Source organism: Perissodus microlepis, chromosome 6 (genome assembly GCF_051167445.1).
Source record: "Perissodus microlepis isolate ML-2025 ecotype Zambia chromosome 6, ASM5116744v1, whole genome shotgun sequence".
NCBI lineage: Eukaryota > Metazoa > Chordata > Actinopteri > Cichliformes > Cichlidae > Perissodus > Perissodus microlepis.
Genome location: NC_140466.1, coordinates 23,668,957 through 24,528,956, shown reverse-complemented (window position 1 = coordinate 24,528,956; position 860,000 = coordinate 23,668,957). Strand labels below are relative to the sequence as shown.

Sequence of the window (860,000 nt, the reverse complement as noted above, 5' to 3'; positions counted from 1 at the left end):
AATATTCTGTATCCATTCAGTAGCCTGTTACTATGTTAGATAATCTGCAGACAATCTAGAGCTCATCTGGAATATACTGACACCATATCTTAGGTCTGTCTTTCTAGGTAATACTGAAAAGCTGGAAACAGATAACATAATACCCACATGAACCTTTAAATCTTAATTCTGGAGACTCTGGGCCTTTGCTGTTTGATGATGTGCACATATGGCTCTCAAAGAGAATTAATTGGGGTTGCTGTGTTGTGTCTACAGCCTTTAATTGCTCCCTGTTTCTTCATCAGGACTAATGCTGTGGAAACAGGCCATGTGTCAATAGAATGGCAAAGTCATTAATCACAGAATAACAGGGAAACATCCTTTCGGAGAAGCATAACCATACCAATGGGATTCCTCAAATTCCACTCGGATTCCATAGGAAACACGCCTTTGCCAGTAGAAAGGACCAGTTATAGATGGTCTTTTTGGTCCCCCGGGATATTGACATATTTCTAGTGAACCACATCCAGGCTTACAGGAAAAAACATTTTCTAACAGCTTTGGTGCTGGACTGTAGCCTGTGAGGAGATTGCTGGTAGCTTTAGGCTCTGTGGATTTTTAGATTCAAATAAATGGTATGGGAAGTAGATTTAAATTTAGCAGTGACAGAGATGATATAGCTTTGTAAATAAATAGAGACACGGATTCATAGATAAAAACGTTAAAAAACTATCATGTAAATAGACTACTGAGTCTATTTTAACATGATTGTATACAGATTCCTCTCTGGGGACTCCAGCAGCATTGTGGATAGTGTAGTCTAGACATGCAGTGATTTGTTGGGACCCTAGGGGTTGAGGCGGGTCCTTTCATTGTCGCTTTTTTTAAGCTCATTGTCTTCACCAAGAGGTGCATGCTTCTGTATTAACGTTATGCGTCATCTACAAAAAAGCTAAACAACACTTCACTAGTGTTGTTATTTTTTTAGGAACGGGACACAGAGAACTGTTTGAACTACATGTCCCATGGTGGAAGCTCTACAGCTTTCCCTGCACGCCGCCGCCTCTCCAGTTTGTCCTCTGAAGAACCGCATCAAGCAGTCGGAACAAACATCAACTTCCGACTTTGAATTTCAAAATAACATTCTAGAAATTAAACCACGTTGAGTCGTGCCTCGTATGTGCGAATATTACCATGAAGAAATATTCTGGAGTGTAAGAATGAAAATATATTCTATGTTCATTATAACAATGTAGCCTTTATCAATTTACAGAACTAGCCATAGTACTACAGTATTGCTTAGATGAGAAAAGGTAGATGTCAATGTCAACCTGTCAATCAAGACTAAAAATAGCAACTTACACTTACTTTAAACTACTACGTTTCTAAATTAAAGGCAGCTACGTTTCTAAACTAAAGGCAGCTTCAAAGCGTGCTAATATTATTTTGAAAACAAACCAATAACTTCCGGTCCTCTCGCCTATGCGGCTGTTAACTCCATTCAGTAGTGTTCCAGAGGAGGGTGAGTTTAGGGAAAGACGGAGCCACCCTGTCAATCACAATTAAGGAACCATGGGAGTAAACTGGTAGGAAAGCTAGGCGAAACCACCGTGTTTACGGTCGAGCTTGTTTTAATTTGCGTTCAGACGACAACTATGCACCGGTACAGTCTGGGACATACACACCCGACCTCTCCAGATGGGAATCGCTTCACTTTGACGGGAATTAGCATGATACGTTAAATATAACAACAACAAAAAAAACTTGCCGACTTTCATTTGTCTGCGCCTGTTTTTTCTTTTCTTTTTTCCTCTTTTTTTGCCCCCACAGCCTTCCAGTTTGAACAAAATACAAAAGTCACCGTTGATATTTGTTCGAAAGGCGGTGCCGCCGGGGTTTATGTTTACTCCAAGCTAAGGAGACACGTTTATTTGAGTACAACTCGTGGAAATCTGGTCTGTGCATTTCACAGAACTGCTGTGTCGGCGAGTCCACTTTCGGAGGAGTGACGGTTGGTTATTGCGCTTTTAAAAACACACATACACGCACAGCATTTTTTTTTAAAACAAACTTTATATTCGAAGTATGTTTTGACTTCACCGTCTTAGCCTCATATTAACTGTTTTATTGTTATTTTTTCCCCCAGGTACAAGAAGTCACTCCCGAAAACAACCAGCGCCAAGCGTCAATCCGGGCTCAAACTCCAGAGAGAGCAAGAAAAGGAGCAGAAATGAGCGGGGGAGAGGTGGTGTGCTCGGGGTGGCTGAGAAAGTCTCCTCCTGAAAAAAAGTTGAGACGTTACGTAAGTGTGCTTTATATCCTCTTTGTTACGTTGTAATAAAGTAACCTGTTAGACCAAAGGGAGGAAAAAAAAACGTGCATGCTTTTCCCTGGAGGCTCTCCCCGGGTGCAGACGCAGACGATGTGTAGGCCTCATCTTGTGTGCATTGCAACAATCAGCTTTTGTCCCCCCCCCCTTTACCTTTTTTGTTGGTGAACCTGAAAGTGTGCGTTACTTATATAAAGTAAAGTTACTTAAGCGTGACTTAACAGGCTTTGCTCAAGGGCACGTCAGCGGGGCGCATGGCCGTTGTTTGGGAAGCAAACATGAGACTCTGGCAAGCATTATCTCGGCAGAATTTGATTGTCTTTGACCAGTAACGCAGTGCTTTGATTACCTTTTGAAGTCACGCAGTCAAGAGTATCAAAGGTGGTCGCTGAGGGTTAGATGATTTACAAATCAACTGCAAAATCAGAGCTAGTTGTGGCTGTCATTACATCTACTATATCTGCCATTGTTTACATCCCTGTGTTGTCTTATCTGCAGCTCTATCAGTCTCTACTCACACCTGCTATTCAGTCTTACATACTTTTAAACGATATGCAATCAGTTATGACATGCCATTGATTTTTTTTCCCCCACACTTGAAGTGTAACTGAAACAGTTTTATGTTCCTGTTCTCTCTGTTTAATTAGTGTGCTATTGGAAGAACCTCTCATATAAGGCTAAAGCAAATAACATGATTAGCTGCTTTGTTAGCTGTCAAGCCCATTTGATTTCCTTGTGCACGACATCTTTATTGATACAAGAGCTGTAAGATCAGAGAAGGGATGTTTTTTGCAGAAACCAGAAGTTCAACAGAGCATAAAATATACACTTAGAAGCAGGGTTCATTGAGTGCCTGTATCACATCTATTACAGAATAGTGTTTTATTTGATGACAGAGGTCACCTTGTTGTACAGTACTTTGTGAGAACAGTTTCCAGCTGATTTTTTTAAAACCAGGACCCTGTTCATATCTGGAGTTGGCCAGGATTTGATCAGGAATGGACAATCCTTCTCCAAGTGAGGTCAGGTGCCTTTACTGACCACTCATAATTAAGTGTCACCCACCCATTGCATATGCATGCTCTGACGCAGCATGAGAAAACATGGGGATAGATGCAGAGAAGACAAGAATCCTGTTCGTGCACAAAAAACAGCTAAAGCATGAGGCAATCAAGAAAAACTGGACTTTCCAATGCTTCCAGTGTTTGTTATCTTAACTGTCTGCGGATATCTTGCAAAACTGTGTGTGAAAAATTTAGTTTATTGAACAGATTCTGGTGCATAAACTGAAAATAAGCAAGGCAGACATGCAAACTATTTTGTCATGGGTACTCATCCAGGAAACCTCTCAGCTGCGAGGGGGAAAAACCCCTGGTCGGTGCAGCTACGCGTGCTGAATAGTCATCGACGAATGCTTTCTTGTAAAACTAGCATAGATTTTATCAGAAGTTTAATAATTTATGAATGTGCTCGAAGCGAATATTTAACCATTTCCTTTTTTTTTTTTTTTTTTTTTTTCAACTAAACCACAGAAATTCAAAGAATGCATACAGTTTGACATCATCAAGTTAAAAATTCATAGGAAAAACCAAAGATTGATGAATGAAATCTGTGTTTTGCTTATTAATGTAGAAGTTTAGAAATTTTGTTTGCAAAGTTTGCATTAAATGGAGGGGTCCAGTTCTGTAAACCTGCATCTTGCCTGTAGCGGCAGGCTTCGGTATCACTGTTGTGTTACCTGCAGTCAGCATCTCGTATGGTCATTACAAAAAAGTCTTTTGTTTAGTTTTTTCAAAGTTGCACTATTTCCCAACAGCCTTGTGCACAACTAATGGCTAATAAATGAATCATGAAGCAACAGCAATATAACTCCTCATATTGATTCCTGACTTACTTTAATCAAACTGAGTCATGGTGCGAGGGAATAATACAATATGGGACGCTTAAAAATATCAATGACTAAAACATGCTATTTCTTTCTTATTTTGAAATGATTTGAAATAACAATAATGTTTGCATCCACAATACAAAAGTTAATATGACCCCAAATGTTAGTTTCTCAGGAGAAAAAAAGAAGTAGGCTACTGGAGGACCTAGTTATTTTCAAATGGTTATGACAACTTGTTGCTCAAGTTGTGTAACTGTTTTAGTGTTTTAAGAACTCTGAGGAAACTCGTGATTTTGTGAGGTAGAAGTTAAGCTGTTTAAAGCTGCGAAATTATAGTTGTTGTTTTTTATATCTGTATAAACTGCATCTTTTTTTTCCCTGTTTATTGTTAAGAAAACATTTTTGAGTTAAATGTTGGCCATTGCTTTTATACAAACAAGGAACAAACTGCAAGCTGGTTTCCTTCGTTTTGGGGGTTTATCAACGCAAATGCCACGTTTTAGTCTTTCTGTCACAGGTAGCGACATAATCCTGTTTGAAAATATATTTCTACACTTTAGATTTCTGTTTGACTTATTGAGGCCATAAGAGTGTAACAGCAGAGTTCAGCTAAATCTTTCGAGAATACAGCTTCAGATTGTGGGTCATGATTCTTCCTCTTCATTGTTCGCTCTTACTAGATTTTCTACGGCTGCTACAGACTGAACTCCAGTGGATAAAATGTTCATATCAGAGTTGTTTTTCAGTGAGTAATACTCTGATCTAACTTTCAACAATGCCCTCTATAGTAGTGCAGCAATCTAAAATCTAAAAATACTGGGAAACACAGCAGGGTGGTTTGAGCAAGCTCGGTCACATGAAGCTGTGTAATTAGTGGAAGTACTTACAAGTTGTTCAGATTATACTAACTCAAATAAATAGAGAAGTTGATTCTCTCTCGTTTTTCTTTTTTAAATTGAAACAATTCAGCTGGTTATGAAGCATGAGAGCTTTTGTGGGATTAGATGAGACATTCTTGATTTTTTTTTTTTTTTACTTCCTTGCTGCTTCTTCTTCCTTTTCTTCTTCTCCTTTTCGGTTACTGCCTTAATGGGTCATCGCAGCGAATCATCACCTTCCCTCTAACCCTATTTGGAGCGTCCTTTGATGTCACACTAGACTTCTGCATGTCCTCCTTCGGGACATCCACAAATCGTCTCTGTGCCTTTCCTCTTTTCCTCCTGCCTGGCAGCTCCATCTTCAACATCCTTTATCTAATATATCCACTATCCTTACTCCTCAGCAAACATCCAAACCATCTCATCCTATCTCTCTCTTTAACTTTGTCTCCAAACCGCCCAGACTTAGCGGTCCCTCTGATGTACTCCTATCTAGGGATGGGTATCGTTTAGGTTTTATCTGATACCGGTGCCAAACCAGTACTTTTGAAACGGTGCCGGTGCTTAAACGGTGCTCGAACCGGTGCTTAAAGAATGGAGAACACAAAATTGGTCCAAAATCCTCTCATGTTCAGCTGTTTTTGTGTAAAAAGATAACAATGTTAGCCTTTTCTGCAGCTATAGGGCATATATGGTATCACTCTTGGCTGGAAGCAGTGCTTAATCAATGGAAAAAACACAAACTTTGTCCAAAAACCTCTCATGTTTAACTGTTTTCCACTTTTTCTTTGGTCATTTTAGCCAGGGTGAAGGGAGTATCTGCCATCAAACAAGAAGACAGCCGCATGTAACTACGACGGTGTTTGCTAGTTCACCTTACATGCATTAGTGTAATAACGTGGTTAGCCTACTCAACGTAAATTACACACGAACAACATTAAGCTACTCACGCAGAGAAGAACGGCTGCTGCTGCCATCATCATCCTCATCATTTCTGCTACACTGGCAGGGCTACGGCTACACCCGCAGTAGATGTGCACGGTGTGAGGTCTTGCAGCAAGCTATCAAATACGGCGCATTTCTCGGCTTTTAGGTGTTTCATCGGATTCGAGGTGTTACCTCCTTTGCACAGTATCACAGTATCAGCTTAAAGCACTTGTTGCAGGCTGCTGAGTTTGCATATTTTGCTGTGAAGTACAGCCATACATTTGACCGGTCCTCCTTGGGCATTTTTAATCTGTAGCTCTGCTCTAAAAGAACGTACGTACCTGGACCCGCCTACTATCCTTGGAAACGTAAAATGATTGGCTAGAATCTAAAGTGTATCACAGCTCAGGTAAAAAAAAGCACCGAAATGTGCGCTGCTTTTCGGTCTGGTTACTACCGTTTATGTCAGAACCGGTGCCATCATGGCACCGGATACCAGTACCCATCCCTACTCCTATCTAATCCTGTTCAGCCCCAACAAAAATGTTAGTGTCTTTTAACTTTGCCACCAGCTCTTTTGTTTTTTTCCCAGTGCCACCGTCTCCATACCATCACATCCTGTAAAAGTTCCCTTTTAACTCTAGCTGCTATCCTTCTGACACAGCATTTAATGTAATCGACACAAAGGTCAGCATATGTTTCGAGCTGCAATGGTGCAGGCGAACCTGCAACTCTCCCCGGGGCTTTTGTAGTTTTTTTTTTTTTTTTTCCCGAAGGTGGACGAGTTTGCTGCTATGTGGGCGGCCCTGACTCTATCTGCAGTCCCCCAAGCCACTTTTTTTTTTAGGTAATTATTTGGTTTTCAGCTGGACTAGGGCTGTTCGATATAACGATATATATCGGATGACGATGTAAAAACGTCTATCGTTTCATTTTACGCTATCGTTTGTTTCGTGGTGTCGCAAAATAAACTGTTTACGGCAATATTTTTTCATCGTTTTGATGGTCACTGTAGTGGCTATATTAATTTCTTAAAGTTCTCTCTTTCTCTTATATTTAATATAACCACACTACGGACGGACAAGCGCCTGTTTTTATGCGTTGTGGTTAGCAACAACGACGGTAACAGCATCGCGTGTCCGCTTGTTTATGTTCCACATAAACCTTTCACAATAAAGCTCAAGATCCTGTTGAGACTTTTCAAAATAAACTGAATCACATGAAAGAGCAGATTATTTACGGATGAGAATTAAAAAAGAGCCGCCAGGTGCTAGAAAATAAACCTTAGACTCAATGAATAAGGATAGTTACTGGTAACATTTTATTGATACCGATGCCATTATTTATTCTAGGTCTGTTTTTATGGATTCTCTCATTGATCGGTGATCAATATTTTGCGTTGGGGAAACATGTAGGTGTACAAAGGTTTTCAGCATCAGTGCTGCTGGTTATCATCAGGGTCTGATGTAGGATGTAGAAACCAGATTTAAACAAACAAAAAAACCCAACAGGTATGTATTTCAGGTGTGGAAAAAGCTCCACTGCCGGGGGTTTGACGTCATGCTTTGTTATGCGAAACTCCAAGAAACAAGATGCCAGCACTGATGAAAGCAATTGATAAGCTCGGAGACGGACAATTAATATAAACTGGACAGTTTGGAACCGGTTCTCTGTCGAGAATCTTTAGTTCTCAATCAACCTCTCTATCTAATCTAGAGTTGATAGAGAGATATGTATATAACTGCTTCAAACGGCTGTTTATGCATGCCATTTTGAAGCCGCCGTGTTTCAATTAAACGTCATTGTTCGGCTTGTTCATATTACAGTAATACTGGCTACAAACCACATATTTTTGGAGGCTAATATTAGCAATAGTTTCAAGAGGCAAATCACATTTTTCCACGTTGTTTTGCATTTATTCTTCATGTTTATTCATCACACATAAGCAGTGTAGGTCACGTATTGAAAGGAATCCTTAATTTTAGTTCAAAACATTAATTAAACAGCAGCAGTTTTGAAAATGTATAAAATAACTGTCTCCTTGATTTTTAATAATTTTGCTTAGCTCTTAGTTTCTCAGTTCTTGCCTTCCGGTGCACATAGCTTCATAGACCATTGTAGTCCCTGTAGTTTATTGGCATGCACTTTCTGAAAACAGATTAGGATTTTGCTGAACACTTTGTGCAGCCCTTACAAGGGCCTCAGAGCAAGAGCACAGGGCTGCAGGGTAGACCGGATGAAGGAAAATATTGAACCCTGAAGGTCCTCCTCTGGCTCTAAAGGGAGACTGAGGACCTACTCCGTGCTGGTCTTATGGCCTCTTAGCTGGAAAACAAAAAAGCATTTATAGTGTACATCAAAGTGGCTGTCAGCTTTTGTCTGTGGCTGACTGTAAAAAGTTGTCATTTACACACAGTTAAAGAAAACTGTATGCCACCAGTGTGACAACGTGGTCGAACGAAAACAAAGGCATAGCTCTTTGATTAAGTAGAGGATTCATTAAATCTGCTTAGCAAGTGGAACAGAGAACAAACGCTCACTTTCTGTTAACCCTCCCCCCCGCCCCTCCCTACGTGCTTGAAGAAACAAACAAACAAGCTACCCAAACGGGATGCAACAGAGGGGTACTTGTGCAGCATTAGCCTCTTAGGCTAACAAAGAAAAATTACTGGACTGTGTCCTCAACGCAGCAGCACCAGCAGCACCAGCAGCACAGCTCTCCATTTGGAGCAAGCAGACTACTGTTGTGTGATCTGCCACAGCTTGGAAATGGGTTGAATATGCCATTAATTATTCAATGCCCATTACAAACAAATAAGCATTAATTATTAATATATGTGCTACTACAGTAGTTGTCTCTTTTATCCCTGACACAGACTATCGTCACTGTGTTATACATAGGCGGTGTCATTTTCATCGTAGCCTAACTGTTGGTACAGCAGTTTAAAGGATAAAAAAAAAAAGCTGTGGGAATGAGGGTTGGGGGAAATGTGTAGAATCTGTAATACTCACAACCATTTTTCCCCCAAATAACTGAAAGCTGTTCTGAGTCCTGTACTGGTGTTTTGGTCTTTTGTTTTAAAACACAATCGAAGTAAACATGAGTGTGGTTGTTCTGCATTTTCTTCTGGGTATTTATAGTCTTAAGCATGAAATCAAGTCATTGCTTCACAAAGAAAAACACAGCCATGAAAACAAAACATTCAGTTGGAGCCAGCCCTTGGGGAAGTTGGCAGCACAGAGCAATTTTCTTTTTTTTCTTTTTTTTTTTTTGGGGGGGGGGGGCCATAGTAAATCACTGTCAAACCTGTCACAGCATTACTCAAGTGGTAATGTATACAAAAATATGACACTTTTTATTTTCTTCATTTTTTTTTTCATCGGTGCTTCATGTGACATCAGTTTTGAGAGTGATGACAACACACATGGCGCATGTCAGTCACCTAAAACCTAGTCTGTGTTTTTGATCGTCTCCGTGGGATCTTAACAGCAGCGTTTGGTGCTGTCGATCTTTGTGAGCGCATGCTTCATTGTCGATACAGAAGGTCTCTCATCTCTTATGCAGGCGTTTGTAAGCAGCGTCTGATATTGTGTGCACGATGACGGAAAAAATGGGTTTAACGCAACAAACGTGAACTTGAGTTAACCTCGAAATCACGTTCTCATATGTATACTATTATGTCCTGTTATGTAAACTAGACACTTGCATACATAACCTTTCATGCAAATTCTTGAGCGACGCAGCTGCTTTTCAGAGCACGGTAAACCTTTGTTTATACCAGCACGCCACTGCTTCAAAATGAAACTGAAGTTTAAGATGATTGTTTACGTGTTACAGACTAAACTTTAGTGTGTGCGCTTCAAAAACAGTGAGAGGTTACAGTGAGTATGTTGCTTGCAAATTTATTTTTAGCTGACAGTAGATGGAGGATGTAATCAGTTAGGAGTTATTAAGAAAAGGATTTAAGAAGTTCTGCTTTTGAGTGCACGTCAGCGCATAGTTGCTTAGATTTCAGAAAAAAATGTCATTTCTGTATGAGAACAAAGGAAATGGAGCAGTGTCATTGTGATCATGTCTGTGTTGGGCTTGTTTTTGATTCATAGGTGGCGCTGTGTGCTGATAATACTTGCAGTTGCCTCCCAAAATCTTAACTTTCACTTGTATTATCTTTTGTGTATGCCCCTTTAAACTTAATTTGTTACCTTAGTGCAGAAATGACACCATTGATTTAATTGGTAGGTCAAGGCTAACATGGAGCATTTTGTAAACAGATGTGTCTCTTTTTGCCTGGCGCAGCTGTTTACTGTGTCGCGTGCCAAGTCTGCAAAGCAACTCGTGGAGTGGCTGCAGAAAAGCGGTTCTCATGCAAGCTTGGATTTGCTGTGCGAAACCTGGGAACAGATTCTGAGTTGTGTTTTCTGCTGTAAAATGATCCTTTTATTCCTTTTTTTGTCACTGCGCCAAGTCGAAGAGTTTCAAGAGAAGCTATTATTAAATGCAGATGACAGAACCCTCAGAGCTTTGCTGCTGGGCTAATTGCACACGTCATCATGCGTCTTATTTTCTGATGACTGACAGTTGTCTCATATGCAAGGAAGTTCCACAGGCCGAGGTTAAAGAAAGCTGAACGTTTTTTCGATCACAATTCTCATTCCTGGTTTTCGTGTTGCGACTTGCCAGCTAATGACACGAGGCGGTAAAAATAGGACGTGTCATAAGGCTGCTTCTATTTCCAGGGTGTAGTTGTAGTCTTGTGTGGAAATAAAACAGTGCTAGTAGGGAGAACACAGAAGGCCCATAGATGGTTTACAGTAAACCAAACACAAAGGCCGAAGGGGTCCCTCTTCCCACCAGATTGGCGCACGTCATTTGAGGGAACGAAAGCTATCACGAGTCGGGCCGAATGTCTGATTATTTGCATTTTCTGGATTCTTGCAAAGCGAGCGAACATTCTCCAAGATTAAAGGTGAAGGACCATAAATACGTGTGCAGGAAATGACAGGCGGGCAGGCAATAATTTTATTGTCATTGCGGAGGAGAGCAAAGCTTAAAAAAAATAAAAGCAATCAAGATGAAAAAGACTTGAGTGCTTCTCAAAGCCCCACCATTAGGCAGCCTCCAGTGAGAGCAGCTCTCTGTTCTCTCCCTCTTTCTTTCCGTTCCCAGTGCTTCTTGGCAGGCTCAGACAGCAGGAATGCGAGGTTGCTCTGTGCTCCTCTTTGCTGGTCTGCAGGGGTGTGAGCGCCTGGTCCCTTGCTGCTGCTGCTGGTGGTGGTGGTGCTGCTGGCTCCTCAGCTGAGGATTGAATGGGCTGGACTACACTACAGTGCACTGCACTGCTCTGCAATGCAATGCGCTGGCTGATTGTTGTTTCTCCAGCACCATGAGGGAAGAGGAGCCGCTCCCTGGCGCCCCAGCAAGGCATGGCCGCTACTTCCTGTGTGTGGTGTGATGGCTACCAGATGGCGAGTGAAGATAGAGGAGGGGTCCCCTGCTCTCTTCTTTTTCTTTCCTTGGCTATTATATTGTTAACTCCTGCATATGTCCTCTGCTGCTCTCTAATATGTTTTATATATATAATATAGCTGCAAATGTTTTTGTTAATAACAGATAATGAGAAGATGAATTTGGAAGCTAATGTTACTGGCTATACCGGGCTGTTTATGTACCTCCGAGTTATACTCACGAAAGACTTCACTGTGACTCACTAGTGATCTGTGACTCACTGAAGACTTGTATACTTTGAAAAGCCATTCTTGACACACTCTCTCTTTTAAAAGTCACTGCAGTGTTTTTTTTTTTATTTTTATTTTTTATTTTCTTGCACCATAGAAGCACTCACTGCTGGTGTCTTTGGGCACACCGGGAGTACGACAGCACATATTTTCATGGTGGTACATTGAATAGGTAAAACAGTGAAAGCGGGGTGCTTTTTGTTTAAAAATGTCAGTAATATCCTAATTAATTGGCTGCCAAATGCTAAATTATTTTGGCATAATGTTACCTTCAGATGTGTCCTTTTTGCAAGCAACAACTAGTTGTAGTTCTGGTGTTTTGAGGTTGTTTTTGGTGCTACTACTACTACTTCATACGGAACAGATTATTATTGAATTTGACTGAATTCTAAATCAGCAGTTGACCCGTATATGCAGCCTGAGGCCTGTAAATACCATACAGGAAACAGTATCTGCTAATGTGATATTTATCGTCACGTTAGCTCGACAAAGAGAAGCTTTTGCTGCCACGTCTTGTGATCTAAGCCTTAAAGAAAAAAAGGCAACTTCCTCTTCTGTTTTTTTTTCTTTTCCTTTCACAAATGCCAAAGATAAACAAGAAATTTTCCATTGTGTCAAAACTTGTAGTTGCACATCAGATATTCAAATGGTTTACACAAGTGTATCAAATAAGTCCCAGAGGTTCCCGTAGATAATTGGACATGTGCTGTGTGTTTGCAGAATCTCCGAGCTTGTTCCTAAGACTTTTGTTTTATTCCAGAGTTTGCACTAGATAAGATGCTCTGTACTGCAGCTGTGGTTGGCCTGTAGGCTACAGCAGTGAGAGTGAGAGCACAAAAATCATGGTTAACCTTGTTCACATTCAACAATGAATGATTTAGTCTACCGCAGCCTGTGTAGTAGGAGTAGGAGGATGGAGAAGAAGATAAAACGGTATCAAGTCATAACAACCAATTTTGAGCTGTTTTATTTGTATAATAATTGTATTTAGCTTAAAAAATATGCCCAATACAAAGTCCCCCTGGATGGTGAACTTAGGCACCGCTGGGCTTGCAGTATACTCTGTATTACTCTTCCTGAATTGAGCCCATGGATGAATTTAATACTTGAATATGTTGGATGGTTTGAGGGTTGCTTTGGAAGGTAGAAGTATGTGTGACTGTATCTGTTCCCATTTAACGCTTCACCTGTTGCACACACATACACAGCTGGCACTCGAGTTATGCAGTGCTGTGTGATCTGACCCTAGCCGCTGTGTCTGCAGCCCCTTAATATAGCCCGCTGCTGTCATGGTACTTCTTTTTTTTTTTTTCTTTGCCCCTCTTCCCTCGCTCTGCGCTGCGAGCACCAATTTGTGTGCATGTTTGTCCCACTCTTTAGACAGGCTGAGTTAGACATGTGGGTGTTGACAAGTCAGCTTTGAGACTAGATGCGAAATATTCCTACTGACCTGTGTAATTTCCTAACTTACTGTGACTCACAGGCCGCTCTTACAGTGAATCTTATCAACTAATAGTCTCGTTCTTCATTTGGTCTTATACATCTTATTTAATAAGAAACCAAAACACCAAAAAAAGGGTCTCTTTGGTATTTACTACTGCTGCTGTTTCTTCTACTGTCCATAATTGTGTTAGTTATGATGGTACAGTACTACCTAGTATCTTTGCCCTGGCCTCCAGCCAAAGGACATTGTTAAACCTGTAGTCATGTACACACACACACACCTACACACACACACAAATGCCTACACACACATGCGCGCTGAGAGAGACAGAAAAACTCCTGCTCTCGTAGACGATTCACTCGTAGCCTGATTGGAAGCTGAGAGTCTGGAGGTCCTACCTTTCTTGTTTAGCTGTGTGTAAAGTTTCCTGGGCACTCTTCTCTTCCTTTTACTTTGTTTTTTTTTTTTTAAACAAACTTGTGGAATACCTTGACTTTTTTGCCTCCACTCAAAAACGATGGCATTTGGATAACCCAGTCACATTTGATATTCAAGGTTGGTGCATAAGATAAGTTGTTTTCCTTTGAATATAAGCAACTAATGCTTGTAAGCGTTTGAGGCGAGCGAAAATGAAAGTGTTTAAATCCATAAAACTTGATTTGGTGTTGCATTTCTATTTTAAACAGTGTATTTGAAGTTTAAGGTAACCTTTTATGTTGAATTTTGAGCTTTTAAGTCCCATGTGAAACAAGCACAGTTTTAGTTTCTATTAGTTTTAAAGGATGATAAAAACGAAACATCTGTGTTCCTTATTTTGCTGTTTCTGTCAGATTCCCGTTTGCTTGCACTGCGTTGTTTATTTTCGGTCCAGCGAGGGCTGAAAGCTGAATTGTTTGAGCCCGTCTCGTCAGCGGTTAAGGAACGGTATGCTCATGTGAACAGTCTGCTATGCCAAAAGAATGTGTTGAATTCTAACCATGCGGCTTTGACAAGTGCATGTGACTCTGAAGGAGAGATCGGATTGGTCAGATTTGGAGACACAAAGGCAGATGGGGTGAAATGGGACACAGAATGTGCAGGTAATCAAAAATGATGAATGTAATGGGTAACCATCTTAAAGTGTCAAGGTTGTGGAGTGGCAAAGTGTGCATACTTTTGACTTTCTGCTTATCTGGGAGGAAAAAGTGAAAAACTGAAAGCCAACATGCCAAGGAGATATGGCAGGAATATGATAAACTTGTGTTTTAGGGAGTAATGTGTCCTGAAGTGAGAAGCAGACGTTATCTGTGCTACAGCTTTAGTTCTCATGGCCGAGAATGCTGCCTGCATTCACAAACCAGCCTCCCTGTATGAGCAAGGTTATTTCAACACTGAGTCTGGGAATAATTTTCAGCTACCATTCTGATTGGTTATATTTCAGTTGTATTTGGTATCTGTTAGTGATTCAGCAACCATAACCTTTATTAGAGGAACAATTCATCAATTTATTTGGCAATCATGAAAATGATTGGAAGTTATTTTGTCATTTTCAGGCATGATTGTGAAGAACATTTCTGTGGTGTGTCGGCCTGCAGAGTGGGAAAGAGATTAGTTTGAAAAGCTCTGATAATGTTTAAAATAATAACAAAAACCTGGCCTAAAGTGCAATAGATGCACAGTCTGTCTTTCTCATGTCCTGAGCTGTTTTCCTGCTCAGTCAGTAATAGGCATTGATTGCTAACCTGGATTTTGCCCTTTCTACCACAAGCCAGTGTTGATGCTCGTTTACCATGGCAGAGAAGCAATAGTATGAATTACAAGAAAGTGAGAAGGATATTAAAGTAATAGTGAAGATGTCTTTTAATGATTTGGTGAATGCATTTCAAATGCGCCTCCATTTTCATTTTGAATTTCACGATGGCATATGTAGGTGATACATGTATCTTGAATTTTTGACTTTGCATTGTTTGTATACAGGCTTTATTTTTTATGTTACAATTAGTTTATAAAAATGCATTAGGGACAACTATGGGTTTAGCCTTTCCCAATGATACTTCTGCATGTGGACTGGAGGAGTCGGGGATCGATCCACCAACCTTACACTTATCAAATGACCCCACTCTACCACCTGAGCCACAGTTGCCCAATTGGACTATTTAAGAAAGACCACAATTTTGCATTAAGAACTTTTTTCTTCTCTAAGAAGTAATTAGTATTTCCCCACTGGTTGTGAGTGGTTGCTGGAGATTGAAATAAACTACCAAAACCATGAGTCACACAGTCCTAGAGACTAGTCAGTGACATCCCCCTGTGTATTCCCCAAATAGCTGGCAAGTGACTGCTTGAGGTTGCTTGCTGTCAATGAGTGCAATTGTTTGAGATTTAGGGCGCTGCACTGAAAACCTCCGTGCAATTACTTTAATCTGCAGCTGATTGCTATGATCACCCTGTAGTTTGCGTGGAAGACTGTGGACACTCGACAGCTACTCACTAAACCATCGTCAAACTGTGAATAGTGGGACTCATACTTAAAAAGGAGACCATTTGCTCTCAAAGAAAAAGCTGCGTCTTTTGAAAGATGTTGGTTTTAATATTAAGGTACAACTTTTACTTTGAAGGCAAACGTTCTGTTTCCAGTTTGTGTCTCAAGTTTCAGTGTGGCTTAGTGGTTGGTTAGTGACTGTTTGCACACAAGTTGGTGTCTTCCATGCAAACGCACAACCAAAGCAATTGTACGGTGGTGCAGCTAAGGATAAGAACAGGTTCTCTAAAATAACCGGTTCTTAGTTGAATTCCTTGGAATTGTTTGTCTGCTTGCCTGTCTATCCCGCTTATCAGTTCTCGTACTTGCGCTACAATCAGCTGATTTCAGTTGTTGGAGGAGGAAATTAGTAGGCACGTTTACAGCGTGGATATGGACATAATTTTTATTTGCATTGCACAAAAGGACAAGAGCGTGATGGTAAAGTGCAAACTGCATCCAGGACAGAAATGGCTGCATCATGCTGCTAACACAACTTCAGCTCTTTGCAAGTACCTGCACAGACAGCATGCTAACGCTAAGCTAGCCACTGAACCTTATCAGGTAACAAACAGATAAGAAGTAAGGCTGAAGCCTCTGTTTCTACCTGTGTTTTTTTTGTTGTTGTTGTTGTTTAAAAAAAGAAAAAAAAATGTGTCCAGTTTCACCTAGTGACAGAAAGCAGCCTTGAGTGATCGCCAACTGGTCAGGGAATACACGTTTTTTCCCCCAACAACTGGTCGTTACCACGTGGTCGGGTAACGGAAATTAATGGCACTTCAGTCACTTTACTCAGCCAGACATCCTTATATCCGCTCTCAGACACAGGTTTTCCTCGATCTATGACCACGTTCTTGTCAGTCTCATGAATCTTGATCTCATAGAGTAAGGCCTTGTTGGAGAATCTTCACCATAAGCTGTAAACAGTCACGTTCTCTGAGGATCAAAATATGCAGCATCGTTGTTCTGATTTTTATAGTCCAGTCTGTCAGATTTGTGACCTTGCCAGCTCTTGAGTCAATCTTTTCATGCACTTTTAATTACACTTCGGAGATGTGTTCATAATTGTTAGGATGACTGCATTTTCTATGTGCTGTTTTTTATTCTCCTCGTCCCTGAAGTGAAGGTTGTGGAGCCGGTAATAGGCGGCTATCAGTTCTGCTTATGCATCCAATACACTCCCCTGATTATTCTTCCTTCACACGCGATGCGACCATGATTGTCACTAGTATATCTTAAAGTGTAGCTTACTCTGATTGTACTTTTTAAATACTGTGTAATCTTACAGAGTTGCATTAAACATATGAATTTGTAGGAGGGTCATTCTGTCGCCTCATAGCAAAAAAGTGCGTTTTTGCGTGGAGCTTCCACGTTCTGTCTGTGCTTTGGATTCCCACAGTCCAAAGACATGTTTGTTAGGTTAACTGCTGATTCTAAGTTGTCTCGAGGTGTAGATGTGGATTGGAATGGTTGTCTACCCTTTTGCGTCTAACACAGCCAAGTCTAACACAGGACTAACAGGGTGGCTCCTGCCTCTTGTCTGAGTGACAGCTAGGATAGTCTCCTGATAAATTGGGCATCTTTTTGTAACCATCATCAGAAGCAGCAAAAATGTTATAGTTTATGAATAAATCCTCATTGTCCTGCAATTTTTATATTTTTTCATATAAAAAGAGAGGCAGTCTGTGGTCAGGACTATTGAGGTGAATGGTAAATTGTTTATTAAAGGGTATGGGACACCACTTTGTTTTTAATGGAGACAGCTCTTACAAAGGAGTTAATGCATAATTGCGGTTTAAGTGGTGGATCAAACTCTGGCTTTCTCGCTACGGCATGCATTAGATGGCCATAAAACCTTGAAATGCACAAATGCATGGATTTTTTTTTTTCCTGTTCCACATTACAGAGCAAGATCTTTATATATAGACTATACGTTTTAGGAAGTTAAACCTTTTGCATAAAAGGTTTAATTTGTAGGTAAGTGTCCCATAAGTGAGAATAAGTCAGGAAACATGTAAACGCTTAAAAAAAAAAAAAAAAGCCAAATTGTTTTGTGTAATAATTTAGTTGGAAAAATCGTTGGCATTGTTGTCTTTGCCGCTTGTAGTGTGTACAAGAAATTCCACACATTCTTTGGTAAAGGCGAACCAGTGTGTGGGAAGCACACAGCCACTGATGCAGCACACAACCTCTCAGGTATGTGTTTAGAACATACAAATTTGCTTTCAGCTGAAAGTAAAGTAGTATCATCTGAATGTGACAACAGAGAGCAGAGGTGTGTACCAGTTTCAGGGGACTGGTGAATAAAGGAGGTGTGTCTTTACCTTGGCTGAGAAACAAGCCCGGGCATGCTCATCAGCTCTAAGAACAGGACACCAAACACGTTAATGAAAATAAGAATCAACAAGGTGCGCTTCAGATCTGTGAAAGGCAGCTTAGTGAATTATCTTTTGCAGCAGAGTCATTAACTCGTAACTCTGATCTTTATAACACCGAGCTTTTTTTTTTTAAATGTTTTTCCTTCTTCTGTAACCAGGCACCACTTTTTTGAAAGCAACACCACTAGCCACACAGAATTACATATCAGACTCCATTTCCTTATCTCTGCGTTCGGCATCTCAAGCCATTTCCTAGTGGACAGACTCTTCCAAGGGAGCGACTAATTAGATCACGTCTAAGGCAACCTCTCACTGGCCACTAAATCTGATTTGGAATAATTTTCATTGGACTGATTGGATTAGACTGCTACATGGATAAGAACTGGGTTAGATGCACACATGCAGTGGAGTAACACAGTGTCTGTTACCCAGCTTTTCTTTTTTTATACCATTTTTTTAATAGTAATATAAATATCTTTATTTTTATAGATATCTTGCCGGGGGTTCATTGGTGTATACTTCATTTGAGGGCAAGCATTATTAACATAACAAATAAGCCTAACATTTACACACATACACCCACACAGACACTCACAGATGCTTTTTAGTCCTGACTGTGGAGAGGTCATTCATCTCACTGTGCAGTGGGGGTGCAGTGGGATCATCATGAGTCTGCAGCACAACCTGCTGTAGTGTGAAACTGAAGACTTGATGTATAAATATACCAGAATATCCACGATATTAATATATAATATCATTGATGGCTCTCTTTGTACTGCAGGAGTGAATGAAAAAAAAAAAAGAAGTCATGCTTGGAATGCAAAGTGGGACGGTGCACTTTGTGGCGTGTGGGCACAGCTTGTTGAGTAGTGGCTGATATTTTTGGTTCTACCCACCTATCTTGAGCCAGCCTGTTGTAGGTGTTCTGCAGTGTAGAAATGGTGTGCAGTGGGGGGTTTGCGGTGGGCAGTTGTTGCCAGGGGAGGTGGTGTGTTATTTTCAGTCCATTGTGTCTACTTCCTGTGGGTCAGGGGTTATTGGAGCAGGGTGTTGGAGACTTGACGGAGTGAGAGGAGGGGAGGGAAGTCAGTAGGGTAGGCAGGAAAGTGACCAGACTCACTCGACAACAGTGGCTGGTCAGCGGCTTGGTTACCTTGCTTCTCTTGCACTGTTTTTTCTTTTTTATCTGAGCTAAGCTTGGACTCGTCAGAACCAGGTAAAGATATATTAATTGCTCTTTAGTAACCAGCCAGCTTCTCATTCAGGATTCTGTTTTATGTCATTGTAGATTTGCTGCTTTGCTTATTTAACAAACAGCGGTAGCTTTGTAACCCTCTGCAGTAGGTCAGAAATAGAGTCAAGTATTTATCAGACATTCAAATTGAAATTTGTACTTGGGGCAAAGTACGCAGGAAATATAGAAGACAGGAAGTGGGTGGAAGTTTTGACAACTCTTAGGTAGCCTAAATCCCACTTTATGGTTGTGTATTTGGACCATATGGTTGTGACTATCACTGATGGCTACACTTTTTAAAAAAATGTGTTGTTACAGCACAATTAATCTTTAAATAAACCATATGTAAACAACTGAGTGTAAATGAACAACCTCAAATGCCTTGTTGAAAAGTAAGTTATGAATGAGTATCACAAAAAAAGTGCTCCCAAATGAACACAAGGCATTTTCTTTTTTTTGTTTTGTTTATCACAGACAGGGCCAGGTGTTCAAAAGGGCCACAGTTGTGTTGGAAAGTCTTTAAACATAAGCGTGAGCTTTGCCTATGCAAAAGGAAATGACCATCATTGACTGCAGCAACTTCCAGCGAGTGCTGTGACAGCTCTTGTGTGAGAAGAAACTGTCTTTAAGAGCAGTATTGAATGCATTAGAGACACTTTAAAGCCACCTGAAATGGCAAGCACCGAAGTAAAAATCCATGACCATGCGGCCATACAATTCACCTGCCATGTCTTTAACTCTAAAATGGTTATTAAACACTTATTTTTTTCCTTGCTTGTGCTTTGGTTCTGGCTGCACACAAGGACATTTTGGTTGTTTTGTTTAACAACTAGAGTAATACTATATGTATACTAAATACAATCTCTCACCCACACATTGGTATCAGGTAACACTGGCTGTGCAACGTGAGCAAATCCTTGAATTCTCTTATAAAGTTTTCACAGTGCAGATGTGTCTCTGCTTCCTCTACCCGCTGCATAGACGTTAATAGCATTTATAGCACACCGTGCACAGGAATCCCCTCAGTGAGTCATTAGCTTCCAAAGAAGACAGTCATCACTGTCAAATTGCATCATTTGGGCCATGTAGTTTTAATAGAGAAGCCGACACATTACCTGTTGCGGTAACAGGTAAATTTTTAGCCGAGGTTCTAAAGTTAGCACCCGACAAAACACCCCCCCAAACACAGCCACGGTGACAAAAGAAGGCAAAACAGGAAATCTTTTTGCCCGGCTTGTGTGTTGGGAACAGATGACCAGGAAGATAAAAAGCGCTTACAAAGTGGAAACTTCCACAAAGGGATGTTATTTTGCTTTGTGTGTGTTTTTTCTCTCCTTTTTGCTGTTTCACAAAGACTCGTGCTTCCTGGAAAACCTAGCAAGAGGTATTTGGTTTAGGTACGATGAAAAAAAAAAAAAAAGTATATCTATGTATATGTAGTTTCCTACATTATAGGAAACTACTGACACTTCTGTGTTCCTTGAGTCATACGGGATGTGAGACTGTGTTAATATTTAAACCCGCTCCACTGGAGTTAATGCTTTACCTTGTGAGTACGGTTTAAGTCTGAGCCTGTCTGAAAGTGAGGCCGGGGTGACCCACCATTCTCTCAGCTACTCTTCAGAGCTGCTTATCGGTTCTTCTCCTCCTCGCGCTTTCATCTGTTTCATCTCCCCCACCTTCTCCCTCTTACTTTCTCTCTCTCGGTCTTTCCCTCCTGCTGTCGGAGCACACTCTAATGAATGATATGGGATGATTGCTTGGCTGAGAGTTCCTGTCTCCGCCCTGCGAGGAAGAGTTAGTGCAGAAACGACAGCAAATGCACAGCTGCCTATCCAAGCCAAAGAGGTAACAGGGATACTGTGGTCCTGGGCTGTATGGACACGAGATGAAGGCCACGCAGTTGGTTTAGGGCACATCCTCAACAAAGCTTCAGAGAACAAACTGCCTGCTGTTGCAAACCTGGGTAAGCATTACCGTTTCATTTGTAGATCTTTTTTTTTTTTTTTTCTTCACCCTCGAAGTTCAAGGTCACGCCACACTTTAAAAAAATTACCACCTTTTAGTTGTTTCAGATTGTCCTACTGTGTATTTGAAGTTATGGCTAGGTGGTTGTGGTCTTTGCTTTAAGTTGTAGTAGTTTTTGAGGTAATAGAGTTTGAAGAGTCATGATGTTATCCTGCTATTAGGTCACCTGTGAAAGCCCATAAATGAAGAACACCTGTTTGCCCTTCAGATGGTCTTTCATCTTTGTGTGCGCTATTTGCAAAGATAGCAGTATGACTACCGGGGTCTGTGTTCTTTGGACCGCTACCGTAGATTGTTGGGGCTGGGGTCAGATGGCGCCTGGCTGGGTGAGAATTTCACAGCTGCACATGAAAGCAAAGTGACCGAAAGATGGTGGATCGAGGGAGGGAATGACTGATTGTGTTGATGGGGAAGGAAGCGAACTGGCATGTTTTGATCCTGCAGTAGATCTTCCTAATGGGTCAGCGCACTGCTGAAGAGCGCACGTTCTGTTTTTACTGTACACAGCAGATGTCTGTTCACCGGTTTATTTCTGGCAAAGCTGGAATGCACAAGTGGTAGCTCCATCATATATGCCCAGTTGCATAAAACAACTGCCATGTCGCCATGTTTGTTTGGTCTTAACAGCCTCTACCCAGGCTGGCTCTAGCTGCTGCACAAGTTTCTACACAGATCCCCATTAACTTGATATTTGGTTGTGCAATAATGAGATATTATCATTTGTAATTAAGTATTTTAAAACTGTTTCTTAAGGACATTCTTATATTGAAATATTGAGCTTCAGAATAATTACATGTGTCTCCAGCCTGTTTTAGTGTGAAATCTCATGTGCTCAATTTATAAAGCTTTATAAATCTCAGAAAGCCATGAAAATTCTCCTTAGGTTTACCAACCATTAGTCTTACCATGTGAAATATATAGCATGATAACATCTTTAATAATCTCCATATTGATATTTGAATATTGCAGATCATTCATTCATTGTTGTTTACATTTAGAAAAACTAAAATATACCAGCTATGCAAGACCTGCACAGTTAAAAGAAAATAATTAATCTGCATTGTTTAATATAGGCCCCATATCTTTTGACTTTAATAGATATGCTACTTAGATAGGTTATTGTTTTATGTTTCGGGCCTATCCCCACCAAATGAAGAAATAACAGGAAATTTTGAATGGGCTTTGTTGAGTAATGTTGAATTTTTTGGCACGACATTTGTGACTCGGATGACGTTTCTGATTCCCTGCATTTCGGGCAACATTTTCTGATGAGTCCATGGTATAGGCTCATATTGCAGTGACAATAAAAATATCATTGTTGTCTGTACAGAGCTATGTGCAGCCACAGAATGAGCAAGCACAAAATTCATCAATATTACTGCTTTATACCCATCCAGTTTTGTGTCTGCTGTTCGTCATAAAACTTTGCTGAAATATATAAAAAAATGTCTGAAAATGAACACAGGATTTAAAATAAATAAATAAATAACACAGAGAACTTTAATGCAAGGTTAGTCATTTGCAGTCAATTAAAAGTGAAATGTCTGTTTTCTTGTGAATTGTTGGTCTTGAACTTTGGCTCTTCTGAAAGAATTGAGACTTGGGATTCTCACTGTTGTGTTTTTTGACCTGTGTGGGAAGATGGGGTAGTTGCATACAAAGGAACGATGTGATGGTTCTTGTTTTCTCTGGGAGAAGAGAGAAATGAGGAGGTTGACTCTGAGATGGGAGCATGGCTATGCCGTGGTAACGGTTCATAATTGAGAAGTTAAGAACCAGTTGGGATTTTTTTTTGTGGGTGTTTCTAAGATGAACATTTAAAGGTTCAGTGGGACACACACATAAGCTGGTATTGTAGTTACTTCGGTTTGTTTGCCTGGGTGGTCCTATCTTTAGCTCTGTTTTCTATTTCTCTTTGTTAATTTCCTCTCCCGTCTTTGGCCTCTCAGCACTGCAGGTCATTGAATTGTGCATTTCTTATGATATAATTTATTTGGACAATTGAATCTCTCCTGATTGTAATACCTAAAATGACTAGTTAAATACATGATAACTTCAATCACTAGTTAATCATTTTTCCAGTAAAAATGCTAAACACTCTCCAGTGTCTTCCTTCTCCGTCATGGCAGCTTGCTTCTTGGGAGTAAATTAAATATCAACCTGTTTCGGGCTGTTGGCTGAACTGAATGCACTTAAATGAAAATATATAAAATATGGTAACGCTAAAACAACTTTTGTCAGTTAAAGAAAAACATAAACTCAACTCTTCTCGTGTATTTTCAGTTGAAAGCAGGAGTATCAGCAGCACACGGCTAATTAACATTACATATCCACTTTACCAAAGAGCGATCAGTCCAATCAAATAAAGAAAAACTGGCTAAACAGATGCTCAGATAAATTTTACCAAAAATCTCAGCTGACTCTCGTCCCTGCTCATCCCATCACAAAATATATTAACTGTTATTATTTTAACAAACTAGTGTTTCTGGTGCAGTCTAATGAGAGTGACAGCTTTTATCCATCTAGTGTACTGCTCGCATACATCGCTAATGCACTGTGCCGTTGCACTTCGTGTAACCTGCGTAACTTGGCTGTAACCCTTTGGATCAGTCACAGTTGTTTAACAGGTGACTCTTAATCTGTTAAGCTACTCATGTACACTCACACTGTTGCACTGCTTAGAGCTATGTTATTGTAAAGCACAAAAACCACAGCTAAGCATGAGCAAACCTCTCACCGTCTGATATCTTCAGTAAGGTAATGCTTGTAATAGCTCTATATTCATTTTCCCACTGTTGCCTAGCTACCAAGGATGCTTTTACTATTTTATTTTTTTTTAAGTTGCTTTAATTATCATTCATCTTAATATAATTACACTCAGCCTGTTCCACATAGAAAACACATTGGAGTGAGACATCATCCCTTGTTGTCTCTTGACCTCCAGTCACCGACAAGGTATGTTGGCAGCACTGGGAGAAGCATTTGGGGTCTGCCTTCTACTGTGGTAGTGGTTTTGTGAAGGAGGCGAGTACAGAAAGCTATGCACACTGTGGCATCTCTGACCTCTTTTTATTGAGAGTGCAGATGGGAAACCAAATCATAAAGTCTCCACAGGAAGCAGGGGGGAGGCTCAGATCCAGGGAAGAGGACGCAGTCTTCAGATTCTGCCGCAGAAAAAGAAATGCAAAGACTGCAACGTCCGTAGAATTATGAGTTACGGATAGACATTTGATTAGGAATGGAAATGAAGAAATTAATATTTCACTGCTGTAACCTGGGGGAAGAGCTTTATGTGTGAAATCTATCCCAAAAAACAACATGAATCATTGGAAAAGATCCTGGTTAGGAAAAAATGATCCTGAATATCCATCATCACACAGGCGGATAGTCTGGGTAAATGTGCTGTTAAAACTAGCTATAAATCACGTTTTGAAACGTTAAAAAATAAAATTAATTAATTAATTAATTAACTATATATATATATATATATATATATATATATATATATATATATATATATATATATATATATATATCGAACAACTCAACTTTTCAGGAGGAAATCGTGCTTTGTGTGCTGCTCAGAAGAGCTGCAGCTACTACAATATTTTTTCATAACTGTCACCATCAAGTGTCTTTATTTTTTAATTAAATATTCAAGTCGATCTAAAAGATATCCTTCGAGTGCTCCCTTTTTTCCCAACGGGTTGATTGGGCACAGATTTTACACCGGATGCTCTTCCTGACGGCAATCTTTCTATTTATCCCGGTTTGCAATCGGCACTACGACTGCGCTGCCATGTGACAACAGAGGCAGGGCTTGTGTGTCCTCCCAGTCTTGGGCTGGGAATCTTCCACATGGAAGGTGAACGCGTTAAACACCGAACCATGGAGTCACTTTACATATTTCTTTCTTAATATTTGTGTGTATAATCAAATTTACGATGTTGATATTGATGTCCCTGTTGGATAATTATTGACATTTTGTCTTAATTATCTGTTAACGGGTTTCATGCAGACACTGAACATATGCAGTGTGTTGCAGCTGAATAACGATAAACTGTAAAAGTAAAAATAGTTACACCGAGATTTATTTATTTATTTATTTATTTATTTATTTATTTGAATATCAAGTGGAATACGTTGTGGTACTTCCATATTTCTGTACGAGTAGCGTATACTGCAGCACTCCTGGTCCCACCCCCACTGATTTAGAAGTGGCAACTATGAAGGTCTGGGACAACCTGATTACACTGAAAAGGAAGTCGGAGGAGGGAGAGGTTACAAACTGCAGACCCATGATAAAGACCCAACTGCAGACCCAACTGCACCACATGATAAAGGCAAAAGGCGCAAACAACAGCAAAAACAGCGCCACACGCACTTCACCATCAAGCGCCAATTCACCATCAAGAAATACTGCAGAATACTGCTAAGAAACTTTTGTACTACAGATGTGCAGCTTCCAAGGTAGGGGCACTATTTTTAGCCAGTCATGGACAATCTGTACTTCAAGCTCTGTAATTCTGTAATTTTTAAATCTTTTTTTTCCCCAGTCTTGATGATGATATTTGGGCTAGAATGTTTGCCATACAGCGTAACTGGAATACCTGAAAATCATCTTTTTCCTTCATATAGCAGTGCTGCAGGAAAATGAGTTTTCATTAGTTCATCAAAGCTTATTTGTAATGCGCAATAACAATCCCTGCTCATTTTATGGATCCATGTATGAAATTGAACTCATGAAGGAAAAAGAGCTTTCTTCGTGCCTTCTTTTATGCATGCAGTCTGTATAAATTAGAATGAAATACAAAGAAAGAGCTGGTTTTAAAACATTAATGACATCCTTCTTTGGGCTGTCTTTAAAAACAATTTCTCAAGAAGACATTTAGAGAAAATCTCATCATCTGTAATTCACCAAGATCCAACTTGAATGCTGATTTAATCAGAATTTCAGTCCAAACTTAATGTCCTGTCATTCGGTGCTTGTGCTCTGTCAGGTTTAACTGAAATGGCAGCAGATTTTTCATCAAATAAGATTAAATATTAAGACCGAGGCAAAGATGTATTGGTAGATCCTTCGTTAGAAGCTCAACATTAAAAATAAGAATGTTTTTTAAAATCTTAGTGAAGCAGCCGTGAGACACGAAGAAAGTCTTCTTTAGAACAAACTTTTCCTAATCCTAACTTTTCTACTCTCCACTGTCTCTTTGCTATCTGCTAACAGGTGTCATGTTTGAGTGATGTGAATGTTAAACAAAAATCTTGATAAAGTTGGCAATGCTACTTATTTGATGGCTGAAAAGAATTAAAGAGGCGCCTTTGCGTGTCAGTAATAATTAGAAGAAAACACCTATGTACTAGATCTTTCTGCTCTTTGTGTAGGAAATTGTCTTTTTTTGTATAGTTTTTATGCTTATGGAGGACTCGCTGTTGCACTGGCCATCTGCTGTGCCAGCTGTTCACTTTGGGTCATTGCATTAGATTGGTCTAACAATACTCCAGCTTGCATGACCATGATTCACCAGCGTAATCACGAGTGTTTACCTGGAAGTCCGACACTGGTCATAACGTTAGCTGGCTATTAGCAACCGCTCACTGACCGTGGACCTCGGTCATGCACAGCTTTCCTGGAGGTCCCCTCTCTTTCCAGCAGGCAGAGGGGCAGATGACGTTGGCTGAACGGCCTCACTTAGCCAAAGGCCATGCACTCTTACTGGTACGTTAGCTGCCCTCTGCAGTGCTCAGGGATGTAAAAATAGCTGTTTAGCAAGAATCTCAGTCATGTCTCACTAACAAAGACTGATTTATACAAGTTGCAGCACCAAGCATAGAGAAGCTTTTGTCCCTCCCCTCCTACTCCTTTTGCAGACCTCGTCACCAAGGCCGTGAGTGCCAAAATCTCTGACGCTCTTGACACTCTTCTCTTAAAACAGCCTTTGTTCAGCAAAGTATAAAGGACGTGATAGCGAGACTCAGGGAAGCAGTGTGGTCTCTAAAAATTTGCGCATTTGTTTACCGCATTTCAGTAAGATCGCAGTGTCATGGAAATGTTTTGTAGTAGTTTCTTTGCCTTTCTGCGTCAGCGATCGCAATTTCATAATAATCAGGCATTTAACCCAAATAGCTGAAAATGTCACAGGGACTCTGTGAAATTCGCTCCTTCAGTTTTTGTTTTCCCCCCAAACTCGATTTGAAAATTGGTAACTATTAAAATAAAACTGGCCAGCATTTGGCAGCACAGAGGAAACAGTGTTACTGTTTTGGGGTTGCTGTAGTGTGACCTTTCTCTGACTCCACTTAATCACAAGAATTTCCATATTAGTTATGCATATCAACAGTGGAAGAAATACTCGTTCAGATACGCGACATGCTTAAGTGTTTACACAGGAGCGGCTTTAATTGTTTGGATTGAAGCTAGAATTTGATTAGATCGACGTATCCTCTTTTACAGCACTAAGGATTGAATTTCATGTATAATTTTCATGAACACAAAGTAAGATTAGAGCATCTAATACATCTAATTTTTTTTCCTCACCTCCTCCAGGCACCCTTATAATGAGACAACTCTGAAAAGTACACAAATCAATACGGACACACTGGTTACTGCAGTACATTTAATTTCCTGCTGTGGAAAGATTTATCGTGTGAGTGTGAGGCTAATACAAGGATTTTTTTTTATATTATATGAAATAACCAATAAGAGATGTGTTTTCTATGTGGTCATAAAAATTGAGTCTGGTGGTGATTTTTGGCAGATAAAAGAGCATCATTTACTTTTTTTCGTTTTGTTTTGTTTTGTTTTTTTTCATATTATCACTAAAATCTTGACCTTCTCTCTTTCTCCCTCAGCTTCACCTCGTGCATATCCCGTGCCCCGTCTCTCCTTCAGCTCTAAACCTCACACTGTGGTTTTTTTCTACTTCTTCTTTTTCTGAACAAACAGAGAAGCTGTCCTAGACGAGATGAGTCAGTGCAGCTGGGGTGCAGGTCATTTACCCGCAGCCCACTCAGATGGGACAGATGGCTCAGCCAGTCGCATGCTGCTTGGTGTTAACTGTGCACCCAGAGCTAAGCTAAAGCTAACGCTGAGTGCAAAGAGTTCAGCTAATCACAGATCTATAGGTAAAAGTGAAAAATGCACAGGTGATGACTCAATAGCTCAAGACAGGAGTTCGGTATAACGATAGAAACTACGTTTACTTGTTTTCTTGACTGTAGGTTAGTGAGGTACTGAGTTTTCTTTTTACAGCAAAGGTCATGTGTGAAATTTTGACACAGCACGGCTCAGCTATGGTTACATGTTTGAGGCTGAGGCTTAAAATTGACAGAGGGCCAAAAAAAAGACCAGGATATAGCTGAATACAAATGTGGCACGGTTTGTGCACAGAACAACCAGGAAGCTGACTTTCAGATTGCATGTGCCACTTTTTTTCTTGTTTATTTTACTGTGTCCCTTGTTCTCCAATGTGGTTTGGATCATGACGATGACAAAACAGCCACACGCCAGGACTGAAAGGTTCAGCTTTGCATTGTGATATTAAGGTTAAAGGATATTTCTGGTGTTTCCTGTAAATGTCGCCGTTGTGACTCTGAGTCTTTACTTGACATTCTCTGCTTGCGATTCAGAGATTGGGGGGGATCAAGAATTTATGCAAAACACATGATTTTTAACATCACCTTTTTTTCCTGCTACTTGTCTATTGAGTCTGACCTAAAGCAAACACAGTAAGTAGCCACCCTGGAAGACACGTTACTGTGAACTGTGTTAGAGATTAAATTTAAAGGCAGCGTCTTATAATAACTGTTCTTAGGATGACATATTAATGCTTACTAATATTTGTGCTGTTTTTCAGCACAGCACAAATACATTTCCTGGATTCTCACAGTCATAATTTATTTAAAACTAGAGTATTCTCCAGCAGCCCCTCTTTTCCTTCAAAACAGGAAAGTGAATGGGATTTGTTTGCATGCTGTCTGTGCAGATGTTTTGATTGTGTGCATATGCAGCACTTTTTCTTTTTTCTTCTTCTTTTGACTAGTTGGCAGTTCAACTTTAATTTTACTAGTTGGAGAGCTGCTAATGCTCTGACCCAAAGTTTCTGATGTTTGGGGTCGACGTTTTTCAATTTGTAGTTTTAGGAGTTTGTTTAATTCACAGCAAGTTAACTGTTCTTTCCCTGTGTTCTGTCTTTGGCTGTTTCGCTGAGTCTTTGCAACACTGTTTTTTTAAAATAAATCAGCAGTTTGAGGCTTAGGTATGTTATGAGTCAGTTGGACTGAAACTTGTCATTGGTCTGTTGCTTGACTTTAGTAATGTTGCCAATCCTGAGGATTAACATTACCTTTACTTGGATTGCTTTTTGCACTGGTACTTTCAGTTTCTGGTATTTTATTTGTCTTTTGACACCACATACATTCAAGTTTATTTTTCTGCTGGCAATCCAGATTTACATGCCCTCAGGTTCACAACTTTGGAACCATTAAGTCCACCACCAGCAGTAGTAGTAGTAGTAGTAGTAAGGCATGTTTTGGTCTTTTTTTCCTCTGATTTGAGCGTTTGGCTGCTCTCACTAAAGTAGTGGTAATAAAAGCACTGCTTGTTTGTTTCAGTCAGAGGGTGCAGCCCTTCAGCATAGTGTTGTAATCAGTTATTGTAAGTGTCCTGTTGGCCTCCTGACAATTGACTTTGGTACACTGCATTTAATATGCATAGTCACGACTTGTGCTTGCATTACCACTGATCGGCACACATTAAACACTGACAAACTCTCCCTGAAGCAGAAATAACTCTTCACATGTTGTCCAACAGATTTATTAGTGAGACGGCACACCTGTGTCCTGAACAAATGGCGTTATGTAATATCCCGACTGCCTATGTGCAACTGTAGATTCACATAGGCCTTCCTCTCTGTCATTTACCATTAGACATATGGAGGAGTTTAAGTATGCAGCTTAACAGCCTGTGATGAGAGTACATTTGCATTAGCAATTAGGGCACTTAAAGGCCTTTAAAGCTACATTAAGCTATCTAAACCATGAAGCGCAATTAGCCTTTTAAGCGTAGTAAAGCTGGAGTTGCTGGAGCTTGAGTGTCATTGGCAGGGTGCTTCACTAGCAGCCAGTTTCACAAATTCAGAGTAATAAATTACATCAAATTATTGTACTCTGAGTACTATTTCAGCATTTAGTCAAGTTTGGCAGCAGCAGCATGGAAAAGCTCATAGTTCAGAAGTGTGTATTTATTTAAATCATACTGCATGTAGGAGCTTAGTCTTTAATCAACACACTGTGGTATCATTTTGGTTCAGTCATTTCTTCCTCTGTTATGGACTTTGGCATAACTTGGTAACTAGCAATACTTTCCCCAACTAGCTTATTTCATGTGTTGGCATAGAAGTAAGATACTGAAATATTACACAAGCAAATGCCAACAAGCTGAAACAGGGGATAGTGTCAGTATTGATACCAATCAATGCCTAAAAGGCATAGTTTGTCTAATTTGCTTCCAGTGCAGTGGGAATGTTTCCAGACTCCTTCAAGTTGTTTCACTTTCCACATCAACAAGCTCAAACTGCCTGTGTTGGGTTAACATACTACAAAATAAAAGACTGACATTTCTGAAAAAACAAAAACGGATGAATAAAGCAAAAGCTACAGTTTGTCGTAGGCTGCAGCCTCCACCATCAGAGGTCTGCAGGTGCAGGCTGGTTTCTTATATGCTCTCAAAAGACCAGCATGGAGATACAGGTTGAGAGGAAGAGTCCTGGTCCCTCCACAGACCCATCTAACGAATTCCGATTATAGCTTCCTCTAGGTAAAACATGTAGCTCTCTTTCTGTCATCTTGAGATTACGTGTTTAGGTAGGCGCTGCACAATAAATAAAATCTAGGGTAGGCCTACCCTCTGTTGTGATTGATGCTAGAAGATACAGCTAATTTGTCTTTCACCATTTCTCTCTTTGTGGAATTAAATAGGGCTGTAACATTTGCAGATTTTCCTCCACTTTATGCCCTTTCCCCACTTCTCTCCCCCACCCTTGCCTCCGTCATTCTCAGTGATGTTGGGTCAGGAGGGCTCTGACGGCAGCGTGACTCCACTCAGTTGGCATCTCTTTTCAAACTTCCCACCCTCCCTTCCTGTGTCATCATCTTAGTGAGCCCCTCAATGCCCCCTCTGTCTGCTCCTAGTCAGCTCCAGGCCCTGGGTGGGCAAATAGAGGGTGTCTTCCTGTGTCCCATCCCATCCTATCAGAAGGCTTACTTGGAGAAAACGGGGTGAGGGATGAACCACGGCTGGCAGGCACAGCTGCCATACCAAGGGAGCCCTCCCCATCCAGATCCAGCATCGTCCCATGCTGTCCCATTCCCAGCCCTGGAGCCACGAACACTAGACTTCTACAAGCTGAAGCGGGCTCTGTGGGTGAACTTCACAGTTCAGACTAGGACAGTGATTTAGAGAATGCTGGAATAGACATGCGTAGACCATGTAGTCATTAGGCACTGCAAGCAGTCTTAGATCAACTTGGATTTAGCCATGAATTGAACACAGCAGCAGCTACAATGGACTATACAAATCACAAAGCAGGACTAAAGACCCCATCATAGTCTTCATCAGCATCCACAGGAGGTGGGTAATAGTGGGCAGCAATCAATTGGCCTTGCACTCTTGTGTTGTTGTGCTTGTGTTGACAATTTTGTCTGTGTACTGTACATGCACTAACGACAAGGATGTGCAGAATTTTTATATATTTTGTTTTCTTTTTCATCTCATATTTTATTGGAGGTAACATAACCCATCCTTTCTCAATTACTTTGGGGCTTAAAAGATTTTTAATTTATCAAAAAGAGGCCCAGTTAAATCTCTGAATCACCAAAAGTTAAAAAACAAACAAAAAATGCACCATGCATTTGAAAGGATGAAAGGCAAGATGATTACTTGTAGCATTGTTCTATTCAATTTATATAAAGGTAAATCCAAAGGAAACTCGCGGCTAGTGCCTGACTACACTGTCGCTCCCCATGCACTTTTAAAAAAGGAACACTTAATGTTTTTAACACACTTAAATCTTAAATCTGCATGGTTTTTAACTTCGTTGTTGCAGTTCCTGCCAATATATTCCACAGGTCATTGCACTGATTTGATTTCTACTTCTTTCATGTTGTCTTGTGTGCATAAACATGATTATGCATCCATGCCAGTGACATGAGGTGCGATTTAGGAGCTGTGTGAGGAGCTGGCCATCAGGGATGCTAAGACCCTGGGTGGTGTTTTCATTTGTGTGTTATTAACTATGTAGGTGTTAATTTTTATTCATATGCCTAGGGCTGGCTGGGCAATGCAGATCTTTGGTAAAAAACAGTGCGAGTGTGTATAATTGTGCATAAGAAAAACTGTGTGAAATCCCACAGATGGAGGAGAGATGCTCTAGCTACCACACAGCTTGTCCTCCTAGAACCACTTCAGTCTGTGACCATGCTAATGCGGCAGTGCAGAAACACTGCGCACGGATTCATGGCAACACTGACTACTGCTTTTAACTGTGGCTGGCCCATAACACAGTATTGCATGTAGGTTTAAAACTGGCTTTTGTGTTTGCATCTGTTGTTACACTGTAAATACATAGTTTGAAATTATTATATTTTAACAATCTGTCCCAGGACTGAATCATAAATATTTTAACTGATATAATAACTCATTATTACATTTTCAGTACTTTTATTCTCTGGACAGGTGCTTTAACATATTTACTATCATTTATTATAATGAATGACTTCAAGTGTGTTTTTCAAACAGAAGGCACATTTTTGTTAAGATTGGTTATCAGTGACATCTCATGCTGTTGTTGTGTATTCAGTTTGAGTCGTCATTGTGCAGGAATTGCAGATGTTGTCTGCTTGTGTGACATATTTGTCTCTTGTTATTATTATAATTTTTTTTCATGACGTAAATGATCAGTCCTGTGTATATCTTCACCGGGAGGAGGCCCCAGGGCAGACCCAGGACACGCTGGAGAAATGATATCTCTCGGCTGGCCTGGGAACGCCCTGGTGTTCCCCTGGACAAGCTGGAGGAGGTGGCTGGGGAGAGGGAGGTCTGGGCTTCTCTGCTTAGGCTGCTGCCCCCACGACCCGGTCCTGGATACACAGAAGAAGATGGATGGATGGATGGATGGTGTATATTTTTAAAAAGAACTTTGCTCTGTGGCTGTGAAGCAGTTTTGTGGAGCAGGTTTCACTTGCCCGTGTCTTGAGTGTATACAACTTACTCAGTTGTCAACACTCTCTCCCTGGGCGGGCCTGGCCTCGCTGTAACCCAAGCTCTTGGTCCTTCTGTTCCCTGCAGGGTAACCTGACCCAAGATTGCTTTGTCATATGGAAGAGAGAGAGAGAGGTTCCTTCTCCACACCCACCATCTCGGTCAAACCAGCACAGGCACATGAGCCTTGTGTTTTTTGTTTGTGTTTTTTTCCCTTTCTTTTTTTTCACCACCCAAGCTTTTGTACTTTGATATTTGAAATGTGATATTTAAGTGGGCCTACCTCAAAGGATGTAGGTTTAATAGGTTTAAGCCTCAGTTCGGATTGTGTGGGTGTGTTTGTGATTATATAATGCAGGCCTTTTGAACTAGAGTGTGTGAAACATGGGCTGCATGCATGAGTGCACTATGCAAGTGTGTGATGTGAACGTTCTTTGTTAAACGTTTCAGTCTGATTCTTGTATATCTGTGTGCTTGTAATTGAAAATCCAAGAGCTCTGCAGGTCTGCTTGTTTGCTCATCCTGTTGGTGGAGGGAAAGGTCTGACGCTCTTCATGCCGTCTCAGTGTGGCGCTTGGCCCACTAACAAAGGACACCCTGTGGATGGAAAAACAACAGAGGGATGAAAAAACACAAGACCAGAGCATTGTTAATAGGGTCAAAATCTTACTCCAAAATAGCAACAACAAAGCTTTAGTTTGCATTCCTCACACTCTGCTGGTATGCTTCCTTATCTGTTTGATCTCAGTGGTGGTTGTTTGTCTACTAGATCTCGTGTGCCATTTTAAACTCACATTTCAAATATCGCTCTGAGAGGTTCTGTTGTTGGGTTGGCCGTTTCCATTTGGTGTCACGAGACATTTGATAAATCTTTGAAAAAAGAAAAGAAAATCCCTTTTTCCTCGCCCCCTGGCTTTAGCAGTAAAAGGAAGTGAAACATTTTTGGACAAATCCTCTGTCCTCTACAAAATCGCCTTTTCTGTCTTAGGCAATTCTCACTAATAATTTCACAGAGAGCTTATTTTGAGCTCTAAAACAAACATTCATTTCAGCTGCCATGACTCAACAAAAGCAAGAGAGCATGACTTCTTTGACTCAGCATTTATGTGTGTTTATTTTAGTAAAACTAAATAGTTGAATGCAGTGACAAAGCAATCCTTCCTTTGGCTTTGTACACCCAAGTGGGCCCCTGACTCTTAGGCTACGTTCACACTGCAGGTGAAAGCGCATCAAATCTGACTTTTTTAACCTTTGCGACCCATATCCGATCATGGTGTGACAGTACGAACAGCACAAATTCGATATTTTCACATCCGATCCGGGTCACTTTCGTATGTGGTACTGAATCCGATACATATCTGATGTTTTGGAAAGCGACTGCTGTTTGAATGGTCATGTCGCATTAAATCAGTCTTTTACGTCACTGACACAAGACGGTTATCAGCGCCGGAGAAGCGCCCGAGAAGACATCGCGAAAGCTTCCTGGCGATCCAGTAAAACTGTTGGGAAGACAACGTTGGAGAAACGTGAACATTTTGTTTGTACTGTATAATCTGCAGATTCTGACAGAAATCTGCAACTATCCTTTGAAGCACCGCTCCTCTCTAAAACAGCAATAAGGATAATTATTAGGCCACATGTAAATAACAAAATAACTTTATAACTTAAAGCAAAATTGGGAAACGTAAAGTCAGAAACAAGTCTTTATATTAAGGGCCATCAGTCAAACAATACTGTTTGGTCTGGATCTAAGCTTTGAGGGTTCACACTAGAGCGCGTTTGCTGTCACATTTTATTTGTAGTGTGAACATGTGAACAAGTTCAGAATCTGCAGTAAGAAGAAATATAAAGAAGTAAAACACAAAAGTTTAAAAAAATGGACGGCCCTGCTCCTGCAGCTCTCGCCTCTCTGCACTGAAAGGATTCAGCCTCAGATGAGAGCCTTTAACCCGTGTTCTGATTATTATTATGGAACTTTTTTTGTCCAGTTACCCCAAATACTGTTGCTTATCCACCTGAACTTACTATTGGCTTTTCCCATAAGGTGCTCTTATGCATCTAAACCTGTTGTCTTGATAAGGGATCCTCTGATACTGGTATCTGCTGATACTGATCCAAACATAGTTTTAAGTTAATAAGCTGAAATCCAAATTTGCTAATTCCTCATGTTTGATGTAAACTGCTTACTCACTTAAAAATAAAATGTAAATAAATAAAATATTTTTATTTTACATTTTTTTTCTCTTCACAAACACAAGTCACGTGTGGAGCTGCCAAAGAGCCGGAGTGAAATATTATTTAACTGAGCTTAGGACAACATGCTAAGTTACTAAAATAAAAGCTTCGTAACAAACCAACATGTTGGGAGTGAAAGTGGGCGAGAGAGAAAGAAAGCATAGTCGTATTCTGATCTTTTCAGTCATGCCGCTTCACTTTGACGACACTTTGAAAATGTTGTTTTTAATTAACTGCAAACATACAAGTAAGAGCTGTCAGTGTACCAGGTGTGGGATACCTCCTAACTGCTGCTGCTATGCTTACCTTACGTAATCTGATCCAGGCTTTTGGGGTCAGTTTCAGAGCAACACCCTGTCCAAATATCCGTCCTAGTCTTAGTGATTCTGGTGTGAATGAGCACCCTTGGAGTTTGAATGCATGCTGTCATACTAAAGCAGGGGTTAAACTTCCTGTGCCTGATAATGCTGTACTTTGCTCCACTTGGGTATGAATGGCACTGAGTTTTGTCATCGATGAGTGAACGTGAGGCTCCGAGTGGACAGGCGCACACACACACAAACAGAGAAAGTCCAGGATGAATGACCCAATCAAAATGTTTGCTGCCACAATACGTGTAACAACTCTTGCACGTATTCCAAATATTACAGATATACTATGGCTCGAAGAATAATGTTATAAGAGGCAACCGAGCAGTGAATCACAGTAACTGTCACTTTAACATAGTGATGAAGCTGGCAGTCTTACATATCCTATATCTGAAGAGCTAATCATGATTACAGATAAACTGTACGTGGAATTAGTGGCACAAAGGAATGTTTTCATCACAATTTATTACTGATGCATTAAATTATGGTAGATAGCCTCCCATGGTCCCATTCCATTGTTTCATTAATGTCCTTAATAGATTCAAGGATTATATTACTAGATTGCTTGCTCAACCCTTTATTTACAGTACTGAGCTCTCGTCTGCTTATGTCCCCGCCCCACTGTGTCTGAGTTTGAACTCTTTTGTCTGCTATGTGATGTCTTTTTCTCACAGACAATAAATTGGATTTGAAAGAGAGGACCCAATTGCCCGTTTCTTATTATAGATTTGGTTGTTCACTGCAGCCAGGGTGCAAGACCAAACTATGTGGCTTTTGTTCTGGTTATCCCAGACACATATTTCTGGTTGCGGGCCTCTTCCCTCTGGCTCTCACTGTTCTTTTAGCAAGGGCAGTGCAGCTGGTGGAGAATGCACACAAAGACACAAGCTATGATAGGACACAGTGGCTAAACTGAAAAAAGTACAGCATTTGGCCAGCCTGTGGTCATCTGGGAACGGAGAAGTCATTGTGAGAACACACATGTAACCTTTGGCCTCATTTCTGTGCTCACCCTGCAGGCATGGAAGAAGCGGTGGTTTGTTCTTCGCAGCGGCCGTCTGACAGGCGACCCAGACGTGTTGGAGTACTACAAGAATGACCATGCCAAGAAGCCCATTCGTGTGATTGACCTCAACTTATGTGAACAGGTATGCTCCCCTTTTTCTTCTGCCCTGTAGTTTTATTGCATAAGTTATATAAATTATTACCATCTTGAATAGATCCAGGTTTGCATGATGTCACTTTGATGTATTTGGCGTATTTGCATGAATATCCAAGATGAATTTAATTGTCCTTAAAAATCTGTGTAAAATAATGAAAATGGCCTTTATGTGACTGCGGTGTACAAATGTTTTAGCATAATAGTTTAAGTGCTGGGTTCTAGTGCTCCAAATTTCATTTGTTGCTTAGAGAGCAGTTACCTTTTAGATTATTTTTTGCAAATTCTCTTAATTAAGAATGATCATTTTAATACATTTTCCCTTTTTTTTCGTTTCTTTGGTTAGCTCTATTAGTGATCAGTCTTTCCTTGGCTGATGCCACATTAAGCTAAGCCGTGTCGGTTGCTCTCCCTCAGGTGGACGCCGGTCTGACCTTCAGCAAGAAAGATTTGGAGAACAGCTACATATTCGACATCAAAACCTTTGACCGCATCTTTTATCTGGTGGCTGACACCGAAGACGAGATGAATAAGTGGGTCCGCCACATCTGCGACATTTGTGGTTTTAACCCCACCGATGACGGTAATTACAATTAGCCACACATCACTCTGTTCGGGCACTATTGGCACTGATGTTTTGCTTCACTGTCGAGGTTACACAGTGATATTTATGTTTATATATACTTATATTCTGTATCTTTCGAGTAGAAAGTTTACTTTGAACTGTTGATATTTGAAATAGGGTGATTTTGTTACATTTGTGGCACAGGCTGTGATTTATTTAAGAACATCAGTAGATCATAAATAATAACCTGGTTATATGTTTCACCATAATACACAAAATCTCGGTTTGCATGTTTGTGTGTTTCTTTTTCCACAAACTTCCCCTAGACCATCAGGAATTGAGCCACCAAAAGTGGTACACAGGCACATGTTAGGCTCTCTTATCTGCATCGGATATTTTCACATCATCATGTTGGTTTGCAGCCACCTAGCATCGGGCTAAAGCAACCCATTTTTAGCGTTAATGCACCTGCAACACCTTAGAAAAGCATCCTAATCTCATTATAACCACAGAATGCACAATGTAACTAGAAGTAGTAACTAGTAACTAGAAGCGTAGTAGCTGTGGACTGCAATGAATAATTTTTAGCTTATGAACAACATCTGCCATCTCTCCTTTTTTTTTTTTTTTTTTTTTTTTTTTTTAAATGAGATTCATTAAATCTTGGCAACAGCATGAACAGGCAAAACGATCCTATAGCATGGCCATGTAAGTTTCTCCAGGTAAGAACCGCAGCTTTAAGCGATCCAAGGATTCCCCTGTTAGAAGATGACTACAGGAAATCACTATTTGTCCACGCTGGTGTCTCTCAACAAAGCGCCTGGACATGGTGAAGATGCCATGGAGCATCAGGGGATTCTTTTTAGCCATGACACCAGTTTATCACCACAGCTGAGCAATACAGGATAAAAGTAGAGGATAAATGATTTACATTTGATGGGTCTCTTTTGGATATCACTGTTGTACCTCACAGATGTCGGGATCTTTCTTTCTGAAGGAACTAAGGGAACCAGTTAAATGTGTCAAGGGGTCTCTATTCAGCATAGTTCTCAGCCAAGGTCTAATGATCCATGTGTTGAACTTTGTGCAGTATTGAGGCTCACGTTACTCTTTTTTCCCCAGTACTGGATAATAAAAGCATTGTACGCCTGTCACTCTCACTGGCCTTCTTTCGTTCGTTTCCTCTTATCTGGTTTTAATTCCCTCTCCCTTGAACATTCCTCTTTCCCTTTCTTGTCGCTCTGTCTTTGAGACTAATTGTCTAAATGTCTTCTATAGTTTCTTGACCTCATCAGCGAAGCAATGAGCATTTTTAGTGTGGTGAGAACTGGCACAGACGTTGCACATGTTCACTGTTTCACATGCTACACTAGGGCTGGGCTATATCATACCGTTCACGGTAATACCGGTGTAATTTTGGGCAACGATAGGAAAATGAAATATCGCGATAGAATATGGGTAAAACGCACATGCGCAGTGCCTATGTTTACATACGCACATGGCGGCGACGCAGAATGAGAAGCGCGAAAGCGGATCGTTGAATGAAACGGATGAACCAGAATTGGTTTGTAAAAATGCTGCAACTTCAGTGGTGTGGAACTGGTTTAGCTTTTGTCCGTCAGATACACAACAAAGCACTATTTTTGGTAGCGCATGCTAGCGGTCCGTCGTTATTACCGTGTTGTTTGGAAAATACGGCACACTTAAAATCAATCCTTTGATTTTTCTGAAAATCGACAGTGCCCCTTATAATCCCGTGTGCCTTATGTATGAACTCTGGTTGTGTTTACTGACCTCGAAATGATTTTATGTGGTACACGGCGCTCGAAAATCTGTCAAATGTTTTAGTACGACTTTGCTAAGCTACGAACCCGAACGAACCGCTTGATGGATTGTCGCAGCATTACAGCTATCGTAGGCAGGAGCCTTGCGGAGTGATACGTACTGTTCTTCAACATAATATTACCGTATTGTGCGTGTATAACCTCTTTTTAAGTTTTGTGGATATTATACATGGTTATGCTGAGGATATGTTGGCCAATTTCCACTGGAAATGCCTTTTGGTTAAACTGTCAGCGAGGAATTTGCACTGTTGCATTTTTATATAACTTTAATGCACATAAAAAACAGCTGCTTGTTTAAGTGAAAATACATTGATGGGTTTTTTTTTGCACTAATAAAGTTTTGGAGTTGTAAAGTATTTTGTCTAGTGTCAATTATATCGTTATCGCAAATTTTCAAATGTATATCGTGATAAATATTTTTGGTCATATCGCCCTGCTCTATGCTACACAACTCTGATTCTTGTTGGAGACGAAGGTGCTTTTCAAACCTGGCAACTGAGTCACTGATACTCCTCCAAGGTCATTCTCTCCAAAGTGCGACTATGCCTCCAGCTCTGTTAAATAGCTAGTGTTGCAGGGTAACCATGATAACAACACTGATGGCACCTTTTCTGTAGATGTTGGAGCTGGCTTTTAAAACCCCGATGGACGAACTCATAGTAAGACGGTTAAAGGAGAGCCTGGGTGTAAAAACGGATATCTTTGCAGATACCCTTCACTGCTCAGTACAAAAGAATGTCCCTGGCTCTCTGTTTTGTGCTTGCTTGCACTTCTCTGCATATGAGACAGAACTCTCACTCCTCTGTCGCGTGTGGGTGTGGCCACAGTAGAGTGCTTCATAGCTGGGCAGTTAGTAGGGCTAGGGGAATGAAGGCTCTCAGAGCGAGTGTAGGAGGTATAGATTAGTACACGCAGAGGGGATTTTCCCTTTTCCTGTATGAATCAGCACTTAAAGCTTCAACAAACAAATGTCAAAAAAAAAGACAAGGACATAGCGGAGGAGATGAGAGGAGCAAATGATGCACATAAAAGAGAGAAACTGACTTTTAAAAGAAGAGAACTCGGGGACCTTGCATGAGATAAAACCACATCAGTTATAGAAGAGTGTGGGAGGAGAGCTGTGAAAAAGGAGAAAAAAGTAGAGAAATGTGGAATGAAAACACATATACGCATCAGCTATCTTGGCTCTGAGTGCAGTAGAACAATCAGCTTGAGCAGCAGGTTTGTTTAGTAGCTCATCATGTGGGAAAGCAGCGAGACCTTTAAAAATGATGTCTGAGGAGTAGCTTGTTGGAAGGCAAAAAACAGAAAGTAGACTGTCGACACAAAGCTTTTATTCGGGTGACGTGTTATACATGAAATGATGTAGGTTAACGCAGAGTCGCGATATCGGTGACATCCATCTGCTTTAATTTGACATGAGTTGTTTGTGCCAGTGTTCCTGGCCTCATGCTGGGCAGTGTGCTGCATTTGGATTTATTTCCTGTGGGATTTCTGCCCAAGAAGGAAGTGAGGTTATCGTAATTGTAGTAGGTTGTTGTGGCTTGTTGGGTCAGTCAGTAACAGTGTTTTAGCTGCAGGCTAACGACCTTAATTTGAGGTTTGGTTTGATATACACAGTAGAGGGACACACATCTGTTCGTCAGAATGTGCGTATATACATCAGCTGCTCAAGTTCACACATACAGGCGCAAAGTTGACGTAGTGTCAGCGTGAATGGAAACAATTGAGCGTTACATTGGAATTGGGTTGCTAGGAAACAGCTTGGGTCCAAGTTTACCTTGCTAGAGTTGACATTGGCACATACAGTTTACTTTTTACTTTGTGCTTAATACCATCTCTGGCCTCTCTCATTTTCAGTGGGTTTCACAGGGCCACAGTAGGTGCAGCTCCTTGCTCTTCGTCAGTGACTGCCAATGCATGTGGAGTCAAAGTTGAATAAACAGCTGGAAATGTAGCAGAAATGCTAATGTGCTCTGCTGGTGTTGCACTTAAAACTGTGAAGCAGGCATTTACTGACATCTGCTGAGCCACATGTGACAGGTCTTATTGGCATTATTTGTAGCTGTTTTTTAGTTGTGTGATCAGCAGTGTTGGTCAAGTTACTTGAAAAAAGTAATCAGTAACTAATTACTGATTACTTCCCCCAAAAAGTAATCCCGTTACTTTACTGATTACTTATTTTCAAAAGTAATTAATTACTTAGTTACTTAGTTACTTTTTAAAAACACGATTTACAACCTGAATAGGTAATAAAGCGATAGATCTTTCTGCCCAATTCTACTTTTTCTACATAATCCATCATACAAAATGTAATCAAATGGAAAAGTCTCTTTTTTTTTTAAACTTGTTTTATCAGTTTTAATCTTTTAACTTTATGCATCAAGTAAAAATTAAATTATATGCACCATTCTCTGACTTGAAGAAATTAGTTTAACATTTAAACCTATTTTTTGCACATTCCAGCACATAAAATAAAATATTTTTTGTGTTTACACTCAGTCTTTCAAATAGATGCAAGTAAAACACAGCAGAAAATAAATAAAGTCAAAGACTAGCGGTCCTTTTGTACGGTGGCCCCTAGAGACAAAGCACGTACAAACTCCAAAACACTTGCAAACTCCAAAATACTTGCAAACTCCAAAACACAACGGAAGTGCTCCAGGACTCTAGGGGCAGTGTTGAGCTCGATTTGCAAAATAAACGGCAAGTTTGTCTGTATGGGACGGTCTAGTCTCCGTCGTGCTTCCCAGGTTGCCTAGCAACCATGATACTAACCGCTTTAAAACGTGTCATACAACTTTGCTTGACAGAAATGAAGGAGAACATATTTTGTTCATTTGTTTGTTTGTTTCTACAAGAGCTTTGTGTGATTTGATAAGTATCTGAGGCTGAGACCACAGGACAGTAAAACATGATTTTTGGGCTTCATTTCTGTACTGAACAGTCATTTAAGATTAGTTAGTAAATAACAATTAGCTGATGTTGTTCATGAGACTAAAGTCATATCACTTTGGTAATGTAAATATAATATGGCCAATATTATAGTTATTATATTAATCATTATTAGCTATTACAGCAGTGAACATGAACTCTGTGTCAAATACTGAGCCTCAGTACAGATTCAAGTTGCAGTTATTTATATGTCTTATCACCTTAAATCTTCACTCAAAGACAAGTATCTTTGACAGTGCATATATAGGTGTATCATATATAAGAGACAAATGTTGTTCCTTCAGTATGTTGGCATTACTAAATTTGGCTCATTGCTTACATATATTTATAAAAAGAAAATGTACAATTGTGATAACTGTTCTGATAAAATGAAGAGTAGACTGATATATTGAATATTCCTTTATTGGGTGAGAAAATCAGACCATGTCATAACTGCTTTAAGTCATACAGAATAGATATCAGAGCCTTAAACAGTCTGACTTCTGCTAAATGGGTCAAACTGGGCAGAAAGTATACAAACACATAACATCCTTATAGAATATGATGTAACACTATAGATCAACTTACCTCAGAATATATAAAGCATATAAACAATTACAGCAATATGATGCAACAAACACAGCAGTGCTACTAATCCAAAATACTCAAAGCTTCATAGAACTGAAACATACGTTTATTTTTAGCTCCATTCTGCTGCTGATACATACTTTAGGTTTCTGAATGTTAAACTTGTTGCTGCCTTTATAGTGTGTAACTTCAAGGCCCTGAGTACTTTCTCCCACACTGAAAACACTGGAATGATACAATTATTTGAACATTACCTAATAAGACTGATTCAGGACAGACAATTAGTTATGTTAAACTTTCCTAGCAGTCCTTCACAAACAGGGAACAGTCTGTCTATTCTCTCAATCTGTCAGCTGCTGCTGGCTCTTCCTCCTCCTCTTCCTCACACACTGCTGAGTTTGTCCTGGTGGCTCATCAGGGGTGCAAAGCCTCACAGATGATGTGCAGCAGTGGGTCCCTCAGTCTGTCCTCACTCTGGACACTTGCAGTTGTCACACAAAATCAAATGTGTGATAAGCTGCAGGATTCAAACACAAGTGTAACTTATAAATACATGTTCATACTTTTATTACACAATCAGAGAGAAAGAAAAAGAGAGAGAGTGCAGGACAGACAGACAGGTGACAGTCTCAGGTGTACACACTGCTACAAAACAGCACAAGAGAAGGAGGATTGTGTTATTACGAAACAAGAAGAGTTCCCAGATGGTACAGTGGACACATGTGTGACTGCTGTGATTAAAGCATCTTTCTTTCAGCTTAACGAGTGAACCGTCAGCTGTTCAAACACACGTTAAAGTCCGTTTGGCTCGACACCACCGAACAGAGGCAGCAATATAACATAGCTAACATTAACAGTGCAGTGAATCCTGCTTGTGCTGTGATATTCAGGACTGCAAACCGAGCAGCATCACTGACTTTCAGCTTGTTGTGTTTGTGGATATATGACTTTAATTATCCATAAAATCATCACATTCTCTGTAAGATTGAAGTCAACTATTGAACGGCGTATATTTTGAAGTAAAGGCTTTAAAACCAAGTTAGTACAAACATCGCTAATGTCACATAACAGTAATGTTTTAATGTTCTTCATTATAAAAACATTTGTGCATAAATAAGTGACATAATATTCAGTACTTAATTCTGAAAGTTTACTCTTTTTTTCGGCAAAATTATCCACACCACCGCCACGCTATGAAGTCTGGGATATGTTGGGCCATGAAGGCTACACCGACCCATCCTTAAAATTCAGGGAAATTAAGGACGCATTTGAGGGCCGCATTTCGAGCAGCCTTTGAATTGGGACAGCCTTCGTCGTGTCGCTGTGACGTAATCGGCCTTAAAATGCGGCCTTTAAGGCTGCAGACCCTGACCCTGGGATACAGCCCAAAATCCGGTCATTGGTACTTCCTGGCTTGTGTAGTTACTAGGTAACAAAAGCTCAACACTGCCCCTAGCGTCCTGGAGCACTTCCGTTGTGTTTTGGAATTTGCATGTGTTTTGGAGCTTGCACGTGTTTTGGAGCTTGCACGTGGTTTGGAGCTTGCACGTGGTTTGGAGCTTGCACGTGGTTTGGAGCTTGCAAGTGTTTTGGAGTTTGCAAGTGTTTTGGAGTTTGCAAGTGTTTTGGAGTTTGTACGTGCTTTGTCTCTAGGGGCCACCGTACTTTTGCTCTATTTTCACTTGTAAAGCAGGAGTAGGGTAGGCGGAGGTTTGTCCTGGTGCAGGTGTGCCGCAGCGGTCAGTGGACGAATCCGCGAGTTTCTCTGTGAATTTCCCAGTACGTCGTTGCGCACTCGGAGCTTGTTTAGGGGTTTTTTTTCGCTGTAAAAAGAAGTTTTCTTCCCACGCACAACGGACACTAATGTTTTTGTCACTTTTTATAGAATCAAACTCAAAGTAAGGTCAGTACTTCCACGCTTTAAACGCTGCACGCTCATACTCTCTCCCGCACTCGATATATGATCCATTGTTGATCTGCACACAGCTGTTGTCACGAACGTCGCACTCGCTTACGTCACTGTCATGAGACATTCTCGCAAAAAAATCATGGTTTTAGTAACGTAGCGTTCCTATGGGAAAGTAACGGTAATCTAATTACCGTTTTTGCGATAATAATCCCTTACTTTACTTGTTACTTAAAAAAAATAAAAAGAGGTGACCATTTCTGGTGATCAGTGTAAGAAATGAATCTTATTCATTCATTAAATTGTCCCTTTTTAAAATATTTTTGCTGCTTAGACATTAATTCACTGGCAGTGGCCTGAAACCTCTGTGGTCAGTTATGGAGACAGCTTTACTGTATTTCATTCTTTAGTTCTGTGTACTACTCACTAAATAACATTAAGTTTTGACAGGAGTTATCCTCAGCTTTCACTTCTTTGTCCTCCAGATGCAGCAAAAGCTGCTCACCAGTCCGCCATGGGACTGGTGGTGGAAAACGCTCCACACCCAGGTCCAGGAGTGTTTACCAATGTGCCAGCCCCTTACCAGCCAGTCAGTGTGCGACACCTGGACTCACAGTCCAGTTCAGAGGAGCCCCAGGATTACCTGTGGCTTGCTAACTGTGAGAGCAAAAAGCCTGAACCCAGCAGGTGAGACCGTGTCCGAATATGCTTCTTTTATAGGTTCAAGTCTCCATATTCTCTGTGTTGGAGTGTCGCATGGTGAGCTAAGCATTTTTCAGTGTGGTTTCCAAGCCATTTATTCTTTTTGTATACTTTCAACTGTACTGCCACTCCTGTCCTTGTCTCTGCCGTATGCTGTGTGTAGCTCAGTGGAGCATCACTCTCTCTTGGAGAGGGACCAGGAGTATTTGCTCCTGGAGGAGTGTGAGAGCAAGACTGTTCCTCCACAGGCTAGCCTGTGAGTGGCCAGCCAATCCAGCTGGAACTGCCTGCTTGTGTGGAGTGTTGCACACGCATAAAATACAGATCTCCAAACACTTGTAAATGTTGTAAATGTAAATGACGGTTATTAAATCTAGGTTGCATTTGTTTAGCAAAAGGCCTTCCTTCTAAACAGAAAAAGACGTGGGTGTTTTGCCTAACAGTGTAATAATTGTGTTATTTCCTGCATGGTTACAAACAGTTACCAAGAACCTCAGTCTTCCACTTTATCCACAAAAGCGTGCTGACATGGCAAGAGTTGGAAAAGTTTAATGATAAAAGCTGTCTGAATATGACTTAGTTACTAACATAGCCTTTGTATACTAGTGTTTTTGGCTTGGTGTGACTGTGTGATCTGCAAATCAACATATTTTACTTTTTGTATTAATTATCTGGTGTTTATGTGTATTGTGTTATCAGAGCTCATGCTGAGTGCTCCAAGTCTACCTCTTCAGAGACAGACCTGAATGACAACCTTCCATCTCACCGCACGCCTACATCCTCCACTTCCTCGGCTAAACACACCTCACACAATGGCTTCTTCCCACCGCACCAGACTCCTGTGTCTGCCCCTTCCATCTATGACTCGCCTCCATCACGCGGTGCCTCACTCTCAACTGACAGCGGCTTTTATCATCTTCCTCGCAGCTACTCCCAGGACACTGTGCTGCTCCCCAAGTCAGCCTCCTCCCCTCCGGCTCATCCAGACGGCGCGGATGCCTCTGACCTTTATGTCTTCAACACGCCGACACGGAAGCCCTCAGTAGAGACACAGATGCGCAACGTTTCTATCAGTTACGACATCCCGCCCACACCCGGTGCAAACAGCACCTACCAAGTGCCCCGCACAGTATCGAACACAGGGGTAGGAGGCTCAGAAAGCGGGGGAGATGTAGTGCCCCCTCCCAGACCACCCAAGCCTTCCCTCAGTTCCAGCTCAGGACTCCCGCCGCCTCCTGCTGAGCGCTCACCTACAGACACCTATAGTGTGCCTCGATCAGCCTCAGAGACAGATGGAAACTACTGTGTGCCCACAAGCGCTGGGAGTAAGGCTTTACGCAGCAACACCATTGGCACTGTGGACTGTTCACGCCTCCGCAAAGGTTTGTATTGTAGAGGTTTATTTGTTTGTGGTGCCCTTTTCACTTTATTTTCATTTCAAAACCTATTCTCACCTTTACCTTTTGGACAATACGGCACATATGTGGTGGGCAGGATATTCTGTTATTTAATCTTATGAAGATTTGTTGCACCAAAATGTAACAAAAGCAGATAAAAATGTTCTGTGTTTCCTGTTTAATAACAGTTCTTTAATCCATGGCCAACATCCTTTTTACAGAGCCTTAAAATAGTCTGGCAAGAGAAGAGAAACTCATGGTGTAGATTCTTCTTGCTTCTCCCTCTTGTGGTGACAATCGGAATTGCAAAATAGGTCTTGCTTTATTTCTGTGAAGGTTCTCAGTCATCCAGGTCATCGTAGTCAAAGTCCTTTGACTACGTCTTGCTTTATTGTTTTAGATGAGCAGTGGTTATTCCCCCAATAAATTTGGGGCATTTGTGAATTTTTTCCCTTTTATGCTTTGTGTCTTGGTGACAGAGCAGATTATTGTGCCTAGGGCAGGGCTGCACTGTTATGGAAAAAAACACATTTTTTTTTAAATTTGAGCAAATATTATAATTTTTTATAATTTATTTACTTAAGAAACCTCATAAAAGAGGTTGTTTTTTTTTACACAGGATGTCCTTATTTAGAAAGAACTCCATGGAAAAACAAATAACTGAGTAACAAAAACAAGGTGAACGTGCTGTTCACCTACCACACCACGCCGGTCTCAGGAGCACCGGTCTCTGCTGGCCTGCAGCCTCTGTTGTGAGATGGCTTCGACACAGATTGAGCGAGTTGCAGCAAACTCGAGCAACTTGGGAGACTTGCATGGTAGCCACAGGGGGAGTGATGGAGAGCCAAAACAGTCTCATGTCTCCTTGTAATGTTCACCCCTCCCTCTTACTCTTCCCCGGAAGAGACTCTCATTTGTCTTCAAAGCTTTTTCTCGTGCTGTTGTGGTTCTTGTGGTCATAAGTGGAATGCATTAGCAACTGCATGAGTACCTGATGACAATAAAAAAATAAAAAAAAATACAGTAATTACATGCTGCAAAGTAGAGTGCTTACATGGTGCCTTTGAGCTTTGTCTCACAGACTAAATCTGCAAAGTCATGAAAACACTTAACACACAATAGAGGACAACTGTTATGTGGGAATTGTCCTGTAGCATAAATGGGCCTGAAAGAAGGATAATAATGTACAGTGCACATCATTTGCTGCTCTCTGTGTAGAGGGGCTGTTTATAAACTGCATTGTAACCATGGTTTTGCTTTTTGTAGACTTTGGATCCCAGGACTGCTATGACATTCCTAGATCATTCCCTTCTGACAAAAGCTGCTCGTTTGACTTCAATGAAAGCTTCAACACCTATTTTGTAAGTATTTCAAGTGTAACTGCTGGATAATCGTTCTGTGGCTTTAGGGGGAAATGTGTATGTTAATCGGTTTTCCCTTGTCACCCTCAGAAAAGCAAAGGAATGATGCCAGTGGGTAGCCATTCTACAGAAGAGGTCGACCAAAACTACGTGCCCATGAGTGCCAACTCACCGTCACATCATCACTCGGGCAGTTTGCCAGAGCCAATGCACGAAACCAACTACGTCCCCATGACCCCAGGTACTATGGAGTTCTCATCCCTGGGAAAACAGGTTCCTCCACCTGCCCACATGGGATTTCGCTCAAGCCCGAAGACCCCTCCCCGCAGGCCGTTGCTTAGTGAGTGCCAGCCCCCACCTGTGGACCGAAATCTCAAACCCGATCGCAAAGGTGAGCGGACAGTAGGTGTGCTTGCATGCATAGCTGTGACTTCATAAGTGATGTGTGTGAGTGTGTGTGTGTGTGGAGTTCTTGCTTCAGGGGTGTGTGAGTTTGTTGCTGCTGTGAGCTTAGTTTAGTATGCTCAGCGTTCACTAATGCACCAACTGTACGTGCTTTGTCTCACACTCTGCTGCTATTCCCACAGTGGATGGCTCATGGTCATAAAGCCATCCGCACAAAATTTCATTCTCAGAGCGGTGTCATTTTTCATCCTGCTTTAGTTGTTGTCATAATTAATGTGGAAAAATGTTTCTCTCATTTTGTCTTCTTTGGTCTGTCTGGTGTATTAAATACCACCGTCTTCCTCTGCGCCCGTCCTTGACCAGCTTATTTCACCTCTTGATGAATTTGTTTACTTCCCTACATCTTATTACATCCAACACAGTTAGTTCCTTGTCAAAACCGCGTTTGCCTCCAGCTTCCGTGAGGCTCTGCTAGCCATTTCGGAGGGGTCTGCTGTCTGTGCCACGGAGTCATTGAGGCCTTAATTGGTCACCTCCATCCCGTTTGTTCCCAGCATCTGAATGGAGCCTTTTGATTGGGGACCTCATAGACTGAAAGAGAGTTGAAGAATGATGGGAAATAATCACAGAGGAACACCAAAAGCCGGTACTGTTACTGTCACTGTCGAAAACAGAGCAGTTTTCTGGAGTTTTACATTTCCAGATTGGGAATTCTCCCTGTCACGTGGCCCTTGAGTCAGTCAGCTCCAAGTTTGGCTTTGGTCATTGCTGAACTGCTGTGTCTAAATAAAAAAAATCATATCAAGTAGCTGCTTTTCAAGCAACCGCTTTGAAGTGATTATTATTTCTCTCTCTCTCTCTCTCTCTCTCTCTCTCACTCACACTCACACACACACACACACACACACACACACACACACACACACAGAGTCCTAATCCTCACTGCTAATAAAACTTGGTTTTACACTTTTGAATATCTTTGGCAGCAGACGAATAAAAATGCTAATTGTAAATGTTTGTAGTCTAGTTTGAGTTTTGTATTATTGTTTAAGCCCAAATCTTTTTGCTTTTTTATGTTTTTTTTTTTAAATATTGTTTTATCTCATTCACTTTTTTTTTTTTTTTAAGCTAATATTAAAATTCTCATTAAAATATATTTATCCAGTGTTCAATCCCATTGCTCCTGGCATAAATTTACTCTACTTGGATTGCAGGTTTTAGATATTTGCATCTGTGCACAGCTGCTTTTTGTGTTAGAAAATGCCACATAGACATGAATAAGAATATAAACTCGTATCTTTTAACTGATATCCTTAAATGGTATTATATTAATGTTAGTGATGTTGCTTTTTAGGAGCATCATTATGTGCCTATTGTCTTTTGGACCTTAGCTTTTTAAAGTAGAGACCATTGGTGTATTCATTGTTATGCATGGGTAGGATGTCGCATCACCTTTAAACAGCCCTGTGATGTTTTTCATTTCTATATTTAAAATGAGCCATCCACTTCTTCCATTTTCTAGACTAATCTGAATCTCTGCAACCTCTTTTCATCTTCCGTGCACTTTCCTCTCCGCTTTGGATGTCTGAGCCGTATGTTGCAAACACTTTGACAAGTGTATTCAAAGCAAACGGCATCTTATTTCCACTATACGTGGATCCATTAAAATTAATTATCTTCGTCTGCAATCGCAGCGCATTTCTGACAGCACTGCAGAAAAATGTTGTGATCAGTGTGCAAAGGAGCAGTGCGTGTCGTCCTCAAGTTGCTCTGTTCTGCAGATTGGTCCGAGCTCTCGTCAACATGACATGATTTCTCAGTGTTCTCTCAGCGCTTATACACAGCTCGTCGTGCATGCACAGCTGTGATGTCAGTCTTTGTGTGGGAAGTCGTGGTGCATGGAGTGAGGTGCATGTTGGGCAGTATGGGTCTGCTGTTGTCATGACAATCATCCTCTTGAAGTGTGCTGTGCAAAAAAAAAAAAAAAAAAAGGTAAATTGGTGTACGTGAGGTTGCAGTTTTGCTCTTCTTCATCAAAGTCTCGTCTCTTTCGCTTTGCATGGCAGAGTAGTTGTTACAGTAGGGCTGAACTGTTGTGATCACCAAAAAGATGTTGTAATCAGCAAAGTCTTCTTTCACCAATCAGGTCACAGTCCTAAAATAATAAGAGCGGGTTTAGAGCGAACTGACTCTCAAACCGTAGGTGAATTCCCAAGTCGACGACGCAAGGGTAGGTACACCACACTGAACTGCTGTGCATCTGAATACTTTTCATTCTGTGACCTTTTCACACTCTACTTCATCTTGATTCTCTGCATGCTGTAAGTAAATGTACTGTGGGGATTTTTAAAATTTTTGTTCTTCAGGGATGTGTGTGTGTGTGTGTGTGTGTGTGTGTGTGTGTGTGTGTGTGTGTGTGTGTGTGTGTTCTAAAAATATGAAGTGTCAGAGGTGTTGCATTAATCCAGTCTAATCATTTTAAATCCCAGCAGGGGATGGATGAGTGTGTACCTCACGCATGGTGGATTACACTTGTTACATCTTCGAAGCTCATTAAGAGTCATAACACGCCTTTCAAAATAAACCATTTCTACCATCTTAACCTAAATATTTCCTCACTTTCAATGTGATGTTTTTTTCTTCCGTGGAGCCAAATGACTCACTAACGTTTCTCTTCTCAAACATTAGTGTCTGTGTTTTTGTTTGCAGTTCAACACATTTTACTTTCATAACACATTGGGATGTAACAGCCAGAACACACTTATTGTCAGAGAAGCATTCACACAGGGCTTTGGAAAAGAGTAGACTTCTCTTCAGGAGGAAATTGAACAACGATATTATCTAATAAAAGCAATATCGCTTGCTTCCGTACATACAGATGATGTTTGGGGAAAATCCCAAAGCTCTTGACCATCTGCAGTGAAGGGATCATGCAACTCTTTTGTACTGTGCAGGGCATTATGCACAGGTTTAGTGCACGTGTAACTTTGACTCTTCTTGCACAGTTTCTGTCCTGAAGTGTTGTCTTATAGGAGGACAGCATCTTACCCTTAGGGCATGAGGGGACTGATACAATCACCAAGTAATTCTGAGTCCATTTTAATGTCTGTGGGAGGCTCAGGCTGGCTTCAGACAGCACTCCCCGTAAACACCATCAAGACACCAAATGAGAAAAAAAATGAAGTTCATCTCATCAGAAGACTTCCAGAAACTCTGAGAACCAGTGCTATAGTGCAAGGTTGCCCACTACCATAATAAGACACTTTATATAGTTTTTTCCTCACGTTTCTCACCCACTGCCTGCTTAAAGCATTTAGTCCAGTCCCTTTAACAGAAGCTTTGGGAAATCATCCATCCCTGGCTAACATCTAAACAGAGTTGCACATTGGGCACTTATCACAATGCAAGCAGCACATGGCTCATCTTTCTCAGGTTTACATCTGAAATATTCCAACACCGTTTCATAAAAGCAAAAAATAAGTTCTAGTTTGGTTAGAGATAGTTTCGAGTGCAATCACATGAAGAAATATGAATGAGATGTTAAATAACACTAACTTATATTTGTGTTATTGATCATTTTACAATCCAGACTTTTAATTTTTAACGTTTTTAGTTCTAATGTTGGTTTGATTAGATTTGAATATGGTTTTGTCATTTAAAAGTGCAGTTTAATACACACACAGATCTCCAAAATATAAACATTTATGCTGCTCTTGACCTCTGTCAGTCTTTATGTACAGGGTGGGCCATTTATATGGATACACCGTAATAAAATGGGAATGGTTGGTGATATTAAAGTCCTGTTTGTGGCACATTAGTATATGTGAGGGGGCAAACTCCTCAAGATGGGTGGTGACCATGGTGGCCAATTAGAAGTCGGCCATCTTGGATACAACTTTTGTTTTTTCAATAGGAAGAGGGCCATGTGACACATCAAACTTATTGGTAATGCACAAGAAAAACAATTGTGTGCTTGGTTTCAACGTAACTTAATTCTTTCATGAGTTATTTACAAGTTACTGACCACTTATAAAATGTGTTCAGTGTGCTGCCCATTGTGTTGGATTGTCAATGCAACCCTCTTCTCCCACTCTTCACACACTGATAGCAACACCGCAGGAGAAATGCCAGCACAGGCATCCAGTATCCGTAGTTTCAGGTGCTGCACATCTCGTATCTTCACACCATAGACAATTGCCTTCAGATGACCCCAAAGATAAAAGTCTAAGGGGGTCGGATCGGGAGACCTTGGGGGCCATTCAACTGGCCCACGACGACCAATCCACTTTCCAGGAAACTGTTCATCTAGGAATGCTCGGACCTGGCACCCATAATGTGGTGGTGCACCATCTTGCTGGAAAAACTCAGGGAACGTGCCAACTTCAGTGCATAAAGAGGGAAACACATCATCATGTAGCAATTTCAAATATCCAGTGGTCTTGAGGTTTCCATTGATGAAGAATGGACCCACTATCGTTGTACCCCATATACCACACCAAACCATCACTTTTGTTGTTCCAACAGTCTTGGAGGGATCCATCCAATGTGGGTTAGTGTCAGACCAATAGCGGTGGTTTTGTTTGTTAACTTCACCATTCACATAAAAGTTTGCCTCATCACTGAACAAAATCTTCTGCGTGAACTGAGGGTCCTGTTCCAATTTTTGTTTTGCCCATTCGGCAAATTCTGTGCGCCGATCTGGGTCATCCTTGTTGAGATGCTGCAGTAGCTGGAGTTTGTAAGGGTGCCATTTGTGAGTAGCTAATATCTGCCGAAAGGATGTTCAACTAATGCCACTCTCCAGTGACATGCGGTGAGTGCTACGCTGTGGGCTCTTGCTGAATGAAGCTAGGACAGCCACTGATGTTTCTTCATTAGTGACAGTTTTCTTGCGTCCACATTTTGGCAAATCCAACACTGAACCAGTTTCACGAAACTTAGCAAGCAGTTTGCTGACTGTAGCATGGGAGATGGGTGGTCTCGTAGGGTGTCTTGCATTGAAATCTGCTGCAATGACCCGGTTACTGCGTTCACCAGATATCAACACAATTTCGATCCGCTCGAAGAGGATTTCGTGTTAACCTCTTCGACATGTCAATGGTTGTGAACAAAGAGAAACTTGTAAATAACTCATGAAAGAATAAAGTTACGTTGAAACCAAACACACCATTGTTTTTCTTGTGACATTACCAATAAGTTTGATGTGTCACATGGCCCTCTTCCTATTGAAAAAACAAAAGTTGTATCCAAGATGGCCGACTTCTAAATGGCCACCACGGTCACCACCCATCTTGAGGAGTTTGCCCCCTCACACAGGACTTTAATATCACCAACCATTCCCATTTTATTACGCTGTAACCATATAAATGACCCACCCTGTACAGTTTAAGGATGCTTCTCGAGCAGTGGCTGACTGCTGTGTGTTCCTTCCTGCAGTAAAACCTGCTCCACTAGAGATCAAACCAGTGCCAGAATGGGATGAGCCAAGCACACCTGTCCGCTCACCTGTGACACGGTCGTTCGCTCGAGAGTAAGTACCTAAGACGTTCCTCAGCTTTTCTATAGTTCAGTGTTTGGCTAACAAATAAGGGCATGCTCACACAGCTCTTTGCAGCAAGATCATTGTCCCAGAAGACACACCGTCCCTCGCTCCCTGTTAAGAACCTTAAACATACTGCATGTGTATAGCAGCTAATGTTAAGTCTGGATTGTCCTTGTCTTTTTACTCTCTGCCACAACATGCAGTGAAAGTTTATTTTTCTTTTGGTGTGAACGTGCCCTTTTGTAGTAGATCCAGTTAACTAAAGATGTAGGCACTAATACTTCATGCTTTACTGTAGTCACTCTGTGACCAAAGTAGCACTGCTCATAAAACAGGATTCTGTATTATACTGAATTAAGTTTGTTGGCTTATCTGAGACGAGGTTTATTTGTGTGCTTTCGTGCTGTAGGGACTCTTCTGGCTGCAGTGGGTTTGGGCTGTTATGTCTGTATTATATTTTGTGCTCACCAGAGACTGTAATTTCTGGGAAGTCAGTGTGTAAACATTGTGAATGCTGCTTAGTCCTTCTAGGTTTCCAATGCCAACAAGACCCCCGTCAGTGCATAGCACGGCCTCCAGCACTGACTCCGAGGACTCTACTGAACCGAATTACGTAGCCATGAACCCTAATATGTCCACAGATGAAGCAGTATGTAACACACAACTATACTCTGATACAGAGATTACTTTTCTCCTTTCTTTTTCTATTCACAGATAATCAAAGCTGATAATCTGATAAATGTCTTCCTTTTTTTGTGGTGTCTGCAATCAGTTTCATCTCGTTTAAATTAAATCTGCAAACACACAAATAAACACAGCAGAAGCTTTAGTTTGAGGCAGACAGTTTGGAGGATCATACACCATGCAACTTGCAATTTTGAGCTGTAATTGCTTACTGAAACTATTAAGAAATCCCATTTCCAGTGCTCTTCTCCCTAAGCCACACATTAGTGCGGACAAATTACTGGCTGCTGCAGATGGACTCCTCGCCACTTCAACCCGTTTCTTTGCAGTTCTGCTTTTGCCCTGCTGCTCTGCTTTCTTTATGCTCCTTCTTTCTCTTCATTTACTTTTCAGGTTTTGTCTTAAATCGGAATATTGGCTATTAAGTAATGAAGTTAATGTGTCTCATTTAAAATTGACTGCTCTTTCTGAAGAATGATACTATTATATGAGCTGACTTTTCTACCTACGGGGATACTTTCTCTTACACTTTGGGTAATCGATTCAGTTTTCCTTTTTTTTTTCCTTTCTTTTTTTTGCTGTTAATTTTTTTAAACTTTCTTCCAACGTTTGCTTTACTATCACCTGCTGACCTCCTGAACTTTTATCAGTCTTGTTAATTTCTTGCTTTCTCCCTAGTTTCTCATTTCTCTACCATCGTCATCCTTATTCCTGCATTTTGTTCTTAACCACCTGCTGTTTTCTCCTCCTTTTTTCTTTCATCCTTTGCAACTTTCTTCTTACTGTGTAGAGAGGAGTCCTTCTACTGCACAGTCCCCATCACCCCTGTAAAGAGGGAGGTGGAGGAACTTGACACCATAGAGGAGGTGAGCAGGGTTGCCAGGTTAGACGTGCATAGCCCGCCCTGTCATTTTTGGGTGCTATTGTGAGATGAGAAAGTACGAAGACTTTGCTGTGCAAAAACCACCTACAAGCCGTGGCTTGAATATAAAGGTTGCAGTGAATTTTCAGACGTTATCTACCATCACTTTCCTTACAGTTAGAATTTCTTAGTTTTGTGTCACCATCCTAATTCGAATTAATCTCTCCATCGTACCTGTATTTCATAATTAACACTAATTACAGGCCCAAGTTGTTGTCACTATGCCTAAAGTAGAAATTTTCTTTGTTTTAAAGGTTTGAAACTATTATTAGTAATGGGACAAATTACGTGAAAAGATGGTCACTGATTGAATATGTTCATTCCTCTACAATTGCAGTCTTTTTAAAAAATACATATATTTTGGGGGCTTTTTTGCCTCTATTTTGACAGCCTTGCAGGAAAGAGTAAATAGTAAATTGAGGGAGAGTGAGCGGCCGCAAGGCATATGAGCACCTGCTCACCCAGTGAGGTAAACTGGAGCCCAACAGTTGCACTTTTTATGACGAGTTTTTGTAACCCTACGTGCACAATCACCCTCTAAAGATAGATTAGGGCTCTCAGACCTGAACCCATTTGCATGAATATTTTAGACATTATGACAACACATTGGTGCATTTGAGTATGAGCTGTGTTGTTTCTCTGTGACTCTGCTATCAATTAAAAAATAAAATAAAAATAAATCCCTTTTCTGACTTACGCAGATCACGAAGCTCGCTCCGCCCATGAATGCTGACGGTGGGAGTAGCCCTATGGTAAAACCAAAGGGAGACAAGCAGGTAGAATACCTGGACTTGGATCTCGATTCCGGCAAGTCTACCCCACCTAGGAAGGTAGGAATTTACCAGCGCCCATACTCCAAACCACACGTTCTAAATCAGAGGAAATTTATGGCCAAACTTTTAAGACTGACCTCATCTCTCCTCAGATGAAAAGCAACGGAACTGGCATCACAGCATCAGACGAGCGTGTCGACTATGTAGTTGTGGACCAGCAACGAACACAGGCCCTTAAGAGCACCCGGGAGGCCTGGAGCGATGGCCGCCAATTGACAGAGACAGACACCCCTTCCAAAGGACCCAAGTGACCCTGTTGTCCCAACAACACAACCCCACCACCCAACCCACTCTAAACTACCAAAACGCCACAGCTTCCACACTAATGCTGGTTCTGGTTTTCGCTTTGGGACGATCCAGCTGTCTCGTTCCAACCTAACAAGATCCCTAGTGTGTAAGAGCCAGTGGAGCGTCATAGCCACTCAACGTTGTTTAGTTTACACTGCTGTCGGGCTTAAAGGAGCGCTGTGTGTACAGCTGTAGAAAGGGGCGTGGTCCAGGAATAAGCTGTATGCAGTTTGAGAGCATGAGGAAAGACTGGACTTGTTTGCAGGATTTGACCTGAGCAGACTCACCAACTTTGAACATTCACTGCCTTCTTTCCGGATTAGTTATGTCGTCGTTCACCTTTCAGCGGCCTGTGGGCTGATCCAGAGTTAACATTTCCTAAAAATTGTAATGCTGTTTGATGTCGTTTTGGAGTGCAAGTGAGAACACTTTATAACATGATCACAGCTCTGTCAGCGCAACACTAAACGTTAGCATAGCACGTTAACGGTGTTGTGTTTTTGTTTTGTGTTTTTGTTTTCCTGCTGTTTGAGCAGGGTGAAGTTACCATGGACACTGTTAGCAGCTCAGGAAACTGACCCCGAACTGTGTCTAAGGCGAACTTCAAACTGGAAAGCCAGTACGACAAAATTTCAGAGAAGCATTACTTTAGATTTTTCTTCCACTTGCGTAGGCACCTGTACTAAAATTCAAGCTTCGGATTCACTTGAGGTTTTTAATCCACTGAACATGATTCGATTTCCATTTATTCAGTAAGTGGAGATGCTTCGATCTGTTGTAATGGAAGTGCAAAGACTGTACAATAGTGTTATGTATATAAACAGGAAAAGTGTCCTTTATTTGTATGGAATATCCAGCATGTTTGACTCTAAGGTATATGGATTCTGCAGGGTAGAATCCCGTACCTGACTCGATGGTATCAGCACTTGTGATAAATGAATGAATTACTGTGAGTTTTTAAAAGAACGTGACAGGTTTTCTCTAAGTTATGCAAAGGTATCAAAGCGAGAGAGAGAGAAAGAGAGAGAGAAAAATCAGGTACTCTTTATGAATGCATATTAATGCAACTTTCCATTTCTAATTTATTTCTCGAGTTATTGTATCAGGTGGATGTCTTGTCCATTTTTTTTCCTTTTTTTTTTTTTTAGCTCAGTATTGATTGATATGGAGGAACATTTGCTAAAGTCTGCTAAAATGCTTCGTTTGACAAGCGGTCAATTAGTTTCACAGGTTCATTTCTCCTTTCTCTTCCTCATTTCTCTCTCCACTTAGGTTTAATTTATTTTAAATTGAACTGGCATACAGTTTTGGGAAATTGACTGCCTCGTGCAGTCAACTTGATGCATATTTTAGAGACGGAAAGTCTTTGCCTACATACATCCCTGCTTTACTTGACTTGACTGTCGGCTCTCCCGCAGAAATCCCAAGCATGTGCTACCACGTGATTAAAAACAAAAACAAAAAAAACAACTCATAGCTGTACATATTTTGCCATCAATTAGATTTAACATGTATCGTTTGAAAGATGTGCCTACTAAGTCATCTTCCTCCTACTTCACTCTTTCCTTTATTGCAGTCTCTTCGTGAAATGGACTGCAAAGCTGATAATGCTTTATCTTTTTTAATGAATCTCAAGAGAAATGTACATTTTAAAAGTGGACTAAATAAAATCCAGCCTCAAACCCATCTACAAGTGACCCGCTTGTTTTCTGGAGTTTCTTTTTATGTTCTTTGCACTTCTTTCTGTAATTTTTCCAGTCGTAGAATATTAAAAGAAATCATTTCTCTTACTTAACCTGTGACCTACATATATTCTCTCCAGTTATGCCCTCCAAGTATGTTTAATCATTGGGATTTTTGATAAGGAAACAACACCACCGAGGCAGGCCTCGGTCATCTGAAACGGACACATCTCAAAACTGTCAAAACATTTTCTATCCAGTTGTGACAGTTGAAGACTTTTGAACTACTTTAAAACATAAGTAAAGCTAATCGTACATGGCAGCTGTAAAACATTTGGACTAATAAAAATTACATTCAGAGCAGAGCACTACAACTTCCTTAATTCTTTGTGGCATAAATCCACCAAAGTGCTAGAATCACTCCTCAGTTCCTGCACGTCCATGATGTCAATCTCCCGTTCCACCACGAGGTGCTCTACTGGATTGACATCTGATGACTGTGGAGGCCGTTTGAGTACAGAGAGCTCGCTGTCGTCTTCAAGAACCAGTTGTGACGCTTCTTGTGACCAACAAGGCTTTTCCGAGAACTGCAGCTCACTGGGTATTGTCTCCTTTTCAGACCATTCTCTTTAAACCAAAAACATGGTTGTGTGGGGAAAATCTGTCTGACACCAACATCTGTGGCATCCTTAAATGACCTAAACTATATATAGATATAATAATTGTATGACAGAGTCAAGTTTCATATCACTTGTGCATCTTTGATTTGTGGACTGCTAAAACATTTAAACCACAACTGAGAGACTTAGTGACATAGTAACTGAGAGATTCTGTTTATTCATGGAAAACCTTGGTTTAAAACTCATAAAGATGTTTAACTAAGACAGGGAACCGGCATCCTAATTGTAATCCAGGTTTTATAATCTGCTTTAAAGGATAATTAAGTCCATTTGCACTCTCGTTCTTACTATTCTCACTTTTCACTGCAGTGTTTTTAAGCCACAGAGGTTTGACAGTATTATAAGGTATAGCCTCAAATCAAGTTCTTACACAAGCTCCTACAAAGGGAGCGGGACGTAATTAAGAGCAAAAGTCACCGCTGAAACAAAATTTAAGGAATACCCCTGTTTTTATTTTATCTGTGCTGACCACTAGATGGAGCTGTTGTTTGAAAGACTACATGGCGGCTCTTCTTTGCCTTCATGCTTTCCCTCAGTCCACACCCCTCCAGTGCAGTCTCTTCCCCTGATCTCCTGTTTGAGGCTCTGCAGTGCTGTGGCAGCCAAAATTACATAAACAGCTGCTTCACCGTGAGCTTCACAGGCTGTGCTGCTGCTCCCCTGTGCTCCTACAGAGGCCCCCAATAGACCCCATGTAATAACAATGATCATTTTAAATATACACTACAGTATATATACAGAGCAAATTCAATGTTGTTTACCCGAAATGTTCTGCCTACTGAGGTGCATCTTTAGCAGGATTTCAAAAACATAAAAATAAACCTTTTACCTTGTCATTTATTGTACTAAACAAGATTTGAAGCACTACATTTCTGCTAAACTGTGTGCAGCAGCTACAATCCTTAAAATGAATAAAAAGAGGGGTGATTAGACTTTGAAATGTAGGCTCTCATAAAAGGTCCAGAGACGATCACAGATTCCTGTTGATTTCAGGAATTGTTCCCTCCTTTTTCTTTTATTTGTGGAATAAATGTGGGTAGCAACAGCGCCTTGAATTAAGGCAGCTTACTAAATCAACGAGAGCGATGTGATCATAAATTACAAAAAAAGCAAACAGCTCGTTTGCATCAGAGCAGGTGTGCGTGAGCGTCCATGCATTTGGAGTTTAAAGTGTTATCCATGCGAGATCAGCCCCATGCTAGCCTTTATACTGATATATGTACCTGTTTTCTCTCTCTACTTAATAAGACATGTACCAGCTCTGACAACTACTTCTGTTGGCTAATTATTTAGATTTATAGATTCAGTGCAGGGCTCCAGTTTATTAAAATCCAGCATATGGGCTGATTGGCATCACGGTCACGCCTAATCCCATAAATCTGTAGTAGACATTGTGAAATATAATTCATCATATAGAAATCTGTCCTTCATGATCCATTTTAATCACTGTGCAAATAACCCAATTAAAGCAAATGTCACTGTCACGTTGGCATATATTAAAAATGTTTGTAAGACATGCAGCAGATTGTCTAATGTTGCCATCAGGTAGCGTCACACACGGTGGATTTTTTTTCTTCCCATCCTGAATTTCCACGTCACGCTGTCAGATGCGGCTCGTGGGATGACGGGTTAGCGTATAACATTTGACAGGTTTCTGGCTCATTTTCTCTTTAATGATTGCTACTTTTTCTGTGCTCGTGTGAGTGGTTGGCTCGCATGCTTGATGAGTGAGAACTAGATTACCGATAATGTCATCATCTAGGCTCAAGTTTATTTTCACCTTATGCTCGGTTGCAGGGACCTGAGAAAACACCACACCCTCCGAGATTCCCCACAAGCACACAAATTACTTATTTAAAAGCTGTAATTTGCTGCTTTGTCACTTCTTCTCCTTCTGAACCAACCATTGCACACGTGCAGGTAATAAGGCTGTTCTCCCGGTCTGTGGTAATGAATGAAATCCCAGGCAGCAAAGTGTCATGTCTAAACTCAAAAACCATATCAGCATTCCCCCCCCCCCCCCAAAAAAACCAACTTAGATCTCGTTAAACAAACACAGGAGTGATAGAATCTGAGAGCGCATCGAGGATTTTTATCCTTTATCCAGCTAAAAGCTTCAAGCTGTTTCTCTGTGAGAAAAGCATCTTAATCACTTTGTGTGGGTGATAGTGACGGAATGTTTAACATTAAAATACAACTTGAGCCCGAGCGTTTGTTTGCACGTACGCCTCTACCTACCTACACCGCTGTGGCTTTGTGATAGTGCAGCCTGGGGAGCCTCTATGCAGCATCTTTGGCTCTCTGTGTGAGTAATGGGGCAAGGAAAGAGTCTCTGGCTTCTTAACGGGGCCCAAAGAATAATTATGAGGCGAGCTGAGAGGCTGCTCCCAGGCAGCGGGGAGCTGTGTGAGCTTTATTGGGTCGGGCCTGTTGACTTGGACCTCTGCCTGAACTGATGTGAGCAGTCTCTGAGGTGGCCTGAGGTGCTGCCTCGTGGGGCTTGTTACAGAGGTACACAGGGACAGCTGCGGTGTGTTTTTGGTCTAAACGTGGGTGAGAGCGATGGCAGAGTAACACGATCATTTCCAGACCAATCCGGGGAACTGTGTAGTTGCTTGTGAACATGCCGTAAGGGTGGAGATTTTAATGAGAAAGTGCGGTGATGCTCTTGTCAACAAAAACCAAACAACTCGCGTGGCTAATTAACACCATTAGTATGAGTGAAAAGTCAGCACTCGAGACTTCAGTAGATTATGCAGATGCAGGTCATATTAATGGGGAACACACTACAAGCCTTGAAAATAAACATTCCTCTAGAGACATGTTTAACCTAGTAGCTGTTATTGGGCTGCAGTGCAATTAACTGATGGCACAGTGGCAGCTGCACATGTCCTCTGCTGGTTAATCATGGAGCTAGAGAGCAGCCATTACCAGAACTGTGCAAGGAATGCAGGAGAGACACAGATGCTATAGATCACGAGGTATTGTGCAAATGTCTTGAGCCACTATTTATTTCTTTATATGTTGCTTGGAAAATGGGAAATTGGTATGACCAACTTTATTCTTCAACACAGCCTGAACTCTTTTAGGCTTACTTTCTTCTTAATTCTTTAAGTAGTCTTCAGGAATCGTTCTCCAGGCTTCTTGAATGACATTCAAAGCTCTTCTTTGGATGTTCGCTGTCTTTCGTTCTGTTTTCTCAAGATGATCCCACACCCCTTGAAGTCCCAGCTCTGGGGACGCTGATCCATGACTGATAGTGTTCCATTGTATGTTTTTCTATCCAGGTATGCTTTTACTGCATTGTCTTGCTGAAAAATGAAGCGACTGCCAATCACATGCTTAGCAGATAGTATGTGATGGTGGATCAAAATCTGATGGTACTTTTCCGTGTTCATAACTCCATCCTGAAGTTTGGATTAGTCACTTTACAAGACCTGCTGCCACTGATTTTCAGTGAGGTTCTTGTTATTTTGGCAAAACTCAGCCTTTTCTCTCTGTTTCCAGTCCTTAGGAGTGGCTTCTTGACAGCCACCCTTCCACTGAGAACATTTCTGATGAGGCTTCAGTGAACAGTAGATCAATTGAAGGGCCATGTCTCAGCTCCTGTGTCAGATCTTTGCTGTTTTTCTATTTCTTAAGATCATGACTTTCAAATACTGTTCATCAGCTGCAGATTTTTAGGCCTGTCACGTTTGTCCTCCACTTGTCCAGTTTCCCACTGTACACTACGCTGACATGTGCCAAGATTTCAGCTAATAGCTCTTTGGGAATCACATTGTTGGTAAAAAAAAAAGAGAGAGAGAGAGAGAGAAAGACAGAAAGAAAGAAAGAAATACAATGCTATGCTTGTCGAACTGTGTTATCTTTAGTATTTTTCATAGACTCAACTAATGAAATTTGAACACATGATGTGTTTTAGTGAAAGGATGCTAGTAAGAAAGTGCTGGGAGACCATTTAAAATGGGTTCTTTCCTAAGTTGCCTGTCATGCATATACTAGACAGCACAGGTTCATCCCTTGAGTAAGGAGCCTTTTTTATGTTAGACTGATTCAGAGGTCACTCTGAAAATGGTGATGCAGGACATGGGGGTATCAGACACACTGCACCAACTACACATGCATCCTTCTTGCAGACAATAAGTGGAGCTAAAAAAAGCAGAATAACAGGGACAACTGCTCATACATGGCATCCACAGCTGTTCGTGCCCACAAGCCGATAAAGTCATGGCCTGCAACTTACAATTACACAAATGTCGTAAGCTATTATACTGCATTAGATTTAACCAGTCTGTAATTTACTAGTCTGTATTCCATGACCAGTAATTGTATTGGCCTTATACTGGCTCACATAGCTGGATCAGGTCTGTGTTACAATGTGTCAATCTTCTCAATTTAATTCCCACATTAAATATGTAACTGAATGGCAGCTGCAATTCAATAAATAAGGCAAATAGCATGGTGTTACCCTGACACCCCAGTACAACTTTCATGTTATAGTGAGTGTAGCTTACTTGACTCATCAACAAGATCAATTTACTGAATGGATGAGGCTAAGGAGATTCATCCAGCTGCTAACTGTCTTCTCCCCAAAGCATCCCCTGCTACCTTTTCATAAGCTCCCCTACTGGCCCACCCCAGGAATACCTATGAAAACGCTTTGGTTCACAGCAGCTTCCTTATTATTGTAACAGCTCTTAGTTGCTGGATAGTTTTTAAACTAGAAGTATGCTTTCATACTGAGGAAATTTTAATTCCTCCATTTACAGACAGCAGGTTAAAGACTTCGATTAAGGATCTGATGTAGGTGCTCATTATCTGAAGTTTTAAATCGCTGAGAAGAGGCTACTGTCATTTTAAGGATTTTAAGGCTTTACTCAACAGGATATATGCTTTCTTTAATGCTTGCAGAAGCAATAAGAAGTAAAAATTCAATCAATGCAATCTGAAAGGACTGAATCAACCATTAATTTTATCTCAACCTAATCATGACGCCCTGGGGTTTTGTGAAGCACGGCTGGATAAAAGACGAGCTCAAAGGCAGTTGCCCTCTGCTCCAGCTGGTCTACTGTGGAGGAGGAAAAAGGTTTTTGTCGCAGGTTGTGGCTCTGTGGGGGCCCCGCAGATCAGAGAGCAGGAGCCTCCAAGCCTACCCTACCTCTGCGGCTACAGGAACAAAGCCTTTGCTGCAGGCAGGGGGAGTCTTTCGTCGTCCTTGTTTACATTTCTTGGAACCAGCGATGAGGTGTCCTCGTGCCTTTGAAGGAGCTCCGAAAATCCAGGACTCGTGCACCAGCCTCACCATCCCCAACTGCACATCTTCCCAGTCCGTCATTTGCAGTGAGAACCATGACAATTCATGATTTGTTTTGAAATGCATGCCTAAGTATTATGACCACATGATAGTCTGTTGGTCTGTCCCACATATTGAGACAATGTCCCACATTTTGACTGGCTCTGCAGGATGTGCGCTTTTCTAAAGTCAACCTCATGTGAAGAAAACAGGGAAGGCTTTTTGCTCTATTCAAGTGGAGGTTATCCTTTCTAATGCTATAGCCAACAAGGAAAGAAGTCACCAGGAAGTTACAGGCTTTGCAGATTTTGGTGAACATGATGGAAACTACCGCAAAGAAAACAAAGTCGCACTTTATCCTGAGAAATGCAGGTTTTCGTCTCCTTGCATAGAATTATTCACACGAATGAAAATATAGCGTGAATTTGAAGGGATGATAAAATTGCTATATTACTCAAAAAACGTACGATGACCTATGGATGCATCTCTGCTGAACTCCAAACAGACAGCTGAAATAACAGTGACATAAAAGAGAATACAGGAGCGTATGAAGACGATCACATGAGACCATAAGAACAAACTTCAGCTTCCCCTCATCCTTATTGTATTTACTTAGCTATAGTGCAGGAAAAGTTGCTTTCAAAGATCATTCATTTGACCTTAACGTGCTAAATGTAAATCTGGTAACCTGCACAGTTTATTATATTTTATTTTTAAGTTGGATATGAAAATATCTTATACTTAAAAATACTTATACTTCTCATACTACCTCCCAGCATTGCTAACATGTCTAAGAGAACATAGTAACCGCCCACAGTTATAGTGCATTATAAATCAAACCTTCAATATGTGATTCGAATGCAGTATTACGATTTTTATGCACTTTCCTCATTTTCAGAGGTTCAAAATTAATGGGACAGCTGACTCACATCCAGTTTTAATTTCAGGTGAGGCCTGCTCGCTTTGTTATCAAACGTAGCGTGTTGAATTTGTATTTTATATCTTTTCCACTGTCATTTTAAAGTAGTTTTGAATATGAGACGTTAGTGCAAGTGAGGGAGGTGATTATAAAGCTCAGAGAGACAACAAAAGCTTTAGAAGTGGCCAAAACAACAACCTGCTAAATAATGAATGCACTGACCAGCTCAGCAACACCAAACAGTTAGAAAGACCACAGAAGACAACTGAAGTTCACGATGACACAATTATTTCCACAGTTCACAACGTCTGACCAAGTCAAGAACACTCTCAAGGCGGCAGCTGTATCACTGTCAAAGTCAGCAATTAAGTCTTGGGTAGACGTCATAATGAAGACAGTTCTGCAAATAAAAAATTCCACTTAATAGACTCAAAAGATTCATTATTATTCATTATCCACCGTTGATAAGCATTTTTTTTGTGTGTGTGTGTCTACATTTTGTTAGATTTTTTTGCTTTACAAAGTTAGGAAATTAATGCTGAGCTCAAACCTGCATGTTGCAAATAAATGACTGATTCCTCTCTGGTATCAGATTGTGGTGGCTCCGTTACCCAAAGCCATCATATCTGTGCTGGTATTGTGAACAAAAGCAAAAAAACCCAAACAAAACAAAACAAAACCAAATGTTGGATCAGCGCATCCCTCTTAGTAACAGTAGGCATGTTCTCAACATGGTTTTCATTTCTTTTGGCAAATTTTACACTGTTGGCAGTTTGTTTACTTCACTTTCTACTCTGCCAGTATTTCTGTGTGACTGTTGGGTGAACTCAACTCCAGCTTACCTGTCTCCCAGAATGAAAATCCCGAATCTTGGATGTACTTTTAATTAAATGCATCTCATTACAGTGCTTCCTGGCAGGCCTGTATTTAGCCATCTATAGCTCTGCTTATCACACGTGTCATACTCCCTCATCTTCCAGTCCTGGCAGCCGATCCGTCTTTCCCCTTACCCTCAGCCCGCTCCCTCCACATCTATGTGTCCACTTTTCTTTGTCTCAGTGTCTCCCCAGCTTTTCCTCTTTTGTCTACAATTCAAACCTCTAATCACATTATGGCTCGAGCCAATGCTGGAGTGAATCTAAAACAAGCCACAACATACCATCAGTGCTCGCCTAGCCCAGCTACACTACTCTTTTGTGTTATGCCCAGACAAAATCAATTTCTTCTCCTTGTCCAACTCTTAAGTCAGCCATCCAGCAATATCCTCTTGACACTTCCTTTCCAAAAGCACCATTGTAGAATTTATAGAGGCGGATAGGTGCTATAAAAAAAAAAACACCAGCGGTTTAACAAAATAAAGAGCAAGACAGACAATCTGAAACCTACAAAAAAAAGAAAGAAAGTTTAGTAGAGGTTATTTTTTTGTACATCTGCCTTCAGCTTGGTGCTGCAGCCTCGTTAGTGCGTATAAAGATTGCACTGCACATGTAGAAGGAAGCATGTTTTCTATTTATGTCCTCTTTATTTCTCCAGATCAAAGCAGCCCTCTCCTCCCCTGTCGAGTTCCAATCACTCAGCAACAACTTGGCCTCACCTGCCTACCCGTGCCCCGTCTTTGGCATTATACTCTGGATCCTACTTCCTGGCCAGAGGCCAGAAGATTAAAAAAGAAAAAAGAAAAATTGAGTGATTTTCTTCGCTTTTGTTTTTTCTAACGCTCTCTTCTTTTCTCCTTGCTCTCTCACTCTCACCAAAGCTGGCTCTAATCAGATTTAGCAAAGGCTTGAGGATTGGAGTTTTTGTGTTTGTCTGCAATGTCATCAGCACAGATGTGGAGCGGTAAGACTATTACAGTATTGGAAAGAGTGATAATTGTATTTAGGGAGCAGTATTCGATGGGGAGTCATAGTTTTGCGTGTGATTTGCGTTTCACTTCATTTATTGCACATTGGCAGTGCTCCATTAACTAAGCTGATGATTATTATGTTAGCAAGGATATAACTGCACATTTCTATTTTCCACATACTAACTTTGCGCTGCATAATGAGGTACTATTAATTTTTAATAGCTTAAGGAGTTTGCCTGAAGACGATGCTAAATTTATCCCTTCTGATAATGTACTGTTGTGCTGAGGCTAACAACCCTCCCTCCAGCACCACAGGACTGACTGTTGCCCAACAGTTGAGTGATTTATGAAAAAGATTTTGTTACCATTCCCCTCCAACTCCAGTAAAAGGGTATTCAGCTCTGCATACCAAAATATCAATCTTTGATTACACAGATGACTGATGATGGCATTTTTATTTATTTATTTTTTGCCTGCAGAGGACTTGCTGTTGGAGTTGCATTGACTCAAATATAGATCGGCTCCCTGAGTCTGGTCTTGGAAATATCTGGTCATGTTTCTGTCTCTGTCTTCACTTTTTGTTTTGTGGTGTGTCAGCTGTTCATCTGCGGGGTGGTTGTCTTACACAGCATCTTGGAGCTCGTCACTCTGACAGGGTGTCAGCGGGGTTTGTTTCCCACAATTGTCAGGAAATATCCAAGTTGGGGGGATATATTAAGTGAAAAGCCGTTTCCGAAATATATTTTAACTCGAAGTATCGTAAAACCTTGTTGTGAATGACACTCCAACCTTGATGTGCCCTAACTCTTTTTATTTTTTGGGAAACATAATGCGATCCATCACCGCTGAGGACACTGTTATGTCTTAATACCTTTTATCCTACTTATGCAGGTAATATCAGTTATTGTGAGAAGGCTGTAAGAAGCTTAGCTCCTTGAAAGATGTGATCTGTAATAGGCTGGATGCTGTGCTGTGTGGCAGCATCCCACCACTTTTTTATTTCATACATTGAACCATCAGTGCTGTGATTAGGTAATTTTGTATCATTTTGTATCATAGCAGGTCCTGTTGAAAAGCGGGCGCCTTATCAGATATGTGTCGCCCGGAGTGTTTTTAACAGGGCTGTGCTGGTGAGGGACACTGAGACAGGAAACACAGCTCAGTGCGCCTGGCCTCTGTTTTCCTGCTGAAAACAGCTATCCATCTGTGTAATAGGCCTTGTCAAAAGTTTACCGAGAATCAGCAATTCACTTTGAGACCATCCTGCATTTGCCATGGAAGGCGACTCTGATAAGCTGTAAAAGCCCATTGAAGCAGTGAGCAGGCTTTGATGCCGTGTGATATCTTGGCAGTTGCTGTCCTCTTCTCATTCACCTTCCATTGTAAAGCCTTTAAATCCTTCACTGTGCACCGTTTGTGTGGTATCAGTGCACATTCTTCTTTGTAAGCGCCTTATTTGATATTTACAAGTCAGAGATGCAGTAATAGCTTAATTATTAGCTAGCCTCTGCTCACAGTCGAAATAAGTTGCTACCTCATTGAGCAGCTTCACGTATCCAGTTTCAGTCATTATTTTGCCCCCCATAAGAGTATTATTATCCACCTTTTTGAATTCAGATATTGATCTTGTTCACAGCTGAGTTGCCAAGATATTCACATATTTTCAGCTTTCTCTTGCATTTATACTAGCACCAACATAATCCACTGTTTTATTAAGAGTAACACTTAAAATCAATTTTGGAGTAGATTCGATTTCCTCCTGTAGATCCAGACCTTTTGTATATAAAACAAACACTCCTTTATACACTTGAACATCACCTTAGCTAACGTATTAGTTAGATAGTAGATAGACTACTGAGTCCTACTGTACAGTCAAGAGGGCGTCCTGGGCTTTATAGCTTTCATCAGCTTTCTTTTCTTTTCATGGTCAATGCAATGTCCACAAGGAAGCTAAAAATCTAATTATTTCTTTAATATGACATTCTTAAATTAATCTTATTAGGATTTCACAGTTTTAACCAACCAATGAAACAAAAGTTTCATTCAGTGTCCTTCGTAGTGGATGGCAGGACTTACTAACTCCCTTTTTCAACCAGTGGCTCCACTTCAGAAAGCAGAGGGCCGAGTGAGGCAAAAAGGATTTTACTCCAAATTGTAGAAGGGGAGTCAGACTTTATCTGTCAGGGGATGAGGTGGAGGAAGGACAGACGTGAGAGCTCAGAGGAGGACACACCAGCTTTCGACTGTCCATTATGGGTAAAAAAAAAAGGTGTAACCTAGGGTTAGGCATTACAATGTGCAGAGGGAGAAATAAGGGCCTTTTCAAATAATTGCAATTTGGTTGAAAGAGTTTTTGACATGAAACACGAAAGCAGGCAACATTAAAACATTAATTAGGCAACCGTGTTTTTGAAAATGTCAAAGCATACGGACCACAGGGAGGTGCTCGTCTCTGAAGACGTGCTTAAAACTGAAACATTTTTCAGTACATTTGTGTACACGGCATGACTCGGATACACGAGGATCCAGATGTACTGGGTGCTTAATTCAATAAGCTGAGAGAGATACTTCAATACTAGGCAGTCTATCAAAGAAACAAATGATCTTGATCTTGTCTCTGGTAAGGGGAGAAGGATAATGCCCTCTGGAATATGCAGAATTGTCCAAGGTGGTGTCAGACTTATTGCTATCAGGGGATTATGTGGAGGGCGGCCAGACATTAGAGGAGCAGGAAGGTGAAAGCTCAGAGGAGGCTAGACCAGCTTTTGATGAGCTGGGACAAAATGACAGCACCCACCGTCCATTATGGATAAGAAGAAATGTGTAATGTAGCACTCTGAAGGTTTTTCATTACATCGTGTAAGGTAGGCCTCTTTAGTACACAGCAGAAAGTTTGATAACTATTTACTCAGTTGATTTATTTAGTTAATATTTGCTAAAAGTGCATTAAGCTGGATCTCTTCTTTCTTCTTTTATTCACTTTCAACCCTACTGAAACAAGGCTAAAAGGGTTTTTAACATGAAACACAAAACAGGACCTTGCTGATCACAAACACCAAGACTGGTTACATTAAATTTCAACCAGGTTGAAGTCTGGACTGATTGTTGCAGCAGGCTATTGCAGCACCTTGATTATTTTAGTTTTTCAGGCTTTCTGTTGCAGATTAACTGCTTGAGATCATGGTGCTGTTGCATGACACACTTTCGGCCACGCTTTAGCTGTAGGACAGATGGCCTCTTGAGTCGCTGTGTGAGATCCATGTGTTGATATGCTGTGTTTGGTTTTCTCCTAATTGGTACTGTACATTATGGGCAAGTATGTAAACTTTGGTCTTGTCTGTCCAAAGGACATTGTTCCAGACGTCTCGTGGTTTGGTCAAATGCTGCTTTGCAAGGCTAGGCTGTGCTGACATGTTTATTTTAGAGAGATAAGACTTTCTCCTGCTAACCCTTCTAAACAAGCCATACAACAAGCCAGTCTTTTTCTAATTTTACTGTTATGAATTTTAACATTTAATCGTAACATTAGCATGCTAACTGAGAGCTGTAGAGTCTGAGATGTACCTCTTGGGTTTCTAGTAGTTTCTCTGACCATTGCACGCTCTGACCTTGGGGTGAATTTGCCAGAATGTCCACTATTGGCAATTGTGGCTTTTTTTAAACACACACCTGAACGCACCAGACTAGCATCTGACAAAATTTCTGCTTTTATAGAGGTGCTCACACACTGATGAGCACTAAATCAAGTATATTTGATTAGAGCACCTGGCTGCTACCTGCCCTCCTAATAATCCTGTGGGAGCAGTAATGGTGTACTTGGTACTTCTGAAAAGGACATATTTTCCTTCATGATGCTGCTGCTGCAGCGGCCGCCTTTGAATTCTTGAAAATTGTCTCACACACGTCTATTTATAAAACGTCAAAATGTATTAAGCTGTCATAAATTCAGCTCAGATTGGTCAAAAATTTGTTTTTCATGCCTCCTTAAGGGTGTGTTGTGTTTGGAACAAGCTGAACTCTGATCTTTACAAGTTCACTGCTAGTTCATATGAAGCAATAAATAATTTAGCTAACGTGGACTAATATCAGCTGTGCTGCTACTAATCTTTCAGACTGTTTTACCAGCAGAGAAGAAGTTTATGTCTGACATCTTGGACAGTCTTCAGTTTGTAAGCCAATGGAAACTGGAAAATGCAAGTTTAATGGTTTGATTAGAGATGATTGTTCTTGGTAATTGGAGCTTGTGCCTGGAAATGCTCGAGAAGCAAACAGCCCCGTGCGTGAAAGCAAATATATATATATATATGTATATGTATATATATATATATATATATATATATGTGTATATATATATGTATCACCAACCATTCCCATGTTATTGCCGTGTATCCATATAAATGGCCCACCCTGTATATGAATAACCTTAGTGAACATAACTCCATGGAAACTGAAGCGCAATGAAACTAATCTCATCAAAAAGTGTTCTTGTTCTTCAACTGTACATGAATTACACTATGACCTGTTACACATTACAATAACATTATGTACATTATGTAAATTAGCTTACATGCTTAATTAGCGCGGCTATTATAAGGTCACTCTACCTGCTAGCGACAAGACCAATAGCCTAGCATGAACACGTTGGGGCTATGATGTTAATTTAAACTCATTACTTTGAAATATCTCAGACTGGACACCTCAGTTTGCACGTTAAACGTTAAAGTTCATGACTGTACAATTAGAAAGACACTGAACAAGAATGGCTTGTTTGGAAGGTTGTCAGGAGAAAGTCTCTTTTCTGTCATAAGATGCACAACATAGCTTAAGTTTACAAAGTTGCGTTTGGTGAAATCACAAGATGTCTCATGCCAACACCCCATACCAACTTTCAAGGACAGAGGTGAATTCGTTTTGTTTTGCAGCCACAGGATCTGGACACCTTGCAGTCATTAAGATGACCATAAACTCATCGATATACAAAAATATCCTAGAGTCAAATGTGAGGCCATCGCTCTGATAATTAAATCTTGGCCCAAACTGGATCAAGCAACAGATCAATGATCCAAAACACAGCAGCAAATCTACAACAGAATGGCTGAAAAATTAAAGAGTCCAGGTGCTGCAAATGCCCAATCAAAGTCCAGATGTCAGCAACAGGGGAAGCTTTATGTTAACATATTATCAAAATGCACATATGAATATGAAATGTGACCTTTATAGAGACAGCTGGCACCATACTTGATAGAAAATGTGAAATGGCTAATGCAGCCTTGTTAGGCTAAAATAACTATACCTAGTTATTGTCAATTTTAGTTAGTCAAAATATAAAACTATTAAAAATACAATCAAATTCTAATTCTATTCAAATTCATTATTTTATTATCATAATTTCTTTGTGTTGTTATTAAATTTCAGTAAGTAAGTAAAAATTATATAAAATTTAATGTCTCTTTTACATCCCCAACATAACTAATGTATATTAACAAAAGAGTGCGCACTCAGAAAGTTAATTGTTAAGGTCATAACATGAGCGGTTGTGTGGTGAATGTACATTCACAGTAAAATGCATTAAAAAAAAACAAACTGTAATTGACTCTATTGATTTTTCTAAACTTGACAAAGTAAGAAAAACCACTTGTGTGTATGTTGTATTCAAGCTAAGTTTAAAACGTCTTCTTTTACTTCACACTTTCCAGCTTTTCAGCACAGATAAGCAAACAGAGCTAATACACTGTGGCTTTCAGTTGGATCTATTGTTGAGGAATACAGGCCTGAGTTAATAGGTGCATTGGATCTCCTGCTGTGCACTTTGAACTGTCAACTAGAGAGTGCAGGTCAGAGCACGGTGAAATTAAGGCACTACATGTGTGATAGGGGCTTAATGGTCTGATGATAAATGGTCCTTCAGCTGCAGTACGGATCTTGGTGGCATATTTTACAGTTAATAAAGAGGTTTGACCTTAAACCCTCTGCAAAGTCTCTGTGCTGATTGGATATGCCACACTTTGACACAATAAATTACAATATATGAACTGACTCAATAGTTTTTCTTTCAAAAGAGCTTTGCAACCTAAGATATTTCTCCACAAAAAAGGGCCAGATATAAAAGCAATTATTATGTTTTCATCAACATGAGCACCCAAATGGAAGATACAAGGGACTAACAGGAAGATGAATACAACAAAGGGAACACATTTTGCGGATCCAGAATAAAACACAAAAGCTCTTGAAGGTGTTCCAAACATTTAAAGGAAGTAAAAAGAAGACGTGGAGAAAAGGCAAGCTGAAGACTGAGGGTTGGAGAGGATTAAAGAACTCACTAGAGGTGACACAAGAGTAGCCCACAGTCAAAAAAGGAGACGGATAATTAAATACAGAAGACACAGCGAAAATGAAAAAGAACAACACCAAAAAAAAGAGTGGGAGATATTTGACATAGTGTGAGATACTAACATGGTGCTCACATATTAATGTCCTTTAAAGACCACAGTGTTGGGGAGTAACAGAATACATGTGCCGGCGTTACATAATTAAAATACCAAATATGAGTAGACGATCTACATCCCTACCCTCTCCTATGGCCACGAGCTGTGGGTAGTGACCGAAAGAACGAGATCGCGGATACAAGCGGCGGAAATGAGCTTCCTCCGAAGGGCGGCTGGCTTCTCCCTTAGAGATAGGGTGAGAAGTTCGGCCATCCGGGAGGGGCTCAGAGTAGAGCCGCTGCTGCTCCACATCGAAAGGAGCCAGCTGAGGTGGTTCGGGCATCTGACAAGGATGCCCCCTGGGCGCCTCCTGGGTGAGGTGTTCCGGGCATGTCCCACCGGGAGGAGGCCCCGGGGCAGACCCAGGACACGCTGGAGAGATTATATCTCTCGGCTGGCCTGGGAACGCCTTGGTGTTCCCCCGGATAAGCTGGAGGAGGTGGCTGGGGAGAGGGAGGTCTGGGCCTCTCTGCTTAGGCTGCTGCCCCCGCGACCCGGCCTCGGATAAAACAGATGAAGATGGATGGATGAATGGATGAGTAACTGTATTCTGTTACAGTTACCATTTAAAAAGGTGATAATTAGAATACAGTTACTTTGTTGAAATAAATTACACAGCGGTCTTTTCCTTTTTCACATGTTAGGCTATCCTCTCTATCCCCTCTCTAATTTTTGCAATTCCACGCATTGCCAGAAACCCAATTTGTTATTTTTGTCCTATGACAGAACTGAAATAAAGAACATTTCATGTCCTGTTAACAGGGTATTAAAAAAATCAGACTAGATTAGATTTCAATGAACCTATTTTATTTTTTTTCTTCCTCTTGAATATCATGTTAAGAAAAGGTACACAGAAGCTGAAAGTTAAGAGTTTCACAACCACTTGAACCATAACCTTTAATATGCTCAAAAATACCTGTGAAAGCGTCACAATATGACGCTTTCTCGTGGTCAACATGCATTCACACGCAATGTTTAATGAACCCCAAGGGTCATTTCTGAGGTTCCTGCTTGAAAATGACATGCCCAAAATGAATAGAGTATTTTCTGCGATTATAAACTCTGTGTAAACAATTTTGGTATCAAAGTAAAGCTATTTCATCAGAGGTGTAAATATTACAGCAGATGTTATTGTGTCAAAGTAACTGAGGATGGAACACAGAGAAATAAGAATATTTTTTCCTCAACTACCTTGAAAATATGCTGCGGGAGACAATAAACTCCAGAAAATTATTAATTAACATATGGACATTATTTGTGCACCAGAGCAAAGTTACAGCTGTTTTAGTGAAGACAGAGCATTTGGCACATGTTGGCAGAATCTGTGAGAGGTGACATTTCTTAGGTGTTGAACAGCAGAACTGATTTAACTTTATTTAAATGCATAAAAATAGTTGTTTTTTTAATATATTTTTTAAGGATTACCCACGCACATGCACAATTGGTCTTGTTTTTGCACAGTGAAATCAGTCTCTGCAACTTCTCTCTGCGGAGCAATACCTTCAGCTTCTATTGGTGTATTTACATGATTGACCCCACCTTTTAATTATTTGCACGGTAACGCCGTTGGGATTTAAGAGGTTAAAAAAATCTCACAAAGAATTCACCATACCGTAATAAAACTCATATGGTAAAACATTCATGCATCACATGCTTTTATTCAAAGCTGATAGATGCAAAAAGTGGCCTTTGAATTTGAAATGTGCACAACAGTAACAAATACTTAAGAGCTGCATATACATATATGTTTTGTACCTGTATCACGACAACAGAACGACATCAGTGCGGGTAATTTCACAGTATGGAGTACGGAGTTTGGTCAATCCTGTTATATGAATGGTGTGATGGAGAAATAGGTTGTATATAAGAGACCAAAATTGCTGCCTGTTCAAACAGTGTAGCAGTGTGGAAGTGCCTTAAGCTCACATTCTCTTAAGTGCCCAGCAAGCAGGTCACTCAACACCTTTCCTGATTTGATTGTGGCTTAATTACTAGCTTCAAGTTGTATTTAATAGAACATGAAGTTGATTTTGTAAATGTGCTTTCCATTATAGTCACAAAGAAGGGAAAATCAGGGAATGCCCATTAGCTAACGATGTGTGATTGACAAGTTTCATTACCCAGTGAGCCTGCATCAGTCTTAATTGGTAAAATTGACTTTATGACTTCTGCCTCAGCTTCATCATTTAGGAGTTACCTCTCGAATGCATGTTATTGCTGATCCCTCAAGATTTGACGGATTGAAAATCCTTGGAGGCATTTAAAGGAAACAATGACAACACAGGAGGCAAATATTAGGTAGTCAGAAGCTTTTGCACAAAGACAGATGTCAGACGTTTGCAAGAAACTCTGAAAGCCTTTATTGAAGGCAATCAAGGTCAAAAGATGCTATTATTATGCTTGGTTGTAAATGAGTTTATTTGCGCGTGTGCAGGCCAATTTGCATGGGCATTTCATCCAGGCTTACATCCAGCCATTTGAAGTTCAGAAAAAAAAGCCGAAAGGGCCACATTATACATTTATAGTGTGCAAATAAATTACATCATACAATACTGGCTGCACTCTGAAGTTATAGGCTCTCACAACAAAAGCAGTTTAACACTTGGCCAATATGAATAGCAGTGAAGCATAAAGACAGGAATATGTTTAGGGATACATTTTATGTGTCCCAGAGTTGGCACGCTGAGATGCCTTTTAAAAACTGGAGTCTGTCCAGTTGTCAGTGACAATGACGCTGATTTATATGAGCAGAGGGGAGAGAAGCAGGACACGGGATATGTTTCTCTCGAAAGCTTTCCATTTGGTAAATGATGCTCAAGGGTTCGCTTTTCTCTGTTGACATGAGCCCAAAGCACAGTGGCATCTGCGGTAATGCGGAGTGGATAATACAACGCATAACATATAATTGTGCAATTCTTCTAAATCAGCCAATATAATAATTATTTCTAAAATTTAATCATTATTAAGATATAAAAGCAGGGATTGATGAGGAGGCTGTCACTAGATTTAAGAGACTTGAGGGATACAGTATTCTTCTCCTCAGCTCAGCACCTCTGTTTAATGCTGTATCAACTTTGGTTAAATGTAGTGTTGCAGGAGTTTAGTTTTAGAAAAATGGCTTTGCATTAACATTTAAATGTTATTTACTCCTTATTCAGATGTCTCAGGAAAAGTGTATTTTGTCCTTTTTTCTTAATTGTGTTTTATGATTTTCATTTGCTGCAGAGGCAAATTCTCCAGTAACAAGAAGCCAGCCTCCATTGTTTTGTTTCAAATGTAACCTTTTTTTTTAAAAAAAAAAAAGACTGTTCCCAAAGCGCAAAAAGACAAACTTTGCAAAGTCTAATTGCATTTTAAACCATGTTAGAGTTTGGTGCGATTCACTTAATGTATGCTGCTATAGTAATCATTTCTAATAGGGGCAAAGGGGAAAGTGAAAAGATTAACCATAAATTGTTAACACTTGCTTAGAGCAAAGTCAATATTTCAGTTGTGTTTTTTTCCATATACTATATGTAATTTTTTGTTTGTTTTAGCTCAAAGCCATGGTGTCTTTTGAGAATAGTTTCTCCTCCCACAGCAAGGATAGTTAGATCATTTTCCCGAGGTCGCACATGAGAAATTGTGATTGTTGTCAAGGGCAACACCAATAAGGTGAATTCAGTTCTACTCTATACTGATTCTAATTCTTTAAGCATAGTGGTGTGGCCCCTTTGGAGAATTAATTGGCCACCCTTGTGTTGGTTGGTGTCCTTGCACACAATGATCACCTAATGTGTCTTCACCCAAACAGTGCTCCAGCTCAAAGCCACATTTGTCATTTTACTCTACATCCTGAAAGCATTCACAGCGCTTCACTTGTTCCACATTTTGTCATGTTACAGCGTTATTCCAAAATGGATTCAATTACATTTTCACCTTACAGTTCTACACACAAAACTCCATAATGACAAAGAGAAAAAAGTCTTGAAGTTCTTGCAAATTTATTAAACAGAAGAGCACTCAGAGAGCACAACTTATTGAGAAAAAAAAATCAAAAGTGTGTGGTGTACAGCTCTCATTATGCCCTTTTATATGATATGTTACTGAATGTGGTTGAAGTAAATGTGGTTTGTGGTGTAAAACTGTGTAAACTGCTGATGTTTCCCCCTGGTTTTATCTTTACTGACATCTTAGCAAAAAATAATTTCTGATTTAGAAAAGAAATCAACAAAAATGAACTGCCTATTAAAAGAACCCACCACTTTATCAGCCTTTTTTAAATGTCTGCATGCATTTAGAGTATAACAAGCAGCTGAGTGACATTAAAATGCTCACAGCTGTTTCCCAATGCCTGGTTAATGCTATTTTTCTCCTTGCTGCCAAACATCTGTAAATCATGCAGACTCCAGCAGCATCTAATAACCCTGAAATTTTGCTTGTGGAAATTAATAAAGTAATAGAGGCAAGGGCAAAATGCCATGAAAAATGCCCATGTGATGCTGACAAAAAACAACACTCTTGTTCACATCATATAAGAAGGTAATCTTGCAGAGGATAGACAGTCTTGTACCTCTGCTGAAACTGGCTGCTGTGATGGAATGGTACCTCATTAGAAAAGCTCCAACTATTACCAAAGACGCCCAAATGCTTGGCCTTCACCTACGTTACCCCAGCAAATAAGGCAGCAAAGCCAGCTGCAGCTTCTACTGCTGAAAAGTGGAAAACTGACCGGCTTAGTGTTGAAGGCGTGAATAAGATGACTCCTCTTATGTGAAGCACGCAAGAGTCACCCACCTATGGCTAACCTTGGTCAGCTAAAAGCAAACCAGTGATAAAGTATGCTGTTGGTAATAACACTAAATCTACAGACTTTACAGTTTTTTGTCTGGCATCTTTAGCTAAAAGTGTATTAAGAGCAATAAATGTTAATTAGCTAACATTTATGTAGTCTTGCGTAGCCAGACTTGTCTCCACACTTGTTTTAATGCAGTGGCAGTGCTGGGAAATCTCAGTGTTAAGCCTCCAGTATGGTTCTGTGTTTGAGTGTATAATTTTATCTCATCTAAAACATCAGAGGGATGATTAAAGCAGAGAAAATGTAACTGTATTTGTCCCCAGAACTACTTTTCTAAGCATGTTGTATCCATTACATTCTAATATAATCTAGGCTGATTTCGCATTAAACAATAAGTCAATTGAAAAAAGATTTCCTGCAGTGCTTTTACATATTATAAACATACAAGTAGTAATCAAAACTGGTCTTTATCGTTTAACCCTTTAATCAGTTTGGTTTGCAGGTAAGATCAAAATAAATCCCTCAAATTGTTTTTCATACTGCAGTATTACTACCCTGTGAGTCCAGTATCCTTTGGGACCTTTTCAGGAATTTCCCACCCAGGTTGACCAGTCCTGATGACTGCTCCCCACAGCTCAGAGCATTTCAAACTCGCTCCACGGCTTCCTCTTGTTGTCCAGTGATGTCTCCCTGCCTTCACCTTCTCTAAATTCGCCTTTTCTAAAGGTTTTTTTTTTTCTTACATGTCAAGCAGTGAGCCTCCTTCAGGCTGCCATGTTGCAGTGACTGCAGCTGTTCACAGAATTGCTTTCTAAAGCTCCGGGAAACAGAACAGAGAGGCTGCATTGAAGATTTTCTTGCTGTTTCTGAGTGTGCTGTTGTCACTTTACGTCTCTCTTCTTTCCTTCCTCACACGTCCAGACAAATATCGAAGATGGACTCGGATGCTGTCGGACGTGACTAAGGCTTTGTCACGACACCTTTCTACCTACAAATTGTATGCTGTTGCAGCTTTTGTCTGCCAATATTATAGACTCTATACCATAGTTAGTATTACAGAAGACACAAGGAAATGTATTTAAACACACATAGATAATTATGATACAACTGAAAAAATAACGAAGCACAGCTGAGAAATATTTTACATTTTTATATTTTTGTATTTGATCGTATAGCCTAGAAACTCATTAAAGCTCACAAGTTAATGTATTGATTAGCTTGATCAATTCTTTTCTGTTTTGAATTTTAAAATCTGTGAATAACTGATAACCATGATTTTCATTTTAATCTTTATTAAATGGATGAAAGTCTAGATTTAAGAAAAGCTGTTTGATGGAAAAAACAAAACAATTTAGGTCAGTGTTTAGGTTAATTTAGCTGTGTAGTGGCCAATATCAAAAAGCTCTCAAGAATACATATATACATACACATGTTCCCCTCTTACAGTGGCAACAACAATGCTGCACACAGATTCTATTAACCTACTCACACATATGCAGTTTTATTTCCTTTAGTCTGCTGATGTAAATTGGGTCAGGTAGCCTTAACTAAAGCTCACATGGCATGCAGCTCAGGGCTGAGTCACCACTGACATGCTTTGTGCAGAGGAGACTTTCTAGGCATAGGCAAATCCAGATATGTGCAGTTTTACAATTGCTATCCGATTTAGAGCCCTGCTTTTTAAGTCTAATGCTTCCAAATGGCTGTCCAACTGAGATGAACTGCTCCTTCTAGATGAGATAAAGCACAGTGAGTGTTCCCCAGTAAGATGGATGGTCACATTTGCATGCTGGGCTGTCACTTCCACCACTGCAAGACCTCTGTCTTCCTTAATTTCTTTTTAGTCTTTTCTCCATCCTTTGCCTTTTTCTGAAAGGAAGCTGTACATAAATTACTAGTAGTTAGAGAAATGCCGTGATGTCTAATGTATTATTCACAGTATATTGACAGTGGTTCTTTAATTTTTTTTTCACTTTTCACTAAATGGCAAGTGGAGTGGTAAGAGGATAAGTAGCCAATTCAAATAAAACAATGGATTGTGGTTAATGAGCAGGTCATGGTATTAGGTTTTCCAGGCAGTTAAGCCAGAGGTTTGTTCAGACAGAAATTGAATATGTTGTATCATGTTCAGGGTTGCAGTAATTACTAGAAATGAGAATCGAGATTATCAGCATACAAACAGAACTAGTATTAATGACCAACATTATTAGTGACACATGAATTTCGGAGGATTTTACTGGACAGCTACAATTATGAGCATTGTGTGATTTGCCAGGGTGGATGGGATGCATTTCAGAAAACTGACTTTCATTTTCAGGTCTTGCAGTCGATGCCATAAAACAGTGCCAGCGACACTGGATCCTAATTAGTTTCAACTTTTCCTTAAGCCAATGAGCACTGCTGTTTCAGAGTAAAAACTACAATGAACTAAATAAAAGAGAAATGAAACAGATTGACAGCGTCAGGAGACACACCACTTGCATAATTGTTGACATCAGAATTTCCTACAAAGGTATGTTGTACAGCTCCTTCTTTCAAATTGTTCAATTGCAGCCATGCACCAGCACTGCTATTTGCCATCTACTGGAGATATGAGTTGCGCCTCTGAAGAAGTGACTACCCTCTCCCAACACGGCCGTACGACATCATTCACAAATTAGAACCTACAGTCCATGAAGTTGTAAAGCATGCTACAAAGCTGAGTCATTTTCACATATTTATCAACTCAAGCTTAAAAGTTTGCTGCTGATCTCGGTAAATATAACAGAGTTGCCTTCTTTCCCAGTGTGGAGATTTGTAAATACGGGTAAAAAAAGGGCACCACACTGCAGATGAAAGCAGAAAAAAAAATTGTCATCAAAGCAGACTGCTTTCTAAGGGATATCGAAGAGTATAATCCATCAATAACTTTGTGCTGAACACTGGGGGGGATGTCAAGATCTTTGTCTAAATAAATAAATAAATCTGGGTAAATTCCCACATGATTGAACATGCAACTACTTTGCTGGTAATAACTGAACTGAGTAAAGAAAATCAGCAGCTTATTTATGCAAGATAATTCATAATATTATTGGGGGGGTTATATTGGTTGGGTCTGATTATTAGGGGGGGAATTACGCCCCTGGTGTAATCAGCAGCACATTTTGAGATTGCTTCTTATTAAATATCAAAGTAAGAAACAGGCAATCCTTCGAAAAAATTTAAAACACAGCATATGATAAAAGGAAGGCGTTAAACTCAATGAAGGAAGACTTTTGTATTTTTCTAGCTATATGAGACGATTAATCACGTTCCTTGTAAATGTTGCTGAAATGTGAGATAATTATACAACATTGCAAAAACACATATTGTCGGATTAGTTTGCAATTTAGCTAACCTCAGCACTGTTAGCATCAGTGGTCTTGGTTTTTTCCAAGCTAGCATTTACATCCTTGTGCTTTCGGTTGCTTGGCTAAGTTCAAATGTTTTTCTAATGCAACTTTTTATTTTTAAAAATCAAAGTACTGAACCATGCTGCTGGTTCTCTCTTGGGTATCTACAACATCCATTACCAGACAGAGTTTAGGCAGCCATCCTTGGATAGTGGCTAGCAATGATGTAGCATAAATAAAATAAGAACAATATGTTTCATTTTGGTACCCTCCACAATATGCTACCTAACACAAATATGAAAGGTTTAGATTTCCTGCAAAGAATAGCTGCTCCGGTGGGTGAGGTTGGGAAAAATTATGAGAAAATGGGTTATAACAACACCGTTACTGCATTTTTTTTAACCTTGAGGGGAAAATTGATGATGGAATTGGAGTATTACTTTTTGCTCTCACAAAAAACTAAAGTTGCATGAAATTGTTAGAGACAAAATGATGTCTTAACTTTCAACATGCATGAACATCTGCGGGTTTCCAGCCTCTTCTGTTTGTTCTCCACATGCTTTGGCTCTTTTGAGGCGAGCTGTTGGAGTCTAACTGTAAGTATTGTGTTGTAACGAAAAGTTAACAATGTCCCATGAGTTCTCCGCTCACACTGACAATGACTGACAGTTTCTGTTGATCACACACTTCAATCCCATTGGAGAGTACTACCTATTCCAGCTCATGAATACAAGAAGCCTCAGTGCAAAAAAAAAAACAACCTCACAAGAACTAGTTCTCTGGTTCCTAGACCCTCAAGTGCATCTTGGAGGAATATTTTAAAATAGCTCAGACATGAAGAGGAAATATGCTTTAGAGGGTATTTAAATATTCAGTGTCATTCCGTGTCTACAGTGCAAAAACATTTTTCTGAGACTATAGTCTGTTGGCTTCACAGAAGATCAGATAATAAATGAATTTGGAGCCATATAATGGTAAGTTAAGACAATGCGAAGCATATTATGAGCTGGTTTTGCGGCATGCTGTGCAGGTACTGTTACACCTCCATAGATAGCTAGTGAATGGAAAATGTAGAGTGATTAGCTTCACACTGAAAGACCTGCAAAACCTCTCATTATTCATTCTTCCACCTGTCAAAGTGAAGTATTACTGTCTCTTCCAGTCTTGACATGCTCTTACCAAATCCACAAGGGGCCTTTCGTTAAACTGCTGTTCCCTTCACTGTGATGTTAAATGGCTCATTAGTAAGGCTAAGGTGTCATGTACTGAAGGACAAATGTATTAGCTCTGCAGCTTTACCTGTCCTGTCATATACATAAAGTAAGGAGTGGAGATTAGTGCTGTCTGCGTAGCTCTTAAAGCAAGTTGGCTCGCAAACCTCGAAGTGATGAACTGAGATTTTAATTCTCTTTTGGCATTAATTTAATAATTGCATTTGACAGTGATGTCACATGCTTCTTACTGGATGCCGTTATGAGCTTGCAGTGCTTTGATCCCAGAATAAACAGCCAGTGTTCATCCCCACTCAAAGCTTTCGCAGCTTTGAAACTTCAGGCACTTTTAGTGCAGAGCCAGGTAGGTTGGAACATCTTTTTGCTCTAATAAATGAAATCATCGCCTAAAAACTGCAATTTGTATTTACTCAAGATATCTTTGTCTTTGTGGGGCGATCATGGCTCAAGAGTTCGCAGTTCGCCTTGTAATTGGAAGGTTGCCGGTTCGAGCCCCGGCTTGGACAGTCTCGGTCGTTGTGTCCTTGGGCAAGACACTTCACCCGTTGCTTACTGGTGGTGGTCAGAGGGCCCGGTGGCACCAGTGTCCGGCAGCCTCGCCTCTGTCAGTGCGCCCCAGGGTGGCTGTGGCTACAATGTAGCTTGCCATCACCAGTGTGTGAATGTGTGTATGAATGGGTGGATGACTGGTTGTGTAAAGTGCTTTGGGGTCCTTAGGGACTAGAAAAGCACTATACAAATACAGGCCATTTAGTACTAAAAGTTGTTCAATGAGCTGAAACATGTAAATGTAACAAATATGCCCCACAAAAAATCAAGAAATGGGCAATTGTTTTTTCACAGCAATGTACAAATGCATATAGAATAGAATAGAATAGCTTTTTATTGTCACTGTTACAAGAACAATGAAAGGCAGTTTGGCATTTCTCCATGTGTGTGAAGTACACAATAGCGTAAGTGTTTACACAATAACAGACAAATTTACATTTACACAAGAAAGATATGTACAAGTTATACATACACCTGCATACATACATGCACATACATACATATATGTATATATACATATATGTATGTATACATATATGCATCCGTACACACACACACACACATATTTCCACTTACACGCTTACATCTATATACATACACATATATGCCGGTATGTGTATGTATATAGCAAACTAGCAGGTGCATTGAGAGGTGCAGTGTGATCAGTGATATTGCACATTGAGTGTGTGTGTGTGTGTGTGTGTGGGGGGGGGGGGGGGGGGTGCTGTTGGAACTATACTAAATAAGGTTATAATAAATACAGTTTAAAGAGGTAGGGGTGTTGGTTGCATTGAAGTATAAATAGAAATACGATTTATAAATAAGGTATAATGTCCATGAGTGTTGGCAGTGCAGTTATTCTCCAATCAGGGTGGAGGTAGGGCATGTTTGACAGCCTGTGGGTAAAAACTTCTGTTGAGTCTGTTTGTCTTTGACCTGATGGACCTGTAACATTTACCAGAGGGAAGGGGGGAAAAAAGTGAGTGCCCAGGGTGCGAGGGGTCTTTGATGATGATGCTGGCTTTCTGCTGAAATCTGCCAGTATAGATGTCTCTGAGGGGGGTTAGTGAAGTGCTGATATATGAAGCACATGTGCAAAAAATGTTATTTAACAACTTTAAGGAATGAAACTTTGCAGAATACAAAATAAGGTTATTTCATTAAATCAGACCAGAGAAAATCTAATGTATAATGTTTGTATCTGGTAAATAATGCATAATGGATTATAATGAAAAATAATGGGTAATACACATTTTCTTGGTATTTTGGGCTATTTTATGGAACGTTTTTTTTTAACAAATAACATCATAGCTTTGTCCCTTACCTTCATGCCAACCATTAAATGGCTAAAAGATGAAATCGTGTAGATATGACACACAAAATGTGACAGAGCGGGGTTGTTGTTGATAAACATTACTCGGATATATTCTTCCAATTTGGATGTTGCATGTGAGTGTGAGATTGTGTGGATACATGTTTATTTTTAAGACTACAAAACTGGAAATCTGTCCCGGACTTAAACCTCTTTTCACCCTCATGTCAGTCAGGATAGACTCCAGTTCGTCTCTACCCAACTTCACAGCAACATCGTGGTTCTCATGTCCAGAAGACAGGATGACTGATCCATCACTAACCACTAAAATCCAGAGTCAGTGGTGTTCACAAATTCCACGAAAGCCAAACCTAAACGTCTCACTGACGACCTGCAATGTTTCTGATGTTTTGAACATAGTCAGAACATGAAACGTCTGCATTATACATGAACTATTTTCGTTGATTCTGTAACTTGATGGTTTTGGGACAGGGGCATTTTCATTGGGACTCTACCCTTCTCAGCTTAATTAGATCTTCCATGGGCTTAAGCTCCCGCTGATAAAGGTCGCTTTACCACCTGGCTTTAGCTCAGGAGGTAGAGCGGGTGATCCAGTAATCGGAAGGTTGGTGGTCCAATCGTCGGTTGCTCCAGTTTGTAACAGTTTGGCAAGATATTGCTCTCTGATGTGTCACATCAGAGTGTGAATGTTAGATAGAAAAAAATGCTTGTATGAATGGGTGAATGAGTGATGAGCAGAAAAAAAGCTATATAAGAACCAGTCCAGTCCATTTACTGAGGCACACAAGCTATGCTACTATGCAGCAACTGGAATATTACATATACATTAGACTTTTATTGTTAGGTGAGAAAACACGAGGTCTGAAAATGTTTTGTATGCTTAACTATGGTTCCTTGTAAGTCATTTGTAGGTTATGCATGATACAATAATAAAACTTTCATGACATTGTGTCATTCATTTTGTTGTGAATATTGATTCATTTTACAGCCATGAAAAGTGACTCCTGCTGTCGGATCAGCTGCAGTAAGAACAAGAAAGCAGAATAGGCCTTGCCCGTAGAGTTAATAAACTTGCGCTATCAGTTTTATAAACAGCAAAGTGTGGAAATGTGTTTATCATTGAAATTCTGTCAGGTACAGCACTATCACCGGATGGATCTGCAATGCAAAACACTTTCATTGGCATGTTTGTCTTTGAAAATGGGAATTTGTTGCAAAACTTTGCGCCGCATCCTTTCTCTCACTTCTAATTTCCCATCCCATTATTTCTTTCCCTCAGCCTCTTTCTCAGTCGCGCGTTCTTCGTCTATGTCCATGCCCGTGTTTTTCATCCCGTCCTTCTTTGCTATCAGTTCAGAGGAAGAAACAGATTGTCTACTCGCTCCCATAATCAATTTGTGTCAGTGTACCAGGTTTCTCTCTGAAAGTGCCAGTGCTGGGAGAACGCTTGGTATTCACAAAAAGAAATAACAGGCCACCATAAATTCTGTGGAAAGGCGCTGTCTGTTTCACTTATGTTTAGGGAGATCACCACCAGATAACGCTTGATAACATCTTCTGTACCGGTACCAGTGGCCCCGTGGGACTCCCCTTCTCTCACATCTCAGTTTTCAAGTGCCTTGGTTGTCAAGAGTAAACAACCACTTTCAATTACTAGGAGGCTGTTTGAAGCTGTTTGTTTAAAAAAAAAAAAAACCCTCAAAAACCCAACAGAAAATCCCAGGAAAGAAACAGCGTGTCTTTTTATTTATTTATCTTTCATTACTAGTTGAGTTTCTTTTGATAATTTGCATTTTTCACCTGGGGTTCAGTGAGCATTTCCTTCTACACTATGAACTGTCATCACAACGTCCCATGATAGTCTGTCAGATTTTAACAAACTACCACAAGCTGCGATATTTCCGAGCTTTTCTAAATAAAGCAGTTTTTCATTTTTACCCCAAGGCAGAAAACTACATTTAGGTAGATGCATAGCTGTACATTCAGTTATTCATTGAAATTCATGAGGTGAGGGGTAAAAAGAAACAAGCCTAATTTTTCATAAGCATGTTCACAAGCATGAGGCCATTTGTAAAACCTGTTCAGATGAATACACATGAAATAAATGTTAACTCTCCTGACAGGCTATTAATAAAAGACCCCGGTGTTTGATTTAGAGGCAAGGCGAAGGTATGTAGCAGAGGAGTTAGGGATGTTATAAGTGCTGTATCTTAACTTAGCTGATGTCTTTTAGGACCCCTGACTCCCTCGGGCTTGATCCTCTGATTGGGACTTCTCCTTATCCTGAGTGATACATGCCAGACAAATTTTCCAGCCAGTGTCGGATTGGTGAAACAACACTGTCTGGTGATATTCAGATTTATTCTGGCCATTGTGGCTGGTTGGGGACTAAACTAGATTATCCCAGTCACACAGGCCTAGAGACCAGTGGGCGACCATCCACAAGTAAAATGCGGATTCCCCAACTGGTTGGCTAATGGTTGCCAGAGATTTCTGGCTTTTGCCAGGCGAAATCAATCAAAAAGAAAAGTGTTGAACCAAAAACCTTGCGATTGCTTTAATCACCAGAACATTGCTGCAGTCACCCGTACTTTGCATGGAAGTTACTAACTACATGCGAAGTACAGGTGAAGAATGGAAGAGGTTTGCCTTCAAAGTAAACGTTGGCTCTAACTGCTTAAAGCAACACATTTCAAAATCTGCAACTTTAATGTCAAATGCAGATGTTCTCTGTGCCCGGTTTCCATTATTCTTTTCACAGTTTCCTGCCACTTGGCGAGTAATTGTTGAGTGTTGGCGTCTTCCATCCAACCAAGTAATCTATCAAGGTGATCAAAGGAATCACAAGGAGGTTTTAAGCACAACATCATACACATCTGTACAACCGCTATCTCTGATTGACAGCAAGCAGTCTCCCACAAACACTCACCAACTGGCCAGAGAATATACATTTATACTTTAACCTAGCCACCGGTGATTACCAGAGTGTCACTGACTGTTGTTGTGAGGCAGCTGGTGGCTTGAAACCCTCTTTTTGTTTTTGTCAATATTTTCCTTGTTTTGAAGCTTAAGGTGAAATTACTGGGCTGGCTCCTTTCTTATGCTCCCCTCCGTAAACCTCCAGTGCTACTCGCCAGCTCTCTGTAATCTTCAAAGGAAGAACGTGCCCGCTCACCTGCCTGCTCTCGACTCACCTTCTCAGCCAACTTGCCAGTTGCCTCCTCACTCCTCCCACGGCACTGCTCACTCCTTATTCAAGTAAAACTGTTAACCCATACCGAAGGCTCACTCTTATGTTCCCGATCTTCCTTTTGGACTTACTCTCTTGCCTCCTCTCTAACAGAGTTCCCGTGTACCAGCTCATATTGCCACTGAATTCCTCCACCAAGTGCCTTCAAACGATTAAATCCCCCATCCGTTCTCCAGGCTTTCATGATTGGGGCTTTAGCAGTTGGATTCACAGTGACTGTCAGCAACTGCCAACAACTTGCCAGGCCGTTGCCAACTAGTCTCTTGGCCTGTGTGTGTAGGGCTTTAACTGTGAGAGTAAAAACAAGTGTCCGGATTCTCACCATCGTGGGATCTGATTTAACCACATGATGGTGAGAATCTGGACACTCTGAAGTGAGTTCAGTTTCTTGGATTGCTTTCATGGTTCAGTTGCTCTTTTTGTCAAACAGCCATTTTGATTCATCCAGCTGGAAAAGCTATACTGCAAACAATATTAACACAAATTTTTGTGTTATTTAAGTATTCCAGCAAGCCGTGACATTGAACCAGCATGCACAATAACAGGAAGCTGAAATAGATGCAATGAAGAGAATTCAGCAGTCATTTTTGCTTTGATGTGCCAAAGTATCTTCAGTAAAAGAAAAAAAAGTCTAGGAGGGAAAGTAAGGTGACCGATCACGTGGTTTTTCTTTTATTCGGGTCCATTTTTGACTTCAGTAGTGATGCCAAGGACATGGCATGGCAGTACAGCGTGTCCACAGCCATTGCTCTCTTCATCCAACACTCAGAGACATATTTTGTGTTTGGTCATGTGCCAGGATGTAGTGCGATATTCATATATTAATAGTGTGGAGGTGGAAACTAGTCGAACCAAAGGCTGATTTTTCAGCAGTGGACAAAGTTCACACATACTTTGGGCGAGCACTTACTCATTCAGTGTGCAGCCTTCATAAAGCTATTTCCAGAAAATTGTTTTTCATATTTATTTACAAAAATTTCTCTTCTTGAACTGATTTTCAACTCTGGGTGATAGAACTGACTGAATGCTCAAAGCACAAGTAGGAAATATAATAAATAGAAAAATAAATGATCTATTGAACAGAGCCCGTGGTGGTGGATGCAATCAGCAGGTCTCAAACACAGGCTACTGAGGCAGTGTTGACGCTCAGAGCTGTTAGTTTACTAAGCAGGAAAAGGGGCTGATGTTTACCTCTTGCTGCCCCCAAACCCTGCTCCGTGCAACCTGCTGTGTCCACTGTTTCCCCACCGAGCTAAAAAAAACACAGAGCTGCCTGTCTGCTGGTCAGCTGGCTCGTAGTGCAGCCCAGTATATGAGATTAGGAGATCAAGGGAGCACAAGTCTTTCTTCAATGTGCCTGTAAGCCTCAGTAAAGTGTGTATACCTGAGTGACATGCGAGTACTAGGTCACTGCAAACGTATTCGGTAGTTTGCCATGAGGACCACGAGGGCAAATGAAACATGTTCTGGAATTTAAACCAAATCCATACTTAATGAGATCTATGCAGCAACTGATGTGATAATGATCCTCATTTTATCGTGTTATTTCAGAGTAAACATCATTTAAACAGCTAAAACGAAAATAAATTTTTAACATTGCTGTATATAGCTCGAAGGAACAAGCGATTGTGGTGAAGTAATGTTTTGTACCGCATTTCAATTCAGTGAGAGGTGGGAGGCAACTAAGAATTTGGTTGGGGGGTGGGGGGGGGTAAAGATAAGTTCAAAGCCATATGGAATGTGCATAGCAATGCATTACACTGTCATGGTGGGGATAGAGATTGCAGGCCCATTCTCACCAGGGGAAACGGTCCAATTATTAGATAATGTTCAGAACAAGTCATGGATTAAAGCTTTGCAAGAGTCAGGATGCTCTTCAAATGAAGATGGTTTGATTAGCATGCACTCAGCCTTTCCCGCTGCCACATGAAGTTTGAGGCTGAATGAAGCATTTCATCTCTCTTCTAACCATTGTTTGCAAATCCTTTGCAAGAAATACGCTGTCAAAATCAGCATTACTCTATCTCCTCGAAGTTCAGTGCCAAGAGTCTCACTGTGCATGTGAACAAATACTGTTACTATGACGGGACTATAGTAACAGTATTTGTTCATGCTAATGAAATTTGTATTTAGAATACCAGCATTGCACACTGGCCAAATGTGTCTCAATGTTTTGTAGGTATGATTATAGTTATCGGTTAATTAGTTCAACTGGTCCAAAATATACCAAGATGGACCTATTTTACTTTCTGTTGATATATTTTATCCTTGAGACTCTACTACAGTAGCTTTACATGCTTTATGCTTCCAAATAAACCTTTCTATTCTGCTACTTAAGTCTTGGTGCAGTACTTCTGATCAACCACTGTCTGAAACAAGCTGTTGCAGCTGCTATAATACAACTTTTTTTCTGATTGGCTGTTTTAATTTTTAATTAAAGTTTTAATTGGCATGCCGTGTGGGTTATGCAGATACCAAAACCTTTTCCAAACGATGACCACTTAAAGACATCATACAGAGCAGACTGATGCCTGATTAATGGCAGCTCAGAGGGATTATTTGACATATGCTAACCACTTTATCAAACTCTTTGACTGATTGATCAGCTGTTATATAGAGCAGAACAGCCTATACCAACAATATTTATGATTTCTGAAAATAGAGCTACATCAGCTGGTTATCCCAGCACAAAAACGAATGAGGAATAGCAGTAACAAGCCTCATATCCTCAGCTATGACGCTGAGTCCCACTGTGAGATAATTTTTGGGTTGTAACAAGAGTGGAGGCTTCACATCTGTCTTGGTCTGAGCATAGCTGCTGGTACTGACAGACGCTGAAGTCGTCACAGCTGTTGCTGGATGTGCCTGCTGTTGCAAAACATATTGAAATATATCAGTTCACTCTCAAAGCCTCAAGAATTTCACAGCAAGTTGGCAGAACAGTTTTACTGTTTATACACAGCATCCTAAGTAGAGCCTGACCGATATTTGGTGATGCACAAATCCAACATTTTTGGTGGATATATTATTCTTTCAGACAAACAAAACACAAACAGAGTTCTCTGGCATTTGCTATGTATTTATTTACCTACTCATGTACGCCGACTGTGTTTTTGGCGTTCCAAACAGGATTTTTGCCAACATGGAAGTTGCAGAGTGCCCTTTGGTGGGCCAACTATGCAGCATCAACAATCAGAGCATAATTGAAGGGTGTCTCTCCCATTCGTTACTATCTGAAAGTTTCACTGGACTTACTAAACTCAACTAAAACTTCAAACTGCAATTATTTGGGACCATCACTTTAAAAGTTCAAAATATTATTCCCCTTAGTTTAAGACTATTCATGTGGAACTTCATATAAATTATATGTTTTTATTCATAAGTACTGAATAAGAATTGAGCCACTAAACTGAGCTTGTTCCTCTCACAAAAAAAAGTGTACTCTAATGGTGCTTAATGCCACCATTCTCAAAGCCGCATTAATAATTAATCAGTGCATCCAAACGTTATTGGAAGACTCATTGTTTGTGAGCTGAGACCCACACATCCACTCTACTTGTAAAGAATGACCCACGGCTGCACCTGTGTGCTACAATTGTTTATTACTTATAGCAAAAACGAAATTTTCTTGGGGCTATTTAATATGTTTGGATTTAATATTTCATTTTGTGCTGTATACGTGTGGTAACTTGCACTGAATTTCTGAATAGGTAACAGTTGAAGCATCACAATCAGTAGGAGCAGGGAATGGAGTAAATTTTACTCTGATCGCAACGTATTCTTATTTAGGCTTCATGCATCCATATGGCATTTCCATGGCATGTGACTCGAGCAATGGAAAGACGTGCTCCTTCTTAGTTTCTCTGATTATTGATTATTTTATGTAGCTCAAATCCGAGCACGGTCGTTGTCATAGTAAAACCAGCATTGCAACACTGGAGAGAAACAGCTTGAGATTGCTGCTGGTTAACATGTAGTTTTAATGAGCCATGAGTCAGTCTCCATTTCATTCTTGTTCAGTTGTCGGGCAACAAAACACACAAAAAAATGTAAATCAGAACACTTTTAATAGGAATGGCGGCATCAAAGAGAATCACCAAAAGTAAGAAAGAAAACACCTACAGCATGCAGGCTAAATCATGCCATTGTTTATTTTGTTTTAACAAGTGTTAAACCCCATACATGTGCAATTGCTCCTTTTGATTACATAGAGTGTCATCAAGTGTAATTCTGTCTTTATTTTTCCCCCTTTTTGTACGCAAGTCAAAACTGTTCCAATAGAAATGGATGAACTAAACTAAGCACATCCTTACTGCCACTATAGGAGCTGAGAGGGTAAGTAGCAGCCATGTACTGCTAATCAAGTGCAGCTGATTAACTGATCATTAACAAGTGTGAGAGTCTCAATACAAGCAGAAGTTTTGGCAGTTTGCCTGTCTCGAGCGTTCAGCTGTATGTTAATACAATACCACGGTCTTCCCAGGAAATTCACCTCAAGGTCAGACTGTGCTCAGAACAAAACCCCAAGCGCTACATCTCAGACTCCACTGACCTCAGTTGGCATGTTGAATATTAAAGTTCATGACAGAACAATTAGAAAAAGGCTGAACAAGTATGACTTGTTTTAAACGGATACCAGGCTTGTTCTTCAGCCACAGGATCTTGGCACCTTGCACTCATCGAGTCGACCATGAACTTTTCTGTATACTAAAGGATTATAGGGTCATGTGGGAGGCTATCTGTTTGAAATTAGGTCATGGAACAGGTCAATGATCCCATCGGCGTAACTTTGTGCTGAACATTGGGGCGGTCAAGAGCTCTGTTTAAATAAATAAATAAATCTGGGTAAATTCCCAGATGATTAAACATGCAACTATTTTGCTGGTAATACCTGAAATGAGTAAAGAAAATCAAGTCTATTTATGCAAGATAATTCGTAATTTTATTTGGGGGGTTATATTGGTTGGGTCTGATTATTGGGGGGGTCATAACCAGTGTTGGGACTAATAATAATAAGTAACGTAGTTACTGTAACGCGTTACTTAATAACGCGTTACAGTAACTATGTTATTATTGTGGTAACGAGCACGGTAACTAGTTATTATGCCAAAACCAGGAACGCGTTACTCGTTACTGGGATTTAGATAGGGTCGTTATTCGTTACTTCGTGTGGTGGCTATCGCGGAGCTTCCACAGATTCAATAACAATAGCAAGTGGTGGAGGCCAGCAGGTGGATGAGGGAAAGGGGAGGCAAGAGGAGAGACCCGTAGCGGCCGCCGGTCCGAGTGTGAACTGAACTTCAGGTAAGAAGTTATGACCTGCAGTCAGTGTTGGGTGTAATGCGTTACTAAGTAACACGTTACTGTAATTAAATTACTTTTCCACTGAAAAAGTGGAGTAACTAATTACTGTTCATTTTTAGGTATTTTAATTACAGTTACTTACAATGTACTTGCGTTACATTGTAAAATAATTAAACTCACTGAATATTATTGTTTAATTTCAATAATTTATCTTCTAAACGTAGAAGTAAACTCTGCCGCTTTAACATTGCTGTAGTGCAGGTGCACGTCATTTCGCGCCAGTTTGCTGCATAGTCGTATTCTATGTAGTAACTAGTAACTAGTTACTTTGAAAGTAACGAGTAACTTGAAGTAACTGAGTTACTTTTGATAGAAGTAACTAGTAATGTAACTAAGTTACTAATTTAAAGTAACTTACCCAACACTGGTCATAACCCCCAAACCCCCCTGGAAATTACGCCCCCGGAATGATCCTAAGCCCAAAAAATTCTCAACAATCATGTGAATTACTAAAAATGTCAAACAGAAACGGATTACTGCAGCTATTGATATAATCTCCCATCACATCCTCCTCCACAGATTTTGCGCAACTACAGTGTTTTGAAAAAATTGTGTGCCCCTGTGTGCTAATTTAAATATTAGACAAAGATAACACAAGTAAACACAAAATGCAGTTTCTAAATTAACGTATTTATTTTTAAGGGGAAAAAAACCTTTATGGCCGTTTGTGAAAAAGCGATCCCCAAGATATTTGGAAAATAGTCTGTTGACTGACAAGATGAAAGTTGAATGTTTTGGAAGGTGTGTGTCCCATTACATCTGGCTTAAAACTAACTCAGCATTTCAGAAATGGACATCATAACAACAGGTAAAATATGGTGTTGGTAGTGTGATGGTCTGGGACTACTGTGCTGCCTTGGTACCTGGAGGTTTGCTGGGATAAATGGAACCATGAATTCTGCCATCTACCAAAACATCCTGAAGGAGAATATCTGGCCATCTGTTCTCGACCTCAAGCTGAAACACACTTGGGTTCTGCAGCAGGACAGTGAACCAAAACACACCAGCAAATCCACTTTGAATGGCTTAAGAAAAACCAAAAGAAGTCTCTGGAATGGTCTAGTCAAAGTCCTGATCTGAATCCGATTGAGATGCTGTGGCATGGCCTTAAAAAGGCCGTTCATTCTCGAAAACCCTCCACAATTCTGCAAAGATGAGTGGGCCAAAATTCCTCCACAGCGCTGTAAAAGACTCATTGGCAGTTATTGCAAACACTATCCATACTCACAGATAGCAATCCATTTCGGTTAATTACGGTGTGCCCAGGGCACCGTCTTGGCCATTTTCAGCTTTTTTTACTGTCTATTCAATCTACTCGCCCCACTACTATGAGCCTTTAGTTGCTCTGCTCTAAGACTTTTGAATGTTCTTCCACCAGATCACAAGACCAGAAATTCTATTTCTATTTTTAAATCATGTCTAAATACCCATCTGCTCAGAACTGCATACCCTTCATTATAACATGGTCTTAGTCTATTGCTACTTTGAGCTTGACTGTTCGGCTATATCTGTCTTGTAAGTTTTTCCTCCTGTGGCTAGGCATTCAGTATTGTCACACTCCCATAAAATGCCATTTTACTAAATGAGATATATTAACCTATGAGGAAACATACTCCTCATCAGCTCTCTCTTAAAAACAAAAAAGAGTGATTAACACATCTTCTTTAATAGTGCTTTTTGGAGGGGCAGCTTTCAATTTGGCTTTCATTCAATTGCTCTCTTGAAAGACAATCTTTTATATCTTTAAGCAGTAAATGGTGACTATAATGAAAATGACATTAACAATTCTTAAAAAGAAAATGTTTTAGGCTCATGATGAGGGATCACATTGTGCATTACACTGGAATATAATGTTAAAATAGAAAGAGTGTCGCCTCTCTGCCTATACTGTAAAACTTAGTGCACTATAGACATCTGCATCCAACAATGGTCCAGATTTTTATTTTGTTTAATATTGATATATTTTTGGTAAATAATAACACATGTTGACCCTGTCAATAAGATCTGAGTCTCGTACCACATTTTATGACAGATTCCACTGTTTACTTGGGATTTTGTCTGCATCAAAGTGATGGTGCTGTTAAGGTCTTCTTCCTCATTACTACAGCCACACCATCTAACTTTACTAAAATGTGACTAAAAGTTCTCCAGATGATAAATTATTCACATCTTAGCAACCTTTGTTAGTTACATTTTTATTTTACACAGTAAGTTAAATATTGATTTAAGTCAAATTGTTGCTTCAGAAAAAAGAAAAGAAAAGTTTCTGGATTTGTAATATAAATTCATATCGAGGGTTAGCAAATTCAGCACAAGGTCAGACGAGGTTGTGCAATGCTCAGATAAACTGCAAAAAATCAAGGAGCTACAGCTCAGACTCTACAGGCCTCAGTTGGTATGTTAAATATTAAAGTTCATGACAATAGAAGAAAGCATCTTCTCTCTAAAAAGAATATGACAAAGCTTAAGTGTGCGTCTGGCCAAACTACAAGACTTCTTGAACTATGTATTTTGGACAAGACAAGACTGAAGTGAAGATATCTGAACATAATGCACAGCAGTACGTTCGATGAAAATCAAACACAGCATATCAACACAAACACCTCATACGGGCTGTCATACGGGTGGTAGAGGGGTGGTAATTTTTGCTTGTTTAACAGCCATGGGACCTGTTATTGAGTCATGAGTGAACTGTGAATGGCTTTGTATACTAAAGGATTTTATAGTCAAACGTGAGGCCATCTGCCCGACAGCTAAAGCTTGGTGCAAACTGGGTCATGCAACAGGGCAATAATCTCAAGTACAACAGAGAGTCGACCACAGAATGGCTGAAAAAGAAAAGAATCAATATTTTGCGGTGGCCCAAATCCAGACTTCAACTTGTTTGAAATGCTCTGGTGGGACCTTAGGAGAGCTGGGCATTACCAAATGCATGGAAACCTCAGTGAACTGAAGCAAAGTGGTAAAGAAGAATGGGCCAAAATTCCTCCAAAATCATATGAGAGATGATAAAGTTATGGACAAAAGGATTAATTCAAGTTATTGTTGCCAAAGATGGTTCTACAAGCTACTGATTAATGGGTTGTTCTCAGTTTTTCACAGGACAAAAGCTTTCTTTTACACATAATTTTATGTATAGAAAAAAAATGCTCTCATAGTCTGAGTCAGCCATCTAAATATACAAAGAGTGAATCTACAAGAGTGATGTGATTTGTCTTGACTGCTGCAGTGCTTGTCGCATCAAGCCTAGTCCCTCCAAAGCCCTTTAATAAATAGAAAATGAGATATGACAAAGCAGTATCTAGATATTCAGAAAATTCACTATTGACTGTCTTAACATCTGTCACAGTTATACATGTTATCAAATCCCAGATGACAGATAAGCCTGGGCTTCGGATTTGATTATGATCAGATGTACTGCATGTACGAAGTGCAATCTCCAGCTTTTTATTGAAAAAAATCCATTCATTATAGTCATTTTATTTCAGTAAACCAACCAAACCTGTAAGCAAACGTGATGAAGCAATGCCTTTAATAGAGGTGACAGCCAGCAGCATGTCAGCATATTATGATGGCACCTTCAAGAACAACCATGCTTTATGAACAAAAAACAGATGCAGGCAAAAGCGCTCCAAACCCATAAACAGTGCAATTATCAAAGCACTTTCTTGAGCAAAAACACAAACACTAAGAGGTGTCTGTCAATATAGAGACACTGCTCATATTAAACCAGACACACAGGGGGACACAGATGTGACAGTGGAAATGGACTGAAAGCGAAGTGATATTAAGGACAGAAAAACACAAGCAAAAAGGAAAAATCTGGTCAAATGAGTTCCCGATTGCCATGGGAGAGTAATGGTATGAAACAGCTCTTCTCTTTGACTTTTGAAAGGAGCAGACACGCATGTGTGTCTCAAGAGACCAATAAATGGTGCAGTAAATAGAAACTGCAAGCAGATCAAAGAAACGGTATTCACATCAACCTAAAAAATCCAAAACAAACTCCCAAACACCTGAGCACATATGGGAGGGAAAAAAAGACAGAGGAAACCTCAGGAGAGGGAATATGAAAGCGATACACCCCGTTTTAAAAGAGGTACAACCCATTTGAAAATGGCTGGGCATGCATCCACTGGCATATTAAGTAAAACTAGATAATGCAAAAACTACTAAAAGTAGATGCCAAACCATCACAAACAAATGCAATGTTTGTCAGCTTGTTCAGAAAATATAATAAAGCTAAAACCAGCACCTCACTGCAGTGACTCGATTTTACAGACCAGCCACTAACTAAAGAGGCACCTGAGAGTCACAGTGCAGGGCACAATAAGCCAGGTTAACAGTGCAGCCGGCAGGAGTCTGTGCACGGAGCAGCAGAGAAGGAGGGAAAACGACAGGAGAGACAGCAGATTGTTGCAAAATTAGGTCCTCAACAGTTCTCCAATCTCCAGTGGCTAAATGCACCTGTGTATGTGACTTTATGTGACTTGTGAGAAGTTGGTGTCGTCTGATGCATGAGAGAAGTAGCAACGGCTGCCAAAGCCAGAGAAGAATGAATCCTTTAGTCGCTTAACTTTAGTCAGCCCTGAAGTGAGCAGATAAGCTCAGAGTGCAGAATATGGTAGTAGTTACTGACAAGTATGAGAGCTCTCCTCTACCACTGCTCATATTTTCAGTAATATTCCAAAGAAAACCTCTAATATTTTCAAATTATTTTCTAAAGTGGAAGTCTTCTGACCATGTAAGTACATCAGATCACAACGTTCAGCCCAACAGCTGCAGGTTGAGTGGTATTCAGTGGTACTCAACTACACACACCAGTGTATGCACACCCTGCTACACAATTCCTAACATTAACAAGATTCCCAACAGGGGATTAGGAGGTAGAGTAGGTCAACTACTAATCAGATGGTTGATAGCTCAATCCCCAGGGCCCAGTCCGCATTGTGACGTGTTCTTGGGCAAGATGTATCTGTGTGTGTCTCAAAGGCACAGAATAAAAGTGCTGCTAAATATGTGTGTGCAAATGGGTGATTGTTTTCTGTAGTGCTTTGAGTCCTCAGTGTAGAAAAGCAGTAGCATAAGTACCAGTCCATTTTCCATTTTGCCCAAATTACGTAAGTGATCGCTTTTTGATTAGGTCGGCAACACAGCATGTTGTGTTATATCCACCACTAAATTGATAAAATGTGTCTTTAAATATCGACCGAGTAGATGATAAAGCTTTTTGATATAACAACATGACTTAACCCTGTTTCACATCATGGCTCTAGCGTGCTGTTCAGCTGTAGCAATAAATGGAAACTGTCCCTCTTTTATCAGCGTTTATTTGAACAGCTTGTGACAGTTTAAATAAAATGTTTACTACTTGGAGAATATTCGAACTGACTCTGGATAAGTTCATACTCTTCTAATGGAATAATAAACACAAGTCCTATTATTAGACGCCTGGTTCGTCTCTGCAATAATGCGTTGTTGCGCAGAAACACTTTGCAATGAGAATGAAAGGCAGAAATTCTAATTGCTTTTCTTTCAATAAACACAAGGCGTTTTCCTTTTTTTTTTTCATTTAGAGAAAGCACAAGATGTTGCTTAAATTATTAACTCAGGAGCTGAAGCTTCAGCAAAGCAAAAGCTTGATGTCAGCGTGCTGGAAATTTCTTAGATGTGTCACGTCAGGCAAATTTCCTAACGCATGATTATTTCCCGGTGCATGGCTGTACATCACTGTACCTTTTTAGCACATTCATCATTACTATGGAAAAGTAATCATTGCTGGCCACATGCATCCTGTTTTGCCACATTTGTTGTGATGATTATTCATTAAAATCAAAACTTCAAAGATTCCCTAAAGGCTGCAAAAGACTGTAGTGATATTTCCGCCTCGATTCTTCCAATGTACTGATACACACTGAGTGGGATGTATTAGGGAGAAGTTGAACATTTTGTCTTCAGAGGTGATGTGTTAGCAGCAGAAAAGAGCAAGAATTTGAGTTAATTTGACAAACTGTGACAAAATTGTGACGACTGGTCAGAGCATCTCCTAAACAGCAGATCTTGTGAGGTGTTCCCAGTCTGCAGTGGTCAGTATCTATCAAAAGTGGTCCAAGGAAAGAACAGCGGTGAACCAGTGAAGGTGGGCATGGGCGCCCACGGCTGGCCCGTGTGGTCTGATCCAATGGACAAACTACTGTAGCTCAAGAAAGTTGATGCTGGTTCTGATAGAAACATGTCAGAATACACAGTGGCGGTCATGGTAAACCAGATTTAAAGGAAATCTTTTGCATTCGGCCCAGAGACTCGTCTTCAGGCCCACAGACTGGTTAAACAGGCTAAAGATGTTATTTTGAGGATAAATCTCTGCAGATTAACATACACAGTCCTCAGTTTTTCAAAAAAATTAATAAATCCTGAATGTTTTGTCCAAATATTCAGAGCACCACAAGTATATGATGTACTGCTAATATGTTTTTCCATCCATTTAGCTGTGTTAGAGTATGTAAGGACAATGATGGTGCGTTGCTGAGACCAGGAAGCTCTCTGTAATTAGTAAAACACAGATAAAAATGCTGAATCTTAAAGGAATGGACTTTAAATTCTACATCCTTTGGGGCTTGTTAGTTCCACACTTCTGACCAGTTTGGGTAGAGCCAGTGCTCTGTATCCATCTGTAGTGTTTTCAAGGAGGCAAATGAAATGAATGCAATTATAGACGATTTTAAGCTATTTATAATGGCTCATAGCTTGTTCCCAGTGGCTGCATCATTCATTATTTTTGAACACTCCAAAAGTCCTTAAAATATAGAGCAGCAGCTCACAGATATATATATATATATATATATATGTGTGTGTGTGTGTGTGTGTGTGTGTGTGTGTGTGTGTGTGTGTGTGTGTAGAGCAGCACATGGTAGATAGAAAGATGTTTGAACTGTATGAGTGCAGGATGTGTCTGATACAGGAGACAGCTCATAGCACGCTAACACGTTGCTGTCTTATCACAACATGCCGTAAAACCAGCAGCCAGGCAGGAGGGGTCTACCACTGGCTACTTTTAAAACGTCAGCCACACCATAGCAGGGCTGTGCACACAACAGACAACATTCGGGGCTCTTGGAAGACTTTATTTGACTTTGTTTAATTGTTTTTGATTGCTGTATTTTTGTTTGTTTTTGTTTTTACAAGACATTAACATGTAAAATATTAATGTGTAAAGCAGTAAAGTCGGGCTCAGTGGGTTCAATGAATATCTGGTCCTCAATAAGAATGGAGAATTTAAAAATCTGTATTTCTTTTGTGAAAAACATTTTACATAATCTTAGCATCGTCCTCTATCACACGACCCTCTGCATGTCCTCGAGTCTTCCTTTTTTCCCTCCTGCCTCGCAGCTCCCTCTACAACATCCTTTGTTGAACATATCCACTAACCCTCCCCTGCACTATCCAGACCGTCTCAACCTTACTTCTCTGTCTTTGTCTCCAAACAGCTCAACCTCAGCCCAGCAAAGTTTCATTTCAATAATACATATGACTGTTTTCATTGACAAACCTGCTCTTCGGTGAGGTTCTTTGTTTTGTTTTAGTGTCCTTGTCCCGATCTCTCGAGTCTACTGTACTGCACGGCCTAAACTTTCTAAATTTTGTTGTTTTGTATTCTGTGTGTGTGACTTTGCCTGCAATTACAGAATAGAGTTTCCAACCAGGGGGAAAGGTGAGTAGAAGTGCAGTCATCTGCCACTGAAGTGACCTTTCAAGTTGATGTGCGGATTCACATTTAGAAGCTGGGCTCTCGTCTTTCGGATGCATGCGTCATTGATCTGGCTTGAAGAAGACAGCTCAGCGGGCTATTTTTAGCATCTTACACCACGAAAAAACAGCGGACACAATATCTGCCACATTCGTTACTGAGAATATGTGCATTTGTCCTCCCATTAAAAATAAGCATCGACATTCACGTAGAATAACAGGGAGAGGTCTTTTTAATGCAAAAATATCCACGTGAGTTTAATATATTAATATATATATTTTACATATTTATCCTCTAAACACACACACACACCACACACACACACACACCTCTGGATAGCTTTTCAACATCCAGTGAGCTGTAAAGCAGGTGACATTGTTTGAGTTTATTTGCTGCTTTGGTAACTAAACTTACTGAAATGCTGCTTGAGTAACATAACAGAAGTCCAACATGATTCATAAAAATGCATCTTATAAACATCAGAAACGGTTTAACTCATTAGCAAGCAAACTTAAGGAGGCTGCTTACCCAAATAAAAGATGCAAACGAGAATGGAAGACTGGATGGTTCCTGTGTATGAGCTGACTCAGCAGGGATGATATTAAATCAGAAAAGTTGACTTTCGAGAGAATAAATATTTGGAAACCAAGACAGAATTCCTTAGAGGCTGACTCCATTATGTTTATTTATTGCATTATACAGTATTATATTTACTTGTTTCTGCCTTTACGTAAAGACAGACATTTTCCCAATAATCTGAAAATGAAGTGACTGACACTGCTTCCATTTTCAATCTTCAATTTGCTCCTGCATTCAGTCGTCCAATTCTATTTAGTCACCATCAAAAATTTTTATTTCAAAATTACTTACTTTGTCATTTGTGACCTTCGAATGTCTCACAGAATAAAATATATATAAATAAAGTGATAACATTTTATATCACAAAAAGCCAAACATCAACTGTGGACATGTGTGTATCTGAGATGCTTCAGTAATGTGGGAAAAAATAGCCTGTCCTGTCTCCTTTGATCTCTGTGACCTTTGTGTTCTTTCTACTTTCATAAAAGTCATTGTTCGAATGCACAGATGCACTCTTCCCACTGATCCGTTAACTAAATAAACAAATAACTGAACAATATATTCAGCTGTGAACCAGTTGAGTCTCTTGTCCTGCGGCGTTAGTGTTGGACAGTCATAGACTGCGACTGATCAATGACTGATCAATTATCGGACGTTATGGCACTCTTTTTTTGCAATGAAGTGAGTTTGGTGAATTGGCACACGCACCAATAACAGCTCTTGGTTAGAGTGGCTCTGCTGCTCATAGCTCATCTTCTGGAGGCCAGAACAGGGACTATCACCACCAACAGCTGCAGTCCAGGATGATGGAGATTAATGTCACTGGTGAGGCAGCTTAATGACATCAGGGATCGCCACAACTGCAACTGGAACGTATGGAAAAATGTAAAGGCATCATCTGGTTAGCTATGAGAGATCTTTCACAGCAGATTTTATTATATCACCCATTGCTGTATGTTTTAGAAACAGTGAAATATACTGCTAACAAGATATGCTGTAAGATCAGATACTTTATTGTTCCCAAGGAAACTAGACTGAACAGTCAAGCAAGGACATGGATCCTATAAAAATAAAAAGTACAAAAAAAAAGGGCAGACATCAACAGGTTCACACTGAGCACATGTGACGGATGCAAAATAGTCACTGTGGTGAACATTATGCTTTCTGCACCATCATCAGTGAAGAGAGTGCCAGTGGCAGACTTGCCAGTTCTGGCTTCGTGGTGCTGGCTTGGGAACACGGGTCCCACTAAAGGATGCTGAACCCTCACGCCACCCTCACGGAGTCTTAATGTGACAATTTTGAAAGCTTTGTAAGACTCTGGCAGCGCCCATCCTGTTCGTCCTCACACAAAGGAACAAATACTGTTCATGCATGCTCTCCTCCTGTAATTGCCGTCGTCTGGTATGTGCTGGGACACATATAGTAGCAAAACCTTGTAATGCTGCTTACGGATGCGCCATCCTGGAGTAGTTGGACCCTGAATGGCTTGCGGGTACCTTCTCATGGCGCTCACAGTGACAAGAACACTAAAAAACTGCAAAACAAGACAAAAAATAAGTCTGGAGGAAAAAGGAGATATGGTCTGTGGCCACCACCCGTAAACCCTCGCACCAAAGCAGGTGAAGCTGATTCACAATGCTTTATCCTTCCTAACCGAACAGAATGATATCCTCGAAGTTCACCTTACTGTGTGTTAGACTGCGATGACCAAGTGCTCCCCTAATTTTCTATACTTAATACAAACAGTCTGCCTGATTAAAGTGTGATGTTCTTGAGTGTTTGGACTGTGATTGTTTTCATTCCTCATTCCTGTTATTTTCTGTTAATGCTTCGTGGCTCCATATCTGCGTGGACCCTAAAGCTAGGAACTGTATAAACCTCTGCAGAGAATCACTGCCGCTATGAGGACTTGTCGTTCGGCACCTTGACGTCAAAAAGTAATTTATCCCATGTCTGTGCTGTGCTGAAACCACGCATGTAAAGTTAGTGAGCTGTCATACTGTCCCATTAAATATCTGGCACTTCACCTGTAACTTATGATTTGTAGAGATTTCACAGACATGCACATAAGACACAAACACATTCCTGTCTCATACACTTTCATTTAATTGCTTTTCTTATGTTTTCTTTTTAGCTGCAGAGCTCTGAATACTAGAAGTCCAGTCTGTGTTTGTAGTACTGTGGATTTTATTGTAAGGTAATATATAAAAATACAAAACAAATGTGACCAGATAAATGTTTCAAACTGAGCATTTAAATATTTCATTTTGATTCACCGTGTAAGGTTTTAAGAGGGTGGGCTGCCAAAGATTGAAGTGAACTGATGTTTTTTTTACTCTTTATTTAGCAAGCCAAAGTTCAGTCCAGAGCAAAAGCCCATATTACTTGCTGTCTGTGCTCACAGCCATATACTTTGCTCTCTTGTTTCTGTGATAGTCTCAGAAACTCGCTCATTTTGATGTGGGGTCTTGAAATGTGAAAGAGAAATGCAAGCCATCAGCTGTACATTACAGTTGCCGCCCACGCAGCATCAGTTTGGGGCTGACAAAAAGGCTCGCTGGGTTAAAAAAAAATTGAAGGAGATAATTTTAGCATCAGTGTCTTCAGCCCTAGATGCAGAATCTGTAAAAGATCATGTGGGAATGAAAAAGAGAGGACAGTATGCATGAATGACTGAAACGCTATGCTTGTTTATTGGAGGGTTATAGCTACAGTACTGTGCAAAAGTCTTTAGCCGCCCCTCAATTTTATATATTTTATGTTGGCTGCTTTTTCCCTCATTTTCATGCCAGTCCTTGTACCTATCGGTCATGGACTGGCCTCCCCAGGCCTCTACGTTACTGAAGCAATGTGGGATCATCTTTACAGAAAACAGAACAAATTTTTTTTTTCACATAACCAAAGACAACCAGGAATCAGTGGCTGATGATAGAATCTGTCTTTGTAACATCCAGGTTAAAGCTCAGTGGAAAGGTCTTTACTGGAACTTTATTTGAACTGGAATTCATATTTATATTGGTAGATCTTTTCAATGTGCAGTACATTCAGACATAGGAAACTTCAGTAAAAGTTGCTCATGTAAAGGTGCCCTAAAATAGCTGGATTTTGGGATGTGGAGGCAGATTAGGAACTCTCGTAGACACTGTGAGCCATAATCATCATAAAATAAAATGAGCCCTAAAATATTTCACTTCACATCCAATGAATATAAAACATGTGAAAGCCTTTCTTTTTAAATTAAATCATAAAAAGAAATACACCTTTTGAGATGCACTAGTACAGTTGCTATATGTAAATGCAAATCCTCAAAGGTCAAGTTAGGCTCTCAGTAGTTCTTATTGTTTTTCTTTGTATTAACTTTGTTTTTCTTCAGCTTCCTTTTCTGCTCTTATTTCAGGAGCAAATATGAAGGTTAGACTGCAGCATGTGTCACCCGATGCCATGTCCTCAGCTCTCAGGCTGTCTCGCTTTCCCTCTCTTTCTTTTCATGTCACTCTCCGCGACTCGCTCTTTCTTTTTCTGATGTCTGGGGCATAAAACACCTACATAGACTTGCCCACCTGTCATCACAAACAGGCATCTGAAACATGTTATTCCAGCAGCTCCCATATTTCACTTTCAAAGCCAGGATTAATTAATTTTTTCCCCTGGTACTGCTGCGAGCCACCTCTCTGCTCCCATCACTGCTCCACCAGACCCTTCACCAGGCCTTTTGTTGTTCAGCTGCTGACTCTCTGTTTCCCTCTGCAGCCTCGGGCACATACGTAGGAGACCTGTTTCCAGGGGAATGTGACAGAATTTGTTGCAGTTGCCTCAGTCCATCCCAGACTCTGTCCTCACCTCGATGCATGGCGCCCAATGGGGTTTTACCCTCTTTTTCAACTCACTAGGTGGTCTCCAGCGCTGACATGTCTAAGTCAGTGGAAATCATTCTTCAAGGGCTGAGAGAGCCCTTAGAGATGATTCAGTTTTCTTTCATGAGAAATCCTCCTGTAAGTGTCAAAGACAGTCAGTCAGAGAGTAAAGGAGAGTAAAGGAGAGCAAAGGTTCGGAGCACTCAGAGCTTTCACCCTCAAAGAAAAAAAAAGTTGGAGAGTTCTTGGTGGTTCGCTTCATTGAAAGTACACTGACCACCCTCACATGAAAGGAGGGCCCGAGATGACCTGTGTTGAGATTGTTTCCCCAAAATTTCAGCATTAGAAGTAGATCTTCTTCAGCTTCAAAACCATGGGATTTGTTTTGTTACATTTCATTTCATTTATTTGTTTCACACATGGTTCAACAGTATTTCATTTCCTACATATAAATCCTCTTTCCCATTTATATAACACTGCACCCATGGGTGAAAAGGAGCAGGAAGAAGAATAAGTTCTTATTAGCACCTGCCCCCTATCTGAATTCCAAATAATCTTACAAGAGGGTGCCAACAACCCAAAAAAGCACTCTAACATTTATCAATATGTAACAATGCAAAACAAAACAAATCAGTATAATCAACAATAGACAGCACTACTAGATGGCAAAGAAAAATGTTCCTTCCACATTTAGCCCAAATTACTTTCGTGTTTTTCATATTGATTTATCGTTTTAAGCATGTAACACAATTTAAAACGGTGCGTATTTGTACAACTCTTGAGATTTTCTTGAAGAGAATTCCATATTCTTATACCTCTAACTGTCGGACACATTTGTCTTTGTGTGGTCCTACTGATGCTTAAAATAAGACTTCCTTCTACTGTCCCCACTTCCTGAACACAAACAAACTTTGTAACTTAAGAGGTAATGTATTCATTTCCATCACAACTGTGATCTAAGAAGAGGACTGCAGGTTTGTGGAATTTTTGTTCAATGTCATTGTCATAAAGATAAAATCAGTCTTAATTATTCAAGCTAATGCACTGCTCCAGATTATTTTCAGTACTCCAGACTTCAGCTTTGATCATAAGAGATCTGAAGTTAAGTCAGTTTGCCAACTCATCGCAGTCACAAGCTGCTCTGCTATGTTGCAGACTGGTGATTATCCTGCAGACTTCTCCACGTCTCAGGTTGCCACAAGCTCTTTATTTAGTCTGGGAGTGATGACAGAGTATATGGAGCAGGTAGAGATTTGATTTTAGCTCGTCAGGTAAACACAATTTGTCTGAAAGAAAAACATAATGTTTGTTCTTAGTCTGCTGATGTGGATTTTAACTCTGAATTACTGAGTTATTTTCGTTATCCAGACTGGGTCTCAGAATCTGTGTGGCAACATAGCAATGGGACTTTTAACTTGTTTAACGATAACCAAAATTCTACCAAAACTCACAGTCACGCTGAAGAAATTTAAGCTGAGCTCTTTTTATGCAAAATAAAAGGATTTTTTCTCCCAAAAAACTAAAACTCCAAACTCTCCAAAAACTTAAGAAGTGAAGAGGATGAGAAGCAGGACTGGACGAGAGGCAGAGAGAGCAGAATGATCTCTCTGGACTTACTCTGTGGTGTTGTTAAGATTATTTGGACTGTTCTGAACTCCTCACTCAGATACTCTGCTTAAATAAATAATCTTAACTGTAGGTTTAATTCTATTGAGAATAAGCACCATTTTTTCTTTGAGCATGGCCAAGTAATAGAAAATCAAATAAACTCTAAAGTAGATTAAAAAGTAAACCACACTAAAATGTACATGGAAAGTTAAAAACAGAGTTTGAACAATTCTAACAAGCTTCAACGTCAATATTTGGTTTGACCACCTTTATTCTTCAACACAGCCCAATCACTTTTAGGCTAATTTTCTTAATTTCTTTAAGTAGTCTTCAGGAATAGTTCTCCAGGCTTCTTGAAGGACATTCAAACTCTTCTTTGGATGTTAGCTGCCTTTTGTTCTGTGCTCTGTGAAGAAGATTCCCACACTGCTTCAGTAATGTTGAAGTCCCGGCTCCAGGGAGGCCAATCCATGACTGATAGTTGCTTTTTTATCTAAGTACACTTTTACCTTGTTGACAGTGTGTTCAGGATCATTGTCATGCTAAAAAAACTGCAGCAAATCAGAAGCTTTCCAGTTGGTATTACAATGTGCATCAAAACCAGCTCCAGCTGACATTTCTGAGTTCATAATTTCATCAGTGCTGATAAGATCCCCAACACCACTGAATGAAATGTCACAAACATGACAGAGCCTCCACCGTGTTTTGAAGATGGCTCTACACACTCACTGTTGTACCTCTCTCCTGATCTTCTCTGTACTTACTGATGACAATTTGAAACTAAAATTTCAAATCTGGATTCATCAATTCAACAGTTCTAGCCATTTCTGATGCAGCATCAGTAAACAGTAGATGGATCAACTTAAGGGCCAGATACATCTCTTGGATCCAGGGTCAAGCCTTTGACACTGGACTATTCATCTGCTGCAGATAGTTAAAAGAAGTGGCCTGCCACAAAAAATCCTCAACTTTTTTAAGGGATACAATTCAAAGCAGGAAATGCCAAGTTTTGACTAATAGTTCTTTGGGAATCACCTTGTTTGTGCAAAATTTTCATTTTATGCCTTTCAAACCGTGTTAAGTTTGGAATTTTTCACAGATTCAAATAAAGAAATGAGAACAAATGATGTGTTTTCTGCTACAGTGCCTAAAGATACAATTTAAAATTGGTTCTTTGCTAAGTTGTTTGTTATGTGTAGACACATCACTGAACCATTCTTTGAGTTAGGTGTGTTTTTTTATGCTTGAGTGACTTATAGTTTATCCGTTATCCAAAGAGAAACTTTGAAAGACCTTCAGAATGCCTGGTGAACTGTTGCTCAAGACCACTCGACAAGAAAGTCTGGCTTGGAAGCAAAATATGAAGAAATGAGGGGTGCTAAAGAGATGAGTACTGCGTATATATAGATGTGTAGCTATCAAGATGGAATACTGATTTAATAATTAAACCAATAGTAATTAAAATATTGCCATATGTGGCGGGGCGTGGCCTGCGGTGCCGTGCAGAGGAGGCGGACGCACCTGCACGGCATCCGCAATCATGCCCCGTCGAATTAAATATTGTACTGGGTCCTGTGGTTGGGTTGTTGTTGTGGTAATGTTGAGCGGGCAGCGGGAGAGCTGCAGCTCTGTGTGCGTTGTAAACAGCAACCGGCTAAGTATTAATAAAAAGTATCGAAATGCCACTGGGTCTGCCGTGTATGTTTACACCATATCTTCATGACAATGTGTTGTTTAAAGCTTAAACCATTGTTGGTTATGATTTAATAGAGGTAAGGGTTTAATTTTAGCACATGGTGAACAAACTTATGAAGATTAAAGACACCATATTAACCTCCTTATGTTTTGGACATAACAACAGACGAGGGTGTCATGTTCATGAAGTGTCCAGCCTTACACACGGTAATAGTCTCCAAAAGAAGTTTTCTTGGTTCATTTTGTGTCTTGCAATTAAATCTCAGTCTCATTATTCAACTTTCTTATTGTGGGTGTTCTGCAATCCTTCCAAGTTCTGTCATAATTCAACAAGACACTTAGCTTTCTGAGCAGAGGCAGAGATTCTGCTTCTGCATGGCTAATGTCCAGGCCTTGCTCCAGAAAGCAGGCTTAACAATTACTCTAACCCTGAACTTTCAGATGGTGTGAGTTTTCAGAGTTAGTTGAGAAAAAAAACCCTCTAATTATGCTCACCCCGAGTTAAGTGTGTGCAAGGGTAGGGAAAGAAATCCACTGTCAATGGAGCTCTGATACCAGGATTCATCATAGTAACGGGTAAATAAAGAGCTGAGCCTCTATTTCAACCCAGTGAAGCTGAAATATGAACAGTATGTGTCAGTGCAGACAAAATTCAGCACTATACTACTGTCCATTCAGTCAGCATTTATTGTATTTAACTCTAATTTTTCAATAATATCTAAAGCTGGAGTCTTAAAGTCATTTCGTTGCTCTCATCCTCATTTAAATATTCACATCATCTCCAACCTGATGCCAGTTATGACGTCAGCGTGGCTCATCGTTCATTGACCAGGGTTTTGTCTGTCTAAAGCAGGGGTCTCCAACTCCAGGCCTCGAGGGTCAGTGTTCTGCAGGTTTTAGATGTGTCCTAACCCCAACACAGCTGATTCAAATGGCTAAACAACCTCCTCAACATGTCCTGAAGTTCTCCAGAGGCCTGGTAATGAACTAATCATGTGACTCAGGTGTGTTGACCCACAGTTATATCTAAAACCTGCAGGACACTGGCCCTCGAGGCCTGGAGTTGGAGACCCCTAGTCTAAAGCCTCATCCAGGTTTGTTGGTATCTAAACTGATAGAGTAACACTGTGAATAAAATAATTGCAACTAAATTAATATATGTGGATTAATACTTACAGATCAGCGGGGCTCTATAAAAGCACAAAACCTTCAACTCCAGATTATTTCCAACAAAACACCACTGTACCTTCTTATCATTTACTGATCTCATCAAAATCAGCCAATCAATTCTGCTAGTAATTTGTATCTAAGTAAAAGTTTAATTTTTAGGATGTGGTTTAAACAGTGTCCTCCAGGAAGGCTGGTTAATTAATTCCATAATTAGTTGCCAACAGGTCTGGTTCATTGGTGGCAAAAGGAGGATCTGCAGAATGTCAATAATATAACTATATATAATGTTGTCAAAGGAGCTTGCAAAGAAAAGCGTCTGGACTTCTTTAAGTTACTTGAAGACGTTTCACCTCTCATCCGAGAAGCTTCTTCAGTTCTAAGGTCAAATGGTGGAGAGTCCCAGATATAAACCTAGTGGGAGTATCCCCCCACAGAGGGACAAAAGGACCCCCTGATGATCCTCTAATCGCCTGCGCCAAGGTGTGAAACTGGGTGTGGGTCCCAATCAGCCAGAGTTTCGGGTGTGTTCATTGTGAAACCTAGCCCCACCTTATCATGCGAATTCCTGAGGTCAGATGGCCCAGGATGTTAGTGGGCGTTAAGGCGTCTGGGAAGGGATCTCAAAACTGGATTATAGATGGCAGAGAGTTGGTGTCGTAAACCCCCGCCTCTGTTCAAAGATGGTCGCTCACAGTGGACATAGATGGCTTCTTTCACTCCTCTTTCAAACCATCTGTCCTCTCTGTCCAAAATGTGAACATTGGCATCCTCGAAAGAGTGTCCTTTATCCTTAAGATGCAGATGGACTGCTGAGTCTTGTCCTGTGGAGGTGGCTCTTCTGTGTTGTGCCATGCGCTTGTGAAGTGGCTGTTTGGTCTCTCCAATGTAGAGGTCTGGGCATTCCTCGCTGCACTGTACAGCATACACCACATTGTTAAGTCTGTGTTTTGGCGTTTTGTCTTTCGGGTGAACCAGTTTTTGTCTGAGCGTGTTGCTGGGTCTGAAATGCACCGGGATGTCATGCTTGGAGAAAACTCTCCTAAGTTTTTCTGATACACCGGCTACATAGGGGATGACAATGTTGTTGCGTCTGTCCTTCTTATCCTCCCTCGCTGGTGTCTGGTCTTCTTTTCTGTGCCTCTTTGCTGACTTTAAGAACGCCCATTTAGGATAGCCGCACATTTTGAGTGCTTCCTTTACATGTGTGTGTTCCTTCTTTTTTCCTTCAGGCTTAGAGGGAACATGTTCTGCCCGGTGGTGTAGGGTCCTAATTACTCCAAGTTTGTGTTCCAAAGGGTGATGGGAGTCAAAGAGGAGGTACTGGTCCGTGTGTGTGGGCTTCCGGTAAACTTCGATGTTGAGTTTGCCGTTCTCTTCAATGTGCACAGCGCAGTCCAGGAAAGGCAAACAGTTGTCCTTTGTGTCTTCCCTGGTGAACTTGATGTTTTTATCCACAGCGTTAATGTGCGCAGTGAAGGATTCCACTTCTTGTGTCTTGTTTTGACCCAGGTGTCGTCCACATATCTGTACCAGTGGCTGGGTACTCTTCCTTTGAAAGAGCCAAGAGCCTTCCTTTCCACTTCCTCCATGTAAAGGTTGGCTACAATAGGTGACACGGGGGAGCCCATGGCACAGCCATGTTTTTGTCTGTAAAAGCCTTCGTTGTATTTGAAATATGTAGTGGTGAGACAGAGGTCTAACAGTGTGCAAATCTGTCATTGGTTGAAAAGAGCAGCTCTTTAGCTAGCTCTTGAATGAGGATGGCGTCTTCAAGTGTTGCTGAAACAGTAAAGTTAAATTCAGTTGTGTATTTAAAGCAACATCAATTTCTGAAGCTGTCGGTCAAAGAAAAGAAAAGAATTAAAGCGCTTGGACCCAACTGTCAAGAATTAAACATTCAGCAGCAATCCACTGATCATACACACAGACATCTCCAGCGCACTACATCAAGGTTTAGGAAATATTAAAGCCAGTGTGTTGATTTTAGATTTGTGTTATTTTTTCCTGACCTTTAAGATGCTTTACATTGTTTGATCCTTCCACTGCTTTGAACACTAAGTTTGGTTCATAAATCCCCAAGCTCACTTACACACAAACATAAGCCAATAGCCCAGCGAGCATCTTGCTATGGGAGTGCAGCGAAAAACTGTTACCGGCGAGTTTCTCTCAGCACAGATACAGCTTCTCAAGTTCACACATTTCTTTATTTACAACCACACACATGTAATTCACTGGCACCCGTCGCCCCGCTGTTCTGGCTGGCTCAGGGTGCACTCTCTCTCTCAGCTCTCACTCCGGCTTCTCGCCAACAGACGTGTCACTGACACTGCGTCTTTCTCTGCGCGCGCGCGTGTGTGTGTGTGTGCATGTCTCCTGCATGTGAAATAGCGAGAATCTCATTAACCAGTGCATGACAGGTGTGCCAATTAGTGATAGGCGGATCAATCCAGATATAGATGGTAGTCACACCAACACTGTTAAAGCTATGAAAATGACACTATAGGAAACTGTAGCTCTGTATACTTTGTTTCTATCCTCTGAATTGTGTTAATGTTTTCTTTGTTTAAATAAAAAATATACCTCTTACATTTATACGCCAGGTCTCCAATAAACACAGTTTGAAAATACATGAAAAGCTGAAAGCTGTGCTTTGTTGTGTTATGCTAATTATTGTGAACAATAAAAATCTCAGTGATTCAGTGCTCATTAGAATCTACTCATCATGACACACTGCTCTCCTTTAGATTAGCTACCTTTACCAGTTAAAAGTATCCGAATCTGTATTGGCAGTACTGTTTTTGCAGCATCACACGACACTAATGCCAATCACCTCATCCGCCGCTGCTCCTTGAACTCCCTCAGCAAAGAGCACGACCCAGTGCAACAGGGATCATACCCCACCAGATGCTGGTGGTGACATAAAAAAGGACACTGTCGCACCGGATTGCAACAGTTAATAACACACTTGCATATTTGATCTTTTTTGATTGGCACTGAATAAGCAAGAAAACCTGCCTCTGGCTGGATGTTAATGTTACTCTGAATCTGCTGGGTGAAAAAAATGGATGTTTAAAGACACAGCAGCCACACACACACTCCATCAGTCGGTCCTCTCGGGGTTTAAACAGTGTCTGTAAATCAGCTTCATTCGTGTCACATTCACTTGTAATGTTTCACTTTGCACATCTGTGATGTTTCTGGACAAAAGGTGTAGCAGCAGCTTGTGCTGTTCGTTAAACACGACCTCACGCCGTAGCTTGGTTTGCATTTCAACTGATATAAAGGCTCAAAAGTAACACACACGTTAGGATTTCAGTGAAAGGTAATTTTCCCATTATCTCTCTGTTCCTACCTCTTTGGTTCCTTTTATTTTTTATTACCATCGTGCCAACTTTAACACACCACAGACTGCCTTATTTGTGCTTAAATTTCTTGTGTGATAAGAGAAACTTTTAGATTAGAATCCTCGTATCCTTGGGATGTTTTCATGCAGTGTGGCTTAATTAGTGCCATCTTTTTGTGCATGTTATCATGATAAATTGTGTCCTGATATTGAGTTACATGTGAAGATATTTTCTTTTCTATTAATCGTAGTATAAGAAAATTGTTAAGGAACTAACAGAGGAGTGTAGTTTTAAAGCACCATTGCGTCTCACCAGCGTGCGCCGTAATCTAGGGGATAAAACTTCACATTATGTTATCTGAATTTGGTGTGTGCAGTCTGCCGTCCACGTCTAAACGAAGCAGCTGGTGACTTGCAAACAATCACGTAAAAACATGTGGCCAGCAATGTGCCATGAAAAACTAGCCAGCCACTTCATGAAGGCAAAAAAGGATCAGTGAACCTGGAAACTCACCCACTGGGTGAAAACCCATTATTCTTAGTCTGCAGTGCAATATTTCCTTATTATGATGCAGCATTCATATCTTCCACAAGTGCTCTCACAGTAATGGTTTTGCAAATCTTGCCAATATTGTTTTCCATCTGCCATTGATTGAAGTGCAGTATGAGACGATACACTGGGCATTTCTTTTGCAATATACACCCATATTTAGCATGCTGTGCATGTTTTATGTAGTGGTGAAAGAAAGTGTGGGCTTATTCCTAGTCCCGTCTACTCTCTGTGTAATTATCAATTACAACTTTATTTCCCAGTGGAACAATAAGTCACTGTGTGCGGTGGAAAACGTTGATCCAGCTGCTGTGCATTAGCGAAACATTGTCTGTGTACCGTTGCTACGGTGAGACAATGACAGGGAGAAATAAGGAGCTTATGTGTTATACTGTATATCAAGTTAAATGTTCACGCTCAGCGAACAATCGACGTATGTGATACAGTGCGAAGCACATAATCCGCCCTCCTCGGGGAATAGCCGTGACTGTAAAGTCTGCATTGTGTGAATTCAAACCTTGTTGAGATCCTTGACTGAATTGATCTTTGAAAATAGTGGTGCTTAATCAGATGACACGATTTGTACTTTTACCCTGGCCGCACTGCACTTCCTGCCTTTTTGTCATCACTGTGAGACTCAAATCTTTTAAAGGAGTGACTGAGATCCCTGTCAGTGGTTTGAATTAGTACCTGAAACACAAATAAAGCTCAAACATCTCTCTTCGTTTTCAGTGAAAATGCCCAACTCGCTGTCAGCTATTTTGCTGTTTTAGAGTGCAGTGAGCATGTACTTGATGTGGAAAAAACAAGAAAAAAACACAACACCAAATTTTTAGGTTCATTGGGTTTCTTTATGTAATTTAGTCTTCTTTGCCAAAAAGTTGCTCTTCATCTGCTGGCACATCATCGTTTTGCATGAGCACAAGTTACATTATTTTCTCTTGTTGCCTCTTTCAGCAGTTTCAAATGATGATGTGAATTCATTAGTTAGTGCTTATCTCCAGGCTAACATGTTTGTATGAACAAATAGAACCAAACCCTGTAGTGGTAGCACTTTAGAGTTTGGATTCCTGCTTTAAGTATAGCACCACAGGCACCCAGATTTCTGCTAGCACATAAAGAAACACAGATAAGCCTGTTTATTATTAGAAAACTGCACTGCCCAGTGAAAGCAGCAAAAGCTTTAGCCCCTGACTCACTTTGTTGCTTTCTCTCAGTGGTGACTCATGTAAGCTCACTTAGACGTGCTGGTGTAATTCCCTAGTGACACTTTTAAAGGTGCCTTTTATTTAATTAAAGGTGGATTTCCAGCATAATATTTAAAGTAGTGCCTGCTTTTTCTTTACATTGTGAGGAGAAAAAGAAATTAACTTCTATTCCAGCTCTTTCACCGTATACCTTTGTCAGAAAGACAGTGGAGCAAACCTGAGAAAAATAACATGAAAATGAGCCTGACAATCGCAGAAGTGCTCATTAACCCACAGCTATAGATATGAAAAAGTATAAAAACTCACTATTTTTGCTTTAGCACAGCTGATGAGCTGCACTAGAAGGAGTATGTTTTAATAGAGATAGATAGTAGAGAAAGAGAGAACACCTCACCTTGGTGAGCCTACACTGCAATAGGTCTAGGCTGCTAGGGGATTCCCATGATGCAGTGAGTGTTTCTTCTTCAGTCACCTTTCTTACTCACTATATGTTTATACACCTCTCTGCATTTAACCATTACTTTTTATTAATATCTCCCTCAGCATGTCTTTGTCCTGTCTTTATCCATTAACTGGCAACTGGTCACGACAGATGGGCGCCCCTCGCCTGGTTCTGCTGTTTCTTCCTGTTACAATGGAGTTTCTCCTTCCCACTGTTGCCAAAGTGCTTGTATAGGAGGTAATATGATTTTTGGTGTTTTCTCTTTTTTCTTTGTATTATTCTAGGGTCTACCTTACAATATAAAGCATATAAATCAAATTGAATTGAATTGAATTGATGAGACTTACAGCAGCTGGGAGGATCAGGAGTGTTGCCATATATAAACTCCTCTCAGCTAATGTTTACAATTACAGTGGTAGCAAATTAGAGATTGGTGGCCAGTTTGCATATCAAACAGCGCTGAGGAGGTGCTGGTGTGCTGGGAAGTGTTTATTCAGCAAACAGCAGTTTAATTGGGAAAATAATTTTCCAGCTGCTGCAGATATGGGACAGTGCGTGTCTGTGCTATTCTGTATGCGTGCATTTACAGTACTTAGTGTGAGGCTTATGAATAATTAAAACCAGCCAATGGGAAATAATAGCCCTAGCTTTTTTCACTGGCCTCCATCATGATAAGATCACCAGCCACACACTGTCTTTAATAGACCTGTCAGGATTCACTGAATGTGTCAGCTGCCATTCGGTGCCCCGACGTCTACTTGATCCTCAGAGAGATTGTGCGCAGAGAGAACTTCTCATAAAGTGTGGGAACCCACAAGCATTGGCAAAATGTTTGAGACTCAGCTATAAGTCCACATGCTATACAGAAAGAAAAGCTTAAACTGGGGCAGTCTTGATTCCTGATTAATGTAATAGTAAGCAGTGGAATAAATAAGAAGCGGTGATTTGAATCTTCCTGATTTCTTTGTTTTTTGCACATTTGTCACACGTACATGTTTCTTTAGATTCGTAGATAGTTAAATCTAGTTAATTCATAATTCATGTTAATTCATGAATGAAAATCCTGATACAGCAAAGAAGCCCCAGACCATCCCACTACAACCACCATGTTTAACTGTTGGTTGATGTTCTTCTTATGTAATGCTGTGTTAGTTTCACTCTAAATGTAGCAGGACTCAAACCTTCCAAAGAGTTACTCTTTTGTCTCTTCCAGAATAAAAGTCCACAGAATATTTTTCCACAAGTCTCGGGGATCATCCAGATGTTTTATTTGCAAATTTGTCCTTTTTGGTCAGCAGTGGTTTTCTCCTTGAACACCATGGATGTTTGCCCAGTTTCTTTCTTTTTGAATCATGAACTTTGACCTTAACCGAGACAAGTGAGGCCTGCAGTTCTTTAGATGATGTTCTTGGTTCTTTTGTGACCTGGATGAATTGTCAGCCCTTTTGGAGTAATTTTGGTGGTGTATGTACAGTTACACTTCTGGGAAAGTTTACCACTAATCCAAGTTTCTCCATTTGTGGTTAATGCCTGTCACCGTGGTTCACTGGAGTCCCAAAGCCTTAGAAATGTGTCTTCAACTCTTTCCAGTCCTTTAAGGTCACTTCCTTTTGGATCATTGTGCTCCTGTTGCATGCTACTAAAAGTCCTGCTCTGACCATGTGCATATAAGCATTAATGTGATGCAAGGTACATGCTCCTGTCATGGTACTGGGATCTTGATTTAATATTCCTTGATGATTGTTATTCCTGTTTTTGGTTATAGTTTGTTTGTGTTTTCTGATCTTAGTTCTTCCTCCTTTTGTATTTTTCTTAGCCTGTGTTTAGTCTCTGTCCCCATGTTTTCTATGTGCATGACCTGGTTCCACATCTCATGTCTAGTCTCCCTTGTCTGTATGTTCCCTCTGTTACATATCTCAGTGTGAAGCCTGTATCTCTGAGTCTGTCTTTGCATCGTGTTTCCTGTTTTACTTTGACAATCCGTGTCCTATGTCAGTGTATCCTGCTTTGCTTCCTGTGCCTCGATTAGCCCCAGCTGTGCATCCCTCCTGATTTCCATTCCCTCGTTACTCCCTGGTGCATTTAAGCCCTGTGTTTTTCTCTGGTAGTTGTTGCGTTGTACCGTCACTGTGCTATTTTTCTTCCCTTTGTCTTCCTTATGAAGTTCTTAGTTACTCGTTTGTTTTTCTAGTTCATGGTTAGTATTTAGTTTCTTTAGTCCAGTTTAGTTTCTGGTTTTCATGTTTGAGGTTTTGGTTTGTTTTTTGTGAAGTTTATTTCTTCTAAAAGTTTTTCCAGCAACAAAAGCTGCCGCTTTAACTTTCATTCTGCGTACGATTCCTGCATTTGGGTCCAACCTCCTGCCTGCCAAAGCACACACCATGACATCTCCAAAAGTTGCAGGGTGCCAAATCTGGTAATTAGGGCTGTGGTTACTATTTTCATAGTGGGCCGTCTGTCCAACAGCTTAAACCTGGCCTAAACTAGGTCACGCAACAGGACAATGATCCCAAACAGAGCAGCAAATCTACAACAGAATAATAACAGAATCAGTGTGCTACAGTAGTTCATCAAAGTCTAACATAAAGGTTGTGCTATGATGACACAAAATTTGATGTTAGCTCTCTGAGTAAGCTTCATGATGAAATTAGGATCTGGTCATAAAAGGACTTGTAGAGAGGAATCCAAATGTAGCAGGAAAGCTGGGAGTCATTTGAAGCTCCAGTGTATATACTGTTTCAGTTTTATTGTCAAAACTTTTTGATTACACCTGATTAGGTTGAGTGTAAAAAAAATAAAATAAATAATAATCTGTAGGTAGAAGCACTAATGGGCGAATTCTATCGATTAGAGTTATGTACTGTCCCTGATGTTTATCGCTGAGTGTTTGTGTGCGAGAGAAAGACACAGGAAGAGAGAGTTACTCTGAGAGAAATTGGGAAAGACATCAAGCCCCAGAGAGCTTGAAAAGGGCGGAAAGAGCTACATTATCTAACTCTATTTACAGACTCATTATATGGTGCTTTTACCGACTCGGATAGAAACAGCTATATAGTTCACCAAATTCACTGTCCAGTCTAACAAAACTTACAGGTGCTTCCCCTCCACTGGCTATTCCCTTCCTATTATTTCTCACCTTGGATCTGCCTGTGGTAGAGGAGTCATTAGGAAGTGAGCAGGCTCACTTTGTCAAGGGAGCCGTACAGTCCCTTGGTCTTCAGGCTGAGTCAGGCCGAGCAGGACCTTTTATAGTGTTGCTTTCACAGAAAAGCAAGTGAAGAACAAGAGTTGAGACACGAAAAGGATACCAGTAATGGGAGACAACGGAATTAAAAAAAGAAATGCAAAAGATATAGAGTGCATCTCTTGGGTTGTTGTTTTGTTGTTTAACTTAACAACATATAAGCGTTGCCTACTGGAAACTAATTATCACTCTTATTTTAACTTACATCCATCAGTCAACTTTTTTAAACAAACAAGCTTTACTTTACTGCACACTTCTAATAAATCATCTATTATAGATATTTTTTTATATCACAATATGCCATTTTTACATTTACTTTGAGTCGCAACTCAAGCTGTCTTTGGTCTACAGTATATGCTAATCATTTGTAAGCGACAGCTACCGGTGAATGCATCATAGGAACTGCATGGGGCAGTGCAGAAACATATTCTTCAGCCCTAAAGGGAAAGTTTCAGCAACACATACAGTAGAATGACTAGTTACCTCTGTATCAGTGCCAGTTGTCAGAGCAATCAAGCACCCAGCTGGGCTATTATTTGGTGCCACCGAGGTGGTTTCAAAAGTAATAGGATTTCTTGCCCTCCAGAAACAGAGTGGTCCTTCAGTGTGTGTTTGACCAAGAAGAATGGAGAGGCAGAGGGAAAGCAAGTGCAGGACAGAGTGGGGATTTCTCTTGATTGAAAACAAACTCATTGTTTCCCCTTAGGCAGAAACACAGTTTTACTTCCAAAATAGTTTTTTATTGATTTTTTCCCCCTTCTCTTTGTCATGTCAACCTCATTTTGTCCAGTTGACATTCTTTGTTATGTTGATAAGAAGTGTAAGAAGAGCAAGGGTCAGAGCGTAAGAGGTGCTGTCATGTCTTTGTATCATTTCGCTTGTTTGTTTGTTTTTTAATAAGCAAGAACTCCCTAACAGTGTTTCATCCTAGGTGTCCATTAACCAAAACATTAAAAAAAAGAAAAAGCATTCACACTCCTCACACGTGGATCCACGTGCTCTCGGCTTACGTAAGTCAGGTAAATTGTATAGTCAAGCTTTGGGGAAATGCAATTTGTTAACACCGTACTGTTTGATAAAAGCCAGGCTAACTGACAGCAACTGAAAAATTACAGCTCAACTGAAGGCCCGCTCTGTCACAAAGCACCAGTTAGGCATGTAATAGAAAAAAGTGTGGACATCAGAGTGGGTGATGTGGTGATGAATGCGACCTGCCCAGAGAGAGTGAAATTGAAGCTTTTTCGGCACAGCACTTGCTACCGGGGATTTATCTCATAGTTACAAACCCTACTGCATTTCTGCAAATTTACATCAACACTTTAGAGAGAAGAAGAGGACGAACACAGCATAGTGTAGCGTAACAAACAGAATATTGGAGCATAAGACACTGCAATGCAGTTAAAGACGTTTGGGTTTGAATGGGGGGGGGGGGTCTTTTCCTTTTTTCTTTAATGTCTAACATTATGATTTGTTGTTGATGGAAAATAAATCAGCAGTCTGAACATTCTTTTTCTTTGATTAAAATATATCCTGATGCATCTCATCTCATAATTAGTTTCCAGGTTACTTCCAAGCTTTCGTTGTGCAATATGTTATAAGCTAAATCCTCAGTCAGTGTTTTTTTTTAGCCAGTAGCGTGAGGTTGCTGGATGGTGTGTTGTAGCCTGGAAAATTATAGAGTACTGGCCAGGGCTGCCCCCAGAATGGCTCATGGATTTGTCATGTGTGGTGCTCAGTGAATAGGAATGATTGACTGCTGGTGAAATGTACCAGTAGGGGTAAGGACCACATCACATTGTCCCCAGGGTTATGGAACTCGCTCTCTGTGAAGCAGCTCACTGGTCCCGAACTCTAAATCTAAAAGTCAGAATCTCCTTTGTATCGACAGCAGCCGGTTGAATTGGAAAGACACTTAGTGAAGAAGCCCACTGGGAGGTATACTGGGGAATATATCCATGACATGCTGGAGGGGTCTTTATTGTGCTGGTCAAGGAGCTTCATGGATTTCTAAGCCTCAGAGAGAAAAGGGGGTAAGCAGAGCTGCCCAGAGATGGTATTACTCTTGCTTCAAGGATTGCAAACATGTCCATCAAAAGCAGAAATGCTCCGAATCAGACAAGCCGGTAAGCTTATTGGGCAGCCTTTGCTTAGCCTACCTACACTTTTCACATCTCAAATACCATGAAAGGCTCAGTCCTCATTCTCTGTCTGTTCCTATTCAATGAACTGAGATTTCAGCACTTGCCACCTGGCTTGCAATTAACAAATCAAAGGAACCTAAAGATAAAAAAAAACAACAACAGTGCTTTATCTGCATCCAGTGCTGTGGAAACAGAGAAGCTGGAGAGAAAAAAAGGCGCACTACAGTAAAACTAATCTATAGCAAAATGCTGTTTGATCAAATAAAGAAACAAAGAAAAGATTCTTCAACCTGCTTTGTAGAAGAATGACGGTAAATGTGATATGGAATTAAAACAATGCAAAAAAGGCACATCCAGGCATGCCACTCAGTCGAGTTTACAAAAAAAAAAGTTCCATTTGTTCACATGTCGCACATAAAACAAAAAAAAGCAATCAGAGACTAGAAGTCTTTGTGTGCAAGAGAAGTGCAAGGTATGTCATAATTAGTTTTGTTTTTAAAAGTACATCTGCCTTCCAAAAATTAGAGTCCAGGTTGAAGTTTTGCACCAAATGATATTCCTCAGTTAGCCATGCAACAGCTTCTCTGAACATATGTTTATAAAGAGCGATAGTATTTTCATATGATTTATTCATAATTATGTTGTCAGCGCTGATCAATGCTGCACATGCTCTGCCGGTGAAGGTTGTCCACTTGATTTGGCTGATTTCACCTAAAAGCGTCCATTAAATGGACTGAACATACAAAGTGGTTGGGTTGTCTGACTTTTTGTTGGAGTGGCTGTAGCTCAGGAGGCCAAGCAGGTAATATACCAATTGAGAGGTTGGTGGTCAATACCTAGCTGCTCCAAGCTGCATACGAAAGTATCCTTGGGCAACATACTGAACTTTAAGTTTCTCTCTGATGTGATCATTGGTGTGTGAATGTTAAATAGAAAGCAAAGCAGTGCTTGTATAGAAACGGGTGAATAAGGCACATTGTATAAAGTACTTGGAGTGCTAGAGTAGAAAAGCACTATATAAAAACCAACCCATTTATTTCTGTATGTTTTTTTTTTTTTTTTCTTCCTTCGTGTTCCCCTCCCTACAACTCAACTGGTGTTGTAGGGAGGGGAACATGGGAGTGGTGTCTTCCTGTTTGAAAGGCACCCCCCTTCCAGCACACATACTGTGACCTCATCTGTGTTGAGAGGATTGTTGGTTTTCACTGCAATGTTCTAGAGCTAACTGCTGTTAGAATTTGACTCTACATTATATGAGCTGAACTGAAGTACATTTCAAAGTTTCACTCTTTGAATTCAAAATGGAATTAGGCGGTTTAACTTGTTCCCATCGTAAAAGAGGAATTTATGTATTTATAATTTATTCAGATTAACTGATGAATTAACATAATTCGTTGCAGCTCTAATCATCTTTAAGGTCAAATGTATTCCCAGTCCCAAATCTGAACTGCATAATGAAACAAACAGATAATATAGGTAATATAGCTGGCAAGTTTTAGATCTTTTTATAGACTTTGTCTCCACACTCATGGATATATAAGGATAAGCCCACCAGTGCTGAGCATTGCTCTATTGACAGACTTTTAAATTTTCCGCTTGAATGCATGGTAGGTATAACAGTGCAGGCTTCAGGAGATGAAGGTATGAAAGAAGACAGGACAAAAGACAAATCACTGATGCTTTTTATTGAATCTGTATGTCAGGTCATTCCTATCATTTCTAGCTTGTTGTGGTCTCTTTTAAAGATTCACTCAGGTTTATAACAGGAGCCAGACTCTCACACTTGAGATCCCATAAGATAAGGATAGTGATTAATTGCCATTTCTCCATTTTCTCACTATCATTACATGTGAAATGCTGCAAAATCCCAGGTGTAAGCATTCACATCATGGTTGTCCATGGGAACATCAACATACCACGGTCTCTGTGGTGTTGCAATTGTAACAGCTCCTGCAAATCCCCTCATGCTTCAGCGGTTTCATGCTCCATGAGCAAACCCACATGGACAAAAACAAGCACCTTTTGCAGCTCGGTTTTATTTTTCCGAGTCCACTCTACTAAACTCTTGGATTCATAGCCTGCCCGTCCTTTGAAAAACAATAACGAATAAGTGGATTGTGAAATTTGATGACTTGCTCTTGTAATGCCATGTGTCCTAAACTGTAATGAGTTTTCCTCTCCATAGACCATATTTTCTCTGGTGGTGTGTCAATTTACATTCATTATAATCATCACAGTCTCCAATGAGCTTCTCGTTTCATCCCAGTCATTTCTAAGCAGAGCTAGCAGTAGACAGAACAGGCATTACTCACAGGAAATTCACAGTTTCATTTGTATAGTGTGTTGCAGGCTGATAACAAGCTTTTGTTGGGAGGCTATTGGCATACACTAAAGTAAGCTTAATGAAACTAATGAGAATGTCTCATGGGACATCAGAAATGTAGCTGTAACAGTTTTTAAAGCTCATTAGTAAAGCATTTAAATGTAATTCATTACACAGAAAGGCATGTTTTAGGGTTGGACTGTCACACATTTGCATAATGTAATATTAAAAGAGAGTACGCATTTAATAGATTGTGTGAGCTGAACCTTCCTCCTCTTTCTTTACACAGTATGAGAGTGTATGTCTCTGTAATTGTGCACAAGATTTTCCTTTAATTAAGGAGTTGCTTTTGCTCATTAACTGCAGTTGTTTTCATTATTGGCAGACAAAGAATTAGTGTTTATGATGATAACTTTGTCAGAGTGTGTGGAGGGTAGAGGTTAGAACTGAAAAGCAGGAGGCTAAAGGCTGAATAAAATTTGCTTTAATAGCTGTTTTCAATATTTCTGCACATATTAAGTCCAGAAAGTTACACAAACATATTTCATGAGTATAAAAATATGTCCCAGTAAACAAAAAAAAAGGTGAGCAAACCAAGACAGGGAGCTAAAACAGACACTTTGACAAAGGAAGGGAAGGACTACACAACCAGTCTTACAGCAGCTCATGATTTAGTCATGATCTTTAATGTACTGATGTGTGTTTCTGGATGACAATTTGAATTTTTAATCTTCCACAACTGGAGTTTTCCAACATTATTTTCATCAATCCACTCTCATATGTACCAATTGATGCGCATCAACACAACATGAATGTTTTTCACTTTTATAAAAGTAAGAAAAGTCTGCATTAGGTGGTTGGAGCCAGTTTGCCATTCACACCAGTAACCCAGCTTTGAATCATACACATCACAGATTTTTACACATCATTTGCATCATTTTTAATCATCCATCCATCCACGTTTGGTTCGAGGGGGCAACAGACAGAGCGTAGAAGCCCAGACTTCTCTCACCCCAGCCACTTCTTCCATCTCATCCCGAGAGATATAATCTCTCCAGTCATTCCTGGATCTGCTTCGGGCTTCCTCCTGGTACACACCCAGAATACCTTATCTAGGAGGCGTCCAGCAGGCATCCTGGACTGGCTCCTTTTGATGTGGAGGAGTAGAAATCTCCTCTACTCTGATTCTCTCTCGAATGACCGAATCCTCACACTATCTCTAAGGGAAGTCTCAGCCAATCTTCGAAAGAAACTCATTTCTGCCGCTTTCACAACCTCATCCTTTCTGTCACTACTCAGAGCTCATGACCATAGGAGAGTGTAGGAACGCTGATTGGCCAGTAAATCGACAGCTTTGCTTTTAATACACATTTCAATACACTTTACCACAACAGATCTTAGAGCACCCGCCCAAATCCATCTGCCAATCTTGTGTTATGCTTTCCACTTACTTGTGAACAAGACCCAGGGATACTTAAACTCCTCCACCTGAGGCACTAACTGTTTTAACTGTATTAATTAGTAGCTAGGATAGGCTCCAGCGCCCCACGACCCTCAACTGGATATTCAGAAGAGGATGGATGGATCGATGGATCAATGGAAAAAAAATGTTAAAGAGACACTGGTGATGCTACAATAACAAAAAGAGGGGAAAAAAATCACTAATTTTACAACAACAAAAAAAAACAACCCAGAACTTTTCACTGTAATTGTTGTTAAATCAAAACAAGAACCGGAAGTGAAAAATATCATATGAACTGAAGCCTAAGCATAAAAAACCCCAAGTGGAAACAAAACAGAACTCATGTATGAACTAATAATTAAAAACTCAAGAACAGCACAAAACCCTAGGTGTCACGGCCTGGGGGTTCAGCTGGTCGCTGATCAGCTGTCTCTCCCTCTTTCTCTCTAGTCCTCTCTCTCTCTCTCCCTCTCTCTCGCCAGGGCTGAACTCATTATGGGTTCACGCCCTCGGCCCACGCCCTCGGAGGAAGAAACACCTGTGCCTCATCAGTGTGGTATTTAAGACAGGAAGCAACGGCTGTTCTTCGCTGGATCGTTGTGAGAATCGCGTCAGTGAAAGTCGAGCGTCCCAGCAAGTATTTTCCCGTGCAGTGTGTGTTCAGCATCTAACAAGCGTTTCTTTGTGTACAGATTCCCTGGACTGTTTCCCTGGTGTGCGAGTGGATTCGTGTTTGGATTGTGTGGAGAGAGACGAGCGTGTTCCCCTGGATTTTCCCCGGAGCCCTGCCCCCCTCACCTTTTGTACATAGCACTGCCCCGTATCTGTGTATATACACTCATTGGACATTGTTCTTTAATAAATTCTCTTGTGTGCATCATCCCCGGAGTCCAGCGTGTGAGTCCACCTTGTACTTCGTGACAATAACGATCCAGCCAAATCATGGACTCAGCGGACTCAGCCCCCACCCAGCAGCCGGTCATCTCCACGGAAGCTATCTTGGACCGCCACGAACAAATGTTACTGCACATTAATCAGCAGCTGACAGCACTAACTCAAGTCATCGCTCAACGGATACCGCTGGTAAGCCCGCCCACTACATCTCCACCTGTCGCTCCACAGTTACCGGCTCATGAACCCTCTGCGCCCGGGTCCTCCGCTCCTCTCCCGCCGGCCCATGTGGAGCCTCCGGAGCGGTCGCTGCCCGTACCGGAGCCATTCTCTGGTGAGTTCCGCAAGACTGCGGGTTTTTTAACACAAGTGACATTGCAGTTCAAACAGCTACGGAGGACTTATGTGACCGATGCAGCTAAGATCGCTTTTTTCGTTCAGTTGCTACGTGGTCGAGCATTAAATTGGGCACAGGCTGTATTAAGAACGGAACCTGAAATAACCTATGCTGATTTTCTCGCTAAGTTTAAGAATGTCTTTGAGAGAGGCACCGGGGCCGAAGCGGCGGCTCACCGACTGCTTAATTTGAAGCAGGGAAGACGGAGCATGGCCGACTACTCGATTGAGTTTTGGACTCTGGCAGAGGAGACCGGGTGGGGGCAGTCGGCACTAATAAGTACTCTGTTGAATAACCTGTGTGACGAGCTAAAAAGGGAGCTAGTTATGAGGGAATTACCTGTTACTCTTTCTGATGTTATGACCCTGTGTGTGAAGGTGGATGAAAACATGCGAGCGCGGCGCGGTGCTAGAGACTGCAACTCCCAGAAGCCTCTAGGACGAGAGGAGATGGCCTCCGGCGGAGGTACGGCAAGTGGAATGGGAGGATGGGACAGGAACTATGAAGACGAGGGTGAGCAACACATGCAGATAGGGCGCTCCAGACTAACGCCGGAAGAGCAACAACGGCGTTGGAGAGCTGGTGAGTGCTTCTACTGCGGCCGTAAGGGCCATATGGCCGTTTCCTGTCCTTTCCAGCCAAAAGACCGCGCCCGCCAGTAGAGGGGAGAGTACGGGTGGGCGAGGTTTCCTGTTCACAATCTCCTCCTCGCTTGATGCTTGCGGCTAAGCTAATGGTTCGTTCGGTTTCTCATCCACTCCATGCACTAATCGATTCAGGCGCAGAGCAGAATTTCATTGACGAGTCCCTTGCTCGAGAATTAAAACTAAACACTGAACCGCTGCCTCACTCACTCCAAGTTACCGCCCTCAGTGGGCAGCGTCTCCCGGATATCACCCATATTACGGAGCCAATATCATTAACCCTCTCTGGTAATCATTCTGAGACGTTGCAGTTGTTTGTGTTTAAGGCTCCTCTTACACCACTGGTCTTAGGGTTCCCCTGGTTACTTCTACACAACCCAGTCCTGGATTGGAGGAAGGAAAGCATTCTGGGGTGGGGAGAGGAATGTCATATGTCTTGTCTAAAAGCCACAACTCCACCCGCGAATCCTCTGAGTAACCCCCCACCATCTGAGCCGCCCGATCTCTCGTCTGTACCCTCAGTCTATCACGATCTTAAGCAGGTTTTTTGTAAAGATAGAGCGCGTTCTCTTCCCCCCTCACCGGCCGTACGACTGCAGAATTGATCTCCTCCCAGGCGCCCCACTTCCTACCAGCCGCTTATACAGTCTCTCTCAGTCTGAACAGGACAGCATGGAGAAGTACATTAACGAGTCACTCACCGCAGGTCTGATCCAATATCACCATCAAGAATAAATACCCACTACCACTACTAACATCAGCCTATGACCTGCTCCACGGGGCCACAGTTTTTACAAAGCTGGATCTGCGTAATGCGTACCATCTGGTTAGGATACGAGAGGGGGACGAATGGAAGACGGCTTTTAACACACACTTAGGCCATTTCGAATACCTCGTCATGCCGTTTGGTCTAACCAATGCCCCAGCCGTGTTCCAGGCCTTTGTCAACGACGTGCTTCGAGATTTCCTTAACCACTTTGTGTTCGTCTACCTTGACGACGTCCTCATCTTTTCACGCTCCGTCTCTGAACATGAACGCCACGTCCGGCTGGTTTTGCAACGTCCTCTCGAGAACCGTCTCTTCGTGAAGGGCGAGAAGTGTGAATTTCATGTGACCACTGTTTCATTTTTGGGCTACATCATTGAACAGGGTAACCTCAGGCCCGACCCAGCTAAGGTCCAAGCAGTCATTGATTGGCCCGTCCCGACAAACCGTAAGCAACTCCAAAGTTTCCTGGGCTTTGCTAATTTCTACAGACGCTTCATCCGTGACTACAGTAAGCTTGCTCTCCCACTAACTCGTCTCACATCTCCTAAGGTTCCCTTCTGCTGGGAGGAGTCAGCACGAAAGGCTTTCAGTCTCCTGAAGGATCTGTTCACCTCCGCACCCATCCTGGTTCAACCTGACCTCGGCCTGCAGTTTGTCGTGGAGGTGGATGCCTCGGACACAGGGGTGGGGGCCATTCTATCCCAGCAACAGAAGGGCAAGCTCCATCCCTGTGCCTTCTACTCTCGCCGTCTCTCGTCTGCTGAACAAAATTATGACGTTGGGGACAGAGAACTGTTAGCTATTAAGCTCGCCCTAGAAGAATGGCGTCACTGGCTGGAGGGCGCTGCCCAGCCGTTTGTAGATTGGACAGACCATAAAAATTTAGAATATATCTGGTCAGCAAAGCGGCTTAATGCCCTCCAGGCTAGGTGGGCCCTGTTTTTCACAAGGTTTCAGTTTACATAACCTACAGGCCAGGTTCCCGCAACACCAAACCCGACGCTCTCTCTCGTCAGTTCACTGCCTCCAAGGAGACTGCTCGAGACTCTCCCATCATTCCCCCCTCGTGTGTCATTGGGGCCCTGACGTGGGAGGTTGAATCAGCCATTAGGAATGCCCAACGAACAGAACCAGACCCAGGAACAGGTCCCCCTGGACTACTCTTTGTGCCCTCCTCTGTCCGGTCACAGGTGATACATTGGGCGCACACAGCAAAATTCACCTGCCACCCAGGGATCCACCGCACCGTTTCACTCCTTCAGCGCTTTGCTTGGTGGCCCTCCCTCATTAAGGATGTCCGGGAGTACATAGCAGCCTGTTCAGTCTGCGCTCAGAACAAATGTGTCAATCAGCCCTCCTCTGGTCTCCTTCAGCCCCTGCCTACGCCTAGCCGCCCCTGGTCCCACATAGCAGTCGATTTCGTCACGGGCTTGCCACGTTCGTCAGGTAACTCTGTCATTCTGACTATCATTGATCGTTTTTCTAAAGCAGCTCACTTTGTCGTCCTTTCCAAGCTTCCCACGGCCCTGGAAACCGCCCAGCTCCTGACGAACCACATCTTCCGTCTCCATGGCATTCCGGCGGACATAGTCTCGGACAGGGGTCCACAATTCGCGTCTCGCGTGTGGAAGGAGTTCTGTTCCTCCCTGGGAGCTCAGGTCAGTTTATCTTCTGGCTTTCACCCACAGACAAACGGCCAAACGGAGCGAGCCAATCAGGAGCTTGAGGCAGCCCTCCGATGCGTGGCGTCCACCCATCAGACCACCTGGAGTGAGCAGCTCCCTTGGATTGAGTACGCCCACAATAGCCTCACCTCCTCGGCCACCGGAGTGTCCCCTTTTGAGGCGTCTCTGGGTTTCCAACCACCTCTGTTTCCGGCTGTTGAGGGTGAACATTTCGTACCTTCTGTCCAGCAGCACGTCCGGAGGTGTCGGCGCGCTTGGAGGGCCACATGGGCTGCCCTTCTCCGCACGGCTGAGCGGAACAAGCGCCTGGCGGATCGCCATAGGACCCCGGCGCCTGTTTATGCGCCCAGACAAAAGGTTGGGCTGTCGACCCGATTCATTCCGCTTAGAGCAGAGTCTAAGAAACTGTCTCCTACCTTTATTGACTATGTGCATGTTAGCATATGCTACTTCCGGTGCGGAAACTCCTGTGGGGAGCTTTGTTTCCGGTGTCCTATTCGCACCTGGTTTACGGTCCAAAACAAGTTAAGCAAATGAATGAATCAAGCGGCGATTTACATTTCTATAGATGTCTTGGGCATTTACCCAATATATCTGTAAATGATGTTCATCGACTTGTCGATATTTTTCCCCCGCGCCTCAGAGCAAAAGAGAAAAGGGATTCAAATGTTCTATTTCTCAGCTGTCCCTCGTTTATCGCGGGTGTTATGTTCTAAAAATAACCAGTGATAGGTGAAATCAAGTAGCCAATTTTATTTTTTTGACGGTGCAAAACGTTTCGTGGACATCGTGGACATACAGTACTGCACTTCAGAGTCACACTGCTAGCGATCGATGCAGCGATTCTGTACTGTACAGGAGAGACGTCACGGAGGAGATCGTCTGCAGCGATCAGGATACAGGACACAATGTGACGTTAAAAAAAAGCATGCAAACTTGCACTAAAAAATCCGCGAAACAGCGAGGTGAAAGGTGAACCGCGTTATAGCGAGGGACCGCTGTAATTTTGAAGGTAAGTCACAACATACCCTTCGTATATGAAGGGTATATGTATATGTATAGAAACCCTTACCAGCAATCATTCATTTTTTGTGTGGCTTTTTTCACGGTTTGTTAACATGCTGTGTAGGTGTGTACTTGACTAGCTGATATCGACATAACGGGGGAAACATCTGGTTTGACTATTCTTCACCTGTAGTTTGAATGCTGAACATTTGCCTGTTTAAATCATAAGACCAGTCACTATACAGAGATGTGCTTCTGAATGTGGACGATGTGTCTTCTGCATGCAGTAATGCAGTTCTGCTTGTGTTGAGACGCTTTAAACGTCAAAATTGATCATTAGATTTTTTATGACACACAGTGGTGAGTGTTCCCACCTTCTGCTCTTTGTAACTTAACGCAATCTTTACGTTTTCGAGTTTTGGACATGATTTTGGAGTATATCTTCACATGTAGCGATTGACCGCAAAGTAAAGCTACCGGAAATGCACAACCCCACATCCGGTCTCAAACCAGGAAGTTAGCATTGTCTCGTGCACATAGTCAATTGGTCCCTTTGTGATTGACTCTCTGGTGAACCCGGTGTCGGTCCGCCTTAAGTTGCCCCGGAACATGCGGATCCACAATGTCTTTCACGTCTCTCAGGTGAAGCCCTGTCTTTCCAGCCCTCTGTGCCCTCCTTCCGGGCCCCCTCCGCCCGCCTGGGTCATCGATGGCCATCCGGCCTTCACCATCTCGCGCATCATGGATGTCAGGCGCAGGGGGCGTGGTTTGCAGTACCTGGTGGATTGGCAGGGCTACGGCATAGAGGAGCGGTCTTGGATCCCGCGTGCGGCCCTCCTGGACAGGAACATGGTGCGGGCGTTCCATGACGCTCATCCTGGGAAGCCTGGGGGTCGCCAGGAGGCTCCCGTTGGGGGGAGGGGGTACTGTCACGGCCTGGGGGTTCAGCTGGTCGCTGATCAGCTGTCTCTCCCTCTTTCTCTCTAGTCCTCTCTCTCCCTCTCTCTCGCCAGGGCTGAACTCATTATGGGTTCACGCCCTTGGCCCACGCCCTCAGAGGAAGAAACACCTGTGCCTCATCAGTGTGGTATTTAAGACAGGAAGCAACGGCTGTTCTTCGCTGGATCGTTGTGAGAATCGCGTCAGTGAAAGTCGAGCGTCCCAGCAAGTATTTTCCCGTGCAGTGTGTGTTCAGCATCTAACAAGCGTTTCTTTGTGTACAGATTCCCTGGACTGTTTCCCTGGTGTGCGAGTGGATTCGTGTTTGGATTGTGTGGAGAGAGACGAGCGTGTTCCCCTGGATTTTCCCCGGAGCCCTGCCCCCCTCACCTTTTGTACATAGCACTGTCCCGTATCTGTGTATATACACTCATTGGACATTGTTCTTTAATAAATTCTCTTGTGTGCATCATCCCCGGAGTCCAGCGCATGAGTCCACCTTGTACTTCGTGACACTAGGACCATAACAAACTTTAAAATTTTAAGGCACACCAGTTAAGGATCAGTACAGCTCTGCGGTCCATCAGTTTACTTAAACCATAGTGACATGCTTGCATATTAACCACATTCTGTGACAGGACATGTAGAAACCCAGACATGCACCTACTGTCAGCTTACCCTCCGTCTGCATGATTTTAGAGAAGATACTGTATGCTTATGAGGTTTCACTCTACCGCTGGACAGATTGAATACGACATGGTCACTGCACCATCAGGCTGGCGAGAGCACTGTTCATTATTATTTTTCAAACCCTTGGCCCAATTGAAAAAACATTGGATTAGGTCCATTGCACAGTTTACATTATCCTACATCACGGCTCCCCCAGGGGGCTATTGAGGAGGTGACGAGAAAGAAACCACATGCTGTTAAATCTGTCTGAACTGAAGACAAAGAAATTCTCTTTGATCGTGTCTGTACCAGAGGGATGTTTGGAAATTATCCTTAGTGGGATGACATCAGACTAAATCAGAGGTTCAAATACTTCAAGGAGAGGGCACCTTAAATGTGGATGTCTAAAGAGTTCCTTTCTTTTTCAAATCTGCTTTTGTTCCTGTCAGGAAGTTGGCAGGAAGTTGGTGGACATGCCAAGATGGCACATCAAAAAGGAGCCATCAGTCTTTCTGAGCCAGTAATATAATGTTGAAATGTAGCTAAAAGTAAGACTAACATCAAAGAAGAAGAAAAACAAGAGGGAAGCTCTCAGTCACACAGACCTAGCCTGCGACCCCATCGAACTAAAGCTCGTTAGAGAAAAACGTTTATATCTTAGCCAGTTGGCGAGTGGTTCCTGGAGGTTTCTGGCAATCACAAGGTGAACCTGGTTGGAAGGAGGTATATGTGCCTACACTGAAAACCTCTTTTGTTTTGCTTTACTGTGACTAGATTGCTTCCCTGTAGTTTCTGTGGAAGACACCAAATTGCATTGGTAATTCAGTTTTCACTTTTAATTTGAGGTTTTATCTTTGTCAACAAACACACTTTTGGAGTTTGTCACCTGATTTGTTAAAAGAGTCACAAAGCACGTCTATTCCTTGTCCCATATGTATCTTTTTAAAACAATTTCACAAATATCAAAAACAAAGCAGCATGATTCAGTAATGTGAGGTTACAAGTTTTGTAGTAAGCATTCTGCATTTGTATATTTCATGTGAACTTGTTCAGACGAAACATTTTAAACTAATCGTTTGGCTCAGCAGGTGTCATTGCGCTGAATGTTGAAATCCAATACATCTGTCTTGGAGACAGAAGCTTTGATAGATTGAACCCTCTGGCTAGAAGAGATGAAATCCAGATTCCATGTAAGGAACTATCATCCTCCCACAATCGACAAAGCCTACAACCATGCTTTAACATCTTCAGATTCTGAACTGCCTTTTACCACTGAGTTTAACCACTGTCAGAAATGTAAGTAAAATCACAAAAATACCTCTCCTTTGTGTTAGCCAGGACTATATGTAATAACTTTGTACATAGTTTGTACATACCTGACATACCTGGCTTAAGATATCCTCCTGAAAACTAAGGAAAAGAGAATCTTCCCATTAAACTTTTTTCTATTTTTTTCCTCTTTGGAGGTAATAAAAGCCCCCCCAAACACATGAGATATCAATGGAAAGCCCAGGATGTCCTCTATTTAATACATCTGGACTTAGTAGGGTAGCTCAAATACATCATAAACAAATGTCCATTACAGAGGACATAAATGAATACGTTGATTCTCAGAGGATATGGAAAATGCAGTCAGTGTAACTTTCAACACAGAACAACCAATTGAAAACAAAGGATGCCAACACCAAACATGCCCATATGGAAAAGAAATAGTAAAAACCTATATGATTTACTCATGAAAGTGGCCACTTTCTCATTACTTTCATATATTGTTTTAATAAGTATCCGAAACATACAAGTTTCATTTATATAATTTTTCAAGGGATCTTATATCTGTTTTCACTCTTGTATGCTTTTCATACAAGTTTCACACAAGACAGATACAAACTTTATAAGATTTATATATATCTTTTCCATATGGGTGGCTCCCCAAACTCTTAATTTCATTGGACTTGAAAAGTGTAACTCTTCCATCCAGATGGGGCTCAAAGCTTCCTTCTCAGAGAGAGATATATCTGAGCCTAACACTCAATTACACCTGAACGTTTAGTTTAAAATGATTCTTCTGAACAAATGTATATAAAATATAGCAACTATGCAGTACTTACTCTAAAACTGTAATCTCTGTCAGTATTGTAGTACTTTTTAAAAAAAGTAGAAGGGGGGACATGGGACATGGGAGAAAAAAAAAATTAAGACAGACTTTTGCGAGATCCCGCAAAACTAACTCGGGATCTCGCAAAACTTTTGCGAGCTCTCGCAAAAAAAACTCGGGATCTCGCAAAACTTTTGCGAGATCTCACAAAACAAACTCGGGATCTCGCAAAACTTTTGCGAGATCTCGCAAAAGTTTTAGCCGCATTCTTCGGACGCTGGCTCGAAGCTGACCGGGAGGTCGAGGCACGATGTGCCGGGAAAGCGGTGTTCCTCCCGGCTGTAGTAGGTCTCGACCTCCTGTTAGCTTTGAGCTAACGGGAAGAATGCGGCTAAAACTTTTGCGAGATCCCGCAAAAGTTTTGCGAGATCCCGAGTTTGTTTTGCGAGATCTCGCAAAAGTCCGTCTTAATTTTTTTTTCTCCCATGTCCCCTCCGGGGCTCCGTAGGAAATGCCATGTGACTCATTACACCAATAATCTGGTAAACTGCTGTATATAAATGATATGATCAAACTGGTTGAAGTATCTCAATTACTTTTTAATGACATTTTTTGTGTCATCAACTACCATAAAAAGGGCTATAAAAGAAGTGCAATGCTTTTTGATTTTTTTTTAATTTCATCATTACTGGTCCAGAGCAAACTGCTGAAACTTCTGCTTTCATCGAGGTGAACATACTTGATGATGATTGCTTTATCAAGCACATTTGATTAGCAGCACCTGGCTGCTACTTAAAGTCTTAATTTCTATGGAAGCAGTAAGATTGTGATTACTGTGTCACAGGACTGTGAAAACGTTGTTTCACATGACTTTGTATGATTTTGGTTTAGCACCATAGATGAATATAGGGGAAAGCACATCATCATCAGAGATTCAATTTAGTCATGGCATCATATGCTCTCAAAAGTATAGATTTACTGGAATTTACCGTGTATATGTGTGGTTTTAAAGTAAAAAAAAATGTATAGAGCAAGTCTAAGCTGAGAGGAATGTGTGATAGATTTTCTTGGTAGACAGTTTCTCTGCAAATTGCTACAAAATTACCTAAAGTGATTCTCTTTATCCTATCCTAAACATCTGTATCCTGGTGTTTCTCCTGACTATAAGGGACAAAATTATGTGACTCTAATGTTAGTAAACAAACCTGGACTTTTAGCGCAAGTTAAACTGCATCACCGCTGTGATCAAAACACCAAATGAGCGAATATCTTCTTTGTTTTGTTTTTTCTCTGCGTTTGCACTTGTCAACATCTAATGCTAATGGGATCCAAGGGAGCTAAATTGAACAGCTGTGATGAGCAATCTCTATACCTTTATGGCCAGATATAGAAAATAGTCTTGTTCTTATGTTGTGCGCGATTATGATTATTAACTGTTTTTTGTTTGTTTGCACCATCTATGTTAAATATTTGGACATCAGCCATGTTGCACAGGGACATTTTATTTGGCCTCTGTGTGTTCACCAGGTCTAGTAATGCTGGAGCCGTTCAATGTATCAAATCCTTCCTCTGGCGTTCTGGAGCCATTTTCAGGAACTCTTATAGCAATGAAACCCAGAAAGAGAATTTCTTTTACTCTCCTCAGCATGATCTGTTATAGTTTCTGTAATGGGTCAGTGGAAACTTTCAGTCATAAACACAGGTGCTGTTCCCTAAAAGTAGCTTAGGGCAACAACAATAACTCTTTAGAGGTTTTGGTAAAGCACAGAACATGGACAACAGGAATGTAGTTGACATAAATATGTCCATGGGGGAGGGCAAAGTGTCGATAACATTTACAATAATAGCTGTTCTTAGAGGTGCCAGTGGAAAAACTGCTAGTGCGTATGCATTATTGTCTTCATTAAGCCAGGGTTACATTAACAACCTATTCATCATCCAAGTCCTTAGATATGCAGTTTTGAAATATTGATTTGTTGTTTTTTTTTTTTTCACTTACAAGAGGAAGAAAAGAGGACTCATAGGTTACTGACAGTAAAGACAAACAGAGGTAAACAAACAGACTGTGCAACATATGCTGAAGCCTTATGTGCGGTGAGTATCTCTGAAGATGTGTTGCTACAATTTTAAATAAGAAAAAAAGATTCAGACCTTGAAGAAACCATGTATATAAACTGATGTTATGTGGGAGTGAAGAAAAGCAGCTTTCCTTAAAATTAAATATACAAATCTGAGCACACAGAGATCCGCAGACCCTGGCCATAGTCATGGACCAAGCTTATTTTTTTATATCTGTTTCTTTCTCTCTGTCTTACCCTCCCTTTTTTTCTCTTTCCATTTCTTCACGCTCAGATGGCAAAATGGTCTGTGACTACTCATAACCAGACATCTTCTCAGCGTCTTCTTGACTGTTAACTTCCCCCTCCCCTTGTGCAGATCTCTCTGCTCGCGCCTCTTGGGTTTATTTCCTTCCTGAGCCATTAACAAGTCTTTTGATTATTAATTCAAGAAAACTTTTAAACCGTTTGTCATTTGTGTACGAGTTGTGGTTCATTCACTGTCACGTTTGATGAATTATTCCTAAATTTGGATTCATTTGTTCCCACATTTTGGTCATTTTATTTGTGCTTTCTGATAAATTTATGCGCGTGCTTTGATGAATTTGCATGGAGAATTTGCAAAAGAGAAGTGCACAATAGATCAGTCTTTCACCCCAAAGCTACACTACAAATTATTACAGAGGGGCAAACGGGGAGCAACACTTCTCCTAATAAGATGAGCTACCCTGAAAACATGATTTGTGGACTATGATATTCTTGTCAGGTTTTTTAAAAACATTTTTCATGGGTCATGCGAAAAAACGTGTTATTGCAATGAAAAACTTTCTCCCTCCTCTAGATTTTTATGCCCCAGTTGAAAGTCTCCAACATTGTTACATTGCATCTGTTTTCTTACTTATATTGATGTTGTGTGCTTAATTTATAAATCAGGAAGTCCCAAAACACAGAGATTGAGCTATTATGCAGATGGGGGGAAGAAAAGTCACACAACTTATCAATAAATCCACAGCGCCTGGAGCACATTGGACAATCCGCAGTGCTACCTGTTAAAACTAAACAAAATTTGGGGGAAAAAACACACTGTCATCCTGAGGAAAACATTAGCTATTAATATTTAATAATTGGGGCATTCACAGTAATCACTGAGAATCAGAAGTGGGATGGGTAGAACTGCTGTTTATCTTCGGCAGCATACACTCTGCCCCCTCCTCCCTCTTGTTCTCTGCCTTTCTCTCTTTCTCATTGACAGCTCCTCCACCCAGAGTCAGCTGTGGCACAGGCCGGGCACAAAAAGTCAAAAGGGTGCAGATATAAACTTTTATCTTTTAATTAAGGTTATACATCAACAAAAACAGCCTTTTAATTATGACAATAAACACACAGCCCTCCTAACTGTCAGTCACAAACACAGCAACATAATGAAATCGATACAGAGCTCGACGCGTAACCAGTGCTTGATAATGTGCCCCCACCCCCCGGATTAAAAAGGTCTTTATATGCACACACAACACACACCTGAGGCATTTTCTGCATAGAGAATGAGCAGTTTACGATGCACAGATGTGTCTATAAGACTTTATTTATTAGATTGACCCGTAATTATTGTAAACAATAAATAAAAGAGTGGCTGTAACAGCAATGAATTGTATCTGATGCATGCAGAATAGCATGTTGTGTGGGCACTGAAATAAAAATGTACCTCTATATTTTTTTTCTTTGATCTGGTACTCTGGTGCTAAACGTAGCTAAAATGAAGGAGATGATCGTTGACTTCCGGAGGACACGGCTCGAGCACATTCCTCTCAGCATCAGCGGCCGCCCAGTGGAGAGAGCTGAAGAAGTCAGGTTCCTAGGTGTGCAGACCTCGAAGGACCTGAGCTGGCACAAGAACATCTCAGTGATCACAAATCGGGCCCAGCAGTGACTTCAGTTCCTGCGGAGGTTGAAACAAGCCTCTGTCCCCTCCAGCATCCTTAGGACTTTTTACAGAGGCATGTTTGAAAGTGTTTGACATACTGAATATCAACGCGATAATCCAGCTGCAGTGTGATAGACAAAAAAAGCACTGCAGAGGATAGATAGAGCAGCTGGGAGTGCCATCGCAGTTTCCCTCTCCTCTGTCCAAGACCTCTTCCAGAACCACTGCAGGAGCAGGGCACTGAACATCATAAAGGACCACTCACACCCTCTCCACAAAAATGGTTTTGCAGTATAAAAGGCAGCACCTCCAGACTGATCAGCAGCTTCCTCCCACAGGAAGAACTGTACCGTTGACTACAGTACAGTACCCAGGGGTCTAGGTAGTGTTTTAGTTTACGTTTTAATTATCTATCATTCTTACACAGTTATTTACTTATCAATTTTTCATATTTTTTAAGTGACTGTTAAGGCGGTTGGGTCAAGCTCCTGATGCTGTCTGTGCAGATTAATTGCAGTGCTTTTACAACCTGTCTGTATTTATAAATCAGACAAGTTATTTGCAACCTTTTTGAGAGTGAATGCAGCCAGTTCAAGTCAGACTAAGATTGTTTGGAGATGGGTTGCCTCCCACCAGACGACCTCTGCAATCGCCAAGTGATGAAAATTGGTCAACAAGAGATTGAGGGTGTTGCACAGTTAATCTCCCGGAGACACTGGCCAGTTTTTGGTTTATAAATAACCACGAAGGGAGCTACACCAAAGTTTGCCAAAATTCTTCATCCTATTCTTTTCTTTTTTTAAATTTATCTGCTTGTTTCTTTGTTCCCATTCGGTTCGAGTTCACATGACCGTCAAAATTACTTCTCTGTTTTTCACTGTAGTCACATACATACTTAGCAGGAGCACGAATGGTTGCCAGCCAACACAGAGCCATCAGTATGCACGGCAGTGCACACAGCAATAACTGTGGATGCAAGCCACATGTTTTATAGATGTCAAGGACTACCTGCCAAATTGTCCCAGTGGTGCTCTATTCCGGTTATGTTGCACTCTTTACCTAATAATACTAAAGCATTTCTTACACGGGACAGTGGAAGTCCCAGTATTGTCGTAAAATTTGGTGTAGGTGTTCTTTCCCAATCTAATTTAATCTAAGGTGCCAGAGAGTCACTTGCTGTGATTCTGCACCTCTGGCAAAAGAACTTTAGTGTCCTCTGGAGAGAAGCCGTTGTAATGGATCAACTCAGGACTCATATCACAAAATTGTTTCATCATGTCGCAAACAACTTTTTGTTGCTGCAGGGTGGCTTGATGTGTCAAGAGAACATTTGTGTCAGCAAACACATGTAAACCGCTTTGTTATGAACCAGACAAGTAATGGGCCCTGTTTCCCCTTCATCTGAACACAACACAACAAAACAAAATGAGATTGCTCTGCTTCACCTTAATCGTCATCCGCCTCTTAGAGAACAAGGAAGTGCTTGAAGCCAAAGAATAACTTTATTGCTTCAAAATTAATCTGTAATAAAAGCTTTAGTTCTTGTGTTGGTGTATTCAGATGTGATCTAGAGTGGTGTGGTCTTTGAGTGATTTGTGTGGAAGTCCCAGGAGCTGTACGTTCATATTCTCTTCTGCGCCTGCAGAGATGAGTCTCTGCATAAGCGGGTCTAGACAAACGTGTCTTAAAAGCAGCTTCCTCGGCAACTGAGACTATTGAGAGCAGTGGGGCATGTAATGGTGTGCTATAAGCAAACATATGAAATTAAAATTGCACCTAAAAATCAGCATCATATTTTTTATGGTACAGATTCAACTAGGAGCTGGAAACATTCCTCAAATTTTTTGGTCCATGTTGACATGATAGTGTCATACAGTCAATGTTGAGAAGGTTACTTTTAAAATGTATTCCACTACAGATTACAGAATACATGCTCCAAAATGTATTTTGTAACATATTCCGTTACGTTACTCAATGAGAGTAATGTATTCTGAATACTTTGGATTACTTAACAAACTCGCCATACCAATACCAACTAGATTTTTAAATCTTAATATAAATGAGTAACAGTAGGGTGGACATTAGGTAAGGCTGCACTTTTTACAGCGATCTCGTATAGAAAACTATTCCGTGCATATATGAAACAGGTCCGTGGTTCCGAACCATAGTAAAGGGACCTCTGGCTAATACATCGGGTTCCGTGTCGGGCTCATAGCCAAAAACTAGCTTTACTTTGTTGTCTGGGTCAACTTTGCTAGCGAGAGACAGAGAGAGGCGTTGAAAGGCTGCTCCAACGGAACTTATTGTTTCGGAGGAAAACACGAACACCAATGTTCCCTCTAAGCTGCGCACGTGCGCAATTGCGCACTGCTGGCACGGTCGCTGCGCACTGATAATCTGCGTTGCGCACAGAAAAAAAATCTAACCTGAATTGAAATTAAAATGAATACTTTAACGATTCTGTTTTGCAGTGTTAGTCAGTGAGTGACTGGCTGCTCCAGTATGGAATTAGAACGATGCCACCTTATCCCATAGTCCAGCCAATAATGCGATTCACATTCGTATATACGCAGCTAATCAACGTCGTCGACAGGCTATGACAGCGTCCTTATGTGCCGACACCGGTGTTTTAGCTAGCAAAGCGGCGTGGCTGATGTGGAGTGAAGCCACGTTAATGACAACGTGTACAACCATTGGAGATGTGAGCAGGACAGACGGAACAATTGACGGAAAAAGTGTGGACTTTATACCAGTTTTTAAATTGTGTTGATAGGCCACGTAAAACCAGAGTTATGATTAAAAATATATGCAGTGTTTGGTTTTCTTCCTGAATACTATCGTTATTTATATTTACTGCGGGAAGAAACGGTAAAACCGGCGTTTTATAAGGAAAACGCTTGAAAGCACTCTCCACCTCTGAGCAAAAACAAAACCAAAAAAACCCCACCCTTTCCTATTGGTGCAAAAATGTACCATGTCGACCAATCAAAAAATGATATGGCAACATGGCATTTAGTTGTTTAGGAACATTGGTCATTATATACTGTATTTTGCAGACAGAGAGTTACAGGACTCTATCCCAGACCACAGACTCATACTAATAATACAAGTTAGAGCTTTATTTTTACTTCCAACAGTGTTAATATACTACACAGGTCATGAACATTTTTTTTAAAATTTTCATTGTAAGTGGGCTAAAGCAGTTAATTAAAAGTAGTCTAACATAAATGTAAATGCTGTAATTTGATTCTTTTAATAAACCATGTAACTTGGATGGATTTGATGCTGGCATGACCACGGTGCACACGTCTGCTGTTGCTCACAGTGGTCCAAGGGACCGCTCAGGGAGTTTGTGTGTTTGCTCAGACACATGGAAAATTAGAGGGAACATTGACAAACACAGTGTACAGTCGAGTCTTAATCCGGTCTTTAAGTGATGACGTGATGAATCCTGCTTCCGGGCCCAAACTACCCTGCGTTTAATAAGGCTTTTGTGTTTTTAACATGTTTTAATGCTTTGTATCTGGTTCTATTTATTCTCAAAAAGCCCCTAAAAACAGTCAGTGATCACTGTCGCCCTCTCTCGGTTTTTATTACTGCTATTCATTTTAAAGCTCAGTTTTTAAAGCCTTACGATGCAACTACAGCCCAGCCCATGCAGCAGTATATTATTGACTAACCTCGAATTGTGGATGAATTATCTCAGTTGTTCTCCTGACTTAAGTTTGGTCCGTTTACAGCATCCTGCCATGCGATTGCATTTGTCCCTGACCATCGAGAATCCTCACAGCAACTTTTATCGAGTGGAAAAAAGTTAGCGTTCATCCTCCACCTTCACTGTTTATATTATGCTAACATAGCTGTGTCGCTAGCGATCACGTAGCACATTGGATGCCTGGATGTTTAACTTAATTGTTACACCTGGTAGAGCAGCCACACTGGTCATTTTATTACAGATGAAAGAATTTAGACAGTTTTTAACTCTCAGTGATGCTGCAGTGATTGTTTGGCTTATGGACCTGCAGCGGAGTTTGGGCCCAGACACGGCTAATGACATCAGACATAAAGGAGTCATTCCACGAGAATGGTTAAAATTGGACTTGGATGTTTTCACATTTTTTACCAAAATGTATTATTTATATGTATATCCCACATCATTAAGGATATATTTAACTATCAGAAAAATGCATTTTCCCATCTCAGGCATTAGTTTTCTTTTATTATTGATCATATTTTCAAGATGTAGTGACTGTAATTCTTCAACCCCGTTATGGACACTTTGGAGGCTCTCTGAATATCATCTTAAAATGTATTTCTAAAGAAATCAATATGTTTACATTAATTAGATGTCCCCCATACCAATTCAATAATTTTACATAGAAAAATGACATAAAATCACACATTTTTACTCTCTTAAATCCTGAAATGTAACTAATGAGTGAAAGCAATCTTGTCATTTTTCATCAAAAATTTAGTTTAACTAAGAATTGTAATCAAAATCAATGATCAGATGATAGCGCTCAATATTTTAGACAGAAATCCCCAAACATTAAATTATTTTTTCAACATTTTAAGAAAATAATATATGAAAATGTAGGTGTGACGGTGTTGAGACTAGCATAACAGGGTTGAAGATGGTAACAGGGTTGAAGAGACAAATACAGCTTTACATATAAACAGTTGTTTACTCTTAAATTCAATGTATAGGGCTTTCCATTAGCATTATATCTCACTTTGTAACCATAGGAAGGACACCAGATACAAATTGCAGTAGAATTACGTTTTATTAATCTAAAGTAAAAACAACCACAACAGCACATTAACAACTAACAAACATTGTAAAGTGAATTGCTCAAATGTAACATAATGCGTGTGTGTGTGTGTGTGTGTGTGTGTGTGTGTGTGTGTGTGTGTGTGTGTGTCTAGGCATAAGAGAGCCTCATGAGTTGTGCTAAAAGTCACCTCATCCTTGCTCCAATAACATACAATTAAACTTGATGAACTGGTTGAAGTAATAACAATAATAATCAGTTAACGATTTCAATGTGTCTGTGTCAGAGTGTTTTTGCATGTGTGTGCCTGCATCAGTGTGTGTGTCTGTATATATGCATGAATGTGCCTTTTGTTTCATGAATTCATCTTTTGAGTCGGTTCCACACCTCTTTCAAGACTTCCACACTTTGTCACAGCCCGTGGGGGTGGAATGAGTTCAAGGACATCATCAAACAGGTACCAGAGGATATCATCCTGATGTGGCCAGAACAATCGGTTTGACCCAACACGATGCATGCATTTGACCTGGACTTGTGTTGTTTGTATTTTTAGAATGATGCCTGGATACAAATCATCGTCATATCTGAGAATACACCATTTACTAATCAGCTCTGGACTTTCCCACTGGATTTCTTTTCCTGGATTCCCCCCACTGCCTGTCTGTGATACAGCTGTTTCTATCTTCTGGCCAAAAGTGAAACACTTGGTGTTGAAGCACTTGCAGTTAAACTGCTTCCATGTTGTGCACATGCAGCTTACATTACGAACCATCAGTTCTCCTGGAGCTACAGTAACGACCTGGTGAATTCTCATGGTTCCAGGAACAGCTGGTATCTGCTTTGGCATTTTCTTCATAGCTCCCTCAACATCTTCACTTTTCACAAAGAACAGTTTCACACTTGTGTTTGTTTCAGACAAGGCCCTGAATAACTCTTCTGTATCTGGGATGTCATGCCCCTTTGCTACCATCATGTCAGCTGCTCTTTTTAAGGCTCCCCCGACACCATCTGGTGCTCCTTTTCCATGACTGGCCTCAAAAAAATTCCAAGAACCAGCCTTGAATCCTCTTCTGTCCAGTTCTGTAGTGAAAAGGTAGAAGTTTCTTCGTTGTTTGTATCACGTACAGGCTTAAAAAGTGCAGCACACTTGTGGATGTTGGCCTTGAAGGTAATCTAGCCCAGGATTTAGGTGCTGCCATATTGCTGGAGGGCCTTTATGTCTACTGGGGGAGACATAAAAACCCATCTCCATAGAGACTGTGTCAGCTTCCAAAAAGACAAAAAACAAACTAAAAACCAGCAACAAACAACTTAAACATAAACAATCAAAAAGAAAGAACAATACAGTATCCACATCTGAACCAAAGAGTAAAACAGTGAAATGTGGATTATTAAATATTAGGTCTCTCTCCTCCAAGTCTCTGTTAGTACATGACTTAATAATTGATCAACAAATTGATTTACTCTGCCTTACAGAAACCTGGTTGCAGCAGGATGATTATGTTAGTTTAAATGAATCAACACCCCCGAGTCATTCTAACTACCAGAAACCTCGAAGCACAGGCCGAGGGGGCGGTGTGGCAGCAATTTTTCACACCAGCCTATTAATTAATGAAAGACCAAGACAGACTTTTAATTCATTTGAAAGCCTGATGCTTAACATTGTCCACCCCAGCTGTGAAACTCAGAAACCAGTCTTACTTGTTATCATCTATCGTCCACCTGGGCCTTACACAGAGTTTCTGTCTGATTTCTCAGACTTTATATCTAATTTAGTTCTGAGCTCAAATAAAATAATTATTGTGGGTGATTTTAACATCCATGTAGATGCTAAAAATGACAGCCTCAACATGGCATTTAGTCTGTTATTAGACTCAATTGGCTTCTCTCAAAATGTAAAAGAACCCACCCACCACTTTAATCACACTCTAGATCTTGTTTTAACATATGGCATAGAAACTGAACATTTAACAGTGTTTCCTGAAAACCCTCTCCTGTCTGATCATTTCCTGATAACATTTACATTTACAATAATTGATTACACAGCAGTGGAGAGTAGATTTTATCAAAGTAGATGTCTTTCTGAAAGCGCTGTAACTAAGTTTAAGAATATAATCCACCCACTGTTATCGTCTTCAATGCCCTGTACCAACACAGAGCAGAGCAGCTATCTGAACGCTACCCCAACAGAGGTCGATTATCTTGTTAATAATTTCACCTCCTCACTACGTACGACTCTGGATACTGTAGCTCCAGTGAAAACTAAGGTCTCTAATCAGAAGTACCTGACTCCGTGGTATAATTCTCAAACACGTACCCTAAAGCAGATGACTCGTAATCTGGAGAGGAAATGGCGTGTCACAAATTTAGAGGATCATCATTTAGCCTGGAGAAATAGTTTGCTGCTTTATAAGAAAGCCCTCCGCAAAGCCAGAACATCTTACTATTCATCACTGATTGAAGAAAATAAGAACAACCCCAGGTTTCTCTTCAGCACTGTAGCCAGGCTGACAAAGAGTCAGAGCTCTGTTGAGCCAACCATCCCTTTAACGTTAACTAGTAATGACTTCATGAACTTCTTCACAAATAAAATTTTTATCATTAGAGAAAAAATTACCAGTAATCATCCCACAGATGTAATATTATCTACAGCTACTCTTAGTACCATTGATGTTAAGTTAGACTCTTTTTCTCCAATTGATCTTTCTGAGTTAACTTCAATAATTACTTCCTCCAAACCATCAACGTGTCTTTTAGACCCCATTCCTACAAAACTGCTCAAAGAAGTCCTGCCATTGATTAATTCTTCGATCTTAAATATGATCAACCTATCTCTAATAATCGGCTATGTACCACAGGCCTTCAAGCTGGCTGTGGTTAAACCTTTACTCAAAAAGCCATCTCTAGACCCAGCAGTCTTAGCTAATTATAGGCCAATCTCCAACCTTCCTTTCATATCAAAAATCCTTGAAAGAGTAGTTGTCAAACAGCTAACAGATCATCTGCAGAGGAATGGTTTATTTGAAGAGTTTCAGTCAGGTTTCAGAGCTCATCACAGCACAGAAACAGCTTTAGTGAAGGTTACAAATGATCTTCTTATGGCCTCTGACAGTGGACTCATCTCTGTGCTTGTCCTGCTAGACCTCAGTGCAGCGTTCGATACTGTCGACCATAATATCCTATTAGAGCGATTAGAACATGCTGTAGGTATTACAGGTACTGCACTGCAGTGGTTTGTATCATATCTATCTAATAGACTCCAATTTGTGCATGTAAATGGAGAGTCCTCTTCACACACTGAGGTCAATTATGGAGTTCCACAGGGTTCAGTGCTAGGACCAATTCTGTTTACATTATACATGCTTCCCTTAGGCAGCATCATTAGAAGACATAGCATACATTTTCACCGCTATGCAGATGACACCCAGCTCTATCTGTCCATGAAGCCAGATAACACACACCAATTAGTTAAACTGCAGGAATGTCTTAAAGACATAAAGACCTGGATGGCCGCTAACTTTCTGCTTCTTAATTCAGATAAAACTGAGGTTATTGTACTCGGCCCTGAAAATCTTAGAAATATGGTATCTAACCAGATTCATACTCTGGATGGCATTACCTTGGCCTCCAGTAACGCTGTGAGGAACCTTGGAGTCATTTTTGACCAGGACATGTCCTTCAACGCACATATTAAACAAATATGTAAGACTGCTTTCTTCCATTTGCGCAACATCTCTAAAATTAGAAATATCCTGTCTCAGAGTGACGCTGAAAAACTAGTTCATGCATTTATTACTTCCAGGCTGGACTACTGTAATTCATTATTATTAGGATGTCCAAAAAACTCACTGAAAAGCCTTCAGCTAATCCAAAATGCTGCAGCAAGAGTACTGACAGGGACTAGAAGGAGAGAGCATATTTCTCCTGTTTTGGCTTCCCTTCATTGGCTTCCTGTTAAATCCAGAATTGAATTCAAAATCCTGCTCCTCACATACAAGGTCTTAAATAATCAGGCCCCATCTTATCTTAATGACCTTGTAGTACCATATCACCCTATTAGAGCACTTCGCTCTCGCTCTGCAGGCCTACTTGTTGTTCCTAGAGTATTTAAAAGTAGAATGGGAGGCAGAGCCTTCAGTTTTCAGGCCCCTCTTCTGTGGAACCAGCTTCCAGTTTGGATTCGGGAGACAGAAACTATCTCTACTTTTAAGATTAGGCTTAAAACTTTCCTTTTTGCTAAAGCATATAGTTAGGGCTGGACCAGGTGACCCTGAATCCTCCCTTAGTTATGCTGCAATAGACGTAGGCTGCCGGGGGATTCCCAAGATGCATTGAGTTTTTCCTTTCCAGTCACCTTTCTCACTCACTATGTATTAATAGACCTCTCTGCATTGAATCATATCTGTTATTAACCTCTGTCTCTCTTCCACAGCATGTCTTTATCCTGTCTTCCTTCTCTCACCCCAACCGGTCGCAGCAGATGGCCGCCCCTCCCTGAGCCTGGTTCTGCCGGAGGTTTCTTCCTGTTAAAAGGGAGTTTTTCCTTCCCACTGTCGCCAAAGTGCTTGCTCATAGGGGGTCATATGATTGTTGGGTTTTTTTCTGTATCTATGAAGCGCCTTGAGGCGACTTTTGTTGTGATTTGGCGCTATATAAATAAAATTGAATTGAATTGAATTGAATTGAATGGTGCTAAAGCACACAGGCTCTGAGAGTCCACCAACATACAACACACCAGTATGAAGGGTGGCCTGCTGATGTGAAGCCCCAAAGTGGACCACCTGAACTTGAGAACTGTATTTACAGCTGTAGTTTTCTGAGAAGTCAACATGTATCAAAGTCTCCTCCCCTGACATGTTGTTCTTCAGCTCACGGCAGAAGGCATACTGCTGCTTGATATTAAAGTGATGCATTTTAAATTTCTTTACAAAGCTGCGGAAGAGCTCAATGAGGTCCTCTTGTGTGCCCTCCGAAGATTTCTTGACTGTCACCTTGACAGTTGCCTCCATCTCTCACACTCACTCTGCAGGTTTCTCTCCCTTCTTTCAGGATCAGCTTTAAGGCGTTCCCGATGCTTCCTTTGCCTTTCTGCTGCTGTTGTTGGTGCCATCTTTAACATGGAACATAAATCACATTCAGCATGCATGCAGTATAAGAATGGTGATTGAATATAATAATAATTAATTTAAATAATTGGATAACTTAACAACCAAAGTATTAAAATCTCAACCCCATCACAATCTCACAACCCCGTTACAATCAAAAACATAACAGGGTTGAGATTTTTGCACAAACTGGCCGCTGCTCAATATAGTGAATACCAGACAGAGAACACATGGCATGCATGACATTCAAAATCACCATATATTCATGAACTAACAAAAAACTTTTTCATAAGTAATAGTTTTCTATCTTTTTTTCATGTTACGGTGTTGAGTCATTGAGGTTGACGACCACAATATCACAAGATAAATGACTAAAATAAAGGAAAAGAATGGAGCAACTTGCCTGTCTCTGTGGTCCTGTTGTCCAAAAGACTTCAGTGATGTCACTTCCTGATGTATATGAAATTCTGGATCACACCATTGTATTTATGGGGGTGGGATCATTCATGTAACAGGGTTGAAGGGTTAGTCAGGTACAGGAATAATTGTGATTTTAATAAATAATTAACAATTAAATTTGAAAAAAAGAAATATTAACAGCAAAAGAGCACAAATAGATGTTTAGGTTGATACCAAAATGTATTGACTTTTTAAATAGTTTTATTTGGTATTTTCAAAGTAAACTTTCATCAAGGCCATGAGGGACATGACAAAATAGGTGGTGTCAAATGAAAAAACTGTATTATTTCCCATAAAAAGATAAAAATTAGTTCAGTTTTTTTACACTGTATTAAAGGGTACATTTCAATATATATGTAAAGCTGTTTAAATAGAAAGTTTGGTGACCCAATAGATGAAATACACCATAAGAGGTGAGAGGGACTCAAATTGTGCCATTTTCATGGAATGACTCAAAGACCGGATAGCTTACTTACAACTGGGCTACACTGACCATAAGGCTACATTCTTTAGGACTATGCCTGTAACACTCTGCCTATTGCCTTCATATTAAATAATTTTTTGAACAATAATTTTTAATTATGCGGGCCGCAAGTAGGGGTGACATGGGCCGTGAGATTGAGACACAGGCATTAGAGCCTCTTAATGCGCGTTTTGTTTGGATTTCCACCGGCGTGGAATTACCAAAAATAGAGAGGGCATAGCCTAACATATGAAACAGGAAAAGACCACTGTGTAATCCATTTATTTCATTAAAGTAACTGTATTCTGAATACCACCCTTTTAAACGGTAACTGTAATGGAATACAGTTACTCATATTTTGTATTTTAAATACGTAATGGCGGTACATGTATTCCGTTACTCCCCAACACTGCATACAGTTACTGCAGATCTGTCAGGATCACATCCATGAAGTGAATCTCCCGTTTGACCACATCCCAAACACACTCCGTTGAGAAACCAGGTGATGAGGATCTGAGCTTTGTGACACGATGTGGCCTTTGAATGATGCTCAGTTGGTACCAAGGGGTCCAAAATGTGCCGAGATCGTTTTTGCCCAGAAAGATGTTGCTCACTCGATAATTTATCTTGTTTAAATCATTCTTTCTAAATCGTAGAGATGGTTATGTGGTAAATTTGAGACAAATTTGAGCATTTGTCTAAAAGTTGATACGTGTCAAAGCCAAAACATTAACTGAGCTGGTGATGGCTGAGTGGAGGAGAGGCTCAGAAAGGCTGCCAACACATTCTGACGCACAATGCCATTGTGCCACGAGGTTTCTTTTGTGGTTGTTGCCTTGACATACCTGTGGTAATACTGGCTGCCATGTGATTACAAACTTTGTGTTTTGCCCTCGGTTTGGCTTTTCATCACTGCCTTTATCTGCTGATGCAGTTTAGAATCTAAAAGTATTAAGTTAGATTCAAGAAACCTGTTCATGTGTTTTCCCTTTCACACCAGCAGCCTTTCTGCGTCACAGTTGGGAGAGAGACAGCCCTCAGTAATGCCATAACCTGTTATGTCACGCACCATTGTTAAAGGACACCTCCTGCATAAATGAGACATGCCTGTGGCTTTGACAGAACTGCTTTATTTTCTCTCCTGGAAATGAAAACCGCCTACTTGTTGGTCATGACTAAATGAAAAAGAAAAAAAAACCCTGAATCTCCTCTGTGGCTGAATGAAAGCGCCCAAAACCACACTACTGAGCAACTCAGCGTTTGGGGTTTTTTTTTGTAAATCCATTTAAACACAATAGCTGTGATTCCAGCACCTCCCCTCCGACTGAAGTTCTGTTAATGACTATTATTATTTGTGCTGTAAGCCAGGATTTTATGTTTTTTCTTATAGACAATCAAAGCTACATTAGTCCTAAGCTGCTTCACAGTAAACCTTTTCACCTTGCTACACCTAACTCTGCCGCCGACTGCATCTTTTTTTGGGTGAGTTTTTAAATTTAGGGCATTTTTAGCCTCTACTTGTTTTATATCGACGCACACACACGAAAGCACAGGCATGCACAGTGTCCCATAGCCATACTCTCCATCACTCAGAGTTATGGTAGCTACACGGTGCCTTCCGGAGCAGTCAGACTCATCCCCATAGACCTGTCGTACATGGTTCAGTGCCTCATTTTCAATTGTTCTTCAGACCCTCATAAATCACCCTTGAAAGTGTGTGTCTCGTCTCTCCGTGCACTTGAGTGTGTGTGTGTCCATGTTGTTATTGTTGCCAGCTGTTCACACATTAGCAATGTAACTTGGTTACCTTGACCCTCAAACATGCACCTGCCATGTTCCTCTTCATTTACACCTTTGAGCATACTAAACCATGCAAGTGCTGAATTATTTAACATTTTTAAGCACTTATTTGCTTATGTTTTCTCTTCATGGTGAATTTGTACCAACTTGTCTTTGCTCCTGTTTTCCATAGATTTCCAGGCTCATACATTTTCTGCTTGCCCACACTGTTGGCACTCCTTATATTTTCATGTCACCAAGACTTACAGAGCAGCTCAGCTCTCTTCCTTCTCTTAGTATAACCAATTGTTTGTTTAATGTCTTTCAAATCCTGCCATTTTATTTTCAATTTATAACACTCACCAATGCTGCAGTGATGAGGCCAAGTGTTACACTGCAATCTGACATTCCCATTTTCAATAAAGTCCAGATCTGTGAGGACAAGCAGATCATAGAAAAGCAGATCATAGAATAATGAATAATTATTTCTTCCATCTATCTCTGAAAAAGTATAAATTCAAGTCCTGGCCTAGATGCATCTCAGCTCCAAACTTTAGCTCCAGGTCATTATTTCATAAAACGTTCCTTCTTCCTTCTTCAGTATACTGCTGAAAGTATTCACTCCGCCATCTAAATCACTGGATTCAGGTGTTCCAATCACTTTCATGGCCACAGGTGTATAAAATCAAGCATGCAGGCATGCAGACTGCTTCTAGAAACGTTTCTGAGAATGAATTCCAGCGTGGTACCATGACAGGATGCCACCTGCGCAACAAGTCCAGTCGTGACATTTCCTCGCTACTAAATATTCCACAGTTTGTGATATTTTAACAAATTGGAAGCGATTGGGAACAACACCAACTCCACCACAACGTGGCAGGCCACGTAAAATCACAGAGGGTCAGCAGATGCTGAGGTGCATAATGCACAGAGGTCACCAACTTTCTGCAGAGTCAATCTCTACGGACCTCCAAACTTCATGTGGCTTTCAGATTAGCTCAGGAACAGCGTGTAGAGAGCTTTGTGGAATGGCTGAGCAGCTGCATCCAAGCCTTACATCACCAAGCGCAATGTTAAGTGTCAGATGCAGGGTTAGGGTTAACCACTGGACTCTTCATGAGCAGTGGAGATATGTTCTCTGGAGCGAATAATCATGTTTCTCTGTCTGGAAAATGATGGATGAGTCTGGTTTTGGTGGTTTCCAGGACAACTTGTCTGACTGCATTGTGCCAAGTGTAAAGTTTGGTGGAGGGAGATTATGGTATGGGGTATTTTTACAGGAGTTGGACTTGGCCCCTTATTTCTAGTGGAAAGAACTATTAATGCGCCTGCATAACTGGACATTTTGCACAATTTCATGCTTCCAGAATCTGGAAGTTTTGGAGGAAATTTTGTAATTTTATATCTTTAGGCATATTTATTTGGAGTTTTTCCCCCATTGCTTTTGAAAACAACAACAAGAAAAAAAAGGCATTTCAATAATTTCTGCTATTTCTGTTTTGCCTTCTCTCTAATATATATATTTCATCTTCTTTTAAGGAAAAACACTAATATGTACCTCCTTAAAAATATGAATATGACTTTGATCTGACATGTGGTGAAAGTGTTCTGCATTGGTGAGTTTGTGGCTTTTCTTCTTTGTTTCTATCGCTGTGTCCGTTGAAACATCATGTATTTGCCTCACTGGGTTGTAGCATTCCCAATTAAAACTGGGAAATGTGATGCTTGTGGTGTAAATGGCCAACCAGCTCAATTATTATACTGGTTTTGCTTTTTTTGTAAACAAACATTTTCTTGGCTGTTGCAGCTGAGAATATTTGTAAATTCAGTTAACCTTTGCTAACTACCTGCAGGCTTTTAGTGATGACTCGATTTAGCACATTAGCTATGCCCCAACAGTGTGCGGTTAGTTAAAATAAAATCACGATATTTCTCATAAAACGGGTGTCAAAGCAGTGTCAGACTGTATAAACAACAAACTCACTACATCGGTGCTGCAGACTGAGTGCTCACCTACGAGATGTGCAGCTCTTCACCAGCCACGTGTGCGATGCCAGTCTGACAAACAAACTGGCACCATCAAATTAACAGGACATAAAAATGCTGACAGAGTGACAAGACTCTCATAGTCATTTTTTCCATTTCATTGGTGTGTGTTTTACAAGATTTGTATCTGGGAGAAGCACTTGGAGTTTTTTCAAATCTTAAAAAACGTTACCCACCTTCTCCTCCTCCAACCCCCAACGAATCACAGCAGATGGCTGCCCCTCTCTGAGCCTGGTTCTGTGGGAGGTTTCTTCCTGTTAAAGAGAAGTTTTTCCTTTCCACTGTTGCCAAGTGCTTGTTCATAGGGGATCATCTGATTGCTAGGGTTTTCTCAGTCTCTCTATATTATTGTATTGTCTTTACCTTACAATATAAAGTGCACTGAGGCAACTGTAGGTGGCAATATAAATAACATTTTATTGAATTGAAAAAACTAGCAGTATTAAGATACTGGACATTTCTATTTACATTTACACAGGTAATTTCAAAACGAGGAAGACGTGCTGCTGTTTATATCGTCTCAAATTTAAAAGTACAGATTTGTCAATACATAAAGACACTGAATATTTGAAATGGCTGCTTGCTTTCCTTAGTCTCAACACGAGAACACCTGCTGTGCATTCTCGCTTGCTGACCGTCTCTCTGGATTTGCTTTTTTTTGCCTTTTAAATATTTGACAATTTGAGGTTTTTGAACAAATGAAATATCTCAGGAAGGTTTTATCGATGTGGAAGTTACAAAAGCTTCTGCACCATCCGGCCCATCTATAAAACTCAAAAACTATACTTGTTTTAACTTTGGCCAGTCTCACCTCTGTTTGCTCAGCATATTCAGGTTGAGACACGCTAAGGAGAAGAATGCATCATCTTCTAACTTGGCTTGAAATAGCAGTCTAGAGAGGGTGGCAGGCTGCAAGGGTACACAGACTATGCGAGGATAATCCCTCGCCTGTCTTAATATAGGGACGCTTTGCATTTGCTACTGGACTGCACGGCTTCTGTCGGTGGAAAAAGCAGAGCAGTGAAAATAATGCGTAATCAGGTGACTTGGTTGCAGCTGGTCCTGCCGATCTTCAGGTTGGAGAGGGATAATAACAAGCGAGATTGCTGCCAGCAGGCAAGTGTTCCTCATAGGGAATGCGCTCACATTGTGGGAACGGCGATACGTAGAGTGTATGTTGTCTTCCCGCTGTGGTGTGATGAGAAATAATGCAAATGCTTTTGGCAACTGTGTCCCAGGGTGCTGTGTTTCAGTAAGCCTAATAATTCAAATCTCTAAGAATACCACCATCCTTAGAGGTTGTGCATGTTTTCATGTGGAAAGTATCAAACCGATTGTATTGACTAAATCTTCAGGGAAGACAGCAGACTTGGCAAGCCTAGACAGCAGTGGACCTGGGCTGCACCAAATCAAAGCACAGCGTCAGACTGTGAGCTAAGGGACTGTCAGGGTGAAATCTTTTCTTTTTTTTAATAGTCAAAGCTGACCATTAATTAAAGTCCTGCTATGAAATCGGACTCCAGCTGTTTTACACATTTATTTCCTATTTGGACTTTCCTTCTGAGACTTGGTCTATCCTTTTAGCCCAAAGTCAACATTCACAATGAACCAATTAAACAAATGGCTCGATGTAGAAGAAAACCGCTAAAAGTTAGATGGAAACAGCCAGAGCCCTCAGCAGATTCACTCAAACTTGAACCACACACTTATAATGCTGCATTTCTACTGGCAGATAACACTGATGAACACAGCAAATAGAAAAAATGATTTAAGACTCCATATATGTGAGGACTTCAAGATTTTTATTGTGTCACTATATTTCCCTATTGATTAAATAACATTTATTTGAGCTACAGTGTAACATGCACTAAATCCTTGAGTGAAATTACTCAAAGCACTGTGTCCCCTGTGTCATAAAATCAATGCGGAGAGGGGGGAAAGAGCTGCTGGAGTTAATGGTACCCTTTTTTAATTTAAATGATAAATGCCGCAAACGCATTGTCTTCATTAAATTCATTTACAACTTTTCATGACATTCACCTTTTCTGTGTTGCGACGTTGATTCCTATTTGATGCATAAGCCGATAAACCTAGTTGGGTCACGCCGGATAGATTTCCTCTAACAGGACTTTGTATGAGAGGAATACACGTCTGTCCTCAAAAATAAGGAAGCGCCCTGAATGTGTTATAACTCACAAACTGACATTTGTGTGTGCGGCCACGTGTTCCTGTGCAGTCGCAATATTTTCAGGTTTTTTAAATAAACGGGCTATTGTCATGGTAACACAACTGATCCTGGTGGTATTCGTTTTACTGTTCTTTACTGTGCTTGTTAGTTTTCTTAAAAGTAATGCAGTATGTTACTTTATTACTCGCTGGAGAAAGTAATTAATTACACTTCTATGTTACATTTAACCTGACTGAATACATTGTCAATTTATTACCAGTTAACAATATAAATCTTTCAGTCCCACACAAACACCTATCATAATGAGGACACACACATCTTTTTTTAGTATTTGCATGAGAACACAAAGCAAAGTTAAAAATCAGCCCAAAGAGATTTGAAAGCGATCGCCACGGTGATTCTACTGTAGAAACTTGACTTCTCGTTGCTGGTTTTGTCACCTGTTGAAGATCGGGGTCTGGTAGCTTTAGCATCATGTTGAGATTTCAGTTAGCATAGATGTAACATGCTGTCTGTGCAGATGCTTGGAAATAGTTGTGTTAGCAACATATTGCAGTTGTTTCTGTCTATTGCGCTCTTGTCCTTTTGTGCAATACCCATACCGCCACTGTAGACCACGCCACCATTTTTCTCTTCCATGCACACAAACTGAAATCTGCTGTCTGTAGCGTAAGAAAGAAATGTTTTGTTAGAAGTTTCGTCACCCCTTCTATCGACCTGGCACTCAGATGAGTCAAAAACATTTCTAATGTATAGAATATGATGTCTTTACCATTAAGGATCCATTAGTCATGTGTTATGGACACCAAACTCACTGTCCACAGGATAACTGGTCATCTACAGTTTTGGTAAAAATGTTTTTTTAACACCAGCACCGGGCATCTCTCTTTCATTTGACCATCTGTGTTGTCCACATAAAACACCAGCCTGGATGCCCTTCTGTTGTGTCAGGGCTGCTCTATCTAGGATTGTGTTGGGATCTGACCATCAACCTCTCTCTCGGACTTTCTCTCTCACACACACACAAGCAATATTGAGTGAGCCCTGATAATATCTCCTTTTAATCTGCTACCACCTAGTCTGAAAGGTTTTGGTAAATGAAAGAGAGAAATGGCATCGTCACCATCACCAACATAACTTTTATTTTTTTGTGCTGCTTTTTTTGTGTTCTTCAAATGCAGTTGTTTTGGGTGGTTGCAGAAGCAGGTATAAAAACCTGGATGCGGGAGACATCCGAAGAGCTTGAGTTGGCAAGTTTGGGGCTGCCTTAAACAGAATCTAAGAAAAGTAACTACCATCTCATGAGAGGAATGCATCATAATACCATTTTAATTTAATCATTATTTTTTGATTGGTTTTGAGACTTTTGTACAGACTCGACAAACACTTACCTACCTCAATGTTTTCCATGTTCAGCTGTGAAAGAAGCAACTCCGTTTAGAAAAACGCCTTCAGATTGGTGGCTCTGAACCTTTCAATGATGTCATATTCATTATCTTGAGAGCTGGTGTTTTGAAATGTTTCAAATTGTTTTTCTTCAAGGTCGTGCAATCACGAGCCTCCTGCATATAGATATTGGAGAGAAACGGTATGATTTGCATCTGATTTCCACAGTGTTGTTACTTTGGATAAACTCAGGTCTAAAAACCTCGAAACAGAATAAAATCAGAGAAAAACCTGGATGCAGAAGTTTGTGAGGCACTTCAGTTGAAGTAACAGGTTTTTTATCCCGACTACAATATACAGTTAATGCCCTACTTTAACTGAATCTATAGGGAGATAAACCCCTGACCCCTGCTGCACACTGAGCCAGCAGGTTGGGCTGATGGAGCAGGGGCCATTTCAAACAAACAACAGGCCGCGACTAAATTTTTTCATTACATAACATAAATTAATCATTCAAAATTTGATTTAAGCAGTCTGGGTTTAGCAGCAGTATGATGACTCTTTTGCAGAACATAGCCAAAGTTTGTTCAAAATGTGGCCAAAGGATCCAAAAAGCTGCTAAATAAGTTGGCATCTGTGAGAACTCGAGGAGGAGAGTGAGTGGAGCTGTCTTTGCTGATGTAGAGGAAGAGTAGTGACAGGTTTGCATGTAAACTGAGAGAAGAGAGATACAAGAAACGGTTTATGTGCAACAGCATCACTCTATGAATTTAAATTGCATTGTCTTATCCTTAACCTTGACTGAAAACACACTGATAAATGATACAAAACTGATACATTTTCAGTTAATGTCAGTAAATAAAGTCTGACATTAAGCCCAGAATGGGTTTATTTGCTATTTTTGCAATTCTAAAGATTAAAAGATTAAATCAATAATTTTTTTAATATCAGAAATAAAACTGTAAGCAAAAAAAGGATTGACTGTATTATGCAAGAGAAAGAGGACTGTGCCGATAATTCCACTTTGGTGATTTGCAAATTTATTACAACTCTGATATTACTTATTAAGAATATACACTGTTAGACTTTTGATCGCCACTTTACGGTAACATACTGGCGTCACTGTTGCCAGCGTCATACCGTGACGCCGTGTTACGGTAGCTTACCGTTCTGCAGGATGATACCGTTTTTTGCTGGTGTGGTATAATACTCTTGGACAAATTATGGTAACGCACCGTAGCCTTTTTTACGGTATCTCACTGGCGACAGTGACGCCAGTGAGATGCCATTATGTCGTTATGTCGTAAATTACGTCAACAAAGTAACATCATACTGTGATTAAGAAATTGGTATACTACAGTTTATTCACGGTATGTCACTGTAAGCCCGCTGCAAGATAATAAACTGCAATATATTAACCAGTAACTTACCGTTATCACGCATCATCAGTACCAAAAATATTCATCTCTGCTAGAGGATACCGTGTCCCAACAGGCGGCCATTTACTGTTTAACAGGTCGTAATTTACCATAATTTCAGTTAACAGTAACATACTGTAAGAGACTGGAGGGTTCCAAAAAAAATTGGATGGATGGATGGATAGATAGATAGACACACACACACACAAAATATAATTCATGTGCTTTACACCACTTTATTTCAATTCTGATTTTTCCCTGCTGAAATACACATTTCCAAAATCAAAACCTGAAAAGAACTGAAAACATATTTTCATTGAGGAAGCACTTGTTTTTACTAAACCATGTAATCCATTATTTTCTCAGATGGTTGTACAAACAATAACGATATTATGTCATATCCATATCATGGCAGACAACATATGGTGTTGGGTTTTCTTAGTTATATTTTGTAGGGTCTTAAACCTACAATGTGAAGTGCCTTGGCATTCATTTTGTTGGCACCATACAAATAAACTGAATTGTAATGAATATAATATCAAGCCCCACACGTCTGCCTTTATATACACTTTGTCCAAAATACTAGCTCACACCACCAAATCAATGCACAAAACAGGGTCCACAACGACATGGATGAGCGTGTGTGGTGTGAAGGAACTTGACTGACCTGCACTGAACCCTGATCTTGCTTTGTGGACTGAGTTCAATGATTTGTAGGGTGAGCCAATACATGTGACAATTAAAGTGTAAGTAGCTGAAATAATTTTTAACAAACGGGTAAAAGAAGGAAAGAAAATCAAAACTGTTGCACTCAAAAAACCTATTGGACAGAGACAGCGTCTTGCAAGATGGCAAGAGAGCTTGTCTTCATTGTTGCTCGTCTTGTGTAAATGTCCAGAAAGCATGGGCCATGGATCATCTGTGGAGACATGGGTAACAACACATTGGTCACTTAAATTATACAAGAAATTCACTAAAAATGGCAAAAACAGTTACCTAATTTGAAGTTCTCCACTCAAATTCAGTAAGCCGCTGGAGGAAATTATTTTGGAGTTTATAGTTTGTGCTGCTGTTAAACTTTACAGTATTGACTTCAGTATTTCTGCTGTTGGTGTAGCTAGACTACTATGTTGATCAGTAATATGTAATGTGAAATTTGATATTGTTACTTTGCTGGATTCACTGAGACACATGTCCAACAACCTTGGTTTATAAAGGAAATTACAGAAATTTGAGCTAACAAAACAGAGACTGGATACCTGTGTCCACGAAAAGCTCCTGTGCCAAACAGAAATTTTAATATGCTCTATTTCATAAATGACTTCTCACCAAGCATAATCAGCCTTGGGGTGCTTGGCAGGCTTTTAACATGCAAACTGAACAATATAAATTTGCGTGCACTGAAGCCACAAAATTTAGAAATACACATAGTTGCAAAAAGTTCAGTGACCAATTACCTTTCCTAAATGACATATGCAATGCAAAAAATAAGAGTATTGTCAATAGGGACCAGTTCCCAGTTTTTACATGATCAAAATTATTCACAAAAGGCTTCAATAAACAGAAAATGTCTGCCGACAAGAGAACAGTGCACACAAATGAAAAGATATTTGAGCTCGACGCTTTAATGGGTTTAAAATGACCGTACAGGTAGTACAAGCACACCTGAAAACACTGACCAGCTAACAGCTTTAAGCATTTGGGTGCAACCTCGGTAGTTCACCGATTCACCTGTTGCAAACGTCCAAGTTTCTATCAAGTCTCATAAATCCATCGGCAACTATTACCTAACTAGTCTTTTGAGTCTCCACATTCATAGATATTGACATTTTGTCTTAGCATTTGAATGAAAATATCCTGGTAGGGTAGCTTAAAAGTCAAAACAAACAGTAATAAGAACGCATTTCGGACTTCTCTCGAATAAGTGAAAAAAACACTTACCTTCAGACTGATTAGCTGGTGTCAATCCAACTTTAATGTGTTCCATGTCAGTCCGTTTTAGGGAAAAAGTGTTAAGTGGTTTCATTTAATTTTGAGATACTCCCGCATGGACGAGCAATTTGGAGTCTAGCAGAGTTATCACGAATAGCATATGATCTTCAGATATAATCCAATCAACCTTGCATTTAACCCGATTGAACATCCAGTTATCTCTGACTACTTCTAAGTTGCACATGTTAACGGTCTCATCATCACTCTGTGCTGCAGCGAACTGGATCTGTGGCACAGAATAGTTGATGGTCATGTTGTTCTCCTGCTTTGCAGCTTTGTTTGAGTCTGAATTGCGGCTTAAACGTGCAAAACTAAGAGAAGCAGATCAATATTTTCTTCTTGTTGTTATTTAATGGTGGTTGGCAACCAGCGAAAGGAGCATTAACCACTCGAGCAATATTTTCTATCCCCATTGTTGTTTAGAAAGTGAATACCCGACGTGTGAGTCATACGTCACGTTGTACGTCAGGTGAAGGTGTGGTGTCGGCTATCGCACCTGTCGCATTAAAAAGCTTTAAAAACGTAACAATCGCTTTAAAAACACAACCCAACGCGCTAAACTGTGATAATGTGTTACATTATCACGTATATCCAGGACATCTCTTCTGAACCAAGATGAAGTGGTGCTACAAAGGAATTATTTATTTAGGAGAGTGCATTTAATAGCAGTCTGGCCTGCAACAAAATGCACCGCTAAAAATACAGTTTCTGATGTCCCAGAATTTATTAATTTTGAGAGTGAAGTGGTAGTACTGATGCTGGTTAGTGGTGTAGGTTTCATGGATGTGACACCTTAACTTGTGTAAAATGACGACCAGAGCATATTATTAGGTTAGTTCACTGTAGTTAGGCAGAGGTGTCTTAAAAAGTACCACCTTATACAAAACAAATGAAGGTCCAGTATAAGAAAGAATAAGAAGAGAAAAAAGGAACACCCTGCTAAATGAAGTCATTTTTAAACATTACTCTAAATGTAGCCATTAGTTTTTGTTGCTGGCCATACAAAAAATAAGTATACTTCAATTATATTTCCCAAGTATACCTTACCTAGTACGTATACTAATAATGCTTCTTGGGACTATATTGGCCCCCGTTTTAGTACATAACAGTATTCTTGAAATTAACTTTGAGATGTACTTTTTGTTCACCATAATTGTACTAGCATAATGTCATAATGTCTACAAGAGTATAATTAAAATATACTCGACTCTATCACAATACTAACCTTACAAGTATACTATTAATTAATAGTATTAATAATGTTTCACATTGTTTGAATAAACAAATACATTTATTAATATATGAGGTTCCATTCAGTTCGAGGAATTAAATTTTAGTGTGGCTGCAACTTACTCCTTAAGTTAAAAATTATGCTGTATATTGTAGTTTATATGTTATACTACTTTCACAGTGAATCGCATTTTATAGTAATACACTCTGAATGAGGATTTAAGTAATTACTCTTAGATCTACAGTAGAAAACAACAGAAATCCGGATGGTGTAATAGTATAATCTCAGTAACATCACCAATTGTTACATTTGCTGTATTTTACAGCTGTTTCCATGAGTACAGTGAGTTACCGTAAAAATAATGTAATCTCATGGACTTTTCCCACAATTACATGCAAATTACAGTACTAAACTGCAAACATCCTTTAGAGTTTTTTACTGTTGATTTTGCAGTACTAAGCTATGGAAATTACTGCAAAGGCTAACAGTGTAATTTTCCATTCAACAAACCTTGTGATAAATCTTTTCAACATGTTACAGGTTTTTATTTTGGTGCCCTGAACGCCCACCAGTAAGTAGGTTTTAGGCACTAAATCTAAAATGTGGATGGCTTTAAAAACAATCCCATAAGTAGATTTTATTAATCAGACCACAGACCATAGAAGGTGAAGTGAACAGTGAAAAAACCCCATCTAATTCAAAACTGCTTTATTTCTCTCAGGTACAGGATAGAGTAGCTCCTTTATGGCTCTGGATGGATGTTACAGCACTAATCAGATGGGACTAATCATACTGTGCCTGCACAGATAAGAGAAAAAAAAATACCTAAATGGGATGTAATACCACCACATAAATTGTTACTAGTGCACTTACATCTTTTGCCAAGATTTCAGAAAGAAAAGGAAGTAAGTGCTCCTTATTTCATACTCTGGGTGTATTCTTGGCCACGCTCTGCTAAAGCGACAGGACCAGCTCCTCCGTAGAAGCAAATCCTGGAATAAGTGCTTCATTTTTAAGTCTGATGTATGCAGATTGTGGTGAGGATGTTTTGTGGTATTTGTTATACTCTTGCACCTCTCAGTTTGAATGCAAATCCAAACAGTCAGCATTATGCAACACAAGCAGGAAAAACTACTGCTGCTGGTTACAAAACAAAACAGGAAAAGAGAAAATCTCTCTCCCATTCACTCGTATCTGGAAGTTTTATGAATAATGCAGCGAGCCCGAGGTTAGGGAGGTGGAGAGCGGATGCCAGTTTGAGCTTTAAACATAGAGTATTTGACATCTGAGTTAACATGGACTGACTGTAGATCTCTGCTTTGACAAACACCTCCTTCACTAGGCTGTGCTTGGCAGCCTGGCAAGGAGCCATTCATGGTAATTTTAGCTTCGCACGATAAACTGGAAGATTGCATAATAACTTTCATACTGTATTTAGTTTAGTTATGCTGTTTAATACATTTACTGCAGTATATAGTGTACATAATATGATATAATATTATTTAATATAATGATGATGCCAAAGTCAGTGCACTGCCAAGTTCACAGAGGGACCTTAATGAACGTGTTTTATTTATGGTTTCTTTAATGAGGATGAGCTGAGTGTCAGCTAATGGAATTTTTGAGTTGCCATTTAAGGAAAGAAAATTATTTATTCATTATTGATTTGTTTATTTGAAAGCTTTAACACATCAGGTTTATATTAGCGTCACCACCTGACACCAACTATCTTTGCCATCTTTACTCTGAGAGCCTCGAAATATGAAAGACACCAAAAAATAATACAAATAAAAAAATAATGGAGATCTTTTTGTTCTTGTTTTCCTTTTTGGACTTTCTCCTGAGCTTCCTCATCAAACACCTGCAGAATACTATAGGATGTGGGTGCACCCTGTTATGCAGGCTGCTGGATCATGTATAAGTGAACCATAGTGTGTAGCTGGACTGCTGTGCCTTTTTTGGCCATAGGCGCTGGAAGCCCTGCAGCTTCCCGGATTAGGAATTCTTCTCACTTGCCTAATAATTACATGCTGATTTGAACGGTTGTTTTTGAAGAGCCAGCCATTCTTAATGAAGCCTAAGCCAATGCCTTAAGCTTTCAATTGGAATTCAATCCCTCCCTCACTTAACACACTGGTTCCACAATTTATATTCAGCTCACAAATACTGTACACTGAACTTTTTTAAATGTAGCTGAGCACAACTTACAAATGCTCATAGCATGTGTGTCTGCAAGTCTCCAACAGCGTCCTGGGAGGAAAAGTCATAACACTGCAGGATTGTAAACACATTGTCTTAATTTGGCATTGATTTAGTTTGTATGCACAGCAAATTGTTATTATTCAGATTTTTTTTAATTTTTTTTTACAATAATTATAGAGTACTTGTACAAAGCGATACAAAGCACTGTGATTCAGTGCTGATTCACTGTTGATGAAGTGTTCTTTTCCTTGTACAAAAAGAAAATACATTATTTTAATATTGCTTACATTAGCAGTAAACATCAGTTTATTATCTTTCTGAAGAATACAGTGATGGATATGATAGTCTTATCCTTATTCTTCTTTTTTTGGCTGCTCCCTTTAGGGGTCACCACAGCAGATCACCTGACTCCATCTCATTTTATTTATCCTTAGCGTCCTTTTCTGTTACACCAACCTCTGCAGGTCCTCCTTCTGTGGTCTTCCTCTCCAAATCTAAAATCCTCAGCTGTAACAAATAAGATATAATCATTTCTGTGCATTCTGCTCACTCACAACAAAATCTTCAGCTCTGCCTCTACTGCTGTGCGACACAGCTGATTTTGGTATCGAACCGATACCAAGTGAATACAGGGAAGTGCTGTCGATACCAATACTTATAAAGGCAGCTTATGTAGAGGAGAGCAGTGTGTCACGATTTATGGATGCATGCAGATATATTTTTTCATTTTCAAAACAATATTTTTTTGACACAAATTAGTGTGTTACATACTGAACTTAAAGTATAGAAACAACGTATCTACCCTATTATTACCTAGTTTCGATCTGATACCAGCATCAGCTTTGGTATCGACATTTGGATCAATCTGCCCATCTCTATCTGCCCCACAGGGGGCCACAAGCCAGTGTACTCTTAGTGCACTGGCTTGTAGCCATTCCTAATATAGGGAGGGTTGCATCAAGAAGAAGATCCAGCATGAACTCTTTACCAAATCAACACAACAGGAGTCTTGCCAGTTGGTTTATGTTCCTCAGGTGTGAAGGTAGAAAGAAAAAACTGATACATTATTGACATGTTACAAACACAACACTCATTCTGCGATGCAGGTGTGATGTTTTTGGAAGGCTAACGTGTCTCAAATGATTATTTAATGTTTGCTTGTTTAGTGTGATGTAAAGTGTGACAGATATTCACTGATGTTTATATCAGCTGATTCCAGGGAATTCCCTGCTGTTTCTATCCAATCAAATTATTTTGGGGATTTATTGGAGACATTACCAGAATTATTGTGCAAAGTGTTATACAGGCAGGAACGTTAAAACAGTAAAGTAGGGAGAAACTGTGAAAGCTATCTACAGTTACAGGACTAATGAAAAAGCTCTTTATGAGGCTAAAACTTTACATGCGGGAATATTGAGCTTGTTCAAAAAACAAATACACTATTTGTAGGTAGCTATATGGAAAAAGTTAAATAAAAGCCCTATTAAAGTTAGGACCATAAGATTAAGCCCTTGAGTGACACACACACACACACACACACTTTGACCGTAAATGTTATCCCTGGATTTTATTTTGAACTGGAACTGAAAGATTTGGTCGATGTTGCTGGATTTGTTATGCCGTTATGTGAGATTGGATCAACACAGTTCACTGCTTTGTAGCTGACAGATGAAAAGTCTATCCTCTTGCGGCTTTCAGGAGTCAGTCTTATGATACCCGACAAGGTTAGGTTAACAGACATTTCTTATGGAGCTCTTGGGAAAATACGCGTCAGTAGGTGCATTACCATTGCAAGAATTTTCCACAGTTCTCTACCTGCCTTTCCACTGTTAAATCAACCTCTGAGAAGGTTATTTCAACCAATCAAAATCTCTGCTCACAGCACAGTGCTTTTTGAAGGTTCATGACCTTTCGACGTAGGGCTTGCAGCACTGAATGTGACTGACTGGTAGTTTTCCTCAGCACTTTTACACATATTGATTTTGCTTTTAGTCTTTGTCCAAAAATCTCTATCATACCACCCAATAGCTTTTACGGCTAATTGGCCAACTACTAATTTTAGATCTTTTGTCTGTTTTTTGCTGTTTTGCTAACCTTTGTAAACAGATGAATATCCAGTGAAGAGTCCTGGGTCTGGGTACAGACTTTGGTTGCATTTGCATCTGGAGGGCAAAGAGGAATGTCATGAGCCAAAATGCATTAGATAACAATAGTTTCGAAGGAAAAAAAAAAAACCTATCTGTAATGATGCAGTAGTGAAAATCTGGGCCCAGATATCATGGATGCACTGGAAGCCCTGATGACCCAGACGTTAATTCTGTAGACTACGACTCTGTCCTTGCATGGCTTACTTTAATTAGCTCTCATTACTTTAACAGAGGCGGAAACAAGAGCAAGTTATGAGAGGTCCAAAGGGTCGCTGTCATGCTAGTGATTGCAGAATACCAAGAGCTGAAATACTTCACACTTTGTTTACGAAAGACAAAGAAAATGTGTGTGTGGTGCTAAAGTGCTAGCCAATGCTGACACTGTAAAGCTACTGTTGGTCTAAATAAAGTAAGGAGGGGAACCTTTGCTCTTATTCTGCTTTTAAATTTGCTCCGTAGTGTAGTGGTCAACACATTTACCTTACTTATCTTACACAGAAAGGTAAACAAATAGAAAAGATCCTTGGTTTGAGATTGGGAGGAGATAGAGATCCAGCCTCAGGGGGTTCTCAAACTAGTTTACTCCCAGTGCCAGTCCGAAGCCCAGATAAATGGACGGGGTGCATCAGGAAGCCCAACCGACTTGCCAAATCAAACATGATCATCTGCTGTGGTGACTCCTTGGGAAATAGGGGAGCAGCTGAAAATACCAGACTTTGCTAATGAATAAAGATCCATATCAAACATATCATTGAGCTTTCTTCACAGGCAGATCACAAACATTCACTCTAAAATAACTCACATTTTTTAATAAATACAGAGTTAATTAAAGTAGCAAAAAAAGTAACAGCATGCATACTCTGATGACTGGAGGTATGAAGATGAAACAGTCTTTTGAAGGCACAGAACGTTTTTTTGTTTTTGAATAAGTTGTAGACCAAAAAAAATGTTCAGTTTTTGTTCTGAGTAACAGCGTGGCATTTTTGTTGTCCCCTGAAACTGAAATCTGCCTCAACTAAAGAATAAGAGTGGCACTGTTTTGTATTTTCCTCAGCACCTTTCAGAAATGCGCTCATTTTCATTAATCTGACAGCATCAAATGCTCACAGGTAATGCTTGTTAGTTCAATCGATTTATTGAATAGCCTTATTCCTTTCATATGCCAGTGTAGCAAATTCATTTTTGCAGTGTTTTCCCAAGGTTTCTGGAGGTCTTTAGAGCCGCATATGCATTAGCATTTTAAGACTGAGCTCATCATCTGTGACAGCCGATTTTCTCCCTACTCATCGTGAATTTATTTCCTCTGTGACAGTAAAACACATTACAGGGGCGTTCACAATTTCCTGCAGGTTAAACTGGGCTAACTAAACAATTTTAGCGCTGATTAACTCTAAAAAGACTCAGAATTATTGGACCAAAAGGGACCATTGGCCAAGCAGCATTATGGTTGCAAATGAGGCTCCGTTCAAAAACGATATCTAAGCATGCAGTATTCTTTTGTCCAGCTTACGTCAACCAAGGGTTATGCAAATTTACAGTTCACTAAAGACAGACTGAAGTGAGTTTGTTCATGTGTGCAGTTCACTCTTTGAGTTTCAAATCTCCTAAAGTGTTTCATTCCTTATTAAAATAAGATTATGAATACAATATTGAAGACTTTTTGTTTTTCGTATGAATGACTGGAGCAGTTTGATTCACCCATCTGCTCTGTTAGAAGCGGCTTGTTTATTTGATTGGTTGAAGTTCCCCCGTGATAACATAGTGATAGACAGATGGCTCATCCAATCACCTGCTAAGTTTTCAAACAGTTTCCAAGGACAGCTACCCAGATGGTTCCAAGCAACAAACCATCTGGCACGTCAGCTTAGAAATTCCCCTCAGACAGTTTGAAAGTTGAGTTGTAAATGTGCCGTCAAAAGGCGCCGACGGGAGGAAATGATGGAGAACAGCTGCAATGATCCACATCACGTAGTGTAGAGCCAGTGCTTGTTATAGCAATCAATTCAACTGGGACATTGTATTCTGATTATTGCACCGGTAATAAATGCTTCTCTTCTAACAGCCCCCTAAAACTTAATGCTTTAAGTACTGTGTGAAGCACCAAGGCGCTGTATCCCTTTAGTTACTTTTTAAAAAAAAAAAAAAAAAAAAGTTAGTTAAAATGTTTTGATGCCTGTTGGCAGCAATTTCTTCCGCCGTGTGCTTTCATCTAGTCATTTGCACTCGCCTGTCAAAGACAGGCCCGAAACCTACTGCTGTTCAAAGAATGTATTTTATGCAGATATCATAATGCATTTGCAAATGCACACTCTATCAATGCTTCCAGATATCAAGACACATGCAGAGTCAAATTACAGCCTAATGCATTGGTTTGAACTTCAAGGAGAAAATTGAGTTTGTGGAGATTTCACTCTAAAGCAGCTTTGTACCTTTGCAACGGCAGAGAAATGTCAGCAGCCCCCTTGTGTAAGTGTTATATCACTGTTGGCCCATGTTAACAGTACGTTTCTTGTGTTGAATGATCCTGGCTGACTCTTGTCGGTACAGAGTTTGAAGTTAATCTTCTAAGAGCTATATTCAAGCAATTGCTTTTGTAAAATTTGGAAACGGGATGCACTCAAACCGCCATTGATCAGCCACGTATTGACGTTCAAGTAGGTGGAAATGTCCGCATAAAAACAAAACAAAAAACAGAAACTTTGAGAGCAGGGTCCCACCTCCCAAGTGCTTCATCAATTATGTAGGGAGCTAGTGCTTTTTGGGGGTACCGCATGCAGTGAAGCAGAAAGAGAAATAGGAGACTGCTTTTCCACCCTCGCATAACCCACTGCTGCCTTCTGAAGTCATGAAGGTTAACAACACCAAAACAACAGCACAAGTCATTGTTATTCAATGAATGCAGTCTACTGTGACAGCCCTGTGAGAGTGTCAGTTTAATGTTGTTGAGAATATCACTTAGAATCAATTAGATTTGGTGTTAAGAGCAGCAGGTGACAGTTTTGTGCCTTTACATCACTGCTGAGGGACAATTGATTCATTTGAACTGGATGTTTTATTAATTCGAGATGGTTACCCAGTAATCGAAGTTGGAGCTAAAGAATACACTTTAGCACCATATAGTACTCACTGGTCATGTTGGTGTCATCCTGCACACAATAAATAGAACACGCAAAACAATTTCATGCTTCTTCAGCATTCAGGAAATTACATTAAATTCCTATTTGTGACTTCCACATTTAGAGCTCCAGTTACTGATTGTATTGGATTCTTGATGGCAGCAGAGAAAAGCGCTGAACACAATATTGACACGGAGCGCTTGTTAGTGTGACCAAGTGGTCGGCGGGGTTATGAAAGAAATAATAAGACAACGCCACCTGGGGGGGAATTCTAGCCCCCAGGAAATATGAACTTTAGAAATGAAATTAAAAAGAACGTTTGCACAGGTTCAGGGATGCACACTGAGGCCGGCTCAATGTATTAACACCATTTTATTTATTAAAAAATAAATAAAAACAAAACCACCAAGACAGCGCACTAAATGTCTAAAATAGTGTCCCAAATTACAACAAAATAAACATACAACTGGGACTTACCAGCAGCGGTAGACCAAAAGAAAACCACACAAAAAAAACCCCCACTATAGTCTATTCACCTGGTGCTGTACAACAAAAGTGTGGAAAACGACCCGCCACCTAAGGTCCCACGGCCGCTGGTAGATCCTCAGTTCACTGAAATAAAAGCACAAGATATACACGTTAAACAGGATAAAAAAAAAAAAAACAAAAGCATGGGACATAAAGAGGCTCTCTATATACTAAAAAAAAAAAAAAAATTAAAAGGAAAACTGAGACCTGCAATAAAACACACCCACATACACACCACAGAGCACAGATTGGAAATACTCGTGCTCTGCGAGCCAGCCCACAGCTGGTGCTGGTTCCGATTGTCCGTAGCCCTACTCAGTCTCGCGCAGCTCTCCACAACTGGGAGAGGGAAAGGGAGAGGCGGTACCAGTTTTTGTAACACCAGCCCAATATGCAGCTGAAGATCGCCCCGACCAGCCGCGAAAGCTGGAGTAAAACGATAGTCCAAAAAGGGGCTTAGCGTGAGACCCAAAGCCCCCAGGGGCGAGGCGAGGCCAGCAGCAGGAACAAAACTGGACGGCCAACAGATCGGAACACAAGATAAAACAGGGCAAGACAAGACAAGACAGCAGCTAGGCAGGCGTCTCGACTCTTTGCTTAAAATCAGGCAGTTGGTCCCTGAGAGGGTGCGGCAGCAATCAAACCCTACAAACAAAAAAAGAACCTTAATCGTCTCTAATTTACAAATACTAGCAGCTATAATATAAGCTGCTTACCCCAAGACTGGAGGCGCTGTACTGTACGGTGAACGCAACTCACGCGTCTCTCCACCACAGCTGGAGTAAAGAAAAGAGAAACAGCCGCGCTATAGCGGGCCGCAGAATTATGACTACTAGTTACCGACTTTTGAGAGAAATCAGAGGTCGAAAGGAGGCCTACCTGTAGCAGTCACACAATCCGATTGTATCGGTAAATTAACCAATAGGCCAGCATTTACTGCTGTATCGCACCAGAAGCTCGGGAGGAATGATCCAACAAAAAAAAACCGGCTTCCCTTTATACAGGTAAACACCACCCTGTAATCAATATGCAGGTGGGTTCCTAATTAACCCAATCACACGATACAAGGAGCGAGTGCAGCGGAAAGAGAGCGAGGGTGGTAGAGCGAGCGAGCGAGCGAGAGAGAGAGAAAACAATTTCTTGCTACATTAGCAAGAAATTGTTCTAGGGCTGTCCTTTTAAAAGCATTAGTCAAAGATAACCAGTTTGTCTAAAATTATCGAATTCAAGCATTCTTTTTACCCACATAAATGTTTATAATTAACCGATGAGAGATGCTGATGTCTGAGGTTGACACCAGCTAACGGTCGAGTCTTCCTTAAAAAGGCCGTATGTGATGTGGGAAGTTTGTGAGAAGTAGCTGCAGCTAGGATTTAGGTACTGGAACAAACCTGATAGTGTAGACATGAACAAGCTCATTGTAACAGCTGTTCTGCTTCATTGTGTTCGCTGCCCTGTGAAAAAGAAAACAAAGGCTTGGTTCATGCAATGCTAGGATGCAGCTTGTCACTGGAGAGATGGTTCAAACGATACCAGCTAACAAGCCAAGCTGGAGTAGAAAAAACCCACAACAGCAGTTTTAACTTTTGAAGAACCTTAAAAACATGAGAGACAAACTCTGTGAGGACTATTATATCCTTCAAGATCAAAGGCTATGGCTAACTAGCCCACTTGAAATGCAAGAGCTAGCAAGTGTTGATCTCAGCAAAGTTTTCAACTTTATCTGACTCAGAAGGAAAGATTTGCCATTGGCAACCAGCGAAAAGCATGCCAATTCTGAAAAACTTCACTCTGTAGTTGCCCTAATTTGTTTTATTCAAAGCTGTATGACAAGGATTTCTGAGCTGCAGCTGCAGAAGACTAGTTTTCCCTTGAGGAAACAGTGAAGAGTACACCATCATGCATGTGTATGCACATGTGCTTTACACTTGTCTGAGAAGCACTCAGCCATATTGATTGTTAGTAAAACATGAGTGGATATGCATGTTTTAACTGGTCTTGTTCACTGCTGGTTAGTTTCCATATAAAAGTGAAGTTCATGGCGCCCACACTTCACACACACTCTGTAGTTGTTGCTATGCATGCTCTCTTTGGCTTTTGAGAAAGAAATCTATGGTATTTATTTGTACAACACTGGAGATTCACTTAATCACTGAAAATGTACCTGAATGGTTCAAACAATGGGTATTAGTGTTATAATTCCCCCAAACCACAGTTAAGTTAATACCTTGATTTGGACCACAGTTTGTTTCTTTTTGAACAGCTGCCCTCAGGCAGGTGTTCCAGGACATTGGAAACATAGACAAACTGATTTTAAAAAGGGTTTTTTTTATTCGCAAGACATAGCCACACTAAACGCTGGTGAGACTGTTGCAGTTGTTGTTGTGATGTGTCTTTTTACTTTACTTTTTAGAATGGCTGCTGTTAAGAGACTTGGACAAATTTGTAAGCCTTTATCCAGATGTTTGCACTGTCAGAATTGCATCAAATCTTGCTGTACATTTGCATGGCAACAAAGACATTTTTTTATTACCTCACCCAAGAACGTTTTTTAGTGTTTGTGTGCATACTGTATGTGTTATTATTTCAGTCTGTACACAGAATAGCTTACAGTTCTCAATGAATTCTGATAACAACTTTTTAGGTGTATAGAGTGGGGTCAAATTTATAATGTCATCCTTGACTTCTGACTTCTCTTACAAGGTCAAACCCATTCATCTGAAGGTCAAAGTGATAATGATGCTATATAAAGTTATTTAAACCTATGCTTCTACCATTGTTTGAACATATAGACATTACTCTGAACTTCTGACCTCTTCTTCAAGGGCTAATCTTTTAAGTTAATAAGTTAATGTTATCTATATAACACCAAATCACAACAGTCACTTTGAAGTGCCGTATACTGTAAAGACCCTACAATACTAAAGTTAATAAATAATGCAAATGTTCGGCCCATGTTGTATTCGCAACATTTATGAAATGATACTGGTATATGGGGATTTAAAATATCACATTATAGTTTGCATCCAAATATCATGTCACATTTGACCTCTGACCTCACTTTTACATTTGGCATCTGCCTTTCTTTCAAGTTGACACCAAAATGTGTCTGTAAAGAAAGTATGGTCTGGAAAAAGAGAACAAGTCACCTAGTTAGTTAGACATATACTGTAGTATAATATTATATATAATAAGCTCAAATTAATCATGCCCAGTATTTACAAATCAATACCTATTACCTAGTACGTACTCCTACATAATGTTTTTATAGTCAAAAGCATCATGCCACGCTTATCTGGTTTTTACTGCTAACCTCTTAAAATGTGTTTAAAAAGAAGAAAGAGAACAAGATTATTATGTCCAAAATACATTACTATTCCCTTGCCTAGACAGTGAGCTGAATTGAAAAGCTTCTTGTTATTTTATCTCAATATTTTGTTAGAGGGAAGGTATAACAAAAACCAGGGAAGCAAACTTTTTTTTTGACAGGCATGATCGCTTGGTCATGATTGGTTCATGAACAAAAAATAAACTCTATTATTCAGAAGTATTTCCAGTTTACTGGAAATCTGCAAAGATTACAGCGTTCACAGCTTTCAGACTAGCCTGCTTTAATTACTCATTAACAGCTCCACATGGGTGTCACTGTATGGGAAGATTCAAGTATATATTGCTGACATTTTGGTTTCACAGTTCCTACAAGCCAACATCACATGCACCTAGGGATGGGTACCGGTATCCGGTACCATGATGGCACCGGTTCTGACATAAACGGTAGTAACCAGACCGAAAAGCAGCGCACATTTCGGTGCTTTTTTTTTTTTTTTCCTGAGTTGTCATACACTTTAGATTCTAGCCAATCATTTTACGTTTCCGAGGATAGTAGGCGGGTCCAGGTACGTACGTTCTTTTAGAGCAGAGCTACAGATTAAAAATGCCCAAAGCAAAGCGGTCAAAAGTCTGGCTGTACTTCACAGCAAAAGATGCAAACTCAGCAGCCTGCAACAAGTGCTTTAAGGTGATACTGTGATACTGTGCAAAGGAGGTAACATCTCGAATCTGATGAAACACCTGGTGACGCATAGCGTTTTTTTAAAAGCCGAGAAATGCGCTGTATTTGATAGCTTGCTGCGAGACCTCACACTGTGCACATCTACTGTGGGTGGGTTGCCTGTTATCAGACACAGAGTTAGCAACATCCCCCAAAAACCCGAAGAGTAGAGTCCTGGCCCCTAGCCCTGCCAGTGTAGCAGAAATGATGACGGATGATGATGGCAGCAGCAGCCGTTCTTCTCTGGGTCAGTAGCTTAATGTTGTTCGCGTGTAATTTACGTTGAGTAGGCTAACCACGTTATTACATTAATGCTTGTAAGGTGAACTAGCAAACACTGTCGTAGTTACATGCGGCTGTCTTCTTGTTTGATGGCAGATACTCCCTTCACCCTGGCCAAAAAGGCTAAAATGACCAAAGAAAAAGTGGAAAACAGCTAAACATGAGAGGTTTTTGGACAAAGTTTGTGTTTTTTCCATTGATTAAGCACTGCTTCCAGCCAAGAGTGATACCATATATGCCCTATAGCTGCAGAAAAGGCTAACATTGTTATCTTTTTACAAAAAAACCAGCTGAACATGAGAGGTTTTTGGACCGATTTTGTGTTCTCCATTCTTTAAGCACCGGTTTGAGCACCATTTAAGCACCGGCACTGTTTCAAAAGTACCGGTTTGGTACTGGTATCGGATAAAACCTAAACGATACCCATCCCTACATGCACCCCTTGTGAACTGACAACTGTTACTTTGAAGTAAAGATTCAGAATTATTTTAAAGGCTAAGCGAACTTGAATGTCAAAGACATAACAGTGAATCCTTTTTTCTGAAATTCAGTCGCCGCTGGTCTGTCTATGTGATTGTCCTTCTTGTGCAAATTTACAGTGCATGAGTGGAAATGTGCATGTGGGAGTTAAAGTGTAGTCACGGATCCATTCAACAATACTGCAAAGCACATATTTGTTTAATTTAGGTGTGATGTACTTGAGGCCAGACAGTAGATACTTTCATAACCGCATTGTTTCGTAGAATAAACAATGTCTCAGCTCATTTTCAGCTGTGTCCTCATTACTTTATTCTCCTATCTGCTATAGTGCTTCAGTATACAGCTATAGCAAAATGAATATTCTTGATTTGTCAGGGAAAACTTGTATGTGCTCTCACAAGTAGTGGATTTACCTGACATGTGGACAGTCCCCAGTTTCCAACAAGGAGTGTATTTTTTGTGGTTTACTCAAAGGGAAATTCTGTGTTTTGAAGGTAGAAATAGATGCAGTTGAATCAGGAATTTTATTATTAACCTAACAGAAAAGGAGAAAATTCAGGTTGCAAGAACTTTTATCTAAACATGTAAATCTAAAACAGTCAAAGTTAAAAAAACAAAAAAAAACAAACACTTCTTGTCTGTTTCCCTTTTACAGCGTGTGGGTATCAGTTATCTGGCACTGTTGTCGATTTTATTTCAAGCTTTCATTTGTTTATGTTCATCGGTTTTTACATATTCTGTAGAGTGAGGCTAAATTGGAGGAAATAATTGTTAACAGGAATAATGTGTTGTACCTGGCTCATAATTTCAACAAATGCGCATGTTAGAAAAAGGAACGAATATTCAGGTCGTTGTAGTAAACAACTGAATCTGATTTAACTGGCAAATTTCGAAGCCCTGCTGTTTTTCTCCAGTGGAAATTATTTAATATTCACTCTCTTTTAGTTCATGCAGCACTAAATTTCAGCCCAATTTGCATTTAGAGCTTTTATGTTTAAAATTAAGTAGTTAAAGCTGTGGCCTTTAGATTTATTCTTCTTTAAAAAATAATAAACGTAGCATTTCTGGGATTTTAAATCATGTCTAAACATGTGTACAACAGTAAAACAGACATCCTCAGTCAGATGTCAATCTTATGAGGTAATGCTATTTTTCTTAAGCTGCATAGTTTTTCTGCCATTAAAAGTCCCTGCACTGAGCCCCACCTACTGTGGAAGCACTACAGCACTTCCCTTGTTAGGTGCATAGCTTGTCGCTTGTGAACCTCCTGATCAAAGCTTTAGCAGCATAAGGCTCAACCCAGCAGGGCTCAGTGCTCCACTGCTATAACAAAACACCAATAGCTAAAAAAAAGATGCATTTTTAAAAAAAAAGGCAAAATATAACATTCTGCATGTTCCAGATTATCAGTGTCTAACATGACATACTGCGTATGTATATTGGCATATTGTTTGAACTCGGTTGCTTGACTTGCCTGATTGTATTGTAAATCTTTGACAACGGATCCTTTGTTAAAGTGTAATTATGTCTTGTGCATGTTGGCCCCATTAAGGGAGTCCCAAAGCTTTATATTAAATTCACTTTTGAGTCAGCGGACTGAATTTAACACAAATAAAGACAATAGGCAGGGAAAACTCAAAAGGACTCTAAATGGGTCTGATGAATGAGCACTGTGTTGTATATCGCACAAATACATCTGTCGTGGTGGACTCTGACAGCTTAATGAAACAATTTAGTTAATTAAATCAAGGTTATAATAGTAAAGTCATGAGATTTCAACTCCTTTGAAAGGGTGCTCTTTTGTAAACTGCCTCGGATGGATGGATAGATGGATGTACGCAAAACATTTGGAGGAAACATTGTTTTTTATTTGCACCACCTCTTTCTGTTTTTTAATAATATCAGTATGTTAATTTTTTAGCATGTAGGACAATATACTAAACATTTGCCAACAGTTTCAACCATGAGAAAAATACAATCCATATACCGGCATTCTGAACAAGTCATTAAAGTGATGAGGCTGTTGCAGTCGTGTCTTTTCCGATAGCTTTTAACCTCGGTGATTAGCCTCTGTCGGCTCTCTCAAATCTTTCAGTGACACCTCTTTGGGATCTTTATTGCCATTTTGTTGCCTTTCATTCTGGATGCTGGGAGAAAAATCATCATTAGCTTCCGTCTTATCTACTCTTTATTTTACCCCTGCGATGAGCCTTGTCTCTGGGATTTGGCTGATAATGATTGGTGCAGCAGTATAAGCTTAATGGCTTCTCTTTATCTTCAAAGGCTTTGATTCTTCATTGTTGTTGCTTAGCAGACAATTAAGGGGTAAAAGCCGAAGTAGTGATGGATTTCTGTGAGTGTTTTTTGTTAAAGCCCTGATTAAAAACACATAGAGCAGTATAAATTTTGACTTCAGGAAGCTGTATTAATAATGCCGCAAGATTACTTGTTTACTTGTTTTAAAAATTGTTGATAGTTTGGGAAACTTTCTCGTAATTACTTGTTACAGGGAGCGTAGAGGCGGTAAAGTCTCCTATTTTGACCTCTGACATTTTAGAGGTTACACTTTACTTCATGTTCTTGTCCAAGAACATGAAGTAAAGTGTAGACCATCACATAATAACAATAAAGTCCATATCGCTACAATGGAAAAGCACATTTTATATCCTCAATCAGCCCATCATGCAGATAATTGTAGAACTTAATTAACTCAAGTAATTACATAATTGTTTGCTTAGTTAATGTAATTAAATCACCAATTTTAGAACCGTAATATGTTATATTGCAGTGTAATTACACCTGCTACTGGCGAGTGGTGAGTGGTGTTTATTTTATTTATATGAAGTTTCATGAATTAAAACCTGAATTAAAAATAACTTCCGTGGAACAAGTTGACTAATTATAACTAATTATAGCCCTAATTGGTACTCTATATAGACACTATGCTTGATTGGAGCTTGGCATGTCCTAACAGATGCGAATGTAACTTGGTCTGTCAATAATATACCACAGCTTTTGCTCATGTGCACCAGTACACTGAAAAAAAATATCTGAATTTACTTAATTTTATTGCGTACACCACTCCCACACGATTGGTCAAACGGTATAACTTCTCTTTTTCCCCCACACTGAATTGTTTCTTGTCAAACTGAAGTATTTCATTTACACAGGACTGCATAACTAAATCATGTTGATTCAACAGGATTTTGGGTATTTTTCTATAACACCACGTTATTGTCGATCATTAAAGTAGACCATCATGTTCAGGGTAATAGATTATCAACTGTAACTACAACTTGGTCTCTTAATGTCAAAATGACTCAAAGGTATTCTGTACTGAGCTTTATACAAATCTAAGGTTCAAGAATGCTGTGAATCTACTTTACAACGAGAGTTAGAAATTTCGTTTTTCATATATAAGAAGTTGCACTGCATTTATTGCATGTTTCATTCATTCATGTTTCAAAAAACAAAATTTTTTTTGTTTGTTTTTTAACTTGCCAACAGTGAGACAGTCTAATATGATAATACTGTATATACTGAAGCAGGAAACTTTTATAACCTTCTGTCAACCTGCCACGAACAATTAGCATAAACTAATTATTAAATAAATTCATAAACCTGTGATTATTTGTAAAAACTTAGATTAATCCTCCTAACTAAATCCTCTTAGACTCATATTTATTCAAACTCGGTACCTATAATAACTGTTTTTCTGACTGTCACTGTAGACATCAAGCTACAATTACTTAAAAAAACAATATCATCAACAGACTGCTGTAATATTTACTTCACCCCAGGATGATGAATAATTTTCATTTTAGACACACTAGAGATTCCCTCTTTGCTTTGATTTTTGTTTTCATTTTAGTTTTTAATTGTGAAAACAAGGAAGTGAAAGAAGATGGATTGATGGAAAAACATCAAATACACTGCATGGACTAAAGTGCTGGGGCACCTACACGTTACACCCACAGAACAATGTCATAAAGCTCAAAGCACATGGTGTTTGTGTTGATGTTAATGCCAAAAGTCTGAAACTCTGCAGTTAGCGTTGGTGACTTTCACAGCGTGCTCATCACTGTTTCTCCGCGATGCAACACTGCAGCAATGATAATTAATAACAGTTAATTGTGGAATATTTAAAAGGGAAAAAATTTCACAAACGTGAATTCAGTCAGTTCTACAACAGCCCACTCTTTTTTGCTGCATGGCTGGGTGTTTGATTTTATTCACCTGTGACAACGGGACTGAAAACACATGAAGTATGATCAATACTGGTGCTCATATGCTGCCCCTGAATTGGGACACAACTTATATTAATCAACCATACTAAGGTGCTGATGTCTGATAAGCTACAGATGTGATCCCTCATAGAAGAAGAACCACTGCCGCTCATTAGTTAGAAAACACTGTGCCACCTTTCATTAGAGCTGCCACTCAACTGGCAATAGGGTTTGCACCTTGGCAAAAGGGACCATTTTCAAAGTAACCTGCCTGGAAATTTTTACCTTTCCCCTTTTATACATCTAGATAGCAGTGCAACAAGGAAGGCCCAGGCATGTACATGTACTAACGTTCATTTAAATATTACTTATATGACGCTACATGGCGCAACATCTATAACAAAGAGGCAAACAGAGTCAACGAACCACTTCCCAAATTCAACTACAGTTAGGGCCATGCATTTAATTCAATATAGTTTATTGAATCATATTATTATACTTATTGCTAGTTATTTACCATATATAACTGAAATCTAAGATCATGCAGTAACTAAAAACTGAGCAAAATTCAAGGTTTCAGTTTATGTTACGTGGTTAAATATAAATGTGTAAATTAAATAACTATTAAACATCACTTAAGTGTAAATAACAAATTAGCTCTGACTTATGCTATGCTGAGGTTGGACCAGTGCTACAGAAGGAGGAGAGAACATGCGGAGCGGCTGATGTGAGGACAGTACTGCAAGCCAGATATGTACTGACAAACTCACTGCCAACACCCGAACACCAAAGAAATGCACATATGTGTCTTTTAGTGATGCAGAGGAAGCTTCAGGAAAGGCTTTCCCGTAGTTTGAAAGTTGATTCATTAATTCAAGAAATCATCTTTTGAAATGCTAAATGGTCTGGTAAATCTATAGGACTTTAGACAACATTCAGACACCCTCCGATTAAAGTGATGGGGCAACTCACGTTTCAGTAGCTTGCCCAAGGATACTTCGGCTGTCAGAGCTGTCGATTGGTAGACGACCCACTCTACTGCATGAACTCTATGACTCTACAACCATCCCAAGTGATCCCGTGTGTGAAACAGGTCTGCAAAAACGTTCAAGAGGAACCTGAATTTTGACAGAAGCACAAAATTGCCACCACAGTATTGAGTGTCATTTCTGACCTCACTTGAAAGCTCCATCTGGGATCTGTAGTGTCTTTTTTGCCATACTAACCAGCTCAAATTATAGTTTCACTTCCTCTGCGCAGCCATGGGAAATCTTCCTTTCACTATGTCATCTGATGGCCTTGTTTGTCTGGCAGATGCAGCGGAACACGATTCAACTTAGTTCCAGTTGGAAAAGAAAGTTCTGAGTATTTATTCATGTTCAGCCAAGTAAGAGGAATACACGTGAACATGTGCACAGCTATACACACACACAATCCCTGTGTTTACCTTGATCTGTAGGTCATTCACATCTCCAGACATACAAACTACATTCCTATGATAACTGTGAACTGCAGTCAAGTTAATCAACAAAATCAAAGAGACACGAGACAGCGCAGCAGCAATCCATTTCGAGCTCCTGTCAGAAAAACCCACAAAGAGCTGCTCTGCCATCCTTCATGAGAAATGTACTGCAGCACAGTTAGGGAGCGCTTAACATGTCTGTTTACCTGACACCACAAACATGAAAGGTTAAAAGGTGACAGATGAAACCCTAACCCTTCAAGTCTGAGTTCAACCTGCAATATCATATTAAGGATATTGATTATGTCAATATAGACATGACTAGGCAAACAAGAAAAAACATAATACATCCAGATGTCTGGTCAACACCATTACCAAAGTTGTGATTGCTACGCAAAATGTAAATTAAAGCTGAATGCACTCACACAGTGCTGTAGATTAAACATGATTCAAAGCCCTCACTAACAGAAAGCCACCGTCAAACTATGCCTCACCCACAAGTTTAAACTGTATTGTGCAAATTATATACACAACCCAGAAACAACACCTGAGCTCGTTTAAGGTGAAATATACTTCACCCTGAAGTGGAAAACTTCATCAATCAAAATGGAAATTTCTTTTCAGAAACAGTGATAAACATGTCTCTGTTGCAGTGTTTTTAAAAACATGTTACTCATTTCAAAATGAAGATATGTTTAAAAAAAACAACTGAGTTTCATGGCCTTTGATTGATCTGATTAGCATTTTCAACTGAACATTGTGTTTAAATGGTACCGAATACTTGTCATCTATTTCTTTTTTTAAGTTGAAGAATGCTTTTCCCTCAAGATGCCCACCAAGTGCACTTCCCAAAATATTACCAGATCAATAACCTTCCAAAGCACTTCTCTGTTATTTGTGATGTTTTGTTTCCTGAGCCACATGAGTGCTCTTGATAGTTTTCAGGCAGCCTCCCATGTTTTGCGTGGCTCTGTGCAAGGTCAGTTTGAACTATTCAGTTTCTGGATTTTTTATTGTGTGAGAACAAAATGCCAGCAAAAGAACTTAGTTGATTCAATACTTTTTGTCAACCAAGTTTTTTTCCCCCACATATGATAATATAAATTTTTTAGTGTAGCTCATCAAACCTCTCTTGTCTCAGTCTTGTCCTTGAAGCCTTTCCTTGCAATGGGAGTTGCTCCAGCTGCTCCACAATGCACCCTCTTGTCATAGATTTTGGCCAAGCTGATTAGTGTAAGACAACCAATGATGTTAGAAATCATTGCAATTTTCTTGGTTACTTGGTATTTATACCGCTTAATACTTATGCAAGTGAGACAGTCGAAGTAATTCGTCAGTGCACTACAGAAATATTTTCTCAGGTGAGCTTCAGGCTAAAGTCACAAGTACAGATAAACTCAATGTGCAGTAATAAATTATGTTTTCTTGACCACAACCTCTTGCCGAAGTTGCTTCTTTACTTCCTTGGTCATCTATTTAACAAAATCATCTATTTACTGCTCTTATAACAAGCAAATTTAATCAGATGGCACTTATCTGTGTTCATTTTTCCATCAATGTTAACAAGATCTCAAACACCACTAGCCTCTGTCAGTGCGCCCCAGGGCAGCTGTGGCTACAATGTAGCTTGCCATCACCAGTGTGTGAATGTGTGTGATTGGGTGAATGACTGAATGTAGTGTAAAGCGCTTTGGGGTCCTTAGGGACTAAGTAAAGCACTATACAAATGCAGGCCATTTACCACTAGTTCTGTCACCAAACCATGACAGAGCCTCCTTCATGTTTTACAGATTGATGTAAACGCTCAGTATTGTACCTCTCTCCTGATCTCCTGTGTACATACTGATGATAGCCAAAAATCTCAAATTTGAGATTTTGACTCATGGAGTCTTGTTGCCACTGGTTTTCAGTACTGTTCTTGTGTAATTTGGTAAATCCCAGCCTTTTCTCCCTGTTTCCCTTCCTTAAGAATGGCTTCTTGATATCAACCCTTAGACTGACAGAATTTCTGGTGATGCTTCCGTGCACAGTAGATGGATCAACTGAAGGTTCAGATGTAATGCTGAGGTCCCGTGTCAGGTTTTCACTGGATTTTCTCTTTTTTTCTAAAGGACATGACTTTTAGATAATGTTCATCATGCGTCGATATTTTTAGGCCTGACGCTTCTTTTGTCCCCCCACCTGTGCAGTTTTCTCACATTTTTAAGGACATACTGCACAATGTGCTGGGGTATACCAATTTTCAGTTAATAGCTCTTTGGAAATCAAGTTGTTGGTGCAAAAATAAAATTTCATAGCTGTTAAACTGTTAACGTTGACATTTTTCATAGATTTAAATAAAGTCATAGGAGCAAATTATTTGTTTTTGTGACAACCTGCTAGTAACAAAGAGTCTTAAAATCTAATTTATTTACAATACTGGTTCTTCCCTTAAGTTAGGGGCTTTTTTATGCCTTTTGAACAGTCAGTGTCAAGTGGTTTAACAAACAAACCAAAAACTGTGTGTTTTTTCACCTCTGTTCCACTTGTATGTGACAATTTTCAATGTCTGGAAAAGAAAAATTCAGAAAGCCTGGTGAACTGTTCCTCAAAATCACTTTAAAACATTCCAAGAAAGTCTGGATCCTTGTAAGAAAACTACAGTTATTAACCTTATGGGATTCCTTTTTCTTAATAGTACAATACTGACCGTGTGTTTAGTGAATACCTCAGGCAGCAGAAACCCAAGACAGAAGAGGAGCAAGCAGAAGAACCATCATGAAAGGACAGGCCCCTGCAGGGTATCTACCATTGGCAGATAGAGGAAGAAGCAGTGAAGAAATCTTACCAGCAGCTGGACAAAGCTGGACTGAAAGACAGCACAGAAGTACTAATCACAGCTTATTCCTGTGCAGCCATAAGCACAAGATTGATAGAGGCTGGGGTCTATCACACCAGGCAAGACCCCAGGTGCAGGCTGTGCAAAGGTAGCTCTGAAACAGTCCAGCAGATAATAGCAGGGTGCAAGATGCTAGCAGGCCAGGCATACCTGTAACATCTTAACCAAATGGCCAGCATAGTATACAGAAACATCTGTGCCTGGAAGTGCTGTGGTCAGAATAGGACACGCCCCCCAGGGTGGTCGACAATGATCGAACTAAGATCCTGTGGGACAGATCCAGCCCGACAAACTGGTGATGGCTAACCAACTGTACGTAGTAGTGGTGGACAAGCAGAGGAAGACGGCCATAGCGATAGCAACATCAGGAAGAAGAACACGAGAAGCTCGAGAAGTACCAAGTGCTGAGAGAAGAATTCAAGAAGACGTGGAGGGTGAACGCAACAGTGTTCACAGTGGTAATCGAAGCGTTTGGTGCAGGGACCCCGAAGCTAGGCAACTGTATCCAACAGATCCCAGGAACAACATCTGAGATCTCTGTCCAGAAGAGCATAGTCCTGTGCACAGCAAAGATACTGTGCAGGACCCTCAATCTCCCAGGCCTCTGGTAGAGGACCGAGCATGAAGCATGAAGACCGCCCACAGAGGCGAGCGGGGAATTAATTTTTTTTATATAGTGCCTTAAGTTAACACATGCATGTAGTTTAACTGTCTCTGAGTCATGTGTCTATAAAACTAAATTCGACTTGATGATCTGCCCTCAGTTACTTCTAGGCTAATTAAAAGGGAGCCACAAAAGTCCACGTGGACCTGGCTCTTATTATTTGGTTTGACAGCTCTGGATTAAAACGTATTTCAAAAGTTTCAACCCTCTGCCTCAGAGTAAGGCAATGGCAATTTAGCAGCATACCCAGACTGCTTTATCTGTTTTAACGTTCACGGTACACAGAGCTGTCATTGTTGAAAACACTCACTGGGTTTGCCAATGTAATTATCCCCACTCACCGCGGACAGAAATGCCTTCCTGCATGTTATCAAGTACATTAAAGGAAAAATTATTGGCTGCGATAGAAATTATGAGCTCTGCAGGTAAACACGGGGTTAGAGGATGCTTTCCGTCACCTTTTTTCTGCAGCACTTTGTGTGGAATTTCATGTTGTACATTAAAGTGATGATTGTGACAATGCTGAAGATGACGGTTGACATAAATTATTTGGCATACAGCCACCCGTGCCCTTTCTCTGAATTTGTCCCTTTTTTTTCTCCTTACCCTCTTCTTGCTTGTCTTCTTTCCTGTTGTATTAAACTACGGTGCTTTAAGCTGTATTGTACTGCTGGAGCATCTTGAGTGCCTGTGTCTAGGATGCTTGCACACACTGCTTCAATTCTCTGAGCCATGCAAATAATTGTGTACCTGACTGATGTCCCATGCATTTTTCATATCGCAACTTGACTGTGCCTGCAGTGAGTAAAAAGTTTTTTTCCTTTCCTCTTCTCAACAACATGCTGTTTCTTTCACCTCCCAACACCCTCTACTTTGACCTCATACTCACATGCACATTTCCAGCACCTATCATTGAAATCAATGGGATTGATTCTCTTGAGGTTAATGGATTTTGCTGCCAAGGTGAGCAGGATGCACTTTAATCATGGCAGATCTTAAATATTTTATCAGAGAGAGCCAAAGGTTCAGAGCCGGAGCTGGCAATGCAGAGGAAGGAATGACAGTGGAGAGAAGCACACTGTGCATCTCAGCACTCTTGTCTAGCAATGGGCCAAATGTTCACTTCAGAAAGACCCAGCATAATGGTGTCGAAGAGCAAAAAGCAGGATGCACTGAGTTGAATTTAGTTACTGCATGAGGAGAATGAATTGTTCGTATACACTGTTCATTAATCTTCAGAAGGAAATTTGGCTTTATCATTTTTTGTGTTGCTTTTTTCTCATTTTCATGAAATAATTTCTGGATGACTAACCTCCCAGTCACACAGGAATAGCGACTGGTAGGCAACCAGCATTTTCTAGGGAAAAATGTGTGTTCCCTGACCAGTTGCCAAGGGTTTGAAAAAGGTTAGGTGTAGGTATACGATGCTGCACCAGAGACCTTGACATTGCCGTGGTTGCCTGTAACTTACACAAAATATGCTGACTTGTCTGGAAACACTCACTGGATGCTCGCCAAGCAGTAGTCGTAACAGTCGTAGCCTTCCATGCAAATTACGGGTGACTACTGCTATGAGTTAGAGACCAAATCCATCACAGAGATTTTTGGTGCCGGACTGTCTTTTCGACCAATTTCTACTGGCAGCTACCACCAACTTCCAGCAACCACTCTAGCTCGTCTGGGAAAACAGAGTTTTTGCTAGTGAATAGCTTGCCAGGATGTCACCAACATGTCTGTAGATCTGAATAAAAACAGTAAACACACTGCAAGCACCAACATTTCTCTTAACCTTCAATTTGAAGCAGCTGTGCACCAGATATCTTCTTATTCTGGTAATTTAGAAATTTTACTCTATCTTTACATGAATGCTAAAAATGCTTTGTAGCCCCAAAACCTTAAAAGAAAATAGCTGCTTGTGATTTATAAGAGGATTACTGCATCTTTTGTTCTGCACATTTTGTGCGTTTGTTCAAAATTTATTTTAATGATGGATAGAACTCAAAGCCAGTAACAGTGTCTACTTTTTAAAAACTATTTTTAAACAACATCCATTTCATGTTCTGCCTGGGAGAGGCATCACAGGAGCAGCAGGCTAAGCCAGACAGTCCGATATGTCTCTCTTCCTGGCAATGTTTTCAGCCCCTCCTGGGAGTTCTCAAGGCATTCCAGGGCCCAATGAGATATACCTTTAATCTCTGCAGCATGCTCCAGACCTACCCCCAAGGTCTGCAACAGCTAGAAAACCTGAACTCAGGAACAATATGTCCTTTTGTGATTATTAAAACACTGAAATAAATCCCTAAACTGCCTGCATAGTCAGAGTGTTTTCAATAAATGGTCATTGTGTCCTGCAGCACCCCGTATAATTAGAAGAAGCCTCTTTATTAATCCATTCATTGTCTGACCGTTTCAAAAGAACTAGTTTAATTAGATGTGAGTCTACATTTCATTTTTATATTTCTTAGAAAAGTTTTGGGTCAACCAGAAAAATACTTTTAGTAAACAGAATAAAAAGTCTGGATATTGGCAAAGTAGGAATAATTATTTTAGTTTAATGATTTTGTCCTTCAAACTTTGATTTTGTCAAAGAATGATCCATTTGTAGTGGACTTGGACTCTACTCACTGAGTCTTGCCTTCCATTTGATGGATCCTCATTGCCTGTGGATCCTGGTTCTATTAAATAAAAACTAAAATAACTTGTGACTGTCCTCATAATGGTCCTGGGGGTAATCACACAAGTAACCAAACCAGTGTGTGCAGATGAATATGCAGGTAATTAGGTCAGCAAGTATAACACTGAATGTGATGCAGTTAACAAGAAAGTGGGGCAGGCGTGTAGTGTAGGTGAGGCCAGTTGAGCCTTGGTCCACCTAATTCAGTGCCCTTGATACTAATGCCCTGTGTGCCTCATGTACTCTCCTTTTTAGCATTGGGCCGTGTGAATGTGTCACCATTCACCAAATCTTCGAGGATTGTAGCTGCAAACATTTAAGCATCTTTTTCAGTGTGATAGAAGTCAGAATTGATATTCTCATATTTACAGACAGGCATGCAAAGTATTACAACTGCATACATTTCTACTGCATCTTTGTGAGTAGCTTAGCTGTTTTGGAGAATCCTCTAAACAGCAATAACATGACAAAACAGGGCTGCCAAGTCTAATGCTTCTGACTAGACACCTGCCTTCCATCACTCTCTCACAGCCTTACATAGAACAAACTAATCACTTGCCAAATAAGAGGAAGCCAAATCCCGTTGTGGAAAAACAGTTACATATGTCAAACAGGTCTTTTTGCTGCAAAAAGGCTTTTCCCTACATTTCAACACCAACACTGTGCATGCACAGATGGTGAAAAGGGAAACATTTAGTATGCTTTTAGTTGCCTAGAGTTATTATTAATCTCTGGCTCTTTTCCACAGGGTGGTTTTTGTCTCGTCTCCCACCCCTCAGCCTAAGTTGGTTGTGACAGATGGTTACCCGTCCCTGAGCCTGGTTCTGCCAGAGGTTTCTTCCTCTTGAAAGGGAGTTTTTCCTTACCACTATCAGCAAGTAATTTCTTAGGGGTGTCATCTGGTTGTTGAGTTTATTGTAGGATCTTTACCTTCCAGTATAAAATGACTTAAGTTGACTGTTGTTGTGATTTGGTGCTTTTTAAATAAAACTGAATTAAATTAAAGTATGCACTAACATATATATTTCAAGGTAAAGTCTTTCAGATTTTAGATTGAAGATACTCGCCAGTAATGCCTATAATCTGGCTTTGGCAAATTGTTTGTCGCTTCCAACTTTTTCTGGAATTCTGTTACTTACTTAATTGAAAATGTAATTTTTGATTAATTAATCAACGTAAATTATCCCAACACTGATGTGATCAGGATCTAGCACCACATTGGTTGCTTTACTTCACACGGATGTGCTGTCACGATTATCAATTGTTATCGATTCTTTTATGTTGTTTACATAAAATTTCTTGATGCATTCTCAATCATGTAGGTAAGTAAATCTCAGTGGGAGAAACGTTTCTCCCACTGAAAACGCTACATCCAGATGAACAGAATCGAGTTTTGGAGATTTACATAAAATTCTCACCCCACTATCTCAATGTCTGAGCACAAATTGAGATCCATCAGACCACACAACATTTTTGTTATCTTATATTGTCCAATTTTCATAAGGCCTAAATTTTAGCCTTCAATTCCTATTCTTAGTTGGCTGTAGTGGCACCTGGTGTGATCTTTTACTGCTTTAGCCCATCTGCTTCAAGGTTCAACGTGCTGTGCGCTAAAACAATGCTCCTCTTCATGCCTTGGTTGTAGTGAGTGGTCATTTAAGGGACTGTGGTCAGCTTGGAGCTGATAGGAAGTCTGGCCAGTCTCCTCTGACCTCCATTATCATTTCTCCATAAATGCTAGAGATGGTTGTGTGAGAAAATCCCAGATGATCAACATTTTGTTGCTCAGTTTGAACTTCAGCAGGTCATCTTGACCAGGTCCACACGCCAAAATGTAAAGAGTTGGTTCCATGTGATTTGCTGATTAGGAATTGGCATTAACAAACAGCTGAATGTGTGTACCTAACAAAGTTGATGATCGATTAATGTCCTGTCAAATCTTGTGCATACCATATGGTATCGTGCTACAGCTATGGTTCATTCTGTTTCTCTCATGGGTCTGAGTGAGGCCATGAAAAATATTAATGTAAAAACAGCCTGATGAAGCCAGCAATGTTCCAAACCCAATCTCTGAAAATAAAAAAGCAGCTTAGGATGCATGATCAGTCTTTCCATCACACTTAAGTAAGAGTAATGAGAAGCCACTCTGATTAAGTTTTAAAATGTGTGAAGGTGCATGCTGTGTATATCGTTTCCCTGCAAAGATCAAGTTACACAATAAGAACAGGATAAATGAATCCTCAATGTTAGCAGGTAATTATTCAGGTCTGACAGCCACCAGTGTTGTCAGTCTCAGTGACAGTGATGTAAAGAGTGGAGATTAACTGCAGTAAATGGGATGAAGAATTTAATGGCCATTAAAGCAATTCATAGTAACATGCAGCTTGTAGGGAGTCAGCCAAACTCATTTGCTGCTCAGTCTTTTGACTCTTATGTAAAGAGAATTCCATCCTACATTCCCGTAAAGCGCTGCCTTTGGAAGGATTTTTCTCTTTGAATCATAAAATAGAATAATACAAAAATTTTACTACATCAAGTGTGGAGTTTGGGGTTTTTTGAATATTCATACAAGGCTGTGACCCAACCTCTTAAAAAAATAATTGGCATATATGGTTATGGTTATATTTTTAATGCTTTTCTTACTTTGAGATCTATGTCAAAGGAGCTCATTGTAAGCCTGAATATTTGAACAATACAGCTGGTCTCAGAAAGAGACTGTTACGACCCCTGGTTGGGAAGAGGGAGTAAACCCTAATATCCTTATCTAACAAAAAGGCTCACCAAAACCATTACATGGGTGGCACCAACCTTCTTACCTAGTGTGTCTAATGTACAGGGTACCCCAAACTTATCTAGTCCTCTAACTCCCACCACAAACCTTAAACAAACCAAAGAATCTCTCCAGAGCAGCACAGGACAGTCATAGCACTGAGGAGGAAAGAGTGAGAGTCCAGCCACAGGTAAGTTTCCTTTATAGGAGAGTTCTCAATCCTGGTTGGTCCTTACAAATTCTCCTCCATCCAATCAGAGCTGAACATTCCAAATTAGGACCAGTCTGGATTCTGTGTACCTAAGGAGAAACAGAAAGAAAAAAGGCAGGAGAAGTCCATTTGTCCATTTACTGCAATGTGCTAGATGGGAAACCCTGGAGAGCTCAGCAGGGATCATAAAATTAGATTTACAGTGAGCATGTTTAAATGCACTCTGCTATACGGCATTGGAGTCTAATGACTTGTGTTATATTTAGTAAATGATGATTACATGGAACAAATAGGAAAGCCATTTTGCTTTGCACACATGGTTATTTCCACTGCATTAACAAATGAGTTTCCTAAATATGGAATACATAAAGTACTGCTTATCATGTTATTCCACATTCTGCTAATCTGTGCGCTGAGTCCTTTCAGCATTTGAGGATGAAACAAGATCAGACTGTCTAGTCGGCGTTTTCCACTTTGTTCAAACTATCAGAGTTTGCAACTCTGGTCTAATGAGACAATTATAATAAAAGGTTATCACTCTTAAAGTATTTTTAGTGTTTAGAGTACATCCCAGCTTTCCTATTTAAACGTATAAGTACGCAACCTACCATCTGCTTCACACTAGAAGTACTTAAACAACAGTAAAACAAATTTATATTGATTAAATGTACTTAGGAGACTGAAGCAACTTCTTTACTCAAGTAAAAATAAAAAAGTACAGGCTCTGAAATGTACTCAAAGTAAGAACATAAAAAGTAGCTCCTTGAAAGGCAATTCTACTAACTGTTCCTGTACAAAGATAACTGAAGGTTGTGCTATATTAATAAAATAATATTAGTACGAGAGAATATGAGTGTTATTCAAATGTAAATTCTTACTCTAAGGAATGTACTCAGCTTGAATCTGTTATGGAGGACGTCTGTAGTGAAAGGAAATGGAAAAAAAACAACTATTTTCTGTTGCCTAAATCGTAGGAGGTGTCTGCCTCCACACCTAAACAGTAAAATGAGAACAATCAAGGGTTACAGTGCAATCAGCAGGTGGGGGAACCCTAAGATCTGTATAGCGGCTCAGCGTGGAGGAAAGAATCAACTCACAATAATTTCTAATTAGAGCTTCAGTAGATTTTCTTATTGTACAGGCTGATATCAGCTGACCCGCTGCTCTTTGAAGATTTACACAACTGAATTCAACAAGATGTACACAGGATGTTTATCAAAACCCACCATATACAAATACTATATGTGATTAAAATGACGACATTAGACGCTTTAATTTAGTTTATCAAGTGTCATTGTCTGTCCTTACCTTTAAATATAACCTCTCTTCTTCCTCCTTTGGTCTTTCTCCACCTCTGAGTGAAGTTAGCCCTCACAGCACAGAAACAGCTTTAGTGAAGGTTACAAATGATCTTCTTATGGCCTCTGACAGTGGACTCATCTCTGTGCTTGTCCTGCTAGACCTCAGTGCAGCGTTCGATACTGTCGACCATAATATCCTATTAGAGCGATTAGAACATGCTGTAGGTATTACAGGTACTGCACTGCAGTGGTTTGTATCATATCTATCTAATAGACTCCAATTTGTGCATGTAAATGGCGAGTCCTCTTCACACACTGAGGTTAATTATGGAGTTCCACAGGGTTCAGTGCTAGGACCAATTCTGTTTACATTATACATGCTTCACTTAGGCAGCATCATTAGAAGACATAGCATACATTTTCACTGCTATGCAGATGACACCCAGCTTTATCTGTCCATGAAGCCAGATAACACACACCAATTAGTTAAACTGCAGGAATGTCTTAAAGACATAAAGACCTGGATGGCCGCTAACTTTCTGCTTCTTAATTCAGATAAAACTGAGGTTATTGTACTCGGCCCTGAAAATCTTAGAAATATGGTATCTAACCAGATTCATACTCTGGATGGCATTACCTTGGCCTCCAGTAACGCTGTGAGGAACCTTGGAGTCATTTTTGACCAGGACATGTCCTTCAACGCACATATTAAATAAATATGTAAGACTGCTTTCTTCCATTTGCGCAACATCTCTAAAATTAGAAATATCCTGTCTCAGAGTGACGCTGAAAAACTAGTTCATGCATTTATTACTTCCAGGCTGGACTACTGTAATTCATTATTATTAGGATGTCCAAAAAACTCACTGAAAAGCCTTCAGCTAATCCAAAATGCTGCAGCAAGAGTACTGACAGGGACTAGAAGGAGAGAGCATATTTCTCCTGTTTTGGCTTCCCTTCATTGGCTTCCTGTTAAATCCAGAATTGAATTCAAAATCCTGCTCCTCACATACAAGGTCTTAAATAATCAGGCCCCATCTTATCTTAATGACCTTGTAGTACCATATCACCCTATTAGAGCACTTCGCTCTCGCTCTGCAGGCCTACTTGTTGTTCCTAGAGTATTTAAAAGTAGAATGGGAGGCAGAGCCTTCAGTTTTCAGGCCCCTCTTCTGTGGAACCAGCTTCCAGTTTGGATTCGGGAGACAGAAACTATCTCTACTTTCAAGATTAGGCTTAAAACTTTCCTTTTTGCTAAAGCATATAGTTAGGGCTGGACCAGGTGACCCTGAATCCTCCCTTAGTTATGCTGCAATAGACGTAGGCTGCCGGGGGATTCCCATGATGCATTGAGTTTTTCCTTTCCAGTCACCTTTCTCACTCACTATGTGTTAATAGACCTCTCTGCATTGAATCATATCTGTTATTAACCTCTGTCTCTCTTCCACAGCATGTCTTTTATCCTGTCTTCCTTCTCTCACCCCAACCGGTCGCAGCAGATGGCCGCCCCTCCCTGAGCCTGGTTCTGCCGGAGGTTTCTTCCTGTTAAAAGGGAGTTTTTCCTTCCCACTGTCGCCAAAGTGCTTGCTCATAGGGGGTCATATGATTGTTGGGTTTTTCTCTGTATCTATGAAGCGCCTTGAGGCGACTTTTGTTGTGATTTGGCGCTATATAAATAAAATTGAATTGAATTGAATTGAATTTCTTTTTTCCTCCCTGTGAAATACAGCAGCTGGACCTTTAGCTGGCAACACACTGTGCGACAAACTGCACACAAACAATTTTTGTGATTGCTGATGTTTGTTGAATTTGAAATTACCTGGCATTTAAAAATGGCCCTCGCTTCGTGCTTCATGCTTAAGCCTGCTAGTGCTAGCTAAATGCTGAAGTCACCAACACAGTTTACACACCTGCACTCTTTCTGGCCCACTTTAACCCCCGAGTAAAAAAGCTATAAATGATACAGCTGAACCAATAATGAGCCTTCTTTGAAAATCCAAGGAGTGGAAAGTACATATATTTATTTAAAAATGGAGGGAGTAAAAGTAAAAAGTTGTCAGAAAAATAAGTACTCAAGTAAAGTATAGATATATGAAAATTCTATTAAGTACAGTATGCATGGCAGGATGGCTTAACTTTGCAAAGTTTCATAAGACTTCTGGAACAAATGTCCTTTAGGCACATAAAGTCCAGGTGGATATGTTTGTCCATAATCTATAACACCTCATACCAAATGTCACTGATTAAAGAATGAGTGATGATTTGGACTTTTTTGTAGCTATAGGGCCTGGGCACCTTACAGTCACTGAGTCAACCCTGTTGACCCTGAACTCATTTGTACACCAAAGTATTCTAGAGTCAAATGGGAAGACATCTGTCTGACAGTTAAAATTTGGTTTAAATTGGGTCATGGGCAACAGCATCTCAAGCACAGCACGGTGAAAGAATCAAGTCTTGCACTAACCCAGTCTCGGCTGTGGCGAGACCTTAAGAGAGCTGTGCATAAACAAATGTGTGGAGGCCTCAATGTTGTATTGAAGAGTGGGCCAATATCCTCCACAATGATTCCTCCATAAGCTATTTAATAGTTTGGTTAATTTGTCTCCCAGAAACACGCCAGGTTTTCCTGTGCAGAAGGAGAAATGGGAACGCACTCGACACGGAGCAAAACAGCAGGATCTCCTGAAGGTCTTCCTTCGGTCCAAATACAGGCAGCAGGTTGGGATGATGCCGCCTCTGTTTAAAGGCATCGTGACCTCCAGGTGTTCAATAGAAGCGTGGTTAATCACACACACACAGGCAGACAGAAAGGTGAATCTGCCCAGGAGGACTGGAGGACCGTGACAGAAAACTTTCTTTTACAGATGCTGTATAATGTCATGCATAACAACAAACTACAGAAAAGGGATTTTGGCATGGTTTATGTGTAGCCCAGCAGAGAATATCTTTCACTGAGCAGAGTTGTGAAATAATATTCATTTTAAAATGATAGCCCAAACAGTGGGAGATTTACTTTACATATGTTACATCCATTTTTTTTTAAATTGTGCCTTAATTTGCACGGGAAATTGTCTTCATCTTAAAGGTAGATGCATATTTCAAGAGCAGTAATATGCCTTTTGGAGGTTAGACCAAACATAGTGTGCAAACTGGTTAGGATGAGTTCAAAATCCCCAAAAATGATAGCTAAAAGGCACCTTAAAAAACCAAAGATATAGTGAAGTAGTGGGATGTATCTCTTGTTTGTTGTTTTTCTCTTGTTTAATTGATCAATTGATTGTACAAACCCCTCTTCATAAAGTAGCTTCAATTTAGACACCCGCACATTTATTTAGCCAATTACAGTTTAATTACAACCTCGACAAATATTTTAAACTGTCTTGCTGAATTTAATGAATATATCTTTTCTGCGTAGCTGCACTCAGTTTGATTTCACTTTCTGATCTCCTTAATTTGGGCAAATCCCACATGGCTGTCAGAATCAGTGATAGCATAATTAGCTGCAGCTTTTTTTAAAATCAGATGCTAATTACACGCAGATTATGAGCGCAAATGAAATGAAATGCGCAGTGCAATGCATACCCCGGCCAGCTCTGGCAAGAGATCCTAAGATTCAATGACTGTGTCTCTCTATCTTTAAGTAAAATCTTGCACTTTTCTTTTCATGATAGTCTCTTTTTTTTAAAAATAGTTTTATAAACTTATCATTAAATATTAAAAACCAAAAATATTTTTTCTTAGGTCTTTAAACTTGATCATAGAGATGTTTCCAGGTGTATTTGTCTGCCTGTTTGTGCCCCTTTGCCAGTGTGAATAAGAGGAAAACGCTGACCTGCATCAGCAGTCCCTCTGCCACCACTGGCATTCACAATTCAGTCTATTTTATGGGAAACTAAAAAACTGAATTCATAGTTTTACCCTCATGTAGCCAGAGCAGGAGCAAACCTGCACACTGCCAGTCTGTAATTACCCATCAATGGCCTAACTAATCTGGATTGCAGTGTGTAATGCTTCTGTGGGCTAGCTGCTGTGAGAGACATGCCCTACCCTGAGAATGGGCCAAACAAACAAACAGGATCACATGGAGCTGTGTGAGCCTGCTGTCAGGGAATGACAGCAGGCTCACACAGCTGACAGAGTACCAGATCAGGAGGCTACTCTTCTCAGCTGTCTCTGTGCCCCATCCTAAGCACCAGGCTGGCATGAGCTAAGAGTTGGCACGTCCCATGTGAATTGGTGCCATGCATTTAAATTAAGAACAGTTTTTGTCTTTTTTTTTAACAAAAATATGAAGGAATGTAGTGTAAATAGACTCCACTGACACATGCTTTTTTGTATTTACACTTTTGTATCTTTGGAAGACATCCCGCTGGTCTGGCTTGTGGCCCTCATATCATCACTGTGCCAAATGACAGCTATAAATTTGAATATACTTGTGATTTTCCTTGCTCCCCAGCTTATCCTCATCGTCCTCCTCAGGCCTTGCTTTCTCTGGCCTGATCCCTTCACGTAGAGTTTCTAAAGTGTGTAAACAATTTTGTTTTAGGTGGATTTTTGCAATGACCACTCGTAAGGTGCGGTTTAACCTTCAGCCAAGTTATAATTAAAGTCACACACAATCTGTCTAAACTAATAACGCAGAGTTTTGTTTTGTTTGATGCATTAAACAATCGCTCAACAGTGCAAGCTGAACAAAAGTAATCAAACCTCTTTTATTTCCATTAGATGTTTCTTGTAGCTGCTAATGAGATTGGGAAAGCAATTAGCAGGAATTATCATCAGTATCAGAATACCTCTTCAGGTCATTTGGGCTATGGTCAGGTCTCCGATGGAGCCATTCCAAAAAATGAAATTTATTCTGTGTCAAGCTTTCTATTGATTTTACTTCTGTGCTTGCATCTGCGGTCTTTTTGCTTCAACAACCTCTCCTAAACCTCAGGTCATGAACTACTGCTGGGACATCCTCCTGTAAAGTTATTCAATATGATTTTGAATCATCATTTCCTTGGACATAGCACAACATCTAGGCCCAGAGATGGCAAAGCCACCACACAAAGCTACATTGTACACTAACCTACCAGTTCATTAGGTACGCCTTCTTATTAAACTTAATTTCTTGTTAAAGTCAGTATCTAATCAGCTAATCACATGGCAGCAACAGTGCATTTAGGCATGCATACATGATCAAGATGACCTGCTGAAGTTTAAACTGAGCAACAGAATAGAGACAGTAAGACAGGAAAATAGAAATGACTCTGAATGTGCCGTGGTTCATGATGCCAGGCAGGCTGGTCTGAGTATTTCAGAGACTGTTGATCTGCTGCGATTTTCCCACAGGGTCACATGTAGGGCTTACTGAGAATAGAGAAAATATCCAGTGAGTGGCAGCTCTGTAAACAAAATTGCTTTGATGATGTCAGCGGTCACAGAAGAATGGACAGGCTGCTTCAGGCAACAGTAACTTAAATAACCACTGGTTACAACCAGGAGATGCAGAAGAGCATCTCTGAATGCACAACATGTCAAGCCTTGAAGTAGATGAGCTACAGCAGCAAATGACCACAGTGGGTGCCACTCACATCAGCTAAGAACAGGAATCTTGGTACACTTTGAGTCCCTTTGTACCAGCTGAGCATCTTTTAAATGTCACAGCCTAAGTGTTGTTGCTGATCATGTCCTTTTATCACCACAGTGTACCCATGTTCTGATAGCTGCTTCCATAAACACGCCATGTCAGTATCACGGTCATGTACTTGCAGGACCCAAGAAGCAGACTCAGAGGTCAGTAATTAGTTAAGTGAACTTTATTCTACAGTAATGGGTCAAGGGGGGAGGGCATAGTGAGGCTCACAGGTGCTTTGAATTGACGGGGTGGCATAGCGTGGGTGGAGACCTGGGTTAGCCGGTGACTTTCATGCAGCTGGAGAGCATGGTGAAAGTGAAGGTGAAGTACAGGTCAGCTGTTCCTCTGGCTACTGAGGTTGTACAAAAAGGTAGCTAAATTGTTGGAGCTGTCACCAGATCAGATCAGTGGGTTCCCAAGGAAACAGGGTGTAGGCAAAGTTTCTAGGTTGTTTACTGCAGGAAGCACCAAGGCACAAAGTAAGTAAACTAATATTTACAAAAACAGATTTCAAATAAATGTGGCCCACATGTCACCATGTAGACAGGGACAGTCTGGGGAGGAACTGTGGCAGCACCTCTCCATGATACACTCTCTGCCTGATGACTGCACTGGAACCAGGTGCAGGAGGAATGACTCACACAAAATAGACATGTCATCTCACGGTATCCCATCAACATATCTGAGGAGGTTGCCTCAATAAAGTCTATTGGGTGACCACTGTAGTCACAAACCATGATGCTCCCTACACCATGCTTCGGGCGACCGTGGCTCAAGAGTTGGGAGTTCGCCTTGTAATCGGAAGGTTGCCGGTTCGAGCCCCGGCTCGGACAGTCTCAGTCGTTGTGTCCTTGGGCAAGACACTTCACCTACCGCCTACTGGTGTTGGCCAGAAGGGCCGATGGCGCGATATGGCAGCCTCGCTTCTGTCAGTCTGCCCCAGGGCAGCTGTGGCTACAACTGTAGCTTGCCTCCACCAGTGTGTGAATGTGTGTGTGAATGGGTGGATGACTGGGTGTGTAAAGCGCTTTGGGGTCCCTAGGCGGGACTAGTAAAAGCGCTATACAAATACAGGCCATTTACCATTCCCAGCTAGGATCTGGTTTTGGTGTTGGTGTGTATGTTGTGCAATGCATTTTCCCTCCAAACATGGCATTGTTTGCGCTGTAAAAAATTTTGTTTGTGCTGCTATCGTTTTAAAGATATTAATAAAACTTTATAGAGTTTTTCCTTGTGAATGAACAAACACAGAAATGATTTTATAATCTTTTCCAAGTTAGTGTGTTCATACGTTGTATGTCTGTATTTATAGGGAGGGGCATTTCCCCAGTCTTCTCTCCTTAATTGGAGCACCTCCAAACACTCCAGGGGTCTTTCACAGTTGTTTTTTTTTTTAGCCCATCATCATTTGCTTGTTAAATTATTCACTAGTTTTAAGACGCAAATAGTCAAACCTTGTGTGTGGTGTTATTTTAGCTGGATTGTTTAGATTAGGAATAATGGATTAATGGAAAAATCCATCCCATATCTCTGTACCGGTGCTGGTTTGACACACATTGGTTTAGGTTAGGTTATGTTTGGGGTGTAGAACTTAATAACCCCCCCCCCCAAAAAAAAAAAAAAAAAACCCTGAGATTTGGCTCTTTTAAACTTACTTTGGCTCCTTTGACACACGAGTATGTGTTGTGCAGAATGAGGAGGCAGTCGATTTCAGGGAGCAGGTTTGTGATTTATGATTAGTGGCTGGCTTTACACTGTGCACATTACCAGGTGACAGTATAAGTGTTGTAAAACATGTGATTTATACTGCAGTAGTCCACTGGGAGATTTGATAATGGCATTACTCTTAAGATTTAATCTTCTGGATTCTCGATCCTGACTTATTTTCCAGGCCCTCTGAACTCTATAGACAGTTTCTAAATCTATAAGGGTAGAATAAAGGCGTGGTGCAATTTTATTTATACATTTATTTATGTATTTATTTGACACGTGCTCACTGCTGATGCTGATTGTATTCACTTCTGTCTGTGCAACAAACCTTGTTTACAACAAGGTGCAAACCGCTGGTTACACTGAAGAGGAAAAAGATTAGTTTGTCATAAAACATCTAAAAGAGCCTGCACAGTTTTAAAAAGAAATACAGGGCATGTGTGGCTTGCCACGGAAATGAGCCACTAGTGCCATAAGTAGCAGAATGAATTCAAAAGTGTAGGGCTGTGCTCTTTTCTCAGATTTGGCCAAATATTCCAAAGGTGATTGCACATCGCTTTACATTGCTATTGAATAGAGACCCAAAGCATATAGCAAAAGAAACCCAAGTGGTATGCAAGGAAATAGGATGTTCTTTAGTGGCCAAGTTCTTCATCTGATCTCAGTCCATCAGAGCAGCTTTTCAGTTGATAAATGCAAAAGTGACTGCAGTAGGTCCCACAAACAAGCAGAAGCTGAAAGTTACTGCACTAAAGGCCTATCAGAGCATCTCAAGGGAGTAAACACAACATTTGTTGATGTCCATGGGTTCTAGACTTTATGCAGTCATTGACTTCATTCATCCATATATTATAAATAATCATTAAATCTAAAATTATATTCGTTTGTCACGTTACTTATAAAACCTCACAAAACAGCTGATATTTTTGTGAAATCATTTGAATTAGAGCTTAAATTATTCAGTAACAATAACATTGGTTGTTCCAGTGTAGAGTTGTGCAGAAGCACAAGTACAAAAATGGTGTCTTTGTTCAACAATCTGTGGACGTAACTGGAAGCTTAATCATTTTAAGAACAAATTACTGTTTTAGATATGCAGCAGACATCTCAGAAATTTAATAAAGCTTTTTCTCTCTTCACTCATCTGTTTTCTTTTGATGAAACAAGTACCTAGACGGATCATTTCATATTTTCATTACTGCAAGTTATTCATTACTTTTCTCCCTCTTTCAAAACAGCAAACTTGTTAACCCCAGGAAAACATATATAGGTGTATACCCCTGTGATATAGGTGTACTCTCTCTACACAGTCTGCAGTTCTTTCAAACCCCATATATCCCTGTACTATCATTCACTGTTGGGGAACACAGCTTCATAAAGTTAGACATACATAGAATATCCAGATCTTTTACATAATTTCAGTAGTTTATTAATGAGCAGTTCTAACTCTCACCGTACAGCCAACAGGGAGTCTAGCCAAGCTAGCATACATTAAATTGCAAATCAAATCAAATAAAACACCTTGATGACAAACATAAAAAATAAGGTTAAAAAACTTTTGATTTATCTACTTACACATTTGCAATGTTTCTCATCAACTCAACTTACTTTAGGATACAGCAACCCATGGGTGTAGTAAGACAAGACAACCATTAGCTCTTTACTAAGACGGGTGGGTAGATATGCTTTCTGCCACGCTGTTTGTTAAGCTCATGTGTGCCTATGCATCACCACAGTAATCAAAGTGCAGTTTTGGTTGTTTTAAAGCAGATGACTGGCTGCCAGGGCTGGGAAACTCTCTCTTACATTTCTAATGAGGATTCTTTGAGAACCATGTTGCTCCCTTATAGTGTCTCTGGTAATATATCAACCCATTACTAATCGCCTTGAGAGGGTTTGTCCACAGCACAAGTCGTTTAGACCAGAGGAGCAGCATCTCTGACGGTTAACTTGTGTACTGTCTGTTTTACAATGAGTAGTGCAGCACTTGGGGAGGCTTAGTTCAATATTGGCCTCTAATGATGGACATAATGTTACCTTACAGAGGAGCAACCCTGATAAAGGAATCTCTAGATAATCAGCCATGGGTAATGAAAATACTGAGACTGATGCACAGACATTGGCTGAGCAGCATGTGTGTCTCTGGCAGCCAAGTAATTCAGAAACAGCTAATGCATATCTATCCTGTACTTTCAACATTGCTGGTCCCAAAGTGGCCAAAGTGATTTTGTTTCCACTGTGTCAGAGCTGCTGCTATCATAACTGGTGTCCTTATCTTTCCTTTTTTTGTCAGACAGACTATTGTAAATTTTTAAAACAAAGTGCGCTGGTGTTCAAAGTGAATTACCCCTTGAAAAATATGAAAATCTTTCTTACACATGCATCAAATAAGATTGATCATGCAATATTACATCAGCTGCTGCTTTCATCTGTATAATTTTGCATTGCAAGGGGTACAGTCATTCCTTGTATCAAGATGGCCCTTGATAAACTTGCAGTTTTGTTTTCCATTTAAAATGATAAAGTGAAGCTAAAGGGTTTTCAGTAACATTTCGGTTTTGTTGTATGCACCAAAGCAGCTGTAAAGCAACTGAAAGTCACCATTTCAGAATAATTCGAGAGCGCCTGTCAAGTTTGTGATCTTAGTCATCAACAACAGACACTTTAAAAAAGAACTCTCAAGTCTATGTGTGTATTCTGTAGCCTTTCCTCCAACAAAACATTTAAGTAAGTATATATTTTTAGTCAAACCACATTGCCAATTAGTAAGATTATTTAGATTCAGTGACATAGAAGCTTCTGCAATGACAGTCCAGCCTGACAAAGTGTGAGAAAAACACCTGACTGAAGTGCTAAAAACATAACCACTGTGTAAATGAAGCACATGAATTAAATCATCCACTGAAACTTTGGAGATTCAATTACTCAACACTCTGGACAGAGGAGGAGAGGGGCAGGCATTAGGAAACAACAGGTCGTCCACCATGCTGAGCACTTTCCTGGTTGGCTGAGGGTGCTTATGGGCTTGGTTTTTTTTTGTTTGTTTGACTCTGGACTGTCTGAGTCATATCTTTAAACCACTCCACCCCTTCATTAAACAGTGCACATTAAAAAAAAGTCTGCAAAATAAAAAAGGCTCCAAACTTGGGTGAGACAACATGCAAGAGAGAAAAAAAGAAACTGCAGGCCAAAAAAGAATGACCTTTCAGATATTAGTAACTTTTTGCCAAATGTGGGAAAATCACTGACATGTTTGAAGTAGGACCTTGTTCAGCACTAGCAGCCAAAGGCAATGGCAGTAGACACGTTGAGGATGAGATGAGGCGTGATGTGAGGGCTACTGTGGGGAGAATGTAGAACTTACAGCACGACGCTCACTGCCACTGCCATGGCAGACGAAATCATGCAGATTAGGAAGGCTAACTTATCAGATGCCCATTCACATGGAATGATAAATTCTGCATGCTTTGAGCTCCCTCAGCTTGGCTACACCTAAGTTATGCTACGACATACAGTAGAGATGTCACAAGTGCTAAATGGCACAAGACTGTCCACAAGGCTTCCAGAGCTGTGTGATAAGACCAACCTATAAAAACTAGCCAATAATTTAATAGCGTTCACGTAATTTCACAGTGAAAAACAGATTCACCAATCTCTAACCAAAACTTTTGTCCAAATATGGCCACCAAATATGGATTCATAAAACCCTCACAGGGACAGAAACGTGGGTTTTGAGGCTAAGGCTTCAAAAGCATAATCTACAAACTTGATGGATCCAAACCAGATCAGAGCCATTTTCAGGTGCAGTTGGTGTGTGGGAGCATTATCATGACTCACTTTAAACAAATGGAAATAGGGGATGGTGTAAGTTTACTGGAAATATGCTAGATAATGAAAGCTTTGGAAATAATATCCTATTAGTAGCTTAAAAGGTATGTGTGTTTCTCTCTCCAGCTCTCTCTCGCTATCTATCTATCTATATATGTGTGTGTGTGTGTGTGTGTGTGTGTGTGTGTGTGTGTGTGTGTGTGTGTGTGTGTGTGTGTGTGTCTGCAGCACTTTTAATTGGACCAGTAGTGAGCCTTTCTATTTTGATTTTCTCTTTATTAACAGAACTCTTATCAGTTTGATTTGGGAGTACAGCTCTGAAAAGCATATTCTACTCTTTTCTGTCCAGTCTTCTCTATTATTTTAGAGCGCTACCACAGGTTATTCTTACCAGCAGCTGTCAGACTCTATAATGCAGCTTAACATTCTTTTGGTCATGTTACTCACCAGCTTGTTTGTTTGCTCTACATTTTATACATAACTCTGTAGATTTGATACATATCCGTGTACAATTTTTCAATTTTCTATACATATTCTGTACATTGTTACCTGTATATAGCTGTATATATGAACTTCGGTTGCTTATAGGACCACCTTGTGTCTTCCTTTTATATGTTATTTTTCCTTGCTGTAAGAGCTCTGTAACACCAAAATTTCTCATCCGTGGGATAATAAAGGTTTATTCTATTCTAACATTCCAGGAATTTGCTAATATTTCCTTTGGTGTCGACCGTTTAGTAAGCTTCACAGGCCTAGTAACAGTAACCATAGGGAGTGGGACTTAACAGAGCAAGCTGGACAAGGGTAACCTAGCAGTCCCGCCCTCTTGTGATGAAGTGAAAATGTCTTTCAGTGTGTGTGTGATCAGTGGTCTTGTTATTTTGCACACGACTGTTCACCAACATTAATATTAATTCACCTGGCAGTGTTTGCTGTTGGCACTGCTGTTTTGAGGAAAATATGTGTCTTATGCCAGCTTATGTGTGGGTGCTGCTGCACTGTATATAGAAATTAAATTGGACCATCTATGCATTTATTTCACGTGTCATCGATTGTGGTGAGATTATATGGAACAAATTGTCAAGGCTGAAATTTCTGACCTAACCTGGCACGTTACTTGTTTTTACTAATTGGAAATAATAATATTTTATTTTCCAATTTCCTGAAAAAAAATTGCAGTACATTTGGAAATTATCATGACTTGTCACGGCAAGGTACACATTAGCAAAAAAATAAAAAGCTATTATCAGCAACTGCTTTGTGCAAAAATGCAGTAAGTTGTGGTCAAAATGAGTGCCAGTTAAATCACGTGGGTTAAACAAGTTAAAGTCATTTAGTAAATTTAAATCAATTTTCATCTTAAAACAAGTGTAAAGAAAAATGTTTCGTTACTAGGGTAACCCAGGTTCTCTAAAAACATGATTTTCATAGAGTCCTGGTTGCCGCGGGGATCAGGGGACCCTGCGTCCTTGAAGAGCTTTGTCCGTCTTAGCCAGATGTCGTTGCAGTGGTGCTTCACACAGTGCGATACTGATTGAGATTTGAAAGAGAACAAGGAGTGAATTTCAGAATCCAAAAAGTGCTATTTTTTGAACATATTCATTTCATTTGGCATACAAATTGTCCCCTGTCATATACATCACTTACATTTACACTTGAAAGAAATCACAGCCTTGTGTGTTCCAATACTAGAAGTGTATGTGAGAATGCATGCTTTACTCTAAATTAATGTCTTTCAAATATCACTGTGAGATTTGGTCAATGGGTTGGAGTAATGGATACTTGATTTCTAGATTTCAATAGCTGTCATTTCCACCATCCTGTAAGAAAACAAAGGCAATCAGAAACCTTTGAGCAGCGAGACAATATTGAAAATTGATGGCTGGGATGTCAGTTGCGGTGCTGTAAAAGAGCCTCCTGTAATCTGACATGACAACACGTGATGAGAAATCAATAGCTTCATTTCGTCACATTATTTGAAAGGAGAAGGAGTGACTGTACATGTTTAATGTGGAGAGGATTCACGTGATCCGATTAGACGAGATGACACTGCTGAATAGGGATACTCTGTGGGAAGAAAACACTGCATTATATATACATGCTGTATATTTTATACGTGCTATCTTTAGCATCTTGTGGAATATACTCTGCAAATGCTAGTTCAGTTTGTCTCGGCTGATCAACATGTTGAACTTGATAAAGAAGAGATGAATATGTTTTGCCTATTTTAGTATTATGCCATCACATCTATGTGTGCGTTAACAGGTTTGTGGTTCATTCTCATTGTTATTCTGTTATAATTTTATGAAAGAGCGAGGAATCGGTAGCTTGAACATTAATTTAAATTGCTTTAAAATTGGTTAGAATAATTACAGCAACTATAAATCTGAACAGTGTACATGTAGGTAAGTCACTACTGTGTCATGACAGACAGAAAAAAAAGCTTTTTATTGATTGTTTTGAAATGTTAAAAGATTGAGAGTGCTCATTCATTCTGCCTGTTTGTTGTTTTGATGTAGTTGCTACTGTTATATATCACATGTGTATAGATAGATAGATAGATATGAACTTAATCACTTTTCCTGTTTTGTTCAATTGATAGTGGTTGCCCAACAGACTGTTTTTAGCAGGAAGTGGAGCATTGCATGCATGTGTGTGGGAGAGCTTCACTGTTTCATTATTTACCATTTACCACAACAAAGAGCTCAAACCACTATGCACAGGCTTTTATTTGACTGCTCAAACTGCCAGCTTCACCTGAGAAAGCTAGGAGGTTTTCACCGGCTCTTAGTCTTTTGGTGTGGTCACCTGATTCGTACAGGAAGTCATTTGTTTGCCATGTCAAAACATTTATGGCACAAACATTTTCAAATCAAAGAAAGGGCACGCAGCAGGGGTGGCTGTCTAGACAGTGATTACTTTAATGTTCTTGTTTGAGTTCCTGCGGTTGCCACAGTCAGGGTGCTGATTTCTATAACTGAAAATTAAACATTAATTCATAATGAATGTTGTAAATATAAAATAACTTGCTGCAATGTATTGCATCTCAGTCAGTGTTGTGAGATTTAAGATATGGCTTTAAATGAGGCCAGAGAGAGAGCACCTCGAGTAATTATTTGTACTCCTCCTTTTAGCAACAGCGTTGACTTATACCTTTGCAATTGGATGTCTCCCACTGCAGCCTTTACAACAGTACAGCTGTGTAACACTAGCTGTGGCAATATGCATCCCAAACTCAGCTGTGAATCAAGCTGTTGGCTTATCTAAGTTAATACTGCGAGGGAGTGTATCTCAAATTGTAATGGGCTTCAAGTGCTATTGGAATGGGTAAATGTGAGGATCTATGCTTCAGGCTTTGGGGAGGAATAGCTAAAAAGGGCATGTTTATTTTCTTCTCCTCTCCTCTGTGTACTTGTACTATTCACCATCTCTAGTGCATTGTCTATTGATTTTCTCCAGCCCCCTCTATCAGTCAGGCTTTAATAAGACAACACATGTCGCCTTTAAAAGAAACGTATTAGAATGTTAATGGACCACTCTGCAGACCTGTTTGACTCTGCTGTGTTGAGTTTGCATGCACACACACACACACACACACACACACACACACACACACACACACACACACACACACAATTGTGCTTATGTATAAATGTGCACCAGCACATTTTCATTAAAACAGAAGAAGATAACATTTATCTTGATGGGTTTTACGGATTAAAGAGGGTGGAGAACAAGGAGAATGTGGCAATAAAGGGATGAACGCGTAAGGATGGAGAGAGTTGTGGAAAGTGAAAAAAGCAACCTCCTCGTGCAGAGTGGATTCATCTTCTATCTTATTGCTCCAGCAGGGACCAATTTATCTTCATTTAGGTTTTTGGCACCAGCCACAACCCAGACCAGGTGCCCTAAGAGTGCACATGAACTCCACATGGCTCTTTAGTCTTTGCGGCGTGTGTCTTTGGTTTGAAAGGTTTTATTCCAGCCACTTGATTATGTACGAGTACAATAAGTGAAGAATATGCAGAGAACAAAGCGTTCTTCTCAGAACTGTATACAAAGGAATAATCTTCTTACAGCCCACATTATCTGACCTGTCCTGTTTTTTTATGATTACAGTCAAGGGTTTAAAAACATTCCTTCTGCTGTTGATGTTATAAAACAACATTTGAGTGATAGGATGGTGAACCCTTATACTTTTTACTTTTAACAAGTTTCAATGAAAATGTTTCAATACTTCATAAAAAAAAAAAACTATACCTGATTTAAACTGGCAGCTCTTGTCATGACCCTGGGTCATGTGACCCAGTGTTTTGACTTGTCTTATATTTTGATGGTTTATGTTTAAGTTCAGCTCATTCTATTTTGCCTAGGTTGCTGTGTTAGTTCAGTGTTTTTTAGATCTCCTTTGTGTCATCACCCCTTATGTCTTCCTCGCCCTTCATGTGTTTCTGTGATGTCTTTGTCTCCCGCCTCCTTCTCTTGTTTACATGTTTTCCCCTTGTGATCCGTTTCATTTGTCATTGGGTTCTGTGTGTATCTATAGTGTGCTTGTTCCTCGTCGGTTTGTCGTGGTAAGTCCGTGTGTCTTAGTCCAACCCCTGGGCCAAGGACCAGTACCGGTCCATGAGTCCTTTGGGAAATGTATGGTTTTCAGGGTTTTTATCGTTAACTCGGTTTTCCTGGGTCTTTTCCTTTGTTTTAATTGTGTCTTATTTTGAAAGAAATATTTATCTGTTGTCTGACATTAAACCGGTCCACGGCGCAAAAAAGGTTGTCTTAGTCTGACACGTGTTTAATGTCTGCGTGTTCTATGTTTTCAGGCTCGTGTTGTCATGTTTGCATTCTGTTATGTTTCCTGTTTTATTTTCAAGAGGTCTGGTTGTCCCATGTTCAGTATGTTTAGTTTCACTTCCCCCGTGGCGTCATTATGTTCATTCGAATCGGCTGTTTCTCCATGTGTTTCCACTTCCCCTGATCACCTTCTGTGTGTATTTAATCTCAGAGTTCCTGTCATTCCTTGTCCGTTCATCTGTTTTGCCTGCTTGTCTACTATGTCATGCCATGTTTCTAGGTTTATGAATTTTTGGCAAGTCTTCCTGTTTTAGGTTTCTCATGTCAGGTTTCCATGTTCATGCTCCTTTTCATGTTTCAGGGTTTTTTTTATGTTTAGACTTAGTTCTCCCAGTTTAGGTTATTTTTTAGTGTTGCCTTTGTTTTTGAAACGTTTTTATCAGCCTCCACTAAACGGCTTGCTCTTTCGCGTGTCTGCACTTGGGCCCACCTCCTCACTCCACATAGTCTGACTTTTAATTAGCCATACCTCAGCATTTTCTCCCCGTTTCATTTTCTTTAAAATGGTTGTTTGACAGTCACGCTTCCATTGACACTGTTTGATGAGGCTTCAGCAAACAGATGCATCTCTTGGGTTCTCTGTCAGGTCTTTGTTGGATTTATTTTCTATTTCTTAAGGACATGACTTTCAAGTACTGTTCATCTTCTGTACATAGTGTCTTTTTAGGCCTGCCAAATCTTCTTTTGACCTCCACTTGTCCAGTTTCATTAATTATTTGAGGACACACTGCACACCATGCCAAGAGATGCCCAGTTTTAAGCTAGTAGTTCTTTGGGAATCTATTTGTTGATGCAAAAATACAATTTTAGATGTGTGAAACTGTCATCTTTGGTATTTTTTTATAGATTAAAAGAAATGGGACAAAATGTTGTGTTTTTGCAACTTGTTGCTAGGATCAAAGTTTATGAAGTTGTTTGTTGTGTATCAACAAAACACTGGTTGATCCTTAAGTTAGGTGCCTTTTTTATGCTTCAACGATTCATGTTTTCAGAAGAAAACCATTCTTTTGATAAATGGTCAGGTAAAAGGACTGGACTGAAAATGAGTGAAAAAGCAGCCAATGTCCAAAGAAAAACCTTGAAATACTTTCAGAAAGCCTGGAGAACTATTGCTCAAGACCACTTTAAAAAATTACAAGAAATGACTGGCTCCTGGGAAGCAAAATAAAAATAAAAATGAAGAGTGGCTCTTGCCTTTTGCCCAGTATATTTTTAGATTGCGCTCTGGAAACCTGTTTCTGACCACTTGCAGGAGCTTGTGTTTGAGTTCACAGTCCTCAAAGTTATGTCGAGGGCAAACATCATCTGGTTTCATGCCAAACTGAACCCAACTTTGCGTATCAAGAATCATCACTGGTGAGAGAAGCTGTATCTCCAGCTAGTCGTAGGTGAAACTTCACTTAAAATCACTTCCATAGCCACAGGTGTATAAAATCAAGCACCTTCACAGTAGCCTTCACTTAGGTTGAATGAGTTTAACAGACAACACAGCTCCTCCTCCATTCAGCTGGATTTTAATTGTAGATATATGCTTACTGTAGCATCATGACCTTGGTGACCAAATAATGAACAATAACGTTTTCCCTAGGAGTGTAAGAGGAGGCAGTCATTATTTTACCTTGAAAATCTTCATATATAACTCCTCATCCTAATTCCTTTTTCAAAATGTCCAGTCTAGATCTACGCTGCGAAACATAAAAAAAACCCACAAACCTCTAAAACCCAGAAACAACTACTATCTGTATCACATTCTGTGTTTAACCTGTTGATTTGAAATTGTGGTGAAGTTGCCATGTTGGGTTATACTCAGCTCTTTATGCAATAAAAACTGTCCTTATACTCTGCAAATCCCTCAGCTGTATAAGTCCCCAAATCATGCTGCATGATTCTGGCTTCACCATATCACGCTTGGGAGTTTGGTAATTGTTACACTGCTGAGAAAAGGGAAAGAGTGATGTAGAGGTGAGGGCAGGTTGGAGAAGGGGAGTGAGACGGACGTCAGAAATCAAAGGGACCCTGCTGCCATGTCTGGTTGCAGCAGTGGCTGCGCAGTGAGAAGAGAAAAGGAGGGAGGGAGAGAGAGAGGGGGAGGACAGAGCCGTGTCTTTCTGGCTGCGGTGCTCTGTGCAGTCGGGTCTAGGTCCCCGACTGACAGCCCAAGATTGATGGATAGAGCTTTGTATTGCACATAACATCAATTCTGTCCTGCTTTCTCTTTCATTTGGAATCTCACTCCCTCATCACTCCTCCCTTCCCCTGTCTTTTTCTCTCCTGCTCCCCTCTCTTCCTCCTCCCTCTCCTCCTCCCTCCCGCTGCTGCTCCAGGTCCGTCGCCGGTCCCTCTCTTCCGTATTAGTTTCCATGAGGCATCCTTAATGCTGACAGAGAGCGCACCGTGAGGCAGCAAGAAAGCAGGGTGAGAGGATTGCTATCTTTGTGACAGCTTCTCTGCTTGGAAGGCTGCGTGTGAGCCGGGGAACTGGACTGGACTGTGGTGTTTCGTGGAGGAGGTGGGAGAAGAGGTGGAGGAGCACGAGGGAGAACTGTGGGGCAAGCTGGACAGATGGAGGACGGCACGCAGCACCTGGGACACTGCATGGTTGACATGAAGGAGCTGAGTGCGAGTCCTGAAGGACTGAGCGCTGCTGGTGAGCTGACTCCACTGTGTTTTGTGACTGTTTGAATCTGTCTCCTCTTTCCTCTGTCCTTTCTTGTTCTACAGTCTAACTCCACAACTGCTCGTCAGTTCTAAGCATTGGTTTTCTCTACTGTTACTGCAAATGCTTCTCCAGATGATGTCTTGCTTTTGAGTATTTTCCCTGTGCAAGTGTTTGTTCTCGTGCTGCCACACACACAGAATGAAAGCGTGTGTGTGTGTGTGTGTGTGTGTGTGTGTGTGTGTGTGTGTGTGTTTCAGGGAGAGAGCTAGGGTGGAGGTACCAGCAAAAGTGTGAGAGATTTTTAAAACCCCAGTCTTCAGTAGCCAATTAACTGACTCCTATGCAGAATAATTACAACTCAATACCTGATGATATATAGATGCACTTGTTATGAAAGATCATTATTGGTAGATAGAAATGACACTAAGTGCTATCAAGTGATGTCTTTTGTTGTCAGATATTTAAAATGTTGTTAAGCCACGATTGATCTTCGGGCCTGTCAGTCGTGTCTCCACAATTTAAAACTGTAGACTTTTTAGAAACTGCCTGCCTTTCTGCAGGTTTCCAATTAAGTATTCTTGTTGTGTGGTTGAAATGAAATCTCAAAAATGTTTCTCAGTTCTTTTGAGCTTCAGAATGCATGCGTGTAGTAAATAATACAAAAGTCTGCCTGATCTAGTTTTGAGCAAAATGGAATTTTGATTGAGTGACTCTGCAGAGAGAAAGTTTGAAAAGCTGTTCACATGTTTTCTTGGTGGGAGTCGGGGGGTAAAAAGTCACATGTTTGCTTGCGTGTCATGTCTCTGTTTGTGCACTGGTGTTCATGCATGCATGTGTATGTGTGTGTGAATTTGCATTTTTACTGCAGTCATATTCCATGTAGGCTGAATGTGCTGTCACTAATATGCACTGGCAGAGGCAAACTAGATGTCTTAGTGCCCATCACTACAGGAGAATGCTGAAGAGATTATCCATATCAGTGATGCCACAAAGCCTCCTCTCCACATTTAATACCTTTGCTTACTAAAAGGACAGACACTGCATGCGGTTGCTGCTAAGCATTTGCATTGGCATGCAAGCTAAGAACCATCATCGTCCCAATGGGAATAAGCAGATGGAACTGTACAAAGAAGGATGAAAGCGCAGTTCATGACGCCTTGTCTTCTTTGCTTTAAACCTACACTGACACACTGGTGAAGCATCTTATGTGTCCGATTGCCCATTCACACGGACATATGCAGGCATGCTCTGACGTTGCACAGTTATGCAGAGACACACACAGGGCCACACTCTCAATAGCTATGACCTGATGGCAAACCCAAGATAGGCACCTACCATAAAATCCTCTGCACAATTTTATAGATGGCATCTGACAGATGCAGGAGTGTAACGCCTCACTCTACCTTTGCTTTGTTTCCCCTGGGCATCCTGGAAGACAAGAGCGAAGCACATAATTACAGTGTTTGGGCCGAACAGCAGGTTGACAACCGTGCATTATCAGTCGCAAGGTGACACAGTTTATCTCCTCTTTCTTGACAGGAGATAAAAGCGAAACCAAACTGGGTGCTGCTCGGTGCTAATTAAGGTGGGGCTGAATTGGCGTTTTACAAACTCCCAATCACAAAGGGTGAAATTATGTTATTTTAGCTATTAACTATTCATAACAGAATTCGCATACAGGAATCAGTATCGTCAATGAAAGCTGCAACATTTAATTGATTGAACTGTCTTTGTGAGACGCGTGCCGTGACCAAGCTGTCGCGGAGCGAAAGGTCCCACTCTTGTTAACCCCCCAGACTACGTCTCTTATCAGCTTGACAGTCAAGACCTCCTCAGCGCATCCAACTGATTCACAACACTTCATTAAACGCTGGCAACAAAACCATCTGTCCCCCCTCTCAATCTCCCAAAGCAGTAATGTGACGATAACTCACTCTCCCATTCAGCACCACTTGTCCTAATGGGATGCCTGTCTGTGCAAACATCAATTGAGTTACAGGTATGTAAGCCTGGCTGGTGACTGAATCATCACAGTGGATGTGCAGGTTCTGTTTAGGCAATTTAAACTACAGGAAAGAGAAGCGCGAGGTCGGACAAAAAGGAGTTAGGAGAAGGAAACATTGCAATTAGTGTGGGTGAACGTGTAGGAAGGGTGAGCAGAGTTGCTTGTTGGGTTGGAATCATTTGTTGAGAGAGTTATATCCCTGAAATATCAAAGCCCATGCTGAGCCAGCCACATAAGTGAATTATTAATCTAACCTCAAAATTCAAAAGAAGATAATATACAAAAATATGAACAGGATTTATTCATAGGCGTGGGCTTTTATATGTAATATCTATTCATGAAGAGGATAAGCAGAAGTGACTGTGAATGTGTACTATAGCCTCTGCAGGGCAGTTTATCAAAACTCTCTTCGGAAAAATTGTTTGATTTTCTTAGTTGAAACCATACTTGGGAATTGGAGCGGTGTCTGGTGATATTTTCTACTTCCATGTTTTGCAGACTTAGAAATAAACAGCAGCATCATCTGAATCCCCCACCCACCAAAACTACCAACTATTTCCCACATTCACCCTTGTCCCCATTGCCTGTTAGCGGTTATCATACAATGCAGCATGCGAGAAAGCAGGGCAATGAGAAGGGAAGCGAGTTAAATGATCATCTGTAAGACGGACCATTTAAGTCCCTGAACATTAATTAACTTTGTCATTCCAGAGGATTCACCTAGTCTGCTCACATCCTTATAAATTACCCTCTCCTCTGCCTTCAGCGTGCCTTTTTCCCTACTGATACCTTCCACAGACAGGGGGGCTGATAGATTGGAGGTACAGTGGGGCTGTGCTGTTATTTCTAGAGCCAGATGAAACTGCAGTATAGCGGGCGGGCACACCTCATTTGCTTTGGGCCCCTCTGGGAGTTACATCTGCATGTGCTGCCTGCCTGCTGCCTTGCTGAGCTTATTACCATATTCATAATGCCAGCGGATATCGATTATAAATACCACACCTGTGCCACTTTCCCCCACGTATGTATCTGCAAGTTAGAGTCGTGAGCCATGTATGCTGCAGGAGTTACAATAGATATGGGCAGTGCAGGTGGCTTATCTCTCTCCATGTAATGGCTAATTATTGCGATTAGACCTTGTTTGTGTATTTGTTTTGGTCAGGCTGATTCTCCCCCAGAGGGTAATGACATGCGGCACGTTTAGTGCTGCGGGACGAGAATGAGGTCACCGTGTACATAACAGGAGTTGTGTCCTCAGGTTGCATAATTTGTCCGTTATATTTTAGATCATGTGGATATTGGGGTGATGTGACCATGTGAAAGCTTTCAGAGCTGCACTAAAACATAGTTTTACACGTTATTTATTCAGACTTCATACTGAAAAAAAACAAAAAAAGGAAAATGCAACTTAACATGTGTTGCCTGTCATAAAATCAAAGCATCTGGCATGATCCTTCTAAAAATACTCGACACTCTACCTATAAGCCATGCTTTAAAATTCTGACAGCTCTGAATTCCAGTCTTCCTCCTGCTTCATTATCAAACACTTGACTTGCTTTGCCACATGTGTGTCATGATCTGTATCCTGAACCTCTATCAGACCTAGACTCAGCTTTGCTCCTTATCTTTAATTATTTCTGCAACGACAAGCATTTTCCACTACTTCTTACCACTCAAGATAAGTCCGCGTCAAGCACAGACGGAGTCCTACAAAGTAGCCGGGCTGTCCATGTGTCAGTCCCTTATGATAATGCTACACCGGAGACTGGGCCCAACAGCTGGCACAGTGTCAGCATACCTAGCTAAAGGGCTTTCTATTGCAGCTACGCAGCATGTCGTCCTGGCTTATTAAAGTTCCATCAGCACTCATAAGGAAGTCTTAATGGTGACAACATGAGGAGACATGACCCCTGAGGAATGGGATGATGAAGATGAGAAAGTAATGTGAGAACCAGATGATGAAAGTTTATTTACAAGCATAATTGACCTGTTTTGGTGTGTGTTTCCTTGCCCCGTGTGCTACAAATACTTGTCCACTTGATTAATTAGATATTTACTGCAGTTGTAACAGATATTGGACCAGGTTTGCGTAAGCTTCTACAGCCTTTTCTGACATGTATTACATCTGACAGAGCTCAGTTTATTTCACTTAGCATAAATGCTAGCAAACTGAAGGTTTATTTACAAGTTTGTTAGCATATTTATTGAATTTAGAAATGCCCTTCAAATTGCTGGTAATCTTTTTTTTTTTTTTTTTTTTTTAATCAAGTTACTGTGCTTGAAGCTGTCTTGGCCTCAGTAGGCAAATGACTCTCAACAGGGTGCCAGATAATGCTTGTGATTTCCATAATTTTTAATCTTTGGACTCATTCATTTCAAAGAATATGGTTCAAAGATTAAAAAACAGCATTTAAACGATTCATCAACATTTGACATAATTCACTGCATCTCTGTGAGCTGGGGCATTTTTAGATTTATCTCCAGAAACAAACGCAAGAAGAAATATTACAGTAAACCAGTAATCAACAAGTACAGTAATCAACAGTCCCAACAAACAACCATACATACAGTACGGTGCAATAGTCTTACGCCAGAACTTGTTTCTTTATATTTTGCTTTCAAGAAACCAGTTTTGAGCAATGTTTCTTTTTTCTTTCTTTTTGGCTTGTTTGTTTGAATCTAAAGGTCACGTGCTTAAGAAATAGCAAAGACTTGACTGAGAGATGCTGGTCCATCTACTGTTCGCTGAAGGGTCATTTCTGATGAAGGGTGGCTGCCAAGAAGCAATTCTTAGGGAAGGAACACAGGGAGAAAAGGCTCAGGTTTGCCAAATTACACGAGAATTGAACTGAAAATCAGTGGCAACAGGTCTTGCACGGAGAGATGGATGGATCCGACTTTGGTTCAAAGTACTGGCGGTATTTTTGATGGAGATCAGAGAGAGGTAAAACAGTGAGCAAGACATGGTGGAGGCTCACATGGTTTGGCCCTGCATTTCACCTAGTGGTCTTGGAGATCTTGTCAAGATTGATGGAAGTATACGAACACAGAAAAGACTTTTATTTTGATCAGATTTTGATCCATTAAGAAATACTATCAAGAAAGGGCTGGCTGGCAATGGCTTCGTTTTTCAGCATGGCAATGATCCCCCCTTAAAATGGATATCTGGATATAAAAACACACAATGGAACATGATCAGTCACGGATCAGAGCCTGGATCTTAACAATGTGGGATCATCTTGACAGAGAACAGAACAAAAGGCAGCCAACATCCAAAGAAGAGTTTTGAATGTCCTTCAAGAACGATTCCTGAAGACTACTGTACTTATAGAGATTACAATAAAGCTGCTTAAGAGAGTTCAGGCTGTATTAAAGAACAGAGGCGATCATGCTGAATACTGACTTTCAAGCTTTTAACCAAGAATTGCACCACCTGTGTGTTTGGCTTATATACACTGTACATACTTTTAATGCGTGTTTGCACATTTCAATACTGCTGCACCTAATTGCAATTTCCCAAGCAAAATATGTAGAAATGAGAGTTGGTCTGAGACTTTTGGACAGCATTATCTATGCATTCAAAATTGTCAATAAGGCATTCTGCCTTATTAAGTAAATCATTTTTTCTTTGCAAAGAATCCTCATTACATAAGATTACCTAAGTCGCATGGCTCCCATACATCAGTGAACATCGAGTATCCACGGCCCATTAGTGGAGTTGATGAGCCTTAGAGAGGCCAATTGTGTCCAAGCACCCCAAGAGGAGGAATTTAGCAGCTTAGTCCCCCTCTAGACTTGTTGCACCATCTTACAGGCGTTTCATCTGTTTGGTTTTTGAATGGTCATGTCAAACTGGGAAAGTGATGAATGAGAGAAAGCTTTAGTGACAGATGACTGAAGCAGTCAGTCATCGTTATTGGCGTAAAGCCTCAAGGACAATGGATACCCAGAAACTCTAGTTCTGACGCTCTCAACGATCGCTGAGTTGTTTGCATAATCTAGATGAACAGTTACATTAATCAGTGTGGCATTTGGGGAGCCTGTTGTGCTCCTACCATGTTCAAACTCTCTCTATAAAGCCTTTTATTTCTGATTAAAATAGTTTGTTGCCAGGAGTTCAACCCCCTTAGCGTAATTATATTGCATCTGTGCAAAGTGACTACAACTGACTAATGCCTCATCAACAATTTTGACAAATAACCAGGAAACTAAGCTAAATATTTATGCCTTGCTTTTAGTAAATATGTGAGGGTTCGCAGGTTTTTGATTCAGATTATTTTAGATTAAAAGTAGTGGGCTTGTTTTGCACTTATGCTCTTTGAAATATATTTCCCTATTATCTAACATTGCTATGATTCATTTAATAAGATGGCAAATCAAAGACTGAAATTCATGAAAAATCATTGAAAAACAATGGTTGGAGCTCTACACCTTTTAAACTTCAGCAAAATTAAACTGCAGCCTTCAATATTTTACGTCTGTTTCCTCCTTTTTCATTGTTCTAATGTTCCCCTCTTCCTTATCTTTATCTCCCTCTCGCTCTATTTTTATCTCAACTCCACTCTATCTTTTTGCTGTCTCTGTCTTGCAGGTGTTATTCTAACACCCAAGCTGCCTCAGGTGGAGTTCAGCCTCGGTAAGTCCTGTTAACGCCGTAATTCAAGGGTCATTTTATTTCAAGGGGAAGCAATGAAAATGGAGACATACCACTGTTTTGGCTCGTTCGCACACATATTAGATGACGTTTGTTGCCTCTTTCCCGACACGGAAACGCAATAAAAGTCAATGGCAATCATCCCTTTTTGCTAACATACATCCAAACTTACAGTAACTCTTGTTAAACACACACATGCTGACATTTCCATTAATGCAGATGTCAGTGAGGATCAGTGGCATATCTGCAACAAATTCTGACACACAAGTAAGGATAGAAAGGACAACAGAAGCACAGCAGAGAGAAAGCATTAGATTGAATGGTGAACTTTCACCATTCAATCTGGTGAAATGGTGGCTTCTGTGGCTCAGATAATTCATTGTGGCTCAAATCATGTTTCTAAACTGGTAATAACATTTTTTGACATTGAGGATTGATTACATCTGACAAGCATCTTGACTTTGTTGTTTCTATCCTTTGACCAAAGCCACGCTACAGATGAGATGATGGATGATATGATCCAGGGATGTGAAGTTTCTGTTACAGGGATCACAATAGTAAAAGTTAATATTTTAACACACATACACTCTCAAGTGTTACTTGATACCTTCTACTGTGTTTTAACAGCAACTACACATTGATGCATCATATTTTTTTTGTTGCTGGCAGTCCGATTGTCATCAGGTAATATGTAAAAATATGTAAAGATGTAGAGACACAAAACTGGGCGCACATATAATTCAAACCACATAAAGCAAACAAAGTCAAACAAAACATTTGTACTGCTTGCTTTGATGTCTAAATGTCCATTTGATACTCGAACATTATGTTGGGGCCTTGCGCTGTGAAAGAAAAATGATTTAAATGTAAATTGTCTGCCGTGGTGGAAAATTAGAAAATACAGCTGACAGCTGACACAGTACCATGTCCATTTTTAAATGGCCTGATTGTGCGCCCCATGTACAGTACACCTATCTAATCTGTACCTGTCAAACCCATAATGGCAGTATTTAATGACATATTACGTGACGTGTTTTATTTCCAACATTTGTTTCAACAAATTATTTTTAAGCTCTCGAAAGAAGTGACAGGTTGTAATAGTTTTGTTTAAAATGCTTATTGAATTTCAGGAAAACATATTTTTAACCACACTGAGGATAGTAAACAAGCAGTCGTCCGGCCTTTAAGTTGTTTGATGAGGACCCGTTGATGTCACAACTTGTGCAGGATAGTACAGGATATTAGTCTCTCAGTCTGCTCTACTAGTAAAGTCACTGTTGTGCGAGAAATTTCTTTTGAAATATTTCGCTAACATTGTGAAAACAAAAAATTTTTTTCTTCTTTTTTTTTTTGTAACCCTAATCACAGCTTCACGGTCTACAACATTCAGTTTCTAGTAAATTCCAATGCTTCAGTATTGCTTGGTCTGTGATTTTAGTCTGTTGTTATGCAGTTGCTAGGCATAGTGATGATGTAATAATATAACATGCATAATAACAGTTTTGTGTTGAACTCATTGCTGTGAAATTGAAAGCTATTGTATGGGCATAAAGGCTACAACCAGATCTATTTAGCCATTTGGTAGGTTTTTGTCAGGCAACATGATGACATCACAATAACAACCTTCAGGTTTGATAGGCTCAACTCAAGAAATAGCACTAAGAGGAGTCAACTCAAGACACCCTACAATATTAGAAGAGAATCCAGAACAATCTGGCAATGTCCTATGAGGAAGCACTTGGTGAGAGTGGGAAGGAAGAACTGAAGAGAAAAAAGCTAAAACCTACCAGGTTGCCAGTTCTGTGCCCTGAGTGTTGAACAATGCACTGAGCAGTTGATGGTCTGGGACAGATGTCTTCTTATTCCTGAATCGGTTAGTTTTAGGTTTAGATGTAGGAGGCAGGACTCATGGCACACACGAGCTTACTGTAAATTCTCTGTGCTATTCACTCATGGGCTTCAAGACCTAAAGCAGGGTAAAAAGAGAGTTTTATGTCTGATTTAAATGATTTAGACATTTGTGTTCTCACATACTGCTCTTTCTGGTAATGTAAAAAAAAAAAAAAAAAAAGCTCAGGGCTGCAGTGTGTTTGAAATAAAAATACCATTTGTTTCTGTTTTTACCCCCAGTGGCTTTGCACATTTGAACAGTACATCTAACACGCCAGAAAGGGAATGTGGGCCCTAGCTAACCGTGCAGCATATTTTAAATACAGTGGACCTGGTTGTGCAAAATATTTATGACACAGAAACAAAGAAATATTCAAAAACAGCTTCATCAGAACAGCTGACAAGGACTCAGAATCTGACAGTGAACTAATCAACGGCTAAGATCCTAAAATATTTACTGAAAAGCAAAAGAAACGAAAGGTAAATGAAAACACATCAAAGGAAGACAGAGCACATCTCGAGTTCCCAGGAAGGCTGTTTCTGTAACCACGAGTACAAAATAAAAGGTAAATTCTTCAGATTTTAAATGATCAGTGCAGACCAACACTAGATCACTCAAGTGTTTTGATTGATCATAGCTTTCAGGCTTGTTGGGAACACTTTGTGAAGCAAGAAAACTTCAATGCAGTGATATGAGAGTGGATGATCCCTTTTAAACTGGGACTAAATTCTGTAAATGAACCATATATTTAGTAGAATAATTTATAAATGGATCTGTGAGCAGCACTAAATTGTCCCAGTTACTTAGTGTGGTGCTAATACGAATAAGGTCATAGTAATGATTAAATGGTCATTTCCGGTTTAAAAACTGTGTAAATAAATATTTATATTTGTGATATTTTATCTACTTGGGCTTGGGACTTGAGTGAAGACCTAAGTATCTCTGTTTTGTTAGTCCCTGTTAAAAGTACAACACTAAAACACATTTTTCTCCCAGTTTTCCTTCCTTAAGAATGGCTTCTTAGTTGGTACCCTTCACCTGAGCTCATTTCTGGTGAGGCTTTGGTAAGCAGTGGATGGATGGGTTGACGGGCCAGATGCATCTCTCAGCTCTTCTGTGGAGCCTTTGCTTTGTCCTCTTTCTTAAGAACAGGAAAAAATATGCACTTTTGTGACAATAACAAAGAATGTAACGATACAATTTAAAATTGGTTCTTTGTTAAACTGTCCTTATGTGTGGCCAACCACACTGATTCATACCTTGAGTTAGGAGCCTTTTTTATGCTTAAGTGATTCATAGGTCAGGGTTAAGTGGCTTAATGAATCCATAAAAAAAGCATTCTTATAAAAATGGTCAGGCACACGAACAAAGGTTGAAGAAGCAGCCAGTGTCTGAAGAAAACCTTTGACTTTCAAAAAGCCTGGGAACAATTACTCATAAACACTTCAAAAATGACAGTAAAGTCTTGCTCCTTGTGGGAAAAAGCAACGTACTTTTCCACAGTGGTGTATGTCAAGATTTTACCATCTCCGCTTTGAGCAGATTTTTCCAACCTAATATAGGAAGGACATTCATTGGTGTTTGCCTTGGTTTTGACATTATGCCGTAACATCCAGCGTGAAGAATCTTTTCTACAGACTGTAAACAAACAAGCTCGCAGAAAAAATTGTATGGTGTGCCTATTTCTGTCTCTAGAAGTGCAAGCAAATTTAAAACTCTAACTTCTGTGGTTTAGTACAGAGAAAGTGAACCACATTTTTATTCCATTTATTTCTCTTTTATGAATGGTTAATTATTTAGCTTGTTGTGAAGCCAGAACCTCCGCTCCACCTCAGAAACCTAGATTGCTAGCAGGGGAACAGAGGTCTCTTTTTAGGAACGTTAGTCCCTCATTTGTACACTGACTGCACTTACATTTTAAATTAGAGGCAGCAGCTCTTTGATACTCTCTACGTGAGAGATTGCTGTGTTATGATTTCAAACATGCTGTCTGCTCTGTGTTCAAGTAGGCAGTTTGTTGCCCCTAAGATTCATGTGAATTCTTCTCTTATTTTGCAAGTAATGCAATTTTTTTTCTTAAATTGAATTTGTGATCCTCTTAACAGTGTTTGATCTGAAACATTTACCAGACAGAGTGCCTAAAATACATCTGCATCATTATTCAAACTAGATGTTTTGCATGCAAATAGCATTTTGCATAAATATCCACAAGCAGCAGGTACCTATTTCTTGTGAATGGCACCTTGACAAATGCACTTTGAATTATACATAATTGAATTAAAACTGAAGAGTTTATTCCCATTTCAAATTTCAAATTAGAGGCATAATACTCAAGTCTGATTTAATATCGTGTGCTTATCGCTGTTCTATAGATTCACACGAGCGATAAGCATCCCTACGCAGCAGGTTAAGGACTTTTATCACAACTCGACGGCCTTTATCTTCCCTTCATTTCTCCTAGATCGAGTCGCAAACAGGTGTGCGAAGCCGTGGCACGTGCAAATAACGTTGTCAAATTAATTGAAGCGTTGAAATAATTATCACGATGAGTAAGAGTCTTCTGAAGATGAGCATATATTTGTCTCATGCGGCAACTCCCAGGGCTCCCCTCTCGATTAAATGGAATTTAGATTCGTTGTGGGGTCACAGAGGCTTGCTGCATTAAAACTCATTTCCAGCAAATTCATCTTGAAAGAGCTCAGCATATTCCAATCACACAAAATAAATACAGCATAGTAATTGAAGCCTCCGAGGATGGGCAAACATTATTACTCCAATTGCTCAATTGTTATGGTGATTTAAGAATCAGTCCCAGTATACTTTGGCAGTTGAGTTGCTTGACTAAAATTGTTGAATTAATTTTCACCTAAGCTAAGGCAGGCAATTCACTAATAAATGACCACAAAAAAAAAAATCTTTGAATGTGATGTGCTGGAAAGCACTCACTCTTTTTTCCCCCTCTGCTTTGCAATTCATTATTTGAACCACTTTAATAGACCATACTCCTCTTTCCTCCATCCATGTCCTTCATTATCTCCCCTCTCACTCAGGCTTCCTTCCTCAAACTCTAAATGTGTCTCTGAGGGAATCTCTTGTCCTTTCCCTCTGCCATTCACTCTATTTCCCTTTCCTGCCCCCGCCCAGCATCATAATGGCGCTGACCTTAGAGGGTCACTTGAAGTGTCATATCCCTGTAAGAGAGCCAGCCTGGTGATGCATGGTCGGGCACCTATTCCCATTTCAATCACCAAACTGGCTGGGGTTAACTGTGCGGCGGGGTAGGGAAGATATGTCTGGCCAGTCAAATATATGTCTCCTGAGATGACTGATAGGGACAGTCAGCAACTTATCTGCAGTGTCCCTTCACAGGGCTCGTGCATACAATCACTTTAGAAGGGAGCTTTCCTTCTTTTATCGTGTTTCAAAGTAAAAAAAAACAAACATCTTTTTAGACACAACAGAGCCCAAATCAAGGCACACAGAAGCCACTTTGCATGAGTACCCATGTATATGTATATATAAACTAATGTGTTTTCCTACATGGCACACAAACTCCTCAGCTTGAGCTTTCTTCCTGCTAAAGCAGATGCAAGACCCTCTTTAATGTGAGTCCAAAAGCCCTGGCACCGAAATCTCGAAGAGTAAAGGGAAATGTGAAATTAAAATAACCCCTAGGAGATAACACATACACATGCTCTGCTGCTAAAAGATATCCTACCACCTTCTCGCAGCCCTTTCTGAAATACTACCACTAAAGAAATCAGAGGGTATAAATGTTGCTGAATATTATTATCTAAAGTACTCTTTGGAGTCACAACTCTTTCATTATCTGCTCAACATGACACTCTTTGCACGATCAATGTCTGGCATGTTTCAAATTTTACATTTTTTCTTCAATCTGATATTTATTTGTCAAAACATCACAAATGCTTTTTTATGGTTTTATCTTTGAATGCTAGTTTATCTCTGTCAATTTTCAATTCAGTTTCAATTCAGTTTTTTTTATATAGCAACAAATCACCCCTATAAGCAACCACTTGACAACAGTGGGAAGTAAAAACTCCCTTTTAACAGGAAGAAACCTGGAGGTGAGGAAGATAGGACAAAAGATACACTGTGAAGGAGAGCCAGAGATTAATAATAACTAATGATTGAATGCAAGAGTGCTGTATAAACAAATAGTGATTGAAAAGAGGTGAGTGAAGGGGAAGCAGTGCATCATGGGAAGCCCCCAGCAGCCTAGGCCTATGGCAGCATACATTCAACTTCGGATTTAACAGGGTGCCGATGAAGAGAAGCCAATGTGGGATAAATATGCTCTACTTTTATTATTAATAGTAGAAGTAGTAGGAACATTATGTCGATCGGCCTTTTTCTTTCTTTTCTCTCTCTCGTGCTCTCTCTCTCCTCCTCTCTGTCGCCGGGGCGGAACTCACTGTGGGTTCACGCCCTCGGCCCACGCCCACGGAAAAGAACACACCTGATGCCCATCAAGGTGAACAGCATTTAAGCCAGGAGGTGACTGCTGGTCTTCGCTGGATCGTTGTCTACCACGCATCAGTGAGAGTCAAGCTACAGCTCAAGATAAGTCAAGTGTCTTTTGTGAATATCGCACTCATTCCTGGTTCCTCATCTACAGACCCCCTGGATAACCTTTCCCGTGTGAATCTGTGTGTCAAATGTGAAGAAGGGAACTGCAGTCGTGTATGTGGAGAGTTGGAGAGCGAGTGATTCCCCCCTTGGATTTCCCTGGAGCCCCGTCCCTCACATTGTTGTATATAGCACTACCCAGCACTCTCTGTATATACACCTGGTGAACTCTGTAAATAAAGCCTTGTGTTCAGCAGATTCAGGACTCCCGTGTTTGAGTCTCCTGCATTGAACCTTAACATAACGATCCAGCCAGAATATGGACTCAGCGGACTCTGCCGCCCAGCAGTGCGTCCTCACGGCCGAGGAGGTTTTGGAACGCTGACCCAAATAACAATGCAGTTTAGACAGTTGCGGAGGACATATGAAACTGACGAGGCCAAGATTGCCTTTTTTGTCCAGTTCTTACGCGGACCAGCTTTAAACTGGGCTCAAGCTGTTTTGAGAACTGACGCCAGCATCTCGTACCAGGTGTTTGAGAGAGGTACTGGCGCCGATGCAGCTGCTCACTGTTTACTAAATCTTAAGCAGGGAAGACGAAGTATGGCGGAATACTCCATTGAGTTCTGGACGTTGGCCGAAGAGACCGGGTGGGGGCAGCCAGCATTGATAAGTACTTTGTTGAACGTGTGTGATGAGTTAAAGGGCGAACTAGGCGCAGCGAAGCAGCATCGGGCGGAAACGCCACGAGTGGCGGAAGAGATTCGGAGTCGCACAACATGGAGGGTGAGCAACCTATGCAGCTGGGCCGTTCTCGCCTTTCACCCGAGGAACGGCACCGTCGGTGGAGGGCCCGTGAGTGTTTTTATTGTGGCCGTAAGGGTCATGTTGCCAATGCTTGCCCGTCTCTGCCAAAAGGCCCTGCCCACCAGTAGAGAGGAGAATACGGGTGGGCAAGGTCTCTAGTTCACAGTCTCCTCCACGGCTCATGCTAGCAGCTAAATTAACGGTGCAGCTTCAGGTCCACCCTCTTAAGGCTCTAATCGATTCAGGGGCGGAACAAAACTTTATTGACGCTTCGCTGGCCCGATGATTAAATCTGAACTCCGAGCCTCTGCCACAGTCTCTCCAAGTCACCGCCCTCAGTGGCCAGCGGCTTCCTAACATCACTCATATCACTGAGCCCGTTTTACTGACTCTCTCTGGCAATCATTCCGAGACTATACAGCTGTATGTGTTTCAAGCTCCTCTCACGCCGCTAGTTCTGGGTTACCGTTGGTTGCATCAACATAACCCTGTTATCAATTGGAAAAAGGAGAGCATTGTGGGGTGGGGGGAAGATTGTCACATGTCCTGTCTTAAAGCTGCCGCCCCCTCTTCCGAACCGCTAACCTATTCTTCTCTCTCCGAGCCGCCGGACCTCTCCTCCGTGCCACCCATCTACCATGATCTCAAACAAGTGTTTTGCAAGGATAGAGCACGCTCGCTTCCTCCGCATCGGCCGTATGACTGCGGCATTGATCTTCTTTCAGGCGCACCTCTCCCTACCAGCCGCCTATACAGTCTGTCTCAGCCCGAACGTGAAAGTATGGAAAAATACATCAACGAATCACCCACCGCAGGTCTCATTCGCCCCTCGTCATCTCCTGTGGCCGCCGGCTTCTTCTTCGTTGCCAAGAAAGACAAGAGCTTACGACCTTGTATTGATTATCGGGGCCTTAACAACATCACAGTGAAGAATAAATATCCACTCCCTCTGTTAAATTCTGCCTTCGAGCTCCTTCAGGGGGCCACCATCTTCACTAAGCTGGACCTGCGCAACGCCTACCATCTGGTAAGAATAAGGGAGGGGGATGAATGGAAAACAGCCTTTAACACTCACCTTGGTCATTTTGAATATTTGGTCATGCCATTTGGTCTCACCAATGCCCCAGCTGTTTTTCAGGCCCTGGTAAACGACGTACTCTGGGACTTCATTAACCACTTCGTCTTCGTTTATCTAACTTTTATCGCCGTTTCATCCGCAACTATAGCCAGCTCGCTCTACCCCTGACTCATCTCACCTCACCCAAGGTTCCCTTCCACTGGGATGAACCGGCTCGCCAGGCTTTCTCTTGCCTGAAGGAGCGCTTTGCCTCTGCACCCATCCTCATCCAACCCGATCTCAGTCAACCCTTCGTTGTAGAGGTGGACGCCTCGGACGCAGGAGTGGGGGCGGTGTTCTCCCAGCGACAAGGCGGTAAGCTTTATCCTTGTGCTTAATTCTCTCGTCGTCTCTCTCCTGCAGAGAAAAATTATGATGTGGGGAACCAAGAGCTATTGGCCATCCAGCTGGCCCTAGAGGAGTGGCGTCACTGGTTGGAGGGAACTGCCCAACCGTTCGTGGTTTGGACGGACCACAAAAACTTGGAATACATCCGGTCCGCGAAACGACTCAACGCCAGGCAAGCCAGGTGGGCTCTGTTTCTCACCAGATTCCAATTCACAATCACCTACAGACCCGGCTCTCGTAATGTCAAACCCGATGCCCTCTCACGTGAATTCGCTGCCTCCGAAGACGCTGCCCAGGACGCCCCCATTCTTCCTTCCACGTGTGTTGCCGGGGCCCTAGCCTGGGAGATTGAGTCAGCTATTCGAGAGGCCCAACGAACGGAACTGGACCCTGGTACAGGTCCCCCGGGCCTACTCTTTGTTCCCTCTACTGTCAGATCACGAGTTTTGCATTGGACTCACACGGCCAAGTTCACCTGCCACCCTGGGGTCCACTGCACCATTGCCTTCCTCCAACGCTTCGCCTGGTGGCCGTCTTTAGCTAAGGACGTCCGTGAATACATTGCTACCTCTCCCACATGCACTCAAAACAAGAGCGTCAGTCAGCCATCCTCCGGCCTACTCCAACCTCTACCAACCCCTGGCCGCCCGTGGTCACACATTGCAATGGACTTCATCACGGGCCTCCCTACCTCATCAGGTAACTCGGTCATCCTTACTATCATTGATCGTTTTTCGAAAGCTGCTCACTTTGTCGCCCTTCCCAAGCTCCCCACTGCTTTAGAGACAGCTCGACTCCTGACTAACCATGTGTTTCGCCTTCATGGGATCCCCACGGACATTGTCTCTGACAGGGTGCCACAGTTCACTTCACGGGTCTGGAAAGAATTCTGCAACTCCCTCGGAACGCAGGTCAGTCTCTCCTCTGGTTTCCACCCTCGGACTAACGGCCAGACAGAACGGGCCAATCAGGAACTCGAGGCGGCCCTCCGGTGCTTGGCATCCACCAATCAGACAACTTGGAGTGAGCAACTCCCGTGGGTTGAGTATGCCCACAACAGTCTTACCTCCTCAGCCACCGGGCCGCCCTTCTTTGCACAGCTGATCGTCACCGGACCCCCGCACCTGCCTACACCCCGGGACAAAAGGTTTGGCTATCTACCAGATTTGTTCCGCTCTGAGCTGAGTCAAAGAAACTGTCTCCCACCTTCATTGGTCCGTTTGTTATAGACTCTCTGGTTAACCCGGTTTCTGTCAGTCTCAGATTGCCCCGAAATATGCGGATCCATAACGTGTTTCATGTGTCTCAAGTGAAACCCTGCCTGTCCAGTCCTTTGTGCCCTCCTTCCAGGCCCCCGCAACCCGCCCGGGTCATCGATGGCCACCCGGCTTTCACTGTCTCTCGGATCATGGACGTCAAGTGCCGGGGGCGTAGCCTGCAGTATTTGGTGGACTGGGAGGGCTACGGGATGGAGGAGCGGTCCTGGATCCTGCGGGCTGCCCTGCTGGACCGTGGCATAGTGCGGGCATTCCACGAGGCCCATCCTGACAAGCCTGGGGGTCGCCGGGAGGCTCCCGTTGGGGGGGTACTGTCACGGCCTGGGGGATCGGCGAGACGCTGATCGGGAGGTGACTGCTGGTCTTCGCTGGATCGTTGTCTACCACGCATCAGTGAGAGTCAAGCTACAGCTCAAGATAAGTCAAGTGTCTTTTGTGAATATCGCACTCATTCCTGGTTCCTCATCTACAGACCCCCTGGATAACCTTTCCCGTGTGAATCTGTGTGTCAAATGTGAAGAAAGGAACTGCAGTCGTGTATGTGGAGAGTTGGAGAGCGAGTGATTCCCCCCTTGGATTTCCCTGGAGCCCCGTCCCTCACATTGTTGTATATAGCACTACCCAGCACTCTCTGTATATACACCTGGTGAACTTTGTAAATAAATCCTTGTGTTCAGCTGATTCTGCATTGAACCTTAACACATTAAATCTAATTTCTTCTTGGCTTAAAACTTAAAATGAGAGTATGTTTGTTTCTCAGTTTGAGCATTTTTTGTCCTCTACTATGTTTACATTCTGCAGCATCCACAGCTTCTTCGCCTTTTTGGAAACCAGGTTGCAATGGCAAATGGTTAACATTAATCCAAGGTTCTATATTCAGTGTGAGCACCCACATCATGACAAGCTGATTGATTGATATAAGCACAGAGGAACGGTGCACTGGCACCTCTGTCAGCTAAACCTTCCTGCAGGTTCTCTGCATTCATGTGGTGCTTTCTCTCTGCCTGCCTACCAAACAGATATGTAATTGTAACAGAAAGTTGTCTTTTTCTTGTTTGGTTTATCTTGAGTTTTACAGTTTAATTTAACTGCCATTTCTTAATGACATTTCAGACAATGGAAACTTCTCACTGGAAGCACTTTGATCTAACCTTCTCTTGTTTTGTAGCTGCCAATTAGTTTTATTTCTTTTTTTAGATCCACAGTCAGCTGCTTGAATAAACCCCATGGTTTTTGGTTGTTACCACAATACCCTTGAAGTGTCACTCTTAGACTTTCTATTCTGTTGTGTCCTTCAATTAACAAAAGAAGAATAATTTCACATCAGCATTTAAAGAAGCCCTACTGGAATTGCTCTATTTATTAGTTGTTGTTTTTTTAGCCTAGACAAGCTCAAAAATTCATAAAATTGTATACATTCGTCAGGTCTGATGAAAAATTACATATTTTAATTGTTTCACACGTGTGGGGCAAAATGGCTCTGGAGCGCCACCTATGAGTTGTTAAATGAAGTCCTGAGCCATATTAAATTGTGCAGCTTTTGAGTTTTCGTGAGAGGGCGTGGCCGTGACGCCACAGCGAATTTGCTCTCATTCCCACATATGTTTGGTTCAATCTGGACCAAACTTCTCCGTCCCAAACACATTTCAACTGCCATATTTGACACTGGTGACAGCGCCATCTAGTGGGAACAGGAAATGTCATGTTTTACACTTTGGGATACAGTGTAGAAGTCGATGACCCCAGCAACCTCAAATTTGTGTTACATTGAAAACAGTCTGTTGCTGGCAGGACGGTGAATTTCAATGTTCCACCATGAAGAACAAAGCTATAACTCAAAGAAATCCTGTCCAACCGCTGCCAAACTTCGCAGACATGATAAGAGTCCCACCCTGAACACACTGATATGCCCATTGTCAGTATTAGTTAAAATGTCTGTGAAGGTTCTCAGTCATCCAGGTCATCGTAGTCAAAGGAGCTTGCAAAGAAAAGCGTCTGGACTTCTTTAAGTTACTTGAAGACGTTTCACCTCTCATCCGAGAAGCTTCTTCAGTTCTAAGTAACTAAGTATTAGTTAAAGCGCCACCTAGAGTCAGCACGAAATGTCATGTCTTATACTTTCATGTGCTGCTCTTTACAGGTTGAGTACATCCACCTCAAAAGTGGTGAGAATAACCATCAGGACATTATGATGCTTCAGTGTGAAAATTGTGAGTTTATATTGAACGGCACACTCTGGTGGTATGGCAATTCACCATGAAACAGGAAGTAATTTTGAGGGACTTGGAAAAGTCAAAAACTCATGAAATCTAGCACCGAGCTCCATTGTGATGATTTAGCTCACAGAAGTAGCACCCAGTGTGGTCTTCTGCTGCTGTAGCTTATCTATTTTTATCTATCTATGTTGTGCATTCAGAGACGCTCTTCTGCCACCTTTGGTCATATCATTTGGTTATCAGAGCTACTGCTTCCTGTATATTCTGGCCATTTTTCCTTTCACCTCTGGTATCAGCAAGGCATTTTTCCTCAGAGAACTGCAATATTTTCTTCTTTTTTTCTCAGTGTAAACTCTACAGATGGATTTGTGCGAAAAATGCCAGTAATCCACAGTTTCTGAAATAGTCAGACTAGACAGCAACAACCATGCCAGATTCAAAATCACTGAAATCTACTTTCTACCTTATTTTGTTGCTCAGTTTGAACTTCAGCAGGTCATCTGTATGCCTAAACAAATGATTGTGCTGCCATGTTATTGGTTAACTGTACATGTGTTTAATGAGCAGTTGAACATATACTATATACCACTTCATTTAGTTAGTGTAGTTTAGCCTTCTGTTGCTGTGTGGTTTTGCTTAGCTGTCAGCATGACAAAGTATACCGTCTTCCATCTTAAGTATGGCCCCTGTTCTGTTATTATCTAATGCGTTAATTAGTTGCTTGTTTTACTCTGTGCTGGTCTTTTTTATCGCTGTTGTTGATTTTTGTGGCTGGGACAGGCAGCTATTCTGCCCTTTATTCCAGAGAAGATTTCTACATACATACATAGCACCATAAAACGGAAACAAGTTCTAATATACCTGGAAAAATATGTTGAATCAGTAACTTTTTAAGGCAAAATTTGACAGCAAAAGTCAGATTATGTCTTGTAATTTTGCTCAAAAACCTTTATCTATAATTTTGTCTTAAGCTATCAAACGAAATGCAGAAAGGTAGATTGCGATGAAAGGGCTGCTTCAGCCCAGCTGGCAGTGCAAGTGCACCATCACATCTTACTCAGCTTTTATCCAAGTATTCCAAACAGCTGAATAACTTGTCTGTAGCGACAGTTAGTTCAGTTAAACCTCAGTCTAGTGGTGTTGCTCTGGGTTTGGAAAGCCACTATTAATCAACTAGTTCAGAGACAATTGAGGAGGATTAAAAGTGCTATTCTTTCTTTTCTAAATTTCACAAGTCAAATATCAGTATAGTTTATGTGTCTTAAATTACAGTAGAGTACAATGATGGTTGCTAACCAAGGCTGCATCTGAAATCCCTTAGTAGGCTATAACAGTATGAGAGATGTTGGAAATCTTGGTAAGAACCCAAGAGTGTGCAAAGTGCATACTATTACAGTATGCATTAGGATTTAGGCTCTTCAATAGATGATTATGAGCTAGGATATTAGACCCAGCTGCTTACTTAAGTATCCATAAAGCCATAGTAAGACATTTTAAAATAATAGACAACTGAATATTAAACATAAAAGCATAATAAAATTCCTCAGTTGTCAAACTGCTGCTATAACTGCAGTCCAGACCACACATGTTTGGGTAATTACACATCTTTATATTTAACGATCTGTATTTCGGTACAAATGCAGAAAACAGTGATTACTACAAAAAACCTAACCAGCTTTGAATCGTTTAATACAGCGGTCCCCAACCCCCGGGCCTCGGACTGGTACCGGTCCATGAGTCGTTTGGTACCGGGCCGTGAGAGTTGAGGCTCAGGTGTGAAATGTTTAGTTTTCAGGGTTTTTATCGGTTTTCAGCGTTATTTTGTTATCGTTTTTATCGTTAACTCGGTTTTCCTTGGTCTTTTCAGTGTGTTATGAATAAATCTTCTTTTTTTCGGTACCGGTACTAGTTTTATTTTGTTGTATTTATCCGCGACACCTTAAAGGCCGGTCCGTGAAAATATTGTCGGACATAAACCGGTCCGTGGCGCAAAAAAGGTTGGGGACCGCTGGTTTAATACACTCTTTTAACACATAGTGACGAAACTTTAGCTGTCAAATTCAACAGGTTACTCAAACTAAGGTGTCATCTTAATAGTTTGTGGAAAAGAAAACAGACAAAACACAGTTAATAACACATGCCCTTTACCAGGCTTTCACTGTTACCACATAACAGTCATCTCTTACTTTGGGGTCTTGCTTGCCTTTTAGTTTAGCTGCTCAGCTGAACTGAGTTCAAGTGCTTAATTTGACCAGTGGAGAACTTCTCACCTCTAGACCCTTGGTTGCTTTAGCTTTTTCTCTTGGATAATTATCCCTGAGTTGTGAAATACCATCCATTGAGTTTGGAGTTTGCATTTGGTTGAATGAGAGCACTCTTGCAGGGTGCTCTTGTAGACCTCTGCCTTCAGCCTGTTGCTTCCCCCAGTGCTGAAACCAATAAATGCCAGTAAGCCAGTTAAATTGGCAGTCACACCAAACCATATCAGTGAAATTGACTGTGTTTTACCAGAAAGGTGTGCTTTGGGTTGTGAGCTTTTCTTCTTTCTCCACACTTTCTTCTTTCCATCATTTTGAAGTTTTATTTTTGTTTAATCAGTCTGTAGAACTTTTCGTTCGGTGGGCTCTCCTTTGAGTATATTTTTGAAAGCCAACTTTCTGGGATTTCTATCTTGCAGTGAATCTTCAGAGGCTCTGGTCATGAAGCAGTCTTCTAACCCACTAACAAGGAAGCATGCACACTTACGTCTGTAGTTGCTGTGCAGCCTTAGAGAGTTATTTATCTTCCCCCATCTAAGTTATCTCCCTCTCGACCGCAAAACCTGTGTGCACGGGCTTTTTTTTAAATCTTTCTTTTTTTTAACTAAAACTTTTTTTATCTTCTTCACTGACATGGTTACATCTCTAATATTCTTACTAGTTTATCTCTATGGGCTGTAGTTCAGGATGTAGATAAGGTCATCTACTACCATATTTGGTATACTAATACCACATTTACTTGAGGAAAAGGTACGAATGGTTGCATGAGGCATAAAGTGTTTTGAGTGCTCAGGTAGAGTAGAAAAACATTTTAAAGGCACCAGTCTATTTAGTTTATGATACTATTTTTCAATTATTAGACATAATTTTAAAGCAGTACTAACACGGAATAAAGTACATCGAAAATTCCATGAACATGCAAAGCTCTAACTGAAGTCTGGTAAACAAAGAGGTTTCTTGTTTCTGCTGCTTTTATATCTGTAGCCTTGTAATGGCTGCATGTTGTCCATTTACTGTAAACTGAGTTATTTCCTTTCATAATTCACTCTATGGTCCCCTGCTGTGGCACAGCCCCCTACTCACAGACTAATTTAGCAGCTCTATAGCAAAATACAGACAGAGTGATTCATCTAAAGAAAAAGGAGACAGGGTTGTTTATGGTTTCAGCAAAAAACTTTTAACTGTAATATCACAGAATGAAATGCTGTACTTTGAATACCCTTAAGTGAGTCTCGTGATGAGACATACCCTGGAGAAGTGGAGGAATTAGTAAATTTGATTTAGTCTAATGGAATCAAAAGTCAATTTCAGAATTGATGTCACAGGGTTTGGATGTAATAGATGGGCTATTTTTATCAGTACCTCTCACACGGTCTCGTCAGACTCTGGATCCAGAGCAATGTACAATGCAGCACATTTGACTCTTTTGAAAAGCACTCATTTACATTTAAAAAACTTTTGGTGTCTTGATGTTGTTTTTCATGTTTATTCAGGCCAAAATATGTTTTACTTAACCTATTGTCATTTTTTTTGTTGTTATCGAGAGCTAAAGCAAAGAATTTCCTCAAATATTCCTGTGTCTGTTCCTTCTTTCTGTGGCTGTGTGAGATTCCGGTGTACATCCATTTCTTTGATTTAACCACTCGTGGATCTCTTTTGGAAGAACCACAACATGATGAGTGATGGTTTAAGAGTTTATTCCTTCTGATATACCAGATTCCCTTTCTTTGATCAACAATTTTAAAATGCAAACAACAAATAAGCGTATACTAAAGTACTGTGCAAAACAACAAACAACATTGTCATCATAAAAATTGTTCCTCTCTATGATAAATCAGGTATTTGAGCTCCTTAATCAAACTATATAGAATATTTTTTTCACATTGTGTGAGGTAGTTTGCTGTGTTTGAATCATTCACTTTAGGTGAGTACGTTTGACAGAACGAGTTGCTTAAGTAATGTACGAGCTTTAACTTTGAATCCTATATCCACAAGTGCAGCTGAGGCTTTTTAAAGTACTGTATCCCATACTTAGTTACTACAGAATTTAGATATTTTTAAAAAAATTTATATTATTTGTATCGACCCAGTTAAACACAGACATATTTTTTTCTTTTCTTGGTAATTCAGTTTGTTTTAATTCAGTTACATCTGTGAAGCTCCCACCACACAGTTTTTATGCTGATGTTAACTCTAGAGAAGGTTTGAAACTTTACACTCACCGAGGCAGCTCTGCAACTTTACATGGTCTGAACACTTTGTGGGTGAGCAGCTGTTACAGGAGTAATAACTGCAGATGAAGAAATTTCACAAACTGAATTGTTGCAACAGTAGCATCCTATTACAGTGCCATGCTAGAGTTCGGTGAGCTGTTTAGAATGACCCATTCTTTGACAAACGCTTGTAAACAGTGTTTCTTACTCAAAAACAGTAATGTATCACAGATTGCTCATTACTTTTCTTCATCACTTAACCAGAGTAAGTAATTCATTACACCACTTGATATGTTACTTTCCTGTTACTCTGTAAAATGACGTGAAATGCAGTCTCATAATTAGCTGTATAAACCTCAGGTTTTTTTTCAAGTTAACAGAAACTCGACAACACAGAGTTGAGAACCAGCCCAAAGAGACTAAAAAGTAACTGGCACAGTAATTCTACTTTTGCATGAACAGTTACCTGTTGAAGAACAGTTACCTGTTGAAGTTCAAGCCCTTGCTGCACTTTACTATCATGCTCTCATCCTTTTTGAAAATAAAAATAAAAGTAATGTTTATATCTTCACTGTAGACCGCTTCACCATTTTGCCTCACACCCACCCACCCACACACAAACTGAAATTAGCTGATTGTGTTATGAGGGAAGAAAAAAGCATGTTTATTTAATTTTTTTTACCCCGGTGTGCAGACAACTGAAGAACCTTTGTAACAGAAGTACATAATTGTAACTGCAGTTTAATTGTAGAATTTAGTATTTTTTGTTATATTACTGCATTGCTAAAAAATGTAATGTGATTACAGTAATGCGTTACTTTAAAACAGATTTATTATAGATTGCAGCTGGTCCAAATTAAAGGCCAGTGAATTAAAAATGGAAGGACAGGTGGTATAATTTAATAACAGTACTGTTAAGCTCTTAAGTCCTCTTTGTTTTAATCTGGACCTCGGGACAACTAGGATGAAGTGGGAATGTGGAAACTTAAAACATCAGAGAGGTAAGGAAGTACAAGCCCATGCAATAAAATCTTAATATCAATCTTAAGCCTGACTGGAATTCAGTGAAAGGACGTCAATAAGTGATACGTGGGCCTGCTTGCATATGCCAGTTAAGTTGGGTAACTGCATTTTTGGACCAACTGCAGTCAACCAAGCAACAACAGCCTGACATCTAAACAAAGACTGTTAAAACTGGCTCAATGAAGCGACATGACGGCATGAATAAGCTTTTCACAATCTTCTAGGAAAGAAACAGCTTGACCTTCACAAGTATCCAAAACTCAAAAAAAGGTAGTTTTACTTGTTTATAAAGGTAAAAGTACCTTCAAAGATCATTCCCAGGTTCTTTACATTGGGGAGTCTCCATCTTTAAAGGCCAGGGGTTGCCAGTGTTATGGAAGTCCAAACAACATGACTTTTATTTCTGATCATTTAAACTATGACAGTTTAGCTTTTTAGCAGGCAGTGAGTAAGGCCTGTCAGAGGTGTCATAGTTTAAACAGAGAAATCTACGGCGAACACACCAACATGTACTTTAATGTTTATTGTTTGCTACACATACTTCATTTCAAATAAGAGGCAAGTTTTCTTCATAAATCTAACTATTGTGTGATTTCTGGCCTCTCATCATGTATTATGGTTAAAGTCACCAACTGTTATGGTGACTGTTGTATAATGTATGAAATACACATTTTTTTCTGTATATTGTTTTTTTACTGTATAGATGTTAAATGTTAACTGAGAACTGGGTGCAAGTTTTTGTAAGATTTTCTTTAATAATAGTTCTCTGTGAAACACGACAGAATTTCACGCTGTCACTTTGTTTTGTGAATTACCATCCAAACCCTCCCTTTAACTGAAGCGCTTTTAAAATTTCACGCTCTTAGTCGACCTTGAAGAAAATATTTCTCTGCTTTATTTGATCAAGATAGGTTGAAAAGGAATAGTAAAGGCGCAGATCACAAAAAGCTTACATTTTTTTATGGTGAAAGCATTCTTTTCTTTCTTTCCCTGCTTTCTTGCAGACGAGTTTGTGACAAATGCTCATTAAAACCTGTCTTTTATTTATTTTTTTATGCTGCTCTTTAAAATGCCAGCGACAGTCACCTTGACAGCACCATTGCCTCTCCAGTGCTGTTGGAAAATGCCTGGTTTTGAATTTGTTTTCAGTGGGTGGTAATCACAGTGTCTGTAAATTTGTCATTTATCTGCTATAGAAATTTCTGTTTAAAAAATGGGAGAAAAAAACGGAAGTTTTTTGTAAATTAACAAAAACGGTATATTTTGAACTACCAGAACTTTTTTCTCCAATTTTACCAATTTATCATGTCGTTTTACTGTTCCAGCCAACTTTAGATCAAAGCGATTAGTACTCTAAGCCAGCGGTCCCCAACCTTTTTTGCGCCACGGACCGGTTTATGTCCGACAATATTTTCACGGACCGGCCTTTAAGGTGTCGCGGATAAATACAACAAAATAAAACTAGTACCGGTACCGAAAAAAAGAAGATTTATTCATAACACACTGAAAAGACCAAGGAAAACCGAGTTAACGATAAAAACGATAACAAAATAACGCTGAAAACCGATAAAAACCCTGAAAACTAAACATTTCACACCTGAGCCTCAACTCTCGCGGCCCGGTACCAAACGACTCACGGACCGGTACCGGTCCGAGGCCCGGGAGTTGGGGACCGCTGCTCTAAGCAATCGGTGCGAGAACCGGGCAGAACACTTGCATTCTCTTCCACTAGAGGGCAGTACACCTACCAGCTCTAATTAAATGGGTCGCCAACTGCCAGTAAAACAGAAGAAGACGAAGAAGATATTACATGATAGCCATGTTCTGAGTGAGACATGACAGGGCGTTATAGCAATAGTTAAATATTTGAAAAGAAAAAGTAGTCAATCTGTCCTGGAGAAAATTCCGACCCAGATGAAGACCCTAGTTTGGTGGTGTGCCGTGTGGTTTTTCTAATGTGAAATATGTGCCGTGGCTCCAAAAGGTTGGGAAACACTGGCCAAAACATTATATTCAGGCTGATGTAGATACCGCATGAAGATATGCCTTTTTCATAAAGTTTCACCCACTGAATCATATTGTCCATACGTCTTAGGTTATATTTTTTGTTTTGTTCTTTTGCACACTGATGTAAGGTGACCTCATTGCATGCCAGAATTGTGCTGCACAGATAAAATGCAGCTTTTGGATCTCATCCAGGGAGGTTCACAAACTTTTGTCATTACTGTTCTTGAGTGCATACAAATACTAATTAATACATAATTTCAGAGCCATATGGTGTAATTTACTCCGTATCCAGCTGGATGGTTTTGAGCTTTCATGTGAAGCAGCTGTGAACATTAGAGTCGCATCCTTTGTGTTTTTTGTTCAATGTGCTGAAAAACTAAAACAGCAGACGTTAGCATTCTTCCATCTCGAGACCTCACATAACATGCTTTGAAATATTCAGGAAAAACCAAGAAGCTTTGTTGCTGTTTGACTTCACTGCTGTGCATCTGACTCTACCAAGGAGATCACAAGGTTGTCTTAGTGGATTCGTGTTTATCATTTTAGTTGTGATCATCGCTGGCATCAGCGAGTGTTCTTAGTGCATCTTATAGTATGTTAGAGAGAGCTGCTGTTCGGAACCATTCATTCAACCTGATTCGCTGTACAGTTTCGTGAGATAAAAATTCTTCCTGTCCTTGAAAGAAATGAGTGCTGAGTGACAGGCTGCTTTTGATGCCAGAAATGAAAGCCATCATAAAGCTGATATCTCACTGCCGGGGGGGAGTTTGTCTTGCCTTGCTGCCATTTTAATTGACTGCTGAGGCAGCAATTTTAGTACAGTGCTGTGTAAAAGTCCTGAACCAACCCTCATTTCGTTATATTCTGCAAGGAAAATGGGCAGAGGTGGCAAAAGTACAGACATTCTGTACTTAAGTATAAGTACAGATACTAGTAAAAGTTGTAGAAGTTGAAGTACTGATTCAACTATTTTACTCAAGTAAAAGTAAACGTATAGGCTGTGAAATGTACTCAAAGTACAGAAACCAAAAAGTAGTTCTTTGGAGGACGTTTCTACCTGCTATTTTTATGCAACAAAACCTGAGCCTTGTCCAATATTTATATAATAATAAAATAATAATAAAGTTTAATTCTAATAAATGTACCCAGCTTACATCAGGTACGTGGAACACTAGCAGAGAAAAAAAGGAAAATAAAAAAAGTAGTTCTTTTTAAAATAAAAGTAAAAAGTTCCCAAAAAATAACTACTCAAGCAAAGATACCTGAAAATTCTTCTTCTGTTTGGTTATGACCACCTTTATTCTTCAACACAGCCTGAACTCTCTTAGGAAAACTTTCTTGTTTCATCAGGAATAACTCTCCAGTCTTCTTGAAGGACATTCAAAGCTCTCCTTGGGATGTTGGCAGTGTGTAGCTCGGACTCTGGGGAGGCCAGTCCATGACTGTTGGGTTTTTCTAATGCATGTTAGATCAAAACATGACAGAACTTTTCTGTGTTCATAATTTAATCGATTTTGACAAGATCCCCAACACCACTGGCTGAAATGCAGCCCTAAATCCTAACAGAGGCTCCACTCTGTTTTCCACGTGGCTAATGACACCGATCTCCTGACCTCCTTCATACATATTGACGACAATTTGGACTGAAATTTTAAATTTGGATTCATTACTCCATAAGACCTGTTTCCACTGATTTTCATTCTTGATCTTGTGATTTGACACACTTCAGGCTTTTCTCCCTGCTTCCCTTCCTTAATGGCTTCTTGACAGACACCCTTCTACTGACACCATTTTTGATGAGGCTTCAGTGAACGGTAGATGGATCTCCTGAATGGCCTAATGAATCTTTCAGGTCCTGTGTCAGGTCTTTGCTGGATTTATTTTCCTATGTCTTAAGGACATGCATTTCAGATGACTGACAGACATCAGCTATATATATAGTTTTCAGGGTTTTTTTTTAGACCTGCCACTTCTTCTTTTATCCTCCACTTGTCCAGTTTCTTCAAATTATTTTAGGACACACTGCACAGCATGCCAAGATATGCCCAATTTTCAGCTAATAGATCTATGTGACTCACCTTGTTGGTGCGAAAATACAATTTATTCAACTAAAGAAATGGGAACAAAGTGTTTTAGTAACAGGCTGCAGGCACTTAAAAATATAATTTAAAAGATGTCTGTTATGTCTCGACACGACACTGGTTCGTTCCTTGAGTCAGATGTCCTTTCTCATAGGTGAGTTTGTTTTGGGGGTTTGAGGTCTTGATGCATAAAGTAAGACTTCTTGATTAAGGTTTAATATTTAAGAGTATTTTGGAAATATATTGAAATAATAAACATGACAACACATCGATTGAGCTTTCAAATATCATGTTATCTTTATCATAACGAATGTGACATATTTGTTTAATCTAAGTTATGTGTGTGTTTTTAGAATCACTGGAAGCTAAAACTCAATTAATTAGGCCTAACATGCAGCACGTGTAGCTGCTTGGTTCTTTTGTGATGTTGTTTTGCACTTTCACATATGAATTTAATATATAAAGCTACCTTGGCTGTTTTCTCCTTTCTTCTTGTATGGTTTATTGTTGTTATGTTATTATTATTATAATACAATATAGTTTATTTATATTATATTATTGTTGCCTTGTACTGTCAGTATTCTCTACAGTCTAATGTCATGTTTTGACCCACTGTCATGTGATTTGTGCCACTTCACTTTATATCCTAAAGGAAAATCTTCCCCTCTCATCTTTCATCCCCTTCTCCTCCCTTCTATCCTCTCGTCTCCTGTTTCTCTCCATCCTCTATGCTCCCTGTCGGCTCTCCCTTCCTCCCTGTCTTCCTCTGTGTAGCCTGTAATGATCTGGTGGCCTCAGGCAGAGACAGGAAGCCCAATGCTTTGGTCCAGGTGGCTGTCATAGATCCCCACAAGCAGCACCTCGTGTCTCACGCCTGCACAGAGATAGTTGAGGTAAGGCATCACACGCACACGCACACGCACACGCACACGCACCATCCTCTTGCTTGTCTCCGGCCTATGATGTTTGTTGTTTTGCCGTGTCTCTGGGTCACCAAGTCTCCGTTGGTATTCTCTCCATCGCTGTCTGCCCTCCTTTCTATCAACCTTGCTTTTCCATCTGACTCACTGAACTGGAACAGACAATGAGCCCTAACCTTCTATTTCTAGTGACAGCTGAGTCCAGACATTCACATGAGTGACTGTGTTGCGTGTCAATCATGCATTTACAGTACATATACAGTATGCGTTTGTGGGTTTAATTGTGTGTGGGTAAAACAGTGAGAGTGTTTTGCGCTCTTTGACCTCTTTAAATTCTTCTTCTTTTACTTCCACCGTGACAGTGTTGTTGCTGAGACAGCAGCCACATGAGTGTTTTCTGGGCAGCAACAGCTGCCCCCGTCCCACTTTGGAACACCCACCTACACACATGTGCAGAGGCCAACACACACACACAGTCCTTTTTTTCTCTTCTCCTTCCTCATATGAGGGCAAAGTTTCCAGGCGCATAGAAAGGAGACACTATTTCCCTCCTAATCCAGTAAAGCTAAATTAGCATAACCGTCTCTTTCAAAGACTGATTTCAACTGCTTTTCCCCTCAGTCAAGGGAGCAGCAGAGTATGTGTGTTTGTGCATGTGTGAGTGGAAAGACAGGATGTGGTAGGACACTGTATGCTGGCTCAGCCAGCTCTGCAGACACTCTGAAGGCTGCTGGAGTTTTGATTTCATGGCTGTAATGTTAAGGATTTGGAGTATGATCTGAGGATATGAACTGCTTTTGTCTTCACAAAAAAAAAAGGGTACGTACCCATTCATTGTGATTTTATAAGTGTGTTTTAAAAGAGAGCTTTGCACCCTTAGAAGAGAGTCTGGTAGATTTGCTGTCCGTATATTCACTTTATTAGTCTGGATTGTGTCATAAAAGTGAACATTTCTTCTGTTACATAAACCAGTGTATTTAGCATTTCCCCCAGAAACCGGATCAATCAGAAAACCAATATTAGTGTTATTTGGACTCAGACTTGAAGCCAAACTGAGAAGAGAATATGTCTCGTTGAAATAATCTTTCATTGAAGTTTTAATGGAGCAAGGGATTCTTGCCAGTAGGCTTTCACACTTAATAAAGAAACAAATGTTTACTAACCTGTATGACCAAAGGCAGACCTGTGTGTGTGTGTGTGTGTGTGTGTGTGTGTGTGTGTGTGTGTGTGTGTGTGTGTGTGTGTGTAGGCACCGGGGAGCTTACTCTATGTGTATTATTTGAAGACAGCACTTGTGCCACTTGTGTTTTCACTGTTGTCACATTCCCAGGATGCTTTCTCTCAACAGCTGCTGTCGGCTTTGCGAGCGCCCGGCCTGGCTGGCTGTGTGAAGTCTTGCTCGTGTAATATGTGTGCTATCATGCTGTATGTGATAGAAAGATTTCATTTAGAAGATAAATGATGGAGCATGCCAGGTGCTACAAAGCCTCTCTGGTCCCGCCCGTCAATCATGCTCAGGTCAGGGGGAAAATGTTCTTTGTTTTATGAAAGCTATATAATCACTCTTTATGTCTCACCACTCACATGTTTCAGAGGAAGTAAGAACAGGGAGTCGCAAAACACAAGAGGAACAATTCCAGGTGTTTTTAAGAGCTCTTTGGAGCCATTGTTGGGATCACTACTCAAGAAAAGTAATGGATTACATTGTTTCTTAAAAAGAATGCAGCACATTACTTAATTACTTGCCAGAGAAGTCATTTGTTACACTAGTCACTATATTACTTTCTTGTTACTCTATAAATTGACCTGAAACCCATTGTCTCATAATTAGCATTTAACTATATAAACTTACAGGATACATTCCCACACACCAACACAAATCCCTATCCTAATGATGACATGCATACGATTTTTTCATTTAGTTTTTAAGTACGAACACAAAGCAAAGATTAAAACCAGCACAAAAAGACTTTAAAGCGATCGCCACAGTGAGTCTTTGTTAGAAACATGAACAGGTGTAAATGGAGGCCCCAGCCTGACTGCTCATCACTGCTTTTGTTACCTGTTGAAGATCAGGCTGTCTGATGGTCTGGGGTCACTCAGCTTGAACGTTACTCTGGGTTCTTGGCTAGCTTAGCGTTAGCATGCTGATGCAGATGCTCGCAAAGAGGCGAAGTTGTGTTAGCAGCATAACGTGGCTTCTGTCTGTCCTGCATGCAGTTTCCACTTTACCGTCGCACTCATGTCTTTTTTAGTGCATGTTTGTTTGGTGCACCTTTGTAAGTAATGACATATTTGTAACTGTAATGCAGTTACTGCTGAAAAAATGCAGTGTGTTTACAGTAACACATGACTTTGTATCTCATTACTCCCAACACTGTATATAACTGTAAGAGAGAGAGTCACAAAAAGAACAAAAACATTGCAACCTGAAACAATAAGAAGATAAAAAGTGGGCTCAAATGGATTGCATTGTTTTATTTACATCCCAACATTTTTGTAACTGGGGTTGTAGTACAGAAGCAGGACTCGGTATTTTAACTTGACCCATTTCGTCTCCATAAGCAGGTTTATGTCTCAGTGCGGATACTGCAGCTTAACCTGTGGTTGGTAAAACAGAAAAGCGACAAGTGACAGCTTAAATGCTGAAAAAATGGTTTTTGGTCACATTGTATTTGAAGCTACCAACACACACATACAGACACAGAAAAATGCCATCTGGTATTTTACCAAATGTTCAGAGAAAGGAGATGTCCTTTTTGTAGAAATTGTAAGTCCTTTGTTTTCCACATGTGCATGCTTTCTCTGTGCTGAGCCTGACACAAGAGACAGAAATTGGGATGGAAAAAGTTGCATTTTCTGCCAATCCCTAATACTTCTGTGTAGGAAAATCCCTTTCCTTAAACATGGGCAATGGGTCCAGAAGTGGTGGTACTTGAGGGGATTTGACGTCATGCAAAGGCAGGGGATAAAACAGCCTTTGATGTCAGGCTAGTCAAGCAAAGAACCCCCTGCCTGGAACAAGTCCAAAAGTCTACTCTCTCTGTGTATATGTAATTATGAATGGTCAAGGAAACTCGACCCAGAGTACTTGCACTTCCCCCTCTGCCCAATCGCGCACAAACACACACCCACCCTCTTAATGGCCTAAATTGGTTATTCCACAGAGATTTGCAACCCAGACTGACAAAAAGACAAGAGAGGGGCAGCTGTCTCCCATAGCATATGTTGACCACTTGTATGACAGCCCGGCTCACTTCTTTGTGTAAATGGAGACAGTATTACCACTTTAGCTCATCTCAGCCCATCAGCAGCTCTAAGAAGATTCAGCTGTAGCCGAGGCTGCCAAGCATGCTGGTAAGTCTGAATGAGGCATATTCAGCGTGCCAGAGAGGGAGGTGTAACGGATTATGTCTGTGTACCTGCACATTCTCGAGTATAATGGTCAAGTCTGTCTTTTTGTCAGTGTATAGTACAGATAAGATCCCCATTTGCTCTGGGCTCAAAGCAGTGCATTGATTCCACTGCGTGTGTACCTACTGTGCTCAGTCAGGCTGTGTGTTTAGAGCGTCGGTGTACACAAACCACACAGCTTCATGGCTGGGTGGCAAAATGGCACCAGGCGTCAAGACTAATATTACCGCGTCTAGAGACATGAAATCAAAAGCAATAGACTTGTTTTATTTCCCCTCCGTCAGCCCGGCATAGATTTCTGAAGGATCAGCGGGGTTAGTGGTGTGGTGAGGAGGTGGTTTTTGCGCGTTCCGTCTGTGTGTGTGTGTGTATGTGTGTGAGCGTGCAGTTAAACACATAATTCTGTCCTTGTGTGTTAAGCGCACTGCTGTTTTTAGGGAGACTTCAGAGTCTGGCTCTCCGAGCTCCGAAAACCCTGGATTGTCTAAGGCTCTTCGGCTGATGTGTCAATCTCAGCAGAGCTTCTGAAAAGCAGATGAAGCATTCATTCAGTGTTGACTTTTTTTAAAAACTCATTCCGAAGAAATAACAAACTATCGTGTTTAGGTGATGGATGAAAACACCTGAACACACCCGGCAGAAGAATCTCAGCAGAGTATTTAACCACAACACCTGTGGTTTGATTACTTGGTTTGAGAGCCTTTGTTCATATCATACCCTTCATTCTCTGCTTCTTTTTCCTCTCTCTATACACTATAAACTGACATAATTAACTGCTTTTGAAATATTGCCTATTTAAAAAAATCTGTGGTATGTCAAAGTGCTGAAGTAACTCTTTTCATCTTCTAGCGGCCTTGCACCCACCAACCACCTTGTAATAAGGTCTGTGCAATAAATCGCTGTTATAATTTATCCGCTTGCCAGGAAATCATATTTTGATGGTACGTGCTGTGATCAAAAAAAAAAAAAAAAGCAGAAACCTAATTTCAATTTGTGAGCTATCCACTCCATAGCTGCCTCCTTTTGCAGCTTCCACTGCTTCATTTGGATTATTCTCTTGAAGTCTTCCTCTGCACGCTGTGCCTGTCTCATATCGGCGATGCACACTGTATCTCATCCACAATGTTAAAATGCTCACCCTTCGACTGCCGTTTGATTTTGGGGGAGAGGACAGTTGAAGGGAAGCATATCTGGCAGCACAGGGTGGGTAGTTAGTAGGGGTGCAACGATACACAAAATTCACGGTTCGGTTCGGTTCGATACTTTGGTGTCACGGTTCGATATTTTTTCGATACAAAAAAATGTTCATGCCTTTTTAATTTGTCATTTATTAAAATTATAAATATATATTTTAACTCAAAAGTACAGTTTTTAAATTTAATGTTGCTGAAACAACAAAATAATAATAAAAAAAAATCTATCTGATCGAGAAATCACTCATCTTTGGAAAAGAGAGTTTATTACAAAGAAATGTCTCTTTCCAAAATAAAAGCTATACTATACCCTTCTTCTGCGGTATATTCTCAGCAGCATATTAAACATATCGGGTCCCCATAAGGAGAATCATGTGCTAACGGCTGTCTAAATGACTCGGGTAAAGTTTGTAGCATGTGTGCTTGTTGTTTTGCTTCCACTTGTCTTTGCACTAGGATGATGTCGGCGTAAATGTGCAGTCATATTCGTTGTGTTCCCACTAGTGCTGTCAGCGTTAATCTTGTTAAAATGACATTAACGCCATAACGCGGCAAATCTCCGTTAACAAGTTACCGCGGATCGCCCCGTGCTTGGGGCTGGACGGCGTCAACACGTTAACAAGCTAACTGCACTAACGCACTAGTTCCCACCAATTGAGCATTGCGTGGCACATCCGACATACTGTTTTACTTTTGTCCATGAGGCGCTTACCATCAGGGTCATAGTCACATGAAAACCAAGATAGTTCCAAACGCCAGATCTGAATGAGGGTGGGGGAGGCTCAATTTCGGGTAGCGTTGAGGCAGTTGCCATGTTGCAACGAGCTTAGCTTCTGTCTTGCTAGCTTGCGCTGCGCTCAGTGGATCTGCACTTGACAGTGCAGCCTAGGCGGAGTAGTCGAACGCAGATCCACTGAGCGCTCAACACAGACAGCATCGTCAGAAGAAAAGTTGATAAAATAAATAAAAAAATTGTATTGTTTGATACAAATGCGTACCGAACCGAAAGCACTGTATCGAACGGTTCAATATCGATACGAGTATTGTTGCACCCCTAGTAGTTAGCTAAAAGGATTCCTCTAGTTTAGCCAAAAAGTCCTAGCCTTTTCAGTGCTCTGTGATGTCAAGGCGAAGCTGCGTCGATACTCTGACACAAGGAGAAAATTCAGTGTAAAAAATAAAGACAAGCACTGTTCACTTGTCACGCTCTTGATCTTGAAGCTCTGCCTTTAACCCTGGAGAACCCATGGGGTCAGAGACGACCCCATTGGTTTTCTAGGGAAACCATGGGGTCAAATTTGACCCCATGGGTTCTCCAGGGTTAAGTTTGGACACTAGAGCTCTTGGACTGCTGTTTAGCATCTGGGTCGCCGAGCTGAGCCGGGCCCAGCTCTCATCATAAGTAATGATTCTAGACATGAAGGTTGGGACATTCTGGCACGGAAGTTGCTGCAAAACTGCAAATGCGCAAGGGCAAATAGTCAGACGTGATGGACGGGTCTTCTTTATAAAAATAGTGGAAGCAATAGAAATGGTGCAGAGCCCACATGGAAATGACCTTGAAGGAATAAGTGGCCAGCTTTTAATTAAGATGCTTTTTTGCTTTCATGCATATAGTTGCACGATCTATAACCACTATAACTATGTAACAGCTGCACAAAACAGTTCAGTAGTGTGTACCACCCAGTCTTATTTTTTATGCTGTGCTTTTTTTTTTCAAACTTAAGGGTGTGTTCAGACATTCACGCATAGCTGCCAGTCTGTCTGTATCAGTCTCATTACCAGTCCCCAATCTATCCCCACACGGTCCCAAAGGGCTGTGTTCGAGAGACTCCCATCAGAGCTGTGCAAGGGAACAGGAAACCCCCAGTGTAAACAGAATGCTTTGAATTGGTTCAAATAGACAACAGCAAGTAGTTAAACACTTCTTGAGACTTCTCAGGAAAGCCCCTCAGCTCCTGGAACAATACGCTTTATTGCTGGAGTTGGAGGGAATAAAATGTGTTGCTCTGTTTGTCAGCAGGAATATGAGGGGAGGGGGGGCAAAAGTCAACTATAAATTTTGTGTGAAGATTTGAATCACTTCTTTAAAACAAAAAATGTAATATAGAGCACTGGCTTTAGTGGAGGGCTGCGGTCTCTGAATGCCAATCAGGTTTTTAGTAGACTTTATTGCAGATTGCAATAAAAAAAAGTTCTTTTATTTTTGCAAACATTTGACACGTACGGGATTTACTTTAAAGTAATTCATGAATTTTACAGAGATGCCTTAAAAGTTTTATCAGCCAGGTCTGACCGGAAGCATTATTGCTATAAATTATAAATGACTGTGTCTTATCTTGTCTACTTGCCTCATACTCGGAGTCTAAATTCTCTGGCTTTTTATCTAATCAGTACAGATAAAGTAGTTATTGAGTGTAACTTTTAACACACCTATAATCAGATCTGAGGCAGCGATTCCACTATTATTTACCTCAGTGTCACATGCCTGCAGAATGGAGGAGAGGTGTATAAATACATTTCACACACACAGGTTGAATATCATGCTAATATTGCTGCTGCCTCACTGCAAATGACATTCAGTACTTTTGACCCACTGACAAAGCAGCAAATCAGAGGAGGAGAGAAAAGGCGAGGTTACACAAATGTCACCTGATTCATGGTCTATGTTAAGTTACTGATGAACTTCAGAGACATAAAAAAAGAAAAATCAATAAAAATGTGGGTAACTGCAGATGCCACAGCTTATCCATCCGTCAGGTTTCAGACCCAGACGTAGGACTCACAGCACAGGAGGAGAAGAGAAAGCAAGCTTCTAACGATGATTATGCAAAAATAACAAAAGTCCAAAAGTAACCCGAATGGGAAAGTACAAACCAAAGAATCCACACGTCTACAGGTACAGGAACCAAGGGGACACACAGCGCTGAGAGGGACAACATGACACAGGCCAAGGTGAAAGACACAGCAGGGACAATGATTCAAACGTATGAACTTGATGCAGAAATACAAAAAGACTTATCACCAACTAAAGACAAAAATAAAGAGACTGAAAAGCCTGGGGGAATATGAAATTACGTTATAAACAGTAAACAATAAACAATAAAGCAACTGAACATAAATCCCCACAAGCCAACGAAAGCTCTAAACGCTGGGTCCGAGACTCAGGAACCATGACACCATTTTATTCCACTTTAAGGTCACAAAGGACCGGAGCCTATCCCAGCTGTCATAGGACGGAGGCAGAGCACACCCTAGACAGATCACCAGTTTAATTTCATTTTATTTTCATGGCACAAATTCACAGCAGTAGGCATTTCATATTGTAAGGAAAGGACAAAGAAAAACAACGATTCAACCATTCCCTATCAGCCGTCACAGGCAAAAGTGAAGAGGAAGATACTAAGAGGAAGATACCTCCAGCTGAACCAGGCTCAGCGAGGGAGGGCGCCCACCCCCTGCTGCGACTGATAGGCGTGAAGGAAGGAGAAGAGAGCAAAGAGGAGCGAAGCAAGGCAGCTATAATATTACAATAAACCCGCAGCATTTTGGTGGGGCCAGCTACCCCCTGCCAGTAACATGTAGCTCAGAGTCCCAGAAATTTCCAGGAAGACAAAGAAAGAGCAGGGATGGACAAGGCAAGGATCGCTGAATCGATCACAAAATGTAGAGAATTAAACACTGAAAGCTCATCCTATTGATCGTCTTGCACACAAAACCTTTATAACAGTTTAAAATATGCCTAAAGGTCCCTTAAGGACAGTGTTTTTTGTATGTAACAATGATTTCCTTTGTTTTGATACATCACGGAAGCAAAGGCGTATCACCATGACGCTGTCAGAAAATATCACCAATTTCCCTTTTTCAAAAATGTTGTTGAATAAATCATACCTTGCAGATCCCAGCACGTAGGCTCGTCTTATTTCATGACACAGCTTGTCTGCCGCTTGGCTCGTTTCGTCGCGTCTTGTTTCTGGAAAGGTTTTGATGTTAAAGCAAATAGCGCTCAGAACCCTTGTTAGCAGGTGTGGAAATGAAAGGAAAGTCTCAAACGAGCACAACAGAAGTTAAAGGTGGTGACTGGGTCCTGCGATATGAGGGAGGTTGTGAGCAAATATTGGCTAATGCCATGCTGCCTTCTGGTGTTTGAAAGCCCAACACTGTCTGCTGTGTTTGCTTTAATCCTATTGCCTGCTTGCCACTGCACCAGCTTACCTGTCAACATTTGTTGCTCCTGATCTGCAGCCTCAGTTGGCAGACTGTATTTATGCCACACCTCCAGGTAGACCCACTAGGGAGAGCTCTATCTTCTGCTTTTTTTGTGCCCAGGAGAGGCGAGAGGAATGGAGAGAAATGCCAGGAGGAGGAAGAGGGCAGACTGAGCTCAGCTGCTGGCTCATTTACCCAGCAAAAAAAAAAAAGTCCTCTTCCTTTTTTCCCCCCTCTTCAGCTTCCTGCTTTTTCACCTACATCTGTGTTGCAGTGCAAATGTGGATATCGCACATGTGTGTACACACACTAGCGCAAACTACATCTCACCATAGTCCTGTGTTGTCCCTCTCTCTTGCCAGGCGAACAAAGACCCACTGTTTCTGACGGGGGTGACCTTCCCTTCAGAGTATCCTGCTAGCCCAGAGACGCTAGTCAAGCTAAGCGTGTATGATGCAAAGGACAAGACCCAGGAATCAGTGAGTAAACACTTTTTTCTCTGCATGTGTGTGCGTCGCATATGTGCATGCTAAAAATCCAGTGGGTGAGAAACGGGGAGCTGTAACGATGACAGCCTGCTCACAACTGGCTTTGAACACATCTCTCGAGTGGAGGTTTTGCTGTACCGAGCTTTAAACTATAGAGGGAGATGATCATTAAAAGAAATCCGGTTTCAGAATCTCATTATGTTTAAATTTATCCTGCTTATTCGGAGGTGCAAAGAGTTGTGTGCTGATTTACAGGACTGAATCACGGCTGTATCGTTCCAATCAGTCTCAGACCAAAACTTTTTGCCTCGAGTTTTGAAGGAAAAGGTTGTGAAGCCGTCAGTGAGCATCCGTGCATGGCACTGATCCCACGGGAAAACCAATCGGCACATCAGTGGGAATGGAAAAGAGAGCCAGACATAGAATCCTGAATGGGCCGGGCCCTCTGATTTAGACGTTTAAAACAGACTTTATAACAGGCTTTTCAGTGTGCGCCGACGTTTGATCTCAATCAGCCACCCCACTCAACCCTGCGTGCCAAGATCTTAATTTGGCATAACTTACTATGAAACATTCATGAGCTTTTTTTTGATGAGTTAGGACTTCAGTATAGCGGTGGTTAGTGGTTAGTATTTGCAAATGTATTACATTAAGGCCTCTGATTTTGTGTTGGCACAAGGCCAGCAGTAGCGCAAATACAGTCCCAGTGTGTCTGCGCACCGGAGCTGTGTTTGCTCTGGTGCGCAAACACACTGGGCCCACTTTTTTTCTACACTTACTGTGTGGATGCACGCAGCCTGTAGCTGGCTTGAAATGACCTATTTTAACGATCTGCTACTTGACTTGGCGTGAAACAACAAATGTGTTTTTCCACCTGTGGCTTCCACTTCTTGTTGCCAAACCCGTGGAACCAACAACCGAGACAAAATTATAGATAAACAAAATCTCTAAAAGCTCTACTTTTGTGTTATTAAAGCTCTGTGTCATCACGAGCAATGTAGGCTGGAAAAACCATGTAAACCCTTGAGTTTAGTACCGTCAGGAACAATGACCTCTTCTTAACTTATTCACTACTCAAAGCACTTAACACTAAAAATACCTTCGCTCACTCATACACACACTCGAACAGAACTTTTTTAATCTGTCAGACTCACTCTCACACACTGATGAATGCATCTGTTTAGTATTTCGCCGAAGGACATATTGACTAACAGACTAGAGGAGCTGGAGGTTGAACCACCAACCGTCCAATTAGTGGGTGACTCCACTCTTCCTCCAGAGCCACAGCTGCCCCATATGAAACTGAACATTAAGGAGGATTTTGATTGTTCTTGATCTCATGAAATAATGTCAACTGATTAACATTTCTGTTATTTTTTTGTGATCGAACAGTCTTCTTCAGATCATGCCAAAGCATCTCAGTCAGCTTAAGGTCAGGACTCTGACGCGGTCTGTTCCAAAACAAGTTATTGTTTGTTTCACTCGTTTTAATATTGATTTATTTGTTAGCTTTGGGTCATTGTAAAACCCGACCTCTCAGGTCATGAAGTGCTGTCCTGCCATTCTCCTGCAAAAGTTGAATTAATTTTTCCCTCAATGGTTGTAACGTGGGATTTAAGATCCTGCGTTGCTGTTGGTTTGCGTAGGAGTCCGGTTACACAGAGAGAGGGATTATGGGAATTCAACCTATGCAGAGGCTATGCAAATGCGCTTGCATGCAGCCCTCCAAAAAAACCAACAGTACAGCCCTGTGGCACCAACACTATGAGTAATGTGTGAATGCTGATTGGACATAAAGCTGGCTTGTTTAAGAAAAGCAGTGACAGTTAACCACAAAATACTTCAATGGATAGTTCTCACTTCAATAAGCTCTAACTCCCCCACGACCCTTAACTGGAACAGTCAGGAAAACAGGTGCGGGGTTTAACCGCACTTTGTCCATCCATTTATTTTCTTATCCGATGAAGGGTGCAGAGGAGCTGGAGCCTATCCCAGGTGTCCTAGTCAACATTGGACAGGTCACCAGTCTATTGCAGATCTAGGGGTTTTCCCTTTTTTTTCTATATGTTCTACGATACAGAGGCGAGAATATTGACAGGGGAACAAGAGTAGCTGTCATTCTGGCATTCAGAATAGCCCCAAATCAATACGTCCCTCCTTGCAAAAACCAAAAAATATATAGAAAGCCTATCTGATATTAATAAATGAATAATTACTCCTCTGTTCAGAGAATAGGGAAAGGGTTTTTTTTAGGTAACACATTTTTGGAGCAAAAACCTCTACTACCATATAATATCATGTCCTGTTTTACCTAAGGCATAAAAACATAACAGTTAAAAACATAACAATGATTTAATGATTTATTGGCAAGAACATTTTGCAACTTCTAGGATTTAATGCAAAAGCATGTATGACCATTACAACCGTTAAACACTGTCCTCACTGCTAAAAAATCCTCAAAAGAATGAAAAAAATGCTTATTGCAAACTAGTATGTGGATTCAAAGCATTGGTTAGAAACCTTGCGTGTGGGACTTGCACATTTCCCACACTCACTGAAATGGTAGATCAGGTACTTTTATGAAGTTATGTCCCCCATAATCCCTCTTGTGCTGTATTTTAATCTCAGTTAACTCTCATTTAGGTTAGCCTAAATTAGCTCACAATAGCTCTTTATAACTTCTCTAGAAATTAGAATAACTTCTGATTTGTTTAATTTTGTTTAAGTACATTGCAGGTGCAGATTTCTTGTCTGCGTCAAGGCACACTCCGACCTCTGTTCCCTTTTGGCGCTATATATGATCACACCTACACTGTTTTACCATTTCACTGCTTCAGGATTACTCCATGGTTCTTCAAAAAGCAACACTGTGCAGGAACCTGAGCATCTGTTGGGGGAAACACAGACAGTTCTTGTGATGTTGTCAAGATCCCGCGTCACCGCTGCCAGTTGAAAACACACACACAGACATGAGATGTGCAGTTTAACAGTTTAAAGTTCCCATAAAAGGACAATTTTGCTTGATTTGATGGGTCTGAAATCAATTGTAACAGGTCAAAGTTAACCCAGGACAGCTTCAGTGTGCAGATGAAATTGTAGCACATGGACAACAGTATAAAAAGTGTGCATATTTAAATTTTTGTGTGTTCTGCATCATTAAATTTCAGGCTAAAAGACCCGTATATGAAGGTTAAAGCATGCTCTGCTGCATCTTACTGTCTCTTGCCCCGTGATATAAAATAATCAAAGAGTTTTAAACAGTTTAAACTGAAGGTTTAACTTAAACCTAAATGTGTCAAACCATTTACTTGGATTTCTGTGTAATGGCATCAGCTAGTGAATCTGTCAGCAGAGCCATTTGCCTGTTGCAGAAACTTCCTGTGGGTAGTTTTTATGCTTGTGTTACCGTTGGGAGTTTTAAGAAATATCTTAAAAGATGAACATTGTAATGACTACTATATTAAGATACATTACTGATGTTGGTAAAATATTTACTGCCTTTATATATTATTTTAAGAAAGCCTTGGAGAAAAAAGATGTTGTTCATGGTAGGTGTCAGTCAAGGGTTCTTTGATGCACAAGCTGTGGACAAAATATTTGATTTTATTAAGTGCTTCAGTATTTAGGGATTTTTAGCGTCTGTCTTCTGGTCTGTCCTTCACTCTGTCTCTGTGAGTGATATTTCTCAATAGCTCCTGTCAGACTGTCAAAAGTATCACTGATAAAGCACACGACATTTCACTCAAGCTTTGCTTTTAGAGCTTTATGCTTAAAAACAGCGTTATAGACAGTTCCTATTTAGCATATTTTTATATGCTTCACTCATCTCATTCCACTAAATAAACACACACACACACAGCAGAGCCCTTATACCTTACGCAGACTGCTTTAAAAAAAATATGTGACCATTAAAACAATGCCTTGCATAGTGCCCTGCAATAGATCTTCCTTTTCTTTTTTTTCCTCGTACCAAAACTCTTGCGCTTACATTTCCGGCTCCGCTCGGCTGGGCACAGCGCGCTTGTCTGGGTCTCATTAGAGAGGCTTTCGTTGACACAGGCGTGACCCTGAACATGAGCTGGCACAATGCGTCAGCCCCTAGTTGCTTAAGTGGCAGATCGAGAATCGCTCAGTCAAGGCTTGGTCATTTAATGTTGCTTTTTTTTTTTTTTGCCCCTTTGCGAGAGCGAGCACTGGGGCAATTTGCTGTGTTTGTGTGTGTGTGTTTTACAAATCGGCTGTCAAAAGTTTTACATATCACTTTCAGCTTTGATAGCAGATGTTGTGCCACCAGCTGATTCACTGCAGTGGAACACAACCCCCCCCCCCCAAAAAAAAAAACAGAATAGACGCAGTAGAAATGTAGCACATCTGCAGTTTTGTGTTATATGGCATGTCACCTATTACCGTACCCACCGTAAGAGTTTTGAAGTGGAAATAAAGGAGGGTGGAAATGGTGAAGATGGGGGAAGGAAACTGATGGAGCGAGGTTTATAGATGACTGCTTTAACATTCGTAGAAGACCTAAGAATTTCATAGTAGGATGGTTTTACCTGCGCCTTGGGCTTCTCATTTAGATATTGTAAGATGACACTGGGTTCGTGGTCATGAATATTTGAGAATGCACACAGGGATGAGAAAATGATAAGTGAGGGAGTGGAGGTGTGAGATGGAGTAAAAGCGGATCTGATATCACCCAGGTGTAAATGATCCCACCCTTGAGCCTAGTTGTCAAAGAATGACAGGCTAGCCTTTCTTTGTCACTGATGTCTTGAGTGCAACTTCGCTTTGAATGGCTCCCAGGTGGAATAAATTCTCCCCTTCATCTCACATTCTCATCACTGAATGAAGAAATATGCTTTGTGATTGGAAAAAAAAGTTGTGCTTTACAAGGAGAACTCCAGCGAAAGTGATTTTATTATTTGCTCAGCTAAATATTAAACATATTATGAATAGAACTACCGTGTTGTTTCTTTTCTTTTATGTTGTTTAAATGAGAGATAAGAAAAAAACACAACTGCTGTCATGGTACAAGGCACAAAATGATAATTGCATTCTGAATACAGAGCAGCAGAGTATTTATTTTCTTCCTGCTTAGTTTCAAGCATATTTACAGTAGTGTGCAAAGGTCTTGATTCACCACTTATTCCTTTATATTTTGCTTCCAAGGAGTGAGATTTTCTGGCTTCAGGTTTTTGATCCCAAAGTGCAGAACAACATCGTTTTTTTAAAAAAGTATAAAAGAAAAAGCTTTATTCCAGCCACCATGACTCAGATAAACAAAGGATAGCTTTGCTATCCTACATAATGCTGTGTGAATTCTCTATGATTATTCACTTACCAGTATTTTGTGTTATGCTTGTCTCTGCATTGAAAAGGTCCATGTAGGATGGATTAGTCCATGCTGCGGATGCAAATAAAATAACCTGAGCCTGAATCTTTCTTGTAATTCTTTTAAAGGGATCTTGAGCAATAGTTCTCCAGGGATTTTGAAGGTCCAGTCCTTATCCCTGACCATTTTCAATTAAGCATAAAAAAGTACACTCACTCAACAGATGAACCAGTGTTTTGTCTACACATAACGGACAAATAGCAAAGAACCAGTTTAACTAATTTTGATCTTTGAGTTGAATCAAAATATTAAAAAAACATCCCAAAGATAACACATTTTGAGGTGTAAAATGGTATTCCGGCACCAGCAAAGTGAATCCCATTGCTGAAAACGTATCTTGTCATGGTGTGTCCGTTAAAAAAAAAAGAATCTGGAAAGTGGGGGAAAAAAGATGTGCAGGCCCAAAGAACTATCTGCAGTATCTGAAAGTCACGTCTTAAAAAAATAGGAAAAAGTTCCAGCAAAGACCTGACACTGGACATGATACATGCATCTGGCCCTTCAGTTGATCCATCTACTGTTAAGTGAAGACTTATCAGAAATGGTGTCAGTGGAAGGATGGCTGTCAACGAGCCATTCTTTAGGAAAGGGAAACAGGGAGAAAAGGCTGAGGTATGCCACATTACACAAGAACGCCACTGAAAATCACTGACAACAGGTGTTATGAAGTGATGAATCCAAATTTGAAATGTTTGGTTCAAATTAATCTCAGTATGTGTCTGGAGACATCTGTAAAACACAGTGGAGGCTCTGTCATGTTTGAGGCTTTTCAGCCAAAGGTGTTGGGTTTCTTGTCAGAATTGATGGAATTAAAAATTATAGCATCTGATTGGCAACAGCTTCATTTTTAAGCAATGATCCCAAAGGTACTGCAAATAAAAATACACTACAATGTGTTAAAAGCACACATGGATAGAATGACACTCGTACATGGATTGACCTCCCCAGAGCCCGGACCTCAACATTATTGAAGCGGTGTGAGATCACCTTAGTAAAAAACAGATCAAAAGGCAGCCAACACCCAAAGAAGAGCTTTGAATGACCTACAAGAGGCCTGCTGAACTGTTCCTGGAGACTGCTTAGAGAAATTAGCAGAAAAGTTGCCCGTTCAGGCTGTGTTAAAGAACAAAGGTGTTGTTTTTGCCTTAAATGTTGTATTTTGTATTACCTGTTTTCATAGAAAAATAAAGATAAACACATGAGGGGTGATTAAAGACTTTTGCACGATACTATATATGCAGGTTTCACTGGTGATGGAGATTGAAATGAAAGATGTGGTCAGATGAAGAGTTTTGGGCTCTTGGGTTAAATCTCAGTACCATTTTCAAAGTTCAATAAAAACCTGAGCAAGGCTCATCTGAGACAAGCAGGATGAAGAAAGTTCAAAGAATATGAATGAAGTAAATGAGATTATTTGTGTGTATTGGGTGCATCACATTTGTGCTCACTTACCTCGGTGAAGAGGCTCAAAGACAGACTGCTAATGACAAACCTGTGTTTGCTGTCAGTGCAAACCTATTACCAAGTGTTCTTGTGCTATAAAAGGATAGGACAGCTGCGTCTGGAAGAGCTCTTCTGTCTAATCACAGCCTCATTTATCCTGCCTTTGCTCTCTGCAGTCTGGAATGGATGTGTAATGCATGTTTTCAGTTTGCATTCCTGTAACTGACCATGGTGAGGAATTTTGATCGTTTTTTGTGATGTGAACCATGGTGCGACAAACAAAGGCTTCATTTGAGTAAAACAGGAAATGGAGCATGCCTGGTCATTTCCATAAAGCAGCCATAAAATGTATTCAATCCAATAAAACACAAGGAGAGGGTTTTTTTTTTACTGTGCTGCTATAATTCCCATTTCTTCCTCTGGTTGCCAGAAAGAGCCAGATGAACACTCACATGCACACTCACACCATATGCGCTTAAAGTATAGAGCAAGATGTTTGATTTGGAGGCCAATGGAGAAAGAACCAATCACAGCTTTATCTCAGACTGCGGGTCCATTTACCACACACACACACACACACTCTCATTCTTACTAAGGAAATTGGATAGAGGTTATATGAGAGGAGTCCCAAAGTCCCAGTGATTTCCCAACATTTCCCTGAGGGGGGAAACACCTTCAAAATGTTTTGTGAAATGTGTTTTTTGTTGCTGAAATCGAATTAGAGGAGTCTCAGTTCACGTTCTGCACAATTTAAAAATGACAGTTCAAACCCTTAAACACGTCTTTTTTTCATACTAGAAGCTGCTAGTACTCTTGCGATTATACTAGATAGCTATCTCAATTCAAGAATAAAAATCATACTGCCTTAAACCTTTTCATATGGGGTTTATATATATATATATATAGAGAGAGAGAGAGACTACACTATGACCACTGACAGATGAAGGGAATAACACTGATGATCTCTTCATCATGGCGTCTGTTAATGGGTGGGGATATATTAGGGAGCAAGTGAACATTTTGTCCTCAGAGTTGTTGTGCTAGAAGAGAACCCACAAAAGCTGTAGTTTTGTGGGGTGTTCCCAGTCTGCAGTGGTCAGTGTCTATCAAAAGTGGTCCAAGGAAGGAAGAGTGGTGAACCAGCGACAGGGTCACGGGGGGCCAGGCTCATTGATGGGGAACCAAGGCAGATCCATGTTGAGCCAACAAACGAGTTACTGTAGCTTTGATTGCAGAAAAAAAGTTAAAGCTGGGTCTGATGATATCAGAATACACGTTGCATCACAGTTTGTTGCATATGGAGCTGCATACAGACCAGTGAGTGTGCACATGTTGACACCACCAAAGCACCAACGCTCAGCATCAGAACTGGACCATGGAGGGGAGAAGGTGGCCAAATAATTAGTCCCCCATTTTCAGAGGTGTAAATTCCTAAACAGCTAATACAATTTATTTTGTAAAGCTGGAAGTCTGCACCTCAAAAACATCTTATCTAATTAAAAATCCACTGTGGTTGACTACATAAAATCTGTTTTTGCAGACTCTGCTTAACTATACAAAGTAAGGAGTTATAGTGTATCTGCCAGCATTTGGAAGTGATACCACTTATTTTTATTTCTTAAACCATAACTGCAGCAGCTGACATCAAAAGTTGTAAAGTGTTTATTATTGTTTTATTGCAGTCACATGAAAAAATTTGTGACTTTGTTGGCATTTTTTGTTGAGTTTGTTATATTTTGAACAGGCAAACATTTGATCCTCTTTGTGCCTATAGATGTACAGGAATATATATAAATTATGTAGATATAAAAGGTACAGGTCACAGCGTTCTCAAAGTTTTTGTCTGAGAACTTTACCTATTGGCGTGATGACCACACACGGTACACTAGTTATTTCATGGTCGATATGACTTTGCAAGATTAATATTCCTCATTTCAAGTTGTTAAACTGGGTTGAATTATCCGGTAAACATAAAACTCTGTTATTTGTCCTGAGCACACATATTTCCACTGTGTGTTTTCCCAGCTCTCCACAGTTTTCAGACAAGCCCTTGTGGGATACTGCTAAGCCTGAAATAAATGTTTTTGAGTCTTTGGTAAACTCTAAGGATACCAAATTTGACAAAAAAAAAAAAATGCCATTACAAATGTGTGTTTTCATTGATTCCATGCCATATTGTTTTTCAGTGTAGGGATCCTTGCAGATTGTGTTATTCTCCTGTATACCTGATTTGAGGAATGTTTGACTGGCAGATATTAACCACATCTCAGGAGGCAGTTTGAACAGCTACTGTTCCATGGTGAATTGTCACTCCAATTATGAACTGCTGAAGTATGGAGAATCCCAGCCACAGTTAATCCTGCCCTGTCAATAATCATGATGTGTAAAAGACGGCAACTTGACATATTTTTGGCACCACCACTTGCTTTAGCTGGATGAGTGTCAATGTGGTGGGAATTTTCTGTAAGTGCAAGTGTTTACTGCCAGAAGGGGGGATGGGGTGGAAGTAGACAGGGAAACTGCAGAAAGAGTGAGAGAGCTAGAGGGGACACACACGCGTGTGCACACACACATGCTTTTACAAGAACCAATCTCAGAGATATCCAAGAAGGGTCTTGGTAGTGATTGGGTGGACAGCTCAGCAGTGATAACCTACGAGAGTAACAGTCCTCAGATAAGGACTGTCTCTTGTCTGATGGCCACTTTGCTTCCCTCACCATCATTGTGGCAATGTCACACAATGTCACAAGTGCAGAAAAGTACTGCTGTTCAAGTCTGCCATACTAAAATTAGTTAAACTACAGAGCTCTTGCTTTCTTCCTGACTTGTTTGCTGGGAGTCTTGCTGTGCACAAAACGTGAAGCTACTGCCCGACTCTTTTTTATGAAGACGCTACCAAATTTTATCACGAGGTCTAAGTCCTGTAATGAATGCATGTCATGCAAATGTCTGATTAGTGCTGTGCTGGTGCAGAATATTAAAATGTCACAGCTATAATAAAACACAACTGTTTTGCCTCCCTTATTAAATTAAATTAGGTATGTTCCCTTTTTTTCTGCAGAAAAGTGGAAAAGAAAATTTCACAGAACTGTGTGCAGTTCTCTGAAAAACCAAATTCACACCATGTTTCATTAGCTTGTAGAGTTATTTTTATCAGCAGTAACTGCAGTATGTTTTCTGTATGACTTTATCGGTCTTTATCGTGAAGGAATCAGTTCATTGAGGTTTGTGGGGATTAGCTTATGCAAGTCTTGTGGCCGAAGTCATCACCCCTCCACCACCGTGCTTCACAGTTGGTATGAGGTGCTAAATAGTCCAGACTAGTGGTCTTTATGCAAATAAAATAAAAAAATTTACATATGAGAGGGTTAGAAATGAAATCCTAAAATCTATTATGAGCCAATGTAAAGAATATAAAATGCCAGAAATGTGAGCTTGCTTACTAAAATGCTAGCACTCTGGCTTTTTTTCTTTTTTTTTTGCTTAGAGGCATTGCAAAGAAATTATCTAACATGGTCTTTTGTGTCCAAAGGACATTGCTCTAGAAATCTCAGATACAATTTTACAAATCTAATCTTTGCTGTCATGTTCTTTACAGAAAAAAGAGACTTTCTTTTGGCAACTCTTCCAAATAATCCATACTGTCATGGGGATTTAATATGCCTTAATATGCCTGTAGAGTCTTACATTTAGCTTTTTAGTTTTTTGCAATTTCTCTGAGCATTGCACAGTCTGACCTTGGGGTGTATTTGCTGGGCCGTCCACTCTTGGGAAGATTGTGGTTTTATATTAACATTCACCTGAATGCTTCAGAGCAGCAAACTGCTCAAACCTCTGCTTTTATAGATGTGCTCATGCTTATTGATGATCAATCAATCAAGTTTGTTTGATTAGCAGCAACTGGCTGCTACTTACTAATTCCTATGGTAGCAGCACAGGACTGTATAGTCCCATGAAAACTTTCTTTTCTCACATGATTCTTTTTTCTGTAAGATTATCTCACTGACTTTGTATTTTTAGAGTAATGTTATTATACTAGCAATGATATTATTTCTTGTAATTAGGGCTGCCACAAACGATTATTTTGATAGTCGACTAGTCACCGATTATTTTTGCGATTAGTCAGCTAATCAGATCATGCATCCATTGGACGTAAAACGTACAGCTTATTGCACCAGCAGCATCTGCTCTTATATAACTACCATTAGCTTACAGCTTTAAGTGGTTCAAGTATGTGCTAACTAAAAATAAAGACAAGATGATAGTTTATTAAATTTTAATGAAATTTGCAGATTGTTTCGGTGGCGTTTAATAAACTCAGCCGTCTGCTCCTTGCTATCTAAAATATAACAGGACACCGGAGTATATTCTCGAGCGTCTCACACTTCTGATAATCAGTTGTCTGCTTGACATTTATTCAGCTGTGTAAAAACTATAACTTTAATCTCAGCCAAACCGATTTACTCAGGAACAAATAAGACAATAAAAAAGCCAAACAATATAATTTTTAAGTTATCTAAGTGACTTATATATCATGTTTAACCTGAGTAGTGAAAGACGGCCGTGGGTTTGAAAACGATTTGCCCGGAGTCCGGTGTTCTCACCGGCTCTAGTGAGCGTTAAACCCCTGCTAGCTATCGAGCTAGTGGGTAACAGACGTCTCTGAAAACGTCGGAGCGCTTTTGAAAATATGTGGTGTCCTGATAAACTGAGCAGATATTTAAGGTTTACACAGTTACATTCTCGCCTGAAAACATGTTAAACGTTTATTTTGTGACCCAGAAAGAATAATAAGAGTAATATTAAAACTAACTAGCTGCCGCCATTGTTGGAAACTGAGCTGGGCCGCGATGGGCCGCGCTATGAATTCTGGGACACAGCTTCTTCTTCTTCTGGGTTTAACGGCAGCTGGCATCCCGTTCACCACTAAGTTTCAGTTGGCATTAAGAGAGTTTTGCAAGAGCACCACAGTGATGAAAACAAGAGAAGGAGGAAATGCTGCTCTTTAAATCTCTTGCAGATTTATGCTCCCAGGCTCAAAGAACAGACCTTCCTTGGAATTGTCTGCAGGTGTAGTGTGATTAGCATGCCAGCAGAGGAGCTGCAGCAGCTTCGGTGCATTATCTCTGCCTACCTATGAGGTATAATAGTAAAGCATACATATCATAATTCGCAGTCACTACAGTTATACAAGTAAAAAGCACTAAAACACACTTGAAGAAGAAAAATATGCCCAAGGACACAATTTCAGGTGTTTAGCATGACCTAAGCATGAGTCATATGGCTTTCTACCCAGGCAGCGTTAATGCCTGGATAGAAAGCTCTATTGATAAAAATAGGAGCATGTCTGAAAAGCTGAAATTCCATCTAAGTAGACCTGGTGAAGCAATATCTCTACATTAGGTAACTTGTGTCATGTTCTGTTGAGTGTAGAAGGGGCTTTTCAGTAATCATACAAACGAAGTGAGTCAAAGATAGCTTCAGGTTAAACTTGTTAATTAAATTGTGCATAAAAGTAAATTCTGTCTAGTCTTCAGTAGCCCAGATTGACTGTATATTTGAAATTGGCAGGTTTCTATCAAATATGAGGAAAAAGCACGAGGACACTGGCACTGGATTCTTTTGGGTTTTTCCAGCACTTCCTTCATATACACAATCATATTCCAATCTGTGAATTTAGATGGAATTTCAGCTGTTCTTGGGCAGTTGTGTTGTGGTGCGGTGATTTGTTCTGCCGGTGAAGGCTGCTGCCAGAGTGCCTGCCTATGGCAATGTTTAGATGAGTGGCACATGTCAAAGTAACGTCCACATGATTGCCAGCACCCAGCAGATTATTGCAGCGTAATGAGATGATCACATTGGTCCAAATTTAACTGATTTTAGTTAGAAGACTAAAACCACAGCCAACTCAGTATTAGGTGGTATAATTAATGTTGACTAGACAGTAATTGGAAAAGCTACAAAAGGCAAATGACTCTACATTAGTGATTCAGCTGACGTCCTTTTTACATTGCTTTTGTAGCAAATGTATATCTTATCCTAGATTTGCTGTAAGTTTGATGTAAATAACAGTTTTTGATATGTTTTTTGTGCTTTTATGACAGGAATAGCCAGGGATGATAGGAGAAGCATATCTACAAATCCCCCCTGACATCCCCCAAAGCTCTGATTGGGGTTTGCATCTTAGTGTCTTTGTCCACTGGGATTATCAGCCTTGGTAGACAGGGAAGTTAACCTGACCTACACACCAACTAGAAAAAAAAAAGATCAGAAGATTGTACATGGCTCGTGGCCGTGTATGAGATAGTCTCCGCTTTTAGCATAGATCTCTGATGTGTAGTAACACCCTCTCTTTTGCCAGGGAAAGCAATGTGATATACAGACGTTTCACTTTAGTCTTATATTCTGCCCATTCCAACTGGTCATGAATTATGCTCATTTATGTACGTTTAATTTCACATACTACCCAGAAAGGCTAGAAAGAGTGCTTTTAATAAGTGGCGCATTTATACTTCTGTGGAATTTCAGTTGCCTCTCAACCCTGGGAAGTGCTGTTTTTAATCCGCCCGACACCCATCAGGCATCACTGTGTCTTCAGAAATCCTCTTTCATAAATTCTCCTTTATTTCACTGACTTTAAGTTAAAGTTTCGGTGCACTGACAGCCTGACTTATTATACATTTGATTGCTGATCCTTTGATTTAGTTTTCAGCACTGTTCCAATTACTTCCATCAGTTCTCTACTTTTCATACTGCATTACAAGCAAAAAGGAAATAAAAAAGAAGAAGAGAGAAACCAGACTTCCCTTATACTATGTGACAATCAGTAAAGCTTTTACATTGAAATTACTCAGAAATTGAAACGCTTTAGGATTAAGTAATTAAGCTGAATTAGAGTAAATGGGAGGATCTGTTTAAAGCGAGTAAAATAAGTATTGAACACATCACCAATTTTAAAGTAAATATATTTCTAAAGGTTCTGTTGATACGGAGTTCTCACCAGATGTCATTAACAACCCATCCAATCCACACATGCAAAGAAATCAAACCATAAATGTCCATAAATTATGTGAAATAACACGGGGAAAAAGTATTGCACATTTTTACTAAGTAAGCCTTTGTTGGTGATGATGGCTAAAAGACGCCTCCTGTTTAAATAAACTAGTCCCATACATACTTATTGTTTTCTTTGAAACAATTGTACCTACTGATTCCAGGCCTTTTGTAGCTCCCCACAGAAGTGGTCCTTGGCTCTTGGTCAACTCCTGTGACAAGTCTTTTCATTCCTCTGTCTAAAATCTTCTGTGGAGTATCAGGTTATGGTCAGTTTATGGTGAAATTGTATTCTTTCCAAATCCAGATTATGGCCCCAACAGTGCTCATAGGAAGTTTCAGTAGTTTAGAAATTCTTCTGCAACCAATGAGATCAGAATGTTTTACAACAATAAGGTTGCAAAGGTCTATGGTGGTGTCCAAATTCATGGGCTTCATCCTCTTCAGGGCCCGGCCTTCGCGGTCTACTTGGGCCAGGTCCTCAGAAGGTCGGGTAGGCCGGAAGTAAACAGCTGTGAAATTGGACGGTCTAGCCTTCTGATTAGCGTCGCCGCTGTCTCGGTGGAGTTTAATAAACTCGGCCGTCTGCTCCTTGCTATCTAAAATGTAACAGGACACTGGCGTAAATTCTCAACCATCTCACACTTCTGTTTAATCAGTTTTCTGTTTGACGTTTATTCAGCTGTGTGAAAACCAAGGAGGAACCCACCCAGGGGATTATTAAAGTTTTATTTTATCTAATCTAATCTAATAACTTTAATCTCAGCCAAACCGATTTACACACGAACAAATAAAACACTGAAAAAAGACAGACAATAACATTTTTAGGTTATCTAAGTGACTTATATATTACGTTTAACCTGAGTAGCGAAAGTCCACGGTGATCTGAAAATGATGTGCCGGGAGTTGTGCCGTTCTCGGCAGCTCTAGTGACCCTCGAGCTCTCGGCTAGCTATCGAGCTGGTGGATAACAGACGTCTCCGAAAACGTCGAAGCACTTTTGCAAATATGCGATATCTTGATAAACCGAGCAGATATTTGAAGTTTAAAAACCCACATTCTCACCTGAAAATATGTTAAAAGTTTATTTTGTGACCCAGAAAGATTAATAAGAGTAATTTTAAAACTTAGTAGCGGCCGCCATTTCCAGAAACTGGAGTTTGGCTGGGCCACGCTATGAATTCTGGGATATGGTGGGCCACGAAGGACACATTCGACCCATCCTTCAAATTCGGGGAAAAGAAGGACGCATTTGTCAGCTGCATTCGGAGGAGTCTACAAATAAGGACAGCCTTCGTCGCGTCGCTGTGACGTAATCGGCCTACAAATGCATCCTCAGGAGGATGCAGCCCATGAATTTGGACACGACCTATAAATAAATAAAGTGGCAGGATTGCTTTCTAATTACTGATAGATTTCAGGTGCTGTCATGACTTTCTACACCTTGTTGCACCTCCTTTTCTGTTGTGTTCAATACTTCCCTGTGTCATTCTTCATTATTACGCATAACTTAATTTATGGACATCTATGATTTCATTTCTTCGCATGTATGGATTGGATGGGTTGTTAATTACATTTGGTGAGAATTTAATGTCAATTGCACCTTTAAAAATATATTTACTTAGAAAATTGGTGATTTGTTGAATACTTATTTTAACCGTTGAGTCTTTATTACTGGCCAGTTGCATGGAAACTAATTCTCCTGTGTGAGGGGGACAAGACGAGCCTTGCTTATGGGGATGCTCCATAAATTATACAAAACTCCTATTTCCGTTGTGTTTTGTGTGCTTTTGCAGCGTTTTTCTTTTTGCAGCGTTTTTCTTTTTGCAGGTGTTTTCTTTTTGCAGCATTTTTCTTTTTGCAGGTGTTTTCTTTTTGCAGCGTTTTTCTTTTTGCAGGTGTTTTCTTTTTGCAGCATTTTTCTTTTTGCAGGTGTTTTCTGAAGTTGCAGTGCAGCGTTTTTCTTTTTGCAGCATTTTTCTTTTTGCAAGTGTTTTCTGAAGTTGCAGTCCGTTTGGCCTCTCAGGGCCACCGTATGTAAAAGCATAGCAGCTTTGCGATTGCCAACAGTGAGGGATAAATCGTCCCTGATCCTAAAAAAAAAAGAAGAAAAAACTCATAAAGTTAAAAGACCAAGTCATTTTTATTGACATCAGAGTACTCGCTCTGCCATGTTAGGTTAATGCTACACATGTCTCACATGACATCTGCAAAGCTCTACAGACATGCTGTGTGTAGCAAAACCTGTCACAGTGGAGAGACGTGTTAAAAAACGTTTGAAGCTCTTTTCAAAGCCTGAGCCTCTGAAGCGCCTTCTCACACTGATCATATCATTTTTATTGTCTCACAATACTTCAAGCTCCTGTTTAGCTTACTATATTTAGAGGAGGCACGAGATAATTACTTTGTTTTCCCACATCGTTCCCCCCACTGTGTTGATGTACATTTCAATAAAGTGACTGAGCATGCCAATGAATATTTACAATTGTTGGAAATTAAGTGTACTCGGGGTTTTATTGTTGGGGTGCATGCAGTCATTCGTGAAAACTGTTGTTGGAATAGTGCACGCTCATTAAAAGCAACCAACTAAATCTAAGCAGGGAAGCTAATTACTTTTAAAAACTGCTGAGCAGATGTCTGGTGCTGTTGCCACAAAGAGACGCCCCTTCTTTTCAAGGTAAAAACTTACTGGAGACAAAATTTATTGGTATTTAATGCCCTTCAAATGCAGCAGATTTAAATGTTTTAGTCATTTTAGATGTATAAGACACCCCTCCCCCCCCAACCCCTCTTAAACAGTGCCATTAGGGTGTCTGAGCTGCCAGAGTCATACAGTACTATCTTCAGTGACAAGAAGAATTAGTCCTGCAACAGATGGGGTGGCCTAATTCTAAAGCCTAATCTAAAAGATCATGGAGTCATGGGATTACTTTAAGAGACAGACACAAGTGAGACAGCCTAAACCTAAAGAATAACTCTGGAACGTTCTACCGTTCAAGCAGTCCACCTTAAGAAGCACACCCAGGAGAATTTATACTGTTTAGCAGAGAAATTGTGGTCACATCAAACACTGGTTTAAGTTTATTTTTCGTGAACCTGGTAAACTACTTACAGTACTTGACATTTAAAAATGTTTTGTATATGCCTATACTGCCACTAAGTACTTTATTAGGTAGGAAGGTCCAACTAGTACTGCATTGGACTTTCAGAACTGCTTTAGTTTTCTGTAGCATAGATTCAACAAGGTCCTTTAAACATTTTGGTCCATATTGAAATGACAGCATCACACAGTTGCTGCATTTGTCAGCTGCATATCCATGATGCATAGCTCCTGGATTAAGATCTGTTGACTGGAGACCATTTGAATACAGTGAATTCACTGTTGTGTTCAAGAAGCTAGTTTGACATGGTTTGAGATTGTAGTAATAAAGAGATGGACAACTGTTGATACAAGCCAGGGTGGATCTTGACCAATTTTGGTGAATTTTAACCTCAATTTGCTGTTCTTAGCTGTAAGGAGTGCCACCTGGTGTGTTCTAAGATGTTCTTCTGCATACTTTGCTTGCAATGAGTGATTATTTGAGTTTCCTCTCGACTCAAAGCCATCGGGCCATTCTCCTCTGACCTCTGACATCAGCAAGGCATTTTTGAGAACTGCCCCTCCCTGGATATTTTCTCTTTTTCAGACAGTTCTCTGCAAAACCTAGAGATGGGAAAGTGTGGAAAAATCCCGCTAAATTAGCAGTTTGTGAAGTACTCAGACTAGTCCATCTGGCACCAACAACCATGCCACATTCAAACTCACTTAAATCACCTTCCTTCTCCATTCTCTATGTACTTCTGATTTAGCTCTCAGCATAAAAACTGAAAAAGGTACATAACTTATATATAGATCATATTCACACAACCTGCCATTTTCTAGTTTCCGGGGAATAGGCTTCACGTAAATTTGTGTTAGAATGAAAGCAGCTGTATAAAATAAATAAGGAAGGTGGAAATAAACTGTTTACCTATAACTCTCTTAACTCTTTCAGATGTTGAGATAATGTGGACATGTGCTATATACAATATTACTACTATATATGTGCCTCATAGTACATCCTTCCTGCAAGCGGGTGGAATTTGGATAAATGGGCCGTGACAAATTGCCTTATCAAGCCCAAAATAATCACTTGATTCTGAAATGCACCCTTCCACGAAACCTCCTCGTTGTCATAACCTCTCCCAAACCTTCCCCTGAATAATCCTACTCCAATCTTCTCAAGGTGGGATTTGTCTGGATCAATTTCATAATGCATTATTCATTTGAGAATTTAATCAAATATCTCCCTCACAATCAGCCCATGCCTTGTAAACCCGCCCCCACCCCCACCCCACACCGTATCCTCTTTCTACTCATTTTATTGGTGATTGTTAGTGTCACCTGCAATAGCAGATTATCAGCCAAATAAATTACTGGGTCACAGGTGAATTAGATGCTTGGCTGGCTGTATTTTTTTCTTCTTCTTCTTCTTCTCCAAGAAAAGTAGCTTATTGTAATTTAGCTTCTTTTTTTTTTCTCAAGAAAATCCCCTCCTGCCTGCCTTCCCGTGGGTTCCTGCAGTGTAATGGTTTCCTTTAAGAGAGACACTGGTGGAAAGTGCTGATGCTTGTAGCCTGTGTGTGCGAGAGTGTGCGTGTGTGTCTGTGTGTGTGTAAAGGCTGCTATTTTCCACGGCTAACTGAGCCACTGATGAGCTTGCCAGCCAGGCCAGAGTTGTGTATACTGCGTGAGCAAGCCTCTGGCCAAGCAGCCTTTGTAATCTCGTGTGTGGGTGTCAACATACTGTGTACTCATGCTGGGTGGGTGCAATTAAAACCAAGCTCAATTGAGATGGATTCTGTGATGCTGCAGCGTTTTACGGCAGCAGTTCATAAGTTTCCCCACCAGTTCAAGCACTGCGGTGTGTAAAGTATACAGTTTCTCGTACAGCAGCTTGCCTTTAAAATTTGTTGATGGCATTTTGCTTTTCTCCACCTTCCCTCACCCAAGAGGACTGAAGAGTAAATGAGTGCGGGGCAGGGCGGCTCTTGTCCCCGCTTTGCTGTTTTGCTCCGTTTGCACCGATGGAATTATATGATAATCAGAAATAAGCCGACGCTGCTTCCCCGCCGCACACCAAAAGAGGGTGGGAAGACATTAAAAAAGCTTTTTTCCCCCCTCCCCAGGAAATACAAACATATTTGTTTTGATCTTATCGCTCCCTTCCTCTCTCTCACTCTCTCTCTCTTTTTTCTTTTTAAAGAACTTAATGCGCTATTCATGAGTGTGCACAACAATAAAAGCACTTTCTGAATCTATTCATCTCAGAGCCACCATGGACAAATTGTGCTTTCACATATTTAGTTCAAAAGGTTTTTTTTGTTTTTTGTGGTATTGTTCCACATCAGCTGGCAAATATGTCATTTAGGCAACTAATGTGACTTTAGTGTGCTGAGAAACAAAAATAGCTAGCGGCACTTCTCCCACTCTTTTTCTGCAGCTCGTTGTTTACTAAGGCAAGGTGGAGCGAGTCATCTGTGGCTTGCGTGTCGACTCATTTTTACGTTATCCCACCGGAAAAGAAGCGCCGGGAAAGCTTCTTCTGAAACTCCTACTCAGCTAGAGCGGATCCCCTCTTTCACCCCCTCGCTGAGGCACGCAAACAGACACTTGACACTTGTTAGTGCAAGTTTTTGTTTTAGCCTGTTGTTACCATGTCAATGGGTGCTTTAAATTCAGTGTGAAATACAGTCATTACAGTCAAAGTTTTTTAGGTGCAATATGCAACTTTCACACTTGCGTGCACAGCCGCACATTGGTGCATACAGTAGATCACACGCTTTGCTAAACACTTTGAGTCATTTGATTGCATGTGAGTTCTCTGTGTAACTTTGTACAATGTAAAATGTTACATTTAGTGGTATCTGGTCAAAGGAAATTTACTTCTTTGGTTTACAGTCAAACATATTTTCCTTAATGATTAATTATTCGAATAAATAAACCTTTTAATTTATATATTTCAGCTGCATTTTACTCAGAATCACAGCTCCATGCTTACGAGGGAAAAGAATCATTTTTGCGTGCATCCCGTGAACGTGGAGACTAATATGAAATCCACCAGTCTATTCTAAAAAGTTTTGCACACAAAACCTTCCACCCACACAGCTGCTCCAACAAGCAACACATTTCGGTTTAATCCATTGAGTTGTGCTTGAATCACACTCGCTAAGGGATGAACGCTCCCAGGTACAGAGTGCATGCTGTAGCCTCGGGGTAAACCTCACTATTCAAACATGTATGTACAGTGAGGATGCGCTGAACCCCGGATTCGGCTGCATAGTGAAGTCATTGAGGAGTAGACTCTAGATCTTATGAGGCATCAATCTCTGTCTTTCTGCCTGTCTAGGCTGTTAACCACCTCTGGGCTGCACCATTGATCTCTGTAATTGTCTCCCACTCTTCAAACGGAGCTCAGAGTTGGTTTGATCCGAGCTGTTTACTTTCACAGCCACTATAGCTCTGCTCTCTAAAGAAGTGAGCTATCAACCACTTCAGGCATGAGCTAGCATATTATAGCACCATTATTGTGTGTCTGAGCATGTGAGTGATTGTGCAAGAAAAAAAAAAAGAAAAGCAAGCCAATGTGAGAGAGAACCCGGCACAGCCTGTAGCCTCGGGGTGAGCTAGCAGCTTCTTGCTGTTACGTAAGGGCAAGAAATTGCAAGCAGGATATTCCCTGTGTTCTAACCACGGGGATCTAATGAAATTAGTGTAAGGAACCGGATGCTGGATTGTGCACAAAATTATAGGCTGCATTCAGTCATTGTTTGCCTGCTTTCTTGATATTGAGTACTGAAAGCTTCATACTAATGCCTCCACCAAGATGACAGCAAAGTGACAAGTGTGATATGTAGCATCGCAAGATGTTTTGGGTGTGATAAAAAGATAACAGCGTGTCCCTTCTGAACCTTGCAAAGCAAATTTTTTTGTGCTATATTTGTGGGCCTCAGCTTGAACTGCAGAGTCAGAATAGAGGAAGTTCTTACCCACCAGCTTTAGCAGATAAGAGCTTTGCAATAAGCAGCTGATATTTAACGTTTGCATGCTGTAACCGTTTGATCACATGGATCTGCCTCTGCTCACAGAGCCAAAAGCAGTGTATTAAAAAGTAACCCGATCAAAAAGAGACTGGCGTGATGTGCTGTAATTTCAATGTAGTACTTAAGTCCAAGGATGGGGATTTGGATGAGGCAGTACAGTCTGTAGACCTGCTACCAAGTCATGTTTACAGACTGTGAGTGAAGGGAGCCTTGATTTTTATCACCTAGTCTTCAGTGGGGTTAGCTATTAAAGTTTATGAAGCAAAGCCGAGAGCGTGGGGGGGAAAGCACCGGTGGTATGCTTCCAGCGTACCAAGGGCATGATGCAGTTTCTTTCTTTTTCTTTCTTCAACCTGGAGCTTTTACCAGTGAAACAGCTGTACATGGGAATCAGCATTTGCAGTTTAGTACAGAAACACATGCAGGCTTAGCACCAAAACACTGCTTCTGGGAAACCTGTTAGCAGATAGTTTGGCTGGACACTAAAAGGAACCCAGTGAAGTAAGAAGGAGCAGAAAGAGAGGCAGAGAGAAGTGAAACGCTAGAGCTAGAGCATCACGAAGGGATTCATGTTTGGAGGCAAGCATTGACAAGTTGAAGAATGTGCGAGCAGGTATGAATGTTGAGCGTGTGTTGCTTTTGTTACGGAGAATCGCAGACTCTCGGGAAGCTTAAACTGTTTTGTGAGGAAGAGAGATATTAAGCTGTCCGCTGCTGTGTAGTATTTATCATACAAGGCTCTATAGATCGCCGTGTATTACAGAAACCGCAGGAGACAGAATGCTAAAAGGAGCTTCCCTTGGAGGAAACCACTGTCTCGCAGCAGCCGACTTGTGAGTATTTACCTCTCAGGTTGAAAAGACGAGCTTCCTTTGAGTGCTCGTCAAAGTGCAAAAATGCCTTGCTGGATTCTTTAGGTTTAAGAAAAGCAGGAAGTATCTCATTTTAAATGCTTATGAGAATTGCTGTCATTATATTAAACATGTGTATTATTCTGGAAATACATGTTCTGACAGAAAGCTTTATTTACTTCTCACTTCTTCAGGTGACAGTGTTGAGATGTAACGTGTGATTTTTGTTGAAATGTCACTGGTAGAACACAGGAATCTGATCGAAAAGCAACTCTCACATGTGTTCTGTTCTGGTATACCGCAAATATAGAACCAGCACAAAGAGCACATGTGAGAGTGGTAAAATCATTCATAAAGCTCCAGCCTTCTAAAATATGGAGACTTGATATTCTGTGCCACACTATCAAAGCCTGCATAATAGGCTGAGATAATGATTGAGTTTGTTTGTCATTGCAGCCCATTTCAGCACAGTGATCTGTGCCCCTCAAACATTTGGCTAATTAAACTAACAAATGCATTTAGTACTGACATAACTGTATGGCTAAAACTTCAATTTTAATAATGCTCAGATATTAAGATATTGATTCAGTTCTTAATCACCACGCGTGGTAATGTGTGCTTGTAGTACACTAAAAGATTTTGTTTAAGAATTGACTTTCCTTAAGCCTGTGCTATAATAGCAATTTACAATCATCTGACTCTGGAGATAGATAAGAATTATCAGTGAATTATGGTAGCACAGGAGTGAAGTCATGGAAAGCTATGCCAATTAAGAGCCCACTTCCACAATTTTCCACTCAATAATCTATACAACTATAGTTAACAAGGATTAAAGTTTTGCTTTCTTTTATCAAAGCCAAACCCAGAAGGCATTCATCTCTCCTGTTTCATTTTCATGTTTGCACAACAAGGCAGGCTTGTGTTACAGTAGGTGCATTTGATGCCTTTGACAGATTTTCAGAAGTTATTCATAAAGCAGTCATAAATAGTAAAAATTATTAATAAGGCACGTAACTGTGAGAAAAAAACACTAGAAGAACACATAAAAGTGTTTTCTATCAAAGAACAAATCAGCAATATTTAATCCAGATAAGTCTGCTGAACACTTCTTAGAGCATGCACGCAACGCCTTAGGACTAGCGTAAGTAACAAAACAAGAAGTACACAGAAAGGAGCCTGCTGTAATATTCCTATACCGGCCAGACCATTAAAAATCATATAATAACTGTATCAACCGCATCGTTTGAGGCCATTACATCAAAATGCATTAAATAAAGGCTTAAATAAGATAGACCTGATTGTAATAGAACCTACACTTGTTTTTTCATGCCTTCAAGATATTAAACAGTTGCCATTTTAAAGCATTTCTCGTGTGAAAATTCACACTTCAAAAGCATCAATAGAGCTGAGTAACTCAAAAGACTCAGTATAAATAGACTTAAGAATCTTTATTCAAACATACATATTAATACACAGTAAAAAGACGGTATCTCTTCTTTAAAGGTTTTAAGGTTGTATACATATCAGGACATAATAAAAATACCAGGTCCTTTGGATGTTTGAAACTAAAGTTAAATACACTGTGATTTTATTTATATAACAAAAAACCAAAAAGATCCACTTGATTAATTGATCATTTCTTCTAAAAGCACAAATTTGGGCAGTTTGCTAGTTTGGAGCATTCAGATGTACCAAAAAGGAAAGACATTAGCAATGATCCTAGAGAAATAATTGTTGCTTCCCATCAACCTGGGAGAGGTTTTACAGTCAGGCCATTTCCAAACAATCTGATGTCCATCGCTCTATAATGGCAAAGATCATTGTCAAGTGGAAAACCTTCAAGGGGGATGTCAGTCTATCTGACATCTCACTAAATGCCTCCCAACGTAGAAATAGTTGGTGGAAAGGACTTTGCCCTTGGAGTCATTCAGTCGACCATGAACTCTTCTGTATAGCAAAGTATTCAAGAATCAAATGTGGAGCCATCTGTCCGACAGCTAACACCTGGCTGAAACTGGGTCATGCAACAGGACAATGATCCAAGCGCAGCAGCAAACCTAACATAACAACAGAATGAGTGAAAAAGAAAAGAATTGAGGTTTTGCAATTACCCAGTCAAAGATCAGAACCTTACATTTGACAGGAAATGATGTGGCAGGACATTGTATGAGCTGTGCATAAATACAATCCCCACAAACCACAATTAACTGAACTTTAAAAAAAAAGACCGGCCCAGAAATCATCCACAACATTGTGAAATCCTGATGAAGGTAAAAGTGGTTCTACTAGCTGGTTAATCATGGGGTGTCCTTAGTTTATTTTAACATGCTGCTTCTGCATTTTCTCTCAGTTTTTGTTTAATAAATAATGAATGTGTTGTCATCTCAGTTGTTATTTAAAAGATTTTTTGGGACTAGATGAATTTGTGCTATGTCCCAATGAAAAAAGACCACAGAATTAACACTGTGTACGTACTTTCTACCATCGCTGCATATAAGACCCCCGCTGACGAAAAATCTAATTTTAAAACATCCACATCAATCAATCAATCAAAATTTATTTATATAGCACATTTTAAAGACCGAAGTACACCAAAGTGCTTTCCAGTAAAATCATGATACAGATAAAAAATCACAATATGAAATATAAATTACAGATATAAATAAAATATAAAATAATTACATAATCTAAATGCAAAGCCAGATGTAAATTACCCTAATTAGCCTTGAATGCCAGGTTAAACAAATACATTTTTAGACGTGATTTAAAAGACTGAATGGAATCTGATGCGCGAATATGAAGAGGAAGAGTATTCCATAACCTGGGTGCGGCAACGGCAAAGGCACGGTCTCCTCTGGTCTTCAGCCGAGACCTAGGTTGCACTAAGAGCAGTTGGCCCGATGATCTTAGTGTTCTCTGAGGGCTATACAGACAGAGGAGATCAGCTGGTAGTCAGGTGCCATATTGTTTAGGATTTTATAAGTAAACAATAAAATTTTAAAATCAATTCGATATTTAATAGGAAGCCAATGTAAGTTGGCCAGAACAGGGGTGATAGAATCATACTTTCTAGTGCCGGTCAAGAGACGTGCTGCAGCATTTTGGACCAGCTGCAATCGCTGAAGAAGAGAAGATTGTAGGCCCAAGTAGAGAGAATTCAATCCAGTCTTAAAGTGATGAAAACATGAACGAGTTTCTCCAGAAACATACAGGGTGGATGTTTCCACTCTGTATGCTAAACAGAGCAGTCATTACTTTAAACCACTCACATGTAAAGTAAATACTATTGACCATCTCATTAGAATGCAGTGTTCATGTGGGAAACACTGGGTGCCTGCCATCAATGTGTGCATTACTTTCACACTTAATATCCACAATTGCTGAAAACCAAACACCTTCTCCGTGGGAATGGCACACCCTAATGCCACATACCATCCAGATTCCCATCTAATTAGGCGTTCACTGGATGTGCCAGGACAAGCTGTGAAGGATCCAACCCTCAACCTTCAGAACCTAAAGGAATCGCAGCACCCTGTGCCAGACACACAGGTTACCTCAGAGCTGATTTTGCACCATGAGGCAGAAAACTTGTCAGAGCTCTAAACTGGAGATAGGTTTCCTCTGACGTTATCAACACATGATTAGCTGCGAGATAGCACAGGCCTCATATAAAAGGAGATTTATCGACTTCTAGGCAACCATCTGCAATCCTGTCCCCTCCTTGGTCAGTGTACTGTAAGTATCCAGTTTTTTTGTTTTTTATAGTGTTTGTGCAGAGTGGGCTCAAGCTGAATGGTAGGCAGGCTGCTAGAGGCGGTAGGGATGGGTATCGAAAACCGGTTCTTGTTGAGAACCGGTTCCCACTGTTTCAATTCCTTGGAATTGTTTGCCATTTTTGCAAACGATTCCCTTATCGATTCCAGTCGCCCCGAATGACGTCACCACGTTGCGGAGCGTCATTTACCTGGCAGGAAATACGGCGCCTAAGCGGCTTAAACGCTCAAAAGTTTGGTCATACTTTACGAGAATGGATGACAACAGGGCAACTTGCAATACTTGCAAAGTAGATATTTCATTTAACGGAGGAAACGCTATGAATATGCAAAAGCATTTGCTCACAAAACACGTGATGACCTTAAATGAATGTCGTGTTTTTAATTCCGCTCTGGACTCGTGAATCTCAACCCAGCAGCAGTGGTAACGTTTGCACGTCCTCTCCCGTTAATGCGGCAGGTAAATAATCAACTAACAGTGCATATTATGTTAGCGCGATCTGCCTTATTACAAAACCTGCCATTACTGTGCATTTAGGTGACCGTGATGAGACAGACAGGCAGAGTCTGGCTCAGATGCTGGCAGTTCTCGCTGCAGTTTACCGGTAGCGTCTCCTTTCAGGCCAGGATAGACGAATGTCACCGAGCAGTGACTAAGTTTGTGTTCAAAGGCTTGAACCCATTTGCCACAGCAGATGATTTTCGGTAAGTGAATGTGTTTAATTGTAGGCAGGGACATTACTGAATATTCTTGTGTAATTGCTACTGAATAATTTATGTTATACTTTGTTATTGCTACAGAAGAATATTTATTTTATTATTTTACATTTACATTTTTTTTTTCCTGGGGACCCTGTGACACCCCATTGAAGAGCCATAGGCTGTGGATCTCTTAAGATCTCACTGTTGGGTTTGTAAGGCCATGTTACTCCTAAATTTCTATCTTGTTCAAAGAGAAGATATAAAACAAAGTTCTAAGCTAATCGACCTTAGTGTTCTCCTTTTTTAAAAAGAATCGATAAGAGAATCGATAAAGAATCGAATCGTTAAACAGAATCGAAAATGGAATCGGAATCGTGAAAATCTTATCAATAGGCCTACCCATCCCTAAGAGGCGGTGATTAATTTTCATATCAATAAATCTGTGGGTAATAAAGAAGGTAAAATTGTAGAGTCATTCACAAGCTATTTTAGGGGATGGAGGGATTCTTCTCAAATTAAAATGAACTTCTAAATACGTCACCTTAATCAGTGCCACAAGCTTTAATTCAAAGCAGTACATGGGCGGCGTTGGTGCAGGATAGTTGTCTGTCTGTGTAGAAGTATTGCAATAAAGAAAGAGATGGGAGGGGTAAAAAAAAAAAAGTGTGTGTGAGGGGGCAGATCAAAACAGATCAAAAGAAGAGGAATGAGGTCAAGGTAGACACTTTGAAAGAATAGGTCGGGGAAGAATGCAAGGACAATGTCGACTGTAGACAGCTAAGAATGAGAACACGGGCTCACCCGGGGAAAACACAACCCAGTGCTTTTGTCTGTGCTCATCCGGCTTTGGGGTGACTGGTTGCTTGAGATCCCTCGTTGCCGTCTGTTCGAAGACTTCAGCTGCCAGTGGCACTTGCTCTATCGTCTTTGCCCAGGCTAACACATTGACTGCCTCCAGAATTATGCAAGGTCACTTGCACTGGAAGTGACACTGGTTGGGGGGTAAAAGTGATTAAAATTAGCGTAAATAAAGGAGCACTTTTTTTTAGGCTTTTCGTTTTTCATTTCACTGCCAAGAGCTTCAAATATTTTAACTGCAGTACTGTAGGTAGCTTGCGAGTCAAATCCCCGCTACTCTCAGCGTGCTTTCCAGGAACTCACAGTTATGATCCGTAATATGTCAAACATTTCAAGCTTCAAAGTACGGCATTAAACACGCTCCGTTGCCGTTTGCTTGAGACATATTTTGAACAAGCTTTGGATATAGGATTCTCCATGCATGCAGTTACCCCCCAAAACCGCCTCTGGTTCGCTGAGATTCAAACTAATTCCTATTCTGTGCTGAAATTTAAAATGGGAATACACTGAAGAAAGGCCACAAAAGACATCAGTAATCACTGACAAAAAAAATAGCAACCAGCTAGAAATGCGCAAATGGAGTTGGCAGCAGCTCTTGTGTGCATAAATTCTTTTGCAGACTCAGAGTAAGCAGTTTGTTAGCAGTCTGGGAAGGATCTCAGATAATCTTTTGGCAGGTATGAGTCCATGCATCAGTCTCTGGTTTCCACTTGCCATCACAGGTCATCAATCCTCATGGCTTTAAAGGCAGAGAGACTTTTTAAAATCCAGTGTTTCTGCCCAGCATTTCCTTATTTCACACCCGGCCAGTTAAAGGGTTAATTCATAATCGCCATGGCCTCCGGTGTTCGCTGCATTTGCACCAAGCGATGTGTACTAAAAAATAACAGGTGTTTTGGTGGGTGGGTGAGTGTGTGCATGAAGTGTTTCAGTATGCGTGTGTGTCTTATTGTGTTGGCTTGTCTACCTGCCGTGGGTGATAAGGGCCAGCTTGGAGGATCGCCTTTTGTTCCAGAATTACTCATCCCTGTGTCAGCGTGGGAAATTTAAACCCCGCTTAATCTCCGGTTCAAGCTCAGATGCTGGTTAGAGCCTGAGCTCGGTGTCGCGTGTTGTTGTTCACCATTGTCTCTGAGCTTCTAAATGCATTGATGTTTCTATCAATGCATTCCCCCCCCTTTCTCTCTCAGCGGCAGCTGCACGTGTCGGTAAATATTTGAGTAAAAAATTTAGAGAGAGTCTCGACGATCCTCTCGTGTGATCCTCGAGCACGCCAGGGTTCGTTTTGAAGTGTTTATCTGTATGTAAACACACACCTACACGCGTACCTTCCACCGTGTGGTCGGAATTCGTGTTAATTCAAGCAGCCATAACAAGTGTCTCTTTTCCTGTTGGCCATCTGAGTCACAGGCTGCAACCGAAGTGTGACACACAAGTCTGTGTCTGTGCGCTCCCTCTTCCTCCCTCTCTCTCACTAGATATTTCCCCCTATATTACTCTATATCTCTCTCCCCTTTTCTGTGCTGCTATCTTGGTTTTCTACCCATTAATTGTCAGTCTTCCTTCCTTTCTGCCTCTTCCTCTTCTCTGTTCCACCCTCCTCCCCCTTCTTCCCCCTCTCTGTTTGTATGTGTCGACTCTCTGCCTCCCTCCCCTCCTGTCACTCCCTCCTCCACCTCTCTTTCTCTCTCTCTCTCTCGCTGGTCTCGCTTACCAAGCAGGGCACAGCAGCAACAGCAGTAGCGGCAGTAGCTCACTCTAGCCAGTTCTGAGACACAGCGGCGGCTGCAGTGTGCATGTCAATATGCGTGTGCGTGTGTGTGTGTCACGGTTTACATGTTTGTGTCAGCCAGTGTGCCTGCTGCTCTTTAAAGAGTGAATACAACGCATCCATGGAGTTACTCTAACGAAGGGACTGGAGGGAGATATGTAAGAGGACCATCCTGGAGCTCATTAAGAGGAAGAAGGAAGACATAACATCACTTTTTTTCCCTCCCCCGTTTTCTCTCTCCTTTATTTCAGCCTCTGTTTTTCTGTCAGACTCTCCTCACTTCTATAGCTCTCCTCTCACTGTCTAACTTGGTGTGCTGCTGCTAGGATTCTGTCAAACACAACTGTAAGTGGACTTCATCGTGTGCGTGCGTGTGTTTATGTGCTGCATGTATTTGCTGTGTACCCTCACACTCCTTGTCAATTTTAACTTGCTGTAGCTGTAATTCGCGTCTGAGTGCACATATTTGCATGCCACGATAAAGTGCGTGTCGTGACACCTCTAATGACTTAATTAGGCCGATTTGCAGAGCCCACTTTGTAGTGAGGGAGCAGCGCGTTCATGTAAACATTACTGACCTCCGTGGTGCAGATCTGTTCATAATCACAAATGTTAATAATACTCCTGATGCGTAGTATTGTGCCAAACTGTCACTGCTGCCATTTATCTAAAATGTCACTTGTTGGTGTGGCATGTGAATGAATGCCCTCTCCTCCAGGTATTCTCTGCAGCTGGTGAGTGTGTGCGTGAGGGAGAGACAGACAGGGGGAGAAGGAATGATTGAGAGAGTCTTACTGGGTGTGTGTGTGTGTGTGTGTGTGTGTGTGTGTGTGTGTGTGTGTGTGTGTGTGTGTGTCACCCTGTCACCCAGGGCATAAAGAAAAATCAATAGATCTACAGCTTGAGTTGGGCCGTTTACCTCTGTCAAGAGATGAGCAGACACTGTGGCCTTCAAGGGTCCGCAGACAAGTGCTCGGGATGCTGTGCAGACCCGCAGTCCGTCAGCTCTGCGGGCTCCTTTCATTTTTCGTACATGATTGATCTTGTGTGCTTTTGAGAGCTCTATTTTGTTACTTAAACCTGACTCTTTCCTTTCTTTTTTTTTTTTCAAAAACTGGCGACAGAGACCATACGTCAAAAGTTTTTCTTTTACCTCCCCAACTGGCGCCACTATTAGAGCTAGCCGAGGGAATGAGTAAGAGCAGGTGAAAAGACTGATAGAAAGAAGACAGAGCCAGAGCATGTAGGATGGGAACAGAGGTAGACCGTCATAATCAATCCTCCATGATCCTGGAAGAGCATCATTTGTCTTCTTTTCTCACTCTACTCCTCTTGCCCTCATCTTTCTCTCATTTTCGGTGGTATAGCTACTTTGATTTTGAGTAAGAACACCAGTCTCCAGAGCTTCATTACTTTTAAAGCCTTCATCGTGAGAGGCCATAAAAAGATTCTAAGGAATGGATTTACCAGACATTTTGTACCGACTTGCGAGTAATGGCTATGGGGGAATATAATATTCCTCCACGGTGTGTAATGGCCTTCTGTGCCTTGTGCTCTGGGTTATCAGGGCAAACTGGGATTGGCTAAAATACGTCAGTGCTGAAGAATATGACATTGTGCATGTTAAGCTGCGCCTGCTGGGGATCCTAGCTCTGTTTAATTCATAAGAACACACCACTATGCTGCATAAACCTGTAACTGAATGCGATGCTCGCGTTTGTGTGTCCAGTAGATTGGGGTTGTTTTTAAGCATTGCACTGACCTTGTGTTTTGGTATGTTCCCCTTTCTCTTCTGTGTTTGCATTCATTTGTTTTCCATCTTGCGACTGGATAGGGCAGAAGAATGTGTCTGGGGCAGTGTGTTGCCTTAAGAATATTTTGTATGGGGTAGCAGGAAAATGCCGGGGAGGAAATGATTGAGAGAAAAGGTCACTAGACAGGATGCCCTTTTTTTAAAAAAAAAATCTGATATGGGAAACCGCAGAGGCCCAAAAGGGGAGGGAGAGAAAAAGCAGTGCAATGTTAGGAAAAATGATTAGAAGTGAAAGTGTAGCTAAAAGACCAAAGAAGTGCTATAAATTGTGTTAACTCAAACATTAAGCTTTGCTTCTCATATATCAGCTGCAACTCCAGTCATGACTTAAATGTCCCATTTCCACAGGCTGACAGAGCATTGTTTGTGACCTTTTCTTTGTAGGTGGAGTGTAAAACTGTGTGGTGTTTTACTCTCCACCTCTGCTTTCAATCACAAACAGTAGCGTCCAGCTGGGGCCTTTCTAAGTGGAGTTTGGATGTTCTCCTTATGCCTGGATGAGTTGTCTGTGGGCACTCCAGCTTCCTTCCACAGTCCAAAGACGTGCATGTTTGGCCTAATTGGTGATTCTAAATTGGTTATAGGTGTAAAATGGAGTGTGACTGTGATAGCCCTGTAGACCGTAGATCTATATACAACCTCTCACCCGAGGGCATCTAAAAACAGGACTGATGGACGGATAGATCATAAACTATATAAAAGATGGATGTATCCACCATGATGTCACTCAATGGTTTATGACGCTAATAGATAGTAGTGTTTGTCAATAGTAGGCTTTGTTAGTAAGTTGTATTCATAGACAGTATGGACACATTGCACAGAAATACAGTCTAATTGTTGCTAAGTAACGTACTATACAGCTAAAATAGCGAAATTTCACTCACCAAACTCAGGGATAAACTTAATTATTGCTATTTATTAGACAGTACTCTTCCCCCACCAATCTGGTGGCCACTCCTCCCTGAGCCTGGTTCTGCCAGATTTCTTCCTGTTAAAAGGGAGATTTTCTTTTCCACTGTTGCCAAACCACTTGCTCATAGGGAGTCATATGAGTTCTTTTTGTGTATTATTTTTGGGTCTTTACTTTACAATATAATGTGCCTTGAAGCTGTTGTTATGATTTGGTAAACAAATTGGTAACTTTTAAAAATAAAATTCACCCCCACATGAAAGTTGTTATGAAAGGGGACGTTACCATGCTGTGAGGATGTTCATTTTAAATTTAAGCACTTTAAGAAGTGACAGGAAGCTTCAAGTGGCCATTGGAGGAACTGCTGTTTTTGACACTTTTACTCTCCGCCGTCTATCGACTACAGATAGTTTCTGGTATAGCAGTTATTATTATATTTCAGGTTTGCTTCCAGAAGAAAATTCACTGGGTGTGCATCAGAAGTCACTGAACCTATTCTAAACCATATCTGCAGTGGTATATACTGACGTTTCAAAACTCGTCATTAAGGGTACAAATGAGATCTTGATGGGGTGAGAGTTTTTCGTCTTCATTTTTCTGCAGACGACGTTGTATACTTTAAACTTTTTTTGCATTCATTTAAAAAAGTTTTGGAAGAGCCATCAGTAGCGTATAAATGTAGGATTTATAAACAGCAAAATTCTGGGAGAAAAAAAGGGCTGAAAGCATCTTGATTGTATGCGGATACTTTAATTAAAGTGTCTCCCTCATTAAGATGAAATGCTGGGAATCACCTTTGTACCTGTTGTTAATTACCTACATGTTAGAGGTTTCTGCAGCAGCAGGAGCAGCAGCCTGTGTCCTTGGCACAGTCGCAGCCCTCCCCCCTTCCTGTTTATACAAGTTTTCATGTTGAAGGTGTCACATGCAGGTGCAGGACTGTAGGTGTGAGTAGACGTGCACGTATCTGGCCATTCCTGTTAAGGAAGGAGGGAACGCGCGCGTAGCCTAGAAATGTGGATCGTCTCTCTTCGTTACTGATGGGCTCGTCCCCTACCTCTCTCTCCATGACCCAGTTCTCGTGTGCTGACACCCCATGTTCATACTGTGCCTGCAGCAAACACATGTTGTCAGAGCAGAGAAAGGAAAGAAAGCGGATTAAAGGGAGACAAAAAAGGAACTTGTTTTCAGAAGTTTCAGAATTGTACTTGGCAAATGGCTTGTGCTTGTTGCTATCACCTCTATGGTGCGACGAGTTCGGTTGTTTTTTTTAATTGTTTAACTCTTTACCTGATAATTCATTTACGGGCTTCTTTCTTCTTTGTCCTGTATTTACAGAGCAGCTTCCTGGGTAGTGCCACATTTTCAGTTGGAGATCTTCTGAGGGCAAAAGATGAACGACTGACCTTGAGCCTCAGGTAAGGGCATGTTTCCGTCCCGCCCGCTGCTGGACCGTATCCCTCAAACCTAAACTCAGACTTGAGTGTCTATGCATCTTCTCCAACACGGGATTGAAACTTAGCTGGCAAAGGAAATCCATCCACAAGAGCAATTTTTAGGAGAGCTCTGAAAGTTGCCAGGGCTTTTTTTTTTCAGGGACGATTTGTTAGCAAGTGAGAATAAAGTAGTGCTCTGATCATCTTTGTTTTTTTGTGGAAAATTGAAGTGGAAATAACAGATTTTTTTTTTCCTAAGAGGCTTTTAAATGAAAAAATGACAAGAAATTCCCGTGTGAGGCCTGTAAGAATAAATATATAGCATCTTTCCCCCACACCAATAACATTTCTAGGACATTTTGATATAATCTGGAACCACCGTAGAGCAAAATCTTAAGTATTCATACCGCATGCTAGCAGTGAAAGGAATGTTTGAACATTAGATTCTGAAAGTCAGTGGACGTTGTAGGGCACACACTTACTTAAAGACGGGGTTGTGAGGATATAATCAGTAATTTCGCCACAATGAAGATCGCTTGTTTGCCTTTTAGGGGGGCACATTGTCTCATCGCAAGCAACAGATAAGCTTTGGTCCTGAGCATTATTAATGCTGTTCCCTTCTTACAAAGTGCTTGACATGACTATTAAGAGCTAGCGTGGAGATATGTAAATAAATAGCTGGCACAGTTTGAAAGCCATAAAATTGCATTTTACTGTTAGGTTTGATGATTTCACCCAAGGGGAACCTAAATATTCTGTTTGGGAGAAAATTACAAAGGAGCATTTGAAATGAACATCTGCTGATTGTTTCAGCACAGAGCGAGGATAGCGTTAGCTCGATGTGCAAACTGAATGCAGTCTTTGTGTCGGTTTCACAGGAAACTGAGCTCGAGTAATGTGGAATCTCTGATGCCACTCAGATCAGGTGGACACCAGTTGCACACCTACATATTGCAGTTGTGCACTTGATTCATTTTTTTTTACTTTTACAAATTAAAAACAGGAGGATTTGTAATAATTTTTTGCTTCTTCTGTTCCATCTGCTGCAATAACACGCAACCCAACCTGCTCATATTTACCAACATGGCCCTGAGTTTGAAGCGCTAACATGTCCAAAGGTTTAGCTGACGTTTAAAGAAAAAGTTGCACGTGAAGACACATAAACAGACCCATCGCTAATGCTGAATGTCGTAAGGCTTTTCTAAACCATCAGGGCAGTGAAATTTTTTTCTCGCTAATAACTACTCGGAGACGATCGGTGATAATAATCTCCTGCTGACATTGCTTTATCTGTCCAGCTACCACTTCTGCAAAGGAAAGTGACTTATAAGGTGTTACTCAGTAAAGTGTTACTCAGCGACACTGCACATTTTAACCCTATCATAGCGAAGTGAATCCTTTTTGATACATGAGTTTTTGTCAGTTATTGTTATACATTATCATTAAAAAGTAATGCAAACAAAAGGAAATTGCACACTAATTAAATGTCAGATGTAGCAAATATGACAGCTGGCAATTATTTTGTAGTTCAGTCTTTACATTGTTAACATAAATTTCATCATTTGGTATACTGCCTTGTAGCAGCTAAATTTTAAATGCCTGCTTTTATGTGGCTCTTTTTGAAACATGGACTAGGATTAAGCATCTAATTTCCACAGTAAGCTGTGACCGACCCACCGCACCTTTGGAGCCTCAAGTCCAAAGCACGTCCACAGAAATCCAGCTTGAAACAAAGATTCTGCTCTGAACACGCGTCTTGATTATAACAACCACGATGAGGCTGTTTCTAACTGAACCAGTACTAGTGGGTGTGCGGACAGACGTAATCGTTATTTCGGTGCCCACAAAGACGGTCCTTTGATAGGTAAAGTAATCACAGATGGTGGTTTTGAGTGTGCAAACCATATTGCAAAAGATACGTGGAGAAGGGTGAAGGTCAGGAGCGTTACCATGGAAACCGGAGACAAGTTCCCAAGTAGTGAAACCCAGTAGGTCAGTGGGCAGATATATTTGTATCTTCCTAAAATGCTCACACACGTGTATTTGTTCTTGCTTTGTTCTACGTCCTTGAGTCCATGGATCACGATCACAAAACCGTCACATTCCGCTTTTGTTCTGAAGGTCCGCTAAACACCCACAGTGCCTTATGGCTTTTCTTCCTCTTATGCGACCAGTGCGTTTGATTTAATAGTCAGGACGTTCTGCCTCCACCTGTTAACTGTTAAGATGAATCCGTCTCCTGTTTGTATTGTCAGGCTGAATTTCCTTTTTCCGTCACGCTCACAGTTGTGTTTGAAAGTACACCCCTTCGGCAATCTTCTCTTTTTATTTCCTTCTTCTTTTTTCGAATTTCTTTTGTTATGCTTTTCATTTCCTGTAGGTGATCCCAGGTCACAGGGTATAATTGTATCTTGCACGATTGACTATATGAGCTGCAGAGAAGAGAGATTACGGGCCCCCTTTCTCTGTCTGTGGGCATTTGTGTTTGTGCATGCACACATTTTTGCACAGGTTGTAGAGTATTGTTGAGTATTGTCATTTCACTGCTCTGTAGTCGTACCACATTGTTGGGTTTCTTCTTTTTTTTCTGTTTGGCATAGTGGGTTTTATTTCTGAGGATAACATGAAGTCCCCCCCCCATGAGACGTTCAACACCACCACAATGCATTTAAAAAAAAAAAAATCCAAAATCAACAATCGCCTGCCTATTCAAGGCCTGCTGTTACTGTGCTATCTTTATCACTGCTGCTACACCTTTATCCACCTGCACAAGCTGAATTCAGCATGTTCAGCTATATTCTCTGAGGCGGCGTTGCCCGAGACTCTGAAAAGGGGTCAGAAAACTGAGTTCTGCACACAAATCATATTGATTTTTTTTTAAACTTTCATCTTTGCTTTTCCTTTTTTTTCTTTTGAGTTAAGGGTTAATTTGACTTTTTCAGGGTTTTGGTAATTTCTTCTTAGGTGAAACTTCAGAAAACTTTCGCTGAAAGACGTAAATACACTAACCAGCATGCTTTCAAGCCAAATAACTCAGCAAGAAAAAGCACACAGCACACTGTACTGCAATACAGTGTTCTGCTTGACAAGAACAATCCAAGTATTCATTCTATTTTTAAGTAGCTTAAAGTACCATTGAGAGAAACTTGTGGCGCACTAAACAATGTCTGTTACCACATTAAAAATGTTTCCTACAGAAACGCACACATGGAGTCATTATGTCCCAAAGAGCTCTTGCTGGTGTGGCGTTGGAGCCCAGAGGTGTTACACTGACACCCTGCGATGCATGTGTAAGCCATCCAGACACACCAAGGAGAGTGCCTTTTATTTGATATGCTGTTTGCATGTTGGTTCATGCAGCGAGAAAACATTTCAGAGATGAGGAGCTTTTCGTGAGTATGCATGATTCATCCTGGGCTGTTTGACCTGGTGAAGAGTCTGTGATTCACAGAGCGGGGCACGAAGTCTGCGACACTGATGTGAGGCAGGAACGCGATTCATTCTGCCCATTACAGGAAACAGATGCTTCATTTAAACGGCGTCCTAATGCCCACTCAGTCGCTTGTTGCAGAAAGTCAGTTAATTTGAGCTGCTTCGCTCGGAGGAGGGAAAAAGGGAGCGCTTTATCTCGACGAGGCAAGGATTGATTCCCTTCAGTGAGTCTCAAAACCAACATGACTTTGACCAACTTCGCTTCATAAGCTCTGGGTTTATATTGGTGCTGAGCATAATGTATGTGGAGCTGAAATTGTTTTTTTTTTTTTGCCCGAGTTCACTCTGTTACAAGGCTGTCCACCTCAGAGCTCGCTCCTCATTCCCACGAATTCTTTGCGTTCCGGCTCTTCCCTCAGGTCTCACGCTCGCTTTCATGTGCGGCTGGTTAGGATGTTTGTCACGGATTGTTTTTGTTTTTCCGTAAGGTGCAACCGGTTTGATGTAGGTCACTTTTTCCTTCTTTTTTTTTTTTCTTTATTTATGAAACTTCCTGTCAGCTTCGTGTCGAATGAGCGGGCTTGTTGGATACGAGGACTCGGCCCGTGTGAAGATCTTTCTCTTTTTGTTGACACCAGAAGCCGCTGAAGTGATGATGAGAAAAATCTTCCCTTCCTGCAGCCTCTGAAAATGACCAAAAAAGAACACATACAGAGGCCCATCAGACACTCAGCGGCGTACAGACAGACGCACGCTCGCACATGTCTTTAAAGAAAACACAGTTGGGCAAACAACACCAGAAAAGGTAGTTAGAGTTTGAAGTTTGCACCTTTTATTAATCAAAGTTTCTGTTTAAAGGGAATTATTGATGACATAGGTTGCTCGGCACATAAATTCAGCTCTAGTTTGCCTGGTGGTAATTTTTGTAACCCACCTGCAACATCTATCTGAAAAGATTTCTTTTTAAAACAACCTCGTGTTAAATATCTTCTCTCAAGGTTTCCATCTCTTTGGTATTCTTAGAAGAAGATGGAAATAGAGGTAATCAAGGCTGGAGTTTGGAAGCTGAAAACAAGGGTCATGAGATATCTGTATGCCGTCGTGTGCACATGGCTGCCTGGCCACACGCGTGTATTTGTCTTTCAATCTATATTGCATCAAAGCAGCATGGCTTGCGTTTTCCTGCCTGAGGTTATACCTCTGAAAACTCACATAACTCCTCACAGCCCGCGCCGCTTGCTGTGAAACACGAACGGCATTATATCCAGTGTTTTAAGATGCATTTGTCGAATTCTTGGCATGCTTGTTCATTTTCCATAATGTATGTTCGCTGCGCAATGCGGGATGCAGTAATGTTTTTGCCACTTAGAGGCGGCAGAACAAGCTGTAAACACAATATTGACAAATTACCACCGTGTGCAGTTAGGCAATGTGTTAGTTATTAGTTTTAGCAGCTTATTTGCACATTCAGGCACTGCAGAGAAATTTTTAGCACATTTTAATATGCGCCCTCGGTTTCCGTCTGGCTCACGAACATCCAGTGTTACGTCACGTGTCATTTATACTCAGTTGTTGCTCGGTTTTGGGTTACAACCAAAAGAAATATTGTTTTCTTGAACTGACTGCCAGATTCCTTTATGACCTTTATCCACACAGAATGTGGAGCCACTACAATAACTAATCACCATCATGTTTGAGTTCTTAATTACCTGCTGATTGCAAACAGAGATGCATTGATTGCATACCTCTGATATTTATCAGAACAGCTCACCATGTAAAATTACTACATGGTGAGCTGTTTACCGGCGGTTTATCCGTGAAATGTCATTGGGCGTTTAGCCTTGTTAGTTCAGACTCAGTGGACACATTCGTCGGCTTGTATTCTCGCTTTATCACGTCTCTGCAAGCTCTGTAGACATTTAATTTGAAAAAATAACTGGATAACAATTGCTAAGTAACTACTAGCTGTACTTGTTTGTCCCTTCAGTGTAAAGTTCATCTCAGACAGATTGTATATAGCCTGGTTTCAGCAGGGATGAACAATGAAGCCACTGTACTAGAGGAGCTGCAAAGATGTCAGTGCTGCAGAGGTCTCTCAATAATGCATTGTATATATACACAGAGGAAGAAAGATGATTATTGCATAAACATGCGATTGCCCAATTAGTGACAGAGTCTTCATACTGTTATTTCAGCAATAGTTTGGCCCTTGCTCTTGTTCTGTTGCCTTCTCAGTCTCTCACACTGTAGTTCCCCTTTTGCACTTCTTGTTATCACTAAAACTTTATGCACTCAGTAGGAGAGGCACTCTCTGACCCAGTTCTAGAGCACAGTTTGAGATTTGATTTTGATATGAATTTGTATGCTTGTGTTAGTGTGTGCGTGCCTGTGTGTACGTGTGTATTGGAGATTTACCATGGCGAGGCTACATTATCACAGACCAGTGCTTTTGCTGCCTGGCTTCATGGCTTATTCATCCATTCCCATTAGATAGGCCCTTTCTTTATTGTCCCACCAGCATCAGTTTAGCCTGCTATCATGATAATATCATTTTACCACCCCAGAGTCCTTTGTATTATGCTGTCCCAATTCTCATGCTTTTCCACAGACAGCCAACTCTCCTTTACACTGTATCCCCCGTGGCTGATTGTATCGGAGCCTGACCTAAAAGTCTAAAGATCAACTGTCTGATCCAGTTATACTGGAGAAAAATTGTGGCTCTTGCTGGAGCCGTGAGTATGGTCACACTCGTGCGTGTCTGCTTTTGTATTTTTCACACGTTAATCTTGCCCTCCTTTGTTGCACACACCCACATATATGCTGTCACTCTCTTAGCATCGGCATGAGATGCTCAGCTCCAAACAGATGAATATTCATCTATTTTTAAAAATGTAAATGGAATCGATTGAGGTGTGTGATTTTTTTTTTTCCTACCGTAAAAATGTCTTTATTTATGGCTTCTTTGTTTTATCAGTGCAGCAGTGAATGGAAGAACATATGTACTGAAGCGGTTAGAGGAGACTAAAGGACACTTAAGGCTATGACATTTGAGTGAACGGCTGGTGGGAAATGTTTTATCTGTAGTCTGCACATGGAGAGGAAAAGAACTGTTGGAAGCAAGTTGGTGTGTGTGTGTGATGAATCATCCAGGAATGCGTTTAATGTATCACCTCATGCGCACACAAACACAGACTGTATGTTCTAGTTAATATTATTAACACGCAGAAGATATTTAAAGGTGGGTGGGGGCAATTTGGGGCTAAAATAAATGCACACAAGACTTCCTCATTTTTACTCCCTCAACACTAAAGCTGGTTTATTCGCTGCACATTCTTCTGCATAATATGCGAGCTCCCCCAGGAATTAGGGCTCATGGGCTGAATATGAGAATAATAAACTCGGCCAGTGCAGCTCAGCGGCATTATAATGCAACTGAGTGAAAAACTGTTAAATATGTAAATAAAGTTTACACGGGAGTCTGTGCAGTCCGCTGAACTCAACTAAGTACAGGTTTACTGCTTCCACAGGAAAGAGAAGGCTGATCAAAAGCACTTGAATAATCGATCATCAACTAGTGTGAGCGCCTCTGTAAAAGCACAAGTTGTGGTAGTTTACTGGTCTGTACGATTCAGGTGTGTGTGTTGAATGAAGCAGTCTTCCTAGGACTTGATGTCCCATTTAATTCAACCCAAGGTCAGGCCTTGCAGCGCTTAGAAAAACCCAAGTGCTACAGGCGTCAGCCAGCATGTTAAAAGTTCATGAGAGTGCAATGAGAAAAAAAGACTGAACAAGTAAGGCTTGTTTTGAAGTACAGCTCAAGTGTGCAAAGTTGCATCTGAACAAACCACAAAAACAATGACGAGACGAGCAGACAAGACCAAAGTGGAGACAAAGTGTGGCCACAATACACCGCAACCCGTTTGTTGAAAACCAGCAAGCAGCAAAAACGGCTCATACCAAAATGGCAAAGGTAGTCATTGAGGGTTGGTCTTGGATTTGGTTTGCAGCCATATGACCTGAGCACCTTGCAGTTATTAAGTCGACCTATCAGTCAAACAGTCTAAAGCGACGATCGTAGTTAGGTCATAAAATAGGATAATGATCCAAGCACAGCAGAAACTCTACAACAGAATGGCTAAAAATCAAAGAATGAAGGTGTTGCAACAGTCAAAGTGTGGACCTCAACCTGACCAAAATGCTGTGGTTGACCTTAAGAGAACTGTGCATAAATAAATACCCACAAGCCTCGATGAAGCAATCTTGTGAAGAAGAGAGGGCCAAAATTTCTCAACAGCCATGTGTGAGACTGATTAAGTCATTCAAAAAATGATTAACTTAGCTAATTGCTACTAAAGGTGCTTCTTCAAGCTGCTGAATCATGGAGTGCACTTAGTTTTTCACAGGACTGCATAGAGTCCTGTGAAAAACAGGAAAATATTTTTTTTCACCTTGCTTTAATTATTCAGTCATGACTTATTAACAATGCCCATAAAGTGTAACGGTACATCAGGGATACCCTAAGCTTACTATAGAGCTCTTAGGCTAAAATTGATATTGAACGAGGCAATCGCGTTGTGGTAGCTCAAGGTCAGTCATTCCTCGGGTTCTTCCTGTACATCATGTCTTTGCAACATAACACTAATAGGTGAAAGAGAAGGAAAAATTAGATGCGGCGTGAAGAGCCAAAGATGGAGGAGAGAGATTTAATAAGTCTGGCCCAATGTGGTTCTGAGGCATGCTTGGGGCACAGCTCATGCCAAGAAATAATGGGATGATAATGAAGACAATATGACAAAGAGGCGAAGACAGTAAGTGCATAAAATCATGTCTGGCAGGTTTCTGTTTGTTTTTTTTAATGCCATCCTCTTTTTTTTCTTTTTTTTTGCCTTGAGATTAAATTGTAGTGTGCAATAATTCAAACCCCCTGCTGGGGCACTGAACACTATGCAATCTGCCCCTTTGCTCCATCTCCGATGTTTCATGCATGCTTCGGAGGACATTCTCGTCTGCCTTCCATTATAATAACTTGGAAATTTGTATGCATATAATGTCTTTAAAAAAATCAAATGTTTCACCCATTGAAATAATGCTGTATGCTGCTTCCTAAATAATATAAGATTAGGGCTGTGCGATATGACCAAAATCTCATATCCCGATATAAGACATCTATCGTCCCGATAACGATATAAATCACAAAAATTTTACATTTTCTGTAAATTCTGTGAATCTCGGGCAGCTCGACTTGCGTGAAGTGTTTCCAGCTGCGCGTCATGTAGCAGGAGTCGAGTGTTTTAACCGATGCATGAAACTATACATTTTTAGACATAAGTTGTAACGGCCGCCATTTTCTTTGTGAGTATTTATTACACGGCGTGCTGCGGGGAAAAGCCTGTTTGAGTCTAAGGTTTATTTTTTAGCACCTGACGGCTCTTTTTTCCTTCCAAGAGAGTCCTTGAATGTGATACTGAATGATTAAATATAATTGTTAATTAATTATATAATAATTAAATGATTAAGTAAGCACAAGGGTTGCACATGTACACTTAATTTAAAAGCCCTGCTTATCAGGACGACTTTTGACTTTTGCCATCCAGCTTCATTTATAAAGCCCTGCACACCCACACGGTTGTTATTCTGTTATTCTGGATAATAACGTCTCTGCTCAAGGTAGGGCTAGGAAGAGCTACACCAGTGTTTACATGATATCATAAAGTGATAAGTCACGGTACAGAGATGTAAACTCTAATGAGCCAAAGTAATTAATATGTATTGGTGAATAATACCTGGGAAATGGCCTTTTAGCTATATTATAATAAGCAGGATTTTATTTGGATTCCCAGACTGTACAAATCCCTCAACTCGTATGTTTAAAACATGTTTCGTCCATCGTTGCGCGCTCCTGTTGCCAAGATAATTCTGCTGCCGCATTTGTTTTGGTGTCTGATTCCTCTAACCTTGGGAAATCTCTAGAGTCACCAGCTCATCGCCGTAACAAGCGTCTCAACAAACAAGGCTAACACACATCTGTTGGACTTGTGTTTGTCCAATCATGCATGCTGCATATCCACTGTGACATGTATCTTCCATTAGCATAACAAGAAGCTCGTGTTGACTCATAATGTTGACACTGTTTGTAGTAAACTGCGAGTTAGGCTACACTGCGGGGATGTACTGCTCGGGTGCTTTTCTATTGTTTTGTTCACCCACATTTACATAAGTGGCCACTCAGGTCTGGACACAAAAAGAGTCGGGATATGAGCGTGGATTTGTTGTTTTAGGCAAACGTGTAATCCCACAAATACAGAAACACAAACACACCACAATGGCTAGTGGATATGTGTCCAAATCCTCCATTTAATAGTCTCTATGTTTTTATGATGAAGGCTGACTGTAACTTTGCAAAGTCTAAACTGAGCCTAGCTGCTGAAGGTCAAGGTCAAATATTTATCTGGTAGCCTTAATTCAGTAAGAGTAAACTACACATTTTATTTATGTACAGTGGGTTGTTTTCTTTTAATTTTCACTTGTGAGAAAGAGGGTGAGAGGGAAAGCTGTAAGTTAATTGTAAAGAAAGACATATAAATATATTGTATATATGTGTGGATGTGTGTGTGTGTAGGGCTGGGGGGTTGGGGTGGGGGTTCTTTGCCTATCTCCCTTTTGTGTACATGAAAGAAAGGAAGCACAGAGAATCTATTATTACTATTGTATACAGACCACTGTTTGCATAAATTTCTCATTTCTATGCTGCTCCATGTTAATCTGAAGTTATATATTTCTGGGAGACGTATAACACCATGCCCAGTGTCTTTTGAACACACTGGGAAGAAGCCTAGGCAGAATGATAACGCCCTGCCCGGTCTGTATCAATGACCTGTGTCAATACTGCTCTTAAATCCCTTTCATTTACAGCGAATGGGGAAGCAAGCTGTGTGCTGCCTGCCATTACTGTATCTGAAAGCTAGTTTTTGATAGCAGAGTTATGGCTAACCTTTCTTAGCATGCTTTTTCATACAGACTTGTAGTATCTTAGGGAGAGTTATCCTGAGACTGACTGTTGTTATGATCTCAGTCTGCTTCTTAGATATATTTTCTTTCAGTGTGTGACTGTAAATACTGCATTTTTCTTTTTTGAGTGTGTTAAATGTGACTTTATTGAGCTTTAAATTGGCATCCCGGTGGTGCAGTGACCATGTTGGAATGGCTTTTAATTCTTCTGTGGAAATTTTAATTGGTTTAAAATGTGTCTATTTTCATCCTTTCTTAGTGTTTGTAAAGTTTAGCTTATTTCATATTTCATTTTTATTCTATACCATCTGTTTAATGTTTGTTCTTTGTTAAGCATAGCGCACTTTCCCAGCATTCATTTTAATACGATGTGACATGCGCTGATTAAATGTGTTTGCCACCGGCCGAGCTTTTTGCAAACAGTATCTGGCTGTGAGCTTTTTGGCTTTTTCATGCACTGAAAGCCAGAAAGACTATCAATAAAACCCATATACAATCTTTACCATCATATATTGCACACGTTTTTTTACTCTTGAGAGTCACATGCGAACAAAATGATTGAAAAAAGTGGTCAAATGCAATCAGTGCTCTGTCGCTAAGCAACTCCCTAAACCCAGTGAGATGCAAATTAACATATTTGCCTCAACCAAAATTTTGATATTTGTTGATGAACACTTTCATTGTTCACTTATGCTGCACTTTGAACAGCCAGCAGTGAGTTAAACAGAAAATGAATACCTGAAAGAATTTATAGAGACCAGGGAGAGGACATCGGATGAGTGGTGGCTCTGTACTGAAACCTGAACAAACAGCACCTTCTCCTTCTAGGTCATCAATGATCTCATAGATATTTGCAAGGTGTCTTTATCAGTGTCACGACACAGCTCATCTGGTCATGGCAACAGTGAGACTAGTTTAAACTCTCAAATTACCATATAGCCTCTTTTCCTTTGTTTGTCATTTGTGTGTCTCTGAAACACACAACACAACAGGAGAGGACTTTGAGGGGACGGTACACCCGCTGCTTGGTTTATGGTTTTTTGTCAGACTCGGGGAGCATGCTGTTGGTTTGTGCGGAGCCTTTCCCCTCATTGCCGGGTTTCAAAATTGGCGATTTTCATTTTTGCAAAGGTGTCTCATCAAGTGACACCACTCACTGGCCAATCAGATGCATGCAGTCTGCTGATGTCACATTTCTGCATAATCTCAGATCGCTTGTAACTTCGCCCAAGCAGATATTAAAAATGGTACCTGGTACGACCTGCTACCACCGAATGGAAAATCGTAAGTGTGCTCTGTATTATCAAAGTGCCATATATTGATTAAAATATCAAATCGCATTTGACCTCAAAGTCAACAGATTGGTCTGAAGGTCAAAGTGATAATAATGCTACACACACCTATGAAAGTATGTTTCCTACTGCTGTTGTTGGTACTGACAACATCTAGGGATGTAGGAGATGATATATGGTGAGTCTAAATAATTTAGTTAACTTTACATTACTTTGGACCTCTGATCTCTTTTTCAAGGTCACATAAGGTTAAACTTTCAGAAAATGCTTGCCAGTTCTGTCAGTTATTAAAATAAATGGTAAATGGCCTTTATTTGTATAGCGCTTTTACTAGTCCCCCCTAGGGACCCCAAAGCGCTTTACATACCCAGTCATCCACCCATATTCACACACTGGTGGAGGCAAGCTACAGTTGTAGCCACAGCTGCCCTGGGGCAGACTGACAGAAGCGAGGCTGCCATATCGCGCCATCGGCCCTTCTGGCCAACACCAGTAGGCGGTAGGTGAAGTGTCTTGCCCAAGGACACAACGACCGAGACTGTCCGAGCTGGGGCTCGAACCGGCAACCTTCCGATTACAAGGCGAACTCTCAACTCTTGAGCCACGATCGCCGAAAGCCACGAAAATAAGGGCTTCACTAGAGCAAGTAGTGCATTTGTTTGTACTGCACTGCAAGCTTCTTAAAGTATGTTTAAAAAGAACAGAGAAACTAAATTAATATATAAAAAATGCAGTTCTATTCTTTCAAAGTAAAAACTGCACAGAAAGTGAGCTGCTTTGTACTTTCAGAGTTTTTTTTGTTGGGTTTTTTGTTATTTTTGGATGTGTGTGTGTTTTGTTATAACTTTGACTGTTTTTTCATTTTTATATATCTTTTGGTCGGGCAGCACTGTGGTTAGCACTGTTGCATCACAGCAAGAAGGTCCTGAGTTCAATTCCACCATCAGGCTGGGATGTTTGGAGTTTGCATGTTCTCCCCATGTTTGCGTCGGTTCACTCCGGGTACTCCGCCTTCTTCCCACAGTCCAAAGAGATGCAGTTTGTGGGGATAGGTTAACTGGAAACTCTAAATTGCCCATAGGTGTCAATGCATGTGTGAATGGTTGTGAAAAGGATAAGCAATAGAAAATGAATGGATGGATATCTTTTGGTCCTTATTTCACTTATAGTCAGTTTCCTATATTTCCCACTTGTCAAGAAGCAGCCTTGGTTCACCTATGATCCCTTACCTGGAAGCAGCTTAATATGATTACACTACTACAGCTCATCAAATCTAAATGACGGAGATACTTGACCTCCAAACCTGTTGTTTAGTAAAAAACGATCTGTGTTAAAGTTCAGTTCAGCTTTTCCCAGATTTAAATCCAATCACGCAATATGCAGATGAAGTTTGCATAGCTGGTTTGCGTAGTCATGGGCACCTTCTGGCCCAGCTAACGCATGAAGGTTAATTCTTGACACATACTTTTGTGTTTAATAATCATGCCTAATAATGAAAATAATTGTGGGATGTGGGTTTTCAGATTTGAGTTGAGATTGTTTAATCAAAAGTTATAATTTGGACTGAGTGGCTTTTCTCTAAAAGTCACATCTCACCATTGTTGGTTTAAAATAATTTACTAGAGAAGTTTGTTTTTTTAAAAGTTTACTTTAATTATTTGTGTTATTTCAACTAAATATTGTGCACTAAAAAAGTCACTCCTAAGAAACTGACTGCAGTTTATCTTAAAATATTGAAACAACTCAATGAAAAGCCACAGAGTTAACCACACAATATTTTCCTTAAATAACACAAATGACTCAACTTAATCTGTTTTGTAGGAGTTTCCCCTAACACAGGTGTATAAAACACGTTGACATAACTTTTTAAGTAAATCCAAAATGAAAAAAAAAAAGGTTTTTCTTCAGTGTCACGGGATTGTAGCAGAGCTGTGAAGTGAACGATCAAAAGTCACAATCATCACTGCCGTGCCGAGAGAGGTACCACTGCATCCTCGTCTAAAGCACATTTTTAAACTAGTCTACGAGATGTTATAGCACGCCAGAAGAGAGCAAAAACCCTGCAGCTTGTTGCTGTTTATTCTGCTTTACCACCATATGCCAGTTGCAAAGATGAAGCATCGCTAAAGGCTGATGGAACAAATGCCAACACAGGGCACCACTCTTGAGAATCAAACCCAGCTTCACTATTGTCTCCATTCTGCCTCTGTTGCTTTAACTTCACCCCTGCAAAGTCCCCATGGATTACGAGTCTTTCGAGTGCCTTAACCTACATCCCTGCGTGCTTCACTCACCCGTTCCCATCTGTCATCCTGTGTGTGTGTGTGTGTGTCCGTGTGAAGAAAAGTGTGGGTGTGCAGGTGTGTTTGCGTTGTTTTACCACCTAAAACACTCTGCAGAGCCAAGACCTTCCTACCACGTCCCCTATTCAATTCCCTTGCTAGTAAGAGTCAATGGAGCACAAAACACCTATCATTTACTGCCTACCTGTGTCAACAAGCCACTGGCACCACCTCAAGCAACAGTATCTCTTACACTCCATCTGCTTTTCTGTAGCTTACACGCACTCACGATCCTCCCTCCTCTCTAACACACACATGCACAGTGCTGTTTGCATACAGCATCCCTTTCAACCCCTCATTCAAAGATATATAAGGCTTGTTGTTGCTCCTCTTCCCTGAGGCTGTTATATCAATAGTATAGTCCTTATGGCTTACTTCTAGTAGGGTTCCCAGGACCCTGACATGGAGCACATTGGCGTAAACCCGTTGCAGATTTCCAGTTAACGGTTTGGTAATGATGTAGAAAGAACCAATTCTGTGCCACGCAGAGCGAGGGATTGCTCTTTTGCCGTTTCTCCTTGTCTCTCTGTGCACAATTTGTACATTTCTGGCATTACCGCTGTCTAATGTTGATGCCCGGGGCTTTGATGCCTTTAAAAGTGTCACCAAGGTCACAAACAGCAGATGTATTGATCAAATGACTTGCATAATCTATTTATCAAGCTACCGGTGCTGTTTTGCAAGTGCCGTTTGGCTCCTTGAAGACATATGTCTTAAAAGACTGTTTCCAAATCACTCAGCCGATGAAAATAGGATAGTAGAAAAGAGATCAAAAGCGTGTTGTCAGGATGTGAGATGTCCAAATCTGTCAGACTGGACACTAAAAAGACTTTAACCTGTCTGCTCTCCAGTACAAAGTCTGTGTAATATCAGAATATCCGACCGAGTCCATGTGTGAGTGTTTCCAGTCAGATAATGCTGACATGTGCAGTCTCCTGCTGCCTGACACATGGAAACACAGTCTCACTGAGCATCAGTTTAAATTCTTGATGTTTGGGTTCAACTGATTCCAAAAATTACATATTTTTATGGTTATTAAGTATTGCTTGTTAATTTGAATATGAAAGCATGAAAAAGAATGCCTCTAATATACATATATGCATCCATCCATTCTCTTCCACTTATACAATTCAGGGTTGCAGGGAGGGTGAAGTCTATTCCAGCTACAAACCAATTGTTAAAAATTATAACAATAAATAATAAAGTATTTATTAAAAGTTAGTTAGTTATGAGGGGAAATTTTAAAAAATAAGACTGAAGATCATTTTTAGTTTTAAATCTGCTCAGGAGTGAAATTGATTTTTGCCTTTTCTGAATGAAATATCGGTCTTTGTTCCAAGGAAGAGGAAGAGGATTTCTTCTCTTCTTTGTCCGGTCTTTCTTTGATCTAAAGGGTCATTAAGAGCTTCCATGTCTGGGCTGTTAAATTGATTACCATGTCAAAGCGGGGCCTTTCGCCGTGTTTGGGAGATTTAGTTTCTTATCTGGTCAGCATCCATCCTGACACCTTGAAGGTGAAGTAAGAAGGCCCTTCTGGCACTTTCGTCTTCGTGAGTCTGGCATTCTCACGTGTTCAAGATGATTCTGTTGGTTTTATGCTGAGTTTTGAGTGAACGAAAAGGTGAAATGTTGAGCGTCAGCCGAGTGCTTTAGAAGATATGGAAATCGCTTCCCATTATGCTGTTATTGTATTTATCAGAATGTCCCTGCCGCTGATGTCCTACAGTGTCAAGTGTATTGCTTGAACTAATATTAGCCCCTGTTGTCAAATAATATCAAATCTCCCCAGTGCCATCAGCACCCGTTATCAGTATGTTTAGCGCTGGCCTTAAACAAATTATTTGTTTGGCTTTCTGTACCAGATGTGAGACGATGATAAGTTGTGCTTCTGCACAGTAGCACATTTATCAAAACTAATGAAATTAATAATCAAACCAGCATGGACATCACTTTTTGTGAACTGATTAATTTGTTTAAAATGTGAAGAATAAATAAAATCCTTTGCTCTGATTTTTTGGCACTTACAGTTTGTCTATGTTAAAAATTTTGGACCTTTTTTTGTAGTTTTCGATTTGATTTTATGTTTCATGCACAATGAGGAAAGTTACAAAACAGCACCAACCTTTCCATGATGGAGACATGCATATGGGTCAACAAGGCTGCTGTGTCAAGAAAATTTTAGGTCATTTGCAGGGACAGATTGATAGTTTGAGCTCCTTAACTCCAGAGAATTACACTTTCTTCAAAGTTAAAATAAAGCTACAGCCAGCAGCGAGACTCCTGAAGTCATCATACAGTGACTCCAAGAAGTTGTCCCGCCCAGTCCTTGACTCAATCCAGCACACAACCACATCATGATGGTTTCACACAACCAAGAAATAACATGTTACTTACAGAGTTTTAGAGGCACTGTTCAAACATTTGTTGCATTTGGACAGAGCTGAGGTTGTTGTACCAGCCTGTATGCTAAGCTAAAGACTTCTCTACTTTTATTTAACAGAACACCTAAGGAAATAAGCTTAATAACACTCAAATCACACAAACATTAACACCTCTATCCATCGTCCTCTGTCCTCCAGTTGATTGTGTGCGTATCCTCTCAATACTGTTGGTCAGCTTCTTTTTATTTGAGATCAAAGGAGTCTGTTTTCCCCCCAGGTTTATATCACTTTGTTGAAAAAGAAGTGAATATGTCATTACATTCGAAATGTGACTATGAGATTTTTTTAGATCCATTTGTCACAATTCAACACTTGCTGTTTATTGCGCTTTGCAAATGTAGCGTGATAGCTGGGTTTGACCTCTTACCACTTATGAGCTGATGGTGCTCCACTTACTGAATAAGTGGCTATGAAGGTCATCTGAGCGTACAGGGCACTGCACTACCTGCCCACTTCCACTCAAGCGTCCTCTCTACCAAATTGTCATTGATCTGCGTTTAGCTTTTCTGTGACTTAACACCGAAAACATGCCAGACACACAGCTGACTGGAACTGTTTATAAGAATGTTCACGTCTTAATTGTGACAACATGCTCGTAGTAGACTCAAAATAGCGTCGGTGCTGTGTGTAGCTCAGAGAATTGAAAGCAGGCAGCACATAATGCATATGTGTGCTTCTGTTTGTTGGGTGAGGTGAGGAAATAAGCAAATACAATATTTCTGCCTGTGATTGACACTCAGTGATTGCTCCTTCCCTGTTCATATCTGGTCTTAAATTCCCATTTTATTGTTTGGCACATAAAAACTCATTTCTACTTAAGGATAGATTAGTTTTTTTCTATAAACATAAGGATTTGCAAAAGCGCGTTGGAAGAATTATTGGTGTTTCGTGCTCGTGGTCCCCTTCGAACAATTTCAGTGTTGAGGGACAAAATCCACTGTCCTTGTTCAAAATGCATTATAAGAAATCTTTAGAAGTCTGAATGAGGAAAATTGAGTGTCCCCAAAAAGGGTGCGAAATTCCTCCCTTGTGTTGCTGTCCCTCTGCTGCGGCTCTGCTGCCCATGAAGCCGCAAAGAGAGAATGTACTTTGAAAACTACTTGCTAAATCTATCTAGCTCACACTGGTGAAGGTTAAGATGCACCACAGAATGCATTTTTGCCCAGAACAAAGGCTGTGGATCGTCCCACATCAGTGACAATGAAATAGCAGCGTGGGAGTTTTTTTTTCACTGAAAAGTTTTTGGCAATCAATAATTCTTTCATGTACATATTGGTGGGTCAGTGTTGTCTCAAGGGAGACTTAAAATGTGAGTCTATCTTTAGATTAAAGATATCCTCGGGGTGGGAATAGCCAGTAATGCCATTATGGTGCGTGTTTTTCATTTTGTGCTGACACATACTGCTGGGCTTAGCATCAATCCCAGTGTGTTCTTTTAAATGTGATTAAAGCGCATGGTCTCACAGTTTTGTTTATTTTGATGTTTTTTTGTTCTTTCGGTTTCTGCACGCAGTGGAAGTCTGTCAGCTTTTGTCTTTTTCAAGATTATTTTTGGGAGATTTATGCCTTTATTTGGAGTCTGTGAAGAGAAACAGAAAATGAAGGGAAGGAGAGGAGAGGAGGGGAATCCATCCATCTGTTTATCTGTAGTTGGGGGTGGTGGGAGGCTAAGAAGGGTCTATTCCAGGGTGTCCTCCAAGCTGGGCATGCCCAGAAAACCTCCAGAGGAAGGCACCCAGGAGAAGTCCTGATGCTTGAACCATCTCAGCTGCTATTTTTGACACAAAGGAGCAGCAACTCTGAACCCCCATGATGTCTGAGCTCCTCACCTTGAGCCCAAGGAAACTATTTTCAGGTGCCTTATTCATTCATTTACTACCTAGAATTCACTAGTTTTGGCAGAAAACTGAAGTAATTTAATAATAATAGTAAGAAGACGAAGCAACAGTGGTAGTGTTGAAAACAGTGGACTTGTCGGTGCAAAATGTGCATGAGGGTGGAGGTGGATGAGTGTTTTAAAGAAAAGAAAAACAACATGAAGGAACCATGAAGAGAAGCTCGGAGGTCATGACACAGCAGCCAGGCAGGAGACCTAGTGAAGTGTCAGTAACAGCTTTATAGTCTGGGAACACCTGCCTCAGGTCTTCCCATTTGGTACTGACAATCCCTGCCCTGCTCACCAGGTACCTGAAACACATCCAGAGGAAATCAGAGTTGAGAGAAAAAGGTGGGGGGTTGTCACAGCTGGAACATCGATTGACTGGCAAATGAAAAACTTCACCTTCTGGCTTAACTCTTTTTTCACCAAAACGATCCAGAACACCCGCGTTACTGCTGCTGTTGCTGCATCAATCCGCCCGTCCGTCTGAAGCTTCATTATGCTGCAACTCATGAACAAAATGCCAAGATACTTAAATTCCTTCGCTCGGGGCATCATCTCATCCTCTACCCAGCGGGAGCAGTCCACCGTTTTCAGGCGGTAGTAGCAGAACGATGCAGCAAATTGTCTGGCTGAAGAAGGAACTTGGTGCTAAGTGTGATTTGCGACCATGTAGTGTCTTCCTAAAAAATAAAAATTGCATCACCCCAAGTCTGTCAGTTTCTTGATGTGTTCTCACATAAACTTCCAGACAGCAGATGTGCTTTACGGTGTTAAATTCTGTTGAGATGATGCCTCGGCTGGTGGCAATAGTACTTTGTACGCTTAGTTTACACTGAAGCGTCCCTGTAGGCCTTTACTGTATGGAAATGACCATAATTTGATCTGCTGTAAGGTTTCTTTAGAAACAGAGCTGTAGATATTTACTAAATACCATACTGGCCTATGAATTAATCATTGAGTTTCCTGTGCTTTTCTGATAAACGCTTTCCTATCAAATCGCTTGCAACTCAAGTTTTTCAAATTCAGTTAAACGTATAGCAATTGTCCCATTGTATTGCATCCGACAAACAGATTAGTTTTCTATTTCAGAATTTTACAGTTTGATCTCATTGATGTATTCCAGTTAATCGGCTTGTTTTCAATAAATGTTTGCCTGCTTTGGCTTTCAAGTTTAAAAAAAAAAAATCCTGAGCCCGAGAGCCGTTAAAATATCCTTAATTCTAACACAGAACAGAATTTTTACAATGGACACAGAGGGTGTTTTACATTCATTTTTGATTCAGACTGAATATTTTGTGCATGGTGTAAGTCTCCTTCATCAAGTGAAAACCAGGGCAGTTTTTTTTTCTCAGGGAATAAATTTCAAGTGGTCCAGACATGCCAGAGAGAGTGTGCTCAGTGTAAGTGTCCCCTGGTGATTCTGTCCAGCTCTATGAACAATGCCTGCAGTAGAGTCTTATTGATTGAGTCAGTTCCCCAGTTACAAAATGCCCAATTACTCCGAATCACATGATTGTGTCATTTATCCCTAATGAAAAAAAAAACCAGCATTAGAACTATGACTTCTAAAGCTGGCATTCTCCATTATTACTGTCTCATGTCCTAACATCTGTCCTTAGTGAAAACTAGCCAGGGCTATATTTAGCCACCGGACCAGCTTTATATAGGTCAAGAATCCCATCCACACTTCCACTCCTTTGCAACAAGGCTGTAGCATATTTGTTGCTGTTGTAGGATCCTTTTTTGTATTTTTCTGACCACTTCCATTAACATTCAGCTTTAAGGTGTCCTCAAGAGCTCTTAAACATGTCTTCTTTTGGCAAAACACAAATAGTTATTTGCGCGTTCTGGTGAGTAATTTAGTTTCTCACTGTTAAAGCAAAACCCCTTGCAAGAGTAAAAGCCATGGGTGTTTTTGCTTCTTTTCTGTGGTTATCAGGTGTTTCCCTCCTTGTGGCATCCCACAGAGAGAAAGCCTGACAAAAACTGACGCTTTGCTGCTTTGAAGTGTTTTGATAAACTTTCCCCACCCACGGGCTGTTGAATTCAGCGTTATTGTCCTTTTCTTGACTTTGCTCTACAAACCTCTTTCCTTTTTTTTTTGCTCCACAAGAGAGCGGAAACAGGATTTTTGTTTGGTCAATTTTGCGCCTGCGTTCATCCATTTAACCCAAGTTATCTAAACTTGTAGACTTCATGATCTTTGACCATTCGCTTATTTTCAGAGTGATGACAGGTTGAGTAAAAACTATTATGATGCCACATCTACAGACAAAGACAAAACAATCAGTGTAAATGAGGTAGTGTGTCTCCAGACTGTACACCGGGCGCTGCGTTGCAGTGCAAGCCTATTGTAGCAGAGTATAACTGCTCATTTCACCAAACAAACAAAAAAAAGCAACCTTTGCCATCTATCATCAAAGCACCAAAGAAGCAAATAATAACAGTAGTAATGGTAGTATTTCCAATAACAGTAGAAAAATAATGAAAGTAATAATATTACTGTGGAAAACATGTAACTCATAATGATACTGAGGTCGCTGCTACATTGCAACGCACCCATAAATCCAGCTAAACCACTGGGCTGGATAGACTTGCTCAATCCAATCAAAGTGGGAAAATTAGTTTTCTTGGTTGCTAAATGTGGTGGTTTGAAAACACAGTTGAGTACAAATCCTATGTACAGAAACATCAATTCAGCAATTTAAATTAATACACACATCTCTTTTTTTTAAGAGTTTTAATAGCTTTGTGAACCATCAGCAGTCATGTTAATGTGTTTCATACTTTGAAGAGCCATGCCAAATGAAGTTTAGTTTGTGTTTTCACCTGAAGGTTAATAATAATCGAGGTCGGGCTTTTACATGTTCAGTCCAAAAACAAGCATGTCAACTGCAAAACTGGTGTTTCTAAACAGGCTGTGTGGAGCAAATAGATGATTTCTTTGTGTGTACTCTGCTTCCCGGCGACCCTGGATGGATATGCCGTTAAAAAATTTGTACACAACCTTTTGTAAGTTCACAGTGAGGTAAGCCTGATGAAGCAGCTTAACTTTAAAATGTTACAGCCTAACAGAAAAAGGAAAAAAAGTTTTTGGGGGGGGCATCATTAGTGGAAAAGATATTGTGTCATTAGTAGATAAAAACTGTACAAGAAGCAAAATTAAGATATGATGCTCAGCTGAAGCCTCCCGTCTTGTACAGATAATTGAAAGTATTATCATTTGCACTGTGCGGTGTATACAGTGTGTACTTAAGACATAGCTGGTACATTTAGAGCTTATTAGTGCAAACTGGCCATTTGAAACAAATTGCATTGCATGCTCCCATGCTGGGAAATGTATCCGTAAACTACAAGAAAGCCTTTCAAAAGAAAATAACTGTTAAATGTAAGGCACTTCCCTGATAACTAATTATTTCTCAAATTGTGCCAGATTCACAGCAGACATTTTAAGCACATTATTTTTGTCACTTGAACAAAGCCATCTGATTAAGTGTTGTCATAAAAGAGATCCTGGGCCAATTAGATTAAAAAGAAAAAAGAAAAAGATGGGCTCACAGGCAAAGAACAATCTGCAGATTTGTTTCCATGCCAGCTCCAACAGACGGAAAGTGACGAGGAGGGAGAAGAGGAGGTAATGTGGGAGTGGAGGGGGAAGGGTCTTTTTTTTCTCCAAACAATGTCTTCTTTTTCAACAACAGCGCTCATCAAAACCTTCTAAGTTAATCGGAGGTCACTTCATGCTCGTGCTAAATGGCTTTAGTTAAAATAAAGGGGTGCCTCTGAAGACCAGACATCCTGTCAGAAGTCTCTAACCTCTTCCGTGCTTGTTTTTTAATGGAACAGAGAATTGGCTGTGCAGTGATTGAGCTAAATCGAATCATCCCAGCCCTTTTAAATAGGCTGCAGAAGAGTCCTTTTCCTCACAGACAGCAGTAATATAAAAGAAAATTGTATTTGAGTAGGTGCTGAGTTTATGTTTGGCTGCAAATCAAAACAAAAAAAAAAATCCTAATATATCTCTCAAAGGCATACTGTAAGTTAATTACGTTAAAGCAATTCTAACTGAGTCTCTTGTCCACCTAAATGGGGAGTTTCATTAGTGGATTGCGGCGCAGTAATCTAAAGAGTAGGGGACCACTGTAACCCCTAAGGTTTGCCTTGGGAGGACTATCACAGAACGCGATGCGTGTTAATCTCCATTTCCTCGATTATGTGTGGGCCGCTCTCAGCACATAACGTTTGTTCAAAGTCAGGGTGACTTTCTTTTCCCGTGCTTGGGTCCTCTGTTGCGCAGGAACGGGAGGGGGCACGCTAAGAAATGGGGAAGAAACAAGAAGATGAGCAGAGGAGTAAACACTGAGACAGGTGTCTGGCAAGGGACAATGATTAGATTTATAAACCGGCCAATGTTATTTTCTCTGCTTGGAGACTACTGTAAGACATTAAGTGCTAACTGAAGCTCCCAGGGTCCCACTCTGCAGACACTTTCCCTTCACTCTCCAACCTCTCGATCCCCGTCCTCTTCTCCAGTTTTCACTCACATTGCTTCCCGCATCTCCTTTCTTACCTTTTCTCACGGGTGCCTTTAGATTTTCTCCTTTTGTGTCTGCCCAAGATCGATTGGCCTCGAAAGCATCCTTTTTGCTTCCATCACCATCCTTGCATTTTCTTCTCCTCGGGCAGGGGTGTGTCATCCATCCTCCTGTCTCCCCAGACCAGTGGCTGATGCACAACATCCAATATTTTCTCCAGCTGGACTGGAACTGAGCACATTAGGGATGGGTCTGTTAAGGTGATCAGACTCGCTCCCGCTATACCCGGGGACCATTTTTCTTCATTTGAGAGCATCTGTCTTCCTGCCAATACTATAGATTTTCTATCAGCTCCTTAATCATGGCCCCATGATTGGGAAAGTGATTAGTCAGGTCTCTCCAATATGAAAACTCTAGTATCAATTTTCATATCTGTCGGGGCACATAGCCTGGTTTAATAAACCACTATTTGAACAGTTAGATGAAACGTTCTTTCCTTCACCCCCATCAGCTTCCCGCTGAAGCGCGCTGGGATTTTATTCTGCATGCAAAACTCCTGGGCAAAATCTGTCAGGAAAAGGAATCGCCGCAGTGCAAGCGTCCATGTCCTGATTCCACTTTTTACTCAAAGCTTTATAATTTCACAACCTGTGCAAGGCTGGAAATAAGCTTATTAGGTTTGCCGAGTCAGGGGGGGGGCTGACATGAAGATGAATATTTCTGAGGCCCGTAGAGGGGCAGTAGCTAGAGGAAAATATCATTTAACAGATGAGACTTTTATTTAACAGCTTGAATGAAGAGGCCAAAAGTGAATATATCTTTTTTTCTCTCTCTCTCTCTCTTCATGTCTTGCTTTAGGTCATCTGATGGTGTGTGCACAGCAGGAACAGTGGTGGTGAGTCGTCTGAAGATGGGGGAGATGGAGGAGGTTGATGTGGACCAGATCACCACAGACATACCGTCACAGAAGGTAAGGTTAGCGGGCTGACTAGACGAAGCAGGAGCGGGAGTCTCCATGTGCCAGACGCCTCGTGCTAATACTAGGATTAGACAGGCACTGCACAAGTCCTCCAATGAGATTAAATAAACTTCAGTAAAACCTAATAGGGATTTACAGGATGTGAGTACGTTTAATGTCTGAATGCCTATATGTTGATACCGAAAGGGTTTTAAAAGAATGATATTGACACACATAAACTCACAAATCTATATGTGTCAAACCGTTATGCATTCTTCTCTGCTCTTAACTGGGCTCTGAGAGCACACAACGTCATCATCAGGAAGTTAAAAGAGGAAGGAGTATTCTCCTTCAGAGTCTGAGTTTTTGAGGCGCCACCAGACCGAAAGTAGAGTTGTGCATATGCACTCCTGATTTGATTTCTGCATTTCTCTGCACATTCCTAAGAGGCCGTGATTTGTCAGGTGAATTCATGCTGTAGCTCAGGGAAATCAGTTAAAAAAAAACAAAAAAAACAAAAAAAACAAAGCTCTTGGGATATTTCTCATCCGTAAATAGGAACAGCTTTGTAAAGCAGCACAGAGGCCTGCTGTTGATTTCCTGTTTGTGTGGATAATTGTGTGTTTTTTGTATGTTGTGTTTGTGTATGCGTGTGATTCATGTCTTATATAATTGACCGAGGGCCTCTACATGGCTGACTGGCTTTCTGTTCTGCCCACCCCTGTTAATGGTGCAGGGAGGTTCCCTGCTAGGCTCCAGCGTGTCACTGAAAATCTGCCCATGTTGCCTTGATGAATGTGTTGCCCTATGCGTGTGCGTGTGTGTGCACATTTGTCTTGTCACAGCATATTTCCCTGTGTGTATCGTTGCTGTTGTTGAAGATGAAGGAAGGAAAGAAGGAAGGGCTATGACAAATCCAGGGGAAGGCTCACTTTAGACTCAGGACTCTCTTGTAGGGAAGTTCTCTTGTTCCCTCCTTGTTCAAGGTACCTTAGTCATGTTCATGTGCTGCTGCCTAATTTACATATTTGCACATGCTTGTAAGTCTGTGTTTGATCAGTCCGTGTCATCGCTTAGGTGGTCGCTGCTCATGAATATCCCACTGACCCTGCAAAAATAATCAGCTGAAGCAAGAAAGACACTCCAGTCACCTTTGATCTGATCTCTTTACATATTTTAGTCTTCAAAGAGCCATCTAACAGATGCTGCCTACAGTTACAATGGGACTCCTTTCGCAGCTGAGGCCCTTAGCTCATTGTTAATACTTATCATTAGATGAGAAACTTACCCAGTAAAATCTGCCCATTCTGTCCAATGGACACAGTTTACTCTGGAGTTAGTGTGTGTGACTCTGTGTGGCTGCTGTTGGTTGATGTCTGTTTTATTCAGGATCAGTTTCTGAGCTAGGAGAGGTGATGGATCGTCCCTAGCAGTCATTAAAGTCCTTTTCTGGGGACAGATTTGGCTGTCTGGCTGTGTTAGATGGTTCATCAGACAGGCCAGAGCTGGGATACAGCGAGCATGAAAGATTGCTAGTTGTCAGTGGTTCACGTTGCTTTGATGAAGAAACCCAGGCATAATTCAAAAAAACATCATTTTAACTGGTGTGCATGTGTTTTTATGAAAAGCGGAGTGTAAAGTTAAGAGTACAGCTTCACCCCCTTTCTGTGTGAATTTGACCATTTTATACATTTTAATGTAGCGGTCTGCTACATTAAAGCCCCAGGGTTTGTATCAGTTTCTTTCAACCTTTTCAGGACCAAAACCTCAAGAATAAAAAATGTAAGAAATAAGTTAATGATGTGCCACTACACCGTAGGCTTTGGTACTCAGAATGTCTGGTTTAATAACTGTTGGCCACAGTAGTCCAGTGCAGAAGCTCTAACCCTAACTCAGTGTTATTTCACCCAACACAAAAGTCAGAGTTGCAGCTAATGTATCGTCTTTGTTTTATATTAGCTAAAACATAACTTTTGTCTAGCACTAAAATCATGCAATCCTGTAATTACCTTACAGGGTCAATGACAGTCAAATTTTTATTTTTTAATCAATTAATATACTGGGGGAGGTGGGGGGTGTCCATGTCTCATTCCCTTTCACCTTCATTACCTCACCATTACAACACCGCTGCTTCAGTGTGAAAACTACCACCAATTAAATAAATGAGAAATGAAAAGGATTCAGACCATCACATTTTACAGGAAACACAAAAAGTCCTAGAAATTAGGGCTGGGCGATATGGCCTAAAATCCATATCGCGATATAATTTGAAGCACGTGCGGTAATGATATATATCGCGATATATTGTTTTCTTCTGTCTAACGTATTTTCCACGCTATAAGGCACACATAAAATCCTTTAATTTTCTCAAAAATCGAGTGTGCCTTATGTATGAATTCTGGTTGTGCTTACTGACCTCGAACCGATTTTGGTGTGCAGAAATCTGTTAAAAAATGTTTTGATGGATTGTCAGAGCATTACGGCTGCCGTAGTAAGGAGCTTCACGGAGTAATCTGGGTCCAAAACTCCGTCTCTTCAGGTCCCAAAGTCAAACGAACACTGAGAGTTAAAAACGGTTTAAATTCTTTCATCTTTAATAAAATTATCAGCGTTGCTGCTTTATCGGGTGTAACAATTAAGTTTTACATCCATGCATCCATGAAAACAGAATTTATTAAATTTAACGGAGTTAGAAGTTAACAGGAAGTTAGCTCGCTAGTTTCCACCTAAACATTACATACCATGTTCTGACTGAGAGATTTTTGAAACGAATTAAAACGTACAGCTCTGCTACCACTTCCGACATAAATGAAGACAGAAAACTAAACAGCAGTGGCGTTTGCAGGGTTACTGAAGTTGGACTACCTGGTATATAATGTTGTGCTACGTGATTGCTAGCGACACAGCTATGTTAGCATAACATTAGCACAGTGAAGCTGGAGGATGAACGCCAACTTTTTTCCACTCGATAAAAGTTAACGTGAAGGATTTTGGTGGTTAGGGACAAATGCAATCGCATAGCAGGATGCTATAGACGGGCCAGACTTCAGTCAGGAGAACAACTGAGATTATTCATCCACAATAGGAGGTTAGTTATTAATATACTGCAACAACATGGGAACAGAACAGCTGCGACAGAATTCAACATTAATGAATCAATGTTACGGAAGTGGAGGAAGCACAGTTTTTGGCTTTCCCCATATTTCAAAAGTGCTTCATCTCTTTGCTATGACTGTCGCCCAGCATAATTTGCAGATGACAATGGTTGCAGCCGCTGTGATGCTTTCGACCGCGATGCGATAGAGCGGTATAGTCAAAATCTCTATCGGTGGCCAAATTTATATCGTTTCTATCATATATCGTTTATATCGCCCACCCCTACTAGAAATGTACCTGTTTAGTGTCTGTCAGATTTTTCCCTACAAGAGATTTGTAGCTTCTTAGTTCACCTTGTTGAATTGCTGTTATGCATCGGACCTGCGGTTTGCGACATCCTGCAGTTCAAAACAGTTAGAAATAGTACATTCACAGTTTGTTGCTTCTTCAAGTGATGGAGGAGCAGCTGTAATGGGCCAACAGAAAGTCATTAAACCGAAAGCCATTTAACTCCAAATGTCTGCTGTTGGTCTCTGTAAATGGAACAGGATGTCTTCCTGTACAGAGATTTGGGTAAAAGAGGGTGACAGACTAAAGATGAGGACCTACAGGAAAGGAATTTACTTTAGTGGAATATTTATTAATTCTTTCTTTAGACTGACAGCAGTTTGTGCTGTTGCATTTTGACATTTTCTTCAAATTAAATAATGGAGTTAAATCGGTGCTAAGTTGCCGAGTGTCTGAAGAGGAAATGGTGAGTGTGGGGATATTGCACATATGAATTTAATAATAACTACATTACAATTTTATCTTTTCTCTAAAGGTAACGAGTACATAATCCGTTCCATTTGTTTGTCTGTTTGTTAGCAGTCTAGCGTCCACAGTTTTCAAGAGATCATTTTTAAATTTTGTGTAATGGTAGATACCAATTACAGCTTGAACAGGTGTAACTTTGGTGAGAGTCAGGTCAAGGTCAACATCACCCAGTGTGAAAATCCAGTGTGAAAATCTGTAAAAACTTGATATTACCCAAAGTGTTTTATGGATCGTCTTTAAACTTCACTACAATATACCAGCCCCTGGGGGACTTGAGTACCTAGATTGGCTAAGCATTTGACCTTGACCTTCACTGTTATTGTGCAAGGTCAAAATTGGCCTTCTTACCTTGCAGTAGCAGCACTGTAGTCTCTGGGTGTTACTGAGGCTTAACTGTTAATTGTCTACATCTGAAAAGGTATAGATAAAGGCCTCAGGTTGGCTTGGGGGAGATCCTACTTCTTACCATAATGCTTTCTGGGCTGTCATTTTCAACCAGTGAAATAAAACCAGTGTTTCTACTAATTCTGATGTCAGTCTCCACTTTATGTTGCAGCTTCTGAGCCAGGTTGTAACAGTGGGAACACCCACTTTTTCACAAATCACACAAATTTTTAATAATTGTGTGTAACTTAGGCTACATCCACACGTACATGGGTATTTTTGAAAACTGAGATTTTCCATTTTCGTTTTAAAAAATAATCCCGTCCACATGTAAACGCAAAAATGAAGGAAAACGCTCCTAGGAACATGCCAAAGCAACAGGTGGCGATATATTCCTAACCGTGTAGAAATGTTGGCCAATCAGAAGTCTAGAAGCCTCGGCGGGAAATAGTAAACAAAGATGGGGCATAGAAGCAGAACCGAGTCCTATGTGTGGAGGGACAGTAACTGTGTGTGTATATGTAAGCATTTAAACACTGCAGAGAGTAAAATTAACAGTAACAGTATTGTAGAAATTCATTTCACCAAAACAATAACATGGCGCACAGTGCGACGTCAAAAAAGGCGCACACCTTTGACGCTGCTTTTTTCTCCGTTTTCCTCGTCCACACGTAAATGCAAAAACTGAGTTTTCGTAAATATCCACCCTGGCAGGCGTTTTTAAAAATCTCCGTTTTCAGTGACCGAAAACGCCATTTACGTGTGGACGAAAGGTGCAAACGCATAGAAGAATCTCAGTTTTCAAAAATACCCGGGTACGTGTGGACGTAGCCTTAGATAAGTTATCAAGATTTTGTTTTTAAAAGGAAAAAAAAACAGAAAATATTTAACACTCAGCCAGAAACAGAGTCGCCCTCTGTTGGCCTTTAAAGACAGCTGCAGGTTTATGGCACTTCCACATGCTTTATATTTTCAGATTGTCCATATTTTTCCCTCTCACACCCAGCTCGTCATATCTATCCCTTCGCTGACCCTGGTTCTGTCCAGTGTTTCTTCCTGCTAAAAGGGAGTTTTTTACTCCCACGGTCACCAAGTGGTTGTTCATAGGAGGGTCGTCTGACTGTTGGGGTTTCCTTTCTATCAGTGTAGATCTTTACTTCACAATATAAAGCACCTTGAGATGATTATTGTTGTGATTTGGCACTACATGAATAAAACTGAAATGAAAATTGAATTGAATTGAATTTCTTCCAAAGTCTTTTGCTTGCTTGAGAAATTTCATTTTGGAAAATTGCACCTAAACTAATTCAGAACATTACAGTATACTGCAAGTTTTATGAGAGTGGATTTTTTGTCTCTTGTTGGTTACTGTTGTAATGATTAAGCAATGAAATAACCACATTAAAAGATATTGGATCTGTTGCCTAGTAGGACACTGTAATTGAGAGATTAAAGCTGTGTGGTCTCCCATCTCTGCTAAGTAAAACCAGGTAATTTAATGTATGTCAGTTGATAGTTTGAAATTTTGAAAGTTTGAAATTTACCAGCTGAAGAAACCGTATATATTTATAGATGTATATGTGTATAGATAGATAGATAGATATGGGCTTTTTAATGTAATTATGCTTATGTGAGCAGCTTTATGGTTCTCAAGCAGAACACGGATCAAACTACCGGAATTTTACCTGCTGGCTACAGCTTTGGCGCTAAAGTACCTCTCAGTGTGTCAAAGCTAAATTAGGATTTTCAAACCCGAGCTGCCACCAAATTAGAGTATATGTCACATCAAGTCTCAGTGTCAGGCTGCACTTAAATGTGGTTGCCGTCACAGGCGACAGTTTGTGATCAAAGCCTGAAAGCACATCAGAGAAATGCTTTACTGTTCATGCTCATGTTTGCCAGTTCTCATCTTGTCTTTTCTTCTGTTCTTTCCAGTGTCCACTGGTATGTGAGTCTGCGCACCATTCTTGCACCGACAGAGAAAATAACCCATTGACCGGGCCAGGTATGAGTCACACCCTGAGCACCTGTAATTTCACCACTTATTACTGGATAATGTTGCAATAAAAATGCCTCTAATTTCCCCTTCTTGAAAGAACTCTATAATGGCCTTGAAGGAAAGGCTGAAAGACTCTATTATAATGCATTTAATACATTATAGTAGTTAACATCATGTAACGTCTTCATCTAAAAGTCTGTTAATGCTCTGCATCTGTTTAACCTTGAGTAACCTCTCTATGAATAACATTTGAAGTCTATGCTGTGTCCTTTTTCTTGATTAAAGAATTTTATCTTCCCTGCTTTCATTTACTATGCGCCAAAGTGTTTTTAGACAGACAGAGACTAGTGAGAGGTGTCTGACAATGTTAGCCTGCTCAGTTCTTTGTAGACTAACTAAAGATGATCAGAAGATGTCATATGAGCTGCGTGAGACTAATTTAGTGGTAACACAGAAAGTCAGCTCACTCACTGGTTAGGAAAGAGAGCATTGCAGAGAGAAAATGAAAGACATGTAGACGGAAAAGCGTGTGACTTGAAAAGGTCACAACTCCTGCTGTGTTAAAACTTCACAGCCCCTTTTTCAAAGGAAACTTGGGAGACACACATCCATTTGTTCCACACATCCATTTTCTCCTGTACCTGGATCCCCTTAGCCTCCCCGAGCTCCCCAGCAGCCGCACGCCTGTTGTCATGGTGTCATTGCTGCTTACTGTTTCTACTGTGATTAACTAGTGAACTGCAGCCATGTTTGCAGGTGCACATCTGCAGCCTGTCAAAACAATACCCTCCCCACAGATACAGCCAGATTGAGTAACGCAATTTAGTGTTCCACTTTTATTACCTTTCAAAATGAGCATGCAGAGAACGGGGAGATAGCAGAGCCCACGCGCAGCAATTCTCGGCAAGTCATTTTCTTAAGAGGTGTCAGGAAGGGAAACGGAGGCGTCTGATTGGTGGTCAGATTAGTGTGGCGGCAGGGGGGAGTCCGGGGGTTAATCCGCTTCTCTGATGGAGGTGGAAGTCAGTAAACTGTTGCTGTGCCCTCACCCCTTTCTCTCCATGTATCTCCTCATTTATTTTTGTCAACCCATTAAAGTTTTTCGAATCCCCGTGCCAACAATTTTTGATTTTCACATTTCATTTAGATGCAATTATGAACCCTCTCAAGAGTTGTTCAGGCTAGTCATAATTAAATTGTCATTAATTTCAACATCTTAAGCGCCGTAGAAAAATAATATTAAGCCCGTCTGCAGTCTGTCTGACTTATCGTTATTGTCCTTAAGAGAATCTCTTGCTGTCTGTGTGGAGTTTTTATAGTGTAGTAGCCTGTCTACTGCTATGCAGTGAAGTCAGTAAAAAGTCACAAGATAAACACTAATAGAAATGCCTTTCGTGCAGAGCTTTATAAAATCTTTTGCTGCATTTCTTGCTGTGGTTACTGTATGGTAGTTTTCTCTATTTGATTTCAGTATATTCTTTGCTATTGTCATCATCTAGATATCACATAAAAAAAAGCAACATTCCAGAAAGCTTCCCTGTGATGGGTTAAACGGATGTCTGTTAGTCCTGGGATAACAAACTGAAATGACCAACTGGCCTAACATGCATGTCTTTGGACTGTAGGGGCAAAACCAGAGCATCCAGCACATGGACCATATGTAAACCCCACAAAGACAACCCCCAACAAGGATGGAACTTCTGTTCTGTACCCTGATCATTTGTTCCTCTTTATTATCATGTTTAAATTCCTGAGTGGTAGTACACTTTGTTGGAGAGTGGGTGTCAACCATGGATTTGTTAAGAATAATTAAAAGCTATGGAGTTGTATATGCATTTGTAATATCTATTTAAAGTACCAAAACAGTGTGGGGATGGTATCAGATGGTAAGGAAGAATGTTTGTTCATGGTTTTATAACACCAAAGGAAGTCTACAGCAAAAACCGATTATCTAAACTCATTTATTGTTGGATTTGGTCCCGAAATGATGACGTTAACCAAACAATCAAATCCAGTCAGACTAGCATGAAATACTGTTGGCTGGTGGCAAAGATGGGAATTGTTGGAATAGTTTTTAAAATTTTTTTATTACAGTTGTTTTGTTTTGATTTGTAAAGGTTACCCAGTTTTTACTAAGAAACTATCTTTTATTAAACCACATATAAAGCTTCTGCTTAAGTCAGTCAAGCAGCACATTGCATCACATTGCATCCTAAATTAAAACTCTTACCACATAAGGACTCCCACTGTCGTGTGGCTTCTGGAACCCATCTGAAGGGCATCGCTGAACTTTAACACTCGAGGACAAATGACGTAGCAGCGTGAGGATTAATGGCTCGGACACTAGGTTTCAAAACGAGGACTCAGACAGACAACCTTGAAAAAAAAACAACAGTTTACTTCCAAACTGTGTTGTAGTGCCGTATAAGGGCTTCTTATGGGGACTGTTTTCTGCACTGCCAGTAGGAGCATGAGTATGGCTTCCATTTATGAATTAAGGCAAAAAAATATTTATATATATTTTTTTCCTGCTACGCATGTTTGACTACCCATTGCAAGATTTTCAAGGTTTCACTCTGAGTGCTTCAGCTCTGCAAACAGAAAGGAGTACTACACACAGTTTAAGGCTCACAGCTTTCTTGCCCTCTGCTGCTAGCATGCAGATAAGAGCATTAGAGCTGTTTTTCGTTTCCAGCCTTCAATTGCTGCTATTAGCCACTCTCTGCAAGAAAAAAAATGAAGATGGGACTCAACGTGAATCAGTTTTAATGGAAGAGCTGGGCACTGGGGTTCATAGGGAAACTTTCAAAATGATTCAATGGACCGTTCCTCAGCGTTGCACAATAAATAAGCAATTAAAATGGAAATGGAGGAAATAATAAGGCAAAGATTAGTAGGACAAGGTTACGTGTTTTGCTCTGCTGTGCTGTCAACTGAAGTATAGAGAGAGTAAGAGAGAGGGAAGGAAGGCCTTGAAAAATGAGAAACTTCTTATCTACGGCAGACACCATTATTGATTATAGAATTTAATTTGTGCTTCATACCTCACAAGACTTTTCAAGACTTTTGAAGTCTATCTGTTCTGTCGCGTCCTTGAGGCAGGCAGCTGTCAGAGCTGATGTAAAAGTCTGTTTACCGTTTGCAAAATTAAAGAGAAACTCTTTAAAATTTATATAACGGGGATGTGATGTATTTTCTGCTGTGTCAGATGGTTCGGTGAACAACTTCTTTTTTTTACTTTGTTCTCACCATCCCTTTGTCTTTCTCTGGCAGTGTTCAAGAACCCAGTATGCAAAGTGTACAGATTTCAAACAGTGGACAGCAAGTGGATGCTTGTGCGGGAACAAATGGAGGAGTGCACTCTGTCGTTCAGTATCCCCAAACAGCTGCTCGCGCTGTACATTCAGGAGGACATGAGTAGGTAAGCGCATCTGAAAAATCAGACGTATTCGTTGTGTGGACCTTAATTTCTTCTTCTTGTCATGGAGATTAAGGACCCAGGCTGTGGAGCCATACTGATTAAACAGAAGGCAGGTCTTTTATTTTGGCTGACTCACAGTTCTCAGAAACAAAGCCCAAAGTAAATCCAAAAACAAGAAGCTGAGATTCAAAATTAGCCCAGGAAATCATGGGGGGTTAACACATGAGGGGAGCTTAGCAGACACTGCAACAAAGACTGAGGGGAAGAAACAAATATTTTTACAGGGATCTGGGATTTGTAGGCTAGTCTTCTGGGCAGATCCCGGCCCCCCCATGCCTTATGTTTGACACTGCTCAACCGAGGCAGGGTTGAGAAAAGTGCAAAGAACAGGCGGCAGCTGACTACCACAGTAAAACAAGAACTAACTTAAGAATCACTAAACACAGAAGAAACCTATAACAAAGAAGGAAACTAAGCATAAATAACACAATCTTTAAAAAGTAACTAGAACTCAAATATAAAAAGTTATAAAAAAGTTCAAAAAACCTCAAAAACAGACTAAAGCATAACTCACAATGAAACCTAACAGAAAAGCCAAACAGAAAGCATCTGAAAAAGACAAATAACTCAAACATGGCACGGTTTAGTTCAACACAACAACAGCCACCTCGAGACACTTTATATTGGAAGGTCTTCAGTCTAGACCTTACAATAATGGAGAGAAAATCCATCAGTGAGATAAAAAAAAAACAAAAAAAAACTCCCCTTTTATGGGAAGAAACCTCCAACAGAACCAGGATCAAGGAGGTGGAGCCATCTGTTGGGGCTACAGCTGGACACAAGTACACAGGGGAGGCTAAAAAACACAGAATGCAAACAACTAACTAGAAAGTGCATTTTCTGAAGAAACTGCAGTGTGAATGCTTGAATCTGAATGTATGAGCTGAAATGAATTAATTACTGAATATTAAGCTAAAAATGTTGAATGAGCTGGAAAATACAGAGTTTTTAACCTGAAAACAAAAGTGCAGAACTTTTGAAAGCTGATGTTCACACAGAAGAAGTTGGAAAATAGCTGAAAAGTTTTTAAATTTAAATTAGAAAAACCTAAGTAATGAGAAAATACATTTTAGAGTCAGAAAACATCTGAATGAATATTAAAAGTTCATATTCTTTGAATCACTGAATGACTAAAATGTGATCCCTCCACTTGGATCCACACAGTTTAAAAAGTTTAAATGTCTAAGCTTTGAAAGACACGCTGTTGGAGAGAGAACAACGATGGCTACATTTTGAGGGTAAAATGATGGCTGTAGAGCAAACACTATGGACACAGCAGCAGTTGAAAGAGAAGTGTTTAAGATGAATCTTGGCACAGTGAAAGAGAGCTCGTTAAGCAGGCAGGTGTGAGCCTGGTTGCTATAGTGACTGCACCCAATGGCTCCATACACACGCACACAGACATGCACCTCACTTCTGCTGCTTAAAATGAACAGAAAAGTCAGCCCAAAACAAATCCTTCTCAAATGAAAAGTACATGTCGTATTGACAAAATTCTTTCACCGTGAGCGCCAGCAATGTCCAGTCTACCAAATTCTCAGTTTTCATGCCTGTGGAGTTTATTATATGGACGTGGTGACAGTGGAAAGACACCATGCTCTTCTGATTTTCAAACGAACCTTCTGAGCCATTTTAACATTAGAGTCTATGGAAGAGTTGGAGGGAGGAGGCTGTGCATTGGTGACATTTATGAAAGAACCATAACACCTAGTACAATAGTAAACACATTGGATGAAAGAGGACAGCGATGGCTACGTTTTGAGGGTAAAATCATACCTGTAGAGCAAACGCTGCGGACACAGCAGCAGTTTTAAAAAAGATTTTAAGATTAATTTTTTTGCTCCTCTCACTCTAGCAGTTGAGCTGTCTCACTCTAGCGGCAACATTCCGTCCCATACACACCCATTATAAACTCTGAAACGGCTGAAAAAACAGCATGAAACTTAAACTAGAACTGAAGAAAAAGTATAATAGATATTGAAAAGATAAATACAAGTTGAATAGTTGAATCTCTTGGCTTCGTTTTAAAGTTTGAATGGTGGCTCTATGTCAACGTATGTGGAAGTAGTAAGAGTTGAAAAATAAGTAAGTTGAATGAGGATTTGAAGGGTCTCCCCATTGAAATACATGGGAAATTTTTGTTGAAAAAAGTTGAATAAAATTAAAAATATAAATGTTAAAAATGAGAAAAATAGAAGCACACTTGTCCAAAAGAAGAGGAATCTAATGGTGTTTGAATGGTTTTTCTAAGTTGAACGGTTTTGAAGGAGTTGGCGTCCAAAAATCGTACGGAAAAATAATAATAAAGATTCGAAGAACAATACTGTGAATGCTTGAAAAGCATTCACACTAAATATTAAACACTGTAACTAACTCACAAAGGACGACAGTAATGAAAGCCTCAGAATATAGGAATCAGGACCCAACATGGTCAGGAGATAGACCAGGTCACCTAGTAATAGGAAAGTTGGTGGTTCCATCCCTGTCTGCTCCAGTCTGCATACTAAATATCCTTAGCAAGATGCTAACACCAAGTTGCTCTTTGATGATGTGTTGGATATAAAGGACTTCCATGCAAAAAGCATAAAAGAAAGTCCATGTGTGAATGAGTGCTCGGATAGAGCAGAAAAGTGCTATATCAGAACCAGTTCATTTACCATTTTTCAGTCTGTAAGGAAACAAAGTCAATAACCCAAACGCAGAGATTAACTAGAAAACTGAAATACACAATACACAACCCACAAACAACCTAAAGACCGCAACAGCCTCCTCCCATATTTAAAACTAACCCCTTTACAACCTCAGCTCTATTTGTATGTTTAAAGACTTTACTTGGAATCAAAACAGAGTCTAGTTGATACTGTGTGAGAAAAAGGAAAAATTAGACCATCCCCTCGGGCTCGACTGTTGATTGTCAAGGCAGATCATTCCTTAACTGGCCTGTTGTCTCTGGCAGCCCTTTCTCATACATAACGCATAAACAGTCCATACATAGACACGCTCACACATGAATTATTTACGCTGATTCAATCCAAGGCACACAAAGATCCAATCAGAGATCTGGATGAGTGCGTTAGCAGGGGGATGTTTTTCCATTTGTAATCACAGCATGTAACAAAAGCCTCACACAGCCACACAACATCAAGGACACGTGTCCGTCACACCCCTTCCTTAAGCATATGCACTGGATCCCATTTACCTTCCAGTAACGTGTTCCTAGAGCATCGGTGCTGTTCTGCTGCCTTTTTAACCTTACTTCCTGATAATTCAAATCTTAGCTAAATTTAGAAGACAATTATAGAATATTTATGAAATTCGTTATCTGTATAATACAGCTCATGAGCACTCAGCAGGCTCCAAACCATGACTACCGTATACAGTGTTCGTTTATTAACACCCATGTGCACCATATCTCCAGCTTGGTCGCTCAAGCACCTCTTCTATAATCCTCTTTAAATGTTGTCTTTCTCCACGGTGCCTCTCCATTTTGCCGATTCCGTCAGCCAAGCTCACAGCGGTGTTAGCTCAGGGTTTTTAATGATTCAGTTACTGCTGTAAAGTTGTGAGTGCAGCAGCGGATGGTGGGTGGCTTAGTTTGCTTTAGCACTCTGTGATAATCTTGGATATTTCTTCCGTCTATTTGTTAGCTTTGATGTCTCCACTCATGTTCTAATCGAAGACTGTGAACACAGAGGCAGTAGAGTTTCCGCTGTGGCTCCTTGTGCGCGTCGCCGTGTGTATGTGTGCAAAGAAGATAAACGCACGTGCAGCAAAGTGTGCGGGTATCGATAAAACCTCCCTCATTAAGAGCTGTCTGGTTTCTCATTAATGAAAAAACAAAAAGTGCCCTTGCTTTTGGTGTTAATTAACAAGTACTGTGTTTGCGTGTCAAGATCATGTAGGTGACATTTTGGCATCCACCATCTTTGTTTGCACTTGCTCTTTACATCTAAGATCTGGATAATGAATAAACTGAAGGTATTTGGGGTGAAAAATGCTTGCTTTTCAGCGCAGCCACAAAGGTTTTATTGACCCCCACACAAAAGGTCTTTAGTTATTAAATTGAACAGTCACTATAATGCGCCATGAAATAAAGGCAGCCACATGACAGGTCTTTTCTTTTTTGGAAATGTATTTTGTTATCCGAATCATCTGGCTGACTCAATTTTAACACATTTTCTTCTTTATCTGTATCGATCTATTGTTTGTTTTTAATCTGCATCACATGTCATTTTTTCCAATTAATCCTCTTATCCTCCTTTTTCTTACCTTTTTTGCTTTCTTCTGCTGTAGGACATTGTTTTTGTTTTTTATTTTATTTTATTATAACTGAAAGAGATGCTGCTTCAGTCAGGGCCACAATACTGAAAATATTCTTTTTATTCTCTGACTGCAGTAATTTATATTTAGTGGTAGGGTGGATGGAGCTTACCTTGTAAGGGCTGGTGTGGTGAGAGCAGCAGTAAAACCCCACCACAAAACAGAGCAGGAAAAAACCCCCGATAAATATCACGTTAAGTTAGATAGTAACTTAACGTGAAATTAAAAAGTACTATCCGCTACCCAAAAATAAAATATTGAATTAGATAATCATTTGCAACAGTATTAATGCCAACAGTCCCGTCTTCACTCTTCCAGTTAAGGCACAGTTTCACAACACTGCTGCACACAGCCCCTCCTCTTAGTTACAGCTGAAATACCTAAAGTCCTCAACAATAAGCAACACTTTAGGAGGAATTTCAAGAGGTCAGTAAAGCTCCAACACTGAACTAATAAACACTTATCACAAATGTTAACCAGGCAGGCACACATGTTAACATTAGCCATTTAACGGTCAGCAATTACCTGACAGCCACATTATGATTTAGGCAGAGACTAGCGGCTAATAATAAAAGGATAACACTAATATGGGAGCTAGGTAGCAAATGCTATCAGTCCTGCCTGTCTGTAACACTAATACAGCATTAATTTAACAGGATAACACAATTTGATAGGAAAAACGTGACTTGTTTTTTTTTTTTTAATGCACTACATAAAATACTCTTAAAATTCATCTTAAAATACAGTAACATAGTGTTTGCATTATGTCAGATAACTCCAAAATGACGGTTATTCCTTGTATTGTTCTAATATATTTTAAAAAATAAGCTTGTCAATTTCCCCCCCGTGTTATAGAAAGTTGTATTGACTATCAAGTGTTTTTCTGGATATTGTGTCTCAAGTTTTTGAAACTCTAGTATTGTGGCGACCCTGTTAGATGTAGGATGAAAAGGAGGCGCTGAATTGGAGGTGGGTGGCAAAGCGGCTTGCAGAGGTAGCAGCAACTGTGAGCAGCTTAAACCGGCTTACCAATTGGATGTGTAGAAGAGTATTGCTGCTGAGCTGCCCTCCATGGCCTGTGTAAAGTGTAAAAAAAACAAATGTATAATATACTGTGTTGTTCCAAAGAAAGTTATTTTAGCATGAGTAATGAATTCGAATGTAGCAGAGTCTCCCTGAATGTTATTTTTGGGCTTTAGAGTTTTAGTGTTAATCAGCAATGAATATTAACAAATATCTAAATCCTGATGTTGAACACCTAATACCTGCAAAAAGAACGAATATCCAAGCAGTTGATAATCGAGAAGGCAAAACAACATACACAATAGGACAAAGAGGACAGGAAAACTGGATGATTGTTGTTTGTTCTCACTACAGGCTAGATCATTTCAAAGATGCAATAAAGTCATCATCTTACTCTATAATATTAAATGTGACATTGAAAATGCATTTTCCCTAACATCTGCTGTCTGTTAAATGTTATACTAGGATCTGTGACCTTATTTTTGCATGCATATTTAATCAGCTCATACCTACTCTTATCACACCTTTACCCTTTCCAGACAATAGCGCAGTGATTAAAGGGGGTGAGTCTATCGTATATCTCTGTTCACCATCTCGGTGCCTCGGAACCCTCATTTAGCAAGCAGATATGCGTATCTGTTGTTTTAACCATTATTTACATCCACCTTGACCTGAGACACAAAGTAACAGAACAATAGTGTGGTTTGAGCCTGTGATGCAGTGTCTTAAGGATATTTGGTAGAGATCAGAAAACTTGAAACCACTGTCTCCTTGATCATTAAAGTGGTCAACTGGTCAAGTGGATTCATTAAGAACAATGTATATTTGAGTGAAACCAGTGGAAACATGGGTCTGTTCAGTACCCACTAGCTAGAAAATCTACTATAAGATTATCTAAACAGCACAACATTTAAAGACACTTATTAGCAGGGTTGTTCCTTTTCCCGATTGATGCCAAATATTTTTTATTTTGTTTTCTTATAAAACAACAGGAGTTTCAAGACATTTTGCAAACATTTTGCATTACATCTACACCGATCTTGGTTCAAGTGTCTTTTTAATTGAAGATAATTACATCACAAAAGTATCAATGATTCTCATTTTCAAATCACATGAATGTTCTGCTGTCAGTAGCAATATAAGCGACCTTTACTCTGAAAATCTGGAATATTAGGAAACTTGAATATCACTGCCAGTTAACAGTCCACTGCTGTCCTCCGATATATGTACTCTTATTTGTAAAACTACTCTGATATAACCGGTGGCTATGCTAGTTTCTGTTTTGTTGAGCAGGTAGGCAGTGTAGAAACAATGTCTGATGGAATATTTAAGAACAAACATAGTGTGAAAATTCACCAAAGGCAAAGTGCAAAGAGTGACTACAGAAACATAAAAAAAACATTTTATGCTGTTTTAAGGGGCTGAGGGCTATCTGTGAATTTATTGCTTGCCAGGCAGAGAAATTGGGCCAGAAGGAAAACCACAGGTCACTGGACCTGCTCAAGCATAAGAAGTGGGTGAAATCAAAAAGCTAGAGGACTCTGAGAGGAAACCAGAGCTGGATTTTCCACTGGCAGAAGATAGCAGATGGGCACAGCTAGATACAGATCTGAGTGATATGTTGGACAGCATCCTGAAAGGAGATGTAACCAAGAAGATAAAGACCATGGTGCAAGCTGTGCAACAGGTACGCCAAGATGCCATGAAGGAAGGCAGACACCAGCAAGCCATCAGCAGATCCCAAGAGGTGGCTTTGACAGATCACATAAAAAAAAAGGTGCTGAAAGATAGAAAAAAAAATTTGCAGGAAGGAGATAAACTGTAAAAACCAGAGAGAGAGAAATGTCAAGAGAGAAAACATTTTTTTAACCCTAACCACTTTACAAATCACTCCTATTGGAAAGCCCAAGAGCAGGAACCTGATATGTTCTTGGGTAGAAGTTAAGGACAGTGTGGAAGTGGGACACGATGACCCCACCAGAGATGTTTCGGTAGGAAACAGTTTTTTCCTGCTGCCAACACTTAAGATGCACATCCCTTTTAACATGACAGACTTTGCCATCGACTAAAGTAACAGAAATAGTTGGAAAATCTCAAGAAGGATCCACTTCAAGACCATGAGACGCCACTTTCAAGATCTATTAATACTGCCCAGTGCCACTGAAGAGTCTTGAGAGATGCTCCTGTTAGAGGTTTAAATATGTTATGGTCTATTACTATTCACAGATTAACATATAATCTACTCACGAATGTGTATGTTGTATCCAAACAGAAAGTGTCTCAGGATATCCTGGATATCCTGTTTGGAGGACACATCCAGTTTTATAGCTTTAACTATCAGGTTCACACCTACTTTTTATCTAACCAAATAACACTGACCAGCTGATCCAACAGGCTGCCAAGTACCATCAGGAGTAGTTAAGATTGCCCACTATCATCCTTTTGGACAAAGAGGTCAGCAGTCTCTCACCAACTGAAGAATACCAGCATTTGATCGATGAGGCTCTTGTCAAAGAATGACAAGTAGCCTTATTCCCTATTTAGGTGGCTTTCCACAATTTCCCATGAGGATGAGGATGTAACCCAAACAGCTGGAGAAAGCCACTGGGAAGATAGCCAGGGCAGCTGAAAATAGCTGTGGTTGACAAGAGCAGGTGAAGACTAATTTAGTCTTTGCAGTAGGACTGCCTTACTGGAGCACAGTGTACAGGTATAATGGGTGAAACACTTGTGGCCCTGAGATAGTTGGGGATAATGTTTAATGTAGGGTATCTTGTCAGGTGAGAATTTTACTCAGAGTTGACTGATTTAGTATGGAGTGATCCATTAGTTACTTATCTCAGTGTCTATTCTGGCAAAGACTTAGATGTAATTACTTTTATTTGGTCTGACAAACAAGTGGTACTCTTGCATTCTACTGAAATATGCTTACTTCCATCAAATCTATCTTTATACATCATAAGCAGAACTTACAATTTAACCACATGCACAGTATGTTTACAGAGTTGCCCATATTGTGGCTTCCAGTTGGTTTCAAGGTCCAAGTTTGATTAAAACTAGGATTACAAAAAGGATCAAGAAAATCTTTGATATGTGGCCACAGCCTACATGTATGTGGATATAAATTGAGATGAATGCTTAAAACTACTGAATTATATTCTTTCCTCACCTTCATAAGCATAAGCCCACGCAGATAATTGTGATTTAATTTCTTGTTTTTGACACGGTTACTGAATGACCTCACACTTGCTGTGGCATTTCAGAAGAAACTGTTTCTTATTTCTAATCAGCTGATAAACAATGCGGTGCACTGTTTGACTGCCAACCTGTTCAGGATGTACCCTACCTCTCTCCGAATGTCACCTAACATAGGCTCCAGGTTTCCTGCAGCGCCTTCAAAGATAAGAAGATAAAACTAACTGATGGATGAAAGCATGGTTGTTTTTTTTCTGTTTTGAGGGGAATCAGTTCCTTGTCTTGTTGGTTTGGTCAAATCATTTGCTGTGTAAAATCCTAAATTCTAATTCTGGTATCTAAAAATAGCTGATTTACATTTGTAATATGTGATCAGAGGAGCGTATAAAGCCTCCTTTAACCTCTAATTTCTATAATATCTCTGGCATTTACTTGATTGGCTGCCACAGGGACAGTGTGTAGATTATCTGTGTCTATCTGATATTCCCTTTCATATTCAAATTATTTGCCAAAGAAAGAGATTATGCATCCTAGCTGGAAATCAGCTGCTCCACACACAAACAAGACACAAATGTGCACAGACTGATGCATATTGGCGATTATTTCCAAAAGAAAGACCACAAATTATTATGGCATAAAGCTGCAGGCGCAACTAACTGAAAGACACCTGCTTGTTTCAGTATACACAGACAGCAGAAGAGTTAGTAATCACAGAAGAAAGAGTAGTGAGGGGAGAATTTGAAAGGCCAAAGTGGATAAGCGGACACCAGATATTTTAGTCCAGGGTTTAAAGTTGTGTTTATCTGGCTCAGGGTGTGTGCATGTTTCAGTATGTTTTAACTTCTGTCTGTGTTTTAAGAGGTTTGCTAATAGTTTTTTGAACCTGAACTAAAAGATTAAGTTCATTTGAAAGAAGTATAAAAACTATGAAAATGGCACAACACTAGCTAAAGCACTACAATAATACCTCAATGGTCCTCACAGATCTGTGTTTATTTGTAGGGTGCAGGATCTAAAGGAGCTGGGAGATCTTTCCCCTCACTGGGACAACTTACGGAAGGAGGTGATGACACGATATGCAGGAATAATCAGCTCCTACCAAGAGACCTTGGCTGAAATGGACAAGATTAACGGTATGATAACTGCACCTATCTCTGAATTTGATATTCCCGTCTGTGTCAACACATGTAGTCATGCAGACAAATACACAAACTGGCTTCTAAATTGCTCATACATACATACATACATATCACACACAGACATTTGAAAAAGAAGGCTTTTATGCAGTCCTGTAAAACACTAAGTACATCTCGATCATGAGCTTGTAGAACCACCTTTAGCAACAATAACTTTGCGAGACTTTCTCAGTTTCTTACATGGTTGTGAATAAATTTTTACCCACTCTTCTTCACTGAGGTTTGCAAACATTGCAATATTGAGCCACAGTGTTTCAGTCAGGTTGAGGCTGGTATTGCTGCTATAGTTGGGGTCATTGTGTTTTTGCATGAAATAGTTTTGGCTAAGCTTCAGCTGTCAGACAGACTCTAGCATACTTTGGTATAAAGACGAGTTCATGGCACTGAAATGCCCGCATGGGGCCTGGGTCCTGTGGCTACAAAACAAGCCCAAATCAATACCCGTCCTCCACCATGCTTCACAGTAGGTTTGAGGTGTTTGCGCTGATATGCTGTGTTTGATGAATTATCAATACTTTATTTTAAAAAGGATAGACTGTCTCCTGGCAACCCTTTCAAGAAATGTAGGTCTTGTTTTTTGGGGGATTTTCTTTGGGTTTTTTGCAGTTCTTATTTTTGCAGTTTCTTTGAGCATTTCAGAGTCTGAACTAGTTCAGACCAGAGCAAAACTTCTGCTTTAACAAAGGTGTCCATACTTGCTAATGACCATTTAATCAGCTGAATCTGATTAGCAGCACTGCTGCTTACCCTCTTAATTTCTATGTAAGCAGTAAGGATGTATTTAGCTTTTCATGGGGCTGTGTGGAGATCTGTGAAAGCGTTCCTTTCACCTTGACGGTGTTGTCCCGTCATGGTGAAAATCATCTGCTCACATAGTCGAGGGTCCTTAAGAAACACTGTAAAGAGGATAGGTACAGGTGTCTGATTTAGCCCAGTCTTAGATCAAAATCCTGAAGTATCCTCGGACCCGATGGCTTAAGTGCACAAATAAAGGAAAACTTTGAACTCAAGGATCGATTTTGGGGTGAAAGCATAAGGAGAAGTTCCTGTTAAAAGAGTTTCCATAGCAACGCAGGTTTCATCAGGGGCAAATAAAATATGTACATGGCCATGTGCTCATCTGTGTTTGTTGCACATAAACGCATCAAAACTGATACAGCCCTGTGCCAGGAGCAAACAAAAGCATGAGTCTCACATCTCATTTATAAATATCCAACCTTCTATTTAATATGCAGTTACTTGGCGTGCAATCTTTTTTGCAAATGTTTTACATAATAAAATGAATCCATGCAGTTAGGTCTAACGCGAAGATGGGAAGTAATTAGTCTGCTTCTCATTTGTCCCAGGGTTTAACAGGTAGATGCCGAACGCGTGATTTTGGCAATGACGAGGTGTTGTTGAAAATGCATTCTGAAATACAAAGGTGATGTATGGTGTTGCATATAGTTTGAACTTCAAAAGCTGGATAAAAGCTCGTATGAACAGCATGCATATACAGTACAGGATGTTGCACTCTGTATGGGGCTTGTTCTCAAGCCTACGCCCTCAAAGACACAGTCCCATTAAATAAAATGAGAACAGAATCATTTTTATACATTTGTTATCCGTTTACAGGAGTAGCAAACGTATAAAAGACCAATCATTCTGAATTTGTTTCTTTCCCTCGCAGCAGCATTTTCCTATACATTTTTCAGCTTACTATGCACATATTAACATTACGGCTTGTGATTAATTTTCTACTGAGTTACCCTCATCCACATAATGAGATATTTGTCTCTGTTCCTTTCTTGCTTTGCCCAGCTGATAAGAAATAAAGATGGCTAAGCCTCGGTGCTGCCTGCCTGGACTCTGAGGAGGGGTTGAGGGAAAGGATAATGTGGTGTTGGTCATTATAGTTCCTGACAACTCACTTGCGTGGTCCAGATGCTGTAATACATGGAGGATCCCCCCAACCCTATCTTGCTACTCTAATTCAGTCCTGCATTAACTTAACAGGATGACAGACGTTGCTAAACAAGCCGGGTGGGCAAGCTGCTGCAGATTAATTATTGATAACTAATATGATTAAAAAAGGTTGGGAGGGAGAGACGAAAAGAGACAGACTGTGGAGGAGGTTGAGTGGGTGCACGAATATGGCAGGAGGGACAAGAAATGAAAACATAATTACCAGAACAAACAAAGGGTGACAAATATGGCAACTGAGTGGCATTCGTCATAAGAGGAGTTCATTAACAAAAGTCAGTGGGCACAGCTGTCCTATTACTTGGGTCTGCACACAAATTAGGAACTTTCATTTAATTTGTCACTGTGCTCTTCTTTTGGAAATGTTCATGTCTAAGTACTACATGTAGACGGGATAAATAAATTAAAGTCTATATTTTATTCACAGTAGAACATAGAAATCAAATCAAATGTTTAAACTGATAAAATAAGGTCTTGATGGCAACAGTATATCTGAGAAATGTTGGGACGGGGTCATGTTTACCACTGTGCAGCCTTTTCTTTTAACAATAGTCTGTAAACATCTGGGAACTGATGAGACCAGCTGCTGGACTTTTGAGAGAGTAGTAGATGCAGTAAGCGCTCTAGCACTGTCTTCCTGAAATATCCAAGACCTTCCCTGAAAAAGACGTTGTCAGGATGGGAGCATGTCGCTCTAATACCTGTATATACCTTTCAGCATTGATGATGCCTTTGTAGATGTACAATCTGTCACTTCCACAGACGCTAATACACCCCCATACCATTAGAAATGCAGGCCTTTGATCTGAGTGCTGATCACAAGCTGGATGGTCCCTCTCCTCGTTAGTCTGGAGGACGTGCCATGCATGACTTCTTCTTTGCGTGATAGTGCTTTAACCTGCATTTATGGAGGACGCAGTGCAGTGATTTCTATGAGAGAATCCAGCCTGTTTTTAACCCTTTAAGACCTACCATAGAACCAAGTCCGCCAGAGCTTATAGTATATTTTTACATGCTGTGGAGCCATTTTTTGGAGCATTTCAAGTTGCTATACATCAATACAACCATTATAGCCCAAATTTTAATAATATGTCTGCATTAAGTGCATAGTAATTACATAAATTGCAAAAAAGTGCAATAAACTACAAAAAAATTTAAAATCGTTTTTGTTTTTTTAACATATATTTCTAGTTAGAGAAATTTAAGAGGCTTATCCCTCAAAACTGTAAATACAAAAAAGTTGCACAAACTAGTTTCCCACCAAAGGAAATTTATTTTAAGTGTGTTCATAGTTTTATTTTTGAGATACACCAATTTTCATATACTGCAGGAAAAACGAAAAAATATATTATAGTGCAAATTTGCAAAATAACAGCATATTCATCAAAATAAAATATTTCCAGCAGTGCAATATGAGTCCTCAGCATCCCAGAAACGACACAGAAAGTCATGAAGTCAAACATAACTTTTAAAACCACAAGTATAGGCTCATAAGGCCACGATGGTAAAAAACTACATTTCCGCAAAATGACGTCACTTCCGGTTTCGGGCAGGTCATGCCGGACATGCGATAGTTCACGCTGATGGACGTAGGAAGTGTTACAAACAGCTGATCGGATCGGCAAAGCGTGCAAGTGCTTTTTATGCAGTTTTTGCAAAGCTATATGTGGAAGGAAACTGTGACCTAGGACAAGCTGATGGCATAAGATGTAAGTACAACTCCTCCGGTTTCATATGCAAAAAAAATTATTGCGCTAGCTTACGTGGTTGCAGTGCTACCGGGATTTAAAAATAGTTACGCAAAATGGAGCGTGTCCGCTCCGACCGGCTTTAAAGGGTTAATGCAGTGCCACCCGAGGACCTGAAGATCACCAGTATCCAATATTGACTTTGGGCCTTGTCCCCTTGCGTACAGAGATTTCTCCATTTTCTCTGATTTTTTTCATGAAGTTTTTCCACAATTTGTAGATGCAGATTTTTGAAGGTTGGTGAACCTCGGTCCATCTTTACTTCAAAGATGCTGATTTCATACTCAATGAATGCCCCAGTTAACCTAATTATGTGTTACTCTGAATGTTTCTTTTTAGTACTACTTACTTTTGTTGACCCAGTTCCAACTTGTTTAAAACATTTTTTCTGTTTTTCTTGAAATACTCAAGTTCTCATGTTAAACATTTGACATGTTTTTTGTGTTCGAATTAAAATGTGGATTTATGAGATTTGCAGATCATAGCATTCTGTTCTTGTTTACTTTTTACACAGCGTCCCAACATTTTTCAAATTGGTGCTATAGAAAACAAAATCCAAAGGTTTTGAAATTGCACATGGTTACAATAAAGAAGAGAAGCAGTTCTCTGGGAGGTGGATGAGTTTCCATGTTCGGGTCCAACATTCTTCCTGATTCCTTTTCTTCCAAGTTTTAAAACCACTGACCTCAGTGAAGAAATCATTAACTGCATTCCATTAATAAATGACTCATCCCTGCTTGCACTGTTTACAAGCTGGTGAGTTAAAGGTGCAGTCATAGTCCTGTTAATGTTAAACCTTCGCTACTGTCTGCAATCTCCTCTCTAAAATGTCAGTCATCCCTTTGGTGAAACGTTAGACCTCTGAGCCTTCGCTTATGGGATAACTACAGCTTAAGGCCCAGAGCTGAGTGTTTAAGGCAGTGTCATATATCTGTTTGGCCAGGTGGACATGATATTTTTTCCATAATATCTGTATTAGGACAGCCATCTTTACAGTCTGCTTCCTCCAGGTAAAGATGTTCACATACATTTTCTGTTTTGCAGGTTAAAAATGAGGACCGAATGTTGGATAAACCACAAATTGGTTAAAAGAAAAGAAAGTGACGTCAGACATGACACACTTGTTTAAATCATAGTCCTGTCCAATGTTCCCTCTAAGCTGCGCACGTGCGCAATTGCGCACTGCTGGCACGGTCTCTGCGCACAGAAAAAAAATCTAACCTGAATTGAAATTAAAATGAATACTTTAACAATTCTATTTTGCAGTGTTAGTCAGTAAGTGACTGGCTGCTCCCGTATGGGATTAGAACGATGCCACCTTATCCCATAGTCCAGCCGCTGATGTGATTCACATTCGTATATACGCAGCTAATCAACGTCGTTGACAGGCTATGACAGCGTCCTTATGTGCCGACACCGGTGTTTTAGCTAGCAAAGCAGCGTGGCTGATGTGGAGTGAAGCCACGGTAATGATAACGTGTACAATCATTGGAGATGTGAGCAGGACAGACGGAACAATTGACGAAAAAAGTGTGGACTTTATACCAGTTTTTAAATTGTGTTGATTGGCCAAGTAAATCCAGAGTTATGATAAAAATATATGCAATGTTTGGTTTTCTTCCTGAATACTATCGTTGTTTATATTTACTTCAGGAAGAAACGATAAAATCAGCGTTTTATCAGGAAAACGCTCGAAAGCACTCTCCACCTGTGAGCAAAGATGAAACCAAAACACACCCCCACCCTTTAGGAGTGACGGCGGTTTTGAGATGTGAGAGATTTGCGACATTTAGCGCAAATCTTGTGTAGTTAGTCTGTAGTGTAGTCAATAGTTTTGTTGTGTGTTCAGAACAATGAGGCGACTACTGAATGTTACAGGAGTGATACATCTCCTGTTGTCAGGCCTGCAGGTATCAGGCTGTTGTTCTCCTTTATCTCATAGTGGACAGAAATTATTTTTTGGAGTGGCACAAATAATTTGTGTGGCATCAAAATTGATGCAGAACACCTGATTGTTCTGTAAATAGTTTGAAATGGCTGCATTTTTAGGTAAACAGCTGCAGAAAATGTTGTTGTTTGCATAACTCAGTTACTTTTTTGAAGAAGTAACTATATAATTAATTGCCCAACGTTGGTCATTATATACTGTATTTTGCAGACAGTGAGTTACAGGACTCTCTCCCAGACCAGGTTCATAATGCAAGTCAGAGCTTTATATTAAAAAAAAAAGAAGAAGAAGTTAAAATTGGAGTTCAACTTATTTTTACTTCCAATAGTGTTAACATACTACACAGGTTTTTTTTTTTGGTTTTTTTTTCATTGTAAGTGGGCTAAAGCAGTTAATTAAAAGTAGTCTAACATAAATGTAAATGCTGTAATTTGATTCTTTTAATAAACCATGTAACTTGGATGGATTCGATGCTGGCGTGACCACAGTGCACACGTCTGCTGTTGCTCACAGTGGTCCAAGGGACCGCTCAGGGAATTGGTGTGTTCGCTAAGACACATGAAAAATTAGAGGGAACATTGGTCCTGTCAGACCAATACCACTGCTCACACAGCATGTGTTCAATTCTCCCGTGTCTCTACAACATGGTGTCTCTCTGCATGGATTCAAGAAAGAAAAAAACCTGCTGTCCTCTCAGCACCACAGGATCACGAACATGATCTGTCGTCTGTCATATGGACAGAAGTACACTGATCTGTAAGACTTCATACATACTGGTTGTTGGCTTTTTTAAAATGTTCATTTAGTTGTCAGGCAGACATATAGGATAATGTTCACTCATCTTCTGGAGGAACAAACAACATAAATACAGAAAACTATTTAAAAGCTCAAAAAATTAGAGTATATAAAAAGAGATGGTAGCTGTGGATCTTGGCCAGTAAATGGTAAATGGCCTGTCTCCAAAAAGCTGATTCTGTTCATCTGGACGTAGCGTTTTGTGGGAGAAACGTTTCGTCACTCATCCAAGTGACTTCTTCAGTCTCAGCTGACTGCAGGTCAGGTCATTCCCCAACTCTCTGTGAATGGTACTCATGGCCATTGATCAGTGGTCTTTGATCAGTGGGTTTTGGTCAGTGGTTGTTGATCAATGGTCATGAGAATTTGCGTAATTAAGATTAAGGAACTGACCTCCCAGCCCATTGTTCCTTCAGTGGGCTGGTTTCAGTCATTATGCAAATGTACTGTTTATAAGATTGGGGAAACCTGCAGTCAGCTGAGACTGAAGAAGTCACTTGGATGAGTGACGAAACGTTTCTCCCACAAAACGCTACGTCCAGATGAACAGAATCAACTTTTTGGAGATTTACTTCCCTGGATGATTGAGAATGCATCAAGACGTAAATGGCCTGTATTTGTATAGCGCTTTACTAGTCCCCAAGGACCCCAAAGCACATTCAGTCATCCACCCATTCACACACACATTCACACACTGGTGATGGCAAGCTACATTGTAGAGGCGAACTCCCAACTCTTGAGCCACGATCGCCCCCAGTACTGCTGGTATTTAACCTTTATGTCACATATATCAGATGAGTAATTCACCGAACCTACAACAGTCACTAGTTACATTAGCCTGGTCCTCTGAGCTCCTGGCTGACAGAGAAGGGATAATATAGAGTATAGAGTTAAATTGAATGTTTTTACAAAAGTTTAACTTGATCTGGATGAATAAATCCTCATTACAGGTTGCAGCATGATTGGTTGCATCATTACCTTATTAGATTGTTGGAAAACTAGAATATATCAACACCTCTAGGTGTTATAGCCCACTGACTTGGTGAACTGGTGAACCACTAATTTTTACTCTTTTAGGCTTCTAGAGATTTACAACATTTTGTGTGTTGCTGTGAAAATCTCTACTGATATTTGAGGTCCACTGAGCATATAGTAATTTAAAATAGAAGGTTTTTACAGGACTCTATGCAGCCCTCCTTTTGTCTAAAACATGGCAGCACTGCTTATGTTTAAAAAGTCCCATCTAAAGAAATCTTTTGGAAGTGTCCTTTGGAGAGACAACATAAAGGTGTAGATGTTTGGCCACAATGAGGAGTGAGCCAAAATTCCAACACAACAGATAAAGTCATGAGTACTTTGTTCAAAGCCACAGGACAAAATTTCCACACGTCTCTATACAGTCCTGTGGAAACTTTGTCCTGTGGTTCTGATCCTTTAGATGTTTCATTCAGCAACATATTTAGGTCAAATATCAGTTTGCACGTGTTGGGCTCATTTTATATAGCGGTAATGAAAATGTGTTGGCATGCCATGATGAGCTAATTTACTCAATTAAAAATGTCATTGTGGTGATATCAGAAATTAGCAAAATACAGCCTGACAGAACTGTTAAAATTCCTTGTGCTGTTTAGCTAATCCCTGGGCACCCTTCACACTATGATTGGCCTTAGGATTACACCTTTAGACATGTTGTGGAGGTTATATAAGCTCATAGTATAAAGGTAATAAAAGCACTATATGAATTGCTGAATGTCGAATGATTTACTAGTACGTAGTACTGACTGATTGCAGCATTGAAAACTGCTCATGCTTTGGTTTGCACTGTACAGGGAGTGCAGAATTATTAGGCAAATGAGTATTTTGTCCACATCATCCTCTTCATGCATGTTGTCTTACTCTAAGCTGTATAGGCTCGAAAGCCTACTACCATTTAAGCATATTAGGTGATGTGCATCTCTGTAATGAGAAGGGTTGTGGTCTAATGACATCAACACCCTATATCAGGTGTGCATAATTATTAGGCAACGTCCTTTCCTTTGGCAAAATGGGTCAAAAGAAGGACTTGACAGGCTCAGAAAAGTCAAAAATAGTGAGATATCTTGCAGAGGGATGCAGCAGTCTCAAAATTACAAAGCTTCTGAAGCGTGATCATCGAACAATCAAGCGTTTCATTCAAAATAGTCAACAGGGTCGCAAGAAGCGTGTGGAAAAACCAAGGCGCAAAATAACTGCCCATGAACTGAGAAAAGTCAAGCGTGCAGCTGCCAAGATGCCACTTGCCACCAGTTTGGCCATATTTCAGAGCTGCAACATCACTGGAGTGCCCAAAAGCACAAGGTGTGCAATACTCAGAGACATGGCCAAGGTAAGAAAGGCTGAAAGACGACCACCACTGAACAAGACACACAAGCTGAAACGTCAAGACTGGGCCAAGAAATATCTCAAGACTGATTTTTCTAAGGTTTTATGGACTGATGAAATGAGAGTGAGTCTTGATGGGCCAGATGGATGGGTCCGTGGCTGGATTGGTAAAGGCAGAGAGCTCCAGTCCGACTCAGACGCCAGCAAGGTGGAGGTGGAGTACTGGTTTGGGCTGGTATCATCAAAGATGAGCTTGTGGGGCCTTTTCGGGTTGAGGATGGAGTCAAGCTCAACTCCCAGTCCTACTGCCAGTTTCTGGAAGACACCTTCTTCAAGCAGTGGTACAGGAAGAAGTCTGCATCCTTCAAGAAAAACATGATTTTCATGCAGGACAATGCTCCATCACACACGTCCAAGTACTCCACAGCGTGGCTGGCAAGAAAGGGTATAAAAGAAGAAAAACTAATGACATGGCCACCTTGTTCACCTGATCTGAACCCCATTGAGAACCTGTGGTCCATCATCAAATGTGAGATTTACAAGGAGGGAAAACGGTACACCTCTCTGAACAGTGTCTGGGAGGCTGTGGTTGCTGCTGCACGCAATGTTGATGGTGAACAGATCAAAACACTGACAGAATCCATGGATGGCAGGCTTTTGAGTGTCCTTGCAATGAAAGGTGGCTATATTGGTCGCTGATTTGTTTTTGTTTTGTTTTTGAATGTCAGAAATGTATATTTGTGAATGTGGAGATGTTATATTGGTTTCACTGGTAAAAATAAATAATTGAAATGGGTATATATTTGTTTTTTGTTAAGTTGCCTAATAATTATGCACAGTAATAGTCACCTGCACACACAGATATCCCCCTAAAATAGCTAAAACTAAAAACAAACTAAAAACTACTTCCAAAAACATTCAGCTTTGATATTAATGAGTTTTTTGGGTTCATTGAGAACATGGTTGTTGTTCAATAATAAAATTATTCCTCAAAAATACAACTTGCCTAATAATTCTGCACTCCCTGTATTTTTAAGCAGAATGTATATTTAGCTAGAAACGGCATCTGTCTGTTTTTTCACTTTAATAAAGGGCAGCAAATCTGCCACCTTAGTAAGAAGACATGATTGATTTCAGCGCTCGTAAAAATACCAGCCACATCTCCAACGTCTCCAGCTGAGTCATTAGTGTTATCCATTTTTGAGGCAACACATTTCAGCTTGAGTGGGTCAGCAGTTGCACCATTATATCCTGTAATTGAGTTGCAGTGAGTTTGTTTTCATGTCTGGCCTTCCTGCCAAATGATGTTAAAAATTTGTGGCGGGTTACAGGTTTTCTCATCTATCTTCTGTGTCAACATAGATCGTAAATAGTGCTGAGGCTCTGATTGTTGGCTATTGGTCTGTTGCCTCAAGAGTGATTACAGGAGGAGAAGATTCAGTACAGCTTAGTTAAGTTTTCCTAAAGGTGAGTTATGTTGCTTGTCAGATAGAAGAGTTGCAAAGTATGGTTTTAGTCATTATTCTGCAGTTAACACGCTATACTGCCACTCACACACAAATTAAACATGTTAAGTAAACTAATTACTGACACGAGCAATTTGTTACAATAAAATCATTCTCAACATTTAGAAATTATGCCAGAATTTCACACTCTGGACATTTTTGGTGTTGTTAATATGACAGGAATGTCTTCGACTAACCAGAATATTTAATGAATCCCCTCCTAAATACGGAATGTTTGTTTATCCTGTAATGCTGATACAAACTGCTGAACAGGAAAGTTTTTATTCTTTCCTGGTGGGTTTTTCCTGGGGAAAAAAGTCACTTCCTCTGGCTTAAAGGAATGTGATGATGTGTTTCCCACATCAGCAAAAGTAGGTTTGTCTGCCCACAGCCTTTGTGTGCAGACAGACTATTAATGTGTCTCAAGAAGCTTGGCATTCATCGACACACACATTCTGGAAAAGTCATCACAAGACAAGCCTTTGCGATATTAAATATAACACTGCTGAATAAAAACACCTGATCGGCCTAATACTGCAATTGCTTTTATAAAACAGAATGAATAGATGCAGCTTCTCATTTAAACACTCTGAACCATAGCAGGCAAGACCCGAGGGTTCAGGCTGTGTGGAAATGTCCCTGAGATAATCCAGCACGTAACAACAAGGTGCAGGGTCTGTAAGTGTCAAGGTCAAAATGGGATATGCCCTCCAGATTGGTTGAGGATGACTGAGCTAAGATCCTGTGGGACTTCTTGGTCTGTCTGGAAGTTGGTCCGTCTGTATCTGGAAGTCATCTGGTGGACAAGCAGAGGAAGGCGGCTGTAGTGATAGAAAGCTATACCACGTGACAGCAACGTGAGGGAGAAGGAACACGAGAAGTTCGAGAAATACCAAGGACTCAAAGAGGAGGTAGAGAAGCTGTGGAGGGTGAAGGCAACAGTGGTCCCCGTGGTAATTAGAGCACTCGGGGAGGTGACCCCCAAACTGGGCGAGCAGCTCCAACAACTAGCAGATTCCAGAAACAACATCCAAGATCTCTGTCCAGACGTTTGCAGTCGTAGGAACACCAAAGATACTGCACAGGACTGTTAACCTCCATGCCTCTGGTAGAGGACCCAAGCTTGAAGGGTATATATTTATATATTTTATAACTCAATTACTTCTACTTGCAAAGATTGGAGTGCCTCTTTTGCTCGAGCGTATTTGAATGCTCAAAAGGCTAATGACCCCTGTTGGATATGAGCAGCCAAATTGGAGTGTCAGAAAACGATTTTGAGCTTAAATATAAGCCAAAAACAAAGAATGTCATTTGGCAGGAACATTTGATTGGACATTTTGAACAGAGTAGTGTTTGCAAGGGACATAAAGTACTGTGCTCAAATCATTACACCATAAATTAGAGGTTATTGCAAGGTTGCAAGTCAGCTGATTTTGACTTTGCTGGGTTCCAACTGTGTGTTAAACAGTCTTGATGCACATTAAAAGGTAGGGTATTTTGGTTTAACAGTCCAGTCCATGATGGTGAACATGAAAGAATTAATTACAATAATTACTTCATAGCTTACAGTATTTTAAAACTGTATGATTACTTTCTGACATTTTATTTAAAGGTTATTGTTTGTTTAGGAAAATTGTCCTCTCAGTTATCTTAAAGTCCTGCAAAATGTGAAACTGTGCTCTATTTTTGGGGCTGTATTCTGAAGTCAGATTCATTAAGTGACCAATTCTGACAGAGAACGAACAAATGGCTTCCGTTTATACGGCATATTGTAGCAATTAAGTTGTAAAAGTCCCCGCATCCGTAGAGGTATATCTGAATCTGCACTGCAGCCACTTCAACAACTTCTAATTTAAATCGATTTTAATTTGCTTTGTATTCCCTTTTGTCACTCAGTCGTGCATTAAATAGATCTCAAGTCACTGAATTGCGCAGGGGTTTTCTTTTCATTGGTAAATCAATCAAGAGAACAATTGATCATATATTTAACTTATTATCTAATGCTTCCTGCCTCTGTGTCTTTGTCCCTTGCCACATGAACTGATGAAGTGAAAAGCCGTGTAATGTAATGTGGTGTAGCTGTAGCAGACAGTAAGGGCTTTCTATAATACAATAGGCTGACAAATGACAAGGCTGCAGACATGATGAACCACTTTGAAACTCAGATATATGGTTTAAAAGTAATAGAACACCGTTGCTTCAAATCAAAGCACATTGAATACAGTTTATGGTGTAACACAGTGAATAAGCATCAAAACATCGTTAGATAAAATCAGAACATTCTTCACAGTGACACAGCTTTGCACTTTTCAGAGAAACACTTTGTATTTGCAACGCCAAATATGTTGGAATGTATGTGGTATATGGGTTGGGGTTTTTTTTTATATGAAAGACTCAAAAGGAAGACCAAATGACTAATATTGCAGATAAAAGATACAATTTGCTCAGGGAATGTGGATTATACTCTGACATTAAGAGGAGCAAATTAAAATAGCTGAAAGTTATGTTGCAGGACATTATGATACAGTCACACTAGTGAAGACTGATTGGAGAACATTATTTCGACTTTATGCAATGAACTTGCAATCTCACTGCCTTTGAAAGGGCTGCTTTGAGGACGGCACTTACACTCAGTTGCTTTCTGTCATGATGATGATAAAGTGGTCAGTCTGCTATCAGATGGCACTTGAATAACAAATATGTTGCTGTCTACATACACAGACATTCACGTTAACTAATTATATTCAGATTCCAGCCAGAAACTCATGGATTTGAAACAATAATCTCTCCACAAATAGTGACACAGTTGTTGATGGTGATTTAACTTAAACGCGAATACAACCAGTTGGCAACCAGTTGAATTGAGTGCCCTGCTACAAAGAGATGCATTGCAGATGAGTTGCGCTCATCAGCACAGATGGACTCAGATTGATTGCTACATGTTTGCAATCTTTATGCATGTGTATACAGTGGTCCCTCGCTATAATGCGGTTCACCTTTCGCAGCCTCGCTGTTTCGCAGATTTTTTGGAGTGCAATTTTGCATTTTTAATTTTTTTTTTTTTCACAGCGCATTGTGTTCTGCGTCCTAATTGGCTGTAGACCATTGTCAATCAATCTCCTCCATGCCGTGTCTCCTGTACAGTACAGAATGCGTTCACCTTGTAAAATTTACATAAATCTTCGATCGCTAGCAGTGTGACTCTGAAGTGCTGTACTGTATGTTTGTAAGTTTTCTCCCCAACAAACACCACAATGTCGACGAAACGTTTTGCACCGTCAGAGGCACCCGTGGGTGCTTTTGGTTTCATTCTATAATACTAAACTTGTTTTTCTACAAAGGTTTGAACTTTGAGAGTGTTTAAACAGGAGAGAAAAGTGTGAAAATGTTCATGCCTGTCTTAGAAAAGTGTCCAGTGAGGGGTTTTACAGCCTTAAAACATCTGTAATAATTGTAAAAAATAAAGTTGGCTACTTCGCAGGTTATTTTTAGAACGTAACTCCCGTGATAAACAAGGGACCACTGTATTGGACAGTGATTATTATTTGCAAACCTTCAACTGCAAATTAACTTTTCTTAGAGTGACTGTTGTCAGTCCAAATCAGACTGCCACTGTTTGGAGATAGATTGGCTCCCATTGGCCAATCTGTGTAGTTACCATGTGATCGAATAAGGTTGGTGGTGTTGCACCTTAAACTGCAGGTGACCAGTTGGTCACCAGAGCTACTTGTAATCTGTTTCTAACAGATTCAAAGCAGTCACCAGTTTTTCATAGTTGCATGGAGTAAGCCATCCTGCTTTTACTTTAGGGTGATGGAGCCATTAGAAGCATGGCAAGAAAGGCCAGTATGAGACCTTTTGGACTGTATAGCCAGAAATCCTCTGGTCTTCTGAGAAATGTAGAAATAATGATATATCCTGATGCAATTTTTTATTATTTGCATCAGGATATATCATTATTACACTGACAAAGACTGCACACACAATTTAAATGTATGTAAACGTGAAATAAATACATGTTAATTTAGCAAAGAACTCGGTGTCTTCAATCATTTGTGTAGGAAACCCACCAAGGAGTCCTGCACAAGATGGATTAAACGCAATTCCCCTGAAGTATCAAAATTTGGTTGTGGTTACCACAAATACCCAGCATAACTTCTACACAATCGCTTTTACAGTACAAGGATTTTTTCCTTCTTTCTTCTTCAAGATCTTGACCAACACAAACTGGTTTTGTGACATATACCGTTGTTTATGTTTTCAGGTTGCTCATTCAAGCCAAGCTGCTGCAAAGCTCAAAAGTCTCTGGAGTTTATTCCGATAAACCTGCACACCCAGAGGATGAGGGTGACATGCCCCAAAAAAACAGGTACTGCAACTCTGACTTGGACTTGTTTTAGATTCGTCATTGCATGTATTGTCTTCAGACGTCCTTTCAGACATGTTCAAGAGCAATTAGGTTTTGTGTGGAAGAACAGTTTCATTCTAAGTGGTTCTCAGCTCAAGCTGTGCACAACGTAACTTCAAACACGGTATGGAAACATTGTCACCTACTGTGCTTGACTTCTCCATCTGTCTGAGACACTCAGGGGGCTCAGACAGGGAGGTTCTAGGTCATCATCCGGGCTGAAAGGTGAGAATTAACTTGGCCTAAAAAAAACCAGACAAAACACTAATTAAGCCCTTTGCGTTTTTGTGGAGTGAAAGACTAGGCTGTCTCTTCCACTGCTGCTCTGTTGCTGGCAGAGGCTGTTTTTGCCCTGGAACTGTCTCAGCATATTAAGGCAACTAACTACTTCCTGATGATCTGTGAATGGGCTCCAGTGCAACTAAACAACAGATGATTGATGGAAAGTTGAAGGCAGGCAAACCTTGAAATACATATCAGTCTTTCTTTAAGGCTTCAGATAGGACAAATAAAAATAGTCAAACAGAGACATTATACAGTTCTGCGACTTTTTATCTAAAAATATTAATATAAACTTTAGAGACACTATTAATTCCCTTCTGTTGGCCCAATTCACACCAGACAGAGATGCTGCAGCTTATGTGTAATGCAGAGTATACACAGCTTCCACTGGTGTCACAATGTTAAGTAAGTAATGCTGATCCGTGGTGCAAAAGTCTCAATCCATCCATCATTTCTTTATATTTTGCTTTCAAGAAGCCAGACTTTCTTGTAATTGTAGATTTGTGTATGATAAGCCATCTAACACTGACATATTGAATCAAAAAATGAGGCATCTAACTGATGAACAGACAACTTGGCACTACTAACAGCCTGCTGTAAAAACACATCATTTATTTAATTTCTTGAGACTTATTTCATGGCAAACATAGCGTGGTTTGACAGATCTAAAGTATCATTTTTGAGACAACAAAGCGATTCTCAAATAACTATTACACAAAAACCTGGGATGGCTCAGCGTGGTGTGCAGTGTGGCCTTAAAAAGTTTGAGGAAAGTGGAAAAGTGGAGGGCAAAAGAAGATGTGACCATTTAAAAAATTATCTACAGCAGATTAACAGTATCTGAAAGTCATGTCCTTATGAATTGGGAAGAAATCCACCAAAGACCCAGATTTTACACAGGACCTGAGAGATGCACCTGCACATCAAGAAATGAGGGATGGTATTGTGAGTTTTACACAATAACATATTGGCTGAGAGATGTTTCACCAGTCGAATCGCTAGTCAAATCAGACTTTTTAAAGTGCTTTAAAGCACAAAAGTTATGGAAATGTGGCTTTCAGTACTTTGGTATGATTTTGCAACTAATCCAAGATGGATGCAGTAAGCCAAGGAAACCATAAAAACGTAGCCTTCGTTTTTCGTGATACTTTTAAGAAGCTCTATTTTACAGTATAGAGCTTCTACAGTATGTATCGATACAGCAACACGACTGGCTCATGGTTTCCAGTTCACTTGCTGATTGTCTCTAATTAGCTCAACATGTGCCAGCTTTCATGCATGTTCATCAGTGGTTATCTGACGTGAATGGTTAAGTGCAAAATTAAGACAGAGAGCCACTGATGAGAAGATTGTCTTAAAAATAGCCATCATTTCTGGGTATTAGGCTACCCTCGTGTTTTAATTTATTCTAGCAACCTTTATTGGATGTAAAATTCCTTTTTTTTCTCCTTCAAATTTACTTGATTTGAAAAGGCAAAAGAAAAACCACAAGGAAAGAAAATGATTGCAATCAGAGAGGCACAGAAGACAATGAAAACTGGTCCTTAATGCAACTGAGTTTCAGTTTCCAACTACAGTGAAGAGCTCTATTTTTCCATTTGATTTTCTGAAGTGATGAAGTTTGGCTATGTAATTTACTCAACAATGCAAAACCATTAATTTTCATTTTGTCTCCCGATCGTTCAGCAAGAAAAGAAAATAGGGAGGAAAGCAACACTTCCAGCTCTAAACAGCATTCATTTGTTTTACTGTGAGTGGCTGTCTTCTGTCTCTAAAATGACAACTATAGAATATTTCCAGCATAAATGCACAGCTCGGCAAAGCTGAACTGAAAGCATTATTCAGCACTCATTTGGGTCGAGTAAAACAATGCTTTGTCATTGTTAAAAGGGACTGTTGAATGGGTTAAGCATGGATTATAACCAATCATCCTGACTGCCACAACCAGTTTACTCTTTCCAGAAAGCCACTGTCCTCTCAGTATAACAGCTTGCTCCGTTGTTGATTTATTGAGAAACGGTCGGTGTGTGAAAAAGAGCAAGCAAATCGAGCACAAATTGGTCATTGTGCTTGATGTTCTGAAACCCGCCATTGCTTTTCAGTATACTTCTGCTGGGGGGAGAACCAATTAAGGGAACTGAAAACTCCAGGGGCCAGACATGTGGCAGTCAGGGAGTGTTATTGCCAGGCACCTCAATAATTAATGGAAGAAACAGTGGGTAGTAGCAAAGCCTCGACATCAAACCACTATTGGTCTACAGTGGCATTGTCATTTACTTCTCTGTGGCAAGACTTGCAACTGTTGTGTCATTAATTTGTGTTTTCAGCCTCTTTTTTTTGGTTAGAATATTATTGTGGACTGTTGTTTTCTCATGGGCGTTCATTAACTGACCAAGCACTAAACCACACCAAAATATTACCCCCCCCCCCATATTCCCCTCTGTTTTTCCTGATTTAATTGACAGTTTCAGCTATTACTCATTCAAATCAAGTCCTGTTCTAAGCACCTCTGTGCCGCCTAGCCGTCTGTGAAGTGTTTATTTACTTATGACCCCGGTGTGCAAATTGAAATGAAATACTGTGACATTGGTTGTCCTTCCAGGTTAACGTGGGACCAGACCAAAATAAAGATGAAAAGATGGCAAGAAGTAGAGCCAAGCATACATAGAGATAATTAGAGGCTGACAGATATGAGATTTGAAAAAATGATTTCAATACCGATATTTGGTGACGAAAATCTGATATATTGTTTTTTCCTTTCACAAAACATAAATAGATCCTCTTAACGTTGGTTATAAAATTATTTTGCTTAATTGAAACTCACGTGATTACTTGTTGCCATTTGTTGCCAACATAGTTTAACAAACTGTTCAACTTCAACACTCATAACATGCTTGAAGGGTGTTTCTCCCATCTATTGTTTAATTGCTAATTTTTCATTTATTGGCCATTAGATATGGAGGTTGGCATATTTACTTTTTTTTTTTCATATTTTAATTTGAGCTGAAGCCAGAAGACAGCCACATCTTAATATCACATTAGAGTCATTCCTCATGTCTGTGTGTCTTGAAATTACTCTTATTAGCAGCATTTCCATCATTTCCGTAAAAAATCCTACTTGAAATTATATTAATATGTAATTTACTTTGACAGGATTCATTCATGTTCTCAGTTTTCTCAATTCGGGGTCCTCCAGTAACTCCAGTTTTGCAGGTTCTGCCTTTCAAAAAAAAAATAAATCAGTATCTAAAATGCTGTGAACTCAATTTTCTCTCTCTTTACAGATGCGTTTTACGACATCGTCACTGTTGGTGCCCCAGCTGCCCACTTCCAGGGCTTTAAAGGTGGTGGTCTCCAGCGACTTCTGAGCAGATATGAAGCAGAGAAAAAGAGGTACAAAATGAATGTTTACACCATGAAGGCATAGGTACCTGAGTGATTTAATCCAGGCCCATGTTGGAGGAACTGGCTTTTATTGACAAAAGAATCTAACTTGGTCATAATTAATACTGGCAAACAAATTTGTCCCTGGCCCACAGACTTTATTTTCGGAGCCCCATACAGTTACTTACAGCCAAACTATTGCTGAAATTAGACTGGGACTCTACTGCCTCTGACAGCTCTATTTGACTCGAGGCAACAGGCGTGATGGAAAGGGTTTGTTGAGTCAGAACTTCCGCTGCACCTGTTCTTTTTCCTGGCAAGCATTTTTCTTCTTCCTAAATATGTTCGTGAACACTGAAGAGCCGCTTTTTTTCTGCAACTTCCCAGCTGCCAGCTGCAGCTCGCACTCGAGTTTTAAGGTTTCAAGAAAGGGGGAAATTGTCAGCTGAGTTTATGAGCAGCGATAAAACTGGTACTACACAGCGATGTTTGGAGTGCACATGGACACCAGTTGTTAGATGGGTCTGCAGTTAGTCTGCAATAATCCAGCCATTGTGATGACCTCTAATTTTTCTCATAGAACAAAGTCCTTCTTCTAAAACAATATGAATTCTTAAAAAAAAATTTGCTTGGAGTAAAAACTCTTTCTAATATACTGCTCTTTCTCAAACCAGTGTTCAACCTAGAAACATTTTTAGTGCCTTTCATTGACAAACAGGGAGATTTTTATATTTTTATGTTTTATTAAGTTCGGTATTTGGCTGTGAAGCATCTCTCTGCTTCATGGCTGGATGGGTTAAATATGTCTTGTTTGCTTTCTTCACTGACCATCACTGCTAGATCTCCAAATCCTGTCATGGTGCTGGGTCTGTGATCCAACGTTTGTGTTTGAATCTTTGAGTTTTGTTAATTCACGATTGTTTTGATTTTCAAAAATTGTTAATTAGTTCCCTTTACTGTCCCCTCCCTGTTCCCTTAGTCTCATCTCAGGGCTCAACTCAAGTCTTCTGTGATCAGTTACTCTCATTTTCACGTTGTTTATCTTTTTATCTCTCAGTCCTTTTCTCATTGTTTCCTGTTTTATTTTGTTAATCTCTTATCCTGCGTGCTTAGTGTTTAGTTTTGCTTTACTCAGTCTCATTTCCTTGAAAAGTTTCAGCTGCGTTCCCTGGTGTTTTCACTTCCCCTGATCACCCTCCTGTGTATTCATTGTTGCTATCTCCCCTAGTCCTTTGTCTGAGCGTCTGTTCTTCAATCCCTTGTGTCTCCCAGCTCTAGTTTTCAGTCCTAGTTTATGTTCAGTAAGTGGAAGATTTCAGTTTTCCTTTTTATTCAGTTTTGTTTTGTACACTGATCATCAGCTTCGATAAATTCTCTAGTTTCCTGTTTAACTCAGCCTGAGAACCCAAAAGCAGATTGAGAATCTGCTTTTGGGTTCTCACTTTCAACATTTGACAAATGGCGTTGATAATGGTATTATGTACACACATACATGTATAAAACTGAAAATGCCCTCAGGGGCCAACGCATCCATATGAGTCTCTCAAACCCGAGATCAGCAGTATCCTGTAAATGTTGCTGTCTTTGCCTTTTGGATGCAGGATGGAGCTATATGTCACTGAGGTTCAGTATGTGGTCACTTGAGTGATGCCAGATGAAATGAAGGGTGATTTTTCCCATAGCTCCCCATAGAGTGCAAAGTCATTACAGACCATGCCAGATCCAATTAGTTACAGAGTTTGCAGCTCAAGAAAAGGGGGAGAAGCAAGACTGAGAGGGCTGAGGTATGGGTATAAAATGGATAAGCTGAAGGGAAAATAGTCGCGGCCCTGTGCTGATAATAAAAAATAAAGAAAGGGCTTTTTTTACGGTAAAGTGCACAAGTGAATTTGCTGAAGATGGTCAGTTTTATCTGCTAGCATGAACAATGATAAGGTTAGCATATTTTCGAGAATCCACTGAAGTGAAATCATTCACTTTGAATGAGAGATTAGACTTCAGAAATAATTCTCTGGGGAGACACAGCTTTTTGTTTCATATTTGACTTAGCTAATGACTCACTGTAGCTTAAATTTTCCAATTTTCCGCCTGGCTACCCGACTACGGCCTGCACTCAGCCTGCATGTTTGACCTGGAATGTAGTGATTTGTCAGTAAAAACGGGAATAAACTCACATTCTCCAAGTATTCACTCTGGCCATTATAACGGACGTGCACGCTTACTAAATGGCTGAAGGACAGGAAAGACACTCATTATTTTATTGTTCGGTTTGCCTTTATTGTGCACACACCAAACATCAGACCAACTATTTAGCCTAAAAGGACCTGATGAGGCTTTTTGTGTGTGTTAATGTGAAGTACTGTTGCTGTTTCTAAGCAAGAGTCCCTTAATTGCACTGTAAGTCAAGCCTATTTCAGCAGAGCAAAGATTCATGTGCACACACACACTCGCGCACGTGTTCATTATACTTCTTCCAGTATGCCCCCTCGGCTTTCAGAGGCAGCCTTTTGTAATCACATTTGATTAAAAAGGGAACAATCGGCGAGATGTGAGACTTGGCTATTCAATGTGATATTAATTCATCAAAGAGAAGATGGAAAAGGATTGAGGAAGGAAAAAAGGAAAACCTGAGCACAGAGGTGTTACCAGGAGGGCAATAAAAGAGCTATTTGTCTTTGTTCCCTGGACACTAGAAGAGAGAGACGGGGGGCTCTTTCCAGATCCATTAAAAACCTGCACTGGCCAAACTTGGCATTGGTCAGAGTAAGCAATGTAGTTTGTCTCTCAGGATGGGCCAGGAAAGAGTTTAATCAATAGCTACACTTAGTATTCCTCAAGGAATTTTGCACATGTACACACAGAGCAAAAGCATTTATCTTTCATTAATGCATGCAGTCCCATTTAAATGTCTGTTTTAAAAGTCACTGGGTTATCATCCGTTTTTAATTGAACCCTGTAGACACTGGTTTTGGATTTTACATTACCAATTATTCATCTAATCTGAATAATGATGCATTTTTTGTTTGCGTTTTTTGGAGACAGATGTTTCAGAATCCAAACATTGTCCCCTGTTTTTTTTTTTTTTGCCCTGTCTAGACTGAGGGAGACAGTGTGGCTGCATTTTACTGGAAGAAGGAGTTGCAACATTAACGTGAAGCCGGACCAACTTTTGTTAGGTCAGCTTTAGTTAGTTGGTGCAGACGTTATACAGCAGAGGTTCTCCCAGTATGTGTCTCTGAATTCTGTCCACCGTAACTGAGAGAGGAAGGAAGCACTGTCATTTCGCGAGGCCTCCCGGTCAAGCAGAACTGCCGAGTGACACATTTCTGGGACACAGAGAGTGGGTGAAACACGCACAGCCTTAATAGAGTCTCACGGGGCTGATGTTCAGATTTAATGTGACTAGCAGCATGTTGTCTAACAAAATAACTTCCTCCCTGAATTACTGTGTGTGGTTGAGGGACAGGACATTGGCAGTGGCTGGGACTCATGCTGATGGGCAGCAGCTTGTTAGTTCTTTGCCTGTTCTGGAGTCAGCCCGCTCCAGGTTGTGTGGATGATGGTGAAGGATGCTGGCAGAAGCCTTGAGGCTTCTCTGGTCACAGATCAGGGTCTGAAAGTGTCTGAATCATTAAGTAAAGTTTTGGCTGTCATTCTGAGAACCGCTCTGAGATCAGTGCCCAGTGGAGGATTCAACAACAGATGGGAGATTGGCGCTTTAAAGAATCTCATTTGAGATCAGATCTTCTAGCATGTAGCTACAGAAAACTGCATATTTTTACTGGGCCGTGAGGCAGTGGCCTGGTTTAAGGACCGTGATTAGAGCATGCTGTCTAAATGACAGAGGAGGCTTTGGCAGTCACCTGAAGTGCTGCAGAGCTCTGTGCTGACGTAGCTAAGTTTTACTCCTGCTGGCTGTCAGCGGGTTAGCTCTTCATTAATTTCCTCTACACTATTAATTAGCCATCCATTGGAGGTGCTTGCTTAATTATGCCGCTGGGCCCAGTGGTTTTCTCTTTCTCATTACTGTCATAACCAATTCCTATTGATCAGATGGGAAAACCAAAGAAGAAGTTCACCATGGACAAACAAAGAGTTTTAGAAGCATCTTGTCAGGCTTGGAATTTCCTCCTGAACTAAAGTTAGGGAAAAAAAGTAGTGTGCCATTTGTGTCTGAGCATCTGGATGAGCGAGATGCTGCTTGTCTATGAAAAGTGAATCCTAAGAATGGTGATAATTTTATGAATGAATCAATGTGCAGGTGTAAAGCGCACTCAAGTGTGCCGTGCTTATTGTGGGAGTGGCAGCACACCTTCGGTATTTCAATGACTGGTGCAGGGCGCACCGAGAGTGGTGAGAGGTGGGATTAAAAGGAATCCATTATCATACATTATCAGTGAGTGTGTTAAAGTCTGGCAGCAGTTCTTTCTGAAAACATTTCTCTTGCCACAGTGCTGTCTGTAAAGGAGCCTTACCTGAAAGGAAACCAATATTCACAGTAGAAGGAGACATGTGAGTGCAAATATTGTCCGATGCAGACATACCTCAATAGTCAGATGAATCAAATTGTTGTTTCCGACATTTTCATTTCATTGTGTTGACGCCACAGACCACAGCATTTCCATTATGAAAATTATGAAAACTTAACAGCAAACTGTGTAAGAGTCAGCACAAAGCAAACTCAAAAATACACATTAAAAACAGAAAACACAGCAGTGAAATGCAACAAGACACACTGCACAATACAAAATGAGATACAAGATAGAGCACTATAAAACAGGAAGATAATTATTTGACTCCATAACTGATCCCAGTTTTGTTTAATATGACATCCAAGTCAGTATGCGGTTGAAGTTCTCTTGATGAAGACTTCCTCATGTTGAAAACAGAGAAAAGCTTGTTTTAATCAGACCAAATTTCCATACTGAGTAAACATTAAATTTTTTCCAGATAATAAGCCACAGCATTAAAAATAATGTTTACACTGTAACTTTCAAATAAAGGACAATGCTGGGGATATAAAGTATGAGTAATACCAGGATTGTAATGTTAAAGCATCAATCTAACCTTATTATAATGCACAAACCAATGCTCTGTTGACTGAGTAACTTTCATCCCTTAAAATACTGACCCTGCACATATTTAATAATAATAATAATAATAAGACCCTAGTGAAGCAGAGTTGAGCTTGTGTCCAGAGACATCAACAACCATCTGGCAACCACCTATCTTTAGAGAAAATAAGTATCCCCACATCAGTTAGTGAGTGGTTGCTGGATGTTGATTGTAGTTGAAATCGATTGGTCAGGCTCTAGTCACATAAACATAGAGAGGTTAGCATGGAGCATGTCAGCTTGTCTCCTCTTGCTAGCTACTTCTCCAGCAATAGCACCAGTGTGCAAAGTATCATAGAAACCAGAACTGGAAATAAAAGTTAAAGTTGCGCCTTTTGAAAAATGATGGCAGCATTGAGACACAGCTTTTACTTTCAAGTTTAACATTCTTGCTTCTGGGTTGCGTCCCACTTTTTCAAATTTTACAACTGCTTGGTGACAGTTTGCAGACAAGTGCGCTTCTTCCATCCTCCAGGCCACAGACTCTGCTTTACAGTGCACTGCATAAACCAGAAAGCAGGACAACTCTGACGCATGTAACTGAAGTCTCGCATAGTGTAGAGAGTTAATAAATGAAGGTCAAAGGCTGTCATGAATAAAATATATATATATATAAATCAAATTCTGGAGAATTTTTTTTGTACAACTGCATCTAAGATTTTTAACTTTCTTTGATAAAATAGGCCAAAAATAAATAAGCAGCACGTGAACAAAGAGTTTGTGAGATAAATGTTTCCAAGATTTAATATTAAAAAATATTAAATTCTCGATGGATCATAGTCAGGAGGGGGCTGTGTTTTGATGTGTGCATGATTGCTACTATTAACAAATGTAATGAGTCCCAGTATGGAGTATAGTACAACTTCAAATTCAGATACTACAGTTTTGGGGTACAATAAGTGGTTCTTAATGGAAAATGACAGGTCTACAGGACTGCATTTGTTGGTTTAGCACAGACCTTCCCAAAGTGTGGGGCCCGCCCCCTAGGGGGGGGCGCAGAGCCATTGCAGGGGGGGCGCGGTATGAAGGGGAAAAAAAAACAACAACAACAACAACGCTTGGACACTGCTAGCACGGGGCGCCTCCACAAACGCAAAGCAGGAGATGAAGCATTGCTGAATATGTTTCCAAACCAACTTCAATCTAAGCCAAAAATGAGAAAATATGGTGAAGCATATCTGCCCTTTGGTTTCACCTGCACAAGTGCTGAGATAGGTCTCCCCTGCAGAATTGGTTTTCCCTGCATCGGGAGCAGCGCTGGGCTGTTCAAATCAGGGACAAACAGTATCCCACATTCTTGATTTTTAGTCCACAAACACTTGTTGTAATGACCAACTACTCCTGACATTTTGGAGATGTTAGCTCTTTATACAGTAAAGTTACAGCGGGATACAAATAATATCAGGCTGACCCTGCCACGATTTGTTCCCCTGTCTAAGTCACAGACAAACAGTATCCCACAGCTGTTTATGTTTTTAAACCCATTTTGCACAGAGAGGCATTTTTTGAAAAATGTATTGATAGCAATGATGAATATTATTACACAGGAAAAAACAACTACACCTAAAATAATCACACCGTGATGCCTTTGCCTTTCTAAATGGAGGGACAGTAACTGCGTGTGTATATGTAAGCGTGTAAAACCTGCAGATAGAGACAAAACAGAAAACAAAATAAGATAGAGACAGAATCTGCAATTCATCTCATGTAAACAATAACGTGGCGCACACCGTGACGTGAAAAAAGGCACATACCTTTTTTGTGACGAACTCTGTATTCCTCTTCCACACGTAAACGCAAAAAAGGAGTTTTAAAAAATCTCCGTGTGCGCGCGCGGGGGGGGGGCAAACATTTTTCTTGTAATACAAAGGGGGGGCTAGCAAAAAAAGTTTGGGAACCACTGGTTTAGCATAACATGCAATCATGAATTTCAGTGATGCGTTGAAATTGTATGACACATGCATATTATTAAAAACATAACAACAACAAAACTCCCACTCAGTTTAAATCGAAAAGTCTCAGTTTGTCCCTTTGAGGGGGAAAAAAGAAAACCAGTTCACTTGAAATGCTTCATGCATTACTGTATGTATGGAAATGTAAACTAATGAGTCTCTGAGGTCTGTAGTCATACACATAAATATTCATGAAATGCATACAGTCTTTACAGTTGGCATAGTCGCTGGACAAATGACTCATTCATGTTGTGAATTTTAATGAACACATTAACATTCTCTTCTCATACTGTTTGGAGCAGTTGTACACAAAAGCAATACTCGATGTAAAAATATTTCCCAGTGGCACTAATAATTCTCTTATTAGTAGCATCGAATCCTTTATTTTCTTTCCCAATTATTTTCTCACTTCTTTTGTGAGGATTAGATATGATGTTGCAATGCAAGTCTCGCAGACACAATAGATCAGGCACTCAAAACACTCTGATAAAATGGCAACAAAGGTAGAAAACATTAAAAAGATTTTATTGGAACCAATTTAAGTCAAACAGAAGGTTTTGGTCAGAGGGAGGATTTTATGAGTTCGGTTGTGCCGGGTTACGCCTCGAGGCTAAGTCCCGCTAACCTCAGAAAGGTGAGAGCATTTTCTTCACATGCAATCAAATCGCACCATAAACTATGGCCACAAACATTACTCGAGGCTTCAATCACCACCTTTCTATAACATTCTCAACAAAAGATAAATACTTTAACATTTGCAGCGGTAGTATCGGGTTACACTGCGCATACACTGTGCATTTCTGTTATCCTTTTGCTTTCTTGGGATCATGTTTAAAACACCTGGAACACAACACTCCAAAATTACATCAAAGGTGGAAAACGCACCCAGGGCTTGAAATGACACATCCTCGTGTGCTGCCCTTTTGCCCACTCATTAAGTTTCGCAGATTTGCATTCACAGATTTATGCTGTTTTACCTTTGCACCATTTGCTATCTTGGTAGACCTGCTTGAACTGACAGCCATGCTGATGAGGCATTTAAAGTTCCTCGCCTTAGCCGGCCTTAGAGGGGATCAATTCTGTCCTCTAGCATCAGGTGGCGGGTCCCAACATTCATTATTGCCTGCAAAGGCTCCCTAATGGGATTGGATTTGTTCTTATGAGTCAACAGGGCTGTTATTGAATCTGAGTTGCTGAAGCAGTTGTCCTCTTCCTACAACTTTCTCCTTTGCCTCTTTTCTGAAGTGTCTTTGTTGTTGCAGTCCTGAAGGATTTTCTTTTTGGTTTCTCTTTAGTTCTGCATAATGTACTAAGACAGATGTAAGCTCACAGGGGATGAAAAGGTATTACAGACTTTACTTTGTTGCAGTAGATTATTCACTTTAAGAATTCTGTGTGGTGCGTATTATAGCGTTTGGTGGTATGGTTGTGGAAGTGGGGATAATAGAAGTGAGTAAGTAGTAATGGTGGGGTTCTGTGTGGTGTAGTACTTCACACAGTTTTCCCTGTGTCTCCATCTGACTTAGTGATTGCTTTGATTAGCTTTAAGCTTGTGGGTGGTAGTCCTCCAGGGAGCTCATTAGCTGTAATGACAAGGCCAAGAGTTTAAAGTTAGCCAGTCACACATACAGGGAGTGCAGAATTATTAGGCAAATGAGTATTTTGTCCACATCATCCTCTTCATGCATGTTGTCTTACTCCAAGCTGTATAGGCTCAAAAGCCTACTACCAATTAAGCATATTAGGTGATGTGCATCTCTGTAATGAGAAGGGGTGTGGTCTAATGACATCAACACCCTATATCAGGTGTGCAAAATGGGTCAAAAGAAGGACTTGACAGGCTCAGAAAAGTCAAAAATAGTGAGATATCTTGCAGAGGGATGCAGCAGTCTCAAAATTGCAAAGCTTCTGAAGCGTGATCATCGAACAATCAAGCGTTTCATTCAAAATAGTCAACAGGGTCGCAAGAAGCGTGTGGAAAAACCAAGGCGCAAAATAACTGCCCATGAACTGAGAAAAGTCAAGCGTGCAGCTGCCAAGATGCCACTTGCCACCAGTTTGGCCATATTTCAGAGCTGCAACATCACTGGAGTGCCCAAAAGCACAAGGTGTGCAATACTCAGAGACATGGCCAAGGTAAGAAAGGCTGAAAGACGACCACCACTGAACAAGACACACAAGCTGAAACGTCAAGACTGGGCCAAGAAATATCTCAAGACTGGTTTTTCTAAGGTTTTATGGACTGATGAAATGAGAGTGAGTCTTGATGGGCCAGATGGATGGGCCCGTGGCTGGATTGGTAAAGGGCAGAGAGCTCCAGTCCGACTCAGACGCCAGCAAGGTGGAGGTGGAGTACTGGTTTGGGCTGGTATCATCAAAGATGAGCTTGTGGGGCCTTTTCGGGTTGAGGATGGAGTCAAGCTCAACTCCCAGTCCTACTGCCAGTTTCTGGAAGACACCTTCTTCAAGCAGTGGTACAGGAAGAAGTCTGCATCCTTCAAGAAAAACATGATTTTCATGCAGGACAATGCTCCATCACACACGTCCAAGTACTCCACAGCGTGGCTGGCAAGAAAGGGTATAAAAGAAGAAAAACTACTTGTTCACCTGATCTGAACCCCATTGAGAACCTGTGGTCCATCATCAAATGTGAGATTTACAAGGAGGGAAAACAGTACACCTCTCTGAACAGTGTCTGGGAGGCTGTGGTTGCTGCTGCACGCAATGTTGATGGTGAACAGATCAAAACACTGACAGAATCCATGGATGGCAGGCTTTTGAGTGTCCTTGCAAAGAAAGGTGGCTATATTGGTCGCTGATTTGTTTTTGTTTTGTTTTTGAATGTCAGAAATGTATATTTGTGAATGTGGAGATGTTATATTGGTTTCACTGGTAAAAAGAAATAATTGAAATGGGTATATATTTGTTTTTTGTTAAGTTGCCTAATAATTATGCACAGTAATAGTCACCTGCACACACAGATATCCCCCTAAAATAGCTAAAACTAAAAACAAACTAAAAACTACTTCCAAAAACATTCAGCTTTGATATTAATGAGTTTTTTGGGTTCATTGAGAACATGGTTGTTGTTCAATGATAAAATAATTCCTCAAAAATACAACTTGCCTAATAATTCTGCACTCCCTGTAGTTGGTAGCTGGTATCTACTACGGCTAATTTCTTAAGGCCTTCAGCTTTTCACATTTATTGATACATCAGGTAGCAGAGTTTCACACAGGGCAACATCTAAAGAACCACTTTCTTTCTCTCTCTGCAAATTATTAAGAGCGCTACAGAGAATTTTGTATTATATTTTGCCTTCTTTGTGTGCACCCCTCTGTTCATCTCCGTCTTTTCTTTTCACTCTCTTTCTTATGTCAATTATGCCTTAGGATGTGGCTCTGGGGTCTGGCCTACATAGAGGTTTGCACTCGAAACTGTCTCGGAGGGTTGCAAATGAATGCCTCGCTCCACGCTACATTTGATGGCAGGAAGTCAGCAGAAACTCATTGAAAGTCACTGGAACTTTACCCGAGGAGAATGTTTGATTGGAGTGATTTGCCCCGAATCTAGAACTGACAAAAGGTGTTTTTGTCTGCGATTAAATAGCTCCCTGGAAATGAAAAGAGGATTCATTATTCATAAAGGGAAAATGGGTTGACATTGGACTACAGGTCCAATTTGACAGTTCAGGCTAAGTACCTGGAAAGTGTTCCCTCTGACACTTGCATAGTAGCAACACGTACTGAAATGTGCTCGGGAAAATGAGTGTGCCGAAACAATATGTTTATAGTCAACACAGTTAATTGTTTATTATTTAACCTCAACATAGAGATGATGATCCCCCTGAATAATGTTCTTCTGATCAGATGTGAAGGGATTACTGTTAAGCTTTAGTGGAGTTGTTGTACAATAGGAATAGCCAATGTATTTAATTTTACTGATGTCGTCAGGAGCTAACACTTGTGGTGCAAGGTGCCAAAAAGACACCTAACAAAGTGTCAGTGTAATTAGATATCACTACTTACTTTAGGTCACCCTTGAACTACCTGTGCAGCAGATAGATCTATTTTGTTTCAACAACAGTCTTCTTCAGCATGCACTGCAGCATTGAAGCCAGTTGGACCGTATATTTTTCCTGTTAGTCCCTAATATTGAATGTTACAATAACCCAGGTATTTCTCCAGTGGATTCAAAGCGAGTAGGTGGATGTCAGGTTTACTGCCTCCAATGCAGTCTGTCCAGACGTGTATCCCACCAAACCATATTCCTGTGTGAGCTACCATGTGAGAAAGGGCAACAATGCACGCTATCTCAACCTGTTCCTCAGAAATTGTTTGGAGTTAAGTGAAAACTGCTTTTTTGAATGAAAGCCACTGATGATACTGGTGCTCTAAATCAGCGGCTCTGTGGTGTGGGAGTTAACACTTTCACCTTACGATCCCTGGTTGAATTCTAGGAGAGGACACGCCCAAGGGAGGGTTAAATCAGGAAGGGTTTCCGGGACAAAATCAAACAGATCCATCTGCTGTGATGACGCCTTGGGATACAAGGGAACAGCTGAAAGCTCCTTTACATGTAATTCACACTGCAGCTGGTTACTGGTTCAAAAATATTTTTCATGGATACAGCAGGTCCTTGTACCTTGTGCTGGACATTTCCTTACTAGCACTACCTACTAGCACTAGTTATGGTAAATGCTATGTTAAGTGGTCACTAAGAGAATCAACATCACAGGTCAAAACAGTTCTCACATGAGCTTCTCTCCAGAGCAGCTATATTCTCAATGAGATAAACTCGTGTGGAGTGGAGTTTTATTCTTATCTGAACTGGGGCTCCTTAAAACCTCTCCAACCTGCTATAACTATTCCCAGTTCAGGGCCGGGCACTGCGGTCTGATGTTTTTTTCTCTCTCTCTTTTTCCTCTGTCACAGCTTCAGCACTGCCTACCAGTGTATCTACTACTCCCCAGAGCACACAGCCAAAGCTCAGGAGGTACTCAACATCATGAGCCTCCTCCAGCCCCTCATCACGAGGTTAGTGGACCAGCTCCTTCAGGCTGCCCATGAGCACTCTTCCCCTGGACTGAGGGATGCACTCAAGCACCTTTCTGACAAGGTGAGGCAGCACTTAAGCCTTTCATTTGCCTTCACTTCCATCTCACCTATCTCTTTATTCCTCTTTACATCAAGCTGCTGCAGTACACAAAGCATAGGTATGTCGTGCCAAATGGTTTTTACCTCAGAAACGAGAGCCCTATATATTAATCTTTAAATGTGGTGATAAGTTGATGTAAACCCAAATTAAATGGCTGCCCTCTGACAGGAGTTAAAACACCAAAGAGTTACTTTGCACCAGCTTTGATAATCTCTGACTGGTAGTTGGCTCACCACAAACAAAAGCTGCAATATTCAGAACTTTAAAAACTGCAGTTGCTTTGAAACCATTAAGTACACATACTCACAGAGACATGCATATACTAAACAGACAACCCCAGGAATAAATCCATAACTCATCATAAAAACGGCAAACTAACAAAAGTGAATAGCAGCATGAAGGTTTATGGAGTTGAGGCGTTTTTATCAGTATAATTAATGAATTACATCTGGTGCTGTCAGATTGCAATCTGTTGTGAGAGAGATTGTTTTTGCCACAGTGGAATAGAGCCCAATCAGCCTGCTTAATTGGTACATTCGCTCTGTCACCACTTCCTCTCATCCTTGATTAGACATGCACACATTGGCCAAGTAAACGCCTGGCCTGGTCAGCACAAGCAGTGCTGTCCTCTGATTAAAATCTCAAGCTGTGTTTGTTCATGTACGTGAGTGAGTCTGAGGGTGACAGGAGGATGAGAATGTGCCTCTGTGTTTAAAAGCTGATGTGGCATGACTCTCTTAAAATCCCAAGCATTTTAATCATGAAGATAACGCAATATATGAGTATTTCACACGCTGACACCTGCACAAGCAAGCATTTTGTTTTATTTATTTGTTTATTTTTTTCAAAAGTCTCAAAGGAATGGTTTGACATTACTGGGAAAAGGTTTATAATCTTTTTTGACCACATGAGATGATGAATACATCTGTCATGTCCATATATAATGTATGAAACTACATATTCTTTACTTAGCTTGACTTAGCTTATCTTAGATTAGCTTAGATTAGATTAGCGTATAGACTGGAGATGAGGAAGAAAATTAGCGTGATTTTATGAGGTAGCTTTCTATCTGCTGTTTGACTACAGTTAAAGCAGTACTAAAATTTTTCCTTTATCTCTTATGAAGTAAAGAGGGTTCACAGTATTGATGATAAATGTGACATTTAGAAGAAGTCACAGCTAGCTAGCTAGTACCACAAAGTGCTACCAATGCAAAATCACACTGGATAAGATTATGGATAAAACAGACACTTTGCATGGATTAGCACTGTGGGATTGTCTTAGATGCTAAAGAAAAATATGGTGTGTTACAGTTTAAAAGTAGAGATTGTAATAATATTTTTTTGTGAAATTATTTAGACCTGAAAGTTTTATATAATCACAGCCCTATGAAATAAATGTTTGTTGTGGTTAAAAAGTTGCCTGAAGGGTGCTGGTATAGCTCACCTCATTGAGTAGACAACCCATACAGCTATTGCAGGTTTGAACCCTCTCCTCTATTCATCATGTGTTTTCCCGCTGGTTTCTATTCTAGCTTCCCTATCTTCTCTCTACTGTCCCATATCAATAAGGGCTTAAAAGCTAAAGAAATCTAATAAAATAAAAAAATGTAAAAGCAAACTCTTCAGCCGTGGACAGCAATGAAGCACCCAGCACATAGTTTGTGCTGAGTTAATGGCAGAGAAAATGTGGACCTCTGCAGTTACTGAGTCAGCAGAGCGTTGGTGACTTTTACCCACTCCGAGTCTCAACGCTCGGTGATCTGTAACTTTGGTCGTCTGCCACTTTGCAGGTGAGTTGCTGTGCTTCCTAAACCCTTCCACTTTGCAGTAAAATCATTTACAATCAACTGTAGAATATCTAGGAGTGAAGAAATTTCACAAGCTGACTTGTTGCAATGTTGGCATCCTTCTACATTACCTCGCTCAAATTTTGTGAGATCTTTAGAATGACCCACTGTTTCACAAATGTTTGTAAAGGCAGACTATATGGTTGGTTGCTTGGTTTTATACACCTGTGGCAAACACCTAAATTCAGAGATTTAGAGTTGTGGTCCACTACTTTTGTCAGTATAGCGGTGTTTTGTTCACCCTGGTTCGTCAGCAGCAGTAGCCTCATTTTTAAATTGCAACATGTTCAACTATCACGCTCATAACAATACTGCAAAGTTTGCAACAAAATAATTGGCATAATCATTTGACAATAAAAACTAATCATTACTTGCAGCCCTGTTACAGGCAACATCCTCTTGTTTTCAAGAAAATTAAATGTATTTTCTGTCCATTAGACAAAATATACTATTTCTCCTGTGAGTATAAAGTTTCTTGAATACAGAGCATGTGTTGCACTTTAAAGGAATGTGGGAAAAATGACACTGCCATAGAAAAGGTTTTACACCGAAGCACTGCCTATGACTTTTCCTTCATAGTTCTAACCACCTGTGTCCAGGCCCAGTGCAACATTTTACTCCAGTGCTTTTTGCCACACACTTTCTGATTAGTTTTGAACATGGCCAATGTGCTGTTGCTTTTCTATACGTGGTAATGATTCTGTTGATGATGATGACAATAATAATTTCACTCTGATGATAATTATAGTGAAAAGGCAATTGCAACACGTCCCCCCTTCCTCCAGCTGTGTCCTTGGGCAAGTTATATGTCCGCACTGTAACGGTTACCTGGAAAGACCCGTAGGTTTGCTCGTCTATGCATGATTATGTCAGATGATGCTGTGTGTGGAGGTCATGAATGCAGGGGTAAATGTCCTCACAGCCCAGTGTTGCTGGAATCTGACCAGCTCTATTCATTCAGCCTCTTTCCACATTTAAAGTGAAGTTGCATAAACTGAAACATTTCTATTTTTATCACAACCAAACTGTGCTCATCCTTCAGGGTAAAACCATTTGAAACCATTCGGGGTGAACAGATTCCCACAGTTCTTCTTCTTTAGATCAAACCTAACTTATATTTTTTTGCCGGCGTGCACAGAAACATTTTCAGACTTGCACTCCTGCTCAGTGAAGATCACATCAGCAGATATTTTGAAGAAAACAGAATGTCTCCCTGAGGGATTTCGAGCATTTCAGATCCTTTAAAATGGGTAGGTGTTGGAGAGTTACACTAAGGAATAGGTTTTGAATGTGGGGGAGCAAAGTTGCTTTGGTTAAAGCTGCAGTGCATTCCTCCTTTGCCCAGTAGGGATCTGCTGGTGATATTTTACTTTGAAAACATATCTATATGGATCTTACAGTAGAGTGCATCATTAACATTTTGACTGCACTTCTCTGAAGATCCTAATCTTAGTGGGTACAAGCTGAGTTTAATTTTAACACAATTCAGTGATTACGCGGTTGATTGATATGCTTCCTTTTAATCTAATCCCTTCACATTCATCCTGAAAAAAATGCATTGGATTTATAAGAATATCATTTCACCATCAGAGGGAGTTACTGTTTGAGCACTGGCACAGTCGAAAAAAAAATGAGTTCTCTGACCTCATGGTTATGAAGTGCAAATATGACCTAGATTGTTTTACAGTACGCGGCTTTCCTCTGTAATCTCAAGAAATGAATAATATGGGGTGGCATAGATTGTGAATTAACACAGAGGTCAGATAAGCAGAGTTTAGTTTGAATATAAATTTACATTTTGATTGCCCAGTTACTCCTTATTGTTTCCAATACTTAGTCAAATGTGGCTCTTTTTTCTTCTCATATAGAAAAGTGTTTTGAAAATATTTTATAAGACTTCATATGCTTATGTCCCAACCTATGGATGAATATATTTGTTGTTTTTTTAATTTAATAAAAAATTATTCTTGTTAGTCTGAGAAAAAAAATCATAAATGTCCAAACTGACTCATGTATAGTATATTCATAAGTCATTTGGATTCATACAAGGCATTTGAATTGGGAAATGAATATATATATATAAATGTTCTTTTATAGCACTTTTCTACTCAAGTACTCAAAACACTTTGTACAGCATCCCTCACTCACCCATTCATACAAGCAATTTCTTCTACACCTAACATTCATGCTTCAATGAACACATCAGAGAGCAACTTGGGGTTCAGTGTCTTGCCCCAGGATACTTTGGCAGACAGGGATCGAACCACTAATCTTCCAAGTTGTAGATGACCTGCTCTACCTCCTGAACTACAGCCACCCTAAGGGTTTGAATTAAATACAGTGGTGTTTTGTGTCTAGCTGTTGTTTGGCTTCTCTGCTCAAACGTTCACCAAATGCTGACCTGGAGGCAGCAGAGTTGAAGATTTCAAGACTTTCGTTGGGTTCCTTGATTATCGGGAACAGGATTAGAATTGAATACATTGGAGCGTCAAAGGAATGTGGACACATTGGACAAATGTTGAAGGTGGAACTGCCACTGACAGGATTTGTGGATGTAGTGAAGGAGGACATGTAGAGGGTTGGTGTGATAGAGGAGGGTGTTACGGATAGGGTGACACCAAGGCATATGATCTGCTTTGGCGATACCTAAAGGGAGCAGCCAAAAGAAGAAGAAGAAGAACAGTTGCACACAATAGTGGCTACATAGTATAGTTAACACATTTGAGTAGTGTGTGAAAGATCCCTGTTTCAAGGAAGAGACACAAATTCCTGGGAATGTTGTGGCAGTCAGGACCAAATGAAATCCATGGATCCAACATCCAACAGCATACTTTGATGGTCAAACCCAATGATAAATAGGGATAGGAGATGGATCATAAGCTCCCCCTGTGATGGTAGTAGAGTTAAACTAACAGGTTGTACTCTACTATAATTGGGTGATTGGTAGAGATGCTCAATGTCAAACCAGTTAAAAAAAACGAATCTCATCGTCATAATCATTACAGACTCTACTGTGAGTAGTGTTGCTGTCCCCTCTGACCGAAACCTCTGATACAAGTTAAGATGGATGTTTTTTTTCTTCTTTTTTTGTTCTGCTCATTCATATTGATGAGTATTGAAAAATCAACAGAAGCAACAACTGTATTATTAATGATTATTATTTATGTATACTTTATTATACCAAAGATCATTAGAAGAGTGACTCAAAAAGTTTGAGAGAATGTGAATTAACTAATTAGTGGCTATTAACATGTTAGTTGACCCCCAAAAAACAGAATCATTTTGGCCTTGGTTGCATCTCCCTGTACATGATGTTGTTACTGATTGGCTTAAGAAGGACAAGGAGAAAGATAACTGGTGAAGTGTGATGACTTTAAACTCACGGGGGTTTGATTGCATGGTAAAATATAAGTGACAAAAAAACCAAGAGGGAGAAAAAAGTAGCTTAAAATCACCCGCGGAGGAATAAAAGCAAAAAATGAGAATGCCTTTTACTTGCATTATATTATCTTTATAAATGTATATTATTATGAAGAATCTGTTGCCAAGGAATAAAGATTGTTGGCACTGCAAATGACCTTTGTGGTGTTGCATTGTCATCCAGGTTTGATCACATTTAAAGAGGCTTTACTTGCAGGTAGACAGTATCTATTAAGGAGCACAGGAGAAAACACATTTGCCAAAGTGCAATCTTGGAAGCACCAGCTATCATCCGACAACCATTTAGATTTTTAATTCACTTTTTAGAATCTGTCTGCATTCATGATTAATGACCGCCACACAGAACAGGAAGTCTTGGCCCCGGATATCCATCAGAAGGCCCTAAATTTTGGCTGTTGTGATCTGATTATGGCCAGTGTGTCCCCATATTGATCACGTTAATGTTATCTGCAATGAATAATAGATGTTCGCCTTAACAAATCAACAAGCTGGCACTGCCGTATTTTAAATGGGTCACGAGCTGAGGAAAGTTCAGAAACACTTCATCCATACGCAGCTTTTGTCAGTTCTGTTTCTGGGACAGGACGTTTTTAAATAGTTACCTACCTTCTTGCTGACGAAGCAGTCTCCATAATTCCTGTCACTTTCAATAATCTCACTATTCAGTCAACGGAAGAGAGGTATAGGAGCAGGAAAGGGCTGTTTGTGTGGAAAATATATGTATGTAATGACCTCGTAGGTTTCTTTTCATGGAGGGCTTGGCTTATGTGTTTTGTTCGACTGAATTTCCTGTGGTAATAGAATTGCTTATTGCAGTGGTAACTCAATTACTCTCGAGAGCCCTTATCATTTTTTACACAGCGGCGGCAGGCGTAAGACTCCTTGGTACCGGGTTCATCATCAACTTACAGTAGCTGGTGAATTTAAGATCAAAGGAGGTGTGCTCCACGGAGCAGCAGGCTGGAGGAGGAGTAATTGAATTGTTTGTTCTTTGTTTCTTTTCTTTTTTTCTTTTCTTTTGGCTTACTGACTGCGCTGCAGTAATGGAGAGCACCTCCTTTATGGTGAAGGAGAGGGTTCATTTTGCTTATTTCTTTTCACTTCCTCTGTAAAATAGTTACTTGCTTCCAAGTTCGCCTCCACCAGTGTTTTCTTCGACCCGTTCTCCCTCGGCAGCGTGACAGTCTCTCTATATCCCGCTCACTTACTCTGTCACTTTTGCTTTTTCAGCACTTAAATGTGTATTTGTTGTCCTATCCAACAGTAACTTTCAGTGTCTATCTTTTTTCCCCTCTTATCTGTCTCTCTTTTCTTTCCTGCAGACAGAACAATTTGTTCACACACTTAAGGATGAATTGGTCAAGAGTGCACTCCTAGCGCTGCATGCAGCGCAGCCAGGCTACGTTTCCAAGAACCAGAAGTCGACTCGGGCGCAGAGCCAACACCAAGGCCACACAAACCAGACCAATGACCAGAATCAGAACCCGATTCAGGGACTTCCAGGCCACAGTCCACCGACGTCGGTCACTGAGACCACAGTGGTGTGTAATAATGTGGAAGGAACCCAAACAACTGCTGGAGGAGAGCCTTTGTCACTGAAGCACCAAGACACCATACCCCACCATAAAGAGTACGATGAGGAGGAATGGGTACGCCCGACTGCTTTTCTAAGTCATTTAGAAACATTTAAAAATTGTGATTGAGTTATCATTTTATTTTAAACCGGTGTGTTTTGACAAACTGATGTTTTCCCTGGTGCTTCTTACAGTAGAGCGCACACAGGGGGAAGCCAAAAACTATTACTGTATTAGAGATCTGCTATGGCAAATAATTACTCACAAAATTAGATTGCATACCAAACATTAGTCTTTTAAGTGGATTCTTTTCTCAAAGGGGGTTTAAATATTTCATCATGACAAACTGACTGCGGAAGATAATTACGCGGTATCCTTGTCAGTGAATTTAAGCCATCTCGTTTCTTTTCATGGACGTGTCTATGGCTGTTAGTTTTCTTTGTGTGTGAGGACAGCATCTGCCACACTGACAGCAGGAGTTCATCGTGATTTCTCCACACCAATGCCTAATTATCTCCCATCATTATAACGTGTTCAACCCATATTTTTAAGAAGAAAATATCCAAAATATGTATTCCCCCACTCCCCTTCAACACACACATCCACAGAGAAAAAGTGTCAATACATCAGTTACCTGCAGGAGCTCAGGAGAAGAAAGAGAAAGCTTGAAACAATGGAAATGCTTTAAAAGTAATCTCAGAATATCCTTTCAGACATTTCCTTTTGACCTTTTGGCTTTTCGGAGTTTGGACTGTGCAAAAAAATAAAATAAAAACCTTTCGCTCTGCCTCACAGTCTCAAAGGTAGACAGTGTGAGTAAGACACAGATGTAATCAGAGCAACTGATCTGACTGCTGATTGTGCATTTGGCTCTTTCAGGACAGGCTGTGGGCAAATGTGGCCAAGTGTCTCAACTGTGTAATCGCCATGGTGGATAAACTCCAGGAAGAAGACAACACCAAGCAGGATCCAGTCCCAGAACATCAGCTAGCTGATGTCATCACCTCCCACAATCCTGGTAAATTACATTTTCAGTTTGTTTAGCCCATCGTTTACAGTCTTAGACAGGCCAAATAATTGCTGTGTCAGTCAAAAGTAAAACTTTATTTGGCTGATGATACAGTGATGTTTTGCTCGTTAGGATTCAGATCTGGCCGCGGTCGTTATTACAAACCAGCAATACTACACTACAGTTTGATCACAGTTCCTTCATCTATGTTGTAGGTTACCACCTCTGTTTGTCTGTGCGTATATATATGGATGTACCGTCACTGTCTATTTCATTAGGTACAACTTGCAGTAGCAGCTTCCTTAAATCTTTGTAAAATAGAGTCAACAAGGTGCTGGAAACATTCCTCAGAGATTTAGGTCCATACTGACAGCTGCTGCACGACATGATACACATCTCCAGTTCCACCACATCCCAGATGTGCTCTGTTGGATTGAGATCTCGTGACTATGGAGGTCATCTGAGTACAGTGACCTCACTGTCATATTCAGCAAACCGGTTTGACGTGATTTGAGCTTTGTGACATGGCTCGTTATTGTGCTGGAGGCATCCATCAGAAGATGGGTACACTGTGGGATGGATGTATATTCAGGTATGCTATGGTGCTCAAATGATGCTCACTTGGCCCTAAGGGGCCCAAAGTGTACAAAGTAAACGTCCCTCACACTATTACACCACCACAAGCTTGAAACCAATGATACAGGGCAAGATAGATCAATGCTTGAGATTTGTCAGACCTTGAGATTTGACAGCCAGTCTGAATAGTAGCCTCGGCCTGCGTAGCTGACAGTAGTGGCACACGGTGTGGTCTTCTGCAGCTGTATACCCTGGTTCAGAGTTTTGTGCCTTCTGAAATGCATACCTACACACAGTGGTTGTTATGAATGGTTATTTGAGGTACCGTTGCCTTCCCATCAGCTTGAAGCAGTCTGTCCACTCTCCTCTGAACTCTGACGTCAATGAGGGCATTTTCGCCCAGATATTTTCTCTTTTGAACAATTGTGTACATACCCTAGAGATGGCTGTGTGGGAAAACGCAGTAGTTTCTGAAAAATTCATACGAGCCCAACAGGCACCATGCCGCTTTGAAAATCACTTAAATCACCTTTCCTCCTCATTCTGATGCTCAGTTTGAGCTTCAGCAGGTCATGTTGATCATCTACATACATGGAGTTCCTGCTATATGCCATGTCAGTATTTAAAGTTGACATTTCTACCTTAACACTGCAGCTAATTTGGTAAATGGTAAATGGCCTGTATTTGTATAGCGCTTTACTAGTCCCTAAGGACCCCAAAGCACTTTACACATCCAGTCATCCACACACACATTCACACACTGGTGATGGCAAGCTACATTGTAGCCACAGCCACCCTGGGGCGCACTGACAGAGGCGAGGCTGCCAGACACTGGCGCCACCGGGCCCTCTGACCACCACCAGTAGGCAACAGGTGAAGTGTCTTGCCCAAGGACACAACGACCGAGACTGTCCAAGCCAGGGCTCGAACCGGCAACCTTCCAATTACAAGGCGAACTGCGAACTCTTGAGCCACGATCGCCCGACTTTAACTTTCTTTTGTTATTATTTTGTTCGCAAGTTTTCTTTAGCAGAAACATCCCATTTTTTTCAGTCTGTACATTTTTGTTTTTCTCTTCAGTTAAACAGGTAATCCAATGCCTCATTGGTGATTTTCCTCATGCAAATTATAATGCACAATATGCATTAACCGATCCATCACTGTCACAGGCAACATGTGGTGATACCACTGTATTGTAATGGGCCTTCCATTTATGCTCCCGTCACTAAACAGCAGTCCTTTTAATGCTAAGAAGTGCTTCTGAGCCCAAAAAAAACATTTTTAAGCGTTCGTACATAGATTTTTACTGTGGGAAAGAAATAACATTGAGTAGTTCATCATATTTTTCAGAGTATCTTAAGCTGGAATCGAAAAGAGTTCCAGCGTTGCAGACTCCCTGTTGTTCAAGCACTGGCAAATGAGAAATTCATATTGTTGCCAGAGAAGTGGATGAAAGCTACATTTCGTATGCAGAGCCATTCACTGTTGACCACAAGCTGCCCAGTCTTCCCTTACGTCCAATGAAATCCTGCCTCAAGCTTGTGTTCAGACAAGCGCCCAGACTGCTGCAGCTGCCAATTGGCACACAGAGCCACAGAGCAGTGGCATTAGACTGACCAGGCGACAAGGAGAGGCTCTGTGTGTGTGTGTGTGTGTGTGTGTGTGTGTGTGTGTGTGTGTGTCAATCACACACACATGCTGTGGAGGCATTGGTGCATTTGTATCATTTTGTGTCATTGTGTCTTTGTGAGCCAGCAGGTGAAAACAAGGCCATCAGCCCCAGTGTTCATTCTGAAAGATAAGCTCAATCCTCAGAGCACCTTTATTAAGACAGGCTCAGAGAAAGTGGTCATCTGCTTGTCAAAATACAAATATGGAGGGGATAATGAGAGAAGCTTTATCTCTTTTGTGAATCCTGGGCTTTTGATGGCACTGCGGGGGTTTGCATGTTTGGACAGGTGGGCCAGTGAAGAGATGACAGCTGGAGTTTTGTTTCCTCCTCTGTGCAGAGGCAGTATTTGCAGAATGAGATAAGACGTGATTTCTATGACAGGGCAAGGGCAAGCTTGATATGCTGTACATATCAAACTGTGTGCATGTCTGTTTGTCCGCAATGATTCACTCTTCCCTCCTGAGAACTTTTCAATATGTTGAAGCTCAGAAAGAATATGTGGTATGGTTGGAAAACTCATCTTGAGCACTGCTTAACCAACACTTCCCCCTGGTGGCCACTCAGAGGCTCGACTTTATCAGAAACCAGTGAAGGATGCAGAGAAAGCATCATCACAGCTGCAATGCAAGTTTCCTGCACACATTTTGAGTTTGCTGCATGTCCAAAATAAACAACCACAAAGAGGTCACAAGGATTGCATAATTTATTTGATTTTTGCTGATAATAATACGGTACAATGAGAGCTTAAATATTATAACAGTGTGACAGAAATTATATAGTCTATACCAGTGATTCCTGACCAGAAGTAGTTGTACCCTACTAGTTGTGATTTGATTTTTAAACACAACAATATGTTTTTATATGGCCTCCAGTCTGATGTGTACTGCACAGGATAATTTATGTTTAGAGTTTGAATTGCATGTGTAGTGATGATTGGTGAGGGGTGATGCAGTTTCAGTCTGCTTGAACACTTTTGCCTAAACTTTATCCAGGAATCGTGGATGAAGTGGTCAGAATTTGTCAGTTAAAGATAAGATAAGATGAGATAAGATAACTCTTTATTGTCATTGCACAGTCATACATAGTACAATAGTACAATGAAATCGGAAAACTGTCCCACGTCGGCACTACGTACAGCAAGACACGACACAACACAGTAATTTAACTTAAGTAATAAAAGAAGAAGTGTATAAAAACACTTTTGTTATCAAAGGTCAACAAGTCACCCACTAACTTTCACACAAATGTCTGGCGTAGACGGGAAAATTGTGGCGATATCTCACAATACTTCACATTTACAGTAATGGTTAAAAGAAAATACACCCTCTTTAAATTCTAAGTTTTTTTTGTAACAGGACATGATAAAAAAAAAAAATTCATATCGGGTCGCCTTTAAAATTGATCTGAATCGGACACGTGCTGTAATAGCAGCACGTGGTCTGGAGCTGCTGTGGTAGGACCACCAGAGAGCTGTACATGAATTTTGCAATGTTGCACAGAAAAGTGTTTCAAAGTTCTGACCAATAAAATCATTCATAAAAAGATTACTTCCAAATTTTGCTACTAAATGTGGATCTACAACCTGAATAATGGGTTGTACTTTTCACACACTGATTCTGGTTTAGACTTAGTTTTTCTGTTCGTCTTATTTTTATTATGTACGAGTACAGCCTCATATTTGAAAGAGTACGTATTATCTTTGTGCCATGACTGTAAATATTTTATATGAATATTAACTGCAACTCTGAAACCCCCACAGAAAATTACAGGCGGAGGGTGAGGTGATGACTTAAATGAGAGAAGATAAAGTTCAACTGTAGAAACTGAAACAATAGTGTCCAAGGAGGAAATCAGGAAAGACGCACGATTTCAGTTCATGGTTTACAAGCAGGTGGTGCAGTAACACCTGATCTGTCAGCCCAGGATGAGTAACGCAGGGCAGTTATTAAAAAAACATCCAGGTTCTCCAACATCGATGGGATGATGCTAAGAATTAAGACTGTGAGGGGTTGACAGCCAGTAGGTCATATTTAATGAATTATGTTATTTATTTATTTATTTATTTATTATAGGCCTTTAATCCTAATTCTCAGAAACTTTGGCTCATGGTGTTTTGGAAAAGTGTAAAATGTTTTGTAAGAATGAGGTTGTTCTTCATCATTAGATTGTAGCATACAAACAACAAGCTAAATCTTCTATGCGCACTGTTTGTGAATGAGGCCTTCAACACGATACAGTTTAGCGTGAGGATTTCTTTTTTAATTTACCAATTTTCTACCCTAATTTTCATATGTGCCTTTTAAAAAACAGAGATAATAATAATTTTATTGCTCGCTGAGATATTTTTATGTTCAAATCAGCCAGAAACAGATGGAAATAGTAAGAAAAATCACCAAGTTGCCAGTTTAGGAAGAATAATTGGATTTAAAGTAAACAGACCACAGTAAAACTGATCAATGCATATAAGATAAACCTACACTTTTTTTTCATTAATTTTGTGCCTTGCTGCCGCCTTTTCAGTGTTTCAAGCCAAGTTGCATTTTTGTGTGGGGCCTTCCACCTCACACTGCAACATACAGTGCTTGACCTCGCAGAGAAATCGCTTGCTGTGATTAAGATGTTCCCCATTGCATCTCTTTTTCACAGGTGACTGGAGGGAGCAGTTGTGTCCTCTGGTGACCCGGTTAAAGGACTGCGTGATGGAGGTGGTGGAGAAGGCGAAGAGAGCCATGACCTTTGTGCTCCTGCAGGAGGCAGCCTGCAGCATTCCACAGGGCTTCCTGCTCCAGCAGAGGCGAGACATAGTCTTCAGTCAGGCAGTAGGTGGCTGCACTGGCATAATAAACAACTCTTTAGGAGTCCTCCAGAGCAGCGGTCCCCAACCCCCGGGCCTCGGACCGGTACCGGTCTGTGAGTCGTTTGGTACCGGGCCGCGAGAGTTGAGGCTCAGGTGTGAAATGTATAGTTTTCAGGGCTTTTATCGGTTTTCAGCGTTATTTTGGTATCGTTTTTATCGTTTACTCGGTTTTCCTTGGTCTTTTCACGTGTGTTATGAATAAATGTTCTTTTTTTCGGTACCGGTACTAGTTTTATTTTGTTGTATTTATCCGCGACACCTTAAAGGCCGGTCTGTGAAAATATTGTCGGGCATAAACCGGTCCGTGGCGCAAAAAAGGTTGGGGACCGCTGCTCCAGAGCATGGAGCTTCTCTTCATCTGAATTTAATCTGAAAGATTTTTGCTTTTTCTTTTAAGATAGTACTATTTGTCGATACTTTCTCTTCTCATGAATGAATCATAAATCTGCTGCCCATTCACTGCTTTATGCAATAGCAGCTCGAGCTGTAAAGGATTTTGTCATCTAATTTTTTTCCCTCGTGGTCCAAAGTACAGCATAATCAGTGCAAACAATATAAAATGTTGGTTGTATATTACGTCATGTTTGCATACTGTAGAACTCAGGGTGTGGAGTCATGTATTTGTTAGGCTCTGAACTATGTTTTATATTTAAAGGGTTTACTCCAGTAGGACTCATTCGCATGTCTCTGCTGTATACATCAACATTAAATGAGCATGAGCAAGTAAATAAAAGGAGTAACATGGATTCAAGTAACACATTTGTTGTGATGTGAAAGTGGCTGCAGGTTCTGATCCTTTATAATTGAGCTGAATCGCAGTATTTTGGACCCAGTGTATTCTTGGTTCACCGTTTAGTGTTTGCTGCATAGTTGCTTGTTTGAAAATGTCTTAGTGTTTGTGTGTTTGTGTGTTAAACAGCTGGCAGCCTTGGCCTGTGGCTTCGTCATGCGGTTGTACGCGGGAATGCAGGACAAAGGCTTCCTGAGGCAGCTTCACCTCGTTGGCCTGGTTGCTCAGTTTGAGAGCCTGCTCAGCACCTACAGTGAGTGAAATCACGCCGGTGACCTCACGACCTACATTGAATTTTACTGTTTGTGTTTGCTGTCAAGTAAATCCCAGCACGTTTAAGCAAGTCAGACTAGGAAGGTGAATGATTAAGCTGTAGTGTGAGGCAAGGTGAGTCACTGCAGTGTTGTTTTTGGCTAAATGCCTTCATTACCGACACCCATATTTCTTCATCCTTTAATTGTGACCTGGAAAATGGTGTATCTCCTGTTAATGTTTGTCATAGAAATAAAGAGAACAGTTAGTAACATTAGGAGTTGAATAAATACAAGGGAGGGAGGTTTCTCAGTTATGTTCTTTGTTATCTGAGCTAAACATGCCCTGTTGTGTGTATGCATGCAACGAGAACAACTGACATCACTGTCGAGCTTGTTTTCTGTGGCCGCTATAGGTGAAGAGTTTGGGATGCTGGAAGACATGGAAGTGGGGATCTCAGACCTGCAGAGAGTCATGTTCAAGATTACAGAGGCCAAGTCCGATGACCTCAGTGACCTTCAGCCTTTAGTTTGTGGCCGACGGTGAGACCTTGTTTTTTTTTTTGTTTGTTTTCTTGCTCAAGTCCAATTATAGGAAGGAAATCGGGCCAAACACTTATTTGCGGCACATGTGGTCACCACTAATGGTTTCTAATATACCTCTGAGATCAGAAAATCAGCATCAAATCAAGTTATACTCGTTTTATTGAGATATACGAACATAGAAAGTAATGTTTTTGGCTTGAGAGAGTTTCTTTGTTTATAGAGGAAATCTAAGTTTAAAGAAGGGAAATGTCTGTATATTTCAAAAGTAGGGGGATTCATACTCTCAGTGTTCAATGAAAACTGGTGGACAATACACAAGAACTTTGTTATAATGGAAGCCAGACATTACAAAACAGTGTTGTTTTCTCTTGCATTGTGTTTCACTAAGGATACAATTGGCGCACTTATGCAAAACATCCAGGACCCCTCTCACACCAGCTCCAACACAGATCTGCAGCATAAAAAATATCGGAGCAGGTTTTTTTCTTGTTTGTATCACTTTAGTGTAGGTCATCACATGTGCTTTCCTTTGTGTTTCATATTGTGAAAAAAGAAAAACTTAAGCTTGATTTTCTTGTTTTCCTTGCTCCTAATGTTGCTGTCTACTGGGACTGTCACAGTATCATAACTGTGGTCCTCTGCTTCTTGTCAACCACCACTATGTCTGGTTGGCTCAGGATCTCAGCCCCAGGAATCGCCTGCATACTCTAGGGTATTGCTGTGTACCAAGAGGAACCCAGGACCCACTGCACCGGCGGGTTCATCGCGATACCTAATAGCAGTCAAGGTGCCATTGCCTAGCCTTATTAGAGGTCTCTGCATCCCTCCATGGATATGCCTCACTGACCCACCATCAAACCGGTGATGCTGAACGATGTTACAGGGAGCATAACGTTCTCCACGGCTTCTACCGACCCTTTCATGTCCGTGACATGTGCTCAGGGGGAACCTGCTCTCATTTGTGAAAAGCACAGGACACAGGCAGGTCCAGTGGTGGACCTGCCAACTCTGGTATTCTACTCTATGGCAAATGCCAATCATGCTCCACGGTGCCGGGCACAGAGCACGCGATCCACTAAGGATGCTGGACCCTCAGGCCAACCTCATGAAGTCTGTCTCTGATGTTTTGGTCAGACATTCACATCAGTGGCCTACTGGACGTCATTTGTAGGCTTCTGGCAGTGCTTATCCTGTTCCCCCCTGCACACCTCTCCTAATGTAATTGTGTGTCTATTAGTGAAAAACAGTCAGGAAAACTAGGAGGGAAAAAAATGTCAACGGCCTCCACTTGTAAAACCATCATTTCCTCTCTAGTGCACATGTTGTTAATTTCAGCACCAAAAGCAACTAAAATTGATTACTTTAAAAAGTCTTAGGATGACACAGCATAATTACGAGTGGGCTGAATTCCAGACGTTTTCACTTAGACAAGTATCTGTTCACTGTGGCTCATTCAGGAATGCAGGTGGAAACTTTCCTCTTCATATCTGGATTTTGATGTTGTCAAAAGTAGCTAGCATTCAATAAATGCAGAGTCACTGAGATATAATGTAATTATTATTTGAATTGTTATTTGATGTTTTAAAAAACAATACACATGCATGTGTGTATTATTTTTATTATCCTTGTATTAGAAGATAAAACAAGTGTGGAACTGTGTCAAGTAGTAGTTAACTGTTGTCGTGGAAAATTTAACAATAACCTGCAACACACCCAGTGAGCTTGATTTGAAGTGGGTTTAATAAACCTTCTCCCTCACAGAGAGAATTATGACCTTGTTTTCTGCTTGGCCGTCACCGAAGGATTTACATCCCTGATAAGCAGAAGGAGTCCCGCTATCTGTTTAACGTCTCGCATTACAATGGCCTCACTGTGTTAACATTCCACATGCATGTAAACTAGTGACAGGAGTGCTCTTACTATAGTAAAGTGAGAAAGTGATATTACTGTAACTAATGTGATATGATTAAATATGTGATTAATACATGAGAAAAGAAATCTGCCACCACACTGTGCAAGTGGCGGAAAAGAGTGACTACTGAGTATGGGAAAGTCCATATTTTAACAATTGTTATACGTGATTATGATTTCACACAGTCTTGTAAGACAAAAAGTTAAAAACCACTTTAGCATTTATTTAGTGCAGTTCAGTCGAGAAAAGTTTGAAAGAAAAATTTAGCCTAATCGAAGATACCTCCCATAGGGGAAAAGAATTATTTAATAGTATTGCAGGTAGCATAGCTTCACAATACAACTGGTAACCAGGTGAACTTTACTCCATATACGGATGAGCTGTTGATACAGATATTCTCTGGCTTCAGTCCACAGCAGTTTTGTACATTGGTTTAAAAGTTCAAATCAGCTGATCACGAATGTCCTTTCCCATCTTTGAAGAGAACCTTTGCTCACGTGTTGGACAGCTGTTGAGAGGTCAAGCTGTTTTTTCTTATTGCTTACCTTGAGCATTGTGTCTGGTGTGATATTACACTCCTGTGGCACCTCCCACTTCCGTGCCACTCTTTGAGGATACACACCATCAGTTTCTCTCGTTACATCTTGTTCAGGCCTGTCTTAGGTATCACGTTATAGAACTTCCCAAACATATCACTTCTGTCATGCGGTAAAATGTATCAAATTACTTTTTTGATGGATGTTTCACCGTCTTAATCCTTATTTTCTCTCTCTCTCACTTTCTCTTTGCATTTAGAGACCACTTCACTGTAGAAGTGCCATTACCTAAACTGGTTTTCCATACCTTACCAGAGGAAATCAAGGAGGGAAAGCTTCTCCGAGTATTCCCGGTGCTCTTTAACGTGGGGATTAATGAACAACAAACAATAGCAGAAAGGTAACCTGGATATTCTTTGCTCCACTCCAGTGCACATGAAGACGAGCACTGTGTATGTGCTGATCTAAACACAGATCCTATTGTCATTTCTAAAGGAAATGCTTTAAATCTATAGCTATAACTAAAAGATTATTGTTGTTTAGTTATAGCTGGAGGCATCCAACCCACTAATAGCATATTCACATTTTTTTACTAAGTGCCTTTATTGTTTTTAGTTCTGCTACGTGATAAATAGTGATTATGGCTTTAAAGAAAAAGCACATATAGCTGCTGTTACATAAACAATAACAACATTATTTTTGGCGTAGAAACCTGCCTGCTGTACTCTTCCCTGACCTTTGAGCCTTTTGAACCTTTACCACGGCCCTTCTCAATGCTTTCACCTCCCTTACTTTGAATGACCTTTCACCCAGTGATCCAACCAAGTTCCAACTGCTTACAGTATCTCCAAGTTGTGTTTTATAGTTTGCTTTTTTTTAACGTGGCTAAAATGTAATGGTACATCTTCATTCATCTTGGCTTTGCGCACTCTTTGAATTCCATTGTCTAGCCAGAGGCGCCTTTCCATCCGGTAGCTGGAAGCTCCCCTGCGTGGAGTGCTGAGAGTTTCTATCAAAAACATAATTTATTTTGGTAGAAATGATTCATTGTAGGTTTTGATTGGCTTCGAGTCAGCTCTTCATGTTTGCAAGAGGCACTAAAAGATTTGTGATCTTTGGAAAGTTTGGTAAGGTTTATGGGTCTCTCATGGAAACGTGACAGTTTTGAAGGAAATGGAAGAAAAATTTGTGTCCGGTTTATAAAACTTCTGATGGACCTTTTCATAATCTTCTGAAGTTTCTTCTTTCTGGTTCCTACGTAAACTTTGACTTATTGTACGCATTGACCTTAAAATAGGAATTATTTGTCTGTTTGATAGTGTATTTGCTGAATCAATTTAGGCATAAATTATAGGTAGTTTTTAAGTTTGTTTTCTCTTGCTGCTAATCCAGTGGGTCTTTGGACATTACATCTGCATATATACAGTTAGGTGTATATGCTTTTTTGGGGGAAACTTTGATCATTTTGCCTCTGTACACCACCACCACAAATCAAACAATTAACGTGTGGTTGAAGTGCAGACTTTCAGCTGTGATTTAATGAGTTTTACAAAAAAAAAAACCCAACATACTTTCAGAGATTGAAAGCATATGAGCAGCTGGCTGACTAGCAGTTCTGTGGCCATATGAGGGCTGCTTTCTTGTTATTTCATTCAAAATTAAACAGGCAAGACTTCTGAAGTTGAACCTAACATCACCTTTCAATGGAGCTCTCCATATGAAGTTCAATTTTAGTGCAAGTGTGGGAGGCTGAAAACCAAATATAAACTTATCAGAGAAATACCAAAAAACTCTAGGAATGTTCAAAACCAACATTCATCCAGGACGCACCAGCTCAACAACACCAAGAGGCCCGAAACTCTACAGAAGAAGCAACTCTGTTCATCTGGATGTAGAGTTTTCACTCATCAAAGTGACTTCTTTGTTTTCATCTGACTGCAGATTTCCCCAACCTTATAAACAGTACATTTGCATAATAACTGATACTCGCACCACTGGCGTACAACGGGCTATGACAAAAAAAATACACCAGTAACAAACACCATATCCAGAGACCACCCCGCTGAACCATGTTTGGGGCAGGGTTGGCCAGGATTCACACAAACTGCCTATCAGGATAAATATTTTTTCCCTAACCGATCTTACACTCTGTTCTGCTCGTAGGTTTGGAGATATCTCTCTACAAGAAAGAATAAACCAGAAGAACTTTGAGACATTAGAAGCCTATTACAAATCATTAAGTGAAAAGGTGCCACTAGAATGTAAGTGCACAACTTTAAAATCATTTTTACTAAAGAAACATCTTCATCTTTGGTCTCATGTGTTTATGTGCAGAAAACAGTATTAACATATTTTTTTTGTGTGGGTGAATAATGTGTACTATAATCCTATTGGAATGGTTCACACCTTTTATAAAGCAACCGTGAATTTTAACATGTAAAACATTTCTGTGAAAGAAATATCCACACTTGATCTACAGCCTGAAGCTTGTCCTCATTAACCTCTGTTTTTGTTTTGTGCAAACAGGTCTACCGTGTTTTCAGACACAGACCGACATAAAGGAATTACTTGAAACTTTGGGCCAGAATGTAGTCGCGAAGAAGAAAAAGAATGTGGAGATACTGTGGACTGCTGGAACGGTGAGGCTTCTACTGTTTTTACTGTCTGGATGGTAATTACTTTGAAGGGAACGATATTGTATTTTGTATATATTCATGTTGTCTTCTTGGTTCTTTTTAAGCATACTTTAAGTTTGTAGCAGGCTTTTATAGAGAAACATAGTTTTAAACAGCTCAATATGGCATTATTATCACTTCAGATCAGATTCTTCAGATAAATCTATTGACCTTGAGGGAGAGGTCAGAGGTCAAATGTGACATGATACTTTAAATCTGTTTAAACACTCTCAAAGTTCAAACCTTCATAGAAAAATAAGTCCAGTATTATAGAATAAAACCAAAGGCGCCCACGGGTGCCATAGATGGTGCAAAACATTTCGTCGACATTGTTGTTTGTTGGGGAGAAAACTTACAAACATACAGTACAGTCACACTGCTAAGCGATCAGATTTATGTAAATTTGACAAGCTGAACGCATTGTGTACTGTGCAGGAGACATGGCGCGAGATTGATTGACAATGGTCTACAGCCAATCAGGACGCAGAACACAATTCGCTCTTATAGAAAAAAAAAAGAAAAGAAACACGGAAAAATTACACAAAAATAAATCCGCGAAACAGCGAGACCGCGAAAGGTGAACCGCGTTATAGCGAGGGACCACTGTATGTATTCGATTTGTTGGCAGTACACACTACACTTGTAAGAATTGCATTTAATGAAGTTATAAGACTTTTGGTCCATTTTGGTTTTTAAAAGATGAAGTTGAATTTGAAGACCTCATGGATGAAAACTAAATTTTAACGGACTGTTAACAGAAACTCAGTCTACATCCCTACAACGTTTTATCAAAATTCATTCACAACTTTTGAAAGAATGATAACACACAAGCACGTGAACATTACCTGAATCATCCTTGGCAGAGGTAAAAGTAAAACACACCTCAACTAATAATGAGTAACTTGAAACTACAAAGGCAAATGAGGAGTAATGCCAGGGCAGACGGAAATGAGCGAAAGCTCCTTCTCGAGCTTTTATGCATGCAAGTGAGCCTTCTGCAGGTTATCAATACTAGGGATGCATCAGAGTGAAGCAAGGATGACATAAAAATGAAAACACTAATCACGTGGCAGATGTGTGCGCGTGTCTACGTCAGGATATGTAAAACAAGATGAGTCACTTCACAACATTTTGCCTTCATGATGTATGCCAAACCAACTGTGATGTTGGTTTTTTTCCCTCATCCACTTTCCACCAGATCTGCCGAAGGTTAAATGGCATCAGGTTTACCAGCTGTAAAAGTGCCAAAGACCGAACATCCATGTCTGTCACTCTAGAGCAGTGCGCTCTCTTACGTGATGAACACCAGCTCAGCAAGGACTTCTTCGTGCGCGCTCTGGACTGCATGCGCAGGTAAGACAGTATTAAAGGAGGCATCAGAAGCCAGTCCTAAACAGACTGCACTTAAAAAGTTAGTCATAAATGCGGATTCTTTGCTCAACGAAAAATATCTTGGTGATCAGAGATTTCTGCCGTCGTCTCCTCTCTTCAAGTGAAGTTACTTTCAGGATCTGTTGGTTTATGTATTCAGAGTATACGTGCGAGGCTGTTTTTACTGAAACTCAAATTCTAAAAATCTTACTAGATACTGTTACAGGCAAGTAAGAAAAATATCAATTTTCCAATGTTTTGGTTACCACACTCTTAATCTTGCTACATTTAGCAGTAGAATGGAATAAGCCTGAAGTATGCTTGTCATTACAAGCATGTATTACAAGTAATAACCTGCATCCACACCACCCATCACACACATCAAAGGCATTTTATCTGCAAATTTTCCTCCCGGCCCATCACCATTAGATGATCAACATTCCCTTCCCTCCACCAGCATCACCATTCCTCACACATTCAGAGGCAGCAATGCATGTTCCTGTTAGTCCTGTGGTTTAGTGTTTGTGTGTTTGCCAGCAGGGAAACATTCACATCTGCCTAAATCTGATGAGGTTTAACTGCATAACTTTGGCAAGGACACTGGTGAAATGCACATCTGAAATGTCCGTGGGACTGACATGTATGGGACAGCTGATGGCAGGTGATGGAATGAGTTACCAAACTCCTAGAACCTTTAGTAATAAGTAACATTTTAACTGATGGGATGGTTTGCAGTGTGCAATCAGGACAAAAAGGTTCTTCCTAAAACTGCAAATGAACAGAAACTATGTAAAGCCGTGAACCAAAACAGTACCAAATTATATTCAGTGAGAACCCCAGTTAATTAAGCTTGTGACTGCAGAGATGTATAAACTGTGAAGCCATGACAATTACTTGACCCCATTCTCTTCCCTTAGAGATAATACTGAGATTAAAGTTGATAAATCTGCTGCTAGAACTTTACATTCACAGTCCAGCAAGAAATTATTAGATTATAAATAGTCATTCAGAAATTCCTCCACAAATAGTGACGTAGTAGCTGCACAACAGCATTTTAACTCCCAAATGACGGCCTTGTTTTAACCAGTTCAACCAGCCGACAGCCACTTGAGTCAAGCCCGTAATGCAACTAAATGCATTGACATGTTGCAGATATAAGTGCAGACTGACTCCGATTGATTGCAGCTTGTTCGCAATCTGTCTGCATGTATGAATTAGACAGCAAATATTTGCAAATCTTCAGAAATCTGTTTACAAGTGCAGTCAGTCCAAGTGAGATTGTGACTGGTTGACGACAGGTTTCCTGTCCCTCTCCCCATCTGTGCAGTTGTTTTTTAATTGAAAGTGGTTCCAAAATTATTTGCAATCAGACGCCAAAAGCAAAAGAATTCAGTAAACAAAGGGCATTTTAATGAATTTATGGAAAAAAGCAAAAAGTGTTGCAGATAAGTTGCAGAATATACTCGTTGACAAGTGTATCCTGCAGCCAGAGTTCACAAGGGTACAATAAATCTTTCAAAGAAGGGAAAAGGAGATGGGAGGTACTGGAGACAAAAGTTCAAAGACACAGAAGGATAACAGGATGATCTGACCGACTGGAATATCTGGCACAAGTGAAAAGATATGAGGTGGGGCAGACAGTTCAGAAAGGAGAAAAGATGAAAACAAAGGTCCTCGCTTGTCTAAGTAGTTCCACTATTTGCTAAACATATTTTAAATGCTGCTGACAGTGATGCTAATCTGTCCTAAACCTGATGTGAATGATTTCACAGAAAGGAAATCAGCTATGTGAAAAAACAAGTCTCATGTTTCAAACTGCTGCTATAAAAAAGATTGTTTACTTAGGACCTTGTTCATACTTTAATCAGGCCATTTCTTCATGGCTTACACTGCAGTGTTTTTCATGGCATGGTTCTCACACTTTTACTCCACCTGTCATTGTCTACTTGTCTGTGGCTGCTATTCTGCATTCAGGCTGTACTAATACCTCTGGGTCTAAGTGGGCCTTGTGCTACTAGCCCTGTCAGGTCTCTTTATCAACTGACCTTTCCTAGAAAGCCTACTTAGACAGCATCTATACTGGACTAACTCTATAGTGTTTTCACACTCTCTCTGTTCGTTCTGTTTTCATTCTGATGGGCACTCCTGCAGTCGACTGACCCAGGGAGACATTGGGCAGTGGGAGGACCCTGAGGCTGGCGCCATGACAGAGAACAAACCAGCATCACGACACTTTTATCCCATTGCCCTGCTGCTCGTTAGCTCCCACTTACTGGTTGTGTGGCTCATTTTAAGTCTTGTTTTTCTGCTTGCAAAATATCAATAAACTGCTGACAATGACATCTCTACTCACTGCTTTTCTTCCTGTGTTCACTAGTTCTTCTTTTCAGTAGGGGTACTGCGGATTAACGGGTAATAAGCAAATAATTCAATGTCAAACTCAGGCTGTAGGGCATTAACGTCAGTTGTTTTTATCTGACAAGAAAATGCCTTCCTGAGAGTTACATGAAGATCACACTAACTGCCAAAAGTATGATTATGAGACTGTTTCCCATGGCTCAAACCAGACTCCTTTTTTTTTTTTTTTTAATCAACAGCAAGAATGCACAAGTCCATCCGTCAGTGTACTCTCTGACTACTCATGGTCATGAAAGGACATGTTACTTTCAACAATGTGTTTTTGACTATATTTTTTTTTTACACGTATGGCACAAATGTGGCGTAAGCACACATTTGTGCACACTCCCTTCTTTCCCAATCTCGTCTTTTCATTTGAAACGCTGTGGGGGTGAGGGCAGATCGAGCAAATCTCGAAAGCTAGATAACTTATTGAAATGCCAAATCATTTATTTTAGGAAAAGCAAATCTTTTTAGCAACATGTTACTGAAACATGCTGCTGATGTCAAACTTTGTATCGGCACTTTATTTTTTGTTGTTTTTGTTTTTTTACAATTTACATTTTATATGTTTTCTGTATCAGCTGTTCGCCACAGTGGCTCAACTTATATATTTACTAAAACATGATATTATTTATCAGATCCAAGCATTTCATGCTATAAAAGCTAAACAGCCATCAAAGTAACTACTGAATGCCAGCTATAATATTTAATACAGCCACAGATGCACATCTGTTTGTGTTCTGCTTATTTCTATTGGAGTCTGTACTGGGCCCACCTAATGATGCGCGTCTTCACCGGTACATTACTTCTTTTGTTAATTTATGTTTTCCTTCTTTTTTGAGTGTTTTAATAATAACTTTCCATTTCCATTTGATTTATTTCATACACAGCAGATTTTGAATACACAGACTAATCTTTTTTTCCTTGTCTTTTTAACTCACTAACTGACTAAAATATCATCAGTGACAATGTCTCGACACATTTGTTTTGTTGAGTCATTGTCTATATACACATATAGTATATATTTACAAGGTTTCAGCATTGAGGTTGGTTTTGTATGGCCCTGTTCTTCTCCTGGGACTCGTGACAGTTTCAGAGTTAGACATACAAAGCGTCCCTTGTGTGCATGGTCTGAGAGAAGAAAGAGAGAGAGGCTGTGCTGCTGCTTTTACAAATCAATGTGATAGATTTTTGTCCTGATCTTGTCCTGATCATCTGAATAGCTTCGTCATGAGTAATGAATTTGTTTTTTGATTCGGCCTACATGAGACAATAGACGTGTGACAGAGCGTGAGAGGTGTGTTTGAATCTCTGGCTCAGTGTGTCAGAGATTGACAGCAGCCCTAACTTGAAACAATAAATATTTTAGAAGCACTTACTGACTCACCATCCTGAGTTTACATCTGAAGCCGGTATTGTTTGGCCCATATTTAAACTGTTGTAAATGACTTGTTGGCCTGTGATCTGTGAAACATATCTCAAATATATCTGCATGTGAAGTCATTTTGAGGCACAAGCAACATTCCTGTCACAAGGTAGAATTAACTTTTTTAGAAAGCTTCTTACACCCATTGTTGAAGCGCTTAGCAGGTTAGCAGCCACCAATTTGTTCATCTGGACTGAATGGAGCTCACTCAGTGGTTTACAGCTGCTGCTGTTGTTTCCAAGTGTTTCTGTGACATTTCCCCAGATAAACGGTGACAAACAGACACCTTTCCTTTAATAAACATTTGACTTATTTTTATTCTGGAGATCTGAGGCTAAGGAAAAAACATCTGGGGCTAGACAGCGAGGGGCATTAGGCTGATTTTAGATTTTTCTTCACATTTTACAAAGACCACCAATATTACTATAAACAGTGTTTGTAGCTTTTAGAAGCTATACGTTACTATATGGACTAAAGCAGGGATGTCAAACACAAGGCCTGGAGGCCAGACTCCAATGGACAGCTTTGGAAAATGTGAAGGAGAACAGAAATTGACATATATATACACACACACACACACACACACACACACACACACACACACACACACACACACACACACACACACACGGCACCATAGAAACTTAAGTTATTCTTGTGTGTTATGACATAACTAGGGATGGGTATCATTTAGGTTTTATCCGATACCAGTACCAAACCGGTACTTTTGAAACGGTGCTCGAACCGGTGCTAAAAGAATGGAGAACACAAAATTGGTCCACAAACCTCTCATGTTTAGCTGTTTTTTTGTAAAAAGATAACAATGTTAGCCTTTTCTGCAGCTATAGGGGATTTATGGCATCACTCTTGGCTGGAAGCAGTGCTTAATCAATGGAAAAAACACAAACTTTGTCCAAAAACCTCTCATGTTTAGCTGTTTTCCACTTTTTCTTTGGTCATTTTAGCCTTTTTGGCCAGGGTGAAGGGAGTATCTGCCATCAAACAAGAAGACAGCCGCATGTAACTACGACAGTGTTTGCTAGTTCACCTTACAAGCATTAATGTAATAACGTGGTTAGCCTACTCAACGTAAATTACACACGAACAACATTAAGCTACTCATGCAGAGAAGAACGGCTGCTGCTGCCATCATCATCCGTCATCATTTCTGCTACACTGGCAGGGCTAGGGGCCAGGACTCTACTCTTCGGGTTCTTGGGGGATGTTGCTAACTCCGGGTCCGATAACAGGCACCACACCCGCAGTAGATGTGCCCGGTGTGAGGTCTCGCAGCAAGCTATCAAATACGGCGCATTTCTCGGCTTTTAACAAAATGCTATACGTCGCCAGGTGTTTCATCAGATTCGAGGTGTTACTTCCTTTGCACAGTATCAGCTTAAAGCACTTGTTGCAGGCTGCTGAGTTTGCATCTTTTGCTGTGAAGTACAGCCAGACTTTGACCCTTTGCCTTGGGCATTTTTAATCTGTAGCTCTGCTCTAAAAGAACGTACGTACCTGGGCCCGCCTACTACGCTTGCAAAGGTAAAATGATTGGCTAGAATCCGAAGTGTATGACATCTCAGGAAAAAAAAGCACCGAAATAAAGCACCGAAATCTGCTTTTCGGTCTGGTTACTACCGTTTATGTCAGAACCGGTGCCATAATGGCACCGGATACCGGTACCCATCCCTAGACATAACACACAAGAATAACAGATGGAACATTTTTTAAACATTAGAAACTCTTTTAAATATACAGACATATTAATCAAACAACAAAAACAAACATAAAAATTATTTTGAAAGATCTCTGGCATTTGTACAGTCTAAATAAACTGAAGACCGATGTCTTTGATTGATAGCGTTTCTGTATATGTGGTGCACTGTTTGTGGGGCTGTGTGTTTTTGTTTCATCCACTGACATGTATTGTCTGCAGTGCATTGAGCTCTTCCTAACCCTGTGGGCATTTCTTAAGTAGTCATACTGTATATATATTGAAATACATACCTCTGCACACATAAAGAGTAACTGAGTGTAGCTCATGTTCCCACGGCTTCTCATGCACACATTTTTTTGTGCTTGCGGGACTGCAAGAATTAGAAATATACCTTTTTCCAGATGGGGGGTTACTAGTAATTGATATCACAAGCCGTCATTCTTAAAGATCAGACAGTTGCCTTGCTTGCAGCGTTACACTGTGCTTCTCTAGAAGTTGTGTAACTACTTGAACTAGCTGAGGCTAGCACAGTCCCAAAAGCTGTCCTCCAACGTGCCACAAACAGTGTCCTGCTTTTGGGTCTACTTTTTTCTGACTTATGTCTAATTTTAGGATGGATGGAAACTGTGCATAAGGTTAAGGCTGGCCAAGTGTTCCACAGTTTGAGTATAGCAGAGACGGAGACAAACAGACATCAGAGTTTGTGTGTGGATCTGTGGAGTGGATGTGATGTACTGCGGAGCTTCAGATGGGAGGGTTGAACACAGAACAGTTGATTTAAATGCCAAGCTAGCTCCACATGGGTCAAACGGTCATAGATCTGTTTGGTTAAGAGTCCTGCTGTTCTGTTAAAAATACATGTTTTTAATGGTTTATCTAGACCGCTGGGAAACTTGCCTTCTCCTTTTAGCATTACCCCGGTCAGACTCAATAATATTTCTCAATAGCCATTCAAAATTCTGGATTTGGACTGGTTCAGGGAGAGGATTAACTTTTAATAGTCAGGTGGTTTAACCACATACCTTTGACTTATACACTATATGTTGATCTAAATGAATACAAGGGTCAATTTGGACAAAACAGCTGGGTGTTGATATATATGTGTATGAACCACCACCAACAGCAGCAACAAGCCATTCATGTTTGCTTTGAAATGCATTTGACTATTGCATGAAACTGGACTTACAAATCAAATGCTGGACAAACTTTGGTGGAAAAAAATGGGACAACAGAAAATGTCTCATCAGTTGTTAAAAGCCTTCCTTGTTTTGCATGCATTTAATTCCCACATGGAGAATGTATGAAAATGTGAATAATTAGCCCATCAAATGGCCTGGAAGTGAGATTTTCTGCATGTTTTCTCCTTGGTGACATTTTGTTTAGTATCCTATCCTGACTTCCAACTCACGAGTTTGGTTGGGCAATTAATTCCCACAGGAGAAACTTAGCCGGTTGTGGAGGCCTGCACCAATAGACTGATCTCAATTGTGCTCAATATGTATTTCACTAACCACGACACTCTCTTGTATTGTTTCACAGCTGTGTGAAAAATCTTCAGTTTCATTTACTTCTCTCTGAGAACCATTTATCCAAGAATACTTGTAAGAACTATTCGCCCCACAGTGGGTTGCTCTGCAGGTTTGATTTGACAAAGTTTCACACTAAATTCCCCTCCTGACATAAACCCTTGGGGGATTTGTGTCTCTAGCAAGAACTGAACCAGGAACCTTTCACTTACAAACTAATGTGCAAACAACAACACTATGGATCCCATATTTACTGCATAGTTTTGTGCTTTCTTTATCCCAAAGCAGCCACAAAGTAGTGCACAAAATGTTCAGGTTCTTTTTTTTGTTTGTTTTTTGAAGGCGTGTGTATCATTAATACCACAAACTTAATTTCAAACCTCACTCATGTTTACTTTTTTGTTCTCTTTTTTCCACCTTTCACCTTCATCATTTGATCATCAGAGAAGGATGTCGCATTGAGAATGTTCAAAAGAATATTAAATGCAGGAAATATGCCTTCAACATGCTGCAGCTGATGGCCTTTCCCAAGTGCTACCGACCACCAGAAGGGACTTACGGCAAAGTTGACTCTTGAGGAGAAAAGCCACGTACTGTAAAATTAGTCATTCAGTAATATTCTTCTTTAGTAAATATTAAAGATCATAAATGATAGTATGTAAAATATTGTGTTAATAGGAAACACAGTTGCTGGAGGTGTGTTTGTGTACGTACATGCGTGTGTGTGTGTGTGTGTGTGTGTAATGAGGGTACATTCATAGGCATTAAAAAAATTGGTCCATTGTAAAATAAATGCACTTTCCACCTCACCATACATTGGTCATAACTTAAGCAACATTAAGCAGAACAACTTGGGGGTAAGTCAAAGTCTTACATAATGTGCATATATCAGCGTATGAGAGAGAATAACTAGCCTAAAAGAAGAGTTTTCAAGTGACTAGCTATTTTGTTTGTTTACGGTGACCATGCATTTGGACGTTCACTCGGTAAAAGTTAATATTTGGAAACGCTGACCTATGTTTGTAACAGCTCTTAAAGTTTCCGTAATCTTTGCGGACATCCACGTTCCCTGTGGTTTTTCTCCAAAGGGAAAACTTTATTTGGATACGTGGGCGTATGATGTTAAACAAAAAATGAACAACTTGTGCTGTTCTCAAGAAATCATATCAACATGTTTTTTGATGAAACACAGTATTCAGATTCAAGTTTCTCAGTTGGTTTTTGACTGAAGTCTACAAATTTCCCTCTGCTTAACACTGTCCTCTAGCTTTGCACCCCAACGGCAATTTAGCCCATGTTTTATTCATGACATAACATAGAAAACATATCAAACATTTAAACTGAGACATTTTATCATTTCATCATAAAAATTGGTTGATTTTTGAAGGCAGCAACACATCTCAAAAAGTTGGGACAGGGCAACAAAAGGATGGACAAGTAAGTGATACTAAAAGAAACAGCTGGGGGAATATTTTTCAACTAGTTAGGTTATCTGGCAACAGGTCGGCAACATGATGGGGTATAAAAAGAGCATCTTTGAGAGGCAGAGTTTGTCAGAAGTAAAGCTAGGCAGAGGTTCACTAAACTGCAAAGACCTGTGGCTGCAGATTATGAAGGAAAAAAAATTCAGAACATCCAGAACATCCAAGAAATGCTGAAAGTTGTGTATTAAAAAATCTCATCAAAAGATTCCAAGACTCTGGACATACCTCAGAATCAATACTGAATGCTTGAGATCTCTTCAGGCCTTTAGATGGCACTGCATCACAAACAGCCACGATTCTGTGATGGAAATCGCTGAATGGGCTCGGGAACACTTCCAGAAATTATCGTCCGTGATCACAGTTCAGTATGCCATCCAAAAATTCAGGTTAAAGGTCTGTCATTCAATGACGAAGTCAAATGTGAACATGATTCAGAAACACCGCCACCTTCTGTCAGCCAATGCTCGTTCAAAATGAACAGAGGCACAGTGGAAAACTTCTTTTTGGAGAACATGGACATCCTCCGGACTGAGGAGTAGAGTAAGCATCTGTATTGTTATCAACGCTCAGCTGCATGCCATCAGGATCTTTTTGATGTTATGGAAATAGATCAGTACCTATGGAATTTGTGGCTTGCACATCTGGAAAGGGACCATCAATGCTCCAAGGTATATATGCAGGATTTAGACCAACATATGCTCCCGTCCAGACGTCTTTTTCTGGGAAGACCTTGCATATTTGAGTAAGGCAATGCTAAATCTCACAGTCAAGCTGTTCCAACAGCATTGCTTCATAGTAAAAGAGTCTGGGTGCTGAACTGGTAGTGCTGATCATTTACCAGCTGAAAACATATCATGAAAGAAAAAAAGCTCACCAGACCCAGGACTGTTGATGCTAGTTGCTAGAATCCTGTATCAGTCACGAAAAAGAGGATGCTACATAAACATGGCCCTGCCCCAACTCTTTGAGAAGTGTAGCTGCCATTATATTCAAAATGAACGAATATTTTTCTTAAAATACTAAATTTTCTCTTTTTTTCAGCAGGAATGAAATATGGGCTTATGAGATTTGCACATCATTGCTTTTTTTTTATTTACATTTTTCAAAACATAAAAAATGTTTCTGTTTTGGACCTGGGGTTGTACTATATTTAAACAACATGAAGGGCAGGGTAATGTTGAACAACTGAACGCAGTTTCTGAATGCTACGGAGTACATTTATATTATTTATTTTTCTTAAATGTTTTTTTATTCTAAGGTTTGACACCTTGGGTTTTTATGCTCGTTTCAAATAATAAGTTGTATGTCATTTGACATTTAGAAATGTCTGTTTAAAATTTAAAAAAAATTAAAAATGTTTTACTGCTGGTTGTGTAGTTTGTGTGTGTGTGAACATATCAACACATAGTTTTCACATTTCTTTATATGTGACATGTCAGAATCTCTCAGGCTCTAGTCCAATGCAGAGTTCATGTATTTCCCAGAAAGACATTGAGTTGCACACATCACAAATGAATAACTGCCCTCACACATCAGCTCTGCCAAAGTTGTATAAGGACACCGACAGCGTGTTTGTAAGACATCTGACACAGAAAATCCACTTTAAGCCAACCTGGAAAACTTCAACTGTAACAAGCTTCAGTTGAAAGCTCTGGAAAGACTGCCAACTGGCAAACTGTACTTATCTGTTTTTGTTTTACCTTGGTTACTCCAGATTGTTTATGCCTTCCTTGAGACTTATTATACACTTCCGCACACAGTGGGACTCCTTTTAATTGCACTTTAATTGATTGATTGATTGGTAATTTATTTCAACATGTGAACAATATACAGGTACATTTAATGCTCATTATGTACACAAAGGCTGGTCTTAAACAGTGTTTACCCTCCGGCTCTGACATGACTGCATGCATTTGGAGTTCAAAAAGAGGTTAAGTGAAGTGATCAGCCAGCACTATAGTCTGTATATAAAAGGTGGACACAGTCTGAATCCTACACTACGAAGCCAGATTTTGGCTTATCCATGTGACTTTAGGGTTAACCTTGGTTTTTCTCTACTAAATAGGTGGCTCACTTTTTGATGGGTTAAATCGCTGTGGTAACTTACGCTGTGAACATAATCTGCTCCGGAGCAAGTTACCAATTACAGATCAACAGGTAAGAAATCATTACTGCCGGCCAATCAATTCTCCATAAAATAGCATCACTACTCCCGGAAGATCCCTCAGATCCATGTACGTGAACAGTGGGGAGGCCTAAAGTGTTTCCTTAACTGTGAACTACTGAATGAACTGGAAACTGTGTGTCACTTTGCCACAGGAATGTCTTAATGTGATGACTAAATGTCTAATGGTGTTCTACTTGAGTCTTTTTTTTTTTTTTTCCACACCCCCGGAAACAGAGAGCACACATGAAGAATACCTATTCAATCAATCACATTAATTTCCCTTTGACCTGCTACACACTGAAGCAATTTCCACATATCCTTTTATCAGCAGGGAAGGTAAGCTTTAAAGCTTAGATGTATCCAGTTTAAAGTTTTTAGAGCTCTAATCTTTAATATCACCAGTCCACTCACTTCAACTTAAAACTATTAAGTAGAATTAAAATATTTATTGCATGCCCTAAAGCAACAGATTAACTGAAGATTTTTCTGTGGCATTCATCCCGTTATTTTCACAAGTTTTGAATTTGTTTCAAGATTTATATCACTTTTTGATAACATCTCTGGTCTTGGTGGCACTCATAGGGATGATTTTCTGTCACATGATCTATGAAAGGCCCATGTGTGACTAACACCACCCCTTTCATGTGAAGCCACAGGGGTAACGCTGGGTTAATTTAATGACTTAATAACCAGCTTCATGTGACCTTTTATCCTGATCTCCAATGTTAGGGTAAGTGTATCTAGATAACCGAACAATACCCTGGATGTGTTGAACTCTCCTTTTTAGGATAGGGCCCTGGTCTCTGAATTTTTAGCATTAGCATTTTGGTTGCAGCCGTGTTAGTTGGCAGAGCTTCCACTTAAACCAAATCCCACAAGTTTTCCATTAATATTGACAACTCCTCAGTCTTTCCCTCCTCTCAGGTTAAGAGTATGAGTGTCAACCTTGACAGAACTTTGTCATTTCAGTCTCGTAATAGTCGCATCAACCGGTCCACTTACTTCCTCTTACGCAACATCAATCGTCTGTCCTTTCCTTACCATCCCCCATATCCTTGTTTATAGCCGCGTCACTTCTGAGATCGATTATTGTAATTCTCTTCAGTCCTCCTAACAAGGCCCTTCGCAATCTCTGACTCCTCCAGAATTCTGCAGCCTGGATCATAACTCGCACACCGAGTTATGATCACTGGTCTTCAGCAGCTTCGCTGGCTGCCCATAGATCAGAGCTTTCAGCCACTCTGCTCCCCAACTTTGAAATTCACTTCCTCATGAGATCAGGAATACTGGCTCTCTTCCCTTATTCAAGTCAAAACCCATCTGTTTAAACTGGCTTACTCTTTAAAAATTGATTCCAGTTGTTGACTCCAATGCTGTTCTTTTATGCTTTGAACAGTGACCTTGGGTTGTAGAAAGGTGCCATAAATAAAAATGCACTACTTCCCCCCCCCCCGATAGAAGTGGCTAGATTTGGATACCACAGTGGAGTTAAGCTATGAGCTAATGCTGCCAAGCTTGGTTTGCATGCTACACGCAAGCAACTGTGGCAGTAAACCTGAGGGTGCACAGCCACCCTCAGTGGCTATATTATCCTGCATCACAATACAGCACCTTTCAGAGGAAGTAGAACATTTACAGGCTTAAGAAGGCTTGTTTTGCAAACAAATTATGTAGTACTAGTACATTTCAGAAAAAACATGTGCAAACTTTGTAGACAGCCTGCAGTTGGTAGATAAGCTGCCCTTGTATACAGAATGTTAATGGCAGTTTTCCTGTCTGAGTATCTACTAAAGACTCTTGCCACTTGCACGATAAATGCTCCATCCCTGATGCTGACCCAGAATCGAACAAAATTAAATAGAACAGTTTGTGTATCTGATACACAATCTCCCATGTATTCTTCAACAGTACGTGAAGTAACAGTTGAGTTTGTTTTAACACTTAATGTAAAAAAGAAAGAAAGTTTACAAAAGACTTTAGAGCCGCACATGTAGCAACTAGAGAGGAAAATGCAGAACAGAAGACCTCACAGACAAAACACTGGAGTAAGCATATACTGAATGTACTCAGATACTCGAGTCCATTAGGTGTATCAGTACATTTTATTCAGTAGTGTATAGCAGTGTGATAACATTATGTATATACAGTATAGCTAAAAGCTGTGGCACTGACAGCATATTTAAAAACAAATAGGCCAGATGTGTAGCACTGACATGCCATGTTACATTTAGTGTCATCAGCCTATAGCATAAAATACATCTTTAATTTATTATTACGTATGGTAGCAACAAAAGCGATAAAAACAGTTATTTACAAATCTACACAAATGCACAGTAGTAGTTTACAGTATTTACATCATTATATAATATTATGTAGAGTTGAGTTTTTTCAAAAGGTCCATTAGTCTGTCCATAAATGTTGTAATATTTTGAAGCGTGTACGTTTCACATGCTGGACACCGATCCTAACAGGAGACAAAAATTAAAGATTTGTTTTTCCTCAAATGAATACAAACAATTACAACTGAAAGCTAAAGAAAGACAATAAGCTTCAGCAGTGGTTATGTGAAAAATGAAAGGAAAAAAAATCTTTTTGATTGTACATTTAAGCAAAGACTCTTAAATGTATCCTTTTAGAAGAAGTCAAACTTACATTTTTTGTTGTTTGCAGATTATAATTGAAATCACGGACACATTCCTGTGAACCACGCCCAATTTCTTCCTCATCAAGGACCATTATCAACTCCAACATGTAACATTTCAGCACCATCTTTGTACAGAAATCCTGGAAACACAAGAAAATTTCTTAGCATTTCCTGAAAATGTTCAAGTTACATTTCTAAGGAATAAAAATAAATGAAATTACTTTATCATGACAAGCTTTATTATTATTATTATTATTATTATTATTATTATTATTATTATTATTATTATTATAATAATAATAAGTATAAATAATGCCAAACACCAAAATTTAAAATGTACTAAACACTCTCTTCTTAAGATGATACCAGAGGCCCGTATTACGAAGCAGGAATCAGATTATCCAGGTAATCAAGGTTAATTCTGTTTTCTGTACCATGAAGGTAGTTTATTTAACTGGGGTACATCACCATGGTAACAGCCAAACTTGCTCCATGGGTATGTTGAATTCATAATACAGGGCCCAGAGTACGCTGTACAAAACATTCCAACAAAGAACATGTTGTCTTCTACATGCTTTGGATGGCTGTTGTGTTGGTTGGCTATCTGAATACAGGTATGTTTACCAAGGAGGAAACAGAAGCATGGGCGTGGTGTTAGTGCCTTTTATAGCACTCCGTAAACTGAATGCGTGATTCTTTTTGTTTAGTCTTTGGAGAAGAGTGGAGGTTAAAGAGACCTCCAGGATTTGGACATACACGCAACACTTGTTAGCACTTTGTAACCGTTTCACACAATTTTTGATTAGACGATGATTAGAAATCAAAACTGAACTTTTTCAAAACTTACTGGAAAGTCTTGAATTCTTGGAGCGTAGAGCATAGCATCAGATTTCTGAAAAGACTTTAAAAACAAATAAACATTTTCATTTGTCTCACCAGATGTGCTTCTCACAACCAACCAGGTTAATATACATAAGAAATTGGTGGAATTTAAAAAACAAAAACCCAAACACCACCCTTCTAGTCCCTAGGGATGTTTGACCACCAATTTTTAACTAGTTCAAGTGAACATTTGTGCCAAAGTTTTAGAAATTCCTTCTAAGCTCTTACGTTCACTTGTTAATGAGAATGGGATTGATTGATGGACAAACAACCAGAAATTTCACCAGCCACTTCCTTAGGTACACCTATTCAGCTACTCATTAAAACGCAGATATCAAAATCATGTAAGTACATGGCAGCAACAATGCATTTAGATATGCTGACAAAGACAACCTGCTAAAAACTGAGCCTCAGAACAGGGAAGAAAGGTGATTTACGGGACTTTGAACTTGGGTGTTTGGGTCAGATGGGCTAGCTGGAGTATTTTAGGAACTGCTCATCTCCTGAGACTTTTCTGCACAAATGTCACAAAGGTGTGCAGATCACGTACATAATCTGCTGCTATTGCGCTTAATGCTCTTGCACTTCTGATTAGTACATGTGTAATGACAATAAAGTTGACTCTTAATCATGGTGTGAAAAAGAAAACATCCAGTGAGTGGCAGCTCTCTGGGTGAAGAGTCTGAGAGCAGAGCAAGATAACCAGATTGCTTCAAACTGTTAAAGCAACAGTAGTTCATATCACCAGTCATTACAAGCAAGTTATGCAAAAGAGAATCTCTGAACCTACAACACATCAAACCTTGACGCAGATGGGCAACAGCAGCAGAAGACTACACCGAGTGCCCCGCCTATCAGCTAAGAACACAAAACTGAAACTCCAGTTACTACACCATCATAAAATTGGGCAATAAAAGATCTGATGGCATTCAGCTGGAAGAGTCAACATTTGGTCTAAATGATATGAAAGCATAGAGCCATCCTGTTTTGTGTCAGTGTTCAGGCTGGCGGTGTAATGCGGTGGGAAACTTTTTCCTTAACACATTTCGGGTCTGTTAGCATCAGCTGATCATCGTTTCTGCCTATATCCATAAATAATGACGTAGCCAGTGACTGTATAATGAGTAAAGGCTCCAGACTGTTACCAGTGTAGAGGTAAACTGTCCACTATGCATTAGTTCTGACATAACTAGAGTTACAATTTGCTGCTATATAAATAAAACTGACTTGATTTTTTTTTTTTTTTTTTTTTTTTTTTTTTTTTTTTAATTGTTTTAAGTCAGTATTAGTGAACAAATGTATGTAGTTTTTAAATGTCATACAAATTTTTAACAATAAACAATAAAAAACTCAATGTTACCAAAGAGTTAAAATGAAACCACTCACCTTCACATTATGAATCAGACCATTCAAACATATCTGTAGATCCCCTGCTTCATTCACAGAATTGGCACATGTAGGCGTACTCAAGAGGCTTTAAGAATGAAAATACAATTAGAAAGAAACAATTATGGCAATATGGAGTTTTGTTGGGTGCAACTGATTTGCTGCACCTAGCTGCTACTGGGGAAAGCAATATGGGTATTTAAATGTAATGATATAGTAAAAGTGATTGAAATGCAGTTTAAATTTAATAAACGAACACAGTTGAAGTTTAGACATTCAAATATAAATGAGCCAAACTTCCAAAGTCCAGTACTGTTGTCATACTGCACACCATCGGCTCAGTCGTGGAGTGCATTTTGCAGAAACTAACACTATACAGTCATTCAGTCACTGTAAAAAAAAAAAAAAAAAAAAGTAAACCCCAGTCAATTCTAAGGTTTTACGATTTCTTTTTTTTTTTTTTTTTTTTTTTTTTTTAAATATAGCCTTTACTGTGTTGTAAAGTTAAGCAATTATAGCCTGAGATAAACAACACATGGCATATTATGGTTTCATTTGACAAAACCTAAACCAAAATACAGAAGCAGTGTCGCACACACACCTCAATAGCTAGCAGAATTGCCTTTAGCAGTAGTAGCTTGAAGCTGGAGAGTTACTGGCCTGCTCTTTACTGCGCTGCTTTTACTTAATCGGCCTTGTGGATATTCGATTTATGCAGTGATCCCTTTTGTTTTGGGGTTTGTTTGTTTTTTTTAAGAAAAGAGACATTTTCCCTACGACCCTTCCCAAAAACAAAACATTTCTACTTGTACTGTGATGAACTCTAACATGTCAAGAATTTCTGGCCCGCTCTTCAGAGTCTGGCATGTGGGTCCTGGACTGTATTATTGTAATACCACTGTTCTTTGTGTTAACACTGGAGACCAGGGCCCCATACCAGGAATCAGGTTCGGCTAACAATTAGTGTGTTAACCCTGAGATGAAAGGTAAACTCTTGCTTTTCTGTTCCAGGAAGCTTCAACCTCAACCTGGTTACCATGGTAACACATTCTGTGGACAGCTATTGACATGCCAGTTTATTTCCTCATTCATAAAGTCAGAGCTTAGAGCAAAGCAAGTCAAACTTCTATATGTTACAAATACTGAAATCACAGTTAGCAGTTCACATATTCCAGTTAAAATAACCACTTTTACAGTCATTCATTCGCTCACTCATCATTTTATGATAAGGGAGACTGCAATTACGTCACAGACCTATTATTAGCTCAGAGTAAAATCTATAGTCGCCATCTTTCGAACTCAGTGAATCAGATCCTCCAAAACATTTACTGTACATTGCTGTAGCGATCAGTATTTAAATGAAGGTCATCTGTGTAACGCTTTAAAACATAATTATTTGGCATGTTGTAATTGGACTTGAGTCTTGGTCTTGAGAGGACGTGAATAATTTGAAGATGAGGCTGAAATGACTTTAACCTATTCCCTCAGTGAAGCAGTGGGCAGCCGAAAATCAGGCGCCTGGGGAGGGACGGTACCTTGCTCAGGGGTACCTCAGGGTAGCCGTTCAGTGGATTCGAACCCCCGACCATGGGGCGACCACACTACCTACTGAGCTGCAGACAGTCTGAACATGTTGAGGTCTTTTCACAGATCAGTCGGTAAATGACCTTTTTAAAAGGTTTGCCAGAAACCAAAACTCTAATTTTCAACTGGAAAACTTTGTTGTTTACCTCAGGTTATATTGACCTGATACTAAGCCCTGATGAGAAACAGATGATTTATTACATCCTTATGTAAGACATTAGAATTAAGAGGATGTACTTATCGGTTTATTTGTAGGCATTTTAAAAAAGGTTAGGCTTTCAATATTATTTTGCTGTTTTACATTTCTTTTTATTTTACTCAATATAAGGTTTATGCCAGGCCTGTCCTAAATTAACAGTACTGACCATTTCTGATTTTTTTTTATGGTTCTGTGATGATTAATCCACCAGTATGTTCAAGCTATTTAATCCAAATGAATACTATCATTATTGGCATTATTCATAAATATTCAAGTTTACAGTTTAACAAAAGGAAAAAAGCAGAAACAAAATCAAAAATCACATAAATTTTTTATTAAAATGCCAAATGACAGCTATTTACTTGCACTCCATAATTTTTTGACAGACTTACTAAATTATTTGTGTTTTCTTGTTTTTAAATAACAGGTGAGCCAATAAATCTACTAAGCACAGTACACTCAAGAAAAAACACACACTATATGCCTACCTCAGAACTAACAAACAAAGCCACACCTGAGTTTTGTGGCTCTCTCGGCACACCTTACAGGTCAGCTGGATCTGGAAACCCCTCTAGAAATTGTACAAGAAAACATTAGATCATCATCTACATCTTTTATGTCACCAGTTTAAAATTGTAATATAATGGGTGATAAATATGCAATTAAAGTCATTGAAATTTAACAGAAATATGTCAAGCCATCTTTGTGTAACACTGTGGTAAATAATTTCCACTTCTTTGGCTGAATAGCAATAACAGATACATAACCATTTTCTCTGAAGTTTGCACATTTCTGTATTCTGTCAGTCTTCTGTGACCATTTGCTCATCTGCTACAGGCTGTGCTCCTTATATTTTTAAGCCAACTCTGTTCTCTTCTATTTTCTGCATCTACTAAAACAACAGAATGAGTATGAAATATTAACTGAAACTCAAATAGTACATTTTTATTGTATATTCAAGCTGTTGTCCTGCACTGCTAGAAATACTACCCCGTGCCCACCCACAGTCACCGCACTCCGTAATCATCATACACAAACGAGGTGCAGCCACTCAAAGTGCAGAAAGTCAACCTGCTTTCATAGGGCAGAACTCACAACTTGCATGTAGTGTAAATAACAGCTACATTTTCACTTTAGAGGTTAAATGCTTTGCAATTCCCTCAAAAAAAAAAAAAAAAAAAAAAAAAAAAAAAAAAAAAAAAAAAAACCCACACATACTCGTCTTCCTGTGGCTAACTCTCACCAGAGTTACCCAGCTGGAGTTCTTTGGCTAATCCAGACACTATTTTTTCCCCAGCAATATTTACGAGTTCCTCTTGGAGGAAACCAAGGCATTCCACAGCCAAATGGAATACAATGCAATACAAGCTCTAACAGCTGGGTGTGCCCAGAAAACCTCTAAAGGGAGGCAACCCACACTCATTAGAAACCTACATTATTTCAGTTGTACTCCATTTTCATTCCAGATGTACAAGCTGAGGCCCTCACACTACCACCAATATGCAATTTATACAGTGCTTTAAAAAAAAAAAAATTAAGGCCATCACCCAATGTAAAGCTTATACCACAGCTGCTCTGAAATAATTACCAAAAGACAGTTAATCCATCAGCAAGGCCAAGCTCTTTAATCTAATTATTTTAATGCTAAAAATGTTCAAATTTACTGTTTTACAGATAAGCAGGGAAAAAAAAAAAAAAAAGTAAAACAGTTTAATTTTGATTAAGATGCCAAATTAGTTATTTACTTGAGGTCCAGTACCCAAATTTGGCTATTTAAAATAAATTTAGATTTTGTTGTCAATTGTTTAATAAAATTTCTTTAAACATTTTTTGGACAGATTTCTAAAATATTTCCTTTTTTTTTTCTTTTAAATGACAGTTTATATAATAAATTAGTTAAGGACTGCATTTCTGCATTAAAGCTACACCCGAGGCACAAAATAACCAGTATATTCAAAACTAACATGTCACTGGAATCACACTACAATTTACAATGTTCAGTAATGCAGTAACTAAAGCTGTAAATGCACCAAATTCAGTAGCCACATTACAGCTACAGTTACGTCATTATCTGCATGATAGATGGGGGTGGGGTGGGGGAATTTACAGAAATATGTACATCTTAAATGGGTCTTGCTATAATCAGCTAGTGTGCATACAAACAAAGTGCAAACACTGCAAAAAGAGGCTGTTGCTAACACAGCATCAGCTCTTTCCAAGCATCCATAGACAACATCCTAACAAAAAGTTAGGCCAGAACCCAAAGTGATGCTAAAGCTAAGTGTATGCTGACGCCAGCACAGCAGCCAGAGCCTGATCTTCAACAGATAACAAAGGCAGCGATGACTAGTCAGGCTTGTAACATTGCATCACCCATTTCCAGTTGTTTCTACAGTAGAATTACTGCGGCTTTGCATCTCTTTGGCCTGGTTTTTAATTTGCTTTCTGTTCCGTCTTGTGTTCAATCTCAACTAAACTAAAACAAAGTTTGTGCGGGCCTTTAAGCTTTGTCCCACACACAAACAGGGATTTGTGTTGAGTATCAGGACTGAAGGGGAAGATAAATACTGTTAGATAACATGTCTTACAATGAATTTTACATCTTTTTACAGAGCAACACAGAAGTAATGTTACAAATTACTTTTTCCCACCAAGCAATGAAGTATTGAGTATTGAGTGCTGCATTACTTTTAAGAATAGTAATGAGTGGATTTTTTTTTTTTTTTTTGTCAACACCAAACTCAACATCCCATCAATGCCTAAAACAAATGCGACTGGCCCATGTAGTACCTGCGCATTTCCAGCTACTTCTTCTGCAGCCATTTTTCTAACAGACTGGAAGAGAACTGATCAACCTGAGGACATAAATCCCCTAGCAACTAGTGTTACGGCTGCAGGATTGCAGAGCAAGTCCACCATGCACAACTCTAAATGCAGGCAACAGTGTCAGGCAACTATAAAAAAAAAAGCTTTAGGCTGAACTTGGGCGATCGTGGTTCAAGAGTTGGGAGTTCACCTTGTAATCGGAAGGTTGCCGGTTCGAGCCCCGGCTCGGTCGTTGTGTCCTTGGGCAAGACACTTCACCCGTTGCCTACTGGTGGTGGTCAGAGGGCCCGGTGGCGCCAGTGTCCGGCAGCCTCGCCTCTGTCAGTGTGCCCCAGGGTGGCTGTGGCTACAATGTAGCTTGCCATCACCAGTGTGTGAATGTGTGTGTGAATGGGTGGATGACTGGTTGTGTGAAGCGCTTTGGGGTCCTTAGGGACTAGAAAAGCGCTGTAAACACAGGCCATAACTCAGACACCTTAAGGGTACACCTCACTCAGACCAACAACACATGATCTTTGTCTGAAATCTCCGCGTATCTTAAAAAAAGTTACGGTAGCCTAGTTAACATTTATCGATGGTACTCTTCAGCACTTACACTTGCTTTTCCAACAGGAGTTGGATGGATAATCACGACTAAATATTTCTTGAAGGTTGCGCTTCAACCGTGATAGTTTCCTGTTACTTGAAGCAGACCATCCTTCCCATAAATCATTCTTCAGGTTTACAAAACTATTACAAAGACTAAACTGGAGGCAAGACTAATAACCGGTAATCATTTCCTCGTACCTTTGCTCGAACCGTCAGCCGCGTACTACCAAGGACGCATTTATTTCCATACCCTGCAGTCTCGACGCAGTTTGCAGCAATGCTGACAAACAGCGTTGGACAGAATAAAAACGTAAACGTTAAGTTAGGCAGAAACAAGAACGTGGTGGACGTGCACATGATTTGGCTCCATTCTCACTGACAGCTGTGCAGAAGCTTCTCCCCATAAACACACAACCGGAAAGACGGGCTGCCAAACTAGCTCACATATCTGACTAAATCGAAAGTGAAAGCAAGTCAGTGAAAGCGAGAGCATTACTTGTTTTTTAAACCAAATTACCATAATGGCACATAGTTCACCGACAGCAGGTGAAATGTATCCCGCGGACCCACGTGGATCGCCCAGTAGACACACCTCCTCTATATACGCATTTGATTAGCCTCCCTAATTGGGGACACGCCGTGTTTTCCTCCAGGTGGTTAGCCGACAGTTTTGGTTAGACCTCTACCAGTAACGCACTGACGCACTGAGTAACTTACAGCTCGCTGATCTCGGTGACATGTGAGTTGAAAGAGGATCACCGGGAGCGCCGTCATCTGCGCAGTGACTGCGGTTGCTGTCGTCCTAGCCAGCGGAGCAGCAAGCAAAGATTACGCTTTTGCACCTCATTTGTGATAATAAAGCTGGTTTGTCTCATTGGTCTGCAGCCAGTGTTATTAACACTTGTGGCGAGAGTGAGTACGGGTATGATTTCGCAGGCTGACTTGCACACGCCCTGTTCTGGTCGTGTTGAGACGTTCACTCCTCCTCCAAGTCGTCACTTTGTCGGTTTCTTTTTTCTTTTCTGTTTCTTTTAATGCATGAGTCAGCAGAAATGCTTCACAGAAATGCACATTCAAGAGGGATTTTATTTAATTTTAAATTTTTATTTTTTATTTTTTACACAAATGTGCCTTGCAGTTTATTTCAAACATCAGGACAAACCACTGCACTGAGGAAAGATGCCACAAAAAGGCTCTCCAGCAGATCAATAGTCATTACACAACACCGATAATGAGGACAGGTTATGCTTTATTCATAACAAGCCACAGAAGAATTCACTTCAGTGGCCGCCAATTTGCCTGGATCAGAAAACCAGTGAAGTTAATGATTTAGGCAATTCATTCCAGCTAATAATTTGTTTATTATTACAGGTGACCAAGCTAAAACAGGACGACTTATTTTGGATGTAAGCATACGGGTAAGATGGTTTAGGAAGTTTTTCATAAACAGGAAGTTTTTCATAAACAGGAAGATGAAAGTCTCGAGGCACATTGTGGTGAGCAGCTAACACTTAAGGTTTGTTGTTGCTGTTTGGACTATTTAAGACAAGCCAGAGCTTTACAATCATGACTTATTGAAAATTTCCTGTATACTCTGCAGTTGTGTGTGGATTCTGGTGGAATTCAAAAATATGGAAGGATAGTCTGGTCCTAAATGTAACAATCAGACCCTGATTGTAAAAAAAATCTAGGCAAATTCATAAGATCTGAATGAGTATTTTTCCAACAGCCAATACTGGTTGCCACCGCGTTTGAAAGAAAGTGAAGACCCCCCCCAAAAAAAGCTCTTTAAAAGTTCACCGCCATATGGCATAAACAACCCTCTTACGTGTGCCAGCTTCACGCCACCAATAGGAGTAACATCATCTTCTTGAGTTTCCAGGGACTATTCACATGGTGGGCAAATGTGACAACCATTAGTGTGGAAATACAAAGATCAGCCTTTGCTCCTGTATCAAAAATCACTGCAAAGAGTCAGAAGCAGTTTCATAACTTAACCCAGGCTTGACTGTAAAAACAGAGGAGAAAGCAGGGCACTTAAAGCTTTCTGAGCACCATCAAAATTTTTTAGTCAGGCTTATAATAGCAGGTATTTAATTTATGAAACTGAAATTAAATTGAAACTGTTATTTGAGTCTTTTATTCATTTTGTCTCTATACAGCTGCTTGAATATTGTTTAAAAAATTTTATTTTCTCTTTCAAAGTAACATATGTAAAGTTAAAACATCACATCAGCTTTAATATTCATCTCCAGTCTTAATTGTGCATCTAAAGCTTTCTTGAGGATCCTTTGGGTTTACAGGACCACGTGCTCCAGCTGCACCAGCTCATCAGTCACCATCAGCTTAGGCAGCAGCACCATCCAATTTAAGACCAGCCAGCGACTCGGACGCAGTTTCTTGTTCGCCCTCTTCATCTTCTTCCTCCTCCTCTTCCTCCTCGTCCTCCTCATACTCGTCTTCCTCGTAGTAATCGTCTTCTCCGTAGTCGTCTTGTTGGTCTCCACCTCCGGACGCTGCGTTCTTCCAGTAGGCATCGTACCCGGACGCACCGTCGTAGTAACCGTCGTCATCGTCGGCACCGGCCTGTCGACCAAACTTCAAGGTGCGCGCTGTGAACAATGCACAGGTGTCAACGTTAGCTCTGGTGTCATTACGCATGGTGGTGAAGCGACAAAGAAAAGGTCCTGTAAGATACAGTCTGCGTAATTCTCTGCAAGCTATGTTTATTCTAAGCCTTCAGGTTGTAATTTAACTGATTATATATCACTTTGTTCCTCTTGTCAATATATGACTATGACCCTGCTGTGATCCTTCCACATGTTTTTGCCTCTGTCCCATGTCGGAAGTGAAATGTTAATATTGCTAAAGCTCTTTGTGAGGAGCTACAAATATCAGATTCACTGAGCAGGGTTTTTGTTTTAGAGATAGAAATCAAATCCTGGCAGCACATTTGAGAGAACAGCAATGTGGCCAACACGTGTTTGGCACCGCTTCCAAGATCAAAGTTTAATTGCATAACATCAGACTCTGCTTTTACAGCAATAAGCATTGGAGAAAAACCCAAATATTCATGAACAATTCTCTAGAAAATACAATTAGCTGCACTGTGTACATGACTTCTGGGGAAAAACAAAGAATTTATTTTTCCCCTCATGGTTTTGTTTCATTTTCAAAACACAGTCTGCAGGGAAGTAGCAGCTGTGGCAACTTCCCCGAAACAGGAGCTTTACGGGAAGAAAAACAACTAAACAACTTCCAGTCGTTTAAAGGTCTGTGTAACACTCACTTGACATGCTTAGATCTTTGGTCTCCTGTGTCTCGTGACCACATTTGGGACACGGAGGACCTTTTCCTTTCTCCTGTTTGAAGACTTTACTCTTAGTGTGATCATCACAGTAACAAGCCTGCAAGACACAGTTCAACTTTCAGTCAGTTATGGCATGGAAACGCTGGTGCATGAACATGATATCGATGCATAGTTCTCGCTCAACTTCAAAACTAAAGAAAGCAAAGCAGTAACAGTTCAGGCTTGTTTAGGCAAGAGGAGTAAGCTCATTCATCCACATCTGTTCATCCATAAAAACTCGATCGTATTCCCTTCCTCCAATCTCAAATTCAGAGATCCTCACTCACTGTAACCAATATATGGCAGCTGTCTTTTGCCTCTTTTTGATACAGACTGTACTCTTAAAAAAAGATTGAATTGGAAATATAAATAAATAAATAACCCCTGCCCCAAAAAGCAGAGTTCCTATTTCAAATGCTTTCTGATCAGATTGCAACTGTGGCACAATGCCACGCAAGCAGCACTTGTGTAAATGTTGTGAGCCACTCCATATGTTTTTATTTTGTTCCTGATGAAGCCTGATAAACCTGAATGTCTGCTGTAGTCATTCCTACATTCTAATATCCTCAATAAACATGGCTTCTCTGTGCAGAAATGCATGCTAAAGTTCAGCTGGCGTAAATTCGTCAAAATTACCATCTTATCATAGTATAATCAGTCTTGTTGTTTGTTGTCTATATGGAGTTGGGGCAGAGTCTCATGCTCAGGAAATGTGGTTTGGTTGCTAGGAGACCAGCAGAACATATACGCTCAATTAATAAACAGCTCCAGCTAAAACTTTGCTTTGAGGGAGGATCAGCATTATTTACAGTGTTGAGAAGACATCCCTTTCAGCTAGCATGATGAGCAGGAGTGATTACAGCAGGCTAATGTAATGTGTAATATTTGGTGTGCAAATGGGCATGTGAGGGTAGCTTTAATTTAAAGCTTTAAAACAGACCTGAGAAAATGCACGTCAATGATTTACTCAATTGGCACTGGCTGTCTATGCAGTGCATATTTTATAGTGCAATTCTTTATCCTGTAATTTTCCAGTACAAATAAACAAACATTACTCTATATATACACATTTAAGGATAAGCACACTCACTTGTTGTGCATTAAGAGGTGATTTATCGCAAAAGTATGCTTTGGCTACACATATTGTCATGAGCTGCCTGGCAAATTCCTTCACTTGTGCACTTCAGTAAAAGTATGCACTGCGACTATCTGGCCTAGCAACGACTCTTATAGGTCATTGATAGGACCAACTTATTTTTAACCTCTGTAAGATTAGCTGACAACTGTTAAACTAAGCACAAGGAACAACTAAAGGCAGTATGAGCTCCGGCTGCTATTTTCAGCAGGTCCATTGTTGCCAGCCTGGAGCGCTTTCTTGCCATTTTATTCGTTAAAAGCTCTTTGATGTTTAGTTTCAGTTACGTGTCTGTTGTACACAAGGAATATTTCCAGATAAAGGGAGAAAAACCAAAAGCAAAACCACATGAAAACAACGATGTGAATTTGTAACCGTCTTATCAGATTTGTTTCGTTCTTCTTTTGTTGTTACAAACAGTTTTGTAATGCAAGTTGATAACGTGGGTTTATTTTTACAAACATGCTTGTGATCCTTTTGCATTGTATTTTCACAGACTGTTTCCTCACCTTACACCGCAGACAGGAGTGTTGTCCCAGTTTATTACAGGAAACACCTAAAATAATACAACAATATTATGAAAACACATTCGTAACATTACTACTGCACATGTACCCTCTGGATATTATCTGCTCATATGGAAATGATACGCTTTAAACACCCCATTGAAAAAGCCCACTGAATGACAGTGTGACTTACATTTGAATGTTTCTGCTTGAAGAACCTGGCAGCTTGCCTGGTGCTCAAACTGATCATCCTCACATAAGAAGTTCTGACAGAAGGAACAGCGGAAGATTCGCCCTCCTATTTAAGAAGTTAAACCAGTCAGTGGCTCTACTTAGGTAAGCAGGTGAAACAATCAAACAGGGGTGGTCTCACCATGATCCCAGACACTGCGCTCACACTCGATGCAGTCGGCATCAGTCAAAGGACATGAACAGGCGTGAGTGCTCAGGCATTTCCGACCATGGCACACCCAAGCTTCACAGAAGTCGCACACTGCCCCCTTGTGATTGAGTAGGAGAATAACAAGGACCAAAATCAGAAATTGTACTTTCTTTTTTTATGTTTAAATAACCTGCTGATGAGTTTACTGGCATGTAGCAAAAACAGACACTGATTACTGAACACCAGCTGGACCCTTGACACACCTTATCATATGCTAATTAGCTTAATTATTCATTTTGATTGCACTTGCACAACACTGCACCGTGAGCATAAAGAGTGTCAGAGTGATACTGAATGGTAAATGGTAAATGGACTGATTCTTATATAGCGCTTTTCTACTCTCCCGGAGTACTCAAAGCGCTCTATTCACCCAATCACACCCACTCATACAAGCACTTCTAAACTCAAGTGCAACTAATAAGCATTCACACACATTCACACTCCGATGAACGCATCGGAGGGCAATTTGGGGTTAGTATCTTGCCCAAGGATATTTGGCATGCAGACTGGAGGAGCCAGGAATCGAACCACCAACCTTCCAATCAGTAGCTGATCTGCTCTACCACCTGAATAATAGCTAGCCCCAGATTAATGCAGAGAGAATCTACAAGCTGCTGCTTCTTGGTTGTAGACGACCTCTGTTGGTGTGCCTGAGGCCTTGTTTATTCTCCTAGCCTGCCATCTGGAGTGCTGTTGCTATCAGTGACAACATCTAGATGAGCGGCTGATTGTTGTGGAATCTGCTGGCAACATGGATCTCTTGGTTTGTTTGTTATTCGGCATCGAATGGCCTTACATATCAAGGGAGGGTCCTGCTGCATTTACAGTCTCTGAAAGCTGACATTATCATTGTGTAAAAGGACTCCTCCCATGCTATTTGATTATAAACCTAATATACCGGTGGGATTTTAAAGTACGTCTTTTGTTTGCTGCTATCATTATGCGAGAATGTAGATCCAAGTCCCGGCCCCGTGCAAAATATTCTCACAGCAGCAGAATTTAAAAATAGAGCAGGTCTTGACCTTGTGCACTAGAAGTTTTCTCCCTAAAATGGACTCGATAAAGCTCTGCACTGGCACAGCTGAAACAGACAGGCCACAAATGAACCTGCTGACTGGATCTGTTAGAGTTTTAAGAAATCAAACTAGGACCTTGACTAGAAATTCCAAATATCAATACATACAGTGCTGTGAAAAAATAATTTGTCCCCTTCCCAATTTATTTTTTATTTGTATATTTGTCACACTCAGTTTGAGATCCTTAGGCAAATATTAATATTAGACAAAGGTAACCCAAGGAAATACATATTACAGTTTTTAAATTATGATTTCGTTCGTTAAGGCAAAAAAAAGTTATCCAAACCTACCTGGCCCTGTGTGGAAAAAATAATGTTTGCAAAATAAGTCTTGTTTAAGGTCATACCAAACCATCTCCATCAGATATAAGCCCAGACATTGACTAGTCCACTCAAAAAAAACCCTTCATTTTATTTTTTCAAATCATTCAGAGGTAGACTTGCTGGTATGTTTTCTGATCACTGTCCTGCTGCACAACCTGGGTGTGATTAAGTTTCCATACTTTTCACATGCAGCCGTGTAGACTCAAATAGCCATTTCCCCTTAATAAATTAAATCATCATTTCATCATCTTGTACTTACTCAGATTATCTTTGTATTACAAAAAAATCATTTGATCTAAAAAATGTAAATGTAGCAAAAGTTTATTTCCACAGCACTGTACGTACAATCTACCTGAAAAATGCTTCTAAATTCTGGAAACAAATAAAGTCACTATCATAGTCCAGTCCCATTTCCACCCTGTCTAAACATATTTTAAATAACTCAGTTGAAATAAAGGATAAAGCAGACATGTTGAGCATCTTTAGGGACATTTTATATCAGCTACTTATGTTTTTAATGCAAATGTAGAATAGTCTTGATGCTCTACATTGAACTGTCTTTCCCATTTTGTATCGTCTTTGTGCCTGAACCTATTTCCTCTATGGCAATCTTAAAATGTTTAAAAGCCATTGAGCCAAAAAAATTCATCTGGACCTGAGAACCTCACAAACAATTTTTTAATCAGATTCTTCAGATTAACATCATCCCTGAAAATCTAGAAAGCTGCCTATACTTTATTATTTTAAAAACATGGGATCCCCTCAACAAATATTGCCCTAAACCTAAATTTCTAATTGCGCCAAAATTCTAGAATTTTAAATAAACTCAACAGTACTGTAACAGCAACTATGTTGGTAACAAATTCTATTATTATTGCCTTGGACTGAAAGCTGCCGTGTTTGTTGATCTGATTCTGATGACCATGAGCTGCTGTTAGAAAGGCTCAGTGACGTCAGTTAGAATGATAAGACTACAGGCTAGTTTCAGATAGGACACAGTGTGTTTATACAGATGAATATAAGTCAGGTTTCTATGAAGCTTTTAAATGGAGTCACGCAGAGGTCAACTTTAGACCCTGTTTTTTCTTCCTTTTTATTATTAATATAGAGAAGATTATGCCTAAACCTAAACCGCGCATTTATGCAGATGATACCATAATTTACTCACAAGGCTCTACTCTGAGTCACACTGTTGACAGCAGCTGCAGGCACTCTTTAGAGTACCCAACTTGGAACAGCATTCTCTTCTTTTGCAGCTCATTCATGAAATACCTTTCAGAGAACACTAAAGCTGAATCCTTTTGTCTCCCTGGGAAAGTACAGAGGGTGCCACTGCTATTCATGAACTGGACCTTGTATTTGAATTAAATTTACCACTGACAAAATTAACTGACTTGTTTTATTTTATTTTGATGTTTGATGTAACTTTGTCATGGTGCATCTTCTTGGCCAGGTGGCCCTTGAAAAAGAGATATTTATCTCAAAGACTAAATAAATAAAAATATTATTTCTCCCAACAAAATCTACCAGAACAATGTTCCATTTAATAATGTCAACCTAATATAATTTTTACAGTCATAAATTACATTGCTGAATGAAAATAAATCAAACAGATGTAGAATAGAAAACTTAAATATACAATAAACTTACCACCATGCCCATTCCAGTGCTGTGGATCCCTGGATGTTTGACAACACAATCCGATGACTTCATACATTTCATTTTACCTAAAAACAGGAAGAAAACTTTACAGATGAATAAAACGAACACAAATAATTTCAGTGTAATGGTAAATAGTGTAATACATGAACAAAATCCCCTTCACAACATTTAGCCAAGTTACGATCACTCTCAAGGAGCTAGGTTTGCCAAAGCTACTGTCTTCAATCAAGAAATATCTTTATTAAAGTAAATACAGAAGCTTTCACTAAGCCTGAGTTAAACCTTCTGATAACGCTAAAAAAAAACCAAAAAAAAAAACACGCTAATAACAGAATAAACTTTCTGGGATTTCCTTATATTGATGATTAAGCATGCTTCAAGACAGGCTGAATAAAAATGAACTTGTACCAGAATAATAAAGGAGAAGAGCATAGAGAAGAAGAAAACAAAACAAAACCACAGAGTTCATGAGCCAAACTTTTTGAACTGTGTGGTTTTCATCATCTATCTAACAAAATAATGGAGTGTAATGGTAGAAGCATGTAAGGTTATGTGAAAAAAAACCAACTAAACCTTCTTTCAATTCTACTGTTTTACATATCAGCACATTAAAAAAAAAAATCATCTAGTCCTTAGCATGACATGACATGCAGAAACGTGTGGAAAAACTAATGACATCCCTCCTGCATTTATAGTATTTAACAGTGTAAGTAGCAGCCAGATACTGCTAATGAAATGAACTTGATTTATTGATAATCAGCAACTGTCAGCACCTCTATAATAACAGAAGCTTTGGCAGGTTGCTGATCTGGAGCATTCAGGTACGTTAACACTATGTCATAATCTTTCCAAAAGTGGAGATTCCAACAAATTCACCCACAGATCAGTCTGTGCAGTGCTCCGTGAAACTGCAAAAAACCCGAGAGCAACATCCAAGATTCTACAGGCATGTAAAACCCTCTGTACACCAAAGTATTCTACCGTCAAAGGTGAGGACATCTAAAGCTTGAGCCAACCACAGCAAGTGTACAACAGAATGGCTTTTTAAAAAAAGCATTAAGATGATTGAATGGCCCAATCACAGCCCAGTCAAGCTAGAAAATGATTACTTCATTACTGCTGCTGAATCTGGTTCTACAAGCTAATGAATCCAGGGGTGTGAATAATGTTTCCACACAATACTTCTGAATTTGGACTTACTTTTTGTTAAGTAATTAATGACCTGGTACAATGTGTTGCTTATTTAGGTTATATTAACCTTTTTAAGACCTTTCAGGGACCTTGCTATCACTGAGCTGGCTGTGAATTGGCACATTTTTGAATGGGCTTGGATGTGAAGGCCACAAATGAGCAGGAAGTGTTAGCTTTAAAATGAATATCATTCCAACATTACTCAAATAACATGTGCAGTGTACTCACCACACTGCGCGCAGACAGGCAGCTTCTGCACCGAGTTACAGAAATAACAGAAAGCCCTGTTCTTCTGTTTTCTAGCATGTGGCATCAGAAACGTTAAAAAAAAAAAAGTTAATTATCTCAGAATTATGGAGAATCTGCAGTTGCACATTGGTTATATAAGTGAATAAAATCACTTACCTCTGACATTTGTCACATTCCTGCAAAAATGTAACAGTATAAAAGATTAGATACATTGCTGTTGTTTTAATTGGGCATCTATCAGCTACCGCAGCTACACACCATGTTGGAGTTGCAGGGGTGTTTGGCCACGTCAACATGTTCCCTGTTGGCTCGTATTTGCTTCTCTCGCTCTTTCCGACTTTCAGCCTTTTTTCGGGCACCGGTTTTCTTTTTGGGCATCTCTGGTTCTCCGCGGAGCTTGACACTGACTCCGTCACCTGCAAACACGGACAAACGGGGTGAACCACGCCGGGAGGAAACTGGGCGACTTCTTCTGCGTGAAATTCAGCTAAGAACGAGCAACTCTTAGCTGATATCTCATTTCAGTGCTTTTCCAATAAGATGCACAGGGACTACAGCGAGCGACACGGGTGGTGAATTACGACAACAAGCACTACAACTATAAAAAGTTTCTGACATTTCTGTTCATGTTGGCTAGCAGCTCCCGTGTCTGCTGACTGAGCTGGTGTCTCATAAGCAAATTACATTTAAAATAAACTATAACACCACTCAACACATGTGTACATGACTTTTAGACTGTAAAGGAACCTCCTAAGTGTTCCTAAATGTTACACGCTAGCGTAATTAAAAAGAAAATAGATTATTTTTTGTATTTTTCTTTACCGAAATGATCAGTTCAGAGAACGCAGCTAGGTCCGTCCTGAAAATGTGTTCGCCGGAACACTCGGCTAAAAACATTCGTTCCACACATGCTGGTTTTTGGTTATGGTGGCTTAGCGTCACCTCTTTTCATTTAATGATTGAAGTTAAATAATTTACTTTTTTATAGGGCAGTGGTAATGCATAAATATACAATATGGCCTACTTTAAATAACACAATAAACATTTGCAATAATAATGATATAGTCTATATGATATATAATAGAGTATATATTACAATAAGATCTAAATTTAACCAGTAAAAGATCATTTCTTTTTCGAATGGGTTTGGCTCCAGTTTTTCTTATAATTCTACTCCATGTGCTAACGCTAATGGGAGCTCTACAATTGCAGGACATTTCCTGTACCACCCTTGAAAATAGCCCATACATGTTGCATAAATGACACTTGTCCTGAGACAAGATGTAAACCTAGCTGCTGAAAAAGCAGCTAGGAAAAAGTCCAAAATATAAAATAGAATTCTCCAAAATGCCTTTTTTTTAATCAAAACTTTTTTAAATCAAATTGTGCTTCATATATAACCATTAAAATTACCTTTAAATCCACTTTTTGATGTTTTGATTTTGTTGACACGTCTTTTGTAATTGTGAAGCCATTTAGTTAATATCAACATAGTAATTATGCACTGCAACAAATGTGCAACCTTGTTATTGAAACCTATGTAGCTTAGAACAACAATGAGATGATATGTCAAAGAAGAAGTGAGATGATTGGATCATGTTTTAACACCATATGCAGACCAAAAGTTAGTCGTCTTTGACATATTTTGTATTTTCTTTCTGTCTTTTCTGACTAGATTTGGTGTGTCACTCTAACCAACGCATCCCTGTTGCCCATATCATGGACTGGTAGATATTGAGCATTAAAGCATTTTCTGCTGCAAGTCTCACTCTCCCAATCACACCCACACATTCATACATTGCTTTTATCTATACCTAAGCACTTTTATCAGCCAAACCCCAACAAATACATCAGGGGCTGCCCCATATTACCAAAAAAACAAAACAAAAAACCCCCCAAAGCTTCCTTCCTTTCTTTATATAACTACATTTATCCTTGACTTTCACAGTACATTACATTCAACAACTGCACCTTTTTCAGACAAAACACTTTTAACACATATTAGCAGTGATTTGCAACCATGTTACCATACATGTAAAACAAATATTACAAACATGTTTTGAAAGAACATACAAACATACAAAATATTTGGTCCTGGGATTTTCTTTGTCAAATTTACATCATAATCCACAAATAAATGTAATTTATTACCATAATTACTCTAATTAATTACGTGTTACTCTAATTCTAACCCTGTTACCAGGTCATTTTAAATAAAACATTCATAAGTGTTTTTCTTAGCTCACAAAGATTTGATCTATTTCATTTGTAATAGTTTGAATTATCTGTTTGAGCAAGGATTGGAAAATAAATATTAAAAAGTTGGGAAATAATTAATTAAATTAACATAACATAACTCCCCTCAAGGCACTTCATACTGTAAGTTAAAAGATCCTACAATAATACAGAGAACCCCCAGCAATCGAACCTTTGAGCAAGCATTTGGTGACAGTGGGAAGAGAAAACTCCCTTTTAACAGGAAGAAACCTCAGGCGGAACGAGGCTCGGGATCTGTTTGGGTGTGAGGTGAGAGAAAATGGACAAAAGACAGGCTGTGGAAAAGAGCCCACAGTGCAATATTAGATATTTAAGATCTACTTTTTTTTATTAGGTTCCCAAGCATTTGGCTGTCTCAAGCATAGCACAAATAAAGCATTACAAAAATCTAAGACATTTTTTGATGGATTTTATTTTTGTTGTTTTTCTTAAATATATAAAAGAAAATATAACCTAGAAGCTCGATTGTTTTTATTTATTTATGTATTTATTTATGCTGCTATCTTTAAAGCCTAAATTGCTCTCCAATGGAAGGATGACCCTATAATATCCTGCCGTGATTTCTAACAGTTGTAGATTCATCACATGACGTCGTGGTCGGTCAGCGGCATCTTGTCCACGCCCAGGGCACGTGCTGATGAGCAGCGAGCCAGTCCTGGGCGAGGAAGGAAAACAGCTGACGGGGAACAACAACACAGAGTCCCCTTCTCCTGCAGGTGGTGGTGTACCGTGGACAAACTCTTTTCACACTTGGCCTGTTCGGGCTGCCGCCTGGCATCCTGGTCGTTATGTGGGTCTGATACATTTCTGAAGCATCTAAAAGAGGGTTTGATGCGAGCTCTGCATTGAGGAGGAGGTGGAGGAGGACACACGGAGCTCGCCATCCATCCTCCCTCCCAAAAAAGAGCAGCAGCCGCCGCACAATGGCACCGTCCCTCATCCGAGCTTGCCGCAGTCTGGCTCTCTCGACGTGGCTGGTGTCGTTTTGCTTCGTCCACTTGCTGTGCCTGGACTTCACGGTTGCAGAGAAGGAGGAGTGGTACACAGCTTTCGTTAACATCACCTACCTGGACCCCGTCACATCGCAGGTGAGGACGGAGAAAACCGAGTGCGGTCGGTATGGCGAGCACTCCCCTAAGAAAGAAGCTAGAGGTCTGGTCCTGGTGCCGGCCCTCCTGCAGGACAGACAGGGGTGCGACCCAAACATCAGGTTCCCTCCTGCCCCTCCAAACACCCCTTGGGTGGCGTTGGTAGCTGCGGGGAACTGCACTTACCGGGAGAAAATCCGTAATGTCGCAAACCACAACGCCTCTGCAGTTGTCATATACAACGTGGGCTCCACTAGCGCCAATGACACCATAACAATGTCCCACTCAGGTAAGAGACAGCATGCCAACTCTTTTCCCTAACACTGTCCCAGACTCCTTCAGGCAGAACAGATAATCTACTACAAAATAGTCCCGGCTGTGTTACTGAGCCCTGAAAGCCCACATGCAACTAATCTTCAGCTTATTAAGTCTCCATCCAAGATCGGTGGCTTTCATCCCTGCAGTGAAGCCTGCGAGCTCTTCTGCTTCACTGCAATCACATCAAACCTTATGTGTCATCAGTGTGTTACACCTGAGGAGCTCCTCGATCAGATATGGCCATATATTTGCCAGATGTGTTATTAGTGGAATACTATTAGGTTGGGATAAATATATATACTGTATGTTTTATTCCTGAGCTATACTTTTTTATTACTCCACAGAAGCATACATAAATGAGGGTGGGTTTCAAACTGTGGGGCATAGAGTCTGCTGGTGTTTTATTGTCAACTGCTGATTAAAAACATGGTGGGAAGTGTAGGGGAAACTTTTCCAGCTTCCAAAGTGCTGCATGCCACAAAGAGCTTGAGAACAATGGTCACAGATTGTCCATTTGAGCTTCTGCTTCTTCTCGTTGTTTGACACTTTATTCCTCAGATAAATCTTGTTTGGTTACCTCAAAGCATGCTACAAATTCTAGCTAAGAAATAAAACACAATAATCAGCTTCCAGTGCAGATGATGATGGAGTAAAGCTATAAAAACAGTATTTTAAATAAGGTTAATGTCCTTACATATGCTGAAAGTTATTCCCCACATTTTTTTGTAAATAAATAAGAAATACTGTGGAAAAGAAAAAATAAGCCCATCTGTGTAAAGGATGACTTTGAGTGGGCTTCACCTGCTGTTCTGAAGAAGCACTAGTTATGCTTTGGAAGTAAAAACAAAATGCATTGATTTGTAAATGTCAAACCCCTCGCTTATCCACATTTTTAGAACACAAAAAACACAAAATTTGAGAAAATTTACAGTTTTAAGAAAAAAAAAACCTGTGTGTGTGTGCAGTATCTCTTTTTTTAACAGCAGTCCGTAAACATCTGGGATCTGAGGAGACGAGCTGCTGGACGTTTGGGCCATGAATGTTGTCCCATTCTTGTCTGTTATAGGATTCTAACAGTTCAACAGTCCCAGGTCTGCTTTGGTATATTTTAGTTTCTTCTTTTGGACTTTTCAGCACTCATGGTGCTTTTAGAGATGTGCTTCATACTGATGCAGCCCCATACTATCTATCAGAGATGCTTTTGAGCTGAACGCTGATGACAATCCACATGGTCCCTCTTCTCTTTAGTCCAGAGGATGGGGCATTCATGTTTTCCTAGAATAATTTCAAATTTCAATTCATCTGACCACAGAACAGTTTTTTCACTTGGCCTCAGTTCATTTTTAACGATCTTTGGTCCACAGAAGACGGCGGTGTTCCTGGATCATGTTCACGCATGGCTTGTTTCTATGACAGAGGTTGTTTAACTTGTGTTTGCAGATGGCACAGTGAACGGTGTGCACAGATAATAATGATGATTCCTGGAAGGGTTTCTGAGCCCATAATGATTTCTAGAGTAGAATCATGCCTGTTTGTGATGCCCTGCCGCCCGAGGACCCAAAGATCACGCGCATCCATTGATTTTGAGTTTGAGAATAATTTGATGATCTTATGTCCTGTATATTCAAAAAGTCTTCAAGTTATTCATGAAATAAAAGGTTTTAAAATTTTACATTATTTTTAAGTTCTGTTCTGGTTGAAACATGGTTTTGTTAGATTTTCAAATCATTGCATCGTTTATATTTACATTTTTCACAGCATCCCAGCTATGTTGGTTTGGGTTTGTTTTTACCGTCACAGAAGAAGAAGATGAGTACAACTTTCTTTATTATACATGTATAAACCGAGTTTTAAGTTAGCCATGGCTATTCAATGTTGAAACCGGTCAAACCAGTTTGTTATTGAATGGAGAGTCCCCACTTTGTAAGGTATTTGCATTTAATCAAATAAGACAAGAGCCTCTAGACTCTCAGAAAGTGTAAGACAAGGATAGTCTGACAATCGCTCCTCAGTGTGACACTAAAGAACAGCAAACCAATCTTTTGACTGGTAACACAGTCAGTACATGCAAAGCAAGCACTTAAAGACTAAAGCGAGTAAATGCAAAATGATCTAATAACACACCCATCACATTTTGGTGACATAATCCGTGTAAAAATCTCATGAAAACAACACTTTGGGTTCTTAGAGTCAGGTCTTTCCTCGTTGTTTTGCCAGAAGCGCCATGTTGATTAACGGTAATTGGACAAACAGGGTTGTTTAAATAGCACCCCATGCAGAATAATTTACATGCTAACAGCTTTGTAGAACAATTGTAGTGTTTGTTTTTTGTTTATTTTTTTAATCTACCCCTCAAAGTCACATTGAAAGAGAATCATAGATCTTTAGTTTTACCCACAATCCCTAAAAATCAATAATGTAAGTCAAAGGGAAAATTCCTGCTATTCCTCTCTCCTGTAGTTCTTAAATCTTTGGCTGTTGCAAACGACAACATGGTGCCCGAAGGCTGTTTGACAAAAGGATCTGTACAGAAACAGATGTTCAAACTAAAAATGCAAATCACAGTCACAAACGCTGATCAGTCCACACAGAAAGGAGATGTATAAAAACTACTTGTAGGCCATGTTGGTGTAAGTTTCACGAGACTTGTATGTCTCATCCTGTGACTTACTCATGTCATTTTATTTTTAAGTTTTGTAAATGAACCTACAAATCACTGATAATGAACATTTAAAACAGCAGAGGACAGGAAATTTATCTGTGAGTGTTTTGTTTCCTTTTGTCACACGTGTTGTGTGACTCATACTATGTCGTACCAGGTATGATGTAGGACCCTGGGCTGGATGGACTGGAGGAGCATAGAGATAAAGCTGTGTGAATTAATATTATATCTATATTAATATGTAATTTCAAAACTGCTGCTAGTGCCACAAGACTGTTATTAACTCTCAGATCTCTTTCATCTCCTTAAAAAATGTTTTTGCTTTTTTATTTCCGTACTTTTTTTTCTTCTTTTTTACTGCTTTGGTTCACTCCAACCACCACCATCAGTCTCCTACCAAACAGTGGGATCCAGAACTCATTGGATACCAACATTGGACTACTGCTGCTTCATAGATGTGACTTTTTTTCCCACAGCAAAGTTTTAAGGTTTTACTTTTTTTCAGTCAGCCTGTGTGTTTATGGTATATGACCATTAAACATCCTCTGCTCCTCCTCTGTTTCTCACAAAGACTCCAGTGTGCAGACCTGGTTTACCTGGAGCATCAGATAAAAGGCACCAATCTATTTTTACCTCTTGCCCTGCTTCCAACCATGACATAAATATAAACTAAGGCATCTTTAAGAGAAAAGAAAAGGCAGCCAGGAGAGGTACAGCGATAAAGCTGGTAGAGAGGAAGGAAGGTAATGGAGAGGGCTGTGGCAAAGAAACAGGTCCTAATATGTAGAATGGATAATGAAGCTGCTGCCAGAGAAAGAAGGGCAGACCAGAGCCAACACAGCTGGGCTGTAAAATCCACAGCTGCTAGAGGCAGAAACTCGGCATGGCATTATCCGGTTTAAGTCTTTCTTCTCAAGCCTGATTTGTCTAAATGCTTTGTTCAACTTTAAAGAGATAATTTGGGTTTCTGAATAACCCATGTAGAAATTAACTTATTCATTATGTAAACAAGGATTTCTCACTTCTGGAAAATTATTACTGTTGTTTCCAACCATTCAGATCGTGGCACATATGAAAAAAACCAAAAAAACTAACTAGTCGTTCCGAGATATCCAACATTCATTATCTCATAGGTTCATATGTGCAGAGTTACATAGGTTTGAGCTTCAAACTAGTCTTTTTCCAGTTATCTAGTGGGATTAAGAGAGTGGGACCACATATATTATGGTTGCAAAACACAATACCCTGCTCAGTAGCCGTCATCCACAGGCAGAAGGTGAGTTTTGATAGCTGATTCAGATTCAGTCTTCACAGTCTGTGCTCTCATGTCAGATCTTGCCATCACTGCTCTGGCAGCTTAGCTACTGAAACACTCCCAAGCTGGCAAATGTGTTGCGTTACTATGACAGAGGGCTATCATATGCTGTCACATCAAAATGACATAATTTTGTCATTTTACTCTTTTTGTCTCTGTGGTGTGTTTGAAAATGTGGCTTAAATATGTTTAATGGAACTGCTGTTTTCTGTCAAAGCCACAGCATCTGCTTTGTGTCTCAGCTAGTTTTCCTTCAGTCCACTGCTGTTAATAAAGATGTAAATCTATAGTAATCAGTGCCTCAGCGATGTCTACAGGAGGCCTAGATCCTTTTAAAGACATTAACCACACAGCCCGGACAGGCTGGTGCCAACTAAATTAACCCCATTCAGTATTAATCCACTCTTTGCTTCCACATTTTGGCCAAGTGGGTCTGAAAGACACAGATCTTTCACTAGTTCAGCCTAAGTCTCCGACATTGCCCTCCTGTTTTTAGAAGCAGCTATTTTTATCTGCTCTCACTGCGTCACTGTGAGCAGAAGAAGGAGATAAGTGTCGAGGCTTAGGGAAACCTTACTTGCCCTGTTATGCCTTTCCTCGTCTCTGTTAGCTATTAAGATTATGCTGCCCGTACACGGTTGTTTAAAGGTCTACAGATTTGGGCAGTTTTATGTTTCAAGTTGTTTACCGTTTAACAAGAAGTGGTGCAGTTTTATCTTGTGTTTGCAAAGGCAAATGTTGTCTCACAGTGACTTTTCCCCTCTACCATATGGTCATGCTTAATAAAACCATATATCCGCAGGCCAGGAGCGTGTGTCTCTAAGGTTACAGATTGAAAAATAGGCGTGCAAAACAGGAAGCATTACGTATGTTATCAGGTAGAGAGAATTACCTTACATTATTGGGGAAGTAAAGCTTAGTTCAAACTCCTGTTTAAAAACTTTAAAACTGTCTTCATCCTATGTGAAACTTTTATGAGCGTGAGGAGACTCATAGGGAGAAACTCAGATAAAGAAGTGTGACAGCAAGTGGCCTTTAGAGTCTGAACATAACGTTGTGTGCAGCCGGATATTACCATCTGTTTTCAGTCCAAATAAAAGCTTTTGTTTTCTCGCTCATTTTTTAAAAGTATTGTTTGCTTTAGAAACTCCAGCACGAATAAGCTCATTATGAGAAAGCTGCCATCTAATATTTGTGTTTGTGCTAATATTGAAAACACTGCTAGTTGGATGATGAATATAATGCCCAGTTCTTTCAATGCACTTTAAACGCTAAGTGATGAATCCTGATAAATAAATTTTAAAAAAAACTTTTCCTGGTTTTTTTGTTTTTATAAGCTTCTTGGCTTGAAACTCACTTTGCTGATCCTGATATAAATCACTAAAACTTTGACTCTTTAATCTTTTGTCGTGTAAAATATAGAAGCTGTTGACTGGGAGTTATTATTATTACTCTCATGCTATCTTTGTGATGGATTCATAGCATTTAAATCACTGGGATATTTAAACAGTCCTGCGCAGTACTCTGTGTATTTGAGATGCTTGTTGGGATGGCAGTGTGAATAAAGCCACTCTCTCTAGTGACAGATACAAGGTGTGACCCACCATGGGGAGCGTGTCCCTAGAAACTGAGTTCTACAGTCATTTTGTCTGATGTGTCATTTCCTCATCACACAGGGCAGATTAATGCTGGATTTTCAGAACAGATACAAATGTCCCCATTTCAGAGTCTTTAAAAGATTGCTTTTAAGTCTGGAATTAGGTAAATATTTTTTATGTAGTATTTAATATTGATCATTCAGAAGGCCGAGCGGCAGGGTCTTGCATGTGCTTCCTGTGCCTGTGCGGGTTCTCTGTGGGTACTCCGGCTTCCTCCTGCAATCCAAACACATGCGCAGGTTTGTTTTAAGTGGCTGTTCTAAAGTGGCCCAATGTCACAAAATTCAACGTAACATGATTCAGATGAGAAAATTGTGACCTAAAGTAGTAATTAAAATCATAAATGGTTCATTACAACAATTTTAAAATGTAATGTAATTCCCTGTACAACTCAGTACAAGTACTTAAGAATGATGAATGATGTAGCAATGTTATGGCATATGAGTTTCCAGTTCATAAATAAACTGGAAACTTTTTTTTCCCATGCCTTCAAAATTATAAATGGACTGGTACTTATGTAGGACCTTTATACTCAGGGTGGCTACCTAAACCTCTTCCCACTATAAGCTCATCCACCCAATCATGCGCACATTCATACAGCAATTTTGATATATGCCTTTTTTTCTAACACGCACACACTCAAACTCTGTTGTTCAGTATCTTGGTCGTGGATCATGTGAACAGGAGGAGCCGCTCGACCACTGCTGAGCAGCCACCCCGTTAATTACTCTAATTGTAGTTGCGTTAAGAGGCTTATACAAAGCACAATGTCATCTGATACTAAAACCCATAAAAATCAGACATTGTAAATATATCCTTTCTCCCTGGGAGTCTTTCACAAATCACTGCATTCTCGTATATAAAAATCGTGTGACTAAGTGTTTTACAAGAACAGCAAGTAGTTTAAAGACAGAAGAAAACTGTAGAAAAAAAGCAGCTCAAAGTACAATTTAAAGTCTTTCCCTTAATGAGAGATGCTCAGAGCGTCTGTATTACATAATCCTTCATTGTGCACAACAAGCAAATCAACAGATGGTTGCTGGCAGGAAGCCTCCGACACCGAGAGTGAGGCTTTAGTTCATCTGTCCTGTCTAAGCTCCCAGCAGCCTGCTCAAGATTCCTCTTTACTGTAGCACACACCAGTCTGAGTCGGCAGAGTTTTAGCACCTCCTCTGCTCTGAATCACCGTTTTTAAATTCTCGGGTTGTGGTTGGATGTGTGGCAATTTGCTCGGTAAAATATAAAGTAGTCTAATGATTTGTAGCCTACTCTATGTGCTGTATGGAAATATCTGCTTTTGTTTTTCCTTTTTATTGGATTTATCGGTGCATACTGTTTTGCCTAACTCCAGTTTTTTTGTATAAAAGGAAATATTTGTTGTTTGCCCTGTGAATAGCCATTACTACCTCCACCAAGGAGGTTACATTTTGGTGGTGTTTGCGTGCGTGCGTGTGTCATCACTCTCTCATGATAGCTCGAACAGCTTTGAGTGAATTCTAAAAAAAAAAGCCTTGTAGGGGTGTAGAGTGAGGTCATGTTAACAATCCATTATATCTGGCTTCCATCCACCGAGGTCACCTTAATGATTTAACTAGAAACTATGATTCTTAAAAGTGTGTATAAAGTGTGTATTTTCAACATATAAAAAGTTACATATATGTCAGTATGTTTCGTACATATAATAAATCATTCTAAATATCACGTTATTTTATTATGACCTTGTTATGTGCATTAGGTTATAAGAGTTTAAATAATAACAAAAGTATACTTTTTTGCAAACAAAATAAAATTGTGATCAAAAAACCTTTTCACTTGATGATTTATTGTTAGATATTTAAATTAATTTTACTAAGCAATGAAATAAGTGCTACACAAGCACTGTATTTAATAGTGGTGCAACGATACACAAAATTCACGGTTTGGTTTGGTTCGATACTTTGGTGTCACGGTTCGATGTTTTTTCGATACAAAAAAATGTTCATGCTTTTTTAATTTGTCATTTATTAAAATTATAAATATATATTTTAACTCAAACGTACAGTTTTTAAATTTGTTGTTGTTGCTGAAACAACAAAGGGATAAAATAATAAATCTATCTGATTGAGAAATCACTCATCTTTGGAAAAGAGAGTTTATTACAGAGAAATGGCTCTTTCCAAAATAAAAGCTATACTATACGCTTCTTCTGGGCTATATTCTCAGCAGCATATTAAACATATCAGGTCCCCATAAGGAGAATCATGTGCTAACGGCTGTCTAAATGACTCGGGTAAAGTTTGTAGCATGCGTGCTTGTTCTTTTTGTCTGCTTCCACTTGTCTTTGCACTAGGATGATGTCGGCGTAAATGTGCAGTCATATTCGTTGTGTTCCCACTAGTGCTGTCAGCGTTAATCTCGTTGAAATGACGTTAACGCCACAACACGGCAAATCTCCGTTAACGAGCTACCACGGATCGCCCGTGCATGGGGCTGGACGGTGTCAACACGTTATTAACGAGCAAACTGCGCAAACGCACTAGTTCCCACCATGTAATTGAGCATTGCGTGGCACATCCGACATACTGTTTTACTTTTGTCCATGACACGCTTACCTTCAGGGTCATACTTCACATGAAGACCAAAATAGTTCCAAAGGCCAGATCTGAATGAGGGTGGGGGAGGTTCAATTTGCCATGTTGCAACGAGCTTAGCTTCTGTCTCGCTAGCTTGTGCTGCGCTCAGTGGATCTGCGCTCGACAGTGCAGCCTAGGCGGAGTAGTCGAACGCAGATCCACTGAGCTCTCAACACAGACAGCATCGTCAGAAGAAAAATTGATAAAATAAATTAAAAATGTTGTATTGTTCGATACATATGCGTACCGAACCGAAAGCACTGTATCGAACGGTTCAATATCGATACGAGTGTAATGTGAGGGTTCACTAGATGGTTTGGAATCTCTCTGAATAATTAGGAACAGCAAGATGGAGACGGATAACTTTTTAGCAGCCTCTTTACTCTCAGCACACAGCAACAACAACCCACACTTCCTGTGTGCCGCCCTCATGAATACTTCACTGGCCTCTCAGAAGCCAGGAAATCTTATACTCAGATCAAAACAGGGAAAACAACCAGGTAGATATAACACATACTTATTACTGGTTTGAACATGCATGTCTAAACATTCAAACATGTAAACATGTAAATATCAAAACACGTAACCACCAAATAGCTACATAACTAGCTTTATAACCTTTGTAAACACCTCTTTGTATATCAAATTAGATTTAAATTTACTTCTACACTTTACATTTTCCGCCCCCCCTCACATAAGAAACGTCCCCGTTTCCCTACAGAAAAGGAAAAAACAACATGCTGCGAGCAAAGGGGACAACAATAAAACAACAGCAAAACCAAAAACAAGTTCAGTTCAAAACATAGTCCTTGAGGTATCTGGGAGGCACAACTTGACGTCTCCCACATCGCCGTGAAACACCAGATACTCGATGAGGAGTTGAAGGGACAATGTCTGATTGGTGTATCACCACATGGCCAGAAGGGGAAGTCGTTACAGTCTCAGACCGAGGAGAAGGGGACAAAGGAGAGTGGGAATGGGGTCGTGACTGGTTTAGAGGTGGTGGCTGACAAACCTGAGGGTCTGATGAGGTTGCAGGGCTGCGGCCCTGAACATTCCAGCTCCCTTCAGCTGCAGATTTTGAAGCTGTGAAGGGCAAAGCACCTGATAATGCAGTCAACTGTGGAATCTGGGGCTGTACAGGTATGTCACCAGCAGGTGAGTTGGTTCCACCTTTAGGGACAGGTACTTTGTAAGGCCTGAGACGATTGTAGTGAACAATTTGAGTCTTGTCTGATTGGTCCAGGAGGTAGCGAATCCTGTACGTGACACCAGGGTTTTCTCCATCTGTTCCAAGGCACTCCAATATCTCAAAGGGGCCCTTCCAATGTGGAGCAAGTTTCTGCTTTGCTGTAGTGGGGTCATTTAACCACACCAAGTCACCCGAAACATAAGGAGTGTGTTTGATGCCCCTATTGTACAGTTGTTTCTGCTGGTTGTTGGCACAATCTCTGTTCCATGCAGCAGTGCTGAAGGCAGACTGAAGTCTCTGAGTCAACTGGGTGATGTAGTCAGCAGGAGAAGCAGAAGTAGATGATGCTGGCATGTTGGTAGGCAACAGCATATTAGCAGGCATCCGTGCCTCATGTCCATGTGTGAGAAAAAATGGCGTAAACCCCGTGGTAGAGTGAGGACTGGTGTTGTAAGCCAAAGCAACTTGATTGAGGCAGTCATCCCATTCGCCAGGCTGCTGAAGGAGTAACTTAGCTAACTGGTCAATAAGTGTTCGGTTGAACCTCTCAACCATCCCATCGCATTGAGGGTGATATGGGCTGGTCCGTGTCTTCTGGATGCCTAGCAGCTGACACAGATGTTTCACCAGGTCAGATTCAAACTGACGTCCTTGGTCTGTGTGTAGCATTTCAGGGACGCTGTGCTGACAGATGAAGTTGTCAAACAGGCATTTTGCAACTGTTGTGGCACGTTGGTCTGCGATAGCATAGAGATTGACATATTTCGAGAAATAGTCTTGAACAACGAGCACATACCTGTTGCCACGACTCGTAATGGGGAGTTCAAGTATGTCAGCTGCCACCTTTTGAAATGGCTCCGCAGCAACAATTGTTTTCATTGGAGCTCTGTGATGAGGTGTGGGATTCTGTCTGGCATCACATGGAGTGCATTGTGTGCACCATATTCTGATGTCATGTGACATGAATGGCCAGTAATATAGCTGCTGAGCACGTTTCAGGACCTTATCTGCTGATAGGTGACCGGACACTGGGTTGCCATGCAGCAGCTGTAGGACAGTGTCTTTTAAAGATTCAGGAACAACCAACTGATGCAACACTGACTTTTGGGACGGGTTGAAAGCTTTACGACAGAGTAAGCCATTGTGAAAGGTAAGTCTAGAGTACTCATGCCATCGCACTTTTTCCTGAGGTGGGCATTTTTTCATACGCCAGTAGGGTGGTTTCTGACCCTTAGCTTTCCAGCCAATGACTTCTGACAGTACAGGATCTTTTTGTTGTTCACTTTTGAGATCATCTTCAGGCAGCTCAAGCACAAATGTGGATGAAACAGATAGCGCTGCACACTGCAGTCGTGGATCAGGAAAGTCATTGCATGGAATGTGTTTTTGGTCAGTACTGCAGGGACTATGGTTGGGCGGGCCTGCAGGACCTACGCACCTCTCTTCAGGTTTCAAGGTAGCAGAAGCAGTGCAGACTGTGTCCTGCTCTACGGTTTCACCAGTGACAGGGCGACGTGACAGTGGGTCCGCATTGAGGTGGCGGTGGCCATCTTTATGAATCACAGTCCACTCAAAAGGATCGAGTTCAAGAGCCCAGCGAGCACGGCGACCAGTTCTATCACTGTCAATGGGTATTTTCCGAAGACCCAGGAGGGGCTTGTGATCCGTGACAATAACAAATGGCTGCTTGTAGAGATAGTGACGAAAATGTCTAATTGCCCAAACAATGGCCCAGAGTTCTCGATCATAAGTCGACCACTTTCTTTCTGCCTTTGTAAGCGCATGGCTAGCATAGGCAATGACTTTCTCTTGCTGTCCCTGTTTTTGAGCTAGTACACTGCCAATAGCTGTGCTTGAAGCATCAGTATACAGAGAAAATGGCAATGTGAAGTCAGGGAATGAAACCACTGGAGGGTTTGAGAGGGCATGTTTCAGATACATGAATGCATCCTGGCACTGAGAAGTCCATTGAAAAGTTGCATGCTTTTCAGTGAGAGCATGTAGGGGGACATGTGGTGCGCAAAGTTTTGAATGAACTTGCGATAATATGAACAAAGTCCAAGGAATGACCTTACTTCTGTCGCTGTTTGTGGAATAGGCCAGGCTTGCACACTGTTCACATTTCTGGGGTCAGGCTGAATTTCTTCCAGGTGCTGGAGATGTTCTGCGAAAGAGCGGCTGTAAATGAGGACATCATCCAAATACACTAAGCAGGTTTTCCAGGGAAGGCCACGAAGTACCATCTCCATTAACCGCTGACATGTGGCTGGAGCGTTTGTGAGTCCCATGGGCATAACAGTGAAGTGGTAAAGTCCACTGCCGGTTGTGAAAGCAGTTTTCTCACGATCCTTCTCTTCCAGTTCAACCTGCCAATAGCCATGTTGAAGGTCCATTGTGGAGAACCAGGCAGAATCTGACAGAGCATCCAGTGCATCATCAACCCTTGGAAGAGGATGAGAGTCTTTGATTGTCACTGCATTGAGTTTCCTATAGTCGAGACAGAAAGGCCACGTACCATTTTTCTTTCGCACCAAAACAACTGGGGCGGCCCATGGGCTGTAGCTTTCTTCGATAACACCTGCCTTTAAAAGGTTGTCAACTTGAGTCTGTATTTCAGCTCTCTGTTCAGGTGTCACTCTATAGGCTCTTTGTTTAATCGGTGTAGCATCACCTGTGTGAATATGATGCTTAATTATGCCTGTGTGACCTCTGTCTTCTGAGTGCTTACTGAAGATTCCTGAATACTTCTGGAGAAGTGATTTCAGGGACTGAACCTGGGAGTGTGACAAGTTTGTTTCATTGATTTCTACCGGCAGAGTCGAATCATACACAGGTGAAGTAGCACAACATGTCTGCTCCAGTGGGATGATATCAACAGATGAGCCTGAATGAAACTCACCAAGATGCTGTCCAGGGTACAGTTCGATTTCATCGCTGGAGGGATTAAGCATTCGAACCACTGTAGTACCATTCTGAACTTCACTGAGAGTGTGAGCCACAACAATGTCACATGTTGGATTAGGGATCAAGACACCATAGTAGTCTGTTGGAACAGGAGAAGCCGGTGTGGCTGCTGACTCACAGGCTGTGATCAGAGTTTCACTCATAGCTGGAATTTTGGTTGGCGCTAACACAGAAACATTACAGCAGGCAGCCACCACCTGTCCTTTGGGCAACAGGGGAATTTTCATGTCCCACAGTTGCAGTACTTTGTTTTTGAGGTCGAGAAGAGCATGGTGCCTCTGCAGAAAATCCCAACCTAGAATGACTGGCGGGTAAGCACCTCTGAGGACTTCAAAGTCCTGCTGCCATACCTGAGTCCCAAGCCTAATACCAACGGTTAACTTGCCTAAGATTTCCAGACGTTCTCCATTGACCGAACGAGCTGGCACAGAGGATGCTACCATAGGCCGTTTTTTCAAAGCTGGATGAGAGTTTCAAAAATCTTCACTCACAAGGGAGACAAAGGAACCAGAGTCAATTAGAGCACACACTTCAATGCCCTCGACAATAGCCAAGACGTTAGAGGAAACTGATCCATCAGATTCTGAGGGGAACTGGGGGATGTTGTTTTGGGGCTCTGATACTGTAGCTGATGTTTGCCCCTCAACAGCAGCTAATGAAAGTTTCCCTGTGGGCCGGAGGTGAAATGTGCAGGCCTTTCCGGGGACTGGAAACGAACACTGGTCCTACTGTAGGACCCAGCATCTCTAACTCTACGTGGAGCAGGACTGGGACTGCGTCGGTATCTGTTATTGTCAGGGTAATTGTACCTGGAATACTGGGAGGGCTGTTGGGAATGGTATGTGCGTTGATCGTGTTTCTCACATTTGTCCCACTCATTGAACCTCTGGGGAACAGGGGAAGAAGAACGTTCACGGTGAGACTCTGGATCACGATGATAACGCCTCTCAGGCGAGCAATAGTCTCTGGGATGTTGTCTGGCATGATAAGGCAACGGGGACGCACTGCGGGTGCTGTACTGAACATTGGAAGAGGAGGATCTATCACGACTGGAGTCCAAACGTTGGGCAAGGTAACTCTGTTTCTCCCGTAACTGCTGTACTTCATGTTTCAGGCTGGTTACAGTAAGCGTGAGCTCCTCAACCGCTTGAAGAAGTTTAGCATCAGTAGGCTGAGGACGTATCATAGCAACCTGTTCCGAAGACGGAATATGAGAGGATCCTGCAGCTGTAAGTTGCAATGCTGCCCGTGCTCTCTCACAGCGGCTGGCAATGCGCAGGGCTCCGTCGAGATCCTCTGCACCCATCTCATGAATCTTAGATTGCAAGGTGGGGTCCAACCCAGCAACAAAACGGCGAAATTTTTCACCTTCCAAGGCATTGTAGTCATAGTTAGGGAAAGCTTCAAGCACAAGACGGGTAATATCTGCGCTGTACACATCTAAACTTTCACCTGGTTTCCGGGGGCGAGCATTCACATGTGTCTGGAAGAATGGCAGAGAATATTTTGGACCGAAAACCTCTTTCAGCTTATCCTTCACTAGATCATAGTCTTTCTGGGTTGATAAAGGCAAACTGTCCCAGTACAAAAATGCAGCATCTGCTAGACGAGTAGGCAGAACAGAGGACATCACAGTCACCAAATCTACCTCAGGTGGAGTCATAGCTTGCACTGCCACTTCAAAGCGACGAGACCAACTAGTAAAAGATTCAGTCCCATCTCCTTTAAAAACAGGTGGAAGATCTATTGTCAGGGCACCGGAGACGGTATGGTGGGCGGGAGCAGCAACAGTCCGTATTGCATCCACTGACCTCGAATGTGGCACAGGAGAAGAGAGCAGCTCATGCACAGATTCACTCTCGTCAGCTGACATGTTCCCAACAAATATCCAGCTCAAAAAAAAATCACAAAAACAGAGAGAAAAGCTGCAACAATCCTTACTATCTCCAAAAAATTATTACTGTTATTATTTTCAGTTCATCAGCTGTTCACAGAGAGGGATAAATCCCAGCGGGGGAAAAAAAACGATCCTATATCCGCAGCTTGGGAGTAGAACTCACAAAATACACAGAGCCATCAAGAAAATAAATCCCACCGCTGCCACCAGATGTAACGTGAGGGTTCACTAGATGGTTTTGGAATCTCTCTGAATAATTAGGAACAGCAAGATGGAGACGGATAACTTTTTAGCAGCCTCTTTACTCTCAGCACACAGCAACAACAACCCACACTTCCTGTGTGCTGCCCTCATGAATACTTCACTGGCCTCTCAGAAGCCAGGAAATCTTATACTCAGATCAAAACAGGGAAAACAACCAGGTAGATATAACACATACTTATTACTGGTTTGAACATGCATGTCTAAACATTCAAACATGTAAACATGTAAATATCAAAACACGTAACCACCAAATAGCTACATAACTAGCTTTATAACCTTTGTAAACACCTCTTTGTATATCAAATTAGATTTAAATTTACTTCTAGACTTTACACGAGTATCGTTGCACCCCTAGTATTTAAATATATACAAATAGCAAAAAATAATTGTACTCAAAACAAAGTCAAGTATATTAAAATGGATTTCAACCAGATAAATAATAAAATCCTGTACTTTCAAACTTCTTAAAGTTTTTTTTTTTAAAAAAAAAAAAAGAACAAAGAAAACAAAAAGAAAAGAAAAGAAAATTTTTCAGTTCAGTTTTATTTATATAGAGCCAATTCCCAACAACAGTTGCCTCAAGGTGCTTTATATCGTAAGGTAAAGAGCCTACAATAGTACAAAGAAAACAGAGAAAACCCTGACAGTCATTTGACCCCCTGTGAGCAAGTATTTTTGTGTTAGAAAATAATAAATCAATATTTTAAAAGTAAACATTTTGCACAAGATAAAGAGTTAATTTATTTCCTCACTTGCAGCACTGATTCATCTCCTGAATGTCTCAACTTGTACTTCCTGTGTTGCGTGTTGTGTAGACACAGGCGATGTTGTGGCCATCATGATCCCGGAGCGTAAAGGCCGTGAAATCGTGGCCTTGCTCGAGCAGCGCATCGTGATCATGTTACAGATCACTATAGGAACCCGCAACCTGCAGAAGTACGTGAGCAGAACGTCCGTGGTGTTTGTGTCCATCTCCTTCATCGTCCTCATGATCATCTCCCTCGCCTGGCTCGTCTTCTACTACATCCAGAGGTTCCGCTACGCTAACGCACGAGATCGCAACCAGGTATGTCTGTGTGCAGCCGATGTGTTTCTGATGGGGATAGTGTTGCAGCCGTGTGGTGGATTTTCCCATATGGCCCTGCTCCAGTGTGAACGTAAGGAAAGATCCAAAATTAGCCTGACACCTGGCTGAACACGAGCATGGCAGCCCAGTGAACCATCAAACTGTGCAAATACCTTTCTCGTTGGGTTTTTTGCCATCTCTTTATGAATGGGCTGCTCTGACATTGTAGTGACGTCTGTAATGACGATCCATCACCACGGCTGTTATGATAGGGGCCGTGGCTGTGACAACTATTGTTTGTGTTTTCAATTTGAATTATACTGATTAATGTTGTAAAAAGGGTACAGCTGCAATAATGAACAAATCTGCTTTCAATTCATAATGTGAGACAGACTTGGAGCAGTTCAAGCACGACTGTCTGTTATTATAATACAACTCAATGAATCGAGTTTTTGTTTTAATCCAGATTGTGGAAATGGGGTCATTAACATATATGTCGTGTATCTATATCTACACTTTAACTAATGACTCCTTTATTCACACATCTGTCGTTTTTATTGCTGAGACTTTTGAAAACGTTTCAAATTGGTGAGATCTTCTGGTTGCTTTTGAGATCTTTAGTCTAGCCTCTTTGCAGTAACATAATTGGTTGAAACATTTTCTGAATCTGTTTTATTGTTATACAAAAGCAGACAACCAATCAAGTCAAATAACATCAAGTGTTTTTCACATGGTCACCTGCCACTTTATTGGGTACACCTTGCTCGTACAGGTTTGGACACCCTGTTGCCTTCAAAAGCGGGTCCAAACTCTTCCTTTAACAAGGTGCTGTTATTTTGTTCCATGTTGACGAGATAGCATCACATAGTACGAGGAACAGCACGGTTGATCTTAGTTGATTTCATCAAGAAAGATGAAACTTTATCAGCTTTTTGTCATTGCAAGCCAATATACACTATTAACCAAGGCTACTTTGTTTTAAAAGACAATTTAAATTCCTAAATTGTTCATATATATATATATATATATATATATATGTATATATATATATTTAAATGTTGTTAATAAAGTAATTTTTTTTTTTGTATCTGTGTCTTTTTCATACAGAGGCGTTTGGGAGATGCTGCCAAAAAAGCCATGAGTAAACTTCAGCTACGCACTATCAAAAGAGGAGACAAGGTAACTCAAGTCTAAAAGTACACATACAGCCATAAAAGTCTTCTTATTTATGTTTGAATTACATGACATGAATTCGATCATTTTTAAAGAATTTATTGGCCTCTTATTTTCTGTCTTGTTTAAGGAAACAGAGTCGGACTTTGACAACTGTGCAGTTTGTATTGAAGGTTATAAGCCTAATGATGTTGTGAGGATATTACCATGCAGGTAACTTTTATTTATACCTTACATATATATATTTTCTGTGGGGAAAAAATCACATGCACTGTAATATATGTTTTTTGCACTGCTGTCTTGTTTGGTCAGACATTTCTTCCATAAGCACTGTGTAGACCCGTGGCTCCAAGACCACCGAACGTGTCCCATGTGCAAAATGAACATCCTCAAAGCCCTGGGAATCCCAGTGGGTTGTTTTGCTTTATCACACAGTGATAATAATAAAGTGATAATGTAACTAATCAAACCTTACATAAAGCTTTGACAGTGATAAAGACATTAGGATGCCTCTGATATGTTCCAGTTTAGCACGGACTGCTCGGATGAGGTTCCTCCAGACTACGAGATGTCTGTCGGAGGTCCGCCTACCAACCCCATTAGTGGAGCGAGCGAAATCACAGTTAACGAGAGCTCGGTAGTGTTGGATCCAACAGAAAGAGGAATAGACCTGCCGGCACGCCATCCTGAGACAGAGTCAGCGCTTCAGGCGGGGGAGAGCCGTATCTTTGCCAGCAGTGCGTACAGACATTTTTTACTTATAGCAGCCTGTGACAGTGGTGGACAGTACAAACCTGATTCTGAAAAAGTTGGGATTCTGTGTAAAATGTAAATAAAAACAATGCAAAGATTTCCATAAACTCATATTTTAAGAAAAATATTAGCTCATTTTGAATTTGATGGCAGCAACACGTGAAAAAAGTTGGGATGGAGGCAACAAAGTGCTGGAAAAGTAAGTGGTGATAAAAAGAAACAGCTGTAGGAAAAATTAATTAGGTTATTTCAGTTACACAATTGAGTATAAAAAGAGCATCTTAGAGAGGCTTAGGGTTTTTTTGTGTATGTAATATACGAAAGTACTGATATCTGAGTACTTCCTCCAGGCACATATATTACGCTGAGGAGTTGGGGAAATCCAGTGCTAATTCACACTTACTTTAACACAATTAAGAAAATCTGTTTTCCAACAGCCTGCCCTTTGTGACGTTTAATGCATCCATGTTTGACTGTTTTCAAATTAAATATATATGAGGTCAGTAGCCACTTGGTCAGTGTTTCCCAATTCAAGTCCTCCTGTCTAAGTTAAAAACAAGAGGAAAAACTCAAGAAAGTCACTAACTAACCTACCTAAACCCTTCATTTCTGTAACATAAATAATCACCTAAGGGCTGCGGTGTTGCCTAATAGCTGCAAGCTATTAGCACTTTGCAGCGTGTGTTTATGGGTGTGAGTTCATGCAGAAGCTCTTATGTATTTTTCCAAACATGATCTCTGAAGCCAAACTATTTTACATTTTACCAAAACAGGGAGTGGGGAGTTTAAGTGGTTTTTTGTAGCAGCATGTTTTTTTTAAGCAAATTGACGAAAAAAACAAAGAAGGCGTTTTGTTACTCTTTCTTTATATGATAATAAATCCAATAGTGTTTCACAATTTTTCCTACTTGCAAAGCATAGTATCATAAACCTGCTGATTTAAGTTTATGACTAATGCTTACATTTACTTGCACATAACAAGTTAATTGAGAGGTAGTATATCAGTTTGCCAGAGGCACAGATCGTAGTCGAGTGCGATGAGAATGTAAATCAGACCGAATAAATCGTATGTTGCAGCTCGTGCACCAGTGCGCAAACAGATGATGGCACTGACAGGGAGTCAGCACGGGATAAACAAGCTGATCTGCCAGGATTTCTGTTGTAGCGGCTTGGCAGTGATGAAGTGCCAGTCATGTTGCTCTTTACCCTGAGTAATTAGCAGGACTAGTAATGTAGCTATCACTCTTTCCAGTCAGCCATTTAGTGCAGGTAAAAAGACCCTGATTTCTGGACTTCTGTCTTAATGCATTGCTCACGTGCTTATATGAAGACTGAAAACATTGTTAGTTGTTGAACAAACCTGTTTCTGTTTAACATGAAACAAGAGCTTGAGCAAAAGTAATCTGCTTTTTCACATTTGTGTATCTGACATGGATGCCATTCAACCATCACATAAGCACTGAAGCATACTTTGGAACACTCTGTACATGTCCACAATTTCATTATACATGTACAATGACAATGAAGGGCTATTCTATTCTTTTAAAATTCCCAGCTTCGTTTTCTGCCTCGAAACCGTCTCCACAGTTCAGCAGGAGAGAAGGGAAAAAAACATTTGAGAGCATCATTTGCCTGTATGACAGCACCAGTTGTTTTCTGCACACTTGCATGCAGTTTTTCAAGGTTGGTGGTAGGAAGGTTGCTCAGTCCTCTTTGGTAACAGCACACACATCTATGGGTTACACCAATTTGTCTCTTATGCTCAGGTAACCTGTAGGGCTGTGAATGCACTGTCATGCCAGGGCGCGTTTCAAAATCCAAAATCTGCTCTCTGGGCCTGTGTGAGATGGCCATCACAACAGAAGGGGGCGGAAATGATGGAATTTTGCACCTCCGGGCCCAATTCATCTCTTTCCGTAGCCAGACTCTTTCCATGCATTGAGGAGGTTGAGGTGATATATCTGTGTGGTTCCTCCCCTGTCTGACCATACCACTTCACGTCTAGGACCCCCACCCTCCGAGTTACCACAAAGGGTCCTTGCCACCTGGCGAGTAACTTTGGGCTGGAAGAAGGTTCTGTGTTAACTACCATACACTCTGCCATGGGGTTGTAACTCCTCCCCACAGTCACCATCGGATGACTCCGTGTCACGAGTGAGTGCATGGCCTGGCCTGCATTTGTATAGCGCTTTACTCAGTCCCTAAGGACCCCAAAGCGCTTTACACTACATTCAATCATTCACCCATTCACACACACATTCAGACACTGGCAATGGCAAGCTACGTTGTAGCCACAGCTGCCCTGGGGCGCACTGACAGAGGCGAGGCTGCCGGACACTGGCGCCACCGGGCCCTCTGACCACCACCAGTAGGCAAACATGGGGTGCAGTGCAGGAGCTACACGTTGACAAAGGTCATGAACGCATCCTCACACACTGCCCCAACAGGTTATTAAAACCTGGCCAATCTGTCTCCAGAATTAGAGATGCGTCAGGCGTGAACTAACCGCAGCCTTCACACTATGCATTTTGCCCTTGTATTTAATTTGGAACGGCATTATGGGATATTTGTATATGTCCTCATGCACACACCTAACCTCCTCCCACTCTGCCTCCAGCAAAGCCCCGGACCTAAACCAGAATTTGGTGGACTATAGCCCGGCGTATAGCCCCTTGGGTTCTTGTCAAGTTGCAGAATAAAGTTGTTACTGAACAGATGGCAGCCTGATGCCAAGACAGAGCAATGTGACAACAGTGTGACAAAAATGAAGGAGTAATCTAAAACTTGCATTTCCTGCTGGCTTCTAAACAGCTGACACAATTAATGAACTAGCTGCAGCTTAAGAGCCACAAATTTTACTCTCCTTTGGAAAAGTGCGAGTAAAAGTAAGCCTTACATGTAACAGATGCCCAAAGCGCCACTCTAAATGGTAATGTTTCTCATGAATTGCAACTTTTCTATATTCATTCAAAGGTGCCTTGTTAGTGTGTTCACAACAAGTTTCTGCTGGCTCTAAAAAAAAGGTTGAAAAATCAGTTACCACATGTTTTAGTGGCGATGACATTAGCCAAAAGTATTAAAGACACAGCTGCCTGTGATGTGTCAGTTAATGTATCAACTTGCTCTCTTGCCCTTCAGGTGAGCACCAGCCTCCACTCAGCAGTGATTCAGACACTTCAATCATCGTGGGCATTGAGGTAGGCATGTCTGAATTAGACCTATCCACTGAACAGGAATGTGATGCCACCAAGTCCAGAGCCAATCATAGCTGAGACAAATAGCACAAAACTCATAGGACAAGGAGGAAAAAAGCAGGACTGGGTGATCAGGGTGCTCCCCAAGATTATCCAGTAATGAAGTGACCTGGCTGAAGATGAATGTAAATGAGCAATACAAGTGATAGCAGCACAAAATACCTGGTTCTTTCTTCACTTGACTAAAAAAACGGATTAATCCCTGCATCTATGGATATTTAGCTCACTCATTTCCTGATGCCAGGATGGCTAGTCACACCCCTCACCATCTGGTGACCAACAGTTTGTACATTCAGTCTTTTCACATCCTGAAACCATCCAAACTACACATACAGTAACTCTGGAGGTGTATGAGCCCTTCACAGTTGTTTGTCCCGAGTGAGACAAACCAAACCTGCTGCCGAAGAAAAAGCAAGGCCTTCTGCACACCATTTTCCAGCTTTAATCAATAGAAAAATACGAGTGGATTCTTTGACTTCCTGGTACAAGATCACTGCCAACAAATCCAGAAGTTGTACTGATATGGCGTGCACCTGCATAGCGCATTAGGAGAGCACCTGAGTGGTTTTCTTCTGATTCTCCAACAGTTGGTGTGACTTTCCACCAGCAGTTCTTCAGCTTCAGACTTGAATGTTAGCTCTGTTGTCGTCGCATGACATTAAGAATTTGGAATATGAAGGCACACAAACTGTAATTTCAGAATTTCTCAGTGTAATTGTTTTTGTTACTATTTTGTGGTTCTGTTTTTAAAACTTCGACTTTACCGACTAAATATTCCTGTCATGGAGAGACAAATGAGCAAACACAAGCTAGATGTTTCTGTCCTCACATCTGACAATCATAGCTTGTCCTAAGCAGTTTGAAGTGATGTCACTCTCTGCCCTGCTGAAACTGCTGCTAATTATTCACAACATGTGAAGTAAGGGATCATGTTCTCACTGCTGCTAAACACAGCTGTAGCTGTAGCTATAGCAGTTGTCACTACCAATTTCTCCCACTGTGCACACTTCCCTATACAAGGCTACACAAACCAGCCAATATAAATACGTCAACAAGTCTTTGTGCCAAGCTTGTCTTTTGCATATTAGCCATTGTTATTTGTCATTAAAGTTAATTGCCTTGGCTGACAAGCTGGAACTACACTAAATCTTTTTGTGATTACCACCCTAATAAATAACATCAGGGCAATAAGTCATGTCAGTTGAAAAGACTGTGTTAGATAATAAAGGAGGCAGGGCTCGGGTTCATTCAAGGAATTCTCTGCCCCAAGCATTTTTTTTCTTTGTCCTGGCATGAACAGTTACCAGCATGGAAACATTTACAGTCTTGGAGTGAGTTTACACTAAACTGGCTAGTTTTGCCAAACAGCATCGATGTACCTTTCTCACAGGGTTTTTAGCATGGATCTGCAAAAAAAGTGGAAAGAAATAAACAGCATTTGGAAATGTTAAAAATAAGACAGCTATCTTACTACAGTTTGGAAGCACATGTACAAAAATGGTTCTGAATTTAATATAACTAAATATTTTCATTGAGTAGGCATGTGACAACTTATGGTAAAACATAGCTTCAGTGCTTTAGCCCATGAAAACGTACAAAAATATAGCAACTATAACAGATTATTTTATATTATTAACAAATGTGTTGTTATAGTGAAGACCCTAAACTCTTCAGTGTTTTGAAACTTTACAATGAGTTTCAGCCACAGTCTGTATATAAAAAATGGACAAACCTCCCCATTTGTGAACGTGAAGACAGTGCCTTAAACCTGCATTCTTTCTAATGGCCAGCAGGGAGCAAGGGAAATTCTGAATGCTTAAAAGTCTATAAGAAAATGATCCCTTGAGATTGTGCAGCATCGTTGGGTTGCCGGTCAGCTCCTTTCCTTTTCCTTTTCCTCCATTTCTTACTTCCAGCTCGAGGCTCCAAAACAGGACTCAAACCAGCGGGTTACATCATAGCAGTCATGTCCATCATTTATATACAGACTATGGTTTGAGCTCTCAGAGGATCATTTGTTTTCAGAAAATCTCTCCTCAGTCTAGACTACCTGCCCAGAGCCAAACAAATGACACAAAAAATTATTCTATCGGGATCAGATGAAGACCAAGACTGAAGTTTATTGTGTTCTGCTTACTTGATTCTGCTGCCACCAAGTGGTCAAAATTATGAAATTATTATTATGATTATGAAATAATTATTTTCAGCATTTTATCAATATACTTGTTTTCCTTATCCCAAATTCAACACTACTCCAAAAAGACTGTTTTTGAAAAAAGAATGTAGCTAACTCAGCATGGGCTCCAGAGTGGAAGCTGACTGTTAATGCAATTACATTTATTGTTTTGTTGTTGTTGTTTTTTCATCTAGTTTTTTTTTTTTTTTTTTTAGATTAATTGCTTTTTAAAGAAGGTCTCGTAAATGTGCAAATAGCCGAATTTAAAGCTCATTTGGGTCCATTTCCTCTCACATTCCTGCAGCCATGCACACTGAAGAAGCACAAACCCACCGATTTAGTCATTGGAGCCATCGGGCTCTAACTGCTGGTTCTCTCTTTAGTCATTTCCAAGAGCTCCTGCAGCTGACTCTATTATTTAAGGCGTATGATCAAACTCATTCTTGCTTTGGTCAGTCAATATCTGTATGTGCAAATATCTAAGTTTCAGAAATAACTGGTGTTAGGAGGCTTATATTGTAATTCTTTATTTGATAGCTATGATCACTACACTCTAGTAAAAGTTAAAATATTCAGGTTGTGTCTGCAGTTTTTTATTTTGATAGAATACCTGCAGGTGTAAGCTTGACAGTTTTTAAGTTTCCTCGCTTAACTGGAAGATTTCACAAATTTCCATTTTTATAAGCACTTATATAATAAAAGTAAATCAGACTTTTAAATCATCTGACAGACTGCATTTCTTTTGTGTTGAGGACATGAAGGTTAACAAAGATCCTGATTTTCACTAGAGACATAGCAGCTGAAATCTCAGCCTACTGGGATCGTTAATCCCCTCATGCTACATGAGCTCAGGCTAAAAATCGAACAGCACAATACAAAGGCATACCCAAAAGTTGTTTGTTTTACCCTCTGATATTTTAAACTCTTGGATTTTCTTTTCTATCATCATGTCTCTAAGGCTTCCATCTAATTGTTTGCTTAGTTGGTACAATGACAAAGTAAAGCAAAGTGCATTTATTTACAGTGCTACATGGCTGGGCTTTGGTTGTGTTGCCAAGTTCAAAAATAAAAAATAAAAACAAGGTTTTCCACAGTTTAAGGCCTTTTTGTTACAGAGCAACTTAAACTGCGTGATGAAGGTCTCTCAGTTTTGTCTGTTTACAACATTTTACTAACAACTTTCTCTGGGGAATAAATGAACTCAAACACCGAAGACATGTCTATAATAAGAGTTTGTGTCCTGATGAAGAAAACAACACCAGTGTCCCTAACAGTAACTGTAACTTCAACATTGTTTAACGCACTACCTTTATTACTTATTTAAATAATTTCCAACATGTTTTCTGGAAAGAAAAAATGTAATTGCAACAATTTTTGGGGAAAATATAAAGCTCCTCTTAAACTTTATGTGAAAGTGGTTAGTGTCAATAGAAACTAGTTAAATGGCCTGTATTTGTATAGTGCTTTTCTAGTCCCTAAGGACCCCAAAGCGCTTTACACAACCAGTCATCCACCCATTCACACACACATTCACACACTGGTGATGGCAAGCTACATTGTAGCCACAGCACTGACAGAGGTGAGGCTGCCGGACACTGGCGCCACCGGGCCCTCTGACCACCACCAGTAGGCAACGGGTCAAGTGTCTTGCCCAAGGACACAACGATCGAGACTGTCGGAGCCGGGGCTCGAACCGGCAACCTTCCGATTACAAGGTGAACTCCCAACTCTTGAGCCACGATCGCCCCACCCAGTTAGCCTGCCTTAAAGAGACATTTTCTTTTTTCACCACCTGCCACATTTTAAAACTCAAAATCAAACTACATTGAACAACAAACTTACATATTTTACATAAAAATAGTTTCATTAATGATGCATGTAATATAAATAATATGTAGTTTAGTTTATGCTTGCTTGTAGTGCGATTATCTCTGAACTTACCTGAAATTAATCATCACGTATCATCAATACTCTATTTTCCCAATAATTGTTTGCAAATCATTTTTCCTTCCTCTTCAAAAAAGAGAAATCCTCAAGAAGTATTGGACTTGTAAAATAAAGCCTTATCCAGCATTGTTTTATTACTGGTAGCTTAACCAGGGTGTGCTATTTCTTTTTGATCTGTGTGGCTCTTTCTGATTGTGTTAACCTTTCTATATTGCTATATTGCACTTTAACACTCCAGTGAATGGTGAAGGCTGAAGCCTTCTTTTAAGGTACAGCTTTAAAGACAGAGGGCTACAGTAATGAAAATGGGAGATGAGTCAGTTGTTGCTTACAGTATATCATTGTATTTTTTTTTTAATCTTTACTCTGTGGATGTGAAATGGATGGTATCAATATATTGTAAACTATATACCCAGCAGATATGAGACCAGTGCTATTTTGTAACCTAAAAACAATGTAAGTGTGATTACGAGTGTCTCTGTTCTTTTCTTGTTCTATACATGATGCATGTGTAGGAATGTCTTTGACTGTCTGTTATGATAACTTTGAATCTGGTTTTTTTTTCTTCCAACTTTTACAAACCTGTCTGTTTTATGTACAATAAAAAAAATGATACACACAAAACAATGACAGCACATAGTGATATATATATATAAAACTTGTTGGACAACGACACTTTTTTAAAACCAAACAGTCAATTCAATCAATGTGTTCCTCTTTTATTCCATGATTTAGCAGATAAAATATCTGGATTGGATTCCAAATGCTGATTTGTCACTTTTCACTAAAACTCTCAATATGAGGTCCAAAGAGATCTGGAGCCAACTCAATCTGTTCCATTGTTAAAAAGAAGGAATGCACTGGCCAGCTGAGCAACACTGGATTAAAGTGCATGATGACAGAATTATTTTTATGGTTAAAAAAACTTCACAACATCTAAGCAAGTTAAGAACAATCTCAGGGAGATGAGATGTATCATTGACTGGAATAAAGATACGCCTTTATGAATCTAAATACACAACAAGGTGCAAACCACTGGTTACACTCTAAAACAAGAAGGTCAGCTTTGACTTTCCCTGTAAACTTAAAGTGCCTGCAAAGTTCTGAGAAAATGAAAGCAAACAGACAAAACAACTCTTTGGACAAATGAAAACAGAATGATGTGAAGGGAAAAATTTGGAGAAGGTGAGAAACAGCTCATGAACATATCACATATCGCATATCACGTCATCTATCACACATGGCAGTGTTAATGTTATGTTATGGGCATCTCTGGGTCCCAATGGAACTGGGTCCCTAGTGTTTACTGATCATGTGACTGCTTCAGTCACATCTTCATTCTTTGATTTAGTTTGATTCCACTATGGTGGTGTACCAAGAAAAAAAAGGAAAAATTGTGTCTTCCTCCGACAAATAATCGATCTAACTATGTCATCTTACTTTCAATCAATCAATTTTCCTGTAGACTCCTGGTGGAGCATGGGGCCGCCAACGGACTCTGTTCTGGGCCGTTCTCTTCAGCTGGGTCCACGTCATTCCGGCGGTATTATGCATTACGCTCTCGACAGATCTTCTCCACGTCTGTTTGGATCACCCCACTTTCCTTTTTCCTTGTGGGTTCCAGTCCAGTGCTTGCCTTTTGACCTTGTCGGGTGGTTTTTGGAGTGTGTGGCCTATCAAGCCCCATTTTCTCTTCTTGATGTCTTGACCGACCGGGTTCTGGCTGGTTCTTAGTACTTCAAAAATCACGTGTGACACCTTGCTGAAAACTGGTGTTTCGTATCCATCTGCAATTTCACGTGTGGAAAATAATATGAACATATCCTCTTTCAAACACTTATATTCATAGACACATGAATATTTGCTGTATGCAACATTCTCTTATTAATGCATTCCTTGGCCACCTTTGTCAAAAAGTAGGAGATCAGTAAAGAACTTGGTTCTCCTGTGACTTCCCTTTATTTGTTGTCACTGTGGACATCTGTGGTGAAGTAAACAAATTCAAGTTGCTTCCCTTAATGGTAAGCTGTTACACTGAGAGGGTTTAATGCACACTGGTGTGCCAGTTTGAGGTCATAATAATGAGGGAGGAAAGCACTTTACACTGGAGATCAAACTAAGAGGTTTAAATGTTTAATGGGGCTTTCATGGAGGCACAACAGATGCAATAGTCCAAAGTAAAACTTTTATGCTCACACAATGAAGAAAACTGTGATCACGGTTATTGTTAACACTCAAAAATAACTACATGTCTCTGTGTGTTTGTGTGTTAAATGAAAAAAAAAAAAAAAAGCCAAGAGTTGCATTGACCACAATGCCCATTTTCAAGTAAACGATGGTTAAGAGCAGCAGATTAAAAAAAAAAAAAAAATCTTTATTCTGAATCAGTACATGGTCTAACCTTCTCACTTGTCTGACATTCTCCAGGGATGTTGAATAAGTGGAAATGGGGGGGGAGTATCTTCAAGAAAATACTTTGGAGCACGAACACCCAGACAGTGTGTCAGAGTCCTAGAGCCAAGCACCATTCACATGTCTGTAGGTATTAAAACTGAGGACATGTTCGGGAGAATCGTGTGCAGTTGGAGGAAAACGGAATAGCAATTTTGCTTTTTTACAAGAAAAATAAAATCTGGAAAAAAAAAAAAAAACCCAAAGAATTGTGGAAGTTTTTTTAAAAGACTTGAAGACTTAACTTTAATTCTTTAAGGAAGTTAAAATGTAAAAATAAATATAATATATATATATATTTATTTATATATATATATATATATATATATATTCATTATTATTAATATATTTTTTTAATTAATTAATTAATTTTACATTTTAGCTTCCTAGCGCTTCTTGCCCGAGTACAAAAGCGCTAGAATTTTATTTATATAGCGCCAAATCACAACAGCATTCGCTTTAAGATGCTTTATCCTGTAAGGTAAAGACCCTACAATAATATAGAGAATACAGAGAAAACCTCAACAATCAAAGACCACCTTTCAGCAAGCGCTTGGCGACAGTGGGAAGGGAAAACTCCTTTTAACAGCAAGAAACCTCCGGCAGAACCAGGCTCGGTGGGGGTGGGCATCTGCCGTGACCACCGTTGTGTAGGTAAATAAATTACCTCACATTATAAGAGCTTAACTACGGTCATGTGATACTTTTTTTTACTATTATTGTTTTTATTATTTATCCTGTTGCTGTAACACAGAAAAGTACGTTGCAGGATCAATCTATGTGTTCAAAGAGCTTCCCAAAGTTATTTTTTTATTTGCTTCTCGTTTGTTTGCATCACGTTAAAACACTTTTAGGTCATATGAAACACAATCCAGTCCGTAGTGTCACTGAATTGCTATTAGTCATCATACGGGGGCAGTAATATACCCGATAGTGGGCTATAGTTAAAATTAGCCCTGAGAGCCAACCGTAGAAGAAGAAAAGGGGGGCGAAGCTCCAAGGAGGAGGAGGAGGAGGTGGGAATCGATGCAAAAGCAGTCTGCAAACATTTGCAGCACAATGGGTCGCAGCGAGGAGCTCAGTGAGTTTCAGCGGGGCACCGTGGTGGGATGCTACCTGTGCAAGAAGTCCGTCCGTGAGATCGCGGCGATGTTAAACCTGCCCCGGTCCACTGTCAGCGCCGTGATTTTAAAGTGGAAGCGTGGAGGAATAACGACGGCACTGCCCCGGAGCGGCCGACCGCACAAGCTGAAAGAGGAGGATCGCCAAGTGCTGGAGAGAGTGGCGCTGGAGAAGTGTTTGCCCTCCATAAAAGCGCTCACCGCCGAGTTTCAGAGCGCATCCGGAGCCAGCGTGAGCTCCACCACGGTGCGCAGGGAGCTTCATGAGATGGGTTTCCGAGGCCGTGTGTCCTCATACGGCAAGCCCAAAGGTGCGTCCACCGGGAGGCCTGGAGAATGAGGAATCCAGCGGCTGCATATACATACGAGTGTAATATGAAGTGTCCGCATACTTTTGCCATTTCCCCTGATTATCCTCCTGCATGTGATTGCTGAGCGTCCATGCGTTTACCTGGCTCCTGGGTGCAGCGATTTAGGGTCATACCGTTGAGAACGTGGGTGATGATGATGGTGGTGGTGTGTTCAAAGTACACCCACCTGGATCATAAACTTACCAAAAGCACAACATTCAAGCAGAATAGGAAATTAAAGTTAACTCTGATTCCACGATTGCTTCACATGGATGGAGTAAGGAGTGACCTGAAGCCAAAATACTCCCTGACACCTGTAGGTAGTATTACATAGCTGAGTTTATAGTTGTAGTTTGTGGTAGTTGTAATAAAGAGAGCTGTGTCATCTGCTAAATGGATCACGTAGGAAAATCCTGTGAAAGGTGGGGAAGTTGAGTCAAACCGAGCATTTTCTTCATTAATCCTTAAAACTTTAGATTTTTAACAACAAAGATTTTCTTTACAGATGCAGCAAATCTGTCGATTCTTATATTAGTGGAGCACACACCATAAGGAAAATCAGTTGCAAAGAAAGACCATGTACCCTGCTGACACTGCGGCATTTCTTTCATGCCAGGAGTGCCGAAGGTGGCAAAGAAGCAGGTGGACGTGTCCCGCCTGGACCTACGTATTGGACGTGTAGTCACGGCCCAGCAGCTTCCAGACACTGACGGGCTGTTCGTGGAGCAGATCGATGTGGGAGAGGCTTTTCCCAGGACGGTGGTCAGTGAACTGTCTCAGCACATACCTGTGGAGCAGGTAAATATCAAGTATTAATCCATTGTTGTTTATTTCAAGATAAAACTGTTTGCCTGTCATCAATGTTTTAGATGACTGAATAATCTACTTTTTTTGTTTCCCTGAAGCCTGTGTGATATATTCAGACTGCTCATTTTATCGAAGTAACAGCCCAAAGCACAAAGATACTGACAGTGTAACAATGTCTTTTGAATTGTTACACTATACACACTCACTTTGTTAGGTACACCTGTTCAGCTGCTGGTTAACAGAAATTGTATTTAATCAGCCAATCACATGGCAGCAAGTTGTTGCATTTATCCATGCAGACATGGTCATGACCACCTGCTGAAGTTCAAACTGAGCATTAAAATAAAGGGGAAAAAGTGACGTAAACACCACAGCGTCCATGCTTTTGTGATCACAGTGTACTCCTCTTCGGATGGATGCTCCCAGCAGGATAACACACCATGACACAAAGCTCAGATTATCTCAAACCAGATATTATCTTGAACATGACAGTGAGTTCACTGTACTCAAATGGCCTCTGCAGTCACCAGCACTAGCAAGGTGTACTTTAAGAAGTAGCTGGTGACTGTAGTTTAAGCTGGCCTATTGAGCCGATTCCCTCTGAGGGACGACAGTGTAAACTAAACTGAAAGTAGGATTTTTCTTCTTTTTTTTTTTTACTTACAAATTTAGGAAGACCTTTTCCACTCCACACCTGAATAAGTGACAGGTGCATAGTGGGAAAGGTCTTTGTGAAGAAAAAAAAGTATAACCTCCACACATTTTCTGGCTTACAGGTACTGAGAAAACTGTACCTGACGAAGGTCGCGTAGACCGGACCATTAAAAATAATGGTAACCGGGAAGGTCTGTGAAGGTTATACTTTTTTTTTTTTCCACCTTAAAATTGTGATTTAGTATTTTTGTCTACGTGAACATCAGTGTGTTATTTTTATGGCTGAGGTGGGCAAACTGAATATTCTGGCTGTAACCGCCTCTGTTCTTCTGGAATGAGGGTCATTTCACTGGTCTTAGTGGAAAAGACCTGGCTCCCAGTTTGTGTCCCGTAAATGCTGGACAGATTTCAGGTCAGGGTACTTTGTGGTCAAATAACAAAAGCCATCACTTAACTGTCTTATATTTAGAGGAACACTGTCATCTAACATGTCACTGTATGGTAGTTTTGTTTGGTTGGGTTTTTTTGTAAGTACCAGGACATGTCCAGTTTGGTCTCTGTAGTTTTTTTTTTTTTTAACTATTCCGTTATTCAAATTAGAGTTAAGATTTAACACCTTGATGTCAATCTTCCGCTTGTTTTTGAACACCTCTATGTAGTATCCTTTATTTTATTTCAGAGATGGCATGCTTAAAGCTCAGAGCCTTGAAGGAGGAAGATCTGTGTAACTGTGAACAGTAACAGCCCAAAACACTATTATGTTTACTTTGTTATAAATTAGTATACTGTGTACACTCACAAAAAATAATAACAAAGGTTTTAAAAAGTGATTAAAAATAATAGCATTAAAAAAAATCCTCAAATTGCTGACAGTGGTAATGTTTTATAATACTGCCACCAGAAAGACAAGCATAGTCTTTTGAAGTGTTCTTTAGGCTGATTTTAAACACCTAAAGTCACCAGTACGGCTAAAATATCACGATCGCCTCTTAGGATTTTTGATCCCAAGTGCCTAACTTTGCAGCACCAGTTCTGGGAAGGACATTCCAGCTTTTCACACCTCTGCAAAGCACTGGCCAAAAGCACTGACATTATTCTTCAACATCAAGCATTCGTCATCTCATTGAGAGTTCTTAATTAGAAAATCAATTAGACTGAACACCGAGTGAGAATTTGATTCCAATAATACCGTCCTATTTGATTTCGGATGTTTGTTTGTTTTTCCCATCAACTATACCGTCATTTGCTGTTCTCGCTTGAACATGTGGACTCTCCTGCCCTTCGTGCAGATGCAGAATCGTATGGTGGTCCTGCTGTGTAACGAGAGGCCAGTGGAGACGAGAGGAATTGTGAACCAGGCCATGCTCATGTGTGCCTCGTCACAAGACAAGCTGGAAATCCTTGATCCTCCAAACGGAGCGATACCAGGGGATAGAGTGACTTTCCAGGGATTCCCAGGTACTACAGCCTCACTGCTGTAGCTTCCTGCTAAACCTATTCTCAGCCAAATAGTCACAATAGATGTGCGCTCAGCAGATAGTGCTGATCACACGCCTCATTATTTTCCTCTTTTCATCAGTGTTATGGAGCCTCAGTATTTAGACTGTGAGTACTGCACTACTTTAACACGACACACAAACACAAGTTTCCTCCAACTCTGCGAGGCACCTTTGGTGAGAATCGGACTGCAGGCTGAGCGCAGACATCATTCCCAAACTTCACCATTGGCTCCTCTGAGCTTTTGTGGTTGGATGCATGCAAATCCCTGTAGCCACTTTCCATGAGGATGCTGTTAACAGCAAACCTCCTGGAATCACAAACCCTGCAAGTGTCGAGGTTTACTGAAGTACACAGAGGATTCTAATTTCTCACAATGATGTCTTTGTTGCAGGGGAGCCCGATAAAGAGCTGAACCCCAAACAGAAGGTGTGGGAGCAGGTTCAGCCAGACCTGCGCACAGACGGCCAGTGCGTCGCAACCTACAAAGGAGCTGCCTTTGAAGTAGCTGGAAAGGGAGTTTGCAAAGCCCAAACCATGTCTGACTGTGAGATTAAGTAAAGGATCAGTTCTCTGCAGCCTTGCGGGATCCAAGAAATTGCGGAAAAGGATTCCCAGAATAGTGGAGACTGTTATTTTAACGCCCACTGTCAGGGGGACATGTCCAAAAAACAAAATCACACAGGTGTGATGCTGGGTGGCCACGTAGTTTTTGCTATAAAGCAAGTGAAATAATTGTGAGGTACCCGATGTTGGATGGACTTGAGATTTACTTAAATTACTTTTTTCTTTTTTTTAACAGAAAAAAAAAATGTAGTTTTGAATTTGGCCAACTGAGGGCACTAGCATACCCCATCACAATGTGCAATATGTGTCTTGGTGGTTTGTTCACATGAGAGCATTCACCACACAGGCTGCCTCAGCGTAGTGAAAAGAAAAGGGGAAATCCTTTTTTTTTTTTTTTTTCTTTTTTGTTCTGGGAACTCTTTGTTAAAATGTTGTTTTCCGTTAAGACATTTAAAGTGTTTTCATTTTCATTAAACAAGGTATGAAACTGTTCAGAAGTCCCGTTTGAGAAACGGGAGATTGACTGATCTCGTTCGGGGTTTTTTTGTTTTTTGTTTTTTTCATTGATGAGTGAGAATGAACTGAAAATTTTCACTTTCCACTGACTCCTACATGTTGTTTAGCAATCAACAAAGTCTGTGATTTTTGCTTCTGTTAATCCAGGAAGTGTTATCTTAAATGAAAAAAATCCATCTTTGGTTTTTTGGTGGCTTCCTGAAATATCAAACAAATACTTCAGAGTCTTTTGATTTGAATGTAAAAGTGTTTTAAACTGTCTTCAAGTTTTGTATGCTGTTTGCTTTGCTCTTGTGTTTCCCTGGTGGATTGTTGTCCATGAGAGCAGCTCTGGCTGTGAGCGCAGAAGCCCCGCCCACCCTGCTGATCGGATGTTTTGTTTGCAAGGGTCAGCCAATCGGAAGACACCTGGCTTAAAGGGAGGGGAAGGGGTTGAAAGGGAAAAATATGTTTTTGAACTCTGCCATGCTTAAGATCGGGACTTGGTCTTAGTTTTGAAACAGTGCGCCAAGCTGTTGAGAAGGCTGCTAAAAAAAGTGAAAGACAAACACGCAAAGTATTTCTTCCTTTATTATAAAGGAGAACTTAAAACTATGGGCCGAGAATGGGGATGTGATTCAGGAACCAAGAAGTGGAACAAAATGTCCAAGACGCCATGTCCCAGGTACTTGTTTGACAGTGCAGAGCACAAAGGGAATGGTGTGATTCTCTAGAAGCAAAAAAGAAAATGTTACTCACTACTTCAGCACAACATGACAAAGAACCAATGTTTATAATGCGGTCAACAGCATGGAGTTGGAGTGTTGACTAATACTAGAGAATGACATTAATAAAAAACATTTTAATATCTGAAAAGGTTATGGAGTGTTATGAATGTCACGTCACCCCCACCCACCTCCACCTACAGTGCAATCTCTTCATGGACTAACCCACGGGGTAACCCAGAGTGGAGGTACTGTACAGGTTCATGACTGAGATGACACGGTCCTGCAACCACACAGCCTGTCGACGCGACGCGGTTTGCTGGAGGGGAAAGTTAGCAAACGCGTACCTGAAACCAGATTTCACCGAGCTGAGTGAACCTGCGAGTAAAATACATTTCCACTGCTTTCGGTGGCCTGCTTTTTGAGGCCACAAACTGCACTGAGAACAACAAACCCTTACTTTACAGAAGAGTCAGTCTCACAGTGTTTGGGGGTTATTCTTATTCTCACCATTGTTGCTCTTTTACATTATTGTGTTCCATTTCCAGTCATAAATATTGGGAAATTTGCTAAAGATTGGATGAACAGGCAAAGTTGGCAATTGTCCTAAAAGCATAAGCTGCTTTAGGAAGGGGCTCTGAAAGCCTGCAGCTTATTGGCCAAGGTAAAGACGCTTAGGCAACTCATGAACTTTTAATTAATGTTGTGGTCCTGATTAAAAAGAAGAAACCGCTAGATAAATGCAATCAAATTATTTTAATTAACACAATAAAGAAGCTTAAAGTTTCGAAAGATCACCAGAAAGCTTTCTTTTCTTTTCGTTGCAGTTTTAAATCGGCAGTCAGGTTCAGGAAAAAATAAGTTTGCTCAATTCAAGCGGGTAAACCACATCTTAGAGAGACTGTCAGAAAATGAGCTCAAACTTGCACGCAGACTGACAGAATATTAGTAGACACCGGGTTTGTTCTCAGAAACTTATGTAAACCCAGTGTGGTGTCTGAACTGATTTATGCTCTATTAAAATGGCTTTTTATACCACAAAGCCGGATTTGTTGTGCTGTGTTCGATTGGCAAACTGTCAACTCCATGAACCAGATGCACATGTCTGATAAATAAATACATGGGGAGGTGAGGGGGATTGAATTTAAGGTCTAATGTTGTCATGCAGGTTCTCTCTGAATAGCTGGATTGTTCCTTCTGCTTGTATTGATTTGGATATTTAACCATTTATCAAATAACAAAACTCTATTTTTTGTTTTATTTTTTGTTCGGGGTTTTCTTCAGGTTACAAAAGTAAAACTACAATAAACAATGTGAGTTTGTAGAAACAATAACACGCTCTCTCGGTATTTCCGTGTGCGTCTCCACCTCCTCCCGCTGACGTCGCGCGCTCCGTGACGCGCTTTATTTTGCGTGCAGCAGCAGCTTCAGCTGACACGGAGAGGAGGACCGCGGCGTTATTGTCGTTTCATTTGTACAAGTGTCGCCTGACCTCAGCACGCGGACGTGGACTTCGCGGCCGAAAGGACCATAGAGACCGTTCCGTGGTGACTGTGTCGTGCGTTTCTCTGCAAGCTAGCACTGCACGACTGAATCGCACCTGCCGCGGAGCATGGTCAACAAAGACTGATCAGCACTGCGCCTGTGTGCGCCCACAAACAGAGCCGAAGCTGCACACGATTTCTCAAAGACATCTGTTTGTTTAAAAGACCTCCGTGGGCTCAGGAGGCTGCTGCTGCAGGAGAAGGTTTGCGTGCACGAAATGTGAAGTCCGGATCGGCCGAACCCGACCGATCCGTGCCTGCCAGGTTTAATTATAACACGCTTGCTTGCGCTTCTTTTTGCTCGGATATCCAATACTAGATCCTGCAGCTGCTCGAGAGACGATCAGGCCTTCATCGATCCTTTAGTGATCTAAAAATAATAACACAATCTAAACACAATCACACGTCCCGGTAAGACCAGTTTGACGGTCACCGTCAGCAGTCCCGGGGGTTCGATGTCCCCATAAAATAATAAATAATAATAATAAAAATAATAAAAACAGCAGCATGTGGGTCACTCCCGAAGATGTGTTACTTGCTGGCGCGTTATGGATCACCGAGAGAGCGAACCCGTATTTCATCCTCCAGAAACGGAAGGGCCACGGGGATGGAGGCGGAGGACTGGCGGGTGAGTACCATGTTTTGTAAGCTGTTGTCATGACTCCGTAAGGGGGGAACATCCAGTATTTCGTGTAAATTTGGGAAGAGGAAAAGATCAGGTGATGGTCAGCTGCACGGTGACAGTTTGTCAGGCTTAACCGCAAGTCGATGCTGGACGGCAAAAAAATAAATAAATAAAATGGAAGAGCACGTGACCAAGCAGCTGCCAGACGACCTTTCACCTGGTCGCGTCTTCCAGGGAGAAAAGCTGAGCCTGCTGCTCTCACAGACCTCCTTCATGCCGGTGACAAACTACGACCCAGAGCGCTGACATCACACGGTGATGTCATCCTACAGTGTGTGGGATCTACTGTCTGCTTACACGACTTCCACCCACCGACCCACCCATATTGGAGGCCATAATATGGTTTAAAATGTCTCAGGGTGTTCCTGCCTGCAGTGGAAATTAGATTCCAGCCATCACAACAACAACAACTATTGCAACTGTGGTTTCAGCTGTGCAGCTGCTAATGGTTGTGAAGCCTCAACAACAGTGAATCTGTTTGAGTCTGTTTGCTTGCTCATGCTGAATCATTCCCCCTGCTTCATTCTCTCACTCTTCCTCCTCCTCCCTCCTGGCTTGTTCCATCCAAAATGGGTCAAGCAGGAGGCACAGGAGAGGGACAGGTTATGGTGATGGCAGGATATGTGTTTTTTTATTTAACAGTTTAGAACTTAAAGAAGACTGTGTTACATAGTTTTCGTACATGAAGGATATTGTACTGTGTCTGTACTGTGTGTGGTGATTCTGTGATGAAATATTAGCATTCAAATTAGTTCAGGGGATGTGTTTCATATAAGAGCATCTTAAACAGCTGCTCAGACTCCTTGTGATCCAGAGCTGAAGAGAAAGTGACGCTTTTGTCAGTAATCGGTGTTCATCAGTTCTCACTCTCTGTCAGTCAGTGTCACAGGCCACTGAGCTCTAACACCTTGAACTGTGACAAGACTGAAATCTCTGAGGACCACTGTGACTGAGGAGTAGGTGAGGTGGGGGCCGGTTTCAACTGTTATACAGTAAAAGGCAGTTAGGTCGATCCAGGATGTACAATGCGGATGTCTGACGCAGAATGACAGACAACCACAGATTTTCACATTCACACCTTCAGCCTTTGAACACAATTAACACGATAACTGTCCTGCACGAGCAGTTTAGCTGTAATGAGCGACACAGGAGTTGAATTCATACGTGCCTTCAGTGATGTCAGATAAACACTGTGCTCGGCTAATCAAGTTTTAGTTTCACCTCGGAGTGTAGTACGCTGAAATTTATTTGCTTCAAACACTGAGGGGCTGTGTAACGCAGAGGCTGCACAGATAATCAGTCCTGCTGATGCCGCTCCCACAAAAGTAGTAAAAATGTAATTGTGTTACGGTCCAAGGTGAAACTAAAACTTAATTGGCTGGCTTTTCTCCTTTTCCTGCGTTGGCTGAGTGCATCTGAAGTCATTAGAGCCGCATGAACGTATAGTATAATTGTCGTCCTTGGACAAATGATCGTCTTGTGAATTTAAAATGACAAATCCCACCGTACACGTCTTAATAGTGGCTCCGTTTAAAAATCTTTAGAGATTTTCACAACACAGCAAGATTTTGTGTTGCATAGATTTGCTGTAATTATCTGGTGGATCAATGTTACAGTGAATTTCCTGAATATGTAATACAGAAACCAGTTTTAGGCAGAATAAACAGACTTTAATTCATTTTTTAACACAGTCTAATAAATTAAATGCAAATAAAGAGATGCAAGTATTATAGCAAAATATCTGATCGCAGGCAGATTTGTGTCATCTCGTCACCATTTCCCAGCCTTATTCCCATAAAGGAGGCCGGTAAACATTAGGGTTCTTCTCAATTCCAGAAAAAGATGAATGATTACAAATTTAGACACTAATATTGGTAATATGACCTGCTATCATATTGATAATTAGACCCGCTGCCTTCTCTTCTCGGTCTCTAGTGTGTCCTTGCTGTGGCAACGCAGAGTGTGCTAAGTGGTGCTGGGAGATGATGTCATTTTTATGTAAAAGCTGAGCTTGCTGACTTGCATTGTGTGCCTGTTGGCACGCAGCACCCAGTGACACTGGCACTGCCCTCAGTCCTTTCAGGGGGAGGAGAAGACATCAGCAGCACCGGACTCGAGCCTTTTACAGATCAGCATATTCATCTTGACCGAGCTGCAGCTCCCATGTCTCAGAGCTGGAGGGAGGTGGAAAATGGAAAATATGTGCTTGCTTTAGCTGCTTCAGAAAAACTTTAGGTTATGTGAGTCTATGGGTGGCAGCATCATGAAATATGAGGACCAACCCTGCACGAGCAGTTGCAGAACTTCTGCATTGTATGTAGAGAAACTGATAACTAACCCTGACAATATAAGGCTGGATACATCCAAAAGAAGAGGAAGATGTATCGACACAGTGAGAGCCACTTTCACATCAGTTTTTCTTTCTTTTTTTTTTTTTTAATCAGCATTATAAAAGACCTCTCACTTCTTCACTGTAACCCCTCAAAGAGCCACTGAAGACTTAAGAAAAGCCTGTAGGATGAAACATGTTAGCCGCGTGGGTGCTCATAAACGGGGTCTGTAGTAAGAATAGTAAGAATGCAAAAAGTACCACATTTATCGGCCTTCCTGTAATATTTGCTTTTTCCTCTACATGCTTATCAGAACTGTGAAAATGAACCAGCTTAAGATATAAAGGTAGTCGGCCAAATGAGCTGTAAAAGGTTGGGAATCTCAGATTTACAGTGTATAAGCTGTACTTGCAGCATATGAGCTAACAGCGTTGCACATATAATGCAGGCTGGGAGGAGTCTGCTCACTTCAGTGTTGAACTGTTGATGGTCACATGCTGTATAATCAGCCTTTACAGTAACAGGGTAGAATATGAAATTCAGAAAGGAAGGAAATTTAAAAATGCACAACAAAATGTGTTTTCATCAGATGTAAAAGCACTGAATATGCCTATTGTGCAACTCGTTACACAATTGTAGACAGGGGTGCTTTTAGCATAAAATGACACCAAGTACAACACGCTATTTCACAACCTGATAATAAGTAAATGTTTGCCTGGTGCAAGTGTGTCGTGCCGGACAGATTCCCTTATCTTGTGCTTTAAGACGAGTCTTTGATGTGAGCAGGCAGAGAGATGCCGTGAGGGAAAAGCAGAAAAATGTGTCTAATATCTTAAATGGATGCAGTGAAACATTTCATGTGGTGAAGATAAAGATCCAGCCTTGTCTTGGCTTTCTGTTATCTGAAACGGTATTGATTGTAATTCTGGGGAAGATTGTGGCCTTTTGTTTGCTTAATAGAAAATCCCACACCAGCAGGGCCTCCGACTCTGCTCACCCAAGCAGAAAGAGGATGTAAACAATGGAGAAATGTATTTATACCAGTGCTGTCAGCTTGGTTTCCTGTTCTTCTGCTGAGTGAAATGCGTTAATGTTTCAGAGAATGTGGTTTGTTTCCCTCTAACAATGAGGATCTCTGATTGTGTCTGAGCGGAGAAGCACAAAACATCACATGATTTGACTGTTCAGGGGACGATTGCTCCGAGTTTTCCAGCCACATGCTGGATGCTACACAGCTTCATGCTGGTTGCGCACCCACTGCTTCAGTCTGTGGAAGGAAATGTCAGCGTAAAGGCAGAGGTTTGATTTGGAACAAGCAGTCGCGTGAACTTTGGTTTGATGAGTTAATGCTGCCGGGGTGTGGTTTTTGGGGTTGCTTATTGTACACTTGATAAAAGATCTATCGCGATAAAGACGGTGAAATGACTGATCTCCTGTATACAGCGCCGCGGAAAGTCACAATATTCATTTCTGTAATTTTTTTGCTTCCAAGGAGATAGACTTTCTCTTTTTTTTCCTTCTTTTTTTTTAAAGGGCTCTTGAGCAACAGTTCTCCAGGCTGATCATTGAGACACTGGCTCATTGTGAGCCCGATCCTTCTACCTGATCATTTTTAGAGGATTTTTTTTAAGCTACTTGTGAATTTTCAAGCACCAAAAAAAAGTAACCAACTCAAGACATGAATCAGTGTTATGTCTACACATAACAGACAACCTTTACTGTTGTAAAAGCACATCATTTGTTTTGTTGGATCAAAAAACTGGCTTATCTTGCTATGGTGTGCTTTTTAAACCTTTAAATTGAGGAGTCGAAAAAAAGTGGAGAACAGAATAAGAAGTGGTAGGTCTAAAAAAAAAAAAAAAAAGAACAGTGTCTGAAAGTTATGTGCTTAAGAAATAATAGTCCAGAGCTGATCAATCAATCTGGCTGTCAAGAAGATCTTCATAAGACTGAAGACTGAGGTATGCCACATTACACAAGATCTGGGCTGAAATCAGGAAAGAGGTACAACAATGAGTGTCTACAGCTATGGACTGGCCTATCCAGACCTCCACATGTGGGATCATCTTTACATCCAAAGACGAGCTTTGAATGTCCTTCAAGAAGCCTGGAGAACTGTTCCTGAAGACGGCCTAAGAGAGTTCAGCCTGTGTTGAGGAATAAAGGTGGTCATACCAATTATTGACTTTCGATCTCATTAGAGTTGTACAAATTCTTATACAGTTTTGTTTGTCTTATATACTGTATTTCCATGCCTATTTCATTAATTTGCTGCACCTGAATCCCACTTATGTAGCAAAATTGAAAGAAATGAGGCGTGGCTAAAGACCTTTGCACAGTATTGTATAAAAATTGGCAAAATGGGTCCAAAAATAGCTGAACAACTGTCTTTCCTGCTGTTTGCTTTGGGTTTCACTTTAAACTATATGAACCAAGATCAAGGTGGTCATAGAAGTTCAGTGGTCTCACCTGAGTTTCCTGCGTTAAACCTCAAAGCAGACGCCTCCTCAGGCTAAGCTATTCATACCATGCAACACAACTGAGTCTCTCTCTTTTTTTTCCCTCCTCAGACTCCAGCAGTTCATACTTGGACACTGAATTTCTATCTATCACATCTATTTTTGAGACAAATTACAAAATGCTGATTATTTAACACATTAAAGTCCTCTCTGAGGTGTGTATTTTTTAACCTCATCAACGTTCTTGTGTCAAAGAGGAAGTTGTCTTCGCACTTATAACAGTTTTGCTGTTTCTCTCAGTGGGGTAAACCAAAGTGTGGATTATCTCACTGGTTTCGTGGTGTATAGGACTCCAGTCGCCTCTGGGTGGTTTACTGCTTTGTTCAGGCGCTTCTCAAGGTTCAAGATGTTACAAGTATGAGTCTGTATTTTTGTTTATTTGTCTACGGCTGGAGTTCTCAGGAAACGGCTATTACGCATGATCTGTAACATTTGGCATAAGTGTAACTAAAGAAGTACACAGCAGATATCAGTCAGGTTAACCAGCTTTTTGATGAGGCTTCTTGATCTGTTCTGCTTTTGAGAGGTAAGAGGAACTGATAAGTAGGACGGTGAAAAGAAAGGCAGAGGCAGAATTTACATGAGTACAGAGATTAGAGAGCAGAGCGGTCAGTGAGTCTAATCCATGCAGATGTGCTTATTTTATTATTTCTCTCTTAAACTGCTTTTCCCCCATGAAAATTCAGCTTCCTTCGTTTGTCTCGTTTCCCTCCTCCCTCTCTTGCTGTCTGTGTGACTCATATAGTGTGTGCCCTGATGAGCAGCAGAACAAAAATAACCCGTCTCTCATGGCACTTTATTTTTTTCTGCTTAATATAGTGCAAAAATCACAACAATAGAAGTCTCAAGACACTTTGTGTTGGAAGACAAATACCCTTGAACTGATAGAAATCCAAAGACGGAAGGATTCTGCACTGCTGGGGGATATTTTTAACGTTTTCATTTTAATGTAGGAGACTTCGAGCAGAAGCAGAGTCGGGGAGGCTGCCTGTCTCCGACATGGGTTGAGGGGGTGACTGCAGAAGAGAAAAGAAAGGCACAGAGAGACACCAAACAACAAACTTGGGGGGGGGGGGGAATCACGTCGAGCAAAAATTCATGTGTAGGTTAAAGAATAGAAAGGATGACAAGTGCTCAGTGCATCATGGGAATTCCCCCAGCAGCCTGAGCTTATAGCTGGGAAACTGAAGGACGATTCAGGGTCAGATGATCCAGCCTGAAGTATTAGTCTTATGAAAAAGAAAAGTTTGAAGCTTAATCTTAAAAATAGAGACAGTGTCTGTGTCCTGGACCTAAACTGGGAGCTGGTTCCACAGGAGAGGAGCCTGATGGCTGAAGGCTTCTGCCTCCTGTTCTACTTTTAGAAACTCGAGGAAGAAGAAGTAAGCCTGCAGTCTCAAGAACTCAAGTGCCCTGCTGGGATATCAGGAGTTTGTATGTGAGGAGAAGGATGTTAAATTTACTTCTGAATCCAACAGAGAGCCAGCAAAGAGAACACAACAGTCCCTGTTAGGACTCGAGTTGCACCCATTTGGAACAACTGAAGGTTTTTCAGACATCCTGATACTAGGAAATTATAATAATCCAGCCTAGGAATAGTAGAAAACTACCCCAGAAACCAGCTTAATAAAAGAAAAGTCAAAAACAAAGCAGAAGGGAGCAGCATATCTTACCTTTTACACTTATGGTAAAATAAAGCAAGCAAACCTTGGCATCCCCACAGAGCGAATTCTGATAAAATCACCGGTGTTTTTTTTCTAGTTTCTTTAAGATCCAAAGGCACATATAGAGGGTCTGCCTTTGTAAAGAACACTCAGAGGCCAAAAGGCAAATTTAATAGGAGAATAAACACCCTGCTGGTCAGTTGTTTTCTGCAATCTGGTAAACCTGATGGGTTCACACTAATGGGCTACAACTGACTTATGAATTATTAACTGACTTATTAACCACTATTAAGGCCATTAGTTCATAAATGCCTCGTGCAGAATGGCTTGTATAAAACGTGTGATTATATGCAGTCATTTCTCACCCGGCACAATCATAACTGTCAGACCACACGTAAAGATCACGGGTGGGTATACGGTTGAAAAAGTGAAAGCGTTTAATGCAGAGCAGAAATGTTTTTAGCCACAGGATGTTTTTGTTGTACTCAAACCACAAGACCTCGTGGTTTTCCCCTTTTGCTTAAGCATAACAGCATGGTATAAAAATGTAAATACATGTTATTTGTGTATAGATGCACATGGTTGCACATTTTTAGCAGGACTTTTGTGTTGCTGCCTAACAGACTTGTAAGACTTCTTTCTAACAGACTTCTTTCTGTAGTAAATGTATTCTGGGCTCTTGCAGGTTTGCTTGTTGGGACCTTGGATGTTGTTCTGGACTCGAGCGCTCGGATGGCCCCGTACAGGATCCTCTACCAGACTCCTGACTCTTTAGTTTACTGGATCATTGCTCATGGTACGTGCAGAACAACTGAAAGAAAAGCAAACTTACAATTGAAAATGTATGTTGTGCACCAATTCTACACATTTTAGCATCACATATGTTGGCCACTCCACTACAGACCCATCTGCAATCCTACCACCAGCTTTCACACAGCTCCTGATGGTTTACCTTGCTGCTGTCACCCATGTTAGCTGCTGAGTGCAAGGTGTTACATTGTGCGCTGGTGGTTTTAAAGGATTACGGGCAACGGTGCAAGAATCTGTGGTTTTCAGCCAATTGCTTGATGTAGTTTCATTGTGATTCTCATCAGGTTCTCACAGTAGTCCAATCTGCTACTTACCACAGACTGTGGCAGTAAATCATGCCATTTAGCAGCAATGCACTTTTTAGAAGCAGAACTCTTCTTTGCTCCAATATTAAACCAAGTATGTAAATATTCCTGCTTTGGGCTAAGAAATGCATAAGCACTTCTTAATAGAGCTGAACGACTTCTGAGACATTTCATTTTAATTTTGTGTTAATTGCATTATTGATTACACTTTCCTAAAGGTCTGGAAAACTGCTGATCATAACACACAGGCAGAAGTTGGAAGCAAGTCGCAAAGAACGCCACAGACAAAAGTGAAGCCACAACTTCAGCAACCCCAAAGCCTGCTCTAGGGACCTAATAAGCACAGAACTAGAGTTACATCCAGTAACTACTCTTTTCCAAGCAAACATTTTTATTATTATTCACACAAATTTCTAATCAGCCAATCACAGGTCAGCTACTCAGTCCATTTATGTATTGAGTTTATGTCAAAATGACTTGCAGAAGTTCAAACAGACCATCAAAATCAAGCAGAAGGGGGATTTAGGTGACTCTGAACAAGGTATGGTTGTTGGTATCAACGGGCTGGTCTGACTATTTCAGATTGACAGGCTACAATAACTCAAGTAACCACTTGTTACTTAGGATATGCAGAAGAGCATCTCTCGAACCTTGAAGCAGGTGGACTACAGCAGCAGAAGACCACACCAGTCTGGTCAGCTGAGAAGAGGCAACCGAGGCTAAACCAGTTCACACAGACTGGAAAAATGTTGCCTGGTTTGATGAGATGGCAAAGTCACAATTTGGCATAAATAACATGAAAGCATGGATCCATCCTGCCTTGTATCAATGGTTCGGGCTGCTGATGGTTGTGTGACGGTGCGGTGGTGATTATCTTGGCACACATTAGTTTAAACACCACAGCCTACCCAAGTGTTGCTGCTGACCATTAAAACTAACTAGTACAGGTCCAGTTTTAACTCCTGCACTTCACACACGGATGTATATCCTAAAATATCTTTTGGCAGCCTTTCTGTGCACTAATACTATTCAGACATTTTATTTGTGTGTAGCGAGAGTGATATCAGTTCTCCAAACTTCAGGGAGTTTAAAGAAATTAATCAAATAGACAACTGACGAGCAGGCTGCTCTGATAGCTGAGTTAATGTCACACTTAATGAAGATGAGGCATGATTGGTAAACAGGCAAACGGATTTTGTTCTGAACACGTGTAACAGCGTATTTAATTAGGTCGTTATCTACCAAATACAAATGTGAGCGTACCATTTCTGCTCTCTATCTGAAATGGAGGCCTACAGAGGACTTGCTTGGCTCTGAAATGCCATTGGCTCCCTTCGCCTCTCCCTCTCCTCCCCTCCCAGTTCTTAATTCCTCCCCCCAGAGATGGCAGGCGAGTGGAGCAGCCTGGCAGACATGGCTAATGCAGTCAATGTGCACTCACTGAAGGGCTGTTTTGCAGCAGTGTTCAGGGATAATGGCCCACAGTAGCAGCCATTACTGCAATCAATTTTTCCCATGACCAGAAAGATCAGTTTTAATCTCACTGCTCAGTTCTAACTAAATTGCCATGATATCCTTTCTGTTTTTTGTTTGTTTTTGCATGTAATTGTTTTCTTGACTTGCACCGATACCTCTGTCCTCATTTACCTGTCTTATTAACTGCAGTGCTCTGCTGAAGAGGTAAAATATCTACTGGGATGCTTTTAAACAAAATAGAAAAACGCATTTTAAAAACGTGTGTGTGTGTGGCTTTGGGGAACAACCCTCTGTATCACTTTTGAAACATTACGCCTTCATATGAACTGTGATTGCTTTCACAGGAACCTCCCGCAAAGAGATCACAGAGCACTGGGAGTGGCTGGAACATAACCTGCTGCAGACTCTCTCCATCTTTGAGAATGAGAATGACATTACCACGTTTGTCAAAGGAAAGGTCCAGGTAATGACTCTGACTGTACAATCATGACGTTAACATGCATTCCTACTAACGGCCAGCAGGGGGCGACTCCTGGGATTGCAGAAAGTCTATGACTTTACTAAACACTCAGTGTTGCCAACTTAGCGACTTTGTCGCTATATTTAGCGAGTTTTCAGACCCTCTTAGCGACTTTTTTTCTAAAAAGCGACAAGCGACAAATCTGGAGACTTTTTCTGGTGTTATTGGAGACTTATTTATGTCGACTTTTTGACGTGAAAGCGCGTATCGCTCTTACTCTCAACAAGCAGCGGTGCTTTGGCACGGTGCACCTCACCCGTGCCAAAGCCCTCACGGGTGGAGGATAGTCCTCCCCCAGCTGCTATCAGGGCAGGAGATGTTCACACCTATGCGTCCAAACTGCAATTGAATCGCGCATGAGTGAAGCCACAAGTTTTAAAACTACTAATAAACACACACACACACACACACACACACACACAAAGTAACTCCCCCAGAGTGCCAATTTCGGGTCACTTTTGCCGGTCCAAGCCCGGGTAAAGGAGCAGGGTTGGAATTGTGACATTAAAAAACAATAATTGCTAAAATAAATTTAATTTGTAGTTCTAAATAAATTCTAAATGCATTTAGGATGTTTTTCTACTCACTTTGTCTTTTCTACGATGTTATTTCTCTCTCCAACAACGTAGGTTACAATTACATTAGGATGGCCAATTATGCAAATTAGGCGATGACATCATTTAGCGACTTCTAGCGACTTTTAGGACAACCAATAGCGATTTTTCTTACTGAGGAGTTGGCAACACTGTAAACACTTTCCTGCTGAGTTTATGGTCTCAGCTGCTAGTTGCAGGTCCTGTTTTATGTTTACATTAAAAAATATGGCTTGCTTTAGATAACAATTAAGTTTTATTTTTATTTTTTTAACTTTAAGAAAGCTTGTTGTAAAGCAAGTAGTGCAGATGAGTCCACAACAGCAATGTGGATGTGTGGGTTGTCTGCAAAAACCCAACAACCTTCAGAGGTTTTTGTTTAAATTGAGGTATTTACAATACACCCTAAGCATTTCACCTCATGCCTGTTGTGCTGTCTCTCTTCATCATGCTGCAGGGTATCATAGCGGAGTACAACAAGAACCACGATGTCAAAGAAGACGATGACACAGACAAGTTCAAGGAGGCTAGCGCTAAGTTTCGTAAACTGTTTGGGATGCCCGAAGAGGAGAAACTGGTCAACTATTACTCCTGCAGCTACTGGAAGGGAAAGGTGCCTCGGCAGGGATGGCTCTACCTCAGCATCAACCACCTCTGCTTCTATTCGTACTTGCTGGGAAAAGAAGGTTGGACATTACCCAATTATACTGTCTTCAGTAATGTCTTTTTTTCTGTTTATCAAAAGGACCTGCAGAGATCTGAACAAGTATTTTCAAGATTATATCGGTGTGAAACGCTGTTGTGCCTTAAGCCATTATATTTTTCTTATATTCTTTGAAGTTATAGCCTTTCACAAAGCTTAAACCATATATTTAGGGCTACTTTAGTCCACTGATATTAAAAGTATATCCTGTTTTTTGGGGGGGCTTTTTTATTTACTTTCAGTCAAAATGGTGGTGCGTTGGGCAGATATCACGCAGCTGGAGAAGAGCGCCACCCTTCTTCTGCCTGATGTGATCAAGGTGAGCACGCGTACCAACGAGCACCTCTTCTCCGTCTTCCTCAACATCAACGAGACTTTCAAGCTAGCGGAGCAGCTGGCCAACATCGCCATGCGGCAACTGCTCGATAACAAAGGCTTTGAGCAGGACCGCTCGCTGCCCAAGCTGAAGAAGAAATCACCCAAGAAGGTCTCAGCACTCAAGAGGTAGGTCCTGATGCAGAGCATTACTGCTTCTTTGCTTTTAGAACTACTGAATATCTACAAGTTTCTTTTATCTTATGTGAGAAATTTGCATCTTTCAGAGATCTGGATGCGAGAGCTAAGAGCGAGCGCTACAGAGCGCTCTTCCGTCTGCCCAAAGATGAAAAACTGGACGGTCACACAGACTGCACCCTGTGGACTCCCTTTAACAAGATGCACATCCTGGGACAGATGTTTGTGTCCACCAACTACATCTGCTTCACCAGCAAGGAAGAGTCGCTGTGTAGCCTCATCATCCCCCTACGGGAGGTGAGTCATTCTGTTTATTAACAGCTTCAAAAAATAAAAATAAAAACAGCAGATCTTGAAAATCAGACCCACAACTTGAAGCTCAAATAAGTGGCTTGACAGCTGACATAATGCAGCTGTCATGCTGAATCACTGTCATCCATTTCGTTTACACAGAGCTGTAGACTGCAGCATTTTAACCATTTAGGAGTTATTTTCTGTATTTGTGTATAGATTCGTCACTAAGTTCTAGCTAGTTTCAAATGTCACAACCTCGCTTAGAGGATGTGAGGAGAGTGGAGAGTCCCAGGTATGTAACGCCAGCTATCAGCCACCTAAATGGATCCCTGAGATCAATCCCTAGGCACCTCAGCCCCGACCCCGTTCCTCAATAGGTCACATCATGGGGTAAGGCGAGGTCTCACTGTGGTTTCATGCTTAACCCCCGTGATGGTAATGACCCACACATGTATTTGTGATGACTCACATGGTCAATAGTGGGACAGTGACCTCAGACGGTGTCCAAAGGGACAATCCCCACTCGAGGTAAAATACCTAGAAATCTCCCCTATTTGTTACCCATCAGCCATAAAAAGCTGATGGTTTATTGTCGTCACCCCACGGTGTGGTTGGATGGGCGGCATGGACGCCCAAGTTTATGAATACGTTTTAAAGAAATACTCTGCCTTAATGTTTCCCTGTTTAATCAGTTATAATTATATCTGATGTCAGTCTTCACTGACAGACGGTGGCTCTCTTACAGCCGTAGCTGATGAGATGTCTTTTCCATTTTGGATCTGTCTCATTGTGCAACTGGAATTTGATTCGGATCTGGCTTACTATGAAAACTGTATCTTTGGATGGATCTGATGGATTTCGATTGGTCAACATCATTTAATGACTGAATCTCAATCTGTAAACAAAGTTCAGCATGAAGTGTTGCATTTAAAAAAAAAAAAAAAAGTTACTTTAAACTGCATTTAATGCCATTTTGGAGACTTAAATACAATGCAGCCTCATCAAATATTCAAATCATCTCCAAGATCCAACTATTCCAGACATTTTTCCATCAGTGTGACCGATTGCAATAATACTAATTGTGTTGTGTGTCTAAAGTGTAATTTAAACGGTAAATGCTTCAGAGGAACTGACCGAAACCTGCCTTACTGTAATACAGCTCTAAAAATGTAAGCTATAGATTTCATTCTGAGCTGATAATAAATCTGCTGTTTGAAAGCAGTAGCAAAGAGTATGAAATCTATAAGTGACCAAATGGTGCATTTCTAGCAGATGTAAGAAATGTAAATGCTAATTCTCTGAGAGTCTCCATGGCTGCATATATGGAGAAATATGTGCAGCTAAACACATTGTTTGGTCTTTGTTGCTCTAAAATTTTACTCCCGGCATCCTGCAGGTGACCATCGTGGAAAAGGCAGACAGCTCCAGTGTGCTGCCCAGCCCGCTCTCCATCAGCACCAAGAATCGCATGACCTTTCTGTTTGCTAACCTGAAAGACCGAGACTTCCTGGTGCAGAGGCTATCCGACTTCCTGCAGCAAACCACCTCTAAGACTTACCTGGAAAAAGAACTCACTAGCAGCCTGAACAGCTCAGATGATGAGGTAGGTAGTTCCATTCGGTCACTGTGACATCGTCCAGGTTAAAGCTTCAAAGGCTGAATAAGATTTATCTCCAGGTTTACTCCCAGCATGGATCCCTGCTGTCAAGCAGCCCTCAGCACAGTCTGGGCTCAGAAGGCGAGCGTAAATTTAACCTGAACGACAGCAGCGTGCCCACAGCCACGCAAGCCCTCATGACCATGTATCGTCGCAATTCCCCGGAAGAGTTTAATCCGAAGCTGGTGAGATAAATTGTATTTTCTTTTTTTGCATGATAATTAAACTGCACGGTGGATTGATGCTAACTGCATGTAAATTTTTGTTGCTTTCCCAATCAGGCGAAGGAGTTTCTGAAAGAGCAGGCATGGAAGAACCATTTTACCGAGTACGGACAGGGGGTGTGTATGTACCGCACAGAGAAGACGAAGGAACTCGTTCTCAAGGGGATTCCCGAGAGTATGAGGGGAGAGCTCTGGCTGCTTTTCTCCGGTGAGGAAATGTTCAGGGTGGGCAAAATTAGAGCCCAGCCGATATTTGGTAGTTTAAAAATCTGACATATTGGTCGATAACTTTTTTTTTTTTTTCTTTTAGACCCTATAAATAAACTCGTATCATAAAAAATGTATTATATGTAGTTACTGATGAGTGCTTCATACGATAATAAGACAAAGGAGTTTAAAAAAGTGGGGTTTTTATGGTCACAAGTCAATGGATTTACTCCTTTAGGCTCTGTTTGGATCAGCTGGGGAAGAGGAAGTTGCAGAGTGCCCTCTGGTGGTAAAACTGTGCGACAACAACACTCGTAACAGTTGAAGGGTGTTTCCTCTGTCTGTTCTTCACTGTTTTAATTATCATTTATTGGCAGTTATTGATACTGATACAATGTATCGGCAAGTGGCTGATATCAGTCTGGATCTAGCACAAGCAACAAATGAATAAATGCTACACTGTACCTGAGAGGCCTCACATCAGATTTTAGTTTTAAACCTTTTTTTGTTTTACAAACTTCTAAAATTTTAGCGTTTTTAGCTCTGATAAATTTGCTAAGCACTGTTTATTAATCTAGTTGATGTTGATGTGCACAGTGATAGTTTCTAAGAAAATAATCAGCCACACATTTAAATAAATGTACAAATTATCTTTCTGGGATTAAAACTTTGGTCTGATTATCAGAGTAAATATGGTTTAGAGACCTTTTTTTTTCCTTTTGTTTTTTTTTTTTTGGGGGGGGGTCTGAAAATCAATCTCAGATCTCACTTGAATTTGTGTGGAAAAGCTTGTACATCATTTTTCATGCATGCTTGAAGACAACACTTTAAGTGGACAGCTTCCAATGCTTCAGATTACACAAGGCTCCTAACTGTCACAACATGTTACGGGTTCAGGTATGCACTTGCTCCAGACTTTCCTGTTTGCAAGCTTGCGCTCATCCTCACCTGATCGGAGCCTGGTCCCGAGCAGCAGCTCCTCCTCCTCCTCTCTATGACCTACTTGTTACTGCTGAAAGCAGTTTTCCTCACGGCAATCTATCCCGAGACGACAATTTACCGTGCTCTATTGAATCATTCAGCTGTTGCCAAAGTGTGTCTCATTTTAGAACAAATGGTTAAAAACCAGTTTGGCGAGGCTCTATTCTGGGGCAAATTCCAATAAGCGTGTTTAATGAAGTATGTGCACAGAGACATTACAGGTCCGTAAGGACTTTAATGTGTGTAATTGTGCTGCAAATTTATTCAGATGACTTGGAGGTCAATTGTAAACCTACAAATGGGTCTCTGAGCTACAGTATGTGCGTGCCAAATAAGAATAATTTGTATTACAGACAGTTTTTTTTGTTGTTCATTTACTCAAATCAGGTTTAAAATCAGAGCTATGATGATTACACAATCAGTTGAAATATATATGATAATGTTTGTACTACTATTTTTGTTTGTTTTATTTTTTAAATTATTCATTAATGCATTTGGTTGTTCAGCTGTTGTAATTCCATTTGTCTGGGATCGAGAGAGTACAGCTGTCATCACACACCTAAAAGATGTATTAGATTATTTAAATTTATAAGTAAATATATTAGATCACTTACCTCTTCATGTGCAATCAATGAATCAGAGATAGATTTGGCATAGATTGGCTGCCCTACTGTGTTTTTCTTATCTTAATTAACCTTTAATTCTCGCATTTGTCTTTCACAGGAGCGATCAACGAGATGACCACCCACCCTGGATATTACGAAGACCTGGTGGAGAAATCGATGGGCAAATACAATCTGGCAACAGAGGAGATTGAGCGGGACCTGCACCGCTCTTTACCCGAGCACCCAGCCTTCCAGAACGAGATGGGCATCGCCGCCCTGCGCAGGGTCCTCACTGCCTACGCGTTCAGGAACCCCAACATCGGATACTGTCAGGTGCTCGCATGCTTGCTTTTTATTGGAACGGCAGAAAAATCAGCAGTCCTTGACAATGCTTGATTTCTTCTTCTCTTCTTCGATTCCACAGGCCATGAATATTGTTACGTCGGTGTTGCTGCTTTACGCTAAAGAAGAGGAGGCTTTTTGGCTGCTAGTGGCGCTCTGTGAGAGGATGCTACCTGACTACTACAATACCAGGGTTGTGGGTCAGTATATGGATGTCGTGTTCTCTCTATTTCACTTTTGTTTTCTCTGTATTTAACATTATTTTCTTGTACAGGAGCTCTGGTCGATCAGGGTGTGTTCGAGGAGCTGGCCCGTGAGTACATTCCTCAGCTCTACGACTGCATGCAGGACCTTGGTGTCATCTCCACTATTTCGCTCTCCTGGTTCCTCACCCTCTTCCTGTCCGTCATGCCGTTCGAGAGCGCGGTGGTGGTGGTCGACTGTTTCTTCTACGATGGAATCAAAGTCATTTTTCAGCTGGCGCTCTCCGTGCTGCACGCCAACATCCACCAGCTGCTGGGCTGCAAGGACGATGGGGAGGCCATGACCGTACTGGGGAGGTAAGAAAAGACGAAGCACTTCTTTTTTTTTATTCAGTGATTTTTCTCTAGTGTTTCTTTATCAGTAATAATTGTTAGTTTCAGTATCTTTTACACACGTCAATCAGCCATGATGATCATTTTTGACACCGACTTTTTAAAACTTGTCCATTGCAGGTATCTGGACAGTGTGACCAATAAGGACAGCACCCTCCCTCCCATCCCTCACTTGCACTCTTTACTCACAGACAATGGAGAACCACACCCAGAAGTGGACATCTTCAAACTCGTGCGCAGCTCCTACGAGGTAATAAACCTGGATCATGAAGCGTGTTTCTAAGTTTGGTTTTGGTTCTCTGAATGCACTCCGAAGATATGAACTTGGACTTTTATGGGATTTGTTTGGACTTTTACCTGATACAATCCATTTTTTGCGATTCTGTTTTTGTTTTGCTGTGATAACATCGTTTTACCACAGCCAAGCTGACCTATTTCACTTTTTTTCCTTTCTGTCAGAAATTTGGCTCCATTCGTGCCGACGTGATTGAACAGATGCGTTTCAAACAGAGACTGAGGGTCATCCAAACCATCGAGGATACAACTAAACGCAATGTGGTGAGGAGATCATCTTACAGAATCTGGAATTAAGTAAATGTGTTGAGAGGTTTTTAATTGTTTCTTTTTGGGCAGAATGCCAGTAGAGTGATCTGATCGTCTGTCCTACATTTACGCTGAATTTCATTTTCTCTCTTCTATTTTTAATTTGGTTATATAATGTTTCAGGTCAGAACCATTGTAACAGAGACTGACTTCAGTATCGATGAGTTGGAGGAGCTCTACGTGCTCTTCAAGGTGAGTTAAAGACAAATCCAGTGACTATAGATTTAAGCTGTGCTTACAATTTGCTTGTACCACAGGTCTGTGTAGTAGAGGTGGGCCGATCACTGCAAATATCGGTAACATTGATACTAATACTGGTATTGGTATTGGATTGATACTAGTGCAATAGGATCAATACTTTGTTTCTCTCCAAGTTCAGCATGTAGTCCACTGAATTGTGTTAAATACATTAATCTTTAGAGGGGGTGGTGAAAAAATACACCTCAAACATGCACTATGAAAAATGTCTCAAGCTTTTTTTGTTGACTGTCACGTCCATTTTATTTGTAGCCTGTAGCACTGGCTACAGTTAAAGTCTCCGATAAACCCAGGTTCAAAATACATGAGAAGGTATAAGATGTGTGTTTTTTGGGGGGGGTTATTAACTAATTATCGTTTCGTTTTTAACTCCTCTTCGTAATTTCTTTAGGCGGAGCACCTAACCAGCTGTTACTGGGGCGGCAGCAGCAACCCCACAGAGCGCCATGATCCCAGCCTGCCGTACCTGGAGCAGTACCGCATCGACGTGGAGCAGTTTAAGGGTCTATTCAACCTGCTGTTCCCTTGGGCCAATGGAGCCCATTCGGAGCCCCTGGCTGTACGCTTCTTCCGTCTTCTTGACCAAAACGCAGATGCCCTCATCAACTTTAGAGAGTTTATCACCGGTTTGGGTAGGTACAGTAAGCTTTTAATCAATTCTTATTTTTCTCAATATTATCTCTATACAGTTAACAGCTTATAACATGACTGATGATGTTCAGCTGGCAAAATGGTAATTTGGAGGTAGTTGGAGGTGTAATGTGGCAGATCTCTAAAGCTTTTGGTTGTTTGTAGGTGTTCTGTGTCACGGGGACCTCACCGAGAAGCTAAAGCTGCTCTACAAGATGCATGTCCTCCCCGGTGAGTGTGTTTGGATTCATTGTGGTGACCTTAGAAGGTCTGAAAATGATTTCACACTAGCTGTACAGAAAATGGGAAAGAGAAATGGTTATACTTCTTAATTGATGTGTTTTTTTTCTCTCCATTCACTGTGGAAATTGCTTTTTTTAAAGGGCCCGCTTTAAGAAACCCCCTGTTGATATAAATTATACCCTGAAAGCTTTTAGCTGAATGCACCCTTATTTCTGGATTTTCATAACATTTTGTCATAGAAACCAAAGGTCCATTATTCGTGCATTTAACTAGTCTGGAGCAGTTGTTTTGAGCTTTTATTGTCCGATCCCACGTGTTGAGGATATCAAGTTGAATTCTAAATCCTAACTTCTTTAACAGAAATGACTCATGAACAAGAAGAACCCGACTCTGCATTTGAAGCCACTCAGTACTTCTTTGAAGACATCACTCCGGAAACATCCGTCGGTGAGGTTTCGTTCTTTTCGTTGGGATTTAGATTTGTTTTGTTTTTGCGTGAGGAATTATGTTACATAATGATGATAACTTGGCGTGGTTCTCATGATATTTGCACGAGTGAAACTTCTGTTGTGGTTATGCTTAGTCACGTGATCCTCACATCATGTGATTTGCAAGTGATAGCGTGGTTGTCTTTTCTTTGGCACCACAGGCTTTGGATGCACGTTGTGCACACTGACAGTTATGAAGGAACAGCAACACAAATGAAAGTTTACACGTGTGTTTCAGCAGGTGGAGCGTCCATCAAGTTGCCCCAGTTACAATCTATTAGATCAAAAGCTGTTGGGCGTAGGAAAAAACTGCTGTATAAATGCATGTGAATGAGGCTTGTAGTAAGAAAGCACAACAAGCTCAAATAGAGTAGAAAAGCGCTAAATAAGAACTATACAACTGTGTGAGTGAGTGAAGGTCCACATCATTATGCTGTTTTTGAATATGTAGAGCATGAGTCTCTTAGCTATTATGAAGTTTAGAGAAGTACACAGGCGCAGATCAAATCCGTGGTCAAATGACTTGGTGGTAACTTTCTAATGCGTATACTTGTCTGCAGTCTTGTGAAAAAGAGTTTCCATCGGCCTCTATGCAGTTCTGTAAAATAAGAAGTTTTGTTAATGCAGTGCCGTAGAAAAAGGCTGAAAAAAGTGTAGCTTGTCTGGAAGGGTTGCCAGGAGAAAGCCTCTTTATCTCTAAACAGAACATGACACAATGACTTAGGTTTGCAAAGGTTGATCTGAACAAACTGCAAGAGTCCTGGAACAAAGTCCTTTGATACCATGTTTAACGAAAGCCAATCAGATCATATGAGCAAAAACACTTCATACAAACTGCCAAGCACGGTGGTGGAGGACTGATGATCTCAGTTTGTTTAGCAGCAGCAGGACCATAGCACCTTGTAGTATGTAGTATTGTAGACCCAAATGTGAGGCTGTCTGTGTGACAGCTAAAGCTTGTCTGAAATTAAGTCATGCAACAGCACAATGACCCCAAGCACAGCAGAAAATCTACAGCAGACTGACTGAAAAAGAAAAGAATCAAGGAGTCACAATGGCTCAGTCAAACTCTGGACTACAAATGCTGCTGCATGCTTTAAAAAAATAAAATTAGAATTTGTAACCAGACAACTGTTTGACCTCAACCTTCCTCTTTCTTCTCAGGCCATGACTCAAAGTGCAGAAATGAGAAGGATGATGGTTTTGTCAGAGTGACATTCAAAACTGAAAAAGGTAAATAACATGGTCACATTTATTACTGCATATAGGTCTGAATGTGTTATTCATGCTTTTCACATTGAAAGGACTCTTAGATTTTCTTAAAAAAAAGTATGATTTAAGCTGGTGAACGATCACATTCTTTGTCCATTTCTGCAGTGAAGAAACTGAACACTCCTGATTACCGCCATTACCTGAAACTGTGGAACCAGGAGATGAGACCTAAACGGGAAAACACAAAAGACCTGCCGAAACTGAACCAGGTGAGACAGTTTGCTGCACAGATTAATCAGCAGTGTGAAGACACAGCCATCAGTGACCTGTTTTTAATGTTTCTGTCCTGCAGAGCCAGTTCATCGAGCTTTGCAAGACCCTTTACAGCATGTTCAGTGAAGATGTGGCAGAGCAAGAGCTCTATCACGCTACAGCAACGGTCACCAGTCTGCTGCTGGAAATGGGAGAGGTGGGAAAGCTCTTCTCCTCCTCTTTCAGAAAGGACCACAACCAGGAGGGGAACTCGGAGCCGAGCGTGTGCATGAGAGACGTTTTAGATCCTAAAGGCACCCAGGAGGACCAGGAGCTGGGGGACATTTTTGTTCCTGCAGGTCTTGAGAATAAGCCGAGCCCCTGTGAGGAGGGAAAGGGGGATGAAGACAGCGAGCAGCTGCCCCCTATGCAAGACATCAAGCTTGAGGACTCGTCCCCTAAAGACACGGGCACTTCCTCGGCTATGCTCATCTCAGACGACGAAACCAAAGATGACACTTCAATGTCATCTTACTCGGTGCTCAGCGCGGGCTCTCACGAGATGGACGAGAAGCTGCAGTGCGAGGACATCGCGGACGACACAGTGCTGGTGCGCAGCGACGGCGGCTCCAACGGCGAGAGAAGCAACCGGCCTCTCGGCGGGGGGCCTCACGACAGAGGCCTGCCTCACAGCACGAGCATCGACAAAGACTGGGCCATCACGTTCGAGCAGTTCCTGGCTTCCGTCCTCACTGAGCAGGCTCTCGTGCGGTACTTTGAGAAGCCAGTGGACGTGGCTGCTCGCATAACCAACGCCAAGAATGCCAAGAAAGTCGGGCGCCCCCTGTTGTCAACAAGTGACTATGAGATCTCGCTGTCTGGGTGAGGACTTATCACTAAAGAACTGTCCTAAAAGGAAAACAAGAGTATAAATCAGTGGTGTTTTGTAAGGAGAATGAAGGTAAGCGTGTCTGTGTGTGTGTGTGTGAGTAATAGCTGAATGAATGGGACCAAAACCTCTCTTAGCAATGTATTTTAAAATAAATTAAAGACTTTTACAACAATCACTAGACTCTGTCCAGCTGAGAAGGAACAGAACATGCATATTACGGTTCGCTCAGATGAAATCCACGTGTACGTCGTAGCTGTACTTTATAAAATATCACGCATAGGTGTTAATACTGTAATCTCTATTACTCTTAGGCTATGTAGATGTAAATGTCAGTACAGTTCCAAACTGGGACATCAATAGTCTGCAGTGCGTACGATCACCTAACGTTATATCCGATCAAACTTGTTGCTTCCTTACTTTACGAATTCCATTGGCTGCTGATGAAGACATTTCTTTGTTTCTCAGTGGATGAAAATGTGAAAAACACAAAAGTAAACCCATGAAAATTCACAAGAGTGATTTTTCCTGGGTTTCCATGTAAACTCTTTTCAGCACCTCTATAAATTTAACACAGTGTGTCACTTTGGCAAATTTCGTATGCATATTTGTATCTTCCGTGATGTTAACTTTCAAAATACGGTCCTTTTAAAAGCCCCAGTTCATTTTATCCAGTTATAATAACTAGTAGGAACCAACCTGTATAATTAAACTAATAAAAATAATGATGGGGAAAGGAGAAAAATGATCCACATAAACAGTTTTTCTTTCTTTTTCTTTTTTTTAATTAAGAAGAAATCCAGTCATGCCTCGTTACTACAGACAAAAGTGTTGGTTGATGGTTCAGGAAATCAAAAAAAGTTGTGTGTTCAAGGAAAATGATTAGTACACTAAAATGCCGTTAAGAGCCTGCACTCTTGATGTTTACAGCAAAATCCACTAAGATATGTTTCCTTGCCTTTAGGCTAGCTGTTTTGTTTTTGCTTTTTTAAAACTTTTTTATCTTTATGTTCTGTACATTTTTACGTTGCTTTTTTTTAAAATTAAAGTTGTTTTTTGTGAATACTTTCAATTGTAAACGCCCAGTGTTTAATTTATTACTCTGGGTTCTGATGCATTGTATATCACTCCATCCTATTAAAGTTACAGTTTGAATGGTTCAATGCTGCACAGTAAAATGCCTCCAGTCTTCTTTCGTCTTCTTTCACTGACCTCATATTGCTGAGCGCCTACAGTCTGAAAACAAGGAGTGATACTGCCATCTGGTGGAAGATTGGTTAACATGCTGATCTCCATTAATCCATCCTAAACACAACTGCATCGTCAAAGGGCTGTTCATACACTCGCTGAACACTTTATTAGGTATCCTAGTACCGGTTTAGATCCCCTTTGGTCTTTAGAGCTGCCTCAATTCTTCATGACAGAGATTCAAGAATGTGCTGGAAACATTCCTCACAGATTTTGGTCCATGATCTCAATCTTTTGTTCCACCTAATCCCAAAGTTGCTCTGCTGAACTGAACTTTGGTGACTGTGAAGGCCGTTTGAGCACAGTAAACTCTGGCATTTCTGACCAGAGAACTGCTGCTCGCTGAATATTTTCTCTTTTTTTTTTATCTGCAAAAATTAGGGACAGCTGTGTGGGGGAAATCGCTGTAGACCAGCAGTTCCTGAAATACTGTTGGTAACAGATTACTGTACTACTCTGTGCAGCTGGATTGTTCAGTGTTTTTGATTGTCTGTGGTGAAAGAGTACATGAATGTTTACTCTTTTACTCAGTTACAGTTCGTCTCTTTCTCCCTCCTGGACCACACACTGTGGGGCTGTGGCCTAGGTTAACCAATCACAGCTCACTGAGCTCATTTACAGCAGGACTTTCTGCTGATTGTGAGGATTGTCTCTTCTCAGACAAATGATAGAGCTATAAATAATTAATCTATTAGAATTTGTTTTCTTCAGGCTGCCATGGAAGACATTTTATTTGTATTTTCTTACACCCCATCTAATGTTCACCATCATAAGTATATATACACATGTTCAGGCATTTCAGCTGTGATTTATAATTATCTTATGTAGGGAGGAACAGAAAAGGCTTGAGTATCTAACTCAACCCAACATTTTTTAATCTGCAGTGTTTATTATTAATGTACTTTTTACATTGCCATTACTTTTTGCAATTTCATGCCTTTTCATGCCACGGTTAGCACTGTTGCCTCACAGCAGTAAGTTCCTGTGTGGAGATTGCATGTTCTGTGGGTTCTCTGCTAGGGTTAGGCTCATCAGGGATTGTAACTTCACTGAATTGTTGTCGGTCTGTGATAGCCCTGTGTCACACTGTCCAGGGTATACTCTGCATCTTGCCCTGAGTATCCTGGGTTAGGCTCCAGTCCCTCCTGTAATGATGAAAAGCAGATATAAGCTCTCTAAATATAGAGATATATCTGTAAGCTCTCTGAACCTCACCGTATAAACAAAAAATGGCTGAATTGAACTGGAAATACTCGGTGTAACTATAAGTATTGCAGTTTAATACAAGACTGCAATGAATCTAATTTAATGAAAGTTGTTAAGCTTTAGTTGAAACAGTTTTTCAGGGGTATTTATTCAGTCTTGTAGAGGGTAGTTTGTGGTGCGCTCAAACCAATATGCAGAAAAAATGTTTAAAAACTAAAAATAATTTAATGACAAAAAAGATCTGATGATAGTAAACTTAATGGCGATAGTTTTAACATAGGGCTGTCGAATGGGACAGCATTAGTAAACGTTATGTGGGAATAATTCTCAATGTTTTTCTTGTCTTTGCTCTTTTTCTAAGAATCTACATTTTCCATACTGTTACGTACATACACCATGTGTGATGTTATGAACAGGAGCGACTGCTGGCAAACTGCTGAGTGGCCAAACATGGTGTGATGTAAAGTTCTTATCAGCTTCACTGTGAACTTCAGTCGGCAGCTGACGTCACCACACTCCCACTTCTGCCCCCCAGCACAAAAAAGCACATCTTTAACATGAAATGTAAAAGCTGTTAGACTGAGACGGATAATAGAAATCATAAATGAGGGGTAACAGAGCAAAAACTGTATGACGCAACAATGCTGCTGATAGCACAGAGGGGTAATTTGCTGTGAGGCTCGACCATAAAGTCTGTGGAACAGATCTTGATTTAGCCGGTCAGCTCCGAACGCTGTTGATTACAAGCTTTTTGCTGTCATTGGCTGAGAGAGGAGACGAGCCTCTGGTGAACCCTGATACCGATCTGTTATCGCTGCTGCTTGTGGCACACAGTTCATCTGAACAGTTAAATAATTATTGAGACAATACTAAAGTCGGTTACAGATCCTGGATAGAAGAAAAATCCGCTGATAAACAAATTCTACCAAGTGAAATGAAAGAAAATGCACACTCCACAGACTATATTTGAAAGCATGAACATAATGTTTAGAAAGATCGTCATCAATTAATAACACCTGTGGAAATTTGGATGGAAATAATCGTGAGTTTCACACAGTCGAAAAACGGGGAAGTTATATGGTTGTTTTTCTGTGTGAGGTGACTTGAACATTGACTTTCTGACAGTCTGTGGACTTTGAGTTGACCCAGGTGTACAGGAGTACACAGTAACGCCTCTCCGAGGATGTCATAAAAACACCAGCCAGAAAACATAAATCCACAGCAAATGATGAGTCTTTCCTTCCTGCTGAGTGGGGCCCGGTGTGGATTTTAATCTGACCAATCGCATCCTGCTCGGTACCAAAAAACCCACCCGAGGATCAAAAGGAAATTTCAATTTCGGACCACAATTGTAAGTGTGTTTCATGTCTTGAGCATCAGTCCACTTTGATTATTGATTAACCTTTCATTTAAACAGACAAATGATTTGTACTAATGTTTATGTGGTTGCTTTCTAGAAGAGAATCTTACACTGATTTTTTTGTGTTTTAATTGTTATTTCTGTGCGTGGATGCGTACCTGTCGTCCCAGCAGTAGGAAACATGGTAGGACTTAAACCCTCAGACGTTCCTCCTCCTTTGGGTGTGAAGATGGCGAGTGCTGGAGCAGCAGCCTGTATAGCCGACATGGTCACATTCCCTCTGGACACAGCCAAAGTCAGACTACAGGTACTAACTGTGCTATCAATATGATCTTTAGCCGATCTTGCTTTGCTGTAGCCTACTGTGGGACACAGCGTGATGTTTGCCTTATTGACGAAGAAGTCAACTTTGTCCACTTCAGCACCCTTCAGTCAAACTTCTTCACCTTTCTGAACCGTTTGGTCTTAAGCTTTCTGCTGCTGCTCCGTAAAGCTGGTTTTAACTTTGAGGACAATGTGTGACCCCAGATTCAAGGAGAGAAGAAGGCAGTGGGGGACATCCGCTACAGAGGGGTGTTTGGGACCATCAGCACCATGATCCGAACAGAAGGGCCCAAGTCTCTGTATAATGGTCTGGTTGCTGGGCTGCAGAGACAGCTGTGCTTTGCCTCTGTCAGAATCGGCCTCTATGACAACGTTAAAAATTTCTACACCGGTGGCAAAGACAGTAAGTTGTTGCCTTTTCATTTATTTTTTGGTTAAGTTCATTAAACCTTCATAATTGTTCTCACTGGTGACAGTCGTGATTTCGAGATTTAATATCCAGCTGTCAAAAATCAAAAAGATGTTTATCAGATAGATGCAGTCGGTCTTATATTCCCTTAGATAAGGAATTCAGATGAAGGAAAGCTTCATTTTAAAAATAAAAAAGTGGGGAGAGTGAAGGAAGGCTATGTCTTGCAGACAAACATGCAATAGATAATTTACGCAGAACAGAGGCTTTTCAAATCTGATAAGTTAAACAAGATTTAGGGAAAGAGCTATCTCTCTTAAATCTTATCTCCCTCTTGAAAGCGATAAAGGATTCTCACAGTCTGGGTTGTTGAATCCGTTTCTTATCTTCCTTGTTAAAACTGATACTAAAATTAGAAGTTCTCAAGCTTGTTATTAAAATAACTGAGTCTTTCCTTCTCTCCAGACCCTAGTGTACTGGTACGTATCCTGGCTGGCTGCACCACAGGCGCTATGGCGGTGTCCTTTGCGCAGCCCACCGACGTGGTCAAGGTTCGATTCCAAGCCCAGATGAATCTGGATGGAGTGGCCCGCCGCTACAGCAGCACCATGCAGGCTTACAGACACATCTTCCAACACGAGGGCCTGCGTGGGCTCTGGAAAGGTACCTTCTTTGAGTGTTGCCCATTATTTAAAAAAGACAAACCAAAACATCCTTTATCAGTAATGATTAAAGTATCCGTTTCCCTCAGGAACATTACCCAACATCACAAGAAACGCCCTGGTAAACTGCACAGAGCTGGTTACATACGACCTGATAAAGGAGGCCATCCTTAGACACAAGCTGTTGTCAGGTGAGGTCAGCTCACGGTTGTTTGCCTGAGCTACACAAACCCACACACACATTCACAAAAATAGAGTCCCCGGGAGACTGCTGATTGGGCAAAAAATCCACACACCCTCTCACCTCTTTAACTGATACCAGCACAACAGGCTCCTACAGTACAGGACACGGTGTATTTTCTCTTTATGGTGCAGTGAGTACAATAGCAATATATTAGCATTTATCTCTAGAACTTATATTGCCCCATTCAGACGGTTGCACAATTCACTGACATGTTTTTCTATGTCGCACAGCTGAGAACAAAGACCGTATTGTAATCTTTTCCCCAACTCTGTCCTCAGACAATCTGCCGTGCCACTTTGTGTCTGCGTTTGGCGCCGGCTTCGTTACCACAGTGATCGCCTCCCCGGTAGACGTGGTAAAGACGAGATACATGAACTCACCACCGGGCCAGTATAAGAGCGCCGTTAACTGTGCCTGGACCATGTTAACTAAAGAGGGGCCAACAGCATTCTACAAAGGGTAAGCCTCTTCACCTGCGCCGCCAACGACAAACTCTCCAAGAGATCCAAATATCGATAGTATCGATACTTTTATATCCTTCACGTTCAGTATGGAGCCCACTGAATTAAATCGGGATAAAAGGAAAAATATTCTTCAGGCATACAATATGAAAAATGAGTGTTTTTGTGTTGACTGATCCTTCTACTCTATAGCGCCTTTAAAAAAAAAAAAAAAGAAGGGTGAAATGAGAGGTGTGTTAACTCATTATTGAGTAAAGTAATCCAGTGGTCATTAAAAATTGATGATTCATCTCATAAATCATGATTATGCTCTCCTCTAAATAACATGACATTATAAGTTAAAAGTATTGGTATCGGCAATACTGGCCTTGGTATCGGTATCAATCCAAAAAAATTGCAGCATTGCATGACACACAATTTTATTTTTTCACTCTTCACTTTTTCCATTTTGTAGATTCGTGCCGTCATTCCTGAGGTTGGGATCGTGGAACATCGTGATGTTCGTCTCCTTCGAACAAATCAAAAGAGCCATGATGGTCACAAAGCAGAGGATCGAAGTGGTTAATTGAGATTCCTCAAAGTTTGACTGTAATACCTGAACCACAACCGGACTGGCACCTGAATGAGGAAACCCTAGTAACAATAATTTCTTGTGTTAGCCTTATTTAACAAATCCACTGTCCTGTGGGCGGAAATCCTTTGTTGAAAAAGGATCGCCTCCTGAAAAGTATTGACTTTATGTGCATGAGGAGACACAGCCGTCTCCTTTTATATTTATAATTTGCCACAGTGAGTCCATTCCAGATGTCATGTATGGGAATATTACAGAAACATGCCAAGTTTGCACTGAGCCCTGTATGACTAAACCTGTCAGTTTTATATGTTATAGGGCTGCCACGATTAGTCGACTAGTCACGATTACGTCGACTATCAAAATCGTCGACGACTGATTTAATAGTCGACGCGTCGTTTGAAGCTTTGTAAGATCACAAAAGACGCAGGAATAAGTAGTAGATTTAAGAGTGTAATAACGGACTGAAACAGAAGATGGCAGCACTGCATATACAAGGATGCCAGCTGCCGTTAAACCCCGAAGAAGAAGAAGCAGTGTCCCAGAATTCATAGCGCAGCCCAGCTCAGTTTACAACAATGGCGGCAGCTAGTTAGTTTTAATATTACTCTTATTATTCTTTCTGGGTCACAAAATAAACGTTTAACATATTTTTAGGCGAGAATGTAGCTGTGTAAACCTCAAATATCTGCTCAGTTTATCAAGACATATTTTCAAAAGCGCTCCGACGTTTTCGGAGACGTCTGTTACCCACTAGCTCGATAGCTAGCCGGGGGCACGGCTCACCAGAGCCCGTGAGAACACCGTGACTCCCGGCAAATCGTTTTCAAACCCACCGCCGTATTTCTCAGGTTAAATATATATAAGTCACTTAGATAACTTCAAAATGTTATTGTTTGGCTTTTTTTTAGTATTTTATTTGTTCCTGAGTAAATCGGTTTGGCTGAGATTAAAGTTATAGTTTTTACACAGCTGAATAAACGTCAAGCAGACAACTGATTATCAGAAGTGTGAGATGCTCGAGAATATACTCCGGTGTCCCGTTATATTTTAGATAGCAAGGAGTTTATTAAACTTCACCGAAACAATCTGCAAATTTCATTAAAATTTAATAAACTATCATCTTGTCTTTATTTTTAGTTAGCACATACCTTAAACACTTAAAGCTGTAAGCTAATGATAGTTATATAAGAGCAGATGCTGCTGGTGCAATAAGCTGTACGCTGTACGTCCAATGGATGCATGATCTGATTAGTCGACTAATCGCAAAAATAATCGGTGACTAGTCGACTATCAAAATAATCGTTTGTGGCAGCCCTAATATGTTAGCTAGCTTAAAGCAGTGTGCCTTTACACTGAACGACTGGTACCCATAATAAAGCATAAAAGGATGTGTTTATGCAGGTCCTGAATTTACCAGACTTGTTTTACACAAACTGTTGTGGTTTGTTTTTGCCTTTTAAACACATGGACACGAAGCACATTTCAAAACAAATCTGTATTTACTAACTTGGAGTGAGTGAGATGTGAGTCGTTACATACATTCCTCAAATGTAAACCCACGGCATAAAAAGATCAGGTCATAAAAATTCAGCATCAGTCTAAAGATACACAACGTTATGAAAACAGGAGCTTAGTATAGTTTAGAGTTCCACATCACTAACAGTACATTTTACAGTACAGATCAATGACATCAGTGGGGACACGTTAAATCATGCAAGACTTTTAAGCTGACAGCACCACAAGAGGAAAAACAAAGTGGAAATCACTCCTCACATCAAGTTTTAGCCATTATCTCTTAACATAAACTTCAAATTCCTGAGCAGGACTTCTGTCCTTTCCTGTCTTTAAATATAACAATTTGGCTGCTTGCTCACTCAAAGTGCTTAAAGCCTCACAAAACGACGGATCCGTTACTTTCTCTACAGTCCTCTTTGTGATCGAAAGCCCTCTGGAATGGTTGTTTTTGAGGTACAGGGCGTTGGATTTGTGCTCAGTTTGAGAAACTTTAAATATCATTACAACAATGATATGTGCGTTATGAATGAACCACAAAACCAAACACAAGAGGATTTATTGGTCTGGATCTTGTCTGGAGGGGCCGAACAGTATTCAGTCTGCGTTTAGGGTTTTAATGCTCAGCTACATTTCCGAGGAACTTTCCTGCTTCTCCTTCTACCAATCGTAACATCGTGAAAAACGCTTTTAGTTCTTGGAGCCGACAGTCAATGTGAGACACACACCAGGGTCCTGTAGGTGTGTCCTGATTATGTTATGGAATTTTTCTCTGTATTGGTTGAACTGCATGATGCTCTCGGGTTCTTCTGCCACCCAGAACTTATCGAATTCATACGCCAGATAGCCTGTAAGGAGGAAAGACACACATTTTTGAAAAATTTACCTTCTATCAGAAAATGTTTTTGCTTGTATACACTCACCAGGCAACTTCCTTAAATACACCTGTTCAACTGCTCATTACTGCATATTTAATTGGCTGATCACATGGCAGCAACTCAATTAGGCATGTAGACATGCTCCAAGTGGCCTACTGAAGCTCAAATTGTGACTTAAGTGACTTTAAATGTGAACTGGAATGCAGTGCCAGATGGACTGGTCTGTTTCAGAAACTGCTGATCTGCTGGGATTTTTCCACACAACCATCTTTGAGTTTAAAAGGGAGGAAATATTCAGGGGTCACCAAAATTGGACAACAGAAGAAGATTGGAAAATGTCGCCTGATCTGATGAGTCTCGATTTCTGCTGCAACATTCAGAACTTGGCATAAATACCATGAAGGTTTGGATCCCACCTCAGGCTGCTGCTGGTGGTGTAATATTTCCTTGGCACATTTTCTTGGCTCCTTTGTACCAGCTGGGCATCATTTAAACACCACAACCTACCTGAGTATTATTCCTGACCATGTCCACCCCATTATGATCACAGTGTTCCCATCTACTGATGGCTGCTTCCAGCAGATAACACATTATGACACAAAGCTCAGACCATCTCAAAGTGGCTTCTTACACATGACATTGAGGTCACTGTACAAAAATCCACAGTCACAGTCACACTGGCATCGTGGAAGTATTTTCGACAAATCTGCAACAACTGTGTGACGCCATCATGTCAATATGGGCCAAAATCTGAGAAATGTTGCCAGCACTTCATTGCCATGAAGGATTGCAGCAGCTGTGAAGCCAGAGAGGGGTCCAACCCAAGATTAGCAATCTTGAGACTGCACCTAATGAAGCCATCGGTGAGTGTATAATCAGACGCACAGAACAAAAAGCAGTGTGATTCGACTACTCACAGTACAGCTGATGAAAGTGCTGGAGCTCAGGCGTGCCCTGCACTGCGTTGTAGAAATGTGGTTTCAAAGCGCCACTCTTTAGCAGGCTGTAAGCCATCTCTGTCAAGTTGATCCCAACTATTGCATAGGAATACCTTTAAAAAAAAAAAAGTATAAAGTGCACCGTAGAAATGACATACTGTGCATATGGAAAACGTAATTTCAAAAAATGAATAAAGTCTACATCATGTGACACAAGCACCAGTGGAAGGTATATGAATCGAAGGTCTCTTACCCTAGTTTAGGATGGTTTGCATGAGACAGCACCTGCCGAGCCTCCGCTGTGTAGTTTTCACTGAAAAAACTGCAAAGAGCCAAACAAATTAAGAGTTTATTTACGGTCTCTTGTTAACCAATAAACATGATGTCAAACAGAGTCTGCATGATTAAACATGTTGAGGTCACATCATTCTGACCTACAGCTTTTAAAAATAAAGTTAATGTGTGTTTGACTGGTGCTGCTTTAATAACCTGACACATCGCTTGTCATTTTGTGTCCTCTTGTCATCATCAGTCGAAAGAACAAGTCAAACGAGCGACTGACGTGTTGGGGGTTGCCTTTAAAGTCCTTCAGCCTCAAAGTCAAGCCTGTCTGACACGCTGTCACGCTCTCTTTGTCCTGTTGAATACTGGTTCTGCTGGCTCATTATTCAATACTTGGAGGAGGAGGTGTTATGACAGTGCACTGACTGTTTCTTTTTATAATCCTCATTAACGTTCTCGTCTTTTCTTTTAAACCCCTCCTACAGCTGACTGGCTGTAGAAGCCAACCTGCATGCATTTAAAGTCAGAGGTGGTAAAACAGCCACCTCTACTCCATCAGCACCACTTTTGTCTTTAGTTGCTATCTCTAGCACTGTTTAATTATTTTTCGCTGAGTTGGGAGTTACTGACAGTCCTTCTTTTCAGTCTTTGTTTCAAATATTATTTTATAGGTGAAGCCTGAATCTTGTTGGTTCAAAGCCCTCTCCTTCTTGTGTTTGTTTCTGCCGGGGCTCCCATCTACCTTACTTGGTGAGGTTTTGTGAGTAATTATTGTTGTATCCTAAAAATTATCTGTTGGGTTACACTGAGCCGTGGATTTGGAGTGGAACAGTGTACCTTATACGTACCCTTTGAGCTGTATCTACAACCACCTTTCATAATCTGTGTAAGCTGAGGTAATTAAAAGTATTTCTCATCAAAACTTGAGTGGAATATAATCTTAGGATAAGTACTGTTGTCGCTTCTTGTGTGTGGATCGGTTTAATCATTAGAGCCTACCAAATACAAACATTCAGCAAATTCAGCCAAAAAGCACCTGATGGGGGAAAAAATGTTTCCAAGAATCCTCAAATTTCATTACAAAACCTATAAGAGCTGATGTGTGTCAAAGTTCATGCATCTATAATCAGACAGATTGCACAAATATGACCTGCATAACAGGCGTTCCAGGAAAAACTGTTTACTGTCCAAAAAACAGAAACGTCACAGATTAGACTTTGCCAATAGGTACAGAGGCAAAGACCAGGACTTTAGCGCGCTGTGGACACATTGTTCAAAGAGAGTGGTTGGGGCAAAAAAAAAAGTACACATGTTTTGTGCTGACCAATAGTGTCTTCTTGGGAAAAGAGCATAAAAACTGTGAAAACCTTTCTGAGAACTTTGTGGTCTCAGAAAGTGGGCAGGTTGCAGTTCTTGATTCAACTATGACAGAGTTCTTCAACATAAAGCGAGGCCAAAACCAGAAGTGGACCTTATAAAAGGATGATGATTCTAAGTAAACAAGTAAATCCACCACATAATGTCAGACAGAGGAGAAATGGAGCGTTTTGGAACGGCCTAGAAAAAACACAGAGGACTGTGGGGTTTTTTTGCAAATATTTTTGTAAAATCGCAACATTTTTGGTGTGTACATAAATGTTACACGACAAGTTCACATCCCCCAAAAATTCAGAATTTCGTGTTGTTGTTTTTTTTGCAATGAACTCGATGTTTGAAGGCCTTTACACTGGTACTGTACTCACACGAGGTTGATCAGCCCCAGCAGGCCCATCCCTCTGAAGTCAGTCTTGGGGTCCTCCCCTTGGAATCCAATGTCTCCCCACTGTTTGGTTATCCTGGACTCCAGCTTGACTGTTGGCATCAAAAGGTCCCAAAGCTAAACACACACAAACAAACAAACAAACAAACAAACAAACAAACAAACAAACGCATGATCAAATCCGTCCACTACAATAACTTGGAAGTACAACGATTCCTAATATGACCTTGTGCCAGCATTTTAGACTCCCATCCAACAACTTACAGTGTTTCTATGCTGATGTGATGTTAGACTCTGGTATTATCTTTACTATGTCAATCGATGTTTAAAAAAAAAAAAAAAAATCCTAAATGCTACTTTTAGTAATGTGCAGAAATAATAATAACACACATTTTTCCTTAGTTTACAAATCAAGTCTTATCTTAGCAGAGAGCCTGTGCATATGGACACAGCTTCACTGCTATTGCTCTAGGAGCAGGAATCCATACCTTCAAAAGCATGGCCTCGTGTTCAGGGTTGTCTGAGCTGAAGACTTCCTTTCTCAAGTCTTCTACAGATATATACAAGCTGCTATATCCTGTTATCTGCAGCAGGCAGATGTGGAGGCTCTCTTTGAACCTGCAACGGAAGATCAATTCAATCACATTCAAAAATCACTCTTACATCAAAGAATTGCAGCTGACAGGCAAAGTAACCTTACTTGGGATCTTTTGCAGGTTTGATGTTCTTCGCTTTCATAATTTGATCCACACATTGCTCTAAGCTATCCTTAGTGGTTTCCAACGCTCCTCTTAAAACCTGGAGAGGAAGAGCGCATGCTAAAGTTATAGCACAGAGAGCTACCAGACAGAAATCTGGCGCAAATGCTTTTAGGTCATTTACAACCACAGTGAAAATGACTGTTTTTTCAAAGTCAACCTCAGAAAAAGAAAAAGATGACACAGCTAATCTATTCTTGCACCTGGACAGACTATTGATCTGAAAATGCTTACAAAGCCATATACACAGGCATGACATGTGTAATCAGTTCACCTAAACTTGGCTAGGGTAGCGAAAGATAAAGCAATGATTAAACTCAGGGGATATACTGCGCAATAAAAGATAAAGAGGTCAATAGTGAAGGAAAGGGTGATTCCTTTCCACATCTGTGGGCTCGGAAAGCTTTCAGATTACTTAAAAATCCACAATGCTCCAGTCCTGAGGAGTTTATTACACATATCTACACATTCTTAATCTCCAAATATTAAATATTTTTTCAAATGTTTGACACCCAACATCTTTTACTGGCCTGACAGTGCTAGAAGTGGTGAGATAACAGATTTTATTTATGACAGTGCTAAAACGTAAACTGGAAAAGAGTCCTAAAAAACACACACGCACGCCTATAACAGCTATTTCTGCTGTAGCTTTTAAGAATGTAAGTCTTAAAAAAAAAAAAAAAAAGAGTAATTACTGTCTTGCAAAATGTATTTAAACTGTTGTTTGCCTTTTGGCTGACAGCACTTGGATTTTCTTTGTACCGGTTTGTACATCGGCACCTAATATATTAACTTTTTTTCCATTATGGCCTATATCAAATAACTACTAACAACTAAATGTTGAAAAAAAATGCACATCTGATACAAAGATCATCAACGATATTTGATTTCAGCCACATGAAAACAAAATCAGACAAACACACCCCCAGCATTAAGGAGCTGCAACAGGAAATCAGAGGATCTGAACAGATTATCAGGATCGTTGCCAATTAATGTTTGTGCAGCCCCACTGTTTGTCTTTTAACAATATAAAACAATTAGTTCAGAACTACTGAAGGTAAGCCCGAAAAAAAAGCCAACAGTGGTAGAAGGTTCTTACCTTGTTCTTTGATGACTGAAGAGAGTACTCTGCAGGAGGACACAAGAAGCACATTAACACTGCAGAGAAAATGTGTACTTGGATGCAGACGTAGAGCAGATTTGGGATGATTTAACGCACCTGCTTTTGTAGTCCTGGCTGCCCCTGGCTTGTGTCCAGAGCATATTCTCTGCAGCTCACATGTCCCTGTTACTTGTCTGATGAGCCATTTCAACCAGTATCTCAGGAAGGATGTGTAGACATACTCCCAGATATATCCAAACATGTTCTAGGACATAAACAGGGAAAGGTTCACAGATTACTACGGTGCAAGAAATATCCTGAAGACCCGAGGACCACAAAACTATTCTGGAGTGTAAGTTAACAGAGGTGGAGGAAGTACAGCTTTCATTATATTAAAACCACCACCTTGTACAAGAACAAACCCCGTGATGAAGTTTTACTTAGATAATCACATTTCGGAATTCAAATAGCTTTTATTAGTAAGAGTGAAAGGGAAGGTTCACAATATGCAGTGAGTCCTGCGATGATGTACGGTTTGGTGGCGATAATTAAAAGATAGAAGGCAGAGCTGAAGATGTTAAGGTTTTCATTGGGAGTGACCAGAATGGACCAGATTAGCAATGAGCACATCAGTACATCTGAGTTTTAGCGGTTTGGAGACAGAGATAGACAGGCAAGACTGAGATGGTTTGGACATATGCAGAGGAGGGAAAATGATGTTAAAGATGGAGCTGACCGGGAACAAGAAAACAGGAAAGCCACAGAGTAGATTCATGAAGTAGCAAAGGAGAACATGCAGAGGGTTGGGTGTGACAAAGGCAGATGATCCACTGTGGCATCGAAAGATGCAGGCAACATGTCTGTATTCGTGTTTACCTAAAGTATAAATGAAAAAATAAACTAAGAAGCTAAATTATTAGTCCATTGGTATGGTTACAGCTCATTAAGCAGAAGCTAATCTAATTCAGTTTTTTTGTTTTGTTTTGAATGAAAGAGGGCACTTTTTACAACACAATCCAGTCTTATTCTGAAGCACTAAACGGCATCAAACTGAGAACAGCTTCTTATTTTTGTCCTCCCTTCCGCATACACGAGCAGATTATTACTTCAATTCTGATTTATTTACATAGCGATAACGTTTGGCTCAAGGTACTGTAAGATAAGACCCTACAGTATTGAAGCAATCAAGCGACTATGAGCAAGCACTTTTGTGACAGTCAGAGGGAGACAGGACAAAAGGTACACTATGGGAGAGAGAACACACACATTTAAGGACAAGCACTATATAAACATTTGGGGAGTGAAAAGAGGTGAGTGAAGAAGAAGTGCTGAGTGCATCACATGAGGTCCTACAGCAGTCTGGGCCTGTTGCAGCATCACTAAGGAATACGTCAGTGATAGCTGATCCAGCCCTAATTATAACCTTTATGAAAAAGAACATTTTTAAGTCTAATCTTTATTATTATTAATATGTTTGTTGTTGTTGTTGTTGTTTTTATGGACATGGAGTATATTGTGTTCTAGTGCAAAAACATCAATTGATATATTTTAGTGCTAAAATACACAATTTAACCAACACTTTTATGACACAGTGAATAAATGCACGTGAATATTACAGGCAAATACACCTCTAACTTATATTGAACTTTGGATTTGATGGATTTTGGTTCCTGAGTTGGACTCATGTTGCAGATGCACTTCACTGCCGTCTGTCACAGTGACAGTGGCAGTGACCACGTTTTTGGAGCCACTGAGGAAGTACTCTGCTACAAGCAGAGTAATCTAATGCTCAGTGCAAGACATGATTAGTTAATAGTGGGTCATCGCTAAATGCGAATTAACATCCAACAATAAAAGCGCCGAGTAGGTATGAGAGAAGAGCCCACGTTCCTACAGCCAAAACAATGGCTAGCACTGATGCTAATGCTAAGTTCGGACATACGTGGTCATTCAGTTTATTTACAGGCACTCTGGGAGTTTAACGGGGCTTTTGAAAGCGGTGCATGTTGATGCTAGCGAAGTGGTAGTGAGCCACTTTTGATATTAATTACGTAAAGGAGCATACCGGCTTCTAAATTCCCCCAAATGACCCGGTTCAGACAACAGGTTGTCATTGTCATTCGTCTGACTGGTAGCTAGCAACACCACGCTAACCTACTTTAAGTTTCGTACGAGTAGCTGATGCGTTGGGCAGTATTTACCGTGAGGGAGTGGTGATGCTCGTCTTACTCTCCAGTCGTAGGGAAAGCGATGCCAGACCCAGGATACAGTCTAACTTAGCCGCAGGCGGGTGGTAAGGTTAGCGGCGGTTCGCCTGACAACAGGCTGGCTGTGATGCGTTCACTGTCTATACAACTATACCGTCTATGCCACGCACACAGCTACACAAGTCTCCCAGGTGACACAAGACAGGCTCTTCTTTCTAACCAAGACTTAAAAGTTGTTTCTAAATGTTCAACTAAGAAGTTAAAACAATTAACAGTCCATGACACACCTCAAAACTTGGGTTGAATTTATCACTAGCCATTAATATCATGATGTCTTTGAATACAGCATGATAGTTTCTAGTGCTGCTGCAGCGCCATCTACTGCCCGCAGTGGTCATGACTGCGCAGACAACTTCACAGCAATTGTCTAAAATTTGAACCAGACACGAAATTTCAGTTAAGTGCAATAAAAACTTACTGGACTTAATAATAAAATGAGATCAAATATATAGAAAAGATATTTAGTTTGAAAATTTCTCAATTTGATGAAATTTCATTCTAATAAAAATATGAAAGTAAAGATAATCTAAAAAAAAAAACCCCACAAAAACCTTCACTTGAAACTAAAGGAAACTAAACTGAAAACATAACTTTGAAATAAAAACAAATTTTAAAAAAATCTAACTGAAATAACTCAGACAAGAAAATCCCAACTATAGTAGCTGGAAGCTTTTATCTGCAAATCAGATAATCAGATATTGCATTTTCCAATATTAGCCACAAGATGATGCCAAATTCACAAAATGTGTGCTGCACTGTGTAGTAGTCTATCATAGGGCTGTTTATAGAAAATAGTCATATTATGGTGCTGATAATGGTCAACAAGCCTCCATTATTCCATTGTCCGTTCAATTTTTTTTAAATGGTGAAAACACACGACACATAAAGACCCTCCACTGTGTCACTTTATCGAAAGGGGCTGCACACTTTATCGACAATGTATGCAGCCTATTCTGAGATGCTTACCAACGGTGCTCTCAGCTGTAATTAAGTCACAGTCTGCTTTCTCACCTAATCAGTCCCTCGGGGCTTTTAAAGGCAGGACGTCTATCACATACAATTACTGCAGTCCAAGCCCTGCCTCAGACCCAGGCTGTATTTAAATAAGGAATCCCCCCCACCAACACTACCAAAGACTGTATTGACAGTGTGATAGATCAGGGTGAATAAGAGAGTAGTCTATAATGCTACAATTTCGTTTTAACAACCCCGGACAGACTTTGCACAAAATCTTTCAAAAGCCCTTCAGATTCGATGAAGTGCTTTAGAAAGTGGTAGGCTACTAAATATTGTCAGTGCTCTCTGTCAGTGCTGTTATCCACGAGGATGCGATGCAGAAGGGGTGTCACAAAACTAAAGCAAAGATCCAATGATGTCAGCAAGTACAACAACTCCTAAAAGACGAATCAAGTCAATAATATCACCTAAAGGGAGCCATACGAACGCGTTTGTATAGATCGCTGTCTCTGTGAGAAGGATGGCACTGTGTAAGTGCTTCCACAACTTTATACTGTCTTCGACATCAAAATTAAAACCAGGCTGGTTTCTGTATTTCTTGGTTTACTCATTCTGATCTACATTTTAATCTGCTAGTGATGACAAGAATTCGCTGTGAAAGTCATTTAAAACATGGGAAAATACTTGTTATAGTTTCCACAGTCCAAGGAGAGTAATCGAGACATCCTTGTTTAAATCTGTACACCTCCAGTGCAGTAGTTTCTACATTTTAAAATTCATGATCCTTTAAATTCCTCTTTGAGATTCATAACATTCCAGTGAGCTGTGAGCTTGCATAAAGTTATTAATGTTTCTCTGCCCTGATCAGCATTTCTGCTCTTTCGTATCTCTTATCATACATTTCACCATCCATCCATCCATCCATTTATCCAGATGGGTGCCCCTACCTGAGTCTGGCTCTGCTTAAAAGCGAATTCTATTTCCCCACTTTCGCCAAAATGCTTGCTCGCAGATTCTCTCTAATGTTCCAAAATCACCTTAAACGACAGTATAAAGCACATTGAGACACCTGTTACTGGATCGTAATGTGAGCAGACTTCTGCTTTGTCGTCTTCTTTATCATTACATTCATGTTAGTGTTCAGGGGCAGGGACACGTGTGTGGGATTTGTAACTACTGTGGAAAAAATACACACTCTCGTGTAAAGTCAGAGTTAGCTTTATTGTCAATTCTGCAGTATGTACAACACACACACACACACACAGGATCGAAATTTTGTAACCCTTGACCCACTGTGTGTTACTAGAACGAATCAAAGAATAGTTAAGAATATGAGATGCAGACGAAAATAAATACGTGATATCAAAGTATAGATATGAATTATATAAGATATATTAAAGCCTAAATATAATTACTGATGTCTATGTATAAAAATGTAAAGCAGTGTAAAGCAGACTCATTCATAATACTAATGAACAGTTATTTGGACAGAATCATTGATGTATTTTTTTACTACATGAGCCACATTTCTCTCCGTGTTATCAGCAAAGTGCAAAGTCTTACGCTGTCTCCGACTCATTTGCATAAGCACGTTGCAAACCACAGAAAATCTTTATTGCGATTTTTTCTGTAGTAATAGTTAATGACACCAATTGTAACCGGCAGGCTCTTATCGTAAAGGCTCTTTATTCACCAGATCTGCCGAAAGCACAGAGAAATATTTCCTCATTTTGAAAATAACGTAGATGTAAAATAAATGAACCCGATCTCGCTAAAGCATGCTCCAAAAAAGAACCGCATAAAAGTCGACCCATTTCTCAATAACACAAATGGGAGCAGAAAAACCAAAAACCTCTCCTCTTGGAATATTATGGTCTACGTTAGGAGGCAGAAAGCGCAGGGAACTAAAACTAATTAATTTCAGGACCAAGTGACCCTCCTGTGAAAGCCTGCGGCTGTTACAATGCTGCTTCCATTCGCATCTTCTCCACCCCTCCCCATTCACCCATTCATCTGGTTAACTCTGGATTGCCCTGCCAAGACCAGTTCAGTCTGGGATAGCGCACAAACCATGATCGGCTCGTCACATTTTTTTTCTTTTTGTTTTTGTAAGCACGAGCCAGCAGTGATGAAGATCTCGGAGTCAGCGGTGACTCATTGCGCACGGTCAGTCAGTCAAGGTGCTTAAATTTTGTGCCTGACTGTGGTGGATCGATACCTCTAAGACCCATATTCTACGTGGAAGGCGTGGCTTGGTGTCATCGACACAGGCTGACTTTTCCATATTCATCCCTAGGTTGTTGTTTTTTTCTTTTTTCCCCCCTCGTCTCACTGACGCCGCGGACGCGCAATCGGCACCCAACGGCACGGGGCATAAATCGTCTCGCAAGGTAAGCCGCCTTCATCTTTTCAAGCTCTCTTATACTGTGAGATGTTAAATTCGCCCGCAAGGTCAAATCAAACCAGCAAGCATCGGTGGCTTCTGAGGCGCTGAATTGGGGCAAGAGGCTACAGTGCACGACATGTATCTTAATTGGCCTGAATAGATCGTGTGCAGCGCTTGCATGCGGGATCTTTCATGTGCGCCGTTTTGCATGAATACAGTCTGTACGTAGTCTGTCCACACTTTCGGTTATTTCTTAACTGCTGCAGGCAAAAGAAGAAGAAGAAGAAGTAGAAGAAAAGGGAACACAAAAAAGCCCAGACACCGAGGCGTTTAATTGTCATATATTTAATAACACCCAGGATATGCTTTCCATGAATATTTGCGCTTTGACAACAGACAGGCAGATGCATAGTGGCAGAGCACAAACAACCCAGCTACACCTGTCCATGACCCACACCAGTAACCTACTATTCTGTGCTGTTCGAGTCACACGTAGGGGGGTGCTCTATAGGGCTACCGAGTGCGTCAGATTATCATGGTTAAAAGAGTGTGACGGGAATATTTATTCTTTAGTCTCGCCTTATCAGATACAAGTATAACCTGGAAAGATGTTCGGTTTCCTACTGCTACTCCTAAAGAAGAGGATGCTGGTGTGATGAAGGAGAATGTGTCTAGATCAGATTGATATTGTTACCTTTACTGAGATGAACTACACTGATCATCAGTCGATGGTCACCGAAATGGAAAAGGTCCATTAATGCCCATCGAATTATCATTCAATGTGTTCTTCATTTGCTTTAGAGATAGTTTTCCATGATTACATCCTTGACCACAGCACAGCTCATCTGTCCAACTCCAAAGGGTCACATATTTCAGCTGTCTGCCGAGTGCTGGGTCATTACTTGCAGAATTGGCTGGATACTTTTACACATTCAGGACACAGACTGAGATGAAGCCATTCATCAGGACTTGGACAAAGAAACTGTTGATCACTGCGTAGAATTTAAAACAGATAAAGGACAAACGAGGGTGATGCTGGTTATAAACTCACTTGTGGTTGTCCAAAAAAAATGAAACTTTAAATGAGTGATTATGAGTGATTTTCAGTCCCTCAGGTATATATTTTAAATCTACCCAATTACATTCGACACAAAGATTAAAGGATAATTGAAATATGATATTGTTACTAAGTGGCTAGCTTGCCATTGGCAATATCTCACAGCATCACAACATTTAATTAAACCGAGTCAACGGGCTAGCACGGGGAGACTCAGTTCATTTCATTCATTATTCACATCTCTTTGTATGCTGTAATATTCAATTGCTATAACTTCAGCTGATTTATGAATGACACACTGTTGGGTGTAGTTTTAGTTACGGTAGGATTTGTAGAATGAGAAAAACAGCGGTTAGATCAAACGCCACCAAATGTGTAGCATCCACAGTTTTATCTGTAAGCACTGTGAGTCTAAATGTCGCATTGTGTCTTAATTCAATTCAATTCAATTTTATTTATATAGCGCCAAATCACAACAAAAGTCGCCTCAAGGCGCTTCATAGATACAGAGAAAAACCCAACAATCATATGACCCCCTATGAGCAAGTACTTTGGCGACAGTGGGAAGGAAAAACTCCCTTTTACCAGGAAGAAACCTCCGGCAGAACCAGGCTCAGGGAGGGGCGGCCATCTGCTGTCCGTCTTATTGCTCTACTTTGTTTACGCAGCATTTTCTTATCATACTTTTACATTTTCTACATTCAGTGCAATCAGTCAAGAGGTTTAATATGCATAATGTGATGGATGCTTATAAAATCTCTGGAGTTTCATTTATTTCCATGTTCTGGAAGAAAAAAATCATGCATCAGTTGCAGCACAAAGATGATGTTGAGTTTAAAGGAGAATGTGGAGATCAATGAACCAAAAACTACCTCCATAAATATTATTATGTTATATGTTAAAAGTTATAAGTTCATTTGATTATTAAAGTTGGAATCACATATTATATTCTTAGTCAGCTGCAGGTCTCTCGCTGTTCTCTGTCCTGGCTGGTTGATAACTGTTGAATAAAATTGTCTTACAGAAAATCACCTTGGTCTGGAATCTGGTCTGATTATAATCATCTGAATAAAGGTGTAATTGTTGTGATAAGCTTAATGATTAAAAACTTCAACTGAGTCTACTTCTGTTTTCCTCCTTTAGGAAATTGCAAAAAGTTAATGATAGCACAGCGTGCATCCGTTTCCATCTTTGGATATACGGCAATATTTGAAGACTGAAGCAGTGACTCCGCCATGGGAACTAACCCAAAAAGGACAGTAACAGTCCAGATGGTGCCTCAGCTGGCTGGGGTGGACACACTGGGCAACAAGGAGTCTAATGCCAACTGGGCTAAAGAGCCCAACCTCAAAGTTTCTCAGGTTTGTCCAAAACCCACCCTCAGATCTCCCGACAAGCAGGATAACCTATCTCTGACGACTGCTAACGCCGCCCCCCACACAGAAAAAACAGGTTGTAAGGGAGGTGAACCAGTTACCGCTGTGTCAGACAAATCAGCGCCAGGCAATGGAAACCAGATAAAATCTGAGCAAGTGTCAGGTGGAGACCACCAAACACCAAACCTGTCTGTAACAGGCCGAGAGGTGGGTGAGGCAGGAGCTGACCAGCGGGATTCTAATGCTAACATGAAAACACTGAGCCCAACCAGTGAAACGGGCACGTGTAAGGCCAGTTCGCTGTCTCCTGTTGCAGCATCGGGCGCCGACACGAACAGCAGTGAGTACAAAGTAAAAAACCCAGTTGCACCAGAGGAGAAGCAGGTACGGCTGACACCCTCAGTAGAAACTACAGCACGAGAGAAAAGTAATGAACGCCTTTCTCCGAATGACAAAAAACGTAACGACAGTGATGTAAGGAGTACAGCATCTGAAGTACAACAAGATAATAAAGAAACCATTTCCAATCCCCAAAGCAGGGACATGGCTATCCCACAGAAATCTAAAGAGACTGGTCATATGCAAGGTTGCTCATTAACATCTGTTTCTTTACAAGATCCATCAAAACCCAAGCAAAGCATGGAAACTCCACTAAGCTCAGCCAAAGCCCCATCTGAGAGTAAAGATGCAGGAGCTGGACCAACAAACGAAAATTCACAGTCAATGCGCCCAGAGAAGGAATTTGCAACAGTATTGAGACTGCAGGTCTCCTCAGATAAACACCAGCCAGTGTCCTCACAGAAAGACTCATCCTCTCTGCCCCAGGCGACAAAAAGCACGCAGGCATCCGAGCAGGTGGCTGAAGGAAGCAGCCAGACTGACACAGCTGTCTTTGAAGGGCAGCAGGACTCCAAGCTCTACACGGAGGCTTCGACAATGACCTCATCGCTATCGCCGGCCCCGGTCAAGAAGTATCATGATATGGAGGTTCAGGCAGTAGCTAAAACGTGCAGTAAGGCTGTGGCCACGAGTCCAAGTCTGCTGCCTTTCCCTGTGACCCACAGGCCAAGCAGTGGTGCAGTCCCAGGAGAGGAGAGCCTGGCTGTAGTCTACCAGGTGAAAAGCGGCACCGCGACTGATCCGAAGTCAGAGAGACTCACTGTAGAGGCACAAATGTGCCCCAACCAAAACACCGGCATGGTTTTCCAATCAGAAACTTTGTCACAGCAGCATGACTCCAGGCTAGGAGCCAAACCTAAAGAACCGGGCGCAGCTCTGTGCAACATCCAGCCGGTTTATCAAATCAACATTGAACACAGCGACCCCAAGAAGCAAGCCGCAAAAACAGCCACCGCTGAAACTCCTTCTCTCAGATCAGGGATGCCCCCAGAGACAGCCGTTGTTCCTGTGCCTGGATGTGCTGACAGCAACACTGCCGCGCAGGCCCTGCCAAAAACAACGACAACAACGACAACAGCACCAACGACAACAGCACCGACAACAACAGCAGCAGCAGCACCAGCAGCAAACACCACATCCAAGTCAGAGCTCACTGAAAATAGAGATGTGAGTGCAAAAGAAAAAAGAAAAGAAGCAGGAAGTAAAGCCCAGAGTAAGGAGACAAATTCTGGCAAAAAGAAGGTGGAACCGGAGAGAAGCGACAAAGAGGACGATCAGTCACGGAAGCAGAAAGGAAAGAGCGTCCACGACGTCGTCTGGGACGAACAGGGCATGACGTGGGAGGTCTACGGGGCTTCCGTGGACCCCGAATCACTCGGCTTTGCAATTCAGAGCCACTTACAGTGCAAAATAAAGGAGCAAGAGAGGAAACTGATGGTCCAGACCTCGCTGCGAAAGTCAATCTCTGGTGCTGATTCGCCGCGACATGGCAGCAAGAACAAAAGGAGGCAGCAGAACATTTTCAGGTCAATGCTGCAAAATGTCAGACGGCCCAACTGCTGCGTGCGCCCCCCTCCCTCCTCCGTCCTCGAGTAGCACAGGACAGAGGTAGCCATCATCAGACTCCTCCCTTTTCCTAGAGGTCAAAACGTTTTTCCTCCCCTCATCAAGATTTTCAATGCCAAGTGAAACATTGACGCCGATCCCTGTAAGTAAGTATACTGGAATGTCGTAGCATAAAAGAGTCAATACTTGTGATGATGTTTGTGATCCAACAAGGTAGGAAATAGAAATATCAAATGAAACAAACAAGAATTAAATTTAAAAAACTTATTTTTTAGAAATCAATATGAGAGAGAAAACAGTTTTTTAATAAAAATAAAGAAAACAAAACAAAGGCAATAACAGTGAAACGCATGTATTTCAGTTACAGTGACAGTTGTATGACCTAATATGAAGTCCAAACCTTCACAGCAAGAGGCACTGATCATGGGATAGACATACTAACTCACTGTCAGGATATCTGTGCAAATATATTCAACCGACGTCTCATCGCATCTGGTGCATTTGATATATGTTCATGAGGTGTTTTTGTTTGTTTGTTTCCGGGGCCCTATATTTATCAGGTTGCTGTGTTTTCTTTTCTTTTTAGTGAGTACTTAAAGGGGGCACTGTATGCATACATGTATGCTGTTCGATCTCTGTTCTTCTTTGGTTTTCTATTAAAATAAGCAAAAAAACGCGTTGACTTTTACACCGTCATTTCTCACTTTTCGTGGGTGTAGTGTTTCTGTCCTGGTGATTCTTTTGTTTTGTTTCTAAAGGAGATTCCACGTGTAAATCGTCAGGACTCACACGCAGGAATAAACGGTTTTGAAAATAAATATTTAAAAGACTAAATGATAAATCAGAGTAAAGATGCAGTCCTTAAAGAGAGCATGAAGTACGTTCAGAGTAAAAGATTTGCTCCAAACTGTAGGCATAGGTTTTAGTTGAGCACTTGCAGAGGAGGAATATTAAAGGGCTGTGGTCCTTGTATCCACCCCTCAGTACATTTTAGGGGGAACATCTCCCCATGTCCATGTCCTGAAATCTACAGCTATGCTTCCCAGGAGGAAACTAAGCCACTATGTTTCCTCCTGGGAGTCTTGGGTAGAGTTGGGGTCCTTATGTATGGAGACTGCAGGTTTTCTCTGTGCATGCCAGCTTTAATCTTCAGAAACATGCATGTCGTCTGTCACTGTGCTTTTACCAAGTTTACATGTGGAGTTGGTCCCCGGTGGCTGAATGTAGAGTATTAGTTTCCCTTTAGCTTCCCTGTATTGATCAATAAGCTTATCTCTTTCACTGACAAGGTATTTAATGCTTGAATATTCAAAAATAAAATGTTCTGGGTTCAGACAGGCAAATTGTAAAACCAGTACTTGCTGTAGCATAAATTCTACACTTTTTGTGTGAAAGAAGGTTTTAAAGAAACAACAACTACAGCATGACTCAGAGTAAAATAAATAACTAAATGAGCATAGAGTGATATATACTATTTTAATCTGAGCACGACTTCGGATGCTGCATAAAAACCTGCTAAAGTCAGAGACACAAAGCCAGCCGGCGTAAGAAGACGCAGCAGTGACTAACTGTTTCCTTTTTTTTTTTTCAAAGAGGGACCTGATGTTGAAGTTTTAAAATAAAGAGGTTGAAAGTGTACTCGCTGGAACTGACAAATTTACTTTGCCTAGCTATCTCATTTTTTTTTCTATCTTTGAATGGATATAAACATGCAGTAATACATCCGCAGCATTGAAGTGTCCACCTTTAATGCTGCGGAAAATAAACGCTCGCCACTTCAGGGCCTCGGCTTGTTGCGGTCTGAAGTCTGAGTCAAAGAACAGATTTAAAAGAGATTGTTTTGAGTAGAACTCTTAATGTGAAAACTGATTTTTATCTGCATTTACCTGAAAAAGAAACCGCTTTATTACGAGCAGCTGAAACGTCAGGTCAGTGGCAGGATAATTTTACCGTTTTTGAAGAAGCAGAGAGAAAACAGACCTGCAGGACACAAACAGATCTGACTGTTTTCGGCTGATTTTTAAAACGTATAGCGACTCAAAGGGAGTCATTTCTGGAAAGTAAAATATTTGAATAGTTTAAAATGCCCAAGGGCAGGCTTTGGGGTATAGGGAAGTTGCTTTGTTGCTTTTAACTCCTAAAATCTGATCATTTTAGGGCTGCAGGACCTTGAACCAGTTTGTACTTTCATCTAAAGGTTTTGCAGCTGTTTTGACACAGTTAAAAAAAAATTAAACTCACGTTTTGGTAGCAGATTAATCGTTTAGGTCCCAGAAAACATGGCAAACATTGGCTATTTTCAGCTTCTGAAATGTAAGAATTCAGTTCAGGGTCACATGGGGGTTGAACACCAACAAGCTGTCACGGGGCAAGACGTGTTTTCCTAAAACTTGGGCTAATGTTTGGACAAAACGATTCATCTGCTTCAGGTTCCAAGAATTTTTATTTTTTCTTTATTTGCTAATATTGCACATTGGATGATGGAGTGCCCAATGCGCATAATTGCAGAGATCTCTGTGTATGATTTGCCTGCACACCTAACTGAATTTCAAGTAGAAGGCTTTCTGTATCATCACCAGCTCTGTCCTTTGTGTGTTCTCCAGCCTTTTCTTTCCAAGGCCTTTTCTAAAACACTTCAGAGTGAATTTACTGTCTTGAGTGGCGTAACACTGATTTCAGGCGACTGCTCTTACTTTCTTAACAAGCACGTCGCTACATATTAACGTCAGGGCGTGATAACAAGAACGAAAAAGTCCTCTATGCCCGTTGTGCTGTGAAATGTCACAACCTGTAAAGAACAGCGCAGTGTATATCTGTCCTACCCAATACCTGACTGGATTTTGTGAAACCAAAGCTCTTTCCACAAAAAACAAAAACAGGAAATCTGTTTTCGTCTTCTGCTACAGCGCTGACTGGAAGGTGTCAAACCAAAGCGTAACATCGTTTCAGATTCCAAGTTCAGCCTCAGGCAGTTAATGCTTTCTCTCTCCTTTCCATCAAGGTCAGTTTCACACGCTTACATTTCTGTAGGCCTGGTCACCAGCCTTAATTCGTATTCTTTCACCCCGGCTTTAATTAGCCACGTTTCAATTTTTAATAACCCCCTACTCACTGTGTCGTTATGACCGGTTCCTATTTGGAAGTGCAGATTAGATTTGGCCACAGGCGGTGGGTAACACTGGGAAAGATTTACAATGACAAGGAGCACGGGGAGAGATTTCAAAGTGATACCACCCGCTGAGTTTAGCATGCCTTCAGTGTTCACCTGTTTGGCTGCACTTGTTGTGACCTCCGTGGGTGTTTTAATGAAATGTGGCCTTTTTCCTGGTTTTAAACATGTTAATAATTCTCTTTTAAATACCAAATAATAAACATGATGAACACTGAAGCTCTGTTTACTACAGAAAGTAGGACTCTCAACAGTTCTGACTTAACAGAACCAAAATCCTCAGAAAATATATTTTTTCATCAACAACTGATGACTCATCACAAAAGATTAAGTTACATCAAATGATGCTTAAACTCATAATATCTGTTAGTTACATTCATTGGTGTTCTAGATCTTTTCTAGAGAGACATATACACTCACCAGTCACTTTTCTAGGCACACCTTGTTAGTACTGGGCTGGACCCACTGTTGCCTTCAGAGCTCCTTTAATCATTCGTGACATGGATTCAACAGTGTTGGAAATATTCCTCAGATTTCGGTCCATGTTGACATGATGGCATCACACAGCTGTTGCAGATTTGTTGGATGCACATCCATGATGTGAACCTCCTGTTCCACCACATCCCAAAGGTGCTCTGTTGGACTGAGATCTCATGACTGTGGACTCACTGTGATGTTCAAGAAACCAGTCTGAGATTATTTGAGCTTTGTTTGGGATCTGGTATCCTGCTGGTCATAAAGGGATGGACATGGTCAGCAAAAACTCAAAGGCTGTGGTCTCATGGTCCCGGGCCTTCAACCCAGTTTTTTGTGTTTGTCACGGTTTATGTTCTAAGTTCTATATTGGTGTCTCTTGAGCTCAGTCTTCTCTATTCTCATCTCTGCGTCTTTCAGCCTTCCCAGTCATGTACCCATGTCTGCATTAACAGCATTAACGCTGTGATTATTAATTCAGTCCTGCGTTTTTGGGTCCACAGCTCTGCCTGTCACACACCTAAACCTGTGGATATGACAAAGGTGCATAAATGATGCTCATTTACTCCAAAGTGTGCAAAGAAAATATCCTCCACACCCTTACACCACCAGCAGCTAGCTTGGACCGATGGAATGAGGCAGGATGGATTTCATGCTTTTTTCCAATCATCTATTGTCCAGTTTTGGTCCACGTGAACTGTAGCCTTAGTTTCCTATTCTTAGCTGACGTGAGTGAATCCTGTTGTGGTCTTAGCAGTTTACCATTTTCCTCTGACCTGTGGCACCAACAAGGCATTTTCAATCAGTGTATAGAGAATAAAGAACGCTCTGTTTACAACCCAGAGATGACATAAGCAGTTTATGAAATACTCGGAGCAGTTCATGTGGCATCAACAACTATGACAACTATGGTGGTCAGTTTGAAGTTCAACAGGTCTTCTTGACCATGTCTACATGCCTAAATGCAGCGATCTTCTGCTGTGTGATTAGCTGATTAGGTATTGGTATTAATGAGTATTTGTAAGAGGAGTCTGGTGATGTGTATCTGCCATTCTGTCGTCATGTGTGTCATGAAGTGCAAAGTCAGACCACATTTTCACAGACTGCATAACCTCTAACAAAGTGCTGGTAGAAACACTGGTGATTAAGGCGACAGCACAGCCCTAACGCACAGCTTGGTAGCAAAATAATAATCTCTCAAGTGTTACCACTTAACGAGGAAACTCCCAGGCTGTGTCATAAGCTAAAATTAAAGACTGGTAGTCCATGAGAAGAAGGAGTCCCTCTGTTACAGCCCTAGGGTCTAACCTGATTCCTGCTGAGACGCTGAAACGAATGGTGCCGCCACTGTGGCTGAGCTGACGAGCTGAAACCGTGACACAATGTTTCAAGGAGGAGAAAAAAAGTGGCATTTCAGTGTGCAGTGAAACATTTACCAGTTTGTTACTTATAAAAAGGCAAATCATTCACACTAGTCTATGCTGAAGAGAATGCACACATTTATGGAAATGAGTTGTGCATAAAGTAATTAACCTTCAGCTGCTCTGTTTTTGCTGCACTTGGATAATTAATAGCAGTCTAGAAGTCTCAGTGTTTGAAGGCACTTTGAAATACCAAATGAGATGTTCTTGAGTGGAGAAGATTAGACACTATCTTGCCTGACTTAGTCCTATTTGGATGCCACTGAACGTGTGTGTTTTTTAATCATTTCAAAGTGTAAACAGCGCCATACGCAACAGCATCCTCGGATTCTGGAAGAAATTGAGGGCAGCGGCAGCAGCAGCATCATTTTGGAGCTATAATTGAAGTCCAAGATAAGTTGCAGTGGTATTGGGATTTGAGATCTGCTCACGGTGACCCAGTTAGCTTCATAAACACACAAGAGTCTCCTGTTCATATAGAAACTCTTACAGGAGCCCCGTGAAAGAAGCCATTACTATTATCCAGACCATCGCAGGGATAAAATATGTCCTCATCATCATTTGTAGGACATTAGATGTGCTCTTATCTTGGGGATGAGTGCTAATAATATTTACAGATCATATTTAGAGATTGTGGAGTGAGTAATTAGTGGTGGCTGCTGATCACAGAGAATTTGTGACAAATTCATCTCCTTTCCTTTATTATTGAGACAATATCCTTACAATAACGTCAGAAACACCAGAGCTGTGACGCACCATTAGTGAGTGTGTGAAAACAGCTCGTGTATATATATATTCAGATGTGTGAATGCATTGAAATGTTTTGATCAGGTGAATTCAGGCGTTTGAATATGTAGAAAACAGGAGATCTGTAGCTGTGCACAAAAAATTATATGGAAAAGATTTGCAGAAGTAAATGATCATATCTGAGAACACAGAGAAGATGTGTATCTAACTTAAATGATAGTTTGCAGTGCAACGATTGCCATCACTCTCCACTAACACTGCTGCTGTGTTTCCAGTAACTTAACTGCAAAGCTTTGCTGTAAAACTACTAACCTTTGTGCAAATCTTCTTTATCCACTCACATATTGAAAATTATTCATGCAAATCTTTTTCACTTGTTCACCAAATATCATATACAGTTACAGATCTACTCAGAGCCAAAAAAGCATCTATTTGCTTCCTTTTTTTTTCAAAAATATTCAAACACTTACTCAAACATATTTATACACTTACACTTTTCAGTATATTCATAGTTTGTTTGGTTTTTTTACACATGCCGGTTTGATGATAAACAGCTACAGTACTTATCACCCTATTTTGCTTCCATTCTTCCTGGAAAGTTTGCCTGACTATCTCCATTTTCAGCCGTTTCCATTCAGTTTTTCGCCGCCAACTTTCATCTCCGTGCCTCTCTTTGTCACTGTGCCCACCCCCTTTCAACTCCAGCTCCCCATTTCCCCTCTCTCCCTTTCTCGCTGCAACGATGATATCATAATGAAGCATATAAGCCAGTAACAGTGCAGTAATTAAAGCTTCTGCTGGCTTCCTCTGCTCAGAATGTTTCCCATGAAAATGGTCTCCCCCGCCCTTATTTATCCTCGTATTGTATTATCCAGATAGCTGAAAGTGAGGCTTGTCCTCCCGATAGCTGATCGGATCCCAGTGGAATACGTGGCCTACATTTATCTGCGGTGCAGTCTTGGCCTGCACGTGTGATCGAACAATCCATGTTTCCTGTGCCTCTTTCTTTAAACTTCGCTGTTCTGTATCTGCACCCCGTCCTTCGCCTGTCTTCTCTGCATATGTTTGGATGTATTTCAGACCTCATCATTGATTGCTTACTATTCAGCTCACAAGCTCATGCACTGGTAACCTTTCAACAGTGCATATACTGTATGTGCAGAAAGGGGAAGAGGAAAAAAAAAGAAAATACATGCACACACACTAAGTCATACACACAAAGGTCACCTTTCCTGGCTTCATTATGGCTGACAGATGTGCCCATAAATAATCAGTCTCCTGGTGGAACCAGAAGATCCAAAACAAATACTGATAAAGATGAAGCACAGAGAGCAGCACCAGTGCAGGAATCATGCATGCACAGTGTCATTAATTACTGATAGTTTCATCAGCAATAGGTTTCTGACACTGCAGCAAAATCATCATTCTGCCTAAAGAATGATATTTTTTTTACCCCCATTTTCTTCTGCATCCCCAAGGAGAGATAAGCAGCTTTTGTCACACCGTTGCCTTTTGTAAAATAGAAGGAAAGTCCTTATCTCGAGAGAAAATGAAGTGTTAAAGGGGACCAGCGGACAGATTGATTCAGATTCAAATACGGTCAGACTGAATTTAGGAGATGATTTCGATAAAAACCCAATCGAGCGTCTTTGTATGTATGGAGATTCAGGCCAAAATGAAGATCCCCATTGTGAAACTCATTACCTCTAACCTCGGTGCTTTTGTTACAGCACTGCCCCTGTCACTCTGCGCTCTCTGCACCTCCGCAAAGGAAGTTAATCCCATTGTCTGCTTTACCTCAAGCAGTGGAGAAATTAACTCTTTTAGGTCTGTGAAACCAAAGTTTTGGATGGACAAAACGGTCACCATTTGGGAGAGTTTCGGTTTTTGTCTGGATCATGGCCAATTTATCAAATGCATTTATTGGGCCTCTAGCTGTGCCATTATTTCTACCAGGATTGTGGCGTAGGAATATCCGTTCAATTTAACAGACAATAGTCTGAACATCTGTGTTTCCCAGAGACAAATTTTCTAGATTTTGATGGCCTTTTTTAGTGCCACCAAGAGTGAAATATCTTAACAACTAGGCGCATTACAATGGAAGTTTATAATAAAAACTAAATGTCTTTGCAGATCTTCTGTCAGTAACAACACATTGACTACGACTCTCTTTCGTTCCTGAAATGTCTCACCGATCATGAGAGACACCTGTGGATCTGAAAACTGGTCAGATGGCACTTTTTTTGGAAAACTTTGATGTGTTGACTTTTCATCTGGTTTTATAATCAAAACTATTAAGAAAAAACGTTCATCAGGTTCCTTAAAAATAAAACTAACATTCAGAACAGAGGAGATTTCCATCACCCTTGGTTGTCCTTTGTTTAGTGCTTATTAGCACATGCATGCTAACACCAAACCAAGAGCGTGAACATGGTACATATTACTGCAAAATGTGTTATCGTGCTAATGTGAGCATTTAGCAGATGCACAGCAAAAGGAGTCCAGCAAAGCCTTACCAGTGTCCAACGTGGTAGCCGTACAGCTCTGATAGCCTCTGCTTCAAGGTTTATTGCTGATTAAAATCTGTTGACAAGCAGGGAATTACATGCTGAGTGTAGTGTGTGGAAGAGCTATAAATTAAACACGCAAGATAATGAATTTTCTGCATGAGAACTCCAGCTTTTTGATTGTGATGACCAGCTGAAATAAAATAATCCTTGCATGCATGTAAATTTCCTTCTTTTTGTCAGAGGTTTTGCCTTTTATCAACTATATCAGTGTTTTTTAAAGATGTTGATTGGGGAAGCAGCCACCTCAGTACTCATTAACTTTCTGTTACTGTATTATGTGATACAAATTTATGGCTCTAACATATCTATAGGGCTGGTGTGCTGCAATACCACATCTGACTGAGCTCAAGGTCCATCTGTGGTGTTAAAGTTTAAACATGGTCCTCAATGTGTGGCCAATAAGGGGGTGAATTGTTGGACGAGGCACTGTCTCCTGCACTGCGAGGAAAATGGATGTGGAGAAGGGCCACAGACGTTCCCGGGGTATGAGCACCCTGGAAATATGTCTGATATTTATCTTCGTAGCAATGACCGGCGTCTGCATCGGCCTTGTGGTCATCTACTTCGTTGACAAAGCCGACTCTGAAACAGAAGGTGAGTGTTTACACCCGCTGAAACACACCGTGCTCCCTTTTAATATCAGCATTTCCCTGAGGTACTTCAAAACGAGAAGCGATATTGTGTTGAGGATTTTCTCAAACCTCTTATATACTTGATTATGTTCTTCTAAAATAAAAATCATAAATCCTTTTTTTAACTTAGTCCTTATTTATGATGTAAATTCCAACATTTTTTAGGCAAATTTTGATATTCACAAGTTTGGTGTGCTGACCATGAACATGTGTGTGAATGACACGTTGCATCTCGTAGCTCCTCGTGGAGATTTTGCAGAGATTGCTGATACATAATAAAATATCTTTATTGCTGGTAAATAACTGGTCAATGATTGTTCAGTTGTTGATTTGAACAAAGCCAGTATACAGAGACATGCCAAAGTGAATGTACTGAGCTAAAATTCTCAAAGCATCTAAAATATCTGAAGTAATTATTGCAAAGTACAAAGATAACCAACATGCATCATCATAATAATGATTTGATTGCATCTGCTGTGTCTTAAATGGACTGATTCTAATATAGCACTTTCCTGCTTGGGCATTCTGCACCTACGTGCTTTCTACCCAACATTGCTTCTCTAACGAACATACTGAGAGCAACTCAAGGTTCTGTATTTGCCCAAAGATACTTCAGCTACTTTACAGGCAGTAACTGTCATGACGTCACCCATTGGGTTTGGACTAATGCTGTTTTTGGAATTTCCTTTTAGGGCACAGCTACATTCAATTTTTAGCCAATAATAATTGGTTAGCTAGCTGCATTCATAAATTGCATGGGCACAATGTAAGAGATGCACATATCATCTAAACACAACAGACTGTACCATACAACAAACCATGATGTTAGTCAGAAAATCCATTAAGATGCTCCAAAATACTTTAACCCCACACAAACACACACACACACACAAACCTGTGAATCAACACAGCCAGGCCTCTAACTCCAGTATATAAGTAGATGACTTATAAGAAAAACAATTCACCCTACTCAGAGTTGTTATAAGTATCCATAGAGACCAAAACTGTTTTTTATACCAGGCTGTAAATATATATTTTTAATTCTAAAAAGTCAGACATTTTAAAATGATGGACTAACTCAAGAATCGGGGCGATCGTGGCTCAACAGTTGGGAGTTCGTCTTGTAATCAGAAGGTTGCCGGTTCGAGCCCCGGTTCCGACAGTCTCGGTCGTTGTGTCCTTGGGCAAGACACTTCACCCGTTGCCTACCGGTGGTGGTCAGAGGGCCCGGTGGCGCCAGTGTCCGGCAGCCTCGCCTCTGTCAGTGCGCCCCAGGGTGGCTGTGGCTACAATGTAGCTTACCATCACCAGTGTGTGAATGGGTGGATGACTGCATGTGTTAAGCGCTTTGGGGTCCTTAGGGACTAGTAAAGCGCTATACAAATACAGGCCATTTACAAGAAGCACAGAGAGGAAGTGGAGCTCCAAACACTTTGGTGTTGGCTTAATTTTTCAACTCTGGAACTTGCACCTTGGCCCAGACTGAAAAGTATCTCAGCAGCTATTATATTATAAACTATAAAAATATTATTACTATATTAAACATGCGTATAAAACATTTTTAAAGCCATTAAATTATTTGTTTTTTACAAATACCTTAAGAACTAATGTCAGGCTCAACTGTACTGAAATGTAAACATGCAAACAGAGTAAAACCTTCAGCTGTGACCAAGTTAACATGCTGAGATCAGCATTTAGGGCAAAGTACAGTCTCACAGTGCACTCTTAGACTGGCGGGCTGGCTGTAAGACTTCCACAGCCTTTTCTGTAGCAAATACCGGAGCAGGAAACAGACTCAAGGCAACAGAAAATGTAAGACCAGTGCTAATAAATTGCTGTTATGAAATAAAGGTAAGAAAATCCTACATGAGTTTTTGCTAATGTGAACAAGTAAACAAGTTATGCAATGGTTTTTACAGGGGCTTTTACTTTCTGATCCCTAAGAAATTAAGCCACACACAAGAAAAGGTGCACAAACAGGAGCTCTCGGTATCGTAAAATGACTGTGTTTAATTTTATTGCATGCATCATCACCGCTGCAGCGGTCCTTACTATAATACGATCCACAGACACCATCTCCTCTATTTTTTCAGAGCTCCAGTTTAGCAAAACAATCATTCATTCTGGCCTTAAGCATGAAAAAAGAAATTCAATAGATGAGAATGGCTGCTTTGTGAAAGCAGACACATTTAAGCTGACTTGTTTTGTCTTTGGAGAATGAACCCTGAATTGTTTGTTGCTTGAGAGGCGTAAAGTGGTGATTATCAGCAGAAACAAATTGATTCTTACGTTACTCATCAGTTGGTGCTTCGCTCCTGAAAAACAGCTGTCAAATAAAAGTGCTGCACATTTGACTATTTGATCAGGAATTACTGTATGATTATTATTATTTTCCCCTGGTCTTCATCACTTTAACAAATATGTAAATCTCATGAAAAAACTCTGTTACAGATGAGTGTTTCTTTTGCACCACAGAAAAAAAGACGCCGTGACCGAAGCTTCTCTGGCAACATGCACAACACACAACACTGTGGATGCCACACAGTGTCATCAATGCTGTCACCAAGGCTTCGACTTTAAAATCACATGCCTTTATAGTGTTTTTTAATAAAAAGAAATTCAAGTGTTTAAGTGTTTGTGCGATCATAAATGGTCATGCCTTTACTGACAACACACTTCAGTCAGCATCATGCAAAAATGACTGTCATATCATTTTATTTATAACCAAATACCTGAAAAATAACTTATTCCAGTCCACCTCAGTCATCAAAACACAGAGACGATGACACTGACATACAAATTTGACACATAACAAAACCCTATACAAACTATTAAGCTGAGCAACAAATTAACTGAAACCTGTTTAATCTAAAGGAGGATTGAATAAAGAAACGGGATTCAGAGTCAAGAAGTGAAAACCCCAAATCCCTGGGTATAAACCCCACAGTCTTTAAGGAAGGATAATTTCTTTAGCAGGTTCCTGGTTTGCACTGGGTATAAGAGCACAGCAATCAGCTGTCGCAGTCAGCTCAAAGGCTCCTAATGCTGCAATCTACAAATGAATCCAGGAGCTACAGAGTGCACAGGAAGAGCGTTTTTTTGTTATTGTACAGTGACTGTTGTTGTGATTTGCCTCCATATGAATAAAAATGAAGTGAATAGAATTGAACGGTGTTTTGTTAATTGATGAAGGGTGGCTGTATTTCAAATGGAGATCATATTGCCATGATTTAAAAAAAAAAGAAAGAAAAAAAAAGATGGCTGAGCTTAACCATCTGATGTATTTCCAGGGCTGACCTTAGGGTGTGGGGATCCTCAAGAGATGTCTGGAGAGTCGGGCACCTTCACCAGCTCAAACTACCCCAGCAGCTACGACAGTGGCCAAAGCTGCGCTTGGCACATCACCGTGGACCCTGAGAAGGTGACGAGAATCATCATTAGAGCGCTTCCGATCTTCAGCCTCTCTTTAAATTATATCACCAGAAAGTAAAATTAGAAAGAAAATTTAATTATGCACTAAGAAAAGTTGAAAAACAAAGAACAAACTCCAACAAGAGTTTTTATCTAAAAATTTTAATCAGTTTTATCTTAACAGCTGTAATCCTTTTAATTTACATATTCAAGAAATTACAGTGGCTTATTATGATCAGGTTCAAGCAAAGCAGAGGTGAGTTTTCTCTGTAATAGTGGCTCAGAAAACTCCACAACGCTTCTCTTGAGATGATTTCACGGTTGGTCTTGGTTTTGTAACTCCATCCATAAAAAGGCTTTATCAGAAGTTTTTTAAAAAAAATTAATTATTATAGTATAAAGGGAAAAAATTTCCAGGCTTCTAAGTGTCTGAAATGATTTTCCTGTGAACACCAGTTTCAGCACAGTCACATTATCTCTCTTTTTAGTTCAGATCAAAACCATTTACTCGTGTCTCTATTTCACAGTCTTTAACGGTGCTTCTGTCTGCTGTCTGATCAGCAGAATTTGTCACATTACTGTTATGGAAACTGTCTTATGTGAGGCCAAGCAGTAGAGGACAGCTGGGATGAGTGCGGTGGCAGCGGTGTGGACAGATGGCTGCCTTGTCTCCTTCATTCTCCTCAGCTTTCCTTCTCAGACCCAGAGGACAAAACAAATCTTTGATCCTTCTTTCTCTGGCAGCACGGCTGCCCTCCTGCATGCCCGACACAGTGGCTGTTATCTATATGCATCTCTATTTCTCTGTATTTGAACACATAAGCGAACATAAAACCTGCTCTCGCACGCGTGCACACGCGCACAGTCAGAATTCACAGCGAGCTCTCACGCTCCCCTATCTCTTCAGAAGCGCCTTCTCAGATTCAAAAAAGAAAGATGAAACACCTCTGCGTGTTTGTGTTGCAGGTGATCCATTTGTGGTTTGAGGAGTTTGCCTTGGAGGACACCCAGCTCTGCACAGCAGACTTTATCACACTGCAAGACTCAGTGGGAATCATCGGTAAATATCACACATAAATTCCAGCCTTCTGGCAGGGTAGGGGATATGAAATTATTTTTAAAAGATGGAGTTCAGTTTCTGGACAGATGGGCATCTGCCCTTTCAAGGCTAAGGGTTTCATCGCTCCACGGGCAGACTCAGCTAGTGAGCTACACACGGTCACGCTGGTTCAGTGCACATTACTCAGCACTAACTCCAACACTGTTTTTAACCACACAGCAGAGTTTATTAGGAAGGAATAATATCATGAACTTGGATTTGGTGTTGCCAGACTAGGGCACAGATTTAAAGAATGGGACTATATTTGGGAAATTAGAATTAGAATTAGAATTAGAATTCAACTTTATTGTCATTGCACATGCACAGGTACAGGGCAACGAAATGCAGTTTGCATCCATCCAGAAGTGCTTTAGTGATATAGATATATTACAATATATATTAGCAATAATATAGATATGTAAGTATATTACAGAAATGAGTCTATTATGGTATGTTATAATGTACACGGTATGAAGTATGTTGTGAATATTCTATAACTATAGGTATGTACAGGCTGTAGTGAGTACAAGCTATGTACAGGCTATGAACAGGATGTAAATATGAAAAACTATACAGAATATGAAATAAATAACTTTACAGAAATCTGAGATATACAGTTATACAGAAATGGGAACTATGCAAGTTGTAAACAGTTGTAGGGTTAAAAATTATCGTATGTACAGAATGATTATTTACAGAGCTATACAGTAGTGCAGTTAAGATAAATTAGATATGTGGATAATTTCTACAGTATCTATATAAAGTGCTAGTGGTTGTGAGTGGTGGTTCAGTCCATGTTATTATTGTGTGTTTGAGGGTACAGTTGTCCATTGTGGGTGTGTGTATGTTCAGTCCATGTGTTAACGTGGGTCAGATGTCAGGAGGCAGAGTTCAGGAGTCTGACAGCTGTGGGGAAGAAGCTGTTCCGGTACCTGGTGGTCTTAGTCCGGAGGCTCCTGTAGCGCCTCCCAGAGGGCAGGAGGGTGAAGAGTCCATGTGATGGGTGACTGGGGTCTCTGATGATTTTCCCAGCCCTTTTCAGACACCGCTTCTTGTAGATGTCTTTTATGGCAGGAAGTGGTGCTCCGGCGATGCGCTGGGCAGTTTTCACGACCCTCTGCAACGCCTTCCGGTCCGAGGCAGAGCAGTTCCCGTGCCAGACTGTTATACAGTTGGTCAGGATGCTCTCGATGGTGCAACGATAGAAGTTCACCAGGATGTCTGAGGACAGGTGGTTCTTCCTCAGAGTCCTCAAGAAGAAGAGGCGCTGGTGAGCCTTCTTGACCAGCTTGGAGCAGTTGGTCGTCCAGGTGAGATCCTCGGAGATGTGGACTCCCAGGAACTTGAAGCTGCTCACACGCTCCACAGCCGTCCCCTTAATGTGGATGGGTGGATGTGGGTCAGGTTGACAGGTTGACAGATGAGTTCAGGCAGGAGTCTCTGTGGACTGTGATGTTTGCAGATGACATTGTGATCTGCAATAAGTCCAGGAAGCAGGTGGAAGAGAGGAAGTGCGCACTGGAGAGACATAAGCACGACTGAATACATGTGTGTGAATGAGAAGGAGACAGGAGGAGCTGCCAGGCAGGAGGAAAGAGGGAAACTCACAGGGTTTGTGAGACAGAGGAGGATGCTAGGTGTGTCTCGGGTGAGATGGAGGCCTCCCTAAAGGGAGCAGCTGAAAGACAAAGAAGAAGAAGTGAAGTAAAAGAGTAAAGTCAAATATATTTGGCCTTAGGGGAAATTCTGTATTTCATATATATATATTGACTTTAAAAAAAAGTAAAATACATGAAAAAAGATCAAACCTGATGAGGCTGCAAATTGTAAAACCATTTCATCATACAAAGAGTTCAAAGAGGTCTGTAAATGCCACCTCTGTGAAAAAAGGAGATAAGCATATCAAGTGAAAGCACTCAGAGATAAGTGCCACGGATAATTTGATCTGATAATCAAACTCTGGCGCTTCTAAACTTGCTAAATGCAACACTGAAAATATTCCAAAACATGATTAATTTGCAAACTACAATTTGTCAAGAAAAAATATGAAAAAATATAGAAATAAAATGCAAAGCTTATTCAAATCAGTGTCCATTGTTCTACTGTAAGTCTTTAACACTACAATAAAGCCCTCATTTATTACATACATATTACATAACTCAATGTCATTTGTTGTGATAAACTGATGCAAAATAAACAGCTTTAAGTTCAGTTCAGTTCAGTTTATTTCAAACATGTGCCTTCACAATCATTACAAAATATCATTCTATTATTTGTTTGAAAAGGAGTAGGCAGTATATACTTATTTGTCCCTACCCCCTCAAGTCATTCTAATCTGACATCATAATTGTTAATAAGTGCTATTTGTACCTCCCTCTGACACATGCATGTAAAAGACTTTTGATCACTCCAACACGGCACATAAAAGAGACACTTGGACTGAAAGCAATGACATTCAGGTTTTTTCCCCTTTTTTGTTCACTGTGTGGTCTTGTTGTGCTTGTTTGTGTTCATTGTAACTTTAGAGCTGTCTATTACCAGTTGGACAACCCCTATAATAAACCAGCTTCTTATCTGTGATATTTGTAGGTAAATACTGTGGCTACAATAAACCGAACCCAGTGGTGTCGCTGACAAACCAGCTGACGGTCTACTTTGACACCAATGACAGAAAAACAGACCGAGGATTCAAGGCTCATTACAAAGCTGTGGCTCCACAGCTCACATCAGGTAAGACTATAAGAAATGACTTCATCGAGGAAATAAGCCTGACATAACGTTGGATCTCTGTCTTACGTTACACGATTGACCTGGAAAGGGAACGTTGTAGGAATGGGTGCAAGGTGAGACGAGGGGTAATAGATGGTCAATCAAAACTGGGGTGGGTAGGTGGAGGGGTGTACTGTGGGTATCCTTGCGCTATCTGTGGAAATGAAGTGCCCTTCATCCCTGCTGCCAGAAATAGCCGGAGCCGGCGGCTTTCTCCAAGGTGATCAGGGGAATCTGATGACGCCCGGCTTCCCAGAGCAAAACTACCCGAATGGAGCGCTATACCAGGTAGAGCCACACACATGAACTAAAACACACAAACACCAGCTCAGATCCAACAGCATTTCATTAAGACTGGAATTATACATCTGAATACTACTACTACTAATAATACTACTACTAATAATAACAATAATTTAATTTATATTGTACCATTAAAAAAAGTTAAAAATCTAATGCATCGTCACAGGACAAGACAGGAAACAAGCAACCCATAAAAAAACTGTATGAAGAGATAAAAATGAAACTATATAAGGTGAAGTAATACTGACAGCAGAAGGATATAAAACTGGGAAATAAGAGCAATTAGAAATGAGAAAACAGGTAAATTAAAAGCAAATATAACAATCATCAACATATATGAATCATCTGAGGAAACGCCAATGACCCTTACATGACTGTATCATACTGCAGTATGATACAGTGGCTATAACTGACATTTTTATATCAGATTTCATTTTCCACGCAGAGCTGAAGGAGGTCGGTCGTAATAAACCCACTTAGATAATTAGCCTGATTAGCATAAAGAAAAAACAAACAAACCACCCTGCCCGTCTCCAAGGCTCAAAAACACACGTCTAAAATTCAGTAATTAACGTGTTTGTCGGTTTTGTTTGATCCGCACACAAAAAGGAATCTGAAAAATAAAAGTTAACATCATTAACACTGCTGGAGCACTTACCCGGTAAGTAAGCAGCCAAGCTCCAGCGATTTCCTAAAGCACTGTATCTGACTTTCAAATGCAGTTACAGTGTTCAGATCCAGTGGCAGCGTAAACACAGCTAATTCAGGAAAATTAAAAAGAGCCTTATGCACGTTTGTATGTGCAGAGATTTAGTTGTTTACACACATCTACAAAAATATCTCATTTAGGATATTAAACTGATGTGACCAGATAAGCAACAGAGGTAAACATCTTTAAAACTTTAAAGTCAGACTAATAGGAGGCTTTGAGTTTAACATTTAAACAAGGCAAGTGGTTCCACTTGGTTTCAGTGTAAAGCTGAGCTAATTGTCTCTTGCAATAAGAATAGTATGTAAGTAATTGCAAATAGTAAAAATGTGCTCTTACTGCTTCCTATAAATGCCACTAATGTCTGAAACTGTTGTCTGTTTGAATAGATTTAGATATAGGATATAGGTTACGCCGAATTTTGAACATCATTTATGGGCTTTTTGTTTAAAATCTAATCAAAAATAAATCTAATTGCCAAAAGTGGATTGGTAAAGATATATACTCCTAAATATCTCATATAACATTGACGACAGTGATGTATTAGCATAGACGAGCCTAGACGTTTCCGATTCTCACCCAGATGGCGTTTGTGGTTCTGATCATTCATTAACGCATCTAAATAAATCAGAGTGTATTCGGATGTGCGGCTTTGCATGCTGGGTTTGGATGTGGAGTCATATGGCATTATTTGGCTGTCATCATGATTTCATCTGGCTGAGCTTGAGCTTGACAGATCACCGTCTGTCCAAACAAGAGCAGAGTCGGTGAGAGAATTATTTATGAGTTACAGTAGCCTATGTCGAAACCACGAGACTAGTAGAAGGAGAACATGAGGAGTGATGCAGATGGCTGCGCTGTGCATTACTGAAACGACATCAAAATGATTTTAAAGGGCAAATATTAAGCCTTTTGTCATTTTCCATCAGTTAAAATGATGGATGCTCATATTAAATATGGTCAGTGTTTAAAAGAATAATGTCAGTGTATTTGCAAGTAAAGCTAGTGTTTCAGACTGCTCTGAACACACTACTTCACACAGTTATTTCTACTCTTGGGCCTGCTGATGTCAATAAGAGGGGGTTTGCTTAACATGGTCCTTTCAGGGTCCACCTAAACCTGTTTGCAAGGGGCAGCCAATCAGAATGCAGTTGGCTTAAATGGGGAGTAGTTAAAGTGTCTTGTTTGCAACAGAGTAAATGGTGAAAAGCTACTGTCATATAGTCCAAGAATGATAAATGTGGAGTTGGAAATTAGCATAATAGGCTCTCTTTAAATCCATAGCAGACACAGCCTTTCACACTCTTTCTGTGCGTTTGCTCTTTGAATCAGTGGAGAATCACAGTGCCTGAAGGTGAAACGGTCCGACTGACATTCACCTCTTTTGACCTGGTCCCTGAAGCCTGTGGAGACTTTGTTCAGGTCTATGATTACAACCGGGCCAGCCCTCAGTTAGCAGGTAAGCATGGCACAAATTACAAACAAAATCCACAGTTCTTCTTTACATACCAAAATGTTTTCACTCATCAGTAGAGTTTACATCAAAGCTGGATATGTGACTAAGAGGAAAACGGGATGTGTTAAAATGTCAGAATAGACTGTGGGCTTTGTTCAACATTAACAATGTCAACTTTGTAGGGCCATGAATAAAAGATGAGCTCAATTAAAAGTTTGAGAAGCTGTACAATGGGCCAAGTTTCTCGAGTCTATTTTAATCTTAATGAATTTAAATCTGTCTCCATCTGACTTCACTTCTCAAGCAACACGTAGCAGCTACCAATGTCAAAGCTGTTGTTCTTACACAAGGCTGCGTAAGTGTCTATCGCTTTGTCACAGACGTGTAATCCATCACAGGTAAATTATGTGGCGGAACCATGCCGAAGCCGCTGGAAATCAGCAGCAACACGATGGTGGTCCGCTTCAAATCTGACAACAGTCTGACTTCAAAAGGATTCAGTGCAACGTACACAAAGTCCAGCCTTCCTCCCGTTGTTGTCACCACCACCACGACTGCACCCACCACACAAACCTTTCCACCTGCCACAACTTCAGGTAAGCACCTTCTCCAAAGCCTGACCCCCCCCGTTCATGGGGCAGTTGTGCATTAAAGCAAACTGATTATACTGAATTGACAATAAGCGGTGCTCAAAAATCACAGATTTTAACATTAGCAAAACAAGAAGGAAGTATTACCAAGTGCTGGTTTCGCTACAGGACCTGGTGGCCCAGTAATCCTTGATGGACGTAAAGGAGTTCTTCAGTCATCAGGCTTCCCAAATCCATATCCTGCTCATGTAAATAATTCCTGGGAGATATCTGTGTCCAAAGGATTCCTGGTTAAGCTACAAATCACTGACTTGGCCATCACAGGACAGACTGGAATGTGCAAGGAGGACAAACTGATCATCTCAGACAAATACAGCACTCTAGGTGAGCCATTACTTCTATTTTGTTCTTGCATTGTCTTGGTTGACTACATGCTGCATGCTTATTTTTTTTTTTTTTTTTTTGCAATTTAGCTCAGTTGACCTGTGAGAGAAGCACATGAATGTGAGGCCGTTGGCTTGTGTTTATTGCAGCCGCTCTGCTGCGTCTGTAAATCTGTTGATTAGGAGTTGGGTCGCACAGAGCACAGCAAACTATAAATTACCTCTCATTATTCACTTCAGGGGCTGCAGTGAGGCTGATACAGCTTTATCTATTGCTCAGTACTCAAGGACTAAAGCACTGAGATGCACTCTTTCCGTGAAACACTCACAGATAAGCAAATGGTGTTTTAGTGGGGCATACTTTTAGATCAGGGCATATGTTTCTGTGCACAAAACACAAAGGAAAAATAACAATTAGAAATATGACAAAAGTCCTTGTGTTCTTTACGCCCAAAAGCAGGATGTTGTGAAAGATTCATTAACTTCTAAGATAATTTCAAGGGGGACTGTATCGAAATACTGTTTTTTGCTTCAGCATTTTACTTTCTTGCTATTTTCTAATGGTCACAAATTAGTATAATTCGTATATTAGTATATTTATGTTTAAGTGTTAAAAAAAATGACTCAGTATGATGTAAAAGTTGGGATCTAATCCTAGATCCCACTGGGAATAAACTCACTTTCAAATGATTACACCAGGGGTGGCCAACTCCAGGCCTCGAGGGCTGGTGTCCTGTAGGTTTTAGATGTGTCCTTGATCCAACACAGCTGATTCAAATAGCTAAATGACCTCCTCATCATGTCCTGAAGTTCCCCAGAGGCTTGGTAACAAACTAATCATGCGATTCAGGTGTGTTGACCCAGGGTGATAGAGGAGAACAGCCTCCTTTCCTCAGCCAGCACACTGAAGATGGGTCGTGGATGGGTTTTCCAGCATGACAATGACCCAAATCAGATCGCCAAGGCAACAAAGGAGTGGCTAAAGAAGGAGCACATTAAGGACATGGAGTGGTCTACCCAGAGCTCAGTCCTATAGAAATTCTTGTGTTAACAAGTGGCAGTCAAGAAAGCTAAAGGATTTAGAACAGAGATGTTTGCAAACCTGGTGAAAGATTACAATAAATGCCTTACCACTGTGCTTGTCAACAAGGATTATTCAACCAAGGAGTGAGTCATGTTGTGCTTGGGATTCAAATAATTCCACTCAGTGACACGCAAATCAATTAATAACTTTTGGTTATTCTGTCTCCCTTCATAAAAATGAAATTACAATCAAAAGTAGAGACCTTGTCACTAATTCAGCAGGGGATCAAATAATTATTTTTCTCACTGTAAAAATCTCCAAATTCTGATCAACTCATGTAGTCCATATGAAGTACCTTTGGTTTAAGGATAAAGTGTCTAGTGTGAATTGTTCATAAGTCATCGTGCTCACAATATGTATCTATGGAGTTGCAGAGTAATTAACACAACGTCTTCCACACCATGCATCATGTTAGCGGCACATCATGCGGTCCTGGGATTTTCATTCACAGCCATCAGTAGGGTTGTTAGAGAATGATCTCAAACAGATGCCTTGTTGATTGCAAAGGTCAGAGAAGAACAACACGACAGGTTTGAGGTAATAAAAAGACTCTGAAAGCTCATCAGTGGACTACAGAAGCATACGACAGTGGAAGGTAAGAAAAACATTGCCAGGCCTGATTAGTTTATTTCTGCTGTGATATTCAGCTGGTGGTGTCAGATTTTCATCCTGAATTATGTCATGAGTTCAGGCTCGTGGTGATATACTCTTGGCACACTTCGTCCCTCATTGACCATGCCTCTGTATGACCTCTGTAGCTGAGCAACAGCAAGTGCATGGTTCTGTCGTGTCAATATGGCAGTCCTGTAATCCAAGTCAGATGTTCCTAATAATGTGGCATGTGTATCTGCCAATAATGTATGCTGTTTCTTTGAACTTAGTGAAGGATTCGTCTTAATTTGCAACATGTTTTACTCATTAGAAGCTGATGTTACTGTCTCTCTCTCCTCTGCTTTGTTCCATTCTCTCATACCTTCCCTTTTTCCTCTGTCCTTCCTCTCGCTGATCCAGGTACACACTGTGGCTACATCCTTCCCCCAGTGGTGGTCAGCGCCAGTGACACGATATCTGTGACCTTCCAGTCTGACAGTCGCCTCACAGACCGCGGATTCTCTGCCAAGTGGGAGGCTGTGTACCCTGAGGATATCACAGGTACTGAGCGCTGATGAACACACTCGCAGGAGTGCAAAACACACACGCAAATACACACACACGCACACACACACACACGCAAACACACAGGAGCACCTCCACACCTGAGGCACATAATGCTGTAGCAGTACAGCATCTCATTTAGACAGAACATAAAATCCTTCCTCCTCTGTCACATATTTACAGTGGATATAAAAAGTCTACACTCCCCTGTAAAAATGCCAGGCTTTTGTTATTAAAAATAAATCGTGTCAAGGATTATTTACACCTTCAGTGTGATCTATAACCCATAAAATTCCATTCAAAAACACATTTATACCTTTTAATCTGTTTAAACTTACAATAGCCTGGTTGCATAAACATTCACAAAGTTAATTAATGCTTGCTTGAAGCACCTCTTGCTTTTTGGGTAGGCGTCTATCACCATGATACATCGCAACTTGGCAATATTTGCCCCCACTCCAAATCTGTCCAAGTACGAGAGTATCTCTTGTGGTCAGGTCTGGGTTCTGGCTTTGCTGTAAGAAAACTTTAATGTTCTTTGATGTTCTTCTGGTGAAGCCAGTCTTTCTGTTGTATGCTTTGGGTCATTGCTGTGCTGAAAGGCAAAACCCTTCTTCATCTTCATCTGTCTAACCTGAAGATTTGTATCAAAACTGACAAATATCTGAAACGGTTTGTAATTCCCTTCACCTTGCATAAAGCTCCGGCTGAAGAAAAAACAGCTCCAAAGCATGATGCTACCACTACCATGCTTTACTCACGTGCAGTGCTGTTTTTGTGCCTTTTGGAATTAGCAGAGAAATATAGTTGTTGCATAAATAGGGAGAGTTCTATCAAAGCGCAGGAGTGCATAGTGACAAGCATCCAAAGACAATGATAAAACTCCTTTCTTTATTTTAATCACAGTTATGAAGCTAGAGAAGAATTTGCAGCTGCACATCTGGTGAAGAAAAAGTTAAAGCACCAATCACACAGTGTAAAAATATAACTCTAAAACTCCCGCTGTCTACTTGAATAAAACACATAAAGGTTATCAGCAGGCTTCAGTGCTGTGTCAAAAATTTGTTTGGTAAATATACTGAATTATTAATATGTTTTAATGGATGTTTTAGCCATCATCATGTAAGCTGTGCAGTGAAGGTGAATGTTTTAAACTGTCCATCATATTAAATTGTTTATGAAAAATGAAAAATGAAAAGTTTAAAATAAATTCAAAATAATCAAAGAAGTTAAAAATGCTTCAAAGTTATACTTAATGCAACGGAGTAAATAGCCAGTTACATTCAATACTATGTTTCATAGTAGGCTCTCGTGCAGTTTTCTATCATTTCCCCTGTCTGTTTCAGAAATCTTGGGTTGTGGCTTTTCTTCAAAGGAGGAAACCGGAGTTATCAAGTCCCAGGACTGGCCCATGAATTACAAGGCCAACACCGAGTGCATGTGGAACATCAAGGTGCCTTCGGGAAAAAAAATCACGCTGACATTCACCCATTTTGACCTCGAAGCAAAAGATGCCCTAACGTCCACGTGCTATGATAACATAATGGTCTATGACATCAATGGTCTGACTTCTGCACTGATTCAAAGCTATGGTAAGCAGGTTTTTACAGCTGCCAATGTCTGTTCCCCAAATAATTTGTACCTGCAGAGCGAAAGTAACTGAAAGTCCTGCTTCGGTTAATTGAAGAAGCTTTTTTGTGTCACTTTGGAACTGTGGACAAACTTTTTTTGTCATCAATCCTTTCAGGTCAGTTTTGTGGAACTACGCTGCCTGATCCCATCCAGACAAACGGCAACAGGCTGCTGATTCGTTTCCATACAGACTTGCTTACTGAAGCTAAAGGTTTCAGGGCCTATTGGACAACAAACCCCAGCCTGCCTGCTCCAACTGAGCCACCTGTTCAGCCCAATCCCTGGGACAACATCATCATAGGTGGAGTATCTGCTCCAGCCCCACACAGTTTATTACAAGCACCTAGACTGCATAGGTGAAGCTGCATCGATCCACACTTTTCTACGAAAATAAATCGACTGATCTGTTGAACTCATAAACAATCTGTTTATTCCCGTCAGTTATACAAGGCCTGTTGTGGTGCACTGTTTTAGATTTCCAGTTCGCTAGGTTCAGGTTCACATTTGTTCCCTGTAGCATTAGACGGCTCAAAGGTCTTTCAATAGAATGTAGTGTCGACTGTGTGCACAAAGAAGCATTTCTTTGCTAATAAATTAGCAATGACAACCTTAAAAGGCAGTAATATATCAGATGTCACGTTGTCAGTGTGTCACACTGAATCCGAGTGGCAAAACAATAAATTAGTGCGCTGCATTTAACATCGCTGTTAAACACTGCTGCAAGTACTGAAACAGTCAGGCAGCATTTGCCATAATTAGGGACAGTGGAGCTCTGCACGGATTGAAATAAAGGACCTGCAATTTGTCACAGCACAGCTTCAATACCTGCAGCTATTTTATAAAATCGATCACTCTGTTTAGTATTTCTTAATCTTAACTAACACACTTTCAGCTGGGCAGTAGTTCCCACTAGCCAATTAAACTGACCCCCAGATAAGAGTTTCGCACAGCTGTTGCACAGACACATTTCACACATTCATCTGATTCATGATTTCTGCTTATTCTTTCTTCACACCCTCTTTACTGTCTCCCAGATGTGCAGTACAGCAAGGTGATTTGATGTGCCGACTTTTCCTACTAACTTGCCGGTTGTCACCTGATTTCCATTCTTCAATTGCCAATGAGCCCCAGGTGGCGCAGGGCCCTGCCAAACCGATAGCTGAAAATAGTTTTATAGATGGGCTCCACTGTCTAGGAGATTTTACTCATTCAGGCTCTTGCAGGGTCGCCCTGTGAATAGAATGACGCAAGTAAAATGAGTACAAAGGAAGAAAATGTGTGATAAGAGTGACTGGGACAGTTTAGTGGGAAGTCTGTAGATTAATAAATTTATATCTTCACGCATGTCCATGTTGTGACATCAATTAGCTGAATTTTGCCGCAGGAGCATCGTATTATTTTTGAATGAAGATAAAGACATTGCAGTATGTGTGCATATTACTAAAAGCCAGAATCATTAGGACACACCACACAGTTTAAACCTGATACAACTGGAAAATTATTTAAAAAAAACACAAGTCTGTTAGCTGCTGATACGTGTCGTCTATTCAGGCTTTATTTACACAGGCACAGATTTGTTTGTGTAGCCTGTACAGTGCACAAACAAATCATTTCTCGAGAGGCTCTGTACATGTGGGTGTTTGCCTTTCCAGACTGGCCAAGCACATGTGGGAAACCAGCCATTCCTCCTGCTGTTGTGTCACGTATTGTGAATGGAGAGCCAGCCACACCGCACTCCTGGCCCTGGCAAGTGTCCATGCAGGTGAGAATCTCCATGTGCCAGTGAGGAAAATTCACAGAAAGATGAAAACAAACGGCATCAAAAAGCCTCACGAGTACATAACCTGTGCAGTTACAGTATCCTCACAATATGATATCAGTGTCCTTTTCTGTATCCTATATTAATTTTCTGATTGACTGTACAGATCTGAACCCAATGCTGTTCATCACATTTAATCATCATCATCATCCTGTTTAGTGAGTTTCTTCTCTGCTTGTTTCAGGTCTGGCCGACCAGTCAGCCAGAACCCACATTCTCCCATACCTGCGGTGGTACTCTTATTCATAAGAACTGGGTACTTACAGCAGCCCACTGCTTTATAAGGTACATGTTCAGTTCCCTCATCAATAAATACATGTACTATTTCTAGTAATGTGTTCCAAAAAAAAAAAAAAAACAGTTTTTCAAGTCTTTCAGTTACAAAGAAATGACATTTAAGTCTGGCTTTTATTTCTGCAAAAGTTTTCCTAAACTTCCTAGAAGCCCATTTGTGTAATCTCAGGAGGCAGTTATGTGTGTGTGTGTGTGTGTGTGTGTGTGTGTGTGTGTGCTGTTACCTCGGGCTTATTACAGTGTGGGAACAATGCCTTGTTAGAAATGCCTCAACGCTTTGGCTAATAGGCTACAGTGTTCTTTAGAAATAGAGGCGCTGGTGCACCATGGAGCCTTTTGAGTATACATATATATGATAGATACATTTTTGTGGAACTAGAAATCCCACAGTCCAAACAGATACAGCTTTATGTCACACAGTGCACTGACAGTGACACGTACAGTGTAAAGCATTAGCATTAGTTCATCTGCTCATTTCCCACCTAGATACGCTGATGAGCTGGAGCGTTGGCGCATGTGCCTCGGCAAACACAACTTGACCTACACGGAGCCGAGTGAGCGATGCTTCGGCATATCTGGTATCTATCGCCACGAGGGCTTCAAGTACCCCACAGTGCCCTCGGTGGAGTTTGACATTGCCTTGGTCAGACTGGATGGAGAGGTGACACCCACTGATGAGATATCATTTGCTTGCCTTCCATCTGAAGAGGAAGCCCTACCTGAGGGAAAGAAGTGCTACGCCACCGGCTGGGGAGATGAAACTGGTGCTGTTTTTGTCTTGTCATGTTCATTAGCAGCCTCTGATAAAATAATTGTAGCCTGATGTTTCAGAGCTGTGTTAAAGTGATATTTATTTACAAAGAACTAGAACTGCATCACCTCAGAATTGTATATTTAGTATGCCCTCTGCTGGATTTAACGTGTAAATGCCTCTTTTTTAATGTTCCTGCGTCAATCTCGAGGCTTCTGTAACAATTGAAATGACTCTGTGTGTTTATCAGGTGATTCAATTAACCCTAAAGCTGCAGAAGCGCTCAACCAGGTCGCCTTGCCTGTGGTGCCTTATGACACCTGTAACAGGATGGATTACTGGTGGTTCCAGGTCAAGACCTCCATGATCTGCTGTGGTTATACACTGCCTGATGAGCTCAAGTCTGTTTGTCAGGTAAAAGAAGAACTATAAGAGGAGCTATATTGCGGCCATAAATTGAGGTTTATCTTAACAGTAAACTGGTCTGGTCGGATAACGCTTAATTTCTGTACAAGAAGGGCTAAAGACTCCATCTGTTGGGCAGGCTGATGTCTTTTGGTCAGCATTGCTGGTGAGATGGCAGCACAGGGAGAAACTGGAAACTACTTAATGGACTGGGGAAGAGGGCCAGCTCTTTGCAGTTCAGTCCCCTAGACTCCATAGATGAGGTGGGTGAGAGGAGGATGATAGCCAAGCTAATGTCCATTACAGACAACACCTCTCACCTCTCAACATCCTCTCACTCAGGATAAATAACTTTGGATTTAACTACTCTTGGTAGTGTGGCTTTGATTTCACTTTCCCTTTTGACTCTTGTCAGGTTCTAACAGGTGAATTTCCCCAGTGTGGGACTAAATAAAGTTATCTTATCTAATCTTTTAAAAGAACAACAAAACCACCTTAGTGTTTTAATGTTCTGCTCTTGACAGGGGGATTCAGGGGGACCCCTGGTTTGCCAGGATAAAATTGGCGATCCATGGGAAGTTCATGGCATAACTAGCTTTGGCCCTATTGGATGCATTATGGATAAGAAGCCTTCTGTGTTCACCCGCTCTTCTGCCTACATCCCGTGGATAACAAATGTCATCCGCCGACACCTCTACAATGAGCACAGTATGAATCCAGCTCTTTAAACATAGTTCGCTTTCCCACTGTGACAATATGTGACAAAGTCAAAGTGTAATGCCAGTTTTCTCTCTCTGTCTTCTCTATGTAGCATCAGGCTGTGGGGGACCAAAGGAGTTGACTGGTACTGGTGGCACTCTGTCCTCTATGGGTTACCCTGGCACCTACAGCAACACAGCCCAGTGCCAGTGGAACATTCAAGTGCCTGAAGGCAAATTGGTTCACCTCCATTTCCACAATTTCTCTCTGGAGGAGAGTGATTTGTGCCTAAATGACAAAGTCAGACTCTCAGACAAAACAGGAAGTCTGGGTATGTGAGGATCTGCCTTCTTTCCATGTTAGACACCAGCGCAGACATTTCAGCACAGTCAGTGCAGCCTCTTGTTGTTGTGACACAATGACAGTGATGTAACCAATCATTATAATGTCTAAAGTTTGATCATTTGTGATGTCAGGATAAAACCTAAAATTTGTCAGGCTAAAAAAAATTGAACATCTGCATAGCATGCATGGCAACCAGAAGCCCAAAGTAGACAAATAAATCTCTACCCAAGTAAAAATACCTACAGACCAGTAACAAATAAAAGAAAAACCTTTGACCCCCACAAGGAGCTTTCACTTCCAGAATGCCACTCAGTTATATGACCACCATGTGCTAAAGAACCATGGCATTAAACAGACTGGTACAAGCACCTTATTGAGATAGAATATATACTCAAATAACCCTTTTTTACTGTGTAGTAAAGTGCCATTAATCAGTTTGCCAGGCATAGCACTGAACAGATAGTGGTGTCACATGTGATCAGCCCTAAATGTCTCAAACACATAACTGCAGTTTTTGGGGGGAATTTTTATTATGAAATTAACTCCTAGGACAGAGCTTCTAACACATTTTCATATTACCTCAGGTACCCACTGCAGTCACGTGCCTCCTGCAGACATGGTGAGTGATGGGAATACGCTTCACATCAGTTTCTCCTCCAACGACAAAGTGGTTGACTCAGGCTTCACTGCCACCTGGAGGGCAGTGGACGCTACAGAAGGTAAGATAACATAAGACTGCGAGGGAAAATTTAAAAATGTAAAGCATTAAATATCTAATTTTCCTAATATTTTTAAATTTTCTCCTTTCCTCTTTTCAAACTCTGTTCCCTTCCCTCCTGTTTCTTCTTGTTGTACTTCAGTTCCATGTGGAGGGACTTTCAACAGTGATCAGGGTGAAATTACTTCTCCTAACTGGCCTAATGACTACCAAGCCCAGACTGTCTGCACGTGGCGCATCAACGTTCCTTCATCAAGAAGTATTCATGTAGCCTTCACTCACTTTGAGCTGCAAGCTGTAAACCTGTTAGGAAATTGTGTGGACTATGTGGAGGTCATCAATGGTGAAACGATGGCATCACTCGGTGGGTCTCCGAACTTTAAATACTGTCCACAATTTATGTCTCAGGTCACATAACGCACAATGGTGGAAAACTATAATTTATTCTCCTCTATTCTGCAGGTCGATTCTGCGGATTTGCCCCTCCACCCCTCATCAACATCCCTAGTAACACAGTCGTCATCCGCTTCCTTAGTAATGGAGCCAGCCAAGAGAAGGGTTTCCGTGGTTACTGGACTACTGACACCAGTATCTTCCCAACTCTACCACCTCTCCCTAGTAATCCATGGGACAACATCACCGTCAGTGAGTGTAGACATACACTGTAAAAAACTGCTAAAAAGATACTTTAAAGGTACAGTCAGCCATAGTTTTTTAGGTTATTTAATAAAAAAAAAAATACTTTACTCATAGATTTACATTTATTAGTCTGTAATTGCATTTTGCAACAATTAATGCATGGTCATAAATTTTGAAATTATCATTAAAAATACATAGAGTGTTAATTGGTTTGTGGAAGCTACCATGTTGCCCCGCCATCTTGAATATAACGGCCGAGACAGATCGTCATTAAAGCTAATGACGTATATGTATAGGGTTAGATACTAGCCACATAGTAATACACCACAGTCAGAGAAGAAAGGAACTTGTAGCCCTTTATGTGAAATGGAGGCAAATTTTATTTATATCTTAAGATATGAAGGATCTGAGAATGGGTCCTCTTCACCAAAGAAGAAGAAAGAAAAAAAACGCTAAGGAAAGACACATTACCAGCTACTTAATAAAATGTCCTCCTAACATCAAGGCTCATCTCCTAAACTGAAGTCAAGGCTCTAACACCTGAATTGTGCATAAACATGCTCATTTTTTTCTTGATGTTATTGCAATTATTTATTGTCAGCTGATTAGACATGCAGCAGTCTCTGGACAGCCAACAAGAGCCAGCTAGACAACAGCTAGTTATAAGCTAACATTATACCAGCTAATGTTAGGCTTGAGTATCCTAAAAATCACACTTTTACTTAAACATTTTAATTTCATTATCACATTGTATGAGAGGGTTTATATATATATATATATATATATATATATATATATATATATATATTTAGTCCAAGAAATATAAGATCCACTTCAAAGAAAGTTTTACTAACAGTATGTAGCATTAGCTAACAAAGGCTAACAGCAGCTAAGCTAAGCTGTTTTTGGCTTTGTTAGTAGCTAACAAAGACAAAAACAGCAGTGCTTACTGACAGAAACGTTCAGGATATCCTGAAGAAAGTCACTTCAGTATCGCTGTCATTAACAGAATTGAGTTTCACTTTCTTATTTATTTATATCAGACTCTTTTCACAAAGTTTGACAGCCTCATCCAGCGTAAACAGATATGGATTGAATGGCAGCCACTGTAGCTAGGATTATGCACTTGAATTGAGAGTTAACTGCAACCTGAGTTTTTGCAAACTGTAATGTTACATTTGTGATGTTCTTTGCAAATACAGGTAAATTCTGTAAATACTGATACAAATAACAATCTGAACCTACTGAAAATTTCTTCCTAATTTATTTGTGTATTTGATGCAAATATAAATGAACACAAATGTTTCAATCACTAATTTACAAGTTGTAATTTCAGTTTACAGACTAAACATTGTGGTGTTAAGGTTTAGACCTGCAAGGTTTGGCATCACTTTGAATGAGACTCCTGCCGCTGTCAATCACATCTGCCTAGTTCACCTTCAGAGTGGTTGTTGGTCCAATGTTGAAAACAGCAGCAGTTTTATGCCTGTCTGGCACAAGGAGTAGGAGAATTGTGACACAGCTGATATCCTTTCATAGTTCACCAAAATACAGAGACTGACACAAGCCTCTGGGTGTTGGGGCATGCAGTTATATTTCACAGGTAAAAACAGTATAATGGTAACCAAGCTGACAGTATTACACTGTAATGCTTAAATTTACTGTATCTATCTACTGTATCTATCTTTTACTGTAAGAAAAACTGATGTTGTAGTTTAAAGAAGCTATGCTACTGGGTTTTTTTTCTCATTTATTCTTTACTTAAAATATATTTACTGTATGACTGGTATAGATATTATAATAAATGGTGCACTTTCTTTTCCCAGTCTGGCCAGAAAATTGTGGAAACCCAGAGGTGAAACCTAGCACAGCCACTGTGAGAGTTGTAAATGGTGTAGAAGCGATCCCCCACTCCTGGCCCTGGCAAGTCTCTATGCAGGTACTGTCAGCTCCTGTTCTGCATGATAGTCAGTGACAGAGCAGATCTTTTCTTCTATAAATATTCATGTCTCTCTTTTTAGGCTTCACCGTTCTCTCCTATACCTTATATGCATGGCTGTGGAGGCTCTTTGATTCATGAAGAATGGATCCTGACTGCTGCTCACTGTTTCATGTTGTAAGATATAACTACAAAACTATCTAAATTATAGGAATTTAAATAGCACACAGTTTTTGAAAGTGATTATACCTGATAAATCTGAAGTTACAATTCATCAAATGAAAGTGTAAAGAAATGGGAGATATCACCTGAATCTGTATCTTCCCTCAGCTTTATAGCTCTCGTTATAATGAGTTTAACCCTTACGTACAGTTATGTGTGCTTTGTTCATACAAAAGCTAAAGTTAGGAACTAGCTGGAGTTATCAGTGCGGATCAATGACTGTAGAAATCAGACGAAACTGTAGAGACCTTTTAGATTCAATCATTAGTAAAGTCAGCAAAAGCTAAAAGAGAAGCTGAAGAAAAAATAAAAACCTGTTCTGTCTCCTTCACATTTATCTTTCACTTGATTTCCAGCCCACTGAATGTACCCTCCTTCTGGCGCATGTGCCTGGGGAAGCACCACATGAACTCCTCCATGGACATTCCCTCAGCTGAGGAATGCTACAAGGTGGATACCATCATTCGCCACAAAGGATTTGTCTACGAGCAGGATCCCAATGACATCACCAACGACATAGCCCTGGTTCACTTGGCCAAACCTGTCAATATGACAAAAGAGATCAGCCCCATCTGCTTGCCGAAACCCGGGGTCGTGATGCCTGCTGGGACGCCGTGCTTTGTCACCGGCTGGGGAGACGAGAAGGGTAAAAACAGTCATGCATTTCCAACCTTCCTTCGGTCTGTACTTGTACTATAAAATTAGGAACATCCTGTCTCAGTGATGCTAAGAAACTAGTCATAAAAAACACAACAGAAAGAAAAGAAAGAAATAACAACTTTCAATTGTCCAATTACTTTTGAGCCTCTGAAAATACGGGGCAACTTATAAAAGTGGCTGTAGTTCATAAACAGTTAATGCAATACTTTTGTTAAACCCCTGGAATTAAAGCTGAACGTTTGCAGTTCAATTCCATCTTGATTGTTTGATTTTAAATGCACTCTGATAGTCTAAAAAAGCCAATACTACACTAAATTGAGTCTCTGCCCAGAAACGTCAGGCTGGATCAGTGACCCTGAGCTATTCTTACTTATGCTGCTATAGGCTCAGGCTGCTGAGGACTTCCTATTTAATTTCCAATCCCCACTATGTGATTAGCTGTTGTCTACTTTCTTTTGTATTCATTTTTTATAATGTTTGTTGTTCCTAGTCTCTGTAGGATCCTGTTTCCTCATTCTATCTTCCTCATTACTGCCTCCCTGAGCCTGGTTCAGCTGGAGGTCCCCTGCTGTTAAAACAAGGGGGTACACACATAAAAACCCCACTTTTTGGCATCCAGCAGTAGTGATGACTTTAGATTTAGTGATACAATATGTAAAACAAAATTATTAGTGTAAACATGTTTGTGTTATTTTCTGAAATTTCTATGATGTAAAGATTTTAATTTGTTCTTCTTATATTTAGGTAACCTGTTCCCCAAAGTGGCCGAGAAGCTTAATCAGGCAGCGCTGCCTGTTATCGACTTCGAAACCTGCAGTAAGCCTGCTTACTGGTGGGACACCCTCAGGCCCTCCATGATCTGTGCCGGCTACGAGTCCCCAGATGAGCTCAAGTCAGCCTGTCAGGTTTGACGACACAATTAGAAAAGAGTATTTGCTTGAATTAAGGATGCACTGACGTTTGGACAATATATCGATGCATCCATCATCTAAGTGGACAGACTGAAAGTTGTTAGGAGACGATGAGACTGTTGTTCATTGTTTAAATTCCTTCCGAGTTATTTAAAAACATTACGTAAGTGTGCCGGCCTCTCTTCGTCTTTTATGCAGCTCCCTGAAAACGGTTTTGTTTGCGGTCATTCAGCCTTGATCTCAATGGCTGCTGCCCAGTTTGCAGGCGTAATTAGACAGAAGAACACAGAAACATTATTCGCCAGCGTTAATGAGCAGCTGCTAGAAATGCAGCAATGTGAAAAATGGGACGTTTTACATTTTAGGAGCTTCATAAAGCACGATTCTGACATTTGCCTAATGAATACTTTGTCAGGCTGTTAATAAAGACTGACTTCTACAAATTCAAGGTCACGGAGACGATTTACAGCAGCTGCCAAAATCTAATGTTCTGCAGTGCATCATAAGTAGATCTTTGCTGATTTCTTTGTCCCGCTGTCTCCTGGTAGGGTGACTCCGGCGGTCCCCTCGCCTGCACAGCTGCCACTGCTGCTGGAGGAACAAACACAACCTGGGAGGTGCACGGCATCGTCAGCTTTGGAGCTCAGGGCTGCATCAGAGACAAGAAACCATCAGTGTTTACCCGCGTTTCCGCCTTCAGTGACTGGATCGACAGCAACATCAAGAAGTATATTTATGAAAGCGGAAAAGCTTTGTAAAGCTGACATCTTTAGGTAGAGATTATTCCATGTTTAGATTTATTTTTTTCTCTTTAAAACCCCCTGAATGTAACAAATGCTGACCAGCAGCACCAACCTACAAGGTTGCCTTGCGTCCCGTAAAATAATTTAGTAAATAACATATTGTTTGTACGTTTCTACATATTAAACACTGCTGAACATTTTAAGCAAATTATATTTAAGCAAATATTTGTAAAATAATTTGTAAAATAATGAATAAATATATCATGTATAAATAAAAAATACATATCTATAAAGCTCGCAGTTACTGTTTCCTTTTACTTTATAGTTCTGTGTTCAAAATGAATATTTTAACTGTAATAAAAAGTGTAGTGTTAAAAAAATTCAAGGTTAATAACAATTAATGGTCATTTTATATAACTTAATTTGCCAGCCACTGTCTTGTTGTGTTTTAATGTCTCTCTGACCAGCTGTTTATCTGTTATATTCAGTCCACAACCATACGTAAAAAAAAAAAAAAAAAAAAAAAAAAAAGAAGGAGGACATCAAAGAACAAAAAAATAAAAGGTTGGTTTAAATTTTAGATGCTGCAAATAATAGAATACAAAAATCACCATTGGTCTGATAAAACTACATGAGGCTCTGAAGCCGTTACCTGTTTTTCCGTGCACTTTAAAACAGCGTTGAGTAAAACATTACTTCATTTCTCTTCCAGTCACTGATTAGCTCTGTTCTCTGGTAGATGAATGTTGCAGCACATATTTAAAGTTTTGGGGGTTTAACCCCCCTTGATCACATGACCAGGCCTCTGAGCCAATGCAAAAACTCGGCTCAGATTTCAGCCTAGGAGAAGGAGAGGAGGGGGGGAATGAAGAGGGAGGAAGAGAGAAAGAGACAAACTCTAATCTGTGCTCATGGTCTGCCGGTAGTGACAGGACTTCCTCAGACTTCCCCCCGGTTGGATTATATGTGTTTTTTAGAGTATCTGAATGGCTCAGTGTGAGGCGCAAAAGATTCCCAGCCCTGGGAAAAGTCTAAGAGTGAGTCCTGGAAAAGAGTGAGGAGCGGAGGAGGGAAGCCAGCTGTACTTTTTCTCCTCATCTTTCCCCGGAGTGCCGGCGTTTTTTTCTGTGGGAGAATGGGGGCAGGAGCTATGACCATCTGTGTGAGTAGAAACTACAAAGCTTGAGTTGACTTCCTAATCGACCTGTAATTAAGAGCTGAAGAACATATAACGGGACTGTTCTGCTCAGTGTCTGTCTACAAACTCATTTGTGATGGGGTGTGTTGTCTCTTTAAAATGTCCTGGAGGGACAAATATTCCTTTCCTAAAGTAAATCTTAACTTTCCCTTCCTCGGCTAACTTATTACCAAAAAGCCATGACTCATAGGGCTGCAATGACCAATCTACTTGCTTCTAATATAAAGAAAGTGCTTCCTCTTACTGTAGGTCAACAGTAAATTTATTCTAGCATCTTTAAAAAACAACAACTGTAAAAAAAACCAAAAAAACAGAAACACTGCATGTTTTGTGTTTTCAGTCAACACCAGTAATTTTTTCCAAGCATGTGATCACTTCCAGAAATTTTGCCAAATGAAAATAAGAGTTGTCACCAGCACTGCACCGGGATATTCTATTTTATTTAATGTTTTTCTTCTTGCAGTAGTAACTTTGAGCTCTGCAGCTGTTGCTTCAGGGTTCCTGTGGTGCTTTTGCTGCCAGTTGCTTCAATGGCCACCCACACAGGGAAGGAGGGAAGGACAAGGGAGGTGGGGGGTGGAGGAAAAGAAGGGCACATGCTTGGGCTTGCTATCCCCTTCATGAGCAAGTAGAAGACAAGACAGGGTTGGGAAAGTCATTTCGCATTGTGGGCCACATCTTAAATTAGCAGGACGAGTGTAAAGTCATTGTAAAGTAGTTTAACTGCACATTTAATCCCCTCAGTATAAGAAAATTAATTGCAGTTCCAACAGTACATCACATTGTTTTCCACATTTAAATTATTTATGCATTACTTCATTACATTGGTGTAGTATGAATGACTGCGAGGGAGTCTTTGTCAGCAGGACAGGCTATAAAATTTATGAAACTTAAGTTAAAAGTGCAAAATTTTTGACCTCCTTCACATTTTCTGAAGCCTTCCAGTGGGCCGGATTGGAGTCTGCTAGGCCGATTCTGGACCCAGACCTTAAGTTTGACACCCCTATGCTAGATGGGTTGTACCGACCGTTAGCAGTCTATTTACAGGACAATACTTCTAAAAGATTTCACTCACCCAAAGTGTCGAAACCAGAGGATTCCCGCAGAAAATGTTTGAGACACTTCTGAAGCAAGGGGAAACAATTCCTTCCCCCAGGTCCTTGTCAATAAGTTTCCTTAATAAGTTTCCTTTTCATTGTCAGATGTTGAAGTGTGAAAATATCTTAAAAACAAGGGAGGGGACGAGCATCTTTGGCTGAATCCCAGCAACAATGGAGGCAATTGTGTTTGCATTCAAATTGCTCAGGGGAAACTTAACAAAAAACCCCAAAACCTGTTATAAAACTTTTCATCTCAGTGTTTGCCTACTGTGTGAATTCAGACTGCAATTCATTTCTATCTGCTATGATGATGATAGTAGAGGAAGATTTAGTGGGACATCTGCTCCGTTGGGCCCCTTACAGTCAGTCTCACAGTCAGACTTAGCTCAGACCAGCTTAACTCCTTAACACCTGCGGTAGTAGTAGCACAGGAGCCCAGACTGTAACTCTGAGAGGTCCAACTATGGCCACATAAACTCAATTATATACATAAACAATCATTTGTGCAAGCGGAAAATCTAAAGATTAATGAAGATAGTTTGTGTTTAGCTTGTCTGGCAACTATTAAGACGTGTACAGCCTTTATAAATGCTGATTTAAGTGATAATGTATGTTGTATTAACACAGTCGGAGCATCTGCCACGCTAAAGATTTTGTCTCCTTACCCATCTTAGCACCATCTGTGAGGTGGGTTTTAATCAGCAGATGACTCTAGCTTCTGTGTCTTAGCAAGTGGTGAGTAAAGGAAAAAAAAATCATATTACAACCACCGTGCCACTATGGACCTTATTGTAGCCACATTTTAACCCAGGTCTCTTCTGATCGTTGACATGCTGAAAAATAAAGCCGTTGCCAGTCAGATGATTTCCACGTGTTATTGCATGGTGGATGAAAATCTGATGGTACTTTCTTTGTTCAGAATTCCATCAGTTTTGACAAGATCCCTGAAATGCAGCCCCAAACAATAACAGTGCATGTTCACAACAGTCTATCACATCTGTTGCCCCTCATTTTTCAGTCCAGATTTTGTGTAATTTGGCATACATCATCATCGTTTTTGCCCCGCTCCCCTTCCTTAAGAATGGCTTCCTGACAGTCGTCTTTCCACTGAGACTATTTCCAATGAGGCTTCAGTGAACGGTAGATGGCTCAACTAAACGACCAGACACATCGCTCAGGTCCTTTGTCAGGTTGTTGCTGGAATTTTCCTGTTTCATCATCAGATGAGTAGTTTAACAATAAATAAATAAATTCCTCTGAAAATGCTCAGGTACAAGGACTGAAAATGAGTGAAAAAGCAGCCGATGTGCAAAGATTAAGATTATGTTAAAAATGTAAAAGAAAGTTTGGCTCCTTGGAAGCAAAATATTAAAGAAATATGGAGTGACTCAAGACTTTTGCTCAGGACTGTAAATATGCTAAATTAATGAGTAATTTGCTGGAAAGTTATGGTTTGCTCTCAGAGACAGACAACAAGCAAGTGTATCTTAAAGTCTCTGTATGCAGATACAGAGACCATGGGGAAGCTGTTTGCCTCGGTATCTTACCGGGTAAACATTATATTCAGGTTTTGAATTGGCTCAGCTTGGCTAAGAGCACATAAAGTGTAAAACCTAACTAAGTGTATCAAAACACCTGCTGTACTTAACTTCAATTCTTAGTTACCCGAGTACTGTTAGTATTTTTTGGTACACCTAAAAGAAAAATGCTGCTCTATTTACTCCTTTATTTAATGTGATAATCATATATAAAATGAGACATATGCGTCTATATCTATATGTATTGAATAGCCTATGTGAAGTAAACAATTATATATAAGTAGCAAATCAGAAAATGTAATAATATGTTTTTCCATGTTATATTTTGTATTTATTTGTCAATGAGATTAGCAATGGAAAATGTAATTTTACTTGTAGTACAATGAGCCTCTCCTCTTAAGGTATTATATCAGTCTGATCTGATATCCTTACTATCATTCAGATTCCTGGCAGCTGAGCATATACCACGTGTGCTTCTCTAAATATGTGCTCATATGCCTATTTGTGCATGTGTGTGTGTGTGTGTCACTCTGGCAATGTCTTTAACCAAAGATGTGTTGCGAGGTAACCTGATATTTGTCGTAGCAACTCATGCACAGCCAGCTCTCCTCTTTATCTTCCCTGCAGCTCTCAGCACACGGTGTCCTGTAAGAGCATGGCAGAGTGACTGAAAGAGCTCTGCGTGTAGTCAGCCACTTCATGAGCAGCAGCACACACATTCTACTCTTTGGGATGAAGTGCGCTTTCCTGTGTAACAGGTGTCTACAAAGATGTCTGTCTCTGTTTCCATAGTGTCAGTGTCTGACTGCTGCTGTCTGCTCTCCCTGCAGCACAACAAGGCGGCGGTGCAGGTTAAAGAAGACATGAAGAAGATGGTCCAGATGCCCATCCCGAGACCCAGGATAGTCGCACCCAAGCACACCAAGGTGTTTGGAGCGTCTCTGTTTGAGCTGCGAAACCAGGGGCTGCTGGAGGATGGAGTGCCTCTGGTGGTGCGGAGGATGGTGGAGCATCTCCGCAAGCATGGTGAGGCAAAAATGCATGAGAGCACTGGAGGAGAAGTGCAACCTTTGGCTATCTTTTATTTCTTTGAGTTTTTGCTGAATACAATTGGTCTTGCATGCTGAGAAGATGGTGCACATACATTTTTGAATATCCAATCCTACTGGTGTCACTACATAAATACAGCTTTATAGTGCCACCTAGGTTTTCTTGTATTACATAATTTGTTCTAAATAAATCATACAGTTATACAATAATCAGAAACCTCATTATGTCAATCCTCTGAGTCTCGTTAATATGAGCCGGATAAGAATTAGACCAGAGCAACTTTACTAGACTACTGAAATAGAGTGAAATGTTTTTTTTGTCATTGCATGCATTATTAATATTTCTCACAGACTTGCCATCTCACTCTTCAATTAGTTACTCTTGATAAACAGCCACAATCATTTTAATACTTCATCATTTAATTTGCTGCAGACAAAAACAATGCAAAGTTGAATCACTTTCACAAGCACAAGTTTCCATCATCATCATCTAAAAACCAGATATATAGAAAACAAAAGAGACTAAACATGTAATAGTTTTCAATGAGACGAACAATTTAAAAAGCAAATTTGTTGCTAAATAAATAAATATAATCACACAAATCCACAGCTCTTGCTTTGACAAACGATCAGCCAACAGATTTCTCCAGAAAAAATGTATATAGATATTAATATATAAAATGATCAACCGTAACGCATAGTTAAAAAAACAAAAACAAAACAGAACTTGTAAAATTTCTATATTAACCTACATTATTTTCTATAGTTCTTCTGTTTGAACACTAGATGTCCCTACAAGAAAACGATATCCTACTCAGGTCAACTGAAAACATAGGCCTCTTTTAAAGCAATTATTGGAGTGTGTTTAATTTGACTTAAACTCGCTGTGCAATCATTTCACTGGCCTTTGTATTTAAAGACTGTCTCATAACCAGGTAAGGTAAGCTTGGAGGGAAATAATATAATTCCTTATGGGCCAACAAACATAGATAGCCTACATGTTAGAGCTGTGGATGTGGCCTTTGAGATTTCGTCCTCCATTAAGTCACCCTGAAGGACAAATTTCATTTTTGCAAGTAGTGCTTAAAGCAATTAATTTTTTTAATTGGTTCTTGTTTTGTTTTGTTTATTTATTTTTAAGAAATAAATGTATAATCCAGGGAATAACGCTGTCACTTATTTCTGAATAGTATTATTTGGCCAGAAAATAGTTCCAAATAACTACTCCTATTATTATGGGTATTAGTGCACCATTTTATTAGCTGTTAAAAACAAAACTTCAAGGGTCTACAACATGAGTTGAAATCTTTTAGTAAGATTTTTTTTAAATATTTTATCATAGTATTATTATTATTATTTTGTTATAAAATACTAAGTGTGACAAAGTAAGGTTAGCAACAGGTGTTGATAAGGCAAAACACAGTTGTTAAGGTTTTAGCAAGCACTTAGCAACGCTAACTAGCAACATAATCAAAACAGATACCAAAAACAAAACACTGACAGCTATTAACCCAAATCTAAGCTACTAATTTCATGTTCACAGACTAGGGCTGTTCGATATAAGGATATGATGACGATATAAAAACGTCTATGTTTCATTTTATGCTATAGTTTCTTTCGTGGTGTCGCAAAATAAACTGTTTACGGCAATATTTTGTCATGGTTTTGATGGTCACTGTAGTGGCTATATTAATTTATTAAAGTTCTCTCTTTCTCTTATATTTAATATAACCACACTAGGGACGGACAAGCGCCTGTTTTTATGAGTTGTGGTTAGCAACAACGATGGTAAAACCATCGTGTGTCCGCTTATTTATGTTCCACATAAACCTTTCACAATAAAGCTCAAGATCCTGTTGAGATTTTTCAAAATAAACTGAATCACGTGAAAGAGCAGATTATTTACGGATGAGAAGTTAAAAAAAAAAGCCGCCAGGTGCTAAAAAATAAACCTTAGACTCAAACGTTAGAACAGGCTTTTCCCCGCAGCACACCGTGTAATAAATACTCACAAAGAAAGCATTACTATGGCCTTAGTGCGTTTAGACTAATTAAAATAGTGATAATGCTAACAGCAAATACAAAAGTGTAGTTATTTAATACTAAAATGGCATGCAAACCCCCCCCCCAGCTAATTGTGAGTTTGGCAATAAAGTAAAAGGAAAATATTCCTGACTAGTATCTGTTAAGTTACACTAAATTAAAATTTTCATATATAAGAATGTCACTTGCTATTTTTTTCTCAGTGTGTTGTTGATCTGCTCAATATAAAGAATTAAAAAAATAAAAAGGTGGTTAACAGATAAACCTTTAGATTTTATATTTTTCACAATTTCACTTCTTGATCACAAAAATGCCTTTACATGAAGGAAATTCAGACTTGATAGCAGTGCCAGGATGTAACAGTGGGTCAGAAAAGATCCTTGCAAGTCATGGTTACAGTGCAAATCTGCAAATTGCTCTATATTCTCTGAGAATGTAAAGTCTGCTACCAAGGAAAAATTAAATTAAACTTACATTTACTATTTAAGAAAAATAAAATATTTTTAATATTGATTTAGTTTAGTTTTATTTGGATAGCACCAAATCACAACATCAGTCACCTCAAGCCCCCTTATATTTTAAGGTAAAAATCCTATAATATTACGAGAGAAAACCCCAACAATCAGACTGCCCCTTTTAAGCAAGCACTTGGCAACAGTGGGAAGGAAAAACTCCCTTTTAACAGGAAAAACCCTCTGGCAGAATCAGGCTCAGGAAGCACAGTGCTCAATTAGGGTGATATGGTACTTTGAGGTCATAAGATAAGATGGGGACTGATCATTCAAGACCTTGTAAGTGAGGATTTCTTTATTTGTAATATGTTTTGTCTCTTAACTCCTCCAGCATTGCATCAGGAAGGTCTGTTCAGGGTAAATGGAAACGTCCGTGCTGTGGAGACCCTGAAGCAGCATTTGGAGGGTGGTGGTGATGTGAACCTGCTCTCTGAATCTGATTCCTGTACTGTTGCCAGCTTGCTCAAACAGTACCTGAGAGATCTCCCCGGGGGTCTGGTAGTCGTGACAGTCCAGCAGGCACTAATACAGCACTACCAAGGTAAATCACCAACATGTAGTCCTACCTTTTGTGCTATTTTTTTTATAGGCAGTGTATAAAAATTATCCTGCAACATGTGTGGGTCAGTGTTTTTGTTTTTTTGACTGGCAAAATGTGATCATGTCGATATTATTGGATACACCTCTCCAGTGTAATGTAGATCTGGGTCATGACTGACTGGATGATCAGCAAGACTATCTTTAGCTGGTGAATTTTACGATTAGCCGCGCAGTCGTCTACAGCAGGCGGAGCATTTATATACTGCGTGTGCTTGTGAGAGAGGGTGGTAATATGAAGGGTAATGGGCCAGATTTTTCTGGTAATAAACCTTTGAGGTCATAAAAGGTAAAGTGAGTCATTTAGCAAGAAAAGCATCTGCGATCGCTCCCAGCTTCAGTGCTAGGTTTAATCCGTTTGATGGGAGTGGTGTATACTTTATCTGCTGCATTCCCTTTGCTTTCATAGACCCCATGAATGTCGGCCTGAGTAGTGACGCTGCTCCTGACGATAACTGGAGAATAAGATTATTTTGCTGGTTTTTGTTAAACTGTTTTGTTTCTACCAGGCGTGTTTCATTATTTTATCCAGAGAAAATCCCAAGCAGTTGGTTATTAAATCTTTCTGAATGCCAGGATTTTCTGCATTACACATTTTAACATGACAAAACTTTTAGAAGTATTAAAAAAAGTTGCTATTGCTATCAGATTTAAATCAAAGAACTTAAGACTGGTATTAATCTTTTTTATTTCAAATTAAAAGAAAAATGAATGATTTTGATTATCAGTGTTTAATGGCAGTAGTCAACCCTTTTGTTGTCTCTTCTTTGTGTATAGTTAAGTTAAATAACTTTGTACCATTGAGCTATATTTCATCACATATTTGTCTATAATACTTTTGCTATGTCTCTACTATATTTTCCCAGAGCTGCTAAAAATATTATATTATAATGTTTTTGCAACCACTGAAAGTTTTTCTAATTCTGCTGAAGCAGAAATTCAGACCTCACAGAAAAGTATATGATAACCTAGTGTATATGGTTACATTTTGTATGTGCGTATGCATGCAACACGAGATGTATACTCTAATCAGCTCTTTCTGTAGAAACACCAGACCCTATTTTGGTTAAGCCAAGATCTTAAACACTACATAAATAACAACAACTAATACATTTTCATTCTCATTTAAATTAGTATCTTTAATTTCTAGTATACCTTCATGCATGGTGTTACTTTCTCTTGTATTGTGCCCCTGTGTCCTGTTTGTCCTGTTTTCTCTGTTTATGTGCAGTGTACACATCTGTTAAAACACAACCTTTTTTTTGCCCTAAAATACATCAATAATAAACATACAGGTGGACACACACACACAGAATCTGAACTTTACTCAGCTGTCAAAAGAGCAGCCGTGAAAGCTCTGGGCGATTACTGCCCGTCTCCAAACTGAGACAGATGTACCCACATACCCACATTCGTACGCATGCATGCACATTCACATGCTACAGTGCACACTCACAACGTTTGCGTCACTAAGTCATTTGGGATCAGCAGTCGTATCCGTTTATCCACCTCTGACCCAATTATGTACCCCCAGTAATAGCATCAACATATTTTGAGGCAGTAATGCTCAGGTATTAGAAGTCACCATAACCCAAGATTAGATATTATAGAGGGATGATGGATTGAGCTGTTACGCCCTTCTGGAGATAGGCTGTAATAGTATTCATTATACTTGGAATTTTACTTGGATTTTTGTTAATTAATTCTGTGTAAACAGACCAAAGCAGAATGTCCTTGTTAATGAAAAACTTGAAGCACAAGTGCATTACTAACCTTTCCACTAAAGGTTGTTTGCCAGGGATTTCATAAACTACACACATTGAATTAAAAAAGAATCCTATAACCTTTTGTATCTGTAGAGCGTGGTGGTGATGATGACACCTGGGCAGACGTGAGACACCTTCTCCTGCAGCTTCCAGATGTCCACTACAGTCTCCTGCACTACCTCTCCCACTTCCTCACCCTTGTGGAGAGCAGCCACAAGGACAACCGCATGACTGCCCTCAACCTCGCTACTGTGTTTGGACCCAGCGTGTTCCAGTGAGTGAAACATTTCTTTAGATTAGATGTGGTTAAACAGTCCAAATACACACCTGTGCACCATATCACTCCATGAAAGAGGGCATTTCTTCTTGCTGAAAGCTATAGTCACAGCCTTCTGGCCATCCATCAGTTTTCTTCCGCTTATTCAATCCACAGAGGCCTCGCTTGCCTTGTGGATTTGAACTCACAACCTCCTCCTGTTAGCCAGCACAGTGCTAACCACTACACCCACTGTACCTGGTGTTTCATTTATAAAAATGTGAGAATTTTACATTCAAATTTATACTTTGAATTTCCATAAAATAAAATGCTTTTTTTTAAGCTGATTCTATGTTTTTTGTTGTGTATTTTTGTATAAATGCCTTTTCATACAGAGTTTTCATGTAATTTCACTGTTTACATGAAATAAATCAGTGTTGATTCCCCAGTTTTGTAGTCTGATTAATAAACAAGGGCTCTGCCTCTGTCACATTGCCTTACACGTGAAAAATCCCTGGTTCAAGACATAAACTCCTAGTGCCGCCCTCAATCCTGGATAAATAGAAAGGTTGCGTCAGAAAAGGCATCCAGTGTAAAATCCAGTGTTTGGCCAGAAGGTGATGCTGTAGTTTACTGAGTGAGTAAAGAAGCAGATTGTCAGGAGAGCATAAAAATTTCATGTTTTGAAGAATAAAGTGCTAAAAATAAAGGGTGAGGAAGTAGCAGAGGTAGCAGAAGAGTGAATGATTAGAAATTAAATAGAAGTTACCACAAATTTTAAAGGCAGTCAGTAGTTTTTTTTTGTTTTGTTTTTTTCAATTAACTGACTTAACAAAGGTCACTCAGAAAGCTAATCAGTTTGATTTACCTGTGCATTTAAAATACAAAGCACAAGTTCAGCTTGGTACCCTTGCACAGTGATTCTCTGTGTTGCATGATAAGTCTACATAACTGGGTTGCATGAATCTTTTACGCTTCCCGGCCTTTTTCTGTTTGCAGATGTGAAAATGTTCAGAAATAAATTATACAGTATGTGGCCGTGTCTCAGGCTTCTGAGCTCAAGTTTTTAATTTTCTGATAGGCTTACTCGGAGGCCAGTTTTAATGTTAGTAAGCTATACTAGTTAGTAATAAATAGTATTTGCTAGTAGTGGGCTGGACCCCCTTTTTGCTATATGAGCTGCATATCCATGTTGTGAATCTCCCAGTCTTCACATCCCGAAGGTGCTGTATAGATTGAGACCTCGTGACTGTGCAGGCCTTTTGAGTACAATGACTCATTGAACCCGCTGATTCAAGAAACCAGTCTTTGTGACATGGCATCCTGTCCTGCTGAAAAAAGCAAACAGAAGACCGATACACTCGGGTCATAATGGGATGGTTGATAATAACTTATGTTATGTTGCAATGTGTGCAAAGACCATACCATACCAAGACCAAGACAAGACCATACCATACCATGTAACTGTAGTGTTGTCTGGACTGATAACCAGCGGGAATCTCCAGCGATAAATTGGTTAATTAAGGCCGGGATTCCCATGGAAACTGATATAAGAGACACTGTAATGGATACTCTTTCATACTGTACAGCCTGTTCTCTTCAGACTGTGTAGAGGTTATATAATTAGACCTACAGATAGGCCCGCAGCCCGGTGTACATCTCACACAGCTGTTCGGCAGTATCATACAAACTTGTTATAGAAGCTGGATTCAGTCTGACAACTTGGGGCTTACTTTCTATTTCAGTATCAAGATTACAGCTTAGTTGCGTTTGTTCCGTACAGATTGTTGCTTTTATTGCTGCTGCTATAGTCAGGTTCAAAGGGATAGTCACCCATGAATTCAAGTTATGTTGTTTTGGTGTTAGCTTTAGATCTACAGATGTCTGATTTCTTCTTAAATTTAATGAAAGTGACAGTTTTTTTCTACCAAACTACACATAATTCCTTATTACTTTACAGAAATCCATGAACAGGGCATAATATAAACATTAATGCTTCCCATTAATGCTGGGTCGGACCACCTTTTTGCCATATGAGCAAAGGTGCTCAATAGAATGAGATCTGGTGACTGTGGAGGCTTTTTGAGTACAGTGAACTCACTGAAACCGCTGCTTCAAGAAACCAGTTTGAGATGAGGTGAACTTTGTGACATGGCATCCTGTCCTGCTGGAAACAGCAATCAGAAGACAGGTACACTTGGGTCATAACGGGATGTTATGTGTGCAAAGACCATATCGTAACACCAACACCAGGCTGTATCCACGTTCTTATTTTGTTTATGCCTAATTCTGACCCTGCCATCAGAGTATTGCAGCAGAAATCTAATTTCATCAGACCAGGAAATGTTTAAAGAGTCTTCTGCGTGAATTTTGATTAACCTCAACTGTAGCCTACATTTCCCATTCTTAGCTAATATGCAGGGTTCAGGGGATGCTCTTCAGCATACCTTGGTTGTAATGAGTGTTTATATGAGTTAGCTCGAGGCATTCAACACAACATTTTCACCCATTGTGCTTGAAAATCCCTGCAGTTTCTGAAATACTCAGACAAGTCCATCTGACACCAACAATCAGTCGCTTAAATCAGCTTTCTTGCCCTTGTGATTTGAACTTTAGTACTTCATCTTGACCATTTAGTTGCTGCCATGCAATTGGCTAATTACATATTTGTGTTAATAAGGAGTTGGACAGGTGTACCTAACATACTGGCCATTGAATGTAGTTCCTATTAAAGTGCTCACATTAGTGTTTATGGATATTTATTTGGTGCTCATTTGAATGACCTTTCCCTTTAAAGAATTTCAATTAAATGTCATCTTTTTGCTTTTACTTTATTTTATTTTATTTTAGCGTGGCTCCTGGATTTGAAGCACTTAAGGACCAGAACATCTGTAACAAGATCATGGCCAAGCTTATCCAGAACTACAACAATATCTTTGAGCCCAACACAGACAGAGAAGACTACGCAAAAGAAGAGGCATCGCCTATCATTGCCGAGGTGCGGTATACTCACAGAAGCACCGGAAAGTAGTGTTTATGTGAAATAGATCACTGTTTACATGAAATAAATGCGTGTTGATGGTCGGGACAATGCTTTGCAGTTTGGTAAGACAACTTTAATGATTCACATGTCGTGCCCATGCACTTTAAACAGTATGACTTCATCTACAGGGAGTGCAGAATTATTAGGCAAATGAGTATTTTGTCCACATCATCCTCTTCATGCATGTTGTCTTACTCCAAGCTGTATAGGCTCGAAAGCCTACTACCAATTAAGCATATTAGGTGATGTGCATCTCTGTAATGAGAAGGGGTGTGGTCTAATGACATCAACACCCTATATCAGGTGTGCATAATTATTAGGCAACGTCCTTTCCTTTGGCAAAATGGGTCAAAAGAAGGACTTGACAGGCTCAGAAAAGTCAAAAATAGTGAGATATCTTGCAGAGGGATGCAGCAGTCTCAAAATTGCAAAGCTTCTGAAGCGTGATCTTCGAACAATCAAGCGTTTCATTCAAAATAGTCAACAGGGTCGCAAGAAGCGTGTGGAAAAACCAAGGCGCAAAATAACTGCCCATGAACTGAGAAAAGTCAAGCGTGCAGCTGCCAAGATGCCACTTGCCACCAGTTTGGCCATATTTCAGAGCTGCAACATCACTGGAGTGCCCAAAAGCACAAGGTGTGCAATACTCAGAGACATGGCCAAGGTAAGAAAGGCTGAAAGACGACCACCACTGAACAAGACACACAAGCTGAAACGTCAAGACTGGGCCAAGAAATATCTCAAGACTGATTTTTCTAAGGTTTTATGGACTGATGAAATGAGAGTGAGTCTTGATGGGCCAGATGGATGGGCCCGTGGCTGGATTGGTAAAGGGCAGAGAGCTCCAGTCCGACTCAGACGCCAGCAAGGTGGAGGTGGAGTACTGGTTTGGGCTGGTATCATCAAAGATGAGCTTGTGGGGCCTTTTCGGGTTGAGGATGGAGTCAAGCTCAACTCCCAGTCCTACTGCCAGTTTCTGGAAGACACCTTCTTCAAGCAGTGGTACAGGAAGAAGTCTGCATCCTTCAAGAAAAACATGATTTTCATGCAGGACAATGCTCCATCACACGCGTCCAAGTACTCCACAGCGTGGCTGGCAAGAAAGGGTATAAAAGAAGAAAAACTAATGACATGGCCTCCTTGTTCACCTGATCTGAACCCCATTGAGAACCTGTGGTCCATCATCAAATGTGAGATTTACAAGGAGGGAAAACAGTACACTCTCTGAACAGTGTCTGGGAGGCTGTGGTTGCTGCTGCACGCAATGTTGATGGTGAACAGATCAAAACACTGACAGAATCCATGGATGGCAGGCTTTTGAGTCTCCTTGCAAAGAAAGGTGGCTATATTGGTCGCTGATTTGTTTTTGTTTTGTTTTTGAATGTCAGAAATGTATATTTGTGAATGTGGAGATGTTATATTGGTTTCACTGGTAAAAATAAATAATTGACATGGGTATATATTTGTTTTTTGTTAAGTTGCCTAATAATTATGCACAGTAATAGTCACCTGCACACACAGATATCCCCCTAAAATAGCTAAAACTAAAAACAAACTAAAAACTACTTCCAAAAACATTCAGCTTTGATATTAATGAGTTTTTTGGGTTCATTGAGAACATGGTTGTTGTTCAATAATAAAATTATTCCTCAAAAATACAACTTGCCTAATAATTCTGCACTCCCTGTATGACATCATCTTCTGCCCAGTCACCTGGATGATTGATGGCTTACACAAGCAGGCTTGTGTAATGTCAAGGTAAAAATGATTGAAGTATTGATCTTATATCAACAGGTGGCTGTTTTCAGTCCTTGGTTGTTTTTATCTGTTGTCTGCTTTGATGACTGATGTCTATTGATCAGCTGGTTTGGTTTGCCAGTATATATTCAGGTTTATTTTCATCACCATTTCGTTTGTTTTATGAGATACACATAATTACCAACATCTTTTTTTATGTTCCTGTAATAGTTAATCCGCCAGCATATGCAAGCTCTTTAGTCGAAATTATATTTTTAAAGCTAAAATGTAATTACTGTTGGCTGGCCCTAACTTTGAGTATAAAAACATGAATTCAGTTTGGTATTTGCCTAATAAACAACAATGTAATTTTTAGTTTTTTTTAATTGATTGATTGAATCTTTCTTTTGAACATGTTGAAAAAGTACAACAACATAGAATTCAAAAGAGACAAACAAACAAAGGAAAACGAGCAACCACAACCACAAATAACTTTCATGTTCAAAAAGGAGCAGGAAGAAGCATAAGCTTATTTAACCCCACCCCCTTTCCACTATCAAGTAATCAATAGACTACAGAAATACCTCCTTACAATTACATTATATTTTACATGTATTTTTTTTTAATTAATTATATGTATATCTATCTTTCTATCTATCCATACATACATATATACACATACATACATATACACCTTTTCAATAACCCCAGTAACACCTCAAAGGAAACACAACCTACAGATATACATACCCGTGCACCCTCACACACATGAAAATATTGGACAAGAACACCCTATCAAATCTCTACCTCCTCCCTGACATGTTTTAAACACGTTGTTGACATATTTATAAATTATTAATGTATAATAATTTAGATATTCCAGGTGTCCAAAATTAAGTGTCATTGTGTACAAATTTCGTGAGCTAAAAGGGGAAAAAAGCTGTATTTTTAGCTACGTGTCAAAGCATTGCCCAGACAATCCAGTGAGTATTTGTGCTTTATGTCGTGTAACAGTATTATCTTAATCATATGTCTGTCACCATAAAAGTCACTATAAACTGTAACTCAGTATAGAATGAATCAATTTTCACCCAAAGAGACTGCATATGAATGCAGTAAACAAACAAATTAATAAAAACATTAACATGTTTTATTAATTATTTAATTGTTTAAAGATCCAATTAATATTTGAGTGGCGTAGAGAAGGCTACCGAATATTTACTGCGAACAGCTTCATTTACCACTAACTCATGATTAGCAGAATTTAGAGACCAGCCTTTTTTTTTTATCTCAGTGTGCAGACATCAACAGTGTCTCGATTGTTGATTAATGCCTGTGTCGGGTGTGTGAAACGTGACACTGGCCATCTGATGACCAGCTACTGATGGTGGGATCTCTCTCTTGTTTTGACCTTTAGCCTCTTCTTTCATAGCACTCTCCTGTCATTTTTAACACCATTAAGCCTCGAGTCTGTGACCTATGTGACGTCATGAAAAAGCAAACATTACAAATGACCTGATCAAATTGAACTTAATAAATTCCAAAGGTCCAGATTACTTGCAACACTAAAATTAAATCTGCAAAGACTTTAAAGACGTGTCCTTTTTTTGTGATATCATCACCCGATCACAAGCACCTGTGCTGTGTTGTGAATTCCTGTAAGGGTATTGACACTTGAGACACTGATGAGCAGTAGGAAATCCCTCACCCAGAAAAGATTGTCTGACACACACACACACACACACACACACACACACACACACACACTCTCCTGACCTTCCTTGCAATGCCTGTGAACATAGCACACATGATCGGTGGTTTTGCCTTTACTTCCAGTTGTAAAACGCAGACCGCCAGCACGTGTGCACGGCAGTTTTTAGTGATCGTGTGTGTTTGAGGAGGCAGACCGTCATGCTGTTTAAATCTGTGCTCAGCTGTGTTGATAGGAGCTATTAGAATAAAACACAACAGCAGAACCCACCTACCCTGACATATTTCATATCTACTTTATATATGAGATTCTTGTTCCATGCATAAGGACTGGAGAAAAAGCTTCCTGGCCTTTATTAAAGATGAAACGTTACCTCTTTTGTTAATTGGCTGTATGTAAGATGTGTATTACAGATGTGACTCTCCTCTGTCCTCTTTCTTGTACCAGGAGACTCAAGTGGCAGATGCAGACACAAAGAATTCATCCAGCCATCTCGATGCAAAGACAACAACCCCACTTACTAGGATGAAAGTAAAGCCTGTGTGTTTGTGTCTTTGTTTATGCATTTATTCATACCTGTTATGAAAGAAGAAATCTGTCCAGTGTGAAGTGTGTGTTTGTGTGTGTTCTTGTTTTTGCCTGGCATTCCCAGGTCTGCCTTCCAAGAACCCTTTAAATTCCCTTACATAGTCGCTTTTACAACAGCACTATAATCTGTGTGACGCAATTAACACAACATGGGCATGTTTTGGAAAAGCTGTTTTGTAATGCTATATTTGTGTGTGTCTGTGTGGGTTATTGTGTAGTGACTAGCGTATACCACATGCAATACCACATGTATTGTTTTTTCCTGTCACTCAGTGAAGCAGACGATGACCTTTTTAGTAGTTTGCGTTTTGTTGCTGATAACCTATCAGGTGACCAAGTTCAACCTAAATTTAAAAAGCATTAACATTTATTTTTCTAAAACATTAACAGCTGTAGATCTTCACTGCTCACAATACCACCCACTGGAGTTTTATGATGCAGCTTTTTGAAGTGTTTACACCTTTCTTGATGAATGCAATGCTATTTCTGTGGTTTACATTCATACATACCTAAAGTTATTCAGATAATTTTACTATGTACTATAAATCTCATTGTCTGCTGTTATCTGTGTGTACACCTTTTCAAGATTGGCCACCTAAACCAAACAGGAAATGCAGAACTTCTGAAGAAATCCTGCACCAACGCTCCAAATGCAAAAACAAGAAAAAAGAAGGTACAAGAGACAAACACGTGTCAGCATGAATAATTGCACTGTTGTTTTGGCCTCCTAGTTTATTACATTTTATTTTATATTTCATATATACATTTATAGGGCTTCTTATCTGCTGTATTGCCTTAGTGCTGATTACCCTGAAGTTATCTCTCAGACTGCCTGCGACGCCTAAAGCCCTCTGCTTGGTCACGTGACATGATTTGATAAAGACAATTTGCTACAGGAAACAACGGCATAGTTATTTGCAGAGAGAGAAAAACAGTGGCTTTGGTATGCTGTCTTACTACAGATGAGGCCCGACACTGAAATAGGCAATTAGGGGCAAAAGGGCAATAAAACCCTGGAAAATTCCTGTCTGTGCACATGTTTTACAAACTGCCCAGGAATCATTTATTGGAAAGATGTATTTGTAAAGTATAAATTTCTCCTTTAGTCAGTTGAATTGCAAGATGCACTGTTATAAATTATTATTATTTAGTCTTTTATCACATGTGCAGTTCAATGAGAGTAATTCTCTTAAGGTTGGTTTCAGCTTTGAGACACATCAAAATGATCTTGCTGTGTTTGTTTTGAGCGTAGTTCAAAAAAGCTCTGATGCCATAAATGTGTTTATCATATCAAAGCTTGTGTCACTGTGAGATAAAAGAAATGCTGACTGATAGCAAGTTAAGCTCAGAAGGGTAAAAACATCTGCCGGTGAAGGACATTTTGCTTTCATTCGTGCCCTGCAAATAATTTTTTTGCTTTCTAGCAGAGGTTGTGTAGAAAACTGAAGAGTATTTTTAAACGTTTCACTTCAACCTTCGTCTCTGGCTTCACATTCTGTGCGTGTCAGTGTACAGCTAAGCGGCAAATGAAATACACTTCCAGTGAAGGTTAACGTTCGCTCATTGCTTTTCAGGTTTCTGCTGCTTTAAAGTTTTATTATAACAAATGTGACAAAAGAATTTAGCTAGTGTTTAGATATTGTGTTTAGATAAAGTTTTTATAAAAACTTTGTTCAAAATTGGCTTCATCCAGTTTACATCTGTATGGGACTTTTATTAAGACATGTTATTGTGTGAAAAACTACATCAAGTCAAATAATCACATGCCAGTAATCAACCCGAGCACACATGCGTACGTGCTAAAGCAGTCTCTGGCATCCTCCGCGTCTGAACATTGGGCTCGCTTTGGTCTTGTTTTGAATGGCATTTGGCCTGATTTTTGCACGCAGGCTTGGCAACCCTGATTATCATTAAAAAAGATCAGCAATTGGTTCTGTTGTAAAATGCAGCACAGTAATAATTTACAGATGCATGGCGTCCACAAGATTAACTTTTTTAAATTTGTGCTTAACTCAAAGTATTCAGGTAATCATTTTACTGTTTTTTGTCTGAAGTAATATATGAGTACTCTGTATAAGAATGCAACTAGTGCTTATTACTAAAAAGGAAGGTCAACAGGGAAGTCCTCACATTCAAGAGGGTAGATTGATGAAATGTTCATACAGTTGCCCAAAAGACAAATGAAGTAATCTCAAAATACAGTTTTGTGTAAACAAAGCAATCAGCTGCACTTGTTTGCACTGTTGGCTTGTTTTATTTATTTTTTTCATCTACTTTTTATGTTGTTTCTATGAAGTTTTAAACTACAAAGTAATAGAGAATGGAAGAAAAAAGTCAAATATTTTCTCTGAAGTCTAGTGCAGTAGAAGTAGAGTTTCATAAAGACAGTTCTCCAGTAGAGTACAGGCCTCAAATTTGCACACAAATAAATGCACTTAGATACTTTACACCACTAAAAAAAGCTGTATAGCTTTCCCATTGATGGTTGCTAAGAGCAACAGCATGTTTGACTTAAATGTTCGACCATCAGCAGCAAACTAGTGACGTCTTTTGCTTAGGAGCCAATGAACCACTAAACCCATCAACCTGAACGTCCAGCTGCTGAGTCTCATTACAAAAGCTCACAATATCCCATTCCTGGAAGTCTTAACTTCCTCTCAAAATTAAAATGGTGTTCATAGATTAAAGACTGACCTTAACAATTTATCAAGCGATTCATGGTCACTTTAAATATTAACTTTTATTGCTATTGTTTCCCAGAGCCTCCAGTAAAAACTCACTTTCCCCATAGAGCTAAGCTTAGGAGGGGTTTGGCTTCTTTACTGCTTAAGAAAACATATTGTTTGTTTTTTAAATGATCTCCACTCACACATTTCTACCAGAGCTACACCAGGTTTCTGAAGTCCTCTAAGGACAAAGTCTTGTCAGTCTATAAAATACTTTTTATTAGCCTCAGGTTATGTCTAACAGTAAAAGAAAAACACACCCACCTACTTAAATTGGAGAGCCTTTAATCTGTTGTATCTTCTAGATTTATCATACACCCATCTTTAAACTGTGTATGCTTGTGTTTTGTTTGACCAACACATTTATACTCATACATGATCTTTGGACTGTAAAACAAACAGCTGTTACTGGCAGAGTATTAGTTATTCCCTCTTGCTGAAAAAACAAAACTGTCACCGTGGAAAATCACAGAAACGCTTGAGTGCTTCTTTTTTTTTAATTGGCAGATGCCCGCTTTTCTTCTTTTAAAGCTCAAATGTTTATATCAAGAACCACCATTTAAAACATTCATAAGAAAAGACTGTGGCGATTGTGCAAGCAAGAACAGGTATGGATCACGTTGCACCATCGAGTAAACAGAGTTCAGTGAGTAGTTGTTTTGTGGCCAGCCACAGCTTCCTTTTTTATTGTAGCCGGTTCAGAGAGAGAAAACACAGAGTTCTAAATATTTCATTTGGCTTTGTTTGCAGTCTTTTGAGATTTTACTCACAAATTATAAGTTAATCCATGATTTAGAAACCAGGTCATATCCTCATTTAGGTTTGTCAGGAATTTTTGGTCTCTTTCGCTCCTGATTTTTGTTCTAAATGCATAGGCCAAAACCAAAACCGGGTGTTTAGCCCTCTGTTTGATTTGTATGGCTGTGCCTTTATTGAGAGCTATAACATTATTTCATGTTATCTTCTGGCTAAAACCGCAGTCACACAGGCCTACAGGCCAGTCTGCAACCCCTGGCCACAAATGGACATTCTCTGACTAGTTGGAAGTTGCTAGGCTGTCGCTAGGTGAAACTGATTTCAAAAAGGGTGCTGCACCAAAATCCTCTCTACAACACAAGCAAAGTGTAGCTGTTGACTAGAGTTTGCATGGAAGGAACACTCACAAACTACTTATTGAGCAATAGAAAAAATCTAAAAAACAAACAGAGATTGCTCACTTTTCACAGTAAAAGTTGTACCATAAACAACACGTTTCTAATGGCACAACTGTTTGCAGAAGAGTCAGTCGCGTGCAAACCACAGTCTGCCGCTGCAATCCTGTAGCAGCCAAAGCATTCACAAGGAGTCAATTTTACAGCAACAGCCAACTTCCACAACTGCTCTCTAAGCAGTAGTGGAATGTACATTTTTTCCCTAGTAACTGGTGGCTGCTGTTTAGTCACCAACAAGCTTCTAGCACGATTCATTTAAAATTTTTAGCTAATCCAAAACTGAAGAATTGATGAGCTCATGCCATGGCAGTAAGTTGTTTGTCCATCCTCAATTCACACGAATCATTGGCTGCTGGTCAGATTTTAGTGAAACTATCACACAATGGTTACCTAATGGGTCTTCATCAAAATTGTGCTCAAGGTCGAGTCACGTTTATAATTTTATGGGCAGTAACTTGTGAATTGTGATGGACTGTGAGCAGGATGACTTTTTGTTTTTGAACACAAAGTTATTTTATTAAAGACTGGAGAAATGTATTTATGTGTTTAATACAAAAGTAGAACATCAAAACACAGAACGTAAGGAAATACAGTAATATAGAGAAACCAGGCTATGGTAACATCTTACCTTTACCAAACACTGAAGTCCATTAACACAACACCCATTTCTACCATCTCTCACCATGACGTCTCCCCAGAGTGTGATGCAACATGCTTCAATCCTTTGCTAAAAATAAGCTGATGTCCACGTTTATTTCCCCCCTTTTCCTCCCCTGCAGTTTTCCTGTGAACGACTGATTTAGCTGAATCAATCACAAAGCTCTGAGGGGCAAAATCCATACCAGGTCTAGCTAAAGAAGTTTGTTCGACTAATAATGTTCCCAATGATCTGCCCATTAAGTGCATCAGTGACTAAATGTCTAAATGGGTTGCTGCATCCATAGATTATTGTACAGCCCATTAAGTTAAACCCCAAAATGGAAATGTTCCTCTGATAATTGGTACAAAGACAAAAAAGCCTTTTAATTCAGCTGGCACACTCTCATCTAAAGACAAGCCCATTTTAGTGTTGGATATTTCTGGCCATTATCGATAGTTAAGCTAGTGTCAGACCCATTTGATGCTCCCCACAGCCAGCTATTCAGCTTCAGTGTGCATGAGCAGCGAGTGCTCTCCACATGAGCGAGAAGAAAGCTCTTCGGCACGTTTCTCTTTGGTTTAGCTGGTCGTGACTCGGAAATGAAAAAGGGTAGTTCTCAGAATGTGGCTGTAATTAGGTTAAGATTCTTTTCCTATACAACAGTTGACGGCTCACGCTGTTTGTACCCTCTCAGAGTCAGCACGGTAAGGTTTATAAGATAGCTCCTTTTTTCCCTAACCCTTTTCCAGAAGATCCTCGAATGCATGCTTTATAGTTTATAGCAACCTGAGCAAAGGTGTCACGTGTGCATTTCTGTGTGTTTGATTGTACAGAAATGTTGTCGGCAGTGTATCAGTTGCCTCCCGTGCTATCTCATATTTCCCCTCACGAGACCTCTCACCTTTCTCTGTGACACAGGTGAGGAAAGGGAAAATTGATGGCATGACTCAAGTGGTCCCTCAACCCAGCCTCTCTTCCAGGGCGCCCTACCACGCAAGACCTTTCTCCATACCGATAGTTTTGCCCCTGACCTCAGAGCTAAGGACACCCAGCGCAGAAGCAATGGAAGCTACACCCATGTCTCACCAAGCCACCTCGGACACTGCCTCCCACGTCGACCCTCACGACATCAGCCTCTCTGAAAGCATGAAGGGCCTCAGCAGGTGAGTGTGTCTGGTGTAAATTAAAAAAAAAACAAAAAACATTATCGATGGCTATGTGTGATTTATGTTTAAAGTGTTATTTGTGAATCTTGTTTTTCAAAAGAGTTTAAAAACCCGGCTCATTTACTCTGAAAAATGTGGCCAGCCACTCTTTCAGTTTTATGACTTTATTAGTATCACAGTATAAGCATGATGCTTATGACTTGTGTAAAATCATGTAACACACACAGCCACACACTTCACTGCTAGATGCCTGCATGACATTATAAGATACCTTATGGAGTGAAATATGAAGGAGGGGCTCTTTTAGTGGTTAATAGTTTATGACTCCTGTATACATATGCGATGTGGTGTTAACCAAAGAACCTGTAGCCTGAGCCCGGTGGCAGTGTTTGTTTGGCGTGCAGAGCAGCCTGTCACAAGAAGCTGAAACTGGAAACCTCTTGGTGTTAAGTGCCGTCCTGGAATAGCAAGACTGCAGCTGTGTCTGTTGTTGAGGTTTTGCTTTAACTCGGAGCTTAGAGTAGAACTGCGTTCAATTGAACTTCACTCGTTGGCCAAAAATCACTACTATACTAATTAACATTAGCCTTTTTTTAAACATGCTACTATTTATCCCAGTTTTTCTCTTTATGTAGTGATAAATCAAAACTGCGTAGAATTGGATGCGGGAAGTGGAAAAACTGCAAATTATAAAATATGAGCATGTCGCATGTGATGCTTCCAAGTATTTGGATAAAAAAAGGTGATGACGTTTTTGGCTTCTGTGACCTTTAGTATAACATCAATCAGTGTCTGACTCTTGTCATCACAAGATCCTTTTACGCGTTACATAAAAGTTTAGTTTGACACGCAAACATAGAAACAGAGACAGCCATGCATCCTATGAATGAGCAGAAAAAGTATTTGCCCCCTTCCTGATTCTTTTTTTGGGGGGATATTTGTTATTCTTACATGTTTCAGATCATCTAACAGATTTTATTATAAGAAAATTACGTTTGTAAATGATGATAATTTCATTTATTAATGGAAAAAAGCTATCCAAGCCTTGCCCTATGTGAAATATATTCATTAACTGTGAATAATCACTTTTGTTTTGGTTTTTTCGGAATGGTGAGTTCAGTGATACGAAATCAGGAAAAGGGCGATATGTTTTTCACAGCACTGTTCTGCAAGGGTTTATATACATATAGCCAAGATCATGCACTATATTAACCCAGGTGCTGGAGTCAGAACTGCCTGGAATACATTAAAACCATTCTGTGCTTCCAAGGTGGCAAATGCTTTTGTCACCATGTCAGAGTGAGAATAAATCTTCAGGTGGATTTTCCCCACACCCTAAAATTCTCCTGGTCCACTTGTATCTGGTGGCTGTTTACCCAGTACCTCCATAATGTGCGTCAGCAATCTGAACTCACTGGTATTTAGTAGTAGGCACATGCGATGTGCCAAAAGACTTGAATTACTTCACCATGTCTAATGCAAGAAAGCAGCAGATGCTCTATAGTCGTGTCTAACAAACTGCACTGTGGTATTTTTTGTGGTGTTTATAGAAAATTAATTTTCTGTTATCATGTGAAAAAATGCTTTACCATATAAGTCAAAATGATCATTTTCCACAAATAGAAATCTGTGTTTTCATGTCTGTAGCTGTAACTCATGCCGGGCTGGCAGCTTGCTCTCACTTTCTGTAGGTATGTGTCAAAGAAGTCTGCACCAGCATAGTGCTGCTTATACCACAGCTGGACCTGAACTGTTTTAGATCCAGTTTAGCTCAAATGAAAAGAAAAGTGCAGATTTATCTTGTCCGGGATAAGTTTGATTAAAATATGCCTAAAAATATGCTATACTTTTTTAAGGGAATAAAATGTGAAATCAGTTTATTTTGCACCAAATTGATGGTAAAGAGAGCACCACATCATCGTTGTTTGTTGTTGTATCATATTAAATCTAACACATGCACCCTTCGTTTCACAAACTGCTCCCATCACGGGTCTTCTTCAACACAGACTTAAAATCAAAATACAGGGAGTGCAGAATTATTAGGCAAGTTGTATTTTTGAGGAATAATTTTATTATTGAACAACAACCATGTTCTCAATGAACCCACAAAACTCATTAATATCAAAGCTGAATGTTTTTGGAAGTAGTTTTTAGTTTGTTTTTAGTTTCAGCTATTTTAGGGGGATATCTGTGTGTGCAGGTGACTATTACTGTGCATAATTATTAGGCAACTTAACAAAAAACAAATATATACCCATTTCAATTATTTATTTTTACCAGTGAAACCAATATAACATCTCCACATTCACAAATATACATTTCTGACATTCAAAAACAAAACAAAAACAAATCAGCAACCAATATAGCCACCTTTCTTTGCAAGGACACTCAAAAGCCTGCCATCCATGGATTCTGTCAGTGTTTTGATCTGTTCACCATCAACATTGCGTGCAGCAGCAACCACAGCCTCCCAGACACTGTTCAGAGAGGTGTACTGTTTTCCCTCCTTGTAAATCTCACATTTGATGATGGACCACAGGTTCTCAATGGGGTTCAGATCAGGTGAACAAGGAGGCCATGTCATTAGTTTTTCTTCTTTTATACCCTTTCTTGCCAGCCACGCTGTGGAGTACTTGGACGCGTGTGATGGAGCATTGTCCTGCATGAAAATCATGTTTTTCTTGAAGGATGCAGACTTCTTCCTGTACCACTGCTTGAAGAAGGTGTCTTCCAGAAACTGGCAGTAGGACTGGGAGTTGAGCTTGACTCCATCCTCAACCCGAAAAGGCCCCACAAGCTCATCTTTGATGATACCAGCCCAAACCAGTACTCCACCTCCACCTTGCTGGCGTCTGAGTCGGACTGGAGCTCTCTGCCCTTTACCAATCCAGCCACGGGCCCATCCATCTGGCCCATCAAGACTCACTCTCATTTCATCAGTCCATAAAACCTTAGAAAAATCAGTCTTGAGATATTTCTTGGCCCAGTCTTGACGTTTCAGCTTGTGTGTCTTGTTCAGTGGTGGTCGTCTTTCAGCCTTTCTTACCTTGGCCATGTCTCTGAGTATTGCACACCTTGTGCTTTTGGGCACTCCAGTGATGTTGCAGCTCTGAAATATGGCCAAACTGGTGGCAAGTGGCATCTTGGCAGCTGCACGCTTGACTTTTCTCAGTTCATGGGCAGTTATTTTGCGCCTTGGTTTTTCCACACGCTTCTTGCGACCCTGTTGACTATTTTGAATGAAACGCTTGATTGTTCGATGATCACGCTTCAGAAGCTTTGCAATTTTGAGACTGCTGCATCCCTCTGCAAGATATCTCACTATTTTTGACTTTTCTGAGCCTGTCAAGTCCTTCTTTTGACCCATTTTGCCAAAGGAAAGGAAGTTGCCTAATAATTATGCACACCTGATATAGGGTGTTGATGTCATTAGACCACACCCCTTCTCATTACAGAGATGCGCATCACCTAATATGCTTAATTGGTAGTAGGCTTTCGAGCCTATACAGCTTAGAGTAAGACAACATGCATGAAGAGGATGATGTGGACAAAATACTCATTTGCCTAATAATTCTGCACTCCCTGTAATCCTTCTCAGGAGTTCCTGGAAGTAGCTCCACTTGTTGTCCACTTTGCTTTTTTTCTCTTCTGTATGTATCAGAATCCTCCATACACTAAGTTTGTTTGCCTCCAGCCGTCACCTGTATCTGAAATATATCACATTAACCTGATTCATCGTACAGGCCACTCTAGCCAGCATAGCAGAGTCATGACAAGTTGTTATTCTCTTAGCATTGCATTGTTGCACACTGGAAATGCATACTGGCTTTTCTGTTGAGTTGCCATGGTTCAGTGAATATCATGATGTAACCACTGAGATTCTTAGAAGCCCGTTGGAAAAAGGTGTGAGTGAGGAACATTGCAGTGTGCTGTGAATGCAGGTTCCCTGTGGGTTAGCAGTATTGTTGGCCGCCTGTCAGGAGGTCCCGTCCATCAGCCTGAACGTCAGACAGCACACACTGTATTTGTAGAAAGAAGCTGCTGGCTAGATCAAACTGGTTTTCTAACAAATTGCATACTGGTGTATTTTTTTTTCCCAACACTCATATGAGACGGTGGCCGTCAGCTGTCACTCACTCTGTAAGTAATGTAAATATTTTGCTTGGCGCTCTGATCAGATTTGTGCTTATCAAACTAATAACTAATGACTGTCATATTTCATTTGTAAAATATCTAGACTGAGCTTCTGTGTTACCTTAACAGTGTAATAAATATGTACTGAATATAAAGGATATACAGTACAAGCAAAAGCAAAAAGGTTGTTTCCTCAGTGAAGTCATGCTACATTCCACTTTATGTTTGCAGCACCCGCTCAAATAATGGGTTTACGTAACTTAATTTTAAGATTAGCAATGCAAAACACAGTGACGGCACCTACAAAGTAATGTCATGGAAAATGTTCACGTCGAGATTTTTAATCGTACGTCTCCTGTTGTTGTCGTTGTCGTGTGTAATGGAGAAATTTGGGGTGGGGGGCAAGGTAAACATGGACTCGGTGAAAGCAAAAAAACTTTCAGCTAGATTTTTGTAGGTGAACATCGGGACTACGTTTTTTGTGGGGGTTTTACGCATTTTTAAAAATGTTGAAAAAACAGAGCGTGTCCAGATTGACCAACTTGCCATTAGTAGCTTTCCGCTTAACTCAAAGGGATCAGGCATTGTCGGAGTATGCCTACAAAAGCTTCTTGTTGTCCCCTCAGTAAGGTAGTGGGTAAGCAGGATTTCCGCTTTTTTCTTTTGCAATTCACAGCGGCAGTGACGGCACGCACTATTTTAATACGCTTGCCAGACTGTGTAACACCCGGTAAGAACATGCGGATGTGGGGGAGAAAACAACTCACCCGTAAAGCTGCAAAAGAATTTGGAAGAGTTATGTAGTTGAAGTACCCCTTCACTAAAACAAGGAGCGTATGCACATTTTCCGTACATTGGCCAATTTAAGAAGACTTTTGAAGCTCAGTAAACTTTGGCCCAATTTGATCGCGCCTGACTTGAAACCTAAATCCTTTGTTTTGAACTTGTTGATGTGCTGCCCGGATGGCCAAAGTGGTCCGCCCTCACGTCAACATGCCCGCTGCTTACAGTAAGCCAATTGCAGGAACAGCACGTAGCAAAGCAGTAGAGTACTAAATATTGAGTGAATCTGATCCACAATAACATGTGCAAGCTGCTGACTAACTGTGCTTGTTTCAGTTTGATGTCATAGGGTTCATGTTCTTATGTATCTGACACTCATATTGAGATATATAAACATTCAAACGAGTATGTTTGATCAGTTTGCTTCAATCTAAGGATAGGGAACTATTGCTGGAGAGATTAGTGTTGGGTTCACCACGCACATTACTTCTCTCTTTTTATAGTATTGAGTTACTTCCTATGTAAAGTAACATTATAATACCATTTACTTCATGACATTCATGCTACTGTGTAACATCACCTGAGATGTACTGTCAGGTAACTACAGCTACGTCCACACATTGAAGCAATGCGCTTGTTACACATGACTGTGACGCTGACAGGAGGTAATAAGCTGGCATTTCAGGATCTGGTTGCCTAGGTAACCCTGTACCGGCTTGAAGTTGAGAAACATTTATCTCGGGACCTGCTTTACATCGCTAGCAGTTGTTTTGCCTGTCATCGCTTGGAGTTGCCAAATATCATTCACTTTCTTCTGTCTGTGGTCACCACATCACTGCAAATTGCTTCCCGTGTGGACGCAGCTCTAAAAATATAACGTTGAACTTAACGTATTCATGCACAAGGAGAGCATGGACACATCTTTAATCTTTATCTTTTATTTTACTATCACGTTATTGTTTCTTTGCACTGTAAATTCAAAATAATGTTCATATTAAACCTGTCAGGTGTGTAGACTGCCATCTTTGTTTTCCTTCCCACACAAACTGAGATTTTTTGTTTTGTATAGTTTTCTGGTTTTTTGGAGAAACGTGCATGCGCATGAATTTTTATTTTTTATAAAAACCACTCAGCAAGTTGAAGGGTTATGTTTATACCAATATTGTAACACTAATTAGTTCAACAATTAGTTTTCCTATTAAATGTCAGATTACCATATTAGATTAAATTATTGCAATGTTGTATCTAATAATGATTGTTAACACTTATAGAGACAGCTTGACTTCTAACTGGCAGCAAAAGTACAAAAGTGTTTTAGTTATTACAGGTTCGGGTAATTAAAGTGTAAGTATACTATAAATAGTGTAATGTACATACAATATACTCCTTTTATAGAGCTGAGTAGAATACAAATACCATATTTTATGGTCAAATTGTTTGTTTAGAGCAGCTGTGAGTAAGATGGCAGAGCGGGTTAGCAGTTGTCCTGCAAATTTCCAAATGCCCTTGAGCAAGATGTTGTAATCCAAGCCCAAAGAGTAAACATAGGAAACACTGCTGAGGTCAAGTGCCCTGCTTTTAACAGCCATATTTGTTCAAACTTATCAAATTAGATGATCAGATGGTAAAAGTAGTGACTCATTATTTTTCTCCCTGACTCTCTGTGTAGTTAATTACCTGATTGTTTTGAAATCAAAGTAAAAGCCTGCACTGGATTGCAGTTACAAAACTATCTGCTGTTCCGTTTTTTGTCAGCATTTGGTAAACCAAACCTTTTGTCCCAATGTTATTCTGATCTAAACATAAAGCACTGTAAGAGTTGCTTACACAGCTACTATCTTCTTACAGAAACATCCAAATAAAGTCCTAACAGTTTTATAAAAAGTAGTAATAAGTCACAGTGTTTTAAACTGAAAACATGCCTCTTTGTTTCCCTAATTTCTTGAAAATTGTTGATTAATTTGTAAAGTTGATGAATCAGTTTTATTTATTTAAAAGGTCTCATACTAAATGTAATGAACATACAGAAACCTTACTGAGATCTGTCAGCACTTTTTGATTTTTTAAAGGTTTAACATTACAACAGTTCACGTATTTGTACCAATCTTTTTTCTTTCTTTCCTTGTCTCAGATAATAAAGAACTGAGCTCTGCTTAGGCAAACAAAACCAGGCGATTGTGAAATTTTTTAACTAGGATATGAAAAAGTTAGGCAACCTCAAAATTAGTGCCAAGGTTGAGTTCCTCTTATTGTTGCATAATTTCATCCTGTGTTTCTGGCATACATGCAGCAGCAGCAGTAGCACCTCAGCCTATATTCCAGAGCAGCACATAGTTCTCTTGGTTCATAATAATTACCCGAGACAAGCTCCACAAAGGCACTGATCTGTAGCACTGCATGGCCATTATTCTGCAGACAAAAGCCAGTCTTGTGCATGTCCTTTTTTTAGCTGCAGGGAAATCTACTGTTGTGTGGGGAAATGTAATGTTTTGATCTCACAGGACTTCGCGCATCCTGCACGCTAATTAAGTCTGTTTGTTTTCATATTTCAGCTCCCAAGATGAAGACAGACCAGTATCTCCTTTCTACATGAGGTAGGCCTCCTGTATATGTGTTAGAAAGCAGGCAGGACGGGAACAGACTGTGTTGTTTTTGATCGGAGGTGTGGGGGAAGTGGCTGCATGCTGCCTCAGTGCATTATCATCAGCTGCCGGTGAGAGGGGCAGCAGGGCAGCATGCACATGCAACAGTTTGCTCAACACTGTTTGGTTATTGTGGCAGAGACAGCACGTTGTCAGAAACACCGGCCAAGTAGAGGACGCAGCAAAAGACACAGTGTTCATAGATGATGTGCTGATTACAGATACATACGTGGACTCTTTTTATAAAGTATATTTAATGCTGGCAAATATTTTGCACCAGCTTCCTCGTATGAATTCATGCCAGTAAAAAATCTTGAATAGTTTTATCCTCCTAAATGTGAGGATTTTCCTTTCTCAGCAATGTTTCTTTTAAAAGTCAGGATAACAATTTAGAGATAACTGATGGTGACAGTAATCTTTAGTTGAGGCAGTGTTGTTTCTCTCTGTGTATCTCTAAATGACACAGATCACCTATAAACTCTTCCCATCCCCACTCACTTGTCATGCTCACGTTCATTGTTAGTAACTCCATTTCCTACTTGTCCACTGTTACATACACACATCTAGTTGGAAGCACAGCTGAGCTGTCTGCTGAGGTCTACATGCAGTCTGTCACATACAAAGGCGCTCAGACTGCCACTTAGTTGGTTAACCTCAGCCTGGTCAAACTGGATCACAGATTGATGTATTTTATTTCATTTTATTTTATTTTCTGTTTTGATTTGCCAAGAGCCTCTGAAGGTCCTGGCTAACATCTGACTGTGGTGTAATACTGCATTACCTGAGCGAACGTTCCCGGTTACACAGTGCCGGGATTTAGCTGGCATAAGCTTCAGCTGGGAAAGCTTTGGAGTTGTTCCGTTCCCACTTTTTACGCCTTAAAGACCTGTTGACTTTAAAACACCAAAACAACCACTGACTAAAGAAACACATTATTTTGGTCTTACTGTTATTTGCAAAGTAGTTTTCTTAGTTAGGGGGTCCAAGGTGAAGCAATTAAATTCAGCAGTCCTTAAGCTTTTCTACAACAAAGAGTTGCCCTGTTGGCTTTTTAAACACAAAAAAAATGCACAATAGGGGAATTAAAATGAGAAGACCTGTCATATCATGACAGAGCAGACTTAAAAGTTCAGCAAATCTTACAGACGCTATAAAATTGGAAGTCCAAATTAATGTTTTGAGTCTGCCTGGAACTATATTTCTTTAGGATTTTATAAAATAATGTTTGTTTTTATCAAGATAAAGAAGACTTGTACTGTTCTCATGCCTGTTTATAAAGTAGAAAGCTAAAGAATTTTTCTTGGATGATAAGACCTCGAGGATTACAGCATTTGGACAAGAAACAGTGAGCCCATAATGCATGATGAAACCACAGCTTTGTATTGTGTTACCAGAGCCAGCATAGATATTTGCCCTTTTGACCCTATCTTTATAGGGTGTGGCTTCATATTTATTGCACAGACATGAGAATGGCCAGTCAGTCAGTATCACCAGCCAGAAAAGAAGGACATTTCATAAACACATTTATTTATTCTTAAGAATTTATTAGTATTAGTATTTTAAGTTTGTGAAGGCGTTTCACCTCTCATCCAAGAGGCTTCTAAAGGTGGACGAGTCCCAGGTATTTAATCCCTTTGGAACAGGTCAATGGATCACTGTTGATCATGTGAGTCAAGGTGTGAACAAAGGCGAGGATCATTACCATCAGCGGGGGTTAAGGGTGGAACCACGGTGAAGAAACCTTGGATGAGAGGTGAAACGTCTTCACAAACTCAAACGAAGTCCAGTTTCCTTCTTTTTCAAGCTCTCAAGACGACCATGATCTGGATGAATGAGAATCTTCATTCATGCGTCATTCCTTTCGTGTATCAGTTATCAATACACAGGCACTTTAAACACACTCATGAGCACTGTATTGAGTTTCCCTGTAATTCCCGCCCTCAGTCACAAAATGCCAGTCTAATTTTAGGCTGAAAAACTGGTTACCACTTGAACGCATGTTGAAGTGTAACACACCTTGGTGCTGCATAAACCTTTAAGATCATGTTGTCTCAGTCAAAAGTAACTGGAACAAACCTGAGCAAGACAACTGTTAGCTGACATGCAACTTGTTCTCCATGACTCTTCAGGTGTAAAGCTAAAAATAGTAGAACCAAAACAAACGGTATCAAGTTTGTTTGAAGACAAAACACTCATGCCGTGGTTATGGAGTAACAACAGAAATGACTCTCGGTGTACGTTTTTACAGCTAGGCAGTGAAATTTCACACTCACTTTGTTAATCTGCCGTTTACCTGGGCTTTTTGGCGTAGTTTTATATGTTAGAGTACTTTCTAGAAAGGATTGGTAACTTTGCCCATTCATGTCCTGGCAGTGATGTTCCTGTTGCGCTTGTGATGTAATGAGTCGTCCCTGTTTCCCCTCAGGTCTATTTTTCCCAGAGTTCATGGCTAAGAATGTCTTTATTACTCACCTGACAGCCATCCCGTCACATACCACAGTGGTTTTACAGTTACCTCTTCAGCTGAAACCAAGTCAGTGGGGCACTACGCTCTCTGGGAAGTGATGCCATCTTCCTCAGAAAACTGCAACACTTCTTATATCATGTGCCAACCAAAAGACTATTTGGCTCGACTATAGCTGCTAAATATTCAGGAACCAAAATCTTTTGTAGGTAGTGATGCTAAGCTTAAATGTCTAAATGTTTAGACTAATGTCTAAAAACCAATATGGATGGAATGTTTTTTGCTGAATTTTTAACTGGAGTACAGCCCACTGTGTATGGTTTTAATTTCTGACCCATATTTAGTTTTTTTTAGGTTAAAAGAAGACAAATAATCATGTGTTACTCCATTGGTTGGCTCTATCGTATCCCGAGATGAATCTGAGAGTCACAGGATCATTTAGATATAAATACATTTTTCCTAGCTTCCTGTAGATCTAAATCTGGATCTTTTTCTCATGGGAAACAGTTCAAGCTGAAGTCATGGTCCAGGATGAACAGACAGTAGTACACAACTTTTTTGTTGTAAGCAGCCGCAAGCTAAAAAAAAGCCATGATCTACTGTCATGGTGCTATATTTGCAACTTAGAGCATGACCTTGGTTTGTTAGTCAGAGTGCCATAAATGTTTCTTGAATTATGACAGTCATCAAGTCATAGACCAAATATGTAATTGACCTTTTATCACCTTTTACCCCTGCCTGCCTTTCGCATGGGCCACAGCCCTAGAAAGTTGTAGACAGCTCTAGAAACGTCTGTCGTATTTTAGGCTTTAGTATAGATTGAATGTTCAAAATGTGACATTTGTGACAGCCACTGAATCAACAATCCCTTTAATTTGTCGCAGATTTGTTACAATGTAGCAATTTTCTTAACATGATATAACCAAGGCGTTCAGTTTCTGCTTCTGTCACAACTTCCCCTTTCTGTTTTTCCCTCCGTTAAAAATGAAACTGCACTGAAGAGAAATGTGATTTTGTTTTCAGGAATTTGTATTTGTGAGTAGAGAAACAGAAGATTTAAAAAATCCCATGTGGATTATTTGAATTCCTTATACTTGTGAGTACTTTACAACTTTGTTACTATTACACAGTGCAGCAGGCTTGCTTTTAACTCGGCCCGGCATCCTGCCTTATAGATTTGTTATAGATTTGGTAATATCAGTACATGTCTGTGGCATGTTACACAGCTCCACCACAGTCACCTTCACAGTACACCATCATGCCATTATTATCTCGTCTTTCATCAGCGATCCCATTTCCAGTTGTTATTACTGTCAGCACCACTGTTTATGGAAGATTTCGTTTGAGGTCACCCTCGAACATGTTGAGGAAGCTGTAGTCCAGGAAAAGCAGACATGATGTCGATCAGTTGGTCGAGGCCAAAGCAACTTCCTGAGGAGAGCGGATTTTTCTTTTGCTGTGCCAACTTAGTCACAAGAGTAATGTGTTAATGTAATTATGATCTAACACTTAGCTAAATATGTAAAAAAAAAAAAAAAAAAAAAAAGGCCAAAAAGAAACCACTTAAAACCCTTTCATGCTTTTAGTAATTAAAAAATACATCAGATGTTAATTACTTTAAGCAGCTAAAATGAGGAGCTGTTTGAGCGAAAAACTCATTCACCTTGTAACCTATAAAATGTGAGAAAATGCCCCTTTACATCCTAACCCTACGGTCACAAAAGATAATGTTTAAGGTTTTTTATTTACTTGTTTTTTCTCAGTTAGACTTTGTAGGAGGGAAAATACTGAAACATCTAAATATTTTCAGAAGTCTGAATAAAACCTTTTAAAGATGTTTAAGCAGTGGTGCCGTAACAGCGGTGTTATGTTTTTTTCTACAAGCATTCAGTTGAATCCAGGTACTTACACAGGTTACAGACACATTTCATGCTGCATATAGTTTACAACCCTATTGCTTTACCCTACAAGTATTTAACAAACAGAGGGCGTTAAAAATAAAACCAAAATGAAGTCAGAGATCAGTATAAAGGTCCATGACCGTGTACTCTGCTGCTGGACTTACTGGTAGCCATGGAAGCCAGCCACTTTACTCCCCAAGGATCCATTTAAGCTCTGAACGCAGCTGAGTTTACCATTCACCCATGCACTTGATCACCAAAGGCCACAACGTGAGCCTCGGGGGATTTTCAGTGTTGCTCAGTGACCTATGTGACCACTTGTTTCTGCGCATTAAGCTTCCCTTCTTGTTTTTCTTTCAGTAACCACCTCTCGCCCGTCCACTGCAGACCTGGTGTGGTAAAGTAGGTATATTTCTGCTTAAAATAAAAATAAAAAGCAAAAGCTCTTATGAAACAGTGAAGAGCGTAAAATGGTGCATTTCCTTATCTACTCATTGTGTTGCTCCCTGAAGTTTTCTGGACAGGACCATACGCTCAGCAGTGGAGCAGCACCTCTTTGATGTGAACCCCTTAGAGGATCAGCATTCAGACGCCCACGAATCGACCCCGTGCCCTTCACGGGTGACACTAACAGCGAGACAGAGACGTAGGCACCAAAGAGAGCAGCAGCATCAGGAGGAGGGCCAGAAACACAGGGAAAAAAACAGGTACCGTGGGCGTGGCATAATCATAATCGATGTTACCTGCAGAAAGTGAGTGCAACTGGCCTTCATAGTGGAAGCACTACATCGTGTTTCTCCTCATTTATCATCTTAAAGCAAAATAATTGTAATTTACTTGTCGTACTGACCACTCAAAGCACTTTAACCACACATTCATACAGCCTCTGCCTCGCATACATGGTCAATTTAAACTCACTAGTTTACTCAGCCTGTATGTCTTTGGACTGTGGGAGGAAGCCGGAGTGCCCGGAGGCAACCCACGCAGGCACAGGGAGAACAAGCAAACTCCACACAGAAAGGCCCCGGCCAGGGTCGAGACCAGGGAGCTCCCTGCTGTGAGGCAACAATGCTAACCACTCCACCATTGTGGCACCCACTTTCATTATGGAAGTCTGACCTCAGAGGCTTCCTGCAGTGATACTACAATGATACTTTCAGTTGATGTTTCAGTTTCAGTAAACAGTGGTGAAGTTTTGTTCTGTGGGGAGAGTTTTAGTGTGCAGTCATAATAACTGGTATCATTCCAGTAAGAAGCTAATCCTTGTTGATGAAGACCTGGTGGAGTCTGAGAGATCAGCGGCACGTGGATTTTGGGGAGTGTCTCAACATCAGAAAATGTTAATAAGACAGGACAGTAAATAGACTTAGCACAAACACTAAACAGCATATTAGCTGCTTGAGAACATATAAAAAACGCATCGGGATGACCTTGGGCATTTGGTTTCCAGAAGCATTTCATCCGTTTTTAATCTGATTTAAAACCGAGCAAGGCGAGCAGAGAGAGAGTCCGATGGAAGGCAGATGTCTTATTTCCTCACCCTTTTCCTTTTCGTCTGACAACAGAGCGCCTTCCGTCACAGGAGACACCAACAAGGAGAACGTCCCGTCGAGCGGCGGCGGCAGTTCAGGCAGCGTGGGGGAAGACATGAGCAGCCGTGTGGACTCACAGGAAGGCCAGAGAAGTCACGCTGAGCGAACCCCCAAACCCAGGAAGCCAAAAAAGAGCCCAACTCTCATGCAGCTAAGCGAGAACACGGCTGCCCACGCAGTGAGTCACACCTTGTACTCCCCGTCTCTTTTCATCTTTATGAGTGTGACATTTTCCCTCCTTCTTTACTATTATAATTATTATTATTAATAATATTATCATTGTGAATTCATTCCTCTTTTCCCCTTGTGCATATGGCTTCACCACATGCAACAACTTCTCAAACTAATGTACCAATGATGGATGAAGCATTCATCTCAACTCCCTGCCCTCCTTGTTTCTGAGTCACCGCAGATAATTGCCTATTGCAGTTGACAAGAATCACTAAGTGGAGGCTGTGCAGCATCCTAATGGTGCTCTGCCATTAGACACCAGCTTGTAATGTGCAACATACAAGCTAATTGTTGCCCACTCCTTCAAACGTAAAGGCCAATTATGAGAGTGCAGTTAGCCGCTGCTTTTATCTGTTTTAGATGTCATGTGGATACATGAGTCCAGAGGTTTCTTTAGTACTGAGTACTTTTTAAAAATGTAGTAAAATACTTACTGACAGCGATTCTTATTCGGATCATTAACAACAACGCAAAAAGTGATCGGCAGCAGGGAATTAAATTCAGTGGAAAGAAAATGAATTATTGATTTAAAAGGGCGGAAGCTTTGGCTGATTATAGCAACAGCTGTGTTTCAACAAACAAAGAGAAAATATTAAGTTGAAAATAAAGAAAAAACCTCAAAACAGAAATGTTTTGATGATAGTCATACACCAGTTCTATGTTTGTTGGCCACTTTATTTATAAACATTTTAAATACGGCAGTTTAAAAAAAATGTATTCTGATCATTTGTTTGTTTATCCATCCATTTTCGCTTCCGCTTATCCTTTTCAGGGTCGCGGGGGGCGCTGGGGCGTATCCCAGCTGTCATAGGGCGAGAGGCGGGGTACACCCTGGACAGGTCGCCAGTCTGTCGCAGGGCCAACACACAGGGACAGACAACCATTCGCACTCACATTCATTCGCACATTCACACCTAGTGACAATTTGGATTATCCAATTAACCTATCCCCACAAGCTGCATGTCTTTGGACGGTGGGAGGAAGCCGGAGTACCCGGAGAGAACCCACGCAAACACGGGGAGAACATGCAAACTCCACACAGAAAGACCCCGGCCTGATGGTGGAATTGAACTCAGGACCTTCTTGCTGTGCGGCAACAGTGCTAACCACCGTGCCTATATTCTATGTTTTTTTTTATAAACACAATTAGGTCACACTCAGTTTTAACAATATAAAAATATTGATTGATTCTAAATTAAGCAGCAGGTTTGCTTTGTAGTAGCTGAATGCAGCAGGCGTTTCAGTAACTGTGAATAAAAAAAGAATTTATTTATTGAGTTTTGGAGTTTACTGCTACATATATTAACTACATTATAGAATATCTAAGGGTGGGTTTTCAGGATTGGGTAATAAATTGTGGAATTACTTGACTTTTACAGTATTTTAATGAGGTGAAGTTAGTCCAGCACTTTTTGTTTTCTGACATTTGTTTGTCTTCTTTTTTATGTGAGGAGGAAAAAGTATTTTTGTCTCAAAACTCACATTGAGAGAGAAAGATAAGAGAGAAGGCTACTTCAGTTAGTTAATGGGCCTTTGATTAATGAGCTTTACAACTTTGGCAACTTATTTATTGTCAGTTCAGTTTTTAAACAAGTAAATATATTCAAATTCAAGCTTTTCAACTGTGACATTTTATATGTTAAATAAGTAATTACTTATTTTGATAGTTTATTTAATGGTCTGATTGTAAAAAAAATTGACTTTAGTATACTCAGCATTCAGGTAGTGTGTGAAAGCCCTCAAAGTCACAGCAAGGTCACGGTGTGTGGCGCTTGTGGCTCAGACTTGTAGTAACCCGATCTCTGCAGACTCTTGAGTACGACTTCACAGTTGGCTCTTAAGTGACTTTTGCTGATGTAAAGTTGAGCCGCACCGTTTTGTCTCATTTAAAATAGCTTTGTTGAGTTTACACACTCGCACTCAGTGAGCAAAATTCGATAAGTGCAGACTGTTTTTATTTTTTGAGCCTCCATGGCTCCTCCTTGCACAACAGTACAGATGACACAGAGTCCCTTGACACACATACGGTGAATGCATGATAACTGGCACCACTGTGATTGGACGGTTAGATGACTGTAAGTATCTGTCTCTGTTGGTGGGAACAGCTGTCTCTGTGACTGCCAGCTCTTTAAGTCAAGAGTCACTGAACTGCATGCCAGGCGCCAGCTCCCAGATGTCTGTAAGGTGTTATAAAGCAGCATGTTCTGGACTATTTGACTTCCGCAGTTGCTGGGAAGTTCAGATTTGTGGTTTTAAGTGAAATTTCTCAGTTACGTTTTAATTCAGTATAGACTTTGTTTCTTGCAGTGAACATCATCAGGCCGAAATTGATGCGTACTCAAGAATCTTCATGGCCTTTGCTAGATTTTGTGGTTAAGTGCTAAACGGGATAGCGTGCTAAGCTAAGACGATCAGCTGATACACACTGCACTGCTAAAGCATCAGCATGCAGGAGCTGCTAATCTTTGTGCATCTTTACTGACAAGTGTAGGTGACCAGCATGAAAAGTAGCTTTGCACACTCCCCCTGACACAGACTGATAACAGTAAGCCCACGTCAGGTATCACATTCAGTGATCAAGTGGCCTTTATCACATATTTAGGTTTGTCGAGCATGATATAAGCAGTCCAATGAAATAAAAAGCAAAAACAAGATGAGCTCATCAGAGCAAAACCCATTGAAAAATAAATAAATAAACAGTTGCAAAATTATGCCACTTAGCTAATTACAGTTTGAATGTGTGTGGTTTTAATAGTTCAAGGAGTTTGCTGATAAAAGATCTGATGATAACCAGAAACGCAGATGCTCAGGCACACAGAGGCTCAGGCACACAGAGGCTCTACTAGTTCACCTGAAAGCAATGTTGTTGAGCAGGTTGTTGTTATACAAGAGACAAGAGTAAGCAGGCTGGCAAAAAAAAGTGAGCAAACCAAAGGCAGAGTCCAAAAAACAGAGAAGGTCAAACAAAAGAGAGGAAAGTTACCAAACGATGAAAAGTCAGAGAAAGGTCATGTACAAGAGGAGCGATATATGCGCACCCATCTGCCTCTGGATTAAAACCAGGGGAATAACAATAATAATTCGGTGTTCTGCTGGGAAGGCCTAGCATTGATGTAGATGCTGCTTTCACACATACCACCCCTCCCAAACATTCCTGTAGACCATGCGCACTCCTCATGTTAACTGCAACCTCCCCCAACAGGAAAATCCCTCAAACACAAAGCCCAAGGCATTGACCTGATCTCTAAACTCACCCCACAACCCGCATGACCTGAAAGACCACAAACACTAAAGGACACCCCCAAAGGTCCCGAGTCGATCTGGCAACACAAGGGGGGAGTAGGCTACATAATATCAGGCAGGTGGTTTTAATGTTGTGGCTGACTGGGCTGTCTACTGTGGAGGTACTGTGGGATTTAAGTCAAACATCATAAAAAATGAAAAGGCCTTCAGCCCTTGGATAAAAGTCCAGTTAATGAAATATGGACATTTCTCTTTGGAAGGTCACCACACACTCTGATTTGACCTGAATCAGTAGATTCAGCTTTGTTTAATAAATATCTAACATGACTACGTTTGTATTTTTATCTTAAAAAAAAGAAAATAAGACACCCTCCTCTATTTTCCGAGGATATCTACTGTTATCTGTCGTCTCCATAGGCACAGTGTAACAATATTTCCTCTTGTTCTGCAAGCTGTGGGCGTCCTAAGGAGGGGCTTAGCAAAGCTTCATCCATTCATTATTTTTTTTAACTGCTTATCCAGCTTAGGGTCACGAGGCGGCAGGGTACACCTTAAACAGGTTCCCAGCCCATCAATAGACTGATACAGAGCGATACACAACTACACGACTGTGGCCTGTGTCTGAAATTTAAAAATCACTTAAAAAAAACAACAACAACACAAAAATCGTGAAAACCACTGGCTTTTGTTTTGACCAGTGTGATTTCTCATCAGTGTTTTTTTGGCTGCAGCACTCATTGGCTTTTGCTGAACTGAAACTCCTGAACCGTTCCACAGAAAATGTCACCTTAAAAGGAGACTTTTAGCCTTTCCGTGAAAGGGGATTCCCCCCAATCAATATTCTGACACAAACAAATCCTTATTCTTTCTGCTCTTTGAAATACCGAGTACAGATTTAGATTTTAAGTTTAGTGGCGCCGTGGGTGTGAGCATAAGGAAACAAGCCACCTTCTCCATCTGCTCGTCTCCGATTCTAATCTGGACTAGCACACTCATGACGTGATTAGCATGACTCATGTCGTCAGGAGTGCTGAACCAATATGGTGGCTATTTTTCTGAGCAGCACAGATGGATCTTCGTCGCAGCTCGGGCCGCGGCTCTGCCATCACCAATGCACTTGTGCCACAGAGCGGCCATCTGGAGCCGGCATGGCGCTGAACCCTGGAGGCTGGTGCGGCATCCTCTCAGCTGGTGGTTAATGCCCGGGTTGCCACTTGAGCACCACACAAACACGGTTGACCCCATCTACATGCTGACCTCAAAAGTTTCTAAAAGTTGTGCAGTATAGCTCAGCGTGTCGTGGTTACCTGGGAGAAATATTAGGGAGCCAGTCACCATCTTCTAAAATCCAACAATTTGTATTTATTCCACTGATATAAATGTATAACTTTCAGTATAATCAGTAGTTTATTCCACTAACTGAGGCAGATCTTAGGTGCCATAGTAAAAGAATTTCACTTCCTCTGTTTCACAACTGCTGGTTGATCATTTTTTAAATTCCTAACCACTGCACTGTTAAGCTTAGTGTGCTGGTGTTTTGTTTGTCCCCATAAGTTTGTGTGTCGATGCAGCTCGAGTCCCTGTTAGCTGGCAGTTCTTCAAAACATTTTGTGCCAGCAGCAAAAGAAAACTGATAGTGGGAAGTGAAAGTCGCAGTGTTTTTCACCAGCTCATGTGCACAGGTGAAGCCGGATTCGCTTATAAGATGATTGTGACAATGCCATTACAGTAACTGTGTGCCAAACACAGTAGTGCATACTGTTCTACATGTTGTGTGTGTGTGTGTGTGTGTGTGTGTGTTAGCCATTGAAACACAGTTTAATCTTTATTGAAAAGATCCTTCTCATCCATTAAACCCCACTAACACACCCACAGCCCACACTATAGCACTGTCAGTTTCACCCCTCGTTAGCACCAGCTGCACCTCTCACCATGCTTTAATCATGAGAGTGGCTGTTCTGGGCAACAGTATACTGTGTGTGTGTGTGTGTGTGTGTGTGTGTGTGTGTGTGTGTGTGTGTGTGTGTGTGTGTGTGTGTGTGCTAATGTGCTGATATATGATGACTTCAAGCTTTAACATCTGTAATCATGTTTATGTTATGTTGTTTATGTTATCAGAGCATTCTGAGATGATTGTATTCACTGATATTGATCACTATGTGCAAATAATCAAAATAATAAAGCAATAAAACAATAAATAATATAGTAATAATTATTAATAATAATAATCGGTGTGCTAAATGGGTGTCAAGTAAATGTGAAGTAAATGACAGCATCTCTCTTTTATCAGTTTGATTAGTTGTTCTGAGAAAACAGAACCGGCGCTGTTGCTGCTTCTCATCACATTACATGATAAAAACAAATGAGTGCACACTTCATTTGTCTGATGGCCATCTGCCACACTGGTAACACTTTAGAAAAAGAACATAAAGCACAGTAACCAACAAGGGACAAGTATAGAAGTAATCAATACTCACTGCTACTAAAAACTACAAAAAAAGGATTTTCTTGGTTAAATTACTTTTGAGGAGGGTTCTTTGTTCTCTAAACAAGCCAGCAATCCACGGATGTAATTTAATTTGCTTATCAACCATTCAGTGAATTGTTCTTGATGCACTTGGAAGTGTTGATCATGGGTAATCAGGCTTATCAGGAACCAGTAAGGAAAACAAGTTGACCCGCCTGGTGCCGGCTGGTTCAAGTCAGTTTCTCAACAGTCACAGTCACGAGTCAGTTCATCTGTTAAGAAAACTAGCTACTCGTGATAACTAGCTGAAGCAAACCCTTATTTCCCTAACAAGTTTTATTTATTTTTTGTTTTTGTTTTTTTAGTCTAGTTAAAGTTTCATTTCAAAATAAGTGTTTGAGGGTAATTAAAGAAAGATGTTTCTGTTATCACGAAACAGTACACTTGTATGGGGAAAGTGATAATGGTAGCATGTAATGCTCAATTTGCTGCCAACTATAAATGATACATACAGTAAGCTTGAACAGAGCTTTCTTAGAGCACTGGCTGCCTGCCAAACAGCTGACTAGTCTTTTAAGTCAAGCAGGTTAAAATTAATTCGTGATTGTAATAAATTAGTTTGAATGAACAAGTCGCAACTTGTTTTCCTTACAGCAGAATTTCTGTGAGTACTTTTACTGTCAGCTAATCAAATGTACCAGAACAAGTAGGATGAACTAATCAGGCATTGAAAGCGAGCAGAAGGTTTATGACTCTGAAACGTCATTTACATATAAAAGGGTGTGAGGAGAAAAGGGGTGACGTGCTGAAGGCGTTCTGGCTCCTTTGGGGTCAAATAAGAAAAACTACAGTCATTGTTTGGATTTTCACAATTTTGCGTCCCAGTTGGATTTTATTAAATGTATAAAAGGTCCTTCACAGACATATAAAAGGTCTTATTTAGGTCTCACCTTAATTTAAGAGTTGCAAAAAAGGAGATCATCGGATTAGATGTAACCACTCTCATGTTGTTGCTTTTATGACCACAGGGATTGTTGCGTTTCATTGGAGTTGTAAACACATCCACTGGGACTAATTTGCAGAGCTCATAGGGTGGGCGTGGCTATTCTGTATTAATGTTTTTCCTAGAATACAAGTCAGGATACCCTGCTTCAAAAAATGCCTTTTGTAAATGAAATAATGACGGTCAAGTTTCAGAGTTATTAATTGTTCCTTCTGAATATGAACAGTTTACCTGTTATTCAGCTATGAAGAAGACTCGCCCACTAAAGAAACACAAGTAGACAGGATTGGCTTCATACAAGCTAAACAAACATCAATTCAAGGAGAAGGTTGTTTTACTCAAAGACCACAGTGGATCTGACCGTTTGTGGGACTCTGTGAAAGCGTCTGATAAGACTGGAGCCAATAAATACTCACAAATACTTGGGCATGTCACGCATGTGCCAGATGCTGCAAAGGGGCGAACAAAAGTGCCTTTGTCTGACAATGTAAAGAAATACTGAGAACATGTCGGATGATGTGCTGTAGTATGGTGCACTGCGCTTTAAAGGCTTGTGTGTATGAAGGGGGGGTGTATGTGGAGGCATTCATTCTTAGATAAACTGATGCTGCGTGGTTTGTGAGTGTGTGTGTACTTTGGGAGTACATTGATTTGAGAGCAGTGACGGTAAATGCGTCAAGGGGGAAGTTTCTTCTGTTTGTCCGTCACAGTCTGCACGTTCTCTCCAGGCACCATTAAATCCTGGTCATATCCTCTGTGGTTCACATGACATCAGAGCTGTTTCCCACAAAACAGCTGAGGAGTCTTGATAACACCCTGTTTTGGGCCCTGCGCCCTCCGCTAAAGCTACAAGGATACATATGCACATACCTGAGACTGATTATTCTTTCCTACAGTAATCTGTCATTATCATCAACAACAACTATCATTAACCAAAAAACAAAACAAAGCTACATTACAGTGCAGCTCTTTCCTTTAAGCCGTCTAGTAGCTGTGAGTCCTGATTTGTTTTCCCTAAAAATAGTTTGGTCCCACGCCTGGACAGATTTAACTGATATGTTGAAAATGCATGAGCTGCTAAGTGCGAGTCCTTTCAACTAAATTATTTACAGTGCGGCCCAAGGTCGACGGAACAGCTCTGATCTCGGATAAGCAAAGTGGAATTTTTGGATAGTCTCAAATCTAAAAATAGGAAAAAGAGGGAGAGGCTGATGGGTAAAGATGTGGACTAAAAAAAAAGCAGGAAGTGGATTACATGAAGTTCTTTTGCTTCATCTGATTTTTTGTCTGCAGAGAGAGAGAGATGCAGGGAGGGGGGGCAAAAAAAAAAATCACTCAGTCAGTCTACGTGTGCTGGCTCACGATTTGTGCTTTTTCTTGTTCTCGCTTCACGCCCCTCCTCCCTCGCTCTCTGTTCCTCTGTCTCTCTGTGTGTCTCCAGCACACCCCTCCCTTCTGCTCTTGCTGCTGTTAAACAAGTCCAGAGCTGGGCGGGTGGGGAATATATGCATGTCAAGCCAGAGAAAAAGCAGGGAAATCTACCGTGGAGAGAAGAGAGAGGGGGAAAAGAAGAGCGGGAGGGGCGAGGGGAATCCTGTGGATGAAGGAGAAGGCGGAGCGAAGCCGCTCCTGCTCTCTAGCAGTCGGCTAAAGACAGATGGGAGGATGTTTTGACCAACTAGGGGAGCCAATCGCAGCCAGGGAGCAGCCCCCTACATTAGGGCAGGGCTAGTCTGAGGGAGTGTGTGACTCAACTTAAAGAGTGTGTTCACAGGCAGCCTGTTGTTGTTGAGCGCTCGTTTCCTTTCTCTCATGGTTGTGCAGACGTTGAAGACGATGAAGATCCAGGAGTCGCCGGTCACTTGTGACGCGGGTAGGGTCGGCGGAGAGGTGCGCGGCCCGGACTCAGACTGCGAGAAGACAAGCTGTGAGGACGTGCCCCGGTTGGACCTGACAGCACTGACTGAGGACAACAACTGGGGAGGTGAGCCTGGAGACCACCTGGCTGTTGCTTAGATGTTTCTTTCCTTTGCTTTTAGCCCGTTTACAGTTTGTCTGAACAAAAGGACACACATGTCCAGACAGCAGGTTCAGGATCCTCCACCCCAGGTTGGGTGTTTGGGTCGCAGCTGCACACCTTCTGCTGCCTCATCTGCTCCTCCTCCTGAAGCATGCTGCTTCTGCTTTTCCTGCAGAATTTAATTGTTAAAGATCCTCTAGGTTCCCTAGGCTAACTATTTCTGCAGGAGAGACACCAGAGACGTGTTTGTTTGCTTGGTTAGAAGGATTGCAGTACTGCCTTCATCTCCCATGAGGAAAATATGAAAGTGCAGCAAATACTCGATCTATGGTTTTATTTAAAGAGTAAACAGTGAGGTTCTAGCAGAATCTATCACCTATGTGGAAAGCCTGTGTGCAGGCTTAGCAACAGATGACCACTGCTGTTGTTTTCGCTCACAAATCAATCATTAAAGGGTTGGCATGGACGGCGATAACAGCGTACCAATCAGCTGGCTGCACAAACTTAGGTTAGGTTTGGAGAGTTTATTGATCATGGCTGAACTGTTAAAGTTCGTGCTCCATTTAGATGTTGACGTCTCTGCGCGTGCCTGAGATGTCAGCTGTACGCGGGATCCTAATTTATTGATCCTGGCTTATCAAGTGGCATTACTGTTAAGAGAATTTGCAAAAAGAGCCGTCCTTTAGCCGTCAGACCTCTCTCGAGCTTGTTATTAATGTGTTTGTTTTTGCCGTGACTGCGCTGTGCGCACTTTCGATTGTGTTGTCAGGGTATTGCAAGGGTGGAGGTTTCTGTGTTGATTGGTGAAAGCCAAGGCTTTTGCTGAACTGTACTCTGGAATGATGGCCAACGTGTTCATTCGCACACTGGAAGGACATGTGTCTGCATGTTGTGTTGACATCTTTCCGCTGCAGCGATTGGCTTTGACTCTCACTGCCTCCGCCACCGCTGCTGCTTCCTGTTTGAAGCAAGAATCATGCAAGCAGCCTGTCACTTTCAGCAGCCGCGTGTTTGGAGCATTAGTGGGCAATTGCGTGTTTGGTGGAGCTCTCTAGTGGCCGGACCTCATAGAGGGAAAACACCAGCAAGCTTTAGATTTGTTGTTGTCTCATAGTGAAGTGTTGTGTCTGAGATATTATGCTGTTTAGGTTGTTTGAAGTCATGGTTTGAGCGATTTTGCCCAGCCTGGTAGACGGTGTGTTTATATGCTTGTAGTTAAAATGTAATTTGTGTTCTAGTGAGGCACACCGCAGTGAGTTACAGCTCTTTATTCAGTCCACGTGGCGGTTTTACTCATTTGTATACCATCCTTTGCATCTTGTCAATTTTTTCACCCCTTTCTTCCTCTTCCTTAAACTCCCCCCACCTCCCCTGTGTTCTGTACATTGTGTCCTGAATGCATAACTAAGCTGTGGAAACAGGGCGCCTGCATGATTGGCTGTGACAGGCTGCTTCACATGAGAACAAGCAGCGCTGGTCATGGTGCGTGCAAGTATTGTGCAAAGCTGAACTGTATTTCCGTGTAGTTGGCAAGATTATTCATCAGCACAGAGTGCCAGAGAGGAATTGCTGCATACTGTACAGAAGGCATACTGCGGGCCAAATGGCCATGTGGGTGAATGAGGGCTTCAGGCAGGGGTTGGAGACCTTTGTCCCAGTAAAGTTCTAGCATGACCTGATATTTGGTGTCCCCCGCCTGTGTGCCAGCGGTGGTGGAAACAACAGTGGCCGATTTTTTTTCAGACAGCGGGAGACACAGTTATGGATCTCACGTGTCCCACAAGACCATTAAAGTTTATGTGTCTGTGTATTAGTTTAATTTCCAGTAACTGATTCAGCAGGAAGGATGCCTGCTAGTTCTTTGGCTTATTTCTTACTTCTCTTTCTTTGTTTATCTTCCTTCATCTTGTCCTCTTCTCCTTCTCCATCCCCCCCCCATTTCCCTCTTTTGTTCCTCTAGATTCTCCGTTTTGTAACTCCCCTTTCCTTGATTTCAAAAGCATTTTCTATCCAAGTTGTTGCGATGGTAAGTCTCCCACTAACATCACTGTCAGTGCTGACTGGCCTTTTCTGCGAGTGAGATGCCAGAGTGAAAGAAAGGAAAGTCTGTCTGTCTGACTTTTACCGCTGCATGGCAACATGCTTGAGTGATCGGGAACATTGTGGCAAAGGGTGGCACGCCTGCGCACACGCACGCACACACGACCTTTAGTGAAATGGCACACCGGCGTATTTTTTTTGTTTCATTAGTCCAGTTAATCCTCAGCCATCAGCGAGCACTTGATTTAAAGGATTAATTTCAAATGCCGTGAAGCCTTACTGGACGGCTACACTGCACTAAGCTTGATAATAGGCCTCAAAGGAAGACCTTCAGTCTGACTGAGGTTTGTTTGCTGTGAGAGAGCTCTAACAAGCGAGAGCCCTGCTACTCGATGAACTGCACGTACCTGGAAGTGAAGGAGGACCCCCCGGGACTCCCGAGCTGGAATTTGAGCTAAATCATTTCTCATACACCTTAACCCACCCCAGCTAAGAAAAATATGCATGTGCGGTGTTGGACAGGGCGTGCATATTTTCCTGGTTGCATACTGACACTTTGAATGTTTACACTGACAGTTGGTTTCCTTCAGCGCTTGTTTTTACTCCCTTTTATCTGTTTTCTCGGTGTAACGTCTCCCCCGCATGTTTTTCATCACCCGACACCTGGTTTTATGGGTGTCTCCTATTCCATGAAATCTACATCAGAGTTCCTGCTGACTTTTATGTTTTGAGACATTTCGTAGAGAGCTTCTAGTTTAACTTTTAAACAATCAGCTCATCCTCGGTCTGCTCTGTCGCTCTCTCTAACGCACACGTGCTCGAACAGATGCGCCGTTCCCCTGTCGACGTGCCGAGTGGAAACTAAAACACAAGCTCATCACTGTACCTCTCATCAGGGGTCACGCCCTGACATTATCCCACAGAGTGCCGGGCTTTATTAATAGCCCGGCGATTGTCAGGGGTATCTGCACGGCTATTTTCACCAAGCATAATTATTGCCAGAGTGGAGACTCTGTAACCAAGGGATGAATAAAGAGAGAGAGAGGCCGGGTGGGTGTGTCTTACCCACAGTTTCAGAGCAACATCTGTGACTGCTGAGCCCCAGAGGAAATTCTTTTTATTTATTTTTTTCCCACAGAAGCACATCCAGAACCTTCCACAGAGCCAGAGAGGCTCCGCGATGATGTTAGCAGGGAGAGAAGTCGCTGTCTGGCGTCTTCAGGATGAGAACCGGGGCTGATTTTAGAAAATGAGCTGTGCATGCTGTTTGACTTTCCCAGGACCCTTTCACATTTTGACCTCCTATATTTGCTCTTTGACTTCACAAAATATACATATATAACCCAACAGGAAAATATGTGAAATGTGACATTCGGTAGCGTGCTAGCCACCAAAGAGCAGCTGAATGTGTTCTGATAACAGTGCCCATGAACTCACATCGGATGTTTTAGTGCTTGCACAACATCACACCTGTAAAGTCTTTTTTTGGCAGTATTTTTCTCCAGTTAAATGTCTTCTTGATTTTTAAAGTAGAGATAAGTTGATGGCGGTACCTGTTTTGGTTGGCAGAGCTAACGGATTTAAGAAGGCTTTTCTCAATGCGGCTGGTTTTCCGGCATCATATTGTCCCAACGTTAAGGACTTTCCATGCATGAATGTGCCGATGTGCTGACTAATCTGTTGTTTTTTCACATTCTCTTATGTCTTGCGTGTGCAGAATGATGAAAGTGCGATGAAAATCTTTACATTTTTGTTTTTGTGTCACTCAGAACCAACCCCGGCGTACTCGCTGCAGAGGGAGAGCATGGACCGCGAGGAGGCCAGGCTGTCCCCTCACTGTGGGGGGCGTCTGATCCGCCAGCTCCTGGAGGAGTCCAGCGACCCGATGGTCTCCCCTCGGTTTTACGCCTACGGACACTCCCAGCAGTACCTGGATGACACGGAAGTGCCTCCATCACCACCTAACGCTCACTCGTTCATCAGGTAAGCTGACGTGTGCTTTTGCAGAGCTGGAAGGAAGGAACTGGGAGCTGTAACAGCATCATTTATCTCTACAGTCGCAGGCGGAGTTCATCGCTTGGCTCCTGTGATGATGAAAGAGAGGAGCTGACCTCCGCCCAGCTCACAAAGAGGATTCATATACTGAAGAAAAAGATCCACAGGTTTGAGGAGAAGTATGAAGAGGAGCGAAAATACAGGGTAGGTAGTAACGACCGGTTCATTCGTCATTGTTAATAAAGCCCCGCGCCTTAAAGTCAGACTGTAATGATGTTTCTGTGAAACATAAACAAGAATATTGACTGTCAGAGGTGCATCATTACACCAAGTAGGGCTCTGCCTAAACAACAAGGCAGAGCCCTTCTTCAGATTTACACTGTTATCCTCATGTGAACAGTAATTGTAGGTATTTTATTTTGAAAGAGCAGCTGATCATCTGGTTTTTTTTCTTCTTTTCCTCCACGCAGCCCTCTCACAGTGACAAAGCTGCAAACCCAGAAGTGCTGCGGTGGATGAATGAACTGGCTAGGCTTCGCAAAGAGCTAAAAGGTAACACACGCGCACACATTCTAACAATTAATTTGATCTAGTTTTAGTCATGATTCAGGCATCTAACTTGCTTCTGATTGGATCACTTCCAAACTCGTCCCGCCTTTCTACACAACTTACTGAAAAGCTCTGGTTCCCGTCTTCTTCACCAGAACACAAGCTGATGAAGTCTGAGGAGGACCTGACGCCTCAGCCCCGCCAGCGCAGCAACACGCTGCCCAAAAGTTTCGGCTCGCAGCTGGAGAAGAAACCTCAGCAGGAGAAGGTGTCGAAGCCGCCGGTGGAAAGCACCCTGGAAGGAATTCAGAAGAAGCTGCAGGAGAAGAGGGACGAGGTGAACCGCCCCGAGGACATCAAGGTGAATCCGCGGCTATGTTGGCTCACACAGACGATGGAATAAAACATTAAAAGCCAAAAGACTTTACATGTTTAAAGCATAAATTTTAAAGTTTTAAATTATCACACAGAGCCAGATAAGTTTTGCTGCGAGCAACACGGACTGAACTCTTGTCACTTTTAAAAGGCGAGTGACTCACTTCCTGTCTCCTGCTAACAGGATATGACACGGGAGCAGATCGCCGCAGAGAAAGTCGCCCTGCAGAAAGCTCTTCTCTACTACGAGAGTATCCACGGCCGACCGGTAAGCCTCCCTCCACCCTCCCGTGTCGAGTAAACGAGCACAGATTGTGACGAGCGAGATGGACGATGTGTTTGTTTTATTTTAGACATTTTAAATGCAAAAATTTGCCCAGTTTTGCAAATAAAGCTGAACCCATACCAGTTTGTCTGGACCAAATCCAGATGCCGTAATTTTTATTCCTATCAGTACAGTTACATATCACGCCCTGCAGAGATCTTATAGTGAAGAAAAATGGTTTTGCTGTAATTTTGTTAGCTAGTTAGCGTGCAGGTAGAGAGGATGACAGAAATTTGATAAAACTGTGCTAACAGTGTATCTTTGTTCTCCCCACCTGGAGCAGATGACGAAGAGCGAGAGGCAAATCATGAAGCCGGTGTACGACAGATATCGCCTGGTGAAGCAGATCCTGTGTAGAGCCTCCACCATTCCTGTCATAGTAAGTATCACATCCTGCCGGGTTTAAAGCCACACTCTCAAAACATGCACAGACACTTAATCCCAGCTCGTGCCGGCTTTAGCACCTGCTGCTGGGAACGGACAGCAGCCATGAAGCAGCTTTCAGAGCGCTCGTAAAGCAAGTTCAGAGGTTACAGGCTGAGGTCACAGGAAGTGACAGCAGAGTGTTGAAGAGGCTCAGGAAGTGAAAAACAACACAGCCAAGTTAAATAATTGGAAGATAAACACGGCCAGTTCTTAAAATGTATTTTTAAATATTTATATTTCAGAAATATAGGAAAATAAATCTGCTTATGGACTAAGTGTAAAGCTCTCAGTAAAGTTATTTACTGAACATCTTTATGATGTAAGACATGATCTGCATTATGTGCACTATATAATGCACTGCATCTAATCCGCACCACGCAGGCTGAGCCTGCTGCCATAATGTTCCTGACATGGAGACGCAGAGGAGCAGACAGAGGAGCTCAAACATAGAACAAAAAAAAACGTTAAATGTGCTTAAACTTGACAGAAAAGTGTGAAGTGCTGTAAAAAAAAGAAAAAAGGTCAGAGTTAGCGTCTCAGCGTGGTTAACTCCTCCTTCTCGACCGTCACCACAGGGCTCTCCCTCCAGCAAGCGCAGAGGTCCCCTCCTACAGCCCATTATCGAGGGTGAAACCGCACTCTTCTTCGATGATATCAAGGTGAAGAGCCATTGCTGCTGCTTAATAATCAGTGAACCGGCTCCCTCTTCCTCACCTGCTAAACTCCCACCCCTCCTCCCCCTTTATATTTACTACCATTTGCCCTCTAATGAGCCTGATTGCTGCCTGTTGATTGGGCAGTTGCCTGTTTCCTGCTGCGGAAACGGGCAACTGTAGAAGTGTTGAATCAGTAGTTGCTGATCTATGAATCACTCTGTGATTGATGTAATGATGTAAGTGTATATTAAATGGGTTAAAGCTTGTTGTGATTTAAGTGCCTAAAACAAGGCTGGAATACTGGTTTATTTTTCCTAAACAGCAAATATGTGCATACAGTATATTAAAAATGTATCATTGTTATCATTATTTTTCCAGCACTGTTTGCAGGCACTCTGTGGACACCTTTTTTTTTTTTTTTTTTTAATTTTCTGTATTAATTGAACAGTTTTAGTTGAATAAAGGTGGCCTGATTAACTCCCATTCATAAAAACAAATGATTCCAAATGACGACCATCGCGGTGATTTCTAACCTCTGTTCACTAACACTGCACGATCCTCACGCCCTGCAGTATTTGAGCCCAGGAGGCCGCCTGCTGCAACAGCGCTCACTGCACGATGAGACCCTCTGCCCCCTCCCCTCCCTTGCAGCCCGTTGAGTCTAAAGCCTCCCTCGCTCTCTTTGTAGGAGGAAGAGGACGGCTCGGAGGACGACGGAGACTCCAAGACCCAGTTCACCGTGACCGTGCGACCCGACATCGGCGTGTTCAGCTTCCTGGAGCACGCGGATGAGGAAGTGGATGGTTTCATTTCACCCGTGGACGAACTTTCCCCGTCCAAGAACACGATGGACACGAGGCTGTCCAACCTGCACTCAGCTACTATGTAAGTACTTTTACTGTCAGTTTGTGACTGATTTGGGTCTGTTTGAGAGGATTAATCCCGATAAATCAGCAAAAATTGCAGATCTATCACTGTCTACATACACAGAAATCCAACCAGAGCACAAATTTAGAAATTCCTCTAAACAAAGTTGCCCACTAACCTTGCCTTTATATAGGAATATAACCAGGATACAACCATCTGGCAAGGAATTAAATCAAGTTTGCTGTTGCAAAGAAACATTACACTCATGAGCGCACACCCATTCAAATTAATAGCAAAGTGTTTATCAGCCAGCGGTTGTTTACAAACTTTCGCCATTGTGTTGCAGAGCAGTTGCAGTCAGTCCAAGTCAGACTTAATTTGTTTGGAGACAGGTTGCCTCCCACCTGTGTGACCTGTGTAATACAAAAAAACAAAAACCGAGCCAAAGTTGTTGATTTTTGGTTTTTTTTTTGTAAATGCTGGAAGTCTGTGTATATTTTAATGTGAGACATTTAAAAAACATTTCTCCTCACCCCACAGGCAGGAACTTGTAGAGCAGCTCCAAGAGACGAGAGAGGAGAAGAAGAGGATTCGCAAGAACTTGAAAGAGTTTGAGGACCAGTTTTTTAGACAAAACGGAAGGTAAGAAAAAAGAGTTTGTCAATGTCAAATATTTGGAACTGCATAATAAGAAACCTCGACACAAAGGTTTTTTTCTCGCAGCGTCGTAACGTTTGCCGCCTTGTTCCTGCAGGAACGTGCAGAAGGAGGACCGCTCCCCACTGGCTGTGGAGTACAACGAATACAAGCACGTCAAAGCCAAACTGCGGCTGCTCGAAGTGCTCATCAGCAAAAGAGACTCAACTAAATTCATCTGAATAAAACAAAGACTCAATAAGAGGACTGGTGCTGTGTCTCCAGTGTCACAGTCAACACATCTCACCTTGCTAGAAACAGTCATGTTTTCCTCGCTGTTGGATGCTGTTGACGCGCTCCGTCGAGCTCGGCAGGGTTTCCCTCCGTCAAACTGCTGCGCCTGGAAAAACGTTGTCGTCGCCTCACCTCGAGGAGGGGACGTCACTCCGGACGAAGCAACATACGCACAAATTAAACTGAATCACACTTGTATTGCTGATAATTTATTTTGAATGTTTGTCTCCTGCACAGCCGTAGAAGTCTTAAAAAAACCAAAAAAAACCCCAAAACACTTGATAATTCGGTCATTAGCTATAAAATTGTCGCTGCTTTTTAAGGATCGCGTGTATTTTTCTAAAGGAGATGTTACTCAATCATGCTGACAGTACCGAAGTTTCACTTGTGACCACAGCATTAAATCCTCTTCTGTAAAAGTTTTATCGTTTGAAAGAAGTGGTTTCCTCTTTCACTGGGGCCCAAAGACAGCAGCTCAGAGCGCACACAGTGAGCCAAAATCTTTCATCTCCTGGAAATCACCCAGTTTCAAGATGACCACTGACACTTGCTGTGTTTTTGTACGCCTTAACCTGCTTTCCCCTCATTTACTTGATGTTAAATAAGCTATCGTCCCCTTTAAATCACTGCTGTGTTTGCTCACACCGATTAACACTGACAAGGCCAGTTCTGAGGCGAGCGCGGGCGTGGTCGACGAAGCCTCGTCCTCTGGTCCTCGCTGTAGTTTGTTTGTTTGTAAATATGGATCATCGTATATGTTTACATTTCTGTGAGCGAGTACTTTATCCCTTTTTTTTCTCTCCAATTTTCTGGATGGTAATCAGTGTGAATTTTGTTTTCACTGAATGTAAACACTGGCCGGGCTTAATGAACTGAGTGTGTACATTTTAGTACATAAATTGTATTTTGTATATAATGTGAATGAAATCATATTTTTACTGAAGGTTTTTTGGGCTCTGTGTTTTTCCTTTGTGAGGTTGCGAATGTTCACTCATCCAGTCGAAGGACTTTACAGACAGATCTGAGATCAGTCGGTTTATTTATATAGCAGCAAATCACAACATCAGCTGCCTCGAGGCGCTTTATACAGGAAGGTAAGGACCTCCCTAGAGCACTGTGCGATGGCAGGAAGGAAAGTAATAAAAGGAAATAAAACGGGGATTAAAAGCGTGTATAAAAAAAAAACTACAGCACCAAATTAAATAAATAAAATTGTTTAAATATGAATGTACATATAAAAGATTATATGTGGTATATTAAAATTTGGCTTTCACCCATCATGGTCTTCAGTTCAACTTAATGATTTATTGGTATAAAATTGACAAAAAGCTTTATACCATGTAAGGATTTAAAATATGTCATGTGTGACCTTTGACCTCTCCTTCAAGGTCAGTCAGTTGATCTCAAACATCTCGGCTGATGAAGCATGTTCACTGAGTCTGAACGTTTGGAAGACTGGGAGTGAACTGCTTTCAAAAACTTTTTTTTTCTTGTAACACCTGAAATCTCACCTCTGACATACGCCCCTCATAAAATATCAATTAAAAATAAACTATACTGAAACAAGAACCTTAACCTTAACAGCAGGTGCTCAGATAACAACTAAAAAACAACTCTATGAATCAGAGGCATCACATCTGGTCCATCTGGTCATAGGACATGCCGGTCATGAATTCAAGTAATTTAATGAGGAAGCTCAAATGCAATCACAGGCCACACAGAAGTCTTGCTTTTATACTGTATTTTATTGAAAACCTTGGCTGGAACAGAGAGCTTTGAGTAAATTTCAGACAAATAATGATTTAAAAAAAAAAAAAACTTATTCTCTAGCACATTTAAAGGTGCAAAAAAGTCAAGGGCTGCACAAACCTTTGCATAGGACTAAACTCTGCAGGAGCCTTAATCAGACAAATATTGATTGAATATGTGTGTGTGTGTGTTTATGTGTGTGTGTGTACATGCAGTATAGAACTAAGCAATAAGATGAACTGCCAGCATTTGAGACCTTTATATGTTTGGCCCAGAGCTGTGAGTACAGAAGTGGGCTGCTTCAGGTTGTTATTGCTGAGAGGACGTGTTAGTCAGAACACATCGAGTCATTTTACTGCCCAAAGTCACATTAACACCACTGTCGTGTATGAAATGTATATAAAATATATATGTATATATATATGCGAGACCATTCCACGCACGTCACGCTAATACACAACCTAATTAAATGTTATCTTGTACTGCGAGGTGTCACTGCAGGAATATTTATACATCATCAGGGCGACTTTTGGAATAATATGATGGGTACAGTTTATCATCAAATGGCTATTATATGCAGACTGTTTACTAAGTCATCTGCCCACACTCTTAAAATATTCATCTCCACTTGGAGACCAGACTAATAACAATTATTAACTCTAATGTTTGTATATTTAGGTTTATGTGACATTTTGGGACATGTTTTTATTTGCTTCTTAGCAGATCGGTTCAAATGTCATTACAGAGGAATCGGTTTGCTTGGCCTAGCAAAAACACGGCTAGTTTGGCTCCGTCACACGGTGAATAAATCCAACTGAGAGCCGCTCTGATGATCAAAAATGACCAAAGTTTGTTTAACCCTCTGAGGTCTAAGTCATCATTTTATAGAAGCCACGAGAGTGTTTGTTAGGGGGAAAAAAGAAGCGTGAATAAGGCTGGGAGAAAAGTTTCATAAACACAAAAATGACAGTTTTTGTCATCCACACTTACAGGGGATGTATATTTGTAAATCTGCAACCCTGCAGCCTACACCGTAACTACACGCCACATGGACACAGTCTGCGATGGCTGTGATTGGACAGTTTGGGATCGTCGTGTCCTCCTGAATATTTCCATCTACTGTGTCTACTGAAAGAGACTATATGGAATTGAAGAGAGAAACCACCGATGACAGGACGAACTCCTGGTTTGTTGAGATACCGCTGCGTTGGCCAAGAAGGACTTTGACTGTATTCAGATACTCATCTGTGTCAGGGACCACACTATCAGAATGTGTATCTAAAAATCTGTTTCAAAATACTTCACGAAAGCGATTAAAATTAGCACTAATCAAGGAGACTCTGCATCCACGCCACGGCAAACATGGAGTGTGTATCGTTGGAAACCAGAGTGGTTAAATGAGAGGTGCTCTCTTTTTCTGGGTCTTTCACCTGTTGCTCGCACAGACTGTAGTAAAATATGGATTCTTTAGAATGGCCATCAGGGGGCGACTCTTGTGGAGAACACGCCCTGGGCTCCCTGTCTCTGTAACCTCAGTAGACATTTTTCTGAGGAGTTTATGGGCTCAGTCGTTAGTTTTAGCTCACACTGAATGAAACAGGAAGTTCATTTTGTAAATGATTTTATAGTCACAAAGGAGGATTAGCCAGGATAAGCTGACTGTCCCGGTCCCCTCGCTCATCACGTCCAGTTTCAGGCAAAAATGATTAGCTAGGGTCTTCACTGTCCGTGGGTGGTGTTATCTTGACTAGCTCCACCTTTCATACTGTGGTTATGTTGTTGCTAGGCACAGTCATCAAGGGCAAAGGTATGATGGCAAGGTCACATTTTAGATATTATAAGCAAACCTCGAAGCACTAAAAAAACAACAAAAAAAACTGCAATTCCTGTAGTGGCCACTGGAGGCTGAGGCTAAGTTAATCCCCACTGACTGCCATGGTAAGACACCCAACTTTATACAATTACAAAGTGTATTTAAAGCCTGGTATCTACAGTTCCTCATTCATAAAAACCACATAGGGGCGCAGACTTGTTCTATAACTCATCACGGCTAATGCCAAACTCAACATCTTAGCGTATTAGTCCAAATACAGTCATCTCATGGGGTCTTGTTTGATTGCGACCTCGCAGATGATGCGGCCCCTTTCAGCTAGAAAATCTATAACTAAACAGCCTGTAAGCGCGACATCTACATGCTTATGACAACAGGAAGTGCGATCTTTTTGTGTCCATCTGAAGGAGCCAAACATGTATTTGCTACCAGTCTGAACGATGCTAACTGATGCTTCATATTCAGCTGACATGCTTTTCTTGCAAGAAAGCGAATAATCACATTTCCAAAAACGTCACTGCTAAATGACAATCTGGTTTTTGCTTTCACTCTGTAACATGCACAGACATCCACAAAAAAAAAAAAAAAAAGTTTTGTTTCCGTACAGAAGGTTTCGCTGTAGAAAGGCAACACTGTTGAATGCAGGTTCAAGAACAAAGTCAGCTGCTCTGTGATCCACAGCTAAAACAGAACGAGGGATTGCAAACGATGTTCAGCATGCTTCGCTCCCTGCCTGACTCACTTGTCCTCTTTCAGAATCAGGCATAGAGGACATGCTGGTGGCAGATTTAAAAGGATCAGCGGGACTAACACTCCTCCCAACCTCACAGTGAAGATTATATTCAAAGTGCTATTTACATACACGTATATATGTGTGTGTGTGTGTGTGTGTGTGTGTGTGTGTGTGTGTGTGTGTGTGTTAATTTTGTCAAAAAATAACCACTCTATTTAATAAATTAAAAGTAACAAAAAGCAATATATTGTCTCAAGGTAATAACATGATTCTTTAATGATTAAAAATAGAATTTAAGGAATATAAAATACACAGCTTTGCAAACAAAACAAAGCAAAAAGAAATTAAGAGTTTCTCAACCTTCTCTGGTCCTGGTTTTTAGGTCCCGAAGTTTTCATAATCCAGGGTCGTTCTGCACATTTTAGTCCATTTAGTGCTTTTTTGGTTAATTTCCATGTTGGCTGTTATCTATCAGTCATTCGATTCTCCTCTAAATGGTCCTGGAAGGCTGAGGAACTTTGCCCAAAGCAAAAAAGCAATAACACTCTGCATTTACATACATAGACCTTTAAGATTCAAGATGCTTAACGATCTTGTTAGACCATATATAAACAGAGTGACCCTCCCGTGTCCAAAAATTGCCCACTCACACTCTTGACACTCACGTGGGGGTGTATTGCTGTTAAAGTGCGTTAAGTCTCCCCTGGGACTCCCCTCAGACCAGGCTGAAGCCCTCGTACTGCTCCACGGCCTGAGTGAGGCGGCGGTGCAGGATCTCTTTGGTCTGATAGCGGGGCATGTCCAGCAGGTTGTAGCAGGTGTGGGCCACGGGCAGGTAGTGCTCCTCTGCTGTGGTAGACTGGATGATGATGCGCAGGCTCTCCATGCCGTGGATGGGAATGCGGTCGCTACCGGTCAAGAACACTGCAGGCAGAAAGGGGACATACAGAACAGAGGTAAAACAAAATTAGGGAAGCTCTCTGAAACATGTTTGTGCTCTTGTGCAGACACAAGCTTGATGTTTCTGGATGTTATTAATAAATCTGGTCTTTGCCTGTCTAGACAATTTTTGACTCGCAGAGAATATTGCTCCGATTTTCATATTTTGGCTAAAAGTCATTCTTGGTTGCAATAAAAACAACATGCATGTTTTTTTACACTGCAAAGAAATGCTTGTTTAACAGAGAAACCTGCCCACAGAACTCTTTGGGCTTTAAATACACTTTAAATAAATGTGTAAAATTACAGAACAGAAAAAAAGAAAGAAAAAGAAAAAAAATTGCATTATTCTCATTATTAAGATTGAAAAACCTGAAATTCTGGATTCAGAGACTCATTAAAAGTAGCTGCAGCGAACGACCCATAAGTTCAAATGTTAGGTTTGTGGTTAGCTGGCCTGAATGGACCCTTCAGAGTGCCAGTTCTGCCCCCCCGGGCCAAATGTTTGACACCTCTGATCTAGGAGCAAGAGTCACAGGGTGATTTTAACAGGACATCATCCTGCCACACTGCCCACAACAGCAGCGGAATCACTATGCTCGACATTATTTAATCATATCATTTACTATTACTAAAGAATTCAGCATAATTGAGGTCTTGTAAAGTAAACAGTTGAATCTGAATGTAGCACTTTATTTAAAACTCCTGAAATGTGTGATTATTTTCATTAACACTGAAAAGTTCTCGCTTTCGTTAAAGCAGCACGAAGCAGCTCTGCTGTCTTCACGATCTGCTCTCATGACCTGCAAATTATTACACTGCAAAGCGACTGCGGGTAAGAGAATTAAACTGCCACGCAGATCATGTAAGGAGGCAATTAAAGGCTTACACAAGAACTGCTTCTTCTTTTCCAGAGGGAACTCATGGAAAACCTCCCAGAACAATCTGACTGTTGGATGAGTGGCGGTGTACTCCCCCTTATAAACGGCGTTCTGTAGAAAGAGAGGAGAGATTTGGAGATTAAAAGCCTGTTTTACCATCAGTAAACAGTTTAATTTGTGGAAAACATGTTAGTTCATTATCAGTCAGGAAATAAAGTCCTCAGAGACGTGCAGCAATCTGGGTGATTTTTGCAACTACTGGCCTAAAAAAAACAAATCAGTTTCCCAGTTTTTTGACATCTGACCAAACAATCTGCTGTGCAGATGTTGTAATCTGCACAAAAAGGACCTCTGGACACAAGAGATAAAGTCACGGGTAAAATATGTGAAGAACTGTGCCGGCTCATACCGTTTATGATCACATCCAGAGCTGCAAAGTAAGTCAAATGTCACAACAACCCACAAGAGCGGAGTTTCTAAATCATTTATTCGCCTCCATATTAAATGATCCAGAGGTGTGCCTTTTCAACATCTGGCAGGAATAACACGAAACACACGACAACGAGCCTTTCAGAAAAGCTCAGATTTATCTACAGTTTTCTTCACCATCCAATCTAAATTTTAACTTACCTAATATGATGATTTGTGAATATTTATTTAGAATATTTCTGACAACATAATACACGTTTCAGTATTTTGCAACTAAAGGTACAATATGTAAGATTGGTAAACTACAAACAGCTGAAACATTCAAAAGTAAACTAAATCTATAAATTATTTATTATCATTGCACATGTGCAATGAATTTTGATGCAGTCTTATCAGTGCAAACATCCATCCATTCGCTTCCGCTTATCCTTTTCAGGGTCGCGGGGGGCGCTGGAGCCTATCCCAGCTGTCATAGGGCGAGAGGCGGGGTACACCCTGGACAGGTCGCCAGTCTGTTGCAGGGCCAACACACAGGGACAGACAATCATTCTCACTCACATTCACTTGCACATTCACACCTAGTGGCAATTTGGATTATCCAATTAACCTATCCCCACAAGCAAACATTTGAAAATAATATGTATATAAAGTAAATACATGTACACAAGTAAAAACCCATCATCCCAAACAATCCTTCACACTCTGGGCATTCATTGCAGTTGATTCTCTTAAAAATTTCACATTACTACAAGTGTATTTATGAGTTTTGGATAAAAAAAATTCTTTGGTTCATGTTTTTAATGTCCTGAAACGTCTGCCCTTGCGCTGACATTCAAACAGAAAGTGGTGCAGGCGGGATGGATGTTTCAGGACACTCTCAAATGACTGTATGACACTGGAATAGCACATTACAGAAATATCTCCTGAAGTTTGATTTCTAACTTGCTAATACTGAGTCAAACTCATTTTTTTTGTTGCTTTAGCACTGCAGAATTTATACTTATTGTTCCTATTTTTTCTGTTCACAACAACCAAACGTGGTTAGCCGGTATCTGTGTCTTACACCAGTGAAAGAGCCTTCTCTTTCCTGCTTCTTACTAAAGACGTAAACACCTATAATTAATCTTTCAGGTACAATGTAGCACCGCCTGAGGTGATGGTTTGAGGTAATGTTTGAGGGTGTCTCTCACTACCGTTCTAATCTAAGATGAGACACAAAATATGCTAAACATCTATCACTCACTGAGGCTGGTATGTAGAGCCGCAGGCATGGCTGCAGTGGTTATTCTGAGTGAGGCAGTTCCCTGGTTATATAAACACAATGCTAAAAACTACATCATTCTTTCCTGTGGTCGATGACAAGGGTTTTAGTTTTTTTTTTTTAAATGTAACATCTGAACAAATCTTTCACATATAAACTAGTGGTCTGCAAACACTTGTGCTGCAGGGGATTCAAGATTTTAATCCAACAATGACAACAACAAAAAAAGAAAAACACACACAGTGAGGAGAGGCTTTGCTGACCCTGAGCTGGAAAGTTGATCAGAGCAGTCGGAGTACATGTGCAGATGATTAAACCACACACTGACCTTCTCCATCTCCTCCCAGTTGTAGTTATTATTGCCGACCACCATTGCCATCAGCTCGGAGGGCTGGAACAGAGACAGGATCTCACCACCACACACCTTCAGGAATCCAGCGGAGAAGGCAGAGTACTGCTCCCCCACCGAGTCTGAGAACACGTAGCGCAGGTAGGCCTCCACAAACTCCTTCCTGAAACACACACACACACACACACACACACACACACACACACACACACACACACACACACACACACACAAATAGGTTCAGTAAACATGCAGAAAATGAGCACATTTATTCAGATGTCAAAGTGGGACTATAAACACTCTCTTCCTCTCTCATTGTGTCTGAATCCGAGTGTGTTCACATTGTCTGAGCCGTCTGTTCAAAGCTTTTTTTGGTTTGTTTCTTGAAACTTGCTTGGAACTCATCAACGTCCTCTTCATCCAGCCCACTCTAATTTTGTTTACACCTCTGTGAGGTCTTAGCGCAGAAGTTGCTGAGGTAGATTAAACCTCTAATCTCTTCATCTGTGCTGGAGCCACCTGTGAGTGCGTCAATATATGTGTAAATACTAAAACAGATTTGTTTTCACTGTGCCAAGCTAAACTACAGAAGCAGGACACGAAATGCTGAATAAATCCCCTGAAAGACTTATATTTAAACAGAGTTCCTACCATTTATCTATTTTAAGACCTCTGAAATGAATGCTTAAAAGTACAATTACTGTATTGAAGGAGAGGAATGTGCAGCTTCAACATTATTTTTAAATTTGGGAAACCAATGGAAAGCTTTAGTTTGGGCTGAGCAACTACTGCACTAAAGTCAGAGATAGACATCCATGCATTTATCAAACATGCCAAAGACAAAAGGGAGAAGAAAGCAGAACATATTTGTCACTTTCCATCACTAGTCAAAGTCAGACTTAAGTCGGATTGAGATGCTTTGTCGTGTCCTTTGAACAGGCCGTTCAGAAACCCTCCAGTGTGGCTGAATTAAAACAGTTCTGCAAAGAGGAGTGGGACAAAATCCATCCACAGTGATGTGAAACACTCACTGCCAGTAATTACAAACACTTGATTGCACAAGTGTTAATAACTATTAACTGGTAACACAACTAGTTATTGGTTTTAGGGAGCAATTAGGTTTTAAGAACTTTTTTCCCCGTAATAAATACATTTTTTATTCACTCAGGCTATCTTTGTCTAAGACATGTACTCAGCTACAACAACAGGAAACCCCAAGCCAACCACACACAGTGCATAACAGCATCTTAATAGATTCAAAATAACAGGTTAAAAATCCCAAAGTGAATCAGATGTCGGTGATTCAGAAGAAACTGGTTACTTTAACTCAAACGTTCAGGAACGCGCAATCCTCGAGCAATCACTCCAAGAAAGAAGAAAAAGAGAGACGCCAGATTTTTAAAACCTTTTTCCCTGATCACACACACAGAAAGTAATGATGTCGTTTCATTTAGAAAGCGAAGACTCTGTGTAGCAGCTGCTGCCACAAACCCCCGTTCAAACAGGGAAGGTACCAACAGAAGGACCAACATGCTCCTGAAATTTGAGAGAAATACACAAGCAGGTCTTCTCATATAGGAAACCAGCGCACAGACACGCACACACACACACACACACACACACACACACATACACACACACACAACTGCTTCACGTCAACAAGCTAATAAATACAGGCTTCAGACCAATGCTACAGTCTTCCCAGCCAAGCAAGTCACACCCACAGAGGTCACAAAGCCCTGCAAACACCAAACTTGTCTTACACAACACAAAACGAAAACAAAGGCAGGATTCATCAGTAACCTTCAGTATCAAAATAAAACATGTGCGGTATGAGATGCTGCTTTAACACCACAATCTAATATTCCTCTTGTTATAGTTCCATATCTGAGTGTCGAAGGGATTTTGGAGAAACAATTTGTGTTACTGCTGCTCTCGCCATCTGTTCAGCACCAGCAGCCAGACATGTTGACACCGCCCGCCCCAAACGCTCTCTCTCTGAGGACTCCTTCACATAACGCTGTAATCAGTGCCACTGGCACAAGGACAGCAGCTAGAAATGAGGCGCAATAGCACGGTGTGAGTGAATCTAAAAAACTGTGTGTGTGTGCAGCACAGATCGCGGCCTTCAGCTCCAACAATGGGACACAAGCTGCTGGCTCTATGAGCGCATTATAATCTATGTGCGGGGAAAAAAAAAGTAAAATCTCACAGTCTTTGCTTCTTCCTTCAGAGAGGACAGAGCGTATAGCATTTTAAAAAATGGAAACGTTCATTAAATTAAATCTAATCTGGTAAATGGGCTTTTCTACTCTGAGAACTCAAACAGCTTTTTATAAAGCTTCACTCATTCACACCCATTCACACAAGCACTTTTTTCTATGCTTTTCCTATCCAGGTGCTTTCTATCCAGCATTGACACACATTCACATTCCCATGGATGCATGGGAGAGCAACTTGGGGTTAGTATCTTGCCCAAGTATATTTGACCGGAGCAGACGGGGATTGAACCACCAACCTTCCGATTAGTGGGTGACCTGCTCTGCCTCCTGAAATACCGACTGAAACGTGCTGAAAAGTCAGCTTAAATTTTCAGTGCGCGTTTTTTTGATTTGTCGAGTCACCAAACCTGTTGTTTTTGTCCACAGCGACGCTCTCTCCTCCGGGAATCAGCTCCTTGACTTCTGTCATCCCGTAGTTCTCCCTGGTGATCTAAGACATGAGCACAACAAACAGACTCACTGTGGACTTTTTTTACATCGCAAAAGTACACAAGCCGCTCAAGATAATTGCAGCTTTATTTTTTAACATTTTAAAGCTAAAGAAGTCCTGTGATGCTCCAGTTTTTTTTTTCCTTTCCAAACACCAAAACCAACTCTCAGCTAAACCCAGACACACACATATTTTCCTCTGCAGTCAAAGACTGTTTTAGGCCCTTCTTCTGTATCACAGACCTTTACAACCAAGGATCCCTTAACATGTGCTGTACTTCATTTTCAGTCAACCCCACATTGTAGAAGCCAGAGGATCAATTCAATTCAATTCAATTCTGTCTTATTTATATAGCGCGAAATCAGTCGTCTCAAGGCTCTTTATATTGTAAGGTAAAGACCCTAGTGCCTGTGTGGCACATAGATTAAAATGTATGTCAATCAATTACAGAGACTCCTGATCCAAACTTGTTATGTATATAAAGCACACGTGTCCACAATATCAATTTCTTCCATTCTAACCTCTCCATCACCACCATGAGGGAGACCAACGAGCCATCAAAGGACATCAGGGACAAGATTGTAGACCTGAACAAGGCTGGAATGGGCCACAAGACCATTAGCAAGAAGCTTGGAGAGAAGGTGACAATGCTGGTGTGATTATTTGGAAATGCAAGAAATATAAACTGATCACCATGAAAAGCCTGCCCTATGGGATGAGGGTGATGCATCACCCCAAAACTGGCAGACAGGACCAAGAACACCATTGGTAATATGCTACGTTGTAATGGACTGAAAATCTTTCACCACCTATGAAGTGTTCAAGATGGCACATGTAAAGGCCAGTCTTAAGTTTGCCAGTGAGCATCTAAATGATTCAGAGAAGGCTTGGGAGAAAATGCCGCGGTTAGACGAAACCAAAGATCAGACTCTTTAACATCAACTTGAAATACGAGATTCTTTGAGTATGAACACCATCCACATAGTCAAGCAGGGAGGTAAAACCATTATGCTTTGGGGCTGTTTTTCTGCTAAGGACAGGACGACTTCAACACAATGAGGGGCCACTGTGGCCATGTAATGTAAAATATAGCCTCTGTCCCTCAGCCAGAACACTGAAGATGGGTCATGGATGTGTCTTCCAGCACAACAATGACCCAAAATATACCACCAAGGCGACAAAAGAGGCTAAAGAAAAAGCACATTAAGGCTAGCCTCCAGACCTCAGTTGTGCAGAAAATCACGTAAAAAAAACTACAAGAAACATCTTACCGCTTGGGGTTCACTCAGTGACATGCAAATCAATTAATAACTTTTATGTAACGTGTTGTTTCTGGATCAAAGTAATAAATTTAACAGGGGATCAAATAATTATTTCCTGCACTGCATCAGTGTTCAGGTCAACTCATAAAACATCAGCTAAGTTAGCAACAACAATGCTAAATTGGCCACAGATGTGATAATGAGTGTGAGTGGTTTTCTGTCACTCTTTGTTATCCCCGCAATTCACTGGTGACCTGTCCAGGGTCTAACCCCTCCGTCCACCCTATGACAGCTGGGATACCGACAGCCCGCATTAATGGACAGATTAAGTAAGAACGAACGGTCGTGAGTCATTCTGTAACGTAGAACTTCAAGGAACATATTAACAATAAACAAAATAAAGAATAACACCAGCCTTTTTCACACACGTGGCATAAAAATCAACAAATAAAAAGTTACACTTACAGCAAAGTTGAGAAGAAACGTCTCCTCCACATCACTTCCTTCATAGTCTAAAAGCTGTTGTAAACTCCTGGAGAAAAAGAAATCAACTCATAAAAACCAACACAGAAAACTCAAACTGTCATTTGATCAGCAGACAGAAGCAAAACAAGGAAAGTTAAAACTGTATTATGGTGTTACACACAGTGTTCTAGTCACTGCTTGGAGCTGTAGTAATACAGAACTTGTCGGTAACACCTGCAGCTCTTTGGTGTTATACTTGTATTTAACTCTCAACTCTATCCACGTTTGACCTTTACATTGAAAAACCAGGGATCAGCCGTGCTGCTCCAGCAGCTCCGTAGATCAAACAAATCGTGAACACAGGCTCTGTCAGATTAGAGGTGAATTATTAATAATAGGAAATGACTCACAGGGAGTGTTGTGTTAGTTTTCCTGAAAAGAAAATGCTAGATGTTATAACCACCAATAACAGGAAGGACAAATGGGCTGCCAACGGAAATGCTAATTAGCCAAAGGGGATATATTATTATTGTTTTGCAATTTGACCCGAGTTACTCGGCTGAGGTCACAGTACAAAGAAAATATCAAACAATGTTTTATCAGAAAGCAGAGCTGGTGTCTGCTCCTTATCTGTGTGTTGTCTCCACTGTGCTGCCTTTAGCCTGTCGAAGCTGAACGGCTCAAAAAGACAGACAAAATAATAAGAACAAACATTTTAAGATGTAGTGTCCTTTAAGATGGTGTTGTCTCGAGAGCAACAGGCTGCTGCAGCCCGTACGTATCGGTAATCACATTCAATGGATAATCGCAAAATCAATAGTTGACTGGAGACAATTAGGCTGAACGGAAATGCTGACCGTTCCTGCTCTAAATTCAATGAAGTGGCAAACAATCTCACTGCTACTCTGAAAAGCAAAAACACTGGTTATGTAAACAAGTGGCACACGGATTTGGCATCCGGGTGCAGATTTGATCCTAACCCCGATGAAGCTAAACATCCTTCTAAAGGAGGACTATTTCAAGTCGCTGGCTCAAGGCTGAGATATCATCATCACTTTACTCTGACAGCCCTGCGTGTCCAGACTTTCTTCTCTTCTTGCTAATAGGTTAAAATTAATGGAGTCATAATCTTTTTTTATTCCAGGCTTTTTTTTAAATCATTGCACCAATTTATTTCTTTGTTTCTGTGGGACAGTAAAGCCCCCAGATTGGGACTTTCTTTATTAGAACAATTTACACGTTTTATATATCGGTCTTCACATATTCATACATTTATCGACCGGCTTCACTCGCCTGAGTTACTATGGTGTAGACTTGAGATTCAATCTCGCTCATCCTTTTCTTCATCTGCCTCTCTAATCTACTCTCCATCACCTATTAGGGCAAGATTTATTAAACAGAGCAAAACAGCATCTGAGTGCATTCACCAAATAGTGCTAACAGGTGTGTTTAGTTTTACAGGTGATTAAGAAAAATACACAAAAACCCAAAACTGTAAACTTCGTGCTTGATTTAAATATTCTCCTCCTTATATTTTGCACCTTAACTCCCAGAAATACAAATGCTACACAGTCATTCGCAAAAATCTGTGAGTTCCCTCCTCTTACGCGCAATCTTAGGATTCAGTCTCAGTTTGAAGTCTCATTTTAAGTCATTTTAAGTCTGCGATGCCGTTATTGAAAAAAAACCCTGTGTTTGCCCTGTGCTCTTACTTGTGCCTCCTATCTTCTGTGACATAATCGAGGCATTCAAGTTATTTTATTGTCCCATTTATTTCTTTATTTCCAGATTAGATTCTGTGCCAGGTTTCAACTTACACTATTTAAGATATAGAATCCACTTTTCAAGGTCTTATTTATCAAGAATTTATCCCAACATTATGGACCAATGTGCCAGATGTCATGCCTCACCTTGTTTGTCTTTTGCTTCAGACTGCATAATTTTTTATGGAAGGTTTTAGGAACCCAATAACAAACTGACCACTTCCATTGCTATATTTGGGGGTTCCACTTGTTCCCCAAACATACCTTGCTTGCATGCAAACATCGCTTTTGGTGAGATCTTTCTTCCTATTGTTTGTGTAGGTCCTCAGTCATTCAGGTCGTGGTAGTTGAAGGATCTTGAAAAAGAACTTGACTTGAGTTTTGAAGACCTCTCATCTAAGAGGTTTCTTCAGTTGCATCCTATTCCTCTGGAAGTCCACTAATCCCACAGTTATCTCTCTTTATGCTTTAAGGATGTCATGTCATTTCTTAAAACTTAAAGGCTGTTTTGCTAAGTTTGATCAAAAATTGAATTCTTTCATTCATTATTTTCAGTCTTTACCAACTCAGAGTACAGATGAACCCTTATATATAAATAAATATATAGATTAAAAAATGAATTAAAAATAAATGGTGAGTTGCAATGTGCCATGTTTACCGGGCTTCAGTGGGTGAGAGCTCTTTGAAGTCCTCCAGCGTGGGTGACACCTCGAGCAGCTTCTTGTAGAGAGCCAGGGGGAAGTGGAGGTCCACCACTGTGGCGTTATAGATGGCCAGACCGCAGATGATCCCGATCAGGTGGAACCAGTTCTGCTCTACAAAACACTGGAGATGCACGCAGAAACATTATTTTCCTGTTGCCTTTCTTTTACCACTTCTCTGTGGCTGAAATCTGAGCAGATTCTTTGGTGGCATCGTGTCAGCTGGCTCAACGTAACTCGACAATTTCTCACATCCCACGAGCTGAAAAATGTTATATGGTACACCAGCAATAAATTCACACTTACAGAACTATACAAATATGAAAAAGGTACCTTTCTTCTTAACTCTAAGGTATCAGAGCTTCGAGGTAAATATGCTATCATAAGGATAGAATAAAGCCAAAATATGGAGATTAAAGTTGTCATTTAAAGCAAACAACTGCCAAAGCTTCTATTACCTCTACAAAATTTTGTAGATGAGTTGGTGAAATCACACTTAAGAATCAGTTTTAGTAACAAGGAAAATTGTTCGTGTTTGTGTGCTAAAAGGGAATTTTTATGATGAGTATAAGGATGCTGAAGAGAAGGGAAAAAAAAGATAAAACTTGGAAGAGTTAGCCAGATTTGTACAAAATGAAAAAACTGGCAATGGACAGATGTGAGGATGTCAATGGTTACACCCTCGTGCAAGAAAGAGACTGTATGTTGTATCACAAGGCACAAAAACACAAGAAAGCTGATCAAGCTGTTTCACTAACTCATCTACACAAGGCATTCTGTAGAGGCTATGGCAGCCATGACAGTTGTTTGAATTGAAACAAACAGCTGGTCAGTAGATCACCAGTGGGCTTCGTCCAATGATCGCTAAGTATGTGCCTACAAATACACCAACCATTAACCTACCGAATAGTTGAGATATTCTGGAACAACATAGTGGACCCTGAAACCAACAACACCACCCCTCGAGCGCAACTCGCCACACCAGATCATCTTCCTCCATCTCACTCTATCCCTGACATCCTCCTCTGTCACTCCAACCCTCTGCATGTCCTCCTTCACTACATCCATGAATCTTCTCTGTGGTCTTCCTCTTTTCCTCCTCTCTGGCAGCTCCATCTTTAACATCCTTTTTCCAATATTCACTGTCCCTCCTCTGCACATGTCCAAACCATCTCTTGTCTCCACTCAACCTGAGATGTCCCTTTGGTGTACTCATTTCTAACCATGTCCTTCTGTCTCACTCCAAAAGAAAACCTTGACATCTTCTAGATTATCACTATGGCTGCAACTGTGTGTTATAATTATGTGCCAGAAAATGAATCTTGGACTATATAAAATAAATGCTACTCTCATGCAAATACCTCTTACTTTTTTACTTAATAATTTTACAAAGAGTTTAAAAAAAAAGGGGGGGGGGGGGGGGGGTAATTTTGACCTTAATTTGAATGACAGAGAGGTGACTGACTGAACAGAGCTAATATTATGTTGTTTCCAATCTCAGTCAGCATGACGGTCAAGGCTGAGGGACGAGCTCCCTTATAGAGGTGAGTGTTTTGTAAACCTTAGTGTTCCCACTGACATACAGCATCTCTGTGTATAACTGCAGAAACAGCAGCTCTTCTTCTTGGAAAAAAACAGCAGCAGTCAAACAACTGCCAGTCCACATTCGGGTAATCCATTATAGGCCGACTGCTCTTTAGTCCAAATAAAAAAAAAAAAACCCAGACAAAAGAAAGCTGAAAGGCTTCAAACTAAAAGGAAAAGGTCAGTGGATTTATTGAAACACTGATTTCTCTTTTTGAGCAACAGATATGACTCGTCCATCCTGCGCATGTCAAAGAGACATTATCTCCAAGGGGCAAATTAGGCTGGAGCCCACACAGCCCGCACAAGATGCTTCAAACCTAAAGCAAGGCTGAGTGCAATTTACACACACAGCACAGGAGCAGTATGCTTACTAATTACTTAAATCTTCTTTCTTTTCTGACGTCACTGAGATCTCCTAATATCATTATTAGCCTAAACGCTTTACTTCCCAGAAAACAGCTGAGCTAAAAGCCAACAGCACAGGCTGCTTATTGTCAGCAAGTCCAAATATGTTTCAGTCTGCAGAGTCACAGTATTTTCCTTTTTCTTTCAGAGGTAGAAAAAAAAAGTGGACCACTGTATGCAGCTTTCAGCTTTGTGACTGAAATGCAGTAACCCCTGTAAAGCATGGATTAGGTGTGCTACACTGTTGTGCATTAGGAATTAACCGATGATTTTAGTTCATATCCAAAGTTACTTAAACAGCTGTGTGTTTCTAAATTATCCATAAACTAAATAAATAAGCTGTCTCTGATCTGTCTCCGATGTTTTAAAACACAGTCTCCAGATTAAGTATCATTTTTCTTCTGGATAACCATCTCAAAAGATGAAGTTTCCTATTTGAAGACATTGCAACTACTCATTCATTAAAACCTGTTCACAGCAGGTGCAGCAGTTGGAAAAAGAGCTTCGTGTTTAACTGTCTGCAGCAGTGTGGCTCACCGTAATGTTTCAAGTTGAAGGTAATATGCTAAAATTAGACTTAATTATATTTAAATATACTCGATAAATACTTTAACATACTAATTCCACTGCCTGTTAACTGTCAACCAGGGAAACTCACTTTATCTGAGAACCAGAGCAGGTTGGACTCTTTGTAATGAGTGAACATCCCGTACACGGGATCCATCAGCTCCTTCAACAGCAGCAGGAAGAACTCTTTAGTTACGCCGCCTGCGTCTACGGCCTCCTCTCCATCAAAGATCACCTGGAGGGAGGAAGAAGCAGATGAAAAACAAAAACAAATCTTCGCTTTGTCCAAGTTACGCCTCCGGTGAGGGCCGCCTCTCACCTTGAGTGGTTTCTTGAGGTCCACGTCAGAGTACATGGTGAGCTCGCGTAGTGTGTCGCTTACTAAATGGCTCCTGCGCACATGGAGCACCAGGTAAGGGTTCCTAGCGAGGTGGGGTTCCAGTGTGAGCAGCATAAAGACATTGTGTAGGTTTGCACCGCTTACTGCCATCTTGGTAACGGACACAGGTGGAGAGAAATGGATAAAACAATGTTCACATGAGAACGAGAACAATTAAGAAACATTTGCTGACACATAAAGTCTGTCAGCAGCGGGTACCTGCATTTGCAGTTCAGCATCAGTTTGCAGCATGGTTGTCTTGGCTTTTGCGTTCAGTATGAACGGGTAGGCACATAGGTTTACTGCGGGAAAGTCACTCTGCAGGGAAAACAGAATGAATGCTTAATAAACCATCACCATTTAAATGAATCACATTTATCTATTATGCTTAATAACTGAGTCTTTAATTCAACTACCTGTGAAGGGGATGATCCCACTTTCTAAAAATGAGAAAGAAAGAAAAGTCATCTGATCAAACCTGACACTTGAAAAATAAAAAGACATTTAAAAGTAGAAACGAAGAGATTTTTTAAATTCCTTCCAGTGCCCGAGTGTTGTTTATGAAACAAGTGGGCAGCAAGAAGAGACAAACAGACCTGACAAACACAGATGCCTTCCCAAAAACCTATCCCAAACTCAGTACTCACAATCTCAGCTTTACTCAGAAACCATTTGAGGTAGTCTTCCTGGATGTCCACGAGGCTGGTGATGTCTGGGATGTAAAAGCGGTTGTACTCCACGTGTTGTGCCTTCAAGTTTACCTGGTAACATGGAACAAAAACCTGCTGATCTCCAGGAAATGTCACAGTACACGGCAGACTACAGATTACCGAGAACCATCTGACCGTGACACAAGCACTTCCTTCTTGGATTGTATTGCCGAACAAGCACAGCTGAGAACGGCGAGTGTCGTTTGTGAATACCTTGTGGAGCTTTTCCAGCAGCCGAAGAGTGGCAAGAAAATAGTTCTCATAGAACATGGGCACGAGCACCGTCTTGCCTCCTGTTAGCATAAAGACAACAATGCTCTTGTACATGTCGACCATTCGGGTGAACACGCTGCCATCCACGAAACACCACCAGTTGTCTGCAGAGACACAAAAAGGAGAGGAAAATAAATTACCTCAACCAAATACACCATGATATTTTATGGTGGACTCAAGTAGCACTGAGGTTGTCAGTTTCTTCTATGATGTATTGGAATTTCAGGAATTACACAATAACAATGCTTCTGTTTTAGCACTTAAATCATTTAAAGCCACTTCATTAGATACACCTGTTCAACCACTTGTTAACACAAATATCTTATAAGCCAACCACATGGCAGTAACTAAATGCATTTAGGGATGTACGCAAGTTCAAACTGAGCACTGAATGGGGAAGAAAGATGATTTAAGTGACTCTGGACGTGGCGTGGTTGTTGGTGCTAGATAGGCTGGTGTGAGTATTTCGGAACCTGCTGATATAATTTGAATTTCCCATATAAATATCTTCAGGGTTTACACAAAATAGCCTGAGGAGGAGAAACCATCCACTGAGCAGCAGTTCTCTGGGTGAAAATGTTTTGCTGCCAAAGACCAAAGAGCAGAATGGCAAGACTGCTTCGAGCTGACAATAAGGGCACAGGAACTCAAATAACCACTCGTTACAACCAAGGTATGCAAAAAAGCATCTGTGTATTCACAATATGTCAGACCTGGAAGAAAATGGGCTACAACAGCAGAAGAACACACCAGTTGCTACTCATGAGAGTTAAGAACAGGAAATTGAGACCACAGTTCACACAGTCTCAGACAGAAGACTGTAAACATGTTGCCTGGCCTGATGAATCTCCATTTCTGCTGTGACATTCAGATGGCAGGGTTCAAATTTGGCATGAACAACATGAAATCGTGGCTCTATCCTGCCTTGTATTGACAGTTCAGGCTGGTGGTGTGGGGCACATTTTCTTGGCACACTGTGGGACAGTTAGCACCATTTGAGCATAGTTTAAAGCCCACAGCATACCTGAATACTGTTGCTGATAATGTCCATACCTTTATAATTGCAAAATAATTGCACGAAAGTAATTTTCAGGACCCACCAAGAAAAAAAACAAACATTTTTTTTAAACTGATTCATGTGGCCACAGAGTGAAGACTAAACTAGCAGACCAGCTAGTAACTGACCTTTACCTCTGTTAAAACCCCTAGTTTTAATCAAATATCAATAGTGAGTTCAAAAATCCATATGAGCCAGGCTCTAATGTTTGAAGATGCTGTGAAAATATTGTTGTCCTGGTGGTGTTTTTTATCTGTTGCTGACGAAGCACACGTAGCACAGATATGGACGAGGATACCGATATATTCTAAACATCAGCGGAAGCTTAACATGGTGGGACATAGCACAGAGTTGCTGAGCTTCACAGTTCTTAGTTATCTCCCAAAGTCAAATCTGAATGAAAAACTGTATTCAGTGTGGGCGTGCAAATGTAATACCCAATACTTTGCTGGGGTTGGCATCTAGCCGCAGAATAGCCATTGCTAGGGGTATAGTGAGGCGGATGTAGTTTTTGGAGTCCTGCAGGGCCGGGTACTCTGACAAGATGAGGTAGATCCTCATGGCCTCGACATCAGGAGGGGAGCGTGGCAGCTGAGGGATCAGCAGGCTCTCAAAACTCTTGGTGGCCTAAACAGGAGAGAGAGGACGCAGACATTACACCCTCTGTTTAGTTACACTGCTCAGAGAAAGGAGATTCATGTTAGAGACAAAATGCAGTCAGAGAATTAATAGGGTTTTACTGTTTTGTTTTGTTTTTTTTAAAAAAGCTGAATGTGATGGGATATTTTTATATTTCCAAAAAAGCTGGATGAACGAGGCAGCAGCGATAAAACGTCAGTTGCTAAATTTTGCGAGAGGTTATTTAGTGGTTGGGGAAAGAGGCCTCAGCCTGCATCAATCAGACTGAGGCCACTTCAGTCCCAAACATAACATTAGTGCGCCAATGTTAGGAGTCGTCAACCAGTTCTGCATTTTGTGCCATGGATCTGTGGCAGAACTTGATGTACTTTCAAAACATGGATTTTCTTTTCTTTTTTTTTTTATTTATTCCAACAAATGAATGGTTACAAAGCAAACCCTGCATGTATTAAACCTGCATCATTAAGGAGCCAAAACACGAAGCGTTTCAGACAAAAATCACTTTCTATCACAATCATTGATACCAATTTCTATGAAAATCACTATGGATTTAGACGTTGGTGACCTACATACAAACAATGAGGTTTTAATTTCGAGTGAGCATCTGATTTTCAGCAGCAACATCTACAGCGAGAGGCACAGGGGTTCATTAGGATTCACGCAGAACTCCTTCAATTCCTGAGATTAACTGTTTGCCACTAAATCTTTCACAGCTCTCACCAGCTTTGTCTGCTGAGAGTTACGTTACATTCATTGCTTATGAATCCACTTTATGTGTAATAGCTTAAAAAGTAATTGATTAGGTGATTAGAGTAAACCAAAACTTGTATGCTATTTTCTTTATTCATGCTTCTGGTCAGATAAAGAAAGTCAGACAACAACAGGAGCCATTATCAAACACATGCACCATGTGTCCTTAGAGACATAAAGTAAACTGGGTTTGGAGGTTAGAAGCAGTACCTGCTCCATGAGTTCAGAGAAAGCTGGTTTGCTCAGAGTCTCAAACAGCATTCTGACAGAGTTGAGATCGATGCCTGGGATCTTTGGGTTGGTTTTGAAATGGGTATCATCACTGAGAGAAAGCAGATAAAGAAAGATATAAGTGAGATCTCAGCAAAGGATAAAAACCAGAGCTCATATTCAGGGAATTCGTGATAAAGCTTTGATGGAAAGTTGCTTTGGATTAAACACAGGTCTACTCCAAGCTGTCATCCAGCATGTCAGCTGTGAGTCACCTTTAGGTAGGTGTGATAATACTCACTGCAATATAAGCAATGGTTAAGTATACATGCAGCCTAAATGTATTTAAGTCTATCCCTAAGCAGATCTCTTCTCCTGCCTGGGAGATGACGAGAGTGAGAACCAGTTGATAAACACACTCGCTGCTTCGCCTTAAACGACCCTCAACATATCACTGACACTGAGCATTAAAGATTTAGCTATCTGTAAATGCCATCTTCCTTCCCTATAGGCACAACAAGACAAATACTGACTGACACAGTGGACTGGATCCCTAATGGCAACTATTTACAGCACTCAGTCAGATCAGACGTGATCCTGTGGAGACTGTTTGTCAAAGAGCAAACAGTGCTGCAGATGGTGCAGCGGTTTGTGCTACAAAACTACTGAGTCACAGCAATGACCCATTAAATTCAGAGAACTCTCTGAGATTAAAGCACCATCTGAGCAGTTTTGGGTCCCAACTGTGATGCTAATACTTCCTGTGCATGGATGTGCTCTGAACAACTGCAGCAAATCCCACAGCTGTACCTAATAAAAGGAGATACAAATACAGTTTTTATGGCTACATTTTTGGGAAGGTTTTTATGTTATTAACTAAGGCAGCAACTAACATTTATTTCCATTTAGTCAGTCAATTAGTACAAGTCTGTCCTCCTGTATTTCATATGCACTACTTACTTACTTTATGATGGATGTTACTATTTGTTTTATCTCCTGTGGCGTTTCAGTTTTTGAAAGATTCATTTTTCATGCATGTGTCTGTGAGGCCTTTTTTTCCAACCCGGTGACCTCCACAGCTCATTCCCAGGACACGATAAGTATCTGCTGATTAGTTTGTCCTACATACGTCATGATGTCAACACACAGGTTGATGGACTCACACCGATCTCGCTAACCAAACAGATAGCATCTTTCCCAGGCCTGACAATCAGCTGGATAAGATGATATGCATTGATTTGAGGGTATTTGACAGAGAAAGTACATCTTTGTGAGTTGATCACACAGCATGCGTTTCCTTACTTAACTTCATTTATGGCACACACCTGAAGGGCTTAAGAAGTTACTCTGTGATGAATCTGCACTAATAAAACGCTAACAGATCCTTCTTGTTTCCTTTTTTTTAAACCTTTGTTGGGGACTGTGGTGCCCTTTTTTGTCCTAAAATACTGGGAGAGTTTCTGTGGCAACATTCAGTGGAAAAACTGCAATTTTGATGTCGAGCGCAACTGCAGTTTGTGCCATCTGTCACCTGCCTGAACCAAGGCCAAAGATCCTGAGCATGTGCTATTTTTGGCTCAGCACAGTAGCGATACAGACGTGGCACACGTGCAGCACATAATTGTACTAACTATTTTAAATATGTCGTGCCTGTCTAGCATAAATCAGAGTCACATTTTCAACCTGCAGAAATGAAACACTTCTTCTAATAATAACACAGACAGTGACGGAGAACGAAGAATAAAATATCTGGTCATAACTTGTCATCCAGATGGTATGTATGCATCCAAGGTTTGTTTGGCAAATACTGACTAAATCCTGCACTATTAAGGTGGGAACTTAAACATTTTTATCACCTCTTAATGAATTATTTCAGCTCTTCTTTATACTTCGCATTTTGGTGCTATATCTTATTAACTGTTAAATGTTTGTTTCTTTTTTCCTCCTCAAGGTCACCACTGTCTTCTTTTTCTTAAAGGTGAAAATAAAATTACAAGTCTGACTTAAGTAAAAGTAGCAAAATCTAATTTATATGAAGTACTTTTTCTAAAGAAAAAATATCTTGTCTATGTAGATTCATTAATACTCTTAGCACTGTAAGCTTTTAGAAAAGCTCTTAGAAAAATGTAAGCTCAGTGGTGTTTTGTCTTCCACTGAAGGTTTTTGCATTAATACATGCAACCGTGCTCCAATATAAAACAAGTCCAGACTGCACTATTTGTGTATTTCTCATATTGATGCAGGTGAGGTCTATGCACCTTTGGTCCAAGAAGCTGGCATTCCAGCACGCCGTCGAGGACAGCTGAACTATGACGTCACTGTAAACGAAACACACATTACAATGAAAATGTAACGGGGGAGACTTTCCAGTGATTAAAGTGAATTAAGCTCTGTGTGTATTTGTGTAAACCAATTATATATGAGTCTATCTTATAATCTAAAAAATCTGACACAATACCCTTTTATCGTTGGCTTACTTTGTGACGCTAGAGTCTGTGTTGTACATCAGTTTCAGCCTCAACGAATTCAAACTTTCATAATTGATTGGTGAGAGACTTTTGCCAATATTAATCACTCTGAAGTCTTCCGAGGGGACAGAGGTCTGTAGAGGGGAAGACAGAGAAGACATAACACCACTGTTACAAACACGGAAGACTGTTTGCTTTGGTCCTTTGCAGTCTGTGCGGCAAAGTTTGATCTGGGTTGCGTCAACAAAATAAAGAGGCCACGCCTGAGATCGAAATGTTTTGGCTAAGCGCTTTACATCTTTATCAGCCTACGTTCCTGACAGTTTGCTTGAAAATTACATTTTTTTTACCAGATAAAGGCTCCAAATACAGAGTTCCATCAACTGAACTGGTTAAAGCTGAGACATTAACGCCACCCTGTGGTGAAACACTAAACCTAAGTAACACAGACATGATTGCTTGGAGTTTTTGGATGTGATTGCTTAGAATTATACAGTGTGCTGCAGGAAACTAAGAAGCATATGTGTGTCACATACGGTTAATCATTTTTTAATTCCTGATGGTTTTTAGAGTACATCTTTGATTTTCAGTTTCACATTTCTCTATATTTTTAACATGAAAATAAATAACAAAGCATTTATGTAATTCATGAAAATTCAAACAAGCAATAACAATGGTAAAACTGGAAGTAAGTATATATTTTTAATTTAAAAAATGTGATATTTTAGTATTAATCTTTATGAAATCACATACCTGCTCATTAGAGTACAATAAGAAACTATGGTCTCCTCCACAGATGATTTTGGTCACGGTATACTGTTTTGATTCTAATTAAGAAACATAAAAAAGAGACAGACACTGAACATAATAACAGGGAATAAAATATATATATTTCACACTGTAAAGCACTTTAAACTGCATGTGTCTGTAATGATTCCTCACCTTGAGAAAAAAGATGATACACAGTAAAGAAGGATAAAGAATAATACACTGTGGAAGCATAAAGCAATCATAAAGCATTTGGCTCAAAAGCTCTTCTTTGTGCTATTTCAATTTGATAAACATGGCAGAATAAATTGTGTTCTTGCAGTCTCCTTACAATATATATATTTTTTTTAAATCTCTGCTATGACTCACACCCCCTAGCCTACATTACAAGCAGATTGCAGGATGATTTCTGGTAAATCCAACAGAAGACACTGCTGTGCAAATACAAGCTGTTTTGGCTGAATACCAACTATCCTCTTGGTTGTTTTGGCAACAGCAACTGGAGCCAAATCAGAAATACCTCCGCAAGACAGTGAAGCAGCAGAGTCTAGCTGGACACTAACAAAGCCCACTGTATCATTATCAGTCTGTTCTTTCTGTTTTAAGACTTCGTAAATTGTAAATTCTCTCAAAGTTCTCCATTGTCTTCAAGGAAAAAATCGGAAACAAGGTTCCCAGGACCATAATGGTTAGGCCAAATAAAACTGTAACATTCACAGCTGCCTGCCTGGATTTCCACTGCAGTTACCAGTAAAGGCACAAACAGGAAACATGTCTAACAAACGTGAGAAGTGGGAATGAGGCACTTTTAAAAAGGCATTCGGTCACAAGCATATAGGGACTGATCGGCAAGTCCTCTGCTTACCTCTTCTATGGAATTTTCCAGTCAGGAAACTGGCCTTGACAGGAAATGGGCTTCTGGCATCCCCCAGTATTCCTGTTCCCAGCTGGCCATGGCTGTTACAACCAAACGCATATACCATGCCAGAGGAAGGCACGAACGCCAACGTGTGGTGCCTGGCAAAAGGAAAAACCACGAAATGAAGAAACTCAAAAAAGTAAATTTACCACTTTGATAGTTACACATTTACAGCATTAGATATGCAGTTAACATTATCAAAGGTAGCTTACAGCGCTCTGATTTAACATGTTCAGTTTAGATCAGTTGTTTTTGCAGCAGATATTTTTTAATTATTACTAATGTTTATATTTTTTTTAATTTGGATTCTCAAAGAGAAGTTTTGTTCTAACGGTCAAGAGGATAAAAGAAATAACTGAGCAAAAAAAGATGCAACAAATGTCTGTGGCTAGAAGCAAAACAATCAAAGCTATTAACATTTAAGGGACAAGGTAACTTTCTATAAGTCTTTTCAGTATTCCTTTCCCATCAGGTGTGGAGAAAATACTAAAACAAAATAAACAAAAACACACACCATACAAGAGAGTTAAAACTGCAGCTTTCTGAGAGTCAAAAAAAAGTTTAAGCTTCATAAACATAGACTTTACTCCAGTGTTGTTTTACTTGGTTGCATGAGATCGTATGGGTATAACCAACAAAAGCCCTCTGTAGGTTTATCAGAGACAGTACCTGCCACAGGTGATTTGGGACACCTCGGTGCCCATGAGCTCCAGCACTCGTCTAGGTAAAAGCTCACTATTGGTGGAGCCGTGACCCAGCTGACCCCACGAGCCATCACCAAACGTAAACAAGCCGCCATCCTGCCAGGAAGAGTAAACACACTGACCTTTTCCGTGCTTTTTTCCATTTAAGAGGGAAACTTTATGCATAGTCTTGCACTAAAACACTTATGGCACACGTTAGGTGGTAGATTAAGATAAGATGGGGTTAGACCGTGTGGTTGGAATAAGACTCAGTTTTTAACTCTGTATTAACAGAGTGTTGTGTAAAATAATATAAATCCCTTGCACCAATTTTTATGGCAGCTAAACAAGAATGACCTAACAAAACAAGACTTTATAATATCTGGTTGCATAATATCTGTTACTAGAAATGGCCAAAATTAAACATCCATATGTAAAGCATGTACAACACAGTTAAACATAAATCATACCTTTGTCAAGGCTGCTGTATGTTCATCTCCACAGCTGATGTAAACAACTTTCTGAGATCTCAAAAATTTGATGTGGCATGGGACGGCACGATCTGTGGAAGGCGACAACACACGAGCGAGTCCACACTGTTAAACACTTCAACCAGATGAGTCCACTCAAATTAAGAAGATGCTGGAAAACGCTTAAACTTTTGCATTCTGATTTAGCACCATAATGGCAACTAAACTCAACGTGGATATGTTAATTAATTAAATTATTAAATTCTTTAATATTGAGGATCATTTCCATGAAATGTTAATAAATAGATCTCTTCTCCAAAATGGTGACCTCTAACTACTCGTAAAACAAATAATGAGCGTGAGAGCGATCAAGCTCGTTGCCATTGTTCCACAGACAATGGCAACAATACCGTTTTGCGGTAGATTTGCTGCTGTTGTCCTGTGGCCTGACCCAGTATTGGCCAAACTTTAAATGTCAGGTAGACATCTAAAGTTTGACTCTACAACACTTTGGTATCCGGAGGAGTTCATGGTCAACTCCATGACTCCAAGGTGCCCAAATCATCACCCCTCCACCACCGTGCTGACAGATGGTATGAGGTGTTTATGCTGACATGCTGTGTTTAATTTTTCCACATGGTGCTGTGCATTATGGCCAAACATCTGCACGTTGGCATAATGATAAATGGTAAATGAACTAGTTCTTATATAGTGTTTTTCTCCTCTAGCTGACCACTAAAGCACTTTATACAACATGCCTCATTCACACATTCACATCCATTCTATGCTTAAGTGCTTTCTATGTGACATTCAAAGACACTCACAATAGAAATAGAAGCTTCCTATTAGTAGATGACCTGCTCTACCTCCTAAACTACAGCCACCCCAACGGCCTCATATGTCCAAAGGACTTTATTCAAGAAGTCTTGCAATTTTCTCAGATGCAACTTTTCAAACCTAAGCTGTGCTGTCATGTTATTTTTAGAGAGAACAGGCTTCCTCCTGGTAACCCTTCCAAATAAGCCACACTTGTTCAGACCTTTTCTATTTGTACCATCATGAATTTTACAATTACCTGCTAACAGAGGCCTCTAGAGTCTGAGATGTAGCTGCTGGGTTTTTTGCAGTTTCTCTATGTATTGCTCAGTCTGAATTTGCTGAGACGTCCTTTCCAGGGAAGATTGTGGCATTGTGTTAACACGTGAATGCTTCAGATCAGAAACTGCCAAAACGTCTGCTTTGATAGCGGTACTCACACTTGACAGTCATTACAAATTATTAATAGTACCTAGCTGTTATTTAACCTCTAAAATATTATCAAAAGAGTACAGGTGTACTTAGTTTTTCACAACACCATGTGGAGTCCTGTGAAAACCTTTTCTTTTCTTTTTTTTCAAACGCGAATAAATTGATAAAAATGTTAGACACAATATTACGTAAAGATTTATATCATTTGTATGAAGCTCTACACTCTGCATTATATCATATAACAGTCGCCGTTCTTTCTAACCAGGTGATTATTACCTTGTTTATCATTAAGGCCCAGTTGTCCAGCTCTGTTTTTGCCCCAGCCAAATACAGCTCCAGACAATGAGAGGGCAAAACTGTGGTCTCCTCCTGCCGTTATTTGTGCCAAAGGAATTCCTGCCAGAGACTTTAGAGGATGAGGGAACAGCTTGCTGGGCTCTCCTTTCCCCAACCCGAGCTGCCCGCTGGTGTTCTGGCCCCACGTGAACAGCTGGCCATCTGAGAGGAAAAACGCACATCATGAACTTTACCTTACATCAACACCAATAATGAACACAAAATACAGGGCAGATGTCTGTTTTATAGAGTGGCTATATTTAGAGCTGTTACAGGGTGTGGCTCAGACCTACATATTGCCAAAACATCAACAACACCAAATGTTTTCATTTATAGCTAAACTTAAATCAAGTCAAAGCTTACACCAAACATAAATAAATAAACAACTTTTCAGGCTGACAGATAAATCACAGACCCCATTATCCTGTTAGTATTAATACATAAAGCTATGTGTGTTTAGCCCCAAGAAGCTGTGGTTCAACATCTGATCACATTTCTTTGGACAAAAAACAGTCAATTTAAAATCTCCCATAATGCAAAACCATTGCATTTTCTCAAACTATGCTCTCCTCCCTTTGCAATCACATATTTTAATGAAAATATTGTGTCTTGAGTCCTTGTCATGCTAACCTTGATGCTGATGGTTGACACTTTGTTGTTACATTGATAAACACACACTTGCTCTCCATCATTACTGCCTGGTGATTGCTCGTAAAACAGCCTTGACAATGTGCAAGTTTCACTCAGATCTGACCAATACTGTTAAAGGCTTAACGCTTCTAGTGAACTGTGGACGAGCGGATAGATGAGCTAAAATTTGCATGAAGTGAATTTAAGAATTTATGAGAGTTTTCTGATGCCATACATTTCAGCTCGATTGGACACAGTTGGGATCCAACATTCAGATCGTGAACAGTGATGAGGTGTTATAAAGAAATTGTCTTTCACACCTCTAGAAAGTGCGATGCAGTGCTGATTCCCACACATTACTTGAGAGATGCGATGGTCACACAGTCTTTTGACCAACCTAGGATAAATTTAAAAAGAAACAAAAACATTTGTTTATCAAGCCAAAAATACACATTAAAAACATTTCTTGTTTAAGTAGATGATGCATGAAAAGGCTGGGAATTCCAAATAATGTCAAACCTGATGTCTACTGTCTTAGCTGATTATAGGCCAATCACAACCTTCCTAACCTGCCTTTTTCAAAAAGTCTTGAAAGAGTAGTTGTAAAACAGCTAACTAATCATCTGCAGAGAAATTGTTTATTTTAAAAGTTTCAGTCAGGTTTTAGAATGCATCAGATTACAGAGACAGCTTTAGTGTAGTTTACAGATGGTTTTCTTATGGCCACTGATGGTAGATTCCTGTCTGTGCTTCTTCTAAACCTCAGTGCAATGAGGTTCGATGACCATAATTTAATTACAGCGATTAGAGCATGCTGTAGCTATTCAAGGTGGTTTGAATCATATCTATCTAATAGACTTTTTACTTGCTATTTAACTTTTATTTATACAGGTATCCCCATTGAGACTCAACATCTCATTTACAAGAGAGATCTAATTCAGACAAACTTCGTAAAATTATAACACTTCAATTTGTTCATGTTAATTGGGAGTCCTCTTTACACACAAAGGTGAATTATGGAGTTCTACAGGGTTCCACACTAGAACCAGTTCTGTTTATATTATACATGCTTCCCTTAGGCCAGGGGTGTTGAAATCCAGTCCTCGAGAGCTACTGTCGCTCTCCTTCTTCCGACACACCTGAACCAAATGAATGACTTGTTACCAGGCCTTTGCCAAACTTGATGGCATGCTGAAGAGGTAATCCAATCATTTGATTCAGCTGTGTTGGAGTAGGGATGGATCTAAAAGCCGCAGCTCTTGAGGACTGGAGTTGGACACCCCTGCCTTAGGCGGTATCATTAGAAGGCAAAACATATATTTTCACTCCTATGCAGATGATGCCCAACTTTATCTATCCATGAAGCCAGAAAACACACACAACTTAGTGAAACTGCAGGAATCTCTGAAAGACAAAGACCAGGGTGACCTATAATTCCTAAATTCGGCTACAAACTGAGGTTAGCATACGTGGCCCTAAAAAAAAAATCTTAGAAATATGTTACTATATGCTTACTCTAAATGGGATTACCTTGGCCTCCAGTAACACTGTGAGGAACCTTGGAGTCATTTTGACCAGGATATGTTTTTCAATGCACACACTAAGCAAATATATAGAACTGCTTTCTTCCTTTCGTGCAATCTCTTTCTCAGAGTGATACTGAAAAACTAGTATTTATTACTTCTACGATGCAGTATGGTAATTATTGATGTCCTAAAAACTCACTGAAAAGCTTTCAGCTAATCCAAAATGCCGCAGCACGAGTACTGACAGGGACTAGAGAGAGCATATTTCACCCATACTGGCTTCTCTTCACTGGCTCCCTTTTAAATCCATAATAATCGGGTCCCATTTTATGTTAAAGACCTCATAGTACCGCATCACCACAATAGAGCACTTTGCTCTCAGACTGCAGGCTTACTTTTAATTCCTAGAGTAGTTAAAAGTAGAATGGGAGGAAGAGCCTTCAGCTTTCAGGCCCCTCTTTTGTGGAACCAGCTTCTAGTTTGGATTTTGGAGACAGACACCCACTTTCCTTTTCAGATTAGGCTTAAAACTTTGCTTTTTAATCAAACTTATAGTTAGGGCTTGATCCAGTGACCCTGAATCCTCCCTTAGTCATGCTGCAATAGGCCTAGTCGGCTGGAGGCTTCCGTGATGTACTGAGTGTTTTTTTTCTCTTACCATGTGTTTTTACACTAATCTTCATTAAATCATTAGTTATTAATAATTTCTTGTGCTCTTCCACAATGTGTCTTTCTCATGTCATCCTTCCCTTACCCCCAACTGGTCGAGCCAGATGGCCGCCCCTCCCTGAACCTGCCTCTGCCTGAGGTTTCTTCCTGTTAAAAGGGAGTTTTTCCTTCCCACTGTCACAAAAGCGCTTGCTCATAGGGGGTCATCTGATTATTGGGATTTTCACTGTATTATTGTAGGGTCTTTCTCTTACAATACAAAGTGTCTTGAGGCATCTATTGTTGTGACTGGGTGCTATATAAATAAAACTAAGTTGAACTGAATTATGAAAGGCTGCTGCATACAAAATACTGACTATTAAACTATCTCGCTGAGTATATGTTTATATGGGGCTTCTTCTCCTCCACTATAACACTGAGGTCAGTCTGAGTAACCAATAGATTAACAATGAAGATGTCACTGTAGTTTTTCTTTCTTTTTAATAATGATTTTGTGAGCATATAGATAGAAATATATTTCTGATATATCTATTTAGTCTTAGTCTCTTTTGTCTGCTTTCTTCCCCTCATAAACTTTCAGTAAATTGTCTATTAAAAATAAAATTGTTTGTCAGGGCACTAATTGCTTATTCTAGAAAACGTTTTGCAAACCACTTATTACAGTAAAATCCCATTTTCCCAGTATTTGCATGTGAAAGACTTACAGGAAGTCTGTGACTAACAGTTTTCAAATAGGCTCTGATAAACCTGTCTACGTCTGCACGCTCTATGGACACACTTAGCTGTGGCAGTGGCCAGATGTACGCTGTACAAGTAGGTGCTAGGCTGCTGGTAAGTACTGTAAGTTTTCCTACTGGCATGTGTAATTCTGTGTGGCCAGGCTAAACCCTTCTTCCTATAAACTACACGGGCACCTGGGAATCCGAACAGTCGTCTCTGTGGTCCCCAGTCCCAGCTGTCCCCCATCACCAGCTCCCCAGGCAAACAGTTGACCCTGTTCATTCACTGCCATCGAATGCCCCCGACCGCATGACACCATCGCAATCTTTTGGGTATCCAGAGCCCCAACAACCTCTGTGAAGAGATGACAGGTCTACAGTAGAGGTCTTTTCATTACTTTTACTCTTTACCCATTTGTTTTTCAGTTATAAGTCTAAATATTTTAAACTACATGCTATTTATTATATAAGTATTTATTGTACACAATAATACAACAGATCCAAGAAACATAATATACACATTACTTCTGAAAATAGTATATTATTAACTGCACTGAGAAATGCTGTGTTGAAGCACGTGCAAAAAGGATGTGTGGGCGAGACTTTGCAGCTGGTGTTGGTGGTATTCTGCTAAGGACCAACTAAGGGTTAGCTGCTTTAGACAAATTGAAAACACAAAATAGTTGATAATGTGGTTTTAAGTGAGGTAAGACTATAGCATTTAATCAACAATCAACATTTTTTAAGCTTGTTAAAAAGATTCAATAACATAAACATAAAATGATAAAGGCCTTATAACAAAAATATAATTATGCCAAGTTGGCCCAGCATGTTATACAACCTGTGAGATAACATCTCAGAATCTATGCAGTGTATCTAACTAAAGATGTGGATGGACATACTTCAAATAAATCTGTGTATGTTTTTTAAGGTCCAGCAATTCTTGTATTTGTTCAGGGCTGTTACAAGTTCACCCACATGCCAAAACAAAGAACATGTAGAACACATTTCCACCCACATAATACCAACACAGACCCATCATGTCTGCAGTCACTACCATTTTAGGAAAAATGCCCAAAATGCGGGAACAGGAATCCTTTCTGTTTCATGTCAAACTCACCTAATGATGCCCAATTCCAGCATACAGTTATGCTGCTGTTACATGAGTGTCTGTGCTTTTCAAATCCTCAGTCATCCTGCTTCCACATCAGATAAAAACACAACAGCCACTGAACCTGCTAAGACTTGCAAAAGACATTTCACTGCATGCTCAGTCTTTGTAACTAAGCATCAGGGTATTTTTCTTCTCCCATATAAAATATTATTGGTGTCCACTAAAGAGCTTTTGGCTTATACCAAAGGAAAATAACCAGGTCTGTGATTTCTTTAAGTTTTTTGAAAGTGGAGTTTAATTTATTCCAGTTTAAAATTAATTATTATTTATCAAATGGCTGAGGAAAAAAAAACTGTATATAAAACTTTCTATTATTTGAGGCAAAACATAAAACAGACTCTTTAACTCAAACAACTATGTGCAGACCAATCTTGCTCGTGTGCCTAATCACTCATCATAGATAAGTTTTAACCTTGGTTATGTGCAACTAAGTCAGCCAAACATCACTAACAGCCCAGAATTTCCCCATTAGCCCATGCCCATTTGTATAACTACTTTAATTGATTAACACTTTTATTTAAACGTAAATGATGCAAAATAACAAGCTAGGTTTTTAATACATAACTCCACTATAGTTGAAGAACAGAATACAATTTGACTTTTTTATTAGACCATCAATTCACCTCCTGCTTGTGCAGCCAAACACAGACAAAGACAAATCAGGCCAAATTCAGGCACATGCTCAAACATACTTGCTATGTTGTTCACCAGGGTGGTCCAATCTGGTGTTTCCAATTTAGAGCTTACCTGGGGAAGTCCCTGCTTTGTCATGACCCAGCTGTCCCCAGCTGTTAGAGCCACATGTGTACACACTGCCATCATACATAAGAAACACAGAGTGTTGGCCTCCACAGGCGACCTCTTTCATTCCCCTGCCACTGAACACATGACAGTTCCTCGGCTCAAACACAGGGTTCTTCTCCACACCAATACCCAACTGCCCATCCTTGGCATTCCCCCAGCACAGCATGTTGGTGAAGGGAGAGGAAATGAGCACCGATGTGAAGAGGCAAAGAGAGTGACAGCCAGATGGAGGAAGACTATAATGATCAAGCTCGAGAGCAGGCCCGCTTTCGCCTCTTCATGTAAATTCCAACCCTAGAAGCAAAAGAAACAGCGTGATTATGCATATTTCTTCATAAGGAGCTGATTACTTTGCTCCATATGTGAACTCTTGACAGTTTTTCAATTAGGGAACAAGGACGGGCTCGGAGGTTGCTGTGGGTGTGTGTGACAGTGATGTAAGCATGATGACAGAGGAACAGGCAGTGTATTTAAATAAACCCTGTCAGTGTAATCCTGGCTTAAGCAGCTCCAAGCAGTCCCGCCTTAATGTCCAGCCTCTTCTAGCACAATAATGTTACCAACTGAGTAAGCCAGAAAATACACAAAAGAGAAACGGGCCAATAGAGAGTATGCTTTACCTCACAATGTCCCAAAAACGTGACTTTTAAATATTATACATTTTCACTGTTTAAGGTGTAAATCGTAACTGGGATAAACGCCATATAAATATTTTTTATTAATACTATGAGTTATATCATTACAAGTATAACCTATATTACAACCCTGCAAAAACTAAACTGAATCACCTCTGAAAAAGGTGAAAAAACAGTTGTGATGAGAGGATGCGGGCACATGTATTAGAAAGCACTAATTTACATGGGAGGGTGGAGGAAAATATAGGGAATGGACCAAAAGCCCAGGGTGACCATCCTTATCGCAGTTAGTAAACATTAAATAAATATTAGCTATACATTAGCTATAGCACACCAGTCTTGGCTGTGAGTTGCTCCCGTGTATTACCAGTGGGCTATCATTATTATTATTATCTAAACACTGGTAGCTCGATGTGAGATACGCTTAGCTGTATATTTAGCTGTATTTTAAGTGTCAGCGGCTGCTTTATCGTTTGTGAGGACCAGCACGTTAAGTCAGGTTAGCTTCCTGACCCGTGCTGTGTGTACATTACAAACACATCCTGCAGCAGTGGCTAAATGTCCCCACTGACATTACCTGAGTAAGTTTGTTAGCGAGCCTGACAAACCACACAAGCCGTTATAGTTAATAGCTAACTAACGTTCGCAGGCTAAAACAGCGCTGGCTGTCAGTCTTATAGCTAAAAAAAACAGAGACCCGCTGGCTAGCCGATGAACACAACCTAAGCACAGCGGCGCTGTTTTACAGCTGGGTGGTGCAAAATTAAAACAGTGTGTTTACCTTGACAGATGCATTCTGAATTTGGGCGACTGGTTTCGGTTCATCAGCCCAGAAAACAAACGAGGAAGTGCCACAGCTGCTTACGTCACTAGACGTTATGGGCAGGAGACAATGTGATTGGTCCGCCGAGCATGGGGCTCTACCAATGGTTGTGTCCGAATTGGTGAATGCCTACTAGCGTAACAACAAAGTCCGTGAACATTAAATCTATTGGTGTGGCTATTTTATTTTCCCAATATTTAATACTTTTTTACAAGCTTTGTTTAAAATGGCGGAGGCTCTTAATTTTAATATCTGAATCATGTCAGCATCCCGTCAACCTAAGTGTTTTAAGTGTTATGTTTCACGTTTGTGTTAGGTATTGGAAGGTCCTGTGATGTTTTTTTATGTGAGTGAAGTTGGCCCCCCCACCTTCTTCAAATCCAACAAAAGTGGTATCAAACGTTTGTGCTACGTTTGTGCTGGTTTGTGCTGCAAAAATTTTCGTTTGTGCTGCTATCATTTTAAAGATATTAATAAAAATTTCTAGAGGTCATCAGAGGTCAACCAGCCCCCCCACATTAATTAAATCAAACAAAACTGGTGTCAAGCAACTGTGCTACGTTTGTGCTGGTTTGTGCTACTAAAATTGTTGTTTGTGTTGCTTCTGTTTTAAAGATATTAATGAAAATGTAAAGGTCAAAAGGTCAGCAGTCAGCTGAGACTGAAGAAGTCACTTGGATGAGTGACGAAATGTTTCTCCCACTGAAAATGTCCAGATGAACAGAATCAACCTTTTGGGATTTACTTACCTGGATGATTAAGCACGCATCAAGACATTATTTTATTAATATTTTTAAAATGATAGCAGCACAAACGAAAAATTTTGCAGCACAAACGAAGCACAAACGTTTGATACCACTTTTGTTGGATTTGAAGAAGGTGGGGGGGGCAACTTCACTCACATTGTTTTTTTGTCTTGTTCATACATTTCTTGAAAAAGCATTTCCTCCCTTTCTCATTTTATTTATTCATTTATTTATTTATTCTATATTTTTCACACTTCAGTGTTTCACATGATCAAACAAATTTTAATATTAGACTAAGATAACACCAGTAGATACTACATTCTGTTTAAAATCCCACTGTAGACGACCAATCGTCTTGTCGACGAAAGTTGCGTCACCAAAACAACAACACGCAGCGGGACAGCGAAGCAGCCAACTCTGCTATTTTACTGGAAACTGGCATTTCTTTTATGTTTACGGTGAGTTATAGACTCTGGATTTAGCGGAAATTACACGACGCTGAATAGCGCATTTAACCCTTTTCTTTTATGGTAAATGTTAGCTGCGCGTTAGCCAACATCTAATGTATTACGCCCATTTCTAGTCTTTTCAGTGGCTACAACTGATGATAGCGACACTATAAATCTAGATGCCCCTGCACCTTGTCATCAAGCCGGGTGAGAAGTATGGTCTTCACCAAACCTCCACAGGATCTGCTCAGCCGAGTCGCTGCCTTCCCTCACGCACAGAAGCTTCTTCGAGCAGAGATGCCCCGGTAGACTGCAGCGAGAACTGCCAGCATCTGAGCCAGCCAGACTGTCTGTCTCTCTCATCATGGTCATCTAAATGCACAGTAATAGCAGGTTTTGTAATAAGGCAAATTGCGCTAACATAATATGCAATGTTAGTTGATTATTTACTTGCCCTTATTAACGGGAGAGGACGTGCAAACGTTACCGCTGCAACTGGGTTGAGATTCACTAGTCCTGAGCGGAGTTAAAAACACAACATTCATTTAAGGTTATCGCGTGTTTTGTGAGCAAATGCTTTGCATGTTCCTAGTGTTTCCTGCCATGGTGCTCGGTCGTTGACCCAGCGTTTTGTGTTTATTATGATTATTTTCCTCTGTTCTAGTTATTCTGATTTTGGTATTCTGTGTTCCCCCCTTGTGTCCGGTTCGTGTTCTAGGTTTCCTGTTTTATTCTGAAGGTCTCTGTCTGTTGTCATTGTGTTCAGCTTGTGTCCTCCATTCATTATGTGTATTAGGATCAGCTGTTCTTCCCTGCTGTGTGTGTATATTTAGTGGGTGTCGGTCTGTGTTCGTTGTCGGCTCGTCTGTGTTTCTTGGTATCCTGTTCCTTAGTCTGCGTCTCTCTGCTCCTCTCTCCGTTTCGTTATGATTTCAGGTTTGCTCTTTAGTTTTTCCCAGTTTAGGTTTCCGTTAGTAATTTCTCATGCTTCGTTGCCTGTTTCTGCCACTGCCACTTTGTAAATAAACGTCACTCTCATCACCAGTCGCTTGCCTGCATTTTGGGTCCTCATTCATTCCACAACACGACTGCTGCCCCAGCCGTGACATTTCCACCCTTTAATGAAGTTGTTATAAACTGATTGTTACTGTCATTTAACAGTAAGTGTTTCTCACCTAAGTTAAAACAACTACTAAAGCATTTGAATTCACTAAGAAACTCAAGTCAACTAAATTAGGATAAGATTTTAAACAACTGATTATTTAGATTTAGCTGAAATAGTTTTACAAGTAAAAATGACTATTAAAGTAGTTAACCTGACTAAAAAACCTCACTCAACTAAACTAAGACAAAAGTTTAGACAACGTGTGATTTTTCATCAACATAGCATAAGGTAAGGTTGTGTTACAAGAACAAACTATTTCTTGACTTAACTTAAAATTTTAAGGCAGCCCTTTACGTCATACTTTTATGTTAAAGCAACATAATTTAATTCAATTCAATTTTATTTATATAGCGCCAAATCACAACAACAGTCGCCTCAAGGCGCTTTATATTGTACAGTAGATCCTACAATAATAGATACAGAGAAAACCCAACAATCATATGACCCCCTATGAGCAAGCACTTTGCTGACAGTGGGAAGGAAAAACTCCCTTTTAACAGGAAGAAACCTCCAGCAGAACCAGGCTCAGGGAGGGGCGGTCATCTGCTGCGACCGGTTGGGGTGAGAGAAGGAAGACAGGATAAAGAAATGCTGTGGAAGAGACGCAGAGATTAATAACAGGTACTATTCAATGCAGAGAGGTCTATTAACACATAGTGACTGAGAAAGATGACTGGAAAGGAAAAACTCAATGCATCATGGGAATCCCCCGGCAGCCTACGCCTATTGCAGCATAACTAAGGGAGGATTCGGGATCACCTGGTCCAGCACTAACTATATGCTCTTCAGCTCCAAAGGAGCCTCTTGCAATAAGATGTGAAATATCCTTTTTTTTTTTTTTTTGCCTGTCCCGTTTGGTTCTTTTGCCATCAGAATTATTGTCTAAAGGCGAAGAAAGATGCCCAACGGATTTACTTTACCAAATTGATCATCCCAGCCTTGCCGTAATGGTCTATTTGATTCATCTTTTATTGTTTATTTTATTTATTTATTTTTATTTTCACTTGCTAGATACGGAACAGACTTTAATGAGGAAAAGAAAAGGGGGAAAGAAAAACAGCGGGGAAGAGGGACGGGGATAAAGGGCAAAAAAACAACTAAATAAGCAGACAAAAAATACATATATCAATCACCTGGATCACCTGTTGAGAAAGAAAAAAGAAAACAAGCAGAAGAAAACGAGAGCAATACAATAAACAACATCACGATGATCTATGGGAATATAACAGTAAATACTAAATATTAAACATTATTGTGCAGCACGTAAGATCGACAGCGCACAGTGTGCTTTGAGGTAGGAGCCAAAAAGGGTGTCGTTTGTGTGTGAGAGCACCCGTGTGTACACCTGTGAGCATGGACGCGTTTGTTTTTAAGGCTGCAGACCCTGAATTGGGATACAGCCCCTGTTTCGTTCTCCACCCAGTAACCTAGATTCCAGCAGGCAAAGGTTGGACTGACGTAAACACCCAGGCCTAAATTACCTACTGGAGGCTCCGGGTCTAAATTAGTGCCCAGGCCATAAAGAAACCAGAAGCTTAGTGAACAAAATCAATGCTTGGATGACGACATTGTGTCACAAATTGTATTTTCTATTCCTACATTGCCCTTTCGGTGTTTCGCGACAGTTGGCGCTTAGAGGTGCAGCTTTATTATTGGTACCCATAGCTGCCATTAAAACTTTTTTCGGCTAATCTTATGCGCTGTAGACGGGGCGTCAATGTGGGCGGATACTCTTACAAGATTTTGATTGGTGCGGTCACATCATAGGCCTTGCTGTTTGATAACAAGGCGAGACGAGGGGGCGGCCGTTTTCATTCAATTTGTTATCACTCCACAAGAAGCAAGCAAAGGATCTTTAAAGCTGACGAATACATCTGAAACTCTCGAGGTATGGCTTTTAGTCAACATGCAGCTGAAATCTCGGTAATGTTAGACGAAATGGTAACTTTAACCTGATGCTATCTACCTTGTTAGCTTGTGTGCTAAAGAGCTATCATTTGCAGCTAGCTAGTTAATGCTAATATGAAAAATGGATGACGTTACCGTTTATATACTGCTTCTTTTCGTAAGTGTATTGAAACTGCATTTTATTAAGGACTGCTTCTTATTCAGATTCTCTTAGGATAACACTTCTAAGTGCCTCACACATTTATGATATTGGGATCGATACTGGAGCAGTTAGCTTAATGGCTATTGCATCATTCTTTAGCTTTGACGCACATTCTGAGAACCTTCACAGACATGTTGACGCACATGAATACACGGTTTACCCTGAGATGATTTACAACATATGGACGATATAGCACGTCGGAAATTCTCCCTAATCAGTGTTTATTCACTAATTAAACCAAATACAATAAAGGTCATTCATTAATGCTGGCCGAGTAAATGTTGCTTATTAACCCATAAGCAGTGTTGGGGAGTAACGGAATACATGTACCGCCGTTACGTATTTAAAATACAAAATATGAGTAACTGTATTCCGTTACAGTTACCGTTTAAAAAGGTGGTATTCAGAATACAGTTACTTTGTTGAAATAAATGGATTACACTGCGGTACTTTCCTGTTTTATTTTGTCGCGGGTCAGGACTGTTTGGGTTTTGTTTGACAGCTACGTTCTGTTGTTCCAGGCGGCAGCGTTACGGTTGCCATGGTTACAGGGCGACGCTCTCTCTCTCTCTGCGACTGTGTGTTTCCTGGGTGAGAGAGCGCCTTTTCGTTGTTGTTGTTGTTGTGCTAAGCTAACAGGCAGAATGCTACAAGCATAGCTCTAAAGAATGTAGCATCATGGGCAGTGTAGTCCGTGTTGCAGGGAGAATGGACTGCCATACACGTTATGGGTCTGTGAGCGCGAGGAGGGAGAAAAAGGGGAGTGGAAAGGTACGAGTTGTCATCGAGCAAAAACGGGAGCTGGAAGCATGTAAATATAATAATAACCACTGTAGCCAAGAAGAGAGCCTGACGAGCCCAGCTGTAAGTAAGCTATTAAGACTCGACTGTACACTGTGTTCGTGTTTTCCTCCGAAAACAATAAGTTCCGTTGCAGCAGTCTTTCAACGCCTCTGTCTCTCGCAAGAAAAGTTGACCCACACAACAAAGTAAAGCTATTTTTCGGCTACGAGCCGACAGGGACCCCGCCGTATTAGTCTGAGGTCCCTTTACTACAGTTCGGAGTCGCGGACCTTCAGTAATAGTAATAAATCACACAGCAATAGTACATTCAGGTTGTTGTAAAAAGCATGATAATATATTAAGTATTCCAAAGTATTCAGAATACGTTACTGTCATTGAGTAACGTAACGGAATACGTTACAGAATACATTTTGGGGCATGTATTCTGTATTCTGTAATGGAATACATTTTAAAAGTAACCTTCCCAACACTGCCTATAGGTTTTACTAACAGTAAAAATGAGTCTGGGCTCATATATGTTAAATTTTAAGGGTACAATAGTGTGAATTGAGGTTGCTATAGTAGATGTCCGAAAAAGGCTGTGCATGTTGTTCAGGCACAACACATGTGCTCTTGTTACTGAAAGGAAGGTTTGTCTGTTTTTTAAATGTCCTTTTAACCACTGTTCAACTCGACAAACCTTGTTGTTCAATAGCCAGACACGGATTCCGTAAATGCCAAGTAACAGGCAAGACTATGGTTTGTTGGTGGCAAAGAGTAAATTGTAAAGTTTGTTAAATTTTATAATGACCTTTATCTCCGCTAGTGTTGAGCTATAACCTTCAATCATTTTATGCCTCTTCATTCTTTAGTATGCTAGGAATCTGTATAATCTTAATGAACTTCAAAAAAAGTTTGCATATGCTACATTTAGTTGAGATTGTTAAGAATATATGCTTATGTGTTGTTTATGTTTTGAGCGACCTCTCATTTCTTTACGTTTTCCTGGGAAAATAGGAAATAGTTGGAAATCAAGTATTTGGGGTAAATACAGAGTTTTCATAATTCTAACAAGCTTAAAAGTCAACATTTGGTATGACTACCTTTATTCTTTAAACAGTCTTCAGGAATAGTTCTCCAGACTTTTTGAAGGACATTCGAAGCTCTTCTTTGGATGCTAGGTGCTCTTTGTTCCATTTTCCTTGACGGTGATCCCACAATGCTTCAATAATGTTAGGGTTCGGGATCCGGAGAGGCAAATCTATGACTAATGACTCTTAAGCTAATTTTTAGGCTACTTATATTTTTTTGCTGTGTACTTGTTCAGTTTTCTATTTTAGTACATATTGCAGAGTTTTCAAACAACAGCTTTTTGAAAACTTTGTTGGTGCAAAAATACTTCTGTCAAACTTATCTTTGGAGTTTTTTGTGGATTAAACTAAAGAAATGTCTTTATGTGACAGGCCGCTACTAACCAAGTGCCTAAAAATAAAAAGGATAAAATTGGTTATTTCAAGTCAAATCAAGTGGCTTTATTGTCATTTCAACCATGTGCAGTGGTACAGTACACAGTGAAGCAAGACAACGTTCCTCCAAGACCATGGTGCTATATTTAACAGACAATCAACACAGGACTACACAAGGTGAGCAAGAAAAGTGTGCAAAGATTGCACACACAAAAAGACAACCAGTTGTCTGTTGTGTGTAGACACAACACTGGCTCATCTCTTGAATCGCATTGTGTAAATACTTAAATGATTCATGGGTCGATGTTAAGCAACTTAAAAAACAACAAAAATGCCCTTAAATGGTCAAGTATAAGGGCTGAACTGAAAATGAACGAAAAAGCAGCCAGTGTCCAAAAGAAACTTTGAAAGACCTTCAATCAAAATGTAATCAAAATGTAAAGAAAAGTGGAATGACTCAAGGCTTTTGCACAGTATTAGACATAATTTTATGTCATTTTATGTTACGTTCTATTTGTTTAGCAGCTCTTGGAAGATCAGCAATAAAATTAAATAAAACTGGGTAAAACTTTGAGTAGTAGTTAGTCGGCAAACACAGAATCCCTGTGGTATCCTTAAATGGAACTTCACAGCAGTAAATGCGCAACGCTTTGAATTTAGAATTGAGGATGATTCTTATTGTTAGTTGACTAAATTTTTATTTGAACGTGGTGAATGTGTGAACATGGGGTCTTGAACACAAGACCTGTTGGGCTCCAGTTACTGCCTGTCTCACTGGTCTTTATTTTCTGTCAAATAATAAAAGACCAGTGAGAAGGTAAGGAAGTTCACTGGGGTTCAAGGAGATGACTTCATCTAATCTTAATGCAACATCCATTACGTATATTTAAAAGTAACCACTTGATTATTTTTAAGCAAATGATCAAGATTAGTATCAGATGCTAGTAATAGTTAGTAGGTATTTGTCACTTATTGCTAGATGGATTACATTTCAAATGTTTCAAATATGAAGGAATTTGTGTCATCTCAGTTTCTTTCCACCTGATTTGTGTTTGTGTAATGATTTCTAGTTTGAAGAGACCTTTAGTCCTCATAATGGAGCCTCCTCCTAAACAAATAAAAGATTTTTGTCATGCTGTGTTCCCAGTCTAAATGACGGATTTTAATTTTTTTTTCCTTTTCTCTTATTTTCCTGCTTTGTCCACACAGTACACTGTTCTGCCTCTCCATCCAGTGGCTTCCGAGGTGTTCGTGCTGTCAGGGTGATGTCAACAGCCTGTCTCGCACGCTTGGCAAGATGCAGTGGTCTTCACGTGGGTCGAGCCGGTATGATACAGATGAGCGTAGTCCCCCTTCCGGTCCAGCATGACAGCCACTTCCAGTTAATTTTCCGCAAACCGTTCCACACCCCGTCAGAAACTCGGCACAGTAATACACGCTTTGATCCAGACAGCAGCGGCCGCCCCACTACCTGGGATTCATTTGGAATCTGGGACAATCGTATCGATGAGCCCATCCTGCTGCCCCCCAGCATTCGTTACGGCAAGCCCATTCCCAAAGTTAGCCTATCCAAGGTAGGCTGCGCCTCGCTCATTGGTCAACGCAAGGACAATGAAGACCGCTACCGGGTCTCCGAGCTGACCGACAGGGTGCTCTACTTTGCTGTGTTTGATGGGCACGGTGGATCGGAGGCAGCTGACTTCTGTGAAAAATACATGGAAAAATATATCACGTAAGGAGTTCGTATGAGTCGCTGTCACAAGTAGCTTATTCATTTCTGTGAATAATGTGAATGTCAGATGTCACCGCTCTGTAAGTGATTTTTCTTTCTGATTTCCTCAAGGAACCTTCTTGCAGACGAGGAAAATCTGGAATTAGTTTTAACAAAAGCCTTCCTTGAAGTAGACAAAGCTCTAGCAAGGCATTTGCACTTCTCTCCAAATGGTAGGTGCTTTCACGTTACATGTACTTGGATATGCTGTGTACTCTGTTTTTATGTGATGACACTTGTTTCTTCTCTCTTCAAACATAATTTAATTATCCTACTTAGGCGTTGAAGCTTTGGATTTCCCCACTGAGCACTTTTGGTTAGAGGTCTGTCATTTTCCCCCAAAGTTCATTAAATAATTCATGAATAAATTAGCTACGCGTAGAAGATATATTGGTGTTTTTCTTGCTTCCAGCACGACATTGCCAGAAACAGAAAGGTAACAAATTAAAGGAAAAATCAGAGTACACATTTGGATAAACGGAACAGCTTTATCCTTACATGCGTGACGCCACACAGGGTTTACCCAGTGGGTCGATTAATAAGAAAATTGTAGGAATTCTTGACTGCTGTTATCAGATCTCGACCATTTAAGAACGTCACTGCCACAAGGAACCTCCTAGTGAGAGAATATCATTTGGACAGAATCACATCTGTCAGTAGAGGTTTAAAGACTTTGCATAATTAGTTAATAGTGAGTTTTCCTTTAATTTGTCACCAATCTGTTTACTTTTTCCCTGTCTGCAAAGTGTTATGTTTAAAGCAGGCATTTTTATTAAGGAATGTTTGAGTAGAACTCAAAAAAATTAATGCAAAACATTTCCCTCAATAAATCTAATTTACATGTTTGCCCTATTTCTGTAAAATTCATCAGCTTAGCTTGAATTTTCTCAACCACCTTTTATGTCTTAAGTTTAATGATATATGAACGCTAGTGTACTTGTTACATGGCCTCACTTTGGCCTCGCTCTGTGAAATGTCCCAATATGCCTGTATGTGTGTGTGCATGTTATCTACGACAGCTGCGGAGCCAGCTAAGAGCTGGAAGCCCTTGGCACCAGTGTGGATGACGAGAGGCTAGATATTGAAGGAGAGTCCAGCGGGTCCTAAATCCTGGACTACTGGAAGGTTCCCTATCTTTCTCTCACTTCTCTCTCTCTCTCTCTCTCTCTCTGCCTCTACCTATCTCTATCTCTCTTTTTGATTTTTCTCTTCTCACCAAGTGTATGCAACGCTTCTTGTGAGACAGTGCTTCAGTTTGAAAGTTGTGTGAGATTTATGTTGTCAGCGACAGATCCAGTCCATGTTTAATATTCAGATTAAGCTTTAAAGAACGTTAAGTCTCTATCAGCTCATTTAATTCTGAGGAGAGGAAAGGATAAACTTTTTAATTGCATAAAATTTTACTGTTATTTATCTACCACCAGAACATTGTTTGCCAATGTCAAATATTTGGCAGTAAAACTTGTTAATCTTCTTTGTTCCAGTAATTTCTCAACATTTGGCATAAATAAAACATTTTTTTCTTATTTATTTAAAACGCAAGTCGTTTACTTTACTGAGTCAGTTGAACATAATATTTCTTGTGACTGACTTATTATATTTTCTCAACCCTAGAGGCATCCATGGTGAACATAAGAGGAAAGATAAAATGCTGAACTCACTATTATGACATTCTCTGATGTTTCTGTGTTGCTTTACGAGTATCAGGCCCAGTATCGGGCACTGATAAATGTTGTTGTTATTTATTATCTTTTTGGATTCAGCTTTAGACTTACCTGCTGTAACATTTGTTCTGGACCTCAGTTCTATTCTGCAACAGTTCAACCTGCATGTGTGACTGCCTCCTCTATTGTTTACTGTGTGAATATCTGTAGTTTTTTCTAAGTCTACTACATGGCTTCCCACCCATGTGTTCATGTTGTAGCGTGTGACTGCGAGTGCGTGAGATACACAATGTTGTTGTTAACACTATGGACAGTGGCTTTGTGGAGCTTGAGATTTTCTCGTATGTCTCTGTAGCACCCGGGATGAACGCAGGAACCACCGCCACCGTGGCCCTGCTGAGGGACGGCATCGAGCTGGTGGTCGGCAGCGTGGGTGACAGTCGTGTCATGTTGTGCCGCAAGGGCAAGGCCCTTAAACTCACTGTTGACCACACCCCTGAGAGAAAGGATGAAAAAGACAGGTACATGATGCTTTTAAAAGCAGGTTTTAAACTTCATTTTTTCTTTCTTTTTTATTAATTGTAAGTGCCCTGAAAAGAATCCTGCCTTCATAGCATACATGTACTAATATACCGATCTGCACCTGTTTAAAGGATAAAGAAGAGTGGGGGGTTTATCACCTGGAATAGCCTGGGGCAGCCAAATGTCAATGGCAGGTTGGCAATGACGCGTAGCATTGGAGACTTTGACCTGAAGAAGACGGGAGTCATTGCTGAACCGGAAACCAAAAGAGTAACGGTAGGTTTGTAAATTTAGTTTGTCACTGAAATATATATTTTTTGATAAATGTTATCTTCAGAAGATGCAGTTTTTGTCATTTTTCCTCTGTGCACCACCACAGTGGGTCTTAAATCGGACAATAAAGATGCAACTGACTTTCAAACTTTTAAGGGTTTTTACAAAAATGTTAGTGTATAGGCACATATGGCTGCCAATGGAAGCAAGGCACTGGGGTTATTGGTAATGTGACTGCTGACAGAAGTAGCAGGATGAATTCTGAAGTGTGCAGGGCGTTGGCGTCTGCTCAGATTCAGGACATGCTGCAAAAATAATCTGACAGTTCAAATGATAATGACCTAAAGCAAACTGGAAAAACAACCCAAGAGAATTGATATTATTCAATGGCCAAGTCAGTCACATGATCTTAACCAAACAAAGAGTGTCTTCAGTTACCAAAAACCAAACTGAAGTCACAGAGAGACACAAACAAGCAACAACTGAAGGTGGCTGCAGGAAAGCCCTAACCGAGCAGCTCGAGGGAGGAAAGCATTAGGTGAGACCTTAGCCACTGACTGCAAAGTTCACCCAGGTGTTTAAAAACAATCCTTATATTTAAAATGTTTGTCTGATTATTTCTGAGGCACTGAAAATGGGGACTGTTTATAAAAATGACTGCAAAATATTTTGTTTGTATTTTGTACGTCACGATTGTTTGATTTAAAATCCACATTGCTGGTATATTGGGGCAAAACCATGGACTGTTTTAATGCAGATCTCTGCAACAGCACATTTTCACATCTGTTGTTTGCTGAAGAAGTCAGTAAAGCCAGTCTTACCATCTTCTTGTAATAGTTCAGTAGATTTGTCTTTTTAATGTCTGTTTTAAAGTATTATTTATTTATTCCCTTTCAGTTGCACAATGTCCATGACTCATTCCTGGCGCTGACCACAGATGGCATTAACTTTATTATGAACAGCCAGGAGATCTGCAATGTCATCAACCAGTGTCACGAACCCAAAGAGGCAGCACAGAGAATATCTGAGCAGGTAAAACATTTGATGCTTTTGTTGAATATTAGCCCATGGGTCAATGTATTACCTGTTCTCCTACAAGGTTGTTTGTTGCTGGGTTTCATTAAGTTTTGGTTGACTCATGTACTGAAATGATCTGTTAGACACAAAAAAGCTTCCCAAAACCGTGTCCATGTTTCCTTAAGTCTGAAATTTCCTACAGAAGATTAATTTTTGGTTGAATTGATCATTCATCCGATGACTTTCTCTAACCTTGTTGTGCTTCACATTGCGGTGCTCTGTTTTGTTTTGTTTTTTAAGGCTATTCAGTATGGTTCAGAGGACAACAGCACAATCATCGTGGTGCCGTTTGGTGCCTGGGGAAAGCACAAGAGTTCAGACACGAGTTTCTCTTTCAGCAGAAGCTTCGTGTCCAGTGGACGCTGGGCATAGGCTGCGGGACATAGGATGAAAGGACGAGGTCTGTTTAAGACTTTGTTAACATGTGCAATACATTTGGCTTCCTGTAAGGAAACATTGTAAAAAGTGTGTGGTTTGCCGAAATATTGACACCTAATGGCTACAACATTAATTACAGTTGCATGATGTTTATTGCCTCTGTGAACAAAGAGGCAGTGAATTCATGGGGGTAAATCTCCCTTTATACAAGGTTTTATCTACTAGCAAGCCAATGACCTCATAGGTGCTAAAAGTGTGTGAGCAGCAGACGGGAATGTGCGTTGGCTAAATCTGTAGCCTGCTCTACAGATTTAATTCCTCACCTTCTTCTGCCATTCACACATTGTTTTATCAGTTTAGATTCATCACACCACAATCTCACTCACAATTACATTTTTATTGTTAACCTACATTTTTAAAGAAAATGTATCCCACCAGTTTTAAGAGCACAGGTTTTAAGTTTGGACCATTTCTCCATTTTAATTTTGGGAGCAAGTGCAACAAAAGGAGTCGGGGTTGGGCAATTGAACTACAGTGATTGGTCATCAGCTGCTGTGAAACCCACACCTTGGTTGAAGAACTAGTGTCACTGATAAAGTCACTGACTGGGCCTTAAAAACTCTATGGCAAATTTAAAATATCTAAATTATATAGCTTTCCTATAAGAATTGTTCTTGTACATTTAGTTGCAAACCAACACTTTAAAATTTCCTTTATATTTAAAGAGGAAAAAAAAATTCTTAAAGAGCCGCAGAAATTATTGGAAGACTTGGACAATCTTAAAAGATGTAAAGGTTTTGAACAGAGCTGCCTGGACAGCATTTTGGTGACTGAACTTGGTATTTATATAGGAATAAAAATGAAATTTTATGTTTCTTTGCCAGGCTTGCTTGATTTGCAACAGGTCCTTTAAAGGGGACTTAAAAGTGTTTGAGGTACTGAAACATACTGTTTCTGTTCTGTAAATAATCATTTGTGTGATAAGTACACCTGGAAAACTGGTCTGTCCTATATTTTCTTCATATCTCAGCTACGTTTGGCACATCAGAATATTCTACACATGCAGGTCTTTAGACACGGACCTGTGGTGTGAGTGACCTGGCGTTATTTTTGGTTTTCCACCGTTGTGTGTCAGTCAGACACAACAAAGCACACCTAATGCAACACTAGAGAATTGTTTAGCTAAGAGCCATGTATGACAATGTGAATGTTTGCTTAAACTGAAACAATGTAACCAGTCTCTGTAGGCTATAGGTGTGACTAAGCTGCTCAAGTCGTGTTGGCTGACCTTATGTGAGTGGATGTGTTTTCAGACTTAATCCGTTGAGCTGAACTGTTTTTGTTCACTGGTGGTGTGATCTTTTATTTTGTCCTTGTTAAGGCTAAAGAAATACAGCACGTCATATTTATCAGCATTATTTTATCTGTGAGTTCCTAATGTTGTATAAACTGTCATCTTGTAAATGTTCATGTAAATATATTTTCTCTCCCTTATTCTTGTATCTAACGGGACTTTGGATATTATAAAGGCGGTTGTGTGTATGATTTTCAAAATAGTTAACAAGCCTTCTGTCAGAGTTACACTCTAAACCTTGTGTTCGGTATTTTACTGTACTTTGTTGCACTGCCTCTGAAATATAATCATTGTGGTGTTGGATCTGCACCTGGGACCCAAATGTGACCGTTTGAACGACGCTGTTAGTACTGTACTCTTGGTCTAAACGGCTTGTGACACTTTCAATAAAAAAACGATACATTTAGAAACAGTTGGTAAATGGTAAATGGCCTGTATTTATATAGCGCTTTACTAGTCCCTAAGGACCCCAAAGCGCTTTACATGTCCAGTCATCCACCCATTCACACACACATTCACACACTGGTGATGGCAAGCTACATTGTAGCCACAGCCACCCTGGGGCGCACTGACAGAGGCGAGGCTGCCGGACACTGGCGCCACCAGGCCCTCTGACCACCACCAGTAGGCAACGGGTGAAGTGTCTTGCCCAAGGACACAACGACCGAGACTGTCCAAGCCGGGGCTCGAACCGGCAACCTTCCGATTACAAGGCGAACGCCCAACTCTTGAGCCACGATCGCCCCAATTTTCTTTGTAACATGGACGTGTTGTTATCCTCGTGTAGGTGATCCAATGCTTTTGTCCATACAGTGAAAGATTTACATCAGAGCTGTTTACATGCCACTTCAAACAGATAAGAAAACATTGATATTTTTTTTTAAATATTTATTTTTGCATTATGTCTACATAGATTCCAGGTTTTGCTTTACTTTTTTTTTTTTTTTTAAACATGACCAAGTTTGAGCTCGTTGGCGATCTTTATTTAGAAAATTACAAATTTTATGGAAGAATTTGATAAATTAAAGAAGGCAGGTGTCTGAAAAATAAGTCTTGGACACCTTAATTGAGTCCAGAGTTATGAAGCTCTGCTCCACCTACTTGACTAATTAAATAACAGGTATACGTAATAAATAATGAAATCTTAATTGTTGTCAGTTAGACAAGAAGACAATTTCCCTGTTCAGTTAACACAAAATAAAATCTCATTTTTATCTAGATTGATTGTGTAGATTCAAACTGCTTTAAGTTGTTGGGGAAACAACCTGACAAACGAATAATAAAAAAACTTCCTGTTTATCCTCAGAACAAATTCAAGAAATTTCCAAATGTAAATGGAGAATTAGACAAAACTAGACATTCACTCAGTTGTGGTCAATGTCAGTTTGATTTCTACAGCACTTTGGTCAGCCTTGTTGCTTTTTAAAGTGCTTTACGGGTTGGTTTAAAACCACGTGAAACTACACATCAATAAAACAAAATCAAACAAATATATTTGAATAAAACAAGATAATAATAAAGGGGAACACAACATAAAAAGCCTGATGGGACTTGAACTTGACTTTGAACTTCAATTAAAAGCCAAGTTTTAAAAGGCTGGATTTAAAAGACTGCATAAACTACAGTACAAATATCAAGTGGCAGGTTATTGCATTAGTCTAGGGTCTGCAGCTGAGACGGAATCGAGACTTCGGTTGCACTGAGAGCATCTGGCTACATGTTTTGGAGTTTTATAGGTTGAGCGGCTTGACTAAATAGATGAATGACATATTGTTTAAGACTTTAAAAGTAAGTCAGAAAGCAGCCATCTCAGATCTACGTGAAAAGTGCCATGTGCCACAAGCATACATGACCACAGCATGGAGATACTCTGAGAGAATATTCTGAGCCACTGTGAGATTTCTCCCAAGGCCACCAAGGGGAGACAGAACTCAAAGTTAATGTTTGTTCTGACACTGATCCAATGGATCCACCACATAATCCACGGCAAGAAGCACTGAGTGGGATTGCAGGTGTCAGCCATTGCTTCACATCTTTCCTTGTCGTGGGTTCCCGAGTCGTTTTCCATCCCTGCCTTCTGTACATGAATGCAGTAGACGTCTTTAGGTGGAAGCTTCCACAGAGTAGAGTTACTCCGTGACACCAAAGAAGTTACATAAGGCCGTTTTCCTAAAGCACTTGTGTTGAAAATCGATAGGCACACTAATGCACACATGCAGACTCTTTCAAACTCCGGACGCAGCATCACACCGTTGCAATCTAATGCTGCTAAAATTAGGATCATATTTCTCTACAGTCTTCACAGGATTGTTGGCAACCCAACAGAGACTATATCTTGTGCAATAAATCCATTATGCTCTCCTGTGAAACCTGATCCTGTTTAGTCAAGAGTTGCATGAAGACACAGATATCAATTTTCTTATACACGCAGGCATCGAAATCCAGCATTCACAGTCACACTCTGGGCTTTAGTATCACAAACACAAAGTTACTGCAGTACATCTACTTTACCAGGATGCCACAGGTAGATATACTCTCTTGTGACGAACTAAAGTTAGCCACACATATTTAACTAATTTGACTGACGATAAAAGTTTGTGTGAAATGAACCAGGTATGCAAACTTCAATGCAATGATACATTAACGTTTAAATTCCCACCCCCTAAAAATCTGTAAGCTGTGTATCTGTCAGTCACCCCTCGAATTAAGTGTCCAGAACTATTAAACTGCATTTCTACACATTTTAAAAGGGGATAGATGCTCTACTAACTACTTCAGCTACAATCTATTAAGTTCTGACCCTCAGCACTCATGTAACCCCATACAGTAGTGGGTAGCTAAACAACAGATTGCCAGATGCAGATTTCATTATATTGCAACTCCTGGAAGAAACCAGTAACTCTGGTGGAAAAGGGGGATAAGCTGATGTATTATAAGTGGCATAATTATAAAAAATGCTTTGATTTATAATGAAGTTATCTGGCTAACTTTTGTATGAATAATACAATAAAACGGGAAAAAAAAGAAAAAAGAAAAATGAGCAGCTATGAAAAATGTGATGGGCCTCACCTCCCTCCCCCAGCCTGAGTGGGGTTGACCCTTGTGGGTGAGCTGCCGCTGGCCATCAGTCTGCAGCAGCAGCCCTCTCACATCCTCACCGCCCGGTAAGTCACAGCTACAAGGATTTTCCTTCCTCTCTCTGTTGATTTCAGCAGCTCCTCAATCATATTTTATTTATTAACGTCTACAAGAAATCACGTGCAGCTGCTGCTTTGCTTTAGCATTGGCGCAAGAAGAAATAGTCCCTTAATTTTATCTCAGGCAGGTTTGACCCATGGAGTGTAAATCACCGAGGTCACGTGTTTTACATAGCTATAATATTCTTGTCCGCTCATATAACTGCTGTGTTTTTTTTTTCTTTCTTTAACACGTGAGCTCAAACACAAAACACTGTTATAAAGAGCAGCGCGTGCCACAGAAACAACGTGTGGATTTAAAAACTGTACTTTGTTCCCAATAATAATAATAATAATAATAATAAAGCACATTAATACGTTTCAGTACATCTTTAGTTCTCTAAATTAATACAAATTAAAATAAATAGTGGACATGTCCTTTGAGTCATAAATGAGTTTAGAAATATTAAGGTTACAATGTTGTCCAGCATGTCATCCCCGAGTAATGCAGTGAAAAATCCACTGTTGCTTAAATTCCAGGATTTTTATTTGTTGTATTTATTTATCCTTATCAGTTTATCCCTTCGAAGCCATAGAATACCAGCCTTAGCCTGCATTTAAACTTACAACTTCAAAATTAAATTAGATTAGAGTAGATTAGAAGAAATGTGTGTCCACGTGTTGATCTTTTTTGCTTTATAAAATTTAGAGCTAATGCCTCCTTTGGCAATGAACATTTAGTTACTATCTTGTTGTTTACAACTTTTGCAGGTGTTTATTATTTAAATGAGACTCTCAGGATGGTTAAAACAGCTGATAAATACGCTGATTTTAGGATTATTGCTTCAAAAAGTGATTTGCATGCAGCAGGTATTCAAGAGGTGGAAACCTTAACACCACTTCAAAGCGATCCTTATCACCATACTGATCAGTCTGTGCCTTTAGTAAAGTAACAGCGTTTCTCTTTCGTGTATAAAATTCTGTGTTTTTGGTTGCAGCAGAGGATGATGGAGAAAACCAGTCACATCAACATTGCAATGATAGAAGACATCGGTACTAACGGGATGGCCGTGTCAAAGGTTGGCACGGGCGTGGACGGGAAGAAACAGCGGTGCGGTTCCACCGTGAGCTTCCACAACATCCAGTACAAAGTGCAGCAGCAGAGCGGCTTCCTCTGCAAAAGAAAGATCCTCTCCAAGGAAATACTGGTGGACCTCAAGTCAGTCTCTTTGTCTTTCTCCGCTCTGTCACCTTCTCACTCGCTTTCCTCCGTTTTCTCATCACTCACACACTATACGCGCACATGAATTTACAGAATTTACAGATATTAACCTGCAGAGCTATGATTTGCTCACTTGATAAGTGCAGCAGAAAACCTGTAAAACATTTAATAGTCTGTTTTTAAAAATTATTTCCCCTCTGCTTAAGCTAGCTGAACATGCACAGAACCCCATTAAACAGTAGAAATCTTATGATTTTTACTTTGTTGAATTTCAGAAAAAATGCCAAATGAATCCTTTTGAATTTTATTGCACTGATTGTTTTAGATTTCTTTTAATTTTGGGGGGTGTCGTCTTGCTTTTTTTCTTTTGTTTTCCATGTCAGTCCAGTACGGCTCATTGCATCGTTCCACAAAGTGGGACAATAGTGAATAGACCCTTGCAGTTCCTTTCTGATGGTATTAAATACAGCTGACGTTTCCCATGGAAGAATGAATCATTTCACACAAGTTTTTTTTAGGGGGAACCTTTTTCCTGCCACAGTGTTAATTATATGATATTAAGCATGGTTTCTTGCATATAATCTCTCAAATGCACTAAAGAGCAGTCTGCCAGGGAAACGAATTAAACAGCGTCACGTGATCCACCGCCAGACCTTAATTCAGTCTTCAACTCTGTTTTAAATCACTGACTCACTCCGTGCTTTCTGAAGTCTCTGAAGTTCTTTAAATTGTTACATTTTTTAAAATGATATGATATCTGTATTTGCTGTAAAATCCATTCATGAATATTACTTTAAATGGGATTAGGAGGGATGATTCATTTAATAAAAGTGCTGCATTTCAGCATGTGTCTAAGGACCATATTAACTACTTTGATTTACATGCTTTGTGTCTGTGGCACAAAACCGATACAGTGGCATAAAAATCTAAGAAAAAACATTTATAATTGGAAACATAAGCAAATATGTGTCCCAGTATTTGAGTTTCTTTTTTCATTATTAAATCATTACACTCACTTTTTGCCTGTGTCACTGTCTCGCAGTGGGATTATGAGACCTGGTCTGAATGCTATTCTTGGACCTACTGGAAGTGGAAAATCTTCGTGAGTACCACTTCAGTTTACAAAAATACAGTTAGGTCTGTAAATCATTGTATTACTATCTTATTACAGTATAAATCAATTAATCAATATGTGATTGAACAAACAGTAATACAAGCAGTACAAGTAAGTATTGCATTTGCTGTGAACAGCCATCTGACATGTTTGACAGAGGGTGGGTTGTGCTTTGGATCATGAGCATTTTCTCTCCTTCACCATTGTTTTCTCTTCTGTTCATACTGGTACGCGTTCATCTTGGTTTCATTTTTCCAAGGTTTTTTTCCTGAACTGTGCGAGCTCTTGTAGATGTGTAACCAGAGGTTTGCACCTTGTAGTAAACACTCTGTATTCATGAAGGCGTCTCTTGATCATAGTGCTCTTCACTTGGTTAGATGCGGTGAACCACAGAAATAATTCAGCACTTTAGTCGTCGTAATACTGGGCAGTGGATTCATTGTTTTTAGGAACCAACCAGGTGTTTCATTTGGCCGCTCTTAACCCTGTAAAGCTTGAACCATGATTTTTTTTTTTAACCCTCTCAGGCTCAAATTAAGTTTTTGTTGCTAATGCACAAAAGAATACCTGCAGTGAGTAAAAAAAACTCATAAAATATGTATGTGGGGTAATCGGGTCGTTAACTTTTAACTGTTGCAAATCTGCAACGCCTGCCTTGAGAGGGTTAAACTGGACTGTTTATTAAACAGTCCAGTTTACAATACTTTGTATTTGCTGACAAAGTTTACAATACTTTGTCAGCTGAAGTCAGCTCACAATACTTTGAGCTGACTTCAGATATTACGTCTGCTTCATTTGTCAGTTGAAATTATGAGGGAAAGAGCCTCACCTAGCCACGAAACGTCTTGTTAATTATTTTTGAACCTTTAAAAATGGGGTATTTATGCATTAAAAGGCCTGCAATTCCTAAACAGTTAATGTGATATTTTTAGCCCCGTTGAATTCAAATGACATTGTCTGAATACTTATGGACATAATTGTATATAATCTTGAAATAATTACCTTAATTTTTGTTTTGGATATCTTTATAATTTTTCTTTGCTCTTTGTCTTTGAGATTCTTGGATATTCTGGCTGCGAGGAAGGATCCCGCAGGTCTCTCGGGTGAAGTTCTCATTGATGGAGCCCCACAGCCTCCAAACTTTAAGTGCCTCTCTGGCTATGTCGTCCAGGTAAATTTGTATTTCTTTAAATAACCCTTATTAACCATTTTATATCCACTCAGATGCACTGATATCGATATAGTGATATTATGTTTTGAAATATATTTATTTGATAAATGTACAGTGCTTAACAAATGTTTGATACCACCTGCCACAAATATTTTAGAAATCTATCAAAAATTTATTCAAAACTACACATTATGTTACTATTTATCAGGTAGATAACAGCTGAATTTACATTTTTTATACCCAAATTTGAGCCGGCACTCTAGTCGTCTCTGAGAAGTCAGGAATTAATTGAGCGTCAGTCGTGAAAAATAATTTTTCTGTTTAGGAGCACTAGTAAAAAAAACCTGTAATTCTAAATTTTTTTTTTTTAAAAATCAGCTTTTTTGTAAAATGTTAAATTGGAAAAATTGTGGATAGGACAGATAAATATATGTTAACATTAAAATAAATCCTTTCAATTAAACAGTGTATGGATGCTGGTGGATTAATCATTACAGAAACATAAGAATTGATTTTGGTAATTAGCAGTGCTGTTAATTTAGAACAGCTGTGGGACAAAACTTAAATTGTGTTTTGGTCTAATAAACTTGTTAAGCACTGTAAGTCGGAGTCATTCTCTGGTTTATTTTCTACGTACTTAATGCAGCTCTCTTTAGGTGTTAAGTTAAGCAACGTGTAAACTGGCTTTTCACTATTTATTTTTTGTTTTGGGGTTTTTTTCAGTGACGTATTGGCCGGCCTCGACTGGTTTCTTTAAGCTTTCATGCAGAAAAAGCTGAGAGCTTTGACTTTCACTTAGACTCTGCGTCTGAGAGCAAAGCAAATGTTGTAGGCTGTAAAACCAACTTAACACACAGAGGTTGGCCCTTAAACATTAAACATAGTGCTGAGATTGTTTGTGTTAGACCTCTTTTAAGAAGAAACTCTTGAGATGAGAAATATTTTGTGCAAGTGTCCTTAGAGAAGACAGGCAGGCAGGCTTAGACCTCCCAGAAAAACCTGCAAACCCTGCCGAGGTTCACTCCTTCTTGCAGTGAGGCAGTGTTCTGAACTCCATCTTGTTTCTGGTTGTTTCCCTTAAGGATTCGTGGAAATGATAACTACAAAATAGCTTCTCAGTTTGTGACCTTTGATCAAGCTTTGGTCTCCCTGCTAGGAAGATGTGGTCATGGGCACCCTGACCGTGAGGGAGAATCTGCGTTTTTCTGCGGCTCTGCGACTGCACGTCTCCGTGCCTCAGGTCGAGAAGGAGGCTCGAGTCAATCACCTCATTAAAGAACTGGGTCTCGCCGAAGTGGCTGACTCCAAGGTGCTGCAGATAATCACAGCCTGTCACTCACCTGTCCTCTAACAAGCAGCCTGCCCCGGCAGATGAAGCGCGTTTTCAGCGATTCCCGTTGTGTTTTATTTGTTCCTCAGGTGGGCACGCAGATGACCCGAGGAATCTCAGGAGGAGAGAGAAAGAGGACAAACATCGGCATGGAGCTGATCATCGATCCTGCTGTCCTATTTCTGGATGAACCGACCACCGGGCTAGACGCAAGCACTGCTAACTCTGTCCTGCTCCTGCTGAAAAGGTGAAAAAACCCGGACTCTCTCTAATTTCTCAGATTTCTTTAAAATAAAGTAAAATCTTGAACTTCTGGGCTTTAAAGGATTTTTAAACGTATTTCAAGCTAAATTCTGGAGTTTGGTTAACTTTAAACAGAAGCTTATCATTTTACATAGAAGAATTACAGCAGGAAAATTGCTGCTGTTTGCTTCTACTTTATTTAGATCAATTTATTGTGGTGCCTATTGATTTTTTACTGTGTTATGTGTCTTTTCAGAATGGCGAGTCATGGTAGAACCATAATTATGTCCATCCACCAACCTCGCTACTCCATCTACAGACTGTTTGACACTCTCACACTGTTGGTCGGTGGTAAAATGGTGTACCACGGACCAGCACCAAACGCTTTGGACTACTTTGCCAACATCGGTGATTACACTGACTAAACAGTAACATCACAAGACACTTCTTTACAGTTTTCTTTAATTTATGAAGTAAATAAATGTAGATGGATGTGCAGCTTCTAAAAAAGCTGCAGGGTCACTATATGTGTAGGATTTGCTTTGATATTGAGCTGCAACATTGTGATTTGTGTTCAAGGCTATGCCTGCGAGGCCCACAACAACCCAGCTGACTTCTTTTTGGATGTGATTAACGGAGACTTCACCGCCACAGCAATGACCAAAGTGCACGGCTCTGAAGGTAGCGGCATAATTAACCATCCATGAATATTCAGTCAAGCTTGTATCACATTTCCTGGTTTAATAGAATAACAACAAACAAACATATCCTGTGCAAATGTGCCCATTTCTTTGCATTTTTCTTTGATTTTGCAACATCCACAAAAAGGCACGATACAATAAAGAAGATACAGTATTTTTACCTGGAACTTTTTATTAACAGGTTTTTTAAAGTGTTTTAAATTTGACATTTATAGTGATTAGAACAACATGTCAAACGCACAAATTAGAGTTGACAGAGTAAAACAGGAAGACGCCTTAATTTTTGTTAACATTTTCTGCAAGTGAAAAGATTTCACGTGAAAACGTAAGCAGAAAAAATCAGGGATTCCTTCACATCCATGGGAGAGTTTGATAAAGTCATGTAGAAAACAGCTGAAGTCGTGGCTGCTATAGGTGGTTCTACAAGCTGTTGAATCGTGGGGTGTACATAGTCGACCATTAACTCTATTCTAGAGTCAAATCTGTATATAAAGTGCCAGAGTGAATTGGTGCTATAAAAATAAAATATAACTGAGTGGGTTTTTTTGTATTTGTGAACAGATTTGGACTTCGAGGAGCTCAGTAGCTCCAGGCAGAGCATCGAGGAGCGCCTGGTGGATGAGTACAGGAACAGCGGTTACTCCAGCAACACACGAGCCGAACTGGAACGCATTGTTAAAGATAAGCGCTGTGGGTCCCTCCCAAAGTCCCGCACCATCACCTACAACAGCTCGTTCTTTCACCAGCTACGATGGGTCCTTCACAGAACATTTCAGAACCTCATGTTGAACCCCCAAACATCTGTGGCCCAGGTAAGCACGTACACCATCGTCTTTTAGGGCACGCGTTCGACTTTCAGACGTCGGTCAGTGCCACTCTCGTGTCTGTCAGCTGAACATAAAGCTCATTAGCTGGTAAAGACTTTTACCAACTTTTTTGTAGCTATATGGGTAACTTTAAATTGTTAATTAGTGACAGGTTTAAACTTAAGTATGTTTAAAAATAAAAGCATACACTGTTCCAAAAAATAGTAATGTCAAAGTATCTTACTGTATATTTTACAGTTTTGTACTGTCTTTCTAGAATATCATTAAATTTACATAAGTAGACTGTGATTTTACATGTCAAAGGTAAAATAACATAACATCACTGTAAATATAGTAAAACACAATTTACTTGTTTTTTAAATATATTTTTTTGTACACATGCATATTTAGATTGTAAAAATACATTCAGAAATGTATCATAATTTCACAAATATTTGTCTGTTATGTGAGAGAATGATCTGTTAAATTCAAATGTAATACTATGGAGAAATATATAAAATGATAGAAAATTAATGAGAATAATCAATAATTAAAGGAGTATTTGAATTATAATTGTGCTGAAAATTTCATGTCATCTAGGTCTGATTCAATAATTCAGAGGTAACAAGTGAAAATATAATTAATAGGAATAAAAACTAAAAAAAACATATAAAATATTGCACGGCCACGCTGTGCTAATTATATATTTTAAAAAATAAATGTAGAGGTAGGAATTGCAATTAATATAAATCTGTACCTGGGGTGAGGGTGTGGCCATGAAAACAATGTGACATGCCATTGGATGTTGGGACACATAATAACATGACGCCAAGCATCGGCCAATGAATGTGAACTAACAACCACAAGGTCGTGGGTATGGCTGCACTGTAGGAAAAAATCCTAATATAAAAGTATTTTACTGTGCATTTTACAGTTTTGTTCTGTTCTTCTAGAATATCATTAAAGTTACGTAAATAGACTGTGATTTCACATTTCAAATGTAAATTAACGTTAAATCACTGTAATGTAATAAAACATAATTTTCATGATTATTAAATGTATCTGTCTGTACATATGCATATTTAGATTGTTAAAATACATTCACAAATGTATCATGATTTCACAAATATCTGTCCGTTATTTAAAAGATTGAACTGTTGAATTCAAATGTAATGCTATGGAAAAGTATATAACATGATTCCTATAAGCTTGTGTTACATCACATAAGTATTATTATCATTGCTATTTAGGGCGATCGTGGCTCAGGAGTTGGCAGTTTGCCTTGTGATCAGAAGGTTGCCGGTTCGAGCCCCGGCTCGGACACTCTCGGTATTGTGTCCGTGGTCAAGACTCTTCACCTCCTGGTGATGGCCAGAGGGGCCGATGGTGCGATATGGCAGCCTCGCCTCTGTCAGTCTGTCCCAGGGCATGCAATCCATTATTATTTAACCCAACTGTTAACTGTATATTTCTGTACATTTACGTATTATGATTCATATTGCCACATTCAGTGACCTTGTTTATAGGTAATTTCATTGTTTGATCACGTTAAAATGTTCCTAATTTAATGTCTAAACGCACTTGGAAAAGGCAGAATCCCATGTAAAATTAGCGCAACAAACTCTATTTTCATTACTGAAAATAACTGTATTTTCATGAGAAAGTTATTTTCTGTTATTTTACGATAGTATTTTGGCGGCCCAGCTGCCAGACTAATACTGTTTTTTTAGGATTTGTTTTTTTTTTCCTATTTATAGATAATTTCATTGTTTAATCACATTAACATGTTTCTAATTTAATGTTTAAGATCACTTGAAAAGGCAAGATCCAATGTAAAATTAGCGCAACAAACTGTATTGTCATTACTGGAAATAACCGTATTTTTATGAGGAAGTTATTTTCTGTTATTTTACGGTAGTATTTTGGCGCCCCAGCTGCCGGAATATTACCGTTTTTTTAAGATGTTTTTTTTAACAGTGTACATTGTATTGGCCCCATCATCGTGAGCAGGATATGCAGCGTGTTAGAGGGGTCAGCTTTATGCCCTCATTAGTCACCCCATGGCGGCAAAATGCTGTCAGAAGTCTCCTCACTTTAAGAATTATTAACAGCTAATTGGTCCTAAATAAGTCAAAAATAATCCTTCGAGAAGGTTCCTTGGTGGCATGGGTGCAGTAATCAGCTTTGGTGACTGTTGTGACCCCACTCCTGCCTCTTTGGGCCTGAATCTGAACTGATATCATATCTAGCCGAAGCCCCTTGGCCCCGGTGTGGGAGTCATCACATGATGGCATCATGACCTATCTCGCCGCTGCCCAGCTTCCACATGAGGGACTGAGGGGAATGAGGTGAAAAAGGCTCAACCTTACTGGCTTATCCCTTCACCCTGGGAACCGCTTAGTTCTGTCATAACCTGTAAATAGTTTCAGCTTAAAACATGTCTTGCTTTCACCTTTTTTTCCCCTCCATTCAGTCATCTCACCCCAGGATCAGTTCAGGAGGACATAACCTTAGCATTTTCTGCTCACTTCAGTCCTTTGTACCCATGTTTTTGTTTTGTTTTATACCCCCAAAAGTTGAATTTAGTTTTTCCATAAACACAAACTGGTGAGTTTGGATTAAACTGGACTTCAGGAGGTTTTAAGGTTTTTTATATAACAACATATTGAATGTGTATGTTGTAGGCACAGAAGTCATCACGTTGTCTAAATCTCTTATGCAGCTGGGAGTCAACGTTTTCCTCGCTCTCATCGTGGGAGCCATTTTCTTTGGGGTCAAAGATGATCAGAGTGGTATTCAGAACAGGTGAGAGAACTGCTCTCAGCAGTGAGCTGGAGTCACGTAATAATATTTTACAAAATGTTCTGAGTATGTAATGTGACTGTCCTGCTGTCATCTCCAAAAAAAACCAAGCATCTTCATGGCTAAATAATTTGTACTTTGATCATTTTAATGTTGTGTGTTATTTGTTTATTTAAAGGATTCCCATTGTCTAAATGCCACAGCAGCTAATCAGCTAATGTCTCAAACTTATAATACTTATTACATGGGTGTAATTTAGCTGGTTTAATATATATGGCACTACATGAAATGCATGCAATAATGTAAAGCTCACACAGCAAAATTCCTTTTGACTCTCGTTGTCCGCAGGCCCATAAATGCCTCAACATACTCTTATAAAATCGATGTTTTTATTAACTGTTACATTAACACAGCCCTCGGCCTGTTACTGCAGTATGACTGTTACTTCCCCATCTGGTCTTGCAGTTATCGCAGTAAACCATCTGATTTAGAGGAAATGTTGGCACGTGTGAGTGAACGGTGCAGCTTAAAAAATGCTCGAGAAAGTCCTTCGCCTCCATAGTCGGGGTGTGAGACGCAGCGATGTGGTTCAGATATGGGTTTAATACACTTGTAAAAGGTTAATTTAAGACTACAAACCAGTCAGCTAACATGAAAAATGTCAACCTAAGATTTGACGCTTCAGTCATAAAATGTTTAAGCTATATTCATGGCTTGGTTTAGTAATGCTTCGTTGATCGCTTAAGCCTGTAAAATAACATTTGGGTTGCCAGTTTGTAGAGTGTCTTTCTTTAGCATGGTACTTCACTTGAAGACACAGTGTGTCTTTGCTTCCCTCTTTCCAGATTTCTTGTGTGTGCCTCATGTTAGCGAACTGAGCGAATCCAGCAGCATTTGTGAGGAAAATTACTAATAAGCAATTTATTAATTGTTTGGACCCTACATATTTTATAGAGGATGTTTTCCACAATATGTAAACCCCAAAACTCTTTTTTTAATGCGCTGCAACTACAAAAAATCTATATCGATGGGCAAATGTTTAAATTAGTAGCTTTAGTAGCATTTACTTTTATTAGTAAGTCGTTGTTTTAAACTGGACTTCTTTTATTGTTTCATTTTTAGGTTGTTTTGTTTTTATTTTTTAATGCTTTACACGTTTACACACTAAAGGCAACATGTTTCCCCATAAATGTTCAGGTCAGTGACCGCTTCTGGTGAAAAAGTGTGAAAGGTAATTCCCGCTCGGTTAATCCTCTTACCGTTTTTTATTGGGCACAACCTGGTACTCGCAAGTCCAGCGAAGCCCATCAGAGACCTCAGTGGTCTCCCTTTTTCCTTTCAGCAGTGTACAGGGACCTAATGTGATTATATTCAAGGTCAGTGCACATGCAGAATGGCAGACAGCCCGTACGTGGCTTAAATGTCTCAAGTTTCTCACCCCTCCTTCATCTTTGCTTGGTGTAGGGGCTAATATTGGGGCAACAACAATCAGCATCAACAGTCAGCGTAGGAAAATCAGCAATGAGGGAAAAAAACCCAGAAAACAAATGCTTTTAAACTTTAGTTTATGTGTGTATGAGCTTATATTGCTCAGATTGGGAGTCTGTGCTCAGGACATCAGTGACAAACTACTGCAAACATTTTCAAGTTTTCAAAGGTCACGTTACAGTATGTAAGATCTTTAGTCTTTATTCTGCTCTGAACATGTTTGATTTTACTGTTTTCTTAACAGTTCAGTACTGTGCTGAAATTCTTGAGCCGCCACTCACTTCTTTATATTTTGCTAAGAAAATGTGAAATAAGTACAGTGATTTGTGCAAACTCCATACGGTATATTCCTGTACAGAGTTTGTACAATTCCACATACTGAAAAGTCAATATTTGGTCTGACTACCATTATTCTTCTACACAGCCTGAACTCTCTTAGGCAAGCTTTCTTACCATTTCTTTAAGTTATCTTTGGGGATAGTTCTCTGGGCTTCTTGACGGACATTCAAAGGTCTTCTTTGGATGTTGGCTGGCTTTTGTTCTGTTCTCTGTCAACATCATAATGACGAAGTCCGGGCTCCAATAGTTCCCCAGGCTTTCTGAAAGACCTTCAGAAGACCTGGAGAACTATTGCTCAAGAAACTCTGGCTCTTTGAAGGCAAAATATAAGGAAATGAGGAGTGACTCAAGACTTGCACAGAGCTGTGTCTTTGCTTCTGTGTTGATTGACAGGTTGGAGTCTCATGTTATTTTTTTTCTAAGACTTTTCCTGGCAAGCATCCTATACAGGTCTTATCTGTGCAGTCTCTTTTTGAGTATAGTGTGCACTTTAAGTGTCGTGCTGTCCGAGAGGTTCCAATTCCAACTTTATTTATACAGCACCAAATTACAAAAACAGTCGCCTCAAAGCGCTTTATATTCCAAGGTAGACCCTACAATAATACGTACAGAGAAAAACCCAACAATCACATGACCCCCAGTGACCAGACTTTTGCTTTTCTGATTGCTCCAGGATGGGCGCCCTCTTCTTCATCACTACCAACCAGTGTTTCAGTACTGTGTCTGCAGCCGAGCTCTTCATCACTGAGAGGAAACTCTTCGTGTAAGTTCTCCATCAGGATGCCGTATACGTGTGTGTGTGACTCTAGATTGAACTGTTGCTTTATGTGTTTCTCTCGTGACAGGCACGAGTACATCAGTGGCTACTACAGAGTGTCTGTCTACTTCCTTTCTAAGATCCTGTCTGATATCGCTCTGCGCACCGTCACCTCTGTTATCTTCAGCTGTGTTGTCTATTTTTTGATTGGTGAGACTTTTATCTATTTAACTATTTTAATTTTTGCATTTAAATTTTAAAAAATGACATCAGTGTGTAAAAACGCACAAAACTGTGTGTCCAACCAGGGCTCAAATCCACAGCAGAAGCCTTTTTTATCTTCATGCTGACGGTGACTCTGGTGGCCTACACAGCCACAGCCATGACCATGGCCATCTCAGCTGACCAGAGTGTCGTGGCTATTGCCAACATCCTCATGACCATCACCTTTGTCTTCATGATGGTAAGAGATACAGTAACTCCATGACCCACATAAATAAGTTGGAAGGGAGAAGGAGTAAAGATGACATCTACGTTTTTTGTTGTAGGTAGCTTTAGGGGTTTTTTAAAAAAAAGAAATGAGACATTTTAAACAGAAGACTCACTGATGACATAAACTCACTGGTCACTTTAACATCAGATGTAGTTATAAAGGGATGGAGATGGTCAGCAACAATACTCGGCTATGCTGAGGTGTGGTCTTATTCAAGGTTTGATGTGTCGTGCATTCAGAGATGCTCTTCTGCACACTTTGACTGTCACGAGTTGGTTACTGTTGCCTGTTCAGAGCAGTCTGACCATTCTCCTTTTACTTTTGGCATCAACAAATCATTTTCACCCAGACCTGCCATTCACTGGATATTTTCTCATTTTTTGAGATTGCTGTGTGGGCAAAAATTCACTTCAATCACCTTTCTTTCCCATTCTGATGCTCAGTTTGAACTTCAGCAGGTCTTCTTGACCTTGTGTACTTGCTTAAATGCACCAAGTTGCTACTACGGGGTTGACAAATTAAGTATAAGAATGGCAATGCCTAATAAAGTGGCCAGTAAGTGCATTATAAATGATTGTTGATTGATTTCTTAATCAATAGCAAAATTTCCCAGAAAACATTGAGGAATTATGCTTTTGATTAAAAAAAAAATCAGGTTTACTATCTACGTTTTACTGTCTGATAGTAAAAGCTCCCGTGAGACTAATAACATCCTGCATCTGGACTTTGAAACATTTAGATGTGTTTGCAAGCCGTGTTATGTCAGTTCTATCCTCCAGAAAAAAGACATCTAAACTGACTTTGTGTCTTCTAGATTTTTTCAGGACTCCTGGTGAATCTACCCAGCACCAAAGACTGGTTGGCTTGGCTGAAGTACTTTAGTATTCCTCGTTATGGTCTTGCAGTAAGTCAGCATTAAAGGTTTTGACAGCAGAAGATGCAGATATAGAGAGAAAGTAGCAGAAACAATTCAAAATTCAGAGAGAGGTTATCACCTCAATGAAATAAATACATATCACAGACAACCTCCTTCACATATATGTTTTAGCAGTTTTAGTTTTAATTGTCTGTAAGTGTGTTTTTATTGAACTGGACCTGAACTGGACTCTAAACTTGATGTTAGATGGCTGAATGCATAGACTTAAACAGACTTCTCTGATTTTAACTGTTGGGTGTTGCACGTTATACCAAACATACACGACCAAGTGGATAGCCTACTGATAATGCACTTTAAAAACCCCATGTACAGTAACTGTCATGTTTGAAGATGGAGCCAAACTCAAAGGAGAGGATTAAGGCCAACAAACTAGGGACCAACTGACCACAAGCACAGCTAAAGACAGCATGCAAGAGACAAGAGACTTTAAAAATAAAACAGGAAGTTACTTTATATGGCAACATATACGTGAAAAGGGAGTTGAGACCCAAAAGAGAATAGCTACATTACATTTATTGTTTTAAAATGGAACAAATGATCTGCCAAACGCACCATATTGTATTTAAATTGTTCTGCTAAGGATTTACTGCTCTGCCTCACCTGCTGTCTTTGTTCAGGCCTTGAAGATAAACGAATTTGTGGGTCTGAGGTTCTGCGAAGAGGTTGTAATCCGAAACAGCAACATGTCAGCTATGACAGCCAACTGCACTGTGAAAACAGCTGGCCAGACGTGAGTAATTGATCCAGTTCTGTCTTACTGGTTAACAACATGTTGTATTGTGGCTCTAATATCTGACCAGTTTGAACACGCCTCATTTCAGATGCACAGGAGAGCAGTATCTGGAGTACCTGGGCATAGACTACACCTCCTGGGGTCTGTGGGAGAATCATGTAGCTTTGACTGTTATGATGATCATATTTCTCATCATTGCCTATCTGAAGCTTCGCTTCATTAAGAAATTTACTTAATGCGTTATTTGTTTTTTACTTTAATGTACCAGCACTGATAGATCTTGTCCTCAGAAATAGCACAATTAAAGCTACATTTATATATTGGGGGTTTAGTTTTATTTTACACTGCCCTCATATCTTTAGCATATAATGAAGCCAAAAGAAAGTTAGAGTACAAGTGCAAATACTGAAATAAAAAGCTGAAAGCAGCCGAAAACAGCTAGCTAAACTTTTCTAGAGTTCACGTTTTTACCATTAGTCTCCCTGTAAAGCTCATAAAATCTTATTATGTGTTGTGTTCAGCTGCTCATTAACCCTTTTACGCATAGTGGTCACTACAGTGGACAGCTATTCAAACACTGTTTTCTTGTATTCATATCAGTGTTGATGGTACACTTGCACATACACCACTACATTGGACACTGATGTGTCACTCCATACCCTGCCACCCACTCTAAAGGTGATGTTGTCCACTTAAGTGGACATGTAAAAAACTATTTGAAAAATACACGTTTAAAAAATGAAGTTCAAAAATCTTTTTGTCATGCCTAAAGATGAATAAAAATACTGATTAAGGTTGTCCTAATCAATCACGTGGCAGCGACTCAATGCATTGATGCATGCAGACATGAACAAGATGACCTGCTAAAGTTCAAACAGAGCATCAGAATATAGAGGAAAGGTGATTTAACTTGAGCATGAAATGGTTTTGGTACTAAATGGATTGGTCTGAGTGTTTCTGAAGCTACTGATCTACTGGGATTTTCCCCACACAACTATCTCTAGGGTTTACGGAAAAAAGTCAGAAAAAATAGAAAATATCTATTGAGCAGCAGGTCTCTGGGTGAAAATGCCTTCTTGATCGCAGAGGTCAGACATTCAACAATATCCAACTTGTTAAAATCAAAGTGTACAGAAGAGCATCTGTAAATACACGACAAACCTTGAAGCAGGTGGACTACAGCAGCAGAAGACCATATCACAGCCTACCTGTGTTGCTCACCCTGTCCCTTTTGGATCGCAGTGTACCCATCTTCTGATGACAGTGAGTTTGCTGTGCTCGAATGACCTCTACAGTCAGCAGATCTGAATCCAGTACACTATATTTGGGACGTGGTGGAATGGGAGATTGATGTGAGCTGACAAATATTCAGCAGCTGTGTGATGCTATCGTGTCAGTATAGACCAAAGTCTGTGAGGAAAATTTCCAGCTCCTTTTTAAATCTCCCCAACAAAGAATTAAAGCAGCTCTGAAGGCAAAAGGGGTCCAACCCAGTACTAGCAACCTAGTGGAGATGCCAGTGTGTGTATTTATTGTGCAGATATAAAAGTATACCAGTATACCAAGTAAGCAAGTATGGCTGTTTCCCAAAATATCAAAATCTAGTTGTTGGTTCCTTTGTTTACTGTTATATACGTTTAGTCTGGATAAAATCTTTGTGGGTATAAAAAATTGTGAGTCCAAAACAAACTAGACAGTATATTTTCAAATTATAGGAGAAAATTGTGAATTTTCCAAAGTGAAAAAGTGTAGAAATTAAAAAGTATACTGGCCTCAAAGTAAACTTTCAAAGCTGTTTATTAATATTTACTTCTGCAGCATTTGTCAGTTTGTGACTTTTTCCCAATACCTTTGTAACCCAGTTATTTTGATTAAAGTTTCCAAATTATACTTATTTAATTGTGCTATTAATTTTTCACAATATAATTAAAAGCTGATCATTTGTAATTGTAGACATTAAAGCATTACATCAAGTGGCTTTATCTGTTTTCCAAAGCAAAACTCTGTAATACATCTATACTCTGTTAGTTTTTTCATACCATGTATAAAGATTTTCATGTAACTTTTGGTCTTGTGTTTTTTATTATTATTATTATTATTAATGCATTAATTATTATTAATACAGTTATAAACCTTAGTGTAGTTACCACACACCAAAACCATGATATAAATTCTCCTGAAATAAGAAACATGTATTTTGCGCTAAGATTTTATACCAGATTAAATAGTTCTTGGGAAACTTGAAATTAGCATTCACAGAAAGGACTTTTGCGTAACTTTAAATCAGTGTATATGGAAAAATTTGAAGTACAAACCAAATTTTGGTTACTGAAAACCTTAAAATGTGTAAAATATCTTTTAATTTAACATCATTTGCAAATAAATGTCAATGTACTAAAACTGCTGCATCTAAACTTTCTCTTCTTAGACAAATCCAAAATGACTTTTGGCCTACTTTTCAGTTCACTCCAATTTTATTTATATAGCACCAAATCACAACAACAGTTTCCCCAAAGTGCTTTAATTTGTATGGTAAAGACCTACAAATAATACAAGGAAACCCCAATAATCACATTACCGTCTATGAGAAACACTTGGAGACAGTGGAAAGGAAAAACTCCCTTTTAACAGGAAGAAACCTCCAACAGAACCAGTCTCAGGGAAGTTTGTGGGTGCAGTTTATTTTCTGTTCAGATCAGTAGACAGTATGACTATTATTTGATTCTGCTTTAAAATAATGACTCATCTGTAATACTGTATATGTGATTTCTCTCTCTTTTTATACATATGTTTTCTTGTAAAGTGAGATAAAACCAAGTAAAGTCCCCCTGATGTATTTTGATAACACTTTATTTGGCACAACAGATTTTTTTTTTTTAAAAAAAGCCACAGGAAAAATAATGCATGGGTTTCCCATGAACACTGGATGCACTCCAAATCGAAGTTTGTTTAAAGTTACAATATGTATCATAAAACGATAAGCTAATTCATTGGAAGGATGAGTAAATGTGACAGGAAGTGCCACACTTGTACCTACTGCATATTAAAATGATGAAAAAAGTAATCAGCAACATTATTATTCATAGAAAGGGCTTTTGTATAAATGCTAATAATTGTGCATACAGCGATCGAAAGCATGTAATATTAAAATCATACACTGAATTCTGAATATACTTGCTCGCTGGTACATGCGCGTGTAATACTGTGGTGTAATGATTAAATCCTTCACTGTTCCTCAGCACCCTGTCTGTTTTGTTTACCTTTCGTCATCTGTCAAAATATACGTGAGACTGAGTAAAGACCCTTTGCATGTGACAGCCTCTCTCTTTCAGTGCATTTGTGTATACCAGGTGAGGTGCATTTGACTTCCTCTCTAATATGTTGAGTAAGTTAAACACCTTCCATGAGCTTTAGCACATTCTGCTGCAAAACAAAGACCCACATATTAAGTTAGGATCCAATAAAGTTTCTTTGCAGAGTTCAGCATGCCAAGTCTTCACACATGGCCGCTCCCATTCACGCCTGTGTCGAGGCCGTCGGTGGACAAGGACGAGGAAGGGCGAGGCCGCGGGCCAACAGGAGTGGCCGGCTGTGGGTGGCTGACCTGTGAGACCATATCATCGGACTCCCAGCGCTCCAGTTCCTCCCTGACGAGCCTCTCCATCTGCTCCCTGTGTGTGTCTGTGTCCCGCCCCAGATGTTCATCCTGACAAACGGAAACAGATTAAATGTCAAACGATGTTAACGTCAGCTCAACCCACAAGTATTCATCTCATGAGTTTATCCAGTTAACTTATAATAACTCATTCTGAGCTTCTTCTTGAATGTAAGGGAAGTATTTAAAAAAAAGACTCTTGCTTAAATCCTAAATGTTCGATAGTGTTCACCACAGTGTTCATCACTGTTCAAGGGAGTGACTGAGAGTGATGAGCCAAACAATAAAAAATACCTAAAAACCCCAAAAACTAGAATACAGTTTTAAAACTCAACTGAGGGGAGCTGCAGGGTGCAATTCAGCCATAATTCAACACTACAAACACTACAAATTCAGTCATGTGATAACATTATTAACATAATAACATATTAACACCTCACCTCCATGACTCCATCCAGCAGCCTGCTCACCACGTCTCTTCTTTTAAGATTAGCTCTCTCCATGACTTCCAGCTTCACAATCACTGAATCGATCTTTGACACTATGCTGCCGATAGAGTGCTCCATCCTGTCCACGCGTCTCACCAGCCTGCACAACAAAGAATGATTTTCTCTCTTGTTGTTAAATGTCATATAGCGCTGCAGCTGCTATCACTCAGAACAGCATGAAAAACTACCACGTGACACACAATACCCATTTTTGCCTGCCAACATTAGCTGATGAGTTTAGCTGATGACAAAATTAAATCATTATTACATTATCAGTCTTTGTGTACAGCACGTGTTGGCAGATATGCAAAGGGACGATGTTAACACATCTGCAGTAATACAGATGCAGTTTCGCTAATGTCCAGTGCTGCATATACACCGATCAGGCATTTCTTTATCATGGCCCCTGTTAGTGGGTGGGATATATTAGGGAGGAAGTGAACATTTTGTCCTCAGAGTTGATGTGTTAGAAGCACAAAAAATAGGCAAGCATAAAGATATGAGTGAGTCTGACAAGGGACAAGCTGGACGATTGGGTCAGAGCGTCAACAAAGCTGCAGCTCTTGTGATGTGTTCCTGGTCTGCAGTGGTCAGTAACTATCAAAAGTGGCCCAATGTGAACCAGTGACAGGATGATAGATGGTAAGGCCAAAATGATGCATGTGGGGAGTGAAGGCTGGCCCGATGCATGTGGTGTGATCTGATCCAGCAGATGAGCTACTATAGCTCAAATTACTGAATAAGTTAATTCCCCAGATCTCAGTCCAATCAAGCATTTGTGGGATGACAAAGTACTCCGATTCATGGAGGCTGCACCTCGTGACTAACAGAACATAAAGAATCTGCAGATACCACACCACACCTTTAGGGGTCTATTGGAGTCCATGTCTCAATAGGGGGGCACAATATTAGGCATCTGGTTATTATGTTATGCCTGATTGATATCTATTTATTGTCATCAACCACATTTAATACAGTAGAGTTGTAGTTCACTGACAGACACAGCTACTGTTACAAAGAAATATTTAACTTACTATAATAAATACTGACAGTTAACAAATCTGTAATAAATCTGGACTCTGGTTTAAAGTCCTTAGATCTAAACTTGAACTTGCAGCTTCTTGTTGTTGTTGTTTTAGTTTCTGGAATTGACAATAAACTTCGTCTTTAGTCTGTCCAACAGTCTCAGGAAATCTGTCATGACTATGTGTTCATTAATATTTAAAAAATATATTTAAAAAATAATTATTTGTTCCTGACAAAATGTTTTCATGCAGCGCAAGTTTAACCTATACTTCGGGATGTTTCACAATCACCAAAAACTCTCATCAATTAGACTTCATTCCATGCTTACATCCAGTTATCACCATGGTCCTTTCTCTACTGACTGAGTCTGCCCAGCAGTTTACTGATCAAACTAAGGAAGGAAAAAAAAAACTTCATACAATTGAAACTCCTCATACGAGACACCCCCAGAGCTGCTGCCACGACGTCGAGAGCTGTGACCACTGTCCTCATCGTCGTCCTCCTCTGAGTCATCCTGGGTACGAGGGAAGCTCCGCCCACTGCTGGGTCGAGTCAGCGAACTGCGTTCCAGATCCAAGTCCTCCTAGCGTATGAGCAGAGACACACTGAACATCTGCTGTTGTGGCTGCACTGTTGCACTTATGTGCAGATTGTCTGATCGGTTACTGAAATAACACTCTTTTCTTGTTTTACCAAATGGTAAAAATAAAAGCTTGTGGCTTCACTCACTCTCTCTTTCTCCAGGTCATCTCTCATTTGCTGGTGTTCATGCTCTGTCAGCTCCTGATCACCATCCTGATCGTATTTGGCAAAGATGGCCTGAATCTCTGCATCTGTGTGACCCTTTCTGATCAAATTAAGAGACAGTACACACTGAAGACAGGCTGCATGAGTGTTATATTCAATAAACTGAGCACAACAACTCTGAGGGATTTTAGCAGAATTAGAGAGTTTCCTCACCCTTTTAGATCCTGACGGAGTTCATCAAAGTTCAGTTTCCCCCCAGCTTGACGCAAACCGTCTGAGATGTCATCTACCGCTGTCTTCTTTAGTCTCAGCTTCATTAAAGCTTTGTTACAACTCTGAGGGAAGGAAACCAGAGAAATATTTCAAATTACATTTACAGTAATATAAATGAGTCTCTTCCATAATATACTGACAGCGACAGAGGGGGGAAGAAACAAAGTACAAATACTTCGTTACTGTACTTAAGTAGAATTTTCAGGTACCTGTACTTTACTTGAGTAGGTCTTTTTTCTGACAACTTTTTACTTTCACTCCCTACATTTTGAAACAAACACAGTGTGTTGCTAGATGCACTGATCGGGGACCGCTTTTAATTTCGTTGTACCTGTGACAATGACAATAAAGTTATTCTGATTCTGATTAAAGGTCCAGCAGGGAGAGAAAAGAAAGAGCTAACTTCACTCAAAGATGGAGAAAGATAAGAAAGACAGGAGAGGAAGAAGAGGTTCGATTTAAATGTAAGGACTGCTCAGTGGGATATGATGTGACATGTGTTTTCACATTGTTATACATGCTGCAAAAAACAGAGGGAGACTAAATGTGTTGTTTAAAGATTGAATGAAAAGACTCTGCAGTTTAGTGCAGGATAAACAGGTTACTTTGCTGTACTGTGGTGGATTTAAAGGTTCTCCCACCTGCTGAATCCCATTTTAGCCTCTTCCCTACTAGTTTTCTAGTTTATAGGCAAAGTCACTCTCTACAATGGAGGAAAGAGAAAATAGTGCTATTTTTATACTCTGAGTACCTTTATTAGAAATACAATGTAGAATGAAATAAAGTTTGTATTTCTATGTACTAATATTATTTTATAATTACATTAGTATAATACAAGGTTCAGTTAGCTTAGCACAAAATAGCTGGTAGAAAGGTCCTTCAAAGAGCTACTTTTACTTTCTTACTTTGAGTACATTTTAGAGCCTGTACTTTTTTACTTTTACTTGAATAAAGAAGTTGACTCAATGCTTCAACTTTTACTGGAATATTTTTTAATACTCTTTAGTTATACTTAAGTACAGAATGTCTGTACTTCTGCCACCTCTGGACAGTGATAGAAACACATAACTGCAGTCCTACCACTTCTTCTCAGCAAGGAAAGCCCGAAAAACCTCACAAAAAGCAGAAAATACTGCCCACCCAACACTCCACACATGGTTCAGATAGATTCAAGAGAAAAGCATCAGTCTTTTTGTTAAAACTACAAAGCAGAGTTTTTACACTTGAATGCACCACAGCAAGACCTGATGTCTGCCCATTTTCCGCATAACATCATCATTATGAAACTTAATTTCTTGTGACTGGCTGCTCTTTGCATTTCTTTGAAGACAGAAGTTGTGCTTTAAAGCCCCACCCCCATCTCAGGCACATCCAAATTCACAGCTCTGATGTCCGGAGTTTTTACTTCCCACTAACTGATGAAATGAAAGTCATGGTTCTCCCTATTTATTTAGATACAAGCTTCGACATAACAGCCCAGATTCGTTCCAAGGTGCCTGCTCAGGTGAGAGGACATGGCCTAACTGATCTTTAATATGAGCATCAAACAACATCACAGTAAATATACAACAGACCACAAAGTGTGTCATAATACTTCCCCTGTTAAGATTCAGTCACACCCAAGAAATCACACTTTCAGGTGTACATGCTTATACTTGTGATTATTATTATTATTATTATTATCAAAGCCAAAACCAATTTAAAAGAAATCTGCCTTAATAACAAATAACAATTAAATAGAAATGTTGTTCAATACCTTCTTAATAAGGTCTGTCATTTCCATCTCAGACCTCTGTTGGGACATGTCAGCCTTCACCTCAGAGTATGTGTCATTGATAATAGCCAAGAACATGTTCTATGTAAAAAATAAAGAGAGGAAATATTGTAGGATAACTGAGCATTAATTTTAAAACCCAGAACAAAGGTTACTTATTTAACAAATCACGTGGATTCTCTACTTACCATGAGAATAAAGAAAATGAAGAAGACAAAGGTTGTAAAGTATATAGGTCCAACAACTGGATGAGCTTCTTCAATTTCTGAGAAGTTAAAGTCTCCCAAAATGATACGAAACTGGGTAAATCTATGCAAACAAACAAATAAAACATTTTAAACAACAATAGGAAACAACACTGGTTTGAGGTGTTCCTACATTCATTAGCTAAATTTTCAAGGCTCTTACATGCTGGCTTGGAAAGTGCTGAAATCGTTGACTTGAGTTCCAAACACCAAGTAGGCCAGCTGAGCGTAAGCCAAGAAAATGATGAAGAACATGATGGCAAAACCCATGAGGTCCTTGGCACAGCGAGACATGGTGCTGGACAGCTGACTCATGGTCTTATTGAAGTTGATGAACTTAAAAAGCTGAGAGGAAGTGAGACAGTGTTCGCATTAGTCGACTCTGCTGCATTGGTAAATTCCACTAAGTGTTCCTTGAAGGTCTCCTGGATGAATTATGAAGTAAAGAAAGAAGATTTTTTTACCTTGACCCAGGAAAAGAAGACAATAACCGCAGCCATGTTGTTAAACTGAACCTGCAGGTTGGCTAAAGGCTCAAAGCTGGGGTGAGCAGTGTGGTTCTCCAACAGGCCTCTCAGCAGGTTTCCAACCATGGCTGTTCTCGTTATGTTCATAATAATAGCAACAACGCTCATCTGAAAGAAACAAGCAAGTGAAAGTCTGTGAATATCAAATCAAATCAAATTTGGAATCATCCTAAAATTAACCTTGATACCCACTGTGACAATAAGAACATCGAGACAGTTCCACAGGCTCTTGAAGTAATGTAGGCGGTGGATGCGGATCTCCAACACTTCCTCCACCACATAATAGAGAATGAATAGGCAGAAAGCCACTTCACACATCCCAACAAAATAGTCCCAGCTGGACACGTATCGTATCAGTCGCACCGTCTGGAACTGCCAAGAGGTCACTACGCCACCAGTAGCAGGGAACTCTGCCAGCAACCTGACAAATGCACCACATTTAGTCAGCTATTGCAACGGTAGCTGGCATTGTTATGTTGCGGAAACAAATCAAACTAAAGTGTGTAAATCAAGAATCTGGCTGATGATAAGTCAGGAAGGAGCATGATTAGGCTTTCTAATCCTCGCTAACAATGGAAGAAAAAGTAGATTTAAGTTGGTGAGTATTTTCCTCAGCAACTTCCTTCTTCGATTTAGGACTAGCCATGTGTATACATCCATACTAGTCACCACCATTGAGGTTCAGCAAAGTAATGTGGATAGGCACCAGGTGATAACCATATGCTACCACACACATTTTAGTTAACAGAATACTAAAAGCTTTTTACTTTTTGTTAAATTCAGTTTAAATTCAAGAATCGAATCCAAAAATAGGCAATTTGACCTAAGGGCATTTTTCACCATTTCTGCTTATAAAGACCTTAAAACTAATAGTCCAGTCATACAAGAGGAAAATCTAAAAAATTATATATTGAAAAGAGGGGTCTATAGTAAATTGTGCTGCAATTAAAACAGCAAATTTATTTTAGATTTACTTTATTTTATTTTCAAATTGTGAATTTTCAGTAGCAAACTCAGAAAACATTAAAATTAGGCATTTTCTTGAAGATATTTGTACCAACGTTTAACTATAATAATGATTTCAAAGTATGTTATCTGTAGTTTTGTTATTATAGTTTCAGCTCAATAAATCTGTTACAACCCAACATTAACATTTATGACAAGGCTATTGATTCTTACCTGGCGATGCAGAAAAGATTTATGTTGCCGTTGTAGACAGAGAAGTCGAGGAAGACTGCCCTAGTGCCTCTGTCCAGCCACAAGTGATCTTTCAGAACCTGCAGCTGGATGGCTGACTCCTCTTTGGTACGAGACAAGTCTTGGTAATATCCTCCACCTCCATATTTAGACACCTGACCTGAGTAACTGCTGCTATTCATCTCACTTTCTGGGGTGTACAACCACCTGACAGAGGCCAAGAGAGAAACATACAGGATGAAGATAGTAATATATCTGCATCCCATATGATACATATTTATGTAACCAATTTAAACTCATGAACTTACGCGGTTCCATTCTTGGGACCAAAGGGGGCAGTATCCTCATTGGTCAGGGTGTATAGGTTATAGCAGTCCTGGACCTCATCCCTCAGATCTTCATGGACAGAGCAGGTCTCATTGTGGACCTTGACCTGTCGGAGGCGCGGCACCCCAAGAAGGAGGTTCTCGTAGTAGATAAGACTCTGATTCTCTGGCAGGCTCTTATTATTGTACCACACCTCCCAGTACATGCCATTGAGGAAAGGTCCCTCTGTGAACTGAGAGTATAGGGCAGACAAAGGCATGAAGAAAGATCTTTAATTCCTGTAATCAAAAGTGTGGTTCATTACTAAGTTTGCACTGATTGAACTGATGGACACCAACTTCACAAGACTAAAACTGCCATGCACTTTTAAAACAAAGAAATACCTCACAGATGAGATCAACACCATACTCACATGTATTTGATAAATATGAACCGAAAGTTAAAGTTTCTTAGCTTAACACAAAATAAAGGTCAAGGTCAAACTTATTTATATAGCACATTTCCAACAGCTCATGCTGCATAAAAGTACTATACAAACTAAAGAGCAACTAAACAAGGAAAATGCACGACAATGATGCAATAAAAACAACAACAACAACAACAACAACAACGAATAGAAACAACAACGATGACTGAAGCTGTTAAACAAGTAATATATTTCTGTAACGCACAAATACAACCCCTGGGATAGGACCAAGTCCAGTATGTGACCTTTTTCATGAGTGGGGACAGTGACCCACTGTGTCAGGTTAAAAGAGTCTATAACATTTAGAAAGTCCTTGACCAGGGATTTAGCATCACAGCAGACATGAATATTAAAATCACCACTATCACCAAATCACCAAAATCAGAAACTTCAAATGCATCTGGTCAGTAGGGAGCAAATAAGCATTAGTTGAAAAAGTTGACTTTAAAGTACTCCTTTAAACATGACCTTCCTTTCTTGAGATGTTATGAAATGATAACAAAACTGCAGAAAAGTAAAAGACATCGACGACAGGATGAATGTTACACTTTACCTTCCAGAAATCCTCCATGGTTGACAGGCTCCTAAAAGTAGAGGGGTCCCCGGCAGGCAGCGGCGTGTCCAGGAAAAGCTGAGACATGACTTTGGTGTAATGGTACATATTTACACTCACCATCCCATAGGTCACTGCAGAACAAATCAGGATATGACAGGAAAGAGAAGGAAATTTCTATTAGCACCAGCAGCAATGACACAGTTTACATCCACTCTGACTGTGTAAGGACCCTATGAACATTTAAATTCAAAATTAGGCTGAATCTACTTTTAATTTTGTAATGCAATATTACTCTCTGCAGTTTTTCAGTAGTTCTGGAAAATGCTTTTAACGGGCTCAGGCTGGCAAAATAAGCCTTAATGGTGTCTGCCAGGAAATCATTTCCTGATCCACCCTAAACCACACTTTGGCATTTTTCATTGCAGCAAGAAGAGAGAAGGGAAAACTTTACCATGAGTTCTTTTTTTATTTGAACTTTCTTCCCAAACATGCCACTTCTTTTTGCCATTTGAAATTTGTGCTGTTTTTTGAATTTATGCCCGTTGACAAATGCTGGAATTTAGATTTTTCTGCCAGACTCATTAAGCTGTGAGTATGGAAAGTAAATTTTCAGCTACAGGACAGATGCCACATTTTAAACGGCTGTCCATGAGTCACTCTCAGTTCAGTCCACAACTGTTATCTGGAGCTTAATTTATGCTATCTATCAGGGGGATAATAAGTGACTTCTGAGGAACTACTCCTAAAGGACACAACAAGACTTGCATGTTTACTTACAGATACAGATGGTGATCAGGAATGCGATATATGTGAGCATCTCCCTCAGTACATTCCTGAGGTATCTTTCTCGACTGCTGTCACTCTCCTCCATCAGCTCTGTGCCCCACAGAACTACAAAGGAAACAGTTAACTATTAACGTGCAACATTTACACAGAGACTAAATGTGCAACTATCTCAGGAAAGTTTAGAAGAGTGACAACACTTGAGGCTTCCCTCTTTGCATAAATCCTTATATACATGAGATAAATAAAGGCTATAACACATCACGACAATATTAGTGCAATTATTAAACTCAGATTTACTGATAACAATAGAGAAGAAAGCGGTGGTCATACAGAATTCAAACATATATGTGATTCCTTACTTTAATGGACGAAAATAAAGTATTGTGTTTTATTATGCGTGCATCGTCTTTATTAACAGTTACAAAGTAAAAACACAAATAACACTTAGTAAAAAAAAATAGCATGACTGTCAGTGAACTGTACAAGTTTTTTTTTTGGCGTTATTCTTTACAATAAGAATAAAAAATCGTCACCTACTTCTGATTTTCTGGAGTATCTGCTTCAGACAGCTGGGGTGCCCATGCCTGTCTTGCTGCTCCAAAGTCGGGGTTGGATAGAGTCCTCCTCGGGGGATGTTGGTGCTGCTGCCCCCACGGTTGTAGCTACCCAGACCGCTGCTGCTGCAGCTGCTGCCGGAGGCCGTGGACGCCGACCTTCTCCCGGGACTCGCTTGAGGCCAGTCTGCTTCCATGATCTCGTCCTCTGGTTCAAAACCCGGGTTATCCCGGCTCCACGCCTGTCGCGAAGGTGGGGACGGGGTGCCTACGACTCCACCGAGACCCAGGTCTTGATGCTGGATGTTCTCCATCTCTATCCCTTCACTTGAGTCGAGTTTGTTTGCCGACCTAGCAGCCTGGCTCTGAGGCAGCTGCTGGGGTCTGACTCGAGATGAACTCATGGTCCAGCTATTATTATTATTTATTTATGTATTTTATTATTATAATATGGTGCGGGCATGCGAAAAAGCTAAATGTTACCCATAAACAGCAGCGACTGAAGCTTTCAGAGGTGACAAACTAAACTGTTAAACGCCTTAAAAAACAACCAAACAAATAAAGCAGAAAATTAGTCAAATGGCCAATTGAATGAGATCACAAAACCTTGCCGTGTGCGTAAAATTCACGGTAAAGAGATCTCAGTAACGATGTCCTGCTCCTCATAGCTAATGCAGTAGTTTCCACCCTCAACAAACCGTTAGAAACTTCCCGAAAAGTCCCGTGAAAAACGACGTCCGTTTCAAAGTGATGCCTTTAAAGTGGTTAAAGTTGTTAGATAAACATGTATTTGGACTGAACTGTCCGCCGCAATAAAATGCCGTGTTTACGTGAAAAAAAGAAGATAGTTTTCTCATCCCGGGACAGCCATCTTGTTCTTGTTACTCTTCCCCAAAAAACTCCTTGGGTTGGACTCGGGTTACAGTAGAAGTCATGGCGTCGCAGTAAAGGATGGAAAATACCACAAGGGAAACTTTTTTTTTTTTTAATGAAATTGATATAATTTTTTTTTAACCCCAATGTCTTAATAAAACTTAACAAGATTTCACTGTTTGGATTTACAGCGTGTAAAAGGTGTAGGGTTGTATTTAATTAGTAAAACCCAGAATTCAGAATTTGAAAAAAAGTTGTAATTTTATTTGAAAACTTTTTTTTTTAGCTTTCTTTTAACAACCAGTAAGCTTTGCACTTACTGAAAATGTAATACAGGTTTTATTTATAAAGTTACACAAGCGCTGCGTGTTTGGGTCTGTGGTTGCTATGGCAACAAGGCTCTGGGCTAAGAGGAGCGTACTGACAGGAGGTCAGAAATTTCAGTGCTCCACATGCAAAAAAAACCAAACCAAACCAACCAAAAAAAAAAACCCCGTCAAAATCAGCGGGAACTATATTTGATCTGCTGCATTTTAGCTTCTAAATAAAATGCATGATCATGGCCGTAAATTGGTCAAGCTGACCCTTTGGTAATAACGTGCTTTCACACTGGGCTTCTGTAGTTATACATGGGTGTAACAACAACTCTAAAATCTCAAGCACATATTTAAAAACAAACTCCACAAACAAACATGGTTTCAGTAATTTTGTTTAGTTAGGTAATGATGTTAACCTACGGTCTGCTCTCCATTTTGTTAGTTACTATATAATTTAATTTGTATTATGTGTTTTCATGTGTCCAAACATTATGCAAAAATTTTTATCTCAATACTTTGGAGGTTAAAAAAATGCAACTTCAGATTTTTTTATTTTGTGTCTTTCCAGCACTCTAGTAAGCCATGATAATGGAGGTGTTACATGTATAATGCACCGATGATCAGGCTCTGACTTTCTCTGCACTATACATCCTAAATTAAAAACAAAGATGTATGATATTAAAAAAAACAAGCTTGTCTGATTTCCAGATTGTAGATATTTAAAATGTACAAGTCACCCATCTTACAAAATAATTATTTCTACTTTAACTTTTATATATTTTTTAAAACATCAAATCAGCAAAACTTTGCCTCTTCACCTAAATTTAGTAAACCAAACTGTTTTAAGAAACATTGTAAAAGTATTAAATCAAGCTTTTTTTCTATTTACATCAGTGACAAAACACATATATCAACCACCAAGCAACCAAGATTCATTATTTTTAACCTTTCCCTACATTTTGTGCAGGGTTTTATTCTTTTTTTTTTTTTTCTTTTACCAGCAAAGAAAAAATGTCCCACAGTAACAGGCATTAAGCCTGTTCGACCACATGGTGGTGCTTAATATCCACTTTTGGGAAACCCAAAATCAAAGATAGAGTTAAATGTCAGAAATCATGCTTCACTGTTGTTTCATCGGTTTAAATAACCTCACTTTTAGTGTCAAGTCTCAGTTAAGTTTCACAAAGCTTTCTTTTGCTCTGTCTCCACAGGTAATTAATCCGAAAACAGAGAAACATACAGCAAACATCTTAGAGCAGAACAGTCTGCACACAAATCAAAATAAACTAACAACTTTGACTGAGAAACGGTCCTGCCCTGGTGTACTGGAAAAATATTATGTCATCTTTCGACTGATAGAGATGAGTTTCTTCTATAGTTGTCAGGTAGGTTTTCATGGACTATGATGCCTGCAGACAACACTGTAAGAGTAGGGAGCAGGTGGATGAGTTTAAATACCTAGAACAGAGAACAGAGTGTGGCAAGTGACGAGTGGGTGGTGGCAAGTGAAAGGGAAGGTTTACAGCATGGTAGTGAGACCTTCTATGATATGTGGTTTGGAGATGGTGGGACTAAGAAAAAGACAGGTAACCAACGTAGAGGTGGGAGAGCTAAAGATGCTGAGATTTTCTTGGGAGCGACCAGATAGAAACTGAGTACATCAGAGGGACAACTCGGGTTGAGCAGTTTGGAGACGAGGATAGATGGGCAAGGCTGAGATGATTCGGATATATGAAGAAGAGAGATAGTGTATATGTTGGACTGAGTACTGTTGAATATGCAAAGATTCATGGATGTAACGGAGGACATGCAGAGGGTTGGTGTGACAGAAGAGGATACTAGTGATAAAGAGAATTAGAGGTGGACCCCCTAAATGGAACAGCTGAGAAGAAGGAGAAGAAGTTCACAGTTAGAACTGGTTTGTAATGAGATTTTTACCAAAAGAATGCGTTGTAATCACAGAATTATGGATTTGATATGCACGTTTAAATAGTATACAGTATGCGTGTTATTATGCATGCAGTATGCATGCTACAGACAATTACGTATATATCAACATAGACGATATCAAAACACCGCAAAAACCTCAATGCAGGGCAACTAAAGAGTTTAAAAACACTCCTGTCCATGAGTACCGTTTCAATTACGCTCCACACGTTTGCGGATAGTTTTGTAGGGGCGTGGTTATTTATCTGACGTCACTCTCTTTGTTGCCCAGTGTAATCAGTCCATTGGCTGAATTTGTGTAATGGGGGTTCCCAGCCCCGGATTGCAGGGGTACAACAATAAATCGAAGCTATCGCTTTAAATCTGCAATCTCTGGTAGAGCAGAGATCATAAACTGTTAGTGAGAGCAGCGTGGGAAATCGCACAGTATCTCATTTGGGATTTTCTGTAATTCAGAACCCTTTACAGTCGGTTGCTCATAATTATTTATTACACACAATTCTGTCTACATAGATAGGTCTTTCACAAGGTAAGTTAGCCTTCCTCTAAGCTAATGGTTACAGCATCAGCTAGCCTAATGTTAGCTGCATTGTGTAGTTACACCGCAACTATTCCAATCGATTACAGCGAGTAATAATTCAGAGTTGGCGACTAAAATGTGTCATTTTTGTGCAAATATTCCACATTAGCTGTGTGGTTAGACGTTTTAACTCTGAATCAAGTTAGTTAAATCGTCTTCCTTTGTTGTCTCTGAGAGCTAGCATTAGCTCTTAACTTGTTTCATTGATAATAGCTGGACACTCAGGCGTTGGCTAACAGAAGTGTGAGGGAGCTTTATCTTACTTGGGCTTTGTAACAAATTTTAAAAGAGTGAGTGGATAGTATCAGTAGTGGAACCTCTCTGTTGGTTAACTATAATGGCAAATGCTCTAGCCATTGCTAACGCCGGGTTTAACATCAGGTCGGCTTGATTTACCCGAGCTCTGCCTTCAAACAGCCTGCTAGTTGTATGTATGTGTGGATGTTGTCTGTTTTCCAGGGTTGCGTGTAAATGAAATATGCCCGCTGTCTGAACAAGTGGTCCCTGTCGAAAGAAAAAACGACGACGCCACAAGTCAGCTAACGCTAGTGTTAGCCAGTTAGCAGTGTCGCAGGCTCTGAGTTTCGATTCAGTTTGCTGGGCTCGTGTTAGCAGTTTACGGTGACAGCAAAGAGGCCGGTACTGGCATTCATATTCATTCAGTCCACTATATAACGTGTGTCAGCTTAACGACGTTTCAGTGCTCATTAAACTTCTAGAACTGGCGCACATACGGTGCGGTTTTTGGATCCGTCTGTTAGACGTCAGTAAACGTGCGATAAACGTGAAAGATGACAAAATGTGGTTAGACGAAAGGCCCTTTATAGCAGGCCACTCATCTACATATGGTTACGCAGATATAACACATGAACGTGATGTATAGTTGCGACTCGATTTAGCGGTAGTTTCGCTGGCTTTCTCCACTCGTTAACCAGAGCACCTGCACTACTAGCTTCCCTTTTTAATCATCAGCTGGTTTCCCTCTTTGTCTCATTGGATAGACGTGATGGCGCAGTTGAATGTCGGCTAGTGTATTAGCCAGCCAGCTAAACAGTCAGCTGTCTTGCTTTTGGTATGGAGTTAATGTTGGTTTGATGAAACGTGGGCCTAGACGACGAAAACGAAGCGCTTTTCTAGCAAAGAGGAGCCCTTTCTATACTTTCTGTACTTGCTGCTCCGATACATCCATGTTTACCTCAGGCACTGCAACTGCGTGTGCTCAACATGGACTTCCTTAAAATGGCCTGACCGCAAACAATGCACGATGCGCTTTAACTGACTCTGAACTTCATTTTCTGTCCGTCACTCAGTTGCCACTCTATTATGACTGCCTAGCTTAAGCCAGTGCTGTAAAATGCAGATGTAATCCAAGTGGAGGAATTTTGAGTGTTGCTAAAAATATATGGCCGTTTTTTTGTTAGTTATGCACGGTGTTGTTTAATAGTATTGAGTTATCGTGAGTATTATGTGGTAGTCTTTCCAGGATGTTTTTCCACACACTAAATATTTTCACTTTTGCTAATGTGGTTTAGAGTATGTGTAATCACCAACTGAATGTTTAAATGCATGCTCTTCACGGTATTATAACTAAATCCTGGTCGTTTTTTGTTTTGTTTTGTTTGTTTTTTCCATTTCAGCACTTAATATTGTTTACCAAAGAAATGGTGATGGAGAAGCCAAGTCCCCTGCTTGTAGGGCGGGAGTTTGTGAGGCAGTATTACACACTCTTAAACAAGGCACCAGATTTTCTGCACAGGTAATTGCAAAATGTTTACATGACAGTCTATTTGATGGGAAATTTGTGCATGGGTAATGATGCTTTTTAACTTGCGATTAGGTTTTACGGGAGGAATTCTTCCTACGTTCATGGAGGACTCGATCCAAGTGGAAAGTTGGCAGAAGCAGTGTATGGGCAAGCGGTAGGTACTGTAGCCCCGTTCATTAATGGGGTAATACTTAATTTTAGTGAAATGTCATTTTAATGGAGCTTAAACGTTTTAAATAAGTCACTGTCTGCAAAGAATATATGTACGGGGAAGTAAAAAAAAAATGGTATTATTAAATTGCCAGAGGTAAAAATACCATCTTGCATCCTGAGCTGATGTATACTTATAAAATTAAAACACACTGGGTAAATTCTGCTGATTTTTAACCTGCCAAATTAGTAATTAAAACATTTTTGAGAGTCTAGAAATAAGATTCCTATTTTGTGACAAGTTCCTTCATTTTCTCTCTCTTTTTTTTTCTTCCCCCTCCCTGCATATTTTAGGAAATCCACAAGAAGGTCATGTCGCTGCAGTTTAGTGAATGCCACACAAAGATCAGGCACGTGGATGCTCATGCCACACTGAGCGATGGAGTGGTGGTACAAGTCCTCGGAGAACTGTCGAACAATGGTCAACCCATGAGGAAGTTCATGCAAACGTTTGTGCTTGCTCCAGAGGTGAGTGCTTCTACCTCTCGGTGCTCCCCACATGTCTCAAAGTGGCCTCACAATAAAGGGAATAAGTGAATAGTGTTAGGACCTTGGAAAGAAAGCGACTAGAAGTTTTGTGATGACATTTCACCTCTCATCTAAGAGGCATCTTCAGTTCTGAATAATTGCTGAGCATCTTTATGAAACTCGCTACTTATGAAAAGTACAGTTGCTTTCTTTCCAAGATCCTTAAACCACCATGACCTGGATGACTGAAAACCTACAAAGACTAATAAATTCTTATCAGGGCTACACAAGACCAGCCTAATTGAAAAGATATACATGAAATTAGTACTGTAACATGTGCCGTTTGTGTATAAATATTAAATAGTTTATTTCTTTTCTTCTTTTTTTTCATGTTCTCAGGGTTCAGTGGCGAACAAGTTCTACGTCCACAATGACATCTTCTGTTATGAGGATGAGGTTTTTGGAGACTCCGAAGCTGAGCTTGATGAGGGTGAGATTTTCATGAGTGACTTTTCTTTTTCTTAAAACTAGTGAGTTTAAGTAGATGTTCATATTTTAAAGTGCTCTTTTTTTCTTTTCTTTTTTTTACTATTTTGCTTCCGCAGAATCGGAGGAGGAGGTTGAAGAGGAGCCAGAGGAGAGGCCGACTTCCCCTGAGCCACTTCAGGAAAGCCCAAACAGCAGCACCTATTATGAACCTCACCCCGTCAGGTACGCAGAACTTGATTTGAACTCTTTGCAATCAAATGTAAGATGAAAGTCTTTCAAATATGATCCGTCTGAGGAGGTGACACATTTGTTTCATGTTTCCTTATTTGTGGTCTGCAGCAACGGAGTTGAAGAGCCCATGGAAGAACCAGCTCCAGAGCCGGAGCCGGAACCCGAACCAGAGCCCAAGGTAGAGGAGACGAAGCCTGAGGTCGAGGAGAAGGTTCTTGAAGAGATGGAGGAGAAGGCACCCTCACCAGTCCCTGTGGAGTCTCCACCAAACACCCTGGAGCCTCCCAAGGTGAGGAGAAATTACTTCTTAGTGGTTTCCATCTCATATTACAAGGGGCAATACAAGTTCATTGAATCTAAAGTGATGCATTTAACATTTCAGAGAATAACAACTTTACTGTGATCCAGTTTTAAAGCCAGAAGGAAAAACAATGCATTTTGTAATGTTAAGATGCACAGAGCAGGACGATACAGAATCCACATGGCACTAATGCGCTCTAATCAAAGTTACAAACATTGATATGACAGTGTAGCTGTTGAGCATTATCAGTGTAGCCCTAATGATGCGTTACTGTACTCCTAACAGCCTTTCTCCTGGGCCTTGGTGACCAGTAAAAACCTGCCTCCTTCTGGCACAGTCACCTCTTCTGGAATCTCACCCCATGTTGTTAAGGCTCCAAGCTCACAGGTAAATAACTACCATGAGTTTATTAACTTAAAAACCAAGAGAGCTTGTTGTAAATTAAACCTTATTAATGAGATACTGTAGGTGCCCCTCTCATAGGTGTAGGCCCTTCTTAGAAGTCTCTTGCAGTGCTCATTTCAAACGTGCATCCCATTGAATGTTTGTGATGAAGAAGAGCAATAACTTTGGTACACATGTGTGAATGACCTCTGCTCATTGAAAAGGACACTAACATGTGTTTGGACTTTTCCGATTTCATGCGGCAAACAAAATAAAATTTTCATTTGGAACCAGGCATATACAGCATATACAGTCTCCTCAAGCTAACAACCAGTAAAAAGGAAAAGTTTTGTCAGGAAAAGGCCCAGCACAAAAGGACAGATTTCTGTCTGATCCTAGATAAAGCTGAGATGATATTAATTTCTTATTTGCCTTGTTTAGCCCAGAGCCGATGCAAAGCCGGAGACACAGACGGCACCTCTTCGCCCCAGAGACCAGCGCACTCGCGACAGACCAACCTTCACTCCACGGGGTCCCAGATCTGGTAATGCTAACACCGACCTCTTCAGATTGAAGATTCCTCTTTTTTGTTTAAATCTGGTTTATTTATACTATCTGTACGTCTGTGTCGCTTTTAGATGGCGTTGCATCTTCAGACTCTCAAACAGGAAAACAGCACTTGAGTTTTGTGAACAAAGGTAAATATTACTGTTTATAGCACTTGTTTTATTTCTTACTGAGAACATTTTTCAGTTGTCATTTGGCTACTACATGATGTTGATCCGATGTGTGATTCTACATTTTCATTGCCTGTTGTTCTGACTTGCAGGTAGCAGGGGCGATTCAGAGTCTGGTGACATGGATAGCAGGCGAATCGTTCGGTACCCTGACAGCCACCAGCTTTTTGTTGGCAATCTTCCACATGACATTGATGAAAACGAGCTCAAAGAGTTTTTTATGAGTATGCTTTTTAAAAAATATATATTTTTTAATGTATTTATTTTCTGCCACATTAAAAAATATGCAAAATTGATGAATTTTTTATTTATTTATCCCCTGATCTTTCAGCATATGGAACTGTGGTGGAACTGCGAATCAACACCAAGGGCGTTGGTGGGAAGTTGCCTAACTTTGGATTTGTTGTCTTTGACGATTCGGAGCCTGTGCAGAGAATCCTGGGGGCCAAGGTAGAAGGGGCATGTATCAACATTTCATTACCCACTTTGTTTCATTTGGTGGTGGATTTTGGTGACACGCATTGCTACATTTCATTTGATGCTAGGGTTCACCTACGTGCTCAGATTGAATACTTACTGATGGAAACATAAGTCATTGTTTTCTGTGATATATTTGTTTGCATCCCTTGTCCTGTCAGTCACATATTGAGATTTTAAATATGCAAAGAGGAAAGCAAGATGATGAAGTCAAATTGTTATCGTGTCTCCACCCAGAGAAAGGAAAGAACTTCAGGGGTCTTTTCCATGAGCGTGTCTAGACTGGTTTCAGACTTTCTGTTCTCTTCCTGATGGCTCTGTGAAAAATCTTGTTCTGACTGCTTGCACTAGTGCATCTGCAAATTAGCCACTGATAGACAAAACACAACTCGGGTGTCAAACTGGCCCAACTTTCATGCCAAGCATCATCATGGGTCTTTATCAGAACGATTGTAGTGTCCAATCCTGAATCTGTGGCATCCAGGCTGGCGCATGTTTGTTTTTGTTTTCTCTGTGAATCCATGATGAGACGATAAGCAGATGTTTTACTGCAAGTCCCTGAAGTCTCTGCACTACCTTATGCCTGCTCACTAAAAATTGAGAAATTGGGGGACCACAGTAACAAAATGTCTGCACACCACCAAGCCGAGTCAAAAGATTTTGCCTCTTCTTTAACAAAATTGGAGTTCAAGTTAAAGAGTGGCCATTTTGACACAGTGGAGAAGATCCAGCACACAGATGCATAAGTGCAGGTGTAAAGAATCATATTTCAGGGAGTGAACAAAAATGGCAGCTGTGCCTCAACCAGTCCTGCAGACATGCTCAAGAGTCCTTTTTATGGGGTGGGGAAAGATTTTGCTGTTTGAGGCTGGGGGTTATCAGTAATGCCCACGAGACCAGAAAAATCCAGAAAATTGCATTTGATATCTAAATTGACGCCATTACACAGTAGCAGGTAATAGTGGGGTTTTATTGGTCAGTGAGGTGGTAAGGATAAACCTTAAAAACACGCTTTTCAAGTTGGCAGCAATCTTACCAGTGTCCTTTCACTCTGGGTCGCTGCCACCTGAATGAAACAGACCTGGAGAGTAATGCTTAAATAGTCTGGGAGAGGAGCAAAGTGAAACAGCAGGAAAATGACCGTGCCCTTCTTAATTTTCCCTGCAGCCCATCATGTTTCGAGGCGAGGTGCGTCTGAACGTGGAGGAGAAGAAGACTAGAGCAGTGCGTGAACGAGAGACCCGTGGGGGAGACGAACGTCGGGACATGAGGCGCAACGATCGGGGTGCCGGAGGTTCACGAGGTGTCGTGGGAAGCGGGATGATGCGTGATGGGAGGGGACCGCCGCCTCGTGGTAGCATGGCTCCCAAACCCGGCATGGGCTCTGGAAGGGGCTCCAGTGGCCAGGGAGAGGGCCGCTTCACGACCCCTCGTCGCTGAAAAGAGCACCTCTCCCCCCTTCAAGTGTGGAAGTAGTATCGTGTTCTTCATCTTCAACCGTTCTCGTTAACGAAAAGAAATCTTCATGTATAAAAGTATATATTTGTTTTTGTTTGGTTTTTTATTTTTTGTTCCCTCTTTGCTTTGGAATGTGACACAGCCTGTCAACCATTTGTTTGTGAAATAGACAAAAACAAAATAAGCAAACAAAAAAATGTCGCTTATTAGTTGTGAGCTGAGTATCCTTTTCAGGTTTCTCAAGAATTCGCAGACTTTAATTTGTAAATTTGCGAGGAGAAGAAGAAGAAGAAGAAGAAGGAGAAAAAAAAAAAAGACAAACCAACCAGGAGTAATCTGCCACATTAGGAGGGACTGATGAGACTTAACCACAATAATACAGCCCATCAAAAGAGATTATATATGCCTTGACTTAACTGGGGCGCTGCTTCAAGAAATCCCCTCTATTGCACATTTTATATGGTATGGTTTTCTGCCCGTCACAGGTCGAGAAGAGTGAGATGCAAAGTTCTGTGCAGTTCCTGGAGGGAAAGCTTGCCTTTTACTTTTTTCTTTTTTTGAGAGACCACTGCTTCAAAATTGCATAATGCTCTCATCAATATGCACTAATGGGTACTTTTGTCATGTTACGTTGACATCCATGCTCGGAACGCAGCTGGAGAGACCTGTTTTGTCTCAAAGCGATACGACTTAACCGGGGCAGGCCTCACTCGCAGCCCGTCGGCTGTGACCAATGTACTTTTCACATTTTTGACCCAAAACAACCTTTCGATTACTGCTGGATGGACAAGATAAACAAATCTACATGACACTTTTCTCTCATTTATGAATCAAAAAAAATCCTCTAATCCTGGACTTACACCCGATGAGTGAGGAAACAAAGGATAAAGGAGAAAAAAAGCTGAACAATAGAAGAGTAGTAATGATGGCGGCTTGCTCTTGTTTTTGTTTTTTTTGTTTTTTGTTTGTTTTTGGGTTTTTTTCCCTTTTGATTCTGAGTGTTTAGTTTTTTTTCTTCTTCTTTTTTTTCCTTTTTTTTAAGTCCTGCCAGCTAGACTGCGAAACTGGGATGGTCAACACCTCTCTCCCTCTTCCCTCCCTTCCTGTCTTAAGTGCGGAGTAATTGAATAAATGTACAGCAAAAATCATAGTTTACTGTATGTTTCGCTTTTCTGTGTATATCCATTTCTCTCTCGACTTGATAAAAGCATGATGGTGCCTTCTCTTTCACCTTTTCCAGTCTTACTAAAGCTAAAAGTGGTTTGGGGCTGCTACACAGCTGCTCTTTTCTTTCTTTTTTTGAACTGGTATCTGCTGAGAGCAGATTTTGGAAAAAAAAATACTTGCAGTATTCATAAGATTTGTTTTTCAGGTGCATATTTCATTTTCCATACTGTTTTATTACTACAGATAATCTGCTGTGAGTTTTGTACATTTGTTGTAATTGTGTGTCGTGGGTTTTGTAGAGACAATAGGTGCCTCATGCTCTGTTTTGTTAAAACAGCAAAGAGGTGCAGCCCCACATCTGAAGAACTTCACCCTCCAAAAAAAAACAAAAGGTATATTAAAAATGGTGGCAGTGAATTCTTGGTCTTTTTGGTTTAACAGGTCATAGCTCCGCACGACCACGATTTCATTGAACTGACGCTTCGGCGATGTCTCAGAATAAAATTCAGACACTGGCCGTAGTTTTGATCGACTCATGGCAGCAATCGGGTTGACCCCTGGACTCACAAGTTGTCAGACTGTTTTATTTTTTTCCTCAGCAACAATTTTTGTAAAGATCTGTATGCGTGGGGCTCGTCGGTCCCCTCCAGCCTACAGACGAGCAAATAACTGCACTCACTTTTCTAGCGTTAAAACATTTGTATTTTCATATGCTGATTTTTCACTGTGCATATTTTATTGAGTTATCTGAATGCCATACATGTCAGCTCCTCCTTGTCCATTAGCATTTTTCTTTCCTTTTTTTTTTTTTTTTGTTACCATTCGGTAAGGGAGGGAAGACCTTTTGGTTTCAGCTGGAAAGGAAAACGTGTTTTTCTTTTTTTTTTCTTTTGTTATCTTGCACTGAAACGGGAAGTAAAATGATGATGTAGCATTTTTCTTGACAAATATACTAATGAGGTCTTCCTTGTCTGGTGGTTTTGCACTATTTCCAACATTTCTGGGACAATCTTGTCAGTCTCAACACAACAACCTCTCCAAATTTCTCATCTGGCTGCAAAAAAGAAATTGCTCTTCGTAATTAGTGTGAAATCTCTCCTTCTCACTCGCAGTTGAAACAAGATGTGGTAAATAAGTATGGTATAGTCGAGGTAGATTTTCACAGTCATGCTTGGTAATTTTGTGGTATGTTTTCAGATGTGGAAATGGCTTTTAAACTTTAACCTTGGCAACAGCTTTTGACCTAACATTGCAGAAAAATGACAGCTCTTTGGTCCTCGAGTGCCTCAACCCACCCACCCCCTCCCCACCAAATGTCTATTTGTCAGGTAATTGCTTAACGCGGGCACTTGACTGCAATCATACTTTTTACAGCAACAGTCAATGAAGAGAGTGGTGAAGAAGAGCCATCATGCTTTCAAACCGATCTCGTGCTTTCTCCATGTCAGTGGTGGTAAAACGTTCGAAGGTAGAAATTTATAGATGGGTAATTCTTCTTTTCTTGCTGAGGTCTTTAACGACTCATCTCTCTCGAAACTTTAAAGGATCCTTGAAAGGAAAAAGGAAGAAAAAGTGTTAATTTATTTTTCTGTGATTTAAAAGTGCAGTTAATGGATCCTCATTGTAAATCATTCCAACCCTTTCTTCTTTTTTTTTTTGAATGGAAATAGAAGTATCTTCTCGGCTTTAGCAAGTGTGGTAAACATTTGGCTGCCATCTTCATTTTACTGTGTTTACCCTTGTTGCTATTACAAAACTGTTGTAGGTGGAGACTTTTTTTTTCCCTCTTTTTTAACGTTTAGGTCCTTATTTTATTTTTCTTTCTTCCTTTCCATTTTGAATGTGTTGGAATTAACATACAATAAACTACTGATAACATCACCGCTCATACCGTTTGTCATGTTTACAGGAGACTCCCCTCATAGGCCGTGTAAAGTTTAAGCCTCCAAACACAAACTATATTAAACATAGGGTTGTGGAGGAAAAGAGAGGCTCCCTGTAAAGTTTCTTGCAAAATTGCTTCTCAAAATAGCCTTAAAAGGTGTCAGAAAGTCTTAAGCTCGGTCATACAAACTCTCATTTTTCTCTCTTCCAGTTTTTTCCCGTTAGCTTCTGTAAGTGGTTGATGGCTGTCAGCTAACATTTTTAGTATCTGTAACACTGGAGCGATAGATGGAATTGTTAACTCCACCCATGCATCAGTTTCCTGCTGCTTAATCCTAATACTAAAACTGATTAGTTCTAATATTAGGATTGTTAAATTATATTACAGTCACTGGCTACGTTATTGTTGGTGCTGATATTTACTCAGCCAGTCACAAGGCAGCAACTGAGTGCATTTTGGCATGTAGACACGACCTGCTGAAGCTCAAACCGATTGGTTGTTGGTGCCAGACGGTCTGGTTTGAGTATTTCAGAAACAGTTAATCTACAACGTTCCCACACAACCACCTCCAGGGTTTACAGACAATGGGCCAATAAAGAGAAAAATATCCAGTGAGCAGCAGTTCTCTGGGTGAAATTACTTTGTTGATACCAGACGTCAGAGTAGAAGGGTCAGACTTCTTTGAGCTGATAGGAACAACAGTGAGTCAAATAACTACTCATTAAACCAAAGGTGTGCAGAAAGGCATCTGTGAACACATGTCGAACCTTGAGGCAGACAGGCTACAGCAGCAGAAGACCAGACCAAGTGCCAGTCCTGTTACCTAAGAACAGGAACTAAAATTGGACAACAGAAGGTGTTAAAAAAATATTGCCTGATGTGATGAGTTTCAATTTGTACCCTGATATTTAGGTGGTAGGTTCAGGGTTTGGCGTTAACAACATAAAGTATGGATCCATCCTGCCTTGTATCAATGGTCCACGCTGCTGGTGGTGGTGTAAGAGTGTTCAGGTTCTTTTTTGGCACACTTTGAGCCCCTTACTACCAACTGAGCATTGTTTAAATGCCACAGCCTACCCGAGTCCATCTTTTTAAGACCACATCGTACCCATCTTCTGATGCCCATTTCCAGCAGGTTAATGTGCCATGAAAATCTCAGATCATCTCTGCAACAGTTGTTTGATGCCGTCCTGTCAACATGGACCAGAATTTCTGAGGAATGTTTTAAGCACCTTGAGCCTATCTGACGGGCAGTGCTTTGAGCAGCTGAAATACAAAAGTAACTATGAAATGAAATAATGTGTATATATAATCTAGAGGAATATATACAAAACAAGAAAAGGCAAGAGTCTGTTTGTGAGTGGCCTGAGTGATGAGACCGTGGCTCAGATTGGTAAGGTGTGGTGTCGGGGTACAGTGTTTGTTAGCGGTCCGAATGGCCCATCGGAAGAAGCTGTTAGTGACCCTGGAGGTCGACCAGAGGGTAGAGGGTCAAACTGGTGGTGTGCAGGGTGCAAGGGGTCACCTGTAATGACCCTGGTTTTCCTGAGACAGGAGCCAGTGATTTCTTGGGCATTGTTAATTACATTGTGCACAGCCTTCCTGTTGTCAGAGGTGGACCATGCATACCAAACATCCAGGCAGTAGGAGAGCACCCTCTCTACTAAGGAGCAGTACAAGGCTCCTTTATTTTTTTTTTAAGGAATTTAATTTTTAAGGAATAAGGAATGCTCCAAATGTTTTCAGTTGGTGAAAGATCTGGACTGCTGGCAGGCCTCTTCGCCACCCAGACTCCTCTACTGGTATAGAATAGAATAGTAAGTAAAATGTATTTATGTAGGACTTTTCACCGATAAAAATCACAAAGTGCTTCACAATAAAACCAGAAAGATACATAAAATAATAATATGAAACAATTAAAAAAATTAATTAAAAGCTTGTTTGTATAGAAATGTCTTCGGTTACTTTAAAAAAATAAAAATAAATAACAACCTGTTATTGTCATTGTACAATGAAACTTGTGGACAAAACCATGCTGTTATATTAGATGCTGCAGTATGAGGTTTAGTATCATCTTACTGAAATACTCAAGGCATTCCCTGACAGACAGGTCATCTGGATAGGAGGTTATGTTGAAATCCTGTATATACGTTTCAGCAGTGATGGTGCTGCTAATCTCATGGGAACTAAAGCACCTCAATACAATCAGAGATGTATGATTTTCAACCGAGTCTGGAGAATGTGGCATCCATGTTTTTGTTTTTGTTTGTTTTTTGTTTTTTTTACCTCAGTTAATGTCTGGAAGTGTTTCTGAGCCCATGCAATGATTCCCTATTTTGATCCCGACTGACTGATTTTCAGCCGTGTCCCTTGTGTACAGAGATTTCTCCAGATTCTTAAAATCTTTTTATGATATTGTGAGATATTCCAGGTCTTTGCAGTTTTACATTAAGGAACATCATTCTGCGATTGTTCCACAATTTAAAGATCCATATTTTGGTAGATTAGTAAACCTCTGAAGATGCAGGTGTTGTCGTTCCCATAGCTGACAGAAAATGTGTCCAGGCTTCTCTCTGTGAAGCTTTTAAAAGACACTAGAGGACCACATGTTGCTTTTGCTTTGTCATTTGTGTCATGGCTCTGATGTGCAATGATGACACTCCACTGCTTTTGTATTATTGTACTGGATTGCTTCACTAATTTCAACATAAGTTTATTAAAGACACTGAATTACTTTTATGACTGGGTGCATTTGAATCGGTTTGTGGTGCCTGTGCTGTGTGGAAGCAGCTGTGCGCAGGGCTTTAGAAACAAGATTTATGCAAATCAAGATTCACACATAATAAAGGGCACGATCAGTAACAATGAACCCAGCCATCAGAGCAGATGGTAGATGGGGGTTAAGGGCACTGAAGACACAGTTACAGAAACAGTTTTCATTGCTGTAGGAAAATTAAAATGTAATTCTTTATTTAAACAGCCAAAAGTGTGCTGTTGTGTTTGTTGGGAAATGATGTTTGGTGGCATGAAGGTTTACTTGTTCTCTTCTGGCTGAATGCTGTCTCTCCATGTGTAGATGTTTACAGCTAATTGAATGAACATTGTCATGCTTATCTCAGTGTTCTTGTAGATTTTTCCCCCTCTTTATTCTCATCCAGATCACACACCACTCAGCAGACCTGGATCTATATAATGTTCCATGAAACACAATTTTGTCTTTGGGCCCAAAGTCCCCTGGCAGGTTAATCCAGCCCTGGGGTTACACGCAGGTTAGAGTAGATAGTATTGAGTAGATCTGGTTTCTGGTTTCACTTTGGTTTGTGCTTCCTCTGAGTGTGTTTCTGTAAACTTCACTGTTTACCTGCTATTTTCTGTAAGTACCTACACATATAAACTTAGTCACTCTGCTTAAGGATTATTTAGGTGTGTATTTGACAGTTATACCAAACCTATTAGTTATATTTCAAAATTAAAAGCAAAAAAAAAAAAAAAAGTCAATAAAATGCATTAGACTGTACAGGTTCAAGTGCCCAATAGTCCTTTCCTGAATGCCTTTCCTGAGGTTCGCACTGTGTCCTATTTATGTGTGACAATTTGATTTCCCTCGGATTGATCTAGACATATGACAGCAATTATAACCTGAAATAGTAAAATTCTCCAAAGTAGGTAACAAAGTTATGAATCAGTCATAAAGTGCACACACCCAAACAGTTTTCACTTTGTTAAATCACTGCACGCTGACTAGGACGTTTGGGTTGTTTGTACGCCCTGATCCAACCCTGAATTACACCATTAGAATGACCACCTACACAATAAAAAAGGCTGCTGTCTGCTTATGTCTGTCTGCAGGCTAACAATCAATTAAAGGTACAGTAAGTGATGTTTTTGAGGTAACAGAATATTGTATTCATAATTAAAAATTGATTTATGGATTCTTGTAAACTAAGAATTAATACATAAAAAATGCATATGAAGTTGCCAGTTTTTGTATATATATATTTTGTATATTATAGGCCAAGGTTTTAACAATGGACAGCTTTCACCTTGTGCTTGTATAGTTATTGCAACATCTTGTATATGAAATGTGTTTATGTTTTTTTATTTGTTTTATTATGTGTACTGGTTGTGTTGACTCTATAAAAACCAAATGCCTTCATATTATGGCATACTATGGTCCCTCATAATAACTGTCTACAACAAATTTTGAACTGCAGCTCTATTTAGAATGTATAAATAGCCTATTTGACATTAATAGATGTATGATCAATCCTTACGCAATGTTTTGGAGAGCAGGGAGAGTGTTGTTTTTTTTTTGTTTTTTTTAAAAAAAGATTTTACAACATTTGTTTTTTAAAATATCATATCCTGTCCAGTCATAATCATTCAAGTATAATAAACTGAAAGTGGAAATGTTACAGACACTGAAACAGTTGGTATTTATTACACCTACTTCTGTGTAATTAAAAAATCCTCCTAACTGCCATTTATAATTGTATATATTAATTCAGTATTAATTAATACTTCTTTGATCACCAGTTAACCTAACATGTGTTTGTTTTGGACCGTTGTACTTTGGAGAAGGTCAAACATGTAAACTCCGTAAAGACAGACCCCAGCCAGGATTTGAAGCAGGAACTTGCTGTGAGGAAGGAGTGCTAACCACTCTGCCACCATGCTGCCCTAATACACGTCTTGTATCTGTCAAGGCAGCCTCTGACCTCTGTATGACCTCTTTTCCTTATTCCTAATTGTTCTAATTATTCCTAATTGTTGATTTCACGTTTACAATTGTATTGTTACAATTGTTGAGAAATCAACAATTTCTCTTGATTTGATGTCCACTGGCACAATGATCTAAAATCCACCTGGATAGTTACAGATCAAATTTAATTCAGAACAAACTCAGTGTATAAAGGATTGTAGCTCCTGTACAACAGTATAAATTTTAGAGACATTTGTATTCTTTGTGTTTTTTAGCACTAAATGACACATTTTACTCCAGTCGATTTTACTTGAACAGTGTGTGAGAGTTAAAAACTTTAACCCTCTAATGATAGATTTAATTGATAATTGTTTATTTTATCGCTGCATTGCCTATCACAGAGCATAATCATTAGTTTTCTTGCCCTTTAAATAACCGACTGGTGGTCTGCTGCTGAGCCACGTATCGCCACGTTTGCGAGCATGCGCAGTGCTCAAACGTTAGTGTTCCGGGGTAGGTCAGTGTACACAGTGTAAAAAAATATATCATTGTGTACTCTCTTACGTGTCTATTATACTGAGCACAGTGAGAGGCGGCAGAGGGGTGTTTTGTGAAGAAAGAGAGGCTCTGAATACGGCACCGAGATGAACTTCTTCAGAGGAGTGATAAGTGGGCAGGCAGCCGGGCCGCAGCCGTCCGGAGCGGAGACGGTAGGAAAGCAGCTGGGCTAGCAGCGGCTAGCTTACGTTTCTCCGCTGTGCGCCGTACAAACTGAGAACAGGGGGATAGAGTTGTGTTTTTAAACTAGTTGTTTTTTGCTCCGTCACATAACAAACACCTAAGAGAATGTGTGAAGATACCTAAGATACCTTTCACTTGGTGAATGTCTGACAGCGAGCTAGTTAGAGGGCTAATGAGCTAAGGTGGCTAATCTGTCAGGCAGCAGTGGGAGTGTGTGTAACCTGCTGTGAAGCCACAATGAATGGAGAAATCCATGAAAGACACGGACACCAAGGACCAGCCCGTTAGGACTGTCAGCTGTTTACACGTCAGAGTTTTGTTTTGATTAACTTTAATCTGTAAATCTACTGAACATATTGGTGCGATCTTGTAAAATGAGCTAGTGTATAACACAAAAATGGACCTCGTCGTGTACGTAGGGCGGCAGCGAACTATTATCTTTAGTATTGATTGCCTGCTAATCAATTGGTTTAAAAGCACCAAAAAAATAACTGAATATTTTGTACTTCAGCAGATGACAGCCATGCATAGTGTTCCATGCAGGAATCTCCTGACACATTGCTGAGACTGCAGCAGACAGCCGCATATAATCAGATCTTTGTATAGTGACTGCTCAGGGAGAAAGCTGTCACTCCTGAGAATGCACAAAACACTTGAACAGAAACCTTGTCAAATTCTGTTTCTCCCCCCCCCCCACCTTGTTACTGCTCTTTCTGTGATCAGAGCTGTTAAATTAATTTACTGTTGTCTTGTCGACATCCCATGCTGCAGTAAAACTTATCAGTTTTCCAAGAAAATGTGCATTTTTAGACCTGCGATTCCTGCCGCATTTTGCTTTTGCTTTTGCTTTTGGAATAGGACCTGTATGAAAATGAAAGCAGTAAACCTCCCTACAACAAGTGCATCTGGTGGGCCTTTTTTGGGGGTGGGTTGGGTCCACTTGTCCCCTTTGTCTTGGCAAATCAATACAAAGTTGTCACCTTCATCCCATGATGGGAGTGGTGTCTTCCAGGGTGACATGAAGGACTGCTGAATGGTTTGAGTATTAGAGCAATGCAAGTCATTTTCTGTGGCCTTTGCAATCAGCCAGATCTCATTTTAGACAGACAACTTGGACACTTTATCACACTGTCACAGTCGACTTTGATTTCATGGCAGTTTGCATTAAACATGTGTTGACTCATCATCTTAGTAATAAGAGCTAAGCAACTTGAGATGCAAGAGACATTGTGCATTCACACTTGCGCCTTTTCATAAGTAATATGTAAATCTTACTGAAGTGACCAGGGTGCACATTAAGACACAAGCTGTCAGATAGTGTTGGATTAAAATAAAAGATTTCAAAACTTGAAAGGGTTCAGAAATACTAGTGTTTTTTCCTTTAATTTGTCAGCTGTCTGTGTGTGCTAAATGTAATTATATACAGTATTTTGTTTTGTTTTGTTTTGTGTTTTTTTTTGCTTCTTCTCCTCACAACTCCACCACAGAACCCTTGGGACTTGGAAACCACAGCTCTTTAAAACATTCCAAAAATTCTCTCAATTTCAGAGACATAAAATTACAGAAATTATCAGCAAGCATTGCAATAATAGTTAAAAAATAATATGTCCGTTAACAGATCCAGAAGCTGTGCGATCGAGTTGCCTCCTCCACGCTCCTAGAAGATCGGAGAGATGCTGTCCGTGCTCTTAAGTCCCTCTCCAAGGTAAAGTATAAGTAGAGAACTAAAAGGGCCTGAAGCTGTATGCAGTCAGTTGCTAGTTAAATGGATCCTAACTTGCCTTGAAAAATTGTAATTTCTTGAAGGTTTTAGTGAAACTATTTAAGAGAAGAGCTGTGAAACTTTGAGCTGAAATCACTGCACTAACATCATGTACATAAAGCAGTCTGCACACGTCTTCTGCTGTGTCTCACTGCAATAAACGTGCCATCCGTAGCCTTGGATAAAGGTCTTGTTTGTCACATTCTACTGATTAAAATGAACTCATCTCTGACCTCCACCAAGTCACTTCTGTTCATGGACAGTTTTGCCATTAGCTGCACTGTCAACCATGAGTAATGAGTTTATCGAGCTTGAATAAGGGGTTTAAGAGGCACAGGGTTTCACGTTAACACACATGGGTGTTAGTCCTGGTCTGCTACACAGATAGATGTGCAGGTTTCCTGTATTTCATAAGAAATACCACAGAAATCCAGAATGTTTCTAACTTCTTTGTGCATATTGACTAAAATTCCTTTATTTTAGGTTCTGGTTGCATTACCAATCCTATGAGCATTTTTTAAATGTTTTCTAGAAATATCGAATGGAAGTTGGAACACAGGCAATGGATCACTTGATTAACATACTACAGACTGACAGGTATGTTAATACTCATACTTGTAATGTTTGTGGATTACAGCTCAGTAAACATGCTAATGTTTGTCTCCCAAATGCAACAGATCTGACTCTGAAATCCTCGGCTATGCTTTGGATACACTTTACAACGTCATCTGCAATGATGAGGAGGAAGAACAAGGTATTACACCCCACATCCTTAAAAAAATATGTAATATAACTTGAATTCATAACTGGAAGATAAAACCTCTGATCTAAAGACGTTTTTAACTATATTGAAATGAATTCCTCCTCATTGTGAGGCTTCTGTAAATGGTTTGAACTGACTTAAAACCCATGTTTGTTTTGCATGTGTAAATGAGTTCAGTTCATGTTAAACATGGAAAGCTGTCAGTTTGCATTCCCTTCTTCTATACACTGATGATGACTGCTTTATTTAAAGACCCTCGTCTCTCTCTTCTCTTCCATGTTTTAACCTACAGATGAATCAGAAGGTAAAACTCTTTGACTGTGCATGATGCCAACCCCTCTAACACCAACGGCACTTACGAATCACACAGTCCCCTTTGTTTGGTTATTGAAAAAGAGCACATTTTAAATTTATTCCCTGCAAAGATTAAAATAAGCTGATAAATGAAAATGGTGTTGTCATGGCATGGGTTAACAAGTCTCTGTCAGCTGATGCTGGACTTGGAATGAATGCTAGCTTTTGGGTAAGGTGTTGAACTTCTCTTCCTTCCTGCACTCGCAGACGCAGTAGCCCCTCTCCCTGTCTCAGGGAAGCATAAGAATGTGTCTGTGCCTGGTCAGTACTCAAACTGTGCCTTTGTGCAGTAGCTTTAGTGCTAACTAGTTAGTTATAACTTCACTAAAATTAGAGGTCACCAGAAAATAAACAGGAAGGCACTTTGGTGTTGACAAGAATGCTTCACTAATGCTTCATTACGCCCCATCTTCTGGCTGTTTTTTTTTCTTTTCTTTTTTCCCTCACATCACATTTTAATACCTCAGTAATTTTGCACTGTTGTTGTTGTTGTTATACCAATACTAATAATACCTAATTATTATTTTTTTAGAAAGCGTTTTTATTTTCCTCTAATACGTCTGTATTTGGATCTTTGGGTTACGAGGGACACCATTTTCACCTACACTAACTGTTTGTTTAGTCCACCTTGACCAATAAGTCTTATGCTTTACCACAAGCACTGTACATGGGGGCAAAACTGGACAGATTTCTATCTACCTGGCAGTAGTGATTTACTTTTTAGCTCTGATTTGGTTTCAATTGCCATCAGCAGCCTGTCTCTGTGTCTTTCTGACGTCAGGTAGTATGCGTTGTGGTTTTTCAGAGCATTTTCATTAAACACAACAGCCAACTGGTGCTGAAAACTTTATTTAGAGCAACGACACAAAATAAACCAGTAAAGATGGACCAAGGGAAACCAAAACAATAAGCTGCAAGAAGCTAAAGTGTTAAGTAATTGTCTGCAGGCGCTCCACCTTGAAATTTAATGTATATTAACTAATTAATTAACTAAGATAAGTTTATCTCAGTTAATTAATGTTAATCAATGATCTCCATTGTTAGTGTTGCAGGAAGAATGAAAAATAGTTTAGCAGCTAAAATCTAAAATGTATAACATGGAGGAAAAAATAAATAAATGTGTATGTGTGTATATATATATATATATATATATATATATATATATATATATATATATATATATATATATATATATATATATATATATATATATATATATATATATATATACACACACACACACACACACACACACACACACACACACAGTATAGTGAAAAATGGAGTCAGAGCAGCATATAGCGACCTGCTCTACTACAGTTAAAAGTGGGAGTGAATCATCAGTTTTTCAGTAAGGAGGCATATATGAGGACCTGTGGGTAGAAGCTTTTATCGAGTCTGTTTGTGGCAATAGCTGTTTGCATAAAGTCATACCACTAAAAGTAGACAAGAACACTCTTTTTGTAATCTCGGTAATGGATCCTTAGCTGGGAAAAGCATCCATGTATTTTCAGTTCTTTGCTTTAAAGTGCTGCACTCATCCCTAATTAACTGTTTATCACTGTGGGCTTAGAATACACTTCCTTTGGCGGTAACCCTGCCGTCCTCTCCTGTGTGTAGCCTCTCTTGTCTTCCTGGTTTGTTCACCTTTGTCACCCTGAGCGCGTCTCTCATTGTCATGGTACCTGTAAAGTCGCTCGTCATTGGTAATTGAAGTTATACATGTGAGCTTCACTGCTGTGTTGCTCAGGCTGATTTATATGAACAAACCAGCTGGGTCCACACACTACATGGATGACTCCTGAGACGGTGACTCATTTTCAATCTCGCTTCACAGATGAGAACGCACAGAAGCAGGCAGACGACCTCGGCCTCCAGTTTACAGACACGTTCGTCCAGGATCCTGAGCACGTAACCCTGCTCCTCACTCTGCTGGAGGTACAGAGTGGTTTTGATCCAGCAGCAGAAACTCTGTATTGTTAAATTTTTCCTGACCCCCGTCTGATGCTTTTCTGCATTTTTAGGAGTTTGACTTTCATGTACGGTGGCCCGGAGTGAAGCTGCTGACTGCTCTGCTGAAGAACCAGGGTCCACAGATCCAGGGTATTATTCTGGTCAGCCCCATGGGTGAGTTTCTTATCTCTGCATTATATCGAACTTTGTCACGTCTGGAATTTATTGCTTTAACAGCAGCATTTTTTGTTTCTGTTTACTCTCACAGGTGTTTCCAGATTGATGGACCTGCTGGCAGACTCCAGAGAAGTAATTCGCAATGATGTAAGCACACTTACGTTTTGTATTACACTGTATTTAAACCCCTTTGAAACTGAGCGTTGAGTAGAGGTCTGTTTGAGTGTGTGACATTTTGTTTTCTGCCACCATCAGGGCTTGTTGCTACTTCAACAGCTGACTAAAGGCAACGCTGCCATTCAGAAAATTGTGGCATTTGAGAATGCGTTTGAGCGCCTCCTAGATATCATCACAGAAGAAGGCAGCAGCGATGGAGGTAAAGGGATTTTTACACAGAATTGTTACTGAACAATACGATCCTACCTCTTTTCTCTAAACACAGTGGGTTTTTTTTTTTTTTTTTTTTGGGCTTGTGATATATCCTGACATCTGTCCTCTTTCTTGTGTGCAGGTATTGTGGTAGAGGATTGTCTGCTTCTTCTCCTCAACCTGCTAAAGAACAACAGCTCCAACCAGAACTTCTTTAAAGAAGGCTCCTACATCCAGAGAATGAAGCCCTGGTTCGAGGTTGGTGACGATAACTCTGGTTGGTCTGCACAGAAGGTCACAAACCTTCATCTCATGCTGCAGGTAATATGTCTAATTGTTGTCTTGATCCAAGTACTAATTAAAAACAGCAGAATATTATTTGTTAAAACTCTTAAATAACTGTTAAATAATGTTGTAATCCCAGCTGGTGCGAGTCATGGTGTCTCCAGTGAACTCTCCTGGAGCTACAGCCAGCTGTCAGAAGTCCATGTTCCAGTGTGGCCTACTGCAGCAGCTGTGCACCATCCTCATGGCCACTGGTGTCCCTGCAGACATCCTCACTGAGGTAATCACAACAACCCGCTCGTTAAGTCTGAGACCATTAGCCATTGAAGCATTCAAAAGCTTCTTTAGTTCCCACAGCAAACAAGTGCTGAGGCATGCCTGAGAGGTTAAAACGTATCACATTCGGATTCAGTGAGGTCCTGACATTTATGTTTGTATGGTTTATACAGCAATGGCAGTGGAACCTAAACACATCAATTCAAAGAGAATAGAATAGAATAGAATAAACCTTTATTATCCCATGGATGAGAAATTTCGGTGTTACAGAGCTCTTACAGCAAGGGAAAATAAAATATAAAAGGAAGACACAAGGTGGTCCTATAAACATAAGCAGCCAAAGTTCGTATATACAGGTATGTACAGGTAACAATGTACAGAATATGTATAGAAAAATTGTATGGAGACATGTATAAAATGTACAGTAAACAAACAAGCTGCTGAGTAAGATGACCAAAAGAATGTTAAGCTGCATTATAGAGTCTGACAGCTGCTGGTAAGAATGTACCTGCGGTAGCGCTCCTTCCTACACTGTGTAAACGTCTACTGCTGAACGAGTGCAGTCTCATGCAGGGGGTGGGAGGTGTTGTCCGTGATGGATGTTAGCTTAGACAACATCCTCTCCTCCCCAACCTGCTCGATGGACTTCAGCGGAGAATCCAGGACAGAGCTGGCCCTCCTGACCAGTTTGTTGCGGTTCCCCCTGTCCCTCTCTGCCATTCCACCACTCCAGCAGACCACAGCATAGAAAACAGCAGACGCCACCACAGTGTCGTAAAATTTCCTTAGGAGTGGCCTGTTCACCCCGAAGGATCTGAGCCGCCGTAGCAGGTGGAGACGACTCTAGATCCTTTTGTAAAGTGCATTTGTGTTTGTGGACCAGTCCAGTTTGTTATTGAGGTGAACACCCAGGTATTTGTACTCCTCTACTGTTTCAATGTCCAAACCCTGGATGTTCACTGGTGTAATAGGGGCTGGCTTTTTGCTGAAGTCAATCACCAGCTCCTTCGTCTTGCTGGCATTGATGCAAAGATGGTTCTGTTTGCACCAGCTGACGAAGTATTTGATGACCCCCTGTATTCCAGTTCATTTCCCTCCGACACCCGACCCACAATGGCGGTGTCGTCTGAGAACTTCTGGAGATAGCAAGTGTCCGTGTTATAACTGAAGTCCGCAGTGTACAGGGTGAAGAGGAAAGGGGCGAGTACTGTTCCTTGTGGGGACCCCGTGCTACAGACTACCACCTCAGACAGTAAGAGGTGTGGTCCAATACTTTCCTTCATGTCATGCATCAGCACAGCTGCATTTAGGTCAAGGGTTTAAAATCTCCTGAAAAACATGTTATGTTTTGGGTCAGTCAGTAAAGTAAAGCGACTGCGGGTGACTCATTGATAGACAAATGTAATCATATTGGAGGAAGAAAACCAAAAATTAAAATGACTTCGGACAAGAGCGCTGGGAGGATCCCATCCACAATGAGGATAGCAGTGGTGTGGCTTGAATTGTTTGCTGACAAATAGTTATTATCCTAAGATCAATGTCCACACTGAAATCTTGGTCGGCCAGACAGTGATTTATATGTTGTGTCTGGGATACTGTGAGCCCAGAGACTTTAGGGTACACTGGGAGTTTCTAAAGCTTAAAGACATGCCTGTGTATGGGGCTAATTAAAATCTAGAAAGGTTCAGATTGACATTTGGAGAAAAAAATGCATCAAATTAAAAAGATGGGAGCTTCGTGCATCGCAGGAGACACTTAGACATGGAAACTGGTTTGATATGTCATGATACTTAGAGTAACAAAGCTGAAAAAAGAGAATTTTTTGTTGCTCAGCAGTGAGCTTATGCAGATTAATGATCGTGACTTTGATTTGGATGCTTTCTTTCAGACAATCAACACAGTTTCAGAGGTTATCAGAGGCTCTCAGGTCAACCAGGACTATTTTGCTTCTGTCAACGCTCCGTCAAACCCACCAAGGTAAAAACACAACCAGTGGACTGACCTGTTAAATCGCCTTTATCCATCTAAATCCTATGGTGACCTCTCTTCTTCATGTCCCCACAGACCAGCCATTGTGGTGCTGCTCATGTCCATGGTGAACGAGAGACAACCATTTGTGCTTCGCTGTGCGGTCCTTTACTGTTTTCAGTGTTTCCTCTATAAAAACCAGAAAGGCCAGGGGGAGATAGTTGCTACACTGCTGCCCTCCACCATTGATGGTCAGTAACAGTTTCAGGTCCTGTAAATAAATAACATGTGATCTGTGTTATTAGATGGTTCACACTGTTTTAAGTGCTTAATAGCTCACTTTTTTCTGCCTTTCAGCCAATTCCATCTCTGCAGGACAGCTGCTGTGTGGAGGCCTGTTCTCAGCAGACTCTCTTTCAAACTGGTGTGCTGCTGTGGCCTTAGCTCATGCCCTGCAGGACAACCTCACCCAGAAAGAGCAGCTGCTGAGGGTTCAGCTTGCCACCAGCCTGGGCAAGCCCCCTGTGTCTCTGCTGCAGCAGTGCACCAACATCCTGTCCCAGGTAGGGCAATGATGATACAGAGGAGCGTGCTGATATGCTGTGTGTCTCTGTTTGCCATAGGTTTCTTAAAACAGCACTATTGTCGATCACAGTGAAGAGAACGGTGTCACATTATTGTGGTTTTGCAGGGTGATAAGATCGTCCGGCGGGTGAGTAAAGTGTACCTGTGTGTGAGTGTTTGGGTGGCACCTGTCTGTGTTATGTTTTTGGCTTGGCAGTTGTAGTAGGGGTCTTGTTGGCCCACTTGTTGGGGGATCTTGCTTCCTTATAACTCTTTACTACCCGATCTTCGTCCCTAACTGAAAGCTTTGACCCAGCGCTTCCTCATTAGGGTGACACAAGTGAACTCCTCCTCACACACCTGTAAGATGTAGTTGCTGCCAGTGTTTTCACCAGGGGCTTGTGGGGAAGTACACAAGTGGACACCCGAGAGAGGTTCAGAGAAAAGGGACACATTGGCTGTTTTTAATTGTTTATCTCTGGTGCTATCATCCTGACACCTACTTTAAACTCTGAACTTTGTTTGCTGTGCTGCAAGCCCTTATCTGTTTGTTCAGGAAGTGAGTACTGCAGCAACTTTTGGGCCTTCTCCTGTTCAAGTGAGTGACTGTCACTGCTTTTTGTCCTGTATGGCGCACAGCAAAACTGGCAGATGATTTATAGGACTGTGTATGATTTTTATGTCTTCCTTTGGGTTCAGATATTTCTGAACTGGAAATCCCAAATAATGGGATCAAAGAGGGCTTGTAAAACATAACCTTGGTACCAAAACAGATTTAAAAATTAACTTCATGCTGCTGAAAGGCTCCAAATTACTGCTGGTACTTATCTGTTGTGAAACAACTTGATAAAGGTAAACGTACTTTGAGCTCCTATTGCTTGAGGCCTGAGGTTGGTCTTTGGATACTCACAACCTCTAAGCCTTGATGGTGTGCTCAAGTTTCCTACCAAGAGCTTGACGGTCACCTCCTGTAAAAGAGGAAGTGAAATCATTTCATGTTTCAGAATTATTATCACTAATGAAAATCCTCAGTGTGGTTAGGTAGTTTGTGCAAGAGCCACATTGTTATGTGTCTGCGACGGACATTTGCATCCAACCTCCATTACCTGATATCCAGCCTGACGAACATGTGAAAACTGTTCAACTAAGGCAGCTGGTATGAGCATGTGCTGTCTGGTGGGCCCTGGTGCTCCGTTTAAAAACTGTAGAGGGCACTCCTGCAGGTTGGCTTTCCCATTTTAGTGTTATTCAAGTATCTCAGGATCTTGTTCATAAGTGTGGGTGAGATGGAACCACAAATCCAGGATTGTGCTCAAGTGTAAAGTGGCTAAGGCTTCAGTCACTCAGGCTTGAAGGCCATCATCGACTAACCTAATTGCTTGCTGACAAGTTACAGTGGCATGCTAGTGACCAAAGGAGGTTATCAGTACAGGACTGTTATGCTTCATCATGTAGACTTCTGCAGAAAATCTATGTCATAACTTACGAACCGGAAACCCCGTTGTAAACCTACACTGTAACCTTCCATGTAAGCTGACGTGTACCTCCTGAGACATGTAACTACACATCGGATCAAGGCACCTGATGTACCCAAACTACTCAGTGATGTGGAAGAGTGCAGCAAAGGGTTAAGAGGGTTTTCTGGTTACGACATAGATTTTGTGCAGGAGTCTAAATCAGTCTTCATACCTCTTTATGACTAGTTTGCCCTAATGTGCCTGTCAGCTGCTACTCACCAAGCTATTGTGGAATAAATTATTATTTTATTTTATTTATTTATTTTTATTTTTTTTTGGGGGGGGGGGGGGGTTGTCCTGGCTGGGGGGGGTAACTGATTATTTTCTAGGATTGTGGTAATGATGCTTTAGTAAACAATTTCACAGAAACACCCAGCAACTACTTGCCATCCAATTGACAAATACACCTTTTCCCTAGCAGCCACTGGTTGCCGACTGGTTGCCGACTGCTTGTGTGGGGCGTCCATTGTTTACTAAAATCTGCATATGTGATTTGGATTCTAGGTAGCGAACAGATTTTTGTCACCGATTGTCTAGAACAGAGTTAAGATCTCTGACAGTGGGTCATACTTGTGAAGAAGATGTCTTTTTCCCCCCCTGAAATGTGTCAGGCATATGCAGTGTGCAGCTTTGTGTTAAAAACACACATTCATACGAGCCACACCTCTTCTGACTTCCAGTCTCAGGCTGGCAGCAGTGCAGCCTATTAGGCAGTTGTAACTGGATAGCCGTGCCTTGATGTAATGTGTTGTGTTGGTGGTTTCCTGGAAGAGATACAGAAGTGGAAATGTTTCCTCTAAGATTATTTTTTATTATGAAGCTGTGTCACACAGCATTTGCTTTACATAAGTCAATTTCAGCAATGTCTCAAGTGTTAATGGTCATCAGTGCCCCCCCCCACACACAGACATATGACGTCTTTGTAGAGACCAGGCCAATGTGTGCTCAGTTGACGCCTGTGGTGGTCATTGTCTTTTCTTTTGTTTTCCTCTTCATTTTATTTATTTTGCATTGCGTCACATTTGGAGACAAAAGCTGAAAAGGTGATTTTTGTAAGTTTTTATAGTTTTGAATGCTGATTAGTTTTTATCCACACCTTCACTGCTTACTCAGAGAGCTCTTTATTAAAAGCATGTCACGCGTTAAGTGTTAATGCACCAGTTGATTGGCAGTCTTAAGCTACAATTTAAACTTAACAGGTTTTTGCTCATCTCCGTACCGCGTCACACTGTTGTTTTTCATCATCTCATGTTCCAACTCCATGAAATTCATCCTGTCTTCCTTTCAGTGATAGAGATGACATATCCACTCGCTGGCATCAGTTTCCCATAAATGTGCGCATTTGAGGGACGTTTTTAATAAAGAAGGAAAAAAATCCACATTGAGCTCTTTTAAAGATCTTTAAGCTGTTTTAATAATAATGAAATAATTTATGTCATTAAAAAAAATCCTGAAAAGCACATTTAGCGGGGTTTGCTTTGCATGTGCTGACAGTTGGAAATGGGATAAAGTTTCCATTGCAGTTTCATAACACTTTGCTTTGAAAATAATTGTTTGCAAACTGATTTTAATGTTGATCATGTAGTTATTTTATTTATTTACATTTTTTTTTAGTAATTATCACAGGATTGCTTGCTCTGATAAATCTAACCTCAGTCTAAATATCTGAATGTTTTTGTTTTGACTTATGATAACCTCATTAACCACTAATGTATGACATGTGTTGAAGGATTACTTTAACCATGTCCTTATTTTTATTGACCAGAAAAGGACATGCGTTGTTTTAACTTCGCCATTTCCACTGATAGGGATGCTTAATTGTTGCTGTCTACCATCAAATCCGATGCTTCTTTTTTAATGTAATTTACCATTTGAGAGCTAACATCTATACTCCGCTCATGCTCTGATGAAATGGCTGCTTACTAGATACATTAATTGGTTAAGTAATCTGGATCCAACCAGTAAACTATTCCCAGTCACGTTTAAATGTGACGAGGATTCAGTCTGACTCTCTTTTCTGTGTTTTTTGTCGTGTAGCATCGTGTTTTTGTGTTTCTAAGTGTCACTGTAGTTATACAGAAACACGTTGACTCTCCTTCTGTCTTGTTGTTTTTCTCTGCAGGGCAGTAAAGTGCAGACCAGGGTGGGCCTCCTCATGCTGCTGTGTACATGGATCAGCAACTGTCCGATTGCCGTTACGCACTTTCTGCACAATCAAGAAAATGTTCCTTTTGTATCCTTTTGTCAGTTTTACTACTTCATAGGGTTCTTAATGCCTCGTAAACAAGTTATTTAATATGCTTTTTTCTTTTCTTCAGTTTGATTTTGTGTTTAGGTTAAAACCTCTCATTCAGTCTTACTTAAAATGTGCAGCTTTACTTGGATGAGTCCTTGACACTGACTCTTGTAGCTGACCGCTCAGATCTCAGAGAACCTGGGGGAGGACGAGAGGCTGGTGCAGGGCCTGTGTGCGCTGCTTCTCGGCATCTGCATCTATTATAATGACAACTCGCTGGAAAACTATACCAAGTAAATCTCTTTCACTCACTCAAACATGTGCATGCTATAACTAGGTTTACCTAAAATTTTTGGTGTCAGAATGACAACAATACTCAGTATACACACAAGCAAACACATTATTATGGTGATAAGTTAAAAAATATAGATTACATGCATTTTACAAATCAGATTTTCATCATTTCAGCTGCTATATAGCCATCATTTGTGTATCTAAAGTGTTTAAATGAGAGGTACATTGTTTAAATGTGGTGTCTTTGTCCACTGATTTGACAAATTTAAAACAAACAAAAAATCTGTTTAATATAGTGACAAAGCTACTGTGCTCTCTCCTCTTCAGAGAGAAGCTAAAGCAGCTCATCGAGAAGCGTATCGGAAAGGAAAACTTTGTAGAGAAGCTGTGCTTCATCACCAAACATGAACTGTATTCGCGGGCGGCTCAGAAGCCGCAGCCCGTCTTCCCGTCTCCAGAGCAGATGTTGTTCGATCATGAGTTTACCAAGCTGGTCAAAGAACTGGAAGGTCAGTCCCGTCACATTCATCCTAACACGAAGAGTTTAAGAGAACTATTGCAGAGTTTCAGTTGGCCTAACGAGTTATGTTCCTCTCCCTACTTTTCCACAGGAGTGATAACCAAAGCAGTTCACAAGTCTAGCGAGGAGGAGAAGAAGGAAGAGGAGGTGAAGAAGACATTAGAGCAGCACGACAACATTGTGACTCAGTATAAAGAGCTGATCAGAGAGCAGGTAAATAACACCATTTTCATTTTGTTACATGTTGTGTTTGTTCAGTTTGATGTACTCTCTTGCTGACAGATTGATTTTGATCACATGATCCTCAGGACGCTCAGCTTCAGGAGCTGAAGGAGCAGGTGGCATCCATGACCTCCCAGAATGAACAGCTGCAGGCTACAATCACCCAGCAGCAGTCGCAGATCCAGCAGCACAAAGACCAGTACAACATCCTCAAGCTGAAATTAGGTGGGTGCACCTCATAGGCTGTGTGTGTGGTGTGACTTTAGATACATAAAATATAGAGATTTAGTTCATTTAAAATACATTTTCTCATAATGAATGAGAAATGAGGGACTGACATGCACGATTTTAATCCTATCAACCTCATTCCGGCGGGCACATTAAGCTTTTACTGCCTCCTTGCTCAGATAATAGAGCGACAGGGATGTGCAGCAACATCCCCAGATGCTGTTTTACATCAAATTGTGCGAGACCGTCACGCACACAGCCACGTTTCATAGGAGCAATTTACTTTGTTTCATAAACAAAATGTTAAAGTGAAATTTTGTGCTTTTAGAACTCTGTAGCACTTTCTTAGCACAACAGACAGTGTGTCGTGATTTCATGCAGTCTTGTCATCACAGTGAGGCTGTCAAGCGTGTGAGTGTCATACCTGTGATTAAAATCTGTGCTATATTCCTATAATACAGTCTTCCATATTGCTTGCATCACTTTCAGAAGTCATTGAGAAATTGTTTTTAAAACCAAAAAGTTATTACAGGAGAAAAATGATGCTGTTTTTTTACATTTCCTTGTGTGCAAGTTTGTGTGGCATTAAACAAGTGTGAGACAAATTAGTTGCCTCAAGAGATACTTGTAGGTTTCTGTTCTTAGACATATTAGCCACATAGTAGCCAATTTTTCCTGTTTCCAATCTGTACTAAACTAACAAGGATGACAGCGAATGCAAAGGTTTCTTAGGAAAAATGACAGAGACAAAACCATGAAGACACAAACCCAAATAAACTGCCTAAACTCTTTGCTATCAAAGCAAAGTAGCTCACAGACACGTAAAAGCTGAGTATCTCTAGCCTGTTACTTAGAATCAGAGTTCAGCCGGAACCTCGTAGATATGAGACTGAAATTCAGAGGTTTATTCACAAATGGTGATGTAGCTGCTGCAGGACGGCGATTTAACTGCAAAATTATGCCCATGCTGGGTTCTGGGTACTCTGGATTTCTCCAGTGGTCCAAAGACATGCAGTTAGTGGGGGTTAGGTTAACTGGTGATTATAAATTTCCCATAGGTGTGAATGTGAGTGTGCGAGTCTCTCTGTGTTAGCCCTGCGACAGACTGGTGACTTGTACAGAGTGTACCCTTCCTGTTGCCCTAAGGTACCTGGGAAAGACTCCCCCTGTGACCCTTACTTGGATAAGCTGAAGAGGGTGGATGGATGACATAGGCTCACCTACCCTGCTCTGATGTAGCTGACTTGTCCCATATTGCAGAGAGACTGACTTGAGCACAGAGTCAAACTGATTGCAAAGTGTTAGTAAGTGGTCTGTTGATAAATTAGATGACAGTTATTTCCAAACCTTTGTCAATCTGTCTAAGAATGTTTACAGTCAGTCCAAATTAGGCCACGATTGTTTGGAGACAGGCTGCTTTAACCTTTGGATTAACAGTGGTCACAATGGCCAGATAGTTGCTGCAACTACTAGCAGTTGGTTGCTAAATGCAAAACTTTCAATGCAGTCACCAGTAAACCACCAAGCTTCCTCCTCCTTCTACTCACAAGAAGGTTGCTATCCCATTTTTACTCCAGCGTGATTGAGCCTTAAATCAGCTCAGGATTGTAGATTTAGGGATAACATCAGCATCAGTACTGCTCTTGTTAACACTTAAACTGAGTGTTTGTGCTCTAACTTCAGCTAAAGAGAACCAGGGTCAGTCCAACAGCCAGGGAGACGGCTCTCAGGTGAACGGGCTGCAGACAGAAGAGCTGACCCAGCTCAGAGAGGAGGTGGAGGAGCTCCGCAAACAGCACTCGCTACTTCAAACACAACTTGGTGACAAAGATGCTCTCATCAGCAGCCTGGTTAGTATCTTTTTTTTTTTTTCTTTTCTTTTTAAGTCTGTGTGTACTGGCATTGTTGTTCTGGGGGCTGATTCCAGAGAGATGTTTTAAAGCTGTTTTGATGCGTTTGTTGGTGTAAAACAACTGTAGGCAAAACAGTCCTCCAAACAGCTGACTGACACACGGGGGAGCAATGTGGACTCTATACAACCACCAGAGATTACTGGTGGTGGTCAGAGGGCCCGGTGGCGCCAGTGTCCGGCAGCCTCGCCTCTGTCAGTGCGCCCCAGGGCAGCTGTGGCTACAACGTAGCTTGCCATTGCCAGTGTGTGAGTGTGTGTGAGTGTGTGTGTGTGAATGACTGAATGTAGTGTAAAGCGCTTTGGGGTCCTTAGGGACTGAGTAAAGCGCTATACAAATGCAGGCCATTTGCCATTTACCATAATCAATTGATTTGGACTGACACATTGCTTTCTATGTCTTATTTTAGAATAAACACTTATTATATCATTATAATGTTTAACCTCCTAGGACCTGGCGTCCACATATGTGGACATCGCATTTTGGGTTATTTAGACCAAAATACTCAATTTTGCTCTACAAGGGCCTGATATCCACTTACGAGGACATTATACTGCTACTGTTCTATCAAAATCTTAAACACATATCCTCATATGTGGCTCTTATTTTTCTTAAAAACAAAAATAAGATAAAAAAAAAAAAATCTGGTAATTCTTTGTTTTTACATTCATCAATCAGCCCAAATATCAAAGAGAAATTAAAAATGCATGCTGTGAGTTCGGGTCTTAGGTTAAACCACACCTGTAGAATAAATTAGAAGACGAAGATCAACCAGAAAACACTACTGCAACTATAAACATGCAAACCAAATCCAAAGACACAAAGAAATCTTTACGTTTAAACTTTCTGACATATCTGGATATGGGAGCTTCTAAAAACTGCTTCATGTCTGTGTTTGGGTTAATCACACAGTTACATATTGTATCTGGAGTGAAAGTGACTGCATAATGTTTTAACTCTGTGTAACTGTAGAAATCAGGAGCTGCACAGACAGCAGAGGGTCCAGCAGGAGGATCAGACAACACAGAGCTGCTCCAGGTGGGATTCATCACTTCACACCTGTCCCTGCTTTTCCTTTGAACCCCCTGTTTGCTAAAAATGTTTCAAAAGGTTAAGCGCAGGAGGCAAATGCTTGTTTTGTCACTAAATAAGTGTTCGAATTACTCTTGTGACTAACAGAGAGGTAAATCTTTAAGTGTACCATTTTATTTTCACTTTTATTGACATAAATATTCAAGATGATTTATGATGTTTACATGTATGCAAGAGGGTGTGACTCAAGCCTAAAGAACCTCAGGAAGTGCAGCGCTACAGCTTGCTGTAGAGTATTAGTGGTTTTAGGACAGGATGGACTTCTGGGACACAGACTTTGTACTAGGATCACCTTATTTTCATGTCTCTCACAATAAGAATTATATATGTCACCAGAGTTAACCTGGAGGCATTAATCAGATCGGGTGTTAGTATTTTGTACCTGTGCTGAATGTGTGCTGTGTTGCAGGAACTGGAGGCTTTAAGAAGTCAAGTTCAGTCCCAGTCAACAGAAATCGGCCAGCTGAAGATGGAGAGACAAGACCTGCTCAGAAGAGCTGAAGTCGGGGTAAAAATCATGAGAAGATCAATTTGACATAGATTTAGTTGTTTAAAACTAATGAACCTTTCTCTGGCTTCTCTCAGTCCTCTGACACACTCCCCTCTAGTGACAGCTCATTAGATGCTGCAAAGATGGCTGAACTGGAGAGCAGGCTGGGAGCGCAGACGTCTGAGATGGAGAGACTAAAGGTGCGTGAGAATATGTGATCCTCTAAATCACTTGACCCTCATTTACCGTAATGTTTTTATACTGCATTCAGCTTGGACTTCTCATATATTATCTCTCTCTCTCTCTCCCGTCTCCTTCCTCTCCCTCTGCGGCTCAGGCAGAGGTAAAGAACCTGTCGGAGAGCCGGGCGGAGCTGGAGAAGCGGCTGGATTCAACTACGAGCACGGTGGCCATCCTGCAGACGGAGAAGGAGAAGCTGCAAACTGACGTCCAGGAGTCCAAGAAGGAGCAGGATGACCTGCTGATGTTGCTGGCAGACCAAGACCAGAAGATCACCAGCCTGAAGAAGAGACTCAAAGAGCTGGGAGAGACGGTAGAAAAGCTATTAGCATTTTCTAAAATCACCAGTATAAAATGTATAGTTTTCACTGCCAATCTGCCTCGTTTATCCAAACATAAGGAAGAAATTAGTTCAGCCCAGTAAAATTCAACAGTAGAAATTATGAAATATCTAATAGCCTCACATTTAAATAATATGAATATTTTTGTTAATTTTAGGAATATTTTGTTAACGGGACACCCAGCAGATTTTGGGACTGATTACTTCCCTGCATTAGTATTGTCATACAGGAAAATTCGTGTCACAGAGAAAATGAACATCCACATGAGGTGGAGCTGCTGTTTCAGCCTTTTACCTCTAGTTTTGTTCTCAGGCTAGTAAAACACAAAGCCCCAACAACCTCCAGCAGTAAGGTTGAGAATTTTCTTTAAAAGTTTTGAGTGAGAGGAGAGAAAGATGACCAGTAACATCCAGCAGAGATCCCAGGTCAGAGTTTGGTTCACCAGGTCCCCTCAGGTAGCCGTAGGCTCTTGGAAGTCTTTATGCCTACGCCTTCTTATGCCAAAAGAAAATTGTCTCAAGCTTAACTGACAATGAGCCACGAGACTTTTGCAAGTTTGCACTTTGATGAATATTCTCCAGAGGACGATCTTAAAACAGAACAAACATCAGGGTAACACTGCTTGTTTCTAACATCCTGTATCACAGACATTAAATTAGCACAGTGTTGTTATTGAAACTATGACATGATATTGATGTGGCTCTATGACAGTTGGTGTAAAATTGATTTGATTGCAGTTTTTAAAATAGCTTAAATATGTTTTTCAGTTGTGAGAGTTTTGATTAGATAGCCAGTTATAGAGGATTTGAAAGTGCTGGAGAAGAAAAAGTTGGATTAAGTATAAAATTTCAAACTGTCCCTTGTTTTTTTGTTTTGTTTTGTTTGTTTGTTTTTTTTACCCCAGTGTAGTATGTATGTAGTCTGATCTAAACTTTCCCCAGATTATTCAGTCTGATCCAAATAAATGAACAGTGAGTTGATTCTGATTAGCGAGAATTCAAAATAAAAACGACCACACTACAGCCTCAGTCACACATGCCGAGACAGCGGTAACTAAAACGTCTATTCACCGACTGGTTGGCTAGTGGTTTCTGGCTGTCACCAAGTGAAAATGGCTGCAAAGAGGGTGCTGCAGTCTTCTTATGATTGATTTTCGTTGCAAGCAGGTTGCAGTAGCCCACAGTTTGCATGCAAGGAATTCATGAGTGTTTGCAGGTTACACACAAACTACGGGCAAACTGGTTAACTTTATGCACCTGTTGTTGTTTTCTTGTTTTTTTTTTTTCCCCGCTATCAACTGTGAGCAACCTACAGCAACCGCTCACCAACTGGTTGGAGACTACAAGTTGTCTCCAGTGACCTGTGTCTGCTTTGTGGTCTCGAAGCCTGTGTGATTGTGGCCTATAGGGGTTGAAATTGACTCTTTTTAGTCATTCATCTTATTTTTCATTGCCAAACAAACAAACAAAAAAAAAAACCCAGCAAGATTTTAGTGTCTAGTCTTGGACTAAGTATCATTAAAGCTCGTTAGCTGTCGTGGTAGCTTTAGCAGTGAGTAATTATTTAATAGTTACAGAGGAATAGATGCAAACACGTAAGTGCGGACCACTCAGTTCTGTTTCGTCTGTCTGCTTTAGTTAGACTGTGACCCTTTCCTTGCAGGTGGAAGATGAAGATGACCTCGACACCAGGGACCAGACAGACGACGATGAGGAGGAGGATGAAGATGAGGACTAGAGAAAATCAGTGAAAGGAGAAAAAGGAGAGAAAAGACTCTGAAGAAACGCACCTGAGAAACTGAGTAGGACTAAAATATGGAAGCAGTTTCTCGTCCGGGCTGCCATGCTGTCTTCTTCTTTACTCCAACACATGTATGTGTTAGTTTTTGGACATTTTTAGTTCAAGATGACGATGTTCTTTCCAAAAACTCAATTTTCAGCGACAGCTGAGAGATTTAAACATGTCAGTGTATTCATCTCTGCTGCATTCACCATCAGTTTGTGATGGATTTTATTAGTTTTTTTGGTTTTCTAATGTACTGTCACATAGTTCCTAATCACAGAAAAACCCTTAAGTTAATTTTAACACATCTGGAGAATTTGCAGAAGCGGATTTAAAATGTGTCACAATGCATTCTCATTTTTCCCCATCCTGCACTGCTGCCCTCACCAGTACAAGCACCTGCAGCATTGGCGTCACCTGCACTTCGCCCCCCGATCAGTTCGAGTTCAGCGTCACAGTTGTTCCATTTCACCGACTGCTCTGCAATATGCTGCAAAACACTGATGGAAAAGATGTAAAGAGACAAAAAAGACAAATATTTTTGCAACTTTTTGTCCAGTACTGGCATCCAGCTTCTGTATGATATTGTGTAACTTATCACTTTAAGAGCGACATTGAAATGAATAAAGAATCTATCTATATGGAGGAATAATTGTAGATAAATTAAATTTTACTAAATCCATAATAAGACCTGGCTGTTAGGATTTTTTTTTTTAAATTCGAGTGTTTAAAAAAATGTTCACGCTAAATGTTTTCATGCCAAATTAATAACACTAAATGATTAGTGTCTGTCACTAAAACCTGAAAAGGAGGCATGGCGGGACATCATACATTTACTGAGAATAAACTGTTGTACCCTCATGCGTCTTCTGCTAAACACTTTTCATTTCCCTTGGTGAAAAACTTGTGAATCGATAAAAGATGTGAAAGAGTGTTCAGAAGGATTTCTGATATGGAAACAGCTTAACAATGGGATGATGTGGGGGCGCCGTGCTGAAACTACAGGTGGACTATAAAATCTGCATCTTGGATGCTTCAAACATGTTCTCCTGATTCATGAAAGAAGGAACCACCATGTTTGTTGAATAAAAATAAATACAAATATAATATTTTGAAATGAAATGCTTTCTGAGTTTAGTTGCTTAGTTTAAATCCTGTCTGGCTTTGTGTGACTGGAGTAAAATTGATAATGAAAGCTTGGTGAAACTGCAAACTAAATTATAATAAAGCTCACTATTAATAAACATAGTCGTGAAAAAAGTATCCACAGTACTTTATACAGTGCTGTGACTGAGTACACCCCATGACTCAGTTGCGGTGCATGAATTACTCGCAGATATGTTTGCATGTGCTGTTAGTGAATCAGGGAGTCGCTTCTTGTTTAATGCCATACATACAAAGCACCAAACTCTTAATGATACATAATGCTTTGTCATAACTGCATTTAATTAGGTTGAGGAAAATCAGCAGCTTCATCAGAAAATCTTTTGGATTTCCAGTTACCTTGGAAACGTTAATAAAAAAGCTTCACTTTAATGGCACACTCCCGTTGACATAAATCCACCATGACGTATGTTTATGATGACGTTTGTGGGAGAAGTTCACACTTGATGTTATTAAACCATGGTTGAAAACAGAATGGGACCTTAGCTACAGTCCCATGTTTTCACACAGCCCTGCTCAGTTAGCACACTATCAGCCAAGGTTGTTGGCTGATAGTGACCCACACCTGTTTTCACACCTTTGAAAGCTGAGTTCAGTTTCACTAACCACACTCGGGCCTGATTACTGTCAGTCTTGCTGAATCAAGAAATCACTTAGATTAGGATTTTTCCGCCTTCAATACATTAAATCATAGTTTAGGAAGGAAGGAGGAAAATGCTTTTTCACAGTAATGCACAAGCATTATTAAAATGTTAAAAGTCCTGCCTCTACAACATTTGCTTGAAATATTAGAAATTGGTGCCAGCAGGTTATTTCTAATATATATATATATATATATATATTCTTTCGCCCAGTACATCAGAGAAGTATGTGGAGAGTCACATGTCAGGGCTTATTTTCCTGAAACAAAGGACAACAAATTATAAAACAGGAAATTTAAAACTTGCTTGAAGCACATGCTGGTTAAAAGTAAGCCAATTAAGGCAGATGAAGCCATGACTGAGGTGCCATAGTGAAAGCAGCATGAATACTCATGACTTTTATTTATTACTAGCTGACTGTTAATGACATTTACCAAAATTATTTTTTTCTGTGTATTTAATATTTTACTTATCGATTATCTTTTTCTGTATAATATAACCATTTTTAAAAATTAACACGTGTAAAGGTTATGATTGATAAGGCTTTTGTAATAGCGCAGTTTCACCGCTGGGGGGCAATAAAAAACCTGAAATGAAAATGTGTGGCAGACCTGTTCACAACATGGCATCCATCCCTTTTTTCTTTCTTTCTGTTTCTTTAAATTTTCCATATAAGCAATTATAACTGATCTGGCTTTCAATTTCTCTCACCACTAGGCTTTAGAGATTGTTTAGCTTTTACCTTAACTTACATTAATCAACATCTGTGCAGTGTAACTGTTAGTAAGCAGAGTCTATATAATGTCCACATACACACACACTTAACATAAAGCATATATGATCTATGCAAACACAGTGATATGGATCGTGCTTCACTGAGAGTAGAACAACACATTACCACACTGTGCTGACCACATTTCAGCAGCTGTTCTCGCTTCCAGACCCTGGGGCTAAACTGATGTGTGAGTTTTTATTGACAGCTCCTCTGTGTGATCCCTGCTGCCTGCCAGCTGTAACACAGAACACTGTACATGACACGCTCAGCATGGTTTGCCTACACAGAAACCAGGCGCTCTGCTTCAGGTGTGCATGTCTATGACTTTTACACACACACACCCACACATACACCACATCGGCAAAATGATCTGTGTAAAATTACAAAACGTGACAGAAAACACACAAACCACACACACACACACACATACAAATAAAGGATCTATGCAAATACAGCGATACTCAGCAGGAGCCAAACACGAGAGTAAACAAGGGCCAAAGTATATTGTTTTGATTAGGTTGTCAAACAATAAGAAACATAATTCATTAAAAATAGTACTAAGCATAACATAAACTTAAACTGATTTTACAGAAACCACATGTTTATTTTTATGCTCTCAAATATACTGAACTGAGCTTCATTCATATGATAACCTGGCTGCTAAAAGGTGACACTGATGGTGATGGACTCTTAAAATAAATGTGCATTATCGATATGCTTTTCTACGTTTTCTGATGAATCAAACTGTAAACTGCAGATAGGGATGAACACACAGGGTGCTGTTTAGCTGCTATGCATAATAATAATAAAAAGAAAATGCAACCAAGAGCAGACAGATTATAAATCAGGGATGTCAAACTTATTTTGATCTTATGTGTGCTGGACTGGTTAAAAATGCAATAAAAAATTAAAATTAAATAAATGTATATTAAAATTAATATAAGACAAAGAAGAGCAATTTCAACAGTACGCCTCAGTTTTCCTACATGATAAAGGAATGCTGTAGTAAGGTGTAAAACCTGTGAAACTACAGTAAAAGATAAAAATGTATGTCCTCCACATTTTCCAAAGCCGTGCAGTGGGCCGGATTAGAGTTTCCGAGGGGCCGACTCTGTTCCCCGGGCCCTATGTTTGACACCCTTGCTATAATTAATATTTTATTTGATTTTACAGTGGGTGAATAAAGAGCAGCAGGTTAATGTAAATGGTTAATGCTTCCTCTGCTCTTGTGTAATTGATCGTGAAACTGTCATGTTGTGTGTGAGTCTGTTAAAATGTCATTTTAACATCGCTTGTTTGGCATTCAGTCTACTCGGTGTTCATGATAATATTTATATATCTTTGCACTGATCGACCTGGATTTCCTCGCCCCTCCCAGCCTCCTCCCTCCTCTTCCTCCTCTGTCGTCGCGTCCTGTGCTCGCATCTCTCCCTGTGATCTCTCCTCATCCTCTTTTCTTTTCTTTTTTTCATGGTGGCTGCAGTTTGAAGGGCAAAGAAAATGTTTTGGCTGTGAGATTTTATTTATTTTATTGTTGTTGCTGTTGTCTTCTTCTTTTTTTTTTTTACATTCCGGGGGACTCTCAAGGTTGAGGCGGGCGTCATGACTTTTAAGTGACCACTCTGCCACAGCAATCGGTGATGTAACACGACTGGTTCCTGCTTCCCGGCTAGTCCCCTCCACCACCAGCAAAGCCAGCACATCCAGCAGGAGCAGCTCCACCGCTTGAGCCTTCTTCCCTCGGGGGAAACACTACCACCTGCCGCCACATCTCGCCCCTTATGACCGTCTCAAAGGTGAGTTCCCTTCAGCTCCAACTTCTCGCTTTGTGTCGCTTACTTGCCATCACGCACTCGCTGCGTGTGCGGGTGGGACACTTTGGTGGGGTGGGGGGGTCTGAGCTGCAGCCGGAGTTGGAGCTGTGCCATGCGGCTCCACAGCCTGCTCCCAGGTTGGATTTCAGCGGACGACTTTGCGGCAGCCACGAGGTTTGTTTGCACGCGTTTCATCCACACACACACACACACACACACCGACACCGCAACAACCTCTTGCTTGGTATTTGACAATGTGACGCAGAAGTGTGCAGCGGTTTCTGTTACACCTGATCTCCCCCCCCCGTATAGCACGACTCCATAGCTCTCTGCTGTTTCTCTGTTTGCATGGGTGGAAACCGAAAACCTGCACTGTCAACTTCACCATGTTTAAACAGAGTGAGTACAGTAGTTGATCTAATTGATTATACGTTAAGTGGACACTTTATTAGGTACACCTTGCTAGTCCTGGGTTGGATCTGCTTTTTGCCTTCTTCATGGCACAGGTGCTGGAAGCATCTCTGAGAGATTTCGGTCCATACTGACAGGATGGCACATTAGATGTGCTCTGTTAGACTGAGGTTTGGACTGTGGGGGTCATTACAGTGAAGTCACCTGTGTTCAAGAAACCATTCTGAGATTATTTGAACTTTGTGACATGGTGTGTTAACTACAGCAACCATTGGAGCATGTCATCATAAAAGGATGGACGTGGTCATAATGCTTAGATAAGCAATTTTCTGTGGCAAAGATGCTCAGTTGGATCTAAGGATGCCAAAGTGTACTGAGAAAACATCCTTCACAACATTACATCACCAACATGAACCGTCAATACGAGGCAGGATGGATCCCCGCTTTCATGTTGTTTGCACCAAAATCTGACCCAGCCATTTCAGCGAGACTCGTCAGATCTGTTGTCCAATTCTGGCGAGCGTGTATGAACTGTAGCCTCAGTGTGGTCTTCTGCTTCATGGTCTGACATGCTGTGCTTTCAGAGATGCTCTTCTGCGTACCTCGGCTGTAAAGCGTCACTGTTGCCTTTCTGTATGCTTGAGACAGTCTGATGATGGTGTATGAAAATCCCAGTATAGATCACCAGTTTGTGGAATAATCAGACCAGCCCGTCTGCCACATTCAGTCACTCAAATCCCCTTTCTTCCTCATTCTGATGCTCAGGTTTAACTTCAGCAGGTCATCTTGAGCACATCTACGTGTGATTGGCTGATTAGATATTGGGGTTAATGAAAGCAGTTTAATGAATAAAATTGAAAGGAATTGAAAATAGAATTAAATCCATAATTAGGTTTGTTTAAAAAGTATTTAGATTTTCACATCTAATGATCTCTAGTATTGGAAGTTTAGAAAAATTTAGCTGTGAAATCCACATTTGTCTTTTTTTTTGTTCCAGCTATCAGTCCAGAGCACACACATGCTTAGCTGTCACGTATGACGGAGAAAAGCACACCGTCCTGAACATTATCTCTTTTTAATCAAGATAGCTGTCAAATCAAGGCAACAGCTAAAAATGAGCACTTTCACCAAACAAGTAGTGAAAAAGATTGATATTAAAATAAAATGCTTCTTCTTTTTATTTTATATGAAACATAATCCAGTATTTAGGTTGTTGGACAAAGCAGCCTTTTTAAAAAAAATCTTATTGTTTCTGGTTGTTTTAAAAATATTAGCTCAACAGAAAACAGTTTATGCATATTTTTAAATCTTTAAAATCGCTAACTGAAGTTTTAGTTTACTTTTCATCTTAGAATTAAAGGAAAAAAGTAATCCCTACAGATAGCTAATTAGTTATCTGGTTAATTTTTTAAACAACCTTGTGAACACGTTAGCATTTTAAATAATACCTTTGTTTTGGAAAAGCACTTTAAAGTTGTTTTATTATTCAGGACCTGCGAGTCGCACATTTGTATTTTTTCTTGTGAGCAAACACAAAATCCAAACAGTGTTACACTGATAAAGCTGTAATCAAAATGCTGCAGGTCCCATCAGCGAGTATATTGTGAATAGATTTGGTGTGCCCGTTCAGTGTAAACACCTCCCTGCTTCTAAGTGAAGCCTGTTATTTCTGCTCTGTGGGTGGCTGTACTCTTTCAGGCCACCAGTTCACCAGATTGTTTGGATCCATTGTGTTTTTGTTTTTTTTTATTCACTTCTGTCTGGATGGGTGTAAATAAACTTAAGACAAAGAAAAATAACAGTTTGAGAGCTGTGTTTAATGAACCGAGTCTAATGCTCACCACATGTGGAGCTGTGGGACAAATTTAGGACTTCAGTGCCAGTTGGCTCTTCAAGTGTGGCTGTGCACATCAGTTTCACAGAAGGCCGGTCCAGAGCGTGTGCCGTGATTGGACCAAACTAATATTTGTATTATTTTCAGATGTGTGACTGAATTGTTTTATCAAATTCTTCCTTCTGTTTTATTTTTCCATAAGTTGTGGTTAGTTGGTTCAGCGAAAGTCCCATTTCACTGCATGTATTGTCGCAGTTTGATATCGATATTCTCAATTTTCCTGTAGCATTAGATAAAAACAGAGGTTTGTATCCAAGGTGAATATTTGGGGGGGATGAGACTGCAGATTTTTGTAAACCTTATCCAGTCTGTTTGGGAGTCACTCCGAGTCACAGTGCAGTGATTGGAGACAGGTTGCCTCCCACCAGGCGACCTGTTCAATTCCTGGCCCACATATTGAGGGCGTTGGCTCTGGTGAACCAGTTTGTTGTCGCAGCTAATCACAAACTGTTGCTGAAAGTGGAAAAAATCGATTAAATCAGTGGGCAACCATTTTTTCCCTTCCTTTCTTCCCAAGTCAAAACGAGGGATTTTTACTCTATTTTTATTCTACTGTGACAGAGTCGTACAGTGTTTTGGTTTGTGCGCACGCAATGTTTTTAGTCTTTTTCAACACTTTTATCACTAACACCTTCAAAATTAGCTCAAAGAACAGTTTACATTTATTAATGAGCCTCATCAATAATAAACCCAACTTTGGCCAGCCCAACTTACTGCTTCCAGCTATTGGTAGGAGTCTTTCCTGTGAGATTCATGCAGCTTTACAGGGTTAGCTACATGAGTATCCATTTGACAGGTGAGCTGTTATAAAGTCACAACTGAATCATGCATTACACAGCGGCTTTCTTCAGGTTGAGTCATGAGTGACGCCATCAGGGTGTTTCTTTTGGTGATCATTTCTATTAAAGCCCCTTTTGCAGCTTTTTGGGACTTGACTTCGAAATCTGCTTCTTTTTTTTTTTTTTTTAAATTACGGATTAATAGGTTACAGCTATATTTGTGACCTCTCAAATCAATAAAACAACAAACAAAATATAACAATGGGTATCCCAGCAACCTTGAAAACAGACTTTAAGGTTGCTGATATGGCTAGATAAAACATCGTCACCCATGGACAGACTTTTCACTGTTCAACAGGTTAGGAAATCATAAATGAACTAATAAAAAAGTTTGGTCATCAACCCCGGCGGCAAAGCTGGGTTGGTGATCATTAAATTTATCAAGCTGAAACTGTCAACCCCACCTGTTAGCTCAAAAGTGGCAGCCCTGACTGTTAGGTGGAAACGATTAGCTCCCCCATGACTATGACATATTTTCACTCTGCACTGATTAAACTTAATAAGATCCAAGTTCAAGGCTCCTTTCAGGGCTGACCTCAGACACCAGTCTGGCCTTTCCGCCCATCTTTATGCTAAGCTAAGTAGCTCCTAAACACTTTCCAAGCATTTAACACTCAAAAAGAAGCTCCAAAAATGTCGAGCTGCTCTGTTTAAAGGTGTAAAATAATAGTGTTTAGTTTAAGAATTGACCTTTGGCTCCTTTTTTAAATATTTCCTAATGATATACTAACAGTTCGCTGCTCCCCCTCTTTGGGAATTTTATCAGAGTGCCTGAGATAAACAGCGAGGTCAGTTACCGCTCTTCAGCTTGGTGGAGGCTTGATGCAAATTTTTCTGCGCGCCCCTGACAAAGAAAAGTCTGTAGCTAATGAACAGCGAACATGTTTTGGGGTTGCGCAGAGTTTAAGACTAAAGCGTGTCAGTTTGAGGCACAACTTTTGGTGCCGTGCTGTGTGGAGAGGTGTCATACCAGCTCTCGAGTTGTCTAATTAGGCCTCATCCACCTAATGGCCAACCCGCTGCCAAAAAGAGCATTAGACTAATGAGTTTGCCACACGTCTGCACTTGTGTGAAACAAAAATCTCCCGACCACAAATGAACCCTCCCTGCTGTAGCCGCCTTTGAACTCGGTGAAAATTCTTGACAGTCTCATTTTTAACGAGGTGTTTGTGGGATTTGAAGGCACCACAGGCTCTTCTGTTTAAATCCACTGAGAGAGAGTAAAAAATCTGCTGTGCACTTTCATGTTAGGGCCATAAAATGCTAACCTGGCATGTCATCACACAGACTGTTAAACACATACCTGAGATTCCCTCGCTTTGTCCAGCCTGTGACGTGTGCTGTTTGCTATGTAGATCCTCATTTCTTCAGAATCTCTGAAGCAGAGCCTCTTTTGTTTTTTTGTTTTGTTTTTTTCCTGCTGTGGAAATACTTGGCTGTTTATCTTGTAGTATAACTTACTGTCACTCACATCCGGAGCAGTGATGAGGCACTTGCTGCTCCTGCTGCTGCTTTTAGGAGTCAGTCTTTCCTTCTGTAACACCTGCAATGAACTGAAGGTGTGCTTTTGAGCAAACATGCCCTTGAATCAACCCGATGACCTGAGCGCTAGAAAATCTGTGCAGGATATATGCGGCTGTTAAGCTGCTGTTGTGTAATAAAGTGAAGACAAACCTGTTGTTACGGGCCATTTAGTCCCCTGTATGACTGCAGCCAGAGCTTGGTTTGCATTTCCAGCAGTAACCTGTAACCTGTGGGAGGCGGAGTTTCTAAGGTGCAGCCAAGCAGCAGCGGCTTTCCAGATTGGTGGCATCAGGATCACTTCTCTGTTCCTGCTTCATTGAGAAGTGACCCTCACGTCTTTGGAGATGGGGTAAGGAGCTCAGTCATTTGGGAGGGGCTCAGGTTAGAGCTGAAAGGAACCAGTTGAGGTGGTTCAGACGTCCAATAAGGATGCCTCCAGGATACGTCTTAGGTGAGGTGTTTCCAGCATGTCCTCAGGGTGAGGCAAAGCATGTATCTCCCAGCTGGCTTGGAAAGACCTCAGCATCACACTGGAAAAGCTGGAAGAGGTGTAGAGGGGGGCCTGGGCGCCCTAGCAACCCAGACCCAGACAAGCAGCAGAAGCTGGATAGATGGATAAGCAAACCTAGCAGCCAGTATGGGCTGTTTTTAAAAAAAGAAATTAATAAATAAATAAATTATATAAAAATGTTGTGTTGTAACAGAGCTGAAAGAACAAACAGATTAATTAATCAGAAATGTGTTGCGAGAATCATGTAATTCATTTTTAGTAGTGTTAAATTCACTGATCTCTGATTTTCATCAATGACCTATCTTGTTTTAAAAAAGCTTAAAATTGTACCAATTGAGGGTAAAATGTTTTGCTTATGTAACATGTTTATTTTTGATCTAAATTTGGGCATTTGGAGTCCACTGGGACTCAGCTTTTTGGAGCCAGCCTCCAGGGGCCCGTGGAGCAGCTGCAGTTCTTCAGTGGCTGGACGTTGCTCTTTGGGGATTCAGTGATTTTTAAGCATTTAAAAGTAATAAATCTGCAAAAACAACTTCAACAATGGTCGCTGTAGTCATTAAATGTTCAGGATTGTAACTGTGCATGGTTTTGTCTTTGCAGCATTGAGTGTGTGTGTGGGTGCCAATCATGCATTTTTACTTTCTTTGTTGAGGGTTACATCCCTGATTTATTACCTATTAGGTTAAGAGGAAAACCCTGAAACTGAAGCAGCTCATGTCACATGTCCTCTGTTGCCATTACAGACCCGACTTTGTGCCCTGAGGTGATGTTGGAGAACCCTGTGTCCTCAATAAATGGTGCCTCATACATGACTGTACCTCCAGAACAAAGCCCCCTGTGGCCTTAAGACTCTTACTCTCTGCCCCCGCCACACCTCCTGTGGTTCAGTTTTCACTAAAACTAATGAAGGCCTGCTTCACTGCCCGGCAGGGTCAGAGTGATTTCACGGTACTTGTGGCCTCTTTCAGTTAATCCTGCTGTTCTCACACTGTCAATAAAACATCTGGTATGCACTTATTCTGTCTTTGTCAGGATTTTCTAACAGGTGGAAACCTTTTGAGTGTTCTTTCTTCGGAGATTGTGTGTCCTCAAAAACTCAGACTAACACAAATTTCTGGGGATTTATTTTTCTTAAGTGCACCTAAGCAATAGTTTTCTAAAGTTCTTCATTGGGCATTGGCTGCTTTTTCACTCATTTTCAGTCCAGTCCTTGTACCTCACCATTTTCAGAGGAAGTCTTTGTTAGCTTGTTTCAGTCGCTTAATTGTGATCTGTGACTCATTCAAACATAAAAAGTACATAACTCCACAGGTGAACCAGTGTTGTGTCTACACATACCAGACAACATGGCAAAAAAACAATTTAAAATTGCATCTTTATGCACTTTGTTACCAGCAGCCTGTCAGAGAATTCACTCCCATTTCTTTAGTTGAATCCATGAAAATAGATGTCACAGTCTGACCGACCCAAAGTAGTATTTTTGCACTAAGGTGATTCCCGAAGAGGTATTAGCCAAAAACCTGTCACTCTCTGTAACAGTGTGCAGTGTGTCCTTAGAAGAAAATTGAGGAAACTGGACAAATGGAAGACAAAAAAGAAGGGGCAGGCCTAAGAATCCATCGATAGCAGATTAACAGTATCTGAAAGACATGTCTTTAAGAAATAGGGAAAAAAATCCAGCAAAGACCGAACACAGGACCTGAGATAAGCACTTTAATCCTTATTTTAACGCTCTTCTCTCTTGGTGTCTTTTTTGAGAAGTGTGAGCAGTGAGCAGAAGCTAGATTTTTGAGTTGTTATGTTGATTCATCACCGGGCAGTTGTTGTCTGGTATTCGTGGATCATCATTTGATCTGGCGGTCAAACTGAATAAAATCTGCAGTATTGGGCTTTAGTAAACAATCTGCTGGTGGATATCGGGGAAGATTACTGTACTTGTCCTGACAATGGTTTAAAAATCCCGAAAATGCTCTTATATAAATCGAGAGTGTGCATGTGACCACAGAAGCTCTCTGTCTTTGTCCCAAAGACTACAAACTTCCCTTAAACAAGCTGTCGTCTGCTGTTTGTCACTGCAGGGCATTTACAGTGCCAGGCATAATGACTCCTCCAACAATGGCTTCGAAAGTCTTGTTTGTCTTTCCACCCTGACCTTCTTTTTCTTTTACTGTTACGTCACTGACACTCAGATCAGTCGTGGCAGGTTGCCGTGCACGTTTCTGACATGACAGCTGTTTGGGGATTATCCGGCACCACGTGGGTCAAACAGAGAGGGGATTATTTTAGAAAATATAGAGGGAGTCAGTAAATGTGTGCACAGTACAAGTAAAATACTGCAGGCCAAGCTTCAGAGTGAACAGCTGGTTAGCACCTGAAGGGTTTATATGCGGTTTCTTTGGTAGTTGTTCTATTGAGGCGTCTGATGACATCATGCGCACATTGCTTGAGAATTGTTTGCCATGTTGGCTGTGACACAGCCACCGGTTGGCGGGAAAAAACATGAATCTCCTGACCTGTTGGCAGTGGTTCCTGGAGGTTACTGGCTCTTGCTGGATGAGGTTGCACCAAAAACTTCCTTGTGTTGCTTTGGTTGCTATCAGATTGCCACAGTTGTCTGTAGTTTTTTTTCCCCCCTCAGCCGTAAAAGGCTGATAGGGCGTCGCTGTCACCCCGCTGGACAGGTGGCCAGCTGTCCAAGTTTGTGAATGCAATAACTCAGGAATGAGGCAACATGGGATTTTCAAGATCATCCCATTGAAGCATTTACTGAAACTCTCAAATGAGTTTGAATCCCGTGGACTTGACTTCACGTTCAAGGTCAAATGTTATGATTGAGATAACTCAAAAAGGACGTCACCTAGTATTTTTAAATGTATATAGGTAGATATACTACGAGGGTGAGGGGTAGCACTAATGGCTGCTAGTATTAGTCTGCAAACACTTGCTAACTCCCAGCTGAGCCATAATGCAACTTGAAAAAGTGCAATGCAGCTCTTTCAAAGTAAAAGCTGTGCTTCAGCTCTGCAGCCAACATGTTTCAGAAGGCGCTGCAGCTCCATTTCTAGTTTGTGTCGCACTTTTCACCCCTTCACTGCAGCTCAGAGAGTAGTCCGAGTAGTCCTATCTTCGATTCAACCCGCGACCGCAGCAGTGTGCTAGCAACCAGTTGGGCAATATTCATTTTTCCCTAGCAAGAGGTGGTTGCTTGAGGGTCACTGACAAGTCTTTGGACCTGCATAACTAGGGATGCAATGCCACTGGTGCAGATTATTAAAATTAAGAGGTTGGATGCTGGCAGCTTGTGACACCGGATGTGATGTCAGTTTGATGTGAAGTTTGTCGACTTTCGTGAAGCACCAAGGGCGGGCACAAAGGGCCCCTTATTCACTTGATCTTACATTTTCACCATGATTGTCACATGTCAATTATGGCAGACAAGATAATGTCACATGGTTACTGGTCACGCTTTTGTATAATATCAGTAAGTTTTGATTAAAGGTCACGTTTGTTTAGTTTGGTGCTTTTTTTTTTTTTTTTTTTTTTTTTCTTTCCATTTTTAAGAATTCCCATATAAAGATCAGAAGCTTCTGGTGGACTTATAAAAACCCCGCTGCTTCAGGCAGTGTGCGCTCCGGTTGTTTTTGAAGTTGGCAGGTCTTAGTCATGAAGCAGATGGGTCAGCAGAGTCTTATTTATTATTCATGATAACGAGTGGTTGGCCTCTTCCACCTGTGTGTGTGTGTGTGTGTGTGTGTGTGTGTGTGGGTTTTTTTTTTTTTTTTTTTTTTTTTTTTTCAGCCTATTGATTCATGAGATTTAAAGTTGCACATCATGAAAATTACTGTTAGAACAGTTGCAGACTTGGTCTCTGATGCCATGTCTGCATGTTTGCGTATTAAACCCGACAACTGCTTACCACAGATACGTTTACAAAGTGATTAAAATAAGTGGCTCTGTGTACTCAAAAATATATATTACTGAGTGTGTATGAATACATACTGTTATTTATACTTGCAGCGAGGCACGAGACTGACATTTTTGTGTGCAGACAAAAATATTTCAGCAACTGCTGGATGACTTTCTGTGTTAATGGATAAACAAACTGGCCGTGCATTTGTTGCCTGATTTACATGTGGTTTTGCAGTGAAAAGTCTGCTAACACATGGATTGCCATAAAACTTGGCACAGGCATTTAAATTCTGATCGCTTTTGTCTTAAAGGTCTCATGTTACAGCCAGATCATTTATTCTACCGTGCCTACATAAACCATGTTTTAGCCTGGTTCTGTCTGCACTGAGCACGAGCCCTAACGGCACACTGCCAGCACTCTTTGCCAACTGGGGGCAGTACTTTTCTCTTTATGATGTCTCAGGGAAGGGTTTGGCATCTGTTCCTATCAAAAGAGCCAAGATTGATCAGTTTTTGCCAAAGAAATTTGTATTTAGGGGAAAACATTTTTTTTTTTTTTTTTTTTTATCCTTATGATGAAAATGACACAGCCTGTAAGGTATGAACTGGCCTCTCCAATTTGGGTAAAAATAATTGTCTTTTTACATGTGAACACGCTGCAGTGCATTTTATTTAAGATTCGCTAGGAGACAGACTCTTCTGTCTAGAAAGAACACGGCAGCTTAGGTTTATAAAACAGCATCTGAACAAACCACAAGATTTCTGGATTAATGTACTTTGGACAGACGAGACCAAAGTGGAGATGTTGCACAGTGGCATGTTTGGGAAAACAACCAAAACCCCTCCACGTAATCATAAATGCCTCGTACCAAACATCAAGCACGGTGGTGGAGGGGTGATGATTTGGGGTTGTTTTGCAGCCACAGGACCTCAGTACCTTGCAGTCCCTGAGTGGACCATGAACCTCTCTGTATACCGAAGTGTTATAGAGTCAAGTGTGAAGCCAGTTCTTACTGTTAAAGGTTAAATCATTGGGTGTACTTAGTTTATCACCAAACTGCAGAGTCCTGTGAACATTTTTTTCTTCACATGACTGTATAAACTCTAAGTTAATTGTGTGAAGTGGCCTACTTTAGTTTATGGCCTGCAGAGGTATATCCGATCTGTTGCCAGTTTACGTCATTAGCGCTAGTATGACTATGTTAGCCTGCTAATATAATGACTTAGTGAGCATGTTATACTTGGGATAAGCATTAGCTTTTAGCTGAAGACTACTCACAAAACCATGTATAAGTGCATTTCTTTAGCTAATGTTTGGTTTGAGGCTTCACAGACAATTTGAGTCTAGCATGTCATGTTGCATGCCACAGTGCATTAATGCAGTTAGCTAATGGGCGTGATGTGATTTGCTGTGGCCTCGTTTTGCTCGACAGCAGGATGTACACTGTGGCTGTACGCTGTCTGTGTATTGTTTATACAGAGAGGGTGAGCCTGTATAATAGCAAGCCAATCCCCTGGAGTCTCAGAAAGTGAAGCTCACCTTGACTACAGTTACTATGGATAAAGTGGATGGATGGCCTCTAGCTGCTGCTAAGCTCCTCAACACTGTATTAATCTACATGATGAGGATCCTTGTAACTTCCTTGGTATGCTCTAATCAGACCAGCTCATTGCCTTTGTTGAATAATGAATCATGCTTTAGCCATCTTGTCATTTAATATTCCTTATGTGTATAAAATAAATTATTAATTCTCATAAAAAGGTCCTCTTAGACTAATTTTAGAACATCCAACCTAATTTGGTGCACATTTTTTCCCACTTTTCTCTCTTTGATGTAGAATATTTTTAACTCTGTCAGGAGTTTTCACTGCAAACAACACCAGCTGGCTGCAAAACAGCTTTACTTAGTTATAATTGATATAAGATAAAAAGACACTCACTCAAGGGTACACACACACACACACACACACACACACTTGTCTCTGTTCTGTGATATGACACGATGTGTGCTCATAACCACCCATATAATGTGATTAATATTTTAATAGTCCTGCAGTTTCTCAATGAAACGGCTCCTCGCACAGCTGAGATCTAGGTCACTTGGCGACGTTTTATGTACTTTATTTTATTTATTTTAAACAGACATGGAAACACTTAATGTGTCCCATCTGAAAATAAGAGGTAAAAGGCATCGATGTATTCATATAAATATAACCATTTACAGCAAATAGTGCTGTTTCTGTCCTGAAAAAAGCCAAAAACACTTCATCCCTGCAGTTTGTTTAAGAAACGGCTACCAGACCACAAATTAAGCCAGTATGATTCTGGATTTTAAACTCACGTGTTGTTTAGTGTTCTATATTATTTTTATGTCTGTAAAAGGTTTGCAAAGACAAGTAACTTAAGTAGTAACTTAGTATCTGTGCTATTATGTAAAACATGTGCATCATGTCTGCTGTACAGCTAATGTGGCACACCCTTAAAGTAAAGCCACTACTCACTCCACTTTCATTATTAAGTAGACATGAGTAACAGGGACCATGTATATATAGAAAAAAAAAAAAAAAAATGACTTGTTCGCCATGACGTCACCCATTGGAGGGGACAAAGCTGCCAACTATTAGAGGGCAGAGGCTTTACTCACGAAAAGCAACTATATGTAACCAATGCCTCATTTTTCTGCACAAACTGACCAATCAGAGCAGACGGAGAAAGGGTCACAGTAAAATGTCTCAGGCACAGGACAGCTGCTTAGTGTAGGCACAGACTGGGCCAATACTAACACTCACTCTCATTTTAGGAGAGTTATAATACCCAATAACTAAATGTGATGGAGCTAAATTATTATTAGTCACTACAATACAACAGGTCGACTCTTTAGGTAACTATTGACAATGGGAGTGGTGACTGAACCAGGCTGGGGTTTGAGACACAGATGACTTGAACACTTAGATAGTATCAGATTACACGGATGTTTTCAGGAGCCTTCCTAAGAAATTACAGATGCCTTTCTGGGAAATCAACTGTAGCTGCTCTGTCTGCCTGTCTGTGACGTGATCATCATGCGTTGCATGCAGTATGACCATTTCCAGCTAAATCTCTTAATGAAAGTTAAGAAAAAGAAACAGATTTTCTTTCCTGGTTGTCAAATCCAGAATCTCGCTTTATATACCGTTTCTACGATTCTCACAGTTGGCTTACATGTGCGACAACCGAGAGAGGTGCCTGTAGATGAATCGGGATGAATAACGGATTTCAACATGCTTCGTGATCTATAAAATGAGTAAGAGTACATGGTTTGAATGCTTTTCCAACACAACTTCATGGTCCATTGGTTTTTACAAACCCTGCTTCGTGCCAAAGTTGATGTAAGCAGGTAGTGTAGCTGTGATATCACTGAATGGGAATTGTTTCAAACAGATGTGTTAATGGAGATTTTGGAGTGAATCAGACGTGAAAGAATGAGGCGTGCTGCACAGGCATGCAAACAAATTATTCACGTTAGATTTTGGCCAACTGGAGGTGAGATCACTATCACACAATGTTCTTAAAGCAGCCATCTGATGGTATGGGATTAAAGGTGTTACTCAAACTACAGAGAGCAAGTTTCCAGCTGATGATTAAATACCTGTGAATCACTTAATATACACAAGTCTTATGCAAGGGTATATCTGTCATTTCTTTAGATTCTGCTAAGGTAACAGGAAATCAGTGCAGTGATTTATTGAAACATACAATGAAATTCTTCAACACAGCCTGAACTCTCTTTGGCAGATTTCTTGTCATTTCTTTAAATAGTCTTCAGGAATAGTTCATCAGGTTTCTTGAAGGACATTCAAAGCTCTTCTTCTTCTGTTCTCTGTCAAGATGATCCTACACTGCTTCAATTATGTTGAGGTCCAGGCTCTGGGGAAGCCAATCCATGACTGTTAGTGCATCATTGTGTTTTTTCTATCTCTTCGTGCTTTTACCGCACTGTTTGGGATCATTGCCGTGCTGAAAAATGAAACAGTCGCCAGTCAGCTGCTTTCTATACGATATTGCATGACAGTACTTTACAAATTTCTTCAGTAATCGTCACTCCATCAGACCTGTTGCAACTGATTTCACTGTAGTTCCTGTGTTAATTATCGTACCTCAGCCTTTTCTCCGTGTCTCCCATCCTTAAGAATGACGTCTTGACAGCCACACTTCCACTGAAACCATTTCTTTTTTTCTTTTTTGTTTTTTTTGCCTGTCCCGTTTGGATCTTTAGCCATCAGAATTGTTGTCTGAAGGCCAAAAAAGATGCCAAGCGGATTTACTTTACCAAGTGGATCATCATGGCCTTGCCATATTGGTCCATTTGACCTTTTTTATAATTATGTATTTATTTTATTTTATTTCCAGTTGTTACAGACGGGACTGACTGGGGGATAGGACAGGGAGAAAGAAAGAGAGACAAAATATAACAAACAAACAAACAAACCAAAAAAGAAAATCCAGAGGACCCAGAGTACGAGGACCCAAGGAGGACCACCAGGGGGGCAACCTTGCCAGAGAAGAGCTAAGCAGCCACGGAGCAGAGGCCAGAGGGGGGTTGCAGTGACGTGCCCGCGGGCTCTACCGGCAGCCAGCTGTGCCAGAGGGGACCGAGCCTCAGGGCCAGAGGCCTGAGGGCGCCACACCTCCCAGAAGGGGCCCAGCCGGGCCACAGGCACCAGGCCCTGCCAAGCGGCCACCAGGAGTGAGCCGGTACATACATGAGCGCCCAGACACCAAGAACCACCGCGCCAACGTCTGAGGGCATCAGCCACCGGCAGGGAGTGTGGTGAGGGCAGATAGGCCTCCATATCTTGGAGAGCCTGAGATGTTGAAACCATTTCTAACGAGGCTTCAGCAAACAATAAATTAGCTGATGGGCAACATGCTCCTCTCAGGTCCTGTGTCAGTGTGTCAAATGTTTGCTTGATTTTTCTTACAGACATGGCTTTCAGATGCTGTTCGTCTCCAGAGGCCTGGTAATGAACTAATCATTTGATTCAGGTGTGTTGACCCAGGGCGATATCTAAAACCTGCAAGACACCGGCACTCGAGGCCTGGAGTTGCCTACCCCTGCTCTAGAAAGACAGATTTGCTTCTTGATTGAGCGGCTGGAAATAGACTCAAAAATTTGGACATGTCTGTGTTTCCCAGGTTTAGACTCGTGCTGACAATTCATACCCCCGTGATTTTCATCAGCATAGTTAGTCACACCTTAGTTTGTTGAGACAGGAACAGATTCTGATCTTAAACTTGATACTCGTGCTGCGTCTTGTGCGTTTTTAAAAACTGGATTGTTGACGGCGGATTTGGCCTGCATTTGTAAATGGCCTGCATTTGTATAGCGCTTTACTCAGTCCCTAAGGACCCCAAAGCGCTTTACACTACATTCAGTCATTCACCCATTCACACACTGGCAATGGCAAGCTACATTGTAGCCACAGCTGCCCTGGGGCGCACTGACAGAGGCGAGGCTGCCGGACACTGGCGCCACCGGGCCCTCTGACCACCACCAGTAGGCAAACACGGGGTTAGTATCTTGCCTAAGGATATTTGGCATGCAGCCAGGAGGCAGCCTGGGATCGAACCACCGACCTTCTGATTAGTGGCTGACCTGCTCTGCCACCTGAGGGCTGATGTCATACCTGACTATTCAGCAAACTTCAAAACTAAAAAAACTCTTAAAATAACAACATTTTTGCTATTTCCCCCAAAAAAGGGGAATTACTGAAACTCTAAATAGTTTCTGTTGCACAAACACCTGAATGCTTGACTCGTTACATGTACTGACACTGAACCAGACAGCTAGAAAGGTATTTTTGTTATCTTCTCATTGCCTGAATCATACCAGTGTGCCCCTGATTGTTGGGAATCAGATATATTTAACTTCACTTGCTGGTCGTACGCTTGCCTCGTTATGATTTCACTCTTTCAACGTTTTCACTGCACGGCCCATGTGGCTACTTTACTCAATCAGTATTTTATTTTTATCCAGGCAGGTGTGGCTTCTCATTTGCAAAGTGAAGCAGAAAAACCAGAGCACAAGGTGACATGCAAATCTACGAGGATCAGGGGAAAATAAGGAAAGGAAGACTTTGCCTTTCTCTGATGCGGTGCTGTGCTGCTGAGTCCTCACCAATACATTGGTGACATCCAAAGTGACCAGCCTCTCATTTATTTGTTTTCAGGTGGACCCATGTAAATGAATCTGTCTGCAATGGAGGCTTCTGTGTACACTGGGCTTCAATAGCTCCAATTCAATTGAATTACTGACTGCACCTGTATTTGAGCTGGAATGCACTGTTTGCTCAGTTGGCATAGAATTTATGTATTTAAAAAAAGCAACCTAAACTTACTCTAGGAGTGAAGACACTGAGGCGAAACACAGGACTGGCACTGAAACCAGATGTTTTACAGCCAAAACACAGTCAGACGGCTAATCAGCAATGACAAAGTAAAGAAGGGAAGGTCACTGTGTGTCTGCGGTGTCAAAGGGTCTGGCCTATTTTCTCACAGCAGCTGGTTATTAACCTGCCACTGTGTGAGTTGAGATTAGAGGGAAAGCTTCTGGTTTAAGCTCTTTGGAAGGAGCCACAAGCTTTTAGGACTCTTGCCCTGTGCTTATTGATAATTGCCACACACACACACAGAGTCAAAATGACAAGCTTTAATCATAGCCAAGAGCTTAATGAAAGGAAATACAGAAGGTAACAACAAATGGATCCAGGGCTTCCAGTATGTGTTGTAAATCCCAGTTGTCTGTAGTGATAAGGAGGTGACAGGGTGCACGGTGATACTGGCAAATCTCTCGAGCGCTGTCTGTCTGGTTGATATCCTTGACACACCTTTTGGCAAAGTGAAACTGGCTTGAAAAGTTTTAAACATATCTTCCAGTCGCCCAGTAATTAGTAGACTTGTTATTAAATTTTTTCACTATTTGTGTAATAATTCTGTTCTTCCGCTGTAGGTTTTAGTTTTTAAGAGGTCAGTGTGAAGAATCACTGCTAATGTTAGGGTTAGTTTTCCCGCTTTCTCTCTGTGATCAAACAGCAGCCCCTGATGAGCCAGCAGCTTCTCATGCTTTCACCAGTTTGTGTTCTGAGTCTTATCTCAGAGACTCTGTGACCGTTGGACTTTGTTGTGTATTTGGGGGACATGTGTTTGCAGCGTTTTAGAGCTTTATCAGTAGTGTCGCGGCATGTGTGTGTCCAACAAGTGCATACTTCTCTTCTTTCTTCTATGTTACAGATGAAGTTAAGTACAAGGTATCTTCTGCTATGAAGATAAATAGTTTAGGCGCAAAACGTTTGATTGGCTTGTGAAATATATTGCCATGACTTAAAATTTGTCTGAAATGGTTCAAAAATTACCTCCACCTTTAACCTACATTAATCTGATGCTTACACATGCCAGTCATTACATTAGGAACGTAATGACTCTCCAGTCAGCTCAATCTCTAGGTAATAACTTTTGATCACAAGGTGATTGCACGGGTCACCTGGTGGAAGACAACTTCAAACAAACTCGGTCCAACTTGACTAATTCAGTCTTGCTTCAATCAGTTCACGCTTAAAGATTGTTGAAGATTTGCAAATAATAATTGACATCTAATTCATAAATGCGGACAGACTGTTGCAGTCAGTGAGAGTTGGTGTGCGCTGATGGGTTACTTTGCAAAATCAAAAGGTTATTGCACATGGTCATAATAATTTTGATCATTTCAGTCTCTCACCACTGTTTTCCATGGCTTGACTGTAGCATAATGCTAGCCAAGTGTTGCACTTATGGCAACTCATTCATTGTGTGCACTACCTTCTTAATAAAGCAGGGTTTGTATACATTTATCATTCTGTTTTCCCCCATTTCAAGGAATGGTATCTTTAAACTTGGAAACGCTAGCAAAATGTGTTTAATTGGCTAGCTAGTTGCTTACTAGCATTAGCAACATGAATCCAATAGCTAATTAGCATCATGCTAATTTGTCAAAAAAATTCTACTTGTTGTCCAGTCTTAGGACTACCGTGGGACCTACTGCACCTCTGGGCACATATAAGCTTAGAAGTCTCGCTGAGTCTATGTCATGCTGATCGTTACCTAAAGCATTTTTTTTACTATCAGTCATGTGTAACTGTCAGCTAGCTGTGTGGAAATGGAGTTGTGCCAATGCAGGTGCTTAGAATAACAAAGCTACCTTACATACCTACACTTTTCCATCTGTCAGTTAAAGTAATGAGGTAATCTTGTTGCTGTTGCAATCTGTCCTGTCACGTACAATCATGCACAAGCTGCTACACAATGCTGACAACACGAGATTCTTGATTTTTCTGTTGTAGATTCAGTTTTGGTTTAAAAATCATAACACACACAACAAAATGCTTTTAATATTTTCACTTGTTCTTTTTTTTGCTTGAGGCAGACTGGATTCACTTTATTCATTAAAATAAAAAAATATAGGAAAAAGTATTTGCCTTTAGTAACATTTAAATTGCGCTACGGTATGATAGCAATCGAAACCGCATGGTATCACATTTTGTGTGGGGATTGATAACAGAAACGCCTATATCAGTATTTTTAAATGAATTAAAATACTGTGACTGACTGCAATCACTCTGGAGAGATTGTCGAAGATTTGCAAATAATTGTGTCTAATTCATAAATGCAGACTAATTGTCAACATGTTGCTGTCATGTTCCCGCTGGTTGTATTCTACTTATATTTCTTTAGAACAGGAGGGTTATGAGATGTAAGAATGTCTGTTTAAATATAAATTTCTATAGAAACGTGTGATTTGCATCAAGTTATCAGAGTTGATTGCTGTACTATCAAAAACTGAATGTATGTAAATCCCTAGCTTGACCTCATTCAATAGCAGACTGATAGCAGACTACTTATAGCAACATTTGTGGCAGGATTTAGTGGCATGCTAGTATGCTTGGCACTCTAATTTTTCAGTACTGGATAGATCAGATATTCACAAAGTTTAGCTCTGAGGACCTAATTTGCATTTTGAAAAAAGGTGATAAATCGCAATATGCAGTACTCAGCATATCGCAAAATGTGTGTCGTAAGGGAAGTATTGTGATGCTTGGGCTATGTGGGGATTCCCACCTCTGCTACATAATAGTATTGTTACTGTCATTCAGTCATTTATGCAGGTAGGACAGCAGTGGATGGAGAAAACTGTACATAGGACAGACATTTATGTAAACAGATGCTGATAATAAAGAAGAGAGAAGATTAATGGAGAAGATTAAAAACCATCTGCTATCTTCAATCAGAAAGGCAAGATTGAAGCATTAAATATGTGTACACATGGCCAAATCCTACCTTACTGCAGGTAAAGTAAACAGTTGTATTCTGAACACTTCCTCCCATTACAGCTAACGTGCAGGAGCTCATGTTTCTGTGGTAACAATGACTGACCAGCCCCTCTGTGAAGGCCAGCTGCCAGTGGACAACTCTTTTTTTTTTTTTTTTTTTTTCTTTTTTTTTTTTCACCCCATCCTCATATCGACCTGTTATCCTAGCGTGTGCTGCTAATGTGCCATTACATAATGGTTCACTTTGACTTGACGGTCCAGCTGAAGCCATGTGAACGGTTGAAAGGACTTTTGTAGCAGCTTGGCATTCTGCCCAAAATGCAGCCGATCTGATATCTGATGCAGGCTGAAGATCACAGAGAACAGAAGGTTTGAGAGGGGCTGTCACAGATTATTATGCTAACAGGAAATATTAGTTTGGTGCTTTTGTAGTGGAGAACATCTGGCTTAATCGGTGTGAATATATGAGTCGGCTAATGGTGAGGAGCCGAGCTGGTGCCGTGTTTGTTCCTGAAGATGGACCCACATTTTAAATCTTCACTTAAAATAGTTTACATCACTTTTTAGTATATAGTTTTACATTTTTCTCTTTGTCAGATCAGAAATCGTAGAGGAAGAGACAAAGAGACGATACGAAGCATACGTTTTATGCACAGTACCTTGCTTAAGTTTTAACCCACCCTTTATTTTTTTGTTTTGTTAGGAAAATAGGAAATGGGTGCACTGATTTGATGCAACGTGTGAAAACATACAGAGTGGGGACCTAACCAACCTGAAAGTCACTTTTATTCTTGAACACAGCTGGAACTTTTGTAGGTAAGCTTTCTCAGAAGTATTTAAATAGTCTTCAGGAATAGTTCTCCGGGCTTCTTGAAGGACACTTAAAGCTCATCTTTGGAAGCTGGCTGCCTTTTGTTCTGTTCTCTGTCAAGATGATCCCATACAGTAAATGGATGAACTGAAGGTACAGAAGCATCTCTTAGGTCCTGTGTCAGATCTTTGCCAGATTATGTCCTATTCCTTAAAGACATGACTTTCAGATACTGTTGGTTTTGTTTTAGGTTTGCCACTTCTCCTGTTTTCCTCCACTTGCTCTGTTTGCACAGTTGTTTTTAAGGATGTACTGCACACCATGCCCAAATATTCCAGGCTTTCAGCTAATATGTCTTTGGGAATCACCACTAAAAATGTGACTTGGATCAATCGACCAGCTGATTAAAAGCTAATTATATATATATATATATATATATATATATATATATATATATATATATATATATATATATATATATATATATATATATATATATATATATATATATATATATATATATATATATATATAATGAAATTCCACATATTTACTTCTTCCATCTTCTGAAATGTGAAGCTTTCCAGCTCCTGTTTGCCGTATACAGGACAATAAAATCATTTTTAAAAATATTTTTTCATGAAGATGTCAACAATATTTGGCAGTAAAATGTAACGGCAGAAACTACTCCTACCCTAAATTCGGATTTTCCAGTCGGTGCTTCAGTTTTCTCAGTAACTGTTCCACTGATCTGCTTCCAACTAACTCGGAGTAGTACTCGTGATCCGAATAGGTGGAGCATCCAGTTTGTCATAGTTTGGTATACATTTATCATGCTGTTTCCCCCCCATTTCAAGGAATGGTATCTTTAAACTTGGAAACTCTAGCAAAATGTGTTTAATTGGCTAGCTAGTTGCTTACTAGCATTACTAGCATTGCCACTGATCTGCTTCCAACTAACTCGGAGTAGTACTCGTGATCCGAATAGGTGGAGCATCCAGTTTGTCATAGTTTGGATTAGCGGTTCTCATATTTTGGCTAAAGGTTGTTCAGTCTAGTGCACCGACTACCTGCCTGTGAGGCTTTTAGGGAACATCTGTAAATTGCAGCAAGACTGAAAACAATCACAAGTAAACCTGAACCTGGAGAAAACATTGCAGGGAAATTTGGTCACAGTTTAAAAATAACTGCTGTCAGCAAGTATGGCTCAGTTCCTCATGCTTGAGCAAACCACTTCCTAAAAATATTATCTGTTCTTTTTAGGCTCCCTTTGCAAAGACATTTGGTGAAAGTATTCCTACAGTCATGCTTATTTTAAACCCCTCAGCAGTATGGACGTTTTCACCACCTGCTTTCATTGTATTTCCTTTATGGAGTTTGAAAAACCTGCCAAGCGCGTTTTTTCTGAAGAACTTTGAATCACTTGTGTCTGAACCGAGCCTCATCTCAGAGATACTCCGGTCAGAGTTTCTAGGAATCCACATATACGTGTTATTTCACTACCTTTACATGTAAACAAAACAAATCTGGCGAGTAGATCGTTTCTTTTTTTATATTGAGCAACAGGGTTAAAGATGAGCGTTTGCAGTTACGAGAGTGAGAAATCCTGATTGAGCAAACGCTGCAGAGGAGTGACTCGAGGAAGGAGAGGGAGTGAGATTACCTGCTGTCTCTCACTCCCCCTCGCTCTCTCTCTGTGCAGTCACCTCCCTCTCGGGGAGTGTACACACTCCTGCGCTCGCTCCTTGCTTGTTCACACACGCTCTGGGCTTCATGGTGCACACACACATACTGTCCGTTGCCGCTGACTTGACTGCTTGTGTTGATTGTGCACATCAAAGAAGAAGAGCTTGAGTGCAGGAGGGACTGTAAGATTTTTTGGACTGGGTTTCGTGGTGTGTTTGTGTTCACACGCGTGTGGGGAAAGAAATCACAACAGCAGCAGCACTGGTCCATGAAGCTAGGATAAAGAAAAAGAAGTGATTGTAGTTTGTTTTTGTTTGGGTTTTTCTTTTTCTGATTTGGCTTGTCACTGAAGACAGATCAACTGTTTCCCTCTTCCCTGCTGGTGGTGCTGCTTCTTCCACCAGTGACAACTTACTCGACAGGGTGAGTACTGCTGAACTCCCACCTCACCTCCTTCGCTCTCCCCCTGACTTAAGTGAGCCTTTTTCTTCCGTGTTGTCCCTCCATGTGGGTGTTGCTCCCTCTGATCGGTCTCTGCAGTTTGACATTCGCTTATTGATCTGTTTTATTCTTTAGACCTCCATGCGTGTGTGTGTGCGTGCTCGCTATTTCCCCCCGAAGCTTTAAACTCAGGACTGTTGAGTGCACATCCATAAGACAGGCTCAAACAAGATGAAACAAAAACCGTTCTGCAGACTGACTCTGAATCTGAATTTCCTCAGCAGCTCACATTTAATGTGACTGCACTTGTGCTCTTTTAGTAAATTATCCTACAGCCCCGAGATCGGACACGTAAGCTCTCATTTGCTACCGTAAGTGTGGAGATATTTTCAGTTTTTTGCTGAGGATTTAAAAAAAAAAAGTCGGAAGCTGTCCCAGAGTTGTTGTAAAAATGTCATCATCAGCTAACATCCCAGTAAAGTTATTTCAGCTCACAGATTCAAAACACTCCCATTCACTGAAATATGCGTCTTCTGGTTTGGATTTCAGTCTTTTTGAGGTCTTTTCATTAAGCCGGCAGTCCTGATTTATTCACACGAGTGTCCCGAGTGGGGAAACTGTAAGACTCGGCTGGGATACAATCAAACATTTCGGGGAGTTCCTAGGAAACTTTGCTTGTTGATTTGTGGTGAAACCCTGACCGTCTGATTGCGTCATCATCTCATGTCTTGTTTCAGCTTATAGTGAGTCTTCTTAGGAAATAAGTGCGCCCGTGATTTGAATCTTATTGTCTTGCAAATTACGTTACATATGGATGTCCTTCAGGAGCTAATGAATGTTCACCGCGTGAGCTGTGCACTCTCTCTCCAGCCGGGAACTAATGGAAAACTCTTAAGGGCAGACTTGTGTTAATGCAGTACCTGCTCACTATGATGTCTGGATACGTGGCTGGGTGGAGTTTGTTTTGCTTCATCTTTGCACTGTCACTTTAGAGAGTTACAGTTTTGGTCTTATTTTCTATCAGTGATAGCATCTCACATCTTCTTTCCATGTTTTAAACAAACCCTGAACTCTGAAGGTAGGATAAAAAGAAAAAAAAGTCCTCAAAGTGTAAACATGGATTTCAAACTGATTACTTCGGGAGAAGTTGTATCAGGACTACGGGAGCCTGGGATCGACCCACCAACCTTCCAAAGTATCCCTGGGTGAGTTACTGACCCTAAAGACTTCCTTCATCAGTATGGATTAGTAATAGAGAAGTGCTGTGTATGCAGATTGGAGTGCAAAGTGCTTTGAGTGGTCGACAGAACTGAAAAAGCACCATTTATTTACGGAGGCTTTCTTCTTTGACACGCACACAAACACAAAATACACGCACTTGCAATTTTACCGGCAGTCCAGGATCAGTGGGAGGTGTTTGGTTACATTTAAGCTTTTATAACCTAAAGAACAGATAACCAGATCTGTCTGATAATCAAGTTTGTCTCTTGACCTTCATTTTAGCACAGCGGCTGTTTTCTCAAAATGCAGGGTTATCGTACCTGCTAAAAGATTACCAGAAAACTGCAGAACAACACACAAGCTCTCCATGTTCGATTCAATCTTACACCAAATCACATAAACGCTCACTTCAAGGTGCTTTTTATTGTAAGGTAAAGACACAATAAAATGGAGAAAACACCAACAATCAAATGACCCCCTATGAGCAAGCATTTGGCAACACCGGGAAGGAAGAAGTCCTTTTTAACAGGAAGAAACCTCCAGAAGAACAAGGCTGGGGGTGGGGGTAAGAGAGGGGGGATACTTTCACAAAAATGGGTGAAGTGTAAAAAAAATGGAAAAGTGGATCTCATTGCCACATCAGCTCCATTTCTGTCAATATTTTGAATTCAAATAATGGAAACCCTACAACGAAACTCCCATTAATCTGTTTTTTTGCCCTGTTTTTTGAGCTCTGTCGGACCATCCACGCCCTGTTCATCCGAATACCGTATACGTTAATCATTAGTTCACTCTTGTCTCTACATGAGTTCATACACCTGTAAAACTGCTCGCCAGGAGAAAAGGACTCTGAACGTACCTGGCGTCCAAAGTATCCATAAATCGTGCTGGGAGGTCAGACACAGTTTTGATGAAAGAGAAACTGAGATGGTTTGGAGATAGTGGTGCGCCATTGTTGTGTGTGTGTGTGTGTGTGTGATTGTGAGGATATCTCCAGGTAAACACAGCGAGGCAGGCGGACATATCCTGGCCCATCTTTTCATACTTGCTCACATGTGCGCTCCATTGCAGTGAAGCGGCTCCAGGATTATCACTGTGGCTGTTATCCTATTACAGGAGAGAGGTTGTAAGCTGTCATCTGTGTATGATATCACCTAGTCTAAACAAAGGGAGGTGTGTGTCGCTCAGTCGTGCGCACACAGTGATTCAGTGTGTGTGCGCGCGTGTCTGCCATGTGCTCACACCTGTACATACCTCGTCTTGAATTTCACTCTGAGCGTTTACAAAACACGACATCTGCAGTTTGAGAAGCCAGCGCTCGTGCCCGCTTGTTTTTCTTCTTTTTCTTAAGATTCACTGTGTTTCGATGAGAATTACTGCTGACAGCAGAGGGGAGGAATTGATTTCATACTCATAGGAATTTTGGAGGCTAGAGGCTGGGCACCAATAAGTGAACTTTGAACTGTGAAACCCCTCCCTCAGTGCCAAGCTAGTCAAAGAAAGGAGTGGCTGCTAGTCTACGTGGTTATGACTTACGAGGTGCTTAAAAGGCAGTCTCTAGGAGAGGATGTATACACAACTACAGACCTACAAAGAACTCAGGCAGAACAAACCAGATGTACAATATCTTTTTTTTAAAGAGTCATATCTGTGTTTTCAGTTTAGTTTCATGACTGTTTTTACAGCCCCCATAATGCAGTTACCGCTGTAACTCCCTGCTCACAGACTAAAATAAATTTCCCTCTGACAAAAAAGACTGCATCTCCTCTCTTTTTTTTATTTTATTTTTTTTATTTTGCCAGACATAAAGCCTGTCAAAGAAGTCCTGATGAATAAAATCATTTTCCCGCTGTCAGTGAGCATGCCTGGGTGCCTTTTGATCAATAAGAAGCCACAGTAAAAATAGCCAGAATAGTGTTTCCGTCATCAGTTCTGTGAAGAGCAAAAGACAGGCCGCCCACCACCCGGCAGCCTGCTGCGTACCTGCTCCAAGACGCAGCTGAAAGAAAGCTGCCACCGGCCTGATTACAACCCGCTTTAGACGCGACAAGATGTCCTAGCTGTCGGCCCTGGAAGCTTCTCCCTCTGGTCTTGTAAGCCTCAGCAATACATGAACGCTGATTACAGCAGTCCAGATGTGGTCCGGGTTGTAATTGCGTGTAGCTCGCTCGCCAACTGATGCATTCAGTCTTTTGCTAAAAATGTGCATCAGAAACCTCAGTTAGAAGGGCGAATGATGCCAAACCATCCACTAGAAAGAAGAAATGGTTTGATGAAAGACAGACTTCAACATTTGAAGAGGTTTGGAGACCCTTTGTGAACAATCTGGTTAATTGATTATTGCAAACCGTGCAAAAATCTTTTGCACTGGAAAATGCAAACTCCAATATCTTTTGTAAAGTTTTTTGGATATGTCTTGTTGCCATAATCTTATTTTAAAATAAGGATATATATATTTTAAACTATTTTAAACTCTGTAACAGTTCTATGACTGAATTCCCCTCACACCTTTATGGCTGTCTGACATATTTACAGTTAGGTTTATTTAACTTCCAGTAAGGAAGTTAACAGGTTTTTTGTTATTACGGAGCAGATAGAGCAGCATAGAAGTCATAAAAACCTGATAATCACCATGAATTTGTTTTCAAAACGAAGCTTCCACCTTCAGACATCAACGAATCTGTAAGATAAGCTTTAGCGGCGCCATCTGTCATGTTTTCAGTGTTTCAACTTAATTTAATATTTAAACTACTTAAAGCAGTCCATACTTTTAGTCCAGATAGTTTGCTTAGCTTTAGCGTAACATTGAAGTTTAACATGGAACTATAACTATACAAACGTTGTTTTTTTAAAGTTATTACAGTGTGTGGGAAACAACTTTCAACTAGCAGTTTCACAAGTTACTTAACTCACACTGTAGCACAGTGTACACGACCTACAGCAAAAATAACTTTGAAAATATGTATTTTTTTAAGCGATTTGATTACAGTATCTGATATTAATACACCAAATCTCTGTCTGTGAACCTACTACGTGATCAGGAGTTAACACACATCTTACAACAGTCACCTCTAATTTATATCCACAAAATTTGAATAATATGATTATATATAATGTATTATGACACCATGATTTTCTTGGCACCCACCTAACAATGGGCTAGAATGACATGTGTATAGTAGAGCAGGACCTGAGCATTAGCCCCCAAACATGGGCTAATTTTTAAACAGTCAGTCCACCACCCCTGTTTTTTTTTTGTTTTTTTTTTCTTCTCTTTTCTCAGTCTCATGATGTGTCATTTTACCAACAACACAAATGGATCAAACAATACTGTAGCACAGCCATAAACGAATACACGTGATGTGAAATTATAGCTCCACAAAAAATAATGTTTTGGTTTTTTTTTTTTTAATACAGTCAATGCTCGAAATGAAAAATGTGGGTTTTGTCAGTGAGGCTAGTTGAGCATCATGCGTTGGTATGGTGGGGCTGAGTCATTTTTCCATGATGAACTGAGCGACAATCGCACTTTTGCACACGCTTTACGAACAGGTCGAGTGTGTGGTTCAGGCTGGCTGACGGATGCATTACCCGGGCTCGTCTTCAGAGACAGCGGTCAGATTGAGTGAGGGGAGTGCACAGCAAGGAACGGTAATAGTAAAATAATCCTACTGGTTTAATTAAAGCCCTTGTAAGATGGTTTCCATTCATTTTTTTTATATTACAGTTAATTTAGACATGTACTGTATATTAACCGTTATTCCAGTGAGTGGACTGGCATCAAATTTTTGTGGGTGTTCACGGCTTTTCTATCAAAACCAGGAGGTGTTTCTGGATTAAATTTGGTCCAAATGTATATCTCACATGGTCACAATTTTATGAAGAGCCTCTTGCTTTATTTTTCTTTAAATTATTTCAGCATTTTTATACTCCCTGTGTGTGTAAGCCATATAGTATCTGCTCTTGCATTTTAGCATATGAACTAAAATGCAAGAACATTTGGGAAGGGTTGGGAAGCGCATCTGTAACCGGAAGGTCGCCGGTTCGATCCCTGGGCTCTCTATCCTGGTCGTTGTGTCCTTGGGCAAGACACTTCACCTACCGCCTACTGGTGATGGCCAGAGGGGCCGATGGCGCGATATGGCAGCCTCGCTTCTGTCAGTCTGCCCCAGGGCAGCTGTGGCTACAACTGTAGCTTGCCTCCACCAGTGTGTGAATGCGAGAGTGGAATTGTAAAAAGCGCTTTGGGTTCCTTGAAAAGCGCTATATAAATGCAATCCATTATTATTATTATTATTATAGTAACGGCTCACAGAGCTGCCCTCACAGCTGCAGACTCAGACTTCAAACTTGCTTGTTCAAGTATCTTCCAGATTTGTTGCTTTTTTTTTTTTTTGCATCTGCTATAATAAAAAAATAAAAATTAAACTGGACTGGATAGGATTTGAAGATGCATCACGTGGCCCTGTGAAAAATCTGGATATTTTAGATGAATCAGTTTATCTGTGATCAATTTTAGGAGAAGCTTTAGCAAAAGAAAAGAGACACCATTTTTCAAGTTACTCTATTTTAAGCATTTAGGTTGAGGATGAGCGAAATGTGTTTTTGTTATTGCCGCAATTGCTGACAAGGTAACTGTGGTAATCGCAGTCATGGATGTGACTGATGAACGCCTGAGTGGCAATCAGAGTCTTAAACACCTGAGTAGTTTAAATCCTTCTCAGGTTCCCGTGTGGCAGTACGAGGCTCTCTGTGACGGCCTCGGGCTAGGAGGTGAGAGGTGGAAGGGTAAACTGAGCCATGAAGTCATGCTCCACACCTCTGTAGCATTCTTCTTTCCTTTCTTTTTGCTTTCTCTAAACCTGATTTTTTTTTTTTTTTTTTTTTTTTTTTTTTTCTGTTGGTCTAAATCCTTCCTCGGCCCCTTTCCAGCCACACCTGCATCATGCTCACCATGTATTTATTTAGCCATCATGTGAAAAACCAGAGGGCAGTCCACATAAAACAGGAGCATGATGTCACTGTTTTCAGTGACAAGATTTGCTGTAGGTGTGATTTGTAGGAAAACACAAACCTGTAATGGGTTTATACCTCCACCTCCTACTATTGTTGTTCTTGTTCTTCGATGTTCCTGTAGCTCTCTAATCGCTCTCTCCATTTACTATACTTTGTTGGTTGAATCCATTTTTGCGTTCTTGTCCATCAGCCGCCTCCACCCCTAATTCATAAGTAATGACCATGCAGCAGGCAGGCGGAAAGCCAGCCAGAGCAGCAGAGCAGACATGCTGGCTGGCCAGACCTCGTCCCAGTGGAGCAGAGCCACTTATCTCTCACAATAATGACATATGCATCGACTGGCTTAAGGGGAATTGGCTAAAAAGAGAGTCCGGATTGGGGAAGTATTGCAGGTTTTTCACTCCTTATACATTAGGTGTAGTAGACTTTATTGAGAGCTGTAATACATTTTGATGACACTGGTTAGGAAAAAGCATCTGTATGTGATACAAATACAAAATACAATTAAAATCTTTACTGCGGATATTGTCATTCACAACATATACACAGATGAGCTCATATGGAACAAAAGCGAAAGTGAAAATGTTCTCCCAACCATTTCCAGTAGGTAGATTGTTACACTTCAAGTTAGCCTTTCATAACTAGCTTTATAAGCCTAAAAATAAAACCAGATGTGCTCAAAATAGATCAAAGATGGTTGTTAAAAACGAAGCTCTGAGCTGCTCACATTTTCTACCTTGATACATTTCGTTCATGTTCAGTAGCTCGCTGAGTGGTGTCTTTATCTATTTTTAGATGTAACTCTTTCTTGGATGCTTTGAAGTACTAACATGGAGAGCAACTCACTGTCAACACACTACATACTGTTTTTATATGGTAGTTTGGATGCTCGCTAGAAGTACGCCGACCTTAAATGGCCAAAAAACAATAAAATGATGATGTGTCTGTTTGTGGACTTGTTTCATTACATCATTATTTAATATGTTGTGCTGACTTATTACATGGAACCCAAGCACTGTAGCCTATTTCCAAATGAAGTGAGAAGTTATCTACCAGTTACTGCCGGGCGGTTTGCTCAGAAATTGTTTAACCAGTCTCCTTGGAAAAGAAACGCTGAATAATTGGCATATAAAAACAAGCAAAACCTACATCATTAACACGTAATGGTAATAAAAATGGGACTAAAATACTACCCTGTGGAACGCCACAAGTTATGCACTTTTGGCTTGAGACAGCTTGTGTCCTGAGGTTGACCTGAGTATTTTCCCTCTTTGTCCTACTTGACATTTTACGTTAAGGCCTCAGTCGCACAGGCCACAAGTCCAATCAGTGATCTACCTGGTAACCACTGGTCGCTAGGGAAACATGGGTATTCCTTGAAAGTAACAATGTAATAGTAATTAATATAATTACTAAATTTAGTACAGTAACATGCTACCTCGTTGCATAGAGGGTTCTGATCCAAAACCCACCATGTGATCGCTTTAGTTGCTGGCAGGATACCACGGTCACCAATAAATACTCTCATTACTCTGCAAGCGGCAGTAAAAGTTGAAAAAATGTGATACTAACCGGAAAAAGAGATGGTTTTACCTCTTTGTGCATTGCTGCTGTAGTGGTAAAGGTGCAGCTTTTTCTTTGAAGGGAAACTGTCTCCATTTCACTACCACTCTGAGTAATTTGCAAGTTGTTCTTTTCCATGCAAACTACTAGCAACCTTGGTAACCTGGTAGTGACCAAAAGGAGGTTTTTGGTGCAGCGATTTTCACACAAGCAAATTCGAGCCACCACTCCCCAACAGATCCAGGAGTATACACTTTTCCATAGCGACTGGTGGTTGAGTGAAGGGGTCACTGACTGGTCTATAGGCCTATTTGAGTTTTAGTGTTTTAGCAATGGATTTAACAATGATTGCCACCAACCACTGTAACCATTCGGGGAATACACATTTTACACTAGCGACTGGTTGTTAACGAGTCTGTAGGCTTGCGTGACTGGGACCTGGGACGTGATAAAGTCAATGCACGTATTTTGGAATAGACAGAACTGATGGTGCATACTTACATGGACTGTAGACAGCAGACTTCCCCGGTGGACTTGTCTCTTTGCTCATGTTATTGATCTTTAACCCCACTTTTCCTACCATTTTCCCGCCCAGTTCTTATTAAATAGGGGCAAAGTGGCCCACATAAGTTAGAAAAAAGTCATTAGCAGATATTTAAGGTAAAAACGTTTTTGTTGTTTACAACAGAAAATTATTTTTTCTACCTTCAAAGCGGTTTTTAATTCCTTTGAATGATGTTTAGTGTACACTTTCTGTCAGTGAGTTTGAGAACTACATTTTGGTTACAGAGCAACCCTTCATACATCCGTCTGCCATGATCCATATGGTGTCATTCCTTAATTAAGTTAACCCCCCTTTTACTGTTCGTTTGATGGTCCATAGATGCTGCAGTAACCCTGCAGAACATGTTTTTATTTTAATGTTTATACTTTAACACGCTGGTTTTTGTGTCATGCTTTTTATCTGAGACGTGGCTGACCACCTCTGATACTGAAATAAAATCTGTGCTGCTTTTATTGTTTTATGGTTTTATTGTTTGCCAGTGAAGCCATCGCTGCTTTGATCTGAAAGGTCTGTGTCACAACGCACGAGATAAGGCGAATGCTCTAAGAGTTTTTTTTAATTTTGTACTTCTTATGGAGCAGCGAGTGTTAATTTTGTTATCAGTTCCCTGTCTTATTACATCTACCATTAAATAATACCCTCCTGTGCTCGTGGACCAGGAGGCTTAGTGCCTATAAAATCCTCTGTCTTCATAACTGTGCGATGGATGGCTCTCCTTGGCTGACCTCTCTTCTCCTCGCCCTTCCCTCAGATGACATGGCGTCCTCAGTACCGCAGCTCCAAGTTCCGCCACGTGTTTGGTAAGGCCGCCACCAAGGAGAACTGCTATGATGGCGTGCCAATCACACGCAGTGTGCAGGACAACAGCTTCTGTGCGATCAACCCACGTTTCCTGGCTGTCATCACTGAGTGTGCTGGAGGAGGGGCCTTCTTGGTCCTGTCTGTCCATCATGTGAGTATCTGTACCTCGCATCAGGTTCACAGGCATGAGCCATGACATGACTTTTTTTTAAAGCAGTATGTCAGCATTTACCTCATAATGCAGAGAAGACACAAGAATAAGGTGCCATTTTTTTCCCGCTTGTGTTGTTCCAGTCAGACAAAAGACATAAACTGAGCACCTCTGACTCCTCAAAGTTAGGAATGACTCAAATACTGTGTGTCTGCTTTATTTCTAAGTGGCAGCTGTTGTCCCAATGAAACAACATCTCAGCAAATCTGAGGTTTTTTTGGCTGGGTTATAGATGAAGTCCATATATTAAACAAAAAACGGTGAGCAAAAAGTTGTGACATTATGGAAGAGATTTTAGGTGTACAGGTAGTTGGTCTGCAGAAATGCTGTCTCTTAACTTGTCACATTTCTCAGAAGATAAAGAGAAAAAGTTCACTTTAATGTGGTTCTTAAAAATTGCTTCTTTTGACTAGCAATGGCATAGACAGCTTCATCTCTTACTGTTGATAAATTGAAGGCAAAAGCAAACAAACATGATCTCAGTTATTAGAATAAAGAAAACACTGGATTAACTGTATGAGCATTAGTTGTTTCCTTAGCATCATGTCACATTGCTGTTAATATCTAAGGCCTCAGACATGCAGATCTACAGACAGGTCAGGGCCCTCCTGGCAAGCAACAAATGCTAGGGAAAAATGTGTATTCCCCAACTGGTTTGCAAGTGGTTGCTGGGTGAGATCAGTCACAAAGAGGGTACTTTACATGGTCTGCATTTCCTATTTGTGTTACATTTTCACAGTTTCACTACCGCTTGGTGAGTAGTTGAGTGTTTGCAGACAAGTCTGCGTCTTCTATACAAACTACAGGCAAATGTGGGAATACGCTAGTAACTAAAGGAATTCGTGCAGCACTTTCTTTGTGACCAATGCCATCTAGCAACAGCACGTGACCTTCAGCAACCACTCAGCAGCCAGTTGAGGAAAGCACAGTTCTTTTTTAGCGACCAGTGATAGCTAGGAGATTGCCGGCATGCATGATTGAGGCCTTATCAAACAAATTAGGATTTCCACACAAAAACATCAAACAATTTTTCCATCGCTTTCTTTTTCTTCATTTTTTTTAGGCTGTTTTAAAAAGGTTTCCAAGATGTCTGCATTTTTTTTTTTTTAAATCAATTTCTTCAAACTTTAACTTGTTTCCCAAGAGAGCACAAGGGTTGCAATATCCACATTTATTGAAAAAACTGTTCTGGGAGCACTATAGACTGTAGTGATATTCAAAATGGATTTGCGTGATTGTTCCTTTTCTGGTTTCACAGATATATTCAAAAACAACATGGCCCTTCTGAACTTTCACCACACTAAAGATTTCACACATGTTTGAGCAAAGGTCAGCCAAAAAGCTCTTGCTTCTCAGCATTTTTCTTCTAACCTCAGATAAAGTGAACGTTTTGGAGGGCAGAATTTTCTCTGCTAATTGTTCACCATCTCTTTCTTCTTTTTTTGTTCTCCCTGCATGGATATACACACCTGGGTCTGATTATAAATAGCTCAGCATTAACACAGCCTGAAGAATCTCTAAATAAAGTACAACCCTGGCTGCTCATGTGCTACAACCTAAATATCACATCATTAGACTGTCTCATTCCCCCTTCACTCTTTCACACATGATTTATGCGTGTTATGACATCCACTGCTGATGTCAGCCACAACAGCAGAACAAATAAAAGTTGGCCCTCACGTTCTAAACAGATCCTCTGTCTCTCTGTACATCTCCAGTCCAGAGGGATTCACCAAGCTCCACACCTCTCTTTACTTTGCCTCTCTGTTTGAGTTATCACCATCCTCCTGGCATGGGTAAGAGTTGCATAGGAGCTTAGGAATGACATAACTCACGTTCTGACCCCTCTCTTCCCCTCCGTTTCACTATTCAAAGGATGTGAAATTTCAGCGCTCCCTCCCCTCAATCGCCTCCACATCCCACCTCTGCCTGTTACAGATGAGCTGTTGTTCTGTGAAGAAAGTAGTTAATGCATATAAAAACAGGAGCAGATGTAATACTTTTTTGCGTGCATGCGTTGGGCTTGCTGGAAGTTTAAATAATGGTTACGTCATTTTCTTGTTTCAAACACACCTTACGCACCTACAGGCTAGATTATTGAGCAGGAATGTCAGTTTAAAGGAGCTTCGGCTTATACGAATGGAATAATTAGCCGGCTTGTTGAGGCGGAAAATCTTCCGCGTTGTACGAGTATCATTGGGTGTGTGTGTCTGTTAAAAACAGTAAGTGTAATTCCACCTTCAGTCTGAGTAGTTAGTTGTCATGTTATCATGTAGAGTTGGCTTTTTTCTTGAATGAAAATACCCGCCCTAACCTGCACATGTCAGCACGTCGTGTTTAGATACATGGAATTTTCACTTACCTTTGGTGGTTCCGGAGGCAGCTCTCATAAACGTCCTCAAGGGATGTCACTCGAGTGTGGTTGTAGCCACAAGATACAAGTCTCAAAGTAAAGGGAAAAAGAAAAATCTGGTGTGGAGTTGCTACATTACAGATTACTTAGCTGCATAATGCAGCAGCATCTCAGACTGAAATGTCGGCTCTCCTGGTTTGATTTCTTTTTTCTTTTTTTTTTTTAAATTGTCCATTATGAGTCTGTTTATGATGAGCTGTGACTAAATAGATGGAATACTTATAAGCACCAAATTCACTCAGTGCGTAAGAAGATGTTTATGCAGGCAGACCTGCAGATATTAACGCCAAATATGCAGTTTCACTCAGATTAGAGCAAAAGTCTACGTCTTTTAGTGCCTGTCTGGGCTTTTGTTGTTCGTGTTTTGTTCTCATTTCTCATCAGTTTTAGGTTTTAACATAGCTGACTGCCTATTTAGCATCACTTAGCAGCTAAATCCCGATATTTTCCCAGAGGAGTTGGTAGAGAAAACCCCCCCAAACAAAAACAGTTGAATTCACTGGCTGACGACAAATGCAACTCCAGGTGAATGCTAATGTTATTCTATCATACATTCACTCAGTATTATTTAACGTCGATAGGTTATATCGCTGCCCCCAATTGGCCAAAAGAAAAAGTTCGGCTGTTAGAAGTATATAGAGGCAGCCTGAGCTCTCCAAACTCTGTAACAAGGCTGCACAGAGGTCAAGGAAACTGCTTTTTATGTGGGCAGCTCGACTTCTTGGATTGAGCTACAAAAAAACTCTGAAATTACAGACACCAGTTCTGTGATTTTACGAACATAACCTTCAAGGGCACTTCAGGGGACTGCTGGCACAGTTTGTTTTAATGTACAGTATAGTGCAAAATTATTATTTTGCATGTTTTTAAATAGGCTGCCTTTTTTGTTTTTCGTCTCTTTCCTTCCCCTATATGTTGGTTCTGTGCAGCTCGGGCTGGGGTTATGGTCACTGCATGCCAGTTACTGTAGATAAAGGATAAAGCTTGATTTAGACTTCTGTGGGAAATCTGCATCCTAACTTAACCGGGAACTCCTCTTAACCCTACACTACGACTTTCCATGCCATTCAAGTCACTGTGGGCTGCGTCAACCCGACCTATATTATTTCTCAGGAAGTGCACATCAGGTTACGTGTGTGTGTTTAAGATGCTGTATATTATAAAGTAAAGAACCTACAAAAGTAGAAAGGAAACCCCAACTATCAGACATCTCCCTATGAGCAAGCAGTTGGTGACCATGGGAAAGAAAAACTCCCCTTTAACAGGAAGAAACCTCCAGCAGAACCTGGCTCAGGGAGTTGCAGCCATCTGTCATGAGCAGTTGGGGGTGTGGAGAGAAAGATGGGACAAAAGACACGCAGAGAGACAGAGATTAATGATGACTAATGATTAAATGCAAAGTGGTGTATAAACAAATAAGGGTGAAAAAAAGGTGAGTGAACAAGGAACACACAGGGCATCATGGGAGGCCTTAGCAGCCTAGGTCTATTTTAGCATAACTAAAGTTCAAGGTCACCTGAATCAGCCCTAACTGTAAGCTTTAAAAGTAGAGAGGGCGTCCGTCCGTCTGTGAGATAAGATGGGGCCCGATTATTCATAACAGGATATGTGAGGAGAAGGATTTCTCATTCCACAGTGTAGCGAGCAGCTGATTAGTGGTTTCACTTTTTTTTCCAAGAGGAAAAATATTGTGATTTTCCCTAATGTCCATGTTTTGTGTTTTAAATTTTGCCAGACGGGTAAAGTGGACCCTCAGCAACCTCGAGTGTCGGGCCACAGGGGCAACGTGTTAGACATCAAATGGAATCCCTTCAACGACTGCTGCATCGCCTCCTGCTCCGAGGATGCCACGGTTTGTACACCGGAACGCACACAGAGTCCATTTTCAGTGCGGTTTACTGACGTGTTGTCGTTTTCATGGGATTTGAGCATGTTGCAGCAGGGAGATCATTTTATAGCCTTCAGAAAGGAGCTAGAAGTCATTCCTCACATTCCTCAGCTCTGACCTGGCAGATGCTCAGAACAAATCACTGCAGAGAGAGAGGAAAAAACCCAGTTTCAGGCTATTTCTTTTAAATGTCTTTCTCTGTTGGCTGTTCTTTGTGGATTGAGAGAGATGGTTTGTTTCTGGCACGGCTCTTCGTCAATTTGGTCCTCTTTGTGTGTGTTTGTAGGTTAAAGTGTGGGAAATCCCTCCTCACGGTGTGTATAAAAACATTACAGTACCGTGGAAGGAGCTCCAGGGTCACAGTCGCAGAGTGGGCCTCATCGAGTGGCACCCAACTGCTAACAACATCCTCTTCAGTACTGCCTATGACTACCAGGTAACACACACACACACACACACACACACACACACACACACACACACACACACACACACACACACACACACACACACACACCACCTCTTACACAAGCCTGGAGTCATTTATAGCTAAAAAGACAATAAGATAACGAGGCACGAACTCCGAAAGCACTGTGACCTAAACCGAGAGCACTTATCTGTCACAGTGCAGCCCTGCAGTTCACACTGAACTGACCTGTAAAGATTTCAGATATTACATTACACAGCATCACGAGCACTTTGTTTGTTAGCCTAAGTATTCAGATCGTTTTGGGCCGTAGGTGCGATGTCTTAACTCCAGAGATACGTGCTCCAGTTACTGCCTGTATTTGCACACATGCTGGCCTCCCATGTTTAAACAATTCTGCCTCTTTTCATCCACACAGCTGAGTGCAATAGCACAAATTCCTTTGAGATAAGCAAAGTATGCACTGTTATGTCCATTCGCACAACCGTTATGTACCACTCTCTGTAATTACTCGGCCCTCTGAGCGGCTTAATCGTATGTCGGTGATGTCAGTACATCGCTGTTTTTTTTGATACAAAGTGGTTTACTTGTAGCACACCACCAGTTACTTTCCACCCTTTAATGTGTCTGACTTCTTGGCCTAACCACCTGCGTTGATCTCTGTGTGTTTCTCCGCCTCCAGATAATGATCTGGAACCTGGACTGTCCGGAGCCGGTGATAAAGAACCCCGTGCGGACCATCAGTCACCACCCAGATGTGGTCTTGTCTATGTCTTTCAATACAGATGGAAGTCTTCTTGCTACCGCCTGCAAGGACAGGAAAGTCCGCCTGATGGAGTCACGCTCTGGAACGCTGCTGCGGGTACTGCTGTGTGCACGGGTGCACTTCTCTTATTTTCCCCTTTTTGTAATGGGGGAAAAACAGCAAGTGACCTGAATTTAAACACTTTGATTTTAGGTGGAAGACTCAGACTTAAGCTTAATTACCTCAGTCAGAAGCTGCAAATGGTATCGTTTAACAGTAGGAAGTTCAGACCAGCGTAAAGTCCATGTGACAATCTGTCTAAATTGGCTCTCATTTGTAAAAGAAAATTATTGAACTGTAAGCCTGTGTTTGGTCCACAGTAGCATCACAGCAAATATTACATAAGTGGGAGTTCCCTGCTTGTTACTGCCCCCCCCCGCTCCCTGCGTGGGCACCCAGGCACTCATCCAGCACCACACGGCCAGAATTGATACCTCTGGCCTGGCCTGGATAACAGAGTAGCCCCACAGCCCACAGGGTCACCAGCTAGTGATTCACACACTGTTCATCAGTCTTTTCTTGCTTCCTTTGCCCAGTCAGAGAACTCCTACACATATTACATCCCAGTGGTGTAACACAAACCTCTTTATATGACTTATAAGTGGCATAAATGTTCATCAGGGTTCATTGATTAATGCTGCACGTCATGTGTACTGTGTCATGTTTGCAGGAAAGCAACTGCAAGACGCACAGAGCCAGTAAAGTGCTGATCTTGGGAAACACGAAGATGCTTCTCACGTCGGGAACGTCGCGCTACAATGATCGGCAGATAGCACTTTGGGATCAGGTGAGAGACGTTGCAGAGCAACAAAATATGTCAGTTTTACAAAAAGCTTTTGTGTTTTTTGTAGCAAAGCAAAACGTTGAGGAAAAAAAGAGAAATGTTCATAGTAAAAATGGCATTTTTGAGATCTCACACATGTGTTTATTTACATTGAACACATGATTACTAATAGAATATTAATTGAAATAGCTAATTGATGAAGAAAAGCATTAATGTCAGCAAATGTCTGGTGGGGGTGTTTGTTTTGTTTTTTTTGTCAGTCGACACTCCTCACATCGATTACTTGTTAAACTTCCTGTAGATATTTCTGATCAAATCAGGATCATTCTGACGAGGATTTGCAAAGACAGGACAGACTCTGGATAATAACTATTGCAGCACAAGCATTCGTGTAAACAATTGTAATTGTGAGCTCAGCGCTTACCTGCTGGTCTGGATGCTGGAATAATGAGAGCACCCTGTTCCTTGGGGGCGGTCTTGGCTAAAAATAGTCAGGCTGGTGTGAATAATTTGTACTAAGTTTAATATATTGAACACTTATATCCAGGGAATTTAGCAGGACTGCAGGAGGAGGAGAAATCGGGAAATTGGCAACAACACAAGGGCCACAAATAAGTGAAATCTAAGCTTACAGAGTATTAATAGTAACACGAGTGAAGTAATGGTCAGCATATTACGTCACCATTGGAGAGGTCATGACTTTAGGCAGCTTCATTTCCTGGTCTACATCATTTAAACCCCTGAGCTTTGAGATAAAGTTTTCTTACCTGTGAAATTATCTGATGTGCAGCCAGGTTCATGTTCTGGCCTTTTTTGCACAAGGAAACATTTTTTGTAGCGTTTTTCTGACAACATTTGAGGATTTCTTTTTCTTGTAAAGTCAGAGTTGTTGTATTAATGATATCTCAGAATACTTCCTTCACTACCAAACACCTCTGGAGCCTGTCACAAGTGCAACTCTGCCACCTAGTGGATGAAATGCACCAGTTCAGCAACCCTGCACGTTTACCTGAGCAGCTTACTGATTCCCGTGTTCAAGCGAAGCCAAAGTTATTTGTCACATTGCGATTATGTCATCGCCCAGTCTCATCACACATAGTAGTTTAGTAGTAGTAATAGTTGGTGTGCCAGGCCGGCGTGTTGTGATGATTTAGAGGGGGTGGAGGATTAAGGCAAAGCTTGGATTAGGGATTGAGCGCTCAGTGTTTTTAATTCGCCGCTGCAGAGTGCTTCTTATGGAGCATTGGATTTCAATCAGTGTTTTGATATTTTCTGTATGTTGTTTACATCAGCGCCGCTTAGGTCTTGTGTTTTAACACGTTTTTGATCCTCGTGTGTGTTTGTAGGATGATCTGTCCGCGCCTTTGTTGGAAGACAACCTGGACGGTTCGTCGGGGGTCATTTTTCCTTTCTACGACCCCGACACACACATGCTCTACCTTGCTGGGAAGGTGGGACCTTGAAACATGTTAAAAAAAAAACCCCAAACAAATCATAACAATCATATTAAAAGCTTCATACAGAAAATATTCTTTATAACTGTTACAGAGACTTCGCTTTTTGTCTTTTTAGGGTGATGGAAATATCAGGTACTATGAGATCAGCACAGAAAAACCATACATTCACTTCTTAACAGAGTACCGCTCACAACTACCTCAGAAAGGACTGGGTAAGGAACACACGCACATAAACACGCGCTCAATTTTAAACTTTATTAATGTCACCAACACATTATTTCCTAAAGCGAGTGTTAATAAAAGACGTGACAGTTGAACCCTGTTTGGAAACTCCGCCTACTGTGATGACACTGTGCACCTTTAAGCAAATTTGCTGTGCAAATAAGCCTCCAATATTTGCACAGCCAAAACAGCTGATCGAATGGGTTGTGGCTCAGGTCAGGTGTACAGGCAGCAAAAAAGTCACATGTGCACTTGTTAGATTTGTTATTTCACCTGCTTGTTGTGGTTAAAATGTATATTATAAATTCCCAAAGCACTTAGTGAAGTGGACTTGTAGTGGCTCTGCTTTATAAAGTTACTCTGATACAGGTTAACCTTTAACTGCCTGCTGCTCTGCCTGCGGGTGAATTTCCTGGTGACGGAGGAAAGTGTGTTTTTAAAAAAATAAGATTTGAGTCCCCATATAAATACAGTACGTCTTACCTTGACTAATATTGATGCTGAAAATAGAATGAATACAATCTGTGTGCGTCTGTGTGTTAACCTGCAGGTGTGATGCCGAAGCGAGGCCTCGATGTGAGCTCCTGTGAAGTCTTCAGGTTCTACAAACTGGTGACAATCAAGAGTCTCATCGAGCCTCTTTCTATGATTGTACCCCGCAGGGTAAGTGTTGCACAAAAATGGCAGACACCACTGCACAAAGAAAAACAAACATCCAAACTGAACACATTTCACAGACCTAATGTTGAATGTGTTTCTGAATCTGCTGTGCACGTGTCTCCAGTCGGAGTCGTACCAAGAGGACATCTATCCAATGACGGCTGGAAACAGGCCTGCTCTGACTGCAGAGGAGTGGCTCGGTGGCATGGACAAAGGTTAGAAGTAAAGAAAGATTGTGCGTGAGATCTGTTTGTGTCCAGTAGCCTCTGAAATTGCATTTATTTGTCACCTTTGATATTCCGGTGCTTCACTTGTATGTGGGTAAATGGAATATCCTTTCAATAGTCTTTTAGCTTGTCTAGTGAGTGTTTAAATCCCTGATCAGCATCCTTTGTTTCCTAGGTCCATTGCTAATGTCTTTGAAGCCAGGAAGCCAAATAGCAGAGTCCTTCTCAGACATGAAGGCAGTGGGCAACTCACTGGAAAACTCGCTGGACACTCGCAGGTCTCAGGGCAGGCCGTGCATGCTACAGCTCGCTTACATTCAGGACCAACTGGAAGCCAAAGAAAGCAAAGAGGACAGCAGCTGCAAAGAGGACAGCAGCCACACGGTGGATGACAGGATTCAGACACCCGTCACCAACGGAGAAGATGTCACGCTTTGCTCTCCTCCCAGAACAGAGAATGAGGTGCTGGATGGTTTTGCTTTTTCACACACACACAAAGGCAGACGTAAAAGCAATATGAGCTATATTTAGTTGCATCCTAGTCAGTTATTCTTTACAATGGACTCGAAATATAGAAATGCAACCTACTTGTTACTTAGCCGCTGAAAGTCGAGTACATGTCCCAGGATATTCTTCAGTTAAGGTTGTGTCATTGGAAAAAGATGAACTGTTACAAGTAAACAGATATATACACAAATGAGGAGAAATTCTGAAAGTACGCTAAAGACACTGAGCTGTTTTTAGGTCCTGTGTAGTTACTTTTAGGAAACCTGAAGAAGCCGTGGCACTCAGAAGTTTCTGACTGCTTTAACGTGAGGCCAAAGAGGCAGAACAAACTAAATCCATCATGAGTAATGAGTGGTGGAAAATATTAAGTACATTTACTTATCACAAGATCACAAGAGGAGGCACAAATCCGTTTGGAGTTTGCATCAGGAAGGGCATCGGGTGTGAAATTTAAAAGAAGCTTTTACTGAAGTACCATCTTGAAATACGATGCACTGATAAAATTCAGATTCAGCAGGTTTCTGTTACATCTTTGATTATAAAGATGGGGTAAAAACAGGTGGAAAACTGCACGCCCGCAGCGTTAAAACCCCACTTACTGTGAATGTGTCACTAGTTATTGTTTTTCTCCACTCGAGGCTTGTTTTACCTTGACGGCAGCAGTTTGTAGTAGAGACGTTTAACTGAACCTGTAGCCTAAAAGTGAGGCAGACGTGTTCCCCGAGTCTCCAGTGGGCACAAGAGCCGTGATTTAACTCCTTATCCCGTGCGTGTGTTTGTCCACAGCTGCGGTTGAAGTTCCACAAGCAGCAGGAGGAAATCAGGCGGCTGAGGGAGCTCCTCAACCAGAGGGACGTACGCGTCAAACAGCTGGAGCTGGAGATTAAGAACATCAAGAACTCCCAGAGTCAGAGCTCACTTTAAGACTTTCTCCAATTGCTGAGTCACCCTCACCTCCTCACGGGGGTAGACGCGCACAGGTGTACCAACCTACTTAACCCCGTTTTTAAAACTGCCGCAGTCTTCGTAAGGCCCCGGCTCACCGGTTTTCCTCTAACGAGCCCCACGCGCTCACTGCACAGGGGCCCGTCAAGCCTCGATTTTATGTTGTTTTCTTCTTTTTTTTGGTTATCTTCAGTTTGTCGTTTTGTCGACTCTACACAGGGTGCACATCTCTTTGCTCGTGTACATACTTTTAAAACTCTCTGCACCTTTTGACCATCCCCGCCCCCTTGCCTCATTTCTTTTGTAAGCTTCCCTATGCAAGCTCATTGAAATTTTTTCGCTTTTTTTTTTAAGCTGACGGATAAAAGGATGTTTGTGCCGCGTCGACCGAATGACGTGGCTGTGCGTGCGTTGCTTGAAAGTTGTGGCGGACACCAGACATCCCGTGTGATTGTGAGATAACGCTGCGTTTATTTTCTATGCTTGTTGATTGTTTTTGTTTTCTTTTTCATCCAACATTCAAACTACTGTAAGTGAAATGACTGTGTTTAAGTTCAGCAGACAGATGTGGTATGTGTGCATGAATGAGAGCGAAATGAATGAATGACTGTTTCGTGATCCCAGCTGTGTTCTGCCATCTCATTAAGCTGCATTTGTTTTTAATTCTTCTATCATTTCTTTTAATGACTGGAAAGTTGGTGGAAATTATCCGTTTTGCTGCGGTTAACGTGTAAGCCAATTCAGTAACTGATGCCATGTAGCAGTTTGGATCTTGACTTTTATATTTATTTTAAAATACGGACAGAGAAAATGCCATTTAATCAAATACTTGAACTTGCTGTTGTAATTTTGGCAAATACAGCATGCAAAATGTTAAAAAAAAAAAAAAAAGGACAAAACCCTGTTTGCTTTTTCCTACTGGTTTCTGATCATACTTTATTTACCTGATCAGTTTTAGGGCAAAATGGTATCTACTGTTGAAAAGGACACAAAAATGTACCTCACAGCTCTGATAAAGCTGTAATAACATTAATATGACAACAATCAGATGTTTTAACCAGGTCATTTATCCTCTTCTTTTCTCTGGGTATATTAAATCAACAAGCAGGACTCTTTTATTGCAAAATTCAATTCTGACTCAATTGAATTTTTAAAGATAATTCGCAACAGCAGTCATCTCAAGACTTTATTTTTCTATATTTTTTAGTGTAAAGACTCTACAGAGAAGGAAAACCCCAGGCATGTTTGCCTTGTATGAAGTGTCTTGATTTTAGTTTAGAAACCTTATCTGCTTGAAATGTGGAGAACCCATATACACTGAAAAAAACTGAAGCTGCAGATGTCTTTATGTGTATGATTGTAATCTATTGATTTAAATATGAACAAACATGATTCCATCCATGGATGGATGGATGGATGAAACCCAATTCCAGAAAAGCAGTGATGCTGTGTAAAATGTAAGTAAGAACAGAATGCAATGATTTGCAAATCTCAGACTTTGAGAAAATCAAATGGTCATTTTGAATTTGATGGCAGCAGCATGAAAGTTGGGAAATGGTCCTGTTTACTACTGTGTAGCATCCCTGATTCTTTTAACAGCAGCCTGTAAACATCTGGGAACTGACGAGACCAGCTGCTGGAGTTTTGTGCGTGGTAGAGCTTTAACCTGCATTTATGGATGGAAATCACTGTGAAGTGTTCCTGAGCTCATCTGTTTTTAATGCAGTGCTGTCTGAATATTGATTTTTGGCCTTGCGCACAGAGATTTCTCCAGATTCGTGCAATCGCTGTCGATGATGAGAGCTTCAAAGTCTTCCTCTTTTTGCGCCCAGCCACGTCACTCACCTGTTGCCAATTAACCTGATTAGCTGCAGTCTTCCTCCAACTGGTGCTTTTTAGCTTTCTTCCTTTTGTTGCTCTCCTTTTGAGACACATTGCTGCCATTAAATACAGAATGGCCCTAATTTTTTTCTCCTTAAAATGGTTATTAGATTTATAAATCATTACATTCTGTCTTTACTTTACACAGCATCCCAACTTTTTTGTGTCGTTAAGCCCCACTATGTTATAAACATACACATACAAAAAAGACGCCTGCAGATTCTTTTTTCCAGTAAATGTACATTAATGTGTCAGTATCACAGAGTTAAGTTATATGATATAAGAGGTCTGCACATTTCCAGCAGGTGAGGTTTGTAACTAAGCTGTCTAGACTGCAGTGAGCCTAAAGACAAATAGGATGACATTTACCAGTGTTGTGTCACATTCATTTTGTGCTGGGCGAATGTTCAGAGAGCGTTCACTCAGCACAAGATTTCTCTGCTATCCTGCCTCAGAAGCTGGTATAAATAAAATCCGAACAAAAAAGCAAACAAACAAACAAACAAAGAACCCTGTCATCAGCCAAATTATTGTTCTGAGCAACAATTTCACAATCTGTGCATCCCTAAAGTGGACCTTGAGTGGGGATTGATTTGTGCGCCGCTGTTTACAAGCGTGAATTGTTGAGCTCACTTTGAATATCTACGGAGCTGTGATGACTAAGCAGCCTGCATCTGCTGCTCACGGAGGTTCTTGTTATGGTTTAAAGTCCACAGCAGTCCAAGACTGTTTATCAAAACTAACCATGTTTTAATGTTTAAAAAAGTAAAATGCCATATCATTTTAGAATAGGTATAAAATACCAGTACACTGTTTCAGCTAAAAAAACAAAAAACAAAACACTTCTGAAATGAAAATGAGGGGAAAAGAGAAAATGGAAAATAGACAACCTGGTCCACATCCGATTTACGCACTCTGTAATTTATTTTCTATCTATTTTTAAAAGCTTAACCTTAAAACAGCAGGCTTGTGACTGCACAGTGTGCATATACTGTTTTAGCTGAACAGCTGATAAAAATCTAAACTGTAGAAGTCTTTTTTGTTTGTTTTTTTTCCCATCAGGGAATTTCTGAGTGGTTCTCATGGCTTCTGCCACCACCATGGTACAGTCAGACCAGAACATTTGTTTTCAGATTTCAGGCAGCTGGTTTTAACTCATATTTTTCCCAGCTAATTAAAGAGATACATTCCTAAATAATAATAATAATTAAAAAAAACCCTGACGGACACATAGATGTAGATGCCACTTGCAGATATTAGCACAGCAGCAAAGCGTGTTAGTTTGCTTTGAGAAGCTGGTTTGTGGGATTAGAAAAACACTATAAATGCCAGTTTAAAGGTAAATACTAAGATAAATAGTCAGATGTAGCACCAGTGATCACACATGTCTGTACTGACGCACTCACAGGCACAAGCACAACAGTGATCTTCTAGATTTGGCACGTTTCAGGTGCAGCATAGAAACCACACACACACGTACACACATACAGATCAATGCAATTGTAATGCGTGCGCGACCCCTTTGACCTTTGGCCGGACAGTTCTAGCAAAGCTGCATCTCATGCTGACTTTTGTCCAGTAGCAGCAATGCCTGACCAATGTTTAACTTCCACTAGAGGACCAGTCTCAACACATTCCCATCGTTCAGCGGCTGAGTTGCGATGTCGTCTGAATAAATTCTCAGCCTGAAATGCTGAATATCACCAGTTAAATAGCAACAGCAGCTGGCATTTTGAGTCAGCCTGTTTCTTTAGCAGTCCTTTTATAGCTGCTGAACCTTCAACAGCAAACTGCCTGCCTACTGCTGAATCTGGTGGACCCTTTCATTAACACAACAGGCTCTTCCAGTACTTGGATACAAATATATTGCAAATTTATTCTTTTTAGGTTAATGTAATTGCAGTTGAAAATGTTTTTTCTTCCCTGATAAAATACCTCTAAAGTTGTCCTTTTTCTTATTGTCTAGTCACAGCATGTTCATTTAATTTATATAGCATATTTAAAACAACTGCAACTGACCTAAAGTGCTTTCTGGGCAAATGCATTTACATTCAAGAGCTTCAAAAACCCAGTTTCAAAACACTAAACTCACATAGACAGACATAAAAGCAAGTGAAGAGGAGGTAGATCTTTAGAGCTAATTTAAAAGTGTCCATCGTTGGACGGGTTTTTATAGAGGATGGCTGTTACAGTGCCTGAGGGCAACAGGAAAGGCCCACCTTTAGTGTTTAGGCAAAAAGGGGGTTGCAAGCTTTTGGGAGGATGACACTGGTAGGGAGGCAAAATACAGAGTTAAAAAATCTGTAATATACTGTTGAGCTAAACAAACTAAAAAAAAAAAAAAGGTAGGTTAAAGACCCTACAATAACACAGAGGAACACCCCAACAATCAGGTGATCCCTGGATGAACAAGCACCTGGCAACAGTGTGAAGGAAAAACTCCATTTTAGCAGGAAACCTCTGGCAGAACCAGGCTCAGGGAGCGAGGGGAGGAAGACAGGACAGAAGACGCTGTTGAAGAGAGCCAGAGATTAATAATAACTAATGATTAAATGCAATTGCACCAGATTTTTAAACAACTGTTTGGACATATGTGGATAAAGGACCAAGTGCCTTAGTTGGGATGTTAATAGAGCTTCGCCAGCTGTGGTATCATTTAGTCTAAGGAAATGTTTCGCCGTTCAGGATTTCAATCATCCAGACTATCAAAGAAGCTCTTTATGTGTTTCATCCACATAAGAGCAGTAGTGAATATATTAAGATGTATAATAAAAGCAGAAGAGGACCTAAAATGTAATGTTGCATTTACTGGAACCTGGTAATCCATCATATATATATATATACACACACATATACACACACACACACACACACACTGTGGTGGATACTCCTAATAATAAACAACCAAAGGATCCATTATTGAGATCAGTGCATGTCCATGTGATCCCCACGAGCCAAAAGATCTGTAAATGCTAAGTTTGAATTTATTTCTACTCTTTGATCTGCAAGATGTCCTTAACGTGGTGATCTCAGGGACACAGCAACTCCACTCGTCTGCTGTTCAAAGCCTTTTGGTTTTGAGGGGCAGCCAGAAGAAAGTTGGCTTGAGGGGAGGGGGAGGGAAGGAACTGCACCAAAGCTGAGTATAACAATTATTTAGAACTGTGAATTATGCAAAGCTACTGTAGTAAAGTCCAAAACTGAAAATAGGGAGGTAGAAAAGAACATAATAGGCCTCATTCAAGGCAAACTCAAGTGGTTATATTGTTATGGTTGTTTAATTACCAATTAGATATTGGATTAGATATTTACCAGAAGTTTAAGTACATCCTTCCAACTGTATATTAACACCAATATCTAATTGGTTGATCACATAGACAAGTTCAAACAGAATCAGAATGAGGTCATTTAAGTAATGCTGAACATGTCATTGTTGTTGGTGCCAAACGTGCTGGGCTGAGTACTTCAGAAACTGGCGATCTGCTGGGATTTTCCCCAAAAACCATCTCTAAGTTTTACAGAGACTGGTCTGAAAAGGAGAAAATACCCAGTGAGCAGTAGTCCTCTGGGAGAAAATACCTTGTTAATGGCAGAGGTCAGAAGAGAACTCAAACTCAAATAATCACTTTATGTTACGTTATAACCAAAATCTGCAGATGGTCTACAGCAGCAGAAGACCACACCAGGTGCCATCAGAGAATGGGAAACTTAGGCTACAGTTCACACAGGCTCGTCTAAATTTGACCACAGAAATTTGGAAAACGTTGCCTGGTTTGATGAGCCTCACTTTCTGCTGCAACATTTGGATGGTAGGGTCAGAATTTGGCATAAACACAATATAAACAAAGCACAGATCTATCTTACCTTTGTAGCCTATCGGCACTACGTGCTGCTGGTAGTGTGCAGTGGTGTGCGGGATATCTTCTTGACAAACTTGGCTCCTTCTTGTGCCAACTGAGCACTAATTAAAACACCAAGTATTGCTACTGACCATATCCATCCTCATTTATAACTACATAGTACCCGTCATCTGATGGCTCTTCCAGCTCTGATGGATAACAAGCCTCCAACTATGTAAGGCTGTCATGTAGAAATGAACCAAAATCTCTTGAGGAATGTTTCCAGGCTCTTGTTGAGTCTATGCCACAAAGAATTAATGTTTTACATAAGTACTACTTGGTACTAGCAAGGTGTACCCAATAAAGTATCTGAGAAGTGTACAAATAACTTTTCACACACAGCTGTGTTTACCTTAATCTGTAATCCAATTTCATTGTACTACTGTACTATGTATGACTGTGCAATGACAATAAAGAGTTATCTTATCTTAGAGGTTTACCAAAAAGACAGTAGTGTAGTCGTAGTAGAACAAAAGTCCCACTCCTTACATTTAAAATTTCTCTCCAGCTTCTAATTACAAAACTACTAATCCAATGCTTTAATTGGTGGAGAAATGGCATCTAGTTTAATCTGATTTCATACCGTGTGAAGTCACTGGGCCATCAAAATCGGAAACTCGCTGCCAGCTCTGATACCCTTTGCCTTTGTCTTACCCTCAACGGCTCACTCGCGTAGAATATAATTTCAATATACGCACATCATACATTAGTATGAATAATTAACAACAATGAGGGAGGGGAAAGGGACTGTTGTTTCTCCAGAAGTGTTTTTTCTTGCCATTTCCTCCAAGTTATCATCACATTGTTGTGGTACCGTGATGACTATTATTGCTCTGCTGAAAATTGTGATAGTAAAACTCTGCAGATGATGATCGTTCTGTTGCTCTGTTATGAATGTGGCGTACACGGAGTCCTCAGAGGGGAGAGAAACAACTCGACAAGCTGAAATGAAGCAATATCAATCCCTGCCCGAGACCTCTCGGCATTAAAGCATGCACACTGACAGTCTCTTACATTACACCGGAGCAATAATGTAGCTCACTTGTAGCATTTGCTGTCTGATTTAATAAACTATGTCATTTATTGGTTGTTGCCGACTTTGTACGAGCCTCACTGCGTCAGACTTCCACAGATTTTAATGCAGTTATTGTGTCTTTAAAATGTATTTAGTAAAAATTTTATATGTATTTTTTAATTCTTAAATGTTCCAGGGTAATCAAATTATCTCTGACTGTTGACATTCTCTATTAGAGCAGAACATAAGTGAAATATAAAACATGTCAATCAAACATGAACAAAAATGTGAATATTTCTTCTTTTTTTTGTACAAAAACAGCACCGCTTCCTCGGTTGACTACAAATTACTTGAGTCTGAGAGTGCAGGACATGGAAACAAACATTTTCCATCTGTACACGATTGTCTGGGTAGTGTAGGGCAGCCTGGAGAAGATCAGCAGCCATAAACTCTTTAAAAGAGATTATCGTCTCTCCACAGTTCAGTAATGCAGTTTTGTTGTCATTTCTGGGCTTATTATTAAGAATAAAGGTGTTACAGAGCAGTGGGCTCTGTCCTGAGGTTGCTTTGCTGTTTCTGTAAAGTGAAAAATGACTGCACTTAGTTACAGAACGAACTATAAACTACAAGCTTGTGAGGGGCAGGAACCTTTTTTTCTTATCTATATTAATACAATACTTAAGCACCCATGTGTGCATTTAAAGGCGCTGCTAAATGCCCCCTCTCAGCATGATTCCAGTGTGAGTGATCGGAGACAAAATTCACAGACCTCATCTGGCAAAGTGCAGCTGAAGCAAATATGATGCTGAATAAGTCAAAATGGGTATTTTCTAAAGTCAGTGTTTTAGAACTGAATTTTCTCTATTTCATTTCCCAGTGAGCTGCAGTGCACAGACAGATACACCAAGAGTTAATTTTATGCTGGAAAAGACAAAAAACACAAACCAACTTTGGTCCCCATTTCAATAGTCGAACTCAGATTTCTGAGCCCCCAAAATTAACTTTGGCTGAAAGGCTTTTTTCTGTCCTTATTTTACAGACAACAAATTGTATATATGTATCGTTATACAGTAAGTGTTTCTCCTGTTCGTATCGGCTGTGAAACAGTTTCTTTGTCCTGTGACAAAAAGAAGCCATTGTTCTGTGTAGGAATGTATTCTTAAGTTCAGCCAAAGCCAAAGTGAGGCTTCAGCATTCTGAATTTGCCAGTTGATTTTTTCCCCCATGATATTGCTGCATAGCAGATTACATAAAGAAAAGAAAGGAAAAACAAAATTAACAGGTGGCATGGAGTAAATTTTTTTTTAGATTTGGCTTTTAAATCTGCTGCATTTGGCATTTCCTGTTGTGTCTGGGCAAAATGAATTTTATGTGAAAGACTTTGGGTGCATTTTGTCCACTTATATCACTACTGGTCATTATGTTTTAAACTCACTGGCCACATTGTTAGGTACAACTGTTCAGCTGCTCAGCAACATAAATATCTAATGAACAAATTACATGGCAGCAACCCAGCGCATTTAGATGTGATCGAGATGATCTGCTGAAAATCAAATGGAGGATCAGAACAACGAAGAGAGGTGATTTAAGTGACACTGAATGTATCAAGGTTGTTGGTGTCAGACAGGCTAGGCTGAGTATTTCAGATAATGTTGATCTACTGGGTTTTCCCCACACAACCATCTCTGGGAATTACACAGCGGTCAGGAAATGTTATGAGCTGAAAGGAAGGCAAATACAAACTCGTTACAATCAAGATATGTAGAAGAGCGTCTCTTGAACCTTAAAGCAGATGGGCTATATCTGCAGAAGACCACATTCTGCCCCACTCCGGTCAGCTAACAGGAAACTGAGGTCTCTGGGTAACAAAGGCAACCATAACTTTATTGGCCACTTGTTAAAACTAAGGTATGCAGAAGAGCATCTCTTTGGGCTACAACAGCAGAAGACCATTCCTGTCAGCTAAAAACAGGAAACAGAGGCTGCAGCTCCCACAGCCTCACCAAAATTGGATAGTAGAAGTAGGGTCAGGATTTGTCATAAACAACGATGAAAGCATAAATCCATCCTGTATTGTTTCAGTGATTCAGGTTGGTTGCGAAACAATGGTGCCAGGGTTATTTTGGTACAGCAACTGTATGCCATCATGTCAATACTGACCAAAATCTTTGAGGAATGTTTCTAGCATCTTGTTGAATCTGTGTTGCAAAAAATTAATGCAGTTCTGATGGCAAAATGGGGTCAAACCCAGTACTACCCAGTGCTGAGAAGAGTTATCCTTCCATCCTCTTGAAATAATTTGGGGACAGAGGAGCGTGAATAAAGAAAAGCACAAAATGTTAACATTTTATTTACAAAGTTGTTTTTTTGTCATACAGAAAGTAAAAATGTAGCTACAACCTTGATTTGTGCAACAGGCAGCCACACTAAAAATCATGGCTCGCTGGTTGCACAGCTGCTATAGCAATAATTTTATTGGGAAAAATAAGGAACGGAGAAAAAAAAAATTAAAAGACAAAAAAGAGAAATAATAAACCCAACAACAAAAATTATTCATCCAACAAAATATTAAAAGCACAGACCCAAAACTAGATACCAGTCCCAAAGTCCTCACACGGGAATACATAAAGAGGGATCGACAGTGAAATTGTGGAATGCTGAGTGGTGGGCTGCCTGAGAACCTCGGGGGCCGTGAGTGGGGTGAGGTGGAGGGTGTTGGGTGGCTCTCAGTTCCATGGGGGGCAGGGGGAGAAAAAAAAAAAAAAAAAAAGAGGGGGTGGGGGGCAGCTCCACTCTGCCCACCCATTCGGTACAGTCTAGCCCCATAAAAAGAGCTCAGCGCTGGGGAGGGGGGTTGACGTGGATTACAAAGGCGGTGTGAGTTGTAGGAGGGTGGACGTTCGGGTTTGTGGGGGAGAGGAGGGGTAACTCGGTAGGCTCTCGTTTTCAACTTTAGCTCTTAGTCGTCGTCTTCGTCATCGTCCTCGTCGTCCTCATCCTCTGGGTCTCGCTTTCTCTTCTCGCCTTTGCCGGTTTCTGCTTCTGAAGGTAAAGAAGAAAACTGTGTTGTGATAAGGAGCCAAAACTACACAAATTCTTGCATCTGCAAGCATGAATACAGTAATCCTCCACCCGTTTTAAATAGCTTCAATCTCTACATTTATCACACTCTGTGGGCAGTGCGTAATAATGGTCACTATCACGTTGCTGTCCCTACATGTTATAATGGTGCGTGATTACGAGCACAAAATAAAGCGGAAGAAATGCATCTTCAGTCCCGCCCTCGTGCAAGATTTTGTTTTTAGTTAAGTGACTAACACTCTCACATCACATGTTATTTGGGATTGACTGAGCACTACTGTTATTTTAGTTATAAAGATAAATGTCAGTAACAGGTGATCACTAAAGCAGTAATCTCTAAACAGATGCAAAATCAAGAAGACAAGATAGATCTATATTCTGTGTACCAGGTGAAGGGTTCCCACATTGCTGACGGAGTCGTGAAGAACTACATGCCCTACATGGTGTAACAGCTGGTGTTGTATCACTTGACAACTCAAGTCAAGTCATGCATGTAAATATGTTTCAAGTGTTTTTCATTTCTTTGTTTCAAAATTGATTGACATTTTTGGAAGATTTCTGATGTTTTTAATGCTTTTTATAGTTGGGTATGATCTATAAGTTAATAATTTTCCATTGTTTTATACCTTTGTTGCATAAATATCTTAGAGAGGGAGTGTTTGAAAGAGAATATTTTTGTTTTGGCAATTAGAATGGCCCGAAGTGAGTCAGTAAATGACGCTGAATAACTTTCAACATGTATCATCAAAATGTGTGGAGAGGAGGGTTAATATGGTTAATACTTCCACTTCAAAGAGAAACTTTATGAGTTGGTAAAGTTTGTCACCTGTATGTTGTGTTCAATTTAGTGGCACTTTTCCAAGACATAAGTCTATTTTATTTCATCTTACAGAACAAAAAAAACAACAAGTTGTCTCACCCCTGAATTAAGTGTCGGCCTTGAGTTGTGCAGAGATATCGAGAGACTTCGACTGACTCTTGTAGTGATGTTTGAGCCAAAATTGTGAGTAAATTTACTTTAAGAAGTTACATACCATCTTCATCTTCATCCTCATCTTCATCCTCTTCATCTACTTCTCCATCCTGACCAAAGTCTTCCTCCTATGTGAACAACATTTTACACGTTAAAAAAAAAAATGAGACGGTGCATCGACCCGCTTTAACGACAGCTCCACCAAGCTCGTTTCATTTTTCACCTCATCTTCACCACTGCCTTCCTCGTCATCCTCCTCTCCTTCTACCTCCTCTTCGTCCTCCTCATCGTCCTCTTCCTCATCGAAGTCCTCCTCCTCTCCGTCCTCGTCTTCTTCCTCCTCTCCTTCTGCGACACAAAAGTGAAAAAGAACAATCAGTCGACCGCAAAGTGAGAGCGCACGGAGGCTAATCACGACGATTGCTTTCACATTTTCACTTTACAGAAATGAGAGAGCGATTGCCGTTACTCAGCCGTGGAGCCGTTTCTAAATAAGATACTGCGGTGCACGCATTTTTCATAATGAGCGAACATGTCACCAGAGCAATGGCATGAATGATCGAGGAGTCTTTAATTGTTCTTGAACAACAATGGGGCGTTCCAACACAGAGATAAAACCTCATTTACGGTCTGTTCGTTGGATTTGACAACCAAAAAATACCTGTTCTTATTTTTACTACAGCAGAGACGGGAAAGCACAACTTCATACCTTCATCTTCATCATCGTCTACACCGTCTCCGTCCACCTCTCCATCAGAGTCTGAGGCTTCCCTGTCCTCCATGTCATAACCATCCAGGTAGGTGAGCTGGGGCAGCAGCTTGAACACGCTCTCTCTGTAGTCGTTCAGGTTTGTCACTTCACAGTTGAACAGGTCCAAACTCTTCAGGTTGTCCAGCTTTTTCTGTTGGCAAGAAGAGAAGAGAAATGCTGTGATGAGACTGTCGCTGAAATGTGGTAGTAATGGTACTAGGCTCCAGTTTACGTGTGACAATGAGATATAATGTGAGACGACAGAGATCCGTCTGTCTGAAGTTTGAGAGACCATTAATTACTGAATGGGTTATCCCTTAAAATACCTCTGGCTATGAGTGGAGTAATCAAAACAAAGCTGCTGAAACCTCACTTCCCAATATAAATCCTAATGTTTTGGTTTGATTATGATGAACACTGCATTAGCTGGTTTACTCTTTGTGAAGTGTGTAGCATGTAAATGACCCCCAAAACACATGTGAACACATACCAATGGTTCCAATGTGCTGATGTCTTTCAATTTGTTGCCACTCAGGTTTAGATGTGTGAGGTTGGGTAGTTTTTCTGCTAAAACATCAAGCCCGCCGCTGATCCTGTTGTCGCTCAACTCCAGCTGAATGAATGACAGTAAAAAGAGAGATTAGTCCAGATGGTTCTTTGCACATTTTATTTTCCCCCCTCCTTTCTTTTTTGTCATGAATATATGAGAGTGAATAATCACTCCCGCTTACCTTTTTCAGTTTTCCTAGTTTGGGCAGATTAGAGACTGAGATTAAGCCGACATTTATCAAACTGAGGAACTCCAGGTTGACAAATTCAGCTGTGAGACCTTCGATTTTTCCTTCAACTGATCGACAATTGTCCAGGACAAGTTCTCGTACCTGGAATTGAAAAAACAAACAAATAGTATTATTTTAAAATTACCTGTACTTTTTAATGCATTTGCAAGTACTACAACTACTTGCAAAACTTTTATAACTTAAGTGTATTTTAAAACAGACCAAATGTTAAATATTCCAAAATATATTTTGCAAATATTATTAATTTTTTTCCAAACAAAATAATTAAGAAAGGCGTTCGGGGAACATAGCAGCCCTAACGTATTAATAATCAGTGGGTGGTGGTGTTTGTAAAATGGCCCTTCACTTTGTGTAAAATGATTACAGGCGTTTTATAGTTGCTTAAAATATTAGAAAAAACAACTCTGAAGGCGGAGTTACTTTGACTCCGTTAAAGCTCACACTGGTTGCGTAAGTCATTGTTAAACGTTACCAAAAAAGTTCTTGTCAAGCGTCAAAGACAGCCGTTTCTCGATTAAAAACACCAAAATGGATACTCAGTCTCTATCTAAAAACACTTTGCTATCACTGTGTGCTTCGTTTAACCGACCGCTACAGGTCGTCTATTGATTTCTTTGAAACGAGGAAGAGCAAAGCAGCGGCTTCCTATGGCCTGCTGATGCAGTCACTAATGACAAATGCAATGATTTTGTGAGCTAGCTAGCTACAGGCTAGCCATTGCCCCTTTTAAACGCTGCCGTGCCGTAGAGGAGCAGCTAGAGAGGTCTGTCTGCCCGCCATTAGCCAACCCAACAGCAACGGAAAGGATTGCGAATACACCCTTAGTAAAGAGATTCCTTTTTTCTTTCGTTAAACCAGCTTTCATGGGGGAAGTGGAATATTCCTTGTCGTCGAGCGAACGACCGATATTGGCAGTTTGTTAGAGGGTACAGCATCGCTTTCAGGTCGAAGTGGCGAAGGAAATATATTGAGAACGGAAATTTAGTAAAAAACAAAGATGGAGACAGTTCCTTTCTCCCAGAGCTTCAAAGACGACAGAATGACAACATGGCGATTCCTGAGCTACAGTATGCAGTCCTCTGAACGCTTCAATGGCGGAAAGTGCTATTAAGAATGAGCAATAAGCGTTATTTACATATAACCGAAAGTGGTTTTTCGGTGTTAAATTGATTTTATTTCGTGCATGATACGAGGGGGAACGCCGAGCGGGGAGCTTTTGGCTGCCCACGCATGAAGCGCGGTGCGCCGGATCTCCGTGTCATTCGAGCAGCCTGGCTCGGTCAATGAAGCCGCTGGCCAACACATGCATCTGTGTAGTAGCAAGCGCCAAGTTTAGCAATAGTAACGATTACTGGAGCACATTGTAGTCGTGTTTGGTGTTTTTACTTTACAACTGGATAGATTTTGTTGTCTTTGACCGGTAGCGAGAAGGGGGTAATATGGCGGGAACCTAATACCAAGTTAGCTGGCTGGTAGTCTGAATGGTTCTGAAACCCCGGACCATCAGGCTTCATTCAATAAGCATGCGATTCTTCTTCGTCGTCGTCTTTAAGACGATGCACGGATGATAAGTGATACTATAGCTTGGTGCACAACTAGAGAAGAATTAATGAGGGAATTAATGGATGTACACTCCCTTTAAAAACTTACAGATTGCAACGTGTCTTTAAACAAATCAGCACCAACAGCAGCGGTTGGCTGTTTGTTGAGTGTCTCCCGGCTCCCAGGTTTTGGAGTTGCGGTGTATTTCACCATTAGCGGTTTAAGGTACGGATGACTCGTGAACCAAGTGTTTTTTGTTGTCGCTGCCTGAATCTTTGTGGCCGTTTGATGTAAACGTATACTCCACAGAAATGTGAACATACGACTCGTGATCTGCGACGGCCCGTTTAACATTTACAAAACTCGTTTGTTGTTCAGCACCAGAGTTTAAAGTCATTTTGCAATTATTACACAAAAAAGCTCCCCGTTTTTTAAGCAGTTATGCTAGCAGCAAACATGGCTTCCAAGGTCTGTATAAAATATAACGCTCTGTGAATGCCGAACGCGGCGCAGGAAACTGCTTTCTCCTCATATCGGCGCAAAAAGAAGTTTACTAATTGTGCTACAACGGTGGAGTGGAGCTGAATCGTGTGTGTGCACCATTGACCAGGGAGGCTGCGAAACGGTTAAAGCACTGCAATAATGCCAGCAAGCTGGGGGGAATCGCCGTTTCAAAGTAACGACTGAATATAGCTTTTCTCGTCTCGTTGCCCCTATACGCCCAATCCTAACCAGCATAAAGGCTCTGGCTTGTTATGCGACTGTTTTCCGCCCCGTTATAAATGAGAAACACAATCTAAAGCCCATGTGGTCACCATTACGTTAGCCACACAGGGTCACTCGCAAAGCAAAAAAAGTAGCAAGCTAGGCTAGCAGGGGCTAGCCTGAAAACTAAGGGTTGGTTTTAAAAAAAAGCACGACTCACATCAGACGGTGTCCTGTTTCTTAGCTCCAAGTGGATCCTCTTTTTCATGTCCATTTTGCCCTATGAAAGTTAAACTTTTCTCCTCGGGGTTTTGCTGGGATCTTCAGTCCAAAGGCAGAGATGCCCTAATGGAGGGAGAATATAGGACTGTATAATGAACTGAGCCAAACGCTAAGTTAGTCGGAGAGAGGGGAAACCATGGAGGGAAACGGGACTGAAACAAAATATATGCTCAACAGCGCCATCTGCGTCCAGAAACGCCCATCGCCTCTGAAAAAAGGCATTGCAGTCACAAAACATGACGCTGCCCCGAAACGGTGCTATGGTGCAATTTATTTTGTGCAAGGAAATTACTGTACTGTGTCGTTCAGTGAAGACGGCGGGGTTTTTCTTTGAGAAGTCGGTTTTATTCAGCGAAGGATGTGCACGAACAGACGCGTGTAGCGTATGCAAAACAAATAAGCAACCAAGCAATTAAACGGCGATAAAGTAGGTCACATGGTGAACTTTGTTATTCTTCATTTAAAAGTGTCACAGGAAATCTCGAATGCATTACTGCTTTATAGTCAACAGACAAGCAGTGTAATTATGAGGTAACCATCATAATGTATGCCTATTTAAAAAAAAAAATGTATATGTGTGTGTTGGGTCTTGTGAATGTGTGATACTTTTTTACATTGTAATAAAAAAAAGAAAAATAAACACAATTGTGTTGTTTCTTGGCTACTAAATGGCTGATTCCTACCCCCAACCGCTGAAAAGTAGGGCTATATGTGGTTTGCCTTAAAGAGAGCATTGTATATACACATATGGACGGGTAGGGCACCCCACACAACCCCTCCTCTTTACTTCCTGACACTCTCCAGCGTTGAAGTAGAAAATCTACTATGTTTGTAGTTTTTTTCTGTTTTATTCTAAATTAATCAGTGAATAAGCTTTAATACTATAAATGCATATCAAATTATAGCCTGCTTTAAGTCTAGTAAATATAACAAATGTATAAATGTTAGCAAGATGTGTTTGCATAGTGTGCTGAGGGCAACCAATGCAAATACCCCAACTCTGGCCACATGCATGTTAAAGGCACAGTGTATATATACACACAGACACTGTTTTTAAATCAGTGTTTGGTAGTTGAGAAGCAATGCCAGAAGATGGCACTGTAATATCTACACTGACATTCCTCACATTTCATTGTGCAACAGTGGGGCTGTGTGTGAATGACAGCCCTGTCTGCTTTTGGCTGTAACAGTAATGCTGGAGGGGGTTTATTAATGTGTCAGTTGGAGTTTTATTAGCTGAGGAGCTAACTATGTGCAGTTTGGGATCTTTTGAACTGCTGGGACTATGCTGGAAGTTTTGGTTGATTGTGTTTTGTGATTTTAATTTGAGTGTGTGAAAACCAATACTTAAACATATATGTTTTCACTCACTTCTTAGCACTCATAGCTTCCACCGGTGCAGAATGTCTGTGTATAGATTCTCTTCGTATGATGTTGAAAAGTGAGTGCATTACGAGCACCTTCATGCAGAAATCAGTACATTTAGAAAGAGAGCTTTCAACATTTCCCCCCACAGTGCTGGGAGCAATTGGCAGTTGAGTGTTATTTACTCTACTGGATAGCTCTTTTCTCCCCCTCTCTCTCTGAGTGTCTCAAACACACACACACACACATCAGGGCTCAATGTGTTGTTAGAAGATTACGAACACAACCCAACCGAGCAACTTGCCATCTGAGCGATAAGATGGGTATATGCCCCAACTGTGGACAAAGACAGGAATTTTGTTTGGCCTGTAGTGTGGTTCACCTACCAAAAAGGCATATTTCTTATGATTTGTGGATTAATATGATGATTTTTTTACAGAAATATTTTGAGCTTTTGTGTTTTTTCTTGATATCATATTCAAAACTTAATAACTTCACATGTATTGGATCCCTAATTGAGAAACTGTACAAAAATCAGTCAAAGTCTTGCTCTTGTTAAGCTACAGCAGTGCCTTTAGATCAGCTGCTGAAGAGCTCTAGTACAACATATATATTTGTTACCCTATCACACACACACACACACACACACACACACACACACACACAGAGAGAGAGAAAACTTGCTGTTGTCTTCCCCGCTCTGTCTGTCAGTTTTGTGCCAACTCCTCCAGCTTTACAAATATGATAAGACCAAAGCTGCAAGAACTCTCCCTGCACTGTGGTAATGGTTAACCAGATAATTCGTCTAGGGGTGGGAATAGAAAACTGTCAGAAGTTATTCTGTCGTCTTTTTTGCACTTGCCCGCCTTCAATGAGTTGAATTCATTCATAGCAGGACTCAGAATGGAGGACACGTCGCAACAAGAGAAACAAGAGTTGGAATATAAAAATCCAAATGAGGAGGAAGGTAGGTTTTTTTTTAAAGATTAATCTCTTCTTTGGAAATTGGCTGCTCGAGCATTTCCACACCAAAATGCTGAAGGAGCTGGTTATGTCTTTGCATACACTGCGATCCTGTTGGTTAACTCAGATACAGACCTTTGATCAACATTTAGGTAATATCACAAATCTGTCTGTTTTCAAAGTTTGCCAGTGTGTAGCTAGGAGAAGAAAGTCTACATTGTCATGAGTCAAGCACATTAGCCAGTCATGCAGTTTGTCTTTGAATTTCTAATGCACCATATGAAAATGATTTCTGTGCACGGCTCTTTGTTTCAAAGGTGGGATCCGTCGCCGATTGCGAGACAGGGACCTTCTCAGGAAGAGAAAGGCCGAAGCAGAAGAGAAGGAAACTAACCAGTGGGTTTTTGGGTAAATTTGTAGTAAAAGCACAGACAGTGTTAGCGATGCTGCCTATGTTTACCTCTATGCTCTTGGAGAAATCTACAAATTTCAGCACTTAAGTGCAGTAGAAGAAAGTGGTGGTCCTAGCCAGAAAAGTTTAGTAGCCTGCGTTGAAACACTGTACAGTACAGTACATGCTGAAAACACTATCAGCACTCTGGCTACTTATCACTCCTCTGGTTTATATTGAATATGGAGCAAGAGGAAAGCAAAGGTTGCTCTGCTTTTTCTATTGACGCCACAGATCTGGGTCAAGGACTTTGTACTATTAGCTTTGCAAAACTGTCACAAAGAGCTGTATCAATGTCCACTGTTGTTTAAGTTAATTGCGGTGCTGTCTCAGGGTGGAGAGCCAACGGAAAAGATCAAGAGCTGAGGACAAGAGTGGTGCAAAGAAGAGAGGTAGGCCCAGGAAGACTGAACCCACACCGCAGCTGTCTGCTGTTCAGGAAGAAGTTGAAGCACTTCAGGAAACTCCTGCAGTCGTGGTGGTACCTGAACCCGCTGTGGTCATTCAGGACCAAATAACTGGCTCTCTGCCTCCGCTGTTTGGGCTTGCATCACAACCAGCTTCAGTCCTTGCTGCTCCTGCTCCTGCAGCAGTGTTCGAGTTTGTGCAGAATTCTGCTCCTGCTCCGACTCTGGCTTTTGCTGCTCCAGTTCCCGTCCAAGATTCAGCTCCTGCTCCAGATGCCGTCTTAGTCCCAGCTCAGTCCCTAGACTCTGTTCCAGCTGTAACTCCTGCTCCTCCCTCAGCTCCTCCCCAAGTGGAGACCCTCTATACAGAGTCACAAGGCAAGGAGGCCCCAGGCCAGGTCCTGATTGAGGACTTAGGCCCAGATGAGGAGGAGGACGTCTCTCCATCACAAGGCAACAAACGCGCTAATGAAGGTTTGTATGTTGTAAAAATACACTAAAACAATACTTTGAAACATTGTCTGGTTCGAAAGGTTTAATAATTATTAAATTATCTGTCTTTTTTTTTTTTTTTTTTTTAGATTTGAGTGAAACACTTTTGATCAACGTGCCTGAACAAAATAACGTGTACTCAGTTCCAACTGTCTCCGCTCAGCCTATGGCTCAGGAATATTTTCCAGGAAATTAATTGCAACTTTTTTTCTGAAATGCACTGTTAAGATATTGCTTTATATATACAAAGCCTCGTCACAGTTGGTTTCTGTTTTCTTCTTTTTTTTTGTGTAGTGTGCACACACAGGATGAGGCAAGTCATTGCTTATTTGAAAGATGTATGAATTCAAACCAAAGCTGTATGCTTATTTATTTTGGTTGTGCTTCACTGCAAAGCTTATGATCTTTTATTTTATATACTTTCAATTTAGTGTGCAACCAGTTTCACTGGCCTTTATTTAAAAGTTAAGGGTATAAATTGCTGGTAATTATGTATTCATAATTGTGGATTTATTTTTACAGAATTTTGTAAAAGTTACTATTCATCTAATAAAAGTCACTTCTGCATCATTTAACAGTAGTCGTTATTATAGGAGCCATCGACTGAGAAAGACATCCACATGCAAATGAGAAATACATGAGTGATATGAATTAGAATTAACTCGATTTTCATTAAATGAAATAATTATGTACCATTTTGTTCACATATGACATCTCTCCTCTCTGGTGAGTGAAATTAAATGATGTTTGGTCTACAGTTTGAACAGCATATCTGTAGATTTAATCTGTGGCTTATCTGTTGAGACACGTGTAGTGAAACATTTAGCCCTATCTGCTAGTGGCTACTGGTAGTGCTTATAATTTACTCATTTGTACTACATAAAGAGATGGAAAAAGTACTCGTAAAAGCTGTAATAACTGATTAATTAGAAAAATGACAGAAAAAATCGAAAGATGCGCTACTGGATTGAATGACTATGGAGGCCATTTGAGTAAATGGAACTCACTGTGTTGTTCAATAAACCAGGTTGAGATGATCTGAGCTTTGTGAGATTATGATATCCTGCTGGAGGTAGCCAACAGAAGATGGGTACAGTGTAGTCATAAAGGGGTCGACATGGTCAGCAGCAGTAGTTGGGTAGGCTGTTTAGATGATGCTCAGTTGACCAAATTGTATGAAAAATATCCTCCACACCATTAAACCACAAACATCCTGAATCACTAATACAAAGTAGGATGGATCCAAATTCTGGCCCTAACATCTAAATGTTGCAGAAGTAATTGAGACTCATCAGACCAGGCAACATTTTCCCCAATTTTCCATAGTGCTGAATGAGTGTATGTAGTGAAGAGTTTTAATATTCGACAACAGTGTTCAACAATCCAGGTTGAGATGATCTGAGCTTTGTGACCTGGCATGATTTACTTTTGTAAATCAGCTGATTTAAGGATGCAACAAAAAAATAAATAAATAAAAAAATTGACAGGTTGATTCTGTTCATCTGGACGTCGTGTTTTCAGTTGGAGAAATGTTTTGTCTCTCATCCAAGTGACTTCTTCAGTCTCTGAAAACTTCTCCCACTGAAAACACGACGTCCAGATGAACAGAATCAACTTGTTGGGATTTCTCTTCCTGGATGATTGAGCATGCATCAAGACATTTTCACTAATGATTAACTATCGCCTTATTTGTTGCAAATTGTAGCCTCAGCCATTTGTTCTTAACTTAGATGTGGTCTTCCGCTGCTGTAGCCTATCTAGTTCAAGGTTCAAGAAATGCTTTTCTGCATATCTTGTTTGTAACCAGTGGTTATTTGTTGCCTTGTTGACTTCCTATATGCTCCTCTGGACATTCTGCTATCAATAAGGCATATCCTACACTGGATAGTGTAGTGGTAAGACCACACATCTTTGGAGCGGAGGTCGCAAGTTTGATTCCCTCCCAGTGTCTAGTAAGGGTCATGGCTAGGCCCCCCATGTCAAACACCAAGCCCTGGAATGGCGCGGCTATGTCTCCAGCCTGTCCACAGCTCGGACACGACACATTTCCCTGTACTCTGTATGATTGTGTATACGACCAATAAAGCTAGTTTTGTTTAAACTACCACTCATTTGGACCATTCTCTTTAAAACACCAAATCGTCTGGCACCAAAAGTCACTCTTAGATCAACTTTCTTTCTAATTCTTATGCTTAGTTTGAACTTCAGCAGGTCATCTTATTCACATCTGCATGCCTAATGGACTGAGTTGCTGCCAAGTTGAACAAGTATATCTAAGAAAGTGATCAGTGACTGTACATATGTTAGTGTAATATTAATATACAAGTCTTTAATTAGTGATTTCGAAAGATTCATTAGTGCTTAAGCTGCAATGATCCCCTGTAGGTGTTGAGGGGAGGTTAACTTCAAATACCTAAAATTACAATACATTATGTTTTTTTTTAATTGTGTACAGCCAAACCTGTTGAACAACTAGTCCATTCAGGGCTAGACAAATGCAGGATATGCACATGTACCAATAAAGACAACACAACTGAGTACATACGACATTACATTGATTTCGTTTGTGCTATGGTTTGCCAATATTTATTTATTTAAAAATCAGACTGTAAACGTGTCTTGGCTGCCCCCTGTTGGTAGAAAACATTCCTTCATCATGGCGTGTTTTGTGCAGCACATGTAACTACACATTATTTTTAAATGATGGACGGGTAATTTAAGCGAAACGGCAGCAAAAATAATCCCAAACCAACGAACCCACAGATTTACAGAGGGGATTCAGAGGAGCCGACCTGTTTCAGTTTAACGCGTGCAGCACTCTTGGTTGGCCAACAATAAAGTCTAGCATGCACTTCCGCGTTGACAAAGTCTCTCCGGTCTCAGCAGCAACAACAGCCGCTAAAAGCTCACCGTTTCAGAGCTGTCTTTTCTCTTTGTGTTAGTAAGATGAGTCCGCTGTGTGAGTGCTGCTCCGAGCACATGGATAAACTGAACCAGCAGGTTTCTGTGATGCGAAAAGAAATCAAGAACCTGAGGTATGTTTGTAGGTTTTGCACCGCCACGTGTTTTTCTCACGAGAGACTTCTTGCTATTTTAAGAATTAAACAAATTAAACGCCTTGTTCTGTTTTGCATTGGCCTTTTATTTATTTTTAGTATTTTTCAGGGTTCCCATTATTATTACACGCTCATTCTCAACATCTTCTCTAACAGGCAGACGCTAGACAGTGCAATTAGAGCTCATCGCAAACAGCTGCTGGCGGTTCAGGCTGCTGTGTCGAAGATTGGACTCAGCGAAGAAGTTAAAGCTCCAGCACCTACACCACCTTCACCACCGTCGCCAGCAGCATTAGAGCGAGGTAGCTACCACCAGCGTCACAAACATTTGTAATTACAAAAACTAAGCCCTCCATCCACCAAAAAAAAGTAACACAGCCGGCAACTAAGGGCGCAATTTCCCTGCAATTAAATGGAATTTCAGTGTATTTTACCTGAAATTACAATCTAAATATATTTACCTACAAATACTTAAAGGTAGTACACTAGAATAAGAGACTGAGATGTTTTTACAGGAAAACAGTGATTTATATTTATAAATAAATATTTAATATATATATATATATATATATATATATATACATATACATAAGTACTGGTAATTTAGCTGAAATATATTAAAACAATCCCCATCTTACATCATAGGTATGCTGTACTTTTTGTGTTGCAGGCTGTATTGTGGAGTGATTAAAACTTGCTTAACTTCCAGGTATTTTACAGGAAAGAAGATGCAAGTTATACTGTAATTATGACATAACTATTTTTAGTGTGTCATTACCTTTTAATTTTGTAGCAAGCCAATATTTTTCCACTTTACATTGTAATTTTTACATCTTTATTATTTATGTTGTTATTTAATATTCATCATGTTGATGTGCATGATGGTTTTTCTATTATTTAATTGTCCTTTTTTACTTTGTGCTGTACAAACTTGCAATATAATATGTGTCTCCTTTGCTGTAAAATACTCTTGCTGGGTAAGGTTAAGCCACTCCATTGTACAGCCTGTACTTACGGTACTTACGCATTTCTAACATTTACTTACATTATAAATATTTATTTGTTTTCTATTCAACCCCCCCAAACAACTGACTTGTTACCCACTTGTTTTTGTGTGCTTACCTTTAAGTATTTGTAGGTAAATATAATTACACTGTAATGTCAAATAAAATACCTAAAAGTTTCATTTAACCACAGAAGAATTAGGCCTTTAGTGATGTGCTGTGCTATAAAGTGTGACCAAAAGAGGAAGAAAAAAATAAACCCTAAAACAAAGAGCACTACTCAGGAAGGCTTTATTTTGCTTTAAGTTTCTGTTTATAACAATACGTCAATTATACCTACCAAAATAACACTTTTGGCTCAGAGATGTTCAGCGTGCAGAGTCAGCTAATGAGTGAAACTCATGGCACTTTTTCTTTTTATTGGCTTATGTATTTGGGTAATCATTTCCCACACAGCAACCAATAGTTGAAACTATGTGATTCAGCCTTGTGCTGTAAACTTAAATTTCACTGACCCTGCATTGAATAGTGATTCTTGATCGGTTTTGCACCATTGGTTAATATTGTAATAAAGCTGAAATCATGAACAAAGGCAGAATAATACCAGCAAGAGTGAATGGTTTGGAGACGGGGGCACTGATTTTCACTGTGACTGATTATCATCACACTGTCAGGTTTCATCAGGAATTTAATTTTGCTCCAACATTAATTTAGCCTTAAAATTTAAGTTTTAACCATGATGATGACTCAGATGAAAAGTCAGCATTGTTTCAGTGTTGTTTTGCTAACAGGATTGGTCATGTATCCTCTAAAATGTGACCAAAATAGAAAGAAGGAAACCATGTTGACATCTTCAGAGTATTTGTTTTGCTCTAAAGCCAAAGACTTGAATTGTCTGTCATCAAGTCCGTAACTAATTTAATCATTTCAGCACTAAAATAAAAGGTTACAGTGTGTGTATATATATATATATATATATATATATATATATATATATATATATATATATATATATATATATATATATATTTATATATATTTTTTTTTTTTTTTAAATAAATAACAAAACACACTTGTGGAATAAAAGTGAGTGCAAAGGATAAATTGGAGGCCAAGTTAGACACAGTGTCTGTGTTACAAAACCTGACCCTAATATTCTTATCATTGCAGGGGACATCCAAACGGTCCCAATTGGTTACATTAGTTCCTGTTTTTCTGTGAAGAACGGGACTCCCCGGCAGCCCACTATTTGTGGCCCTTCAAGGGCAGAACTTCGAATTCAGCCGAGTGTCTTCAACAACCCGGAGCACGCTCTGGTGGGCCTGGAGCAATACTCCCATGTTTGGTAGGTTTCATGTGTGTGTTTGTGTACAACACGTTACCAAATATTGTTACCCAACTCGCAAGATATTTTTTTACTCATTTTAACTAAGCATGTACACGTAAACACTATTTCCCATCATCTGCCTTTCTTTGTCATCTGGCCTCTGCAGGATAATTTTTCTCTTCCACAAAAACGGCCACCTGAGCTACAAAGCCAAAGTGAGGCCGCCCAGGCTGAACGGGCAGAGAGTCGGTGTGTACTCGACACGCAGTCCTCATCGACCGAATGCGTTGGGCCTAACACTGGCAAAGCTCGACAAAATACACGGTCAGTGTCACTAAACACGTGTGTGTTTACTGATCTGAGCTGAGTTATTTCTCTGAGGGAGCTGCACTGATTTGTTGCTTGAACCCTGTCTGAAGCACAGGGTAATTTTCCACTTGTACTAATAGTTACAGCTGTTAAATCTCACTATTTTAAGCAGACTCTGGTTAAACTCTGACCTAGTTTTGTTGATGTTTTAGCTGTATATAAATATGAATGCATTTCTTTATTTTCCAGGTGATACTCTACACCTGTCAGACATTGATATGATTGCAGGCACCCCAGTCCTGGACATCAAACCCTATATCCCAGAGTATGACTCCCCCGACACCCGGAGGAGCTATGAGGAGGACTCAGAGCCCTGTAATTCAAACACTGACCAAATGAATGAGGACAAGAGAAACCTCACTAACCTCCCTGAAGGATCAGACATAGATGTGCAGTTAAACACAGAAGATCGAGGAGCAGCTAATGATTATGTGGGGAATCTCCTCCCAGAAGAAAAAACGAATACTAACGCAACAGGTTCATCTCATATCAGTGCTCAGTTTTCTCTGTCCAAAGATCTCAGTAATGTGCTGGAGGAGGTCAAGGCTTTTGTGAACCAAGACGTTTTCTTAAGTTCTGAGAGTAAGAACCGAGGTTCAGACTCTCCTAAAACTAAACCACCTTCGTTGGAAGTAGACCATCCCTGCTACAGAGAGGAAGCCTACAGTATGATCGCAGGCTGGATCAGAGAGCCTCCTGTCGCAAGTCTGGATGTGCGATTCAGCCTTCACGCGGAGAGGGAGCTGGCAGAATTCATCCCTGCACACCTGTCAGGTAAGATGACTGAGATCATGGGAGATGCAGCGCATCTGGAAAGTATTCACAGCGCTTCACTGTTTTCATATTTTGTTACAGACTTATTATAAAATGGATTCAATTCAGTTTTCACCTGAAAATTGTACACACAATACCCTTTGTCATCACACAATTTGTGATGACAAAGGGATAAACGTTGGCTTGCAATTCATAAATTAACTACATTTATTAAAAATAAAAAACAAAAGTGTTCATAAGTATTCATAGCCTTTGCTCAATACTTTGTCGAAGCACCTTTGGCAGCCTCGGGTCTTTTTGAGTATGATGCTGCATGATTGGTACACCTATTTGGGGACAGTTTCTTCCAGTTCTTCTTTGCAGTGCCCCTCAAGCTCTGTCAGGTTGAATGGAGAGTGACGGTGCACAAGGTCTGAGAGTCTTTTAGGCATCTTTGGGCAACTCCATGTGGGCTGTCATTAGCGTTTGAAGACTGGCTTCCATTTGGACACTCCACCATATAGGTCTCACGCTGCAGAAATGTCTGTCCTTTTGGAAAGTTCTCCTCTCTCCACAGAGCAACACTGGAGCTCTGTAGGAGTGACAGTCAGGTTCTTGGACACCTCCCTGACTAAGGCCCTTCTGCTCTGATTACCCAGGAAGGCCGTGCGGTCAGCTGTAGGAAGAGTCCTGGTGGTTCCAAACTTCTTCCATTTACGCACGATGAGCCCACTGTGCTCACTGGAACCTTTTAATGCTGCAGAAATCTTTCTGTGGCTTGGTTTGTGCTCTGACATCCACCAACAACTATAGTACCTTACGGTATGTGGACAGGTGTGTGCCTTTCTAAATCATATCCAGTCAAGCTGTAGAAACGTCTGACAGATGATCAGTGGAATCTGAGGTTAATTTTGAGTTTCATGGCAAAGGCTGTGATAACTTATGTACATGCTATATATTTGTTTTTTATTTTAATAAATTTCAAGCATTTTGTTTCACTTGGTCATCATGGTGGTTTGTGTGTAGAATTTTGAGTTGAAAATGAATTTAATCTATTTTGGAATAAGCCTGTAAGATGACACAATGGAACAAGTGAAGCGCTGTGAATACTTTCCAGATACACTGTATGTTTGTCTCCATAAGGGGGCACTGTTGTATCAGTAATTAATGTGAAAGCCTTCATTCATATGTGAGCAGAGAGACTGAAAAACAAACTTGTGTATCACACAGGACTGTCTGAAAGCCACAGACCCCGGTTTAAGTTTCTGCGCAGTACAGAGGAGGCAGTCGCTGCCATCAGAGGGGTCCTGTCAGCAGACCCCCGATCCGTCTACAGGAGGACTCGCTGCAAGGACAGACTCTTTTTCTTCACCCTTGACACGGCTGACATCACCTGCTGGTTTGGACAAGGCTTTGCAGAGGTGCTGCAGATAAAACCTGTAGAGCCGCACATTGCTTCAGTATGAGAAACTTTTTCATTGATGGATTTTGAGCTGAAGAGAGGAGCCTTTCATGTGACACAAAAACACCCTCTTGTTTGTTCCTTTCTTTTTGGTATTTCAATCTAAATTCTTTGCTGGCAAACTTATATTTGTAAATCATATTGGCTTACTTAAAATCAGACAGAAGAATAATGAGGCATTGTATATTCAAAGTTGTATTGGATAATTAAATAAGATATTTACTTAAAAAACAAATGCCCCTTTTTATTCTGTTTATCTTTAAAAAGTATTTACAAATTGGAAAAAATGTAAGTAGTTGCACAAACAGAGTTTAATTTCTTTTCTTTCTTCTTTTTGCAAACGGTTAGCCTTGGAGTGGGTTAGCTGCTAGCTCTTCTTGTTTTCTCGAGAGACAGTCCTTTAATTTATGTGTTATTAGGATACATCAGTGGAAAGGAGGCTGTGTTGTTTTATAATTGTCTTTGGGCAGTGAAACGGGCCACAGAGCCTCATAAGATTCATAAACACTCTCAAGGAGGCCCTCGTGGGACAGGAAGAGTCAACAGATGATTCAACAGAAAGATTCATGACTTAATCAGTGAGCAAGGACAGTAGAAGCACAGTAGGAAAAAGGGTCCATGGCTCTTTAGATGATGTGGAGGGACCCCACTTTAGTCTGACCACTGACATCTTGTAATGTCATGATTTATTTGTTCCTCCCTTTCATCAGGCTTCTATTACCTCCCCCCTAATTGATCTGTTCCTGCGTCTCTGTACTTTATTATCCCTTTAGCTTCTTGCTAAGTATTTATAAAAGTGCGTATTTTACATTGTAGATTCACACAATAATCTCAACACACTTCTGATCTTTCAGTGCCATTTTGACAGACTTTTCCAATATTGTGTAATACAGATCTAAGAGAGGAAGAAAAACACACTACATGAAAGTGATTTGTGGTGTTTTATGCAGAGCTGTGTGAGGGCACTTGAGTTCATGGTGGAACGATTTCAGCCGAAAAATGTGAAACACTGAAAATCTAGGCCATCCATCAGGCAGTTGTAGGGAGAAGATGCAAACTCCACACAGAAATGCCCGGGCCATGTGGTGCATTCAAACACTACTGGAAGAATTATCATATTTATTTTCTGCGGTCACCACATTATAAAAGTTGCATGTATAACATCACCAATCAAATATGAGAAAGACACTTAAAATGTGACTTTACCCCAAAATAAGGCTTTAAAAACATTTTTCTGCTTGATGCATATTATTAACTGTATTTAAAGCAAAAATCTTATTGTGGCAGGGTGTGGTTTGTGGCTCAGCTGCAGGGGAGGGGTGGAGAAGGGGGTTCAGGGTGCCGTGTCAGGGGAGGCTGACACACACCTGAGCTCCATCAACTGATCACGTCTCCCCTGTAAAAGATGTGCCAGGACCTGAGGTGTATGGTTGTGTGTGCTACATGCAGGGCAGCTGGAAAGTTGCCAAGTGAAAAACTAGCGCAAATAAAAAAACCTATAAAACGCTGTTGGTGTTGGGGCCGTCATTTTCACTGCATTACAGGTGACTCAACTCATCCGTCCAATAACTTCTTCAGTTTGCTGCCATCAGGAAGGAAACTGAAGAGCCTCCGGGCTGAGACACAGCTTCGTCCATCGGGCTGTCAGGATGCTGAATTCACTCCATGCTCACATACACGAACTCCAGACCTGCATTCACCTCTTCCCTCTGAACCCTCCACCCCCAAACCACCACCATTGCCTCTTCACTGACTGCGCCCCCCAGCCCCCCGAAAGTTGCCCACAATCACTATGATTGTGTTGCACACTGCTGTTTATATAAGATTGTATTGTATTGCATTGTGTTGTACATAAGACTCCTATTTTATTTTTATCTTTTTATCTTTATATTGTTTTAGTGTACACTGAGGGCCATGGGAACATTGCAGTTTCAGATTCCTGTGTATGAGTGTACATATGGTCTTTGACAATAAAGCTTATTTTGACTTTGACTACAGAGTGGTCATTGTTGATGACACAGAAGACGATGCTAGGATGGTGGGATACAGCTAAAAGAAGAACTGAAATATTGTTTGGGTGGATGGCTGGTTTGGTAGACACCAAAGCTAAACAAACTGTGTCATTGTCCAGACTCATGGAGCATACGTATCACTCTCTGCTCCTACACTTGTTTCCCAAAAAAGGGTGATTTATGGGTAATTTTTCCATGTAACTACATAGCTTCCAGCTTGTAAAGCAAGAAGGCAGTGGAAATAACTGAAGAGTCAGATATTATTTTTTTATGCAGACACGAAGTTTTAATAAAACGCTGACATAAAACAAAACAATACAAAAAACAAAGATACTTAAGAGCCAACATAAAAGTGTAAATTTTCTGTCAGCAACAGGAACATGCTGTAGCAGTTACATTATTTACCCGAAGGAGGCAGCAGTGAGTAAAGGTACAGATCTCAACCATCTAGTGCTTCTCTCAACCAACGAAGAAGAGAAATGGACCAATAACAGCGCTGCTATTCGTGTTTTTGAATCAAACGCGGTGGATGGTAGTTCAATACAAGATTTGTTTACCCTGTCCTCGGCTCTGTTAAAACGCTGGTTGAAGTTAGCTGGTAAAATTTAAAAGGTAAAATACTTTTACATGATTTAAGGGCGTTTGCCTCAGACAGCTAAGCTATTAATTAAGTGCCTTTGTTAGAAGTAACTAGAGTGAGTGCAATTTACGGTTAGCTATCGACTGGTACCGGTCTCTTAAACTGTAGTTTACGCCCTTGCAATATTCACTCTTAGCAACACTTTCTGTGAATTTTAGAATTCTGTGAATTCTCACATTGATTTTCGAAGTTATTAAATTAATGCTTGAAATGGCCTATTGTCAACTAGGCCAATACGTAACGACAAGTCAGTATGTGAGCTTCTCAGCTAGTTTGACACGACAAGCAGATCTCTGGGCAGGATTTTAAAGAACATTCTCGCATTGTCTATCGTAAAACAACAGTTAAACTCTGCAACATGGTTGTTTGCTGTAATCGTCTTTCCTTTTGTTTCTGCCCCGGAAGAAACCTTCATAACAAGAAGACAACATCCACACAAGGGGTTATGATGGGGCTAATTTGAACTTAACAGACTCTCTCTGCACAAACGAAATGTTTAAAAAGTTCCGACTAACTTCTCTTATACAAACTGTTGAAGTCTCGTGATCGTGATTAAATTCCAGAAAGTTTTTGCAGTCAAGGAGAACTGGGGTTTGTCTTTCGTAACTTGCCTTGAAATGACATTATTCTCTAGTATGAGGAGCAAGACCCTGTTTTAGCACTCGCATGGAAAACCAACTATTTTAATGCGGAGCTATTGGTTTTACAGCCAAATAGATTAATCCGCATTTAAATCAAACTGGTAAAATATGACCTCTTTTGTCTTCCTGATTTTGTCCTCCAGTTGTAAACATAGTTTTCTGAGAACTTCAGAGTAATGGCTTCCAGGAGTTCAAGTTCCACAGGGGAAGGCTTGGTAAGACTTTTGTACTCAGTTGTGCATACTATACAGTGTTATCTCTGAGCATATTAGTTAATGGATAATTCAACCTTTGTTGATGGTAGCTCTCCAGCCGATCCAGCGAGCGTACCCCTCTGAGAAGTCTGGACAATGAGATTCTGCACTTGTCGACTCCCTCATCGAAGTTCAGATCAAAATCACAGATCAGTAGCGATGCTGGCAAAATGACAATGGTGGGTATACACTAATACTTACAAATATAATTTGTCTTTTTTTTTCTCTTTTTTTGGTGCTGTTTTTTAACCACTACTTATTTTTATTAATAGGGTGATCTTCCACTGAGTGAACAAGAACCCCAGCTGTACTCTTCTCCATCCACCAAAATGATACAAACCAATCTTCCAAAAACTGATACAACTACTACTCAGGTTGCTCGTGGACTTTCAGATATAACATTTAAATCCTTCACTTGTGCTGGTGGTGAAGTTGAGATATTAGGCTCTTTACTGCATGCAGAGGAGAGTATTCTTTTATCTACGGACCAGGGTACATCTAACACTGAATCTGAAGATGGCATCATCTCTGACAGTGTGATAATGGAGTCATGCTCTGATCACATCGAACATCCCTATCATGTTCTCGAGAAGAGTGACACTTACTCTGTTAACATCAGCGCTGCACTTCCCTGTGAAACTGACAGCACTACACCGGCTTCTTGTGATCTGGATAACAAACAAGCCACCGAAGAATCAACAGCTTTTCAGAGTGACTGCAGTGGAAAGGCAGATCTCACTTGGAAATCCTTCCTTCGTGATGGAGGTGAGGTGGAAGTTTCAGATGCCACCAGATTACACAACGAAACCATTCCTCTGCCCAAGGAAGAGCTTGGTGCTCCTCTAGAGTATGACAGTATAAATTTGACTAACTGCTTCGGTGACTTTGACCAGCAGTGTCAAGAGGAACATGCTGATCATCCATACTGTAGCCATGATGGTGGTGTTGATCCTGTCATTAAGGCTTTATCTGAGACAACACGTGGTTCAGAAAAATGTGCTAATGGACTGACCTTTAAATCACTGAACTGCACTGGAGGAGAGATTGAAATTCCAAGAGAAGAGTCCGTTGTTCTACCAGCCAACCATACTGTTAGCAGCAGTGAGACACATGGCTATGCCATAGATTCAACTGAAATAGCTGGTGACTGTGATTTACAAAATGATAATACAATTGGTCACTTTGATCATCCATACTGTAATGTTCAGACTCATTCATCACCTCCATGTGACAGCCTTTTGACTACCCAGGAAGCATTGGCAGACAGCACTGAGGATGTAATGGTCAGACACTACAGTTGTAGCCCAGTGGTATCTGATAGCCAGGCTGGGAGCCAAGGTGGTGTCACAGCTGATTGTTGTATTCCAGCTGAAGATGAAAAATTAGATGAGGCCCAATTTCCCAAGAAGAAGACATCCCTTCTGCATGAGGACCAGATTGTAATCTGTCCCCTCAGTGAAAACTATCTGTTCACTTCCATCACACATGATTATTGTCAAGATACCTTTGAAGATGCTAACAGCCAACAGAACAATGGTGAAGCTGTGGTAGCTACTGACCCATCAGCTGTTAGCAGATCTCTGGTGGCTAATGGATCTTTAAAAGCTTTGGATACTGAAACTGTAAAATGCAAAGGGCAAGAAATGCTTAACTGTACCGTAAATCCTGCTGACAGTGCATTGCCTCTCGTGGTTCAGAATACTCAGATTTCTGACTGCAGTCAACTTGCAGGTTCAGCAGAGAGCCCTTCAGCTGTGGAAGTGCAACAGCAAGACCAAGAGGAGCATGTCTCTGAAGTGAACTCCACCAGAGGACCCGCTGAATCCAGTGAGGAAAAAGACAGTGCCATTGGCTCATCTGGAAATGCACCTGCTCTTTGTAACTCTGCAGAAAAATCTCATGCAGAGAACCTTACTGATGTACTGAAAGCGCTGTCGGAGTGTCCCTCGGTTGCCTCAGCTTTGCAGTTGGGAATGTTTAGTCCCATTAGGAGAGCTTCTCTCTCTTTTTTAAAGACTTGTGGGGATCCTGCTCAAGGCAAGTTTGCAGCTGATGACTCTGCTATTGAGGGTGAGAAAACATTGTTTGCTCCTCTTAATGCTGACCAAGCTGGGTTGTGGGCGGAGCAACTGGAAAGCCCAATGCCTCATCCTCTGTTAAACTCCACAGCCTTGGGTCAGAATCCTGGTCTGAGCCCACTCGGGGAGCCAGTTAAGGATTTGGGACAGAAAGTCTCTGCAGAGCCTCAGACTGAAGCTGAGAAACCACTGCTGAATTTCCCACTGATTTCCGATGGTCCGTTTCAGCAGCAGCTTCGACAAATGGCAGAGTTCCTCATGATGGCGTCTGGAAAGATGGGCCCTGCTGCTGTCTCTGCTCCTGCTCCACCTCCTGCCCCTCCAGCCAAAGCTACTCCTGTAAAGTCTCACAGTGTCTGTGTGGGCAGTAGTCCTGTGAAACTGGTTGACCACAGCCTCAATACTTCTGGCCTGTTTGAGAGGAAGAGAGAATTCTCTGTGGCTGATTCCTGCACTATGACAGACCCGCTCCTCTGGAAGTAAGTGCCCATTGTAAATTGGTCATTTATTCAACAGTTGTGAGTATAGATAAAGCTAAATCTGCTTTTAGTATTTTCTTTGTTTGCCTCTCAGTATTCTTTCATTGGTTTTCCAGTTTACCTCCAGGCAGCTTGGAGTCCCTCCCAAGACAGGAGCTGGAACAGAGGTTAATGTCTAGCATGACGATGGTTGAGGCCCTGGTGCAACAGCTGACTGCAGCGAGGGCACAAGGACGTCCGCTTGCAGGCCCTGCTCCTTCAGACCTCCGGGAGAAACTCGTGCAGACAGACCACACCGAACTCAGTCAGGTAACTGTTGACATCTACATTTTGTTTAAAGGGGACCTGTTATGCTCATTTTCTACTCTATATTTAGATTTTTGGACTCTATTAGAGTAGTTTCGCATATGTCACAGCTTAAAATATTCCTCAAACAGAAGCTTTCAACTCTGATCTCATTATATAACAAAGAATTACTGCTTAAGTAGTCAGTTGTTTATATTTTATATCTAGACCACAATGTATAGAGACCTGTATGTGGAAGCTTTGAGTCGGATTGGGGAGTTGGAGCTTGATGGGAGTTCTCTACAAAACCTTATCCAGAGTCTGCAAGACATGAAGGTCACCATGGTAAGTCACAAACAACCACACAGCTCATGTTGTTTAAACTGGGATATAATGCTCAAACACATCTCACTGGCTTTTTTTTTTTTTTTTTTAAAGGGTTTTGTGGATGAATGTTTTTTTTTTTTTTTGTGTGTGTGTGTATTGAGATAGTCAGTATTTTCTTTACTAAGAGTAAAGTGTGTGTATTTGTCCCAACAGACTTCTGTCAGAAGTGACACAGACGCTGCTCTCTCTAACATGAATGAAATTGGTGACATAGTCAGAGAGGACCATCAAAGCCTCATTTCACATGTACGTACAACATGTTACCTCATTCTGTCTCATACAAGGTAAACAGTATGCTTGTTTTTGTAATTATTCCTCAGTTATTTATGGCTTAAGTTGTTAGTGTAACATGATTATGTGCTACAACTGAGTTGAGGTATATTTTTCTCATGTTGTTTTTAGTATGGGCACATGAAGTCTCTACTTGAGAAATCAAAGGACATACAGAGCAGAATGATGCAGAAGGTCAAAGAAGCTCTTCATCAGAGAAATGACATGAGGACTCAAATGGAAGAAGCCTTCACAGCAAAGGAGGCAGTAAGTCCTTTTGTGGTGTTTTAGTTGTTTAGTCTAAATGTAGAGGAACGGCAACCTCCTGAGGAGAAGGGTGTACTATGAAGCACGTTCAATACAGCCAGCCATTCTTTGCGTTAGCTGGCTTGACAAAACCTAAAACCCCAGTGAGAGATGAAGCTGGTTCTCAGCTTTCTTTGTTAATCCAGGCTTCCTGCTTCAGGCTCTGTTCACAATCACATTAAAGGGAGCATTTATCTGCCATTCTTCTTCTGCATAAGTCTATTGAGAATGTCTGATTGGAGCAGGTTGTGCTCAGAGCATTGGGTAATGGACATCTATAAACGTTATTGAAAAATATATCAGTAAAATGGACATTAGTGTGAAAAATAAGATAACAGAGTAATGCTGCCGAGATGGTAAATTTGTTAAATTGTGTTTATGTTACTGCTCAGTGCTGCTGTTTATTTCAATTTAAGCAAAAAGTAGCACTTAACTAGAATCAGTTAAAAGGTTGCGTTTCCAGGTAATGTGTTTAGCATAAGTTACTGTGGTGATCTAGCCAGGTTAAAAAGAGAGCCACCTTTGTGACACAAAAAACCTCTCTGTCTGTTAAACATAGCTCACTGTGTAAACACCTCTGCTTTAGCTGACCAACAGTTTTTCTGGAGCATATAAAAATATCTGCAGAAGTTATGCTGGCTGTGTGTTCAAGAGGATTATTTGTTCCAGGGGTATTAAGTGTGTGTGTGTGTGGTTGTGTGTTGTCAGGCTTTCAGTGCGATGGAACAGCTGAGGACACACTGTGCCACAGAAATTTCACTTCTGGAGAAGAGTGTGGGGTCTCAGCAAGAGCTGCTGGCTGCCCTAAACCAGAGCTATCCAGAACTGGTACAGAAAACAAGCCAAAAAATAAACAGCTCAATAATAATTGTATTTAAAGTAATATGTGAGTGTAATTTCTTTGTTTCTTTTTTGTCTTTACTAATGCAGGTTGTGTTAAACAAGGCTTATAATGCAACCCTGGACTCTGCTTCAGATCTTTTGTCTGAAACCATGGATGAACAGTCCGCTTTGATGAAAGAGGTACGCTCATACTAAAAACCTTGAACTATGACAGTCAATGAACATGTATCACAGCAGTTTCTATATGATGGCAAAGAAACAAAACAGTGTTTTGGTTCCAGTTCTTATGTTTTCATTTTTAGTTTAATCTGTGTGACACTGATAACAGCACAGTGGCTCCGTTTGAATGGTGTTTACTGTTGTTGTAATTTGTGGGTTTCTAAAAACACGAGGCTTTGGTGTAAAATCCACCACATGAGCATCCTGTACATAATAGTGCTGTTTAAAGGTACAGTCAGTCATTGTTTTGGTTGAGGATATTCTCAGTACTCATAAGTATACATACAGTGTATAATTATGTCTTCCAACAAATTGATACGCTCTCGTAAAACTGGAAATAAAATACACAGGAGCATGTGCTGGTTTGTAGAAGCCCCTGTGTTGCCTGGCCATGTTGAACACAGTGGCCGAGATGGACATCAGCTAATCATGTTTTATGTATGTGGCTGCAGACCGGCTGCATACGTAGCACGCCAAAGACTCAGACAAGCTCCATATCTGTTTGTTGCCGATCGTGTCTTGTGCCATGGAGGCAAGTTGCATTTTCTGTCTGCACCTTCAGACTCAAGATATAAAAGATCACACCTATGTTTTATCATCTGAGAAGTGGTTTCCTTCACTAAAGGAGTGAAAATGTGAATGAAAGAGACGATGTGACCGCCCTCCGGATAAAACGAGTAGATCTTTGCACAGTAGATTAAAGGAATTGCAGAAAGGGAGATTATGAAGGTGACACAGAAGTCACTGGGGTTCTGCTCAATATTTTGTCTTTTTATGTTTATTTTATAAACATGTATATCCTATAGTGGCCACTGTAGCTACGATTATGCACTTGAATTAGGTGGTGTAAGAAAACAGAATTCAGTTGGCTGTAATCTACTTCCATCTAGTGGTGAGATTATTATTATCATTATTATTTTATTTTATTTTTTTTCTTCTTGCAGTGTACCTTTTTTTTTAAAATTCCATTTAATGTGTTCTAATGTTGTTTAGTTGAAACTTTAGGTGCTTTAATACAACCTTCACTATTAGAACATTTACTGCTCTGTTAAAATGTGATAATGCGTTGATGCTAATGCCACCTGTTTATAGCTCTTCATGGTCAGGAGCCTTCTGCACAAAACTGCTCCCATGCTCCTGAAGCTGAACGAGAAAGCTGCCGCTGCTTTGAGAGAGAGAGATGAGCACATGTCTGCAAGAGACCAAGCTGTTGAAGAGCGAGAGCAGGTAAGGCATCTGTTATATTCAGGATATTTACAGCCTTGTACCTGTAGTCAACATGTCTGATTAAAATTATTCATATGCTTAAAAAAACCCTCATCAGATTGAAGAAGAACTGAATGAAACTCATTCGAATTTCCAAGCTGCCAGGGAGCAGATTGGAGATTTAAATCTGCAGGTGACAATTCTGACATCAGGTAAAAACTGAAATAACTCTCTGGCTATTTCGCTCCCTCTTTTTCAAAATGCTTTCTTTCTTGACAACCTATGGACTTAAACTTTTTTTTTAAATAAATAAATCCAGAGATGGGTGTACTGCGAGAGAAGTTGACTGAAAAAGAAGAAGAGACGGGTCAGCTAGAGAGGAAGGTGACGGAGCTGTCTGCTACAGTTTCCTCCACGCTGGCATCCTACGCTTTCTTGGAGCAGGCCCTGGCTGCTGAGACTACAAAGTATGATGCTCCTTATTGATGACAGAAATCAAGCATAGAAATTTAAAAATGGAAGTGAACACTGGGTTGGTGGTTACTTGTTAACAGGGTAAACTTTGAAAGGCAAAAAAAAGCCCTGAATTGCAGCATGTGCTTTAAAATAGGCCTTATTTTGTTTTTATTCAAGGTTGCAGGAGTCGTGGAAAGACAAACAAGAGGCTAAAGATCGAGCAAATGAGTAAGTGTTGGTTAATAGTAAAGGATAAAATAAATAAAATTAAAAAAGAAGACTTGGAAAGAAGAAAAATGTAACCAGTGGTTACATTTTTACTATAATCTTATATAAATGTTGCAGTATATATCCGAATACTGCTGTGTTTTTTTCTTTTTTGACCTTGTCCAGCTTGGAGGCATCACTGGGTCAGTCGGAGCAGCGGGTGTGCGAGTTGAGTCGGGCTCTGGCTCAGAGTGAGGAGCAGCTCAGTCAGCTGCAGTCCCTCTCACAGTCTCAGAGTCTGCAGATCCAGCAGCTCCAGGATGTCTGTACACAGCTCAGTGGCGTGCGGGAAATGAACGAGGTGAGCATTAGAGAGGGTATCTGTCTCCTTTAACACCAGAGAAGCATGAGGCGTTTGGTTATTACAGGAATAATATGCGACTTAACCTTGAGGGGAGGATGTTAGGTTTAATTTTCCTGCTGTCTGTGTGCATCAGTTCCTACAGATGGAGAACGAGTTGGCGAGGGAGCAGATGGCAGAAAGTGAGCGTATGCTGAGGGAAAACCTGCAGAGCCTTCGGGAGAGGAACATCCAGTGTGAGGACCTGAAGAAAGAAGTTTGTCAACTTAAGTAAGTATAAATAAGCCATTGAGGGTGATGTGCTTGAAAAGCCCAAACTGAGCCTGAAAAAACTTTCGGATTAAACAAAACAAAATTGTCTGTCTGTGCTCAGTTTCTTAGATCAGGGATGTCAAACTCATTTTACATCGAGGGCTACATACAGCCCACTTTTCTAGTTCTTAACTACGCTGGTGTAGTATGAATGGCTGTGGGGGCAGGTCTATATCAACAGGAAAAACTGTAAAATGTTCAAGGATTAATACTCACATACATATTTTCTGGATTGGAGTCTTTTGCCTTATGGCCTTATGTTTGTAATAATAAATCTTAGTGCAAATTGTTCTCATGATGTTTAACATTTTTGTTGGCACACTGAATGATAACTTGCCTCTGTGTGATGGAGGCTTGAGAACGGGAATTTGCAGGAAGAACTTAAAGCCACAAGGTCCAGAGCCAGGACAGCAAACCTGGAGCTTGAAGAGAAGATGGCTCAGGCGGTCACGGAAATCACTTTGCTGCATCACACACTGAGGGGACTGACCAACAAGCTCCATGATGAACTTGATGAAAAGGTAAAACAATATCAGAACTAGGCCCGGGTTTTGTCACTGATTCCTACAACCGATTCAATTCTGATTCACAAGGTTTGATTCGATTCAGTTAGATTTTGACTTGGTCAGAAATATTATCATCAAGATCATTTATCTTGGGTATGTACTGTCGAAAGAACCCTCTAAATTCAATACAGACTTTTTGGAAGTTAAGAACAGAATCTAAAGCAGTTACAATATTGCACTTTTTATTTAACCTGTTAAGCCCCAGGGGCTTTTCTGAGGTTCCTGCTTGAAAATGACACGCCCAAAGCGACTTGACTATTTCTCTGGAATTATAAACTCAGTGTAAACTTTCTAGGTATAAAAATAAAGCTGACACTTGTGAGACTTAATCAGAGGTGTAAGCACCACAGCAGATGCCATCGTGTCAAAGTTACTGAGGATAAAACAGAAAATATGAAGGAGTTTTTCCTGGCCCGGTCTGTTATAGCAGATAAATCCCTTGAAAATATTCTGCAGTAGATCAAGAACTGAAGAAACAGCATCTCAACATTACCTGATGCTGCTGAAGTGACGCAGAGCAAAGTTACAGACGCTTTATTAGAGGCATAGTTAAGCGTTTGAAATTTGGCATAATTTGTAAAAGTTGAAATTTCTTCAGTATTGAACAGCAGAAATTAGGGTTTCTTGTCAGTTATTTTTTGGGGGGGGGAAAAACAAACAACAAAAAAGAGAGGCAGACAACACTGTCCACAACAGGAGACCGGTGCGTAATATGCAAGGGAATAAAGTAGAAAATAAACACTTTTGATTGGAAACTGGTCTCGCGCACACAGAGAGAGAGAGAGAGAGAGATTTTTTTTTTTTTTTTTTTTTTTATCGTGGTGGAAGCAAAACAGTTGTACGTGAAGTGTAGTTTTGATCTTTTGGTGCTGGTTCAGTGAATTTTGGTCAGTTTCAGAATCTGTGAGTTGCCGGCTTTTAGCTTTTATATCCTTTTGCGGAGCCTGTTTTTCTTGGTCTTTAATCTTTTGCTGTTTTAGTTGTTTGGTGGTTGTTGAAATGGTTTTGTGAGGTTTTAGCTGAGATTCTGACATTTCTGGCAAAATATGTTTATATTTAAGTCAGTTTCAGGATTTCGATTTAAATTGTCAAATCTTTTTTTTTTTTTTTTTGTTTGTTTGTTTTCTAATTATGTTTTTTAAACCGGCCCCTAATCAGAACCCAGCAGAACTTTGTTCCACACGCTGTTTCATGTGCTTGAACTCGATTTCACATCAGTCATGCATTCATCTGCATTTGTAGGTCTGTGGATGGAGCTCATTGAATATCAGTATTTGTTACAGGCTTCTTTCCCCTTTCTGTTTGCTTTGTACAGCCCATTAAAAGCATAGTTACAATTTATCCTTTTTATATTGTCTATTTTATTACTTAATGTTCTGTTTATTTTAACCTTCGTGTACAGTGCTTTGTGACTGCCTGTCTAAACTTACTAGTTTTGGTAATGGTGAAATGATGCAGCTGGAAGCTCAATTTCACAGGTGTTAGTTTAATTGGGCCCTGATATGGACTCCACTGTATGTGCAGATGATCTGCAACAAGTAATGCAAATGCATAGAGTATGCAAAGCTTAATTTCTTTGAAATTAAAAGAATGCGTTGTTGTGGCCATGAGCTCTTGACATTTGCAGTTGTAATTTGGACATCAGAAGCAACTGTTTACAGCATTTATAAATCATCTTGTAACATCATTTACTATTGAACTTATGCTATAGATGCAGTACTGCATGTCTTTTCCCACTTGGATTTAAATGTCTTACTTTTCAGAAACCACAGATGTGTGAAGAGTCTCAGTCAGTCCACAGCGTGGAGCGTTGTGCCTCAACTGCTGAGAGAGAGGAAGAGGTCAAAACAGACACTCCTGCTGAAACAGGTACTGTTGTTCACCCCATGTGTGTCAGTTCACTCATAAGTAACATGCTAGTTTTTCTTTTTCTCTTTTAAATTGATTATTAAAAAAATATAACGTGTCAGCATTTTTTTTTATCCTAAACACAACAGGAGGCACTGTGATTCTGATTACATCACTCACTCACTCAAACACAGAGTTGAAGCTGGAAAACATGGCCGAGCTGGTTGAATTTAGTCACTTATAGAATCTCATTTTAGTAGCAACAAGCTCCATCAGATGTTATTGTAACTGCTAATGAAGCTTCCACTCTTTCAGTTGATCAGGTTACCACATCTCACCTGGGTTAAGGTCAGGACTCTGAGCCAATACCTGAACTGTCAGACCCCGGTGTTGCACCCGGGCTGATCCCTCCTGGTGGTGTGTGATGGCATGTTTCCTCCAGACTTGTCATTTCATTTGTCCACATAACATCGTCCCATAGTGACCTGTCTTTTTGGTTAACAGCACATTCCTTTGCTGTATCTTCCTTAAAGTCGACACATGAGATTTCATGCATATGCTCCTACTTTTGGGGTTTTCTTTAGCCTTACAAGTTGCCATGGGGATCTTTGCATCCACTTGTGGAGTGATGAGCACCTTTTCTAGCTTGTAACGCTTCATCTACGGTGCTGCGACTCCTCATTAAGAAGAACAGGCTTTCTCAGTAACCACACTTTACATAGTCGTGTTACTGAGGCGCTTCCTGCAAACCACAATCCACAAACACTTGACTTCTGTGAAAGTTGTTAACACGGAGGTTCACTTTCTTTTTTAGGCCTGCGAATAATCACTGTGTGTTTTCACATGGAAAGTACAGCTGTTTGTTTATACAGATTACGCTGTCTGTAGTTTGATGAAGATCAAACTATTCAAATTCCAAATTCAAAAAGTTTTTAGTTCACTTGTAATGTGGTCCAGCGTAATTATGTTGTTAAGCAGCTGCAAGCAAGTCTCTTTAAATAGTCACGCTGAGATTCCCTCAGAGAGCAGTGTGATTTGAATGTCTCAAACATGATTTGAATACGTGCTCAGCATGTCGTATGTGTCTCCTTTATGAAAAGGAGGTATTAATTTCATTGTTTGAAGGCTTAGTGGTGCATTACCAAAAAACAAAAGAACTGGGTCTTTTTTTTTCTTTCTTTTTTTTTTCAAGGAGGCATCAATAATATGATTGCATAATATAAAAATTCTTTCTTCAATGCTCCATTTCTTACCAACTTTTCTATATGAGCTACACATGCACTTCAATTCATCCTGTTTTTCCCTCGGATAAAGGAGGTAGTGGGCAACGTTTTTCTTATAGGAATCATTTTCAGGTGGGAATATATCTGCACAGCCACCAGGGACTGTAATAAAAAATGGAACAGATAATAAAAGTCTAAAATGTAATTATAATAATAAAAAAACAACTAAGTTTTACTTTCTCTTCAGTCCCTTCAGACACTCTCGAGCCACAGCGTGAAGCTTTGTTCAGCGAGACGAGCGCCTTCACCCGCATCGCAGCCATCACTCCTAAAAAGAATATGAGCACAGTCGAGATTCAACCAGAGGAAGAGGAGCAGAGCCACCTGGCGGAGCTGCTTACTGGCCTGGGCAGCACCGTCACCGAGCTCGTCAGCACTCTGAAGCTGGTGCAGCAGCGCAGAGACGCTCAGCTGGAGGAGCTGCATGGCCAAATGTAAGCTGTAATGTAAATTATTTATTTTTTTTAATTTTATTTTTATTTTATTTTTTTTTTTAGAAAACAAAGTGTGAAATGATTTTTTCGAAAGTTGTTGTTTTGTACATTAACATCAAATGTAGTCCAATTATCTTGTTGCTTTGTTCTTTTTAACCCCCCCCCCCAACTGTTATCTGATGTGTTATTCCAGCTGTGGCCTGCAGGTGGAGCAGCGTGCTGCAAAGAACGGACATGAAGCTGAGGTTTTTGAGCTCAAGCATCAACTCAGCCGTCTGAGTCAGCTGGTCGAGAAGGCAAATCAGGCTCTGCAGCAGAAAACTCAGGTAAGGATGACTTTTGCTGGACATCTTTTGTCCTCTATTCATCTGTGATAAGAAAGATCAGGATGGGTGCGGAGGACGGCTGACCGATGGAAGAGAAAAACACTGAAGTTTCATTTATGTTTTTTCCAGGATGAGAAAACGCTGGCTAAGTTGATAGTTGAAGTGCAAGACACACAGGAAATCCTAAATAAACAGAAGACTGACAATAATGTAAGGCACCAAAATAATACTGCCGGTGTTTCTAAGCTACTTCGTATTCTTGTAGTTTTTATTGTCTAAATGCAAATGAACGTTTTCTCCAGGAATTGAGAAGGGAAATCACTGAGCTTCGTCGCGCTCTCCAGCAGTCGAAGGTGGAGTCTGAATTCCTTCGGGATGAACTGAGGAAAGCTGGCGGCCAGTTGACTAAACCGGAACATTTCATGGAAGAGAACATCAAGTCATTGAAAGAGGTATGATTTATCAGAATCATTATTTATTATGTATTTCCATAGTTTTCAAGTTTTAAAATTGACCGAGTTTGGATTTTTTTTTTTAAACTCATGTTTTCTTGTTAGATCAGTTTTATTATGTTACTTAAGTTGTACAGCACTTTGGTCAACAGCAGCTGTTTTTAAATGTGCTTATAAGTAAACTTGACTTTTCAGCCTGTTGTTGAGGAAACGCTGCAGCTTAAAGGGACCCCCCTCCTCCTCTTTTCTCATAAACTTCTTCCATTTGATCCCTAGGTGGAGAGACTGAAGGCCAGTCTTCAGGAAGCTGAGCAGGCCAAAGTAAAAATTCTTGAAAGGGCAAAGAGACATGTAAGTCCTGACCGTACCCGGCATCAATCGCGTTCTTGACTACATATCAGCATTCACACTGTATTTATTGACTTAGAGGAACATTAGATGGTCTTCTTGCCAGCCATGTGAGCGTTCATGAGGATGTTCATCTCTTACAGCAAATCATCTATCAGAGCAACCAGCAGAAAAGTGAGAACGAGCTTCAGATATTAAACAACATGATCAACAGAGTTCGGGAGGTGAGAAATGTTTCATACCATGGAACATATTCTGTAAACCGCAGCGTCTGTTTGGATGTTTGCCATAATGTGCTGCTTTTTCCTTTTTGCCTCACAGACCTTGCTGTCGTTGCCGGCGGTTGTAAAGAACTGTGAACAGCTCCAGCAGCTCGTTGAATACATTGGCTGATGTGTTTATTTCCCTCGTGTGTTTATTCATGTTTTAGCTTGTCTGCCTTCTAAATGTTTGTATTTTTGAGAATAAAATAATTATTTGACTCTTCTGAGGTTCTCTACTATTATTATTATTATTATTATTATTATTATTATTATTATTATTTATTTTTTTACATTTCATGAAAAGATGCTATTAAAAATTATTTTTCTTTGCTGATATTAACCATATATTTTATGGACACTGAACACACATGCTGAACATGTAAATGTTTACTTCTCTATTGTATTTTTAATTTTTAAGTCGTAACGGCAGCAAATGTATACTCTTTAAACTCAAAAGCTTTTTTTAACATCAAAAGTTGAAAAAGATGGAGCCCCATGTCTCATTCATATTAAACTACAGTGCGAGTGGGTGTAAATGCCACGTTACTGCTTCGTCTTCTGCTTTTTAAGGAGGTGTGTGCCATCATCCCAGGTGCAACAAAGTAAGCGACAGAGATGAAATAAAGTGGTATTCCATTTTTTGTTGTTTTTTACAAGGCCATGAAAGAAACTTATCTATTTATTCCAAGGGTTTTCACAGCATGAAGCGGTAAAAGAAAACTTTTTAAACTGGAGATAAAAGCAAGCTGCATCCATCACCAAAGGTTTCCTTTTGTTTTCTTAATTAAAAAAAAAAAAATCAATTGTCTTAGCTCTAATTGTTTTCTTTGTGTCTCATCTTGTCCGATTTGCAGGCTTTGTATGGAAGAGGTTTCTGGTATTACATGGTCTTAACGCAAAGGCATGAAGCATCGAGTGGCAAGTCTATTCATTTTCTTGATTAGTGGATTTGCATGTGGCCAAGTGCTGCACTGGTGTCTCGACATGGCGGCTGAGACCGGTCACGGTTACTGGTGTGGCTCCAGACGGCACTTCAAATCGGCTGAGCTGACCCAGAAAGCATTAGAAGCACAAAAGAAAGAGAGGATTGGGCTTATTTTTGTGTGTGTGTGTGTTCCTGCTTTAATTTTGTCTGGACCTTTTGGCCCTCGTTACTTTATAAGACTTAAAATTAGAATTCACTTATAGCTGATACAAATATAACTCATATGGTGTAAATTTCTTCTTTCACAACTACTTCAACTGCAATCACTCATCACAAATTTAAAATCTTTTATTCTTATAGAACAAAGGTGCTTTATCATTGTTTATTTCCAAGAACAGCAAACTAAAAATGCATTTTTACTTGGCAACAAAATACAAGCTGATATTTTTTTTTCACGCAAGCCACTTTGCTGCAAAGCCTATGACCACGAAGCACAATAATTTATACAAACATTTCATTTAAACTCAACGGAAGTGTAAAATATTCAACTTGCACATTCCAGTTTTAACAAAAAAAAAAAAAAAAAAACAGCACACAAAATTATATGTATTTTACAGTCACATACTTGCTGTTAAAAAGGCCTAGACATTAAAACAAAACAGCTTGATGGATATCTAAAGTAAGTTATTATCAGCAGTGAAAATGGTTTCTACAATTATTCAGAAAATCACAGTGGTGTTAAGAGAGGTCAGTCTGCTCAGTTTTGTCCTTGATAAATGTCACGAACAAAGATAAAGCAGTTGGATTTTGTGCACAGAAATGTCTGGCTCATTTGGTGCCGTCACGAGTCTCTGTTTAAAAAAAAAACTAACAAAAAATAAAAGGTAGTGAGATGCTGGGCTTTACATTCTCAGTAGCTTAGATAGCAGAAACAAAACGGTCCATATTCCCCGGGTAGGTGGGGTGTCTGAGGTATCCCCCAGTGTTTCCAATAGGACCTGCAGCGCTGTTATACTGGGAGAAAGACCCCAGCTGCACTGGGGAGACCCTGCCGTAATGGTCCACTGTTTCTGCAGGGCCGTGAGCTGAGGCGTGGATCCGTCCTCCTGCTGCGTACCCCATGCCCTGGGTGTGACCCTGTCTGTACGAGCCCTGGTGTGCATGTTGGTGCGAATGGCTGTTTTGTCCAGAGTAGGTGAACGCCGGATGTGTAGAGGAGCGGGGTGGCACAGATCCCCCGCACGGTTGACTCTGGAAACCCGGAGCTCCCAAGCTGCAGGGACTGGATCCATTCGGAAGCCCTTCGGGACTGAAGCTCCGGCTTTGCTGCTGCATCACCTCTGGTCCTTGACCTGCCAGCATGCTGGCTGGAGTCGGGTGTCCTATGATGTTGTTGATGCTGAACATGCGGGTCTGACTGTGCCCAAACCCCGGAGGCGACGAAGAGGGATAGTAGGCAGAGGGCAGCTGCTGTCCATATGTGGGATTGAGTGTCATGTTGGGATAGACTGAGTTGGTGTACGCAGCTGGTCTGGTAATCTGAACGGGGGAAAAAACTGGTGTTTCATGCACATATGAAGTGTATGTGCTCAGGTCGCAGCGCTTAAACCTCTTCCTGCGTCTCAGAAAGCTGCCACTCTCAAACATGTCCTCAGCGTTTGGGTCCAGTGCCCAGTAGTTGCCTTTCCCAGGTCGTCCTGGCTCTCGAGGGATCTTGATAAAACAATCATTCAGAGTCAGATTATGGCGGATGGAGTTTTGCCATTTCTTCGAATTGTCTCTGTAGAAGGGGAAGCGCTCTGTGATGAATTTGTAGATACCCCCCAGTGTTAGTTTGCGGTCAGGGGAGTTGGCAATAGCCATGGAGATGAGGGCAATGTAGCTGTATGGTGGTTTCCCGCGCTGGAGAGGTCTCTTCCTCCTCCGACCCCGCGGCTGCTCCTCTGTCTGCGGTGGAGGATTGGAGGCAAGCAAGGTGGTATCTGCTGGAGAGTCTTTCTCCACTTTGACCACTGGCATTGTCATGGACAGTTCAAAAGAAAGAGATAGATTACTTACTGGAAAAGCTGCACGGCAGAAGTAGTGGCACAGCTTTGACGTTGTTCCGTCTGTCAGAGAAAACTAATTAGTAGGCAGTACCCTGACAGTGCAAATCAAAACAGGAGATCTGTCTGATATGCAGTCCTGCTCCAAGTTTGCATTCGATTGTAAATGCTCAGGGTCCTGAGTCCAAACAGTTCAACAGTTCTTCAAAAGCAGTGGAAGTAACGGCTCTTCTGTGAAGTCCTCTTTCGTTAAATGCGGGTCTTTACTCAGTTTATTCCTGTAAAGTGTAGTCGGTTTAAGGTGAAGAGTTGAAGTGCCAATTGTTGTGCTTAAGGTGTGTGTGCGCGAATGAGTCACTTAGCTTTACCTGAAGAGTGTATTACCTGCAGAGACAACCTGAAGGGCCACGCCCCCTTAAACATCACATGCTCTAACATACCTAACTTCTCTACTGCTCTATTGTTCCCCTCTGCCAAAGTCTGCATACTTTGTGGAGTGAATTCTGATTTCATTTTATTATTTTTGTTTTCAAATACATATTATTTTAAATTTGGTGAGCTATCCTGAAATGGCAGAAAAAAAATCTGCTGCACAAAGTATTTCTACTTTAAATCACATTGTTTCAAATATTTTAACTAATATCATTACAACTATTAAAAAACAGTAACATGAGTGTATCAATATGCATTACTCACAGTTATCTTGTTTTTGTTCTATAATTGGCCTGTATTTATTTTCAGTAACCAAAACTGTCAAAACAGATATTTTTTCCTCTTTATATTCAAAGTTTACTTTAAAGCCGACCTCAGTTTATTTTAAAAAGTCCAAAATGGTCCATGTTGTTTTGATGTTTAACACTAAAAGACCTCTTTAGTGGTAACTTAACCTATGAGTTGTTTTTCTATCTTGCTTCCTTGTTTGTTTTGTGCCAGTGGTTGGCCGTGCCAGCTGTGTTAAGAGATGTAAATGTTGTCCAGACAAAGGCCCTCCTGTGATTTCAGCATGCAAAATATAAGCTATCATCATAAAGCCTGGGCACAACCCGAGAGATGGGAATAACCAACTCTTTACATAGAGATCGTTCACTGAAATTGGTAGCGATACTTGCAATAGTTTTAAAGCCACCTTTATAAAGGCGTTTGTTTCCCTACGTTTCTGTGGTGCACAAACTGTCATGTGTGCTGTTGACTGACATGAATATTGTGAAAAATAAATTTCATTGTCATCAAAAGGTGGAGAGTATTCTGCTACTGCTGGTATGAACTCTGGGGACTCCCTGGGTTAGGGTTCACCAGCTTAATCTCTTCAACAAACCGAAAGGAAAACAGAGCAGCACACTCCCTTGCGTAAAGCTAGGCAGGGTTAACATGTGTCAGAGTCTGAGCAAGGAGAGAGAGAGAGAGAGAGCAAACAGCCCGATGAAAAGTTTAGGCCTGTGGGGAGGGCCGCAGATGTGCTGTCTTGGTCTGCAGCTGAGGCACCCTTTTATATGAGGAGGTGGGTGTGGCATGTCATGATATGAGGTACTTTTTAAAGTTTTTTAGATTAACATGAGAATCTACTCTATGTGTAGCGCCTTGAAAAAGCATTTGCCCCGTTTCTGATTTCTTTCTTTCCTGTTTTAAATGCAGATTTGTCACACTTAGATATTTCACTCCATCAAACAAATTGTGTTATTAGACAAAGAAAACCAGAGTCACTGCAAAATGCAGTTTTTAAATGATGATTTTATTTATTGAGGGGAAAAAACTATGCAAACCTACTTAGCCCTGTGTTTTTGCCCCAATTGTTAAATCATGAATTAACTGTGATTAGCCACATTTTTATTTTGGAAAGTAGAGTTCAGTTTCAGCAGCCGCACTCAGGCCTGATTACTGCCGGTCCTGTTGAGTCAAGCAATCACTTAAATGGAACCTGCCTCACAAAGTGAAAGATCTTGAAAACAATCAGCCCACAATCAAAAGAAACTCAAATACATATGAGAATTGAACCATTGAGTCACTTAATCTATCGGTCTGGAAAGGGTTAAACAAGCCATTTCTAAGGCTTTGGACTCGAAAGAACCACGGTGATAGAAACAGTGGTGAACCTTCCTAGGAGTCGGCCTACAAAATTTACTCTAAGAGCGCATTGAGACTGGGCAAAAATGGCTTTCATTGGAGTTCCAAGAAGAAAACCACTGCTGGCCAAAAGCAACACAATAACTCGTCTCACATTTGCTGAAAAACATCTTGATGATCCCTGAGACTTATGTAAAATGTTCTGTGGAAAGCTGAGACAAAAGCTGAACTTTGAGTCCTGTTACATCTGTATAAAACTAACATAGCATTTAATAAAAAGAACGTCATACTAACAGTAAAACATGGTGGTGGTAGTGTGATGGTCTGGGGCTGTTTTGCTGATTGAGGACCACTTTAGGTCCCTACCAGAAAATCCTGAAGGAGAATGTCCGGCCATCAGTTTGTGCAATGAAGCTCAAGAACACCCGGCTTATGCAGCACGACAATGATCCAAAACACATGAGCAAGTCTACCTCTGAATGACTCAAAAAAGCAAAACAAAAGATAAAATAAAATGAAGGCCAAGTAAGTCTAGACTTAAATCCTATTGACCAGTTAATACTTTTTCACACTGGGCAGAGTAGGTTTGGAAAGCTGTTTCCATTAATGAATGAAATCATCATTTAAAAAGTGTGTTTTGTATTTACTCGAGGTATCTTTGTCTGATATTAACAATTATTTTATGATCTGAAACAATTAGGTGCAACATGTGCAGAAAAAACTGAGAACTACAGTACCTGTAGTGTACCTGTTAAGTGCTGCTTCAGCGTCACTTTGACTTTGCTGTCAAACTTGCTTTCCCACCTGTAATTACACATGTAATTAAGTGTAATTGCTCTGGTATTTGGTGCCAAAACTTTTTAAGAGGAAGGATAAATTCAGTTTTACAATAACAAGGAATTTAGTATAAAATTTTCCACGCACAATCAAAACATTGTTGTTGTTTTGTGGATGATTAGTTGAATTTATCGGCGTAGCACTGTTTAATAAATACAATGTTCTTTATAATAGTTATATATTAAGACTAATAGGTTAAGCTAGGTATTTTTTTTTTATAATTTATCTCATCAATATGATACATGCAACATGTTTTTGATAGTTAGTCAGCTAAACTCAGATTATGTTCCTATAGTGAACAGTGACAACTGTATGTAGTGATCAATTAGCTTTAATTCAAATAAATAAATACATTTCCAAGCTCCAGACTGTGAGTAGTATTGTGTGTTGAAGGTGTTTTTTTTTTATTAGTCAAAGCTACATGATGATCCTGTTGATCAAAGGGGACCATAAGAGGCATCCTGAGTATATTTGTTCAGTATAGTACAGTATACTTTTTATCTGGTCTTTATCATTGTTCATTTACTATGTTCATGTAAATACAAATGGATTTAGATATGCACCGGTTGCTTTGTTAGGTACAGTGGTTCACATTCTGAAAATCAGAATGACAAAAAAGATGATTTAGGTAACTTTGAGGGATGGTTGTTAGTGCCAGATGGTCTGGCCTGAGTATTTCAGAAACTGGTGGTCTGCTGGGATTTTCCCATACATCAGCGGTTTACAGAGAATGGTCTGAAAACGGAGAAAATATCCAACGAGGAACAGTTTTCTGGGTAACAAAGCCAACAGTAACTTAAGTAACCACTAGTTACAATCAAGGCAGTCAAGGCAGAAGAGCATCTCTCTGTGCTACAGCAGCAGAAGACCACTCCTGTAAGCTGAGAACAGGAAACCGAGGCTATAATTTTACCAAATGAGCTCAATAAATAGAAAAGCAGAAGATTAAAAAAAGGTTTCCTGGTCTGATGAGTCTTATTCCTGCTGCAACGTATGCATGGTGCGGTCAGAATTTGGCATAACAATCATGAAAGCATGGATCCATCCTGCCTTATATAAAAGGTTCAGGCTGCTGCTGGTGATGCACTGGTTTGGGGTATATCTTCGTGGCACACTTTGGACCCCTTAATACCAAGTGAGCATCATTTAAACACTTCAGCTATCCTGGGTATTGAAAGATGCCAGAAAGCTCAGATCATCTTAGTCACAATGGCCTCATATGATGATTATGATGACGGGTAAAAGTAAAAAAAAAAGTGTTGCAATGATTTCCGTACCAATGATAAATAACTTTTTTTTAAAAACGATACTGTAACTGCAGGGAACAATGAAATAAGTCATGCATTCCTATCCAAAGAACCAGCATGCTGTGTTTGATTGATGGTTTTTCCATCTGACAGATTTGATGGAGGTGCAATGTAATTTGCAGAAGACCTCACCCTTTACCTAAGACACCTTTTTATGCTTGACGGTCATGAACAATTAGAGGTGAGTAAGTTCTCAGGTATTCGTTGTTGCTGGAGCTCAGGATCATAGTTCCCATAGTTTGCCGATGCATCTTGATTTGGCTCTCATACAGCATTTACTGTTCAATATTTGTTCATGAGCCTTTTATCTCGGTGTTTGTACTGGTGGATTAACACCACTGTCAACATTTGTGTTCAAGAACGTTTCTGACATATTTATGTGCTTCAGTGTCTTAAATTACTTTGCCAACGCAACAAGGTTTCGCTTTTTTCAAAAACAGTACTTTGGTTAAAAATATATTCCAATCTTTAAGAAAATATTTTTATAGTTTATTTCACTTTAAAACTGCAAAACTGTCCAATTATCCCCTCACTCTGCACTTCCCCTGAGCTCTGCGGGGCATTTTGCAACAGTCTCCTGCAGCTTCTGCTGCAAACAGAGCCCCTAATCCCCTGTGAAGTGTACTTAGGGTTGGCATCACTGAGTAACCCTTAGAGCCTCTTGTCCACAGCTAAGGGCCCTGGAGCCATGCGCCAATGCTGCTGTGAGAGGCCTTGACCTGTCCATCACAGCGCAGAGTAAAGACGCAAATGGCAGCTGGTGGCTGCGACAGCTGCACGCGAGAGCAGAGCTGCAGCCAAGGCAAATGAACATCTCTTCAATTTGTGTCTCCCCTATACTTCTCGCTGTGCCTGTGAGAAACGGCTCTATCCAAACAAAGACAAACAAATTAGACATTTGAATTCGAACACTTGACTTTAACCATTGAGTGGCTGTATACAGGTGGCTTTCTACACTCATACAGGAACAGAGAACAGGATAAGGAATAATGGAAAACTTTAACAGGTGATGTGGTAGGAGGAGAATATAGTATTTTTTTTAATTAAAAAGATAATTGTTTTCATTAAAAACCCAAATAAAGCTACTTTTAGGTTTAAAAAAATGTTCTGGTTTGTTACCTTATTGAATTTTTTGTATTAAAATGTATGATATTTAGTATTAGTATGTGTGAAATTACTGAATTTGCAGATCCTTTTTTAAAAGATTGCTTCCTTTAATCCTCTAAAGTCAACAGACATGCCGGCACATCCAAATCACATGACTGATTTAGGATGACCTAGCAGCACAATGCAACCTCGCCGAGTCTCCGTTTCAACTTGTGCCAAAAGTGCAGACAAAATATATACCAGTTTTTAATTCTAACAGCGCAGTTGTGTGAATGCTATTGACAGTTTGATGTATATAAGTCCTACACCACAAAACTAGATTAAGGCCAACAAAATAATCATGCTTATGTGGTCTATGTTGTAGAAAAATCTTATTGTAAATAACACAGAAGCTTTTTAGATATTTTATGATGTTTAATGATACTGTTACACTGTGTAAAATAATACGTACAAAAACAAAAAATGTTCTGAATCACATTTAGTTTCTTATTTTAGCTCATCTCAGGAGATATTTGTGATCCATGTATTTGTTTTGGTTTGATATTGCAAGGCTCTATTTGCCAGCAATGGTTGGTGATGCTCTTCTAAGAGTGTGTGGTAGGATTAGGGTTAGGGTTTAGCACATACGATGACTTTGACCTCAGGCGTATTGTGAGACTATCTTTTAGGCACTAGCACTACCATTTAAGTCTTCTTGGGAAACATAATAATATTGTGGTCGTTAAATAATTTAAAAATATTTAAGAATATATTATGTATATTAAAATATACTAAACACATCCCTATAAGACTTGTTGAGAAAGATTATATAAGTTATTTAAAATGTTTCTTGTTAGATTAAACTTTTTATTTGTCTTTTACAGCTGTGTGTGCGCGGTGTGTGCGCGGTGTGTGTGCGGTGTGTGTGTGGCGTGCGTGTTCTGAATTATTCAGGTCACTGTTGAGAAATTGAAAGCAACTTGTTTGCATTAGCAGCAGCAGGGGCTTGGTGGGGATGCAAAGTCCTGACGGTTGACTTGCTCCAAACTCAGGCCAGTTTACATAACTGAAGCACTGCACTGGCAGGGGTACCTGCCGTTAAATCACTGTGTGAGAGTGTAAGTATGTTTGTGCGTGGCTGTCAAAAACATACTCAAAAACATACTCAAGCTGTTGCCAAGTGCTTACTCATATTGGGGGATGGTCTGATTGTTGGGGTTTTCTTTGTATCATCGTAGGGTCCTTACTTTACAATGTCAAGTGCCTTGGGGTGAGTGTTTTGGTGCTATATAAATAAAGATGTAAGACGCGTCATCAGTTTCACAGACCTGTGGCAAATACATGATATTTTATCTTTTGGTTGTCACATGACTACAATTTCAAGTCCTCAAAGTTAAAGTATCTTCTGTAACTCACAGAAACTGCTTGGTAAATGGTGCCAGGATGGGAGGCGCTAACCATCCCAAAACATTTATGCTATGAATTGTAGTGAGGATTAGAGTTGCACACACTACTCCTGAAAATGAATCCCAATGCATGACACCACATAAGAGAGCAAAACAAAATAGAGTAACAATAATGTATTTAGTTTACATTTAAAAATGATTTGAAGATCTAATTGCAGAAATCCTGATAATCAGCTTATTTCAGGTTGTTGCTGATTAAATGTGCGACAGTGATAAATTCCTGTAACATCTGTGCTGTCAGGCCTTGCCTTCTTCTGCCCCTCTCACCTGTGACACTTCGAAAAGCTTCCAGGACCGTTTAAAATGTGCTCTGTTGTCCTTATCTAAACGTTCTGATTGTCTCCCTTTTTGTAAAACTCTGTCTTTATATCGTTTATTTCAACAATTATTTGTAAAACAGCTACCTGATCATATGCAGAATGATTTGTTTCAGTCAGCTTTCAGAGCTCATCACAGTACAGAAGCAGCATTAGCGAAGGTTACAAAGGATCTTCTTATGGTCTCTGACAGTGGAGTCCTCTCTGTGCTTCCCTGGTAGACCTCAGTGCAACATTTGATATCACTGATCACAGTATTTTATTACAGAGACAAATTAAATGTACTCCCTGCAGTGGCTTGATCCATATCTATCTAATTGACTCCAGTTTATTCATATAAATTGGGAGTTCCACAGGGTTCTGTGCTAGGACCAGTTCTGTTTATATTATACATGCTTCCCTTAGGCATAGCAAACATTTTCACTGATATACAGATACTAATCAACTTTATCTATCCATGAAGCGAGATAACATACACCATAACATACACAAGATAACATACATCTTCAGTTGATCCAAAATGCTGTAGCAAGAGTACTGATAGGGACTTTCTAGAGAGAGCATATTTCTCCTATTTTGGCTTCCCTTCATTGGCTCCCTGTTAAATCCAGAATTGAATTTAAAATCCTTCTCATCACATGCAACGTCTTGAATAATCAGGCCCCATCTTATCTTAAAGACCTCATAGTACCGTCTCACCCCAATAGAGAACTTCACTCTCAGACTGCTGGTTTACTTCTGCTTCAGTTTGGACTCAGGAGACAGACACTCTCTCTACTTTTTAGATTAGGCTTAAAACTTACCTGCTTGATAAAGTGATAAATGTCATGTAAATTCTCTGACTTTTATTCTGCCTCATTTGAACATATTACAGCTTGCAAACCTAGAGTTCAGGGGCAAAATTAATTTCTACATGACATTAAACGACGCTGTGTTTATCTGTGTTACCAAACATTGGCAATGGCTGGCCAGTAGATAGATAGACCAGATCATCCACAAATCAGAAAGGTTATTTGACCCTGGCTACGCCGTTCCACATGTAAAGTGTCCTTGGTGTAAAATGCTGAAATCCAAACTGCACCACATATATCATGAGTGTATGTATATGTCTGATAAGAATAAACAGTGCTCTGTGAATATGGCTTTAGTGCAAAGTGCTTTGGGCGGTCAGTAAGTGCTATATAAATATGGGGTTATTAGAGTGTTTGTTCATCTTTCTTAAGTTTTCACCTTCCTAACCCTGCCTGTAATGCTCAGACCCAAGCCTCATCAAGATGGTCCTCTAAAAAAAGGCCACACATATGGCAAAATAATTCCCTTAAACACAGTTGTTCAAATACAGTTCATTGATCAGTTTAACTGTTAGTTCAATAAATAATGTCTGCAACACACAGGAAAAAGATAAATGTTTGGACAGATTTTAGGAAGAAAAGGTTGCACATTTTGCTCTTTTTCTTTGGAAAAATAAGAAATGTTAAGGAATACCAACCTCATCCTTCAAACAAAACTCACATTGGTGTTTCACATCTCTTTGCTGAGGCATCCAGGTGGACTAGTGGTTGTTTCCTGAAGCCAGTCTGTCCCTGGTTTGACTCCAGACAGGTAGCTGTAACACGTGACATTCCTACTCGCTTCTCTTTGTGTATCTTTCTAGAGTCAAATAGGTCATGAAAACAATAGAAAAGTATGTCACTAATAGAGCACAAGAAGTGTTAGATTACTAACACTAAGAAGTGTTAGATCTTCGATTATAGTTGAAAAAAAAAATCCAATCAATCTTCATACACAAAAGTTGTAATCATTTCAGCCTCAAAGGCCATGCAAACGCATTTCCCTTTAATTGAAAGTGTAAAGCAATGCTCATTACTGCTGCAAGATGACTGGAGTGACCTCACTCAGAGAAAAGGTTCTGACAGATAAACACTTCCAACACAAAATTAAGAATAAGCCACTAATTTGCTAACTGTTTATTTATATGTTTGTTCTATTAGAATCACCTTTTTTTTCCACTCTTCATCAGTCAGTTATGGATCAGGTTTTTCGTTTATATGACTCAGACTCTCTGACTCACCCCTTACCTGATACAGTATCTCACTCCTTCACTATAACAGTGCGCACAATTAAAGTCATGCCTGGTTGCAAATGTCAGTGCATCTATGTCAGTTGGGCTCTGTTAGGATCTGTGTGTCAACACCTCATAGATGCCTCAGCCTGCACACAGCCCAGGCAGCTGCACATGAGCATTTTTACCCATGCCTGCACCTGAAAGAAACCTCCATTGCACAATAGGATTGCACGTTAGGCTGGTTATAGAAGTCGAGCGCCGTCCTTATTTTGTTCTACTTCATTAACGTGGATTCATTTTTCTGCGTGTGTGTCTGCTGCCTGACACCGAGGCAGAGAAGAAGCGCAAAAAAAAGAGCGATCGAGAGCTCTGTTGTTGCTACAACAGTTTTGTGGCTTTGCTAAAGTATTTCCCATGAAGTAAGGCTTTTGCTGTCTTGTCTCTTGAGTTATGCGGTACATCTCACTCTGTGTGTTTGCAAAGAATGGCACGCAATGTAACCTACAAAGAAATGCCACATGAAAATCAGCTTATTTTAAGCTTCATTTAAAAGGACCAATTTTTGTAATAAAATATGATATTTTGCTGAGAGTTTGAAAAGGATAATGCTCACATCATTAGGGTACATACAGAACTACTGCCACTAGTATTGGTTGGATTAGCCTAACAACTGTGATATCACCCTTTGAAGCCTCAGAGCCATCTACATCTTTTTCTTTCTTTTTTGTATTTTAGCTGGAAGTGACTCATCATGGGATGGCGTGCAGAGTTAACTTAAGCCAGAAAACATACTACCTAGAGATGAAGGCATACCCTTACCGCGTCAGTGTGACGTACTGACACAGCCACCTGCTAATTAGTGCTCAGTAAAATACAAAAGAATTACTAGAATTTTACACAGACTTCTTGGATATGGTGCCAATACAGTTAATTGCACAACAGGCTGTATAATTTGTCAGATAATGGCACCGAAAGCAACAAAGGCCATCCATAGTATATAGCGTCCCAGCTATGCTACCTAAACTAGCTAAGGTGACGTCTAACCCTAACAGATGTATAGAAGTTTCTCAAACGATGTCGTGCACTCGTTGCTCAAGAGTTGTCCACCATATTGAATGCAATCTCTGATCACTAGGGAAGAATGTGTATTCCCCAACTTGTTGGTGAGTGGTTGCTGGTTGCTGCTACAGAGAGTCACCTGTATTTTGCATAGTAGATGGCGACTTGTGCAAACACACAAAGTAGTAGCCGAGCAATCGTAAAGTTTGATAGAGCACCAAGACCGTTCACCTTCAAAGTAAAAGCTACTTTTCAAAAGATTCAACTTTAACTTTGAAGGTGAACCGTCTCTGTTTCTGGTGTGCAACCCACTTTATCACGTTTCAGTACCGCCATGCTAACTATCGGTGTCTGCTAGCATCACAAGTAGTTGTCATCAAACTGTTGAGAAATACACTTTTTTCCCCCATAGTTGCTATTGGTTGCCAGATTGTTGCAGAACATACACACAATCATGGACAAGTTGGCAAAACTACCAAAATCTGCAAAAGCCTCAATAGCACTTACAGCCGCTTGTGTCGGCATTAGTTTATACTGATTATAAAAATGACTCTCCGTACAGTTAATATGGGAACATTTTAATTAATTTATTTTATGTAAGTTGACTGTAGAATTAAACTTAATATAAAAACTTTTTAGGTATCAACCTATTAATTTTACTTGCAGCATGAAAGCAGATACGCGAACATGAGGATACAGTAAATATTGTGATAAGTGGAATCAGGTTCCAGAAAGGCCTAACATTTAACTTAATTTATGACTTGACTTGGCCTCAGCTGTCCCTTTTGTCTGTGAGAGCGCCATGCCTCAACCTTATCTCTGTTACTGCAACAATAATGGGCAGTTCACTCTTTACATCTCATATCTTAACGTTGCTCATTCAGTGGTGCACAACAAGGCTTTTGTGTGGCATTGCTGACAACTTTTCACCACCGCCTAAATCCTCTGATTCCTAAGCAGGAAGGTACAGGTATTCATCCTGCTTCCACTGATATCCCTGAGCACAGAGTTGTGTTTTCCCAGCTGTCAAACACCTGACATATCTTTTAAGCTCGGCAGATAAAGCACTTGTGGACAGGGCCTTGGCTCCGAAAATGCATGTTTGTCATTATATGATGTTAGACCAGTTGATTTTTTTTTATATGTGAAGAGATGATAGATTTTTATACAAAGGAAAATACCATTTAGCTTGTCCCACATCTAATTGGACCACACAGTGCACGCATAAACATAAGGTATAAGTGTAAGAAAAGTTTATTAATCATTTGGAAGTTATTATATTTCTGTGTAAATATACTTTCAAAGATTATCAGATCTTCCCACAAACCCTAAAAGTAAAAAGACCATGCTCTATATGACCCAATTTAATCACATTTAATTTATGGAGAGATCTTATTATCCTGTAAACCTTGTTTCATCAATTATTTCAAACCATTGCAGCATAACATGCCAAAACTGCAGCCCGAACACCATGTTTAAAGGATAAGATGAGTTTCTCACACTGGCATACAGTAAAAACACTCCCCAGTCTGTCTGAGCATCACTGCAGTCAGTCTGAGTTGGACTGCCATTGTTTGGAGACAGCCTGTTATCAAAAGTGGTTATCCACAGGTTGTGGGTGTCAACCACAATCGACAGTTTGTCTTAGTCACAAAGAGATTGCCATCCTACTTTTACTCTGATGTGAATAAGCCATTAAGGATTACTGCAATGAGTCTGCTACTTCGTGGCTGATCACATAGTGGGGGCCATGTAAAGTTACAGAGTGGGGTCACTGAGTGCTGAGTGCATAAAAGCTGCAGAGTTTTCAACCTCACAACACTGTTCACAGGTTTCCATGACTGAGCAGCTCTTGTAGGTGACTTACTTTTGTCCACATAGTACGTTTAATATCAACTAATTTCCCACAACTGATTCTGTTGTTATTCTTTTAGAAAAGTATAAATTCCAGGTCCTATTTTTCTGGAAATAAAAACATGTTCAAAGAGTTCACTTCCTGTTGATAAAACAATAATATAGAATAAAACACAACAGAAACATTATGCAGAAGAAATGCTTAAATCTCCATAGAAGCTAAGAAACAATGCACTTCAAGTGGCATTTAAATAAAACCTGACTTACCTTCAGTCACCATGAATCATTAAAATGTTACCGATTTGATACAAAAACCAACTTATCCTTGCTGCTATGACGTTTAAAATCCATCCACTACCTCAAGAGATCATTATAATATTGTATCCAAACAATTTATGACTCACTGGAACTGATTTCAGTGTTGCTAAATGTGGTGCAGATGAGATCTGTTGAAATTGCTAAAACTGGCTTTTGCTATCGTTAGACAGAGTCAGGGTATCTATTTCACTACCGGTCATCATAATATGAATGCGTTTACTTTCCAGACAAGTGAATGTTACTCATCCAATGAAATCATGACACAAAATGCTTCTTCTATTCATCCTACGACTCCTTGAGTCTTTTCAAAGAGGTCAGCGACCAAAGCGTCTGTACATTCATCCCTTCATCACTTTGCTAAGTGATTGTTCAGTTTTATTCTGAGTTGAAGTGAAAGCGTGCAGACCAGGCACAACATTTTCTGCTCTGTAGGGTTTTAGATTACACCATCCCGTTACTTGGTATTTGCGATGTGAGATGATCTCCGTGCATGCATTCACCAACTTGAGCATGACCACTCAAACAGGATGTGGTTCAGAACAGTCCTCGCGCATGTGTGTGTGTTAAAAGGAGAGAGCCACTAGTATGTTGGGTGTTGCAAGTCTCGCGCATACCTGTAGCTGGGCTGTGCAGAAGGAGGCTGGCCTTCTGACTCAGCCTTGCATGGTAACTGCCAAGTAAGGCAGAGGGAGAAATCTAGACTGGTATGCTGTTTATTTCAAGTGCCACCTGTGTGTCTGTTACTATGGGATTTGTATCTCCTCAATCACTGACACATGTGGATTATCTGTACTTAAGGCAAAAAGCCAATGCAAGCCACATCTTGTGTGCAAGCAATCAGGCACTCAAACACAACATATCTTTCCCTTTGTGGACTGAATCTTCTGAAGAGCTGCTACCAGTATAATTGCTGTAATTACTTGGACAACAATGTTATTTCAGTGTAACTTTTTGCATTTGTAAATTTATTACATTTATGAAATCAGACTGAGCCACCCTGGGGCAGGACTGTTTAAAAGCTGTCAAACAGCGTGTGTGACATAACTGCAGATTTATCCTCCTGGCGCTTGGCTGGCAGGATGATTGGTGATGTTTGTGGTTTTTGTCATGAGGTGCTCTGGACTTGTGCCTGGCAAATATCGTCAAACATGGATACAAATACAGGTTAATGCTGGGTCAGCTGCTGAGGAGACATTACAAGCGACTGAGTGAGACAGAAGGATGAGATGAAATACTATTGAACAATAATGATAATCTCTCTCATCAAAAACCTGGATTTCTGTCTGTGTCGGTGCAGGTGGAAGTTTACCCTAAAGCAAAGTAACTTTCATTTTCTTTGTTTAGCTTCCACAGGTTCTTGTCCTGCTCTATTCACCGTTTGTACCATCAGGGGGTTTATACGAACTTGCATAATGTACTGTGTGTCTGCTCTAATCCATAAAAAAACACGGAGAAGGAGGTCATCAGAGGTTCATAGATTAAAGGCCTCCATTATAATCCAAATATCAACAGTCCTAATACATAAAGCTGATACAACTGAAAAACAGATGTAATTTATGGGGAGCGGTTTGTTTTTTGTCTTTGTAAATTTTCATTCATGGTGGAAAGCTATCATAATAAAAGGGTTTATGCTGTGTAATCTGGCTAATTTATCATCTGTGCGTTCATCTGAGTGCTCCCCTTTCTCGCCACAGATCTCAGAAGTTACACTGGTGATTAAAATGCCAGATGACAGACAGTGAAAACTAAAGAAAGTGACAGTGAAGCTAAAGTTTTGATAAAATGAAGTCAACCATTTGGAGACAAAAAGCTGCCTCTTTCCTGAACCTCGGGCTGAGACAGTAGGTGCGCATAGAAGATAACACAAAAGGTTAAAGACTCAGTTAAAATAACTCCGCGACTCTATATTCTGAGAGTGCGTAAGGCTATTCTGAATCAGTTTTACCCAATAGGATTAAGTTTTGTTGCTTGACGAGTTATTCTGGATTCTTCCAGCAAATGACAGACTTTATTTTTACATCTTAGGCACTTAACTGCCCAGTGAAGATCAAGTCTTATTCCTTTGCAGCATTTGATTGAAAATAATTACTTTGATTCCATCACATCTTAAATGAATAGTGTTTAATGTCATTGGTTGGTTTAGCTGGTTTAGCTCATGCATTTTGTTTTTGTTTTTTTGTTAAGCCTTTTCCCCTACTAACAAAGAAATCGTTCGATCACTCCACGCCTGAATCCTGACTGAGACCCTGCATCTGCAGGAGTAAGAAAAAAAAGGAAGAAATTAAAAAGAACAAACCACTGTAAATCGCGTGCGTGCATGCTGTTGAGTTGTGTGTGTGTGTGTGAGATTCACGCCGTGCTTACACGCCAATAATCTTGAGCACCCACGCGCTGTCATGCATAGAGAAGTTTCAGCTGCACAATAGCAGTGTGATGGGTGTGACTGTCTCTGGGATTAAAGTAGGAGAATAGATCCAGAAACAGACAGGTTCTACCGCCTGCTCGCCGAGACTCCTCCTTAACGCCGAGCGGGGGAAATCCTGACGCTCTTTAATGTCACGGTATCTGGAGCATTACAAGTAATCTTATTGTGTGTGATCTGATCTTAAATGTCAAGCCTTTCTTTTGAGGTTGTCAGCCTTGAGCCCCTTTTGTAAATGTGAACTAATGAAACACTTTTATTCCCCTACCTATCCCCCCCCCCCCCCCCCCGCCCTCCCAGATTAATTGATTTGTTTGTGTATCAACTTTTTGTTGGCAGACCATTTGAATGGACTGATGGATTTGCACACCAAATGTTGTCCCATTGCACTGTTTTGCATGCTGCGCGGCTGGCCCTTAACCTGGCACCACTTGTCATGAGAGCCCTTCTCCCTGGTCTACTGTTGGCTCACACTTAAAAAGCCTTTATAGGCTAAACCACTGTAGAGAACAGGAATAAGCTACATGGAATTTAATGTGCTCAGCACTGCCAAACAACCCTATTCTTCGTAAAAAGCCAGATGCAGCAAGCTTATTGTTCTGTGTTAAATATGAAGGAAGTTTCCATTGACTCCTTACCTGATTCACAGATTCATTCTGTGTACAGGTGTCGGAACAAAACCTTTCTGAATAATGATTTTACACCCCGCACTGTAAATACAACTTTATGACCCCATTTATTATAGTTTTACAGTAGTAAGAGACTCAAACATCAACTGCTTTGATACACGCATACATGAGTATTTCTTTTGGAGTCACCCTTTTAATTTTTATCTCGCAATTGATCTCTTTTTGGCTACTTTCCATATGTTTTATTGGAGTGCGCCATTTTTTTTCTTTTTTTTGGGGACATTTGTTCATATTTGCACATATTTAGATTTCCTAACCTCAGTGAATAGTTTCCAATTTTTTCCAGTAACAAGTCTTTATGTAAGAAACTACTTTGTTTCTACTCATGAAAGTGGTTTCCTTTTGCATTTTTCTTTGCGAAAGTCTGCAAAGTGCTCCAAAGAAAGGCAAGGAAGACATTTCTTTTATTACAAAACGAGATGTGTGTGGGTGAGGAAATCAAGTTGAGTTGTACTCATCATCCATGAAGGGTGATGTTGCTGTCTTTTCTGTGGTTACACAATATTTCTGTTAGAGCAACATCACTGCTGAATTAATCTAATCTAATCTAATCTAATCTAATCTAATCTAATCTAATCTAATCTAATCTAATCTAATCTAAGAGTAATTGTACCTGAGAAGCTGTGTACGGGGGACTGGATACACAGGATTGGCTGGCAGGGCAGCTACAGGATTCGGTTTATACACACATCAGTCCTGTAATCACAAATTTCACTGTAAATCTGAAACTAAATATAAGGCACATAGAGGGTTTTCTGGGGTTTAATAGAAAAATGTGGAGAAAAAAAGTAGAAAAATGTTGCTTTCTACAGTTTTGATTCTGCCTTGAGAACCATTGTTTGGCAGCTGCAGTGATCCTGTATGACTGTAGTTATATTTGTGTATTTGACTGATTCGCCCATTTGTACTAACTAATTTCAAACTACTCACATCAGCAGCAGAACACAAAGAGCCGACTGAAGCGACTCTGTGATTCACCTTGAGAAAACTAGCACACAGTAAATAAAGTGATGACACTCTGTGGGATATGCTTTGGCAACACTACTTTTCTCCAACTGATCCTTATTAGCTTTATTTAACTTTGAATTAAATCTCCCAAAATGGTACATAATGTTGTTAGCGGTGCCACTGTCTCTCCTCCTGTTTGATTCAACATCCACCCCAAGATTGCCCCCTTAAAGCTGGAAGTCTGAAACTCTTTAGGAAAAATGTGATATTTTACGGCTTCATTTTCTCATGTTTTTCACTCTCTTTAAGTTCCAGTGAGGAGTCCCGGGTTACAGACCTACTCGCCTCTGGAAGTCACTCCAGGGCCGGAAACAATCTCAGACCTGACAGCCGACTGTGGCGTCAGACCCTCAGAGACCCTCATTGTGTGACTAACAAATTTTCAATAACACACCCACGCACCTGCGTAAAATACTGTTGCTTGGTAGTACCTACATACTTCTTTTAGTCCCTGCCTCTTCTCTTCTTTCTCTGCTCCTGCCATAGCTACCTGACCTGTCTTACTACCTTGTTTGTCATCTGCAATCACTTGCTCTTTGAGCGGCTATGACAGACAGGGGTATTAGCTGCCTCAGTCTAGTGTTGAGAGCTGGGCTTCCCTGCTGAATAGAGAAACTATGTATGAACACCACAGGAAAACATGTAGCAACACACAATGGCACACTCCCAGTAACAGCTGCTTCTCACAGTGTGTGTGTGTGTGTGTGTGTGTGTTACTGCTCTGCAGATTTAACTCTTTTATTAGTTTTTGGCTTTTTATGTAAAAACTCCTTTATTTTTGTTAAGTGTTTGTCTCTTGTTAGTGTTATTTAAGTGTGTGATAAGGGACAGAAAATTATCATCTGATATCTGACTTTTAATCAGATTATTAACACAAGTCAATTCATTCCTTAAATGCATTTACTGTGTGTTACTGTGTTTAACTCACTATTGTGCTGGTATTTTAAAAGCTCATCATGCTGTGGTTTAAAAAGTACTAAATTTCTCCTCAAACTGTAGTGGAAAACTGCACAGGAGTCAATATGTACTCAAACACAACGATTACTGTATTATTTTCGACCACAGGTAAACACAGAGCGAGGAGGACAATTCCTTTGTGTTTGTATGGCACAGAAATACTAATCCTGAACTACTGTTACCTTCATTAGTTTCAAAGTAAAGAAAGCATGTTTTTCATTATATTTAACAATGTAGTTGAAGCAGTGATAGAAAACACTCTGTAGTAAGGTACACTGAGACATTAATACCTAAGCAAACGCTTAACACAAATTTATTATTATTATTTGCTTATGGTAAATGGTCTGTATTTGTATAGCGCTTTACTTGGTCCTAAGGACCCCAAAGCGCTTTACACAACCAGTCATCCACCCATTCACACACACATTCACACACTGGTGATGGCAAGCTACAGTGTAGCCACAGCCGCCCTGGGGCGCACTGACAGAGGCGAGGCTGCTGGACACACAAGCACCTATATTGTTTTTTCACGTGTAACTCCAAAATGAGTGATATTACACACACTCTACTGAATATAAAATTTGTAAAACGGTTATGTTATATTAAGATATGTCAGGGATTACATTTACACTGCTAGAAAGAGGACTTTCACTTGGCCGACCCACTTAAGATCAGATTGCTGAATTTTACAGCACCTTTTCATGTGCCTATAATACAATAAAACTGCTATCGGACTAAATCGCTGTTGAATCAGTGCGTAGTAATGAGAATACTTCTTTGTTTGTTTTGTTTGTTTATGTCGATATTCAGTTGAATTTGATCAAATATATGATATATATGATCAAATTTCTTTGATAGTCACACAGTAGAGGGCCTTAATTTTAGGAAGCAAATATAATTTCTTTAACATGATTCTTAGTTTTTTTTAGCTACACATGACTAAAATCAGTTTTATCTACGTGTACTTGATAAATTGGCCGCTCGTTTTGTTTGCCGTGTGTGGAAACCTCGAGATGTTGATTTAGCCGTGGGAGCAGACTGCTTTGTCCTGCGTGGTGTTGCTGGTGTCGCTGCACAGTAAGACTTGTTACAGATGAGTGTAGACAGCAGAACCGGCATTAATGCCCCACAGCCTGTGGGTGGTAGCAGGATTTGATACTTGTTGTTCCCTCACCTTCACTGAATGTGAGGAACACGTCTATGATTGGTGTGGGTTCTTTGTGGTCTGCTGCGGTTTGGGGTTGGCCAGAACAGAGATGCAGCCTGCCATTCATGCATTAAGAGCTGCGGCGGATTCAGGTGTCAAAAATGATGGAGTGGTTGGCTGTCCTGCCAGTTTAAGCTTGCCATGGCTGGCTAAGCGAGCGACTGACAGAGTGCGCAGCAACCCTTCTCTTTACACGCACACTAAATGAATCATTGATCTGACTCGTGCAGACGGGCCTGTTCAGCTTGATTTTAAAAGAATAACTTTGTGAACTTTGATCAAAATAGCTTCTTTGATTAAAAACAACAAATCAAGGCAGATAAATGTATTGTAGTAGTAGAAGAAACAGCTGGGAAAGGTCTAAAAGCAGCTGTGGTCAAGGATCATTTGGATTTAAGCAGCTTGATCAGTTGTTAGAAATTTTCAGGAGCCTCTTAAGTGTGTCAGGGTCTGTAACACAGGACGACATCTGGAGACACGATGGCTGTGAAGGATTATTTCTATTCTTTCTTTTTTTTTTCAAAATGAAGCTGTCGTCTCGGTGGTACAGCATCCAAGCAGGCCACCCACCATGAGCGAGGGTCTAAAGGAATGCTTTTTACTGGATTGCTTGCCCCCGGCCCCTCCACCCCCTTACTCACTTTCCTCAGACCTTGAGTGTGTGTGTGTGTGTGTGTGTGGGTGTGTGTGTGTGTGTGTGTGGGCGTGAGACTGAAGCGTCATCACATACATTACCCGGACAAGACGAGTGCGCGCTCGCGTACTCTCTGTGTTTTTGTTTGTCTGGAGGTGGATTTTCCACGCGTACTGTGACCACCAGTGTTGTGGCTTCAGAGTGGCTTTGTTTTAATTTATTGACAGATTATTCAGGGAAATGGTAGAGAAAAGGGTGGGAAGTTTTTTTATTTATTTTTTTTAATTTTAAATTTTTAAATTTTTTTTTTTACACATGAGCGATTTAGACAGGAAATTATGTGGCAACAATTTTGATAATCTTTTCCTTTGTTTATAGGGAAACTCCACAGAGGATAAAGAGAACCACTGCACAAGAACTAATTTCCTTAGTGGGCATTTGAGGATTGCTCTTAAAGTAAGTTAATCCCTATAGATCCCAGTATTTAAATGCCCTCTTTTGCAGCATTAAAAAGCATGTTTGCAGCCTGGCACTGATTTTCTTTAATAATGACTTATTTTATAAGTCATCAGAGTTAGGTGCATGGTTGCCTTTGACTTTGCTTTGTAGCACTAATTATCAGATTGCACCTGCACAGATTATGATGACAGACAGTATAAAACACAGACTCAAACACCATCAGCGATGGTTTAGAAAGTCCCATTCTGAAGCTTTGATATTGCAATCTTGGTGCTTTGCTATTGGATGTGATTAGTGGCCCAGGTCTGACTGTGAAACCACATGCTCATTGACTAACAACTTATGGTTATCAGCCCATTTATTCCTCCTTTCTGAAATGTAGCATGACCAAGATTTAGAAACTGGTCTTACATTAATATTTACCCAAATATGACCCAAAATGAGCAAATGAGCCCATAAACTCTTCAGGAAAGTGTTTAAAGAAGTTGTGTCAGAACGCCACACTCCCATGCCTTTAAGTAAAAGTTTTGCATTTTGAAACGTGTTGGCTTCAGCACTGGAGCACAGGCAAACCTTCATTTCCAGTTTGCATCATTCTTTTTAAATTTGGTGCAGCACCTTTGTTGCAGTCAAAAATCCAACAACCTCCGGGAACCTCTGCCAGCCTATTAGGCAATATGTGATTCTCTAGCAACCAATTGTTGTAGCAGTGGTGGACAGCTCTTGAGCAGTGTGCGCATGAAGTCAGGGGAGAGACCTACACATGACCTCAAGTGGCTACTAAAAAATGCAGATTTACAGCACCTCTACGCTGGCTTCATTTTTCAGATGCAGAAAGCTTTTAGAATCTTTTATGCGGTTTATCTTTATGAATTGTGGTTTAGCTCGGTTTAGCTGATCACTTCATACTCTATTCAACAATGTGATATTGTAAAAAAACGCAAACTAAATCCATCCATCCATCCATTTTCTTCCGCTTATCCGGGGCCGGGTCGCAAAGAGGCCCAGACCTCCCTCTCCCCAGCCACCTCCTCCAGCTTATCTGGGGGAACACCAAGGCGTTCCCAGGCCAGCCGAGAGATATAATCTCTCCAGCGTGTCCTGGGTCTGCCCCGGGGCCTCCTCCCGGTGGGACATGCCTGGAACACCTCACCCAGGAGGCGCCCAGGGGGCATCCTTGTCAGATGCCCGAACCACCTCAGCTGGCTCCTTTCGATGTGGAGCAGCAGCGGCTCTACTCTGAGCCCCTCCCGGATGGCCAAACTTCTCACCCTATCTCTAAGGGAGAGGTCAGCCACCCTTCGGAGGAAGCTCATTTCTGCCGCTTGTATCCGCGATCTCGTTCTTTCAGTCACTACCCACAGCTCGTGGCCATAGGAGAGGGTAGGGACGTAGATCGACCGGTAAATTGAGAGCTTCGCTTTTACACTCAGCTCCCTCTTCACCACGACGGACCGGTGCAGCGTCTGCATTACTGCAGCTGCAGCCCCAATCCGTCTGTCGATCTCCGGCTCCCTTCTCCCATCACTCGCGAACAAGACCCCGAGATACTTGAACTCCTCCACTTGGGGCAGGAACTCATCCCGGAGTGGGCACTCCACCCTTTTCCGGCTGAGAACCATGGCCTCAGATTTGGAGGTGCTGATCCTCATTCCCGCTGCTTCACACTCGGCTGCGAACCGTTCCAGTGCGGTTCGCAGCCGTTTGTTGCAAACTAAATATTGCAACAAAAAACAAAAATAAGCAAAAATAATCCCAACACAGAGCACTGAGTCCAAAACCAGCACATCGTATCACATCCATCTTTTATATACAGTCTACTTTTGAGGACATGTCAAACCAGAATGTGTGTTTAATCTTTTTGCATTGGTGCTGGTAGAATATGTTTTTCAGCTGTAGGTTCAGCAGTTAGTCTCCAGGCAGTTGGGTTTCTTTCTTTTTTTTAACCATTTGACCTTTTGACCTCCTCCTATTTCTGAAATCAATCTACTGCCGTTGGGTTTCAGCTTCTCACGTGGGAATGTTTGCCATCTTCTCAAATTGCAAACTAAATATGTTATAATAACAGATTCCATGACTTAAGAAAATAAATAAATAAATAAATAAAGAGAGAAAGAAAAAAGAATCAATAATGAAAAACAGTTATTAAGCAAAGCTCGCTCAGCCGTCTTACAAAGTACATCCTGTCCAGACGTCCACTTCAGTATTAAAGAGAGCTGTGTTTTTGATGTTAAACTGATTAAAGATAGAGTGCACGTTTCTGGCGCAACTTCTTCTTCTACCGTTCTTCTCCATACACCTTCTGAAGAGGCCCAAGCTCCGGCAACATCTGCAGTATAAAGAACTATTTTATTATGTGACCCCTGTGTTCAGCCTCATCAGGGTCACGCTAAATCATCACTATCAAGAAGCTGACATAGCCAGACTGAGCCAGCACAGTTCTGGAAAATCATCCTTTGGACAGATGAACGCAAGATCAACCTTTACCAGAATAATGGCAAGAGAAAAAGTAGAAGAGAAGGCGTGAAACAGCTCATGATCCAAAGCCTACCACATCATCTGTAAAACACAGCAGAGGCACTGTGATGGCTTGAGCGTGTATGGCTGCCGCTGGCACTGGGACACCAGTGTTTATTGATGATGTGACACAGGACAGAAGCAGCTAAATAAATTCTGAGGCGTTCAGAGACATACTGTCTGCTCAAATCCAGCTAAATGCAGTCAACTTAATTGTTTCATAATTCAGATGGACCCAAAACATACAGCCCAGGCACCCCAGGAGTTTATTATATATATATAAAGCAAAGAACTGGAATATTGTTGAACAGCCAAGTCAGTCACCTGATCTTAGAGCATTTAAGCATGCATTTCATTGTTTGAAGACTAAACTTTGGACAGAAAGCCCACAAACAAACCGCAACTGGAAACCGCTGCAGTTAAGGTCTGGCAGAGTATTACAAAGGAGGAAAGCCAGCATCTGGTGATGTCCATGAGTTCAAGACTTCAGGTATTAGGTATTGTCAGGTATTGTCTAATTACCTTTGAGTCCCTGAAGGGATTGTGTTAAAAAATGCTTTTGTTCCTTGTTTTGTTTTTTGTTTTTTCTTCAACCCGGTGAATTAAAGCTGCACTTCAGCTGCGTGTTGATGCATTTCAAGTTCATTGTGGTAATGTACAGAACCAAAATTTGGATAGTTGTCCCTGTCCAAATATTTATACACCTAACTGTAACTAAGGTAAAGTAAACACTAGAAGTGTTCTGGTACAAGGTTAAATTGCTGGAGCATCTGGATGTAGTGGCCTGCTAGTGTTAGTCACTTTGATCTTATCTTCTGCAGATATCTCAGGGTCACCAGTATTTTGGCCCTTACAGCAAAGTTTAGTCTTCACCTACAGAAAGCTTCCACCTGCAAGCTCTCATCAACCAAAACCCTCTCGAGGTTTTCTCAGGTGCTGTGGTCATCTTCACAATGGCTCTCTGCAGTTTTTTTGCTCTCTAAGAAGAATTTTTTAACGAAATAGTGGACTGATGTATGCCAGGAAACCACGGTAACTGACTTAAAAAGGGAGTGACACTGCGTGCCATCCTAAATCAAGGGCCTCATCAGCTAGATCTTGGTATTTTACTTTCTTCAGTTCATGAGAAATGGATGGTCTGTCCTCCCAGGGCAGTGTGGTCATTGACACTTCTTCTGGAAAGACAAGCTTCTCCCAGTTGGAAATTTGGTGCTTTTTAGTTTTGAATGCTGGGATCTGGTGCTTATTAAACTACCGATTATATTAATGATTATAAATTATAATAATCCTGATTGGCAGATTATATTTGCGTCTTTGCCACATTGTTATCATACATATGAAATGGAGCTAATAATAATACTTTCAGAAAGCTGAATGGATTGAAGAGTTGCTTTAAATGTATGATATGCTGAATATGTTTCATGGAAAGGAACTCATGCTGTCGCATAAATGTCACAAGCATGCCATAATTCCTAAATTATAAAGTAGTACAAATAAACATCATACCACTCTGTCCCTTTCTTTTTTTGGTTTTAAACTTCAGATATAAAATAACAAATACAACTGAACCAGATAGCAAGCTTTAGTTCCCCTCTAAGAAACTTGCCTCACAGAGCACCTTAGGTTTATCACCACTAGAGGATGCTTTGCTTCTAGTGAGTCTGACAGTCCAGCGGAGTGAATGGGAGTCAGACAGATAACTGGCAAGGTTCAATATTTAAGAGGATACACCCTGTATCCACAATATCCAACTGTACTCATACGACAATGCTCATTACTGTATGTTTTGGTTTGTGTATTGTGGAATTATCTTTCCTGCACAATGTCAAACAAAGAAAAGGCTGTGTCTATATTTGCTGTGATCAGCAGAGCGACAGGCCACAGGGTGTGTGACACTGAAAACGACATGCACTAATGCTGTTCAAAAGACAGCTGACAGGAAACAGTGAGACAGCACTGTAGGTGTCCCTGAAGCGAGTCGAGCAGACCAGTGTGTGTTAATGTATGCATGCATGTCGAGGTGTAGAGGTAAAGTTGTGTGCTTGAGAAGAGGGTGTAGCCAAAGTGACTCATGGTAAGAGACAACGGTTGGATACCTAAAGTTTTTACTGGAGTTATCTGGTGTGTAGTTATAACCTGAGACAACCTATCTGATTGTTTTGCATATTCAGCTTCCTTCTTTCACACGTGGGGCAGGCAGCAGAGCCAGATCGTCCCAATAAATAAAAAATATGCTGTAACTTGCTTCCCTGTTCACAGAAATAAACAGAAAAAATGCTTTCTCCCAGCAGATGACCCTAAATCACCATTTAGGGTCATTTTTCAGGTAACAGCGCCAGCTTTCTATATCTGGTATCTGTTTTCATGTGTAAGTGAAATGAAGGTTTTGGATTGTTAACGAAAACTGAATAAATAATAAATAAACCAGAGGACAGTGCCTTCAGCTTTAGCAAGTACAGACAGACATCTAATACAGTCTGAGGAAATGAAGATAATAGTCTGACAAGCAGTTAATGAAGGATATGGTTTCAGTCACTGTGCAGTGGTAATTTCCTGAAACATTATACAAACAGTGAATCCGAACATAAAAAGAACTTTAAAGTTTGAAAACTTTTGGTAATTTTTAAAAAAATAAACACAACTAAGTACATGTTGAAGTGGAGACAGGTACTGGTTATATGTGTCGTTCATTCTTACAAAGATATCAGTCATCAGAGGGTAACTAAATTGCCCTCCATCTACCACAAAGTTTGCTTTTATGCAGCACATCAAAGTTTATTCTGTAGAAACAGCTTCAAAGCAGACAGAACACTAAACCACAACACACACTACTACTGCATTGATGGTGATTAAAAAATCCCACAAATTGCATATTTTGTTTGATGTGATTATTTTGGCTAATGTTAATGCAGAGAAAATGTTTTTTGTTGTGGCACTGATGAGATTGAAGAAGATAAAATATTTGTTTCCTGGGAAGGAAATCTGCTTTTTCCTCCAGTTTTGACAAATCACGTTCTGTCTTTGAAACTCTGCAGCAAAAATCACGTGAATGCTATAAAGGAACATTCAGCACTAACATCAGCACTTACAATATATTAGCATGACAATAATACTAATAAAATGGTAACAGCTCCTTTCTTTGTAGTTGATCTGTTGGTGTTTTTTTATGGAGTTGCACATCTGGTATCTCATTTGTGTTTCTGTTACTCAATTTTCTACAATTTTTATTTGTTCAGTGTCATAATACATGATAGATTGAGGCCTTACAAACCTAAAAGCCTGTGCAAAATGTGCTTAAACAAGTACTCGGTGGTCTCCGTCGAAGAAATCTTTACACCAGACGCTTTATTAGGTGTACCTTTGCTAGTACTGGGTCGGACCCCCTTTTGCTGGCAGAGCTGAATTAACTTAATTCTTCATGGCAAAAACTCAACAACAGAGTAAACCCCAACAATCACATGAGCCTATATGAGCAAGAACTTTGGTGACTATGGGAAAGAAAACCTCTTTTTAACAGGAAGAAACCGGCTCAAGGAAGGGCAGCCATCTTTGAGTTTACTGTCATGTTCAGGACACCAAGTTGAAATGATCGGGCTTTGTGACATGGTCTGTTATCTTGCTCGATTTAATGATAATGATACTCATTAGAAGACTGGCATGGTCAGCAAAAACAGCCAGGTTGGCCTTTGGAGGATGTTCAGTTGGTACAAACGGGCTCAAAGTGTGCTGAGAAAATGCCCCCCATCATCACATCACCCGAAGCACTGATCCATGCTGTCATGTTGTTTGCATCAGACCAGAGAGTTTTTTTACCCAATCTTCTGTTGTCAGTTTTGGGGGATCCCACGTGAATTGTACCCTCAGTTTCCTCTTCTTAGTTGACAGGAGTAGCAACCTGTGTGGTCTTCTGCTGCTGTAGCCCATCTGCTTGGTGTGCATTCAGAGATGCTCTTCTGCATACCTGGCTTGAGTTCCTGTCAACTCGAAGCAGTCTGGCCTTTCTTCATCAACAAAGATTTTTAACCCAGAACACTGCAGCAGCTGAAGTCACTTAAATCCCCTTTCTTGATCCTCAGTTTGAATTTCATCAGGTCATCTTGACCATGTTTACATGCATTGGATTGCTTGCTTGTGATTGGCTGATTAGGTATTTACTTTAATGAATAAACAGTTGTAGTTCTAGTGTGTGCTCCAGTAATGCTTACATTACTGTGTGTGTAAGCATTTGAAATGGTAAATGGACTCCGTGCTATTTCTAACCACTTAATGTACTGCTGGCTTTTTAATGTGTAACATTGTGTAATTTACACTCCAGTTATGTGTTTTTAATAAGGAAAAAACTGAAATAAATTAAATAAATTTAGTTATATCCATTTAAATTACAGGAGAAAAGCATTATTACGAGAGTGCGATGTTGAAGTATTTAGTTAAGTTGAAAGCTTGAACAAATTTACTTACTTTCCAGTACTGCTGATAGCGGCTGCTCTACAACATAATTCCTTGTTTGTATGGGTTAAAAAAGTTTGCTTTGCATATCCCAGCTTACACATGCTTGCAGTGTGTTTAATATCTTTTGGAGCCTTTAAGATGCTTGAAGCTGCAGTCATGCTTTTGATGACCTTACACCAACAGGGTTATTTAAATATTTCAGCCGTCTTGAAAACACAAAAGAAGATTCTCATACCTGACCCATCTCCCCCCCCCCCCGCTTCTCACAGCGCATTATGAAAGAATCCAGCAGGAAAATGAATAATGCATCGACCTTCTTCTATTTGCAGAGCTAAGTCGCCACCCCGCTTCCCCGTGTACTGACAATAACAGAGAGGTGTAGCGAGGTAAAATAGCTCGTGTTACATGATCCCATACTGAGCTTAGGTTTAGTGTAGATGTGGACAAAAAGATTGTTTTGTGAAGGGAAAATCATCAGGCCAATAACCATTTCTTGGCATTTATTTGAATAAATTACACTGATTTGAACTGAATTACACATTTTTTTTTCTTTACATCAAGCGTACAGTTTTAGAATCCAGTGCAGGAAACAAACAAAACAAGAACAGAAGAAAACAAAACAAAACAGACAACCCCCCCCCCCCCAAAAAAAACAAAAAAACAATCCAAAGACAATCATGTGCAGCACATAATCCCTCCTGTCACATTACTTCTGGGTTAGATACTATATATACATCTATAGAGTATGTGTATACTTCTGTCACAATTACAAAAATAAGATACGTTACTGTAGATGCGCGACTACACATACACACACGCACACACGAGGTGAAAACAAAACACAAAAAGCTGTACAGTCCTCATTGAGGGCAAAGATACACACGATTGTTAAAAAAGTGAACGACAAAAAGAAGGAAGAATTTGTTACATCTTTAAAAAAAAAAAAAAAGAATAAATACCTCTTTAAAACTGTATCGCTAGACTCCAGCCAACAAAATATGCCATCTGTTAACATTGTGCTTCCCTTTGGAAGAAAAAAAGAAAATACACTAAATATGGGTTATCGGCTGATTTTGCATCATTTATTGTAATTTTCCACACAAAGAAAAAAATAGTAAATGTTTATGTTTTACATTTATCCTGTGTCTCATAAAGATGTCTTATGCTGTTTCTTACTCTTAGTCCCCCCCGCCCCCAGTGCATGTTTCTCATACAAGCATAGATTAACTGAAATAAATAAATATAAATCAAGCAAACATTTTGTATGAGAAACGTGTGAAAGGTCCACTGTCATAAGCATAGTATGTCTTATAAGACGAATACGTTAAACATTCTTATAGGTTTTCTTTTCCATATAGATCTGCTGAACATAGTGAATTGGTCCATGTTTGTTTTAACGTTGAACACTGTCAGAGACAGTAGATGTTAAAAACCTCAGCATCAGAGGTCCTCTGCAGCCCCATCCCTGTGCATAACTTGAAGAGTATGCAAACCCAAATAAACCGCCCGCCCCCAAAATACACGCGCAACATTTCTACAAGATGGGTGAAAATAAATAAATAATTGAATAAAAACAGTCAGTGCTGCTGCACAGGCTGTTCTGCAGAAAAGAAAACCTCAGTGATAAAACGTGCACTACAGCTCCCGACTGGGTCGATATGAGTTCTTGGTTATCGGTAGATCACCAAAAGATGGGGAAACGATCTCACATAATACTGCATACGAGCATATCGCAGGTTGGAAAAAAATTGGACATCTACAACAACATCTAGTTTTTCTAAGCTCGGGCATGACGTGGAAAATGGGAGAGAGGGGTATGGTTTATACGGTTGTATAACCGTGAAGAAAAAGCTATTTGTGTTTGCATAATTTTAACCGATATATAAAATTTCCACCAAGACAAAAAAAAAGAGGAACAAGCTATCATTGGACTCTTTCCTTAAAACACTCCTGCCTAGTATCATCGGTGGCTTACAGAAGCTAAACTACAGAACACTACTTGGACTAGTAAGGGATGCAGGAAGAAGAGCTACGCCTTCTTCAGCTGCACAATTATATGGTTTCCTCAGGTGTTAAGATTTATACATCATTATATCACAACACATCAACCATGTTTCACACTGCTGATAAAATACATGTTGGTGGACTGAGACTTACGCACCGGAGTTTTTCTTTACATCACTTCAAAACAATTTAAACTTCACTGTTTTTAGAAAATCATGTCATCACTTCACTAATCACTGGCTCGGGTATGTGTCACGTACTTAATAAAGCTTCACCTCCTAATAGAATACCAAAGAACTCCAGGTTGCAAGCTTAAACCTGTTCCCATCAAACAGACTTTCTGATACCTTCCTGCTGGAGTTTCATTTTCATTCAGGTTTTACAAGTAACTTTGGTATAATATATGACCAATATGTTACAACACATGCACAAAAAAAACATTAAAATACTGTGTTACTTGATGAATCTCTTGAGTTTTGTCTAAACTCATTTAAACTGATTTTTTTTAGGACATGACAGGAACATAGTTTCACCCAGAACTGTCAAAAGAGGCAACGACCGTCGAAAAAAGGAAAATTGAAAACAAAAATATTCAGTTAAACATTTTTTTTTTAAAAAACATGAAACCAGTTGAAAACATGCTGGAACTACAGTACACATGAAGCATGTGGACCGATTATTTTGTAGTGGTACTTTGAGGAAAAAAAGAGTTTCTATCTACTGCAAAGGTTTCCACGAAACACAGAGATACAGAGTGTGATTTTGCAAGCCTGCGCTGAGAAACTTGTGACGGACTGACAGCCAACCTAAAGCGAGACAAAAGCCGGGACGGAAACGGATAAAATGACTAAGGAAGCCTGAAGGTGACTCGTGGGATAAGGGGGAAAAATGACTATAAATGCTGTTTTCTTTTTTTCCCTCCCCTCGCTTTCTTTAAGAGTGCTTCCTTTAAGTTATCATTAGTCTCGCTCACATCTTCATTGGTTATTTTTTCGTTGCCGTTTTGACTCCTTTAAAGCGGAGTGCAGGTGGATAAGTAGGAATGTTTAGGAAAAGGTTACTGGGAATACTTGGAGGAGGAACTGGAGGCCAGGATTTATCGTGTCGCAGCTTCGGACACTGCTGGTAGTCGAGGCATCCTAGTGGGGCAGCGGCACCAGGATATCCACGTAGTTGATGGGAAAGAAGCCCGAGTTGCCCTGCAGCATCCCCTCGTACCAGTTGTCATCGATCTTATTGGTAAGGGTGATGATATCGCCCTCCTTGAAGCCTAGCTCACCTTCGTTCTCGGGGTCAAAATCGTACAGCGCACGACAGCAGGGCTGGTCCATGGGGGCTGGAGAAGAGGAAGAGAGCGGTCGGAGAGATAAACAAATAAAAGTAGAGTTAGGAGAGGCAGGCAAAGGAGATGAGACTCCACACATTGATTACAAGCAGAATAACCACAAGAAAAGCTTGTGAAAGGCTCACCTGGAGACCTGGCTAAAAGAGGGAAAGAGAGCAGGAGACAAAGCAAAAGAGACACAAAGCATCAGTAGCCGCGAATATAATTAGCGTTTCAAAGAGCAGTCTAATATTTTAGGAAATGTCCTTATGTATTCTCTTTTTGGCGTAGCGTTCAGAGTTGTTGTGTTATAGCCTGTGTGGCATTTCTTAACATCTGTTTTTGACCGTGTAACTGGCTCATCGTTTCCCTGTGCAGGTGCAACATACAAGTGAGTGTTATACAGCCTTGAGCCTCCAGCCTCAGGGGGGCAGTAATGAGCTCACTAAAATCTGACAACAGCACATTAAAAGAAGAGTTGGCCCACAGACGGGTTGGAAGAACGAAGCCAGTGCGGAAGTCCTTTTTATCTGCACTCTATGGCAAGACCACCAGATGGCGATAGCTGTGGTTGCGAAAAGCCCTATTGAGGTTTATGGGAAAACAGGTTTCTGGCTTGACCTCTGTAAACACTTTCCTGATATATTTACACTCCCCCCACCCCCTCCAAACGCCTTTGAAGCTTATGTCTTCTGTGTTGTGAGATGTGATGATTCATGTGCTATGTGCTGAGGTGTTTTTTCTGTTCTCAAACTGATCTCCCTGTTGGAGCTCAGTCTGGGGGGAGTTCTTTTTTTCTCCTCGTCTTTCCCCGTGTTGTGCATTTTCCATTGTTGTTCGGTTCCGGATCGCTGCTCGTGCGGCTGACCGGCCAGCTACCTAGCCTGACCTGTCTCCCCAATGTGATGTTTGTGTATTGTATGTATGGTCGTCAAGGTCAGTCTCTTAATTGCACCTTGGGGATAAATAAAGTCTTCTGAATCTGAATACATCATTTGTTGAAGGTGTTATTATTTTATCTGGCTCTGAGCAGTTTACAAGGACCTCCAAAAAGTTAATATTAACTCTCTTAAAAGAATATTAGTGAGGTTTACAGGTGCCAGCAGGTGAAATTTGTTAAGATGAGCTGTTACCCAGGTCTGTCAGTTGGTTGGCTATAGCTTTATATTTAGTGTCCAGACAGGGGTGTCCTATGTTCTTATGTAAGGCTAAGCAAATACTCAATCAAGAACATTTCCAAAAATGTCAGATTACTCTTTAAAGAAAAAAGAGCTCAAAAAAAGAGAACAAACGGGGGTTAGCACTGCAATCAAACAAACAAAAACAAAAAAATAAATAAAAAGACAAGAATACACTTATTCAAAAGTCCATTTATGGAAGGATAAAAATAAGAGTGATAGCGAGATGTGGCATCTCTTCCCAAGTCACTCTTGCTCACCTGGAGATCTTGCTGCAAAGGAGAAAGAAAAAAAAGAAGGGTGTGTGATGAGAATATTATCACTCAAATCTTCAGATGGAGAAATGATGAACTGATGGAATTACAGTGATCACAGCGATGACGAGTCAGTAGACAAGAGAGCAGGAAGAAAAACAACAATTTGAAAAGAGGTGGAAAGGCCATAGACTGTAGACAAAAGATGGACATAACCCCTTACAACATCAACCTCTGTGCAACATCTATGTTTTGAAAAAAATAACAAGCAAAAGAACCAGGACTATAAAGCCATTAGAAAAATGGTTAAAGTGAGAAATACATTTTACAAAACTGGGCTCCTTTTAGCAAACCGAAGAGTTGCCCCCTGCTGGCCATTGGAGGGAAAACAAAATGCAAGTATGAAACCCTAAAACTGCGTCCATCTTTTATCTACAGGCTATGAGAGAAGCAGACAGACAAAGAAAGAGTGGGGGGAAATAAAATAAGTCAGAAAATTCACAAAAGAACGAAACAGAAACAGCAAATGCTCGTCAGTCGATGCGGTTCTTTAAGTCATTGTTGAGAAATCTTTGTTAGGCAAGTGGACGGCACGTGATTTTCTGCTGTTTGTTTCATCCACTTAAAACTGACAAGTTTCTCTCACACAAAAAAATATTAATTAAAAACAAAAGATGTATAACAAAGCAAAAAAAGAAGAAGAGATACTGTGGTATCTCTCCTGGATTCACTGTTGTCTCACCTGGAGACCTTGCTGCAGAGACGGAAAAGGGAAACAACATAAGGAAGGGGTGCAGGAAATAAAAAGTAGTAGTTCTGAGTTTCCAGTGTAAATGAAGACGGGTGATGATGAACTGATGATCACACAAAGGTAGAAAAAAAAGCACAAGTTTAACCTGGCTCACCTGGAGACCTCGAACCTACAAGAATTAAAAAAAAAAAATCATAATGGGAAAGAGAAGAGTGCAGAGTTGGATTCATTTGTTCTGGATTGATGAATATTCTGTTCAGTTCATGTTAAAAACTGTAAATAAACAGTAGGGGAAAAGATAAAATTAGGAAACCAAAAGATGCACTGTAAATTCTCAAATATATTTTGCTTCCTTTATTGGCTGCTGGCATTTAAAAGCAAAAAAAAATATCATATTGTTCTTCTGCTGTTTGAACTGCTGGTTTAAATAGTTACAAAATATGGAACTGTTTGTGTATTGTGCATATTTTCTTTTATCTTGATAGCAGATCTACTCCATTTTTCATGCGTTCTTTGATGTTGTTACTGTGCCTCTTTGCTGTTAAAAGCAGAATCCTGCGTATATTATATTTCATAGTAAATAGCTTAAATGGGAGCGATGAAGATGTATTCTTTTCCGGGAGCCTTTTATTGTGAAATATATCGAGCAGAGCGTTACTGCAAGCAGGTCATAAAGTCAAGCTCTGCCCACAATCCAAGAACAGTTCCTGTCTGACTTATCAATTTCATAATTCTTGACACTGATGTCTGGTCTGATCTGTACCCTGGGGATGAAGGCCTGCTGTTGCTCTCCCTCCTTTGAATTTCCATGTATGCGCACGAAAGGGCAGAGACATTTGCTCTCCACACACCCCAGGCTTTTTACACACATGCATGTGAAAGGGCAGGTGGGTGCCAATGTAGAGCGATGCTGCCAAGTACATTCAAGAGTCTACAATCAGACCTGACTGCAGCAAAAAGAACATTTGCACAGGACTCTGTGCAGAAATACAGTGCAGACATACTGCTTCCATAGGAATTAAGAGGATAAGTAGCAGTCAGATGCTAATCAAATGTACTTCCTTAACTGATCGTCACCAAGCAGGACCACCACCACTATAAAAGCAGAAGTTCTGGCAGTTTGCTGATCTGGAGCATTTGGGTGTTTGTTAACACAATGCCACAATCTTTCCCGGAGTGGACATCCCAGAGAATTCATGCCGATGCGCAGAGAAACTGCAAAAACCCCAAGAGCTACATCTCAGACTCTGCAGGCCCCAAAACTGAACAACTGAAGACTGGACTAAAGTCTGGCTTGCTTGTAAGGGTTTCCAAAAGGAAGGAAAAAAATAGCAGCATAGTGTTGCAATGGCCCAGTCAAAGTCCAGACCTGAACCTGACTGAAATGCTGTTGTGGGACTTTCAGAGAGCTGTGAATAAAGGTGGATTGATGAGCTGCTGAATCATGAGGTGTACTGTATATAGTTTTTTTGCTAATGATGCTGCAGTCCTGTGAAACTCTGTTTTTCACATGATTGTAAGTGGCCTAAAATTTGAACAAAGTCAAATATTCATCAGCGAAAGGTATGAGTAAGGTTTTATCAGTTAATCTGTTTCATCTGTGTTAGTGTTGTTTTTATTTGAGAATTTACAGTGAAAATGAAAAACGGAGAAAGGTTAAATGAAGGGAAAAAATTTTTTTTTGAAAGTAGCCCAGAAACTATCCTTGAAGACAAAATTAGACTCACGAGATTCTCAAAATTGAGATGAAAGTATACATATAGTACCAGGACTAGTTTCTGGGCATCTTCCTGAACAGTAAGTTTGTATTCTAGTTCTCACCTGGAGAGCGAGCACTGTGGACACCTCCATTTTGGCTCAAATTGATGGAGAAGTCCATAGATGTGCGCGGTTTTGGGACAAACTCTTTCCTTGGTTTGGTGGAAGTATCCTTTATCCTAGAAAAAGCCAAATAATCCCTCAGAGATTCTGTTTCTCTGGCTTTGCTGCATTACTAAATAACACTTCAAACATGTAAATCGTGAGAAGACCCAGCGGGAGAGTGAAATGTCAGTACTGACCGTTCATCGATCTTACTGGTCAGCTGTGTGAGGATCTCGGCAGCTCGGGTGTGATACTCCACCTGAGCGTGAACCAATGCGGCCAGCTGGCTCACCTGTTCAATCTGTTGATACACAGAGAAGAAGCACAAGATCTACTACACATCCATACAACAGGCTGACGAGTTTCTACTTTAAACCTTTATCACCAAAGTTTCATACAAATCCAATGAACTTATTTTGTATTTTTGACTGTAAAACTCATCTTTCAGGAATCTTTTTATATTTTTTCTTTAGGCCAAAACGATTGAGGACTTAATGTGAAGCCCACCAGGTAAAATCTAAAATCTAACCGGGATTCACTCTCAGACATGTTCAGAGGTTCGCATATGTCATGTGTGCTGATGAATTTGGGGAAGTGCATAGTGCTTACATCACTCTCCAACAGGTGGAACATGCTCTGCTCAGCGACCTCCTTGGAGTCATCGAATTTCTCAAGCGCTTGTTTGATTTCGTCATCCGTCACTTTGCCCTGACGTTTCTTTTTATAATCAAAGTCTAGACGTCGACCTTCCAGTTTCTTCAGGTGGTGCTGAAACGAGAAAAACCAGACAGGTGATATGAATTCCCGACCCAGGGATGATTTTCATTAGTCCCCCACCCCCACCATGCCGCAGTGTCAGAGTACCTGGATCTCCCTGAGATCTTTGTCATGAAGGTTCTGCAGAGGATCCACAAAGTTCTGCTTCACCTCCATGTCCAGAGCATCCTTAACCTCTCCAAGCTCACGCATGGCTTCTCCAACATCAATCAGCGCAAGACCTACAAAAACAACACACGTTTTGTATTTAGTCGCCTTGGCTGGAAAACAGACTCATACATTTTTCATGATATTTCTTTCCTGCGTCCTTGAAGGAATAAAATCGTGCTGCTTTGTTCTTGCAGAGTCTGTAAGAAAAGTGTTTGTCAGACTTTCTGTGGCCAGCTTTTAATGTGCTGCAGCTCACCAAAGTTTGACTCCTCTCCGAGCTCCCTGCCAAACTTCTGCATGGCCTCCCCCAGGATGACCTCAGTCTGGGTATAGCCCGGCCCCTTCTCTTGGCCTCGGATGCGTGACATGGAGTTCATCATGCTCATCTTTGCTCTTGTGGCTAAAGAGACAGAAAACGAATGAAATCCAATGCTTCTGGGATTCACGTTTGAAGGAATTAAATCTGCAGTCATGATCCACAAGCCTAAAATGTAATTAAAATGGCTAAAATGAGTGTATTGTTTACAGGATGTTTAATTTGCAGATTAATGTTGCAAAATACAAGAAGAAATTAAGGCTAATAAGCATTTTGGATTAACCATTAGTGAATGAAATAACACTGGAAAAGTGGTAACACAGGTAAAGGTCAGCCAGCAACACCAAAAACCAATCCTGAAGTTTGTGGGATAACCATCATGTTACCTGGGTTTGGCTGCAGATACTCAGTGGTCTTTGTGATGATGTCCATCACCGCTCGAGCTGTGGTGTCCACCCTCTGCATACCACAACGTGGAAGGAGATACACAAGGCAAAGAAAGAAATTACAGGTAAGAAATGACAAACTGCAACAACATTATTACACGAGGATATCAGATAGCTCACATCGCAAACAAGTACTAACACACATCCATGCGTTTGTTCATATCCAGGTGTAACATGGAGCTGTAAAGTGGGTGCAACATCCCAAAGGTATTAGACGTTTTCAAGCACACTTCTCTTGCAGCTTTTTAGTTTAAATTCAGCGTTGGTGCAAATATGTGTGAAACATGTCTCCACAACTTTAGAGTTTTTACAGTAACGTCAGCGTACGAAAACGAAATCAGTGGATTCTTGACCAACGTTCTCTTTAAATGGTCCATGTTAGTCCAACAAAGTTTTGATAATCCAGTGACACAGCAATAATTTCTGGAAATTATTGAACAACAAGGTGATAATGTGAACGTGTGAGTGCAGTCGTGCCTTTTCCATTTCAGTGAAGTCATCATCAAGCTTTGTTCCTTCTGCTCCTCCGACCTTCTCGCTCACTCTCTGCAAAACAAACAAACCAAAAAAATTAATTATCAGGCCGGCAAATCATGAAAAGGTGAAATGCTGCAAATGCAAGAGGTCGAAGAAATTTCTGTGATTCTCAGTGATGACGTTAAATTACTGAATCTGAACAATATGAAAAAAGCCCTGAGCAAAGTACAGGCACAGATAATAAAAGATTTCTCATAAGTGCAAGCTTAAAATGAAGATTCATCATTTTATTTTGTTTTTATTTTGACTCTGATTAATAATTGAGATTGCACTCTTATTGCTAATATGAGACAATGACAAAAGAGGAAAATTTGCCCGCAGTGGTTGACACGGTCGTCCCTTTTTCATCTTGTTCTGCATCTGTTTCAGTAGATGACTTCGTTCTGCCACTCTCAGCAGCTGGAGCATCCTGTATGTGGATATAAGCTCTTCAAACATTTTGATTTCTTTGCTAGCCCATGCTAAACAGATCCAGCCCTCTGACCCTCCTCAGGTGGAAATGACACGAAATCTAAACACAAGTTGTCACCCTGAAGACATAAAACAGGGTGTCAACGATGAGTGCAATATCAGTCTCAGTGATCATCAGTGAAATGAATCTGGTATTCTAGAGACTGCTGCCAAACAGCAATATAACTTGCAGCAAGATACAATGCATTTATTCCTGATATTTCAAGGGGCAAAAAAAAAGAAGAAGCAAATTAGCTAAATTTGAGGGAAAACATTTTTTGGGTTATGTCGGAGTCCCTCAGGTAAACTCATACCCGTGGACAGTTTAAAGCATGTAAAAGCCTTCAAGTCTGATGAGAATAAAAAGGCTTCTGGTTAGCTCCTGCTTTTAAAGTTCAGGTTTAGTGTTGACGAAATTCACCATCATGTCTCATTATGTCTGCTGATAGAGATAAAATAAGTACGGGTGCCCAACAAGCTGCAAGCGTTTGCATTTATAGCCTCAGACATGGCACGAGGTATAAATACAGAAATAACTCCCGTCCCCTCGCTCTAACATTTCCAGCTCTGCCACCATTGGGACCGATCTATGATGCGTCCGGGCGCCTTGAGGGGGCAGCAGTCTGACACAACGAGGCCAGACACAGCCCTCAGAGGATGGACTGAGGGAGGAAAAATGCTTTCAGGGAATGTCATGATGCGTGACTGAAGAAATCATGAAAGCTAAGGTCAGTCGATGAAATCTTTCCTTGAGCGGGAATAACACTGTACCCCACCACGCTTGCGTATCCTGTGCTGATCACATCTTTAGTGATGTGGACTGCGAGGAACTGAATTATCTCTTATTATGCGAGCAAAAGTGAGACATGTTTTTCCCTGCTGGTGGTGGGGGGTGATGCAGAGGGATGATCTGTGACAGACAGAGCCGGCAGGTTTATAAGGCTAAGCCTGTGGCAGCAGTTTATGCAGTGTAAGACTTTCTGAGGATTGGTGCTTTATGAGTCATCGTAGCAAAGTCTTTTATGATCTCACTAGTGAAAGAGCTCAATATTCTGACAGCTACATACACACACAGACACATATGAAATCCAGCAGCCAGATACATTTCCTGTCATTAATTTTCCCTCAGCATGAAATTCTCCTTCAGCTGGTGACAGGTACCTGCCCATGCCTGGCTTATCAGGTGTGTGTAACTTCCTGTTCTTAATCACGCAACAAATTCTTTCTCCTGCCAGACCTCAGGATCAAAGACTGAAAGGGATCAGGAACAAAACAATCCAATAAAATGGATGAGTGTGTTTTTCAAATGTGGGGGAAAAAAGAAGCTGGAGTAATTTATATGTGGTTCGTGCATTCGCTCATGAGTCACAGCTGTAGTGACACTGCTGCCGATCAAACAGGCCGGCTAATTACATCCTGAACTACTTTACACCTGGGGTGTTATATATAGGCAAGTGCATGTGATTGCTGTGCGTTCCCAGACGCACGAATGCAGCGAGCTGACCGATTACAAAAGGAAAACAAAGACAGGCCGTGTTTTATGTAGAATTATTAAAAAAAATACGAGCCCACATCTACATGTGCTTGACTCTGAGCACATGCTGACGGTTAAGCAGAAAGCAGTATTCTGTTTAACACTCAGGATTCATACACAAGTAAAGACAGTGAATATGATAAACAGCTATACACTATACAGCAAAGTATACATGCTCTCTCACACAGCTTTAGCACTGAATCTACACAACTGCTTTTCTGGATGCGGATGTGACCCATAAAGCTTAATAATGTACACAACTACAAGGAATGACTTGCATTGTAGAAGAGCCTTGTCACATTAAATATAAAACCTATATAATTCATTCACTTCAATTTGTTTCCATCAATTCAACATGAAAACTGATATTGTTGTTGGTATTAAAGAAGAAAATGTGCAGTGTCCTTTAAAAACCCCTTTAACCAGATCATCACCTGTAAAATTACGTGAGAATTTAAACACTATTTGCCCATCAGGACAGAACAAGCCTTGTGACTTTGGGTGGGGCAAACTAGATGTAATTTCAGCCCTATGTAATTTTCTCCCTATGAACATGCATGTATCCCATAACTAATGACTTATTTGACTTAAAGATTAAGGGAGGCTAGAAAGTAAGAGCCAACAGAAATGGATGAATAACAACAAAGTGAAGCAGCGTCTGGGGACCTGCATGAGAAACTGACGGAATAAGAATGAGCTCTTGGTGGTTGTTTTGAGTAAGTGGAGCAGCGTTGCTGTGCTTGCTGCTGCCCAGCACAGCATTGGCTGCTGTCAGTGTACGATGAATCCCCCCCCAGACACTTTGAAAGTGCAGAGCAAAGTCAGTCACTATTGTGCTTTGATGGCTGCAAGACGAGGAGACGGCACTTAAGTGCATTGATGGAGGGAAGATGTGCGCAAGCTTTCCCTCATGTTAGAGACTATATATAGAAAGTCACAGCCAGTCACGAGACAGGGAGTGAAGATTGATCCAGCTACTCCCAGTGACTTACTACACATTATGTAAATGTGTCGCATGCCAACGACCTCACCTAATAGTCAGGAAACCGACAATCTAAAACCTCCCCGGGGTAAACGGCGATGTCACTTTCTTTTTAACCCTCCAATCAGTCACTCATCCAACAACCAACCCTACGCTTTTCCTCCACCCATCACTGTCTCTCAGCCCTCCTACTCTTCTCTTCCACCCCCCCTGCAGGGAAAGGAGACACCAAGGTGAACTGAGCAGCAGTGGTGGCAGTGTGACGTGACCCATTCACAGAACTGTAAAATGCACGGTTGGCTGCTGGGTAATAACAGTAGTGTCGTAGTAGGTGACACGCAACCTGTGACGTCAGAGAGACGCAGTGCTGATTTACACAAGCACACGGACACGAGGCTGCTTTGTGATCCCAACAGATGGAGAAACAAAGCACAGATACAGTTTCCACTGCATATCTTTTGCCAGGTTTTTTTTTTTTTTTTTTACCACACTGCAGAGCCTTATTCTATAGACTACTTCAAATTAAAATAAATAAATAAATATACTGTACTGTGTGATAATTTTTTGCCTTGACCCTGATTGAAAAGAATCTATTAATATGCAAACAATGTTCCTTTTTCAACAATATGAGACACAAGCCGCCTCCAGCTTCAATGAAAAGTCATTTCTCAGTCTGCGTTTACTGTCTACATAGCACGTGATTAAGCTTCACATAGGACCATAAACATGTTTTAAAACATGACCTGAAATCCTGCTCATATATGCTCATCATTCAACTTTAAGATACAAGGTGAGACCCAAAGACCTTGTGATTAGACCCAGAGACCTATTGGTGACCACCTAGCGTGCCTGGTTGCTAGGGACAAATGGGTATTACCTAATCAGTTGGTGAGATTGCAAAGAGGCTGCCGCACCAGAAACCTCCTTGTGTTTGCTTTGGTTTCCATCAAATTTCTACACTTGCCAGTAGTTTGCATGGAAGATGCCGACTCTCCGAACTGCAGTGAAACTTGATAAAGTGTGACACAATCTGGAAACGGGGGGAGTTTAATTAAAAAAATAAATGTTGTACTTTTAGAAATGCGCTGGTTGCAGCAGTAATAAACAACTTTTTGTGAGTCTTTTTTCCATGCCAACTACTGGAGACTGTGGCAACCTGCTAGTGACCAAAGCAATCATAAGGAGGTTTTTCTGGGCAGCACTGTATCCAGTTAACTTCACACTAGCAGCTGCCAGTCTCACCAACTGGTCACAGAATAAACACTTCTCCTTAGCAACTGGTGGTTAACAGGGGCACTGACCAGGAGCTTTAGCCAGCAACCTCCAGGAACTACTCGCACCCAGTTGAGGAATACTCATTTTTCCCCCATGATTGGTCTCCAGGCCTTTATGACTAAGGCCCTACGTATTTTTAACAGGTGATGGTAAAAACAAAGAAATAGATCTACCACAATTATCAATAAATTTCTTCCTGTTACTTAAAAAATGGCAGTTTAGTTAAGCAGTATAATAAACATCAGAATGATCAAACAAATGCAAAGGAGGTAAAATTTATGAAGACTGTCCAGTCGTTTCTGGCACAGTCTCAACACATTAACAAAATCATAATTACTATGCTAGCATGAATATGCTACATAAATTCGCTAACAAGCAGTAAAAAGCCTGTTTTGGTTTTTCAGGGCAGAACTGACACAGCCTTGCAGTAATCACTCCAATAATTTCTTTTTGAGAGATTAAAATTATGACCCGATGATGCTCCAAAGAAGGTTTTGAACCTTACGACCTTTCACTTTGAACAGAAGATTTCTTTCTCATGGTGGTGTAGAGCAAAGATCAACGGATCAAAGTTACTAGGATTAATCTTCTAGGGACTGTCTGTCTGTACAAAATGTTATCCGCTCCATAATAGTTGGATTATTTAAAATTGGTGGAGTGACATCACAAAAGCAGCAGACCACACAGAACAAGAGGTAAAATAAAAAACACCGACTCGAACCAGAAAAAAAGATGCTCCCCCTCCATTTCTTTCTCCTCTGGCTGCCATCCACACAATGCAAATCAGACTAGATTAAATATGCTAAATAGGGAGAGAAAAGTAGCCCAGAGGTCTTGCCAAAGGCTCTTCTTCCCCTGTCTCAAGATCCGTTATGTCACCGCTACGGTCAGACAGCGTGTCCTGACACGCTCCCATATGGATGTTTTAACAGTGCATCTACGTTCTTAGAGACTTTGGTGGAAATAACAGGATTTAGTAAAGTAAAACCGAGCGTGATGATGTAACGGGTCACCTTACTCATGAGAGCGATTCAGTTCTCAGGTTCTAGATTTTACTCTGATGAAAAGTAATTAAGCAAATCCAATCATCGGGACCCACCGTCTCATGCTCTTTCTTTTGCTTTTGCATTTATGTGTTTTAAATTATGTTCATGCTAATCATCATTTTTACCAAATTACTTTCTTTTTGAAGTGTGATGTCTGTTTTTCATGCTGCAAGACAAATTACCGGAGCAAGGCGAATAAGATCCGCAGCTAAGATTGTGACAAGTCTTTTTGCACAAGCTAACCTGCCCTGTCAGTTAAGGTGTAATTTAAATTGAAGATACAGATTTTAAAAGAAAAGGCAGGGATACGAGTGATATTGTCAGATGAGGAGGATTTTCTAGACAGACAGGGGCAATGACTGCACTTCACATCAGCAGTAAAAACATATTTAAAACCCTGCTCAGGTTTAAAGGGAATATATTCTAGTCACTGAAATATGAAATCTTAAAAGCTTCAGCTCAAAATCTTACATTCTACAACGTCTGTGTTTCAAACCGATTGTTTCAGTTCCTTTAGGCTCAAATCCAAGTGAGTTTCTGCCCTTTTCAGGAGCCATTTTCACAGATGCACCACCCCCTGAACTTTTTAAGACATTACCAGGCAGAGCTGTATGTGAGGATACAAATGTCAGTTTGATTGGGCGTAAAGTGGACTTTACCCTCCCAGCTTCTTAAGTTCAAACTAACGTCTTCTAGCAGTCACAGCGAGTGATCATATGTCTTTCCACCTGCACACTCTACCCATGTGTCACCTTTCACCTAACTAGAGTATTTCCAGAGATGAGAATGGATTCATCATGGAAAAACTGCTGTTATCCTACAGATCATAAGAGGCAGCTCCTCTGATCGGCTGCTTTGATCTACAATCAAGCTAATGATTATTAGCCACATTAGCCATGCAATGCACTAACACTCACAATTATTTATGCCTTTTCTTTCTTGTGGGGACACTACCAAATAAATAAACAAATAAGTAACAAGTAATAAGTAATAAGTAACATATTGGTTCTTCAGTTGCTATCTTATATCTTAAGTTTTCTCCTGCAGCTGTTATAAGGTGCCCGGGGTCACTATACTGTGGTATTTGCAAGTGGTAGCTTATGAGATTTGTTATTATGGAGATTTTGCATTGAATGTATTGCAGTAGCCTATACTGCAGAGCATTTGCCACCAGAGGAAAGCATGTACTGAAGAAATTGGTAGATAAGCTCAGTGAGCTGTGAAATACAGCAAACGGAATGGAACAAACTGGTATTCTGATCATAAACATTCTCTGTTTCCCACATTATTCTATGCCCGCACGCACTTTATCTAACTTACTCTGTGAGTAAGGCCAATTTAGGCCTTACTCACAGAGGCCTTTTGAAATGTTTTGCTTGCAGCAAAGATGCAGTTTTTCTTATAAGGTGAACGTTCTATTTCCACTTTACGTCGCACTCTTTCCACTACAGCGCAAGGATTAGCTGGTGAGCGTTTGCTATATTCAGTCACAAGGAGGTCTTGCCAGCGATCGGTGGTTGCCAGGAGTTTGCCAACCGGTCTGTAGGCTTATGTGACTTTAAAATCCTTAATTAACCTAACTTGCACGTCTGGACTGTGGGAGGAAGCCAGAGTAGCTGGAGGAAAGGACATGCCAGCTCCACAGAGAAATGTCAAAACAAAACCCGGAGATTCACATGTTTGCGCTACTGGGCAACAATGCCAATGGCTGCACTGCCATGTCGCTGTGATGACAGCAACCCCCCTCCCCCCCCACCCAAAAAACAGTAAACTAGTAAAAAATAAAAATGTCTTGCATCCGTTTCAAAACACTTGTTTTAGAAATAACTATACAAATGTGCTGATATTCCCCTGTTGCAGGTATCATCGGCTCCTCCAGTATGGAAGAAGGTTGGGGTGTAGCAGATACCCAGTATGTCACCAATTTTAGCAGTGCTAGCACCGTCCGCCTTCTCTCCTGGCAGGTTAACGTCCACTAGTGTAACACAATCTGGAAAGCAGCTACTTTTAATGACAAATTATATCACATTACTTTATGCAAACTCTGACTTGTAAGACGAGTGCTGGTAGGATGTATGTTTTCTATCTTTTCAGCTAAACAAGCACAAGTGTTTCTCCCACACAGGCTCTCACTGGGCTCGGCTACCTGGCCGGTGGCTTCAGCTTGGCTTTTGGTGAAGGATATGAGAGTTGTATTGATCCTGCAGTCAAGCTTGCAGCAAGAACCACAGCGCCTTTCTCCTGACTTTAAAAGGTTTTATTCAACACCGTTGCCAGAATAAAACCTTTACCAGGTGCTGAATCTCACATTTATATATTTATTTGCCAACAATGATTCACCAGCAGGCCGTCACTGCTTGCTTTTTGATTAAGAGACCTGCCCACAGGGATTACTAAACACCCAGTAGGCAAATACAACAGGAGACTTTAAAGAGCAGGCTTTCACACCTGTGTAGGACAGGCTCAGTTAATACTCTTAAAAGGCTGCAATAAAACTGAGCTGACGCTGACACAGAAAGTGTCTGCTGTTGCTTTTAAAAGGAAGTCCAGGATTAGATTACTTCGCTAACTGCAGAGCACACTGTGATCAATTCTATATCATCATAGCTGCACCGGCGCAAACAGTCAGGCTGTTATTTTCATATTTCTACACATGCATTTGTGTTTTTATATTTATATTTATATTTTATATTCACAGTTTGGAAATCTGTCGTCTGAGGTGGTTCAGCTTATTTTATCAAAATATTATCATTAAGAAAAGTGCAGTTTAATACAGAAGACATTTAAAAACAATTCAGTACAGTCTTTTGTATTTATTTTATCTTCTACCTTTCACTGTAAATGCTATAAATAGAAAGAGTGGGTGGAAATAAACATGGCTTTTTTTGTTGTCTGCATGCTAAATACAAAGTTTTATATTAGGGGAGGCTTACACAGCTATATGACTGCATGTAAGTTTTCTTTTTTACATGCCTGTTAAAATTAGGTGCATCCTATGATTCAGTAGTGTTTGGAACCAATTATTTTCTGTATGACTTCATCACTCTGTCGTAGCTTCAGATCATTGTAGTTTGCAGATATTTTTTCATGCACAGCTCTGTTAAGGTCCTGACAGTGTTTCAGTCAGGTTGGGATCTGGACTTGCTGTGCATGACCCAGTTTGGGCCAAGCTTTAGCTTTTGGACAGATGGCTTCATTTAATTGAAGCCATGTAATTACAAGAGTCCCAGGTACCATTGCCCAAATCATCACCCCACTTCCACAGTGTTTGACAGTTGATACAGTATAAGATGTATGTGATGTTTGTTTGTTTTTGGTTTTCACCATGGTGTTTTATGGCCAAACACCTCCACTCATCTGTCCAGAATACATTGTTCCAGAAATCTTGTGATCTGTTCAAATGTAACTTTCCAAAGCCAAGTTTGTTGCCATGAAGGAGGCTTTCTCCTGGCAACCCATCCAAAATACTTGTACTGTCATGAAAATTGTCGGTTCAATTTCTGAAAGAGACAAAAATCCTTATGGGGCATCTGGAGTAAGAGACCTTCCAAAATCAAACATGCAGAGATACCTACTGTCTCGGTGGAGTCATGGAGTTAACATTTAATTAGTGGCCAACTGAGGCCTGTAAAATCTGAGATGCAGCTCTTCTGGGTTTTTTTTTTTTTTTTTTTAGTTTCTGACCATTTCACAATCTCACCTTGAGGATAATTTGCTGGGAACATCCACTTCTAGGAAGAATGCAATATTGTATTAACAAGCACCCAACAAGCAAACTGCCAAAACCTTTGCTTTGATAGAGGTGGTCACACTTGCTGGTGATCACTTAATCAAGTAAATTTGATTATTAGCGACCGGCTGACACTACTTACCCTCTTAATTGTTCACAGGACTGAGTAGATTCTGTGAAAACTCCTTTTCAAATGATTTCATGTATGGATACGATTACACAGAAACCCCTGGGATAGACGGAGGTTTTTAATGCTGACATCCCACAAGCCCTGCAGAGATCATGGTTTAATATAAAAAGATATAAATTTAGATTTGATTTAAATGACCTATAGGTTCTCTTTGTCCACGATGTGTGCTTAAATGCAGATCTACATTTGTACCTGCTTGTTAGACTAAATTAATGTAAATCCAAGTGCATCCATCCTCCTGTCCTCTTCATACTTGTATATTCGGTATTAAAACAGTGCTGTTAGCATTAGCATTAGTCACATGGCACATAATGTGAGGCACACAAGGAGCGTGCTGCTGATGCCACTCTCCTCCCCGCTGCCTCCCACGCCTCCCCTCCTCCTTTCCTGCTCACTATTCTAATCCAGGCTGGGCACACGGAGGCCCCTGCTTTAAATACACCCAGGGTGGAAGAGGGAGATTAAAAATGACAAGAGTGATTAGTGAAGCCATTAGCAGGACAGCCCCTGCTGCTGGACAATAACAGGACGATCTCACACTTCCTGTCAGAATTAAAACATCCCTCCCCTCCTGATCCAGTTACCTGCCAGGCCTTTTCCCACCATAGTGGGAGACATTTTTACAAAGTAAAAACAACACAGTCATCACACGACTCTTATTTTGTGTGTACAAAGGTTAAATTGGTACGTTTATCACCTTTTTTCCCTCGTCCGTTAGCTCCTTTTATGTTGTGAAAAACAGCACTGAGGTAAGGCTATGTTCAGGTCAGCTGAGAATACGACAGTGAACTGTCAAATCTTCACAAAATATTAAAAAGAAAAATGTTTTTAAAAAACTACATAAAAATGCCCGGGAGGTTTTTCTTTTTTTCTCTCATGTCCTTTTCTCTCTTGTGTTCTGCTTTTTCTCTCACCTCTAAATATCCTCAAGGCCTCAATGTTCTCATCGTCTTGCAAGTCGTGCAACACCACGCTCCGAGTTTGGGCTCTGACTCACCAATTTGTCTGAATTCACCTTAACTGAAATCTGCAGTACACTGCTAAACTTTGACCTCAGCTGACCAGGATCTCTAAGGACATAACACCAGGAAGCTGTGAGTGCGTAATGTCGCCCAATTTAGTAGACCTGTGCTGTCGTGGAATCAAGGAAAATCCCTCCGTTATTCTTAAATCGCAGTACTCAGAAATGACGTGTGGGTGGGCTAGCTGTTCCAGACACAGCCGTTTTAGGATGATAGTAATCCTGCTAAACATCAAGGACCTTGTGAGGTATTAGTGGGGACAAAATTCAGCAATACTGTTGGTTCTAATGATGACTACAATCTCACTCAACCTACCGGGACACAAAAGCAGGGCTCATGAGGCCTTTTTTAGTAGCTGTAAGACACCAAGTGTAGACTAACACCCAGACACGACAGGGTGCCAGCCATATCTCTCTCCAAAACTGCCAGAAGCAGTCCATAGGTCCGCCATGTTGCTTCACTAACCTCCATCCTTTCTAAGAGTGTGGCCCGTGGCTATTATAATCTGATTTGTAAGCCTCTGCGTGGCACTTATGTAACAGCAGGGATGAGTCTGTAGCTGGGGAGATAGCTGTGCACACATCCTTCCATGTATTGCTCAGTAACTGGGGGAAGAGAGGGAGGAAAGAGAAGAGGGATGGGTGGCGGTGGGGGGTAGTGGTGGTGGGTGAGAACCAGCTGGCTCTGTGTGTCTGTGTGGTGAAAACGTGCCAGAGTTTGCAAGCAGTGGGACTCGTGATGATGACGACATGACAACGGCGGAGGATGAGTAACTGCACACGCGACAAAATTTGTCATACTGAAAGTTATTTATAGTAAGGAGTTATTCTCGAGCTATTATATTAAAAATGTGCCGTTTTATTTTTGCAAATTACGGCAGTTATGCTGACGAGCATATTTCAGGCAAGGCAGGCCCAGTGACGCAGGAGAGTAATCCTGCATCTGTTAAAAATATGACTGATTCTGTCATAAAGTATGAAATTCTCAGTAGGTCTGCCTTGGATGCACATGAACGTGTGAAAAACTCACCATGTTCCTCTTCCATCCACTCAGTGCACTTTTGACTCAGTTGTTAATTTCACCTGTTTAATGAAGTCTTTTTGCCAGTCACTCACTGTTTAAACCTAAAAGAAAAATATTTACTAAATGTACAGAAAGGGCCCTGAAAACTGCCCACTGCAGAATTTCACTTTTACATATTTAATTGGAGATTATGTATCAGAATCAGGAGCAGGACCACGCCTCCAAACATGCTCCTTCCGGCTGTCATCTATATAGGTTCCCTCAGTTCTGCAAGCTGATCATTCTCGTTTACGTGGTCCACCCTCCCTCCTTGTTCTCCATTCTTTAACTTCTTCACTTCTATTTAGTACACGGGGATCTGCCAGGCCTGGGAGCCGTCGCCAATCCCCTTCGAGGCCTTCCCCAAACCGCAGCTCAATTCATGTCAAAGCTTTCACTTTTACCTAGTAAAACACTGTCAAATCTAAAATGAGGACGTGGGCCCAGCTAGTGAATCTACACTTCAGAGCTCCTGCTGCTGGATTGGGTCAGAATGTAATGTTTGTTGGTTGTAATGTTTTTTTTAGCCTGTAGAAAGACTGAAAGTCTGTAGTGTCAATTTGCCAGTGTTAGTTGGCACAACAGACCCCAAAATAAAGGAAACAGGACTTCTGTTCGTTCTAGTTCATTAAGACGTTTCATTTCTCATCCAAGAGGCTTCTTCATTTCTAAAAGCTGATGGAGAGTCCCCACCTCTGGTGGAGTTGTCCCCTTGGAGGGGGTCTTGAAAGTCACTGAACCACCCTGTAATCATTTAAGTTGTTAATAGTCAGTGGAGGCAAGGTGTGAATTAAGGCGTATGTCATTACTGAGGCGGAGTTGTGACTCTGAGAAACATTGCCTGCCATTATATGCGTTATAAGGTCACATGAGTCAAGGTGTGTGTGAGGGTTGAAATGCCTGGGAGGAGCTCTCAAGGCTGAGATACAGATGGCTGATAATTGGTGTTGTAGGCTCTCCTTCACTCCTCTCTCAACCCACCTTTACTCACATGATTGCAGGGTGGATCAACAACTCTCAGGACCCCCCCAAACTGGACAATCCCACTGGGGTCCATTGGCTTTTAGAAGTGACGAAACCTCCTGGATGAAAGCTGAAACGTCTTCATGAACCAAAAAGAAAAAGTGCATCTGCCGTTATTTCAAACGCTGAAGACTGAGAACCTCCACCGACAGATAAGCTCGATGAAGAACTGACTCGTTCTAGCTCAGTGATTAAACTGAATCATTCAATTGTCCATTTGTTTCACTTGATCCATTCAGCCTGTTAATGTTTAAAGATTTCTTGCAGGAAGAGTGTTTTGAGAGGCCAGTTCTACTAAAGTGCTTGTCAGATGGTCGATTAGCTTCTTTGTAAGAAAACATTTACAATTATCCTGTTTTTAAATCACTCATTGTGTTTGATGGGCAGTTTTTACTGAACAACAATAAACACCTTTTGATTTACTATATAGCTGAACAGCATGTCTTACAGAATAATTCTGAATGAGCGTAAACTGACCCTTTTTCTGTCCTTATCATTCAGTATTAAGGTAATCTAGTCGACACAAAGGCTTCTGTGGCGGCTGAGATGGCCAAGTTGGTTTCACAACAACAACAAAAAAGCAAAGAGCAGTCGGTTTAGCAAAAACGTATAGGAGAAGATTACTGAGGGGGCTCTTTGCTGGGGTTGTGGTTTATGGCTTTTGGAGCATCCTTAAAGGACTGTTTGAAATATGTCATTAGCTTGTTATTTAGAAAACAAACCATTAGCATGCTTAATCTATGAATGGTTCCTCAAGATTGCTTGCAGTTGCTAGGATAAAACTGATCGCACAGAGGCTGTGGCACAAAAAAACCTCCATGTGATTGCTTTGGTCGCTAACAGATTGTATGGGAGACGTCATACTATCTGCAAATGTGTTAACTGCTAGCTGAATGCTAGTAAAACGTGCAACACAAACAGTAAACTAAGAATGTCCTCCTTCAAAGTAAAGGTCGTACCTATTTGCTGCAGCAAACACATTTCGAAAGGAACTAGCTTTATTTTGAGGGCAGGCGGTCTCTGTCACTACTGCTCAGCGAGTAGTTGGCGAGCGTTTGCAGACAAGACTGTGGCAATCTGCTAGTGACCAAAGCAATTCCAAGAAGGTTTTTGATGTGACACTATATACCTCTTTGCAACCAGTTTCACCAAGATACCTCTAGCAACCCCCAGCAACCACTTGCCAAATGGTCAGGGATTACACACCGTTCCCTAGCAACCAGCGGTTGCCAGTGGGGTGGGGGTGTCACTGAGTGGTCTCTAAGCCTGTGTAACTGGGGCCTTAATCAGAAAACAGGTAAGATTGTAGAGGCATTCCTTTTTATTTATCACCAACAGACACTGAGGAACATGACCCTAAAAAAATATTTTACATCTTCAGATAGAGTGACTCACCCTTTATTTAAACACACGCCCTGCATAATATGCAAATACGAATTTAATGGCACATCGCAGCATGTCAGTGTTGTGTTTCGCTGTACTTGATTGCCAGACCGTAATTTCCATTTCACGTTCGCTTGTCTGTCGGTAGAGATAATGACAGAGCTTTGAGGCCTGCAGAGGACTTGACTTTTTCTAAAACATAAGCAAACAGAAAGGCACCTTCTGTGTGTGCAGTAGATTCACAGTGATATAATTTTTCTGTTTACACAGCAGTGCTGCGAGTTATATCTGTGTGAGTGTAATGATGGTGCTGTCTAGGAAGTGGACGCTGAATATCCGTATTAATGATCGTTATTAAAGCGCTCAGTTGCAACCTGCTGTGTGCAGTGTGCCGTGTGCGTGGGCACGCATCTGTAATCCACACTTCTATGACCACATCAATTATCCTGCTTGTGAGTATAAAGTTCCGCTTGACTGTCAGTTGACAAAGAAGAAGAAGTCGTCTCAACAACTAGACTTATCAGTGCCATGTATGAACTATAGTAACTACGACTGCTGCTCAAGTTGTGATGTCAGTTTGAATAACATCTGATCCGAGAAGATAGCAAGTGTCGGAATATGAAACAGATGGAATATTATACACTCACAGGCCACTTTGTTAGGTACACCTGCTTGTTAATGCAAATATCTACTCACCAATCACACTGCAGCAAGTGACTCTGAATCTGCCGTGGTTGTTGGTGTCAGACGGGCTGGTCTGAGTATTTCAGAAACTGCTCATCTGTACTGACACTTCCCTGAACAACCATCTCCAGTGTTTGCAGAGAATGGTCTGACAAAAAGAAAATATCCAGCAACACTAACTCAAATAACCACGTTATTTAGAATATCTCTGAAGGAACAAAATGTCAAGCAAGCAGAAGACCACACCGGGTGCCAGTCCTGTCAGAGCTAAGAGCAGGAAACCAAGGAGGAGTGTTTCCAGCACCTTCTTGAATCTGTGTCATTAATTATTAAGGCAGTTGAGGCAAAAGGTTCAAAGTGGTATTAGGAAGGTGTGCCTAATAAAGTGGCTGGTGAGTAGTGTCATCCAGGTATATTAAGAACCCATCATTCCCTATGAGAACATGTGATCCAGCTGACTTGTAGATTTTGGCGGTCGGAGTTGTTAAAACCAGTGAAAGAGACACAGCAGCCATTTTGTGTGTCTTCTGATTTCTTTGTGTTGTGTGTGTGTTATCGTTCGTCTCAGAGGAAACAGTTCCGCGTCAGGAACGATGAATCTGGCTCGTCTGCTGAGAAAATGTTTGACCTTGTGCCAAAAATCAGCCTCACACATATATACGCAGTCATGCACTCAATGGCCTGGATCTTTATTCTTCATTTAAAAACTAAGCAAACTCCTCACTGCCCTCCACGCTATCAGTCACTGACAGAGAGCAGTCCTCCCACAGAAAACATGGCCATTAACAGTGAGGCTCAGTGCAAAACAACAGTACTGTTTGTACTGTTTCTGTAAGGATTAATCAATTAATCAGACAGCTTTGATAAAAGGCGGATATTTATTTAAAAAAAAATACCAAAGGTTTCACACAATCACAGCCTCTCAAATATAAGGATTCATGTATGTGATGATAAAGAGAATAAAGCATGTTCAGGGTTTTGGCTGCTGGTTGGAATAAACAAGTGATTAAAAGATCATCAAGTCTGAATCACAGAGCGATTAATGATTATGAATAAACGATGATATCACACAACACCGGAGACATTGTAAGAAAATCATCTGCAATACAAAAACATCTCTTTTTAAGTAAAGATGAAATATTGCAGGAAAAAGAAAAAAGCAGAAATATTGGCTTATTAATCTGTCACAGAGTGTATTATCATTACTCTTCAATTTTAATAGTGTGTCAGTATAATTAATTAGCTCGATGATATGACTCCAGGTCTTATCTGTTTACATAAGACAAAAGGAAGTGATGCCATAGATTGCTGTAGCTACATGGTGTTTGGGACTTCTGTATTTTCTGATTAATATAAAAGAAAATACTTCCTGGCAGCACTATAGATGACCTATACGCAGAGTGAAGGCATGTTTGAGTTCTGTTAAAAATCTACTATAATTACCATCTGAATGCACTACATTGTAATGTAGCATAACAGAAAGCTGCAACAGAATCAAGCAGAGCTCTGTGTGTGACAGTGTGACAGGTGAGGACATGTTACAGAGGTGATGACGATGATAAGAAAAGCAGGAGAACAAATAGGTGGAAACAAGTGTGTCTGAGTGTGTGTGCTGTGACAGAGTGTTTGCTGAAAAACACCATGTTTTTTCTACTTCTGCTTCTTCTTCTTCTTCTTTTTTAAAAACAACAACAACGTCATATTGGAGTCATGAAATCCGGTTGATTAACATTGCTGATGATGCTACCATCAAGCTAAACCATGATTTAGGAGCAGCGTTGGGTAAAAACAAACAGTGATGCATTTATGCCAATATCCAAAAAACCCTCAAAATAAACAAATAAATAAAGAAACAAACAAACCCGATACCTTCTCCGAGACACAAATTTTCAATCTCACTGCAGAAATAACTCACAAATTGCACGATGTCATCAATCCGTACCTAATAAAAGCTGAGGAAATTGAAAAGCCTCGCCAGTCCGACGTTTTGTATATTTGATATTGACTGTCTGCTATTCAAGGCCGGTCTGGTTTGATTAGATTTCCTGCCCAAAAAGGAGGTCATGACAGGAGAGAAGAGAAAAACAGAAATGCAATGAAACCCAGAACAACGAGGACTTCTGCTTCACCTTCACATTTATGTAAAAGCAACTGAATTCTGACGACCATAAAATATAGCAAAACATATAAAAACATCTCAAGATGAAAGGATAAGTATAGAATAATTTTCTGGTCGTCGTCCTATTTTAACATAATTAGTTATTTTTATTTCAGATTTCTGCCAAGTGGGAATTTGAGACTGTTTTGTTAGTGACAGCTGATTAAAATCAGCATTGAGAAAATAAACAGGAAGGATGCTGCAGGCACGTAACAGAAATCTGGTAAATTCAAAGATTTAAAAATGGATACTGACATAAACAGCATGCAATGACATGCTAAAAACTCCTCGTTGAAGGTCATTACGCACTCAGTCGCCAGTTTATTAAGCTCGCTTCAGTAAAACTGCAGCCCTTCAGAACAATTTTGAAGGTTTAGTTTTTGTTCAAGCTTAAAAGGCAGGAGGTGGTCTGCAGTTCCTGTTTGTGCTCATGCAAACTCAGCAGGTTAAATCAATAATTTATGAGGTGATGCTCAGAACTGCACATCCTTTGAGGTTTTGAGTGTTGAGGCTAATTTTTCTATTTGTGTTCCACTGCAGCAAAAGATACCTAAAAATATATATAAGCGGCAACTTAATTTTGCTACTTTTTTTGCATTTGGTGACTGACTGAAAGTACTTGCACCCTCAACTTCTGGGTGACGACATCAGGTCACAAAGCGATTGCACTGGTCACCTGGTGGGAGGCTGAATGTTCAGTACTACATCATATTGTGTTGTAAACTATTAAATGCACTTAGGACTGATTAAAACTGAAGTGTTACCCACATTACAATTCTTCTAGAACTGCCATACCTTCTTGACTCGCTTCCTGCAAAATGCACATGATCATCATCCTGTAACAATTTATTTAAACGTCTTCGGCAAACACCTTGTTTCATGACTGCAGAGACACACAAGTCTACAGCCTCTTTCTGATTAAAAAGCCATCTTATATTGGCTTTTAATTCAAGGTGCCTCATCTACAGCTTTGTCTGTGGGTGGTGTTTGCCATATTGAGTCTGAGCATCAGAAAAATAACCATTTACCGCCAAGCCTGCGGCACATTTTTATAAATCTAGAAGGTGATGAAGAGGACTGTTTATACAGAGCGTTGAGCCAAATAAATAATTACCCCGCCGCACAGCAAAGAATAACATGAAGGCAATTATAGGACATTATAGTGAATGTTTAATTAGAATGATTTATTACTAATAAAATGAACATTTTGAGGCCATGTTTATAATAGGATTATAGTAAAACAGATGTTTTATCTCTATTCTCACATCATTTGTAATAATCTTAACATATAGCTTGATAAATTAAAAAAAAAAAGGTTGTTAATCATGTAGGGCATCAGCACTTAAATTGCTAAATGAATCCACAAAAAATAAACCCCCAAAACAGCCTGATGGCAGAGTCGTGAATCTCTGTCACATGGTCTATTTTGCGGTCTTGTCCGGCACATGCTGCACGTTTCGCAGATTACCGTGCAGCGCCCTGATTTTGGCTCGCACACAGCTCAAATATGATGCAAAGTCACTGTGCTCCGATTAATCTGAGCATAATCCCCGACAAGCCATTCGGTCTTACCCCCACAGCTGGTGCGAGGCTGTTGTCTGGGCACGAGGCGAGTGAGTGTTTTTTGTGTGTCCACGTCTAGGATGGAAACATGCATTTTCTGTTTGGGGGGAGGGGGTGGGGGATGCTGAGGTTGTTGGTGTTGTTTTAAAGAAACAAACAAATAAAAAACAGAAGGACCCCACCTTGTCACGTCCTGACATACCCCCCTCTCAAAACACCTGGAGAGCTGCTTTATCAGACATGTAAGTACAATAAAGCGTGTTCTGTTCCCGATCCTCATTACTGTCCCTTCATGAGCCAAATTAGGCATTAAACTGGGGACACAAAGCGCTGCCTCCTCGTCAGCTCTGTTCCCAGCATCCTCCACTTCTCTCCATTTAACTCCATTACTTCCTCCTCTCATCTCTTCCTGCTCTCTCTTCACAAAATAACCCACTTTTCCTAGATTTTTTTAATTTTTCAATTGCTTTCACACACACACACACACACACACACACACACACACACACACACACACACACACACACACACACACACGCACGCACGCACACACACCATCTGCAGTCAGGGAATGGAACCCATCCGGTATAATGGACAAGAAGAGCTTCTTCATTCAAACAGAAATACAACAACTGAAAAATAAAAATCAACCGCAAACACAAAATTCCTTTACCAATATTACATACGAAAAACAAATTTGTGCAACAATAACTGTATTATCTGATATTTTTTGTAATTTTTCTTTCTTTATTAAATATCTGACATAATGAAACATCTGAATAGAGAAAAATCTGTTTAGAAGAACTGCTCGCTGCTTAGTTGATGCGATCGGGGGTAACTGCTTTAATCTGTAACGCTGTTCAGCCTATCGGAAAATATAAAATAATATAAAATTAAGATAAATAAAATGAAAATAAATAAATGAAAAAGTAGGAATAAAAACTGGAAATGGATCTAATAATTTAATATAAGTGGAGTACTTGGCTACGAACTATCACTGCCTGTCAGATGTGTTCTCAGTAACGCTGTAAAAGTATAATTAACACCTTTTTTTCTGCTTAAATCTAAAACATGGTGCTTTTATGTGACTTAAACATGACCTCTAATTCCAAGTGAATGCACAATAAAAGCATACGTGTCCCTAAATTATGTTGCAGTGCCTCTTCGACATGTCCAAGTATGTAGGCAGCTCAACAATCAGTGGGATAAGTAGGTTTACAGGGAAATCTGCATTCTTCAGGGTTATAAATGCAGGTAATAATGATGTCACCTGAATGCTCCTGAAGTAGACACCAGTCCTATCTCTGTCTGCAAGAATAAAACACTTTGCTTCACAATCCTCACACAGGAAAATCTTATAAAAACATATTTAAAATGGGCAAATGCTCATTTTTCTTATTAATTAAGTGTGGTGAGGATAACCTTCTCCTAATTCTTAGTAACAGGTACTGAGAGTTCCTTTTTACCGGCCCCAAGTCTAAGCTAGTGTCTCTTGCAGTGGCTGATGCCAGGAATACATAATATGAATAAAACATCCACCATGGCCTGAATACTGATGCTGAGAGAGAGAAAGAGGATGAGGAAGGAGTGAAAGGAGATACCACGGACGGTAAAGAAACTGCAGGAAGAAAGAAGAAAGAAAAAAAGAACCTCTAGCGACTGCTGCTGTCAAAATAAGAATGACTGAAATAGCAGAACACCGGGCACCAATGTTTTCACTCCGCACACCTTCTTCTCTGACAGATATCTAGCTGGCTAAACAATGTTCATTCACGTTTGCTCTGCATATTTAAAAGGTCCAATGTGGCGACAGCACCCAGTCACTGGACGAGCTAATAATAGGGAATATGGGGAACGCTGCAGGTCGTGACTGTCTTTAACCCACAGAACAAAAACCTGATATCAGAACAATGGCAACTCCAAAGGCCAGTGCTCAGTCCACAAGCTCTCCGTGGGCTGCTGCTGGTTTTCAGCTGCTTAAACCCGATTAAATAATTTAAGTAAACATACAGGATTTAGTTAGATATACAGCGTGTCAGATCTGTTACTGTGTTGTTTTTGGAGACACCCTTTCCCTGAAATGTGTGGCAGCAGCTCTGGAGAAAGCTAGTCACACGCTCAAAGGTCAATAAAAACTTGTCGTAATACTATCTTTAGGATTAATGCAGTGTCAGGGAAATTAATGATTTGTTTGAGGTGTGGTGATGGAGGTGGCGTTTGACTTTCACACTGGACGAAAACCTGTCACAGTTACTTTGATATATCTATGTGAAGCTCTAAATTTCTTTCTGAAGCACGCCTAATAAGAAAACAAGAGTTTGCACGTGTGCTGTGCAATATACGGCAAAACTGTGTTAGAACCAGTGAAAAATCTTCCAGTTTGAAGACAAAAATCAAACATTATATATCTTGGAACTTTACACAAAAGGTAGAAGGGCACTGCAGAAAAGTTTGATATTTAGCTGGGAGGAAAATGACAAGCAAGTGCAGATAATTAGAAGCACCAATGAAGGGGAGAAATAAAGGAGATAAAAAGATGAGAGGGATATTAATGCAGATACTGCTGCTGGACTGGATCCACTGCAGCACTGCTTTTACTGCATTGCTGATCCACTGCCGGCCAAACCTGGATTCACTGTGTTGACTTAAAGAGAGAGCTTCCAGGCCTTTGGAGGACACTTCACCTCATGATGTACGTGCAGGAAGAAGCGTGCCACATATGACGCGAAGCAGAAAGGTGGGAAGAGTACAGCACTTATTTGTAGTCTCCTGCATGTCTTTTCTGTCACAGACCAGAAATCAAGTATTTATTAACAGTAAAGATTCCCATAAGTGCCACCTTGGGTTTGTTCTATAACCTTAAATGGGAATTTTTATGCAACATGGTACTGCAGCTCAATATTGCTATTTTGGACTCTATTAGCCTCGAATGATTCAGTTCAATTACAGCTCTTATTGATCTCATCATCTCATGTTAAGCCCCTCCCTCCTCCTCACAGTGTCTTATGATTGGCTGCTCTTCGCAAACAGATGGTTTTCAGGTTGAACCTGTCAAGTGAGAGGGACTTCTGGGCTCACAGCCAGAGCTGTATGAGAGCATGTTGAGGATTTATGCTCTCAATGACATCATACAGAGCCTAGAGCAGTGTCAAAGTTCCTGTTTTTCACTCCTGACTATAGGATGTCAAAAAAGAAAAATAAATTTTCTGTGAATTTTACAGAAACTTTTAATTGTATAATTACAGTCCAGTCTAGGCAATGAACGACACCTTTATTCCTTAGGTTAAAGATTTCTTTCATTAACTGGAGCAGTGTCTCTTTATCGTGTGGAAAAACTGAGACAAACAGCAATGTTGAATTTGCAATTCTTATATCAAGATATCTTCTCGTGGATTAAATGTGTGGTTAAACGTCTTTTCACTGAAAAAAAGGGAAGTTTTACTGGTCCGGCCCACTTTAGAAGTGTGCTGCATGTGACTTATATGTGATTACAGCATGACAGGCACCATTTGACTACAATTTAAGCTCTGCCATCAAAGTGGTGCTGTTTTTCTAACCTTTTCAAAAGCAAGAACAGGCTGTTTCCCATAACATCTCTGTTTTACACTGTGTGAAATTTCTGATATTTAGAAAAAAATATTTTGGCCAATTAATAGAAATAATCCATCAAATAACTGAGAAAGAAAGCAAATGTAAGCTGCAGCCTTACCCAGAATTTAGAAGTAAAAAAAAGGATCCTGTCAATTGTCAAAATTCAGCATTGAGCTGCATTTTTTCCCTACAGCCTGCATGTGAATAATCCCTGCAGAGCTTTTCTGTCCTCCACACTCTCTCCTGACTTCGGAGAGTTTGTCCTTCTGCTGCAGCCTTCAGCATCTCTTGGCTGAATTCTCCCTCTGCCTCTGTGCCACTCCCTATCAGCACAAGGATGCTTGCTATCCTCCTCTTCATTGCTTTTCTTATCTCTTATCTCTTATCCTTGCTTCACTCTTGTTGTTCCTCCCGCCCCATCTGTTATCTCCCAGCTGGATCTGTTTTACGCTGCACTGCAGTAGGCCTATAGCGAGGATCCAGGCTGAATGAGTCACCCACTTGCAATCTGCTGCCCTAAAGCCCTGCAGGCGTCAATCACATCCACAGACCCTGCTGCTATCCCCAGGCTCGCATGGGTGTCCGTCCACGGGCGTTCACATTTTGTCACTGCATACTTTACCAGAACCAAGAGATGATACTGGAAAGATATACACACACAGTGTTACATGCTAAAGAATTTGCCTTTCACCCACAAACTAAAATGAACCGCCCAGTTTTTGAAGAAGCATAAATCAGAGTGGCACGTGTGTAGCTGTTATATTAGCATTCAGCACACACGCTGGGAAATCTCCAGTAGAACCAGGCCTGACTGCTAAATAAAGGATCACTACTCCCATTACCCACTGCAAGAAATATACGACGTTCAAATCTAATAACTGCCTCTTGATTTTACAACTCGTAACGGCTCGCAGACAGCCCCAGAATCCAACAATCACTCATCGACATGTAGCTAAACTATCTTCACAGATAATTTCATTTGCAAACAGATCAAGGCTGCTTGTATTTCTGTTCCTCAACCGCATCCTCACCACTGATTTCCATCTTTTGGCATCCACGGAAACATAAAAGGTGGCGTTATTACCCAAATATACCAGTGCATAGATTTAAAAAGTAGTGCAGGTTGATTCCAAATTATACTGTTATCATGTCAATGCGCACATTTTTACTCACATTGATGTGTGCTATACTATAGTTAATAAACTGTACGGCATATTGCAACATTGTGTTGATCATTACCCAAGAACAGGCTGAAAACGTGGGTAGTGCATATGCAGAACAGCCACGAGTCTGGATCGAGATAACAGTCTCTGCAGTGTGTGAGGTACGGTTGACATGCACATGTAATGCAGACAGGAGCGAGCTCTACACACATGCATAATTTCAGTCATTTTCAGAATACATTTTATGCAACAAGAAGCTAAATATTCCAACATGGCATGAAACAAACTGGATTAAACCTCTTTAGACTCACTATGTTTTATATTGCAAGCGTGACTCATACGGAGGGAGCCAAACTTGGAAACTCGTCAGCTTCTTTCTGACACTGACGAGAAGCAAAGAAACCATTTTATCTGAAAAGCCTGCAAGAGTGAAACCCCCCAAAGACTCGCTTTATTTTTTCATCTCTCACTGGTTCTGCCACACGTTCTCAAGCTTTCCTGCTCATCCTCCCTCTCTCCTCTCTCCTGCAGCTTCTATTTGATGAACAGATTTTCGTCTTCCTGCTTGCAGGACCGAGATAAAAATGTGCTCACCGCAGCCCTAAACCCCCCCCCCCCCCAAAAAAACCGGTATTGAAAATAGTCCCATCACAAGAAGCTTTTGTTTTTTAAACAGTTAGCAGACGGTACAATATAAAAAGCTGCACGTCCACACACACACCATTGGCTGCAAATGAACCTGAAAGTGACGGTGGCATCGTGAGAGTAGAATCTGCTCTAAGCGTGACTCATTTGACTCCGAGGTGGAGTTGACTTGTGACGTATTAAGCCAGAAATCATCACCTTTAAAAATAAGATGGTTGAAAACACTGCTTGTGAGCTTAAAAACAAAAGAGGAAGAATACACTGTGTTGTCGTTATAGCAGGTTTAAATGAAATACGAACACTTTCGAGGTATTATAACCTATTATAGCATGTGCTGAGTTACATCACATAGTGAGAACGACTAATGGATTGCAGATTAAATGAAGAAAGTTTTTTAAAAAAGCTATTCCTAGGGACCCTGCTGGGTTTTACCCTTCATGCCCCCATGCTTCACTTCTTTTTAAAATGGCCCCCATTATTAATGCAGCACACAGGGCATCGATGTCCTTGAGCGAGGGAGAGAGATGTATTCTGTCAGAGAAAAGTGTGATTATGCTTGTGTGAAATAAATTACTCTGCGATGCATGTGAAAAGGTGAAACTGAGTTTGCGTGTGTGTACTTCGCACAGAAGTCGCAGTTAACTTCAGGGTATTCTGCTTTTTATGAGCCGTTTTTCTCAGCAGTGTCTACAATAAAGAAATGCATCTTCCTCCTCCACTAAAACGAGGATTTGCTGTTGCTCATACAGCAGACGCCATAGTCCTCAACTCCAGACTGAAGCTGCACAGATAATTAGCAATTAGAGACACATTGGGCTAAAAGGTCGATGCAGCATTTTAGGATAAAAAAAAATTCCAGTTCACATCTAAAACATTTTGATGTTAGTGTGGTTTTGGATTTTCAAACAATCACTCCATAAGTGATGTATACAGGCCTGCTTGTGTGGGTACATCATCTATTTGATGTTCCTGAACTTAATTTTTATATAACTTAATATGCAGTAACATCTGTTATATCATTGCTGAAAAAAATCAACTATTTGATATGAATTGTTAATCTGTCATTTTGATCTTATTTTTTCAATAAACTGAATAATAAGGTGCTCGAGGCCTCAAGGTGCTTTACGTTGTTAGTTAAAGACCCTCAAATCATAGAGAGAAAACCCCAACAATCAAACGGCCCCCTGTAAACGAGCACTTGACCACAGTGGAGGGAACATCCATCAAATCCCCAAATTTATTTTCCAGTCATATAACACCACAAGAACCAGTAAATGTTACTGGGACACTCCAACCAGAGAATTTTTGGGGGCATATTTGCTTAAAAATGGTCTAAAGTTTATCTGGGAATTTTTATTCACTGATTAGCCAGAGTATGGAAAATCAATCAATTGTGAATAACATAGGTAATCAGTTCAGGCTTCCTGACTTCACTTTAATGCTTCACGGACCAAGCACTGACCTGCAACTCACAGGACTCAAATCGTCTCCTCCTGCAGCCCCGTGCCAGACGCCACAGGACAACACTACAGGTTCTGCATCCGTGTCCTGATAGGTCAGAGGTGTTTTAGTGGCACTACGGGGACTTACACAATATCAGGCATATGATTTTAATACTGTGGCTTATTGCCTCTAGCTTGCACTGAGACGTGGCAATGATAAAACAACTGAAGTAAAAAAACAAAAGAAGATATGGATATAGATTATTTATTACTGCTTTCTGACCATTATGAATCTCCAATTCTCGTGTTGTGTGACTGTCTTCTTAAAGTACAGTTGAGCAACATTTGTCATCTGTGTACAACTAGCCAGCTTGCTGGGTTGCTTCCCACATAAGTCTGGGCTTGGATTACAAGGCTGTGGCACATGAACAGAGGGGTTGAGGGGAACCTTCTGCCACTGGGATTCTGTGGAAGAGGACTGTGTGTGTGTGTGTGTGTGTGTGTGTGTGTGTGTGTGTGTGTGTGTGTGTGTGTGTGTGTGTGTAATGTTGAGGAACAGACAGCAGGAGACCACAGAGACGACACACTGTGAGCCTAAAGCTGATTAAATCACACTGGGAATAAAACAGATTAATGAAGACAGCACCAAGTAAAAATCTTCAAGTTCAGATACAGTTACTGCATATTTAGACAGTCAACAACACCTCTTTATGCATGCACAGATCCACATAAATCTATGCATATTTACAAATATAAATGCTTATGTGTATCCCCACCTCTCTTTTACGCTCTTGCGCGTGCACACACACACACACACACAGATTCATCTGATGACGAGAAAGGAACATCTGCAAGGAGAGGGAGGGCGTGCTAATGGGTGACAATAGACTCATCACACAGAATTAACACAATCAGTGCAGCCATCCAATGCCCTGTGTGAGCTGCTGTCTATTTCAAATCAGATAAAATGAGCTCTTGATTAAAACTGAGAAATGTGTTAACAGCAATTTGAGATTGTTCCCAATTACTTCACTTTGTCTTTTATTTAACACTCGAACCCGATTCAGTCTTCCAAACATAATGCACCTAGCGGTGAACTGCAAGCACTGCTCTTTAGGAACATGCAGTCAGAATGTATGATTCATTATCAACACAGGCCTTACAAATGTCAGTGTGACATTAGCACTAATATAAATGACTCATGTTGGGAGATGTGAAAAACAAATGAAAAAACAATAACAGAGTCTACTGCATGTCGATGTTGGATCTCGAGCTGCCAATTGTTTCAGTAAACTCCTCTCCTCACGAGCTGCTACTTAATTCTCAGTTAGTCAGTTTCAACCTGCAATTAAGAGTGTTCAGTATCTCCAGGCAGAGACCTTGAATACACATGTGATTATTACTGTCACATTCAACACACTATTCCCCTCCATCTCAGAGACAGCTGCTCATAAAGTTGAAGAACAATGCAAAGTGAGAATTGTCACTAAGACCATTCTGAGATTGGATAAACTGCTGAACAATGAGGGGGAGGGCACATGTGTGTGTGTGTGACTCACACAGGCTCTGTGTGTCTTGTAGTGAGGGCCCTGAAGCTAATGGACAGTGTCATTGTGACTCAGCCCTATAAATGGAAAACCTCCCGAAGTTTCCAAGCTAGAGGAAATAAAACTCACTCAAGGCCTTTGAGCTGCTGATGAGCCCATACATTCAAGGTCCCACTTAAGAGCACTCTGATTGGCTCCCGAGTTAAAGGTGATTAAACCTTCAGGTTGTGCACTTTGACCTGAAATAACATAATAATACACGACTAGCCTAAAATGAGAGGGTTGAGAAAGCGCTTTGGGTAACCTTGAACAGAATACCTTTGCGGTGGGCTTGCGCCTTACAGTAATAATAATAATAATAATAACCGATGATTCAGTGATGGATGGGGAATGCTTAATTCAATTTATCACCTGGTGTCCCGCAAAAGGCGATAAGTGCATTTAGAGGGCGCAGAGGTCATGGCGTGCCGATGCTGGTAGGAGCGGATTTCCGCCAAGGCGCACTTAACGATTGCATAACGAGGTGCGCCTCGGAGTTTCTCCTGTACTTAACTCGTCCTTCATTTCAGGGCCACAACTTGCGCATTGCAAGAGTGAGCGACAAGCATGAGCTGCAGCTCCGATGCTTGTCTGCGCGGAATGTCATCTGAAGGGTACGGAGAAGAACCGACGTTCCCGACATCACTGTCATCACAGTGTTGTGCCATCTGGCTCCCAGATGGACACGCAAAAAGCGTGGCACTGAATAATTATCGTGTTTTCCCGTCACGCACTGAATAACCACCGGAGTCAAACACGACTGATGCATTCTCCCGTTGGTGCAGTGCTGCAGCACGCCAGTGTTTTCAGCGGAGTGCACCCCAGAACCACAAAAGCACCAGAGGTTGTAGGTGATAAATGGAGCACGACTAGCAACAACACTGCGTGTTAATGCAGCGACATTTAGCGTGAATTAATCATCACTGTGTTGGGGATGAATCTCTGCTTTTCCAAACCTCACGCCACTCCTCCTCCCCCCAGACAACGTGACACTGTAAGTGGAAGATCTAGTGAGAGCCGGAGCACCGTACGCCGCATCTTCTTACCTGAGTGGCTTTGTGGAATTGCTTTTTCAGCCCCGCTACAGACATGTTCGCTAAATCGAGGTTCTAGCTGGGAATACGAAGTGCTGCTGCAGGTGTGAGCAGGGAATCTCGCTCCTAATTGAATCTGGTGATCTTGCAGCCGTGGCTAACTCCCGTCTACACTGGTCTTCACCAGAGGGATCTCCTGCGAGAAGGGGGGTGTACTAAAGCCCTTATCAGGCTATTGGATGTCAAAACCACATGTCTTAAACGGCTCTGACGTCGAAGCCTGCTCAGTTTAAAGCGGCCGCCTCCTCACTACAGCTGAACTCTAAAAAGGGGGCTGAGGTATTTCTAATCTAAGCTCGTTTAGCAGAAAGGACGCGAGACTAACGTGATGCGATACCAAGAAAAAGGATGACATTACTCTTTATGTCTCAATGATTGGAGAGGATCTAGGTGGTAGAGCTACATGTGTTGGTGAGGGGCACTGTGCCCAAATGTGATGTGTGAACGGTTCCCGTGGGAGACAGGGAAGAAAGAAAGAAGTATGACCTTTACACCTCTGCGTTTCAGCATCTCCAGCACCCTGGACAGCGCCTATCTCTCAAGGGAGAGAGCCGCCCCACCCCGGACAACCAGACTACAGCAAACCAATAATTACTATTATCTCCCTTAAGAAAGTCTCTAAGTGTCACAGAGCCATAATGAATGGTTACACTGCAGGTTTGGCTGCAATACTGACTATTAATTGAGAAAAAGCAATGTACCATACTAATACGCGTGTACCTACACAAGCTTTCAGAGCGCAAAGGAGACTATAGCAGTGAGGCAAACATGAGAAAGAAATTAAAAAAGCAACATTAAAACCATCTTACCTATACAACATTTAGCAGTACTCTATTTTATTAACCACTCGTAGAACAGACAATGTTAGACTTTTAAAGTCATTTTGTGTGTTTATATTTGTCTTGTTTTTATTTTTAAGGTATTTTATAACATAAATTCTCAGAAAAAAAACCCAGAACTCAGAAAAAAAGTCAGTTCCCAGCTATCCAAATCATATCACTTCTGTACTTCTTACTCAGTGTATTAAATGCAGCCTACTCGTGCGTCATGGTGCAAAAACTGTTTTGGCATCGACTCACACAGAAAATTAAATGGAGTGCAGAAATCCACTGTCACGTTCCATCACACCTATAAGACTTAGCTAGTAACTTGCGCACACTCAGTGTTATGGTGTAAAAAAAATATCAGAAGTTTTCACACACACACGCTTACGCGTGAGTCCATCACCTCTCAGATCCATACTCAGTCCATTAATCATTGCATCCATTAAAACAATGAAAAGTCTGCTCAAAAATGCAGGACCAATGCAAGCAGCGGGTCTGAATTCAAACAAACAAGTCACCTGCACACATTTGTCAGCTCAGCGACACCCCCTACGGCGCCAGATGGCTAGTCTACTGTCTGCTGGCCACTTGTGCAGACAGTCAGAGACGCATCCCATATGGCCGAGGTTAGAGTATTTGAATTAGGCTTGGAGTGACGATCACAAAATTGTCCATGAAATCGTAAATGTGGCCATATCTGCGGCCGTGGCGTACTTAAATGAAACGAATCCTAAGCGCGCAGTCGAGAAAATGAACTCTAAAAGTCGCAATCATCTTACAAACTAGATAAACGCAAGCATTCAAATGTATAACTTGTTTCCGAAAACAAAGCACAACCGGCGAAATGCAAACGACAGGTGGTAAAAGTTATACTGTGTCCATTTGTCTGTGATGGGAGGAGTGCTTCTCAGCAGCAGGGTGCTTAGTGGGTGTAAGAAGTGCAGAAGCGCTGGCAGCACCAAAGTAACAACCGAAGGTCTCTACGATCAGACCACAGTATGTGCAGGGAGACCACGCAATACGTTCATGGGCTGCTTTACATTTTAGAGTAAAGAGCAATATTTCTATTTTCTTATGTAAAATACGAACACCTCACACAGTGGACGCATTCGCGCTTTAATGCGAATGTAGTAAACAGAGAGGACTTTTAAGTATTCTGGCTAAATTACAAACTGTAATCTTCACCAGTTTCTTTATTATTATTTTTTCTTTGTGTATACTCTAGTAATAACCAGGCATTACACCACAGAACATCAGAACTGGTGAAAATGAGCAGCATTTGCTGTGTTAGTGGCGCCATCATGTGGTGAATCCCCGAACACGGGTTTAGAAGCGGGTTTATTCATTTATGTTTATTATTTCTGTTTCTGTTACTAAAATAACAAAGAAACAAAAGGCCCAAAAAAGTAGTGATTTTAATTTAGTGACATAACTTAATCTTGAAAGGGTGTCACTGTGAACAGCCACTGAAGTGGAAGGCCAAGGCCAAGCTCACAAAAAAACAGTGACAATGGGCCTGTCACGAGAATTTCTTGAATGTTATAATTTAAAAGTTGATACTAACTTTTTTTTTATGGTTGGAGGGGGGGGGGGGGGGGGGTGAAAAGTCGGTTTTGTTTGTCCACAGTCCAGATTATAAAACTGCTCTGCTTCCACCTAGTGGTAAAAGATGATGCAGCACCGCTGAACCGCATGAGAAACACAGACCTTGCAATAGGCCACATATTATTACAATAAATGATAGTGGCCTCGGAGATTTGTGCTGTCTGTCTGTAGAATAAATGAAGTGAATGTTGTGCTATCCTCAGTTTTCCTGCTCGCTGGCCTTCTGCAGGCAGCTCTTATAAACTGCTTGGTTCCTCAGCTGCTTCAGGTGACCCTCTGTCTTACCTCATGAGACATTAAGTCTCAGCTGTACTTTTCACACAGATGCTGAGCTGAACTCAGATGTTTGTCTCATCTACAGCCGTCATAAAAATAAATCACACACTCTTTCAATTCTAAGATTTTACAAATGAAAACATAATAAAACAGCCTCTGGAATTATTTAAATACCTCACATGAACAACTACACATGGCCTATTACACTGTATCTATAGTTATTTAACCAAAACTAATCCAAACTGCAGAAGCACGTGTGTGAAAAACTAAGTACACCACATTATTCAAAAGTTTGCAGAATCACCTTTAGTAGCAATAACTTGGAGTAATTGTTTTCCCTATGACTTTCTCAGTCTCCTACATTGATGTGGAGGAATTTTGGCGCGCTCTTCTTTACAGCGTTGCATCAATTGAGGTTTGCGGGCATTTGTTTATGCACATCTGTCTTAAGGTCCCATCACCGCATTTCTTTTGGTTTAAATAAGCTGTGTTTGCTTTTCATTAAATGTGGCGCTGTACTTAATGGCATCTCCACTTTGGTCTCATCTGTCCAAAGGACATCGTTCCACAAGTGTTGCGATTTGTTCAGGGGCAAGTATGTGTTTGTGCCATACTTGTTTGGTCTTCTCCTGATTGCACTGTCATGAACTTTAATATTTAACATGCTTACTGGGGCCTGAAGCGTCTGAGATGTCACTCTTGGATTTTTTTGCAGTTTCTCTGAGCACTGCTCGGTCTGATCTAGAAGTGAATTTGCTGAGACGTCCACATCCTGGGAAGATTGGGACTTTGTGTTAACACACATCAGATTGCTCCAGACCAAACACCTGTCAACACATCTTATAGAGGTGCTCACACTTGCTTATGATCAGTTAATCAGATGCATATGGTTAACAGTAGCTGGCTGCAACTTACCATTTCAATTCCTATTGAAGCAATAAGCGCATACTTATTTATCTATTTATTGCTTCTAATTTTGGCTTGGTTATTGTTGAATAAATATTGAAAGGATATATTACTTCAGCTCAGCCACATTATATGAGATTTTCTTCAGTGTTTGGGATCCTTTTCATGCTACATCATTCAACCTCTTCTGAGCTTCAGCTAGCGAACACTAACCCAGTTATTACCTTGTCACTGATGGTGAGCAGGATATGCCCAGAAGCTGCAAAACAGCTCCACATGCTGATACTACCCCAACTTTAACCCGTCACGCGTAGTGTAACAATGAGTGATGAGTGAAAAATGACACATGTTCTGTAGAAAATATAATACAAATCATATATTTGGTTTGCTCTAGGCTTTTTTACACCATAAGCAGTGCTCACTCAGGCCACCTCTGCAGCTGGCTTCAATCGTTGCTTGTAGAGTCTCACAGCTTTTAGTTTGTTCTACAACAAATGGGATGCAGCTCAGTTTTAACTACGTTGACTGTGCCGGCGTTTGACTCGGGCAGTCAAGGATATTCTACCTCTTTACCCTTAAAAATTCTTTTTTAAGGTTCTGTTTGGGATTGTTGTCCTCCTAAATAATGAATTGTTATCCAGTGAGTTTTGACACATTTGGCTGAATCTGAGCACACAGTACTGCATAAAGCCTGTTGCTTCCATCCACAGTGAAATCATCAATAAATGCCAGCGTGCCAGTTTCACTGGCAGCCATAACTGAAGCAACCTGTTTGATAGATGGGGTAGTGCTCTGGGCCATGAGCTTTTTCTCTCCACATTTCTCCATCAATTTGTAGAGTTTGACTTTTGTTTCTTTCTTTTTTTTCTTTTTTTTTTTTTGCCTGTCCCGTTTGGTTCTTTTGCCATCAGAATTATTGTCTAAAGGCGAAGAAAGATGCCCAGCGGATTTACTTTACCAAATAGACCATCTCAGCCTTGCCGTAATGGTCTATTTGATTCACCTTTTATTGTTTATTTTATTTTTTATTTTCACTTGCTAGATACGGGACAGACTTGAATGAGGAAAAGAAAACGGAGAAAGAAAGAGGGAAAGAAAAACAGCGGGGAAGAGGGACGGGGATAACGGGCAAAAAACAAAAAACAACAAAATAAGCAGACAAAAAATACATATATCAATCACCTGGATCACCTGTTGAGAAAGAAAAAAGAAAACAAGCAGAAGAAAAAGAGAGCAACATAATAAACAACATCACGATGATCTATGGGAATATAACAGTAAATACTAAATATTAAACATTATTGTGCAGCACGTAAGATCGACAGCGCACAGTGTGCTTTGAGGTAGGAGCCAAAAAGGGTGTCGTTTGTGTGTGAGAGCACCCGTGTGTACACCTGTGAGCATGAGCGCGCTTGTATTTAAAAGGTTCCTTCATGTAATGATCTGCTAGAGGGTGTGGGGAGCCACAGCCCCGTCCACCAGGGCATGAAGCAGGTATGGAGGAGATCAAAACTCCAGACATTCAGAGGCCCTCAGACACAAGAGACCAAGGAAGACCAACAGAGGGGCAGCCGCGCCACTGTCCCAGAAAGAGCTGAGGAGAGTCCCAGATGAGGGGTCACTCAGCAGCCGCGGAGCAGAAGCCAGGGGGGGTTGCAGTGACGTGCCCGTGAGCTCCGCCGGCAGCCAGCTGTGCCAGAGTGACCGAGCCCCAGGCCGAGAGGCTGAGGGCACCCCACCCCCGAAGTGGCCCGAGCGAGCCCCAGGCTCCAGGCCCCGATAAGCAGCCACCAAGGAGTGAGCCGGTGGGTACCTGCATGCCCATCCCCGGACACAAAGATCCACCAACGCACCGATGTCTGAGGGCGTCTGCCACCGGCAGGGGAAGTGGTGGGGGAGATAGGCCTCCATACCTTGGAGGACCTGAGATGTCCCCAGAGAGGTGGCGTCTGATACCCGACCTGACATATAGACACAGACATACAGGCACACACAGATACAAACATCCATTCCCACCATCATGCTCTCATATGCTATTACTCAACACTCACCCAACGTGGAGACAGACATAGAGAAACACTGTACACACAATCACACTCCCCAAGCGTACTCTAAGCCCCGGGTCTAGGTACCCTTGCCCCTGGAGGGGGAAACTGCACCCAGACCCAGGTGGTGTTACCCTTTTCCCTGGAAGCAGACCGCCTCGACTCCGCAGCAGCAGGGAGGCCCCACATTCCAGACCCCAATCGGACGGCCAACTTCTCCTCCTAGTCCCCCTGCTCCAGCAGGCTGCAGAGAACGGGGGTGTGTGAAGACTCCAAACCTCATATGTAGTGTTGATGCATGTGTGTTCTAAGGTGCCTTTAAAACCCAGGAGGGCATGGAGCTACCTGCTTTGACTTTTGTTTCATCTGTCCTTAGAACTGTGTACCAGTAGTCTGTGGGCTTCTTTTTGGATGTTTTGGAGAAACGCTGAGAAAGCTTCCTTATAAAAAAATAAACAGCTGCCCAAAAACATACAGTAGTGTCAGACTCTTGATAACTTTGCGATCAGCACATTATGTGTTAAATGTGCAACACAGTTCTTTCAGTTATGATGCTAACTTATGAAATTAAAGCGAAAACCTTCCACTCTAAAACAGCCTAAAACTTAAACCTAAAGGTCAAAGTATAATGAAATCAACAGGCCATGTCTTTCATCAAAGGCAGAGATGCAATCCCAAGCTCACCAACTGGATACTCTTCATTCCTCATGCGAGTCAAAGACAGATTTGATTTAAATGAAAAGTCATTTGTGATAAGAGTCTGTAAAAGGAAACAACTTTGCGTCATTGCATTGAAAATCAGCTGCTCTGCTTAAAAAACGACGTGTATTCTTTAGCATATATGACAAGCTTATGAATGTAAATACAGCATTTTGAGGAGATTCTAGTTTCCTTATTAATGACTTTATTAAGAAAACCAAATAGTTTAGGGGAAAACCAAGAAGAATGTGTTTTTTACAATGATCGCTGTAGCTCATAAACCAGGTATATGCTCATAGAACATACAGCCTGCACCCTGGATGATTAAACTTCCACGAGCGTCACTTTGCATGAGCTGAAGAACTGATTCACCTTTCCATGACTTGGAAAGAATTTGCATATAGTTGGCTATCGTCCAGCACACTGTGCTATAACATGCCTTGAAATGCTTGAGCAATAAACCAAGCAGAACAAGAACCGCAGTTTGACTTTTCAGGAGGGCTGACGCTATGTTGGATCAATCAGAGGGAGAACTGACAGAGCTATGTCGTGATTGGTGTTTAGGGTAGTTTAGTTAATGTAGTAGAGTTGATCCAACGTAGCACCAGCCTTTTAAAAATAGGGCTAATCCTATCTGCCATAACGTGTAATGATCTTTGTGAGTTCTGGGTTAGAAATGGGAATGGGTTAATAAAAGTCTTTAAACTCCACAGAAGAGTTCTCGAAGCATATTTAAAGGCAGAATAGGAAAAAACACACATATATAGGTACAAAATAAATAGACACATGCTAGTAGGTGCTAAACATATACAATCATCAAAAGGCACAGGAGACAAAGTGAGCAAACCAGACAGAGTCAGGTGCCAATGTGTAAAAATAAGTTTTAGTTCTAGTTTTAAAAGACTCCGTGTGGATAGTATTCCATCATCATAACATACCTGGCTGAGACTATCAGTTCTCCTCTGACCAAAGTCCTACTTCCCTCACCAGATGGTTTGTCAGAACCTCTTTAAAGCCAAATAGCAGGCCTCACTTATCACCACCTATCGCCTCTGTGTGGTGACTGAAAAGTGAAATCACAGGCACAAGGGGCTTTTGCTCAGCGCCTGTGCTCACAGACCAGATAGTCTATGAAGTCGATGAAGATCATCAAAATCTTGGAGAGGAAGATTTGTTCCTTTGCTTTGATCAAGAGAAGGTGCATCTACCATCTGATCAGGTAACCTTTCTGTGGCATTTTTTTTTTTGTGGTAATACCCAAGACCATCTGAACTGATTTCCTTGGGATCTTTAAAATTTACTTAATATTTACTTACCACGGTCTTTTACTAAGAAAAATGCATTTTAGTGCTCAGGAATGTGCTGCTTTATATTCATTGTCTGCATCTGTAAAACTAAATAGACTGTGAATCACATTCCCCAGATTGTTTCTTTTTACCTCTGAGGCAATGAACCACAAGAACCTTTTTTTTTATACTAATCGTTAAAACATTAGCAAATGGTTGTGTTTATATTTCATCATAAATAAAGCCCTTAAGAAAGATTCAATGTATCCTTTATGAACCTGTATGTGTTTGTGTGTGTGTGCAGGTGTTAATAAGAAAAACAAAAAATGGACTGACTTCTACAGCAGACCAGGGGTCATTTGTCACACATATGCCAGTCATGCCACCAGAGACAAACAGCTAACATAAGCCAGGCTGTAGTCATGTGTTTGTGGGTCTCATAAGGTCCACCAATCCCCACGTCATCTCGCTCCACTCAAACATGCTAATGTACCTGTGCTCTGCTCTAATTGGTCCCAGTGATGCTCGCCCTGCTCCACCTGTGTTCATGGGAAGCCTCCAGTCAGTCCTGCAGTCAGGCCCCCGCCACTGCATGCGAGTGCGCAGAGCTAATATTATGCAAACAAACACTTTGTTGTTTGGCACTTCGTGCACCGACCCGCCACTGTGGAAGAAAGGGAGAAAGTAAGTAAAGGGAAATAGAGAAAGGAACAAGGGGTGTATGAGTAGGGGTGGTGGTGGTGCTAGAATTCATTAGTGTGATTACCTGAGGTGTGCTACTTTACAGGGGGTAATCTGCCTGCCTGCTTCATACCCTCCAAACTTCAGCCAGTCCGCTAATGAGCGCTTGGAAAAGTTAGTCAAGGTGGAGAGGTGCTTTGAGGGGCTGTACACCTTAGACTAAGGTGTTATTATATATGCCGGAGCAGAAAACAAAGGATGGATGCCTATTTTGTAACAGAGGATAAATGAAGACTGGTAATGTTTTGATACACGTGGAAAAATGGCGTAACAAACAGTGGGCCGACTGATGAGGTTGAAACCTCAGGACAAAAACTGGCACGTTTAAAGGTCGAAATGTCTGACAAATTAGACATATAGTACACTTTGATGTGAAATATCAAGAATATTTTCAACGTCATTTGAGGCAACATCCCACACTAATCAAAAGGACACCAGAGGGTTCAGGGAATCTCACTGAAGAGCCACTTCTCTCTGAGGTATTGTCGAGGACAGCGGCTTCGGTCCTGTGCTGTAAGAGTAGGTGGATTAGAGATGGGATCAACCCCTGTCTCATTCCCCCCCTTTTTCCTCTCTCTTTTTTCACGGCAGAAGCTTTGGCCATGGCTTTAGAGAGACAGCTGCCGTGAACAAAGCTCAGGACAGTCCACTGGGGACAGAGAAAGTGCGAGTGTCAAAGAACAATAAAAGTGCTGGAAGAGCTCGGCTACGGTGGAGCAGCCAAAGACGGGGAGGGAGAAAAACCACAGAAAATACAGGA

At 40.5% G+C, this 860,000-nt stretch overlaps 26 protein-coding genes and 1 long non-coding RNA gene across 63 annotated transcripts in view; 17 read left to right on the top strand and 10 right to left on the bottom strand.

Moving 5' to 3' along the window:
- Positions 1-58,999, top strand: part of gab1 (GRB2-associated binding protein 1) — a 59,630-nt gene extending 631 nt beyond the window's left edge. The window contains exons 1-13 of one of the 4 annotated variants that reach the window (XM_084931623.1): positions 1-1,990; positions 2,126-2,281; positions 37,203-37,331; positions 37,760-37,925; positions 45,665-45,866; positions 46,581-47,263; positions 48,545-48,639; positions 48,730-49,030; positions 51,191-51,274; positions 54,481-54,574; positions 56,061-56,136; positions 56,894-57,022; positions 57,118-58,999. The exon at positions 1-1,990 is cut by the window's left edge and continues 618 nt beyond it. In XM_084931623.1, coding sequence (XP_084787749.1) covers positions 2,210-2,281; positions 37,203-37,331; positions 37,760-37,925; positions 45,665-45,866; positions 46,581-47,263; positions 48,545-48,639; positions 48,730-49,030; positions 51,191-51,274; positions 54,481-54,574; positions 56,061-56,136; positions 56,894-57,022; positions 57,118-57,276 — 2,190 coding nt within the window. In that variant the 5' untranslated portion in view covers positions 1-1,990; positions 2,126-2,209 and the 3' untranslated portion in view covers positions 57,277-58,999. Of the gene's footprint in view, positions 1,991-2,125; positions 2,282-37,202; positions 37,332-37,759; positions 37,926-45,664; positions 45,867-46,580; positions 47,264-48,544; positions 48,640-48,729; positions 49,031-51,190; positions 51,275-54,480; positions 54,575-55,108; positions 55,236-56,060; positions 56,137-56,893; positions 57,023-57,117 lie in introns of those variants that run through there. The other 3 variants (XM_084931622.1, XM_084931624.1, XM_084931625.1) reach the window with 3 other exon arrangements.
- An 84,586-nt stretch (positions 59,000-143,585) lies between these two features.
- LOC146385734 (uncharacterized) lies at positions 143,586-148,316 on the bottom strand. The gene is given in 2 exon segments (XM_084930074.1): positions 143,586-144,573; positions 148,028-148,316. Coding segments are annotated over 2 exon segments (1,200 nt in total). The 3' UTR covers positions 143,586-143,662.
- Positions 148,317-169,222: 20,906 nt separating this feature from the next.
- LOC146385733 (uncharacterized) lies at positions 169,223-170,478 on the bottom strand. Of its 2 annotated transcripts, none has more exons than XR_014800403.1 (4): positions 170,247-170,478; positions 170,084-170,172; positions 169,575-170,012; positions 169,223-169,451 (listed from the first exon to the last, which is right to left on the bottom strand). It is a non-coding gene; the product is annotated as an uncharacterized LOC146385733 (long non-coding RNA). The 2 variants fall into 2 exon arrangements; XR_014800404.1 differs by having other exon boundaries at positions 169,591-170,012.
- Positions 170,479-208,415: 37,937 nt separating this feature from the next.
- On the top strand, positions 208,416-378,290 carry inpp4b (inositol polyphosphate-4-phosphatase type II B). 4 transcript variants are annotated; one of them, XM_084931611.1, is made up of 22 exons: positions 208,416-209,028; positions 215,637-215,681; positions 238,302-238,420; positions 247,626-247,742; positions 280,778-280,857; positions 304,666-304,777; positions 310,997-311,066; positions 314,334-314,481; positions 324,082-324,212; positions 338,859-338,963; positions 342,569-342,677; positions 354,669-354,852; positions 361,504-361,830; positions 362,635-362,773; positions 367,659-367,831; positions 368,789-368,912; positions 369,327-369,453; positions 372,164-372,304; positions 374,068-374,165; positions 374,431-374,543; positions 375,778-375,932; positions 378,102-378,290. In XM_084931611.1, exons 1-22 carry the CDS (start codon positions 208,944-208,946, stop codon positions 378,274-378,276), a joined length of 2,877 nt encoding a protein of 958 aa, XP_084787737.1. In that variant the 5' UTR covers positions 208,416-208,943; the 3' UTR covers positions 378,277-378,290. The 4 variants fall into 4 exon arrangements, with proteins under 4 accessions (XP_084787737.1, XP_084787738.1, XP_084787740.1 ...); XM_084931612.1 differs by lacking the exons at positions 208,416-209,028; positions 215,637-215,681; positions 238,302-238,420 and adding an exon at positions 241,677-241,804; XM_084931614.1 differs by lacking the exons at positions 208,416-209,028; positions 215,637-215,681; positions 238,302-238,420; positions 247,626-247,742 and adding an exon at positions 269,394-269,594.
- Positions 378,291-385,076: 6,786 nt separating this feature from the next.
- On the bottom strand, positions 385,077-397,749 carry il15 (interleukin 15). 3 transcript variants are annotated; one of them, XM_084931618.1, is made up of 7 exons: positions 397,160-397,290; positions 396,978-397,059; positions 393,854-393,936; positions 391,583-391,670; positions 390,162-390,215; positions 389,323-389,454; positions 385,077-389,134 (listed from the first exon to the last, which is right to left on the bottom strand). In XM_084931618.1, exons 1-7 carry the CDS (start codon positions 397,270-397,272, stop codon positions 389,039-389,041), a joined length of 648 nt encoding a protein of 215 aa, XP_084787744.1. In that variant the 5' UTR covers positions 397,273-397,290; the 3' UTR covers positions 385,077-389,038. The 3 variants fall into 3 exon arrangements, with proteins under 3 accessions (XP_084787744.1, XP_084787746.1, XP_084787747.1); XM_084931620.1 differs by lacking the exons at positions 396,978-397,059; positions 397,160-397,290 and adding an exon at positions 397,497-397,749; XM_084931621.1 differs by lacking the exons at positions 396,978-397,059; positions 397,160-397,290 and adding an exon at positions 397,297-397,481.
- Positions 397,750-398,896: 1,147 nt separating this feature from the next.
- noazfp (nucleolar atypical zinc finger) lies at positions 398,897-410,147 on the bottom strand. 2 transcript variants are annotated; one of them, XM_084931617.1, is made up of 10 exons: positions 410,057-410,147; positions 406,971-407,128; positions 406,869-406,888; positions 406,692-406,762; positions 405,261-405,337; positions 402,143-402,269; positions 401,963-402,067; positions 401,773-401,819; positions 400,069-400,186; positions 398,897-399,391 (listed from the first exon to the last, which is right to left on the bottom strand). In XM_084931617.1, the coding sequence occupies exons 2-10, from the start codon at positions 407,088-407,090 to the stop codon at positions 399,126-399,128; spliced, it is 951 nt and encodes a 316-aa protein (XP_084787743.1). In that variant the 5' UTR covers positions 407,091-407,128; positions 410,057-410,147; the 3' UTR covers positions 398,897-399,125. The 2 variants fall into 2 exon arrangements, with proteins under 2 accessions (XP_084787743.1, XP_084787742.1); XM_084931616.1 differs by lacking the exon at positions 410,057-410,147 and adding an exon at positions 407,535-407,740.
- On the top strand, positions 409,554-435,797 carry rnf150a (ring finger protein 150a). Its single transcript, XM_084931615.1, has 7 exons — positions 409,554-410,366; positions 425,775-426,025; positions 427,133-427,204; positions 427,329-427,411; positions 427,511-427,607; positions 427,725-427,935; positions 431,090-435,797. The coding sequence occupies exons 1-7, from the start codon at positions 409,913-409,915 to the stop codon at positions 431,221-431,223; spliced, it is 1,302 nt and encodes a 433-aa protein (XP_084787741.1). The 5' UTR covers positions 409,554-409,912; the 3' UTR covers positions 431,224-435,797.
- Positions 435,798-438,329: 2,532 nt separating this feature from the next.
- LOC146385728 (aminoacyl tRNA synthase complex-interacting multifunctional protein 1-like) lies at positions 438,330-444,146 on the top strand. 2 transcript variants are annotated; one of them, XM_084931610.1, is made up of 4 exons: positions 438,330-439,211; positions 439,867-440,048; positions 442,001-442,169; positions 442,291-442,695. In XM_084931610.1, the coding sequence occupies exons 1-4, from the start codon at positions 438,806-438,808 to the stop codon at positions 442,311-442,313; spliced, it is 780 nt and encodes a 259-aa protein (XP_084787736.1). In that variant the 5' UTR covers positions 438,330-438,805; the 3' UTR covers positions 442,314-442,695. The 2 variants fall into 2 exon arrangements, with proteins under 2 accessions (XP_084787736.1, XP_084787735.1); XM_084931609.1 differs by having other exon boundaries at positions 438,515-439,211; positions 442,603-444,146.
- A 1,245-nt stretch (positions 444,147-445,391) lies between these two features.
- On the top strand, positions 445,392-468,316 carry tbc1d9 (TBC1 domain family, member 9 (with GRAM domain)). The gene is made up of 21 exons (XM_084931604.1): positions 445,392-446,167; positions 453,423-453,533; positions 455,673-455,791; positions 456,899-457,127; positions 457,387-457,648; positions 457,747-457,954; positions 459,348-459,554; positions 459,629-459,793; positions 459,890-460,040; positions 461,744-461,958; positions 462,050-462,167; positions 462,242-462,527; positions 462,684-462,813; positions 463,023-463,121; positions 463,290-463,358; positions 463,816-464,056; positions 464,220-464,285; positions 464,658-464,744; positions 465,950-466,018; positions 466,163-466,266; positions 466,350-468,316. The coding sequence occupies exons 1-21, from the start codon at positions 446,047-446,049 to the stop codon at positions 467,133-467,135; spliced, it is 3,843 nt and encodes a 1,280-aa protein (XP_084787730.1). The 5' UTR covers positions 445,392-446,046; the 3' UTR covers positions 467,136-468,316.
- A 2,021-nt stretch (positions 468,317-470,337) lies between these two features.
- Positions 470,338-475,040, top strand: ucp1 (uncoupling protein 1). Of its 2 annotated transcripts, none has more exons than XM_084931607.1 (7): positions 470,338-470,943; positions 471,123-471,259; positions 471,481-471,679; positions 472,151-472,348; positions 472,437-472,538; positions 472,870-473,050; positions 473,507-475,040. In XM_084931607.1, exons 2-7 carry the CDS (start codon positions 471,134-471,136, stop codon positions 473,619-473,621), a joined length of 921 nt encoding a protein of 306 aa, XP_084787733.1. In that variant the 5' UTR covers positions 470,338-470,943; positions 471,123-471,133; the 3' UTR covers positions 473,622-475,040. The 2 variants fall into 2 exon arrangements, with proteins under 2 accessions (XP_084787733.1, XP_084787731.1); XM_084931605.1 differs by having other exon boundaries at positions 470,341-470,943; positions 471,126-471,259.
- Positions 475,041-475,102: 62 nt separating this feature from the next.
- On the bottom strand, positions 475,103-483,216 carry elmod2 (ELMO/CED-12 domain containing 2). Its single transcript, XM_084931608.1, has 9 exons — positions 483,057-483,216; positions 480,973-481,120; positions 480,853-480,881; positions 479,696-479,793; positions 479,484-479,613; positions 478,979-479,112; positions 477,208-477,276; positions 476,934-477,067; positions 475,103-475,986 (listed from the first exon to the last, which is right to left on the bottom strand). Exons 2-9 carry the CDS (start codon positions 481,115-481,117, stop codon positions 475,829-475,831), a joined length of 897 nt encoding a protein of 298 aa, XP_084787734.1. The 5' UTR covers positions 481,118-481,120; positions 483,057-483,216; the 3' UTR covers positions 475,103-475,828.
- Positions 483,217-485,996: 2,780 nt separating this feature from the next.
- Positions 485,997-491,194, top strand: gprin3b (GPRIN family member 3b). The gene is made up of 2 exons (XM_084931602.1): positions 485,997-486,469; positions 488,666-491,194. The coding sequence occupies exon 2, from the start codon at positions 488,758-488,760 to the stop codon at positions 490,891-490,893; it is 2,136 nt and encodes a 711-aa protein (XP_084787728.1). The 5' UTR covers positions 485,997-486,469; positions 488,666-488,757; the 3' UTR covers positions 490,894-491,194.
- A 465-nt stretch (positions 491,195-491,659) lies between these two features.
- On the top strand, positions 491,660-524,864 carry LOC146385723 (ovochymase-2). The gene is made up of 25 exons (XM_084931603.1): positions 491,660-499,844; positions 503,179-503,297; positions 504,254-504,347; positions 506,976-507,116; positions 507,346-507,443; positions 509,500-509,626; positions 510,022-510,219; positions 510,382-510,597; positions 512,692-512,832; positions 514,182-514,427; positions 514,583-514,768; positions 516,120-516,229; positions 516,471-516,571; positions 517,067-517,344; positions 517,582-517,745; positions 518,261-518,444; positions 518,548-518,766; positions 519,365-519,499; positions 519,641-519,862; positions 519,961-520,143; positions 521,964-522,076; positions 522,159-522,253; positions 522,655-522,944; positions 523,703-523,863; positions 524,418-524,864. The coding sequence occupies exons 1-25, from the start codon at positions 499,694-499,696 to the stop codon at positions 524,625-524,627; spliced, it is 4,182 nt and encodes a 1,393-aa protein (XP_084787729.1). The 5' UTR covers positions 491,660-499,693; the 3' UTR covers positions 524,628-524,864.
- A 656-nt stretch (positions 524,865-525,520) lies between these two features.
- On the top strand, positions 525,521-579,079 carry fam13a (family with sequence similarity 13 member A). 7 transcript variants are annotated; one of them, XM_084931596.1, is made up of 24 exons: positions 525,521-525,774; positions 529,279-529,474; positions 532,384-532,593; positions 534,509-534,689; positions 537,522-537,669; positions 541,610-541,693; positions 542,337-542,423; positions 547,246-547,490; positions 554,963-555,004; positions 559,778-559,819; positions 559,930-560,124; positions 560,983-561,187; positions 569,778-569,937; positions 571,934-571,999; positions 573,783-573,996; positions 574,071-574,212; positions 574,479-574,560; positions 574,713-574,918; positions 575,117-575,200; positions 575,541-575,636; positions 576,259-576,342; positions 577,028-577,224; positions 577,747-577,848; positions 577,961-579,079. In XM_084931596.1, exons 1-24 carry the CDS (start codon positions 525,748-525,750, stop codon positions 578,082-578,084), a joined length of 3,219 nt encoding a protein of 1,072 aa, XP_084787722.1. In that variant the 5' UTR covers positions 525,521-525,747; the 3' UTR covers positions 578,085-579,079. The 7 variants fall into 7 exon arrangements, with proteins under 7 accessions (XP_084787722.1, XP_084787721.1, XP_084787720.1 ...); XM_084931595.1 differs by having other exon boundaries at positions 541,610-541,702; XM_084931594.1 differs by lacking the exon at positions 525,521-525,774 and having other exon boundaries at positions 529,093-529,474.
- Positions 579,080-579,862: 783 nt separating this feature from the next.
- herc3 (HECT and RLD domain containing E3 ubiquitin protein ligase 3) lies at positions 579,863-613,711 on the bottom strand. Of its 2 annotated transcripts, XM_084931600.1 has the most exons (25): positions 613,619-613,711; positions 612,146-612,496; positions 610,420-610,579; positions 607,631-607,707; positions 606,621-606,842; positions 605,097-605,188; positions 604,613-604,743; positions 603,890-604,041; positions 603,010-603,083; positions 602,266-602,390; positions 602,047-602,106; positions 599,789-599,900; positions 598,627-598,816; positions 597,073-597,236; positions 596,797-596,910; positions 596,566-596,589; positions 596,369-596,467; positions 596,090-596,260; positions 595,862-596,005; positions 593,169-593,335; positions 590,748-590,814; positions 588,938-589,020; positions 586,288-586,471; positions 584,278-584,380; positions 579,863-583,373 (listed from the first exon to the last, which is right to left on the bottom strand). In XM_084931600.1, exons 2-25 carry the CDS (start codon positions 612,366-612,368, stop codon positions 583,165-583,167), a joined length of 3,147 nt encoding a protein of 1,048 aa, XP_084787726.1. In that variant the 5' UTR covers positions 612,369-612,496; positions 613,619-613,711; the 3' UTR covers positions 579,863-583,164. The 2 variants fall into 2 exon arrangements, with proteins under 2 accessions (XP_084787726.1, XP_084787727.1); XM_084931601.1 differs by lacking the exons at positions 610,420-610,579; positions 613,619-613,711 and having other exon boundaries at positions 612,146-612,222.
- Positions 613,712-617,773: 4,062 nt separating this feature from the next.
- On the top strand, positions 617,774-627,828 carry ppm1kb (protein phosphatase, Mg2+/Mn2+ dependent 1Kb). Of its 2 annotated transcripts, XM_084931590.1 has the most exons (8): positions 617,774-617,908; positions 620,471-620,556; positions 621,589-622,111; positions 622,223-622,323; positions 624,170-624,335; positions 624,468-624,612; positions 625,507-625,641; positions 625,927-627,828. In XM_084931590.1, exons 2-8 carry the CDS (start codon positions 620,514-620,516, stop codon positions 626,056-626,058), a joined length of 1,245 nt encoding a protein of 414 aa, XP_084787716.1. In that variant the 5' UTR covers positions 617,774-617,908; positions 620,471-620,513; the 3' UTR covers positions 626,059-627,828. The 2 variants fall into 2 exon arrangements, with proteins under 2 accessions (XP_084787716.1, XP_084787717.1); XM_084931591.1 differs by lacking the exon at positions 620,471-620,556.
- A 104-nt stretch (positions 627,829-627,932) lies between these two features.
- On the top strand, positions 627,933-647,601 carry abcg2d (ATP binding cassette subfamily G member 2 (JR blood group)). Of its 2 annotated transcripts, XM_084931589.1 has the most exons (15): positions 627,933-631,813; positions 632,859-632,918; positions 633,987-634,101; positions 635,258-635,410; positions 635,521-635,678; positions 635,931-636,082; positions 636,254-636,355; positions 636,937-637,187; positions 639,904-639,986; positions 642,484-642,573; positions 642,656-642,777; positions 642,876-643,030; positions 643,875-643,964; positions 644,615-644,727; positions 644,819-647,601. In XM_084931589.1, the coding sequence occupies exons 1-15, from the start codon at positions 631,599-631,601 to the stop codon at positions 644,964-644,966; spliced, it is 2,007 nt and encodes a 668-aa protein (XP_084787715.1). In that variant the 5' UTR covers positions 627,933-631,598; the 3' UTR covers positions 644,967-647,601. The 2 variants fall into 2 exon arrangements, with proteins under 2 accessions (XP_084787715.1, XP_084787714.1); XM_084931588.1 differs by having other exon boundaries at positions 631,711-632,918.
- On the bottom strand, positions 647,565-658,294 carry pkd2 (polycystic kidney disease 2). Of its 2 annotated transcripts, none has more exons than XM_084931586.1 (15): positions 657,335-658,294; positions 656,789-656,902; positions 656,009-656,142; positions 654,971-655,221; positions 654,645-654,869; positions 653,658-653,886; positions 653,403-653,573; positions 653,102-653,283; positions 652,882-653,002; positions 652,676-652,774; positions 650,860-650,981; positions 650,629-650,746; positions 650,319-650,482; positions 648,826-648,973; positions 647,565-648,436 (listed from the first exon to the last, which is right to left on the bottom strand). In XM_084931586.1, the coding sequence occupies exons 1-15, from the start codon at positions 657,753-657,755 to the stop codon at positions 648,227-648,229; spliced, it is 2,709 nt and encodes a 902-aa protein (XP_084787712.1). In that variant the 5' UTR covers positions 657,756-658,294; the 3' UTR covers positions 647,565-648,226. The 2 variants fall into 2 exon arrangements, with proteins under 2 accessions (XP_084787712.1, XP_084787713.1); XM_084931587.1 differs by having other exon boundaries at positions 650,319-650,479.
- A 2,522-nt stretch (positions 658,295-660,816) lies between these two features.
- g3bp2a (G3BP stress granule assembly factor 2a) lies at positions 660,817-670,636 on the top strand. 2 transcript variants are annotated; one of them, XM_084931585.1, is made up of 13 exons: positions 660,817-661,017; positions 662,706-662,824; positions 662,906-662,987; positions 663,338-663,511; positions 663,911-664,001; positions 664,117-664,222; positions 664,340-664,520; positions 664,818-664,919; positions 665,358-665,460; positions 665,555-665,614; positions 665,746-665,877; positions 665,985-666,103; positions 667,298-670,636. In XM_084931585.1, the coding sequence occupies exons 2-13, from the start codon at positions 662,730-662,732 to the stop codon at positions 667,568-667,570; spliced, it is 1,518 nt and encodes a 505-aa protein (XP_084787711.1). In that variant the 5' UTR covers positions 660,817-661,017; positions 662,706-662,729; the 3' UTR covers positions 667,571-670,636. The 2 variants fall into 2 exon arrangements, with proteins under 2 accessions (XP_084787711.1, XP_084787710.1); XM_084931584.1 differs by having other exon boundaries at positions 665,985-666,112.
- A 5,173-nt stretch (positions 670,637-675,809) lies between these two features.
- Positions 675,810-696,548, top strand: uso1 (USO1 vesicle transport factor). Of its 8 annotated transcripts, none has more exons than XM_084931577.1 (27): positions 675,810-676,052; positions 677,702-677,788; positions 678,378-678,442; positions 678,523-678,599; positions 678,901-678,912; positions 679,170-679,223; positions 680,800-680,900; positions 680,987-681,089; positions 681,184-681,239; positions 681,348-681,468; positions 681,604-681,782; positions 681,886-682,026; positions 683,911-683,999; positions 684,087-684,241; positions 684,348-684,553; positions 687,100-687,114; positions 688,194-688,304; positions 688,482-688,600; positions 688,929-689,110; positions 689,213-689,334; positions 689,430-689,568; positions 691,255-691,421; positions 692,454-692,519; positions 692,983-693,081; positions 693,159-693,263; positions 693,401-693,616; positions 695,307-696,548. In XM_084931577.1, the coding sequence occupies exons 1-27, from the start codon at positions 675,987-675,989 to the stop codon at positions 695,379-695,381; spliced, it is 2,928 nt and encodes a 975-aa protein (XP_084787703.1). In that variant the 5' UTR covers positions 675,810-675,986; the 3' UTR covers positions 695,382-696,548. The 8 variants fall into 8 exon arrangements, with proteins under 8 accessions (XP_084787703.1, XP_084787701.1, XP_084787702.1 ...); XM_084931575.1 differs by having other exon boundaries at positions 687,100-687,123; XM_084931576.1 differs by lacking the exon at positions 687,100-687,114 and adding an exon at positions 684,682-684,702.
- Positions 696,549-699,371: 2,823 nt separating this feature from the next.
- Positions 699,372-747,762, top strand: coro2aa (coronin 2Aa). 3 transcript variants are annotated; one of them, XM_084931568.1, is made up of 12 exons: positions 699,372-699,802; positions 730,304-730,504; positions 734,713-734,829; positions 735,152-735,301; positions 735,975-736,154; positions 736,768-736,884; positions 738,228-738,332; positions 738,454-738,550; positions 739,111-739,223; positions 739,345-739,435; positions 739,623-739,909; positions 740,741-747,762. In XM_084931568.1, exons 1-12 carry the CDS (start codon positions 699,788-699,790, stop codon positions 740,876-740,878), a joined length of 1,611 nt encoding a protein of 536 aa, XP_084787694.1. In that variant the 5' UTR covers positions 699,372-699,787; the 3' UTR covers positions 740,879-747,762. The 3 variants fall into 3 exon arrangements, with proteins under 3 accessions (XP_084787694.1, XP_084787697.1, XP_084787696.1); XM_084931571.1 differs by lacking the exon at positions 699,372-699,802 and adding an exon at positions 699,903-699,994; XM_084931570.1 differs by lacking the exon at positions 699,372-699,802 and adding an exon at positions 720,757-721,169.
- A 2,734-nt stretch (positions 747,763-750,496) lies between these two features.
- On the bottom strand, positions 750,497-755,974 carry anp32b (acidic (leucine-rich) nuclear phosphoprotein 32 family, member B). Its single transcript, XM_084931574.1, has 7 exons — positions 755,767-755,974; positions 753,231-753,380; positions 752,990-753,112; positions 752,458-752,650; positions 751,972-752,096; positions 751,810-751,876; positions 750,497-750,736 (listed from the first exon to the last, which is right to left on the bottom strand). The coding sequence occupies exons 1-7, from the start codon at positions 755,818-755,820 to the stop codon at positions 750,654-750,656; spliced, it is 795 nt and encodes a 264-aa protein (XP_084787700.1). The 5' UTR covers positions 755,821-755,974; the 3' UTR covers positions 750,497-750,653.
- A 547-nt stretch (positions 755,975-756,521) lies between these two features.
- Positions 756,522-760,076, top strand: hemgn (hemogen). Of its 2 annotated transcripts, none has more exons than XM_084931573.1 (4): positions 756,522-758,160; positions 758,474-758,552; positions 758,941-759,488; positions 759,596-760,076. In XM_084931573.1, the coding sequence occupies exons 1-4, from the start codon at positions 758,097-758,099 to the stop codon at positions 759,700-759,702; spliced, it is 798 nt and encodes a 265-aa protein (XP_084787699.1). In that variant the 5' UTR covers positions 756,522-758,096; the 3' UTR covers positions 759,703-760,076. The 2 variants fall into 2 exon arrangements, with proteins under 2 accessions (XP_084787699.1, XP_084787698.1); XM_084931572.1 differs by having other exon boundaries at positions 758,474-758,564.
- Positions 760,077-762,138: 2,062 nt separating this feature from the next.
- Positions 762,139-769,439, top strand: trmo (tRNA methyltransferase O). 2 transcript variants are annotated; one of them, XM_084931567.1, is made up of 7 exons: positions 762,139-762,541; positions 762,719-762,864; positions 764,737-764,911; positions 765,060-765,217; positions 765,452-766,036; positions 767,246-767,454; positions 768,765-769,439. In XM_084931567.1, exons 1-7 carry the CDS (start codon positions 762,453-762,455, stop codon positions 768,846-768,848), a joined length of 1,446 nt encoding a protein of 481 aa, XP_084787693.1. In that variant the 5' UTR covers positions 762,139-762,452; the 3' UTR covers positions 768,849-769,439. The 2 variants fall into 2 exon arrangements, with proteins under 2 accessions (XP_084787693.1, XP_084787692.1); XM_084931566.1 differs by lacking the exon at positions 768,765-769,439 and having other exon boundaries at positions 762,141-762,541; positions 767,246-767,712.
- A 560-nt stretch (positions 769,440-769,999) lies between these two features.
- spag5 (sperm associated antigen 5) lies at positions 770,000-784,176 on the top strand. Its single transcript, XM_084931563.1, has 25 exons — positions 770,000-770,101; positions 770,914-770,985; positions 771,075-771,203; positions 771,297-773,581; positions 773,698-773,890; positions 774,095-774,211; positions 774,407-774,499; positions 774,656-774,790; positions 775,538-775,657; positions 775,760-775,852; positions 776,984-777,118; positions 777,216-777,309; positions 777,417-777,564; positions 777,731-777,781; positions 777,947-778,121; positions 778,258-778,391; positions 778,786-778,954; positions 780,763-780,868; positions 782,318-782,564; positions 782,758-782,890; positions 783,020-783,100; positions 783,193-783,342; positions 783,619-783,693; positions 783,834-783,914; positions 784,012-784,176. The coding sequence occupies exons 2-25, from the start codon at positions 770,947-770,949 to the stop codon at positions 784,081-784,083; spliced, it is 5,055 nt and encodes a 1,684-aa protein (XP_084787689.1). The 5' UTR covers positions 770,000-770,101; positions 770,914-770,946; the 3' UTR covers positions 784,084-784,176.
- A 112-nt stretch (positions 784,177-784,288) lies between these two features.
- On the bottom strand, positions 784,289-787,274 carry foxe1 (forkhead box E1). The gene has a single exon (XM_084931565.1). It carries the CDS (start codon positions 786,901-786,903, stop codon positions 785,797-785,799), a length of 1,107 nt encoding a protein of 368 aa, XP_084787691.1. The 5' UTR covers positions 786,904-787,274; the 3' UTR covers positions 784,289-785,796.
- Positions 787,275-814,118: 26,844 nt separating this feature from the next.
- Positions 814,119-851,025, bottom strand: sh3gl2a (SH3 domain containing GRB2 like 2a, endophilin A1). 3 transcript variants are annotated; one of them, XM_084931562.1, is made up of 12 exons: positions 850,811-851,025; positions 823,176-823,244; positions 822,639-822,711; positions 822,193-822,336; positions 821,874-822,007; positions 821,619-821,777; positions 821,207-821,310; positions 820,968-821,083; positions 819,301-819,315; positions 819,138-819,149; positions 818,402-818,413; positions 814,119-816,975 (listed from the first exon to the last, which is right to left on the bottom strand). In XM_084931562.1, the coding sequence occupies exons 1-12, from the start codon at positions 850,853-850,855 to the stop codon at positions 816,779-816,781; spliced, it is 1,080 nt and encodes a 359-aa protein (XP_084787688.1). In that variant the 5' UTR covers positions 850,856-851,025; the 3' UTR covers positions 814,119-816,778. The 3 variants fall into 3 exon arrangements, with proteins under 3 accessions (XP_084787688.1, XP_084787686.1, XP_084787687.1); XM_084931561.1 differs by lacking the exons at positions 814,119-816,975; positions 819,138-819,149 and having other exon boundaries at positions 817,110-818,413; positions 850,811-851,024; XM_084931560.1 differs by lacking the exons at positions 818,402-818,413; positions 819,138-819,149; positions 819,301-819,315 and having other exon boundaries at positions 850,811-851,024.
- Between the last annotated feature and the right edge of the window lie 8,975 nt (positions 851,026-860,000).

Coding starts and splice junctions, on each gene's coding strand:
- inpp4b (XM_084931611.1), top strand. CDS start 208,944: ATGGAGGACGGCACGCAGCACCTGGGACACTGCATGGTTGACATGAAG. Junction 247,743..280,777: donor AGGACAAGACCCAGGAATCA/GTGAGTAAACAC, acceptor CTGTATTTACAG/AGCAGCTTCCTGGGTAGTGC. Junction 304,778..310,996: donor CAGACATACCGTCACAGAAG/GTAAGGTTAGCG, acceptor TGTTCTTTCCAG/TGTCCACTGGTATGTGAGTC.
- il15 (XM_084931618.1), bottom strand. CDS start 397,272: ATGCTCTCGCTTTCACTGACTTGCTTTCACTTTCGATTTAGTCAGATA. Junction 391,671..393,853: donor CTTTGTTTGTTAGTTCTGAG/GTAGGCATATAG, acceptor TCATTCTTAAAG/CCTCTTGAGTACGCCTACAT. Junction 389,455..390,161: donor CAAGAATTCAAGACTTTCCA/GTAAGTTTTGAA, acceptor TTGTGTTTCCAG/GATTTCTGTACAAAGATGGT.
- noazfp (XM_084931617.1), bottom strand. CDS start 407,090: ATGCCCAAAAAGAAAACCGGTGCCCGAAAAAAGGCTGAAAGTCGGAAA. Junction 406,889..406,970: donor ACCCCTGCAACTCCAACATG/GTGTGTAGCTGC, acceptor ACATTTTTGCAG/GAATGTGACAAATGTCAGAG. Junction 406,763..406,868: donor GAATGTGACAAATGTCAGAG/GTAAGTGATTTT, acceptor GCCACATGCTAG/AAAACAGAAGAACAGGGCTT.
- rnf150a (XM_084931615.1), top strand. CDS start 409,913: ATGGCACCGTCCCTCATCCGAGCTTGCCGCAGTCTGGCTCTCTCGACG. Junction 426,026..427,132: donor ACGCACGAGATCGCAACCAG/GTATGTCTGTGT, acceptor TTTTTCATACAG/AGGCGTTTGGGAGATGCTGC. Junction 427,412..427,510: donor GTGAGGATATTACCATGCAG/GTAACTTTTATT, acceptor TTGTTTGGTCAG/ACATTTCTTCCATAAGCACT.
- LOC146385728 (XM_084931609.1), top strand. CDS start 438,806: ATGCAAAAGCAGTCTGCAAACATTTGCAGCACAATGGGTCGCAGCGAG. Junction 439,212..439,866: donor CTCATACGGCAAGCCCAAAG/GTGCGTCCACCG, acceptor CTTTCATGCCAG/GAGTGCCGAAGGTGGCAAAG. Junction 442,170..442,602: donor GACTTTCCAGGGATTCCCAG/GTACTACAGCCT, acceptor TCTTTGTTGCAG/GGGAGCCCGATAAAGAGCTG.
- tbc1d9 (XM_084931604.1), top strand. CDS start 446,047: ATGTGGGTCACTCCCGAAGATGTGTTACTTGCTGGCGCGTTATGGATC. Junction 463,359..463,815: donor AGCTCTACGTGCTCTTCAAG/GTGAGTTAAAGA, acceptor TAATTTCTTTAG/GCGGAGCACCTAACCAGCTG. Junction 464,745..465,949: donor CACTCCGGAAACATCCGTCG/GTGAGGTTTCGT, acceptor CTTTCTTCTCAG/GCCATGACTCAAAGTGCAGA.
- ucp1 (XM_084931607.1), top strand. CDS start 471,134: ATGGTAGGACTTAAACCCTCAGACGTTCCTCCTCCTTTGGGTGTGAAG. Junction 471,260..471,480: donor CAGCCAAAGTCAGACTACAG/GTACTAACTGTG, acceptor GTGTGACCCCAG/ATTCAAGGAGAGAAGAAGGC. Junction 471,680..472,150: donor CTACACCGGTGGCAAAGACA/GTAAGTTGTTGC, acceptor CCTTCTCTCCAG/ACCCTAGTGTACTGGTACGT.
- elmod2 (XM_084931608.1), bottom strand. CDS start 481,117: ATGTTTGGATATATCTGGGAGTATGTCTACACATCCTTCCTGAGATAC. Junction 479,614..479,695: donor AAACCTGCAAAAGATCCCAA/GTAAGGTTACTT, acceptor CTTCCGTTGCAG/GTTCAAAGAGAGCCTCCACA. Junction 479,113..479,483: donor ACGAGGCCATGCTTTTGAAG/GTATGGATTCCT, acceptor GTGTGTGTTTAG/CTTTGGGACCTTTTGATGCC.
- gprin3b (XM_084931602.1), top strand. CDS start 488,758: ATGGGAACTAACCCAAAAAGGACAGTAACAGTCCAGATGGTGCCTCAG.
- LOC146385723 (XM_084931603.1), top strand. CDS start 499,694: ATGGATGTGGAGAAGGGCCACAGACGTTCCCGGGGTATGAGCACCCTG. Junction 507,117..507,345: donor GGCTCCACAGCTCACATCAG/GTAAGACTATAA, acceptor CCCTGCTGCCAG/AAATAGCCGGAGCCGGCGGC. Junction 516,572..517,066: donor GCAGCCCACTGCTTTATAAG/GTACATGTTCAG, acceptor TTTCCCACCTAG/ATACGCTGATGAGCTGGAGC.
- fam13a (XM_084931593.1), top strand. CDS start 529,219: ATGTCTGTCTCTGTTTCCATAGTGTCAGTGTCTGACTGCTGCTGTCTG. Junction 529,475..532,383: donor GGAGCATCTCCGCAAGCATG/GTGAGGCAAAAA, acceptor TAACTCCTCCAG/CATTGCATCAGGAAGGTCTG. Junction 573,997..574,070: donor AACGCTCACTCGTTCATCAG/GTAAGCTGACGT, acceptor TTATCTCTACAG/TCGCAGGCGGAGTTCATCGC.
- herc3 (XM_084931600.1), bottom strand. CDS start 612,368: ATGCTGTGCTGGGGGAATGCCAAGGATGGGCAGTTGGGTATTGGTGTG. Junction 607,708..610,419: donor ACGACTGTTCGGATTCCCAG/GTGCCCGTGTAG, acceptor AATTTATCCTAG/GTTGGTCAAAAGACTGTGTG. Junction 604,042..604,612: donor TCCCAAATCACCTGTGGCAG/GTACTGTCTCTG, acceptor TCCTTTTGCCAG/GCACCACACGTTGGCGTTCG.
- ppm1kb (XM_084931590.1), top strand. CDS start 620,514: ATGGTGCTATATTTAACAGACAATCAACACAGGACTACACAAG. Junction 620,557..621,588: donor TCAACACAGGACTACACAAG/GTGAGCAAGAAA, acceptor TTGTCCACACAG/TACACTGTTCTGCCTCTCCA. Junction 622,324..624,169: donor TTTGCACTTCTCTCCAAATG/GTAGGTGCTTTC, acceptor ATGTCTCTGTAG/CACCCGGGATGAACGCAGGA.
- abcg2d (XM_084931588.1), top strand. CDS start 632,614: ATGGGATTAGGAGGGATGATTCATTTAATAAAAGTGCTGCATTTCAGC. Junction 636,083..636,253: donor GGACTACTTTGCCAACATCG/GTGATTACACTG, acceptor TTTGTGTTCAAG/GCTATGCCTGCGAGGCCCAC. Junction 644,728..644,818: donor GTGAAAACAGCTGGCCAGAC/GTGAGTAATTGA, acceptor GCCTCATTTCAG/ATGCACAGGAGAGCAGTATC.
- pkd2 (XM_084931586.1), bottom strand. CDS start 657,755: ATGAGTTCATCTCGAGTCAGACCCCAGCAGCTGCCTCAGAGCCAGGCT. Junction 654,870..654,970: donor GGTCCCAAGAATGGAACCGC/GTAAGTTCATGA, acceptor GGCCTCTGTCAG/GTGGTTGTACACCCCAGAAA. Junction 650,747..650,859: donor CTCCGTCAGGATCTAAAAGG/GTGAGGAAACTC, acceptor TAATTTGATCAG/AAAGGGTCACACAGATGCAG.
- g3bp2a (XM_084931584.1), top strand. CDS start 662,730: ATGGTGATGGAGAAGCCAAGTCCCCTGCTTGTAGGGCGGGAGTTTGTG. Junction 665,615..665,745: donor CTTGAGTTTTGTGAACAAAG/GTAAATATTACT, acceptor TCTGACTTGCAG/GTAGCAGGGGCGATTCAGAG. Junction 666,113..667,297: donor TGGGGGCCAAGGTAGAAGGG/GCATGTATCAAC, acceptor TTTTCCCTGCAG/CCCATCATGTTTCGAGGCGA.
- uso1 (XM_084931575.1), top strand. CDS start 675,987: ATGAACTTCTTCAGAGGAGTGATAAGTGGGCAGGCAGCCGGGCCGCAG. Junction 684,242..684,347: donor GCTGCCCTCCACCATTGATG/GTCAGTAACAGT, acceptor TCTGCCTTTCAG/CCAATTCCATCTCTGCAGGA. Junction 688,601..688,928: donor TCGCTGGAAAACTATACCAA/GTAAATCTCTTT, acceptor TCTCCTCTTCAG/AGAGAAGCTAAAGCAGCTCA.
- coro2aa (XM_084931568.1), top strand. Junction 739,224..739,344: donor CTATGATTGTACCCCGCAGG/GTAAGTGTTGCA, acceptor ACGTGTCTCCAG/TCGGAGTCGTACCAAGAGGA. Junction 739,436..739,622: donor GCTCGGTGGCATGGACAAAG/GTTAGAAGTAAA, acceptor TTTGTTTCCTAG/GTCCATTGCTAATGTCTTTG.
- anp32b (XM_084931574.1), bottom strand. CDS start 755,820: ATGGACATGAAAAAGAGGATCCACTTGGAGCTAAGAAACAGGACACCG. Junction 753,113..753,230: donor AACTAGGAAAACTGAAAAAG/GTAAGCGGGAGT, acceptor TCATTCATTCAG/CTGGAGTTGAGCGACAACAG. Junction 750,737..751,809: donor TGAGGATGAAGATGAAGATG/GTATGTAACTTC, acceptor CTTTACCTTCAG/AAGCAGAAACCGGCAAAGGC.
- hemgn (XM_084931572.1), top strand. CDS start 758,097: ATGGAGGACACGTCGCAACAAGAGAAACAAGAGTTGGAATATAAAAAT. Junction 758,565..758,940: donor ACTAACCAGTGGGTTTTTGG/GTAAATTTGTAG, acceptor GTGCTGTCTCAG/GGTGGAGAGCCAACGGAAAA. Junction 759,489..759,595: donor CAACAAACGCGCTAATGAAG/GTTTGTATGTTG, acceptor TTTTTTTTTTAG/ATTTGAGTGAAACACTTTTG.
- trmo (XM_084931567.1), top strand. CDS start 762,453: ATGAGTCCGCTGTGTGAGTGCTGCTCCGAGCACATGGATAAACTGAAC. Junction 764,912..765,059: donor GAGCAATACTCCCATGTTTG/GTAGGTTTCATG, acceptor TGGCCTCTGCAG/GATAATTTTTCTCTTCCACA. Junction 765,218..765,451: donor AAAGCTCGACAAAATACACG/GTCAGTGTCACT, acceptor TTTATTTTCCAG/GTGATACTCTACACCTGTCA.
- spag5 (XM_084931563.1), top strand. CDS start 770,947: ATGGCTTCCAGGAGTTCAAGTTCCACAGGGGAAGGCTTG. Junction 775,853..776,983: donor AGTCCGCTTTGATGAAAGAG/GTACGCTCATAC, acceptor ACCTGTTTATAG/CTCTTCATGGTCAGGAGCCT. Junction 777,119..777,215: donor CTGTTGAAGAGCGAGAGCAG/GTAAGGCATCTG, acceptor AACCCTCATCAG/ATTGAAGAAGAACTGAATGA.
- foxe1 (XM_084931565.1), bottom strand. CDS start 786,903: ATGACAATGCCAGTGGTCAAAGTGGAGAAAGACTCTCCAGCAGATACC.
- sh3gl2a (XM_084931562.1), bottom strand. CDS start 850,855: ATGTCTGTAGCGGGGCTGAAAAAGCAATTCCACAAAGCCACTCAG. Junction 822,008..822,192: donor CGGAGAGGAGTCAAACTTTG/GTGAGCTGCAGC, acceptor TTGTTTTTGTAG/GTCTTGCGCTGATTGATGTT. Junction 821,311..821,618: donor TCCACCTGTTGGAGAGTGAT/GTAAGCACTATG, acceptor GTGTATCAACAG/ATTGAACAGGTGAGCCAGCT.